This window comes from Marasmius oreades, chromosome 7, assembly GCF_018924745.1.
Source record: "Marasmius oreades isolate 03SP1 chromosome 7, whole genome shotgun sequence".
In the NCBI taxonomy this organism is placed as follows: domain Eukaryota; kingdom Fungi; phylum Basidiomycota; class Agaricomycetes; order Agaricales; family Marasmiaceae; genus Marasmius; species Marasmius oreades.
In genome coordinates, this window is record NC_057329.1 from 1,034,088 (window position 1) to 2,059,663 (window position 1,025,576).

At 47.0% G+C, this 1,025,576-nt stretch overlaps 340 protein-coding genes across 376 annotated transcripts; 175 read left to right on the forward strand and 165 right to left on the reverse strand.

The window, feature by feature from the left end:
* Window positions 1-27,001: 27,001 nt before the first annotated feature.
* Window positions 27,002-32,611, reverse strand: E1B28_011050 (uncharacterized protein; the record flags this gene model as incomplete). Its single annotated transcript, XM_043156046.1, has 1 exon — window positions 27,002-32,611. The coding sequence occupies one exon, from the start codon at window positions 32,609-32,611 to the stop codon at window positions 27,002-27,004; it is 5,610 nt and encodes a 1,869-aa protein (XP_043005830.1).
* A 19,982-nt stretch (window positions 32,612-52,593) lies between these two features.
* Window positions 52,594-54,444, forward strand: E1B28_011051 (uncharacterized protein; the record flags this gene model as incomplete). The annotated part of the gene is made up of 1 exon (XM_043156047.1): window positions 52,594-54,444. The coding sequence occupies one exon, from the start codon at window positions 52,594-52,596 to the stop codon at window positions 54,442-54,444; it is 1,851 nt and encodes a 616-aa protein (XP_043005831.1).
* A 79-nt stretch (window positions 54,445-54,523) lies between these two features.
* Window positions 54,524-55,145, reverse strand: E1B28_011052 (uncharacterized protein; the record flags this gene model as incomplete). The annotated part of the gene is made up of 2 exons (XM_043156048.1): window positions 54,524-54,566; window positions 54,616-55,145. 2 exons carry the CDS (start codon window positions 55,143-55,145, stop codon window positions 54,524-54,526), a joined length of 573 nt encoding a protein of 190 aa, XP_043005832.1.
* Window positions 55,146-56,595: 1,450 nt separating this feature from the next.
* Window positions 56,596-57,442, reverse strand: E1B28_011053 (uncharacterized protein; the record flags this gene model as incomplete). The annotated part of the gene is made up of 5 exons (XM_043156049.1): window positions 56,596-56,756; window positions 56,814-56,865; window positions 56,916-57,038; window positions 57,087-57,378; window positions 57,429-57,442. 5 exons carry the CDS (start codon window positions 57,440-57,442, stop codon window positions 56,596-56,598), a joined length of 642 nt encoding a protein of 213 aa, XP_043005833.1.
* Window positions 57,443-57,569: 127 nt separating this feature from the next.
* On the forward strand, window positions 57,570-60,157 carry E1B28_011054 (uncharacterized protein; the record flags this gene model as incomplete). Its single annotated transcript, XM_043156050.1, has 9 exons — window positions 57,570-57,582; window positions 57,638-57,741; window positions 57,795-58,050; window positions 58,107-58,422; window positions 58,475-58,695; window positions 58,753-58,975; window positions 59,231-59,366; window positions 59,423-59,538; window positions 59,591-60,157. 5 exons carry the CDS (start codon window positions 57,570-57,572, stop codon window positions 58,539-58,541), a joined length of 756 nt encoding a protein of 251 aa, XP_043005834.1. The 3' UTR covers window positions 58,542-58,695; window positions 58,753-58,975; window positions 59,231-59,366; window positions 59,423-59,538; window positions 59,591-60,157.
* Window positions 60,158-60,238: 81 nt separating this feature from the next.
* Window positions 60,239-61,882, forward strand: E1B28_011055 (uncharacterized protein). Its single transcript, XM_043156051.1, has 6 exons — window positions 60,239-60,638; window positions 60,701-60,814; window positions 60,867-60,949; window positions 61,002-61,246; window positions 61,309-61,410; window positions 61,472-61,882. Exons 1-6 carry the CDS (start codon window positions 60,427-60,429, stop codon window positions 61,586-61,588), a joined length of 873 nt encoding a protein of 290 aa, XP_043005835.1. The 5' UTR covers window positions 60,239-60,426; the 3' UTR covers window positions 61,589-61,882.
* A 104-nt stretch (window positions 61,883-61,986) lies between these two features.
* On the reverse strand, window positions 61,987-63,132 carry CYP10 (Peptidyl-prolyl cis-trans isomerase cyp10). Its single transcript, XM_043156052.1, has 6 exons — window positions 63,020-63,132; window positions 62,928-62,963; window positions 62,825-62,863; window positions 62,607-62,768; window positions 62,332-62,544; window positions 61,987-62,276 (listed from the first exon to the last, which is right to left on the reverse strand). The coding sequence occupies exons 1-6, from the start codon at window positions 63,020-63,022 to the stop codon at window positions 62,226-62,228; spliced, it is 504 nt and encodes a 167-aa protein (XP_043005836.1). The 5' UTR covers window positions 63,023-63,132; the 3' UTR covers window positions 61,987-62,225.
* Window positions 63,133-63,204: 72 nt separating this feature from the next.
* Window positions 63,205-65,520, forward strand: E1B28_011057 (uncharacterized protein). The gene is made up of 10 exons (XM_043156053.1): window positions 63,205-63,424; window positions 63,487-64,130; window positions 64,183-64,235; window positions 64,290-64,345; window positions 64,398-64,535; window positions 64,596-64,704; window positions 64,758-64,812; window positions 64,871-65,003; window positions 65,061-65,094; window positions 65,148-65,520. Exons 1-10 carry the CDS (start codon window positions 63,227-63,229, stop codon window positions 65,195-65,197), a joined length of 1,470 nt encoding a protein of 489 aa, XP_043005837.1. The 5' UTR covers window positions 63,205-63,226; the 3' UTR covers window positions 65,198-65,520.
* A 367-nt stretch (window positions 65,521-65,887) lies between these two features.
* On the reverse strand, window positions 65,888-67,881 carry E1B28_011058 (uncharacterized protein). The gene is made up of 2 exons (XM_043156054.1): window positions 66,664-67,881; window positions 65,888-66,609 (listed from the first exon to the last, which is right to left on the reverse strand). The coding sequence occupies exons 1-2, from the start codon at window positions 67,640-67,642 to the stop codon at window positions 66,401-66,403; spliced, it is 1,188 nt and encodes a 395-aa protein (XP_043005838.1). The 5' UTR covers window positions 67,643-67,881; the 3' UTR covers window positions 65,888-66,400.
* Window positions 67,882-68,180: 299 nt separating this feature from the next.
* On the reverse strand, window positions 68,181-70,047 carry E1B28_011059 (uncharacterized protein). Its single transcript, XM_043156055.1, has 3 exons — window positions 69,852-70,047; window positions 69,628-69,790; window positions 68,181-69,567 (listed from the first exon to the last, which is right to left on the reverse strand). Exons 1-3 carry the CDS (start codon window positions 69,862-69,864, stop codon window positions 68,301-68,303), a joined length of 1,443 nt encoding a protein of 480 aa, XP_043005839.1. The 5' UTR covers window positions 69,865-70,047; the 3' UTR covers window positions 68,181-68,300.
* Window positions 70,048-70,111: 64 nt separating this feature from the next.
* Window positions 70,112-71,808, forward strand: E1B28_011060 (uncharacterized protein; the record flags this gene model as incomplete). Its single annotated transcript, XM_043156056.1, has 3 exons — window positions 70,112-70,440; window positions 70,496-70,575; window positions 70,637-71,808. The coding sequence occupies 3 exons, from the start codon at window positions 70,112-70,114 to the stop codon at window positions 71,806-71,808; spliced, it is 1,581 nt and encodes a 526-aa protein (XP_043005840.1).
* Window positions 71,809-72,007: 199 nt separating this feature from the next.
* E1B28_011061 (uncharacterized protein) lies at window positions 72,008-72,302 on the reverse strand (the record flags this gene model as incomplete). The annotated part of the gene is made up of 2 exons (XM_043156057.1): window positions 72,008-72,209; window positions 72,298-72,302. The coding sequence occupies 2 exons, from the start codon at window positions 72,300-72,302 to the stop codon at window positions 72,008-72,010; spliced, it is 207 nt and encodes a 68-aa protein (XP_043005841.1).
* Window positions 72,303-72,554: 252 nt separating this feature from the next.
* On the reverse strand, window positions 72,555-74,681 carry E1B28_011062 (uncharacterized protein; the record flags this gene model as incomplete). The annotated part of the gene is made up of 5 exons (XM_043156058.1): window positions 74,033-74,681; window positions 73,873-73,968; window positions 72,832-73,805; window positions 72,755-72,771; window positions 72,555-72,699 (listed from the first exon to the last, which is right to left on the reverse strand). Exons 1-5 carry the CDS (start codon window positions 74,640-74,642, stop codon window positions 72,555-72,557), a joined length of 1,842 nt encoding a protein of 613 aa, XP_043005842.1. The 5' UTR covers window positions 74,643-74,681.
* Window positions 74,682-74,780: 99 nt separating this feature from the next.
* On the reverse strand, window positions 74,781-75,546 carry E1B28_011063 (uncharacterized protein). Its single transcript, XM_043156059.1, has 3 exons — window positions 75,123-75,546; window positions 74,976-75,072; window positions 74,781-74,928 (listed from the first exon to the last, which is right to left on the reverse strand). The coding sequence occupies exons 1-3, from the start codon at window positions 75,147-75,149 to the stop codon at window positions 74,825-74,827; spliced, it is 228 nt and encodes a 75-aa protein (XP_043005843.1). The 5' UTR covers window positions 75,150-75,546; the 3' UTR covers window positions 74,781-74,824.
* Window positions 75,547-76,530: 984 nt separating this feature from the next.
* E1B28_011064 (uncharacterized protein) lies at window positions 76,531-77,898 on the forward strand. The gene is made up of 9 exons (XM_043156060.1): window positions 76,531-76,637; window positions 76,704-76,752; window positions 76,815-76,870; window positions 76,920-77,067; window positions 77,125-77,151; window positions 77,214-77,307; window positions 77,362-77,485; window positions 77,539-77,679; window positions 77,738-77,898. Exons 1-9 carry the CDS (start codon window positions 76,578-76,580, stop codon window positions 77,840-77,842), a joined length of 804 nt encoding a protein of 267 aa, XP_043005844.1. The 5' UTR covers window positions 76,531-76,577; the 3' UTR covers window positions 77,843-77,898.
* Window positions 77,899-78,005: 107 nt separating this feature from the next.
* Window positions 78,006-79,730, reverse strand: E1B28_011065 (uncharacterized protein; the record flags this gene model as incomplete). Its single annotated transcript, XM_043156061.1, has 6 exons — window positions 79,416-79,730; window positions 79,334-79,353; window positions 79,105-79,278; window positions 78,534-79,040; window positions 78,300-78,469; window positions 78,006-78,236 (listed from the first exon to the last, which is right to left on the reverse strand). Exons 1-6 carry the CDS (start codon window positions 79,622-79,624, stop codon window positions 78,006-78,008), a joined length of 1,311 nt encoding a protein of 436 aa, XP_043005845.1. The 5' UTR covers window positions 79,625-79,730.
* Window positions 79,731-82,665: 2,935 nt separating this feature from the next.
* Window positions 82,666-83,323, reverse strand: E1B28_011066 (uncharacterized protein; the record flags this gene model as incomplete). The annotated part of the gene is made up of 3 exons (XM_043156062.1): window positions 82,666-82,889; window positions 83,016-83,087; window positions 83,209-83,323. 3 exons carry the CDS (start codon window positions 83,321-83,323, stop codon window positions 82,666-82,668), a joined length of 411 nt encoding a protein of 136 aa, XP_043005846.1.
* A 1,478-nt stretch (window positions 83,324-84,801) lies between these two features.
* On the reverse strand, window positions 84,802-85,319 carry E1B28_011067 (uncharacterized protein; the record flags this gene model as incomplete). The annotated part of the gene is made up of 5 exons (XM_043156063.1): window positions 84,802-84,814; window positions 84,865-84,908; window positions 84,965-85,007; window positions 85,062-85,120; window positions 85,182-85,319. 5 exons carry the CDS (start codon window positions 85,317-85,319, stop codon window positions 84,802-84,804), a joined length of 297 nt encoding a protein of 98 aa, XP_043005847.1.
* Window positions 85,320-85,368: 49 nt separating this feature from the next.
* On the reverse strand, window positions 85,369-86,807 carry E1B28_011068 (uncharacterized protein; the record flags this gene model as incomplete). The annotated part of the gene is made up of 8 exons (XM_043156064.1): window positions 86,663-86,807; window positions 86,449-86,606; window positions 86,299-86,374; window positions 86,124-86,242; window positions 85,775-86,068; window positions 85,699-85,713; window positions 85,470-85,638; window positions 85,369-85,413 (listed from the first exon to the last, which is right to left on the reverse strand). Exons 1-8 carry the CDS (start codon window positions 86,789-86,791, stop codon window positions 85,369-85,371), a joined length of 1,005 nt encoding a protein of 334 aa, XP_043005848.1. The 5' UTR covers window positions 86,792-86,807.
* A 65-nt stretch (window positions 86,808-86,872) lies between these two features.
* Window positions 86,873-87,917, forward strand: E1B28_011069 (uncharacterized protein; the record flags this gene model as incomplete). Its single annotated transcript, XM_043156065.1, has 6 exons — window positions 86,873-87,002; window positions 87,062-87,139; window positions 87,191-87,475; window positions 87,552-87,591; window positions 87,640-87,775; window positions 87,855-87,917. Exons 1-6 carry the CDS (start codon window positions 86,903-86,905, stop codon window positions 87,915-87,917), a joined length of 702 nt encoding a protein of 233 aa, XP_043005849.1. The 5' UTR covers window positions 86,873-86,902.
* A 108-nt stretch (window positions 87,918-88,025) lies between these two features.
* Window positions 88,026-89,840, reverse strand: E1B28_011070 (uncharacterized protein). Its single transcript, XM_043156066.1, has 11 exons — window positions 89,718-89,840; window positions 89,606-89,671; window positions 89,446-89,556; window positions 89,299-89,393; window positions 89,148-89,245; window positions 88,914-89,095; window positions 88,719-88,855; window positions 88,489-88,660; window positions 88,361-88,435; window positions 88,216-88,293; window positions 88,026-88,157 (listed from the first exon to the last, which is right to left on the reverse strand). The coding sequence occupies exons 1-11, from the start codon at window positions 89,736-89,738 to the stop codon at window positions 88,119-88,121; spliced, it is 1,074 nt and encodes a 357-aa protein (XP_043005850.1). The 5' UTR covers window positions 89,739-89,840; the 3' UTR covers window positions 88,026-88,118.
* Window positions 89,841-90,263: 423 nt separating this feature from the next.
* Window positions 90,264-93,035, reverse strand: E1B28_011071 (uncharacterized protein; the record flags this gene model as incomplete). Its single annotated transcript, XM_043156067.1, has 18 exons — window positions 90,264-90,315; window positions 90,370-90,418; window positions 90,475-90,577; window positions 90,641-90,660; window positions 90,717-90,946; window positions 91,004-91,092; window positions 91,153-91,213; window positions 91,269-91,455; window positions 91,510-91,599; window positions 91,652-91,737; window positions 91,790-91,933; window positions 91,990-92,109; window positions 92,168-92,178; window positions 92,239-92,415; window positions 92,472-92,572; window positions 92,628-92,814; window positions 92,870-92,934; window positions 92,990-93,035. 18 exons carry the CDS (start codon window positions 93,033-93,035, stop codon window positions 90,264-90,266), a joined length of 1,818 nt encoding a protein of 605 aa, XP_043005851.1.
* A 425-nt stretch (window positions 93,036-93,460) lies between these two features.
* E1B28_011072 (uncharacterized protein) lies at window positions 93,461-95,619 on the reverse strand (the record flags this gene model as incomplete). Its single annotated transcript, XM_043156068.1, has 5 exons — window positions 93,461-93,533; window positions 93,593-93,882; window positions 93,940-94,724; window positions 94,777-95,147; window positions 95,213-95,619. 5 exons carry the CDS (start codon window positions 95,617-95,619, stop codon window positions 93,461-93,463), a joined length of 1,926 nt encoding a protein of 641 aa, XP_043005852.1.
* A 129-nt stretch (window positions 95,620-95,748) lies between these two features.
* E1B28_011073 (uncharacterized protein) lies at window positions 95,749-98,033 on the reverse strand. The gene is made up of 5 exons (XM_043156069.1): window positions 97,222-98,033; window positions 96,889-97,167; window positions 96,518-96,827; window positions 96,305-96,467; window positions 95,749-96,248 (listed from the first exon to the last, which is right to left on the reverse strand). The coding sequence occupies exons 2-5, from the start codon at window positions 97,022-97,024 to the stop codon at window positions 95,886-95,888; spliced, it is 972 nt and encodes a 323-aa protein (XP_043005853.1). The 5' UTR covers window positions 97,025-97,167; window positions 97,222-98,033; the 3' UTR covers window positions 95,749-95,885.
* Window positions 98,034-99,985: 1,952 nt separating this feature from the next.
* On the forward strand, window positions 99,986-100,426 carry E1B28_011074 (uncharacterized protein; the record flags this gene model as incomplete). The annotated part of the gene is made up of 2 exons (XM_043156070.1): window positions 99,986-100,204; window positions 100,265-100,426. The coding sequence occupies 2 exons, from the start codon at window positions 99,986-99,988 to the stop codon at window positions 100,424-100,426; spliced, it is 381 nt and encodes a 126-aa protein (XP_043005854.1).
* Window positions 100,427-100,636: 210 nt separating this feature from the next.
* Window positions 100,637-101,522, forward strand: E1B28_011075 (uncharacterized protein; the record flags this gene model as incomplete). The annotated part of the gene is made up of 6 exons (XM_043156071.1): window positions 100,637-100,664; window positions 100,719-100,837; window positions 100,905-101,226; window positions 101,287-101,297; window positions 101,357-101,413; window positions 101,469-101,522. The coding sequence occupies 6 exons, from the start codon at window positions 100,637-100,639 to the stop codon at window positions 101,520-101,522; spliced, it is 591 nt and encodes a 196-aa protein (XP_043005855.1).
* Window positions 101,523-101,614: 92 nt separating this feature from the next.
* Window positions 101,615-103,564, forward strand: E1B28_011076 (uncharacterized protein; the record flags this gene model as incomplete). 2 transcript variants are annotated; one of them, XM_043156073.1, is made up of 3 exons in its annotated part: window positions 101,615-101,788; window positions 101,852-102,300; window positions 102,376-103,564. In XM_043156073.1, exons 2-3 carry the CDS (start codon window positions 101,996-101,998, stop codon window positions 103,562-103,564), a joined length of 1,494 nt encoding a protein of 497 aa, XP_043005857.1. In that variant the 5' UTR covers window positions 101,615-101,788; window positions 101,852-101,995. The 2 variants fall into 2 exon arrangements, with proteins under 2 accessions (XP_043005857.1, XP_043005856.1); XM_043156072.1 differs by having other exon boundaries at window positions 101,855-102,300.
* E1B28_011077 (uncharacterized protein) lies at window positions 103,538-105,253 on the reverse strand. The gene is made up of 4 exons (XM_043156074.1): window positions 105,183-105,253; window positions 104,496-105,126; window positions 104,350-104,440; window positions 103,538-104,294 (listed from the first exon to the last, which is right to left on the reverse strand). The coding sequence occupies exons 1-4, from the start codon at window positions 105,192-105,194 to the stop codon at window positions 103,670-103,672; spliced, it is 1,359 nt and encodes a 452-aa protein (XP_043005858.1). The 5' UTR covers window positions 105,195-105,253; the 3' UTR covers window positions 103,538-103,669.
* A 167-nt stretch (window positions 105,254-105,420) lies between these two features.
* E1B28_011078 (uncharacterized protein) lies at window positions 105,421-110,285 on the forward strand. Its single transcript, XM_043156075.1, has 7 exons — window positions 105,421-105,826; window positions 105,879-105,917; window positions 105,974-106,046; window positions 106,104-107,126; window positions 107,181-107,459; window positions 107,522-110,020; window positions 110,072-110,285. Exons 1-6 carry the CDS (start codon window positions 105,815-105,817, stop codon window positions 108,253-108,255), a joined length of 2,160 nt encoding a protein of 719 aa, XP_043005859.1. The 5' UTR covers window positions 105,421-105,814; the 3' UTR covers window positions 108,256-110,020; window positions 110,072-110,285.
* On the reverse strand, window positions 108,589-110,782 carry E1B28_011079 (uncharacterized protein). 2 transcript variants are annotated; one of them, XM_043156076.1, is made up of 6 exons: window positions 110,377-110,782; window positions 110,215-110,323; window positions 110,058-110,165; window positions 109,345-110,010; window positions 108,955-109,286; window positions 108,589-108,891 (listed from the first exon to the last, which is right to left on the reverse strand). In XM_043156076.1, the coding sequence occupies exons 1-6, from the start codon at window positions 110,718-110,720 to the stop codon at window positions 108,669-108,671; spliced, it is 1,782 nt and encodes a 593-aa protein (XP_043005860.1). In that variant the 5' UTR covers window positions 110,721-110,782; the 3' UTR covers window positions 108,589-108,668. The 2 variants fall into 2 exon arrangements, with proteins under 2 accessions (XP_043005860.1, XP_043005861.1); XM_043156077.1 differs by having other exon boundaries at window positions 108,589-109,286.
* Window positions 110,783-110,810: 28 nt separating this feature from the next.
* E1B28_011080 (uncharacterized protein) lies at window positions 110,811-114,135 on the forward strand. Its single transcript, XM_043156078.1, has 17 exons — window positions 110,811-111,155; window positions 111,218-111,314; window positions 111,364-111,476; window positions 111,529-111,542; window positions 111,599-111,696; window positions 111,757-111,953; window positions 112,006-112,195; window positions 112,247-112,273; window positions 112,332-112,406; window positions 112,464-112,509; window positions 112,559-112,588; window positions 112,645-112,715; window positions 112,779-112,868; window positions 112,926-112,953; window positions 113,014-113,114; window positions 113,171-113,987; window positions 114,038-114,135. The coding sequence occupies exons 1-16, from the start codon at window positions 110,846-110,848 to the stop codon at window positions 113,340-113,342; spliced, it is 1,659 nt and encodes a 552-aa protein (XP_043005862.1). The 5' UTR covers window positions 110,811-110,845; the 3' UTR covers window positions 113,343-113,987; window positions 114,038-114,135.
* Window positions 114,136-114,469: 334 nt separating this feature from the next.
* On the forward strand, window positions 114,470-117,261 carry E1B28_011081 (uncharacterized protein; the record flags this gene model as incomplete). The annotated part of the gene is made up of 10 exons (XM_043156079.1): window positions 114,470-114,604; window positions 114,657-114,914; window positions 114,965-115,435; window positions 115,487-116,409; window positions 116,463-116,570; window positions 116,630-116,642; window positions 116,709-116,785; window positions 116,834-116,879; window positions 116,930-117,029; window positions 117,092-117,261. 10 exons carry the CDS (start codon window positions 114,470-114,472, stop codon window positions 117,259-117,261), a joined length of 2,301 nt encoding a protein of 766 aa, XP_043005863.1.
* A 777-nt stretch (window positions 117,262-118,038) lies between these two features.
* E1B28_011082 (uncharacterized protein) lies at window positions 118,039-120,155 on the forward strand (the record flags this gene model as incomplete). The annotated part of the gene is made up of 6 exons (XM_043156080.1): window positions 118,039-118,792; window positions 118,845-119,033; window positions 119,082-119,431; window positions 119,486-119,693; window positions 119,750-120,081; window positions 120,135-120,155. 6 exons carry the CDS (start codon window positions 118,039-118,041, stop codon window positions 120,153-120,155), a joined length of 1,854 nt encoding a protein of 617 aa, XP_043005864.1.
* Window positions 120,156-120,161: 6 nt separating this feature from the next.
* E1B28_011083 (uncharacterized protein) lies at window positions 120,162-123,093 on the forward strand (the record flags this gene model as incomplete). Its single annotated transcript, XM_043156081.1, has 3 exons — window positions 120,162-121,718; window positions 121,773-122,475; window positions 122,534-123,093. 3 exons carry the CDS (start codon window positions 120,162-120,164, stop codon window positions 123,091-123,093), a joined length of 2,820 nt encoding a protein of 939 aa, XP_043005865.1.
* Window positions 123,094-123,780: 687 nt separating this feature from the next.
* Window positions 123,781-125,680, forward strand: E1B28_011084 (uncharacterized protein). Its single transcript, XM_043156082.1, has 6 exons — window positions 123,781-124,421; window positions 124,492-124,794; window positions 124,870-125,043; window positions 125,106-125,218; window positions 125,280-125,454; window positions 125,529-125,680. The coding sequence occupies exons 1-6, from the start codon at window positions 123,912-123,914 to the stop codon at window positions 125,577-125,579; spliced, it is 1,326 nt and encodes a 441-aa protein (XP_043005866.1). The 5' UTR covers window positions 123,781-123,911; the 3' UTR covers window positions 125,580-125,680.
* A 4-nt stretch (window positions 125,681-125,684) lies between these two features.
* Window positions 125,685-127,658, reverse strand: E1B28_011085 (uncharacterized protein). The gene is made up of 5 exons (XM_043156083.1): window positions 127,116-127,658; window positions 126,764-127,065; window positions 126,498-126,705; window positions 126,074-126,427; window positions 125,685-126,012 (listed from the first exon to the last, which is right to left on the reverse strand). Exons 1-5 carry the CDS (start codon window positions 127,404-127,406, stop codon window positions 125,776-125,778), a joined length of 1,392 nt encoding a protein of 463 aa, XP_043005867.1. The 5' UTR covers window positions 127,407-127,658; the 3' UTR covers window positions 125,685-125,775.
* A 27-nt stretch (window positions 127,659-127,685) lies between these two features.
* E1B28_011086 (uncharacterized protein) lies at window positions 127,686-130,335 on the forward strand. The gene is made up of 9 exons (XM_043156084.1): window positions 127,686-127,776; window positions 127,828-127,856; window positions 127,911-129,033; window positions 129,157-129,246; window positions 129,297-129,399; window positions 129,448-129,623; window positions 129,680-129,743; window positions 129,802-129,856; window positions 129,922-130,335. Exons 1-9 carry the CDS (start codon window positions 127,757-127,759, stop codon window positions 130,152-130,154), a joined length of 1,893 nt encoding a protein of 630 aa, XP_043005868.1. The 5' UTR covers window positions 127,686-127,756; the 3' UTR covers window positions 130,155-130,335.
* Window positions 130,336-131,745: 1,410 nt separating this feature from the next.
* On the forward strand, window positions 131,746-133,148 carry E1B28_011087 (uncharacterized protein; the record flags this gene model as incomplete). The annotated part of the gene is made up of 6 exons (XM_043156085.1): window positions 131,746-131,811; window positions 131,875-132,039; window positions 132,092-132,280; window positions 132,335-132,425; window positions 132,476-132,879; window positions 132,936-133,148. The coding sequence occupies 6 exons, from the start codon at window positions 131,746-131,748 to the stop codon at window positions 133,146-133,148; spliced, it is 1,128 nt and encodes a 375-aa protein (XP_043005869.1).
* Window positions 133,149-133,555: 407 nt separating this feature from the next.
* Window positions 133,556-136,524, forward strand: E1B28_011088 (uncharacterized protein; the record flags this gene model as incomplete). Its single annotated transcript, XM_043156086.1, has 10 exons — window positions 133,556-133,762; window positions 133,811-134,032; window positions 134,091-134,282; window positions 134,345-134,449; window positions 134,505-134,762; window positions 134,818-134,846; window positions 134,898-135,054; window positions 135,107-135,272; window positions 135,329-135,352; window positions 135,407-136,524. 10 exons carry the CDS (start codon window positions 133,556-133,558, stop codon window positions 136,522-136,524), a joined length of 2,478 nt encoding a protein of 825 aa, XP_043005870.1.
* Window positions 136,525-137,246: 722 nt separating this feature from the next.
* Window positions 137,247-139,406, reverse strand: E1B28_011089 (uncharacterized protein; the record flags this gene model as incomplete). Its single annotated transcript, XM_043156087.1, has 4 exons — window positions 137,247-137,294; window positions 137,354-138,041; window positions 138,108-139,270; window positions 139,332-139,406. The coding sequence occupies 4 exons, from the start codon at window positions 139,404-139,406 to the stop codon at window positions 137,247-137,249; spliced, it is 1,974 nt and encodes a 657-aa protein (XP_043005871.1).
* Window positions 139,407-139,623: 217 nt separating this feature from the next.
* Window positions 139,624-140,953, reverse strand: E1B28_011090 (uncharacterized protein; the record flags this gene model as incomplete). The annotated part of the gene is made up of 6 exons (XM_043156088.1): window positions 139,624-139,758; window positions 139,825-140,016; window positions 140,076-140,548; window positions 140,604-140,743; window positions 140,795-140,815; window positions 140,871-140,953. The coding sequence occupies 6 exons, from the start codon at window positions 140,951-140,953 to the stop codon at window positions 139,624-139,626; spliced, it is 1,044 nt and encodes a 347-aa protein (XP_043005872.1).
* A 657-nt stretch (window positions 140,954-141,610) lies between these two features.
* Window positions 141,611-145,152, reverse strand: E1B28_011091 (uncharacterized protein). The gene is made up of 11 exons (XM_043156089.1): window positions 143,916-145,152; window positions 143,650-143,854; window positions 143,494-143,590; window positions 142,855-143,440; window positions 142,771-142,799; window positions 142,635-142,715; window positions 142,512-142,579; window positions 142,339-142,456; window positions 142,165-142,276; window positions 141,984-142,107; window positions 141,611-141,923 (listed from the first exon to the last, which is right to left on the reverse strand). The coding sequence occupies exons 2-11, from the start codon at window positions 143,769-143,771 to the stop codon at window positions 141,785-141,787; spliced, it is 1,476 nt and encodes a 491-aa protein (XP_043005873.1). The 5' UTR covers window positions 143,772-143,854; window positions 143,916-145,152; the 3' UTR covers window positions 141,611-141,784.
* Window positions 144,140-145,054, forward strand: E1B28_011092 (uncharacterized protein; the record flags this gene model as incomplete). The annotated part of the gene is made up of 1 exon (XM_043156090.1): window positions 144,140-145,054. The coding sequence occupies one exon, from the start codon at window positions 144,140-144,142 to the stop codon at window positions 145,052-145,054; it is 915 nt and encodes a 304-aa protein (XP_043005874.1).
* Window positions 145,150-145,755, forward strand: E1B28_011093 (uncharacterized protein; the record flags this gene model as incomplete). Its single annotated transcript, XM_043156091.1, has 1 exon — window positions 145,150-145,755. One exon carries the CDS (start codon window positions 145,150-145,152, stop codon window positions 145,753-145,755), a length of 606 nt encoding a protein of 201 aa, XP_043005875.1.
* A 536-nt stretch (window positions 145,756-146,291) lies between these two features.
* Window positions 146,292-147,040, forward strand: E1B28_011094 (uncharacterized protein; the record flags this gene model as incomplete). Its single annotated transcript, XM_043156092.1, has 2 exons — window positions 146,292-146,642; window positions 146,702-147,040. The coding sequence occupies 2 exons, from the start codon at window positions 146,292-146,294 to the stop codon at window positions 147,038-147,040; spliced, it is 690 nt and encodes a 229-aa protein (XP_043005876.1).
* A 187-nt stretch (window positions 147,041-147,227) lies between these two features.
* E1B28_011095 (uncharacterized protein) lies at window positions 147,228-149,351 on the forward strand. The gene is made up of 5 exons (XM_043156093.1): window positions 147,228-147,435; window positions 147,495-147,690; window positions 147,742-147,888; window positions 147,943-148,374; window positions 148,439-149,351. The coding sequence occupies exons 1-5, from the start codon at window positions 147,275-147,277 to the stop codon at window positions 148,448-148,450; spliced, it is 948 nt and encodes a 315-aa protein (XP_043005877.1). The 5' UTR covers window positions 147,228-147,274; the 3' UTR covers window positions 148,451-149,351.
* E1B28_011096 (uncharacterized protein) lies at window positions 148,961-149,870 on the reverse strand (the record flags this gene model as incomplete). Its single annotated transcript, XM_043156094.1, has 4 exons — window positions 148,961-149,020; window positions 149,081-149,270; window positions 149,334-149,599; window positions 149,667-149,870. The coding sequence occupies 4 exons, from the start codon at window positions 149,868-149,870 to the stop codon at window positions 148,961-148,963; spliced, it is 720 nt and encodes a 239-aa protein (XP_043005878.1).
* Window positions 149,871-150,326: 456 nt separating this feature from the next.
* On the reverse strand, window positions 150,327-152,297 carry E1B28_011097 (uncharacterized protein). Its single transcript, XM_043156095.1, has 6 exons — window positions 151,825-152,297; window positions 151,454-151,767; window positions 151,199-151,388; window positions 151,130-151,147; window positions 150,769-151,080; window positions 150,327-150,712 (listed from the first exon to the last, which is right to left on the reverse strand). The coding sequence occupies exons 1-6, from the start codon at window positions 152,137-152,139 to the stop codon at window positions 150,557-150,559; spliced, it is 1,305 nt and encodes a 434-aa protein (XP_043005879.1). The 5' UTR covers window positions 152,140-152,297; the 3' UTR covers window positions 150,327-150,556.
* A 3,244-nt stretch (window positions 152,298-155,541) lies between these two features.
* Window positions 155,542-156,706, forward strand: E1B28_011098 (uncharacterized protein; the record flags this gene model as incomplete). The annotated part of the gene is made up of 5 exons (XM_043156096.1): window positions 155,542-155,882; window positions 155,939-155,965; window positions 156,015-156,201; window positions 156,263-156,455; window positions 156,510-156,706. 5 exons carry the CDS (start codon window positions 155,542-155,544, stop codon window positions 156,704-156,706), a joined length of 945 nt encoding a protein of 314 aa, XP_043005880.1.
* A 76-nt stretch (window positions 156,707-156,782) lies between these two features.
* E1B28_011099 (uncharacterized protein) lies at window positions 156,783-157,270 on the forward strand. Its single transcript, XM_043156097.1, has one exon. The coding sequence runs from the start codon at window positions 156,797-156,799 to the stop codon at window positions 157,172-157,174; it is 378 nt and encodes a 125-aa protein (XP_043005881.1). The 5' UTR covers window positions 156,783-156,796; the 3' UTR covers window positions 157,175-157,270.
* Window positions 157,271-157,660: 390 nt separating this feature from the next.
* Window positions 157,661-170,619, forward strand: E1B28_011100 (uncharacterized protein; the record flags this gene model as incomplete). Its single annotated transcript, XM_043156098.1, has 22 exons — window positions 157,661-157,781; window positions 157,831-159,187; window positions 159,240-159,543; window positions 159,594-160,995; window positions 161,052-161,969; window positions 162,028-162,869; window positions 162,917-163,781; window positions 163,830-163,925; window positions 163,984-164,185; window positions 164,246-165,880; window positions 165,930-166,995; window positions 167,047-167,753; window positions 167,807-168,317; window positions 168,367-168,447; window positions 168,501-168,711; window positions 168,766-168,872; window positions 168,933-169,347; window positions 169,397-169,584; window positions 169,635-169,722; window positions 169,776-170,169; window positions 170,220-170,527; window positions 170,581-170,619. The coding sequence occupies exons 1-22, from the start codon at window positions 157,713-157,715 to the stop codon at window positions 170,617-170,619; spliced, it is 11,805 nt and encodes a 3,934-aa protein (XP_043005882.1). The 5' UTR covers window positions 157,661-157,712.
* Window positions 170,620-170,882: 263 nt separating this feature from the next.
* On the reverse strand, window positions 170,883-172,774 carry DBP5 (RNA helicase required for poly(A+) mRNA export; the record flags this gene model as incomplete). The annotated part of the gene is made up of 10 exons (XM_043156099.1): window positions 170,883-170,906; window positions 170,962-171,258; window positions 171,314-171,692; window positions 171,756-172,042; window positions 172,102-172,204; window positions 172,254-172,346; window positions 172,405-172,478; window positions 172,533-172,573; window positions 172,628-172,675; window positions 172,732-172,774. 10 exons carry the CDS (start codon window positions 172,772-172,774, stop codon window positions 170,883-170,885), a joined length of 1,389 nt encoding a protein of 462 aa, XP_043005883.1.
* Window positions 172,775-172,810: 36 nt separating this feature from the next.
* E1B28_011102 (uncharacterized protein) lies at window positions 172,811-173,860 on the forward strand. Its single transcript, XM_043156100.1, has one exon. It carries the CDS (start codon window positions 172,818-172,820, stop codon window positions 173,778-173,780), a length of 963 nt encoding a protein of 320 aa, XP_043005884.1. The 5' UTR covers window positions 172,811-172,817; the 3' UTR covers window positions 173,781-173,860.
* Window positions 173,861-173,867: 7 nt separating this feature from the next.
* On the forward strand, window positions 173,868-175,424 carry E1B28_011103 (uncharacterized protein). Its single transcript, XM_043156101.1, has one exon. The coding sequence runs from the start codon at window positions 174,008-174,010 to the stop codon at window positions 175,130-175,132; it is 1,125 nt and encodes a 374-aa protein (XP_043005885.1). The 5' UTR covers window positions 173,868-174,007; the 3' UTR covers window positions 175,133-175,424.
* A 12,301-nt stretch (window positions 175,425-187,725) lies between these two features.
* On the forward strand, window positions 187,726-190,260 carry E1B28_011104 (uncharacterized protein). The gene is made up of 5 exons (XM_043156102.1): window positions 187,726-188,587; window positions 188,651-188,923; window positions 188,978-189,400; window positions 189,458-189,583; window positions 189,634-190,260. The coding sequence occupies exons 1-5, from the start codon at window positions 187,843-187,845 to the stop codon at window positions 189,915-189,917; spliced, it is 1,851 nt and encodes a 616-aa protein (XP_043005886.1). The 5' UTR covers window positions 187,726-187,842; the 3' UTR covers window positions 189,918-190,260.
* E1B28_011105 (uncharacterized protein) lies at window positions 190,192-190,560 on the forward strand (the record flags this gene model as incomplete). The annotated part of the gene is made up of 1 exon (XM_043156103.1): window positions 190,192-190,560. The coding sequence occupies one exon, from the start codon at window positions 190,192-190,194 to the stop codon at window positions 190,558-190,560; it is 369 nt and encodes a 122-aa protein (XP_043005887.1).
* A 515-nt stretch (window positions 190,561-191,075) lies between these two features.
* E1B28_011106 (uncharacterized protein) lies at window positions 191,076-192,229 on the forward strand (the record flags this gene model as incomplete). The annotated part of the gene is made up of 3 exons (XM_043156104.1): window positions 191,076-191,117; window positions 191,173-191,321; window positions 191,380-192,229. 3 exons carry the CDS (start codon window positions 191,076-191,078, stop codon window positions 192,227-192,229), a joined length of 1,041 nt encoding a protein of 346 aa, XP_043005888.1.
* Window positions 192,230-192,912: 683 nt separating this feature from the next.
* Window positions 192,913-194,296, forward strand: E1B28_011107 (uncharacterized protein; the record flags this gene model as incomplete). The annotated part of the gene is made up of 4 exons (XM_043156105.1): window positions 192,913-192,971; window positions 193,026-193,926; window positions 193,981-194,211; window positions 194,261-194,296. The coding sequence occupies 4 exons, from the start codon at window positions 192,913-192,915 to the stop codon at window positions 194,294-194,296; spliced, it is 1,227 nt and encodes a 408-aa protein (XP_043005889.1).
* Window positions 194,297-195,125: 829 nt separating this feature from the next.
* On the reverse strand, window positions 195,126-197,268 carry E1B28_011108 (uncharacterized protein). 3 transcript variants are annotated; one of them, XM_043156107.1, is made up of 6 exons: window positions 196,999-197,268; window positions 196,818-196,949; window positions 196,688-196,767; window positions 195,857-196,630; window positions 195,546-195,797; window positions 195,126-195,492 (listed from the first exon to the last, which is right to left on the reverse strand). In XM_043156107.1, exons 1-6 carry the CDS (start codon window positions 197,000-197,002, stop codon window positions 195,250-195,252), a joined length of 1,485 nt encoding a protein of 494 aa, XP_043005891.1. In that variant the 5' UTR covers window positions 197,003-197,268; the 3' UTR covers window positions 195,126-195,249. The 3 variants fall into 3 exon arrangements, with proteins under 3 accessions (XP_043005891.1, XP_043005890.1, XP_043005892.1); XM_043156106.1 differs by having other exon boundaries at window positions 196,818-196,933; window positions 196,994-197,268; XM_043156108.1 differs by having other exon boundaries at window positions 196,818-197,268.
* Window positions 197,269-197,731: 463 nt separating this feature from the next.
* E1B28_011109 (uncharacterized protein) lies at window positions 197,732-199,686 on the forward strand. The gene has a single exon (XM_043160786.1). It carries the CDS (start codon window positions 197,776-197,778, stop codon window positions 199,192-199,194), a length of 1,419 nt encoding a protein of 472 aa, XP_043005893.1. The 5' UTR covers window positions 197,732-197,775; the 3' UTR covers window positions 199,195-199,686.
* Window positions 199,687-206,305: 6,619 nt separating this feature from the next.
* Window positions 206,306-207,607, forward strand: E1B28_011110 (uncharacterized protein). Its single transcript, XM_043156109.1, has 5 exons — window positions 206,306-206,517; window positions 206,573-206,773; window positions 206,837-206,907; window positions 206,959-207,119; window positions 207,182-207,607. The coding sequence occupies exons 1-5, from the start codon at window positions 206,509-206,511 to the stop codon at window positions 207,442-207,444; spliced, it is 705 nt and encodes a 234-aa protein (XP_043005894.1). The 5' UTR covers window positions 206,306-206,508; the 3' UTR covers window positions 207,445-207,607.
* Window positions 207,608-207,897: 290 nt separating this feature from the next.
* E1B28_011111 (uncharacterized protein) lies at window positions 207,898-208,823 on the reverse strand. Its single transcript, XM_043156110.1, has 6 exons — window positions 208,705-208,823; window positions 208,603-208,651; window positions 208,522-208,546; window positions 208,399-208,464; window positions 208,030-208,330; window positions 207,898-207,973 (listed from the first exon to the last, which is right to left on the reverse strand). The coding sequence occupies exons 1-6, from the start codon at window positions 208,819-208,821 to the stop codon at window positions 207,956-207,958; spliced, it is 576 nt and encodes a 191-aa protein (XP_043005895.1). The 5' UTR covers window positions 208,822-208,823; the 3' UTR covers window positions 207,898-207,955.
* Window positions 208,824-208,936: 113 nt separating this feature from the next.
* Window positions 208,937-210,917, forward strand: E1B28_011112 (uncharacterized protein). The gene is made up of 11 exons (XM_043156111.1): window positions 208,937-209,091; window positions 209,153-209,223; window positions 209,275-209,366; window positions 209,422-209,446; window positions 209,500-209,568; window positions 209,635-210,077; window positions 210,136-210,244; window positions 210,312-210,407; window positions 210,466-210,669; window positions 210,722-210,824; window positions 210,884-210,917. The coding sequence occupies exons 1-10, from the start codon at window positions 208,965-208,967 to the stop codon at window positions 210,761-210,763; spliced, it is 1,278 nt and encodes a 425-aa protein (XP_043005896.1). The 5' UTR covers window positions 208,937-208,964; the 3' UTR covers window positions 210,764-210,824; window positions 210,884-210,917.
* Window positions 210,918-210,922: 5 nt separating this feature from the next.
* E1B28_011113 (uncharacterized protein) lies at window positions 210,923-211,880 on the reverse strand (the record flags this gene model as incomplete). Its single annotated transcript, XM_043156112.1, has 3 exons — window positions 211,482-211,880; window positions 211,277-211,423; window positions 210,923-211,222 (listed from the first exon to the last, which is right to left on the reverse strand). Exons 1-3 carry the CDS (start codon window positions 211,848-211,850, stop codon window positions 210,923-210,925), a joined length of 816 nt encoding a protein of 271 aa, XP_043005897.1. The 5' UTR covers window positions 211,851-211,880.
* A 24-nt stretch (window positions 211,881-211,904) lies between these two features.
* Window positions 211,905-215,180, forward strand: E1B28_011114 (uncharacterized protein). Its single transcript, XM_043156113.1, has 2 exons — window positions 211,905-212,308; window positions 212,363-215,180. The coding sequence occupies exons 1-2, from the start codon at window positions 211,929-211,931 to the stop codon at window positions 214,791-214,793; spliced, it is 2,811 nt and encodes a 936-aa protein (XP_043005898.1). The 5' UTR covers window positions 211,905-211,928; the 3' UTR covers window positions 214,794-215,180.
* A 531-nt stretch (window positions 215,181-215,711) lies between these two features.
* On the forward strand, window positions 215,712-217,870 carry E1B28_011115 (uncharacterized protein). Its single transcript, XM_043156114.1, has 7 exons — window positions 215,712-215,896; window positions 215,947-216,063; window positions 216,116-216,238; window positions 216,287-216,754; window positions 216,804-216,976; window positions 217,035-217,646; window positions 217,699-217,870. Exons 1-6 carry the CDS (start codon window positions 215,732-215,734, stop codon window positions 217,591-217,593), a joined length of 1,605 nt encoding a protein of 534 aa, XP_043005899.1. The 5' UTR covers window positions 215,712-215,731; the 3' UTR covers window positions 217,594-217,646; window positions 217,699-217,870.
* A 103-nt stretch (window positions 217,871-217,973) lies between these two features.
* Window positions 217,974-219,073, forward strand: E1B28_011116 (uncharacterized protein; the record flags this gene model as incomplete). Its single annotated transcript, XM_043156115.1, has 6 exons — window positions 217,974-218,033; window positions 218,080-218,484; window positions 218,534-218,570; window positions 218,627-218,725; window positions 218,783-218,941; window positions 218,994-219,073. 6 exons carry the CDS (start codon window positions 217,974-217,976, stop codon window positions 219,071-219,073), a joined length of 840 nt encoding a protein of 279 aa, XP_043005900.1.
* A 259-nt stretch (window positions 219,074-219,332) lies between these two features.
* E1B28_011117 (uncharacterized protein) lies at window positions 219,333-222,396 on the forward strand (the record flags this gene model as incomplete). The annotated part of the gene is made up of 10 exons (XM_043156116.1): window positions 219,333-219,389; window positions 219,437-219,541; window positions 219,604-219,900; window positions 219,957-220,045; window positions 220,102-220,198; window positions 220,254-220,361; window positions 220,415-220,945; window positions 221,008-221,214; window positions 221,264-221,416; window positions 221,470-222,396. The coding sequence occupies 10 exons, from the start codon at window positions 219,333-219,335 to the stop codon at window positions 222,394-222,396; spliced, it is 2,571 nt and encodes an 856-aa protein (XP_043005901.1).
* A 133-nt stretch (window positions 222,397-222,529) lies between these two features.
* E1B28_011118 (uncharacterized protein) lies at window positions 222,530-224,319 on the reverse strand. The gene is made up of 7 exons (XM_043156117.1): window positions 224,112-224,319; window positions 223,949-224,050; window positions 223,779-223,887; window positions 223,597-223,723; window positions 223,343-223,536; window positions 223,139-223,281; window positions 222,530-223,077 (listed from the first exon to the last, which is right to left on the reverse strand). Exons 1-7 carry the CDS (start codon window positions 224,231-224,233, stop codon window positions 222,654-222,656), a joined length of 1,221 nt encoding a protein of 406 aa, XP_043005902.1. The 5' UTR covers window positions 224,234-224,319; the 3' UTR covers window positions 222,530-222,653.
* A 101-nt stretch (window positions 224,320-224,420) lies between these two features.
* On the forward strand, window positions 224,421-227,800 carry E1B28_011119 (uncharacterized protein; the record flags this gene model as incomplete). The annotated part of the gene is made up of 15 exons (XM_043156118.1): window positions 224,421-224,444; window positions 224,499-224,564; window positions 224,624-224,725; window positions 224,783-225,121; window positions 225,177-225,185; window positions 225,237-225,440; window positions 225,507-225,567; window positions 225,621-225,659; window positions 225,721-225,839; window positions 225,906-226,140; window positions 226,193-226,394; window positions 226,443-226,550; window positions 226,601-226,671; window positions 226,729-227,450; window positions 227,501-227,800. 15 exons carry the CDS (start codon window positions 224,421-224,423, stop codon window positions 227,798-227,800), a joined length of 2,601 nt encoding a protein of 866 aa, XP_043005903.1.
* A 1,496-nt stretch (window positions 227,801-229,296) lies between these two features.
* On the reverse strand, window positions 229,297-232,269 carry E1B28_011120 (uncharacterized protein). 2 transcript variants are annotated; one of them, XM_043156119.1, is made up of 8 exons: window positions 231,896-232,269; window positions 231,818-231,839; window positions 231,642-231,743; window positions 231,301-231,577; window positions 230,791-231,227; window positions 230,340-230,726; window positions 229,835-230,276; window positions 229,297-229,771 (listed from the first exon to the last, which is right to left on the reverse strand). In XM_043156119.1, exons 1-8 carry the CDS (start codon window positions 232,114-232,116, stop codon window positions 229,473-229,475), a joined length of 2,187 nt encoding a protein of 728 aa, XP_043005904.1. In that variant the 5' UTR covers window positions 232,117-232,269; the 3' UTR covers window positions 229,297-229,472. The 2 variants fall into 2 exon arrangements, with proteins under 2 accessions (XP_043005904.1, XP_043005905.1); XM_043156120.1 differs by having other exon boundaries at window positions 231,301-232,269.
* A 506-nt stretch (window positions 232,270-232,775) lies between these two features.
* On the reverse strand, window positions 232,776-235,544 carry E1B28_011121 (uncharacterized protein). Its single transcript, XM_043156121.1, has 5 exons — window positions 235,278-235,544; window positions 235,084-235,185; window positions 234,716-235,031; window positions 234,532-234,642; window positions 232,776-234,458 (listed from the first exon to the last, which is right to left on the reverse strand). The coding sequence occupies exons 1-5, from the start codon at window positions 235,377-235,379 to the stop codon at window positions 233,056-233,058; spliced, it is 2,034 nt and encodes a 677-aa protein (XP_043005906.1). The 5' UTR covers window positions 235,380-235,544; the 3' UTR covers window positions 232,776-233,055.
* A 549-nt stretch (window positions 235,545-236,093) lies between these two features.
* On the reverse strand, window positions 236,094-238,059 carry E1B28_011122 (uncharacterized protein). The gene is made up of 4 exons (XM_043156122.1): window positions 237,906-238,059; window positions 237,568-237,855; window positions 236,902-237,492; window positions 236,094-236,844 (listed from the first exon to the last, which is right to left on the reverse strand). Exons 1-4 carry the CDS (start codon window positions 238,029-238,031, stop codon window positions 236,419-236,421), a joined length of 1,431 nt encoding a protein of 476 aa, XP_043005907.1. The 5' UTR covers window positions 238,032-238,059; the 3' UTR covers window positions 236,094-236,418.
* Window positions 238,060-238,378: 319 nt separating this feature from the next.
* On the forward strand, window positions 238,379-239,083 carry E1B28_011123 (uncharacterized protein). Its single transcript, XM_043156123.1, has 5 exons — window positions 238,379-238,506; window positions 238,561-238,582; window positions 238,641-238,704; window positions 238,757-238,829; window positions 238,891-239,083. The coding sequence occupies exons 1-5, from the start codon at window positions 238,414-238,416 to the stop codon at window positions 238,951-238,953; spliced, it is 315 nt and encodes a 104-aa protein (XP_043005908.1). The 5' UTR covers window positions 238,379-238,413; the 3' UTR covers window positions 238,954-239,083.
* Window positions 239,084-241,453: 2,370 nt separating this feature from the next.
* Window positions 241,454-244,996, reverse strand: E1B28_011124 (uncharacterized protein). The gene is made up of 3 exons (XM_043156124.1): window positions 244,789-244,996; window positions 243,803-244,734; window positions 241,454-243,750 (listed from the first exon to the last, which is right to left on the reverse strand). The coding sequence occupies exons 1-3, from the start codon at window positions 244,872-244,874 to the stop codon at window positions 241,736-241,738; spliced, it is 3,033 nt and encodes a 1,010-aa protein (XP_043005909.1). The 5' UTR covers window positions 244,875-244,996; the 3' UTR covers window positions 241,454-241,735.
* A 74-nt stretch (window positions 244,997-245,070) lies between these two features.
* On the forward strand, window positions 245,071-249,374 carry E1B28_011125 (uncharacterized protein; the record flags this gene model as incomplete). The annotated part of the gene is made up of 15 exons (XM_043156125.1): window positions 245,071-245,383; window positions 245,453-245,683; window positions 245,738-245,817; window positions 245,872-246,161; window positions 246,238-246,366; window positions 246,431-246,722; window positions 246,780-246,878; window positions 246,945-246,994; window positions 247,076-247,185; window positions 247,241-247,832; window positions 247,887-247,952; window positions 248,016-248,476; window positions 248,533-248,598; window positions 248,667-249,245; window positions 249,305-249,374. The coding sequence occupies exons 10-15, from the start codon at window positions 247,722-247,724 to the stop codon at window positions 249,372-249,374; spliced, it is 1,353 nt and encodes a 450-aa protein (XP_043005910.1). The 5' UTR covers window positions 245,071-245,383; window positions 245,453-245,683; window positions 245,738-245,817; window positions 245,872-246,161; window positions 246,238-246,366; window positions 246,431-246,722; window positions 246,780-246,878; window positions 246,945-246,994; window positions 247,076-247,185; window positions 247,241-247,721.
* A 6-nt stretch (window positions 249,375-249,380) lies between these two features.
* On the reverse strand, window positions 249,381-250,272 carry E1B28_011126 (uncharacterized protein; the record flags this gene model as incomplete). The annotated part of the gene is made up of 4 exons (XM_043156126.1): window positions 249,381-249,661; window positions 249,715-249,800; window positions 249,856-249,951; window positions 249,999-250,272. 4 exons carry the CDS (start codon window positions 250,270-250,272, stop codon window positions 249,545-249,547), a joined length of 573 nt encoding a protein of 190 aa, XP_043005911.1. The 3' UTR covers window positions 249,381-249,544.
* Window positions 250,273-250,304: 32 nt separating this feature from the next.
* E1B28_011127 (uncharacterized protein) lies at window positions 250,305-252,020 on the forward strand. Its single transcript, XM_043156127.1, has 7 exons — window positions 250,305-250,656; window positions 250,721-250,810; window positions 250,868-251,035; window positions 251,088-251,180; window positions 251,234-251,527; window positions 251,594-251,626; window positions 251,684-252,020. Exons 1-7 carry the CDS (start codon window positions 250,537-250,539, stop codon window positions 251,957-251,959), a joined length of 1,074 nt encoding a protein of 357 aa, XP_043005912.1. The 5' UTR covers window positions 250,305-250,536; the 3' UTR covers window positions 251,960-252,020.
* A 128-nt stretch (window positions 252,021-252,148) lies between these two features.
* E1B28_011128 (uncharacterized protein) lies at window positions 252,149-254,482 on the reverse strand (the record flags this gene model as incomplete). The annotated part of the gene is made up of 9 exons (XM_043156128.1): window positions 252,149-252,561; window positions 252,614-252,818; window positions 252,876-252,982; window positions 253,035-253,152; window positions 253,207-253,827; window positions 253,890-254,034; window positions 254,093-254,139; window positions 254,192-254,376; window positions 254,434-254,482. The coding sequence occupies 9 exons, from the start codon at window positions 254,480-254,482 to the stop codon at window positions 252,149-252,151; spliced, it is 1,890 nt and encodes a 629-aa protein (XP_043005913.1).
* Window positions 254,483-254,704: 222 nt separating this feature from the next.
* On the reverse strand, window positions 254,705-256,874 carry E1B28_011129 (uncharacterized protein; the record flags this gene model as incomplete). The annotated part of the gene is made up of 15 exons (XM_043156129.1): window positions 254,705-254,786; window positions 254,836-254,840; window positions 254,906-254,936; window positions 254,990-255,142; window positions 255,193-255,255; window positions 255,311-255,393; window positions 255,446-255,549; window positions 255,602-255,695; window positions 255,768-255,965; window positions 256,022-256,128; window positions 256,185-256,198; window positions 256,249-256,360; window positions 256,411-256,456; window positions 256,513-256,583; window positions 256,634-256,874. The coding sequence occupies 15 exons, from the start codon at window positions 256,872-256,874 to the stop codon at window positions 254,705-254,707; spliced, it is 1,404 nt and encodes a 467-aa protein (XP_043005914.1).
* Window positions 256,875-256,998: 124 nt separating this feature from the next.
* On the forward strand, window positions 256,999-257,745 carry E1B28_011130 (uncharacterized protein). The gene is made up of 4 exons (XM_043156130.1): window positions 256,999-257,177; window positions 257,237-257,287; window positions 257,341-257,436; window positions 257,487-257,745. The coding sequence occupies exons 1-4, from the start codon at window positions 257,091-257,093 to the stop codon at window positions 257,670-257,672; spliced, it is 420 nt and encodes a 139-aa protein (XP_043005915.1). The 5' UTR covers window positions 256,999-257,090; the 3' UTR covers window positions 257,673-257,745.
* A 174-nt stretch (window positions 257,746-257,919) lies between these two features.
* On the reverse strand, window positions 257,920-258,108 carry E1B28_011131 (uncharacterized protein; the record flags this gene model as incomplete). The annotated part of the gene is made up of 1 exon (XM_043156131.1): window positions 257,920-258,108. The coding sequence occupies one exon, from the start codon at window positions 258,106-258,108 to the stop codon at window positions 257,920-257,922; it is 189 nt and encodes a 62-aa protein (XP_043005916.1).
* A 223-nt stretch (window positions 258,109-258,331) lies between these two features.
* E1B28_011132 (uncharacterized protein) lies at window positions 258,332-258,612 on the reverse strand (the record flags this gene model as incomplete). Its single annotated transcript, XM_043156132.1, has 3 exons — window positions 258,332-258,393; window positions 258,450-258,478; window positions 258,545-258,612. 3 exons carry the CDS (start codon window positions 258,610-258,612, stop codon window positions 258,332-258,334), a joined length of 159 nt encoding a protein of 52 aa, XP_043005917.1.
* Window positions 258,613-258,701: 89 nt separating this feature from the next.
* E1B28_011133 (uncharacterized protein) lies at window positions 258,702-259,406 on the reverse strand (the record flags this gene model as incomplete). Its single annotated transcript, XM_043156133.1, has 1 exon — window positions 258,702-259,406. One exon carries the CDS (start codon window positions 259,404-259,406, stop codon window positions 258,702-258,704), a length of 705 nt encoding a protein of 234 aa, XP_043005918.1.
* Window positions 259,407-262,064: 2,658 nt separating this feature from the next.
* Window positions 262,065-263,128, forward strand: E1B28_011134 (uncharacterized protein). The gene is made up of 4 exons (XM_043156134.1): window positions 262,065-262,223; window positions 262,278-262,521; window positions 262,590-262,775; window positions 262,840-263,128. The coding sequence occupies exons 1-4, from the start codon at window positions 262,120-262,122 to the stop codon at window positions 263,020-263,022; spliced, it is 717 nt and encodes a 238-aa protein (XP_043005919.1). The 5' UTR covers window positions 262,065-262,119; the 3' UTR covers window positions 263,023-263,128.
* A 583-nt stretch (window positions 263,129-263,711) lies between these two features.
* Window positions 263,712-269,126, reverse strand: E1B28_011135 (uncharacterized protein). Its single transcript, XM_043156135.1, has 7 exons — window positions 268,427-269,126; window positions 267,685-268,366; window positions 267,200-267,633; window positions 266,026-267,119; window positions 265,476-265,967; window positions 264,955-265,417; window positions 263,712-264,896 (listed from the first exon to the last, which is right to left on the reverse strand). The coding sequence occupies exons 1-7, from the start codon at window positions 268,437-268,439 to the stop codon at window positions 264,097-264,099; spliced, it is 3,978 nt and encodes a 1,325-aa protein (XP_043005920.1). The 5' UTR covers window positions 268,440-269,126; the 3' UTR covers window positions 263,712-264,096.
* A 2,593-nt stretch (window positions 269,127-271,719) lies between these two features.
* On the forward strand, window positions 271,720-273,569 carry E1B28_011136 (uncharacterized protein). The gene is made up of 6 exons (XM_043156136.1): window positions 271,720-271,797; window positions 271,860-272,208; window positions 272,260-272,533; window positions 272,584-272,791; window positions 272,848-273,112; window positions 273,167-273,569. The coding sequence occupies exons 1-6, from the start codon at window positions 271,789-271,791 to the stop codon at window positions 273,307-273,309; spliced, it is 1,248 nt and encodes a 415-aa protein (XP_043005921.1). The 5' UTR covers window positions 271,720-271,788; the 3' UTR covers window positions 273,310-273,569.
* Window positions 273,570-278,753: 5,184 nt separating this feature from the next.
* E1B28_011137 (uncharacterized protein) lies at window positions 278,754-279,287 on the forward strand (the record flags this gene model as incomplete). Its single annotated transcript, XM_043156137.1, has 1 exon — window positions 278,754-279,287. The coding sequence occupies one exon, from the start codon at window positions 278,754-278,756 to the stop codon at window positions 279,285-279,287; it is 534 nt and encodes a 177-aa protein (XP_043005922.1).
* Window positions 279,288-279,434: 147 nt separating this feature from the next.
* Window positions 279,435-280,090, forward strand: E1B28_011138 (uncharacterized protein; the record flags this gene model as incomplete). Its single annotated transcript, XM_043156138.1, has 3 exons — window positions 279,435-279,686; window positions 279,749-279,913; window positions 279,974-280,090. 3 exons carry the CDS (start codon window positions 279,435-279,437, stop codon window positions 280,088-280,090), a joined length of 534 nt encoding a protein of 177 aa, XP_043005923.1.
* A 194-nt stretch (window positions 280,091-280,284) lies between these two features.
* Window positions 280,285-281,178, reverse strand: E1B28_011139 (uncharacterized protein; the record flags this gene model as incomplete). Its single annotated transcript, XM_043156139.1, has 5 exons — window positions 280,285-280,413; window positions 280,483-280,656; window positions 280,721-280,788; window positions 280,843-280,865; window positions 280,922-281,178. 5 exons carry the CDS (start codon window positions 281,176-281,178, stop codon window positions 280,285-280,287), a joined length of 651 nt encoding a protein of 216 aa, XP_043005924.1.
* A 63-nt stretch (window positions 281,179-281,241) lies between these two features.
* On the reverse strand, window positions 281,242-285,856 carry E1B28_011140 (uncharacterized protein). Its single transcript, XM_043156140.1, has 24 exons — window positions 285,546-285,856; window positions 285,427-285,495; window positions 285,290-285,375; window positions 284,967-285,242; window positions 284,806-284,909; window positions 284,539-284,756; window positions 284,341-284,487; window positions 284,255-284,290; window positions 284,042-284,200; window positions 283,907-283,964; window positions 283,643-283,857; window positions 283,336-283,590; window positions 283,224-283,286; window positions 283,068-283,174; window positions 282,921-283,017; window positions 282,709-282,870; window positions 282,578-282,652; window positions 282,400-282,528; window positions 282,263-282,347; window positions 282,036-282,212; window positions 281,914-281,983; window positions 281,684-281,850; window positions 281,514-281,628; window positions 281,242-281,457 (listed from the first exon to the last, which is right to left on the reverse strand). The coding sequence occupies exons 1-24, from the start codon at window positions 285,774-285,776 to the stop codon at window positions 281,286-281,288; spliced, it is 3,273 nt and encodes a 1,090-aa protein (XP_043005925.1). The 5' UTR covers window positions 285,777-285,856; the 3' UTR covers window positions 281,242-281,285.
* Window positions 285,857-285,925: 69 nt separating this feature from the next.
* E1B28_011141 (uncharacterized protein) lies at window positions 285,926-287,600 on the forward strand. The gene is made up of 10 exons (XM_043156141.1): window positions 285,926-286,003; window positions 286,071-286,151; window positions 286,203-286,257; window positions 286,316-286,405; window positions 286,456-286,539; window positions 286,590-286,660; window positions 286,719-286,831; window positions 286,884-287,075; window positions 287,133-287,206; window positions 287,270-287,600. The coding sequence occupies exons 1-10, from the start codon at window positions 285,982-285,984 to the stop codon at window positions 287,361-287,363; spliced, it is 876 nt and encodes a 291-aa protein (XP_043005926.1). The 5' UTR covers window positions 285,926-285,981; the 3' UTR covers window positions 287,364-287,600.
* Window positions 287,601-287,799: 199 nt separating this feature from the next.
* E1B28_011142 (uncharacterized protein) lies at window positions 287,800-288,977 on the reverse strand. Its single transcript, XM_043156142.1, has 8 exons — window positions 288,791-288,977; window positions 288,688-288,707; window positions 288,607-288,635; window positions 288,474-288,555; window positions 288,326-288,418; window positions 288,150-288,273; window positions 287,993-288,076; window positions 287,800-287,941 (listed from the first exon to the last, which is right to left on the reverse strand). Exons 1-8 carry the CDS (start codon window positions 288,873-288,875, stop codon window positions 287,883-287,885), a joined length of 576 nt encoding a protein of 191 aa, XP_043005927.1. The 5' UTR covers window positions 288,876-288,977; the 3' UTR covers window positions 287,800-287,882.
* A 16-nt stretch (window positions 288,978-288,993) lies between these two features.
* E1B28_011143 (uncharacterized protein) lies at window positions 288,994-289,680 on the forward strand. The gene is made up of 3 exons (XM_043156143.1): window positions 288,994-289,143; window positions 289,207-289,422; window positions 289,478-289,680. The coding sequence occupies exons 1-2, from the start codon at window positions 289,050-289,052 to the stop codon at window positions 289,398-289,400; spliced, it is 288 nt and encodes a 95-aa protein (XP_043005928.1). The 5' UTR covers window positions 288,994-289,049; the 3' UTR covers window positions 289,401-289,422; window positions 289,478-289,680.
* Window positions 289,681-290,316: 636 nt separating this feature from the next.
* Window positions 290,317-293,499, forward strand: E1B28_011144 (uncharacterized protein). Its single transcript, XM_043156144.1, has 3 exons — window positions 290,317-290,645; window positions 290,702-291,075; window positions 291,175-293,499. The coding sequence occupies exons 1-3, from the start codon at window positions 290,355-290,357 to the stop codon at window positions 292,355-292,357; spliced, it is 1,848 nt and encodes a 615-aa protein (XP_043005929.1). The 5' UTR covers window positions 290,317-290,354; the 3' UTR covers window positions 292,358-293,499.
* Window positions 293,500-293,604: 105 nt separating this feature from the next.
* On the forward strand, window positions 293,605-294,546 carry E1B28_011145 (uncharacterized protein; the record flags this gene model as incomplete). Its single annotated transcript, XM_043156145.1, has 2 exons — window positions 293,605-294,195; window positions 294,249-294,546. The coding sequence occupies exons 1-2, from the start codon at window positions 293,702-293,704 to the stop codon at window positions 294,544-294,546; spliced, it is 792 nt and encodes a 263-aa protein (XP_043005930.1). The 5' UTR covers window positions 293,605-293,701.
* A 58-nt stretch (window positions 294,547-294,604) lies between these two features.
* On the forward strand, window positions 294,605-295,750 carry E1B28_011146 (uncharacterized protein; the record flags this gene model as incomplete). The annotated part of the gene is made up of 1 exon (XM_043156146.1): window positions 294,605-295,750. One exon carries the CDS (start codon window positions 294,605-294,607, stop codon window positions 295,748-295,750), a length of 1,146 nt encoding a protein of 381 aa, XP_043005931.1.
* A 346-nt stretch (window positions 295,751-296,096) lies between these two features.
* E1B28_011147 (uncharacterized protein) lies at window positions 296,097-297,341 on the reverse strand (the record flags this gene model as incomplete). The annotated part of the gene is made up of 3 exons (XM_043156147.1): window positions 296,097-296,639; window positions 296,701-296,841; window positions 296,889-297,341. 3 exons carry the CDS (start codon window positions 297,339-297,341, stop codon window positions 296,097-296,099), a joined length of 1,137 nt encoding a protein of 378 aa, XP_043005932.1.
* Window positions 297,342-298,141: 800 nt separating this feature from the next.
* E1B28_011148 (uncharacterized protein) lies at window positions 298,142-299,246 on the forward strand. The gene is made up of 5 exons (XM_043156148.1): window positions 298,142-298,254; window positions 298,304-298,466; window positions 298,526-298,690; window positions 298,742-298,920; window positions 298,972-299,246. The coding sequence occupies exons 3-5, from the start codon at window positions 298,534-298,536 to the stop codon at window positions 299,017-299,019; spliced, it is 384 nt and encodes a 127-aa protein (XP_043005933.1). The 5' UTR covers window positions 298,142-298,254; window positions 298,304-298,466; window positions 298,526-298,533; the 3' UTR covers window positions 299,020-299,246.
* A 410-nt stretch (window positions 299,247-299,656) lies between these two features.
* E1B28_011149 (uncharacterized protein) lies at window positions 299,657-302,233 on the reverse strand (the record flags this gene model as incomplete). Its single annotated transcript, XM_043156149.1, has 3 exons — window positions 299,657-302,019; window positions 302,073-302,139; window positions 302,192-302,233. 3 exons carry the CDS (start codon window positions 302,231-302,233, stop codon window positions 299,657-299,659), a joined length of 2,472 nt encoding a protein of 823 aa, XP_043005934.1.
* Window positions 302,234-305,846: 3,613 nt separating this feature from the next.
* Window positions 305,847-307,300, forward strand: E1B28_011150 (uncharacterized protein). The gene is made up of 3 exons (XM_043156150.1): window positions 305,847-306,520; window positions 306,580-306,701; window positions 306,762-307,300. Exons 1-3 carry the CDS (start codon window positions 305,860-305,862, stop codon window positions 307,053-307,055), a joined length of 1,077 nt encoding a protein of 358 aa, XP_043005935.1. The 5' UTR covers window positions 305,847-305,859; the 3' UTR covers window positions 307,056-307,300.
* Window positions 307,301-309,213: 1,913 nt separating this feature from the next.
* Window positions 309,214-311,023, reverse strand: E1B28_011151 (uncharacterized protein). Its single transcript, XM_043156151.1, has 7 exons — window positions 310,591-311,023; window positions 310,429-310,544; window positions 310,364-310,373; window positions 309,938-310,308; window positions 309,723-309,883; window positions 309,626-309,671; window positions 309,214-309,566 (listed from the first exon to the last, which is right to left on the reverse strand). The coding sequence occupies exons 1-7, from the start codon at window positions 310,962-310,964 to the stop codon at window positions 309,361-309,363; spliced, it is 1,284 nt and encodes a 427-aa protein (XP_043005936.1). The 5' UTR covers window positions 310,965-311,023; the 3' UTR covers window positions 309,214-309,360.
* Window positions 311,024-311,044: 21 nt separating this feature from the next.
* On the forward strand, window positions 311,045-312,226 carry E1B28_011152 (uncharacterized protein; the record flags this gene model as incomplete). The annotated part of the gene is made up of 3 exons (XM_043156152.1): window positions 311,045-311,341; window positions 311,398-311,971; window positions 312,025-312,226. The coding sequence occupies 2 exons, from the start codon at window positions 311,045-311,047 to the stop codon at window positions 311,788-311,790; spliced, it is 690 nt and encodes a 229-aa protein (XP_043005937.1). The 3' UTR covers window positions 311,791-311,971; window positions 312,025-312,226.
* Window positions 312,227-312,231: 5 nt separating this feature from the next.
* On the forward strand, window positions 312,232-317,817 carry E1B28_011153 (uncharacterized protein). The gene is made up of 5 exons (XM_043156153.1): window positions 312,232-313,258; window positions 313,314-313,838; window positions 313,897-314,003; window positions 314,072-316,277; window positions 316,325-317,817. Exons 2-5 carry the CDS (start codon window positions 313,406-313,408, stop codon window positions 317,542-317,544), a joined length of 3,966 nt encoding a protein of 1,321 aa, XP_043005938.1. The 5' UTR covers window positions 312,232-313,258; window positions 313,314-313,405; the 3' UTR covers window positions 317,545-317,817.
* A 3,609-nt stretch (window positions 317,818-321,426) lies between these two features.
* E1B28_011154 (uncharacterized protein) lies at window positions 321,427-324,068 on the reverse strand. 4 transcript variants are annotated; one of them, XM_043156154.1, is made up of 8 exons: window positions 323,683-324,068; window positions 323,414-323,633; window positions 323,337-323,368; window positions 322,970-323,280; window positions 322,382-322,919; window positions 322,138-322,328; window positions 321,849-322,075; window positions 321,427-321,793 (listed from the first exon to the last, which is right to left on the reverse strand). In XM_043156154.1, exons 1-8 carry the CDS (start codon window positions 323,996-323,998, stop codon window positions 321,535-321,537), a joined length of 2,094 nt encoding a protein of 697 aa, XP_043005939.1. In that variant the 5' UTR covers window positions 323,999-324,068; the 3' UTR covers window positions 321,427-321,534. The 4 variants fall into 4 exon arrangements, with proteins under 4 accessions (XP_043005939.1, XP_043005941.1, XP_043005942.1 ...); XM_043156156.1 differs by having other exon boundaries at window positions 321,427-321,689; window positions 321,756-321,793; window positions 323,337-323,633; XM_043156157.1 differs by having other exon boundaries at window positions 321,427-321,689; window positions 321,756-321,793; window positions 323,414-324,068.
* E1B28_011155 (uncharacterized protein) lies at window positions 324,050-325,546 on the forward strand. The gene is made up of 6 exons (XM_043156158.1): window positions 324,050-324,269; window positions 324,325-324,401; window positions 324,460-324,521; window positions 324,574-324,782; window positions 324,840-324,943; window positions 325,004-325,546. Exons 1-6 carry the CDS (start codon window positions 324,115-324,117, stop codon window positions 325,087-325,089), a joined length of 693 nt encoding a protein of 230 aa, XP_043005943.1. The 5' UTR covers window positions 324,050-324,114; the 3' UTR covers window positions 325,090-325,546.
* Window positions 325,547-326,865: 1,319 nt separating this feature from the next.
* Window positions 326,866-327,714, reverse strand: E1B28_011156 (uncharacterized protein). The gene is made up of 3 exons (XM_043156159.1): window positions 327,623-327,714; window positions 327,470-327,550; window positions 326,866-327,413 (listed from the first exon to the last, which is right to left on the reverse strand). The coding sequence occupies exons 2-3, from the start codon at window positions 327,519-327,521 to the stop codon at window positions 327,181-327,183; spliced, it is 285 nt and encodes a 94-aa protein (XP_043005944.1). The 5' UTR covers window positions 327,522-327,550; window positions 327,623-327,714; the 3' UTR covers window positions 326,866-327,180.
* An 847-nt stretch (window positions 327,715-328,561) lies between these two features.
* Window positions 328,562-329,258, reverse strand: E1B28_011157 (uncharacterized protein). Its single transcript, XM_043156160.1, has 2 exons — window positions 328,756-329,258; window positions 328,562-328,702 (listed from the first exon to the last, which is right to left on the reverse strand). Exon 1 carries the CDS (start codon window positions 329,116-329,118, stop codon window positions 328,774-328,776), a length of 345 nt encoding a protein of 114 aa, XP_043005945.1. The 5' UTR covers window positions 329,119-329,258; the 3' UTR covers window positions 328,562-328,702; window positions 328,756-328,773.
* A 515-nt stretch (window positions 329,259-329,773) lies between these two features.
* E1B28_011158 (uncharacterized protein) lies at window positions 329,774-331,787 on the reverse strand. The gene is made up of 5 exons (XM_043156161.1): window positions 331,712-331,787; window positions 331,182-331,643; window positions 330,986-331,125; window positions 329,880-330,935; window positions 329,774-329,821 (listed from the first exon to the last, which is right to left on the reverse strand). Exons 1-4 carry the CDS (start codon window positions 331,766-331,768, stop codon window positions 330,086-330,088), a joined length of 1,509 nt encoding a protein of 502 aa, XP_043005946.1. The 5' UTR covers window positions 331,769-331,787; the 3' UTR covers window positions 329,774-329,821; window positions 329,880-330,085.
* Window positions 331,788-331,916: 129 nt separating this feature from the next.
* E1B28_011159 (uncharacterized protein) lies at window positions 331,917-334,744 on the forward strand. The gene is made up of 11 exons (XM_043156162.1): window positions 331,917-332,230; window positions 332,280-332,407; window positions 332,468-332,485; window positions 332,554-332,575; window positions 332,624-332,915; window positions 332,973-333,214; window positions 333,279-333,549; window positions 333,642-333,946; window positions 334,004-334,189; window positions 334,268-334,406; window positions 334,491-334,744. The coding sequence occupies exons 1-11, from the start codon at window positions 332,040-332,042 to the stop codon at window positions 334,581-334,583; spliced, it is 1,887 nt and encodes a 628-aa protein (XP_043005947.1). The 5' UTR covers window positions 331,917-332,039; the 3' UTR covers window positions 334,584-334,744.
* Window positions 334,745-334,804: 60 nt separating this feature from the next.
* On the forward strand, window positions 334,805-338,084 carry E1B28_011160 (uncharacterized protein; the record flags this gene model as incomplete). The annotated part of the gene is made up of 14 exons (XM_043156163.1): window positions 334,805-334,877; window positions 334,929-335,408; window positions 335,458-335,492; window positions 335,544-335,790; window positions 335,845-335,944; window positions 335,996-336,066; window positions 336,119-336,247; window positions 336,304-336,576; window positions 336,625-336,721; window positions 336,776-336,915; window positions 336,970-337,244; window positions 337,292-337,387; window positions 337,442-337,708; window positions 337,758-338,084. The coding sequence occupies 14 exons, from the start codon at window positions 334,805-334,807 to the stop codon at window positions 338,082-338,084; spliced, it is 2,610 nt and encodes an 869-aa protein (XP_043005948.1).
* Window positions 338,021-339,175, reverse strand: E1B28_011161 (uncharacterized protein). 2 transcript variants are annotated; one of them, XM_043156165.1, is made up of 6 exons: window positions 339,109-339,175; window positions 338,966-339,056; window positions 338,851-338,916; window positions 338,359-338,795; window positions 338,241-338,307; window positions 338,021-338,183 (listed from the first exon to the last, which is right to left on the reverse strand). In XM_043156165.1, exons 2-6 carry the CDS (start codon window positions 339,010-339,012, stop codon window positions 338,099-338,101), a joined length of 702 nt encoding a protein of 233 aa, XP_043005950.1. In that variant the 5' UTR covers window positions 339,013-339,056; window positions 339,109-339,175; the 3' UTR covers window positions 338,021-338,098. The 2 variants fall into 2 exon arrangements, with proteins under 2 accessions (XP_043005950.1, XP_043005949.1); XM_043156164.1 differs by having other exon boundaries at window positions 338,359-338,916.
* A 1,211-nt stretch (window positions 339,176-340,386) lies between these two features.
* On the forward strand, window positions 340,387-345,316 carry E1B28_011162 (uncharacterized protein). 2 transcript variants are annotated; one of them, XM_043156167.1, is made up of 12 exons: window positions 340,387-340,546; window positions 340,608-340,920; window positions 340,972-341,105; window positions 341,163-341,182; window positions 341,230-341,352; window positions 341,402-342,112; window positions 342,166-343,336; window positions 343,394-343,819; window positions 343,874-343,927; window positions 343,991-344,073; window positions 344,130-344,217; window positions 344,273-345,316. In XM_043156167.1, the coding sequence occupies exons 3-12, from the start codon at window positions 341,073-341,075 to the stop codon at window positions 344,750-344,752; spliced, it is 3,189 nt and encodes a 1,062-aa protein (XP_043005952.1). In that variant the 5' UTR covers window positions 340,387-340,546; window positions 340,608-340,920; window positions 340,972-341,072; the 3' UTR covers window positions 344,753-345,316. The 2 variants fall into 2 exon arrangements, with proteins under 2 accessions (XP_043005952.1, XP_043005951.1); XM_043156166.1 differs by having other exon boundaries at window positions 340,972-341,182; window positions 341,240-341,352.
* A 98-nt stretch (window positions 345,317-345,414) lies between these two features.
* Window positions 345,415-345,984, reverse strand: E1B28_011163 (uncharacterized protein; the record flags this gene model as incomplete). The annotated part of the gene is made up of 3 exons (XM_043156168.1): window positions 345,415-345,447; window positions 345,498-345,713; window positions 345,769-345,984. 3 exons carry the CDS (start codon window positions 345,982-345,984, stop codon window positions 345,415-345,417), a joined length of 465 nt encoding a protein of 154 aa, XP_043005953.1.
* A 228-nt stretch (window positions 345,985-346,212) lies between these two features.
* Window positions 346,213-348,204, forward strand: E1B28_011164 (uncharacterized protein; the record flags this gene model as incomplete). Its single annotated transcript, XM_043156169.1, has 9 exons — window positions 346,213-346,331; window positions 346,381-346,401; window positions 346,462-346,579; window positions 346,636-346,742; window positions 346,799-346,880; window positions 346,934-346,951; window positions 347,014-347,052; window positions 347,110-347,960; window positions 348,015-348,204. The coding sequence occupies 9 exons, from the start codon at window positions 346,213-346,215 to the stop codon at window positions 348,202-348,204; spliced, it is 1,545 nt and encodes a 514-aa protein (XP_043005954.1).
* Window positions 348,205-353,120: 4,916 nt separating this feature from the next.
* E1B28_011165 (uncharacterized protein) lies at window positions 353,121-353,510 on the reverse strand (the record flags this gene model as incomplete). Its single annotated transcript, XM_043156170.1, has 3 exons — window positions 353,121-353,244; window positions 353,297-353,425; window positions 353,476-353,510. 3 exons carry the CDS (start codon window positions 353,508-353,510, stop codon window positions 353,121-353,123), a joined length of 288 nt encoding a protein of 95 aa, XP_043005955.1.
* A 217-nt stretch (window positions 353,511-353,727) lies between these two features.
* E1B28_011166 (uncharacterized protein) lies at window positions 353,728-358,770 on the reverse strand (the record flags this gene model as incomplete). Its single annotated transcript, XM_043156171.1, has 11 exons — window positions 353,728-355,493; window positions 355,548-355,743; window positions 355,809-356,346; window positions 356,401-356,527; window positions 356,583-356,702; window positions 356,760-357,020; window positions 357,073-357,183; window positions 357,254-357,818; window positions 357,868-358,010; window positions 358,067-358,486; window positions 358,545-358,770. The coding sequence occupies 11 exons, from the start codon at window positions 358,768-358,770 to the stop codon at window positions 353,728-353,730; spliced, it is 4,473 nt and encodes a 1,490-aa protein (XP_043005956.1).
* A 163-nt stretch (window positions 358,771-358,933) lies between these two features.
* E1B28_011167 (uncharacterized protein) lies at window positions 358,934-359,750 on the forward strand. Its single transcript, XM_043156172.1, has 2 exons — window positions 358,934-359,148; window positions 359,219-359,750. The coding sequence occupies exon 2, from the start codon at window positions 359,225-359,227 to the stop codon at window positions 359,735-359,737; it is 513 nt and encodes a 170-aa protein (XP_043005957.1). The 5' UTR covers window positions 358,934-359,148; window positions 359,219-359,224; the 3' UTR covers window positions 359,738-359,750.
* A 426-nt stretch (window positions 359,751-360,176) lies between these two features.
* Window positions 360,177-361,036, reverse strand: E1B28_011168 (uncharacterized protein; the record flags this gene model as incomplete). Its single annotated transcript, XM_043156173.1, has 5 exons — window positions 360,177-360,372; window positions 360,435-360,547; window positions 360,612-360,729; window positions 360,788-360,879; window positions 360,941-361,036. 5 exons carry the CDS (start codon window positions 361,034-361,036, stop codon window positions 360,177-360,179), a joined length of 615 nt encoding a protein of 204 aa, XP_043005958.1.
* A 147-nt stretch (window positions 361,037-361,183) lies between these two features.
* On the reverse strand, window positions 361,184-364,125 carry E1B28_011169 (uncharacterized protein). Its single transcript, XM_043156174.1, has 19 exons — window positions 363,996-364,125; window positions 363,765-363,937; window positions 363,691-363,703; window positions 363,587-363,636; window positions 363,411-363,528; window positions 363,156-363,335; window positions 363,026-363,094; window positions 362,802-362,972; window positions 362,721-362,741; window positions 362,647-362,660; window positions 362,540-362,585; window positions 362,401-362,472; window positions 362,250-362,315; window positions 362,119-362,177; window positions 361,933-361,942; window positions 361,789-361,862; window positions 361,673-361,717; window positions 361,489-361,586; window positions 361,184-361,364 (listed from the first exon to the last, which is right to left on the reverse strand). Exons 1-18 carry the CDS (start codon window positions 364,070-364,072, stop codon window positions 361,570-361,572), a joined length of 1,275 nt encoding a protein of 424 aa, XP_043005959.1. The 5' UTR covers window positions 364,073-364,125; the 3' UTR covers window positions 361,184-361,364; window positions 361,489-361,569.
* A 5,687-nt stretch (window positions 364,126-369,812) lies between these two features.
* E1B28_011170 (uncharacterized protein) lies at window positions 369,813-372,144 on the reverse strand (the record flags this gene model as incomplete). Its single annotated transcript, XM_043156175.1, has 7 exons — window positions 369,813-370,107; window positions 370,167-370,326; window positions 370,376-370,513; window positions 370,567-370,847; window positions 370,899-371,308; window positions 371,364-371,793; window positions 371,843-372,144. The coding sequence occupies 7 exons, from the start codon at window positions 372,142-372,144 to the stop codon at window positions 369,813-369,815; spliced, it is 2,016 nt and encodes a 671-aa protein (XP_043005960.1).
* Window positions 372,145-372,228: 84 nt separating this feature from the next.
* Window positions 372,229-373,116, reverse strand: E1B28_011171 (uncharacterized protein; the record flags this gene model as incomplete). Its single annotated transcript, XM_043156176.1, has 1 exon — window positions 372,229-373,116. One exon carries the CDS (start codon window positions 373,114-373,116, stop codon window positions 372,229-372,231), a length of 888 nt encoding a protein of 295 aa, XP_043005961.1.
* A 532-nt stretch (window positions 373,117-373,648) lies between these two features.
* E1B28_011172 (uncharacterized protein) lies at window positions 373,649-375,648 on the reverse strand (the record flags this gene model as incomplete). Its single annotated transcript, XM_043156177.1, has 3 exons — window positions 373,649-374,486; window positions 374,541-375,550; window positions 375,610-375,648. 3 exons carry the CDS (start codon window positions 375,646-375,648, stop codon window positions 373,649-373,651), a joined length of 1,887 nt encoding a protein of 628 aa, XP_043005962.1.
* A 370-nt stretch (window positions 375,649-376,018) lies between these two features.
* On the reverse strand, window positions 376,019-377,518 carry E1B28_011173 (uncharacterized protein; the record flags this gene model as incomplete). The annotated part of the gene is made up of 1 exon (XM_043156178.1): window positions 376,019-377,518. The coding sequence occupies one exon, from the start codon at window positions 377,516-377,518 to the stop codon at window positions 376,019-376,021; it is 1,500 nt and encodes a 499-aa protein (XP_043005963.1).
* A 2,213-nt stretch (window positions 377,519-379,731) lies between these two features.
* On the forward strand, window positions 379,732-380,084 carry E1B28_011174 (uncharacterized protein; the record flags this gene model as incomplete). Its single annotated transcript, XM_043156179.1, has 2 exons — window positions 379,732-379,903; window positions 379,960-380,084. The coding sequence occupies 2 exons, from the start codon at window positions 379,732-379,734 to the stop codon at window positions 380,082-380,084; spliced, it is 297 nt and encodes a 98-aa protein (XP_043005964.1).
* Window positions 380,085-380,480: 396 nt separating this feature from the next.
* E1B28_011175 (uncharacterized protein) lies at window positions 380,481-382,723 on the forward strand (the record flags this gene model as incomplete). The annotated part of the gene is made up of 10 exons (XM_043156180.1): window positions 380,481-380,494; window positions 380,558-380,589; window positions 380,659-380,887; window positions 380,943-381,498; window positions 381,556-381,741; window positions 381,805-381,819; window positions 381,882-382,058; window positions 382,112-382,198; window positions 382,264-382,353; window positions 382,409-382,723. 10 exons carry the CDS (start codon window positions 380,481-380,483, stop codon window positions 382,721-382,723), a joined length of 1,701 nt encoding a protein of 566 aa, XP_043005965.1.
* A 158-nt stretch (window positions 382,724-382,881) lies between these two features.
* On the forward strand, window positions 382,882-383,414 carry E1B28_011176 (uncharacterized protein; the record flags this gene model as incomplete). The annotated part of the gene is made up of 2 exons (XM_043156181.1): window positions 382,882-383,062; window positions 383,118-383,414. 2 exons carry the CDS (start codon window positions 382,882-382,884, stop codon window positions 383,297-383,299), a joined length of 363 nt encoding a protein of 120 aa, XP_043005966.1. The 3' UTR covers window positions 383,300-383,414.
* Window positions 383,415-383,491: 77 nt separating this feature from the next.
* On the reverse strand, window positions 383,492-385,412 carry E1B28_011177 (uncharacterized protein). The gene is made up of 6 exons (XM_043156182.1): window positions 385,048-385,412; window positions 384,883-384,984; window positions 384,746-384,825; window positions 384,385-384,692; window positions 384,294-384,322; window positions 383,492-384,243 (listed from the first exon to the last, which is right to left on the reverse strand). The coding sequence occupies exons 1-6, from the start codon at window positions 385,230-385,232 to the stop codon at window positions 383,583-383,585; spliced, it is 1,365 nt and encodes a 454-aa protein (XP_043005967.1). The 5' UTR covers window positions 385,233-385,412; the 3' UTR covers window positions 383,492-383,582.
* A 40-nt stretch (window positions 385,413-385,452) lies between these two features.
* On the forward strand, window positions 385,453-386,637 carry E1B28_011178 (uncharacterized protein). Its single transcript, XM_043156183.1, has 6 exons — window positions 385,453-385,650; window positions 385,713-385,765; window positions 385,817-385,830; window positions 385,884-386,058; window positions 386,109-386,226; window positions 386,296-386,637. Exons 1-6 carry the CDS (start codon window positions 385,577-385,579, stop codon window positions 386,432-386,434), a joined length of 573 nt encoding a protein of 190 aa, XP_043005968.1. The 5' UTR covers window positions 385,453-385,576; the 3' UTR covers window positions 386,435-386,637.
* A 151-nt stretch (window positions 386,638-386,788) lies between these two features.
* Window positions 386,789-387,837, forward strand: E1B28_011179 (uncharacterized protein). 2 transcript variants are annotated; one of them, XM_043156185.1, is made up of 7 exons: window positions 386,789-386,942; window positions 386,993-387,004; window positions 387,059-387,083; window positions 387,136-387,255; window positions 387,304-387,564; window positions 387,621-387,646; window positions 387,702-387,803. In XM_043156185.1, coding segments are annotated over exons 1-7 (534 nt in total). In that variant the 5' UTR covers window positions 386,789-386,853; the 3' UTR covers window positions 387,703-387,803. The 2 variants fall into 2 exon arrangements, with proteins under 2 accessions (XP_043005970.1, XP_043005969.1); XM_043156184.1 differs by having other exon boundaries at window positions 387,621-387,837.
* Window positions 387,838-388,166: 329 nt separating this feature from the next.
* On the reverse strand, window positions 388,167-389,567 carry PPH1 (Serine/threonine-protein phosphatase PP2A catalytic subunit; the record flags this gene model as incomplete). The annotated part of the gene is made up of 7 exons (XM_043156186.1): window positions 388,167-388,268; window positions 388,322-388,391; window positions 388,446-388,563; window positions 388,620-388,872; window positions 388,986-389,285; window positions 389,338-389,421; window positions 389,481-389,567. The coding sequence occupies 7 exons, from the start codon at window positions 389,565-389,567 to the stop codon at window positions 388,266-388,268; spliced, it is 915 nt and encodes a 304-aa protein (XP_043005971.1). The 3' UTR covers window positions 388,167-388,265.
* Window positions 389,568-389,661: 94 nt separating this feature from the next.
* Window positions 389,662-391,953, forward strand: CCT5 (T-complex protein 1 subunit epsilon). Its single transcript, XM_043156187.1, has 9 exons — window positions 389,662-389,753; window positions 389,806-389,877; window positions 389,932-389,992; window positions 390,055-390,219; window positions 390,277-390,475; window positions 390,527-390,989; window positions 391,047-391,232; window positions 391,290-391,753; window positions 391,803-391,953. The coding sequence occupies exons 1-8, from the start codon at window positions 389,718-389,720 to the stop codon at window positions 391,452-391,454; spliced, it is 1,347 nt and encodes a 448-aa protein (XP_043005972.1). The 5' UTR covers window positions 389,662-389,717; the 3' UTR covers window positions 391,455-391,753; window positions 391,803-391,953.
* On the reverse strand, window positions 391,810-393,897 carry E1B28_011182 (uncharacterized protein). Its single transcript, XM_043156188.1, has 2 exons — window positions 393,325-393,897; window positions 391,810-393,269 (listed from the first exon to the last, which is right to left on the reverse strand). The coding sequence occupies exon 2, from the start codon at window positions 393,222-393,224 to the stop codon at window positions 392,025-392,027; it is 1,200 nt and encodes a 399-aa protein (XP_043005973.1). The 5' UTR covers window positions 393,225-393,269; window positions 393,325-393,897; the 3' UTR covers window positions 391,810-392,024.
* Window positions 393,898-394,858: 961 nt separating this feature from the next.
* Window positions 394,859-396,728, reverse strand: E1B28_011183 (uncharacterized protein; the record flags this gene model as incomplete). The annotated part of the gene is made up of 17 exons (XM_043156189.1): window positions 394,859-394,885; window positions 394,935-395,018; window positions 395,070-395,096; window positions 395,151-395,202; window positions 395,254-395,303; window positions 395,355-395,394; window positions 395,456-395,524; window positions 395,583-395,708; window positions 395,761-395,814; window positions 395,867-395,890; window positions 395,947-395,981; window positions 396,035-396,064; window positions 396,128-396,233; window positions 396,305-396,345; window positions 396,402-396,463; window positions 396,580-396,614; window positions 396,664-396,728. 17 exons carry the CDS (start codon window positions 396,726-396,728, stop codon window positions 394,859-394,861), a joined length of 927 nt encoding a protein of 308 aa, XP_043005974.1.
* Window positions 396,729-396,844: 116 nt separating this feature from the next.
* Window positions 396,845-398,218, forward strand: E1B28_011184 (uncharacterized protein). Of its 2 annotated transcripts, XM_043156191.1 has the most exons (5): window positions 396,845-396,920; window positions 397,003-397,070; window positions 397,130-397,355; window positions 397,411-397,750; window positions 397,807-398,218. In XM_043156191.1, exons 2-5 carry the CDS (start codon window positions 397,050-397,052, stop codon window positions 398,099-398,101), a joined length of 882 nt encoding a protein of 293 aa, XP_043005976.1. In that variant the 5' UTR covers window positions 396,845-396,920; window positions 397,003-397,049; the 3' UTR covers window positions 398,102-398,218. The 2 variants fall into 2 exon arrangements, with proteins under 2 accessions (XP_043005976.1, XP_043005975.1); XM_043156190.1 differs by having other exon boundaries at window positions 396,845-397,070.
* A 579-nt stretch (window positions 398,219-398,797) lies between these two features.
* Window positions 398,798-400,541, reverse strand: E1B28_011185 (uncharacterized protein; the record flags this gene model as incomplete). The annotated part of the gene is made up of 8 exons (XM_043156192.1): window positions 398,798-399,373; window positions 399,424-399,475; window positions 399,534-399,616; window positions 399,668-399,927; window positions 399,983-400,041; window positions 400,099-400,260; window positions 400,312-400,422; window positions 400,471-400,541. The coding sequence occupies 8 exons, from the start codon at window positions 400,539-400,541 to the stop codon at window positions 398,798-398,800; spliced, it is 1,374 nt and encodes a 457-aa protein (XP_043005977.1).
* Window positions 400,542-400,655: 114 nt separating this feature from the next.
* Window positions 400,656-401,110, reverse strand: E1B28_011186 (uncharacterized protein; the record flags this gene model as incomplete). Its single annotated transcript, XM_043156193.1, has 4 exons — window positions 400,656-400,671; window positions 400,719-400,769; window positions 400,822-400,934; window positions 400,988-401,110. 4 exons carry the CDS (start codon window positions 401,108-401,110, stop codon window positions 400,656-400,658), a joined length of 303 nt encoding a protein of 100 aa, XP_043005978.1.
* Window positions 401,111-401,355: 245 nt separating this feature from the next.
* Window positions 401,356-405,290, forward strand: E1B28_011187 (uncharacterized protein). Its single transcript, XM_043156194.1, has 18 exons — window positions 401,356-401,515; window positions 401,573-401,600; window positions 401,652-401,661; window positions 401,710-401,736; window positions 401,785-401,815; window positions 401,869-402,380; window positions 402,436-402,603; window positions 402,652-402,951; window positions 403,014-403,136; window positions 403,190-403,376; window positions 403,430-403,483; window positions 403,535-403,660; window positions 403,715-403,800; window positions 403,863-404,048; window positions 404,106-404,262; window positions 404,319-404,455; window positions 404,517-405,057; window positions 405,108-405,290. Exons 1-18 carry the CDS (start codon window positions 401,432-401,434, stop codon window positions 405,219-405,221), a joined length of 2,871 nt encoding a protein of 956 aa, XP_043005979.1. The 5' UTR covers window positions 401,356-401,431; the 3' UTR covers window positions 405,222-405,290.
* A 94-nt stretch (window positions 405,291-405,384) lies between these two features.
* On the forward strand, window positions 405,385-408,911 carry E1B28_011188 (uncharacterized protein). The gene is made up of 3 exons (XM_043156195.1): window positions 405,385-405,660; window positions 405,712-406,621; window positions 406,682-408,911. The coding sequence occupies exons 1-3, from the start codon at window positions 405,530-405,532 to the stop codon at window positions 408,509-408,511; spliced, it is 2,871 nt and encodes a 956-aa protein (XP_043005980.1). The 5' UTR covers window positions 405,385-405,529; the 3' UTR covers window positions 408,512-408,911.
* Window positions 408,912-409,169: 258 nt separating this feature from the next.
* E1B28_011189 (uncharacterized protein) lies at window positions 409,170-411,585 on the reverse strand. 3 transcript variants are annotated; one of them, XM_043156198.1, is made up of 7 exons: window positions 411,525-411,585; window positions 411,259-411,413; window positions 410,464-411,197; window positions 409,997-410,415; window positions 409,661-409,948; window positions 409,426-409,607; window positions 409,172-409,368 (listed from the first exon to the last, which is right to left on the reverse strand). In XM_043156198.1, the coding sequence occupies exons 1-7, from the start codon at window positions 411,536-411,538 to the stop codon at window positions 409,298-409,300; spliced, it is 1,863 nt and encodes a 620-aa protein (XP_043005983.1). In that variant the 5' UTR covers window positions 411,539-411,585; the 3' UTR covers window positions 409,172-409,297. The 3 variants fall into 3 exon arrangements, with proteins under 3 accessions (XP_043005981.1, XP_043005982.1, XP_043005983.1); XM_043156196.1 differs by having other exon boundaries at window positions 409,170-409,368; window positions 409,997-411,197; window positions 411,259-411,585; XM_043156197.1 differs by having other exon boundaries at window positions 409,170-409,368; window positions 409,426-409,948; window positions 409,997-411,197; window positions 411,259-411,585.
* Window positions 411,586-412,186: 601 nt separating this feature from the next.
* On the reverse strand, window positions 412,187-413,758 carry E1B28_011190 (uncharacterized protein; the record flags this gene model as incomplete). The annotated part of the gene is made up of 2 exons (XM_043156199.1): window positions 412,187-413,164; window positions 413,219-413,758. 2 exons carry the CDS (start codon window positions 413,756-413,758, stop codon window positions 412,187-412,189), a joined length of 1,518 nt encoding a protein of 505 aa, XP_043005984.1.
* A 125-nt stretch (window positions 413,759-413,883) lies between these two features.
* Window positions 413,884-414,451, reverse strand: E1B28_011191 (uncharacterized protein; the record flags this gene model as incomplete). Its single annotated transcript, XM_043156200.1, has 2 exons — window positions 413,884-414,358; window positions 414,423-414,451. 2 exons carry the CDS (start codon window positions 414,449-414,451, stop codon window positions 413,884-413,886), a joined length of 504 nt encoding a protein of 167 aa, XP_043005985.1.
* Window positions 414,452-414,622: 171 nt separating this feature from the next.
* E1B28_011192 (uncharacterized protein) lies at window positions 414,623-415,756 on the forward strand (the record flags this gene model as incomplete). The annotated part of the gene is made up of 2 exons (XM_043156201.1): window positions 414,623-415,387; window positions 415,709-415,756. The coding sequence occupies 2 exons, from the start codon at window positions 414,623-414,625 to the stop codon at window positions 415,754-415,756; spliced, it is 813 nt and encodes a 270-aa protein (XP_043005986.1).
* Window positions 415,757-415,899: 143 nt separating this feature from the next.
* On the forward strand, window positions 415,900-417,280 carry E1B28_011193 (uncharacterized protein). The gene is made up of 5 exons (XM_043156202.1): window positions 415,900-416,202; window positions 416,257-416,377; window positions 416,443-416,528; window positions 416,592-416,666; window positions 416,728-417,280. Exons 1-5 carry the CDS (start codon window positions 415,994-415,996, stop codon window positions 417,224-417,226), a joined length of 990 nt encoding a protein of 329 aa, XP_043005987.1. The 5' UTR covers window positions 415,900-415,993; the 3' UTR covers window positions 417,227-417,280.
* On the reverse strand, window positions 417,281-418,951 carry E1B28_011194 (uncharacterized protein). The gene is made up of 3 exons (XM_043156203.1): window positions 418,680-418,951; window positions 417,568-418,621; window positions 417,281-417,510 (listed from the first exon to the last, which is right to left on the reverse strand). Exons 1-3 carry the CDS (start codon window positions 418,856-418,858, stop codon window positions 417,331-417,333), a joined length of 1,413 nt encoding a protein of 470 aa, XP_043005988.1. The 5' UTR covers window positions 418,859-418,951; the 3' UTR covers window positions 417,281-417,330.
* A 142-nt stretch (window positions 418,952-419,093) lies between these two features.
* Window positions 419,094-423,731, reverse strand: E1B28_011195 (uncharacterized protein). The gene is made up of 15 exons (XM_043156204.1): window positions 423,525-423,731; window positions 423,418-423,473; window positions 423,207-423,359; window positions 422,772-423,153; window positions 422,602-422,719; window positions 422,489-422,542; window positions 422,254-422,434; window positions 422,159-422,196; window positions 422,059-422,111; window positions 421,898-422,004; window positions 421,643-421,847; window positions 421,442-421,586; window positions 421,216-421,382; window positions 421,141-421,154; window positions 419,094-421,079 (listed from the first exon to the last, which is right to left on the reverse strand). Exons 1-15 carry the CDS (start codon window positions 423,609-423,611, stop codon window positions 419,324-419,326), a joined length of 3,516 nt encoding a protein of 1,171 aa, XP_043005989.1. The 5' UTR covers window positions 423,612-423,731; the 3' UTR covers window positions 419,094-419,323.
* Window positions 423,732-423,954: 223 nt separating this feature from the next.
* On the forward strand, window positions 423,955-425,587 carry E1B28_011196 (uncharacterized protein). The gene is made up of 2 exons (XM_043156205.1): window positions 423,955-424,906; window positions 424,965-425,587. Exons 1-2 carry the CDS (start codon window positions 423,982-423,984, stop codon window positions 425,477-425,479), a joined length of 1,440 nt encoding a protein of 479 aa, XP_043005990.1. The 5' UTR covers window positions 423,955-423,981; the 3' UTR covers window positions 425,480-425,587.
* Window positions 425,588-425,710: 123 nt separating this feature from the next.
* E1B28_011197 (uncharacterized protein) lies at window positions 425,711-427,661 on the reverse strand. Its single transcript, XM_043156206.1, has 7 exons — window positions 427,276-427,661; window positions 427,006-427,220; window positions 426,738-426,953; window positions 426,430-426,670; window positions 426,279-426,360; window positions 426,081-426,215; window positions 425,711-426,023 (listed from the first exon to the last, which is right to left on the reverse strand). Exons 1-7 carry the CDS (start codon window positions 427,628-427,630, stop codon window positions 425,957-425,959), a joined length of 1,311 nt encoding a protein of 436 aa, XP_043005991.1. The 5' UTR covers window positions 427,631-427,661; the 3' UTR covers window positions 425,711-425,956.
* Window positions 427,662-430,412: 2,751 nt separating this feature from the next.
* E1B28_011198 (uncharacterized protein) lies at window positions 430,413-432,494 on the forward strand. Its single transcript, XM_043156207.1, has 3 exons — window positions 430,413-430,893; window positions 430,945-431,081; window positions 431,133-432,494. Exons 1-3 carry the CDS (start codon window positions 430,835-430,837, stop codon window positions 432,332-432,334), a joined length of 1,398 nt encoding a protein of 465 aa, XP_043005992.1. The 5' UTR covers window positions 430,413-430,834; the 3' UTR covers window positions 432,335-432,494.
* E1B28_011199 (uncharacterized protein) lies at window positions 432,495-434,739 on the reverse strand. Of its 2 annotated transcripts, XM_043156208.1 has the most exons (11): window positions 434,580-434,739; window positions 433,821-434,525; window positions 433,523-433,763; window positions 433,428-433,473; window positions 433,295-433,374; window positions 433,183-433,246; window positions 433,040-433,126; window positions 432,973-432,989; window positions 432,780-432,916; window positions 432,652-432,721; window positions 432,524-432,601 (listed from the first exon to the last, which is right to left on the reverse strand). In XM_043156208.1, the coding sequence occupies exons 2-11, from the start codon at window positions 434,014-434,016 to the stop codon at window positions 432,559-432,561; spliced, it is 981 nt and encodes a 326-aa protein (XP_043005993.1). In that variant the 5' UTR covers window positions 434,017-434,525; window positions 434,580-434,739; the 3' UTR covers window positions 432,524-432,558. The 2 variants fall into 2 exon arrangements, with proteins under 2 accessions (XP_043005994.1, XP_043005993.1); XM_043156209.1 differs by having other exon boundaries at window positions 432,495-432,601; window positions 433,523-434,602.
* On the forward strand, window positions 434,231-435,618 carry E1B28_011200 (uncharacterized protein; the record flags this gene model as incomplete). Its single annotated transcript, XM_043156210.1, has 2 exons — window positions 434,231-435,329; window positions 435,389-435,618. 2 exons carry the CDS (start codon window positions 434,231-434,233, stop codon window positions 435,616-435,618), a joined length of 1,329 nt encoding a protein of 442 aa, XP_043005995.1.
* Window positions 435,619-442,515: 6,897 nt separating this feature from the next.
* Window positions 442,516-444,399, forward strand: RPT2 (ATPase of 26S proteasome regulatory subunit 4). Its single transcript, XM_043156211.1, has 7 exons — window positions 442,516-442,586; window positions 442,639-443,250; window positions 443,299-443,585; window positions 443,638-443,853; window positions 443,911-444,088; window positions 444,145-444,300; window positions 444,357-444,399. Exons 1-6 carry the CDS (start codon window positions 442,584-442,586, stop codon window positions 444,190-444,192), a joined length of 1,344 nt encoding a protein of 447 aa, XP_043005996.1. The 5' UTR covers window positions 442,516-442,583; the 3' UTR covers window positions 444,193-444,300; window positions 444,357-444,399.
* Window positions 444,400-445,020: 621 nt separating this feature from the next.
* Window positions 445,021-448,159, forward strand: E1B28_011202 (uncharacterized protein). The gene is made up of 6 exons (XM_043156212.1): window positions 445,021-445,237; window positions 445,289-445,419; window positions 445,476-445,536; window positions 445,593-445,704; window positions 445,769-446,909; window positions 446,964-448,159. The coding sequence occupies exons 1-6, from the start codon at window positions 445,048-445,050 to the stop codon at window positions 447,972-447,974; spliced, it is 2,646 nt and encodes an 881-aa protein (XP_043005997.1). The 5' UTR covers window positions 445,021-445,047; the 3' UTR covers window positions 447,975-448,159.
* A 379-nt stretch (window positions 448,160-448,538) lies between these two features.
* Window positions 448,539-450,844, reverse strand: E1B28_011203 (uncharacterized protein). Of its 2 annotated transcripts, XM_043156213.1 has the most exons (5): window positions 450,495-450,844; window positions 450,301-450,437; window positions 450,192-450,251; window positions 449,438-450,136; window positions 448,539-449,208 (listed from the first exon to the last, which is right to left on the reverse strand). In XM_043156213.1, exons 1-5 carry the CDS (start codon window positions 450,805-450,807, stop codon window positions 449,146-449,148), a joined length of 1,272 nt encoding a protein of 423 aa, XP_043005998.1. In that variant the 5' UTR covers window positions 450,808-450,844; the 3' UTR covers window positions 448,539-449,145. The 2 variants fall into 2 exon arrangements, with proteins under 2 accessions (XP_043005998.1, XP_043005999.1); XM_043156214.1 differs by having other exon boundaries at window positions 448,539-450,136.
* Window positions 450,845-450,947: 103 nt separating this feature from the next.
* On the reverse strand, window positions 450,948-454,666 carry E1B28_011204 (uncharacterized protein). Its single transcript, XM_043156215.1, has 5 exons — window positions 453,888-454,666; window positions 453,011-453,828; window positions 452,850-452,959; window positions 452,235-452,800; window positions 450,948-452,185 (listed from the first exon to the last, which is right to left on the reverse strand). The coding sequence occupies exons 1-5, from the start codon at window positions 454,383-454,385 to the stop codon at window positions 451,067-451,069; spliced, it is 3,111 nt and encodes a 1,036-aa protein (XP_043006000.1). The 5' UTR covers window positions 454,386-454,666; the 3' UTR covers window positions 450,948-451,066.
* Window positions 454,667-454,799: 133 nt separating this feature from the next.
* On the reverse strand, window positions 454,800-457,565 carry E1B28_011205 (uncharacterized protein). Its single transcript, XM_043156216.1, has 8 exons — window positions 457,387-457,565; window positions 457,299-457,332; window positions 456,813-457,237; window positions 456,460-456,751; window positions 456,040-456,399; window positions 455,850-455,973; window positions 455,267-455,799; window positions 454,800-455,211 (listed from the first exon to the last, which is right to left on the reverse strand). The coding sequence occupies exons 1-8, from the start codon at window positions 457,467-457,469 to the stop codon at window positions 454,915-454,917; spliced, it is 2,148 nt and encodes a 715-aa protein (XP_043006001.1). The 5' UTR covers window positions 457,470-457,565; the 3' UTR covers window positions 454,800-454,914.
* Window positions 457,566-457,639: 74 nt separating this feature from the next.
* Window positions 457,640-460,685, reverse strand: E1B28_011206 (uncharacterized protein; the record flags this gene model as incomplete). Its single annotated transcript, XM_043156217.1, has 14 exons — window positions 457,640-458,568; window positions 458,634-458,665; window positions 458,717-458,877; window positions 458,928-459,126; window positions 459,185-459,192; window positions 459,248-459,596; window positions 459,648-459,699; window positions 459,746-459,835; window positions 459,890-459,931; window positions 459,990-460,143; window positions 460,200-460,207; window positions 460,264-460,306; window positions 460,359-460,432; window positions 460,480-460,685. 14 exons carry the CDS (start codon window positions 460,683-460,685, stop codon window positions 457,791-457,793), a joined length of 2,196 nt encoding a protein of 731 aa, XP_043006002.1. The 3' UTR covers window positions 457,640-457,790.
* A 54-nt stretch (window positions 460,686-460,739) lies between these two features.
* E1B28_011207 (uncharacterized protein) lies at window positions 460,740-463,148 on the reverse strand (the record flags this gene model as incomplete). The annotated part of the gene is made up of 10 exons (XM_043156218.1): window positions 460,740-461,462; window positions 461,522-461,771; window positions 461,828-461,877; window positions 461,936-461,955; window positions 462,005-462,209; window positions 462,285-462,390; window positions 462,452-462,711; window positions 462,766-462,830; window positions 462,878-462,919; window positions 462,977-463,148. 10 exons carry the CDS (start codon window positions 463,146-463,148, stop codon window positions 460,740-460,742), a joined length of 1,893 nt encoding a protein of 630 aa, XP_043006003.1.
* A 590-nt stretch (window positions 463,149-463,738) lies between these two features.
* On the forward strand, window positions 463,739-466,435 carry E1B28_011208 (uncharacterized protein). 2 transcript variants are annotated; one of them, XM_043156220.1, is made up of 11 exons: window positions 463,739-463,838; window positions 463,888-463,896; window positions 463,953-464,022; window positions 464,073-464,318; window positions 464,367-464,400; window positions 464,456-464,719; window positions 464,774-464,882; window positions 464,933-464,973; window positions 465,022-465,434; window positions 465,491-465,840; window positions 465,902-466,435. In XM_043156220.1, coding segments are annotated over exons 3-11 (1,845 nt in total). In that variant the 5' UTR covers window positions 463,739-463,838; window positions 463,888-463,896; window positions 463,953-464,020; the 3' UTR covers window positions 466,288-466,435. The 2 variants fall into 2 exon arrangements, with proteins under 2 accessions (XP_043006005.1, XP_043006004.1); XM_043156219.1 differs by having other exon boundaries at window positions 463,888-464,022.
* A 156-nt stretch (window positions 466,436-466,591) lies between these two features.
* Window positions 466,592-467,961, forward strand: E1B28_011209 (uncharacterized protein). The gene is made up of 5 exons (XM_043156221.1): window positions 466,592-466,845; window positions 466,914-466,962; window positions 467,012-467,101; window positions 467,159-467,659; window positions 467,711-467,961. The coding sequence occupies exons 1-4, from the start codon at window positions 466,618-466,620 to the stop codon at window positions 467,656-467,658; spliced, it is 867 nt and encodes a 288-aa protein (XP_043006006.1). The 5' UTR covers window positions 466,592-466,617; the 3' UTR covers window position 467,659; window positions 467,711-467,961.
* A 190-nt stretch (window positions 467,962-468,151) lies between these two features.
* On the forward strand, window positions 468,152-470,042 carry E1B28_011210 (uncharacterized protein; the record flags this gene model as incomplete). The annotated part of the gene is made up of 14 exons (XM_043156222.1): window positions 468,152-468,390; window positions 468,454-468,463; window positions 468,519-468,638; window positions 468,695-468,740; window positions 468,800-468,848; window positions 468,908-468,918; window positions 468,968-468,993; window positions 469,044-469,068; window positions 469,128-469,177; window positions 469,235-469,304; window positions 469,361-469,378; window positions 469,437-469,505; window positions 469,589-469,842; window positions 469,905-470,042. 14 exons carry the CDS (start codon window positions 468,152-468,154, stop codon window positions 469,980-469,982), a joined length of 1,065 nt encoding a protein of 354 aa, XP_043006007.1. The 3' UTR covers window positions 469,983-470,042.
* Window positions 470,043-471,097: 1,055 nt separating this feature from the next.
* Window positions 471,098-472,605, reverse strand: E1B28_011211 (uncharacterized protein). The gene is made up of 3 exons (XM_043156223.1): window positions 471,696-472,605; window positions 471,411-471,630; window positions 471,098-471,353 (listed from the first exon to the last, which is right to left on the reverse strand). Exons 1-3 carry the CDS (start codon window positions 472,163-472,165, stop codon window positions 471,237-471,239), a joined length of 807 nt encoding a protein of 268 aa, XP_043006008.1. The 5' UTR covers window positions 472,166-472,605; the 3' UTR covers window positions 471,098-471,236.
* A 192-nt stretch (window positions 472,606-472,797) lies between these two features.
* Window positions 472,798-476,839, reverse strand: E1B28_011212 (uncharacterized protein). Its single transcript, XM_043156224.1, has 18 exons — window positions 476,646-476,839; window positions 476,528-476,592; window positions 476,228-476,475; window positions 475,812-476,171; window positions 475,673-475,761; window positions 475,572-475,622; window positions 475,434-475,523; window positions 475,211-475,381; window positions 475,061-475,161; window positions 474,906-475,007; window positions 474,508-474,851; window positions 474,376-474,457; window positions 474,260-474,326; window positions 474,150-474,201; window positions 473,963-474,098; window positions 473,791-473,906; window positions 473,664-473,734; window positions 472,798-473,611 (listed from the first exon to the last, which is right to left on the reverse strand). The coding sequence occupies exons 1-18, from the start codon at window positions 476,683-476,685 to the stop codon at window positions 472,932-472,934; spliced, it is 2,865 nt and encodes a 954-aa protein (XP_043006009.1). The 5' UTR covers window positions 476,686-476,839; the 3' UTR covers window positions 472,798-472,931.
* Window positions 476,840-477,611: 772 nt separating this feature from the next.
* On the reverse strand, window positions 477,612-478,585 carry E1B28_011213 (uncharacterized protein; the record flags this gene model as incomplete). The annotated part of the gene is made up of 4 exons (XM_043156225.1): window positions 477,612-477,896; window positions 477,955-478,093; window positions 478,163-478,311; window positions 478,373-478,585. 4 exons carry the CDS (start codon window positions 478,583-478,585, stop codon window positions 477,612-477,614), a joined length of 786 nt encoding a protein of 261 aa, XP_043006010.1.
* A 206-nt stretch (window positions 478,586-478,791) lies between these two features.
* E1B28_011214 (uncharacterized protein) lies at window positions 478,792-482,105 on the reverse strand. Its single transcript, XM_043156226.1, has 23 exons — window positions 481,800-482,105; window positions 481,686-481,747; window positions 481,617-481,624; window positions 481,543-481,553; window positions 481,466-481,488; window positions 481,387-481,407; window positions 481,246-481,334; window positions 481,143-481,187; window positions 480,961-481,094; window positions 480,687-480,904; window positions 480,535-480,633; window positions 480,342-480,472; window positions 480,256-480,286; window positions 480,074-480,199; window positions 479,923-480,012; window positions 479,816-479,869; window positions 479,740-479,747; window positions 479,641-479,685; window positions 479,482-479,585; window positions 479,411-479,426; window positions 479,296-479,357; window positions 479,199-479,237; window positions 478,792-479,138 (listed from the first exon to the last, which is right to left on the reverse strand). The coding sequence occupies exons 1-23, from the start codon at window positions 481,857-481,859 to the stop codon at window positions 478,977-478,979; spliced, it is 1,638 nt and encodes a 545-aa protein (XP_043006011.1). The 5' UTR covers window positions 481,860-482,105; the 3' UTR covers window positions 478,792-478,976.
* A 1,090-nt stretch (window positions 482,106-483,195) lies between these two features.
* E1B28_011215 (uncharacterized protein) lies at window positions 483,196-483,704 on the reverse strand (the record flags this gene model as incomplete). The annotated part of the gene is made up of 5 exons (XM_043156227.1): window positions 483,196-483,283; window positions 483,345-483,433; window positions 483,486-483,515; window positions 483,569-483,586; window positions 483,651-483,704. 5 exons carry the CDS (start codon window positions 483,702-483,704, stop codon window positions 483,196-483,198), a joined length of 279 nt encoding a protein of 92 aa, XP_043006012.1.
* A 624-nt stretch (window positions 483,705-484,328) lies between these two features.
* Window positions 484,329-486,899, reverse strand: E1B28_011216 (uncharacterized protein; the record flags this gene model as incomplete). The annotated part of the gene is made up of 5 exons (XM_043156228.1): window positions 484,329-484,706; window positions 484,761-485,266; window positions 485,325-485,768; window positions 485,824-486,684; window positions 486,743-486,899. 5 exons carry the CDS (start codon window positions 486,897-486,899, stop codon window positions 484,329-484,331), a joined length of 2,346 nt encoding a protein of 781 aa, XP_043006013.1.
* Window positions 486,900-486,957: 58 nt separating this feature from the next.
* MCA1 (Ca(2+)-dependent cysteine protease) lies at window positions 486,958-489,980 on the forward strand. Its single transcript, XM_043156229.1, has 25 exons — window positions 486,958-487,103; window positions 487,168-487,176; window positions 487,230-487,304; window positions 487,366-487,401; window positions 487,453-487,470; window positions 487,521-487,553; window positions 487,609-487,740; window positions 487,798-487,823; window positions 487,875-488,002; window positions 488,063-488,144; window positions 488,205-488,290; window positions 488,343-488,403; window positions 488,457-488,519; window positions 488,580-488,590; window positions 488,647-488,682; window positions 488,736-488,798; window positions 488,848-488,872; window positions 488,932-488,945; window positions 489,003-489,203; window positions 489,254-489,334; window positions 489,389-489,407; window positions 489,465-489,510; window positions 489,569-489,605; window positions 489,661-489,681; window positions 489,738-489,980. The coding sequence occupies exons 1-25, from the start codon at window positions 487,075-487,077 to the stop codon at window positions 489,762-489,764; spliced, it is 1,359 nt and encodes a 452-aa protein (XP_043006014.1). The 5' UTR covers window positions 486,958-487,074; the 3' UTR covers window positions 489,765-489,980.
* A 98-nt stretch (window positions 489,981-490,078) lies between these two features.
* Window positions 490,079-492,548, reverse strand: E1B28_011218 (uncharacterized protein). The gene is made up of 10 exons (XM_043156230.1): window positions 492,209-492,548; window positions 491,805-492,153; window positions 491,662-491,744; window positions 491,442-491,608; window positions 491,202-491,380; window positions 491,128-491,147; window positions 490,797-491,074; window positions 490,709-490,727; window positions 490,376-490,651; window positions 490,079-490,309 (listed from the first exon to the last, which is right to left on the reverse strand). The coding sequence occupies exons 1-10, from the start codon at window positions 492,467-492,469 to the stop codon at window positions 490,220-490,222; spliced, it is 1,722 nt and encodes a 573-aa protein (XP_043006015.1). The 5' UTR covers window positions 492,470-492,548; the 3' UTR covers window positions 490,079-490,219.
* Window positions 492,549-494,204: 1,656 nt separating this feature from the next.
* On the reverse strand, window positions 494,205-495,819 carry E1B28_011219 (uncharacterized protein; the record flags this gene model as incomplete). The annotated part of the gene is made up of 3 exons (XM_043156231.1): window positions 494,205-494,543; window positions 494,666-494,779; window positions 494,833-495,819. The coding sequence occupies 3 exons, from the start codon at window positions 495,817-495,819 to the stop codon at window positions 494,205-494,207; spliced, it is 1,440 nt and encodes a 479-aa protein (XP_043006016.1).
* A 670-nt stretch (window positions 495,820-496,489) lies between these two features.
* Window positions 496,490-497,265, forward strand: E1B28_011220 (uncharacterized protein; the record flags this gene model as incomplete). The annotated part of the gene is made up of 4 exons (XM_043156232.1): window positions 496,490-496,606; window positions 496,671-496,694; window positions 496,747-496,899; window positions 496,954-497,265. The coding sequence occupies 4 exons, from the start codon at window positions 496,490-496,492 to the stop codon at window positions 497,263-497,265; spliced, it is 606 nt and encodes a 201-aa protein (XP_043006017.1).
* A 177-nt stretch (window positions 497,266-497,442) lies between these two features.
* E1B28_011221 (uncharacterized protein) lies at window positions 497,443-498,991 on the forward strand (the record flags this gene model as incomplete). The annotated part of the gene is made up of 5 exons (XM_043156233.1): window positions 497,443-497,626; window positions 497,688-497,748; window positions 497,802-498,500; window positions 498,557-498,746; window positions 498,803-498,991. The coding sequence occupies 5 exons, from the start codon at window positions 497,443-497,445 to the stop codon at window positions 498,989-498,991; spliced, it is 1,323 nt and encodes a 440-aa protein (XP_043006018.1).
* Window positions 498,992-499,455: 464 nt separating this feature from the next.
* E1B28_011222 (uncharacterized protein) lies at window positions 499,456-501,304 on the forward strand (the record flags this gene model as incomplete). Its single annotated transcript, XM_043156234.1, has 7 exons — window positions 499,456-499,507; window positions 499,567-499,654; window positions 499,709-500,009; window positions 500,066-500,222; window positions 500,277-500,714; window positions 500,772-500,886; window positions 500,944-501,304. The coding sequence occupies 7 exons, from the start codon at window positions 499,456-499,458 to the stop codon at window positions 501,302-501,304; spliced, it is 1,512 nt and encodes a 503-aa protein (XP_043006019.1).
* Window positions 501,305-501,475: 171 nt separating this feature from the next.
* E1B28_011223 (uncharacterized protein) lies at window positions 501,476-503,788 on the forward strand (the record flags this gene model as incomplete). Its single annotated transcript, XM_043156235.1, has 14 exons — window positions 501,476-501,603; window positions 501,658-501,710; window positions 501,772-501,791; window positions 501,849-501,914; window positions 501,971-502,075; window positions 502,157-502,268; window positions 502,327-502,382; window positions 502,447-502,541; window positions 502,601-502,667; window positions 502,717-502,905; window positions 502,958-503,131; window positions 503,196-503,224; window positions 503,283-503,704; window positions 503,769-503,788. 14 exons carry the CDS (start codon window positions 501,476-501,478, stop codon window positions 503,786-503,788), a joined length of 1,536 nt encoding a protein of 511 aa, XP_043006020.1.
* Window positions 503,789-503,965: 177 nt separating this feature from the next.
* E1B28_011224 (uncharacterized protein) lies at window positions 503,966-506,871 on the reverse strand (the record flags this gene model as incomplete). Its single annotated transcript, XM_043156236.1, has 21 exons — window positions 503,966-504,003; window positions 504,064-504,105; window positions 504,162-504,227; window positions 504,285-504,300; window positions 504,358-504,427; window positions 504,486-504,508; window positions 504,561-504,637; window positions 504,691-504,802; window positions 504,862-505,388; window positions 505,440-505,461; window positions 505,522-505,670; window positions 505,728-505,793; window positions 505,843-505,869; window positions 505,928-505,973; window positions 506,035-506,053; window positions 506,115-506,122; window positions 506,190-506,249; window positions 506,309-506,340; window positions 506,392-506,443; window positions 506,501-506,535; window positions 506,586-506,871. 21 exons carry the CDS (start codon window positions 506,869-506,871, stop codon window positions 503,966-503,968), a joined length of 1,773 nt encoding a protein of 590 aa, XP_043006021.1.
* A 712-nt stretch (window positions 506,872-507,583) lies between these two features.
* Window positions 507,584-509,030, forward strand: E1B28_011225 (uncharacterized protein). The gene is made up of 4 exons (XM_043156237.1): window positions 507,584-507,921; window positions 507,984-508,411; window positions 508,466-508,933; window positions 508,984-509,030. Exons 1-2 carry the CDS (start codon window positions 507,607-507,609, stop codon window positions 508,101-508,103), a joined length of 435 nt encoding a protein of 144 aa, XP_043006022.1. The 5' UTR covers window positions 507,584-507,606; the 3' UTR covers window positions 508,104-508,411; window positions 508,466-508,933; window positions 508,984-509,030.
* A 199-nt stretch (window positions 509,031-509,229) lies between these two features.
* On the forward strand, window positions 509,230-512,650 carry E1B28_011226 (uncharacterized protein). Its single transcript, XM_043156238.1, has 11 exons — window positions 509,230-509,279; window positions 509,339-509,580; window positions 509,636-510,270; window positions 510,324-510,412; window positions 510,466-510,650; window positions 510,704-511,053; window positions 511,117-511,310; window positions 511,366-511,663; window positions 511,727-511,920; window positions 511,976-512,301; window positions 512,356-512,650. The coding sequence occupies exons 3-11, from the start codon at window positions 510,000-510,002 to the stop codon at window positions 512,471-512,473; spliced, it is 2,025 nt and encodes a 674-aa protein (XP_043006023.1). The 5' UTR covers window positions 509,230-509,279; window positions 509,339-509,580; window positions 509,636-509,999; the 3' UTR covers window positions 512,474-512,650.
* Window positions 512,651-512,668: 18 nt separating this feature from the next.
* On the reverse strand, window positions 512,669-514,296 carry E1B28_011227 (uncharacterized protein). Of its 2 annotated transcripts, XM_043156240.1 has the most exons (4): window positions 514,181-514,296; window positions 513,678-514,123; window positions 513,375-513,627; window positions 512,669-513,321 (listed from the first exon to the last, which is right to left on the reverse strand). In XM_043156240.1, exons 1-4 carry the CDS (start codon window positions 514,280-514,282, stop codon window positions 512,701-512,703), a joined length of 1,422 nt encoding a protein of 473 aa, XP_043006025.1. In that variant the 5' UTR covers window positions 514,283-514,296; the 3' UTR covers window positions 512,669-512,700. The 2 variants fall into 2 exon arrangements, with proteins under 2 accessions (XP_043006025.1, XP_043006024.1); XM_043156239.1 differs by having other exon boundaries at window positions 513,678-514,296.
* Window positions 514,297-514,351: 55 nt separating this feature from the next.
* Window positions 514,352-516,690, forward strand: E1B28_011228 (uncharacterized protein). The gene is made up of 3 exons (XM_043156241.1): window positions 514,352-515,301; window positions 515,356-515,681; window positions 515,733-516,690. Exons 1-3 carry the CDS (start codon window positions 514,423-514,425, stop codon window positions 516,634-516,636), a joined length of 2,109 nt encoding a protein of 702 aa, XP_043006026.1. The 5' UTR covers window positions 514,352-514,422; the 3' UTR covers window positions 516,637-516,690.
* Window positions 516,691-518,780, reverse strand: E1B28_011229 (uncharacterized protein). Its single transcript, XM_043156242.1, has 8 exons — window positions 518,648-518,780; window positions 518,326-518,593; window positions 518,206-518,268; window positions 517,829-518,146; window positions 517,533-517,773; window positions 517,399-517,477; window positions 517,014-517,333; window positions 516,691-516,964 (listed from the first exon to the last, which is right to left on the reverse strand). The coding sequence occupies exons 2-8, from the start codon at window positions 518,533-518,535 to the stop codon at window positions 516,756-516,758; spliced, it is 1,440 nt and encodes a 479-aa protein (XP_043006027.1). The 5' UTR covers window positions 518,536-518,593; window positions 518,648-518,780; the 3' UTR covers window positions 516,691-516,755.
* A 106-nt stretch (window positions 518,781-518,886) lies between these two features.
* Window positions 518,887-519,894, forward strand: E1B28_011230 (uncharacterized protein; the record flags this gene model as incomplete). The annotated part of the gene is made up of 6 exons (XM_043156243.1): window positions 518,887-519,029; window positions 519,088-519,211; window positions 519,266-519,484; window positions 519,552-519,632; window positions 519,683-519,778; window positions 519,844-519,894. 6 exons carry the CDS (start codon window positions 518,887-518,889, stop codon window positions 519,892-519,894), a joined length of 714 nt encoding a protein of 237 aa, XP_043006028.1.
* A 163-nt stretch (window positions 519,895-520,057) lies between these two features.
* On the forward strand, window positions 520,058-520,923 carry E1B28_011231 (uncharacterized protein; the record flags this gene model as incomplete). Its single annotated transcript, XM_043156244.1, has 5 exons — window positions 520,058-520,093; window positions 520,145-520,240; window positions 520,294-520,413; window positions 520,466-520,536; window positions 520,593-520,923. The coding sequence occupies 5 exons, from the start codon at window positions 520,058-520,060 to the stop codon at window positions 520,921-520,923; spliced, it is 654 nt and encodes a 217-aa protein (XP_043006029.1).
* A 662-nt stretch (window positions 520,924-521,585) lies between these two features.
* On the forward strand, window positions 521,586-523,750 carry E1B28_011232 (uncharacterized protein; the record flags this gene model as incomplete). The annotated part of the gene is made up of 12 exons (XM_043156245.1): window positions 521,586-521,781; window positions 521,843-521,972; window positions 522,035-522,060; window positions 522,131-522,296; window positions 522,363-522,627; window positions 522,682-522,799; window positions 522,856-522,869; window positions 522,931-523,180; window positions 523,235-523,259; window positions 523,311-523,433; window positions 523,497-523,646; window positions 523,705-523,750. 12 exons carry the CDS (start codon window positions 521,586-521,588, stop codon window positions 523,748-523,750), a joined length of 1,509 nt encoding a protein of 502 aa, XP_043006030.1.
* A 500-nt stretch (window positions 523,751-524,250) lies between these two features.
* On the forward strand, window positions 524,251-525,160 carry E1B28_011233 (uncharacterized protein). Its single transcript, XM_043156246.1, has 4 exons — window positions 524,251-524,495; window positions 524,556-524,652; window positions 524,716-524,909; window positions 524,979-525,160. Exons 1-3 carry the CDS (start codon window positions 524,365-524,367, stop codon window positions 524,800-524,802), a joined length of 315 nt encoding a protein of 104 aa, XP_043006031.1. The 5' UTR covers window positions 524,251-524,364; the 3' UTR covers window positions 524,803-524,909; window positions 524,979-525,160.
* A 98-nt stretch (window positions 525,161-525,258) lies between these two features.
* E1B28_011234 (uncharacterized protein) lies at window positions 525,259-526,399 on the forward strand (the record flags this gene model as incomplete). Its single annotated transcript, XM_043156247.1, has 3 exons — window positions 525,259-526,107; window positions 526,171-526,198; window positions 526,254-526,399. The coding sequence occupies 3 exons, from the start codon at window positions 525,259-525,261 to the stop codon at window positions 526,397-526,399; spliced, it is 1,023 nt and encodes a 340-aa protein (XP_043006032.1).
* A 252-nt stretch (window positions 526,400-526,651) lies between these two features.
* E1B28_011235 (uncharacterized protein) lies at window positions 526,652-528,650 on the reverse strand (the record flags this gene model as incomplete). Its single annotated transcript, XM_043156248.1, has 11 exons — window positions 526,652-526,750; window positions 526,812-526,829; window positions 526,897-526,942; window positions 526,993-527,228; window positions 527,290-527,349; window positions 527,406-527,459; window positions 527,518-527,965; window positions 528,031-528,086; window positions 528,135-528,257; window positions 528,327-528,348; window positions 528,403-528,650. The coding sequence occupies 11 exons, from the start codon at window positions 528,648-528,650 to the stop codon at window positions 526,652-526,654; spliced, it is 1,410 nt and encodes a 469-aa protein (XP_043006033.1).
* Window positions 528,651-528,749: 99 nt separating this feature from the next.
* Window positions 528,750-530,757, reverse strand: E1B28_011236 (uncharacterized protein). The gene is made up of 7 exons (XM_043156249.1): window positions 530,443-530,757; window positions 530,243-530,387; window positions 529,905-530,190; window positions 529,776-529,847; window positions 529,635-529,719; window positions 529,212-529,582; window positions 528,750-529,150 (listed from the first exon to the last, which is right to left on the reverse strand). Exons 1-6 carry the CDS (start codon window positions 530,645-530,647, stop codon window positions 529,356-529,358), a joined length of 1,020 nt encoding a protein of 339 aa, XP_043006034.1. The 5' UTR covers window positions 530,648-530,757; the 3' UTR covers window positions 528,750-529,150; window positions 529,212-529,355.
* An 89-nt stretch (window positions 530,758-530,846) lies between these two features.
* On the reverse strand, window positions 530,847-533,599 carry E1B28_011237 (uncharacterized protein). Of its 3 annotated transcripts, XM_043156250.1 has the most exons (12): window positions 533,034-533,599; window positions 532,843-532,972; window positions 532,755-532,780; window positions 532,535-532,700; window positions 532,207-532,471; window positions 532,022-532,139; window positions 531,950-531,963; window positions 531,641-531,890; window positions 531,566-531,590; window positions 531,374-531,496; window positions 531,172-531,321; window positions 530,847-531,110 (listed from the first exon to the last, which is right to left on the reverse strand). In XM_043156250.1, exons 1-12 carry the CDS (start codon window positions 533,224-533,226, stop codon window positions 531,065-531,067), a joined length of 1,506 nt encoding a protein of 501 aa, XP_043006035.1. In that variant the 5' UTR covers window positions 533,227-533,599; the 3' UTR covers window positions 530,847-531,064. The 3 variants fall into 3 exon arrangements, with proteins under 3 accessions (XP_043006035.1, XP_043006037.1, XP_043006036.1); XM_043156252.1 differs by having other exon boundaries at window positions 531,374-531,590; XM_043156251.1 differs by having other exon boundaries at window positions 532,755-532,972.
* An 821-nt stretch (window positions 533,600-534,420) lies between these two features.
* Window positions 534,421-538,163, forward strand: E1B28_011238 (uncharacterized protein). The gene is made up of 4 exons (XM_043156253.1): window positions 534,421-534,926; window positions 534,979-535,655; window positions 535,707-535,768; window positions 535,822-538,163. Exons 1-4 carry the CDS (start codon window positions 534,541-534,543, stop codon window positions 538,132-538,134), a joined length of 3,438 nt encoding a protein of 1,145 aa, XP_043006038.1. The 5' UTR covers window positions 534,421-534,540; the 3' UTR covers window positions 538,135-538,163.
* On the reverse strand, window positions 538,071-542,054 carry E1B28_011239 (uncharacterized protein). Its single transcript, XM_043156254.1, has 15 exons — window positions 541,719-542,054; window positions 541,461-541,653; window positions 541,188-541,404; window positions 540,835-541,136; window positions 540,707-540,780; window positions 540,453-540,657; window positions 540,257-540,397; window positions 539,706-540,200; window positions 539,558-539,638; window positions 539,390-539,510; window positions 539,135-539,328; window positions 538,978-539,080; window positions 538,887-538,925; window positions 538,691-538,825; window positions 538,071-538,641 (listed from the first exon to the last, which is right to left on the reverse strand). Exons 1-15 carry the CDS (start codon window positions 541,775-541,777, stop codon window positions 538,538-538,540), a joined length of 2,463 nt encoding a protein of 820 aa, XP_043006039.1. The 5' UTR covers window positions 541,778-542,054; the 3' UTR covers window positions 538,071-538,537.
* A 1,016-nt stretch (window positions 542,055-543,070) lies between these two features.
* Window positions 543,071-544,632, forward strand: E1B28_011240 (uncharacterized protein). The gene is made up of 3 exons (XM_043156255.1): window positions 543,071-543,205; window positions 543,263-544,045; window positions 544,106-544,632. The coding sequence occupies exons 1-3, from the start codon at window positions 543,095-543,097 to the stop codon at window positions 544,517-544,519; spliced, it is 1,308 nt and encodes a 435-aa protein (XP_043006040.1). The 5' UTR covers window positions 543,071-543,094; the 3' UTR covers window positions 544,520-544,632.
* E1B28_011241 (uncharacterized protein) lies at window positions 544,495-546,263 on the reverse strand. 2 transcript variants are annotated; one of them, XM_043156256.1, is made up of 10 exons: window positions 546,202-546,263; window positions 545,937-546,154; window positions 545,797-545,884; window positions 545,699-545,747; window positions 545,591-545,643; window positions 545,517-545,533; window positions 545,124-545,460; window positions 544,993-545,068; window positions 544,783-544,938; window positions 544,495-544,726 (listed from the first exon to the last, which is right to left on the reverse strand). In XM_043156256.1, exons 2-10 carry the CDS (start codon window positions 546,147-546,149, stop codon window positions 544,687-544,689), a joined length of 1,029 nt encoding a protein of 342 aa, XP_043006041.1. In that variant the 5' UTR covers window positions 546,150-546,154; window positions 546,202-546,263; the 3' UTR covers window positions 544,495-544,686. The 2 variants fall into 2 exon arrangements, with proteins under 2 accessions (XP_043006041.1, XP_043006042.1); XM_043156257.1 differs by having other exon boundaries at window positions 545,937-546,263.
* Window positions 546,264-547,403: 1,140 nt separating this feature from the next.
* On the forward strand, window positions 547,404-549,009 carry E1B28_011242 (uncharacterized protein). 2 transcript variants are annotated; one of them, XM_043156258.1, is made up of 7 exons: window positions 547,404-547,633; window positions 547,694-547,775; window positions 547,839-547,970; window positions 548,033-548,202; window positions 548,259-548,497; window positions 548,561-548,637; window positions 548,720-549,009. In XM_043156258.1, exons 1-7 carry the CDS (start codon window positions 547,470-547,472, stop codon window positions 548,885-548,887), a joined length of 1,032 nt encoding a protein of 343 aa, XP_043006043.1. In that variant the 5' UTR covers window positions 547,404-547,469; the 3' UTR covers window positions 548,888-549,009. The 2 variants fall into 2 exon arrangements, with proteins under 2 accessions (XP_043006043.1, XP_043006044.1); XM_043156259.1 differs by having other exon boundaries at window positions 547,429-547,633; window positions 548,561-549,009.
* A 459-nt stretch (window positions 549,010-549,468) lies between these two features.
* On the reverse strand, window positions 549,469-552,457 carry E1B28_011243 (uncharacterized protein). The gene is made up of 5 exons (XM_043156260.1): window positions 552,383-552,457; window positions 552,212-552,320; window positions 550,058-552,156; window positions 549,543-549,997; window positions 549,469-549,477 (listed from the first exon to the last, which is right to left on the reverse strand). Exons 3-4 carry the CDS (start codon window positions 552,153-552,155, stop codon window positions 549,612-549,614), a joined length of 2,484 nt encoding a protein of 827 aa, XP_043006045.1. The 5' UTR covers window position 552,156; window positions 552,212-552,320; window positions 552,383-552,457; the 3' UTR covers window positions 549,469-549,477; window positions 549,543-549,611.
* Window positions 552,458-552,500: 43 nt separating this feature from the next.
* On the forward strand, window positions 552,501-555,088 carry E1B28_011244 (uncharacterized protein). The gene is made up of 4 exons (XM_043156261.1): window positions 552,501-554,465; window positions 554,519-554,604; window positions 554,660-554,745; window positions 554,802-555,088. Exon 1 carries the CDS (start codon window positions 552,546-552,548, stop codon window positions 553,848-553,850), a length of 1,305 nt encoding a protein of 434 aa, XP_043006046.1. The 5' UTR covers window positions 552,501-552,545; the 3' UTR covers window positions 553,851-554,465; window positions 554,519-554,604; window positions 554,660-554,745; window positions 554,802-555,088.
* Window positions 555,074-556,481, reverse strand: E1B28_011245 (uncharacterized protein; the record flags this gene model as incomplete). Its single annotated transcript, XM_043156262.1, has 5 exons — window positions 555,074-555,474; window positions 555,529-555,852; window positions 555,918-556,138; window positions 556,190-556,269; window positions 556,317-556,481. 5 exons carry the CDS (start codon window positions 556,479-556,481, stop codon window positions 555,074-555,076), a joined length of 1,191 nt encoding a protein of 396 aa, XP_043006047.1.
* An 80-nt stretch (window positions 556,482-556,561) lies between these two features.
* Window positions 556,562-559,083, forward strand: E1B28_011246 (uncharacterized protein). 2 transcript variants are annotated; one of them, XM_043156263.1, is made up of 5 exons: window positions 556,562-557,140; window positions 557,192-557,560; window positions 557,614-558,480; window positions 558,531-558,785; window positions 558,842-559,083. In XM_043156263.1, exons 1-4 carry the CDS (start codon window positions 556,601-556,603, stop codon window positions 558,654-558,656), a joined length of 1,902 nt encoding a protein of 633 aa, XP_043006048.1. In that variant the 5' UTR covers window positions 556,562-556,600; the 3' UTR covers window positions 558,657-558,785; window positions 558,842-559,083. The 2 variants fall into 2 exon arrangements, with proteins under 2 accessions (XP_043006048.1, XP_043006049.1); XM_043156264.1 differs by lacking the exon at window positions 558,842-559,083 and having other exon boundaries at window positions 557,614-557,742; window positions 557,803-558,549.
* A 112-nt stretch (window positions 559,084-559,195) lies between these two features.
* On the forward strand, window positions 559,196-560,579 carry E1B28_011247 (uncharacterized protein; the record flags this gene model as incomplete). The annotated part of the gene is made up of 9 exons (XM_043156265.1): window positions 559,196-559,303; window positions 559,372-559,509; window positions 559,559-559,717; window positions 559,767-559,955; window positions 560,015-560,090; window positions 560,144-560,220; window positions 560,278-560,340; window positions 560,393-560,461; window positions 560,520-560,579. 9 exons carry the CDS (start codon window positions 559,196-559,198, stop codon window positions 560,577-560,579), a joined length of 939 nt encoding a protein of 312 aa, XP_043006050.1.
* A 1,213-nt stretch (window positions 560,580-561,792) lies between these two features.
* On the reverse strand, window positions 561,793-564,908 carry E1B28_011248 (uncharacterized protein). The gene is made up of 17 exons (XM_043156266.1): window positions 564,395-564,908; window positions 564,253-564,333; window positions 564,136-564,195; window positions 564,046-564,083; window positions 563,845-563,986; window positions 563,719-563,789; window positions 563,602-563,664; window positions 563,448-563,548; window positions 563,353-563,395; window positions 563,084-563,298; window positions 562,921-563,017; window positions 562,760-562,856; window positions 562,634-562,699; window positions 562,450-562,571; window positions 562,354-562,388; window positions 562,184-562,296; window positions 561,793-562,128 (listed from the first exon to the last, which is right to left on the reverse strand). Exons 1-17 carry the CDS (start codon window positions 564,468-564,470, stop codon window positions 561,872-561,874), a joined length of 1,677 nt encoding a protein of 558 aa, XP_043006051.1. The 5' UTR covers window positions 564,471-564,908; the 3' UTR covers window positions 561,793-561,871.
* A 1,376-nt stretch (window positions 564,909-566,284) lies between these two features.
* Window positions 566,285-566,947, reverse strand: E1B28_011249 (uncharacterized protein; the record flags this gene model as incomplete). Its single annotated transcript, XM_043156267.1, has 4 exons — window positions 566,285-566,405; window positions 566,458-566,605; window positions 566,671-566,748; window positions 566,809-566,947. 4 exons carry the CDS (start codon window positions 566,945-566,947, stop codon window positions 566,285-566,287), a joined length of 486 nt encoding a protein of 161 aa, XP_043006052.1.
* A 58-nt stretch (window positions 566,948-567,005) lies between these two features.
* Window positions 567,006-567,258, reverse strand: E1B28_011250 (uncharacterized protein; the record flags this gene model as incomplete). Its single annotated transcript, XM_043156268.1, has 2 exons — window positions 567,006-567,090; window positions 567,152-567,258. 2 exons carry the CDS (start codon window positions 567,256-567,258, stop codon window positions 567,006-567,008), a joined length of 192 nt encoding a protein of 63 aa, XP_043006053.1.
* Window positions 567,259-567,967: 709 nt separating this feature from the next.
* E1B28_011251 (uncharacterized protein) lies at window positions 567,968-568,846 on the reverse strand (the record flags this gene model as incomplete). The annotated part of the gene is made up of 6 exons (XM_043156269.1): window positions 567,968-568,112; window positions 568,166-568,295; window positions 568,345-568,519; window positions 568,570-568,583; window positions 568,635-568,687; window positions 568,764-568,846. The coding sequence occupies 6 exons, from the start codon at window positions 568,844-568,846 to the stop codon at window positions 567,968-567,970; spliced, it is 600 nt and encodes a 199-aa protein (XP_043006054.1).
* Window positions 568,847-570,592: 1,746 nt separating this feature from the next.
* On the reverse strand, window positions 570,593-572,626 carry E1B28_011252 (uncharacterized protein). Its single transcript, XM_043156270.1, has 12 exons — window positions 572,436-572,626; window positions 572,364-572,378; window positions 572,296-572,308; window positions 572,104-572,236; window positions 571,971-572,046; window positions 571,821-571,917; window positions 571,737-571,769; window positions 571,628-571,676; window positions 571,544-571,572; window positions 571,276-571,488; window positions 571,035-571,225; window positions 570,593-570,917 (listed from the first exon to the last, which is right to left on the reverse strand). Exons 1-12 carry the CDS (start codon window positions 572,558-572,560, stop codon window positions 570,761-570,763), a joined length of 1,131 nt encoding a protein of 376 aa, XP_043006055.1. The 5' UTR covers window positions 572,561-572,626; the 3' UTR covers window positions 570,593-570,760.
* Window positions 572,627-572,744: 118 nt separating this feature from the next.
* On the forward strand, window positions 572,745-574,222 carry E1B28_011253 (uncharacterized protein; the record flags this gene model as incomplete). The annotated part of the gene is made up of 5 exons (XM_043156271.1): window positions 572,745-573,248; window positions 573,300-573,372; window positions 573,426-573,500; window positions 573,557-573,930; window positions 573,980-574,222. 5 exons carry the CDS (start codon window positions 572,745-572,747, stop codon window positions 574,220-574,222), a joined length of 1,269 nt encoding a protein of 422 aa, XP_043006056.1.
* A 667-nt stretch (window positions 574,223-574,889) lies between these two features.
* On the forward strand, window positions 574,890-576,627 carry E1B28_011254 (uncharacterized protein; the record flags this gene model as incomplete). The annotated part of the gene is made up of 8 exons (XM_043156272.1): window positions 574,890-575,067; window positions 575,125-575,189; window positions 575,246-575,380; window positions 575,439-575,608; window positions 575,658-576,201; window positions 576,270-576,334; window positions 576,395-576,522; window positions 576,584-576,627. 8 exons carry the CDS (start codon window positions 574,890-574,892, stop codon window positions 576,625-576,627), a joined length of 1,329 nt encoding a protein of 442 aa, XP_043006057.1.
* Window positions 576,628-576,639: 12 nt separating this feature from the next.
* On the reverse strand, window positions 576,640-578,142 carry E1B28_011255 (uncharacterized protein). The gene is made up of 7 exons (XM_043156273.1): window positions 577,751-578,142; window positions 577,624-577,691; window positions 577,490-577,558; window positions 577,184-577,434; window positions 577,019-577,127; window positions 576,918-576,951; window positions 576,640-576,861 (listed from the first exon to the last, which is right to left on the reverse strand). Exons 1-7 carry the CDS (start codon window positions 577,864-577,866, stop codon window positions 576,759-576,761), a joined length of 750 nt encoding a protein of 249 aa, XP_043006058.1. The 5' UTR covers window positions 577,867-578,142; the 3' UTR covers window positions 576,640-576,758.
* A 113-nt stretch (window positions 578,143-578,255) lies between these two features.
* On the forward strand, window positions 578,256-579,201 carry E1B28_011256 (uncharacterized protein; the record flags this gene model as incomplete). Its single annotated transcript, XM_043156274.1, has 5 exons — window positions 578,256-578,460; window positions 578,515-578,801; window positions 578,873-578,956; window positions 579,009-579,137; window positions 579,193-579,201. The coding sequence occupies 5 exons, from the start codon at window positions 578,256-578,258 to the stop codon at window positions 579,199-579,201; spliced, it is 714 nt and encodes a 237-aa protein (XP_043006059.1).
* An 830-nt stretch (window positions 579,202-580,031) lies between these two features.
* E1B28_011257 (uncharacterized protein) lies at window positions 580,032-582,223 on the forward strand (the record flags this gene model as incomplete). Its single annotated transcript, XM_043156275.1, has 2 exons — window positions 580,032-580,489; window positions 580,549-582,223. The coding sequence occupies 2 exons, from the start codon at window positions 580,032-580,034 to the stop codon at window positions 582,221-582,223; spliced, it is 2,133 nt and encodes a 710-aa protein (XP_043006060.1).
* Window positions 582,224-582,544: 321 nt separating this feature from the next.
* On the forward strand, window positions 582,545-586,241 carry E1B28_011258 (uncharacterized protein; the record flags this gene model as incomplete). The annotated part of the gene is made up of 15 exons (XM_043156276.1): window positions 582,545-583,015; window positions 583,080-583,126; window positions 583,177-583,360; window positions 583,412-583,604; window positions 583,655-584,043; window positions 584,096-584,210; window positions 584,266-584,327; window positions 584,384-584,641; window positions 584,696-584,801; window positions 584,852-584,923; window positions 584,990-585,241; window positions 585,299-585,438; window positions 585,503-585,600; window positions 585,659-585,807; window positions 585,862-586,241. 15 exons carry the CDS (start codon window positions 582,545-582,547, stop codon window positions 586,239-586,241), a joined length of 2,916 nt encoding a protein of 971 aa, XP_043006061.1.
* Window positions 586,242-586,477: 236 nt separating this feature from the next.
* Window positions 586,478-588,144, forward strand: E1B28_011259 (uncharacterized protein; the record flags this gene model as incomplete). The annotated part of the gene is made up of 4 exons (XM_043156277.1): window positions 586,478-586,778; window positions 586,832-587,217; window positions 587,275-588,002; window positions 588,054-588,144. 4 exons carry the CDS (start codon window positions 586,478-586,480, stop codon window positions 588,142-588,144), a joined length of 1,506 nt encoding a protein of 501 aa, XP_043006062.1.
* Window positions 588,145-588,970: 826 nt separating this feature from the next.
* E1B28_011260 (uncharacterized protein) lies at window positions 588,971-590,579 on the forward strand. The gene is made up of 6 exons (XM_043156278.1): window positions 588,971-589,586; window positions 589,646-590,013; window positions 590,066-590,148; window positions 590,212-590,244; window positions 590,295-590,354; window positions 590,408-590,579. Exons 1-6 carry the CDS (start codon window positions 589,027-589,029, stop codon window positions 590,468-590,470), a joined length of 1,167 nt encoding a protein of 388 aa, XP_043006063.1. The 5' UTR covers window positions 588,971-589,026; the 3' UTR covers window positions 590,471-590,579.
* On the reverse strand, window positions 590,580-591,119 carry E1B28_011261 (uncharacterized protein). The gene is made up of 3 exons (XM_043156279.1): window positions 591,044-591,119; window positions 590,838-590,979; window positions 590,580-590,767 (listed from the first exon to the last, which is right to left on the reverse strand). The coding sequence occupies exons 1-3, from the start codon at window positions 591,086-591,088 to the stop codon at window positions 590,721-590,723; spliced, it is 234 nt and encodes a 77-aa protein (XP_043006064.1). The 5' UTR covers window positions 591,089-591,119; the 3' UTR covers window positions 590,580-590,720.
* Window positions 591,120-591,208: 89 nt separating this feature from the next.
* E1B28_011262 (uncharacterized protein) lies at window positions 591,209-594,372 on the forward strand. The gene is made up of 11 exons (XM_043156280.1): window positions 591,209-591,439; window positions 591,500-591,523; window positions 591,655-591,839; window positions 591,899-592,000; window positions 592,051-592,232; window positions 592,287-592,395; window positions 592,450-592,511; window positions 592,563-592,770; window positions 592,821-593,736; window positions 593,795-594,272; window positions 594,348-594,372. Exons 1-10 carry the CDS (start codon window positions 591,273-591,275, stop codon window positions 594,162-594,164), a joined length of 2,325 nt encoding a protein of 774 aa, XP_043006065.1. The 5' UTR covers window positions 591,209-591,272; the 3' UTR covers window positions 594,165-594,272; window positions 594,348-594,372.
* On the reverse strand, window positions 594,285-595,546 carry E1B28_011263 (uncharacterized protein; the record flags this gene model as incomplete). The annotated part of the gene is made up of 5 exons (XM_043156281.1): window positions 595,268-595,546; window positions 595,106-595,199; window positions 594,924-595,044; window positions 594,460-594,878; window positions 594,285-594,399 (listed from the first exon to the last, which is right to left on the reverse strand). Exons 1-5 carry the CDS (start codon window positions 595,524-595,526, stop codon window positions 594,285-594,287), a joined length of 1,008 nt encoding a protein of 335 aa, XP_043006066.1. The 5' UTR covers window positions 595,527-595,546.
* Window positions 595,547-595,760: 214 nt separating this feature from the next.
* Window positions 595,761-596,850, reverse strand: E1B28_011264 (uncharacterized protein; the record flags this gene model as incomplete). Its single annotated transcript, XM_043156282.1, has 4 exons — window positions 595,761-596,017; window positions 596,073-596,442; window positions 596,506-596,569; window positions 596,621-596,850. 4 exons carry the CDS (start codon window positions 596,848-596,850, stop codon window positions 595,761-595,763), a joined length of 921 nt encoding a protein of 306 aa, XP_043006067.1.
* A 1,434-nt stretch (window positions 596,851-598,284) lies between these two features.
* E1B28_011265 (uncharacterized protein) lies at window positions 598,285-599,663 on the forward strand. The gene is made up of 4 exons (XM_043156283.1): window positions 598,285-598,363; window positions 598,418-598,914; window positions 598,974-599,533; window positions 599,593-599,663. The coding sequence occupies exons 2-4, from the start codon at window positions 598,449-598,451 to the stop codon at window positions 599,596-599,598; spliced, it is 1,032 nt and encodes a 343-aa protein (XP_043006068.1). The 5' UTR covers window positions 598,285-598,363; window positions 598,418-598,448; the 3' UTR covers window positions 599,599-599,663.
* Window positions 599,664-599,692: 29 nt separating this feature from the next.
* On the reverse strand, window positions 599,693-601,060 carry E1B28_011266 (uncharacterized protein; the record flags this gene model as incomplete). Its single annotated transcript, XM_043156284.1, has 4 exons — window positions 600,743-601,060; window positions 600,416-600,684; window positions 599,923-600,361; window positions 599,693-599,869 (listed from the first exon to the last, which is right to left on the reverse strand). The coding sequence occupies exons 1-4, from the start codon at window positions 601,052-601,054 to the stop codon at window positions 599,693-599,695; spliced, it is 1,197 nt and encodes a 398-aa protein (XP_043006069.1). The 5' UTR covers window positions 601,055-601,060.
* Window positions 601,061-602,159: 1,099 nt separating this feature from the next.
* On the forward strand, window positions 602,160-602,594 carry E1B28_011267 (uncharacterized protein). Its single transcript, XM_043156285.1, has 3 exons — window positions 602,160-602,288; window positions 602,345-602,471; window positions 602,525-602,594. The coding sequence occupies exons 1-3, from the start codon at window positions 602,177-602,179 to the stop codon at window positions 602,571-602,573; spliced, it is 288 nt and encodes a 95-aa protein (XP_043006070.1). The 5' UTR covers window positions 602,160-602,176; the 3' UTR covers window positions 602,574-602,594.
* A 60-nt stretch (window positions 602,595-602,654) lies between these two features.
* On the reverse strand, window positions 602,655-604,863 carry E1B28_011268 (uncharacterized protein). Of its 2 annotated transcripts, none has more exons than XM_043156286.1 (4): window positions 604,542-604,863; window positions 604,221-604,486; window positions 603,266-604,156; window positions 602,655-603,207 (listed from the first exon to the last, which is right to left on the reverse strand). In XM_043156286.1, exons 1-4 carry the CDS (start codon window positions 604,794-604,796, stop codon window positions 602,910-602,912), a joined length of 1,710 nt encoding a protein of 569 aa, XP_043006071.1. In that variant the 5' UTR covers window positions 604,797-604,863; the 3' UTR covers window positions 602,655-602,909. The 2 variants fall into 2 exon arrangements, with proteins under 2 accessions (XP_043006071.1, XP_043006072.1); XM_043156287.1 differs by having other exon boundaries at window positions 604,221-604,491.
* Window positions 604,864-605,035: 172 nt separating this feature from the next.
* On the reverse strand, window positions 605,036-606,462 carry E1B28_011269 (uncharacterized protein; the record flags this gene model as incomplete). Its single annotated transcript, XM_043156288.1, has 4 exons — window positions 605,036-605,134; window positions 605,198-606,131; window positions 606,190-606,396; window positions 606,443-606,462. 4 exons carry the CDS (start codon window positions 606,460-606,462, stop codon window positions 605,036-605,038), a joined length of 1,260 nt encoding a protein of 419 aa, XP_043006073.1.
* Window positions 606,463-606,699: 237 nt separating this feature from the next.
* E1B28_011270 (uncharacterized protein) lies at window positions 606,700-607,890 on the reverse strand (the record flags this gene model as incomplete). Its single annotated transcript, XM_043156289.1, has 5 exons — window positions 606,700-606,756; window positions 606,811-607,108; window positions 607,163-607,532; window positions 607,590-607,692; window positions 607,753-607,890. The coding sequence occupies 5 exons, from the start codon at window positions 607,888-607,890 to the stop codon at window positions 606,700-606,702; spliced, it is 966 nt and encodes a 321-aa protein (XP_043006074.1).
* A 53-nt stretch (window positions 607,891-607,943) lies between these two features.
* On the forward strand, window positions 607,944-612,213 carry LOS1 (pre-tRNA nuclear export protein). The gene is made up of 13 exons (XM_043156290.1): window positions 607,944-608,273; window positions 608,336-608,439; window positions 608,496-608,924; window positions 608,979-609,298; window positions 609,352-609,498; window positions 609,551-609,715; window positions 609,765-609,939; window positions 609,987-610,245; window positions 610,298-610,853; window positions 610,905-611,057; window positions 611,115-611,298; window positions 611,354-611,640; window positions 611,698-612,213. The coding sequence occupies exons 1-13, from the start codon at window positions 608,038-608,040 to the stop codon at window positions 611,899-611,901; spliced, it is 3,219 nt and encodes a 1,072-aa protein (XP_043006075.1). The 5' UTR covers window positions 607,944-608,037; the 3' UTR covers window positions 611,902-612,213.
* Window positions 612,214-612,283: 70 nt separating this feature from the next.
* On the forward strand, window positions 612,284-615,455 carry E1B28_011272 (uncharacterized protein). The gene is made up of 13 exons (XM_043156291.1): window positions 612,284-612,358; window positions 612,414-612,436; window positions 612,496-612,510; window positions 612,570-612,923; window positions 612,984-613,316; window positions 613,372-613,854; window positions 613,902-613,991; window positions 614,043-614,321; window positions 614,370-614,663; window positions 614,723-614,983; window positions 615,043-615,180; window positions 615,228-615,275; window positions 615,333-615,455. Exons 1-13 carry the CDS (start codon window positions 612,349-612,351, stop codon window positions 615,336-615,338), a joined length of 2,334 nt encoding a protein of 777 aa, XP_043006076.1. The 5' UTR covers window positions 612,284-612,348; the 3' UTR covers window positions 615,339-615,455.
* Window positions 615,456-616,510: 1,055 nt separating this feature from the next.
* Window positions 616,511-617,965, reverse strand: E1B28_011273 (uncharacterized protein). Its single transcript, XM_043156292.1, has 6 exons — window positions 617,685-617,965; window positions 617,511-617,617; window positions 617,250-617,451; window positions 617,152-617,195; window positions 616,946-617,092; window positions 616,511-616,890 (listed from the first exon to the last, which is right to left on the reverse strand). Exons 2-6 carry the CDS (start codon window positions 617,602-617,604, stop codon window positions 616,763-616,765), a joined length of 615 nt encoding a protein of 204 aa, XP_043006077.1. The 5' UTR covers window positions 617,605-617,617; window positions 617,685-617,965; the 3' UTR covers window positions 616,511-616,762.
* Window positions 617,966-618,059: 94 nt separating this feature from the next.
* Window positions 618,060-620,072, reverse strand: E1B28_011274 (uncharacterized protein). The gene is made up of 13 exons (XM_043156293.1): window positions 619,922-620,072; window positions 619,747-619,866; window positions 619,664-619,689; window positions 619,584-619,613; window positions 619,449-619,524; window positions 619,323-619,389; window positions 619,245-619,266; window positions 619,072-619,191; window positions 618,709-619,017; window positions 618,560-618,641; window positions 618,380-618,502; window positions 618,177-618,329; window positions 618,060-618,099 (listed from the first exon to the last, which is right to left on the reverse strand). Exons 1-12 carry the CDS (start codon window positions 620,004-620,006, stop codon window positions 618,280-618,282), a joined length of 1,110 nt encoding a protein of 369 aa, XP_043006078.1. The 5' UTR covers window positions 620,007-620,072; the 3' UTR covers window positions 618,060-618,099; window positions 618,177-618,279.
* Window positions 620,073-620,188: 116 nt separating this feature from the next.
* On the forward strand, window positions 620,189-623,569 carry E1B28_011275 (uncharacterized protein). The gene is made up of 15 exons (XM_043156294.1): window positions 620,189-620,439; window positions 620,494-620,702; window positions 620,753-620,821; window positions 620,872-620,973; window positions 621,029-621,127; window positions 621,185-621,318; window positions 621,376-621,452; window positions 621,508-621,541; window positions 621,593-621,641; window positions 621,695-621,749; window positions 621,806-621,930; window positions 621,985-622,021; window positions 622,080-623,103; window positions 623,167-623,437; window positions 623,486-623,569. Exons 1-13 carry the CDS (start codon window positions 620,288-620,290, stop codon window positions 622,588-622,590), a joined length of 1,653 nt encoding a protein of 550 aa, XP_043006079.1. The 5' UTR covers window positions 620,189-620,287; the 3' UTR covers window positions 622,591-623,103; window positions 623,167-623,437; window positions 623,486-623,569.
* On the forward strand, window positions 623,234-624,166 carry E1B28_011276 (uncharacterized protein; the record flags this gene model as incomplete). Its single annotated transcript, XM_043156295.1, has 2 exons — window positions 623,234-623,437; window positions 623,486-624,166. 2 exons carry the CDS (start codon window positions 623,234-623,236, stop codon window positions 624,164-624,166), a joined length of 885 nt encoding a protein of 294 aa, XP_043006080.1.
* Window positions 624,167-624,263: 97 nt separating this feature from the next.
* E1B28_011277 (uncharacterized protein) lies at window positions 624,264-625,082 on the reverse strand (the record flags this gene model as incomplete). The annotated part of the gene is made up of 4 exons (XM_043156296.1): window positions 624,264-624,347; window positions 624,403-624,478; window positions 624,526-624,896; window positions 624,945-625,082. The coding sequence occupies 4 exons, from the start codon at window positions 625,080-625,082 to the stop codon at window positions 624,324-624,326; spliced, it is 609 nt and encodes a 202-aa protein (XP_043006081.1). The 3' UTR covers window positions 624,264-624,323.
* A 3,737-nt stretch (window positions 625,083-628,819) lies between these two features.
* On the reverse strand, window positions 628,820-632,082 carry E1B28_011278 (uncharacterized protein). The gene is made up of 10 exons (XM_043156297.1): window positions 631,652-632,082; window positions 631,460-631,593; window positions 630,964-631,404; window positions 630,666-630,905; window positions 630,463-630,615; window positions 630,259-630,414; window positions 630,104-630,208; window positions 629,330-630,045; window positions 629,152-629,278; window positions 628,820-629,092 (listed from the first exon to the last, which is right to left on the reverse strand). Exons 1-10 carry the CDS (start codon window positions 631,794-631,796, stop codon window positions 628,997-628,999), a joined length of 2,313 nt encoding a protein of 770 aa, XP_043006082.1. The 5' UTR covers window positions 631,797-632,082; the 3' UTR covers window positions 628,820-628,996.
* Window positions 632,083-633,008: 926 nt separating this feature from the next.
* On the reverse strand, window positions 633,009-634,492 carry E1B28_011279 (uncharacterized protein; the record flags this gene model as incomplete). The annotated part of the gene is made up of 5 exons (XM_043156298.1): window positions 634,151-634,492; window positions 633,361-634,085; window positions 633,289-633,306; window positions 633,155-633,235; window positions 633,009-633,098 (listed from the first exon to the last, which is right to left on the reverse strand). The coding sequence occupies exons 2-5, from the start codon at window positions 633,598-633,600 to the stop codon at window positions 633,009-633,011; spliced, it is 429 nt and encodes a 142-aa protein (XP_043006083.1). The 5' UTR covers window positions 633,601-634,085; window positions 634,151-634,492.
* A 221-nt stretch (window positions 634,493-634,713) lies between these two features.
* On the forward strand, window positions 634,714-637,896 carry E1B28_011280 (uncharacterized protein; the record flags this gene model as incomplete). The annotated part of the gene is made up of 16 exons (XM_043156299.1): window positions 634,714-634,907; window positions 634,967-635,012; window positions 635,080-635,262; window positions 635,316-635,484; window positions 635,545-635,585; window positions 635,633-635,707; window positions 635,756-635,844; window positions 635,901-636,009; window positions 636,062-636,284; window positions 636,338-636,419; window positions 636,480-636,660; window positions 636,712-636,927; window positions 636,984-637,322; window positions 637,370-637,504; window positions 637,560-637,642; window positions 637,698-637,896. The coding sequence occupies 16 exons, from the start codon at window positions 634,714-634,716 to the stop codon at window positions 637,894-637,896; spliced, it is 2,364 nt and encodes a 787-aa protein (XP_043006084.1).
* Window positions 637,897-638,044: 148 nt separating this feature from the next.
* E1B28_011281 (uncharacterized protein) lies at window positions 638,045-639,008 on the forward strand (the record flags this gene model as incomplete). The annotated part of the gene is made up of 4 exons (XM_043156300.1): window positions 638,045-638,209; window positions 638,262-638,815; window positions 638,874-638,936; window positions 638,993-639,008. 4 exons carry the CDS (start codon window positions 638,045-638,047, stop codon window positions 639,006-639,008), a joined length of 798 nt encoding a protein of 265 aa, XP_043006085.1.
* A 407-nt stretch (window positions 639,009-639,415) lies between these two features.
* On the reverse strand, window positions 639,416-640,356 carry E1B28_011282 (uncharacterized protein; the record flags this gene model as incomplete). Its single annotated transcript, XM_043156301.1, has 3 exons — window positions 639,416-639,531; window positions 639,592-640,200; window positions 640,260-640,356. 3 exons carry the CDS (start codon window positions 640,354-640,356, stop codon window positions 639,416-639,418), a joined length of 822 nt encoding a protein of 273 aa, XP_043006086.1.
* A 597-nt stretch (window positions 640,357-640,953) lies between these two features.
* E1B28_011283 (uncharacterized protein) lies at window positions 640,954-642,954 on the reverse strand (the record flags this gene model as incomplete). The annotated part of the gene is made up of 10 exons (XM_043156302.1): window positions 640,954-641,050; window positions 641,109-641,376; window positions 641,434-641,864; window positions 641,917-642,113; window positions 642,175-642,260; window positions 642,316-642,406; window positions 642,463-642,477; window positions 642,528-642,598; window positions 642,657-642,711; window positions 642,766-642,954. The coding sequence occupies 10 exons, from the start codon at window positions 642,952-642,954 to the stop codon at window positions 640,954-640,956; spliced, it is 1,500 nt and encodes a 499-aa protein (XP_043006087.1).
* Window positions 642,955-643,325: 371 nt separating this feature from the next.
* On the forward strand, window positions 643,326-644,901 carry E1B28_011284 (uncharacterized protein; the record flags this gene model as incomplete). The annotated part of the gene is made up of 3 exons (XM_043156303.1): window positions 643,326-643,939; window positions 643,999-644,506; window positions 644,607-644,901. The coding sequence occupies 3 exons, from the start codon at window positions 643,326-643,328 to the stop codon at window positions 644,709-644,711; spliced, it is 1,227 nt and encodes a 408-aa protein (XP_043006088.1). The 3' UTR covers window positions 644,712-644,901.
* A 214-nt stretch (window positions 644,902-645,115) lies between these two features.
* E1B28_011285 (uncharacterized protein) lies at window positions 645,116-648,339 on the reverse strand. The gene is made up of 12 exons (XM_043156304.1): window positions 648,156-648,339; window positions 647,838-648,102; window positions 647,579-647,768; window positions 647,287-647,524; window positions 647,149-647,233; window positions 646,912-647,100; window positions 646,730-646,855; window positions 646,532-646,675; window positions 646,459-646,481; window positions 645,863-646,403; window positions 645,676-645,806; window positions 645,116-645,614 (listed from the first exon to the last, which is right to left on the reverse strand). The coding sequence occupies exons 1-12, from the start codon at window positions 648,239-648,241 to the stop codon at window positions 645,188-645,190; spliced, it is 2,445 nt and encodes an 814-aa protein (XP_043006089.1). The 5' UTR covers window positions 648,242-648,339; the 3' UTR covers window positions 645,116-645,187.
* A 237-nt stretch (window positions 648,340-648,576) lies between these two features.
* On the forward strand, window positions 648,577-652,095 carry E1B28_011286 (uncharacterized protein; the record flags this gene model as incomplete). The annotated part of the gene is made up of 7 exons (XM_043156305.1): window positions 648,577-649,047; window positions 649,107-650,024; window positions 650,077-650,361; window positions 650,419-651,225; window positions 651,274-651,561; window positions 651,611-651,921; window positions 651,981-652,095. 7 exons carry the CDS (start codon window positions 648,577-648,579, stop codon window positions 652,093-652,095), a joined length of 3,195 nt encoding a protein of 1,064 aa, XP_043006090.1.
* Window positions 652,096-652,290: 195 nt separating this feature from the next.
* E1B28_011287 (uncharacterized protein) lies at window positions 652,291-653,747 on the forward strand (the record flags this gene model as incomplete). Its single annotated transcript, XM_043156306.1, has 5 exons — window positions 652,291-652,363; window positions 652,426-652,481; window positions 652,532-652,561; window positions 652,620-653,671; window positions 653,723-653,747. The coding sequence occupies 5 exons, from the start codon at window positions 652,291-652,293 to the stop codon at window positions 653,745-653,747; spliced, it is 1,236 nt and encodes a 411-aa protein (XP_043006091.1).
* A 413-nt stretch (window positions 653,748-654,160) lies between these two features.
* E1B28_011288 (uncharacterized protein) lies at window positions 654,161-655,535 on the reverse strand (the record flags this gene model as incomplete). Its single annotated transcript, XM_043156307.1, has 2 exons — window positions 654,161-655,426; window positions 655,476-655,535. 2 exons carry the CDS (start codon window positions 655,533-655,535, stop codon window positions 654,161-654,163), a joined length of 1,326 nt encoding a protein of 441 aa, XP_043006092.1.
* Window positions 655,536-655,808: 273 nt separating this feature from the next.
* Window positions 655,809-658,732, forward strand: E1B28_011289 (uncharacterized protein). Its single transcript, XM_043156308.1, has 6 exons — window positions 655,809-656,113; window positions 656,176-656,863; window positions 656,913-657,839; window positions 657,897-658,087; window positions 658,144-658,245; window positions 658,302-658,732. The coding sequence occupies exons 1-6, from the start codon at window positions 655,955-655,957 to the stop codon at window positions 658,599-658,601; spliced, it is 2,367 nt and encodes a 788-aa protein (XP_043006093.1). The 5' UTR covers window positions 655,809-655,954; the 3' UTR covers window positions 658,602-658,732.
* A 550-nt stretch (window positions 658,733-659,282) lies between these two features.
* Window positions 659,283-659,815, reverse strand: E1B28_011290 (uncharacterized protein; the record flags this gene model as incomplete). The annotated part of the gene is made up of 4 exons (XM_043156309.1): window positions 659,283-659,512; window positions 659,575-659,634; window positions 659,700-659,750; window positions 659,809-659,815. 4 exons carry the CDS (start codon window positions 659,813-659,815, stop codon window positions 659,283-659,285), a joined length of 348 nt encoding a protein of 115 aa, XP_043006094.1.
* Window positions 659,816-660,778: 963 nt separating this feature from the next.
* E1B28_011291 (uncharacterized protein) lies at window positions 660,779-661,863 on the forward strand. Of its 2 annotated transcripts, XM_043156310.1 has the most exons (4): window positions 660,779-661,032; window positions 661,086-661,291; window positions 661,366-661,526; window positions 661,608-661,863. In XM_043156310.1, the coding sequence occupies exons 1-4, from the start codon at window positions 660,824-660,826 to the stop codon at window positions 661,770-661,772; spliced, it is 741 nt and encodes a 246-aa protein (XP_043006095.1). In that variant the 5' UTR covers window positions 660,779-660,823; the 3' UTR covers window positions 661,773-661,863. The 2 variants fall into 2 exon arrangements, with proteins under 2 accessions (XP_043006095.1, XP_043006096.1); XM_043156311.1 differs by having other exon boundaries at window positions 661,366-661,863.
* On the reverse strand, window positions 661,863-668,547 carry E1B28_011292 (uncharacterized protein; the record flags this gene model as incomplete). Its single annotated transcript, XM_043156312.1, has 8 exons — window positions 668,395-668,547; window positions 668,193-668,340; window positions 667,723-668,133; window positions 663,308-667,662; window positions 663,026-663,254; window positions 662,840-662,973; window positions 662,695-662,786; window positions 661,863-662,646 (listed from the first exon to the last, which is right to left on the reverse strand). The coding sequence occupies exons 1-8, from the start codon at window positions 668,482-668,484 to the stop codon at window positions 661,863-661,865; spliced, it is 6,243 nt and encodes a 2,080-aa protein (XP_043006097.1). The 5' UTR covers window positions 668,485-668,547.
* A 64-nt stretch (window positions 668,548-668,611) lies between these two features.
* On the forward strand, window positions 668,612-669,575 carry E1B28_011293 (uncharacterized protein; the record flags this gene model as incomplete). Its single annotated transcript, XM_043156313.1, has 4 exons — window positions 668,612-668,899; window positions 668,954-669,407; window positions 669,465-669,476; window positions 669,535-669,575. The coding sequence occupies exons 1-4, from the start codon at window positions 668,624-668,626 to the stop codon at window positions 669,573-669,575; spliced, it is 783 nt and encodes a 260-aa protein (XP_043006098.1). The 5' UTR covers window positions 668,612-668,623.
* A 477-nt stretch (window positions 669,576-670,052) lies between these two features.
* E1B28_011294 (uncharacterized protein) lies at window positions 670,053-672,027 on the forward strand. Its single transcript, XM_043156314.1, has 7 exons — window positions 670,053-670,587; window positions 670,660-670,815; window positions 670,890-670,968; window positions 671,023-671,134; window positions 671,199-671,218; window positions 671,273-671,399; window positions 671,513-672,027. Exons 1-7 carry the CDS (start codon window positions 670,345-670,347, stop codon window positions 671,973-671,975), a joined length of 1,200 nt encoding a protein of 399 aa, XP_043006099.1. The 5' UTR covers window positions 670,053-670,344; the 3' UTR covers window positions 671,976-672,027.
* E1B28_011295 (uncharacterized protein) lies at window positions 671,425-674,150 on the reverse strand. 3 transcript variants are annotated; one of them, XM_043156315.1, is made up of 5 exons: window positions 673,824-674,150; window positions 673,328-673,445; window positions 673,094-673,277; window positions 672,888-673,039; window positions 671,425-672,826 (listed from the first exon to the last, which is right to left on the reverse strand). In XM_043156315.1, exons 1-5 carry the CDS (start codon window positions 673,941-673,943, stop codon window positions 672,270-672,272), a joined length of 1,131 nt encoding a protein of 376 aa, XP_043006100.1. In that variant the 5' UTR covers window positions 673,944-674,150; the 3' UTR covers window positions 671,425-672,269. The 3 variants fall into 3 exon arrangements, with proteins under 3 accessions (XP_043006100.1, XP_043006102.1, XP_043006101.1); XM_043156317.1 differs by having other exon boundaries at window positions 672,183-672,826; window positions 673,523-674,150; XM_043156316.1 differs by having other exon boundaries at window positions 672,183-672,826; window positions 673,328-674,150.
* Window positions 674,151-674,397: 247 nt separating this feature from the next.
* On the reverse strand, window positions 674,398-675,124 carry E1B28_011296 (uncharacterized protein; the record flags this gene model as incomplete). Its single annotated transcript, XM_043156318.1, has 2 exons — window positions 674,398-674,643; window positions 674,699-675,124. 2 exons carry the CDS (start codon window positions 675,122-675,124, stop codon window positions 674,398-674,400), a joined length of 672 nt encoding a protein of 223 aa, XP_043006103.1.
* A 758-nt stretch (window positions 675,125-675,882) lies between these two features.
* On the reverse strand, window positions 675,883-676,774 carry E1B28_011297 (uncharacterized protein; the record flags this gene model as incomplete). Its single annotated transcript, XM_043156319.1, has 4 exons — window positions 675,883-675,929; window positions 675,985-676,018; window positions 676,070-676,411; window positions 676,466-676,774. 4 exons carry the CDS (start codon window positions 676,772-676,774, stop codon window positions 675,883-675,885), a joined length of 732 nt encoding a protein of 243 aa, XP_043006104.1.
* An 82-nt stretch (window positions 676,775-676,856) lies between these two features.
* Window positions 676,857-678,539, reverse strand: E1B28_011298 (uncharacterized protein). 2 transcript variants are annotated; one of them, XM_043156321.1, is made up of 5 exons: window positions 678,431-678,539; window positions 678,130-678,373; window positions 677,835-678,076; window positions 677,621-677,782; window positions 676,857-677,564 (listed from the first exon to the last, which is right to left on the reverse strand). In XM_043156321.1, exons 2-5 carry the CDS (start codon window positions 678,182-678,184, stop codon window positions 676,992-676,994), a joined length of 1,032 nt encoding a protein of 343 aa, XP_043006106.1. In that variant the 5' UTR covers window positions 678,185-678,373; window positions 678,431-678,539; the 3' UTR covers window positions 676,857-676,991. The 2 variants fall into 2 exon arrangements, with proteins under 2 accessions (XP_043006106.1, XP_043006105.1); XM_043156320.1 differs by lacking the exon at window positions 678,130-678,373 and having other exon boundaries at window positions 677,835-677,973.
* A 199-nt stretch (window positions 678,540-678,738) lies between these two features.
* Window positions 678,739-679,508, forward strand: E1B28_011299 (uncharacterized protein; the record flags this gene model as incomplete). Its single annotated transcript, XM_043156322.1, has 5 exons — window positions 678,739-678,754; window positions 678,805-678,846; window positions 678,900-678,935; window positions 678,993-679,062; window positions 679,109-679,508. 5 exons carry the CDS (start codon window positions 678,739-678,741, stop codon window positions 679,506-679,508), a joined length of 564 nt encoding a protein of 187 aa, XP_043006107.1.
* Window positions 679,509-679,607: 99 nt separating this feature from the next.
* E1B28_011300 (uncharacterized protein) lies at window positions 679,608-679,976 on the forward strand (the record flags this gene model as incomplete). Its single annotated transcript, XM_043156323.1, has 1 exon — window positions 679,608-679,976. One exon carries the CDS (start codon window positions 679,608-679,610, stop codon window positions 679,974-679,976), a length of 369 nt encoding a protein of 122 aa, XP_043006108.1.
* Window positions 679,977-681,316: 1,340 nt separating this feature from the next.
* E1B28_011301 (uncharacterized protein) lies at window positions 681,317-682,661 on the reverse strand (the record flags this gene model as incomplete). Its single annotated transcript, XM_043156324.1, has 3 exons — window positions 681,317-682,264; window positions 682,321-682,591; window positions 682,648-682,661. 3 exons carry the CDS (start codon window positions 682,659-682,661, stop codon window positions 681,317-681,319), a joined length of 1,233 nt encoding a protein of 410 aa, XP_043006109.1.
* A 563-nt stretch (window positions 682,662-683,224) lies between these two features.
* E1B28_011302 (uncharacterized protein) lies at window positions 683,225-685,554 on the reverse strand. Its single transcript, XM_043156325.1, has 11 exons — window positions 685,320-685,554; window positions 685,213-685,263; window positions 685,111-685,157; window positions 684,938-685,051; window positions 684,617-684,886; window positions 684,480-684,557; window positions 684,009-684,106; window positions 683,770-683,953; window positions 683,629-683,720; window positions 683,451-683,575; window positions 683,225-683,393 (listed from the first exon to the last, which is right to left on the reverse strand). The coding sequence occupies exons 1-11, from the start codon at window positions 685,528-685,530 to the stop codon at window positions 683,353-683,355; spliced, it is 1,311 nt and encodes a 436-aa protein (XP_043006110.1). The 5' UTR covers window positions 685,531-685,554; the 3' UTR covers window positions 683,225-683,352.
* Window positions 685,555-686,835: 1,281 nt separating this feature from the next.
* E1B28_011303 (uncharacterized protein) lies at window positions 686,836-688,296 on the forward strand (the record flags this gene model as incomplete). Its single annotated transcript, XM_043156326.1, has 8 exons — window positions 686,836-687,039; window positions 687,089-687,244; window positions 687,298-687,376; window positions 687,423-687,531; window positions 687,587-687,606; window positions 687,662-687,756; window positions 687,816-687,856; window positions 687,924-688,296. The coding sequence occupies 8 exons, from the start codon at window positions 686,836-686,838 to the stop codon at window positions 688,294-688,296; spliced, it is 1,077 nt and encodes a 358-aa protein (XP_043006111.1).
* Window positions 688,297-689,079: 783 nt separating this feature from the next.
* E1B28_011304 (uncharacterized protein) lies at window positions 689,080-690,477 on the forward strand (the record flags this gene model as incomplete). The annotated part of the gene is made up of 8 exons (XM_043156327.1): window positions 689,080-689,280; window positions 689,339-689,494; window positions 689,546-689,624; window positions 689,675-689,783; window positions 689,848-689,867; window positions 689,924-690,018; window positions 690,075-690,115; window positions 690,168-690,477. The coding sequence occupies 8 exons, from the start codon at window positions 689,080-689,082 to the stop codon at window positions 690,475-690,477; spliced, it is 1,011 nt and encodes a 336-aa protein (XP_043006112.1).
* A 23-nt stretch (window positions 690,478-690,500) lies between these two features.
* Window positions 690,501-691,430, reverse strand: E1B28_011305 (uncharacterized protein). Its single transcript, XM_043156328.1, has 3 exons — window positions 691,303-691,430; window positions 691,095-691,249; window positions 690,501-691,043 (listed from the first exon to the last, which is right to left on the reverse strand). Exons 1-3 carry the CDS (start codon window positions 691,384-691,386, stop codon window positions 690,572-690,574), a joined length of 711 nt encoding a protein of 236 aa, XP_043006113.1. The 5' UTR covers window positions 691,387-691,430; the 3' UTR covers window positions 690,501-690,571.
* A 104-nt stretch (window positions 691,431-691,534) lies between these two features.
* Window positions 691,535-692,125, forward strand: E1B28_011306 (uncharacterized protein; the record flags this gene model as incomplete). Its single annotated transcript, XM_043156329.1, has 3 exons — window positions 691,535-691,593; window positions 691,648-691,710; window positions 691,774-692,125. 3 exons carry the CDS (start codon window positions 691,535-691,537, stop codon window positions 692,123-692,125), a joined length of 474 nt encoding a protein of 157 aa, XP_043006114.1.
* Window positions 692,126-692,244: 119 nt separating this feature from the next.
* On the forward strand, window positions 692,245-695,854 carry E1B28_011307 (uncharacterized protein). The gene is made up of 9 exons (XM_043156330.1): window positions 692,245-692,417; window positions 692,479-692,676; window positions 692,734-692,907; window positions 692,961-693,029; window positions 693,079-693,160; window positions 693,214-693,852; window positions 693,910-694,375; window positions 694,424-694,616; window positions 694,675-695,854. The coding sequence occupies exons 1-9, from the start codon at window positions 692,268-692,270 to the stop codon at window positions 695,464-695,466; spliced, it is 2,763 nt and encodes a 920-aa protein (XP_043006115.1). The 5' UTR covers window positions 692,245-692,267; the 3' UTR covers window positions 695,467-695,854.
* On the reverse strand, window positions 695,587-696,799 carry E1B28_011308 (uncharacterized protein). Its single transcript, XM_043156331.1, has 5 exons — window positions 696,731-696,799; window positions 696,398-696,676; window positions 696,168-696,332; window positions 695,915-696,112; window positions 695,587-695,854 (listed from the first exon to the last, which is right to left on the reverse strand). The coding sequence occupies exons 1-5, from the start codon at window positions 696,779-696,781 to the stop codon at window positions 695,669-695,671; spliced, it is 879 nt and encodes a 292-aa protein (XP_043006116.1). The 5' UTR covers window positions 696,782-696,799; the 3' UTR covers window positions 695,587-695,668.
* A 109-nt stretch (window positions 696,800-696,908) lies between these two features.
* Window positions 696,909-699,634, forward strand: E1B28_011309 (uncharacterized protein; the record flags this gene model as incomplete). The annotated part of the gene is made up of 14 exons (XM_043156332.1): window positions 696,909-697,138; window positions 697,189-697,263; window positions 697,313-697,475; window positions 697,532-697,727; window positions 697,780-697,905; window positions 697,958-698,172; window positions 698,227-698,385; window positions 698,448-698,668; window positions 698,722-698,833; window positions 698,892-698,990; window positions 699,053-699,167; window positions 699,229-699,287; window positions 699,345-699,464; window positions 699,524-699,634. 14 exons carry the CDS (start codon window positions 696,909-696,911, stop codon window positions 699,632-699,634), a joined length of 2,001 nt encoding a protein of 666 aa, XP_043006117.1.
* A 291-nt stretch (window positions 699,635-699,925) lies between these two features.
* On the forward strand, window positions 699,926-702,568 carry E1B28_011310 (uncharacterized protein; the record flags this gene model as incomplete). The annotated part of the gene is made up of 2 exons (XM_043156333.1): window positions 699,926-700,412; window positions 700,465-702,568. The coding sequence occupies 2 exons, from the start codon at window positions 699,926-699,928 to the stop codon at window positions 702,144-702,146; spliced, it is 2,169 nt and encodes a 722-aa protein (XP_043006118.1). The 3' UTR covers window positions 702,147-702,568.
* A 2,904-nt stretch (window positions 702,569-705,472) lies between these two features.
* Window positions 705,473-706,550, forward strand: E1B28_011311 (uncharacterized protein; the record flags this gene model as incomplete). Its single annotated transcript, XM_043156334.1, has 5 exons — window positions 705,473-705,667; window positions 705,726-705,814; window positions 705,872-705,894; window positions 705,951-706,091; window positions 706,147-706,550. The coding sequence occupies 5 exons, from the start codon at window positions 705,473-705,475 to the stop codon at window positions 706,548-706,550; spliced, it is 852 nt and encodes a 283-aa protein (XP_043006119.1).
* A 325-nt stretch (window positions 706,551-706,875) lies between these two features.
* E1B28_011312 (uncharacterized protein) lies at window positions 706,876-710,354 on the forward strand (the record flags this gene model as incomplete). Its single annotated transcript, XM_043156335.1, has 10 exons — window positions 706,876-707,073; window positions 707,153-707,247; window positions 707,305-707,785; window positions 707,834-707,888; window positions 707,944-708,731; window positions 708,780-708,908; window positions 708,954-709,234; window positions 709,287-709,455; window positions 709,508-710,128; window positions 710,181-710,354. 10 exons carry the CDS (start codon window positions 706,876-706,878, stop codon window positions 710,352-710,354), a joined length of 2,991 nt encoding a protein of 996 aa, XP_043006120.1.
* Window positions 710,355-710,413: 59 nt separating this feature from the next.
* Window positions 710,414-711,795, reverse strand: E1B28_011313 (uncharacterized protein). The gene is made up of 7 exons (XM_043156336.1): window positions 711,596-711,795; window positions 711,343-711,546; window positions 711,157-711,283; window positions 711,045-711,105; window positions 710,802-710,980; window positions 710,649-710,750; window positions 710,414-710,592 (listed from the first exon to the last, which is right to left on the reverse strand). Exons 2-7 carry the CDS (start codon window positions 711,440-711,442, stop codon window positions 710,520-710,522), a joined length of 642 nt encoding a protein of 213 aa, XP_043006121.1. The 5' UTR covers window positions 711,443-711,546; window positions 711,596-711,795; the 3' UTR covers window positions 710,414-710,519.
* Window positions 711,400-713,013, forward strand: E1B28_011314 (uncharacterized protein; the record flags this gene model as incomplete). Its single annotated transcript, XM_043156337.1, has 7 exons — window positions 711,400-711,549; window positions 711,618-711,710; window positions 711,765-711,885; window positions 711,935-712,302; window positions 712,364-712,587; window positions 712,642-712,735; window positions 712,793-713,013. The coding sequence occupies exons 1-7, from the start codon at window positions 711,474-711,476 to the stop codon at window positions 713,011-713,013; spliced, it is 1,197 nt and encodes a 398-aa protein (XP_043006122.1). The 5' UTR covers window positions 711,400-711,473.
* E1B28_011315 (uncharacterized protein) lies at window positions 712,986-714,514 on the reverse strand. Of its 2 annotated transcripts, XM_043156338.1 has the most exons (8): window positions 714,450-714,509; window positions 714,233-714,388; window positions 713,989-714,178; window positions 713,773-713,930; window positions 713,580-713,715; window positions 713,391-713,513; window positions 713,147-713,332; window positions 712,986-713,094 (listed from the first exon to the last, which is right to left on the reverse strand). In XM_043156338.1, the coding sequence occupies exons 3-8, from the start codon at window positions 714,161-714,163 to the stop codon at window positions 713,087-713,089; spliced, it is 786 nt and encodes a 261-aa protein (XP_043006123.1). In that variant the 5' UTR covers window positions 714,164-714,178; window positions 714,233-714,388; window positions 714,450-714,509; the 3' UTR covers window positions 712,986-713,086. The 2 variants fall into 2 exon arrangements, with proteins under 2 accessions (XP_043006123.1, XP_043006124.1); XM_043156339.1 differs by having other exon boundaries at window positions 713,147-713,513; window positions 714,233-714,257; window positions 714,450-714,514.
* A 519-nt stretch (window positions 714,515-715,033) lies between these two features.
* On the forward strand, window positions 715,034-717,439 carry E1B28_011316 (uncharacterized protein). Its single transcript, XM_043156340.1, has 10 exons — window positions 715,034-715,188; window positions 715,264-715,367; window positions 715,423-715,510; window positions 715,560-715,632; window positions 715,691-715,831; window positions 715,887-715,990; window positions 716,045-716,928; window positions 716,996-717,029; window positions 717,083-717,151; window positions 717,212-717,439. Exons 2-10 carry the CDS (start codon window positions 715,315-715,317, stop codon window positions 717,272-717,274), a joined length of 1,509 nt encoding a protein of 502 aa, XP_043006125.1. The 5' UTR covers window positions 715,034-715,188; window positions 715,264-715,314; the 3' UTR covers window positions 717,275-717,439.
* A 1,186-nt stretch (window positions 717,440-718,625) lies between these two features.
* E1B28_011317 (uncharacterized protein) lies at window positions 718,626-719,511 on the forward strand. Its single transcript, XM_043156341.1, has 4 exons — window positions 718,626-718,753; window positions 718,806-718,837; window positions 718,887-719,126; window positions 719,181-719,511. Exons 1-4 carry the CDS (start codon window positions 718,668-718,670, stop codon window positions 719,438-719,440), a joined length of 618 nt encoding a protein of 205 aa, XP_043006126.1. The 5' UTR covers window positions 718,626-718,667; the 3' UTR covers window positions 719,441-719,511.
* Window positions 719,512-727,225, reverse strand: E1B28_011318 (uncharacterized protein). 2 transcript variants are annotated; one of them, XM_043156342.1, is made up of 29 exons: window positions 726,956-727,225; window positions 726,676-726,903; window positions 725,972-726,628; window positions 725,679-725,919; window positions 725,467-725,631; window positions 724,971-725,410; window positions 724,722-724,918; window positions 724,338-724,669; window positions 723,784-724,284; window positions 723,469-723,731; window positions 723,180-723,415; window positions 722,975-723,112; window positions 722,755-722,918; window positions 722,583-722,705; window positions 722,371-722,530; window positions 722,257-722,313; window positions 721,973-722,210; window positions 721,852-721,924; window positions 721,735-721,798; window positions 721,467-721,685; window positions 721,325-721,411; window positions 721,149-721,275; window positions 720,970-721,093; window positions 720,854-720,913; window positions 720,664-720,804; window positions 720,440-720,606; window positions 720,032-720,379; window positions 719,641-719,981; window positions 719,512-719,583 (listed from the first exon to the last, which is right to left on the reverse strand). In XM_043156342.1, the coding sequence occupies exons 1-29, from the start codon at window positions 727,142-727,144 to the stop codon at window positions 719,523-719,525; spliced, it is 6,141 nt and encodes a 2,046-aa protein (XP_043006127.1). In that variant the 5' UTR covers window positions 727,145-727,225; the 3' UTR covers window positions 719,512-719,522. The 2 variants fall into 2 exon arrangements, with proteins under 2 accessions (XP_043006127.1, XP_043006128.1); XM_043156343.1 differs by having other exon boundaries at window positions 719,518-719,583; window positions 725,972-726,618.
* Window positions 727,226-727,290: 65 nt separating this feature from the next.
* On the forward strand, window positions 727,291-728,343 carry E1B28_011319 (uncharacterized protein). Its single transcript, XM_043156344.1, has 6 exons — window positions 727,291-727,505; window positions 727,558-727,586; window positions 727,648-727,741; window positions 727,795-727,898; window positions 727,957-728,065; window positions 728,120-728,343. Exons 1-6 carry the CDS (start codon window positions 727,305-727,307, stop codon window positions 728,222-728,224), a joined length of 642 nt encoding a protein of 213 aa, XP_043006129.1. The 5' UTR covers window positions 727,291-727,304; the 3' UTR covers window positions 728,225-728,343.
* A 524-nt stretch (window positions 728,344-728,867) lies between these two features.
* E1B28_011320 (uncharacterized protein) lies at window positions 728,868-732,180 on the forward strand. Its single transcript, XM_043160787.1, has 17 exons — window positions 728,868-729,142; window positions 729,207-729,399; window positions 729,486-729,955; window positions 730,014-730,021; window positions 730,074-730,155; window positions 730,208-730,291; window positions 730,356-730,581; window positions 730,638-730,656; window positions 730,707-730,796; window positions 730,850-730,943; window positions 730,994-731,029; window positions 731,084-731,103; window positions 731,157-731,315; window positions 731,375-731,400; window positions 731,454-731,581; window positions 731,640-731,668; window positions 731,727-732,180. Exons 3-17 carry the CDS (start codon window positions 729,875-729,877, stop codon window positions 732,040-732,042), a joined length of 1,398 nt encoding a protein of 465 aa, XP_043006130.1. The 5' UTR covers window positions 728,868-729,142; window positions 729,207-729,399; window positions 729,486-729,874; the 3' UTR covers window positions 732,043-732,180.
* Window positions 732,181-732,637: 457 nt separating this feature from the next.
* On the reverse strand, window positions 732,638-733,697 carry TIF11 (Translation initiation factor 1A). The gene is made up of 4 exons (XM_043156345.1): window positions 733,529-733,697; window positions 733,221-733,403; window positions 733,056-733,158; window positions 732,638-733,000 (listed from the first exon to the last, which is right to left on the reverse strand). The coding sequence occupies exons 1-4, from the start codon at window positions 733,547-733,549 to the stop codon at window positions 732,876-732,878; spliced, it is 432 nt and encodes a 143-aa protein (XP_043006131.1). The 5' UTR covers window positions 733,550-733,697; the 3' UTR covers window positions 732,638-732,875.
* A 240-nt stretch (window positions 733,698-733,937) lies between these two features.
* Window positions 733,938-734,788, reverse strand: E1B28_011322 (uncharacterized protein). Its single transcript, XM_043156346.1, has 4 exons — window positions 734,519-734,788; window positions 734,430-734,467; window positions 734,314-734,382; window positions 733,938-734,251 (listed from the first exon to the last, which is right to left on the reverse strand). The coding sequence occupies exons 1-4, from the start codon at window positions 734,593-734,595 to the stop codon at window positions 734,169-734,171; spliced, it is 267 nt and encodes an 88-aa protein (XP_043006132.1). The 5' UTR covers window positions 734,596-734,788; the 3' UTR covers window positions 733,938-734,168.
* A 94-nt stretch (window positions 734,789-734,882) lies between these two features.
* E1B28_011323 (uncharacterized protein) lies at window positions 734,883-737,628 on the forward strand. Its single transcript, XM_043156347.1, has 11 exons — window positions 734,883-735,107; window positions 735,172-735,225; window positions 735,277-735,347; window positions 735,408-735,536; window positions 735,604-735,710; window positions 735,776-735,899; window positions 735,960-736,354; window positions 736,415-736,667; window positions 736,729-736,838; window positions 736,900-737,048; window positions 737,113-737,628. The coding sequence occupies exons 1-11, from the start codon at window positions 734,959-734,961 to the stop codon at window positions 737,279-737,281; spliced, it is 1,710 nt and encodes a 569-aa protein (XP_043006133.1). The 5' UTR covers window positions 734,883-734,958; the 3' UTR covers window positions 737,282-737,628.
* A 972-nt stretch (window positions 737,629-738,600) lies between these two features.
* E1B28_011324 (uncharacterized protein) lies at window positions 738,601-741,186 on the reverse strand (the record flags this gene model as incomplete). The annotated part of the gene is made up of 14 exons (XM_043156348.1): window positions 738,601-738,714; window positions 738,780-738,899; window positions 738,957-739,015; window positions 739,072-739,186; window positions 739,234-739,332; window positions 739,390-739,501; window positions 739,558-739,778; window positions 739,833-739,991; window positions 740,046-740,263; window positions 740,319-740,447; window positions 740,509-740,704; window positions 740,756-740,918; window positions 740,987-741,061; window positions 741,116-741,186. 14 exons carry the CDS (start codon window positions 741,184-741,186, stop codon window positions 738,601-738,603), a joined length of 1,851 nt encoding a protein of 616 aa, XP_043006134.1.
* Window positions 741,187-741,674: 488 nt separating this feature from the next.
* E1B28_011325 (uncharacterized protein) lies at window positions 741,675-743,340 on the reverse strand (the record flags this gene model as incomplete). The annotated part of the gene is made up of 5 exons (XM_043156349.1): window positions 741,675-742,058; window positions 742,123-742,496; window positions 742,555-742,650; window positions 742,700-742,753; window positions 742,809-743,340. 5 exons carry the CDS (start codon window positions 743,338-743,340, stop codon window positions 741,675-741,677), a joined length of 1,440 nt encoding a protein of 479 aa, XP_043006135.1.
* Window positions 743,341-743,374: 34 nt separating this feature from the next.
* On the reverse strand, window positions 743,375-743,698 carry E1B28_011326 (uncharacterized protein; the record flags this gene model as incomplete). Its single annotated transcript, XM_043156350.1, has 1 exon — window positions 743,375-743,698. The coding sequence occupies one exon, from the start codon at window positions 743,696-743,698 to the stop codon at window positions 743,375-743,377; it is 324 nt and encodes a 107-aa protein (XP_043006136.1).
* A 369-nt stretch (window positions 743,699-744,067) lies between these two features.
* Window positions 744,068-745,366, forward strand: E1B28_011327 (uncharacterized protein; the record flags this gene model as incomplete). The annotated part of the gene is made up of 4 exons (XM_043156351.1): window positions 744,068-744,387; window positions 744,445-744,573; window positions 744,626-744,894; window positions 744,963-745,366. 4 exons carry the CDS (start codon window positions 744,068-744,070, stop codon window positions 745,364-745,366), a joined length of 1,122 nt encoding a protein of 373 aa, XP_043006137.1.
* Window positions 745,367-745,749: 383 nt separating this feature from the next.
* On the reverse strand, window positions 745,750-746,067 carry E1B28_011328 (uncharacterized protein; the record flags this gene model as incomplete). The annotated part of the gene is made up of 1 exon (XM_043156352.1): window positions 745,750-746,067. One exon carries the CDS (start codon window positions 746,065-746,067, stop codon window positions 745,750-745,752), a length of 318 nt encoding a protein of 105 aa, XP_043006138.1.
* Window positions 746,068-746,629: 562 nt separating this feature from the next.
* Window positions 746,630-747,302, forward strand: E1B28_011329 (uncharacterized protein; the record flags this gene model as incomplete). The annotated part of the gene is made up of 4 exons (XM_043156353.1): window positions 746,630-746,697; window positions 746,754-746,871; window positions 746,933-746,993; window positions 747,064-747,302. The coding sequence occupies exons 1-4, from the start codon at window positions 746,657-746,659 to the stop codon at window positions 747,300-747,302; spliced, it is 459 nt and encodes a 152-aa protein (XP_043006139.1). The 5' UTR covers window positions 746,630-746,656.
* A 63-nt stretch (window positions 747,303-747,365) lies between these two features.
* On the reverse strand, window positions 747,366-749,478 carry E1B28_011330 (uncharacterized protein; the record flags this gene model as incomplete). The annotated part of the gene is made up of 2 exons (XM_043156354.1): window positions 747,366-748,766; window positions 748,819-749,478. 2 exons carry the CDS (start codon window positions 749,476-749,478, stop codon window positions 747,366-747,368), a joined length of 2,061 nt encoding a protein of 686 aa, XP_043006140.1.
* A 285-nt stretch (window positions 749,479-749,763) lies between these two features.
* On the reverse strand, window positions 749,764-752,452 carry DBP2 (ATP-dependent RNA helicase dbp2; the record flags this gene model as incomplete). Its single annotated transcript, XM_043156355.1, has 11 exons — window positions 749,764-749,882; window positions 749,935-750,088; window positions 750,141-750,197; window positions 750,253-750,278; window positions 750,900-750,985; window positions 751,044-751,297; window positions 751,356-751,656; window positions 751,709-751,807; window positions 751,860-752,083; window positions 752,140-752,382; window positions 752,450-752,452. 11 exons carry the CDS (start codon window positions 752,450-752,452, stop codon window positions 749,764-749,766), a joined length of 1,566 nt encoding a protein of 521 aa, XP_043006141.1.
* A 337-nt stretch (window positions 752,453-752,789) lies between these two features.
* Window positions 752,790-753,351, reverse strand: E1B28_011332 (uncharacterized protein; the record flags this gene model as incomplete). Its single annotated transcript, XM_043156356.1, has 4 exons — window positions 752,790-753,029; window positions 753,078-753,153; window positions 753,204-753,232; window positions 753,289-753,351. 4 exons carry the CDS (start codon window positions 753,349-753,351, stop codon window positions 752,790-752,792), a joined length of 408 nt encoding a protein of 135 aa, XP_043006142.1.
* A 591-nt stretch (window positions 753,352-753,942) lies between these two features.
* On the forward strand, window positions 753,943-755,404 carry E1B28_011333 (uncharacterized protein). The gene is made up of 7 exons (XM_043156357.1): window positions 753,943-754,096; window positions 754,145-754,181; window positions 754,238-754,248; window positions 754,310-754,422; window positions 754,477-754,812; window positions 754,869-755,237; window positions 755,293-755,404. The coding sequence occupies exons 1-7, from the start codon at window positions 754,041-754,043 to the stop codon at window positions 755,334-755,336; spliced, it is 966 nt and encodes a 321-aa protein (XP_043006143.1). The 5' UTR covers window positions 753,943-754,040; the 3' UTR covers window positions 755,337-755,404.
* A 430-nt stretch (window positions 755,405-755,834) lies between these two features.
* On the reverse strand, window positions 755,835-757,978 carry E1B28_011334 (uncharacterized protein). The gene is made up of 10 exons (XM_043156358.1): window positions 757,917-757,978; window positions 757,806-757,856; window positions 757,699-757,743; window positions 757,560-757,637; window positions 757,378-757,508; window positions 757,215-757,325; window positions 757,124-757,166; window positions 756,631-757,074; window positions 756,405-756,573; window positions 755,835-756,352 (listed from the first exon to the last, which is right to left on the reverse strand). Exons 1-10 carry the CDS (start codon window positions 757,918-757,920, stop codon window positions 755,953-755,955), a joined length of 1,476 nt encoding a protein of 491 aa, XP_043006144.1. The 5' UTR covers window positions 757,921-757,978; the 3' UTR covers window positions 755,835-755,952.
* A 23-nt stretch (window positions 757,979-758,001) lies between these two features.
* On the forward strand, window positions 758,002-759,545 carry E1B28_011335 (uncharacterized protein). 2 transcript variants are annotated; one of them, XM_043156359.1, is made up of 5 exons: window positions 758,002-758,108; window positions 758,175-758,554; window positions 758,611-758,880; window positions 758,935-759,099; window positions 759,157-759,545. In XM_043156359.1, the coding sequence occupies exons 2-5, from the start codon at window positions 758,288-758,290 to the stop codon at window positions 759,538-759,540; spliced, it is 1,086 nt and encodes a 361-aa protein (XP_043006145.1). In that variant the 5' UTR covers window positions 758,002-758,108; window positions 758,175-758,287; the 3' UTR covers window positions 759,541-759,545. The 2 variants fall into 2 exon arrangements, with proteins under 2 accessions (XP_043006145.1, XP_043006146.1); XM_043156360.1 differs by having other exon boundaries at window positions 758,175-758,880.
* A 2-nt stretch (window positions 759,546-759,547) lies between these two features.
* COX12 (Cytochrome c oxidase subunit 6B) lies at window positions 759,548-760,260 on the reverse strand. Its single transcript, XM_043156361.1, has 6 exons — window positions 760,170-760,260; window positions 760,063-760,094; window positions 759,965-759,998; window positions 759,806-759,906; window positions 759,737-759,744; window positions 759,548-759,689 (listed from the first exon to the last, which is right to left on the reverse strand). Exons 1-6 carry the CDS (start codon window positions 760,196-760,198, stop codon window positions 759,630-759,632), a joined length of 264 nt encoding a protein of 87 aa, XP_043006147.1. The 5' UTR covers window positions 760,199-760,260; the 3' UTR covers window positions 759,548-759,629.
* A 25-nt stretch (window positions 760,261-760,285) lies between these two features.
* Window positions 760,286-761,783, forward strand: E1B28_011337 (uncharacterized protein). Of its 3 annotated transcripts, none has more exons than XM_043156362.1 (6): window positions 760,314-760,533; window positions 760,587-761,045; window positions 761,103-761,200; window positions 761,252-761,391; window positions 761,444-761,542; window positions 761,600-761,783. In XM_043156362.1, the coding sequence occupies exons 2-6, from the start codon at window positions 760,634-760,636 to the stop codon at window positions 761,658-761,660; spliced, it is 810 nt and encodes a 269-aa protein (XP_043006148.1). In that variant the 5' UTR covers window positions 760,314-760,533; window positions 760,587-760,633; the 3' UTR covers window positions 761,661-761,783. The 3 variants fall into 3 exon arrangements, with proteins under 3 accessions (XP_043006150.1, XP_043006148.1, XP_043006149.1); XM_043156363.1 differs by having other exon boundaries at window positions 760,592-761,045; XM_043156364.1 differs by having other exon boundaries at window positions 760,286-760,533; window positions 760,592-761,045; window positions 761,444-761,783.
* Window positions 761,742-763,799, reverse strand: E1B28_011338 (uncharacterized protein; the record flags this gene model as incomplete). Its single annotated transcript, XM_043156365.1, has 8 exons — window positions 763,692-763,799; window positions 763,524-763,625; window positions 763,457-763,474; window positions 763,219-763,401; window positions 762,923-763,164; window positions 762,802-762,868; window positions 761,924-762,745; window positions 761,742-761,864 (listed from the first exon to the last, which is right to left on the reverse strand). The coding sequence occupies exons 1-8, from the start codon at window positions 763,791-763,793 to the stop codon at window positions 761,742-761,744; spliced, it is 1,659 nt and encodes a 552-aa protein (XP_043006151.1). The 5' UTR covers window positions 763,794-763,799.
* Window positions 763,800-763,884: 85 nt separating this feature from the next.
* Window positions 763,885-764,446, forward strand: E1B28_011339 (uncharacterized protein; the record flags this gene model as incomplete). The annotated part of the gene is made up of 5 exons (XM_043156366.1): window positions 763,885-763,933; window positions 763,984-764,063; window positions 764,129-764,197; window positions 764,258-764,297; window positions 764,358-764,446. The coding sequence occupies 5 exons, from the start codon at window positions 763,885-763,887 to the stop codon at window positions 764,444-764,446; spliced, it is 327 nt and encodes a 108-aa protein (XP_043006152.1).
* A 1,797-nt stretch (window positions 764,447-766,243) lies between these two features.
* E1B28_011340 (uncharacterized protein) lies at window positions 766,244-767,591 on the reverse strand (the record flags this gene model as incomplete). The annotated part of the gene is made up of 5 exons (XM_043156367.1): window positions 766,244-766,433; window positions 766,482-766,890; window positions 766,979-767,120; window positions 767,172-767,236; window positions 767,291-767,591. The coding sequence occupies 5 exons, from the start codon at window positions 767,589-767,591 to the stop codon at window positions 766,244-766,246; spliced, it is 1,107 nt and encodes a 368-aa protein (XP_043006153.1).
* Window positions 767,592-767,642: 51 nt separating this feature from the next.
* Window positions 767,643-768,860, forward strand: E1B28_011341 (uncharacterized protein; the record flags this gene model as incomplete). Its single annotated transcript, XM_043156368.1, has 1 exon — window positions 767,643-768,860. One exon carries the CDS (start codon window positions 767,643-767,645, stop codon window positions 768,858-768,860), a length of 1,218 nt encoding a protein of 405 aa, XP_043006154.1.
* Window positions 768,861-768,881: 21 nt separating this feature from the next.
* E1B28_011342 (uncharacterized protein) lies at window positions 768,882-769,694 on the reverse strand (the record flags this gene model as incomplete). The annotated part of the gene is made up of 1 exon (XM_043156369.1): window positions 768,882-769,694. One exon carries the CDS (start codon window positions 769,692-769,694, stop codon window positions 768,882-768,884), a length of 813 nt encoding a protein of 270 aa, XP_043006155.1.
* Window positions 769,695-770,678: 984 nt separating this feature from the next.
* E1B28_011343 (uncharacterized protein) lies at window positions 770,679-772,712 on the reverse strand. 3 transcript variants are annotated; one of them, XM_043156370.1, is made up of 10 exons: window positions 772,630-772,712; window positions 772,444-772,573; window positions 772,088-772,381; window positions 771,863-772,029; window positions 771,756-771,805; window positions 771,694-771,709; window positions 771,515-771,640; window positions 771,249-771,456; window positions 771,048-771,196; window positions 770,679-770,992 (listed from the first exon to the last, which is right to left on the reverse strand). In XM_043156370.1, the coding sequence occupies exons 1-10, from the start codon at window positions 772,678-772,680 to the stop codon at window positions 770,927-770,929; spliced, it is 1,257 nt and encodes a 418-aa protein (XP_043006156.1). In that variant the 5' UTR covers window positions 772,681-772,712; the 3' UTR covers window positions 770,679-770,926. The 3 variants fall into 3 exon arrangements, with proteins under 3 accessions (XP_043006156.1, XP_043006158.1, XP_043006157.1); XM_043156372.1 differs by having other exon boundaries at window positions 771,048-771,456; XM_043156371.1 differs by having other exon boundaries at window positions 772,444-772,712.
* A 3-nt stretch (window positions 772,713-772,715) lies between these two features.
* On the forward strand, window positions 772,716-774,528 carry E1B28_011344 (uncharacterized protein). Its single transcript, XM_043156373.1, has 3 exons — window positions 772,716-772,743; window positions 772,800-773,080; window positions 773,132-774,528. Exons 1-3 carry the CDS (start codon window positions 772,741-772,743, stop codon window positions 773,622-773,624), a joined length of 777 nt encoding a protein of 258 aa, XP_043006159.1. The 5' UTR covers window positions 772,716-772,740; the 3' UTR covers window positions 773,625-774,528.
* On the reverse strand, window positions 773,634-774,575 carry TRM8 (tRNA (guanine-N(7)-)-methyltransferase (tRNA(m7G46)-methyltransferase); the record flags this gene model as incomplete). The annotated part of the gene is made up of 3 exons (XM_043156374.1): window positions 774,432-774,575; window positions 774,169-774,376; window positions 773,634-774,121 (listed from the first exon to the last, which is right to left on the reverse strand). The coding sequence occupies exons 1-3, from the start codon at window positions 774,501-774,503 to the stop codon at window positions 773,634-773,636; spliced, it is 768 nt and encodes a 255-aa protein (XP_043006160.1). The 5' UTR covers window positions 774,504-774,575.
* Window positions 774,576-774,640: 65 nt separating this feature from the next.
* CIT1 (citrate (Si)-synthase) lies at window positions 774,641-776,180 on the forward strand. Its single transcript, XM_043156375.1, has 6 exons — window positions 774,641-774,688; window positions 774,746-774,859; window positions 774,912-774,979; window positions 775,032-775,344; window positions 775,402-775,493; window positions 775,552-776,180. The coding sequence occupies exons 1-6, from the start codon at window positions 774,659-774,661 to the stop codon at window positions 776,132-776,134; spliced, it is 1,200 nt and encodes a 399-aa protein (XP_043006161.1). The 5' UTR covers window positions 774,641-774,658; the 3' UTR covers window positions 776,135-776,180.
* A 554-nt stretch (window positions 776,181-776,734) lies between these two features.
* ELP3 (Elongator subunit) lies at window positions 776,735-779,040 on the forward strand (the record flags this gene model as incomplete). The annotated part of the gene is made up of 12 exons (XM_043156376.1): window positions 776,735-776,759; window positions 776,810-777,045; window positions 777,100-777,170; window positions 777,231-777,323; window positions 777,378-777,447; window positions 777,503-777,627; window positions 777,697-777,777; window positions 777,843-778,244; window positions 778,303-778,426; window positions 778,481-778,765; window positions 778,823-778,904; window positions 778,964-779,040. 12 exons carry the CDS (start codon window positions 776,735-776,737, stop codon window positions 779,038-779,040), a joined length of 1,671 nt encoding a protein of 556 aa, XP_043006162.1.
* Window positions 779,041-779,562: 522 nt separating this feature from the next.
* E1B28_011348 (uncharacterized protein) lies at window positions 779,563-780,811 on the forward strand (the record flags this gene model as incomplete). The annotated part of the gene is made up of 6 exons (XM_043156377.1): window positions 779,563-779,659; window positions 779,711-779,899; window positions 779,966-780,053; window positions 780,107-780,186; window positions 780,243-780,330; window positions 780,383-780,811. Exons 1-6 carry the CDS (start codon window positions 779,604-779,606, stop codon window positions 780,809-780,811), a joined length of 930 nt encoding a protein of 309 aa, XP_043006163.1. The 5' UTR covers window positions 779,563-779,603.
* Window positions 780,812-781,050: 239 nt separating this feature from the next.
* SEC61 (translocon subunit) lies at window positions 781,051-782,823 on the reverse strand (the record flags this gene model as incomplete). Its single annotated transcript, XM_043156378.1, has 7 exons — window positions 781,051-781,115; window positions 781,168-781,339; window positions 781,398-781,613; window positions 781,671-782,293; window positions 782,355-782,634; window positions 782,691-782,758; window positions 782,817-782,823. 7 exons carry the CDS (start codon window positions 782,821-782,823, stop codon window positions 781,051-781,053), a joined length of 1,431 nt encoding a protein of 476 aa, XP_043006164.1.
* Window positions 782,824-782,910: 87 nt separating this feature from the next.
* Window positions 782,911-785,000, reverse strand: E1B28_011350 (uncharacterized protein). Its single transcript, XM_043156379.1, has 2 exons — window positions 784,879-785,000; window positions 782,911-784,820 (listed from the first exon to the last, which is right to left on the reverse strand). Coding segments are annotated over exons 1-2 (1,512 nt in total). The 5' UTR covers window positions 784,881-785,000; the 3' UTR covers window positions 782,911-783,310.
* An 84-nt stretch (window positions 785,001-785,084) lies between these two features.
* On the forward strand, window positions 785,085-786,838 carry E1B28_011351 (uncharacterized protein; the record flags this gene model as incomplete). Its single annotated transcript, XM_043156380.1, has 3 exons — window positions 785,085-785,481; window positions 785,533-785,693; window positions 785,753-786,838. 3 exons carry the CDS (start codon window positions 785,085-785,087, stop codon window positions 786,836-786,838), a joined length of 1,644 nt encoding a protein of 547 aa, XP_043006166.1.
* A 217-nt stretch (window positions 786,839-787,055) lies between these two features.
* On the reverse strand, window positions 787,056-787,859 carry E1B28_011352 (uncharacterized protein; the record flags this gene model as incomplete). The annotated part of the gene is made up of 3 exons (XM_043156381.1): window positions 787,056-787,424; window positions 787,476-787,668; window positions 787,729-787,859. The coding sequence occupies 3 exons, from the start codon at window positions 787,857-787,859 to the stop codon at window positions 787,056-787,058; spliced, it is 693 nt and encodes a 230-aa protein (XP_043006167.1).
* An 85-nt stretch (window positions 787,860-787,944) lies between these two features.
* On the forward strand, window positions 787,945-790,321 carry E1B28_011353 (uncharacterized protein; the record flags this gene model as incomplete). The annotated part of the gene is made up of 6 exons (XM_043156382.1): window positions 787,945-788,692; window positions 788,745-789,162; window positions 789,220-789,375; window positions 789,427-790,083; window positions 790,131-790,236; window positions 790,295-790,321. The coding sequence occupies 6 exons, from the start codon at window positions 787,945-787,947 to the stop codon at window positions 790,319-790,321; spliced, it is 2,112 nt and encodes a 703-aa protein (XP_043006168.1).
* A 145-nt stretch (window positions 790,322-790,466) lies between these two features.
* On the reverse strand, window positions 790,467-791,483 carry E1B28_011354 (uncharacterized protein; the record flags this gene model as incomplete). The annotated part of the gene is made up of 4 exons (XM_043156383.1): window positions 790,467-790,866; window positions 790,920-791,102; window positions 791,155-791,197; window positions 791,255-791,483. The coding sequence occupies 4 exons, from the start codon at window positions 791,481-791,483 to the stop codon at window positions 790,467-790,469; spliced, it is 855 nt and encodes a 284-aa protein (XP_043006169.1).
* Window positions 791,484-791,517: 34 nt separating this feature from the next.
* Window positions 791,518-794,680, forward strand: E1B28_011355 (uncharacterized protein; the record flags this gene model as incomplete). The annotated part of the gene is made up of 9 exons (XM_043156384.1): window positions 791,518-791,745; window positions 791,800-791,996; window positions 792,058-792,170; window positions 792,228-792,256; window positions 792,313-792,687; window positions 792,737-792,859; window positions 792,913-793,026; window positions 793,087-793,921; window positions 793,975-794,680. The coding sequence occupies exons 1-9, from the start codon at window positions 791,661-791,663 to the stop codon at window positions 794,678-794,680; spliced, it is 2,577 nt and encodes an 858-aa protein (XP_043006170.1). The 5' UTR covers window positions 791,518-791,660.
* A 294-nt stretch (window positions 794,681-794,974) lies between these two features.
* On the reverse strand, window positions 794,975-795,273 carry E1B28_011356 (uncharacterized protein; the record flags this gene model as incomplete). The annotated part of the gene is made up of 2 exons (XM_043156385.1): window positions 794,975-795,041; window positions 795,107-795,273. 2 exons carry the CDS (start codon window positions 795,271-795,273, stop codon window positions 794,975-794,977), a joined length of 234 nt encoding a protein of 77 aa, XP_043006171.1.
* Window positions 795,274-796,390: 1,117 nt separating this feature from the next.
* E1B28_011357 (uncharacterized protein) lies at window positions 796,391-799,577 on the reverse strand. Its single transcript, XM_043156386.1, has 3 exons — window positions 799,422-799,577; window positions 798,847-799,370; window positions 796,391-798,790 (listed from the first exon to the last, which is right to left on the reverse strand). The coding sequence occupies exons 1-3, from the start codon at window positions 799,472-799,474 to the stop codon at window positions 796,512-796,514; spliced, it is 2,856 nt and encodes a 951-aa protein (XP_043006172.1). The 5' UTR covers window positions 799,475-799,577; the 3' UTR covers window positions 796,391-796,511.
* A 303-nt stretch (window positions 799,578-799,880) lies between these two features.
* 60S_1 (60s acidic ribosomal protein P2) lies at window positions 799,881-800,989 on the forward strand (the record flags this gene model as incomplete). Its single annotated transcript, XM_043156387.1, has 4 exons — window positions 799,881-799,947; window positions 800,009-800,727; window positions 800,784-800,915; window positions 800,969-800,989. The coding sequence occupies 4 exons, from the start codon at window positions 799,881-799,883 to the stop codon at window positions 800,987-800,989; spliced, it is 939 nt and encodes a 312-aa protein (XP_043006173.1).
* Window positions 800,990-801,447: 458 nt separating this feature from the next.
* E1B28_011359 (uncharacterized protein) lies at window positions 801,448-803,270 on the forward strand (the record flags this gene model as incomplete). The annotated part of the gene is made up of 5 exons (XM_043156388.1): window positions 801,448-802,088; window positions 802,148-802,361; window positions 802,413-802,580; window positions 802,634-802,861; window positions 802,944-803,270. 5 exons carry the CDS (start codon window positions 801,448-801,450, stop codon window positions 803,268-803,270), a joined length of 1,578 nt encoding a protein of 525 aa, XP_043006174.1.
* Window positions 803,271-803,816: 546 nt separating this feature from the next.
* E1B28_011360 (uncharacterized protein) lies at window positions 803,817-805,783 on the forward strand (the record flags this gene model as incomplete). The annotated part of the gene is made up of 5 exons (XM_043156389.1): window positions 803,817-804,902; window positions 804,954-805,079; window positions 805,134-805,374; window positions 805,422-805,481; window positions 805,533-805,783. The coding sequence occupies 5 exons, from the start codon at window positions 803,817-803,819 to the stop codon at window positions 805,781-805,783; spliced, it is 1,764 nt and encodes a 587-aa protein (XP_043006175.1).
* Window positions 805,784-805,940: 157 nt separating this feature from the next.
* Window positions 805,941-807,982, forward strand: E1B28_011361 (uncharacterized protein; the record flags this gene model as incomplete). Its single annotated transcript, XM_043156390.1, has 6 exons — window positions 805,941-805,972; window positions 806,190-806,286; window positions 806,352-807,127; window positions 807,181-807,382; window positions 807,434-807,775; window positions 807,833-807,982. 6 exons carry the CDS (start codon window positions 805,941-805,943, stop codon window positions 807,980-807,982), a joined length of 1,599 nt encoding a protein of 532 aa, XP_043006176.1.
* A 21,619-nt stretch (window positions 807,983-829,601) lies between these two features.
* E1B28_011362 (uncharacterized protein) lies at window positions 829,602-832,297 on the forward strand (the record flags this gene model as incomplete). Its single annotated transcript, XM_043156391.1, has 13 exons — window positions 829,602-829,808; window positions 829,859-830,023; window positions 830,077-830,148; window positions 830,202-830,438; window positions 830,496-830,615; window positions 830,668-830,890; window positions 830,942-831,021; window positions 831,075-831,276; window positions 831,332-831,630; window positions 831,687-831,893; window positions 831,955-832,005; window positions 832,054-832,238; window positions 832,291-832,297. The coding sequence occupies 13 exons, from the start codon at window positions 829,602-829,604 to the stop codon at window positions 832,295-832,297; spliced, it is 2,055 nt and encodes a 684-aa protein (XP_043006177.1).
* A 26,077-nt stretch (window positions 832,298-858,374) lies between these two features.
* E1B28_011363 (uncharacterized protein) lies at window positions 858,375-859,608 on the forward strand (the record flags this gene model as incomplete). Its single annotated transcript, XM_043156392.1, has 6 exons — window positions 858,375-858,510; window positions 858,562-858,641; window positions 858,693-858,894; window positions 858,947-859,245; window positions 859,312-859,509; window positions 859,564-859,608. 6 exons carry the CDS (start codon window positions 858,375-858,377, stop codon window positions 859,606-859,608), a joined length of 960 nt encoding a protein of 319 aa, XP_043006178.1.
* A 7,411-nt stretch (window positions 859,609-867,019) lies between these two features.
* Window positions 867,020-867,350, forward strand: E1B28_011364 (uncharacterized protein; the record flags this gene model as incomplete). The annotated part of the gene is made up of 2 exons (XM_043156393.1): window positions 867,020-867,278; window positions 867,334-867,350. 2 exons carry the CDS (start codon window positions 867,020-867,022, stop codon window positions 867,348-867,350), a joined length of 276 nt encoding a protein of 91 aa, XP_043006179.1.
* A 1,354-nt stretch (window positions 867,351-868,704) lies between these two features.
* E1B28_011365 (uncharacterized protein) lies at window positions 868,705-869,381 on the forward strand (the record flags this gene model as incomplete). Its single annotated transcript, XM_043156394.1, has 3 exons — window positions 868,705-869,074; window positions 869,130-869,302; window positions 869,352-869,381. 3 exons carry the CDS (start codon window positions 868,705-868,707, stop codon window positions 869,379-869,381), a joined length of 573 nt encoding a protein of 190 aa, XP_043006180.1.
* Window positions 869,382-878,308: 8,927 nt separating this feature from the next.
* On the reverse strand, window positions 878,309-880,330 carry E1B28_011366 (uncharacterized protein; the record flags this gene model as incomplete). The annotated part of the gene is made up of 8 exons (XM_043156395.1): window positions 878,309-878,902; window positions 878,958-879,129; window positions 879,202-879,437; window positions 879,492-879,512; window positions 879,562-879,763; window positions 879,830-880,054; window positions 880,120-880,240; window positions 880,303-880,330. 8 exons carry the CDS (start codon window positions 880,328-880,330, stop codon window positions 878,309-878,311), a joined length of 1,599 nt encoding a protein of 532 aa, XP_043006181.1.
* A 1,163-nt stretch (window positions 880,331-881,493) lies between these two features.
* Window positions 881,494-882,906, forward strand: E1B28_011367 (uncharacterized protein; the record flags this gene model as incomplete). Its single annotated transcript, XM_043156396.1, has 6 exons — window positions 881,494-881,548; window positions 881,605-881,897; window positions 881,958-882,338; window positions 882,396-882,512; window positions 882,576-882,704; window positions 882,772-882,906. The coding sequence occupies 6 exons, from the start codon at window positions 881,494-881,496 to the stop codon at window positions 882,904-882,906; spliced, it is 1,110 nt and encodes a 369-aa protein (XP_043006182.1).
* A 3,687-nt stretch (window positions 882,907-886,593) lies between these two features.
* On the forward strand, window positions 886,594-887,472 carry E1B28_011368 (uncharacterized protein; the record flags this gene model as incomplete). The annotated part of the gene is made up of 3 exons (XM_043156397.1): window positions 886,594-886,720; window positions 886,878-887,014; window positions 887,065-887,472. The coding sequence occupies 3 exons, from the start codon at window positions 886,594-886,596 to the stop codon at window positions 887,470-887,472; spliced, it is 672 nt and encodes a 223-aa protein (XP_043006183.1).
* Window positions 887,473-897,374: 9,902 nt separating this feature from the next.
* On the forward strand, window positions 897,375-899,915 carry E1B28_011369 (uncharacterized protein; the record flags this gene model as incomplete). The annotated part of the gene is made up of 12 exons (XM_043156398.1): window positions 897,375-897,548; window positions 897,600-897,764; window positions 897,815-898,048; window positions 898,115-898,241; window positions 898,307-898,350; window positions 898,408-898,533; window positions 898,605-898,647; window positions 898,702-898,784; window positions 898,838-899,018; window positions 899,072-899,445; window positions 899,495-899,681; window positions 899,911-899,915. 12 exons carry the CDS (start codon window positions 897,375-897,377, stop codon window positions 899,913-899,915), a joined length of 1,743 nt encoding a protein of 580 aa, XP_043006184.1.
* A 47,240-nt stretch (window positions 899,916-947,155) lies between these two features.
* E1B28_011370 (uncharacterized protein) lies at window positions 947,156-948,702 on the reverse strand (the record flags this gene model as incomplete). Its single annotated transcript, XM_043156399.1, has 2 exons — window positions 947,156-947,658; window positions 947,736-948,702. 2 exons carry the CDS (start codon window positions 948,700-948,702, stop codon window positions 947,156-947,158), a joined length of 1,470 nt encoding a protein of 489 aa, XP_043006185.1.
* Window positions 948,703-948,793: 91 nt separating this feature from the next.
* On the reverse strand, window positions 948,794-949,510 carry E1B28_011371 (uncharacterized protein; the record flags this gene model as incomplete). Its single annotated transcript, XM_043156400.1, has 1 exon — window positions 948,794-949,510. The coding sequence occupies one exon, from the start codon at window positions 949,508-949,510 to the stop codon at window positions 948,794-948,796; it is 717 nt and encodes a 238-aa protein (XP_043006186.1).
* A 5,054-nt stretch (window positions 949,511-954,564) lies between these two features.
* On the reverse strand, window positions 954,565-957,902 carry E1B28_011372 (uncharacterized protein; the record flags this gene model as incomplete). The annotated part of the gene is made up of 6 exons (XM_043156401.1): window positions 954,565-954,709; window positions 954,767-955,530; window positions 955,587-956,208; window positions 956,260-957,498; window positions 957,549-957,865; window positions 957,893-957,902. The coding sequence occupies 6 exons, from the start codon at window positions 957,900-957,902 to the stop codon at window positions 954,656-954,658; spliced, it is 3,006 nt and encodes a 1,001-aa protein (XP_043006187.1). The 3' UTR covers window positions 954,565-954,655.
* Window positions 957,882-959,273, forward strand: E1B28_011373 (uncharacterized protein). The gene is made up of 3 exons (XM_043156402.1): window positions 957,882-958,181; window positions 958,234-958,362; window positions 958,411-959,273. The coding sequence occupies exons 1-3, from the start codon at window positions 957,925-957,927 to the stop codon at window positions 959,171-959,173; spliced, it is 1,149 nt and encodes a 382-aa protein (XP_043006188.1). The 5' UTR covers window positions 957,882-957,924; the 3' UTR covers window positions 959,174-959,273.
* A 309-nt stretch (window positions 959,274-959,582) lies between these two features.
* On the forward strand, window positions 959,583-963,856 carry E1B28_011374 (uncharacterized protein; the record flags this gene model as incomplete). The annotated part of the gene is made up of 6 exons (XM_043156403.1): window positions 959,583-959,825; window positions 959,977-960,806; window positions 960,862-961,432; window positions 961,490-962,180; window positions 962,240-962,406; window positions 962,465-963,856. The coding sequence occupies 6 exons, from the start codon at window positions 959,583-959,585 to the stop codon at window positions 963,854-963,856; spliced, it is 3,894 nt and encodes a 1,297-aa protein (XP_043006189.1).
* A 421-nt stretch (window positions 963,857-964,277) lies between these two features.
* On the forward strand, window positions 964,278-965,473 carry E1B28_011375 (uncharacterized protein; the record flags this gene model as incomplete). The annotated part of the gene is made up of 5 exons (XM_043156404.1): window positions 964,278-964,302; window positions 964,356-964,662; window positions 964,717-964,955; window positions 965,021-965,116; window positions 965,172-965,473. 5 exons carry the CDS (start codon window positions 964,278-964,280, stop codon window positions 965,471-965,473), a joined length of 969 nt encoding a protein of 322 aa, XP_043006190.1.
* A 264-nt stretch (window positions 965,474-965,737) lies between these two features.
* Window positions 965,738-967,319, reverse strand: E1B28_011376 (uncharacterized protein; the record flags this gene model as incomplete). The annotated part of the gene is made up of 5 exons (XM_043156405.1): window positions 967,135-967,319; window positions 966,981-967,079; window positions 966,396-966,932; window positions 966,230-966,339; window positions 965,738-966,178 (listed from the first exon to the last, which is right to left on the reverse strand). The coding sequence occupies exons 1-5, from the start codon at window positions 967,268-967,270 to the stop codon at window positions 965,738-965,740; spliced, it is 1,323 nt and encodes a 440-aa protein (XP_043006191.1). The 5' UTR covers window positions 967,271-967,319.
* Window positions 967,320-967,334: 15 nt separating this feature from the next.
* On the forward strand, window positions 967,335-969,729 carry E1B28_011377 (uncharacterized protein; the record flags this gene model as incomplete). The annotated part of the gene is made up of 5 exons (XM_043156406.1): window positions 967,335-967,426; window positions 967,476-967,813; window positions 967,872-968,011; window positions 968,072-968,243; window positions 968,300-969,729. The coding sequence occupies exons 1-5, from the start codon at window positions 967,395-967,397 to the stop codon at window positions 969,727-969,729; spliced, it is 2,112 nt and encodes a 703-aa protein (XP_043006192.1). The 5' UTR covers window positions 967,335-967,394.
* E1B28_011378 (uncharacterized protein) lies at window positions 969,730-974,735 on the reverse strand. Its single transcript, XM_043156407.1, has 9 exons — window positions 973,676-974,735; window positions 973,481-973,615; window positions 973,299-973,430; window positions 973,066-973,246; window positions 972,894-973,013; window positions 972,607-972,834; window positions 971,660-972,549; window positions 970,609-971,608; window positions 969,730-970,554 (listed from the first exon to the last, which is right to left on the reverse strand). The coding sequence occupies exons 1-9, from the start codon at window positions 974,678-974,680 to the stop codon at window positions 969,974-969,976; spliced, it is 4,272 nt and encodes a 1,423-aa protein (XP_043006193.1). The 5' UTR covers window positions 974,681-974,735; the 3' UTR covers window positions 969,730-969,973.
* Window positions 974,736-976,381: 1,646 nt separating this feature from the next.
* E1B28_011379 (uncharacterized protein) lies at window positions 976,382-976,870 on the reverse strand. The gene is made up of 3 exons (XM_043160788.1): window positions 976,735-976,870; window positions 976,613-976,678; window positions 976,382-976,556 (listed from the first exon to the last, which is right to left on the reverse strand). Exons 1-3 carry the CDS (start codon window positions 976,804-976,806, stop codon window positions 976,395-976,397), a joined length of 300 nt encoding a protein of 99 aa, XP_043006194.1. The 5' UTR covers window positions 976,807-976,870; the 3' UTR covers window positions 976,382-976,394.
* Window positions 976,871-977,337: 467 nt separating this feature from the next.
* Window positions 977,338-977,999, reverse strand: E1B28_011380 (uncharacterized protein; the record flags this gene model as incomplete). Its single annotated transcript, XM_043156408.1, has 4 exons — window positions 977,338-977,415; window positions 977,476-977,641; window positions 977,730-977,855; window positions 977,923-977,999. 4 exons carry the CDS (start codon window positions 977,997-977,999, stop codon window positions 977,338-977,340), a joined length of 447 nt encoding a protein of 148 aa, XP_043006195.1.
* Window positions 978,000-978,058: 59 nt separating this feature from the next.
* Window positions 978,059-980,038, forward strand: E1B28_011381 (uncharacterized protein; the record flags this gene model as incomplete). Its single annotated transcript, XM_043156409.1, has 7 exons — window positions 978,059-978,111; window positions 978,158-978,197; window positions 978,252-978,655; window positions 978,712-979,139; window positions 979,193-979,518; window positions 979,569-979,680; window positions 979,738-980,038. The coding sequence occupies exons 1-7, from the start codon at window positions 978,109-978,111 to the stop codon at window positions 980,036-980,038; spliced, it is 1,614 nt and encodes a 537-aa protein (XP_043006196.1). The 5' UTR covers window positions 978,059-978,108.
* Window positions 980,039-980,088: 50 nt separating this feature from the next.
* On the reverse strand, window positions 980,089-984,391 carry E1B28_011382 (uncharacterized protein; the record flags this gene model as incomplete). The annotated part of the gene is made up of 23 exons (XM_043156410.1): window positions 980,089-980,247; window positions 980,302-980,376; window positions 980,436-980,622; window positions 980,680-980,722; window positions 980,775-980,801; window positions 980,857-980,976; window positions 981,037-981,163; window positions 981,214-981,273; window positions 981,324-981,351; window positions 981,406-981,431; window positions 981,487-981,532; window positions 981,589-981,882; window positions 981,934-982,570; window positions 982,620-982,682; window positions 982,744-983,061; window positions 983,116-983,273; window positions 983,327-983,370; window positions 983,425-983,522; window positions 983,577-983,644; window positions 983,696-983,713; window positions 983,765-984,014; window positions 984,073-984,131; window positions 984,180-984,391. The coding sequence occupies 23 exons, from the start codon at window positions 984,389-984,391 to the stop codon at window positions 980,209-980,211; spliced, it is 2,997 nt and encodes a 998-aa protein (XP_043006197.1). The 3' UTR covers window positions 980,089-980,208.
* A 103-nt stretch (window positions 984,392-984,494) lies between these two features.
* Window positions 984,495-985,841, forward strand: E1B28_011383 (uncharacterized protein). Of its 2 annotated transcripts, XM_043156411.1 has the most exons (6): window positions 984,495-984,694; window positions 984,748-984,811; window positions 984,861-984,910; window positions 984,962-984,998; window positions 985,051-985,228; window positions 985,279-985,841. In XM_043156411.1, exons 1-6 carry the CDS (start codon window positions 984,556-984,558, stop codon window positions 985,777-985,779), a joined length of 969 nt encoding a protein of 322 aa, XP_043006198.1. In that variant the 5' UTR covers window positions 984,495-984,555; the 3' UTR covers window positions 985,780-985,841. The 2 variants fall into 2 exon arrangements, with proteins under 2 accessions (XP_043006198.1, XP_043006199.1); XM_043156412.1 differs by having other exon boundaries at window positions 984,748-985,228.
* A 244-nt stretch (window positions 985,842-986,085) lies between these two features.
* URA7 (CTP synthase ura7) lies at window positions 986,086-988,787 on the forward strand. The gene is made up of 12 exons (XM_043156413.1): window positions 986,086-986,213; window positions 986,273-986,380; window positions 986,434-986,570; window positions 986,621-986,653; window positions 986,710-986,811; window positions 986,864-987,058; window positions 987,115-987,374; window positions 987,431-987,563; window positions 987,617-987,705; window positions 987,758-987,915; window positions 987,972-988,274; window positions 988,329-988,787. Exons 1-12 carry the CDS (start codon window positions 986,153-986,155, stop codon window positions 988,571-988,573), a joined length of 1,824 nt encoding a protein of 607 aa, XP_043006200.1. The 5' UTR covers window positions 986,086-986,152; the 3' UTR covers window positions 988,574-988,787.
* Window positions 988,788-990,448: 1,661 nt separating this feature from the next.
* E1B28_011385 (uncharacterized protein) lies at window positions 990,449-991,317 on the forward strand (the record flags this gene model as incomplete). Its single annotated transcript, XM_043156414.1, has 4 exons — window positions 990,449-990,605; window positions 990,656-990,726; window positions 990,785-991,091; window positions 991,169-991,317. 4 exons carry the CDS (start codon window positions 990,449-990,451, stop codon window positions 991,315-991,317), a joined length of 684 nt encoding a protein of 227 aa, XP_043006201.1.
* Window positions 991,318-991,473: 156 nt separating this feature from the next.
* On the forward strand, window positions 991,474-993,364 carry E1B28_011386 (uncharacterized protein; the record flags this gene model as incomplete). The annotated part of the gene is made up of 5 exons (XM_043156415.1): window positions 991,474-991,611; window positions 991,663-991,890; window positions 991,951-992,047; window positions 992,096-992,404; window positions 992,475-993,364. 5 exons carry the CDS (start codon window positions 991,474-991,476, stop codon window positions 993,362-993,364), a joined length of 1,662 nt encoding a protein of 553 aa, XP_043006202.1.
* A 1,340-nt stretch (window positions 993,365-994,704) lies between these two features.
* E1B28_011387 (uncharacterized protein) lies at window positions 994,705-996,173 on the reverse strand. The gene is made up of 6 exons (XM_043156416.1): window positions 996,078-996,173; window positions 995,551-996,019; window positions 995,421-995,495; window positions 995,295-995,365; window positions 994,952-995,243; window positions 994,705-994,905 (listed from the first exon to the last, which is right to left on the reverse strand). Exons 2-6 carry the CDS (start codon window positions 995,612-995,614, stop codon window positions 994,757-994,759), a joined length of 651 nt encoding a protein of 216 aa, XP_043006203.1. The 5' UTR covers window positions 995,615-996,019; window positions 996,078-996,173; the 3' UTR covers window positions 994,705-994,756.
* A 1,262-nt stretch (window positions 996,174-997,435) lies between these two features.
* E1B28_011388 (uncharacterized protein) lies at window positions 997,436-999,995 on the forward strand. Its single transcript, XM_043156417.1, has 17 exons — window positions 997,436-997,529; window positions 997,582-997,602; window positions 997,660-997,750; window positions 997,803-998,005; window positions 998,067-998,132; window positions 998,190-998,242; window positions 998,297-998,402; window positions 998,452-998,503; window positions 998,560-998,828; window positions 998,879-999,048; window positions 999,106-999,167; window positions 999,223-999,238; window positions 999,299-999,390; window positions 999,440-999,486; window positions 999,543-999,574; window positions 999,620-999,740; window positions 999,800-999,995. Exons 1-17 carry the CDS (start codon window positions 997,482-997,484, stop codon window positions 999,908-999,910), a joined length of 1,560 nt encoding a protein of 519 aa, XP_043006204.1. The 5' UTR covers window positions 997,436-997,481; the 3' UTR covers window positions 999,911-999,995.
* A 42-nt stretch (window positions 999,996-1,000,037) lies between these two features.
* E1B28_011389 (uncharacterized protein) lies at window positions 1,000,038-1,003,894 on the reverse strand. Its single transcript, XM_043156418.1, has 10 exons — window positions 1,003,835-1,003,894; window positions 1,003,200-1,003,783; window positions 1,003,014-1,003,145; window positions 1,002,243-1,002,958; window positions 1,002,079-1,002,187; window positions 1,001,718-1,002,026; window positions 1,001,343-1,001,667; window positions 1,000,984-1,001,287; window positions 1,000,292-1,000,936; window positions 1,000,038-1,000,233 (listed from the first exon to the last, which is right to left on the reverse strand). The coding sequence occupies exons 2-10, from the start codon at window positions 1,003,745-1,003,747 to the stop codon at window positions 1,000,175-1,000,177; spliced, it is 3,147 nt and encodes a 1,048-aa protein (XP_043006205.1). The 5' UTR covers window positions 1,003,748-1,003,783; window positions 1,003,835-1,003,894; the 3' UTR covers window positions 1,000,038-1,000,174.
* Window positions 1,003,895-1,025,576: the final 21,682 nt, after the last annotated feature.

Here is a 1,025,576-nt window from a genome sequence, read left to right on the forward strand (position 1 = left end):
GGCCACGCTGCCATGCCGCTGTATACCTCGGGATCCGTTGTCTGGACCACGATCCGAGGTACCGGGTGGCAGGGCCATTTAATACTACTCGAGGGTTTGTGAGAGTCTTGCGACACTGTCGCAACATATTCGCAAGACTGTCGCCCACGGAAAAATTCGTTGCCACACCTGAGGGGGTTTTCAACAAATTTTGGTCCATTGCATCGCGTTGTAGGGCATATTGAGGCGTTACAGGCGTTGCAGCGTGTTCGGAGGGTCGTAGCCAGTCATGGGGGTTGGAGTGGATTATGAAATGTATCAGTGAGTTGCAGAGGTTTCAATGGCTGCAACCTGTGAAGCCAGTAATAGTAGATACCAGCCATCAGATACAATTTGAGGCTACAATATCCACAAAAATAAAATAAAATAACAGTGCTTGCAAGAGGAATTAAAATGAATACATTCATTCTAGGTACAAACAAACATATATGTATATAGTACACTAAAGTGGTCGAGTATGTACTCCTCAAAGACATCTGACACCAACGCCGTCTACAGCTAGGGAAAGTATATCAGTGAGGCAGCAATTAGGAAATTCGAACACGACTTACCAACAATAACCCGCCCAGATCGAGAGCGCTGACAATACAATCAGCAACAGCAAGACTGAAGCGAAAGAAAGAAATACATACCTAATAGAGCCGTGAGGAGTGCGGAGCTGCAACGATGACGACCAAGGCCAGGGGCTGCAACGAAACTTCTATTCAAGCAGATGCGTCGAGATGGGGCTTTATCTGTAGCACGAGCCTGGAAGGTGGGAACTCTAAAACCAGCGCATATACCATTAAAAAACTCGGAATATACAACAAAAAAAGAAATAAAACGCACGCCATGGTGATAACTCATGATTGCCTTGTCCTTCAGCTTAAAACGACTTCTATTTATCTTTCTCGTTGAACTGACAGGATAAGTGACTACTCAGAGCGATTGATCCGGGATCACAGGCGGGTTGGGGGCGGCGATGTGGGCAGTACGACTTGTAGTAACGTTAACAACCACTGTGATGTCGATGCGGTCTGTGGGGAATGTGTAAAAAAAAAGAATCGTTAAAAAGGGTAGCGAGTGGGGTTGGGGGAAAAGACGTACAGTTACTCGGCAAGATGGGGGAGGGAAGAAAGAGGTGAGGGACAGGAGACAGAGGTGGGTGAGGAATTTATAGGACGTTGAAGTTTGTTGGGATTTGTCGCTCTGACAAACTTTTTCTTAGTTGCGAGCGAAGCGAGCAATCCTTATCAACGGGCGAGGGCCCGGTCAACTTTTGTTTGTGATTATTTGTCGTTTCCGTTTCAATGTCGCGCGACCTGCTTGCTCGTCGCCTTTGGCGATGAGCAGCCCTTTCGTACTCTATTCTACCTTTCCCAAACCTCGAAAATCAACAGAGAAGAAATATTATTACCCATTTATCAAGTTTGTTGACAGAAATTGATACTTTTTCACCGCTTTTACGATGTGTTTTTTTTTCACTGCCAGTAAGATAAGAGAAATGTAGACAAGCGGTTAGAGGCACAACATGCAGGTGAGTTGCTACACGTATATATGGTTTCAAACATGTCTAAAAACAACTTCTAGGTCTTCACTGGTGTACCAGCTGCTCAAAGCAAGTAAATCGCGAAGACTGCACAGATCAGCAAGGTCAACTCTTCACGACATGTAATGACTGCCGGACGCGTCACCATTGACGATGTGCCTGATGAGGACGAGCCTCCGCCAAGCGACGAATCCGAAGGGGTGGATGACCAGTATCTCGGCGATGGCAGCGATAATGGGCGAAGAATACCACTCAAGAGTCAACCTAATATCAGAGCTACGGGAGTAGCACCAACACCAAATCAACCCAAAAACTAGTAAACCTCCGTGTAAAGTCTATCAATAACTCTACACACCAGGAAAGATTGCAAGGGTGGACTGCTTGGCAAAGGTTACGCACAAGATCACAGTCTCAGTATCGTATGAAGTTCTTATGAAATCAATGTGTAACTGCAAGTGTAAAAACACCACAGCTACGGGATTCTAAGGTTTGTAGGGGCTCTGTTTATTGTCCAGTGGACTAAGTGGGACTATGAATTTCGTCTACGGTAAGACTAATTCGAACGATTGGAGACTATTGCCCTCGACGGACACGAACGCTAAGACCCTCGACGGATCACGAAACAGTAATCAAGACCTCGGCGGCCTACGGACGGATAGTTCTCTAGTTTTTGACCTCGACGGTCTCGTATAGTTCAAATCAAATCTTATCGTTTCACTGCACAAAGACAGGGCAAATCTCTCTATTGGTGTCAAGAGCAGTTACTCACGGGCAACCCACTCAGGACTTTCCTACGCACGGGTAGTACTTTTTTATCTACGGATACATGAGCTGCTTTTATACTACTTCTACGCTAGCTTTGTAATCCTATCTCTACTTGTTCTATCTCTAAAAATAATGCACCGTAGCTACGAATCCATGCGGAGTCTTATCGCTAGGGACTGCTACATGTGCAGAATCTTGTCTACGGAGCTTTTCCGTATTCGAATCATATGTTTTGGACCAATCTGGACCGTTCTTCATTCTTGTTTCAGCATGTAGAATGGACCTACATAGGCGTACCATATGGTATTTCCTGCCTACGGACCTTATCCTGCATTTCGATGTTATCAAATCATATGGACTTTGTGTGTCCAAGTAGTTCCAGCATATGGATCCAGGGTTCCGAATCGCCATAGCACATGAACAGTGTGGACTCCGAGATTCGTTGTTCATTCCTGCCTGGTTCCTAGGTACTCTATCTGTGATCTGGGATCTGTATCATGTCTTTTTGTCTTTTCCTCAGATCGGGACTCGATCTATGGTCATATCAAATTTCTCCTAGTCTGTGTGGTCCAATGTCCGATTTCTTGTCAACTAAATCCCCCGTAGAAGTAGGTACTCCTAGTATGAAGGTCTTTTGACTCCGTTAAGTTCTGCTACGAACGGTTCTGTGAAGACTACAAGTCTTCTAATAGTACAATCCCTTGATATGCCAGTGCATAGTAGAATGTAGAGAGTAGAACTTGGTGAATTACCGCTTAAGTCCTCTGCTCATAGTGTTCTACAGGTTTCGAACGGTCATACAGTTTTCTGACACGATCTACGGCTCTCTCTAACTGGTCTAGCTGCGCCTACGGCACATTCTACTAGCGGCACTAGCTTTAACTAGCAATTCGGGCTCACTCTAGTTCTTAATACGATAAATATCGCTCCGTAGCACTGTTTTAAAGTGCAAAAAGAACCTTGTAGCATAGTCAACTAAGTCGCATTATCTCCCCCAAACAAAAGAGGACTGTCCCCAGTCCATCTACGGACTGAGCACAACATCATCTTCTATCGTTTGAATTGATCTACGGCTTTTTCATTTAGTAGTTCTACTAAAAGCCTTCAAAATGGCCCATAGATCTACTTAATCTTATCTACAGTGTACACTCTAGTGTACAACCGTCAAGTCTCTGACTTAGAGAAATTTTGAGCTCGAGCTCTACGCTGACCAGCGCTAATGTTCCCAAAAAGGAAATGTTCCGACATCAAAATGATTTTCCCACGCTAGAACTCCTACGATGCAATGTTCCGTCGTTAATTACTTCCATCATTTCTTAATTATGGCCTCATCATTCCGTAGATGATTTCAACAGCCTCGAGGCTTTAATTTCCGTAGATCTGGAATATTCTACAACATTCTGCGATGTTCTACAACATTCTGCGATGTTCTACGGTCATGTGCTGGTTCATATGTTGGATTTGGCTATAAAAACCGCAGCAGTTGAACTTAGAAGAAAAATTCTTTCTTCCTTTCTCCCACCACTCTACGGTCGCTCTTCGCCGCCGTTCTTCAAATCATCTTCACCGCCGCTCTCAACGTTCTCGATAGTGAGTGGGGACAATCTACGGAGGCTTCGGAGTCTGCTCCGAGGCCCGTAGATTGTCTTTTGCCTTCCTTACTGTTTTTACGGTGTCGCGTGCTAACACGATGCCGTAGATCATATCCTAATGCCATCACAATCTGCGAAGAGCAAGGGCAAGGCTAGGGCGGTCGACCCCAAGCCAGAAACGCCTTCACCAGTTATCCTCGACGCTCTGGAGGGCAATCTCCGTTATATCCATCAATGGATCGAAAGCCTGTACAACCGACTTGTTGCCCATGTTACTGATGAGGTGCAACTGCAGCAAGAATTCTCAGAGCACGAAACTCTATTGGTGCGTACACTTTCCATTCTCTTTCATATTTTGGTCTCAGTTCCCGTAGAACGACCTTCGCGATCACTTAAACCGCTTTCAAGGCGAAGCATGGGTCGTCCCTGCTCTTCAGCTAATGGCCTCTGTTTCTTCTTTTGCCGACGAATGGGAAGTGCCAATGGCCCGCTGGCGCATGGGGTCAACTGAATCCCGCAGTCTTTTGGAGCTTTTTGGCGTAAGTCCTTTCCCTTCTTTGGCTGATCATTTCTTTTCACGTCTTTATTTCAGTTTTTCAACTTCGATGACGAGCCTCCCGCACGATACATGCCAGATGCTCCGCGATCGGAGACCTCTCCTACGGTAAGTTTCGATCTGTCTCCTTTCTTTCAGTAAGAATCTAATTTCAACGTAGATTCCTCCTGTCCCCTTGCCGCTGGTAGCTACAACCTCTGTCGGCGCTGTTGGGAGTTCACCTCTAGCAGCTTCTGGTTCATCCAGGGCTCTTGCTTCTGCTCCGGTTGCTGGTCCGTCCAGCGCCGTAGATTCTTCTAATGCGGTTGCTGGTCTTTCTAGACCGGTGTCCAAGCGCAAGGCAAGTGAATCTTCTATCTCTCTATTTACTGTTCTGACCCCAGCTGTAGGCACCCGAGTCGCCTATAGCTGGTCCTTCACAATCGAAGAGGCCTAAGCCCATGCGAGCTTCCATCAAAAAGGTCGCCTTCGCAGAATCTTCAACGAGCCAGGAGAACTTTCCTACGGTAAGCCTTTCAATTCAAATCATGTACTTGGGCTAACTCCAATTTATAGCGTTATAAAACTCGATCTCGCGCTAAGAAGTCTTCCACCCCCGTAGTGTCTGAATCGGACGCTATGGCCATAGACCCCCCTTCTGCTCTATCTCCCTCGAAAACTTCGAAGGGAAAGGGAAAGGAAAAGGTGGATACGAGGCCTGCTGCTGCGTCCGTAGATGACTTGTGGGGTTCATCCACTCCAGCGCATTCCTTTCCTGAGTCTTGGATTGGGGAAGCAAGGAGCAAGTGTCTCTTTTTCTTCTATTCCTTTGTCTTCGGACTAACATTGACTTAGATATGAATCTTCAGTTCAATCTGGGTGAGGCTTCGCTGAGCCTGGAGTCCATTTTGAAAGCTGGAAGATCCGTAGCTTTTGTAGGTCACTGTTCTTTTCTTTTGTCATCTCGTTCTGACCGATTTCCTAGTTCGATCGCTTCACACCATGCGGTCGTTGTACCCATTTCAGTTACAAGGATTGTAAACCAACTTGGGTTCCCAGCAGTAAAGCTGGTCAACGTCCATCTTGTGCTCGATGCTTCGCTGGGAAGCAAAAGTGCACCTTCTTCGACCCCGATGATTCTACGGCGGGGTTAAAGAAGCTGGAAATTGCTTCGAGCAACAACCAATGTACGTGGCTTTCATCTTATTAATGTCAATCATTTCTAATTCTTCTTTTTTTTTTTGCCCCAGTTCTTGCCAAGATCGTCCTACGGCTCCACCGTGAGTTACAGGCGTATGAAGATCTCCGAATCGCCCAACTCGCGGCATATAAGTCCGCTTTGGCAGTTTTGGCTAACATTCGAGAAAGCCAACAGATGCTACGGGCCGCTGGGAGAGACCCTGTTGAGGTTTTCAAAGGTCTCCAGACCGATGAAGACTTCCACATGGCTCCTCGTCAAGTCAAAGCCCTAGCTGAAGTACTGGGTTGGCCAATCTCAGCCCTTGTTGCCGACGAAACTGAGGAGAATGTTCCTATCGTAAGCTTTTCTTCTCATCTACGGGTTCTCCGAATTCATATCGGATATCCTTGTTCTAGCCTTCTACTTCTATCACTTCCCCGGTTCCTGTAGCTACTTCTGGAGTTCTCAAGAAGGTTAGCGTAGGTGAGGTGGAGGAAGAAGAGGAGGGTGACTCCGATGACTCTTCGTCGGATCCTCGTTCTGCTGAGGGTTCGTTAGCCGTAGCCAAGTCTACCACAGTTCAAGATGCAGAGGAGGCTGAAGCTCCTTCAGTACCGGAACCCGTAAGTCAATCTCTCAATCATGTTCTATCTTTTATTCATATTATTTCTAGGAAGTAGCGATTACAGCTCATGACTTGGTCGACGATGAGGCCGAGGAAGCGGTGAGGGCTCTACAATCTCCGTAGATTGTTTCTAACCTTCAACTCTAGAGCTCTGATGGTTCAAGTGCAGATGAAGAGGAGGAGGATAGTGAGGACGAGGAAGAATCTTCGGATTCTTCTTCCTCTATCCGCCGCTCTCTTGATCCGGTCTCCAAGGCGGTCATTGCCAAGCTGGATCAAGACAGGCGAGCTGTCGAGAGGGCGTTCGGCCTCCAGCCGCGGCGCAAAAGGTAAGTTCGATATTTCTATCTTATAAATTCAAAGTTACTAACTCTTTGTTAGAGCTTAGTAGTCTTTCTTCTCTTGGACTTGGTGTTTCTCAGCGAACTCGAACTTCATCCATTTTTGTAGTCATTTCTTGTTGTCTCATCTTGTATCAATAGTCTACAGTTAATGTAGCTTGTCTTGAATCTTGTACTGGGCTTATAGCCCTCTTATCTTGTCTTTTGGTATGCGCTACGGCGCCTAAATTACTCTTCTGTATTTTTATTTCTCATTTTGTGGTAAAATCAAAGCTTGTTTGATTTATACCCCGCGTGAACTGAGTTCAAATGAGTTTGACTTTCAACTCCACTGATTAAGTTAGAGTATTGACAGGCATGCTCGCGTATCTCTATGCTCGGAGTTAGATGAATCTATCCGTAGCACGTTGTTCAATCATTCTTATCACTATGCATCTCTCGCGTAGCTTCTCGCTTATACGCTTTTCTTAAGCGATGATTATCTTTTCAGGATCCGTAGGTACACCCGTATGTTCATGTAGGTGTTCAAATCGCAAGACTTGAATCTACGGTCAAATTTTCAGGAACCTAAGGTACCTCTCCCCCAAACAAATGAGCAGTCAACTCCTGTTGACTAGATGTTGGATCCGGGAGTCCTTTAGGACCATAAGGTAGAGAAAGTCATCTACGACTGGGTAGTAGAGCGTAAAAGGTATAAAAGGTTGACTGTAGATAGTCAATTCTTCACTACCCAGCTCTACCAGCATTTGTAGTAACCAATTCTCAACTCTTACATTCTCATATCAATTTAAACATGTCCACTCGTAGTGAATTCGTTCCCACTAAAATCTGGGTCGAACGCGCTGCTCCGATCGTTGAACAAGTCAGCCAGTTGCGTCCCTACGCTAACAAGCTGTCCGCTGAGCTGTTCACCAAACAGCTTCTCGACGTTGTGGTACGTTTAGCACCGCTCTTTCTTCTCTGTTTCATTGCAATGCTTCTGCCGTAGGTTCAGACCAAGCTCCAAAGCTACCAGTCTGCCAAAGACGATGTCGCGTTCGATCTTTATCGCAACGTCGTCGAGATGGTCACCGCCGACATCGAGCAGTTCTCTTTCGATAAGAGCGTTGACTTCGCAAAGGCCAAGTCCTTCTACGTCGAGATGTGCGCTGTGCGCAACAAGGCATCTGCTATCAAGCGCAAGAATGTAAGCTCTCATTCTATTAATATTTCTAATTTTTGATATTGACTTCGCCGTAGGGAGCTAGCTCTTCTCGCAACGAAGCTACTATCGAAATCTCTGATACTGAAGAGGCAAACACTAAAGTAAGCCCTTCAGTTCGTTCTAAACCTATCTACGGCTCAATCCTTTTACCAGAATGACGACTTCAAAATGAAGGACGCCACTAAAGGGAAGGATCCTATGAAAATTCGCATTTCCAAGAAGAAAGAGGTCCGTAGATTGCATTATTCATTTCATATAAATCATTTCTAATCTTTCCGTAGATCGAAGCAAAGCCTGCTAAGAAGGCTCGTATTGATAAGGCAGGCGTAGACCTTACACCCGAATCCGAGGGTGAGTGTCCACCTTGGGACCGTCCTCTCTTTATTCGTGGCCGTAGCATCACTTATGACAACTTGTTGGACAGAGGAGAAGAAATGCAGAGAGTCTACACATCTCTCTGTACTCAAGGTCATAGCCAGCATGCCGGCCCATTTTGGTATGGACTCCCTTTCTGCGTCCGACCTCGCCGCCATTCAGACCCTCCTCCGTACGGAGGTCAATGCATCGGCCTTTTCTATCCTTCACCAAGGAGCAGCGTACCGGGCAGCCTACGAAAAACTCGTCGAGGCAAATCAGCTAGTCCTTTCCCACCTCGCCCTTTCCGTCGAACAGTCAGCTACGTCAACTTCAGCACAGGAGAGGTCTACAAACCAGCCTTCTGAGGCGGATGCAGGTGCTCCTATGGAGTCTATTCAGTAGTGTATCTTTCGTAGATCACTCTATAACAATGGCTGGCTGTAGCGATAAACGGTGTCCGCTCCTTTCATATTACTGTCATTTTGTATACTTGTGCACTAGTTAGATTTTAATAAAATCTAACTGGATTTTTCGGTTTCATATGTTCAGTCAGATCTGAGAGAATCTAACTTTCTTCTTAGCAGACCTAGTAACTCTTACTGGATCGTCCATTGGATCCTCAGATTCGCTAGGTAGCTCAATTTCATTATCATTTTCTGCCGTAGCTGGGGCATTACCATTCAGCCTCAGGTTTTGAGCTTTGTCAAAGATGTAATCCACTCCAAGTTCGTACTCAGTTGGTTCATCTTCGTTAGCCATCGCTTCTAACTCATCTTTAGATAGCTGAATTAAATCTTTTATTTCCGTAGGAAGGTCAATGTGGTATCGCGCCGCGTGAGGTAGGATGCGAAAGGCTCCATATTTTCCCCGTAGCAACGTTCCATCCATTTCCGCTAAGATATAAGAGCCACCTTTAGTACGTCGAATGACTACACAAGGCCCAAAGTATCTAGGGAACATTTTCCTATCCAAGTTCTTTTCAATTGCGGTATTCCGTACTTGAACCAAGTCTCCGGGTTCAAAGTTTAAGGGTTTTATAGTGTGTATATATTCCCGTTCGTACTTGATCAAGCGTCTACGCTTTTCTTCTGTAATTCTATCTCGCATAGCCGTTACATGCGTTCTGTGTTTAGCCAGCGCTTGCGCTCGAAAGCCAATTAACTCTTCTCGTGATAGAAACCTATTGGGTAGTTTCACTAGCCACGTAGATTCCACAATATCAAGCGGTAGTATAGGTTCTGCACCGGTAACAAAGAAGTAGGGGGAGCAACCTAGGTCTTTCCTAGTTGTAACCCTATCCGCCCACAAAATATGCTTCAAAAACCAGTACCATTTCGCAAGGTCTCCAGCTACGGCTTTCGAAAGCGCACTCCGTAGATCGAAATGCGCTCTCTCAATCTTTCCATTTGCTTGAGAATTGTACGGTGAAATCTTAATGCTACAGACACCATATTTGTCCGTAAGCCACCTTGCCATAGCAATCATTTGTGGTGCATTATCTGTAACAACCTCCTCGGGACAACCCCATCTACTAATGATATCGTCAAAGAACCACTCTGCGAGTATTCTGGCTGTATGTTAAGGATGTGCGGAATGACTCGGAACCGAACGGAACCGAAGGGAGAAACGATAAGATAAGATATAAGATATGTACAGAAGGATATACTAAACGAGAAATGATCTAAGATGAAGAGAGGGAAGAAACGGAGTTGATCGGAGCGTGTCGGAGAGAGACGAGGAGAGTGAAGGAGGTTGAAGAGAATGACGGAGTCTTGACAGTAGCCGAAGTTATTGGACAACGGCTTCCTGAGTCGAGCTGCCTTAGACCAGGTCACTGGGAAACCAGAGTCGAGTTTAATTCTGAAGAATGTAACTACTAAGTCGTACATCTTATATAGGATAGAAATGTACAAGGTACGAGACGGATCCAATAGCCGGATCCGCATTTGGACCGCCGACTCCCAAGCCGATAGTCTAGGCTTTAATGGGTAGTACGGAGATTAAGGTAGGTGGAGTAAGTAAGAATAGGATGAAGTGATTGTGACACGTCGGTCCGGATCGGTCCGGCATGTATGTAACAGTATCCCCCTCTTAAGGTTCTTGCCCTCAAGAACCTTTCCGAGACAGAAACCGATGTAAATATAGTAAGGTAGAATTCGAAAAAATTGAAGTGAATCGGGTCCGTGCGGAGTCCGATGAACGTGATTTTCTAAGTTGAAAACGATCGAGTGATTGCCGAGAGGCAAAGGGAGACAAATAAGAAAAGGATATATAAAGCGTACCATGAAAATTTCTAAGTCCATTCCCCCTTAACCTCCTTCTTCCACCATCATGAGCGCAGTCCCCACCGAGTTCCTTCCCCTCCTAACTCCTCGACCAACCCTAATCAAACGAAAACCATTCGACAAGCCGCGTCCGATCGGGTGCGAGCCCTTCAATGCATCCAAGTTCACACGCCCCGGCGGAGTTTCCGATATGGAGTGGGCGAAGATGGTGCGAGACGAAAAGAGTCGGATCCGATCTGCGCAGGAGGAGTTGGATGAGTGGGAGTGGGAGAAGACGGTTTTTGAGGATGAGGAGTACAAGAAGGAAGTGAAGTCGGCTCAGGAGCAGGAAGTGTGGGATACCGAGCAAGCTGAGCGTAGGGAGAAATTGGCGAAATGGAAGCGAGAGGAAGCCGAGCGGGTCCGACGAGAGGAAGAAGAGAAAAGATCAATGGACGCGAGCGGGTCCGGATCACGTCCCGAGAATGAGGATGATCCGATGGACGATGAGACGTCCGAACCAGTAAGTTTCATTTCCTATTCATTGATTGCTTATTGACCTTTTTCTTTTTAGTTGAGATTGTTAACTCCCGTCGCCGCATATGCCCTTGGAGTTGAGGAAGGGAAGGATCAAGCCCGGCGGCCGATCGGAAATTACATAGATGGAGGGAAGAAAAAGCGAGGGTTGAAAGAGGAAGGAGGACGGATCATTGCGGCACTGAAGGGTACAGTTCCCTTCATTTGATTTTCATGTTCCTTGAACACAGCTGACTTTTCTCTAGTGTGCGATTGTTGCTCCTTGAAGGAGCTCGACTGTTCGGTCCCGGCGGCTTCAAAGCAGGGACATGCCTGCACCGAGTGTAGGAAATCGAAAGTCAAATGTTCGTTGACTTCGGGTGGCCGCTCGGCGCCGACAGTTCAAGACAAGGACAGTATTTTGGAAGAGATTTTGGAAGAGATGCGGAGAAGCAATGAGTTGGCAGAGGAGAATAACGCGTTGCTTCGGAAGCTGGTTCGGGCCCGATCTGGCACCAAAAAGAAGCTTCAACTGGAAGCTGTGGAAGTATCGAAACGGGTTGCGAAGCGGAAACGGGTAGAAGAGGAAGAAGAAGAAGAAGCAGAGCCGAGTGAAAAGAAGAAGGGAAAAGCAAAAGAGATTGTAGCAGAAGAACGAGATGGAGAAGATATGGAAGTAGAAGAGTAAGGAACGTAAGCGGCCGATGTCGGACCTTAATAATGTAGAAAAATTGTAATTAGTACGGACCGAAACGGCCATTTGGGCCTTGATTGTAAAAGTTTTTTCTTGAATTTGAAAAGTGTTAATGAGTGAATAAGGATCATAAGGATCCGGAGGGACCCGGTCTATTAGGGTACTTAGCGTGAAATTCCGTAATGATCTCCTCGGCCTGGAAATTATCGGCCGGGATCCAAGAGTATTCTTCGTCAGTACCTTCATATCCTAACCACCGTACATAGTACTGCAGCTTGCATCGGAACCGTCGGTCGATTTTGGAATCGAGTATCTCCGAGACCTCGTAATGATCTTCAGAGTCTTCGACAATAACGGGTCCGGGCGGGTCCTGGACACGATTAGGGATAGGATTAGGAAGGATAGATTCTAGTTGAGAGACGTGAAAGACAGGATGAATAGAGCGGAGTTCTTTCGGAAGCCGAAGAGTGTAAGCAACTGTGGACGGTTGAGCTATGATTTCAAAAGGACCGAGATACTTCTCCGAAAACTTCTTAGTCGGCCGAGTCGATTTGATGTTTTTGGCTGTCACCATGACTCGGTCTCCAACCTTCCATTCGGGATGCGGTATAAGCTTTTTGTCCTTCTGTTCCTTGTAGCGTTTCTGAGCTGCTGTTAACTCGTCACGGAGCATAGAATGTAATTCGTCAAGATCGACGACAAACTCACGGGCCCGTTTGGATGCGATATCGCGTTCTGGATGGACAGTGATGTTCGGATGATAACCCTTGTTGGCAAAGAAAGGAGAGATGCCGGTGGAAGCGTTCGGAGCGTTGTTATACGCGAACTCTGCTAATGGAAGAAGTTCGTCCCAATTGTCCTGCTGATAATTGCAGTAGATTCGGATGTACTGTTCTAGAGTTTGGTTAGCACGTTCGGTCTGTCCGTCGGCCGAAGGGTGGTATCCGGAAGTGAAGTGAAGCTTCATATCCAGAGCGGTACCTAAGGAGCGCATGAATCGAGAGACGAATTCGGAACCGCGATCGGAAGTGACATGATTCGGAACCCCGTGTTTAGAGAAGACATGAATAATAAAGATGCGTGCAAGCTGTTCGGAAGTGATAGTAGTGTCGGTTGGAATGAAAATGGATTGTTTAGAGGCACGATCTATAATGACTAGGATGGAATTATAGCCATTAGAATTCGGGAGTTCTTCGATGAAGTCCATGGATATAGAATCCCACGGACGGGCTGGAACTGGTAGAGGCTGAAGCATACCGTACGGTCGATGTCTCGGAGACTTGTTCCTATTACAGATAACACAAGACTTAACGTAATCACGGACCAATTCACGGATCCGTGGCCAAGTGTACTGTCGGCGGATAGTCTCTAGGGTACGATTCTGACCGAAATGTCCAGCTAGAATATGGTCATGGAAGATGCGGAGGACCCGGAGTTGGAGATCCTTAGCATCTGGAACGTAGATTCGTTCATCAAGACGAAGAAAACCAGACTCATCTAAAGACCAACGGGATTTCTCGGGATCCGTAGCGGACCGGAAATGTTCCCGAAGGGATTCGTCTTCTGACTGAGCTGTTCGGATGTCTTCGTGAAGTCGTTCAATATCCATAATGACACTAGCGCGAAGGACGGGGCCTTCAAGGAAGGTAGCACGGAGGGAGGAGGAGAGTTGTTCTTGTGTAAAGACTGGACGGAAGTTATGAGGATTAAGACTGGCATAAGCGGTATCCCCCTCTTTAGGGTAGACGTCCCATCGTCTAGTAAGAGCGTCCGGTTTAGTTCCGAGACGTCCGGGACGGAAACGAATAACCATGTTAAAATGAGAGAGATATTCGGACCACCTAACTTGCCGACGGGTAAGAATCTTGGTAGAAGTGAAGTATTCCAAGTTCTTGTGATCTGTAACCACGTCGACCGGATCTCCGGAACCCTCCAAGTAATGTCGCCACCGTTTGAACGCTTCGAATATAGCAAGAAGCTCCTTGTCGTGGACGTCGTAGTTGAGTTCGGGAGGCGTGAAAGTGCGTGAGTGGAAAGCAATAGGGTGAATATCACCGTCCTCGGTCCGAAGGGAAAGGATTGCAGCTAATGCATAATCGGAAGTGTCGGTCTCCAGAATGATTTCCTGATCAGGAAGCCAGTGCGTAAGTATAGGAGCATGAGTAAAAGCTTCCTTTAACGTTTCAAACGCTTTCTGACATTCGGGACCGAAATTCCATTTGATCTGCTTCCGGGTGAGGCGGGTAAGAGGGACAGTGATGGCACTATAATCGTAAATAAATCGCCGATAGAAATTGCAAAAACCAAGGAAAGATTGGATATCCTTGATCTTACGCGGCGGAGGCCATTCGGTAATGACTTTGACCTTTGCCATGTCCATTCGCAAGCCTTCGGGGGAGAGAATGTAACCGAGGTATTCAATGGTGTCTGTGTGGAAGTCGCATTTCGAAGCTTTACAGTAGAGACCGTTCTTTCGGAGTCTACAGAGTACTTCCTTAACATGCTCCCGATGGGATTCGAGGTCATCCGAGTAAATAAGGATGTCATCCAAATAAACAAGGACATTGACGTCAAGCATGTTAGAGAAAATATCGTTAACAAAGCGTTGAAAAACAGATGGAGCATTGGTTAAACCTTCCGGCATAACACGCCATTCAAAGGATCCGTAACGAGTCCTGAAAGCGGTTTTTGGTTCGTCTCCGGGAGCGATCCGGACGAGATGATAAGCATGACGTAAGTCTAGCTTGGTGTAAATCCGAGCCCTCCGAGGTGAGTCTAGAAGGTCAGATATGAGAGGAAGCGGATACCGGTCTTTCTTCGTGATCTTGTTAAGGCCACGGAAGTCGACGCATAGGCGGAGATCGCCGGACTTCTTCTTGACAAAAAGAACCGGAGCACCGTAAGGGGATTTCGAAGGAGTGATGAGTCCAGCACTGATGTGTTCGTCTATGAAGTCTCGAAGTGCTTTGAGTTCGGCTGTGGAAAGAGAGTAGATCGGTCCGTAAGGCGGATCCGAACCATCCTCTAGATTGATTTTAATATCGTAAGGTCTATGCGGGGGAAGTTCCCCGGCTTTCGACTCGGAGAAAACATCAGCGAACTCGTGATACTCCGTAGGAATACGTGCGAGATCCTCATCGGATAATTCCGAGGCTCTTCCGGTCACCGACTTTTCCGTTGTGTCTACCATCTGCATGGTATAAGATCGCGCACCTGATTGCTTTGTAGCGTTCAAGTAAGCATGAGCAGAGATGATGGAAACCAGCGGAGTCGAGTTGGACGGAGCGTTAAGAAGATCTGCATAGGAGTAAATAGGCTCAAAAGGAAAGTGAGAAGTTTTAGAAGCGTAGCGGAGTTTAGCCTGTTGGCGTTTGCTCGGGCCCGCCGGAATGGATTTGTCTGAGTCCTCGACAGAGGGAGTCGGATGGTCGGCCGGATTCAGAAGCGTGTCGGTTCGGAAAGTGATACTGTTTTCAGACCAGTCAATCAACGGATTGTAGCGGTTGAGCCAGTTGTATCCCAGAACCAAGTTGCAAGTAGAATCTAGAGAAGTGACGTAAAAGTCGATTAGAATGGTTTTGCCTGTAGAGAACTTCATCGGAAGCGAGGCGGATGACGTAATAACGGAGCCGATGGAACCGTCGAGTAATCGTAAAGATATAGGTGAAATAGGTATTGTATGTACTAGATTCTTTGTAACAAAGCCTTTATCAATAAAGCAATGGGAAGAACCGGAGTCCACTAGGGCCAAGAAATTATATGTATCGGAGGTAAGAGGAACCGTAAGCGAATTAGAAGAAGAGAGTGCAGCTGCATTGAGTGTAACCTCAGGATAGACACAATCCGGTGCAGTGCAACTCCAAGCTTGTGTCGAGGCATCGGAGTTGCAGCCTAGTTTCCCGACTTCTCGTCGGACTTGGCCTTCTCCGGAGTAGAAGAGACTGTCGCTGCACGGGCTTTAGCATCCTTCGCAGTCTGATTAGTCTTCTTCTTTTGACAATCCTCAACTTTATGTTTACCCAACCCACAATAACTACACAACCCTTCCTTCAACCGTCGGGCCTTCTCGTCGGCGTTGAGTTTTCCATCCGTTCCTAACTTCTCCAAGAATGGGAGACGGGGAGCGGCGGAGGCCGAAGCGGAAGCGTTGGAAGTGGAAGAGTTCGAGGTCTGTCCTTTGCCTTTCGGCTTGGACTTGGATTGTGAAGAGGAAGAGGAGTTGTTGTTGGAAGTAGAGGTAGAGGAAGAGGATTGTTTCGGAGTAGAATTGGAATTGGAATTGGAATTGGAATTAGACTGGCGATTAGCTCGGGATTTTTCGGCCTCGCGCTGCCAATAGCGAAGATCTACGGCTTTAGCAGCCGCTTTGAGAGGATGATACAACGCCGGCTTCCCGCCAGTGATGTTACTAACTCCGTCCTTTAGACGTTCAGGAAGACCTTTGTAAAAGGCATGCTGAAGAGCGGAGTCGCTATAACCAATTTTAGCTGCGATGTCATTGAATTTAGTAATATACGGCGCGATTTTCTCGTTCGACCGCATAACCAAGTAATCCAACTTATCCGCCGCTTCTCCGGCGGCATCCACTTGACCAAAGTTAGTTTGGAGTTCTACTACCCAAGCTCTGTAGCTAACCATCCAAGCCGGCGGATCCAGCTCGGAAAACTCGCTACCTAACAAATCAGGTTCAAAGTAATCGAGAGCTATACCACGGAGGAAGGAAAGTCCGTAGTTGACTTTGGAAGCGGAGTCGACGAAGGATTCGGAGAAATAATTGAACTGGAGTTGTAGACCAGTGAGGAAGTTTTTGAGTTTGGTGGGGTCGGAGCCGTTGAAGGTTTCGGGGTCCTTCGGTTTGGCACCTTTCTTCGGTTTTGCTTTTTCGCGTAGCATTTGCTGAAGCAGAAGATTGTGAGTGGTGAGGTAGGTAGCATAAGCCGAAAAGAAACCCTCGGCTCCGCCGCCTTGTGGCGGACCATGACCACCACCTCCACCACCGCTAGGAGGACCACCGCCTCCTGAACCACCGATCGGAGGATCCGACGGATCCTCCTCCGGGTCAGTACCATCGTCAAAAGAGTCATCCTCGTCGTCATCCGCTCTACCCTTGCCTTTATTCCTCCTCGGTGTCTCCGGAACCTCCTCGATATGCATTTCGGAGATGATCGGAGATTGTCGGGGGGTGCGTTGGTTGGAGCTGCGATTGCTGGAAGAGCGTCGGGGACGATTAACGGTACCTTGGAGTTTGCTCGGAGATAGTAAAGTATTGTATGGGTCGTTGGAATCAGAAGCATAAACGCTACTGACCCTTCGTGAAGAACTGGGAACTTGAAGATGGGATATACGAAGATGAGACCCGACATGGGTCGTAATCGGAGTAGGACGGGAAGGAAACATAGAATCGAAGATCTTGAACTGATCAGAGACGTCGTCCGGAGTGAACGACATTTCGACTCAAGAAAAAGAATTAAACTACTGTTAAGGATGTGCGGAATGACTCGGAACCGAACGGAACCGAAGGGAGAAACGATAAGATAAGATATAAGATATGTACGGAAGGATATACTAAACGAGAAATGATCTAAGATGAAGAGAGGGAAGAAACGGAGTTGATCGGAGCGTGTCGGAGAGAGACGAGGAGAGTGAAGGAGGTTGAAGAGAATGACGGAGTCTTGACAGTAGCCGAAGTTATTGGACAACGGCTTCCTGAGTCGAGCTGCCTTAGACCAGGTCACTGGGAAACCAGAGTCGAGTTTAATTCTGAAGAATGTAACTACTAAGTCGTACATCTTATATAGGATAGAAATGTACAAGGTACGAGACGGATCCAATAGCCGGATCCGCATTTGGACCGCCGACTCCCAAGCCGATAGTCTAGGCTTTAATGGGTAGTACGGAGATTAAGGTAGGTGGAGTAAGTAAGAATAGGATGAAGTGATTGTGACACGTCGGTCCGGATCGGTCCGGCATGTATGTAACACTGTATCACTTTGAATAGCCCTTGCTTCGGACCATCTCGATAGTGCGCATCGTCCGTGAACAATCAGTTTACAACTGTTGCTAGCGGGAGTCATACTTAAAACATCTACATGGATCACTTGGAACAGCAACGGTGTGTGAGTAACCACTGGTGGTATTCTCAAAAGATCAAGCCTTCGATCCTGGCATTCTTGACAGCTACGGACAAACCAATCTATGTCCTTGTCCATATGTGGCCACCAAAATCGTTTCTCCATGATCGACTTAGTCGCAAACATTCCTTTATGTCCTAGATGATCGTGACTTGCTACGAGCATCCACATCCTCTTATCAGGAACTACATACAACCTATGTTGTGTAGAACCATCCGCAGACCGTTTGTAAAGTCTCCCATCGGGGTCTAGAAAGAATTTCGATCCCAATGTAATGAAACTGTTCATTTCGTTTTTAGATAACTCGCTTACAAAATCTGCTTCGGGATCTAGAAGCCACTCTTCAATTTGTGGAACTTTCTCATCGAACCTTTTAATCTCATTCGTATATTCATGTATAGGCTTATATGGATGAGAATCATTCCAGTTGTCATCTACGGCGGGCGGAACCACTGGTACTTGCTTCAAAAATGTTGAAACATAGTCTGGAGGTTTCCGTAGCGCCCAATTTCTTATCTTATCTACAAAGTTTGCTTCATCTACGGCAGACCGTAAGTCTTCTAAATAGCAAAAGACAGATGTAGCCAACTTTGGTTCTTTCTCAGCTAATGAAACCAAATAACCTGACCGCGGATCTATATCATCCTTGAACGTATCAATGTCAAAAGGTTCATCCTCGATTCCATCTCCCATTCGAAACTTTACTGGCTGACCATCGTCGTCGACCAGGAATTCTTCCCATCCTTCTGGTTTAGGCGTAGATATCCCACCAGGAGGAGGTCTCGAAAGTCCATCTGGACCATGTACAAGTCCTTTAATATGAACTAGTTCAAAATGATAGAGTCTGATCTCTTCAATCCACCGGTTAATGCTAGCATTCGGAGCACTATCCGGATTGTTCAACATTCCTTTGATATAGCTGGCGTCCGTTTCTATGGTCAACGGTCTACATCCAAAAGTTTGATACTTCGACGCTCGTAGCGCCATAAGTAACCCGTAGAGCTCTCTTTTAGGTTGTGAGAAGCGAGCTTCTCTCTCATTGAACGTTATAGACCCAAAGTAATTGTAGAACTTCATTTTTGGATTTTCGGGGTCTACTTGGTACAAGTAATAGCCTACACCGTGCCAAGACGAATCTACAGCCAAAGTGATACCCGTCGGATTCTTATAGTCAATGGGCCATAGCGCGGGTGCATCACGGATTCCATCTTGAACCTCTCGGACAGCTTCACAAGCTTCCTCGTTCATTTCAAATGGTACAAAAGCTCCAGTGAGCTTATTCAATGGTCTTGTCTTCTTAGCGTAGTCCTTAATGAACATGCGCATCTGTCCTGCAATCCCCAGAAATGATCGAATATCAGTTTTGCTTCTGAAGTTTTTCGGATCCCAAGAGAGAATGATCTCTGCAAACTTCTCTACAGGTTTTTCACCGTCGTAGGACACTCTATGACCTACTACCATTCCTTCAGCGCAACAAATGAAAGCCTTTGGACCTGAAAAGGTACCTCCTGCATACTTCATCCGCTGAACTATTCGATTCACGTTCTGTAAATGCTCCCAGATGAATCTACGGATGCCTGGGTTTTCAGGAATCACCTCGTAGCCTCCATCGGGCAACTCATATCTAGTACTAGGTCCTCGTATAGGTACGTCGTCAATGTATGGTCTAGTAACATGAGGAATTTCTTCCCGTAGGATGTATGTTACATCCTCATGAAACAAAGGGACTGAATTAGTCCATCCCATAGGTAGTTTCACTAATCTATAGGGGCCAAAGGGTGTTTGGAACGTAGTAAAGTCTCTCGATTCCTCGTCGATAAGCCTTTCATCGTAGCCAACCCAAATGTCTAACATTCCTATACATGCTCTTCCGGAAAAGCTACTAGCAATCTCAGCTGTTCCAGGTGGAATTCCAGAATGCTGAATCGTGACTGCATTCAATGGTTCTAACGAATGAACCAGCCGTAGACTCTTTCCATCTTTCTTTAGTACCATGAACCACTTCGATCGATACGACGACGTAGTAGGTTCGTATACTCCTGCTGCGATTTTGTCCTTCAAAATCTGGCAGACTTCTTCGTAAATCCCAGGTGGAATAGGGATATTACGCTCAACCCAGGGCTTGTGAGGCAACACTGGAAACTTAATCGGCGGGAAGAAATCTGTACGAAATGTTCCACCTTCGTCTGCACTCCAAGCGAATCCTTTCTCTTGGATTTTCATCAGATGGTGTACCAATTTCATTTCTTCGGGCCATAGAAAGCCTTCATTATGATTCTTTTCTATGATTTCCTTACGTTCTTCTGTTGACGAGCGATATATGTAACCTCGATGAAGAAGGATACAATGACCGGACGTGAAGGTGCGAGGTCTGGAGGCGTAGGTGTGACTATACCCAACAGTGAATGATGATAAGAGAGGACAGATGATAATCAGCGCTGGTCTGATCAATGAGCAAGCCTAAAGAAACCTAAAGAAAGACTAATCAGTAACACAGACGGCAACGACGAACTCACCAGTCAAAGTGTAGGCAGCTGTTCTACTCTTGAGAACACTCCTGACAGCGATGAGGGTGTAATTCTTCTTGGTTATACTGAACCAAGGTGGCCAAGACTGAGAGATGAGAAGTAGGGAGGAGAATGAACTATATTTTGTGGGGAACACCCCTGTTTATATACTACTGGAAGCCTTTGTTTGTACTTATTACTATAAACCGGAACTATGGTCCATGCCAAACAACCAAACGGATACGTGAAAAACCCCCCAAACTTAGTAAGTATGTATAAAAGGAGGCTATGCGGATAGTAACGATACTGTAAAGGAAGTATGGGTCCATGAGTATGGGTCCAAAATATGAGCGCATAAGAGGAAGAAATTAAAAAGGGAATTCAATGGGGTAATAAAATCAGGCCTGACATCCGCGGGGAACAATTTAGCGCACGTCCTCGTCGCTCACAGTGAATTCCCCACAGCATTCTTCCGAGAATAAAGCAAACCGACATGGGAATGTTCCTAACCGCATGACTGGCGTGAAGTTGAGTATGATGATCAGTCCAGAAAAGGGTGCTTGCCATCTTCGTCTGTATCCGTTGCATGGGAGCCATCGCCGCAAGAAGTTTGCTTCAGGAATGCACCACCACTCCCTTCTACTCTTCCTCTTCTCTGTTGTCTCTCGGAAACCTTGTCTGACACCACCTTGGTCAGTTTAGAAATCACCCCTCTACCGCAGTTGTTATCGCTCTTCTCTTTCCGAAGGTCATCTTCTTTGCCAGGAAGGGAATTGGAAGGAGAACTGCGATTGACTGATGGAGATGTGGGTGGTCTAGGGTTGTCGGCGGTATTGATCTCTGCCAGGAATTCCCAGACGGTGAGCATTTCTGTCTGATCGGTACTTCCGGATGAAAGAGTAAAATCAAATTGTGGATAGCATCCAATACGTTCTAGATGATTCTGGAAGGGAGAGAGCTCTACTGCTGAAGCGAAGACCAACTCTCCACTGTCAGAGTCATCGGCTAATGGAAATGTTACTGGATGGAGAGAGGTGGAATGATCAATAAGCCAATCTCCCAAGTCGTTCATGCTTTTGAGAGCTGGGATGTCATGGGGTTCCAGGAATGCGGGTTCTTCAGTGACTTCATCAACATCCTTTCGCTGGTTTGAGTTAAAAGCAATTGGCGCGCCGTATTGATATCCTACCACCTCCATTACCGCCTGGGTTGTAGCATTACAAGGTCCAGTGATGACAGGAGTGATCTGGGAAAGGAACTGGGAATGTGTGGAGAAGATGGAAGGCCATCGGGGAACAAGCATATGGGACTGGAGACGAATGTACACCACTCGGCGAGAAAGGTTGGTCTGGGCAAGGACAAACACGTCATGAACCCACTCGTATACTGGACGGATAAGGATGGCACGATCAAATTCTCCTGCAGGCCCCAAAATGGCTGCTCCAAAGGTGACTGATTGGGCTGGTATGTTTTCCCTGGTATAATACACTGGGACATCCTTCAGAGCCGGAGGATGAAAGTCAGAGAGCTCTGCTTCCCAACGACAGGATAGAAGTGTGGTGTTGAGTGATGGGAACATGGGATTTCTGGAGTACTCAGGACATCGTCGTTTGTGAATGAATGACAGATGCGGAGAATCTGGATGAAGGGTGCCTGGGTTTACTTGGAGGTAGCGCTGCAAGTCACTTGGATTGTACCAATGAGCCATGGTGTGGTTCTTGGTATAATGCACAACCTTTTCCAACAACTCGTGAAACTCCTGTCCAGTACACTCCACACGTACTTGACTGAGATCGATGGTTCCATGGTTCGATGGATATTCAAGCTGAGAAAGAAAAGGATTCATAGGAAGAAAAGAAGGGGGGGAAAGGGAAAGGAATGAGGGGACGTAAAAGAGAGACGTCGTTTTTAATGGGATTTAATGGTAGATGATAGTCTGTTATGGAGTTGCTATGACTAGGAAAAATAAGGTTGATGAATCTGTTGGGAATTTACGGCAGTGGCCTGGGAACAGTTGGTGCTTGTTTTCTCAATTTTCATGTTCCCCCAGCCACCCTGTCTTCATGAACCAATGGTCGCGTTGAATGTACGGCATTAGTCTGTAGGCGGCCACGGAAACAGCCAATTCAGCCCCATCTAATTCTCTGAGTTTATAGGCTTCTCCTCGGGTCCGGCGAATGACTTCAAAAGGCCCAAGATAGCGTGGTTGTTCCTTCATTCCAATGTTTTGATCAGCCTCTGAATTGCGTACTAACACTAACTCGCCAGAATGATATTCCCTAGGAATGAGTCTTTTTGCAAACCGTTTTTCGAAGTGCGATTTGGAAGAGAATCTACTGGCTTTGAGAACTTCAGCTGCTTTAGCGATATCCTGTGGGTGTCGGTGGAGCTGTCTCATCCTTAACGTAAGAAGGTCCTCCGTTGTCATACCAATATAAAATCCTTCAACCAAAAAGGTGGCCTCAAATAGATCAAACGGAAGTAAAGGTTCCGTAGCATGGAGCAGATGATATGGAGAAAAACCTGTAGATCGGTGAATTGTAATCCGATCTGCAAACACCGCTTCAGGAAGTCGCTTGGGCCATTGTGATAACCGAGTCTCGCATGCCTTGAGTAGCGCTTCTCTCAACGTAAAATGACCACGCTCAACTACTCCATTTGCATGTTTGTTGTAGGGTGAAATCCGAACTTGTGGCACTCCTAAGCGCTTCATAAGAGTATCAAATGCCCCTTTGACTTCTGATCCATTGTCAGTCACCACTTGGTGGGGGGTTCCATATCTGCAGTAAATTTGTTCCCAAAAGAATCTTGCCAGACTCTCTGAGTCAATACTGGTTAGAGCTCGGGCTTCACAAACTCCTGAAAGATCATCCCTGGCGGCTGCAATATACCGATATCCTCCTGCAGGTGGCATATACATCACATCAATGTAAATCTTTCCAAACAAAGCAACCGGAATTGACACTGTAGGAGGCTTTTCAAATCTCTTGAGACTTCTAATTTGGCATTCATGACAAGATTTGATATGGTGTTCCACATCGTTTCGTAAATGTGGCCAATAGAATCGACTGCGGAGTAAATCATAAACTGCCTGCACTCCCTTGTGCCCTAAATGATCGTGTGCCAATGTAAGAATTTTAAGGCGCTTTTCAGGGTCTGTGATGACTAGTTGAGGTTGGCCATGTTTATCACGATAGAAAAGTCGATCTCCACGCATGTGATATCGGCGAGCTCGTTTAAGAAACCTCTTCTTATCTGCCACTACAGGAAAGTAAGGTGTCTCAAGAGTCTGCAGGAAATGGCGTACTTGCTGCAGCCATTGTTCCTGTGTTTCCCTGGAAAGCAATACCACTGAGGGAAGTTCGAGTGCATGATACAAAACGCGATGTTTTATGGTGTGAGGAGGACTCTCTTCTGAACTCCAGTTGAATAAAGCCACTCTGTCCAACCATGTGTCATCATCGCTAATAGCGGTCTCTCCTTCAGCTAAAGGTCTTCTTGAAAGGGCATCAGGTCCTTTAAATCTAGTGGCTGGAACATGAACCAGTTCAAAGTCGAACAAAAGGATGCCCTGAATCCAACGATTGATTGCTGCGTTGGGTTGTAAGTCGGGTTCCTTAATCATTCCGCGAATATACTTGGCATCCACTTCTACCCTGAGGCGTTTCACTCCTACTAAATAAATTCTCCAATGTCGAAGGGCTCTGTATAATCCAAACAACTCCAACTTGGGCTGTGAATAGCGGGATTCACTTTCGCTCATGGGAATGGATCCATAACGTGCTGGAATCTTTCTTCCTTGTTCATCCAATTGGGATAAAATCATTCCTGTACCTTCTTTACTTGAGTCCACAGATAGAATGACAGTTCGGTCGCAGTCATAGTCAATGGGTTTCATTGCAGGAGCGGATGATATGGCCTTCTTAATCTGGTCAAAAGCTTTCTGCTGATTTTCTCCCCATTGGAACGGAACGTCCCTGTGATACAATTTAGTAAGAGGCCTGATGATCATGGAATAGTCTCTTATCCAGATCCTTACTGATCCACATAATCCTAAGAATTGGCGAACATGCTTGGAGTCCTCCAGAATGGGCCAACTCAATATTTTATCTGCTCGTCCCTGGTCAGGAATTCGTCCTTGATTGTTGCATCTTTGTCCCAAGATCAGGGCTTCAGGTCTGCACACCTGAGCCTTGTGACCAGAGAATGTAGCTCCAGCGCATTTGACTCGGTGCATGATACGGTGTACATCATTGGCATGTTCCCAAATAAAACGCCGTATTCCTGGATTCTCTGCTAAGCGCTCTGGTTCTCCCTGGCTGTCCAAATATTGACTCTTTGGTCCTTTAATAGCCAAGTCATCAATAAAAATATTGGCCACTTCAGGAAGATCTTCTTGCAAAACAAAGGCCATACACTTTTGAAATTCGGCAGGAGAGTTGGTAAATCCAGTGGGAAGGGAGGTGATTTGGAGTAGTCCCATGGGAGTCATAAAGGCAGTGAGTTCTCTGCTAGATTCATCTATTTTCCGGGCATCAAATCCCCAGAACAGATCAAACACCGAATAACATTGTCTTCCCGCAAAGCCTTCAATGAAGTCATCAATGATTGGTAACATTCCTGCGTCCCATACAGTTACTTTGTTCAAAGGCTGGAGATCATGGACTATTCGTAATTTTCCATTCTTCTTAAGGACGCAAAACCACATGGATCGGTAAGATGATACGCTGGGTTCATATACTCCAGCATCAATCTTGAGTTTCAACACCTCATTCACCTTGTCCTGAATTCCTGGAGGTATGGGAATGTTGCGATATTGCCAAGGTTGGTGCGGAATGGTCGGAATAACATATGGTGAAAAATATGAGTCTTTGAGAGTTCCCCGTTCTATGTCTTCAAAAGCGAAAGCCTCCTGGTTTATGGATACCACATGTTGGAATAACCTTTCTTCGTCTGGTAACAGAAATCCAGTTGAGTTTAAGTCCAATATTTTAAGGCGTTCATGGTCCAGACGTGAAGTTGGCTGAAATTCTGGTGGATCATATGGTAAGGGTGGTAAGGAAATCAAAGGGTCCTCTGGAATGGTGCGCCGCACTCGACTTTCAGGTGGCATGATAGTGGAAACAGGTCTGACCTTTTGAGCTACACATTTGTACGCAGTATAGGAGAGGGACGGTTCAGTGGATTCCAGTTCGCCATCAAGAGTAGTGGGGAAAACCACATATTCATCATCTTCCTCTAATGTAAATCCCTCAACTTTAAGAACTTCTTCAGGTAATCCTTCTACTACATGGTTCCTGTTAGCCCAGTTTAGCTTGATTGTACGGTCAGGAGGAATTTTCTCCGTTTTCTTGGTCAACAGTATCAGCGATTGAGTCAGGACTCCCCAAACTTTGCCCAAATTTTCGGTTTTCTCCAAGTCCAAAATTCCAGGGTTAGTGCGAACTCGTCTAAGTGCGCTTTTCCTTCGCGGAATTCCAATGTAAAGACAGGAAGGTACACCTCTCTCAATTCTTTCTTCCTTCATTTCTTTACCCGTCACCACAAAATATGAAACGAATAATATCATTCCCGATGATAAGCCTAAGACAACAACACAAATAGTAATGACAGTATGGGTAAAGGACTGTAATAGTTGGCTATTCCGAAAGATAGTGTAGTTGGTAAGGAACGTAGTGGTTAGTTCAAGGAAGAATGGGGTGATGGATAATGAAGTAACATTTGAGCATGGGCCAACCAAGTCTGAAATTCTCGCCTTTGTTGTTCTATCAGTATCTCGAACTCTCGGGCACACATTGCCACACGTTCCATTGCTGCCAATCGCCAATGTTGAGTATAGTGGTATACAAAGGTCTCCTGGGCATTGGCAGTACCATGACGATGAAAGCGGGTAGCATTGGGCTGGGGTTGTTGACGATAATTTCGAACCGTTCGAGGTCTGGTAGGCAGGTGAGTAGCAGTGACATGCACCATTGGAGTAGGATAAATAGGGACAGGATCTTGTAACGGAAATGTTCCCCCAGGACAAGGGATATATGTACGTGTCGCACTTCGCCGTACATGCTCTTCCGGGGTAATGTTCAGAAATTCCGCACGAAAAGGGGAGGGGTGTCGATAAATAGGGGGTACAGGTGGTCGTTCCAGGTTCACCACTGGTGGAGGGTGTTCCCGATAGTAACGAGTAGAAGATGCTCGAGTTGTCGCACTTGGCAAGGTCCGAGAGTGTACCTGCTGGTAAGTGTGAGGTGGATAGTGATGAGAATGAATGTTCCGCCCCGGCGGATGAGCCAAGGAGGGTGGAGCTAGTGGAGGGTGATGAGTTGATGAGGGAGGAAGGTGGTTCGGCTCGGATTGTCTGGGAGTAGAACGTGGATAACGAGAGATAGGTGAAGGCGTACGCAAGCGTACGTGGACACCAGAGTTGTGAGTGTGGGGATGTGGAGGAAAATACTGTGGTGGGGGTCCCTGACCAGCATGGGATGTTCCAGCGGCTAGCGCTGTTGGGCTTGGACGACACTTGGTCATGTGGAATGCTGAATGGAAAACGGTACAAAAGGCTGGGGTTGTCTTCCATGAGAACGAGAATCGCGGGGAACAATTTAACACAAACCTTGGGTTACGGTGATGAATAAATTGTTCTGGTTGACCAGCAACCTAAAAAAATCGGAAGACAGAGAGATTTCGGAAATTTGGACAGTGGCGGGTGTGATTCTCGAGGTAGATTTAAAGAACGGCAGCTTTAGAGGACGGGTTAGGTGCAGAAAAAATGTCAGAAGGTGGGTTAAGTAGTGGGGCCAGAGTTCGAGGCAATCGGAAAGGGATTCTGGGGTTGGGTGAGGAATGGTCGAGTTTCGGAGTAGAGGCAGGTAAAGCAACATGGGCGTTGAATGTTCCAACATCCTCCTGGCATGAGAGAGTCTCATTCCAGGTCCTGGAGACTATACCAGGTAAAATGGTCGGGAATTTGGGCATCAAACCTTTCTGGTGCAAGGTGTCCAAGGCCTCCGAGTCTCGGTACTTCATACGGAGTGAAAACTGTACCAACGCCGATATTTCGACATCCTGTAAGTGAATAAAAATCTCCCAGGCAGTAATCAACCAACGGCGTTGCTCGGTGTTCAAAAATCGGTTATCATGGAAGTGTTGGTAACGTTCGAGAGCATTGGGGTAAGTGACGTATGCGAAATAACGGGCACGGAACAAGTGGTCCACCTTTCGGAGCAGGAAATACTCCGTGGTGAAGCGCATGGCCCGATAAAGTTGACGGTCAAGGCTAAGAGCAATCAGCTTTCGGTACTTCCACCTTCCTGCTTCCCCTACAGATATACCTCCAAACTCGTTCTCCTCCAGCCAATTTTCTTGGCTAAACTCCTCTTGTTCCATCAATGGTTGCGATGGTATGGTATGGGACATGAACTGTCTGAACCGGAACCTGTTTGTCAACTGTCGACACACCTCCGAATGTTCGAAATGCTTGGCTACTGCCTGACGGTTGGCCTCACTGGGTGTTTCGCCAGCATCATAGAAGTGTTCGGCTTTTTCTTCAATCATCTGATACTGAAATTCGTCGAAAAGTGCACGATACGCCTGCTGAAGCCTTCCATGACTCTCCCTAGGATGTTCACAGACAATGGCATGGTTCTGGACTTGGAAAATGGATGTGAGTTTGCCGAAATCCACTTCAGGAATTGGATCAAGTTCGATAAAAATCGGACAGCCAACAGCGGGACGCTCAATAAGGCGTTCCAACTCGCCAACAGAGAGTAATGCGCTGGGTAAGATCCGAGTCCTAGGTGTTAACCGGCTGTCAAAGAATGGCGTAGGGATTCCAGTGGTGTTAGCTGGCTTGACTCGAAGACTGGAAGGATCAGCGGCAGGTAAGGCTGGGGGAGTTGGAGCACTAGGATACTGCAGTTCCATGGTGGTGTCAGAACCGCAATTAGAGACCGTAGAAGAGGTAGGGGATGGTGGGCGTATGGTTCGCGATCTAATGGGTAGCTTGGAAGAGGTGTCCGGTACGGCAATGTCCATGTTGGCCTTGCTGTTATCAAGTTCGGCGTCATCGACGTCCATCTTGACCTCGTCAACATCACTTTTGACTTCGTCCACATCAATCAATTCTGGCGGCTCATCCGAGTCCGTCGCTTCTGCCACAATAGCTACGTATACGGATTTTAAATGCCTCGAATGCCCTTCTGATGACAATCGAGACTTACCATTGCACTCCTTCTCCAAGGACGAAGGGTCTACTTGGAACGGTCCCGCAGTCTTGAAGTCTGAAGCCTTGAGACTATGGGTGCCACTCGCTAGCTCCACTCGGGCAACTGCTGGGTCGGTAGGCTGACGTTCCTTGTAAGTGTACACCAAATGTTGGGCGAGTACAGCTTTCGGAGCAATAGGAAGAGGTGCGACATTGGGGTAAAAGCGAACATATGCATGCCCAAGTTGAAAGGAATTGTCTTTCTTCTCGGGGTTGTACAACATAGCGCCGGTGTTCAACAACACCATCTCCTGACGAAATCCACCATTTGCTGTGGGTTCCGCTGCAATGAGATAGGCTTGCGCCGTACTCAAAACAAAAGGACGGGTGTGAATAAGCCCTGTCTGACGGTAGCGACGTGCGGCATCTTCGCAGATGTCACGAATGGCTGCGCTTGTCGTAACTTCTCTCAAGGCAGCAACGGTCTTGTCGATCGGGCCTGGATCAACCAAGCCAATAGGAGGTGGAGGAAGTTTCGGTGAAGGGGTAGACTGAGGAATAGGTGGTGGAGGGTGAGTCGGTTGTGGAGGACCAACAGGAAGCTGAGAAGCGAGAGGACCAGCCTCTCCAAAAAGACGTTTAGTCTGGGAGCGAGTACGAGGGGGCATTGAATAAAAAACAGAGTTATGATGAGGGGAGTCCGGAGGTGTCGAACTCGACCCTCTTTTATCTGTTTCATGTTCCGGGCAAAGGACCTCCATTCGTTGGTCAAGCCAAGCGAGCAGAAGTGCACTCGCCGTAAGTACGATTTCCAGCCACACCTGCAGTAACAATTTAAAAGGAGTTGGCGGGCTGTCAGAATCCTTGATTTCGGGACTCACTGAATGAACCAGGGAGCGTATAGGCGACGGATTGTGTAGATCTTGCGATGTTACGTCGTCGGGAGGTTCCTGTATTGTATTTCTTTCTTCAAGAGTCCTTACTGTGCCGTCATTGTGACCTATTTGATTGATTTGCGACAAAGGGGGAGTCCAGCGAGCTGAACGTAATCGTGGTTGACTGAAAGGTATGTCAAATCCGTCATAAAATGGTTGACGTTGTTGAATTTCACCTTCGCCACTTTGCAATTGCGTTCCATATGTTGCCATTGTGTTTATTTCGTCGTCGTTGTTGTCCTCGGCTTCGGTTTCTGGTAATTCCTCTATCTTAGAGTCCGATCTGCTTTCCCTACAGTCGGGGACGCGTGAGGATACAAAACGAGCAAGGTAAGCCCGAATTGTCGCACCTTTTACCCTTCCAGCAAGTCTGAATTGCGGACATTGGCCCAAAATGGTTGAAGCAAGCATTTCAAATCGCGGTTCCCAGCTTTCCCTATCCTTGAAGACCAAGTATGTCCCATTACGTCTCTCGTCGATGCTAACCGCATTCTCCCTCAGCCATGGTCGCCCTAACAACATTTCAAAGGGGACCGACTCACCAACGTAGAAGAATCCTACGGTTTGTACCGAACTGCAAAGTAATCTCAGTCCGTCAATTGCTCCACGCAGTACGCCTTCGCCGCCGTTAGCATCGTGCATAACGGTTTGTCGCCCTAAATCTATTGGAAGGCGAATGGCGGCCTCGTATGTTCGACTACTGATCACGTTGATCATTGACCCAGTGTCAATAATCGCCCGGATATGGTTTCCTTCAAATTCCAACAGAATTTCGATGAGTTGTGCGTTGTGAGTGAGGTAGGTAGCCGTGTGAGGTCGTGAATTAACTTGTGCTAGGACCGTTTTGGAGGTTTTCGTTGCCCTGGGGACCTTTACTTTAGTTAATTCATGAAAAATCGAACTTACCTCCTTGGAAACTCCTAACATATCTCCTAATGGCATCTGAATCGTTGTTCCAAGGAGCTGGGAGACGATCTCTCGCGTATCGACGCGTCTGGCGAGGTCAGTCTTGCGTTCACGTCTAATGCGTGTGGGTTCTGGCGAGACTTTCGTGATTTCTGGTGTATTTATCTTGACGCGTTGCTGTGTGGGAGGTCGAGAAGACATATGAGGAATAGTTTTTCCTTGAACCAGAAGCTCGGGTTCAAGGGAAACTGCCCTTCGCTTGGACGGAAGGCGGGCATCGAATGGGAGAGGATGGGAGGGAAGAAAAGAAGGCGGATGGCCATGTGTCAAGTTTTCTGCCGCCGGATTCGGCAAAATTTGCGCTGTCGGCGGCGCCGGTTCCACGGCCGCGGAATTATCGGGTCTAGTGTCCATTTTATTTCGGTCCGGCGGCATATTCGGCGCTTTATTTCCGATCCGTTCTTTTACTTCGGGGATTTTTCCCGAAATCCGTTCTGGTTCATTTCCTTTCACCGTCCCTGCTCTTGGTGACCGTTTATGGACTCCTACAGACTCTTGCCACGTTGGGGTAGTACCATCCGCCCTTCTGGGTGGATGAACTGCCCTTTTGGCTCTTAATTCTCGTGCATCATCTCTCGGACCCTGTTGTACATGGTTTCTGGAGCTCCGGGAAGTTGTTTTAGTATGATCAGCCCCTAAATGAACGTTAGCCTGGGCCAAATTGGTGTCATAAGTAAGTGATGAGTCCTCGTCTTTCGATATTTCCGATAATTCAGATTCAGATTCGCCCCACATTCCACTATAACCATCAGATTCATCCGCCGATTTACCAGAAGACCCGTCCTCGCTTGTTTCAGTTGCTGTTTCATATTCCACCTCGTCCCTGTCATTGGTCTGACTGGATCCTTGTTGGGCATAGAAATTTTGGACGGCGTCAGATATGGTGAGAAGCATTGCCTGGTTTGGGGACGGACTGGTACGTGATTCTTTTTCCCGTATATTCTGCTCAATGGCTTGAATTAAAGTTTCGCCAGGTGAATGACGTCCAAGGTCAGTTCCATCAAAGAGTACATACTTCCGGCGATCTGGACACCACTTAATCTCTTGTTTGGTGATCCGTTCGGTTACTAAGGGACATTCAGTGATTCGATGTTTAGGGTTTCCACATCCAAAACAGGTAAAGGAGGAATTGAGTGGTGGTCGCTGTTCATATGAATTAACCCCCATTCCCCTTCCATCACGGGAAAAATTATTGGGAGGTCTATTGCCTTGCCCTCCTGAATAGGAATTTAGTGGACGGTTGTTGGGTATAAACTGTGGACCAGGAATTTTATTGATACAATTCTTGCTGTGTGGGTCCATAGTGGTGGCCCTGTAATACAATGTCCCATATTCCGGGTGATCCAACTGCATTGAATTTAATCTGGTGATTAGATCTGCAACTTCTGATTGAGGTCCTGAGAACTGTGTTGTCCTAGAAACCTCTGCAGGTGCCATGGGGACTGTTGGTGCGGGGTAAGAATTTTTAATATCCTTTGACTTGGTGCGAGATTTCTTCTTCCTTCTTTCCTTGAACTTCTTCCTCCATTTTTCATAGTCCTCCTCATCAGATTCAGATTCAGATTCAGATTCCGAGTCCTCTCCAGAGTCCTCTTCTTGTTGCTGGGTTCCAAAGGCTCCAGCATCAGGTACCATGGAAACAAATCTGGACCGCTTAAAGAAATGTTCTGCAGCTTCACATACCTCCTCAACTGGATAGGGTTCAGAAACATCCCTGAGAGGTTTCTTGGCATGCAAGGTCAACTCCAAAATTCCTTTCAAACGTTGTGGAATTCCCAACCAAAAATAAGTGGCATATATTTGGACAGTCATCCTTCCGGTTTGAACCAATATACCACCTCTTTCTTGAAAACGTCTGACATACTTCAACCATTGGGATAGGTTGTCAATGGGATGAGCTGCCTGTCTCAAAGCCAAAGCCTGAATGTCACTAGGTTGGTATCGGTTTTGAGCACGGTCAGCATCATACAAGCGAAGAATCTCTTTCTTCAACTTCTTCCAGGATCCTAGCTGATATGCAGTGAGGGACTGTATGGTTCTTCGGACTTTTGTAGAACAATACTCCAGTATTCCTTCACATTGTTCTCTCTCATCGTTAATTCCATACTTTACTAGCAATCTCTCAAAATGCTTAATGAAATCTTCGACCTTGGCATATGATCCTCGAAACTGAGCTGGGGCTTCACGAGAGTAGAGCGGTGGAAGGGCAACAGCATAGACACCATCAAACATTCTATTGGAAGGATGACTTGAGGGTACATGACTATGTACTGGACCATGAGGGTCTTGGTGGTGAGTAGGAATGGAATAAGGATGAATATTTACAGCCGGTAATGGGCGAAGAATACCACTCAAGAGTTAACCTAATATCAGAGCTACGGGAGTAGCACCAACACCAAATCAACCCAAAAACTAGTAAACCTCCGTGTAAAGTCTATCAATAACTCTACACACCAGGAAAGATTGCAAGGGTGGACTGCTTGGCAAAGGTTACGCACAAGATCACAGTCTCAATATCGTAGGAACGTTTTATGAAATCAATGTGTAACTGCAAGTGTAAAACACCACAGCTACGGGGACTCTAGGGTTGTAGGGGCTCTGTTTATTGTCCAGTGGACTAAGTGGGACTATGAATTTCGTCTACGGTAAGACTAATTCGAACGATTGGAGACTATTGCCCTCGACGGACACGAAAACTAAGTCCTCGGCGGACACGAACGCTAAGACCCTCGACGGATCACGAAACAGTAATCAAGACCTCGGCGGCCTACGGACGGATAGTTCTCTAGTTTTTGACCTCGACGGTCTCGTATAGTTCAAATCAAATCTTATCGTTTCACTGCACAAAGACAGGGCAAATCTCTCTATTGGTGTCAAGAGCAGTTACTCACGGGCAACCCACTCAGGACTTTCCTACGCACGGGTAGTACTTCCTTTATCTACGGATACATGAGCTGCTTTTATACTACTTCTACGCTAGCTTTGTAATCCTATCTCTACTTGTTCTATCTCTAAAAATAATGCACCGTAGCTACGAATCCATGCGGAGTCTTATCGCTAGGGACTGCTACATGTGCAGAATCTTGTCTACGGAGCTTTTCCGTATTCGAATCATATGTTTTGGACCAATCTGGACCGTTCTTCATTCTTGTTTCAGCATGTAGAATGGACCTACATAGGCGTACCATATGGTATTTCCTGCCTACGGACCTTATCCTGCATTTCGACGTTATCAAATCATATGGACTTTGTGTGTCCAAGTAGTTCCAGCATATGGACTTTGTGTGTCCAAGTAGTTCCAGCATATGGATCCAGGGTTCCGAATCGCCATAGCACATGAACAGCGTGGACTCCGAGATCCGTTGTTCATTCCTGCCTGGTTCCTAGGTACTCTATCTGTGATCTGTGATCTGTATCATGTCTTTTTGTCTTTTCCTCAGATCGGGACTCGATCTACGGTCATATCAAATTTCTCCTAGTCTGTGTGGTCCTATGTCCGATTTCTTGTCAACTAAATCCCCCGTAGAAGTAGGTACTCCTAGTATGAAGGTCTTTTGACTTTGTTAGGTTCTGCTACGAACGGTTCTGTGAAGACTACAAGTCTTCTAATAGTACAATCCCTTGATATGCCAGTGCATAGTAGAATGTAGAGAGTAGAACTCGGTGAATCACCGCTTAAGTCCTCTGCTCATAGAGTTCTACAGGTTTCGAACGGTCATACAGTTTTCTGACACGATCTACGGCTCTCTCTAACTGGTCTAGCTGCGCCTACGGCACATTCTACTAGCGGCACTAGCTTTAACTAGCAATTCGGGCTCACTCTAGTTCTTAATACGATAAATATCGCTCCGTAGCACTGTTTTAAAGTGCAAAAAGAACCTTGTAGCATAGTCAACTAAGTCGCATTATCTCCCCCAAACAAAAGAGGACTGTCCCCAGTCCATCTACGGACTGAGTACAACATCATCTTCTATCGTTTGAATTGATCTACGGCTTTTTCATTTAGTAGTTCTACTAAAAGCCTTCAAAATGGCCCCTAGATCTACTTAATCTTATCTACAGTGTACACTCTAATGTACAACCGTCAAGTCTCTGACTTAGAGAAATTTTGAGCTCGAGCTCTACGCTGACCAGCGCTAATGTTCCCAAAAAGGAAATGTTCCGACATCAAAATGATTTTCCCACGCTAGAACTCCTACGATGCAATGTTCCGTCGTTAATTACTTCCATCATTTCTTAATTATGGCCTCATCATTCCGTAGATGATTTCAACAGCCTCGAGGCTTTAATTTCCGTAGATCTGGAATATTCTACAACATTCTGCAATGTTCTACGGTCATGTGCTGGTTCATATGTTGGATTTGGCTATAAAAACCGCAGCAGTTGAACTTAGAAGAAAAATTCTTTCTTCCTTTCTCCCACCACTCTACGGTCGCTCTTCGCCGCCGCTCTTCTTATCTCTTTGCTCACTGTTCTCAACGTTCTCAAGGTGAGTGGGGACAATCTACGGAGGCTTCGGAGTCTGCTCCGAGGCCCGTAGATTGTTTTTCTTTTCTTTTCTCTTTGTGGTGTCGCATACTAATGTGACGCCGTAGATCATATCCAATGCCGTCCAAACAAGACAAAGGCAAGGGCAAGGCGCCTGCTACGGAGCCCTACATCCCGTCTCCTATAATCCTGGACGCTCTGGAGGCCAACCTCCTCTTCGTTCACACCTGGATCGGAAGTCTAAACAACCGACTTATCGCTAAGGTGACAGAAGAACCTCAACTATTTGAGGAGTTCCGAGAGAACGGCTCTTTTCTGGTGTGTCTTCTCTTTTTCTAGCTACTTGGTGCGCTCTGACTCTGCTGTAGAACGACCTTTATCGCCAAATTGTCCGATTCAGTGATGAAGACTGGATTTCCCCGGCACTTCAACTAATGGCAACACTCACTTTCCTGGCCAATGATTGGAAGGTCCCCGGAAACGAGTGGCAATATGGTCTAGCCGAGACCAATCACTTACTCGACCTCTACGGTGTAAGTTTCAACTCCCATCTTTGTTCTCTTTTGATCTTATTTTGCTTCCGTAGCACTTCGATTTTGATTCGGAAGCCCCAGAACTTTATCTTCCGAATGCTCCCAGATCAACTCTGCCATCTACGGTAAGTTTTCTCTATTCATTTTTCTTTCTTGAACGTTCAGCTTTCACCGTAGCTCCCTTTACCCGCACTTCTGGTTCCTCCTGTGGTAGCTACGAGCTCCCAGGATGTGGTCATGGGTTCGCCCCAGGCAACCAATGTTCAACCTGCTTTCGGTTCATCTGAAGCGGGTCCCTCTACGCTTCCAGTTGCTGGACCATCAAGGTCGGCTTCAAAACGCAAGGTATGCCACTTATTTCCTCTTATTTGCCTGTTTGTCTTAACGTATCTAGGCTCCTATCTCGCCTACGGCTGGTCCTTCGCAACCAAAGAAGGCCAAGGCTGCTCGAACCTTCGTCAAGAAAGTCGCCTTTGCCGAAACTTCTGATGATGCGGGGTCTCCCCCTCCTTCAGTACGTTCTTTTCCTCTCGATTCATTTCCTTAGGTCTGATGCCTTAATAGCGCTATCAAACTCGATCTCGCGCTCAAAAGCGCTCCACCGCCCTCACTTCCGATTCCGAGGCGATGGCGGTTGATACTCCTACGGAATCAATACCCGGACGAGCTTCCAAGGGTAAAGGCCCTAAGAAGACGACCGAAAACCGAATTCCACCATCCGTAGGCGAAATGTGGACATCTTCCACACCCTCACATGCCTTTCCCGAGTCTTGGATCGGGGAAGCTCGAAGTAAGTGCTCCGCTTCTATTCCCATCATCTTTTCTTACACCGTAGATCAGACATGGATCTCCAGTTTGATCTTGGAGAGGCTAAGTTGAGCCTTGAATCAATTCTGAAAGCTGGCCGTTCTGTAACTTTCGTGAGTTACGTTTTCTTTTCGTCCAAGTCGTATACGTTCTTTCTAACTGTCTTCGTTCAGTTTGATCATCTAACGCCCTGTGGCCGATGCACCTACTTCGGCTACGCAGATTGCAAACCGATCTGGGCTGCCAGTGGCAAGGCTGGGCGTAGACCGACTTGTGCACGTTGCTTCGCAGGGAAGCAGAAGTGCTCTTTCTTTGATCCAGACAACTCACGATCTGGATTGAAGAAACTCGAAGCCGCTTCTAGTAATAACCTTCGTAGGTTTTTCCTATGATTCGTTTTCATTTCATTTCATTTAATTTCTTTTGTCAGTTTTGGCCAAGATCGCCCTACGGCTCGATCGCGAACTACGGTCTTATGAACAGATTCAGCTGGCCCAGAAGACCACTTACAACGCCGCTAAGTTGGTCTGGTCAAACATTCAGGAGAGTCAGCGGGCGCTACGGGCAGCTGGGAGGGATCCAGTCGAAGTATTCAAAGGTCTCGGTGACGATGAAGACTTCAAGATGACCCCCTCCCAAGTTAAAGCTCTTGGTGAGGCCCTTGGTTGGTCTCTCTCTGGATCTGCAGTAGAAGAGGTCGTAGAACCTGCTTCTTCTTCTGTTCCTCTGGTAAGCCTCATTCATTTCTCATCTACGGGGATCCCTAGGATTCATCCTCGATTCCTTTATTCTAGCCGTCCAGCTCTACTATCAATCCACCAGCTCCCATTGCTACTTCTGGAGCTTCCGAGAAGGATAGCGCAGATGAAGAGGAAGAAGAAGAGGGTGAATCTGATGGTGGTTCATCGGACTCTTCTTCTGCGGCGGCTTCTTCATCTGTAGCCAAGTCCAGTACGGTTCAGGACGCTGAGGGCGCTGAAGATCCTCAAGTACAAGAACCCGTAAGTCAATCTTTTAATCATGTTCTATCTTTTATTCATATTATTTCTAGGAAGTAGCGATTACAGCTCACGACTTGATCGACGATGAGGCCGAGGAAGCGGTAAGTCTCTTACTATCTTTCTGTAGACTGGTTCTAATCATTTCTATCTAGAGTTCCGAAGATTCAAGTACGGAAGAAGAGGAGGGGGACAGTGAGGACGAGGGAGAATCTTCGGATTCTTCCTCCCCTTCTGTCTGCCGCTCTCTCGATCCAGTTTCCAAGGCAGTCATTGCCAAGCTGGATCAAGACAGGCGAGCCGTTGAGAGGGCGTTTGGCCTTCAGCTGCGACGCAAAAGGTAAGCTCGATATTTCTATCTTATAAATTCAAGGTTACTAACTCTTTGTTAGAGCTTAGTAGTCTTTCTTCCCTTGAACTTTTAATATCAAATCTGTAATCATCATTTTCATGTCTTCTTGGTTGTATCAATAGCCTACTTTTATTGTAGCTTCTTGATTCTTGTATTGGGCATCTGCCTCATCTTTTGTATTCTTGGTATGCGCTACGGCGCCTAAGTTCTCTTTTTGTATTTTTAGTTTCATATCTTGTAGTAGAATCAAGACTTGTTTGATTCATATACTGTGTGAACTAAGTTCAAATGTGTCCAACTTAAAACTCTAATTGCTAAGTTAAAGTCTCATCGGCCGTAGCTCGTGTATCTCTATGCTCGGAGCTAGATGAATCTATCCGTAGCATATTGTTCAATCATTCTTATCGCTATGCATCTCTCGCGTAGCTTCTCGCTTATACGCTTTTCTTAAGCGATGGTTATCTTTTCAGGATCCGTAGGTACACCCGTATGTTCATGTAGGTGTCCAAATCACAAAACTTGAATCTACAGTCAAATTTTCAGGAACCTAAGGTACCTCTCCCCCAAACAAATGAGCAGTCAACTCCTGTTGACTAGATGTTGGATCCGGGAGTCCTTTAGGACCATAAGGTAGAGAAGTCATCTACGACTGGATAGTAGAGCGTAAAAGGTATAAAAGGTTGACCGTAGATAGTCAATTCTTCACTACCCAGCTCTACCAGCATTCGTAGTAACCAATTCTCAACTCTTACATTCTCATATTATCTAAAACATGTCCACTCGTAGCGAATTTGTTCCTACCAAAATCTGGGTTGAACGCGCTGCTCCGATCGTTGAACAAGTCAGCCAGTTGCGTCCCTACGCTAACAAGCTGTCCGCTGAGCTGTTCACCAAACAGCTTCTCGACGTTGTGGTACGTTTAGCACCGCTCTTTCATCTCTGTTTCATTGCAATGCTTCTGCCGTAGGTTCAGACCAAGCTCCAAAGCTACCAGTCTGCCAAAGACGATGTTGCGTTTGATCTTTATCGCAACGTCGTCGAGATGGTCACCGCTGACATTGAGCAGTTCTCCCTCGATAAGAGCGTTGACTTCGCAAAGGCCAAATCCTTCTACGTCGAGATGTGCGCTGTGCGCAACAAGGCATCTGCTATCAAGCGCAAGAATGTAAGCTCTTAGTTTATCAATCTTTCTAATTTTCAATATTGACTTCGCCGTAGGGAGCTAGCTCTTCTCGCAACGAAGCTACTATCGAAATCTCTGATACTGAAGAAGCAAACAATAAAGTAAGCCTTCCAGTTTGTTCTAAACCTATCTACGGCTCAATCCTTTTATCAGAATGACGACTTCAAAATGAAGGACGCCACTAAAGGGAAGGATCCTATGAAAATTCGCATTTCCAAGAAGAAAGAGGTCCGTAGATCGCATTATTCGTTTCATATAAATCATTTCTAATCTTTCCGTAGACCGAAGCAAAGCCTGCTAAGAAGGCTCGTATCGATAAGGCAGGCGTAGACCTTACGCCCGAATCTGAGGGTGAGTGTCCACCTTGGGACCGTCCTCTCTTTATTCGTGGCTGTAGCATCACTTATGACAACTTGTTGGACAGAGGAGAAGAAATGCAGAGAGTCTACGCATCTCTCTGTACTCAAGGTCATAGCCAGCATGCCGGCCCATTTTGGTATGGACTCCCTTTCTGCGTCCGACCTCGCCGCCATTCAGACCCTCCTCCGTACGGAGGTCAATGCATCGGCCTTTTCGATCCTTCACCAAGGAGCAGCGTACCGGGCAGCCTACGAAAAACTCGTCGAGGCAAATCAGCTAGTCCTTTCCCGCCTCGCCCTTTCCGTCGAACAGTCAGCTACGTCAACTTCAACACAGGAGAGGTCTACAAACCAGCCTACTGAGGCGGATGCAGGTGCTCCTATGGAGTCTATTCAGTAGTGTATCTTTCCGTAGATCACTCTTTTAACAATGGCTGGCTGTAGCGATAAACGGTGTCCGCTCCTTTCATATTACTGTCATTTCGTATACTTGTGCACTAGTTAGATTTTATTAGAATCTAACTGGATTTTTCAGTTTCATATGTTCAGTCAGATCTGAGAGAATCTAACTTTCTTCTTAGCAGACCTAGTAACTCTTACTGGATCGTCCATTGGATCCTCGGATTCGCTAGGTAGCTCAATTTCATTATCATTTTCTGCCGTAGCTGAGGCATTACCATTCAGCCTCAGGTTTTGAGCCCTGTCAAAGATGTAGTCCACTCCAAGTTCGTACTCAGTTGGTTCATCTTCGTTAGCCATGGCTTCTAACTCATCTTTAGATAGCTGAATTAAATCTTTTATTTCCGTAGGGAGGTCAATGTGGTATCGCGCCGCGTGAGGTAGGATGCGAAAGGCTCCATATTTTCCCTGTAGCAACGTTCCATCCATTTCCGCTAAGATATAAGAGCCACCTTTAGTACGTCGAATGACTACGCAAGGCCCAAAGTATCTAGGGAACATTTTCCTATCCAAGTTCTTTTCAATAGCGGTATTCCGTACTTGAACCAAGTCTCCGGGTTCAAAGTTTAAGGGTTTTATAGTATGTATATATTCCCGTTCGTACTTGATCAAGCGTCTACGCTTTTCTTCTGTAATTCTATCTCGCATAGCTGTTACATGCGTTCTGTGTTTAGCCAGAGCTTGCGCTCGAAAGCCAATTAACTCTTCTCGTGATAGAAACCTATTGGGTAGTTTCACTAGCCACGTAGATTCCACAATATCAAGCGGTAGTATAGGTTCCGCACCGGTAACAAAGAAGTAGGGGGAGCAACCTAGGTCTTTCCTAGTTGTTACTCTATCCGCCCACAAAATATGCTTCAAAAACCAGTACCATTTTGCAAGGTCTCCAGCTACGGCTTTCGAAAGCGCGCTCCGTAGATCGAAATGCGCTCTCTCTATCTTTCCGTTTGCTTGAGAATTGTACGGTGAAATCTTAATGCTACGGACGCCGTATTTGTCCGTAAGCCACCTTGCCATAGCAATCATTTGTGGTGCATTATCTGTAACAACCTCCTCGGGACAACCCCATCTACTAATGATATCGTCAAAAAACCACTCTGCGAGTATTCTGGCTGTATCACTTTGAATAGCCCTTGCTTCGGACCATCTCGATAGTGCGCATCGTCCGTGAACAATCAGTTTACAACTGTTGCTAGCGGGAGTCATACTTAAAACATCTACATGGATCACTTGGAACAGCGACGGTGTGTGAGTAACCACTGGTGGTATTCTCAAAAGATCAAGCCTTCGATCCTGGCATTCTTGACAGCTACGGACAAACCAATCTATGTCCTTGTCCATATGTGGCCACCAAAATCGTTTCTCCATGATCGACTTAGTCGCAAACATTCCTTTATGTCCTAGATGATCGTGACTTGCTACGAGCATCCACATCCTCTTATCAGGAACTACATACAACCTATGTTGTGTAGAACCATCCGCAGACCGTTTGTAAAGTCTCCCATCGGGGTCTAGAAAGAATTTCGATCCCAATGTAATGAAACTGTTCATTTCGTTTTTAGATAACTCGCTTACAAAATCTGCTTCGGGATCTAGAAGCCACTCTTCAATTTGTGGAACTTTCTCATCGAACCTTTTAATCTCATTCGTATATTCATGTATAGGCTTATATGGATGAGAATCATTCCAACTGTCATCTACGGCGGGCGGAACCACTGGTACTTGCTTCAAAAATGTTGAAACATAGTCTGGAGGTTTCCGTAGCGCCCAATTTCTTATCTTATCTACAAAGTTTGCTTCATCTACGGCAGACCGTAAGTCTTCTAAATAGCAAAAGACAGATGTAGCCAACTTTGTTTCTCTCTCAGCTAATGAAACCAAATAACCTGACCGCGGATCTATATCATCCTTGAACGTATCAATGTCAAAAGGTTCATCCTCGATTCCATCTCCCATTCGAAACTTTACTGGCTGACCATCGTCGTCGACCAGGAATTCTTCCCATCCTTCTGGTCTAGGCGTAGATATCCCACCAGGAGGAGGTCTCGAAAGTCCATCTGGACCATGTACAAGTCCTTTAATATGAACTAGTTCAAAATGATAGAGTCTGATCTCTTCAATCCACCGGTTAATGCTAGCATTCGGAGCACTATCCGGATTGTTCAACATTCCTTTAATGTAGCTGGCATCCGTTTCTACGGTCAACGGTCTACATCCAAAAGTTTGATACTTCGACGCTCGTAGCGCCATAAGTAACCCGTAGAGTTCTCTTTTCGGTTGTGAGAAGCGAGCTTCTCTCTCATTGAACGTTATAGACCCAAAGTAATTGTAGAACTTCATTTTTGGATTTTCGGGGTCTACTTGGTACAAGTAATAGCCTACACCGTGCCAAGACGAATCTACAGCCAAAGTGATACCCGTCGGATTCTTATAGTTAATGGGCCGTAGCGCGGGTGCATCACGGATTCCATCTTGAACCTCTCGGACAGCTTCACAAGCTTCCTCGTTCATTTCAAATGGTACAAAAGCTCCAGTGAGCTTATTCAATGGTCTTGTCTTCTTAGCGTAGTCCTTAATGAACATGCGCATCTGTCCTGCAATCCCCAGAAATGATCGAATATCAGTTTTGTTTCTGAAGTTTTTCGGATCCCAAGAGAGAATGATCTCTGCAAACTTCTCTACAGGTTTTTCACCGTCGTAGGACACTCTATGACCTACTACCATTCCTTCAGCGCAACAAATGAAAGCCTTTGGACCTGAAAAGGTACCTCCTGCATACTTCATCCGCTGAACTATTCGATTCACGTTCTGTAAATGCTCCCAAACGAATCTACGGATGCCTGGATTTTCAGGAATCACCTCGTAGCCTCCGTCAGGTAACTCATATCTAGTACTAGGTCCTCGTATAGGTACGTCGTCAATGTATGGTCTAGTAACATGAGGAATTTCTTCCCGTAGGATGTATGTTACATCCTCATGAAACAAAGGGACTGAATTAGTCCATCCCATAGGTAGTTTCACTAATCTATAGGGGCCAAAGGGCGTTTGGAACGTAGTAAAGTCTCTCGATTCCTCGTCGATAAGCCTTTCATCGTAGCCAACCCAAATGTCTAACATTCCTATACATGCTCTTCCAGAAAAGCTACTAGCAATCTCAGCTGTTCCAGGTGGAATCCCAGAATGCTGAATCGTGACTGCATTCAATGGTTCTAACGAATGAACCAGCCGTAGACTCTTTCCCTCTTTCTTTAGTACCATGAACCACTTCGATCGATACGACGACGTAGTAGGTTCGTATACTCCTGCTGCGATTTTGTCCTTCAAAATCTGGCAGACTTCTTCGTAAATCCCAGGTGGAATAGGGATATTACGTTCAACCCAGGGCTTGTGAGGCAACACTGGAAACTTAATCGGCGGGAAGAAATCTGTACGAAATGTTCCACCTTCGTCTGCACTCCAAGCGAATCCTTTCTCTTGGATTTTCATCAGATGGTGTACCAATTTCATTTCTTCGGGCCATAGAAAGCCTTCATTATGATTCTTTTCTATGATTTCCTTACGTTCTTCTGTATACCGTTCTCCTGGACTGAACGCAGGAGGGTGCGGTGATAGTACTGGCATCCCTTCAAGCGGATCCCCAGTAATATTCCTAAGAACTCGGAATCCTTCTGGCATCTTAGCCAATTGTGGTCGGACTTTAAGTGCTACTGGCTTATATTTTCCGTAGACCGACTGAACTGTATGTTTTCCAAGCGCAGTAGCACCCTGGGAAACATAGTTCTCACGCTCCATAGACTGCGAGCTACTCAAGAATGTGTTATATGAATTCGTAGGAAGACTTTCTCTCGAAAGCTTTCCTTCTAATTTGCGTAGAGCAAGCCCCATCTCTTGTACACACGCATCAAGTTCGATAACGTAGGCATTCAGAGAGTCCGTAGACGATAGAATCTCATCTATCGGGGCTTCACCCGTATAAAGGTCCTTAGGAAAGTTGTCTATAGTCCCGTAGACTTGCAACCATCTTTCCTTATGAAAAGCTAGTTCATTGAACAAAGTCTTTCCACGTTTCTCAGGATCCTTAGCTAACCTATCCAAATCCAAAGCTATACATTCGTCGGTTTGGTAGTGATTTTCGTACATCCTTTGGTGATAATCTACTAGCGCAGATGCTTCATATAGCATTGTATCAAATGCACTTTCATTTTCAACTGCACCCCCTACAAAACTTCGTAGTCGGAGCAACGGGGGTATCAATCTATCTGGATTTTCTTCAATTCTCGACGCATCAGCGAGATCCTTGAAATTCGTACTAAGCGAATCAACAAGTTCACATAGACTATGGGTATCTTGAGCCTTCAAGAGTAAAGCTCTGCTGTCTACGGCGACCTCACTAAGCTCATCTATCTTATCTTGTTGAGAAGAGTCCGATCGATGTGCCAATTTTTGGCTGTTGAAGCCTTCGAGGGTTGAACCTCTTCTAGTAGTACAAAGCAACCGTTCTCGTTCCGTAGATTCACCGTGTATGGAATCTAGGGAATTCGAAACTAGTGCTGATGAATAATAAGAAAGAAAACTGTCCGTAACACAAGGAGAAATAGAAGCACTGTTTTTGTGTTTTGTATCTTCTGTGTGTTTTTGGTCTTTTTCGTTTATATCAATGTTTTTCATCCCTCTCGAATCAGACTGACTAGTAGTCCTTTCACTATTTGAAGCTTCTATGAAGGCTCCAGCCAGCTCCGTAGGAGAGAATTTTGTATTTATCAAATTTTTATATTTTTCAATTCGTGGAACACCGTGAGCATCTACGGATATTTGTAGAGCCACCTCTCCTTGATCCTCTATCAATTCATCAAGGTGGACTGAAAATTTGAAGATTCAGTCCCTCGTTGTTCTCTTTCTTTCTGCGCTTCCTCTGAACTCTGCGTCCGTAGGGTTGGTTCCCGCTTAGGTTTTATCTTAATGCCTTCCCCTCTCATGTATGTAGGGATGACACTTTGAATTCCTTTGTTTGGGCATGAAACCGTAACCCACTGATCTCCATCCTTGAAGTTTTGCACTTTTGATTCCGTTAGGACATCGAAAGGTCTACCCAAGAGAATCTGAAAGGGAGCTTTCTCCACCACATGAAGTTGCAAGTATACTGTTACTTCACCAAACTTGAAAGGTACATTTCTGCACACTCCCAGTGTTGGTTTCAGTTGTCCATTGGCAGACTGCATGTGAATCACTGAATTCGGATCCCATTGCAAGCCTAATCCTTGAGCAACCCATGCGTCAATCGCGATTATTTGCGATCCACCATCGATCACTGCTTCTACTCTTTCCGTAGAACCGTTAACCTCAGGAAAAACACATCTGAGACCCTCGGACAATCCAGCTACTATCACGACCTTCTGCTTTTCTTCAGAATCTAACTCGGTGCAATAAACTTCCACAACATCTCGGTGAACTACTGATCCCGCTTCCAATCCGTCTTCTTCCTCTTCCAAGGTTTCGAACGAATCTATGGTCTCAATATTATCTACTTTCACAAACTCCGCTTCTTCATCAAAAGGTTCCTCAGCCGCCGTAGAGTCTTTTATCGGATAGTCTAACGTTTGAAGGAACGCTTTATAGTTCTTCGTTCGAACGTGCTTATTCCTAACTCGCCGTAGCAATGCCTTTCGGAACTCTTCTGAAGCCGTGAGCTTGTTCAAGCAGACACTAGCCGGATTGGCCATCATTTGGTCAATTAGGTCTTGTATCACCCGTTGCTTATATCTTTTTGTTTCAACATTTTGAAGATTTTCCGTAGACGCTTTCTTCACGTTTTCGGAATGAACCTTCTTAGATTTTGAAGCACCCTTCTCTTCAGGAATTACGCTTCGGGGCAATACCGAATCCCTTGGTTGTGGGACACGTTCTACGGGCTGAATTTTATCGAATACCCTAGGCGGCGGAGTAGAAGGACGTCTATCGACCTGTGATGGAGGTTCTTCTTCATCCGATTCTGCTTCTTCTTCTTCAGAGACCTCTTCTTCGAAAGGCTTTCTCTGGGGTATCACATACGGTTGTTTCCTTAAGAATGACGGCGTAGATATTACTACTTGGGGTTTTGGTGGTAATTTTATTTTTTTGGGGTCCTCCGGTCTCCTCTGGGTATCTCGAGATCTATCTCTCTTATCTGAGGAGTCCATCATTGGACCTTTTAGTTTTTTGAGCTGTCGCCCGACTGGCGACGAGTCTCTACCTCCAAAGCAGCAATTCTCTGTAGCAAAACTTCTATCGTAGGCACAGATTGACGGTCTGGGAGATCATCATCAAGATCCAAGTCTCCTTGTAAGAAGAAACTGGTCTTTTCAGCACCTGGCCATCCCTTCTCTCTAGCGATAGCTCTAATTCTGTCTGCTCGCGACTCTTTCTTTACTGGATCAGGCGGTGGGAGGTTATTCCCATCGTACATCTCCAATCTATTCGTATGTTCATTCTTAACTATCCACTTCTTCTGGGATAGCTCTTGTGCTTGCCTGCATTCTCTCCAGAAATGCCCGGGTTCATCACAAATAATGCAATTTTTGTCCGTAGGCGCCCTATATGGCTGCCCCGCGGCCGTAGAGTTGGATGCGATCTGGTTCGAAGGCCTAGATCCACCGCTACTCTGCCCTTGGCTTCCATTATGATACGCCATAGCTTGCATGTTTTTGTAGAAGTTAGGCTGACTGAAGTCAGGCATCTTCTTCGAAAGCTCAGAAACTGCACGCGCGAAGTCGTTCATTCGAGTATTCTGTGCGTCTACGGAGGCCAAAAGTTTCATTGTCAACTCATCAGAAGCTATTTCCTTCTTGTACGAAGACAATGGAGCTATCGTAGGCTCGATTTTTGCACGAGTGATCAAAGGGGTTCCTACGGGAGCCGCCGCTTTCACTCCTAGAGTATAGCTAACAGGATCTAAGCCCTGTGGTGCGTAGCAATCGCCTACTAACTCATTACTTATGGTCAAAGCCATATCCCTAACTTGGGAGAAAGCAAAAGGGTCTAGCTGGGAAGCCACCCACCCACTATCTACTTCTACGGGCTTTTCTGCCTGCAGGTTTCGAACGTAGTGAGGGTCCCGTAGCCTCTTTCTGATCTCTCGCCAGAATGTCGGGTCTAGACATTCCGCAAACTTCTGTACTTTCTCTCGATTTGACAAACTTCCTGCAAGTTTGTCTGCTTCAAATTCAAACTCCATATTAAACGAAGTAAGCTTTTGTAGCTGCTCTTCTCCAATACCAGAGAACCTAGCCTTCAACAGATCTAAATTCTCCAGTGCTCCTATTTCTAAATCCCTAATCGACGGGAACGAATCAAACATCTCTTTCTCAAAGGCGGCCCAACTATAGCCTCTTGTAGATGGCAAATGATGTGCCAGGAGTCGAGAGGTCTCAAACTCCATTTGAATCATTGCTAGAATGATAAAAGATTCATCTAACTTCCAGCCCTTGACTTTCCCATATTGTAGGATAGCCGCCATCCATTCCCGTAGATTTCCAGGATCTAGACGGTTGAATGTGGGGAGCCTTCGTTTCGACGTATCCTTGTCTAATTCTTTCAAAGCACCTTTAGAGAACTCCGTCCAGGACTTCTTTATCGGTCTTTCTTCATCTGGCACACCTGCCGCTACTGGGTCATTCGATATATGGGACATACTTGTTAACGGTCTTTCCAGAAATAAACTCGGGTTTAGTTCAAAAGAATAAAACTCTTCTTCCCGTAGGTCGAAGTCTGAATTGTATTCGGAGGGTAGAGATGATAACGGTGAAGAAAACGGTTCAATGTCTTCAGTTAAAATCTCTGGGGTTTCGTATGGGGTTTCTAACGCTTGGTTTCTAGGACCTTGCGTAGATCTTGTATCTCGGAAAGCTTCTCTCGGACTTCTGTCAAAAGAGAAACCGGGGTTTCTTAAATCGTTTGGGATAACTTGAGTAGTCTCTCTTCCTTGCGTAGAATTGCGCGTAGATCGAGAAGACTGACCAGCTCTCGGTACTTGAGCTGGGGTACTAGATGCTAAAGCCGTAAGACTATGTGTCTGTAAGACTTGTTTGCCAGCCGCTAGTGAAGTGCGAGTGTTACGTCGCTGTGAACTAATCTTTCTGAGAGAAGTTCTTTTGGTTTTTGTTGTTTTTGTAGTTCTCGCTGTAGGGCTAAAACTACCGGAATTTCACAATATTTCGTTTGATACTGAATGTAATCTTATTTCCACCCCCTGCGGTGGTCACCAGATAATGGGCGAAGAATACCACTCAAGAGTCAACCTAATATCAGAGCTACGGGAGTAGCACCAACACCAAATCAACCCAAAAACTAGTAAACCTCCGTGTAAAGTCTATCAATAACTCTACACACCAGGAAAGATTGCAAGGGTGGACTGCTTGGCAAAGGTTACGCACAAGATCACAGTCTCAGTATCGTATGAAGTTCTTATGAAATCAATGTGTAACTGCAAGTGTAAAAACACCACAGCTACGGGATTCTAAGGTTTGTAGGGGCTCTGTTTATTGTCCAGTGGACTAAGTGGGACTATGAATTTCGTCTACGGTAAGACTAATTCAAACGATTGGAGACTATTGCCCTCGACGGACACGAACGCTAAGACCCTCGACGGATCACGAAACAGTAATCAAGACCTCGGCGGCCTACGGACGGATAGTTCTCTAGTTTTTGACCTCGACGGTCTCGTATAGTTCAAATCAAATCTTATCGTTTCACTGCACAAAGACAGGGCAAATCTCTCTATTGGTGTCAAGAGCAGTTACTCACGGGCAACCCACTCAGGACTTTCCTATGCACGGGTAGTACTTTTTTATCTACGGATACATGAGCTGCTTTTATACTACTTCTACGCTAGCTTTGTAATCCTATCTCTACTTGTTCTATCTCTAAAAATAATGCACCGTAGCTACGAATCCATGCGGAGTCTTATCGCTAGGGACTGCTACATGTGCAGAATCTTGTCTACGGAGCTTTTCCGTATTCGAATCATATGTTTTGGACCAATCTGGACCGTTCTTCATTCTTGTTTCAGCATGTAGAATGGACCTACATAGGCGTACCATATGGTATTTCCTGCCTACGGACCTTATCCTGCATTTCGATGTTATCAAATCATATGGACTTTGTGTGTCCAAGTAGTTCCAGCATATGGATCCAGGGTTCCGAATCGCCATAGCACATGAACAGTGTGGACTCCGAGATTCGTTGTTCATTCCTGCCTGGTTCCTAGGTACTCTATCTGTGATCTGGGATCTGTATCATGTCTTTTTGTCTTTTCCTCAGATCGGGACTCGATCTACGGTCATATCAAATTTCTCCTAGTCTGTGTGGTCCAATGTCCGATTTCTTGTCAACTAAATCCCCCGTAGAAGTAGGTACTCCTAGTATGAAGGTCTTTTGACTCCGTTAAGTTCTGCTACGAACGGTTCTGTGAAGACTACAAGTCTTCTAATAGTACAATCCCTTGATATGCCAGTGCATAGTAGAATGTAGAGAGTAGAACTTGGTGAATTACCGCTTAAGTCCTCTGCTCATAGAGTTCTACAGGTTTCGAACGGTCATACAGTTTTCTGACATGATCTACGGCTCTCTCTAACTGGTCTAGCTGCGCCTACGGCACATTCTACTAGCGGCACTAGCTTTAACTAGCAATTCGGGCTCACTCTAGTTCTTAATACGATAAATATCGCTCCGTAGCACTGTTTTAAAGTGCAAAAAGAACCTTGTAGCATAGTCAACTAAGTCGCATTAGCGACATGATGGAAGTCAATCTACTGGAAGATGTGATGGTCAGTGGTCACCGAGGCCGAGAAAAGATTTATTCAGAATTTTGTGAAGGCTGACAAGGACCTGAAGCTACAGACTTGTGGTGTTTGTCGAGAGATTCGTTGGAACATGAAGCTGACTCTGTCGCCTGCCAGTGATGTAGCAAGGATAAAGGAGACGTGAAAAAGTGGAGTACCGAGAATAATGTCCATCCAGGTGATTCCCGGGTCAGTTGAATATCTTATCAGTGATGCTCACTCAATGGCCGCCTATAGCTGATATCCCGCAAGCACTGAAGGGCCTTACCGAGCTCGAGGAGATGGTGGCAGTCATGTCTGTTCGCCCTCTGGGTTTCAGTACAAATACAAAGACCATGTCTGCAGCTTTGTTCACGATATATGCACACCTTCCCCGTGTTCCCGAAGAATGCGAGACCGACAACTTGTCCTTCGACGTCGAAGGACAATCGCGTCGTGATGCACGTCCTGGTGATGGCCATGGCACTGCATACTGTAACTGTCAACTGTCTATATAGTGACATTCGAAGACGAGAAATGAAAAAGAATTAGAATACATGGCGACAACGATAAAGTTTTTGCTTTCTATCGTTACTAGGATTCGAAGCGAGCTACCGGGCCGCGTGCGGTGCATATTTCGCAAGAGAAGAAAATAAAATGATGGGGTGCAGGGGCAAAGCCCCGCCTAGCTGGGTGAAGGGCAGGAACACATCCGAGCGCAGCGAGCGTTCGTGTGTAAGCCCGGAACCCTAGCAAGTATGGGAGGTGGTCAATTGCACCATACGTCATCTGGATACTCGCCGAGGAAGGAGAGTATAGGAGTGGGCTTCAAAGTTGTGTCGGGTGGAGGAGGCGATGGTTTGGCGATGGTGGTAGAGGGAAAAGAAGCGTGGGAAATTTGGTGTGGACTGCCCAGCTGTCCTTGACAATCGGACAGTCACTGTAAATGCCGGTCGCCCCGGGTCACCCACCACTGACAATGGCTGCTAAGTTATGGCCACAATGGCTTACAACGGCCACAACCCGTTATAAACCCTATGACGGGTAGTACAGGTTTTTAACCTTCTTGCGACACTCTCAAAATTCATAACAACCCATGGCAGACATTGAGGTGGGTTTTGTTGAATTTTATATTCATTACAAGACTATCACAATATGATCGCAACACTATCATAATGTCCATTACCCATAGTATAGCGTTACAACGGCCACTACTCATGGTAACGGCATCGCAGTGTGGCCAAATTTTTGCTGATGCACGCGCGCACGCCCTACCTACTATGTACAGAAGGTCCCACGATTAGAATACACCTATCTACTACTCTACAGGTGATGGTAATAAATATTATCTGATTCCAAGATGATCATCCACCAATATGTCTCACAGATACCTTGTTACCCTAATGATAACCAAACAAGGAAATTACGGCGGAGTTATACAGGCCATGATAATGATGTCAGAAATCCGGCAGGGAATGAGCTCCGCATATTTCTTGATGGAGATCATTCAAGAATTGACAATTTGGAGTATCAATGCTAATCAGATGATACAGACGTATATTAATCTGGTAATCTGGCGAGCAAAAGATAATGAAGGATATTCCAGTATCTAGTGTCGGCATCCTGGCACATGATGACAACACGTGTAGTGACATATACTATTCCCCGGTTTTTTGTGATGGAGGTCTCGAAAATGGGCTGATGTGGGGTCTGATATGGAAAACTTCGCGAATGAATCCTGCACTACAGCGTCGTTCTCATCGTGATAGTATCCGACCGTGGTAGTGATGTGCGGGCTCGGGCTTGGCCTGAAGCCCGGGCTTGGGCTCGGCTTGAGAGGGCTTGGGCCTGTAAATTCTCAAGCCCGAGCCCTGAGCCCAAGCTCCGGGCACCAAGCCCACGGCTTGGGCCTGAGCCCAGGCTTACTGTACAAAATTTTAAAAGAAGTATGGCTGTAAAAATATCAAATTTTTAGTACATTCTATGAACCCAGAGCCACGTTCCTTTGTGTCTGTTGAACTTAGTGCCAGAATTTGGCAAAGAAAGCCGTTTGGAAGTAATCGGCAGCAGTGGGGGCCAGCAGCCGACATATATTTACGGCAAATTTACAGTCATGTGAATTATTTATATTAAATTCATAGCCGGCCATTAATACTTCGGTTTAATGGACCATTTTGGTAACCTGCCAGTCCCGAAAAAGAAATACATTGATTACATATTAGAAGCCCGGGCTCAGGCCCAAGGCTTGGGCTTTCCAAACTGCAAGCCCGAGCCTTGAGCCCTTCAAAGCCTTATCCCGGGCTCGGCTCGGCTTGCAAAGCCCAGGGCTCGGCTCGGGCCGGCCTAGGGCCTGAGCCCGAGCCCGCACAACACTAGACCGTGGCCTGTCCACCGTGATCATAACAAATGTCAAAAGACTGCCGCAGAGTCACTTTCTGAACCAGGGCGACTCCGTGCGGCACTCCCGCAGGGCTAGTGCCTGAATCCTCAGAAGCAGCATGTGGGTCAATGCCTTACGCACTTCCATCCTCGAGAGAACCGTAAGTGGCCGACCTTTGGTGAGTTTCCGTCAAGATGATCCACAGGAGAGGAAGTTCATCCCGCTTAATCAAAATGAATTACTCCGTAGCCATCGTTTCGATGTCAACTGGGCTATCGGCATTCAGACCAATACACGACGGGAAGGCCACTGAAGCCTGGCTTCGACGCGTCCTTCGTCAGGAAAACTTGCGCTTGAATAAGTACATCCCTCTAGACAAATATCAAGATTATGACGCATTGCGCAATATCGTGCCAGATTTCAACAAATCTCGAAAGTTTTCCCTCATAGCAAAGCCCGAGGGGTTACCGGTTAACTCTTTCATTCGAGTAACGCGTTCGTCGCAACAGTAGTCCACTCCATACGGAAGGAATCTATCAAGATAGTCAAGGCTAAGGATGCAAGACTTGCCTATGATATCTGGCTTCTATTGAAACGATAGTTTTCCTGACAGTGATCCTAACCGTACTTGAATACCATCGATGGTCCCTTTGCTATGTTTGATGACAATAATTGCTAGGAGAAAATGGTACAGAATTGTCGTAAAATGTTGTGGAATACATAGATGCCTATAGCCTGAATCTAGCCTGAATCAAGCCTGAATATATAATGCCAGTCATTAGATTACCGTTACACAGCCACCTTGGTTTCCCACGCATCATCTGTGCCGTGACGGTACCTGCTTGACCACATACCAAGTTTATGGACATTATTGCCTCCCTCTCACTTGCCGGAATCGACCCTTTTCTCTCGGAGGATGATGCTAGTATTGTACGCCAGATGTTGGATCAAGATGAAAAGCTGATGGCCAGCATAGACGAAGAAATTGCCCGAGTAAAAGCCACCTTGCAAAACTTGACCAAGAAACGCAATGCGGCACTCCAGCGCGTCACTCTCTATTCAGGTCCTTCAGAGGCCGACGTTGAAACTATTCGAGCTTCCATATCCGAAGGTCAGATACGTTTACAGTCGCTGAAGGAGGACATACGAGAAGCCCGCCTTCACCTTGATTCGTTATTGGACCAAGAACAGCACTCCATTCTCGACGAGAGGTCTTCCTCCAACGATACCAACTCATCGATTACGTCCTCTGACCATCTACATACTCTTCATGACTCTATCGGACAACACAGAAACCTCATCAAGGATTTGGAAACCGAACAAGACGACATTCTTGACAGGATTGCCCATTACAATGCGATTTTATCTCCAATCAGGCTTCTTCCTGCCGAGATCATATCCGAAATATTTTTTCATTGCCTCCCAGACCAGTTATTTATTCGACCATCACCATGCGAAGCGCCTCTTCTCCTCACCCAAGTGTGTCGTAACTGGAGAGAGACCGCATTCTCGACACCTCGTCTTTGGTCGTCCATCGCCGTCACAGTCCACAAAACACGTTCTCACCCTCACCCATCCCTCATCGAGAACTGGATTATGAGGTCAAAAGCGCAGCCACTAGCCTTTGAACTCGACGTGCGTCTTCGTTTAGAAGACACGGCCGAAAACAAGAGTTTGATTACCGGCGCTATAATCATGGCGAAATTTCGTCGTGTGTACAATCGCTGGAAATGTGTACGCCTCACCCACGCAGATTGGCGAATCGATGAAATGGGCCTCAGGGAAATTTGCGTTGACTCAGGTCCACCACCTCTTCTAGAGACTTTGCACATGAGCCGCGATTACTGGCTAGGAGACGTCCAGAAACCGTTACGCATGCTTCTAGCAGCGCCCAGGCTTAGTTCTGTTCACTGGCGCGGTATCATTGCAGAGTTCCGTAGTCCGGCAGAAATCATTCCTATAGAGAAACTCTCCGAAGTGAAGATAGATAACCATCTTACGAAAGAGCAGTTTCATTCTCTACTATCAATGGGGTCAAACCTTGTCAGGTGTGACCTCACGGTTTACTTCGCCAGAAACGAAGAGCTTTTCCTCCGCTGTGCTCTACCTCGCTTGCGTCAACTGGTTATAGCCACAAATAGGGGTGGAAATCTGTTTGACAGTATCAATACACCAGCCTTGCACGATTTAACGATAAGGAGGATGGACGGTCCACCATCCGTATTCCAGCGCGACGGAGAACGCTTCTGGTCTCAAGAGAGCTTCCTTACATTCATGGGCAGATCTGGATGTTCGCTGAACAGCCTTGATCTTGGAGAGACAGATATCACACCTACTGAGCTCTTAGAGATTCTACAACTCCTATCCGATTCTCTACAGAGCCTAGCGATATCCAATGAACACAGCAACAGGTATTGCCTGAATGACGAAGTCATCGACTCCCTCTGCGTGAGTACGGCATCGACAAGCACCAGTCAGGACCTGTGTCCCCGTTTGAACTATGTCAAGCTCTGGGGATGTATGAATACGACGGACGGAGCGATTGCAGACTTCGTAGAATCGAGATGGTTAACAGTGTGCGGGGAGGGCAAGCTACTCAACATGGCCTTGATCAAGTTCTTGAACGATGCGCGTCATTCTGTTGACATCGAACGTTTCAAGTATTTGAACGAGAAGCGCAGAGGAATAACTTGGATTAGAAATAGAGAATAGACGCGTGTTGGGGTAGAGATTCGGGACATGATGGCAATAATACTGATATGAGAACACATGGGTAGTAAGTCAAGGAATGTCATGGGGAGGAGAATAAACTGCGATAGGATTCCATATGTTCACTATGCTTGGTGAGTGACAACACCGAAAAGATGAAGTGAAGGAACGTACGCATGTCCTTTCGCCGCCTCCTTCTGCACAATTGGTTTCAACAAGAAGGAGCATACGCCTTCGATACGTTCTGTCACTCTCGTCTTGTTGCCCTCTACCGCAAATTCACGTAACTTCCACACTTGAATTCCCGCACTTGATTCGGACTCGTAGAGCGTAGTTTTGGCACTTTCGTCCCAAGTAAGAGTACCCAAAAGATGGACCTGATGATTATACAAGCCACATAGGACAGGAATGGATTCTTCCATCGAGAAGAACTGTCTGTGAAGTTTTCGACCATGGACATCTTGTTCTCCTGCGGAGGGAAGCGTCCTAACGTGATTTTGAGAGAGTGAAGAAGCCTCTGGGATCGAAACCAAGTCTTTCTGCAAGAGCCCGACTTGCGAGCATGATGACCAAAGGCGGCAAACCCGTTCATGGCCTTCTACTGTTCCGAGTACAGGAAATACTTCATCAATTGAATGGTCAATAAGGACTGAGTATTTGTGAAAGAAGTTCGGTTTGAAGGACGATTTTGTTGTTTGAGGCATGGAAGGCAGAATGAAGGGGACCTGGTCATTTTATATCGCATAACCATTCAAACTCCGCCAGGTCGGCTACATCGGTTCAATCGGCGTCCAAGTAAGTATGTGGGTGTCCGATGACTCCGATGTACTACGGTCATGGAGTTTCCCTCAGTTCCTCCCAGTGGTTCCCACCGACACGTTCGATGATTCTATCGGGCTCAATGTCCTAATTTTGGCCTGGTGGTGTTTGTATATTTTCAACATCGACCCTGCCTCGACACTGGAACCTTGCGTACCACGGCTCAGGTGGAAGGAGTACAGTATTAATAAATGAATAATGCTATGGAGCGGATGTTTGGCGAGGACGGTGAAATCGGCCTGAAGGATTGCAATTCAAGCATGGAATACCGAGTCAATAAGTATGGGTGTGAACATTGACAATGATCAATCATCCTGGAAGAGAACTGACAGGACGGAAACATGGGACTCTCGAGTAACGGATGTGGTATCTAGTAGGTTCAAAGCCCTGCCTTCCGTGAGGTTGACGAGACCTCCACTCAACTGGACAATAGCGTAGAAAGATACCAGGTCGATGTCGTAGAGAAAATCGGTGAAGATCTTTGTGCAGAAAGTAGACATTCTTGAGTCGACGGCCGGGTTCAATGGTCACCAAATATGCAACCCGAAGTAACCTCGTGGTCGATGTTCTTAGGACGAATCAGGCGTAGACCGGGTAAGCGCATCGTCTGGGAGCTTCCTAGTCGCACTGCGCACGCTATGCGTACCAAAATCGTCTTTGAAAAGCCTCGACAATCCAGATATTGCAGAAAGGGGTGTAATTGGTCGAGCGAATGGCTTACTAGATATGTTTAACATCGAACGAGATGAAGGTCGATGATGGAAGCTCAGATAAAGACGACTTGGTTGAGATGAGGAGAAAGAGGGGTGGGTATTTTCGGTTGGAGGCTTATGGGTTGGTCCCAGTCAACGCTCTTGCAGAGTGCATGGCAGTAGTTGACTGGGGATTTGCAGGGAGAGGACAGGCGTCGCAGGATATGCTACAGTTGGGTAGGTGGGATTCGAGCTTCGAGCGGTGCCACTTACGGGGAGGCCGACGCAAGCAGCGTATTTTAACGACCCGGAAGTGGGAAGAGTTATTTGTCAAGAAGCTTTTCGAGGCTTATCAGCGGGAGGCACCCCCGGAAAAAAGCAGGTTGGATGAAGTCATTGTTATACCACTAATAAGTGATCAGTTCGGCGTGGATTTTGCATGGAAGAAATATTGTATAAAGCAGAGAATTTATCTGAAAGTGGTGATAAACGACAGCTGATGGCAGAGCTTGATTTGAGATACCTTCGAGCGGGGATGCGGAATCACTGATGTAGATTTAGTGCAAGAGCGCTTGTTGAAACCACTATACTTACCTGTAGATCGATCTGGAGTTTGAAGTAGACAGTAAGATATGACTTACGTCTACCAAAACCCTTTGCTCCTCAAGATACCATCCCAGCTTTTGAACACGTATGAAGAGAACACCTGAGCTTCACGAAACACTGATCCAAATCTGTCTGAATTGTCGAGTAGGTCGTCCAAAAACATGTTCGCAGTTTGGGGAGATTTTAATTGATGCAGTTCTGCAAAATTCGAAAGTTCAGCACATCGTTCCATCACGAAACAGGGGCAAGATTCACCAGCGGCTATGTAGATCGTAGCTAATGATGCCCTTCTCGCATACCAGTCGAGCTGCGACGGATTGGTCACACGTTAGAAAACCAGTACGTATGATTGCATACTTGTATTGACTGGTCTTTAGTAATTTTGCAAGTTTCATTTGCAATCTTGGCGGCGTGTTCGATTGCAGGCCGTGGATCAAGAGGTGGTAATCCTTGCTCTGGCGAGCAGAGAAGCGCGAAAGCCTAGAAATTGTTCAGGAACCATCCGTTGAAGACAAAGAATTTACTGACTTCAGGAAGATGCCCCAGCACTTCCCTGTTATACTCCAGCCTCGCGCGTAAAACATGTCGAAACGTCGGTGAGGGTACGTTGCTCATCTGGAGGATACCTTCATCTAACCAAGCATTGATGAGGGTTACTCTAGCGCTATCCCCTGTGCCAAACAGAGCAGAAATTGCAGGCTCGGAGAGCGGCTGTTGGAGGGCAGCCGGACCAGGTAGGTAAAGTGCGGAATAAGACAATGCCTCGCGAGTGAAGCCATGATTCTTGACCAATGTCGTTGCTATCTTCAAAAGTTGATTCCTGCACAAAATATTCGAGAACAGGAGTAGATGCGCATAACTTTGAAGTACCTTGTAGTTGACATTATTGGTACCGCCGCCGTACCGGTGATGGGCAGAGTGAAGCACGCGTGGCACGCGCCGCTCGAATTTTTAATTACGACACCACTCACCGCTACTTCTGTTTTACACTAATTTATCCGTACCTCGAAAATGTCTGATTGGGGTATGTTCGACGATTCGTTTTCTCAACTCACTATCGACTTCGATCACGTTTACAGAAGCCTCAGAAGGCGAAAAGGTCACCAGCCCACCTCCAAAGGTTGCACCTGTGAAGAGAACCGGAAAGTGGATGGGAGAAGATGAGGAAAACAATGCCCCAGCTGTGAGTGCAGATCGCAGATATGAAAGCACGTCCCGCTACCCATATGCTATCAGAGTGACTGGGATGACTCTTCAGAAGAAGAGGAGAAACCAGCCCCAGCGCCGGTGGCACCTCCGAAGAAGAAAGGAACATTGAAACAAAAGCTAGCAGAGAAGGAAGCGGCCAAGGCTCAGAAGAAGGATGAAGATGATCTTTACGATTCTGACGCAGTGCTCGACCCGAGAGAAAAGGCACGACGGGAGAAAGAGAGAGAACTCAACGCTGATCTTAACAATGCTGCAGAACTTTTTGGGGCAGCTGCGATCGGCGGTGAGCCGTCAATTTCTGACATTCGGCTATATAACTCTGACGATTGCGAATGATAGGTACATCATCGAAAGAACTTGACTCGTTGATTTCCGCCCAACCTCGGACAAAAGAGGACTTCAATGCGCTGTCGTCCAAGATAATAGAGTTTATCATCAAGAGACACCAGAACAAGCCGTTATACACTGCGTTCGTTGAGCATCATGTGCGGGAATTGGCTCAACCTCTGAAAGATGTCGAAGTACGAAAGGCTGCGAGTGTGCTTACGACGCTTGCGAATGAGAAGCAGAAAGAACAGAGAGAAAAGGCCAGTGGCAAAAAGAAGTCAAAGGCATCGAGCAAACCTGTTCTTGGAGCGGCCAAAGTGTCCAACAAGTAAGTTACAAAGCCCCTTCGTTTGTCATGCGGCACTGATAGCGGCACATAGGCTGGATACAACTGTCTACGACGAAGCGATGGACGACTTTGGGAACGACGGGGATGATTTCATGTAGAACGTTTGTTTTGATGACTGGCAGCTCTTACAGATCTCTACTACAAGCTTACTTTCTGTTTAGTAGATGTATTTTCAATGAAGTTGTATTTCCAGCAAACTCATACGATGATTAGATGACGTATTCGCATCAAGCATTCAGTCTGATGAAGATGGTAGATCGGACAGTTTACACCACGGTTAAAATTTGTACTCACCTCCAGAGATTGCAGGCCTGCAAATCCTACCAAGCTCCTCTGTTTCTTGGAACAACTGGTACCCGCAGCGACGTGTGAGGGACGAAGAGGACTTTCTCATTTTGCATCAAAGTCGATTTTCGCGGATGTGTTCAACATTACGACAATGCGCTGGAGCTACGGTTACAAAGTTCTCAACACAGCTCTCGGTCACTCGTTGACAAGAGATTCATTCGAACCACGCTGATACACGCATTTTGTATGTTACTAAATTCCTCTCGAGAAGGCTTTCGTATATTTTTCCCTGTCTGGCGTCCTTCATTTGACCTGGCCACCTCTTTGCCTTCCCCTCGTCTTCATCAACCCGTGACGGCTTCTATTTTACTGGTGAGTCTAACCGTATCATCTTAAGAGCGGAATTGAACGTATTCAATAGGGGGCGTTTTAATATTTGGAGTGCTCGTTCTATCATATGTTACGCGACCTTGAAGATATTGATATCTTTCTTTCTTAGTAAGGCTCAACCCCAATCATTGTTCAAGTTCGTCTATCCGCTCGAGAGGGTTCATGGTTATCTGTCAACTTGAAAGCGCTAGTCGTTTTGGCGTCTCGATATTTTTGTCTATTGTGTTGTGATCGCGTTATCGCTGGTAGGTAGATCACTGCTTACTTGGGTCAATGTTTTTTTACGAACTGTTCATTACAGTGCGTACTCTCGGAGTTCAGCTGAAGCCACTCTCCTCCATTCCTCCATTGAGTTATGCCCTGCGACTCGAGATTCCTGCTGGGATCCGATCAAAAGTCACTGACATCCCGCAACAGGTACGTACACCTCGATATCTTCTTCTGGCCGCTCCTCAAAAGTCTGTCCCAGTCCAAAAGGTCATGCTATGTCATTGTAAACGCTCTCGCCCTGTATTGGATTTCGCGATTGCAAGAATGAAAAGCAAACTTAAGAGCTCCTTGAATCATCTCCTTCGTCAGCACAAACAATGTGGGAGCATGTTTACCATTAATAGATCAACAGATCGCAGAGTTTTGATGCCCTTTGTCATCTTTCCGCCATCTACAATTGTGCACAAGAACTGGAGAGGCAGTCCGTTGATCCTTAGGCCAATCCTTCATTCCCCCCAGATTTACATCTAAAAGCCCTCGACCTCTAGTCACGGTTACCGTTCAGCACGGACTAGCAACCCATCTCCGCGTCGTGGGATCTCTAACTACACAGTATCTGGAATTCTAAACGTGCTGAAACACCGAGATTGGACAAAGACCGCCCGATAGCGTAGGCGAGCGCATCTATGTTGCATCGATTGGTTGGCACTATTGCGGAGTCGTTATTGATAACTCACCACGAGGCTGAAGGGTATCCCGATACTGGATCCCTTCAGCTTGCTTGATACCGACACTAGTACTTGTATTCTTCGACACTGAGCCCGCTATGTAGTATGTTGGTAGTATGGCACAATAAGTACGGAAAGCACTTCTCATTCACCGGCACGACAGCCTATTCATGTCTCAACTATTTCCATACTCGTGTATTACTACGGTCTTTTAATCTGTATCAGTACGAGTACGATGTGGTCAACAGTCGAATTCCTGTTTCTCTTGCAGCCAGGTTTCGTTCGGCACAGACAACGGCAGTGAGCTCACTCGGGCGCCAAAAACGACCATCCAATACTACAACTGGTTTATTCCTCCCTTCCACCTATGGCGGATATCGTCGATTCAATGCTTGACCTCATGAGGCGGCTGCCTCCAACGCGTACAGAAGAAAACGTGTCGGCCTTGATTGGGATCTGCCCTGACTATGCTGATGATTTGCTTGGGAGCGTCGACCAACCTTTGCAGCTCAAGGTCGATCGTGCAACTGGGAGGGAATATTTAGCTTGCGATTATAACAGAGATGGAGAAAGCTACAGGTAATGTCGCAGATCTCTTTGTTTAACCCATCTCGTTTGATGTATCCCCCCCTCCATTCCAGATCACCTTGGTCGAACGAGTACGAACCACCATTGGATGACGGCACTGTGCCAACACCTAAACTGCGCAAACTCGAGATATCTGCCAACGAGGCATTTGACACATATCGTGAAATGTGCGATTGAATGACAAGTGTATTGTGTTCCAACTCAGCCGTCAACTGATAGGTACTACGAGGGCGGAGTTTCATCCGTCTATTTATGGGACCTCGAGGACGGAGGGTTTGCTGGAGTGGTCCTGCTTAAGAAGAGTATGTGACTTGATGACTTCTTTGTGGGTATCACGACTCATGCAATGCTCAGCAATGACACCCTCCTCTCCGAGCGAACCTTCTGGGTCCTGGGACTCTATTCATGTATTTGAAACATCGGAAAGAGGTCGGCAAGCACATTACAAGCTTACATCCACCATCATGCTGCAGTTGGTGACGAAGAAAGGTTCTGATGGAGAGTGTGACGATAACGGGAAGAACACAGGCGAGAAGAAAGGTTCTGAAGGATGGAAACGGGATGGAGAAGTAACTCTAAGTGGCAGCATGACACGACAGGTGTGGATTTACAGTTCTTTTCTTCGCCGTACTATTGACGAACGCCTGTTCTTGTGATTCAGACAGAACAGGACTGGCCATTACCCGACACAGGCTCCCACATAACTAATACGGGAAAGATGATTGAAGAAATGGAGATCAAAATGCGGAATCTTCTTCAAGAGGTCAATATTTCAATCGTCACTCAATGCCTTCCAATACGTATTCACTATTTTCACGTCTTAGGTTTATTTCGGAAAAACTCGTGATATCATCTACGATCTTCGAAGTATTGAGGACTTAGAAAAGACTCGAAGACAACGGGAGCTTCAGAAGGAACTAGTGGGATTCATCAAACGGTAATGACGGGCATAATGTGAAAACTTGACAGCACTTCACTTCGTATCAGACTCAACCTCGTTGGAGTATAAACAGACAGCAGCATCAAAACATAAACATACTACGGACTCCGAGAGCTTCGCGTGTTGTCAATTTCGAAAAATGCAGGTTTATTAGAACCGAGTACGACCTTTTATTGTATATTTTATTTTCTTTTGCACCGCTCTTTTCCCGCATTATTCGGAAATTAGAATGTTAGGTGGACTTGGGGTTCCCCATATCTAGAGCAGCTCGAGGAATCCAGGTGGGTTATTCACGTAAACAGACAGCATTCTGAAAGGACCCCAAATCAGAAGACTGAGATCTGGAGTTGACTAGTTCGTTCTTGTGTCGTTCAAAGGCATACTTGACAAGCCAGTTTACGCGAAATAGTCGGGGCATGTCATTCTTGGAGACAAGGAAAACCTCCCTGAGTCCGTCTAAGTCGTAGGAGGCTTTGAGAGATACATCGAATGTAAAAAACCTGGAGAAGATGGGTCAAGGTGTATCATTTTGCAATGACTCACGCTTTCCATCCGCATTACTGTAAATTGCTTTCCCTGGCTACGATACAAATGGTTACCGCCGAAACAGATACTTTGGTCGAATTCGAAACGGTTGCTTATTGAGAAGCGATTTTCGCATCGGCAATCGGATTTGCGTGAATGGTAATCTATCGATAGAAATGTCACGATGAATGGCTGGACGGAATTGAGGCAAGAAGTTACATGTTCGATTTTCATTTCGCTTGTGGGTCTGTTCTTGTTGTTTACAGGAACTCGTTCCATGGCATCCAGAGCAACGTCCGCTCCGTCGATCACCTTGCCAAAAATAGTGTATTTACCATCGAGATGAGGCTGCTTAGCATAGGTGATAAAGAATTGGGATTTGTTCGTGTCGGGGCCAGAATTGGCCATCGCCACTACACCACGGGCGTTGAACTTCGTATATGCAAATTGAGTAAAGGCTACGTTCCTGCATGGAAGTCGGAAATGGTTATCACCTTGAGAGTCGACCGTAATTCATCCGCAAAAGCACCGCCCCAGATACTTTGACCACCTTTACCAGTTCCAAGGGGGTCCCCAGTCTGGATCATGAATCCCTTGATGTTTCGGTGGAAGATACATCCATCATAATAGTTGGAGGCACACAGGGCCAGAAAGTTCTGTCCGTTTTCGTGAGCACGATGGGGTGTTATGGGACGAGAGCGCTTTACAGCACCTCAGCGGTCTTTGGCACTGCTTCACAAAATATCTCAATCTACACAATAACGTGTGAGCACATGCCCAGAAACAGCGTTGGAATCACTTTTGTGATTTCTTACCTTGATTTCCCCGTGAGTGGTATGAAGAGTGACAGACTGGCGCTAAGTATGAGAAGACAACGAGGGAAAATAACAGCAAAAGGGTGGCGCACCATACAGATGAGTGGATATCAAGTAGGAACGAACAGCTATCACTTGGGCGGGAACGTCGCGGTGAAAGGTCGTTCGTCCAAGGCCGACCCAGTCTGGGCGCTGTAGTGTTGTGTAACTGTTCGAGCGTGAGAAAATGATGCATCAATGATTTCAATGATTTCCCAATCGACTTAGGTTTATTCATCTCCTTCTACCTTACTATATCCATGTCCCCCCGTACACCTTCGCTCTACAGTCAAGATGATCCTATTACTGAGGCACTCAAACCACCACCTTCAGAGACGGAAACTGAAAGGCAGATTCGATTACAAGAGGAAGCGGAAGCAAAGCGCATTTCTGAACAGATTGACGAGGACTTGAGACAGGAAAGAGAGGTTTTGAGACGGAGACGGGGAGAGGTCAAGGTCAGTGCCACTTTTTTGCAATCCCGTTTCAGGTTATTGAAGATTATTCGCGCATATTGCAGCTGCTTTTACTCGGCCAGGCGGAAAGCGGGAAGTCGACACTCCAGAAGCAATTTCAGCTCATGTACAGACCTCATTCCCTCGATGAAGAGCGCGTGTCCTGGAAGACCGTGATATATTTTAACGTCGTACGCTCCATCAAGCATATCTTGACTACTCTGGAGTCTTGGGAAGGTGCGATAGATCCAGCCGAGTACGGGTCAAAGTTCGGGAAACCTGGTCCCAGCACTTCGCAAGCCCATGCGTCTTCTAGGGCGTCATCACCATATAGAACTCTAAGCCCAGTTTCCTCTTCCAAGTCCGGAATCTCTGCTATGCGTTTTAGGCTCCTACCGCTCATAGCTATGGACTCACCCTTGGCTGACCGCTTGAGTGGAGGCGTCACCGTGTCAGGGTCTGGAAAGGGCACAGTGTTCGTTCGAAGTGGCTGGCAGTCACGTACCGTCGACTTTGCACTTGGCCATAGACGACCACAGCCAACTGAAAATCATGGCAAAGCTCCGGAATCTGTGCAGGATGCTCTCACGGTGGACGTCAGCCGCATGCTTGAGGCATGTCAAGACGATATCAAAGAGCTTTGGGCACACCCGACCGTCCGCAATTTGATCACAGGTAGACGATTGAAGCTAGATGAGTGGTCTGAATTGTAAGCTGGACACTTTTGGTAATGACAACTCTATCACTGACCCTTTCTTCAGCTTCCTACACCACATCAACCGCGTGTCTGCTCCTGACTACATTCCGACAACCGGTCGGTGATATTTATCGTCATAGCCGGCGCATATACCTAACTCGTTGACCGCAGATGACATTTTACATGCCCGTATCCAAACCATGGGAGTTGCTGAACACATATTCGATGTATGTATCATTAGCTCGTTGATATTATTCAAACTTCATCACATGATAATAGGTCAATATACATGGCAGGACGGTATCATGGCATCTTTTCGATGTGGGAGGTGCACGCGGCCAACGCCATACTTGGGTTCCTTTCTTCGACGATGCCAACGCCATCATCTTTGTGGCTCCCGTTAGTGCTTTTGATCAGGTTGGTGGCTTCTGTACCAGACACTCGTACGAAGACTTTACGCTAACCATTTTCAAATAGTATTTAGAAGAAGATCCGCGGACGAACCGGATTGATGACTCCCTCCAACTCTTCACTCAAATTTGTTCCAATCCTCTGCTGAAAAACGTCCACCTTGTCCTCTTTCTCAGTAAGCTTTGCCATACAATCATACGTGCAGTAACCAATTGTGTGGTTCGCTAGACAAGACCGATCTTTTGAAGGCTAAGATTGATGCAGGCTTGCATGTAGCCAAATAGTAAACCCAGTTTCCTATGGGCCATATTCGATTTCTGACTGTTCATTCCCCACCTCAGCATCACATCTTTCGGCACCAGAAAAAACGACTACGAGACAGTTGTTCAGTATTTCCGTGCCCACTTCCTACAAGTGCATCGTAGAAACAATGAAAATCGACGGGTGCTTTACACCCATTTCACCAGTGTTGTGGTATGGCTTTCGTGGACCTTGACTATTTGTGAGTGCTGAAATTCCTTCATTTCTCAGGACACCAAAGCCACACAGCGCATCATTGGAAATGGTATGTGTATCATCATGGCGGTGTGCTTGACTCTTCTCTGACATTCTGTTCAGTCCGGGATGCAATCTTCCGCGGTTACCTGCAGTCGGCAGCCCTCGTCTGAAATGGCTTTTGAGATATGTCCCGGTCCGCACCTCTGCCTCCGTAGGCTTCCCCCTATACAGTTCGCTCTTTCATTATTGTACTTGCTGGTTATCCGGGTGGTTGTAGCAGGGTTTAACCCAATTCGTCCCTCCCTCCTTGTTCTTCCAAGTCTTAGATGTTGTGTTACTATGTTATTCTGTTGCCGTTGTTCTCCCGTACTGTAGCCCTTGCCCGGATGGGGGTGGCCATTGTAAAAGGTATAATTGTGTATGGTTTATTGTATGTACCCTCTAATAATTACGTACGATCACGGCGAGTTTCATCGCCGTTGGCAACGATAACTCAGTTCAAGTATCACGACAACCTTCAAAAGCAGTCTCGTCCTTCTCATGGAAAAATAAAACATTCGCACGTTCTATCGAGGCTCGCAGACATTTACCAGTAACTGGTTTTCTGAAACGACTCGGTGTCAGCAAGAGATCTTTTCGATTGAATCTCAACTTACGCACCTCGAACAAATGAGGCCACTATTTGTGGACGAAATTCAAACTCTCGCGCTGAACTTGGTCGACCTCATGAACTCAGTGGGAGCGATCAACCGTGCTGAATTGAACTCGATTGAGCGACCATGTGGAAGGAGCGCTCCCGGGATTTTCAACACTACGTGTAAGAAACCGGCCTGGAAGCAGCTGATAATCGGACCTGGTTGGTGGAAAAACAAATCTCGACTGTTCCGATTGACGTCTATGTGGATCCGGAATAATTCTACTACCTATAGCCAACCTTAGCTGTTACTATTATACATAATAGCCTGAGCTGATTACCAAGTAAAATTATCCTAGCTATGAGGGAAAATGAACCAACTACTTGAGGAGGTTGATTTGGGTATGTACAAGATTCGTGTGTTCAAGTCGCGTTCAGGCTCGACCTGTCACCGACGGAACCAAGAACATGGACAGGCCTAGATTCGATAGAGATACAGAGTGTTTGATGGTTTAGAGTAGGTATACAAAGACAACGGTGTCCGCAAGTGTGGATATAAGAGCAGAATTACGCTGTAAATACGCATATCAGTTAATTGTGTAGAATAATAGGAATAAGATATAGGGAAACAACAGATAGTATGGGGGGGGAAAGTACGAAAATGTGGTAAACAAACTGTGATAGCAAACGACTAGTGGTTGAGCAAAGGATACAGATATACATCTTCTGAATGGAGTGTTCACTCGTCATCTTCATCTTCATCTTCATCATCGTCCTCAGCATCAGCGTCCTTGCCGCTACCGCCGTTCCATGCCCTCTCCCATAAAGGCGGCGCGGAATTTGAGGTCAAATTGTAGCTTTGGTTGGGTCCTAAAGACAAGTTGACCCGACGTAAGCGAGTAAGTAAGGATTCGCGATCTCTCAGTAACTCGTTAATGTAATCAATCGCTGAGAAAAAAGGTCAGGACGAGAGGGACCACAAAGAGGCCAGAAATACCTTACTTTTGACCAGAACGATACTCTCACTCCTGGGACCAGCTCTTCCATCAATTTTTTCCCCTGTTCCTTCGTCGACCTTTGCCCGGCCCCTACCGCGCCTAGGCTTCTTTGAGCCGTTCACGCCATTCGTGGGTTGTATCTCGTGCTCTTGTTTTATGGCCTCTCTAAGAGCGGGGACAGTCTCACAGAGCGCCTCGTACCCCCTGCGAATATTCGCTCGTCTTTTCTGTTCAGACTGAATATGATTTGCCTTCTTTTGTAACGGCGACAGTAGCGTGGACTTCGTCGTACCAGACATGGACGGAGAGGACGGTCGATGACGTTTGTTGGAGGATTGCGTAGAAGAGTCCAGTGTACGCTTTTTATTGCGATTCTTAGTTTCGAGCGTGTCGTTCGTCGGGAGGGTATCGGAACTCGGAGCAGACGGCAGGGCGGAATTTGATGTACCCGCGTTGGAGCTGCGAGAAGAAAAGGATGACGCGGAGGAAGAGGAAGTAGGGAGGATGGTGGATTTATTCACGCCATTTGTGGCATGTATTGGTGCAACGGAAGGATCCGATCGGCTCTGGCCTAATGAGGACGGCGAAGGAAATGGGCGTTGTTTCGTAAGGTAAGGAAAGGAGACGCTTGTTGGGATAGAATGTCGAGGCTGAGGATGGTATGCTATGCTATGCTGAGACTCTTCAAGCCCGTGCTGGGTCGAGTGAGATGGATGGGAATCGAGATTGTACGAGCCATGAGAGTTGATGGCAGGCGAAGCACCCCAGGAGCTTGAGTCGAGTGACATTAAATCCTTCGTAGCTTTTGCCAAAGCCTCTTTCCCCTTTCCGTGAGGTGGTTGTGGTATGGGTATGCCATCGCCTGAGTAGTTGTGCCATTCGGCGCTGGAGATACTTCTGGCATCGTTGGCCGCATTGTAATCGATAGATGACAGAAACGAGTGGAATTCATGGGATTCCGAAGGACTAAGGAGGTCAGACATAGCAGAAGATGGTGGTCTGAGAATTACTGCCAGTTTGGATGAATTTATGAGAGGATTAGAGGGGGGATGAGATCATGAAAAATTTGAGAACCGACGAACGATACTTGGAGTTTTAAATCAAGGACGACCGCAGACGGTGAAACGGAGTACAATTGATTAGTAATCCACTGACTGTCAGTCGCCATGTGTGATTTATACCCCAGAGTGGCTGTGTTTTCGTCCAGCTGATCTCCCCTCTCCGAAACGGTTCCGCACCAAAACTTGACAACCGTTCGGGATGCACTAACTCGTGCACCGCAAGTTGGGCTCACAACCGTAGCCTGAGGTGAGATTGCACCTTGGAACAACTACCGTCTCCTAGTGATTTTGTTGCTCTGCTATTTATCACCGCTTTTTCAGCGTGTCGCGATGAGAACGCTCCGTTGAATTAAAACTCTGACCGACGGTCATCTGCATCACCGACGGCAGTGGGCGCTGCCACGAAGATCACCATTTACCTTAAAACCCTCCAATGCTATCAATCAGTTCAAACACTCAGATCTATGAAAGCTGAAGGCAGATAGCTGGAATAGTTCAAATCTAGGTTTGGAGAGGTCTGCGATGCGGGAAGACGGATGGGTTTGTTGGACGTTGATATGGTAGGTAAAACCAGGAACGCTTAGAGTCTAGCTGAAGGGTCCGCCAATACGCCCTCATCACGAGCCTCCTTGATCATCCTCCTCATGAGTTCAACCCACTCCTGTATTCCGCCTTCACCCACTCCTCTCACCCAATCGTCCGCCACACCATTCCTTTCGAGATTGACCCAGAATTGCCTCAAGATCCCTTTATTCAAGTACGCTTCCTTCTCCCACTCCTGCGAAGTGATGGGCACCCCAGAAAACCGGTACAGGTCATCTCGATAATCAAACTGGTCCATAGGCTCAAAGGCATGCCAGTTTTTGGCCACGAGGTTAGTGTTCGCCTGGTGTTTGGAAAGAAGATCTTCGTAACGAGTGACGATGTCGACGGATTCAATAGTAGGATCGAGAACTTCAGGATGAGCGAATGCATGGACAATCATCTGCGCTTGAGCCTCGACAAGCGGGAAAGGTGCTACTTTACTCGGTAGACCCATGAACACGAGGCTGGTGGATGGAAATGTCTGCGGATGGAGAGGGAAGATATGCTTGCCTAACGGGAAGACAGCGTAAGTAGAATTATAGAGGTCGTCTGGCAAAGGAGGAATGGTTGGTTGTGCTTGATTCTTGATGATGTCTTCTGATAAGAATGGGAAAGACATCTTGTATCCTGTTGCAAAGATGCAGTAATCTACACCTGCCTCGGATGTGCCGTCCTCGAACAATACTTCACCGGAATTTTTGAGTTCGGATACACGTCCTCGATGTTTGATGTTACCAGTCTGGCCTAGGGGGCTATCTGTTACCGAATGGATAACAGTTGTGGCATATTTTGCCATCTCGGAGCTGATATCCTGTCCACTTGGTCCTGCGCCAATCACTAAAACGGTCTTACCCAGATCCTGTGGACGCCGGTACCAAGCCGAATGCGAAGCCTTTCCCTTTGCGAGCCACTCCTTGGACCCTGGAACATCGGGGTACCGGGGTACACGATAGTGACCATTCGCGACGATGACGAGATCGAAAAACTGTGTTTTCCCCGTGTTCAAGGTAATCTTCCAACGCTCTGATGTGGTATCCCGTTCAACGTTTTCTACGGATGTACGACATTTGATGTACTGCTTCAACTGGAAATGTTCAGCGTAAGCATCGAGATACTTTCGCACATAAACGGCTTTCGGATAGAGCGGTGTCGAGGGAGGGAAAGAAAAGCTTGTGTACGCCATAATTGGATGGGGTATATTCGTTGTCAAAGATTCGTATAAGGGTGTAATGGGCGGATTGTCGGTGGGAGCTGCTGGTACCCTAGAGTTGAAAAAAGGTGCTCATCAGTGTTGCTCCTACGCTTGCTCAGCCTGTGCATACCATACACCCCCCACTTCTTGACGAGCTTCAAATACAGTAGGCTTCCACAAGCCCTTTTTGAAGTGGTGAGTATCCAAGATAGTTTTCAGAGCAGCCAATCCAGAAGGGCCTGCACCGATGACGCAAATGAGTTTCTCGGCATCTTCTGGTTCTCGAGGAATCTCTAAATGAAAAAGAATAGATCAGAGGCTTGAGAGGCTAAATAATGACTGTCGAGGACACACCCGGTAGTTCCATCTATCCAATTGCAAGAATCGACGGTTCTGGGATCGGGTCTGGTCGGATAGCGGACTCGTGTCATAAAACCGCGTTGAACGCTTTTGTCATTCGACATCCACCCCGAGTGAAAGATCGATTCACGCTGACACTGATGACCACGACGAAGGGACTGTGGTGGCGGATGGACAACGCAAGTCAGCTTTGAAGCCTAAAGTGGAATCTTTCTGGCGACCCTGTGTGCCCAAATGGGCAATGGACCGCCGAGATGTCACTATTATGTGACATATTATCCGGTTGTTATCCGCTAGTCCCTATCGCCTATCGACACCCATCACCGTCCAGCCATCATGGCGGTGATAAACAGGAAGAAAAATCATCGGTCAATACACCCCTCAAACTTGAAGGAACAGCATGTTTGCATAGCGATTTCATGTTGGCAAGCTGCTCAGGAATGACACGGAAGCGCATATGTATAATCGGGGCGGGTCCTGCTGGCTTAGCTGCTCTCAAAGTCGTTCTCGACAGTCCTCATTACAAGGCGGGGAAATGGGAAGTCGTTTGTTTTGAGGCTAGGGAGGGTGTTGGGGGTATATGGTGAGTATCTTACAAGTCGCTTGAGTTTACGTGTATACAAAAGTTATGTTCCAAGGAATCCCGCTGAACCGCTCGATGACGACCCACCGTTGACTCCCTTATACGATTCTCTGACAACCAATATACCTCATCCAGGTGTGTTATATATCAATTTAGCTATTATTCAAGGCAAAATGCTTATCGTATATTATCCCAGTCATGGCATACACGAGCTACCCATTTCCTCCCTCTACCCCCATCTTCCCACCCGCTTCAACTGTTCGGACGTACTTGGAAGGATACACTTCCCAATTCAACCTCTCTCCATGTATCCACTTTAACCAAACCGTAGACGACGTGTCATGGCTGAAATCTCAGTCCCTCTGGAAAGTCAGACTACGCAGTGGCGTTACAAACCATTTCGAGGCCGTCGTCGTAGCAAACGGACATTTTCGCAAGCCACGTTATCCATCGGAAGTGGATGGTCTATCCGATTGGCTTCGATCAGGTCGCGCTATTCACTCGGCTTGGTACCGACGACCATCGGGTTTGGGTGATCAGGTTCACAGGGTCCTAGTGGTTGGTAATGGTCCGAGTGGTCAGGATATTGTTACGGACCTGCTACAGCAGCACTTCACGGTCTTTCACTCTATACAGGGCACTCGTCGGGAAGATGCAGGTTTACTTAATAAACGAGGGAGTGTCGTTCAGCTCAAAGACAAAAAAGAAGTAGCTTTTGAGGACGGGACGGTCGAAACGGACATCGACTTGTGTATCTTCGCCACAGGGTACGAAATGTCGTTTCCGTTTTTCTCCAGTACCATCTTGAACACTGTCCGGGCTTCTGCCTCCCACCCCATCAAGTTTCCTCCCAAAGGCACACTTTGGAATTCTACCTATCATGTCTATCCTCTCGCAAAACACATTTTCCCCATGGGATGCGAGTTTCCCCCGGGTAGTCTGGCATTCATGGGACTCATCCTTCGGGGTACACCTCTATCACTTTTTGAAGCCCAAGCTCACGCCATCGTCAAAGTCTTTTCTCAGCCAGACAGCTTGAACATGAAGGAAGAGGAACGCATTATTCAGGCTTGTCGCCAGCAGCTTGGTCCAGATGAACTGGTTATCTCCCAGTTATGGCACAAGCTCACCGAGCCAGAATCGTTCAAATATCGGGACGGTCTTTACAAATTCGCCGAGCTTGATGTCCATGTGGAGGACTGGGAGAGGGATATGTGGTTTTACAAAGTAGAGCTAAGGAGGCAATGGCAGACACTGGTACAACGAAAGCAAGCAGAGCAATGGATACGCGGGGTTGGCAAAGCAGGAAAGCGAGAGTGGATATCGTTGCTAAAGAGAATATTGACGGAAGCCGGGATAACTTTATAGTGAAAATCATGGATGTACATATAGACTAATCGGCAAGAAGCGCCTTTGAGTATGGCGTATTATAACGACAGGCAATAACAGAGTGGAAACATTAACAGAGAAGACGGAAGGGCTCATGCGCAGTGTGAAAACAGAAAAAGAGAGAGATAGAGAAACAAGATACGGCCGTCGCGATACCAAGGTGGCGAACCACCGGTATTTATAGCGAATGACGGAATTGAGATGTAGATGTATGTAGAGGAATGATGTCTGGCTCATCAGGATTCCACCCGGCTTCCGAAGCCTCCCGTAGTAGGATACAGCTGTGGCGGTCGTCGTCCACCCCGTCCTCTTCTACGTCCTGGTCAAATTGCTGAATCAATCTGGGATCGTTGAAGGAATCTTCTGCTTCCCATGTGGCCCTGGAAACAGGGTAACTATGAAGGAGAAACCATCAGACTCGGGCGACGACGCGGTAAGTCACAAGATTAAGCGGAACGGGAAACGTACTTCATCCAACGAATCAGCCATACATATTTCTTCTCTCCATTTACGACTTTCGTCCTCCGTCCAATCAATTTAGAGACAAAGAACTCGTTGGGCGTATTTTGATCGCAATCAGGGCGAGAGCATCGCGGGTCTTCTTGGGTGCCTTGCTTTTTAACTGAAGCGAGCCGAAAATCGGAGTGAATAAGCTCTACGTGCAGCAGATAGTTCCAAAAAACCCGTACCTCCTTTATGAAAGCTTTCGTATCAAGGTAAAAAACTTAATTAGAATTACCAAGAAATCCTACTGAATGCACCCACCTCCCGGTAAGACAAGCAGGACAAGCGAATTCCTGTTTCTCGTCAAGAAGTATGGGGTCGTCGGATTCTAGACCCACGCAGCCCCAGTGGAACCACATGTGACATCTCATGAACAGATTAGCATGGATCTCGTAAAGACCAGTGCGAAGATATGGCTTACTTATCGCATTGGATGAACTGCAAATCGAAGATAGCTAGTCAGAGCCGATGACTATGAAAACAAGGCGGGCGACATACGCGATTGTGTGATCCTTCGCTGTCGTCAACGATCTTTTGTGGCCATTTAATGCGTTTTTTCCTGGGTTTCCCGACATCGGAGCGTCGTTTGCGCGACAACGATTTTTGATTGTTGCCTAGACTCTTCATGTTACGGCTGCTACGCTTCGATGGGGAGGATGTTGCCGACGTTCTCCCTTTTTTGGTGAAGGAGCTTTCCTTAGCCAACGTCCGCCTCTTTTTCGGTGGCAGTTGTTCACTTAGCTCCCTGTCCTCAGAATAATCGTCGCCCACGCTCGTTTCTAAAGAACTCAAGGAACTCAAGTCCGACATTTCTATATCCTCACTGTCTTCCTTCTGCAGCTCTATCTTGACTTCCCTTGTGGTTGCAATGTTCGTCATCGATGGTGTCGATGCGGTGACCATCTGTTCCACTGACTGCTCGTCAAAATCATCGATGTCCACGACAGCCTCTGGAGATCGCACGTCGAGCGTAGGTTGCAAAACGGGTGTCACTGACTGAGTTGGGTCGTGAAGGGATGGATAAAGTGAGGGGGAGCGTGACGAAGAAATAACAAAATCATCGTCATGAGCGGGCGAGATCGCTTGCGGCACAGACTGTGGAGAGTGTGTGCGAGCAGGAGTAGAGATTGCAGTAGGCTCGAAATCAAACAAAGTATCTTCAGTATCGATGTAGCCGGGTGATTCAGGGGCTGAGGGGCGGCTGTGACAATCTTCCACTCCTTGTTTGCGAGAATCGTTGTGGTTCTCGTCATCCAGCCCGCCATCATGGCCGTCCACAAGTGCGGGAGTCGGTGATCCAATCACCCGACACAGCTCGTCAGATACAGGGGATGGCGGAAGTAGGATCGGATCAGGATATCTTTTGCCTAAGTTCCAGTCAACGGGCGAAAGCGAGCAGAGTGTCTGACCAGTGTTGATAGGGCTTGTACCCCTTTCGTGGTAACAGACTGAGGATCTGGATTTCTCAACTTCTAGAGAAAGCGAACACCGGTCTTCAGGTCGAAAGAAAACATCAGATTCTTAGCGAGCAATGCTTACCCTGTACCAGTTCTGGAATTGGGCTTGTGGCCAGGTCGCGACGCAGTATGCCCTGCGGGATCTGATCGGTCGAACTGTCGTGCAATAGAGTAGGCTCTGGAGGATTTTTGAAACATCAGAATGTTTTGGAGTTCAAACCCACAAGTCAGGGGTGACTTGCCTTTGTTTGCCTGAGGGTCTTGAGCTCTCTCGAGCAGGTCTTCAACAGCGAAGCTAATGGCGTCCAGTCTCTCTAGAATGGTCTTTGAATCACCGTAGCCTGCTTGCTTTCCTTCGCCGCAACCGCCGACGAGCCTCTCCAAATCCATGATTCGGTTAGCAACCGTTTGAATTGCACGTTGGTGGACATCATTGGATTTCTTGAGTAGTTGAGCTAGGTCGTTATTATTTGCCTCCACTTTCTTCCTAAAATCTTCTATAGATTTGGAAATTGGTGCAAGTTGACTCTGAAAAGAAGTCTCGATAGTCTGCATACGCTCCTTGGTCTGGTGCTGGTGCTGGCTGAGAACCTGTGTGATAGCATTCACGATGTACGATGATAGGTGTTCTGCGCTTATGGGCTGTGAGCATGGTGGCAATTCGGATACTGTCTGAACGGGATTGACTTGAGGATGGGTGGGAACGGGATGAGGTCTTGGGAGTTGACGATGAAAAGATGAATAACCTTGAGATAAAGGTTGGGGACAATGGGGACGATTATGTTGAGGTATTGGGTGAATTTGGGGAAGCTGAGTCCTACCGTGCATGTTTAGGGGTAAGTTGGAGGACATGGCGAACGTCGTCGCGGTGGAACAAAGGGTGGCTTCGCCTAAAACGCGTCTACTTGGACAAACAACGCCATCTTGTATCAAACTCTATCAGGATTAACATATATGTTCAGTAACATAAGTTACTGACAATTTTTGTTTGACAGCTCATCGGCAAATAAATTATATTTAAAACAGCATGCTCGCTATTTGGCTCTTGTAGAATTAGTGGACACTATCTGTTGAACATCCGAAGAGCTTAATCGTTTATCAGATATTCCTGCTGTGTTACGTTTTTCGTCCTCGGTTTCTGTAGCCATCGTCAGGGTCGCCTTAGTGGCTCTCTGGAGAACTCACTGTACGCAGAAGCATTCCCCTCTACTGCTTTCACATCTTTATGCATGGCATACATGGCGCCTGCTGAAATCGCGATTCCAGCGGCGGTAGCAATTGCCTACGCATATATAAGCTTGGATTCAAGTACTGGGGACTGAAGACACTCACAAGTCCTGGGCTTCTGGAGGCTGCCATAGTTGTGGTTGGTCTTTAAAAGTGAGGATACAACAGCAACAGTCCTCCTTTTAAATGCTCCTCTCAAATCCATGATGTCATTGCTACACAATTGTCCTTGGAACGACTCCAACGAGGCTGACAGCCAGAATTCATTCTGATGCACCAAGGTAATGAGAGTCCGGTTGTAAGGAGGATGGGTAACGATAGTAGATTCAATAGATTCTACGTTGGTTTCATCGGTGATTGCTTTTTTGCGTAGTAGACACAGAGTTGACGTAGGGTGCCGGACTCTCTACCCCCCGCCTCTCATAGGAAAGAACCTCCTCTAACGACTTCATTTTGAGCCCATAGAACTGACATACTCCATGGACGGCCCCAGGACTGGCCATGAATCGAGGAAGTTGAGAGGTTTGTCAAAGATACTGCTTGTGCGTGTTTGTAGTTGAGCTTCAATTTCGTGACCCACCTTGATTCCCTCCATTTTATCGCGGCTACTATCAGTGAAAGAGAACATAGCTACGTAATATGAAAATTTTACTTTCTGTTCTATCGGCTGATGATAACAACTACAGGCTGTTCGTGGGTTGCTTTATGAACTTTCCCGAAGTTCAGGACTTGCTTCAGGACTGACTTTTCCGTTTCACGTCTAACGGCGCTATGCTACGGTTCCTATTTTGAGTAAAGGTACGAGAACATGTCGTCAAGGCCACTTGGTCCCCCTTGGGCAAGCGGTGCTGATGTCGAACGAATTGCCAGGAACAAAAGCTCGCTGCAAGCCATTCAAAGATGTCATAACGTCTCATCACATTGACCAGAGTAAGTTAATATCTGCCACAGTGCCAGGGGCTGTTGGTGTGTACTTTTTAATGCTGTACCATGCCAGATTCATCCTAGTAGAACCACGTGCGTCAACTACCGACATGGGTACGGTGAACGAGGGCATGTTACCGTATGACCATTCATCTGATTAGTACCACTGACCATTGAGGAACTAAATCTGGTGCTTGGCAAGTATCAGTCCGCTCAAACTCCTCGGAAGAAGTCGTAGGTTTTTTATAGCCTGGCTCGTGTGTCATGTCAAAATATTCAATCTTTAATTGGCATCACTTAAATTTTTGATATCCAGCATGGATAGGCACTAGATAGATGTACATGTTTTTGCGAACCCGCAACTGTTTCCTGTTAGGTTCGATTTTGTGTTCACCTGAAAGGGCGTTGCAATTTGAAGTTCCTATGCTAGCCGGGATCTAACAGTATAACGAGATGCATCGCTCTGATATTACCAGAGTCCTTCGAATGATCAACGTGCCACTCGTACATGTTGGACGCCGCCGATAAGCGTCAGATCGGTGGGAAAGCGCTTACCGACCCCCCGGGTACGAAATTCCAAGCTCACATCCTTCCCTCTTCCACTTTTCATCAAGGCAATCGCTTCAAGTTTCTGAAATGGACGACATCCATAGTTCTTCCAGGGACTCGGCCCGGAAGAAAAGGAAGTATCTTCCAGTCAGTCGTCATTGAAATATTGAACACCAATCAGTCAAAAGATATTCATTAATCTAAAACCGGTAGGGTACCTCTAGTGCAAGGAGTGTTGATGGACCTGGAGTATGGGTGAGCTGTGCGTTTCTCGTGTTTTCAGCGTGTTCTATTTGAATATCGAAGCACCCGGTCTAACTATAGGTGTCAAAGGAAAGGAGAAAAAAACTGTCGGAGAGCTCTATGATTTATTCGAATCGGTATGTTGACAAGTCTCGCCTGAGATCGTGGACACCAATATCATATTAGCTAGCTCTTGGATTGTGGCCCCTCGAGGGTACTAGTCCGGACGGTTCTGATAGCGAAGAGAACGAAGGCAGTCACGGCGAACCGCTTGAAGACCAAATCTCAAACGAGATCGCCGCAATGAAAAAACCACGAACTGAAAAAAGATTTGGTTAGCTTAACCCTTCGATCTATCATCTTTCTCAAGTGTTGAGAAACTACTAAAAAGTCAACTGTCGGACGGACACACCATGCGGTAATGTCTTTTTCTTTTGGGAACCGGCATTTCCTGCGACGGCTCACATCCCGAATACAAAGTTGTCTTCATCTCGTGCAAACCGCCTGTTGATCCTGTCAAACTTGTGGAGACGCACATCCAAAATGTCCAACGCACGGGGGCTCCTCGTACAAGGTCATAAAACATCTACACGACTTTTTGAGATTCGGTTGTAATCGTTCTCTTTAGGTATATCCATCGATTCGTCCCGGTGTCTGGCACATGTTACACTAGAACCGAAGACATGCAGGCCTTGGTTCGAAAGATAATCTCCGAGTATCTCGCTCGACACCCTGAGAGTTCCTCTACGACGGTGAGACTTTTGATTTGCGGTTCCTCGAGGCAGCTAAGATGGTGCTTCGGCAGTACAAAATAGAGTTACGGATTCGGAATCATACCTCCCTAACCCGCCCCGTTATTATCAAAATGATCGCTGAATGTATTCCGGAGAGCCTCAAAGTTGACTTGACGGATCCGCAGATTTTTGTTCTCGTGGAAATTTTCAAGGCAAGTATAGTCGCATTCTATGCGTGAACTATGTAACAGAGAATTGATTATCAAACAGAGCGTTTGCGGTATTGCTATAACTAAGGACTATTATACCCTTCACAAATATAACGTGATGGAACTAGCTACTAGAAACAGTGGAAACGAAGTAGGTCGGGTGTAGTAAATACAGCCAGAATACTTATCTGCAGCCGACCAGGATCCTTGTCAATTGAACAGAAATACAGATACAGATGACCGGTGCCGGGAAAACGGCTTCAAAGTCCATTAAAGAGAACACACGGAACCCCCAGAAAAAGTAATCAAACGGCAGTCCCAGCGGGAACTCAGCAATATTGAAGTGATGGCGTCGCATGTCCATGCTTCTGTGCGAACACCCAATTCTCATCCTGATTGCAAACGGCAGACCTTCCTCCTCTGGAGACCGCGGGTATGGTCGAGTGATAAGCAGGGGTTGTAGTCGGCGTGAAGACGCTGGTGTTAAAGGGACTGCTCCAATTGAGTGTCGCAGTTGTGCACCAGCTACGCGTGTCGTCTGTATGATCGTGAGTAGAGAACTGGTTAATCCATGCAAGGGGTGAGTATCATCATAATAGGTCCGATTTGAAATGACGACGTACGTGAGGAAGGCTTTCACTGAGGTACGGGTCGTAGGCGCTGACCTGTTGAGCCTGAAAACCAGTGCTGGACTCGTGGTGTGTGAAGTTGTAAACGATAGAGACACAATGGTCTCCGTCACCGTTGTCATCAGCAGGGAAGAGATACTGCGTGATCGTATACCGAGTGGGAGCTGCCAGAGCCAAAAGGAAGGTGAGACCCAGTTGTTCGGATTTTCGAGGACGGGATAGGCTTACATCCGCTGTCGCAAAGGGTCTTCCACATCTCCGGAACTAGCGACGCACGATACATCCATCCTGAGCTTTGCATAGGGTCGGACAGGCATTTAAGGGCGGCGACCTCTGTATACAGCAATTTAGTGTCATCTTGGAAAACGGAATAGGAACACTGTTGAGCGAGGGCAAACGGCGAGGCAAAGGTGATTGTTGGTTCCATGGATGCAAGACAATGAGTTGTTGATTCATATGAAAGGGACGATGCGGCGAGGGGTGAGAGATGAACAACAAGGGGCATGAGCTTATTGTTATTGACAATGTGTACGACCGGGGGTGGAGACGGCCACGCTAACTGCTCCAAAACAATGTTCACCCATATGTTGTGCCGCTTTTGACATTTTTGGACTTCTCCAGTGCATTGGAGTTCTGCTGGTGGGGGGCTTGTGGACGAGCTATGCCCATCCGAGGATACCGCACCCGCATCACGTTCATTGTTTTCCGTGTGGCGACGCGATATCAAGCGAAGGACTGGCCGCATGATCGCGAATCACTGAGATGATAACAACGACGACGATATAAAAGGCAGACATACTTCTTTCGCTTTTACAAGTATCTCGCAACTGTTGAAGACGGCTCCCGACCTGCTTGGGCGTCCTTCTTTTCCCAGTAGTCTCAAAGATGTAATCTGAGATGAATCGGTTTCGCATGCTGAAACGACCGAGTGCCTTGGTCGATCTGGATTCATCAGGTCTGTACTTCTCGAGAGCTATACGACAGTTAGTATGGAAAGCCTCCATATCGAACAATCAAACGCGACAAACCTTCAATCAGAGCGGCTTCACTGATGGTTGAGTCGTGTGAGCTGAGTTGCGACGTCCGACATTCCGCGATTACGAGACTCACAGATGAGGTGGCCAAACAGCCTCGCCCTTTCCTTTCAGGGTTTTCCAACTCCTTCTCCCTGTCGCGACTATTTGAGCGGCGTCACGATCTTTTTCTTCGGCGGATGGCGTGTACGATAGGTCATCGACTGTGGACATACATACATATCCGAGATGTGTAGAAGTAGGGCTAGAGGGTCCTGGGGATGGACTGTAGTCAACGTACGACATTGTGAGAGGAAAATGAATCCAAAGACGAGATTAAGAAGAGTGGGGGTGTGTGGGGGAAATAGTGGATTGTACACTCGTGTCTTTATACGCCAACATATTGAATCGACGTTTAAATCTAGATCAAGTCGGCTTTACTTCATTGATTTAACTTGACCGAAACGGTCATCTAACCGACAATGTCACGATCCGACGATCTTTTTTTCCCTTGGAAGCATGCATGGATCCGCGATTGTTGAAAATCTGGATAACGGAGAGAAAGCCATCTCGATGTTGAACCAGGTATGACCAGTCCTCCTCGTTGAGTATTCTCAGGAGAGGCGGCCCCATTTTAGCCCCATATAGATGCGCTTGGGGACGGGGACCTGCTGGGACCTTTTAGTCACTTCTTCAATAAATTTCCGTCCGACAACTGTTATTTTACCGCAGAAGCTGTAAACGTTAACGGAGATAGACACCGGGACCCAGCCAAGCTCTCAATCGGAGAACCCGGCGGAGCTTGGGCAAAAGGGAGCAATCCGGAATTGACCTGAAAACAGATAAATTTCCAGTGTCATAGAGACTGTAGGAGTGGCTTTCCAAAAACCTAAACATCCCTGAACGGTATTTGATCGGCAATCTCTTTTCTCGAGGAGGTCCTTATTTTATTTCTTTCCTTAGATATTCAGAGTCGAACCGAACACGCTTGCCGACCCCGAGTTGTTCTCTTTGTTGAGAACTTCGTGAGCCCGCCTCTCGGGCTCCCAAGATAAAGGTACGAGAACTTCATGGTTGTCACCTGCAATAAATCGATAAATGAGAGATGAGTTATTGGAAACTGCTGTGACTGAACGTGTTGTACACGCACCGTTTACTACATCGAGTCTCTAATTAGAAAGGAGGGTATTTGTGTTCAATCTGACACGACCCTCATCCCACTGCATCCAAAAGAGCGAGGACGGTGGGAAGAAACTCTTAGCTATGGGTATCACGAGTCCGCGCTGTTCACGGCAATGCATGATTCGGTTCGGTTCGCTACCCGAGCTGAACTAATGTTTCCATGTGTATAACTTGAGCTCAACCGCCGGTCACCGTTCTCTCTGGCAATCCGTATCGGAATCCACACTTTGGGGCTTGGAGGACTTCGATACACAAGATGTCATGCTGGCGAGGATCTTCTTGGAATGGGTTAGCGTGGACTTTTGAGTACTCTCGAACAATTAGTATGGTATTGGGACTAAGCCTGGACTTTTGAGTACCCTCGAATCGTTAGTATGGTATTGGGGTTTTGACCGAAAAATAAGGGGCCGAGATGGGTTTGGCCAGATACTGGGGAACAACTCCCTGGCCTTCGGGCTTCTAAGACTCAGTTGCGGTAATACCGTCGAAAAGCAATGGCGTTCGTCTTGCTTCATTGCAAAGTGCGGCGCAAGCGTTGTCATTTTGGGGGACTACCAGAGTCGCGCCCACTGGCAGATCAAGACATGAGTGGCGGGCGCTCCCTTGAGTCCCTATGCGTGCCAGATTTCACCGGGGTCTTGAGATCTCGAGCTAGCAATAGGATCTTGAGCCTGGCAGCATTATGTAGGTAAGATCACGTCCTTCAATTCAGGAGCAACATATTCTGTCACTACGAAAAGGGCGGGCGAAAGATGAAAACACTGAGTGATTTGTGATATTTTGTTGTGATTTCCGTGTACCTCGCTTGGCCTTGGTAGCATTGCAAATTGTGAAGTGGCGGGATCTTGGGTCGATGGAAACCCACTAAATCTGAGGGTTATTCTTGATATGTCCGCCTCAAATATCAGAGAAAACCCTCCGGAAGCCTATAACTCTGTTTCTGGTGTCATAGTGACACATCGATATGTGTCCTTGTAGACTCACGTGGAAGTGGACGTTCGCCATTTGCTGGGTGTGGGGTGACATGCAATCTATTTTAGATCCCCATTTGGAGCAGGAAGCGACTAATGGGCATGGTGGGAGACAAAAGTGTGTAGCAGCTTTGTTACGGCATATATGTGGAAACGGTGTAGGAGCTGTACGAAGAGGCGAAGAGGCAAGAGAGGGACGATGTGTGAAACAGGGTCAACGTGTTATAGTCGATAATTTGCTCGATTTGGTACAGTGTACCAACATCCGTGAGGAGGGTTTAGAGACGTCGACTGCAGATAGAGTCCTAGGCAGTGGGGGCTCCGACTCGGACGGTGGCGTAGCGACCAGAACGACCTTGCAGGGTTCAGCTCGGAGGAGGAGGAGGTCGATCCCCCGCTATGAACGCCTAGTCACCGACCGTAGCTGTCGGAATTTGTGTACCGCCTGGGTATCATGAGCCTTAAACTGCATCCGCGAGAGTTGCCATTAAACGTTTTGTCAAGCGGCGAGCTGTCAAAAAAAAAAAGCTGACCTACTTGCCCGATGTTTGAGCCGAAGCACCCTTGTTGAAAAGATGTCAGTATTCCAGGCAGTGACAAGGACTTGAATCTACTTTCACCACCGTCGACACGAACTTCAGCGACTACACGAGTCGCAAGTAAACTGTAAGTAAAGAAAGAAACTCTTGAGGTAGCACCGCCACCACAAAGCTTGGCCGACCACGGCAAGAACGCCACAACCGTGGGTTTAAAATACGTTCACTTTGAGTTCAGATAGGTATACATATTACAAGGCGTGGTCCTGAACGGAACTGCCGGAACTACTAACACAAGGCAAGTAATATTCCTTGATAATAAAAAAGTCGGCCAGTGGCTCCCCTACCAGTACGTATGAACAGAGTGTAGATATACGTCTATGCTGAAAGTAGCGCAACGAAGACTGAACGAGGACGAAAACTGACATGTGCGAAATGAACCCTCAAATATGATAATCTGGAGAGGCAGGGCAGTGTGAGAGAGCGGTTGGAGTTAGGACGACAACGTATGTGCAAGGAGGGGTATCGTTAAAAGTGGAGATGTAATATAAATGCGATCTACGGAATGGGTGATATTTAAAGTTGACAAAGTCGGGTTGAAAGCGTCCCAGGATCGCATTTCGTTTCGGCCGGCTCCTTTGATTGGGCTTGTCCCGGGTCACCGACGTGGTGCTAGAGAGGAGGATTTGAGTCCCTGTGACAACTCCGCCTTCCATTCTAGTCTTCGTACTGCTTCTGCATAGTCGACCCATTCTCTTCGCCTTTCGTTCCGCTCTAACCAGTCTTGCTCGAGCGCCACCACATCGAGTTCGTAGAAGTGATAAGTGGTCGGCGCTGTTGGAATGGTAGTCACATAACGTGATATTGTTCCACGAACACCAGCTGTTTACGCAAAAAAAATAATAATCAGGATATCAAACACGACAACGCACAATGAATAGGGACAGCACAAAGGGGAGGATGTTCATCAGGAGGTGAGATGACGGACAGAGGGAGAGAGGTTAAGACCTTCTTCAAAGGCTTCCCGCAAGGCTGCGTTTTCCAGCTTTACATCTGACAATTCCCATCCGCCTTTGGGTACTATCAGAAAAAAAAACGTGTTTCAGTCAGCGCACCGTCGACGCATATAAACGCAGTAAAGACAGGTTGTATAAAAACGTCGGAGATTGAATGGAAGTCAAGAAAGGAAATAGACACGCACACACCCAACGATCTGGCCGCTTCCGACTTGTCACAACCAGGATTTTTCCCGCCGCCCTTGCGATTGGTATAGCACAGCACACGACCCTTGGTACTGAACGACCCTTGTTACCCATAACGATGCAGTTGAGCTTGGAAGGTGGAATAATGGAGTGTGACGACGTGTGTTGAAAATGGTTTTCAGAGGCAGCCACGATTTTCCCCAAAAACGAGGAAAGGATTGGACCAACAAGAGCTGTTGATAGGCAGATGACCGTCCGAGGCCGTCCGAGATAATGAAGTGTAAAGGTGAAGGTTGTTGGGTGCTATGAGGAGTAGAATGGAGACTGGAGTTGAAGAATGTCAGCGATGGTAGAGGGGGGGTTTTAAGGGTGAACTGACGAGGCGAAACCGCTTCCCACCTGGTGATTCAAAAGATATAAAACGTTAGCAGAAGAAGAGAGAAACCAAATGGGAGAACGGGCCGCACTAGATTGGAGTGTTGGGGTCGACGGAAAGGAATTAGGTGAAAAATAACAATACAAGGGCTGAAGATGGAAGAAATAAGACAGCAAAGTCACTGAACGAGCAAAAGAGAGGAGGAATTTCGTCTGGTTTTGAACAAAAAACTGAGATGGCTTACGTTGAACTTGTCTTGCAATACGATGTAATCGACGCACGTTCTTCGGCATGGTTGCCGACCCAATGGGGGCCCACAGTGGCGCCCATCCCATGGCCATGGATGGGTAAAGAAAGGAACAGCAAGATGTCCGTTATAGTGTTAAAAGCCGGCCACTTGTTCCAATATACTAACTCAAGAAGCGAGTCAGATACGTCATGAAAGAAGCTAAATATATTTAAGGCTCAAAGCCAGTATAATGATACCACAATCGTAAGCACAAAGTGTAGGGTCTAACCAGCTAGCAGATTGCCGAGCATTAACTACTTCCCGTAGAATAAAATTCTCAACTGGGAACATAGTGGAGCGCATGGAAAACAAACCCTTGACAACGGTTCAGTCACCCTAACCTGAAGACTGGTTCTAAAAGACGCTTGCTGCGGAGTGGTGTGAACTTCAGAGGGCGTCAACGCATACTGAAGTCCTCCCAAACATTGCTGTTCTGTCAGAGGTCGTAAACATCGGACAACAAAATAAGGCGGTGACGTGCGAATGTAGAGGAAGGGAAGTATGAGTGCTCAGGGAAAAAATCGCGCGGGAGAAGGGAGAAATATGATGTTCCTCGGAAAGAGAAGCTAAACTGGATTGGCAGACGGAGTGAGAAACCTTCTAGTGAAAAATTTCGAATGACTTGTGGCAGAATGTTTCGGAAACTCAAGCTTTGAAATTTGAAAGGTCCCTCCGTCACATAGGGTCACATCACAAACACGATCACGTGTTGCAGTTTGGGATAAGTTCTGGGATAAGTCCAAACCTGAGCACTCCGGGTGCCAAAAGGGCGAGTAGTCTGGACGGCAGTTGTGGTACCCAGTGCTAAAAAGAAGGCAGGTGCTAGTTGGGGGTGGAGGGCGAGACACTAGGATGCCAAGCCCAAATTCAATAGGATCCTTGTGCCTCAGATCTTATCTTGGAAATATGATCATCCTAATTATGAGTCTATTCGTTCCAACTGCAGAGGATCGTAAGATCAAGGTCATAAGTCGCAGAGAATCAGCTTACGCAACAAAGAACATGCACGCGACTCCAAAGAACATCGCAGCAAACTAGTACGAAGGATGTGTCAATAATTCGCGAAATAAAAATGCTGCAAAAAAACTACCTCGCGCAGTGCCTGCTTTCCTGACTTGCTCTCCTCAAGAAGCCTGTACACCCAATATGAGCGAATTTCTGACACACACAGGTAATGATCGACGAACGTTGGAAGAACTGCGACTGCTCCGATATATAAAAATCCGCCAGCAACGAAAGGTATAACCTGCAGGGTCGGACTCATGTATGAAAACCAAGTTTGGGATAACAAATACGAAAACACGAACCAATTCATTGATCAGAAGTGTTGTTCCTAGAAGCCCTGAAGCATCCTGTCTCAACCCGGCTGCGTAATTAACCCCCTTGTTCGAATGAGTATCTCCTGATGACGAAGCTACCGCAATTCCAATGAATGTTCTACTCATGGGAGAGTAAAGACAGACAGGTCCGTTGAGAAATTGGGGTGTTGAAAAGTCAGCCATTCGCATTGAACCGGCGGTGTGAAAAAACGCACCCAACCTAGCGAGTAAAAGAAAGTGAGACGTGATTCAGCAACTTGGACAAAGGTAACCTACGAAAGCTCCAATGGCAGTCAAAAATTGAGATTGCATGGCCTGCCTCTTTGAGAAACCACTACGGATCAAAATCGAGTAGTCGGCGATTTCATGGGGAATCTCGTGGGCAAAACATGCTAAAGTAGTAGTAGCCCCAATCACCGGAGACGCGTAGAAGGATGCTGCCATACTGGTGCAGTAAGTGATATTTAGTGCATAGTTCCTAGATTCAAAAAAAAAAGTTACGCACGCTAAGCCATCTGTTCTATGTCGAAGTATCTGAGATAAGAGAGGCTCGACCACGCGAATAATGACATCTCGCTTACATGTTATGAACAAAGTCTCCAAATAGATTGAGGTAAGCAGAGAGTTTGGATGGTCCATTACGATTACTTGGCGCGACTTTCTCCGGCTGAGAATTGGTCTTTGCAGAAGTCGATTTGCGCGATTTGATATCGGATTTCGCTATTGCTGTCGAGTTCCCGGAGGTCTCATCTTCGGATTCACCGGGAACGTAGGATTTGGAATGGGAGTGACCGTGATTATCTCCTCCACTTCCAAGAACTCGTAGGGTCTTCTCCATTATGAAAAACGACGCAAAACCTAAGAATATGCCAAGCCTGGTGCAGAGATCCATTAAGTCAATGTTTGCCGAGATAGAAGCATTACACGAACCCAATCAGAATGTTCCGTTTTTCTTCAATCATGATGAAGTGAGCACCCAGGTCCTGATGTTCTCCCATGAACGAGTGAGGCACTAGGTGTAGAAATACATCAGAGAGAAGGCCTCCGGTCTACATGGATGATGATGAGATCTGAATCGAGAAGCAAACACAGCAGAAGGTCGCACAGCAAAAGCCGTCATAGTGTTCAACGTGTCTCCGTGGATTTCAGCGGGGATGAACGCTAGGATAAAATTGGGAACACTGCAGTAAGGAGCGGCATATGATTGGAAGTGTTGAATTTTCTTTTTATGAGCAATCCGGAAAGTAGAACGCACGAGCTGATGTAGAACGTTCCAAGGATTGAGTTCCATGCGGGGCCAAAAGGGAAAAGCACAGCGAATATCTTGCGCATTATTGGCGACTCTTGTTCCTCCAGGTGAATTTTCAATGCACTGAGCTGTTTCACAGGAAGACATTGCTCTATGTCTTTATCCTGAATGTCAAGGCCAACGTTAAACAAGGTGTGTTTAGCGTTAGGAAAGAACATACCGTGACTGAAAGTGATAACGAGTGTACGGGCTTGACAGAAGCGATAACGAGTATGAAAAGAGCGACGAGAAGTGGCCGTGAAAGCGAAGAACGTCCGAAAATCCAAATCCAATTTGAATTCGTGGCCATGATGGTGGGTTCAAAGGATTTTGTGGCTGTGTACGTGTCACTCACATGATGAGCTGATGAGCTAGGTCGGCGCGTGTTCTTTGTTTCTCCTCTTCGACCTCGGAACCAGAAATGTATCCTTCAACAGATGAAATGGTGTATATTAATGCTGCCGAAAAACTCATGCTGGATACAATGGTGCGCTACGATCCATCTCACGATGCGTATCACGGTGCATGGACAGTTTCCACCTTCGTCAAGGTCTTAATACTAATGGACTTCTTGACTTAGTACAACGCGTACGGAAGACTGCATTAACCATAGCCAATGCTCTGCCTGTTAAGCCTGACCTTTTAGTTGTAGAATTGGGTGGGTCGAACTACTCGAATGGACGCGAGTTTCGGTACTGACTCGACGCAGCTGCACTCCTTCATGATGTCCTAGACAAGAAATATGTTTCACCACAACAGGCAGCCGATCCTTACTCATTTTTCCTTCCTCTATTCAGCAAAGCTGCGAAAAATTCATCTCTGGACCTTGTCAGAGATGGTCGCGCACAACTTATTACACAGATAGTTGAAAATGTTTCATGGACTACCGAAACCAAGCTCCGAGCCACTGGACAGTGGGGGACGTGGCATAATGAATGTACTGAGCTACACTGTGTCCAGGATGCTGACAGACTGGATGCAATCGGAGCCTTCGGTGAGCCTGCCCACCAACACGTCTCGCGACAAGTTACGAGATACAGGTGACTGACACTCGCGTTCTGTTTCCGAAGGGGTTATGCGTTGTGCCGCGTACAATGCGTCGAAGAACAAGTTTAGTCGGTTCGGTTCGCCATCCTGAGTGTTTCTCACTTTTTTTAGTCCATTGCACACTCCTCGCGAAGATCCATGTCTTGGAAAATCTGCCATTCAACACTTCCATGATAAATTAGTTCATATTGAGGGCCGACTGAAAACGGAACCGGGAAAAAAACTCGGAAAAAAGCGACATAAACTGGTGCATATCTTTTTCTTGTGACCTGTCCTATTTCAAGTCCTACTTAGATGACGTTCTGTACTGATTGCTCTTACAACAGATAGTAGACTTCATTGCGTCTGTCGAGGACGAATACATTCCTGCTATTGCCGTTGCCAATTGATGCGGTAGTCTTCTTGCGGGATATGTACCTAGTAGACATGCAACTTGGGCAATTGTTCTAGAGTCCAAAATAATACACGTAACCTTTCAGATTCAAAAATGTAAAAATATAAGTCAACGAGTGTCTACGGGTGTCTACCCGAGGATCAAAGTAAATTTACCTCCGTAACTGGAGACCGACTGAACTACGCAACATACCATCTCAATCAAATCCAGATAGGTCCATATCATAGAAGAAATGCTACGGGACCATTGAGAGTCAATTCCACTAGCCTATAGAAGGAGATCCCAGGTCGCACCTTGTAGATACTCATAACCTTGATGACCCATGCTTCTAAATGATATATCTTCTTCGATCCGATCCGCATTCTGACCTCCTGGGCACAGGGAAAACCACCGTTGAATTAGCACTGACCTAATAACAGTAGGTTCCGAAAGACTCACATAGACTGCAGCCCAGTGGATGATATCGGGCTTGATTTGTTCATCAACCTTCTCTACAACCCTGTCTGCTACAGTCTGGTACGTATCGTGAGAGGACGAGTCGGTAGCTGATAGCATCACCATAATACCTTGAGAATCACCGAAGGAGGTATACAGTGGCTTAGGAGTTCGTAGAACTTTTGCCGCACTTCCATTACACGAGCAGGAGTTTGTTCGCTAATGATGAGATCAGCCACTTTGTGGCAATAGGTCTCCCAATCAGGCTTTGCGATTGACAGCGTAGGGCTCGATAAATCGGGTCTTTAAGTTATGGAGGGTGAGAAAGGTGCGGAAAGGGAGATAGCAGCTTGGTCCTTACGACTGCATCTTGAGGGCTTCGAGACATAAGATTGCTTTACGGAGGTTCCCATCGGAATCCTCGATAATACGATCGGCAACCTCGGGGGGTAAATCGAAACCCGCCCGCCTCGAAACGTGTTGCATGACTGTTTGCATCTAGGGATCAGATCGAAAAGTCAAGTAAAGATCGTCCACAAATTATGCAATAGCAAACCTCGTCTTTGGTGGGGGCTGCAACTCTCATAAGGAGACAACGACTCCTGATTGGGGCAATCAAACGACTGGTGCTGTTGGCGCAGAGTATGATTCTCATGTTGGACATGTACTTTTCCATGGTTCGACGGAGAGCAGCTTGGGCATCTCTTGAAAGAGTATCTGCTTCGTTGATGATGACAACTGTTATTCAATCATGTGAATATATTCCGGGTGTTATAGGCGGATGACACACCTTTAAACCGCTGCTTTGCGTTCAAATCCATCTGCTGCGTCTGTGCAATCTCTTTTAGTAACTCCTGAATGACTACCCTATCAAAGTTTCCGGCTTCACTTTAGGACTCATCAACATCTATATGTTATTGAATCTATGACCCTAAACACACCTTGGTGTAATTTCAACGTGAAAATTACTTTGTACGAGATTGATTTCAATTCTTCGCCTGGAGGGGGATAAGAACACCCGTTGGTCAATCTTGAGCTGTTGTATTGTGGCGTGTCAGCCGGTATCCGTTGTCTGTGAGCAAACAAACCTTTTCGATTCCAGGCCCAAACAACTGCCTCAACGTGCATGTAATCCGCGTCTTCTTTCCTGCTCCAGATGGACCATAAAAAAGCATATGTGGGAAGTCTCCAGCGGATGCCTATACTGAATTGAGCTGGTCGGGCCGTGTATAACTGTAAGAAACGAACGAGGCATTTTAATCGAGTCGACAAGGTATGATGATAATGAAGTTCGTCCAAGACGCGAGGACGATACTAGGGAAAGGTCAGTAAAGGGCTCAAGGAATATAATTGAACATACCTGGTCAACCCACAATGACATGTTGGCAAGGAATACTATACGGAGGCCTGAGTGGTGGAGAAAGCAGGAGTTCGACGAGTGTAAACCAGTTGTTAGTACGCGACGTAACGCGAGCAGGTCTGTGACATCACGCGTCCCGAGAAGGTTATTTGAATATTTGCCCTTCACCCGCTACGTACAGTACGAAGCCAGTATTTACGGTTGTCTTCTTTCTCCTTGACCTGGAGTACCTGGTTTCGAGTTGAGGTATTTCGCATTTCAGCTTTCAGCTCCTCAAGTTGCATATCCAAATTCCTTGATTTCTCCTGTTCCTGGGCAAATTGGTCTTCAATGTTCTGCGCCGCTGACGCGTACCACTAAAAAAAAAAAAGACATCACGCGTCATTCACCAGACCGCCGCTTACTTGTTAACGTTACCACCAGTGAAGAGCATTAGAGAACTCAATGAATTCGGGCTCTGAGAATTACAATGCACAGATTTTGTTAGAGGTACCAATGTTATTTACAACAGATCGACAGAAACCCCCTTCTCCACTGCCCAGCGTACTAAACCGCCTTAATTCCAAGCTCTCGAGCAATAATAACCGCAGCCTTTTCACTGTATAGTCATCGTCGCTCAGCAACACGTCAAGGATAACCAGAATGAACTTACCCTATGATAAGGGCACTGTTGTACGTATTCGCCGCGACATTTAGAGGTGCTAGAAATACCGAAGTTGGTGAAAATAGCAACTTCAGAATGGCACGAATAACAGACCTATACTCATGTCTGCTACTTTCAGGTTCTGCACACCATACACGTTCAAGTTGGAGTCCACAACGCCTTTCATCTCTCTTGGCTTCATGGCGCATGTACCAAGCTAAATGGGGAATTTAGCCTACTCCTGAACGTACGAAGCTTCGATATAGATAGATATACACACCGAGTGCCATGTGGTTTCGACTACGTTTCATATTTAACGTCAATAACGCCTTGTATCAACATATTCGGCAACACACCTCTCTGGCGATGGAACTCATCAATAGCTTTATTGTCTTCCTCTGAATACTCAACGGGAGGGGCAGATATGTCAACTGGGCCATCCTGTTTGCCAATGTCTGCCGCTGCTGCGCTGCCCTTAGGGAAGGCTGGGTGCTGGGTGGGGAGCGCTCCACGATAACACTTCATACGGCGAGCCAGTTCGTGTGTACGTTTGTAGCTCCATCTGAGCACGGGGAGGTCGGCGGGTCTACGAAAACAACAGGACTGTCAGGAGTGTTACTAGGAAACAGATAAATGAATGCACTCGTTCAGGAAACCCGTCTCGAAGTCGAGTGCCGCGTAGGGATCTTGTGCTGCCTTGACGTGGACATGTCCTGTAGAAACAGGGTATTCCTGATCTCGAAGGTATCAATGTGATGCTGGATGAAAGGGAAGGTTAACTCTGAAATGTACCGTATAGTACCCCATGGAATAGTACTTTCCCCTAGGTTGATTAGGGTCCAGGCCTGTATAACTAGGTTGGGAGATTGAGTAATAGAGACTTTTGCAGGGCAGGAGCTACCGCTGACGCTGCAAGAACGCCGAGCCACATAACGGGCTTGTCAGGGGAATTTTGAAAGAAGTCTTCCCATCTTTGCTTGAAACTAGGGCCAAGCTCCTTCAAATCCTTGTCCGTCGGTCGAATCTTGATACCAGCATCAATCCCGTTATGAGCCATAAGACCTTTCCCCTCCTCCTTCCATTGCTGTACATAGGCTAACTCCGGGTGTTTAGCACATGCGCAGAAATGCATTCAAAAAGCTCACTTACGTTCAACTTCTTTCTCACTCCCGTGGAAAATATCGTCCAAGGTGTCGGCATCGGGAACTGTGTAGTATCCAGTGAAGATGAGATTGTGATCTATATATCATAATGTCAGCTTCAACTCTCAACAATTGCGTATAAAGCTTACCGTTATAGTTCTCCCCGACACCGGGGAGTTCAGCTAGCAGGGGTATACCAAGTTTCTGCAACAAATCCTTCGACCCGATCCCTGACCTATGTTGTAGCGCTTAGATCGCAAGCAGAAGTATACGGATGACACAGGCACCTTTCCAGTATGGCGGGTGAACCAAATGCTCCTGCAGAGACCACAACGAGGCGAGACGCAGTCGCCTTTAAAATTGGAGCTTCGCCATCAGGAGAGCGCCCAACTCGATCATCTGCATATTCAACTCCAACGGCCTTGTTTCCGCTGCAGATGTCAAATGCGATTAGTCAAAGTCGACCCGCAAGAAGCAGAAGCTGTACTCGAAGATGACACGGGTAATCCGACATCGCTCTTGAACCACTAAATTCTTGTTGTGGTCCTGATTGTAGATGAAATGATGCGCGGCATCTGAACGTTTTCCTGTGATACCATCGATGTATCTACAGTGCTCCTTGTTAGACCAAGATAATCGGGAGGGAAGATGACAGACAGCCTTACTTGTACCAGGGCTGGTATGATGAAACGCAATCAATATTGAGTCTTCGTGAGATCACAAAGTTATCACATACCGCGTACTGGTCACACTTGCCAAAATCGTTCGCATCTTTAGCTGCAGATCTGTCCTTATCATACATTGCTGCAACATCGAGGAAGTCGGGTCCCGGGGTAGTCAGCGCACCCATTGACACCTTGATTGGACCAGAAGTGCCATGATTGGTGAACCCATCGCTTTGGAAGGTCTCGACCTGAGATCAAGGGATGAATTCAATGCCTTCCCGAAATGAACGATCGAAGTGAATACTTTATTGGCGAGAGGGACGAGATCCTTCGAACCCCAGCCAGGGTTGCCGAGTTTCTCCCAATCATCGTAGTCTGAAGCAGGGGCTCGGGTATACATGACAACTGTAGCCGGGGAAATTGAGTATGAATTGCAAGCGTGAGTGTTCCTTGGGCTTACAGTTCACACTCGAACCGCCTCCCACACACCTCCCACACGGCACAATAGGAGAACGGCCGTTCAAGGCCTGACTTGCGTTCGCGACATGGTACGTCAAAGTTTTGCCAGGAGCGGCCAGATTGCTGTAAAAACGGCCTGGTTGAACGTGAGTTGGGTTGTCACGGACGTGTGGACCAGCTTCCAAGATCTGGAGAGAACCGGTTAGTAGAATACAGTGATACATACAACATGGAAACTCGAACGAGAATTCGAAGTGAAGGGTCCGCGGCTGCAAGGCGGCCTGCTGTGACACATGCAGTTGTACCTCCTAATAAAAGAGGTTGTAAGAAGGCGCAGGACGACGATCGTAGTATGAGTCTCACCTCCCGCAAAAATGATATCGAATGGCTCTGAGTTGACTTGGGTCATTGAGGCGGCTATGACTTCCCGAGGGCATCCTGAACATTTTATACTTGGAAATAATCACTTGACTTGATGATTGGACCTGGCGAGAGCGATCAGACTTCGATCGGCCCCATCGAACGGTCGCCAATTCCGAAGTAACGACGTGACCTGTGGCATATCAGGCTTTCGCAGGAGTAATGTGAAAATTTGACCAAATGGAGAGTTCATTTTGCACCGAGGACTGGGACGGGGAGATAGTGGCACAGACTATATAGCAAAGACCCGGTGACTAGAGAGATGCATGGTTAGGTAACGACAACAATGAGAACATTCAGAGGGGAGCTTGGCGATAGGTCCCGTCAGCCTTCAAGATGTCGGGCGGAAAGAATGTTATGGGCAAGAGAAACATGGTTGTTGACAATGTATATATGTAGTACCGCTTCCGTATGTCACGGAGCAACAGGTGTGTAATTCATCTTCTCCCTATTCGGGCTCGCCACTCGAGCGTATTCTAGAATTAATCTTTGTTTTCGTAAGTCGTGTTAGCAGGAGTCATAACGAAGCATAGAAGCAGGATTCACCGATAAAAGTACGCGACCAAATCTTCTCTCTTCCAAAAGGTCTTACTCCATTCTCTTCCTTGCAAGGCAATCTTCTTCGCAAGCTCGTCGTGAGATCCGTTGCCGTTAGGATCACCGCGAAAGAAAACGAGAATATCGTATAGATCGGACATATCCACTTGGACTGGAACGTAATGGAACCAAGCTTGGATACGCGAATAGTACCACTCAGGGTATATAGTTGCCTTGAGAATCAGGGCCTTGGAGGTCATTAGACGTTTAAAACGTCCGGACCAACCATTGCCGTCAACCTGCAGTACGCAAAAAGTGATAAGCACAAGTGTCGAAAAGACCGAAAAAGCACCAACATCCATAATGTACTTGTAATTCCCAGCCTCCTTCTCTGACATCTTTTTCGAAACCGGATATATACGCTCAATGAGCTTACAAGTGTCATCATCCCAGCAATGCAGTTTACCAGCAAACTTCATGTCGATCAAGGAGGGATTCAACCTCGCTCTCCTCATCGTTTTTGGTTTCCCCGCAGGAGCATCATCTACCTCACTGAACATCACATCAACTGTCCCGTTAACCCCATTTCCCCACATAACCATCCAATTCCGATGACTGCTACTCCATCTGGTTGTTTTGCTATGACCAATTCCTGTATTACTACCTCTCCACAACAGCCGGTCGTCTTCGCGAAGCTCCCAATCCGGATTATCAGTGTCTGCAAGATCATTCACCCATGCATAGAGGGAAGGCACACGAATGTTATGATGGATAGTTGTCGTGCATGGAGCGAATTCCGGTACCAAGTACGGTTGCGGCGCAGGACCTTCATCTCGTCCTAAGAACTGACCATGCGTCCAGAACAAAGCCGGGTTAGAACAGGGATCCATGGTTTTCAGGTGGTCGAAGATAAAATTTTTCGTCCTTGGGATATCAGGAGTAAAATTGGGGTATTGGAAAGTCGAAGAGGAGTGGTAGGGAAAGACGGGAGATTCGGAGGGTGGTGCCGGAGAATCCAAGTTGAGAAGGTCGGTTTGTTTTTGTCTGAATGGGACGGGTAGGTTACGTGCACGAGACCTAGGTGAACAAGCGGAAAGCCAGCCGAGAGATGAAGCTTCCGGGAAACTTTCGCGAGTGAGATCTATCAATAAATGTGAGGAGCTGGGCCCATACAAGGAGGCGGTTGTACTGACGTGTATCCATACTTGCAGCTTCAAGAGCGAAGTCCTTGACTTCAAAGTCCGAAAGTCGGTTCGGCCCATCATGGGGAGAAAAAGTCGCGCGGAATGGCGGAAGATATTCTTCGATGTCTCTGAGCAAATTTACAACATTTGGAGTTCCTTTGATGAGTTGCTGATGGAGTTCTTCCCTGAAAGAAGTGCGAACTATCGTGACATTGGTAGACTCGGTCTTTCCTATCGTATACGAGTCCTTTTTTTCTTCGAGTTCCTTTTGTATTACAAGAAGATCTGAGGGACTGATACCCCAAAAAGGCTGGAGGTCAAGGTAAATCTCGTCGTACTCATCGGGTAACTGAATATTGTGTTTTTCGACATAATCCCACCTGCATTGAAGCGTTGAAAGACATCATGGACTCGTCGAAAGGACCGTGGCCACGGTAACACATACCACTGATCAAAGCCTTTCGGAGGATCCCTCTTGTACCGTCTCTTATACTCCTTCACAGCGTCTTCCAACGACGTACTCGCACGTTCTAACTTTGCTTTCCAATCCTTTTCGGCACGTTCCATGAGCTCCAGAATAGGATGGCGCCCATTGTGATTGACTTCAAGAAATCCATCTTGACGGTAAAGATGCAACTTTGACCCACTTTCTTCTCCCTGTGACTTTCCAAGTCCATTTTTCCCGGTGTAATAATCCTCATTTGGCAGTCGTGGGGACGGTTCTGGCTCGACCGACAGAGATAAGTTGAAGTGAAAAGTTTGGACCGATATGTACCAGAGGAAGAAGGGTGCGAGGATGTATTTTATGAAGCGAGAGTTTCGTGGGCTCGTCAGTAGGGCGAGAGAAGGCATTGGAATTCAAACATTACTGAAACACTCATCGTACCCCTTGGTGGACTTTGGGCGGCGCCGGCGTCTAATCTGCCATGCTGTGACATGAGTGAACTAGTATTAAGTAGTACTAGTGAGGGTGAGGGGGTGGCGCGAAGAGAAGAGAGACGCGGACATGCTATCGTTTTGAACGATATATTCGTAAAGCCCCTCGGTTTACTCGGACTAAATCTATGATAGCCGATGGGACCGTCACAATCGCGTGGAATATTTACAGAAAAAATCCTTCAAAACATTTCGTTTTCATCGTGTCCATCATGCTTTCCTGCCTTGATCTCGATCTCTTTGCCATTAAGTTTATCCAAAAGCTCCCAGAAACCTTGTCTTTCCTGAATCTTGCGTACCGCACCTTCTCTCCACTGCTTCACCCTGGTAGCACAAAATCGGCACGTTTCGACGAGATGAACCAGTCTTTCGAGCGTATCATCAAAGTCGACCAAGGAGAATTCTTTCCCAAAGTGTTCTTTAAGAACAAGGCTGTAGAAATTGCTCCACAAAGCGCAGTGTCGTCCACCTGGAGGATGGTAGGTGATCGGAGGGTTCACAAAGATCTCCCTTGCTTCAGCCATCAAGTTGTATTGATATAGCATCTATTGAACAAAGAGTAATCAGTACTTTGTTGAAGAACCGAGCGAGAGAACCCTACAAGAACAGCAAAAAGGTCGGTACGGTCTGAAAGAGCAACCTTCATTTCCTCTGGGGAGATTTGATTGGTGGCATTGCGTTCCAGGAAGCGTAAGGCTAGCTTTCGGTGATCATACTTCAGCGCATAAGCAAAAACTGCAACTGGATGTGCTTCCGCTTGAGTCCTATGAAGGTGTCAGTCTGAAAGGCAAAAGAAAAAGAGAAAGTCACGGACTCCATAAAGAACCTACAAAAAGCCATCGCGGGATATACCTGATACATCTCCACCACTTCTGCCAATCGCTCGATAACGTTGAAACGTAACTCAGATACGTCTGGAGGTGGGCGTTTCGGATGCAAGAACTCCAGAATCAATTCCGCAACTTTGTGATCAAACGGTAGTTGGCAGTGTTCGCCAGCTTCACGCAAAGGAGAGTCGCAGAGTGGTCCTAAGCCGCCGGTGAACTGCTTCAAATGCGAGAAGTGTGCACCGAATACTCTTCCATCAGACGAACAGATATTGGTGTCAGCGGGATGCTCACAAACTAAACATGGAGCAAGGATTCAGTGACTACCGAACAGAACAAAGGTTTGTGGCGGACATACATAGACAGCGATAAATCCTGGCACTTTCTTCGTTTGTCTCAGATTCACTAGATTGCGTTGGAGATAATAGGTCAGGGATTTCGTCAGAAGAGTCGCATTCGGAGGGTGGAGGTGGAGAAGGTGCAACGATGGACATTGCTGCGGGTGGCCTGTAGGATCGAGTGAAGAAGCAAAGGCATGGGGCGAAAGACACTCTTTATACTATGCCACAAAAAGTAATATGTGGCTTGAGCACAGACCATACACGCGTAGTGTGAGTCAAGGAAACGACAAAGGGAACTGGGTATATAAACATTCAATGCTGCCATCGAGAAACAAAGAAACGTAACTCACTACTCTGCTGGTCCACGGTGATCTCTATCGCTCGTTTATTCCCTAGAAGCTGTACGCTAGGGCTCCAATATGAGTCTCAAGCTCTGTAACTCCATCCCGTCAGAGAAACCTCCCAATGTGCGTTCCTGTATCTGACCGACGCTCAATACTCATAATGTTCACTTCCAGCGCATCGGTTGCACAGATGACCACAATCGAAGTATTATCAGGGTACCACACATCATGCATACTGGTTCTTCAATTGCGTGAAAGCACAGCAATGAGAACGATGGTGCCCATCTTTCCAGATGTCCTGACCAAGTCTTAACTAGAATACCCCTGCGGTACAAATAATTGGGCTGCAATTTCAATGCTGAGGTCGTGGGGTGTGAAAGGAAGGAAGCCTTGGTCAGTTTGAAGGAGGATATGTCGTTTCTCGGTTGAATTGTATCAAGTGGTTTGCTCGAAACTGGGGTCCTCGACAGTGTCGTGATGAACTGCGAGCACGTCATAGTGCGAGAAGAGGGACAGGAAGGGGAAAGAGAGGAAGGGAAGTTGTGGATTCTGCACGATCCGGTCCAGCAAACTCGGCGTACACTCGACAAGGTAAGGCGTCTCCTCCGTCAGTGTCGCCGTTCGTATGATTTGATTTACATTTTCGACCAGGCACGATGCGTTCAATACTGGACGCACTTTTTGCTCCCTTCACATGGGAAGCTATTGAAGGTTCGGGTATTGCAGCAGTAGCGATCTAGGTGGATGCCAACGGCTATAGTGGGAGTACCTTGGAAGTACTTATCACTGTCGTTCTCATAACATTTGTTATGACAACCGACTGGAATGGTAGCATTTGAACAGCGCGCCGCGCAAAAGTGAAATATGAAATTGCTATGTACGTGAATTGATAAGTTCTCGGAAGTCTGGCGCAATAATTTACGATTACCCGACCCAAGGCGAAACTGTGAGGCCTGCAATAAAATGAATCACTCGAATGTTTGTCGGTGATCCACCTGAACTACCGGAGAGCTGCCATGCCAGGGCACAGATGAGACATTGAGCGTGCAACAGGTAAGAGCAGCGTTCGCAATAGCTTTTGGCCCGAAAGATGAAGGCGTTGAGGGCTTAGACTGGCCTGCCAAGAGCGGTGAGTTCGTCTCGGAGTGAAATGGGGAGGAAGCCAGGAGTATTCGAATATTCAACTCCAACGTCAGCCAAAGGCGATGTTGGTTCTGGCTTGCGGGTCACTCGGGCAGCTCAGTCTCGTCGTGTGCGACGGTCAGAAAGGTTCGAGCGACGAGTTGCCCACGTTCCTCCTGCGCGAGCAACCCAGTTTTTCAAAGCGTCCTCAAATATATCCGCGGCCCCACGACAGTTGAACGTTGAACGTCGACACGTCGGAATTGATACAAGCTTATGACCCGGCCCTTTGTGCCGAGTTTTTTTGCATGTTTATACACCTGCTTACTTGCACTCTGTAGGAGTTCTGCAGGTAGTGAACAGCATGAATCACCCATGGGGGGAAAGTTTGTGTCCCTTGGCCCACTGTATTCATGTCACATGACCCGTTCTGTGAATATCCTGTGTCAGAGGCGTAATTACACCTGTTCTACCTGTTACCCATGGAAAAAAGTATGGTGGGTATGGGACTTGTACAGGGTGACTAATCCATTCCAGCCCCATCCCATGCACAGGAAAACCCACCAACCTGTGCTGTTCCAACATCCCTATCTGCAGGTATGGCCATGCTCTATCCCATTTTACAGGTGCAAACCCATGGGAAAAGTATTCTGTGTCAAATCAGTACATATTGTATAGTGGGTGACATAAATAGCAGGTAGAGGACTTGTACTGTGTACAGGACTTTGTACAGGGTGGCCTACCCCATTCCCTCCCTGTCCCATGCACAGAAAAACCTGTAACCTGTGGAAAACCCCACCAAGATAGTACAGTTAGAGAAGGGGAGAGGAGGGACCACAGAAACAGTGAGAGATGACAAATTATTACCAAAAAAGAGTGTGGGAATATAAAAGTTACATCTAATAACAGTTGAAGTATAGATGCATGTCAGATAACAGTAGGAATAAACAGGAACTTGAAAAATACTACATTAGCTCAAAGGGAGGGGACATGGATATTGTCGTGCACGCAGGAAATTTCGATCTCCGCTTTAATTTACCCCGGTCCTGTCGCATAGATCATTTTTTCAAGATAATCGCGACACTTCTCCCATAATATAAGGATTCCGTGAAAGTCATGTGACATAAATTGGGTTACCTAGTTAAGTAAGGGCCCGGGGCCCGAATTGAAGCAGAATAAGAATCGTGTGAAATCCATCGGTGAACTGTGAGAAAATTAATTGTGCACTCTGACCTCGAACTGGGAGCGTCTTCTACTTGCAAGAAACGGATTACGGCTCCATCTATACGGCTGCTCACGGCCCTAGTGTTACCGCTATTGCTACATCGCATGCGATTCTAAAAAGCTGCCACAAGTCAACAAATTCAGCGGGAAACAGCTCAAATCAAGGCTCGAGTGTATCTTTTATTGGAAGCACTTTGTGAAAATCTCTAGACATGACTATGTCATGTTAGTGGGCATCTGGTTTTGGCTCCTTGTAGTTCCGAAAAACAGCCGGTTTCGAGGAATTTCTTGTCAAATTTAGCAAAGGCAACGACACTCTTCATGGTCACCGTCTCCAACCGACCTTGCTTTATGCGAGGAACCTCCGTGTCAACCTACTATAAAATCGACACGGGATCTGGTATAGCGTGTAAAAACAAGAAACATGTTCAACGTCCGTGTCTCTCTGGTCTCTTTAGCGTTGTTGGTGTCCTTCGTAACCGCCCAGTCTACGGTCGACACAAATACAGCAGCGAAGGCCGCAGGGAAACTCTATTTTGGAAGTGCCACCGACAATTCCGAGCTGACAGACTCTGCCTATGTGCAAACTCTTAGCAACAATAAGCTCTTTGGGCAGATCACAGCAGCAAACTCCATGAAATGGGTAAGCCGACCCTTCTCAGTCCCGAGTGTGCGATCTACTTGTTGAACGTCAATTCACTAGGATGCAACGGAACCTTCGCGTGGAACTTTCACATTCACTAATGCTGACCGGATCGCCAATCTTGCCAAGGCCAACAGTCAGCTCCTCCGAGGTGACGACTTAGCTCGATTTCCTCCTACCTTTTATTTATCAGAAGATAGGTCACAATTGCGTTTGGCATAACCAACTTCCCGGCTGGGTTACGTCTGGAAACTTCAACAACTCGACTCTACTGAGTATCGTACAAAACCACTGCAGCACGCTTGTAGGCAGATACAAGGGACAAATGTGAGTCGTAACTATGACCGTTTACTCTGACTCGTTCTTATAACTATCGCTACAGATGTGTGTTCGTTGCTTCCATCTATATCTTTTTGAGACTGAAAGCCCCTGATGTTAGACTCGTGGGACGTTGTTAATGGTGAGTTCCTCTTCGTTGCACATATCGCGCACACTCGAGACGTTGAAATCTTAGAGCCGTTCAACGATGACGGAACGTTCCGAACCGACGTTTTCTTTACAACGACCGGTACCGCTTACATCGACACAGCCCTCAAAGCAGCCCGAGCAGCCGATCCTCAGGCCAAACTCTACGTGCGTTTACCACTAAACCGGTTCACCGTCGTTTTTCAATCAAATGTTCTCACCCATCGTTTGGCAGATTAACGACTTCAATATCGAAGGAACCGGTGCCAAATCCACAGCTATGTTCAACCTTGTCAAAAATCTTAAAGCTCGTGGAATTCCCATCGACGGTATTGGTGTACAAGCTCACCTTATCGTTGGCCAAGTTCCAAGCACTTTACAAGCCAACCTGCAGCAATTCACCAGCTTGGGAGTTGAAGTTGCGCTCACCGAGTTGGATATCAGAATGACTTTGCCTGCCACGAGCGCGTTGCTCGCCCAGCAAGAGAAGGATTATCAGACTGTTATCTCAGCGTGTAAGGCGGTGTCGAAGTGTATCGGGGTTACGATTTGGGATTGTGGGTTTTTTTCCTCTTGATGTTTTGACCGCGGTACTGACAAGTAACACTTTTTCTTAGACACTGACAAGGTTCGTGATTGGGTTATGTCTCCTGTATGACCTCGAACTGAAGCGTCATCACGCCAAAGTATTCATGGATTCCGGGTACTTTCAATGGTCAAGGAGCCGCCTTACCTTGGGATGACGTGCGTCTTTCTTCTCCTCAGTTCGCAGATAGCTTTCCCTCACCTTTAAATTCAGAACCTGGCCAAAAAGCCTGCTTATGACGGGATTATTGCCGGTTTTGCCTCTTGAAGCTGAACTAGAATATCCTGTAATATGTAGTCATCTCCAATTCTGTAAATCTGTACTTGACGAGCGCTTCCCAAAATGTGATGACAGCCTTCGAACCCTGACTCTCATGACGCGCACGGTTCTATCCGCCCTGACTCTTCTTGAATCAATCAACCACAGTGATGGACGGTAAAGATCACGAACTGAAAGTAACATTCATACCTCAACTCTACCTCCAACGAAGAATATGGATCTTGGATGTTTTACGACAAGAAGGTGTCGTTGACGTGCGTCAATTTTAATTTCCCACCAAATCAACTACCAGCTCACTCAAATCTTGCTCTGTAAAGTAGGTCTTGGACGTTGGGTGCGGCGAAGGTCAACTATTATCCGCTCTATGTCAACCAGCTCCATGGCTAGCATTCAAAGGCAAATTCTACGACAACGACTCGGATTTGAATTTGAAGGTAGAATTAGAAGACCAAAGCCCACCGATGAACCTGTTCAACTCTTCCCTTGGTCCGATCCCATACCTGCATATAAATCGTGTTGCAGGTTTGGATATATCGGATGCCGATCTCGATTTTGTCATGAAGGTTACTGAGCCTGAACGATTCGAACTCGAATCCGACGTAACTGGCAGCAGTGTAGGGGGAGGTTCAGGTTGGGGACTTGGAGCTACAATCGGAGGAAGAGAACCCGTAAGATGGGAATCGATGACAGCGAACATATGGAAAGGTGGTTTGGAAGTGGTCAACGATGCGTTCGTTGGCGTTGAGTGTATCGTTGCTTCTGAAGTGTAAGTTTGTTTTTCCGTCTAGTTTTTCAGGTCTTCTGGGAAGCTCAGTAGATACTGCATTCTCTTTCACTACAGAATCGAACACCTCCCTCCCGATGTCTTCCCGTTTTTCTCCCCGGTGCTGCTAGGGATCTATCAACCTCGCCTGCTGTTGATCACCACGCCTTCCTATACATTCAATGCACGATTCACTGCCCCAGATGCACCTCTGAACCGAAAATCAGGATATCCTGATCCTACAGGACGCACTGACCGAGTGTTCCGTCATGAAGATCATAAATTCGAATGGACACCAGATGAATTCAAAGTTTGGTGCGAGGAAGAGGCTAGGAAGTGGGGTTATGAACTCAAACTAGGAGATATTGGACGGGCATACGAAGTAGATGAATGGGGTAGAGATGAGGAACTAGGTGGGGCGACGCTTGTCGCGACGTTTCGAAGGAAGGAAGGAGTGAATGATGAACGACAGGCTCAGGCAAGAGAGGCGGTTCGGGTGTTGCAGCAGCAGCAACAAAGGGTAGTCTCCGAAGACGACGGAGAAGAGAAAGAGAAAGAAGAGCTCAAGCATGAGCTTCTGGTATCCTATCTTCACACAGCACACGAACGAGCGCGGAAACCTTTACCGTTGTCCGAGATCAGAGATATCGTGAAGGCCCGAATGGAAGAGTATCGCGAGTCATTTATGCGGCTAGAGGATTTGTGGTATGAACGAGATGTTAGCATCGCCTGCGGCGGGCGGATCGAGGTTCTCATTAAATCACTGCAAGAGCGGAACAATATTTTGACCCTCAAACAAGACGGTGACGCTCCGGATTTGAACATACAGCGACAACGAGAGCTATGGAAAGTCGAGCTGTTGGGAGATCCTGGTACCAAAAGGACAAGAATGTTGTGGCCTTCGACTGAAGAAAGTATAGATGAACATGAGAAGAGCGTCGAGTATATGCCTGCAGATTGGAATCCAGAGGAGGAGTACAAGTCCGAATACGACGACCGGGGTTATCTTACTACGAGCAGTAGCGGTGGAGATGGAGATGTCTCTTGGAACGAAGACGAACCTGAGAAAACAGCTTGGGCCATTACAAGCAGTGCCCAATGGAATCCAGAAGTCGGGAGTTCGACCGCTGATAGCTGGGGCATGAACGAAGAGAGGGGCGGATGGGATGAGGAGCTTGATAAGAGAACGAAGTTCACTCGGCTTGCCAGTACCGCTAGTTCAACAACTGGCTGGGATGGAGACGAAAGTAACGGCACCACATCCTGATTTCTGTTCTTGTTCTATTAGGTTCTACGAGGGTTGACTACATATACACAAACAAGATATTTGAACCACCACCACCACACTTAAAATCAGCCTGTATAATATTCTCTAATCCGCCTGGTCCAATTGTAAAACTCTTCGGATAGCTTCGTCCTCCCTCTCCTTCGCTTTCACTCTTGACTCCTTTAGCCTTTCCAGCCCGATGGTAATGCTTCTCAAATGCACGTCCACCGGTACACTCTCACCGACTAATTCAGGTGCCGTGACCCTCTCCCTCATATCCTCCATATCGTCACTAAGCGCCCGAAGCGTCTGCAGTGCTGCGACGACATGCGCCAGTGCCTGTTTCCTATAAACCCCAAGGTTTTTCAACAAATACAGATGTTTGTCGAACACTTCAATACGCGCTTTGTTACCGCCCAGCTTGGTCCATAGCTCACTGAGAATTTCCGATTTCTGTGATGAGATGGAAGTATCTTCCCGGTGGATCAACTCGTGAAGAACGAGAAGATCCTCCTCGAGTTTCTCAAGATTGGCAAGTTGGACTTCGGCCTCGACAATGAGGCGCTGAATTGTGTTCGACAGCACGGTCATGGCTTCACCGAAGGTTTGTCGGACAACTTCTTTGGTATTCGGTTTCATGAAGGGAACGAGGAGGCGAATGGAGCGAGAGACGGAATTGGATTGAGCAGCCTCGATGGTGTGGAGAGCATAATTATTGACTGCCATGACCCTGAATGAAATGTGAAGAATGTCAGGCCAGCGCCAACCGGCGTTCAAACACTTACGAGTCAACGGCGCCTCCAATTTTCGAAGAGAGCCTCTGTAGACCTCGACCGGTTGAACGTGCATCATCAATGAATCTGTCCAACGATTCGGCTGACCGCGAGTCTGTGAATGATTTCACTTGTTGAGGGAACAAAACAGAACGCACCAATGAGATCGCGACTGGTCAGTTTACTGAATCGCACCAGAGTCAAAAGGTCCTTGCTGGCCATTTCCACCTTCTTTACCTCGAGTGACAAGGCAGAACCACCGACTGAAGCATCCAGAAGCTCTTCGAATGTGGTGGCCTGATCATCAGTGAGCTTCGCGTAGTCTGCCCATTTGCCGCGGAATGTGTCCTGTGTATTGGATTTACAGAGGTCGGAACTGCTGATTCCTGGTATGATGCATAAAGGCCTGAAGGCGTTTTTCAACTGGTGAGAAACATGTCCCAGAACGAAGGCGAGGAGCCAAAGGAAGAATAGGAAGGACAATGGTTTGCGCAGGAGATATATACCACCTCCAATGACGTCGGTCAAGTAGACAAAGGCGAGTTTGCCGAGACGAAGGGTTTCGTCCAACCATTGTTCAGTTGGGATGTGTACATGTCTTCTTTCAATCCTCGGAGCCTGTCTGATCTGCGTACGCTGGAATGTAGCTCTTTGAGCCGTTCTGCGTTTGATAGTCGACGCCCTGGGGCTGTAAGCTCGAGAGGTGGCTCTACGAGGTTCAAACTGTTCTTCCTCTGAGTCCTCCGGCACCTCTTCCCAAACTTCATCATTCTCGTTCGTCAAATTAACCTGAAGTCGAACGCTAGTGTCTTTCAGATGGCGCCCACCAAAGGGAGAAAACGTACTGGTTGTGGCATGACTGGCGTGGGAAAGAGCCTTTGACCTCCTTCGCAGCTCGCTTGATGGAAGGAGACAGAAAGAAGAGGAAAATAAACAGTTACATCACGCATCGTTCATTTATGAAGCACCCCACAATGTGCAATGTGTACACCATGAGGCAGACCAGGACGTTGGTCTGCACTGGCGGTATGCAGCAGTCTGCAGGTCTGTAATAGTTCCAGGGTGACATCAATCAACGTTCCTAGAACTTCAACGGCCATCATCATTGGCAACCAGACACTACGACCTCAAGCTTCAAGACTCAAGACTCAACTCTTGGCCACTGTGTCCCATTGTCGTTTACCGGGACTATGTATCAGCGAAAAAACAATAAGGAGCGGCACTATCCTCCGAACGAGTTGCCTAATTGGGAACGGGATCGACATTTTGGACAAAGACAATAAGAATCGTTGCCAATGGAAGAGGGTTTCCGGAATCCCTTTTTCTTTTGTGTTTTCACCTATAACCACCACCACCACCGCTATCGATTCCCTCTCTTTTCCTACCACCACCACCACCTCTAGGTTCGTACCTCAGTGCTCACTGAGCAGCTATACGGCGAAAGTAGTTCCCGTTTTTCTGATTCGCAATCGTGAATATGGACCTCTCAGTAAGAATAATTCACTACATTCTTCCTTTACGAGGTGCTGACGGACTCTCAGCTTTATCAGGTTGGAGACGCATCCCCTTTCTCTCCAGAGGTATGTCAATCTCATGAAACACACTGACCTCCTGCCGGACACTCAGATTCTCTCAGAACTACAAACGATCTGTTTTACGCCCACCACCTGCCAAATTCACACTGGATATGTTATCTCCCGCAAAGCAAGGTCGCTTTCAATCACATAATTTACTGTGCCATATCGTCTGATTGTCATCCATACTAGGTGGATACTTTGTCTACGGAATGCGGGTCAACCCGGTCAACAGGGGCGATAGGTCTTCCACCGGGTCAGGGGACTCTCGCCTCATGGAGCCATACGAGATTTGGCGAAAATGGGAAGATTGCCTATTTTTCCAAGATGGCATTGAGGAGGAATATGGCCGCCTGGCTCGGATGAAGCGCCAGCGACTCCAGCGAGGCAAAGGGGTCAAGAAAAACGGCGTGTATATGCAGGATGCTGCTGCCTCCTGGGATTCCCTTCCTCCAGGCCCCGACCCTCATTCTGTGGCACAGGACGTGCACAATATAATACCGCGACTCTCCCATAAAGGAGGAAGCCTGTTCGGAAACAAACATGCGATTTTGAATCTTCGTGTGGCTGAGCTTTCTGCTTTCATGGCCGCCCTTTTCAAAGACGATGTTCCAACGTTACTTCAGGAGGTTAGATCAGACCGTTTGGTGACCGATTTCTTTGGATATTGGAAAAGAGACGAAGAACTTTCGCGCAAGAACCAGGCGCGGTCCCGCAAACACCGTCAGTCTACAGCGAGCACTATTCTGTCATTCTACTCAGGACCCGACGACCCCGACGCGCGGTCAATAAACACGGTGACCACGGATTCACCTCCATCACCTTCCAGGCAAAGTTTTTCTTCCAGGTTATCCTCGTCCTTATCTCCCCGCAAACGTCGTCCACGGCCGCTGTCCACGTCCTCCGACTCTTCGTCGGGATCTTCTCCTAGCTCTGCCGGTTCCGTTGGCTCGTTCTTCCCTTCTATAGGAGAAGAAGTCCCGGTTATGTTTGATTACAGCCCCCCAGTTCAGTCACAATCTGAATTCCAATCTCCGCCTGAGGATATCGCTACAAGCTTACCAGAGAATCTTTTCGTTCGGAGGGTGAAGAAGAGGTCCTCGAAAGAGACTTTGTATCGTCGAAGTGCTCGGATTTTCTCAACCCCACCCAGTCTCTTTGCTACTTTCGAAGGAACAGGGGATCTAACCCCACCGGAAACCCCTCGTAATACCAGTAAGTTTATTGTCCTGGACTAAAATTCTGTCTCACTCAACCGGCGATCTTCAGGACGAGAGTCATGGCAAACGATCGATTCTGCCACAACCTACCTAGAAGGATTAGATCTAGATCTACCCTCATCTGCTCAGATCTATCACAAATCTCGTCTGTCGATCGGGAGCATTGCGACGATGATGACAACGTCTTCGTCAGAAGCTGTCGTTCCTCACAATCCGGTTCGAACTACTACCCCAGGAAATCGTCGTAGCAGGCCAATATCCATCTATTCCGTTCAAGAGGGTTCCTGGTCCGATGGTGACGAGGACATGTTAGATCCTGCATTGTTCGGTGAGGACAATACCTTTCTAGCCACCACATTGTTAATCGCTGACTGTCGGGCTCTACTCCAGATGAATTCCCCATGCCAGCTCACCTCTTCCCTAATAGAGTCGATATCAGCGTGTTCCCCATAGAAGAAATCCGGGAAGAGGAGGAAAGACCTGAAACGCCTTCTCCCAGTAGACGATCGGAATCCCCTCCCGAGTCATCATCTTCCGATAGTGAGTTTACTATCGATGAGCCGTCGACACCGACTGGTACTATGGCTCCAGAGATCCATATCACATCTGTGCCTTCTTCCCCTACCTACTCAACCTATAGCGAAACCCCGTCCACGATCAGACCATCATCAGTACTATCCAATGTGACTAGCGACACCTGTATTTCTCGAGCCACTGCCACGACAACTCTCTCCAACACTTCAACCTTATCTCCCACCTCAGGCGAAACATATACCATCAAAGCCGCGCATAATAAATCCATCATTCTCCTTCGCATACCTAAAACCACCCCCTTCTCCGTACTAAGGGCAAAAATCCACGAAAAGTTTGCTCAACAAGAAAAACTTTCGTTGTCTGACTCATTCACTCTGGCATTCGTCATTCCCGATGTTGTTGTTCGAAAGAACGACGTTGCCTCGGGTTCGAAGGCTAAAGGCAGAGCACGAGAACGATCGAGTTCATTGTCTTCTGCAGGGGGTCCTGTGCAGATGGCTTTGGTCACCACTCAAGAACAGTGGGACAAGGTCGCCGAGTCAACGGAATTGAATAAGATTACGTTGAGAGTGTTGGATACGATCGTTTAATCTTTCGCGGTTTCTGTCGCGTTTGAAGTCGCTCCCTGGTTTACCTCCAGAAGCGACCCTTTTTCTTCGTTCAACTTTCACCTTCACTCTTCTTTTTTATCTTTAATTTCTTATTGTGATACTCATTTAGGTCGTGCATACTAAACATGCGCATTGGACCTTGATCCTATCTTTCCACTTCGTTTCTCGACTAATGGCACTTTTCTCCCATTTTCGCCAGCTCCGTTCTTTTTTCGTTCTTTCTGGTTATATGTATAGGAAAGAATTCCCTCAACATCATTTGACGTTATTTCACGCATGTATGACTCCTCTAACTGGACGACGTTCAATGTCAATTAAAGTAGTTGAATAATCACCTCACGGTTCATGAATAAAGTATAACACATGTTTACAAAAGTTCGAACTGGCTCGTTCTATGCTCCAACGCGAGTAACAGCAGATGGTACACCAGTCGGTAAGGGTATCCTCGTCCAGTCAGGCAAGATGTTTCGTTGATGCAACGAATCACGATCTGCGTGGAAAGACTGAGATGGAGTAGACGTAGACATATCTCCCATGGCACTGTCCTCTCCCCCCATCGGCTCAACTTCGTCCCATTTCTCTCGGCTGACTTCGACCCCGCCAGTTTTAAGAACACTAAGAGAAGAGTTTTAGTAGCAACTTTAACGTAGGCACCATACGAAAAATGAAACTACTCACCCGGCTAACGAAGCACCGACCCAAGCCATGGTAGCCGGTGTGAATGCCGGAGCCTTTCCAGCGTTGTTTTTGGCTCGATCTGAATGAGGTTCCCCAGGTGAAGGATTGTTGACGATGGCGAAATATGGTGTCAAGGGACGAAGCGAGGCGTAGCGGTCATACTGTGGTGGGGGTGGTTTATCTGGCCGCACAGGATGCCGTGGGACGAAGGGAGAAGGTTGGATGGCACGAAGGAGTTCGGAATGTAGTCTTATAATGAATCCCGGTAGCATAGGGGTACCGCCAACAACGAGGATGGAGGATGCCATTGTTTTGCGAAGATCAAGGGGAACCTGTGTTCGACTTGGTGAAAAAGAAGGACACAATAAAACAAATTCGGGGAATGTTCACCTTGAGAAGGGCATCCAATATCACTTCAGCTACACTTTTTTCGTCCACATCCCCGGGTTCGAAAAGAATCTCCGCCGCACGTTCCCTAACCCATCCCGGTATAATGAGTGTAGCGTACCCCAAACCACCACCACCTGGTAGTGGAGCCACTCGCAGCCTTAAATCGGTGGCGGTTGAATGGCGTGTGTACAAGTTCGCCAGACCCTGCAATCCACCAGCGCGTGGATCCGCTCCAACAGGAGTACGTGGATCGGAGATCACAGAGAAATCCGAGGTTGAAGCTTGAGCAGATGACACGTTACTATCGCGGCCAACATGTGAGAAATCTGACTCGGACTGGGTGGCGTCACTACTTGGTGGGAGGTCCGTTTCGGAACCTTCGTCCAATCCTGGAGTCACGTCGCGTGTATCATTACTTGAGACGGATAAAAGAGGTTCCCCAACGAAGCAACAGCGTGTTAGAAGTTCATCTAAAATACTGTCGGTGAGTATTTCGGGTGGAACTCGCATAGATCGACTGGCGGTCGGAATATTGACTGGGCCAGGAGAAGTGGGTGGAAGATAGGTTCCGAATAACAGTAATAGGGAGCGGAGGTGGGAGTGTAACCGAGACCCAGCTAATGGAGTTGTTTGGATTTGGGGGAAGAGGGGACGCGAGGCGAATATCTGTGCAGCTGTCAGGAAGTCAACTATTGTTATACGCAGATACTCACCGGAAGGGCAACAGATTCTAGGTAACCACAGTCAAGAACAAGGCCTGTTATACGACCGACCGCGAGCAAAGATAGAAGGTGACTTGACGCAAATGACACTGATGGAACCTGTGTGGGTTTCTGTGCGATGATCCAGTTCGAAGAAGCGAAGACGCACCTGTAAGTTTTCGAATAATACCCGAGCTAGCGTATCCTTGGTATAGATGGGTAATAATGGGTGTTCAACGATAATCACTTTACGAGCCTTTGGGTCAGTCAACAGAGAACTTGAAAGACTATTTAGACGATGCTGGTTCCAACTAGAGAATACAACACTCACTCATGAAAGACGGATCTCAAGCATTTCTCCATCTTCACCTCCAACATCCTGTCTTCTTCCGCCCTTTCAGCAGCATCGGCAGCTCGGCGTAACGTCCATAACGAGGAAGCACCCTCCGTTGCATAAAAAACCTCTCGCGGCCGCCCTTCACCACTAAATCCCACCTTCCATACGCGAGAGCCTGGATCAATCACGACTCGATCTTCAACGCCATAGAGTGAATGTCTCCGCGTGGTAGTGTAATGAGGAGATGATTGAACGATATGTGTAGCTGCTGTACGTTTCGTAGTTGGTGTTACTGGGTTGAACGATGTTTTCGAACGAGGTGTTGTTGGAATCGACATGAAACAACTGTCGCAACAAAGTGGGTGTACTGAGTCACGAGTGGAGTGGGCGTCAAAATTGTACAGGCCGGTTTCCAATCGGAGCAAATGCACAAAGGACGGGATCTCTTTTTCTTTTGGCCTCCATGACCGATATTACGACCAAGAGCGAGAAGAGTCAAGATTCGATTCCGCCAGAGCGAGCATCACATCAAAATCCGAAGTTCACAGCGCCAGAAGATACTCAACTTTCCGACTGGACAACAAACCGTGTCGAGCTCTGGTCGTATTATCTCTACTATGTTGGCAACAATGGTCTTGCAGGATTCAACTTTGGCCCTTCCCAGTTCCAGAACTTGCTGAGCTTGGCAGGCTACGATCCAAGTGCACCCCCATTCACTCTTCCTTGTGGAGATGGCCAATGTGTCCTCCCTTTCCTCGGTGCTGTTCGCAATAGTACGTGATCTCATACCCTCGCTAGTTCCAGTGGTACCCATAAACTATGCTTCTACCGATAGTTAATTCGATCGTTCTATTGACGAACGGAATCAGCTTCGCCGTACAAGCAGCGTTACTCTTGTTTATAGGAGCATGGGCGGACTACGGTCGATGGAGGTTGTTCTTACCCCTTCCTCTTCCCTTCATCATGCTCAATCTCACCTAGACCCAATATCACGATCTTCTTCACATTTTTGGCGGTTGGCGTCGCGTTTGCATGGCTGGGTGTCGCTGACCCTTCACGGTGGCGAGCTGGGGTAGCCCTCTACATCTTAGGACGTAAGCTGCCTCTACTCCTTAGCCTCTCTCACTATCGTTAATCTGCGGCCAGTCATAACCTATCAGGTAAGTCTCTCAGTCGTTACTTTGACATATTGTCCAAGCCTCACTTCCGCACACAGTGTTCACTCACTTTCTGGACCGCTGCGTTTCCCGGACTAGCCCGCGATCTACCAGAAATCAAAGAGTCCTTAATTGAAGTGAAAGACGGAAAGAAAAGGTAACCCTATTACTTTAAATCGAGCTTAGTGGGTTTGAATTCATATCTACGCTTCTACAGCCTGAAGGCTCATGTAACGATGACCTCAATCTCACGAAATCGTATCTCAAACATATCGTTCACTGTTTGCTCAATCGGAGAAATCGTGATTCTCGCGATTATGGTTGGAATTCTCAAAGGCGTCAAGTCTGACGAGAGCACCGAAAACAACACAAAGGCGTTCAGCGTGTTGATTGCATTCGCTGGAGGAGTTTGGCGTAAGTCCAGATGTCACATTGATCTAGCCATCCGTGACATTCCATTCTACAGTCCTATGTGCCATCCCATGGTTTATACTCGAGAAGCGCCGACCAGGTCTACAACTACCTCCTGGTACGACGCTGCTCACCATTGGATTCAAACAGACGTATGTTGCCTTCAGGGAGTGCCTAAGGCTCAAACAAACATTCCTGTATCTCGTTTTCTATTTCTTAATGGGCGACGTCTTAAATACGACCGTGTAAGGTATTCCCTCTTGCCTTGGACACCTAGACTGAGGTATCGCATCTAGAACTGTGATTGGAACACTGCAGAATAGGTAGGCGACGGACGTTCTCCTTCTTCGCGGATCTCGCGTTTGATTGGGGTACTTACAGTGTTGTGGCGTACTCAACTCTTCAGCTTACGCTGCTCCTCATCGTCGGCATTGCTGCTCAAGCTATCGGAATCTAGTGAGCTAAACCTCTTCGCGGTGTTGTTCATTGACGCTGATGTTGGCCGACTTCAAGCGCATTCTGGTTTGTTCAGAAAAAATACAAGATTCCTACGAAATCCGTGGGTCCAGCTGCAACCAGCTATACAGGTTAAATTATGATTCTCACAGATGCTCATTTTCAATGTATTTTGGATAATCGTGAGTATTATCTCCCTCCAATATCGCTTGAGAAAGTCCTCTTAGGAAATTCCTAGATTCTAACAATATGGGGTCTCATCGGTATCCATACGGATAAGTTCGGATTTAAACACATATGGGAAATTTGGTGAGCATTCTACCTCAGTTTTGATAGACTATGGTTCACCAATATCGCTATCAAACGTGTCAGGCTATATCAAGTCTTTTATGGGCTCATGGTTTGTCCTTGGTATGCCTATAGTCAGACCATGATTAGTGAGGTGTCACCGTTGCCGCAAATGTATGTTTATATCATTTGGTAGCATTCTCACTGTCTGTCTTACTTGTTTGTTGACAGGTTCCTGTTTTTTGCTTTGTTCTCTGTGGTATGTCGATTTCTAGTTGAGTTCTGCGAAGGTCGAAACACTGAATATCCTTATTCCTAGGTTGGAAAAACATCTGCTTTCATCGGGCCTTTCGTATCCTCTGCCATCATTACTGCTGCGGACAACAATGACAATATGCCATTCGCGTTCCTCTTTGGCCTGTAAGTAATACTTTCTATGTCCCAGGAGTACCTTTCTCACACGTTGTTCCTTGCAGGGGTGTATTCAGTACAATGTTCTTGTACATGGTGAATGTTGAAAAGAGTCGCGTTGAATGCGAGGATTTCATAAGGGCAGAAGCGAATCGTAAAGCCTTCCGAACTGGAACGGGAGGAGTGGTTGATAGTGCGGTTACTGGAGATTCAGAATTGAAGATGGCAGAGGCGTAGTATCATAGCACGCCTCGAACTTGCTTACTCACGCTATTACTTATTCATCTGAAGATTTCCAAGCCCTTCAAATCATAGGCGCGACGCGTTTTCCGACTCTTATTGTCTTCAACTTGATTCATGGACAACTCCGATCGAGCCATCCGACTCCCTCTCTTCATTTTATCAAAGCCACAAATGGGTAATCGCTACTATACCCACGATGTTTCAGGCCGGGAAAATTTTGAATATAGCTCCCATCTCAAAACGAACGTTGGAGTCATGGGCAGCTCAATACGGGGTCTTACTTATGAGCTATTTCCAGCTCGGCGCTCTAGTGTGGAGCAAAAGATGGACACGGTCACAATACAATTTCAGTGACCCAATAAGAACGTCTAGGGGAGGATGCGCGAAGCAGGAGAGTGGCGACGAGAAATCTCTCCAGTGTTGGATCCTCTTCAAGTTCGCGCCACCTTAGGACATCGATTATGAAGACGAAATTTTCGGGTTAAAAGCGAGCTGAGGGTAATACGTATGAATCTTGTATTGGGCGCTCGTCTCTCATTCCGAGGAACATGTCGAGTCTCCTGATTTGAAGACAGAGGAAAGGGGAATTGACGTGTCACGGTTAAGGGGCAGGAGCTGAGGAAGTCGTCTAGTGAGAAGGTGAGTGTATTGGTTCTGCGCTCCGCAGTGGACTTCAAACCCCACTACAGAGCGTTGAAAGCGGCATGTCCGTCATCTGTGCGCGGAGGTTCGCTCACGTATGTATTCCGGTCGTATGTCCCCGTTGGGCTGTTATCGAAAATACGATGTTGAAAAATCATGAAAGACTGAACCTGCGCAGTGTTTGTAAAAAGGGACGATGTCGGGGCAACTGCAAGGAACCAGGCTGGACTTGAAAGCGACCTCGCCCAGGCCTTTAATTTGTTAGACGGTTGGGCGCTCATTTGGATGAATTTGGACGTCGAGTGAGACTGTGGACCGGGAAATCCTTCCCACGCTTGCGGTTTAGACCCGCGGTCTTCACGCTCCGAGTCAACCTCCGTTTCTTCGTTTCCTTCTCTTCTAATTGCTACCTTTCTGTTCAGTGCTTTCACTTTCTTTATTCAATTCACACTCAATCTCATATCTGCATACCCATTGTAATGGCCCCGACTTTGACACACCCGCCTGGCGTTTCCTTCATCGACGACCACGAAGTCGCGACGAGATCGAGTGTTGCGGATTCGGACACGTATTATGGCAAAGAGTCTTATTCCAGGTCTCGGACCTACAGTCATGTAACGCCATCATATCCGTCGCTTCTGAGATCGTGCTGATGTGTGTTCGCAGTCTCACATTCATGGATACAACCCCAAGAAGGCTCCGGCTTTCGAGGAAGATTATCATTTGCGAAACAGAAGGCTTTCCCACGACGAGAAGGGAACTGGACCTCGCAGATATCTTATAGACGTAGAGGAAACCATTCGTTTGGTTCTTGAGCAGGAGGACACTGATGGTGATTTCCAAATCAGCGTCACTGACGCTGGACCAAAGATGATGTCTCTGGGCACAGCGACTAGTAACGGCTTCAAGACATTTGATATTCGGGTACGTTCTATCTGTCAGTTATTATGGGCTACTTGATAAACGTCGCACAGGGTACATACATGCTGTCAAACCTTCTTCAAGAACTCGCCCTTGCTCGTGATAACGGTCGCAAACGAATTGTCCTTGATGAAGCCAGACTTACAGAAAACCCGGTCGAGCGTCTGTCTCGTATGATCAAGAATTCTTTTTGGCATTCTTTGACTCGGCGTATCGACGGGGACGGGCTCGAAATCATTACCGCCGACCCAAAGAACCGAACTGGGCGAATCAATCCTCGTATCTATGTTCCTCACGGGGAGCCTGCCATGGCCGAGTACTACAGGAAGGTCGCGCGAGACAAGCCGCACATGAACTTGGACGTTCAGGTCCTGCCACCAAAACCGGACGATCCCTTGTTTGTCAAAAGTCTTAACCAAAAACCGGGAATCCTGGCTTTAGCTATGAATGAAATTGACGATGGGAAAGGCGGTAAGACTTTGAAGGGTATTCCTTTCGTCGTTCCTGGAGCTCGTTTTAATGAAGTAAGATTCCTGTCTCTCATCCACCTTACCGTACTCATTCCCGAATGCCAGCTGTACAACTGGGACTCCTACTTCATTTCTCTCGGCCTGCTCGTCGACGGTCAAGTGAACATGGCAAAAGGCATGGTTGATCACTTCATTTTCGAGATCAAGCACTACGGCAAAATTCTGAACGGTAGTCGAAGCTACTATCTCTGTCGCTCGCAACCACCTTTCCTCACTGACATGGCCTTGCAAATATATAATCAACTCGACCGCTCGGATGTCGAAGAGAATCGTCAATGGCTGAAGCGGGCCATCCAAGCGGCTATCAAGGAGTACCACACTGTCTGGATGGCAGAGCCTCGCATGGATCCCAAGACAGGGTTATCCCGCTATCGTCCTGATGGGCTCGGTATCCCACCCGAGACTGAAGCCACACACTTCACGCATATCCTTGAGCCTTATGCGGCCAAACACGGTCTCTCTGTCCTCGAATTCAGTGAGAAGTACAACGACGGAGTATTAAAAGAACCAAAGTTGGACGAATATTTCTTACACGACAGGGCCGTGCGCGAATCAGGGCACGATACAACATACAGGTTTGAGAAGAGATGTGCGAATCTAGCGACCATTGATTTACAAGCGCTGCTGTACAAGTATGAAGTGGACATTGGCACTGCGATCCGGGAGGTGTTTGATGATGAATTGGAAATGGAAGAGGATTTCCCACTTGCGCCATTCCCTCCTTCTCCGGAAGCTTATGCGAACCCTGGTCGCGAGTGTTCGACTAGTAGGGTGCAAAGGAGTGACGAGTGGTTTGAACGAGCAGAACACAGACGTCAGATGATTGATAAGTATCTATGGAATGAGAGCAAGGGTCTCTACTTCGATTACGATACTGTCAAGAAGCAGCAGATATTGTACGAGAGTGTTACAGCGTTGTGGGCTCTTTGGGCAGGCTGTGCGAGCGAGGAACAGGCTACGAAGCTTGTGTATGTTTCTCTGTCCCGGTGGTTTCGTTGTGGTCTGATCACTTTGTGCCCAGAACCCAGACCATAAAGAAGTTTGAAGTTCTTGGTGGTCTTGTCTCTGGAACTGAAGAGTCTCGAGGCAAAATCTCGTTGGATAGGCCGAATCGGCAGTGGGACTATCCGTATGTGTATTCACCCGTGATTCAATCCCGTTTCTGATTTCGTCGTATCTGTCTTATAGATATGCATGGCACGTATTTGTTTCGTCTATACATGTGAGAACGATTCTGATACTTTAGTTTGTTAGGCCACCTCATCAGATCATGGCATGGGTTGGGCTTGAACGATACGGCTACCTCGAAGATGCTCAACGATTGGCGTACCGGTTCTTGTACATGTAAGTGGAACGTCAGTATCGGTTTCGTATCTAACCTTGAGTCATTAGGATGACCACTGCATTTGTCGATTTCAACGGTGTGGTTCCCGAGAAGGTTCGTCTACTTGTTTTGTGATCTTTCCTTCTCATCAATGCTGTTCCCAGTTTGACGCGGTTAAACTTTCTCATCTTGTTGATGCTGAGTACGGAAACCAAGGAATTGACTTTAAGATGGTACCTCGTGAAGGCTTTGGATGGATGAATGGTAAGATATTGGTTTCCTTCCTTCCTCTGCATTTACTTTGTTCTGATTCCACCACCGTCTAGCTGCCTATCAGGTTGGCATTTCATTCCTCAACAGCCACATGCGTCGTGCTGTCGCTGCCTGCACGAGTCCGGAAGTATTCTTCAATGCTTACCTCGGAAACGAACAAACGAAGAATGTTTTGACTGATCCTCTTGGTCTGGCGATGGAGAACCTTGACATCGCCAACTAGTCATGATAAGTACATTACTATCATTAGAAGCATTCGTAGACTTTTTATTACGCTACTTCCATATCTTAATGGGTCTTTAATTCTTACATTCATGACCTTCACTTGCACATTGTAGAAATATCGGTTCGTATTTAGTGTCCGTTGAGGCGGATGTCCCGATTTGGTTGGCTTATGTCCTTCAGCCAATCAGAATCGTCGGATTCATCTCTCACGGCCGGACATACGCCATGGATACACGGACACGCATGCCTACCATCTTGAGCATGCGCCCTTTCTCCCTTCCCTTCCACTCATCTCAAACTGACGACTGCTATCAATCTAGACCTTCGCCAACCTTCTATGAACACAAAGGACACAGAAAATATATACAATACTTCGACCTTGACCCTCCAAGAGGGGTGTCGAGTGATTTTGCGGGTGGAAAAGAACGGTGTTGGGCAGGATGATACTGGTGCGTCTCTGATATTCTGGTTTGCTTCTTATAATAAGTCCTTGGTTCTAGAACGATTATTTGCTTGATAAGGAACATGGATGGAAGATCATGGCAAACCCGACTCAATCAACTACTCATTCTATTAATCACTGGCCTGTTGTAGCACCTCTAGTTCCCAATATTATTGTTTGATTTCACCTTTCTGGTCTATTTTGCACGATTTTCGGGACTTGACGAATACTAGTCACCGATACACAAAGCGATGTTTGCCCAAGACAACACAAACGGCAGTTGTCTTACCCTTCAACCATCACCCTCTCTTTACTCTACCATACTTTTTGCTAATGCCTATTGATAGTCACTCATCTAATAGCCTACCACAGACCAAACAGACCACAATCTCCAAGAATCGTGGCGGAACACGACCAGGCGCGGGTCGAAAGAAGAAAAACCCGACTTCGACGCTAATTTCGGTACCGTCTCAGCAGCCCAACCATTCGACATCCACAACTCGACCCGCTGCAATATTCAATGCTCGCGTATCATCCATTCCTGTTCCATCCACTTCACTACCGGCTGCACGTTCTTCAGAATCTATGGAAGTTCAAGCTGACCAGCACACTTCGCAAGATCCGGTCCTTCTCTCTCACGCAAACTGGGAGCAACTTGCGGCGAACATCGATTATGTTGTTGGAAATGATGAGAATGCAGATATCGCTGGAAGGGATACAGTTGTGGAGGATTCAATGTTCGGCGCCGAGGATGATGTGTCAATGGAAGAAAGTGCCCAAATTGCTGAACGCGAAGCGGAGGCCAGCCAAGCCAAAGCATACTCAGCCATGGGTATTTACCTTGAACAGGTACTCAACAACGTTCGACAAGAAATACAGAAACACAACATGCCCAGGTGCTACCAGCACGGTGACTTCTGGATCCGTCCTCGACACCCCATCTTTTCACTGCAACACGGCGCCATCAAAACGGAGTTTACTCCAACACTCCTATATCAAAAGGATGTGTTCGTATGGCTTCCTAGTTTTCTGCCTGGTGCTCCCGATCGATTTATATGCAGTTGCGGCCGGTATTTGTCGCGACATGGTAAGGTCTTGACCAGTCTTCATTAGTGATATAAACTTCATCTTATTTGTAGGCTACAATGAGAACCCGATAGCGAGAAGAGTGTCAAGTGCGCCAACAGACTATTATCTACTCACCAACCGATATTTTTGTGACTGGCGACGGAGAGATACGACATCCGAAGGCTGTGGTCAGACGTACCAGGGCACTGACCCGTTAATTATTGGACAGTTGCCTCGCCATGTTCAGGAGGCTTTTCCTTGTATGCTTCTGTATGCTTTATTGTTTGGTTAGTTCTTAGGATTCTTAGGCTATCTCTCGCATCGTGGCGCTGTTGACAAGGATGTGATGAACGAGCTCCGCTGCACAATAGCTACGCGGTTTGGGCCAGAACCGTTTGCGCGAATGCAGCAGGAACTACAGACCATTTATCACAGCCGACTAGAACTCATGTATCTGGCCGCTGCTCAACAATATGGAAAGAGAGATGTTCAGCCTTTCTCGTCCTTCAATGATCCACTGGGATATAACGGTGCATCACATTCCACCCATTATTTCAAGTCCATGTTCACCGAGTGGTATGCAGCACATCGCATATACCTCGATCGGGTTCAGGCATCACTTCCACTTACTATTGCTAAAGCCGATCATACATTCAAAGTGAGCCAATTTCCCGCTCCAAGATATTCTTATTACTGATCTTCAACTGAATAGGTTATGATACATATGGCCAAGATCAAGGGGGAGCCAATGCACCGAGCGCTATATACTATTGTCAATGAATGGGAACAAGTCCGGGGTCGAGCAGCATGCTTAACGAAGAGTTTATCGTATGTTGATGAGCATTGGACAAGTATCGAACAAGGTCTTAGAGAGCATGGTCATCCAACTACGGAGTTTGTCTGGACAGATGCTCCAAAAGGTGTGCAGGACACTATTCACTCAGTCCATTACTAACTGTAGAATTGAATTATCTAGTTGAACAGGCATATCACGAGTCAATCACAAAGTCGCTCCGAAAAAATGTTCAGCACCCGGAAATTGATAAATGGAGGAATCTTTTAACCTTCCAATCATCAGTTTTGGTGCCTCCATTTCTTTGTGATTCATATGATTCCATTGACATTGCCTGTGACAATGTACTCACCTCTCTCGAGCCAGCAAGCTTAGACAAGCTCATCTTGGTTCTTGATTCAAAATCTGAGACAGAACTTGTTGGTGTTGGAGGACCTGAAGGAGTGCCACGAGTGCGAGGTAGTCGAATTGACCTACTTCAAGTCCGCGTGGGCTCCCAGTCATATATATTCCGCGTGAGTTTTCATTGCACATCCCAAGATAATTACTAATTATTTTTTTTACTCAGCTCACCCAGCTCACAGCCTAAAACCATATGCCACCGTGCCTTAAAGCAGTACTTACCTCAAAGCGGATAATAAAAGCAGGAGTCCGAGTTGAGGAGGTTTTGATCAAGCTCTCGGATGCCTTTCACCTGCCTGAACTTGCAGAGGTAACCAGACGTTCAGACGGAGATATCCTTGACTTGAGTAAATTTGCCAAATTGAAGGGCATTGTCAAGGATACAAGTCTACCGTTGTCAACCTTGGCCCCTGTTGTTCTTCACCGACGATTTCCTTTATTGGACAATATTCGCAATGCCCGCTGGTCACATGATTTACCCTCTCATTTAATCGACTATCTCCGCGATGAAGTTGAATGTGTCTGGGAAGTATATACATCCCTAAACTCTCTCCCTTCAGTTGGTCTACCCCTACAGTCACAGGATGTATCGGTCGGGAAGCTTGTTACTCTAGTGCTTGGGAAAAAAGAAGTGGCAGAGGGTGAGATTATTGAGCATCCGGGATATATCGACGCTGTAAAGGATGAAACCGGTTTAACTCAGCGAATTAATGTTACCTCAACAAGAACGGCCATCCGAATTACGCATGCTTTTGTACCTGGCCATATTCTTGCTTTCCATTCACAGACTATCCAATGGATCATGTCCCGTGGTTGCCTTGCAGTTGTTACAACTCAAACTCTCCGGTCACGATCTCAAAGCTCACCTCACCCATTTGCACCCACATCATTACTGGGTATAGCAGCACCTATCGTAGATTCTGCTGCTTCTCTTGCAGCCCACACAGCCCCCTGCAACCCAGATTCACGGTTTGTAGACAACTTTCCTAATCAGACAGATTTCAACGATGGCGAAGAGGTTGAAAGTTGGGACTCCGAGGAGGCTGGCGATGCAGATGAGGACGACAACTTAGATTCAGAGCTTGCACATGGTGACGATGAAAATTCTCAGAGTGTTAGCATAGTCCCAGGCATAACTCCGACTCAAAAGAAGATTGATAGCCGGGTTCTTGACGACGCATTTCATTTCATGGATCGGCTTCTCAAAAAGCTTCCCAAGAAACACTCCGCATTTAAAGAATTCTCGCATTGTTTTAGCCGAACCATATTTACCTGGGATTTGGACGATACCAATGCTGTCAAAAAAGTCTTCGAATCAAAAGGAATATCATGGGATTATGCTATGCGAGCCAAGTTGCCATCGCTGCGAAGACGTATACGGAGATTCATCCCCCCTCCCGACAGGCTCTATCATGATCTGAAGCTTCTTTTTGATAGTTTCAAGGACATAATCTGCTCGTTGAAACCCCGCCAACGAGGAAAGTTTTTCTCAGACGAGGCACGCAAAGAATGTGAAAATCTACTTGACTCTGTTCAGCTAGGACTACTATCAGACCCTCCCAACTTTCCACTCTATTATCGCATGGGAAAGGATAAGGATGGACTGAATATATACCGCACAATCCGAGGCACTAACTCTGTAGAGGGTGGGGTGCATATGCCTCTTCGTCGTACTTTTGGCTCCCTATCTGCATCTCCGGAGCTTGCAGAAGCGATGCTCGGTAATCAGTGCCACCGGCGCAACATTTCGGTGTGTTTCTCATACTGATAGTACTAGTTTATAGATCTCACGAGACTGCTACAGATAGGCGAATTCAACCGAACAGGAATGAAACACAAAACTCACTACGACACTTGGTTACTTGATGAGATTGTGGAGAGATCGACTACCATTGGAACCAAATCTTCTTTCCCTATTCCTCGCATGCTCGCTACTCGTATTGCTACCTCTGAAACTTTCAGTATTATCCCAGTCTCAACATCCCTTACATCTCGGCTCAATGTGCAGGCACTTCCACGTATACGGGTTGAAGGTGTCCCGCATCATCGAGATACCCCTGTCCATCTTATGACTAGGTTTACCACAAAAGCAACAAACTCATACCGATTCCTTCAACTACGCCAACGAACTACTATTCCGGTGCTACCTGTTCATACCCATGCTGAGTTTGTTGAGTTCAAGTATTTGGTCAACAGTAACCAGTTCACAGTTGGCCGGAAAAAGGACAAGATAGATTTTGAAAAGCTCGCGCAACATTGGAATATGCGGGTCAACCTCCAGGACCCCAAGATACTTGATTCAAACCAAAGACTATACTACAAGCTACCGGAATTATTAGAAGTCCACTACAAGAAGGGAATTCAATGGCGTGCGGAACGAGCAACTATACTTACCGGCCAAAATGCGGTGGCACTACACCCTATTCATCAGCTTGTTTATGACTCCGAGCGTTATATTCAAGTGCCGCCCGCTGTACTTCTATCGGAAATGGATTTGACTGTTAACGGTGAGGTCTATATTCAGTGGTTAGACGTAGATATTCTGTTGCTCACCTTTGTGGACAGCTGCCACCAGCCCGGATGTACTAGCATTCGAAATGAGCGTGCCAAATGACAGTCGGATCACCGAGTTGCCACAGGATTATATTGAGGAGGGGGTGAGGCCAGAAGATCCAATGTTGATACACGGTAGTGACGACTCGGTGACCGGAACCAGTATGACACAAACCGCCCATCCTGACTTGAACAACGAAGTGCCATCTGGCCATCCGTGTCAGTCTTCCGCAGACATCTCAGCCTCTCCGAATGGAATCAATCGCCTACCAGCACCGCAAGGCGTGGGTACGGGTACGCAACCATTCAGCGATGACGGTGATTCTCAACAAGCAACATTGACATTCTCCATGCCCGACACAAGCAATCCTGGCAAAAAGGCTGACAAGAAACAACCAAAACGATGTGCGAAATGTCTTGGAGCTGGATGTAGCAAGGCAGTTGGCTGTCCGGGCAGTGGTAATAGGGCAAGGTGCCGATGTGGACATCCCGACATTGGACGTGTTCGAATTCCGAAGAACATGACCCTTGCACAAGTTACAGCGACCGGTAAACGAAGAAAGGTAGATTGAATTGTAAATATATTCTGCATATACAAGTGAGAGTATACGAGAGTCTGTTAGATTTGAGAATATAACCTATTCAGCTCAGAGACATCCATTAAGAAAGAACAAACACACCTGATATTCCATGTCCTAATCAAATAACCTCCATCATCCAGCTAACAGTTGTCAGCAATGCCATTCCCAACCCCATGTCCCAAGCAAATATCCTGAGCAGTCAATAACAGAACTTTGAAAGGCTTGAATGTGCAGGAATGGAGTTGAAAAGTGTTAATTGAAAGGGCTAGACAGATCTTGAATCACAGAGACTTTGAGAGTACATCATAGTTCTAGGGACTAATACACTCACCAAACTTTAGGTCTTACAAGTGACAGCTGCATCGTCTGGCTGGCCGTCGAGGAAGAGTAAAGTCATGTTGGTGTGCGCCCGCGGCCACGCCCAAGCTGGCTGGGGCGTGACCGTGGGATGTGTGCAAACGGCGTCTGAGAAAGAGCGCGCAAACGTTTGAAAATGATTGGTCAATGGCTTATGTCTGGAAATGGGTTGAGCCCCGAAAGGGCATATGCCATCACCGGACATCTTTCAAAAATCAGCGCTTCACGGTGTTTGATATCGGGGCCACCCGGTCAGCACGAGGCAACTTTAGCCGACTCTTATGGCGAAACTGACGGTGAAACAGGTGTATATAGAAGTACGATAGGTTTCCCCCTCTCTCTCTTTCCCTCCTCTCTCTTCCTTTGGATTTTTTTTGATTTCGTCGCTCTGTCAACAGACATACGCCACGAGCCGAAATATCTTATCACATCGCTTGCTAGAGTTTACAAATATGGAGTGGTTTTCTCAGGCTGCGCACATCGGATTTTGGCCCTTCGAACTGGACAGTGACCATTTCGGTTGGCATGTCCCCATGTTACTTGCACTAACGACTCTCCTCAATCCAATTGTTCACTTCCTTCTCGGGAAGGGCAAAACTGTCCAGGAACCTCTGTCTTTTGAATTAAGACACCATCACGCAGTGTCTCCCAACGGTCACGTCGTCTTCTCCGATGTCCAAACACGCTCCTTTCAAGCAGGAGAATTCAAAGTTTCAACACGGGGTCAGACCACTTATCGTCCTTCTTCCTTCCAAGATGTCTCTATAGCACGTTCGCTGATAGCAAGAGGCCAAGGTCACCTGAGCAGTACCGTTTTAGGATGGGAAGAGGGCGAAATTCCTGGACCGGACGTGGAGAAACGGGAGACGATTCTTACACTTGCCAAAATGGCTAATAATGCTTATATCATGGAGCCTGGAGATCCGGAATGGTATGATTTAGAAGGGAATAAGTGGACGAGTGTACGTTGTACCTCTTGTGCGCGTTTATTATTTCTCAACTCGGTTTTTGGATTGGTGTTTTTTCTTGCAGACCTATCCTTTTGGCTGGGACCCTACGGACAATGGATTCCGCGGTCAAGTTTTCGCAACTGCAGATAACTCTACGGTCATTATTTCGATCAAAGGAACTTCCGCCGGTGTATTTGGAGGTGGAGGACCCACGGCGAAGAAAGACAAGCTGAACGACAATCTTCTTTTCAGCTGCTGTTGTGCCCGTGTTGACTGGACTTGGAGTACAGTGTGCGGGTGTTATCGTGGTGGAGGGAACAAATGCGATTTGGATTGTTTGGAAGAAGCGTTGGCAGAGGAAAGTTTGTTTTATCCTATTGGAACGGTATGTGTGTTATGTTTCCTAAAAGAAACCCTCAATTCTCTTTTCTCGAAATTGATACGACGGAAAGGAATCCAGAACTTGTACAACAATTTGACGTACATGTATCCCGAGTCCAATATCTGGATCATTGGTCATTCTTTGGGTGGAGCTTTGGCTTCGCTTTTAGGTGCGACGTTTGGTGTTCCCGTCGTTGCGATTGAGTCACCTGGAGAGAAGATGGCTGCTGGGAGATTACATTTACCATCACCGGTGGGTAGTGGCATAATTACTAGTCGTTCGAATTCGCTTTACTGATTTCGTGCTTATTTTAGCCGTCCACCCATCATATCACGCATATCTACCATACGGCAGACCCTATAGCAATGGGAACATGTAATGGCGTCTTATCTTCATGTGCTCTAGGAGGATACGCTATGGAGGCGAAGTAAGTGAAAAATCAATGATTTTTCCGCCCGACTGATCACTGATCCCCCCTGGCTTTATAGATGTCACTTAGGTAAATCAATCATATACGACACAGTGTCCAACCTCTCTTGGGCTGTAGACATCCGGACGCATGGAATCAAAACTGTCGTTGAGAAACTGTTGGCAGAGCCCTGGTTACCTAGCGTTGATGTTGGGCGGGAAGTCCCAGAAGCTAAGCCGGAGGAGGATTGTGTGGTATGTCGACCTTGTAAAAGCTTTTCGAGTTCGATCGAATTGATGACAATTGCCTGTTTATCTTTCTTTGACAGGAATGTTATAGTTGGGAGTTTGGAGACTTCCCTGCAGCAGCAGCTTCATAGAGCTGGGAAGTTTCTCTTCGCTGAAGTTTAGACTTGCCGGATAGACGTCGAATGTATCTTTATCAATATTTTACTCATCGCTCCATAACGAATATACATCCACGAGTCATTGATATTAGTATGTTGACCTCTGGGATCAGATAGTAGATATAGCATAGGTCCACGGTGACAATTTCAAACTGGATACAATATGGGTTCATGGTCGCCGAACATGGGCTGACGATGGACGACAAGCAGAAGATGGACGGACAGGTTTACCCCGTCGGCATCCAGCTGCATCAGGAGGAGCGTACGAAATGGGTCGTGGACCTCTCGGTAACACTGTAGCGATATTGACTTGCTGCTCCAGTAGTGGTTCCAAGTTGATATTAGTTTGATCGAGGGAAGATACCTGGAAGCCGGGAGTATCAAATGGAAAGAGAGCGACGGTATACTTGAACAGGGAAAAAAGCGTAAGCAGAAAAGAGATAAATCAAAGTAACAAAATAACCTACACAGATACGAAAATGCGAGATCTCACAACTCGGCTTTAAGCTGGTGGGGAGAGACAGCTCACCATGCATTCTACGTGATACCAATCCATCGCCGGCCTCGCGACAACCCTCGGGGGAGAGCCACCAAACGGCCAAGGCAGAATCCTCGGAAGACTGATTTTTGGTCTTCTTAGTGAATCCCAACATTCCTATAGGACGGTTAATCTCGGCACGAACGAGCTCGTGTCGGCAATGAACTTGTCGCCGAAGTCGTACATCGATGGCTGGGCGGACGGAGAAGAGGTCGAGAGCCTGACTGTCTGCGGAAGAAAGTAGGAGTGAAAGAGGTATTACTGAGCCGCGGGTATAACACAACTACATGGAGTAGATTGGGAATTGCCAATGAATATGGAAGATATGATATAGAAGGGATTAGCAAACTCACGGGTTTCGCCAAGGATAAATGGCAGACAACTTCAATATTGCGGGCATTGAATAAACTTCCTTGTATCTTAACTGGGGGTAGAGTGTTCCATCCTTCAGGATCTGTTTCTGGACCTATGATTGGGCTCGAATCTTGGTAAGCGAGCTGTCGTAGTGGTGACGGCGGTGCGGGCCTTGTAGCAGGTATATAGACAAAAGTAGTTGAAAGGCTTGACGAACAGGAACAACATCATCAACTAGGGACAAAACTGTTTCGAAGGAACACACCTGCTATTATATCGGAATTTACTTCTGACAACGTGAACGATGAGGTCGTAACGGACGCTAGCGCGAGTGTATCGTTCCACGACAGTAGGCGGGAGGGGAAATTGGCGTCGATCGTCTACCGGCGACCCGGGGATGGTGACTGTTTTGGGTAAGGAAACGGAAAAAGCCCAACGGTTATGTCCCAAAAGTCTACCACTAGTCCGTCCCGAGTCTTCTGTCGACTTACACCACAGCGTTTGGGTTAACTCCAGGAAAGTTGTTCGTTCTTGAGCATCGTATCCGTTAGTCAGGTCTCCGCGCACCTGGTAGACGATGTGTGAATGACACGCACGACACAGGATTTGTGACTTACAATGACTTTAACTGACTGGATGTTGTCTCCTGCCTCTTCAAGGTCCAACTCTACGGAACCTGTGATTTTGTCACCTTCGACATAGGTAGGAAGGGACTTTGGATCGCGAGAATTGCTGATGAGGTACAATGTGATCCATGGCTTGCTGTTCCTTTTGTCGCTCAAGTTGTGGGATAGCTGGAAGACATGTTGGGTTGGGAAACGAGGAGGAGGGGATTCCCGTCGAGTGTAGGCTGGAAGGGAAGTGACAGAGCCAGATATCGAGGCAGTATCATTGATGAAGAGCTGCATGAAGGCAGGAAAGGGGAACTAACGTCTGCCTTTTTATTTTTAAAGGAAGAAACATCATGAAAATGATGAGAGCCATCTCCGTAATTGCCGCGGTCATTATACTTATAGAAACGGTAAATTTGTAAGACATTTCTCCGGAGAATATGAACAGAAAATCCGAGCCACAAGGTCAGGTCATAGTTATCAGAAAGCGCGGTCAATACTCACCGAGTACGTCGTATGAACTCTTGAGAAGTGTGGTGGTGGCGTTGGTGTTGGGTGGTGGTCAGAAGTGGCTGTGTTGCCTCTTTTCTATCGAGTCGCGACAGTCACATTTATTCGCGTCTTTTTTCTGGTCTCTGTAGCCAGCAATGAGCATCTTCGGCAACAAGTACGTTTCATTACAATTCCAATTTTATCACTAAATCCAACTTGACTCAAGTTCGTCTACATTTGCGCCAAAACCAGCAGGTACCATAACTGCGTATGATCCGTTCTTTCTCGTTTGACCACATGAATTCGCAGGCGCCTCGATCTTTGGAAACACTACTCCAGCTCAGCCATCGAATTCTACGTCCATCTTTGGAGCCAACCCTTCATCTTCAAATACTGGGACACCTGCGACTGGCTCTATTTTCGGAGGCGGCGGCACTGGTACTTTTGGACAACAAACTCAACAACCGCAAGCAGGAGGAACAAACATTTTTGGACAGTCGAACCCTGGTGGAACTGGAACGAGCTTGTTTGGCGCTCAGAACAACCAGCAGCAGCAGAGTGGCACTGGGACCGGGTTGTTTGGGCAATCAAATACTGGAGGGGCTGGAGCGGGGTTGCTTGGTGTTCAGAATAATCAGCAACAACAGGGTGGAACTGGGACCGGATTATTTGGACAGTCTAATGCCCCCGGAGCTGGAACAGGATTTGGTCAGAATCAGCAACAACAGGGTGGAACAGGGACCGGATTGTTTGGACAGTCTAATGCCCCCGGAGCTGGAACAGGATTTGGTCAGAATCAGCAACAACAGGGTGGAACAGGGACCGGATTGTTTGGACAGTCTAATGCCCCCGGAGCTGGAACAGGATTTGGTCAGAATCAGCAACAACAGGGTGGAACAGGGACCGGATTGTTTGGGCAGTCTAATGCCCCCGGAGCTGGAACGGGATTTGGTCAGAACCAGCAACAGCAGAGCGGAGCAGCGCCAGGAACTGGTGTTTTTGGCGGGCAGCAATCTACAGGAGGAACGGGAACAGGGTTATTTGGCCAGGGCAATCAACAGCAGCAAGGGGCCTCGGGGACAGGATTGTTTGGGCAATCCAACACCGGAGGAACAGGAACGAACCTGTTTGGTGGCCAGCAACAACAAGGCCTGACAGGGACTGGAAATAACCTCTTTGGCACTGGTGGGACAGGAACAAACGTTTTTGGCAACTTCGGTCAGAATACCCAGCAGCCTGCGGTGGGTACGAGTCTGTTTGGCCAAAACACTGGAGGAACTGGCAATAGTATGTTCGGACAACAGCCACAACAACCACAACAACAGCAAGGTTCGTTGTTTGGAGGAGCTTCGGCCGCAAACCCGTTCGGTGCAAACACTCAACAAAATCAAACTTCGCTTTGGGGGAGACCAGGTGCGCCTCAACATCTGCAGTAAGTGTTCCCTTATTCCTCTCAATCACTGATAGTGACATCGCATTTGCTTTCAGGGCGGGGTAGTTCTTTATATCTCACCCTCAATGTCGACCTGTGTCTGACATATAAAAACTCCACTAGATCCAACCACCAACAACCGCCTCCCTTTACAAAGACCACGAAATTTAACGATCTCCCAGAGGAGATCAAAAAGTTTTTTGAACACATCGAGTAAGTACACTTGATTCCTTGGATTTCATACCCCGTCTGACAAATCTTAGTACCCACATACAAGGCCGGGTTCAAATTAGCAAAGAGCTTCACCAACGGAAGCTAGGCGAAGAAGCAACAAAAGGTCAAGAGATTGTTCGCTCCGTGAACAGGGTAACTCTAGTACTGCCGAATCACGGACGAGTTCTAATCACCTGTCAGGACCTGATCCATACAAGCACTACGATCCGGAACGACCTTCAATTCACAAAGGATCTTAAGGCAAAAGCTGATCAAGCAGTTCAAGATACCATCGTCGCGACGCGGATTATAGACGGATTCAGAAATACCCAGGCAAATGGCGCTTATCTGAAGGACCATGCCAGTTTCCCACTTGAGTTCGTTGCTTCAGGCTGTATGGTTCTGGCCACTGAATGTTATCATACTTTCTCAGGTTCTTCACCCGGATAACTCGTCAGACGAAGGAAAGATTAGCGTGGTACAAGTCGACAATCGAGGTAAACAATTGCGTTTGGTTGGCCATTTCAGACACTGATTGAGCTCTTGCTTATCCAGCAAATCGAAAGAAAATTATCGTCAATGGCTAATCAGCCTCATATAACTCCCCAACGTTCGTTCCCATCATGATATACCTCTTCTGCAGGATAAACTAACGAGCTCTCGTCTGCGAGATAGGCATCGTTTCGGCATTACAGGCGCAACATGCCACTTTCCTGGCTCTTTCTGGTCGGACAGCTACGCTTGATACAGAATTGCAGAAGATAAAGACCATGTATACTCAACTGTGGCGTGCGAGGACGGGAAGCGTACGGGACCCTTTCGATGGCGGTGCTGACATGGAGCAGAGTCTGAGACCTGGTGCCACTAAGGGAGATAATTTAACTTTGAGTGCCTTGAATATTCGATAATGCTCTAATTCCTCTTTTCATTCCTCGCTCTCTACTGATACTCTGAAAGTTCTTTACAGAGGTAGCCAGATACATACATGGAAATGTAGGCATACTGCTCGTTGTTGATATCAAATATCGTCAACCGCTTCACTTTCCTTGTGATTTCCAAAGCCACTTATGCATCTTATTTCATGCCGTATTCGAGGATAAACAGTCCAAATGTGCCCGTTATGCTAATCTTTCTTAGGTGCAGTCATGTGGTAGTGGTAAATCGGTTCGAGTCGGGCTTCGGGAATCACGCGAGTAACTTACCGGGTATCGACCCTTTTCCGACCACTTTGTGATTGTGGAGTGGGTTGCGACCAGCCGCGCTGGGAAAGCAATCATCCTCGTACACTCGACCCTTTCCCCAATGATTTGTAGCTGAATGCGTAGTACACAACGATACAGCAGCTGCAGTCTCAGATTTCCGTTTACCCAGACGTCGAGCATGTCCGAGTCTTCGCTGGCGTCGATGGGTCATCCTTTTGTCCTCGCGAGGATGTTTTGGGTCCGACACCTCCTCAGGCAGCTGATCTTGAAGGTAGGATATATGCGCTTTTCCCTCGTCTACGTTCTGCTCACTTTTCCTTCTCTTTCTTTCAGCCTCTGAATTTGAATTCGTTCGAGCCTCCATGATATCTCAAGCAAAGCCTTCTTCGTTCAATCTCCACCTTGATCAATCAACATTGTCCCACTCCCACCGACCTTTCTCCCGCACCTTCGATGGGGTTTGATGAGAACAACAGCTATAAGCAACGCCGTATTGGTCTCAACTCGCCGACCGACCTCGTTGCAGCTAAATACCTAGATCACGATCACAATTTGATTTCTGACCCACCTTCCCCCACTTGTATGGGGAGGGGAAAGATGGGTGCCGCGATTGACATGTCACATTCAGTCCGAGGTCTTCTTACTTACTCAAATTGAACGTCACATGAACTTTAGGATTCGACTTGGTGAATTGGGTATCGAAATCTATGGAATTTTGGTACTTTGGTGGGTGTGTTAGGACAACTGAGATGAACCCTTATGCGTTCTGATGAAATAAAGGATTAGGATTTCCAGTCATCTCCATCTACAGCCGATTGAGATCTTGCTTTGCCTTGTTCTGATCCTTCAAAATTTCTCGGAGATAGCAACGATCGCGAGCTGGACGTCGACATGATCTATGAAGGGCATCTAGGTGTTCCGCACAGCCGCAGATGGATGCTGGTTTTCCGAGCTGATTTGACGTGATACCGCATTGGTTTCTAATTGGAAAGCGATTATAATTAGCGGGTCCTGCTCATGCATGCGGTTGGGTTGGGAAGGGCTGGCGTTTGGGTCTGCATGACTATACTTCCTTTGTACATTGTTCTTTGTTGCGCTTGCTCTCTTTGCTGAAACCGAATCGAATTGACGCGCAGGCGCTTCTGAGTCTATTTGTCTTCATCTCAGACCAACTCAGTCAATCATGACATGGAGGCCGTGCATGTCTGATCCTTTCCGTTCAATCAACGTCATTTTTTTTGGGACTAGTAAACCGAAATCTCTTTCTCCCCAATCATCATAACAACCCCAGCAACTCATGCAAGCGCCGATGATGCAGGATGTCGTGTCGGGGGAGCAGTATCGCTATGCGTTGACCAACTTTGTGAGTGGTTGACCTCGGCCTTCGTGTCTAATATGCGTCGCTCACTGTACGTGGCCTTGACAGAGAATAGCTCACGAAAAGGTCGAAGAGCAAAGAGGACAGCTAGAAGAACAAGAGAGACAGGTCGCTCAATTAAGAGCACGAATTGCACAATTAGAGGGGACTTCTACACTTGCGCTTGAAAACAAGGGAAAGGGAGGTAATACTGTGGACGACTTCTCTATCAAGGCATGGAGGAATATTACACTGACAAGTATTTTGTATCTCTAATGGTTATCAGAATGCTGCATCTCAATTAGAGAAAATGATCAACCGATGGGCTTCAGATCTCGTGCGTAGCCCACCTGTTCCTCTCACTGCACTATGCAAGGCGATAGTGAGTGACTTGGGCAGCGGTCCTGATGTTCCTCGATATGAGGGAACATCCATGCAGGTGCAAGCTTTGTTGAGGCATGCTCTCGCGGAGACTGTACGTCCGAATGAACTTGTCTAGGAAAGAACGGTCCTCATTACAAGGTTATAGATTTCCGAGGGCATCATCAATAATCTCATCGTTACCAACTCGCCAGAAGCCAACGTTCAGCTCACACGCATTCACGAACATATTTTTTCACGTTAGTCTTCCACGCTCTTAGTGATCGTTTCACTCTCATTTTGTCCATAGGAGACCCGACTGTAGCATGCGTCTGGAGGAGACAAACTTTCTCTGCCGCCGTAGAAACGTTTTCAACTGAGATGACCTTGACAACGCTCCGCGAACAGCTTCCCGAGCTTATGAAACATCTCGACCGCACCATCCCCATTTCACAAAGAACGCCCATCCTGGAGTCTGCTTATCTTTTCTCTCGCATGCTTCATGGCCAGGACACGAGTATGGGGGACGCATTTTATCGTGCGTTTGTGCCCGAACTTGGGGGTGTACTTGACCCGAGGCAGATTGAACTCGTGAAGCGATGTATGAAGAACGAGAGAGGGGAATCGGATCGTGTCGGTGCAACAATATTTCCTGGGTTGGTAAAGTTAACCAAAGGGGAACCATTCCCTGGGTTACAATCGGAGGCAATACAGGTACGTGTACGAATGAGGTCTTTGGGACGATAAGGAAGTATCTAATGTCGCCTTAGAATATTGTACGAAGAGCTCAGGTGATCTGTGAATGTGCTCTTAACAGCGCTTCGAGTGGTCCTCCATCGATAGCTGGTACGCCAACACCTCCGCAAGTGCCAGGACACGTCTACAATCATCAAGTACCCGCCTCACCGCCTATGACTCTTGGTCACAACCAGCACGCATCTCTACCAAACCATCATGGACAGCTCAATGGATATCAGTATTAGCGAATCTAATCATACATACAGTATTTATTGATTCATCGGCAGGAATATTGTAGGAATTCATGTTCTTGTTGCTAGCTATCCGCTTTTACTTGGAACGCGTCGGTGTGCGATTGCCCAGCATGAGGATGACGCGCTGATTACGCGCTCACCGCCTTCGATCCCAACCACGACCATGCACAATGGCCCAACGTGTTCCTTCAATGCAAATGCACCGTCCGATTACAATTTCCGGCATGCAATTCACATTCATGTCGCGAGGAGTAGGCATGTATCAGCTCTATATGTACGATCATCCCCAAACCGTTCATACCCACCCTCTATTCATCTCGACAAAATAATCCCAATCTGTTTCTCGTCTTTACCAACGGCTGTTAACCGCAACTTATCTTGCAGGACTCGGTTTACACATGTCAGAGCTAGCCAGTGCCAGTACCAGCCGTCACAGACTGCGAAAAACTCCGCAACATCCATATACCAACCAACACCCTGCCATTGACTCGATGCACTGGTTGTTTCGAACCAATATCCCTCGTAGAAGGTCCTCTTATTACCAGCCTGATATTCGAAAGCGAAATTTCTTTGGAATGGGGGAGATTATTGGTGTTTTGACGAATGTGAGTCGTTATGCTATGTCATTCTATTCGCGACTAAATCATACTTAGCCGGCAGAAACAGTTCGTTCTCTTACCGAATCTAAACGACTTTTGGATGAAGCTCGAAGAGAGATAAACGAGAATCGTGAACGTGCTCAAATTCGACCTAAACATACGTTTTCTCGTCTTCCTGCATTCTATGCTCGGACTGCAGAGATGAAAGCGATTGCGAGAGCTTTGGAAGGAGACCCCGCGTTTACAGTCCTCTTTGGAGCCAGTTCTGTCGGGAAGGTATGTCAGGAGCTTTCTGTGTGTGATCTTTCTGTTCAGGTTTTACTCGTTTCAACAGACAGCTCTTCTTCGAGAGGTCCTTTGTCACGACAAATATCACGTCCTTCATTTTGATCTGCGGATCGCAGGGTTCGCTGACCTAGCAAGTCTCTACATAAGCTTGAGTGAGCAGATGGAACAGTACTTTGAGGAGATATCGAAGCAGATGGACGGATATAAGGAGTTCGAAAAGGAGGCATGGAGCTTCAAGGTAGATCAATCAATGATCTTTCCTTGTGGACTGGTTTCATATCTCTTGCAACGCCTTAACAGCATGACAGGCTGAACGTCGAACGCCGACTCCAGGATTCCCCGCCCGAATCTGGTATACATCGCGTGAAGACGAGCGATATCGCGAGGCTGATGGAACTCTTTCAGGTAAATAACGAGAATCCTTTTTTGTCTTCCTCACTGATTGACACGTTCCCTGAAGAGTTCACTTCTCAAATACTGGAAGTTTGAGCCTTTCGTTGATGGAGATAACAGGAAAAAAGTCGAGTCCGACACGGCTTCAACTTCTGATCAGACACATGTCAACCCTCACTCTCGAGGTCAACACAAACGGAAATGGAAACTGCGGAACTTGCTGAACGATCGGAGTAAGAAAGACCGCACGGGTGATCGTAGGCCTGCGGATCATGGACAGGAGAATAGTCGTGCTGAGAAAACCAAACCGGTCAAGAAAATGCCTGTATGTGCATCATTTTCTAAATTGTTCGAGTCGTCCTCCTTACACTCTTGGATAGGTCATTTTCTTCGATGAAGCACACAAGCTGTGAGTGCAAGCTGCCCTCCTGTCGGCTGCTATTGACTTGAGTATTGCTAGACCTGCTTTGATTCAATCAACCGAAGCAATGAACTGCCTTCTTTCCACATTTCTTGTCCTTACCAAACAAGATAGACTCTGCCATGTCATACACGCCACTAGTGACCCATTTTATCACACCTGGCTGAGGCGACTGAATGTCATGCAACACTGCAAGGTCGGTTTGTGTCCTTCTCCCCCGTGGTGGTAACACTCACATCAAGCTACAGATTATAACTATCGGAGATTGTTCGAGATCCGACACTCGAAAGTTCTTCCGAGAGAAGGTTTTGCCAGATGTACCACAGCATCTCCGACCTAGACTGGATTTCGAAAAGCTGTATGAAGCATTTGGAGGTAAGCTGGTGCATTGGCAGGACTACATATCGGATTATGGTTAGTTTCCGTCCTTACGTTCAGCTATGTTCTTATACTTATCCTCGACACGATAGTGAACTCGAACGGGAACCTCGAGGGTATGTAAGATTATCCTCCTTTTCACATCCTATGCTCATTGTCTATTCATTTAGTCAAACAAAGTTCACACTTCCTTCAGGCTCACGCGTTGCTGAATTTGCACATTATACACTCATCCCAATCCGCTAACACGAATCTGAATGGTCAACCGGACGCTTCGACGTCGCAGCCATCCGCGAATTCCGGGGAAGCACCTCCACAGGTCGCGTCGGCACCCTCGACTTCTGGATTCCGGATATATTCCGCCATCTCGCATCCTCATGGTCCCGATAGTGACGACACTGGGCCTCCTAGCGAGGGCCACGACTCGTTCACAGCAATGCAGTTGCTCAAAGTCATGGCCCGAATCACGCAGCCTGGAGTGGAATATCTGCCTTATTTCATGCTTTGTAGGGAGTTCGGTGTCCGAGCGGTGGACGGGATGGTTAAAGGCAAGGTATTAGATTTGAGGTGGACAGAGATCGTAAGCGGTGAGAATAGCGAGAACGATGAGGTGGATAACAGAGTCGTCGGGATTGATGCAGAGAATAGATCTCCTGTCAATGATGGAGGCAGAGTACCGGCATACGATGGCTTTGAATCGAGACCTGGTAGTATACCGGGATACATGGCTGAGCCAGGGAGTAGCTCAACAGCGGTGAATAACGAGGAGATGTTCACTCTGAGGCCACCTCAACCTCCCATCCCTCCACCACCACACAATGATTCGGATGAGGAAATGGTTCCGGTGTCGGAGAGAGAGGCAATGTTGGCCTCAGATCATGGTTATAGGCAACCACAACAGTATCAATTTCCGGTGCCACCACCGATGTCCCCGCCCCCGCCTACCTATCCTCAAGCTCAGCGACGTCCGTCATATCGTATCCGGCGATCGACGAGGTATCAGTCGTATCAAATTCAGTCGAGATACGATGATCCGTATGCGGCGGTCATGGAGGTTGTTGGACCGAAGCTTGTTCCAATTACCCCCATCATGAGATATGCGATGAAGGAGGTGATTGCAGAGTATCAAGAAGAAGATCCGGAGGAAGAGGATGAGATGGAGGGTGAAGGGATGGAGGCTATCAGCATCAGTCGGGGATCGAGGAGGGGTCGAAGGGGAACGGGGACTGGAACTGGAACTGACGGGGCATCGGAATATGCCAGTCTTTCGGATGTCGATGAGTATTGATGTTTGATTTATGGCGTTGCACGCCGGGACAACTCTTCGGATTCTTCTTTTCTTCGAGGTCTCCTGCCACTGGATTGTGTGGTTGCTACTGGAATTCCTTCACTCATAATCACAAAACACGCAGTTTATAATTTATCGTCTTCGGCCTGCAACCGTATACAACGACGTTCGCGTACTTATTGACCATCTCGATCGTATCTACTAGAGGTTCTTTCTAGTGGATCAATGGCTTTTCTACGTACTCCATTCTGCTCCTTACTTTTCTAGCTTAACCAAAGCTGGGGGTGGACGCCTTCTATGACGGTTTCGCCTTTTTTACCTCGAAAGCATTAAAAATTGCTGGTTGATAACGACGTCCTCCTCCGGTTCACATTCACTACAAAAGCCAACGACTGCCAAGGACCGCAGTATTCGTTTTCAGTGAGATCGCTAACGAGTGTGGCTGGAAACGCCGAAAGGTAGAGTTCAACACGTTCAGTCGGATTCTAGTACGAAGAGATACCGGTACATCACTGGCTGGGACCTCTGACGGCTGGTGACCATCGGGCTCACGCCTGTAAAATCCGGTATGGGCGAGGATAAGCCAAGGAAGTAGTGGCCAGAAGTGAAAGGATGATAGCGGAAAGAGAATGGAACATCATCATCGTGTAGTAATCATCGAGTCTAACTCTATTTTTGCGAGCACCTACTTCAAGCTTACTACAATGCGAGCGGGAAAGATGTTACTCTACTACTAAGAGTGATGCCAGCGTAGCTTGTGTTTGAATAACCTTTTTTGAAAGGAAAGAGATGAGTGTTTTGGAGTGAGAACTGAAGGACTAAAACTCACCTCGAGCGCCTGTTCAACTTCGAGGCGTCTACGTGCCGCTTCAAGCCAGTCATGCAGTAGCATTTTTGCACTGCCTTTCAACTGATTAAGTTCCCTCGCTGCACTGTCGAGATCTTTCTCATTGAGGTGGTGCTCAGCACGAGCCAACACACTCAAGACGTCCCTCCCCTCTACTAACCCTTGCCTTCTGAACCTTACCCCGCTGAATGCGTAGCTCGCCAAATGAGATAAAAGGCCTGCATCCTGATCCGGCACTAGTGCAACATGGCTCACTTTAGGAGCAACCGATGTGGTATACCATGTTGCGAGGTCAGCCAAAGGCTCGACGCCAATATCAGGCACATCGGACGCCTCCAATGTTTCCAAAGCAGCGGCAACAACAGGATCTTCACGTGCAGCAGCGATATGTCGAACAACTCGGAGCTCTTCCCGGAAAGGCTTGCGTACAGGGGAACCCAGGGAGGAGTTTGTGAGCGCGCGGACTGCCGAATATAGGGCGTGTACACGGATATTCTCATCGAGGTATGCAGAATTGTCGAGTGCAACGCGCTCGAGGCGTTTCAGGTGTCCGGAAAGCTCGTCGATTTTGGCTAGACGTCCACCACGTTCTTCCTCAACTCGCATTTTGATTTCGCGAATCCAGCGACGTTGCAGCTCGATGCCTTGAGCAATGACTTCGTTTTTTAAGCTGATATTTGAGTCGTCAACAAAAAAATCTGTAGTAAGATAATGTGATTTACTAGAAAGAACATACCGTTCATTGATCAGCTCAGACTGGGTTTGCAATTCGTTCTCCAACTTTTCGCGATACTTTTGCACCAATTGAGCCTGTTGGAGGTCGAACATTCTCCGGAACTCATCTTCCTGGCTGTCGAGTTTGTCCTGGGATGACATTTCAGCCTCCAAAAGCTTGATAGTATATTCCCGAGTTTGTTCATCCATCTTGCTTTCCAATGTCGTCCGCTCTTCCTCTCGCGCTTTCTCTATACGCTCTGCAAGAGATGTCAGATCGCTCTTGGCTGACTCGAGAACACCACTGATGCGCTCAGCAGCTGCTGGGTTGGACTTTAAGTACGAAGCAAGACTGTCAATTGTACCGGCTAAATGGGAAATGACTGGTTCTGATGATCCAAGTGAAGACACAGCAGGGGCAACAAGGGGAAGTTCAGGTGTTTTCGGTGCTTCCCTCTTTGGAGGTGGAGGACGGTTGAAACCTGGCGGAGGTTCAAAACCAACAGGAAGAGGTCGCGTATAGAGGTGGTCGGGAGATGATGTGGATTCGGAAGTTCCAGACGGGCTCGTAGGGATCTTTCCAGCAAGTGCGTCTTCTGCTTTCCGTGCGAGAGCGGCGACTTCTTCACTGAACTGTTCCGTCACTTGTCTGATCTTGCCATCTTCTTTGGTGACTTCGGACTTGACCTTCTCAGCAGCAGCCTTCACCGTTTCCTTAGCCTCAGTAGCCTTTTTCACCATCCCCGGAGCCTTCTTCTCAACCGTCTCCTTAGACTCTGCAAACCTCTTCCCCACTGTATCTTTGGCTTCAGCGGCTTTCTTCACCACCGTAGTCTTTGCCTCTTTAACTTTCTCTTCTACTCTGGCCTTGACATCCTTCAAATCCTGTGGTGCACCGTTTATCTTCTCCATGACGAACTTTTGCGCAGACGTCGCGGCTCCTACAGCCGAATCGGCCAAGGAATTCAAAGTCACCGTGTCCCAGCTGTGGAACTCTGCATACTCGAGCATCGCTTCACCAAGTGGAACATTTTCAGAGAAAAAGTCGTAATAAGCTTGGTTCTTGAGCGCAAGGAACGTGCTTCCGACATAGAATGTGCCCGTAAGGGCAGCTGTAGTCCAGAATATTCGCCGTATCACTCGAGGTTTCTTTTTTGGTGTGACTGGTGCTTCGGTAGCGATTCGCTGGTCGGAGAAAGGGTATTTAGAAAAAGCAGAACTAAGGTAGAAGGGGGGGAGAACTCACGCGTCTTATGACTCGAGTTGCCCCACGCCCAACGGTCGATTTGACCTGCCTCGACGCAGGGAGAGCACGGTACATGGCGTGCTGGGCTTCTTAGCACCCGCTGTGCTGATCCAAGGAGTATAACACGGAGGTGGGTCGCAACATACGTCAAACCCTTCAGGCCCGGAAGTATCCGCTACAACACGTGCCTGTGAAGGCGGCGGATGAGGATTTGTTGAGGCTCGGTCGATAATCGCATTTATTATTCGAAATATACTTGATATAGTACAGTCTAAATACTGCGGGGGAATATTCACTTTAATGAAGAGTGCGAGCGAAGGCGGGTTACTACGAGTAGAATTGTAATAGCCCATCGTTCAAATTGTTCCTTCGACATGAAAAGCAGTGCTTGTGATAGGACCGCTTTGATGATTTGTGCTTGCATCCCCTAGAAAGAGAAGAAGTATAACTTCAGTTCTTACATCGAGAAACGGTAACACCAAAAAGTAAATACCTGATACCAGCCAATCGGACCTTCACGTTTCCAAACATCCGTGAGTACACCAACAGCACTAGGATGTCTAGATTTGTCACGATGGTGTCGTGTGTGGGGAGTTGGCGGGGGTAAACCATTTTCCACGGCTTCATCTCTATCTGCGTTTCTAGATTGAATTCGTACTTTCGCCATAATATAAGGATACGTGACCTAAAAGGCATTGGTCGTGTGTGTATCGAATGGAATAAAAAAGAACCCTGGAAACATACCACTGTTGCCAGCGTTTTACTCAACGCTCCAATGGAAAATGACAGGCCAGGGGACATTGAAGCATCTGAACCAGCAGAGGTCTTCGCCACGAGAGCCAAATTCTTGACTCGCTCATAGAGTCCATATGTTATCGCAGGGTTGACAGTCAGAACCAAACTAGGCTTAAGACCCAACCATAGTCCTGTAATACCCTCCTCCTCGATGATTTCTTTAGCGACACCCGTAAAAGAGTCGTCATAAGATTCTTCGCCCTTTTCGGCTTTCTTACTTTCCGGCCGCCCGACTTGTTGCCTGGTTGCAATGACCGAGACAGGTATAGTGAATATTTGGGCAAGTGCTCCTGCGACAGCACCTAACAGCAGTTCGGTAGCAGTTGAGAGAGGTCCGAGCATCGTGCCAGCGGGTAACTTGCGTGTAAGTCTCGCAATGTACGAGTTGCGAACAAAAGAGTAGAAGAAGAAATACGCATACTCTGAAAAAGTGACGGTCAGCCAGTACGACCTAGAATATGAGAAATAACGACGCACGCGTGGAGAAAGTGTTCAGCATTGTTGCTCCAAACCCACGATACCAGCCAGCAAGCCCGTCTCTTTTCAATATTCGATATAGGAGGGTGAACATGGATATATCTTTAGTACCAGGTAACGCCTGGATCTGGGTCTTGGCCCTGAGAATTCATCAGATTGTATGGTCTTTGCTGCAATTGTATCGCACGTACACATCTAGAGGATATACAACACTGTAGAAAATTTGGATTAGTTTTGGCGAGCGCTATCGAACGGATTCAACCTTACGCTGAACTGAAACAACCACCAAGAGCACCGGCGAGAGCTGCAGCGAAGGGGGTGAGCTGGACTGGCTTAGACTGTACAGACATGGTGGGAGAAAGAAACAAACGGGAAGTCCTCCGCTTGCCAGCGAGCCAGTAGCCAGCGGCAAGTGGAGGTCGAAGGGTAAATTTCACATGCCTGGTGTACCGTGTTACTCAAGTACTCATCGACATCCGTCATGATCAACATGTATTGAATCTATGCCACCACCAGTACTACTACATTAGTTAGCTGTCGCCTCTAGAAACAGTCTTGAACGGAGATTTTGTCATCATCTTCAGTGTTGGCGATGGGTGGGTATCTCGGGCCACTGTTTCAAGATTCAATGATGCATTAATTATGCATAGCAAAATAGGCACTGACTGCTCCGGGCTGAATAACAGGCAGTAAAAGTCTTGCATAAATGAGAACCTGGGGTCCGAGTTTGTGAGAAACACTTGAGAATTGCTCATGAAGAGTCTCCCCGTTGCCAGCAGGTCTGTACCGCCTGATGGTGTTCCGAGTCAGCATCGGATCTACCCACAACATCAATTTCGCTATGCATAGTTAAGATGAAACCCATACAAAAGTCAAACTTTCCGATCTCTGATACGTCTTAAGCCCGAGACTACCAACGCCGACGATGGATCTATCAAACTAAGCCATCACTGAATGAGTGAAGTGCTTTGGACTTTGCAAGGTGAACTTTCGTCTTCAGGCTTTGAGAACGGGGTCTGGGTACGTGAATTCAAACTGGATGTAGTACGAGGGCTCTGGTATGTGTACAAAAAATCTTATCTTCCCTGCAAATAAATCAAATGTCGCAGGATGCTGGCCGCAAGAGGTGACTGAGAATGGCAGGAGGTGGGTTCCCGTAGTAAGCGGCCGATCGATGCATCTCAGTCGACGACCTCCGACTTTATGGGATCGCTTCTACTTTCTCGCTCGCCTGTTTTACACGATTGAACATCCATAGCGTTAGCCTCATCGTCTTCTTCATACGCGACTTTGTGATTTTCAAAGTGCGAACCGTGGTTCCTGCATTCAAATATTTTCAGCCAAAAGCGTAGCGGATTTCTGAAGTTAGGAGAAACTGACTCCGGGCTAAAAAGAACGAACAAAAGAGAGCACGCAGCAGAAATGCCGATAAAAAGTCCCTGAACGGTTGTATAATTGGGTAGGACCTTTGCTTCGTTTCCTTTAATCTTGAATTTGCCGGCCGCTTTAAGAGTTTGTGAGTGCGATAGAACGATGAATATCGTAAGCGTAAGTTACTGACCGGTTTCTATAGGCGCACTTGTGCCCGCAATCGCATTAGCTACGTTATACACTAATCCACCGAAGGTAGCGCGGAACGCTGGAGGGGAGATTTCTGAAAGGAATACCGGAACCTAATAAGGACGACCGTCCAGAAATTGAGGTGCTGAATGAGGATGCCATCGTGCGGACATACCACGCCCAATGCCCCTAGTGCGCCTGCTTGAACGAAAAAGGCGCCGGCTGCCAATGCAGCAAACGAGGAAGGTAAGACGCATAAGGGAATGAAGGCTGCAGCAAGGATGATACACATTCTGGATAGTTATAGTTCAGTGTAGCGGTTCGGAAGATTACAACAGGCTGACTCACATCATCGTCAAGCGTCTTCCAACAAACTGTGATATCAATCCAGAGAGACTTCCCCCAGATATTGCTCCCTAAGAAGGGTATCAAAGGTGGGGGCAAAAAACACAGATTAAGGAGAAAACAAACACAATTAGCAATGATAGTCGCAATGTCAGCATCTCTTGGTGTGAACTTCTTGGTTTCTTGAAGAAAAGTGGGGTATAGATCCTGCCAAGCAGATTGTCATAAAGATACTATTTTATGAATCAGATTGTACACGAACCTGAGACCCGTGATATAAAAACTTTAGAGCTGAATCGAGGCCCGCAATTAGATCAACTTTGCAGAGTTGTCAGCAGGCTCTTACCCATTACAAGAAGAGATGAATATATCAACGAAACCCAGTGTACCTCGAGCATCCTCCGCATTTGCTTCAGAAATATGCCCGTCTTAGTCCATTGGGACGTCGCCTTACCATCTCCTCGGATGACCTTTCTCTCTCTGTCTTGAGCGGCCAGAAACACGTCACTCTCCGGTACTAGCAGCCTGGTCCCCGCTGCAAGGAGTGTTGAACCTCCTGAAATCCAAAACAGTACTCTCCACCCGACTGCGACCCGCTGGACCATAGTCATACTGATCACAGCTCCGACGATAAACGAAACCCCATTCGCCTGCGTGATGATAGCCCCAGCTACACCTCGCAATTCGACTGGAAGATTCTCAAGGGCTGTGGAGTGAGCTATGGACCATACGCCGCCTAGGCCTATACCATAAACGGCACGGAGAACAAGGAAGTGATTGAAATTGTCGATGAATCCGGCGGCAATTTGAACAATTCCGACAAAAATGAGGACAAAGAACATCGGCCACTTTCGTCCAAACCGGTCTGATAATATTCCAGCGACTAGAGCACCGACCGGACGTAGGATCTGAGAGAGTGTGATTGCTAAAGTCTAGCATCACCTAAGGATGACATCGAAAGAAGAATTACGGAGGGGCAACGTACTATCTCTTGGGTTGACTTTCCGAATGTCTGAGTAAGACCAATGACACTCAGTGGAAGAACGACGGTGTCAAAACAATCACAGAACCACGAAAACCAGCTAAGCATGAGTCCATAAAATCATGGTAGCTTTTGAAGACTCGAGGACAACCAACGTACCCGACGAGGAACTGTGCCCATTGAGCCCACGTTAGAGTGAGAAGTACTTGGAAAATTGGTCGAGGTGGCGGGATTTGTCTTTTCAAACAGTTTCTGTCCAGGCGTAGTCGTTGTGAACCCATTTTTAGGGAGAGCCGAGCGAGAACGAAGGGTCTTCTCCATGCCAAGTTTATACCGCCTCATCAAGGACAGGGGAATGTCGGATCTATCGTTCAGTATCAGTTCATTTGCATACTTTAGACTAAAAGAAGATGATATCCACGCACTCTCCAGTCCCCGATGCGCCTTAAGCCCGAAAAACGTACCGACGATGGAAACAGTGCTGCTGGACGTAGCCAGCATGGGAATACACCGAAGAGGGTTGAGTGGTCCGTCCCTGAGCATGTGAAGCTTTGAAGTGTAAGTTGCTTGCGATCCGAGTAAGTATGCACATTGAACTTTGAAGAAGTGCTAGCTCTGGTTGAGTTGGTACCGGATGACCGGACCGCCCATGGACGCACTTTTCAACCGACGACCTCCTTCTGTATGGGAAAGATTCCAGTCCTCTCCTCTCCTCTTCCTCAATCGACTATTTTATAGTCCCTCCAATTCATCCGAGTCTCAACGCCTTGAAAAAGTCCACATCGTTTGCATATCAGATACCCACAACTCTCATCATGACCAACCCACTCTCCCAGACGGCGATATCCTAATTCATGCTGGGGATCTTACTGTATCCGGCACCCAACACGAACTCGACAGCGTTTTATCCTGGCTCAACTCTCAACCACATCCTCACAAATTCTTCATAGCCGGGAACCACGACTCCTGTCTTGCTGATCCCGAAACACACCAGCGTATCTCCTCGGCATACCCGGCCCTCACATATCTCCAGGAGAGTTCAGCACAAGTTAGCATACGCGGGCGAACCCTGCGTATCTATGGCAGTCCTTACACCCCCAAACACGGCTCTTGGGTATTCCAATACCCTCGTGTCCATAATGCATGGTCTTCTGCCTCTGAACCCCCCACGTCCGAATCAAACCGAATCTGGTCTCGTATTCCTTCTCTCACTGACATCTTAGTCACCCATGGTCCACCATTAGCTCATCTTGACCTCGACAGAGCCGGGTGCTACGCGCTCTTGACTGCATTGTGGCGCGTTCGACCACGGTTACATGTGTTTGGTCATATTCATGCTGGGAGAGGTGTGGAGTTTGTGAAATGGGATAATGCGCAGAAGGCTTATGAAGATGTGTGTGCTGGGCGAGCTGGATGGAGTGGTTTGATTAGGTTAGTCTGGTGGAGGATGGTAGGATGGCTTTGGAAAGGAAATGGAGAAGACGGTATAATTATGGTGAATGCTGCGTCGGTGGGGGGTTTCAAGGATGACCAGAGGAAAGGCGCTATTGTGGTTCGATTGTAAACGTTTGGACATGTCAAGTGGTTGTTGGTGGCACTAGTGTTATTGGGAGTATATATATCCAATTGTTAGAATTCTCATCCTTGAATCTTACTCTCATGACCTCCATAGAACCACTTCCACCTTCCGTCTCTGAACTGTTAGCAAATTCCTCTAAGCTCCGCGCTCGATATCCAAGTAACACAGCGCGTCAATGGCGGCGTTCTCGCATCCGACCTCCCCTAGCATTCCGTCTTCTGGGTACAGCATCCTACGCAGACACCCCAACAGCAGCGTTTTACCGCATATACGAATTCTTGGTCACCAACCACAACATCCACTTCCGAAATGAACTCGAGTACTTTTGCTGTTCGCACCCAAACTGGTCAATCTCTTCTCTTCCGGACCCTAAAGATCCCGATCCATTGCGCTATGCGATACTAGCAGTACTCACAAAACTGATGTGCGATTCTTTCAATCGTCGTATTGGGTTAGGATTACCAAGAGATGCACCTGCTATCATCGAGGACTTTGCGGAACTTGAGGCGCGTCCAAAAGTTTACGAAGAGCCTCCGGAATGGGCGAAACGAGTGCAGGCTCTTCCAGAGAAAGTTTTTATCCCAAATGTTGAAGGGAAGAAGTTGGACGAAGATCATGAAGATGTTAGTGAAGAATTTAAGGCGATGAATATCATCGTTCAGATGCCTCACATCCATTTTGTGTAGTTGCAAGGTGAGTAAACGCATTCTCTGTTGCTCGTCCTCTACTTACCTTCGGCTTGTGTTTCTATCTGATGCATCATACATAATTAATATGAAATCTCCCTTTACCACGAAGCTTTTACGACCTGTACTTATCTCGTGTTCAAGCCTAAAGTGCTGTGGCTCAAAGCTCGCTATGCTTAGACTGAACGAGGCAATGCCCTACAGCTCCCTCGTATACAGTTCAGAATCACAAAAGACGACGTTGGAGCTCGAGGAAGTTCCTTCAACTTTGGACACTTGTATACCAAACGCTGCAAGCCTTCTATATTCACTGTGTCACAAATTATTCACTAATGTCAACATGCCGCTCCAACGAGTCTTCTCCCTTCTCAGCACGAGGTTAGGATCCAGTCGTGTTGCCGTTAAACTTGGAAGCTAATTTTTTCCAAGAAGATTTCAGTTCCGCCGATGGTTGGTAAAGGCTTTTGCCATAATTTCGCCATATAAGGTTGCAGGATCTTTCCTGTTTTCATCACAACCTTGCTTTCTATCTTACCATGGGCAACTGTTTCTCTTCCAACGACCCCATCTCTCTTGCCGATCTCGCCGCTCGACCTGATGGCCCTCCCGAGGTGCAAATGACAGCGGATATGATTCGCCAGGGTCTCACCAATGTCGCAAATACTCTCAATTCCAAAAAACGAAACATATCGATCATCGCGGTCGGTGGTGCAGTTAATACTCTTCTACTCCACACGCGAGAGACGACTGGAGACGTCGATTTCTTCTATCGGACAAAAGAAAAGCATGAAGATGTCTCGAAAATCATTGTCGCTGCAGATGCTGCAGCTTCCAAACTGGGGCTCGGAGATCAATGGTTGAATAATCATACTGCAGTTTTCATTGAGGTCAGTGGCCTAAGTCCGTTACGGGAATGCGCAATATTCATCCCCGTTGACATGTTTAGGTTGGCGTTATTCAACGCCTCTATGATGAAGCAGTCGAACAGAACGAGGTCGTTTTCAAAGCGCCAGGTTTGGTGGTTTATGCAGCACCATGGCGGTATGCTTTGGGTACAAAACTAGACCGTCTCTCAAAGAAAGGTTTCAAACCTTATGATATGAGCGACGCGGTTGGGTACTTGGTGCGACTCATTCAGAAGCATGGAGGAAAAGCCGTGAAAAAGTCGGAACTCAAAGCGTGGGCTCAAGAGTTCAAGTTTACGGTGCCGTCCGACCAACTAATGGCTTCCTTGGGGGCAGAATATAAGAAGAAAGCGGGCAAGGATGGTGTTATTGATGGATAAACATATATATGTCCATAGCACTTTCTCCACAATTCGCGACTTCATATCATTTACATAAATGTACACAGTTCATGCCCCTTGTAAATATTTTCTTGCCAGTCAAGACTCAACATGTTGATGTGTGGCTAATTTGGCTGATTTCCAAAAAAAAGTGGTGACTGGAGTGGGAATTTTATCGGTCCGACATTTTTAATTTGCACTTGAACTTAGCGGCGAGGATCTCTCTTCAATGCCATGTCAAACTCACGTAGTCCAAATTTTCCAGTCGGATTGAACATTCATCCTTCTTGTTCTGATTTCCAATCGATTCAGGAAGTTGGATCTTCCTTTGACCTGTACGGGTATGCTGCTCAGGAGAAAGCCATACAACAATATGGTATAGCAGGTCGAGTCTGGTTTGTTCGCAGCTTCTTCCTTTGTGTTCTTTTAAGTTAATTTCGCTCTATAAGAATAGGGAAGCTGCATATGCGATCAATCTATACTTGAATCCACCCCCAAGCTATCTATTCGATCCACCCTTCCTTAATGCTCCCGATAAAAGGCCGGAATTCACGATAATTGAGCTTGGTTCGGGGTCAGGGCTAGTGGGATCTATTATTTCACGTTCAATGACAGAGAAGGATATCTTGGTATTGACCGATTTACCAGAGGTATGATTAACATCCAATTCAATTGGATTTACGCATGAACCAGCGCCCAAGGTATGCTCATTACTGGAATCCAACGTCAAAAACTCCAGGCGGGTCGATGTCAGGCCGCTTGCATGGGGGAATGCGGAAGATGCCATCAAGATCGCACGAGAGCTTCTACAAGGTCGAAGTCTGACGCACGTTCTTTGCAGTGATCTGGCAGGTCTTTCGCAACTCGGCGCAGACTTTCAATACTGATGAATGTTCATGTAGGTCTATTTTCCCGAACTTCTCGCTCCGCTACTCCGAACTATTATCCAGCTATCTTCCCCGCCCTTTTCCTGTGCTACGGACTCTGTCGAAGTGATCGTGTCCTACAAAGTGCGGAGTCTCTTAAAGGAAACGCCATTCTGGTCTGCCTTTGGCCTGTGGTTTACTTTTGAGCCGGTACTGGAACAACGAGTCTCACTTGAAGGCATCAAAAGTCATTGGCGACGTTTCGGGGCTGATATGGAAGGACCGATCTTCCTTTTCGTTGCCCAACGTCGACCGGATTCCTTCGGATGGACTGTGCCTCAGAATGACCACGAGTTACTCGCGGGCGTTGGTGCTCTTGGCACACCCCATCCCAAAGAAAGCGATACTTTTGAAAGTTTGCTCTTCATGACATTCCATGGTGAAGAGAGCGAGGAGCGCGTCGAGTCGGTGAGGAATCAAATAGATCTCTGTTCCGATGTGAATAAAAAAATAATCAAGCCAATGTTTTAAGGACTCAACCTGACATTAATGGGATCTCGGGGCGTATGAGTGCGGTACCAAACCAGGTATTTGCATCGTCGTGAGGGTGATGGGTTCAGATACAACTCGGCCTGTATTACTGCCACTTGCCACGAAACCTGTCACTTCGAATGGAAGCCATTCCAGAGTGTACTGGGTAAAGAATTACAAGACTGGGGAAAGGGCCTTCGAAAAGAAGAATCGCTTTCACCTGTATCGCCAATCGAGGAAAATTAAAACTCGGCTTTAGCCCCGCTGGTATCTGCAGTTCTCCCTCCAGATATCGGACACCGCTATTTCGATTGCTTCTTGACGACCAGAAAGTCGCTTGCCCCACAGCCGTTTTCAGCACATTGTTCCTCTTTCCCCCTGAGTCGGTGATCGTGTGCTTGAAAAGAACGATCCTGATTGCTGCCGGGTTCGAGAGGAGCCTCAGCAAGTCTCCGTCCCCACTCGTCAACACCATGGCTAAAGGAATTGTTGACTTCACCGCGTAACAAAGCTGCCAGGTTGTTCAGAATATCATCACGAGTCCCCAGCGTTTTTGGAGACCTACTGGGACAGCAATGGCTAGCTGATGTACAAAGTCCATTGATCAGTGTCGGAGTATCGCTCGGTTACTGGCTTTACGCACTGTACACGTCGCTTCCACCAGGTTTCCACCGTAAATTCTACCCTTCGTGCTTTGTGGCTGAAGTACATTCCATCCTTCAGGGTCCTCGGAAGGTAGGGAAAGGGCACTTGCATTCCTATATGCCAATTGCCGTCGCGTAGAAGGTGGCGGAGGCACTGAGACGGGCTTGTAAACGAACCCTTGCGATATCCTGCCGTCAAAGTTGAAACGGTCGATTAAGAAAGTCTATAAACCAGCCATCCCCCCGACTCACGTTCGATTTGGCTTGAACGCTCCTCTTTTCACATTAGCAACAAGCCTGTAATCAATGAACGTCGAGGTCGGTTTCTCGGAGAAATTGGGTGGAAGTTTGTACATTGTACTGTCCACACTGACTTGGGAGGGAAGTGTGAACGTAAAGCCCCAGTTGTATTTTCCAAAGAACTTGTTGGTAGGCCTTCCGTCCGAGTTCCAAAGGATGTGTTTCATGGACAAGAAAACCATTTCTTGTTGTTGAACGGATGTGAGAGCCCCCTCGACCTATTCCATGGGTCAGTGACCCCAACATCGGGTGATCGGTGGCTACAGTCATGAAAAAACCGCGAACCGCTATGTCTACTTCTTTGATAGTTTCTGGTCGGTCGATGTCTAGCTCAAGGCGTCCCGTTATGGTGTCACCTTCGATGTATGCCGGAGCTGAAGCAGTACTTCGTGAACGACTCCGAACAGTGACAACGAGCCATTTATGCCCCCCTCGGTCTATAGAGAACGAATGCTCGTGGCGTTCTGCAGTTGTGGAAGCAGTGGACATTATAGTCGGGGTTCGTGGCGGCATGTTTCCTTGGGGTTGAGAATGGGTGGTCTGCCACAAAACAGCTACTTTCGGTACTTTTGGATATTTCCCTATTTATGTCATGTCTCGAGACGCCCTTTTGAGCGAACGTATGGAACAGTCGGGCTGTGCGGCGATTTTCGCCAGCCCTCCCAGGGTACATGCGTTCATCAGCCAGGAAGGCAAGGATACCATATGATTACTGTTGTACACCCATCCCGTCCGCAGGCAAGTACACCAATCACGTATGCTTCATTCTTTAAGGAAGTCGAGGTTGGAAAAGCGGGAAAGAGGGCGGTGAGTCATAGGAGAAGCTAAAGCATGCATAAATTTCCTGCGCTTCCTTACTTGAGTCGTGTCCCCATCCTTCACGAATGTCCCATAACCATGCGCTTCGGTCACGAATGAGGTACGCATAGATTGTACATCCTGAAGTTAGCACGGGAAATGGATATCTTGCATGTGGCATATCGTATTCGAGTATAGAGCTACACAACGTTATCCCGAAGGTATATAATAGACGAGAAATCATAAATGATGCTACACTGAAGACCATGAGAGTGACACGCCCGGCGTGACTCGATAGCGAATGAGAGTATGTAAGGACGTGGAGACATGACATGTCGTTCTGAGGGTATGGGTTCACTTCCATGTTGCATGAAAGATCATGAGTAGTCGTACGCAGGTGGAGGCGAATATGAAACATGTCGAGAAGCTTTTGGGTGCATGGTCACGATTTCGACAGGCTGCGAAAGGAGGAATTCTACATCTTCAGAACTCTGGAAACCTGTCAGGTCGAAGGGGCACAGGTCGACAGAATACTAGAAAGAACCCGAATAAGCGATTTTACGATGGTTCACATAACGAGGGGCCTTACCGAGATATCAAAATAACCGATTTTGGAGGAAGGTTTCAAGTCCTTTGGAAGCTTGATCTCGCCCTCCAGGTACCAGTTGTGCGTATCGCTTGGAATAGTGCGGGAAGGTCGCCAAGAAGCAGTACAGATGTCCTTGTAGTACTTTTTCCATGCTATATCTGTCCTTCCAAAGGTAGCTGCAACGCAATATTTCACACTTCTTCTCAGGTTAAGCTGAATAGAGTTGGGATTTGAAATCCAGTCGAGGGCCTGAGAATCTCTACTGGAAAGCTTCAGAAAGCAAGGTATTGTTGACCCACGGGTGTAACAAAGCTGAAGTATGGTGATGAGTTTCGTGAATAAACGTAGCGGAGTTACTCACAGGGTTCGCCAGCGAAAGCTGCATCGCGTTGTTAGCATGACGAGGCAATCAACAAAGGGTTGTACGTACGGAGCAGTGTACTTCTGCCTCTCGACTTCGGAATACAAGCCCACGTGTAACAGCACCCTGCGAGAGCGACCACCCAAGTGGATCGACGTCGGGGCCCGGTACAGGTGCATTGTGTTCACATGCAAGTCGTCTGAGTTCTGATGGTAGACCTGGGCGGCTGCTTGGAACATATGCGAATGGCGCTCTAATCCTAACGAACGTCAACAATGTTATGAGACTTTCGACAGCCATGAATTGGGCAATCCTTTCCCTCACCAGTTATCCGTTCGAAGCTTACCACGGGCAACATGAACCGTGACTTCATATTGCACGCTCGCGTGCACGTCCGATTCTCGGAAGGTTTCTGGTAACGGATGGGATTCAACATCTCCTCCAATTTCCTTGGCTTTCCGTGGGAGAGGAATGGAAAAGGGCCATGCGCACCGACCGACGAGCTTCGAGCCAGTGGCGCTTTCCGAAGCCGAGGGCACTCGTACAACGTCTGAAGACTTGGACCAGATAGTATGGGTGACAGTAAGGAACGTGTGATTATCTTCAATTTTTGGACTGGTGGTGATGCGTCCGGTGATCTGAGGGGAAAAGGTAGGGAAAAGGTTTTTGGCTGCAATTCTTGAACAGAAACTAACCTCGATGGTAATTATCCGAATCGACGAATCTCCCTTTACAGCATCAATCTCTAATGTTCCAGTTATCTTCTCCTTTTCGTAGAAAGTAGGTATACTTTTTGCAGACTTAGCGCTGCTGTAAAGCTTCAAGATAGCCCAAGCTCGTCGGCCGTCTACTAGTTGAAAAACATGCTCAATAGGTTCCCTGCGAATGAGGGGTTGAGCGATGGTATTCCGTCGGGTATAACGAGGGAGTGTTTCTGTGCCAGAGCTAGGTACCTGTCCTGTTCTGGGCTCGATGTAGGGAGGAGGGAGAAAGTGAGCGTACGCGTTCATGAAATGAAGAGAGATATTATCTCGGAAGAATCTCTCGATCTTATAGCATACAGGCCTAGCTAAGAAAACAAAAACAGGAAGTCCGCATTACCCGCATGACACCGAAGTTATTTGTCCAACAAGCTAACCGCCAAAATGGGCCTCCCAGCTGTCAGAGAAAAGACAATAAGGTCAGGGTGCGTCATTTTGAAGGAAGTCACAAGAAAAACACAATAATTGAATGCGCTTATGGTAAGGGGAAAAGACAATAAGACAGAAGGGGAGAACTTCCACCTCCAGACGCAGGGTTCTCCGTTGAATTAGTTGTGATATTCACTGTCCACAGGCTCAGACAATAAGGCACTCGAGCCTCCCATTTAATATGGTTGAAAACCAGACCACGAAAAGCGTACATTGTCACCATATAGTGCGGGTACAGGGTCGTCGGCGAACGTCATCGTCAGGGAGCAATTTACCCCGCATAAAGCGCAGAGGATTGTTCTCTAGCTGCTCTGTAGTGGCGAGCGATCGGTCAACCATTACATAGAATTCGCCTGCATGTATCTGCATATCCCTGTATCGCACACGGCATTCGAGGCGTACGATGGTAGCATCACAAAAATCCGGGGATTGGGATAATGGATTATCATGACGTGCCTGTGATATCTTATCCCAGAATCAGTATCATTTCCCTGCCAGATGATGGGATACCTTATTTTGGATTATACCGGATTAAAACCACGGGGGTAAACGCTAATTACGATGGCTCCTCATCTGCTGTTATCACTTATCTGACGACCTACCATCAAATATAATGTAGATATGACATGATATGACATTATCATGTTTGCCCTACTATCATTGTGCCTGAGTTTAAAAATTTTTAAAGATGAGCATCGGACTCATACTTCCTATAATTATTCCCCTCTCGGCTCTGGTACAGCAGTTGAGTACTATCTGTAATAGCTAAATCCCGAATTTATAGTGATTTTATTGAGTGGACAGGGAGGGAGAGAGGTGCCGGAGAGAGGGCTCTGAAAAGGTAGGTGTTTGAAAATATCAGTCACGCAATGTCACATTGGCGAAGAGCAGCCGAATACCCAACTCCACGGCCAGGTACGATAGGACACGCGACGGGACGTCGTTTGGCAGCGGTCGGCACTGAATTGTAACTCCGACTGATTGCGGTTTTGTCACGCCTCAGTCGATCTCGTTTTGAATGCTTTCCTCCACATCTATACATGGGCAGTATCGCTCCAAAATAGTGCATTCAGCTTGTATTATCATAGGGAAAAGATATACTTAGTACCGGGAAGAAATCTGTGTCCTGCGCCCAGGAAATGACCTTGTTGGCCATGATTTTATGTAGTTCACCCGAAATATCATCATTTTCCAAGATGAAAACATTAAAGTAGAAAGCTAGCAACTACATAGATCTTTTGTAAAATAGCCTAGGAATGTATTCCGCTTAAGTCCGAGACCACAAGAACTGCGAGGAAAGCGAGAGGAAAGGGGGAAAGTGGATTTTTAAACACCTACCCACTTTTAAACTCAGGCACAATGATAGTACACCGGGGCAAAAAAAAATCTGTAATGCTCATTTCGGCGTAATTATTTCATATATGGTGCACTTGATGTTGCTATATCAAGGATTTCTTAATTTCTGTTTCTGATACCAATTGACGTGACTGCAAGCTATATATAGAGTAACATATTATAACTATTATATTTTGGTTTAGTATATTTTACGGTTTTTAGAAGTTAACAGTCACATGCATGCAGTACCGAGTAACCGAAACCGAGTAAGTTAGTTCGTACTTACAAGTACTATTTTGTTGAAGGTCAAATTTAGGCCTGGTGCTAGCGATTTTGATTGCGTTACGCGTGCGCGCCGGCCATACCTACAGCGTACAGGTTCATCCCCACATTCAAAATCTGAGTTTAGGACATGTAATATGCACTCATCTACTACTCTACCTGCTCTACAGGTGATGATCCTGAATATTATACAGTTCTAAGATGGTCACTGCTGATACATCTAACAAGGCCAACAAAGGCACCCCCTTGTCCTAATGTAGAAGCCCTACATTGAATGATACCCCATTAAATTTTGTGGCATGAAGGACTCCCTGTCACAACCAGCTTATTTTATTTATTACATCAGGCAAGCTATAGTCATTATGAGATAAGCAAACAAAAAAATTATTGGGGAGTTGTACGCTATGATGACGAAGTCAGAAATTCGGGAGTGAATGAACTCCACATTATTTCCTTTTGGAGATCATTCAGGGTTTGACAACTTAAAATATTCATACCGGATAGATGATGGAAAAATATATTGACTGGGTAATCTGCCCGGCAAAAGATAATGGATGATATTGGAGTATCTGGTTTCAACGTCCTGACACGTGGTGACAAACTGTGTAACAGTATATCACAATTCGTGATTTTTTGTGATGTAAGGTCGGATTTGGAGAGAACATCAAGCCCTAGTATCTGATGACTTCATGACGGAGTGTATGTAACGAAGACCTAGAAATGTAACACGTATAAACGGCGGTCTTCAGTCAAGTAAAATCGTAGAAACTGAAGAGAAAACGTATCGTGCTGGCGAACGAAAAGACTAGAGTTCAATGTCACGTTCGTGGAATAATGTTCCTTTGAGCACGACTGGTCGAAGGGATTTCCAGCCATAGGTCTCATCATTGATCGTTCTAAACGGTGGCAGGGAATATGAACGAGATCCATGGAAGCAACCGTGTGAGGGTGTAAACTGGCAGCATATACAGAAAGGGAGACAGCCTTGCATCCTTGCACCATTTACTTCTTTTTATTCGTGAGGGATGCAGAAGGACAGATCACAGCTAGCGCCGTCGATGGTGGTGAGGGAAAGACACCTCATTCATACTTATATGGATGGGTATTCAAGAAGTTTGTTGTTGCCGGTATCCGTTTAAATCCATCCCCATTAATTATAAATCATTCTCCACAACTTATAATTACCCAGACACTGATTCCTCGGCTGGCTATTCTTGTAAACCAATCCCCTCCATAAATGCTAGAAGTGGTTCGGATAGTAATGCGACATCCCTTCCTATAAGTAGGGCATCAAACTGATCAAAGTGGTTTCGAACAGTCGAACACCCTGAAAAGCAGGCGAAGAAGTGAGTGCAGTGGAGATGGTTTGCATAATGGCTGGAATCCTGAGTACTTGAGTCTTCAGTGTCCAAAAAAGGCCTATGCAGGGAGTGGTGATATAAACTCTTTTACAATGTTGTCCATGGTGCGAGAGTAGGGAGAACACTTCATACAGTGACCGTGTCTGGCAGTGGATTGGGAGAGCGGAGCGTGGGAAAATGTGTGCAGTGCACGGCTGAGTACGATTAAAGCCTCTTTCACGTCTCTTTCCCCCTTCAATCATCAATGACCCTTGTGAATGACAGAGTCAAGGTTACCTACAAACCCGGCCTCAAATGTTCACTTATTTCCCAAGATAACATACTTCAGGCTACTGGAATACTGAAGAAAGATATTCTTGCCTTGAGATTGCCACATCCTCCTACAGCTAACATCTCTGTCGTGAGGACAGGCGTAATCGAATTTTTCTGGAACACTAAGAAAGGAGGGGTAGGTGATGACTCTGCAACGCCTCAATATCTCGCTCAGACTGTTTTTGTCGGACAGACCCTCGATGACATTTTGATCCAAAAGCTCAGGAACTGCAACCGAGCAGAACTTCAGACGCACCTGGGGGACTTGCTGATGTATACTATGATCTTCTCTGGAGTTCTTTATAAAGTCCTTACATTTTCTTGAGCAGCCAGGACATCGAATTTTACTCAACCCCGTAAGTAAAGTGCCGCCTTTTCCACTACCCCCTGTTATGATCGCTCCAGTGCAGAATCGCGCGGAGAGAAAACAAAGCAATATCCAAACCTTTCATGGACTCGTCCTCAAATTACCGAGGAAAGTCGTCAGAACACGCATGAAACACTGCAGAATCAAGCGCAGGAATTCCTAGATGACATAGGAGAGAAAATGCTCGTTGACTCTTCGCCTGTTACTATTCCACCAAGGAGCCATGTTCGTTTTTTTCTATAATTTTTTAGGTGTTCGGTCGAAATCTTACTCTGTACATGCACAGAACCTTTTCCATCCATCACGTTCTTCTGGAACTTCTTCAGTCTATGAGCTCGTCTATGAGCTAACCGAAATACGCAAGCAGCTCGCAACTGGTTTAAAGCAAGAGGCAGCCATAATTGATGAGCTCAAGCGTATGCACTCTCAAGCCCCAGGTCCTTCACCAAATACGATAACGGCGGCTGGTAGTGAGCTGGGTAAAACAACAATCCCCGTTGTCCTTATTCAATCAACCTGAATTGTCCTTTCAGTCGTTACAGCTCGATTACAAATGATCGAAGAACAGATCGAAACGGAAAGACAGAGGAGAAGAGCCGCCGAAGATTCATTGAGTAATATCCAACGCGAATGTCGAGAACCGTTCATGGTTCCGGCGTTACTAGACGCCTTTGTGATGATTTCGAAACTCTCGACCCAAGTCATGGAAAGTAATGATAGTAATAATTAAAGTTCATGCGAGACCATCTCCCTCAATATATCAATCTTATTTGAAGCGAGACGGCGATCCTTTCAGAGATTGTTGAGGTAAAATACAGGTATGGCCGTTGGTAGCATCGCAGAACTCTCACCTCCAAAGTGGTGTACTAACCTGCGAAAGCCGCGATCCTGGCATCCTATGCAGTCACTAGGTTCGAAATTGAAGAAATTCATCGGAGGGGAGCGTTTCCCCATCCGTGGTCGAACTCTGGAAGATGTGGACGAAGTGATAATCATATCTAGATGTTCTGCCAAGAATGGGGTATCTGAACCCATACTAGGCTTTCAACATGGCCCCGAGATCTGTTGTAGATCCTCACATGATACAGAGCGACAAGAGCGCAGAACACGGACCAGGGATTTGTCTCATCCACGATATTCAACACGAGCCGAATCAGGCGGCGAAAGGTGCGTGGTGAATTCGTGGTGTGAAGCTTGAATGGGAGAATCCCGGTTACGCTTTGAAGGCGAATTCTCTTGATTTCTTGATATGGATAGCCCCTCGTGCAATTGAATGGTGAGGACCAGCAAACACTTGGAATGCCAGTTGACTACGTACTTGAGCCTCTCCAACTCAGGGCTAACATCCCGATATATCCCAGTTATTAATCGTAAATGGGTCCGCAGAATGTAACCGATTTCAGACCACGATGTGGACTAAATGTAGAATGCAGGCGATTTGAGACCACGATGTAGTCCCGGTTAAGAATAAGAAAACACGACGTTTTGGCGTGTATCGGTTGAGCATGAAGAAAGGTTGAGAGTGCTTCCAAGCCATGGCGTGGACTGATGGGATGGGGAGATCAAGGCGGGTAAAATTGATGGACGGAAAAAGTGCCTCGGTCATGTGACGTCGATCTACAAAAAAAAATTCGTTGGGGGCGGCTGGTAAGATTTGGGGAACAGGTTAAATATTACATTACAACCATCCTTTCCTCTTCCTCCCATTCCCCTCCTCGTCTGCCTCGACGTCGACGATGGCGAACTCCTCCTGCTCCTCCTCCATTACAAAACGCCCTCTCATAATTTCCTTGGGCAAATCTAGAGTATATCCTCAAATCCCTTTCCTTTTTGTGCCTTGCTAATGATGTACAGGTTTCCATACCAGTCTCAACCAGCCACGACGAATGGATCTCAGCAGAAGTTCTCAGAGACGAGTTTACCCACGAACAATCTCTCATAGACGCGGTCGATAACACCGCCGAACTAGAAAATCAGTCCGAAGCTAACCTAGAACTCGCGGCTCGATTCCTCGGCTTCGTTGCTGAGAAGATTGATATAGATACGCAATCAACCACCGCTCGTACCTCACTATTGCTTAATGCTCTCAAGTTTTTCACGACCACATATCTCTCTGAAAAGGACATTCACACCCTCGCGTCCGCATTCGATACCGAGGTTAGGAAAACCGTTCTTTCCTCTTACTTCCTCGCAGTATCTACTCTTCAAAACCACAATGTGAAAGACATTCCATCAGGACCCCAGTCTGCTCTTCTTGCCGCCGCGTCATCCGGTTCAGCCTCCATCTTTGGACTTTTTGGAGGTCAAGGAACAAACGAAGTGTATTTCGACGAACTTCAATTCCTTTACGACGTCTACAAACCTTTTGTCGCCCCCCTGATTACCATCCTCACAAATGATGTGCTCTCCCCTCTTGCCCTACAGCATCAGTACACTTCTTTCTACACCCACGGACTGGATGTCGCTTCGTGGCTTTCTGGCGCGTCTCCCCGTCCTTCCAAAGCCTATCTTGTGTCGATTCCTATTTCGCTTCCTCTCATCGGCATCACGCAGCTTGTCCAGTATTTGGTGGTCTGCCACGTTACTGGCTTGACCCCAGGAGATCTAAGTGATCGACTCAAAGGTGCAACTGGGCACTCCCAAGGTGTTGTTTCCGCCGTTGCCGTTGCCGCCTCCACTACTTTTGATTCATTCAACGATAATGCAAAAAAAGCCGTCAAGTGGCTTTTCTTTTGTGGCATGCGTGGCCAGGAGGCGTTCCCGGTCGTCTCTTTGGAACCTGAGCTCATCAGGGACTCGGTCGAGGGGGGAGAAGGTACACCGAGCCCTATGCTTTCGATCACAGGCCTTTCCCTCAAAGAACTCGAAGATCACCTCTCGAAGACCAACAAGTACTTACCAGACAATTCGCAACTCTATGTCTCACTTCACAACGGTCCTCGTGCTTATGTTGTCACGGGTCCCGCTCGCGCTTTGCATGGATTAGTTGTCAATCTGAGGAAGATTCGTGCTCAGAGTGGTCAAGATCAGAGCAAGATACCCTTCTCTCAGAGGAAACCTGTGTTCTCTGTTCGATTTTTGATGGTCAAGGTGCCGTATCACAGCGTGTACCTACGTTCCGCAACACAGAAACTTGTTGAAGAGGACTTAAAGGGTGACACTCTTTGGAAAGCGGACGAACTCCGTATTCCCGTTTACAATACCGAAGATGGTAAGAGATTTCTCGCTTTGTCTGGGTTTGATGATTCAAATGTTTCGAAAAGGTTCGGATATGCGCTCGTCGACGATGTCGATTGCTCACTCACTTTGCGACCAAATTTTCACATCTCCCATTCGCTGGACAACGGCGACAAATTTCCCCGATTCCGCAACCCACGCTATCGACTTCGGTCCAGGAGGTCTGAGTGGTATTGGTCCTCTCGTTGCTAGGAATAAAGAAGGAAGAGGAGTTCGTGTCATCGTGCTCGGTGACCGTGGCAAAGGGGATGCAGAGTTTTTTGACTCTCTTGCCGTGAAACACGAGGATAACTGGAGCCAGAAGTGGTCTCCTGGTTTGGTCAAGACAAGGTGCGTCGGAATCCATTCATATTGACATCCGTATATCAATATCTTCATAGTGATGGGGTCATCCAACTTGACACTCCCTTCTCTCGTCTCCTCGGTAAACCTCCAATTATGGTCGCGGGAATGACTCCCTCCACTGTCAAGGCCGGTTTCGTTAGCGCTGTGCTTGACGCCGGATATCACATTGAACTAGCTGGTGGCGGTCATTATAATGCTGCTGCCTTGCGGGCTAAAGTCGCCGAAATTCAGTCGCAGGTCCCTCCCGGTGTTGGTATCACTCTCAACTCTTTGTACATCAATCCTAGGCAATTTAGCTTCCAGTTTCCTCTCTGGCAGGAGATGAGGAAGGAAGGTCTTCCCATTGAAGGCTTTTGTGTTGCTGCTGGTATTCCCAGCACCGAAAAAGCTGTGGAGATCATCGACGGCTTAAGGAGCGCTGGGATTAAACATGTCTCCTTCAAGCCAGGTTCGGTCGATGGTATTCGCCAAGTCGTCAACATCGCTGCTGCGAACCCCGACTTCCCCATTATCATGCAGTGGACAGGTGGCCGGGCCGGTGGTCACCATTCCTATGAAGATTTTCATCAGCCGATTCTTTCCACTTATCGTTCCATTCGGAAACATAACAACCTCTCCCTCGTCGGTGGCTCTGGGCTCGGAGCTGCGGACGATGTTTGGCCTTATCTTACCGGCGAATGGTCGGTCGCCTTTGGCGTTCAACCTATGCCTTTCGATGGTTTCCTCTTTGCCAGTCGTGTTATGGTTGCGAAGGAGGCACACACCAGTCCTTCTGTCAAGGACCTTATCGTTGCTTGTTCTGGTGTCGAGGATGGTGACTGGGAAGGTACATATGCCAAACCAACTGGCGGTATTCTTACCGTGCGCTCCGAACTTGGTGAACCCATTCACAAGGTTGCTACTCGTGGTGTCAAACTCTGGAAAGAGTTCGATGATGGTGTCTTTAAATTGCCGAAAGAGAAGCGCGAGGCATGGCTGATAGAGCACCGTGACGAAGTCATCGAGAAGCTGAACCGTTCCTTCCACAAGCCTTGGTTTGGTTGCAAGAAGGATGGTAGTGTCGCAAAGGATTTGGGTGATATGACTTACCAAGAAGTCGTGTTGAGGATGATTCGGTTGATGTTTGTCGCCCACGAGCAACGATGGGTGGATATTTCCCTACGAAACCTTACTGGTGACTGGCTACGACGGGTCGAGGAACGCTTCGCTGGGGTCAACGGTGGAGGAACCAAGACCTCAATTCTTCAATCGTACTCTTCATTGGACAACCCTCTTCCTTTCGTCGAGACATTTTTCCAAAAGTACCCCTCCGCTGCAGACCAACTCCTCTCGGCCGATGATACAGCTTATTTCCTTGCGATCTCTCAACGACCAGGTCAAAAGCCGGTACCTTTTATCCCTGTGTTGGATGCTTCTTTCGAAGTGTGGTTCAAGAAGGTACGGCAGTGGCCTTACTTTTGCCTTCTCAGTACTAACTTGTATCTTTTTTTCAGGATTCTCTTTGGGCTGCCGAAGACATTGAAGCGGTCTTTGATCAGGACCCCCAGCGTGTGTGTATCCTTCAAGGACCTGTTGCTGTGAAACACTCCAAGGTCAAGGATGAACCAATCAAAGAGATGCTCGGAAACATCAATGCTAGCCTCATCTCGCGTTTACTCGAGCGCAAATACGGTGGCGATAAATCAAAAGTTCCTTCTGTGGACTACCTTGCATTGTGCCCGCCCCCTGCTCCCCTTCCTCCTACTATCCAACGCTCTGTCTCCCCCAATCAAGTTGTCTATGAATTCGGCTACAGACTCCCTTCAGCTTCCGAGTGGCTTGAGGTTCTCGCTGGACCGACTCTCACCTGGCTTCGAGCTTTGGTCGGTTCGTCAACCATAGTCCAAGGAACCAATTACATCAACAACCCCCTCCGTCGTCTCTTGATACCGCGGCCTCAGCAGAGGGTCGTTGTTTCATACAACGGCGATGTTCCCTCCAGCATCGTTATCTACGGAGCTGCTCGCTCTTCTGGCGTTCACAAAGCCGATTTTAAGGCAGTAGAAATTATTTACGACTCGGCTACAAAGCTCATCGACTTGACGATTTTCGAGGACCGTCGTGACGTCTCTGTTCCTCTCAACCTCAGTTTCCAGTACAAGCCTTCCATGGGTTCTGCTCCTATTCATGAAATTGTAGATGGACGTAACAACCGTATCAAGGACTTCTATTGGAAGTTGTGGTATGGCGACAACAAGTCCCTCCCCCAGCTCGATATCCACGACGTCTTCTCCGGCCCTGAGGTCACTTTGGATGCCAAGGACATCGAAGAGTTCTGCACCATTGTCGGTAATCAAGGCGAGTCCTTCAAGACCGTGCGCAGCGAGAACAACAATGCCCCCATGGACTTCGCTATTGTTGCTGGCTGGCAGGTAAGTTTATGATATTATTTTCTTCGTGCATCATTACTCAAGGCTTCCGGATGAACAGGCTATCATTAAATCCATCTTCCCTCAATGCATTGATGGGGACCTTCTCCGGCTTGTTCATCTCTCGAATAGCTTCCGTATGGTCAATGGTGCTCAGCCATTGCAAGCCGGAGACAAGTGCCATTCTGAGGCAAAGATAGTCTCCGTTATCAACTCTAAGGAGGGAAAGATCGTCAAAGTGAAGGGCCATGTTTATCGCGAGGGTGCACCCGTAATCGAGGTCGTCTCCGCTTTCTTATATCGCGGAACTTTCACCGATTTCGAAAACACCTTTGAGATCACCCAGGAGCCTGACTATATTGTCACTCTGGCCACCGATGCGGATGTTGGCGTTCTTCAGTCCAAGGAGTGGTTCCAGTGGGAGGATGAGTCAAAACCCTTGACCTCGAGCACATCGTTAATCTTTCGTATTCAGTCAGAGGTTTCATTCAAGGACCGCACCACTTACCGCAACGTTTCCATTGCGGGTGAGGTGTTCACTCGCAACTATTTGAAGGAACTGTCCAAAGTTGCGACCATCGAGTTCCAGCAAGAGGACTGCCATGGTAACCCAGTGGTTGCCTATTTGCAACGACACGGTACGGCGGAAGGACTTCTTGTTCCTCTTCCGAACGAAGGCCACACGCTCACCAACACTGATGGAAGTACCTCCTTCAATGCGCCTCTCACCAACGAACCTTACTCCGGAATCTCTGGGGATTTCAATCCCATTCACATTAACCCTTACTTCTCTTGCTATGCTTCTCTCCCCGCGACAATAACACATGGCCTTTGGTCGAGCGCTGCCACCCGACGCTACGTCGAGAATGTTGTCGCCAAAGGGCACCCAGAACGAGTACTTGCGTACGTCATGTTTTCGGTTACCGTACCCACTTCTGACTTTTTTACAGATACAATGTTTCGTTTGTAGGTATGGTCCTTCCTGGGGATGAACTTTCGGTCAAGATTCGGCACATCGGTATGCGCGACGGTAACATTGTTGTGAAAGTCGAGACCGTCAACGAGCGAGGCGAGAAGGTTATTGATGGATCCGCCGAAGTTTCACAGCCCAACACTGTCTACGTCTTCACCGGGCAAGGATCACAAGAGCCCGGAATGGGCATGGATCTCTACAATAGCTCCCCTGCAGCTCGTGCTGTTTGGGAAGGAGCAGATGAGCATTTGCGTGCTGTCTACGGTTTCTCCATCATTGAAATCGTCAAGGACAACCCCAAGGATAAGACAGTCCACTTTGGTGGTATTAAGGGACAGGCTATCCGTCAACGTTATATGGATATGACATACGACACTATGGACAAGGATGGCAACATTAGGACCCTCCCCCTCTTCGCTGACATTGACATCCGTACGCCCAAGTACACGTTCAGTCACCCCAACGGTCTTCTCTTTGCCACTCAATTCGCGCAGATTGCTCTCGTCGTCACCGAGAAGGCTGCCTTCGAGGACATGCGCATGAAGGGATTCGTTCAGAAGGATTGCGCTTTCGCCGGTCACTCCCTCGGAGAGTACTCCGCATTGGCCTCGATTGCCGGCGTACTGCATATTTCCGCTCTGGTTGATGTCGTTTTCTACCGAGGTATCACCATGCAGCGAGCCGTTGAGCGTGATTCGAAGAATCGCTCGAACTACGCTATGTGTGCAGTCAACCCGAGCCGAATCTCACACACCTTCAGCGACGCCGCTCTGAGGGAGGTTGTTGACAGTATTGCTTCCTTTTCCAGTACCTTACTGGAAATCGTTAATTACAACGTCGAAGTGAGTATGTCGTTTAGTCTACTACGCTCTACTGCTTAATATTACTAGGGTCAACAATATGTTTGTGCCGGAGAATTGGTTGCGTTGCAAGCGTTGACCAACGTTCTTAACTATCTGAAGGTCAAGAAGGTCGACATTGCGAAGGTACGTGTTCAAATTGAATTTGAGCTTCTTGACAATCAAAATCAACTCTCCCTCATAGTTGACGGAAACGCTCTCAGTCGAGAAGGTCAAGGCAATGCTTGGTGAAATCGTCAAAGAATGCTTTGAGCGTGCCGTTGAGTTGCAGAAAAGTGAAGGTTATATCAAGTTGGAGCGTGGCTTTGCCACCATTCCTCTCCCAGGTATCGACGTGCCATTCCATTCAAGGTACCTATGGGCTGGTGTGATGCCCTTCAGAACTTGTAAGCTGGTTCATCAATATCAGTGCCTTACGTCCTAATCGCTTAACTTCACTATTACAGACCTTTCGAAGAAGATCAACCCTGCTCATCTCAACCCTGACGTACTTGTTGGAAAGTACATCCCCAACTTGATCGCTAAACCGTTCGATGTCTCTCGCGAGTACGCTCAGATTATCTACGATCAAACTTCTTCCCCTCGCCTCGACAAAGTCCTGAAGAAATGGGATCAAGACCACTGGGGTTCTGATGAACAGCGCCAGAGGCTTGCTTACATCATACTCGTCGAGCTACTCGCGTACCAGTTCGCTTCTCCCGTTCGTTGGATTGAAACGCAAGATCTCCTCTTCACTCGCTATACCTTCGAGCGCTTCATTGAGATTGGGCCTTCGCCCACGTTGACCGGCATGGCAACTCGTACTCTCAAAGCCAAGTATGAGACGGAAGACAACTGCGTATCTCGTACGCGTGAGATCCTTTGCCATGCCAAACATTCGAAGGAGATCTACTACATGTTCGAGGATGAACCGGAAGAGGCTGCAACACCCGCCGAGTCTTCTGACGCACCGGCGCCAGTTGCTGCTGTTCCTAGTGGCCCAGTTCCGGCCGCTGCACCCCCACCGGCGCCATCTGGTGCCGCTGTCAGCATTGAGGATGTTCCTATGAAAGCCTTCGACGTTTTAATCGTTATCGTTGCTCAGAAGTTAAAGAAGAAGGTGGACGAGATTTCGATGTCGAAGTCTATCAAGGACCTCGTTGGTGGAAAATCTACTTTACAGAACGAGATTCTTGGTGACCTTCAGCAAGAATTTGCTTCGGCTCCTGAGAAGGGAGAAGAACTTCCACTTGAAGAGCTAGGGGCTGCTCTGGCAACCGGCTATAGTGGCTCCATGGGCAAATACTCCAACGGCCTTGTGTCCAGAATGATTGGAGGGAAATTTCCTGGAGGATTTAACTCCTCTGCTGTCAAGTCATACCTCTCGAAATCCTGGGGTTTGGGACCTCAACGCTCGGATGCGGTCTTGCTTCTGGCTACCACGATAGAACCTCCTAAACGTCTTGGCTCTGAAGCTGAGGCTAAGTCGTTTTTGGACAGTGTTGTCACTCTTTATGCTCAGCGTGCAGGCATTACCCTTGCTGTAGCCGGAGCTGGCGGGGCAACAGGTGGCTCAGCAGGTGGTGCAATGATCAACAGCGAGGAATTCTTGAAGTTCCAGGCCGAACAAGAGCAGTTTGCTGCTCAACATATCGAGCTCTATATGCGCTACTTGCAGCGTGACTCTCGGTCAGGAGAGATTGCCTTCGATCGTGAGAAGGCAAACTCTCTCGCCCTTCAAACCAAACTGGACAGCATCCTTAGGGAGCATGGAGATTTGTATGTTGACGGTATCCAGCCTGTTTTTGATCCAGCAAAGGCTCGCCACTTCGACTCATCTTGGAATTGGGTGCGCCAGGACGCCCTCTTGATGTACTACGATATTCTTTTCGGTCGTCTCACCACTGTTGACCGTGAAATTACCGCTCGCTGCATTGCTCTTCTCAACCGAGCAGATCCCGAGATGCTGACGTATATGCAATATCATATCGACCGCACGGACCCGAACAAGGGCGAGACCTACAAGCTCGCAAAGGAGTTTGGACAGCAGTTGATCGATAACACTCGCCAGGTTCTAGGCCAACCGCCTGTTTACAAAGACGGTATGCACTCGTTTATCTTGGTATGCGTTAAACTGACTTTTTGTACTAGTTACCTTCCCGACTGCTCCTCATACCGAGGTCACCGCAAAGGGTGATATTGTCTACACCGAGATCGTGCGAGAGAATGTTCGCAAACTCGAGGCTTATGTGGAGGAGATGGCGACTAGCGAGCCCGTTTCAGGGCAGGTCAACATTCAGAAAGTCCAGGACGACGTCTTGAAGCTGTGGAGCATTGTCAAGTCTCAACCCGAAATCAGCCAAGAGCAGAAGAACCGTATCAAGGCTTTGTATGAAGGGGTCGTGAGCTCGCTCCGTAAGGGATCGGAAATTCCTCAACGCACTCCCCGTACCCCGCGCAGCCGACGATCGTCATCGCAATTCCTACGCCCTACAGTTCCGGGTATCACCTCCGTTTCTGCTGATAAAATTCCCCTCCTTCACCTCAAGAGAAAAGAAGGCTCGAACTGGGAGTACAGTAGCAATCTCACGGGCGTCTATCTGGACATTCTGCACGAGATTGCGACAGCAGGTACGACGTTCAAGGACAAGAATGCTCTTCTTACTGGCGTAGGAAAAGGTTCGATTGGTGTGGAGGTCGTCAAAGGCCTGCTTTCGGGAGGCGCTCATGTTGTGATTACAACTTCACGCTACAATCGCTCAACAGTGGAATATTACCAGTCTATTTTCCAGACGTTTGGCAGTCGAGGATCTGCGTTGACTGTTGTACCATTTAACCAAGGGTCCAAACAGGACGTCGAAGCCTTGGTTGATTACATCTATTCTAACCTTGGCATGGATCTGGACTTCATTCTCCCCTTCGCTGGTATCCCTGAGAATGGGCGGGAAATTGATGGCATTGACGACAAGTCAGAACTGGCTCACCGTGTCATGTTGACTAACCTCTTGAGAATCCTGGGTGCCGTCAAGACAAAGAAGGCCAGTCGACAGTTCGTCACTCGGCCAACGCAAGTCATCTTGCCTCTGTCTCCGAATCACGGACTTTTTGGCAATGATGGTCTCTATGCAGAGTCGAAGATCTCTCTCGAGACTCTCTTCCAACGTTGGCAATCAGAAAGTTGGGGTGAATACCTTTGTCTTGCTGGGGCTGTGATCGGGTCAGTCCTCTAATTTCTAGTGTAATCGGAGTACTGATGCTTCTGTTTTAGGTGGACTCGCGGAACTGGGCTCATGGCTCCTACCAACATGGTTGCTCATGAGCTTGAGAGTTATGGTGTTCGCACATTCTCTGCTAAGGAAATGGCCTTCAATATTTTGGGATTGATGCACCCACTGCTTTTCAGCATAACACAGGTTGAACCTATCTGGGCTGACCTCAACGGTGGTATGGACCGGCTCCCCGATCTTGCAGACGTAACTGGTCGTATTCGTACCAATCTGCTGAAGAAGGGTGAGTTGCGCCGCGCGATCGCCCGCGACAACGCTGCGGACTTCAAGTCCGTCAATGGCGTCGAGGCCGAGCGTACCATTCAAACAGTCGACGTTCTTCCACGAGCAAACTTCCGCTTCAACTTCCCAGCTCTAGACTCTTATGAGAGCTTAGCAGTCCTCCCCATGTTGCGAGGAATGATTGACCTCGAGCAAGTTGTTGTCATCACTGGCTCCGGAGAAGTTGGACCTTGGGGTAGCGCCCGAACACGGTGGGAGTATGAAGCCAGAGGAGAGTTCACGATCGAAGGTAGCATTGAGATGGCTTGGATGATGGGCTTTATCAAGCACTTCAATGGCAAATTGAAGGACGGTAGCTTATATGTTGGCTGGGTTGACAGCAAGTCGGGTGAACCGGTTGATGATAAGGACGTCAAAGGACGATACGAGAAGGATCTCCTCGAACACGCTGGCGTTCGGTTGATTGGTACGTCAGCCTTTCTATCTTTGAATCGAACTAATACTTTTGTCAACTCGAAGAACCTGAGCTTTTCCGTGGGTACGACCCCAAGAAGAAAGTTTTCCACCAAGAGATCGAACTTATTCATGACCTCGAGCCCATAGAAGTCACCGAGACTGAAGCTCATAAATTCAAATCCCAGCACGGCGACAAGTGCGATATTTGGGCCGGTGGAAGTGAGCAGTGGTTCTTCAAATTGAAGAAGGGTGCGTGTGTACTTGTCCCTAAGTCCTTCTCGTTCAGTCGAACGGTCGCTGGTCAAATCCCGACTGGATGGCATGCGGGTAGATACGGTATTCCAGACGACATCATCGCGCAAACCGACCGCACCACCCTTTGGGCCCTCGTGAGTGCCGCCGAAGCTATGAATAACTCCGGAATCACGGACCCGTACGAACTGTACAAACACGTTCACCCTTCCGAAGTCGGAACATCCATTGGCTCTGGTATGGGTGGAGCTGTCAGCATGGCTAAGATGTTCAAGGATCGACGCGAAGAGAAAGACGTCCAAAACGACATTCTTCAGGAAACGTAAGGATTTCGCTCCTTTCGGCACCTCTTACTGACCAAGAAAATGCAGCTTTATCAACACCACTGCGGGTTGGATAAACCTTCTCTTACTTTCCTCGAGCGGGCCCATCAAGACGCCTGTGGGAGCTTGGTATGGAGTTTTAGCAAATCCGAGCACTGGTAGAGCTAACGGTTACTTCTCAGTGCAACGGCGTTGCAGTCGCTGGAAATTGCCTGTGACACCATTCTATCTGGTAAAGCAAAGGTCATGCTTGCTGGTGGCTTTGATGATATCAGTGAAGAAGGATCTTGCGAGTTCGCCAACATGAAGGCCACAAGTAATGCGGAGACCGAATTTGCAATGGGACGAGAGCCAACAGAAATGTCTCGACCAACGACAAGTACTCGTGCCGGGGTGTGTGGCATTTGCTAGTCCTCGCGCCATTTGCTAATATAGATGTACTTTTAGTTCATGGAAGCTCAAGGTGCTGGTTGCCATCTTGTTATGAACGCAAAGACTGCACTTGAACTCGGATGTCCGATTCGAGGGATTCTCGCATTCACCGCTACTTCAACGTGAGCTCTCTGTCATGGCACTCTTTTCATTTACAATCCTGAAGATTGCTGTTACTTTAGCGATAAAGCCGGTCGCTCCGTTCCTGCACCTGGTAGAGGAGCACTCACAATCGCCAAGCAAATTCCCTCGAAGCACCCCTTACCTATCCTTGATTTGGCTTATAGATCTCGCCAGCTTTCTTTCCGTCGTTCTCAGATATCTCAGTGGCTCTGGCACGAGCAATCTCAGCTTCAAGAGGAGTTGGAAATGCGCAAGGCTTCGGGCGAATCTACAGACGACGATTACTTTACCTCCAGAGTCGCAGAGATCGAAAAAGAAGCTGCTCGTCAAGAAAAGGACGCCCTCAACATGTACGGAATGCTGCACGGCAGCGATCCTCGTATCGCACCTCTTCGACGTGCTCTCGCCGTCTGGGGTCTCACGGTTGATGATCTTGGTGTTCTGTCCATTCACGGCACCTCTACTAAGGCTAACGTGAGTGTTAGTCTCAACCCCGTTCCGCCTACTAATTAACGTGCCTCAGGAGGAAAATGAAACCCACATCTGGAATGAAGTCTTATGCTCTCTCAATCGTACACCTGGGAACGCCATCCCTATTGTTGCTCAAAAGAGCCTTCTCGGTCACGCAAAAGGTGGCTCGGCTGCATGGCAAATGTCTGGACTTCTTGATTCGATCCTCACGGGTATCATTCCTGGTAATAGGAATTGCGAGTGCGTATTGGCTCCTTCTCTATATGCATCACCACTAACGAAAATTCCAGCAATGTCGATTCCCACTTCCAACATCGTTCTTTCCTGATGTTCCCATCGAAGACAATCCGCACGGACGGCATTGGTGCTGGTGTGATGGTACGGCCCTCTACCTTTCTTCTACCTTGGCATTAGATTGATTTTCTTTACAGACTTCTTTCGGTTTTGGGCAGGTTGGTGGTACGGCGATGGTTGTCCACCCGCGATACTTGTTCGCCTCCCTTTCACCTGCTCAATACGAGTCCTACAAGGAACGCCGCACACTTCGTTCCCGACAGACATACAAGGCTATGAGCGAGATGATGATCAAGAACAACCTCGTCCGAATCAAAGAAAGGCCACCATACCCACCGGAACTGGAAGATAAGGTTCTAATGAACTCTATGTCAAGGGCTGTTCCCGAACCCAAGACTGGTTCCTATGTTTTCACATCCAATTACGAGATGACGCCTCTCGTCGACACTTCTAACGCCAAAACTGTGTCTGAAGTTGCTGCTCAAAGTGCTGCAGCTTCCAGTCATTTCGTTGGTGTAGGAGTTGACCAAGGTATGCACTAGTTGTCAACAAAAAGAGTCTTCTCACTCATCTTTCCATAGAACTCATCTCCGCCGTACCTTGTGATAACCCTACTTTCATATCCCGAAACTTCACCGATGCTGAGGTAGCTTATTGCCAAACTCAGCCGTCTCCTGTGTCATCCTTTGCTGCTCGATGGGTTGGTAAGGAGGCCGTCTTCAAGTCTCTGGGCGTGAAATCGAAAGGAGCTGCCTCTGCCATGAAGGATATCGAGATACTCAATGACAATGACACAGGTGGACCGGTTGTTACACTTCACGGTGAAGCACAGTCCAAAGCTTCGGAAAAGGGAATTTCGAAAGTTCTGATTTCGCTCAGTCACTCTGATGTGAGTTTTCAAAGTCATTGGAAGCGTTTCCTGTATTGACAACCCATGTTAAGACTGTTGCCATCGCTTTTGCTCAGGCCGTTGGGATGTAGATCGTCTTTTATTTTCATTGGTCTCCTGCTTGCACGGTACAATATTTTAGGATTCGTATACTGTTGAACACGCTGTCAAAGTTGTCACCTACTGTAGATGTATTGCACACGAAAATAATGATTTCTTTACTATTTCTTGAAACGGAAAATTTACCAATAGGAAGTGTCAAGCGGTGCCTATACTAATAGCTACATCGAAGAAATCAAAGCAACTAAATCGCCGAAGCGAATATCCTCCACAATCACGGCTGAGGTTGACGTGTCTATTTCAAAGCCTTTTTCATTTTCTGTCGATAAAGAAGTTGTCAAAACGTGAAGGAATAAGAACAAGTGCAAGAATACCTCTTCCATCATGTCTAAATCATTAGTCTCAATTCGCATGATCGACTTGCCGGTAGCCTTCTCAATTTCCTCCATCTGAAGCCAAGTCTTCCTGTCATGAACGAAGTTGATCGAGATACCCTTGCGACCGAAACGACCTGTCCGACCAATACGATGGATGTAGGTTTCGATATCAGGTCGAGTATCCTCTGACTTGTTTCCACCGCGTTCGTTCATGAGGGGTAAATCGTAGTTGACGACCATGTTGACTTGCATGATATCGATACCTCGTGCAATGACGTTCGTGGTAATCAACACCTATGAAGGTTGTTCATGACTGAACGAATCAAAGATGTAAACATGGACTACTCACCTTCTCCTTTCCTAAACGGAAATTATCAATGATTCTATCACGTTCTGTTGCGTCCTTGGCGCCATGAAGGGAAGACACTTTATGTCCCTCTGCTGTCATCCTCTGAGATATTCTGTCCGCTGTATGTCTGTGCTGACAGAATATAATGCTCTGACCGATGGTCAAGAGTGTATAGAGGGTTACTAGAATGTCGTATTTATGATCTTCGTTCTTGCAGTCCATGTAAAATTGTCGAATGGAATCGACACTGAGCTCGTTATTTTGTAGCTCGATTTTGTTTGCATCAGGTGCAAACTTGTTTGCGAATGCACGGACGTGGGCCGGGAATGTGGCGGAGAAGAGGATGATTTGTGGGGCATTGAGTCCTCGGGGAAGCAGGCTGAAAACGGCATGAAACATCACCACCTATGGTCAAGGATGGCGTGTAACAACAAAAACTCACTTTTTGACCCTCAGTGTCTGATCACCCAAACCATCTTGATCTAACATGTTATCTGCTTCGTCGAGAACGAACACCTTCAACTCGCTCGTGTCTATAACCTTTCTCCGTAGCAGATCGTACATCGTTCCAGGAGTTCCAACGAGGACATGAGCAGTGATATGAGTAACGCTCCGGGGAAGATTCTCCTTGATTGCGTACTCAGTCTGTACTTGAGTGAATTTACCCATAGCTATGACCACGGACATTATTTGACGGGCTAGTTCACGAGATGGGGCAAGACATAAAGCCTGGTGTGGAGATTGGCTCGCGTTGATTAAAGGAGAAGGCGATGACTAGGTTTATGTACCTGTGGCTTGTTTTTGGTGTAGTCGATTCGACTGAGCATGGTGAGAACGAAGGCGGCTGTTTTGCCTGTACCAGATTGCGATTGACCGATCATGTTTGTAGGACTGGTGGATGCATGAACACCATAGTTGATGGATAGTTTTTTGGGCTTACGGGTTGGAAAGGAGGAGAGGAAGAGCGCGTTCTTGGATCTTGGATGGTTTAGAAAAACCCATGGCATAAATTCCTTTGAGAAGCTCTTCAAGCCTAGTAGGTTTTTGGGATTTGAAACTGATTCAGTCAGAAACGAAAGTGAGTTACGTACAGTCCTAGTTCTTCGAAGGACTTCACACTGTATAACGGAGAATTGGGATCGCCTTGTTGATCGGCAAGGGTAACCTGGTCATTGTTATCTTAAACAAGAGTCTATCGTAGTTATTAGAAACCACTTACGCTGACTTCGAATGTAGAGTTAATCAAGTCGGTCTTGGATGCTAAGAAGAACATCTATATCACGTTGGATGAGTTTCGAATAATCAATGACCTACCGTCGGGTTGCTCGTCTTTAGCTGGTGTAGATGTAGAACCTTCTGCAGCTGCAAATATTTAGGCTGTTTAGACTGGATAACACGCATAGAAGAGAATCGAATACTTGGCGTATAGAATCCTTCATCGTCTTTTTGCACAGTGGCCATTGATGTGTGATGGGGGGAGGAGCACGACAAACTGACTTGATCAATGACTCTCACCCTACATACCCTGCATGACTTCACTCTCCTCTTCCATTCACCTCCCATTGAACTCGTATTCACCTCTCATCCAGCATGGCCTCGTCCTAAACGATCCATCCCACAAAGGCCACTGCAGATTTCCGTTCTCGATGCATCGTTCAATCCCCCTACAATCGCCCACCTCGCTCTGGCAAACGCCAGAAGGCCTCGTTATCGTTCCATCGAAGAATCAAATGGACACGACTATGATGCTAAACTGTTGCTACTATCCGTTAGAAACGCCGATAAGCAACTGAAATCTACGGACGCAACACATGCCCAAAGGCTAGAAATGATGATTAGGTTTGCACAAGAACTCGTTACTGTTGATGAAGCGCCAAAGAAATATGAGAATGTTGCAGTCGCGATAATTGGCGAGCCCACATTTGTGGGCAAATCTCATCTTTTGCAAAGGTTTCTCAAGGAGCGCACGAATAATCAAGAAGAGTTCCGTTTAACGTTTCTGCTCGGTTTCGACACATTGGAGCGATTCTTTGCACCGCGTTATTACACGAGCAGTGCTTCGTTCGACATCTTAGAAGCCAAACAGCAGATGTATACTTCCCTTGAGGGCTTTTTCGCGCCTCACGGGGACAACTCTCGTATAGTGTGTGCGCGTCGTAGTCCATCTTCATATCCCCAATCGACAGCCTCTCAATCGCCTAGTAAAATACCGGAAAGTCTGTCTCAAGAAGATCCCCCGTTTGATCCTACGATACCATACCCCCTCTCATCAACTATTCGGGACTTCTTCAGATCTCGTTCTCTCACATTTGAACTTGTCAAAATGATTGACCTCGGAGAAGAAGTTTGGGCAGTCAGTTCCAGCGATGTGCGTAATGCTATCATGCAGCGCGACGGACGATGGAAAGCATTAACACCACCACTGGTGAAGGAGTTTATCGAGATCCGGAATCTTTACTGTTCATAACTGATTTGTATTCTGTGATCCTCCCATCTCCGGAGTTGGGGATTGTTAACTAGGAAACATCGAACTCTCCCGGCATACATATATTTGTATTCTAAAGTTGGTCGAGCACCAACTAGAAACTTGTGGCAAAAGCTGTCACATTAACGTAAGTGGCTGTCCTCCGGCTTGAGGCTGTCCCTCCATGTTGCATTCGGTCATTTCCAGACTTTGCCCTCAAACACTCTCCCATGAACCCATTTCCTGCTGAGATGTGGATCCAAATCTATGCCGCAGCTTGCATAGATACAGGCACAACAGCTCAGTCCTTGGCTCTTGTTTGCAAGACTTCGTATAGGCTCGTTCAGCAGTTCAAGTTGCAATCCCTTGCTTTCTTGAGACCTAACGAACTTGTCAAGTTCTCTATGTATCTGGGAAGGATCCCACCGGAACACAGAGAGATGAAATATCTCTACATAGCATTGGAATCATTGTGGGTCGATGGGCAAGGGTCAAGAGAATTGGTCGTCTCTCCAAGCAGATATGTTGACCAAGAAGCCCTTTGCGCCTATCTTGATGCACTGAATCCCTTTGCTTCCGAATCCGCTGTCTCCGACAGAGCTCGGATACCAGAGAGTGTCGCTCACGTCTCCAGTACAGTCACCGATCAGTCCCCCACTCGTATACGACTTCAGGATAGGCATATCCAGAAGGCACTCTACCTCACACTCAATCTTGCCTCTCCAACGCTCGTGATCCTCTCCATCCACCTCGCGTTCGTCACACGGAAGCAACTCCTTCCCGCATATTCCTTTCCAAAGTTAGAAGAACTCACGATTTATGGTTCTTGCACCCCTAACGCCGGTGAATTAGAGGGGCTAGATGGTTTATCCGGGTGTTCTGACAGGATCGTACGATATCCAGCGTTAAAGCGTCTACATCTTTCCCAAACATTCGCCTACTCCATTCCATTAGCACGAGATCTCGCCAAGCAAGCACCTCATCTCACTCATTTATACCTGAATCTGCGCTCTTACTCGCTAGATGGGCTGGCATCCGCTATGGGATTGCTGCCTCATCTCCCCGATGCGTCACGACGCAATGGGAAGTTTCCCACTACTCTGAGGATTATCTACTTGGAGACGGATCCACATGAGCTTGTACATGCTGGCTCTAGTTTAGACGCCGTCCTCGAACGAACGGAAGAGATCAACGCACTTAGCGGTCTGGACGTGAAGATTTGCTCGAGACCCCCTGGGAAATGGGCGGATATCGGGAGTGCTTTGGTTGATTGGGAAGATAGGATAAATGGGAGAGAAGGTAGATGGGAAAAGGGTGTTTATTCGCTGAATGGAAGGCAGACAACACCAAGATGAGGCTCTGCCTGCCCTGTGTCTGTCCGTGTTCAGATCGCAGCTGTGACCCGCTCCTGAACCGGAAAGTCTGTGTTTTATATTGTCGTGGTAAATAGTAGGCTAATAAGAGTTCCATTGCTCCTGGCGTTTCCGTCAATTACAGCCTATTAACGGAGCCCATCACTGTACATCAACGGACCGATCGCTTTGGACCTTCACAACCACGTTCACGATATCAAGACCTCGAGTTTGTATGATCAATATTATTGCTCTCGTGTATGCCCTCGGAAATACTGTGACGAATTCACGAGAGACCTTCAGAATAACAGGTATAAGGACTGCGATTCCAAAAGAACTAAAAAACTAACTAAAACAAGCTACTCGCTATATATACGGTTCTAGCTAACCCGAGTGATCCGACATCTCGGAGTAAACAAGTACATACTGCGGCATGAGTGGGCGCGCACGCTACATACGCCCTCCTGGGCTACGAAGTAGGCCATATAAGTAAAAGAAACAAAAGACTTTTTGTAAGTAATAGAGGCCATTCAAAATCAAAGAAAGAACACTGTATAAACTGAATTTTCGGGAGGATAGGGAGGTAATGGTGGGGGAAACAAAGAATAACACTAAAAATCCATCCCTTCGATGGCCGGAGTAGAACTGCTAGAAGCACCAGATGCCGAGAGGAAAGTCGAATCTTTTTTCTTCTTATCCATCTTGGCCCGAACCGTCGGATCTACATATCCGAAACCCCCAGCGGCGTGTCCGACAGATCCGCGCTTAGCCTTCATCTCGGCTTTCTGCTGCATCGCCCGGTTCTTGAATTTATTCTGTCGCATGGCATCATCAGTAGCAATGTTGTTGAGCCTGTCCCATTTCTCCTTTGGGACAGCGACGTTACCCGGCCAAACAATTTCGCGATCAACACATTCATGTGGAGCTACACAGAATAAGTCGGCAGTGGGAGCGGGTCGTTCAAGAAAGGAAATTTGTTCCGTCTCGCCGTCTTTTGTAGATCCGGGTTTGTACCTGCTGTTCGGGAGGGCAAACTTGTGACTGGAGATGCACTTATTGAAAGCGATGCTGAATGTGTTGTACCCGTGGTCAGCTGCCCATTGGGTGATCCCATCAGCTCGGAGATCATGGTTGTATTTGAGATAAAGGTCAACGTTAACGGCAGCGACGCGAATGGGGAGAGGCTCGTGGGAATCAATGTATTCGAAGAAGGATGGACTGATCCGTTTGATGCAACCGTCGTCAGCAAAGTGTCCCGCTTGATAGATGATAGCGGCGGGTCCGGAAATCAATTTGGGTGGCATGGGTGAGAGTGTCGGATAAGGTAGTGTGTGAATGAAGAGTGATGGTGGTGGTGAAGGAGTGTAAAGCAATGACAACGAAAGGGAAGTGGGTTCTGGAGTTAGGATAATGTTGTCATTGCTGTATTTATGCCAAAAGGCTTCAGGACTAAAATTTATTAGAGATGCCTGAAGTCCTTCTTCACCACTATCGAGGTCAGGGTCTTCATTCCCTCCTTTGGGCAATTTCGAGATATCATCAATCCCCATTAGGTCTAGATATTCCACCACACACGGAAGACTGCTTATTTCTTGATATGGCAGCCAAGTAACATCCCCGGAACTCCACTGTACCTTGAAAATTGCACTTTCACGCGCACCTGAGTGCCCTACAATTTTTTCAATTTTCCACTGGCCTTCGGCTTTCGGATTTTCGGACAATTGTGTGTCCAAACGGCCTGGGAATCTCCTGTCATCATTTGGGACATGGATCCTGAGTAATGAAGAGTGGAATGTAGGGTGGACTCCTCTTTGAATAAAACTAGTAGGTAAATCAATTTTAAATGAATGATTGTCATAGTCCTTTAGTATTTTGTAAGGACCTATATACTTCGGAATTAATTTCCGGGCAAGTCCCTTCTCAAAGGTGAGGTTTTTCGTCGAGACATAAATTAAATCCCCTTCCTTGAAGGGTTCTGGACGCCTTTTCCGATTTGCGAGTCAGATCTGCTTGACTCGGGACTCCAAAATACTGTCATGTGCTGCGATTAGGGCGAGTCGGCGTTGCCGGGCGAAAACTCGGACCGAAGGGTACTCCTCGGATAAATTCGAATTCCAAATCATGGACTTTGGCATTTGTCCTGAGTTAAGGTAAAATGGCGCATAGCCCGTAGACTCGGATCTGGCACTATTGATCGCAAATTCAATAGCCGGCAATTTTGTTACCCAGTCTTTTTGGTTTGGTGCAACACATTGCCTTAACATTTGTGTTACAGTTCGATTAGCGCGTTCCGTGGCGCCATCGGACTGTGGGTGATACGCACTGGACATGCTTAGTCGTGTTCCGGCCAACTCGTGTAACCGTTTCCAGAAAATACTAGTAAATAGTGAGTCCCTATCACTCACAATTTTTCGGGGCATGCCGTGGAGCTTATAAACATGCTCAAACATTAACTCGGCAACGTGCCGTGCCGTGTATGTCACTCGACTCGGCACCAAGTGAACCATTGATGTAAACAAATCAATTATCACAGTTATTGAGTCAAATGCACCATCCCGATTTTTTGACTCTGGCAGGGGACCTACAAAATCAACTCCTATAGAGTCCCAAGGCCTAGAAGGTATTCCCACAGGATTTAGTAATCCAAAAGGCTTCTGGTTATTTGGTTTCGAAGTTTTACACACATGGCAAGACTCACAGTATGATCTAACATCTGCTACTAGGTCTTTCCACCAGACATGATCCCTTAGGTAGTCTACAGTCTTACTAGCACCTAAGTGGGCAAGAATAGAATGAGCTTCCGAGATCAAAATCTCCTGTGCACTCCTTTGGTTAATTAAAATCCTAGGTATACACAGTACTTTAGAGTAGTCCGAGTGTTTTAAATAAATTAAACCTTCGGAAACTTCGAAATTCTTAAAGCTTTTAGGGTCTTCTAATATTTTCTTGAAGAAGCTATCCTCGGAATAGCGATTCCGGACGAGGGAACGGAAGTCGATGCTTCCAAGGGCGTGGGAAACTACATCAACGAGTGACGAGTCACTTCCGGACCGGCGGATTTCGCTTGGCGGATCATTATCCGTGCGCAAATGTCCGGCGGCAGTGTTTCCACTGCTCTGACTTGTACTGTCACTAACGGCGTTGTTCGTTTCGCCCGTCCCGTGTCCTGAGGTTTGCTCAGAGCGTGCAGGTAAGTGAATAATCAATTTTCCGTCACTATTAACGGTTTTTCTTGGCGTAGGAGTGTCCGTGTTGCTGGAAGGACTAGTTGTACTACCAGTCCCGCCCTCCTGTGCGAGTCGTGGTCCAGTAACTTGTGGTCCACGGATTCGTACATTCCCAGCCATCCGTTTGGCGAATTCAGCCGAAGTTTCGGGGCGTCCCGTGTCCGCATCAGAGGTATGTACCTTTGGCTTTCTCAGTACACGGTTTTTACTAACCCTGGCGCCCTCCGCCTCTGTGCCAACTACCAATGGCATGGAAATAGCGTGTGCGGACAACGAATCGTTGTCCGGATTGTCATGGTATGTGTATTCGGACCGTGCGCGAACGGTTCCAGGTGCGTCATTGGTGTATATCTGAGAAAGCGCATCCGATAACACATTTTCTGTACCAGGTACATACATTATTTCAAAGTCGAATTCACTGATTTTTTCAATCCATCGGGCTTGACGGCCAGTGAGATTTTTCTGTTTCATCAGGTGAATCAAACCCTTGTGGTCTGTGACCCAAGTGAATTTTATGCCTTGTAGTAAGTCCCGGTATCTCATCATGGTTTCAACACCAGCTAACATTTCCAATTCATGAACAGCATAATTCTGTTGTGTAGAATTTAACTTTGCAGAATAAAAGGCGGCAACATTCGCCGTTTTCCACTCATCACCTTGTGATACGATAATGCGACTTAGTTGACTATGCTACAAGGTTCTTTTTGCACTTTAAAACAGTGCTACGGAGCGATATTTATCGTATTAAGAACTAGAGTGAGCCCGAATTGCTAGTTAAAGCTAGTGCCGCTAGTAGAATGTGCCGTAGGCGCAGCTAGACCAGTTAGAGAGAGCCATAGATCGTGTCAGAAAACTGTATGACCGTTCGAAACCTGTAGAACTCTATGAGCAGAGGACTTAAGCGGTGATTCACCGAGTTCTACTCTCTACATTCTACTATGCACTGGCATATCAAGGGATTGTACTATTAGAAGACTTGTAGTCTTCACAGAACCGTTCGTAGCAGAACTTAACAAAGTCAAAAGACCTTCATACCAGGAGTACCTACTTCTACGGGGGATTTAGTTGACAAGAAATCGGACATAGGACCACACAGACTAGGAGAAATTTGATATGACCGTAGATCGAGTCCCGATCTGAGGAAAAGACAAAAAGACATGATACAGATCCCAGATCACAGATAGAGTACCCAGGAACCAGGCAGGAATGAACAACGGATCTTGGAGTCCGCGCTGTTCATGTGCTATGGCGATTCGGAACTCTGGATCCATATGCTGGAACCACTTGGACACACAAAGTCCATATGATTTGATAACGTCGAAATGCAGGATAAGGTCCGTAGGCAGGAAATACCATATGGTACGCCTATGTAGGTCCATTCCACATGCTGAAACAAGAATGAAGAACGGTCCAGATTGGTCCAAAACATATGATTCGAATACGGAAAAGCTCCGTAGACAAGATTCTGCACATGTAGCAGTCCCTAGCGATAAGACTCCGCATGGATTCGTAGCTACGGTGCATTATTTTTAGAGATAAAACAAGTAGAGATAGGATTACAAAGCTAGCGTAGAAGTAGTATAAAAGTAGCTCATGTATCTGTAGATAAGAAAGTACTACCCGTGCGTAGGAAAGTCCTGAGTGGGTTGCCCGTGAGTAACTGCTCTTGACACCAATAGAGAGATTTGCCCTGTCTTTGTGCAGTGAAACGATAAGATTTGATTTGAACTATACGAGACCGTCGAGGTCAAAAACTAGAGAACTATCCGTCCGTAGGCCGCCGAGGTCTTGATTACTGTTTCGTGATCCGTCGAGGGTCTTAGCGTTCGTGTCCGCCGAGGACTTAGTTTTCGTGTCCGTCGAGGGCAATAGTCTCCAATCGTTCGAATTAGTCTTACCGTAGACGAAATTCATAGTCCCACTTAGTCCACTGGACAATAAACAGAGCCCCTACAAACCTTAGAATCCCGTAGCTGTGGTGTTTTTACACTTGCAGTTACACATTGATTTCATAAGAACTTCATACGATATTGAGACTGTGATCTTGTGCGTAACCTTTGCCAAGCAGTCCACCCTTGCAATCTTTCCTGGTGTGTAGAGTTATTGATAGACTTTACACGGAGGTTTACTAGTTTTTGGGTTGATTTGGTGTTGGTGCTACTCCCGTAGCTCTGATATTAGGTTGACTCTTGAGTGGTATTCTTCGCCCATTAACGACACCCGCAATACTTGCAGAACAAGCGTCTGTGACCAGCCAAATTGGCTTCCGAGAAGGTGAATAATCAATTGGGACTCGACTATGTTCCCGATGTTTCTCGACTATATCTTTTATTTCATCAAAAGCTCTTTGTTCTGAGAATGTCCATTGAAATACCGATGTTTTGGCTGTCAAGCCATGAAGAATACCCATTGGGGCACGGATGCGAGGTAAGTCATCCGCTAAAAATCCTACTGCACCTAGGAAACCTGATACTAAGTCCTTCGATGTAGGGACTTTCCATTTTGCAATGGAGTCAACTTTATCAGGATCCATTCGGATTCCTTTATCGTCGATTACACGTCCCAATAGTTTGAGTTCTCGAGGAAGAAAATTCAATTTCTTCTCATTAAGGTAGAGTTTTTCCCGTTTTAAGATATCAATAACCTTTTTGACATTAACAACATGTTCCTCTAGTGTGTTTGAGTATATTACAACATCATCCAAGTATACGTCCATGCAAACTCCGATGAGATGCGCAAAAATATGGTTCATTAGAGCTTGGTATGTGGCTCCTGCGTTACAATCACCTTGTTGGGTGACATGGCTAACCATTGTACCATCTGGCGTAGATACTGCAGTTCGTGGGACATGCTCAGGTATGACCCGAATTTGTTCATATGCATCCTTGCCATCAATGATGCTCCGATACTTGAAACTTGCTACCCGGCGGGTTATTTCCTCAATGTTCGGTAGCGGAGATGCAACTTTTCTGGTGTTCGCATTACGTTCTCATAAGTCTACTACTATCCGTAACAAATCCTTTTGCTTAGCGGATTTCGGAATCAACATCATGGGCATGGTGTTCCGAGCTGTAGTCACTTGCCATCTTCCAGAAGCAATGTAATCCTTACGCTTTTGATCCCACTGTGAGCGAAATGCGGCAGGACACCTTGATGGACGCCAGGAATATATTTTATTCTCATCAATCAACGGTATAGTATGGTTGATTGCCCGTAAAGGTGGGAAAGGTGTTTCCGCAGCATTTTTACATATAGGTTTTGCATATTCCTTCAGTTCTTCTCGAACTGATTCCAACGTATGTTCTTCCATCTGAACTGCATGTGCCCGGATTTCACTAACATTGTCCCCTTCAATAGGTTGTGCTTTATCACTCCCAACTTCAATTGTTGAAGGGTTTAGGCCTATCCGGACCTTGTGTTGAAACAACCAAGGTGTTCCAAGAATAATATCATACCCAGCAATATTCGCAATGTCGAAATAATGTGGACTGTCAATCCGTTGATACCTTAAATCAACAGTGGTACCACAAAGTACCTTCGATCTAGAACTTTGTACTGCCATATGCAATGGTAAAGGTTTTTCAAGGTAGACTTTTGGGACCTTTAATTGATCCGCAAGCTGAGTTGACATGAAATCTCCAAGAGAGCCAGAATCAACTAATGCCCGAGCAGGTTTACCATTTATTTGTACCACAATAACAATTGGTTGTGGCACTACACGACCAATGTCCTTTACCAGAGAAGCTGTCCGGCGCATGGCTGGAAACGTTTTTGGTTCAATGTGAACTCCAGCAATACTTAGAAACCGTACTTTGTTGCCTTCAACTTCCCATTCGAGGTTACCACATAGTAAGTGCATATGGTTGTCATGATATTCAACATGACGGTCAAGTTTGCGATTAAATTCATCCATGGGTTCTCCGAAAAACCTTGGAAGAAATTCATATTCAACTGGTCCACCAAGCCAGTTTCATAATTCATCCTCTGCTTGCTCAAGGCGTTTCCGGTACCAATCCGGGAGGTTGAAATCACCATTTGTCAACAGTTTACGGGGTATGCATACTTTAAATTCCCTATAACCGTCTTGGATGACATACTTATTAGGGTCCTTTGCATGTTGGTACACATTATACCATTGGTCCCGAGGGACATTGACCGTAGAATCATTGGGGACCCACTTGATAAGTTTCTCCTTGGCAGCCCTTGCCAGTACATCACCCATCCGTGGATAATCCATGTCCTCAAATTCCGGAATTCTGGTTACTGCTGAACAAAGCACAGACCAGAATTTTCCAGGAGAGAATTTTCGGTCAAGAAGATCATGGTGACTGAACTTCCACTCCAGGTCTACACAGTGGTCCCAAACTTTGACACCATTCCACTCATTATTTGAGTCAAACTCTGACCAAGCTGTAAATCGATCATTGTTGATCCAATCATCATTCTCACCAGGAAGTGGTCTACTGTCCCTTAGCAGCTTTTCAACTGCGCGGGCATAACTATCACCCATTTTACGGTTGTTCCATCTCTGATATTTACGGAACTTGGCGAGGTTTTTTTGCATTCGGACAGAGTTTCTGATCCTTCCACTAAGTGTGTCCTCCCTAATAGCAGGAGCTTCTTGGATCGCTTTACACCACCATCCAATGAGATCAAAGTGAATATCCTTCAATAATTCAGCATCAAGTACCTTTGAGAATTTTTCAACTTTATCAAAGATCTGGAATTCCTGTTTATCATCATCCTTATTGACAAGAGAGGTAACTTCAAACCGTTCTCTAATTGGGATTGCATCTTGGTCATCCGAAAATGGATAAGCCTTATGCCCATGAGCCAAGATCAACTCTATACCCAAGAGCTGGGCTTCTGATACTGTATAAAACCGCATTACGTCTTGGAACTTAGAATAGTCCTTGAAGAACAGACCCTGTTCCTCAGCACGGCGTTTTGCATACCACTTTGCCAACTCAAAGTTGGGATTATAGAGCAACTTTGCTGGTACTTTGATTGGTCCTTGTTCCGATTCAAAGTCACAGATCTCAAATGTATCATCATCAAGTTGGAATACATTTATCCGATAAGATTCAGTACTTCCCCAACGAAGTTCATCGCCGGGATATGGAGCAAAGTGTTCCAAGATAAATTCGGCAGCATCAGTATACATATTTCCAATCATCCATGGACAGTAAGTAGGATCAACCTCTTTTTTACAATAGTAATTCCACCAGGGACATTCTGGATATCCGAAGTGCTGCTTAGCTTCATTAGCAAAGCAAACCGTAACCTTTTCACTCAAACCATGGACAAGTATTTCCTCATCTGTTGGTTCCGAACGGAAGTTTTCCACTGCCGGTTTCTTCTTTGGTCTCCGAGACTCAATGTATTCTTCAATATATTCAGTGTAGGACACAACACTTTCCGAATCTGATTCATAATTCAAAATAGCATCATCATCATCATAATCTGAGTCTGGATCAACACTTGACTGGGCATCATACCAAACAGTGTCTTCCGAATCTGAATTATAAGCCAGATAATCACCAATTGATATTTCCGAACTAGTATCAGAGATGGAGGACTCTTCAGACTCGGATTCCGAGATGTCCAGTAGTGGAGGCATGGAGTCACTATCAGAATCTGACATTTCCGAAGTTTCCGAATCCAATTCTGACACATCCTGCAAAGGCGGTAATGAATTATCGGAATCAGATTCTCCATCACTAGGTTCTAAGAACATCATTGAATTAACTGACATCTGGGTAGTCTCTTTGAGTGAGTGATCAACAGTTCCGAACCGCAAACTATTCATCTGAACACCAGGTGGTCCTTTCTTTCCAGAAGACTTCACCGTATTATTATCAGGACAGTTGCGAGCAAAGTGACCAGTCTTTCCACAGTTGAAACATTTTTCATGTTCGACATATTCAGCCTTTTCAGTTTCAGTAAGTTGACGTTTACCATTGGAGGACTTGGACAGTTTATCCCGCCCTCCATTTCCAGACTTGTTCTGATTTCCACGATTACCATTACCATTAAATGGTTTGTTATTGCCTTTCTTAAAGGTTGAACCGGAACGGTTATCTGACCAGTTCTTACCCTTAGATTGGTTGAACGGTTTCTTCGGAGGTTGACTTCCACTTGGTTTATTACCATTTCCATTATTACTGTTAGATCCGGTAGGCTTATTTTTCCCAGATGGATCATTTTTCTTTCGTTCACTTCCTCGTGGAGCAGAGTCAAGCTGGGCCAACTCAATGGCTTCAGCGGCCCGAACAATTTCCTTCCATTTACTGACTTCCTTGTTTAATTTGTCACGATTGAGTTCCCAACGAATTTGTGAGTTGAACCCATCCCACAATTTAATAACCTTTTCGCGTTTACTATAGGTCCCAACAAGCTTGAACAAATTATTCAACTCATTGACGTACTTGGACACTCTACGGTCATTTTGGAAACACCGTTTAATTTTATCACGCTGCTGGCTACGGAAGTCCAGTGGAAAACAATAATTAAACAAGCCCCGGAAGTACTTATTCAGTGACCATCTATCATGGTGCCGAGCTACCTTATGCAAGAAGAATTCCCGTGCAACAGAGGTAGTGTGGCGTGCAACCGTATAGACTTGTTCACTCTTCGGTACGTTTCCGGCTTTGACAAATTGTTCACTATCCATCATGAAAGTCTGAAATATTTCTAGATTTGCCGAACCATCATACGGATCCGGAGATATGGGTTTAATCAATCTCCGAGAGCGCTTTTTTCGTTCACTCTTTTTCTTCTTGGATGACCTCTTGTTTTTCCAATCCGAACGCTTCTTGCGATTACGCCGGGACCGCCCACTCGAAGAACTCGAAGATGCGGACGATCCGGAACTAGACGAAGAGCTGGAGGCAACAGAGGACTCTGGAGACGAATCTGATGGGCTCGAACTTGGATCCAAATCGGAATCTGAAGAGGTTGACGACAAACTGTCACCATTTGAAGGGTCCGACGAATTTTTTGATCCGTCATTCCTTTCAGATGATGAGTGAGAGGGTTCTCGTCGTTTCCAACGGTCCCTCCGCCTCTTTGATTCCTTTGATTTACTTTTCCCATGTTTCTTATGGTGAGTATTTTTATTCAACACCTTAGCTACAGTTAGTGATGTGCGGGCTCGGGCTTGGCCTGAAGCCCGGGCTTGGGCCTGTAAATTCTCAAGCCCGAGCCCTGAGCCCAAGCTCCGGGCACTAAGCCCACGGCTTGGGCCTGGGCCCAGGCTTACTGTACAAAATTTTAAAAGAAGTATGGCTGTAAAAATATCAAATTTTTAGTACATTCTATGAACCCAGAGCCACCTTCCTTTGTGTCTGTTGAACTTAGTGCCAGAATTTGGCAAAGAAAGCCGTTTGGAAGTAATCGGCAACAGTGGGGGCCAGCAGCCGGCATATATTTACGGCAAATTTACGGCAAATTTACGGTCATGTGAATTATTTATATTAAATTCAGAGCCGGCCATTAATACTTTGGTGTAATGGACCATTTTGGTAACCTGCCAGTCCCGAAAAAGATGTACATTGATTACATATTAAAAGCCCGGGCTCAGGCCCAAGGCTTGGGCTTTCCAAACTGCAAGCCCGAGCCTTGAGCCCTTCAAAGCCTTATCCCGGGCTCGGCTCGGCTTGCAAAGCCCAGGGCTCGGCTCGGGCCGGCCTAGGGCCTGAGCCCGAGCCCGCACAACACTAGCTACAGTATTGGTACTAGGTAACTGACTAGCAGGATCAATAGCAATGTATGAACCGTGCCTAGTAGAAGAAGGGGTACTTCCCTTCAAAGTGTCCCTCATCTTCTTGTCAAGAAGAGGGGTCAGTGCCTTAGGGTAAGTGGGTTTCTTCCCTTCTGACTTCTTACTGACCGAAGATTTCCTACTTTTCTTAGCAGGGACTTCATCAGATTCGTCGTCAGCCTCTTCGCTCGACGAATCTAGGTCCGAGTCTCGCGCCGAGACCTTGGACCTCTTACCCTTGACAGGTACGGGTAAGACCTCCGAGTCCGAGCTGTCATTCTCGGACTCATCGGGGACTGTTGCCTTGGGTTTTCCGATAACCCTGGCACGATTTCGGACTTTTCGGGAAGGTCCTACATCTTGTTTCCTATTGGAGAATTTTTCGTAGGCGGCTTTTTGGGCTGCCATGTCTATCTCCAAGTCCGACAGCTTGTCGGACTCTTCCCCTACAGCAATTTTACCCTTCCGCTTGAGTTCAGAAGGTATTCTTTGCACGTTGCTGTCTGACTCGGGCTCAGATGATGAACTGTCATCATCATTATTGACAGCCATTTCATTCCGTAGCTTAATGGCATTCCTCTGAGCTGGAGTAAGTTTAGCTTCTGCCAACTGAACAGCATTAGTTTGTTCAATGGAGAGGTAATCTTTGGGGACTTCAAATCTCAGTCCCCGGGTAGAGTGCTTACGGCGCAAATCTTCAAGACTGCGAGTTTTCCTTGGCACAGTTACCCAATCCTCGGGGACCGGGATAATTTTCTTATGGTTCCCCGACTGGGCAGGAACCGAATTCTCGGGTACGTTACTAATGACGTTATCATTACTATCAGAACTAATACCTCGGTCTACAGGTTTGTCCCCACTAACAAGAGTGGTGGACCCGGTTTGGTTAGAACCGGAATCACGGTTGGTAGCTGCTACATCACTGTAGGACAGCCTCCCTGCCAACTGCGAACGACTTACGGCTGACGCCTGCGCACCCCTGGGACTGGGGTCGTCGTTGAGGATGACAGGAGAAGGAAGCGGGGACTCACCTGAAGGTAGGGGAGCGGGAACGACATCCGCTTGCTTCTTTTTGGTAGAACGAGTAGTAACCATAGTAGACGTAGTAGAGAGAAAACCAGAGAATAAATTTTGTTGTTGTTGTTGAATTTTCGAGAGAGTCCTAATCGTGTCGGAAGACTCTGGTGGCCAACCAAAGGGGATCCGGGCGTCGAGAAGGACGAGAGCAGAGAGAGAGAATTTAGAAGCGAGTAGAGAGAGCTAACAGCCTTGGACTGTTAAAAATATGTGACGAATTCACGAGAGACCTTCAGAATAACAGGTATAAGGACTGCGATTCCAAAAGAACTAAAAAACTAACTAAAACAAGCTACTCGCTATATATACGGTTCTAGCTAACCCGAGTGATCCGACATCTCGGAGTAAACAAGTACATACTGCGGCATGAGTGGGCGCGCACGCTACAAATACGTGGTACGCTCGCGCGTATGGTTGGATCATGAAATGACAAGAACCGCAACTCTCGATTGAATTTGGGGCTAGCGGACGCCACATTTCACTTGACGCAGTAGTTAATTAACTGTAGTAATGGAAAGATTACTTTACCCCTTCGTGTACATAGGTCCGCATGGACAAGGGTGTAAACCAACCCGTGAGAAAACCCTTTCACTTCTTGACTCTCTTTCAAGCTTGCTTCAACGCGAAGTCGCGTCGCTCACTTATTCATGGCACCCAAAATCGTTCTCAGGGTACCCGGTTCATCAGGCTCTTCGACCCAACCACCACATCCACAGCCATCATCATCTGGCCCTAGAAGAATTCACATTTCACCTCCTAGTCAATCCTCGCCAAGAGTTATAATTCCACCCTCCAGCAATGCTCAGACATCTCCGCCTTTTCCTGCTGACAATACAGTCTCACGAGAGGTGTCAGACCAAGAAACAGTGGTAGACGTCGATATGAATACTTCAATGCCTGATAGTACTCCTTTCGAACCTCAAGTCCAACCCCAACCAATGCAGCCACCTGTAAAACGGGGCCGTGGTCGTCCCAAGGGTAGCGGTCGCGGCTCGACGATAGCGCGTGCTAGCAGTGCCGCTGACATTCCAGGAAGTCCCCTTCTCGACGGCGGTAGTCCCGGTCCTGGGACGATTACACCTACTGGACGAGGGAGAGGGAGAGGCAGGGGGAGAGGAAGAGGACGGGGGAGAGGTGTATCTTCTTTGAGGATTCGTTTACCTAAACGCGATGATGATGGAACTGGGGCTGAGAGCAGTGAAGCTGGTGGTGAAGATGCTATGGATGTAGATGAAGCTGAGGGAGAAATGGAAAAGAAACCGCCTATAGCAGGAGGAAAGCCCTTCCAGCGAATACAGGGAGAGATATACATCATTGAAGGGGACGAATTCGTTACGCCAGATGACCCAAAGGGAGACGAGAAGATAGACAAGTGGGGGAATCTACTCGGTGGTGAGAGTGGATAACTTTATTATTGCTTCATCTTTTCCATCTTCGTTTACTCTTTCTATTCAGGACGACGCTTTAAATCAAACACATTTATTCTTCCTAATCGACATCCACAACGACAATACATGCTCGCCATCGACGCTGCTCGTACCAGTGGCTTCCGTGACTCGTTGTACTACTTTCGTCGTAATTTGCTCGCTTTCAAGCTCAATGCAACTCAACCTGAAAAAGACTACCTCATAAGCGAGGGGAAGTTGGGATCGCACCTACGCACGCGGAGTGTTACCCTTGTTACGGCCAGAAGCGCGTTCAAACTGCATGGAAGTAAAATGCTAATCGGTATGTGTTCCTGTGCTTCACGGAATTTTTATTGGTTCTGATCTCGAACGTTAGACGGTAGATGGGTAGTTGATGACTACTATGAGGACAAGGTCCTCGCGGAGATTACAGAACGCGGACTAAAAGCAGGAGACCTTGTGGGTGAACTACCTGATCCCAATGCTTCATCTGCAAAAGACAACGCTGCGGCTGCGATGGATGCTCGTAACGCTCTTGCCAACCTCGATTCTGATCGTGGTGGCGGTGGGAGTATATACCGTGCTGGTGGACCTACGACAATCTTTGGTGGTAGTGGATGGGGTCCGTATAGTGACGGACCCTTGAACGCGGTGAGAAAGAGCGTCTTGACGCGTGACGGCGTCAATGAAGAGAACTGGATGTTTCGAATGGCATCGAAAGTTGGCGAAGCAACTGAGGAGTGGCGTCGATGGAGGGAGAAGGCTATTGGTAGGGTTCGAGAGAGTGATGGTCCTCCAGGTGAGACCGAGGGTAACGGGAATATCTCTGTTCTGAATGGGAAGGGAAAACAAAAAGATGTTAACATCGACATCGATGGGGGCCCTACCAAAGCTGGCAAGAAGCCAAAACTGCCTTCAGGTGTCGATTTTGATCCTGGACCGGCGTTGGGTACTTATGACCCCCATACTGGGATGAACTTCTGTAGGTATCTGATTTTGGGTTCCTATTCGAAATCCACTAACGGTACACAGATCGTTCATCCACACAACCTACACGTTCGCGAATGGAACTATTACCAGACTCGGCACCGCCTGGGCCGCGCCACGTTTTGGGAGGCAAAAAAGCAGGAAGCCAAGGGTGGGGTATTGCATGGGTGGACACTGTCATGGAGTTACCTGTCCTTCCGGAAGACACGGCAAATTATGGTCCAGCCAACCAAGAGTCATCAGCAGCCCTGCGAGAATGGTTACTTCCTGGAGGGGAAGTCAGAGAACGGCTACTGAGAGAGGTTAGAGCAGCTGGGATCGCCTGCTAAGATGATCCGATCCCTTCTTCCTCTTTTTCTGCGGCGACATCTTGGATTGGAACACGGGATACTTGTGTTCTGCCGGTCATGTATTCGTACGCTACGTACGGAAATAGTGACTCGTCATTGAGGACCACGGCATAAGAAATGAACCGACCAATCCTTGGATATGGAGGCTGGTGTGTGTCCCGGTTTCTTAGCACTAGATTGCTTGTACACACTAAATAATCTACCGAAGTAAAGAAAGAAAGAACACTAGTCTAATCATTTGGTCCTGGCAGATATGGCATCACATATTCTCACTTGCGTTCGCTCTGAGCCGCTTATTGTCTTCCAGTTATGCTCACTGCTGGATGAAAATTTGTTGAAACACCGTTTATGCCGCAGCGGTGCTATCGGATTACCACGCTCACTTACCTGTCTCAGCCATCGTTGGAGCGATCTGGGGAACGTGTTGGACGCGTGTTGGACGAGCTCCGCCGTTGTTGCATTGATTGCAGACGATTTCATGCTGGGCCTCTTGAAAGCTTGTGGTCACTGTTGGATGGTCCAGGTATCGGATACCTACTACTGGCTGGAGGAGATCAACACCCGTTCGTCGATAGAAGGCCTCGTTATAAGTGTCGACTCTGGAGGAATGTTATCGGAATAGAGGAACAACCGGAGGTTCGACCTCTCGCTCCGACAATAAACCATAGCCGTGGCCGAAGAAGGTGTGGCGTCGGGGTAAACGAAAAGGATGACGGGTTGAATTTACTGTATTTGTTCCGAATGGGAAGGGAGATGATAACATAGATCCAACATTAGCTAGCGAAACGCGAAAAGGTGCCGATTTTGTTTCTGGACCGGGTATTGATATTGACTTTGGAAATCCTACTACCTGGTCCTGTACAGATCGTTTGGGCTAAGGATGGTCGACATGTCCTTTTCGAGGGGAAGCCAGAAAACGGTTCCCAAGAGGTTCGAGCAGCTGGGTGGATTGGAAGGCGTGGCGCTTGTGTCCTACCGGTAAGTATAGACCTGTTGACAGACCCATTTTTGAACTTGTATTTCGCCGCACCATCAGACATGGAGCGTGGTATCTTGAATCAGCATCGGCAAATCCCATCATCTTCGTATTTATAGCCTTAGCAGGCATGTTCGAGGGTACCCCCAACATCTCACAAAATGTGTCGTTGGTTTGCCTACATCAGCGACTGTGAAAGTGCCGTGAGTTGGAAAATTGTGGGTTGTACGCTCTTACTGATGTCCTTATTATCGGAAGCTCTTGGAAGATATCCTTATTCGACCTCAACACTCTATCGTGAAGCAAGTAGAGCAACATTGGTTGCCTAAGCTGTTCCACCATGTCGATAAAGATACCGATAAAGCAACACGGGCCGATATCGCTGCAAGGAACCTCCATTTTAACGAGTATGATTCCGTTGCTGGATCCATCTTTCATACTTCTGACCAACTTCGTCGTGTTTAGTGACGGAACTGGGGTCGCGTTTTATTCGACTGTAGCCTCAGAATATGGAACGGCCCCACACCCTCTTCCGCAAATCTACAAGACTATCATGCCCCCTACGAACGACATCAACTTCAGGTCTCTTTGCCAGAATACATGTTCGAAAACTGTGTTCGCGCATGTTCGTATGGCGACGTCCGAAGTGCATCAATTCAACAACCATCCCTTCGCGTTTGGACGTCACATCTTCATGCACAACGGAGGTGTCGCCAACTTTTCCCAGATCCGGAGGGGTGTGTGCACGAAACTGAGTCACAAGGCGTTCGAAAATATTTACGGCAGTACGGATTCCGAGCACCTTGCTGCTTTGTACATGACGCATCTCGGAGATGATTGGAATGAGGTGTATAGCTTGGACGAGATGAAACGCGCTTTGGAACGGACGATTGCGGATGTGTTGGATCTTCAATCCAAGCTTCCTGGTGCGACAAACCCTCTCGATGCATCGAGTTTGAATCTCTGTACCACAGATGGGTTTAAACTCCTCGCGTTCAGGTACAGGAATGCGGACATAGAGCAACCTCCTTCGCTATATATCTCCACGAAAGCAGGAGTGACACTCAATAGGAAATACCCCGGCCACCCGAACTACTGGAATGATTGTGACATTCCGGATGACCAGGCACTTGGTTTTTGTGGAAAAGATACACTTGCGGCTGAGGAACATGGGGAACATGTCATAATTTCCAGTGAACCCACCACTTGTCAGGAGGATCAATGGGACCTTATTCCTAAGAATCACGCGGTCATGGTCGAGTTTGCGAAAGGCAAAGCGTACTTGAGAACTGAACCTATTGTCATCCCCAAATGATTTGGTACTTACCTGGTATCCTTTTATTTAAAGTCGGGTTGATTCTAGGCTGACATATAACTCACAGAAAATCAAAACTAGGTTCTTCCGAGTTTCCTTTGCTGCTGTGTTGTCGATGAATAAATGTACAATAAGCAAGGAACCAGACTGTTGTTACGTCTTAAGGAAACTGTCGGAATTGCAACCACGTGTACAGCGAGCTCACCCGAAGGCGTACATAGAGTACTTGCGTGTTCCTTTTCAATTCCTTTTACACCTTTATCCTCTTCGCCGCCAAAAGTACCATCTGTGAGCGACGAAGTAAGTACACATTCGTCATTACATAGGTTGGTTACAGTCTCTGTAGCGGAGATCGGCAGTCGGCAAGCCGAGGCCGGATCTTTTTTTTTTTTGAAGCCGCGTGGCTGACGCAACGCTCTTGAAGCACAACCACCATCATCCGAAAACTTCCTACCTTGAGTCTCTGCCATTCTCCACGATTTCGCCCTCCTACTCCCTTCCAACATCTCATATCTTCTGTTCGGGCAGGGGATTCATGCTTAGGCCGCCAATAAGTATTTCCAGACATAAGTGTTCGTTTTCGTGTAAATCTCCCAACCTTGTGAGTCTCAACAAAGGCTCCATACGTGTCAATGTTCACATGTTCTTATTCTTTATAGCGTTGAATTTTCTACCTATCCAAGATGGCCTCTGGAATAGTTAACATCCGTCGCGATGTCGATGATAAATTCTATCGTTATAGGTGTGTATACAACACAAAGCCTCTTTGGAAAAACGTGTTGACCTCGCGGTTAAGGATGCCACTCCTCCTCACCAAAATCGAAGGAAAAGGAAACGGCATCAAGACTGTCATTCCGAACATGGCTGATGTGGCGAGGGCTTTGAGTCGCCCTCCCACTTACCCTACGAAGTTTTTTGGCTGCGAGCTTGGTGCGCAGACCTCATTCGACGAAAAGAATGAACGTTTCATCGTCAATGGTGCTCACGAAGCAAATCGTCTTCGCGAACTACTTGACGGCTTCATCGACAAATTCGTCCTTTGCAGGTCGTGCAAAAACCCAGAAACGGAGTTGGTCATTCTGAAGCAGGGCCGCAATGAAACGATCATTCGCGACTGCAAAGCCTGCGGGGAAAGGACTGACATTGACATGCGACACAAGTTGACTACTTTCATTCTGAAAAACCCACCTGCGAAGGCGAAGAAGGGTAGTAGAAAGAAGGATGTTGCAAATGCTTCCGCTGGCGTTGGTGGTGGTGATCGTACTCCAGAGGAGGATGAATCTGCAGAGGGTGGTGCAGCAAGTGATGATGAGCTCACCAGGAAGATCAAGGCTGAGGCAAAGGATCTTAGTCCTGAGACCGCCTTGGGTAAAGAAGATTGGTCTGCTGATACTTCTCCTGAAGCGGTCAAACAGCGCATCAAGGCACTAGAGGGAGGAATGAGTGGTGTCAATCTCAACGGCGACGACGAAGGCAGCGACGATGATGTCAATAGCCCTTACGGTCAACTGGGCAAGTGGGTCCAAGAGAAACGCGATGAAGGCGAGGAAACCAAAGCTTTCCTTGTCTCTGTGTACAAGAAAGCTGAAGAACTCGGCATTGAAAAGAAGCACAAGACTATCTTGGTCTTGGTTCAAGCGCTCTTCACCGAGAACGTCGTCGCAGAGATCCCAAAGTACACCCCGCTTTTTGTTAAGGTATGTCCAGCCGTTCTCATAAATTATCATGTTGATGGTCGTCCCTTTTCATAGATTGTTACTTCCGAGAAACACCAGAAATCTCTTCTTGGCGGAATTGAGCGTCTTGTTGGCATCGCCCATCCCGACCTCATTTCCACGATTCCCAAAATCCTCATGGCTTTCTACCAGAGCGATGTTCTTGAGGAAGAAGTCGTCACTCAGTGGGGAACTCACGTTAGTAAGAAATACGTTGACAAAGAGACGAGCAAGAGGGTTAGAAAAGCCAGTGAGCCATTTCTGAAGGTACGTCATCCAGGATGATATGCGGACCGACCGTTGACGATTTTTATAGTGGCTCGAGGAGGCTGAGGACGATGAGGAGGAGTAGTGGCTGTCACCCATGTTTCCCTTCGTAAAATCCTAAGCCTGAGGACGTTAGTATGTACAGTTCAAAAGACACGTATGTATGTAGTTCACGCTCAATAAGTACATTCCGAATGCGACAAATACACGAGTCCTTTCGGAATTTGATAGGAAAGAGGTTTCAGGAAACATTTGAGGGAGGTTGAAAATTTCTGTCTGATGTTGGCAAGGTGTTCAATGAGATTGCTTGTCCTCGGGTAAACCATAAACTCTCCTCCGACCCCAATCCAAAAACCGTCTATCAGCGTCCTGACACCATCTGAAAAGCCCTTCAACTTGCTGATTCCATCTAGTTTGAACTAGATCTAGAAATGGCTTCTCTGGGATACGAGACGCCGCAGATGGGGGTGCTTGTACGAGATTTGGAGTTTCGACTAGGCGCACGCTTTGTACGTGGAGGCTGATTTGTGGAATTTGATGAATTTGGGGATTATAACATGGAAGCAAGAATGATACGGACTCTGTCGATAATTGTTTTGTTCTGCCTCGAGAGGTAAGTAAAAAAAGTGTATGTGTATGTGTTGTGGAGGAAGCGTACCGTTGTTGAATCAAATTGGAGAATCCATAGTAGACCTTTCCAACAACGGGGGGAAAAAGGTAAGAAATGGGTAAAGGATCGTCTCAAACTCTGAGCTTACGCCACCAGCGACAAGTGCCCCGGATACAGGGCCAACAAGGAATGACATGTGGACAAAGTTGGAGGTGAAAGGAAAAGGAAAGAGCGGAACGGTAAATCAAGTTCGCACGCGGGTCGCGCATATTCTGCCACAGTCGGATTGAGGGCGACACAACTCTAAGTAGACAGGCGAATGTATTTTGCATCAAACACTTCGGTACATATTCGAGAAAATCTCCGTACAGATTTGGATGGAGTGCGGACACGAGGATTCACAAATCAGGCGCTTCATACCCCCTAAATTACTCTTCGCTGTCAACATCCGCATCCTCATCGTCGCTTTCAACACCGATAACACCATTGTTACCGCCTTCCTTATCCACCCTTTCCCGAAGCTCTCTTCCAGCAGCCCGGAGTTTAGGTCCGAATGCCTTTCGAGCGCCAAAATTTGCCCCAACATCCCAGATTTGCACCTTGGCCTTTGAGCCACCAGCCGCCACCGTGAGAGGGTCGTCCGGAGAAAATACAGCAGAGAAAACCTTGCCCTGTTGGAATTTGAATGTTGAGACACAATCTTCAAGATCAGCTCGTTACTTACAACACCCAGATCCCGAGACGTCACCAAACTGACGTTTGGTTTGCCTTCAGAATCTTCGTCAATGTTCCATATTTTTACAAGTTTGTCTGCCCCTCCTGTAGCTAAACAGCCTTTGAGATGGGGGTTGACGTCAATACTCGAAGCGGCGCCGTCGTGAGCGGATAGTGTGAACCGCGCAGGTGAAGGTTGATTGAGGTCGGAAGGAAGTGTTCGGACATCAAAATTGAGGACTAAACCATTCTCAAGAGAGACCTGCACGAAAGAGATGATCAGTTTCGACAATGAGATACTTTGATGAAGATCCAACTCACATAGAAACTAGCTTCGTTCCACGGGTCCCAACGCAGCGCTTCAACATCACTCCCCAAGAAGGCACCCACCCCAGTATCCGGCGAACGAGAGTCAAACGTCCGGACAGTACGGTCGTAGCTCCCAGTCAAAAGTACACTGGGATCCTTCTCGTTCCACTGAACCGCCTGTACTTTATCCTTGTGCACATCAAAACTTCTGATCGCACCTCCTTCCCCCCCGTCACCACCTATAGTCGGATCTCTACTCAAATCCCACAATTTGACTGTTCTATCTGCACTCGCGCTCGCTAGCAGATTTCTTTGTTTTTTATTCCAGCTCAGACCCAAGACGGCGTCTACATGATAGCCCTTCTCGACGGCTCGTGCTTTAGTCTTTTTCTTCTTCTTCTTCCCAGTGCCAAGAGGTATAGGTACGTGTGCTTTTGTGCGATCCGGTCGTCCCAGCACAGAGTTCGGGTACATAGCTTCTACCACGTCGAGCGACCATATCTCAATCTCAGGATCGAGCGTGCCTACAGCAATGTAGTTCCCGAAACCGGTGCTTGTAGGGTCGTTGGAAGGCGATGAGGAGGTGGACGCGGGAGGGAAGTCGAGCCATTCGAGGCAGAGTGGGAAATTGGGTAGCATGAGATCATGATGGACGTATAGGTTTTCTTCAGACTCTTCGTAGATGTATATCTCAAGTTGTGAGATGTCATCCTCGGTTTTTGCGATTACAACAAGATTATCGGTGGGTAGGATTTCTAATTCTTCTCGCTCGTTTGCTTCGTCGTCCTTGAGTACTAAAGATCAGGCGAAACTTGACCTCTGAACAAAAATCGATTAGAATACCTCTTTCAACGTGATATAAGGATCCTCCTCGTTGTCCTTGTAGTACGTTAGGCCTTTTATATTGCTGAACGGTCCGATCGCTAGCCATAGTCAGACTGGATCATGGTTGAGAAGAAGAGTAGAACCTCACCCTCTGTGGTCGTATCGTCATCGTATTCGTCCATCTTATACTTGGTCAGATCGTCTTCATTTTTGTCTTTACGGGGTTGGGGTGTCTCATCAACATCCATAGCATCTGAATCTTCACTTGTAGTGTAACGACCTAAATCGAGGTGAATGGAGAGGTTTGGGGGACCTTAAACTCACTCAACCCATTCATCCTCATCGTCCTCTCCTTCTCCTGCTCCTTCATCTTCTGCACCTTTTCCCATCATTTTTGCCGCCTCATGAGCTCGCTTGAGCTCTGTCCGGGCGTCTTCAAGTTCGATATTTGCAAGAGCACTGACACGCTCTAGTTCGTTGTCGTCAAGAACATATCTTGGGGGATGTTGTACAGCAACTCCTCGACGAACCCAGGCCACAGAAGATATGAGGTTGCTCATCACGAGAGCATTGAAAAAAATTCTAACTTTCGAACGTTGGCAAAAAAATGTAATTCAGACTCCGCCAGGTCATCGGTTCCGGCATATAAGCGCCTGTCTTTTCCTCGTCGTCACACGGTTCAGCTGTTGTTCAAAATCTCGTACATCATATGTTCTCCATAATACCTGAAATTACCTATGATTCAAAACAGCTAATACTTTGGCGACGATGGTGATAAATTGAACCGTTGAAGCTCACCGCATGTGTGACTTGACAGCAGAAATGGTATAAGGTGCTGCGTGTTCTTCGACCATTTCCTCAGACTAACTCACTTCCAGCTACGACAAAGAATAGTAATCTCAAGATCATACGAGCCGAAGAGGGTCTTTTGGAGCTCGATCAATGAAGATGGCTTATTCCTAGATTTGGGCCAAGGCACGAGGCTCAAATCGGAGGATAAGATAGTGGCAGTGAGATAAGTGCACTTGACGCGTCAGATAATCTCGACGCGTCAGTTTGTTTACTTCCTGCGCTCATCTCACTGCTCCTCAAATTTGTCGTTTATTATGACTGGAATCGAAAATCCCGCTCAACCTCTCACCATTCAGCAAAAAGAGTTCTTAGTCAAGAAGAACTCTTTATCCAACAACGAACGACAACCGCGAACATGTGTCTCGGACCTCGTTATAACCCTTTTTAGTAAACTGGCGATAATTCCGAAGATCAAGAAGATCCACGACATCAAGGCAAAGAACGAGGAGCGTAGGATGAAGGATATAGCCTTTTTACAAGGAGACTCTCTGGATCCAGCCTCCCCTCAAGCCTCGGTATGGGACCTCTCTACCGATGAACTCCAAGAGCTGGTGGATTCGAAGGATATGCTAGAAGAAGCGAGACCTTACCTAGAAGGAAAGGTATATAAGGAGCTGTTGGAGATGCAGAAGAAACTGGAGCCAAAGGCTTCATCTGACGAGTCCGATAAGAGCCGGCTCTATGCGCCCGATTTCGAAGAGATCGAATACACTTCGATGGACTCTCCTGACATCGAATTTCCTACAGATCTCATAGTTTCCCTAAACCACAATCCGAAAAAGTCCCCTTACCTCGGTATTTTTCACCCAGAAAGTCTCAGAATCATTGTTCGAGAACTTGCCAGTATCAAGACAAAGAAAGTCGCTTCGCTTCGCTCTGATAAAAAAACCACCATCCTCGATCTCGACGACCTCCTCGGCAAACTCAAAGTCAAAACTGACGATCCTTTTGAAGGTCTTCCCGATGCATACGATTGTATCGAAGCCATGGAAGGACTGTGCAGATTTGAATCTATCAGGGACTCGAAAGGAGAGAAAGGAATTCACTACAAATTTATGCACGCTCACTGCCTTTATTTCAAGAATAAACCAGACTCGAAAAAATACTACAAATGGTGGAAGCCAGTTGAACTCGAACTCCGTCAAAGACGCTTCGAAAGCATGGTCAAGTTCAGCAGACCGGCTTACGATGACCAGTGGATTTTAATGCAGGCCAAAGCAGACGCGGAGATGGCTTCCGAGTCAAAATGGGCGGAGCTAGAATTGAGAATGGCGAGGCATTGTGAAGAAGACGTACGGAAACGCAAGTCGTACCCCAACCGTGATGACGATTCGAGGGACTCTCGATTTCGCCGGCCCTTTCAGTCGGGCAATGGAGGTAACTCATCGTCGGACCTCTATTGCATTGCTTGTTCACGACGAGGACACTCGGCGAAGACGCACAGTACCTCAGACCCCTCCCCACTCTGGGTTTCCCTCAAGCACAAGATACTCTACCACCCCGTCTCCCAAAAACCCCTTTGCGGCAGATTCAACATATTCAGTACCAGCAAGGGTGACAGAGACGGAAAATGTACCGACTGTAATTCAGAGCACGTCTGCTCTTTCTGCGGAAAATCAGACCATCATGCCCTGGGCTGGAAGTGTCGTCAGAAACCCTATGAACGTCGTTGAGTGGCTTGAGATGTCTCGCCCTCCGCGTCTACTCTACACTGACTTTTCCTCTACTATACACCGCCGCACACACGCCACCTCCTCCTCTCCAGATTCTTTCAAAAATTTTTCCCGCATTGTTACCCCATACGATGCCTCAGCTTTTCAGCAGAAACTACAGCTCCATAATCTTACTCAACATTATCCTCTCCTCGTCAATAACCTTAACAAGGGCTTTCCGCTGGGCACAATGCCCATCCTTGATAGGACCATAATCATTCCCAATAACAACTCTTGTATCGAACATGCTTCGATGGTAAACGAATACATCGTCGACGAACTTAAAGACGGTCGTTTCTGCGGCCCTTTCACCAAAGGAAGGATGGAAGAAATTATGGGAGGCCCATTCTATGCCTCCCCTCCTATCGTGGCGGTCCAAGATGAAGGACCAGGTCTTCCGCCGAAGAAGAGGATTTGTAGACATCTTTCCAAAGACTCGAAACTTCTCCCAGCCGTCAACTCCTTCATCAACAAGACCGATTTTCCTACCCATTTCGATATGGTGACTGGCTTTGCCGATATGGTAAGTTCTTTTCTGTACATTTACTGAAACTTTTATTCGTTCCTTGCCGTCCTTATGGGACTCTCAAATGTCATGAAGACGACGATACCCTAGCCATGACCCACAGTGGGCTAAAAGTCGCCATTGCCGTACTTGATAGTCAGGTACAGGGCCATAAGTTCCTTGCTATACCTAACAGTCGGGTATAGGGCCTATGTCCAGTTTGCCATACTCGGTAGTCGAGTATAGGGCTTCCATTTAATAGTTCAAAGTTTTTTTCGAGCACAGGGCTCATTCAACCTCACATAGGTCGCTTGTGCCCCAGAGGGCTTTCAAGCTTGTACAGTCGACATCGCGAAATTTCACTGAACTCGCCCAGTATTGCCGGATCACAAACCTTTCTTGGTAGTACAAGGCAAAGTAGGCGAATTCTACATAGATAATAATTTCCCATTCGGCGCATCATCAGCTAGCTCAAACTCAGGGATGATCGCAAACGCCATGGTGGATATCTGGCAAGCCGAAAACGTACAGCCAATCAAGAAATATGAGGATGATATTATTGTCGGCCGCTGCCCAAAGCAACGGAAATTAACCGACGGATCTTATGTCAAGATAGATCTGCTACAATCTCCACACTCCTCGACCCTTCATTCTTCCCAATCCCTTCTTCCATTCAACCCCGACAAACCCGACGAATCATTATTCCTTTACGACTACGACAAACCTCAGATGATGGAACGTATTAGTAGCCTCCGTACTCCTTGGCATCTTTCTAAAGGTGACAAGTATTTCGTTTGGATCACAGTTTTCCTCGGATTTCTATGGGACCTTCCCAGGCGAAGAGTATCCCTCCCAGAAACAAAACGCCTCAAATACCTGCACCGAGTTGTCACCTTCATTGACCGATATAACGGATCTAAATGCCCCTTAGAAGAAATCGACAAGATTCACGGCACACTATGCCACTGCGCCTTCATCTATTGAGAAGGTCGCACACACCTCGCATCACTATCAAACTTTGGTGCCACTTTTAAAGGAGGCCACTTCATACGAAGATGGACACCTAGATCGGTAAAGGACGATTTACAATGGTGGACAAGGGCGCTTTCCGACGCCACTCGTTACAGACAACTCCTTCCAAAAATGTCGACACTAGACCTCGATATCTACGTTGACGCCTCAACCACATGGGGTATAGGTGTCATTATCGACGGCAAATGGGCCGCTTATCAACTGAAGCCGGACTGGAAGTTTACAGGCACCTCTGTAGGCTGAGACATTTGTTGGCTTGAAACAATTGCTATCGAGTTGGCAGTATATCACTTAGCCGAGAAGAATGTGAAAGACCAAGACGTTATCATAAATTCAGACAACCAGGGAGCTATTGGCGCGGTGATTAAATCTCGCTCGCCAAACCTCTGGATTAACCTATCAGCCCATCGCATGTACTCTATATGCCTTGAACATTACTCCCCAGCTCGCTTATGTCACATCTGCACAGAATCCGGCTGACCCCATCTCGCGCGGAGATTTAGGTCAGCCAGAGGACAAACTCCTTCAGGCCTTCGCTCTCCCAGAGGCCCTCTCCGAAGTCCTCATATATGTTTAAACATCTTCGTAGAGTGCCGTCGGTTAACTCCGACGAGAGATTGGTCGAACCGCATTTCAAATGGCTACAACTCATGCTCCTTCCTCATTCCATGGACCAAGACTACAAAGCAAGAAGGTGCTCAAGTCGTCCTCACCTCACGCCCGAAGGATTTTCAAGACATCTGTCCTGTCAATGCAGTCGCAAATCACTTACGTGTCAATGCCAACACTCCTGACTCATTCCCCCTCTTCTCGTATGTCGACGAAGACGGTACTCCCTGACGAGAGTGTGAGATGGAGAGGAATTACTTATTACTCCGAGTGAGCTCTGGTTGAGCTTTAATACCTACAAGTAAGTATCTAGAATTTTCTTGTATGTACTTTATTTAAATGAGAATGTAAATGTATATACATGGATGTCCAAGAGTGGAGTCGGCAATCGCGACGCCACGTCCACTGGGATCCACAAATCCCGTGACACTCCCCCTCAAGCACGACACATCCCGAGAAGGCCTACGAGGCGTTCGTGCTTGCTTCGTTCGAGTCCCTTTGTAAGAATATCTGCCGCATTGTCCTCGGATTGCATCATGTAGATTTCTTCTTCAAGCTTGCCATTGAGATATGCCCCTATGACATCAACAACGTGAATTTTAAGTTGGTAGTGGGCAGCAAGTGCGAGAAGGAGCCTAATCGTTTCAATACGAACGACGGGTGCAAATGTTTCGTCATAATCGATGCCGGGGATCTGGGAAAAACCCTTGGCGACAAGACGGGCCTTGTACCGTGTGATTTTTCCGGTTTCGTCGCGTTTCACACGAAAGACCCATTTATTTGATATTGGGGTCCGATTTGCTGGACATGATGTAAGCGTGTACGTGTTCAATCTCTCGAGCTGGGCGATTTCGGCATCCATCGCTTCTTTCCATTTTGGCCAGTCGGATCGCGTTTTCGCTTCGGATATGGTGAGTGGTTCATTTGCTAACGGATCAGCGACTGCCGAGAAGGAAAAAGTAGCGAAATCGCCGGAAGTTTGTGCCACTCTGGTTTTCCAGGCATCAGGCTTTTTCGGCGAGCGGGCGTCGGGATTATTTAATAGTCTATAGTTGACTGGGTTTTTTGTAGCTCGCGGATACACGGTACGGGATGGAGCTGGGATTTTTGTGGTGGGTGAAGAAGTGGATGGGGCGGCCGGGTCAATGGAGGGTTGAGTGGGTGGAATGGTGGAATTCGGCTGCTCAGGGAGTGGGGGAGGTGGGTCTGTACTGCTCTCGCTTGCCGGTAACTCGGATTCGGTGGTGATTGGACTTTCGAATGGTGCGTGTGAATTTTCGGATGGTGTATGCTCCCCCTCGAGTGCCGGCAAGGGATTAATTTCGGAATTACCCGGGTTTCTGTCAGTTGTAAAGATGACGTTACGTGACGTTAAGACTTTGCGGGTTTCCGGGTTGTAGTAACGCCAGGCGCGAGAGTCTTCGGATAAGCCCATAAAGCGGAAGGGTCGCGATTTTGGGGTGAGCTTTTGGTTTTTGCCGTCTTGTTGGAGTACCCAACATGGCGAACCAAATTCGTACAGTGTGCTAACATTTGGTTTCTTTCCCCAAAAGGCTTCATTGGGTGTGACGTCACGGTCGAGGCCACGCGTGGGAGAACGGTTTTTGAGGTAGACGGCATAAGCGATAGCTTCCGGCCATAGAAACAGTGGGAGATCATGTTCGGCTAGCATAGCCCGGGTGTGTTCAACAATGGTGCGGTTTAGTCGTTCGGCGACGCCGTTCTGTTGAGGTGAGTGCGGCGCCGTGTATTCACACCGTATCCCTTTTTCGGCTAAAAATTGTCTGACTTCGGCAGAGACATACTCTCCGCCATTATCGAATCGGAACGCTTTGAGCTTCTTGCCGGTTTGGGTTGTGATGTAGGCCTCATAGTTACGTATTTTGACATCAACTTCTGATTTCCTTTTCATAAAAAACAGTACAGTGCGACGAGTGGCACCATCAGTGAAGGTAATGAAGTACCGTTCACGTGAGATTCCGTTAATGCGAGAGGGTCCCCAAACATCGGTAAACGTAATTTCCCCAATTTCCGTGTATTTGGTTTCTGACTCATTTGGAAAGGGGAAAACATGCTGTTTGGCACGTACACATGCCTTGCATTCAAATGTGAGTGTACTATTGGTGTCAACATTCATACCATCAACCATGCCCTTGTCTTTTAGGAGTTTTATAGACTTGGGTGATATGTGTCCAAAAGCACAGTGCCATTCTCTCCAAGAACGGGTAGTGGGATTGGTGGGGAAGGCAAGTGTGGGAGTTTCAGGGGAGGAATCATGTGTGGTGATTTTCGGGGATGGGAAACGAGAAGTACGGGTTATAGTAACAACATAGAGATTTCCGACGCGCTTGGCGTGGATAACCTCGCGTGACGAAGTGCCGGGGGAGAATACAGACATGTAGTCTTTGGCACATTTGACAGTGAACCCTGCATGAGTCATGCGGCCAAGCGAGATGAGGTTGAATGGTGAATTGGGAACATGTAGGGATCCCTGAAGCGTGATGTTGAAAGCACGGGTGCCGTTGTGGGCTGCGATGTGGGCGTCACCTTTTCCGAGTGCGGGTGACTGTCCAAATCCGGTAACGGAGTTTCCGGGGGTCTCGGTATAAGTTGAAAAGTAAGATTTGTTACGGATTATGTGGCTAGTAGTACCGGAATCTATTAACCATGTGTCGGGAGGGAGTCTGGAAGCAGCTTCCTGAGCCATGAATGCATATTCCGGCTCAGACTGGACAGATGATTCTTCCTGTGTGACGTGGGAGCGATTATTTCGAGATCGGGATTGTTTTGAACGCTCAAAATTTTGCCGTTTTTGTTCGGGAGTGAAGGTTTTTCCGGCGGCTGTGTCCCGGCATTCGTCCTTGACATGCCCGAGGCGACCGCAGCCATAACAAGTGACGTTTGGCAATTTCCGGCGTTGATGGCCCTTACTGGCCTTTCCTGCTGCGAGTGCGACGTCGTCCGAACTTGGTTTGGCCTCCTTTCGGCGGGCCTGTTCCAATATCCGGGCAATGAGCTTAGTTGAATCGGAAAGTGAGGTTGTGTCGACACCCTGGATGAATGGATTCCAGGATTCAGGGAGGGAGGTGAGGAGAGTGATGGAAAATTCATCATCAGTGATTTTGGAATCAAGGCTGGCTAGTTGCTGTCTGTATCGTGTCATAGTCCGAATATGCTCTTCGATGTCTTCGCCGTCTTGGCACTGGGCACGAAACAGTTTTCGGCGCGCTAGCACAATGCCAATGGCACCTTTGGGTTGGTACATGTCGGACAGTATTTTCCACGCTGCGGCTGAAGATGCCGCATCGGAAATGTATACGAGGGGTTCGTCGCCGACCCTGAGACGGATGGCGGAAAGGGCTTGACGGTCCCTTTTCCCCCAAGCCTTAATTTCGGACTCAGGTAGGTTGGTAGGTTTGGACGATGTGCCGAGAGCATAGTCTTCGAGGCCCATGTCTGTAAGGATGTCGAGCATCTTGATCTTCCAGGTGGAGTAATTCTCGACACCTGAAAGATGCTGGATACGGTATGCGCTGGATGTTGCCGAGTCGGTTGTAGACATGTTATGAAGGCTGAGAGCGACAGTGAAGGACGAGAGTGGATGCGAGTTGATTCAGTTGGGGCCGGGGACCATAACCTGACGAGAGTGTGAGATGGAGAGGAATTACTTATTACTCCGAGTGAGCTCTGGTTGAGCTTTAATACCTACAAGTAAGTATCTAGAATTTTCTTGTATGTACTTTATTTAAATGAGAATGTAAATGTATATACATGGATGTCCAAGAGTGGAGTCGGCAATCGCGACGCCACGTCCACTGGGATCCACAAATCCCGTGACACTCCCACCATATACACCAAATCTGAATTCCTCACTTTCTGTCGCATTATCTGGCAAGAAGCCTCTCTGTATTACATCTTTGGACACAGCTTTCGCATCGGAGGAGCTGTAGAACTTCTCTTGGCTGGTGTTCCCCCTGAAGTTGTAGCTGCCACTGGCGGCTGGAATTCTCTAGCTTTTTTAGTATATTGGCGTAAAATCTCCTCTATCATTCCTCAGTTCACATCCAAAGCTTACTCTTTATCTCGCATTCAGCACATAGATAAACAGATCAACACTTTTAGAAAAAATAATAGCATATCCAGTACAGTAGTAAACCTCGCCATTGAAGGCCTGGACCTATCCGACGATTAATGCATGTACAGAGTTGTTCAATTATATCTGTATTCATATTTATAATTCTCGCACTCACTCAGTTTGGGGGGGTCCAGTTTGGGCTTCGTCAAAGCCGGCACCTGTACGTCAGAGCAAGTGCTCGTTTTGGGCATAACAGGCTCCGTCTTTTTCTCAGCCCACTTGGTGCCCCGAGCGCTCAGGCTGGCCTTGGTCGCGTTTGGCGTTCTTTGGCAACGCGTAAGATCACGGGCATTTCACGTGCCCCCTTTTCGCGAGCCCAAGCCAGCCTCTGGCAAACCCACCTACTGAGATATAGCAAGAGTAGATGTTCTACCATACAGCATGAGTAGATATTATATGATATAGCATTATATATCCTCTCGTAGATATCATATATGATATGCTACATACAGTTCCTTATTCTATACTAAGAAACGGAACTAGCTTATCGCCGCTTGAGAGACATCGAAGAAGAGGTTGCGCCGCTGTTGTAGTCTCCAAATCCTTTGAACAATTGAAGGCAGGATCCGGTGAAAAGGCGAACTCGGTGTTAAGTGAATGCCAGCCGTTCTTCTTTCCAATAGATTTAAACATCATGTTGGCGGTGTTGTTCCCGTCTCAAAGACGTAGCAATAGAATAGACATCCAGCTCAAGATGCGGGGTAACCGAAGTAACCGACGTGGCGGAGTCTGAAATGTTTCCATATTGAGCGCCCGATCTACATCAATGATTGAGCGCCTTCCCGCCCGTACCCGCCTCCGCTTCCAAGCTGTCTGAACGGGTTCTTGTGCTCAACGGCTGTACAATGTCCCGGCCACGGTGACCATGGATGAATCTCAATATTTTCCAACCGGAGGCATCCGAGGATGTAGTTATTAGCTGTCAGTGCCACATCTTGGTATAAAACGCCTCATCTTGGCGCTGCTCCATTCGGGCTTGCTCTCATCCATCATCATGGCTCAGGTCAGTTATCGACTCTTTTTTTCTGTTCTGACCATCCCAGCTCACGAACACATAGCCTCCACGTTTATCGAGGATACCTACCCCAATCTCTCATTTCCTCGGCTATCGTCCTTCGCCGCCAGGGAAAGTCCCAGACTACCTCGTCTGGTTTTGGTCATTCATCGGTGCTTTTTGTGGGATTGCCCTCCTCCAAGCTGTATTCAGTCAAGCCCATTACTTCACCGAACGGGGCGTTCCTTCTATCATTGCGAGTTATGTACGTTGTTCATGTTTGCTTAGTCCCCTGGCCACCGTTGATCTCAGCGCTTTCTTTCCATAGGGAGCTTCAGCTGTCTTGATCTACGGTGCTATAGAGGCACCGCTAGCTCAACCTCGAGCACTCCTCGGAGGGTATGCTGGTCTTTAAGTCCTTTCTGCACATCGCAGGCTCATTGTCATCAGTCACTTCGTAGGGGCTCTTTTAGGCGTTTGCATAACCAAGTTGTTCCGCCTTCTTCCAACTGAAGAACGCTATCTCGAACTCGAATGGCTAGCTGGTTCATTATGCTGCGCAGTCGCAATCGTAGCCATGCAGATCACGTCAACCACGCATCCACCTGCAGGTAAAGATAAATGGGACTGTTTCTTCAGGGGCTAAGTTGATTTTTTTCCCCTCAACTTGCAGGTGCTACGGCCCTTTTGGCCGCAACCAACAAGGAGATCCGTGACATGGGCTGGTACTATTTGCCAGTTGTCCTTCTGAGCTCAACTCTCGCCTTGGTCGTCGCTTTGTTGATTAACAACATTCAGCGGCGATACCCTACCTTCTGGTTCGAGCCTGCAACTGCACCTCAACCAGTCAAACCACCACCGCCTCCTAACAACAATTCAGAGAAAAGTTCGCCAAACACTTCTGGTACTGTCACCCCGGCTGAAGCCGAAGTTTGAAAGTGATCCAGGATTTCCTGGGTTTCTTTTTTTCTTCTTTTTCTTACGATTAACTGTTTACGTGACGTTGATCACCCACGATACCGCCGAATTATCTGTATGCATATTAATGATAGAGTTCGAATGATGAATGTACCTGATTTATGGTCCGTTTCCTGCGCACTCAGATGTCGAAGTATACCTCGATCTACGTACGGGATCTCGGATGAAAGAACCTGCGCCCTAGATTCTCTCCCATGGTAGGTCCACCCAAGTGTCCACAATCTCCCGTTCCTCGTAAATAGTCATCCCAAAGTCTCGATGACTATTGATACGGTTGTGATGATACTCCTCCATCTGAGGATCAGGCCACAGGCTTGAAGAGCGGTTCGATATCACCATGATCTGCGAAGAGCGTGGTACAACGATCGACAAGCTTCCATATCTGTATAGGACTCCCATCAGATCAAATTTGAGCAAGATGTTGGTTTCGTTTTGAGGAACATGTCTGATAAGAGTTACAAAGTATTGATTATATGACGCGTGTGGCCTGCCATAAAAGATGAGAATGCACCAAAAAAAATCTAGTTGTCCTTAAACACGAACCTCTCCGGTCTCCACATAATGTACCCATCCAGTAACCTTGGTGCCCTTCAACACAAGTGGGTTCGTTCTCAAAAACTCTACATCGTTCTTCACGGATTCTTCCAGGTCGTTAAATTCGAGAAAGTCTATTTTGTCTATCTCTTTTGCCGCTTCAATATTAGAAGGATCCGAGTTCTTCACGAGCTGTCGAAGGTCTGGTGTCGTGAATTGCACCATACCGCAACCTGTGTGGTGGTAGACGGCGATTTCACGTGTGCCGAGAAGACGTTGGGAAATGATAATGCTCCGAAGGGCGTCGCGCCTGAAAAACACAGATAGAAACCCCTTCATAAGAAAGAAAGAAAATGAGGTGTTGTGAATGGTACGCACGCCATCCCTCCTGCATTACGAATGATATGTGCATCTCCTTCTTTTATATCGAGCTGTTTGAAGGGACTTTCGCAAAGATAATCAACTAAAGAACGTAGCGATTCAGAACTGGGAAGCGACTACTTGATTCGAGCGTCCATGCAGGTCACTGTATAGTTTTGTGATCAATGTCAGTCCTCTTTCAGATAATTGAACGACACTGACGTATGATGAGTTTTTTGGCAGGGGGTAACGCGATCGTTTGTTGCGGTTCCTGAGAATACAGTCAAGTCCTTTTCGCTGAAAATTTGTACATCTGTCACGAACATTTTGTCTATGGGCAGAGCTGGAAACGCAGTATCGCAAGGTTGTATGGCCAAAACGCTTGGGGTAGAGCGCGTTATGTGAGCGTAGGAAGGCAGATGCAAATCGTGTTTTAATCATGGGTCCAGACTGGTCGAAAAGACCGCAGTAAAAAAAAACACCCACACATGTTACGTGGTCACGTGTAATCGGCGTGGACGGGGGAAATTTCAAACAGGGTGCATCGCCGGCGATATGAGCGCTTTGCACCGTCACCAACACCCATGGCTCTCCCCTCTCAGCTCTTTAGAACCCTCGACTCACTCAAGGATCAAGCTAAAGATGCTATATGGGCTCTGTCCTCTTGTCTCTGTCAACAATCCGCCAAAATTAAAATAAATGGGAGAACATGTGTGTTTACTCTCACAAGATCATTTGAAACCGGAAATCTTACCTTTTGTTGGGGGACTAGTTAATATCGTAAAGGTTCTCGGTGAAGGTGGATTCTCATTTGTTTATCTCGCTCAGGATGAACACAGTGGTGTAAGCATCATCATGCACTCACCCATTCTCAGACTCTGACTGCGATATTAGCGGCAATTCGCGCTCAAGAAAATTCGGTGCCCAACCGGCTCAGATGGAGTCAAGGAAGCAATGCGAGAAGTTGAAGCGTACCGAAGATTCAAGTGAGCTGTCGAGTTGTCGTGAAAAACATCCGTAGTTGCTCCAACTTCCCACCAGACACCCCAACATCATCCGAATTTTGGTACGGTCCTCTTTTTCCAAGTCGCATGAAGCTCTGAGAAATGTTGGAAATAGGACTCTGCAGTTGTGCAAGATCCAGACGGCGACGGCAAAATAGTCTATCTGTTCTTACCTCTCTACAAAGTACGTTTCTTGCTTTCAATTCGACTCTTGGCTTCGGAGGACTGACATGTTAATATATCATTCTAGAGGGGTAACTTGCAAGACGCTATAAATGCACATGCAGTGAACGGAACCCATTTCCCAGAGCAAGAAATGGTTAGACTATTTAAAGGAACTTGTGAAGCCATACGCGCCATGCACACATACCGAGCACCGGCTGGTCCATCTCAATCCCGCGTCGACCACAGCAGCAATCCCACCTCGGGATCTTCAAACTCACGGAGACAAGATTCAAGACATTCCGAGGATGACAATGATGAGCGGTTTCCGCAGCCTGAGGGTGATGGCGAGGGGGGCTATTCCTATGGTGGTGGTGGTGGTGATGGTTCTAGTGTCCCCCTTGTAACGAGGCATCAAGAAGATGAACTTGTCTTCGATGGTGATGAAGACTTACCGGAGCACAGAAATAGGAATACAGACTCTAATACCTCCGAAATTGTTCCCTACGCTCATCGGGATATCAAACCTGGGTAGGTTTAAGATGGCGGGGTACTACTGCAGCAGGATTTCTCACTTCTCTTGCGATAGGAATGTGATGATAGCGGACGATGGGGCTACACCGATATTAATGGATTTCGGTAGCACAATGAAGGCCAGGATACCTATCGAAAATCGGCCACAAGCATTACTTCAACAGGTTGGTAACAGTTACAAGCCTCTCTTTGTGAACGTACATTTTCGTTGATGATTAATGGGATTCAAAGGACATCGCTGCCGAGCAAAGTACGATGGCGTATCGCGCTCCTGAACTTTTCGACGTCAAGACAGGTATAATGCTTGACGAGAAAGTGGATATATGGGTTCGTGTGCCATCAGTGGGATTGTTAATGTCGGTGTTCACATTCGATATGCATATAGTCTTTGGGTTGCACTTTATTCGCCCTTGCATACTCCCACTCCCCCTTTGAGAACACTCAAACGACAGAACAGGGTGGTTCAATTGCTATGGCAGTGATGAATGCCCAGTACAAGCATCCCAGTTCGGCCTATACACAAGGGCTAAAGGATCTCATCGACAGTATGCTTAAAGTCAATCCTCAAGAACGGCCTGATATTCACAAGGTAGGTGACATACCGCTGTGGATGACTAGTGCTGAAATTCCTCGTCTTTCAGGTCATTGAAATGACCGACCGTGTTTTGCAAAGTCTAGCATGAGCGGTGGGGACTGAGTATGTAGTAATTTATATCGGACCACATGCTGAGTATCATCACTATTGTAAGTATCATGATTCTACATATCTATCACTTCCTCGGTTTACTTTGGAGGGCAACAAGTACACTGCGACTACAGAGTGATTACGGCCAAGGCTAACATCAAGAGATTGGAGTTGACCTTTTCTTCTGTAAAAGCCGTTTGGGACGACGGGATTTGCCATCTAACGAACGCTTAGGTGCCCTCACTTGTCCTTTAGCGGGTGCTGTAACATCTGAGCTCCTAGTCGTCGTTTCAGTTTTTGTCCCGCCGTCCATCTTTTGTTTTTTAGCCGATTTTTCAGAACTATTTGCCGAAATCTCATGTGTCGGGGCCTTCAGCTTCGCTGCGTCCTTCTTTGCTACAGCGGCTGCCTTCCGCTTAGCGCGTCGATTCTTGAAGAATTCGCGATTCCGGGCCTTCTACGGGGCTGTTTCATGAACAAATGAAGACTCGGAGATTGAAGATTTACCGACTTTTTTCGAAAGTTCTGGACTATGCTGATTGCGGTCTTGCGGTGGGGGATTTCCGTCGTTGAGTTTATCGACAATGTCCCATGCGTTCAGATCGTGATCTGCATCTTCGGACAAAGATTTGAACCGCTTGAAGCGGCGTTCATGAGCCTAACGATACGGAAAATGAATCAGATGTGTGAGATCGAGATGGTTCAGGCATACATGCTTTAGAAGTCCGATGTTGCTGAAGCATGTCGTCGCTTTTCAGTATCTTTCCGGGGCACACTAAACATCCCGTCAAGAAAGGTTCTTGGGAAATTGTGTACAGAGGATCCAATAGCGCTTCGCGAAGAGGTATTGGAGGATAGAGTTTTTCAGTTATATCATCGTCTTCATATGTATTGTCGAGTGCCGAGCCGCCTTCATCGTCGCTTTCGCCATCATTTGCAAGTTCTTCATTTTCCGAATCTATCTCTGATTGAGATTCGTCAGAGTCGGTATCGTGCATTCCCAAGACCTCCTTCGTCTCCTCATCCAACCCTAAAGCTGCTTCTTCTTCCCTTTTCTTTCTCTTTCTCTCCACGCGTTTAAACATTATGAGGAATGTGGAAGGAGGAGAGAATCGTAATTTCCCAATTAGGCAATCCAAATATCTTTCCTTCAAAACGCGTCCATGTATGGACGCCCTTCACGCGCACGACTCTGTCGGCCAGGAACCTCTGTAGCAAGATATTATGCGGATTCATCCAAAAAATCACGACTCCGGCCAGTCTCCAAAGTGGAAGCCGACCAGGCGTCGAAATACATGAATATCATGGTGGATAAGGCGGCGGAGGATGCACGGACATGGAAGCAGACGGATAGAAAGCGAACGGCCAAGCTTGCAGATGCGCTACGTAGAGGGCAGTCTAGCAGATACAAAGGGGAAGGCTCAACCGAGAGGGCGGCTTTTGACCTCCATGTAGAGGAAGAAAGAACGACTGCTAACCTGGGAGAAAAGAATGAAGCACCCGACCGAGTGTTAGAACCTGGAACATTCATAGAGATGCGCAAGTGAGCTCTTCAGGTCTTTTTTTGGTGCTCGAATTATACTGAGATGACTTATAGGCCTTCCGTAACGATTACAGGCGTGGTATTAGGCAGCCAATATTCGGCAAAAACGCTTGAATATGTGACTCTCACCGCCGGTGGGACAGTTTGGGAACATTCTAAAGATTCTATCATGTTTGATGTTCCGAGTATTGTCCCTCCAGACCTTATTTCTCGATGTGGGATAGAACCCACTCCTGCAAACGATGTACAACGAAATGCACGAGTTGAGGTGCTCAAGCGCCTTCGTCAGGTTGAGATGGCGGTTCATGAAGCTTCATACGGCATCACCACGTCCCCCGCGGCACTCTACGATATTATCAAGTCGCCAGATCCTACCAAAACTGCAATTGTTGGTGCTGCTGAGGTGACTCGGCTGCTCTTCAGGAAACCATCTATGGCCAAGGTGTTTGCCGTACACAAGTTCCTCATGTCTAATCCACTCTACTTCGTCGCTGCGTACGATTATCCAGTCTCACAAACTTTCACTGTTCGGCCTCAGGAAAAGGTGAATCGTATACAGACTGTTACCGCATGGACCAAACAATCAAACAGTCCAATACACCCATTCGCAGAGAAGGCACGACGCCTACGGCTCGTTAACCAACGACTGCTAGCGGATCACCGGGATGCTGAACCTCAGCGTAAACCAGCATCTCATGTCTGGGATGAGAACGATCGAGCCATAATTCTCTTCCTCCTTGACAAAACGCGTTATGTACTTGGTTGCCAGGATGATCCTCTCTTGCTCGGCACAAATTTCATTTTTCAAAGAATAGTTGAGGATGCCGATTTTCACGATGAACTACTGCAGACTCTCCTGGTCGAACTGGGGGTTCTGGCGCCCTGGGGGGATATTGTACCCTTGGCAGCAGGTCTGCTCGACGATAGAGATAGAGAACGAAGAGCTGCGGAGCTAGTGAAGAAGTCGTTTTCGTCTCGTAGACCCAGCCAGATTGAACCCTTAGGACCGGAGGATTTTTACGGTTCTGATGTTTTGGAATCCGTAAGGCACGACTTTGGTGACCTTCCCGTTTATGTTATCGATGATCCAGAGGCTGCCGAACTCGACGATGGCGTCTCCATTGAATCCGTCTCAGGTGAACCGGGGACCCATTGGGTACATGTACATATTGCCAACCCCACTGCAATTCTCCCTCCAACCCATCTTCTCGCCGATGATAAGAGAGCCCTTCATAACTCCCTTTATCTATACCACAGAAGCTACCCTATGTTGCCTCGCGAGCTCACCCATCACCCGGAATATGGGTTGTCGCTCTCATCATCAAAGACTGGGCAGAATGTCTTGACTTTCAGTAGCAAGGTCAACGCAGATGGCGACATTACCGATTATCACGTACGGGCAGGAATCGTTCGTAATAAAGTCCTCCGCTCTTACGAGGCGGTGAACGTTGCGATGGGTTGGGATTGCCCGAAATATACCTATCCCTTCGGAGGTGCAGGACCACCGCTACCCGATCCTGCGGTGCTTAGCAAAGAAGATGTTCAAAACTTTCGGGGTTTGGCTGAAGTCGCGCGGAATGCTCAGCGACGTCGTTTCAAAGATGGTGTCTTCAATCACTCTCATTCAAATGCATGGTTGTGCAACGTTCAATGGCCTACGGATTGTGACCAATATTCCTTGGAGCCCACTCATCAGTTTGGCTTCCCAAAAATGACGTATAGGGTGGCTAGTGGGAAAGATTTAGATGTTGGCTCTCAATCTGTCGTTACTGAATGCATGAAACTTGCATGTAGAGCAGCTTCTTTGTTCTGTAGGGATCGCAACGTTCCTATCTGGAGACGTTACGCATCACTGCCTGTCGTTGGTTCAGAATCGGCTTATCAGGACCTTCTGAACACACGCACACCGAGCGGCTACATTGACTACTGGAGGAGCTATGGAGCTCTTGCTCTAGACAGTATCGGCGGATTTTCGGTTGAACCAAAAGGTCATTTCGGTTTGGGTATACCAGAAGGAGAGGGATACACCCGCGTTACGTCTCCACTTCGACGACATAGTGATCTGGTAGCACACTGGCAGATCCAGAACGCTTTATTAGGGAAGGCACCTTTATATTCAGCCGAATGGATGCAAAATTACTCTATGCACGTCCGAGCTCAAACTCGTATGCTCACTCGCATGGAAGGTGTACACGACACCTATTACCACATTCTTTTCCTGAGGAGATGGATAGAAGAAAGGAAACGCGGCCTCCACAAGGATGTTCCAGACCCCCTCGCCAATTTGACGCTTCATACGGACTCTTGGCCATTGCTGAATATGGGCACCAGAATTTGGGGTACCGAAGGAGACATCCAGACATTGGGTCTGAAGGCGATTGTTCTCAGAGTGGACAGCTCAATCCCTCCCGGAGTCGAGATTCCAGTAACTTTCACTGATTTGAAAGTGGGTATTCGACCAAAACTTTATGTGTGCCCGAAATAAGAAACAGAGCGACCTCACCTGGCCTGGCCTGTCCACGGCGCTCAGATTTCTTTTTTCATTGCTTAGCTCTAAGCGTGGTGCCGTACCTCGATGCGTTAATGGAGACGGTTGATATCCTCGCTCTCGAGGCGAATTGTACACGAGTATCAATAAATCTCCATTTCAATCGACATGTACATCTACCACAGTAGCTAGTACATACACGAGAGCCGCAACGGTATGTTCCAATCGTAGTTTGACAGGGTCATACATAGCTGTTGCATATGATATGCTAGTTGTGGTCGACAGCAGAGGACATCTGTTCTGAATATCCTCTTCATGTATCAGTTATGACGAGAACATAAATCGATGATTGGTGGCTCTACAGAGCCTGCACATCGTTTTCTGTATGTTTACTGGAACACGATATATGATATTTTACCGGTCAACGGTGCTCCTCGGAATGGGATACAAATTTAAAATGCAATTACTCCAACGCTCTTTTGCACTTGAGCTCTCCATCCTTCCAGTGACGTAACGTGGCGAAATAATTGAAAGCTAGAAGTTGGGGGGAGGTTGAAGGAGACAAAGGCTATGCGAATGTCGAACGCAGCTAGAGTTCAATTTCAAACGTTCGTTCACGCCGTCTTTAGACCTAAACGTTGGTAACCTCAATGATGCTGTTTGGCCTTTTCTCGAACGCCCAAGCGAAGAGCTTGAAGCCTGATGACTTCAGAATTCAAAGAAAATATGATCTTTTGTCAGTTTAAATAAATGATCTTGGGACTGGCAAAAAACGAAGTGGCGTGGTATCGGAAATTCATTTCTTAGCTCATAATTATTTGAATTTCAATGTTGGTAATTTACTTATGGTAACCAACGGAAGTGGTCTGATTTTCGCGCGTACCTATATAAAAAGATTTTTTGTTCAATCATAGCAGGGTTCTCCTTGGTTGACCATGTCCCACATCATTGCCAACCTCAATGGCTCTATACCCTCCGTTACAGATGCATGGTCTGGTTATATCACTCATGCTCAAGAAGCCTCGACAACAAAGCTCCTCCTCGTCGCTGGTGCAATAGTTCCAGTTTTCGCAATCGTCCTACACGTCCTCGCTCAATTGGTAAATGTTACGTCGTGAATTCTGGAACTGATACTAACGTCTTCCTGCAGGTATTGCCAAGAAGGAAATCAGACCCTCCAGTCGTATTCCATTGGTTCCCCATTGTTGGTTCAGCAATCTCTTACGGAAATGATCCCGTCAACTTTTTTTTGCGATGCAGAGAGAAGGTAGGATTTGAGTTACTGTAGTTTTGGTTTTTTTCTGATGTGGATGACTTAGTACGGGAATGTATTTACATTTGTTCTTTTCGGACGCCGCGTCACGGTCGCCCTAGGAGCACAAGGCAACAATTTCGTGTTGGGAGGCAAACCAACCGTATTCAGTGCAGAGGAGGCTTACACGGTTCGTTACCAGTTGCCTTTCGTGGAGATTACTCACGACTTCCCCCAGCATTTGACCACGCCGGTATTTGGGAAAGACGTCGTTTATGATGTCCCGAACGAAAAATTAATGGAACAGAAGAAGTTTGTCAAAGTCGGTTTATCCACGGAGAACATGCGCATGTACGTGGGCATGATCGAGGAAGAAGTTGAAGAATTCGTCAAAAACGATCCATCATTCGCGGTTTATCAGAAAGGCGACACGAGCAACGAATGGGGTTCTTTTGACGCTGTTGATATCTTACAGGAGATCACCATTTTGACGGCGTCGAGAACACTTCAGGGAAGGGAAGTCAGAGGAAACCTCGACAAGACTTTCGCGCAACTGTACACCGACCTCGACGGCGGGTTCACTCCCATAAACTTCCTTTTCCCCAATCTACCTCTAGAGAACTACCGTAAACGGGACGTCGCTCAGGCCAAAATGAGTGAATTCTACCAGAACTTTATTAGGAAACGTCGTCAAGGCCAAATCGAAGTAGGCTTCCTTTAATGCCTTATTGATGAAGGCTTACACGCATCCCTAGCACGATCACGACATGATGGACGCACTGATGTCACAGCGATATAGAAATGGAAATCAGCTTAAAGACCATGAAGTGGCACATATGATGATCGCCCTTCTAATGGCAGGACAACATACCAGTTCTGCAACTGGGTCATGGGCTCTTCTCCATCTTGCCGCTAACCCCGACATCGCGTACGTTTCCTTGTGCATCAGTTTGACACCCAAATTTGAATCCAACGATTGTTCACAGCGATGCTCTCTATCAGGAACAAGTGAAGCACTTTTCAACACCTGATGGGACATTAAGATCTATGTCTTGGGAAGAACTTCGCGAGCTGCCGTTGTTGGATGCTGTTATCCGCGAAACCCTTCGTTGCCACCCTCCCATCCATAGTATCATGAGATATGTCCGAGAAGATGTCCCTGTCCCTGGTACTCTTGGTGCCCCTTCAGAAGATTCGGCTTACGTTGTTCCGAAAGGCCACTACGTTCTTGCCTCCCCAAGCGTCAGCCAAATGGACCCGCTCGTCTGGAAAGATGCTCAAAAATGGGATCCCTATCGTTGGTCTGACCCTGAAGGTGTTGCAGCTCAGGCGCTCAAGGTCTATGTTGACGAAGGTGGTGAAAAGATAGATTACGGGTTCGGCGCAGTCAGCAAAGGAACGGAAAGTCCATACCAGCCATTCGGAGCCGGTCGTCATAGGTGTATTGGAGAACAAGTGAGTATCTATTCCCAACGCCTGCGATATCGATACCCAACTATCCCTAGTTTGCCTATCTTCAGCTGGGCACCGTTCTTGCGACTGTGATCCGAATCTTGGAGTTCCGGATTCCTTCTGGTGTACCCTCGAGTAATTACCATGTAAGTCTTGGAATGATGCAAAGTCGTGGGCAATCCTCTGACTTGTTGGTAGACCATGATCACGATGCCCAAAGAGCCTAGACGGATACAGTATCGAAAGCGGAGAACTAACTGACATGGTTCAAAGAGACTTTTATCTGTGAAGATTAGACGAAGTTACAGTATATAGTATGATAATACGACGATATATAGATCAGTCAATGTCAATGAATTCAGTCTGCCTCAAATAAGCGCTGAAGCGCTTTGCTCTCATTCACCGAGGTGTGGCTTTTTCAAGGTATTTGTTGACTGTACACACTCCCCTCCTTCATTTGCGCGTCAGAACCAATGTCTGATGGCCAAAACGAAGCCTCGGCTTCAGCTTCCCATGGAGCATCGACAACTAAGGTGGGTAACCACTCTTACAATATGAATAAATCCCAAACCACCTTAGGAGTCTATCGATTACGCAGATCAAATGAAGAATGAAGGAAACGAGCTTTTTCGAGCAGGAAAATGGGAAGAAGCCCTCGCAGCTTACCGAGTAGGATTAGGGAGTCTCCCGAAGCGCAAATCAAAACCATCGCGACCACGAGAGGAGTCTGACGACGAAGAACCGGTGCCACAGACGGAACTCAAGGGAGAGGATGAACAATCCAAACGCACTGGTAAACGGGCTGAACGTGGTCGCGGGGAGTCACCGTTTGACAACGAAGAACCACAGACGGAACTCAAGAGAGAAGATGAACAAACCAAAGGCACCGGTGAACAGGCTGGTGTGGATTCTTTAGAGATAGATCCTTTTTCCAAATCTCGTGCCGTACTCAACGCGAATATTGCGGCATGCTTCATGAAGCTGGTGAGTGATCATCACTGATACCTGCAGTGGGTCATTGGAATTTCACTAGGGTGATGATAAAGAGGTGGTGGCTGCGTGCTCACAATGTGAGTTTTTGCGTCTACATCCAGTCATTCGAAGACCTTACATAGCCTCCCCAAAGCCCTCTATGACGATCCGCACTATATTAAAGCTCTTCAAAGGCGCGCGACTTCCAATGAAAAACTGAATACGTGGTCCTCGCTTTCTTCTGCACAAGAAGGCCAGTTACCTATGTTCTCGGGCTCTCTCATTCTCTGCTCACTTTATTGACATATAGACTACCGCAAGCTTATTGAACTACTCCCGGAATCTTCAAGCGAAAGAACCAATGCTCAGCGTAAACTGATACACATTAAACCACGAGTAGAAGAAGCCCAAAAGAAGGAGACTGCAGAGATGATGAGCAAGCTGAAAGGCGTCGGAAATAGTATTCTAGGTATAGCTTGGATTGGTTTCTTTGGATCGCCTTGTTGATGTTCTATGTTCAGGACGATTCGGACTATCGACAGACAACTTCCAGTTTGTTCCTAACGGGCAAGGAGGATATTCTATGAATTTTCAAAAATGAGACGATTGGAATATCATTGGATGTCAACGGTTAATGCACCGTGGCTAGCGCAAGGAGTCCGGGCTATACAGACCATTTTATCGGTAAACTGTATGTAGTTACATGTTAGATGCTTTAAACACGGATCAGTTCTGAGTGATAAGACTAAAGCCCCCTCAGTGGTCGATGCGCGTGGCGTCAAAGCAGCACTTACTCATCTACCACGCTGAGCGATAAACAAAATCTCTTCGTCTCTACGTCTTCGTAACAGGATTCTCTCATGTCTCAGGGCTTGATTTCTAGTGTGTTATTGACGGAAGGAAAGGACAGACTGGAGGTGTGTTTGCTGCCCTGTTGCGAGCACGCTCTCTAACTTGTTACAAGAATTATGACATTTTGGATAGCATATATTGTCAAGGCACTTCACATGTCTTGAAGGCCAGATGTATTCGTGGTCGCTGCAAGGGCCGACTGGTTGCGCTCAAGAAGGTTCGCGTCTCGCTTGCCAGTAGTCTCTTTCAAGTTGTTCTCAGCCCGTGTTTATCCCGCAGCATTCCTCACAGGATCTGTCATCAGAAGTTCTTCACCAAGGTCTATATCATCTCAACGTCGTTTCTCTATTCTCTGTCTTTTCCGGACTCCTACATCGATACCACGTACTCGAACTTTGCTCTGGCGGTTCCCTATCAAACCTCTTAGATTCACGAGATAATTCTCTTCTGCCCGAGCGCGAAATCATATCAATCGCGAGACCTCTCTTCGATGCGCTCTCTTATCTAAACAGAGAAGGAATAGTACACTGCAGTATAAGCCCAAACGCAATATTGTTCACTAATGAACAGCGAGTAGTATGTATTTATTTCCCTACTAAGTGGCTAACATCTCCTTCCAACTTACCTTGCAGAAACTAACCAATTTCACTCACGCGATACAACTTCCTTCACAAGATACCACAATCGCATACTTTTTAGAACACCCTCAGTACACATCTCCGTGAGGGTTTCCTAGCCATTCAAGGGATTTCGTCTATGATTAACCATCGACTTCAGCGAGATTTTGTCACGTAAATCTTTCGATTGTGCTTCGGACTTGTGGTCCCTGGGCGTTGTAATATTCCGGTGTTACACTGGCGAACTACCCTTCCAGGTAACAAAAAGCTTTTGCGGAATGACTTCCTCCTCTTTCATGGTGGTTTGAATAGGCGTCTGGCTCGAGGGACCTTCTGGAAAATGTCCTCAGAGGACGATACGCAATCCCAAGTCAGGTATCCCCGGACTTCAGGAATTTGATCAGTGGTCTTTTGAACACAGTACGTAACGACTTACATTCCAGATCCACTGACCAGATCTCTTTGCTTAACAGGATCCATCTCGTCGACCTGATTTGAATTTGATCCTCAACCAACCGCCTTTTTCCGACCCGTCAAATCTTAAAGTCCTCCCGCAACCCATCTCCAGGCCAGCTAATAAACGCCCACATCTCCCCTACAGGATGCCTTCGTCCAAACCCGCATACAGAAGCTCCAGTACGGCAAGGGCCCCTTTGCGCGAAATTCAAAACGCAGACCTTCGGCGGGTTTTGAGCGACGAAATATCAACTAGTACCATTAAACCTCAACAAAAGAGAACCTCCTCAGATTCACGCCCGGCAATCACTGCTATCGGAGCCTCTCAAAATACATATGATAAACTCAAGCGGACGTCATTCGATTTGACTCCTCTTACAGAACCTCCACCAGGTCTATTATCTTCACGTTTGCGACATCTCAAAGCCCTTTCTTCGGAGTCAACACCTGACGCTGATTTTGTCAAACAACGCCTTCTCCAAAAGCCACTTATCGCCCATATGTGTAACGGAGAAGCCATGAGTGAAAATGGAGACGAAACTGAATCCGTAAATCAAGTTACTCTTTCTTTTTTCCTCGTGAGGCTGATTGTGCATGCGCTGTTCGTCAGGATTCAGACATTACAATGCTTCCGATTGGCACATCGCGTCCTTCTGCTTTGAACACTACACTATTATCGCCGCGAGTTCACAAGACCGTAAATGGCCAAATCACCATTCTGTCGTCTCGATCTGTGCTGGTCGATTTCAGAGAGGGCGAGCGACGTCGAGGAGAGGAAGGAACTGAGGTCTTCGTTATCAGTCCCCAGGGAGATGAGGTAGGTCCATCTTTGGGGCATAAACGAACGGTCGTTAACAGTTACGAAGGTAAAGGTATACGACGCCCCACATCTCAATATCCCCACTTGTTTTGAGGAACCCAAAGAAGAACACGATCTTGCGTCACTTCCGCGTAGATATTGGAAACAATACAATGATGCAAGCACTTTGGTAGCCAGGATCAGACAAAGGACTCCTCGGGTCAGTCAATCCAGAGGACTAGCGGGGAAACACTGACATTTGTTCCTTCCAAGATGGTACTGTACGAGGGGAGTGTCCAATTTACCCTCATGGCGAATGGACCTCAAGGAGACGTGGAAATCCTCATGACGAAAAGCATCGCATCTCATTCAGTATCCAAGAAATCAAACCGTGGAAAAGACGAGAACCAAGTCCAAGTCCAAGTCCCTACGCGACGTCTAAGGTATTCAAGTCAAACCCAAACCCTTGAATTATCCAATTATACCACGAGTTCGGAAGGCAAAGAGTGGAAGACGACAACTCACCATATTCTTTCCAATGACTCCGCACAAGTAGATCGTGATTCTTTCAAGTTGGCTGGGTTATCGAGTGACGAGGATGATACTATTGGACATCTGATGCGGTTCCTACATGTGTGTGCGATAGTAGAAGCTGATGACTTCCATGGTGATGGAGCTCGAGCTGTGAATCCCTCGCCTTCCAAACCTCTGCTTGGTTCAGAATCCAATCAAAAAACCCTCTCAGGCTCTGGCTCTGTGGGATCTCATGTCGTTGGTGGCTCTTCGCGAACAATTGGAAGGTCGCTCTCTATCGTTGACCTTGCACCTCGACCCGTCAAGTTTTCGTCGTCTACGACCAAATCCGAGAATGAGCTATCTACGGGTAATAACAAGAAGGACGTCGCTGATCTCGATACTTTCGAGCTGCTTCTGGGAAGCCGAACAAGTGGGAAAGGTTTTGGTGTAACGGACGCAACGCCCTCGTGGGTTCAAGACGCTTCGCTCGGCCATGGTATGACTGGAGGACTGGCTGTACAGTCTAAATTCATACCCTCTGTGGGATGGTGCATTCGGCATAATTCGAGAGTTTCTCAAGGAGGACGATATAAAATTATGTTCTTGGACGGCGCTGTTCTGGATATTGATGTCGATGAGGAGTGGGCTGAACTCGCTTGTCCGGATGGAACTAAATACAGGTAAAGGGTTCTGGTTTCTTTCTTGGAAGGCAAGAAGGCTGACTTTATTTATAAGACGTCCAATCCGTCATTGCCATTCAGAACGTTCGTTGGGAGAGAGGATGAAAGTGTTTCACGAGTTTGTATCCATGTATGAAGGATTGTGAAAACATTCTATGTAAAGTTGGAGCACTTTGTGTATTCAGCAGTAAATCGCAAGCGAAACCTTCTTCCCGGATCGCAAACGATGTGAGCAGATAACGAATAAGAGTCATAGGTACATCATCCGCCTCTTGCTTCACGCTCAACGGCACCTATCTCCTGGACCCCTTCACGAAAGAATACAACATTGTACTCTATCAAGCCTCTTCTACCTTCAAAAACGGGAGTGGGTAAAAGTGCAATCAACACGAGATGTTCCGTGATGACATGACATGACAAGGTCGTCCCTGGAGGAGAAGCATGCAAAGATATAGCGGCACTGGGATAAAAGAGTCCCTTTTCCACAGTGTGGGGTTTATTATTTCGATTTTCGCTACTATCTTGTTCTGGGTGATAAATGGACGTGGCTTTTGGAGTTGTTGCAACAGAGTCATCGGTGGTTGATTGGGGGTCGGTAGAGAGAGAAGAGGAGGATGAAGCGGAGGGTGGGGGGGTTGGGGGTATGGGTCGGCGACGATGGCGCTGTGCGCTTGCTGAAACGGAGCTATGAGGAAGTGAGAATTAAAAACGGATGCAGAGATATGAGGACAAGACAGTTATTTTACCGGTAGAGAGGACGGAAAGAATTTAGCATGGCAAGGTTATCACAACATAAATTATGAGTAGCTGAATCAACGGGTGAAGCATCCGTGGCGACATATAATCTTGACTGTGCGTCGAATAAGAAAGCTTTCGGTGATTGTGAGTTCTATGAGATTTGTATTGAGCAGGTGTTGGGAACATTTGGAAAGTGAACCCGTGGAACATACTGCACAAAAGACGTTTAGGAGATCTTCAAGATATGGCAGGGAATCTATTAATTTGTGAAGGACGTGTGAAAACGCTTCGTGTAACGTGTGGTCGTAGATCGAGGTTAAGTGAAAATTGAGAGCCATTTGTTCATATTCTGGATTCTCGTCCAAAAGACGGTCCCCGACACGCTCGTTTATCTGTCGAAAGTTCTCTACCGGAATGGTTTTGGTCAAATGAATTGAAACTGCCGATGAAACTGTATCCGCCGCACCAATCTTATCATCCTCATGTAGCTTCTCTGCCTTATGTACAAACACCTCGAGGTTGATGTTAGGATTCTGGTGATATGCTGCCATTATGAACTCTACGAGCTTGGATATCGGCTGGTTGTACAAGTCCTGCGAAACGCCATCAGTTACTCAATGCGGGACCGCAAATTCGACGTCAGCGCACACGTATGTCAATGACAAAAATCAAGGTAGAAAAGTGGGAAAGCGGTGCCCCAAGAGTCTCGACCGTTACATTCCCTGGGCAGTCCCAGATTTCAAGAGGTATGATGGTACTGTTGTTGTTATTGGTGTCTCAGCTAACAATGGCCCCTCACACGAAGGGAAGGAACGTACTCATACGTGTGTTTGACCACCCTCATCGTGGCATCGAGGAAGAAACATTCTTTCGGTGGAAGATTGTTGAACAAAACTTGGTGTATGGATGACTTTCCACTCCTGAAACAAAAAAATTTATGGGTGATGTGGGGCGTAAGCGATTAGAGGGGGGCTTAATTACCTCCGTAAGCCGAGCAACAGTATCCTTGTCCTTGACACCGACGACGAACTCTTGGTGGGATTCAACGCAGGTCTTTGCGCCAACAACGACGAAGTAGCAGCATAAGAAGGGTAGGCGGACATTGAAGGCAAGAATAACTTGTCGTGGATATTACGGGAACATTTACGACCAGTCAAAGGACGCACGTTCGTCGTTTCAAACTTAGGTGGGGGCCCGGGCACTCCAGTCTGGGTCATGTCATTCTGATATCACATATTTCCCCTCGTACTCGTAGGCAGCACTCATTATTCTCTTCCTCACGTCCCGGATATGAAGTTTGGAAGAAAGATTAGCGTGGGTTCTATAAACGTACCATATGTTGCCTTGTGACATTTTTTCTCACCGTAGACCGACCTCTACAACGAGTGGCGACCATTCTATCTCGACTACAACTTGTTGAAGAGAGAACTGAAGGCAAGTGTCAATGAACAGTTCATAGGTCGTTGGTTGACTCTCTCATTTCATTTATTCAGGACCGCACTGTTAGTCGGGCATGGACAGCCAATGATGAACGCGAGTTCACGGTGAAGCTTGAGAAGGAACTCGACAAGATTCATGATTTTCAAAATTCAAAGGTAAATGTTTTCGGCATCCAATCTTTCTCTTAAACTCACTTTCTCCGCAACCGCCAGATTTCCGAATTAGCAAGCAGAATTACTGAAGCAGAACGCGATGTCAAACGGCTCGTGGCACACGAAGATTCCAGTTCTTCGAGTAGTCCTACTAGTCTCCATTCACCCTTCCAGAGTTGCGAAAATCGCTCAATTGACCCAGAAAGTCAACAACGCGAAGCTTACGAACCGGACGGTGGTTCGGATGACGACGATGACGACGAAAGCGATGAATCCTACGACGCACTAGAAGATCGGTTCCACGGCTTGGAAGTGGAGGTAGCCACCCTCGTCGCAGACGTTCATGACTTGGCTCTGTATACGAAACTCAACATCACTGGGTTCATGAAAATTTTAAAGGTGAACTACTACGTCCGCTTCGGAAGTTTCCCCATTGATCGTCCTTTCCTAACAGAAACACGATGTAAGGCACAGGTCTTCGTCCTTTGATCAGCTTGTTGATTGACTAATCTAGAAACAAACCAACTTTCCATTAAAATCTACTTTCATCCAAAATTACTTGGAGATACGCCCCTTTTACCAGTACAATTGGGACGCTTTGATCGTCAAGCTGTCTAAACTGTACGATTTGGTCAGGACAAGAGGTCATCCAGTCCAGGGAGATTCGAGTGCGGGAGGAAATCAAAGTGCCTTCGTTCGACAGACCACTAAATACTGGGTGAGTTTTTTTTTACCCGAGCATTTCTTTCGATTGGCAAGGGCTGAAATTAGGCTTTTATTAAAGGTTCACCCGGACAATCTGGTCCCATTAAAACTAGCAATTCTTAGGAACCTTCCCGTCCTTGGTTGGTAACTATACTTCCTAACGTGGCATGGCGCTGACGTGTTTCCAACTCAGTATTTAATGCGGAGAAAGAATTCGAAGCGAAGGACTCCGGTTTGTCGTGGCTCGCTCCGCTTCTCCGGTCGTTCCATTTGGTCTAACAGACGTATTTTAGCGATCACATCCATTTATTTTGATAACGAGAGTCTTGAGCTTTATCTTGGGCGGCTTGAGAAAACCGAGGGTGCCGAAGCTATACGTTTACGGTGGTACGGCGACACCGATGTAAAGACGGTTAGTCAATTCCACACACGCGCGCGCAAGTCTATAGTTCACTCATCTCTTTGGCGGCGTTTACAGATTTTTGTGGAGAGAAAAACCCACAGAGAAGATTGGACAGGAGAAAAATCGGTAAAGGCTCGATTCCCGCTCAAAGAGCATTTGGTCAATGCGTTTTTGAGAGGCGAATATACGGTCGATGAAGATTTTCAGCAGTTGGTTACAAAGGGTAAAAAGACGCAGCAAGAGGTAGATTCTATGATTCAACTGGCTAATGAGGTACAATATGCGATTCTCACAAAGAAATTGGTGCCTGGTGCGTGGAAGCGGTGTATTACTTTTTGTGACGTTAAAATGTCGCACTCTAGTTACGCGAACGTTTTACAATCGAACCGCCTTTCAGCTCCCGGGAGACGCAAGAGTCCGAATATCACTCGATACTGAATTGACGATGATCAGGGAAGATAACTGGGACGGGCGTACCCGCTCTGGTGATAACTGGAGGAGAACCGACGTCGGCATAAACTATCCGTTTGAGGATTTACCTCCCGAAGATAAGGAACTGTTCAAGTATGTCCCGACTTTAAGGTTCATCAGCGACTGACGAGGTACTTTTAGGTATGGTGTCCTAGAGGTGAAACTCCAAACGCAGCTAGGGCAACAGCCTCCAAAATGGGTCACGGACCTCGTTCAATCCCACTTGGTGGAAGCCGTACCCAAGTTCAGGTAAGGTCTCATCGAGCGTCATCATCTTGAATGTCAACTTTTTTTTGCAGTAAATTCATTCACGGTTGTGCAACGCTGCTCTCCAGTCGAGTTGATCTCGTTCCGTTTTGGCTACCGCAGAGTTTGTTGAACTGTTACTACTCGATCGCTCCCCTCTAATATTGCTCTTTCTAACCAGTGGACACGGACATTACGAAGCCTGACACGGGCTATCTGTCTATCATTGAACGACCTAGTAGTCATTCGAGAAATACCTCTACGCAAGGATCTACGCTAGGATCTTCGGGACAAACGTCTCCCAAAGAGAAATATTCCGAGCCTCTGTCGGACGGTGAAGAAGACGAACCGATGGATCGTGCACCTGCAAAAGACGAAGGGAAAAGAATAGGGCTTACGGAGTCTCAAGTTGCAGAAGCTACTGCTTATCGTGAGCAAATGTTGGAAGAGCGGAGGAAGAGTGAAGCAGCGAATGGGAAGAGACCGAAGAATATGAATGGTGTTACTTCCGAGGAGGCTATTGAGACGAATGATGAGGAGGAGGAGGGGGACGATGGAAGGACACCGTTCTTGCAACGAAAAGGACGTACGATGTCTCAAAGTTCCAAACCCCTTCTAACGATTGATCCGTTGGCGCCTTCTTCCGCGTTTGATCAAAAGTTGAAAGACCACCTGAAGGGAGCATTGGAAGCGAAGAATGCAAAACATTCGGGGGTGGATACGGACATCACGTTACGCGGGGACGGTGAGGATAGCGAGGACGAAGACGAGTTCTCAGCTGGGCCCAGTAACGGTGATGACCGAGTCCTTTCCCGAGATTGGCGGGCACCGACTGGAAAGAGAATAGCTGTTCCTGTCCGAGTTGAGCCCAAGGTTTATTTTGCTGCTGAAAGGACGTTCTTGGTAAGCGTCCCCCCATTTATTTATTTGCGGCCAATTGACGCCTTGTTCAGAAATGGCTTAACACTTCCGTATTTATCGGGACGATTGCAACCACGCTCCTCAACTTTACGTCTCCCTCCGACTCTCGGGGTCTCATCAGTGCTACACTGTTCACTTTCTGCGCCTTGTTGGCGATTGCATACTCTTCAGGGATCTTCTTGTATCGTGCTTCTAGACTGAGAGCTAGGAGAGCAGAGGGGCTGTACTATGATAAATATGGACCGACCTTGTTGTGCCTTGGGCTGTTTGCTGCAATGGCGACGAATATCGGGTTAAGGATGTCTGAATTGGCGACAGATGGGATGTTTTGATATGTGATAGCGATCAACGGGACTTGTATATACATGACATGGCATCTAGTTTTGAATAATGTGCTTGTTTTTACATTTAGGGGCTGAGGTGGTTGACAACCCTGTGAAAGGGGGCGCTAAAAGTAGTTTTTGTCTTTTGCCCTCAGATCATCAACTTGCTGTGGCAATCCGGGACGAACAGTAGAGTGGCGGTGAGTGGCGGTGAACAAAAAGTCCAGAAACTCCCATGTTCTGATTATGTTTGTTCTATCAAGTATCAAGTATTAAATCCCGCGATGTGGAATGCATCAAGTTCGTTGGTTGGTAGGACAACAAATGTCGTATCAAAACCCGAAGGGCTATCTGCGAAAACATGAACATTCGGGATAACGTTACGAGACGACAGAAAAGTGAGTAATTATAAGCACAATGACCCAGTCCACCGAATTGGAACTTTAAAGTGGGTCAAAAGGCATCATTGCGGTATTGACAAGCTTGTGGTTAGATATCTTTGAACTTGAGTTCGGGGACTGTACACCGTGACACTGGACGACAGTTGCGGGGAGATGGATAGATAGATTTTGACAAGTACAGTAACACGAGTAGGAAGATGGATGGTGAACCGTGGGAGGGGAGATGAGGCTTTGGAAGTGGCGTGGTAGGTAAAATGGGGAGTTGGCCGAGTGATGTTGGGGGTACACGGGAATGTCGGGGGGAGTCCAGGGGGAACCCGGAAGTCGAGGTATACAGCAGAAGGCTAAGTCATGAGCGGCCCGAGTCATCATCATCAACATTGCGTTCATCAATATGGGATGAGAATTTTTTCGCAAGAGTTTGAACAACGTTCATGGGTACACGGATGTCAGTAGCAACCAAACACGGTTAGACCCTCGCGCCCATGCGACGTTTCGCAAACAAGAGAGGAACTTGAAAAGAAATATCGCAGAACCGTGAAGGAAACACTCGAGCTGCAGGTGGGGCTCAACTGAGATGATACCGGTAGTAGTATAGTAGGGAACATTGACCGGGGAACAGGAGAAAAAAAAGATCAAGAAATCAAAAAAAATAATAATCGACGTGTTGAGATCACGTGTGATTGACCTCAGGCCTATATACCGAACCCGCCGGGAAACATCTTATAACTTTGCGCCCAAAATTTCGTTGTTGTCGAACCTTCTCTTTACCACCCCCTCCTCCTTAATGTTTCCATATCTCAGTTTGCGCTTCTCAAGAGATACCCGTTCTTTCGGCGATTGCGAACGGGGTTGATATTTACCGGCGCCTACGGGAATTAGGGTCCGTTGAGGGTGCTGTTACCTGCTTCTTTAAACGTGCTTTGAAAGCTGATTTCTGTTTACTTACGACAGCAGTGACGATTCGACAACGTTCATTCAGCATTGCTGTTTAGAAGAAGCTTCTTTAGCGCTATGTATAACCCTCTAGTAAATGGCTCATGCAAGCCAACGCCCAACCTTTTCAGATGTACTTAGCGCCTAGCGCCCGCGCCCAAATACACGTGCAGGGTATGTTTATTTCATATCAACTTTTAAAAGAATTCACTACTTACAAGTACTCGATTATAGAAATGCATAGAACGTACAGTGAAAAAAATATGCTTATAAGTTAACCGAAACCAAGGCAAGTAATATATATCCGAGAGTGTGTCAGTCCGGCGCAGAAAATAAAATAATAATCACATCAACAGCAAATTAATCGACCTGTCTCTCATCATTTCCCTCCAATCGACAGAGGTCCCACTCACATCCCGTCTCTGCCAAACACCTTCCATCAAATACCGCGTTTTCATGATATTCCCGATCGTCTCGTCTTGGCTTTGCAATCTCCCCTTCAAGAAATCTCTGTGCATCGAGTTATCCGACATGCTGCCCGCAAGACAGATCGGAAACACCAGTGTGCGATCAATCTCACTCGGTGCTAATTGTCGTATCATCCTGACTAGGCTGTCAACTGACGCGCTGATCTCATGTACACCTGGCCGGGACGGTCGGGGGTCAGTGTCATCCCAGTCGCAGGAAAAGAAGGGAAACCACTCACCAGGACTCGGATTGTTCACCACAGTGTGCAAGTACAACAACGCCGTCTCCCTAAATATATTCCCAACCACCCTCCGCACCTCATCGCTAGGCAAAATCACGTCCACACTTCCCAGGTACGTGTTTTGCGCCTGCGATGACAGATCCGCAGTAGACGCAGTATGTATACTTGATCGCAACCGCCGTTCAATGTCATCACCCCGACGGACGAGCTCCCGGAGGCTGAGCGTCCCTTTACGTTCCTCCGTGACTTTCCAAAACGCCAGTACAGACACTTCGGCAATGGCTAACCATGCTTCGTCCGGGCAGCCGCTTAGGACATCCATCTGCATGCCACCAGGTTGGAGAAGGAGGTTGTTGTCCGTCCAGCTAAGGAGACGTTGATAGAGGGGGAAGTATCTCGGAGGTCGCATGAGGGTCAAGCTGGAGATGATATCAAACATCTGGAGAGATTAGGGTACATCAATGACCAAATCTTCAGACAAAGAGGACACCCCTCCCCTTACCATGGTACATTTGACACCAAGCTGACATGCAAGACTCATCATCCCCAGGGATATACCCGGATTATCGTCAGTCGGAAGACCCAACTGTGCGACCCAATCAAAGGCGATATGAAGTACCTGTTGCCATTCCGTCGATCCTCCCGAAAGTTGGGAATAGCAGACCAGATGGAGTGCAGCGAGAACGTCGGTTTCGGTATAACTCCCCCGGAGTTGTTTGGCGTTGATGAGTTGATAAAAGGCTTCGTCGTAAAAATATTTTGCTGTCGAGTGTTCGGGATTCGGATCTGGAGCTTCTAAACCTTGGGCAACACGTAATCGGGTGTAATGCAGGTTGGCTAATGCGCAAACGGCATTTGTCAGTGCGCCTCTTGGGTCTTGCACTATCAACTGGGGGGTTCGGGAGATGAGTAAATCCCGTCTGTTCTTCTTTGCAAGAAAACTGTTGACTTACCTCAAATGTCGTGTTCATAACATGGTGATTCGACAACATGCAATGTACCCTTCGAATGTTTTCGAAGTAATACATGACATGGCCTTCTTGTATGGAGTTCTGACCGGAGAGACTAGGGATCTCGGGAGCCATCTGTGAGTCTCCTCCTCCACTAAAGTCATATCCTCCTCCTCCCCCTCCGAAACCCAAACCTCCACCAAACCCTAGTCCCGGTGACCCAAGGGCAGGCGATAAGAGGTTTTGCTGTGGGTGTGATGTGGAAGCGGAAGATCCGGATATGGATAGATCGTTGAACCCAACAGGTTCTTCAGAAGGAAAGGGAACGGGAAGAGTCGTCGTCGGCTGAAGTGGGGAAGTCGCGAAATATGAGGTGCCGAGATCTAGAGGATCGCTGTATGACGACCCATCAGTCGGATACAATCTTGATGAAGAAGTGCCTGAAAAAGGAAAAGGGAACAGAAAAATTCGCCGATGTGAGTGCGTGTGCGTTTTCGTCGAGTCACTACTTACTGGGTATTCCAGGTAACATGCTGTCGTGATTATGACTCTGTCCAGCGAATCCCGTTGGTACTTCCTGAATCGGCGACCTAGACGCTGTTGTTGTTGAACTGGCATTACTGGCCCGAGATCTTCTAGGTGCTCTTGTACTGGTTCCACTACTACTCCCACCGCCAGTAGCTGCTGCTTGAGCGGCTTGCATTGAAGAACGTGGCTGACCACGGATCAGTCCTTTACGCGTCAGCTGAGCTTTGATGGACGCTTTGTAGTCGTCAACGGCTTGCTTGTTCTAAAATGGACGGCGTTCATGGGGGTGTTGGGAAGAAGAAGAAAAAACTGAAAGGCAAACTCACGCGCATCCATTCAGGCCTTCTCGCACCCCAACCTAGACATTCGATCGTTAAACGTTTACATGTTCGGCAAGAGTTTCCTTCTAGTCGTTCCAGGTCGCATCTCTGGGGAGGGAAAGAGAGAAAAGCGTTCAACAATCTATCATTTTTTTTTTCTCCTTGAGTTGCGCGTCGCCTACCTTTCTGCGAATTCTACACGTCCTGAATGGAGAAATCAGGTAAGGATCGATCTACAACAACGAGTAAGGACGACGTACCAGCAACCGGCTCTATCGTTAGTTTGACCGGGTCGAGGCAATTCTACAGCTGGGCGAGTGGGTGTAGGAGTAGCATTGTGATTTGTCGAAGTAGGACTGATATCGTTCTCTTCTGTGGGAGCTCTGGCCATTAAGGAAGTAAATGAAGGTGAAGAGATTGCTGGGGACACGTTGGTAGAAGTCGAAGGAGTGGGTGAACCCGAAGAAGGAGGGGTGGACATGTGAGAGGGGAAGGGATGAGAGAAATTGATGATTTGTAAAAGGGCCAGATGATTTGGCAATGTGGAAGGGGATTGGACGAAGGACACGGACGGTTAGTTAAACAGACTTGGAATTCAGTGACCGTTTAGGGAATCAAGATCCATCAATAAGCCGTAATCCGTTACTAATCGGGAATCATCAATTATTAGGAAAGGGTCCAAAACATTTATTTATATTATTTTAGTTCCCTGGTCCCGGAATCCATGTGCTCGTTTCCGTATATGGAAAATACCTGCCGTCGGGGTCGGGGACGACCGACGCGGCGGGGACAGACGACAGTACTTGGAAATCCAAATACACAAATACACACATGGTCTGAAACGCATCAATCCTAATAGCAGTAGCACGCCGTTAATAAATCAATAGCATTGACTACAGAGGGGTTGTTGATGATCCATCAGGGATTTGAGGAGATCCAGCAATATGAAAAATGATTTCGGAAAACGGGCCCCAGTTCACAGTGTCCCACACCAAACTTCCCAAGTTTCAAACTTCAGTTTTGCCTGGGTTCGGGGTGTTTTACTGCCGCCCCTAAAGCAACGGCAGTGTGTTTCCTCCGACGTCCCCAAGACGACTTCCTCAGTTGATCAAAATCATTTTACAACTACAAACATGTCATTGTGTACAGAACCGATATACAAGTCCGAAAGCAAGGAAGACAACAAGCAGAGCAAGACAGATCATATATGTACGCGTGGCACCCTATATTCGGATTGATTCACAGAAGTATTCAAGTATTAGTACCATATCGGAGGAGAGAAGACAGATGGGCATGAACTTTAAAACCAATAGTGCAATGGGGAAAAGAGAAACTGAAAGGGATTATGAATAAGAACCGAAAAATGTAACCGTTTGCATGACTCACCCCCCAACGGTGGTAGGGGGTGGGGGGGGGGCATTTAAACGAGTAAAAGTTTACTTTCCCACAACATGCGTCTCCAAGGTACAGATTCCCTCTGCGGAGAACGCGCACGAACAGCCCAAACTTGCTCAATCACGTTCAACACACCCTTGTAATTCCCATACTCATTATTGTCGCCGACAGGTACTCTTCCAGCTTCTTGACCAGCCATCAGCAGATCAAACTTTCGTCTCTGTGTCTCCTTGTCCCTACAGAGACATCCACACATGAACAGGGCAAAGACCGTACTCCGAATGACGATCCGTCTATCTTTCAAGTCGAGAGACAGACTCTGCTGTAACGCGGCAGACGTAGCTTCCACAGCTTCAGAGATCGGTCGGACATTCGGATAATCACCGTGCAAAACGGTGAACAAATAAAGCCGAGCAGCGTTACGGAACACTTCAGACACCAACTGTCGGTGCGGAAGTTCGCTTGCGAAAAGGGAGGCGTCGGGTGGACGGAGGTGAGCTTCGATCAAACTCGCACGCTGAACAAGCGCTGTGGTGTCCAACGCCCCTCGACTGAGGAGCTCGTCCTTGCTTTTAGCGAGACTCGAAATACGAGCGAGCGCCCAGATGATTCGTCCTTCGCATCCCATGACGGTCATCATCGAAAGAGCCTCAGCGTGCTCGTTCGACGAGAGGTCATGGATGCTACTCGTCTTGCTAGGATCAAACAGATCCTGAATAACATCCGACAACGCAGGAGGCTCCATCGTCGTCACAGATGCCAAAACGTCGAACCATATCGTCGTCTTTACAATAAACTGCTCAAGCCCCGTACAGTTCGCCAATGCGTCCTTGTAGCTGAGGAACCTCGTATTGCTCAAGATCTCCCGGCTTTGACCAACAGCAATCTTCAGCCACTCGTGCCAATCACCACATCCGCCGTCAAACAAGAAGGCAGAGATGACGTTGAGTGCTCCCACCGCATCGTTGTAATCGTGATGTTCCTTGTTCAGAACCTCCTTCAGCTGTTTATAGCGGTTCGAGATCTCGAGGTTCTTCAACGCAGGTAGTGCCTCCAAGTACGGTCTCTTCGCGCTAGTCACACGTTCAAAGTGAACGAGAGCTAGCAACTGGGCGGCAGAACGAGCCGTTCCAGATTGTACACTCTCCAAGACGACCTTCATAATCGGATCGTTGGCGAGTTGGTATTGTTTTTCGATAATGACGGTTCTGTAATGTAGTGTCCACTCGTCTGTGGCGCCATGACCATAAATGCATGTCGGGAGCAAAACATTCGTTGGAGAGTTTGGGTTTTCCGAACTGGCGCTTCCAAACGTCGCCATGGAGGGAAACATCTCGTCGTCAACTGGAGTATAGGAATATGAAGTTCCATACGAGCTGGCGTGTATCGGTATCAATGCGGTGTCGATCGGTGTTGGTGGTGGTGGCCCTGCCAGTAAAGGAGGGAAAATGTTGAGTACATTATATTCGAATATACAATATTTAATAGTACAAAGTCTTACAAGGTGCTAAAGTAGTAGAATTATGATTCATCAAGGAAGGATCATAAGCGGGTTCTTGGGGATAAAACGGTGGTGATTCCTGCCTGTTGGCTTGGGGAGAGTGATGAAGTACTTTGAAAAAAAAAAGGAGTTGTAATCATGAGTGGATTTTTTTAAGAATAAAATGAGGGAAATTGTGGCGTACTGGGTTGGGTGTCGTAGTTTGCAGTACCATTTGGGAAAGAAGGACTGCCCCATGGACCCTCCTCGCCACGAACGTTGGACACCTGGCTATGCCGGATGTCTTCGCCGTTGGAGAGGACGAGGAGGTTGTTTGGTGGGCTTTCGGACGCAGAGCTGGGGTAACCTTCGCTGGCGAGCTTGAGTGTCACTCGTTCTTCTGTTTGCTCTTCGCTGGGTGGGGCGGTGCGTGAACTAGGGCCCGAGTGCCCTTTGATCATGCCTTGTGAAGCAAGAAACTGCTTGATCTTTCCTCTGATGTCGCTAACATTGCTGCTCTCCTGTTAACAATAAGAACACGTCAGAGGAAGTTGGTTGAAACACACGACATACCCTGAGCCAGTCGGGACGTTTAGCACCAAAACCAAGGCATTGAAGCCTCAGCCGCACACACGTCTCACAACGACCTTGGTCATCAGGTCGCTCATCACATTTCTAAAGGGACGCCACACGAGGGGGGGAAAAAGGAAAAAATAGAAGGAAATAGTTAGCGCCGCCCATCGATGATTGCTGTAAGGAAAACTGACTTTTCGACGAATTCTACACGTGTAGCATCCAGACTTAGCGCGCACTGCTCCTTTCGCCTTGGGCGCTTTCTTCGTTGACGGAGGTTTTGCAACAGGAGGCATTGACGATAAGGCAAAACGATGGACGATATTAGTTGAAAGGCGTAGAGAGAACTATTCGAAGGCGGAATATAGTTAGAGGGGGCCGAGCTTTGTTGTAAAGGGAATGGGTAGGGACGAAAGAAAAAGAAATGACGAGCGGGATAGCAAAGGGGACTGGGGGCGCTCACTCACATAAGAGGGGTTCAGATTATATGTACCGACGGATCTATTCAACCTAAATGTCACATTCTGTCCCAGTTTGTCACACCTCACGACACCTTTTTTCCGGGGGTATCCGGGGTCCCACTGTAACGAGTTTCGGTCGCAGTTTTCGACGTTCCAAATGGCGCCAATGCCACGTGGAGCGCTAGAATATTTCCACATCGGGTAAACGGCGTCTACCCTTTCCCCTTATCCTGCGTTCGGCAGTGCAGCACGATCACCTCGCCTCAAACGCCACACTGCTCTCTTCGTGTTTCAAACCCTTTTTTACTGAGTATACTTTACCCCAACCCTCTCCAAGCAGCTTTGACAATGCAATGTCATCATAATCACACCTCTTGACAGCCCAGTTCCTGTGCTCAATTCTCGGCTTTTCAACAGGCCATGTCATCCTAGTCTCCTCTGATATCGGGTGACTGACAACTCACGGCTTCTATACAAGAAACCGGTGAGCTAGGAACTGAGTACCGTATCATTCTCCATGGAGGAAGTCGCTCGTTCGTACTAACAGGCGGGAGAAAGTGCGCGAGCAAGAGGATCGTCAGATTCATCATAAAATACAGATTCACTCCTACATTTAGACGGAAACACAAGATTAGTGATGCAGGTGAGGCATGGGAATGGGAATCCAAAGGGCCAAAGCAGTCGACACTAGGAAATAAAACATTGAGAGAGGAGAAACAAACTATCAACGTCCGGCAACTAAGAGCAATTCCATCCGATGACGATTTACATTTTCCGAAAGCAAATGAATGATAGAGAAGAAGCTTGATGGTGGAGAAAGGCGGTAAGCCCGTTCCCAGCTGCTTGCAACCTATCATCATAAATGATATATACTTCAAGATTGCTTTTGGGCGCCTTCATCCGCTCGAGAAACGGCCGATATACCGGGGGCGGCGCTGGCGCTCAGTCGTCTAACTTTCGCTTTCAGGCCTGAACTTCCTCCAGAGGACGTGAAACCAGAACTGTTGGGGCTTGTGTCGGTCCCTGCCTTCAGAGGTTCATTGTGGCCGGGGCCTGCAGAACGACGGGCAATCAGTGCTCGAATTGCGCCCAGCCAGGTAATTTCATCCTCCTCGCTGGGTGCACAGACCAGTAACGTCTTCTTCGTGGTGACAATCTTGAAAGTATGTGACTTTTCAGGTCTGTCGGACTCGATTGGCGGGGAAGAGACCGGACTTGCATGGTGGCGATGGGATGGGACGTCGTATTCGAGAGCGTCGAGGATATCCGAGTACAGAAACTGTCTATGAGGTTTGGTATCCTATCAGTGATCATTGGCGTGAGTCAAAAAAATATATGATGTCAAAAGTCAACACACCATATGGCTATCAGAATACACGAGTTTTTCTCCTGTAAGGACGAACCATCGCTTGTGCCAAGTTCGCCGTTTGGAACCACACTTCATGAGGTACCCAGAGAGAACTGCCTTGGTCGGGTCCTTTTGTGTCGTAGTGTTGCTCTTGGACGGTGAAGAGGTGACAACGGATGGGGTCTGGGTGATCGGTGGCATCGTTTGGTAACTTGTGGGCGAGGCGTCGTCCGAGTCCGAAGAGGTAACGCAGTGCGTTTGAGATGGGGGTGAAGGGGAGATAGTAGGAGCTCGTGAATTAGACCGCTCAGTTCGGGGTATCGGTATGGGTGCACTTCCTGAGGATTGGAGATTCAATGCTTGCCTCGCTTCTTCAATTGCTTGCACCCATGCTTGTAGTTCTTCAGATGTTTTGGCTTGAAGGTAAAAGGTCCGTACGGGGGAAACGAGACCAAACGCATTGTCATGGCGCTTGAGGGATACTTTCGTGCAAGAGTGAACATCCGAGAGATCTAAAAGTCGTAGAAGTTGGTATTCTGCTGCCGTTTTGTAGTACGCGAGGTGGGCGGGGCGTAGGACAAACCAGCGCTTCTTCCACGTCTGTTTGCGAGTTTGCGAGGTTGTGCGGACTTGTCAGATAACAGACCGTTGTAGCACGTAGAGAAAACGCCATACCTTTCTCCGTTCGCCCTTCTTCCAGAGATAACCAGTTTTGATGACACCCTCATCAAACGAGCCTCGCCTTTGATCGTTGCCTTCAGCTGTCTTCCAGCCTCCTTCGCCCTCGTCGTCTTCGTCTTCGGAGTCTTCCCCACTTCCTGATCTCCTCTCGGCAATTGAAGACAGTCCATGTTGATTAGTGCCAGTCAGTCCAGAGGGCGACATTGACCAAACATCTGGAGTTGAGATGGAGTCCGAATCGGATTCTGTACCAGAAACTGGGGGTACAGAGACGGGTGCTGGCTAAAGTAAAAGTCAGAAACAGTATATTGGATGTAGTAGAGCCCAAGAACCTTGATGTTTCTATTTACAGAGTGAACGGATAACTTCCTCTGTATCTCCTGAGGTGACGGAGGAGCTGCCGAAGTTGTCATAGTGCCAGTGTGGACGGTGCTCGACTCAACGTCAGCAATGATCATAAACGTCAGCCTCAGATCCTAGTGGCCGTGTACCTCTATTTGTGCATGCTTGTTCTTCGAGTCCGCCACCTTCACTTTTTTTTGCAGCCAAATACAGTTACTATGCACGCCTAGAAAGCGTTCTGCACGTCAAATCGTAAAGAATCTCCGATGGACATGCCGTGTGGGTCCCTGTGAGAGATTTATATCTTCTTATACGGTCAGGTTTTTCCAGAATAACCAAGCCTTCTTTTTTGTTGATGATCGATAACACCGCGCAACGCGTATGCGATGTGAATGGCCAATAGGGGCTAATACCTGAAAAGGGAAACACACGCGCCGCGTGATCGATAAGTCGATAACAGCTTGTTCTTTCCTCATTATCATACCCAAACTTACCGTCATGTCCCAAGCAAAGTTCAATAAAGCCGTCAAGATCGTGCAGAGCCTTCCCAAGGATGGTCCAATTCAACCAACTACCGATGAGAAGCTCTGTGTAAGAACTCGCAATTTACCACTCCAGGAGTCGCAAACTCATGTCGTTGTTTAGTTTTACCAGTTCTACAAACAGGGTTCGTGTTGTTCATGTGAAGGTGATACATAACGACAAGCTGGCTCATCCATTTCTAGGTACCGAGGGTGATGTGAGTACTGCCCGTCCTGGCATTATGGATTTCACGGGCAAAGCAAAATGGTATGTCGCTCGACAATTCCTTCCAGACGCATACACTCACATTTTCAACCAGGGACGCTTGGAACAGCGTGAAAGGAACTTCAAAAGAGGATGCACAGAAATTATACGTAGAGAAACTTCTTGAAGTGCGCGGTGAAACAACAGCCCACAGGTTTCCAAGCATATTTACTGGACTTTTCTTTGCAGATCCTCAAGAAGGCTGATAATGAAGAGGCAAAGAAGTACATTGCTGAAATTGAAGCTGCTTAGGAGCATAAGGACAGTACAAATTTGTACTTGTGTATTTCACATTCCTCGAGGTGTTGTAAGTTACAGTGATTCGATCAAGCGCCCCAGTTGGACGCCCAAGCGAGTCCGAGCGTTCGTTTGCCGGTTTTCCCAGGACCTCGGACACCCCGAAAAGTCTTAGGCTTTTATTATTTCTGACGTTGCCGAACATTCAATTATTCATCAGGGACACACCGACGCAGTCGTCGGTTTAACACACAATATGTCATTTAATGCCTCATGTCCTCCCTAGGAAGGCAAAGCAGGATATACTTGGTTAATAACCCTTTCTTTTTTCTCTCGATCGAGTCGGTATGTTTGCTTGCCCGTGATCACGTTGCGGAGGGGAGGGAAGGTTCAAGTATACTGGCAGGACGAATGAATGCACCATGCACAATCGGAAACGATTTACAAGTCCCCCCGAACTCATTCTCTTCTTACATTAATGTTACTCTCTATCCAGCTCTAGATCCTGGATATCCTGTCGTCGGTGGTGTTGGTATCAAACCGAGTGGTGGATCTGACATCGGTGCGAACTGCTGGCAGGCCGTCTCTCTTTTCCGGGAGCTAACCAAAAAAGACACTCAGAGAGGGACTTTCGCGTTTTTACCGTTTTTGAGCTTAAGCTGATCAACTTGCTTTGACTCCTTCAGGGAAGTCTCGGAGCGCTCGACGGATGGACACTCAATGAGCGCTGACGCCAGTCTGGAGATTTCCGTCCATTGGCGCTGAGAGTACATACCAATCTCACCATAAGGTTCTGTCCACACATTGATTAATTTAGGTAGTTTCAGATTAATTGGTTGTTACAGGACAGCGTTATGCTATGCTATGATGATCACCGGAAAAACTCTTTGATTCACCTCATTCATTTGATGGACGACCATGATGATGACTCGGAGGAGGGACGGCGGGAAACAAATGAATGGCGATTACCACTCCAACTGGCTTGGAAATTGGCCCCGACACGGACACGGATTTTAGATCGAACAAATCCACCCGCGATCAGCCATTCATGTAATGGCTACCCATCATGCATCAAGTAATACAAGCAAGTGTGTTCTTACCTCGTCCTAAGTTCTTTCGCAAATCTCCAGGAAGCACGTAGAACACCTCGCTACCGGATCACGCAATTCGCGACACGGACACGACACGACGCGACACAACCCAACGACTATGCACCCAGATGGGTCGGGATTACGATACGAGTGCACACGAGTTCCCGAAGTTCCCGCAGAAGGGACTACGATATATGTAGTCGGTAAGGGAGAGATACTACTCAGGCGATCGTCCAATTGGCACCGGAGTCTGTACGGGGTTTTCTAGTCTCCTCTTGTATCCGGGGGCATAGTACCGAGTCGACTTCCGTCAACTTGATGGGAGGGAAGAAGGGAATTCTTCAACTTCCACATGTTAACTTTCAGAAAATGAGCATCCCAAAATATATCCCAGTCGACCGACTTAAACGCGATTCTGCGGCTCAACTTTGAGGTCATAGAGTGGGTCGCGTACAGCAAGAAGTACCCATCATCGTGCAGCATCATTCAGGTCAGGTACTATTCAGTAACTGGGTCTACCGGGAAATTTCTCAGTGACTCCCAGATCCGTTTGGAGTTCTACTTCAATTCGTCTTTCTAGAAGGTGTACCGAGCCTAGACCGCTCACTGGACTGGAAGGTACAGCAAGAAGCTCAAGTCTCCATCTGCATCATCATTCACTTATGTATGCCATTTGACAACCGGGTATGTTTGAACCGAGGGCCCGAATTCAAAGTCGTCGACTGCCGATTTTCTTAATTCAGCGGCTTCCACCGTTTCCAATGACCCATAAGCTAAGAATACAGATGTCCGGGGTAAGTGCATACTTGTAACTTGGCTTGGAGTAAATAGGGTCTGACCGTGCTCTCCGAGAACACCTTGCTCAACGACCGGTCCCGTCTAAGTGGGTACGGTTTGATTCTTGAAACAAATGTCCTACTGTATATCCTTTGATCTTCCAGGCAAAGATGCTTGACGAAGAGGCTGCGGTCATGACTCGGACCTTTGTAATATCTTCCACGTCAGAAAACTATATACCCAGGGAGCTGCGATTGGGATCTACATGACCCGTCGACCGTCTAATTTCCATTCGGGCGTACTTTGGAACAAGTCGGTAATCGGTCAACCGGTATTATAGCAACGATCCTGTAAAGAAGTTCACTGGTGCGACTCGGGCTCCCTTGTCACGTACACAATAGACTTCAAGTAGAGAATCTAATATAAACCTCGGAGCAGCCGACTCGACAAGTATGTGAGGCCGTGCCGTTCGACTTATGATAGATTAATAGATGACAGAGCCGACTTGGGTTTGGTGGAATGCAGCCACATGCAACGCTTTCCAAGCTTTCCCTGACCTGGAATTAGGTTAACCGTATTCCAAACGGAAAATTCAAAAGGAAACCTGGAATCTTCCATGTTCGGAGTCGTGTCCCGCCCGACCTAATCGCACGAACTGAATGCAAAGTTGCTCCAGAGAACGGTATATGTTTATTTAGAGTGAACCGGTACGCTGAGAAAGGTGACTAGTCCAGTCAGAACAATAGAAGAGTTCGTGTGTGCGTGCGTCGTTAAGTCGTGAAAATGAAAAAGGTGACAGAAAATGAAAATAAAGGAAATACGTAAGCTCTACTGTCCGGGTGGAATGCAATACAGGGGGTAACAATGATTAGACACACACACCATATACAACACAGTGAAAAAGAAAAGGGGCAAAGAAGGAATACACATCAGTCTTCAGGAGGTCCGGCACTGTGGTCTGGATTTGCGACAAATAGGCTAGGACGAGGTGCGAGGCCATAACTCGTTGCTGAATGCCTCCTTTTGCCAGTGGTGACAGGTTTCGTCTCTTCGGATTGGGACATGCGTCGCTCATAAGCTTCGACGCGAGCGGCAACAGCGGAGCCTGACGTCGGTCGTGGTGGAGGGCTACTCAAGGAAGTGCCAGAGGAAGAAGGCGAAAGCGGTGGACTAGGAGTATTTTTGGAGGGAGGCTTGGCCACTGGCGGGGGAACTGACGGAGACGGCCCATCGGCGGAGGCCTCCGTATATGTCATTTCAGCAGGTGATATCAAACTGAAAGACATATCCACTCCATGGGCAACGTTAGAGAGAGGACCACTGTCCTCGGTAATCCATGAAGACTCGTAGCTACCGCTACTTTCCCTACGGCTATCACTCCCTGTCCTTTCACGTTGCACGACATCCATACCAGCCACTCTTTCCAATGCATCTGTATTCGCAGTCTGTATGGATGATATTGATTTTCCGTGACCGGCTGTGTACATTCTTGATCCCCTTCTCGAAAGCGCTCGCTTGACAGAATTCGCGCGCTTTGACCCAGGTGAATCTCCGCTTCCCGCAGAGCCGGAGTTTTGATTTTCTTCGATGGGGACCAAACGTGGTGGAGGATTAGGATCACGGATGTCATACATCCCACCATGTCGAGACCCACTTCCGCGACGGTCTAAGAATGCCGTCCGTGAAAATCGTGACCACCACGAATCGCTCCTCCTGACTGGCTGGGAAGAAGAGGAATCTATGAGGGAAGAAGGCCGTTGGCCGTAAAGTGTAGGATTATAGGAAGTCTGTGAAGTACGAGAGCCACTCTCAAGCGGTGTCAGCGAGTGATCGTTGGAGTGGTTGTACGATGACTGCGTCGAGGTTAGGTCAGATTGAGATTGGCTACCTCGGGATGCTTCGGTGACTGGGCTGAGTACATGTACTTCTCGCACTGAGGGTAAGACGGTTTGAATGGTCAGTGGCTGAGTAGGTTCTGGACGTGGGCGCTTTGGTAGTGAAGACTCCGGTATATCAGTGTATTCCTCAGGTATGGGGTCCGCAAATGGATCTATGTAGCTCCAGCTACTGCGTGCGCTTGCATGACTTATTTCTCTGCGAGTGGAGGGTCTGGTAGTGCCCTGACCAGGAGCAGCAGCTCCGACAAAACCAATCTCGTCGTCTCGAAGGAGCGACGCGCCATCAGAAAATGGGTCACTCTTTTCCCTTCTTGGGGTGCCGGTTCCAAGATTAGCGTAACTTGAGTAACTCCCATGGCTCGGCTGTCGAGTCCTTGATCCCTTCATAATGCTCATGATCGACCAAGAGCTATTATTTTTACCACGCCAGTCGTTCCACCCAAATTCACGAGTATCTTCGTCTGCGAGCATATCCCTTCGCTGCTGTGTCCGTCTAGCTCCCGCAATGCCAATAATCCCAGCAGGAACAGCTGTCAGTGCACCTCCGACATTCCAACTCCTTATAGGTCTCCAGCGAGCTGCGCCGCTAGGCGCCTTGTCACCAAAAGGGTAAGCTGCAACAGCTCCACCAGCCATGTGAGAGATATCAGGATCGTCTTCATTGAGTAAACTGAATCGCTGTCCTTCGGACGATCCCTTACGGCGCACATAGTAGACTACCAGCACTCCTCCAGCAAGCAGTGCCAAAGCACCGACTATCGTTCCGACCGCAATAGCGGTGGTCTTCTTCGCTTTGTCTTTGTTGTTATCATCGCCATTCAAGGGAGGCGTGGTAGGCTGGTTGGGATCAGAAGTTCCTGAAGGGTTTCCTGTACCACCACCACCACCTGAGTGATTCGGGTGATTCGAATCGGATGTTTGAGTCGGACCAGGTAGGGTCCTTGTCACCGAGGAGGGACTTGGAGGCGAATAGGTGGTCGGAAATGAGCCATCTGAGGGTTTCCAGACTATGGGTCCCGCAGTTGATGGGCCAAACGCACCATATCCTAACCAAAGTATTCGTTAGCGTAGCTTTGTTACCCACGGATACAAGCATACCGAAGCCAAAAATGACTTGATCACCGGAAGACACGGCATAATGATCACGGCGCCCCCCAAGTTGATTTAAAGAATCAATCTGGGTCCAGGTTGCAGGGTTCTGAGTGGTATCGAGTATCCACCCATCGCTGTATGTTGTTTGAAACGTTGCGTCGCTACCTCCGTGTATGACAATCTTTTCGCCCGCGATAAGAACAGCTGCAAATGCACGCCTAGGGTTTGGAAGGGTATCAGTAGCTACGGCCAATAAAGCCCAGCTCATGGAACTGGTGTCAAGCACCCATATGGTCGAGAATGATATTAGATCACTAGTTTGTGAATTGACCCCGCCGAAAACAAGAAGTCTCCCGTCGGGAAGAAGGATTGCAACATGACCTGTGATCCCTGGTGGTGAATTTGTGGCGGAGAGTTGGGTAAAGGATGGAGCGTTTGGATCGAAAAGGTAGTGCTCAGAAAAGGTGATTTTGGATCCATCAGCTCTCTCTCCTCCCACAATGATGACAAGTCCTTTGGTCGTCGTTGTGGCAGTATGATGTATTCGTCGTATAGGTTCGTCGGCCCAAGACATCGGACCTTGCCACCATGAAGGAACGAGACGGTTGAAGATATTCAACCACCAAGCTGAATCTGCCCTAAGAGTTAACACTGTGGGGGAACTTATTGCCGGTAAACCCCCAAATAGCAGAATTTCTGTGGTGTTGACTGGCGAAAGTGTGTGCCAAGCTAAGGCTGGGCCGGGTTTGGTTGACGAGTTGGAAGAGCTGCTGATAAGGACCCATGGAGGATCAGAGATATCGAATGACGATGAAAGTGGTAGATATAACAAGTCATTGATTATTGGAGCACTGGTGTAAGAATAAGCGTTCGATGGATCTGAAAACCCTCCATGAACGAAAAGAGCATCGTTCACTAATGCCGTGGCCTGACCCCATCTGAATTCCCTGAATTGAGCAAAAATATCTGTGAAGTGAGAGGATAAAGCACACCTTGGTGTCGCAGTATACGCACTCGCTCGGTAGCTGAGAATGAGATTCACTATGACCAGGTTAATTATCAACCGTGGTAGCTTCATGAGCTAAACATGTAGAAAGTAGAAGGTAAGTAAGATGTGGATGGAGATTGAGAGGAGCAGTAGGCGTAGTAAACCGTGAAGTAATTCGTTACGGTAGTTCGTTAGCGTAATAGAGATAAGTGGAGTTCTAGGGAAAAGCCTAAATCGGGCAGAAGGCACCGTCACACCATAATACATCACGTGGTACTGTGCCTTGGATCAATATTTGCACTGCTTTCGTACTGATCTGCAGTGGACCTACTTCGTCCTGTTTGCTCATTTCAAACATCATACCAGCTAGGCTTCAATGTCTTCGACTACTCGAGGAACCATCAGGATCTTCAACTCGATAGACAATAGCCTCGAATTCGCAAATTCGTAACCGCACATCCGCCACCACGACCCCGGCTCATACCTATAAGTATTATCAGCACGGGACACTTAATTCTGCCCTTTGCGTTCGCTGGCCAGGGACTGACATGGACACCTCGAGGACTCTTGCTACGCAATGTGCCAAAATAATCTACTATGTATGTCATTTTTCGGCGGGGTACCCAATCCTTTGCATCGAAACTCCTCTTCACTTAAGACTATTCAAGCTTCACCGATTTCAATGGGTTTTTACCCGTGATTAGAGAGCACTGGACTCTTCCTGCCGATTTTTTCGGCGACCTGAGTCGAATTGTTGTGCATGATCCAGGTGTACTGGATGCTCCCTTGTACCTGCTCGCTTGCGTCGTCGTAATAAGGCTGGGCTAAGCTTGATGTTTCAACGTTCGCCTTGGATTATGAACTCACGAGTCGCTGTTCTCCGCACATTTGTGATTCTGGTACATAATTTTCATTCATTATCCCCAAGACACTCATTTCTGATCACGTAGCAGGTGCCAGGGACCGACTCCAGCATGAATTGAATGCTGAAGCGCTGAGATCTGAGACCCGGGTCTGCGGTAACTTGACATCGGTATTTTTTTTTTTTTTGTGGAGCTGGGCCGACCATGCTCACTCCCCTCGCTAGGATGCAAGGGATACTACTCGACCTCGGTATTCATCCTGACTTTTTCCCTTCGCATTCCCCCCCCTCTGTTCTTCATTCGCCGGATGACTTGACCGACAGTTCCTCACCTTCATAGACATTTTTTTTCGCCCCTCCGCTGCACATTTGAAAGCAATATCACTCGAAACGGGTTTCTAGTCGACCGCCGATGAACTAGGCGCCGGTACCCGAACCTCGAAGTTGGCTTACCAAGCCCCTAACGCATACAAATCCCCATGGTCATGACTCCAATATAGCGAGGCGCGAGTCGTGTTCGTGTTTCAGTGCTTCATATTGCCATCTTTGCCAATCGTTGCTCATACTTTTCATCCCCCCCGGACTTCTCAGGCCTGATCTATCTGCTGTACGCTTAAGCCTTCAAGCTCCAAGATCCGCTCAAAAGGCCAACATGTCCAACGATTTTCAAGAGGAAGACATCCCGCCTACGGGAAGGGACTCGTTCCCATGTTTTCGTAGGTGCTATCTCGTTCAATCAATGGACCGCCCGCCTTCGACTGAACTCAAGTCAATGTCTGATTAGCGGACTGAACAACCCAATTAGCCGCAGATTCAAGTTGGCCATATCGTGAAATAGCGAAACCTGGAAGGTCCGGTGCTCCAGGGAGAAGATGATGCACAGTCCTGCCATGTTTTTTGGGGTTCATCCTCACATTTAGGGTGTTTTACAGGTCGTGCTGACTGTGTTGTACATAACAACACAAAATTGTGGCCCTTAGTGCACCCACCGATCGACGCCTGGATTGAATTTTAGAATTATGCGTTCTCCCGTCAGTTTCAAGCTGAAGGAAGGAAGTCGATCAAAATATGTGCCGGTGGGTGTACCTCCATCCTTTCCTTCACAGATTCTAGTTTCCTGATAATCAGTTCAGGGCACTTCTACTTACTCAACCCTGAATGAACGTCAAGATATCTCTAAATCTCTGATCACAAGGCCGAAGGGGTCAAATATTGGCCCGCATTGCGAAACGGTGCGAGTCGAGTAATCAACGATACCATTTCTAGTCATTGATCAACCCCCGGGCTATGGCATTCAGAGGACGACGTAGAAAATTGGAGTTTGAATTTCCTCACAAATACTCTCGCAGTAAGTAGCTCGTTTAAGCTCACCCTGAGCTTATGAAGCCAAGTTCTTGTTATTTACCGGTACTGAATCACATCCTTGTAGGGGATAAAATCGCTGCAAAGCATGAAATGTGGTGACCGCGTTACGTTCGTAAAAGCATGCATTGCGAGTATTGGACGCCTGTTTGAGAATGTTGGAGAGTGTTCTGGCCCGTAAGTATCCTTATTCATGTGTTGGCAATGTCTAATTTCAACAATAGCTACATAGCATGGTGAATCTCTTTTTCCTCCAACTCAAATGAACCTTGAGAAGGGAGGTTAACTTATCTTCACGTGCCAGCGGTGAAACGTGCACTCTCGATATCAGCACATCGAGAGAATTCTTCTCGCCTTCACGGCGGTCACTCCGGACTTCAATGTCGCAGCTCACACCCACGCCGCCTCTGGCCCGTGGTCTGACGTGAACCCTTAGACCAGGTTGTGTTTTCTGCGCCACTGTAGGCTGACCACCCAGAAGAGGTTTTCATTTCCGGGAAGCAGGTATCTACCATCGTGCATACCATGAGGAGCGTGCGCGACCTCGGATAATGAATCTGGCTAGCTCGCCTTATTGAGCGATCTTAAGGGTCCGAAAAGTTATATGACATTGCGCCCAGGTATTAATATGCTTTCGACGTCGATTTCCACAAGCATAGTGGTCCTACCTCCTCTTCCTCCTCGCATTCACTACTTGCAGTTTTTTACTGCCTATGGCTCCAACGCCTAGCATCAAACAAACTCGACACCAAAATTGGTACAAGGTTCTCGGAGTCCGAAACGATGCCAGCAAAGACGATATAAAAACAGCATACAAGAAACTTGTGCGTGGCATTATCATTTATTACAGCCCTGTTATCTGATCTGCTTATCTACAGGCACTTGTATGGCATCCAGATCGTCATGTAGACGATAAAAATCTAGCCATAACCAAGTTCGCTGAGGTACCCTACTTCAATTTTTTGTGGGTTGGAACGTTTTGCTCAACTCACTAACTTGGCGAATAGATAAACAACGCATACCGTGCTATAATGTTAGAAAGGCACATTGCTTCAGTTAAAGCAAGAGAAGAAGCCAATAACCCTCAATCTTCCGAAACGCGGCCACCTTTATTGTCGCGTCCTACATTCAGTACAATCAACTCTCGTCGTTCATCATCCTCAACCACGGTCGGAAGCTTTACTTCTTCTCGCCAATCGAGTTTCGAATCTGTCTCTACTCCCCCTTCCACACCCCGGTTCCTCTCGCGCACGGGATCGAGAAATGTCGACGGTGGTTTCATGACCTATTTCGACCGCCCGATAACACTACCCATCCGAACTTTTACGATCACTCCTCCGGCGCAGTCGATAGATGTGACACTGTCGGATTTGATGCCTACCCCAATCACACCGATTACACCAACAACGCCTCGACTGGGCGATGCCACAATGTCACAAATTCCCGAAAATGTCTCTCAGGCTGAAAGGTGCGACATAACTTTCCTTTGTTGAACCATTTTCAGTTAATAGAAGTCACCAACAGTCCACAGAACGAATCTAACGTACAATCCGATCTAGCTTCTTCCTCTCAAACACTCCAGCCTGTACAGTATGTGCACTTATTTGTCACCTACGTTTAGTCAGTCAATGTTGACCTTGTTCCCTCCCACTACCTAGTGTCACAACCCCAAAGATATACCACCCCGCGAAACCCAAAGCTCCCCGTAAAATTCGACGAGGACAAAATTTCCCCGAGGGATTACCTCACTTGGCATCCCTCGGTGTCGGTACATCTAAAGAATGGAAATATTCTTTACTCCTGACTCTGGAGGAGTTGTTTTCTGGGAAAACATGTCATCTTCGTATCGCTCGTTGCCTTCTCAACGGCAGCCAAGTCGACCTTGTTCTCGACGTACACGTCCCTGCGGGTAGTCTTCCTGGAACGAAGATTCTATTTCCTGGAGTTGGACACGAACGACCTGATCGTAGTTTCCAAGACATCAGCTTCGTAATCCAACAACTTGCTCATGACCGGTTCTCTCGCGTAGGAGATGATCTCGTCATGGATGCCCAACTACCTTGGAGCGACAAGGACGGAGTCATATGTTTTTCTGGGATCGATGGAAATTCGGGATCGATTCAAATCGACCGGCAGAACGATAACAAGCGAAGTAATGGAAGCACCATTGTTTACGGTGCTGGAATGCCCAAAGTCCACGGAAATGAAGTTCTGTGTCGTGGCAATCTAGTCATTCGGTAATGCCTTTGTTAACTTCCATTTCTTGTTGTGAGAACTTACTCTTCTCTCTTTGTAGATGGTCGATTGGTCCTCCTCCTGCCTCGCTTTGGCGCTCGTTTACAATGGCCTTACGCTTCAGAAAATAGGATCCAGCATCGGAATGGTCTCCTTATGTTCCCATACGTTTAATAGCTTGTGGACTACTTGACATGTCTAGTGGGGTATTTATTGTAACAAAACTCTATTATATACATCTAAGCTAGCCCGACTACATACTATACACCAAAAATGAACGTCCACGGTGCATAGGCACTGGTTACGTGGTAACCCTGCCTTCCTCCAGGACAACTTCTGTACATAGACGAGATATCTCTGAGAAGGCAGCTTTGAGAAGGTCGAGATCGGTATCAAGGCTTTCTGCACGAGTTTTCATCTGGGAATCCAATAAGCTTCTTCTCGGGTTTCGATGGCATATGGAAGACGTACAGCTGCGATTGTGTCACTAGCAGCGATTAACTCGTGATGATGATTGTATACGAGGGATTGTCGTTCACTTTCAAGCTCCCGAATCTCTACATGTGTGAGTAGCATTCCCTCAGGTCTTTGTAGTGTGAGAGAGAAACCAACCCGTCGTGATCTCGTTATCTCTCTTGAGGAGGAGTGGAAGAGAAGAAGTCGTGATAAGCTGTTCATAGTAAGCTTTCGCATCGAATGCCGGCGAGTCTATCCACCAGTGAGATCCAGAGTGTCAGGCAAGAGAAGGAAATTACCGAGATTCATCGGATCGTTAGACTTTCCAGCCAATGGAGGAGGAGGCCCGACGCCCAAACCGTAATGCTTCCTCAACAGATCTCGAGCTCTAGTCTTTGTTGGAGGTGTAGAAGGTGTTGGTCGACGTGAAGAAACATTGCTGCTCGTTGTTGAAGGAATCGTCGAAGGCTGATGGGTTTGTAGTGATGGTAATGGTGCTGTCACTCTCAATGGCGAAGGAGGTAGTCGAGGAACGGATGGCAGACGACGAGGTGATGTTGGCGTTGTAGACATTGAGGGCGTCTGTTTTGGCGCTTCTCCCTTGTGGCTGACACCCAACTACTGAAGCTGAAAGCGTGTTTCTTTATCGACTCTCTTATACCTAGATGCCAAGGTATCAAAAACCAGGATTCTCAAGAATTGCCACCTGATGATAATACATATGTACGCCGACGCAAGACGCTATCTGCACGCCGTGTGCCGCAGCCTTTTGGTTCATTTTTCAACATACATCAGTAACGTTTATCTGTTTCTACACTTACTCTACACTCCTCGACAATGGTCAAAGAACTGTTATCAAGGCCGCCTAAACTTACGATAAACACAACCGTCATTAAGATCGGCCAGATTCTTCAAGATGCCGGTGTTATGGAGCTAAAAACCTTCCAGGAGTTTGCGGTATGGATTTTATTTCTATGCTTTGAACTTGCCCGGGTCGCTGAGCACTGAGCCCAATTTCCAGAAGGATGTCAAAAAGACAGCCCCAAATTACCTGTACCAAACGGCTTTCTCTAATCAGGATGTACGCCAATGGCAAGAATTTTCAAAGGAGGTGATGTGAAACTTAAAGCACTCGGTATCCAGCCAGGACCAATTCCCTGCTCAATAGATGGTGGCTCGTTATCCACAACTTGAAACGTGCTACGACTACTGGCCTCTACAAGTTTATTATGATAGGTGGATAAAGTATCGTATTATACATCGCAGGAGATCGCGGTCAAACGTTCAAGACATCAGACAATTCTCAAACACCAAGGGGCTTGAGCTCAAGACAGTGGTAAGTAACGCAGATATCCTCTAGCTTCACAACATGCTGAGCTCCGTTGCAGCAATACGTTGGGAGGCCTCCACCCAAACACAGTCGGCCACACCTACTAGAAGCTTCTCCCATTGAATATTCGACGCCTACTGAGGTGACTGAGGTGAATTGAAAGACATACAACCTCCACTTGGCTGAGCTCACTCTGTAACCTAGCCTCTGAAGTCTCCAATCTTATACCCAGACAAATGCCTTGCATGTTGTCGTCATCCTAAACTCACAGCGGTGCAGACCATGAAATTGAATCATTTCTTGGCTAGTGGTGGATTGTTCGACCTCCTCCCGGTCTTCAACTCGTTTGGGATATTTCACGATGGACACCTTCGGCAACTCTGCTCACTAACGACGACAGAACGCACGGTGATATTAGCAGAGTTCGGTTCAAACGTGGACGTCCAAACTCTGTTGCAACACCTGGATCAGTATGCAATTGGGGCTGAGATGCCACTGGTATGCTTTCTTTCGGTGAACCAGATAGCAACTAAGCATTACTGAGTTAAATCTCCCGGTTCCTAGATCAGTTCCTCTTCATCTCCGTCCAATATCCCGGTAAGGTTGAAACTTCCATCGTATTAACTTCTGATAAATTCATGAGGCGTGAATCAGTGTATGCTTTGCGAACGACACACAGAATCAGGCGATTACTTTCGTCGTACCATCGCTGAGAGGTTGCACTTCCATTTGAATAGGAAGCGGCTGGATTTCCTTGCCCCTGTGGCTGTTATATATGGGATCATTGACGATTCTCAACTTGAGCGGACCTTACGGGAGGCTGGCAATAGTGCATCAACAAGGAAGTTCCTCGCGGACCATGCGAGTGTAACCCCGTTCTATCAACAGCTGCTACAGATTGTTTTGCGGGAGCTTGCGCGCCACAGTTAGAGTGAGTTGCTGGTGCAAATAGAGTCGCGCAGTGAGGTTTTCTTGTTACGTTACTTCCACTAGTCAAAGTATAGGGGAACATCAGGTTTCATCGTCTATTATAATGCTGGACATGGGTATGGTGTTGTACAAATTGTGTGGCGACAGATTGGTCCCTGCGATATAAAGATACATGTAAGTACAGAGACTTTATGATGGTGGCTGCCAGCCAGTGCTGGGTATTGCAGACCGGCTTTCCGCAGCTGCAGGGGCAGCAATTGCAGCAGGTATTACAGCGGGTGGCCGAGGGGAATTATGCACAGATGCATTCGCACCAGTGGTAGTGGCAGATGTCGAATTCAATTCCGCGTCTGATGTGATCTTCAAAAAACCGGCTTGAACAAGAAAATCCCAGACTCTCGCTGTTTTGCTGACATCCACCTTGACCAAATCGCGTGCTTCTCTTCGCCGCAGCTTTCCACCACGACGAGCATATTCTCGCACGAGGGTCTCCTTGATAACCAGATACGGTTTCGGTAGTATCCGAAGCTGAGAACAGAGTGTTTGCTCTCCCGGCGTGAGAAGGTGGAGTGACGGACTGTTGGCGAGGTTAAGTGGGGCAGCTACGATACAATTATAAGCTTCAAAAAGTCTAAAAAGAAGTTTTCAACATACGTGGTCGGCGTATTGGGGCTCCGAAAGCCGATGAACTCCCCGGAAGATTTGGTGTGTTTTCACGTTCGTGGCTCTTCCTATCGTCGAAGTCTCCAGCTGCAAGACTGGAGCGTCGAGGATCAGGTCCAGAAGATTGCCTTCCAGCCGCACGATGTTGTAGCCTATCTGACACATGATACTCCTTAGACACCGCTTTTGCTTGTGTCTGTCGCAATAAAGGCCGTCAATGAAAAGCACCGGTGTCGGGGAAACAAAATCTCACTCTTTTCGCGGCATCAATCTCGTGCTTTTCGATATCCGCGGCAGTAACCAGACCGACTCTACGATACTCCTGCAGTTCCTTTATCCGTTTACGGAGAAGTGCCTCGTCTACAAAGAAAGGTCCATGAATTCTCGGACGACGATCATGAATTTGACTTACACAAGATATCGGAAGTGAACACTTCGTAGTCCTCGGCGGTCTGTAAACGTGCGAAGGGTCGCAGTCGATGTAATAATTCTCTCTCTTCGCGAGGTCGTTTCTTGTCGGCCGCTTGCATCTGATTGCAAAATAGGTCACCCATAGGAAACCCTCGACCGAGCAAGGCACAAACCTTCTTATACTCCAGTAGACCACGATCAAACATAACGACTTTGGCTTCATGCCGCTTCTGAAGGCGTTGAAAATACATCTCAAGTAGTGTAAGCTTGAAAGCGAGTGATTCTGGCGTTTCGATCGGTGGCGGTTGAGTAACTTCATCCCCTGCTTCGTCTTCATTTCCTTCGCCACTAGCCGTCGCGTCATCCGATTTCGTGGGTTTCTCTTTCTTTACCTCCAGGCTGTTAGAGGAGGAGGAGCGGTAAACACCCGCAATGCCATTCAACATTCCGTTAGGAAGGCCCTTTCCGGATGTCTGGGTGATACCACGTCGCTCTTCCTCCCAGCGCACCCGAGCCTTTACGTCCAGATCGTTGGGGTCCTCGGGCATGGCATCTCCACCATACTGTAGACATACTCCGAATTCAAGGTCTTTGACTAAATCCTCAACATCATTATCAAGTTCGTGCTCGAATTCCAACCGACCGGGGAAGAATCCGGATATTTCGTGGATTCCAGGCAGGGAAACAGGAGTAGGCTTCTGCGGAGGTATGACGGCTGCGTTTATTTCTGCTATACGCCGGCGTTTGCGTTCTTGGAATTCAGCGGGATCTATATCGAAGTACTTGTCCATGGGCTGTTGTCCGGATTTAGTCGACAGAGTAAAGCACGGAATGGCGGAAAGCAAGCCGCACGCACGGGGATGGGCCAATTCGCTGATTCAATATAGGTTGAGATGTAATGCGATTCCACTTCCTCCTTTGTCCTTGTTCCGACAACTTCAGCTATCTTCTTCCAATTTCCGAATCCCTGCGTTGCAATTCCTTTAATCAAGAGTAGTTCTCTGTAGATGACGCGTCAAAGGTGGGTCCGAAGAAGTCATTCCAAGATCAGTAGCTCACTCATCTGCCCCCCAATCTTCCGTAAAGATGGGGTATGAGTTGATTTCCTGGAACGAAGGGTATTGGCCACTGTCGGATGTGTGGCACGATTGGACGTACAATGACCCGATAGGCATGGCCGCGTTTATGGTTCCCAAACTCCTTCCCTGCACAGAAACAGCTTGGACATATATCCACTCCGTCTCCGGTCTCGCAAACTGGGTCGGCGCACTTGATACGGATTGTATGTGTGAGGTCGCATGCACACGAATCGCACTGGTACAAGTCGCCAGGCTCATTAACAACTAGAGACAAGCCATGGCGCGTTTAGAGATGAAAAGGAGGAGGAATGCGAGGCATACTTGGGATGTCATCCGCCTTGTTCTGGGGTTTTCGTTGTGTTATCGTCATCGCAAGAGGGTGAAGTCGTTTGCGACTGTTTGTTTTGCTCTTAGACCCCAAGTGAAGCTCCTGAAGAACCTCTACACCTCGTTTGCGGCTTCAAGTCTTCCCAAGTACGACACGGAGGGCGGGTGACAAAACTATTTGTACTTATTTGCCCGCTCTTGCCTCTCAATATTACGTACATGAATCGTCCTCAGCAAGTGGACTATGTTAAAACGTTTCCGCTGTTCACTCCGTGATTTGGGCAAGTAACTCCTCAATGATTGTGATATCATTCGGAATACCAACGTTTTGCAAGTACTCATCGTTCCTAGGATTTGATTAAGAAAGCTTCACACTAGGAAGTGAAAAACACCCACCAGAACTATCGTATCACAACGGGGACGAGATTCAGCCAACTAAGTGACGCGACAGAGATGTTATACACACCTTAGAGTAGTGTCTGGTCCCAGAGTCACATCTACGGGAGCGTCAGCTATAAGGTAACAAGATGGATTCAGATTCAAGACGTACAAAATCGTGACTATGACTTGACCTTCCTTCCAACCCATCTTCTGAGCGAGCTTTACGCTTGCGACAAGGTTGCATGCGCTGCTCGATCCAAGGAAAAGGCCGTCATGTTTGACAAGGTATCGAGACATGCTGACTGCCTCTGCATCCGTTATCCTGGAAACAAATAAAGGCCGTGAGCGTACATTGAAAACATTTATACACACCGGTATGCTTCATCGATGATGGGGAGAGCCAGATCGATGTTGTTGGTTATTCTATTGATTCCACTTGGGGGAGGGAAAAATTAAATTAGTGTAAAAACTATTCGAGTCAGTCACTTACATTCCTTCAACGACAGTGTCTACTTGATGTCGTCTTTTTTTGCCTTCGCTCTCTTTGTAGTCGAACATCACTCCGTATTTGACCTATTGACCTTGATCAGTCGGATTTTCAGGGTAGAATTGACGGCTTATCTACCTTGTTGTATAATCCGCTTCCCTCTGGATCAGCAAGAACTACCTGAACGGCTTCATTCTTCGACTTGACAAAACGCCCAATACCGGCGATAGTCCCACCAGTACCTGTTTCTCTAGTAAGCACGATACACCAAAAGGATGTAAGAAAACGACGTGCCGGCACCACTCACAAAGGCATGTAAATGGCCATTCACCTGCCTCCAAATTTCTGGACCAGTACCTTCAAAGTGAGCGTCGTGATTACTTCGATTCTGAGGTCATCATCATCATCAATTATCAAGACCAAAATAATGCGATGAATGTTAGCAGGAACAAGAACAAACCTCGAACTGATCAGCAAAAAACCCTCTCGGTTTGTAAGGACGATAATCGGGAATCTCGGATTCTACGTCCTGGTCCACTGTTTCGTCGGAGATGGTCGAAACGACCACAGAAGAGGACGGTGTCGGTAAAAGGTGTGGTTTGGAGCTTGGAAGGAGTTTTCCGAAGGAGATTGCGCGTTCTTTGGCAAGGTTCACATACTGCTCATCGTTCAGTCTAGCTGAGAGAACTTTCGCAAGGAATTTAGACCACGTACTTGCTTCTTGTCTACTATACTTGCTGGGCGAACGCGTTCCACCTCAGCTCCGAGGGCAAGTAGAGCTTTGACTTTTTCTTGTGCAACATCGTCTGGCATGATGATTGCTGACAGGGAGGTGGTTGATTGACAAGCAGAGTAATCAATGAGAGGTGAAACATACTGGCATCGTAGCCTCTAAGGTGGGTCAAGTAATCACTTCATTCGGGTGAAAGACGGAAACCCACCTGGCGCGGGCTATCGTGGCAATAGAGATTCCAGTTGAACCAACCGTTCCTTCGAAGATTCGAGACCCAGTATGAGGTCGCAAAAGTCCCTGAGCTTCTGCATCCTCTATCACTGATGTAAAAGTTTGTCAACGTATCGTGAAGGAGAAAAAAAATCTGTACTGCGTAGAGCCACACGATCCTTCACGCTACCTCCGGGATTAAGAAACTAAACAGGTACATTCGGCATTGATCAGACCATAACGCGATTGAAACGGAGCTGACCTCTGCTTTTCCGTAAATTTCCACACCTAGAGCATTACTCAAGGAGTTGATGCGAATCAAAGGTGTATTTCCTGTAAACAATCTGCGACTGCGACAACACATAGTCAGTGAAAATGCCCACCTATAAGACCGGTAACTCCGGAAAGGACTTCATCGCTGCGCAGCTCGATTGGCCGTGGTTCGAATTGTAAGGTTTCTTCTTCTTCTCTTCGTGTTCGATAGTACGATATTGCCGAACTTGAGGAAAGGGATAGCGAAATTCCCAAAATTATGCCATAGAATACGGTGCGGAATGGTGATTGTGTTGGCGGTCGAAGCCAGGGTAAGATTTTATCGCTGAGCCATTGCACTGACAGCAACATTTCGCGGGACTTGCGGTCGTCGATGACGGACGCGACGTTCGACGATAACGGTCACGGGCAAGCGAGAACGAGGTGGGATCGGAGTGGTACAGTGGCAACAACCCTGCTCCAGCAAAAGCCCGTGAAATCACGTTATGGTGATGCGATTCGATCCACTATATAAAGCTATCAGCAACTGGCAAAGATATTTTGATTCCCTTCTCTTTTCTTCGACAAATGGCCCAAGTAAGACAGGATTTCTTTAAGCAAAAGAGTTTTGCGGTTGTTGGGGCATCGAAAGATCAAGCTAAATACGGGACGAAAGTTTGTACTTGGACTGTTCTCTCTTCATCGAGGTAAATAATCTCTGCTTTCGTCTTTAGGTTCTACAATGGTATAAGACTCGAAATCTCGACGTTACACCCATTCATCCGGTACGACTACATGTCTGTTCACCCGATCGCTCAGATGCTGAAGGAATTAAAAGGTTCAAACCGAACTGGAGGGAATCAAGGCTATTAAATCCGTTGAGGAGCTCAGTGCACCGTCAGAGACATCGATTAGTATCATCACACCACCTCCTGTGAGTATCCTCCATTCATTCGGCGATTTATGAGCTCACCATTGTCGTAGGTTACTTTGGGAATCCTGAAAAAGGCCAAGGAATTGTCTGTTCCTTCCATATGGCTGCAGCCTGGAGCCGAGGATGCTTCGGTTGTCGATTTCATTGATAAAAACGGCTTGAAGGATAAGGTGGTGTACGGCGGCCCCTGCATTTTGATCGAAGGGGACAGTTTGCGCGCTCGAAGCTCCCTGTAACTTATTTCTAGGCTTTTTATGCATGTATATGTATGATATATTGAAGCAGTAGTGAACCATGTTGAGGAAGTGGCAATCAGCAAGCTATCAGCGCGCTTTTGGAGTCTGCCTAGGGGAGACGAGTGGCAAGAGCTATTTTTTGACGCAACCAGTTCATTCGAGAAATCATTTTTCTATACCCAAAATACACCACATATAAATATATGACCAGTACCAACACTAAAAGTCTCTTCATTCATTCTCCGAATTAACGAGGTCCGTTAACGCAGTTCCATTCGAGGTAGACGTTCAATCCAAAGCAACGGTAGCTGTCAGCGTTCCTCTTCTTGTCAGCCGGTGAAAGTTGTGAAGCGGCGGTACACCCGTATATAACGTCGTCAGTACCATCGACGGCATGAGAAAGCTCGTGGAGGATGATGCCTCCGCGGCTGGACATGGTAGAGTCATAGCTATGAGCTGAAAAGAACGTCAGTAGGGAAACAAAGATGTAGGTAGCTCAAAGGCTTACTGTCGCAGACGCTTGGTGTGGTACCTGCTTGGAAGAAAAGTTCACAGACGTAAATCTGAACATATGTGTGAGATAATAGATTTGGGGCTTTAGAGGTGGTCAAGCGGGGAACATACGGGGGTATCAGAACCGCCGACGACGGTGTAAGCAATCACTCCTGGATTTCCATTACAGTAGGAGTTGGCATCTTGATGATCTTGTTGGCAGAAGATCCTGTGATAGAGCGTTTAATGATTTGTATTGAAGGAAAACTGACTGTTACTGCTCACCCACGATCTCCGACTTGATCTCCTGCGATCTGGAAACAACGCAAAGCACATCAGCAACGTCGGGAGATACTTGGAATTATGACTTGATTACATACCCTATCAAGGTTGTACCAGATATCGTCTGGGTTATTGCCACCGAAATTGGTATTCCAACGAGGACCATTGGGGTTGTTCCTGATGTCTGAAGCAGCACCTCCGGCAAGAGATCTCGCGTATTTCAGCGAGTCCGTGATGATCTGCTGCTTTCCCCCGTCAGAGCATGTCGGGTTGGATACAAACGCGCTTGGGCCTGAGCTGAAGAGAGGGTGGAAGGAAAGCTCGTCGGTGACCTTGACATCGACAGAATTGGTGATAACAACGATCGGAGCATCGTTGGGTGCTGACTGGAACGTGGTGGAGCGGGAGGCAACCGAAAAAGAGGTCCCGGGCGCGAAGGACGAGAAGTCGTAGATCGAAGCAATAGTGTGGTTCACCGCGACGGATTGACTCGCTGGAATGTTCACGAATAGGGATTCGTGTGAGAAATCGTACGACGCCTGTGGAGAATGCGGAATTAGCACAACAAAGATCAGAATGATGAGGTAGGATGCTAACATGGGCGCCGGCAAATGGAACCTCCTTTCCTTCGGACGACTTGATAACGAAGGACTGGGTAGCGGACGCGTCGAGGACGTTGTTCACTCCAAGAACACGTAAGTCTTGTTTTGTGGGGTTGGTGACAATTGCAGTGATAACAATGTCTTCAACTGTCTTTACAGAGGACTCGACGGCTTTCAAAGAGATTGCTAAATCTCCCTGGTTAAGAGCGAAGGTAACCTTAGTGAAGGCGGTGAGAAGAAGGAAAGCTGACGGACGAAACATCTTCTGAGTCGAGTCTTGTGAAGGCTGTGAGGGGTTTTCTGAGCCTGCTTTTATAGACCTTAACTGGACTGTTGATCGGATGATATCCATTTCCATCTTGAAGAAGCTAGAACCATGTGCGGGTAGCAGAGTATTACGGAGGCGTGTGGTCAACTTGCGGTCGTCAGCACGGCGCTGAGTTGGTCATGATGTTGAATTATCCGGATATTTCGAGGATAAGATTGAAACCTTCCATCAAACGTTGCGACCTAAAAGAAAGTGAGTTTCGGGCTGTTCCAGGCACATGGAGGTGGGCACTTGAGTTCGCACAATGTCGATGAATTTGATCCGGTGATAGCCCTTCCATTGCGTGAGATCCTGTTATTAACCTAGAGCAAAGGATAGTCCTTTCGCGAAGCGGCTGAAATATCGACATAGAACTTGAAGGTCAGTCCATAAGGATTGTGGCGGTTTCAACCGCTCACTCACCACAAGCTTTCAGCATCCTCCATTCGACTTGAATTGTATGAAGTGATTGGGAAGGATGTTTCAACTTCATCTGGATTGATGTGTAACGCATGGTCGTTGATACAGGTTTTTTCTCTCTTTTCCTGGTGACCATCCAATGATATTCATCTCTCATACACTCAATACATTGGTATCCATCGTCCACACTTGTCGCATATATTCACCCTGTACACACGTAGATAAATGCATCAGTTCGGACGGTGTGCGGTATAAGCGCACACAGCGCTCGCACCCACCCACTACCAGTTGAAAGTATAATTGTCCTGTCGTTGTGCTGTTGTATTCCTTGAAGTTGGAAGATGGGAGCTACTTGAGATGCGTTGTAAAAGCCGAAGGACCTCACCGTGGCTGTGCTGTTCCTCTGCAACTACACATCCTGTCACAGCCACGTGCGGGCCTCACTCTGCCGTTCCCACGTACAGTGTACACTACATATTTAGCAGTCCCAAATCAATGAACTTTCCCGTCTGACCCGATCCACACCCTTGGCTGGACCTTCCTGGATTCAATCTAGAACTCGATGATTGCAGCCTATTCATTAGTGAAACTCGGCTTTCGACCGGTATCACCTCAGAGGCTTGGCAAATATTCGAACTTGGTCACGGTCCGAACCTCAGGCTGTCTGCCAGCAGTTGATTGTTTTCAGTAGAATCTCTGCATCGAGATCTTGATGACTTGAGGAACTCTAGTGGCCCATCATGCACCTAAGTTATTCAGCTCTCTGTTGTTGATTGATCATAATACATGCACCACTAAGAACGAAAAGAACCGACATATCCAATGTGAGGCAGATTCAAGGATGAGTAACCTGCTTTGGCGTTTCGTGACTCACATAATCTCTTTCATTCTAGAGTGAAACAATGGGTACTTGCTCGTTTCTTGATGTGGACCATAACGCAGGTGGACGTTCAAACCGAAGCAACGGTTCTGTCAGCCGGTGAGAGTCGTGAAGAGGCGGTACCGTAGGTTATATCAGGTATCCTATCTGTTGTTTCCTCCAAAGTTGGTATTCCAACGAGGACCGCCTCTAATGTCGGAGGGACACCTGCTGTCATAAGAGACCTCGCGTCTTTCAGCGACAAGTTGCCTCCTGCCTGCGTCGGAGCATGCGTTGCCAGATTCAAGCGCATTTATCGTCGGTGTCCACAACGAACGGAGCATCGGTGTGCTGATTGGAACATAGTAAAGCGGGAGGGGATTGAGAAAGAGGTATCAGGTGCGAAGGAGAAGTCGTAGGTCGAAGCGATAGTGTGGTTCACCGCTGAAACGTCCACGAACAAGGATTCGTGTAAGAATCGTACGGCGCCTAATGAGAAGACAGAGTTAGCAAAACGAACATGTTAGGTAGGATACCAACATGAGCACCAGCAAATGGAACGTAATTTCGCAGGAGTTAACGAAAGACTAGGTATCGGACGCGTCAAGGATGTTCACAGCAGGAACACGTAGGTCTCATTTCGTGAGGTTGGTGACAACTGCACTGGCGCAGTGATGACATTTTCCTCAACCATCTGTACAGAGAGATTGCCACATCTTCTGGATCGAGTCCTGGCGCTAGATCGACGATTTCATAGTGTTCTTGCTCATGATCAGTTTTGAGAATAACAATGTCCTTGAATAGGAAGGATACAGTATTTGAATGCAATGTGTTGTAGAAAAGACGGGGTTCTTACAGTGTTTCAAAGAATTCCAGTGAAGCCAGTGAAAGCCTAGCTAGGACCATGGGAGTGTGCTAAGTTTAATTGTTTGGCTTTCAGTGAATAAGTAATCCAGACTTTTGCAGGCACCTAGAGGTTGTTCGCCACTGGCATCGCGGCGGACTGATGACAACCACCTAGTAAGGCCTTAAGGCCTCGAGTTCGACACGCCTTGAACGGATAGTGAATCTATCGATATCGACGGGGAATATATCAAAGTTTACCAATCCTCACCTTAGTCCATTTCCAAGTTCGCCTGAGTTACCCAGCGGCGAGCACCTCCAGAGTTCAATTCATTGTTATTCCATACAGCCGCTTTCGACCGAAAAAGCCGTAGAAGACGGTGTTTCGTTTTGTCTGAGGCCGCGCCACAGGAACTCGTATACGAGAGGACTTAAGGTAGTAACTTACCTTCCTTTCCATCCGGGAGATAAGTATAAAAGTTCCATCAGAATTCAACACGGTAGCTGGTCGGTGAAACTTTTTGTGTCACCTGACCATTTCCCACAAGAAAGTTTCAGTTTCAAATTGTCTTCTCATCATCATGACCGATCGCGCTTCTTTTGAGGGTCTCGAATCCACCTTCGAATCGAGATATAACCACCATGCCGGCTTTCTTCCAGCTACCTCATATCGAATCTTGTTCCAAGCGAGTTCGAGCTCTTTTTGGTGGTGAATTTGTAGCTGATTCTGGCAACGCCAAACTTGTGTAGGTTTTTATTTTCATTCTATGAGATGAAGAAGAATGCTTAACGTTTGAAAGTTGGGAACATGCTTATTATCCAGTATTTTACTTTCCAAAAGATGAAGTACTTCAGAAGTACTTGAAGAGCGGATCCGACGGAACATATGATATTGTTGTTGGTTCCAAAACGGCTCGAGGAGCTGTCAAGGCTTTTAAAGACGATAGCAAACTTGCTGGCTTGCTTCGGGTCGATTTCAAGGCTATGGATGCGTGGTTTGAGGAGGATGAGCAAGTGTTTGTGCATCCCAAGGATCCATACAAGGTACGTTCGCTGCCCCATCCAGTGCCCATGAGGACCTAGGCTGATTACGATTATTACCTGATATTTAGCGTGTGGATGTACTTCAGTCGTCTAGACACGTTCGCGTTGAGGTGAACGGAGTAGAAGTTGCCAACAGCCATCGCCCTCGCTTCTTATACGAAACAGGCCTTCCTGTCCGGACTTATATTCCCAAGACCGATTGCAGACTCGATCTTCTTGTGCCATCCGAACTAACGACTCAGTGTCCTTACAAGGTTCGTAACTTGAGATTAATTTAATGGTCCCTTCACACTGTGATGTATCGTCCACAACCACTAGGGCATTGCAAACTACTACAATGTTAAAACTGTCCCAGATGAGGAGCCAGTCAAGAACGTCGTATGGTGGTATCGAAACCCCAACCTTGAATGTGCTGCTATCAATGGCTTTGTCGCCTTTTACGACGAAAAGGTTGATGTTTGGATTGATGGAGAGAAGCAAGTCGATCCGCGAAACAAATAGACGAGAAGTACAATCGGTTCCGGCAGATGAATGAAATTGATTATGCTTCAGTGTTCACATTCTATCCTGACTCGTTCACCCACCGACCCAGCAGCGTTTGTTCATACCTGTTGAGAATTGTCATGGTATTTTACTTCTGCGGCGGTGGTCGTTTCACTACAAATCGGCCCGACCATCGTTATTTACGGCGCATCAGACAGGACTCACTGTAACACTCACCCCCCATAGCTCTTCGCAAGCAGGACAACTGTCTCCCGTCCGAGCACCGTGTCAACCCCTTAACACAAACCATGAAGGCTCTGATACTTTCGCTTGGCTCTTGGACATGAGATGGTGATGCTGTCACTGTCTTAGATCCTGACCTGTATTCGCTACCTAATCTGAACTTCCTTCCCAACCTCAGTCGTCTCGTTGATATATTTCAGCCTGCCAGCCTTAAGAGATTAATTCATACAACATTGATTGTAGCCACTCCCCGACATACTCATTTGTCTCCCTCTCGCTTCCTGCGTTTTTCGGACCTCCCGCACGCTTTTTCGAGCTATAATGAATCGTAGCCGAGTTCGTTCAGCTCTCCTGACGATTTGCCCTGGGAAGAGCTGATGCACATTTCGCGTACGTGTTGCCGTATTTTTATTTTTACCGGTCAGTCGTAGTACTCATGATATTTCCAACGAAGTGAACGGAAAGGGCATGGATATCAAATTTATTGACAATCGAATTATTTGAGTAAACTACTGATTGGTGGGAAGATATTGTGAGATGTCTACATATATGTGGCAGAAAAGATAAAGGAGTGAGACTAGAGTAAACATTATTTAGGTTGTTCCGGCTGTGACAATTCTAAACACTGCAAGGATCCACCGTATACTACAGCAATCAATTTAGAGTTATGCATATTCTTGAGGAGAAACAAAACGTCCCGTAGAGTGGATATCTAAGGGAAAAGAAGAAAAAAAACGAGTGTGCCAGGTCCTAGATTGACTAGGGTATAGAGGCGTTTCAGACCAGAAGAACAATAGGTTGGCTTTATCGTCCTGCAAAATTGTTAACATGTGGGCAAGTTTCCCACCGTTAAATCGTCTCCATCCCCTTAAGCGAAGTGAGGGGAACGGAAGGTGTAAGCAGCCTAAACCACACCGTCCCCTTGCCTCCTTCAGCTCTGTTAGTCCTCTCGCGAACGATTTCCCACTCCATCTTTGAAGAGGCCATATTTGGAGAAGTCTTCAAACATGAAATCAAAGTCTCCTTGCCTTCTTTAGTGCCCTCACCCTCGAGGACCCACGTCTGATCGAGCCAACCTCGCCCGATGGCCTTCTTCGAAGAACTTCCTTTGTCCTTTCCGTACCCGCCGGCACTCGATCCGTTGGCATTCGTGGCAAGCCTAAAAGACGTAGGCGGCGCTGCCTTTGACGTATCTTGTGAAGGCGTTGGTGTTTCCTCATCGGTGGCGGGGGGTATCAGAGCCTTCGCGACCCATCTCCACCTTCTCACTGTTACCCACCCTCCTTGCAGACCTGAAGAGCCCGGACTCCGTAACAAGGTTGGGAAAGTTTGCAGAGACATTGAGAAGCCTGCCTCTGGCGGGTCCTCTGGAGAGCTACTATGCCCAGTACTCGAAAATTCTTCGTGGAAGTAAGAGCCGAATTCTTCAGCAGCAGAGAAGGGGTCTGATTTGGAACGAACGTGGGATTTGTTCGACTCGGGCCCCGAACTGGAAATTTTTGGAAAACTCCCGCTATCGATCCTGACCTTCAACTTCCCCTCAGCGCCCAGAATATGGTCGTAGTAGAATGGGGACGGAAGTGATAGGGGATCGTCTAAAGGAAGGAAGGACTCGTCCGTTTTTGTGATCTTCCAGGAATCTTCCGATTCTGTGTGATTCGTATATCAGCGGAGGAAACAAGAAGCAGGGGGGGATAAGATGTTTACCATTAACCAAGGCCTCTTCAGATGTAGAAGGAGAGTAGGGAACCAAACAAGTTCCGTTGAAAATGAGCCACTTTTGCCTTGTAGGACCGGTTGAGGAGGTGGCGACTGAATCGTATGCGTTCTGTGTTGAAGGGTTTCCATTTGCGGTACCCGGTCTTGAGTAAGCATTGGGAGGCGCGCCATTCGCTAAGTTAGCAATGTTTGTAGCAGACGAACGGCGCGACGGGCCTGGAGTCGCGTAAGAGGTTGAGGATGGTGGTCGGTAAGCACTTGGAGGTCTCGAAGGTGGCTCTGATCCACTGGCAAAGCGGCTCGAAAGCCTCAAGGCAGCCTTTCCATTACCACCGGCACCAGGTCCGGAGCTTGGAGAAGGAGTGAAGTTCGCAAATATCTGGCTCTCCCTTGAAGGCGACAAAGTCTGACTTCGCGCGGCTAAGTTGACAGCCCTCGAGATCCTAGTTGTCTAGAAAAAAAAGTGTGTGCTCAGTATAAGCACGGGAAAGGCAATACGTTTCACTCACAGCAGCTCCAGGCATATAGCCGAAATTCACCACGACTTCTCCTCCTCGCATCCACTTCCATATACCTGCCCTGGTCAGCTCAGCTTCTATCCTCTGAATCGAATCAGCGGGTCCGGAGTCGCCTGCGTAAGGGGCTGCACCCAGGCCACCCGCTCTTGAACCATGGTTTCGCTGCGAAAAATAATCACCTTGTCCATTTTCATTAATGGATTCGGAGCTCGACAATTCAGCGCAAGGAACGAAAACGCGCAGTATGGGAGCCCTCAACGTTGAAGTTGCGAGCACGAGATCGTGAGGCGAGGTGGCCTGGGAAGAAGGATGGGTCGAGGTTGTTACACGCGAGCGATTCCGAAGTAAAAGGGAAGTTTTTCGTCCAGTGCTCGGGGGAGTTCTTAATCTCGGTTGTTCACCGTTTAGCTTCTCGAGTGCACTCATCCTTCTGATCGCTTTTTCGTCGAACTGGACAGAGCTACTTTTACTAATAAGTTGAATCTAAGAATAGGGAGAGAATATCAGCGACAAGCACCGGCACGCTTGAGCTGACGCCTACCTCTCGGCCTCTACTGCTTTCCCTTTTCTCTTCCCTGTCAGAACTGGGGCTAGAATTCCCACTGCTCAGGTCTTGGCTGTTCCTCCTGGAAGTACTCGTACTGCTTGTATTCGATAAATCACTCCCGCTGGAAGAGGCAGGGAGGAGAGCAGATTGATGTGGAGGTGAATCGGTGAACTGCTTATCTGGTCGCTCCGGAATCCAATGCTTGTCAGAAAAGGGTCTCTCGAACTCATCTGCGCTTCGGCTGCTATGGTCCAAGGTGCTCCTTCTATTGATCCTTTTACGATGGCTCTCGCTCGCAAAGCGTAAAGAACGCCGCCAACTGGTTGAATAGGCTGTTAAAGTCTTTGGCTCACTAGGCAACGGCGGCGCCACCGATAATTTGTTTCTTGTAAAGGAGAGACGCTTGGTTGGAGACGATGAAGCACTGTTGAGCGAAGAGCGAGCTTTGGTTTGAGAATTCAAGGACGTGAGTGAGAAGGACGACATGGACCTAGAGATCGCTGATGTTGGAGTTGTCGAAGCACGAACGTGACTGGATATCAAGGACGTCGATCTCGGGTTGACTTTAGGCCCAGATGTAAATTGCCCATGCTCGATGAAATTCCGTATTTCTGAGCTTTGAAACGCGGATTTACGCGTAACCTGCGGAGAGCTATTATTACTAGCCAAAGGAGCTGGGAACACCAGCTCTCGAAGTCCACCGCGACGGGATCGAGATAAGGAGCTACTGGAAGTACCTCCTATGAATATGTGAACATCGAATAAGTCTTCTTCCTCCTCCCGTTCCAAACCTATTTCTAACTCCGTAGGTGAAGTGCCAGGACTACGATTTGGAAGCGAGCTACGTTTAGATTCTGACAACCGCAACGCTTCCAACTGATCCGCCATATTCCTCAGCAATATCACAAACTTTGAATGAGCTAATGTCAATTCCTGGAGGTTGCGAGCTATCTCGACGGATCTCATCTGCGTCGCGATTGAGGAGGCGGAATGCCGACGAGACAGAGCGGGACGAGACTGAGAGGAGCTAGACAAGGAAGCGAGCGCATGTGTGGGATAAACATGTAATGGTGTTAGAGAGGAGAGGTCTGAGCAGGGAAGAGGTCATAAGCGAGCGTACATGGGCAAGAAGAGGTATAATGAGATCGACAGGAGAGCTAACACTCACACAACAATTGTAGATCCTCCAAGGTGACCTTGATCCTATTAACCTCCTCCACCGGCTTCTGGGATTTGGTTACAACAACCCTGGATCCTCTGCTATGAGGCATCGATTCTGACTGTCTTCCGTTAGGAACGACGGTCCTCGAAGACCGTAACCTTGACGCCGTAGCTTCACGAGCATTACGACGCGAAATGACGCGTGCTATTCTGCCGGCAAGGTAACGATATCCTGCGACGTAAGCAGCCAAAACTTCCTCCTTTACTGGAGCAGACATCAGGTCAATGCTTCGTTGACTCGATAGAGATGAGTGAGAGTCGATTCGCCTGACACGATATCCTTCGACGTAAGCAACCGGGACTTCCTCCTTTACTGGAGCAGAGGTCAATACCTGGCCAGCATTTCGTTGATTCGATAGAGACGAGTGAGAGCCGTTTCGTCTGACAAAGACCTTAGGGAAGAGTGAAGGAAAGAGACGAAGGAGAACTCACTTCAGAGCATCTCTACCAGCTCCCAAAACTCCCCGCCCTTCCTCTTTACTTCTCTCATATCCATCCAACACAGCCCTTCTCGTTCCTCTACAAGTCTGGCTCAGCGACAAGAATTCGGGCCATTCTAAAATCTTCATCATTACGACCAGGCATTTACTCTCGTTCAGAACATTGGAGAGGAGATCGTTGCAATATTCCTCTTCGTCGGCGGTGCTATGAACAGATGGGGCACGGGATGGTGCGACCGACGAGTCATCCTTCTTACTGCGGATACTTCGGACAGGAGAACGGTTATGAGATGATGTTGATGATGAACGCTTCGAGCGGACAGAGTTACACCGCGTCGGTCGCAGATTCTGCGATGCTTTGAGGCCAGCTAATGAACGAAGCGATTCTGTTGAAGCAGTGGGAGGCGGAGTAGAAACCCGAATAGAAGGAGAAGGGTTTTGGGCCTCGGAAGATGAAGAAGATTCGCCAGCCGCCAACACTTGTCCAGCGGCCCCATCGGAAGGTTTCAGAATTCTCGGAGATTTCCCTCGAAACTTAAGAGGTGACTTTAATTCTGGATTCATGGAGGGAATTCGAGCGGAATCGAATAATTTCTCCTGTTCGAAAGTCGAAACCTCGTTCGAAGAGGGAGACTGCAGTTGGGAAGAAATTGATTTCCTCGCAGAGTTAGGAGCTGAACATGGAAACAGTTTGATAAAGGCCTCTGAATCGTTACAATGATCCACGAGCTCACCTGAATGCGACATCTGCGTATCAGCGCTGTGTTCGTAGGACACCAGCTACAACACGGGCTTCAAACGTCGAGTTGAAGTACGCTACGCTCGTCGATGCAAGAGTCGACCCTGGTGTCGGCTAACGGTGCAATGCTCGTTAGTCGTGGGGAGAGGGTATCGGCGGTAATGTATGACCTCTTGCTGAAGGCAATGACAATCACAAATCAGGGAGACAAAGTTGGGTGGAGTTATGTGGAGGTACATATGTATAAGAAATTGAGAATAGCACTGCCGGCTTCATGGTGGATGAAGTAAAGGTGATCGAGATCTGGGCGGAAAAAGTAGAGTGTGACACATATCCCCTCTGTCACAACTCCTTACAGCGAATATTTTATTTCTTTCGTGCCGCCTCCTTTCCCTTTATGGGTACACACTCTCCTAGGCAGCCTCTCCTCGAAGTCAGTGGGTTTATAGCAACGTATCCAGGTCCACGGCATACAGATTTCCTTACAACAATCAGGGCCCCCTCTAGAGCCTAGTCGTACTGGCTTATTTGCTCCTCTCAACTCCCCCTCGACATGTTGAATCATCGTACCTAGGAAAGACTGCTCCGCCATCTGACCGACCGACTAGTAGCTGCCCTAACGATAGTAACGTTGTACATCAGGAATCGTAATAATTAGGTACTATAGTTCAAATTCACCTTTGCGTGTTCTGCTCTGTAACGAGTCGCGATTCGAATCTCCTGCGACTGGCTTTCGGTTGCTAGAAACTGACTTTGCCTTGAATCTCGATTCAACGCACGACCCTCTCTCCTCAGGCCTTTATACGGCTGTAATAGGACGGTTTGTTTCGCTTTCCTTCTTGTGAAATTCGACTCCGACTCGGAAGGTATGGAACGAGTGTCGATACAAACACCAACTCAAATGAAAGTTTGGCATTTTCAACGGTTACTTCATCGAGAATTCATTTTGAAGCAAGTTGGATTTGGTAGGAGTTGGTAGTCCAATTCGTTAGCCTACCAGATTTTGGCTTTGGTCTTCCAAGTTAGTTCAAGTTACAGACCCCCTGTGGCTCTTGCCTATCGGGAGGGAGTTTTTCATATCCCGCGCGGTCTGTTCATCATCCCAGGTTCCTCGTTTCTGTGAACAAACGTAACCGCAAGGGTTTTCTGGATTATCACCAACAATGTCATCATACGTCCCTTTCAGAGCCGAGACGCAAGAAGAATGAGCCGATGATGTTGTGTAACGTCAGTCGGACTCAGAGTCAAATGTCATGATGACACGGTGTGTACTTTCACGGGCGACATTGATGATGTAAGCCTGCCCACGTGTCAAGAGGGGCCACAGGTTTCCACACAGTACACCACGGTTCGTGCGGGATATCAAAAGGATGTCCGCAAGCTGATGTTACGAGCTCCTGTCTTGAATTCTTGAAGGACGTACTGGTGATGTCGGAATGATGGCTCGGAATAAGTCGGCAAAAGATCCCTGCCCAGACATCCTTTTGATATACCACGAGGAATGTCCGAGCGACATCCTTCGTTCGTCCATTTACCATTGCTCGTGGCACCTTTAGCTGGGATCCGGGGTTTTTTTTTTCATACGGCTTAGATATTCCTCACCTTACGCTGGCCTCATACTCATACGTCCCTAATCTGTCTGTGATTGTCTTTAGATACCCTTTCGAGATAGCATTTCTGTCTAGACTAGGTTAAATGACCAAATGTTTTATCTGACTTGACTATGGTATCAACGTAAAACATACATGCTGACTGTGACCAACCTCTTCAATAGACATGTTGGGTCCACATGAAAAGCACCTCATAGAAACACTATCATGTGAAGCTGAATAGACTCTATTCATCCTGAATATTAGACATCAAGTTGTAAAATATAGTGGTCCGCGGATCATAAATAATGAACGATGATAACGAGCGCAGTCCGAGGCTGCGCCGTGACTGACTATGTACTGGGGTATTTATGAGTAACGATAGGTGGCAGTTGTGCAAGATATGGTATTGGGCGAGCATGGATCTAATCAACAGCAGCGGTGGTAGTGGGAAGGGCTGCAAAAGCTTCTTTCGTCACGCTGGAAAATTGAGAGCGGTCGCGCTCGAGGTATCGTGCCATAGCCCTGATAAAACACAAATGAGTTGACGAGACGGAACGAGAGTCTGTGTGACCACGCACCGAGAGATACGGAGAGGATCTTTTCTTCACGAATCTTTTTCAACCTCTCGTCAATGTCGTTCCAAAATGTTGCTGGAGCCTTTCCGTCGTCGGTATCAGCTCCTCCATCAATAAATTCGCGACGCTAGTACAGCAAAGGGATTAACAGAGAAGTGCGGCAATACTGGCTGCGAGTCAGTAGATATGTCCGTCAGTGCTTCAACCAGAACACTGAGTGCAGCTGCATTCTGGTTGGCGGCCATATCGAATTGACCACTCAAGGTCAGCCACCTGCTGTTGTGGTTGGTCTTCTTCGACTAGCGGCAGACCAATGGTGGTTGTGAGAGGACTTTGAAGAAAATTGTCGTCGTCGTCTGAGGGCGACATCAGCAGCGGAATTCGAAGAGGAAATTAGTAGATGGAGGGAAGGATAAAATCGGAAGAGGAAATACCTGCGCCCATGCTTCGTAACCATTCTTAAGTATTTTCGCTTGTTCTACTTTTCAAGCCCCGACATCATGAATAGCCCGACTCGGACAAGAAAAGTCAGAGCCAGCTCTGTCACTGAGATGCTGAGTGCGTTACCAAAGGCTTGAGGGATATGTCGGAAGGACAGTGGGGAAGAACATCAATAGAAGGCTGAGATTCTAGTAGAAGGATATGGTAATGAGGGGGTTCTGTCGAGATAACGACCTCAATGGGAGATTTAAAAAATGTCAAAAGGACATCCCAACAGCAGAGGAGGAATACGTACGCCGACGCGTCCATTTGAGGTTGTTAGGATGTCAGGCTGATGTACATCAAAAACATTAACATAATGTCGCGCGCTGACCATCGCACCTATATCCCGAGAAATTGGTGGTGTAGTCGACCTTCTTCGACCTGTCAGAACCATTACTAGTACAACGGCGACCTGGCTGAGTGGGAACGAAACGCAGAAAATTGAGTAACGTTGGCGTTGTTGAATAGGGAAATTCATCCAAAACAATAGGTTTGCAAGTTCTGAGTAATGAGGGAAGTCGGTCCAGTAAGATCGTAGGATTTTAAGTGAAGCAAGTCCAAGAAACCAAAGTTCCGTCGTTAGTGATGGTGGTTGCGGTGAAACAAAAGGCTTGGGCGGGCCGGCGGGTTCCACCTTGTGCCGACGTAGCCGACGTGCAAGCTCCTCTCCAACTCTCCCCTCGACGTCAACACCTTCTAACTCGAGCATGCCAGACGTAAGTACCCACTGAATCCCAGAGAGAAAAAAAAAACAATTACACAACCCATTTGCTAACAGGCTTCTGACGCACTCGCCCGTGATATCTTCGGAGGGTCTGATTCAGAACTTTCTTCTGACGAAGATCGTGTCGAAGTGCCCTCCCGCTCTCGTGAAGGCTCCAGTCATCCCAAAGGCCATCGTTCTATTACGCCCTCCGACGGGGAGGCCTCTGGCGACGATGACTATGTCGAGCGTGATGGTGCAGGACCTGGGCCCGGCAAAGCTGTCAAGAAGAAGGGAAAGAAGAAGAAGTCAGTTAGGATCGCTGAGGATAGTGAAAGGAGAGAGAGGAAAAGGAAAAGATCTTCAACTAAAAAGAGGGACGAGTATCAGGACATTGATTTGGACCAGCTGCCTCCTGAGCAAGGTGAGCAAGGTGTTTTGTCGTAATTCGGCGTCTCAACTTTTATCAATACAGCCTCAAAGATTCGCCTCAACCAAAAAATTGAGGCGGCTCTCAAATCTGGTCGTTCTAGGTCCTCCGTTTCCTCTCGTTCAAAACGCAAAAAGAACGACGAACAGATTCTTGACTCATTCGCTGATGATGAAGTTGCCCGCCTCAGAGAAAGTATGAATGCTGCCGTTGATGAGGATGCCAGAGTTCGGCAAGAGTGGATACAAAATGGTGGAGAGAAGGCTCCGGCCATGGCCAAGTTGAAAATGTTGGCCGAAGTTGTTGAAGTGTTGAGAAAGTGAGCTTCGCGCCCTCTTGAAAGCTAAACATTAACGTTTTCTTTTTCAGATCTTCTCTCGCTCAGTCTATAATAGATAACAACCTTCTCGATGCTGTCAAGAGGTGGCTGGAGCCTCTTCCCGACCGCTCCCTTCCAGCACTGAACATACAAAGAGAGCTATTCGCGCTCTTAAGGAAAATGGAGTTCATCGATTCGACTGTATTGAAGGAAAGTAGCCTGGGACCGTTGGTTTTGTTTTATACAAAATGCAAAAGGGTGTGTGACAAGCTCTCCATCACCTTGAACTCACGTTGATCTCCCCAATATGTCAGGTCCAACCCGACGTTCGGCGAACTGCCGAGGAGCTCATTAGTGTATGGAGTCGACCAATCGTCAAGCGTTCGGCGAGCTTCCGCGACAGAGTTATCCCTACCGCCCTTTCTTCCAACTCTATGGACATTGATGAAGGGGTTGGAGCCAGTCAGATAATAGGTGCGAGTCAAAGGTCCAGCCTGAATGCAATTATGGCGAAAGCCAAGGAGGAAGAGAGGGGCAGAGTGAGAAAGAACACAGTGGCGATTCCGCAGAGAAGCCTGGGTGGGTTTTTCCTGCTTTGAAATTTCGTTCTAGCCTATCTAACGGGCTCCACAGGTACTTATACTCTGGCGCCAAAGGCCAACTCTGGGCTACTACGTGGTAACAACCAGAGTGTCGACGAAGATGTTCAGAGAAGGAGAAAGAATGCCGAGAGGCTTAGAATGCTGACTAGGAAGGTCAAGGGTGGTACATCGTGAATGACCATTCCGTGTTCCTCAATGCATATCAGTGTCGTTTTTTTTTTCTGCCATTGTCTTGTACTATCCCCCCCCCCTCTCCATCCCACCACGACCACTACCGGCCGGATTCTTCGGAGGTGGTATTTTTTTCTCGCTTGGCAAACAATCGGAAGGGATGTAATATTTTTTAATCCAGCGTCACCGGTCACTCGTACTCGTCATCTGGGAAACTGCCCTGAAGTGAACTGCCCTCAGGGCAACAACTGCGGGCCGCTCGCTGGTGTGGGCGCCATCACGGACACGGATGTTGAATATGAATATGTTGCTCTTTGCGCACCAGCTGAGTCTAGCTAACGCTGGACGAGAAGCAGAAGTTGATGGATGACTACTACTATGGGCGTGAGTGTTAGCGTTGAATTTGGTCTCTAACCAGGACTCAGAAAGCTGGAGCATTTCCTGGTCGACTCCGTTGAAAACTTGATTCCTATTTCATCGGAGCGACCGAGATCGATATAACAGCCACGGGTTTGAGTCGATTATGAGGCGCTGGTCGGCAGGATCAGCTTGGCCTGTCAGTGTACTTGTAGCCACCACACGGCGTTTTGTTAGGAAACGGTTTATGACGGAAAGTTCAATGCGCACGTTTGTACACGGAGGCTGAATGTTGTTTTGTGGGACACTACACACTACTGCATACAAACTCGCTGCAGATACCCGCGGGCCGCGGGCCGTGCACAGTCCTGGATCATGGAACGAACCGGTATTCGCAACACAATTCTTCACTTATGCTCTCCTGATCCACCGTTGTTCTTCTGCTTACTCTTTGAAAATAGGTCACGCTACGGTACCTACAAATTTGATAAACGCGTTGAAACACCAATTTCCCCAACAAACTTTGATCATAGCCTTGTTCAACATCTACCCAATATTGGGCGTTGCGTAGGCCGACTGATTGGCAAAATTTATTGAAGAAAATCACGTAGAGAGGTTCAAGGTATATATGCATTCTACTACTGACCGATAGGTTACCATACTCATTTCTCCCCTGACGAATTCAATCCAGGAACATGCCTGGAAATGGACCGCATAGGCTATCTATTCAACGTTCAACCCTCACCTGGTATACAACAAACAGCTTGAGTCGCTGGCGTGAAAAGGCCGAAGTCATCCTCGTCGACTTTTGGCGAACAAAAAGAAAAAAATTCGACCGTCCCAACTCCCGAGCAGACGAAACGGACGACTTCGTGGAATGGTATGCATCGAGTTAACTTTTTGCCTCTCAAAACCTCCTTAGCAGTTAGTATGTGGGTAATTTGACACTACTAAAATAGCTCGGAAGCCTTCATTTTGGTCCTTTCAGTTGGTGGTGGATCTTTTCAAGTCCTCTGGTCAGCACACCAGATGTCAATGCATCACTCGTCTGCCGGGCAGCTAAAGTGCATTTTCAATCAAGGCTTTGACTAGTTCTACTTAAGCTTGGTCTAAAAGCCGCTCAGGGACGTTCATCTTGAAGATTAAGATATTCATCACAACTCGGAGAGGACCCATCCATCACGACGACTGCATTCGCTGCGGAAAAATAATCTTTTGGGCCGTCGACTGAATGACATCTCGTATCACCCTTCGACCTATCCAGCATTGCTCCTGCGTGCATCGAGGTCCTTCGATCTTTGTCACGATGGCCATTTGAACTTGTGATTCATCGCGCACAACATTGGAGTGACCTGATTTGCACTGAAGGTAGCCTCAGGAGCTCGAGGAGCGGGTGACTTTCGACGATATTACACATCCTTCGAGTTTACCTCGGTCGTTAGCACTTTTGGCTGTATATGTCTTTCCACCGTTCTTGTAACAGCTATGTATGTGCAAGGTTCATTCATAGGTAATTTTCTTGCACTAGCATCAGGATACTTGCATACGGATGATGGTATATATAGATCACTAGATCTCGGACAAATGAACGTCCCATTCGATGTAGATACTGCGGAAAGAAATTGATGTTTCACGGAGGGGATTTGCAATAAGCGGTCCGAGGGTCGGAACGGAAGGACGGGATGTAAATGTCAAGAACTTCGTTCATATCATGCAGTGGCCGTAGCCGGCAAGTTCAAGGACAAGTGGTAATCCAAGAAGAGCCTCCAAAGTTACCTATAGTAACGTTCTACATGATGACGGACACCAGAGGCGTCGTCAGGGCATGAAGTAAGAGGTTTTCGAGTTGGCTCGATATATATAGGTAACAATCATGGTATATTTGAGAGTCCGGTAACGTGGGAGAGACTATAGTCTTTGCGGATACATAGCCTCCTAAACCATAGGAGGCTATAATTTAGCTGGCGGCGGGATGTTGTGAACTCGGACAGCGCTAGAGTAGCTGTAAACTTTAGTGATTAAGAAACGGCGCCAGTGTGCAAATTGACGCCAGAGATAGTGTTGCTGTTGCTAATGTTGGCAGCCGGGGGTGGTGGAATTCCGGTATCAGAGCCGTATAGTACTAAACCAGAGACTCGGGACCGTGGTATAGATGAAACAAATCGCATTTTGAGCAGAATCTGAATGTTGAAATGTTTCATTCACAGTGTCAGTGGGAAGTCGAGGTTCAGGGAGCGAAAGACAGGACGTACGCCTTGAAGCAGGTTTATGCAATTGCAATATCGAGACCAGCGAGACGATAATAATCATCTTACAGAATCCCGATGATATGAGGATTGAAGGTATTCGGCCCCCCATGTTGCTTTCCATCGGCACATTCCAACTTGCTGTCCTGAGCGTTTCCCACTGGCAAGCTATGCGGCCGGCAATATCCTCCCGCCATACAGACATGCCGCGCGACTCGTGCTAGAAGCCTCTAGAACATTGAGTTTCCACAAGTAGGACCCCGTAAAAGGAGTTCAAGGAGTTCAAAGAACTATTGCCGAAGCTTGGCCAACCCCATGGCCACTGACCATGGTTACTATCTAGATTTCGGATGCTCGCGTCTGCATTGTTGTGGCATTTTCATCACGCAATGAAAAGGGGTCCAGAGTTACTAAGATAGCGGGAGATGATATCCAGACTGTAGCAAAAAAGGAGAGAAATTGAGCGTTGAAGTTGAAGATATCGCCGGCAGCTTAGAGAAGGGATGAAAACGCGTACCCGGTACCGCTTCAATTCCACGAGCTCAGCTCGAGTCTTCCTAAAGATCTCGGCATAATATCCGGAGTTTGTATGTAATCAAAGACTCGGCTTTGGAACCAGTGGGGAGGGGCGGGAAGAAAAGGTGGCCTGAACAGGTTGAGATCGCCGGAGAGGATGAACTTTGAGATTATATAGTACTATAGTGGTGGAGAAAAGTACGTAGAACGAGATATGAACCTGAAAGGCTTCATCAGGTTGTTAGTGCGTATGGGCAACATCCCCCCTCTCCAGCCGCAGTAACTTTTTGCCGCGCCATTGGCCACAAATTGTTCGACCGCTCCCATTCCGCTCGAAAGTCAGAAATTTCCATGACAATGTAGGGGTTATCGAGAGGGGCATGCCAGGTTCAAGAATCAAGGTAAACCCGCGCAGGTCAAATGTGGACATGCCTGGAAAGTTCAGGTCTGTCAACGGAGCACTGGCACTCAAACCTTTTATACCCCCGGTTTCTGGGCTTCGAAAAGCTGAATGACAACGAATGCGATGTGAGGTGCAAATTCGGATGGTGCGTAAAACAATCTCTCCTTTCAGCGAGTTGATTCCTGACAATGCCACTTCCGGAAGAATTCAGGCCACCAATCACAAATGGTGTGAAAATCGTAACGTTCATACAAAGGACCTAGTATGCTGTTAGGTCCCTGATGCGAACCTGAAAACGTGCAATTAGACGGTTGGTTTGCAACATGCGTAAACAGCAAGGAAACAGAAATTTACTTGGGGTAGCGTAAGTGAAGTGGCTTATTAGCTCTTCATCAGGGGAGCAGTAGCATTTTGGGATTATACTTGTCGGAAAAGCGGTTAACATCATATTCGACGTATTCAACCAAAAACATCTTTATAGTGAGGTGTATCGTCCTGGAAAGCGGGACCAGCTTCGCGAGATCGAAGTGAAAAACAAGGCAAGCTCAGCTTTGGATATAACATTTGGAGGGAATCGGTACACAACACTTTGATGTCCAGCTCGTTGGCACAGTCAAGAATTCCATCCAGAGCTGGAACATTTTTTGTTTGATGTCAGATGGAAAACGTCTGCAGATTGTTCGAGTAGACCAGAGTTGAGTCACAATTAAGTCAGAGATCGGCGTAGCGAACTTGCTAGATCAACTGCTAGGAGGACACATTTATGGGAGAAGTTCATACATAAAAGGATAAGGTTATTACGTAGCGCAGGACAAGAATTTCTCTGCACTCTTTAGCTGTAGCACCGAGGGCGAGACTGTCGTAGGAATACCGCAGGGATTTTTGAGAATAATCCACAACAGAAAGTGCTGAGTCCACGGTGAAGCTTCGGCTGGCACTGCACACAGAATAGTGTGGGTAGTCTGAGACCGACAGTGACTGAGAACTTGGGGTAATGGTCGAGAGTGAGGTGGTCATGGTTGGGAACATGGCGCCAAATTTCTTGCAATTGACATATTCATATTTGCCTTTGGCCTCTCTAATTGTAGAACAGGCGTCGAATACGATGGGAGATGTACTTATGGTGGACGAGGGGAAGAGAAGGGTGAGAGATGAAAGGAGGATATAAGAGAGGTGGGGTTGCCGGAGGCTAGGCCGGGCAAAGACTGGGTGAGGCGAGAAACCGTGATTCCATGATTCCAGACCAGAAATGAACGCCAAAAAATAGATTGATACCTCGTAGCGCTGTAGGGATGTGGAGGGAGGGGATAATTCGAGAAGAACGGCGTTCTGTCGATGCTGGGAGCGGCGAGACGCGTGAGGAGAACGTGAGCTGCGTGATTGCATCTCATCTTATCTCGGAATGACCGTCGTCACAACTTTTTGGATTACTGTCACAGTCACTTTATTGCTTGACCGCGTTCATCTTCGTGGAAGACGGTTGCATCCTTGAGCTTGAGGTTCGGGTTTCTCTTAATCCTTTGAAAATACGGTTCACTCATTTCCAGGTTTTTATTTCAGCAATTGATTATGAATAATTACACGGAGACATAATCTTTTGAAATAGCACAAAGGATTCTTTGATAATGGAGACTTGAAAGGAAGAACAAAACATTTGAACGCCTGCCACTGTCGACCATATGAACACGGACCTACCAATCAATCTCTTTGATTATTCATTATTCCCTTGCCACTATCGTTTGGCGATTGAGCCCTATTGAGCGACGGATTCGGACGAGATAGATTGTGTTAGGTTTGAACGCAATATGGTCCCTCCATAAATAAAGGTTCGTTGCTCCTGATCTCAAATCCATATTTCCTTTCTTTCCTTACTCAAGAGCATCTGGCCTCTTCTTCTTCTTATATATCCTACTTATCTCAACACGATGAACGGGTTTCCAACTACCACCCCTTACTCAAACGGCCCATACCCCGTCGGACAGGTTTCCGACGTTATATACGGTAATGACACGACTTCCTTTCTGTACCAGCAACAAGGAAGTCACTACGGCCACCAGCAAGAGGATGTCTTCTATCATCAATCTCAGCCCAACTGGGACGCGTATCATCCCAATAATACCTATCATAATAGCGATTCTAATTACCACCAGCGAAGCCATGCGAGCCGTGGACGCGACTGTCCTTACCCTGTATCTCCATCAACTTCAATCCAAGCACCGGCTGCGTATTCACGCCACCCTGGTGGTGGCGTTGCACCTCTTGTGGACGCTCGAAATGCTCATATACCACCTCTTTATACAATCAACGCTCATTCAACTACTTCAAATACTAGCCACACATACTCTACCGGACATGGTGCTGGATACGAGACGTCGAATCCCCATGGCCACAGTCATAAACACGGGGACCAAGTATGTACGGGTTCATCGAACGTTTACTCATACTTAGCAGGCATCTAGCTTGTCCAGCGCAACCGAAGCTCCTCCATCTCGTCCAACCATTCATCTCCTTATCCTACTCGCCGTCCGTCCCAATCTTCTGCTCCATTCACTGGACCCGCCGCTCGCCCACCGCGGAAAGTGAACTACAATGATACGCGTTGTGTCATGAAAAGCGCCCGTGGTATACCTCTCGGCCCCACTAACCATATTATCATTCCCCAACAGCCCTTCTTCGACGAGAACCAGATGGCCAACCTTGAAAGCTTCCGACAAGAATCAGTCTCGTTTCAGTTGGAGAGATTCCCTGAACTTGGCGTACGGATATCCGACGCCCTGGGGGATGAGCCTATCCTCGTAGGAGGGAATGATATGGTTTTCGACAAGGATGTATATAAGGAGATCAAGTTGAGGATCTTGGTGGGCTCAGAGCTTCTTTCGACCCGATCCAACGTACTCATCTGAGCTCTTGCTGTTAAAAGTGGCCGGGATATTCAAGATTTCCTTTCGAGAGGCGTCTCAAGACCCGCGATACGAAGGCTTCTCGGTCTCTTGTTCTGATGTTACTCAGTCGGGCCATTGCCGATTTCATCAAACATGTCAATCATAACCGTATTCCCGTCGAACAAGGCTTTGAACGTTGGGAGGTGTGTTCATGCTGATTATCCGTGGGTGACATTATTTAGTCCACTCGCCTGGATATTTAGGTTGGCATGCACCGGCCATCGATCACTAGTAAGGATCTCTTCGTTACCGGCTTGATACACCGCGGTGGTTCCAATTGGCAGCCTGAGATTTGGTGCCCGAGCAACCGAGCCAATTAATTTCACAATACATCAGTCCTTCCTTTCTAATTTCGCACTTTCATCGCTATCCTAGTTTTCCGGTTGCTATCTTCCGCTTCATTGCTATCGATCGCTCATTGTATTTCAAGTCCGATAATAAATACCAGTTTCAGTTACCCTATACCGGTATACCCATAATGTACGCAACAAATTTCCCTTTGCACATTCTTGGATCACAGTTTCTCTGGCGTAGAATGGGTGAGCTTAGCAATTTCCGCATCAATAGCGACCGGCGTTGTGGTTGACGCCCAGCGATTCACGACCTTGCCCTCCTTGTCGATCAAAAACTTTTCAAAGTTCCACTAGAGAAGGAGAAAACGTGAACAAAGTGGTAAAATAACGCTTTTACAGACTAGTATTCGGATACTCACCTTTACCCTGGCTAAACCCAAGATACCAGACTTTTCGGTTTTCAACCATTTGAACACTTCATTCGTGTTGTCTCCGTTAACATCCGACTTTTTCATCAAGGGGAACGTGACTCCATGGTTTACGGTGCAAAATTCTGCTACGCCTGCGTCGTCAAGCGGTTCTTGTCCACCGAACTGTACAGAGTAATGTAGGAATCGGATGAGCATTTGGAGAGCTTGATACGATGAATAAACGGACCTGGTTGCATGGAAAACCCAAAACGACAAGTCCTTTATCTTTATATTTCTCGTGGAGCTCCTGTAGACCTGACGTTGTTGAGGTTTCAATAAGATTGACACCCAGATCGGAGTGAAGTGCACCTTTGTATTGAGGAGTAAAACCACTGCGTTGGTTCGAACATGAGCATGGTGAATCTAATTCAGAAATTTGGTGACTAACCATTGTGAAGCGGTGTTAACGATGAGGACGACTTTTCCTTTCAGGTCTGCAAAGTCGTAAGTTTGGTTGTTGGGTAGCGTAGCTTTGAGAGAGTAAAATCCAGATTGGGACATGATATTATGAAGCAAGCGATAACGGAGCCCGCTGAGAGTCGAGAGACTTGGACGAAGGTGATGGTAGCAAGGTCGATAAGGAGCTCGATTAATTCGCAAAAGCTGATTGCTGATGCATCGCTGAACAGGCCATGGCGTGATCATCGTTTTGAGAATAAGCTTAGGCACATCCGGGCACCGGCAGGACAGATGATAAAAGTATCACATGCAAGGGGTATACACTTTTGTACACTGCAAACTCAGGTAGCTAACTACTCAATGATTGAAGGGAACGCTGCAAATCCTTCCCTAACCAAGCCTTTAAATCGTCTGGCCCGTCGTTTGTTCTTGGGAAGCGCCAGTTCAAACGATAGGGATCGTAATAGTCTGTGATAGTGAGCGGCCTTGCGCGACAAAATAGTATGGAAGGCATGGGTTCCCAACCTACGAACCATATGGAATAAGGAGAGCTTCTCAAGATCAAGCAAAATGCTCCTTACCACACTACATCGGCCTTTTGTATCGAGATGGACGCCAGATTATCTCTGGCGACTTTGTTAAGAGTCTTGTTCCGGATGGAGACGAAACAATAACTGAACATTTGCTTGACGGTCTCTGCGAAAAGGATCAGGTTGTGTACCAAACAGAATAATACTAATACTTCACGAACCGTGAATGAAATCCTTGTTCTTCTTCGCCTTAGCGTCCCAGTGACGAAGAAAGCAATGCATCTTCAGCGCTGCGATCAGAAAGTTTTGGTAAACGTTCATGAAAACAGCGTTTTCTGAATTGAGCTGAGGATCGGTATAGATAACATGGCTTCTGGTCTTTGCAAGGCTTAACAGGTCCAACGTCAGCAATCTGCGCACTAACCGTAGCTCTTTTGGTATTGAAACCTACAGCAGCATCTTCCGGCGGAATTCACTTCCTGATTTCCACGCTCTGTTGACTGTTAGAGAATCGCGAAGATCTTCGAAAGTATGTTAGGAGAATCGGAAACAACAATATCAGGAGGCACTCACGACCACCATGATATCGGGAGTAGTCGTTATAAACCGACAGGTCCTTCATAGCGATTAGATAACCACACCATGGAAAGCATTTGTCCATGGGTCCCGTTACATTCATCAATTCTTCGTCGTAATCGAAGTTCGTCAGCGTTTTCCCCTTCGAAATAAAGCACCCATACTCAGGGTGACCTGCATCATTCCCGTCAATCCTGTATCGAAGAATAAGCTTGAAGCTTCACCTTTGGACATCATGTCGACAAATTTCCTTGCCTTCTCCAGCCGTGTAGTAACATAGAGATAGTCATCGACATTTCTCAAGAGGGCCTGTACGGATGATTAGCACAGGAAGAGCTGACATTTAGAGTCAATGCCTTACGCTTTGAGGATCCTCGGTGAACCTTCCGAACTGTCGTTCCATGTCGCCGTAAAAAAACGAACACAAGATGGTGGATAACGTTGACCCTTGAGGAATACCAATCATCTGACGGTAATAACAGTTCCCAAACTGGATACGATAAGTATAAATACCCGTTATTTCGTACAAACGAACACACTTTGACGATGTTCTCCTTGATGTGCTGTTCGAGGAGATCGAGCAATTCATTCTTTCGCTCGAGGGGACAAGTGACCTGGATATTATTCGTTCGAGCCATGCTCGATTTTCTCGTGAATGAGCTGCGCTCACCTGGTCGACAAAGATCGTATGCCGGAGTGCATTGGCTAAGTCTGTAGCGTACTTCAGAAAGTGAGGTTGGTCTCCTTCGGGCCATGCCCTTTTCCTGAATAGTGTCCTAGGCTTCTCCATGACCGGACTGACTTGAGCGTATTTTTGCATGGAATACGTATCCTGAGGAAGACTCGGTATATGCAAACGGATGACGATCGAAAATTACGCACCTCAGAAATGATTCCTCTCAGAATTTCGAGCAGTTTCGTTTGGTCGATAGTATCAAAGCAAGCTTGGACATCGACCTTTGCGAAGTAAAGTCTTGGCCTTCGTCAAGGCTTAGCGACAAAGAGAGCGATCATATAAAGAAAGCTCACAGGCATCCATCAGAGTTTCGTGATAACCTCAGCTTGTACTCTTTCAGCTTGGAGTAGTGATTATCAGTACTGAAACACGCTGCCCCCACTAAATGTGGTTGATTTTCCTGTTTATCCGTCAATCAACGATCGCGGGCACGATGTTTGACTCTATACCTTTTCATACGTCAATATCTGCAACGCAGCTTGCAAAAGAGCATTGATTGACAGGTTACTACCCTATGCGGTGGGTTAGTTTGTGGTTGAGTGACTATAGCACAGTACAAACCAAGGTAGAAGAAGCTTGCTTGCGTCGCAAGTTGACTATTGGTCGGACTCCGAGCTCTTTGGGTAACAAACGAACAAAGGAAAACCCGAGTTTACGCTGGTTAAGGATTGCATAGGCCTCTTCGTCCTCAATCTTCTTGAACTTTTGGGCGCTGAGATCCTTGAGCAAAGGCGCACAGAGAACGTTCCAATCGTCGTGGCGGAAGTAGAGTAATCGATTGCGGAAAGCGGACGATTCAGTGACGTAGAAGGTTGTCTGTGAAACTCGATTGAAGTTGAGTGAAGGTAAGAACGAATTTGGGCCTTACCCTGATCAAAGAAATGATAAAAGAATCGAAAAGCCAGAATATGAAATCCTCCATCAATTCGCGACGCTTCAAAGCGTCTGTCGCAGGAACCCTGAGCTGCTTTTGTCCATCTCCTGGAGGCAGAAGCCAGTCACACGCCGTAGTGCTTAAACCTTGGAGTACATGATGCAACGAAACCTTGTCGTACCGACGTGCTGTAATAAACGTCTTGATATCTAAGACATGGTAAGTTGAGGGTTTGACGGTGAAGAGTGCAGAACGTACGGCGACAAATCTGCTTGAAATTATCTTTGTTACCCCAGAACGCCTTGGGGATGACCAACTGCACAATTAAGACCACAAAACGGTACACCTATTGGAGGATTCAGATAATAATGAGTTGCGTGAATATTGTAATACCTCTCCATGTGGACAACAGAACTCAGCAAATTGAGGTTTTCGTTTCGCTTCGCGTTCCGCTTGCGTGAGTCCTATTGGCAAGATTGAATTACCTGCCGTATCAAGAGAGCTATCAGCCCCATGCAGCTGAGAAAGCACTCTGTTCTCGGATATCATTTCCTAATGGTAAGAAGATCGTTAATGGGTGCACAACTCATCGGAAAACATACACACCAAAATTATTGTGCCATTGATCTCGCGATTTTTCATCTGGCACGTTTGATAAGTTTAGTTCAAGTATCGAAAAATCTTGAATGTACCTTTGAAGGGCAACTGCCATCTAACAACTTTTTGTATTTGCATTTACCATGTCTCCAGATCAGCTTGTCCAGTAATGGCAGAATCTGCTTCACCCGTTTCGGAGTCTTAATCGTCGCATTTTCTTCCCGTTTTGCGCTGGCCAGTTTCTATCTACTTTGTTTATATCTCGGTTCGGTCCACTGAGAAGCAAGTAGCACCTTGATGTCACCATCACGATCTACAAAGTCTGGTACTTTGTACGCTTCCCGTTCCGAAAACTTGAAGAACTCGAAAGAACTTGGCATTCCGTATTGTCGAGGGAAGACATACTTCGCTAGATGACGAACATTCCGCTCCTGTATTTTTGAATCTGGATCTTTGTATTTCTGAGAGGAAGTTTGTCCCGGAAACGGGTTCTCAAGCCGGTTGAGGATATCTTGTAGGGCTGTATAATCAGGTACTAACTGGTAAAAGAATAAACTTACGAATCGGTGACAACCCGATCATGATTTGATGGGTACCCTTCGAGAACATCGGACGCGAATAAAGTACTCGCTGTCGGATTAGTAACACTTGAACAGGAGATCGTCTAGAAAACAAGATTTAATTTCAGGTTCAACCAACATTCGGTACAAAAAGTACAGACGTTGTAGTTCCGACACCGGCTTTTGATGCCTTAGTGTTCTTTCTTGGATATATTTTGAGGCGTTTTGTGGGCCGTTCGCCACTTGGAGGACCAAGAGCTTTACGTTTCTGTATCGTACGCGTAACGGTATTGAAATTGGAGTCTCTTGGCGCCACAGATCTTGGTTTTAGTAAAGAGTACAAAGGCTTTCCGGTCATTTGACAGAGACAGCCGTTCGGTAGAGAAATGAAAATGGACGCCTTCGTTAAGAGGTGACCCATCGCTTGCCCCCCAATCCTAATTATATTGAGTGAGAAGAAGGGAATTCGCAAGGCAAGCCTTACCTCTGAAGCAAAGTACACCATTCGGGGGCATGGAGTGCAGTAACCAATGTGTTAGCGAAGTCATTGGTTACAGCACCGTTGAGGAGCTGTCGTTACTTCACTTCGTATTTAATTTTCCATAAAGCGAAGGGCTCTACCTTATAGCCCAACGTCAAAAGATTCCACTTCTTCCCAGTAAGCAGACGACCTTGGGAGATTCTAATTACCTGAAATAGATTTAGTCGGGCGTGCAGTCAATGGAATCCCTCCTACCAACTTCACCAATAGTCAGGTATTCGTCCACGGGTCCCAAAAAATCATTCGAATCCAATGGAAGGTCGTGATCGCAAGCAACATAGGAAGTCGCAATCAAATTCTGATACGCCGAGTTGTCATCCTCCTTCACCAATGGGACTTGATCATTGAGGGTTGCGAGGTAATCTTGAAGTTTTATTACATATTTGTAGTAACTCTCGAGAAGAGATACTGTAGGTGACTTGTTTGCCATTGCATGCGAAGTGAAGCTGGTGAAGCTGGTGAAGATGCACGAATCCGTGAAATATCGACAACGGTGGGACTGGACAACGCGCAGTGTCACAAATCACGAGGCTAGTTTCTGCATGACCGGTCCGGTGGCCATGCACAGCCGATCGATAACTTTAACTTGCCTGCTTACCCATCGTTGCTCATTTCTTGTTAACCAGACCGTCAAAATGACATTAAGGATTGGCTATGGTGGGCTCAGCAAGCGATCATCCCACTCTGTGATGAACTTACACCACATACCCCCTGTAATTGACAGTTCGGGAACACTTCTCATCTCCCCTCCTTCAATTCGCGGAAGACGACCAAGAACAAACTTTTAGTCTCGTCGAATGTCCCAGTACGTCGCCATGTTGTCTGTTTTACAACACTCAGCTGACGTCTAGCTTAGGTGGAACAGGCCAATTGATATCTCGACTGACAAATGACGAGATTGATGTAGCGATGTTAGTTCAGTCCTTAACGACACTGAAAGGTTCACCTTCTTAAGCAGAGCTTCTTTAGTGCACTTACAGATCCTCTCATCTCCGGAATTGCGAACGGTTCAAAAGCTTACAAGCTGGTGGGAAGCTATGTGTCTACTCCGTTGAACTGGTGTGTATGAACCTTCCTGGTGTCGGCGGATCCTGACATTGCACCTGAAGGGCGGTGATCGCAGGCAAAGAATCACAATACAACAACATTTCAGATCTCAAGGATACTACCATTGGTATCTCACGCATCGGAAGGTGAAAATTTCAATGCTTCAAGTAATTGGAGCGTAACTGAAAACCCTTAGCGGGAGTCAGACCATGGCATATGTCATGGCCCTCCAGCAAGATTGGCCTTCCCAAGGCATGAAATTCAGAGGTGAGCCTCGTTGTGGGATGTTCCGGGACTTGTGATTCGACTGTCTCGATTATTCCAGTGAACAACGATATCCGGGGGCTTATCACATCTGTCAACGAGGGAACTTCCAGTGCATTCATGTGGGAATGGTTTACAACGAAACCATTCTTAGATGCAGGCGAAGTAAGATTTGTGCGTGTTTCCACTCCATATCGTCAACCGCCCCCAACGACTCGCTATCTAGATTGGATCTGTACCCACGCCGTGGCCATCTTGGTTGATTGCTGCACAACCATCGGTGTCGTCAGATTCTCTCAAAGCATTCCTAAGCACGCTGTCGACATACGTTCGTTCCTTTGACTCGCCTGAGAACCGGTCCGGTAAGAATGTCGAATTCGTCAAGGCGAAGTTCGGGTACCCGGAAAACGATATAGTGGTCCGCCCAAACCATTCCAACATCATTTATACTTCATACTAATAAATTCGCTGACAGGATTGGCAGAATACTGTCGGTTACCCAGACGATTGCCTGTCAATTTCCAAGGAAGTTATCTCTGAAACTTTGCGGTGCGCGCTCGCATTCTTCCTACATCCATTTGTTGTACTCACCTCCGTTTTTATCTTGCGTAGAGTTCTCGAAAATGCTGGAGTGGTAACAGCACCCGAGGGCGGATTTGACATTGGTAATTTCATAAAACCTGACGTCGTCAAATTGATAGACTAGACTTCTCATCGCTGCGAACGGTCATCTGGTTTCCTGCTCTGCATCGGCTCATGATCAAGCTGGTGGTTTCCTGTTTGTCGCCTCTGTCGTTTACGTCCGGGCAGGGAAAACCAGAAGTTCTATGTTTAACTCCAATGTCAGAATAAGCTAAACATTGACTTGATGTGTGTATGTATGAACATAATTTTGTCCGTATTATTGCGAAAAGAACAGAACAGAGCTAAACCACTGTACGTCGAGGATCGCGGGTTGATCGACGCAGTTAAGAAAAAACACAACAAGATAATTGAAGGACGTCTATGAAGGAGTCCTTTTGTAACTTATCACTGTCACCGCTAACGGTGTTGGTAAAGGGAGAATTGTCCAAGCAGAGGTGAGGTACTCGGTACACCCCCGCGGCAGGAGTCTGGTGAGTGGAAGCATCGCACATAATTTTACAAAAACGTCATTATTACCAAGGTCGATATTATACAAGCAACTATACGGGAGCGAGTAACTATGCGTAGTAGACTGGATGAGTTACGCATCCTCTGTTGCAGTATTTTTCTTCTCATTCACAGCTGCCTTGTTCAAGAAACCTAATGATGATCGTCAGAGAAAGGAGTGCGTCATGTAAGGACCATCGTCACCTTTCAGTTTCTGCTTGTTGATTCTGTCCTTCTCTTTGTCGATAGCACGGAAACGAGCAAGTTCAGCATCTACTATTTGAGCGTCTGGGAGGCCAAAGTAACCTCTGCCTGAGTACGAGCTAGACCACGACCGAGTAGAAATACAATCACTGCTCACCATCGGGATTCTTGCTCTTCAGATCGACGAATACTTTTTCGCATTTTTCCAAGTAACCTTGCTCGCCAAGTGCTTTACCTTTCCTAAACATGGCCTTGAAGTTCTGGTCGTTTTTGGAGAGAGCCTAGCGACAACGGTGAAAAGATACTCCAACGGACAAGGCAAGCCCTGCCCACCTGGTCCGCAGTCTCTTGAGCTCGTTTCCAATTCCCTTTCTTGATATGACAGGCCGACATGTTAGCGTAGACCTTTTCAAGAACTTCGTCTACCTAACGCCAGAGTAAATTCATTGGAAAATTTTGTTATGTAGCGGCGTAGACAGACCTCTGTCTTTTCCTTCAATGCATCTCCTTCAGCTCTTTGAGTTGCTTGTGGCGATACCATCGAGATTGATTTGAGAGCACTCCTGAATATATCGATGAGAAGGATCGGCAAAAATAATTGACAAGTGACTTACTTGTCAAGTCCATTGAGATACGTTAGAGCCTTTGTAGTCGATGTTGGAAAGTTCACCGAAAGAGTAGACTTGAGAGATTACCATATGATAGGAGCCTAGAGCTGATTTCAGAGGCAAAGGTTAGTCCTCTATAACACTCAATCTGACAGGGCGGGGTGAGTTGCACCTCAGTGCGAATACCTACCAGCTTTGAGATCGCCAGATTTAAAGGCTTGATCGGCTTTATCCTTGTAGCCTTTGGCAGTTGCGAGTTTTTCTTCAGCGGACATCGGGAGCTGGAGATGGTGTCAATAGAAGACAGACGCGTTTATTGGATTGTTCTTTGGTTGTTCTACGAAGTTGAAGAGGAGTGGAGGAAGTTTGGTTGGCGGTGTGCCTTTTTTGTTCATACGCGAGTCGTGACAATTCGTTCCGTAACCCGAACTCAGAACTTCATTTCCACCATGTCGATGCTTGCCAATATTGTTGGCTTCTCTATATTTGGATTGGCTGCAAGGTTTGGCCAGCTTGGCATTCAAAAGCGAAATCTCTTTGACAGTACGTGATTTACTTTCGGGCGTGCGGTAAATACTGCTTTGATTGAACACTCGTTCTTCACAGACATGGCAGGTCATTTCATAGCCATGAGTATATTCGGATACGGTGGCTACTGGGCATGGAGATGGGACATCAAAGCTGCTGAGCTGATAGCGAAGAAGAAAGTCGAAATTGCTGAGAATCAAAAATTACGGGTTGCGAAGGCGGAAGCCATCGCGGAACGGCTTATGGGCGAGCAGAGTCGAACTGATTCGTGAAGGCGTTGTATGGCGGTCGTAGGTACGTATCCTCTTCTCCAAATCACAGTTTCGTCGTCTCTGAAGCAGTTTTGAAGTTTGAATCGTGTTTGTATTTTTGTACTGAACACCGCTCACTCTTGCAACCTACCGATTACCTGCTTTGAACAATTCGAATGCTCCAATACGATTCAGCAAGAACTCTCTTCCACGACTTGTTTCATGATTCCAGTCTTCTGCATCACGGTTCCAGGTAGGTATGCATTGCTCCAGCCTCGACTATTCGAATCCAACTTGGCGGAATCATGCTTCCTGTGTGTCTAGAAGAAGCCCACCCATTCTCACTGGTGCCGCCCGCTCACAAACATACATACAGTATCCGAATCGTCGTATAGCACCTACGAAGTGGTACGAGGGTTCATGCCGGCGTACCACGTGGACCATCAGCAACCTCATTATTAATATTGATTGTTGTTATTCTCAGCTATCCCCGTGCTCCGCCGAGAGGTATCCTCGCCCTCCTGGCACTCTTCCCTGCCGTCCTCGAGATGACTTAAAACTCGCTATGCCATCGGACCTCTACACTTCCATGATTCTTCTCCCTGCATAGGAGGCAAGCAAGTATAAGATCCCCGGCACCAATAAGCATGTACTCAGGGTCGGTAGTACCGGCGCACGCCCAACACACCGAGTCCGCTCAACGTCCTAATTACATCGTATCATAATGGAAGGGATCGCCAGCAATTTGAGTCTGCTGATCTAACTTTTTCAGGTTTCAGGACGGCTTATTTCGTGTTGCAAAGTTGCATCGGATTGATGAAGCTTGGAAGATCTGATACTTATCCCCGATAGTCTTTTGCTTTGGCATGGGAGAGTGTGACTGTGACAATAACGTGACTAATACACGTTTTCCAGGGTTCTTTTATTTCCCCCCATTGGCATCTTGCCCCAATTTCCCCTTTCCACCCTGCCCCCATGTCGAGACGCGCCCGTCGCGAGGCCGTCTCATCCCTTGCAATCGTCCTTCCTCATCCTGAGCTTCCTCGGCGTCATTCTTCTCGTTCTTCACTCCTTTCACAGAATTCAGTATCAACACCTCGCACACCAAGAAGTTCAGGCTGCGCAACTTCAAGATGTCAATCCTGGTTGATGACAAGCAATACCGGTAACAGGAAGAGCACAGATAGCTGGAATAGCTCAAATCTAGATTTTGGAGAGGACTGCGACGCGGAATGGAAGCCAGACCAGATGTTATTACTCTCACGGGTGCGCCTTTGTATTCTGCTGTTGATCTCGCGATTTTATTTTGAACCGATTCGTAGACTCTCGATGCTCTTCCAGCACATCTCACTCCTTTCAATGGACCCATTCCTCCTCCCAACCTTCTTGACAAGATCGCTCGAGGCGTTTTCAACGCGAAAGGTCCCAACGAATGGCCTCACTCTCTCCGTGCCACTCGTGTTAAACTTATCGAGATTGCTCGTCAGCGTGCCAAAGATGAACATTCAACGAGATCTTCCCGACCTATCGTCGACGAGAATGATGAGATACGATGCTACACTCCTGAGAGTGATGTCAACCTTAATTATTCTCGCAAGAGTTCAATAGGCATCAGGCGTCCCCTTTATCGGCAGTCTAGTATGGATTTCATGAACACAGATGACCGGAAATCGACGGATGCCGACAGTATAAACCGGTACGTAAACTGTCCTCCTAAACATCTATGTTATTCTCCATTCTTTTCCCTGATCGGACGGCATAAAGAACCATGCTAACCCTAAGAATTCCTTTATAGCCTTTCAACTCGGTTGCAACGAACAGAAAATTCGCTCTCCACCAATAACTTCCATCCGTATACGCGCTCTCGTGCTCGAGCTTTAACTCAATCATTAGCTCAAGCGCGCCAGGGTCAGATGCATCGTCGTCGATCACCCTCGCCACCACCTCGTGAAAATGTCCCTTCCCTTATCAGTCCTTCGACCCCAAGCTCTTCCACTCTCAACACTCTTTCATCATTGTCCACTTCTGCCGCCCGTCCTCGTTTCGTCAGGAGATCAGCCTCGACGTTGACCAACAGTGACATTTCAGTGCTGAGTAGTAGAAGCAGTCTAGGTGAAGAGCCTGCTCCTAACCTTCTTCCCTCCGCTGTCACCAGTTCTATTGACCTGCGTATGCAACGGTTAAAGCGGTCAGAGTCATTCTATGTCCCTTCTCACACATCCAGCGCCTTTGGGTCTCCCATCCGGGAAGAAACTACCCCTTCCGGAACGCCTCCTCCTCCTAAGCAATCATTCAAACGAGCACCTTCCTACGGAATGCTGGCCCAAGAAGCGAGAGACAGAGAGAAGGAAAAGAGAATTAGCGGTGTCATTCACCTCGAAGGCAGGGACCGCATGAATGCCAGCCCGTGCCCGTCAAGTGATGAGGAGGAGAAGGTTAGAGATAAACAAGCCAAAAAACCTAGGGTTCCAGGCTCGAAGAATATCAATCGCGCAGTCCCACAACAAGATTCTCTAGAGACGGACATCAAAAAGACGAACAAGGGAGTCTCCAAGCTTCTCAACTGTACCGACAAAGGCTCGAAGAAAAAGAAGCCTTCCTCTTCATCGTCTATGATTCCTGAATCGAGTACAAATGGCGGGACTCGCCCTCGCATGAATCTTCAAAGGAACCCTAGTATATTTGGAGAGGAGCTACCCCATCTTCACATACCTTCTACTTCAACTTCGCGTGCGCTAGTAGAACCAGTACAGCATGCTGCTCGGTCACCATCCACTCCAACACCATGTGCTGATACACCGGAAGTGGTCCCGACTGATCCGCAGCGTAAAGTGAAAACGTTGCGTCGCGTAAAGCGGTTGGCACCGTCAAGGAAGATCTCATTCGGAAGCCTGGTTCCGCCAGCAGGGGAGGACGTGATCGAGGAGGATAACGAGGATAATGGGAAAATGCTCGGAAGTGCATTCCAATTAAGCTAAAGGGACATGGGAGAGGCTACGTCGAAAAGGAGGGAAAATATTCTCTGCCATTCTTGCAGATTGCACAGACATTGCCCAGCCCGACAATTTCAGACACCCCATCATTTTTATCACAAATCCCGGTATGCGGGCGAAACCCACCACTCCAAACAAGCAAAAACAACTTTGACATCATCCTCAACATACCGTTAACCAACCAACCACAACTACCCATTTTTTGAACTTGCCTTGTGGCGAAACCCCGTCAACTTTTACTAAACCAGACTCAATATCCCCAAAACACACACACTCCTTACTCTCTGTCCGCTTCAAAATTCGTTCTCCACGAGACATCACCAACTCTGCTAGATTCTTTCGGTCATGTTTCAATGTTGTGGAGTATCGCTTCTGTTACCCGCTCTGCATCGTTCATGCTTTACTTGTGACAAGACATTCGTTCCTCTTCTTTGCTACATCTTTCTTCCTGCTCCGTTCCCTTGTGTGTATCATTAATCAATTGCTTCGCATCATTCATCTTAGTTTGTACATCCTTCAATCACCCATCAACCATCTTCCAAGTTTCAGGCCTCATACCGAGGGTCCGGCCGTCCTTCTTTGCTGCATTTACCACTCCTTCTGTTCTGCCCATCCCATCAATACCGTATCAGGGACCTTAACACTCATTTTACTTCTCATTTTCGCCATCCATTCGGTTTACTCTTTCGATTTCATAACTGTCCACTCATTCTGCTCATTCTGCATCACCTCATTCATTTGAACATAAAATCTTTCTCGTCGCATCTCTCTTGGATAGTTCGTCGGGACGAGCGTGTATTCCTATCTCGCTTCATTACACTTATCTATCTTAATGCTATATTGCAGCTGCTTTACGCTTTTGGCCTTGGTCCTTTCACCGCCCGTTCACTTTTGTTCACTTTCCACTTCTCTTCTCGCCTTTGTGATATTGCGATTCTTCCTTCAGCCTGCCCGCATCATACGCCGCCGCGTGCCCTTGGGTACACAAATTTCCTTCCATTCCTGTCAACTTTTCTTTGTATATAAATCATCCTCCACTTTCGTGGATTGGTTACGGTCTGCAGTCTCTGTAAATATGTACCACAATCATACAAAGCTTCAATTGGAGAATCCCCTAATACTAGTTCTTTCAGTGGTCCGTCAGCAGCCGCGGTTCCAGGCGGAAGCTGACCAACTTGTATCTCACACATCTCCTATATATTCAGAACTTAGCATTACCAAGAGGAAATGATCGCGGCGGAGTGACCGAAGAGCCCGAAATGGCCATCATGGGCGGTCGATAAATACCCCTTTCCCCGTTGTGTTGAATCTGAACACTTCCTTCGCAACATGAACGGTTGGCATCCTGGGGAACTCGACATACGCCAAAAACTGGCCTACGACTTGGATCCTACAACACACCATTACTACACGTACATCAGAGGCGATCTAGACCCAGATCATGCTCGTTTTCATACTGGTCGACTACCATTCTTACCGGTCACGACTCTAGACGGCGGGGGACGACCATGGGGATCGATTCTTGCTGCTGAAGATGGAAAACCGGGAGACTATGGCCAGGGATATATCGCCCATCCCAGGTATACGGTTCTGACCATAAATACCAAAGTTTGGGTCGGCGATCCGTTGATAGAGAATAAGAAGGCGTTCTCATTCGATCCTTCGACCGGTACGGCCAAGGAAAATGGCGAAGACATGCTGATTGCTGGGATTGGAATCGAGTTTACGACCAGAAGAAGAAACAAGTTTGCCGGAAAGGTAACGAAGTTCAACGTTACGGACGATAATGTTGACATGGAGATTCATGTGAACGAGTCGATTGGGTATGTTGTGCAATCGCATCCACAATTCAATGCCACTCACCTGGTTTTCTTAGAAATTGTCCGAAATATATAAACGTTCGGTCTCTAGACCCACACCCTAACACTTCACCTCGTATCAAGCATCGGGTTCTCAACCTTCCCCCGAAGGAGAGGCTTCCGGAGGATGTAATTTCCTTTATTCAAGACGCGGACACTGTATTTCTTGGAACGACGTACACGGCTCGCGACGCGGACAAGATGATGTACCCCTCGCATGTTGGGATGAACCAACGCGGTGGTCGACCAGGATTTGTACGAGTGAAACCCTCAGATGGAAGGACCGTTGTGGTTCCCGACTTTTCAGGAATGTAACCCTCTTCTCACGCATAAGTGATTTTTTTTGACTTCTTTAAATACAGGTAATCGCATCATGACCTCTCTAGGAAACATTGAAGCTTCTGGCCTAGCCTCGTTGACTTTTCATTCATGGACCACCGGCGATGTCCTCTACCTCACTGGTACCGCAAGGAATCTCGTAGGCAATGAGGCTCGGAAAGTCATGGCATTCCAGAAGACGTTAACTGAAGTTGATGCCACGGGATACATTTATGTTGAGGATGCCCTTCCTGTACGGCAGTCGCCTGGGACTGTACCTCAAAGGAGCCCTTACAGTCCTCCAGTCCAATTCCTCGTAGAAGAGCAGGAATCTACTCGTCTCTTCGCGGAGGCAGGGGAGGATGAAGTCAAAGCTACATTAGCAAGTATCGAACTCCACAGTCCAACGGTGGCCACGTTCACTTGGGAGGCCTCTAAGGAACTCGATATCAAACCTGGCCAAGCGATCATTCTCGACTTGAAACCATTCCTCGGGTCTCTCAAATACCAACATATGTCTCCAAGCAAGCCAACTTCCGTCAACGATGACCGCATCCGTACCTGGACAGTTTCCTCTGCGAATTCCTCGAATAAAAGAACGTTCGATACGACGATGAAGCTGAAGGAAGGAGGAGCAGCAACGACTGCGTTATTTGCGATCGCTCATAAGCTGAAAGAGGTCAAACCAGAAATGCATGCAGATGCGAGAGATCTAGGGTTGAGTGTCCACGTTATGGGGCTGACAGGGGAGTTTTATCTACCGACAAGCGCTGATGATACACAAGTCAAAAAGTTGCTTTGGGCAGCGGGAGGAATCGGTGTCACGCCATTCCTGAGCATGTTGAAAGGATTGGCTGACTCTCCTTCGGGCCAGTGGGATATTATTGTGCTTCTATCCACCAGAGAGCCGGAGGTTCTCGTCCCACTCATATCTGCGATACCGGCTGAAGCGCAAGGAAGGGTTAAACTAACTCTTGCCGTCTTTTCCCAGGAGACATCTTACTCTGCTGGCATTCCCCTGGAGCGTCATGCGGGCAGATTGACATCTAAATTCTTTTCGGACTCGCCTTTGCTTTCGGACGCAAAAAACAGAGAGGTCTATCTATGTGGTCCTGCGGAATTCGAGGAGTTCGTTCTCGAGGAAATGAGAAAAATAGGCATGCCAACGACTAATGTACGAAGGGAAAAGTTTGTGTATTGATATGTAGAGGGTTTTGTTGTAAATTGTAATGTATTGGTTATGGATTCAGAAAAATGTAAGAATGAATTTCCAGAAGCGAAAGCGACCGGCATCCCAAAGTTTTAGGCAGGAAGTTACGAGGCCATCATGAGAAACTGAGAGGAAGTGAGACATGCGAATGCTTCAGACTGTGCTGCCACGGAGGAAGAGGGTGGATAGAACATCGAGGACAGAGATCCCAAGAACAACAGCGAAGTAGAGATATCCTCTCGCCATAGCAAGTTGCCCAGAGATTGCAACGTTACATAACTAGAAATTGAGAGCTTGATGATAGATTTATGTTTATTCCACCTGCATGGATTCGTTGCTAGTCAGAAACTCGTAACCGTTTAGATTCCCGAGCGGGGCGGCATAGAGGCGGATCAGAGTCTGGCGCTGGCGATGATGCACGACGTTTTTGACTCGTTCTTGCGCGTCGAGAAACAGGCCTAAGAGGTGACGAGTTGGCGATACTCGAGAAACGTGACGACGAAAAGCAGGGCAGTCGATTTGCGGATCCTGAACCAGCGATAGGGGACGAGACCGGAACAGAAACAGTAGAAGGGGGGGATGAAGGGATGACTGGACTGGAAGGAATACTGAAACGAAAAGGAGAAGAGCCGTACGAGGAAAGATTCATAATAGTCGGTCCGGAGTCGGCAATCTGCATAGCTGAGGAGCCTAGAGATAGAGACGGGTTCGGGTCGTATGCACTGCGCAGGAGAGTCACAGGAGAGTCAGATGCGATAGTATTTTTGAGTGAGGTAGAAGCTTGATTCGAGTACAAAGACAGCGAGTGCGAGGCTGATGTAGAGACCTCATATGCGTGATCTTGAAGAAGTACGGGATCAATGGACATGGTATCTTCCATCTGTACAAACCCAGATTTACGACCGTTAGCAGTTGCTTTTGCCAAAGGGTTGTTGGCACACCTCCTTCCTTGAATCCAAATGGCTGTAATCTTCCGTGCTGTTACTTATTACACGAAAAGGCGGATGTATGGGCCATTCTTGCTCGCGTTTTCCAGTGGACCGAGATATCATGATCATTCGTGATGGCTTTTGTTGCACATTCTATTTTTCAAACTCAAATAGCGCGAAGACCTAGCGAGAAGGCTCACGTTCAACTGATGATTGTCCCCTCTCCAGTCAACCAGGACTTTTGGTTCCGGCGACGATCTCCTGCGATTATACCTCAAATTCACGATATTTTTGAACGGTTTCAGCAGTTCCCAACTATTCCTTGCGTAAGGATTTGGCTGGATACCGGGACCGATATATCGTTGAATAAGCTGTACGATGGCTGCCGATGGTTCATAACCTGGAACCGCATATGGAAGGATTGAGGAATCAGAGGAAGTGGTCGTAGAATCTTGAGCTGAGAGCAGCCCATAGTGAGCGTCTTCGACCTGCGGTTGTCTGATTTTGACTTCGGGCACTGACAGAAGACTTTCTGAATGATTGTAATACTTGAACCGTTGAGGTTTGGCAACGGGTACTACTGTAGGTTCTAGGTTGTGATTGTTGTTTTGGTCATATTTATAAGGATTTGCATGTTTGAAAGAGAAATGCATTGACAATGATGACTAGCGGTGATGGTCGTTGGTGTCAAAGAGTGATATACGATTATATCGACGTGACTATGTATTACGACGCGTACGTTATCGCGTACAACAGGACTTGAGCGCTTGAGCTTGAACATGTATAAGTTGATGAAAGGCTCAGATTACACTATTATGATATACTACGTATACTGCTGGTATCCTATGCCGAAATCTAGGTCAAAGTCTATGAACGATTCACGCGCGACGAAAGGAAATGAAGGAACGGAGAAACAAGAACATGCTGACCTGACCTAATTACAAGCTGTGAATATTTGAATGTCATAACTCTCTGCGTGTGGCTGATAGATAGATAGATAGATTACACGGCGTGGTCCCAACCCAACCTAATAGTGAACAACATACACTGCAGTGTCAACATGGCGATTTCCGACAGAGAAAAGAGGTTGAAACTCGCAGTCGATTCCAACATTAGTTATACTTTCTGCCGCATCCAGAAATCCTCGCCTCCCCCCCGCAAGTGTTGTCCAAACCCATACCTTACGATCTCCGTCGGATCACCGTCCTTCAAAAGATCTAAAACGTCGTGAGGGTCTAGGTCGAGGTTGTTGAGGTCGACAGTGACCTCTTAACCACCAACTTCAATATGGACTGGACGACCAGCTGGTGCGAGATCCTCCCGCATGGCCGTCAGAAAGAAGGAATGAAGAAAAAGCCTTAGGGATGCAAGGCTATTCAGATGCAGCGGAGCGCTCCCGGACCGGCACCAGGAAAGTTAATTGAAAACCCCTATTGCTAAGCGTTGACCTTCGCCCCCATGCCCGTGTCTTTACTCTCAACGACAATTGTTAATCCGTCGAAACCTCTAGCTGCCTCTATTACCCCCCCGTCTAGAACCACACATGGCAGAGCAGGATGTTCCACAGTATGTGCCCCGACGCCAGATTATTCCCTCTTCCTGACCTCCTTCCCAGCCCCTTGGGTGCTCAAGAGTCAAGAGGCAATCGTTCTGGTGAAAAGAAAGCTGAATGAAAACACAGCGAACTGCGTTGACGTCGCCCTCCACCTTGTCCTGAGGTCAGACGAGCTCGACGAGTTTCTTGATTTGGGGGACGAACACTTGGGTCGTACCATTCGGTGAACCATAGTACTCTCTCCGCCTGAAGCTCAGCTCTGTTGACCACCATTGTTAATAGCACCTCATATGTCAAGGACCCGTTATACTGCCATTGTTATCATCATACCTGGGACGTTGCATGCAGTGGGTGCACCGGCTATGCGATATCTCGTACAAGAAGTGTTTCGAGCGGCCTCTCCCAGTGTGCCGTTTATGAAATTGCTGTATGATCGTGGATATCCACGTAAGACGTTTGAATCACAGACTGACAGAGCTACTTACCCACTGGATATAGGAGCTAAAGTGACGAAAAGAACTGGTGTAGAAAAGGGCAAAGAACCAGATATGTGCTGGGCTCCCGCCAAAAGATGCCGCGAGCTCTATGGCTCCGTCGTTCTTGAGGTAGGTGTGTCGCAATCCTACCCTGACCTTGTACTCGTCGACACACAAGAATGGTTTGAGGACCACCCTGAGGTTCGTGAGTCCCAACAACACTTATTCTCTCCTTACTCAACCTTCAAACAGATCATTACTGTTTTCATCTTCAAAATACACGTCATGTCCCTTGTGTGATCCTCGAGTTTTGGGAGAAAAAGGATGGTAAACCTTCGAGCGTTGGTCAGTGGAGTTCAGTGATGGAATGGGTGATGACCTAGCAGTATACAAGCCGCTTGCGCAGCAGATGAAGTTGTACGCCAGCGATTTCTTCCTATCACGCCGCAGTCCGTGATCACTACAGCAAGCGATTTCCTAAGGAGTTACCTGACTGTTTTCGTGGTGACCACCATGCACCACTCCTCGTGGAGCCTGAACAGCTTCGTACATTTGTCCACCTCATTTACGGATTGCAAGATGCTCAGCCACTTGCAGAATGGGATGGCAACGTCTCAGACGATTCAGCAGATGGCACGGGATGCAATGAACAAGAGGATTAAGGATGGTGCTGAAAGAAGGGTCTCTGATGCGACGAGGGGAATGACCAACTTCATGTCATACGATAGTACCTCAGATGCATTGTCTAAAGCAAAACTATAAGTATAGACATGATATCCGCTTATTAGTATTACAGTATCATACTTAAATGGACAACGACTACGGCACGAGGAGGATTTGATGTACTGGCATGGCGATTCTGAAAACGACAGTCGGCGTTAGCTGAAGTTAAAGCCTGAGAGCAGCTCAATTTCTCACCTAGTTCTGTATAACACCCTTAATCCATCAACAAACAATGCTTTTCCCAGCAACTCTCAACCTCAGATGGACTGAAGTCAACAAACCGCTCAATATAAAACTCTTCTACAGATGGGGGATCAAAGTCTTGAATGCAGACGATAGCGTCATGGTAATTCTTGACAGCAGTAACATGCCTTTTCGCCAAATCACTAACGACCTTTTCGCGGGACTCCCGGTCAAAGACCTTCTCCGAGTAGTCAAGATACTCGTCACCGTTACAGGTCACCTCCTGGCACAGCTGTAAAAATGCGTGTTTCTCGTTGATCTCTCTCCATACCGGCTTGAACTGAGCAGTCTCCTTGGCGAAATCTTCGTCAGATGGAAGACACTTCCTATAATACTGCAGCAGGCGATCAACAGGGTCTTTGCCAATGCCTTGCTGAGCAGCAATGGAGCTCAACAAAACGGTCATCGGTGCGACCGTAGCCGCGCTTTTCGCAGCAGCTTCGAGGGTGGCGGTGTCCAGCCAACGCATACCAACAATCGATTCGTCAGTACCAGAGGACCCTGGGAGTTTTACACGAGTGCCGTGGCCACCCATGCCCATATCCATTGCATGAACAAAGGACCCGTCGAGTGCCTTAAGAAACCTTCCCTTGCCATACTCAGGTTGTCCGTCAACCACCACCTTCACTTGACCTTCAAGCGACCTGAAGACCTTGTCGCATTTACGATCCAAAGACTTGGGAGCAAAGAGGGCGTCGACCTGGTGTCCACTAGCGATGGACTCTCCTCGCGCGATGTCTTCGAATTTGCCTGAAACATGCGTCGCGACACCAAGCTCGAACATACGGGAGATAAGATGATGGATTCGTGCTGGTGAACCGGAAATGGTAAAGTGCATGGTGTGGTATTCGTCGAAGAATTCCTTGTTGGAGTGACCAGCCTTTACATAGTCTAATTTTGTGACCTCCGACAACGCGGCCCTGCGCAGTAGATTTCCAGAACGCTCTCTCCGCGAAAGTGGAGCTTTCTTCACTAGGGCATCCTCCGCCTTGTCAGGATCAACCTCGAACCCTTGACCCCCGTAGATCAACCAATATCCTGTACGTAGTAATCCCACCTCTGTAACTTGGCCATTAAAGTGCGCCTCGGTTTGTCTGGCATAATCAATCATCCGATCCTTGGGGGCCATGTCATGCTGACTCTGGAGGTCTCGAGGTAGCTTTCCGAGGGAGCGAGCGACGTTTGCGTGAAAGAAAAGTTTCCAAAAACTGAGCCATTCAAATCCCTTCTGCAATAACATCGTATGGACCTCCTCCGTCGTGAGGATCGGCCGGACCACTGCAAAATGTTTAGGGTGGGTATGCCGAGGAGGCGCAGGATCTCCCGAATTGCTAACAAAAGTGAGAAGTCCTGCATATTTGGCGGCTTCCTCCTCGTTAATCCTGTAGCCCTCAGTCTCACTCGGCTCGATGATCGATGTACAGTTGAGAATAAGTGGAACGAAGTCGTATGCTGACAGACTCATTCCGGTAATCCCAATCCGCGCACCGGGCCTGATTTTCCCGTTCTCGAGGAGTTGACAGTTTTCGAGGAAGTGACGGATATCATAATGGTTGGGGATACCTGAGTAAACTGGAAGTCCCGGAAGCTTGTCCGGCACCGGAGACTTCCAAGGTGTCCCATTGGAAAGATGAACGAAGTCAAACTCTACCAGTCGCGACTTGGAACTGCCAACCCTCCGCACCTCCAGCTGCGGTTTCTGTGGGTTGGTCGACACGAGCCCAACCACCTCGTAGTTGAAGAAGTATTCGATAGTGATCATATCCTTCATGTTCTCTTGAATGTAGTCCAGGGCGTCCTGGATCTTGAGATGATGAATCTTCCCGACTGTACCTCTAGTGGTAAATGCGAGAGACGTGTCGACTTCTGCTTTACGGATCGCTTCGATGAACATGGCTAGTGCCGCCGGATTCTGTTCTTTGAGATCCTCCTTGTGCTGAGATACGTCTAATCCATCCGTAACGCATTGAGCCAAGTTGGTCAAGTTGGTTAACCTGGTGACGTCGGGAATGTCTGGATCACAGAGCATCTCGTTCAAGGTGACTGTCGGAAGCTTGACTTGTCCAGGAAGCCCAGTGTTGAGCGCCCCGTCGCAATTGGTCTGGAATGAATTACCCGAACCGCCTTCGTCCTGGCTTTGCATCTCATAGATAGAAAAATGCAAGTGTAAACCCTGTCTCTGAAAACGCTTGCGGTTTGCAAGCATAACAGCTGCGACGTATATGACAAGGAGAGAGTTCCGGTGACCGAAGCCAGAGAGCCCATGATGGATGGTGGTTTGATGGGAGACTTCTTCGTATTCTGCCGCCCATGGCAAGCTCGGAACCTTGTAAGCTGAACGTGGCAATTAGTGTCGAATTCAACGTCTATCCTTATTGTCTGCTTACCTTCGAGAATCGAAACAGTACTAGCCTTCAGCAATCTCTGAAGGTCCGAGTCGTGCTCAAAGATTCCCTGCGTACTCTTGTCAGATGTAGTATCATGAGATGAGATTGAGGAAACCCACGGCGATGAGTGGACTGAATTTGAACTCCGATGTATCGTGCATTGTATTGTTGTCGAGTCTTAGTCTAGTGTGATTGAGAGATCGTCGTGTAAGTTGTGAGAGAGAAAGGGAAAGATGGCGAAAGAGGTACAAAGAGCCCTGATTTATAGGCGAAGAGGCTTGCAAGATCTCCTTGTCTGAAACAAAACCAGGTCCGACCCATAGCGGTTTCCGAAGGGATTCGAGATTGACATCAGCGGGTAAAAGCCATCGGGTACGCCACTTTGTGGTCTATGGATAGGATAACATATTTGTCTGCTAAGAAAACCGCATAAATACAGTGACCGCGCAACCAGTCGTATCAGTTTTCCGGAGTTTCTGGTGATTAATCGGTAAGCGGGATTTTGCTGTCTCCAAAGGAAGTCACAAACCAAGGATAGGCTGCGCCGCAACCTCTCACGTCCTTTCTCGTAATCAATGTCATAGTCTCGTCCCGTCCCGGTGCAACAGCATCAGGAAGTGTTGCAGAGACAGCGGGATCCCGCCGTCTTTTGAAGGAATTTAGAGTAGAGCAAAGGGCCAGAATCCATGATCGATGAAGTCGGATAGTGCATCGATGAGGGCAGGTATCTGTGAGGTAGCATCCAATCGTGTTGAAATGTCTCCTCCCAGAGGTGCTCAAAGACCACTTATTGTAGGGAGACTCACTGATATCTCCGGCGTCAGAACGCTCCCAAAATACACAGATCTCGTCATTGCTTGCAAATCGGGAAGCACCTGGAAAGCCCCCTACAACTTGTGACCCTGTAGAAGATTAATCTCATTCCGTTTGTGCCGCTGAGGAGTCGATTTTCGTTACAAGCGCGAGCTCCGAGGGTAAATGCCATGTATATGCTTCTGCTGCTCAATTGGAGAGAGATCTCAGGCAAACAAGGTTATGACAAGGTCTGAACGCTCCGATTCCTGTCAATGAGAGAAAGAAAACTCGGTACTGTCTTGTGTCATCTCTATTCCCTTTCATTTTCCTAATCAACGGAAATAACCCCCTTCAGTGATAATAAAGCTCGTAGATGCTAAAATATTGTGTACAATGGTGAAAAAAACGAATGCGGTTCCTCCAGTGAGGTGCATACCTTGCTCGTCTGCCCTACGATCACCTTTACGAGTAAGGATATGTTGCTCATTCCAGGATGCCCAACAGGTGTAGTGGAGTTTAAGGTGGCTTTTTAGTGCTTCAGCGCGATTCCGATACGGTATTCCAAAGGCGACGCATCGATAAACCAAACGCGCACAGTTGGAAATCCTCGGAGTTGATAAGAATGCGAGTTCGGTACGGAGAGATTGACAGGCGATGTGGATAAAACTAAGTGATAGGACATGGCGTTAACTCATACGTGATGTTGTTGGTAGACACATACCAGATATAACATCCCTCGAATCGATATATCATATATATGACCTGCTTACAAAAAAAACCGGGCTCGTTATAAGGCAGCGTTCATGAGCAAAACATAGAGCACGCACGGTCCTTACACTATCATTCCATCCATATCAACGTTGGTATTGTCAACCAGATCTTCAGTTCCTGCCGCGGATACTTAACGGTGAGGAGTGGGTCGGAATCATTGAATGTAGCATCGAAATGGCAGTCGACAGCGGGTCTTTGAGTGCACGGAGTTGATACTATTATGGATACAGCGCTGAAAATGGATGCGGCAAGGGAAGATGTACAGAATTGCCGTCGCCGAACGAGTTCATTGTTTGTACCTCTTTACACGTGTGTTTTTTCTTTTCTTTACTGATCTCGGTGGTTAACGTTTTAACGGCTGTACCTTCAGTAGCACAAGTTTATGACCCGGCCCTTTGTGCCGAGTTTTTGCATGTTTATACACCTGCTTGACTTGCACTCAGCCTTCAGCTTATAGGGGGTCTGCAGGTAGGGAACAGCAAGAATCATCCATGGGGGAAAAGTTTGTGTCCCTATCCATGTCACAGGTGTGACCTGTTCTGTGAACCTGTGGAAAAACCACTATATCTTGTGTCAGAGGTATAACCCATTCTGCAAGCCTGTTATTACCCATAGGAAAAAGTATAGTAGGGATGGACTTGTACAGGGTGGCTGACCCCATTCCAGCTCCATCCCACCAACCTAACTTTCCTATCTGTGGGTATGGCCCTGCTCTATTCTATGTCACAGGTGTGAGTTACAGGTTTTGACCTGAAAAAGTATAAATGTATTCTGTACCAAATCAGTACATGTTGGATGGCATGAATAGCAGGTAGAACTGGTACAGGACTTTGTACAGGTGGCTGACCCCATTCCACCCCTGTCCCATGCACAGAAAAACCTGCAACCTGTGGGAAAACCTACCAAGTTGGTACAGTTCAAGAAGGGAAGGGGAAGGGCCAAAGAAACAGAACTGAACAGTGAGAGATGACAATTATTATAAAAAAGGAGTGTGGGAACATAGAAATTACCTAATAACAGCTGAATATAGATGTCAGTCACAGTAGGAATCAACAGAAACATAAAAAGTACTATGGTAAGGTAGACGACATTAATAATTCACCAACCCACATGATCAAGTGTGATGACCCTTTTATATCCAAGTCCCGTACTTTTACCTCTTCCACCACTATTGTTTGTCGACCAGATACAAAATGTTAAATTTGCTTCTGGAGATCTATAGAGTTGAGTCAGAACAGTAAGTTGTGTCAAAAAAATCAATTAAAGGTTCTGATCTTGGCCTCCTGATACAGTTTTTAGCCCAGCATGGTGATTTCTGATGCCAGCCACAACAAAAGCACACCTTACACATCATGCCAACCTTGGAGGACCTGGAAAAGTGGTTCAGAGAAGAGATGAATGTGTCTTGGAGATCTCCAATGACTATTTGGAGGATTTTGAGGAATTGGGGCACTGGTAAACTTTCATAAGCCTTAGAAACCATGGCTAAATTCATTAAAAGTATATCAGAGACTTGAGATTAAATTGCAATGTCATACCACTTTGGAAGCAGCTATATAGTACTATTTAGCATGATTCTCCAGAAGAACTTTAGTGAAAACAATGTGTAGTGAAGTAGAAAGATGAAAGGGCATTGAGTGGGCACCCCGATTACCCGATTTGGTGAAACGGTGACGCGTGACGGATGCCACGTGGGGTTGGTCGTCTACTGTACCTCAGACTCAGAGGGAGGGGACTCGTGCACATGGCAAATTTCAATCTCCGCTTTAATTTACCCCGGTCCTGTCGCATAGATCATTTTTTCAAGATAATCGCGACACTTCTCCCATAATATAAGGAAATTCTCCCATAATATAAGGATTCTCCCATAATATAAGGATCATCAGTCATTCTCGTGACTTGTTGGTTCTGGTTTAATTCTCCAAATCAGTGAGCTTTCTGTCAATTTTCAAGTCAACTTCAGCTCACTCGCGAGAAACTTGGAACAGGTGTTGTTCAGAGATAGAAGCTAATGAATTGTATCCTTGCGGTGCCTAGTAATGGCTATAGTCAAAGCGGGGTAAGAGGTTCTATCCTCTGCTTGTGAAGTGCACGTGACGCCAGCGCTTGGCGCCAAATGTGAATTCGATAGGATGACAGGATGACGGGGTCATGCATCGTAGAAATGACGTCACGCGATTGGTCAATATAAATACATCGACCTCACCTCTTCCATGCATCCATGTCCTCCGTCCGTACCACTCCTGCTAGCGAAAAGTCTATTTATTTCGACGCTCCCATCGCCCATTTTCACATGCAGTCCCTAGACCCAGAAAAACCTATTCCCAAGCCAGACGCTTCTGAACCTGGCGCAGGTGATCTCTCAAGAGAGCCCACCGTCGCAATTGGTGGTCTCACTGCTCGCAAACCCGCCGGAAACGTTACGAATGGGGACGGTCTTCATCGTGAGGAAGACGTACTAGAAGACGTTTCACCAGTAGGCGAGAACATCGCTGCACATCCCAACGGTTCAGAAGGATGGCTACCGGCCGAAGACGTTCCAACGGAATCTAACCCCGCCAAAGATGCATCCAAACCAGCTCGTGCTTCTTCCGTGCTTCGAAAGAAACGCCGGTCTGCCTCCGTGGCCTCGCGAGCCTCAGCTTCCGCCACTTCTCTTCACCGGCACCGATCTTTGGGAGCTGGGAGCACCCGCTCTGTGTCGAAGAGCACATTCATGAATGCGGATGGAAAACCTATCAATGGGTCTACCTTCATCAATGGTGCCGGCACCACAGGGCCGGCTTCAAATGCTATTGCAGATGAGAGCTTGCATCAGAGACACGCTACCGCGGATAGTTCTTTGCGCTCTAAGCAAAGGTCGAAAATCGAAAAACTGGAAGGTGAGTCTTGCATATGCCGTATGTTTTCGGACTCATTGCTCATCTGTGTGTCTTTACAGCTAAAGATGGCAAACTCCTCTCCAAGATTATCAAGAAAGAAGGAAAAGTCGAGAAGCAGGCGTTGGGTGTGGCGATCAATGAGCTCGCGGAACTGCAGAAGATTCAACAGGCCGCAGTCAAGGTATGTCTCCTTGAAGTATCTCGGCCTCTGTCTCACAACTATTACCTTCGATTATAACAGCGAGAAGCCAAAAGCCACACCCAACACACCAAAGCCGTAGCAGCGTTTACGAAGGCAGAAGCCGCTTACCTTGAAGCTCGGACTAAATTCGAAACAGCTCAAGCATTGATGAACGCTGAGCAGGAGAATTTGGAAATCGCGAGGAACGCGGCGATGGAAGCTACGGCTAAGATGCAAGAGAAGAGTCAAGAAGTTGACTCGTTGAGGCAGACATTTGGAGTGGATGAGAGGGAGAGGGCTGTCAAAATTGGTGAGCTCAGCCGTTCGACGAGCAAAAGGAAATCTTGGTTCTAAACCGGTGGACTGTCTTCAATATCTTGGTCATTTTCTTTTGGGCATTCTTTCTATTCTTTGTCTATTCTTTCATCACTGTACATTACAATCGTCTTCGATGTTTCTATGATACTTAGCTGTATTCATTGTAAATTCGCGCTTCTATGGATTATTTCATTCGGCTCTACATATCGCCGTATCATTCGTGTAATAGCAAGTAACGCTCCCCAGGAGCCTGCATGGCGTTATATTTTGTGGACGAACCAGGATGATCAGGTGCCGTGACGAACACCCTAAGTATCAGAGAGTAGTATGGGTCTCAGAATTTGCAAAGTTGGGCTCTGTTGAGGCATTAAGAAAGTATTTTCTGAGGCCTCAACGGAGTCTAAATCAGAGTATCTATCTATATACAAGTTCCATTGGTAACGGGCTGATGGCTTAGATTCTATGCATCGACAGTTATTCGACAGACTCCATGTGTAAAGACCGTGACAATCCCCATTTTTTATACCGTGAACTTCTCACAGAGAAGACATGGTATGGGACGACGGCGGTTAACGTTAAACCGCCACAACCATCCCCCACAAAAAGAGATGGACGTACGGTTATGGATATATGGATTATGGTTTGGGATATGGTTTATGAAATTCAAGCACCTCGGTGCAAAGAGATAGCAGATGCCCTGGAAGAAAGGCGCGAATCACGACAAAAGAACGCTTAGAACAGAAAACCTCCACACGCAAGCTACACAAAACATCGACAGCGCCGTAACAGGCACCATCCAGAACTCGAACAGAAGTCAACTGGCGCAGAATGCGCCCGTGCGTCTTAGTACTAGACTACTTGTATCACGGTAAACTATAGAAACAAAAAAAAAACAAACTTCTCACAGACCTACTGTAGTACTCATCGTCTGATTCGTCTATCAACGTAAGCGCGCCCACAAATGCTTCCGTCCTTCCCTTGCTTCTGGCTGCATTCTGAGAGTGCACGGGCCCAAGTCCCTATTCAAGACGTTCATCTTCCAACCAATCCCCTCAAGTCCCATCTGGCCCAAGGGATATGACCGAAAAGATCTGTGGACCATGCATGTACGCCAGTCCCGCGTCTTCCATTTCTGAATGGCATTGTGCGCGACACTATAAATGTAGTTCTTACTGATCGCAGATCGTGCTCCCTATCATCATTTGGTTCGGCTGATGATACAGCAGGACATACCATTGAAGTGACATAGCGAGGTATAGATGCGGATTAGATGCATTAAGGACTGCTGCAGTCCCGTCGTCAATAACGATACACCACACATGTAGATGGTTCCAGATGTCTCGACATCAGTAATCCCGTCGATAATTAATATAAAGCGGATGGCAGAGTGTTGGGATTCGATAGAATTAGGACAGTATTCAAACTCGTCGCACTGGCAGTGCGAGTATAATTGGATTCACTTTTCGCCGACTCGAACACCTTTGGACGCGCGCCGGGCGTCGACAATCAAATTTAATCCAGGAAACAGGGCAGCGGCCTCGCCTTGGCATAACTCCAAGAGTTGCTGGAGAGCCCATAAGGTTCACAAGTTAACTAGAGGCAAGCGAGAACTGAGAGTGTGATTGCGAAATGTTATCCTCACTGGGAGGTCTGACTACCATCCACAAAGCCCTCCGAAGGTTCCCGTATTCATAGACACAAGATCGTAGAATCCGATGATAAAGCTGATGGTTGGGATACGAAAGTGAAAAATGGGTGACTTTCTCCAACCCCAATCTTGTGTAACAAGTCCAAGATGTGTCAATGGTCCTCCCGACTGAGATGAATTTATGTCCAGGATATCTTTCAATATCAATTCACACAGCGAAACCGCCCAAGGCCAATCAAGAAGGGCTCCGAATGGAAAAATAAAATAGTGATGAGATATGTAGCTCCGGTCGGCAAAATAAGAGAAAGTCGAGGGGAAGCGCGGGAGACAGTCTCTTCCGAGTCTTCACTTCAATATGTTCGTCGACGCGATCGATAATGACGGGTCGTACAAGGAGGAGCTAGTGGCTCGGGTCTACCTGAGCACGAAGTTTTTTCTGTTAATGTCCTAATCTGACTCCCCTTTAATCCGAGTATCGAGTGGATGTCGATGAGGGGTGCTATTAGGGGCTGAAGGGCGTTGAAGTAGCATTGAATGGATCGAACTTGTCCCGAGTGGAATCCTTGAGAACAACGCTGCTAGTTGAATATACCTTTCAGAAAGCGCTTGCGGGCTCTTCCTGCTCCAGAAGTACCATATACTATACTCCTATTTCTATTGAACCAGTCTAATAGTATTAGTAACAACGATAGATTATCGTTCCATTTGCTTATAATCTGAAAAATCACCAAAAACCTCCCGCTCGCCGACTGTAATTAGTTCCTGCCTATCAACGTAGAGTGCGCTCACTACTTCTTTCTCAATCCACTTTTGATCTTCACCTGCTTCTTTCGCGACGGGAGTAAGAGTGTAGTGGATTGACAACGCAGAAAGAGCTCCTCCATAAGCATGCGAGATTCCTGTGATATAAAGTAGTAAGAACAATACTCGGTATATCAATAAATAAAATAGAACACACCAGTATCGATGATGATAATTTTCCCGTCACATCTTGACACGATTCCCTACGAGGCAGAACATAAATTACTCGTCAATACCGGTACCAACGAACTCACCTGGAAATCAGGCGTATGTCCCATGACCATCCTCCTTGTCCCGGTCTTCTTCAATACTTCGTCTACATCTTCACACACTTGTTCATCGGGATCCAAAGCCCAACCACGATACCATAATGGGCCATTAGCATCATAGAGAGCGGCTTCTTCTCTGGTTGTGCCTACGCAGGTATGAGACTGCAATCCTTAATATAGCTGAAGAGGACTTTGCGTACCAACAGGAAGTCCAGGATATGGATTCGGCGGATGAGGGGGTGGTTGAGTTCGCCTCTGTAATTTCCTGAGTAACGTAGTCCCTAGTTCGTTGATTTTTGTTGGAAATGGTGTGAGGTCCCCATATGTCGGTGATAATCCACCATGAACGAAGGATACAGCGGAATGTGAAAGAGGAGGTTCTTCTCCTTCCTCGTCTTTCCTGAATGAAGGGGGATAAGGTGTGTTGGGAGCTCCGATTGAAGGATGTAGCGGGAGACGGGAGGTAACGGTGTAGTTGGTAGCCCAGGACCGACCAATTTTGCCTGTCGAAAGCATCTTTTGACGAGCGGAGATGGATCCAAAAGTTTCTATTTCAGTTGGGTAGACGTATCTGAAACCAAAGAATGGGTCATTATGGATTGTAAGAACTACGGGAACGGACTTACCGCCAGTCACCTATATCATGATAACAGATGAGATGAAGTCATGAGAGTCATAGCGTAGCACACACCGATAGCATTCATCCATTCATGGTTCCCTAAATGGCTCAGAACGACACCACCCATGGCGCTAGCTTGCTCTCTCAATTTGTCCATCAATGCAAATAGTTTGATTGTATCGTCGCCCCTGCAAGACATCAATTGCCGATACTTGGAAGTCTCAAGAAACTGACCTATCAATGATATCTCCTGTCTGGACAAAAAAATCCGCATTTCCAGTCCAATTACCAAACTCGTCAACAACGCCAGAGAACTGCAAGACTTTCATGGCATTAGGAAAGTCCCCGTGTAGGTCTCCTACGGCGACAATGTGTCTTGTAAATTGTCTCGGTTCTCTTACAGCTTGGCCTTGAGTATATTGGGAGACCAGTTCCGAGAGAGTCGAGAAATGTGGATGTAGCCGCTGTCGTGTCAATGCATAGACAGAAGTCGAAGAGGTTATTAGGTAGGTTCGAAGTTGGTGATCAGGCCATATGTCAAGGTAATATAGTGATATGAGAACGATGGGCGGGAAGCTAACCAAGAAAAGGCGGTGAAGAGAAGGCATTCCCGACGTGGAGTTCAAATTCCCAAGTTGCAACTCTCGAAAAACTTTTCTCACACTCGAGCGGCGTGACACTTCTTTCCATGAACCCCCTTGCTCGTCTGCTCTTCCGGACGACACGGTCAAATTCACGATTACATCTAGAGTGTATTCAAAAGTGTCGCTCTCAAACCGTCCGTGATTTATTTTATCATCGATATTACACGCGTTTGGGCTCGTCATGGTTAGCAAACAGAAGATACCTCAACATCGATGCCAATAGCAAGGTGGACGCGAAACCAGACCCATATTTGCAACAGCCACAGCGACCGAGGTTCCAGAGCAGAAGCGAGATGTACAGAGCAAAGAATAGAGCTCTGTTGATGTATGGTACCGCAGTCGTGTGTTTGTCTGCCTATAGCACGGACCCTGGAATTGAAGTTTTTGTTTTACACAGGTCGTGGCAACGTTAGGCGTGACCTATGCTGCAGTTCCACTTTATCGAATGTTCTGTGCAGCTACCGGTTTTGCCGGAACGCCCAATGTCGGTACAGGTCGGTTCGACCCTGAGCGCCTGGTCCCCGTTGAAGAGGCACGAAGAATAAAAGTACATTTCAACGCGGATAGAAGCGAGCAGCTTCCCTGGAGCTTCAAACCACAACAAAAATATGTCAGTGTGTTACCGGGGGAGACGAGTCTTGCGTTTTACACGGCGAATAATGAGAGCAAACAAGACATTATTGGAATTGCGACTTATAATGTTACACCGGATAGGGTAAGACGCGTACCGCCCTGTTTTGGGACGGATCGATCTCGCCAATTTTTCAATCGATACTTACTTTTTTACTGATCAATTTCTGGCAGGTTGCACCCTACTTTTCCAAAGTTGAATGTTTTTGCTTTGAAGAGCAGAAACTGCTAGCGGGAGAAGAGGTGGACATGCCTCTCCTGTTTTTCATCGACAAAGACATACTCGATGACCCTTCATGTCGGAATGTAGACTCAGTCGTGCTTTCGTACACGTTCTTCCGGTGGGTGGTTTTTTGTCAATCTTTGAAGAGAACTTGCCTCATTATTTGTCCAGGGCAAGGCGAAACAAGTATGGCCAGCTGGAGCCTGATGCAGGGGAGGAGGAAGTACAGGAATCATTAGGTTTTGGGAAGTATGAACATGCACCGAAGGTTGAAGACAGACGCGAAAAAACAAGGAGCGAGTAGACAGTACAACTAGACGCTGAGCGTTAAATGACAAAAAATGATGATCACACGTGGACAGGACCACAGCCATACCAGGCGTGCCAAATATATGAATTTGCGCTCTGAGGAGCTATTGGGATGAGTGACCCTCAGCCTCTGCCTGTGAGAGTCGAAAGCCCACAGTGGGATAACAGAAATCAGCCTTTCATTTCTCCCGCCCTTCTTCAGCAGTTCAAAGCAAGCACTCCTACTCATCACTTTACCACCATCAGCAACGACAGCGACCACGATAACATGCAGGTCGCTCAACAACGTCCCAACACCGGAAATTCCATCAACCACGGCAGGTCCTCCTCATTCTTTTCGTTTCGAAAACAGACCTCGTCGGCCTCGGAAGTTCACCGCTCACCTTCTTTGAACGGTCGTTCACGGCCAGAACAACAACAAGTTCAACAGCAACCAATACAACCACCACCACCCCAACCACAACCTCAAGAGCCATCGACATCATCACCTCCGTTTCAATCTCAATCTCAATCTACAAGCTCGCCTTCACAACCACAACCTCTCCAGCAAGCACAATTGCATCCAGAGATTCGTTCTGTAGTTCAGTTAAATGCCGCTCAAGCCCACAAGATTTACCAAGCTGGTCGTCTTATTCGTCGCGTGGAACGAGATCCCAACGGTCATCGGCCCACGAAGGACGAGGGCTGGACGGAGGTTTGGGCTCAGCTTGGTGGAACGACCCTCAGTATATGGGATATGAAGGCTATAAATGAAGCTAGTCGACAAGGAAAAGAGGTACCCCCTACATATATCAACGTCACCGATGCAGTGCGTGCTATCATCTCGTTTTATTCTTCCTCTCAGTGATCATTTGGTTTCATCAACAGTTTGTGCAAGTTCTGGGTGCCATCACTATCCCGATTCCCGGAAGTGCTACAACTGAACGTCATGAGAATGTTTTGACGCTCAATACCGCCGGGTCCAATCTCTTATTTTTCGCTTGCCCTGATACAACGTCCCTCATTTCATGGGCATCAGCTCTTCGACTCTCTTCATGGGAGAAATCTCGGCTCGAAGAGGTTTACACAGCACATTTGATAAGAATAACGCTTAGTGGTGAGCTCAATCCCTTATGTCCGCAAACCAATACATTCATTAATATCTATCCTAGCGCGAGATATACCCACCACGCTCAATCGAGGGAAACTTGAAGGATGGGTCCGCGTTCGTATTGCTGGTCAAACAGATTGGAAGTCGCTTTGGATGGTCATCCACGAGGCGTCGGATAACCAGCCGGACGAGTTGGGTCGAGTCCCCTCCAACAATGGTCCTGCCGCTCATCCAACCGCGAATACTGCTGCGGGTCGTATGAAAAGGATGTCCAATCTTTTCTCACCCAAGGATCATGGTGCAACAGGCACGGCTTTTCAGAAACCGACCGTGGTGGTATATGCCTCGCCAAAACCAAAAGATAGGAAGAAGCCTATATTGACTGTAAATGATATTACCCAAGCATTTGCAGTGTATCCTGAGCGGCCAGAATTGATCACGAGAAGTACGTTGATCAAGCTCGAGGGGTCGTTAGGTGCTGAGGAGTTGGCTGGAGGCATGCGAGGTCGGCAAGGCTGGTTATTACTTATGCCCCAGTCGGAGGGTAACCTCTCGCCAGCAGCTGAGATGCTTAAGTGGGTTATTGGTAAGTTTACTTCCTTGACACTTTGTTTTACTGGTCTCTAACGATAGCGGCTTCAAAGCTCTTCACGACGCTTTCAAGCTGTATGGGAGACCCCAAGCCTGGACCTGGGATCCTCGAGCCCCGAATTCATTAATGTTTGCCTATCCTGTCGGTCCTCATAAAGATGTGCGCGTCCGGTTTTTTCATTTTACCGTTTTGTTGTTCATTGACTTTACATGATGTTTCGACTTAAGCTTCTCTTCCTAGCGCGCGAGCAAGCTGAGAAGTTTGACCCGCGCGAGGAGCGGACGTCCGTCATTCGTTCCCGGTATATCGATCTCCTGAATGAGACGATGCAGCAATCAGATCCGGCACGACCTCCTCAGCAGCCACAACAACGAGCGCCTGTTGCTAATCCTCCCAGTCGTGGGTACCAACTACCTCCGCTTAGCTTTGACCGGACGGACCAACAGCAGGACAGACATTTGCTCACCCCTATTACCGAGCGCAGCAGTATCTATACGCATGGAATATCTATTTCAGGGGATGCCGCAACGTTGGCAACGAAGCCGTCTATGAAGACCACAAATGGTGACCCTTCTGGTGTTACTGAAGTTATACCTGAGGAGCCGCGCACGCCTCCTGTGGCATCAAATGGAGATAATCCGTTGGACAATGTCATCATTGGCCCTAATGGAAGGCCTAGTATCGATGAGGGTGCATCACCTCCGCCGCCGCCAAACAAAGATGGCTTTGATCGTACTGCCCCTGCCCGTAGCACCACAGGTTCTCAGTACAACGAACCGACGAATATGTCGTTGGCTGTAGAAAAGAGTACAGGAAGATCATCGTTGGACGTTCCCGGCAACGCAAATAATGTCAACGTCATCAGATCAGGTTCTCCCCTTGGTTCTCCCGTTCGTAAACCTGCATCAATACTTTCCAACGGTACTGCAGATCAAAAGCCGCAATCGCCAGGTTCCCCTTCTGTTTCATCTATACCCCTTCGTTCTCCACATTCACCGAGCTTGGGAGGGGGAGGTCCGCTTTTAGAAAGATCAGCTACACCGTCCGGGTCTGTGCTCACATCTCCTTATTCACCTACACCATCCATGAAGCAAGGATCGCCATCACCCACGAAATCGACATTCTCCTTTGCTCCATCGGCCTCCTTTGCAACTGTTTCGCGAAACTCTTCTGCATCTGCTTCTATGGGAGGAACGGCGATGCCAATATCGGCTGGCGCTGCAGCTGTTCCAGCTGGAACTAAGGGAGTTGGTGGACTCTCAAATGAAGCAGGTGCGCTGCATTATATGCAACATGGTGGTGGTGGTGGTGGTGGAAGCGGTGGAAGAATGCCCGCCACGATAGCCGAGACAGACATGGACGGCGACGATGGTGATGATTCATCTGCCGAATTCTCAGGGCCTCCAGGACAAACACAAGATTCGGCAAGGCCTGTCGTAACTGCCATAAACACGGCAGGACGACCCTCCTATGCAGATTCAGTTTCCCCTGTCGTGAGACAGGGAACTCCTATGGCTTTCGTGGAGAGAGCTGGAGGCGGAATGAATGACAGGCCAAATCCGTCGGGAAGTGCGGAATCTCCGCCGATCGTCAACGCTGCCAGTGCCAACAGCTCGCCGTCCCGACCAGGGGTACTCGGACGTAAACCTTCCGGAGCACGTGCGCAGGCGAATAATAGCCGCATGAATATAACAGGAAACGTGGAATCTGTAACATCTTCGTCGGCTACTCATCCTCAACCACAACGTCGCCCGCCTCAAGCTATACAAGAAGAAATGGACGAAGATACTCACACCACCACCAGTGCTCCTCTAAATGTCTCATCGCCGAAAAAAGACCTTTCTAGGTCGATGACTGTGACAACGGATGATTCTAGTTTGGATGTTTTGGCCGCGTTGTCGTATCTTGACGTGACAGATCCCTCCCAAGACCAATTTGGCGTTGAGAAACTGGAAGAACCAGTAGCCGTTAAACCAGTGCAGCCGTTGAGAACAAACCGAACGTCGTCTGCGTCACCACCGCCAGCTCAATTACCTGGGCCCGTCAAGTCATCATTCGCGCCTTCGAATAAGGCAGCAGAAAGGAAAGCGAAAGTCCAAGCGCAACAGGCTGCCGCCGCCGCCGCTGCTAGTCGACCTGGAAGAGCTGCAAATGGGAAACGAAAGATGAGATCGGCGAAAGCGTATGCAGGCGCTTGGAGTAGTGATGAGGAAGAGGACGAAGAGGACGAGGACGAGGAAGAGGGCAATGAAGAAGTCGATTCTGATGGAGAACCAACATCAAAACCTGCATCGGGGATGAACTCTTCAAACACCTCCGTTAAACCTCCCCTTGAGGGTGGAGATCCTTATGATTCTTTCCATCAACAGCAAGGTCCTGCACACCTCCGGCCAGCACGAAATCTACCTCAGATCCCTGCTGGCCGCTCTCAGGGTAAGTATAGCTTGGAATCCTGTGAGTCGACGCTAATATTGATCTAGATGAACCTTTACCTCCTCGCCGTTCGCAATTGGAACCCCAGTATACCCAACATGCTCAGATGTCTCCGCAACAATATCCACAGATACCAAGGAGCAATTACTTTGAAGATAATACCCCCATTCGCACACAAGAACATCCACAACCAGGAGCTGCTCGTCAGCAAAACATATGGAGTCACGTTCTCGATCCTGGACACACGCCTGGCGAAGCATCTCCCTCCAATACTCGCGATACATTTGTGCAAATAGAGCCGCCATCACAGACGATGACCAAGGCCTTTACGCCACAGGGACTTCTTTCGGCTGGCATCCAGGACAAACAGGGTCGCTCGGCTAAACGCCAGGAAGAGCTCGCTCGCGAGAGTGGTGCTTCACTCATTAACGTGCCCAATAAACCTCCTCCACCTCAGACTGGGTTGCTTGGCGCTATAACTGCTCATGAACGCGAGCGTAAACGCGATGGAGGTGTTGGCGCTGCGTTGACGGAACGTGAACGGGAGAGAAGGCTCGCAGAAGAGAGGCAGAGACGGTTCGATGATGCTCAACGGCAACAGCTTGATCAGATGCAGCAAGGTGGATCAATGTATGGAAATCAGTTTGGCATGAACCCAATGATGATGGGGATGGGGATGAACCCTATGTCAATGATGGGGATGAACCCTATGATGACTGGAGGTATGAACCCAATGATGACTGGTGGGGGTATGAACCCAATGATGTCCCAGTATGGGATGATGGGTGGGCTCAACCCCCAGCACATGTATGCGGCACAACAAGCTGCTGCTCAAGCCTACCAGCAAGCTATGATGGCATTCTCGACCGCTGGTTCTCAACCCGGTGGTGATGGTCCGAACGGGAATATGAATGGTGGTTCGCCTTCTCTCAACCCAATGATGGCCGGTGGCAACATGATGGGAGGTATGGGAGGAATGGGAGTGGGTTTTGACCCACGAATGTCGATGATGATGGTGAACCCAATGAGCATGCAAATGACGGGCATGTCGCAATTCGATCCGCGTTTCCCTCCACAAAACACTGGTGGTACACCCTCTCCGATGAACGAATTACCTTCCTCACTTCTGCCACTTGGAGGACTCGGTGGCAATCCTGCCCCTGGATCTAGCTCACCAGCTCGACACGGATCGCCTTTAGCACGGCCAAACGATACACCTGACAGTGGTGCTCGTGGATCTAGGCCGACCAGTCCAAAGCCTCAATGAAATCGATGCGCAGCTGTCCTAAAAGTATAATGTAGATGAATACCGGATATGTTGTAAAGCTCACACCATACTTTACTCACTCACTCCTTTGCTCTTTTTCTTTTCGTCATCTGAAGAATCATCTTGGATCTGGGCGTCGAAACATCGAACTCTGATTTTTCATCTTGAGTTATATCATCTATGAACTGGAATTTTCTCTTTACTCTATGCATCATACTTGTTACATTTTTAACTTGATTATCATTATAAATTTCGTAAGATCCGCTGTGAAGAAGCGTCCGAGTGACTTTGCCGCAGTTGAGCTTCTACCGTCGCCTGCGCTTACTTCACTCCTCATGCCTTTCCACCACCACTTAAAAGGTGCAAGACTATTGAGCAGCTGAATGTTGTCCTTTTCCTGCTGCAAAAGAGATGCCACCTCTTCCCGCCTTCTGCCAAACTCTAATCGACGGAGGATCACTTCACGGAGAGTTACACATTGAAGAAGTCAAGTATTATGTCACAAAGGAATTGGACCTGGACAAGCAGAAGTTAGATCAGTTTCTAAAGCTCAGTCCAGGCCCTCTTGGAGTCTCTCCTGGGTATAGCGAAGTAACGAAATCTATCAATGCTATTGCCATCGTTGGCGGAAAGTTCTGTTTGGTAGTGGAATTCGAGGAGAAACAGAGGAGGCTGCGTCATAAGCGGGGCCGTTGCCGTCGTCGGTCAGGTAACGGTGACCGTTCAGAGGAGTCTGAAGAATCGGATGGGTCCAAGGAGCTTTCACCCCAGCGAAAGCTGTTGCAACGCGTTTTTGAACATCCAGCTGGGTTGTTTGCGTTTGACCTCGCGCCGCTGGCCTTGAATCTCTATGCCGACCTCAATCTCGTGGTTCATACTGGCATCGACATCCAGTCAGCGCAGTTCGAGCCTCCTGAAGATGAAAAGGAACCTCAGAAAGGGAAACCTGACAACCGACGCAAGAACCCTCTGGATGCGATTATTGCATGTGTTGGGAATGCGGTCAAAGTGCTTGAAAGGAACGTCACCTCGGCTTTCATGGACCTCACATACAACTCAAGAGCTCAGCGCAACGACCTTAATAAATCGGCCTTGAATGACATGATGATGCGAGCATGGGTTTCACGCTTTCTAGCCACCTTTAAGAACGGGCCTCAAACTTTTGATGTCGTACCACGAGTGGATCTTCGTCGTATGACGGTGGATGTAAGCTCCCTTCTATCTTGGTTTGATAATCGAGCGTTGCATGTCTAACTGACACGTTTCGTTTTCATTTCAGCAACTGGCCATGCTATCCAAGTTAGCGGGGGATGCCTTCCGACTCGATTCTTTAAAACCGATGCAGACAGTGCATCAGTTCTCTGGCTCATCACCTGATGCTGAGAATCCAGATCATGTTCACGTCAGAAGTGAAGTCTACAAGAACAAACTTCGGAAAGAACAGGTACGATATCGAATTACTTGACTCTTGACAAAGTTACCCTCTAACGGACGTTAGATCCTCAAAGTCGGTGTCAAAACTGCGCAGGGCGCCCGGTACAATGTGGCCAGCGCAACCGCTGGAGTTTTAGGTCGAGAGGTGGAGATTTCAAAAGGGAAAATTTCCAAAAATGTTGAGATCACCGACATCGTCTCCATCGGACGTGACGGTCCAACCAGAGCAGATCAACAACGAGCCGAAATGATCCTGCGAATTCTACAAGGTACAGCTACTGAAATTCTCGAAAACTCGTGGATAAGCAATATTTGGTTTCCCCCGAGTGATGGTAATCTGACCTGGCCAGACTTTTGGTCGGCTAAGGCTGCCAAATCTCCGACTCTTGATTCATCTTCCTCTTTCAACCCCTCGCAGAGACGTGCTATTGAGAAAATGCTGTCTCCATCCGACGATCATCGAGCGGTCCTTATCCAGGGGCCCCCGGGGACAGGGAAGACGTCTGTAATCGCAAAATACGTCACAACGGTCATTGACTCGGGTGGTTCTGGGATATGGCTCGTCGCCAAGTCGAACGTGGCTGTGAAAAATATTGCAGAAAAACTAGTGAAAGTGGGCTTTTTGCGGTGGAAGCTTCTGGTTTCTCAGGACTTTCAGTTTGGCTGGTACGGAATACTCCTTTTCAATTGACACAGGACTCATTGCACCGGTCGTTAGGCACGAACATCTCTATAATAAAGTCTCCAGTAACGTGATACGTTCCGATAAATTCAAGGAAGTATCTTACAAGGACTTGGTTAACTGCAAGGTCATCCTTTGCACGCTCAGCATGCTCTCCAGCAGGCAGATAACCGTATTCATCCGCAAGGTCCCCATAACAACCTTGGTGGTCGACGAAGCCAGTCAGATTGAAATAGGCGAGTATTTCGCCGCTTTCGAGGTTGCAAAGAGCTTGAGGAAGTTATGCCTGATTGGAGACGACAAACAACGTGAGTCGATTACGTTTTAAGCCGGAATTGTATTTAGCATTCCGAGCAGTGCCACCTTATGGGCAAGAGGACTTGTTGACCCTCCGAAGCATTTTTGAAGTTGAACACCTTCGAAGCAAGATCGAATTCCTAGACACTCAGTGTAAGCACTTTTTTCAGCTCGAGTTTCATCTTGGTTGACGGTTTACTCTTTTTCACTCTGGATTCGTTGTAGACCGTATGCCACCCCAAATTGGACGATTCATTTCGGATCATGTCTATGAAGGCCGTCTCGAATCGAATCCAGAACATCCCATCACTGACAAGGTTTTGGCTTGTCGGCTTGTGGATGTGGACGGTAGGGAAGAATCTAGTGGGTCATCGTTTAAGGTAAAAAATATGAGCTGTGTCATTAAGGCAGATACCCTTGACGCTGAGTCCTTTTGTTGTTCAGAATGCTTCGGAAGCATCAGTCATTCTCAAAATCGCACGACACCTTCAAGAGTCAAACAAACTATTCCGTATTATTACACCGTACGATGGACAGAGGAATTTCATTGAACGAATGATGAAGGAAGCGGACATGGCCTGGGAGGATACTTGTTTCAACGTGGACTCGTTTCAAGGTAAAGATTCGACTTGCTCTCTATCCTTCTCTATCCCAGTCACCTGATTGTTTCTTCAGGGAATGAGGAGGATATCATTATCATCTCCCTCGTTCGGTCCCGATCGGTTGGATTCTTGAAAAATCTTCGCCGGACCAATGTCATGCTCAGTCGGTGCAAGGAGGGGATGCTCGTTGTGACGAGCCGTGCCTTCCTATCAAATATCGGTTCTGATTCTTTGGTTGGAGACCTGATGAGGACACTGGAAGGCAGAATGGGACCAAAGGCGTGGCTAACCCAGGAGGAAATTAATTCAGGCAAATTTTGGGGAGTCTAAATAAGCTGAAGTAACGTGTAACAAACATGTATCTTTGAGGATCATACCCAGTGAAAATCGACAATATTGCTGGTCATTTGCCAGCGATTGTCAGCGATTCGGGTAAGTGCAAGCGAGCGGCAAGCGAAAATATCTGCCACTACGCGGCAATGGTCTGGCAATAGCAAAAATCAGTAGTACAGTACGTACGTCACTATTTGGGCAATAGGACAGATACTTTTCAAGTTAAATAGACTGATTGTTTCTTCTCTTCCCTTGCTGCCCTTGATGTTACTCCCAGAAAGGTAAATTATTGATTTGGTTGCATTTTCAATGCAGGAGAGCTACGTTTATCGAGAGTTTTCATTTTTTGAATTTATTACGACATCACTCACATACATCTTGAAACGTTTATAGTGACGTACGTACTGTACTACTGATTTTTGCTATTGCCAGACCATTGCCGCGTAGTGGCAGATATTTTCGCTTGCGCTTACCCGATAATAGCTGGCAAAGTACCAGTAATATTGTCGATTTTCACTGGGGATCATATCTAAGGTGCCCAAGTCTTTTTAATCTCTTGTGCAGGTGACTAGTGGGGAGTATTGAACATTTACTATGTGCTGTTATTTGAACCACCGTTCATTACACTATCATGTAAGTATGCTATAGCTTGCTAGATGGCTTGAGATTCGCCGAGCATATTGATTGTATGTCTGTCATAGCTCTGAATATTGCAATCTTGAATCTTTCCGTAGATGTATAAGGACTGGAGTTTTTGGACTCGATACCGAACTTGACCATCTCAGGTGCAACAAGGTCTTGTACGAAATCGAAGCAAGTTAAAAGTTGTGATGTGATCGGGTGAAATCGAGTGAGCGACTCACAATTGATACCATAACCATCCTCATAAGCAGCGCCAAATCTAAAATAGATAGATCGTTAGCAGTTGCAAGTCCCCGAAAAGGGAGACTCATTACCCAGTCCCACGAAAGAAATGGCCAGCACTCAGTCCACTTGTACTTAAACGCCATTCCTGGCTACGACTGAATAACACATCGTCGAACAGTTCCGCACGTTCACCTCCTCGCAACATGTTCTGTAGTCCGAGCAAGTGGCGATCAATCCCTCGTCCTGTAGCTGCCTCCCGCGTCAACCTAGTATGCGTCTGGATCGCGCGTTTTAAGAGAACGTATTTCGATTCTGTCTGGAAAAATAGATCTCGCATTGAGGCTGGCCCTGTTGGTGATAACAAAAAAATATACGAACATTGACAAGGGAATCGTCCATCGCTAAAACGAAAGCTCGGCTATCGGTTGAAAGCGTTCTTATCGTTTCTGTCCGACCTTTGTCAAACATTCTGGTCAATGCTGTTTCATACGTTGCAGTGAAGGTACCGCGAGTCCGATACCAAGCGAGCTGGAGTGCAATTTGGACATAGGCGTCTGGGCTTAGTTCCGCTGCAGGACCCATTATTGAGAGCCTAGAGGTTAGCGAAGGATTTCGTACGTACCTTGACCTTTGATCCAATCGGAACCGTAGTGCTCAAACCACAACACACTATTATCCGAGTTTTCAATCAGCTTCACGGCATTCGTGCGAGCTTTCTCGCAGGCTGATGAAATTTCAAAATCGATTTCCCAATCTAGTCGTGCCCATCCTGAAACCGATAACGGTTGGCTTTGTGACTGACTTGATATAAAATCCTGATCAACACCTTGGACGATGGAGAATTCAGCGACCATACTTGGTATCAAAGCGTCACAAAAAGAATGTTCCCCCATTATACCTGCTCGGCCAGAGGGATCAACGATCAAGGTATAAGGTTTGTCAAAGAAACGATTGGAGACGTTGGAGGGTACTGAGCGGATGAAGTGGAGGTGTGAGTCTAAACCTTGCTGAGTTGTCCTGGAAGGAGGAGGCAGCGTGCTCAAGGAATTTGACAAGATTGTGTAGGTCTCAGAATCCAGAGAGAGAGACATGACAGAACTGACTATCGCACGATGAGTATCGCGGTTTTTTTGGGAGAGGGAGAATAGGTGATCCAAATTCTGGTCGAGTTTAGCGTAGGTAAACGAGAGATAGAGAGAAGTAACCCTACCGAGGCCCAGGAGTCTCTATCATCCGAAGATAGAACTCCGATTGGAGGAGCAGTTCCAGGTCTGGTACGGGCGTCGTTGACGATAGCATGGAGCCTGGTAAGAATCACTTCCGGGCGGCACAGGACTGGATTCTTCGTGGTCGACTGTGGTTCATATACACGTAGCGAGTAGAACCAGTCGTTTACGACAACGGTGATGCTTTGAGCAGAAGGATCGGAAATTGGAGCTATGGGTGAAAGGATATCACAATTATGTTTGGGTATACGAGCCAGATTGAACATCTTGGCCAGATTCTCCTGTAACCAGATACCTAGTTTTGACAATCAATATACGCCGTTACATTAAATGTATCAGGATTCTGCATACCGGTACGTGTAGCGTCTGGATAACATTCTTGTCTGACGAAAGGTTAATTACGTCCCATGCCTCAGAAGTTCGCTCACTTGTCTTTGAACTCTAGTGTGCGGTGAACCAACCATGCTGCCCGCTGCATCTGCCATTCGGTATGGCCCGTCCCAACGACGGCAGGAGGTGTATATTGATCATCGTCGTGAAGGGCAAGCCACCAGTTCGAGTTTATAAGCAGGGGTGCTCTCCATTCTAAATAGGTTTTGAGCCAAAAATTGTCATCTAACCAATTGCTGGGTGAGTGTCGGTCTAGCTCTACGAGCTTATCAGTCAAGAACGAAAAATGGAACACGCATTTGCGCACCAACAAGCCGCTCTTGGCAAACCTTCCCGATCCCGGAAAATAAGTCGTCGGCCCATTTGACGCGAAGGGCAAACGCGTCCTTGAAAGGTTTCCCTTCACGAGCAGCTTCCTCCTGCAGAAAAGGTTCCAGAGATTTCAGATATTTATCGAGTGTTTTCCGTAAGTCTGGCACAGGCAGACGAGGTAAAAGTGGTCTCGATACTGGTGCATTGACCCCGCCTGGGGGAAACGCTGAACGGTTACGTCGTACGTGAAACATGGGTCGCATCTTCAAGTTAGTTTGAGAGGAGATTTTAAGAATGGTCCATCTGTGCATCGCTATCGCATTTTATAGAAGGAGAAAATCGGAGAGGAACGATATGTGCGGAAGACCATTAGGTGATGCCGTTGACGCGGAACGGGCGGTTCCCTCCTTGACAAGCTACCATCACGATGTCTACTGTAGCCGAAGCCTCAAGCTCAAAAGCTAGTGCTCCTCTCGGCAAGGTGAAAGATGACCAGGACATCGAGAAATTACTCTCAAGGGAAGCGTCAGCTTTTCAGCGGGAATTAGAGGTGGAACGGATTTTGAAAGCGTTCAAGCTCAAGTGAGTCTCCCCACTATGTCACTGATAATATCTTTCTGATCATTATTCGTTGTAGTCCGTATGATATCTTAGATATAGATGAGTCCAGTACTCAGGAAGACGTGAAGAGGAAGTATCGACAAATATCTCTATGTGCGTACATTGGTTATACCTCCTGCCCTTGCGGGGATTGCTGACATCCGAAGAAAAGTTATTCACCCAGACAAGACTCCCCATGAACGAGCTCCAGAAGCGTTCGACCTCCTCAAGAAGGTCTCACTAGTCTATTCATCAGTCGCCGAAGTTTAATCATGTTCTTTACCAGGCCGAATCTGAACTCTCCGAAACGACAAAGCGGGAAGAGCTTGATGCTGTAATCAATCAAGCCCGTATCATGGTCCTGAAAGCTCTTTCCCTCCCATCGTCAACACAAGCAGATAGTCCCCAGCTCAAGGACCTTGAACCTTCCTTCAAAGTCCGTTTACGAGCTCAGAGCAAAGAACTACTCATCGACGAAGAACTCCGACGGAGAAAGTGAGCTCCTTCGATTCGTTATCCCGCTTGTAGAGCCTCATCTCTGCCATGCCGTAGAGCAATCAAGATGAACTTAGCAAACGAAGGTTTAGAGGCCCGCAAGAAGGACGAGGAAGTCGCCTCCAGAAAACGGAAAGCTGAGGACGAAAAACAATGGGAAGGTGTGCTCACGTTCTTTTCACTCGCTTTACTTGCGTTCGGTTGATCCGTCGCCCAAACAGAGGGTCGTGAGCAACGCGTGGACAGCTGGCGAAGCTTCGCAAGCACCAAGAAGAAGAAGAAGGCCAAGACCGTCATCTTAGGATGAAGATATTATTGTTGTATTTCTCCTTTCTCCGCTGGATCTTATTCAGGGTGCAAATTCCATCACAACCTCGCGTGTTAACCGTTGTTTGTGATTTCTCCTGTCTTCTCACTTTCTCTGATTGATTACAATAGGTCTTGTCCGCTTCCCGTGAGATGTGCATAGCGTTTCAATTAATGACATAGTGTTTATGACAACCCGAGATCGACTCAAGAACGTCCTTGCTATACCCGTCAGGATTTTGTTACATGCGTATGCATTTGTTTTAAACAGAGTGCAGATCAAAACTTAATGGCTGGCAACGGATCACACAACTGGAGTACGTGCTGAGGGCTGAGGGCTTGACTTTAGGCCAATTTTAGGTGTTGATCGTTGAATCGTTGATCGTTCGCCTGCAGATGTAATTGACATATCGTACGGCGTAATAGAGCAACAATTCGAGTCTCACCATCGATCCCGCGTAGCATATATAAGTAGTGAATGAGTTCTGAACCAATCTGCTTGCGATCCAATTCGTGGAATCGGACGATAGGCTTCGATCGACCCAGTTCACTTCCCAAGACAGATACACGTCGAGGCTATATTGACTTTGGTGACTTTGGTACGTCCCTCATTATTGCTATTTCGAAAATAGTTGGCGCGGCTCCCACGGACGATCCCCAGCCGCACATCTGGTACAAAATCTTCGAGACATGATAACTCACTCAGATTTCATCCGTTTGCCTTAATTCTTACATATTCTTGACGGCGTAACTCAGGGCTAGTGCAGCATACAATAAATTCCACGTAACGTATAATTCCGACATCTCTGAAAAATCCAAACATATATGCAAGAAAACATAAGAATGAGCAAAATGGTGGATTGGTGACTGCATAAAATGAAGCTCTCTTCAGTGTAAGCCAGATGGTTGATAGCGATATGGTGATATTGAGTCGAGTGAAGCGTTGCTGCTGAATTTCATCCAGGTATATGTCTTGTTTCTGACAAATGAGGCCTTTCACAAACTGAGAATACACTAATCAGTGTCAGGCCACCAAAAAACGAAGCTTACTACACACCTTGATAGCTGAACAATTCTTTACTCTCTCTCACACCCTCGCAGCTCATGCATGTTTGCCTTGTACAATAATCCCTTCTGATGTTGAGAAAGAATTCGTTGTTCTTTTTCTGCATCCCGTAGCTTCGCTGATGCTCTGGGTTGAAAAATTCGAGCCCATGAAAGCAAGCGTTTGTCATAAATCATCAGAGAGGTGTTTGCCACGGGTCATGATGGTGGTTGGTGGCAAGGAGAAGATGGCAGTGCCTCTCAAAGCTGAATCGCAACCCCACACAAATGCATACACTCAAGGAGCACTTGGACTATCTGATAGTTCATTTCTTGAGATCATTCACTTAGGACTTCGCTCGTTCTCATGTTTTTCCTGTAAATATGTTTGGATTTTTCAGAGATGTCGGAATTATACGTTACGTGGAATTTATTGTATGCTGCACTAGCCCTGAGTTACGCCGTCAAGAATATGTAAGAATTAAGGCAAACGGATGAAATCTGAGCGAGTTATCATGGCTCGAAGATTTTGTACCAGATGTGCGGCTGGGGATCGTCCGTGGGAGCCGCGCCAACTATTTTCGAAATAGCAATAATACCGGCATACGGTCGGCGCTCGATGTAATTCTGTACGCAAACATAAGGTTTGCTAACGCCGCGATGCATGCTCTGCAACTGAGGCTCAAAACATGAATTGTCCGAACGATATTGGCTAGTCGAAGACTGGACAAGAAAACGAGAAAACGAGCGATGGTTGAAATTTGAAACGTTGATACATCATACAATGCACGTCGAAAGTTGGCAGTCAAGCTTCAAGCTTTAAGGTTCACTGTCATATAAGACGACAGAAGCCCATCCATTTCGTCAAAATCCATCGCGGCTCCTCCTCAATCCCCAAATCCTGCGCAATCTTCTTTAACACCTCCAACAGTGGCGAACCAAACGGTGCAACCACTCCCTTGTCCTTCAGCCCAACTGTAAGCAACAAAAAAAATCCGCTTTCTCATGACTCTCCTCGGCTTTCGCTGTCGTCTCCCTGAATTGAACCCTATATCACACCTGTCACGCGGTCAGCCTGAAGAACAAGAACAAGAACAAGAACAATAGTCATCGCATCTGGGTTCGGCCCGATGTGAGGTCCGTATAACTTGGGGTCTCGTTCGAAAGAAGGGTCTTTCTCGAAGCGACGAATACAAGGTTGAGGGATGGGGAACCCATAAAGGTATCGTTCATTGAATGCTAGATCGGAGAGGTCTGGAGGAGGTGAGGGCGGTTCCCGTACTGCCGGAATGAATGGTTGAGTTGGTGTGTTGTGTGACAGATATGAGGAGGCTCACAATCTGAATGGTTGACGCATAGAGTTGCGATCATGGCAGAGAACATGCTCATGCTCGGGTGGTTGGATCATCTCCCTCCACCTGGGGTTGTATATTTGATCCCAGATCGTTGAATAATCGACATTAAAGTAAAAAATCGAACGAGTAGCATACTACGACAGAAGAAGGACCACCCCCGCAGATGGCATGCAGAAGAACTGGGACAAATGTTACAGGAGGAGGGGGGCACATTGGGTAGTATGTCCGATCCGTTGACCCCCATTTTGGACCATTTTTGGTACATACTTTTGGGTCAATTTGGGCAGGTATTTGGTACATTTGGATCGGGTAGGTGAATTTTGGTCCATTTTGTGTACATAACCGATACAACCTCGTATCTACCGTACCTGATTATTTTAAGGGTACTATATTGTAGAAGAATCGAAAACAATTGGAGGAGCTAATCTGACTCGCCCTCTCTGTCTTCAGAGCCAAACTCGTAAGGTATGTTACTCTTGAGGCGTCTGAGCCCTCGCACAGAACAGATCCTGGTGCGTGGTTGCATGGTGGACGTTGCGGTGAGAAAGTGAAAGGTAGCACTCAGGTTGAAAACAAACCCAAGGGCATATAAATCCGGTACCCAGGACAACCCCGATTTTTGGTACATACGGATCGGACTTGGCTACCGACGAGCCCATTTACGCACATTAGGGATCGTAGGTGGTACTCAATTTGGGCCGTTTTAGGTACACTAGGATCGGAGTGGCGGCCAAAATGAGACCCGTTTTTGGTACATCCCGGATAGGACCGTCCAGTGTATATGCCCCCCTCCTGTTACAGGTTACCCCTCTCGCGGAATATTCGGGTCCGAATAGGACCGAAGACGCCTTTCGTGTACCGTGACGCATCTCCTCTCTTCACTTCCTCTTTCGTTACGAGGAGCTATGTATCGAGGTATTTCGTTTTGCGTACATACCTAGTCTCGATCCAGACCTCCGTGTGAAACCTAGATACCTTTTTGGGAAAATTGACCAAGTTTTGTTTTGTTTGTTCGGTACCAGGGGTACCATCGGTTTCAGGAGGTCTGGTGCAATTTGAGCCAGGAACCCCCCCTCGGTAACGCTTGTCACATTTTCCTTGCGTTCCTCAACACGTATTCGCTGTATCGTACCCACCACAATGTCACTACCTACTACTGAAATACAAGATGACTTTGAAGAACCCTTTGACTGGACCAACATATACCACCACGACCTGCCAAATGAAGACGAAATTGAACACAACATTGATTGGGATGATGGACTTGCATGGGCAAAACTTTTGGCTCAGTTGAGAGGGACGACAGGGCTGGTGATGTCGACCTTAGTGATACCGACGATGAAGATGCAGAGGGCTCGGAAATGGAAGTTGCTGAGAGCGGCAGTGAGAGTGATGAAGGATACGACACAGTCGAGTTTGAGAATTAAAGCCTCGGCAACGTCTAGTTGCCATTTGTACGCGGTGTTCCCTGTCAATTCTCCATATCGATTGACGAGGGCTTGACGCGTCGCCTCGGAGTCGTATCCAGTCTTCTGGTGCGCCGTTTCTCGTGCTTGGTCGAGTCTTCTCTGAGATTGCTCTGCCAGGCGAGGATGTCGTGAATTGGTCATTGGGATGGCATTCTCAGGCATTCAGGGTGGACGACCAAGCGCGTTGGCGGCGCGGTCAGTGGGACGGGTGGTTGTGACGGTCACCGAGGGAGGGTCACCTGCTCAAACTGCACCAGACCTTATAGGAGTGTGTGTATCCAGACGCGTGGTACAAGTAAAAGATAAACAATTGAATTCACTAAAAAAGGAAATTACACAAATGCACCACTCATAAGGTCTGGCTCGAGACTAGTACATACCTGAGTTATATAATATCGCTTTTCGCTTTTCACATATTTCATTTGTCAAATGTATCTAACCGCGTTTCAATACTTATCGGAATTCTTGTTGGACAACGGGAACTAACCTCACCACCAAATGGTTCTTTCCATCCCATTCCCTACCCTCGATCATGTCTTCTTTCTCAACCGCGTCCAGATTTGACCGCGAAATGCCACGACGCTCGGTTTTGTAGACAGCTAGCAGCTGATGGTTTCGACCGTTCTGGCCCGGGGTTCCGCGACTCCGCAAGGACCTCTGGGAATTGGGAGACAGTTTTGTTGGGGGAGAAAGTCAACCAGAGTGAGGAAGAGAAGGACAACTCTTCATATTGGCCCGGGAGGTCGAGAGTGTGGCCCGAGAGGTGAATTTTCTCTCTATCTTACCGATATCGAATGTCATATATGACATTTATTCATTCGGTTCTGTTTGGTGGCGGAAATAGTGTGGTGGGGGAAAGATATACCTGGACGTGGAAATCAAAATTAACATTGCTTCTGAGTATCGTAACCAAAGAGGCTGACAGGAAAGGTTGAAAGGCGAGAAAGCTTTAAAGGCGCTTGAAAGCAAGGAGTGACTCGTACGCTTGAACAACTTTCATTCATGATTGAATGTAATGGTTTCATCGGAGGATCAAGGTAACTTATTAGTTTGGGTATATATATGTGTATGTGCGGATTTTTGTGACGGTCAGAATTCGAAATGTTGTCAATAAACCGTCTGCAATGCTCTAATCCGAGATATCAATGACATCCTCGGGAGGAACGACAGGGCGACTGCTCGTGCGACGTCGCACATTCCTTGTCAATGTCGGAACATTCTCTTTGTCGTCCTCTTCGTCGTCATCAATAGTGATAGACTCGTAAAATGTATTCCCTGGCACAGTGCTTGGCTTCTGGGATCGTGAATCTGAGCCAGCGAATGATGCAGAGAAATCAGGTTGAGGGGAATTCGAAACCGGTCGAGGTCCCATAGTTTTGGAATGGGTACCCATGTTTTGGAACTGGCCTTCCATAGCGTTCATTTCTGCCTCATTGATCCCGGCGAGGAAATCTGAGTCGTAGTGACCGTCATCGAACATATCCTCGTCATCATCTTCAATCACAACAACCTTCGTTTGCGAGGAGTTTGTTTCTTCTCTCTGCTTTTCTTTACCCTTAACGTTCTGTGTCACTGGCACACCGGGGCCAGTAGAACCGCTACTGAGCCTAGTTCGTGCCGGTAAGGGCTTTAACGGTCGATCCCTGGTATTGGACGTCCAAGTATCATAGTAGTCTTCTTCATCACTTTCAATGCTGATAGGACCTCGCGTCGCAGGAGAACACCTGTTTTCGGATACAGAGGATCGATTTGTCTGGTTAGTGCGATGGACAATTATCGATGACGAGGACGGAATATTCTGAACAGCAGAGGGAGTTGGTACGCGGCGCCGTCGAGGTTGGTCTTCATCGTCAAGGTGAGAATTCTGATTGACAGGAATGACTGGTGACGGAGGAGGGGAGATGTCTCGCAAAGGAGATCGAGCATTGTTAGGTTCAGGAAGAGCAGGATCGTTCTCTTGAGATGCCTGTGGGGGAAGACTATTCAAGGTCAACAAAATAAATCTGAAAGGAAGGAAGAGCAAGCTTACCCAAGTCGGATTCTTAGATTGTTGGCAAAGCGGAATTCTCTGTCCGCCTCAAGGTCAGACACCTCATAACCTTTCAGCGTAATCTGGTTTGGTTCCAAGAACACGATACCTCGTCGAACCTCTACGTTATGTACCAGCAACTGAAACGATTGTCATTTGACGTTGGCAGTCGCCTCAAAGCTAGATGATGACACACTTTGTATCCGAGTGGCGTCTGACCAAGTTTGAGTTCGGGTATCTTCCGATACTCCATGGCACGCATGGTAGTAGAACCGTCGCCAATCTCAAATCGTAGCATGGATCTGGTGTAGTCGGGAATCGGACCCTCCTCTTCAATTTCATCGTCTCCTTCACCCTCTTCTCTCTCGCCAGCGGCGAAACGTTCTTCCCGAAGCTGCCTGGTCTTGTTGAGATTATACGCACTGACACCGATATCAGTGATGGCTTCAATTTGGACCAGGATCGGGCCTGTTAGCCTTGAATGGGCGATGTCATTATGAGCGATGTGTGCGGGTATGCCAGTTCCATGTAACATCGAGTCACGAAGATCAGATGATAAGAGTTGTTGTTCTATTTCTTCCAGTATTTTATCCATTTCCGTAGCGGGATTCAAACTCTTTTCTGTAAGAACCCAGTCATAACACGCTTGAAGCCACTCCTGAGATACGCCCACAAAAAAGTCAGTATCAAGCAGGATGTTTCACGTCAAAACTATCAGTCACTCACCGGATCTACGCGTGGCTTTGGATAATTCCTACTGAGAAACTCCAACACTCTTTGCATTGAGGTGATGGATAGGTAGACGTAAAAAGACACGCGATCACGTGGTTTAAGTTCATGCGATTTGCGAGAAACTACCAAATATGGCAAATCGGATCATCCCCAATACTGTGTCAAAGTGTCTCAGAACCATTCCGGCGGTATTATGTACAGAGCCGTAAACATCCCTGGGATGGATAATCACAAGCATTCCTGAACTCGAATATAAAGCCTTTGTGACGTGGCGCGTACGACTATCATCAAGCCTCCTACGTATACTCAATTCAAAATCAAGATGTTTCCGACTTCAAATCGTTACATTACGGATTTCTCAAAAGTAGCTTTACCGGCGACGTCCAAGGGAAATGGCCCAGATACGACTTTTGATGTGATCATTGTTGGTGGAGGCACAGCAGGATGTGCGCTAGCAGCTCGACTCTCAGAAGACCCGTCAATTAGCGTGTTATTATTGGAAGCCGGTGGAAGGTGCGTTCTCGCTCCTTTGACCCTGACATTTTCACCAACGGTTATGAAGTGGTCGAATGATATTTACTACCATTCCGTCGGCATTTTCCAAGCTATTTTGGAACCCACAATACGTGTTTCAATTTCGTACAGAACCCCAGGAGAATGCGAGGAGTTTGAGGAAATTTTGGCCGAGAGGTACGTTGCGAGACTGTCGTCGGAAATTTAATCACTTTGCCCTTACTCCCTTGGCAACAGCGAGAATGTTAGGCGGATGTAAGTCCCCTCCGTTAACCCGCAAATTTTCGATACTTATGGATGATTCAACTCTCCCATAACGCCAGGTTCCTCTATCAATGCACAAATGTTCGTTTGATGTTTTTGCGCCTTTATCATTCGTTGACTCTTACACAGGGCACAATACGGCGCACCAGGCGACTTCGATCAATGGGCGAAGATAATCCGGGACCAAGAATGGGATTGGAAGAACTTCGGACAAGCCTTCCGCAAATTCGAATCCTACACACCCAACCCGAACTACCCCAACGTATCTACGGCGTTGAAAGGTTCGAGCGGGCCCGTAGAGGTTGGTTATAATGGGTATTATGGGGACAGTGCCAGGGATTTTGTGGAATCGTGCTTGAATAAGGGCATACCGTTAAAGCATGATTTCAATACTACAGACGGGCCAAATGGTGTCAATAGGGTGAGAAACTAATCTGCGTCTTCTATCACTCCTAGACTTTTCTTGTTCCTTTTCCAGATAATGACTTACATTGACAAATCTGTCCGCCGGGTGTCTACCGAATCAGCTTATTTAACAACCGAAGTCCTCAACAGACCGAATCTAAAGGTTGTCATCAACGCCACCGTGACCAAGCTCCTCTTTCGGACATCAACAGGACAGGCGGGTGAGAAAGAGAAGAAAGTTGTGGGTGTTGATTTCGCCCAGAACGAGAAGGGCAAAGTATGGAGGGCGAAAGCGAGGGAGGAGGTTGTTTTGTGGTAATGTTTCGTTGTATTCATTTGCTCCTTTTCTGATTCATTCTATCTGTTCATCTATTATCAGCGGAGGTGCAATCAACTCCCCTCAACTCCTCCTCCTCTCAGGCATTGGCCCCTCCGAGCATCTCTCATCCCACAACATCGAAGTCATTCATGACTTGCCAGGCGTAGGAAAACACCTTGTCGACCATCCGGTTGTAGATTTTTGGTTCAAGGACAAGTCGAAACAGGCGCCGAGTTTTCTTATTCCCCAAGGGGTTGGGGATGTGGTTAGTACGATTAAGGAAGCGGCCATGTATTATGGGAGCAGTGGGAAGGGGAAATTGGGGACGAATGTGAGTCCAGGACTTGCGCGGAGTCTCACCTCCACTTTCGTTGTCCTACTTAGAAGCTGACTTCTTTGACTTCCTGTGTTTACGCTTTCTAGTGGGGTGAAGCAGCCTGCTTCGTTCGTTCCGACGACCCCGCCATCTTCCCTCCTACGGAATATCCCATTCCCCCTTGTATCCGCAAACGCGCAGGGGAGGGAGAAATGATCTATGACAGTACATCTGGGCCTACAAGCCCGGACTTGGAGATCTTTATAACGACTTTAGGGTATAAGAAACACGGCAAGTGGAGTTGGAAATATCCAACGTTTGCGTTGCATGCGTGTTTGTTGCGGCCTCTAAGTAGGGGGGAACTGCAATTGAAGAGTGCGAGTCCGTGGGACCACCCAATCATGGATCCAAAGTACATATTGGAGGTCCTTTCTCCGTTTCGATCTTGTTGATGTTTCGTTATCTTTAGGTACCTTTCATCGGAAGACGACCTCGCGAAACTCGTCCGGGGGGCACGGTTCTGTCTGAATCTTGCCAGAACGGAACCCATCAATTCCAGGATTGATCATACGGATCAGGATGGACTGGATGGAAAGACGTATATGAAAACCGACGAGGAATTGGAAGAAATTGTTAAGGATCGGGTGGAGACTTTGTGAGCCTTCCCTCAATTCCCATTCCTTCCCTTTCTACTCCTTCTCTGTCTGCTGTTCTTATTCACCTCACCACGTAGATACCACCCCACGAGCACATGCCGCATGGCACCACCAGAAGACGGGGGAGTCGTTGATTCGCACTTGAGAGTGTATGGAATCAAAGGTCTGCGAGTATGCGACGCGTCTGTTTTCCCGGAAATTGTGTCGGGCCATACGGTGCGTCTGCGTCTTTGTCTCTTCCCGCTCTTCCCATTCATGATCACTGGTTCTCTTCTATCCTGACTCGGGGTACGACTGCAGGCCGGAGCATCAATCGCAGTAGCAGAAAAGTGCGCGGATATCATGAAGGGAGAGTTGAGAGGTGGAGACAGTAACAAGAATGTTCACGTATGAGGCTCATGCTCGAGCTATCGAGAGGGCCTTTCTGTCACTCTAGTTCCCAAATTGAAGTCTTCCTAGCTACAAATGTATATAGTGGTGCTTGTATATTTTCTATGACCCCTTCACGTATCCTTGCAAATAATTTACTCAAATGTATGTACTTGTAAACCGCCACCGTTTGCCGAACTCTGATCGGTCCATCAAAATTCTCCCGAATTACATATTCTGGAGATATGCCTGCCCGAACGAAAACTTCCACCACTCGTTTGCCTCAAAATCTCCTGGAACAAATTGGACAATCAGCTGGTGCGTAATTGCTATTGTCATTGATGTTCATGATTCAACATTGTATTCAAGCGCCAGATAGTGACAATCAGCCCCGACGACGGTCGTCCAAGACTCAAATATCTCGAAAGGATGCCCGGAAACAAGAACGAGCACAACGAAAGCAGAAGAAAGCCGAGTACTTCACCTCTCAAGGAGTGAAACGTGCAGCTACGGAGGAACTTCATGATACCGGGAAACAGAGTAAACGGAAAAAATTGTATGGAAGTGCCGATGGCTTAGGAAGGACGAAACCCAATGCATCTGCAGGCAAAATTACAGAAATCGCTAAAACTGAGAGGTCAATCAAAGCAACCGCATCGAAGACGGTGTCATCTTCAAAAACCATTGAATCGACCCTATCGAAACGCGTTAAAAAGTCTACGGTACCACTTGTGCGTGCGCCCAGGACGCAGCGGGAGAAAGAAGAAGATGCGTACATCGCTCATCTCGAATCAAAACTTGGATATAGTGGGAAGGGGAAGAAAACAAAATATAATGACGGACTGGATGGTGTGTATCATCAGGAATCTTTGGGCAACAAGCTCACATTTGCGCCTAGACCTTCTCGATTTTACTACAGGGCTCGAGCTGAAGGTTTTTATTACTGCCTTACATTTACGTTGTTATGACTCATTTTGCTTTCAGCGAATCGGGATTAGTGCCTCTGATGACGAGAGCGAAGAAATGGAGGGGACGACTAGTGGAGAGGACGAAGCAGGCGAGGAGGACGAGTCTGAGTCTGAGGAACATTTCAAGAAGGGTCTTGAACAGGAATGGAAGGGCATTGAACATCACGAAGATGAAGACGAGGAATTGGAATCTGCAGCCCAGGCAACCTTTTCGGCAGAGAGCTCTGAAATATTACCTGAATCCCAGACCTCTTCTCAAGAACGTGAGCCTTCTTTCTGTGGAATTTCAAGATCAATATGCCAATGTTCTCCACTAGTCACGAAATATATTCCCCCTCACTTGCGAAATACGGGCTCCATATCCAACTCAGAAGCTTTATTGAAACTCACTAAGCAGCTCAAAGGTCTCCTCAACCGGTACTTCTCGTTACTTATTCAGTGACGATCGGTCTCATCAGTATTTGCTAGAATGTCAGAGCAAAACATTGGCTCTATATTGGACAGCGTAGAAGAGCTCTTCCGGAACAATAGACGTCACGGTGAAACAAATTGCCGTGTTGTACAACCGAGATCTGACTATCATATCCATAGATATAACGTCGACCCTCACCACCCTCATTATTGACGGGATAAGCTCCCATTCCTCACTTCTAGATTCGTACGTTGTTCTTCATGCAGCATTCGTGGCAAGTCTATACAAGATGGTAGGGGTCGAATTAGGTAACTTATTATTATTCCTTGACTCAGCCTGACATACTTAACTCATTGTTGTTTAGCCGCATATTTTGTTCAGAACGTGGTATCCTCTTACGAACAACATCTTGACGCTCTTCGAGACGAAAGCAATGACACCAGTCCGGTCACTGAAGCAAAACAACATGTGAATGATGAAGGCAAAGGAAAAGAAGCTTCTAACCTCATCATCCTGCTTTCGGAGCTGTATAACTTCCAAGTTATCTCTTGCGTCCTGGTATACGATATCATTCGAGGACTTTTGGACGGGGAAATTAAAGAGATACAAGTAGAGCTTCTGCTCAAGATAGTCCGAAGTGAGTTCGCGTGTCTTTGGTTTTTTTGATGACTAACTGCATGTTTAGGTTCTGGTCATCAACTACGACAGGATGATCCATCCTCGTTACGGGATATAATCCAAATCGTTCAGGGCAAAATGGGTGGAAACGAGAGCGAACTTAGGTACGATACATCTGTCGTTTGTTGGGCTTCCTGATATTTACGCACTTGATGAAGCTCGAGAACACGTTTCATGATTGAAACTCTGAACAATCTAAGGAACAACAAAGTCAAACGCATCGGCGCCCAGAATCAGGGTGAAGAGGCTGTGGAACGAATGAGGAAATTTTTGTCGGGTCTCAGTAAAAGACGTCATGGTATGGCTTAACTTTCCTTCCTGTACTCGCGAATTTTGAATCATTAACATCCAGTGTTGGCGCACGAGCCTCTTCGGGTTTCTCTGCAAGACTTACATTCAGCAGACACCAAAGGGAAATGGTGGTTGGTCGGCGCTGCTTGGGGAGGGGACCCGCTGGTTGATCGACAGGGAGCCAAAACGGATGCTGGCAAAGACAAGGGAATTTTAGGGAACGAACGTAGCAGTGGAAACACAATGGAGAACAGCGCATTGCTCAGACTGGCCAGAAAACAAGGGATGAACACGGACATCCGTCGAAGCATTTTTGTGGTGCTTATGAGTAGTGATGTATGTTATTTCAGGCAAAACGGTCCAACAACACTAACTTTTCACAGGACTACGTTGATGCATGCGAACGGTTATCAGAATTGAAACTCTCAGAAATGCAGCAGAGAGATATAGCGCGAGTGCTGGTTCATTGTTGTGGAAACGTTCGTACAATCCTTACCCTGATTTGAGATTCCTAATTCATCGGTTCCCAACAGGAAAAAACCTATAACCCGTATTATACGCTTGTTTGCCAACATCTTTGCCGATTTTCTCACTCGTACAAGATAACATTGCAGTATTGTCTCTGGGATTTCCTTCGGGACATGGGAGAGACCGAAGTCGGCGGAATGGAGGTGATAAAAAATCTCAAGGACGAACATGGTTTCGACGTGAAGAGTATATCTCCCTCGCGCATGAAGAATGTCGCAAAGGCATATGCCTGGTGGATAGCAAAAGACTGTGTTAGTCTGCTGGTTTTGAAAGTGGGTTCACTTGATCAATAATGCAAAAGGCGAACTTATACCTCTTTAGCCGATAGATTTCAGTCAACTAAAGCCCCAGGCCCAGGATTTTCTGGAAGAACTCTTTGTTCATATCTTCTTGAGCAGCCAATCCTCGTCTCCACTAACTGAGGTGGGAGGTATTGCTATTCGTAACAGGGGCTCAGTCGAAGAGATATTCATCAAGGCTACGAAAGTCCAGACCTTGGCCATGGGGCTGATCTTCTTCTTTTCAAAAGTCTTTCGCTTCGGAACTGAGGACCAATTCAATGAAGAGACACGGAGACTCGTGAAATGGGGCATGGATGTAGCCGAAGATACAATACAGACCGGCTTGGATATCGTTCCCCGCCTTTAGATACATAGACGTCTTTAATTAGCTTTCTGAAACGCGACACTACAACAAACACTTCCGCTTTTACCACCGAATGTGAATGTTGGATGTTGTATTCTGGAGCTGGTACATGCTTTCGGATTAATCGGGGTGATGACGGAATAGTCTAAGGTAACGCACTGGTGCTTGAATCCAGTCGCCTCAGAGATAAAATTTACTTTGAGTTCCTCCTCAGTGAAGTTGCAAGCTGCAGTGACTCCGATGAGTTGTTAGGTGTGCATCCCAACCGGATACTCACACGTTATCAAGAAAAATCCTCCAGGTCTGATCAACCTTGCGGCACGACTGGGATAATGTATTGCAGGCGAATGTCCTTGCTCGTCTTTATTTCCCAGTGCAATAGCATCATATGTACCCTTGTCAAGTAAAAGATCCCAGACATCGGTCTTCGTAGGGTCCATGTGAGGTAGGTGAGGAGGGTCTTCATATAGGAAATCGCAAGCACTGAAGGTGACAACGTCCGCTTCCTTCGCTGCAGCGACTAGTTTTGAAAGTTTAACAGCATCAGCACTATAATCGATACCAGCTAGATTTTGCGCGAGGTAGTTTTTCTCAAGAAGAGCCAATATCAATGTGCCGTTTCCACTACCAACCTCGAGTACAAACGGGTCTGAGGATGGAGGTGTGTTTTCCATGACCCATGATACCATCTTTTCAACACTCTCGACGCCAAACCTAGAGGATTTCCCGATGAGTGCTTGTGAAAATGGGGACGAAAAAACTCCAATGCCAGATTTCGCCTTCATCACCGATCTCTTCAAAGTTCGCAATCTCGCCTTTATATACGTCGTCCCAACTGATAAATCGGTAAGAGTTTAAATGCTTATCACATCGAAGACACTGACTGTTCTTTATTGCCGAGTTTAGTCGGTTGAAGATCGAGTCCACTCATAATTGTAATTGACGTCGAGGATACTTGAGGAAGATGAGGAGAGACTATCGGAAGAGAATGTGGGGGATTGAATGGGAGATTCAGAATCCGACGTACGTAGTTATTGGCGCTCGTGCCTTGCGCTTCGATAGATACACCGCCAATAGCTGAATAGATAGCCGACATATGTGCTACTTTATATAATCACCATCTGTCTCCAGATATGTTCACGATATGTAGAGTCACATGACAATGCCCTAATTACTTAGCACAAATGTTTCCAGTGGTCCTCCTGCCCTACTCTTGCATACATTGACCTTTGGTAGGTAAAATATCTCATTTGGACCCATTTCCATCGCGGGAGGAACAAGGGAAGCCAGAATTCCCTTTGCTGGATTGTGTTATGGCATGGTTACGGCATGGTCAATATATGTTCACGATATATTGAGTTTATGGGATATATATAAAGTAGCACATATCTGTACGACATGGGCCGGTTTTGGTGGTGTAGATAGATAGATAAATTACACGGCGTGGTCCCTGATGAACTTTATCTTATTCCTAGATTTGAGGCGAGGCTCGAGCAATCGGCGGATAAGATAGCGACTGAGATAAGCGCCTATCTCATCAACAAGGCGCCTGGTACTATCCTCGGGTAGGAGTTGCAAATTTTTGAAAAATCGGTCTCGGAAAGCTTGTTCCCGTCGCAATTTTTGTTTCGGCTTCGCTATATAGGCGGCGATATATGCATATGCCCTACCCCTAATGTATTATAGTCGCCTTTCGGGGGACAATTTCGATGGGATGGATGCCGTTGCGAGATCTCGAGAAAGGGCAGTGTTGCAAAACAATCAGTCACGGTTTGTCACGCAGACGTCATGCGGCCACATCGGCATCACCAGTGTCGCGTGGCGCCTAACACTCAGTCGTTGACTATTGAATCAATGACGCAAGGGTCCTGTGAGCGTGTTTCAAGCTCCGCTTCAACTCGCTCGGCAGCAACGTCACGCCCGACTGACCTCTGAAAACATCCCTTGTCTGCTCTACCTCTTATTGTCAAGCGAGGTTCAAAAATTGAGTGGGGAAGCCTGAGAGACCTGTAAATTTATATTTCAGAGCATTTTGTCCCATTTCCGTCACTGTAGGCTCGACCCATCACCTTAATTCAACACAGATCGTGCTCTTTTGGTGCCTCATGACCAGCCGAAATGGCTGTCCCGTCCTAGTTGCTCAAACTAATTGCTTAAGCAAGTAGATATAACTGTAATTATATTATTCCGAGTGTTTTACATGGTAAGGAGGGTGCGGTGAACAGAAAACAAATATTTTGCAACACCTACCCGTTTTGCAACACACCACCGGGGATAGTAGCACCCGCGCCTGCATCAAGTCTTTTTCTCCTGCGCTCATCCTCAGTCACTCTTCTTCCAGCATTTTCTCTCTCCCTCCATCCCCATCTTCTCCCACATCTAGCGCTGGGTATCACAGGAGCCGTCCGAAACCCCTTTTTCGGCTTTCTGTTCCCGAGTGCTCAGGCTGGTTCCGCTTCGTTTGGGTTTGCTCTTCCTCGCTCTCTTTTCCGCGTTCTCTTTTCAGACGCGTTTTACCACGTGCAGATCACGTACCCACAAGCGCTTCGAGCCCCTCCGGCAAAACCAAACTTAGCGAGATATAGCAAAAACTTGGATATCTCTCTATCTGACCTACTTGCTCTACTAAGTTTTGCATATATCTCCATCCCTTTCTCATTTCCCTTGTCCACGCTTGCGAGAAGCCTATCTTATCTTATCTCAAATCCGCTCACTCGTCTGCTTACATATTAATTGTCGCCTCAGGATAACACTCGAAGAAACAAACCTTAAAGCGGTTTGTTGATATGGGTGTTAAATCTCTATGGAGCCTCCTGAATCCAGTTGGTCGACCTGTTTCGTGTGTTCTGGCCGCCCTTTCTTTACACTGGATGACTGACGTGTGCCCTAGATTGGAGAACATGGAAGGAAAGGCAGTTGCAATCGATTCCAGCATTTGGATATACCAGTTCCAGGCAACCATGAGAGGGAAGGATGGTCATGCTCTAACGAATGCTCATGTTCTGGGCTTCCTACGGAGATTGTGTAAGCTACTGTTCTATGGCATGAAACCAGTATTTGTTTTCGATGGTGGTGCACCAGCTCTCAAGCGGGCGACTTTGGTATGTTCTGAATTCTGAAAAATTGCTCTGTTTTCATCATCAACCAGGTTTTTTCAGAATGAAAGGCGAAAGAAGAGGATCGGTGCAGCGGCAACCCATGCCAAGGTAGCAGAAAGGCTTTTGGCTGCTCAGATGAGGAGAGAAGCCCTCAAACACGCTAAAGGCACGCAGTACGCGATATTCATTTCGCTCTGACACTCGATTCTGACTCACGTACAGGGTTTCCGATAAGGGGAAAGGAAAAGCGGGCGATGACGAGACTGTGTATCTTGAGGACCTCGATTTCAACCTGCCAAGGACCCCAGCGAAGAAACAAAAGGAAGCCGAACCTACCGTCTCGACGAAGAAACCCAAATTCTATGAACATGACCCATACCGCCTTCCTGAGGTTAATATGGAGGCTCGAGTTGCGAGTGCCACTCGCGCTACAGCACCTGATCCTCGACTCGCTACTGAAGAGGAATTACGGGACTTTATTGAGAATATGCGACCCGAGGACTTTGATGTCACTTCGCCAGCCTTTCAGGAATTACCCACTGAGGTACAATACGAAATTGTCGGTGATCTCAGGCTGAAGTCACGACAAACATCATATTCGCGACTGCAACAGATGCTGAAGAACGCACCCACACCTCTCGATTTCTCGAAGCAGCAGATAAAAAACTTGCAGCAACGGAACGCTCTTACGCAGCAATTGTTGACAACTACGGATACCATTGGAAAGGCGCATATCGAGATTCCTGTCCGCATTGCAAGTGAGAGAAACAAGGAATACGTACTCCTAAAGAACGAAGATGCTTCTGGAGGTTGGATTCTAGGTATACGTGATGATGGAACCCAGACGAAACCAATTATCCTCGATCACGACAGTGACCTGAACATCAAAACCATGGATAGCGACGAAGATGACGACATGGAAGAAGTTGACATGTAAGTGGACGCATACGATCATATTTGCAATATGGCATTGATGTAGCTGTCAGTCCCAATCAACACTCTAGCATTTCCACCACGGATCCCGATTCACGTGGATATCAAAGTAGTATGGCGCTAACCGAGACCAGTAGACCTTCTGTTCCGAAAAATACGGTGTCGTTTACCATGGATTCCATGCGGGAGGCGCCTTCCATACCGTTATTCATGGATGAAGATGAAAATGATCCTCATCTGTCTATCCTACATGACGACGAGGCCGAAGACTTGACCCTGGCTATCCAAGCCAGCCTCGAGGATGGAATTTCAATAAAGAAATCCGCCACAGGAAGTTCCTCGTTCGTCGCAGGAAACGTGCGACGTAGTAAATCACCCGACGTGAACGTCACTAGCTCGGGACGTCTTCGAACTGCATTATCGATCGCCAACATAGGTGCATCATCGTTAAATAACTCCTTCACGGTTGCATCTACTTCCTCTGCGGTCTCGTCTTCCTCAGAATCTTTCGGGCAACCATTCCTTTTGAATCACCCAGCTGTCGAAACACCTGGACTACCTGCATTGAATATTCCTCGTCACCCACCGAAAACACCGAAGGCGACAACCACTGGCAAGCCAGCGACATCCAGAACTACTCCAGTCGTTCCGTCATTTGTACCCCAGCTTCCCGCGAAGGTTGACGGCAACGATATGATAGACAGGGTTGATTCGATTATTCGTCCCCTTTTGAATGAAGAACCGCTCTTAGCCGTTCGTGATTGCGCTGCCGGGACGCCTGATAAACCCAAAGTTGTGGCTGGTGATGTTTCCGGGTCTCAGTACCCGCTTGAATCGTCCGCCACATCGGAACCGATGCTTACGAACGATCTTATTGTGGGCGAGACGGTTTTCGGCGAAGCCCCACCATTAAGGTTACAAGCCAACGCCATTCTGGGAGAGGGCGACCTCCCTCGTACAACATCTCCGAAAATACCTGCCAAAGAGATCCGAGAAGGCTCGCAATCGCCGCCATCAGACACTGAGGATTGGGATGCTGCTCAAGAAATGGATCCAACCGCAGAGGAAGGAGAGTTCGCCCGTTTCGTTTCTCAGGTCAAGGGTAGGGATATCGATGATGTACGACGCGAAATTGACGAAGAAATCACATCTCTGAATGAGCAGCGGAAGAATGCGATGAGAGATTCGGAAGACATAAATCAACAAATGATAACACAAATTATGGTAAGTGACAATACTAAGTGGTCCCGCTGCAGTGTGCATATTCAAATTTTGTCCTAGATGATGTTGCGATTGTTCGGCATTCCTTATATTACCGCGCCGATGGAGGCTGAAGCTCAATGTGCTACGCTCGCGTCTCTCGGTCTCGTTGATGGCATCATTACGGACGACTCCGACGTGTTTCTCTTTGGTGGGCAGAAGGTCTACAAAAACATGTTCAACCAGTCCAAGACAGTCGAATGTTTCTTATTGTCGGACCTGACGCGCGAGCTGGGCCTAGACCAAGGTACCCTCATACGGTTGGCCTACCTGCTCGGAAGTGACTACGTGGAAGGTCTTCCCGGAGTAGGTCCTGTGGTAGCAATGGAACTTGTCGGAGAGTTTCCTGGTGATGACGGTCTCCACAAATTCAAGGACTGGTGGAGTAAAGTTCAGATGGGCAGAGACAAGGAGGAAGATGCCACGTCCACTTTTCGAAAAAGATTTGTGAGTGCTCATCAACTTCCTTGCAGTGTGTTGGGAACTATATCCCCTTTCTAGAAGAAGAAATTCAAGGATCTCTATCTGCCACCCGAGTGGCCAAACAGTGCCGTAGTCAGTAACAAACCTTCTATTGCCCTCTTTTTTGCTCATGAGTCGCGATTGGACCTCATTCAGAGGGATGCGTACTATTACCCTACCGTGGATGAATCCGAGGAACCCTTTAAATGGGGACTACCAGATCTTGACGCCCTTAGAGAGTAAGTCATTGTTCTACTCAATACATGGTGTGTGGGAACTTACCGCTGGTCTGAAGATTCCTACGGGAGGAGCTTGGCTGGGAACAGCCTAAAGTGGACGATCTTCTCTTGCCCATTATCCAAAAAATGAATAAACGCTCACAGGTTTAGGATAATTCTCTGTCTTTTAAACAGAGTCGATTGACCTTTTGTTACACAGACTGCCGCACTTAATAGACAGGGAAACCTCAATGAGTTCCTTGATGTATCCGGCGATGGCGGAACCCTGGCTCCACGAAAACGTCAGGCGTATGCAAGTAAACGACTACAAGCGGTGGTCTCGGATTTCCGAAGGAAACGCAGAAGTGGATCTTTCACCCCTACACCCGAAAACGACAGTGAGGGGGAGCACGAGGACGAGTCCCGCCCGACAAAGAAATCAAAGGCCTTAGGTTCGTCAGCTAGAAGGAAAATCCAAGGGAAGAGCAAGGGTAATAAACATACTCCCGGGAAGAAGAAAAGTCAACGGAGTCGAAGGTCTCCTGCCACCCCTCCTTTGGCTGCTGATGACTCGGACCAAGAGGACGAGTTCAAAGAACCCTTAGTAGACAGGGAAGAACCATCACCACTTGCTGTCAGTTTGAGACCCCGACCGAAGCCCAAACCTACCTATCGTACCGCTGATCATGAAGCGGAATGAATATGGCATCGGACCTTTTCGTTTTATGTTCCATCTTACGGTGTCCCGTAGATTTTCTCCACATGATCTCACAATCAAAGGGATAGATATATCAAGTATGTCTATTTGTCCATTTGCATGTAGAAAATATCAGGACTCTGAGCCTGGGAACGACAGTCTATTCCATTCCTGGTCTCTGTACTAGTAATCCCACCCCAGATCTCCAAAGGCACGAGTGATTGATCAAGGGACCTTCCGACTCGGATTCATTAGTATAGCGCGACCGGTCGTATTTGAAGGATACCTGGGGCCCGAACATTTGAACGTTCAAATTCCGAACGGGAAGCTCATCACCATGCTGTGTTCGCGGACACACCTATGTACTAAAAATCGAGATGAAGTAAACACTCCTGAACCGTCAAAAGTGATGCCCGTGAAAGATGAGGCGGCCGCTATAAACTGTGATGGAGTGACGAATCGGCGACATTAATATGACGAATGGGACATTTGCAATGAGATATGGATACTAGTCGAGCGCTGACAATCATTGTGGTTCAGAAGCGGATGTCCATTGGCTTTGCAATTGGCCGATGTTTCTCCTTCGTGCTCTGCTTTTTTTCGATTCAAGGACATCACATAGATGGGGAAAGCCGGTAGTTCATTCGTGAAGTACAGAAGCATGTCTACTGTTCGGAAGTCTCATCTGCCATCCTAGCCTGCATTAGGATGTCAGTGTAAATTAGCTGAAGGAAAAGGAAGAACGAACTCTATTCTCCTCAAGGCCTCCCAGCTCCTTTACCAGCCCTCCATAAGGGTATGTTCTCCGGACAAAATGTGGTTCTGGCGTTCCGTAGGTTTTAATGTAAAGGAAAACGCCTGTAAAACCGAGCAATGCCATAGTGAATCGTTTCAGAGCGACATTAGGGTCGATGGCGGGAATATCCGGGGACCACATCGAGTACAGCTCTTCTTGTTCGTGTAACTGGTGAAACGTTGTGAGGCGCGACTACTTAGATGTCTGAGCCATGAAGACTAACTGGATCACCATAGTTTCTCCTCATCTGGTTGTCTTGCCATCCGGTTGGACGAAGGTACTGGTGATTAATGGGGGGTACATCTGGATATTCGGTCAAAACTTCTGGCTCAACATTGAGCTCCCCTTCTGCTGTAGAGGTAGCGCTTTTCGTTGCAAGATAACGAGGCCGTGTTGCAAGGAGAGACCTGTGTGTGGCACGCAGGATAGCAGGATGCATCTAGGTCAGTTATGGAGAATTGGCTGGGGCTGCCTTCAGGCGTGGACACGTGGGAGGGAGGTAAGAATTACGAAATGTTACTGTATGTTTCTTGACTGGAAGACCCTTTGGGGTTCTCAGCAGAATGTTCGCGGCCATCATGCATACTATTCATATATTCTGAATCTCGGTTCTATTCACGTATATCTCTGCAGCTTCTTCCTCTTTTTTCTACATCATCACCCGCCCATGGCCTCAACTCTTGCACAGAAGGATGTAGAGGCTTTACTTCTCAAGGAAAGGGTCTTTAGAAGGAGGCCCGGAGAAGTCCCATATCCTCTGAATTATTCGAAGCAAATGGTCAACTAGTGAGTCGCGTCTCTTAATGCAACCAAATCTATTTAATCTTTTTCGCAGTGATCATTGGGACCATATGTGGTATGGTTACGCTGCGTGATCTGCATCTTTCTCTCTTACCGACGGAATGTGTCCGTCTAGGCTTTCGAGCTGTTTTAAGGGCTTGACTCTGCATCAGTTTGAGACGTCTCCAAAATTTGTATTGGATCTGGGATGCGGGAGTGGACTGTGGGCGATAGAGGCAGCGAGGAAGTGGACGGTATGCACCCTCTTATGGTTTGTTTCGTGCCGTTTATCAACTTATCAATATCACAGGACAGCACTGTCATCGGCATTGACATCAGACGTATACAGCCCAGAATCCATGGAATAGATCAGTGCAATGACTTGGCTGGTCGACTGAATTGGATACAGGGCAATATGTATGTCTAATTCCTCTCATTTACGTGTCTTTGGGTTTCTTATAATCGTCAATTAGCCTTGACGGTCTTCACTTTCCACCAGACTATTTTGATCTAGTTCGGATTGCTCGGATAGGTCTTGGTGTTCCGGAGGACGAAGTAAGTACTTTGGATATATGTATTCTTATGCTCCTCGCTCATGGAAACAATAGTGGCAGTTCGTACTGGAGGTACTGAGACTGATTAATCACCAGTGACGACACGCGTTCCTGACTTGTTATTTTTTACTCAGGAAGTTCTGCGTGTGATGAAACCAGGGGCAGTGCTGGAAGTACGTTATACGCATCTTCATCCACAAGGTCCTCATCTGAATCATTCATCCCCAAAGATCATAGAAGAAGACTTGATTTTTCCTTCAGGCGAATTTTCACGACCACGACCACAGCCGGCTCCCTTGAACATTGATCTCCCAATAATCGACTCGTTTCCCTCTGGGAGTGTTTCCGCCAGAAGTTCTATAACCTCTTCCAATCCTTGGATATCCAGTCAAGACGATCTATCTCTCGAAAGCTCGACTAAAAAACCTAATCTATCGCCACTGCAGGAGTCACCCACCTCCACCTCTTCACCTCCGTCAACCTATTCCACTTCTAAGTCACCGCTCTCCTCACGGTCTTATAGCTACATTCTACCTCCCACCCCGATACCCACATTTGCGTACCAAAGTCATCCTCAAGATCACTCAAGACTAAAATCGGCTTGGGAAGCGATGCTTTCTCATAGGTTTTTAGCCTCTCAACTTGTCACTGTCCTCCCTTTTTATCTTTCATCATGCTTTACTGATGTCAAAACGCATGCACCGTTAAACATACCACTGCCGCCCAATTCACCTGGTTCACGACTTCCAAGAATTCGCGACTCGGGAACATTCGATCTCGAAAGTCATTTTAAACTTCATGCTACAGCGAGTCGCCATTCGGATTCTGAAGAACACGCAAGTCGCGATTCCTGCACCTCTCAATCCCGGAAATCTGCGTCGAACTGGGCTTCTATGCATTTGGCGAGAGCTGTTCAAATGGTAGTAGGCTGTAAAGAGGCGATATGGGTTGAGTACGAAAGGATGTATAGCCCAGACCTACCACCGGTCACCACTGGCCGTCGTAAAGACGGGCGCTATCAGGTTTCCAACAAATCCATAGCAAAAGAAAGCTTTGATTGGGCATGGGCGAACTGGGAAAGGTACGTGGTCTTCTCACCGGGCTTAGCTATTCCTTCAATTCAAGTGCCGAACAGCGACATGATGGATCGCATTGGAATGCGAGAGCATCTTGCCTCGGAGCTTACATGGCCCGAGGCACCAGGTGAACGACCAGATTGGCGAGTTTGGAGGAACTCCGTTGACATGAAACCCGTCGACGAAATGAAGGCACGAAAGGACTTGTGTAGATCACTGCGCGGGTTCGTCGCGCGGAAACCCCACTGATATACCTCTCACCCCTATTCTTGAATTCGACTCTGGAAGCCATACAAGGACCAACATCACCTTCAGTTTAAGGATATCTACTTTGCTCCATCTATCGTTAGGCATTTGCACGCCTTCCACTGCCAGTATCAGCATGGATCAGGTATAATTGTAATCTCTAGTGTCTATATACATAACGTAGATAATTTTACACCCTTATTGTAGGTCCTCCGGTTGCGTACTGTACTACATGAATCTACACTTATATCGGGAACCCCGTACATGTACAGTAACGGACGGAAAAATATTCGAGATAAAACACACAGCGGCTTCGTTGTATGGAGGTAAGTAGCTTCCGGCGATGGCGCACTAGCTAGTCCACAAAATTGATGATATGGAGATCGGGTGAGTCGCAAGGTTGACATCTGTGCAATAAGTCGGAGCGATGCATTTCACCCACAGCTTTGGGATACGGTGTTTTATATTTGATGGGCAAGCAAGCTACGATGTACAGTACAAGGCCAGTGGGTGTGTATTTCTTGATATCAAGACATGTTCAGATGTGCGCTGCTGTCCACCCTCTGGGCAGGACTGAGGATTATACTTGGGGAGGAGAAAGACGGCTGGACGGTGGCCCATTCTTGACAGACTTGGAATGTACGTACAAATTTGAAAGATCATACAAATCAATATATAGGTAATAAGTTAGGGATCCAGCGAAGTATTGCTACCATTGCTGAGATGTTCCTGGGCCAGCCCGGTCTTCACTTTCAGGTGGCGTTGCTGGCTGGTCATCGTCTTGGGATTGCACTGAGGATGACCGTTGAACAGGGGCAGCCACTGAATATTCTGGTCGAGACGTTCAGCCATCATGGTCCAGCCCAAGGGACAAAACCAAACAATGGGGCAGATAGAATGAGTCACTCACCTGAGCAATTGTTGCCAAGCAGTGGTGTTCAAGGATGTCTACAAAAACCTCCGAGCCCCTGACGTATAGCTGCCCATTGAAGGCATATAGTACCATACATTGATATAGTGTTGTCACAAGGAGGAGAGGGGGGATCATAAACACAACAGCTACCATCTTCATAATGAGACTTTTTGTAGAATTGGAAACGATTCATAAAGCGGAGTTGACGCAGTGAGGAGTTTCTCGTTGGAGTGCATGGGTTCCGAAGGTGGTAGAATGAGGATAAAACAAACTGAAATGGAGAGTAGTCAGGGTCCATAACCGACGACTGTCATGAAAAAATACAAACGTATCTGTATAGCTGTGCAGGTCAACACGGCGACATAGACCATTGACGGGTGACGAGTTGAAGCCCAGGAACATAGGGGTGCACTACAGCGAGCGCATAGAGAAGGTGCAGAGCGAGTAGAATAGTCTCCAGTATCTGACAGATGGGAAGTAAGGTGTTATAAAGTATGAGGAAACCTTGAATGAGGAAAAAGGCGAGAGCCACAATCCCAGTGGCGTAACGACTTATGTCGGCGGGGTAGGTTGTTACCGCGACAGCGTTCAGATTTGGGTTCTTTAAACGCGAGGTCGCTACTTTAGTATCCTATTTTCGTTAATAACGCTAGCAGACATACCTGTGTCTTCATCGTAAGCGTTGGATTGGCGTTGGAGGTCGATCTTACTTACTTTATACAGTTTCGAATTCAAGTTCCGACCGGCAGCCGCCGTGGATGATAATACATGTAACACAGAAAAAGACCAGAACGTTGACAGTACAGTACGCAACCGAAGGACCCACAATAAGCGTGCAATTATACCTGATCCATATAGATGCTGATACTGGCAGTGGAAGGCGTGCAAATGCCTAACGATAGATGGAGCAAAGTAGATATCCTTAAACTGAAGGTGATGTTGGTCCTTGTATGGCTTCCAGAGTCGAATTCAAGAGTAGGGGTGAGAGGTATATCAGTGGGGTTTCCGCGCGACGAACCCGCGCAGTGATCTACACAAGTCCTTTCGTGCCTTCATTTCGTCGACGGGTTTCATGTCAACGGAGTTCCTCCAAACTCGCCAATCTGGTCGTTCACCTGGTGCCTCGGGCCATGTAAGCTCCGAGGCAAGATGCTCTCGCATTCCAATGCGATCCATCATGTCGCTGTTCGGCACTTGAATTGAAGGAATAGCTAAGCCCGGTGAGAAGATCACGTACCTTTCCCAGTTCGCCCATGCCCAATCAAAGCTTTCTTTTGCTATGGATTTGTTGGAAACCTGATAGCGCCCGTCTTTACGACGGCCAGTGGTGACCGGTGGTAGGTCTGGGCTATACATCCTTTCGTACTCAACCCATATCGCCTCTTTACAGCCTACTACCATTTGAACAGCTCTCGCCAAATGCATAGAAGCCCAGTTCGACGCAGATTTCCGGGATTGAGAGGTGCAGGAATCGCGACTTGCATGTTCTTCAGAATCCGAATGGCGGCTAGCTGTAGCATGAAGTTTAAAATGACTTTCGAGATCGAATGTTCCCGAGTCGCGAATTCTTGGAAGTCGTGAACCAGGTGAATTGGGCGGCAGTGGTATGTTTAACGGTGCATGCGTTTTGACATCAGTAAAGCATGATGAAAGATAAAAAGGGAGGACAGTGACAAGTTGAGAGGCTAAAAACCTATGAGAAAGCATCGCTTCCCAAGCCGATTTTAGTCTTGAGTGATCTTGAGGATGACTTTGGTACGCAAATGTGGGTATCGGGGTGGGGGGTAGAATGTAGCTATAAGACCGTGAGGAGAGCGGCGACTTGGAAGTGGAATAGGTTGACGGAGGTGAAGAGGTGGAGGTGGGTGACTCCTGCAGTAGCGATAGATCAGGTTTTTTTAGTCGAGCTTTCGAGAGATAGATCGTCTTGACTGGGTATCCAAGGATTGGAAGAGGTTATAGAACTTCTGGCAGAAACACTCCCAGAGGGAAACGAGTCGATTAGTGGGAGGTCAATGTTCAAGGGAGCCGGCTGTGGTCGTGGTCGTGGTCGTGAAGATTCGCCTGAGTCTTCATGAGAACCTTGCGTATAACGTACTACTGGTTGAGTTGTATACCGACCAGTGAGTGGGCGGGGTAACGTGGTAAGGAAAACGCTCGGTCATAGTCACCGGTATCTTCATCCTGGGACCCTGGTGCCTTCCCCATTCAGAAATACCTAGTTCGTTTACCTAGCTCCTGCCCTCGTCTCGTTCCGTCCACAAGACTTTTTTTCCCAAACTCACAACTTCACTACTATGTCTGATGCAGAGAAACCTGTCGTCGAGGCAGAAAGCAAAAAATCTACTTCCTTCCCTGAAGCCGATTTGACGAAGTACAAGGTTCGTACAACTATTTTTCCCCTTGGTCGTCCCCCTTACGTGCGATTACAATATTTTCGCTAGACGGCCGCAGATATCGTCCGCGATGTCATGAAAAAGCTAATCGAACTCGCCGTCGATGGAGCAAGAATCTTGGATCTTTGCATCGAAGGAGATAAGCTCATCGAGCAAGGAACTGGTGCGGTTTATAATAAAGCAGTTAAGGGAGTGAAAGTTCCAAAAGGTGCGATCATTAACCCTGTCTTTCTCATCCTCGAGTTCGCTCTAACTCTCTGAGTCCAGGTATTGCCTTCCCCACTAGCATCTCCGTCAACAACACCGTTTCCCACTTCTCACCTCTCGAGTGCGTGTCGTTTAGGTACCACCGATTATGACGATTTTAACCGATGTTCGGTCTCTTTCTGTTAATCCTAGGTCCGACCCCCAATCCTCGCAAACTTTAGCAAAAGACGATGTCGTGAAGATCCACATTGGAGCTCACATTGACGGTTTTGCTGCTGTCAGTGCTGAAACCATCGTCATCGGTGCCAGTAAAGAAAACCCCGTGGTGGGACGAAGGGCAGATGCTCTCAGTGCAGCATGGCATTCTGCTGAGATAGCTATGCGTTTAGTTAAAGCAGGAACCAAAAACTGGGCGGTCACGGAGGCCATACAGAAAGTTGCCTCGGCCTGGGATTGTAAACCAGTAGAGGGTGCGTGTATTGATGATCATGCCCGATCTAGACTAATGTTATAATCTCCCTCTTCATTTAGGTATGTTGTCTTGCCAGCAGACACAAAACGTAATCGACGGCAAGAAGCGAATCATATTGAACCCAAGCGAGGCTCAGAAGCGCGATTTCGAGGCTTGCACGTTTGCCGAGGGTGAAGTGTATGGCATCGACATCCTCGTCTCCACCGGGGAGGATGGAAAGGTCAGAAACTTTTGTTACTGAGTTGGAAAACTGGTTTATCGTCCGCATGCAGGCTCGTGTAGAAGAATCAAGGACCACGATCTACCAGAGGGATTCTAGTGTGACATATCAGCTCAAGATGAAGAACTCACGTGCGGTGTTCTCAGAGGTGCAGAAGAAGGCTGGCGCTTTCCCATTCAACATCCGTGTTCTCGAAGACGAGAAGCGTGCGCGTATGGGGTTGCAAGAAGCTGTCCAACACAGTCTGGTCAAGCCATATGAGGTTGTGTAAGTTATTCGAGGTGCCTTGTACCGTTTCATTCGCGTGTTCTGACTCACTTGAATAGATACGCGCCTTCTAACACTTTTGTCGCCGCCTACCACTTCACTATTGCACTCTTACCCAACGGGCCCTCACTCATTACTCATCCTCCCATCTGGTATAAGCCTGAACTTGTAAAGACGGAGAAGGAGCTTGAAGACGAGGAACTCAAAGACCTGTTAACGAAAAGTTTACGGGAGAGTAAGAAGAACAAGAAGAAGGCGCAGGGAGCCAAAGAGGATTAAAGACTTGGTAAAAACACTTAAAGAATGGCCCATGTTGATTGATATTATATTGGAGGAAGAATGCTGCATTGGAAATCTGATCAAGTCTCGTTTCCCAAAGCTGATCACTTGAGTAAATTAACTTTGTATATCGTATGTCGTTGTAGCGGGTCAAAAATTTGAATATCATGAATGTCGCTGTTCGGCCTCTGTACCAAAATGTTCTATTGTACGGACTACGAGGGCGACGTTCTCCAGGAACGCATTGACTGTCAATCGTGCGAGACGTATTGTAAGTGTAGTGAATTCGCTATTGCAGAGTCTCAGTGAGAAATATTCCTTCATGGATCGGATTAACAAACGCGTGAAGTACGTTGCCTTCGACTAACATAGCTCTCTTTACCGCGTGAGGTTGTAGTTCAGGATCCACCTCGATAGAGCTTTTTGCTATCAAAGCATGCTTCTCCGAGGCAAAAGGTATCTGAACCGTACTGATTACACACGTTAAGCTGATTGATTTACAGATAAATATGAAACTTGCACTGTGTGCCATTCGCTCGTCGCTTCTGGAGACATGATGGTGGTTTTGAAGATGGAAGTACCGGATCATGTGTCAACAGCCAACAACAACAGTAGTGACACGTTTCCTGTCTAAGTATACACCACTTGATCTTGTACATTATTCGTATTGTACCTATGCCACATTAGCCTCCATGGCACGATTTTTCGGGATGTTTCTGCTTGACCCGAAGAATGAACCTCGTAGTACCCAGGCGGAGAATAGCTATCGCAACTATTGGCACCATCCTCGTGCACTCAAGAACATTCTAAACCACGGTCCCATATCATTCCATCCTTCGTCTTTCATTCGAGGAGGGTACCAACTATTACTCTCCAAGCAAGTAACCCTCTCCGGATGTGGCATCATTGCCAGCACCCTCCCATCTCGACTTTGTATGCCCGTCACACCACCTGGTGACGCATTCGGGTTCAAAGGGTAACGCGTGGTAGGGAGCCCTTTCGAGTCCACATACCTCACAGCAACCGCATTGGAAGAAGCACCAGAAGGTAAGAACGACGCTCTGCCTTCCCCATGTGCGATTGCAACAGGTAATTTCGAGTTCCTCATGTCTCGTAAAAAGACAGACCGACGAGTGACTGGGTTATCGACTACTTCGACCATGGAAACCCGTGCTTCGAATCGTTCTGAACGATTGGATTTGAACTCTGGCCACTCTGTGGAGGTCGTGCCATGTGCTTGGGAAACATCATCGCCATCGCCATCGCCTAGGTCAACTCCTCCTCTAACCAACGCACTCAAGAATTGACATCCGTTACAAATGCCCAGTGTAAACGTGTCCTTCCTTCTAAAGAACCCCTCGAATTCCGCTCTTGCGCGTGAATTCATCAACACGGAATTTGCCCACCCTTTACCAGCACCCAAAACATCTCCATAGGAGAATCCGCCACAAGCGACTAGTCCGACAAAGTCCGAGAGTGATAGTGATTTGTGAGAGGACGCGGAGACCAGGGCGACGGCATTGGAAGAAGGTGTTGAGAATGAGGGAGTCAAATACCCAAGAATGTCCGACATATGCACGTCGACAGCCTCAAATCCAGCGGCATAGAAAGCCCAAGCCATTTCCACATGCCCGTTCACTCCTTGCTCTCTCAGCACCGCCACTTTTGGTCGGTGAACAAGAAGCTTTTCTGGAGAAGGGATCGGAGTCGATGCTCCCGCCGGAGAGGGCCTTCCTGTTATTGGTGAAGTGGGTCCAAAGGACGGCTCGTAGTAAATCCCTCGATAGCCGGCATCATCAATGAGAGCGAATTCCTCTTGGGCGCACTGTGCATTATCTCGGATCTGTTGCATCCTGAACGAAGTTTCGCTCCACAGCTTCTCCAGCGTCTCTCGGGTGTTGGTGTAGACCGGTTTTCCGTTGAGTGTGAAGATAATGTGTGCTTGCGTAGTAGGGGAACCAACCACATGCAACGATGTCTCGGTAGAGAAACCCGCAGACGTGAATACCTCTTTGAACTTCGCCAGGTCGCGCTTCCGAATCTGGAACAAAGCACCCAGTTCCTCATTGAAGAGTGCTCTCACCAGTGCCTCTTCCTCCTTTGTAACATCATCCTGAACGACCGAGTCAAGAGAAATTTCAATTCCGCATCTCCCAGCGAATGCCATTTCAACCACACCGCCAAACAGACCACCGTCACTCCTATCATGATACGCCAATACCATTCCGGGATATTTGGCCCTTATAACCTGTGTCACTCGGAAGAACACGACGAAAGAGTCGGTGTCTGCTCCTGTTAAATCGGGCGTCGGTTCTTCAGAGTAGAAAGACAGTGAGACTTTCGGATAAAACACTTGTGCGAGTGATGAGCCTGCCATTCGTTGTTTACCCGAAGCGAGATCTACGAAGACGAGGATGGTCTCTGTTTCTTCGGCCACTTTAATTTGAGGCGTCCACGTTTCCCGAACGTCTTGGACAGCAGCGAACGCGGTAACGACGAGGGTTACAGGCGCTGATACCTCTTTCTCGATTTCGCGGTCTGTCCCAATGTGACATTTCAGACTAACTCCTTTGTTCAGATGAAAACACATACCGTCAACGTATTCTCTCCAGCCCATCCTCATGCTCATGCTGTCCTTCCCGACAGGAACGCCGACACCCAATTTGACAGCTAAATCCATACCTATGGCTTGTACTGCATCGTATAAAGCAGCTCCCTCACCGGATTTAGAGGCGGCCGACATCCAGTTACAACTCAGTTTGATTTTATTGAGGGGGTTGCCCGAGTTCTGTTGAAATAATCAAGATCTATAACGAATTGTACGCGGGGGGAGGAAGAGGGAAGCCAACTAACCTCCGAATCCCCGACACCACATCCAATATAAGCAGCAGCCAAATTGGTCAGTGATTCGGCGAGAGCCATTCGTGCCGAAGCACCTGGATCAAGCAAAGCCAACGGCGGCCTTTCACCTGACGAAAATGCCTCTCCCGCAAAACAACGCAGTCTCCCTGTTCCTACGGGGGTAGAGTAACCCGCCCGAACGACCGCTACATCCGCGACTGGAACTTGCCAAGGCCCTATCATCTGGTCTCTGGTTACCAATCCCGTAATGCTACGATCTCCAATGGTGATGAGGAAAGATTTGGACCCGATTGCAGGAAATTGGAGGAGGCGGGTTATTGCTTCTGAAAGGTCAATCTTTGGGGTCGCTTCACTTGAGTGGGTAACGAAGGATGCCGCGGGAGGAACGTGATTATCACTTCTCTTCATCCTCTCGACGCCTCCGAATAGAACACTCATATCGACTCTGATAACGTCCTCCTGTCGTTCCTCATCTCGAACGACGAGAGTCTCGTTTAGGGTTGCATGGCCGACCAGGGAGTAGGGACACCTGGGATGTCTATTAGTAAAGGGGAAATTGGAGGAAGCCAATAAATAACCCCACCGTTCTCTACGACATATCTCTTCAAACACATTCAGAGCAATGCCATCCGCATCTGCGTCGATTGCGAGCACATAGCGCTCCTGCGATTCGTTACACCAAATTTCCATCGGCAACATTGAAGAATCCGCTAATGTCATCACTACCGTTAGATGAGCCAGAAAACCAAAGAGCATGTCGCTCACCAACAGCAATACGATTCAAATTGATGTAGGCTCCCAAACCTGAATCATGTACAAGTTCTGGTAACGCATTCGAGAGACCTCCAGCTCCGACGTCGTGGATCGAGAGAATCGGGTTTTTCGCTGAATGGGGCAAAGCGTTAAAACACACTCGGAACGGAGGGAGGTAACTACCAGCACCTAATGCAACGCACCCCTCGATGACTCCCTGTGCTCTTCTTTCCATCTCTGCATTATCTCTTTGTACGCTTCCAAAGTCAAGTTCCTGACGTTTCTTGCTGTCCTCGTTTTTGCTTGAGACTTTAGAGACTCCCTGTTGACTACTGGCAGCGCCTCCACCCAGGCCGATCAGCATCCCAGGGCCGCCGAGCACCACGAGATGTGTTCCAGGGCTGACAGGTTTCCTCTTGTAAGCTGTTCGCTCACGATCCGCGCCTGGCTCTAGTCAACGCCCAGTTGGTGAATACCCTTTCGAAAGAGGATGAAACCGTACCTCTTGGGAAAGGTGGAGGTTTCACCGCCAGCTCTGGCCGAACTGTTCCCATCCCTCCGGCAAGCATTACGGGTTTGTGGTACCCTCGATAGGTAATCTTGTTAGTGGTAGCTATTATTTTTTTTGTTGTTGTCAAAAAGCCAGTTCGTATACGAGAATATTTGAATGAAGAGAAACCCACCTTCTTCTCTTTGCAGGAAAACTCTCCAAAACCCACCCAACCCAGGTCTACCAAATTCATTACTGAAATCTGCTGCGCCCAAAGGACCCTCTAACATAATATCCAAAGCACTCGCAATGTGAACCGGTTTCCCAACACCATCTCGCTCCCCATCTTTTTCCCAATCATGTGTGAAATCTGGTATACACAATGGGCTGGTAATAAACCCGACCAGGCCCGCTTTCGTTCTTGATCCTCTACCGGTAGCTGATTCATCTCGGATTTCACCACCGGCGCCGGTAGCCGCCCCAGGGTAAGGTGAAACAGCCGTCGGGTGGTTGTGAGTTTCTACTTTAATCAGAATCGGGGTGGGTTCTGAATTGGAGGTTGGGGTATAGGACAGCACACTAGTAGCTGTAGAGGATCCGGAAGGTGCAGGGCTGAAGCGATATGCATCGTGACCCTCAAAGACGGCCGCGTTGTCACTGTAGGCAGAGATTGTGTTGTTCTTCCCTTGAGCGTTGAGAGATTTTTCGGTGTTTCGAATCATGCCAAAAAGAGAGCCTCCAGAGCCATCTTTGCGTTTCTAAGACAATAACGTTTAGTCAGAATATTTGGAGAATGAGTCCACGTACACCCTCCCCTGTCATGATCTCACCATCCAGAGTCCATTCAGCGTTAAATATTTTATGTCTGCAATGTTCGCTATTGACCTGAGCGAACATGAACAGCTCAGCATCTGTAGGGTTTCGTTGGAGAGTTTCTGCGTATCCCTTGGCTATGGTGCGCTTTAAACTTCAGGTAAGGGACATAAGGAAGCGTAGAAAGGCCAACCTAGGTATTCAACATCACTGTCACTCAACGCAAGGCCCAGATCCACGTTTGCTTGTCGAAGCACCGAAACTCTCCCTTCGCGCGTATTATGTGAAAGGAGGTCAATCGTCGTAAGAGGTTTTCGCTTTGTCATCGAAGAAGTATGAAAAATTTCCTCGGATGGTGGCAGTATATTTCGATGAATAGATTGAGTCATTCTGTCGTGTAAATGAGGCGCGAACGGGGAAATATCGACTACCTCTGTCTCTTTCGCATCGTCATTGAAAGTGAGAAGGAAAACAACACCGCGTTCGATACGCTGTATGACACAGCCCAAGTTGCATATGCCAGCAATATCTGTAGCCTTGGACGACCAGGGAGATATCGAACCGGGTCGTGGAAGTACGAAGAGAAGAAGTTGGCCACTGGTTGGGTGCTTTTCTGAGTTTGGATACGTGTAAGAAAGCGGCGTGAAATGCGAGTGGACGAACAAGAATACCTTCAAGCTTCTTTCCCAATCTCGATCCGGCATTTTCACCATACTGCAGCAATCGATCCAACGTGTCTCTCTGTTCGATATCCAACCGATGAGAACCGTTCAGTTTGACTAGATGCAAGTATATCGCGTCAACATTGGCGATAGACTGGTTGATTCCTTGGAGCTGTTTAAGGAGCGTCTGGCGTTTAGATGTTGAGAGATAGGATGGACCTGGAATGGTTAACATTTTCGACATTCTTCCTTGTATGCTATGAAGTTCGAACGTTTGGGATTTCGAAACAGGTGTACTCGATAGATGTGGACCCACTGCAAGGGGGGAAAAATAAAAATCGGGCCGATCGATTGTCCCGTCGCAGGCAAATTAGAGCCCGTTCGGTCCGCTGGCTGTAACCCACGAATACCCACTCTGACTGCCTTCCTCGCCGTTCCCGTGAGCGCAGGTGTACGACTTCGCAATATCTAGTACCTTAGCACAGTAGTGAGTTGTTTTGTCGTGTAGTGCTCCCACACGGCACAGGCAACTTTCATAGAGGCACAGAGTAAAAAGGATACGGCGTCAAAGCTAGCTTAAACAGTGGTTCAGATGTACGCGTAAGCTCCATCTGTAAGTAGTACTCGTTTCAAAACTTCTGAGGCCCTCTCACCTTAAGACAATACCTTTAACTTCGATTCAGACCCCCATGCCCATCACCGAATTCGCAACCTTCCAAATCAACACAGCCATCACATCCGACCCCCTTCCAACCCTCTTTAAACGAGTCCAAGAATCCCAATCCTCATGGTCATCGTACCCTGTCCTCTTCTACTCAGACGTGACGCGCTCATCTTCATCTTCCACCATCTACTTGATATCAGGCTGGGAATCCGTCGCAGCTCATCAAAAGTGGATTGAGAGCGCGGAGAATCAGGAATTGCTCAAGCTCTTTAAGCCTTACCTCCAGATAACGGGCTTCTCCCATCTAACTCTGGATTTCAATGAATTCCAAAAGGGTGTTTCGTCCGATCCCGAGGGGCTTTTGGCCGTCAAGAACGGACAGGTGCAATGTGATTTAGGAGAACCGCTATGGACTGGACAAGGATACGATTTGGAGGATGACAGCGGACCTTTATTCCAATTCGCGTTTTACCGAGGAGCGGAACAAGCCACGTCCAAAGATGGGACTCTGCTCATGAAACGCGTACCGGAATTTTGAGCATCCTTAATGTAGCTTTAGTGAGAAAACGATGTGTAATGCAGAAGTATAAGCACATATTGTACGCAACGGTTATTTCGGGTAGGGATTTAAAGCTGCAGACGTCACCAGCTTCTACTCGACAGTAAAACACAATGCCCACCGACCAAAAAGAAGGAACAGCACCATCGAGAAAGAAGAATCAACAGCAAAGAAATCTCTTCCCCAGAGTACTGTTCTACGATACAGAAGACACAGCTCATGACTCCAGACCTGAGGAAAGAAAAATAGAGGATAATGATAAAAAAGGGAAAGTTTGAACACCACGATGATACCCAGCGCCGACACCAGGGCGTATCACCATGGTAAAGAGTGGATACACACGGTATATCAGCAAGGATTACTATGGACAAAGAAGGACGATGAGACTAAGCATTAAGTCATCCGGGGTATAATGGCTTCAAAGGGAAGCAGCGAGAACAGCGCCGATGGCGCCGAGAATAAGCACGGGCGTAGTGGTTTGGCGAAGAGCACCGTTACTTGAAGTGTAAGGGTCGTTGGCAACACCACCCACGGGTCCATTACTGTTACCAGTGGAGCCCGTCGAACCGGTGGAAGACGAAGAGGACGCGGCTTTAGTTGGAGTGACGACCAAACTAAGAAAGGGGCGTAGACATGTTAATTCAGCCCGTTCACATGAGAGCATAAAAGAACTCACGTTCCGGCAGCCTCACTGCTGCTGGCAGTAGAAGAAGCGGAGCTGGAGGCAGATGAGGCAGTCTTGAATTCGGCACGGACACAACTGTCATCATCACTGGGCTGAACAGTGATCTATATAGTAAAGCCATATAAGCATAAAAGAAGGAAATAGGAATGGATAACCTGAATTACATACCTCGCCAGACCAAGCTTCCACATCCTCAGTGTCTAAAGAGGTGAGCACAAGTTTCGTGCCCGCGGGAACATCGACCTTCCAAGTATAAGAGTTACCGTCATGATCACCCAAGTCGGCACTACGAAGGGAGAGATATTGTCGGTGAAAGAATGAGTGAGACAACAGGTGCTACTCACAGGATGTTGCCATTGCAGGCATCGCTAGCAGGGACTGCAATGATGTTAACAGGTCCCTTAGCGCCCTCCCAGGTAATGGCAGCGTCTTGACACTGTGGTACAAGTCCGTCAGCTTTGAGCAAAAAAAGCCGATTGTCAGGATTATTAACACACCTGAGTCAATGAAGGGGTCGCTAGGGTGTAATCAGCCAGAACGTTCTGGACAGACGCAGCAGCGAAAAGAGCGACAGTAATGAATGTGGCGAACATGATGAGTATCGCTTCGTGGTAAGAAAGAGGTGGGAGGAGTCGGTTTTATACACTCGGGGAGTTGCAAAGGAAGGTAGGGGGACGAAAAGAAATTTAATCAACACCGCTCTTCAAAAAGGGCGTGTGGGCTGCATGTCCAAACATGTCAAAATACCGTAACCATCAATACGTTTCATCTCGACATGTCGTAAGCACAGTAAATTTAAATAATTAAATATCAAGAATGGATGGAATAAGTAACGGTCGACCCCTTACCACCCTTTGAGCTACGCTTTAAACTTATAGCTTCGCCCATTTGAACGTCGCAAGCATTGTTCTTTTCGAAATCCTAGCATCATAATAGGTGGTCAGAAAAACGTCAAATACGACAAGCCGTATTAGTAGTTGCCATGGACACATCATGACATTGTTCACAGAATAGAACAATCCTGAGCAAAACAAAAGTTACTCACCCTGAGTGAACTACTGCAGATGGCTCTTTCTTCATTCCTTCAACAGGAACACGATCTTCAACAGATACATAATCTCGTTTACTAGATCCAACGTAAACCTATAATCCAACGGAAGACGAAAAGGAGGGGAAGAGTCGGTCAGAGATCCGTCCAGATTCAGATCACAGGAGAGACCGCTCATCACCTGTCTTGGCCGCCAAATTTTGACCCCTCCTGGTTGGAGCATCATCTAGACCAGATTGTTGGGTAAGCAAAAGTCGACAAAGGCGGACCTGATCTGAGCGTCGCGGATAAACGTACCTGACGCCAGTGTGCCAACCAACCGACCACACGGGGTACCGCAAACAACACCGGGAAAAAGTCCAAAGGAAAGCCTGTTATATGAATTGATAATGAATGAATTCCGGATGCTCGTCATTTCCGGGAGGAAAAGTCACTGCGTACCCATCGCTCGGTAAATGAGTCCACTACACGTGTGAGCGGAACGCGTACAGATTGAGATTTTAAAGGAAAACACCGCTTACCTCCTGCAAACCACGTTCAGTCAACATGTTCGGAACAAGAAACACGAGTATGACTCTTACCAAAAATCAACGTTGGGTGCTAGCCTTCGTTTGATGAAATACTCATCTTTCATGGCTGCCTCGTGAAGGGCCATGGCGGTCTCGAGCAGCTCGTCTTTGCCGGTTCTGCATTATGCGCCATATATGTCAATCAGTCCATCAAGTATGAAGACATGTACTGAAGATAATCCCACTCACATTTTGAACACCTCGTCGGCTGTCTTCCGTACAATGAACGACCGTGGATCAGAGGTTTTGTACACCCTATGATATCCAGACAGACAGACAGACAGAAGATTACTGTTAGAACGATTCGGTACCGCCTAAAAACCGAAAGTGAAACACCAACCGGTGACCAAATCCAGACAAAACCCTTTCTCTTCTTTTGACAGCTTCGAGGAATGCTGGTACGTTTTCGGGGCTACAAAAGAAGGGGGAAATGCAGTTGGAATTACAACCGTTCTCGCTGTGAGGTCAGGAATCCTTACCGCCCTATGGAGATCAACATTCGAATCACGGCTTCATTCGCCCCTCCTGTAAGAAATGGAATTTCTCAGAGTTAGGCTTCATACTGTCGAGAGTAATCGAGACGAACCGTGCAATGGCCCGCTATTGCAGGTTCAAGGTGTATATGAGCAATTGAGAATCATATAATTCAAAGAAACGCACTAGAGTGATGCACAACCAGCCCTGAATGAATATCACCCAGTCAGCTTTATTTTAGGTGGATGTGTAAAGCTCAAAACTCACGCAATAGCAGAATACGGGTCAACAAGGGAACTCCCCGTCTGTAGAACAGTCGTAGCAGACGCATTCAGCTCATGGTCGGCATGTAGTAGGAAAAGCACATCGAGCGCCTTTTCCAGAACAGGATTCGGTTTGTATCCTTCCTGGCCGAGATGATCCATCTGGTACAGGAAACTTTTGACGTACTGTTAGTCATTTCAATCATGCCTCCCAAGGCCGGAACTTACGAGCCAGTATAGCTTAAACCATGGGGTGGAATAACAAACTCCCTTCCTTGTCGGACTCGGTACGCCATCCTTCAAGTTATCCGTGAAGATTGTCATGTCCGACGTGAAAGGCAAAAGTGATAAAACTTACGCAGCCAACGTAGTCGCCTTCCCGATCAACCGATATATCTGTTTATCCATAGTCTCAAACGACTCCTTGGATCCGGCTGTATACAAATTTTGCCCTTGGAGAGAAGGATTCGCTTCATTGTAGTATGAACCCATGTATGCGAATGCGCTGGTGAGGATTGACATTGGGTGGGCGTCATAACTGGAGAGGGGAGAGCGTATGTTAATGCGACGAAAGCATTGAAACGGATAGCTTTCAGGAAACAAATTGACGAACCGGAACGAACGGAAGAACTGGGCTGCATCGGAGTGTACATATGAATGGTGCATGACTTCATCTTGGAAGGTTTTGAATTGTGGGGCAGTGGGTAATGAGCCGTATATCAAGAGATAGGCTAGAATGAAGGAAGTGATACACAAATCATAATCATCGAGGACTGGTCAGGAACGTACCGGTTTCGAGGTGGGATGACCGAGTAGCAAGTTGTTCAATTGGGTATCCTCTGCAAACCAACTCAGCCTTCCCGAGAGGTATATCTATGTCGCCTCCGTCTCACCTGTACCGAAGAACTGTCGACATACGCGTTGAGAACGGGTTGTGGTCGGTTGTTGCGAGTCTAATGTCACGCACCTCCTGCTTCGCCATCGATATATGTGATCTCACTCCTCATCACAGCCGTATTCAAAAACCCCTTGTCCGAAACTCTCAAGCCCTTTTCGGTTTCATTTTCTTCTCGCTCGTTCGCTGCTCGAGGTGCTTGAATTGAATTGAACGCCGTTGCTGGGACGGTATTGTCTTCAATTCTATTATACACAACCTGGTCATCAAAAGAATCTCCCTGGGATGGTTATGCCAACGTACGGTATCTCGTATGTTTTCCCAGTCCTATTATCTCGTACCGAAAGAGTGTTCTTGGTCTGTGCTGTCGGGTTACCCATCTAGGATGTTGCTGAGGGAGGAGAGGACGGGTGGAAATAGACAACCGGGAGCGTTGCCGCCGATTTCACATGCGTGGAAGCTTTTTAAATAACGGGCCGGTACGTGTAGTATTCGGACCGGTCAGGTACGAAGACGTGTTTTCAGGTGGATGCGTGTGACCGTAACGGTCACCGCATCTTCTCTTCGCACCACCATCTGCTCGCGTTCGACGTCCATACACTGACGACGAACCTTGTTTCGACGCGTTCCCCTCCCTCATCTCTTCCGCTCTTCACTTGCCCTTCCTTTATCTTCGCTCTCTACGCTTGTTTTTCACCTCCTTTCGCAGTTCTGCTTCTCGCTCTCTATGACTTCATCATCGGCTGCTATGGCTGCTCCTTCAATTCGTTTACGTCCTAGGCCTCAACCGGTCAATGTGGTGAGAAGACGCGGTCTCCACGGCAGATTTGCAACGGCGGGCGACGATGACGTCGAGGACGACATCAACGACCATTTTAGCGATGATCCAATTCCTCTCCACGACACGTCCCCTGCTGCTCCCCCGTGTGTCACCTCTGCTCCCAATCCGGATGCCCGCTCCACAGAGGATGACATCCCTGGCTCTGCTGGCGCATCTACAACTCAGCCCACGGGTTCTACTGCCGGTTCCGCACGCATACAGCCAGGGCCCTCCCCCAGCGTTCCCGCCCGCTCTCGCTCTCACTCGCCCTCCACCCCCATCTCTCCCCCTCGCTTCTCCCGCAGGGAAAAGGGGAAGGATCGGGACGTGGCCGCTCAACAGGACCCGCAGGTCGGCTCTTCTCATGGAGGTACGCCCGCAGGCTATCTGTTGCACTCTAGCTAACTCATGCCCGCAGGCACAGCTCATGGACTCGACACGGCGGCTAGCCGTGCTATGCCTTCATGCGGTAAGATGCCTGCTGGCTTGCCACCCCGCTTTAACTCACTTGTGCCCGCAGGCCCGTTTGCGATTGTGGACCCAGCTATGAACCGTATCACAGAAGATCGGGCCACCATCAATCCACGCACCAAGACTGGTCCTGACCATGTTGATGTGCCGCGTTCTCGAGGCCGAAAGAGGTCCCGGAAGCACCGCAGACATCGGCGCCGCAGCCGCTCATCTTCTAGCTCGTCTTCGAGCTCGTCCGACTCTAGCTCGTCGACTGATCGTGCTGTTGTGTCCAAGAAGTCTCGGATGGCCATCCTTGACCCCTTGGCTGCAAGTTCTGTTGTGCTCCCCTCATCCGGGATGAGCCACATCCATATTGCGGTTGTTCACAACTTCTCTCGTGGCTGGCCGTGGGTAGTGTCGCTTGCACTGTTTGCTCCGGCATTTCGCTATCATCTGCCGGCATCTGCAGCAACAGATCCCAAATCCGCAATGAAACAACTAGACTGTGTGGCGATCTCGGAGCTGAAGAGGGGTGACTTTCATGACGTCGCTCTCCACTTCCCCAATGCTGTGGAGAAATTCTTCATCCCACGTGGCTGTCGTTCCACTGGCTCAACTCTGGCTGTTAACCTTGCCAAGATGTTCAGGGGACTATTCGACATGTTGCGGTCGCGCCATGATTTCACGGAGTTCTTCTGGGCATATAAGGACTACCTGCAGGCAGCCATGGCTCAGTGGTATGCTCGGCGCACTAGCGAGGCCATACGCTTGGATGTCTGGGATGAGAGTCTGTGGGCATCTGTTCGAGACCGCAGACCTCTGTCGATGCAGGCCAGCTCCTTTCGTTCCCCCTCTTCCTCCTCTGTCGCCCACCTTACCCCTGTGTCAAAGTACTCTGGCTCGGGCTCCTCCCTCTCTGCGTATGTGCCGACCAGATCCAGGTCTCCCTACTTCTGCTGGATTGGCGGTTCCCGGTGTTCCCATGAGTACGGGAAGCATGAGCGTTCTGACAAGGACGCTGTCTGGCATGTCACGGGAAAGTCCTACACAGACAAGGCTGGCAACTCCTATTGTCTCGCCTTCAATGGGCCCAGAGGTTGCAATCGGGGCCAGAGCTGCAAATTCCACCATGGCTGTGGTGTCTGTGGTTCCAAGGAGCACTGCTCCAAGGACCACAAGCACTGATCCATATCCTATTGTGACCCGCTTCAAGCATGAAGCGTGGTCCGAACTCCTTGGTGAGCTTGGTCTGCTCCCGGAGTTTGAGGATGTACCAAAAGGCATCCGCGATGGATTTCTCATTGGCCTTGAGAACTATGAACTCGACCGCACCTTTATACCAAGCAACCATTTTTCGTCGGAGTTCGAGGCGAGCATTGTTCGCACGAAATTTGCCGAGGAAGTTTCGCTTGGGCGACTATCTCCCCCGTATGACCCCATCGTCCTTGAGCGCATCATCGGGCCATTCAGAGTCGCTCCCTTAGCTGTTGTTGAACAGAAGCCTGGAAAATTTCGTATTGTTATCAATCATTCCTATCCTCGCCCTCTACCACACATACCCAAAGCGAAACCTCCCCCGCCTTTGTCTCCCACTGTTGTTGACCCCCAAGTCGTCTCTGTCAATGCGCTCATTGACGCTGATCGGTATCCCTGCCACTGGGGTACGTTCTCCGAGTGCTACCTCATTGTGGCCAATTCTCCCCCGGGAACTCAGGCTGCAGTGTTCGATGTTGACGCGGCCTTCCGCAATGTTCCTCTCCATCCGTCAGTACGGCGTTTCGTCGCGGTTTCCGTTGATGGCAAGGTCCACCTGGACCAGGCGCTTAACTTTGGTGAAGCGTCTGCTCCAGGAATCTGGGGCCGTGTGGCTGATGCGAAAGTGGCCATCTTGCGAAAACTGGGGGTCTCCGCGATTGTGAAGTGGGTTGATGACTTCGTCCCCTTTCGCTTTCCTGTGCGGGGATCCCTGTCATCTGGGTTCGTCTATGCCTATGACGAATCGCTTTTCTGGGACACCGCCAGGCGTATTGGATGGCCCTGGGCTCCCTCCAAGTTCCTTCCTTTTGCGTTCATTTTTCTCTACATTGGTTTTCTTTGGTCTATTGCTGACAAGACGGTTGAGCTCCCGGTTCAGAAGAAGGAGAAGTATCGTGATAAACTTCGTTCATGGCTCTCCGCCTCTCATTGCTCGCGGGACGACGCTGAGTCTCTCATTGGCACCCTCAACCATGTCACACTGGTAGTTCCGGAAGGCCGTGCATATCTGGTCAACCTGTACCGCTTCCGTGCCTCCTTCAAGGATTCCGCTTCATCGCATTTCAAGAAACATCGCATCTCCTCGTCTCTTCGGCTGGACCTGGAGTGGTGGCTGGACAAGCTAGGCATGAAGTTTGTTGGGCTTCACATTGTCTGTCCGCCCCCTCCCTGTGGCATTGAGCTATTTGTTGATGCATCCACGAGCTGGGGAATAGGGCTTGTATTGGATGGCAAGTGGCTAGCCTGGGAACTGAAGGCGGGTTGGCTGTCCCAAGGCCGAAATATTGGCTGGGCTGAGATGGTGGCAGTTGAACTGGCTGTCCGGACACTAATATCTGCCAAACTCACACATCGTCATATCCGGGTCTGGTCAGACAACCAAGGTGTAGTGGGTGCTCTAAAGGCAGGCAGATCTCGGGGTTCGGAACAGAATGCCATCCTCAGGAAGATTGTAGGCCTTTTCCAGGACAATGGTCTATGGTTGTCAGTCAACTATGTCAATACGAAGGATAACATTGCCGATCTGCCTTCCCGGGGCGTGTTACCGTCACGGCTGGATCTTTTTCCGCATCCGCCGGCTGTGCCTCATCATTTGAAGCCATTTGTCTGTAACTCTATTTCGTTTCATGATCCCAGGGTTGCACCCTCGTCTTAAACCTGTATTTAGACTCCTCATTCACCAGCGCAACCTTTTTGTCTGTCGTCTGTTTTTTACATACAAACCGCACTGTAGCGAATGCTTCTGTATTTGGCTAATCCATTCTTCGCACTATTGGCTTATCGTTCCTCTGTACACTATGTGTATCGTACCCATGACTTAGCAACATCGCGGCTTGCACAGTTCAATGTCTGACTGCCATGCGTTGGGGTGTGATTCCACGTGCCTATGCTTCCGATGTGTGACGCATTGTCACATACGTCACATCTTTTTTCCTCTTACACCCACCAGCGTTCCTGCAATACCTTTCGCATACATCAGCTCACACTATGGTTATTTTATCTTCTCGCCGAGTCGTCTCCACCCCATTGAACCCACGGAAATCTGGGAACTTTAGTTCTATTTCCTGCTCATCCTCTCGCTCACATCTTGGCGCGACAACGCGCAAAGTCTTGGGTTTTGTGCATTCCGAGAACACAAAGGCTCGGATTTGGGGCGCTGTTGAGCGGTTTGTGACTTGGGCTCTAGATGCTGGGCACTCAGAGGACGCTTGTTCACCCCCTAGTGAACAGATACTGGTGGATTATGTGGCAGGTACGATGGCGGGCCACATGGCAGTCTCAACGGCAAAGGCGCATATGCGGTACCTCAAGATCCACTGGGAAGCGAAGGGCTGGAAGTGGCAAGGGGCTCAAGATCTGGCTTTGTGCATGAAGGCTGTAAAACGCATGGTTCCGCCGAGCTCTGTCCGGGATAGGCGTCCACCAGTATCAACCGAAATGCTGGATCTCCTTCATGTCCATCTAGATCTCAGCACTACAGACGGATCGCCGACGAACCAACTGCACACAGCGTGCTACGCAGCAGCCCTGTGTGCGTTTTGGGGCCAGCTGCGTCTCGGTGAAATCTTACCATCATCTTCGAAGGTGGCATCCTATGATCACCTTGTCCATCCGGTTGTGAACGACCTGAAGCTCGGCAACGATGGAAGCTCATACAATCTGTTCCTGCCAGTCACTAAGACAGAGGTGGTTCGTGGCGATACCGTTATCATTCCGGGTCAGAACGGTGACACTCTGGACCCAGTGGACGCCCTCTACAAACATGTCTGCTCTATCCCCTTGAACTCACTACCTCTATTCTCCTACTTTGACACGACTATGCAAATTCGGCGATGCTTGACAGTTGACGTTCTTCTTCAAGAATGCAACAAGATCTGGATGGACAATGGCTATGATAGATTCACAGGCCACTCATTTCGTATAGGCGGGACCTGTTTTTATCTCAAAGAGAACGTCAATCCCCATCTAGTGAAGGCGTCTGGTAGATGGAAGTCAGATGCCTTCTATGCATATTGGAGAGACACTGCGACGATCTCAGCAAAGCACCTGGAAGGTCTTCTGTAGCCAGGCTCTGGTGTACTGGGGGGATCTCTAGCCTCAGCTTCGGGTTTTCGGGTGAGTCTCAGCTTCGCTACGACGCGCTTGAGGCTTTCGTTTTGGGTTGTCCTCACATCAGCTTTCAACTCACCCGCTTCCGTTGACAGACCCTCTCGGTTTAGGATTTCCGGTCCTAGTCCGTGTTTCTGTCAGTCCCGGATTCTTGCCCCCCATCACCTGTCGTAAGCAGTCTACAGTATCTAGCATACACACTCCATGTCAGCTATGTACGGTCCTATAGCATCCTAACACTTGAAAGCGGCAGATGCACATCCTGACATTTTCGTACTAGAGTTTGAGATAATCTTATTCACCTATTTTCTGACCTGGACTGGTTACGCTGTTCTCCTCCCCTCTTGCATCTTTCGTAGTCAACCAATTTATGTATATCCTTTTTCATGGGTATACATTTGAATTCAGATTCAAGCTTAAACGAACTAGTGACCAATCAGAACTTTCAACGCTAACTCCCGACTCCATAAAGATACTCATCCTCAATCACAATCCTCACCATCTTCCTCCATACCCAACCCAAGCGAGTCTGCAATCTTGAAAAAGATTTCCACATTACTATACGCCCCCCGGAATACTTCATGCCCAGGTCCCCATGCGAAAACCGATACGTCGGTCAGCGAATGTACACCTTGATCTTCGTCTACCGGAAGTGTACCGTTCACAACAAACCCATCTGGTTGGTCCTTGGGGTTGACAACAAAATCGTCGGGGTCTGAATCAGAGGCCGTGGCAGGGAGACGTGGGCCAGGTTCATTCAGTGAGTAGGCTTCGCGACTGTGGAGGAAAGAGTTTGAGAACAACAGGGAGATAAAAGAAATAGAAAAGCACGCAACTGGTCAGGATTCGCACCCATACCGGCTGCAATCCCATACCTAGGTTCCCAATTGACAGGGAATCCTGGGCCGTGGGGGCCCACAAGAACGGTATTGTTCGTAGGTAGTGAATCGGGGTCAACGGTGTACCCGCTCAGACCAGAGTTGACGTAGACGCCAACTAAAGACGGGATTAACAGAAAAAGTCGAAGAGTCGTAAAGAAACTTACCAGCATCCCTCTTCTTCCTGTCCGTCTTCTGCGCAGCGAGATACTTTGCATCCGAACCTCCAAAGACGTCAAATCCGTGTCCATGATCGGCGGTAACAATGACGAGCGTGTTGTCGCGCTCGCCAATTTTTTCCAGGTCTAGGTGAGTTGAGAAAAAAAAAAGGACGGGAAAGGCGGCTTCCAGGACTTACGTTCCAAAGTAGCCTTGACAGTGTCGTCCAACTCTAACAGTTCCCCAAGTGCCCTCTGATAATCAAGTACATGCATCATCTTGTCGATAGATGCTGCCTCTGACATCAAAAAAAAACCAGGCTTCTGAGTTTTCTTTGTGCGAGCTGCAAGGATATCGATGGCCTTGAGCGTCATTTGCTTCAACCCAGGTTGATTCGTCGCATCAGTACCGTCTCCTGAGGGATGGTTCTTCAGGCTTTTAAGGTTGTTCGGAAAGACGTTCCGGTCTAGCCACTTCGCCCTAACCAGGAATAGTTAGACCCGCTGAAGATCAAAGAGAAGAGGAATGTACATGTTGCTGATCGAGAATATCCCCAAGACCTTGCTGTCATTCCCCGCATTCGCCAGTTGGTCCTTATCGAAGACGACGCTATAATCGTCCTTTCGGAACTCCTCATAGAAGTCCAGACCCTCTGGGCTTCCCGATCCCTTTATGAACTGTTCTGCACCTCCACCAAAGATGACGTCTGGCGCACAATGTGTCGGCCAGGGTAAGGTGTCATTAGGGAGGGTGCTTGCGCCGTGGAGGTATTCATAAACAACATTGGGGTAATCGTTACGGTTACGGTTGTGTGCGCATAGAGCGGCTGGGGTAGCGTCAGCGATAAAGGCTGTGGACACAATACCGACGGGACCGCCAGTTTCGCGACGGAAGAGTTCGGCGATGGTTTCGAATTTGGGGTCATCGGTGGAGTCAGATGACTGTGTACATGTAGAAGGGTGAGCGAGTGCTAACAAAAAGTTTGTCGAAACTCACGGAATCAACAAAAACATTCAACGCGTTGACAGTGCTCTTCTTCCCGGTATAGAGGGCAGTCGCAGAGTTGGCGGAATCAGTGATGAACGAGTCGATCGAGTGGGTCATTTGATGACCCAACGCCTCCATTTGGTCCAGCTGCATGAGCGATTGGTACTTTCCGTTAATAGATTTATGTGCAAGAAGACGGGCGGCAGTGATCATAGCTTGGGTCATGCCATCCCCAATGAACAAAATGACATTCTTGACTTTCTTCTTCTTTGGAGGATCACGGACCACCCAGTTGGCTACGGTTTGCACGGTGTCGTAGTAAGTGAGTATGGCTTTGTATGGACCGGGTTTTTTGAGAGAGAGAGCACGATAGGCTTTGGAAGCAACATTGACGGTGGTGGGGGCCTTGTTGTCTCTGGCGAATAGGTCTTCGTAGTAGCTGTTAGATTGTCAACGTAGAAAGGAGGCATAGCGAAAGGGCCACTCACGTGAAATTCCACTTTTCTAAAGGCGGGTCTGATTGATTGAAGAACTGAGTCACGTCAACAGGATCTTCGGTACCATGTTGGATTTGAAGAGAAAAGTTTTCGTCTGGGACCCCGTTTGCAAAGGCTTCTGAACCGTTCACAGGCGCGTGGACCTCTACACGGATGTCGAAGAGCTGACCGGGTTGAAAGTCGGTCTGGTCTGGAGGAAAGACACAACCGAGGGTCGGACAGGTGCCGAGACGTTTGAAAGTCTGTGCTGAGGAGAGGGCGACAAGGGAGAGGACGAGGAGATAGGACCTCATTCTGGCACGCGAGTTACCAAGAGGATTGTAAGTGGCTTTTATATTCGGAAATTGGGATGATGGTAACTGGCACGTTCGTCGGATTTACATGTCATCTACACTCCATTGATAGCTCTCTGCTGTAAGCCGTTTGTTCGCGTTCCTGCTTTGAAATAATTTCTTTTCAAATCCGTTTCCTCTGTCCACACCGTCCCATCTGTAGCCAGGCTTGATTCCGAATCTGTTCGGTGGGGGCGGCGGTCCTATGTATTCTGGTTTTCGAGGACCGCCCTTCTTCTTCTTCGTCATGAAGGCTGCTGCCGGATCGTTCCATCGTTCCCGTTCTTTCAATTCCTCGTTTATTTCCTTGTCGTCGGCATGGCGGGCGAATGGCCGACTCTTTGCCTTTTCTAATTCTTCCCGGCGTTTATCGCTGTCGTCCCTCTGAACCAATCCCTTTCCCCATTCCATCTTCTTCGCCTCAGCCTCTTCTCTTTCTCGTTTCTTCCTAGCTGCCTCTGCACGAGCTGCTTTCGTGTCAATCTTCCTTCCACTCGCGTCTCGATACACCGTCTCTTGTTGTCGCGCGACCTCTTCCGCCGTCTCGCCCTTTTCCATCTCTGTTTTCTTCATCTGCTTCAGCTGGGCTCCGGTCACTAGTCCTCCGACAATCACAGGGGCTTCGTCTTCTGCCTCGACTTCCTCCTCTTTCACCACTGACTCTTGTATCGTCGTCCACCCTTGACCGGTTTCCACCCTTCGCTTCTTGAATCCTCGATCCGTCGCTATAACGGCGTCTTTCAGCTCTTCATCCTCGTTCATGGCAGCATCTCCCCAACCAGTGTCTTCGTCCTTTACAAAACTCTCACTTCCTGCTTTCGCTGCAGTTACCTTTCGCTTCTTCTTTTTAGTTGCATGTGCCAGAATTGCGTCTGCTTTCGGTCCTGACATGTACTTTTCAGCTAAGTACGCCTTCATAGATGACGATGTCATTGTAGTTTGTCGTGTATCGTGTGGTTGGCCAGGCTCATGTGGAGGTGTTGCACGTTTACAGTCGTGATGTTCTGAGCTTAGTCAGCGTGCACATGCTTCATTTCTTTCAACCGCCTACTGAAAGTTAAAACGTTAAGCGGGGTCCATTTGAGCTTTTTCTACATTGGACGAACGTGGCATACTGTACGAGTTCCGCCAAAAATGTGAGCTTATTGTAAGTACGGTATCGAACAATCGTTTGGGTGGCGTTTGGGTGGCGTTTGAGGTGGAAGATCACCCTATTTTTAGCCGCAATCCTGGGTGAAAAACGTTTGTTCAACAGCCAATCAAGAGGCCTGTATCACATAGGCGGGTGGGTCCAGGGATCATGACTATGTACTCTCGCCTCCAATCGAGTACCAGCAAGATATCTAACTTGATTCGTTTGCATTCCGCTTGATGATGATCTGGACTTGGACATACGAATACTAATCGACTTGGTATCGCCTCCCAGACTCCAACCTTATTGAATCTCACCCAAACTCCATTCGCATCATACATCATAAAACGCCCTCAACCCAGCCATCGATCTCCTCACAGCCGTGTTTGGCCTTCGCTCGGGTAGAGGCAGGGGCGAGCCAGACAAAATGACCTCATACTGTGAAGAAGACCGTGATATGATAGTCTCCAGCACGTCCATGTCTGGTTCTGGTTCTGGTTCTATCCTTGGAACAAGTTCAGAGTTGTCGAACATGGGTTCGGTAGATTTCGTCGTAAGACCACTTCGCGATGAGGTTGTTACAGTTGGCTGCTGACGTCCTCGGCGTCGTGTTCTTACCGGTTCTGTATCTTGGTTGTGATTGACGTCCTTAGCTGTCTTGAAGAATTCGTCAAAGTACGAGGAAAGAGGTCTGTGAGGTAGGAAGCGAGGCAGAGGCATTTGTGTTTCAGGTGACGGTGAAGATAGTGTGCTTGGTGGGAGAGGTATAGCAGATAACGAGCCTTGAATTTGCATGCTTCTGTTACTGTCAAGCCCGGTGGATGAACGATTGATCCCCAGAATCGTTGCCGCGACGGGAGGTAAAAACGGTGGTGCGATAGACAGAACGACAGGCGTAAGTAGAGCAGCGGGAGCATGAGCAGGGATAGAATTCTGTTGGGTGTGTTCGTTTTCATGGTCATGAGCAGGAGAAACAGGAGGAGCAGAATCGGTAGCAGCAGTGGGACTTTGAGGACAAGCAGGTTGGAGAAGCGATTGAATAATATGACGAGTATGAGAAGAATCTGAATGCGTCGCAGCGTCGCTGAGAGGGGATGATGGAGTTGGCTTTGAAAGGGTTGGTACCATAGTCAGATCAAGAGTGTTTCGTTTTCCGCTCGAAACCCCATCTCTTTTATAGGACGGGTTATGTTTGGATCCTCTTCACGGTAAAATCAAGACGTACTTCGATATCAATTGGTCCTTCCGTTTCTTCCTATCCATCAACCTGCTTTCGGCTTCTTGAAGCGGTACAAACGACAATGGAGTCTGAGTTTGAGGCTGACGAAGATCTACTGTAGAATTCTTTTTCCTCTTCTTCCCCACTCTCTGCAACACCTTCGCGGTCTCAACCTCAGTCTTCTTGCTCACCGAACGACAGTCCTCATCGCCATTTGAGGTAGTGCTGATTTCTGTCAACCACCGGGTAAGAGGTTTCGTCTCACCACCGTTGGTACGTGATGAAAAAGAGCAAAACCTCCTCTGCCCACTATCTCTTTTTCGGGGATCAATCAAGGACCATCTGCGACGTTTAGACCGATACGGGGCTTGAGTTTCAACTTGATTCGGATACTTTTCCGTAATGAAAGAAAGAGAATTCCGGAGTTCAACACCGTCAGCCTCGGGCAACAAGACATCAATTGGATCAACCTCTGAGACAACGGCAGCCTGTAAGAGACGTTGTGCGAAAGAGACTTTTTTCTGACGATTGAATATGACTCGCGGCTTCTTGCGAATAACACTGTCGTTCTCGCTATCACTGAATAGCTGATCGACGGGTTCTGATGGAGGAGAACAAATGCGAAGTTGTCGTCGTCGTGTGGTGTGTTTGGGAGGCGGCGGCGGTTGGAAGTCATCGCTAGTTGTCGTCAGTTGTTTGACTTTCAGTTTAAACGTAGGATAAGGTTTGGGTATCGACTTGTTGCGAGAGCGGAGGAATGAATCCACACTGATTTCTGTGGGCTGCTTGGGACTCTCCACAGTGTCTTCTGAATCACCCACCGAATCCTCCAGAGTCTCGATCGTCGGTAGCTCAGGTGGATTACTTTTTAGCTCTGCAGTTTCTTTCGGTATATCGTCGTGATTCGGAGCAAGCATTAGCGTTTCGTCCGCAGCATTGGGATCATTGGGGAGAAGTCCGACATCGAAGCCAAGGCAAGGATCGATATAAGTTTGTCGTTTTCGCTTTCTTCTGACCTAGCAGTACCATGAGCTATCAAGGTATTAGGTGCCAGCTCATTTAAGGCCAGACATACCACGAATCGCGGTGGGTGCTCAGAGTAAGGCAGAGCCATCGTGCGACGTGGTGGGAGGGAGAGTGTAAGTTCCCACACGCGTCCACTTTGTGATCGTCCTCGCTACAATGATTGCACACAAACAGCAAATAATGGCTAAGTATCTGGCTCGAGTTGAATAACGACGAAGAACTCTAATACAAGGTCTAAACAGCTATTCCAGCGATACCGTGTCCACTGTTTCGTCTAAAAGCCTTGCAGCTCTTTTCGTTATCGACTTTTCAAAGACCGCCCAATGCCTACTATTTCATCCTCTACACGACGCCAAGAGGTTGAATCTGAATATGAATTCCTCACCTCCTTGTGAGATGCAAAGATAGTCATGGGTCCTAGTTCAGATGGCAGACGTCGTCCTCCTTTGTGCAGGGGCTCACTCCGAATGGCCATCCCAAACATAGTCAACGAACACGTTAGGGTAATATTTCGTTTCTAAAACCCCACCTCCAACTCCAACGTGTATCGCAGACTCCCAATCGTCTCTACATATCGGTGTACCATCTGACATCTCTACTTCAGAGAGTAGGAGTTGTGAAAGCGAAATTGTGATCCGTTCGGATGTGCCAAAGGAGGTGGGTGTAAGTGGTTGAGGAAGGATTTGGGATATACGTTGGGAGATGGATGGGAGGGAGAAGTGGGGAGTGTAGAGGACTTTGATGGACGACTGTCCGATTATGCGGATCCGCATATTCGTTATTGATTCTAAATGTGGGAGGACGTCGAGGAAGGTTGAGGGTGGGATCAGAGAAACGCCGCGCGCGCGATTCCAGGATACCCATAGCCTGTCGAGGGGAAGGAGGTCTGGATTCGATGTGTCACTGTCTGATTTTTTGACTTGGATACCATGAAGAACAGAGGATAATTCTACTGCGAGCTCTTTGAGCCAACGAGCTTCGTCCCTGTTTTTGATCATTTCAAGGGTTATGGGTGTCGATTCCAGAGAGGGAGGTTTAGATATCGCGAGGTTGGAAATGTCTGAGAGGAGGGAAGACGTGCCTTCCGGGAAGTCGCCGTTATTGTTGGTAGTAGACTCTACAGCAGAGAGACGGGATGACAGGTCGTCTGCAAGATTCACCATGTGTTTAGCTTTGACCATGAGTGCTTGGAGGTCCTGGAGGGCGAGAGAGAGAGAAACGTTGGAAGTAGATTGGGAGGATTGATTGAGAGAGAGGATGTGGGATATGCCAGAGGAGGTTCCGAGTGACGCTTGGGGCGGTTCTAAGTGCGGAGTCATTAACGACTGCCAGGCTTTTGTCATCAGAGCGCGTTTTAGATCGGCATAGAAAGTCTTGTCTCCTCCACGACGGAAAGAGAGCTTTATGAGAAGAGAAGATGTTGTCGATGGGCCATCCCCGTCCCTTTTCAACGGACTATCGCACATTTCGCACGTCGCGAGCGAGGGATGGTTGATAAAGGTGCACATTGTACATGCATTACTAGAACGGGACTTTGGAACCAGATTTTGAACGGGAGTAGGAACCGGAACGCCACAGAGCCCACAAACTGCAGAAAAGCCTGGGGGATTTCGAAAACCACATAGGGAGCATGTCCACGGTGAAAGATCGTCAGATGAGTCCGATGAGAGAAATAATGAGGCTTTGGGACTGCTCGTGAATAATCCCGCGTAATATTCTGTCTTTTTGACGAGGGAAAGATTTAGAGAGAATGAGCGTCGTGTGGGATGAGGACTGTCGATGTAGAACAGACGATGACTGGAAAGATGGCTCGTTCCACACTGGTGACTCGGCAATTTGTCGTTTCCTACATACAGCCCAACGCCATCCTGAGACGCCAACAGATCTTCGCCTTGAAAGAGGAGTGCTTCGATTGGTATGGTGCCATCGACAGAGGTCGTAACGGAGGGCAAGTCCATGCGAGGTATGATGACGATGAATTACAAAAGTCGAAAGATGTTTACTGGAGTTCTAATCGAACGTTGGAAATGTTAAAACATGAATATGGACGGATGGGAGACAAGGGAAATGGGCCGACCTCGGACCGCCTATTTCCCGCTGGCTTGAGCACGTGATTCATATTGTTCTCGGCAGGGTCGGAGCGCGTTGAAGCACTCACCAATATCAAAACCCCGCTGATAGTTGGTATACCACGGCAATCATCAGGACGTGACCGTCCCTCTTCCATCTGGGCGGGGAAATTGTCACCCGTAAGGTTGAAATTGGGGAGTGTTTTGTCTATATAACTCCTCAGACTCTCTGCTTTCAAATAAAAAGTACTTCACAGACTGTCGGAGTACAAATCTCCATCACAGCCCATGCCGACCGTACATGTTCGGCCGAGTAATCCTACAGTATGCGCTTAATTTGTCACGATGACTACGTACCGTAATTTTACAGCGACATCCAAAATTGTAGCGCAATTATGATTTTGTGTAGCTCCCCGCCCTTGTTTGTAGTAAATAGAAAGTATTCCAAAATTGGCAAACCATCCCGACGCCCGAAGTTTGATCCAGCCAATCGGCGTAGGAGCTCTGTTTCCCCTCAGCAACGTGATACCCACAAAGCACCAACTTACCTCATGGTTACCAAATTTGGATTACTTGCTTTATTTACAACAAACAAAGGCGGGGAGCTACACAAAATCATAATTGCGCTACAATTTGGATGTCGCTGTAAATAAGTGTCATCTGGATCTTTGGCGCACACGCTGGGCTGCTTACTATGTGAGTTGCCTTTTTGCCCACTCAATTCTTCTCTTCATGTGAATGAATCGGCAGGAGAGATACTATTATAGTAGTAGGTCAATGAGTCACAATCCTATATATAATGGGACAAAGAGACCTGATTATCAGCGATTATCAGCGATTATCTCCAAAAAATGATCTATGCGACAGGACCAGGGTAAATTAAAGCGGAGATCGAAATTTCCTGCGTGCACGACAATGTCCCCTCCCTTTGAGCTACAGTAACGTAGTATTTTTCATGTTCCTGTTTATTTATTCCTACTGTTATCTGACATGCATCTATACTTCAACTGTTATGAGATGTAACTTTTATATTCCCACACACTTTTTTGGTAATAATTTGTCATCTCTCACTGTCTCCTCTCCCCTTCTCTAACTGTACTGTTTTTCCACAGGTTACAGGTTTTTCTGTGCATGGGACAGGGAGGGAATGGGGTAGGCCACCCTGTACAAAGTTCTGTACACAGTACAAGTCCTCCACCTGCTATTTATGTCACCCACTATACAACATGTACTGATTTGGCACAGAATACTTTCCCCATGGGTTTGTACCTGTAAAATGGGATAGAGCATGGCCATACCTGCAGATAGGGAAGTTGGAACAGCACGGGTTGGTGGGTTTTCCTGTGCATGGGATGGGGCTGGAATGGATTAGTCACCCTGTACAAGTCCCATACCCACCATACTTTTTTCCATGGGTAACGGGTAGGACAGGTGTAATTACGCCTCTGACACAGGATGTTCACAGAACAGGTCATGTGATATGAATACAGTGGGCCAAGGGACACAAACTTTCCCCCCATGGGTGATTCATGCTGTTCACTACCTGCAGAACTCCTACAGAGCACAAGTAAGCAGGTGTATAAACATGCAAAAAAACTCGGCACAAAGGGCCGGGTCATAAGCTTGTAAGACTAAGTTGCAAACAGGGACCTACTACGTAAAGGCGGGTAAGGAGTCGCGAAAGTCAACCTGATTCAGAACAAGGGACAGCCCAACAGGAATGTAGAGATGAGTTTCCCGTTGGTCCGCGAGACAGAACATCCGAACCAGAATAAGGGTCCTTAGTTTCTTTCCAGGGCAGACCTAAGCACAACATCTTCGATCTGAGACAGTTTATCATTCCCAGATGTCGATCCCGCCCTGTCAGCGTTGCCAGTCTCTTAGGCAACCGAGCACTCGGCGTAGCGGGGGGTCGGGCGGAAGGCTGTGCTGTATTAAACACGCTCACGGATATCATGTGCCACCGGCAGTCGCGTCGTTGTTCCTGTCTTGCTTTGCTTTATGCCACATATGTACTCACCACCCGTTGCCACCATTTCGCTCCTACACCTCATCCCGACATGACCTATACCTCACTTACAACCGCATCTTCAACATCAACCATGACTCACTTTTTCCTGCGAAACCCTCCATGGAGCGGGGGATCTTTGACAAGGCCGGAATGGTTTCAAGCTGTCAATCTGACCATTGCAAAGGGTCGGGAGGAGGCAGTTGGTGTCATTATTATTCTAGATTTGTTGATGAATGAAGGAAGGTGCATCAAAGTAAAACTCGGTCAGTCAAGGCCACTTCCAAGTTCCATGAACTGAAACCTCTTTCTTACTGAATAGTGCTCCGCGGCCAAGTTTTCACACTTCGAACGCTCCACCAAAAAATAATCAGGATCTCGATGAGTCAAACAGTACAGCTGTCGAACTCCGAGGGACCCGGATTGCGCTTGTGCTCCTCAAGTTGAGGGTGAACGCGGGTAAATATTCTGGGCACGTTTATTTCCAATATCAACACCCGAGGACAGTATGAATCACCCTCCCTATATCTGAACACAACACCGGTAATTCAACTTATAAAGGTGGTTTAAAGCCCCTTGATTGCTCCATTCTTTTCTTTCTCGCAGACATCAATCAGTTCCACGCAAGGAATCCGCCCTCGAATGATATACCTCTCCACCTTATTAACGGGGATAAGATTAAAAACCGGTTTTTCCGAACAACTGCAAGCAGCGGCTTGAAACGTCGGAGTTCTGATTATTTCTCAACTCAGATCTGGTTCAAATACCTTTGGCTTTCACCAACACTCACCCAACTTCCTTCTTCTCCCTCGCCACGACCCTATTCTTACTTCCTCGATAATAATGTCAGGACATGTGTGAGTAACGAGTCCATCATGTGGTAACTATCTCAGAAGACCTTCCTGACCAACTTCTCCCAGCAACATGATGGACGATGTCCTCATTTCCCAGCGTATGGTCCCCTTTACGCTCCCATCTTTACACCTCCGTTGACCCTCCTTTTCCCCCCTCGTTCACATAGTCCCTGTATCTATTCTCAGATCTTCCCTGAGGGTACTTGTTTCACAGTGGCCCGGTGCTAGGCAAACCTTTGTCGACCACGTCCGTGGTCGCCTGAATGGTTCTCCGCCGCCTTTCACTCCGCCAAAGGACTTGTTTGCTGGAAGTACCTCACTGGTGCGTTGCGCAGAGTACATGGCGTCTACACGCTGCCTCTTCTCCAGCAACCTCGCCAGCAACTCGTTACCATAGTGAGTGCATCCCAATTTACATCAACCTCAATAAGATCTTACTTAGGCCAATAAGTTTGGCCCACCTCATCAATGGGATCGTAGAAACTAATGCCCGATGGCAACCCAACAGCGGGCTAGAGGGGCTTCTTGAGAAAGCTTGTGGTGACATAGTACAAGCTATTCAGGCACTCAAGGAATCGTTACTTGCTAGCATCGACTCAGGGGCGAGGAAGCAGGAGCTTCAGACTAACTTGACCCACCTTTCGGATGCTCTTTGGGGATGCGAACACTACTGCGTATCTAACGGTCTCTCCTATCCCTTCACTCGGGCGCAACTCCAGGTGGACGACTTTATTGCCTTGGCTTTCCCAGAGGGACAAGTGAGGTCGGATAGTACCTCGAGCCCCTCGATGACGACTACGGAGCCGATAGACGTCGCTATCGACCCGATTATTGCCGGGTCTCTAGAACACATTCAGCTAGGTTCACTCACGATACCGAGGTTGCTCAATGGGCTGTGGCAAATGTCGTCTCCGGCGTGGGGATGTGCATCGAGCATCAAGCAAATCGCTGCACTGTCCCAACTGATACAAGCAGGTTTGGTCGTGACCGATATGGCTGACCACTACGTACGACATTCATTTCGTCCTTCCACGAGTTCTGATCTGATCAAAACCCCGGGATAGGGAGACGCTGAGTTGATTTACGGGGGATTCAGAAATCGACTGAAACCCGAAGTGCGCGAGCGCGCGCTGGCGGCCTCCAAGTGGTGTGTCTTCCGATCCCTAAAGGAGCCCGTGACTCAGGAACTAGTCTTCAATGCGGTTCAAGAGCGGGCTCGTAGGCTCAAAGGGAGAATCGATATTTTGCAAGTAAGTCACCGGTGTGAGGAAGAGGACCGAGGACTCAATTCTGATATCGATCTTTTTCCCTAGTTCCACTGGAATAATGTAAGAACCCGAACTGAATATTGGTTAATACCGACTCGCATGATTCTAACCGCGCCATGTAGTACGAAGACAAGAACTACCTTCCTGTACTGGCCGAACTCGTGAAGCTCACCAAATCACATGCTTATTTGGTCTCTCACATTGGGCTGTGTAATTTTGACGCCGAACACACGGATGAAGTGTGTCGCTATCTTCTAGAAAAGGTGGGGGAAGTAGGGATCATTTCAAATCAAGTTCAAGTGAGTACATCGCTGGGATTTGTGGTCACAAACTAACTGGGTCTGTACTTCAGTTTTCGCTAATTGACAGCCGACCCTTGTTTAAAATGATTGGAGTTTGTGAAATGTATGGTATCAAGCTACTAACGTATGGGACCTTTGTGAGCATCGTTGCATTTTTAATACCTACCTTTAGGCAAGTGGAACTGACGGCACCGTGGAACAGTGTGGCGGTTTCCTTTCGGACAAATGGCTCGGAGTTAAGTCTCCGGAAATCTATTGTGAAGCCGTTGGGTTGACTCCCTCTCAGCGGAAGGTCAGTCTCGTGCAAATTAGAAATTGACACGAGGGTATTAATCACATCATTCCAGTACTACGATGTTATATCGACTTGGGGTTCCTGGTCAGATCTACAGGCTCTTCTCTATACACTCAAGATTATCGCAGATAAGCACAGAGTCGACGTATCCAATGTCGCTGCACGATGGGTTCTTGACTGTCCTGCAGTCGGGGCTGTGATTGTCGGAACTCGGCTGGGTGTTTCGAGTAATGTCCGGTCAAATCTGCAAGTGTTCTCCTTCCAGTTGGACGAGGAGGACAAGAAAAAGTTGGAAGCTGTGGCTCTGGGTAATCGCGCGAGAAACTTGTATGAAAGAATAGGGGACTGCGGGACAGAATATCGATGAGCGCCATTCGACCCATATATTGTGCTGTCTTTTTTTTTTTTTAGATTATTTTGTAAGTCGTCATCGTGCTATGTTCTCTATCAGTATTCTACTCTGTATATTATAATATAACGCTTGGTGTGATTTCCCTGAGGAAGCCAAAGAGAGTAAATCAAATCATGATCTTGCAGCCGCCCATGACCATGGACGACTCGTTTCAACTTTTCGACCTTCGGGTCGAAGTCATCTGTCCTCCGGGAGCACGTATCATGTGCGGCGCGAAGGAGGGTGATTATTTCACTCTAGAAGGAGAAATGTTGCGATTACCTCAGGGAGTTGGATTCTCTATCTATTCTTTAGGTGGGTAATGGGTAATAAAAAACCTCGGTCTCTGAGTCGAAACCTCTTGTCACAGGTGCAATACTTCCCTTGCTAGCCGCAAAACAGAGAATGACACATCCGAATGATTGGATGTCAACCGATGCAATCGTTGCTTGCCCTGACCCAAACTGCAAGTCCCAACTTCGAATCGTTCGAACAGGGCTTCGAACATTCAGACATTCGGAGACTACTGTGGTTCCGACGACAGCAGATTGACACTGGGAACGGGGTTGGACGGGTTTGAAAAATGTCTTGTGTGCAGCAGGGCCATAATATAGCACACGAGGTTTTAAATTGTCAATGTCAATGTCAACCGCCAGCCTCAATCGGAACTTTTCAACTGACCTCGGATACCATTCTTATTACCGGCTTCGCAAAAGAATAACGACCGCTGTCCCAATAGAAAAAGCACCTCATTGATTATTCAGTTTGTTTGATATTCTATTTCACTTGGAATGTAAAGCATCAACGAAGCACAAGACGACAACACAGGCCCAAACTAAAGACCCTGGAAAACACCACTTTCACCTCTGTTCCCATCTATCAAGCCACCACCTTCAACCTCTTTACATCCCAGGTGTGAGGTTCCAGGTTCTCTAATCCATCCTTCACTATCCACGAATATCCTTTCTCCCCTCTGGACGTCAGATTCCCAATGGATGTCATCAACCAACATTCTCAACCATTCCAATACAGGTTTGGTCGTCCATCGATCTCCTGATGCATCCTTGAACCAGCCCAAATGCCCACCTCCAGCGGTGAGAGTCATAACCACATACGGATTTCCGTGTCCGTTCGTGAATGTCGGGACCAGTTGCACGATTGGGTCATCAGCGGAATTGATACCGAGATAGGGTACTTTGATATCGTTGACCATTCTATGACTTGATACGTAGTCATAATAATCGCCTACGCTGATAAATGGAAAGTATAATCCTTTTCCTTTCCAACCTGGTCGACCACCGACGTGTCTGGTAAAAGCACAGTCAAAAGCCTTTAAGTGAGGGTATTTCAAGTTCACGGCACGGTTTACGGCTTCGACCATGGGATGGCCGGGATGGTTGATTGCTAAGGCTTTCTGGTGCCGTAGGACAAGATTCTGGATGTTGGTGCCAAGCGCTCGGTGGTAGACGTTATGGCCGATAAAGCTTGCATCGAGGCTGGATGAAGTAAATCAGAGAGAGAATATACAAAGGAAGGGGGAACTCACGCATCGCTATTGGCATGAAAGTCCCATGGCTGTAGGTAATATTTAAGAGGATGCACTAAATCGGCCAAAATGAATTCAGAAAAGGACTGACGTTGGCTAACGCACAAGCCGACCAGAGACGACTGTTCTCTCCCTCCTCTGCGATATATCTTGTCACATGGTTTGCTCCAAGCGAAAAACCGAGCCCATGCAATTGTGCGCGAGGAAATTTATAAGATAGATATATCAGGGCCTGACGGATATCCTCTGTCTCCCCAGCTGTATAGAACGTCGGAGAAGTGACAGGAACGCCCCCACAACCACGATGATTGACAACAACGGCGCGATATCCCAGCCCCCCTCGGTTTACCGGAGTAATTACACGGGCTAGAATGGCTTTCACGTAAGGCTCGTAGGAACCTACAAAGATACAAGGTCAGGCTGGCTCTTGATGCGTAGCGTGACAAACGCACCTCCGGTTAAACCAGGCAGCACTACAATAATGGGAGTCTCATCTGGAAGCTTCTCATCTATTGGAGTAAAGTCTAAACCTCTGAGCAATAGTTTGAGTTTCGGGATGACGATAGAAGACGGATGGAAGTTTACTCACAGCGTACCACCATCAATCAAACGTATGTGTTGTCGTCGATACCAAACTTTGTCGGTCGCGAACAATCCAGGATACAGGCTATAGAAGGTTTGAACATGGCCACTATTTCCGGTGGTTAGCAGAGTTTTCCGAAATGTAGAAAATTTCTCCTTTTTTGCAACCCACCTGTTCAAGTAAAACGTCGTTTCGAATGGTGTAAAAAGACTCGGACATCTGGTCTTGACGAGGTCTTCTAGAGATGCTGATGAACCGTGCTGATGGGATTTAGCAAGTAATCTGAGAGGGTTGGGGGCAAAATGGACTACGGTGTCATCATTGCCACGTCTTCGAAAACGGCAGAAGAGAGCCATGAATGACGGGAACGAGAGAAAGAGATTAGCAACTCATCATGCATTAACTCCAGAGCCACTCTTTTATCTTTTCCTGTGCTACTCGACATGTGGTATGTACCAATTCCGCAGAACACCCAACGTTTGAAGCCTTGTTTGTTGGCGTGTTGCGGCCGTTCATTATCACTGTCAGCGGATGAGATAACGTGCAGCTCTCATGACGTTGTCAAAGCTCAGCCTCGGTTGCTTCCCTCCACATCCCTCCACATAAAGTTTACTATACCTATTGTCAGGACTGGTTTGAATTTAGTGTTTTTGCCAGCCCTCTCGTCCATCGAGAACACATATCTCTTCCAACACAACGAATGAAGTTCGCTATCTCTGTCCTCTCCATCGTTACTGGTGCTCTTGGCCAGTCATCGCTCACCATGAACGCTCCGTAAGCTTCTTCTCCTCCTCAGTGTCCGTAGATAGATAGATAAGATGGATAGATTTCTTCAGCACCAATTTGGTCGCTTGTCAGCCTGTGCAGATCGCTTGGATAGGAGGTACTCGTAAGTGCTGAACCACTCTCTTGCGCATTCTCTGTTCATTGTAATTTTCAGCACCTTATTTCGTTGTATGTACATCTCATGTTTCCGCACTCAGCATCATCATGACAAATTTTTGCAGAGCGTTCAAGATGGTAACAACCCTTCTGGCACTGCTCTCCAGTCGTTCCCGCAGCAAAACGGTACCGCTCTGAGCTGGACGGTCAACGTTCAAGCTGGAACCAGTCTTGTCCTCCAACTTCATGATAGCAGCGGTCAGACAAGTAAGACCGCCCCCATAGCCGTTCAACCTGGATGTGAGTGATTCACCATTTTTTTTTTCATGTGCTCAATTCCCTTTCTTTAGCTTCGGACGACTGCGTTGGCCGGTCTGTGTCTGTATCTGGTGGTGGAACCGGCCAACCTACCAACACCAACACCCAAGCTTCTACTACCGGCGCTGGCACTGCTACCAACACGCAAACGTGAGATTGACTCTCATGAAGTTTTGACCTTTTCATCAATCCTTTTCATCAATCTAACTTGTTCAGCAGAAACACCGGCACTACTCCCACTAAAACTGGAACTGGAACAAGTGCTACAGCCACGAGCAGCTCCAACGCAGCCTCCTCGAACTTTGAATTCGGTGCCGCTGGTATTGTTGGTGCTGCTCTTCTCGCTCTCCTTGCTTAGTACTTAGTAAAAGACACTGTGGATTGCATATTGGTGTTATCTTTTGAATATCACTAACTATCGCCTCATCGACTTCTCAGAGTCATAGTCCTTCCTTTTTACTTGTGGTGTTGACCGATTAGTTTTTCTCTTCACCGTTAAACTTACTCATACGCCTTGCGGGAGCACTCCAGTTTGTCATACCAAAAATTTTCTCTTTAAAGTACACATCCGCGTGATGCGTGGGAATTCACATAAAAGGTTGCGAACCGGACAGTTTGTTCGTGTTTGGCATGCGCAGATTGCTCACCGATTACACCTAGTGACGTCACCTCCTTCCCTGCACCATTATGGATTATAAAAGAACTGAAACTTGAGCAAGGTCACCTGTTTATCATTTCATTTCCGTTTTGCGCCTAATCCTTTCAACTTCTACCACCATGTCAGCACTCATGAAAAACACCGTTCGATACACGATGAGACCTCATCGTTTATTAGCAAACAATGCCGCCCGGTCCCTTTCTACAAGGTAACTAATTTCGCATTCACCGACACAGATTTGCCGCTGACATCTTCAAGACGTTATTCTAGGTTCGAGTTCATTTCCTCAAGTTTCATTTAACTAGCCTCACAGAAAGCATGAAGTACCATGCATGATAATGACCCAGTGGTACGTTCGTCAATTTCAATTCAGTTTACTTCTCCAACCGGAAATGTCTCAGACTCTTGAGACGGAAAAGCAACGCAACCTCAGTCGAACGCAGCACAAGACTTCTACCCCTCACGCTAACGCACCAGGGTGGAACGAAAGCCTCGCGACTTCCTCCGAGGCTTCTGTCAAGGTGCTTCTATCTTAACATGTTCAGAAACTCCACCTGACATGTTTCTAGGCCGATCGTTCAGACGGTAGTCCGACTCAGGCCGAAACCGTGGAATACATTCTCAATCGGCACAGTCCCGACGACCGTGTTCACACGCAGGCTACGTTTGTCAAAGATGTCGTTGAAGGGCCCTTGGGTGCAAAGAGGGACGAAGTATCGGGACCGTTGGGAACCGCAGAAGGTCGTGAAGACACGGAGACTCTTGTGAAGCGGACTGTCCGCGAAGAAACTACAGAGGTCAAGCGGGGTGCCACTTCCAGTGAGGAAAATGTCGGTGTTAACTTGTAATATTCTGGGAGATGACTCGCTTAACGTGCCTTTTACAGGTGAAAGCTGATCGAGGGGAAATTTAGTTAGAATTCATCTTTCCGGATCATATATGGTCGTCAATTCAAGGTGTATCATAGGATTTTGATCTCGTTCCTCTGGGTCCGGGGTTTGTCTCGAGGTTGTCACGGAGAAGCCTCTTGATAGAATAGTTTCAAGCAAAATTATCCCATGTCTAGTTCCTTGTATGGTGTTGATGCCGACGCCGAGTCCCTTGAGCAGCTGCATCGCGAAATTTGTAAAGACCGACAAAAGCGCCTTTAATGTTAATTGGGTCCTATCCTTTTCAAAAGCTGATCGGAAGCAAAGCATAAAACGGAAAGCAGAGAACGAGGAGCGAGTAGTATCCGAATCGAATCGAATAAGTTGCGACAGTTGCGTGAATATAGAACATGGACACGTTACTTTAATGGGTTACAATTTGCTTGGACGAATGCACGGAACAAGAGAAAAGGAAAAGATGAATTCATCGTGATTGTAGGGATTGATGCACTTGAGTGGGGACAAAAGAACGATGGACTTAGGACGATAAGAATTTTGCAGGAATCGTGCTCGGTTCTGACGGTCTTGTGAGATAAGTATATGGGTGTCTCTCCACGGAGGGTGAATGTAAGGAAACTCTGTATATATTCTTGTGTAGGTAATCACTGACAAAAAAGTTGGTCAGCTTTCGCTGTTGGAGCTGGGGTGAAATGCTTACGAGGAAATAATCCGGTACACGCCTTGACACGAGAGGCTCTCCTGCTCGTGGAGCAGGATCGAATTGAAGGCTATCGAAACCGTCATCAGGCGGAAGACAAACAAAAAATCACCATGCAACTCACAAACTGTAAGATAATTTCTCATCTATCTCCATGATCGCTGCTTGGTTCCCACATCTATAACAATAATTCGGTGCACTGAAGATAGTCACTACATTTCTATCTTGCCCCCAGCTGTAGCCTGTTTTTCAGAAAATTAATCGGCTTTGCCAAGGGTCTATTTGCAGATAGGCATACCCTCCATGACCAACTGATGGGCTCGAGCAACAAGAGTGAGTCCATTGTTGTGATTGAAAGCCTCGGATATGTCTTGACCGAAGGTATAACCTGCCCCACGAGGCGAGATGCCCCATCCACAACGGTCATCGGGGTCGGACCAGAGGAGATCGCACATAGGTCCTTCATGGGGTACTTCTTGCACCCGGTCAATGGAGCGAACGTGGTCTAGGGTATCAATAGATGGGGAGAGACCACCATGTAAGCAGAATATCTGTGCAAACATAACGCCAGAGTCAGTCACACGAGTATTGAAAGGGAGTATATGGGAAGGATGGTAGCAAAGTGTGATCCATAAGCAAGGAAAACGCAGGGAGACGAACGCACTTGATTGTCAATCAGGGCAGTGAGGGGAAGATAATCGAAGAGATCGGTAAAGAATCGCCAGACGTTGGCATTCCCGTATTTTCGCAAACACTCGTCGTAAAATCCATAAACTTGAGTAATTTGTCTTGACTCGTGGTTTCCTCGTAAGATGGTGACTCGGTCGCGGAAACGCAGCTTCATGGCCACAAGTAACGTTACAGTTTCCACTGAGTAGTATCCACGATCAACATAATCGCCCATAAATAGGTAATTTGTGTCAGGTGAGTTCCCTCCGATTCGGAAGAGCTCTGAGAGGTCGTGCTGTACAGAACTTTCATGAGAGGCCAGCGAGAAGGAGGAAGGGGAAACGCACAAATTGACCATGTATATCTCCACATACAGTGACCGGACATCTTACAGGTTGTACATTCGACTCTTCCATCAAAATCTCCCTCGTCTACGGATATCGTGAAAGCATCAGCCGACCTACATGTATGAATTAGGCTTGAGACAAACCTTTTCACAGAGTCGTTTTACGTCTTGCTCCGATAGTTGTTTGCACTGAGATAGTTGCTCGATCCACCCGTCAATTTCTGCTTCCATACTGATCTATTCCTAGTCGTACGAATTCTTCGATTTTAGTAGTCGGGAAACGAGGGCAAGGGGGAAAGGTGTGACTGTTTGTGACTGTCACGGTTTCCATTTATCCTCTTCATCCTTTCCAAATTTCGCGACGCGTACTCTTGCACGAAAATGGCTGAACCTCAGGCGGTGTATGCGACTGACGAGGTGATTTGTACATGATATAAGGGTGTCTAATCCGTATAACTAACTAATTTAGTACGGACGACCGTTCATCATCGTCAGAGAACAAGCAAGGAAAACTAGATCGTATGGTGTAGAGGCTATTAAGGTCGAGGAATTCCATTCTATATTCCCATATCTCTCTAATTGACATATTGAAAAGTCGCATATTCTAGCAGCAAGAACAGTTGCGAACATTATCCGAACATCGCTAGGGCCAAGAGGTTAACATTCAGAAACCTTGTCATCGACGAATGAAAACGCTCAATGAAAATTTGATTGTTAGGGCTCGATAAAATTCTCATTTCCCCCGATGGCGAAATCACGGTGACGAACGATGGTGCAACGATATTAGGCCAAATGGAAGTTGAGCATCAAATAGCAAAACTTCTTGTTCAACTTTCAAAAAGTCAAGACGATGAGATTGGAGATGGAACAACTGGTGTCGTTGGTTCGTCCTGTTAAACAAACGGTCAGATTGCTATCTCACTGACTCTAATCCCTTAAGTTCTGGCCGGTGCGCTGCTGGAAGAAAGCGAATCCCTTCTCGATCGAGGAATTCATCCTATTCGAATCGCCGATGGCTTCGATCGTGCATGTACAGTCGCCGTCGAAGAACTGAATCGGATTTCAGATCGAGTAGAATTCACAAAGACCGACACTGAGAATCTCCTGAAGACTGCCATGACGAGTTTAGGCAGTAAAATGTAAGTGACTTTCTCTTCTCAAGAACTCAGTGTACTCAATGGCCCTCATAGAGTGTCTAAGGAGCATCAGCAGTTCGCTCAGATTGCCGTGGATGCCGTCCTACAAGTAGCAGACCTAGAGCGCCGCGACGTCCCCTTCGATCTCATCAAGGTCGAAGGGAAAGTCGGTGGGTCTTTGGCGGATACAATGTTGATCAAAGGCGTCTTGATCGACAAAGATATGTCGCATCCCCAAATGCCCCATTCTGTGGAAGATGCCCGTCTCGCTATCCTGACATGCCCATTCGAACCGCCAAGACCAAAGACAAAACATCACCTTGATATCACCAGTGTCGATGAATACAAGAAACTGAGGGATTATGAGAAGGAGAAATTCGCAGATATGATAAAGAGGGTGAAGGACACGGGCGCAAATCTGGTCATATGTCAATGGGGATTCGACGATGAAGCAAACCATTTATTAATGCAGAACGACCTACCCGCAGTTAGGTGGGTTGGTGGTCCAGAAATGGAGGTCTGCGTTATCGTTACTCGCCTTTCGACATATCTATTGATTTTTCGTCCTTTTTAGCTCATCGCGATCGCTACCCAGGGTCGTATCGTACCTAGATTTGAAGACCTCACAGCTGCGAAACTCGGTAAAGCCGGGATTGTAAGGGAATTATCGTTCGGTACTACAAGAGACAAGATGTTAGTGATTGAAAAATGTGCAAACACTCGAGCGGTAACCATCTTTGTTCGTGGAAGTAATAAGATGGTAAATTAGCACATCGTCTGGCTTCCAGTCCTTCGCTTACGCATTCAACTTTCTTAGATCGTCGATGAGGGAAAGAGAGCCCTTCACGACGCCATTTGTGCTGTCCGTAACCTCGTTGTAGACAACCGAGTTGTATACGGTGGTGGTGCAGCAGACATCAGTTGTTCGCTTGCCGTTTCGAAAGCCGCTGACGAGGTGAGTGTCCTCTCGAATGGCTATTGATGGTATTCACTCTACCATACACCAGATTCCGTCAATAGAGCAGTACGCTATGCGCGCATATGCATCGGCACTCGATTCTGTTCCTTTAGCACTTGCAGAGAACAGCGGTCTCTCACCAATTGAAACTCTTGCCGAGGTAAAGAGTCGACAAATCAACGAAGGCAACACGCGTCTAGGTATCGATTGCAACGGACGAGGCGAAAATGACATGAGAAAACAGTTCGTGTATGACCCTCTCATCTCTAAAAGGCAACAGTACTTGCTCGCAACTCAGTTAGTACGAGCAGTCTTGAAAATAGGTGGGTTCCTTTGTCTGTATCAGTGTGCCCAGGCTCAATGTTGGCTCAGACGATGTAATCATCGCCGGGCAAGCTGAGGATTAAGGTGATGGGGTGCGATATAAATATACAGTGGCAGAAGTATATAATTTTAGATCAGGAGTGCAAAAAAATTCCAATGTAAAGTTACGTCAATGAATTCCGAAGGCTGAATGTTGAGAGTTGGGTCTTAAGTGGAAAATCGTGGCATCACACTCATCTGGTGTCGTCTAAATATTTACATGTCATATATCTATCCGTCCTCGAAGCGATAGGCATTTCCATCGCAAATCTGCTGGCAAACCACTATCTTTGATCCTGGCGCGGCTTGTATCAAGTCTTTCATTTCCTGGGCCGTTATCACCACGTTAATGAGTACGATCTCTTTGAGCCCACTAATTTTGGCGTTACAAAGTTCGTCCAGATCCGCCTTTGGATCTTCCAAAAACCGGGCAGTGAGGAAATCGACAATTTCTGGACCAGGCCACTGTCCCCTGGTTGTCGCACAAGGGAATTCCGTCTCGACTCTCACCTCCATTCTCTTCAAACTGGGACAGACCAGCGCGCTGAAAATCAATGCTAATGCATCCTGAGGATTACCCTTCCGCCATTTGATAATGACTGTGAGAGAACGAAGAACGGGAAGAACATTCCATCGACAGAAAGGTCCGGAGTCTGGCACGCCCAGCAGTTCAATGGTGAGATCGGTAAGAGTGGAGGAGCAGCGGGATAAGATCCCACAGTACCATAAACGGTGAAAGTGAAGCTGGGATACGATAGTGAGGGAAGTGAGGTGTTGGAAGTGAACTTCCAAGTGGCTCCGCTCGGTTGCGAATGATGAAGGCGGAGGTTTGGCTGGGAGATAGGGTGGCTCGTTGATAATCAGTGAGCGTAAATGAGACTGGGGTGCGTGTTGGACTCCAATGCCGTCCGAATAGTGAGCGCAAACCGTAGCGTCGAGGAGCTGGAAGAAAGACTTGGCCATAGTATCCCAACCTGCAGGTAAGGCGGCAGCGGTTACGTCCAATTCCTTCCAAGAATCAATGCTAGAGCCGAGGACGTTCATGAAGGTATTGAGTTCCCGTGAGTACGAGTAGTCGTCGTGATACCAGCCATGCACCCTTATTGTTATTCCTGTCTCTTTTGAGCGCGCAACGTACAATTCAAACCATTGCAGCGTGAGAGGTGATGCAAATCGCTTGGAATCTAATGAAATCGAGAAGGAAGACCATAGTTCGGGATCTTCCAACGCGATTTCACGCCATCGTTGACAAACACTGGCAATGTTTAAGGGAGAGGGTAATGTTGGTTCAGCTCCGGGCGCCTGGCTAAACGAGCAGAGATTCTTGGATGCAACGTCAGTGCGAGGGCCAATTGTAGACACCTCTGCGAAGATGGACAATAGGATTTCAGTGGGAAAGTCTAGCAGACGTGATGCGAGTGGGGTTGCCATGGATGAAGGAGATCTGTGAAGTGCAAGAATGCAATAAGAGGATAGCTAGAGTGAATTAGACCGAAAATGCCGGCAAGTAGTTTGAGGTATAACCACTCACATCCCTGTAGGAGGAACCAGTAGACCTTGAGATTCGTTCAACTCGGACTAGGGCCTATAGCTCCATGGCTGGCATGATCTAGAGACTTTATTGCGTGAGGTTTTGCTATTCTTCATAAGTGACTGCATCTTCGATTCAGGGTTTCAACCAGACAAAACAGTTGAAAATACTGTTTGCCGTATGCCTGTCAAGTAAGCCGAGCAGCAAGGTGCGCAAATTACAGCCTCGAGAAATTCCGCAGAGAAGCTCAAGCACAAGAAAACGAGAGTACTCGGATTCCAGATTACTTCGAAAACTCTAAGAGCAGATATTAATGAAAGAGAAGTTACACGCAAACGACGCCTGTCAGGAACAGACATGTGGATGCGATGGTGAAGCTTACTCCCTTACTAGGCCTGTAACTGACCTATCTGTGACGATGACAAACATGTACAGATACATGCTTGTCATCGTCATATAGGACCGGTTACAGGTCTACTCCCTTACGGCCCGGGGAGTAGACCTCACTTCGCTCTCCCAACCAAATGAGCTCTCCCGACTTTCGCCCTCGATGGACATGCAAGTACAGAAAACGCAAGTATTCAACCCTATAATTTTACGTATCAATAACCGATAGTTTTATTACAGCCAAATCACCCATTGAAGTGAGTGCTACCCACGCAGAGATTTTATTCGAGTCCTTTTGATATACTTTTCAGGCCCAAAATCTCTATAATCATAGTAAGGCGTTGTGGCCAATGAATCTGAGGTTTATATTCACAACTTCGAGCAAGTCAGAACCGTCGCATATTTTTTGGATGCGTCCTCACAATGGCTCATTCCGACGTTGCCTTTTCTCGCGTCTCTACCTCAAGAGTTTCAATTCGGACTTGATTCAGTGATCGGAGCCTTGCTTCCTGCAGTGGGAGACGTTATAGGGCTCATTTTTGGGCTCTATCAAGTGTTGCTGAGCATGCTGTTTGGGCTACCATTGAACGTCATCGGCCTTATAGTAAGTTCCGGCTGTCTCTTGGCTTCGTAGTAACCGCTCTTAGCACATTCGGATCCATCAGCTCTTCTACCTTGTAGTTGACGCCTTTATTGGCGTAATACCCTTCATAGGTTAGCAGCTTTCCCTCGATCTAATCCTCATCGGTGACCACCCAATAGGAGAGTTTTTGGACGTCGCATTCAAGGCGAATCTGTACAATTTGCGGCTGCTAGAGAAAGAGCTAAAGCGAAGTCCCAGATGGGCACAAGCTGTAAGCACATTGCAGAAGTGCTTCTCGTCGCTTCTCACTCTCTAGTTCAGGTAATCATTCCACAGTTCACCGATTGGGTGCCGAGAAAGAAGAAGGGCGGTCTCTTCAACGCCTCATAAAGACAATTAGGAAATGGAATGCACGTTGCCGATTGGTTATTCAATTTCATACAGGCTTGTATACACGACATGAACCACTTTCTTGTTACATATTGTATATATGGTGGTGTTAACGTTTGTAAGTAACAGTGCCTAATCTCGCTGTTTTCCGACGGATCACCTTACAACAGTCTTTCAGAGGTCGGCGAATTTGTTGGTCGCCTATGAATAACCGTCAGACCTGAATCAAAACATGACCATTTTGACATGCCTCAACCAACAGCTTTGCGATTCCGGGCTCACGAGAAGAGTGGCCAGCGTCTGGAACAATTTCGAGCGAGATTTCAGGCCAAACCTATAGCATTTGATTCAAGAGTGTTTGAGGTCAACGGCGGGATTTCTTTACCTTCTTCAGAGTATAGGCAGTTGTCGTCTTGGGCAATAAGTGTTAAACTCAGGGATGTAAAAAACCTACAGGAACACATACCGGACAGACAACATCATATCGTCCTTGAACGACGATCGTAGGGATACCACGACTAGAGGAGATCGGTCAGGACAGTTCGGATTCTTTGAGACTCTAAACAGACATCTTATCTATTTCCTGCTTCTCTAGTAGTTGACCGTCTCGCGTAAAGCCCTTCGCAAATGTAAGGACTTACGACCGCAAACAAACGAACCTTGTACTCACCCCATTCACAAAATAATGGTTCTCGATCCTCGCGAATGCGCTTAGAATGCTGAGAGTCAGACTTGGTTCAATGGACAGCAAAATGTTACGAAAGGGCTCACTTGGAGAATTCATCTTCCTCGGCACGCTTGAGGTAGACAGGGTCAACAAAGAGTTTGGATGTCGCCATCCTATTGGGGAGAGTGAGATCGGAGGCTGAGGCCAAGGTAGTCGATCGGAGCGACATACTCCCATTTCGTCCAGGCCTTGGCAGCCTTTATCCTCGTGGCTTCATCTGCAGAATTAAGTTGAGCGTGATAAGCCAAAATCAGGTCGTGCCTCTCCGCTTCGGGAATGGGGGCAATGTATTCATCCCTGGAGATGAAGCATGAAAGGATGCCAGAGAAGAATAAAGATGCATACATACCAAGCCTCGGGGAAGAGGTGAGATGCTCCCTCCTGATAGAAGAATCTCAACTCGCTAGGGAGGGTATTCAATACGGGATAGATGACAAGCTGAAGCAATGACTTACCTCTTGCGAAGCGTGAAGATGCCACTGAATCAAACAAGGATCAGAAGATGGCGTTTTATTGGGCCAAATTTGGACTAAACCGCAGTACGAGGGTCTTCACCCGACCAGGGTGGGACTAAAGGAGCTCATTAGCTCAAGGTGTAAAAAAAGGAACCGAAAAGGATTCACTTGAGCGTATGCAAGAGAAAGGGTCGAGCCCTACAAACCACAACATGTTAGTGGGAGTCGTGCGCGGAGGATACAAAAGTAACTTGGACGCACCCAAGATCCACCAAATACATGCCACTTCTCTATCTTGAGATGTTCGCGAAGTTTCTCAATGTCTTTGACGAGATCCCAGGTGGTATTCTCTTCTAAGCAAGAGGACCTGACAAAGGTACCGAGATGGTGCTAGTGTAAAAGCGCCCTTCAATAAAATGTAAGAGTAGCGTAACCTACGGTGTCGACTTTCCGGACCCTCGTTGATCCAATAAGATGATCTTGAAATCAGTAGTAACGAGCAGACTCAATGCATCTATTCAAGAAGTGATTATACCTTATACTTGTGCGGATTGAAGAAGCTACGATCCTGATCGTCGCAACCTCCTCCAGGACCGCCTTAAGAAGGATCAGCACATCGATTGCCATAACATGAGTTTGGCTTGCCGTGGATGAAAATGACTATATGTTTACTGGTAAAGAGAGTTTTTTGAGGAAGATCATAGTCCACGTACCAGGATTTCCATCTTTATTTCCAGATAACTCATAGCTTGGGGCATGCTCGTCAAAAGGGAGAAAAGATGCTGTCAAAGACGTACTAAAGGGTATGGATATCAGAGACCTTTAACGTAGAGACTTCATAGGGCTGAATAGGTGGGTACATGGTGGAAAAGTCAAGGTTGCACTGACGAAATGAAAATGATAAAGAGGCGGATATACGGGCCGCCGGAAGTAGCGGAGAAGTCAAACGCGTCTGTGACATAGCACGTGGTACGCGTCGAAATCCAACCTTTGCCTAACCTTTGACCACCGCAAAATGGACCAAGAGAAGGATCACTGCAACACCGCAGAGACAGTACGCAACTCATTCGAATCCTCTAATCTCTACATTAGTCATTATGCCTCTTCTTTTAACTCGCATAAACTCGACCAAGAAGATGTGGACATTGACGAAGTAGATCGCAAAGACCCCGCAATCATCGCTATGGAGGTCGATTCGCAACTGGTCAGTAAAGTGTCTCTCTTGAGAAACTCGGACTAGTACCTACTGGCTGACGTCCTTAGACATATCTCAGAAGGCTCAAGTTCCAGTTCGTGGAACAAAATGCCAAAGACAAATATGTCAAGTCCATCGTCAGCGACATTGACCATGCGCCGTTGGTCACAGACGAGGACAACAAACAAGTTAAATTGCGTAATGATGAGCGAAAGGCGGCATTAACACAGGCCAAAAGTCGACTAGGAGAGGTGCAGAACGACGTGAAAACCTTGGCGCCGTTGGTAGAGGAAGGTATGTTACCTTTCCGTTTGCATTTGTCTCGATAGTTACCCAATGTTCCACGCAGATTATTTGAAGGTCAAAAAGGCTACCGAGAAAGCTGCAGAGTTACGCCAGAAGATTATTGACGCGAGATTGGCCCTTTCCCGTCTGCGCCAAATGCATCTACACCCACGATTGACAATCAAAACGGCTGATCAGAAACTCGCGGATCAGGTAGTTGAAATGCAGGAAATTACGGACGAGATTGAAACTGTCTCGCAGAAAGTTCAGGAAGTCAAAGAGCGGTTGAAGGGAGGTGCCCTTGAGATGGAGAACTTGCGGGTGAAACGGGCAGAGGCAGAGAAGACCATGAAGATGGCCACAGTAGACGAGGATGATAGCATATTAGTGCCATTGTGCGACTGGTATGTCCCTACAATTCTTCTATGCCCTCGCGCGCGATTTAACGTGTCTCCGGAAGGTTCACGGCATCACTTGCACTTCACCGTTCCATGCAAAATCTCGAGGACATGGAAATTATTTCTCAGAATGAGATTCGACTTCAATATCGCGTAGACAATCCTCGGACTCGAGAAGCCCTTGTCACAATTACCCTGATCTTTGTTCCAGACTCACGCCAACTTGCATCTGCTGACGTAGCAGGTCTAGATGAGCTGGGTGTAGACCCCGGAGACGTTATAGATGCCCACATCCAAACGAACAATGTTCAAGGCCTGATATCCGCGGTTCTATCAAGAGCAAGAGGAGGTGTATAGCGATGTCTCCGTCTCTTGTTTAGTTTCTTTCTTGCCTTCAACATGATATCGAACTAGCTGAGTTCGCATGTCTCGTATATGATACTGGAGTACCAATTCACATATGGACTAAGCCCCAAGTGTCAAGATAAAGAAGCGCGAGATCAGGAGGCTCTCATTCTACGACTCTATGGTAACACATGCTGCTGCTTATCGCCCATGATTTGCAGCATGTCCATGCTCCCAGTGACGTCCCCAACCGTACCCGGCCGCATTAGACAAGGGTAATAAGTCTGTGAACAGATATAGCTCTATCCTTCTTCTGACCTCGTACACTCGATCATGCAATTGCACTCTCTACAGATCCACTTTTGGGAAGGCAATGATCTCTTTCAGGCATAAACGCAGCCGGCGACGATTAATAAGGCACAAGATGAGGCTGTCACTTATATATCCAATGATAAAATTGGGGTACGCTTCCGTCATTCTTCTCTTCCGTGTTCTAATCCGCTTTATCTGTTCCATTCCAGATGTGCTTGAACCTGAACCCTGTGTCTCTAGATCCCGTCAAATATCAGACAAGGAGTGGAGAATTTATCTTGGGACCCGCCTTTCAAGCTCGCATGTCGCACAAGTAAAGTAATCATTCCATGGGACTGCATATTTCTGGTGTGCCACCGAGCGTTGTACTAAGTGAATTTATTATAATGATGGATGCTAGCCTATTATACCTTCGTGTCTTAGATTACTGATTTCTGTATCTGAGAGTTGCAAATCACTTTTGAGTACTTCATCAGTATGTCGTCCTAGCTCCGGACCAGCCCACTGTGGAACCGGAGAGACACCCTCCAGGACTGGAAAAGTTCCTGTCATCTTCAAGTTCCAGCCCTCTTGCCGACCATCCCCATTGCCGTCAACCCAAACATCCTGAATCGCGCCGCGTGCCTGAACCTGTTCTCCTTCCACGATGTCCTTCACAGTAACCACTCTACCCACTGGAACACCTGCTTTGGTCATAGCATCCAGCACTTCTTCTGCGGAGTGATTTCGTGTCCATTCCGAGATCGCGTTCTCAATCTCAACTTGACGTTCTACACGGTGATGGTTCTGTTGATATGCCGGGCCAGTCAGATCAGGGCGCTCAACAACATTCATCAGTCTGTTATAGATGGTATCGCCGTTTGCTCCTATGACAATGTAGGTCGGAACGCCGGGAGATTCTGGGTCGGGAAGACATGGATATGCATTGGTAGGGACGATACCGGTCACGGAGGATCCGGATGGTCCGCGAATCTAGGGTTGGATTAATGACTATTTGGCGCTAACAAAGGGGTAACATTCACCTTCCCCTTTCTGTCGTATTCTGGGACGATGCCTTCCATTAAATTCAACATACTGAGAGGAAAAGAGACGTTATCTGCATAAGTCCAGGGAGTCAATCAGATGGGCATACCTTTCTAATATACTGACGTCGACAGTAGTTCCACCCTCTTGACCACGCTTACGCATCCTCTGACGAGACAAAAGTGCAAGAACCTGGCGGCCCTCCAATTAGCGAGATTATATGTCTAGAGGATTCTAACCCACCGTTCCAAATGCGGCGTGCAAACCAGCCACAGAGTCACCCAGACTGATATTAGGTCGCACGGGTGGTCCGGAAAGGCCACCAGTCTCTGGATCGGGAAATCCGTTGATGTAGCGAAATCCGGATTCTGCTTCGCAAACAGATGCATAACCAGGACGAGGTGCCCAGGGACCCGTTTGACCGTAACCGCTGACACGAGTGAATATCAAGGAAGGGTTGTAAGGATGGAGCGAATCGGGTCCTAAAGACCATTTTTCTAAAGCTGTTTGGGGCCCACATCAGAATTATGCGAGAATTGTACTGTGATGTTCACGTACTCCCAGGCTTAAAGTTTTCTATGAGCACATCGCTTTTGATTGCGAGTCGTTTCACGAGTCTGGAGACGCGTCGAGGTCATACTAGGATATAAATTTCTTTGAGGACGCACACTCACTCTCTTCCTTCTTGCTTACGGAGGTCTATAGCAACGCTCTTCTTGTTCCTCGCAATGCTTCTGAACCAGGGACTCGTACCGTCCACGTCTAGTTCACGCCATACTCGTAAAGGATCGCCAACTTTTGGAGGTTCAACCTTGATCACTTCTGCACCGAATTGGCTGAAATTACAGTGAGTGGTTAATTCCTAGAGAGGCTATAGGACGATTCACCCCAATAACTGGCCGGCAAATGGACCAGCGATCAGCTGACCCATCTCGAGAACGCGTACTCCAGCTAAAGGAAGATCTTCAGGCTTGACAACTGAAGAGTAAGCATGAGTCCTACAACAGGATGAGTATTATACATGAAGATAGTTTTGTAAACTGTACCGAGGTTTCCGCCGACATTGGGCTATCGAACGTATGATTTTTGAAGACATCGGAGATGATTGGGGCTCCATAAGCTCCCCCCCCTTTTATACCCGCCAAAAATGGATCATCGGTGCAAATCGGCCGACGAATTACCTCCGACGAGAGCGACGTTCTGAAGGTGGCTGGCTGTTTGAGTCGATGAGCTAGATTTCCTGAAAGCTACGATTCGAGTCAGTTATTGAATTAGACTCCAAGAACCTTCTGACCTCTGGCCTTTCGACGGTGAGTTGGAGGCACTTGGCACAAGCAGCCGGATCCTGAATGTGGTCGGCTTTAAGTGCCTGGTTACATATTTGTCATAATTATCACGATCGTGCTGAGGGACGAGCAGGAAAAAAATCGTGGAACATTAATGAGCGATGTAGGGTGCGTATGGTGGCCGGTTCTTCTGCTTCGAACGTTCCGATTCTTGTAGGGAGAAACTGAAGAGATTCAGATTCGTCACTACTTACTAATTATAAGCCAGGCTACTTACCATATCAAAGCGGGAATGTCTGTCAGAAGGCGAACCGGTGTTATCGGACATAATCGTCCGCGAACCATACGATGACCAGAGCGGTTCGGGAGTCCTCAGCGCGTCGTCGGGCTCCAAAGTCATGGCGTATTTCACCGCCAGCAAAAGGCAAGTGACGCCACAAGTAAATACCACGTTCAGTACGCTGTAAAGTTACTACATGGGTGACCACCAGATTGTTCTGGTGGTCACCCATGGCACTCAGCCCACCTGGACGCCTTCCTGGCGGTGAATAATAGAGCCCGAGGATTCGAGCTGGAGGGAATTACTCAACTGCTCGCCTGTGACAGTCAGCCGAGACACGTTCTGTGACATATGTGACGGACGCGCACGCGTGCCTCGACGATTCCTCTGAGTCCTACCAAGTAGCGTCCTCAGTTGTCCAACAAGTTGCGCGTACGCGGGATGGCACCAAGTGAAAAGGTTCAGAAAACTGGCGGCAAAGACATCCGCTCGTTTTTTGGAGGTGGACATGAGAAGGTTCAACCGGTATGTGAAACATACGCTGCCCAGTCTGTAGAATGCTCAAACATGTCATTATTGTAGTCACCCTCGTTGGAGAAGGATTCTCAAGGTCGTACAAACCGACTATTTAGGTCGAATGAGAAACTGACGTGACTCTCAGGTTCCAAAACGTGTGGCATAACATTGACAATAGTTTCGTTCTGCTAACAGTTGTGTAGTACTACAGTGGCGAAGAAGTCGGCGTCGTGCGTCCCTTTACCCTCCTTTCATGATCTCGCCCTAACTTGTTCTAGAACTAAACCGTCTGGAAGCAAGCCTCGAGCAGTCAGTTAGTCCCCACATCCACGAATTAGCTGATCAACCCATGGAATTCATAGTCTGTGGCCAACGAGGATGTCATTGTGATTGATAGCGATGAAGGTTCTGCCCCAAAGAAGAAATCAGCTAAACGTAAATCTACGGCCGTTATTTCCAGTGACGAAGATGATCCACTGCCCAAGAAGAAGAAGCCAACAGTCGCATCTGTTTCTCAGCCGAAGCCGCGACCCTCCGTCTCTCAGAAACCAAAGGATGAGGATCCTGTGGTGAACGTTAACGGCACAAAACGCAAGAAGTCCGCGGTCATGCTATCTAGTGGTTCGGAAGACGAGCAACCTAGCTCGCCCAGGAAGAAAGTCGTTGGAGTGTCTTCTAAACCTGCGAAAGCAAAAGCGCCTCCCAAAACAAAGAAAGACAAAAACCAACCTTACGAAGAAGAGGATGACGAAGACGCTTATCTACTTCCCTCAAAATCAAAATCCAAGGTTCCTCCTCCCAAAAAATCCGTCCCGAAGAAAGAGGGACATGAAGACCAGACCACATACACCACCAATCAACCAAAGAAGTCCAAGTGTGGCGTCCTTTCTGTAAATATCTGTTCCGTCATTGATATTCCGTTCTCACAGCTGGGCTGCCGTCAAAGCCGCCAAACTTGCAGGTCCCGTTGCTCATGGTACGAAGGAAGTACCGGATGGCTCACCTGAGTGTTTGGCTGGTTTGTCGTTTGTATTTACGGGGGAGTTGACTGCATTCTCGCGTGAGGAAGCTGTTGACCTCGCCAAGCGTTTTGGGGGGTACGTCGGCCAACATCTACAGTCGAATCATCATTAACACCTATCTAGGAGAGTTGTCGGCCAACCTTCCTCAAAGACAGACTATGTCATTCTTGGTGAGGGAGCAGGTCCGAAGAAGTTAGAAGCCATCAAGAAGCATAGTCTGAAAACTATCGACGAAGATCAATTTTTGAATTTGATCGCGACCCGGAAACCTCACGGTGGAAAAATCGATGAGAAAACTAAGAAGAAGATGGAAAAGGAGGAGCAAGAGATTAAGAAAGCCGCCAAGGAAATGGAGAAGAGGGAGAAGGAGGCTACGAAGGAGGGTGCTAAAACGTCTTCAGGTGCTCAAAATAGTGGAACTAGGTACGCAATTCCAATTTATATGTCCAAGGAACTTACCAATGTGGCTTCCAATGATATTTTAGTGTCTGCAAACCTATTGATCCTTCAATGCAACTTTGGACGACGAGGTATGCACCCCAAACCCTTAAAGAGGTATGTGGGAATAAAGACAAGGTCGAAAAATTGCAGACATGGCTGAATGAGTGGTGAGTGATTTCTTTCCCTCAGCCAGGACTTTACTACATTACGTTCACTTTAGGCCTAACAGTTACAAATCTGGCTTTAAGAAACCCGGAAAGAACGGCATGAATATGTATCGAGCTGTTCTTATCACCGGCTCCCCTGGGATAGGAAAGACTACCAGTGCACATCTGTGCGCCAAGTTGGCCGGATATACGCCCATCGAGTTAAATGCTAGTGATACTCGTAGTAAAAAACTCGTCGAAGTAAGTGTTTCGCAGTGGTCACGTTGTTCGTCTCTGAAATATTTCACGGTCAGAATGGCATGAACATCAATAATACCTCGTTGGATGGGTTCATTTCCGGAGGCAAAGTGAGTTTTTGAAATTCAGATTGTTCATTTCCTCAATGCTGTGTCTGTAAGGCCACCAATTCAGTTGGAGTAGCATTAACAGATCGGTCTTGCTTGATCATGGATGAAGTAGATGGAATGTCTGCCGGTGATCGAGGTGGTGTTGGTGCATTGAACGCTTTGATTAGGAAGTCCAAGGTCGGTTTGATTGACTCGAGTTCTTTGGGAGTATATCTGACTCGCCATGGGTAGATACCCATCATCTGTATTGCCAATGACAAGAATGCTCAGAAGCTCAGACCACTCCAAAGCACGACATATGGATTATCTTTCTCCAAGTACGCAGTATCCTAGTTAAGTAACCTCTGAATGTCTTCTCTTACCGTCTCTATATTATTAGGCCTCAAGCTGCTGGGATACGGTCAAGAATACTAACCATCGCTTTTAAGGAAGGCATGAAAGTGCCTGCTCCCGTTATAGACCAACTCGTCCAGGGATCGCAGTCTGACATAAGGCAAATTCTCACCATGTTGTCGACTTGGAAGTTATCGAGTAACACCATGGATTATGATGAAGGGAAGGCAATGTAAGTACAAGTGTGCTCTAGGGGATCCGGACAACTGGCTGAGAATGGTGATTATAGGTCAAGGATGAACGAGAAATATATTATCTTGAGTCCGTTTGATATTACTACGAAAGTTCTAGGACCATATCTGTTCTCCGCGACCTGTCGAGAGACTTTAGGAGAAAAGATGGAATACTATTTTCAAGATCATTCGTTTGTCCCGTTGTTCATCCAGGTCCGTGTCTGGAATCATTTACCGTCGTGAGGTTCATGTATGCAATACTACCACAGGAAAACTATCTTCGTGCCGAGCCGACAAGGATAAAAAACGAGACAGGGCCGGACAAGATTTTGAAGCAACTCCAGCTAATGGACAAGGCTGCATCGTCAATATCAGACGGTGACCTCGTTGATGGCTTGATCCATGGGTATGTTCCTACCTTTTACCTCGTTCCAAATTTGCTGATCCTGGGGACTTAATCCCCGTAGACCTGAGCAACACTGGTCGTTGATGCCGCTCCATGCAGTATGTTCGACTGTCAGACCTGCATCATTCGTGTATGGATACGGTGTCCATTTCGGTGGGCCAGGAGGTATAAGCTTCCCGCAGTGGTTGGGGCAGAATTCCAAACAAAATAAACTCAACCGCCAGTTGACCGATGTTCAAGCACGTATGCGCCTGAAAGTATCGGGAGACAAGCCGGAGATAAGACAGGCGTATATCCCGGCTCTGTTCCCACATATTGTGCAACCGCTTGCTGACGATGGGCAGAGTGCCATTTCTCAAGTTATTGAGCACATGGATGAGTACTATTTGTCGAGAGAGGATTGGGACACGATTGTGGAGTTAGGTGTTGGCGACAAGAAGGACGATTTGGTGCTGAAAAAGATCCCGGGACCAGTGAAGGCAGCATTCACGAGGAAGTATAATTCCATGGAACACCCCATAGCGTTCCACAAGGCGCAGGATTTCAAAGCACCCAAGAAGTTGGTTGCTGACCAGACACCGGATTTGGAGGAGGCGTTTGACGTGAGTTCAGATATTTTTATTCATTTCCGACAAGGACTTAGTTTCTTTAGGTCGATGAAGTACCTGAAGTCTCTGAAGAGGAGAAAGACACGGATGACGTCGCTAAGGATAAGCTCATACAAACGAGTAAGAAGAAGGCTACGAAAGGGAAAGCAAAGTCGTAGTTACTGTGGTTACTGTTTGAATAATCGTCTTGTTATATTTTTCAAATTTTTTTGTTTTGGCCCGACGCACCTGCAGAACAATGACTTAGAAGCGGTGCATGAAATGCAATCGAGAACAATGCGTTCTTGTTCAACTACACTGCAAACAAGCATAAATAAAGGTCGCGTGTTTTGTGGGAGGCACCGCGACCGTCTATTGACCTCGAAGCTACCACCACAATCCCTGCCACACCGCCCTTGCCTTTCATCTCCACGCCATCCTCGAAGCTTTTTACTGCGTGTATGCATTGTTGTCCTCTCGTGGGCTTATGTCATTCGCAGGAACACCTCTAGGTCAAGGCAGACGTCTCGATCATAACACTTTCTTGGGAAAACCACCATCTAACAGCAATAGACCGACGAGTCCCCATCGCATCCCACCAGTCTCATATTCATTTGGGTACACCGCTTTTGCATCGTTGTGGATATGAATTTTGACGGTTTGTTGCAGCGCACCCGTATTAGGCTCGCGATCACCCCCGAAAGCACCAAGCACATCCTCCGCACGTGAGCGCAACCCCCCCGTCGATCAGAGCAACGACGAATCTGCTCTCGTACGCTACAACAAACTCAAACAACAACAACAACAACAACAACAGAAGAACTCCTCTAATCTCGACCCAGCAAAGTGGAGTGTTAAAGACACTTCAGTTAATATAGCTGCCGCTCTGCATCAGGCTGTCGAACAAGATCTGCCTCCTATGAATCCAACCGCCGCCTGGGCATCGGGTGCACGCCCGCCTTCTAATGTGCCCCGAAGTACTTCAGTCGAATACGAAGCACAATCTCAAACCACCAGTCAGCGTCGACTTGCACCTCCTCCCAACCGACTCGCCCCTTCTTCACGAACAAAAGTAGTTAAACCTTTGAGCAAGAATGTGTCCCAACGCACCATACCCGACTCTGAGGAGGAACAATCACATAGTTTTGAAAATGGTCGAGGGAAAAGCCCCATTGCTGCCATGTTGGACGTTGCGCACCGGACGTACGAAAAGGCTACTTACTATGCACGACAACGGTCTCCAGTAGACCAGGAGAACGGTAGCTACGACTACTCGGCTGAGGAAAGGGATTATCAGTCCAACATTTCGAAACGGAATTTCGCTGCACACAAGCGAAATAAGATGTCCGTGGATAATAAAGCCTACAAACCAAGTGTGGAATCAGAGGAGGAGGAAGACTATAATGATTCGGATGGTGGAAGAAAAAGGAGACGGAAGAAGAAAAAGAATGATACTTCGGGTGCTACGCTGTCATTGCCCGTTATTTCCGCTGACAAGCGGCGCAAGAAGAGGAAAGGGAAGGGAGGAGGGACAGGAGAAGAAGGCAGTGAAAGTGAAGAGGAACGATCGGAGGAAAAGGTGAGTTCTTGCCCGCCATTTCGTTTCCGCACTTTTTAAAATTAACCGCCTCTCTTTAAGTCACCTTCACGACCTGCATCGCGAGCTGGCTCACGAGCAGGATCTATACCCCGTCTATTTCCCGACAGCTCACTCGATGTCGACCAAAGACTGACCCACATACCCGAAGAACAAGATGAGGAGGCCGGATATACCGATCTTCAATCTCCGGAGACCTCGCACGATCTCTCCCATGATCCGTCAGGCGACATATCTCACAGCGAAGCATCTTTCTCTCACCCTCGAGATGGGATAGGGGGAAAACTGGGAAAGCTAGTTTTCAACCTGTGGATGTTCGTCATGTCCTGCATCTCCATTTTCTTCCATATAGTCGGCAAAGTTATTGGCATGGTCGTCGATATTCTCCTCATTCGTCCGGTCAAGTTTGTATCGCGCGTAAATCTCGCACAAGTCAAACCGTATTTGGTGCTTGCACTGGTGATAGTGCTGGTGGGGTATCTCTCCCAACAGTCTCTCATGGATCCCATCAGACGTTGGACACAGGGTGGTAAAATCCGCTACACACCGCCAGAGATCCCAGCCACTGATATTGCCGAGTTGAATAAACGACTGCATTCCATTGAGTCGGCCTTGTCAGGGTTAATATACGAAACAGAACAGTCGAAGGTCAGGACGGAAAATGGAGAACGAAGCAGATTGGAGTTGATCTCTAGGCTTGGAAATCTGGAGGGCTCGGTGAAGAAAGATTTGAGCGGAAGGGTGAGGGATATGGAGAGGTCTATCGCAGCTGGGCAGTCACAGAGGGAGAACGAAGATAAGCGGGTTATAACAGAGGTCAGGAGGGAGATGGAAGCGTTGAAGGAAGTCGTGGATGTATTACAACATCGGCCACCCCCCTCTAACTCTGGAAGCGAGGCGGTCATCGGAAACGACGAAGAGGCACGTGCAAAGTTGAAAGCCCTTGAAGACCGTGTCGGTTCCGTCGAGGGAGGTGTCAAAGAGGCCATCGAACTTGGAAAAAATGCTGTCAAGTCCGACGGTAATTCGGCTTGGTGGAACAAGTTATCGACTGGGAAGAAGATGACAATCAAAGCCTCTGACGGTCAGGATGTTACCTCTCTTATTGGCAACCTCGTGGAGAACGCCGTTTCCTCTCTCTCCAACAAAGACGTCCTGTCACGGGCAGATTTTGCTTTGCATTCGGCAGGCGCACGTATTGTCCCGAGACTTACGAGTCCAACATACGAGCTACGGACACCTTCCAAGTCTTGGCAGCTACTCGGCTTCCTTGGGAGTGGGAACGGGGTTGCAATAGGTAGACCGCCAGTCACAGCGCTTCATCATGAGGTGCACAACGGATATTGTTGGCCATTTGCTGGAACACAGGGGACTCTGGGCGTGAACCTCGTTCAACCAACTCTTATTGACGCCATCTCCATCGACCACGTCGCGAGGGAAGTTGCAACCGACGTAAGAAGCGCACCAAGAAATATGCAAGTCTGGGGAATGATTGATGGGAAGGATAATTTCGAGAAGGCTAAGCAGATCGTTGCAGAAAGGGAGAGGAGAAGACAGGAAGCTATTGAGCGCGGTGAGGAAGTTCCTGGGGATGTAGGTTTTGGTGTACCCGGATGGTTGTCGAGGCGCGAGGAGGGGTTATTCGTGAGAATCGCTGAATTTTCGTACGACGTTCGTTCCGAGAAGACAGTGCAAACATTCACGGTGTACGATGATGTTAGGGAGTCGGGCCTTGATTTTGGGACCGTGGTGTTACGAATCAGGGATAACTGGGGACAAGAGGCATTTACCTGCTTGTACCGATTCCGAGTGCATGGGAAGCTATTGGTGCAACCGCCGCCGTTACTTTCTGAGGATGCGGAGATATCATGAAGCCCGCGTTGTAACGGTGGTTGACGACTCATAATGATTTTTTTTTCTTTGTGGTTTCCCCTTCATTCTATCGTTTTCATTATTTCTATCTTTACTTGATTCCCTGTCGTCTCTGCTACTAAACGTTACCTGCACTCTTTTTTCCTGTCCTTTCCTTCCCCTTCCCGTCGCGAGTTTGGTTTGTTGATTTCGGTCGCATTTATATCTATCTCAACTGCTCTCTGCTGTCTCTACTCTTTCCACGTTTCATCTTTACAATGCACTGCATCTCTCACAGACGCTCGCTCGCTCAGCAAATGTACTACCTTTCTGTCAAACTACCTAATAATATTATCGTAGCTATCGTTGTAGAGCATTACACTAGGCAAACACGGGGAATTCCTATTCCTTTTGGATATAACTTAGTTATGCTGTTCGTATTAGTGAACATCAAGCGAACATCATGGCATCTGTAACGTATTTCAAGTGCCAAGTGGTGCGTATATTTTTATAGACTAGCCGCTATCCACAATTTGATGTTGATTTTCTTTTCTTTTCTGTACAGTACTGCTCTTGGAGGGAATCAGGCATTCTTTCTTCAGTCATTCCTGTATGTTTTCAGAGAGAATTATTTCAGTCAACTACTCTAATATTTCAGTCTAGCTTCTTGGACAGTTTCGACGCGTTTTCAAGGAAAAATGAAAGCAAGAAGAACAGAATTGGGTTTGGAAGGAAAAGGCCAACCATAGTAAGTACAAGGCAAGGAAACTGGGAGTGAAAGACAGGAGGAAAAAGGGGACACTAAGGCTAGGCAACTTCATTCATGCTTGATGGCTTGTGCTCAACTGCCGTCTCACTCAGCGAGTTGGATGGGTGCACTGAATAATAGAAATAAGCCTATAGACTATTGGAATATCTAGATGGAAAATGCTCACCTGAGTACAACCATTGTTGATCGGGGCAACCTTTGCCAGTACAATCAAATTCCAAGTCAACATTACCAAAGTCAATAATATATAATTTCCCATCCTTTCTGCGTGCCACGTTGTTGAAATACAAGTCATGGTGATGAATGTTTGCTTGATGGAGGTCTGAGATGATCTCTCGCACTTGAAGCCTATAAGATGTTATCTGTGAAACAGCAAAGGAAAAAGGTAATTAAAAGCTTGCCAATCAACCATATTTAGGGTGCCAATATTTTCCTGGTCCAATGTATGACCTACAAACTCTACAGCAATCCAATACATCTCAGACCACGTGTTCCAAAACGCGCCATAGAACTTGGGAACCCCAGGAATCTTGTTCTCCATGATTGTGTAGGCTTTGTACTCTCGTTTAAACATCTCCTCCTCATAGAATCCCTTGAGCACCAGGCCTAGCTGTGGATGAATGCTCACACATGTTGCTGACCGTGGTGTAGGACAAGGTAATTGCAAACTGAGCTGGCAAGAAAGGAATCTGCTGACAATGTGTCAGATGTAATAGAACACAACAGGGATAGCTTACCCATCATCCAGATTTTTAAAGCTTCCACCAATGGAGGAAACTGTGAACCGTGACATGAACCTCATAATCCTGGGACACAAACCAACCACCGAGTGAGACACCTTGATATGTGCTTGATGAGAAAACCCAGGTGGGGCTGAATTTGGATGAGAAACAGTAACCACACCTTCCCTCTTGGAGGGTGGTAGGACCTGTGGTTTTGCTGTGATGAGGGAATAGAGTAGAAATCGATGAAGTTCATGAACAAAAGGTGAATAAGTCTTTTCAGACCTCCGAAGTTCCTCTGAATCAGCTGTGTATTTGGCAAGGTTCTCACTCAGGTAAAAGGCATCCTGTTTTGCAGAGCCAATTCTCGTGAAACCAAACACTGAGGTAAAAAAACTGAGCCCAGTGGTGGTGTTCACAGCATAGTTGTACATCTGAAAAGGATATTCAGTTGAATTGTTCAATGTGAGATTAAGACAAACCTGCGCCACCAAAAGATGAGTTTCAGCCATCCATCCCTGAACATGATCTGTCAACTTAGCTTTACCATCCACCAAGTCACTGAGATAGGTGTCTTTTGTTTTGGCTCCATTTTGGGTAGGGTTTTTGTAGCTTTTTGTGGATATTCCAGTACTTTTAGCACCCATGGATGACATGGTCTCGTCTTTGTAGAGGAATCGTAGGTCTGGCTGGAAGCAATTTCTGAACCTTTGGGAGGTCAGTGATAGATTCTGCAAGATCTCCATCATCACCTGGAAATCAGTTTGAGATATGTTTGGCTCCTTATGCCACACATCCAGGATCTCCAGGATGACCAGGAGCAAGACCCTGTCTGCCGAGTAGACCAGATATCGTTCAACCCAGCCCTCAGTACCGTCATCTGGTTGTTTCTGATAGTTACCAAGAAGAGCAAAAAAGCCTGGACTAGTGAGGAACGACAACGAAAGCCAGAACCCGCTTCCCGTGGAATTGCGAGTGAGATAATGGTCAGCCATTTGCTGATAGTCGGCGATCCCATTCAGTTTAATGTTAATGTCAAGGTTCGAGACGTTGGAGGGGAGTCTGAGATCGGGAAGAGGACGGAGCTCGATTTCATTTTGACGACTCCTTGAGGATGAGGACTTGAGTTGTGTGTGGGGGGGTTGAGGGACAGATGCCGAAATTTGGACAGCCAATGTGTTGAGGACGTCTCTGACTGTAGTGAGGGAGTTCAAGTCTGGCAAGGTATCGTCAATTTATGAGCAATGAAGTCAGCTATATAAGGGAATACTACGAACCTCCAGGCCTGCGATTACTCGACAAAGGATCTGGGAATCGGGAACGTGCGTGGGGCCTGTAAATTGGGCATTCGATTTTTGCGTGTTGAAACCCAACAAGTCGATGAAGAACACGAGCATGATTCTTTCCGAATGAAGAGAGCATGGTGGTAACGCTTGAACGCAGGTTGAATGTAGGTCAGGCAGTTGTGGATAACCAGCAAAGGCTCTTTGTCAGCATCACCCTCGCCATGACTGTCAGACCGAGTCGATTATGAACAACGTACATGGGGTCCACCATGAACTTCGAGCTTCAAGTTTTACCGGCTAACGAATCATTAATCAACGTTCAACTTCCGAGTCCGGCAGGATTTCAATTGAATCCGTCAATATATATACCAGGATTTTATACTCCGACATCAACAACCTCTCTCGCCGGATTGCCCTTCCATCGTCACACCGGAAGTCCCAAAAAATAACCTCGTGAATTGAGGCTGAGTGTAAGAGAGTTCAGATATCCCATCAGATCTCTCAAAAGATGATACGGTTAAGGACGTCGCAGACGATAGGACGGTGTATTTATTAGAATGCTTATGTATTGCCACAAGCCTCGCAGAGTAAGATAGCCAATTCCCGTTAGAGTGTAAGAGAAGTGGGAAGGAAGACGACCGGATCGGAGCTGTGTCTAGCGAAGAACCTTCATTGAACTTCACCAAACGTCACCTGCTACAACTTAAATATCACCGGTTGATACTGGTCTTTTCGCACTTCGGTCATGGTTGGTTCATCTAAGTACTGATAGTAACATTACATATGGTATGGTGCCATAAGCTAGGTCATAGCGGTCATAGATGAATTATAGATAGTAGCGTCCAGAAGAGAATCATAATCCAAAAACGGGTATCAAAGATAAGCACAATAAAAAAGTAGGAAAAAAAAACAACATCACTTATCGTCTGCTATTCAGATTCGTGACCGATATATTGCTGATCCCACTTCCCAGCTCATAATTCTTCACACCCGTCATGCCGCCCGAGAGTCTTCCATCCTCACCCGCGATACCACCCCTCAAATACGTGTTACTTGCGTTCCTCTTCGAGTCCAATGAAATTGAACCGCCCTTCCCTCCACCAAAGCTGTTGTGGCTACTATGTTTCTTCCCTTCCAAGAACGCATTGCCAGCCACGATCGGCATGCTTAAGCGTCTCATCCATCCTTTCTTCTCCGTTCGCGGAGTGGACATCACCGGAGAAGAGTTCATTGAGGTAGAGGTGGTGCTGGTTGCACTAGGATCACGACTGCACTCTTCACCTCGATTCCGATAAGGGCCGCGAGGAGACGCCGGGGGGACGAGATGGGTAGCACTGGTGGAGTACTGTGAATGTGGTCTCATCGGTGCTGTAGCTCCCAGCCTAGGAGATGCAGGGACGGGAAATGCAACTGTGTCCCCGTTCGTACTGTACGTTTGTCCAGACTGACCTTGTTGAAACGATAACTGGCGTTGTCTGGGTTTTGCGATATCGAGACTCGAGACAGTCTGCAGAAGGTTGGCACGCGCCTGCGCCAGTTCTTTTGCACGCTGCTCAATATCTTGCTCACGACGTCTCAACTCCTGTTCCTTCTCCCTGAATTCCATCTCCACCATTTGTTCCATTCGCTGTTGATGTCTACGGCGAGCAGTAAACTCGTCGTCCCCTGCTACGGCAGACACAGGATTACTGGTAGACCTATGATTCGTGGTCACCGTCGTTTCTCGTTCCCGCTCCCGGTAGGCAGTTTCACGCGATTGCCGTGAGGCGGTGTCAATGGAAGGTAGAGGTCGCGCACTAGGGGGGGATACTGGTCGGTCATACTTCGAGGCAAGGTTGCTTACACTCTGTGGTATTCGGGGTATATCTTTCGTATGTGGAGGGGATGGAGTCTCGGGCTATCATAGAGACATCGGTGTTATGATAGTGTTGAAGGAGAACGGACAACGTACACTGTAAGAATATCGATTCCTCATGGCGGCCACTATACTTCCGTTGCTAGCACCTGTGTCTGATCTTTCTAATTTGTTGGGTCTTCCACAGTCAATACTGGCGCCAGGTTTATGAGTCAGAAATGTCCCTAACCCCTCTGTTGTGTGGTCACGTCCATGTGTTCGTGAAGGAAATAATATATCATCGGATGACACTGGCTCGGCATTTCTATATGTGCTTGGGTCCAAAGTCTCCGCACGAACAGCTTTGGGACGAGCTGTTAACTGAGGACTAGATTTCGCATCCCTTGAAGGCTCTTCGATAACGTCTGCCTGCATCTGCGTTGGTCTGTCCTGAAACTTGACTCGTACTGGCGACGGATTGGGCGATACTCCGGGTGAGATAACAGGGGATTGAGACTGCGATGTCATTTCCTCGGCGGCTTCCTCGGCTTCAGGAACGGGTGAACGACGATCTATCGACTGCCTGCTAGTAGGGAAGGCAATTTGGGATGCGGAGGATGATTGAGACAGCTGTTGTTGCTGTTGACGTTGTGACATTGTAGGTGGGAGAGGATAGTGCGTAGGCGGAGAAGGGAAAGCAGATAGTGATCTCACAGAACCAGTCGTGTCGTCTTGATACTTCTTCGAGAGATTGAATGAAGTGGGCGGTATCGACTCTCCGCCTATTTTATTTCCGCCAACAACAGAGGAGTCATTATAGCTATTGTATTGACGTTGTGGGACTGTTGTTGCCCAGAAGTTCCGTCAATTGATCCTTCGAACGTAGGTGTACTAGTTCCTGTGTGGTTACCTGTATAGTCCTGAGGTTGGTGTTGTTCCTGTTCAGGTTTGACTCCCTTCCTTATCCCCTGAGGTTGAGAACGATCGACCTCATCTAGGCGATTGGCCGGGATCGAATGGTCGACGGGTTCGCCCAACTGTTGAGGAGAATCAATATCCGGAAGATCCTGAGGAATTGGTCCTGTCCATCCTCCTTCGCAAAATGCTCGCCACTGGCTTAACTTTCCAATCGTGGGAGAAAAGCGCCGCACCCCTTCACAAGCCCTCGTCCATTCTGCGTCGGCGACTCTTGATATGCAGGCTGCAATGCCGTAAGTCGTGGAGCTATGGCGCTGAGAGGCCAACAAAGTATGGTTGCTAAGATCGAAATCCATTTCGCTGGAGTTAGGTCCACCCTTCCCGTAATGATTTCAATACCCACTATTTCTCCTGCGATATCTCGGGACCCATTGCACTAATAAGATTGATGTAGCGAGCATGTTCTTCATTGGCTTCACGAGGGCTTCTTTTCGCTTTCTTCTCGTATAGTTGACCTGTATTAGATTGAGCTTAGCTTGAGAATTCTTGTGTTAATTGACAAAGGATCTACCCACTTACTTTATCTTATTATTTGGGAAGAAGATGACAATCAAAGCCTCTGACGGTCAGGATGTTACCTCTCTTATTGGCAACCTCGTGGAGAACGCTGTTTCCTCTCTCTCCAACAAAGACGTCCTGTCACGGGCAGATTTTGCTTTGCATTCGGCAGGCGCACGTACTGTCCCGAGACTTACGAGTCCAACATACGAGCTACGGACACCGTCCAAGTCTTGGCAGCTACTCGGCTTCCTTGGGAGTGGGAACGGGGTTGCAATAGGTAGACCGCCAGTCACAGCGCTTCATCATGAGGTGCACAACGGATATTGTTGGCCATTTGCTGGAGCACAGGGGACTCTGGGCGTGAACCTCATTCAACCAACTCTTATTAACACCATCTCCATCGACCACGTCGCGAGGGAAGTTGCAACCGACGTAAGAAGCGCACCAAGAAATATGCAAGTCTGGGGAATGATTGATGGGAAGGATAATTTCGAGAAGGCTAAGCAGATCGTTGCAGAAAGGGAGAGGAGAAGACAGGAAGCTATTGAGCGTGGTGAGGAAGTTCCTGGGGATGTAGGTTTTGGTGTACCCGGATGGTTGTCGAGGCGCGAGGAGGGGTTATTCGTGAGAATCGCTGAATTTTCGTACGACGTTCGTTCCGAGAAGACAGTGCAAACATTCACGGTGTACGATGATGTTAGGGAGTCGGGCCTTGATTTTGGGACCGTGGTGTTACGAATCAGGGATAACTGGGGACAAGAGGCATTTACCTGCTTGTACCGATTCCGAGTGCATGGGAAGCTATTGGTGCAACCGCCGCCGTTACTTTCTGAGGATGCGGAGATATCATGAAGCCCGCGTTGTAACGGTGGTTGACGACTCATAATGATTTTTTTTCTTTGTGGTTTCCCCTTCATTCTATCGTTTTCATTATTTCTATCTTTACTTGATTCCCTGTCGTCTCTGCTACTAAACGTTACCTGCACTCTTTTTTTCTGTCCTTTCCTTCCCCTTCCCGTCGCGAGTTTGGTTTGTTGATTTCGGTCGCATTTATATCTATCTCAACTGCTCTCTGCTGTCTCTACTCTTTCCACGTTTCATCTTTACAATGCACTGCATCTCTCACAGACGCTCGCTCGCTCAGCAAATGTACTACCTTTCTGTCAAACTACCTAATATCGTTATCGTAGCTATCGTTGTAGAGCATTACACTAGGCAAATACGGGGAATTCCTATTCCTTTTGGATATAACTTAGTTGTGGCTGTTCGTATTAGCGAACATCAAGCGAACATCATGGCATCGACTGTAACCGTACAGTATTTAAGTGCCAAGTGGCGCGTAGATTTTATAGACTCTTATTCTCACTTTTGTTTTGCTCTGAAAATCGGCACTACACAGCCTGTTTCATTTTCATGTCAGAACGCGTCTATGAGCCCTTCCCTCCACCCAAAACCATCAATGCCTCTCCGGTGCCAGCCGTGACACCAGAGCAGGAGAAGATGCAGAAAGAAGTCCAAGCTCACTTTTCCAGAGATGGATATGCCATTCCTGGCACGGATCATGAAAAAGGACCGCTAATGGAGGAGGAGAAGTTTTGGTTATCATACGAGTGTCAGTTGAGGTGAGAACAAATTTTCTTCTTCAAGGAGCATGAGAGTATTCAACTACTCTTTAGATATCTTCGCGCCACGAAATGGAAAGTTTCTCAAGCTATCCAGAGACTTGAATCCACGTTAAAGTGGAGGAGGGAATATGGACTGTACAATCATATCACTGCTGCCCATGTTGAACCAGAGGTGAGAAAATTTCCCCCCGAATCTAAGCTTCGAGCTGGGTTTGGTAAATGTGGGTCTATGCACAGGGTCTTACTGGGAAATCGGTTCTGTTTGGTTACGACGTCAATGGCCGACCTGGTTATTACATGATACCCAGTCGTCAAAATACCGAGTCAGTGGTGTCCATTCCATGTTCTACCTTTTTCTTTTACATGTACTCATGTAAGGCTCATAGGGAGAGCCCTCGTCAAATCGAGTTTTCTGTATGGATGATGGAACGCTGTATTGATCTCATGGACGCGAATGTCGAGTGAGTTCCGTCTCACCCACTATTTGTTCATCACCTCACGGCATTCTTCTATACTTCCCAGAACCCTTGATCTTCTCATAAACTTTGCAGAGAAAGCCAAAAACCCTTCCATGAGCACCTCTCGGACAGTCCTTTCCATCATACAAGACCATTACCCAGAGCGACTCGGAAAAGCACTTGTCATCAACGTCCCCTTCCTCGTCACCATGTTCTTCAAACTCATAACACCCTTTATTGATTCGGTTACCGTGGAGAAGCTCAAGTTCAACGTGAACGTCGTTAAGGACGGCTTTTTCTCCCCTGACATGGTCATGAAAGCCTGGTGGGGAGGCAATCAAGATTTTGAGTATAAACATGAGAAATACTGGCCTAAACTCGTGGAAATCTGCGAAGAGAGGAAGGCTCGATGGGTCGAAAATTGGAGGAAGCTAGGTGGGACTGTGGGTATTTCAGAGGCTAAATACAAACTTGAAGAAGTCACTTCACACTCCGTGGCCTATGATGAAAAGACCACGGTCCCGGAGGCAGATTCGCACCTGCCAGTTGCTCAAGCCGTCTGAGTTCATGATATATCATATATAAATAGACTAGCTAGAAGAGTCCTAGACTCCCAATGGTATCATTTGACGGTGACTCCGAGTCCAAAAACGGGTAAACATAATATTTACCGTAGTCCGAAATCTTCAATCTCATTTTTATTTCCCCAGAAACACTTCAAGGATGGAATGGACCGGGAAATCATGCTCATTAGATGACTATCCAAGATGGAACCACCATGCCAGACCCCTATGTGATAGAGATCCCAAGTGGCGTAAGACCGGTGCTCCACATCATGGGCAAAGGTCTAAAAGGCACAAACCCATCAGAACTCAGAATAAGTACAGAGAAAATTAGGACTTACGCGGGAAACGGCACCAATGTATAGCGACAATGATTTGAGCCCTGTGATCCTTTTGGCGAGGAGATCGAATAAGTCCATATCCAAGATTCTGATGTTCAACCGCAGAGATTTTAGCTGCGGGTGTAGAGCGTTAATTACGACCGCTGCCTCCTCGGGCGAAAGGTACCGGTCGCGGACGACGAGGCTTTGTAGCGTATTTGTGGATTGGTGGATACAAGATGTAAGGGCGTGTAATCCCCCTGGAAGGACCGTGGGATAGAGATGGAGTTCCTGCAGGTTGAGGAAGCTGCACTCTCCAGATGTGAGCGTATGAATCATCCACTCGCTCAAGGGTTCCTCGGACATGGATGTAGTGCTAAAAGCAAGTGGAGCCGTGTTCAGCCGAAGGACCAGATGCCGGAGATGAGGCGAGTGATTGGAGAGGAAACGAGACAGTCCGGAAGGACCCTGTCGAAAAGTCTTTGGAAAAGATGTTTGGAGATTGAAGCTCGAAAGGCTGGGAAAGTGGTCCAGCATCAGAAACAGCTGCGAAAGATCGATGGTTCCCCAAGACCACAAGGTAAAAGCGCGTAGGCGTGGGGCTAATCCATTGATGAATGGTGCAACGACTTGTATCAAAGTTTCTGCGCAGGTCGGATCGTTCTGTAAAGGATTATCGATGAGCTCTATAAACAACTCATCGACCGCGGGCAATGCTGTTATGGAATGGATGATGGTCCTGAAAGCGGACGTGTGACCTCTCAGGGAAAGTTTCCGAAGGTTCTGGCCAAACGACGCCCACGCTGTTTGTAAAAAGCCATGGAGCTCAGGACTTGAATGTTCTCCCCACGAATGACAGTCGATAGTGAAGCTGTTCACCCTGGTTAAACAAGGCAAGACGTCGATCAACTGTTTGGTCGCATGGTCTTCGGGACTGCACGGTGGAGGCCGCCCAAGCGCATAGTGGAAAACGCTCCCGACTCTGTTCAACATGGTCGCTGGTCTCTGCCTTCCATAGTTTCGAAAATCAGGGCTGACAGTCAATTGGACAACCCGTTTACTAATCGTTGGATCTCTAGAATGCAAAGCAAAGCTATAAAGTCCGAATGACTTTAGCAGGGGATGAGACTCACGAAAGCCGGGAGAGATATTTAGCTGTAGAGTGATTCAGAGTTTGTAAATCCACCCTCCTGTATCGTACATCCATCGCGATGTTGAAGAAGAAGCTGTTCACGCTGTGTAGTTTCAGCAGGTCCGTGGGGGGAATGAACCCTACTATCTGTAGCCAAAGCTCGACAGGGAGATAAATCATGGTAGGTCTGGGTCGCAAAGAGTCGCGTGAGGGGCGGCAAGACGCAAAGAGCTGTTTGAGTGCATGTCAAAGTTCGGCGAACCTATTTATTAAATGGTAAACTCGCATTACCATTGACACAGCCACTTCCATTCTATTTTGCTATGACCGGACCCAGATAAACAGCAGTGCTGACAAAATGTATGTCAAATCTCAGCCTGGAAGCCGGACCGCTCGTCGGCAATACGAGACTGTTATGAGGTACCCCGCACGAGAAAAATGATCCATTCAACGGACGAAGTCCATCCTATTAAGGAGTAATGACAAGATATTCTACGATAACATTAGACCTTCCTTCGACAATACAATGGCACGTTTCCATTCTGAAGGCCGGATTCAATCAGTGGTTCCCCAAGAATCTCGGGGCGTATTGAAGGTCCTCGGTAACACTCGCCTCGCCAGCGCAACACCCCAAGGATCATCAGCCTATTTTTTCTTTCCTCTCTTCGGCTTCTTCTTCCCACCCTTCTTGCCTTTCCCAGCCTCCTCAGCCTCCTCTTCCTCGCCTGCGCCGTCACCAGCCTTACCCTCTTCATCGTTCTTCGCGTTTTCGTCTTTGGTGGCTTCAGCTGTAGCCCCATCGACGTCTCCCTCCTGTTGTGTTCCTTCGTTGTTGGTTTCCTCGGTATTCGCTCCGTTAACTTGATCAGGAGAATTTACATCGACAGGCACTGTTTCCGTGGAAGTTAAAGTTAAAGGCGCTTGTTCGATAGCATCCGCCGAGGGCGATGACTCTGCGATTTTCGGGCTGTTCGTGGCAGTTGACGCCTTCGGGGTTCCTTCCGGATTGGTAGGATTCAAGATTGTGTCAGTGTTTGGTTCAGATGGTGGCGTCAACTCCGTTTGTGTAGTTTCCTGAGATGGATTGGACGGAGCGGTTTCCTCGATCTTCACCACGGTCGATTCTTCTGTCGATGATGTCGGAGGTTCTTGAGCGGTAGGAAAGTACCCTTCTGTGGGTGGCAGCGGTGAAGTCGGTGATCTCGGCGGGGATGCGGGATTGGGCGTCACTGCCCCGCCAGCTTTCGGTGGCAGTGCTTTGGGAGAAGGAGGTTGTGGAGGTTGTGATGTGGGAGAAATCGTTGGAGGATTTGAGGATGAAGGTCCTGTCGGGGAATTCGGCAGAGTGCCTGCGGGTGTAGGCACTTTCGAGGGTCTCTCACCCCAACTAAAAGCTCCTAAAGTAGATCCAAACGAGCCTAGCGCATCTGATATTGACGAGGTAACTCCGGTAGCCATCTCTGACGACAACTTTCCAGTTCCAAATGACGATAAAAACCCCTCGGAAATGGGGCTGGAGGCAGTAATGGGCTGAGTAATAGTATCTGTGTTAACGTCCGAAGATATCACGGAAGGAGGATTAGCAATTGTCTGCTGTGGCTCGGCAGTCAAGGGATTATTTCTAGGGATCAAGGGCGACTTGATGCCTATTTTTGGGCTTGCCGGTGGGTCTGAGGTTGAGATCGTCTCAGGTACCGCGGAAGGTGCAGAAACGGGTGGATCGACAGGCGCTGGTGGAGGAGGCGGTGTAAGTGAGCTATCGATTATATGCTCCACTGTCGGGATAACAGGTGCTTCGTTAAACATAGGAGAGGATGCTGCAGATACTAGGGGAGTTTGAGAGGCCTCCGGGGGTGGTAGAGTTGGTGTGGGAGTTGTTGCTGCTTTCGGTGAAGCAGCAGGAGTTGCGCGCTTAGACCGGATTGATTCTGCCAATGACTTGGCACTTTTCGCTGGTGAAGCACGCGATCCCCATACTGATGTGAGATCTTCTCCCAACTTCGAAGAGCTGCGAGTGCTTATACTGGGCGAATTCACTATTGGTGACTGGACATTTGCCTTCTCTTTCTTCTTTGAACGACCTCGTAGGCTTTCGTTAACGGCACTGGCCAACTCTCTGTGAGCTTCTGGAGGCGAAACAAGACTTGGAGATCTCCCAATCACTTGGGTATCAACCGGTGGAGGAACGGCAGTAGACGGTCGAGTACTTGGGTGCCCTATGACGGAAGCACGTTTACTTGAGGGAGTAGTTATCCCGGGTGTGTGGAATGAGTCCTTGGAGGGAGTTCGGGTTGGGGCTCTAGTCGATTGCGACGGAGCAGTCTCATCTTCCGTGATCTCATCAGGCTCCTCCTCATCCGTTCGATGTCCTCGTTCATTGTAGATGATTGATGCTGGACCGCTAGACCGGAGTTCAGAACGTCAGCCAAAGACTTAGAACTGGAAAATACAACTAGTCTTACTACTTAATTGTGCCCTGGATAGGAACAGGGTAAGAACGCCATGGACAAAACAGGACTAGCTTCAGAGACACGTACGCTGTCGTTCCATTTTATTCGTGCTTTGAATTCGGTGAGGCCGAAGTGGATTTCGACCGAGAACACAATGTTCCAGTATGTTCTTCCGTGCTTGCCCGACTTGGGTTCTGCGCTCCCGCTCAATGGTGACAGGTCTGCACGGACTAAGCAAAGTGTGGAGAATTCCTCTATCATGAAGAAGTTCAGCCACGGAGGCAAACTCGGGGGGAGCCCAAAATGAACTGACCGTGATTCCGGAGAATCCATTTCGGAATGTCTTTCCCTCCACGATAACACCATATTTCTACCTCAAACACAGAAAGCAACGACAGGCTCGTAAGTTCTGTGCAATATTTTCGTGTGAAGACAGTAGACTCCTTAACCTTGACCCCCTGAAGGAAATGGATCAGAACATCTACATCTATTAACCACCAGTGGAGTGACGTACCCGAGCCAAAATGCAGTCAAAAGCATCCGGAAGGAGTCGCGGGCCGGAAGGAAGCTCTGTAAGTCTGTCTTTCCGCATTACATGTTCAGGCTCGTCCGCCTTGTACTCCCGAAGGTACTCGACCCCATACATGAATTTGGACATGCGAGCAGATACATGGTGATCGCAAAAGAACCCGATCGCGCCATCCGCAACAGCTTTGGACCTATTCAAGAGTATCGAGTGGCGACGAGTGGTTATAGTTAATTCACTCACGTTTGACTATCTGGTCTGCTGACAGTAACATTGAGTGGCTTTAACCGTTCTTGTAGTTGGGTGAACAACCACGCGCTTGCCGCGTAACCTCCCACCAAAAAGATCGACTGTTTTGTCCCGTTTAGCAAAGTCTCCGGTACTCTCCTCAACTACCACCGTACCTTAATGAGGCCCTGTGACGCGTCAATCTGTGCTCTTACGGCAGAGACAGCAGCTACAAAGAAGATAAACAAAACAGAAGTACTCGGTAATATTGCCCACCTTGAACGGAAGGTTCAAATAACTCTGCAACTTCTTCGCTGCCAAACGTCCCATGAATAAATGGAAAGCGAAGACAAATCCAAGGTGATTCTTACCCAGACAATCTCAGTTGCCCACTACGAATGCCAACTGAGGGATCTTTGTCTAGCGGTGAACCAAAAAGTATGAATTGCGGGTCCTTCTTGTTACGGAATAGACGCTTGGTTGTTTCATCGAATCGTTTCGTGATATGGTCCACGGTATCGGGAGTTCCATATCTTGAGTTCTTGAGTTTCTCTAATGCCGCTCAGCATTCTATATCTGTCATGCCAATTCAAAAGCTGGACTAACCTTGAAAGAGAATCCTCGCTCTCCGACTGACAAAGACCGAGCCTGCAAAGATACCTACGGAGAATGGATCGTCGTTAAACTGTCGCCGAGACCAAAGAGTCAAGGCAACTAACAATCCGGGGGTGCCGTTTCTTCGATAACGAGAGGGTTCTGTGAACGTATCGTATAGGCGCTGATGTCCAGAGTTCCACCTCCCGCATCAGCAATCAGAAAACTCGATTTTGCTGCGTCCTGAAACGACGATTGATGAAGACTCCCTCTGATGATATGAAGATCCTCTTACCGAGAGTACATCGGACGCGAGTCCGTTCAGTACACATGCATGTAAACTCGCCTCTCCTTCAGTAACAAAGTATATTCGTGATTTGCCTTCCTGCGTATCTGGAATCATTCCCCCGTGTATAGCAGCCCGACGCATCTTGGTTTGCTGCGCGCCTTCCCAGCCATTAGGATGCGATAATACGAATTGCAAGTTCGCCTCCACGGCTTTCCATAGTGAAGCTCCGTTTGCATGCGTGTCAATAACGAAAGTACGAGTGCATTGAAAAAGGTAGCCAAGAAAATCCCCGAATACATGCACAGCGGTCTTCCCTGGAGGTAGAGGTTCGAATTTCATCCCATTCGTGTTGAGTTTCATCGTTCTGGGTCGTAAACGTAGTTTAAAACTATAGAAGTTGTTGATGAACGTAGTCGAACTATCAGATATTTGTAAACGCACAGTTCTACTTTGAGCCATCCTTCGTCCTCTGCCATTTCAAGTGTAGTCGACGTATCTGCTTCAGCACCTGCAGCCATAACTTGTCCATTCTTATCGTAGTAGAGTAATGTAGGTATCTTGTTGTTGCCTGCCTGATGTTCTTGACCTGGAAATCTACGCGCCTTTCGATCAGAGGGAGAAAGAAAACGGTCCCAAGCAGTTCGCCACATACCTGGTCACCCCATGGATTTTAGGTATCTCTCCAGGCTCTAGGATCGCGTAAGAAACCTGTTCAAGTCGTGTCAATCAATACGAAAGGGCTTCAAGATCGCTACTTACACCACTGAAAGTCGTTCCAACGTCCAAAGCCACGACAAGGGACCGAGAGTTCCCAGTATAGGGCTTGCGTATCTCTGCTGTCTTCATCTTGGGGGAATTAAACGTGATATTGAAGGTTGTTAGATAGTCAAGAGATTATAGTCAAGATGAATGTGATGATAATGCTGGGGTCGATATAAGAACGTGCGCACTTGTTTGAAAATGAAGATAATACACTTACGCCGTGTGGCCTGTCCGAAAAACCTCGCGCAAGCCACGCAGAGTTGACTACGGTTGTGACACACCCTTCATGCAATGCGTTTGCAATGAGGCAACCTCATGTTGGAAAACCAAGGCAATTGCATATGGTTTACTCTGTATCGTTTCTGATATAGAATACTATTCACTCCTACCTCCATAATCACCGGAAAAAAGGTGATTATCGACGCGTATCGTTGCCACCCCTGTGTACTCGGATATGCTGTCCGTCGCTAATTTGCATCTCAGAGAACTGGCAACCGCGACCGTCGAGTTCTTTGGTACTCTTCGCTCTCCAACATCTTCGACTCATTCTACTATAGGCTCGCCGACTGAGGAGATCAAGTCAGCTTTTTCTTCTCCCGCCTCCTCTCCCACACGAGAATTATTATTGTTTTCCCCTTCCTTACGTCACCACGCCAACGTTGTAGGCCTGCAAAATATATGCTCTCGCAACCCGCCACCATCGAACTGTCAAAGACTTCCGTCAATGCGTAGGGAATTTGATGAGACCAAGAGAGAGCTCGCCCGGACGAAGCTAGAGGTCGCGAAATTACAAGATCGATGCAAGCTCCTGGAGAAGACACTCGCTGAGACGAAGGAGTTGGTGAGGCTGAGGGAAGAGGAATTGGAAAAGGTCAGAAGCAGGCAAGATGACGGGCGGCGATCCAGTAATCCAAGTGTGGGGGGAGGAGGCCCTCCAGAGAGGCGATACAATGATGATGAAACAGACCTTGATATGTTCCCAGAAGAAAGCCGTGCTCGTCTGAAAACAACAGAGGTTTTCATGACACGGACCGATAACTGGTCGGGGGCCCAGGTCCTTCAAGCTATCCATGATCTCAATTCTGAGATTCTACAGTTCTCCGCTGCTGCTACGGAATTGTGCACGTTCAGCAAGAATGACGCAGCTCCTACAAAGGCAGTTGCTCAGGCTACCCAAGACACAGTGGCAAGATTAGGTCCCAATCTGGTAAAGATACTATCTGGGAGAGATCACTCTCAAGATCCCATCCTAGTCCAGTTGGCCCTGCAAGGGTGCATATCAATTTGTGTTGCTAGGGCGTTATCAGTGTTTTGCATGGGGTATCCTACCAAAGCGGACAATGTTCTGACACAGATTTACTCTCATATCTATGCTTCAGGTAAGTCACCCCTGGGCGGTTCTTTGTTCGTGGATACTTAGGATGTAAACTCACTCAGAACCGCAACCCACGTCATCCAAGTGGCGAGCTCTGTCTCATCGGTACATCCATTCCATATACCCATATCTCAACGATTACTCTTCCAATGAATTAGCGGAAACGATGTACCGATGGTCAGCGGAAATCTTTCTAGTTGCAGGAGGTCAAAACGAAAAGGGTTCGCTGACATCAAGAGATGGACTGCGGGCACGGTTTGAAGAACAGATTCGACGAATCACGAAGACGACTTGCAAACTTGCACAAGTAACGAAGGAGGAGATCATGTCGACATGCTTTGAGGTTGTTGCTATTGAGCACAGTGATACTTTCGACCCCCGTAGAATGTGCGACTCCTTTTCGGAGTATGGAGCCTCCAGAGGGGACATCGTGACAACAACAGAACTTGGATTGCAATGCAGAACGCGTAAGAGTGTTTCAAACGGCGGAAGTGTAGATGGCGGGACGGAAACTCGCGTCCTTCTGGCTCCTAGGGTGATTCTGAATTCTGTATTAGACTTCGTGGATCCTAGATAGTGGCGACACCAACTTGCCAACGATCCTGACCATTAAACATTAAATATTAGTTATGTTTTGCTCTTGTATCATTCATCATAATGACAAGGATTATCATCGTCATTGGCGAACTCACTTTCAACGGTTGCAAGTGACGATAGCGTTGAGGTAAAGTAACGGAGGTGGCTGTGTGGTGCGTAGTAATCCTAAAGAGTTTATAAGTGCATACATGATACAACAGATCTAGATTGAGTGGAAAGCAAGAAACGTTGGCGACGAAGGTTCACTCAACGACCAGATTGGCATTTCCAAGTTTCGGAAAGCTTCAATCACTAGTTTATACCGTCATGCCAGGAGCTGAATATTGTCATCCAGCTACAATGAAGAGCTACCATGTTTGAGCCAGAGATATTAGCAGTCGAATCGGCGAGGCAGATCTTTCAGAGTGAGACCAAGAGTATATTGCACCAGGCCCCAACGAAGCAGACACTTGATATCCTAATATACACAAGGGATGATGCGGTATGGAACAAGTTTCTTATACTTGTCCCAATCTTTTCCATATCTAGATAAGAAAAACAGTTCAGGAGAGCGGAAGCAAGAATGAACAATGAAGACTCACTTCTTCTCGCAGTTTTCGTCGTCGCGCCGTTGACGGTGAATTAATAAAACCAGGAAGTACGTCACGTAGAAGTATGTGATAGGAGTATCAAACCCGGTGGGAAGAGACCATGCGAGGGCCATAAGGAGATCCCCGCTGAACAGCAAATACCCATCAACGATCATGATAAGACGCAAAGCGGGAGAGATCGAAACTCACAAGTAATTGGGATGCCTTGAAGCGCCCCACCATCCAGAAGTCAAAAGCTTGCGGCCGGATTCAGTGGTGAAATACTGAAGGTCTGAAGATATGAAGAGCCGGTCAAAAATCTTGTCATGGTCATGAGAAACCCGAAGGGAGCTATACGCACTTTTAGGATTCCTTCCGTTGCGAAAATCGTTCTTCTCGCCGTTTGCAGCGCGGAAAATATAGTACCCAGCAGCATTGACGAGGAAAACGGCGGCACTGACAACCGGACCCAGATCGTTTTGATTGAAAACGAGGTATCTCGCTTGAAGGGAATACACGAACGGAACCCATGATAGATCCCCAATGGATAACATGAAACCAAATCCATCAGTGGTGATATCCATAGTGGTAAAGATGGCAGGCTGCAATTCGAAGGCACAATAACAAGGTCAGGTCTATTGAACAGGAAGGATGAGAGACGATCTTTACCTCATTATAGAGTCCATCAGCTATATAACCAATTTGGAAGAGAAGTACAAGCCACATTGAATCAGAGACATTCCCTAGTCCACCTCGACGAACGGCCTGTTCACAGGCCATGCTGATGTCAATGAGTGCCCATAGGATAAGACCAGGTCGAAGCTCGTTGAATGATTTAATGTCGAACGATCCGATGGAGGGATTTAGTTCACGCCCAATATAAAACTGAAGTAAGGTTGACCTTTAGGACGAGCAGTGAACACAAATGAATACGTACGTCATATATGAAGTTGCCTGAGTTGCCTCCAAGCGCGAGAAGTTTTCCTTCATGGAAAGACATGACGTGGACAAAGATAGCTTGAAGTAAAGACATTAAAACGGATGCGGTGACGAATCCAACCCATCGCTCGTAGAAGAAGGTGAATGCGCCAGGACCGTATCGGTAGATGATACCGAAGGTGATGCCGAGGGCGAGAAGGAAAGTAGAGAAGGCTATCCGTATGTCCGTGAGCGAATGTTCACACAGAAAAATCATACAAGATCGTACCATTAATTTTGTATTTCTTTTTCTCTCCTGTCCTTAGAGTCGTTCCCTCGATTGTAGCACCTGGAAGAATAGCCCAAGCAACAACGCAGAACGCGTACCACGCAAAATAAATGACAGTGGCTTTTGTATCCCAGAGGCCCTTCCACCATTGTGAATCAGAAAGGGCCAGAGAAACGCGATCCGGGATTGTTGATAGGTTCGGTGGAGGACATCCTCCAGAGTGTTCCGAACAGCCGAAGTAGAGGGCGTAAGTCGTGATAGGAACCGCCATAGAGATAAAAAGAGCTCCGGGTGGACCCAAGAACTCGTATGTGGTCGTACGAGGATTGAGTTCGACAGCCTTTTTGGAGGACATGGTGGTAACCGATAACGAAGTGGTTCGACTTGAATTTGCACGTGTTCCTTTATGAACTTATCACAAGGATCGGCGCTTGCAACATCAATGGTCATAAAGTTCAGGAATCTGGAAGGAACCTCCAATTTCTGGACATCATGATCGGCCTAGAAGCCAGCTCTGATTGCTTCACTTTGGACACCAAACGGATACATACCGAGCCCGTAAGTAATAGGCTTGCTTATTATCGTCGATAGATCATTCCTCTCGATTGAAACGGCAAGGTACTAGTATACTACACCCAACTGACCCAAGACTGACCCTACAATAACGGTACAATAGTTTGGGTATAAAACAGAGGCAGCTCATTTCCTCTTCATCTTCCAATGGCGTCTCAGTCTAGTATCCCCCTTTTTCACCCTCGACCACTTAGGAGTTCAATAGTTATCTGGTATAGATAGTGTTGCGCAACGAGAGTTATCAAAGAATGGTTCTCGTCCTTTACCAATTACTGAGTTGGTGTGTCTCTCCGCTGGCGAGTCCTACTGGCGTGGGCCCTCACATATAGGATATTCGGACCGTCATGGGAAGCGGCTTACCGATTACCTCGAGTTATCACAGCTCAACTCTTTACTGCCCGCTCCTGACCTCGCATGGGTCCAGTTTAACCTTTGAAGTGGTCCAAAGTACGTGTCGGGACGGGTGTTGGGTGTTTGATACCTCCTCCGTATCTTGTAAGGCTGCCATTCCTGGACAATCTCTGAGCGAATGGACCAGTACCGCAATGAGGGAACAGGAAGTTGGGTTTGAGGATCATGAACCTGTTGTGATCATGGGTGGTGCACACCGTTCGCCAAGGAAAAATCCATGCAAGGTTGGGGGATAGTCGGAGAAATCGTTACATCTATTCTGTGAGCATCACCCTTCTATTTACGAGGTTCCATTCCCGTTTCTCAATACTGGATAAACTTACTATGCCTTAACTTTCGTGTGAACACAATGAACGTGATGCTATTTCTGCGCAGCTTCAAGGAGTTTCCTCCAATTGGTCAGTATACACTCCATCTGAAAAGCTTGCCAGCTGGCTCGAGAGATATATGCCAACTTGGGCGTTGGCAACTGGGCCAAATGTTATCGTCTCTTCCATAGTATTGTATGCAATGCGCAATCGCGATCGCGACATACTCTCAGCTGTGCAACATTATTCACATATAATTATGAAGGACTTGAAAGGTTAGTTCTCCATTCTTTCGAATACAAAGATGACGCCGAGGTGTCCGTTGTGCTCACTATTCTTCATTGTCAAGCAGTATTCGTAGCCATTCAAACTCTGTTACGATGTGTGCTGAATATTGTTGTCGAGGGGACGGTAAGATAAAGGATGAGAAGATTCTTACTCAAATGAGGGCATCTTCCCAAAGGAAGAAACTTAGACTGTTGCTCGGTGAGATGTGAACGAGTATGACTTGCATTCAGTGTAATTGCACTCCTCCTCCCATCCAAAATCTTCATTAAATCTTCCTTACATTTGTCTAAACAGATTAAGCCCAGAAATGGTCCCTCTGCTGTGCGGAGAGCGCTGTGTCCAAATCATCGTCTGATGGGCTTTTCATTCGTTTCGTCATTCACCACCTACATAGTCTCATTAGACTGATCCCAGCGCAGTTCCGTCAAGATTAGTGTGTGGCAGCACTGTATATACGGTTCGATCCCGTAATCTTGAACAGCGACAGCATCCGCAATGATCTTGGACGACCGATGCACCTAATAAGAATGAAAACTCTCACCTTAAACGAAGGAGTTAACTCTCCCGTCCTCGAAACGCCAGACCGATTGGTGTACTTATATGAATCGTAAGGCCTATCTTGAACCGTTGGTGTAAATTCGGTTGTCCGGTCGAAATGACTGGGTGTCAAACGGTCGTTTCCCAAACAGAAGTTGGGAAGGCATTATGCTGGTGTGTAGTAGTGATTGGACCTGGTATCATGAAAATTCAAGTCTCTTCAACTTTCATAATCATCTCGTTCCGAGCTTTAACTTGAACTGCCAGTAAAATCAATCGAGAGGGTTAAAGGGCGGTCTGAACATTATATGGCGCTTCAGAAGAGTTGTCCGGGGGCCTGTCATTGATAGACGTAATGGCAGTTCAAGAATATTGGGTTTGACAGGGAGAATATGCCTGATGAGTTTCTGCACGTAGGTCAACTTGGTTAAGTGAGATAAACTCACCTCCGCCGCCTCTCCTTTTCATTTCCAGGCTATCGTATAGAAAGTCGAGAATTTAAAGAGAGAGGAGAGCCCATCGAACTGACACTAGATCGAGTAATTGATATGGACGATCGGGATCTCGTTTTGTAACATCCGCGGAAACTGGTGATTGGGAAATTATAAAGCGTTGGTCCAAGATGATTTATGTACTGGGCCACAAAATCGAGTTCAGGAGCTTCTAGCATCAGAGAAGTACATGATGGCTAGAAGGAAAAGATAGGTTTAATAACATAGCGAGTCGAACGCACACTCCGTGGCTTGTGATGATGGGCCTGCCAGTTGTTCAAGCTGTCTAAATTCGTTGATATGGATAGCAAAGGTCTAAAAAGCACAGATCCTACAAACTCGGAATAAGTACATGAGAGAAACTAAGGTTAAATTTACACGGGAAACGGCACCAATGATTGATCCCTGTGATCCTGTCCATATCCAATGGTCAGTGACAGATTTTGGATGCGGGTGTAGAGGGTTAATCACGACGGCTGCCTCAGGCGAAAGCTACTGGACGAAGCGTAGCGGACGAAGCGATCGATAAGACTCGCTGTTATACGCAAATATACGCAAATAAGGGTCAGCGTCGAGCGACGACTCCCCGTTGAGAAACGTCGTCAGCCCTCCTGCTCTGATCCTCCGTGGTAACTGGAACTGGATATTCTATCCATGTGCCGCTGATGCCACATTGGGCGCAACATGCTAGATCAACGGTCATGATTTTTCAGACGAAAACAGAGGACCAGCATCATGCGATCATTCATTCGCGGTGTCCTAATGAATGGAATGTATCCTCTTCAGTCAAGGATCAAGAAAGTCGACTTGGAATGGCAGGTAGACCGGATCCGCTTGGGAGCACTAGAGTTTCGCGGGATTTCTTTGAAGCCGGAAACGGAAAGTCGTGATCGCTTGCAGGCACCCCCCTAACCGAAATTCCATCCTGTCTTCTGTCATTCACTATCACCCATGGCCCTCGCCCAGCGCCTCAACGAGCTGGCAGCTTCCCATGCTCAAGGCCTTCTCAAGTGAGCTCCCGTTTCCCCTGTTTTCTGCCTTGACGCTGAATAGTTTACCAGTGATGACGAATATCGACTTCTTCGTCAAGATGTCTTTCAACGATTTTCTGATACCACCATCATTCCCGTCGAATCCCATGTTATCCCTCTAGAAAGCCATGAACTTCCGATTACTACTATGGAGCTCACTGGGCCAGGTGCGTCTGTAGTCTTGTTCTACCACGGTATTCATTAACGGTTATTCGTAGATCTACCTGGGAAGAAACAAGTCGAATTTGCAATTGTGAATGGCCCAAAATCCGAATTACCTTTTCCAGGTCAGCCACACACTCAGCCTTGCGCGAAACAGAACGCTGTTGCTGCAGGCGTCGCCTATATAATACGACGCGCTACTAGAGGGCGAAAGTTGTCGAAGGAATCGAAATCTAGCTACTACGAGTCTCAGGACAAGTCCAGAACCATCATACCCCGTTTATTACCGAGGAAATCCAGCGACTTGATCTCCACACGTTCGGGTTCTGACACTGTCTCATCTCATTCCCATTCCCGAAAAACGAGTCTCAGCTCCCGCACATTCTCCCCACCACTAAGTCCCTCAAGTTCTACTCATCCCCAACGAAACGCGTCATTCTCAAAGGTTGATGTGACTACTGCCATCACCGGCGACGATATCTTTGAAGATGGAGAACTAAATACCACGACCGACATCCGACAAGCCATGTCGGAATTGGTTGAAGAGGGTAGACGTCTCATAGATGCTCTCAACGACCTAGAACGTTCTGTGATTACGAAAGCATACAGGGATCGGTCTTCTGTACAACCCCCCCTTGCAGAAACCATCATAAGCGCAAACTGGCCTTCCACCCCATTATCTCCGCCACGGAACTTGAGATCAGCCTCCACTTCAAAACCATCCATCACCAATATCATCTCCACTTCGAGTTCCTCGCAGAGCGGCCGAACCATCGCTTCTCGTTCGTCCGCCCTTCACTCTCCGTCTTTTCTCAAAACCAAGAACTCTTCCTCGTCGTTGAATTCAGCAACCCTATACGCTACGGAGTCTCAACGTTCTCAGGCTTCTAGAATGCAGCGTCCCCGTCTCAACCGGAAAGGGTCTATGTCCTCCCTATTGTCTTCCCGTTCCCGGTCCAATTCTTTCCTATCCGTCGCCAAAGATGCCTTGAATAGTGCAACTTCAAATCGGAGCACCGGGCACCTTCCCCTGACTGCCGTCGCCGGAGAACGACAGGTGAGGGCCGATGTAGTACGTCGACCAAGCGTGTCGGATGGTATGACACGAGGGAGAGGAGGCGAAGATGAGATTGACCCGCTAGTGCTGGACGTGCGAAAGAGGAGGAAAGAAGTTATTTGCCGGTATGAGGCGAGATTGGAATATCTACGCGCTAGGCTGAAAGGTGCCGAGCTGCACGAAAAGTTGCTGAAACGGTGAGGTGCACGAACGTCTCAGTGGATCTAGCGCTCCTCACCCGCCGACATCATCGGATTTTTTGAAACCGATTCCTTACTGACCTCCCATTTGCGATACAATATATACCTATATACCTTTCGACACCCATGTGTAATCTTATAATAGTATGAATAAACCTCCATGAAAGGAGCTGTACATTGCACAATTTTGAAGGAGATGGTACATGGCATTGTGCATAATACGCTTTACTGTATGAGTATCATCCATGCCAGGACAAAGTAGAACAACCTAGAAGGACAATCGTGAGTGCTGAACAAATGGTACAGGATTGAACTCACAACAAAGGGTATACAGCCATCAGAATCCGTTGTTGTTCTATCTGAGTTCCGTCTAGAAAGTTTACAGCAGCTGGACGTAGAGTGAGTTCTCGGTCAAAACTGGGTAATACGGGTCCGAGGGGGCTTACCCCATATACACCAGGCCCAAGCCAAAAGAGTGACGGGGGCTCGTACGTAGATTATACGGACAAAACACGACACTAGAGCAGCGATATCGAGGGGAGCTATGCAGTACCCGAGAACGCAAAGACCTTGGAAGAAGGATCTGACGTTGTCCGTTTAGAGGAAGAAAATAACCTAATATCAACCTGGACGACTTACACCCTTCCACCGAGAAGCTACAAGAGTATAATGAGTAAGGAAAGGGTGAAGGTAGTCAATCGCATACTTTAGCTTGCACCGTTACCGTCAATGCACCCAAAGAGCATACCACTACGACACTGGAGAACACACTGAGTGATTGATCTGATGGTGCCTTGTATAGATGGAGAAGTCGGTCGATGGAATGGGTCGAGCTTTCCAGATACTCACGTTAACGCTCAGCATGATACCGAGAAGTAGACAGAGAACGAGTGGCCCCCATAGATCCCAGTCCCTGTATGAAAGTCAGTTCGTGGGGCGAAAGTATCAGTAATGTGCGAACCTCAGAACTTCGCGTCCACTAGCCCGACGAGGATAAACAACTTGAATCAGCTTTGAGTAAATAGACAGGAGGTCGCGAGCCTTCAATGACAAATGAATGGATCATTCAAAGAACACGAAGAATGGATATTCACAATTGTTGTTGTAATTGGTTCGTCAAGAGTGTCTGCAACAGTGGATCTGTTTTTTTACGTCGAAGGAATCCTCGAACAAAATTGCAAGAACTTACCGCGTTTCCACATGAATTCCTCCAACATTCTGCCTCGCATTTCGCGACTGCGAACTTCCGCCGGTGGAACTTCCTATGTTTCCTGAGAGTCCTGGCGGTGCGCTTCCGTTGCCTGAAGGAGGAGCAAGCCGTTCTGGTTCGCTTTCACGAGACTTTCCCTTGTCAGGCTGCGGAGAAGGGGGTCCCATGGATGGATGAGCGAAACCGGGGATGTGCTCCTCGTCAAGATCATCATCGTCGTCTACATCCAGAATTCATTCAGCTGTACGTGCACCAACGACATAGAAGTAGATTTCACCTGCTTGAATAAACTGTGAGTTCGCCGTAAAGGGTGTATTTGCCGTTCGAGGTGTAGCAACGGACATGGTTATGGTTGAGTTGGCGCAGCGTTGAATGACACGCGCCTCCACCTCGTCCAGTTTTCCCACGGTTAAATCGAGGGCATCCACAGACGAGAAAGAGTGCCAAAAGTTGTACTGAGGCAATAAAAACATGGCTAATCACAGTAGAAGCCGTACCCCCAGCAGGCAAAGTCCTGCAGGCCAGAAATCAAAAGATCAAAGAAGATTCAACACGCCAAGCACGAGCTTTCTCGAACACGCAAAGTCGATGATAACCAAATCCCCTACCAAGATCAACGAGAGCGTACTAGGGATGAAGAGAGGAAGAGAAAAGAACGATACAGGTAGGCGCTCGCCGACAAAAGCAATGACTGACAACACGAACAGACCCGAAAAGAGAATCGACTCCCCCACTCCAGCGACCAACGACCAACGACTATTAGAAGACGACGAATCCATGCTGGAAGGGGACGAGGGAAGCCTCCTAAATACAGAACAAGAAGCCAGGAGACTGCTATTCGACAGCACCCCGACACCGCACCAACACTTCGACCACCTAGAAAATGTCGTACTCGGCACAGCGAGCGACATCCAGGGCAACATAGGCAACATACTCACCTGGGTACAAAGCACCGCCGCATCAGTACACGAAGTCAACGAAGCTATAAGAACCCTGGTCACCACCAACAATAGACTCCAAGAAGAAGTAACATCACTCAAGGAACAGAACAGCGAGATACGGTCCACCCAAAAGAAAATACTCGACGCGGTCGACGGACTCAAGAACCGCAACGCAGAGCTAACCCATCTACTGACGCAGAACCAAACGAACACACAGGGTGCAAGAGACCATTCACCGGACCACACCAATACCACGACAACTCACAAATCGACGACAACCCTGGGACCGACATTCAAGCCCACGCTTCCAACCAAAAACCCAAATACGAAACCTCCCGCACGCTCCACCGACGCGCATCACCCCTCCCGACTCGTCGTCCGCTTCCTACACACAGGAGTGAAAGAGGACGACAAAGAGGACCCTCGAGCCCTGGCAGAACGCCTCAACCTCAGCATAACGTCAGCCGCCTCCAGCCGTGGTCTTGGTGACCCACCGACAGTTGTAGCGGTTAACTACAACCGGGCAAACAGCAGCCTCATCGTTTATGTGAGGGAAGACCAAGCTGCCGCCGACCTACTCCCCTTCGAAGAAGACATCAGGAAAGGCATATTACGGGACAACCTCTTCTATGAGCTGAAGATCTACGTCGACAAGAAATGGTTCAAGATCCAAGTGGACAATGTACCAACAATGGACCGCCTCGGGTACATATTCGCGCCAGCAACTCTCATGGCAGAACTGACCAAGAACAACGCAACGGTGTCAAAACTCCATCAAGACGAACATATTCCCATGGAACCCCGATGGACAAGAACAATGGAGGATCTCATGGCCCAAGGAACCCGTAGGTCCTCATTCATATTCGGAACTGACTCAGAAGAAAGTGCCAACAAAATAATCAAGTCCAAGAGCCTCGCAGTCTTCGGGAGATACTGCGACATACGCCCATACCAGGACCGCCCACCGGTCTGCCAATGCAACAACTGTTGGAACATGGGACACCACCGCAAGACATGCAAGGCGAAGGAGCCCTGCAGGTTATGCGCCTCAAGAGAACACACCGAAACAGCACACATGGAGGTGTGCACAAAATGCCAAGCAATCAAGGAGAGCGAAGGATATATGGAAACTGAACAGATGTGCTGTGACCACGACCTATGCTGTACTAACTGTCTATCTGCAGGAAAAGAAAATACAGACCATGCAGCTAACAGCCGAAGGTGCCCAATCCGACTGGATGCATTCGGCACAGCACGTACGAACGAAAGAGCGGCAATCAGAAAAGGGACCCCCTACCAAGTTGCAGGTCCGAAGAGAAGTCGCACAAAGAAGATCAACAAGGTCAACACTCCACCGGCCGCCACCACCACTACCGGCGTGAGCACGCCCAACCGCTTTGCAGCGCTAGATGACATTGACATGGATCTCAACAACGTACACCAAACCCCTGGACCTTCCCAATGAATTGTACAACACAACACATTTCAACGAGGCCAATCCGAGTAGCGCAACTCAACACGCAGAAAAACAAACAAAACCTCCTCCTCATTCTCAACCAGATTGACAACCCAGCTGACATTATCATCCTACAGGAACCGCCATGGGGATTCATCGGTACCGACAAGAAAAGTGGAGCAAGAAAAAATGGACCGCCAAGCATGGCAGGCTGGATACCCATCCTCCCAGTACCATCACGTAGCCCAGATGATCCCAGACCACCCACGATGGCTTACATCAGACACCGAGAAGACTTCACGGTGGAACTCTGCACCGACATTATCGAAGACCCATACATACAATGGCTCGACGTACACCAGCCAGGACATCACATAGTCTCAATCATCAACATATACAATGCCCGTGAACATGGAGAACAAGGAATCCTTCGACGGCTACAGCGAATGGACTTCAACTTTGAAAACCCTACTATCATTACTGGCGACTTCAACCTACACCACCCGCTATGGGCAGCCGGACTGGGAGATGGAGACCCCCTCACTACATCAGTGGGAGATTGGTTTCAGGAGAATGGATGGTCGTTACTGAACAACAAAGGGAGGATCACACACCCAGCTCGACATGGCGGTGAACGCGCATCAGTACTTGATGTGTCATTCGCCAACAGCCTCACCACCGGAAACGACGTTCTGCGGTAATGGGCGAAGTATACCACTCAAGAGTCAACCTAATATCAGAGCTACGGGAGTAGCACCAACACCAAATCAACCCAAAAACTAGTAAACCTCCGTGTAAAGTCTATCAATAACTCTACACACCAGGAAAGATTGCAAGGGTGGACTGCTTGGCAAAGGTTATGCACAAGATCACAGTCTCAGTATCTTATGAAGTTCTTATGAAATCAATGTGTAACTGCAAGTGTAAAAACACCACAGCTACGGGATTCTAAGGTTTGTAGGGGCTCTGTTTATTGTCCAGTGGACTAAGTGGGACTATGAATTTCGTCTACGGTAAGACTAATTCGAACGATTGGAGACTATTGCCCTCGACGGACACGAACGCTAAGACCCTCGACGGATCACGAAACAGTAATCAAGACCTCGGCGGCCTACGGACAGATAGTTCTCTAGTTTTGACCTCGACAGTCTCGTATAGTTCAAATCAAATCTTATCGTTTCACTGCACAAAGACAGGGCAAATCTCTCTATTGGTGTCAAGAGCAGTTACTCAAGAGCAGTTACTCATGGGCAACCCACTCAGGACTTTCCTACGCATGGGTAGTACTTTTTATCTACGGATACATGAGCTGCTTTTATACTACTTCTACGCTAGCTTTGTAATCCTATCTCTACTTGTTCTATCTCTAAAAATAATGCACCGTAGCTACGAATCCATGCGGAGTCTTATCGCTAGGGACTGCTACATGTGCAGAATCTTGTCTACGGAGCTTTTCCGTATTCGAATCATATGTTTTGGACCAATCTGGACCGTTCTTCATTCTTGTTTCAGCATGTAGAATGGACCTACATAGGCGTACCATATGGTATTTCCTGCCTACGGACCTTATCCTGCATTTCGACGTTATCAAATCATATGGACTTTGTGTGTCCAAGTAGTTCCAGCATATGGATCCAGAGTTCCGAATCGCCGTAGCACATGAACAGCGTGGACTCCGAGATCTGTTGTTCATTCCTGCCCGGTTCCTAGGTACTCTATCTGTGATCTGGGATCTGTATCATGTCTTTTTGTCTTTTCCTTAGATCGGGACTTGATCTACGGTCATATCAAATTTCTCCTAGTCTGCGTGGTCCTATGTCCGATTTCTTGTCAACTAAATCCCCTGTAGAAGTAGGTACTCCTAGTATGAAGGTCTTTTGACTTTGTTAAGTTCTGCTACAAACGGTTCTGTGAAGACTACAAGTCTTCTAATAGTACAATCCCTTGATATGCCAGTGCATAGTAGAATGTAGAGAGTAGAACTCGGTGAATCACCGCTTAAGTCCTCTGCTCATAGTGTTCTACAGGTTTCGAACGGTCATACAGTTTTCTGACACGATCTACGGCTCTCTCTAACTGGTCTAGCTGCGTCTACGGCACATTCTACTAGCGGCACTAGCTTTAACTAGCAATTCGGGCTCACTCTAGTTCTTAATACGATAAATATCGCTCCGTAGCACTGTTTTAAAGTGCAAAAAGAACCTTGTAGCATAGTCAACTAAGTCGCATTAGCGGGACTGGTTCATAGACCCGACCCTGGCAGGCACCTCAGACCACTACGGAATTACGTTCACCATAGACCAAGGATCGGAAGAAGTTGAGAACATAGCTGGAGTCCGGTACAACCTCAAGGACATTGACATGGAGAAGTTCAATGATACTCTAACCAAAGCGTTACAGGAGAAAGAGGAACTACTGGGGCTCACCCTTGAGGACAAAACTCTCTCTCCCTTAGAACTCGATGAGATTGAATCAACACTGACGAACACCCTACAGATGACACTGGACCAGGTAGCGAAACCCAAGTCTAACAACCCTCAAGCAAAACCGTGGTGGGACCAAGATCTAGCAAATGTGAGGACAGAGATAGCAGAAACGAGGATGGAACAGGCAGAACAGCAGGATCCGAATACACCAGAAGCCATGGAAATACGGGGGAAAATCAAACGACTACGCAGATGGCTGAAGAAGCTAGCCAAACATAAGGTAAAGGCATGGGCGGAGGAGAAGCTTAACGCAGCCAAGGGACATGAGATTTTTGAATTTACAGACTGGTCAGCAGGAAACCGAAACTACCCAACACCTCCAATTTACCAAGGGGACAATACACCCAAGGCAACGACACACGCCGAGAAGTGCGAGGCGATACATACTGAACTATATCAAGCACCACGCGATCTCCCAAACCAGGAAGAAGCGGACCTTCACGCAAGAGACACAAGAGACCTGCCATTTGTACCAATAATGGACAATGAGATTGAAGAGGCGCTACGAGAGGCGAGTAACACATCAGCTCCCGGATACTCACAAATCTCCTACCAGGTCGTGAAGTGGGCATGGCACACCCCGCTAGCAAAAACGTACATTGCCGCACTGATCAAGAAATGCCTTCAGGCTGGATACCACCCGAAGAACTGGAGGAAGGCTATAGCAGTCGCCCTCCGGAAACCGGGAAAGAAAGACTTCTCTAAGCCACGGTCCTACCGACTTATTACGCTACTTGAATGCCTCGGAAAACTTCTGGAGAAGATCATAGCAAGGAGACTGACATTCCGAGCAGGCCAACTAGGCTTGGTACCTGACAGGCAGTTTGGAGGACGCTCACACAGCTCATCAGAAGACGTGATTCTCGCATTCGTCAACGACGTGCACGCCGCATGGAACCATGGCAAAGCTGTATCAGCACTCACATTCGACATCAAAGGTTACTTTGACTTCGTCAACCACAACTGTCTTCTCTGTGAACTACGACGACAACGGATCCCACTAGAGGAAGTTCAGTGGGTGGCCAGCTTCCTGTCAAACAGAGAAGCAGCAGTATGCATTGACGGAAAGAGGGGGGAAATGAAACCAGTGGAAAATGGTATCCCACAAGGATCGCCAGCATCCCCGATCTTGGCAGCCTTCTACACAGCCGACCTCCTGGACCTCCTACAAAGGGAGCACAATATTGTTCCCCCAGATAACATCCACCACACCACTGACCTCACCCTCTTTATGTACGTAGATGACGGCAAAATTTTTGTTGTGTCGGAATCACTGGAGTTCAACTGCAAGATACTGAAGAAGGCATACTACAAAGTGGAAGATTGGCTCACTAAAGCAGGTCTGGCTCCTGACATTGAAAAAAGAGAACTGATGCACTACACCCGCAGAAAACGAGACCAAAACTCCTCTCCATCGATAGTCTTCAACCGCGATGCAGATAACACTAGCCGAACAGTATCCCCGACCAGCTACATAAGATGGCTAGGTGTCTTCTTTGACCGGAAACTCCGGTTTGATAAGCACGTCAAACTCATAGCAGCGTCTTGTGAGGCTGCAATCTCAAGCATAACCATGCTAGCGAACACAATACGTGGACTACACCAGACGAAAATGAGACAGCTGTACATTGCAGGCGTACAGCCAAAATTCTTATACACAGCCACGTCCTGGTGGAAAGGATGCCAGTACCAGATCAAGCCTCTTGAGAAAGTACAACGGCGAGCCCTACCACTGATATGCGCAGCATTCAGAACCACCCCAACATGTGCCCTGGAGATCGAATCATCAATCCCTCCCATAAAACATCTAGTCGAACTGCGGCTGAAGAAGACGGCCATTCGCCTAAACAAACTCCCCCAATCTCACCCCCTTCTACAACGACTTCCACCCCACTGGAGGAGCCTAAGCTTCAATAACCAAGCAGATGCCCGACTCGAACCTCCACCATTACCAGCAAGAAAGTCGAACGCAGTGTCAAATATGAGGAAATCAACCCCGCTCACAAACCTAGCACAACGAACAGCAGCCAACCACGAACGCCTCAACCCGTTCCTTGCAGCACCATGGGATCGGACAGCCCACGACTTCAATGGCAAGCTACGCCTAGGGCTCCTACCGGATCGGATTCGGATCGGATTCGGATCCATCCGTTCGGATGGGCCTACCAAAAAGGACCATCCGCATCCGGCGGATATCATCTGTCATCTGTCGGATGATTGGCAGATCGGCGCCTAACTGCGCCTCTCAGTGGTGTTTTGTTCCCGTGACTATATTTTTCTGCCACGTCGTCATATCTTGCCGCTGGCCATCAGCTGCAAGCATGTACCTTTTGATTTAAACCCCAAATGGTTAAATGGTATGACATGTAATTAAAATGAATATACTTTTGATACATTTCAACATTTTTACAGTGTACAAATAGGTAAATACAGCCCGGCAAGCACATGTGACCCATCCACTTGCCATCTGCCGTTCATCCTCGGATAATTCGGATGGCATCCGCCGGATGATGGTTGCCAGAGAGCCCATCCGCCATCCGCATCCGAGAACCCATCGCTCGGATGCTGGCGGATCATCTGATCCGATAGGAGCCCTAGCTACGCCTCGAACTATCGATACCCCGGGACAAGGACGAGAAAGAACATGCAGTGCAGGCACACTGCCTCCTTGCAGAAAAGCTAGCGACAGACCCATACTCTCTAGTGGTGTATTCAGATGGATCGCTGATGAAGAAAGGCGGATTCCCGGCAGTGGGAGCCGCAGTCGTGATATATCACAAAGGGCGAGAAATAGAATCCAGGCTACTGGGCCTAGGCAGGAGAGCAGAGGTTTACGATGCGGAAATGGCTGCCCTGAGCATTGGGGCAAAACTCACAGGGAGTGTCTGTCAACGTTTACCTCGGATCACTCATATACACTTCTTTGCAGACAACGTATCAGCCGGGAAATCCATTTTCAGCCAACGACCTCAACCAGGTCAATACTACGCGAACCAATTTTACAGAGACATGTCCACATTCATGGACAGGAGGGAGGAAAACAAGGTCACGATTGCGTGGTGCCCGGCACATAAGGGAATAAAAGGAAACGAGAGAGCGGATGAACTGGCAAAACAGGCGACAGGACTGGCAAGGACAGCCCCCTTTGGGGTCACCAGATCGAACACATTACGCAGAGCAAGAGCAAGAGCACAGCAGGAGTGGCTAAGAGAGTGGAAGAATGATACCAAGACTGGCCACTTCGCCATCACAAACCGGTTCGAACCCAGGCTGAAACCAACCAAACGGTTCTTACTGCTGGGCCGGGAAGTATTTGGAAGGGTAATCCAGTCCAGGACTGGGCATTCATTCACAGGAGAGTACAGGGAGAGATTCCACCCTGACAAGGACACTGACTGCCCGTGCGGGGAGGAGCCTAAACAGACACAGGAACATATCCTACAGGAATGCCCATTGTACTCTGCACACAGGGGCCTACTACGGGAGGTCTCTCGTGACATCTCACTACCGGAAATTTTCGGAACCAAAGAGGGTATTGTAGCCCTTGGGAGATTCGTGGAGGCGTCCGGCGCCTTCACACCAACAGGACACCCACATCGGATCCCTGAACTACCAACACTGGAACCACCACTCGACACTGACACCAACACCAACGAAGACGAGCCACAAGGAGAGGGATAGACAAACCCACACACAGAGCCAGACCACCTGCACGAGAACGCAACCCATGAACGCCCACAATTCCCATCTTATTTTATTTTTCCATACTATTGTCCACAACATGCCTTCGGGCTAACTAAATTCCATAACATACTACTTACACACGACACCTATACCAACAGCTACACAACAAAGGGATCAGGAGCTCACCAGAGACATGGGCAGAGGGGAAGGAAAGGAGAAGGACTGGTGTCACTCAAGGAGCACACCCGTGTGTCTTAGCACTAGACGGCTTGTGACACGTTAATCTGCAGAAAACAAAAAAAAAAAAAAATTCCGTGCGTGGCATATGCATGCGTACTGAAAATGGAAATTGTCACGATATCACAGTTTCGTAACTCTGAGGTCACACACGACTAATTGGGAACACTGACGCGTCTAGTTCACGTCCCACCACAAAGTCTTCAAATATCCTTCTCTTCCTTTAGCACTACAACATGGTTCGCGCTCCATATTTCGATTTCACAAGAAATTTTACTGATATCTCTTTAGGGAAATACACCTTCTGGAATACCACCTCCCGGCCAGGGCCAAGGGAACCAGCAATCGGACAAGGACAAAAAGGAACCGCAGAAGAAGAAATGGGAACCACCACTACCTACGAGAGTAGGAAAGAAGAAACGACGTGGCCCTTCTGCCGCCTCTAAACTTCCCGATGTTTATCCCACCACTCGATGCCGTCTGCGATTATACAAATTAGAACGTATAAAAGATTACCTACTTCTCGAGGAAGAGTTCATCCAGAACCAAGAGCGTGCGAAGCCTGAGTCTAGGGAGGAGAAATTTGAGGAAGATCGGTCGAAAGTGGACGACCTGCGAGGAAGTCCTATGGCTGTAGGAACGCTAGAGGAAATCATTGACGACGACCATGCAATTATCAGCACAGCGTCGGGCCCGGAATTCTATGTGACTATAATGTCCTACGTAGACAAGGATTTGTTGGAACCCGGATGCCAAGTTCTACTTCATCACAAGACACAGTCTATAGTCGGTGTTCTCCAGGACGACGCAGACCCCATGGTTAGCGTTATGAAGCTCGACAAGGCGCCTACGGAAAGTTATGCGGATATAGGTGGTCTAGATGCGCAGATACAAGAGATCAAGGTTTGTTCCCCTTCTTGGTGTCATTCAGGATGCTCATATTGCGCCTAGGAATCTGTCGAGCTTCCCCTCACACATCCTGAGCTTTACGAAGAGATGGGTATCAAGCCTCCAAAGGGTGTCATCCTGTATGGCGTGCCCGGGACAGGGAAGACGCTTCTCGCCAAAGCTGTCGCGAATCAGACTTCTGCAACGTTCTTGCGAGTTGTGGGTTCAGAGCTGATCCAGAAGTATCTTGGAGACGGTCCTAAACTCGTCAGAGAACTGTTCCGTGTCGCAGAAGAGCATGCACCTAGTATCGTTTTCATTGACGAGATCGATGCTATTGGTACCAAGCGGCGAGTAGTGTCAATTTTGTTCTGGAATCGGTCTTTGACGCTTTCCCCCCAGTTACGACTCGACTTCTGGAGGAGAGCGTGAAATTCAGCGAACCATGTTGGAACTTCTCAATCAACTGGATGGGTTCGATACCCGCGGTGATGTGAAAGTTATAATGGCTACCAATAGGATTGAGTCGTTGGACCCCGCACTCATCCGACCTGGTCGTATTGACCGTAAAATCGAATTCCCTCTCCCCGATGTGAAGACTAAGCGCCACATTTTTAAGTATGTTGCTCAAGGGCTCGAAGGGCAATTGTCTTGGTACTAACGTTTTCCCGATAGACTCCACACATCTCGTATGAGCCTTAGCGAAGATGTTGATCTTGAAGAATTCGTAATGACGAAGGATGATTTGTCCGGTGCTGATATTAAGGCAGTGTGCACAGAAGCGGGTTTATTGGCGCTGAGAGAACGAAGAATGAGAGTCACGAAGGTGGACTTCACGTCAGCCAGGGAAAAGGTATGTGTTGGTTGCGCGATCAAGTACGGTGCACCAGTTAATACGTTTGAATCCAGGTTCTATATAGAAAGAATGAAGGCACTCCTGAGGGCTTGTATTTGTGATTATGCAAAACCTACAAGTTGCCCGTAACAACCCCCCCCCCCCCCCTCTACCGGGTTTGAATGCCTGTATGAAGGTCCAAGTCCATTACCAAGAGGGTCAGTGGTAAGGTAGCGTTCGACTTTTTACCATCCGTGCCCCGTGTGTAATAATATCTTCTCCTGAGCCTCGGCGCGAACTTGAATCATTATTAGTCCTATCATCCCCCGACTACTGGTACTCGCACGCCCATTTCTTTCCCGTTTGATGTAGCCAACACGCTAGAACCAACCACTTGTTTTAGTAGTATGTGGCTCGATACAAGATCCTTCTACGCAACATTTTGTCGAGTCAACAACTGGCGGTGTAAAGAGTGACGCCGAATCTGGTTGAAGGCGTGTACTTCGTTCCAAGTCGAGTCTATCAATAAGGGAGAGAATTCTGGTTGAGGTAATCGACATACCGGAGGTACCTCCCCAAGTGGTATTATCCTTCGTTGACACTGAAAGACCAAAACACACCTGGATTGTGCAAATCTGTATTCACGCGTTTGAGTGGACAACGGAGTTCAGAACAACGCCCAAAAATGTCACGCCGTAACCACCATGATGCCCACAACCAGTCGTTATGGGAAGCGTGATATTTTGAAAGGGTATCGGATGCCTGCGACCCGCAGAGTACTACAAAAGCCAAAGTCGTCTTTTCTTGTCTTCAATGTTGAGACATATGAGCAACCTAAATGTGGTTTGCTCATTGACGTAAGGGAAGGTCGGACTCTGCAATCTTATCTTATCTGAAGGTGTGGGAATGATTGTAATTAGCAGACAGGGAGCTTGATTGCAACAGCCGCTCATGGAATTTCACCCTTGGACAAAAAGATGTCCGCCAACAATCAACCAGCCCTCGCGGTGCGGGCGGACATCCATAAATCATGCAAGTCTATCGAGAACCTTCTGTCTGTCTTCAACGACTACTGTGAAGCTGCTGGAGCTATCGCTGCTCTTCAGAAGAAGCTGTCCAAGGCTTTGCGAGAAACAGCTGGAATGAGAGTGACTGGTGAAATCGCAGGTACCGGCGTCCTTATCCCAATCATAGCGACAGTTCGCTCACCATTTATAGCCAATGCCTTGAATGCCAGTGCTACCATATACGACGCTTTAAACGAGGTTGATAGCAAGTTCGCGAAGCTAGCCGATAAAGAGTATGATGCCATTAGCGAGGAGGTCAAAAAATGGTTCAAGAAATTAGCGGTAAATCGACGTCTCAGGTTTCAATCACCCTGTCTAATATACGTGCAATCTCTTAGAAGGAGGAAAAGGCCCATGACGAGCGAATAGCCGCTGCAAACAATAAGATAAAGCAAGCGGGTAGATCCTTTGTCCATTAACACAAGAATTCTCAAGCTAAGCTCAATCTAATACAGGTCAACTATACGAGAAGAAAGCGAAAAGAAGCCCTCGTGAAGCCAATGAAGAACATGCTCGCTACATCAATCTTATCAGTGCAATGGGTCCAGAGATATCGCAGGAGAAATAGTGGGTATTGAAATTATTACGGAAAGGGTGGACCTAACTCCAGCGAAATGGATTTCGATCTTAGCAACCATACTTTGTTGGCCTCTCAGCGCCATAGCTCCACGACTTACAGCATTGCAGCCTGCATATCAAGAGTCGCCGACGCAGAATGGACGAGGGCTTGCGAAGGGGTGCGGCGCTTTTCTCCCACGATTGGAAAGTTAGGCCAGTGGCGAGCATTTTGCGAAGGAGGATGGACAGGACCAATTCCTCAGGATCTTCCGGATATTGATTCTCCTCAACAGTTGGGCGAACCCGTCGACCATTCGATCCCGGCCAATCGCCTAGAAGAGGACGATCGTTCTCAACCTCAGGGAATAAGGAAGGGAGTCAAACCTGAACAGGAACAACACCAACCCCAGGATTATACAGGTAACCACACAGGAACTAGTACACCTACGTTCGAAGGATCAATTGACGGAACTTCTGGGCAACAACAGTCTCCACAACGTCAATACAATAGCTATAATGACTCATCTGTCGTTGGCGGAAATAAAATAGGTGGAGAGTCGATACCGCCCACTTCATTCAATCTCTCGAAGAAGTACCAAGACGACACGACTGGTTCTGTGAGATCACTATCTGCTTTCCCTTCTCCGCCTACGCACTATCCTCTCCCACCTACAATGTCACAACGTCAACAGCAACAACAGCCGTCTCAATCATCCTCCGCATCCCAAATTGCCTTCCCTACTAGTAGACAGTCGATAGATCGTCGTTCACCCGTTCCTGAAGCCGAGGAAGCCGCCGAGGAAATGACATCGCAGTCTCAATCCCCTGTTATCTCACCCGGAGTATCGCCCAATCCGTCGCCAGTACGGGTCAAGTTTCAGGACAGACCAACGCAGATGCAGGCAGACGTTATCGAAGAGCCTTCAAGCGATGTGAAATCTAGTCCTCAGTTAACAGCTCGTCCCAAAGCTGTTCGTGCGGAGACTTTGGACCCAAGCACATATAGAAATGCCGAGCCAGTGTCATCCGTTGATATACCATTTCCTTCACGGACACATGGACGAGGTGACCACACAACAGAGGGGTTAGGGACATTTCCGACTCATAAACCTGGCACCAGTATTGACGGAAGACCCAACAAATTAGAAAGATCAGACACAGGTGCTAGCAACGGAAGTATAGTGGCCGCCATGAGGAATCGATATTCTTACAGTGTACGTTGTCCGTTCTCCTTCAACACTATCATAACACCGATGTCTCTATGATAGCCCGAGACTCCATCCCCTCCACATACGAAAGATATACCCCGAATACCACAGAGTGTAAGCAACCTTGCCTCGAAGTATGACCGACCAGTATCCCCCCCTAGTGCGCGACCTCTACCTTCCATTGACACCGCCTCACGGCAATCGCGTGAAACTTCCTACCGGGAGCGGGAACGAGAACCGACGGTGACCACGAATCATAAGTCTACCAGTAACCCTGTAGCTGCCGCGGCAGGGGACGACGAGTTTACTGCTCGCCGTAGACATCAACAGCGAATGGAACAGATGGTGGAGATGGAATTCAGGGAGAAGGAACAGGAGTTGAGACGTCGTGAGCAAGATATTGAGCAGCGTGCAAGAGAACTGGCGCAGGAGCGTGCCAACCTTCTGCAGACTGTCAATGCTTCCTCGAGTCTCGATATCGCGAAACCCAGACAACGCCAGTTATCGTTTCAACAAGGTCATTCTGGACAAACGTATAGTACGAACGGGGACACAGTTGCATCACCTGTCCCTGCATCTCCTAGGCTGGGAGCTACAGCACCGATGAGACCACATTCACAGTACTCCACCAGTGCTACCCATCTCGTCCCCCCGGCGTCTCCTCGCGGCCCTTATCGGAACCGAGGTGAAGAGTACACAAACGACCAGCACCCTTCAAGCAGTCGCGATCCTAGTGTAACCAGCATCACCTCTACCTCAATGAACTCTTCTCCGGTGATGTCCACTCCGCGAACGGAGAAGAAAGGATGGATGAGACGCTTAAGCATGCCGATCGTGGCTGGCAATGCGTTCTTGGAAGGGAAGAAACATAGTAGCCACAACAGCTTTGGCGGAGGGAAGGGCGGTCCAATTTCATTGGACTCGAAGAGGAACGCAAGTAACACGTATTTGAGGGGTGGTATCGCGGGTGAGGATGGAAGACTCTCGGGCGGCATGACGGGTGTGAAGAATTATGAGCTGGGAAGTGGGATCAGCAATATATCCGTCACGAATCTTAATAGCAGACGATAAGTGATGGTTTTTTTTCCTACTCTTTTATTGTGCTCATCTTTGATACCCGTTTGGATTATGATTCTCTTCTGGACACTATCTATAATTCATCTATGACCGCTACGACCTAGTTTATGGCACCATGCCATATGTAATGTTATATGCTATATATCGCTATCAGTACTTAAATGAACCAACCATGACCGAAGTGCGAAAGACTAGTATAAACCGGTGATGTTTAAGTTGTAGCAGGTGAAGTTTGGTAAGTTCAATGAAGGTTCTTCACTGAAATGCCCAGTACCAAATGTGTGTGCAACACGTGCCGTGAGAATTAAAATCTAATATTTTTTAGATCTAAAATAAATAAATAAATAATCAAGTCCTTTGTTCCCATCTTTCCAGCGTGTTCCCTGCAATGTTCCACTTAAGTACACAAGCGTTCACAAGCGTTCTATTAAATACACCCGGCGCCCCGTCCTATCGTCCGGCGCGACGTCCTTAACCGTATCATCTTTTTGCGCCTGGCGGAGTTTGAATAAGTCCTGATAATTATTTTTTAGCGTACGACAAGTTCACGCTAGACGGGTCCTCAACTGAGCCTGAAATAAAACCAAAGACTTTTTGAATTCGCTATTTATATCTTCAAAAATAGGAGCCAGGTGCACTATTCTTTGTCTCTATTACGATATCACTACGTATGGACCATCGCACAGGCGGAAGTAACTACCATCCATGACACACCACATGAACGTAGGAAGAGACGTGAGCAAAAGATCGGTTTATGAAGGATCCTAAGTAAACTAGTTACGCAAATGTCATTTGCAGATGATGTATGGTCTGAAAAATGCTGTGTTTCATGAAAATAGTGGATGTGGATGGTAATGGTTCGACAAGGGGGAAAGAAGAAAATTCAGCTTCGAGATGAGGCGAAGGTGATTCAGGAATCCCAAGTGGAACAAGGATGTGGCGATTCAACCAAAGACGAGTCATGGACCTCGGTCGTTCCTGGGAACTGAGGTGGGGTAGGGTGGCGCAACGCAATGACATTGCATTGCACGTCGTAGGTGTCCTTTCGGTACGACCATAAGTAGACAAACAGCCAAAGCTTCAACGACGAGTGTATATCTTCCCTAGATATGGCTCGAGGTCGGGTGCACAAACGGAGGACAAATACGGTGATGGTGCTGTTCTTCTACACCCCTTGTGGCGTTGGCTGCTGAACAGGGGATGTCTCCCTCCCAAGGCCTTGTGCATCCTATAAATGGAGGAAGTAGGTTCAAACTCGGAAAGGAAGTAAAATCATTGTAATAAAAGAGCCAAAAGAATGCGAAAGAACAAAACAAGCAAGCATCTCTGCCCCATGACGAAAGAAACGAGCGTCACACAAAACAACGGAGAGGACGAAAGACCGAAAACCACTCCTCGACTTCATTCAAACGATACGCCGTACAACCGATGAAAGCGAATGAAAGCCAGATACTCACCATCCTCTGCTTCTTGATCGGCCTAGGCCGTACGCCGTTATTTCCCGCCCGAACTCCTATGATGGATTTCGAGGCCGATTGAGTCGAAGGAATTCCGTTGGCATGACCATTCATAGACTCATGCTGTTGTGATGGTGGGCCATAACTAGATTCCTCGAGTTCCCTCTTCTTCCCTCTGGGTGCTTGGCCTAATGCACTAGATACTGTCCCGAAAGCAGCTGTATTTGCGCTCAGAGGAGGCGCACTCAAGGGATGATGGCCAGCGGAAGCGGCCGTAGGTGTTGCCGATCTCATAGGTGTACCTACTTTCTGTGTTGGTACCTGTACCGGTGACGGCACATGATTTCTCGGGTTTGGGGGATGGACGATATTACCGGATACTGCAGCGCTCGGGGTGGAGTTAGGTCGAGGTATTATGGGCGCTGGGATGGTAGAAGATGTAGGTGTGGTGGTTAGTATTTGTTGGGGATGCACATGAGGATTAGGGCGCTGCGTTGTTGAGGACACGGATTTTTGAAGTTGTGGTTGTGGAGTGGATGTCCTAGGTGGGTGTGACGAAGGTGTGGATGCCGAAGCAGCGGTGATAGAGGAAGGGGTAAAAGGTTTTGGAGTAGAGGTGCCAGGTTGCGGTTGTACTGTCTGCGATTGCATGGTTGCCTGACCTTGCATTTGAGCTTTCGCAAGTTTTTTGAGTTCTTTCTGTACGGATGATCAGAAGCTCTGGTAAAAGTTGCGATAAGATGAGATGTATTACCCGCTTCTTCCGATCTTCTCTCGCCTGAGCACTTTCTAATATGAGTGTAGCTTGGTTCCACTGCATAGAGAATGAGAAGTAGTAAATACGACACAGTCGTTATACGCACGCCCTTAAGACCTTCCAATGAGACATCAAATGCTTCTGTCTGAGTCTTGAGGTCGAAGGGCGCGATTGTTACGCGCTGCTTGGGAGGAACTTGCATTGTAGTCATGAGATAGTCGTCTTTCTTCATAGAGTGCTTCCCTTGAGAGATGAAAGTGATAGTTCAGAAGAAGAATCGGAGTACGAAGGGTGGCGTACCAGGAACACCCTTAATAAGATGTCTGTAGGAATTCTTTTTCTTTTTCTCTCCTTTCCCCGTCACGTCATCGTCATCCTGGTCCTGAGCTTCGCCTGCAGGTGTTGCAGCTGTCTCCTTTCCCTTCCCTTTATCTGCAGTACTGGGAGATGTCGGGTCCGTGGGTGGTGGGGGTTTGACATACTTGTCGTAGGCATCGTTAAGACAGAACTGAGCGAGTAAATCATTGGTACTTTTGATGTATTGAGGTTGAGGGGGTTGTGTTACTGGCTGCAGATATAGAGATGAAGGACCAGCGACGGCATTCGTTTGCATTCTCGTCGTCGTCGGCGTCAAGGAACAACCTTCTATCACGGTTGTTGTCCGCTGTTTACACAATACTTTACAATACGCCAAATGACAAAGGCCGACGCCGGGGCCGAGGATCCGGCGTCTGCGGAGAAGTCACATCGGACGAGACCGAAGAATTCATTGTCATAGCCATAGCGGTTGAAATACAGTAAATATTGTAGATGTACAGTAGTAAGGCATCAGTCCAAGTAAGAGTCCAAAATGAAAGGTATAATACAGTTTCTCAAACTTCCTTATCAACTCCACCATCGCGTTGCTGGTGCGTAAGTCGGCTCTTCAGACCCCGAGTCACTTCATTAGCAGTACCTTGCACCTCTTTTCCGAGCCACGCAACCTTCCTCGCTGCACCCCATTGCATCACACCTCTATGTTTCCGGTGTAATTCATCCTTGCGGTCACCATAGTCCGAAACACCTTCCTTTATGCCCTCGAACCTCCCTCCACGCTTCGTTTTACTTTCACCGTCATGTTCACTCTCGCTGTCTGAGCCACTGGAGGAGGAGGAGGAGGAGGAGGAGGAGGAGGAAGAACCCTGGGTATCCTGATCAACAAACCGCTCAATTCCCTCTGATTCATCTTCCGTGGCACGAAGAATATCCATCAAGTCCGCAATCCCAGCATCCTTGCTTGCGAGACGTCGATGATAGGAGTTTAAGCCGGGCCAAAATTTCACCTTCATCTCCAACTCCCCCACCTTGTCACCGATCTCCTCAGTAGCGTTGAACCTACTCCTCTCCATAGCATTGCCCTTATTATTTCTGATAGCCATTTTGATCGTGAACCCTTCCCCGTCGGGCACATTGCGCAGCCAAAACGTTCCAAAAGCAGGAGTAAGATCAGGTCCGAGTACCCGCCTCCTAAATTGGACTAGCAGAGAGCTGGAGAATCTCTTCTTGACCGCCAATCGTATAGGCCTGTCGTGTTTGGATTGCCACCCGCTACCATCCCCCGCGTTGCGGTCCTGTTTCGCGTATACTTTGCCTCGCCCGTACAGAGTACGAAGAAGCATTCGACAAGCTGTCAATTCTGCAGGCAAATCCGCTAATGGGCGGATTGTCTCTGGGTATATTTCGAGAGTACCCACGTCCCAACCTAACATCGGACGCGGTAGCTTGGCCTGCACACTTCGGAACAGAAGCGAGCACTTGAGTCGCCCGAACCCCAAACCCCCAACCAGCGGGAACGAGTCGGTGAGCTGACACCGATCCTTGAACATCTTCTTGAGGGGAAGAACCACCACACCGAGTAAGGGGTCATTTTCGTGGTGCCTATAGTCTCGAACAGCAATCATAACAACAGTTTCCCTCCAGTTCCTGATGAACCTCTCAGTGCATGCATTATACTGGCGGTGGTTAGTTGGATGTAACATCCCAAAGGAACGGGGTACGTACGTAAGGATTGTTGGATCTCATTTTCGTCCTGGTCTGATATACTCTTTCATGATTGATGATGATGGTGCAATACGGATTAGGCAATGCGTCGCTGTCCTCCTCCTCCATACCTGAGCTCACGCCACTTTGGCGGACATTCGGCACCTCAACACCATCAATTTGGTCAATTGTGATGCTCAGAATCCCATTAGCCCATTCCGCGGGAGGAGGAGAGCCCGCCATAATTTCCTGTGTTTTCTCATACAAATCCGCTTGAGTCTGCTCCTTTATTTCCGGGTTACTTTCATGGTTACGAGCCTCAGCTTCACGCAGCTTATTGCGAGCATCTGCCTTGACCTTCTCCTCAATCTCTTTCGCGTCGGCATCTTTATCGACGAGATGTTGCTGCAAAGTGGTTTTCCCAAAATAGCCCACCGACCAGATGAGCTGCCCAGGCCATTTCGAACCGTCATCACCGATAAGCTCGTCGCTGCGCTCCTTGATGCGGTTTTTTGTCTCGGGAGAGTGAATCAAGTCATGAAGTGGAATTTCTAGTTTCCCGAGGATATCATCGGCGGTGAGGCGATCTATAATAGGAATAAGAACAATATCAACACACGGCGAGGCAAGACATACCAGAATCCCACAGCTGAAGTTGGAGGGTTTCTTGTGCATTTAGCTCTGCAGGTGTAATAAGCATGAAGTTCGTCTCTGCCCAGACAGGTTCGCTCTCATTCTGGATTATCCTGTAGTGCACAATGAGTATATGGTTGTAAATTGCATTAAAAAGCAATTACCTCGTCGACCACAGCGGCTTGCCCCATTTCCCCCACCCAGCCGTCACGTAAGGGTCACCACTTCTTGCTGCGTCCGTCTTCCACACCTTGGTCGTGTCACCGGTCTTGAAACCCTGAGCTCTAATGACGGATACGAAAAGAACACCTATAGCTTCAGTATCCATCTTCTCTCTTCCCGACAAAATTGCCTTGAGGTCCAATGTGAGACTCCTTGGCGCAACGTAACCTTCGATCGCAGTATCGATCGCACCCTGCACCCACGAAGACAATCCAGGGATATCCATCATGTCCATGAAATTCTTGGCTAACGGTGTTACCGATGTCGTCACTTTGGGTTTTCCCAAGAGCGTCAATGTCATCACCGATAGAAACGGTGGGTTGGGTGTGAGCTGTAGTTTCAGACGGGCAGTGGCCAGCAGACCAGTAATGTCAACCCAAACGGGTAGGACCACACCTCCTGGAAGCCAAAACTGCGTCAACACATGCATGCAGCCGGATGGTCTCTTTGAATCGGCTCCTTTGGACTGAAAGTGATAGCTAACTGCTACTTCAAGATTGACAAAGTCGCCCTCGTCAACTTCGTCATCTCCACCACCGAGCCAGCGCATGCCAATGATGCGTACAGATTCTGATCCTTGACCAAAGTCTGCAACGCGTACACCGTGAATTAGTTTGGGAAGTGTGGCTTGCAACGCGTCTTCGAGCATATCAGATAGCGGAGTAAAAAGTGCAGGGTTGACAATAGGCCATAGTGTATCGAGAAATGAGTTGAGCCACGCTGCGGTTTCGGGGTGTTTCTGAGTTAAATCCTTACTCCACTGCGGGTGTGTATGAGCGGAAGGCGAATATGTAAGTGAGGAGGTAACGAAACACGCACCCCTGCCTGTTGATTGTCCTTCTCCCTCTCGGACCTTTGAGGTTTTTCATCCTGACCATAATAAAACACCACACCCCCTGCGCAAAGCGCTAGTAGCGTGCTCCCCAGGCTCCCAATGAATAGGTCGACCCAAATGCTTCCTGCCTTGGCTCCAAACGACCACGAAAGAAATCTTGACAGAGTGAGACTAATGAACCCTCCGAGGCCTGCTGCGACAGCAGCTAACAAAGCAGCCTGTGTACGCATTCGACGCTCCGCACCTGCGGAATCAGCCCACCACCCTTTGCGTAACTCCTCATCGACAGCTCTGTCCATCACCTCTCCTTTATCCTGTTCATTTTGGTCCTGCTCTCTGGAGACATGAGAAGGCGGTATTCTTTCAAGCTCGATGGAAGTACTGTCGTGGATTGTGACGGGACGGTGAGTGACGGGGTCGGTAACCGTTCGTTGGTTGTTGTTCTCGTTGTTGTTTTCAGGATATGAGATTTGAGAAGACATAATTAAAGGAAGGAGGTGGGATATGGGGAGTGATGAAATGGACCATTATAATACCTTGGCGGGTACCCCTGACGTCAGATCGTGGTATGTACTCCAGTGGGTCGCCGTCACAAGCAGGCTAGGAGTCAGTCCCTTACTCCACCAATGCCAGGTGCATATCCAGCAATAGGAAAGGTGGTGTACTGAGCCTTGGGGGTAACTTCTAAGCATGTTGTGGTCAATTTTCAACAATGAACGGACACCGCGTGTCTTCTGTTCTAGATAGTAGACTTGGAACAGCAAAACCCGACATCGCTATAAATTTATTAGTTCTTTCCTAGAGTGAGTTTGATTCGAAAAGGAGAAGGAATTGTCCAAGTTAACCCACAGTAAGTGCTGCATTCAACCGTTGACGAACTATGACGTGACTATGAAGGAGGAAGTATGAACAATATTGACTATAATGTTGTTACACAAGATATACTTATATACGAATAGTTACACGGACTAAATAACCCAATATTCTGTTAAAGCTACCATATAATAAAACTTACGCTGCTGCATCCGGTTGGAAACCACCTTCATATTCTAGATCTTCCGGACGATACGCGCCACCAAACAGATCTTTACTCACTCTAGACCTTCCCCTTCGTTCTTCTTCGTGTTTGCTTTGTCTTTTCCGCCCTTGACCATTTCCTTTACCCTTCACGTCAGGTTCCCCCCGAACAGGATTCCTCAAAAGAGTCGCTGAGCACAGAGAAGCAACCAAAATGCTACAAGCCACGACGAATATCGTCTTTGGGAATTGTGCAACGGTTTCACTGTACACCAGCCCAAACACTAAAGGCTGTAACCGGCAGAAAGTAAGAAAAAGATAGAATGAAAGATAGAACAGAACCTACCGCGATAATCATTTGCCCTAAAGCCTGTACGGTCGAGAAAGCTCCGAAAAGCTTTCCTATCTCATTGTTGGATTCCAAGTTCACGTTTTCACTTCTGCCATCAACGACGCCAGTTTCACTGCTACGTCCTTCCTCGTCACCCTCTTCCTGGAGAAGAGTCCTCGCCTGCATTATACACAAAGCCAAGCTCTGAATAGCCGGCACTAGCCCTGAACTCATGCTGTTGAACGTACTCGCGACGACGAAAGAAACTGCACTTCGATACGTTGAGACTGGCTTTGTGGTAGACGTAGTATGCAAAGTACCAGGGGACATCGGATGTACATTGCCAGAGGGTGCAGGAAGAACTGAAATCAGGAAATTGCCAAGGATATCGAAGCACAGGCTGCAACGACAGAGCATGAGGTCAAAGTTGATTTCTCGTCGTAACTGTTGCTTGGTCATCTTTGGTTTGGTTCTCTTTCCGGGAGCACTGGTGGACGCGATCGGAGTGGAAGGGGTTTGAGGTTTAGGTTTGAAGAGCGAAATCACAGCTATACAGATGATGAGATAAGCTCCTGAGAACACGTTTTCAGTCACTTACTGGGGAGGAAAAACAGTGTAGTCAGAGCCCGCATTCCACCCACGAATGAGATGTAGTAACTGAGTTGGTCGGCTGCCCAACTGTAGACATGTGTGGCATATAGATACTTGGTCTGGAAAATACCCTGAAAGGAAGAAAAGGAGAAAGGTCAAATTTGGTAGAGGTAGCCCAAACGAAACACCGTCCTTACCGTCGAAAGCATGTACATAAAAAGAGCAAGGGCAAGGAATGTCAAACTCCAGTCTTTCTTTTTCCTGATACCGTTTCCGGTCACCACCGTGATGGTGGCGGGTAGAAAGGTGGATAGAGGACTCAAAAGTCCGGCGAGGATCCCACCCTTCTTGACCGTAGATACAGAGCCTTCAAGAGAACCCCCCGCTTCTTCTGATGCTCGAGCTTTACCCTTGCTCGCACGAGAGTCATGATATTGTTGCGCAGCAGTAGCCCGGCTTTCCCGAGAAAGTGATTCGGGAAACACAATTGCGGCGAGTAAGAAGTTGATGAACGAGCAACAAATAGCGAGCCAAAAGACTTCTGTCACGCTCTTTCCCTGTGAGAAAGGCAGAGAAAATTAGCACAAGCGAAAGCGTGATTTTGGCAAGCCAGGTACCTGTCCCGTCGGAGTGCCGATTCGATCGATTCCGGGGATTCCATTGTTAATTATCCACCCCGCAATAGTAGGTCCCACGCTTAAACCAAGATAAAACACGCCCATGAAGCGTGAAAAGATGGTCGCACGAGAACCAGGCGAAGTGCAATCAGAGACATAGGATAAACAAGCCGACTGTAACGTTGACCATCCGCCAAGAAGGCCTTCAATGAAAGGCGCGATTATGAGCATCTTGTGTCCGTGCGACGCAAGTGGGGATCCAGGAGTTGAGACCAAGATGAACGTTAAGTCACTGATGACACAAACCGTAAGAAAGGAAAAAGAGATGAAGGCGAATGAGAGGAAAGGCGTACGTGAGAAACAAGCCAAATGTCGATAGGAAGAGTACACGAGTTCTACCATGCCTTTCACTGAAGTGACCCCAATAACCGCTAGTTGTGGCGGATAGCAAACCCATAGTGGTGGTCATGACGGTTTGAATACGCGCCGCTCCTGCTTGTACGGCTGGGTCAGCCATGCACTGCTGAGACGGTATTATTCGCGGATCCTCGTCGTCTTCGTCGCTATGTCTCATGTCCGAATAGTTTGAGTAGATTAATATCGGGTTTGTTCGTATATTAGATGGGGGGAAAGTGGATCCATTAGGTTCGAGCGAAGTGAATAGGGAATGTATAGGTGTAGAGACTGATGGCTGCGAATGGTTGAGAGTGTGATGGTGGAGGGCGAGACAAGATAATTGGGTGACAACTTCGAGTCGAGGCGCTAAAGTCATGCCACGCTTTGGACAGAGAAACAGTCAGGACAGTTCTCAGACTTGCTGATTCCTTGAGCATACTCACGACAAGTGCTGCAGTGATAGCAAACGGGACGAGCCTCGACGTGAAGTTGGGGTTAGATACAAGAATCGCGGAAGATAACAACACTCACCACAACGGTCTCGCGCGATAGAAGGGTTTCTTTACAGAAGGGGTCCCCAATAGAGGGGAAGACTCTGTCGTTGAAGGGTCCATGCTTGAATGTACTCAATGAGTGAACGGAAAGCTGAAGAGATAGGGCGACCACTATGGATAGCTTAGGGCATGAGAGATGATAAAGGCGGGTCAGAAAGCGCGCGTGGCTGCAGGCTGGCAGTCCACTGCCACCGCGGCAGGCGTTTACCACGAGGCCGGTGTCTTGTTGTGGCGTATCTACCGTTGAAAGCGCGGTAGAGAAATTGAAAGAAACACGACGCTGCCGTTACGAGCAACCAAAGTAAAGATCAAGGTATACACGTACACTATATACTACAGTTCTATTGATTTTTGAATATCTCAGTTCTATACGCCCCGCCATCAGTTTGATTTTGCAGCTTCTTGCTGCAGAACCCCCAACTCCACCTTCAATTTCTTCAGTTTGTCTACCTCATCTTTTATCTGAGCATCAAGCTCACTCGATTTTGGCTGAGCCTTCAACGTTCGCACTAGATTACCCTGTTCCGTGATTTCTTTCTCTTTGGCCAACATCGCGGGTGTCTTCTCGGCAGGAGGTATTGCTACCGGTTTTACTTTGGCTTTTGGAGCTGGTTCTGTGGGCGTCTCCTTTGTCTCAACCCCACCAAACTTTTTTCTATACACCTCTGCCATGCCCTCGTCAATCTTCTTGAATAGATGCTCGGGTTTGCCGATCGTGTGCCCTGCAAGGATATCCGTCGACAAGACGTCAGGGACAATGCGTGCAGGAGCATTGATCTGCTTGAGAATCGCTTCGGAAGTCGTGGGCATGTAGGGATATACCAGTGAGGATAAGACGTAAATTAGATTCATTGCTCGTGAAACCACTTGGGCGCATCGTTTCGGGTTCTCGGCCATTAGAGCCTTGTTTAAACCTGAAGATTGAAGATAGCTGTTTCCTCGATTGGAAATAAGCATGATGATTTGAAGACCGAGCCGAAGTTTAGTGACCTCCATCGCGTCAACATACTCCTTGAGCAAATTGTTCACGTCCGAGATGAATTCGGCATCATGCTCATCGTTAGGTGAAAGAGGTCCTGGTTGATCACCGCTTTCAGGTACGATGCCGCTGTACTGAGATGCAACGAACTTCAACAATCGGTTTACAAAATTCCCAAAACTGATAAATGTTTTGGTTAGTGTCCTGAGATAATCAAAATTAAAATCAAGGTCAAGATCACTAACTTGTTCAGAAGAACGTTGTTGTTTGCTGCAATCTAGAGATCAAGTGGTCAATGACATCACCCTTCTTTGAGTTAATCACTCACGCAATCCGCCCAAGAGAACATAGAGTCGGCGGTCTCTGGCCTAGTGGAAAGTAGATAATACCTCCAAACCGAGGCGCTGATGGTAGTTTCCCTAGCTTGTGTACCGAAGACACCACGGTTTCGGCTCTTGGAGAATTTACCACCCTCGTAATTTAGATATTCTACCAAGGAAGGTTATTCAGGGGTTCAAATTGGAAGAGGTGGACATTACCTGCAGCAGAAAGGTGATGTAATGTCGTCCAGTTGCGACCATCTGCGATCTGAACACCTGGGAAGTAAATGCTGTGGAAATAAACGTTGTCCTTCCCCATAAACTGATACAACTTGACGTTATCAGGGTTGAACCACCACTTCTCCCATCCTTCCGTGTAGTTGGCGGTTATACTTGGATAACCTATCGGAGCGTCGTACTGGAATATCGAAGAAATGAGGAAATCCGAACTGAAATCAAAACAGCACGCTACACACCCATACATCTGGACAGTCGTGTGAGTGAATGATTTAAAAAATCCGGGTGACAACTAAACTCACAGAACACCTTTCCTTTCATCACCTCATCTTCGGGTGTACCAAGCGGAGGAGTAGGTACACCCCAGGTCAAATCTCGGGTTAAAGGAGTCGGCCTCAGTCCTTGTTGCATACGGGCATCGATAATTTCACCGTCGTGATTGATAGTGGTATTTGGCGACCATTTTCCTTTTCTTGCGGATTCTTTGATCCACTTCTCTATCCGAGGTTGAAGAGCATCAAGTTTGAGGTACATGTGTGTCGAGGTTTTTGCGACAACGCTGTGTGTCTTATTCACAAGACATCGTGGTTTAAGAAGCTCTATTGCGTCGAAAGTCCGGCCGCAATTGTCGCATTGATCTCCTCGAGCATCCTAAAAAACCCGTCGGCGGACAATCCAATCATTCAGAGACCTTCCGATTACCTCGTAGCCGCAATTCGGGCATATGCCTTCAACAAAACGATCGGCAAGGAATCTAGAGTAGGGTTAGAGCTGATAAAGGGACGCAATTGACGACGCACTTCGCGCAACCCTCACAATATGTCTGCTCCTTGTCTTGTTTGTCGAGGAATCCGTTTTTCCCGAGGTTCCTGTAGATACCTTGGGTAACCCTGCAGGACACGATTCAATCCAGAAGTAGTAGTAGATACTCGGATGAGACATACTCCGTATGTGCTTGGGTTGATGTGCGACCGAAGTAGTCGAAGCTATAGAAATAAATATTAAGGACGTTGCTGTCAAGAAGCAGGAACAGTAATCACTCGCCCAATATCGAACCACTCGTATGTCGCTTTGTGGATGACGAAATACTTGTCGCATAAAGCCTTGGGTGTTATGCCTTCCTTCAATGCCTGCGTCTCAGTAGCAGTCCCATACTCGTCCGTTCCACAAATGTATAGTGTATTCCTGTTTCTTGTCCCTAGTTATAGAGGTCGTCAAGATCTATTGTGGAGCCCATTAAGAGTTTTGACGCACGAGAATATCTGAGAACACGAACAAATGAATAGATGGTCGATTAACACGATGACCCTACCCTCACCGACTAAAAACATCTGCACTTAGGACACTCCCAATGATATTTCCTGCGAGTATATTAAAATCTTCATTTTCAAGGTCGATCGATCGTCCTCTCACCAAGATGAGGGACATTGTTGCAATAGGGTAGGGCAGAAGTTATGAGGATGTTGGCTTCGCCGTCTTTTGGGGCTCTGAGGAAAAATAAGACGAAATAACTGGTGAATAATGAGAAGCGCACATTCCAGACGCGCCTGGTGGCGGGACGACTCGAAGCACCCCTTCAGTGGATCTAATATTTTGAGTCATGGTGGGGGTGTAGAAGGAACGATCGATTTCAATCTTTTCGTGCCACGGCCGGAGTCGCCGAGGCCCATTAATATTATTAGTGTCAGATTTCCGGTCTATTGTTCCATAGATTGGGACGTTGACAAAAGCAGATACCATATGTATCACAAATACCGGAAAATATGTTTACAGCAAAGTACAACCGTTCCAAGTCTACGTACTAACAACTTTTTCGGAATTCAGTGATACACCCGATTCATCCCGTGGCTCATAAGCAGGAGAGGGTAAAAGTTCTTGATGATCATCTTTCTCCTTGTCGTGCTGTATATCGCCATTCGCGGTAGCTCCAATAGACCCATCAGAGATAGGAACATCGGGAGGCGAAACCGTCAAGGAAGCCACCGGTAGTGACCCTGTCACCTGCATAGCTTTCACCTGCCCTCCATATGCATATTGTCCCTTCAAAAGCGAGCTTTGTTTTTCCTGGGCCTTCCGTTTCCTTACCTCTTCCCTCTCTTTGCGTTCTTGACGGTCCTTACGCTCCTGTGCCATCCAGTCTGAAACATCTGCGACTGCTTTCTCGGGCTGATTTTTGCAAGAGAGAAGAAACCCTTGTAGCTCAGCGGTGGAAAATTCGCCGGGTGCAATGGAAGAAGAAAAAGAATCGGCCAGTTGCCTGAGACTTGTGTTGTATTTGTCGCCATGGTTGGCACCGATATCATCAGAGTTTTCAGCCGTGACCATTACCGATATCGGTGGACTCGTAGAAGGGACTTCAAGCATCAACTTCGGTTGGATGGTAACAGGCGCAGGTGGTTCAAAGAAGCGCATAAACAGTGCTGCTGCCTGAGGTTGTGTCGCAAGACTGTACTGAATTTTTCTGTCAATGCGTCCTGGACGGAGTAAGGCTGGGTCTAGTCGATCGATGTAGTTCGTCTAATTCAAACAAACCAAGTCAACAAATTTGGAAGCTATTAGAGTCAGTGAACAGATACCGTTGCAAAGAAGAGCCTTCCATCGTCACTTCCTACACCGTCAATGACGTTGAGTAGTCCGGAGAGTGTGACTGCAGAACGGCGGATACCGTTAGAGTATCGGCGAGGGAGGCCAGGGATATTCGCCAGAAAATCCAAAGGGGTCTCAGCATCATCGTCCCTGGGGAATGCGCAGTCTATGTCCTCGATTAGGAATATTGATCTTTTGGGGATAGAAGATGCTGCGCGTTGTAGAAATGAGTCATCAACGCTGAAAGCCATCCATTAGATTGGAGAGATAAAGCCTTGTTTGAACCACATACGCACAAACCAGATGCAAGCGAAAGAGAGTATATCTCGAGGCCGAGCTCTCCCGCCTATGAAGACCTCTGATCAATGGTTTTGTCACAGATCAGGGTAGGCATGAAACATTACCAAGGCGTATATGGTGGAACCTAGAGCGAGAGGTTAGAAAGGACGGGTAACTGAAAGGGTAAAACTTGCTTTTTCCACTTCCTGGCGGCCCGTACAAAAGATATCCTCTTCGATGAGGAATTCCACGGCCAACATACCAGTCTTCCATATCCAGAAACTCCTGTGCGTCCTTCACAATAGACTCGATGACACCCTCTTGCAAGATAATCGAACTCAGACGTCGGCGAACTTTGCGCTTCACGTTGGACCAAGCGAAGCTTGGATTGAAGTTGGGCTATGTAAAGGGAACGTTATTTGCACGAACCAACATTAAGCATAAAATGAACGGGAACACATGTATTGTACCTACCGTGTCCGCCGTATGGATTATGACATCAGGTTTACTAACTTCCAGGTAACTTGAACGTGCGTCCTCGACGAAGTCAGATAACACGGCCATTTTCAAACTGTATATGCTAATTTAAGTTAAGAAACTCGGTTCAGCATAGCGTCCGAATGGCAGCAAATGGGACATACGTTATAAAGATTGTGCCACCACCAACTGACTGATGCATGCCGTACGGATTCATCGGTTGGATCCCGAGAGCACCTTTAGAACGTTTGATTTCAAACCAGTAGCCGTTCCACCGAAAAAGCTGAGGAACTTCGTAGGTAGGCACGTATTCCGCATTGTCTTTCACAGTTCCCTCGGGGCGTGTGCGAATACCCCACTTCCGTTGGGAATTCCTTGCGTTGACCCTAAATTCCCGAGTCCTCCGCCATAAACCTTGTTTAGTCTATGAAAAGGGTGATAAATCCATGGTCATTCATCGAAAGAAGTAAAAGCTCACCAGGAACTGAACAACCCACTCGTACGAAGGATCTCCCTCATCAAATTGAGCCGTCATCGAATATTCTAAGAAAGCTATTAGACTCTTGATTGAAATCGTCGAAAAGACTCACGAAGTCTGAATCTCTCTATCAGCCATTGGAAGAGCCGTCTTCCTATAGCGGAAGTAAGAAGGATGAGTCGTAGTCAGAACAAAAAAAATGGCCTCAAACCTGTTTCGATAATGAAGCCCAAGACGAGGAGTTTGGCGCTGTTGAACATTGGCGAGGAGCTCCCGAACAATGTTGCAAAGAGTGAAGAGAGACCCACGAATTGTGGTATCCCAGACCACCACCAACCATTAGCCTCAGAACTCGTGTCATCCCGGATCCAGCTCTTGTCCATAATGAACAGAAAACTGGCGGCTGTAAGTAGGTCATTCCTGATCCCCAGCTTTATAAACCTTACCAGCGCGCCCTTAAACGCTTGATCTTGCGGTAACTCTACAGCTCTACAGCAGAACCACGCTCCCGGGATTTTTTACGACTCGGAAGCTTCCATTCTTGGTCACGTCGTCTATTTAATTAGGCTATATCGAACTAATCCTGAAATCTAATACGCGGCCCTCCACACGCGATTTAAATGAAATGGCCTTCCAGATGAACACTGCAGTAGACTTACATGTCAATCCTCCATCCCCTAGATATCCTTTGAGTATGACGCCGACTCTGGTGCGATCTATTTCTCGGACAAGCGTTGGCGGCAATGCTGGATATGGTTGTACTAGGCATTCGTGATCGTAATGTAAGTGGAGATGGGTGCGGACGTGTGCCGCGCAGAACGAGGATTTGGCGTGGCTTCTAGCCGTAAGCAAGAAATTGCTCTTTTTGACGTGGTGAATCTTCGTGAACTGGCGTCAAGTCATTTGTGAGCACTTCGTGGTCGTTCAAGTTGTTCTAGAAGTTTGTGATGTCGACAACGACAAACAAGGCCTAATTTCTCCGGCCCATCTTGGAAGTCAAACTCGGCGCAAGTTCATGTTCTTTTTTCAATTTCACCATCTTTCCTAAGAATGAACCTTATGATGAGACTGAGGTGAGTGCAGAGCTCGTTACTCATTAAAACTATTGACATCCCCTCTTAGAGGACTGAGGTCAACTAACGACAACTCCCCGAATAGCGAGTTCACCTTCACAGCTGTTTTCTTAGGACTGTTGATAGGATGTTTACTGTGTTTCACCAATCTCTACTTTGGATTGCAAACTGGCTTCATCAGCATGTACTGTTGGTCATTTGTTTATCTGAATATTATGCTAACTTCTTCTGCAGGATGTCTCTTCAATCATCCCTCATAGGGTTCCTTATCAGTCGCATGCTTCCTACACCTCTTACTGCCCAAGAAGTCATCGTTGTTCAGACAACTGCGGTCGCAACAGGAACCATGCCTCTTGCTGCAGGATTTGTCGGGATAATTCCTGCACTAGGTCTCATGAATGAGAAACAAGATGGTTCTCCACCAATTCATCTCTCTTGGATAGCGGGAATCGGTTGGTCGTGCGCTGTTGCCTTCTTCGGGTGAGTCTTTGTTGGATTCCTAGCTTTCATCACACTTACCCGTACCAGAGTTTTCATGTCTCCTCCGATCCGGAAGCAAGTGGTTCGTGATCGGATTTGCATGTTATCATCCTTAACATTTTCATTTTCATTATCAGATCATAGAAGAGCAGTTGGCGTTCCCTTCTGGGACAGCGACAGCACAGCTAATTTCCGTACTACACGACCTTCCTCCACCCGAAACCACCTTACGCCAACGTAGAGGATATCAACGACTGGACACTGAAGAAGCCGCCGAGCCGCTTTCATCTACAACGAATGAAGAGACTGCCCCTCTTCAGCCGCCTATCAGGGAGGATTCTGCAAAGGCGGCTGGATGGCGCGAATTACTGTGGAGTTTTCTTGTTTCTGCCATACTTACTGTGAGAAAACCTTTTGTTAGACCTTTTGATATCAGCTTACACCTGATCCTTGAGCTCATCGCCTACTTTTTCCCAGTTGTTTTTGCCATACCGCTTTTTGGAAACTATCTCGCGCGTAATTGGGCATGGTCGTTCACTCCAAGTTTATCATATGTGGGACAAGGTGTGTGCCACATATTTTTACTAGCCGTTCACATTACAGCCCTTCAATAGGCATTATCATGGGGTTACCTACTACTTTGAGCATGAACATGGTCAGACCGCTCTCGGCATCGTTTACTCCTCTCTGACATGGGTTACAGGGGATGGTTGTCGGATGGGCTGTTCTTTCGCCAATAGCAAAGTTCTCAGGCTGGGCACCTGGACCGGTTGGTGATATGACTACCGGTTCTCGAGGTTGGATTCTGTGGGTGTCGCTAGCGATAATGTGCGCCGATAGTGTGGTTTCATTGACGCCCGTCGTGTCCGAGTTTTTTATGGACGTCGTCTGGCGCAAGATTCGGGCCAGTAATAGACGTGCCGATGTTGGTACAAAACAGGACCATGAAGTAGAGACAGAAGACCGGCTGGTCCCTACCAAGTGGGTGGTTATTGGCTGGTCGATTAGCGTGATCATCGGAACGTTGTTGGTGTGGATCGTTTTTGGGCACGAAGGCATCAAACCGTGGGCAACATTTATAGGCTTTGTTCTTGGTGGACTGTTGAGCATTCTCGCGTAATTTCTTTGTTTGATTCTTCTCCTTTTGTCCACTAACGCTCGAATACCCTCAGGGTACGTGCATTGGGAGAGACAGACATCAACCCCGTCTCGGGTCTAGGAAAGATCTCACAACTGTTCTTTGCGTGGATTCAACCAGGAAATATCGTCGCCAACATCATCGCTGGCGGAGTTGCAGAAGCCGGAGCGCAACAAGCGGGGGATCTCATGCAAGATCTGAAGACTGGTCATTTATGCAAAGCATCTCCAAGAGCACAGTTTTACGGACAGTTAATAGGTTCAAGCGTATCCATTTTTGTGACGACGACAGCCTATAGTCTATACACTCGAGCCTACCCCATACCGGGACCATCATTCCCAGCACCTACTGCATATGTTTGGTTGAGCCTTGCGAGACTGCTACGTGAGTGGCGTAATATACTCCGCCATGTATTTCCAGATTCTGAACAGCTCACTACAACCAGGGGACGGACAGCTTCCTAAGAAGGCTTCCGTATTCATGATTGCCTTTGCAGCTTCCTTCGGTGTCATCGCCGCTCTGAAGACCTATGCTGTTCGAAGGCAAATATGGTGGGCTAAATGGATCCCTTCCGGCGTTGCCTTTGCTATAGGTTTTCTGAACACACCCTCTTTCTCCCTGGCACGACTTATCGGGGGTGTATTGGAATATATTTTCCGCAAACGATATGCGAAAGATGAGAGTGACATTCGGCTCATCGTGGTTGCGAGCGGGTTTGTCCTTGGAGAGGGAGTAACTAGCGTTGTGTCTCTCTTACTGAGAACTTTTGGTGTCGGTGTAGCGAGCTGTTGGGGTTGTGGACATGGACTTTGCGGTGGATGCTCCTCCTGAAACTAAGTGTAGACTATATATATAGAATACGGTTACTCGTTGACGACAAACCGCCAATTGCTCGGATGAGTCTGATTTCATAGTCAAATGTGGATTATTGCGGAACCTGCTATACTCGAAGGCCGCATCAATAAAAACTGTTACTGAGAAGGGTTGTAGGAGCTGGGAGTTAGCGATTCGGTTATTATTTGAGGAGGGAAAATTCTGTTGATACAGCGCCAAATCTTAGAGTTCAAGCGCCCGGCTATCGCGTGGACCCACGTCAGTGTCCACGATTTCTGTGATCGGTCTCCGTATACAAAATGACAATCATCTTGTTCCAAATCCACCATGTCCAAAGTGAAGCTCGAGAATATCAAAGCCTTGACGTTCTACAGCGGAGAGGTGACCAATGCCCGAAGGAGCAGCCCAGTTCAGCAGCTTACTTGCGTTGGAAGGCCATGCAAAATATATCAGCCGGAGGTAGTGCGTTGTACCAATATCGGAGGACATGGGACAGACGTGGATTGGAAGTGTGAAGCAGATTTACCAGAGGCGCTGAGGTTTGGCAGAGTACAGGTGCGTTGAGTCTGACCTTCGTTAAGGCGAGTCTGGAGACTTTGTTGATGTACTGTTTCTCTGTACAGGTATCTTGTGAAGGCTGGTCAAAGCCTGGTGATTCTTACGTCCTTCAAAGTGTGTTATAAACTTATCCGTATCATGATCGGTACTTATAGTCACGAAGATTCATGCGGTTTAGAATATCGTCTGGTGGAAGTACCTCGGGTCCTTCGTGATTCCGACTCTTCTTACTTTCCTCGGGGAACCCCGAAGAGTGAGTGCTACAGGCGAACCTCTTCGGGAGATAACTGATACAATGAAGTATATCCAGCCATTAACTGGTCAGCCATCTTGTTTGCAATCCCCTGGATCGCGGCCTTGATTTGGATTCTGTACGGTCTATGTTGGAAGAGGACTGATCCAAACAATCGTTCGCCGCGCAGGAGAACTGGACAAGCACCCGGACCTTCGGCTTCGAATTGGTTCCCGGGAGGGTACGGCGACGATAGGATGGATCCTCCTCCTCCGTATTCCAGCAGTAAGCATGATGCCGCGCAAGGATGGCGACCTGGATTCTGGACTGGTGCATTGGCCGGTGGACTTGCAGACCGTTACATCTTCAACAACAACCGTCGCGACGATACCTCGGGAGGTAGGCAAAGTCGACGAATGTGGGACTGGGAACGTCCCGCTACAACATCAAGGCAAACCGGAGAGATCCGGCCCGTCCGGAGATCTTGGACCTCTGCCACTGAGGATCGAGGGGAGGGGTCATCTAATCTCGGAACGATGAGGAGTAGTAGCGGATTTGGAGGATCAACTGTTCGATGAAGTGAGTGACTTGCACATACTCAATTCCTTCCAAGGCTAATTTTCGGTCTAGAATGTTTTGATATGTACCATACCCAATATATGCTCGACATGTACTTTACCTGAAGGATCAAAACTTCCTAAAACTGTAGTTTTTTTTTCCTGCCAATTCCCACAGTGGAGTGATTGTTCTGTTTCATTTCGGACGTGGTAACACATATTCTGTTCCCTAGATAATATCGACATTCCCCTTCCGAAGATAGTACGTGCGCAACCTTTGTTTCGATGACCTAGCTTCATTACAATGATGTTTTTATAGAACTAGCCCCACATACGTGTGTCGACTGAGCATCTGATGAGCATTGCATACCTTGCATGGTCGTGAACTTTCTCGGAGATACCTCTGTTTCATGGCCATGGAAACATTTCGGAACTTTCGCGGATTCCCAAGTTGGCCGTTTATAAGGCCGTTTGTCAAAGAATTTCTAGGCGTTGTTCAGCCTCCAGCTCAACGATGAAGTGTCTCTCCGTCTTGGTAACATCGACCTTGGTTGCCTTCGCCGCTGCGGTGCCCACTGCTAGCTCCACCTCTGCATCGAAAACGAGAACAGTGACTGCACCAGAGCCTCTGGCGAGCACCTGCTCCAATGCCCACAAGTTCACGTACTTCGGAGTCAACGAATCTGGCGCAGAATTCGGCAACCAAAATATTCCGGGAACTTTGGGCAAGGATTACATTTGGCCAGCTCCAAGGTGGGTATTCTCCCGACGCTGTACAATTGTTCGACACCATGTTGATTCCACATGATTGTTTAGTTCGATTGATGTATGTGCTCCAGCTTTTCTCCACTGGTTTTCATCCTCACCGACGCCACACCTAGTACTTTGTCAGCCAGGGCATGAACTTCTTCCGTGTCCCATTCCAGTTGGAGCGGTTGACCCCTCCTGCAACCGGTATCACTGGAGCTTTCAACTCTGCCTACTTCCAGAGCCTGTCGGACGTGAATTCAGACAGTTCCTAGTTTGTCAAGAGTACCACTAACGAGCGCAATTTCAGACCGTCAACTACATTACCGGAAAGGGTGCCTTTGTTGCGATTGAACGTAAGTAATGCCCGGCGTTCAATGTTCCGCTGACATCGATTTCAAACCCTCTTTAACAGCTCACAACTTCCTCATTTACAACAAGGCGACTCTGAGCGACCCCAATGCGTGAGTAATCGTCTTCAGACTTGAACGCATGCCAGATTGTTTACCACGTCTCGTTATAGCTTCCAGACCTGTGCGTTCATCCTTTTGTTCTTTCACGACTTGGATTGAATAGTTTTTAGTCTGGAAGAACCTTGCTAGTCGATTTGTATGTATACTTCTTCTGCACGGGTGAGACGTCATCTCATCGATTAACAGGCCTCCAACAGCCATGTCATCTTCGGTCAGTCGCTCTGTTGTTCCATTTCCAAATCGCGGGAGGTTCGACTGACACACCTTCAGATCTTATGAACGAGCCACATGACGTTGCCGCCACCCAGGTCGCCGCAATGGTATGTGTTCTCCACATCTTACGTTACGTCGAGCGAACTCAAGGGTTTCATGTTCAGATGCAAGCTGGAATCAATGGCGTTCGTGCAGCTGGTGCCACCTCTCAACTCATTCTCGTCGAAGGCACATGTGAGTTTATCTGAATGAGTGCTTTGGTAATGCCAAAGGCTAATCGAGAATTCCAGCATGGACCGGTGCATGGAGTGCGTCTTCAATCGTGAATGGATAGGCCGCATTTCCTCCTAACAAACTTTTCAATAGCCTGGATATCTTCTGGTAACGGTGATGCTTTCAAGAGTCTCAAGGATCCAAACAACAACTTTGCCATCCGTAAGCCCTCCATCAGAATCTTATTTCATTAATCCTTGAACTCACTCACTCCTCCCCCTTTCGGCCAACCTGAACACACTCAGAGATGCACCAGTACCTCGACTCAGACGGTTCCGGAACCAGCCCAACTTGCGTTTCATCCACAATTGGCCGAGAGCGTCTCGCTGCCGCGACGACCTGGCTGCAACAAAACAACCTACGAGGGTTCCTTGGTGAGATAGGTACTGGAAGCAACGCTGATTGCATTGCCGCTGTATTCGACGGGCTTTGCTCCATGGCACAAAGCGGTGCTTGGATCGGTGTATCCTGGTGGGCTGCTGGTCCATGGTGGGCAGACGTACGTCTTCTTATTTCGGCTTTCTAACCAAATATGGATGCTGACGTTTCTCTCTATCCTAGTACTATCAATCGATAGAGCCACCCAACGGCACAGCTATCTCTCAGATTCTACCCCAGGCGTTGAAGCCTTTCCTTTGAATGCTATCACGATGTAGTTGACACCAGTTGAAGAATTATTTATTATTGGAGCGATGCACCACACTGCTATAAATCATGCTTCGAGACCTTTTACTGGCATCTGTGAATTTACATCGCACCGTAATGTTTTTTGAGGATAGGCAAGCATTTTTTGGGATTACCGAACTAGGGTAGGTTTCTTGGACAGTTGAAAGGAGAACAGAGGCCCTAGGAGTAGACGAACGCAAAGAGCATGAGTCTGAGAGTGCCTGAGAAATTCTGGAGAAAGCGAGAGTGCAGGGAAGCGTAGGAGTACCGAGCGCTACAACATTAAGTCAATTTTTCATATTTTCAAGGCTCTCGGTAAGTTTGGATGGTGAGTCTAAAGTCATGATCCAGTTTATCGAACCATAGAGTCAACGGCAGGGGTATAAACGAACTGTTGATATCCGTTGTCTCGGGGAAAGCGCAAAGATGGAGTCTGAGGAATAGAAGAGACAGGGACGCTGCTGGAAGCTGCAGACAGAGAGAAACGGCCCAGGTCTGGAGTATGGTTTGCATTCGATATGGGCCAAAGGAGAGGCAAGGACTCGGAAGTCAAGGCAGGGACACGGGAGTGAATATGTTATATTGAGGTAGAACTTGGTAGATATCCCGAGCTCCCCGTTTCTTGTCTTTGGGATATCTCGCTCTTGACACTGTGCTTGGTTTCCCGTAGTGGGTTACCAAAAGTTGCATCCGCTTTGATTGGTTGATGATTGGGCTGCTGAACGGGTTTTTATGATATGGTTTGGCTTTAGTAGGGTCGGTGGTCAGTACACTATTATTCCTCGCAGAACAACTGATATTCACGATAGAGTTGATGGAGGTTGATGGCCATGTGTGTGACGCATCATGATGGTGAGTGTAATGGATGGTAAAGTGCATGGACCACAGATCGCATTGATCGTACCCAATAGTACCTTCTTTCTTATTTGGAATCATCGCCGACCACTGATGCGGGAGGAAGGCCGAGTATTTTCCGAATTACATATCTAAAGTACCGTAAGAGTTTGAACTTGAAGTACATTCGCCGTAAAAATGGATGAACCTTCAAGCTTAAAGTTTCAAGCTGCAACTCTCTCATGTACTGATCATGATCCGATGATTTAACGATCCCAGAAGATCGTATTGAATTCAACGCATGAGAAGTGTTCAAGCTATAGAGTATAAAAGTACAACGGTCTGCAGATGTGACTGAAAATAACTTATTCATGCCACAGATATCAGGAAGAGTCAAGACCGCACTGATCCCCGACTATCATACGCAACATTCTCTACTCTGAACGAACGGCTGTTGGGGTACTTCAAGACCAAATGTCGACCATTCATAGCACACCGAATTTCCTTGAACTAGATTGAGAGTAAATTGTCGAGTTATTGTTGATGGAAGGTAAGGCAGAAACGTACCCGTGTTCCTTCCGGTAGAGGAAAAGCTCGTTGAAAGTTGTTGATTACCCTCTCCCTGACTATACAACCATCTTCTTCCCACTCCGTGCACTCAACAAAGAACCAACTAACCACCAATCGGTTCCGTTGATAACTGACGTGAACATCTTGCTTTTCACATCCTTGCACATCTATAAAAGCAACGAGCTCCCGACCATCCGCCGATTCACGGAAACTCGTGCTACGGAAATTGTGAGCTCCGGATATTGAACGCAATATATACGAAATGAAATGCCGAATACGCACAATGACTTCTGTTTCCTGACCCTCTTCTGCGAAGAATCTGGTTTGGGTGACTCTCGCGGTATCTCAGGAGCAGGAACATCTAACTGCGAAAATTCCTCTTCTCCTTCCTGTGGCTCTCGCAAGGATTGGACTTTGGGTTGCTCCTTCGCCACCTTCTTCTCCTTCTTCTGTCTTATGGTTGCCCAGAGATCGTCCAGGTCCGAACCCTCCGCAAGTGGTATCGATTCGTCCACCAAGGAAGATTCCACCATGTCATGCGACAGGGAACGCGAGTTCGATGGAGATAGTTCAACCACCGGTGGCAACCTCTCTTGTTCGTCTCGATAATTCCCGAGTTCGCTCGTTCCAGGGACCGTGATCCGAGTTGGAGTATTAGGCGTGTTAGGATCCGTTTCCTGTGCCATGCGTTTATCGGTAGGGCTCAACTTGGATGTTGTCGGCCGTCTGGACATAGAAGGAGGAGTAGGCATTATTTCGTTCCGATTGCACAGTCAAGGCTATTTGAAGCTTCCAACAAATAACACAGATGATACCAGATAGGAAACGGTTGCGAGGAGCTCGAATATATGGACGGTGATGAGGTGAGGCTCGCACTGGCCACTCGCGTGTAACTCGGAAGTAGATGTTTTGACCGGGAATGATGAGAAAGGTTTTAAAGAATAGGTTGGGTGATGAATCGATTAATCGATACCACGAATGGTTTCTGGCATCGTTCACTGCGCCTTGTCATGCAGGATGTCGGCTGCTCTTGCCTTGCTGCAAGCACGAGGCAGACTCGGGAACGAGCTCGATGATACACGCGTGCTCCATGTCAGGCTCACGGGTCCAGCTTGGTTTCCCTGGACTATGGTCCCTGTGATCCCCGCAAAAAAAATTAAAATCTCACGGCCAAGTCTTCTAGCTACTTCCACCTTCGAACATATGTATGGTGAGTTATTGTTTCTTCTTTGGTTTGTCCATCATGATGGGTACTTTACCAAGTCAAACGCATGTTAGACTACCGAGGCCTCGCGCTGCGGAAAATTTCTCTTGACTCTGAATAGCCCTTTTCCACATTGTTTTGGTCTTTTTTTTACTGACGTATCCTTGTTTTCTTTACATAGAAACATGGTCGTCGTCCTTCTAACACATGTAAAACTGATCAAAACACATTGACAATGCAACGGGAAACAACACAAATGAGTTACAGCAAACCAATAACAATAGTGACAGGTAGGTCCGAAATGAGCTACTCGATCAACAACCAGGAGGCTTGAATCTCTTGTTCATGTATCCCCCTGTAACGCGACCCATTCCCAGTCTCCGTTTGACCCCGATAACCTGCCCTGAAGGCAAATCGTCTGAGTCACTTGAACTTGTTGGCTTTGGTGAAGGCATATGTACAGCGGGTTTCACAGGTTGAGGCTGAGTGAGAGGTTTTGCAACGGAGATATAGATGGATGGGATGTCATGGGCCTGGGGAGAGACCGTTTGTCGTTGCCTGGTTACAGGGGATGTGTTCGACGTGGTCCTAAGTGGTGGGTGATCTGCAGCAAAGTTTGTGAAAGTGCTTCTCTTCGGTGAAATGGTGAGAACGTGTCGGGACGACGTCATCGGCATGAGGTTTTGGTTACTAGAGATTGAATTGGACATGGCAGGTCTGGCAGGGCGGAATCTCGCATCTGCGGTGCTACTTGCGCTTGAAGTCGCCAAGTTTGGTGGTAGCCCCAACTGGGGCGTGCAGTCAGAGTGACTTTCAGTAACGGGGCGTGAAAAACCGCCAACTTTAGACTTCTTGGCTGGCGGTCGGGGTGTTTGAATCGAATTTCCGGAGTGTACATCCACGGGACCAACCGATTGAACGCGATGAAGAGAACTGTCATGCACCGTGGACTTATTTAAGGTCAGTGTGCTGGACGACACAAAGTTCACATTCGCTTCGAATGGAGAGTGAGTCTATAGCTTAGTGCAATGGGTGGCGAGACGAACCTGGTAGCATTCCCTCTTGCGGCCCATTAGAGCGCGATGAGGATTCGCTTCTTCGTGAAATTCTTGCCATGCTGAGACACCACGATTAACATCAGTTGCTAGTAGGCCCAAGGTCCAAGGCACTTACTACTCATCCACCGAGTTTCGAACATCCTCCTCGGCAACATCAGGTCGATCAAGCACTTTCGCGATCACACCTCGTTCTGTGGGTGAGATTGTGGGCAAATGTTCAGTGAATAATGACTGCCGTGTCCGAAGTCAGCATAGGAAATGGCTGGTACAAAAGTTGCACAACCCACGTCATTTGCTTCAGCGGTGCTCGAGATGAAGGCTGACAACTCCCGCGATTTTACATCACCACCAACTTTCCTTGTACTTGCGTGGGAAACGTATAAAAGGGATTGTGCTCTTGTACAGGCTACGTAGAGCAGCCGCCTGAGATAGTAAATATGAGAATTATTCACCCAAAATGCAGTAACAACAGACCGTTCTTCTTCTATATCTTCAGATCTGTAAAAAGGGAAAGTCCCTTGCTCCACTTTCCGGTGCAAACTTCAGAACGTTTCATCCTTCCAAATTTTACAGCAGCAACTCACCAGCAGGTATTATGACCACCGGCCATTCCAAGCCTTTCGCTGCATGACATGTTGATATGGTGACTTTCTGGGGAGTGTAAAGAACGGTCGAAAATCATTGACAGTAAAATTCCAACCTTTTTCTCCCCCTCGCCATTTTCGGTGTCCCCTTCGGAGGAAAGCATCGACGCTTGTAGGAACAGACGAAGAGGCGTATCGCTATCACAGTCCTCGTCAAGAAGAGATTGTAGGCTTGTTTTGTAACTCACGTATTGGCTTCGTCAAGACCGTTCTTAGCCTTGATATCCGCGTCCACATCACTAGCGAAGGTTATCAACTCTTGCACGTTTTCCCATCTGCTCTCCCAGTCGGACTGGGTTTTCTTCAGATGATCTTCGTAATTGACATCATCGTACAGCCTCCGAATGAGAACGGCGGGAGATGCTCCCTCTTCTGCCATCCTTCGCACTTTACGCATGACAGAAACGAAAGAAGTTAATTTTCGTTTCACGGGTGGTTTAATGTCAGGGGTTCGACCATCAACGATTTTCTCTACAATTAACAAAGGTGAGAGTTTCTCCTTTTCGGCGCGAGAGAGCAGTTCCTGTAAGGTCTGTTAGAAGGATTCAACAGCCATATCTTATGTGCCGCAAGACTCGAGAAAAACCTTGTCTCCAATGCCGCGAGCAGGAACGTTGACAATGCGTGTAAAAGCGGGGATGAATTGAGGATTATCCATTAGTTGAAGATACGCCAGCAGATCTTTTACCTGCCATCTCCCTTTATCAGATGCGAATTCATGTACGAATTGAAGAAATGAACCTCAAGTCGCTCAAAGAATTTGTGACCCTTCAATACTCTGTTCGGTATGCTTTCTTTCTGGAGAGCACTTTCGATCAGCCGTGAAAGAGCGTTGAATCGCACTGGAAACCATCATCGATACGGAGGACGTAGCGATCGAAAACCACTCACATAGAATTACAAAATCTCCATAAGACAACAAGCCACCTGTATAAGCGATTACCCGCTTGATTTCTGACGCGATAGCTGCCGCCTCCAATTGCTCTGTTTCGAATTTTTGCAAGACGGGTGTGGTTCCAAGGGGATGTGACGCGTATAGGGTCTTCTTAATTCGAGACTTGTCTGCAGAGAGCGTTACTGACGCGGAGCCAGAGTAAAGAAGCAGCAAGCAAACCCTGTTCGACAATGGCCACGCTTGCTTTCAATATCGAAGACGTAGAGCGATAGTTTTGCTCGAGGAATATCTGCTGCGTTCCCGCGAAGTCTAATAGGTTTGTTAGCATTCACGAATGGGGACACAAACCAGGCTCACCTTTCCGCATCTTAGCTAGATTTTCTACTTCAGCAGAGCGCCATCCGTATACTCGAGGGCAAGGATAAGTGAAATGGTAAAAGAACTAGAAAAATGCTCACTTGATTGGTCAGGATCGCCAACAATAGTCGCACAGTTGGCAACAGCAATTGCACGCATCAATTCATACTGTGTAGTATTTGTGTCCTGACTGAGAGAACTGAACGTCAGAGAGTACAGCGAATACGAGACCACACATACAACTCGTCAACCAAAATATGTTTACACCACTTGACTGCCTTTTTATGTTCGGTGAACAGTTTTAGTCCGTATACGAGTAGATCGTCAAAGTCGAGGCTGTTATTGCGCCGCAAGGTTCTATCGTAATCCTCGTAAATTTCTGCCACGACCAGATCGATTTCATCTGTGATGGCAGCGAAGCCGCTGTATTGAGCATTGGCGCGCAGCCTGCGTTCAACCTCGTCCCGAAAACGTTTTGCGGATAGCGATTTGGATTTGGCCTTAGATATTAGTGATTGCACGGTGCCGTCTTTGAGGGTGATATCTTTGGACTCAAGGTCGTCTTTATACTTCTTCAGTAAGGCGTTTATTATCTTCTTGCTGTAGGCGTCGGAGGAGTCGGGTTTGAACGAAGGAAATCAAGTGACTTGACGCACCTCTCATCCGCATCGCATACAGTAAAGTTATCTGCCAAACCGACCACACTTGCATATCTTCGGATAAAGAGAGCACATAATGCATGGAAGGTCCCCATCTTGACTTGCACCATCTTTTCTTTCCCGATCAGACTCGTCAATCGCTCCTTCATTTCATTAGCTGCCTTATTGGTGAAAGTTACAGCACATATGGCAGTTGGTGGTATCTCGTGTTTGAGGATCAAATGAGCAATTCGAGATGTTAGAACCTGTTCATGGATAAGAAAAGATTCGGTGAGGATGTATGCTGTTGGTGCTCACCTTGGTTTTCCCACTTCCTGGTCCCGCAAGAATCTGGAGAGGAATTTCGGGTGGGTGATTAACAGCTGTTTTCTCATGAGTGCATGGGTTCGGAACGTCGAAAACTGAATATACAGACCACCAAGTTGAGCAGGGTTGAGCGCGTTCAAATAGCTCATGATTATATATATGTCGAGGTGCTATTGGGGAGAGCGTGGCGGTCGTAGTTAGACATAAAGTTGATCAACAAACTAGAAGAAGTCCTAAATGTTGGGACATGAGTGATGAATATTTGAATGGTGGGCAAGGCTGGGCAATGCAAGGCCACAGACGGCGGACGCGTTTCCCACGTGACCGTGGTCGACTCCCACGCATGTATGACTCAACCACGCGTAAGTTAAAGTAATCCTGCTCCGTTGTTTGTCCTTCTTCTATTCTTCTATTCAGGTTGAAGCTTATTCAAGCGCACATCTTCCTTGGTGCCACCTGAAATGTCTCCTAACAAATGTGCTGTACTATGCCAGGCGAAAACAATGTTCCACTCGAAATAACATTATGCGCTCTTACAAGACTCGAAATCTACGACTTCTTGCGCCCAAGCTCCCTTTTTTCGTTCTGATGAAAATCCCAAACCGCCTCAACCTTCCGCGCCCGGACAGTGGAACGACCATGGACTGCGCCGGTCACTTTCTCCCATCCGACAGAACGTTCCAACCTAGACGTAGAGCCCCTTTCAATCGGGAGGGCGTCTGAAGAGCCCGATGAACGGTTTAGGTGTCGAGAGATTGGTTTTTGATTCAATGAACACGATATCGAAATCAAGCCATACAGGTCGTTCGTGAGTCTTCACAAACTTCGAAGGCGTATTTCGAATGAACTCTGTCTTGATAACCAGGGACGTGTCGCTCCCGGACATGATAAAGGTCGAGCAATAATTATCTGGATATATGTATCGTATATTTCTAATACATGGCGTCCACCTCAACTGTGAAGAACTCCTATTAACTGGCTCTGGCTCTGGCTCTGGCTTTGGCACGACCCGCGTCGACATGGGATGCTAGATTAATCTTCCTCGAAGTCAGTCGGTCCGGAAACAGCGCAAATCCTAACCGGAACCCCTGCCACTATTATAACTATAGTTAACCACCGACTGCTTGTTACTACTGGAGTTGTTTTGGTCGCCCACAACGTTATTGACTCTGATATTCCCAGAAAAGGTGCCAGAATTGACGCCAGAGAAAATACTATTGTAGGCCAAAACTCGAGGTCTCTGAACCGGCTCTGATCCAGACTGAAAAACTTCCTGTTGACTAGAATTAGATGCTCGGAGCTCTTCTTGTCTTTCGGCAATCCTCTGAACTGTTTCACGGATGGTGATATCCGACTGAAGCTACATCCCCTTCCAAGATCAGTTCGAGTCGCAAAGCAGAAAAACAACTAGACAGAACCCCGAACAAATCTAGTGAATGCCTCAGCGCTTCCCTGTATTCCTGGATTGTACCAGTATCTGTCTTGTATGTTAAGAACCGTGAGAATCGATTTCTTCTCGATTGTTTTGCAATGAAAGCTTGTATCTTCTTGAGAGATCTAGATGTCAAGATCGGTGAAAGTAATAAGCCTTCCACCATGGTTGACATTGACAGTAAACAACCCCACTCAAGAAGCTGCTTGAGATGTTCCTCCAGGTCTGCGGGCAAACTTTTCCCGTCCTTTGTGAAACCATCACAGGTGGAGGTCACTGCGTATACAAGTTCACATGAATCTGCTGCAAGTCTTCTGAACCCTTCTTTGTTACTTTCGAATGTCTGGTTCAGGAATCAGCTCAAGTGAGCCCGACAAAGACAGATTCAAATCACTATTGCCTACCTGTGCTGCATTCACAATCCCCAACGCTGCCGCAGATATGTCGGAGAGGTATGGAACAGGAGCGAAGCGAGCAGCACTCTGCAGCGTCTGCAGAACAATCACAGATACTCCTGAGACGGCGGCTAGGAAATTATTTGCTTTTTCCGACTGAGAAGTGACCTGTGGCGGCGATTCCTCCGATGTCACTCGCTTCGACTTTGTGAAGAAACGCATGCTAGGAAGAGGAACGATGCTGGGTGGATGCCATGAACTCGGCTGCGGCGTCCAGCAGTAGTAGTAAGGGGACCACAACGCTGAGCTTCTGAAGCAACAAACGCGTGTCGACTCCGTCAAGTGTGATGTAGGTCACCCGTGGCCAATTTCGCTTAGCGTTTCGGCACTATCTGCTGGAAAGTGGCAATTATTTCACTATAAAGGATCCCCCCTCGTCAAATTCGGGCCAGAGGTCCATTCATGCTCATGTGGGCAATTCATGACTGACATCTGCCCTAGATTACTTAAATTAGGACGAGAAAAAAAAACAGTCTTCATAGGCTACAATCGTAAACGTGAAATGAAACTGATCGAAACTCGAGATCCGCACTACGAAATGAAGGTTCTCGATTCAAGCTTTCTCAAGGGACCCTTTATCCTCCTCCACATTCTGAACAAGTCCCAGGCGTGCATTGATGGTATCGAGGCGTTGTTGATCTTCACGCGCGAGCCCAGTGTTACCACCGAATACCTCTTCCATTTCCTCGAGGGAGACACCTTTGGTTTCCGGAACCTAAGGCAATTAGTGTTAAGGGAACCTTGTCACAATTCGGGAGGGGGATGATAGGCTCACGAAGAAGAGAATGAATAGACCCCCAAGCAAAGAAAAGGCCTAGTGCGAACGGAAATTCATGAATACGGACACGGTGACCGTTCGTTATAGAACATACCCCAAAAAATATAAAGGTACCGTATCTGATATTCTTGATCATGGATGGTGTTACTTGACCAACTATACGGGTGATATGTTTGAATGACATGCAGGCTGGTGATATAACGACATACCGATGAAGTTGTTCATCTGCGGGTTAATATATAATCAGGTATCAATAGTGGACGTGATCGTTTGAACCTACCCAGTTTGACGAAGCAGCGATGGATAGCCCCTTCCCTCTGACACTCAAAGGATAAATTTCCGCCACAATGATCCACGCACAAGGTCCCCAACTGTAGCCGAAACCTATTTGTGTGCATCAACATGAGAATGGGACGCATCAAAAAGAGAGCGAGTTTACCAATAGCGAATAGCCAAACCAGAGCACACGCAACCCAACCCGCAGCTAGAATAACAATGAATTATGATCGAATAGGAGCATGCCAACTCGCGGACTCACCGACGTGGCTAGCCAAAATAGTCGTGGACGTTTTAATAATTGTGGAATCTTAAAGATATGAAGAGTACGGCCGTACCTGTCCCAAGACTTTTCAAAGCTACCACTTAGCGCCGCAATAATGAAGTGACAACTGAAATTCGGGTCAGTACTAACGTCAGTCAGAAGGAAGTTATGGATCCTTACGCAGCCATGAGGAATGCACCGGAGACTAAAACTGGTTTACGTCCAAGTTGGTCGACCCAAATTACAGCCGGGATCGTGGCCAGGAACATTCTAAACACGCCGTTGAAGATTCGTAATGGTCAAAGTGTGTGTGTGTGTGTCTGAGACTTACGCAATACCAACGACTCCAGTCGCTAGGAGTGATATTGTAGTACCGGTCAACCCGAGAGACTGGAATATCGATGGCGCATAGTAAAGAACGGCATTGACACCCGTCCATTGTTGGAAAAACATGGTTCTATAGCCTATTCTGAATACCAAGTTCACGAATGGCGAGGTAGCTTTGAAACTCACAAGGACCCGACTGCAATTCGCCAGAACAAAGCTAAACAACCGCGCAGTGAGTAGAAGAAAAAGTGTATTCGAGTCGAACGACTGACCCTTATTAGTGATGAGACTGAGATATCCATGAAGGCCGAGTTTAAAGTTTGAAGCGAAGGTGCCATCCTGGTATTGAGGAAATCGAGCTTCCGAAGTTTCTTTTTCGAAAAGATGTTGTGCTTTGATCTCCCTATTCATAGGCAGGTGATTATTGTGTCAGGGCAGATTCTTTGACATAAAGTCCAGACGCACAAAAATTCGATTTGGACCAATTCGTTGTCAGGTGGAAGGCGGCGAGCCTTGGAAAGAACGACAAGAGCTTCGTCTTCCCGTCCTTGATTGACAAGCCACCTGGATGCTCGGGTTAGTAGGAGGAAGGTCTGGTAAGAGGACTAGCAACCGACCTAGGGGAAAAGGGCATGAACAAGATTCCAGCTCCAAGTACGACGGCAGGAACGAGCTGGAGAGCCAAAGGAATTCTCCAAGCGGCTTCGTGCTGCGTGTCTCCGGTTCCGCCGATGAAGTTTGTTCCATAATCTATCCAGAATGAGATCATGATCCCGAACGTGATAGCGAGTTGTTGAAGGGCAACAAGACTCCCTCTCACTTCGGGAGGCGCAAGCTACAAAATAGAAGTTGTTGTGTAACCATGATCGGAGCCACATTACTTGCACACACCTCTGCATTGTAGAGAGGAACACACATGCTGAGAGAACCAACGCCGAGACCGGTTACAAAACGGCCACCGTAAATAGAATCGGCAGCTTTTGCAGTGGTCTGAACAATCACTCCAACGCAAAAGACGACAACGGCTATGGTCGTGATAAGCTAAAAGCCTGACTACGATGAAGGGTACGGACCTAAGAAGATGGTGTACTTCCGCGATAACTTGTCGGCCAGATAACCTGCATATTACCAATACATGAGCAAGCCAGTGTTAAAGTGCCTGTGTGTGATACCGACCGGTGAGAAGAACTCCAAACCACGCCCCCAATTCAAGTATGGCAACAAGCCAACCTTTCTTGCTGTCATTCGTTGCGGCATCTCCCATCCTGATCGACCATAATCAACGTGATAGTGATAAACTAAAAGAAAGTGACGGACCTGTTGACGAACGATTTCATGCTGAAATGGGCGATACATATCGTGAATTTTTTAGTGGACAAAGACATCGATGGCTTACGGGAGTACCCCAGAAAACACACCCTAGAAAGAACACATTTGAGTAACGACGATAAAACAAAGGACTCGAACACTCGCCTGGTTATAACCTGAACGGAGAGATATGTCGTCAACCATTCAGCTGTTTGCAAATGACTACATTTTTGGCTAACCGTAAAGTCTAAGAGCCGCCTTGCTATCAGCGCACAATTCAAGACCACGAAATAAATTTCCAAACGTACAATCCACCCAGTGAAGCAAATACAGCAGTGACAAAGACCCTGCGGTTTTTTACCAATCCCGACTGTGGGTGGGGAGTTGAGCGGTCGAAAATATACAAGGAAAATCGATCCTACCCATCCTGACTGCCCTGCCAAAGCTTTTCGACGATCGGTAGTCACAGTTAGAGGAGCCATAGTGAAGGTTGGAGCGGGAAAGGGAAAGCCACTGATGGGGCTTTATCTGCTACTGGCCAGTGGCAGTCAGGTGGTTGCGCTCATTTTTTTAAATCTGAACGCGAGAAGCGGGTACAGTTGATCCCCAATTACTCCGCGCGACGGTTAGCGCGGTCATCCCCAAACCTGTGGGGTTGCCGTTTCTCCTTTGATCAAGGGTGTTTCAGAGCTGGAGTCTGGAGAACGAGGCGACGCGTCGGATTCGAAGGTACTGACGGGTCTCGTGCTCGACCACGGGCGGCAGCTAAAGCGGGATTTACTAATAAAATGTTCCTGTAACAAGGTACCAATGGGTTTAAGCTTAAACAAGGCCGCCGATGGGAAAACTATGCCTTCCGAGGTATTCCCGTATAATGTCATGCCACGAGCTTCCTACTTGTGAGCGGAGCTTCTCAAATGACCATGAAGGTCTCTTTACCGTCTCTGATATTCTCAAGCATGGTCCTGCATTGATATAATAAAATCGGCAATCGGGCGATTGCTTTTGTAGCTACGATGGCGCGAGTGGTGCCGGGATGTATCATGTATACGTCCAAGGAACTTTTGGCAGGTAAGTATTTGGTGAGGCTAGTACCGGAGCAGGCGGAAGATTAAGTACCTTGCGTGGGCTGTACTTATCTTCAATATGACTTGTAGTCGGTGCTTTTATACAGAGTAATAGTCGCGCGTCAAAAAGGTGTTCCAAAACATGCAGTTAGTAGATAAAACGGGGGAGAAAATTTACCAACGAACACTTACACTGACGTTAGATTAGAAGTAAAAGGGATATCGGACGCGGACGACGTTAAAGTAGGAGTTGACGCAAAGTACGCTCTTGCATAGATCTGCACCCCCGGGCGCTTTCAGCCCGTTCTACTTTCCATGTATTGCCGACAACACCGACTCATTCATGCAAGTTTAAATCTTTGAGATCCCCCGTTCCCCTATCATGGCAGCAGTAACCCTGAAGCTTGCGATTCAGCCGGTCATCGGGGTTTTGCTCAATGCCCAATACCGCCGGACGCAAAAGCGGAGGAGCTTTACAGTGAAAAGTCGTTGATGATCGGGAGGACACTCGATGCAAGACACCATGTAGCCGGGTTATAAGCCCGCTGTATAAAGTAGGGCATGTGCGTTATAAAGCTATAAATAACTGTATAGGATTATAACGCACATTCCCCTTAATTACAGGCTGTGCTTATAAGTGCTTTACATGGTCTCCTCACAAGTCAGTATATGTCATTGGGCTTGGTTGTTCTTCTATCATAACCGGTATGTTACACGATTTCTAGACCAAGATTTCTGCGGAAGGGCTGGATTACTCTTCGGACTTCTCCTCGTTCAGTCTGCCCTGCACATTGCAGTCCCAGTGAGGGTCTCGAGTTGGATTGTTGCGAGTGATTGTGCTGAGAGCATGTTTGGGGTATTGAGAACACAAATTCGCAAGCATCTAGACAAATTACAAACCTCATAGCTGTGAAAAGAGGCTCTATGCTTTGCCGCAGAGCCTGCACTTCTTCGATGGCTGCGTCGAGCTTGTTGAAGAAAGCAGTTTGCTGTTGATGTGGCTCAGTTTGCAGAAAAAGAAGCACAATGAACAACACTTGCCTCCCTTTTGTCCTCTTCTGTCCTCTTCATCTGCAAGGAAACATTTCCAATTGGAGCTCTGGAACAAAGGTGAGGAAACCCACAAGCATATTAGTGAGCAACTGGTGGACAGCATCATTTGTCAGGTAAGTGATCTAGTGACTCTGATTCAATTGGCCAGCTTACCTCAAGATCGAAGTCCACCATATCTTCTTCTAGCGATTTGGTGGTGGTGGTCATATTGGTGAATCGTGACGCTGTGACGCTAAGCCGTGCCTTTTAGCTCCTACTTCCTTCATACGTGGATACATGCCTTTCAACCTGAATAGTCAGAGACAAGGATATCACTCGCTGCACGAAAACGAGGGCGAAACGATGCCCTGCTAGATCTAGAACACCGGATGAAACCGGAACAATGCCAACGTGTTGAACACTACTCTAGATCGTTCTGGTTCGTTCTACTTTCTATGTATTGCCGACAACACCGACTCATTCATGCAAGTTTAAACCTTTGAGATCCCCCGTTCCCCTGTCATCGCAGCAGTAACCCTGAAGCTTGCGATTCAGCCGGTCATCGGGGTTTTGCTTAATGCCCAATACCGCCGGACGCAAAAGCGGAGGAGCTTTACAGTGAAAAGTCGTTGATGATCGGGAGGACACTCGATGAATATTGACGGTCGGCCCTCTAATGTGCTGAATGATCCATTGAAGTTCCTAAAACCCCGTCGACGAGCCATGCTCCGACAACTATCTGTGTTCAAGAACGTTATTTCTCGACCTCCGCATGGATTTTGCGCTGCTCTGACAGGACTATTTGAATATAAAGTACAGTGCATGATCCGGAGATGTACTGTACTGCCATGATCATGATTTGCCCTTTCTGCCTTTGACCGAATCCTTCAAAGACTTTTTTCCAACTACCGTGACACCCTTCCCACTCTTCACAACACTCTTCAGTGCCTCCTCTTTCTGTTTCTTAACACTACCACCCTTCTTTGCCTTTGCATATTTGTCTAAGCTCTTGTCAAGCGCGTTTCGACTCTTCTGCTTCGCTTTGCGTTCCTTCCGACGCAACGCTTGTTTCTCCGCAGGCGTCATTTCGCTCTTGGAGCGAAGATCAGACACTTTTGGTGCAAACACCTCCTCTGGCGCAAGCATAGTCGAAACTGATTGAGTTGTGGGAAGAGCTGATTCTAGTGTGGCAGTGGAGACGTTGGAGACGGTAGATATCGTCGCTTTGGGCTAAAACACAAACTAGTTAGCAGTGTTCATTCACTATCGTCCTCAAATACACACCTGTTTCGGTGTATAATGAGCGTTACACAAAGCGTCGAGTTTACCACAAATCCCTTCCCAAAGTTTTTCAATCTCCTCGTGTTCCTTCTTGAGTTTTCCGTCGCGATCTTCGCCCGCCACACCACCGGTTTGCGTGGCAACATAGTCATCTTCGTATATTTGAGCAAGGGATTGTTTTGACTTGCTGCCGTTCAGTTCGAAAGAGCGAGAAGGAAGGAATGGTTTGTCTTCAAACGGCCGTATTCTGACAACGTCGTCAAAGCGTCCTTCGCGAATCCGTGCTTTTATCCTTTCCTCGAGGCCCTGAACAACTTCTTCTGTAATAACTGGGACTGGTTTCTGAACGCGTTCAAACTCGAGGTCTTCCTCAAGCAGGGAGTTTTGAGGACGTGAACGAGAATCAGCTTCTCCCAAGAGTGTCCAATCCTTCTGGCCGACGTTCTCAGCTTCGAGCTCAGATATTTGCTCTTTGAGCGCAGCCATACGCTTCTCGTGCGTCGACAAATCTGCAGGAAAAAAATTATTAGATTTCCCGGTAGAAAAAGCAGAGGCAAGGAAAGGCACCTCTTTGCGAGTCAGGCTCTTCTTCGGCGAAGAGGTCGTCTTTCAGTCGCTCAATAGTGTCTCGAGGATTATCTTCCTCATCCTCATCCTCCATCTCGTCATCTTCATCACTTTCACCACCATCGTCCTGATCGTCCAAACCACTATCTTCATCCTCCTCGTCCTCTTCTGCATCTATGCCTTGAAATTCCCCGAAGCTGTCCTCTTCCAAATCAGTACCACCAAAGCCATCAAATTCACCACCGTCCTCGTCCTCGTCCTCGTTCTCTTCCTGATCCATATACATTTCTGAAGTTGGACGATTCTTTCCTGTGGCCTTAATCGGCCTCACCCGCACTTCGTCGTGGAACCGCACGGAACCGACCTTCTTCGGGGGATCTGGATGTTTGGGACCCGCTCTATAACTTCTGGCAGGAGCCTTGAAAAAGTCGGCAAAATATAGATCTTTTCATCAAAGGTCAGTAGTCAATTGGTGCCGACGTAAACAAACGGAACTGACTGCTAGCATCGTTCTCTAGATCCTCTTCATCAAACGCCACCGCTTCGAAATCATCGATCGGCGCAAACAGATCGACCGAGCCTTCTTCGTCAGAGCTTTCGTCCTCGTCATCGTTCAACCGACCTGATGAGGCTCTTTTAGCTTCGGCACGTTCTGTCTCTGCATTGAACGCGTCTAAATCGAAGAAACCATCGTCAAGTTCCTGGTGTGCCGGAGATTTTGGTTTCGCTTTCTTTCCTTGGGATTCTGGGATGCGCCGAGAGCGTGATATTATGTCGAGCATCGTTTTTGGTTCATCTTCTTCCTCATCTTCCTCTGACGAAGAATCTCGCAGTGCAACTCTTCCATCTCCCTCCCTTTCAGCGCTTCCATCTCCTTCATCATCATCATCATCTTCTTCTTCTTCTTCTTCTTCGTCAGAACCTTGACTTGATAAGAACTTCCCTAACGCATCCTCCAGCCCCAACGCTCCGAAGTCCACGCGTTCACCTTTTTGTACTCGTTCTAGAGCTTCTATTAATCTTACTTCTGTCTCTTCATCAAGGTCCTCTTCATCGTCATCTTCACTCATCGCTGGACCTTCATCACCGCTCTCTGGTTGCTCAGACTCCAAAATATAGTCGAGGATGCCACATATGTTCTTTGCCTTTAAATCTAGCTGTGACCAGACCTGATCTTCAGCCATGTCATCCACAAACAAAGAACTGAGAGGGGTTGGTTCGAATTTAATTTGGGGAGGCGGGGGGCTAGGGTTTCGTTTGCGTTTCCGCGTTTGCGACCGCGTCTGTGGTGCTTGTGAAGGAGAAATAGAGGCCAGGAAACCATCCAAATGTTCTTTTGCTTGACTTTCTGATTGAACAGCTATATTGTGTACAATGTTCAGGAGGATGGAACGCGGGTAAAGGTAAGGGAAACGCACAAAGGTCGAATATGAATTTGGTAGCTCTGAGGGCAGCATTTTTCAAGTCGTCGTCTCCAGCACCAAGACATTCTGGTTTGCTGTCTATCAAGAGAGAAAGCTGGGAGAGTTCTGGAATTAGGATGTCCTGGCTTGCCCTTGTCTCTGTTGCTGCCATGATGAAGGGAATTTTTTAGGAAAATGAAGTGTGAGAAATTGATCGGAGACCTGTGCCTTCCGGCAGCTGCCAACTATCACAGTCACTGCCTTGAAATCCTCATCTCATAAAGGCTGCGCACGTATTAACGAGCTCGTTTCCTTTCTCTTCCATCTCGAAAATCAGTCGAACGACAATGTGGAATAATAACTCAGGACCTCCCCCGTTAGTCAACGTTTGATTTTTGCTTTAGTTCTTGCTCATAACCGATGCGTTGCTACTCGGTCAGTTTCCCAACGTGAGTGTGCGAGTTCGTGTAAGCCACAAGTTTGCTGAAGAAGATATCGATAGTGCTCAAAGAGGGTACCAACCTGGCTACGCTCCATCTTACGGTCCACCAGCCGGCCATCCATCTCCACCACATGGGTAGGTTGTTCTCCTTTTTCTAGCCGAGCACATCCTGTTCACAGAGAATCGCTCTATCTAGTTATGGACCTCCTCCTGGACCTCCTCCTTCCTCGGGGTAAGGTTACCAGTCTTCTCACACTGAAATTTATTAACACTCCGCCCATAGCTACCCAGGAAGCGGGCAGTGAGTTTACTTGAATCAAGTTGCCAAGGAACTTTCTCAAACATTAGTAGCTACGGACCGCCCCCAGGACCTCCACCACCTGGGTCAGTATTTGAAAACCTTACAACGTTTTACAATGACCAAGTTAGTTCTTTTCAGCTACGGTGCACCTTTAGGTCCACCCCCTGGCCCCCCTCCAATCCAAAGGAACTCTTACCCCGGGCAACAATACCACCAGACTCACCACCAGACTCACGGTGGTGGAGGTGGAGGTGGAGGATATCCCGGACAGTGCGTTATCATTCGTCTGAATCCAATCATATCGCTCACCTTTGTCCACTATCACAGGAACTACGCGCAACAGTTCCACCCGCGTACGCTCAGAATCTAAAAGTCAATCATCAATTCTCTGATCTCCACGATAGATGGTCCTCCGCCTAGACCCCCTACCCAGCAGCAACACTACGGACCCCACTTCCAAGGCCCAAACCACGAAGATCACCAACCTTACTTCCAGTACTCTCAGTGTAACGGAAAGAAAAAAGCTCTCTGCGTTAGCTTCATGATTTGATATAAACAGCTAGTTATTCAAGCTGACCGTTGGCGTTTGTAGATCGGTATCAATTACATCGGTCGTTCGGGAGAGTTGAGTGGTTGTATCAACGACGCGCAGAACATGTCTCGTTTCCTTTGCAGTACGCTCGCAACTCCTATCATCTCCTCGGTGCCAGCTCAAATTATTATTGTTTTCCCAGCTCATTTCGGATACAAGAAAGAAGATATTGTCATGCTCACCGATGATGCACCCAATCCCCGCCAACGACCTACCGGACAGAATATCGTGAGCCTGCAGTGGTTACAGTTCGTTTGGAAGTCATCAAACATCCTTGTAGATCCAAGCAATGCAATGGCTGGTCAGGGGAGCCGCTCCCAATGATTCTCTATTCTTCCATTGTAAGTAGTATAACCTTCTAGAGTCATCTCAACGATCAAACTCTTTGTGGCAGATTCTGGCCATGGTGGTCAAACAAAGGACCTGGACGGCGATGAAGAGGACGGTTCTGATGAAGGCTAGTGGGATAAACTACATTCCGAATGAATTTAAGCTGACTTGCGGTGTGTTTCAATAGTCATCTATCCTGTAAGCTCGTGTTCTTGCCATTGTTGTGGCTATTGCTGAACTCTCACCGGGTGCAGCTCGACCATGAAGCGAACGGCCACATTGTCGATGATGTAAGGGTTTGGCTTACAGGCTATCAGTGTTCATTACTGACGTTCCTTTCTAGATAATTCATGATATTCTGGTGAAACCTCTTCCGCCAGGGTGTAGGTTGACGGCCATTTTTGACGTAGGTGATTCAACTTATATTCTATACGCGTACTTACGATACGTCTCAGTCTTGTCACTCTGGATCTGCTATGGGTTAGTCGTTGTACACCGAGAATCCGAAAGACTGCTAACGTTACCCTGGTCGACAATAGATCTTCCATACATTGTACGTTCTTTACCAGGCAATAACGCCACTCATCGTTTGCCTGACGAATTTGTCCAGTACTCGACCGAAGGTAAAATCAAGGAGCCCAATCTGGCTGCCGAAGCTGGTCAAGGTTTACTCTCGGCTGTGACATCTTACGCTCGCGGTGATATGAGTGGTGTGATGACATCAGCTATGGGTCTCCTCAAGTCCGCCACCGGCCAAAACCAGAAGGCCCAGAAGAAGGCTCGCGAGACGAAGACGAGTCCTGCCGACTGTGTAGGTCAATCTTTTGTTCCTTGAGAATAGGATTAATCGGTTGATCGTAGATCTCCTTGAGTGGGTGTAAAGACTCTCAAACGAGTGCTGACACTGTTGAGGCTGGCAGTGCTACTGGTGCGATGAGTTATGTAAGTGATATTTCTTGTGGATTTTGGTCGAGACGGTGTTCACCTTTATGACAGGCTTTCATCACAACTCTTTGTAAGGGCTCAGTCCTCCGGATAACGACCAATGTTGACACTATTCTCTTTGTCGCAGCTACCAATCCCCAGCAAAGCTACATGGAACTCCTGAACAACATCAGGTCTTGCCAGCCTTGATTTCTCCCAGCATCCGCGATCTTACTGACCTGTTCTTAATAGGGATATCCTTCGAAGCAAGTACAGCCAGAAACCTCAGGTAAGGTGTGGTTCAAAAACGGTGTGTAACTAGCACTAATCTAAAATTCTTCCAGTTGTCGTCTTCGCACCCAATCGTGAGTGTTCGAAGCGTATGCCTTTAAGACTCAGATATTGACATCTTGGCTTGCAGGATACGAGCATCATGTTTATCTGCTAAGTAAATCGCAGATGGTCGGTATGCTGTATTATGGTAAAACGCTTGTAACAGGATTCGGAATAAATGACTGCACTTTCACTGATTCACTGCACTTCCCTCAAAGCGGTCGCGCAACGCAACAATGGCGTAACGAGAATAGCTGGGAGGTAGTCATGTTTGTAGTTTCGTCTTCGATGGCGCGTTTTGTGGAGTTGTGATACAAGAAAATCGTCGGCCTGATATCATTCTCGCCGGTTCACCAGTTCCAACGACGACAGATTCGACAGGGTTTGATACTTGGTCCTCCGAATCGTGTCGTGTCGTCAACATCAAAGTGTCAGCGATTCTAGCCTCCCTTCCCCAAATCGCCGGTGAATATACAAAGCCTAAGTACAAGATCATGGCAATCAAGCTAGTTTGTGCCGAGGTACAGAATCCCGAAGCAACCAAAAATTGAAAGCTGGATGGAGGTCAATTTAGAGCTTCCCTTTCATTTTCTTCAACCGTTGGTCATAAAGATCAACCAGGACACGACGCAAAACTTTCCCCGTCGGTGATTTGGGAATCTAAAGACCAAAAGGAAAAGAGAATGAGAAAAGAGTCAACCCCAGTGTTTACTCCGCTCGACCTACCTCCTCTACGACCTCAAATCCTCCACGTAACCATTTGTATTTACTCAAATTCTGGTGGTGCCACTCTTCTAGTGCTTTGATGACAGTGGGTGCACCCTTCGCCTTGCCAACCTTACTCAGAACAATCCAGGCCCTCGGAACTTTCTCGTCGGAGGTCCGTCCATGTCCTTGAACTCCAGCAACGGTAACATCTTCAATCAATTTATCAGGTTGAGTAAGCAGGACCTCCTCTATCTCGACAGGGGAAACCTGTGTTCCTGATACTTTGAGAGTGTCCTAAATACGTATACATATTGATTTTAAGGCGGTCCGATAAGATAGAGAAACACTAACCTTTGCCCTATCAGCGAAGCTACAAGTGCGAAATAGTGAGTAGATGATCAAAAATCAGAGGGGGGGTAAACCCCAATTTAAAACGTACAAAAAGTTGCCCTCAGCATCAGCCCTAAACATATCTCCCGTCCTTAGCCATCCATTGACGAAAGCTTCTTGGTTGGCTTTCTCATTGTTCCAGTAGCCTTTACAGACATTGAACCCCTTCAAGTACAGTTCACCAACCTCGTTTGTATTAGCATCAGAACCATCTTCTCGCACTATCCGTGCTTCCATACCAGGAAGCAATATACCCGCGCATCCGGGATAGCGCTTCGCTTTCCCCTCGAAAAGACCAGGGAATGGTTGGATTAGAGCGGCGATTGTCTAAGGGAAAGTGGTCAGTATCAAAGGGTGTCCCCTACCTCGAAGGACCTTACGCATTCCGATAATCCGTAACCTGTACGGATTGAATCAGGAAGGAGATGGATCGTTCACAGAACCGCTGACATACCTTCACCCAAGGGTACATTGTTAACGAAGGAGGAAAATTGACTAGCGAGTTCTGGAACAAGATGAGCCGCCCCGCAACCAACAGTGGTCACTGAACTCAAATTGGTCTTGGGAAATTTGGGGTGGTTTACGAGTTGATGAACAACTGAAGGTATCAAATTGAGAGTCGTGATGCGATACCTATGCCATAAATTTGATGACTTGAAGCTCGAGGTGCTAAAGTATGAAATACAGAACCCACTTTGGTACGACCTTCAAAGCCACCTCAAGGTTCCATTTGGAGAGTATGACAACCGTAGAGGGAGCCAAAATGTTTCTGAAGCAGAAAGCGTGAAGACCATAGCTATGATGGAAAGGTAAGAAGCCCAGGCTGATGGGGATACCCTCAGGAGTAGAGGGCGTCGGAGGCTGCAGATGAATGATCTCAACTGTTGAACAAGCAGAAAAGATCGACAACTTGCCTGCTCAACTTTCATTCTTTCCTGGGCAACAATGATCAGCTGTGATACTGAGTATATTAGATTCCCGTGTGTGATCATGACAGCTAGATTGAACGTAATTTTCAGAATGAGTTGAGTACCAAAAAGTGGTGGAAGACATTAACCCTTCGGTGGTCCACTAGTGCCGCTAGAGAAGACGAGATACGCGAGTGTATCCGTCGTGGCAGGACGTGGAGAAAGTATCGGGATATTGGCTTTCTGGACACGCTCCACCATATTATCAAGACCTTGGTACTTCTTGACATTTCGTCCAATGATATAAATCCTCTCCGCAGGAAGATTGACGTCCTTCGCAACCGCGAGCGCAGCCCGCAGGTATTCGGGCTGAACAAATAGTCGCGTGATCTTCGAGAGGCGGAAGGCATGCAAGAGCTCAAAGTGCGTCGAGTATGCCGGGATCAACGAAAACGGAATAGCTAATGCCAGTAGAGCGTGGACGACGACGGGGTAGTCCTGTCAGCAGTTGACGTTTAGTATGAATACTAGTCGTGATGAAAGGAAAAAGTACCATCGAATTCTCGCTCATGATGCCAATGATGTCCCCGACTTCAAAACCTAAACCTCCTTCCAAGATCGGCATACCCAACGCAGAGATACTAGCCTTTACTTTCGCCACAAATCCCTTGTAGGTTTGCCTCTTGTCTGTAGCAGCATCAATGTAATAGGTAAAGTCGGGCCAATCTACCTGTTCTGGACGATTGAAGAAGACATGGTGGATGTTGACGTCGGGAGGAGGAGGTGGGACAGTAAATGGGGATTTATGAAGCATGGATCAGGAAAGGGACGGGGTCTGTTAGAATTTCTTGGGCGTGTTATGTACATTGTATACCCATCGATGTACCAATGCTCGGGAAAGTTGATACCAAGTTTGCCGGTTCCATTGATCATGTGGTCATGGTCGGCCCTACAGGACCCTGCCTTCCGTGATTTATTCTCGATTTCTAAACCGGGCCTATAAGCGAGCTTCTCAGACTCGTCTCCCATACTTATCTCATGTTCACTTACGTTCGCAGCGGTTTGTTGAAAATCATCGTCGGGCTTCTCGGCAAAACCTATCTTCCGACGCCCTCTCTTTGCTTGGGATAATTTCCATCACTCATTATGTATATACTTGTCACTCTAGCCGCCGATCTGGCTTTACCAGCGTCCCGAGTATCTCAGTATATCCATTTGACCTGGGCTCTTTAGAAAGGTGCGTTCTGGGAAAACAAAACTGGTTAGGGAAGACGACAAGATTTGGCAGAAAAACGTCAGCTTACTGAAGTGTAGTTGGGCGGCCATGATGAACGAAGTCTACGGCGAAAGAGAGCGTGTTGTATAACCTCACCACTGGTGGCGAATTGTATAAAGCACGGATGCTGTCCTAGACAGCCTACATCCCTTCGGCGTTCGCAATGGGTTTAAGCTCTTCCTCCACAGCACCTCGCTGGATGGCCGAGATAACAGATGCCCTCAAAAAGTTTCCTCGAGCCATAGATCAAGTCTCGTATTTAGGATCATGGATGCCTTACGACTGACGACGGTTTAACTTTAGTTTCTTGCACTCCGTTCGCATATCTTCTGAGAGTTGTTTCAACTGGAACGTCAATCTAAGTTCTCGTGACGTCCACGGGTGGCAGAACTCCCAAAGTAGAATGTGTACCGCATGTCCAGGTCCATTGGCATATCGAAAGGACAAGGGAACGGTCTCGCAGCGCCACTCTCGAGAGCAAGGAATGCGACGAAGACAATCTAAAGACTCCATGATACTTGATTTCAATTGGGAGTCTAAATACATGTGTCGAGAGCCTCAGCGCAAGCATGACAGCAAGCTGGTGTGAACCTAGGACTCTCTCGAAGGTGGAGAAGAGGAGCCGAAATCATGGCCCGAGTGTGGTTGATGAACAACAAAATGAAGACGGCGGCGAAATCTCTGAGGACAAGCGGAAGATGATTATTTGCGGGACGGCTGTTTCGAGATCTACTTTGGTCGTGATAGACCCGGTAGAGGTGGATAATCTGAACTGCGCGCAGGCATCGGTTTGTGAAGACCGCAAGCGGTACATGGACAGAGCGGGAGATTGCCGCTTGATTTAGTGCTGGTATCAACGCTGTTTCAACTCGAGCGCCTTGAGGTTGGAGCACTGGCAGAACTTGGTTGGTGTTGTTGGACACCAAATCGAATCCCATTCCGATGGTCTGCATTGAATCTGAATAAGATGTGATGCTGGAATAGATCAAGGAATTACATAAAGCTGCTATCTGAATGTTTGCCTCGCCAGATTAATAGAGCGGGGTTGGAGGTGTCTGCTGTTTGGTGGGGGTGGGTGCCATGGTGCCGAGTCTTCTGGGTAGAGGGACTTCAGGACCCTTGGTTCGTGGAGCCAGATAAAAGTTTGAAAAAGAGTGTGGTACATAATATTCGCGTCGGCGGCGTCCCATACACATTTGTGTTTCCACACCGTCCCTTTGTACAAATAGTCGTCCTGACCATGCCACTGAGACATGGAAGCTGGTCGTGTGGCTCAACAGCTTCCAGTCAAGTTGGCTACTTTCTGGCCATCGTAAGATGAAATGTAAGGGAACATGTTTCTAGCTTTCACAACCCTCTTGTCTTTACCCCTCGGAACGACAGGGATCAAAGCGAATACAGGATCCCAGTCATCCGGCTCGCCATAACGTTTCCACACAAGCTCTGGATCAAACTCGACGGTGCCTCGTCTACCTAACAGGACGTGAAGCAGACCAAAGTAATTCCCAATATGATTGTGCTCGTCTGGCTCCCATGTTTGCGTCGTCGATGCAAAGTCGATAAGGACAGCATGATCGAGTTTGGTGGTCGGATTGGTGTGGAGGATTACTTGCTTGTGATGCCAGTCGCGTTGGGAAAGTCAGCAACGTCCAGGACGCGGGCTCCGTGGCGACAACTTTGGATCTGGAAAGAGATTTTCACGTGGTCATGAGACAGTGAATGGCTGAGTCGTACCATCTTGATTTGCCTATCAGGGGGCAACCCCCGTGTAAAACTGGAGTCGAGCATCCATCCTTCGACGTATTCCATGAGAAGACCGTACAAGATGGTTCCGTCAGGTAGCGTAAACTGTCAAAGGAGTAAACAAGTAGTCTCTTGCGCGTGAAGAGGCAGCATATTACCTGGTGAGTACCGTAGAACCAAGGAATGACAGTTCCTTGTACAGGACGAAGTTTGTCGTAAGCAAATGCTTCATTGAGAGCGTGTCTCTCAGCATATACGACTCGATCAAACCATCGAGGAAGAAGGTCGTCATTGAGCTCCTCGCCTTCGTCGGGACTTTGCAGCTGCTGGAATCGATCATCGAACAATTTCAGACAGAGGGGCGATACTGACACGGGAACGCCGTCGATTGAGGTGATTCGACAACGATAAACGGTGCAGATCCCGTGCGGTGAGCCTTCTGCCACAATATCTTGGATCTCGAGTATGAAGGATTTGCTCCGCTTAAACGATTCGGCGACTCTAGCAGTCACAAATGGCGATTCGCGTTGCGTTGCCTCAAGGTGTGCCGCTGTATCCGATGGAATTTCAGAGGCGTCGAAAGGATAGAGGGGCCGAACATCAGGAACGAAACAACAACCGACTTGATTCGTTTTAGCAGTGAGTATGTCAGTGGGGTGAGCGACAACTTTGGAAAGTCTTTTAGAAACGTGTTCGTGCCAACGAAAGAATTGGAGCGCTCTTGCGCGATCTCGAACCAAGGTTGCCATATCAAAGTCAGAATGACGGTGGTGAGTTGCGAAAACCTCCTCATCTGCATGTGGAGGTTGATGCGGGTCTTGCGGAGGTCCCTGCGGAAGGACAAGGTCCTCATCTATATCTATATCTGGCGCATAAATGGGGATAAATAGCCAAGGGGGAACATCATGGAATAGATACGCGGTGGCTAGGACCCTGAGAGCCAAAGAGGGTCGACTCGTCGATACCCTTTCAAAGGTAGGTTCAGGGCGGTTCCGTGTGGTAGGGAAGAAAATGGCGATATCCTTCGAGTTTGTAACGATTATGGTAGCTGACGACGAGTGTTCCAGCGCTAGGGAAAGAGCAACTTCGACGTGGGAAGAGATTTGTCCGTTGGAATGGAATAGATTGTCTGACTGCCAGAGCATGGGTGTCAAATCATATTTTACCAAAACAACAAATCTCTCTTACAACAGGCAAAATTATCGGAGGTGTTAGCCCCCAGACTTTGAAATCTTCAGCTGCGAATGTAACCCCACAGACAGCTAGCGAATGGAGGGCCAAGTGTAAATATAAAAAGGGGTAAAGTAGACGCACAATGACCAAAATCGACGTTTATGCACTCCACGGGCGTTTTTAAACAGCGTGAGGAGTGTAATTGGTTGAAAATGCCTGGTATGGGCCGTAGTAGCGTCATCAAATATTCGCTTGGTGTGAGACTACTGAATAATACATCGTTAGCCCAAGTAGTGATTGTAAGGTGTACGTACTTGAAGACTAGATTCTTCTACCGGCCAGGATATTTTTCGTTTATGAAGAGATCCAAGCGTGCATTGGAGTTTTCGAAGCACTCCGGTGAGTGTCCTGTCGCCAGCTTTCCACTGCGGCGAGGGGGAAGTCTTCGAAGTTAGACTCGGCGGCAGAACTGACCAAACTGGTGGAGGTGGAGGAGCCTTGTCAAAGATTTGAATAGGGCGTCTCAGTGCCGTTGAGCACATTCGAAGAGTGAACATGGGAGACGAGATTAGGGGTAAGTTGAGCACGTGGTCGATCTCGTTTTATGTACTCACGGAACGCGATCTTTGAATCGACGCAACGATGTCCAACAAAACCTATTCAGCATTGTTCTATGGCACACTCATGCATCCTCGGGTGTTGCATAGAGTGATTGGGGTAGATGGAAAACAACTCCAGATCGCACCTGCAGTATTGTCTGTACGACACAATCAGTTCTGTCTTTAAAGGATACCGTTACACTCAATTACCGTATATCATCCAGGACTTCACTCGTCATAAAGTAAAAGTAAAGACACCAATCTATTGCGCGGTTTTCCGTCAATCTTGATTGTCATTAGCAAGAAGAATACCCTGGGATCATACCTTATCAAACCGCACGATCAGCAGAACTTGTACCAGAACTCTCTCGCGATGAAAAGTGTGTGCGAGGCTGCCTGGTCACTGGCTTGACAGAACGAGATATCATGTTCTTGGATGTATTCGAGGGGTCTGTGAGTACTGCTGCTGCTAAGCGACAGTTGGGATCACGTTCTGATAGTCCACAGGAATATCGTCGAACCACAGTCAAAGTATACCCTCTAGAACCGCTTCTCGACATGACTGTCTATTCAAAAAAGGACGATGAATCACTGGTGCCCTCTTCTCCACCTCCTATACCAACCGAACTCGGTGACCCTATTGAAGCGGAGACATATATTTACCTCGAACCGTCTCGCTTGGAGCCCGAACTCTGGTCTTTTGAAGAATTTGTGGAGCAGAACGCCCGGAAATGGTACGGTACGGATGCTCGAGCTCGAGAGGACCTCGTAGAGGTAGATCGTCTACGTGCGGAAATTCTTGCTCTTGCACGAGCTTAAGTAGATAAATATGTATGCTACACCATGCACCATGTATATCCATGCATATCATGCCAACGGTATCACGACAGCCCGAGCACGTGGCTGCGGGTAAGTACGTTACGAGCAAGACCTCCACCATGAACACCTTCAACAGTTTCAGTTAAGCCGAAAGCGATGCCACTCTGTAATTCCCTCATGTCCCCCGCCTTTCGAAAGCCCATAGCTTATACAATTCTCACCGTTTTCATCCTATTTTTCGTTGTTTCTGGATTCAATTCACATATACCAACTACCTTGTCGAATTTCAAGGCCAGCGGATTACCAGATTTCAGCAAATATGTCGACCTGGTGAATCTCTCGCGAGAGGAATTTCCAATCGGTATAGTGTCCGGTAACTAACGGCAATGGAACTTGTTCACTCATTCATCCTCTGAATATAGAAGACGAAGGGAAGCGAGTCATTCTTGTTGGGGATATACACGGTCGATATGACGATTTACAGTACGTATCAAACACTTACCAGGACTTGACCTCGCTGACCACTAAAAATAAAGGCGACTGCTGCAGAAAGTATCGTATAATCCAGCTTCGGACGTCATCCTCAGCGTGGGAGACACCGTTGCAAAGGGGTCACACAATGGATCTATGCAAGTTTTACGCTTCTTGACTTCCAACAACATAACCGCCGTTCGCGGAAACCATGATCAGAAAGTCATCGAGTGGCGGACATGGCAACAATGGATCCACTCCATGGACGGAGGAGAACGATGGCTTCAATCTACGAAGGCAAAATGGCTCGCGCATAAAGGCCGGGAGGATAGGGACATCCACGAATGGATATCACAACAAGCAAAGTACGATAAGTCCAACCGAAAATGGTGGGAGAAGATTCCTAAGGGTTGGAAACTTTTCGGAGACCACTACGAAATTGCTTCAGAAATGTCAGACGAGGAGTACCGATATATGGTTTCACGACCGCTCAGAATTCATATTCCGTCCGCCCACACATTTGTTGTTCACGCTGGGATTCTTTCCTCCAACCCCAAACGCGATCCTTGGGATAAGCGTCAACCACTGGCTACCCTTCCGACCCTCCCCAAAATCTCCGATTTTGAGAACGAAGCATCGTTTGACCAGACTTCTGTAATACGACGCCTACAAGAGCTTGCAATCCTGCAAAAAGTTCCACAAAACCTCGACCCGTGGGTCACACTCAACATGCGTGGTGTGAAGAAGGGAGGCGATATCACAAGGTATTCATCGCATTATCTTCCTTCCTTTACGCCTTTTTTCACGCATAATTATACAGGGGCCAAGGGGGCACACCGTGGGCAGAGCTTTACAGTGAGGATATGAACCGATGCAGAGGTTTCTCTAGCGAAACCTCCGCTCAAAAGAAAACTTCTTTTCCTTGTCGACCTGCATCTGTGATTTATGGCCATGCAGCTGCACGAGGTTTAGATATTAAACGTTGGACACTTGGAATAGACAGCGGCTGCGTGAGCGATTACGTTTCCGAGATCCATTATTCACTGATCGAGTTATTTCTCTCAAGGTGTACAAGCGTCGTCTGACCGCACTTGTTCTAGGCGGTAAATACGCATCCAATAGCTTCGATGACGACGAGGACAGTGAGGACGAAGATGAAGAGGGCGTCTTTGACGTAGAAGGGAATAGAGTCAAGTCCACAGTCAAATTTGGAGATGACGGAAAGGGAAAGCTGTTTAGTGTTTCGTGTCATTGAGTCTGCTCAGGTTTATTGGCCATCATCCGACTTTCTTGCTATGCGTTAGACGGAACATAGGAGCCGCCAACCATATCACTACTCCACTAATGTACGATAGGTTTCAAATTTGTATATTTCTATAGCTTCTGTCAGTAATATTTCTTTCCATGCATTCGCAGTTGGTCGAACTAGATTTTTGAACCGGGACTTTTTTTGTATCAATTTATTGTGCCGGGACCTTAACTCTGTGCGCGGATGGTGAATTTCAATTTGAATATTTCCCGCTAACACCTCTTATGTATGTATCACGAAATTTTCTTTGAAGATTACATACTGGCCAGGCTCCGAATCTTACCTGTTTCAATACTTGGCGAAGAATATTTATTCCACTTGATGACCTCGAAGTAATTTTCATCTGTGCTACATACCGCGACACCTTCATCGAACAAGTCAGTGGGCTTCGATCTTTTCCCACAACCATCATGTCCGAGTCTTGTGGAAACCCCTCCAGCCAAACGGATGCTTTAATGGATCGTACGTGTCCATATGACATCTTCAGATACACGACTATACTGACTTACACTTGTGTTTAGGAAGGCCCAAGTTTGATAGAAACAAGCTCTGCATCAAGTGCAAAACCAACACAGGAAACGTTGTCATCCGCCATGCTGTTTATTGCAAGTGCGATTACTTGTGTCATTGACGGCTCTTCTTAACTTACTCAACTCGAATTAGAGAATGCTTTCCTTCGATGGTGGTCGTCAAAGTCAAACGATCGCTAGATCCATACATCAATGCAACATCCGATGTTCCTCGTCGAAAGGCGCTCAGAGCGTCAGGGAACTTGCTCATTGCGTTCTCTGGAGGCCTGGGCTCTACCGTCGCCTTGGATCTGATTTCGAAGATATACTTTCCCGACGCACAAAACAAACTTAATGGAGAGCATCCTAGAGGTGGAAAGTCGCATCCTCGTAATAAACGGGTCTGGGATAAGGGAACGGCGTGTTACGTAGAGATATGCAATGCGTTTCCTGGTGTAGGAGTTCACCTTGCAACTCCTCTTCATCAAATTGATTCATGATCACAATACAGATGGAAGACAAAACAGCTGAAATTCGCGACGTGGTGGAGAGTTATCGATACCTCGAATTCACCCCCCTTCGGCTAGAAGATGCCTTTGACAAGCAGTGGTGGAAGAAAGTGGGCGGTAATCCAGGTAGAGATATTGGTATAGACCTCAACAATGAAGGTTCGTTTTATTTCGTCGAATTTTAGACACTAATGATGTTGAGTCACGGCACAGAGCTTCTAATCTCTGAGCTTTCAAGTGAAGACTCTAATCCGGTTCAACGACTCCGTTCCTATATATCCGCCCTTCCCACTCTCACTGCTGTACACAGCGCGATACAGAACCTCATAAGACTTCTGTTGTTGCATACGGCACGGGTATCTGAATCATCCCATTTGTTACTCGGCACAAACTTGACCTCCCTTTCGATATCCTTGATTTCATCGATATCTCAGGGCGGTGGGTTCGCCGTCAAGGAAGAGTCGTTTGAGGAATGGTCGACAGGTTGGACAAAGGACGGTGCGTCAACGCCTGCAGTTATTCGCGTGAATCGACCTCTTCAAGACGTCACGTTGAAGGAATGTGCTGTCTGGGTTTGGTGGAATAATTTGAGAGTAGTTGGACGTGACAGATCCCTTGGCGGGAGGCAGGGTATCGGCGCCCTGACCAGAGGTATGCCCGTACCTTCTTACACTTGCAAGAAGTTGACCTTTGAAATCTAAACTAAAGATTTCATCGTTGGACTAGAGCGAGATTATCCATCGACAGTATCTGCGATTGCTCGAACGTGTTCAAAGCTAGCACCCAAATTCCTTGCCGACGGAACTTGTGCATTATGTCAACGGTAAGCTCGCGGTACTTGCTTACCTTTTACGTGGTGTTCAGTTTACCCTCTCTCCAGGCCTCTGCAACGCGGTATCCAGGAGTGGAAGGCGCGAATCTCGATTAGAACAATCGCAGACGATCAGGAGCCCTCTAGGAACACTTCAGCCGAGACGTCTTTGGCACCATATCTATGCTATGCTTGTCACACGACATTGACCAGTCGAAGCAGTCGCAGCGCCCCTACATCGACATCTACTTTTCCTCTTCCTCTCTGGGTCCATTCGCATCTTCGCCCTGGCTGTGACGCGCAGATCGACGGAAACGGTCGAGATGAAGTTGGGATGAATTCACTTGCTAATGATTCTGAAGCTTGGGAACGGCGAAAGGTGGATCGTGAAGGGATGAAGAGTGCCATATCAGACTTTCTGCTTGAATAACAGAGTTGCACCAGTATTTGCGTAGACAAGCATGTAATTCAAGACTCAGTATGCTCGCATGTACTATTGATACCTGGCTCTCCGGCCGCGCCGCTGAAATAATACCGCTTGTAGCCGACTGCTCAACCTAACCGCCATCAAGCAGAGATTCGATTGGGCCAGTCGGCTACGATGTCCACAACTTTGTCGCGCACCGTCTCTATGTCGAGGAAGGATCTGGGTCTCCGCGAAAAGGATGAGGAGTTGTCAGTCCAATCCAAAAAAAATACTGTCCTCGTCTCTCATGGTCGTCCTCCATGGTACTTGCATTTTCCATCGCTTGAGATATGGCTTGACGCATCCGGATTGTACAGGTACGGGCTGGACGGAACGCGAATAAACGATGCGTTTGTGATCGGTGTAGCAGGTCTTATCAATATTCTGGTGGTTCTTGAAGTTCGTCTCTGACTCTCGGTGTTCTTTTTCAGGTGGTTCTGCGAGTGGGAAGGTAGAAAGCGCTTGGATCCTTCGAGATAAATTCTGAGTCCTCCCCAACATTTGGTAGACCCATGTTGCACGACAGATCGTCAAGAATTTGGGTTTCATTCCTACGGTTATCATCCTATCTCAGGCGAGTCTTTGAAAACATTGGCCACCCGAGAAGGTTTAACAAATCCCGATACACAGGATAGCTTCTACAAACGGCTGGACGAGGAGCAATCTAAGCTTGCACACGCAAACCAGTTTGATTTTGACCACCCGAGTGCGATCGACATGCCCATGTTCGCTGCCGTGAGGCCAAGGCCCCTCTTATGTTTTCTTCAGGAATGCTGGTAGATGATGCGTTCGCTCTTTCCTTTTGTCTCCTTGTAGTGCCTGGCAGATTTGAAAGCCTGCAAGCAGTCAAATATCCCGATATACTCGTTTGCTCAACATCAGCGGCTGGAAGAGACCCAGTATCTTTATGGTGCTGCAATTATCATAGGTCCGTTCTCGTTTAGATCTTGAAATGAACCTTGATCGCATTGGGTATCTATGTATAGCTGAAGGCATCATGGCTTTGCAAGATCCTCAACTGCGCGAGCTTTATGATTTGAAGGTACTTGCTCTTACTCTGACGGTGTATGTTCGTTGCTCTGACTTGAAACGCCGGTTCTATACAGGTATTCGTGCAATGTGATTCGGACCTGATGCTCGCAAGGAGAATTTCCCGCGATGTAGAACAGAGAGGAAGAGATGTGAGCGGTATCCTGGAACAGTGAGTGCAAAAAAATCATCCCGGATGTCCAAAACTTGAATCATACTGGTAATTTGAAGATATTTACGATATGTCAAACCCTCATTTGATAACTTTGTACGACCGAGTGCTGCATATGCGGACATCGTAAGTCTCGAGGAATGGGTCTACTTCTCTCGTGCTGAATCCTCGCCAGATTGTTCCAGGAATTAGTAACTCTGTCGCAATCGATTTGATATGCACACATGTCCGACAAAAGCTCCAAGAGCGGTCGAATGCTTTCCGTCCGCAAATGGCGATTCCTAAATCTCATCTCCTCAGTCAGAACCCAATTCCAATAGAACAACTTGGCCTGAATATCCTTCCATCTACACGGCAAACAGAGGTTAGTTGTGGATTCTCTCAATAAATGCTGACGTTGAATTTGGTCCGAACAGGGTATCTTCACCATTCTTCGAGATCGCGACGCCTCTCACCAGGATTTCATATTTTTTATTGATCGGCTGTCCACAACACTGGTAGAATATGCCTTACAATTTCTTCCTTATCTTCCCCATACCGTGACTACACCTGTGGGTGCAGAGACCGAAGGAAAGAAGGTGACGTGTCGGGTATGTGATACTTGGTTGCTTTGTCTTGACCTCTTCTGATTGTTTCATGGGTTACGATTCATAGTATGTATGTGGCGTATCGATACAGAGATCGTAAGGATACTCTCTGACTTGGTTGCTTACTTGCCTCATCGCTGAGACCCATCTATAGCGGTTGCGTCCTCGAACGAGGTTTTAGACGAGTCATCAATGACGTCCCCATGGGCACACTCCTCATACAATCAAACGAAACTAATGCAGAACCTTTACTTCTCCACGCTAAACTGCCCTTATATATCCGTCTACGACATGTGGCCAAAGAAACCTACGTCTTTCTGTTGGACGCTCAAATCGGAACTGGTGCTGCGGCTTTCATGTCTATCCGTATACTACTAGACCATGGTGTACCGCAAGATCATATCGTCTTCGTATGTTTCTTGGTCGCCCGCAAGGGTGGAATAAACATCCTCCGAAAGGCGTTTCCCCATGTCAAAATCGTGTGTGGTTCAGTAGATAATGAAATGAGAGAAGGGAGATTGGATGGTCGGGAGGGGAGAAAGGTTTGGGTCATGTATCCGGGTATGGGTCAGATAGGTGATTCATAGTTTCGTTCTCTTGTTATCGCGATGCAGCTCTAACGATTCATGCTTGACAATAGGGGATAGATATTACTTGTGACAGGCGAGTAAGTTTGCGTGCCACCCCTGTAACACATGGGTGTATCTAGGTCTAAACATTCTAAGTTGCATATGTACTCTATCGAAGGGAAAAGTGACCAAGGATGTTTGCTACAATGACCAAAAAGGTCCGTACCGGTCCGTCTTGCGGTATAGATACATACGAAGAGGAAAGAAGTTATGTGCACATGGAAAGAGAATTCGGAAGAGATGAACCTTATGAAGGCGAAGTAGTGAACAAGAATGCGCTGAGAAATGTGCGAGGAGTCTGCTCACCTGGGTAGAACCACAGACAAACAGCAACAATGATGTAGAGACCTAAATTAGTATGCCGCAGTGAGTTGTCATCGGAAGATAACAAAACTAGTGCATACAGATCAAGATAGCGCCTTCCAGCCAGTTTGATTTCCCATCACCAACAACGTGAGACATGGTTTGCACTGAATGCGTAGATCTGTAAAGATCAGAAAGAACAATCACGGATGATCCCGACGTACCAGAGATATAGAGAATCTGAAAAAAATAATTGAATCAGTCAAACTGCGCCGCATCGGACATCAGCGATCTTACCAGCGCTTCGAACGGGTCGAACAGTAGGGACAGAGGTTTCCCCATCATCCAAGCAATGTTAACCATCAGCCTGAATGTCGGGAATACGGTGTCAGTACAGGTGGGGTTCACGGGGAGCAGAGACATACGGTAAGACGAAGAATGCGGTTTGCTGTTAAAGATTTCTTAGTATAGCATCGAACATATTCAATGAAGTGACTGACGATAGAAGAACCAACAGCCACATTGATGCTCAGCGTCAACTGATCTTCGACTGACGCGCCGATAGCGGTGCTGCATTCTAAGGCCGAGAATGATTCGACAAACAAGGAACAAAGGAAAACCTCGACTTGCCTGCGATAGAACTCACGGCGGGTAACAGAACGAGTGCGATCCATGATTTGTTGAGAGTTTTGGAAATACCGTCCATCGATTCCACTAACCAGTCCGCAGTGAAACCGACAGCCTGAAGATGAACATCTCAGGCGTCTGAAAAAAAAAACGACAAGAACCCTGTGTGCTTACCACAGTCACAAAAATGAGTGAAATGGTGATCAAGAACCAACTGATTTCAGGTTCTCGATGTGGCATGGATCCCTTCTCTAGATCTACGTGGCTCCCGTGATGTACGTACGCATCTCCAGGACGAGCGCTCTGGAAAGTGGTACCACTGGGCTTAGTATTCGAGAGGTGACGTTCGACAGTATTGAAATGCACGGGATGATCGGCAACGAAACTGCGGTTACTAGACACAATCACCTCGGGTGCAACGCTTATATCAGGAGTGGTTTGGTGGGAACTCGTGTCTCTTGTCCGTGCAAGCGAGTGAGACGGGGAACCAGTATATGAGTGACCCGGGAAGGTGGACTGGGCATCGTTCCACCGTTTGCTTCTCAAAGGCCTTGGGTGCAACGAAGGACGGTGCAGAAGCTTCGTCTTGAGTTTCTCTGCCTCCGAGTGAATTGCCATCGATAACCGCCGGTTCTTTTTATGAAGGTCTTCATAGAGATGAGAATGGGAGACTAGCTGGAAGAGAAGGTATAGCATATATACTGAGATTCATCAGCAAGGGCAAGCAGAACCTGACGGGGAAAAAGACAGACTAGACATTAGGACGATTGAGACCTGAGTTGAACAACAGAATGTCAGTAACGAAATAAGTCGAGTAGCGATAACGTTTCTTACCCCACGGCTCATCTTAAGGATGTCGGCCTGCTGTCCCAGAGGCAAAGTTATGCCATCCATATTTCCACTCAAAGCAAAGTGAAATGCTGCAGGAAAGACCAGAACACCCACGCTGACAGTAAGAAGCGACGAATTGATCTGGTTCGTGGCTGATATTGCGTTTAGTGTCGTTCCGTAAGACTTAGCGAGCGGCTGAAAGTACGCACTGACGTCGAATGACTGTTCGGATGACCGCATCCCTCCCGCAAAGAAGGACAGCCCAAGAATGAGGACTAGGCGCAACTTGAGAACTGAGTACTCAGCAACGTGTTTGGAACTTACGGAGTTTACTTAATATTGAACCGATTACTGAAAGCGAAGAGTTAAATAAGTGTATGTCCATAAGCAAGTGAACCGGACTTCTTACGCGATGACTGAACTACCCTGAGCTCACATTTGCGGAGCGCAATAACCTATGAGCATGAACAATTAGGGCGCTATTGAGATAGCAGATTAAACGGGGGAAAGACTAACGGCAACCACAATTTCGACTCTATTTTTAGGAGCATTAGTCGGAGTAGAGAAGATAAAGAGAAGAAGAGGTGTGTACGCACACGTTGCTCTGGAAATCAATTTGGTTAGAAAGTGGTAAAACACAAGAACAATCTACTTGCCAGGCTCGCATTCACCAGTCCAGCCTTGGAACCACCTATACGAAGAGATAGTTCCCGGGTCGCCACTTCATGCATCTACGGACATGGTGTATCAAAGTGAGAACATTGAAGGTATAGTCGCGACCTCTAGGTACCTTGATGAGAGGAATGAGAGCGATGATGCAAACTATGAAGAGGTCAACAACGTTTGTGCTAGGTCAATCAGAGCTTTACACACATATGAACACCAATCCGGGCAGTTGTTCCTTGAATCGAATACTTAATATCCACTGGAGTGGGGAGTCAGTCGGGATTGGGTTCGGCAAAGAGCAAAAAAACAATCGTACAGCGATTGGGACTACAACAAGAAGCAAGTTGAGCCCTGTAATAATGTAAGATACGTCGCTACCCGGTGCAGCTCAAGCGGCTCACCTGAACCAAGAAGTAATCTCCTCCATCCTTTGAATTGTTGTTTGCACCATGCATTTTGTGTTCCAATTGGACCATGGCTGTCGAGAGGTTGTGTCCGCTGGGGAGGGTTAGGATCGGGATGGTCCACCAAGCCACACTTGGAACTTCGTGAATATGTTGAAAAACGAGTGTCGTATGAACTAAGTTCTAATGAAGGCCGAGGAAGTGAAACGCTCTGCGCATGAGGTGAAGGAGTCTTGTAAGAGAATGTGTGGTCGCGATAGTCATCGCGCGTTGGGCCGTACATGACGGGGGGTAAAAAACGACACTTACGGAGGCATAGACGCATACTTATTTGAAGGCTTGACTGAATCGGCAATCACTATAGTATGTGGAGCTCACTCGATTTGTGGCGGAGCTATCAACATATGCGTACATAACCGGCTACAGCCTGCCCATAAATTCAGCATTTCGGTTGTTGGATGTGAACCGGTGGGGAAGGCTTACTACCTGTACACTACTATTTGGTTTTGGAGCCGAGCTTATGAGCTGCAAGGCCTTTCTTGAACCAGTGAATGCTGGTGACTTGAAGTCAGAATGATAATAGATGCCAGTAAGTATGTTTCAACATCTCTGATCGTGGCTTCGGTTGAATACTGATCATTCCCACCAGAGATAAGGGAGATACCGTAGCAAAGCTTTGAACTCCAACTTGTTTCAATCCCTGCTTCATTTTGAACGACTCCTCAGTTGTTTTACAGCGGTATTCGAGGTAGGCAGCCACAATAAGTGAAAAAGAAAACGAAGGAAGCCAGACGGCTTTGTTGGAACCGACGAAGCTCGGCGTAATGTATGCAAGTCAGCATAGGAACCTGAAGGGAATCTTGATGATTTTGGACCGTGGTGCGACCTGCTTCAGTTGAGAGCTTGACAATTTGAATGAGAGTCTCGACCTCGTACTGTGGGCAGCGGAGTGAAACGGGTAACAGGAGTGACTGTCACGTAGAAAACATTTTCCACCTCCATCGTCTCTAGCTCAGCCATGTTTTCGAGAGCAGTTTCTGCAGCGCGTCCTGCTGCTTCGAGAGCTTTTCGCTCGAATGTAACCCCCTCTACTTCCGTTCGCGCTTTTTCTGTTTCTTCTCGTTCCTCTTCCGGAGGCCATGGTCCACCACCACCTCAAATCTTCGGTCCTGGTATCCAGCCTGGTGAAGTCCCTGGCATCCATGAGCAGTCCACCGGTTTGGAACGTCTTCAGCATCTTGGAGAGCTCGAGGGAATCCCGGCCTTTGACACCGCTGCTCTGGACTCCAGCCGAGTTGGTACAAAACAGAACCCAATCCTTGTTGCTTCTGCTGTGAGTTCAAATTCGCGTAGTGTTTCTCATCAACACCGTGCTGGAATTCGTGTCATTTGCAGCATTCGGAGCGTCTTGTTGGCTGCACGGGCTCACCCGCTGACTCCCATGACGTTCTTTGGTTCCCTTTGCTGAAGGGCAGACAACACCGCTGCCTTGAATGCGGCTCAGGCGCGTCCTAATTTTACTCTTCCGCACACAGATTAGTTGACCTCACTACAGTTTATCAAATGGATTATTATGGCCTGGAACAAGACGACCACCATCACCATTAAGTGAATATAGAGGACGTATTCCAAAGAAATGCATGTCTTGTCGTGAACAATAATCCAAGTCACTATTCTTCTCCCTCCGAGATGCGCTTCTATTATCACTGTCTGCAAGTCTTTGATATGACTAGACTGGGTCTTGTCAAGGTCTGCTGCTGACTCTCAAATTGTAAGTGGAGACGAAATGAAGTACGGATAGGCAAATGCGAGTAATTTGGTCGGTGAGTTGGAATGGGCCATATCGCTGTGTCAATCTAGTACCCACTAGCAGATAGTCATTACTTTGCTTACCGCTCGACACTTGGAGTAGCCTAGAAGGACGTATCTCCTTCAAAGTCCATGATTAGCTGGTGTACGATCACGGAGTGCTCATGGCTGTCATCGCCGTTTTCTTACAATCACTCAACGTGCATTACACGATGCTGATCTTGATATGACCGCCTCATTCTGCACATGAATAGAAGCGGAGATGCGAGGACAGTATGCCATTGACTATCACCCCGTCGTCCGCGGTTTGGTTCACTGAAACTTATCCGAACAGTGACCGTTTATGCCCTTCAATTCTACTTAAGTACTTTATATTCTCGAGCCTTCCTTTTTGTTGACCAATTCTTGCTTGCTTATAATGCAGCAAGTACTTAGGACTATCAATGGTATCCACGGCCGACCTTGGCACCATTGACGCGTTTAATAACGATCGCGTCACCGTCACCAGGGGCTGTTTTTGGCTCTCGATTCTCGAAGTATGTATGATATAAATTGGGCCGGTTTATTCCTATAACGTTAAAATCAGTCATGAAAGTATTGTCTTTAAACAACGCGGCATGGCCTGTTCATATACGTACCTGTCCAACGCAAATTTGCTCCAAGGCTTAGAGAATCCTAGGTCTCTTCCGTGCGGGAGGTGAGTTCAGGGTTGTGCTTCTATTTTCTTCGATTTGATATATGTAATACTGATTCCGTACGTATTCCCACTTGTTTATTTAACTTGTGGACCAGAAGGCACCTAGTTACGCCGAACTGGTACCGAAGCTGAATTGCGAGATCCCCTGGCATCTGTTTGTTGCCGACGCCCGTTTGCAGTTTAATGTGAGAAATTAACAGCGTCTATTTTGCGAGCCTGTATATTCAAACATTTCAAGCATTAGAAGTCAAAGGAAAAAGCACCGGTTGCTCTCTGAGACTACAACATTCCGAATCAATGGAACTGGAAAATAACAAGCCTTGGTTCCCAGGCAACGTCTAGGGGCGTAGCACGCTACCGAGTTCTCCGACTAGCTCGTCCTCGCCGCGCGACCATGGATGAGTTCAGGTTGAGCAGGCTGATAAATCCCTGTACAAACCAAGCTGTTTGCAAGTTTACTGCGATATGTTGGCACTGTACATCTACGTGAGTATAGATTTTTATTGAATACCCCTCCTTCTGAGTTCTCGATCATGATCAGGTTCCAAAAATCGCCGCTTGCCACTTGGAGATCGTTTTGATGATCACACTTACCGGTTGCAACCGCTTGTTTTTATTTTTCAGGAAATCATATAAGAATATGGTCTGCGCATGGGCTGCCCCCCACCCTACTTCTTCGTCTCCTCTTCTCATCTGTTGCTGTGTCGTTGACGGCCTGTTGCTCTTCCCTCATTTTCCTCTCCTTCTTTTGACCAGGTGTCTGTCTCTGTCTTCTAATCGAGACTTTCTTCCATTCAACGCCGACCTTACTTTTCACGCTCGCGTGTACTGTCGTTTTATTTCCATTTCAAGTCCGACTTGTACACAACTTTTGAGAATTTTCTTCACGTTTGACTCCGCTAAAAATGTTTACAAAATCCAAATTGGGACTCGCGGTTCTTGCAGTGCTTTCCCTCTCTGATGAAGCGTTGGGTCGTATCAGGTTGTTGGAAAGAGATAACCGTTCTGTTCTACTTCACCCCCGGCGATTCGGTCGGGAGAATCCTCCAGTTATCGAGAAGCTGTCGAAGGCTTGTGACGGCCAAGTTTGTGGAAATTTGGCTGGTGCCGCAATTACTCCTCTATTAGCCGCTCAGCCAGAATGTTCGCAACAAGACATGGCGGACCAAATTATTGGTGAGCTTCCTGCTTTCATTCCTACAATGTGTCTCATTCTTCTGTGTTTTTAGACGCTGCTCAGCAATTCGATGAAGCTACCCGGGCTAACATGATTGCTCTTGCCGTCGAATACCGACAAGCTGAGAAGAACACTCCCCCGGTGAATACAACAATCGTGTTTTTATGGATTGCCATCATTCATCCTTTTTGCAGGACTTCACGACAAACCCTCCTACTCCACGTAACTCGGTCTTCTGCCAGAAGGCGCCTAAGAACGCTGAGTTGAACGGGTTGGTACAAAGTCAGGACCCCGCTAACGGAGATATCTTCTTCGACCCCCTAACGAAGGCAAGCGTTAAAAGGGGTGATCAACCGAATACATTCCCTTTCGGTCAATCGTAAGTTTTCTGTTGCGACTCATAGTTCGGTATCTTAATGCTAGAGTTGATAGTGCTGATAACGGCGGCGGTAACAATAATGGTACCAACACAGGCAACAACAACGGTACCGATGCAGGCGACATTGGAGGTAGCAACAACGGCACCGAGATCGGAACCAACAATGGTAATGCAGGTGGTGCTGCTGGAAACTCTGGAAACTCGTCTGCACTGCCACCTTGTGAGGCCACCGTTACCGTCACTGTTGCGCCCACTGCCACCCCTTCCTCCGGCGCCAACAACGGAAACGCTGGTGGTGCTGCCGGTGCCATTGGAGACTTTGGTTCTTGCTCTGTTCCCGAAATTGAGTTTGCCGTAGGATTCGACAACCGAAAGGAAACCAGTTTCCAGCCTGTTGACAAAGGTATCGTCTAAAGTTTTATATCTACCCCCGTGATTCTTTGCGGCTCAAACGTCTCACTTTCAGAATCGTTCGACCACGGTTCCGCTCAAGCTTTCAACATCATTGCTCAATTCGTCTGCGACACCCTCACCAACAAGTGTCAGGCTGACCAAACTGCCAAGGATACTTGCAAGAAGGCTCAGGATGCAGGCAACGCTGCTACAGCGAAGACTGGTGCTCAGGCCGATGCTTTCAACGCTGCCTTTGGCAAGACGACCGTAGGTTTTATTTTGACTTTACGTCTCAAACAGTCTCTCAAACTCAGACGTGTAGAATTTCGCCAACGTTCAGCCTATCGATGACCAAGGACGACCTGTAGGTTCTGCTACCGGTGGCGATGGAAATACTGGCACCGGCAACACTGGTAACAGCACCGACACAGGTGCTGGCAACGGCACCGGCAACACAGGCAATAGCACAGACGACACAGGTGCTGGCGACGGCGATAGTAACAGCAACGGTGGTGCTTCTGGTGCAATTGGAGACTTTGGTTCTTGTTCTGTTCCCGAAATCGAGTTCGGTGTAGGGTTCGACAAGCGAAAAGAAACCAGTTTCCAGCCTATTGACAAAGGTATCGTCTAAAGTTTTATATCTACCCCCGTGATTCTTTGCGGCTCAAACGTCTCACTTTCAGATTCGTTCGACCACGGTTCCGCTCAAGCTTTCAACATCATTGCTCAATTCGTCTGCGACACCCTCACTAACAAGTGTCAGGCTGACCAAACTGCCAAGGATACTTGCAAGAAGGCTCAGGACGCAGGCAACGCTGCTACCGCGAAGACTGGTGCTCAGGCCGATGCTTTCAATGCTGCCTTTGGCAAGACAACCGTAGGTTTTACTTCGACTTTACTTCTCAAACAGTCTCTCAAACCCAGACGTGTAGAATTTCGCCGACGTTCAGCCTATCGATGACCAAGGCCGACCTGTAGGTTCTGCTACCGGTGGCGATGGAAACGCTAGCACCGGCAACACTGGCAATAGCACCGATGATACAGATGCCGGCGATGCCAACACTGGCACCACCAGTAATACAGGCGCTGGTAACACAGACACTGGTGCGGGTGCTGGTGCTGGGGGAAACCTCCAAACGTTCAACGAGGCCCTTGGTGGCGTTGCCGCTCCCACCGTCACTGCTTCTGGCGATGAGAAATTTCAAGTTGAGGGTAACGATTCGTTCACTGCGCTGAGAAACGCGGTTGTTCGTTCATGGTTCGTCTCTTTTCTTCTGTTCTTCGCATGACGATGTTGAACTTCCATAATCAGTGACGTTCAGAATAACAAATGTTCCAACGCAGCCAACGCGTCTGGTAACAAAGGAGACCTTACTGTCGCCAACTGCAATGCTCAACAACAGCGTTGCATCGCTGCGGCCCCACAGTGATCAATACCTTCAAGTTCGCACTAGAATAGATGATACCCATATCTTTCATCCGCGTGTTCTCCCCCATTTTGTTCCATTTTCTATAGCTGTCAAATAATACAAACACGATGAGTAGGCTGAATCTTTGCATGTGCTTTGTAAGAGGTAATACGGGGTACGGAGGCTGGTCTCCGCGCGACTAAATATAACAACGTCGTTGGATTTGAGATGGATAGATTATGTATCTATCAAAAATCAAGCAAATACAGATCACCGGTATGTAGCCCAACACATACACGTCCCGTTGCCTCATCGAATGCTAATGATTGGCAAGCATAGAACTCGAAAGGTAAAGCCATGTGCCGAGGCACGAGGGTGGACACCGAAGGTTTCCGATCGTCTCCCGATGGAAAGGACCCCTTCATGAGAACAAACGTGTCCGTATGCCATCGTCGCTCAAGCCATACCGCTCGCTGTCCGCTATGTCCAATACAAATGACGTCGATCGTTGAACCTGAGTCGGAAGGTAGTTTGTGGGCGAGCACCTCGCGATACTGTGTTTGTTTCATGGGGAATTTGATGATGTAGCGAAAAGTTTGCGATTGGTGATATGTCATTGCAGTTATCCAAGTTAGGGATCGACTGAAATTATCTGCGGATAGCGTATAGTCGAACCCCAGGCTCGATGGTACCTCCACGGGGGAAGAGAATTCCTCAAAGGGAGGCCCTAATTCCAGGTCTTCCGAAGCCTCAGAGGATGTGAATTTCAGATCCGCTATGTCATACTTATGCAATGTAAAGTTGCCTTCATAAATTCCCGTTACAACCAGTAAACCAGGGAATAGTCGAAAATGCATCTGGGACCATGGCTACCCATCCCATGAACTCGGTGACTCGTATGAAACAGGCACCGATGACTTACTTCGGGGTTGTGGAGTTGTGCCAGACAGTAAAAGCCAGTGACGGTATCTGCTAATAAAATCCGATACTTTGGATGATCGAAGGCGTTATTAAACTGGGCTAACGCTACGGCTACGACGCCTGGGCAAATGTGTGCTTCAAACGCTGTACCTTGGATGTCCTTGCCCGAGAGTTGAGCCGTCAGATAACGGGAAGGATCCGATGCACTATCGCTCCCGCTTTCAATAAGCGGGAAATTGTACACTCTCAGTAACCTAAGATGATTGACTACTATCGTCACTTGGGAGTATAAAACAACACGTACTCTGTACGAGAGGGACTGCAGTAATATACAGCGACGAGGAGCTCAGTACCATCGTTCTGGAAACAGGTTGCTAGTTTCGGCGAATGGAGTGCTTCGAGGACGACTACCCGGACCCTGTTCACTGAGGAATTCTGTGGTATATTCCAGACTGATAGCATAGAAGCACCACTTGTTGATGTCCTGGATAAGGTAACGAGCCATTCAGAACCGAGCAGACGCATTTCTGAGATTATCCCCCCATGTTGAACATGTTGAATTCCCTTCAGAATCGTATGGCGTTTACCCCAGTTATGATCAACCCGCAGTGCGTTTACAGCCAGTCGACGGAGCTCTGAGCCGGACAATGACTCGATGCCGACATGAGGGGGGAAATTCAATGGAATATCAAGATTGATGTTATGCCAGATGTAGTCTGACGAACATAAGGCGTGTAAGACACGACATGTCTAGAACACGTTGAAAACAACATTTGTTCAAATAACTGGAATTCGAGGGAGACATACCTGCTGAACCGAAAGTAAAGATGATATCGAGAGTTCTCTCAGTATTAGAATGAGAGCATCGCTAGGCAATTCCAAAATACGAGGTGAAGTAGTGGATGACATTGTTGGAGTTATCGGTAAACTATCTGATAAGATCCCCAGGTCTCCTTGCCACTTCGTGACCCGGAGGTCCGCAACCGAGCCGTCCTTGCCGTGACACTGACTCTACATAAGGAACCTGATCCCCTTTCTTTTCTACCATCATGAGCTCTACAACAACGTCGTACCAACGGCCTGCTGAAAGCCCCTTCAATTCTTTATCCGAGCTGGATTCTGACTCTGACTGGCTTGACATTGCCAGTGGTCGGGAATCTGACACAGACGACTCGCTCGATCCAGTCGAATCCACTTCCGCCTCTCTCTCAAGGAGGTCATCGTTCAGCATAGGAAGCTCACGCGATGGAGAAGTAGATGCTTGGGAAGGACTCGTGGAAGATATCTCTGAAGGTACTAACTCTCTGGGCATCAATCAGAACCCATCAAGCGTCCAGGCCAATGAAGCCGAGAATTCCGTCGATGAGGAAGTCGATAGTGTCGAGGAACAGCGTGTACTGGACGGTCTTGAGCAGAGCTTGATTAGCACTTTGAGTGCATCTCGTTCAAGCTCGCTCAGTTCCACTGTTCACAGTTCATTGAGGGATCTCAGACTCTCCTTCCCAGACCCTTTGACCAGTTCTTGCGAGGAATCAAACGATAATCACGACAGCACTTCGCCTGTGCCTGCAGCTTCACGCCCAGTAGAGGAACCGTGCAAAGGAGAGATCACCATACCCAGCGCTCAAGTCACAGCCTTGGGAGATCAGGGTGTACCCTCCACACCTTTGGTCCCTCATGGCGATGAACGACGAGTTACTCCTGGATGTAAGGATGTGTTGTCTGATATTATTCTATACGGGTCGCCGACTCCTCTCCGGTGGCAATTTGTTGACAACCTTCTCATGAAGGTTGCAGAGGGAGGAGGGCGTGCTCTGCCTTTCGGTGAGAGGGTAAATGATGAGATTAAGCGGGTCACTCTTTGCAGCAAGATTACTGAACACTCGGATGTTATTCTTGTCCAAGATCGCACAGACGGTTTCAGCTTGGTAGGTCTACAACATTTCACTTCTCTCTCCATTGACTTCACTTTCTTCTTACAGCCGAGTTCGGAGCTGTCTCCGGGCCGGCCATCCTTGGCTATTGTCTTTTTACCTTGCAAACCGCCTGTCTATGGTTTCCGACACACATCCTACCTGCCTGTTGTCGCCGCGAGCGAGACCAAAGATGTGCACGACTTGACAACTTTGTTACAAGCTCAGATTACATGGCCCCAATCGCAAATCCCAGACCATCGGGTCATTAGACTTCACGACAATGATCAACTTTTCATCAACCAGGTTCATGATCTTGATCCCTACCGCACTTATCGTGCCTTGCGATACCTCATCAAGAAACCCGCCAGGCGAGGTATGCAAGCTGTAACCATGTACGCCCCTTTTTATCCCGCTACCGTTCTGGCTGATGCCTTCGTTTCTAGTTTTGCGTTACTTTCTTTGATCATTGGCTTCTCGGTCAATACCGTCATGCGTATGCACAACCGAGAAGTGGCTTCTCCGGCTGCGGTCCCATACACTACCTCCACCAAGGCACTCGCTACCGACAGTGTCACCAACTCGACTGCCTTAGCTGTGCGCATCACTAGCGATCTCTTTGTCGTGCCTCCCTCTCTGAGCATCGTACCACCCGCTCACGAACGGGGCTCTACAACACCGGAGTCATCTACCCAGACTTCGGTCATAACCCGTACCAATGCGGTTTCGATCATTCCGAGCTCGCTTAAGGCATTGTCGGAGAAGGCGAAGTCCTCAAAGGATTTAATTCTTCGTTCAGCTCCGACAACGACCGAGGTTGTATCGCCGCGGGAAGCACCAGTTGCCTCGACATCGGGTGCTCACTCGGAACAGGAGACCTCTGCTATCTCTGTCAGGCTGGTTGGTTCCCTCTCAGAGATTGTTGAAGTAACTGTCAGAGCGCTGATAGAGGTTATACATCACGACCTCAACGACTTGATAATGGCCATCGACGAGCTAAGGGCTGCTATTCACCGCCAAACCCGCATGGTTGTCGAACAATCCAAGAGTACGGTTACAATGGTCCGGGAGCAGTTCCAGTATCGAAATGATCGGGCAAAGGGAAAAGCCAGGGAGTTGAGAGAGAAAGGCGTACGGTTCATGTCTTATGCTGGGGACGCATTTGTTGGCCGGACCCGCATCGCTCAGAAACGTGCGCAGTCCTTGAAAGATGGTGTGGCTTCCTCTCATATATGGGCGGTATATAGTAAGGCTCATGGTGAGTGGTCCGAAGCTCTTGCACGGAAGGGTCGGAGGAAACTAGGACGTCGTCGTCGAGGAGTAGACGGTATTCGTCGTACGTGCAATTGATTTTTATTACCCGTTAAGTATGATTTCTCTCGTATAATTCCCACTCAATCAATATCACTGGTTGTCACGTACGTATGTAGCATGTAGCAAATGTATCTAGTTGGAATGAAGTTGTTGTCCTATGTTATAGACTCTGCCTCTACCAACGGCGATGCTCCACCCGCCTCAGCAACTAGATCTGGTGGAATTTCAGGTAATGTCTCTACTTTGTCTCCCTGACACGGTATCACTGTCCATTTCGTGGGCCAGTTCCCAATACTAAGACACAAGTCTTCAGGTAGGTGTGCACCATAATCATTGTTGAAGTGCTCCCTGATTAGACGCTCCTCTGGTTGGCCGAGTGAGTAATTTGCCAGAAGCAAGACAGACCCACGTACCTTCCGACATGGATTCTAGTTGCGACATCATACCCTGAACAATGTTCTCCGCAGCTTCCTTATACCGACGACGACGCGATATTTCCAACACAAGTTTCCTGAAAGCAAGTCGGTAGGCCACGTAACGCTCGTGCAGATGTTCTATTGTAGAAAGATGCACTTGGAATTCAGTGAGTCGCTGTTCGCATTGGCTCTCAATAGCTTCCTGTTCCGTCAGCATTTCTCCCATAATTTCTCCCAGCTCGTCCAAGTCATCTAAAGTGACGGAAAGCTGGCGAATGTGACCTTCATTGATTGATCGTGTCGACGATAGAGATTGACTTCAAAACAACAAAACGGGACGATCAATATAGGGCCACGCGTTGCCTGAGTCAAAACAACTGACTGGACATTATTAACAGCAGATAAACACTCCTCGAGTTCTGCCATAATGGAAGGAAGCTCATCGGTATCTCGGTTCATTTCTGCGAATTGTATTTAGCGATTTTAAGGTGGTAGAACAATGGAAATGATGCCAACGCTGTACGTCTTCATCACTGAACACATCTCCGGCTTCGCTGTCACGAAGTGCAGAGGCCATCTGGTCATAATGTGATGCAAGGCTTTCTAAATGTCTTGCCATGGGAACAGTAACGGAATCTTGGTTATGGAACAGTTGTTCTATCGATGGTGAAGGTCCTAGTTCGGGTAAGGAGCTTCGAATGGTCGTGAGCGTGTTATTCAACGACTCCGGATATTCATCCGTCTTGCTCATTGTGTCCTGGTGAGATGGCTATATGAGCGCAGGTGGAACACTTCAACGCGTAGAAATGTACCTCGAGAGCAGTGCGTTCACTTTCCATCTTTTCAAAAATTTCCTCTATGGCTTGATCATCGACAAAGTCTCTCAAAGTCTTCCAATTCCTTCGGTCGTCATGTGCCTTTCGCTTAGCTGGAAAAGTTGGTAGAACTGTGTCAGAGGGACTGGTACTGAGTACGACGTGTCCATTTGGTTCTTCATCGTCTGAGTGACTTCCAAAGAGTGAAGATTCAACAGATGTTTGGTGGAATTCTGGTGGTACCCTCTGGGAACCAAGGTCGTCGAGAATGACCTCTAGTTCGTCGCACCGTTTGATGCGTATCTCCTCCCATTCCTAATCATGAGAGATTGTCAACCAAGGTACTGTCGAACCCGATTGTGCAGAGCACGCACCTGCACTTGCTTCTTTAACTTTGTCCGCTTCTCTTCAATGATTTTCGCCACGCTAGCCACCAACTACATATATTGGTGCCGTGAGAAGCCAGCAAAGACCGGTCTGAGAAACAGCGATACCTTTAGCTGTTCTAGCACGGAATCTGATATCCACCGTACTTTGGCGTCAAGAGTGAGCACATCCACCGCTACACGTGCTGACGCGTTTGAAAGGCTTTGCGCCTGCGAACAGAGCTGCTCTCCATGCTGTAGAGCTTTCTTGGATTGCAGAACGAGTGATACTAGATGTGGTTGTCTTCCAGTCGTTTCCTCCGATGAAACAGCCTCCATGGTTTGCTAAGTGAGCGCCTTACGGCCTCTGACAGCGCCCAGAACCAAGTCAAATGTTCTCGGGAAGGCTTCTGTAAAGATATAATTAGGCAGGGGTACACCGTGGACTCACCAATTGCTCGAAATCTTGATTGAAGTGCTGGAAGATCAGGATGTCCGCCACTCGTCGCCGCGCCAAAGTTCCCGTCAAGCGCTCAGTACGCCGTGACGTACCGGTTCCCTTAAATCAACCACCTCTCCGCAAGCCTTCAAGGCTTCATGCGTCACGTCACGTAGACCCAATCTTTCATGCCAGACCGCAAGCACATCTTAGCCTGGACAATATCGGGAGGATGGGGCCATGCCCGTCCCATGCTCGCATTTTTATGCCATCTAGTCAAGATAAAACCCGTTGATATCACTTTTGCTGTATCTCAAGTTATCTTTGAACGCGCCCAGCATGAGCTTCCGAGGCATTTCAGCGAAGGGGAGACAGCGGCGAAGAGTTTTATCAAGTGTGTATTACAGCATTTCTTCGAGCAATAACTAATGAGACCGACTCCATCCCTCAAGGCTTGTGGAAGTGTCGTCTTCAAGTCCTATTCGGCTAGAAGAAATGAAGGCGAACTATGAGTCTGTTTTGGACTCCATACTTGCCGACGACAGCCAATGCGATCCAGACATTTTCCTCACAGACGTCTGTTTGATGATCCCTCTCGTGTTCTTCTTCACGACTGAATGATTGTCCCAGGTAATTGCATTCTGTACTCTGGGTGTTGCCCGTATTAAATCGCGCAAGCCCTTCAAGATCGTGGGCTGGTGTTCAGTAGCGCCCATGCTCCTCTATTCACATCTGAGAGGCTTATCGGAGGGGTTTTCTGGGCTTGGAAAGGCTTTGGATGCTGTTGTTAATGAGATTAAAGGGAAGGCAAAGGCGGATGGTATCACTTTTCGCCAGGCTTCAATTGAAGTAAGTAAACAAGGATCTATACTTATAGGAACGTGGATAACCTCAAGGCATTAAACTACTTGATCAGTTCAATGCTTCACACCTCACTGGAAAGTTAGTTGATATTCCCGAACTACCCCCCGTCGCGGATTATGAGATCTACCCACAAGTACGTGCGTCTGAATTCCTAATCTCTCCTTACTGATGATTCTTTCTTAGGAGGTAATTATTCGCGTTGGTGCGCAGTCACAACTGATGATGTCGCATTTAGCCACCGTACTTCCTGCCCTTCGACATCCATCTCAATTCACTCCGGCACGTCCACTTTTACTCAGAGCCCGAGCGAATTACAGATACTAAGCCCTACAAATTGAAAACAGTTCTATCGCACTCTGCGATGGTTTAATATCTCCATCTGCCTACGTTATTGAGCCTAAAGCGTTCGACGTACTCTCAAAGTGGTTTGAAGTCCGCCCAGTACTCGCCGTTGGACCCCTCTATCCTTCTGGAGAAGATGCCTGTGGTCGGGAGGCAAAAGCAGGAGAGCTTGCCCAAGCGAAGACGGCAGGGAGTATTGAACAGTTCCTTGATAGTATGCTAGAACAGAGAGGAAAGCAAAGCGTCCTTTATGTCAGTAACCACTCCCGCCCCCTAGACAGTTGAGCTGAGCCACGTTGACAGATATCATTTGGATCGACTTTCAGTACTGTGGTCGGTATCGCTGCTGATACGCTCTGGGCATGGATCGATGTCGTCTTGGATATGAACATCGCAGTCGTGAGCAGGGCCCACATTTGTGGTTTTCTACGATTTATTGACGAGCTATTTAGATCGTGGCGTATCCACCTCAGAATGCACCATTACCAACTGATCTGCAGGTGAAGGTTGATACATCGAAAGTAGCCTTGATCTGCCAGTATGCTCCCCAACAATATATCCTTTCTCATGCCGTTCGTCCGGATCTTCTCGTTACCATTCAATATCTCATTCGTCTATTCTCAGGCTACTAGCTGGTTTCTGACTCACAACGGGCTCAGTGGTACCGTAGAGGCGTTACAGGCTGGAATTCCCATGTGGGCAGCTTTTCATGTCTTAGTTCTCGCATGCAAAATACTGAGCGTCGTCCCAGGATATCATGGCCGATTTGTGCAGACCAGCCTGTTTATGCCATGCTCAGCTCCCTGGTGTTGAAAGTCGGATACGAATTACACGAAGTTCGACGCGGACATGGACTGAGGTACCGACCAAGCTATGATAAAACCCCCGCTGGTACAATAGAAGCAATTCGTCAGGAGGCTCGTGATATACTCAACAAGGCGTTCTTTGACGAGAGGGAGAGGGAGAGGAAGAAAAAGCGCAGTGCAGCTGAAGCAGTACAGACCTCACTCGGAAAAGCATGGCAAGAAGGCCAGCCCGCTAGAGAGGCTATGAATCGTTTTGTGGCGTCCTTCCTGTCGTAATCATGAATGGTCGAGGGCAGAAAGCTAGAGGGAAGTGATTTTAATTCTAGCCATCTGTTCTCACACACAGCCTGAGAGACTGTCGTGGACCACTTACTTCACCGAACCTTGGCCTGTTCTATCCTTCTTCTCCTCGCGTACCGTTAATCTTGCATGCGAATGATATGCCGGCCCTGCATGTGACTAACTTGGGTGACAGGATCGCTCCGCGTTACTGAATGGTTGAATGTCCTTTTACGGCTACCCGCGACTCGACCATGTCCGTGATGAATTCGACGATGATCATAACAGTATGAGAAGTCCAACTTCACTATTTGCATGTGCTACGGTGCCCAGTGAGTCGGGATCACAATAATGGCTATTCTGATGATTTGACGTTCGTCTACATTTAGGTGCGTAGTTCCATGACTGACTCGAGCGATACTGGTGTTGGGCCGCTGCCATACGCTCCATGCCCTTCATTCAATCGTTAATGACTGTCCATGGGAAATGATATTCATTCAATCGACACACACTTCATACTTCCTGTCTACCCACCCGTGGCAGTGGGAAGAGTGTTCAGTCACCGGGACAAAAAAAAGGACCTTCCACGCTGCCTACATATAACGTCGTCTTCCCAGTTGACCCCTTGACCCCCTATACCCACTGCTCAGCACCTAACAATGTTTACAGCCATTCCATTTTGTCCCCTTGTAGCCGTGTCTCTGGTCATTATCTTCGTGTTTAACTCCCATCACAGGAACCGAAGAAAGACACATTACCCTCCAGGACCCAAGCCCCGACTTCTCGTGGGAAACTTCTTCGATTTCCCCAAAACTGAACCATGGAAAGTGTATCACGGTTGGGGGAAAGTTTATGGTACGTCTTTCACCTCAGGCGGAAACTACGAAAAGCTCAGACTTGAACCCTTTTTGTGTAGGCGAAATGATACATCTTAAAGTCCTTGGACAACATATAATAATCATCAATTCTCAGAAGCTTGCTGATGCGATGTTCGAAAAACGTTCTCGAATCTATTCAGATCGCCCTCTTTTCCCTATGCTAGACTTGTGCGTAGATCACACTAATCTCAATGCACTTCCTGTTCTCATCTAGTACACCCTTTGGATAGGATGGGTTGGTCAAAAATGAACACTGGTATGATTTCTCGATAGTATGCCAGACATTTACTTTCCTGACCACTCGTTGTGGCCTTGTTATTGCCCAGCTATGTTGCGATACGGTCCAAATTGGCGGATGCATAGAAGAATATATCAACAGGGATTCCGGGCTAATGTTGTTCCAGACTATCAGTCTATCCTTTCACCAAAAGTTGGCCAACTCCTGTCAAACTTGCATCAAAGTCCCGATCTGTTTTCGACCCACATAAGGGGGTGTGTCTTTCTATTTTTACTCTTTCTCGGTTCAAGGGTTTACTCAGAAGTGAATCATAAAATTAGTTATGCCACAGCTGCTATTCTCGCAGTAGTATACGGCTACGAAACCTCATCATCCAACGATACCCTCGCCCAGATTACAGAAGAGGCGACCAGGACAAGTTCGGACGCGACACATGCTTCGGCGGCTGTGGTGAACCTGTTACCATTCCTCCGCCATCTTCCCCTCGAGTTTCCGATATTTGAGTTCCAACGGATTGCACTAAGAACACGAAAATTACTGAAAGAAATGCGGAGATTACCTTACGAATACGTCAAGAACAACACGGTATGTAACTCTGGTCCCTGTCAGCTACGCAGGGTCCTCATACACTTACTTCAGGAAACCAGCAGTGGGAAGTTTTCTTTGCTCGGAGATCTTCTAGAAAATCACACCGCCAATGGCGGAGACAAATACCAAGAGGACGTGATAATAGATACCCTCACTACAGCTTACGCTGGTAGGCCAATCAATCCTCAACTGTTTCAACTTTGTAATCACAATGTAAATTCTTAGCCGGCCAAGAAACAGTGCGTTCCAACGAAAACAACTTTCAATTCAGTGCTTCTGTAACTCACTCGTGGCGGTTAGACCGTTTCTCTACTCACGGCATCTCTCCTAGCTATGGCTCTTCATCCGGAAGCACAGAAACGGGCACAACGTGAGCTCGATACTGTCGTAGGAAAAGATCGGCTTCCGTCCTTTACTACGGATCGTTCAAATTTGCCATACGTTGAGGCCGTCTTACGCGAGACACTTCGTTGGTCACCGAGTGTTCCGCTCGGAGTTCCTCACGCGGCTTTCTTGGACGATACGATAGATGGTTATTTCATTCCAAAAGGTTGGCAATTTCTTTGTTCTGTTGTCTTGCCTTGTTACTTACCAAGTTATATAGGTACTCTTGTCCTTGGTAATACCTGGTAAATATCGTATATTTATACCACACATCAGTAACTATAATCTGTTTCTAGGGCCATGACTCGGGATGAGTCTGTCTACCCAGAACCAGAGTCTTTCATTCCGGAAAGATTTCTGAGTGGAGATGGAACACTCAATGAGGATGAAATGCTACTCTCGTTCGGCTTTGGGAGAAGGTGAACAAGCTTGACTGAGTTCCACATAGAAGTGCTATAATCTCCCCCATTTTCTCCTCCCAGGATTTGTCCAGGTCGATACTTCGCAATCTTGACAGTTTGGACAGCAATGGCCTCGATTTTGTCACAGTTCGAAATTGGACAACCTGAGGATGAGGCGGGAATGCCAATCAAAAGTCTGGCTGATGTCAAATATTCTGATGGTATAATCAGGCATGTATCTTCGGTCGTGCATTTGTCTAGCGATACTCATTAGCTGCCTTTCTTCCAGTCTTCCCGAACATTTCCGATGCATGATAAAACCGCGGAGGGAGTGAATTTGCCACTGATGTTTCGTATTCATGTGTAATATAGTCACGCCTACCTGTTCGACTGACCATGATATGCAATAGGCGGATGCCAAGTCCGTTGGTTGTTGTCGAGCCGAGGTGTGAATGTAGACCATTCGAATCTCCGTGCTGCTTGCCGGATAGCCTGCCAAAACCTGTGATCCTTCCCTCAGGTTCTTGACAATAACGACGGGAAGCGAATGGACGATCGGAAAGAAACATCGCGTCTCGATTCCAGTTTCCAAGCTAAGGAAGATCCTCTTTTTTTTGTTCCGAAGCACACCCTCCTGGGCCTCTTCTTCGAGTTTCGGATTTAATTATAAACGCGGACACTCTCGGCGAGACGGTTTACACTCATCCTTTCCAATTTTCGAGTCACGAGGAGTTGGTTATCGAGTGTGAACTGCTTGAGAATTCCCAAAGAAAGCGGTATCAAGGTCCTTGTTGAGGACTGTGTAAGTTGACCCTGATTTCAGTTCACAGACTCGCTGACTAAGACCACGATCGTCAACACCTCCACCTGCGACCTCCACTCACTATAAGTATCATATCAGACAACGTCGAGTTCATTTTCGCACATAACTGAAATCTAACGACAAGATATGGCCCCGTCTTTGCAACATATCCTTCGGCAATTTAAACTAATCGTCCCTGGAGGAGCTGCGGTATATTACTTTGGAACGTTGATGGAGTTTTGGAGGATTCTACAGCATGAAGGAGAAGATTGGGGACGGTACGTCTTGCTGACTAGCTTGTCCTGCTGACGGTTGACTTCCTTTTCTTTCTTTCAAAGGACGTCAGCATTTGGAGCACTCATATTAGGCTGCACTACGATATTACTCTTTATTTATGTCTTGCTGACCCCCTGGATACGCGGCGTTGAACCCGACGTATGTGTGCCCGACAACCTCTATCCAGAATTCGATGTTGATCTTCTTTTCTTTTCCGTACAGTATCGCTCTTGGAGGGAATCAGGCATTCTTTCTTCAGTCATTCCCGTATGGTTTACGAGAGAATTATTTCGGTCGGCTACTCTCTAATATTTCTGTCTAGCTTCTAACGATGACAATAATATCGGGATGGTTGCTGTTGACAATAACGTTAATGCGTTACTCAGAATCTGGTTTTTTCCAGAGCGTGCTTGGAGGTATGATCCATGTAATTTCCTCTTCATTGTCCTTTCAATCTTCTCATTTTGTTTCTTTTTACTCTACAGCCTGTGCTGTTTACGCGTTGACATTTGGCCTCCTTGGTCTGGTCCCTGCTCCTAAAATACGCCGCGGGTGAGGGTCAAAATTTAGGTGGTACACCTTTGTACACTATTTGCACGTCTGTGTAGATACTCAGACAGTTTCGACGCGTTTTCGCAATGAATTTCGCAACGAATATTTAGCTCTCTTGAGAGCGTGAGAAATATAGTACTTAACTTATACTTACAGCGGGGCGCTGTCTTTGACACTCATTGCTCTCCAGCTTACACTGCTCATTTCGTTGCAATGCACAATGGATATACGTCTCCTCCAATAATTGGCACGAATAATCCATTTTCAAGCGATCCAATGAATCCACATAACCGTTTCCCAGAAATATCTGCTTCATCACCTTCTCCACCATCGCTCAGTCCGCAGTACACTTCATGGGTGCAACCCGGCGGCGGAATGCAATCGCAACAACCACAGCAGCAACAACAGTATTACCAAGCATCATCCCCCCCTCCTCAACAATTCAATACCGCCGGATACGCGATGAACGGAGGGAGTGGGTTCAACACCGACTTTAGCGGTGGCAGTGGTGGGGGAACGATGCCCCAACCAACTGGATTTCAGCCGACCAGCAGTTTTGGCCAGCAGCTCACTTCTCAGATTAACGGGAGCAGTTACGGGTATTTGAACGGACAGCAGCAACAACCGCAACAATCTCCTCAATCGACTTATAATCCGGCGCAACAGCAGCTAGCAAGTCCGAGTTATATCGCTCAATTTGATCCCTATTCCTCGATAGGACAGGGCTGGGATGGGTCGATTCAGAGTAGCATGGTTCAGAGTTCTCAGAGTCCTATCGGACAGTCGTCTGGGAGCAGTTCACAAACTACGACTACATCGAGATCAGTTTCGGGAGAAGTTCATCCAAGAGAGTATATTCGAATGCATAAAGCTGAGATCGAATCTTGGGATTCGTACGCTTGGAAGCAACTGTTGAATGGGTTTGACACGCTAAAGGAGGCATGGCAGTCGCGGAAGAAAGAGTTAGAGGGGAAAGCGAGTCAAGTGCAGACTCAAGTGCAGTATAGTGGCGGGGGATATTATGCTGCGCAGCTACAACACGAAGCTTCACGTCTTCAAGGGGTGCGAGTTTCTGTACTCTTATTCCTGGGATTTTGGAGAACGCTCATGGTCTTTCTCCTACAGTTGGTGAAGGAAGCTGATTCCAAATTTGGTGAGGACTTCGAGTTGGAATACATTCTCATCCGTCTCTGACATTGATATTGTAGAATCTGTGGCGGCATCATCGTTCCAGATGCACGAAGTCTTCCAAAACTATCGTCAGTCCGGCGATATGGCCAGCAAACGTCGAGTTCGAGAATCTTGTAATGCTGCTTTACAAGCCTTGCCAGACTGGCCATCGCACCTTTACTGATGCTATTGCCACACTCACAACTCGGAGTACCATTCTCTTAGTTCTTTCGGTCCTTATTTGGTTTTCCGAGTCATTATGTACAGTTCAACTCGTGTTATTTAGCTGGATAAATGTATGATGTATCTACTCTCTATTTCGGATTATTGTATTTGGCTGTACTTGTTGCAATGGTGTGTACACTGTCTCCTGGACTGTTCCTTCGTTAAATACGATAAGTAATCGAGATTCGTACATGTCGTGAGGTGGCCATAGTTATGGACAGATGTTCGGATACAGTCTATCGGAAGGATCCTTGGGTATCCAACCACCCTCTAATCCCTTCTGGTAGCTCCACTCGTCCGCAATCTCTGCCTGTGAGAGGTCACGGTCAAAATTAAGTGTAGATGGTCATCACGATGAGAATGATCTTTACCTTCCAAGTCCAGTATACCTAAAAAAGTACAAAGATCAGAATGGCCTCAGAGGTCGGAACGGGCCAGAGAAAAAAAGGGACGAACCCATCCTTGAACTGCCTCTCCGACGTCAATTTGTGCTTCAAAATATCTGTAAAGAGACTGAGGTCAAAAGGTCAACAAAGTACGCTCGCTACTTGCCTCCGAAGGAAGGTCTTATAATCATTCGAGAAACCTTTATAACTTCCTGTGAATGTGTCGCACGAACCAAACCTGTGCATATCGTCTTGTACCCTGGTGCCTTCCCAACGGATACCGACACCTCGTCCATTCAGATATTTGGCGCAGTCGGTCACTGCATTTGACCATTCACCCATGACCGTCCAGAGGTTGTTGGTGGCGTAGTTGATATTGACGCTCTTCAAACCACAGGTGAACTAGATGACACCGTTGAGATTAGGAAGTGAAATCTAGGGTTGGGGAGGTGGCCGGCTTTACCGAAACATGTTCATCGAAGGACCGAGCAAGCTCTTGGTTGCTGAAGATTTGGTACTGATGCTGTCGTAATGGTTAAAAAACCTCGAGTTCGAATCGTGGTGATAAATTGTACAAACGAAATCCATCAGAACGCCTTCTGCACTCGGAGGCTTCATGAAATTTCCCCAGTTCTGGGCAATAAATAACCTTCAGTTCGAACGAACGGAATGTGCCAAGAAAACGACTTACTTGCACTCCCTGAAACGCATCTCCTATCATAACACTGAAACTATTCCCTCCAGCTTCTCTGACGGCCTGATAACCGTCTAGCCAAAACTGCCTTGTAATGTCCAACCACTGTGACGATCGAAACCCAGCAGACTCGTTCAACAACTCCACTACATCTATCATTCCCCCAATCTCTCTTGCAATGAATTTGAGTGTGTCAATCGTCCTCGAGACGTTCGCGGAGTTATATGCCCATCGTGGATCGTCAGTTCTTTGACCCGAGTTATCATATCCGTTCTGTGAACCGGGTGCGCCGTGTAAATCGACGATAACGTGAACGTTGTGGGCTGCAGCCCAGTTCAGTCCACGTAAAAGGTATGGCCAGGCTCCTGAAATGTATGGTGATACGTCCGTAGGACCAGTCGTGTCGCTGGATGTTAGCGGAACAGACCAGTATCCCACCGGTATCCTGGAGGGCGAGAGAGGATGGAAGTTGTGAACGAAAGACTTGAGAATAGATAGAAATTAAGATACCGAACGTGGTTCAAACCAGCTTCCTGGATTTGTCGAAAATCGTCTTCTGTTATCCACTATGTGAACGTTAGGATAAATTGAATTACTTGTCGCTGGTTGCTCACCGTGTCCCAATGGTTTTGTAATATCTTGCGCATTTCTTCATCATTTCTCTTCTGCCCAAGCGTGTATTCATCCACAATCGAGTCGTCCCCTGTATTGTCGAAAATACTGGGTGTTATCCAAGGCTGCATTTCAGGAAGTAGAATAACGAAGCTTAGATCAGGATCTAGTTTTGGTAGCAATCGGTGGCATACCTCCAAAACCAACCAACCTCCTCTATATAGAGGACTTTGAGCAAGTTCCCGAATCCTGAATTGATACACGACTCACAAATTCACCCCTCGTACAGGTGCTACGCCATAATTGAACGGTGGCCGCGTCGGTACAGAGCTCGGAGAACTACCACTAGCATTCCCATTGCCACCCGTGCTGGTTGGAGATGAACCGTTCCCGAACGTCGTGGTTGATGGAAATGAAGGATCGTTGAAAAGATTACGATTATTTGCTCGAAGTCGACATTGTTGTTTTGCATTTACGAGAGGTGATAGAAGAAGTAGTAGACCCAACGGTAGTAACATGGTGAGAAACGCTCAGGATTCTCATCCACAGTAAACGGAGTGTTAATGATGGTTCTGAAGGAGCTCCAAATCTAATAACCAAGTTGGTCATAAGAACCAGTTTACCACGAGGCATCGCGCGGCCTCAACGTTTTCAACCACGATTACATGATTATAATACCGAGCGTCTAAGTTCCAGAGTTGACCGTGACATTTCGATTGACTTTACATAGGGATGCAAGACGGCTAAACAGCCACACCGGTACATCCAGTAGAAAACAACCACTCTCCGCCCACATGAGCATGATCAAAAGCAAGTCTGTTCTTCTCCCAACGTGAAACCCAGGTCACTTGAGATGCATTCGGATCGCCGTATGGAACACGAACGCCGCTCATCCAACCTTGCATAAATTCTTGGGACACCCGATAATTTTGAGCAGGAGCAACGAGGTCGTCCCACTCCAGACCATCTTGCGATAGTTCAGGAGAGACTGCTCGCAGCTGAGCGGACGATGGAGCTTCTACAAGCGGGGCAATCAGGGATAAGACATCAGTTCACAAGTGGGAACGAGCTGAACTTACCAGAGTTCTTTCCAGTCCAAGAGGACTCCGAAACAGCTGGATCTTCGACGTCAGCGGGATGTATAGCGTCCGGAAGTGGCGGTAGATGAATCGGTTCAGGTACCTACACGATTCAAACACCGAATTGAGCACTCCATGTTGCAATCATAGATGATAAAGAGCAATGGCAGCCCGGTTGCCTTGCACCATCGCATCGTACACCGTGCATATAGTCTGGCATGCCATTGATTTACTATCGCTTTCACACACCTGCGGCAATGCAAAGTTGGTGAGATCCATTGCATTTGCGGTCCAGAACGCCAAACATTCAATGATGGTAGGTGATGAAGCGTTCCATTCATAGATATCCGTGATATGGGCAGCAGTCCAACCTGAACGCAGTTCAGGACTGATGGAAGCGCAAGCAGCAGGCGTCGGACTCACGATCTGAGAACCTTCCGAAAACCCATTGGTGGTAAGACGTCAGGACGAACCATGGTGTGTTTCTGTGGACACAAAGATCCCAGAGCTAAAGCAGTGTGTTACTCGGAAGTGCATTTATAGCATAGGCAAGGACAGACTCACCCTTCCCCAAAGTCTCTCTTCGCTCTGAAGTTCGGTGGGGTATGCGTGTCCTGGAGCTCGATATGTGGGGTACTGAGAATAATGAGAATAATCGAAACGGAGCATGAACAGCAAGAAAAGAGGACCTACCGAGCGGCACCTCACGAATGCTTTCATATCCTGTGGCGAAAGCACCCAAGGGGGCTGAAATGCTATAACCACTTGCTTTCGTTGAACGACTCTTAACCCGGCGGGATTAAGTCTCCCTATCCCTTCTTCAGATAGTTTCCACATGAAATGCTGGAATATGTTGATATCACCAGGGGAGTGATAGTCGTCTGGGAGGGAGAACCGCCATTTTTTCAGTTCGGGATGTAAGAGGTGCATCGTGCGTTCCACGGTGGTAAGAGGATAAGTATCGATCCATTTGAATAGTCTGCACATGATCAAGCTCAGGCCAGAAAGGAGCAAGCGCAATTCGAACCTACCGTGCAATATTGTCGGGTCGCGTCTCTTTGTATAATGGAATTTCGTAGCGGGATGCATTGGGACACGGTACTGTGAGGGAGACTCCAGATACGGGATCTTCATCGTCTTCTTCCAGGGGTCTCCGGGGAATCTTAGATTCTGCCCCTGGTGTCGTGAATCATCTAAGTGAAGGGGTTCTGTGAGGTAACGGGCTGCTCACAAGTTGAAACCGCCGTCGCAAATTGACATTCCTCTTGTAGAAGGTACATGCTCTCCAACCGTCTCCAGCTTTCCGGTCGCACTTTGAGGTTATTTAGGTGGCTTTTGTGACCTGGTAAGGGCATTGGTGGGGAGTTTGGATTGTGCATCATTTTGGGGAGTATTGCCTCCTGCAGATACTCTCTCAAATTGTCGGTTCCACGCATTGCGGGTGTCTAATATGGCAGGTGGTAGGATGAGGAAGTAGTTGTGCATCTATCAACATCCTGTCTGAATTTATAGTGGGATTAAGAGAATACGGTTGGTAATGACTGTTGTTACCTTTTTGGAAGGTGTTCAACTCGACAAGGTCGTTTCATTAAGTACTTACTTGTTATAGTCTTGTTTTCATCCTAGCAACCGTTTGCGGGTATGTATTGTATTCAATGGTCTTAAGGACCGAGATCATAGCATATAAGGATGTTAACCGACACAGGAAACCGTTGCACTGTAACATTTCGACTGTGAAAAGGTCCTGTGACCACTCACAGGACGAGATAGATTGATAGAGAACAGGATATACTATAGCCATAGTACATCGAATTCATTCATTTTTGGACACCTGCATCCGATACAATTACAATTCACTTCGTCCGCGGTTTTATCACACATCGAAAATGACTGGGTTGGCTGAAGTAAAGCACATTTATGAGTATCATCACTAGACGGGTACACAACAGAATATACATGCCTTATCAGACCATCAGAATACTTAACATCAGCCAAACTTTTGATTGGCGTCCCTGCCTCATCCTCAGGTTGTCCAATTTCGAACTGCGACAAAATCGCGGCCATTGCAGTTCTAAGTGTCAAGACCGCAAAGTGTCGTCCTGCACAAGCCCTAGAAGGAGTTAACATCTAGAATCCCGACTGAGAAGGCTGTGGTTACTCACCTTCTCCCAAATCCAAACGCTACCAACACTTCGTCCTCATTACACGCTCTGTCTTCTGTGAGGAATCTGTCTGGGTTGAAAGACTCTGGTTCTGGGTAGACAGATTCATCCCTAGTCATGGCCCTAGAAAGAAAAGAAGCAGATTATAGTTAACGATGTTGAGGATCTGTGGCCTATGTGTACGATATTTACCAGATGTTACTGATGACGGTAGTACCTACTCATCCTGATAAATAAACAAGGAAAGACAACAAAGGGGTCGCTGACCTTTTGGAATGAAATAATCATCTATCGTGTCGTCCAAGAAAGCCGTATGAGGAATACCGAGAGGAGTAACCGGTGACCAACGCAGCGTCTCCCGCAAGATGGCCTCAACGTATGGCAAATTAGAATAATCCGTAGCATAAGACGGAAACTGACGGTTTCCTATGACAGTGTCGATTTCACGTTGGGCACGTTTCTGGATATCCGGGTGAAGACCCATAGCGAGGAAAAAAGTCACGAGTACTGAAGACGTCTAATCGACACAAATGAGTACAGATTATTCACTTGGAAATTGTTTGTGATGAAACGCACTGTCTCTGCGCCGGCTTAGAGGTTTCACTGGACGTCATACAAGAGGGAAACAGTTCGAAAGGATCGGCGCACCTGCGTAAGCTGTAGTGAGTGCATTTCTTATTAGGTCTTCTTGGTGGTCGTCCCCGCCGTTGACCGTGTGTTTCTCGAGAAACTTTGCGAGTAAAGAAAAGTTATCCTTTCCTGTCACCTGTTCACACGAGTATGTGAGAACCCATGTAGAAACATAGTAGCCAGCAGGGGGCATAGTTACATACCATGTCGTTCTTGACAAACTCGTATGGCAACTTCCGCATTTCATTCAGTATTCTTCGTGTTCTTCGCGCGATCCGTTGGAAAGCAAATATTGGAAACCTAAGGGGAAGATGGCGAAGAAATGGCAAAACGTTCACCACAACTGACGAAGGATGGAAAGAATCCGAGCTTGTCGCAGCTGCCTGTTCTGCGATCTCAACAAGCTTGTCATTGGATGGTGAGATGTCATAGCCATACACCGTTGCGAGTATAGTAGCTGCGGCATAGCTAGTCCCACGGATTTGTCAGCCTTCCGAGTCTTGAAGAAAGGGAAAAAGAATACACACTCACGTCCTGGTGTGGGCCACAAACGAATCTGGACTTTGGCGCAAATTTGACGAGAATTGATCGGCTTTTGAGAATAGTATAGGCTGGTAGTCTGGAACGACAGCGGCTCGAAATCCCTGTTTGTACAACCTTCGGTGCATCCGCCAATCCGGACCATACCGCAATAGAGCTGAGGAATACAATCGATTCTAGCAATCAGGGCGCAAAATCTTAAGGACCATACCGGTGTTCAGCGTCGTCCAGCCCATCCTACTCATAAAGGCGTGATTCAATGAGAGCGGGATATGCTCGGAATAGGATCAGCCACGCACAAGTCCATCATAGGGATGAAAGGGCGATCTGAATAAATTTTTGAACGCTTTTCGAGCATCCTATCAGCAAGGGTTCGAGAGTTGACGACGACTATGTGGTATCCAATAATTTCGAGATGGATCAGGGCGCCTAAACGAAGAGGTTCAATACATCTGGATTTTCTTCGGATTTCACGGACACAGACACATACCATAGAATTTCCTCCAATCGTTATAGACTTTCCATGGTTCAATTGTGGGGATATCGAACAAGTTCCCTACGAAAAGTCGAGGCTTGGGTCCAGGAGGGTAATGTCGTTTCCTGCGATGGGAGTCAAGGACGAAAATAATGATAATGGCCAGAGTCACGGTTACGAAGGGCCACAACGGAATGGCTATAGACATAGTCAGGTGCTGACCGGAGGGAATTCAAGGGTAGATCATGGTGTCGACTTTTTTATATGCATGTAGCGTGGAATCCTCCGGGTGATAGAAGATGGACTTTGACATTGGTTCAAGTTCCGCTGTCTGTCCCGAGGACTGCGAGAATCCAATTTGCTTTACTCCTACGTTCCATATCATACCCTTCGTTCCGTGAATTCGTAAATGGTTTCCGGGGTCCATGGCTGGATTCTTCAATGGCCTGGCTTGAACGCTTTCAATCTACTCCCTGCCTCATCTTCAGGTTCTCCGTTTTCAACTACGACAAAGATAATGCCAGTGTCTCAAGCATCAAGATCGCAAAGTGTCCGAGTCGTCCAAATCGAATTCTATGGTGAAAGAGAAAAAAAGAAAAAAAAAAAGATCACACATACTATTCTGTTTAGGGATATGCAACATTTTCGAGTACCACTTCCACACACCACTTACCGTATCAAAAATTTGACTCGAGTATTTTAATAGTGCTCAAAACGTTAACCTGAATTTATGAGGATTTTAGGATAGCTGTAAGAAGCCTCGGAGAGTGTCCGAGGGTGATTCGAGAAGTGCAAAGCGTTTTGTCACGTATCGTCACGTCCGGCAAGACTTCGGCAAGTAGCAAAGCTCGCGCCAGGCCAGCTCACTGCCGTCTCGCTTACAGGTCGATTTGGGACCTCTGCTGTATCGTTTGGCTTATTCCACACTACCGTTCACTCCCCTGCCTCTGAAACCTTGTATTTAATGCGAGTGTTTTCGTTTACACTTAACTACGTATCTAAAATTTTGAGATATATTCCGGAATGTACCGTTCCTGGGCTGTCACGCTGTAATCACGACCAGATCTGAGCTATATTTTAAATTTCATTTCATATCCTTTGTCTTTCAGTGGTTACAACTGTACATACAAGCTCATGTGTAGTCTACGGATCCTACAAAAAATTGCCGAGCCCACAAATAAACAGGAAGACCAAGTTTTATCCAATTTTGCATATCCTTGTCATTTGCACATCGGAAACCAGAATAGTAGCACGTTTGGATGAAAGTCCGTACATGGTTTGTTCGCCTTCTTCTGGACCCGGATATCAGTAGCATTTGATCCTCATTGCGTCCCCATCAGTCAGAAAGAAGACGGACACCCGGTGGTTTGCAGATAGATACGATCACGTGGTGAAAAAAGGGTTCGCGTCCAACGTTTGAAATTTGAACGGTGACACTCAGCAGCTGCCTTCACCTGCAACAAACGTTGAGGCGGCGGTTCCTCTATCGCTCCGTTTTTATCTCGCTCACCTGGACTTAGGAATGCCTTCATCTTCAAGTAAGGATGCATCGGAGGAGGAGCTTCATCAAAAGCGAGCAGAATTTGAAGCCAAAGTTGCCGCAATCAGTGAAGAAGACGACCCACTCGCAGTCTATTATGATTTTGTGCAATGGGCTGTCAAACACACATCCTCCAGTGAATCAAAGAGCGGGTTAGCGGGGATTATCGAAACGGCTACGAAATCATTTCGCGATGACCCGCTTTACAAATCGGATCTTAGATATCTCAAGTTGTGGACTCTTCGCGCTCGTCAGGTGGACATGTCGACTGCGTTGGGTTTTTATTCGCAGTTGTTGAAGAATGGGATAGGGATATCATATTCACTCTTATATGAGGAATATGCCAAACTTTTGGAAGCCAAGGGCCGGTGAGCAAACAATGTCCTTCTGTTAATCCAATCGTATGAAGCAGATGTGCAGGATAAAAGACGCTGATACCATATTCCGCAAGGGCCTGAAGCGTCAAGCTCGACCCACTGAACGTCTCAAGAAACACTACTCGGTGTTTCAGAAGAAACACAGTATTTCATCCGAGTTACCAACATCTTCCAGCAATCAGATTGAGGCCACCAAATCCAGACGCACACCGTCCACATCGTCTTCTCCGAATGTTCTCGGGACACCGGCGTCTCGTTATGCCTTGATGCTTGCACCATCGGAGCCTGGAAAGCGGCCAGAACAGTTGGAATTTCATCTTCCTTTACTCTATACCGAGGAGCATGGCGAATTTTGCATCGAAGAAGCCCGGGCTCGCTCGATGGGGCTTCTCGGAAAGCAATGGCCCCCTTTACCCACAGGTTCGGGAAAGGCAAATCGGTCATCACGATTGACAGTCGTGTTCAAAGACGATAGAAACACTCGTTCTCTAAAGAGGAAGAGTATGGTGGGTGGAGCTGAACCGACCGTAACTATCAATACGAAAGAGGCTTTGGCAGACGTCTTTGGGATGTATAACTCTCCTGAACGGACTGTCAAAACCATGGTCGGTAGCAAGCACGCACCTGTCACTAGAATAGACGCTATCGCTCCCTTTCCTTCACAACCCAAAACAGTCTCTCCATTATCCTCAGAGAATGCGTCGCAGAACAGCAAATCAGGTACGTTTATTCAACTATAATTCTGATTGTCTATCCTGAAAAGTTTCAAAGCGTTCCGGCCGTTTATGGACGAAAACTCAGGTGCAAAGAAGAAAGAGAATAAATCGTCGCCAGTACGTCTGTTCTTTTTTACTGCTTTGAGAGGGCAACTAACAAGTCGGTCAAGTTCGTGCCTTTCGTAGACCCTGAATCCAATAAGCCGCCGGCCAGGTCAGCTTTCGCGGCGAAAGACCCATCGAAGACCTCTCTCCTAACAACGACCGACGAGCCTAAGCCATTCACATTCAAACCATTCCAGCCGAAGAAGCCTCTATTTCGAGACGGATTCACAGAAGACCATGGGAAACCCAGCTCTAAACCGACCCATGAACGAGCGAGGTCTCTTCAAGAATCAACGTCTGGAGACCCTGTCCGTCCCAGTAGTTTCTTGACACCATTTGTTGACGAAGATAACAAAACACCGTTTAAGGTTTTCAGTCGTCCCAGCGAGGGCGAAAACGCTTTCACGCCCAAGACACCGGCATCTCTGATCCCCCCAGCAGGGCGCGCGTTTATACCATTTTCAGATATAAAACCGACATTTACACCGCATAAAGACGGTTTATCTGAGCCAAAGCGTACACCATTTAGCGTTCTTTCACAGTCTGAAGTGACGGTGGAGAAGGAAGAGATACGTGACTATGACCAAGATGTGGATCATGCGCCGGAACAGGAGGACGAGGAGACAGCAGAGCATGTACTGGCTGAGGAGGAGGGGGAGGAGGAGGAGGGAGGGGAGGAGGAAGAACGGGAAGGAGGAGAAGGGGAGGAGGAGGAAAGGGAGGAGGAAGTTCATGACCAATATGAAGTTGAAACTCACGAAGGGGTACAATACCAAGAGGACCTCGCGCCCGATGGTCAATATGACTACGACGAAGGCGTATCGTACAGGGATATACCCTTGGGAGGGCGTTTCGGACAATTCAATGTCATGACGCCTATCACTGAACGTACGGTCGAGTACACTAGTACACGATCGTTCTTCAGTACTCCAAGTGACAAGCTGAACCGAATATCAGAAGATCCCGACACTATCCCTGAAGACGAAGCTGAAAGAGTGCTGCTGGATGATGGAGCCGACGTAACGGAGGATAGATTTGCCAACGACCGTCGGCTTCAGCCTTTTAGACTTTTTGAAATACAAAAGGATGACGCCAGTGTGACGGTGATAGAGCAGCAGACGAGCAAACTGAGTCTTGCAGACAGTCTCACTCTGTCATCTCGATTCCGGCCGGATAATCCTTGCAATCCCTTCGACCCACCCATCTTACGTGTGTTGCTCTCTCGATTCCAACCTGACCCCCACTACTGCAATCTTACTGCACAGGAGTCCAAGCGATACGAAGAATTGCAGAAATTCGCAAAGAAACATAGGAAAACCAGCGGGAACAGCGTGTCTCTTGACGTTGGCGGAATTTACTCGCTGATGCTCGATGGCCACAAATTCAATGTCACCGAAAAACTTGGTGAAGGTGGATTCGGGACCGTGTTCGCAGCTCGTGATTTAGGTGTACCAAGACCAGACGATGACGGGGACTCTGATGAAGATGAGGATGAACAATCCTTGGTCGCTCTCAAAGTAGTAAAACCTCGGAACCTTTGGGAGTACAACGTTCTCCGGCGGCTTCACACAGCACTTCCTCCTTCCCAACGGCGCTCGCTGGTCACCCCGTACGCGCTTTATGCATACAAGGATGAAAGCTATCTCGTCATGGATCTCTGTCCACAAGGAACTCTCCTCGACATTGTGAACCGAGCAGAGAGCGCTGGCGTATCCCAACAGGGTGCATGCCTCGATGAACTGCTAGTGATGTTTTTCACGATTGAGCTTCTCAGAATTCTTGAAAGCATGCACAGCGCGGGATTCATTCATGGTGATCTTAAAATCGACAACTGTCTGTTGCGATTAGAGGACATACCTGGTGGTAATTCTGCTTGGTCCAGCGTGTATCAACCATCTGGCGAAGGAGGTTGGAACGCGAAAGGTCTGAAGTTGATCGATTTTGGGAGAACGATTGATACCAGGCTATTCCCTGCCAACCAGCAATTCATCGGGGAGTGGGAGGTTGACGAGCGAGATTGTCCGGAACTCCGAGAGGGGAGGCCTTGGACTTTCCAAACTGATTATTTTGGACTTGCGGGAATTATCTATTGCATGTTTTTTGGAAAGTATATCCAAGGGGCATCGTTAACGCAACTAAACGGTAAAACCAAGATTGCCACGCCGTTCAAGCGATATTGGCAAACCGATCTATGGACGAGGCTCTTTGAGCTATTATTAAACCCTACCCAAGCAAAGCCTGATGGACGTCTGCCTGTTTCTGAGGAAATCGGGGCCCTGCAAAAGGAGATGGAGGTGTGGTTGCAGAACAACTGTAATCGTGCGGGTGGCACGCTGAAAGGTTTACTCAAGAAGGTCGAAATGTCCTGCCTTCGATAGCGACCGCTGCACTCATTACATTCCTTCCTTTTTTGCTTTTACGACTGTCTTTCTTAGCTATATCTGGACAGGTGTAGTATTGTACTGTTTCCAGTAATCCACAACATCATGACTACTAATGATAAGGGAGGCAGACTAGCTACAAACTACATTCCAATCCTCTGGCCTGATAATGGTGGGTGGATGGGTGTCGAATTGAAAGGGAACCACAAAAGGAGGGAAAGAGACAGAAGAGGACTCAAATCAGGTGAAAACAGATTGAAAACAACAGCAAACGACACAACAACAGTGTTACGGGGTAGTCCACCCAACCCTAAAATGCGCCCAAGGCCATACGAGATACGGAACGGTCAAACCACCCTCTCGCGCGGACGATCCTTTGGCCCCCATGCATTTTAGGGCACTATGCATGTCCGCCCATCTGCACCGGGGGCGCTGGTGCACCTTCATACGGGTGCGGTACGTTGGGAGGAGGCATCATCATCGGATAAGGAACTGCATGTTGAACTGAAGGCGCATTAGGTAAATACCGGGATGAACCGCTGAAAGAACATACGTTGGGGGCTATGATGATAGTAGGGATGGGCATGTGCTGGAATAGGTGTCGGGGGCATAGATGGTCTGGGTCCTGCACCGTTGGGCGGAGGTGGATAAGTTCCTGGAGGTGGAGGTGGAGCCATGTAGGCACCGGCTGTTCATGTATTTCAGTAACGAAACGGGAAAGATCCTCTATCGTATAGAAAGTCACTCACGCGGCATTTGTCCCATTCCAGGGGGAGGGCCATACATTGCTGGTGGTTGGGGGGTTAAGTAAGATGGTTTATGGCCTTGCGATAAACTTACCATTTGGTGGAGGCATACCGGGAGGATAAGGCATAGGTTGCATATATGGTGATGGCATAAAGGCACCTGGCGGACCAGGGGGTGGCATACCAGGCATCATAGGCTGTTTGAAAGAGTTAGCTGTCGTTGGCATCGGCACCCCTACGAAGAAGCCAACCTGTCCGGGATAATAGGGTGGGTAGTACATATATCCGCGTGCTGCCGCTTGCGCCGCAGAGTCCTCTTCGTACGAAGGAGGAGGGATAGCAGGGGCCATGGGAGGAGCCATGTGAGGCGAGTGTTGTTGAGGGGGATGCTGGGGAGCAGGGAACATTTGCATGTAACGTTTGCCGGTGTAAGGCCAAATACCAGCTAATGTAGCACCGCCGGACAATCAGAAGAACGCTTATGATCTTAGAAAACGAACACTCACAAACAGCGTGGGCATCTGTAACCTTTCCGGTCTTGAAAGGATTGAAATCATCCTTGACATTAACAGGTAGACCCTTCTTAACTGGTCGCGATCCAAAGAATTGGTTCGGGGTAGTAGGACCCTAACGAAGAATTAGTCGATGTCTTCCTTCGTTCAACATACACTCACAGCAACTACAGCTTCCTTGGGCTTGGGTGATGCGGAAGCGGATGCAAGAGTCTGTGTCGATGTGCTGGGAGATGCGACACCCTACGAAAAATCAACATTCAATCAAACGCACACAATCTTTTCCACATACAGGAGTGAAGGCACTGGCCTTGGGGTTTGGTCTAAACGAAGATGCGTTGACATTCAACCTATTATTGGCCGCCGCTGCTGCCGCTGCCGCATTGGTTGCAGGACTAGGTGATGTAGATTTCGTTGTAGACTGAGTCGTCGGAGGCGTAGCACCGTTTGTCGTAGGCGCCTGCGAATTTTGTTTTGTCTTCGATCCCCTGAATGCTGGAATAGGTTGAATATACATGGCCGGTTTTTGAGGCTTGCTCGACTCCGTTTTGGAATTTGCGACAGTGGCCTTGGCAGGACCTGGGGCAGCAGCAGTATTTGCAGTGGGTTTACGAACGGCTTCCATGACTTTGGCACTTGTGAGCTGTGGTCCACGGGCAGGAATTTGCTGAGTGGTGCTGGAGGGACCAATCTGACGCGCCTGAGTCGAAGAGGCGTCCTTGGAGGACTTCTCTCTTATCTGCTTCTGCTTGTCCTCGTCTTTGGCCAATATCGAAACCAAATCCTCTGGAATGGGCTTGTTGAGCTGAAAATTTGCTAGTAAATATCACAATATTTGAGGTGACACTCAATTCTACGGACCTTGAAACTCTGGCTGAATTTGACCAAATCTGCCATTCTCTTGTCCATCTCACTCTTTACCAATGCCTGCCTCTTCTGCGTCAGTCTTTGTTTTTCATTGGTAACAAAGTCCCGGAAAGCAGGTAAAGGATCTGCAGGTGGCTGTACAGGCACTCAGAACACTGACAGCGTGGACCTGTAGAGCTAATAAGCATACCTTCGAGTTTGAGGGAGCAGGCGAAGGCGATGTTCCTTTCGACGATGACGCTGATGCGTCTGTTTGCGATGAAACAGCAGCGCCATCAGGGGCATTGACTGAAACCTTGGGCACGTCTGCCTTTGGGGCATTTGCCGGAGCCGCGCCTGTCTTCCTAGCACCTGGTGGTACGTAGGCGTTGGCACCTCGAACGACAGCACCATATCTAGCAACTAGTCAGTATGCGGCAAGCCGAACATGGCTCGGGAACGCACTTGTCTTCCTCGTTGATACCACTGTCATCCGCTTGATTCCGCTCTTCCGCGACGTGAGAATTGGATGTCGTCGCCTATGAGTGTGAGGATCGACATGAGTAGATCGTTGTCAGAAACAAGGAACATACACTAATGATCTCATTCGCAATTTTCTGAGCTTTCCGTTCCCTCTCCTTGTAATCAGCAGCATTGCGATCGAGTTTGGTGGTGTACAGGTCTTCATCAAAGCTGGTGGTGATATTGAACAGCTTCTCATTAACAGCGAACTGATCCCATGAGCCATTCGCTACAGCTCCGAAAGTAACATCGTCGCCGAGGCCTCCTGATGCCCCGGCGTTGTTGGAGCTATCGGCAGGCGCTTGCCACGCTTGTAGCTCACGTTCAGTACCGCCAACCTTCCTTGAAGATATATCAGTATCGGTTCGGAAGGCTGTTCCGGAATGATGAGAGAAAGTATCGCTATGGTGTTGTAGCAACTCACAGTCGCCGTTTGTCAGTTTAGCATCGGCTGGTCCAGACTGCCAGGTGTCAATATTGGTCGATGTAATAAAGAGCTGGTCTTTGAGAGGGCTTCCGGTAATGGATATTTCCTTGACGTCTTTGAGTGTAACGCCAGTAGTATCACCTTCGTTATTCGTTGATAAAATAACACCCTCATAACGTTGTCCGGTCTTGGTCAACAAGGTGATCGTTGTGCCCTATGATCGAACGATTAGGCAACTTTTGATGATTCCGGGATGATTCTGCAACGTACCGTTAACCCTGAGAGAGCCTGAATAACGCGGTCACTTGGATTATCTGAACGAGTTCCATTCGTTTGGGCAAGAGGAGAGGAGACAGCGACAGCGCTCTGGTTGGGAACATTGCTCGAGTTGGTGGTAGGGCGAGGAGGATTCGCAGGCGAAAAAGTGGGAGAACCTCTCGTGCCTGACCAGGCTGGAGGACGCCTTGAAGTAAAGTAAATCAAAGTGAACACTAGATAGCTCTAACCCAAGCAAAACTTGACACTTACTGAGCCGAATTGGTTGCACCTTTTCGTTGCGTTTTAGATTGTCGGTTAGCTGTGGCCATCTATAACAAAAGAAAGCCTAGAGAAATGAAGGACAGATGGGAATTTGAAAAACAAGAAAGAGGCAGTCTCCAGACACCGAGCAAGATAGCGAGCAAGTCGCAAAAGAAGAGGGATGAAGAAAATAAAAACGCTTATCTACACGAGGACGGTAACAAGCGAGCAGAGCGGGGCCGACGACGAGCAAGGCGTTGTGGGCACTGACGGCAACTTGGGGGGAAGAACACAAATGTACAGAGCGTCAAATAGCAGTGCTCGCGGGCTTCGGTCAGCCCCTCGGTCACCCCTACTGTTTCTGCGAGGCCAGTACGCTGGTAACGCATTCCTCCACCCCCCTGGAGAAGCTCATTTGACTTAGGAAACGTTGCCTACATGTCCAGGTTAGATCGATAATCTATCAGAATCATCGCAAATTACAAAGGGTACACCAAAATACTGAGTACATCACGAATCGAGCCTCTCGCGAGCTCTATTCGTGCAAACTTCCCTCCGATTTCCTCCAAATATTTCTCTGTGTCTTCCAGACTATCGTTCACTTTAGAATTCGCTCTCGATGGTCGTGAGTTGTGCACGGGTTGTGTCCTATACTTGTCCACAACTGCAGCTGCATGAAGGACCCCGGACACACCTCGAGGAAAGTCCTTACGACATCCAGCGCCGCTTTGTCTTTTCGATATCTCAACAAATGAATCTAAGCGCGGAATTCACCTTGGCCGCTGCGAAGTGAGATGACACGCATTTCAAGGGCAATCGTTGTTTACTCCGAGTGCCACTGAAGTCCTTCTAATCGAGAAAGGATCTCGCCGTAGGGTAACAGTAGTATGTTTCTCCGGGTCATCCCAGTCCCAATTAAAGCGTCGAACCTGTGTTAATTTACCGACTTAGACTTGTTTGATAGCATCTTTGTTTGACGAAGCATGACGGGAGACAGATGGAGCGGATTCAGCAAGCCGTTCGGCCGTGACGAAGAACGATCCGAATGAACAGAGGAGGTGTGTTCTAGGTTATGGTGACAGTATCAGAGGAGAAATATCGAGTTCTGGGTGACTCTACGAGCAGAAAGCAGAGGCTGAAAGCAAAGACCGTCTTCGCTCAGAGGAATGTTAACGAGTGCGGACCCCGCGAACGAGGATTGAAGGCATAGATATGTCCAGGTGAAGGGAACCCGCTGTCAGTTTTTGTTGATGCGCCTTCAGAGCGCGTCCTATACGTGCGTTCCAATAATGTAGAAAGGTCGGAGGGAGTTGCAGTATAAAGTCCTGCTCTAAGGATAGGCGACGAGCGCCTTTTTCGACCTCCTCGGTCTTTCTCTTTCAATAATGAGGCCTGTGGTCAGGATTCTGCGGCCCAGTGCCAGGCATGTCAGACTCTCGTGTAATCCGTCCTGGAATAGATCTTCGAATATTGGTTTAAGGGAGAGTTTAATTCCCGTGCGTTCTTATTTCTTTGAAGAAAGAAAAAAAAAATTGGTTATAACTTCCTTCCAGACGCGTCCCCTTGCACGGTCATTTTCACTAAACCCATGGGCCTCAAAATCACCACAGACCACCTCCTCGGTGCCTTCAATACCAACATTGGACGAGTCTACATCAGCAGCCACTACGCCCGAAGTATCCAGTTCTGAAGTGCCCAACACCGGACTTCCTGCGGGGGTCGACACGAATCCACTAATAGACCTCCTTCCTCAATCTACCCTCGACTCTGCCATTTCTACAGCAATAACTACCACTTCCAACTCAACCTCGGCTCTCCAGCCCGTTGCTGATCTCGCCGCTCTCGGTTTGATAACATGGACCCCAGCCGGCTTCTTCCGCTGGACTCTCGAACTCTGTCAACACACAACCGGTATTCCCTGGGGACACGCCATAATCCTCACATCCGTCATCTGGCGTATCGCTCTCTTCCCTGTTGGCGTCTACTCCGCGAAATATGCCTCCAAAATGGGCCCCATTTCACCAAAACTCCAAGAACTGAGCGCGCAGATGAAAGAAGCGTACATGAAAAAAGACGTCGTAGCTTCCACTTCTCTCGCGAATCAGCAGAAACAGCTCTTCAAAAGTGCTGGAATACACCCATTGGGAGGTATCATTGGTCCTCTTATACAACTACCAGCAGCGATGGGGATGTTCTTTGGGGTCAGAAAGATGTGTTTGTACCCGGTTGAGCAGTTGAAAGATTCTGGACTGTCTTGGATTCCCGATTTGACGGTGGCTGATCCTACTGGGATTATGCCTGCTGTGTTTGGTATATCGATGTTCTGGCAGTTGACGGTAAGTTTTTTCTTCTCTCCATCCTTTTTTCCCTTGCTCACACTCCTTCGTTTTTTTTAGGTCACAGGCCAAGAAATGTCTCTTACTGGACGTCCTCAAGCAGTCCACATCCTCAATCTTCTCCGTTTCCCGGGAACACCTATCATCGCATACCTCATGACAGACCTTCCGTCCGGCCTTTTGTTATCCATATTGACAACCGCCCTCATCACTACCGTTCAAACTCACTTACTCCGGATACCTGCTGTACGAAAGTCCTTTGGTATGATAACACCGCCCGTCCAACTCGGGCCAGATGGGAAGCCGTTGAGGAGTGGCTTACCGTCCTTCAAGTCTACTTGGGTTTGGGCTACTGATAGTCTTAGAGATAGGTGGGGTGAGGCTGCAAAACAGGCCGCGGAGAAGGAGAGGACCAGGAGGGAGGCGTTGGATAGGAAGAGAGGTGTTGGCAGTGGCGGGATTAGGAGGAAGTGACATGATGGTGTCCAACGGCCTGTACCTTACTAAAGTATAGTAACTATTTATTTCTCGTCTTTAGCCACGGGTATGCTTGAACCAGGTATGTCTGCTTGCCGACTCTCGGTCATCCCGCGGTATAGTGTATCTCAATGAATTAATATGATCGAACACATAAGGTTATATCACAGATTTGACTTGAGTTCGTCCGACACCTTTACGACACTGAAAAGGAGGTTAGAAATGGGTACGGAGTTCCTATCCGAGCCTCAAAAACTCACAGTTTACCCGTATTGCCACCGCTGAAGAGCATAGGCAATGCCGTCGGGGCGTTTTCAAGTCCATCCACAATGTGAAACTTGCTCTTGATAGATCCATCCCTGAGACCTTCAGCAATCTCTGCTATGGCTTCGGGATACCTATCCTGATAGTCAAACCTAGACGACGCCGCGATCAGGAGGACATTTCCTAAAACAATCAGGACCACATACACGATGAACCCTTGTATCATTGCACGCTGGGAGATCAGAGAGAGGTAACCGCGAATCCCTTCGGGTTTGGCAGAGTCTGTACACATGTTCAGCACACACACAGAAGGCGAAAACGCGCAGAGGCGACTCACTATACGCAGAAATAGCCCCACACAACGCCACCCTCGCCCCTCTATTCAATCTCCCCAAGCACATGTCCAAAATCTCCCCACCAACGTTATCAAAGTACACATCCAGATATCCAAGCTCTTTAAAGTCCTCCTTGAAAGTCGGGCTCTTGTAATTGAACGCTCTATCGACACCGAGTTCTTTTTCGAGCCAATCGCATTTCGCCTGGCTTCCTGCGATAGCGAAGACCTTGGCACCTGTGCGTTTACCTAGTTGACAGGCGAGAGCGCCGACGGCACCTGCTGCACCGGAGACGACGAGAGTTTCGCCTTTTTGGAGTTTGCCGATTTCTTTGAGGCCCTGTGGGTTGAATCTGAGTTTGTTGTAAGTGATTGGGGGTGGCTGAATGGACGTACGAAGTATGCGGTCATTCCTAGATTCGGGTAAAAGGATGAGGTTATGGACACAAACATATGAAAAGCAAACTGACCGGTCAAGCCGAGTGTGTTTAGGAAATCAAGAGCCTGAACGCCTTGTGGGACTCTAGAAGGAGGGAGATTTGCTTGTGAACAAAGAGTAAGAAGAGAAGTGGGCGTACTTGATCTTCGTTAGGGCTTTCTCTGGAAGAACGGCATAATCACGCCAGCCTATGAATTGTTTAATGAGTGCGTTGAGGGGAACTCTGGAGAAACTTACCGATAACACCAGTCACGACTGTCCCGACCTCCAACTGTGAATTGCTTCCCTTCTCAACGACCCGTCCCAGACCAAAGCCTCTCATCACCTAGGGAATCTCTAGTTCAAAACCCATCCATATTATTAACAAACTAGTTTACCTCGTCAATCTGAACTGGAGGCACATAGCTGCGTTGATCCTTCAACCATCCGCGCATAGCAGGATCAAGCGAGAGATACAGCAGTTGAACGATGACTTCATTCTCTTTGGGCTTCAATTCGGAAAAAGGGACGCGTTCTGTACGGAATGTGGTGGGTGTAATGTTGGTTTCGGGTCTCTCGTTGAGGACGATGCGGGTATAATGGGATGGCATAGATTCTGAGGAAGTCATGATGGGTTTAGAGTGAGAGCAGATGACTACATACACTTCTTATAAAAGACTAGACTTTTAGTTGTGGGCAATGAAGAAGTTCGACCCTGGGTTCATACGGTTCTACGAGTTGCCGGTACACCATTCCCTCTATTTATTTCGATCGCGGCTTCTCTTATTGGCCGTGATGATCAGATTGGCAAGTCAACGAACTTGCTGCATGATATAAAGCAGATCATGATGCAGGCCCGGAGCCATTTCTCTCCGACGATGTGCAAGTAGCCCTTACGAGCAGGTTCTGTTGAAGGCATGAGAGATATTAACGTTAACGGTTGCCAGAGATAACCGGATGAACGAAGCGGCACACTGTAGTCATTAGTAAATCATCACTTTTCCGAATTTCCGTACATGGCACGTGCGTTGTGTGCAGTGGGCTCCTTTTGCTTCTCGCTCTCATACGTTCGCAGACCGACCTTTCGTCGTACTAATCAACATTGTGGACTTCAGTTCTTAAGCCAGAGAAAGGATTATCGACTCCCGTGTACTTTTCCTTCCATAGTTTTTGGCTTCTTTCTCAGAATGAGTCCTCGACCATTCACTGACCAACGATGAAGCGGTAGCCTGTGCTCCTTGCACTCTTTCCCCGTGAAGCCCTCTGGTAACCCATTCCAAAGATGTACCCTTTATGCGAACGACCACCACCGCGACTACGTCAGGACGGCCGTTAACACGATCACCGACTCTACCTTGAAGGCAAAGACTGTTAGCATTGATATCTTCCTCTGACTGTAAACTCTTACTCGAGGCCCGCCTCAAAGCGGCCAGTCATCAGATCTTTGACGTTTCAGTCATCGTCAGAATCATCAATGCATCAAGGCTCACCCCGAAATCGATCGCCATCGCACCATCGACCCCTAGGCAGTGGTGCATTGTTAACGGTGCAGGTTTCGGCATTCGCCCCCACGACCAACACTGGCACGGTACTAGCTAAGTTGAGGCTCGCTGCGGAATTTTGTTTGCTGCTGGCAATTTTTCCCTGAAGACAGTGGAACCAGGCATACTGTACTTGAAGATATTCAAGAATGCCAACCCATCGTTCCAAATTTAGACAAAACCTATGTACCATAGCATCCACCCGTAGGAAACTTGAATATAAGGATACGGTTTCCTGCATAAATCTGTGGCTGTCGTGGAGATGTGATTGAATGATTAGTCGATATGGGACCTGCCCACACCTACAAAACGTCAACCCACGTGTCCAGCTTCTGTCATGCCCAATCACATCGCTCTCACCGTACCAACATATGTCCGCAATCCTATGAGATGTCAATAAAGGACGGACCAAGAGCAAATAAATCCCCCAGACAATGGATATTTCCTCTCTCAGCACTACAACAAGCACCTACACCGTATCCGGTCCACAAGTTTCTATATGATTTGGCGAGAGGCGTAGAGTTCCTGTATAGGCTCGGTACTTCGCTAAAGTTGTGAGTTGGCCCGTTGTACTGCTAATATCTGTGTATCAAACATCCTTCACTAAAACCTAGACCATCTCCTGCACTTTTTACTGCTGCAACCTGGCTACATCGGTTTTACATGCGTTATTCCATGGAAGATTTTCATCGGCAGGTTTGACTACCAGATTCATGTTCTCTTTAAACATCACTTGACTTTTGTTCCCTTCTCAAACAGGACGTAGCAGCGTCGTGTATTTTTCTTGCAACCAAAACTGAGGAGTGTGGGCGGAAGCTGAGAGATGTGGCAGTCGTTTACCATGCGAAGGTCTCAGGGATAGCCGTGGACCAAATACCGACGGATTCCTCGGTGAGTTCTTTGTCTTCCTCTCTACTTAGCTGAAGCGGCTGACGGTTCTGCATGCAATCCAGGAAGTCGATCAGTACCAGAGTAACATCCTCCTCACAGAAGAATATTTGCTGGAAGCCATATGTTTCGATTTCACTGTTGAAAGCCCCCATGCCGACCTCGTCGATTTGTTCAGTGCAGGACCGCAGGACCTAGTATTACAAGACTATGCTTGGACGCTTGCTCATGATTCGTACGGTGTTTTTTCGAGTACTTGAGAAGAAGAACGTATAACTCATCTTCTGAAAGATACCGAACTCCACTGTGTCTCTTCTTTCCGCCGTTCATAATAGCGGTCGCGTGCTATACTCTCGCTCAACGTCTGGCGGATGGACCCAACTCGCCTTCCCTGGATGCACGAATATCATTCGCAGCGCCCTCTGCGTCTTTACCCACTCCACCGTCACATAAAGCTGTTTCACCAGATCAGACACGTTGGGCGATTGATTTCTTTGCGTTGACAGAGGAAGGGTTGGGTGATGTCGCTGGTGGGTTTTTCGTTTCTCCCCCCATTTTCACCCTCGACTGCCGGATTGATTGACAAGAGACAGAGGCGTTGAGCATACTTCTCGAATTCTACTCGTCACAGAACTTGACGGCTAATCCACATCTCGCCACTGTTGCTTCGGTTCGTGGTCTTTTTTTTTTCTCTTGTTTTTTTCTTTCGGGCCCTGGTGCATGAGACTGATAGCCTTTCCCCCCGAGTTTAGATACCACCACCTACGGTGGCGTCAAATCGAGAGCGCCTTTATTCGCCTGTCAGTGTCAATCCTCCTCATCCTCCACCACTTGTGGATGGACACACCAATAACGATGTTTCCGGTCGGACTCCTAGCTCGTCTCATGGTGGGAATACACCTGGTAAAGTGCTTGGATAGCTTGGGGCGAAAGAGCTCATAGGGATTCTAATCGTTACCGAAGCTTAGTCGCGGTAATGGTCATTTTTGATGTAATGATGTACATTATTCACTTATGAACAACCGACATAACTGTTCTGCAGTGGACGTCCAGTTACATAAATTGGGCGAGTGACTTCTGGCACCCGGCTGAACAATTTGAATTTGACTTACTCACATATAATGGGGTTTTGCACACCTTAAAGTACTCATTTGACATCCTAATACTCAGGATGCTCCCCGTGAATTTGTGGGCCAAGTATACGACAGACAGAATGACAATTCAAAAGTGCCAGCTGAACGGCGGTGAGTCCCGTGAACATCCCGTCGACTGAACCAGCAACAATTATTGAAGACATATGAGGGCACAACCGTAAGTTGCGTCTATGAACGATATGCTTAACCCGGGGAACACAGAAGCGAAGAGAGCCCAGGTCTGGCGACACTGGAGACCCAAAAACCTGTAGAGGGGTATTCAACTTAAATATGGAGGTAGAGAGCCAAGAAGATACTCACGTATACACCATTCACACGAATAATCCCTGGAACGTGCTGCAATATCGGGGTGACATCTATAAGACGGTAGGTAAGTTCAGTTGTGTAGAATGTAATGACTGACCGGGAGTTTGAAACCCACATATTCATCTCATGAAGATTCTTACTCTAATGTTGTGCAAAATAAGTAGTACTATGTATTGTGAAGGATCTACATATAGAATTTTGAAAGGTGCATCAGCACACCATGCTCAATAGTAGTCTCCCACAACTGTGTTCTGGCCTTGATAATCTCCTCCGCCAATTTCGCCCTCCTATCTTTCGCAAGCCTAACCAGCTCCGCCCTGTCCAACCTCTTATTCGAAGGCTGAGAGCTCGTGGCCCCTTGATTTGGTGGTGTGAAAACAGAAGACGTGCCAACATTCACGTTCGGCGTGTGCAAGGGAATGCCCAGAGGTAAGACAGCCGACATCAGGGCAGGTAGAATATCCCTGACCGCCTCTGCCTCGACTTCTTTTCCCCTTTCCTGTTCTTTCGGTCCATTACTGTTGCCGGCAGCAGGCGAAGAAGAAGAAGGAACGTTGTTGTCGCCTTGTCCTTTGACAATAACATCGTAATGAGTTCTCATGTTGTTCAAAATCGCACGCCGCCACATACCTTGACCTTGGTTGATGTCCATCCTGGCATTGACAGCAGCATTCCTATTTTCAAACGCAGCTTGCTTAGAGTTGTTGGGAGTCGCATCCGCACCGATGCCATTACCCTCAACGCTACTGCTACCTCCTTCCAAATTGCCAGTCCAATTCCATGGTCCATTGAGGTTCCCACCCAGTGCCATGAGACTACTAGCGGCGTTCATCACATCATCGGTCATACCGCTCTGGGAAGGTGGTACAATACCATCAGCAATGTCAAAACCAAACTCGAGGTTGCCAGTTGTGTTTGGATCGTTGCCAACACCCGAGATAGGCGTCATGGGGAAATCACCACCTAAAGATGAAGGTATAGGAGAGGCAGCCAGGGAAGGCGTTCCGCTCCCTGCTGGTATTTGGGGTAGAGATATCGACAAAGGGTCGAGGTGTGAAGGAGTAGCAGTCAATGGATGGCCGAACAGAGCGTCAACGTCGAGGATGGGAGAAGAAGAAACTTCCGGAAGGGCAATGTCCCTGTCGACATCCATCAACTGAGAGGAGTCGAGGAACGACGATGAAAAGGTTGACATGGAACTTGTAATTTCACCAGACGAATCCGGAAATGTCCATGAACCGAAGTCCATTGGAATATCGGTGGCTACGGATGACACCCCGTCGCCCTGATTTTGAGCAGTGCTGAATAGAAAGTTTTGGTTTTGTTCGGGGGAGATTAACTGAAAAAGGGCCATCCAATTGTCGGTTACACCGTCAATGTCATTTGTATGCTGAGGGACATGACTGAAGATGGCGTTCACGTCGTTAACTGTTTCATTGCTCGACTGGCCGATGGGTGTAGTGGTAACAAGTGAGGAAATCAAGTCTTCAATAGAAGAAGTAGTGGGTGGTGATGGGGAACGCGCGGTACGAGGTGGGGAGATGGATGGGGTATCTGTCGGGGCCTCGGGCACATTTGACTTGTCGAGGCCATAAAACGAAGTGACAGGTTTGTAGTGTCCGTGTCCATAAGTCTTGGGCTCCAAGTGTTCAGAGTCCGGCGGCTCAGGTTGACAGCACTTTCCCTCTGGGCGCTCTCTGGCTTGATTTTGCTCTTGGATAAGGTTTCGAAGAGCAGCCTTTCGCGAAGCAGTTTTGATCAGGGCCACAAGCTGAGAGACCAATTGTTTAGCACGATTTTCCACCCAGCCGTCATGATAACGTTGCGGTCCTTCCCCGACTTGAAATGGATATGGAACGTCCCAGTCGGCAGCTCCAGCCGGAACGCAGTTGAGTTTACGCCTTTTTGTAGGCGGGTCAACCCCATCCTGTTTATCGCGATACGTACTGGCTAATCCCGGATTACCCGAAAAGAGCTTGAGAAGGTCCTGAAGAATTGGGAAAACTTCCTTCTGCCTGATGAGAATATCGACGATATCGCGTGTTGGGGGAGGGGTTAGTTTGAGGTCAGCGGTAGCAAGGTGGTGCTGCCAACGTGGTGATTTGGGCTTTTGGGCATTTTTCATGTCATTGGCATCGTCTACAACTATGGGATTAGAAGGGGTTGAGCCACGAGGACGTCCATGAGAAAAGCTGGCAGGCTTGATACCGCCTACCAAACCCGCATGGCCGAGCAGCGCAGCCTGGCTACGTAACCAATTGGAAGGTGGAGGCTGAGATGGATCGGGAAGTGGAATTTCGAGGGGTGGAAGTCGTGATGGGTTGCCACTTGTTGTAGATTTTCTCTTGCGCGATTTAGTAATAGATGGTGTTTGTGAAGAGGCTCGAGACACTGTATCAACGCTAGAAATCGGGGAAGATCTTGAAGAGCTACTAGAGACCCATGCGTTTTCGTTCAACCTAAACACGTTCACCGGAGGCCGTGGTAACCCGTGGCGGGATTCGCTGAAAGGCAAGGCTAATGGATTGACAGCAAGTTCAGCATTATCCTGGGAACCAGGAAGTGCAATGGTCCCCACATTTTGTGATACCAGACTAACTCCGCTGCTACTGCTTGGCAGAGCCAATCCCGGCGATGGTGACCTACCTCGACCAGGTGAAGGTGGTGGAGAACCAAATAAGCCTTCATCCTCTTCTGATGAAATTATGGCCTCTTTCTCCGACTGCATGCTGAGCGATGTTGGTAAAATATGGCTGATCCTCGAAAAAAATAGTTTTGACGAACCAGTTTTGGTTGCACTTGTCGAGTTTAGAGAAGCCAGCGTGGTGGAAGTATAGGATAAAGTCAGAACGATGACTTGACGATGACACTGAGGATGAACGGTCCCGCCTACCTGTACAGGGGGAAAAGGTTTAAGTCCTAGACTATCTCTGGACAAAGATGTGTTATACTCACCGCAGGTAACACAGATTGAGAACAGAGATTTTCACTGCGATAAACAGAATGCGCAGATGGAGAGCAGCAGGCAGCAGCCACGCGCAAGTACTGAAAGATTACATAATCAAGTGTGCCATCCCGCGTCAATGACTCCCACCTCCATGACCACTGCAAGTCCCGTATGGCCATAACCCTTCTCTCTGCTGGGTCAAACGCGCTGGGTCAGCTTGCTAATGAAACCTCTGAGGATTCCCACACCTTCGGAGTATGCCTTTTCGCTGATTCTGCCAATCTTCACAAGGTCTTGCAATTAGCAAGTGGGGGTAATCATACCCTTCTACTCGCGGAAGTTGTCGTCGGCACAGACAACGAAATACGCACACAATTATATGGCTGCGGTGATGGATCAGTCGGCCAACTGGGTGTCGGGATTCCAGTCACATCGGTATTCCGACGGCTCGATCTACAACTCCAAGAGAATGGACTCGAAGGATATCAGCCGCGGTTGATAAGTGCATCCTGGCAAACGACGTACATCGTTCTATCGTTTGCTGATCGGCCTGACCGTGTGGTTGCAATGGGTAGCGACGATTTTGGTGATCTGGGTGTTGGTGGGGTGAAAAGGAATACAAGGGCATCGGGATCAATGCCAACTTCGCCTCCCTATCATACTGTTCGATTCAATCATCTTCTCGTCAATGGTGCTCATCCTGACGACGAGAACTACCTTGCTGTTGATTCAATCGCTGCAGGCCAACATCACGTCGTCGTACATTTCCATACACGGCTCACCGATGGTTCATACCACTATCTCACTGCTGGTTGGGGAACTTGCAGACACGGAGAGCTCGGTGCTGTTGACTATATTTTGGACAAGTTGAAGAAGCCAAAACCATTGGCATTTGTTTCTACTCCGAAACTTGTATTCGTCGATCAAACAATCACTTCTATAGCCCTAGGAAGCCAACACAGCTTGTTTCTGCATGGTTCCGGAAATGTCCACGGCATTGGATCGAACAAACGGGGTCAACTCAATGGTCTAGACGGAGTAGAGTGTGCTGAAATTGGTTGTACATGGAACGGGACGTATGTCATCGATAAACAGGCTAGGAGCATGCATGCCACTGGAAGTCACTTTAAAGGGCAATTAGGTCGTACTTCCATCCTAAATCTTGTCGTGCGCCTTGGTCCTGTCGAGTTTCCGTTTAACAATGTGCCATCTTCTTCACCTGACAGACAACTAGCAAGGATGGCTTGCGGGAGCGAACATGTTCTAGTATCGTCCAACAACGAAGAACGCAACGATACCGAGGTCTGGGGATGGGGGTGGAACGAACATGGAAATTTGGGTGTAGGGACCACAGAAGACGTCCAGATTCCGGTCAAGGTATGGCCTCAAGGGGAGACAGATCTGGCAGATGCAAAGGAGGTCGTGGGCATCTGGGCAGGTTGCGGGACCAGCTGGATTGCTGTGAGAGCTGGATGAAATGCATGATGGACTCCTCGCATTTAGATGTCTAGCGGAAGAGTAATCTGTGATAAATAATGGAATGTGGAAGCTACGGGACCCCCAAGTGGCTCCTACTTACACGAGAAGGACTGATGTCGTGCCCACCTTTAGTACTTCTTCGCAGAACATGACATTCGCAAATCACGTCCGACACGAGTGCTTACGAACGCATCGCCTTTGTGAAGCGGATTTGATGGACATCGTGACAGAAATTGGAACTCGATTCTTGCGTTCGAGCGTGTTTATTGGACATCGTTTTGGGATCATTGTTCTTCGACGTGATTTCTTATCTCAGGTCAGATCTTTTGGCAATGTACTCGACACAGGAGTCGGTGAGGCTGTGGTAGATCTATCTGTTTTATGTGGCTCGCACCTACCAGAAGAACAAACAGAGGGGGAAATCGTGGTTGCGTGGGCGACAGGCGGCGAATACATTTCAGACACTCGCGGCTTCAGGAATACTGTAAGAACGACTCCGCGGCTTCGACTCTCCCGTAGGACCTCGCTCGAGTATTGGAATGTTCTGTGTTCGCGTGTTTGGATTCGCCTGAGATGCTCACTTTCCGCCTCATATCGTTCAGTGGCAGACATGCAAGTGACATCTTTATGTTTGACTTCTAAGCGTTAAACCAAACTCCCCTCAGTCGTACTAGTGGCAAGCGAAGAGACATCCAGAAATTCCTACATGGCGATGGCGTCGTTCAACCTCCTCGACTCCAACCAAACACAAGTAAGCTTTTGGATTTGTAACGCAGCCAACGTTTGATGTCTAAGAGAGTACGGAGAACAACATCGAGTTCACCCGCACGGCTTTCTTCATGATCACCGGAGGCAAGTATGCAACCCCTTTGCTCGATTTCAGCGACTTCAAGTTAGTATCATTCCAAGGAGAAGGCGACGAGATTTACTGATACCACTTGTGAACAGTATTTTTATCTCTTTTGACCCTATCCTGGAATGATTCACTCTAACGAGGACCGGAACACAGTATGCCCCTTCGGATGAACCGACTTTAGACTCATTTTCCTGTCGTGAAGAACGGTTTAGGCATATCCCTCACCTCTCTTTTATGCTTTGCCATGTAGAGTAGATATTACTAGGCTGCGACTACAGAGCAATTACAGAGCGAAGGAACGACGATTAAAGTACAAGCGCTTGCGTATACAAGTAAACCAATATATATCCGTCGCAGAAGAGTGTTAGTGCATAGGGAATTCATTCCCCATGCCTCCCTGCATTCGAGGATTCATACCAGGCATCATTCCCCCACCAATGCCACCCATACCACCTCCTATGCTCATCCCGCCCCCCATCCCTGCCATATTAGCACCCATACCACCAGACATGCCCATATGAGATCCAGACGTGAAGTCCATCCCTGAACCCATCCCGCGACCCACACTCATGTTTCCCATTCCTCCCATATTGCTCATGTTACTCATGGGGTTGCTCATGGAATTTACCATTCCGTTTATTCCAGCCATGCCCGGCATCCCTCCACCCATATTTCCGCCAATATTTCCACCCATGCCACCCATTCCACCGCCCATTCCACCACCCATTCCACCCATGGCCCCACCCATGTTCTGGGGTCTCATTCCTAATACGTTGAACATCATGAACAAGCAGCTCATTATTGGGTAGGGTCACGCACCTGCGGTGGGTGGCATTCCTCCACCCATTCCTGGATTCATTCCACCTGGCATACCAGCTCCCATATTACCAGCCATCCCGCCCAAGGGACCACCCATATTACTCATTCCACCACCCATTCCACCACTACCCATATTCGGTATGCCACCGTCAGGTCGGCCTTGAAAGTATTGGTTTTGAGGCGGCATTTTGTTATAAGTCGAGCCTGCCCCAGGTGAAAACTGAGGAGGGCTGGGGCCACTGGGTCCTGGTCCTGGTCCTCGCACCATGTTTGGGGATCCTGGATAGGTATAATTGACCGGTGGAGGACCATGCGAACCTTGTCCTGTAGTTGAATGATTAACATGGAGACCTCGGCTATCTTTCACAGTAAAGGAAGAGGTTGCGTACTAGAGACAGGATGGAATTCACGATCGCGATGAGGGGTTTGCATCATCTGAGGTGGTGGTTGAGACTGACGAAGGTTAGGTTGATTGGTTTGCTGTTGCTGTTGCTGTTGCTGCTCTGGTTGAGGTTCGTCTGACGCTGTTTCTTCATCCCATTGCTTCTTGGCGGCCTCCCGAAGTAAGGTAGGGTCATAGTATAGTTCTGAGTATTGGTCTACATGGAATCTAAGGAAGATATGTGAGCATGACGACCTTACTGAACGATGTCCTACTTACTGTTGTGTACCAACATCCCACTGTGGGCCTCGTTCGGCCCGAGCTGTTATTAACAGCGAATTCCATTCTGAAGTATTGATCTAGAATTTTCTGAACATGTCGAAACCACCAGAGATATTCAACGTACAATTGCCTGGCTCAAATCACTGCTGGGTGATGCGACATCCGCACGAACGCCTTGAGCCTGTGCTTGTAGTTTAATGTGCCGAGCGAGTTTTGGATCCACACGCTGAGAGTGAAGTCGAGGTACTTTGACAGTAATCACCTCAACCTTTCCTGGCCCACGAGCCATATCTAGAGCTGCAAATTATGTACCGGGTTGTGGTGGAGGTCAAGTACAGTGACCTTTACGTAAATGTCCTTTTCTGGGACGCGACTTGACGGTTGAACGTATGGTTCAACCTCACCCCCATGGCTGGTAGAAGGGTTAGTACGCTACCTTCAATCGAATCCTCTCAGCAAGCCCACATCGATGATCTAGTTCAGCGAAACCGTACCCTCGACCATACAGCCAAGAAATTGAAAGAACAGGTTGAACTCGAGAAGACTCGCGCGAAAACGACCATTCACGACATACAATCCAAGTGGCATGCCGAGAAAAAGCAATGGCGTGAAGCAGTCGATACGTTACAGGCCTGTCATCGGATTGCCTATTTACGCGTGCAGGTGCAAGTCGAAACCGAGCGCAAGAATGTGCTCATGGAGCAAGCAGCTAGGAGAAAGGATAAACTAGCGAAAGCTCATCGTGATACTATGATCACGAGGTTCCAAATCAGAGAGAGCGAGTTAGAACGTGTGTATGAGGAGGAAGAGGGAAAGGCCGCCGAACGTAGAGCGCGATATGAAAAGGAAATAAAGACGCTGAAAGGGAATGTTGCTGAATTGGTTGCTCGTGTGCACGCTCAAAACGAGCTTATTGAGGCTGGCGAACTTGCTCAAGATGAACTTCAAGTAATTCGTCTATTATATTTCCTTCGCTTCGTGAATACTAAAATGTGTTAGGACCAAATCACCGAACTCCAGAAGGCCCGCGCTAAGAAAGGGCTGTCATCAGAGTCCATTGCTACTCGACTTGAGAGAACTATTCTACAACTGGACAATGAACGAGACAGAAATGCGGACTTGGAACGCTCTATCGACGAATTGAAGATGAACAATGAAGAGCTTAAGCGGCAAATCGACAAATCGAAGTCTTCAGAAACCAAAGATGGTACTGAAATGGAATCTTTACGGAAGAAGAGATTGGAGCTTGAAGTTCAAGTTCAGGCGCTTGATGCGAAGCTTGCCAAACGCGAGGGAGATGATGCGAAGTTTTCCGAGATGACGAAGGCAAGGTTGAAGAACTTAGAAGAGAACAGAGTATTGTGGCAGGTGAAGACCCGGACTTGACTTGGACCACAATCATGGTTGACGTCTGACTGTAGGAACGAGCCGAAGAGCTCGAAAGTACACTTGAAAAGCTAGAAGCTGATTTTAAGCTTGCTACGACTGAACTCGCCAAACTCAAATCCGCGCCCAAAGCAAATGGCACTACCGTAGCATCCCCTCATAAGGTATGGTCTTCCCTTCCGTCAACAGTACTCAACATGTTACTGACACACCTTACCACTCAGAAAGCAAACACCCCGACGGGTGACGCTTCGGAGGAAGAAGTACAGGAAGCGATAGCTCCGGTACCCTCTTCTCCTCCTACCCCTGGCAATTCCCGAACGGACACCTCGTCATCAAACAAGCCCCCTCGGCGCAGACGCGAGCAAAGCAAACCTGTCAACGATGACTATGAGGTCCCTTTCTCAACCAAAGGGAAAGGGAAGGGAAAGGAAACTGCTCTTGCGAGCGAGAACCGTCATCCCAAGACAAAGGGGACACGAGCAAAAACCAAGCCCCGTTCTGATTCACAGTTGCAGCAGGAGAGTGAAAAGCACAGTCCTACCGTCGCCGAAGATGATTCCGAGATCGAAGAGTTACCTCCTGCCATTCCTGACAATGAGAAGGTCAATCGTAAGGAGAAGGTTAAAAAAAAACGCAAGCCTGCGAGTGATGAAGAAGATGTGGACCTGGCAGCTGTTCGAAAGCCGAAGCGACGTAAACAGAACGGAGACGAGACGACACCTAACGTCAATAATAAACCAAGGTCGAAATCGAAAGCCCCTCCGAGTCGTGCTGTTGATGGATCACTTGCCCCTGCGGGCGTTGGTGACTCGGCCAGCAATCTCGCAAACACCAAACCTAAGAAGCGGAGAATCAATTTGTATTCTGGTGGTAATGACGTCCCTTCGTTTAACTTCAAGGTAAGTCTCTCTACCACTGGGTCGTTCGGTTTCAAAACGTGAGTTTGTAGGCCACTGATACTGGAGGTTTGAACATACCCACGACACTGTCACCAGTGAGAGAGGAAGATGCTCCGACCTCCACATACTCACGACCTTGGGAATTACTAAGAGGTGGATTTTCACGTAAGAGGTGAATGCGAACTTGGGGAGGAGCGAAACTACACCCATGGTCACAAGTATGACCAAACGAGCGACGGAGAGTCCAGACCCGGGCAAAGTGACGTTGGTTCTGGTACCGAGACCGATAATACACGGCCTTGTGGGTGGGTATGCTACTCAGCGATACTCAGTAACGGTTAATTTTCTGACCAACATCTAGAGGGTCCTACCGTACGATGTACTACAGGAGATGTATTCATTCATGTATGGTACAGTACTAAGTCCAATGCCGTAGTGGGTAACAGTGTAGCCACGTCATGAAACTCCTCTCAACGTAGAATCAGCGTGATTGGAGCGATTAAGGAGGCCTTGTTTTCTTCTTAACCACTTCATAGATTTTGAGCCCAGGTCCAAGTTCTACGCGGAAAGACGCCGACTAAAACGTAGCTGGGTAAGTGGTTGGTAAACGGTAAAGAAAAAAGAAAAGATTAAACCGTCGTTACTTGATGAAAAAAAAATTCGAGCGGAGCCTGAATATTGCTAGACTCGGCAATCTCCTTTCCGTACATTTACTATGTTCGACCTTTATCATAAGTTGAAATCCTGGACCTTCCCCGCTTCACCTCCGGCTCTTGCCTCCATGAAGCTTGGTCCAGATGGAAATGAAGATAATCCCTCTATGGTATGTTCATATGGCAATGATAATCTAAGTCGCACGCGGGATATGTTTGATGTTGGCATACAACAAAGATTCAGTTTTTCACTTGGGACTCTAAAATGGACGACGGAACCAGTTGGTGGCGGCATTTAGAAAATGAAATACCCGAGTTAGCAAGGGCGGGAATTACACAAGTTTGGATTCCACCTCCCACAAAGGCCATGGAGCAAGTGAGGGTGTTGCGTGATTTTAGGTCTATCGTGTGCTCATGATTTTGAGGACGGACGTGGCTACGATGCCTACGACTTATGGGATCTAGGGGAGTTTGACCAGAAAGAGCAGATAGGCACTCGCTGGGGGACGAAGGCAGAACTCCTCCGGACATCCACTGTTGGAAAGAAACACGGCGTGGATATTCTGATAGATGCAGTACTAAACGTAGGTGTCCCCCCCGCTTTTTCAGTACTTGGCTTAACGTTTCCAAAAGCACAAGATGGGTGGTGACCGAAAGGAGGCATTTACCGCGGTACCTGTAAATCCGAATAACAGGCTCAAAGCTATCGGAAAGCCTAGAGAAATCGAGGTATTTACAGTCATTTCTTGTGCAAACTCGCACGTATGCATCTCGAGTCGTCAGGGTTGGACTGCCTTTGACTTTCCTGGAAGAGGAGACGAAGTATGTATCAATTGAATTTATATACGGTCTGGTACGATACCTGAATGTTTTCAGTACAGCAAACTGCGTTGGAGCCAGGAACATTTCTCTGGTGTGTAGGACGCCGATTACATGCTCTCGGTTCACAAAATGCGGGTTAGGTCTCGATTTCGACGAACGTACTGGCTTGAATGACATCTACCGCACAGTTGGGGAAGGACATAACGGATGGTCTAAAAATGTCGACCAAGAACTTGGAAATTATGACTATTTGCTTGGAATTGACGTTAGTTATTTTAACACACTTCAACGTTCATCTCTCGTACTTATGCTTTTCTGCCAGATAAATCATCAAAATCCCGAAGTGCGTGAAGATCTGCTACGCTGGGGTCATTGGGTCATTGAGGTGATCAAATTTGCTTTAAAATATTAAGGTTGAGGCTGAAACTGTGTATTAGACCACCGGTGCAACCGGTTTTCGCTTGGATGCGATCAAACACATCGACTGGGTTTTCCTCCTCGACTTCGTGCGTTCGTCCTCGTAGCCTCCAAGTCCAATCATCGTTCTGACGGAGAATTTGGTAGCTCCGTTCCACAAAGAAGGCGACAGACCCGAGGTTATTTGTGGTCTGTGAGTTTGGTTGAAACCTATACAAACGGGAACTTCCAAAGCGCTCAATCAGCTTTCTATAAAAAGCTGAATACTGGTCTCCGGAGTGAGATACTTCCAAATATTGTCCCTGGCTGTCCTAAGATTTCTTAGCTTAAAGCGTGTCTTGGCTTACATCCATCTGTTCAAAGGAGAGGTAAGCTTTTGATTGAATTAATTCTCAAAACCTCTGGGTCTGGATCTCCGTCAGACGGCGTTCTTCGATGTCCCACTACACACAAACTTCCACAAGGCAGGGATACTGGGTTCCCGATGTGACCTTCGCAAGATCATGAACAACACAATTGCCAAAGTCAGACCAGGTGACGCTGTGACCTTCGTGGATAATCACGAGTGAGCGAAGCATGTTTTTTTTTCGAGCTGTTCGTTGATCGGCATGTATAAATTGCCAGCACTGTGAGCTACCTCTAGATTACAGTTGGTGAATTGAAGCAGAAAAAGACGATCGATCATTCGTTATAGGTTAAGGGCCAGAGTCTGGAAAGCTGGGTGAGTCCCCTCATTTGTTAGAATCTACGAAGTATTGAAGGCGTGCGACCGCGGGCCTGTTAGGTGGAAGATAGCTTTAAAATCCAAGCGTACGCTTTGATATTACTTCGTCCAGAAGGTTATCCGTGAGTCCGTCAGTGGGTCTTGCGTCATTAAATCTCTTCTGAACTCTATGGTGACCCGTTAGCTGTATATTCTACGGAGACGTATATCGCAACACCGAATGCTACAACGAGAGAATTTCGGCGGCTATTAAGCTATTGATAGAGGCTCGGAAGAAGTTCGCGTACGGCTCAACCAAGGACTATTTTGAGGATAGAAATTGCATTGGGTTTATCCGAGAAGGTGACGCAAAGCACAGTGGATGTGCAGTCGTGATAAGCAATAAAGAGGGGAAAAGGCACGGAGTCCATCCGCCCTTAATAGCCTATTTTGTCGAGATTTAATAATTCTTCTAGGTATGATATGCAAATGAACACCGGACGGGTGAGTTCTACTTTCTCTAGTAGTGTGCTGCTCATGCTCAAGCTTGCTTTGTTGAAGAACAATGGCAAGCGAACATACAAGAGTTTTTTGAGTGCACCGGATAGTGAGGTGAGAACAGACGGAGATGGATGGGGAGTATTTCCCTGTGTACCAGGTTCCGTGCAAGTTTGGGCCTCCTTCTAGAGCACGAATGTATGATTTCGTGTGTATAGTACAGCTTGCAAATTTTTTTTGGGGGGTAAATGAGTGACAGGTTATCTCGGAATACAAACAAAGTATAAGTATACGAACACTACGATGACGAAGGAGACGCAAAATTCCGATCAAGCTTGCCGAGCTCGTAGTAATAATCATACTCCCTGTGCTTCTTCTCAGGCAGGGAGGCCGAGTCATCGTCAGAACGAGATTCGTGTCTTTCAACTGTAACTGTAACACCGTTCGCGCGACTCATCGTCATGGACATCGTCGCGGCATCTCCCCCCAGGACCTGTAAGTCTTCCTGCGGCTGTTCACCGTCAAAGAGGGCTGCCGTTTCTTCCAGTGTTCGTCCTAAAGATTTAAGCTCAGCCGACAATCGAAAAAAAAAGTAGACGAGCGGTTCTACCTTTGGTCTCCACAATATACGTTACGACGAAGACGAGTTCAATGATGAGCCATCCACAGTATACAATGTAATACCACCAGCCGATAGCGTCGATAGCCCAAGGATTAACGAATCTGGGAGATATTGCGTTCAGATCGAGATTTCAAACAGATTTTTCATCTTCGACTCACTGATTGAATGCTATCGTCAGGAACACAGTCATATTCTTTAGGGGTAGTCACGTTAAGTATTCTGGACGGCCGGGCTTTTAATCGTTTCCAACTTACCATCACAGCGAACCCCTTTGCTCGTATGCGATAAGGGAGAATCTCTAGTGTGTAGGCCACGAGCATCGGCGAGTAGGCAATATCATAGAAAAGATAATAAATGAAAATGAGCGGAATGGTGGCTGAAAGAGGGGGGGGGGTCAAAAACGATATTTAGGGACGCGATCTGGACGGGGACGCGCACCTTTGGCAGCAGCGGTTTTCTGAAGAGCATTGAACAACGCCTCTGTTACTGTCCATAGGCCGAAGGCTAAGCGTATAATAGACAATGAGTCGTCTGGGCGGGCGGCATTGTGAACTTGATGCTCACCTATTAGCATTCCAGTGTTCGAGATGATGAAGAGCGGTCTTCGACCGACCCAGTCCACGAGCAGAGAGGCAGTATAAGCAACGATTAAGTTGAAAATCTATTCGAAAGTAAGTCAGACTTTGAATACGGATATACGATTCTTGTAAGGTAAACAAACCTACCTGTAAACCACCGTTTATCGCTGCCTTCGTTTCGGTACTGTTTATTCCGACACCTTCCAGTACTAAATTTATGTAGTAAGAGACAAGGCCATTCCCGCTGAGGGAAAAAAAAAGTTCAGCTCCACCGCGGGAAACGCTATTCAGTGCAAAGTTACACACACACCTCCATTGTGAGAAGCATGCAATGGCAATGATGATTCTCATTCGTTTCCTGTTCCCAGGGGTCGCGAATAGGGATTTGAACGAGGTGTCTTTGTTAATCTCCTGTTCCAACCGTATGGCATGTCGTATTTGGGCTATCTCAAAGACCACAAGAGGGTCGTGTTCGTCGTTACTATTCGCATGGTATTTCGCGAAGATCCGGGCAGCTTTTCCCTCCTAGAATAAGGTTTAGATAAGATTCGTATCACACAGCTAACCGAGATAGCTCACAAATCCTTTCGACACAAGGTAACGAGGGCTTTCCGGTATGAACCTATACATGGCTATTAGCTGATTGCACCATTATGTGAGTAGATTTTTCTCACCAGACCAATAAAACTTGCAGTAATGGAATACCTGCTTGGACCAAGGACGGGGTTCGCCATGACCAATCACCCTTCATGTTTTGGAAGGAGCCGAAACAGACCTTCCGAGACCAGGGTAAGGAGAAGATAGATGGAACACGAAAGTAAATCGTACCCATGCGACCACAACACTTCCGACGTACCAACTGGAGTTATACAGGGAGGTAATTTTCCCTCGCTGTGGATCCGTGATAAGCCTTCAATACCGCTTCCCAAGCGGGAAGGGTCTCACCTGTGTAGGATACGCGAGCTCGATCAAAAGTAAGGGTGCCGCATTCGTGCAGAATGTAAGACCAAAACCGACTTTGAAAACGCACTTGAGGATTGGTTCAACTGATCATGAAGTTTGTAAACTCACTGATAACTCGGGCACCGATGAACATCTTTACGCTACTTGCGGTGATCTGAACGGCTACTCCAGCGAGCATAATCAGAGACCCAATGAACAATGTTGCCCTCCTTCCCAAAATGTCGGAGGCAAACGGTGTCATGGGTAAGCCCTGGATGTTATCCGAGGTTGAGCATGACGATAGTTTCAAGGTGCCCTCGATTGACGTACGATGAATCCACCGATGTTTTGAGCAGAGTTGATTAGGCCTGACAGAGAGTTTGAGCAAGAAAGGATATGTAGATGTAGATGTTCTCTCACCTAGGACCTTTCCCGATGGGTGCCCGAAGAATTCCTGCCAATCTGGCAGAATCTGGAGTCCTAACGACGATGCGTCAATTCTGGATCAAGTTGCATACTGGGAATGAGTAGTCTTGCCATTGACCAGCGACGAATCAATCCCGTTTACGACTGCAGTGAGGAGGGGTAGAAGGAGGCAAATGTTCAGGATCAAAATGCCTATCAGGAAAAAGTAAGTTTGCCGGTGTCACACAGAACAGTATAATTAGAGTGAAGTGACCTCGGTTCCTCCACCAGTATCCTGTGTAGATGAAATCGACTACTGTCCATTCTGGAGCATGTCGTTGGGGCGGCATCGTCGGTGCCTACAAAACGTGTCGCGCACTGAGGGGGAAAGAGGAGGTCGAAACAGAAGCCGAGGTGAGAACAGCGTGAAGTTCTTGATATACAGAGTCCAAATAGGCTCCGTCCCTGCATGAAAATATCTTGGGGCTCTCAGGTGGTGTGGGATAAATCCGAAAGTTCTTGTGCGGGGAAAATTAAACACGAGATACGGAGGAGTCGTCACGGTACAGTTCTGTTTATCTGCGATCTCCGACATCGACGATATACGCGCGGCAGATTCTCGGGAATCGCGATGGTGGTGTAGGCCAAGGCGGGAAGTGGTTGTTAAGGTAGGTCTAGTGCAGGTACCTTTCAATCGGTGCCTAAGGACATACAGTATCAAGCAAGGAGTGGGGGACCGATAACAGGCAACAGAGAACGTGCGGAGAAAGTTCGCAATACCATTTCTGTCCATCCGCCGCAGGTTGTTTAGTCTACGTGTCCTTGTTTCTGATCCAGCAAGTCCTAAAGGAAGGACCCGGTGATGAGAGTAAACCCAAAGATGGAAAACCTTTGAATAAAGCTCTGTTTAGGTTCTCATATCAGATGGCTGAGTTACAATGTTACATGGCAACCAACGGGATGATCCTCTGAGCCCGTGTACTCAGATGGATTGCAGATGTAGGGCATGGATCCAGCCTATCCCATTTTTGTTGCCTTGCAACTGCAGAAATTTCTGCTTGAAACTTGAAACATGAGGGCGTATGGGAACAAGATGAGGAGTCGGCGATGACTAGTTGACTTCTAACTGACGGTTGACGTTGATTCCTGTACATATTGTCTTCATCATTTTTTCATAGAAAGAGTTACTGAAGTAACGTAGTTAGCCAACCATATCTTATTGCCACTTTGAAATAAGAAGGCGGAGGTCTTCCAGCTGCTAACGTTTCAATCCCTTGCCTAGCGGGAGGTACGAGCACGTCGGCCCACAAAAAAAAATGAATTGGTAACGTTTCAAATTTCAACTCAGGAGCTCTGATTCATTTTCCACTGTGACCGACACCGTGGTCGAGATACCATACCACCTGTCCCCATTTCAAGATCGTTCCTCGGGCTCATCATCCTGTCTCGAATACGAAATGAATCATTTCCTCCTAAACATTATACAACCCGCTCCTGACACCTTGCACGGTCAACCTCCTAGAGCTATCCATCGCTCCACGAACAGAAGGGAAGGAAAGGAGGCGAACTAGGTCCTCCCGGCGCAGTGCGATGAGGTGTTATGTGCTTTGTGGTGCGCCACTCACATGCACATGTCGACCCACAATATGAAACAATTTCACATCAGATCCTGCCATTCATTCATTCCGTTCAGTCTCAGAGTTCGACAAGATCATCCACAGACGATGACAGGAGTACCTGCACTTCGGCGGGCGCCCGCAGTGCTGACTTTTTATGTGTTTACAGGTTCAGAGTGTTGCCAGCTCGTCAATCCACGGATTATTTTCGCAAGGATATGAGGCACCACAGACATACATCTCGGAGCAGGGTATCTGTTTCGCAAATATATACATCGTCGAATTGCGGCAAAAACTGACAGACGAAACTTTCGTGATATATATAACGGACCGGGTAATCATTCAGTAATCATTAGATGAGTAAACGTCCACGAAAACACCACTTCCAGTCAACAGTGTATCCACCACAATGTAAAGAGGGAGGAGGGGGAGGAGAAGAGATTACAAGGAGTAGTAGTAGACAGCAGAGCAAAGTAAAAGAGCGTGAAAGTATATGTGTATGTGTGATGCATGCCATATAGTTGAACGCGCCACTCAAATGCATCCCTTCAAGCCATGATATATCCAAACAACGCAGCCAAAGCGGGGATTACAACTCCGGAAACCGCCAATTTCGGAGCAGCAGCGTTGGATGAACTTGAGGCAGCAGTAGTACTTTTTGATGGTGAGCTACGGTATGAATTTAGATCACCAACGCCAAATTTAACGGACAAGCGCTTACCTGCCAGAGGACCGACTCTGCGTCGGAGCAGTGACCGGAGTGGCACCAGCAGCTGCGGTATTCGGCGGGGTAGCACCGCCAGTTGCTGAAGCTTGACCGGAGGATGAAGGAGCGAAGGAGATACTCTTGTTAACGCAACTATCTTGAGCTGGAAGTAATACAGTGGTTGGCGGGGGTCACAACGAACAAAGAAGATCGAGGGCAACTACGTACTGCCTCCCTGGACTGCGACGGGCGCAGACAAGCTTGTTTGACCGCTGGTATCTCGGAGAAGGAAGGCAACGCTCTGTCCTGAGTTATAACGAAGGCAGTTTGTACTAATACTTCAATCGACAGAGGACGGAAACGAACCAGCTGGTACATTGACAGTCCACGACATAGAGGTCCCTGTCTGTTGGTCGAAATGCTGGAGAGAGGGGCCATTGAAGTTGTTTCCATCCTGCAGGCTCTGTCGACGAGATGTATAAATATCGGGTAAGCTTCCAAACATGCCAAATGACTTACGAGGAAATACGGAGCTAAGAGAGCAAACGTTTCGAAGATTTAGATCAGCGAATGGCGCTGCGAGCCAACCACACACCAGTTCCTCCCGACCAGGTAAGCATGACAGGCTCGCATGTTATGAGGTTAGTTCTATCGCAAACAAACAACACATTGAAAAAGCGTAGTAAAAAAAGAGAGACAAGCCACGCACGGTGTATTCATCGTGACCGCCGACGACGGCTGCTGTGCCTGTGGTGCCCCATACACACCCGAAGACAGAAGAGCTGCTAGGAATGATCCGAAGGCGGCGTATTTCATGGTGAAGTGTGAAGCGGATCTCTTCTGTTGGATAGGAAAGTCTGGCCTGTTTGATTCTATGACGAGGCAAAACTTGCAGGCCTTTATACATCCAACTCAGTGCATTACCAGACTGCTGGTCGTAACCCTATCGAAGGCAAGTATCCGTTATTGTTCGGTGTAGTTTCGTCCATGTCGTCAGCGTATATCGCACTCGGTTGCCGTTCGAAAAAGTAAAAAGACTCCTAGAACGGTTCCGGATAGCGCATTTGAGGAGACTTTGAATAACGTTGCTCGACTGGAACAATGTTAGAACCAAGGATTTACCGCATGCATAGTGGTTCCAGATTAACCAAGTTGACAGTTTCTATTATCGGAAGGCAAGCGCTGTCCATACGTATCAGGAAACCAAATATCCTCCGAAACGAAGAGCAATTCGGAAATGAATGCAACATTTTGACACGTCACGCATCACTCTGGATAGATGAAACCTTATGTAAAAGAGATTGGGTATATCTATCTTGATATGACGAACTGGAGTGGTCCAACCACCCACAAGGCGTATGAGTAAGTTACCTGACATTAACAGTGAAGAGAAACTACTCGGTCAAAACCACAAACAAGAAAAAAGAAGGACTATGACTCTGGTAGGTCAATGCTAGGTGGGATGATAGTTCGTGATAGTAATCAAAAGATAACAGAAACATGCAATCCACAGTGTCTTTTACCACTAAGCAAGGAGAGCGACAAGAGCAGCGCCAACAATACCAGCGGCACCGAACTCAACATTTGAGGAGGCTGCATTGGAGCTGTTCGTGGCTGCACCACTTGTCCCGGTTCCAGTTTTAGTGGCGGTAGTGCCGGTGTTTCCACCACTGAACAAGGTAGATTAATGAAAAGGTCAACACTTCATCGGAGTCAATCTTACGTTTGCGTGTTGGTAGCAGTACCAGCGCCGGTGGTAGCCTGGGTGTTGGTGTTGGTAGGTTGGCCGGTTCCGCCGGTGTTCGTTCCACCGCCGGATACAGACGCAGCCTTGCCAACGCAGTCGGTCGATGCTGAAGAAAGGGAATGAGCACACGAAAAACGAGATGGTAAACGACTCACATCCAGGTTGAACGGTTATGGGGGCGGTCAGACTTGTCTGACCGTTGCTGTCACGAAGTAGGAGGACAAGCCTTGTATTGGGTGGGATGTTGACTGTCCAAGTTACTGCGGTACCGTTTTGCGGCGGAAACTGCTGGAGAGCAGCGCCAGAAGGGTTGTTACCATCTTGAATGCTCTGCAGAAATTTGTCATGATGATGCTGCGGAGTGCGGAGACAGAACATACAACGAAATAAGGTGCTGAAAATTGTAATGAGCAGAGAATACGCAAGGGAACGGTTCAGCACTTACCAGTACCTCCCATCCAAGTAAGTTGCACAGGCTGACAAGTGACCAAGTTGGTGCTGTTGAAGAAAAACACACGAGTTGAAAAAATGGTAACGTCACTACGGACACCGAGGAAGAGAAAAGCAAGCTTACGGAGTGTTCATGGTTACCCCCTGGCCAAGAGCACCAGTAACAACGATGGAGAGGACGGAGAAAAGAGAGATAGCGAACTTCATTGTCGTTGTGTTGGAAGGTGATGGTCGAGAGGAAAGAGGGTGGGGACAATGATGATGTGGGAACGACCGGCGTCACCTTTTATCGCTCGGCTCTTTGTTTTGTTTGTGCGACAAATAATGTACGATCACATGGAGCCTATTTTTTTATTCTACTTATCAGCCATCAATGCATCAATGCCTGCTAAATAGAATGTCCAATGTCCATAAGATTGCAAAGCATTCTCCTTGGGCAGTACGCAACGTTCTCCGCAACGTTCCGCTCATTTCACCACAATGCGTGCTGCCAGCGCGAAATGATCACTGATATACCCCCCTCCTTCAACCCGGATACCCTTCCCCACCACTTTCGGTTTCTCAACGTACAACCCTCCTCCTGGTGTATACAAAACCTTGTCTAGTCGTCCTTTCGGCAGCCTTCTGTCAGACTCAGCATTGCACTGGTAACCCCATGTAAACCCCTCTTCACCCCGGTCGAGTCGACCCAGGCGGTCGAATCGACTAGGCTGAAACGCATCCTCCATCCCTAATTCTTCAACCTGCGCCTCAGAGTCCCAATCTATCGCATTCAAATCCCCACCAATAATCCCCCCATCAACCTCTTTCGCCTTGCAAAACCTCGCACACATCGCAAGCTGTTCTTTCCGTGCTCCTGCATTCTTCGGCAACGATTCCAAATGCGTATTGACAATCCGCACAACCCTCCCAGACCGCATCTTGACGTCGATCATGACCGCCGACCGTGCGCCTTCCGATAGTCGATACTCGAGCAAGAAAGCTTTTTCAATCTGTAACGATCGTTGCACTAGCGTAACATTTCCATAAACATGAGGGTGTGGCCACCGTAGGTTGTCCAATGGCGTCACATAGAAATTTTGCTGCACCCAAGGGGAACAAGATATTATTTCCAGCATGATACTATGGACCTCCTGCAAAAGGACGACGCAGGGTTCGAGCGTCCCACTCGTTTCGACAACGTCGAGGATGCCATCTCGGAGCTCGTCGAGTGCACCCTGCATTCGCTCTTTGGGGAAATGTGAGGCAAAGTCGACGTTCCATGTCACAAGCGTTATTTTCTTGGGTAAGGAGGTTGTCGGCTTCTCGTGGTGACTCTTCGATACAGCTCGCCATTGTTTTTTTGATTGTCGATAGTGATTTAAACGAAGAGGCCATTGCCTGTAAATCGGGCTTCGCCCACTAGTGGGTCCGGAGGCATACGTAGTTACCATGGGATAACTTGCAGGCGTAGGAGTTCGTGCACGAGGTGTGGAAGATCGGAAAGTTGTCGAACTCGATGTAGTCTCCGTAGGACTGGGGTCGGGCGTTTCGTCCAGATCCGCGTATGAATCGAGAGGAGGAGGAATAAAGATTTCTTCGTCCTCCGATCCTAGACCTGAAGGAATTGTTTGCATGTTTCTATCGAGCTAAAGGACGAGGTTCAGATTTGTCCGGAGGGGAAGTAGCAACGAGGGGCAGGGCAGGTCATCCAACGACTTATATATGACATCGAAGCGTCTGTGTCCTGTAGCAATCGTCAAAACAAAGCAAGGTGCTGATGATAACGTGGCTATACTCCGACAGATTTTTTTCTCGGAGATTGTCCAATAAAAATCCTCGGTCGGATATCACGAGTACCATTTCTCATACACGAGGCCACGCCCACAATCGTAACCGCTTGCACGTTTTGGAATTTGGATACAAGTCGTCGACTTGATTCATCATCGAGAGAACTCGAAGCCACGTCAAAAAGCGTCAAAGAAGTTAGCAACCGAGTGATCCACAACTTTAATTACAAAAGAATTGCAAAGATATGTCGATATTTCGGACCTTGTTAACTTTTTGTGGGAATGCGACACAAACGTGTTGGTCCGGTGTGCCACATGTGATATCGAATGGATAAATACATGTCCAGCTTCCTTACAGTTCTGCGGTCGCCTTGCGAATCGTTTCCTCCGCTTTCCCTTCTGCTTCCTCCTTCTTCTGCTCAGCGAAAGAACGAAGAATGTTCGCTTTGATCTTGATCTCGTCGAGTTTTGCGGGTGCCATGTTACGTTTCTGGAGTATACTTTCCAATCTACATCATACAGCCAAGACATGAACGGAAGGTCGAATGAGTGTCAAGAACCGAGTGTGAACGGGAGAAGTCGTCAAAAACAGGATTCTAGGCGCCAACAACAATCGAGAGACATACCGCTTGGATTCCTTTTCGAGATACTTCTCGCTAGAATTGACAACCTTTTCCATGACACGCAAATAATGCTTGGAAGCGACGCCAATTGTCCCGGAAAGTGCGAGAGCTTCCTTGTACAACGAGTCCCTCGCATCAGCAGTGGCAACGAAGAATTTGGAAGCAAGGGCGTCAAATTCTGAAACGCGGCCGGCCTGTTGACGCAATGTCAGACTTCATCATCAGTTACTTGGAACCACATCACCTCATCATTAAGTCCGCCTCCGACAGCACGGTGCGTACCACACTTTTCGTTCAGGAACTGGACAAAGTCGGCCTCAGTCCGTCCACCTTCGTACGCGATAGGCTCTTTGCTGCCCTTGGGGAAGAATTTGATCGTTGGGAATCCAGTAACTCCGTACCGCTGGGCAATCCCAGTGTTCTTCTTGTCGTCAGCGTCCAAGTTGGCCACGATGCACTGAACCCTATGTCAGCAAGGGGGGAAAGTATTTGCAAGTTAGACACCAGCGTACATCGCTTTCGGGCTTGAATGTTGTTCCAACTATACGGGAAGCTGCGGTAAGTATGCGAAGCTTCGGTACGACTGATCCACAGACCTTTCTCGTAAGTGGGCTTCATGGCCTTACAATGACCGCACCACGGAGCCTATACGATTGTGAATTGGTAAGTATTCCGCCGTTTGATACCGTGGTGAGTATCTCATACAGTGAAAGAAACCAAAACATTCTTGGACTCATCCTGTAATGGAAGATGAGGCAAGAAGCATCAGAGTACGTGATTACCACAAACCAAAGCCACATCGTCGAAAGAGTGAATATCGAGAATATGATAGTCAGGCGGGGATGGAGGTTTAATGTTGGACTTGACATTTGACTTCTTCGTTACGCTATTGAATCCCACAGTCAAGAGAAGTGATCCAACCATGAGCTCATCACTCACAAGCCTGCGAGAGCTTCAATATCACGACCATCCTCATATGGCTCGTCCTTGCCGTCAGCGTCAAACCATTTTAATGCTGATATCACACGTCTCAAGTCAGGGCGACAATAGCGTTCACAACGGAAATACTCACTTGGGTAGCCGGTAACACCGTACTTCTTTGCCAAATCCTTGCCATCCCCGTCGGCATCAACTTTAGCAATGTAAACCTTGTCTTTGGCATGTGTAAAAGCATCCGCTAGCTGTTCGTATATGGGAGCAAGATTCTAATAATAATTCACAGGTTAGGATAGGTTTTTGGAAGTATGCTGCGGTACGAACGTACTTTACAATGCCCACTAAGGATTCGTGACAATTTGGTAAAATGACTATCTGTAATCAATGAAAGCTTACCACCAGGGAGCAAAGCTACCGAAGCGCGTTAGAAAAAAAGGTCCAAACCCTCAATGACACAAGTGAACTTACAATTCAATGAGACCGGGTTTGCCTTGACCAACTACTTGGTCCCAGTTATCTGAAGTGAGATCTATAACATTGGAGGTGTATGCACCCGCTATGAGCGTAGCGACGATGAAAGAGAGAAGTCTCATGGTGGTGAAGGAAGAGATTGATGAAATGTAGTAAAGCCTGTGCACATCATCATGGAGGTCGTGACGTGGAGGTTCAAATCTTTATCTTATCTGATCATGGGAACTTGTGTGGGCTTTACCGTGACTCAGCCAATTTTTTTCCGCAATAGAAAGCAACCTACTTCTCTTGCTCCCCGGTTTGAGGATGGACGACTCTGAAGGGCATCACGATCACGATCGCGAGTACGGACAAGACGAAACTCTAGATGAAGAATTCATAGATCAAGAAGACGTTTTGGCGGAGGTGCCTCTCGATGGAGATCATCCTATGGACGAAGATGACGAAGAACAAGACACTCTTGGGGAATTGCAGGCGGGACCCTCGTCTCTAGAGGAAGACAATTCAGTTCAGGCTTTCACCAATCACAGAGCGTCGGTCTTCACCGTCGCCGTACATCCCACAGAACCATTGGCAGCATCTGGGGGTGAAGATGATCTTGGCTACGTCTGGGACATAACGGACGGAGAAGTTCTCATTAAGTTGACTGGACATACTGATAGTCTGTCATGTATTGCATGGAGTTATGACGGCGAAATGCTGTCGACCGGCGGTATGGATGGCAAAATACGACTGTGGAGGAGAGTCGGGAAGGAGGATTATCGAACCTGGGAATTTTTAACGGAACTACAAGGCCCCGATGAAGTGATGGTGCGTTTATGGTTCGGAAGCCCACACTGGTGAGCTAATTCGATTTTGCAGTTCTTGAGATGGCATCCAAAAGGAAGCGTGCTCATTGCCGGTTCTAATGACTCGACGCTATGGCTCTGGCAATGTGAAGAAGTCACCGTCTTGTGAACGACTCTCGTTTCTGACGATAAGAATCAGTACCTTCAGGAAAGACAATGCAAGTTTTCGCTGGACATACCGGCTCCGTCCAATGCGGCGACTTCACACCAGATGGTATGGCGACGATGAATTTGTACCTACCAAGGCGTTGACTGTGCTCCGCGATATAGGAAAACGGATCGTCTCTGCATGTGCAGACGGGACGCTCATTTTATGGGATCCACGCTCTCCGACACCTGTGTTCAAACTCACACCTGAAGATGCACGGTTCAACCTCGATGGAATCACCTCAATAGGTGTTAATCCGTCCTCGACTTTGGTTGTAGTGGGTGGTGCTGCGGGTAGTGCCAGAGTGATAAGTCTCTCAAAAGGGGACATTGTTGCGACCCTAGGTGGACATACTGAGGGGGAGAGCATCGAAACGGTGGCCTTTGTTGACATCACAGGAAACGGGTCGGAAATTGCAGCTACCGGTGCTACTGACGGGAAAGTATGTCTGTGGGATCTCAGCACCATGCGTTTGCGCACTACTCTAGAACATGAAGTGAGCCATCGCATGACTACTTCATTCCTACTTCCCTAATGAGTTACAGGACGCGGTGACAACCTTACTGTCTGTCCCAAACCCCAAGAGTCATTTACTAGTATCGGGTTCTGCCGATAAGACTCTTCGCACATGGGACGCCCGGACAGGAAAACTACTGAGGACACACAAAGGACACAATGCACCCATACTAGGCGCCTCTCTGGGATTGGGTGGCACTGTTGTGGTCAGTGCAGGTGATGATGGGGTTTGTTTAGTGTTTACTACAGAAGCCACTGAGGACGATCAGTAAAGAACACGAAATCCCAACAGAGATGAAATTGCCATGGTAAATTGATAATCTCACTCGTGATTGAACACACTTTCTTCAGTTTTGCATTCAACTACAAATTCGCTTGTGCAGATACTTGTTGATCGACGCCTTGAGCGCCCCGCATTTGACTTGTACTGCGTACAGGCGCCACCTTTTACCGGAAAATAGGTTATCTTTCCGGAATTGCAATATGGTAAGCTGCTCTCAAATTCTCCCGTTGATCCGTTTTGACATGGCGACAGTTTGCGGACCAATGTCTTGTGGCTCTATACTCGAAAAATCACTTCTTCCCGCCCATCACCAATCCGGGCAGTGCAAAGGAATGCTTGACATTTTCTGTTCAAAGAACATAAACGTCGATGACTGCACATTAAGAGTAGATCTACAATTTCCATACAGGCCTTTCACCACTAAATCATACCCAAGCGCTTATGTGGTTACAACCCGACATAATGGCAATGAGAGGCTCGGTTCCTGCTACCGTTGCACTGGGTTATTCGTCGTCGTTAAATGGCTGACCCCTCATCGAAAACCCCAAGAAGCTTTTCCTCCCCGACTTTCGTTTCTTGTCAGAGCTGCGCTCTTCCTTCTTTCCTTTCACATTTTCAGATTTGTTTTCTTTCCTTTGCCCTGTGGGTCAACGAAGATGAAAGTTTTCACTACCTTTGCTTTCGGAGCATTCTTCTTCGCCTCCTCTGCTTCTGCTTTTCCGATCGTGCGCCGAAAGGAAGTCGTTGAGGCTGGTAAAGTTGTGATGATGAACAATAACACCCAGAACGACGATAAAAAGGTGTTGGGCGGCAACAAGGCTGGTGCACTCTACTGTGGGTCATTCCATATCCATAACTCTCCCGGAAATACTTATACGATCTTTCACCAAGTCATCACCAACGAGAACGACGGGAACTTTGTCGTGTCTGCCGATATCGGCGATGACGGTAAATTGGTAAGGTCGATTTGTGCTAGACCCTGGAAATAATTATTCAGTTATTCGACTACCAGGGTCTTCGGCAAGCCATTTCCACCGGTGGTGCTGGTGTCCACGGAAACGATGGTAACAAAAACAATCCTGGCCCCTTATTCTCTGCGGGGAGCGTTCAAGTTAGCGCTGCATCAAAGATGCTTGCGACGGTCAATGTAGGTTATTTCTTTCTTTTTTTTCGAGGTGAATGAAGATTGAGGATCGAAATTACAGTCAGGATCGAATACCCTGTCACTTTTCAGCATCGACGAGCAGGACCCTGCTGTTCTCACTAGAGTTGGATCGACCGTCGGTAGCGGCGGAGAATTCCCCGTATCGGTCGCCTTCAACTCCAAGGGAGACAAACTCTGCGCGTTGAACGGAGGCGAAGTCAACGGAGTTAGGTATAGCTCTATCTCTCTTTCTCATCCCTGCCTGACCGACGGTTCTTAGTTGCTTCAAGGTAGACAAAGAAAACGGACTCACACCCTTGTCCGGCACGAACCGAGCTTTGGGCCTAAATCAAACTACCCCTGCCACTGGGGCGCCTGGAAGCGCTAGTCAACTTATCTTCTCCGAAGACGACAAACAATTGATTACGTCGATCAAGGGGATTCCTGGCGGGAATGCCACCAACGGGAGAGGTACCGTTGGAGCACTCGCGATCTTCGAAGTGGCCGACGACGGGTCGCTCTCCAAGGATTTCAAGGTCGTGGCCCCTCCAGAGAAAGGCCTCGCTCCCTTCGGTATGGCCATCGTTCCCAACAAGACTACGATCATTGCCGTCGCCGATCCCGCCGTTGGATTGGACGTTTTTGACTTGAGTCAAGTTGAACAAGGCGCCAATAAATCCGTTGCTACTGCCATCGACAAGCAACAGGCTGTTGGATGGATAGTTCGTAGCCCGACAACTGAAAACTTCTTGCTCAGTGATTTCGTGACTGGACTAGTCACGGAAGTGAAAGTCGGGGATGACCTGAAAGGATCTGTTGTGTCGGTGGGTATAACTTGTTCTACTGTGGTCGAAGGGAGACTTATACAATAGTTATTTTTTTTTCTTTAAAGGAAACGGATTTGGGCAGTGACAGCGGAACCATCGATAATGCCGTTGCCACGGTTAAGGGTAAAGAGTGAGTTTCCATTCTCGGAGCATTTCTCAACAGAACTTCAATGGTTGATGAACATTCTAGTTTCTTGTATGTTATGTCAAGTAAAGCCAAAGCAATCGATGTCCTTGCGCTCGATAAAACGGCCAAACCCTCCAAGATACAACGGCAAGACCTCGCTGAAGCAGCCAAGGCGGCGCAACTCACTATCAGTACGTGCTAGATTCTCTTTCATGATTCCGATAGAGGGTTTTGAACTGGGAATTGCCGCAGGTTCCGCCAACTTGTCAGGGTTAGCTGCTTTCGTGAAGGCGTAGTGGACGGTTGCTGTTGTCTTTGTATTTTATTCATTGGGTTCAGAATTGCAACAATGTAGGATCTGTTATAATATATCTATCGCATATGCCAGGGCAACAGAATTTGTAGTACATATCACAGATTGCTTCTCTCAAAAAGATGGGAGGCCTAGGCTTATGTTCCGCGAGAGCTCGGGGTCTGGAACGATGGGTAGAATGCCACGAAAACTGGAATTCATTAGGTCTGCCACCATTCTACGAGGTTGATAGATGAGAATAAATATATCCGACTCTGAAGTACTGAGCCTTACCTCGCGAATACAATGGCACCATCAATATTCAAGTCTACAGGGAGGGGGAAAGATGGATGTCAAGACTGAAGGGGATCGCCCAGCAACTAATTCAAACATACGGGTGTTATCGCTTGGTGATAAGTTGAGACGGTGAGAAGCCTCTGGACCGATGGCTTCACAGTATTTGATGCTTACTGCGTGGAGATCCAATAGATGAGTTCTTTGTTGCTGTTCCCGCCTTTTATGAGCGTCTTAACCACTACCTCTCTGTAAGGAAGTAATACCTGTGAAATGAGAATGGTCTCATCGGCCCATGGTCCAAGTATGTCGTCAATACTTCCATCGCTGTGAAAGTTCCTCCGCGTCAAGCTGGTAACAAGTATGGGCACCGCACCCAGACCCCTTACTTCTTGCACCATCACCGTCAGGTTGGCTCCCATTGACTCCGGAGGCGCAATTTTTTGATCATTGTGTCCGAACTGAAGGGTAACATAGGTTTTACGGCCTTTCGCCGTCTCGCGCTTAATCGCGTCAACTAGGGTGATAGAAGAAAGTTGAGTAGCACTTTGGATCAAGTTTCAAGAGCTCACTTGAAATGTTCCAAGAACCATCGGCGACGAAACTTCCTGTGGTCGCCCCGCTGCGAGCGGTATTGTTACCTGAAGTTGAGAAACATAAGAGACGAACTGTCAACGAGGTGCATGCATCACTTCAAACGCCTCACATGGTGTTCCCGTTTTCAGCACAGATGCAATTGCAGGAGTGCCACAGAATCCATCTCCCCAACCGCCGCTTGATGAAAGTGAGTCTGAGGATAAAAAATACGACGAGAAAGGTAGGCCGCTACAGACTCAACGGCGGTTGTGCTATCACCAATCAGAACAAAGGAGCTTGGGGCATCCGCCTGAATCGAGCTCATGGTGGAGCTGAAAATCGGCAGTAGAGTCAACAAGAGGTGCAGTAACATTGTGAAAGAAGATTGAGGGAAGTAAGTCCGAAGTCATGCCCAAGTCGACCTTTATTTAATAGCTCTACTGGAGCGGCCCGTCAAGAAGACTCGAATTGTATCATGGGGGAGTTTTTTTAGGATTGCCCCTAGCTCATGAAGACGAGCAGAAGGAGGAGAGGCCAATCACACGATCCATTCTCGACGGGGCGGTTCCGTTTCCGGTGCACGTGAGAAACTCGTCCGGAAAAACTGACCACTGGGTGAAAAGTCAAAGTTTGACTCTACCTTGCGTCCAATTAAAAATTAAATAAACAGATGACAGAAAAAAACCTCAATAAAATCTGAAGCGCTCAATAGTTCCCACACCCGCGTGATGCGATCATGAGCGTCAGCTACCCGTGTCGCTTATGCCTTCTGCTTCTGACGCTTCATCAGGCTCGTCTTTGTCGTCAACCTCTTCTCAGGCCTCGGAAACAACAGCGTTCGAGAGATGGAGGAAACAGGCAATGCTGATCACGGGATTGGGTGTCACAGAAGAAGAAAGGTTGGACGCGCTTCAGCAGCTGAATCTACAACGTTGTGAAAAGATGAAGAAAGATTTAATGGACTCTAGTATGTCTCCAATACAGGCATAGATCTGAGCGACCGACAACATCGTTTGCCTAGGTCCAATTGTCGTGTTCATGTTGAAGCATCTCAGATTGTCCGGCTGCCAGGTTCCAGAAAATAACATCTTCTGCGGAGCTTGTGAAGTGAAGCCTGTCGCTGGAGGCGGTGTCGTGGCTCATGCTGGAAGCTTCATACCCGAACCTGGTGCTGTAAAACTCTGTGCTGGACATTTCTTCAACAAAAAACATATGGAACACACTATCGCGCATGAACTCACGCATCTTTATGACCAATGCAAGTTCAAGGTCGATTGGAGTAACCTTCGGCACCATGCTTGCAGTGAGGTACACTTGAATTGTTCCTATTTGATCTGGATATGGTCTCTAATCCGAATACGTGCTCTGAACGCTGACAGATCCGGGCAAACAATTTGAGTGGCGATTGTCGGTATACCCGTGAACTGAGGCGTGGTATCGTCTCATTTACGAAGCAACATCAGGTTTTAAAGTCCGCGTTACTCAGTCGCCTCTCTTATTGACGCAACCTACTAGGCTTGTGTTCGACGTCGGGCGATTACATCTGTTTCTGCAAATCCCGCGTGTCCTAGCGAAGCAATGGCCGAAAAGGTCGTGAATGAAGTTTGGGAAAGCTGTTTTAATGACACGCGACCGTTTGATGAAGTAGGTTTTCAAATCATTGATATCCATAAGATTTCACAAGTAATCTTGATTGCAGATTTACTAGTTGCCTTTAGGCACCCAAGACATTTGTCGGCACAAGTCAGTCCACCCGTCAACGCCACTTTCACACTCGAAACTCATTTCCACTACTCTCTCAATAATACACGGGTTGTATCGTTTGAAGCCTTACCTCGTCCATGAGTCACAGTAACCCACCACACTACCACCTTCTACCTACAGTCAATTCAAACTCGGTAAAGAGATGCAGAAAATTGAGCAACTGGAAATAAATGAATCTCTTGTGAGACTGCTAAGTTCTAGGCCTTTTCCGCCTTATGGGGAACGGGTGAAGTCGCAGCCAAATTTAAACTCCGTTTTGCGCCTCTACCTCTATCGCTCACAGAGGGACTGGTTGCCAAGTTCGCTATCCGTTTTTTTCGGCTTTCCTGAATAGCCGGTTATTCGGCTCCGCACGACCCCAGGTGCGCGCCCATCAGTACTTACAGTGGGTGCGCAAATGTTGATTTTGCAACAAGAACAAGACCCGGTGTATCCAGCAGGCTTCACCTTCGAGGATAACGGCTTTTCCATGACCGAGTTCAAGTGTACGTATCCTGCTCCAGTTCAGAACTACGTACTGATTCGTGTCTACAGATCCTGCAGGTTGCCACCGATTTTCTCAGCCGCCGGGACGCTATATATCACACTGACAGCTGTCAAGGTAGATATATGTAATTGTTCTCATTTTTGCAACGATCATGCAGGATTGTGGCGCTTTCTGTACTTCATGCTTGGCTGTTCTGTTACATACATAAATAACCCTGCATCTGGCCAACTTCACCACTCCTTTTCCTTTTTTTCACCCCCTTTCTACCTTACAACGTCCAAGTCCTAATGATTGTCATTACAGGACTCACCGTCGGTCAAATCACGTTCATTCTCCGTGCTATCATCCAAATCCTTTCCTATGGTGGCCTCTTCTTGATAGGTTACATTGTGCTCGCTTCCGCGCCACAGATTGCATCCCTCAAAACTCACGACGTCCTCAATCGGGTTGTGGGGAGAAACACCGCGAACAAGTCTACTGCAAAGTGGATATTCAACTCTCTTCGAAGTCGCAATGGAGACCCAGTCACTTCCAAACGCTTGGTCATCTCGCTGATACTTCTTAGTGTCTATTCCATATTCGTCTCCATCAGTGACCTCGGTTTTCTGGGATTTTATGCCTGTAAAGTCTCTGCCGGAAGTTATTACGATCGTCCTCGGTCTGTTAATGACGACAATTCAGCGCTAGCGGCCGTGAACACCTCCTTAGTCGCAGGTGCTGACCCAAGTACTGTCAAGATGTATCGGTAAGTCAATCATTCATTGTTCATGCTAGAACCTTCTCTAATCGCTTATCTGCATACAGCTGCGATGCAGCTAAAGCCGACTATCGGGGGGACAATATTACCTTGCAGACCTGCACGTCGTGGCATAATTTCACTCTGACGGACACATCCGGCTTCGCTGGTATCAACAATACTGATTCCGACATGCTTCTACCCCGTCAACTCAGACATATGAATTATACCAAATCCGCCACTTTTGACCTTAATACCTATCGCGTCTTTCCCGGACCCAAACTCATCGACTCCCCCACAATCAACAATGGCATGGTCTCCGAGCCAAATAGCATCGGTGTCAGAACCGTTTTTGGTGTGCCTGAACTTGGTCCCGGTCGTTCAGCCACACTCCCTAAAAACATGGCTATGGAGATAGAAGTCGGTTGCATGACGCTGGGGGTTTACTCCAGCCATGATCCCAGTGCCTCTGGTGGTGGGATCGATTATCTCGATGAACGGACTGATAAGCGGAATTATTCAGGTCCCGAAGGACTTCGCGATGTCCTCACCCAGACGGCTGACGAGATCCACAACTATTATTCCCCTCTCTTCAAATCCGACCTCGTTAACGGGATCAGGACGGGCATCAATGGTAGCTCAACCACCTTCACAGATATTCCTATGATCAATAGTTTTTATCTCCCCGACATTGGTGCTGTCGATGGCCCGACGCGAGGAAACGAAATACTGGGCAACTGCACACAACGTTTGAAAGACCGACTTGGGCTTGGGAGTTCCGACTACATGATATCCGACACCGACAAACGTACCCCCATGTGCAGTCTTCTTTTGCTCAGTGGATCGGAACCAAACAATGGAGATTATCTACTCCTAGCTACCAAGATGGTTTGTGCCTCCACTACTCAGATCAATATGGTATCTGGTACTGTTAACAAGGACCAGAGCGGTCAGGTCACGCTCAATGTAACTCGCCTTCCGAGTGATTTACACCAGCTTCGAGCCGACTACGTCGACATCGTCCCCAGCGGAAATGATACCATTTATAACCTCATGCAACCCATCCTACGCTACACTCTCAGCGACAACCCAAACGGGAACACTTCCCATTATATTCATCAGGCCGCACAATACATGAGGACCCCCATGCGGGGACCTGGCAGTCCCGGAGACGCAATTTCCCAAATAGGAACGACGGTCATGGACCTGGGTGATCTTCTACTGGCCAACGAGTTTAGTTATGTGACCGTTCTGAATGGTCAAAACTTCTCGATGTCACCAGCAACGGTTACGAAGTGGGGTGGCACCTACGGGGCCTCGTTGGTGCTCAACTCCGTGACATACAATGGTTTTGTCGCGAAACAAGTTGAACCCGTCCTCGTCACTGACATTGACGGGAAGGATGCGACGTGCTATCGCAGTCCTTACGCTGTCAGTTTCCTTCCTCTCGTTCTTGCTGCCATTTTCATCGTTTGTTGGATCGTGTTCCTTTTCGTCGTTCGCGGGCTGTCGGGGACGAAGCAGGTGGAGGAATACTATGGTGGATTAAAACCCTACTGGGGAGTTGTTTGCCCCACCACTGCAGCTCAGAGTGCGCTGCTGTCCTGGGAGAGTTATCCTGGGCCGCATCTTGCACTTGTTCCTCCTGGTCAACCGATTTCAGTCAGAAATTCGAACGCAACGGCGGCGCGGCATTTATCTTCTTCTTCTTCTTCAGAACCTTCCAAATCTGCTTATGCGTAGTAGCAAATGTACTTTCAATGGTCCTTTTCTCACATTCTGTCCTTCATATGGCGATTCCATCATTATTAATATTACTCGGTTTCTTTAAAACTATTGACCTCCGTATGTAATGACATCAGAGGAATGGTATCCTGCATTTTCCTTCAATCCATCTGAGAGTACGGTTGAGCCGATAAGCTTCAGCGTTGTGATGAGTGAACTTGTAAAATCCACAGTCTGAGGCAGTTCAAACATACAGCGAGGAAACGGAATCAGCTGCGGAGGCGCTGATTAAGTGCAGAGAACTCTAGGACCTTTGTTCTCCTACAACCACCACGACCAATGCACTATGACTCTCACTCTCGTTCACGACCTCAGATATCAATACCCGCATCCCAGTTACCTCCTGGAGCGCGCCAACCCATCAATCCCAGCCCATCTTCCCGATTGTATTCACCCTGGGCTTTCGAAGTAACTCCACCACCTTATCGCGAGGACGTAGACGGCCACGTTCCATCAAGAAATCCCTGGGACGAACAAAATGCTAGACAACGGACTCAGTCCATGGTTAATCTGAGTCGTACTTCCAACATGGCCGCAGCACCTGGAATTGTTACACCCATGGCCTTTCCAGAACCTCAAATCTGCAGATCTGTTTCGCAAAGAGCAGTTCAACCTGCTCTAGAACGATTTGGTCATAGGCCGAGTCGGAGCGACGTGCAAGTTGAAAGATTGCATCAGACTCCCTCCATGATTTCGTTGGCTTCTTCTTACCGAAACGAGGAAAGTGACGACTATGCTGCCTCAAATGAGGTTCGTGAACACTTTTTGAACCACATTATGAGCCGATCATCTCACCTTTTAACTTCATGTACAGTCTTATGGTGACGAAGACAGTATGACTAGTGAACTATCGAATCTCTCGTATGTCATCGACTTTCTAAATACTGATGCGATATTAACACCAGCTATAGCATTGACGGTGTTCGAAAATTCCAGTCAGGAGAACTCGCTGAAGCGGATCAGGACTGGCATCGACTTGTTCCTCCGGAAGCCGTCGATGCGTTGGGGAAGTCTGAAGTTCAGCGTCAATCAGTTATTTTTGAAACACTGAAGTCGGAAAAGGAATATGTGGCGGATCTGGAGGCTGTCCATAATGTGAGCATCATTCAGCTATTCGGCCAGATTCTGTCTAATAGACTTTTAAAGGTATTCATTATCCCATTGAAAAAAGCATCTCCTCCCATAATTGCGCCCGCAAAATTGTCTGGGTTCATCAGTGAAGTGTTTGGAAACTTTGACCAAATTCTCTCCAACCATCAGCGCATGCTCGGTGCACTTTTTGCCCGGCAACGAGACCAGCATCCACTCATACAGAGTGTCGCTGACATCGTTCTCGATGGTGAGCCGGTTCATTCGATCATCACTTGCCCCTAGTTAAAGCCAGGATAGCTACATTGAAGAGCGACTTCCGGTCTGCTTATGAGGTTTACATCAAGCACTATCCTCTTTCCGAGTCTCACCATAGACGAGAGCTAAAAACTAACGCAAACTATCAGGCCTTTATCCAATCCGCTGCCAGTGATCCACGTATACGGAAACGCGATCTCATAACATTTCTATCTCGACCTGTTACCCGCCTTCCTCGTCTCAATCTTCTCCTAGAACAGACTCTCAAGCTCACCGACAATGAGCATCCCGATAAGGAAACCCTTCCGATCATACTCAATATCCTCAGTGATACCATTAAAAGTACTCAGCCAGGCATAGAGGCGGCGGAGAGTAAAGTCAAGTTTTGGTCTCTGTGTGAGAGCCTGGACTTCCAGAAGGGCGAGATCATCGTAGGTTACCGAGTTATTTCTCTCTTTTTCATCTTTTTCACCCGTTTGGTAGGATATGGATCTATACGACAATAACCGGACGCTTATCTATTCAGGTCCTGCATCAAGACGGAGTCGCTCTGGGCATGGTTGGCAGGAGCAATTCTGTGCATTGCTGGATAACTATTGTAATACCATCGAGACCACTGGATCTGATCGCGAGCAAAGCTAACTCCCTTTTAGTCCTAATCACTCGAGAGGAAACACGGCCTAATGGTGCAGTGAAACGAAGGCTCATGTCCCGAGTACGTTCAATATGAGTGTTATTGGTGCTAGTCGACTTCGACTTACGTGCGTCAAGCCCCTCTCTCTTTCCTATCTTAAACTTGGGCCCTTCGACTCGGCACCCGAAACGCGCAAAGAACATAGGAGTGGTGGCACACTGTCTGGCCTATTATATCAAAATGTGAACGTATACCCTTTCACCATCTATCATTCCGCAAACACGCTAGGACGGCGATATACCCTCTATGTTTCAAGTGAGGCTATAAGGAAGAAGTGGTATAATGCATTCGTCGATGCACTCGCGGTACATCATGCCAGACAGGAGGGTAACATGGTGAGTTCGATACCTTGCTGAGTTTGTTGCCGGTCACTCATTTGTGTCATCCAGTTTTTCGTCCCCCAGCCCTTAACACAGAGGTTTTTCCGTTCAGCGCCAGCTACCAGGGGAGATGCTGGAAACGTCACCGGGAGAATCATCACCGCGGTACCATTTGGTGAGTCAATACGTCTACAGAAAAGTTCCATCTATTTAATTTCGTACCAGTCGTGGGTGGTCGCGAATTCCTAGCTGTTGCTTGTCCGTCAGGTATCTATGTTTCTATTCGGGGTGACGAAAGTATGCACTTTTTACGGCTTTTTCCTTCGAGTTCATATCCTTATTCATTGAAACTTGGATTTATAGACTACCGGAAAGCCCTGGACCATCATAACGCAACGTCGCTAGCTGCGCTGCAAACGACGGGAGCAAAGACCTTCAACAGGCTAGTCGTATATGAAGACACGTCGCTGATATCCTACTCTCTCGAACTCCTAGCCCAGGTAGCGCTCGGACGTGCTGATCCAAAGTCTGTGTCTACCTCTCGAGAACGAGTCGCTCCAGCCGATTTCAATGTCCTGTTCTTCAAATACTTACATATTCGACAACGTGTTCTCGGTCCGTTTCTCAGTCCTTGTGAAAGCTTATGGACTTATTCTCATCCGTTTCTTGTAGTGATATATGCATCGAAGAAGTTTCTACAGTCTAGTTTGAACCTTCATGTCTTGGAGGCTGTTGATATTTCTGAAGTTGAACCGAGCCGGAAGAAACGGCACGAAATTTCTGGGCCTAAATCGTTCCGGCCTTTTGGTCAGGTAAGCTTTAATTTCTGAATTTCAATGCCTTTCTCATGTCTGCCTCGTATAAACCTGGGTACAGCCTGGTTATGTGCCTAAAGATGCCTACGACATAACGCCTTTGACGAGGACTATTGGTATCTGTTCGCGAGATGGAATTGTGGTAGTTGACCCCACAGAGTGCGTACTGTTCCATAACCAGTTGGGTTCTGTGGTTTACATTTTTCTCTTTACTCAGCCTGTCCAAGTCTCGGATAGCCATCGTGCCAGATTTCTCTGAGGTATCGGATAACCCGCCCATGGCCAAGCTTAAAGAGCGTCTGTCGGATGCTAAAGCACTTGGTCTTGTCAGAAGCAACAAGGATGAATTGTTGGCGATCTACGATAGTGAGTTCCAGATGAGGGTCTTTCTTATAATACAGATTTAATGGTTATACCCAGCCATCGGGTTTTACATCACCAAACATGGTGTACCTTGTCGACAATCTGGCTTCATCAAATGGGAGAATACAGCGTTCTCATGTGCACCCCATGGTGGTTACATCCTTCTGTTCTCGTATCAGTTCATCGAAATACGGCATGTGTTTAGTGGGAGACTTGTTCAAGTAATTGAAGGACAGGATATCCGACTAATGTATTCAAGTCCAAGGGTTGATATCAGTGATTTTATCCTTGTTGCGATGAGAGGAGACAGGAGCGATGAGAATGGTGTGATGGAAAAGGTTGTGGAACTGAAGGAAACGAGAGAAATTGGAGCTTACACTGCTACACCGGTGGATAATTCTAGGCCGGCTGGGATGTGGGATGAGTGGGATATGTAGAGATTGCTTTCGTATTTAAGGGATATGTATTCTTTTGCTCGTGTACCACAATGTGTATTTTGTTTCTTGCTCGCAAATATCATAATACCCCCGGAATACTACAAATAACGGTATGTTTGCCCCTTGTCTCCCCCGCTAACCACCGACCCCCACATCTCATAAACCCTCGCTGAAAAATGGCAAGGCTCAGGAAAGGGTCTCAAGATACTCAAAACATCACGAATTTTTCAAAACAAATGCAGATAATCGCTTCGGGAACCCTTTTCCTAACTCATACTCTGTCTGTGCCATGTCACCCAGCACCTTCAACAGTCATTCGGGCCCATGCCGTCGAGAAGAGTCGTGGTGGCTCAGCAAGCATGGTCCTTTCTCTTCTCGCCCAATTCCCGTGTGTGGATACCGCACTAGTGGCCTCTCTGGGCGGCAATGACGAGGGACAAGCGTTGATCCGTCAACTCGAGAAGGAGGGCGTCATCACGCGATTTTGCAAAGTATGGCGGAACCTGGGTGTACCAAGCGCATGGGTATTACACGCCAGTGAGTTATGAGAATATTTGTCGCGTTGTCGTTCTCTAAACTTACTTTGAAAGGCGAGAACGACACGCGAACTGTCATCAATCACAACCCCCTTCCGGACATCACTCACGACGAGTTTATTTCCCTTCTGGGCCCGTTGCTTGCTCCTGAAAATTATCCTTCGGTACCTCCCCCATCACCTTCGCCAACCGTGCCAAATACCCCATTATCTACATCTATATCTACCCCTCGACCGAGTTTTAATGTAGCCCCTTTTACCCCTGGATATATTCGCAGTAGCCCTGCACCCTTTGACTGGCTACACTTCGAAGGACGGTCTGTAAAGACTACTCTCAGCAATATCACTGGCCTTAATGGACTAGCTCGCGAGCGACGATGGAGAAGCCACTGTGTCTTTAGCGTGGATGTCGGTCGTAAAGGAAGACAGGGCGTTGAAGCGGTGTGATTTCTCTGTTTCACTTCAATCGAACTGACCAAGCTGATATACCTCCCATAGCTCATTCCGCACGCAGATGTAATCTTCGTGAACAAGCATTACGCCCAAGCCAATTCACCCCACTATGCGACTACCCCTCGTGCATTCCTTCTTTCCTTGACATCGATAGCACCACCACACGCTCTGTTAGTTGCCCATTGGGGATCAGAGGGTGCTGCGGTCCTCTCGTTACCTACTCAGGAATATTTCCAGAGCTCGGGCTGGGTTGCCGAACGCAGAACAGCATCAGAAGGTCATTTGAAGGAGAAGAAAAACAAAAACAAAAACAAAACTGGTTCAGGACACATGGACGAGATTACTTCGGTGAGGTCGGGAAGTGATTTTTGGGCTAACGGACGGAGTCGGACACCATCCTTGGCGACTTATTCAGCTAGGGAATGTGCCTATGGGAATGAAAATTCTCTCTCTGCGCCGGCAAAATCAAGAGCGCGGTCGAGGTCGAGGTCTCCGGGACCTATGAGTCACACTGACCGTAGTGGATATCGGGATTCGGGAGCATCGTTCGAAGATGAAACGGACTCGCAAACGACAGAAGTTCCTGAACAGGATGTTGATGATGGTGTTGTGGATGAAGTGGGAGCTCAGGATGCGTTTGTTGCGGGGATGATTTATGCGCTTAGTAGACGAATGCTTCCTGGAGCTCCTTATGCCCCAACGTCGACCGCGGTTGTCGAGAAGACGTCGAGTCACAACGATAAGGGGAAATGGAGGTTGGATGAGTGTTTACGGTGTGTTATTATGAGATGTTCTAGTTATTTGCCTACTGATCTAGGTAAAAGATTCGCCACTGAACTTGCTGGAAGAAAGGCACGAAGGAGACACTGGGAGGGTTTAGCGGATGAAATGGTGAGAGCTGGGTGGCTAGAATGATGCTTGCCACCGTGTGTAAGACCTTCCGTATATAGATGCTTCCGCTGTAAATAACCTGCCCTAAAGTTCGACGAGGTATAAAAAGGCTGACTTGAGGTCGATATTTCTCTGGTCGATAGTATGGATATCCATCATGATGACCCCCGTGAGTTTTACTCACGGTTTGAGAGATTGATGCATTGTCGTGTGTGTTTCCTTTTCATTCTTTCCTCTCAAGTGCCTTTGTCTCATCTTTCTTCAGGGCGTTACGACTGCGGATTTGTAGCAATCGATCTGCGCCATTGGCGCAGTTGCGAGGTATGCCCCGCCTCTTTCCAGATTTCGTCACAGTTCACTTACCTGTTATCGCAGGACTGACGAACGGTTGCCGAAGAGGGATGCTTGACAAAGTGACACTGCGGCTGCGCAAATGTTAGAGGGACGCCTCTTAATAGCGCATGGCAGTGATGTTGTCTGAACCCCTACATGACGACCTCTTGGATATTCTCGTGTTGACAAATTAAATAACCCAGGCCATTTCGAAAGTCGTCTTCTACGCTGTATTACATCCAGGTTACGAGAGGAAATACAAGTTTTTAAGGCGGCGAATATGTTTTTCAGTCTTGGAGTGTGTTGTTGGGGACAATGAGAACGATGTCGTTTGCCTATGTAAGTGGCGGCGGCAGCATGTACTCGTACAGATGTGCTTTGAATACGATAAACTCGAGAACGGTGGTCTTGGTCGCTCGACGCCATCTTCTGGTACCAGTGCTCTTACTGGGTTGTTGGGGACGGTGAGAACAATGCAGAACCCGCTTAGGTGTCGCTCGGCACCAGCAAGCCATCTTGAACTTCTACTTACGTAGTACCAGTGCGAAGTGAGAGTGTGAAGCTCCGTCCCAGATGCAGTACTCTAAATCCCTCCTTCGAGGTCTCACCACTCTGGAACGATACACCTGCTCTATCTACCATGCCCAACGTATTCTATCTTCCCGTTACTTTCGAACGACCTCAGCCTGTTCAACGTCAAGAAAGGACGTTGATGCGGATCCCGACTCATTGAGGGCTAAACCCAAGGCAAAAACAAACCTGAGGCGTACAGCCTCTGCATCTTTACCTATACGATCGAACCCGACACCTACGCGAGGCGAAATCCAAACTGTTTTCACGCTTACAACATCTCAACGGTACCTTCTATCGCGCCTTAGAGGACTTCCAAACCCTCCAGAACATTCTCGCATTCTCCATGAATCATGGTGGGTGCCAGCGTGGGGACCAGACGGAAAGAAGAAGAAGGGTGAAGTTTTTGTTTTCGGGAATGGAAGCTTTGTGTGCTGGGGTCTAGAAGAAGAAGACGCCAAAAAATTTGGGAGCCAAGTTTTAGGACGCGTTCCCGAGTTCCAAGTCGCGCCATTGAAGGTTCCAGAGACCGAAGAACTGGAGTTTGTGACAGATCCTTCTCAGTTGAGTGGCGCCGTTGTCCTCCATGTTCATTACCCATTGGCTGACGAACGGTTTTCAGAGAAACTCGTTTACAGGGAGATTTGATCATCCTCGGAAAGACATCTTCTCCTAGCTCTGAGGATATACTTCCTACCCAACTACCACCCACGGCTCTACCTCAGGAAACACTACTGGCTCGATACGCGTTTTCACAGGCACTCTCTCGATCCACGGCACTATCAGCTTTGGAAGTGTCGTTGAACGACTACCTTTCTTCCATGGCATCGCTTCCGCATTCACTGGAGGAAACGAGCAAGCCAGGCATGGGTCGTAAACAGCTCATCATGAAACTCGGCCAGTTGATGAAATTCAGGCAAGGTCTGAACCTGAACAAGGAGAATTTCAGCGATGTCCCGGATTTCTATTGGGAGGAGCCGGAATTGGAACGTAAGCATGTTCTCATTTCGCGTCTTGGAAATATTAGCTGATTGGCTTCTAGGTCATTTCAAGGCAATGAGTGATGCGCTGGAGGTCAATCATCGGACTGACTCTGTCAATGACAAGATAACATATGCTGCTGAGGTATGTTCAATGAAGTTTAGGAGATTGAGTGGGTCAGTGAAACCTTTTTTTTTTTGAAATTAGGTCCAATCGGTATTACGACAACTCCTCACGGAGGTCAGTAATGTCTCGACGACCTGCTAGCATTGACTAATTTTTCCCAACAGTCTTCGACCCATCGAATGGAGCTGGTTATTATCGCGCTTATCGCGGTCGAAGTTGTAATTGTGAGTTCGGCTGTGTTCGACTTTTATCCTTCAAGTGACCTTTCCTGGCGTAGGCTCTCATCAGGGATGGCCCAGAGTTGTGGGATATGGTTCAAGGTAAACCATCAGAGGTGTAAAGACCAAGCGTCGCATAGTCGGTGTATATAAGCCCACGATTAGCTTCTGTTCACAAAAAGCTCCTCTCAGACACTGTCGATTCCCAACTCAACTATACTGTATTCCAATATAATTTGATAAGCAGGATACACGCGTAGGGGGTCGGTCGCCTTGAGAACTGGAACGTTGTCCTGCAGCACCTCGCGTCTCGGCGTGCCTCTAAATAAGCCACCAATCGTTTTGATAAATGTTCTTCAAGTTGTACACTTTTTATTCATCGTCATATCCTGTAACTGGCCGTCTCGGGAGTTTGGGTACTGTGACGGGACCCAAAGAGAATTTCAGCATAATCCTTGTACATCCAGGGAAAAGAGGGTAGTCACGCACGAGGATAAGTGGTAGGTGGCATCTCTGCGGGAAGGTATCCAAAGCTTTCACGTATCGGAGGTACAACCGCCACGAGAACTGGGCCTATAGCGCCAACAACGCAAGAGTAGAATATTGCAGGCTTTTCATGTGCCATTCGGAACTGTGGAAGAAATTCCATTCTAGTTTTGGGGGGGTGCATGTAAACAGATTTGGATATTACTTACCATGAAGTTATAAGACCTTCGGAAAGGTGAAAAGAGGGAAGCCATAGCTAGCAAGTAATAAGGAGAGCAGTCGAAGGGTACGTTCGGCCTCACGCACCGACGTTTGCCGAGGTCGGTGCACAACAGTCGTAAATAACGCCGCCTCCGCGCTTGAGCCTAAGCTTGACTCTTTCTCATTCACTATCACCACCATATTCGACCGCTCTATTTATTCTCGCTTTAATCAGTCATGTCTATTGAAGAGAGTATTAGTTTGGAAGAAACCAACAAAATCCGTATCTCGTTGGGCTTGAAACCGCTGACCGAAGATGCACCCTCTACCGACGATAAAGAGAAACAAGCAGAACAGAACTATGCGAAACGACGGGAGCAGGAAGCCAAAGACAAAGAAGCGAAGTACGTACTTTGGTTTCGAACTATCTTTCTCATTACTTATCATTCCCAATCCCCTTGTAGGAAAGTCGCTGACCGGGTAGCCAAGTGAGTCCTTTCATTCATATCATTTCTCCCACTTTCACAGCATTTTCGGCTGTATAGTGAAAGACCTCAACCTTTTCTTCTCTCAATGCGATGAAAGTACTGTTTACTCATTCGGAAACCCTTTTTGGCAGGGTGAGAAATCGACGGGAACTCAATGCTTCGCTGAAAGGCACAACTCTTGGTGATGCCGACGGTGACGCAGACGACACGCTGAAATGGATCAAACGGTCCAAGAAGAAGGACAAGGAGCTTGCGAGGAAACGGTTAGAAGAGTTGGATAATTTTGACAAGGCTATACAAGAGGAGTATACGGAACGTGAGTTGGAAACCTCATTGGACGAAATACGTCAACCTGAGTTTCCTTCAAAACCTTAGGTGACCTGGAAGGCCTGAAGGTCAGCCATGACTTTGAGGGTATGGAAGAAGGAGAAGCCCGTATACTTACATTAAAAGATAGTCGGATCCTTGATAATGAAGGTGAGGTGTCCCATATTTTTATGCTGCGTTGTTCTGAACCATATACGTAGAGGATGAATTGCAGAATGTGGAAATGGCGGAAGAGGAACGACGAAAGAAGAACCAGGAACTGAAGGTCAAGAAGCGTGACTATACAGGATATGACGATGACGAGTTCGTCGAGGGTAATCAAGGGATGAAACGTTCAGTTCTGTCAAAGTATGATGATGATATTGAAGGGCCGATGGAAACTGTGGGCCGTTAAGCCTTTTTCTAGCACTCTGATTTCTTACATGCTTTTAAACAGGGTTTCCGGTTAGGCAGTTCCATTGTCTCGAAAAGGGAAGCTATAGAGCAAGAGAAACATGCATCTGCTGCATCTGTGAACAAGTCCCTGTTGTCGATAGACTACATAAGTGGGTACCCAATCGGTCCGTCATCAGTACTTGTTCACCTGACTGGCTTTGCAGAGAATCAGGAAACCACAGATTATCTCAAGGAAGGTGACCCCGGTTTCAAGAAATTCAAAAAGGTGGAATTACCTTTGCGCCTTAGTGAAAGGTTTCTAATTGTTGTCTTACAGTCTAAAAAGCAACGTCCATCCAGACGTGCTCCTGCTGAGGCTGACCTGGCCGACGAAAACGACATGGAAGTTGAGCAGCAGCCAATTGTCCGAGACCTTGACGCGAACTTTGTCGATGACGATGAACTTCAAGCCGCTTTGGCACGATCACGACGAGCCAGGCTGAACAAACCTAAAAAGTTGTCACCAGAAGAGTTAGCCAAGAAAAGTGAGCTCCTTTCCTTCACTCATTCACAGTTTCGCTCAGGCGTGTTATAGTCGCCCAACGTCGGGCAGAGGAAACAAATACACCGATCAAAGTTGAAGACGACGTCAAAATGGAGGATTCTGAAGATGAAGAACCGGGTGGACTCACGTTCGACGATACCTCTGAATTCATTCGAAACGTTGGAAACAACCCCATCGTTGTCAAACGGGAAGGCAAGCGAGAGTCTGTACCGCCACCAGCTCCCCGTTCCCCTTCGCGGGATATCTCCATGGCTCCTGGTGATCAAGTTTTGGACGAAATAGAAGCAGGAGAAGTGGTGGTAAAAGAGGAGGACGAGGAGGACGAGATGGCCATACTGGATCAAATAGAGGAGGCAATTAAATCCACCGAGGCCGAAGAAGCCGCTAATGACGGCGTTGGAACGTCCAATGAGCAAACTTTCAAATCGGGCATGGCTTCCACCCTGAATATTCTACGTCAGCAAGGAATTCTGGCTACCCCGACTGCAGACTTGAAGGACCGAGAGAAGACGCAGCTCCAGCGGGACCTATGGCTGAGTCAACAGCGAAGAAAGGTTACTGAGCGAGAATTGGAAAGGCTCCAGGCTCGGGGAGGGAACAAGGACCAAGCAACCAGGGAATATGAGAATCGTTCTAGAGAACAGCAGGAGGCACGGGATAATTTGGAGTCTTTCAAACAGTACAAGCCAGACGTCAATATCGTTTATTATGATGAGTTTGGACGAGAGCTTACTCCCAAGGAGGCATGGAAAGCTTTGTCGCACAAGTTCCATGGGAAGGGTTCTGGAAAGATGAAGACTGAGAAGAGGTTGAAGAAGATTGAGGAAGAAAAGAAGAAGTTGGCAATGGCCAGTGGGGATACACCTTTGAGCATGAATGCTGCATTCCAGCAACGCCAACAGAAGACTGGCCAGGCCCATTTCGTTCTTTCTGTCGGTAATCGAGGGTAAGCCCATTTGTTTATTACCTAAAGTCCGCAACTTATACTATTTTCTCTTCCTCAGTGCCGTCCCTCAAGTTGCAGATTTTATCGAGACTCAGCCGTTGTCCAAGGGGAAAACGGAAAAGATGAAGAAGAAGAAGGAGTCAAAGAATGCCAAGGCCGCACTGGAATCTGGTATCATGAACTTTCCGAACTCGCAAATGTCGCTGTCGAATGGAGGCAGCCCTGGACCTTCAGGATTTGCGTCTGTCGTTAGCAGCGGATCTCCGGCACCCAGAGCAGGATTTTCCAGGATCTCGTCGGCAGCTGAACCTTCTTCGCAAGGTGGTTCGCCTGGGCCCGGGGAGCGATCCAAGGTCGCCTTCGGTTTTGGGATGAAACGCAAGGCAGGCGAGGAAGCCGCAGGCTCACCCCCAGCCAAACGCAGATGAAAACAGCTCCAATTTACGGGACGTTGACGACGATGACAATGAAAACTTTAGCAACTTCTTTAATGGTATACTTCATTGTGTTTTTTTACAAAGGCAATCCAAAAAGAAGTGAGTTTGGCTTTAAAACGTTCCGATACTTCTGATACCCAACTCCTTTGTCAACAAACAACGATCTTTGTCCAGTCCCTGACCGCTTTCGAATGCTTTGATCAATGAAGCTTGGCCCTCGTCCATCCTATCAAAAGCCATTGGATCTCAGCAAGGGGTGGAGGTGACGCAGAAATGAATAACGAACCATTTCACCCGGTAGGCCTCCTTTTCTAACAATACCTTGACTGTAGTCCAGGAAAATCTCACCACTTTGGGGAAGCCAAAGGTAGGTTCGAGGCAGTTTTTGAGCCAAGCTTGTGTTTTAGGGTCTGGGGAGGAGTGGGCCTTTGAAATAAAATAGACTGTAGCGAAAGTTGAGACGATGGACTGACCCGACGGGTATCCAGATCCAAGTTCTGCTTCATTGGGAGGAGTATAACCCGGTTCTTCAAATGTCCACTCCTCCAGACAGGCGTCTCGAGTGACTTTTGCAGCTACACTTGCAGCACCTACGATCTTGAACTTGAAATCTGCTTTTGACTCTACGGTGAAGTTGATATTTGGAAATTGAGAAGAGAGGTAGGCCTGGTATGTTGTTGTGTTTCCTAGTGCGTCGACGTAGACCTTGTCGAAAATGAGCTACGTTGTGTATCGTAAAGCAATCCGTACTTCTGATAGGGCTATGCCTTTCTTGAGTATCTCCTGGATCAGCATAACTGTGGCTTCTTGAGACTGCCGATTGAGGTTTATTGGTGGTCGACGGAGCATGCCACTTGAGATGGCTTGTGGGCTGGGTGATCATTGAATTGTCGACAACGGACGGACCCCAGAAGTGGGGGTGGAACGCGCACCATATCACTCGAACTGACCATCCTAGATTCTCCTCATCGGAACGTAGCGTCTTTAGCAGTGTTGAACGTGTTGCTGCTGTGAGTGTCTTTGAATCTAGTTTTCGCAAAATTCTTGCGGTTTCAGAATTCACTTGGAATTTAAACACGTCACACATGGCGTACCAGCAAATCCAAGTCCTTCCAACTCTTCCATGTATGATTCAGGACAATATGCAACTCCATAAATGAGAGGCCCGAGTACTGGACCTCGTCCTGCTTCGTCCACGCCTAGGATGTAAGGACCGGTAGCGGTGGGTGTTGGAGAATGGTAGGTGTATGATTGGGTTATGGGGGTAGACGGACCCGGTGATGATGGTACTAGACCTGATGATTCCTGATCGTGAGGTTTTGAAGCTGGAGAGTCTGGTTGGGTTTTGGTCATGGTGTTGTGGCGAGATGAAGGAGATTGTTGTTGGCTGGGCGCGCGCCCACGGTTTGTTTACGCGTTCGCGTTGTTTGGCTATCTGGGCGTCTATTGTCACTGAGACCAATTCTATGCAACGTTTGCTACACGAGGGGGTATACGAATTTATAGAATCGATACGCATAGGCAAAGGCATGTTCCAGTTCTCAGGAAATCCATTCGGTCATCTAGTCGGAGGTATCAAAGATGAATCTATTTCCCTTCTTCCGAACCCTTCTTCTGTTTCGCCGGTACGAACAACCAAGCTAGGGTAATGAGGGCCCGTAATCCTACAGCGACCCCCAGGGTACCCGCTGAACCAATCTTTCCGAGAATTGCACGAGAGACGAAGCCTCCGATGAAAAGAGAACTAGCGGCTATGAGTTTATGGTCCCGAGTGATAACTTTCCGACGAAGGTTGAACAAGCTAGGATCCGACATGAGCTCGACCCACACCGTGGTTAGTACGACTGGAAAAGACATAGTGAGTATTTAGAATGATTGACAGTGGCATTTGGACGCAACTCGTTGTCGTAAACTGCGTGTTTAACCGTTTCCCCTGTATTCCTTGCACCCCTAAACTAGCACTCATGAAAATGATAGCTGCAAGCGAGAGACCGTTCGTCCACGCCGGGTCACCTCGGTTATCTGCAATGGCACCAGATCCACTCTTCCATATCGTCAATGCAGCTGCCATGGTGAGGAGAGTTTGTACAAAGGTTCCAATTATCAGCCATAATCGTTTATGGGATCCGAGGTGGTCTCCCCATCGACCGAATAAGGCACCGACGTTGAAGGCGAGAAGGGAGGCGAGTGCTTGTTGGTCAGCTTTGTGGAATGATTGGTCTCTTTGTCCTGGAGGGCCTTCGAATAGACGAGCGAGGGCGACAGCGAGCTAAACATAAGAGATGATGGTTTTAGTTCGTAGGTAAAATTTTAATTCATTTTTTACTCGGACCTGAACGAAGTTTCCAGTTTGAAACCCACACCAAACGAAGACGGCAGAAAAACTGATTGAGTCACTGATAACTTCATCAAGAAGAGAACTGGGAGATATAGGTAGAATAACGCACATGAAGCCAGTCATGAAACAGAATGCAGCAAGGGGTACTGTGCATTGTTGAGGGTCGACATCCTGCTGGAGATACTGAAGAAACGACAGTTTGCTTGGTCTGGGGGTGTCCTGTAGTTGCTCCTCGTCGTCATGATTGCTTGCCATCATTCGAAACGGATGGGGATCCAAGAATTGCCGGGATTGTGACCATGATTGTGCCATGGAGAAACGGAGCGGCATCATGATCATGATCAGTGTTAGTGGGAAACGCTTGGCGACGGACCTACATTTCCACGCTTACTTGGACTTTTGGGCGTGCGACTCCGAGGCTGAAGAACCAGGCCTCGAATGAACTACATACAATGACGAACCAACGATTTCAGCAAGTCTGAATATTCACGAGACGCATCCAACCAGAGCTACCATATGGAACCCGACGAAACCACTGGCAGTCGCGCACCAGTCATACAAGGCAATTCACCCAAGACTTTGAGAGCAACGATACTTTCGAACCGAACCGAAAACCATATCGATTAGCAAGGCTTGAGAAATCCATGTTTGATCACAAGCTCACTCAACCTGCTTCCCATCCCCACACCACCATCCCTTGCTTTATCAATCCCTGCAATAGCTCACACACCTGCTTCATCAACTCCCATTTCAAAACAACCACAACCACAAAAGTTTTCGTCGGCATTGAAAGGAGATTGGGAGGGATGCTGGGTGGTGAATACGTATGTGCTCAAGGTAGCACCTTTGAGTCCTGTGACGGTTTTTGCTCTACTGCATAGCCTCTTATTGGCCACTGTCAACAGTCAAGACCTCAATATGAGAGTAATTCGCACTGAGCCTTACGAGAGCATGGTTCGCGGAAGCAGATGGGAAGGGATAGAAGCGTCATGCCTCAAATATGATGTTCGGGTAGTAGAGTGTAGAACCGCAGTCCTGCACCCAGTCGGAAGGCTTCAAAAGGTGGACCTCAAAGACTGCCATCGTAATCCATGTGAAAGTGGTGGACTGTTTTCCAGGGAAGGGAGGACAGAGATTCAAGAGGTGATGATTCGATGAAGCGATGTTTACCGTGAATGGTCCGCAGTCGTGATATAGTAGGCGGGCGACCAGGCTTCAGCCATCGAACCTTGGACAAGATGTTCCACCAACGGGTCGTCGCGAAAAGTTTCCGTGTCCTCGGCAGACAAGCCTCTCGCTTGACATATATCATGAGAGGCGGTCGTTCAGCAAAGACAACAAAGTTTTAGTATCTTTCCATCCTCCATCCAACCGAAGACAGAGGCCGAAAACGGGAGCGAGAGAGCGAGATCTCAACCAAAATAATATCCCTGTTCATCTTGGATCATGGCTCAGGTTATTTGAGTGTGAGGTCTTTCCAGTGATCGCAATCTGAACACATACTAGCATTGAAGTGACGTCCAATGTTTGCTCCTATCGCACACGGAGTTAGGAGATTGGGCAGAGGAATTCATAAGGAAGCCCACGAATGCCAAACGAAGGGAGTGGAGGCAACCGATATGTCAGTGCAGCGCATGGAGTCAATGAATATTACTACCTTTAGGTCCCGATATGTGTTGAGGGGCTTTGACAAGTCTTCTGTAGATGAGTCCGCCAAAGCGAGCCGCTGAGTAGCATTACTAGCTAGGCTGGTAGGCGGATTAGAAATCCTTGGGATAGATTAATTCACTATAGTGGGATCGGGAGCGGTCGGCCCGGCTTACCTTTCCAACTCTGATCCAGAGATAGATGTGTGCGCCTATACATTTTTGTTTTCGCCCACGTCCTAAGACTGAAAGAACTACAGAGAACGTGCAAGGCGCGTTTACCACCATTCCATGATAGCCAGACTCATTTACATCCTGACTTTTCTCTCTTTGGCTTCACCAATTTTGGCATCTGCTGGGGATAGAGCATCTGACTTTCAATCCTGCCTGTTTCGCTGCAAAGTCGCCCAATGCGATATAGCTTCACCTGCCGTCCTTTCGATCGCACTTCGGATAACTCAATGGACGTGTTTGGACAACTGCAAATACGTTTGCATGCATGAAATAACAAGGTCGGCTGTAGAAAAAGGCGAACCTGTTGTTCAGTATTACGGAAAATGGCCTTTCTGGCGGTTTGCTGGAATGCAAGAACCCGCCTCTGTGTTGTTCTCCCTTCTGAACTTATGGGCTCATACACGCGGATTTTCAAAAGTTCAGAGGGAGATCCATGACTCTCATCCTCTGAAAAGGTATTTCTTGATCTGGTCTGCTACCAGTATCAATACGTGGGTTTGGTCGGCAATCTTTCATACTAGAGGTGCGCCTTATTTCACCCAGACTTATCCTTGGTTATGATACACACCTTTCCTCCATCAGATACTCCAGTCACGGAAAAGTTGGATTATTACTCGGCAGCTCTTACCATCTTGATTGCACTCTATTTCACTACGATCCGAATATTCCACCTGTACTCCCCTTCACCTCGCCTCACACTTAGAAATGGAAGCCGTTCTGCCAGCCCGAAATTAAAACTCTGGACGGCCTTTTGTATCGTGTTATATGTCGCGCATGTCTCCTACCTCACGTTCCTTCCTCGGTTCGATTACACCTACAATGTCATCTTCAATCTCATCATCGGCCTCACCCACAACGCCCTATGGCTCATATACTCACTGCCTTCATCCCTATCTCTGATTCGAAGATTCCCCAACCGTCCGAAATCATACAGACCCCCATTTCTGGGTTCCGCCCTTTACCTCGTCGTCCTTACGACTGCAGCGACGGCTTTGGAGTTATTCGATTTCCCGCCAGTTGCTAGGACGATTGATGCACATTCGTTATGGCACCTGTGTACAGTGCCGATTGCGATATATTGGTATCACTTCTTGGTAAAGGATGCTAAACACGAGTCGTGGAGGGAACTTCAACAACAACGGGTAAGCTTGTTTCGATGCCCGTGTCTTCCGAAAAGGTACTGAGAGGTTCACCCCTTCAGACTTGATAACCCAGTACTTTGTATATCTGTGTGTACATTGTAATTGTTGGAAATCATTAGTAGATACGAGACAATACTTTTATCCAAACACCTGTTGGGCTCAGGACATCTCAACGTCACCGTCCTCATCCGCACTGTCTTCATCAATCCATTCACCCTCACCATCCGCCCCATCTTCTTCAGTAGATACCTTAATTCCCAAAGCGTCCAGTTTGGCGATGAGCTCCCTGACATGGTCCAATAGCGGAGTGTCAGGATGTTGCTCGTTAATGTGTAACTGGCAAAGCGAAATCAGAATGCAGACGCCCCAAAGGAAATAGGTAAAAATACCAATTGACATGTTTCCAAACGATCTCTAGAGTCCTTGGCAAGTTCCTCCCATGAAAGATCATCCAAGGTACCTCCACTTTCTTTCGCTTGCTCCGCCATGAGGAAATAACACCATCCCTCTAGATACCAGGCCTCGACGTCTTCATCATCCGAGGACATGACACCGTGGAGAACCAACAGAGCTGGCGTAAATAGGGATAATTCCAAGAAGAGTTTGACAAGTGCCAATCGCGTCTCGATCGGTGGAATCTTTGGATTGTCTATATCCAGGTCCTTCCACGACGACCAAGCCCTTTCTAGAACTTCTTTCGCTTCCTCAGGACGTTGCTGTGACATTCGTACGGATGCCAGCGCTTGTAATGCTTCGGAGTTATCTGGATCGATTCGTAACGCGGATGAAAGGAGTTCCTGACAGGTTTCTTCTGCTTCAGGAGCGAAACTGTTGGAGAATGAGCCATCGACGTCCACCGGACATGGTTGAGAATCCGCGTACCAGAGATCATGCGAGGGATCCATCCAAATCTCTACTTGTCCAATGAAAGCTCGAACAATATTAGTCCTAAGTTCAAGATCGTCGTCGTTTCCATCATCTACCGCACGTTCTTTCCCCTTTACTTGCGAAGACATGATGTCTATCGCTGCTTGATAGTGTTGAAGAGCCGATTGAGGGTCGTCACTGTTTATTTGAGCGAGATACAAGTGTGCAGAAGCTGGTGGGGGTGATGGGGCATCTGGACTTGGAGGTAATAGCGACATAAAGGTCTGTAGGGAAGGTTAAAGTATTCCAAATAGGACTGCGACATGTTATTTTGAGACTCACCTGCTTTGCACTCTCAACGTCACCCATTTCCAACTGAACAACACCTTTTAATTCCTTTGTATCTGCATGAGATGGCTGTTGTTCTAATATCCGTTGAATAAATCGTAAAGCAAGTTCATAATCGCATTGGACAACGAGAGAATGGGCTTTTTCTAGTAAGGATTCTATGGAGGGAGACTTCGATGTAGCCGGTTTAGATTTGATTCCATGGGCTTTGGAGATTGGCTGTTTATTGGGTTTTGTTCGTCCCATCGTTCCGTAAAGATCTGAGGAATGAGGACGAGAACAAGTGAGGAGGGAGGAGGGGGGCATATACACTGGACGGTCCTATCCGGGATGTACCAAAAACGGGTCTCATTTTGGCCGACACTCCGATCCTAGTGTACCTAAAATGACCCAAATTGAGTACCACCTACGATCCCTAATGTGCGTAAATGGGCTCGTCGGTAGCCAAGTCCGATCCGTATGTACCAAAAATCGGGGTTGTCCTGGGTACCGGATTTATATGCCCTTGGGTTTGTTTTCAACCTGAGTGCTACCTTTCACTTTATGTCGCAAAGTTGCCGAAACTGGTTAAAAGCGCTTATAAAGGATTTTAAGGTAAAATCAGGCAATTGGGGTTTATAATAAAACGTTCCTGTAGCAAGGTACCAATTAAGGGAGGTTTTAAGGGCAAAAAATTGAATTCATGTCGTAAAATGCCGCCTTTCGGGAGGGATAACTCGCCGGATGAGACGTAAAAAGCCTATATAAAAGGGCATTATAAGGATATCAAAAACGTTCCGCTTACAAGGCCGCCGATAACTTTGCGACATTCTCACCAGAATCTGTTCTGTGCGAGGGCTCGGACGCCTCGCAAGAGTAACATACCTTACGAGTTTGGCTCTGAAGACAGAGAGGGTTCTTAGTGTTTGTTTCGATTCTTCTACAATATAGTACCCTTAAAATAATCAGGTACGGTAGATACGAGGTTGTATCGGTTATGTACACAAAATGGACCAAAATTCACCTACCCGATCCAAATGTACCAAATACCTGCCCAAATTGACCCAGAAGTATGTACCAAAAATGGTCCAAAATGGGGGTCAACGGATCGGACATACTACCCAATGTGCCCCCCTCCTGAGGAGGGAAGTCCAAAAAATTCCATTAGATAAGCGCCTGCACGCGTCCCGCTCCTCCATTGCGACCGTCACATTGGATACGGCTCTTAAGCTTTCTCAACGGAGTGATATTGTCCGACAGATGCCTTCATAGTCTATCTAATCGAAATCTCCTCCTTGGCCAATGTATTCCAAGTCTGTACTCTTTCGTTGCTTAGGATACCGACCACCTACATTACTCTCGTAGATCTTCAATAGATCTTCGTCCTAAATAGAGAACAAATTTTAGATCTTGGTACCCTTATCTCGCCACTGTTCACGCTTGGAAGACATGTTCGTGACAATACCCATGCTTGCACCCGTACATCCTCATATCCCGGTCCTCTACGGCGAATCCACGCCTGCAGGTCGAACAACCTCATTGGCAGCACCGGTAACATCTCGTTAGTCTTCCTCTCTTTCAATCATTTTCGCGCCATCCCTTTGATTCTCGCTTTAGGGCACACTATGACATTTCCAACGGATGTTTACCGCCTTTCTTTCCAAAGACATGACATAGGAAGCAGTTTGCTTGACTCGTTTTACTTTCCCTCAGCTATGTGCTTCTACGCTCACCCACGAGACACGTAAGAAATCCTTTGTTACTCGTATTTTCTTTACTGACATCTTTTCTTCATAGGCCAACGTGCGACTCTGATACCAGGATCATGAAGGTCCATGTCAGTTGACAATGATTAATGATCATCGGCTCCTCGATACGCCGAATCTCGAGGTCTTTTTAGCCATTTGTGCAAATGAACTTATTCAAGATTAACAATATCGCCTTGGGAGATGTTACATCTGCTTGATTTTCAATGACCAATGTGCAGGTCAAATAAAAACGAGAGGAGTTGCTAGTTAAGATTACACAAAGAGTTATCCACGAGTTATACGAGTACAATAATTTTAATTTAGATAACATCGAAAGCCAAACGAGTGATGCTCGGAGTCTTACTTATCCGGGGTTAAAAGAGATAGTAGCATCTATGATTGAGAGGGAACCATCCATCCAGATCTTCAGATGATCACGCAGTAGCGAGAGTAACAGAACTTTCCTGTGTCCCATTTTGAAGTCGTAAAAACGCGGCTCTTCTCTCCGTCTCCCATCTCACGAGTTCTGATTTGAGCTTGCCCACTCGTATTTCGTTGACAGGATGAGCTGAACCCATGATGCTCCGCGCCAAACCTTCGGACTTGGTGAGTTTGTCTCCTGAGTAGTTTGGTTCCATAGGTTCAGCATGGGCGCATTCTGTCACGGATAGAGCCCGTTGTTCCCAGAATGATATCGCATCGCGAGCATCAAAGCCTGCGTGTGCGAGTAATCTATTCACCATAGACGGTCAGCATATAGGGAACGTGTCGTTGTGAATTAAGCCCCCACCTCGCGGAAACGATATCAGCTTCGATTTCCTGCTTCATGCTCGTACAATACTCGCCAACCTTGACGAGTTCCCCAGAGCCCATCTTGCCGAGCTGTGCAATTGCGTCATTGACGAATGGCCCAAATATCATCGTGATGGGGAAAATGAGAACTCGTAAAACATCAGAGATGACCGAAAGAGTACCCGGAATCATAACCGTGCCAGAAGAAAGTGTTTCCAAATGGTGTGATAAAATAAGATGCGCCAGTTCATGAGCGAGAAGGATGGCTAATTCAGAGGTTTGTTCTTTCCCAGGAACTGGATGTGGGGGAGAATATCTGGGTGAAAAAATGGAACCAAAAAGTCGGGACCACCAAGATTTGGGTTGTGTTACGGTCGTTTTTTCTGGGGGAATTCTGGATATGATGTCGTCCAGAAAACCGGAATAAACTACTATGCCACCCCCGCCGTTAGGCCCGAAGCCGTATGAAAATGCGTTCAGCGCTTCGGGCCTGTCCACAACAAGTAGATTGTAGGGCGGACCTGGTATAGAATGTGGGACAGGCGTATGATGGCGCTCGCACATTGCTTCACAGAATGATCTGAGATATTCTGACGCTCGAGGGCGCGGTCGTAAAGGATATTCAGCAGGGGGCGGTAACGGACGATCCTGAGGTGAGCTGGCTAGCCACTCGGGACACAGCTCACGTTCCCGGATAAGGATTGGGATGGTGGATTCAAGTTGCCGTAATGTATCTCTGACCCAGATATACCTCCGGTCGTCCATGGATAACAGGCGCACTGGTCCATCTTGAGCCAGAATATCTGAAACAGCGTTGTACCACCCTGGACCTGCCAGCTGTGTAGCTATTTCCTCTTCTTCCTCAGGGGAAAGAATGATGAGTCTCCATCTTATCAAGATATATATATTTAGATTGAAGTGAGAATCACCGAAGTCTAACAACTAACACTTACCTTCCAGTAAGGGGTGTTCTCTCCATACTAGCAACGATCGTGGCCCAAAACAGAGCAGCAGGTATAAGAAGCAAGATATGAAATATCACAGTTCGCGTTCGAATACTCTTCAAAACCTGCGTTTTCTTCTCCTCCGAAGCAGGATTCCCAATAAGTTCAGCATGTTGCAGGTACCGGCGCGACTTGTGGTTCTTGAGTAGAACAAAAGGCACGAAAGTGAGCGCGATTCGTCCTGCAGTACGCGCAAGTTCCAAAGCCGTTGATGCCTGAACTAGATGAGATCAGTGAACGCAACGTCGTCGTGGTTCTGCAAGTCCATACCTTGAAGACTGCTAGAAAAAATGGTAGACCTCTACTAGACGGTGAGGAATGAAACTCGCATTTTCCGAAGGCGTGGCAAACTAGAGGAGTAGTTTTATGTGATGGTGGTCTTGTCCTCGTTCGAGACTCAGCCTGGATGAGACTCGGTAGATATATTTGGCAGTGAATTCCGTGAGGTTGGTGTAAAGTGCTGAAGGAATTGCTGAAGCTTCTGGGGTAGAAGATGGCCGTTCTGCGTACCAGCTGGCGCAGCATTGCACATTGTACAGCCAGGCTCGAAGTCAAAAAAATAGTCAGAAGGTCCTCGTGAAACACTGCCGGCAAACAAATCGCCCAAAACGGTAATGGATGACGTTGGCTGCTGGCCGCGAATTTGATTCTCTGGCGTCTCACGGCGCTGCGCTCAGAATCAATTCAATCCTCTAACATGGCATTCTAATCATACAGTACGAGGCGTTGGCGGTATTAAGAGAAAGTGACTACGAGTTGTTTGTTCAAGAGATGAAGGTAGCCTCATTATACAATGTACCCTGAACATCGAGTGGCGTCTCAGAGCCTGGTTCAGTTAATGAAAGCGTAGCCGGATTGATATACTGAAACGGAGAGGTCGGAAAGTTGAGAGAAGATTCTCGGAGGAAACCGTGAAATTGACTTACCTGATAGATATACGGTTTGGTTCCAGCAACATAGTTGACAGCCATCTTGAGCACGTAAGGTATTTCCGCGAGCACATCCACCTTCTCAATCAAGCCCTTGTCTTCTGATCCGATGTCAACTATCGTAGATGCACGGTAAATTCCTGGGGTCTCTGGCGAAAAGGAAGGTCCTGTCCATTCGTAGAGGATCTCACATGGTTTGTTGTAACCAGTATCAGGATCATGTATGGGTTTGAGATGAGTAGCTCTCGATTTCAGGCGTGATTCGTCTCCCTTGGCCACATTGGGTCCCTTCGTCTCTGCCGTCAATGCTACCAGCTTGCCTCGCACGACAAGTGATCCCACGTTCACAACTACACCACCGGAGCCAGCACCTTTAAGCCCATAGGCATCCGTCGTGGTGAATTCCATCTGAATCGCGGACGTCCCTCCCAGTTCATCACTATCAAAGTAGGCAAAATTCCACGAGGCAGCGACGAGGTTTGGTCGCATGCCCTGTATGGCATGAATAAACATCCCAGTGCCATCCACCGACAACGCTTTTCCATTCATGACAACAAGTCCACTGGCTTTGTAACGAGGCCAGAATCGGTGAATGACGTATCCATCTGCGTTCTTAGGATCCGCTCCAAAGTATGAGTATCCACCCTGATCTCCCTTGCCAACTTTGAACCCAGGAATCTTCGCTGGTCGCGAGATTTCCAGTGATATCTGTAAATCGGGGGTTGGGTTGGCACTAATGGTATATGATTCTGGATGATCCGATCCTGGTGTAGACTTGTGGGTGAAGGAAAACTCGTCTGCTTTAGTCGATCTCCTGTCACGGCCTGGAGGGGGGCAGACGAAGTTGTTTACATTGACTGATTTCCATGTCAACTCCTTGGTCTTCGGATTGTATATCTTGCAGACAAATTGGATAGTAGGATACCACATCCTGCGTCAGATCCTTTTCGTCAATTGGGAATATGAGCAAATTGGGTTGTGAAACTCACCCCACCGAGGAATGGATTAATTGACACGTTATCGACGTTCCATCGTTCGCGATGGTGTAAAAAACCTGGGTTTCAGTCACAAATCCACTGGCCGTACAAAGCAACTCGGTGTCTTTCTGTGCAAGTTCACCGAACAGTTCTCCATCCTTGAACTTGGAGGAAACAGGGTGGAAGTTGGGAGCGGTAGGATCCACAGGAGGAGCAGTCCTGTGATGTTTTCAGAAAAATGGTGAATGGCTTCAAAAGGACTCACGAAAAAAACGAGGAGAACATGATGGTACCGGTCTGAAGTTAGCGATCGACGTCTCGGCCAGACGTGCACGGTGGCCGGCACGCCAGTATTATTAGTGTTCAGTACAGTATGTACGGTTGTCAAGATGGTTTTATTTCAAACCGACGTGACATATAACATACTGTATATCCTACAAAAATATATTCACGGGTATTTCAGAAAAGGTATATTCTGCTGCGTGGGCAGTGGAGAAACTGCGCCTAACTGCGCCCTCATGCTCAGTACTTATCGACGCGCGGTCGCTTGGGAGGTCTGACCGCAGCTCCATCGACAGACTGCGGATGGGTGAGACTGACCACAAAGATGAAAAGAAAAGATAAACGACCTACTGGAAAAGTGGTGTCATCTTGGAGGGCCCAAGAAAATAAAGAATCCCCCTCTTCTTCCGAAGAGAATCCTTGATGATTGGAAGTTGTCACTGGGTTTGAAGGATCGATGATTATCTTCTCGAACCGAATGGTCCCAGTCTGTAGGAGGTCTAGAAGCCGCTTGTTCTGGTCGAGGTGTAGCGAGGAGGGGTTTTGGGCTGGTATATCTGGCGGCCATCCCACCAAGGAAACACCGTATGTATACAGCCGGTCATGATTTGTCCATTTCATCTCAGCGTTGCGAATACCACTGACCGACCTTGCTTTCCTTTAGCTTCGGGATTGATTGGAGCAAGATGGTTTACATACGTACCTCAAAGAGTTCCGTATGCCGTCGTATAAAGCTGATTTAACCTCCCTTGCAGTTGAAAGCTGCTGTTTAGAACTTCTGGCACTGGTGTCCGCCAACTCGTGGGTAGGGGCTGTATTGCTAGACGATTCATCGTAGTTCCTTTGTGAAAAGGTATTCTGAACAGCTTTCAAGCATTTTTGCTTGAATGACATGGCACCAGTTTCCCCTCCATGTCTTAACCCCCTCCAAAACTCACGTCCTGCCGTGGTGCCCCCTAGAAAACTTTCATTTGCTGGATAATAGGGATCAACAGCTAGAATGAACGACTGTGTTCCCCAGATATGAGAGAGCGATTCTAGAATGCGAGAAACTTCGACGAGAATGTTGCGAGCTAGCCAAAGATAAGTCAGACGACAAATGAAATGGTTCTCGAACGAATAGAAGTGACTTTGGGTCGCTCTTTCAGCCTGTAAGGCCACTTGACAGGACGCAGATGGGACGAAATTGTTGAAAAGATGCTTGCTATGCCATTCTACAAAACGGAATCTCATCTGTACTTGAAAATAATCATCGATTAGAGAGCATACAGTCTTACAGGCGATGAACGTCACCTCCTCAAAAGGGCGCTCTTCTCTCTCTGCGAAGGCCCGTAGTTCAGCCAGAGATTTGTCCATGAAAGCTTCAAGACGTTCTAGAAATAATCCATCATCATTGGAAAATGTATAGTCCTTGACGCTGTGGTCTATCATGGGGATGTATGTAGCGTTTTGGTAAAGAGGCAGGCAAGCGTCGCGTAAAATTATTTTCTTCTCTCTGGTTTCATCGCGATCGGTCATTGTTTCTCATTCTTCTCTCTCTCTCTCTACCACATCTTGCCACCGTGAGCCTTACCACTCATGGATCAAGAAATTGAACAGGTCGTCCAAGCTATCACTATTGCTTCGGATCCTTCCCAGTCTTCACTTCATCAAGAAGCTATAGGCTATCTCAGTACGATACAGCAAAATGCCTCAGAAGCTTGGAGAATTGCCTTGCATCTTTTTGTTGACCTGAATGCAGATGGAACAAGAAGATATACCCCTCAAGCTCGCTTTTTTGCTCTCAGAGTGTTGGACGAATATCTTGATAATCGGTCAGTCTTGCCTTCATTGCATGATTCTTATTGTGTGAAGTGGATTTTCTAAATCATTCCAGGTTTGAGCCGTTCGATCCCGAATCATTTCAGACCTTACAGCAAGCTTTGTTATCCTACGTGCAGTCTGAATATTTGTATGGTCAATCTGAAGCCAACGCCGCCTGTGAGCCATCTTGTTTCATTATCGCCACACCAGTTGTGAGACTAACACTGTCCAAGACATTCGCAATAAATTTTCACATACCCTGACACTATTCTTTCTCTGTACTTATATGGATCAATGGCCAACCTTCTTCGCGGATCTTTTCTCCCTCATCCAACCAGCCGACTCTTCGCAACCTTCCTTCAATCGACATATATCCCTCCTCTTCTTCCACATTATTCTTGAAATATCTGGCGAAGTTGCTGACCAGATGATCAAATCCGCACGCCAATTCAGCACCCAACGTCACGCGCGAGATGCTCGTGTGAGGGACGCTGTGAGAGAAAGAGACGCCGTACGGATTAACGAAGCGGTGTTGACAATCGTGTCGGCAACCGCGGAGAAAATGACTTCGTTGCAAAAGCAACAGGATGGATCTGCTGGAGAACTGTCAGAAGTTGAGGAGGTTGTTGATTGGGGAATACGCGCGTTTGGTTCCTATGTTGGTGCGTTATTCAGCTATCCTGAATGCTGCCCAGTTTCTAATACTCCTTACGAAGGCTGGATTGATATCAACCTCACTGTCACCCCCACCACTGTTCCCTTACTCTTTAATCTTCTAGCCGATCGCTCGTTGCCCATTCGATTAGCCACATCTGCTGCCTTGCTAAGAATTGTTGCGAAGGGACTTAAGGAACCCGGAGACAAGCTACAACTCCTCAAAGTGCTTTCCCTTGGACAGGTCATAGATGCCCTTGAAACAAAAACGCGACAACAGCAAGTTGAACGGGGAGGGGATACGGACGAAGGAGAAGAGTCGTACCGCGAGGCGCTGGGAAAATTGCTTAATGTTCTTGGATTAGAGCTGATAAAATTAGAGGTGCAACTTGTTCATCAGCCACCCATTACCTCGAAATTGACAAACTAGCGCAGGAATCCCAGAACGCAACTGAAGAAGTACGATCAGAAACTCTGAAGTATATCATACAAATCCTTCCCGTCCTTTTACGCTTCCTAGCCGATGAATACGATGACACTTGTTCCACGGTCTTTCCCTTTTTACAAACAGTCCTGTCTGGGGTGTGTTCAGCTCTTCTTCTTCATCGATGACTACGCTTACCCCCGTATACAGTATAAGAGGACCCGAAAGACTTCAACAGGTCCAATCGATACAGAAAAACGATCTTTTCTCACTTCACTTTTGCAAGTCATACTCGAGAAGATGAAGTGGGAGATTGATGCATCCCCAGACGATCCAGAGGATGACGACAGCCTCGAATTTGAAAAGATCCGCAAGGTAAGCATTGCTTCTTCCCGCTCTGTCTATGATCCTGATCTCTTTCCAGGATCTACGGACCTTCATGGATTCTGTTCTAATAATTGACCAGGATCTAGTGACAGACGCTGTCAAGAACCTTGCATTCTCCACCATAGAAGCATATAAAAATCAGGTTGACATGAAGTGGAACGAGGCCGAACTTGCGGTTCATCTCGTGTATATCTTTGGGGAGATCAATAAGAGTAAGTGATCTTCTAATTACATCGACCACGCTTTCTCATGGAGTTAGGCGGTGGTAAGGGTCGTGCTGCCTTTTGTCTGGCGCCGTCTGTACGCGACAAGGAGGGTTCTAAAAACATCAACTATGCCGATTATCCTCTCACAACACACGGGGAACTTCTCTTAGCTCTCGTTCAGTCGGGAATATCTGCATATCCGCATCAAGCCGTAGCACTGCAATTCTTTGAGGCGGTATCCCGGTATGGTGACTTCTTCAAGGTTCGCAAGGAGTGCATTGTTCCTGTCCTTGAGGCAATGATAGATTCCAGGTGCGCCAATCAAGCCGTACTTGTCTGCGGAACTTTCTCAACGTTTTAGCAGAGGTATCCATAACCAAAACTCTGGTTATCGCTCTAGGCTATACTATTTGTTCTACCGCTTTATAAAGGAGGAGAGAAATGATATACCTCCAGAAGTGTCAGCGACGATCGCAGAAAGTCTCCGGGACCTACTGGCCATTCAAGTAGAACTTCCCAGCCCAGACGACGTAGAAGTCGACGTGTTAACCGACGCAGTAAAAAGTTCTGCATTTGATGCACAGCTTTACCTGTTCGAGACCATCGGCATACTCTGTTCGCTATTGTTCAAGAATCCTGAACAAATGAAGTCCCTACTTCTGTCGTTCGTGAAGCCCCTAATGGACGAGTTGTCTGAGGCATTGCAGGCATATACGAAAAACAACCAAGATATTGGCCCAGTGGCGAAGCTACATCATCTTGTTATGGCGTTGGGCAACATCGCCAAAGGCTTCCCTGACTATCCTTCCCCGGTACCTCCAGGGTATATTCTCCCGCCACTAGATGTATTCGCCGAAGTGGCACAGGCGATGTTGGTGTGTTTGGAAAATATGAACGTTTACAAACCAGCCCGAGATGCAGTAAGTTCAGTCACTATTCCTGCGGTCAACGTTCTTACGGAATCTGATTAGACACGATTTGCATTTGCCCGCATCCTTGCAACCGCAGGATCGACTATCACTCATTTCATCCCTCCACTGATGTCCAATCTGCTCATCCACTTTGAACCATCGGAGCTTGTTGATTTCATGAACTTCATTGCTCTTCTGATCTTCAGGCTAAGGGTTAGTTTCATCTTTCTTGACTTTGCGCTATCTGTTTACGATCTTGACGGCTATTAGGACGATATGTTCGACGTACTAGACCAGCTTGTAGGGCCTTTGACAGCCCATATTTCGGCCACCCAGAACGAGCCCGTTTCGGGATCTGATGAGGAACGAACTCATTCTGATACCAAGAAGGCTTATCTGGCCTTACTCACGTCGATCATGACTGTGCGATTACATGGCGTCTTTATTTCCCCACGTACGTCCAACTCTTGAATGTCTTCTCTCCAAGGCTGACCGACTCCTTCTCGTAGGAAACAACCCATCATTTGATTCGCTAATGGAGACAATGCGGATGCTTGCGGAGGATACTTCGGACCCGCCCAACCAAAAGGCGGCGTTTACCTTCCTGAGTCGTTGCGTTACAGCATGGGCTCAGCCGCAGCAGGCCACCACGCCTAATGGCAATAGTAACCACAACCCCTTGAATGACATGGCGCTGCCTGGATTTGAAGGTTACATCTACGAGCGTCTGGTTCCATCTGCTTTCCGGGTTCCTTCGAACCCTTCTCTTAACTTAAAAGACGGACAAGTCACGGTTGTGAGCTACCCATCCTCTTACCCGGGAAACCCTGTAACTGACTGCTACTTTTTGTAGGTTCTTCACGAGATTGCCAATTTCTTGCAGACTGTCTGCGTGTCAAGAGGAGAGGAGGCTTACAACTGGTTCCTCAATGTCTTCCTCCCATCCCAGAACTGGCCTTCAGACGCCGCCATGCAGTTCGTCACTAAACTCAGGGAACTCGATTCACGATCCTTTAGAAAATACTTTACCGATTTCGTTCGCTCTTCTCGGTCATAGCAAAAGCGTTCGTAAGTATGTATATAGTACAACAACAATACGATCGAAATAGAACATCTTCCTTTCTACCATCAATCTTGGTTTCCCAAATCTCACTTCTTGCACGCATATCCTTATACCTGCTTCAGCATTCCACTCATGCATTCATCGTCCCCGTACTTATTGCTCACTTACATCTACTGTGCTATCCTCGTATTACTACTGCTTTTTCTCTTCACGATCTTTTTCTGAACCCAATCTTCACGCGTGGTTATGTTTATAATGTAGGATCATGACCTTAAGAAATACTCTGTTATCGAGGGAGTCATCCCGAAACTCCGATTCGAGAACGCAATCATGTTGAGATGGTGATTTGGCGCGGCACGGTGCAATGGGCGCTAATGGGTGTTGCTTGCTTATGCTCCTTCGCCATCTCGTGTCTCTACAATTTCTCCCCTCCTAACAGCTATGGCCACAGGTCAGATACTAGTTTGAGAAACGCACGATATTGCTGAAGTGTTTTTTCTTCATAGGTGTTCGTAGGAAGTCCAAGATAGTACGTGGTCACAAACATCTTGTGCTTATGCCTGGTCATTGACGAATGGCTTTGTTTAGAAACCACCGAAGAAGGCGACCATCCTCTCTTCTGGGGCATTCATATTTGGCATTGATACCCAATCTTATTTCAGTATGGTCCGGATGTATCGATTGACGAGACCTGGTCGGAGCTGTCGACAAACATCCGAGAGATCCTCAATCGCGACAATGTTACCAACATGTCTTTTGAGGTCAATCACCGACACGCCTACAATATGGTGCTCTTCAAAGCTGGTGATAGACTTTATAACGGCACGAAACAAATAGTCGCAGGGAGACTCCAAGAACTCGCACAAAGTGATGTTATACCTTCATTTCCAGCCAGTGCCAGTGGCGACCCTACGACGCGGAATCAAGAGAATGAAGTCCTGTTGAAAGTTGTGAAGCGGATTTGGGATGATCATACGAGTAATATGTCGAAGCTTGGGCAGATCTTGAAGTATATGGTGCGTGTTCTGCCGATCTGGACTTAAGTCATGTCTCTCTGATGCCTTCTTTTTGCAAAGGACCGGTATTACACGAAATCGGCTGAAGTTCCAGAGACATGGGAATTCGGTCTTGATCTATTCTTAAAGAACATCATTCGTTCTCCGATAAAGGAACACCTCATCACCGCCGTGCTCAATCAACTGGAGTTTGAAAGAGAAGGCTACATGATCAACCGCTCCGCCGTAAAAGGATGCGTTGAAATATTTCTCAGTCTCTTTCCTAGTGCTGGTGGACCCTCTGTTTACAAAGGGGAACTTGAACCTGCACTTCTCAAGGAGACCGAAATGTTCTACCGTAACCTCGGGCAAACTCTACGGGACACCTGCGATGCGCCCGAGTATCTGCGGAGGGTGTGTGGTGGCTCTAAAGTCAGTGCTCCGTATATATCTGATTTGTTGTTTTCAGGTCGAATCGCGGTTCATGTCCGAGGAAGAGCGGACACAACACTATCTGTCACGCCACTCAGCAAGTTCTTTACAGCAAATATTGAAGGAGTACCTTGTAACTGCCCATCTTGAAGCTACCATTTCAAAGGAATCAGGCCTTGACGCTATGATCGACACCAACAAGGTTGAAGATCTAACACGGTTATATAAATTGTATACGTTGGTTCCGAAAGGCCTTGACTGTATCAAGCAAGCTCTCAAGAAGTCCATCGCACGAAGGGGGAAAGATATCAACGAAGCTTCTTCAGCTATCGAGTCCGCTGACGAACCGTCAGAGGAGCCAAAAGAGAAGGGCAAAATACGTGTGGTGACCGCAGGAGCACAGACACTAGCATCTGCTTTGAAATGGGTGCAGGACGTCCTTGACCTCAAGGATAAATTTGACGGAGTATGGAAAGTGGCCTTTGAAACCGATAGGGAAATCGAAGTGACTTTGAATGAGGTGGGTGCACACACTCAGCTTACACATGACCTCTCACGTAGAAACAGGCTTTCAGTAGTTTCATAAATTCTAACGACAAATGTGCTGAGTACATCTCTCTGTTCATCGACGATAACCTCAAAAGGGGACTGAAGGGGGTTAGATTACCTTTACCCTCACCCATTACTCTTTATTGACGACCCTTTCAGAAATCCGACGCCGATATAGACCTCGCATTAGACAAGACGATCATAATCTTTCGATACCTTGCTGAGCAAGATGTGTTCGAGCGATACTACAAAACCCATCTTGCTAAACGTCTAATTAATGGCCGCTCTGTTTCCGATGACGCTGAGCGTGGTATGCTCGCGAAACTTAAGGTCGAATGTGGTTATCAGTACACACAAAAGCTGGAGGGTATGTTCAACGATATGAAGATCTCGGCCGACCATATGGAAGACTATAAGAAGCATATTGCATCCTCTATTGTAAGTCTCTCTTCATATTACCGAAGAACCATCAGTCACAGTGAACAGACTCTTCCGATAGAGGTTTCCGTCATAGTAATGACCTCAACTTTCTGGCCCATGTCTCATTCCGCAGCGACATGCACACTTCCCGAAGTTATGCTGAAGGCAACGAAGTCGTTCGAACAGTTTTATATGAAGAAACACACCGGGCGACGTCTAACATGGCAGTTAACGTTAGGAAGTGCGGACGTCCGTGTCATGTTCAAGAACAGGAAGCATGACCTGAATGTTTCCACGTTTGCATTGGTCATTCTCCTGTTGTTCGAGGATGTAGAAGAAGGCGGATTCTTAACATACGAGGTTATCCTTGCTTTCTTTAGACCACTAGACGTCAATTGATACTAATGACTTTTTCGCAGGAGATCAAACAAGCGACGTCGATCGAGGACTCTGAGCTTCAACGACACCTACAATCCCTCGCATGTGCCAAATATAAAGTTCTTAAGAAACATCCACCTGGCCGAGACGTGTCAACGAGCGACTCTTTTTCATTCAATTCTGGATTCACCTCGAATCTTCAGAAGATCAAGATTGGCACGGTCTCATCTAAAGTCGAAACTGGGGAGGAGCGAAAAGAGACCCGAGATCGGATCGACGAAGAGAGGCGCCATCAGACAGAGGTTTGTGATCTTTACTGGTTGTCTTCGACGTTCGGTGATTCAGTGTGAATATTACCTAGGCATGTATAGTTCGGATCATGAAGGACAGAAAGCATATGACACACAATGATCTCGTTAATGAGGTGACAAGGCTGCTCTCGACTCGTTTTAAGCCCAATCCGATGAAAATCAAACAACGGATAGAGGGTTTGATCGAGGTAAGACTTATTCTTGGAGGTTGAATCAAATACTAAACTCTCGTTAGCGAGAGTATCTGGAACGTTGTGAGGACCGGAAGTCGTATAACTATCTGGTATGTTTGCTTATCCTGACCTCAGACGTGAACATCACTCACCTGATTCTCATTCAGGCATGATTGCATGTCCCTGTATCTTATGTTCAGGTTTGTATTTTTACATTGCATACTGTAGTTATGCATACATCTTGATCTGCTGCTCTTGCGGGTGATCACAACGATCTATCTCAGCTCGACTTGGAGAAAAACAAACTTAAAGCATACGATCGACGCGGAGGAATAAGAGAACCAAGCAATTTGAGCCTATGACCACTTGTTTCAATGCAAGACCTGGGTGGGGGAAATAGCAGGCCCACGGACGGAAGATGAGTTTGCCCCAAAGTTCAAAGCTACTTAACTGCTAAATGTCTAAAGCCATTGACTGTTTGCCGGTGTGAAGCTTCAATATTAAATGGCAGATGGAGATCTGCCGACTCACCGAGGTTACTGTCAGTGATACGCCATTGGCCCTTCTGATGCGTAGAGACGCTTGCTCACCTCGTTGAGCAATGGAAAAAACCTGGAATGCAAGGATACCAGATGGTCATCGTGACTAGGGAAATTTCGATGACTTGGGGTAATTGATTTATTTCTGTGTCACTGCTATCCGGTGATTCCCTTAGCATAGTACCTGGCTGGTTAGTCTACCGCCTTCGAAGAGGGCGAGCTTGCTGAGTCGCTATAGGGCGGTATTATGGGACTATGTCGTGTCACCTATCTATCTTTGGCCGCGTAAAGTCATGAGCTTGCGCTCCCGTCAGACATTGAAAAGGACAGTTCGACACCCAATATGCTAAACTTGACACATGTCAATTTATCAAGTGGTGAACTGTAAGCCTCAACCACTCTTCCTCCAATCGCAAAATCAAGGCAAATCGGTTGTCAGAGAAAGATTGACCCAGTGATTTATCAGAGTCGAACCTACACTCCTTGAACAACCACACCATTCCAGACCTTGACAGGTGTTATCCATCATTCTGGGGCTCACGGGACCACTGGCAAGATGCAGGAAGAGATGATGTGGGTGAGGGTGTAGACACTGGATGGGAAAGAAGACTGCAACGCAGACGTCTGAAGTCGATGTGCAACGGATCCATGTATTTAGTCTGACCTGGAAATTCTCTGCAGCCTGCTACTGCAAAGCGTATCACACTCACCGCACAGATGGAAGAGGACGACAAATCCGCTCTTAAGGTTGAGTTCGCTGGATAAATGTGATTTCCGTCGACTTTCCGCTAATACTCCCACGCCACGCGGTAATGGCCGGAAAGCTTTTCGTTGAGCTTGGTTTCGCGTACCTATGTACGCGCGAAAAGGTATCATACCAGCCGATAATTATCAAAGCACTAACCAAGTAGCAACTATATATGCTGGCTCAATAATGTACGACGATCCGCCCCTCTTAGTATGTAAAAAGTCCCAGTGGGTAGCGAAAGCCCAGAAAGCGTCCCATAAAACTCAAGTAAAAATCGACGATGACCAACTGATCGCGCCATGTCGCGAACTTATAGCCCAAACTTTGCACCTTGAGCAGCAAAGAAAGCTGAGTCAACGGAGTCTGGGGATTTTTTATCATCCCAGTTACTGCCGCCGACCTCAACGACATTACTGCCAACATCTGTACCCTTGAAGCCTTCAGGGAAGCCTATCAGCCACCGGAATATACTGGCAAAGCTGGAGAAACTAACCTAGATCTTGGGTGGAAATAGATCCATCGGATCCAACAATATCCCCGAACTTGCCGGCGACTTTGTCGTCGTAGCCAACTTTGAGCCCGGAATGACGTCTTAAGTCGTCGTAGAAATTACCGAGTGAACTGTGATATTGAGAGAAGACTATGCATCGTTCAAAGCGTTAGAGGATGAACTAGGCTATTGGAGGCGGGTGAGCATACCGATAGTCTGGGTCTCGACTTCGCAGATCTGCTCGGTGATGATTCTTTCAATCGACATAGGTCAGTTGCGTCGTCTGGACAGAGGACGATGAACTTACTTCTTGGCCATCTCCTGGAGCACGACGAGGCGCTGTTGGATAATTTCTACGGACTGGGAATGGCATACAACCTGCTGTTCCTTCTGAATGACTGTTTGTTTAACGTGGGCATGGCAGAAGTCATCCGAGCCGTAGAAGTCGTCGAAGTTACTTAAGGAGCTATATCCACCCCAATCATTGAAGGAATGACTGCCTCGAGCAACTGTGGAGATGAAGGATGAACATTGTGATGTACGTGAACATAAGAAATGGTTCACTTACCCACTTGAGCAGGCTTTGAGACCAAGGGAGAAGCAGATGTGGTGATGGCCAAAGTGGCAACCGTGATCAGTTGTACAGCGAATCTAACAAACATGTCGTATACGTCGCTGGAAAATCGAGGTGGACTCAGATTCCCTATTTGAAAAACAGCGGGCGGAGTCGAAGTATACTCACAATGGAGTGACAGGGGTTGAATAAGGCCGCGCTCTGGGGAAAAAAAGATAATGAACGAATAAAGAGCTCAAGAGGCAACCTGGCCAAAGAAAAGAGGGGGAAGAAAGTCGAAGATCGGTGGATGTCGAAAAAGAGCGACTTATTCAGCTTTTTAAAGCCTTTTGACTGGGGCTTTGGTACACGAACGAACGAGTACATGTGGAAGGGCAAGTTCCGCAAGTTCGGTTTGACATTGACGTCCTATGTGCATACTTGACTACTATTGCATTTTTGAAGGACGCCTGACATGGATTGATAGAAGAAGCTAGGCACTGGATCATTGCTAGTAGCCTCTCTCTTACAGCCACTGGTCAATATAAATCGTGGAAGACCCATTCTTCTGGTTATGTCAAAACAGTGAGTTTCCTGTATTGTCCTGTTGATGGGTAGAAAGACGGTGTGCGAAAGATCAAATCCGAACACTGAAACCGCAGACCGGCCGCCACTACTTACCCACAAAGGTACCGACTTTCAGCCTCACAAGACATTCCCACAAAATCAAAGAATAGAGGTATCGCCTCACAACAAATGATGGTAAGTATAGACAGTAGTGTCATTACAGCTCGTCGTGGCGAAAATCGGATGATTGAAATGCTTCTGTCAGTTCTGATGACAGATCTTAGCTTCTCAAAACATTGGATCAAAGAAAACCTTACTGCGTCTGGTGTGCGGCGAAATATGACTGGGTAAAACCACGTTGTATTCGACATACAGATCGCCATGAAGATTGTGGTTCTCATGTAGGGGCATTCCTTCTCCTTCAATAGTCTGTACAAAACCTGGGTGAGGTGAATGAGAAAGACCTTCGCAACAACAAAAGGGACCGCTGTCTTTACCTGGCTGTGTCACGCCTATCCGAGTCAGTCTAACAACGTGTCCATCTAAATGTGTCAAATTTCTGTCGAATCCTAGTAACGCCTGTGATACAACGGTCAGTCGATCAAGTCTCCGAGCTATAATAACGAATAGCATGTCATTTACTGACCTCGTCGATTCCAATCGTCTCTCGCCAGTAGAGGCTACTTTCCTTCCTCCTCCACCCGCCTCTATCCCTCTTGCTCCTAACTCGGAGTACAACATCTCCAGCTTCCCAATCCGGATTCTCGTCTCCCTCTCCTTCCAAAACGACTTCGTGTCCTTCAGGCATTCCGGCCGTAACTTCTAGGGTATAATGAGCAGTGTGGTCGACCACCTTCTCGCCCCCACAATGTGGGCACTTCTTTACAATGACTTTCCCCTTCCCACCGCACTCGTTGCAGGACGTTTGGGTTTGAGCAAACATTCCGGGGAAGATCTTGACAAAAATAGTGATCAATGGGCAGAATGATGTTCTAGCGCAAACACTCACTTGTTGTTTGACCAACTTCATTCCGGATCCTCCGCACCCGGAACATGTATGAATATCGCCGTCCGAGGCTGCTCCTGACCCTCGGCAGTGATCACAGAGTATACGTTTCTTCACCATGAACTGCTCGGTACATGATGTTAAAATTGAACGACTTAGAGGGAAGCTCGACGCACGTCTATGCTTGCTCCTTTGTACCTATTACCATTCAATTGATCAGAATTCTCAAAGAGAGAGGGTGAAACGAAACGCACATATCAGCGAGCTCAACTTCGAACTCTGTGACGGACGTTGGACCACGGCGAGTCTGGTGTGCCGATTCTGAGATGTGGGAGTGAGTATCTACGACTCTTGGGAGTGAAATGAAGATAAGAACTGACGTCCAAAGAAGTTGGAGAATATATCGAAAGGATTCGCGTAGTGTTGTTGTCCACCTTCGTGGGCTTTGAGACCTTCCTGCAGTAAGGCTTTTAAATATACGGCTTGGAGTTTCGCGGAGTGAGCAATGGTCATACCTCCCCATGTCGATCGTATATTTGCCGTTTCTGCGCGGTCAAGTCAACAATATCCAGTAATCCATGCCATAAGAACGTACGGTTGGGTCTGACAGCACTTCGTAAGCTGGAATAGGTGTCAAGCGTTAGTTCTCCAGACCAGTTCCTCAAACATGCCGCTCACCGTGTGCAACCTCTACAAATTTGTCTGCGGCTTCGGGGTCTTTGTTCTTGTCCGGATGATACTTCCGACTCAGTTTCTTGTATGCATATCTAATGTCCTTGTCCGATGCAGATCTGTGTACTAAGGTAAGGGGATTCAGTAGGGAGAATCTCGGCAGAGGCACGTGTATACGTACAATCGAGGACTTTATAAAGGTCTGCAGCAGTTGCTAGAGCAATAAAAAATAATAAAAAGAGCGTGCAGACGTGGAACAAAGGCATGGTGACGGGAGGAGAACTCTAAGAAAGTAGCAGCCACGACACGCTCTCGAATTCACGACGAACACGTATGTGCCATGAATTTCCGGCACGTGATAAGAACGGGAAAAAAGCCGATTGACGCTCGTCACAGGGCGGCGAATACCGCCCGCGGTGACATTTAGAACCGGAGACGGTGTTTGGCGCCTAACGTACCTGTAACCTAGCACTGAATTTCCCATCGAACCGCTGCTGGTTTCTCTTTGCCTCTTTCGGATGAAGCATTCATGAACTGACTCCAGATAATGCACTCCCGGTTCTTACAGGTTTTGGTTTTCCTTCTCCTTGTTTTCTGCAACAATACCCTCGCAGTGTTACCGTCGTTGTTTTCTCGGGACCTCGCTGTGGATGGGGTGAACGCTACTATCACGTCGTTGTTGTTGGCTAGTGACAAGCAGTGAGTCTCGTTTTGCCTTTCTTTTGAATAACCGTCATATACCTATACCTTTAGGTCGTATCATCTGCTCTTGAAAACTGGCCAGATTACTTTTCGTGTTGCACTCGATACTGGCTCGTCGGACTTGTGGTTAACATCCTCAGCTTGTCTTACGAAGACATGCAATCTATCCCCTCGATATCCCTTAACTTACCAGAGTCCTACATTTGAGGTGGTCAACAATAACCGTACTGCGTTCAACGCGAGGTATACAGACGGAACAGGTGCGCCCCATCAATCATTAACTTGAATCTCTCTAAATCTTTCTTCGTAGCTGTTTCAGGGTTCGTTGCGAAAGAAGAAATCACCATTGGTAACTTGACGGTGCCGCAACAGGCTTTTGGTGCGAAACGGATTATTCGATTACCCGGGTGTTGCTTCAATTCCTTCCAGGTATAGTCACTCAGTCAAACTTGACTTTCGTCGATCAAGTCAGTGGAATACTGGGCCTCGGATTCAGCCGACTTTCAACGATTAACAGGACCTCGACCCAATGTGGGTGTTGTTGTCAATGTGACATGTCAATCCCAATTTACGAACGGAGAGACAGCTTCGCCTTTTCTAGCCACATTAGTCGAGAAAGGCCTCCTAGATTATCCCCTCTTCGGTATCAGCCTTACGCGAAACTCGCCTGGAACCCTTACATTAGGTACGACGCTCAATTACATCGGTCGAGTAATATGCTCATGATATTCGCATTATCAAGGCTCTATCGATGGTTCTGTCGTAAAAAACGTTAATGACGTAGAGTGGGATGAAGTCGTACAATTTCCACCCATTGGATTTGAGAGTGAACAAACCAGCTACTGGCAATGGGCGTTGCCTCTGAAGGCCGTAAATGTGCGTACGCGTTGCCGCCAGTCGCTCTGGATTTATTGACGGGGATTTGCTTACTAGCTTAACGGAAAACCTGTGTCACTCTCTCCTTCTTATCCCACTATGACCGGTGGATCGTCGATCGTCGTGTTTGATCTGTGAGTCTCTCTGCACTTCAATATCTTATGGGTTCTTAGGTCATCTTTCATATAGAGGAACATCAGGAATATATGGTCCGTGGACCGATGTAAGTAATCAACGAAAAGCTTGACTTGTCTCCTTTCTGACGCTGGTAAAGGTAGCTCAAATATTCAGTGGAATATCGGAGTCGAGACTTGTGGATGCCAGTAAGTTCCATATCTTTGATTGAGCATGTTCACATTTACTCACCCTACCTGAGATGGACAATGGGCCGTACCATGCGATACTGGCGCTCTCTTGACGTTCACCTTCGGGTCGGTTCAAACATCGACTGGGTTTTCCTAATGTCTCTGACTTACGTTTCTGTCAGCTCAAAGAACTTCACTCTGCAACCGATTGATTATCTTATCGGTCCAACTGCGGGTAATCCGAGGCTGTGTCTTTCATGGCCAAGGGCTGCTACTCCGACCCCAGATGGAGTCGACTGGGTGTTAGGTGAGTCAATTGAATACAGTTCCTCCGAATTCGACTGATCGCCCAAATATTTAGGCACACCGTTTTTACGTTCTGTGTACTCGATTTTCAGGTGAGCACGTCTTTTCGTGTTTCTAGGAATCCCACCAATGTCGACTTTTTTTACCTAGTTACGGAATCGATACGAAAGAGCCGCCTATGATTGGACTTTACGCTCTCGAGCGTAACGTCACCACGACAACTGATTTGTCGTCGTTTTTCTCATCTTTTTCGGCTACGATAGCCACTACGCTTCCCAATTCCTTATTACCGACACCTACACCCTTCACTGCGCCTTACAGACTTAACTCGTCCTTCACTGCACCCACAGGAGGTATTGTTTTGTCTGGTCTAGCTAACTCGACCTACAGTCCGATCCTTGCACAAGAGCCTACGACCAATTTCTCAGCCCTGCCCATCATTACTGCGTCGCCCACTGTTGCTACATTTACCTTCACGAATCCCACCGGAGGGCTGAGTACATCAACATCACATTACTCAGCTGCTTCCGTTGTTCTAGGTGTCCCTCCAGGATGGAACCCTAATGGTGCATCAAGCAGATTACGACTGCCGATGCACGGACTGTTCATACTTTTGCTTCCTATAGCCATTCTATTGACAATCTTCGAATACCGTATATGATATCGCGTTCCAAGTACATACTGTTTTCCTTCACAATCGAAATGTTCGGGTATTGGTCACCGTACTATGTTGGTCTCGTGGGTATTAGTTCGCCTTTCTGGGCCTTTCCTGGACCCAAGTCAGGCACTAACCAGAACGGCTCCACATTATTTATCAATCGAAGCGATAGAAGCTGATAGGGAAAGAAGCTGGAAGAAGTCAAGAAACTTGATTGTCGATGAATAGAAAGGACGCGAGGCGTCGGCGTTGTACACGGCAGGGGACCCCACGTTTAAAACAGTCGTTTTGGAAGCGGATCCGAGTGGAATCGATACAAGTTTTTCACCTCTTTGTCTTGGGGAAGAACCAAGCAGTGTATTCGCAAGGTAGTCTATGGCCACGGAAGGAACATGCCAAAAGGCAGGACAAAGTCATATCAAACACCTTTTCTGCACATTGGATGACTGACTGCATCCTTGCTGTTTCCGGTGCTCCAGATCTTCTACGGTTCCTGTGCCGCGTACTGATCCCGTCGTAAGTGCCCCGTTTTTACCGCCATCCCAGCCCTGAAGAAAAACATGATGCACTGATATAAAGAAAGCCTTGAGGTAAAAAAATTCATAGATCCTTTATTCTCGGTTCCCCCTTTGCTCTTTGAACGAGGATGCCTCCGACCACGACGACAATAACGCTGACCCTGACTGGATCTGCTCTATCCAATAGCCCTAACCAGAACATTGGCGATAAAGTACCACTAGGAGCGATCGTAGGGGGTGTAGCAGGAGGGATTCTTCTTGCCCTCGTATGTCTTGTGGGATGGAGGGTTCGGCGAAGTCGGATGACACACCGCCGTGGCGAAGAAGTGAGAGTGAGTGAAGTCCAACGAATGTTGTTTCAAAATTAATGAATGAAACAGAAAAATGCTTCCTTCACGAGACAAAACACTCTGCGCAACTCGAGTACTGTAACTTCCACGCTGTGTTCAGATTCTCCTCCGGCATGGACACCGACTGCCACAAAGGTGAAGTTCGCGATGCCTGACAAAGAAATGGAGGAGATCCTGGCTTCGGCTGATAGCCAAGTGGGGGCAATAATGTTCAAGGCAGAACCGGAATCTATCGAAAAAGAGGAAAGTGGCACCGGAGGGAAGCCATCGATGACCCCTTCTAGACCAAAGGCTTTGAAGGCTTCAAGGTCTTCAAACCGACATCAGAGAGCAAAGTCTGCTTCTGGACGTCCATCCGAACTTGGCAATGTCAAGCTCCCCATACCACCTCCACCAGCTGTACCAGCTCGCATTCCCCGACATAAGGTGTCAACCGTCAGCTCGGGATCCTATTACTCACTCGAGAGCGGAGAAGAGTATCCTTCCAGAGGGCCAGCTCGGATCCACTCGGTAGTGTCAGCTTTGGGAAACTTGAGCGACACGAGGAGCCCCATGCCTCTTGCCACTAGAAATTCAATTTCATCCTCAATGTGGTCGTTCTTGTCCAGAACTAGTCGAGGGGGTCGTGCGCCTTCCAATCGGTTGTCGCAGGCAACATCGAACTCAGCCTATTCTCAACCGGAGGAACCTATTGTGGGAGTGGCTTACTGAGACGCAATAATGATTTCATGAATGAGGACACCGTTATGGTAGCTAAAATGGACTGACTGAAGGAATACGGACTTCAACTTATTTTGTAAACTTTATGGGGATTGGGTCGATGTTAAAATAATGATTAAAGATGATTTTTCGATTGCAGAATGGAAAATTAATGTAACGATTTAAAGTATCCCTTTCGAACGTCGTAATCAGCATGATTGAAGTGAAAATACGTAGCATAAACTGACCTGCTCTAAAGCACGTACAGACTCCTTGAACTTGTTGACTTCCTGCCAGCAGTCTAAAGTTGTAACGGGATGAGACCTGTAGAGATAAGCAAGAGAATTTGAAACGAAATTCTGAAGACGTACTTGTAGCATGTCAAGACGGCCTCCTGGTAAGATTTGACCTCTGGATGGTCCTGCAATGTTCTCCGAGTCTGAAATCGTTCGATTTTCGAGCGGATATCCTCCAAATCTCCAAATAGAGCAGCACTGCTCTTCACGGCACCTGCAGAATCCCCCCCTTCTACCTCGCCCCCCATAGACTTCTCCTTGTCAAGGTTTTCTTTCTCCAGAGCGAGAGCAATTGAGTTTTGAACCTCCTCCTCTTGCTTGCGTAATTGCTTCACTTCATGTTCTATTCTCGATCGTATATGTTGGTCAATAGTTGTCTGCCGTTCTGGAGTTGGACCAGGTGAAGCCTCCCTATCTTGTAGCTGGTCGACGACATCTGGAGAAAACTTGAAGAAAATCAGTTTGAAAAACAAGGTAATTAGACGGTGAAGTACCTGTATCGGGGTTTCGTTTCTGAAGACCTTTTCAGACCCCGTCGTGGACTGAGCAGCACCCATTTCAGGTCCAAACTTGTCCGCTAGTGACCGGACGGAGGGAGTCTGACCACGTGTTGAGTGGTAAAGCGCGATCATGTGATGTGACGCGAGATTCGCGTGAGAAACTACGCTGCTTGGATTACCTTCCCTTCTGTGCGTCGATCATCTACAGACAAATACCTTCTCATGACAGGAAGTGGCCCAAGAAACAACCTAGACGATGTCCTTCGGCGTCGAAAATCCCATTCTTCTACACTTACATCGACCACTATATCCGCCCCAGTTGTTGCCTCATCTGCAAAAGTAAGTCTGATCTAGTCCTCAACGTTGCCACTCAAAGCTGACCCGCTGTTGATAGGGCTCAAAGTTCAAGCCATCAAACATTGGGTCTTTGTTTTCGTCTTCATCTTCAAGCACTGGTGAGTGGTCCGGAGCAAGCAACTATCAAGTGTTCAACGGTTTCTTGTTCAGTGCGGAAAGCCACACCTCTACCTGTTTTCTCAACGCCTGGATTCGGTACTGGATCTAGGCGCATTGTTTCACCACGGTCGTCCTCTGTCACTCCGGATACCACCTCGGAAATAATTGACCTTTCAAATGATTCACCTCGCCCAAGTCGAAAACGCACCTCTGACGCGTCCGACTGCCTCCCAGAGATACCAGATGCAGTCAAACGAACTCGTTTTGGTCCTTCAGATGAAAAAGAGAACTTTTCTGTTATTCCATCAATCTCTCAAGCGTGCGTTAACAAGGAGAAGGGAAAAGGAAAGGCCAAATACTCAGTTCCGCCATCCCCTGTAGCCTCGCCGGTGAAGAAGAAAGGGAAGGAGAGGGAGAAGTTTGACGCGGATACGCTGGAGAAACCTTGGATGAAGATGGAATCAATGGGTGATCCAAACCCTTTCGTGCGGTTGAATGAGGAATTTCCTTCCTTCATTAAGAAGGAACCGCAAAAACATAAGGATCTCCTGGAGGTAAGCCCGAGGTATATTAGGAAGAAAGCATACATTGAATCAAATTTCAGAATTCAAATGAGCAGCTTGAAACATATCTTTCTTGGAACCAGAGGACACTTTTATCTTACGAGGCGAGGATCACTGAATACCGGCGTCTTCCTGATCTCAAGGTCGATATCATGACACTAGAAGGCGTTAAGTAAGGACGATTGATAATTCTCGCTCCGAAAGTGCTCATTTCCGTTAGAACGATTCTGCAGGAGAGAATTGCCGCCATACGTGACGTCCTACATTTAAGAGCTCAACCTAGTAAAGCCTCTGAGCCAATCATCTCGCCCTATTTCAGTCTCGCAACGTTACCGTCCTCTAGTGAACAGATCCAAACGTCCGACTACCCTGATGATACCCGTATCGACGATGAGATAGAAAATGCCCAGCCAGACGATGAATCAGCTAGCGACGATTTGTACTGGGGAGCCGTGGAAGATATCGATATGGACGGCTTCGATGACTCCTTCGAGGTAGAACAGGGATTCGAAATCGTTGAAGAATTACCCTCTCACCAGCAATTCGCCTTGAATCCGTACTACGATGAGGTGATGAGGAGTCTGAAAGTCATTTTTCGCCTGGAAAACTTTCGGAAGAATCAACTGGAGGCGATCTTGGCCGCAATGGAAGGAAGAGATGTTCTCGTCCTCATGCCTACTGGTGGTGGCAAGAGTTTATGCTACCAACTTCCTGCTGTGTGTAAGGGAGGAAAGTCGAAAGGAATCACGATCGTCATCTCCCCTCTCAAGTCCTTAATGTCTAATCAAATTGCTTCTTTGCGCCAGAAGAACATCGATGTAATTGCGTGGAACTCAGAGAGCACGGATGTTATGAATATCGTCAGGAGGTTGAGAGGCGACCCTAAACCTAGCTTACTTTACGTTTCTCCAGAGAAGTTGAAGGAAAGTGGACAGCTCAAGAGCATCATGCACGCTTTGCATCGGGACGAAAAGATCGCAAGATTTGTGATTGACGAGGCTCACTGTATCTCTACCTGGGGACAGGACTTTCGTGAGGCCGTGAGTTATGCTCTCCTTGGCTATGCTTTCTTTAATGTATAACTTTGTTTGTAGTACAGCTGTTTGGGTGACCTGCGCCATGAATTTCCAGGGGTGCCTATGATGGCTTTAACTGCTACTGCCACCACCGCTACTCTGGCTGACATCAAGAAGCAGCTAAAGCTCAATCCAGATCTAGCTCATTTGACTCAGTCGTTCAACCGGCCGAACCTCAACTATATCATTCACGATAAAGGGAGGAACGTTGTGGACAACATCATCGATTTCATCCTTCTCAAGCACAGGAACCACACTGGCATTATCTATTGCCTAGGGCGAGACAAATGTGAGAAGGTTGCGGAGCGACTTCGCTTCAAAGGTCTGACTGCAAAGCATTACCATGCTGGTATGGATCCCGCTGATAAAGAGGAGGTGTTGTTGGAGTGGCAACACGACCGCTGCAAAATCATTGTGGCTACGGTGAGTTCCCATTATTTTCGATCAGGTGCATGAGCTCACATTCATTGTTAAAGATTGCATTTGGAATGGGGATTGATAAGCCCGACGGTAAGTTCGCAGTATCCGCATGCTGAGTACTACCTTGACAGTTAAATACAGTGCGATTTGTGATTCATCACGATCTACCGAAATCCCTAGATGGGTGAGTCTAACGTACCAGAATGACATGCAGGCGTCTGACATACAACCCAGATACTACCAGGAGACAGGTTCGTTTCTTACAGCTCAACAAGAATCCTTTACTCACCCTCCGCAGGTCGCGCGGGGCGCGACGGAAAGCCCGCAGATTGTGTTCTATGTAAATATTCTCCTCATTTGTATCATCCACGACTAATGATCATTCACAGACTATAGCTATCGCGATTTCAAAACCATCGTGAAGATGATCTACAGCGACGACTCGACTCCCGAATCTCGCGACCGACAGGAGACAGCGGCTCGAATGGTCGTCGCGTACGTACTCAACAAATCGGACTGCCGCCGGGTACAACTCTTACAGTTTTTCGACGAGAAATTTGACGATAAGATGTGCCAACGCCGGTGTGATAATTGCGCGAAGGACGGTCCCATTTGCGAGGAGAATCTCACCAAGGAGGCGCAAAATATTGTGAAACTCGTGCAGGCGTTCAAGTCGGAGGATGTCACTCTTGAACACTGTCGTGCCGTGTTTAAGGGTGCGAATACGGACTCGATACGCAAGAAACGACACGATCACCTACCCCTGTTTGGCGCCGGAAAACATCTACCCAACGATCTAATGGAACAACTCTTTAAAAAGTTATGCTTGTTGAAGATTACAGACGAAACGGCAAAACCAATGGGACCAAAGAATTATCACGTCTATTATTTTACGGTATTCACCCTTCGTTTTTGAGACATTCGAAATGTGATGCTAACTTGACTCTGCTCAAGCTCGGGAACAAAGCAAATGCTCTTTTGAGAGGCGAAATGAATGTAACGCTACGATATCGACCTCAAAGGCAAAAAGTTGTTGCAAGCACCTCCACTCCAAACACGAAGGTAGGGGCTGTCCAGCCTCGCAAGCCTAAGCAACCAAAGAAATTTTGATTGGATTCCACCATATTTACGCATCATCCTCTCTGGTACCTTGTTCACACCCTCTGTCTGAAATCATACCTGGTTTAGATATTTATGCTTATTCCGCCTACCTATATTCGACTTTCATCTCCTATCGGCAACATTACTTACACTTGTATAACAACATCGCAATAATTCAGTGATTCATCTTTATTTTGAAACCATTCAGTAACTGAGATGACACCTGATAACAAACAACAACGTTTATAGTGATGCAGGGTACTACAGACGGTAATAATACATCTGAGAAAACGAAAGACGTAGGTAGCCGAGATGCAAGTGAGTACGGGAGAAGACTCAAACAATGAAAGGAGGGAGAAACAAAAAAAAAGGAAATTAAGGATAGTTCATGGAAAAGTAATACATAGACGAATAATCAAGGTACAGAAGTTCACCGCTTGGCGAAGACTTTCTTCAGTAGACCAAGCACTTTCGGTACGTTCAGTTGAACGTACTCAAGATCAAGAAGATGTTTGTTATCTTTTTGCTGTTGTAAAAAAAAAACAGTAAGTCTTTGAAATGGGGCCGGAAGCGAAAAATTCCAACCTTTTCAAGAAGATCATCAATCTTTAGGTCCATCTCTAAGATTGCACGCTCTCGTCCCTTGTAATGTAAGGCAATAATGAAAGTACCCGGGGTTGGGGATGTAATGTTGAAATAGATGTTTGGACGTCTTGAAGAGACGGGTTAGAGGCAAGTATACGACGAGGACAGATCGACTTACCTATTGTCAGGAACGTTGCTCTCGACGATGATACCTTCCTTCTCGAGTTGGGCATGCGTGAAGCGATAGGGGCCAAGTACGACGGACTTGGCAGGCTTCTTGTCCTTTCCATTGAACGTTACAACACCCACGCCGGTTGTGCTACCCTTGTCTTTCGAAGCCGTTAAACGAACATTCTGTAGGTAGGCCTTGTATTGCTCCAACTGCGACCGCAGATAGTTGTTGTGATCACAGATGGTTTTGTAAACAGCATCCAAGGACTTAGTCTCTAGCACAACTTTCTCTCGGAGATTGCCTAAATGAAGTATTTCGGCAGCGACCTCCTCCTGCATCAATTTGTATCCATCCGCCTGATCAACAATCTTTTGCTCCTCTAATTCGCGAAGCATCTCCTTGACTTTGATCCCTTTGCGCACTAGCGTAGCATCTTTAGTTGTCGCCGCTCGCTCCGCGATGGTAGCCAAGTTGTAAGGTCGTTTCTCTGTGGCATTGGGTATCGAACGAATGAGCTGCACGAAGATGGACTTCGTTTCCATATAGAGCATATCACTGGAGGATACCGAGTCCATCAAGGCACTCTGGATATCTTGAACCGGTGTTTCCCAACGACTATACAACGGAAGTTCGATGGTCCTGTTTTCCTTTCGGGGAACCTGGGGTGGGGCGGGGCCAAGCTCGTCCGTTAGGATACGTAAGTGTTGCTTGTCGCTCGGTGACTACAGATGGGATCAGGATGTCAGAAACATGGCCGAGTAAAGGTCGATGAAGACATACCAATGTCTCAACGTGTTGGAGGATTAATGAATGCGTGTTGTACAACTCGTTCAGTGTGATGTGAATCATGAGATCTTTTTTGGACAACGCCATGTATTGATCCATCTATAACATCATATGTCATTGGGTCGGAAGAAAAGATTGTGACAACTCACTTCAAGCGATTCATAGAAGTCCCCAACTTCACATAGGCTATTCAAAAATTGATTGATCCGAGCCTTGTTGTTCTCAACAAAGGGGTTGAGAGTGATCATGTATGCTTCTTTCGAGTAAGATGGTTTGTTGGCAAGATTCTGTAACATTTTCGCGATCTGAAAAGACATCAGAATGGGGAACAAAGTTGACAGATGGTGACTGACAAGAGTGAGAGTACGCCGTGGGTGTTTCGCGGGCACGCCTTCGACCAACATATACGCCTGGGGTGTCACAATAGCAGGATTGATGAACCGGAGGAAGAAGAAACCACCAATAAGCGAGCAAATCGCGTAGTCCGTTGCTTCAGGGTATTTACGCTGTCAAGGTGATTAAAAACAGATACAATGGAAGAGAACCGAGTACTTACCCTTGTCAGACTTCGAATCTGTTTGCATATCCATCTGATACCGTAGGGAACACTCTCCAGGCTTTCAATGATTGTTACGAGGAAACTATTGGCGATCTCCATCAACATCGTCAATCGAGGGGCAATTATCGTCTGCACATCGAGGTTCTCGGCAGCAACTTCAGGTGCGACACCTCGAGGAAGTGTAGGCGGAAGGGATCCTGTTTCCTCTTCGATTTGATTGATCATTTGTTCGTAAACCTATGTGTACAGGTGAATTAGAGACGGGGATCAATATCAGAAAAAGATAACGGATCACCTTCACGGGGTTGATCTCAAGATTCAGATCTTTGTGTTCAATCAAGCTGTTGATACGCTCCGCCAAAACACTCTTGAGATAGCTTTGTCCAGGTCCACGTCGTGTGTAAGTCGTCATCATGCGGGATACAGGGGTATTGGCACGAAGAAGAGAGCCGAACTCTGTTGCAGTCTCAAACTGGGTTGAAAGGACGGACTGAAACATTGTAAGTAAAAGGTGCTCTTCTCGACTTTCATATTGGTTTCCGTAAAGCGTGAACATGACAGTCTGAAGGAGAGTGTCAATTTCGGAAAGACTGACAAGCCGGCATAGGGCAGCGATATGTTTGGGTTCGGATTGAAGAAGGAAAAAAAGATTGGAGTATTGCTGCATCTTGCGGTCATCAGGGAAATGACCTTCCGTCGGATCCACCTCCTCGAGGGTTCGCTCGACCTCTCGTTGCTGAGGGGAAAAGGTTTCGGTCAATTATTCAAACGACGCAGCACAAGGAACGCACCTCATCTAGTGCCATACGGTTCTGGATCAGAAGCGCGATTCGTGAGTCCAGATAACGAACATCTCGCTCTAAGACAAAATTCTTTTTAGACTGGGCGGAGATTTTGCCCTTGAGATCTCGAAGACGCTTTTGCGCTGAGCACCGGGATCGACATGGTTAGATAGATTGATCTACAAGGTTAATAAAACGTACCTCTTGCCAAATCGTCTTCTACTTCAACGTCCTGTTCCGCCGCCATACTGAACAGGGCGGTGACACTGTAGCGATTGGTATTCCTGTTCGTAAGGCGGCGTCCTGACATGCTTCCAGGTGAGCCGGGTTGGTCAGAATATGACATGATGGTTGTTCAGGATAGGAAGTTGAGAGCTCTTGAGTTTGGAAGGGCGTTGGGACGGAAGTTAGGTGTAGGGTGAGATTGGGATAAGGAGAGCGGACCCAGCGCCTGTAGCCCAAGGATGGGTTACGAAGATATAAGAGAATATAGGATAAAAGAACTTTACTCGGAGAGGGTATCAAAGAGAGAGAGAGAGAGAGAAAGTAGTGGGGCCCAGTTGAGGGGGGGGACTGTCGTTGACGGCTGACACTGGCTGTGACAATGAGGAACGCTGGGAATGTTTGCTGAGCTAACCACAAGCACTGCCACTGCCGTATCCTGCATCCTTCGACCAAAAATATTTACAGTAGAGTCAGCGGCGTCCAGTGTTGAACTGGTCGTCGTTCAGGGTCAGGGTTTCAAGTTAATACGACGATCTTAGATACTTGAGAAGAGTTGATCTCGGGTAGAGGCGCCTCGCTCAACGTTGTACTGGTCAAAAGGGGATCCCGAAATGGTTACTGTGCTCAAACTCCAAAGCTCTCTATGTATTAGATCGCAGACAAGTACGGCAAGTTTTCTTGGTTTGCATACAACTTGGTATTGAAATATTGACGTTTCACAACCCCTCAGGCCCTCGAGGCGACAACGCTTGCCACTCGGTTCTTCAAAACGGCCCTCTCAACTGTGAAGGCCATTCTCACGCGAACGGTCCACGCGTTGAAAAATGAATGCAAGCCTGGACGAATGAAACTCGGGTTTTATCGCGATCTCTCCTACCTTCCGGGCAAGAACCTCCATCACTTCCTTGCCTTGACCTCCCGATCCTGGTTGTTACAAGAGTCTCAACGCTAATATATCATCTCCGCTTCAGTCCAAAGTGCTGGGCTTCAATCCATGTGCGACTTCACGCTTTCCTGGCATGTCTATTGTTCATTGTTCGATCGATTTACTCACCTAATTTAGAAGAGAAACCTACATAGGGAATCGGCCACGTTTTGTTGAGATGAATTGTCTATGCAGCGAGGCGTTCAGATCCTCACTTTCTGTCAACTCTGGTTTTCAACACTGATATTGTTTCTCCCACACCTGTTCGGAAAGGAGATCTATTTGTATCGCACTCAAACGAGTACAAGAGCTCGATAGAGTTTTCGGTGAAACACAAGACTTAAGAGTACAGGTTTTTTGGGACTCAGTAATATAATACACAAGAATGATGAAGAACAAGTATTCAATTCAACGCGGTCGGATGCGCTCGACTCCAAAGACGTCGGTGGACTCCCCGCCTGATGTTCTGTATCTAATCTCGTAGCCAAAGCCTGCGATCTAGTAGCATCGACGGATTGGTACGAGCCCTCTTAGAAAAGCATTGTTGAACATACCTTTTCAAAGAACGTGAGCACGCTGACGACGAAGCCGACCACAAATACGTTGGACCGAACGCAAACTTCGACTTCTTGACCCTAGATCATGGTGTGTCGGAAGTAAACCCAAACAACAGAGTAATGGTACTCACCATTGCAAGGTTAAAGAGCTGTCGACCACTGTTTCAGAGTCGAGGGCGTAGAACTTGATTATCCATACACACCTTTTCTTTCAGCGAGGGCAACTTCGTGGGCGGGGGATTGTATTGTGGATGAAGAGGTGCTCCCGAACGATCTTGGTACGGACCTGAAGCTCCAGGGAACGGCTGCGGGTGCATCGGATACGGTGGTGGGAAGTACGAAGGATGAGGGTAATGTTGAGAGGGATGCTGCCGTTCGTCGCGTACATTGTTTTGAGGAGGGTATTGGCCATTGAGGCCTAGTTGGATTGAGTAGGATGACATTAACTGCTATCACCAAAGTGGGGGGATGAAAAGAGAGTTGGTAGGAGTTTGCCGGTGGGGTGGAGAACCATATATATGTCCTTTGAACCCGACGAAGGTAAGCGTTACACTCTCCGTTACTTGGACATTTCAGGAATGCCATAATATTGATGCGTGTCCACAGCAATTTCGGCATGACTGAAGAATATTATCTAGGCGGTCGGTTAGAACAGACCTTTTCCCTACATAATCTGGATCTGAACATTGCGACTGCAGATCGAGGAACTATCACTGGGGACTCGGTACCGGCTGACACTTTTGCTCGCGTAAAGGAATGGGCAGGAAGGCTCCAAAGGAAGGAAAGAAAAGTGGGCTGCGGGTGGAGAAGAAACGGCGAAGGGCTGCAACAAACTGCAACGAGTATAGTCAATTGACTCTGATACGGAAAAAGATGTTCCCAGGTACTTGAGACAAGATGGGAAGAAACTTCCTGTACCCTTGTTCCTCTACTTGATAGTACAGAGTATATGATGCATTAGAGTTTGAATGATAGAACCAGGCCCGGGCTCACCTCTATCTTGACATTTTCGGCAACATTGTGACCCCAATGGTGGTCGGATTATCGGACTTCTCGAATAAGTTTTGAATTCAATTTTGACTCCAACACCAAGGTCGCATCATGGGGTACTATTAGTATCAGGAAGATTTTCTAAGCAGGCAATTTAACTCCGTCACCTTCCGTTATCCAGCACGAGTTGATGGCTCTTCGAATCTGTACCTTTGAGTATTCGTTGAATCGGATTAGGAAGGGATTGATTTTGAGTTCCAGGTTCCTCTTCATGGATGTAGTAATATTAGGTGCTAAAAACTGGCGGTGGATGTCTGCATTGCGATCTATTCTTCCGTAGATTTGGGACGCCATCAACCCAGCTGCAAATCCGACTCATTGTGGATGAATTTACGCTCTGGGTGCGCTGTGGCGAAGGTCAACCATTGGACCAAATTTGCTTGAGGGATCGACGGTATAGTAAGTCGCGTGACCGCGCCTCTTTCTCTTTCATCCAGGCAAGTCCCAAAATATATATACGTCTCAATTGGTCGACTTCCATTGGCTCAATTCAGCACGTATTCCAGATGTCTAATCTTCTCTCGATACCGCTCAAGAAGACCTATACGATCGACGTGAAAGAAGCAATTCGCAAGTATCTTCTCGAACATGGGGAAACTCACCCGGACGCTGTGAAATCGGACATCAACCTTTGGGAACAACTCAGGCAGTGCGGAATTGGAGGAGAAATTCATTATAACAGGATCGATGACATGCTTAGGTGTCGTGGTTTCATTCTATCATGCTCGTGTAACGGCGATCCGACTTAGATCCTTACAGGTATCAGGCCCACTTGACTTCCATTTTGACGAAACTACCGACCGATGTGGGTCCGATGATATTCAATAGTGCTTTCGGAATTCTCAATATCCTTCTGAAAAAAAAATGGGCAGATACAACTGGAGATACCTTACGCGCCGGTGTTCTCACCATCTGCACTTCCTGTCACACTACGAAACCTTGTCTTTGAAAGGGCTGCGGTTATATTTAATTTAGCTGCTTTATATTCACAGCTGGCCGGTGGAGAGGATCGAGCTGTGGGTGATGGAATTAAACGCGCTGCTGCATTTTACCAGGTATGCAAAGTCGCTGTCTACGTTTCTCGACAACTACCCTCGTGGTTACTCAGCATGCGTCAGGAGCTCTACAATTCCTCAGAATCTACGTCTTGCCTAAGCTAGTGTTTTCACCGGAAGACGAACAACAACCTCTAGATCTCTCTACACCCGTCGTTCAAGGACTAGAATGGCTCATGTTAGCACAAGCACAAGAATGCTTCTGGCAAAAGGCCCGACTGGGTACGGTGTTCCTGTCTCGATCTTGCGAGAACTTCGGTGCTGACGTAGCCCTTCATACAGATAATTTTAAGAATAGTTTGATTTCGAAGTTAGCGGCGAGCGTAAGTTCCCCAGTAACACCACATGCGTGTATTCAGACTGTATTCAGACCTCCGTTCTGTATCAACACGCATTCAATGCAATAAACGATGCGAGGCCACCTGTGAAACAATTGTTTCCAACGGTCAGTACTCCTTTTGATAACGCCGGCCTCCTAATCAACACTAAACAGGATTGGTTAGCCCATGTTGAAGCCAAACAACATCACTTTGACGCCGTAGCTCAATACCGCAAAAGCAGAGAAGAATTAGAAGCCAGCAGGTAGCTCCATCCCTTGGGAAAATCTTCCAGATCCATATTCAACCCAGTCCGATTAGATACGGGTCTGAATTAGCGCATCTGACACAAGCTTTAGCTGGAGCGAAACGTGCCCACGATATTGCTAGGAAAGGGAAAGCATCCCCCGCAGTACGACAAGATATTCAGGTATAATTTTCCGCGAGTGTAGGAGGTGACGCACACTGAGCACCTTCCAAAGTCCCTTCTCGAAGCAGTACAGAAGGATTTTGCGCGTGCTGAACGCGATAACGATTTGATATACCATCAAGATGTTCCCGTCGCCTCTTCTCTTCCTTCGATTCCCCATGCTGCTGTTGCACAAGTCACAGTACCCAAAGAACTTACAAACCCAAATAGTATTGTTGCCAGTGAGGATATGATATTTTCTGAATTAGTCGGTTGGGGTGCGCGGCAAGCCATTAGTGAGTGTCACACCTTTCTCCATTCCAGTCCCGAAGAACTTCATTCGTTTCAGATATCTACTATGACAGACGGAAAAATTTAATACAAGATGAGCTGGTCACCGTATCACTCCAGGTACAAGAGGAAGACGAAAGGTAGTTTAATAAAACCGGCGTTTAAGTTTTTCAACCGGTTTGACGAATTTATCGTTGTAGAACGTTACAAGAGCTGAACCTTCCAGGATCGCTGGAAGCCCTGGAGCGTCCCGTTGGTCTCCCCCCAAGTCTGCTCAAGAAAGTGGAAGAAGTCCGCCTGGAAAACGGCCCTGTCAAAATAGAAGCAGCTATTCGAGACCTGGGTAGGATGGCACGTCAGAACATGAAGATTCTTGATGAGGTACGTCCCCCGGCGCCTTTCTCTATGGCGATCTGCTTTAACCTTTTCTAGGCAATGGACATCCTTGATCATGAGGTCTCCGAGGATGAAGCTACGCGAGGGACGACGTCTCTGAACCGTCCGCCATCACACGAAGCGAACGTCCATCTAGTTGAAAAAGAGCAGCGGTATCGTGCCATACTGAAGCAAGCCGCGGAAAGTGACGAGACCATTCGGACCAAATGGGACCAATGGGAAATCAACATCACAGAACTGACTTGGGACGAGGTAAGAGATTAAAATCCCAAGTATCCAGTGTCCCTGGACTAACTCTCCTGCGGTAGACAGATCTTGAAGCTTCTATACCGTCCTCAACGACAATTGGAACCTCGGTAACTCCTGAGGTTACAGGACATGCTCGAAATCTTCGGGTTTATCTGGAAGACTTGGACCGACTGCAATCTGAACGAGAAGACATTGTGCGACGAGCGAAAAAACTCGCGGAAGTAGACGATATTCGGCAACGTATCCTGAAAGTCGCTGGAGGTTTCGAAAGGCTAGGCGAAGTCCAACCAGCGATGTTTGAGGATGTCTTTGACGAGGAGCTAGCCAAGTATGACAAGTTCATTAAACTGATGAACGATCTACAGCCACGGCAAGAACAGCTGCTCAACTCGATTAGAGTAAGTGGAATAGCCTCTAACTGTGACCGGGCCTTAAGTCGTTGTAGGCGGAACACAAGCTATTCATACAGTCACGGAAGGATGACACTACCGTCAAAGAGAGAGAAAGAGCTCTTCAATCGCTCGAACTCTCATACCATAAGTATCAAGAAATAGTCCACAATCTTGAAGAGGGCATCAAAGTAAATAAGCGTTGTACCTGCCTCTGGATGATTCACATAACCCTTTGTTCTTCAGTTCTACAATAGTTTGATCACGCTCCTTCTCCAGCTGAAGGATGCATGCAAGCAATGGTGTAATGAGAGGAGTCGTGAGGTGCAGTGAGTGTTGCTTTCTTTTATCGTCTCGTTATTGTCATAACCCGACATCCCACAGTGCTCTGTCGAGATCGCTGCATTCAGTGTCCGTCGCTGAAAACGGAAATGAAGTCATAAGGGTGGAAACATCCCCTTCAACCTCAGGTCCTCTGCCGCGACAAGTGTCTGCCTTGCCACCAATGGATTCTAATGAATGGGGATTCAAGTCCGTACCTTTACCCCCCGGACCGACAGTCAAGAAGACTGCCAGACGTTGATTATACTGTAGAAAGACTTATACCTTTACTTCCATAGCAATAATTTATTTCAAAGGCGAGTGGCGGCGCATTGAAGCACCGCCATCGCAGAACCATAAAAGGCAGTCAGCAGTGCCACAGAGACTGCCAAACGCATTCGTATTCTGTCATGGGTCGCAGTAGAAGCGCATCTTCAGCTAGCAGCGGTTCTAATTCCTCCTACGACAGGAAGGGGAAGAAAGACAAGAAAGACAAGAAAGAAAAAAAGGACAAGAAAGGTAAGAAAGAGAAGGAGGATAAGAAGGACAAAAAGGATAAGCATGCCGATAAAGACGTTCGTTGTCAGATGTTGTTTGTTAGAGTGCTCATCTTGATTTCAGCGACAGGGTCACTCCTTCGGTACTTCAGAAGTCCACGCCCAGCAAATGCATCAACAGATGCCCCTCATGCCCTCCTTTGATAATAGTGGCTTCCCTCAACCACCAGGCTTTCCTCAAACTCATGACCGCAGTACAGACTCCGGGAGCTTCCAGTCTCCCGCCAACGCCCCCCCTCCCTCTGGGTATAGAGTTCCGTTGACAACCACTTCCGCATTCCCTTCTCAACAAGCTGGACAACCTCCTTGTCAGGATGCGGATGGGTCTCCTATATTCATCGGTTCAGCTCTGTTCGAGAACTCTGTGCATCCTTGCAAGATTGGGCCTCATCTCTCACCCCCTTGCATGGTACCATATGGCGGTCAGGAGTACGCTCATCATGGACGATACGATTTGTTGCCCTTTGATCCCAACATCATGGAACTAGTCCCCACTTCGCGTGGCGAGATTCCTGCCGGACGTCGTCCGATTGAAGGTGGCTACGAGGAAGATGGGTCGAAGTTGTATCATGCCGTGGCTAATGTTCAGGGTCTCAAAGTCCCTGGAAAGACAGGTCCTCATCTGTTCGTCGCCTTCATTTTCGTTGATGATTTTATCTTGTAACCTGATCATTGTCATCAGCGACGGGTGCAATGTTTCATTTGGAGGGGCCGAGCTTGTCATTAATGATCGTTATGACATTCTGTGAGAAACCAGATTCTACGTTTGACCCATTTTGGACTGAAGGTTTGTGGTGCTAGGTGCTGGAGAAACTAGTCTGGTTGCAACTTGGGTAGGAATGACTGTAGGATTCGAAATATCTGATAATTACCATTCAACGAAGGGGAAAAGAGTAACTGTCGGTATGTAGAAACTTGTAATCACAACCAGTGTCTGTCATCCGTTTGGTCAAACGATTATGGTTCAGCTTCCGTGGCCATCCGGATCCAGACTTGACCTACACCTCTACACCTAATTATTACGAACAGGACGTCACGGAACGGGGGAAAAGATAGAGTCATTCATCAACTGCTGTCGGGGTATAACCAGTCATTTCGTAGCCTATAATAAACAAACAAACCATACAACGAAAGCCGTACATGAATTAATGATTGACTGAGGTTAAAGAACGTTATCATATCTCGAAAACTACCCATCATACCCACCTCCGAACTTCTGCCAAACTAGAATCTCGAACGACAAGTAGTCGTGTGTCGTTTGCAAGTGTGCTTCGTCGTGAAAGCTTTCTGACAATACCCACAGGCGAATTCTTTGATACCCAGGTGTACCTTCTTGTGATCTTTTGATTTTGTCAGTGGCGTCCCGAGCGTCGCGGAAGAGATAACTGAAGGCTTCTTACTGATGAGTCCGTGGTTTGCTGTAAATGTTTGGGTGCATAGCTGGCATAAGAACTTTGGTGAGTTCTTGCGACGTTTGTTGGCAGCCTCGATGACCCCAGCGGACGCGACCGGAGGGACGGGAGGAACGTCTAACCACTGAGAAGGGAGGGGGACGGGTCCTTCGCTAGAAAAGAAGGTCCTAGGCTCTGTGGGCATCTGGGTGATAGAAGGATGATAGCTCTGTCCTCCTGGAAGGTGTGCGACCATGTTGCCGGGCCCGCCGTCCTCCGAGTAGGTGCCACGCATCATGGACCCAATCTTGAACCCGTTGCGCGCTTCCGAAGCAGTGATATGATCATAAGGTTTGGAGAAGGTGTGGTCTTGGTTATTCCACTCCGCAGAGTAGAAACACTGTGGGGTGACGGGACTTCCTGGGCTATGGTCGTGCGGAGGCTGTGTAGAGAGGTGGATGCCCCATTGAAAGTGGGGTTGCTCGTTGATATAGTCGCCGACAAGCTGTGGCGTGATGGGAGGGACAGAGCTGGCAGGAGAAGGTTCGGAGGGGGTATTGGGGGTATGGGAGAAGCCGGCCAACTGGTTGGTCGGTGAAAGCTGAGGTATTGTGGCGGCTGGAATCAAAACAGAACATCAGATATAGAACCGCCGTCGGAAAGTGATTGATACCCACATAGTTGGTGCCTATGAGAGGTATAGGTCTCGCCGCGGGTGTTGGATTGGTAGATATGTTGATGACCGATGTCTGGGGATAGAAGAGGATAATACATAGCAAGAATTGAAGGAAGGACGAAGACTATTTACAACGGGTAGGAAAGAACGTGAGAGTACCCAAGGGAGGAGAAATTGAGCCCTCTCTCTTGTTAAATGGGCCAGGACATTACGCAAGAAACAGCCCGCAGCTGGATTGGGATGACACTCCTCTTTTCTAAAGGTCAAAACCATGCGTGACCACCGATGCTGTTGAGAACTGAGAGAGCAGCCACCGAATATACAGCAGGACGCAAAGGGAAAACAAACATTCTGACAGGGTAATTGGGACGTCAAAGCAGGTCCAGAAATTCGGAGGTGTTTTGGATCCAAACCTCAATCGTGACCGAATGATTCTTGTGATGGTTGCCAGTCTCGATGCCCGAGGTGCAGCTTCTGAACATACGCATCATGACCGATCGGCAGACCATTCTTGGGAAGTCCTTCGAATGATGATAATCAACAACCATTACATATTTTGTGGCAAACAAGTACGTGCGGAGGCTAGATGTTGTGGAGAGTTCGTGAGGTTCTGGAGAATAACCTAAGTAAGGCCACTGTTCCCGCTTCAAAACCGTCTCGGGCGATCTCTTAAGATGGCCATAACTTGAAGGACATTAAAAGGAACCCAGTCTAGCCATCGGACCATCCCATATCACTTCACCACGCGTTGTACCACAGGCGGAGCAAGCTAAATGATTGAGTTCATTCTCCCTAACGGAAAGTCATTCATGAAACGTATCATTTGATGGAATGATTAGAAAGCACTTACAACGTACACACAAGGCAACTCCACTTTGCGCTTGCACTAAGACTTTCTAGAGGTCCGACCTGATTGGAATCAACATGCGGCGAACCCTTTTTGTATTGAAAAACTCGGGCCCTTCCCACCGAATCGACAACTGAGGGTACACAGGAGGAAGGCGCGTCTAACCTTCGTTGCTCCCCGGATTCAAGGCCGAGTGTCTTGGACTGAACTTCACTGGTCGCCATCCTCGCGGAACGAGGCGGTGGTCTCGCGATAGCTGAATTCGTCAGATCTGAAGGGTAGACATTTATAAGTCACGGATTGCAACATTTTAGGAGTAGCTATAAACCTCTCGAGCAACTGGGCCTGCTATCAGCGGGCTTTTGTTTCCCTTTTACATTGCAGCGTAAAGATCCGTTGTCATGAAGTTCATCCAAAGGTTCAGATGCCGGAAAGACCCCAGTTTGTCCCGACCCTATGAAGATGAAGTCGTTGTCATAATCGTTCCACGAGATCACCGAGGGAGAAAGGGTCGGGCCAGACTCCGCGGTAAGAAGGTTTTTTCGGCAGACTGCATCTATTTCCACAAATTCGATATCACTGTCTGTTTCGTTGTCTGATTCGGGAGAATGCGCGGTTTTAGACGTAGACGCTAGAATGCCTGTGAGTAACGACACATCAACATGAATACAGTAGGCACCCTGTGTATCTTGGTTTCCGAGCGCTGAGAGCTTTAACCTGCGTTCAGCTGCCAAAGTCCGCTCTTCACGAGCACGTTTACTGAGGGAACGTCAGAGACTCATCACCTGTCAGGTGGCTCCGTGAAACACACCTTGCAGCCCTTTTCCCTTTTCCTGTTCCCTTTTCCGGATTTTTCGTATCAGTCAGAGATAGACCTTCTCCGGCAAATGCATATCTGGAATGAATTCTCGATCCGGGCTTTCGTTTCTTTGCTGTCTGGTTTCCCATGTGGCGACGGGCTTTGCGGCGTTTGAATGACGGGCGAGAGCGATTTTGAGCTCCACCACACTGTCAAAGGAGGCTGTTGTTACAGCAAATACAGGAACGGTGACAGCTCAAATGAGCGTACCATGTATTCAGGCAATTCTCCAGGATCTACACCGGCACCAGGCAAGGTGGCTGAGTCTGCAAGGCGCTTCCCAGATGACCAATATCCTGAGAAAGAAATTGGGATATAATTTATTTCGCGTTGAGGGGGAGTGAAGCACACCGTCACCGTAATATCCTTTGTCCTGTAACTGACGGACTTCATTACGCAGATCCCGCCAGAGGGTTTGGAAAGCAGGTCCGTGATTCATGTGCTTCGTGCAAGCTGTTATAAGCATTTCGAATTGGAATTGGAGGATAAATGGCGAACTTTGATATGAGCTAGCTAGAATGAGTTAATGCATCGATACCGGAGGAAAGTGATGAGTAAGTTACCTCATGGCAAAGGGTGCTCATCAACCAAGACGTTGGTAGAAATGCGCCTCCGGGACGACGCAAAACCAGTTCTGTGGCAGGCGAAATGAACAAGAACATTCGGTGATTTTTGCAAAATGTGCCGCTCACCGACGGTTTCACCATGATTCCAGTTTCTGCCAGAAAAGACAGAATTATACTCGTACTAAGAGGCTTGAATGTCATCAGGTAGAATTCTTGCGAAGCCTTAATCTCTGACCTCCTCGAAACTGTTCACAACGAATCCGTGCGCTTTCATGATTGGTCTAACTTGGGCGGCGAGAGCACGGAGAAATTGCCTGGCATTCTCTTGATCTTGAGGGTCAATTGTTGGAAGAGAAGTGATGAAGTTTATGTGAGGGTTTGGATTGGGCTCCGATTCATTGAAGCGTGTGTGAACCATGATCATGAGTACAGAATGATTTTCGCGATAGTGACGCGAGGAGTCAGATATGACCACGGTCACGGGGGAGACGCGTCTGGATCATCACGTGCAATTAGTTCGGACCCGTGCACTGCCTTCGATCTCATTTTCCTTCCGTCTCCGCAATCCCCGTTCTGTTCCAGCGTAAAAGAACTGGGATAATGTACCTACAGTATGAGATAAAGTCACCATTCTGGCTAGCAAGGTTTCCTTACCGTCGGGAGCTGTGCTTTTGCCTCATCCGACATCGCCGTTGTGTGTATAAGTGACGAGGCGGGAAGCGCTCTGACTCAGTCGTTACTTAACCATCAAAGCGTCATCCCCATCAAGGTTGGGGGTATATAAAGGTTCGTCCCATGAAGCGAATCCTTGTCATGTCTTACCCTTACAACCATGGTCAATACCAAGATGATTTTTCTACCCCTTCTACCCCTCAGTATCCTCAATGGGAAGTGCTTGAACCTCAACAACATCAAGATCCGCAACAATTAGAAGCAGACTTGCTTACGCCCACGTCCCAACATCAAGCCAATACTCCGCAACAGTTATACCATACGCCAGCACATTTAGGGGCGTCTGAGCATTTTACCACCGCCCAGCCTTCTCCAGTAGAGGCACCACCAGCTCTACTACACCGACATTCACATGAAGCCCCGGAAGCTAGCACTTCGACGTGGCAGAGAACGTCCGCACATCCGTCATCATCTCAAGCACTTTCGGGACACGCACCTCTCCGTCGTTCTCCAACTGCTCGTTCCAAGAACCGAACCAACCCATATCCGCGCCCACAGAGTACAGGACAGATATCCGCAGGTCCGGCATTGACAAGAGTACACAGAGTCGGAGAAAGAGAATCTTCTGGTGTCAGATTTGCTGCTCCGCCAATTTCTACATCAGTTTCGTCTGAAAGCAGTTCGACCGCTCCAACGAACGCACCTGGGCCTATTGTTAGTTTTGGGTCCACTGCTAGGTGTGTCCGTGTTGTTATTGGCCCGAATTTGTGGTAACTGTTTGTGGGTATATTTCTAGCGGCATGTCGCCTTACACTCCAACCATAATGCTGCCACCCAATACTCCTACTTTTCCTACCACCAACACGTCTGGAGTGCAGCCACTGCAACGCCAACGCCTTCATGATCAAGTACCAGCGAGAGGCCAAGAGGCCTTGTTGAGACCTCGACGCTACATAATTCGGTCTGACATTCAGTATGACCCCAGGACTCATGTGCTCACGGCATCGATGGAGTTGCCTGGCGTGAATAAGTCACAGTTGACGATAACTCTTTCTACTTGTCTTATAAATCGTATCAAACAAGTCATTGTTTTGGCTCATGCGAGTCCTGTGTTTCCACCTTCACTTGCTATCGGTGGTGCCGCTGCTGGCAGCTCATCGGCTGGAGGGGCGATGGATGGAAGTAGAGCTACAGCTGGCAGCGGCGACGCTGGCGGAGGGAATGAGGGGACTTCACATTACCAAGTTCGAGAGCGACGCTACGGCGAGTTTTCGAGAACATTTGTTGTTCCAGCCGAAACCGAAGTGCGCATCATTCCATTTCTCAGAACACCTTTCCTTTGTTTCACTCGTGCGACTCTCTTTCCACCCTCTCTCAATTCTAACTCTTTACTCTTTACTCTAGCTCGAAGACATCGATGCAGCGATGGCGGACGGATTGCTCACCCTCAAGATAGCTTGCGGTCCACCAGCAGAATCCGCTAATGTGCAAGTCGTACCCATTCGATGAGCTCTCGCCTGCAGCTTTGGAGCAAATCTCTTGAGAACCTTATGAATTTCCCTACTCCACCAATTTTCTTGAATCGCTCGGAGAGCCCTGCTGTCTCAAAAACGCTGTGCATAAATGCTAAGTGTTCAGGATCTGTTGTTTCTCGCCTGGAACTACTGCGATACACATAATCATCTCCTTGTAATACTCCATAGCGGCAACATGTCGCTAGACTTCTTGCATTCACTCGTCGCGTGAAACACCATACCATCCTGCATCCCCTACCCTCGCCGTATACATACTTCATTGATACCGATACATCCGCTCTTGATTTGTAATTTTAGTGCTTGCGTCTTGCGTTCAACTTGCTTTCTTGCTCGAATTGGGTTGTTCTCCTTGTCTTTATTACATTGCATAAAAAGTTCTGACGAAATGAGTCGAAAATTCTATTTGACAAACATTCTACTATGGTATACACAATTCTAATGGGTACATACTCAAACATTTAAGGGCGGCAACTTGGTGGCCAGCTGTGGTCTGCCTACCAATGCCTCGACCAGGTCCTTCATACCCAACCACCAAGGGTTCCTTCCTCTCCTGTTTTTCATATCGGCCTGGCCTACCATGTCTTGAACAGGCATCAACTGAATTGAGCTAGCCTGGACGGTGATCACAGCAGCTGACCCCGGGAGCGCATGTCTGGTCTTGGGAGGCTGATTCATCAAAATTTCGTGTTGCCTTTCAATAAAAGACATGCATTTCAAGGAAAGTCGTGCGGCACGAGAGCGGTCCATCGGAGACGGTATACCTCCTTGAAGTGTATGCCCAAGTGAAGCGGCACGAGAGTCAAAGAGGGAACCGCCTTCCTCTTTGAACATTTTCATGATCACGTCGGTGGTGTACACTTCTGAGGCAGCCTCATTTCTGCACGGGGAAGGAGTGAGTACGGTTGTGTAGGTTCTAAGGCAATATGGGAATCGCATACCTGATGACGAGACGCCCTTCAGCTCTACCCTTTTCGTCTAATGTATATCTCGTCTTGAGGAAGCGTACATCTCTTCTCAGAGTATCCAGACCGATACCGTGCTCAGGCGTGTACACTAGCGAGGCGCCCGTCTACCCAAACAGAAACATTGACTCGAAAAAATAGAGATAACGAAAGGTCAACTTACCGCCAAAGCACCCATTATGGCAATGTATCCGCACTTTCCGCCTTGTGTTTCGACAACGAATACTCGATTCCTACTCGCGCTTGCGCTCTGCTTGATCGCATCGCACGCATCCACAAGCGCGTTTAAACTGGTATCGCTACCCAAGCTATACTCCGTGACTGGGACATTATTGCTAATTGTGGCGGGTAAATGGACCAGTGGGATGTGCAATGCCGGGTAATGCTTTCTCCCTTCCTCCAGGATCAAGAGAGAACTGAAGGCCTCGAAACCGCCAATCATCAAGAGAGCACTAAACGAATGCTGTTGGAATTTAGAGGCGACTGCTCCTAAATCAATCGAAGGTAAGGTTCGATTTGTTCCAAGTTCTGAGCCACCCCGAGCGGTCCACGAGTCGACGCCTAACCAGGAAAGTTCATGAATGTGGTCATCTAACAGACCACGGAAACCATTATGGATCGCAATCGGAACGTGGCCATAACGGAGACACCAACGCGCTGCAGCACGAGTAGCTGCATTCATGCCCCCAGCAGGTGCACCCATGCTAATTAGAGTCAGATGGGAAGTCAGGAATTGGCAAAAGAAAACGGAATACACACTGCATAATGGCAACACGCATTCTCTGTAACAGATCATATCAGCGACAGCATGCCCGATTAATAGAGAGTTGACCTTGGTCTCCGGTATTGTCTTTGTCTTGTGGTCTAAGGTGGAAATAGCCATAAAGCCTTCTAGACTTTCTCTAAATTCAGGGTCTCGTAGCGACATGGCTTTGTCAAATTCCTTGGCTTCAATAGCATCTGCGACAGAACGGGTCTTCCATAAAAAGAGTTTAGTAGGTTGAGTATATTCAGGCCTAAAGTCCACTACCATTGCAACGGCGTCCACAAGAGGTACCCTTGTGATTTTATTTTCCTGGATTCCGATCATATATGAGGGCGTGTCCGGAGTAGCTTCCATGAGCGCCTGGACTGCCTCGACGCCTTGGATAGTAGGCTGAAATCATTCCTCAAAGAGCCATTCAAAGTTCAAGATATAAAGTTTGATCGCACCAAGATGCGGTCAAACGCGCACGGCCTCCCCCCTCGCTGAGTATGCCCGAGAGTAGTCACGCGAGTGTCTAATCCCAATCGTTCAGTCAGGACATCCTTCACATAGTCAGCTTTGATGGGATTCAAGAATTTATCGAGAGCGCCTTCGGCGACGATGACAATTGTTTTACGCTTGCCCACTTCGCGGTGCTACCGAAAAGGGTGAGCTTTGCACGGCTCGAGTAAACTGAAACTCACGCGTTGAATGCATTCACACATTTCATCTTCCCAAGATTCCGTGTCCGGTGGTCGTTCAGGGATGAAAATGAAATCTGCGCCTCCACTGTAGACCGAAATAGGTTAAATTCCATCAAATCCGAGTATGCCAAAGTATACCTGACGCCCGCGAGTAAGGCAAGCCAACCACAATGTCTTCCCATGACCTCAAGAACGAACGCCCTGGAATGACTTGCGGCTGTGGAGTTAATGTTGTCTATGGCTTCACATATTCGGTGTAGGGCGGTTACAGCACCGATAGTAAGATCCGTCATGGACATGTCATTATCGATAGATCCTACGAGACCGACAATTTTGAGATGGGTATGAGCGGTTGCTTGCTCTTTGGTGATGATCGCTAGTGAATATGGCAGTGAGCCATCATAATGTCGAAGATTCCACTTCAACTCACATTCCGATAGTAATTTTGCTACTAGGTTTGGCCATTCGGCCCTAAAGATGTCTGCACCAGTCAAGCTTCCATCACCACCACACACTACGAGAGCGTCGATTCCTTCTTTGATCAAATTGTAAGCTGCGGCTAGTCTACCCTCTGGGGTTCTGAAAGCTTTGGATCGAGCACTTCCAATCAGAGTTCCGCCCTGTAGATAGATCGTAAAGAGTTTCCCAATCAGAATCAGGGATGATATATGCTAAATTAGAAACGTTACCTCACTGAACCAGCCACGAACATCATCCCAGCCGACTCGAACGATGTATCTTCCTTTAAGGGTTCTTCCACTGATGTAGTCACCTGTTCCATCTCTAAGTAACTGTCCGTCGCCAAAGCGAAGGTTGTGGATGAGGTTGATATCTCCATCGGTTTCTGGTGGGAGATCGGGAAATGCTGGGGGTGCAGGTTCAGGTTCAGGTGCTTCAGTATTGCCACGGACAAGGCCTTCATATCCTTCTCTGACAACCCAGACCTGGCATCCTCTGTAGAACCGAGGACTTAGATACGCAAAGATGATCCAGGATGATTCACGTACTTCAAAATTCCTCCTCGGACCACAGCACGTACTACCGCATTCATCCCCGCGCTGTCGCCTCCCGAAGTGAGGACTGCGATCTTCATGATTATTTTCGAGACTTTGGACAGACAAATAGGAAGAGAACGCAAGAGTTGAGATGGCACTAGCGAGAGTGCAGTGCGCGTGATAGCACCGAAAACTCCGCCCGCTGATTCGGGAAACGACGCACGCGTAACATCGACGTGCGGCGACAGGACAATGATTTGATTACCGTACAGGTAATTCAAAACTTTACAACTGCAGTTATTTCTTGCCCTTCCCCCCTTTCGTCTGCCCAGTACATGAGGGTGACCCCTATGTTTGCCAGATCCACGTGACCTACAGAAGGTCGCGTTGTTGTGAGACGCAAACAAGCGAAACTCGGTTGGTTAAGGGCACCATGTCAAGTTCTTCCTTCCTCCAAGATAATTCCTTGGGAACTCATCCAGAGATATCTCTAGGGTCACTACCCTCGAATACCTCTTTCTCGACCCCCGGAAGATCATTACACGCCACCAGTTCGTTACGAGTACCCTCAACGTCCTCTGGAACTACCGCTATTTCCTCAGTTCCTATATCTACACCATCTCCTCCATCAATACCCTCCATTCGACATAAACGAAGACCATCTGGGCTAGATGATTCGTTGTTGTCGAGACGATTGGAGTTCGAACATCAAGATGCAGATGAACTTGATGATGATCTGGTCAAGACACCTGCAGTAGAGAAGAACGGAAGATGGGGCTCGACCGATCCTTCAGCTCTAGAAACTCCACTTACAGAGAACAAGAGCAGACCGAAGCATCGAAAAAGGTCTAGCACGGCTACTGGTACTAAAGGCGTGACCTTGACGCTCCGCGATCAGGAGAAAGTGCGTTCAACAAGGCTTATTCTTCATGTCATATCCAATAATACATTTGTTTACTTCAGCATATCGACAGCTTAACTAAAGAGAACTTTGACCTCAAGCTTCGCGTTCACTTCCTTGAGGAACGTTTAGCAGAACTTGCGCCCGAACAGATGGATGCCGCGCTGAAGCAAAACATTACCCTAAAGGTTGAAGCCTTGAACAGGGGACGCGAATGTAAGAAAATCAAGAAAAGTTTACACGAAGCTGAGAGGGAAATCGAGCGGTTACAGCGTGGCGCAGGTTCTCGTGCCCGGGAACGCGAACTTGAGGAGAAGTTAGAAGAACGGGAGAAAGAAATCCGTGAGCTTAGATGGAGGCAATCTACTGGCAGAAATTCTACCTCTGGAGTAGATTCTGTCGTCAGAGGACTTGAAGCCAGGAACGAAGAGCTAGAGGATGAACTAGAAAATGCGAGGGGTTTACTTCAGGATAATCTAGTTGAGATCGAGCAGCTTCAAGAAATGGTGGAAAACGGCAGCAAGTCACACTCGTCTTTTGCGAGTGATCGAAGTCGGCGACGCGACGAACTCGAGAGTGAGATAGAGAAGCTCAAGGTGAAGATCGATGATCAAACAGGATTGCTTGAGGAGAAGGAGGATCAGAGACTCGATTTACTAGATGAATTAGAGGCACTACAACTTGATCTGGAACAAGTTCGCCAGAAGCAGGCAGAGGCCTCAATGGCTCGTAGCGAGAGTCGTGCTCAAATGCTGGAGGAGAGAGAGGAAAGAGAGGCGGTTGAAGAAGATCTGAATGCCATCAAAGATCGACTAGCTGCAGCTTTGATTGAACTTCAGCAGAAGGAGGATGAAATTGAGCGGAAGAATCAGGCGCTGGACGATTTGATGGCCGAACATGAGCGAATTGTGGCACAAGTTGAAGAGGAATGGAGAGGGGAAGTCGATGAAGCAAGACAACAGGTCGAGGAACTTCGCGATGTAAGCTATGATACTCTTTTGCAATCTTGGCATATTGAACAATGCCCTCTAGGTTCTTGCGGAACGTGAAACCGAATCCAAAGAACTTCGCTTGAACATCTCTGAACTTGAAGCCGGAGCCAACGACCTTCACAATAAGTTTGAAACGACCCTCGCTCACCTCGAAGAAGAGGCAGAGAGCAAGGACGTTGAAATCGAAGCATTGAATGAAACAATTCAGCGACTCGGAAATCAGATCTATGATCTCGAGGACGAGAACGACAAGATGAAGGAATTGAGGGAAGAGGAATCGACTGAACATGATAGACTGGAACAACTCGTTGCCGCCCTCAAAGAAGTATGGTTCTCTGTCTTTGTTCGAAACTTTTCTGACGATCTATTGACGATCTGTTAGAAACTCGCAACACTGAAGCTAGAGCTAGACGAGATGACCGAAGCCTACGAGACGTGTAGTGAGGAGATCCATGCGCATCGATCAAGACAAGAGGAACTTGCAATACATGTGGAATCCCTTGTCGAGGAACTTCAAAGCGAACGGGAGACTCGTGAACGCTTAGCAGCAGATTTGGATAACGCAGTCAAGGAACACGAGGCGGAGCTGAGACAAGAACGCCGAGCTCTCGAATCGAAGGAGTCTGCCTTACAAAGTGCTTTGAATGACTTGGCGCGTACGGAGTCATTACTGTCCCAACGCGAGTCTGATTTAGAGCAAGTGCAATCCGCTTTGAGGACGTTTGAGCAAGAGTCGAAGCGAGCTGGAGAGTCCAATTCGACCGCGAGGTTCTCCTTGCAGCTTGAGGTTGATCGGCTCAAAAGGGATTTGGAGCGGCTCGAGGATGAGTTGTCGCGGGCGAGGAAAGACTTGGGTGAGAAGGATGCGCGAAGTCGCGACAGGGACGGAGAATTGGCCACGTTACACGCTGAGAATAGGGATCTGGCCAGTCAGCTGTCGGCGCAAACCCAGGCAAGATTGAATATCTCGGAAAAATTGGACAGCGTCCAGGTAGCTTTGAAGTCGGCGGAAGCAGAGCTTGCGATGTTTAAGGGTAAAGTGGCGGAGTTGGAACTGAGGTTGTCGAAGGACCAGCGGTCGCTGTTGAATGCAGAGGCGCAGTACCGAGACCAGCTGACCGAAAGAAATACACTGCTCCTGACGATTTACCAGTACATGGATAAAATCTTGGGGGTCGATAAGACACCGGTGAGTAAGGATTCATATAGAGCTTTTTTCAGCTCACGGTCATTCTAGAAAAAAGGCGGACAGGCGGAGACGAAACCGTTTACTAATTTCGCTGTATTCCACGACAACCTCTTGACACGACTGAAGACTCTCAGTCAGATCCATGGAGAGTTTGAGAAACGGTGCAAGGAAGCTGAGGGAAGGTTCATGGAGAAGATATCGGAGATGAGGAAGCAGTTAGATAATCGGTGGAAGCAAATTGATAAGTTCGAAACAAGTGTCAGGGCGTACGCCGATGCAAAAGCTACATGGAAGAGGAGGATGAGTGCGAAGGAGGGGGAGTTGGAGGCTATCAAGGTAAACCCCGCCAGAGTTGTTCTTTCGTTCCGAACTGACAATTTCCCAGGCAACGAATGCAGAACTTACTGGACAGCTCTCAGGAGTGTCGAGACGGCCTGGAGGTCAAGACAGTATGGAGATTAGATCGTTGTCCGCCCGAGCTGTGAATGCGGAGAGGAGGCTGAATAATGCACAGAATCAGCTGGCGGCGACAGAGGAGAGGATTGCTCAGATGAATCTCAAGGGCAGTACTGCGGATGCGAAATGGGAAGCAAGGGTGAAAGAATATGAATCTCGATTGAAGGCGGCGGAGGAGAGGGTGAAGAGAGAACGGCAAGGTTCTAAGGAGAGGGTTGCTGAGCTGGAGAACAGTGTCAAGTACGTCCTCAATCTCTCATATTCAAGTGCCGTTTACTCAACTCGATGGCCTACAACAGGATGCTCCAGCGACAACTTGAGTTGGCACAAAAACGAAGCCAGCAACTAACTGATGTTGTGGAGGTGAATAAAGTTGGAAAACCGACCTCACCAAGCTCTAATCATTCCAAGTAACGACTTGCGACCGGCAGCCCGGCAGGATAGGTAGGGCATACATAGTAACTTACTCCTCATTATAATATTTTTTTGCTATGATTTACAGTAATCTTGCCTTTGATCACGTGCATTGAGATTTGCTTTTGATTGCAATTGTTTGGATCCGAGCGTTGATGGGATAGACAGATCCGTGCTTCACCCACGCCTTTGTTTATGACCATCATGCCTCAGGCCAAACGTCCACCGCTTCCCACTCGCCACGCCAACCAGTACATTAAGAATATTCGTACGCACCCTCCAATGGTCCTTGCCACTCTGGACATCTGATTTTAATCCTAGTCGTATCAGGGACCTTACCGCCAGTCAAGTATCAAGTCCTTAACTGTCAAGGAAATGATATCTTGGTCTGTCTGCTCTTATCAATCGAGTTCCATGTTGACTTATGCTACCTCAGGTCGGAAGGATGAAGATTGATACCCCCACGGTATGCCAATAACTATCCAACACCAGTCCCTGTCTTACACGCCATCCATATTTCACAGTCCACCGGCCATGCGTTCATTCTTCGACGATTTGACACCAATGCCATCAGTCTTACTACCATGTTCCGTGCTGCCTTTCCCAATGCCTCGGACCAGGAAGAAAAGGATGAAGTGCAGTGGGTGAAAGATGCCTACGATCTCACTGGAAACAATGGTTCATCAAAGGACACGTCGATCACGCGTCTGGCAGGTACATGGGTGTCTCCTAGGGTGGCATTGGAGCTTGGGAAGGCCTATATGTTGGGAGATATCATTACCACTGTGGTTCAGGCTCAGCCAGATCCCAGTATCAACTATAGAAGAAGCGGAAAGGGCCAGCTGACGCCAAAAGCTTCTACGAACGTCCTGGTATCTACAGAAGTGGTTGAAACGGTTCAGCTTTCAACCAAGGCAAGTAATGCAGCGGCGTCCTCGGCGTCCTCACCAGAACAGAAACCCACCAAACGACGGCGGGAGGCATCCGCTGTCCCTGAGCCCTCTCCTCCGAAGATCAAAACTTCTGTCAGTGTCGAAGAGAAATCCCAACCCCGTCGATCGACAAGAACGAGGAGTCCCCCGCCCAAAGTCCCTCCCTCTACGAGTATGATAGCAGTGGCCAATAAAGTGGCCTCTGGCTCGCCGACGAAAACACCTTCAAAGCGTTCCACACGCAGGGCCGTGAAGCAGGAGGAGGCACCCGTCACGCCAGGAGGATCCGAAGAAACCGCTTATGAGGAAAGGGAAGACGAAACTCAAGCCGCTGACGATATCGCTGGTTCGCAGTTGCACGAGCAAGATATCGCCGAGCAGAAAGATCTCATTGCGGATTTGAAGAGGAAGAGAGAGGAAGCGTTGAAGAACGAGGATGCTGAGATGGATGATTCCGAAACTTTGAAGAATAAACGAGCGAGGGAAGATGAAAACCAGAAGCTCCGATTCGACTTCAAAGAGCCAGAAGTTGGGGAGCGGGCTATTGCGACCAACAGACGTATACTGGGACAGCTCTTAGAGGAGCCGAGGAGAAGATCGTTGGCTTGGGGTGTGGCAGCATTTGTATTTGGCGCAGGTGCTGTGTAAGTGATTACTTTATCTCAGTGCAGAATCGTGTTCTGACCTTTTTGCAGAACGTTATTACCCAACTTCCTATAACAACCAACTTGTACACTTGGTCTTCTCTCTATTCTTTCTCGCTGTGCTTATTTCTTTGGTTATGTGTCTATGTCAATCAGACCACTGTCTCGTTTTTGTCCCACCCCGTTCTTTTTATCCTTATAGTTGTTTTCCCCTTCGGATGTATGAATATACGCGTCGTGTCATGTTCTTCGAAATGCCTACTTACGTTATCCAGCGTGCATATGTCACCTTGACAACGACGCCACCCTAGCCTTAAATAATGTATCCGCCATCTTTTTCGTGGTTTTCCGGTTTTTCGTTTGATTGTGTGTTGTAGGTAGAGAAATTCGATTTACCCGCATGACGATGGGAAGATAGACTAGAACTAAGTAAGAATAGGTACGCAGAAATGGAGCAGATGACGCATTGAGACAAAGGCTGCATATTTACTACTGATTCACTTCAGGTTTACATATCATGGCACCGTCTTCTGCGTATAGCCCGGAGATGTAGAGCTCACCAGTTAATGGGTCATGAAGACCGGTGGTAGATGTCGAGAACACTGAGCCGTCACTTTGGAAGAGAGTCTCGATGGTATAAGGGGCAGGTGGAGGGGGTACTTTCGTGTTCAATGAGAGCGGCGCATGGATATCAAAAGTCTTTGTCTCGTTCGGCGTTGCTTTCGGGCTACCATCTATATTGATCTGAATAGCGACGACCCAACTAGGTGCATACTCCCTCTTTCTCGCGATGAATTTGAGCAATGAAGGGAAATGAGGGTGGCCTGCTACGACGATTTCGGATGGTGAGGTCCAAGCAAGGTTGTCGACGCTGAATGGAAGTTGGATGGTGTGGACGTGTGTGACAGATGGTGAGGGGGATTTTGTGATATTGTAGATGTATACCTTGCCGACTGTCGTGGATGCTACGGCTAGTTGTGAGCCTTGCGGTGAGACTGCCACGCCATTAGAGAAGGAGATGAATGGTGCAACGACTGAATGGGAAATGGTGCTTTGTTCTGACTCCGCTCGTCCGTCGAGTGAGACGTGAGATACGAAACCCAGGGGAAGTGTGAGGAGTGTTTCCACTAAGGGAACAAAAGATCCTAAGATCGGGAGTCTTCGGGTGAAGAGATGGTCATTGGTAACGAAGAAAGAGGTTGGGGAAGTCAAAGCTACAGAGTTCGGAGAAATGAACAGTGGGTGGCTTAGCGTCTGAAGATACTTTGCGAGTGTGGGTTTGGCAGGATCAACGAGGAACTGCTCAATGACCGTTTTCTGGCGAGCATGGTTGACAACGTAGAGATACGATGCGTTCCCTCCGTACGAAGGATAGACTTCGATTCCTAGCGGGTGAAAATCATGCCCAGCTGGGTATTCCTCCAGGGAAATTTGAACAGTTTTGGATGTTTGAGGTGTATAAAGCCACAACGAACCATGAGGTTCAGGATTTTTCAGAGGACCCATTACGGTGTTCCATTCTCTTCGTCCAGCATCGCAGCTGAGAATAACTTTTCTCTCGGTCAACTTTCCAGCATCGTCATGCATTTCCCAGAAAGTCGCGTCCTCGCAATGTTTGAGCAGGCCGTTCTGTTCATCCTTCAGTGTTGAACACTGGGTGAGATAGTTGCCAGCATGGTAGTAGCCTTCAGGGAGATCTGGGGTTGTGAAGATCGCGTTTTTGAGCCCGTATTTTGCTTTCCAGAGTTGAAGACTCTGTGAAAGCGATGATTATTTAACCTTGAATCTTTAGAAGACCACTCACCAACAGGGCGACGGCGATGGCGAAAAAGGTTCTCATCGTCGCTCCAGATGAAGCTCGCATGGGGTACGTGGCACGTTATGTTTTGGTCCTACAGAGCAGCGTCAATCGACGTATGTTGACCTCTGTATGTTTTCTGCCTGTTTTCTGCCTGTCTTTCGATTCGGAAGCTACTTTATGTGAACACGACGGTAAGCGTGGTCCAGTCTCAATATCAGGACTATCCTCTACTTTGTTCCGCCTTGCAGTTTCTTTCTATTCACCGACGTTCTGAGATACGATAATGACCTCGAAGCACCAGCGGTGAAGTACATATAGTCATGTAAGAGGAGGTACTTCGCTTGACCTCGTCATACTTTGGCGCGTCGATTGACTAAATCTCTTACGGTAACCACCATCCAGTCTCCACTTGAGGCACACCACCACATGCGTCCTAATAGTAATACGAACTAAGCTTTGCTCGTTCACTTCACCTACACCTCATGTCAAACCCCTCCTCAAAAGTGATATTCCTAACGTTCTTTCTCCTCAACTGTCTCTTGTGGTCCAATAGCCGGTATGGGAATACATTCCGCACTTCGACGAATGTTCAGACAAGCCTAGTAAAGCGGGTCTTGGATGCACTAGAGACTCCGAACGAGGTGCGTCCCTAGGTAATTACTCAAACCACAGGAAACACTCATGCATATGTGTCGATTTCCAGTGCCATCCTATTACCTTTCCAGTTGACCAACAGTGTCCCCATGTTTCTGAATCTTGTCCCAGATTCGACTCTTTCCTCTCAATACAATATCTTAGAAACTACTTTTGTACTGACGCCTCGTTGCGGTCTGCGTCATTCGTCGGTCTACTCGTCTGGCTCATCTTCCTATTTTCAACTCTCGGAATCAGCGCCTCTGATTTTTTTACACCCAATCTTGCTACAATCGCGCAGATGCTCGGTTTGGACGAAAATGTTGCCGGAGTAACATTTTTGGCCTTTGGGAACGGCAGTCCAGACTTGTTTTCGACGTTTTCAGCCATGCGCGCGAATTCCGGTAGCTTAGCTATCGGTGAATTGTTAGGCGCAGCCTCATTCATTGTCTCGTGTGTCGTGGGCTCAATATGTATCATCAAGCCGTTCCAAGTCAATCCCAGGCCATTTCTTCGAGATGTTGGATTTTTTACGGCAGCCGTCACGATGCTACTTGTCATCTTGTGGGATGGTCATATCCGACCTTGGGAGGCTGCTGCGATGGTTTTACTCTATTTGACCTACGTTTCTCTCGTTGTGATTGGGACATGGTGGGATAGAAGGAAACTAAGATTGAGGGTGAACGAGGCAACGGCTCGTGCGGAATACCAGGACGACGACATCCCTCCCGGTTTTGATATCCCTTATCGAGATGAACGTAAGTAGTGCTCACAATGCATCAGATTCCGCAACTTACTTCAAAGAAGCTTCTCAACAAGTACTCTTACCTCCTTCTCCTGGCACCCCCAGAGCAAGGGCAATATCGCAGCCGAATCCCCCAAGAATATCGACCGATGTTGCGAGCCGCCCCTACTCTCGATCGCCTTCACCTACTCCCCGAGCTTCCCCTCAGTTCTCTCATTTGCCTTCGTTCTCTCTTGTGGGAGCTCTTGAGTTTCGACAGGTGGTTGCATCGCTTCGACAGGACGCTTCCGGTTCATCCTTACATATGTTTGATAGTCCAATCACGCCTTACGCCGGTGGTCATTATCATCCCTCTACTCGGTCACTTCCCAGAACACCGCGTGAAAGTGCTATAAATCCCTTCGACGAGTCTCTAGGCCTACCCTTAAATTCCAGATCGCCACAAATCGTTGTTGGCGATACTCCTCATGGTTTCGCACGGAGTGGACAATATTTCGACGACGATCCTTCACCTTCCATGTCATCCATTCCAGCCATTCAGCACACCCCAGCATCACCGACAGCAACCGAAACGGACTCTGAATCTCAGTTGCATTCCAATCAACAACCAACGAGATGGAGGAGGATAAAATATGTTTTGAGTTCAATATACCACACGTTGTTCCCCTCCTTACATCACTTCAAAAATCAGAGTGTCCTCGGGAAGATCGTAGCTGTGTTTGCAGCACCTGCGGTCACGATGCTTACGCTCACACTACCTGTGGTAGTCACCCCTTATGAATATAGCCGTGTGCCAGGAAGGGAGAAGCCGGTGACGCGAGAGGATGGGAATAGTCATAACTTGATAGGATTTGAAGAAGAGGGTGTGGAGAGGGTGTTGGTTGCCGAAGAAGACGTGCAAGAAGAGATGCATGGAGTTGAGTTCAATAAGTGGTTGACGGCTGTTCAGTGCATGTTGGGCCCAATATTCAGTGTTGGAGTGTTGTTCAGTGCGTGTTGATTTCTGTTATATCTCTGTTCACTCTGACAGTTGTTTTTTGTTACAGACGGGAACTCCAAACAGCCGTGGTTATTTTTGGCAGTTGGTATTGCTGGGTTCGCTGCTGCAACGTTAGTAATTGTGTTCGCGGAAAGAGGAGATAACTCCGCTTTTATGATGGCGAGATGCTCCATGGGATTCATTGTCGCTGTCGTTTGGATCATGGCTATTGCGGACGAGGTCGTCAGCGTTCTTCAGGTGCGTACTTCTCGGGTACCCATATTTTTAGTATGTATAAGGCCTTTGTTCTCTAGACATTTGGTTTCATTTTTGGCCTCTCCGACGCAATCATAGGATTGACTATCTTCGCCGTCGGGAACTCGTTGGCTGATCTGGTTGCAAATATGAGTATTGCTGCAAGTATCACCTCGTCATCCCTCATTCCAGTCATTGACGTCGTCTTATTGAACAGGTATTCGCTCCCATCATGGGTTTCTCAGCCTGCTTTGGCGGACCAATGCTCAACATATTGTTGGGCGTTGGGATCTCGGGCTCATACATTACGTCCAAGACAGGTGTACCGTACAAATTGCACTTCGGCACGACGTTGTTTGTGAGCTCGATAGGTCTGTTGGCATTGTTGGCTTCAACGCTTATAGTGGTCCCTTTGAACGGGTATCAGTTGACGAGGCCGTGGGGAATATTTTTGATTGCTTCATATATAACAATTATGGCTATCAATGTTGTTGTAGAGTTGAGAGGGTCGGGTTGATGATGGGGTGCTTCCAGGTACTGGGACGCTCGAGGGACGCGGTGTTGTGATTTGGACAGCCATGTTACTAGTTATTGTATTCGCAGGAAATGAAATAATATTACCAGGTTCAAGTGAAATGAACTTTTTCGTCTTTTTTTTACCGTTCTTTGTGTGTCGGAAGTGCTCGCCCTACGTTTCGGCAAACGACTCGGACGCGCTCGCCGCTAAGAATTTAAACATGGCCTCTCCCATCCAATGCACAGAGTCTTTCGAAGGAGTTGTTTTCACAATCATGACTCTCGTGATGTATAGGTACTTTAATAGGTTACGGTAGCAATACCCACCTCCGATTCTCCAGGCTCACTACTGGGCAACCCATCGACCGTACGCTCGTAAGCCGTCGACAGTTTTGCTCTTTATTTCACTGTCGATTTCAATTTTTCTGTCCACTTACTCCTCCTCGCCTTTACTTTTCCATAGAAAATGAACTTGACCTTCCCGGCTACCGGCAGGCAACAAAAGACGAAGAGAGTGAACAGGATCATCCCCAGCAGCGGAACCATCCCGAAAAGGGCTGTGACTGCCCACTTCCAGGGTGTGAAAGATACGTCCAAGGCGACCTAGTTTCGGCTGTCAGTAATCAAATGTCGATAATCAAGTACCTCTTGTGACTCGTCGACATGAGCTATCGTACCTCATCTAGATTCTTCCTGTTATAATAACAGACATGTGATGTACCAACGGCATATCTGTTTTTGAAATCTTCAGCCTTTGCATGATCTTTTGAGAAGTTTTGTGTAAAGGAAACATTTCTGAATCCGGAGGTACCGTAAGGAATGTACGACAGTCCAAGTAAGACGGAGTAACAGGTGGGACAAGTGACGGTACAGGACTCGTGAGAGGTTGAGGAGCAGCATGAGCAATCGCACCTAAACAGAAGAACAAACGACTTTGAAGAAACTATCTCATCGTGAGGAGAAAATGCTCGTACGTGGATTCCGTACACGATTGAGTACAGATCGTAGGCGATGAGATCCCGCCTCCGGAACAGCTGTCCGAATTACCGCATCACGTTTTATTCCTTGCATGGAAAAGGTGAAGAAACGCGCTCTTTACCTTTCAGAACAGCTCGAACAGGTGCTGCAACATTCGCTGCAACACCTATACCTTCAGATTTTCAGGAAGGTAAGACAGCTAAGTCGACTGTAGTGACGATAAAACGCACCCATCATCACAAGTCAAATCTCCCAGATTACTAGGACACGCCGAGCTATTCTTCTGACATTCCGAAGGACTATATTCCGTATCGATCTTGTTCACGAGTGAAGAACACGAGGGTGCTCCCGAAGCATCACCACCACATCCAGACTTACATTCGGTCTGGCAGCAGTAATAGCTCTTGAGGTCGGTGGATGTTACGGTGCACTGTGTGAGAGGCCAGCCATGTCGGATTATTTCTAAGAGAATACAAGGGCGTACGATGTCAATAAGACATTTCGATCGAGAAATCGAGGAGCCTCAACCTGGATAATTCACGCCAAAAAACAAACCAAAGAACAGAGCGAGGGATACTAAGAAACCCAATCCGACTTTGTACGGTGAAGGATTACTGAGGAAGGAATTCCTTATATCATGTCGACCTGAGATCCGTCCGTTTCTAGAGTATGTGGGCATAATCGGAGAAGCAGTCGACAGTGCGGACAGTGTTGGGTAGGTTCGGGTTGCGAAAAGACTATGATGGAACTTGATTTCGCTAGACGTTAGGCCTGTGAGCTGAGTGAGGCGTGTCCAGAGTCCTATGTAGTGCAGAATTCATGAAAGGTGGCCATGTGATTCGCTGATATGCTGTAGTTCGAGATCTAGAAGACGTATCGAGTAAAAGCGGTGCTCTCTTGGTATGAACCAGCACTCCGCATCTGTCATTCTTGTCCATCACAACGTTAGTCTACCGCAAATCGTTAATCGTTATATTTGAGGTAGGGCATACCACTAACAATGTCAGCCTAAGAGATGCAAGGTTCGTGGTACTGGTAAGTCCGGAAGGGGAACTAGGAAACATTCATTGACAGAATGGTGGACGTGGAGCTGCTTCAGCTTCATACAGAGCTAAAACCGCACATTCCCGTCCATATGTGTTGGAGCTGTAAGGAGTGGATCCTGAGTAGAATCTGGATAAACGCGTTAGGTCACGCGTGACAAGTGTGTCTTCGTCCCGCTTTCACGGTCCTTCCTCCCCAACGATGACGGCAATAACATTGATCTCTGCGACACCTCAATTCATCTCTGCAGATGAGCACAAAACTCTCAGTGGATCGACCCCATCTTCTTTCAACGATATCCCGCCGGTCCTTCGGCACAAAGAAGAAAACGTTTCCATATCCCTCGATCCACCTTTAGCGGGATTTTCTGACCAAGATGCAGCACAAGGAACACTTTATGTCATTGAGAGGTATGTTACCGATTGTTAAAGAAATAGAAAAAAACGCCAACCTTCTTACACAGTGTTTTGGTGTTCATCTCTGCAACCGCACGCGGTTTTCAAATCGACTATCCATCGATCACCTTACACGCTGTCTCGAGATCTGAAAGTGGTTCATCGATATATTGTCAGTTAGACGAATCATCTGGAGAGCTTGAGGTTGAAGCTGATAATGAGGAGGATATGGTAATGCGGGAACTCAACATCGTTCCTCAAGACGCGTCTTCGCGTAAGTAAACCCTGATGTTCATTTTCCTTTCGCCAATCTAAATTTGTTTCTTCGGATGCTGTGGACCTTTTTAGTCGAACCTATATTTGAAGCACTATCCATTTGCGCAGCCTTACACCCCGACCCACCAGCATCCGATGACGAGGGTGACGAAGCATTCATCGATGCACCCGATGACAGTCAATTCGAAGTTTTCACTGGCAATGAAGATCAGGAGTTGAGCGAAGTTGGGAGGGTGCGCAGTGATTTTATCAGCGATAATCGATATAATCCATACTAGGCCCTCAACCCGTTTTTGATTTTTCTTTCTTCGCAGGCGGCGCTCGCGCACCTTGAATCCATCATCTATGATCCTAGGGATCAACAACAAAAAGAAGTTGATTCAGAAGGAACTAGACCGAATGATGTAGTTTTTGTAAATGGCGTAAATGGCGCCAACGGCACTAGCAGTGTGGATCAGAGTCCTGGAGGGACAGCGTGAAGTGAAACAAAAAAAAAGTCGATACTCAAAAGTACATACAAATTTAATCTACCTGCAAATATGAATCAAACGTATTTGTATTGGAACACCTCAGCCCGCTTTGCCAGCCTTGTTCCCGAGTGTAATTGGGGCGAACAAGCTGGGCGTTGACGTTTTGTTGAAGGACGGTAACGGTCCCCAGTTAAAAGAGGCGGCCGGTGACGCCGCAGGCTTGGGTAAAGGAATGTTTCCACCTGGAAGAGGTGACGGTGAACCAAACCCAACCGGAGGGCTCCCAGGGCTTGCGACCTCGGCGGCACCACTAGGACCAGCTGGTGATTTCCGTAGAGTAACTGCGGGAGGATGATTCCTTCTGGCAAACCCGCCTCTCCTTGAGCTTCCGGAAGGCGTAGATGGATTGAAATGATCTTCTGGGAAATCTTCGAACCCTGAAATCTCGCCTGTACTTCCAAACAAGGGCCCTTGGATCGGAGTGTTGAACTGCAGACCATTGCTTCCCGGGGGCCTTCCCGACGGTGTACTGAACGCAACAGGAATGTCCATCGTTTTCATCGCCGTCACCGCAGTTGTGTTTAACAAGGGTTCTTTTCTCGCAGACAACAGTGCAGTTTTGAGTTTGTGAGCATATCGCTCAGCATTCAGTGCTGCAGCTGTAGTTGCTGCCACGTCGGGCGTGACCGTGAATGGACGTCTGACGGGTTCAGGAAGGCGAGGGTCTCGTTCGCCAAGCGATGAATTTTGCAGAGGAAGAGGTGACGATGACGCCTTAATTTTCTTCACGCGAGAAGTCAAACGCGCAACGTCGTCGGTTTGTTGTTGAATGGCGAGATCAATATTGCGGTACGTGCGGTTGACAGTGTCGATAGTTGGAGCCCTGGGACCGACGTTAGTGTTTGTTTTCCTCCTATAGCGAAAAGCTCACCGTAGAGAGGGTCGCCCTGAGTTGAACTCAGCGATCTTCTTTTTGTGTGCCTTTGACTGATCCTCGAGCTGTTCAACCCGCGTACTGAGATTCTAATGATCAAGTCAGCTAGATGATTGAACTCGGCAGAGAAGAACATGCTAACCCGGATGTTCCTCCTCAGCTGTGTCTGTGTTTCAAGATGTTCTGGGCCAAGCGTCCTTGACTTCAGCATCTTCGCAAATTCATTATCACTCTTGGCCTTATTAAACCTTGCGATCTCTTCTCTCCTAGTACCAGCTGTGAACAGAACTGTCAGTCACAGGTAATCTAAAGATCCGCATGACATTACCTTTAATCATGCTCTTGTTCAAATCAGCGATACTTCCTTTCTGCTTCTCTGTACCCTTTTTGAGCTCATGTATGTCGTTCTCATATTGTCTCATAATAACCCCAAATTTAACGGCATCGCACAGACCCCATTTGTTGTGGTCACCCAGGTCTTCTTTCCGCTTTGAACCTCCACCAGGCTTGGTCAAGAGCTCACGTCGTTTCGCAACTAACCCAGCTAAACGACGAAGCTATTGACAGACGTTAAACATGAGCAGTGACTTATAAATAGGGTTTTACTCACATCCTCTAATTCCTTTGCCATGCTGGCAAACAGAAGCACACATTCTTGCTGCATACCTTCCTGATACTGTATGGGAGAGGGAGCAGGCAGCTGGGACGACTGAGCAGGTGGTAGACCAGATGGAGCGGGGGACTTCTGAAGCATCCCAGCGGCACCAGAATTACCAAATAACCCACTGCCAGGAAGAGTGGGAGCGGGAGTAGTTGATGGCGGTGTGGTCATTAATGGCTTAACTGAAGGTGCAGAAAACAGTGATCCAGATGGGCCATTTTTGACCGTTGATTGGGCAGATAGAGTTCCAGATCCAGCCGAAAGCGGTTGACCGTAAGGACTCCGAGGGGCTGTGGAAGCGGGACTTGGGATGGATGATGAGGAATCTGAGCCTGCCGGGGCTCTCGTTGTGAATGGAACAGGACCACTTGGCCCAGGTATCGAGTTACCGAAAATGGGTTGGGACCCGGGTGGAGTTGACGATGAAGGTGAACTGGATGGAGAGGCAGGACTCGGCGAAGGCTTGCCAAGGGTAGGTAACGAAGCCGTCGAAGAGGAAGAAGGCTGACCGAACACCGATGGAGGCGGTAATGTGAATGGAGAGGACTGACCGAGCAGAGGTTTTGCGACAGCGGAGTTGCCGCCTAAACCAAAGTTACTGAGAAGAGGAGGAGTTTTGGGCCTCTTGGTCTTGGTCTCATCAGTAGAGGTAGACTGGGAAGCCGGCAGGAGTACACTAAACGGTGGTTTGGGCGATGTTAGACGAGGTTTAGGTATAGCGGGGAGTTGAGGTGGCTCCTTCGCTTTCGGTGTAGTGGCCTCCGCGTCCTCATCATAGCCGGAAAGGGGTGCGCTGGCAGCTAAAGGAGAGCTTCGAGATGGACGAGTGCTTGGTCGTCCAATACCAAGAGAGGATGATGGCGCTGCAGGAACTGGAGAAGCAATCACACTCGTTGGCTGTGGAGTAGCAATGTTTTTCTTAGTCGGTGACCCTGGAGGAGTGTTGCTTTCACTCTCCTCCTTGATGGTAGATAACCTTGAAGAGTCTGAAGCAGCATCTTCTTCATCTTCAGTCACCTCTTCTTCCTCCTCCTCTTCCTCATCTTCATAGTCGTCATCATAATCTTCCTCATCCTGCTCCTCCACATGTTTCTTCAAGGCTTCAGCCTGAGGTGTGCCCGAACGAGATCTTGGTAACGGCACTTCAGTAGGAGGTGGTGGGCCGGCGGTAGGATGTTCTTCCCCCGCTGATTCATCTTCCTCCTCAGGTTGGGATCCATCGCTCGATAGGAACCCGTCGTCGTCATCAGGAGGATGCTCAACGTCACTTCCTTCCTCACTTCCCCCTGCCTCCGACTTGCGAATATCGACATAAGAACTTGCCTGAGAGGAGCACGCATCTTCGGAGGGAGGCGTGACTGGCTCTTGTGGCTTCTCTTTTTCTTGAGGTGTCGGTGGTGTGAAGACCGATGAACCAAACACCGACGGCGTTTTGTTCGGTTCTACATCCTTGTTGAGCGCTTTACTCGGGGCTTTCGGGGTAACAGGGTCACTTTCGTCCTTAAGCGTGAGAGATCGCTCCGTCGGCGTCGACGATGCCTCACGTTCCTTTGCCTCGCCTTTTGGTATATCATCCTCTATCTTCACCTTCTGCTCTGTCGAAGGTTCCTCCTTGCCTTTATTTTTCTTCTGCTCATCGCCACCGCTCTTCAACAAGTCTCCGAATGACGTTTTCTGACCACCAGAAGCAAACGATCCAAAAGCTGATGTGCCTGAGCTAAACGCACTGAATCCGCCCCCTGACTGTGAAGTCGAGTTGAAAGCTGGTGGGGCGGGCGAAGTACTCACTGCAGCCTTTTGACCAAAGCCGGAACCAAGTTTCGATGTCGATCCAAAAGCCGGTGATGCAGAAGATGACGGAGTTGCTGAGGATGTGCCTGCACTGATGCTAAAGGCTGTCACGGCAGGCCCCTGCTTCTCGTTTGCTGCTTTGAAGAATGGTGAATCTGAGCTCACAGTACTACCGAATGCTCCAAAACCTTCTGCAGGCTTGAAAGTGGAACGTGTAAGGTTCGAGAATGCGCCTATTCCAGGTGCAGGGGCAGCGGATGGTGCCGTTGTAGAAGTCGAGTGGGATGCAGTGGGAGGGGGGGAAGGGGAAGGGGAAAGCGGATCGGCCAATCCTGCAGCTTTAACGGTGGTTTCAGAAGTTGGTTTCGATGCGAAATCAGATGTAGCCGCAGTAAAAGGAGACTGTCCAGAAGTCCCCGTGACACCCCATGAGCCGGGAGCGGAGGGTGTTGTTGCTGCACCAAATCCAGAGGCAGGCTTCACTGGAGATTTATCACCGAAGCCACTCGAGGTTTCTGCGGGCTTGCTCCCGAAGGCTCCTCCAGTGCTACTACTGGAGGAAGCGGTGGCTCCGAAGGCAGAAGGTTGGTTACTGAACGCGCCAAATCCAATAGATGGCTTAGACTCGGAGCGTTTGTCCCCAAATGCGCTGGAGGTCTCGGAAGGTTTTGCGCCTCCAAACACACCCGAAGTCTCTCCGCCGCCGCCGAATGCCGATTTGCCGCCTGCAGCAGTTCCAAAGCCGGTCGTACCTCCAGAAGCGAATGCCGCGAAACCCCCGCCAGAGCCACCTGCAGATGTCGGCGTAGCGGATTGAGCGGGTTTACCAAAGGCAGGTTGACTGAATCCACTTTGCCCAAATGATGGTTTTCCAAACGAGCTCTGACCAAATGAAGATTGTCCAAAAGTACTTCCACCGGTGTGAGCAGTCAAAGGGGTTGTCGTCGTTGTAGGTTTCGCACTGAAAGCACCTCCACTAAACGCGGAAGTCGTTGAAGTTGTCCCTCCCCCTCCTCCGAATGCACCGAATGATCCTGAACCCCCTCCACTAAACGCCCCAAATCCTGAAGCAGGTTTAATCAAACCTCCGCTTGCCGGATCAGAGCTTCCGAAGGCCGAGGTAGAGGAGGCAGAGGGTTGGCTGGCTGCACTTCCAAACATTCCACCCCCTGCACCAAACCCCGATGATTTCTTTTCGCTGTCATTATCACTGGAGCCTAGTGATAAACCCCCGAATGATGGGGTCGAATCGCCCATTGAGTCGTCTCTGGTGATTGGTGGTGAACCTGCCCCGCTCGGAGCTGGTGCCCCAAATGATCCTCCGAACGGGCTTGAGGTGGTAGTTGTCCCAAATGATCCAAATGTGCCACCTGTCGAACCCGCATTACTCGTACTGACATTACCAAAGCCCCCAGTGTTCTGCCCAAAGCTTGATTGGCCAAATGCAGGTTGTCCAAAACTGGACTGGCCAAAAGTCGACCCACCACCAAATGCGGAGGACGATGGAGTCTGACTCCCAAACGTTGATGATGATTGACCTCCGAAAGGGGATGTTGACTGAGGCTGGGATTCACCGAAGGACGAGGTTTGTTGAGGCGCACCATTGAACGGTGAGGCTGATTGCCCGAAGGGAGATGTTTGACTACTACCACCACCAAAAGTTGAAGACGAGTTTGAGGATTGACCAAATGGAGACTGGCCAAAAGTCGAGTCGTTTGAGGGCACACCAAAGGGAGTGGGAGTGGAGCTCGCGGTTTGCCCAAACGGAGATGAAGACTGTGGGCTCAAGGTTTGCCCAAAAACTGGCGTAGTCTGCGTTGTTGTGGCTCCGAATGCGGATGAAGCGGTAGAAGCAGTAGACGAAGATGCATTAGATACAGCCTCACTACTGACCAATCCAGCATAAATCTTTGAACCATCCACATACCACGCCTGAACAGTGCCATCGTTCAGGTACGCATATACCACAGGATATCCCGACTCGATGTCTGTCAGATCCACGTTCAGCGACAACAGCACAGTATCTTCAGTATTTTTATCCAGCGGGATAGACACCGGGTTGTCCTGAACTTGCTGATACCACTGTGTCCCCTGGTTACCTAAAATCTCAATATCCGTACAGGACACATCTCCGACGATCACCAACAATTTTGTTTCATCTGCATTGGGGTTTGTGTGGTCTTCATCCCACTTGGGTAGGACAACGACATATGCAGATTGCTTTGTCCTGTCGGGAGCTTGGTAAGAATGATCGAGATTTGTGAACTGAACCGGTGAGGTCTTTGCGTCTTGATGTACGATGTGGTGAATAGGGTCATCAGAACCAGGTGTAGCAGGAGAATAACTTGTTCGAAACGTGTGGCCAGGGGCAAGCCAGTTGAGCGAGACGAGGATCCCGTCTGCGGTCGGAGGGATATGGCGCTGGTAGGTGGTCCTATTCGTCACGGCGAATGTCATAATATCTCCCAGTGCGAGACCGATCGCTAACTGTTTTCCTTTTGGAGACCACGAAGCTGGGAAGTAGGAATGTGGATTTCAGCCTAATACCAGGACACCAAGAGTGAACCACTCACCCGCAACGGGCATAGAATTGACATCTCCTGGATGCCACCCATGTTGCCTCTCCAACGCAGAGTTTAGAAGTTCCACATTTCCATCTTTACGAACCACCGCCACGAAGTCGGCCAAAGCAGGATCACTGCTGTGATTGGGTTGGATTTGAATAGGGGGACTCGTCGAATGTTGCGAGATGCTCAAGGGAGATATTTCGTTTGATCCTTGAGTCAAAATGCTAGCAGTGTCATATGCAACCAGTTCCCCAGACTTGAATCCGACAATGAGACGAGTATCATTACAAGCGAATGCAACGATGTTTGGTTCGGAAGTTGAAAAGGATAGGATGCGTTGAGGTTCGAAATGGGTCACTTCACCACTACAGCTTTTAACAGAACTTTTTAGTTGGCTGAGAGGAGAAAGAATGACACCTTAGGCCGTTCAGAAATTATAAGAGGGAAGTGTGAGGGAAGTTTAAAGAAACACACACCGAATGAACTAGCGTTTTGAATAGCAGAAAACCACCCTTTCTTATTCGTAACGGAAAAGTTTTGATGGGTAAAAGCCGGATCTGAACTGAGATACTTTGGAGAAAGTGTAACGCGACTCTTGTTGTTTAAAAGCCGAAAGGTGGGGTACTGGAGAGAAAGCGCGTCAGCGCGTCGAAGGACGATAAAGAATGGATATCTTACATTGAAACCATCAGAAAGAGATTGAAGAGGATTGGAATTGACGTTAACTTGAGGATTTGCAGGACGAGAAAGCGGAGTGGTACCGGTCATCGCTGACTCGCTCGTCGCTGCTCGGCAATGTCAATGATGAGCGAGGATGAGCGTGAATTTCGTGACCGATTAAATAGTGGCAAACAATGATGTTGTCAATGTCATTGTCCGCAGTCCCCGACCGTCACATGTGTAGCCAATGTCACCAACCAATGGCTCTGCGCTCGATTTCATCCTTTCCCAGACGAAGTCCAATGTAGATTTCCTCATCGCTCAGAACCATATCTCACCTGAAGCTGGTCGCGAGATTCTCAACCGTCTTCCCACTCCCTCATCTCTCGATAGTTTGAACGATCATGCACGCAATTTGAATATAACCTCAGGACCTGAATATGCTCCTGCAATTTCTAGCTACACTTCAGCTTCAAATTATCCACGCGCTAAAGCGATTTGGGGATACAATGAAGAGCAGATTGTAAGTTATCAATCCGGGATTCATCGTCGATAACTAATTCAAGTTGTTGGAAAGGACCCTAATGACTTGTCCTTCCGTACTGGAGACATCATCGAAGTTACATCCGAAACTAACAAGGATTGGTGGACTGGTCGCTTCAATGGAAGTGAAGGCCTCTTTCCATCGAACTATGTAGAGAAACTTCCTCCGAGTGTGTTACCACCGAAACCAGAGCGCGTTCCCAGTTATGACAATTATGGACCTCCTTCTGGACCTCCCCTCTCCCGTGCTCCCATACCTCATTATGGGCCTCCTCCTGGACCTCCCGGCCCCGGTTACGGGCCAACTTATCATCCTCCAATAGGTTATCAGGGACCTCCTCCGGGACCTCCTCAAGCTTATCCTCCATACGCATCTCCTCCTCCAGCTCCAGCATCGGCCCCTCCAGCTCCCGTGGCAGAGCCAAAGAAGGAAAGCAAGTTCGGAGGCTTGGGCAATACTCTTGCTCATTCCGCTGTCGGAGGCGCTGGTACGTTGTTCATGTTCTTTTTTTTTAAACCTTGGATTAACTTGTTATGTTGCGCAGGCTTTGGTGCAGGTTTGTATCCGTTTTGCCTCAGTGTAAGTCAATGCTGGTTACTCATCTGTCGTTGCAGGTTCTGCAGTTGGAAGTGGCTTTATCAACTCGATATTCTAAGAATGTCCAGTGCTAATCCAATCATATCTCACTTTCTTCTCAACAACCTGGAATAAATGCAACTCCGCGTCATCTCCATTGTACAGTGCGCCACAAATCACTCCAATGCTTCTATATATTCCTTGAGAGCCTTGTCCAACTGAATTCAAAGGAAATCTTATCTGTCAATTATTGGTACTCACGGGAGAATGGAATGCACAATTGTGTGCGTCTATGGTATCATGAGGTCATGCCGGAAATACAAGATTCGTTGATTTTGGGGTCGTCACGAGCATTAACTGCCATCGATAATGTTAGAAATCGTACAATGGTACATGCCTGTAGTACGAAAACCCGGCAAGATTTCACAGCGGTAAGTATCAACAAGGGGAACTTCAGTCACAGTTGCACATGCCATATATAGTTGTCGGGAACTTATCATCCCCGGAGTACTTCCCGAGCTGCAGTACACGAAAGGGTGAGAAAAAAAAAAAGCTTGTCTGTTTACCATCAGTGCGCTTTAGCTGAGGACTGCGTACTGTCGTTCTCCTTTTCACTCAACAACACAATGAAACCGTCTTGGGGTACATTCAAGTGGCCGTCGTTCGTTCACGCTGTCCCTTAAATGCTCCATCTTCTTCCAAGCACGCTGTCAAGAATGAATATTGGATACCAGTCGCAGGGCCGCTCTCACACCATTGGACATCTAAAATACCTGGCGCCCCAGGGGGAAAGCGCTAGTATTTATGCATGCCTTAATTTTGAAAGCCATTAGGCCGCTTCCCCCTTCATGATGGCACCGATCCCTTTACTCCCCGTCTGCCTGGCCAATGTTGCCGTTGAAAGTCTTCTCTACGGTATCTTCTTCGTTCTCAACACGAGTTCTCTCGTTCTTGCTTTACAGTACTTGCCGCGGAGTCTGTTACCACCACGAGATCCACGCAAACCGTTATCGACATTAGGTCGTTTGGCGGTGGTATTGAAGAAGCCAATGTTTCTTGGTACTGTACCGTTGTTTATGACCGTAACGGCGGTGAGTGTTTCTTTTTCCCCCTTTCGAGTGGGGTTCAAGCTAAAAATACCGATTCGGTTCATCTCGAAACAGCACTGGGTCTGTACCGTCGTCCGAAGCTTTCAGGCTTTTGTCACCTTCAAAAACGGCACTGATCCTACCGGGTACTATCTCGATATATCCCAACCTACGTATGTTGTCAAGACGGGGCTACTGTTTGCGTCTGTGATTATCAGTGATAGTATGATGGTAAGTCTTTTAGACGTTGATTTGGGTTGAGAACTCAAGTACTCACCGGCACCGACCGGATCGTTTATTCTCAGGTATATCGTCTATGGGTAGTTTGGAATCACAACCATCGTATCGCCCTTCTACCGGCTATGAGCGTCCTAGCGTTCATGGGTATGTTTTTGTCTCCTCGGTTTTCAAGTTCCTCATCTGAACCTCATTGCTCAGCATGCGGCATCGGAACGACCCACCTATACGCAGTTGCCCCACCTGGAACTCCCCTTGTTAGCTATCCAGAAGCGAGTAAGTGGATTATTGCTGATGTAGTTTTGTCGGTGTGGTGAGTCACGGTCGTTGAATGACTGAAAGTCACTACTTACTCGGATCTGACGATTTTAATTTAGCACCAATGTGTATTCTACGAGTAAGTTCAAAACTTAACACCATATCTCTCATCTCTAAAACCCCGTTCTCTCAGCCCTGATCGCATGGCGCGTTTGGCTCACCCACCGAGCTAGTCGGCAACACGGAATAGTGGCTTCAGCCGGTTCGTCAAATCTCATGACCGCCCTAGCTATGTTTGTCGAAAGTGCAGTGCTTTTCAGGTATGCACCGTGCCCCCCTTCATTCCTTCCATTGACTGACTCCAACTCACACACACCCCACCCACCCTCCAATCTTATATTTTTTCCACCAAAACGAACTTCCACTAACCAAGTATCTGGGTGCTCTTCTTCGCCTCCCTCTACGGAGCCAAATCCTCCCTCGAATCCTTAGCAGAAGACAACATCGCCGTCATGGCTGGAATAGCATTCAGCTTGATAAACGTCCGGATCGTGCTACGTCGTGCAGCTTTAGACGGTGGAACGTTGACAACAGTTCTATCTGATATCACAACGCGATTCCACTGTCGGTGTCAATATATCAACGGCCCAGGAACAATCGGAGCAGTCTCGACGGAGGAAGAGTCGATGGCATATCCAATGACTGTGAGTCGGAGGATGGGGGTTCATGTTCATCAGATTCAAACGGTTGAGAACGATATAAAAACACGGGATGATCATGATGTTGAATCGGACGCTAATAGTACTAGTAGGGTGAAGAGTTTGAACGTGAATATTAAAGGAGACAGGGATGTGAAGGAGCGTGTCAGTGTTGAGACGTTGAGGCCTCACCCATAGCCCCTCCATGTATACGTCTATCAAGATACTTCTTTTCCCTGTATACTTCCACTCTGTACTATCGTTGTCTGAAGAATAGTTCAGCAGTGTATTCGATAGCGTCTCGTTCGACGAGACGGAAGTGGTCACTGTCCACTTTCCCTTGCAAGGGACTGTTAAGCTCCAGGACTTTGGAACAGAAAGTAAAGATAAATACAAATAGTAAAAGCGTATGTTTACATGAGTGAATAGTCCTTCAGTCCGTTCATCACGGTTGAAGCGTCAACGCACTACAAGTTCAATGAATCGTCATCATCATCGGTATCCAGTATAACTCTCGTAACTGGGCGGTACACTAGGTGCTCCATACGGTGAAGAATGCGCCTGCTGCTGCTGTGCGGAAGTTAAGTTGGCTCTGACAGCGGCATAAGGGTCTGCGTATTGCATCGTTCGGCTAAGTTGAGGTCCCAAATCCGGTCCTGGAATCATCGGAGCACCGCCAGAATTCGCCCTCGCTGGAGAATGTACACCAAATCCAGACGGAGCCGGATCCGAGAATGCACCATACGCATCCATACTTGGACGTCCAGCGGCGACAGGAACAGCAGGTGAATAATTGGAGGTGGTGTAGTTGGCAATGGGTGCAGATGAAGCGGCGGAGTAGCGGTTGGAATCGGTGAAGGGGTTGGCCGGGACGTCAGTGTTAGACGTAGATCGAACTGGGGGTATGTGGTGATAAGAGGCCTCCTCGTCGTCATCTTCGTGGGCATCATTCATATCTGTGGGATGCTCAAACGGCGGGTCGCGAGGTCCAAGAAGTTTTCCTTGACGCCAGTTCATGATGAGAAGTCCAAGGGACGCTCCCCAGAAAGCTATCCAGACGGGGATTTAAACATTGTTTGAATGGCAAGAGATGAGGGAGGAAAAACTTACCAAACGCCAACCAAAGAAAGATAGCTGCAGCCTTTTTGGTATTACACCATCCAATGAGGCCTTTTTTGAAGTCATCACCCTTGTCCGCGTGAGGATCATTATCCGCGTTCTTGCACCCGGGCTGTGTCCATGCTGAAATTGTAACGATGAACCTGTAGAAAACTTGTCAGCCGAAAAGTTCATTTTCACTTCAGTTATCAACTGACGCAATCAACAAACTCGCCCCTGTACCCGTCCCCGTGAGGATGAACCCGACGCGTACCTCTTTCAACGCACGCGCCAGTCTGATCATTTTGTCATATTTCTCGTATGCGACCGGTATAGCCATCATAAACGATGAGAGTAAGATCCCCATAATAGTGATAAACAGGCCGAAACCCGTTAATCCAGCTGTTAAGACGCGTCAACACCGGTGTATTCGTGAGTGGAAGGATGCTTACAAGGTCCAACTCCCCATTTTCCTTGAAACGCAGCAACACTAGCAAAACAAGCCATGGCTAAAAAGTTGAAGAAGACTTGAGAGGTGTGGAAAACGACGGCTGGTTTTGAAATGATCATCTATGTGGGGGTTTTTGTTATGAGCAAACACATGTCAGAAAGTGCGGAAAAGGGGAGAGAAGGAAGAGGAGATGAACCCAGAGCCAAAGGACCCATGCTAATGGCACAAAAAGAAGGAATGCGAGTTGTCCCTCGGAAGATTGTATCGACATGCAAGCGAGTCGGAGGAGGGAGAGAAAAGCAACATGGTTACGTAAGAAATGGACCGGGCGTTGAAAGGCTTATACACCCAAATCCGCAGCTCAGAAATTGGTTTCTGGTTGGACGGGGAGGTCCCGAAAGTCATCGAAGGAGAAAACCGGGTTATAAGGGCATGTATGGTTGTTGTGATAGGTTGGAAAAGAGAAGAAACAGAAGGCATAGGTTGATAAGACTCACATCATCCTCAAAACCAACATGACCACCGTTCCCTATTCCTCTCGCAAAACGACCCTTAGAAGGTCTGCCACTGGGCGTTATCTTCGTAACTCCTTCCTTTAAACGATCCAGAAAAGACATAGTGCAGTGTTGTTAATGAGTCGTAGTCGTACGGTGTCTCAGATGTGGGGTTTACTTTGCAAGAAACCCAATTAGAACTGGAGGAGAGATGATGGCTGTGGTCGTAAGAAACGTCGAGGTAGAAGTCGTTAGAAAGTGTGCGATGTTGAGGGTAATTATTTGAGCACGTTATAACGGATATCCACAGAGTTACGCAGCATCCCGTAGTGAGGTGGCTGTGTCCTACTACACCTTGCCGGCCTCATATGTCCGGTCTGGAGCGCCTAATAAACTCTCACGCACTGGTCGTCTCAAAGCGAAGCGAAGCTTTAGTTGAGAGTCCAAGGTCAAAGGTATATTTTGTGGATACAAGAGCACAACAACTGAATAAATCTTTTGGTCACTATCTGTCAACGACAAATTGCCGTGCCAAGACTCGGGTACAACCGTCAACGCATTGCCCGCTTGTCCATGTTCAACGGTCATCATTCATTTGACGTCGCTGAGCAAACCTCGTATTTGAGTAGCGATTGGGTTCTGCAAGAGCCGCTCGTTTGGGAGGAGGTAGCCGTCCAGCGGTAGCACCTACTTGGAGCTTATCAACGTAGCTCGAAGGAAACAAACCCTCCGTTCCATTCACTCTTCCCAACCACCAATCTGAGGAACTTTCTTCGACAATTTCGATGATTTCACCGGCGGTAAATGAAAGTTCATCAGAGCTCTTCATGAACGGATTAATGATAATAGTAAGGAGGACATTCAAGAGAGAAACTCACCTCCCCGTTTTCATTAAAGCCCCAGATCGCCCGGCAAGTGGTGAATTGAGAAACTGTGGTAGCGGGTAAGGAAGGTGTCGCACGTGGAGTTTCAGTCGTAAATGATGTCGAGACCTGTCTAGGAGCGGACCGTGGAGGTAGCGAGGGTGTCGCAGGCGGCGTAGATAAAGGTGAAACGGTCGCGAATGGTGTAGGTACTCCGCCGCTAGGTCGCCTAGTGGGCTGTGGAGGGGCCATCGTCCTTGTGGTGATCTTCTCGAACTGCTGGTAGCTAATATTCGATAGAGTGGACAGGAATGCTGAGGCATTTGCCTCCGGAAGGTAATCCTCGGAAACCAAGAATGTGACGTTCTTTTCGATTTGTTCGACGACGTGAGCAAGCAGAGCAGCTTTCTTGTCGTCAAGTGATAGCGCGGTGACTGTCATGATTGAGTGTGGAGGGACTGGGGGGAGGTACTTGTTTGCAGCATTGACTTTTGAAGAACTGTTCGAATCAAGGGCGGCTGTGAAAGATCAGGTTTCAACCCGTCAAAATGAGGCGACAAACGGCAAGTCTGGGTAACTGTACACGTGCGAAGGAGTCAATGAGAATCAACACTGCTTTGAAGATAGCCTACCAATAAATTGACAGTGATAATCATCGTCAGCATGAGAGAACAGAACTGTTGGACACTGCGTTGAAGTTGATGACGAACACAGGGCGCCAGTGGATATTGATGAAGGACGCCTGAACAGGGAGGATATTGATGGCCAATTCAATTCCTGTACGAACATTGCAGAGGCTTGAATCGATCTCAAACGTTGCAAGATTTATAAGGTTGCGATGGTACCTAAAGTGAGCGAGGCGCTCGGGAAGCAAATAAAAAGCATGAGCAATGTTCAGCGCCTCAAGCTGAGAACTACAAAAAATACTGAGAAAATATATTGAAAGACATTCGTGCATACCATGCAGTACGACTCCAGATTTAACCTTGCAGATAAATGGTAATTTCTTTCCCTGAGGTTTTCCAAACGCGAAAAAGGTAACTTATTGATGGAGGTCGATTGCGAGTAGCTGGAGCTAAAGCAAGACGTGGATATACAAAACGACGGAAGAGTGCACAAGTAAGGGAGCGAGTTGTCCAGTTCCAATAAACAAATAAATATCGTGGTAAAAGATGTAGCGGAATCCCGAACGACAACGCTCAGAAAATGGCACGAACGAGGCCTCCACCAATAGCAGAACCGGCACCTACAGTGAGAGATGAGCAAGACAACGAATTTATGCATGTTTATTGAGGTCTTACCGAAACCAACACCCCCAGCTGCGCTGTGAGCCATCTGACCGATAATTAGACCAGTGTCCGTGCGATATATTGTAATGATACTCACTGTGTTACCATACTTTCCAAACTTGTTCTTCTTCTTCTCCTGACCTTCATCCTGCTGTAAGCCAACGCTATTCGTCCCAACACCTGGAGGCGGTGGCTGGTTTACAGTAGAATGAGCGGCACCAAACGGCCTGTAGACCGGTTTTTCGCTACTGTTCTGGTGACTGATTGTAGGGGGTACAGCTCGAGCAGGCGTTGGTGGTGCAAGGCCTTGTATCCTCTCGACATAGCTAGAAGGGAACAGTGCTTGCTTGCCATGCACTCTGCCCATCCACCAGTCGGGATTTGTTTCTTCTACAATTTCGATGATGTCTCCAGCTGAGAAAGAGAGGTCTTCAGAATCCTGAAAATGACGAAAGGTAAGCTCAAATTCGTTGACAAGATGAAGAGACTATACCGTGCCGCTCTCGTTGTATGCCCAGAGTGCTCTACATGTTGAAAGCTGCGAGGCTGCTGTTGCAGGTGCAGGTGCAGGAGGGGGTGGTGCTCCGTTTATACGCCTGCCAAAAGGTGCTGGTACAGCGTTTACTGACCGAGTCCCTGTCGTTTGACTAGCATTAATATTGGGTAACTTGGTCAAAAAGACTGATGCGTCCGCTTGAGAGATGTAGTTCTGAGAAATGAGAAACTGTACGTTTTGTTCTATCTGGGAGACGACATGGGAGAGGAGAGCATCTTTCTGAGCATCGGCAGACATGACTGGCATGAACATGAATAGAGAAAAGTGACTGAATTTCTCTTGCCCTGGCTTAGGGCTATGCGGAACCACGTGCTGGGACTTACTATCTCGAAAACTTTTACAGTATTTATTTTAGGAGGGAAGGAACCGCCATTTTGATTTCATCATGTACAAAAAATAGAACGGAGGCATCTATTCAATGTTTCATCGTCTCACTTCCAAGAAACTACAGCCACCCGATATCCTAGACCAAAAACACGTAGACCTCATCGATAAAAGTAAACGCGGGTGCCTTTCCTCCAACGAAGGAGAGTCGATCATCTCCTGCAGCGGTTACAATAACTTCGTAATACGCCCAAGAGGCATATCCAGTATTGAATGTTTTAACGACGTTGCCGTTCCAGACGACGGATACGAATGCCTCTTTTTCCAAAACGGGTCCACTAAACACGCTTGAAAGGAAGAACTGGATGGCGTAAGTTCCCCCGGCCTTTGTTTGGAGCGGGTGGGAAGGAGAAAGTGTCCCTGGGAGTTTGTCCATGCCATCGGCAGAACCCAGAAGACCAACACCAGTACCGTAATATGCGTAGTAGGCAAAATGGAAGATGGAAGCGTCAAAATGACCTCCGAAGGGAGAGGTGCCAGTCCAAGTACTGGTTTTGTCGGTGAAACAGAAGGCTTCGCCATTAGGGCACTGGAAGCTATCAAAACCACCGTCCGATAGGAGACTGGAGCGTCGGTAACCACGAGAGAGGTCGACAGTGATGTTGCCTTGGCCTGCATTGGTAGCAGTCGATGCATCGGTGGGAATGTAATACTAGAAAAATCGGCGTTCAGAATAAGGTTGAAAGCTGGCACAATCCTAAAACATACCATGGCACAGGTATAAGACTGAGCTTGACGGGTGACAATATTGACGGCTCTCCAGATGTTGAAGTACTTGCATGCACCTCCAACGCTATCGAAACCCCGTTTGTTGCATTCCTGTGCACATGCCTTGGGGTCATAACTATCCAGGAAGACGAAACCCATATACTAAGGATGCGATCAGTACAAACCGCCTTGGCAGCTATGAAGATAAAATTACGTGGAGAGCATTATTAGCACGGCGAAGAGGACCAAATACATATTCGTAACCCTCCGGAGTGTATCGCTCCTCAGCAGCTTGGTCGATAGTGACCGAGGTGTTAAGCGATATCGCGTCTCCGCCTTTCTGGTCAGCCAAACTGATAGCAGAAAAGGTAAGGTCTAGATCGGTGGAAGCAGTCGACTCAAGGGAACCACCCTCGACAAAGGGTATACCCTGGTGCGCGGGAGACACTATAGCCTCTAAACACTGACATTAGTAACGAGGGCCTTTGGATGAACGACGTTGTGCTTACCGGCGAAAGAAACAGAAAGAGCAGTGATAGCCAGCAAACAAGTAGCAGAAAACATCTTGAGCGAAGTCTCGAATCAGGTTGCAGGGAGGCGACATTCTTCCAAGCTTTTATACTGTGACTGTTGAAGCACATGGGCCTACCAAGTACAAACAAAAGTGGTCGATGATGCAGAACCACGAGGGCATGCATCGAACCGCTCGAACTCGAAGCACTTCCTCTGTACGAAATCCGGCCTGGCTTACGTCTTACAGACGTGTCCCGCAGAAAGTTAGAACGTAGAAGTATTCGAGAACGCCCTCACCGTGTGTTGAAAACTACCATAGGATTTGTGCCGCAAAGTTTGAGTGAAGTCTGTTATGTGAGTGTTCGATTTCAACGGTACTTAACCCGTGGCAGGAGGGAAGAAAAACGATTCTTGTATCGTACGCACGTGCTCAACGCGATTCGGAGGTCATCGGCCAAACTGTCCGAATTATCCGATCAATCTCCCTTTCGATACTTCACTCTTCCAGCTTTACATATATACACGATCTTCTAGTCTGACGTACCGCCCTACACTCACTTGGCACTTTCATTTCTGGGAGGAAATCCATAGGCAAAAAAGAAATCATGAATCTGGCTCCAAGTATTTCCTTTAAGAGCTATGGCCGATGTTCAACTGATTCCTGGTTTTAGATGCCCTCGACGGACGTCTTCTTCTTGCAGTTCCGAAGAAAGGTTGTAACGAATCTTCGTATCGCAATCTCGCACCTTACACGAAATTTCTGTAGGACGTCTAAATGAAAAGTGTATGCAGATACTAGCAGGTTCGTTTACGATTTTCCTCAAGGATTTTCTTCGGTACTGAAAGGGAGATTATCCAGGCGCCGACATTCAATTCAGAAAACACGCAAGATTGGATTTATGTGTTTCCCTAAACTTACCGATCGCCCTGTATGTCCCACACTCGAAATCGATGACTCAATCTTCACTTTCCTAGTGTCTTTCTCCCAGCTGCAGACATTCCCAGTTTCGTGGGTAAAGGAAACGTCGATCTGGGCATAACAGGCCACGATGTCATTCTCGAATCCAAAATGAAAGATCACATATCCGAAGAGCTTCGATTAGGATTCGGAAAATGTGCGCTTCAAGTACAAGTACCAGAGGCTGGACCAGTACAAACCGTGGAAGACCTTGCAGGGAAAAGGATAGTTACGAGTTTTGAAGTTCTGGCTGCGGAGTACTTTGGAAAGCTGGATAAGAAACTTGGGTTGATGGGTGATCAGGCTACGAAGATTGAGTATGTGGGAGGGAGTGTAGAGGCTGCTTGTTCTCTGGGGTTGGCAGATGGGATAGGTATCGTTGTTCATTCTTTTGATTCCTCGGTGTTGATTTTCTGAAACCGTCCGCCTTAAGTTGACCTCGTAGGTAGGTTTGATTGGCCTGGATCGGGTAGCTGACTCTTGTTGATCATTTCTTGCCCAGAGTCTGGCGATACGATGCGCGCTTACAATCTGCATGCGATAGCCACAGTGCTAGAAACGGAGGCCATGCTGATAAAATCGCGTAAACCTTTGAACTCAGAGCAAGAGCAACTCGTCAAGATCATCATCAGTCGTATAGCGGGTGTCATCACGGCAGGAAAGTACGTCGTCTGCACGTACAACGTTCCTCGCGACAGGCTCGCAGTCGCTGCTAAGGTCACACCCGGTAAACGGGCGCCAACTGTCAGTGCATTGGAGACCCCGGGTTGGGTGGCTGTCAGTAGCATGGTGGAGAAGAAAAAGAGTGCTGAAATCATGGACGAGCTGGAAAAAATCGGTGCTGAGGATATCCTCATTTTCAACCTTGACAATTGTAGGGCGTGATCCAAGTTGGTGTCTGTAAGTAGATTTAGAGCAGTGTATAGCGTATCTATACCATGCACAGAAGCAGAAGCAGGTATGGGGGTCCGAACAGAAAAAACAATGGTTTTCCGGCCAAACGTAGAAGCCAAGAAGCTATCGGGTCCACTAATACGTTAGCCCATCTCGCGACCCCACCGTCACCTTCCAAGGATAACGCCAAACTTGCATATTGGTCCGAGACACCTTTTTACAGAGGTCTTCCATGGCCAGGCCAGGAGATGAAAACACCGGATCTGCCCGTCTTCCCATACCTTACAACTCGACGTAACGGAACCTAGGACTCTCGGGGTCGAGCGAGGAAGTAAGAAAACGGGAGGGCCCCAATCAAAATTGAAGGGGGGGCTGCTTGGCCCGGTGCGAAGCTGTCTAGGGTTTATCGAACAAACGCGGACATTTTAACGGACTCTGTCCGAAGACAAACGCCAGCAAAAATCGGGATGCAGATCCAAAAAGAAATAGACGAACGAGTCCTAAGAGACATGTCGATGCTCGTAGCTTTGGAAAGTTTGTAGCCCTGGCCAAAGATAGTCGATCCCCGGGGACAAACTAGAATGGTTAAAAACCTTGAAGATCATGCCCGAATGCAAACCCCGTTGAAGATTACTTGACCGACGTGAGTATATACAACGCGAAGACGGCTACGTTCGCAGTCGGTTCATGAGAATGACGCGTACCCCACTGGCAATAATACTTATCTGCCTTGCTTAAAAGTTCAGAGTCTTCGCTTATTCTGTGAGGTCCGACCATGTCACCGCACGCACCGCACGCATGTCCAGAACGCGTCAATTTGGCCCATTCATTCAACTAAAGTTTCAAAAGAGTCCCATCATTGCGCCCTTATCGAATACATCATTCATGGCGTCGCGATACGCGTGCGGTAGATCTAGAGACGTTGCTGCTCGATGGGCCAATAAAAGGAAACTCGTGGAGAGCCGAGCCAAATGCGTGCTCGGAAGGCATATGAGAAAGGCCAGTACGGTATGATAAAGACTTCACTGATGACAAGTGAAGGGTGTTGGCCTATGATACTGTAAGGTTCATTAAAGAGGGTTGAAGTATGAACATACCTGAAAATGGTCAACTTGACGTAAACACTCTCTTACCTTATCGCTGGAACTGTCCTCTTTCAGAAAGTAAATCTAATCCCTTTCGCAGGAGAGAAGCGACGCACGCTCAGTGAACTTAATTCGACCAAATCGGATATGGAACGAATTCTATTCGTGGTATCTATTCAACTTCTGTCCCGATACAGATATGGCAACGGTATGACGCACCTCTAGCTTAGAAACTCCTCTGAGCCATCAACAAGATGCGTTTGCAAGAGGCCCAAAGATACGCTCAGCAGGGCGATAACCCTCAGGATATAACTTGGTAGCAATCAGACCTTTTCTCGCCCACGCATCGACTAAGATATTTCCCCATCCAACAGTCCAAACACACGTCCATATCCATCCGAATACGCCGGCAACTCGTCGACCTGATGCTCGCTTCCACAAATCTTCCAGAATGATGCCGAGAGCCATAGCAAGAAAGAAGCCAATCGCTCTCCAATCCGAACCTCTGCCCATACCCCATAAAGCGAGGTAATGGAGGACACCAGATACAAAAAAGGCGCCAATGACGCCTCCAGCCCGTCCGAAAAGGTAAGATCCAGGGACTGCACCGAGGGAGATGAAGGGCCCTCGAAAAGCTTGGTGCCAGTGTTTCGCCCAGAAATTTCTGATGGAGGTTGCTTTCCATGGTGGATCAAATAGCGGTGGCCATTGAGAGGGATTCTGTTGAAAGAGGGTGATGCATACGATGGTCATCATGCCATAGGCGACTTGCATGGCGCCGTATACGACGATCCCTGCAAGGAAGGTGATATAACTGGAGAGTGCGTATCGCTGGAGAGGGGGCAATTCGTGGTTGTAGATACCTGAACCTTGTGGACATGCCAGATTGAAAGATGTGAAACTCTGGAGGTGATAGTGGACAGAGTCAAATACGAGCAGATGGGTAATGAGGGACGTGAGTGTATATAGGATGAATACACGCTCATTTGATGTCGGTCGTGCTTGTGCGGGGATGTATAGACCTTTCGTGTGGTTCCATCCAATCTCACGCGAACCAATAGCAAGGTCTACAGCGTCTATCATCAACTTCCAAGTACGGGTATGCTTTGTGCCCGAAACTTCAAATGTCTTGCGGTACGGTGCTCCGACGAGACCCCATGTCATAACCCGCATACTTATTGCAGTCATTGCCAACTTTTTGTTCATCTTTAGTCAAGCGAAACTCTTCAGTGACAGGATAAAAGGCGCACCAGCAATGCTTGATTCAAATAGATCATTCTGTCGTCGTGAAAGGGGTGTGCAAAATCCAGTTGAGCCGCTGCCCGACATGCCAATAGCACGATAGGCAAAACCAGAAGAAGTCGGATGAGACGCGTGCTTGTGGGGAGACACGCAATTAATGCGGCCAGGAAATATCCAACGACTGGAGGCAGAAGAAGTTGAATCAATGATTCGAGGTTGGCAGGTGTCGGTCGATGGTAGGGTTCATCAAAGAAGGGCGAAACCACTTCGGCGAACCAGCTGTAAAGCCCTCCCAGATTATTTTATTTTCTTCTCACACTCGAGATAACACTCACCTTGGAACACTCATGGGAGGAGGAATGGTACCACTATATTCAGGGTCTGCAGTTTACATATTGACGGCATGATTGAGGCGGGAACGTGTTAGCGCAGGAGGGGGGCATATTGGGTAGCATGTCCGATCCGTTGACCCCCAATTTGGGCCATTTTTGGTACATACTTTTGGGTCAATTTTGGCAGGTTTTTGGTACATTTGGATCAGGTAAGGAAATTTGGACCATTTCTATGTACATTACCGATACAGCCTCACACCTATTCTGCCTGATTATTTTACTAATTTTTAGGGTATAACGACTTGTAAAAATTCGAAACGGTACGGTACCTGCCGCCAGCCAGGATAACCCTGGCGACCTAATTTTATGTACATAACGGATCGGACCTGGCTACCGACTAGGCCATTTCAGCACACTAAAGGATCGTAGGTGGTGCTCAATTTGGGTGGTTTTATGTACACTAGGATCGGAGTGTCGGCCAAAATAAGACCCTTTTTTGGTACATCCCGGATCGGAGAGTCCAGGGTATATGCCCCCTCCTGTTAGCGCAGGGGTCTGGAAAATCGGACCACTTTTCCAAGGTCCTTGAGGACTTATTTTATTTATTCTCTGCATAGTGTCTAGCGAATTGCCATGATACATGTCAAAGTTGCTACATCCATACAGATACACTGCGTTTCTCCTCATTCCAACTGTCTCAACAATTTTCTATGCTCCCGACTTCCAGTATGCAATGTCGCCATCGACCACTACAGGATGGAGTATAGTCAGTACTGTTTCGCGACCGCAGATGTAGTAATGCTTACTCTCATACGGCTTGCCTTGTTGCCTCAGTTTGCCAGCGGCCTTGACAGCAGCTTCACTTCCGTGTTCCTTGAGATCATCGTAAGACATGATTTCACCACAGACGAATTTGTTCTCAAAGTCAGAGCTATAGGGTCTCCGATGAGCAAGCTGCCTCTTTTGTCAACTGATCACACGCACTGGATGACACCGGCTGCTTGAGGTGCCTTGGTGCCTTTCCTAATGGTCCAGGCGCGCACCTCGTCAGCTCCGCAAGTGAAATAACGAATAAGCTGAATGGAATGGGTAAGTAAAAGGATGTGAGGGGAAAGAGGCACAGACATCGAGACTGGCATATCCAGCATGGGTGATCTTGGGAAGTGCACTCTGGGCACCGATTTTTTTTTGCTCCTCCTCCTTCTCTTCCGGTTCCATCGTCGCCAGACGTTCTTCCAAAGCAACTGAGAAGGGGATAAGAGGGTCTCCGGGGTTATTGGCGTCAATCCATGCTTTGATCTTAGGAAGCCTTGTAGAAAGTTAAGGAATAAGTAACGCTTCTGGAAATGAATCGGCGTTCCCACCATTTGTTCTTTTTTCGAATGTAATCTTTCTCGCTCAAGTTGACGAGATACGTCACCGGCTTAGCAGTGAGCAGCTGTAATCCGTTGACAACTTCTATCTGGCGGAATGGTCAGTACGAGGCCCGAATGTGAAAACGAGATGAGCATGGATCAGAGAGGAAATATTCTCATAGGCATATTGGGGCGTTACTCCCGCCTCGAAGAGCTGAGTTTAATGGAGCAATCGCTCTTTGTCATCCTGTTAGGAAGTGTATGAACGGAAATGAGATTCACCTGTGAAAAATTGTAAGTCATATTCGGTAACAGGGTTTGAGAAATAAGATACGAGGGTGGGGATCAGAAAGGAAACAAAATATCTCATAGGAATTATGGGGCGTTACTCCCTCCTCGACGAGCTGGGTTGTGTCGAGCTTTGAGCTCTTTTTCATCCGAGAAAGAAAACACTGAATGTGATTCGAAACCGAAGCTCACCTCTTTGTTGTTCCATTCATATTTCCTGACATCCTTCTGGTCTTCTGTGATGACTTTGTATATTTTTTCGACAGTGGCCTAAACCCCGGTCAAACATCTTCCGCCACACCAAACAGGCGATTGAGGAGTCCACGTACGATTTCCTCCTTCTTTGCTTTATCAGCCAAACTGTTACTCCCCAAATTTCGTCCAGTCTTCTTGAGGCCATCCAAATGTTTTTCCACCCACTCAATGTCTTTCAACCGCAACTCGGTCTGAATGATAACCATGTCACGACAGGGATCAACATCTCCCTCAACGTGAATGACTTCGGCGTCGTCAAAGGCACGAACAACCTGGAAGATACCATCCACCGCCCGTACGTGTGATAAGAAAGCGTTTCCAAGTCCTGCACCGGTTGAGGCGCCCTTTCGAGTTGACTTGAGCGAAAGGAGTGGGAAAACGCGACCAGTACTCACAGCGGTCAAACCAGCTATATCAATACACGTCAAATAGGCGGATATACGTGAAGCGGGTTTGTACGTCTCGCAAAGCCATTCGAAGCGTTCGTCGGGAACGGGAATACGCGCTTCCTATTAAAAAGGGGGGAGTTTAACATGCTTGTAAAACCTTTGCCATCGAGCGAACGCACCTCAGGATTGATGGTTGCATATGGGTAGTTTGCAGCGACACCAAGACCTAATGACCGTGTTGAGACTTGCATTCACAAAACAATTCATTTATTTGCACATACTAGTATTTGACAGAGCGTTGAAAAATGAAGATTTGCCTACGTTGGGAAGACCTGTTTGCGAGCATATAATGAGCAGCTCATTCCCATGATTTCCCGACAAAACAGACCTACGATGCCTATCTTGAGGTTATTGCCTGGTCGTCCAAGAAGTGTTTTCTTCTCTGGGCCTGCAGCTTTCTTGGGAGGCATTCTACGTTTTGAACTGCGTGTTGAACTAGTAGAAAATAAGGAACTCGGATAGAAGAAGGAACGAAGGAACAGCTGTCGATGACAGACCGTAGATATTCGTACGGGAGATTGAAAAAATCGATAGGACATCTAAAAATGAAAAGGGAGTAAAATTAAAAGGGTAATGATTTCTCACAGTAGGTCACGATTTTTATATTTCCTCAGAATCTCGTAATGTTCCCGGGAGTTTCCGACTTGAGAGTGACAATACGTATATACTCTTCTAGGACTTGCACCAGGCCAATATGCATATGTCTCGTGGCCGAGTATGTAAGGCGAGAAGCCATTCAGAGAGTCTGGTTGCACATTCTCGTCAAATTAATGCAAGCCATTGAGCCCATGTGAATCACAGAGATTTGCTCATGGATCGTGTCCCAGTGTCCCTCAGGAAGCAGATACACATAAATGAGGGGGACCGAACCCGTCTGAGGTCGTGTTCGCATTTGCTCTCGTTTTAGTTCGCTGTTCACACACTGCAAATCATTGATATCTATGATCTATCGCAGGCAATGCCGAGCGGGTGCAGCCCACCGGGGGGGGGGGGGGGGGGGGGTATTACTACCCTCTCATTTGGGGAGCGGGCCAATCGGGAACCTGCAGGTAGATGATAGAACAAGGAAAAGTGACTGAAACAAGATATTGGCAGCGGCGCAGCGCTAGGGACAGATAAGTGGACATGCGTGAAGCTCTTTGGAAGCTCTATCAAAAGCATGCTTTCGATTAAGATCCGAAATCTTGATGGAAGTATAGGTAGAAAGTTGGTAGATGCATGGGTACTCGGCCTGAGGTAGAGTGATTGCTCGATGTTTTCATAGTTGGCGGAACTCGACGTCCGCGCATTCAATATTCAATCGTTGCCGTAAGCCTGAGATATGCTACCGTACGTCCGCAGGTACTTGGAACTCAGGTTGAGGAGGCTCTGAAGTAGTGGTAGTGTCGTGAGATGTTACATAAGGAATTGGATTGGTACTAATTGTACACTCCTCGGTATCTCAAGATGTACATGACGTCCTGAATGGAAGATTCATTACATTGACCCATCGGAGTTGTCCACTTTCAGAGTAGCAATGACAAAAGACATAAGCCAAGTTGCGAGAGCAGATCCATGGCCCCGTTTGTTTGTCCAAGCTGTGGGTGCGTTCCAGAAAGTAGTATATATTCCGCCATGCCTCGCCGCCTGTATGTCTCTACGTCGACACTGGAAAATCTTAAACTAGAATGAGGAAAAGAGTTGTGCATCCATCTGAATTTCGAGATGTACGGGTCGGATGTCATCAACAGAACTGATCGTTTCACATGGATCATGGTTGAGTACTGAGTTACCGGAGATATACGGTAAGTACTAAAATATATTTAGACTTCCAACTTGCTCCATCTGCAACTGATGTCTTCACGATGACCCTCCCACTAGTCCCACTCAGCCTTGCAGACATAGTCATCAACACATTTCTATACGGAATATTTTTCCTCCTCAACCTGGTCTCCGTTTGGTTCATTTGCTTCCCCCTACGACGAAGAGCAGAGCGTGGACCTGGTTTCGCGGTACTCAAGAAACCCATGCTCATCGGAGCCCTCACTTTGTTCGTGACCGTAACCGCAGTGCGTGTGGATCCTCTGTATCTTTTATTTCAAACTGATTCTGGATAAGCACTGGGTATGCAATGTTTTGAGGCTATTTCAGGCCATGATTTATTTCAAGCAAGGCACTGCGCCGCTCGAATACTACGCAGATTTGTCGCAGAGACTATATCCAATTAAAACCGGTTTGATAATGGCGTCTATCTTCGCTGGAGACATTATGATCGTGAGTTTGGATCTTGTTCGACGTTGGCGTAGGCTCAACGCAGAACCATCCAGATCTATCGTCTTTGGGTGGTTTGGAGTTGTCAATACTACATCATCATACTCCCGTCTATCACCCTTATCGGACTGGCAAGTAAGTGTGATCGTGACTCCGTTGATCCTTTACTAACTATCCCTAGTATCTGGTTCAGGAATAACATACCAACTCAGTCATTCCATGAAAGGAAAGAATATCTTTGTGTCGTCAGCTCAGGCCTGGGTAATCTGCGAGGGCCTTTTCACAGTTCTGTGTGTTCTTTCTAGTGGGCGGGTTTACACTCGTTCTGATATGTTTGTCCCACAGAACCAATGTTTACTGTACTGGTATGGTTGCTTTATGGATCTGACGCCATATGTACTTATCTCCTCACACTTGTAGGCCTTATTGCATGGCGTATATGGTATACCAACCGCCACAGTGTGCCTCCGGGAAGGGACAAGTCCCGGCCCTCATCTACATCGAGGCATTTGATGGTAGGCGATTTTCTACACTACGTCCATGTCTCGTGGTGATAAATGGTTTCAATTCATAGGCAGCGATGGTCATTTTTATTGAAAGTGCTCTTCTATACAGGTGCTTACTCGAGAATAGACTTTTGTTCCTCCTTCTCCGGCTGACCTACTTGCGACTATCCATTTAGCTCTTTCCTTCTTGTTTTTATCGGGACTTATGTCGGCAAGCAACACACAGAGTCCCTCATCGCTGATTGTCTCCCGTCCGTGGCTGGCATCGCGTTTAGTTTCATCAACGTCCGGGCCTATCTGTTCAGAGTCACGTCCGCCTCCCAATTGCCTTCAACCCTACCTTCCATTCGCTGGCATACCAGTCGAAGCAATGATAACGACGTCGACGAGGAGCTGCCTTATCCTAAGCAGCCCCTCGCTGTCCGAAATGTTCATCCTACCGAGTCGTCGAACTATTTTCCGGCGTCAGTGGAGAGCTCAAAGGTAGCAGAACACGGAACATTGGAGGATCGTGTTAGTGTAAATGATCATGATAGGATATGCATATAGTATTTGGGTTAGTGATATCTGTCGCGTTGCCAAGGATGAAAATTGGTTTTCCTCTCATCGTTCTTCGAATCATTCCAAGGCCGTCGACTGGAATGATTCATGATTACGTTCTCGTAAGTCTCGGGACCGTGTTCGACGGATTGACTACGACTTCTCGTTCGTGCTCATCGAGATGAACGGTGTTTTTTTAGGCCCCTACCTGTGTGAGTTGCCGTCTTCACGTTAAAGTGCTCGAATCACTGGACAAATCTAATCCTCACATAGACCAAACTGGCATTAACCCTCCTCTTTCACTGTCATGACCAGGATGCCGACGTGTAGTGTTTGATAGTTTCGTGGGTTGTGGAAGGTCTGTAAATCATGTGGTAAAAGTGTGTTGTGCTCCCAGAGAGCGGCAGCTAATTAGCGCTCAAGAATCCGTAGACCACTTGATCTCAACGCTCCACTTTCCCTCCGCGCTGGAATCGGTATTCCGACATTGTACGAAGCGAATCTCAACAACAGAACTCATCACTGGTAGCTGGGAATTTTTGTGACGATCCTTATGGGTACCCGGAAGTCGTGTACGTTACACCAAATACAGATTCGGAACGGGTTGGTAAGAGATCTATGCTACAAGAGGACGATGACAGACCCTAATTCAATAAGTAAGTATAGCAATTGCTAGGTTGATTGATCATCTTTCGAAGGGGCGGAAATAATCAAGTTTTGGGCAGTGCCTGTGAAAGTAAGTACTACTGCAAAACTAGTTGCACCTTTATTGACTCGGATGTCTTCACTAATATGCCCCTCGCGCTAGTCCCGCTCAGCCTTGCAGACATAGTCATCCACACATTCCTCTACGGAATATTCTTCCTCCTCAACCTGGTCTCTGTTTGGTTCATATGGTTTCCCCTGCAACGCAGAGCTGAACGTGGTGTTGCGGCGGCGCTCAAGAAGCCTATGTTTATTGGGGCTGTCACTCTTTTCGCGACCGTAACTACAGTACGTTTGGACGATTATCTTCTTGAATATTGTTTTCTCAACTTGACTCCTGGATTAGCATTGGGTGTGCAATGTCTTGAGGCTATTCCAGGCCATGGTCTACTTCAAACAGGGCACTTCACCGCTCGAGTACTACGCCGATTTGTCCCAAAGGATCTATGCAGTAAAAACCGGTCTGATAATGGCGTCTGTCGTCGCTGGAGACATTATGATCGTGAGTCTTGGCTTGTCTGAATGCTCTGGGATCGATGCGAAACTATTCCAGGTCTACCGTCTTTGGGTGGTTTGGAGTTGTCAGTACTATGTAATCATACTCCCATCTATCAGCGTTATCGGAGTGGCAAGTGAGTGCGGCCCTCAATTCTTTGATCCTTCAATGCTAATCATCCTACAGTATCTGGTTCGGGAATAACATACGAACTCACTCAATTCACGAGAGGAAAGAGTATATTTGCGTCGTCAGCTCAGGCCTGGGTCATTTGTGAGGCCCTTTTCACAATCTTGTGTGTTTTTATTTCCCTTGGCGAAATTACACCCGTTCTGACCTGTACATGCTCTTACGCGCAGAACTAATGTCTACTGTACCGGTATGGTTTCTCAGTATACGTGCCATATAAACCTCTTATTCTCGTCAAACTTACAGGCCTTATTGCATGGCGTATATGGTTCACGAACCACCACAGCTTGTCCCTGGACAATGACAAGTCCCGGTCTTCATCTGCATCAAGGCACTTAATGGTTGGTAATTTTCTGTAATTTTTCGTTTGATGATTCAAAATGATTTTCATTCACAGGCAGCGATGGTTATCATCATCGAAAGTGCTCTTTTATACAGGTCAACGAGATAGTCACTTATTTCTTGCAACTGAAGCCTGACCATGCCTCAGCTCGTTCCTCGTCGTTTTCATCGGAACCTATGTCGCCAAGCATCAAATAGAGTCCCTCATTGTGGACTGTCTTCCGCCAGTTGCTGGTATCGCGTTTAGCTTGATTAACGTGCGGGCCCACCTTTTCAGAGTCAAGTCGGGATCCATGCTGCCTTCAACGGTGCCTTCGTTCCATGTCAGCCGAAGTAACGATGACGAGGAAGTGCCGATGGCCTATCCGATGCAACCCCTCACTGTCCACAATGTACATGAGACCCCCTCGTCTGACTATGCCCCGGCGTCGGTGGAGGGCGGAAAAGTAACACATTAGAGGTGATCGCTGGAGGATCTTGTAGTGTAATTGTAATACCATGATATTTACGATCAGTGATTAAAAGTAGCACGATGATTATAAATATTTTGGGCTAACGATAACTGTCCCGTCCACCACCTCTGGGTTGCTCTCTTCTGGTGTGCGAATCCCAACGCCGTCGATCGCTTTCTCTCTCCCTTTCTCTATCATCGTAATCTCGAGTTGGCCTCAGAGGGGGTGTCACCGAATCATTTCCAGACCTTCTTCGACTTAAATAATCGCGTTCTCGTAGGTTGCGCTCTCGGGATCGGGATCTTCGGCGGGGTGACCTGGAACGACTACGGCTTCTTCGTTCGTGCTCATCATATCGAGGTGAATAGCGTTTATAACTTTCGTGCCTCTCAATTTTTTCACGACGTCGCTCCTCCTTCCTGGCCCGCTTTTCTTCCTTTCGTTCAGCTTTCCTCCGGCGTTTCTCTTCTTTTTCTGGTATCCGTTGTTGCAAGGCTTCTTCATCTTTAGGTTTTGATGTGGACGATGTAGCATCTAGTGGTTTATCAGATTTTGGCTCTGGTTGGAAACCTCTGTGAATGGTAAGAGTCAGCGTGTCTTCTGCAAATTAAATTTGAACATACAGCGCAACAGCAAGAGCTTCGGCCTCTGCTTCTTTTATTTTCCTGATTTCCTCTGCGTGATCGTCTTCGCCATGCTTGTCCCGGTTGTACCAATGAACGTCTTTGCCCTTTTGCCATCGTCCAGTAGGTGCATTTATACTGTGACCTAGGTAGTTCTTGATGTTAATGAGGACGAGAAGCCAGTAATACCAGACAGAAATATTCGTACTTCTCTGTCTTTATCAGCCGAAACGTCTGTCCATTTAAATTCTGCTTGTCCTCCCCGAGTTCCTCCACGAATAGGTTCAAACATGATGATGATGGGGTAGGGTACGACTTGAGCGTGGGAGCAATGTGGTCATGCGGTTGAACTTACCGCTCTCTTTCTGCGACCACCACCCCGTCCAGTCCTCCACTGTCCTTTACGAGCTTCACGACTCGAAATGAACATCTTAATCTTCATGGTCTCTGCTTTCCTGTTCTCAATTGTTCATGCTCAGACTAGGACCGTAACGAATGCGTATGTTGAACTTTTTCTTTTATTTGGTGGTTGACAAGTTGACATCGATATCAGTAACGGGCAAACTGTCATTATTGCGGTCTCTACTAATCAAGGAGCGCTTACGACTCAGACAATGTCAGTCGATGCATGTGCATACCCGTAAGAACAACTCGAGATTGAGTACTGATCTACTCTTAGGCAAACTATCGTAATACAGCAACAGCAGGGTCCCGTCGGACAACCCCCTGCAACTACCGGAACACCTCACCTTCCTATTCCCTATCAGTATACCACTGTTGTCAATGGCGTGAAAACCGTGATACAAGACACGTTTACCCCCACCCTTGGATTCCCTTCTACGACTATAAAACCACAGGTTCCCTCTACTGGAATAATTATGGATTATAGCTCATGGTTATCTCAATATGGAGCGACTAATGCTGCTTCGGTGACCTGCAGACGGCCTAGTGATGGATTGAGTGTATTTTTGATGTTGGCCGGAAGTTTATTGGTATGCTGGATTAGCGGGCTAGTCGTTCTAATGTCATGACTTTGTAAAGACAGTTTAGTGCTGATCTGTATTGTATTCTATACTTTGACATTCTGTTGGACTTAATGACTTGGGAAAACATGCAAGGTGCCCGCGGCTTTGTCGTGACGGCGTTTGATCAACGGTTTGCTCTGATGCTATCATGTCCTCTCAGCCAGAACCTCAGGATTTCATAGCTGTCGTCTTTGTGATAGACACCTCTGTTGCTCTAGGTTCCCAATGGCTTCATGTTCTATCCAGTTATATATCTCCTCTCTTTCGTCGGCTCATAGAACTCAATCCTAACCGAACTGTGCGTAATATGACTGTCGCGATCGTTTACAATGTTATTGACCATCTTTCTCCGAGTGTAGATTCGGATAGGAATCGTTGTGTATACTCTACCGGATATGACCACTTACTCCCCAATTATACATAAAAAGTTCCTCGGCGACTTCACCCAAATTGCAGACATATTGAAGAAGGATGCTCATAAGATTGGTCTTGGAAGTACGCTATCGGGGGATAAAACTGGAATGCCAGCATTAGAGGGCGTAGTCGCTGCAATTGAGGTACGACTTCCTATTAGTCTCGCCTAGAATCACGATCAGTTTACCGTTTTATCTCAGATGCTCGATGCGTTAACGATTTCGTCTCCATCTACCAGTCCTGGCCGACCCATCACCTTGAATATATTCCATATTACTGCTGTTGTACCGGACAAGACAACCAGTCCCCAGTGGAATGAATTGGATAGTCTTGATCATATTACTTGGGAAACCTTACCTTCCGAGCTGTTAACCGTGCGTCTATATTTCAGCTCTGTTTATGCCGGTTTCTCACTCGATTATTCCAGAGGAAGATTCATCTCAGCTCCGTTATACTTAATTCCGACACCTCCATCTATACAAAACTCCATGCATCGGTAATCGCATATAACTCGCTACATACAGGTTTTCTGATACACACCGCAGGGCTCGACACCCGCATGGTTCCAAACCAGACCAAGTCATACGATCCTTCTGCCTTCTTACTTCTCAACAGCGTTACCTCAAGGTTCGTTAGCCTTAGTTTGTGTCGATCGTCTGCTCATCTGTGACTTTCGGTAGCTCTGAAACGTCCCGCCGATACTCCTGTAGCTGACAAAGCTCCAGCTCAAAAACGCCCTCGCCTACCTGGAGTACCGTCTTCCTCTCCCTTAGTCGCAAACTCCACTTCTACACCTCCAAATCATAACAACAACAACAACAACGGCAACAACGCGCGTCCCGGTTTTTCAACACAACCACCTGGCGTTCCGGGAAGACCGCCACTGACACATCAGCAGCTGCAAGGTTTGCAGGGATTACAAGAGTTACAGGCTGCTGTACAACGACTTCGGGTAATGGAGGAGCGCATGCAGAATTTAGAGGCCGGGATCAAAGACGCCCTGCAGGCAGGGGATACCAAGAAAGCTGATGAATTGGGTGCTGAGTTGACGAAAATTCGAACACAGGTAGTGCAGGCGAAAGGATGGATTCAACAACAGTTTAAGCAGACACAACTAGCAATACAAGCGAACCAATTATCATCTCAACAGTCGGCAGCAGCAGCAACGAATGGGGGACCCTCGGCCAACGTGCCACCAAATGGGGTTCCTCCATCTCAAGGAGGTGACGCGGGTGGTTCTCGCCCACCTTCAGGGCCCAATCTGAACTTAAACAACGGGAACCCGGTTATGCACAGCTCCTCTCCACCACCTCCCCTAGGTCCGTTGCCGCCACCTGGTGCGAGCAATCCGGCTAATGTACCACCTGCCAACCCAGCCCAACCTCAAAATCCCAATTTCCCGCAAGCTGTTGCTGTTCCTAATTCGAACCAGATGGGCGGCGCGGCCATTGCTCAGGGATTGAACGCGCAAGGTCTACCGAGAATGCCAGTGATGTCTGACTTGGCCACTCAAATGCACAAGCTCGTTGAACAGAACGAGAGAAGCGGACGCCCACAGTCGGGTCCCGGAGGAGGATCCATCGGTGGTATGCCTGGAGCACCACCTGGTATGCTGGTACCTCATCAAAATTCAGGACAACCAGGAATACCAGGACAAAATCCTGCTAGCATGTTAAATGGTATGGGTGGTCCTCCTTCTCTCAAGCCTCCTGGTGCGGCGGCGGCACAGCAATCTCAGGTACCTGTATGGCAAGGTCCCATGGTGTGGCAACCGGAAGCTATGAATGGGATGCGGGAGCTTAGTGCGCATATTGCGGTTCTAGCTAACAGTCCCAACGGGAGGTATGTCATTTTTTGATAGAAATGTTCGTAACTCTGTATCTCACTTAGATCAAGCCATTCCGACACTTGGCCCAAGACGATATATCTCAGTGCCTCGCAGCCTACGAATCCATTAGACGTTCAGGCTTGGTTTAAACAACATCAACAGACCATGTTTTTCGGCAAATTAACGCCAGGTCCTGATGTGCACACGCGGGAAAGTTATTCACACCTATGGACAATACTGATGACGAAGAAAATCGTGAGCTTTCAAGATGTGTATTCATTCAGGACGTTGCTTAACAACTTTCTTTACAAAGTATCTCCTGGGAGCTTGGACCACTCCTTCCGGCTCTCAGACGAAGAATCTCCTCATTGCAGCTGCCCCGAATTCTGGTTTACTCGGGGCGTTCTTCCCGCATGACGGTCTTCCCGAGCTTCCCAAGTCTAATGGTGTTGCGGCTCCTCCCACTCAATCGCAGCCGCCTATGATGGGCGTGGGCGGTACCGGTGGCCCACAAGGAGCAACTGGATTACTCGCACCCGACGTTATAACCGGCATACGCTCGGTCACGAACGAGAACCAGAGAGCCCTGGCTGCCCATCAAATACTTGTGAAGTTACAGCAGACGCATTTGGCTGCTCGACGAACGATCAATCCTACTGATTTACATATGTTGTTGAGCGCGTTGAATGTCAGTCTTCCACAGTTACACGCTGCTCAGAGGCAGTATCAGCAGCGGGCTTTAGCTGCTCAGGGACAAGCACCACAGCTGCTGCAACCGCAACAACCGGGGATGCCAGGATTTGGTGGGGGTGGGGGTGGAAGTGTGGGTGGACCGTTAGGGATGAATATGGGAGGTGTGGCAGGAGGAGGAGGGATATTTCCTATGTTTACGGCACAGAATACGATGAATGTGCAGAGGGGTAATTTAGGAGGGATGAGTCTGGGTTCGGGTCAACAGATGATGAATGGAGGTGGTTTCCCTGGCAGACAAGGGATGGGTGGTGGTCCCACGGGCGGTGGAATGCAAGGCAATGTGAGCATGGAGATGATGCAGTCGTTTGCACAGAGAAATGTGGATGGGGGGATGGGTCAAGGCCCTGGTTGAATGATAATCATTCATGGTGTGCACGCATACTAAAATCACGCTGTTTTATTGTTATGTGGAGGAACCGTACTATTGTTATTATTCGTCGTGTTTGCTCTCGTCGTTGTATTTTTATGCTTCAACAATTTGAATTAGCTTATAATCTGTCTGTGATGATGGATCAAAGATATTTTAGGCTCGAGTATCTCTTTCAAACACATTCCTAACTTCCGATACCAGAAGTCATCAATCCACCCATTGCCCACTCATAGGCCCCAAGAAAGACAGCCCCACCTGCGGATATCCACATCGTTCGCGGTACTAAGCCAGAGAACAGTGCGCTTAACCCTTCTTTTTGGTATATTCCGGTCAGTCGGCTGTACAGAGAGAGCCTCGCCTGGCCGGAGGTCTAGAGAAAGCGTTGAAGATGAAGAAATCTAGAGCAGCAAAGAAAGTCCGTTGAACTCACTCGAATATCTAACATGACTCTAGTTTTCAGTACGTCCAAGGGTGTGGTGACTGCAGCAGCAAAACCTCCCCCAATGGAACCACAGATTGCTGCTTCATGGGCGTAGAGTCGAGGTTGATTTGTCGGTCTATTGAAGTGATCCGCAAGACGGGATTTGAGAAATTCATACAAAGGAAACTGGAGAGAAGTGAACGGGATCTACCGTACGCTTGTTAATAGACCATGCTTGCAGAATGTGATTTGGTACCCTCACCTCCCGCATCAAGGTGATCCCGAAACCTCTGTAAAGACCACTGAAGCCTTCTTTTGCGATCGTCATCCTGAATGTTGACAGCGAAGAATGGTTCGAGGCACCGAATCTACCCGTTTGGGCACGAGTTTTGATGACCTCGGTGGGTACTCGTACAAGGCATGCAGCCTATGTGATATATTTGCTTTCATGAACGAGCCGGACTTAAACAACGGGGGGAATAGACCTCGTACGACTTCACCAATGGATGCTGCTATCATATGATTGAATGGTGCACTGACATTCGGATTTGTGGATACGATTGTTGTTGGTAGGTTGTGTTTGAGGAAATCATAAGTGGTGAAAAACGCTGCTGCACCGGGTGCACTTCCAATAACGACACTTCCAACACCTTTGTAAACGCCTTTGAAACCTCCTGCACGAGCGAAACCTTGGACTGATTGTAAGCGGGTCTTGATAGTGTCGATTGGGAAGAAGAGTAGATCAACCGCGGTTCCTGCTGCACCGCCAGACTGTTTGAGTGAAGGTAGGCACGATGTTCAAGAGAAGTTGTTTTTTTTTCTTACCAGAAGGGACTGAACAAATGTAGGCTTTAGGCCGTCGTGTGACGGCGACATAAAAATTCGGAAGATTCGAGAATCAGCTCAAGCGCGCACTTTGACTTTCGGAATTTCGGGCCTGCGGGAACGGCATTCCGATAATATTTAGTTCTGTTCCGTGTGAAGCGACGCGATTAGGCCCTCCATGTCCCCTTCCTGCTTTTCTCTGTTCAAGCCCAAGTCGGGTCGACAGGAGCAACCTCACGACTCTGAGAAACTGCCTCCTTCATACGAGGCAACCTCTACCGTTTCGACGTTGATCTCTGCGACCGAAGACTGGAAATGCTACGAGGAAGAGCACAGTGACAGGCTGGACACGACTCAGAGATTGGAACAACTCCGAGGCTTGATGAAACAACATGGGATTGACTATTAGTACGTTACTCGAGTTCCAGTGTCGATTCCATGTAAATTTGTTTCATCAGCGTCATACCGACCGACGATGCTCATCAATCCGAATATGTTGCACCAGCCGATAAAAGAAGACAATTTATAACAGGGTATGATCGAGCACCAGTACTTGTAAACCCGGTTTTTATATTTCTTCAGCTTCACTGGTTCTGCTGGCCAAGCCGTCGTTTCAGCAGACAAGGCGTATCTTGTCACGGACTCGCGATACTGGCTCCAAGCAGAACGCGAGTTGGACAGCAACTGGGAGCTGGTAAAGTCCAGAGGGCCTGGTCTACCCAAAGATTGGACCGAGTGGCTTCCAGTGCGAAGTTCTCTTCCCAAAAATTAGTCCCAAGTCACACTTAACAAAGCCCAAAGTTTCATGCTAGGAATTCACGCATCGGAATCGACGGTCGCTATATACCACACTCGACCGCTGTTCTTCTGGCTGCACGACTCGAGCGATTAGGCTCCGAGTTAGTCTATCCTGAAGATAACTTCGTCGATTCCATTTGGAAAGATAGGCCTTCTCGAAGCCAAGAACGTGTATTCCTTCACCCTCTCAAGTTCACAGGTATGTTTGATCGAAGTCCTATCCCTGTGAATGTTCAACCTATACCCGAAAGGCGAACATGCCCGTGACAAACTGAGGAGGTTGCGCGAATGGATCAGACAACAGCCCGAAGATCTGTTTGCCTCCGATGACTGTGAACAACCAGTCGCAACGGTGATTTCTAGCTTGTCTCATATCGGTAAGGTGCCGCGGGCTATCACTCTTGGTTCTTGCCTCACGCATGCGAATAGCGTACATCCTGAATCTGCGAGGACGAGACATTCCATACCATCCTGTCTTCTTTTCTTATCTCTTCGTAGGCTTAGCTCGCACAACCCTTTTTGTTCACTCAACGAAGGTTTGCGAGGGGGTTCAATTGTACCTGTCCTCTCTTGATGTCGACATTAGACCGTACGACGATATTTGGGGATATTTGAAGAGTCGGGAATGGGGCAAGGAAGGCAAGGTGCGACTGTGAGGTCGTGTGGATACCGAACTTCCTAACTGTTGCGTCTCGCAGGTGGTCATAGCACCGCAGACATCGCATGCAATTGCTCGTGCGATTTCATCTTCCAAGCTATCAGTATTACCTTCCCAAGTGGAGACTATGATGTCCATCAAGAATGAGACCGAGATTGAAGGTTTCAGGAGAGCCTATCTTAGAGATGGTGCTTGCTTTGTGAGTGTCCATAGTCATGGCAGATTGAGGTTACGGTGTGCTGACAGGCTGCGCCCGTTCAGTCTCGTTTCCTTGCGTGGCTCGAGGCTGAAATAGTGAAGGGCACCAAGTTAACAGAGTGGGAGGCTGCGGAGTGGCTCAACAAGGAACGATTCAAGACCGAAAATAACATGGGACTAGCTTATGAGAACATAAGTGCTTCGGGTCCTAACGCTGCTTCCCCTCATTATGGGCCAACTAAGGAGACGGCGGGACTTATCGACACTCTCACCCCTTATTTGAAGTATGGTTCTCTCTCTTGAACTGCAATGATTCCTCGTTTACTATTCCTGACAGCGACTCCGGAGGACAATATCTCGATGGTACTTGCGATACAACCCGGACAGTACATTTTGGAACGCCCGCCGACGATCAGTGTGAAGCTTATACACGGGTGTTGCAAGGACATGTAGCATCCTTCATTCTCTTGCACTTGATGATCCCTGGTCCTGACTGGATTGCCATAGATTGCAATAGACACTGCTATATTTCCAGAAGGAACCACAGGCCTGCAACTTGAAGTTTTGGCACGCAATAAGTTGTGGAAGGAGGGGCTGACTTACCTGGTGAGTGGTTTTCCTTGATGTGTTGTCAAAGTTCGATCACAGTTTGACGAATTATCTTGTAGCACGGCACTGGACACGGATTTGGGTCTTACATGAACGTACATGAGGGACCACAGGGATTTGGGATTCATGTTCCTTTCAGGTTGGGTCATGTCGTCACGAACGAGCCTGGATTCTGTAATGTCTTTTCGCTTGACCTGTGTGGTATCTGTTGGCTCATTGTTATCTTTCATTCAAGATCAACCGGAACAATTCGGTGTTCGAATCGAATCATCTCTTGTCGTGAAGAAAGTCAGGGTGTGTACTTGTCCTTCGTTTGTCCGTGAAGCTATCCTCTGACTGGTCTACATGTAGACCAAGGGAAACTTTGGTGGCGATATTTGGCTTGGATTTGAACGTTTGACTCGTGTTCCCATTGATACTCGGATGGTGAAGAGAGAATTGCTTACGACAGATGAGAGACGATGGCTGAAGGTGAGCTAGTATCATGTCGCCTTGGACGAGGAGTAATCTCATTGCCCTTACCGTGACAGGATCATAACGACATGTGCCTGAAGGACTTGACTCCGTTACTCAAGAATGATAAATGCGCGATGGAATGGCTCGAACGACAAGCTCGCCTCGCCGATGCACTTTTGCATTAGGAGGAAGTTACAAGTATAAGTATATCGATTTGGTCGGACAACTCTGGATTTTCGGGCAATCAGGGCATCGGTATGGCTGTGAACAAGCGACCGAGAAATTTACGTGAACCACGCAATCATTTTTTTCGCTTGCTGTCGTTTCCCGTTTCCCGTTGGTTTCCCGAGTAGCCATGTACTGTACCAGACCGTACCCGAATAAAATACAGCCTCATAAGGACGGAGCAGCCAAGAAAGGTGATTTCAAACGAGAATCCAAATGGAGATTACACATGTTGATGGACTGGAGATCAAATGACCACAGACGTGGGAGTCTGCTCTGGGGTCGCCCTTCTGTTTTCCTCCATCACCGTTATCATCCCTCTCGACGACCTTATCTTTTTTGCGCCTTTGATTGTTTTCCAAATGCCTGCTTCTCGCACACGCAGACGCAGTTCAATTCTCAACCCTCCTCAACCTACAAAACCCGGGGTTTATGGAGTCCCATCAATCCCCCATCGCCTAACATTCTGCCCGAATGTGACCCCAGTATCGTACACGTCCTCTCTCGAATCTGATGACGCCGGCTTGGGAGCGTTAGATGCAGCTGAGACTCTTTTTCCTCCATCGGAGGCACCTAGTCAGCCCAGTAGAAGACGGCAGCCACCAGGAAAGAGAAGGAGCCAGGGTTACATCCCTCGTCCCCCAAACGCCTTCATGCTGTTCAGGGCAGACTTTGTGAGGCAGAAACATGTTCCCGGGAATATTGAGGCGAATCATGGGAGTTTGAGTAGAATCATTGGTGAGGCGCTCTTGCTTAGATTTTCGAATCCAACAAGTTGATGAGCAAACAGGCAATTGTTGGCGCTCCCTTCCCGCCCAAGACAAGCGAATATGGGAATTCAGAGCTAAACGGGCGAAGGAGTTGCACAAGCAGGAATTTCCAAACTACAAATTCAAGCCTGTGCACAACAAAAAGAAGAAGGGAAACCAGTCAGAATCTACCTCTCCCACCACCTCCTATAGCTCGTCGACCTCCAAGGTTAAGCTCACTATTTCTACGTCTGGGACCAAGAAATCGAAATCCGCATCGGAGGAGGAAGATGCGGCTGTACAGGCGCGCAATGAGTATCTTACTCAACTGCTTTTAGATGGACTTCGCAACGAGTTGCTTGCAGACGAGATGGCTAAATACGACGAGAGGGAAAGGGTTCGTCGTGAGGCTGCGCTTACTCAGTCTCCACATTCTGAAGAGGAAGACCCATCGGAAGATGAAGAGTCTTCCGAGACGACTACGCTCTTGGGTGAAGGAGAATCGTATGCAGCATGGGGAATTGAACTAAATGTTCCGACTCCATCCCATTCTTCCACCTCATCCTCTTCTCCTACACCGCCAACTGCATGGACGAATCCAAACCCATTCTCTTATCAGTCGTCTGTACCACATTCTATCCAACAGCCACAAACCTTGTATCCAGCTCATCACCAACAGCTAGGAAGTTACCTACACTTGAGGCGTAGTTCCAGTGTTCCGCCGATGATGGGCATGATGGATAACACTGATGAGTTTTACCAGAGTGCACCCTTTGGTGTAGACGGGTATCAGAATGTCAATGACTCGAATACAGGTGAAATGAGGCCACCGAGCCCTGGTCCTCCTGGCATGCCGGCTGCTCCGATCTCGAGCCTTGCGAACGCGTTCGGCCCTCCTCAGCAACGGCAATCGTTTTCACAGCCAAGGTTCTCATTCTCTCAACTGCGTCAATCGTTTTCACAACCAAGGTTCTCGTTCTCTCAAATGGATGCTTTCGCTCAGATGGACACTACCGGTGTTGATCCATTTACTCAACACGGATATTACGGTCAACGTATGTCCATTTCAGCAGAGCATAGAATGCTTCTTGGTGGACGAAGGGCGTCAAGTGCAGATGGAATGCGCCGGTCATGGGGTACATGCAATTCCATCAATCAAGGCTGGGGTTGGGGTGTGCAAGGCGCGTACTGGGTTCCACAAACAACGTCCACCGGTCCGTTGCAGACAGACGATTCCCCGTTGCCGGAGGTAGATACATCTCTGTTCGAACCCGGTTTCAACCTAAATTCGTTCACGATGTCGAGTTCCACTGCACCTGCTGAACATCCCCCCTCGCCTGACGGGACAGGCCCACAGGTTGTGTCCCCGTTGGATCCTATCCAACCTGCTCCGGTTCCCGTTGCGGCTCCTCAACCCACGTATCGTGCGCCGATTCCAGAGCGTAGATTCCTGGATATGACCCAACAGGCCTTTGTCGAAGCATATCCATCGCTTGGCCCCGTTGAAAATGTGGCATTTAAGGTGCCCAATATCCGCACGGACTATGGTCAAGGCAGTACTGTCATGGCACAAGGCGAAGTCGCAACCTTCCAGCACGCGGCGGAGCAGGGATGCTATCCCACCGGTCCAAATGCTGTCGCTACAGCTAGCAACGAGGCGAACCAAAGCACTTTCGAAGCTGCTGCCATGAGGCAACATAGGGTGATGACGGCATCTTGTTAGTGAAAAAAAAAAGCACCTATTCTTTCTCCATTTCTCTTTATTGAAGTTCTGTTCCTTTCACAATCCCCCAGGATATATTTATGTCTATTCGTTGCTCTTGCTTTCTTTTCTATCTTTCTCTCTGATTTCTCGAAGTTCAACTGTATCCATAGCCCCAGGCGCCTCGCTTCAATTCCCTAGACTGGAATAAACACTTTCTCCCCGTCTCCTTCGCGATGGGCGGAACCGTTTTTTCTGATTTTCAACCAACTATCTTCCGGATCGTACCGCCTACTGTAGCTCTAGTTTCTTCCGTTCAGCAGCTTTTGAACTCGAACTTTCGTTTCCGATATCTAAATGTTTTCCCGATCTCGTTGTTGTTGGTATATATCCTACGTCGACCGTTTTACTTATTTCTGTCAATGAGATGTGGATTTCCCCGTACTTACACTCGTCGGACAGCGCGTCCAGGGTGAATGCCTGTGGATGCCAATTGGTCATGAACTGAGAGGGTACAACAATCTGAGCTCTTTGAACCCGTTTTTAACTCATTCACATACGAACCTTGTTCAACTCAGACACGTTCATTAGATATCATTCCTTAGCCCCGCCCGTATCACAGGGAGGCACACCCGTCCCGTTGTTACAGTTTCCATTCACGTAGCTCTCCTTGTCACATCTTCCTCTTCCCCGTTTCATCTGAAAAGCTATCGAGGAATTTGCTTTTGCGTGCATACCTGAGTTACATAAGTGACGTAGATGGCCAATGATTTTGCTTTTCGCTTTTCGTGGGACAAACTACGGGACTTTGTACGGGGTTGACCCTGAAACCCGGGCCTCCTCACCCCCGTTTCCCCTATTCCTTACTCATTCTAACAATTGTCTTAGTACAACATAGCTACTACACCACCAAACTGGTAAGATATCTAAAGAGCTCTTACCGGGAGCTCCCCGGGAGATGCGTCGGGATGTCCAGCAGACCTCCGTAAGAGCTCGCGCAGATGTTTTCCTTCCCACCTCGGTCCTCCCTCTCACTCGGTGCTCATAATGACGCGGCTGGAAAATCTCCCAGCTGTCCTGGCGATACCCGGGTGCACAAATCTCGCTTCAGTTTACATCCCTAATGTAAGTATATAAATGATTACCTCAACAATTTGGCCATAGACAATATTTCAAGCTAAGAACATTAAGTGATCATGACTTGTCCACAACCAAAAGGAAAAATTCCTGAAAAATATCCAGTCTACATTTCTGACCTTGAATGGGGTTTTAAATACTTGAGGTGAGGATGATGGTAAGCATTGTCATACGTACGTATAACTTGTTAAAAAAGCGATAGGGTTCGAAGGAACTTCGTGAAAGTTGCGAAGTTGATTCAAAGTCCGACTGTACTCCGCATGTCACGTGGTGTTGTGGTTGAAATTTCCGTCGCGTGATTCGAGTTCAATTCCCTCTTCCTCCATCATCCTCCAGTTCAAGTAATGAAAGGTATGGTTTGTTCTCAGACTCCATAGCTCAACTAACACCAACTACAGGTATCTCAGATGTACGAATGTGTCTGGACAACATGACTTTGAAGGTAAGCCGCTCAACTTAACTAAGGCATCGATTCATGTCTTCACCCTCCTTTTTCAGACGTCTATGCTCCACTCAAGTTCTAAACGAGGCAGTGCTGGCAACTGTGAGATCTCATTTTTTGTTATCTTCCCTCGTAAACTAAACCATATCCTCTTCCAGCACTCGTAAATCTTACTTCCAAATCTTTCAGGATGTGAATGTCGTATTGGTTGCGAGTGGAATGTCTTCCAGGTATGTTTCTTTTGTAGCTGGATGCTCAATTTGGTCTCATTCTGCAAACAGCTGGCCTGTTGCCAACCTCACAGGAGATGTAAAGTATATTATGACCAACAGGTGATTATAGCTTTGAGATGTGTAGAAAGGTTACCAATTTTGCTAATAATTATACATGTTCATACATTGCCTGTAATTAGTACGAATAATAATATACCTGTTTTCGATACCCCAATTCTGGCTGGCAGGATATGAAAAGCTGAAACCCAAAGCGCCAAGCGATATCTATGGATGATGTGGCATACACTCGGCGCTGCCAGGACGAGGTCTACAGGATGTCGCCAGGTCCTCCAGTGGATGTCGAACCAGGATGTCCGTGGGATATACTCTCCCAGGACATCCCCTTAACCGTGTTTCGAGCTCCAGGGAGCTCTTTCCCTCGCCTGAAGCTGGAGCTCCCAGGAGCTCCCACCCGGACATCCTGAAGCTGTCCTGCCATTCAGACGGTGTAACCCTTCACCCAGCTAGGCGGGGCTTCGCCCCTGCACCCCATCGCCTTTTTTTTTCTTGAGAAATATGCACCGCACGCGGCCCGGTAGCTCGCTTCGAATCTCAATAGCGATAGAAAGTAAAATTTCATTGTCGCCATGTATTCTAAATCTTTTTCGTTCAAATACCACTGTGTTGACTGGGACGATTACAACTCCACGTTGTCATACAGTTTCTTGAAGGTGAGCGGGAATGAAACGTCGAAATTTCAGAATCTTATGGTAGCGTGTACATTTTTGCTTTTGCCAACATTTCTTACAGCGATCGGAAAAGGTGTGTTGAGTGCGTCGGGGTATGAGCGCTCTGATTTCAGCTCCTTACAGAGCGGGCTCCTCCAATTTGTCTTAGCACGATGACAAGTCTTGCATTGGTCGTGACTGTGTGTATTGCTGAATGCGTGAAGCAGTTGAACTACGTTGCAGGACGGGCATCTTTTCCGGGCTGGTAGGTGAACTGTGAGGGATTCTTCAGTATTGCTATCTCGAGGAACACTGGGGACAACGGGCATGATGGTTTATGAGATTGTAAGGACAATACAGAAGATTGAAGATACCTGGCGCGCGGCTATATCCTCTACGACTGAACGCCCTGTATGTAATACCTTCCCTATCCGACATATCTTACTGGCGGTGAAAAAAAAACACGTCGTAAAAGTGGTGAAAAAGTATCGATTTCTGTCATTGAACTTGATAAATGGGTAATAATAGGTCTTCTCTTTTGATTTTCGAGGTTTTGGAACAGGTAGAATGGAGGATGAAAGCTTTGGCGACGAGCAAACAGGTCGCGTAACGTTGAAACGGAAACGACAAACAATTACAAACAAAAGTGGACGGCCCCCCTTCGCTCGCAATTATTACATCTACTACAAAGTATATAAAAGCTAGTACTAGCAGTAACAATAGGCTGTTCTATCGGGATCTCTTACCACTGTCGTCACTGTACACTAAGCTCACAGCTAAAAAGAGGGCGTTCAGGCACGTGACTACTTCATCTGTTAATCCTTCTCAATGCACACACGATCTGTAAACGTCGGAGGACTACCTGTCAATGTATATAGTACGTCTTCTAGCTTCACAAAACCAGTTGTGATATGCTTCTTACTCCATGGACGAAAATCCACGACAATCTCTCTGGTACCTCATATCGAGGAAATATTGAGGAAATGTCCCCAGGTTGAGAAGGAGTTGGCCTTGGTTGCATTTGTACGAGAGTCTTCGACCTGGAACGGAATGAAAGAATCCTTATAAAACCCTTACATAGGATCATCGAAACCATGGTCATCGTCTGGTAGACGCGAAAGCCAACGAAGGGTGGCATGAAGATCCCGCGAAGTCCAATCCCGCTCACGCGTGAGTCCATCCCGTTTCCCTCATTTTGGTTCGATCGACTCGAAAATCTTTTGTTAGTATTGACATGTATACTATCCAAGGTAAAGTAAGTGTAACTGCATGTTCAAGGTATTGATTTCTCCCGGGTTCGCCTTAGCTGGAACGGCCAGAGACATCACCTTTTTGATCGACTTCCTACCTGCATACTTATTTCCCAGAAGTGATGTCACAATCGCAGAATGGGGAGTAGCCGGTATCAGTCTCGGTGGGCATTCTACCTGGATTTCTCTTGCTCAAGGTAAGGACGTCGTGGTTCCTTGTAGAAGAAAAGGTGATAACCTTAGCTTGATTAGAACCTAGGATCACCTTTGGTATCCCTATAATTGGATGTCCCGACTTTCTGACATTAATGACCGAGCGAGCGAAGAAGTTCAATATTTCTCTCGAAGGGTCGGAATACCTCCCCGATAGTATCCTGGGGCTCATTCGCAAGTCAGATCCTGTCACTACACCATCCCGGCGAAGTGACCCTTCGAATCCTTTCCTCAATAAGAAGATCCTCGTTTTGTCCGGAGGAAATGATACCCTAGTCCCGTGGAGGACGAGCGAATACTTTGTAAACGAACTAGAGGTTGGAAGGAAGGGTTATAAGGAGGTTTACGTTCATCCTGAAGCGGGACATGAATTTACGAAGGAAATGGAAAAGAAAATGATTGATTTTCTGGGAGCAAAGGTGTTGATTACGACGAACTACTAAGTACTAGTTGTTGCTCTTGCTATGATATTTAAAATAAAATTACCGTATGCTATCTAAGTATCTGCAGCGTGGGAAAATCCGACCTTCAGCTGTACCGCACAGGCGTGACTGAGAGCAATTCCTCCTCGTCGGCCACAGTGAGCTCGACATATTGGCTGCGATCTCGTCATTCCCGGCCCTCCCAAAAATTATATTTGGACCCATCTACACCGCTCTTTTACTCCAAACTATCCACTTCGCCTTAGGTCGCTCGACAAGAAACCTGACCTCAGCCAAAGAGCACCAGTACTAGTGCTTCATTCAGTTTCGATTCGCTCAACTCGCAATGCCTCGTCGGAATCCTGCTCGCACAGGGAACTCGAATCTTGCCCCTCAAAGCATACCTATTCCTCCTATTGACAATGCTTTTCAACATTTCGCGAACGAGCTCGCCACGCTCAGGACGAATTGGAAGTGGGCTGCGTTCAGCCAGTTCTATTTTACATTTAGTCCGTTATTCAATATGGAGGAGGTTACTCTTCAGGTTAGTATTTGTCGGTAATCTCTTCCCTATTCGGGATACTTATCCTAACCTTCCTGGTATCTTCTCCGGACGTCTTCAGCACATTGAAGACGATCTGGTGCGAGGAAGCAGTAGTGTGTTGCCTCGTATAATGCTGAGGCTGCTGATTACTTTGTCAAATGATCGTAAAATGAAGTACGTCTCTTTCTATCAACACTTACTCCTCTTTTACGCGTTCTGACCGCGTTGAAGCCTGGATACTTGGCAGAATGCTCTACGACGACAGTATAACCGACGCGACCCTTCAGCCAATCACATCGGATTAGAACCGCCCAAAACTACCGTCCACAGTCGCTATGCTTCAGTGATAGAAGAAGAAGCTACTCCGGACCCCACTCCGGAGTTCGAGCCCAAAATCGAGGAAATCTCCAACGAAAATGGCCTAGATGTTTCGGCTGGTGATAATGGAAGCTCGGTAATCTCAAGAGAAGAAAGCCTTGGGCTAGGATCCGTACCAACAAAGATGAAGGAAGAGGATCAATCCGTCGAAGAACAGGAAATATTGCAAACGGCAGAACCCCCCATTGAAGAATGCCAGTCCGAAACTAAGGACTGGAATACTCTTCCCATGTTAGAGAAATTGGAGTCGATGCATCTTCTTACCGAATGGCAGTTCCAGAACCCTCTCCGACTTCGCACGATCATGAAGAGCGACGATGAAACTGCAGAATGGGTATGTGATCCTCACCTTCGCATCGCTGCTTGTTCTCAGATTTTATAGCGAATCGAACCAATTGGTTACGACGCAAAACGGAATGCCTATTGGCTCATTGGTGGTGCGCAGAGAATGATCCTCTGTTGTTCCTATCGGCCTGACCTTCCCTTCTCTAGCTGATCGCCTTTGGATTCAACGGGTACCGCCTAAACCCCCCAAAACTGCAAGACCTACTAAGAGCAACAAGAGGAAACGCGGAGCAACAGATACCGGCAATATTAGTAAAGCCAAGAAAGCCAGGACATCCCGGTCCACCAACACTTCCGCGAAGAAAGGAAAGAGAAAAGGAAAGGTCGTCGCAGTTCTCCCTCAAACTAAAGGCAAAAGCAAGCAATCGGCGGAGGAGCCAACTACCCCAGGGCGCCATGGACGTGCAGCAAAGGCGAAGGCTAACGCCCAACTAGAAGCTCAAGCTAAGCAGCTGGCTGAATTAAATAGACAGGCTGCAGAAATGACCAAAGCAGATGGCCGTGCTTCTAGGTCTACCAAAGCTCAATTCAACTCGCCATCCAAGTCCGAGCCTAAGGCTCCAACCACACCCTCCCGTACATCGTCACGCCTGACCCGGAATTCTTCGACGAGACCCCTTGGCACACGGATTAGCGCGCGGTTGAGAGGTTCTGACAATGCTGATGACGCCGAATGGCAGGCTATTCCCGACGAATGGCTGAATGGTAGAGAAGACGAGGAAGACGATTTTGAGAAAACAGGGCTTGTAAGTGGTGGGTCAAGTTTGAGTGACTTGACAGAGCTCTCGGACAAAGAAGAACCCGCAGAAGATGATGAGGAAGAGGAAGAGGAAGAGGAAGAGGAGGATTTTATCGAAGAAGTGGCGGAAGTGGAAGAGGTAGAGGAAATACCCGAAGAACCTACACTGCCGGAAGACTTTATTGAGTGGGAAACGGTAGGAATTCATAATCTGAACTATTGGACTTCTGCTAACCCATTCCAGATATGTGTGACCCTTTACGACTGGGAGCACATTGCTGAACGTTGGGAAAATGCTACACACTATGTTGAAAAAGCACTCTACAAAGTCCTAAAAAATCACATCGTTCCCGTCATTACAGAGGAGCTGAGGGTAAGTCCCTCCCGTTTGACGTTATCATATACTCAATATTTGCAGGCGATTGAGAATAAACGGCGCATAGAAGAAGCGATCGTGCATCGAAAACGGTCTTCGCGTATTGCTATCAAGGAGAGTGAAAAGGAAGAAGCAAGATTAACTGCAGTTAGAAAAGCGGAGGAAGAAGAGAAGATGGGGCGCCAGAGACGAGCTGAGGCTAGGCAGAGGAAGGAGGAAGCGGAGCGTTTGAAACGGGAACAAGGTCGCGAACAGAGGAGAAAAGAGAGGGAGGCACAGTTAGCTGAAAGAGAGGCGCGAGAAAAGGAAGAGCAAGAACGAAGGTACGTAGTACTTGCCAACCATGTTCGTCCGTCTGTTGATTCGTCTCATTAGTTCATCCCTTGATGTCAGCCAGGACTCCAAGCATCAAAAGAAAAAGGTCAAACGGCAGCCCACCACATTTGACTTGTCCATCAATGGTGTTGCAAGTGGATCGCGTACCCCCGCCGGCGACGATTGGGAACTCGATTGCGAGATCTGCCATCGTCGAGGTATCAATTTGGTACGTGCCCCGTTTAACTCCGGAAAAAAGCTCATTCTCATTGATGCGATAGGATGACGGCGTACCACTCATGTGCTGTGGAAAATGTGCTAAGTGGCAACATATACCGTGCCATGACAAAGCAGATGAGAGAGCTGGGCTACCTGGACGGAATTGGGAAGAAGTCGAGTTCGTCTGCCGCAAATGTCGCTCGGGAATGTTCAGTGGTGTCGCCAATAGCGCATCTTCAGCATACCCTCACTCGAATAATCGCATAGCTCTTAACCAGCCCCTCCAGCCATATCAACAATACCAACCTCATCCACAGAGTCATCGTCTATCTCTGCCAACATCTTCACAGAATCAAAGATCCTATCCAAACCCTTCCTACAATAATCTATCTACCTCCCCTTACCCTCATACGATGTTGACAAATCCATACCTTAACGGTAACGATAGAATGGCAACATCAGATATCCGGTCTTCTCCGCCACAAGTACAGGCTCACACACTACCTCAATCTAAACCTCTGACCTTCCAGCACTACCAACCCCCCAATCAACAACACATCAATCCGACCTCTCCTAGACCCTCATTAATCCAGTCACAGTATAACACCAATTTTGGAACGCACGTACAGGCTTACGGAACAGCCCAATATACAAGCTCGGCCACGAATGGAGTAACCCCATCGGTAGGCTGAAATCTTCTCTGTATTTTCGTGGTCCAGCCTGATCTAGTTGCAGCGTTCGTCGTCAAACTTCGAGAGCTGGAACGCGCATCACAGTTATTCGAACCCTTATGTGACTAGCACCGAACGGTTGACTGCCCCCCCTCCGCAACGGCCACAGTCGTGGCATCCGCAACACCTACCGCCCTCTAACAATCTTCCTTCCTACGCACCTTCCTATCAATCATAGATGACGCTTATACCCCCTCTGAACTAACTCGTGAGATTTATAGCTAAGTACATTTTGGATTAGATATTTGATTGTAATTCTCTGTGTGTACTTATCGTAATGTACAAATGTTGCAATAAGAATTGAGAGGGGATAAAAACAGAAAAAATTTAAACTAGGCATCAGTTAACGAACTGTCTCAAACATTCGGAACGTTGGGGTTGTGAAAGGGAATGGGTCGTCGTCTCCTGTCGGATCCCTAGAAGGGAAATTTGGTCAGAGGACTCGGTCAACGAAACACTGTTCTTAACGTACTCGATTGGTCCCAGAACTCTCAAGCCTCTGACATGGGTGTCTTTACCATTCATATGGTTAGCCACAATGATCACTTGCAGAACATACGCGAAAACAGGCTTGCTACTGGGGGTTTCAAGCAGGGTAAGCAACTGAAAAAAAGATAAAACTCACAGCCCATCACCATTCTCATTGGGCTCGGATGAAACGTCAAATGTCAACCATCCATCTGGTTTCTCAAGGGTAATAATCCGTACGTCTTGAAGATCGCTAGGGCCAGTACCAGCACGTATTGCAAGCGTCGAGGGTGTGTATGAATCGTCTTGAGGATGACTTAGGTAGATGCTAAGTTTCTAAACGCTCTTTTCGTCAGATATCTTCCCAAAGCGAAGCATTTGAACGCGTCCTTCGACTGACTTGAATCGCGACTTTACGCGAGAATTCGATAGTTATGAAGTGTGGCTGCGGACCATCCGAACTGGAGGGATTATTCAAGTGACACCATGATCAGAGAGAAGTCCCCACGTACTGCCAGAACGTGTCAGGTTCACCATCTAGTAGACATTCCGCTCCAAAGCCAAACTTGTAAGACGAGACAGACCATTTCGCTTGATCCGATATGTTTGGCCATGGTAGGTTTGGTGGTCGTTTATCGGCTTTTTGCATAAACGCGTCAAGTAGAGTCCCGGAGTCGATTCTCTTGGACGATACGTACAAGACAGGATGAAGGGAGAATTCATGTCGTTCTGGGAGGGGAACATAGGACCATGAGTGACCAGTGGAGGAGCAACTTGCGTTATCCCCGCCGCTGCCATTTCTTTCTACGAACGGTAATTCGGGTTCACGATGAATAACCCTCTTCCTCTTGAAGACTATCGAAGATATGGGAGGCAAATGATTCTCGATGGTTTTGGTCTGCCTGGTATGAATGTAAATTTGCTGCTTAGAAAGAAAAACGCGAAGCTTACACCCATTCGTATTCTAACGAAGGTCAGCTAAAATTGCGGAGTGCCTCTGTCGTTGTCGTAGGAGCTGGTGGTCTGGGATGTCCTGCGCTGCAATACCTTGGGTCCTCTGGAATAGGTTTGCCCAGCAAGTTATATCCGTTCGACTGATGCCACAATGGGAGATTGTTAGGAAAAATAGGAATCATCGATCACGACAAAGTCGAACTATCAAATTTACAGAGGCAAATTCTGCACAACGAAGAAACGCTTGGACTGTCCAAAGCAGAATCTGCTACAATCGCTCTCAGAAGGTACATATCCTGGTCAATTCTGTCTGAGCTTGTTCTCATAGCGGTTTAGAATCAATTCGTCTCTTGCCATAGACACTATAACAGAAGCTTTGACGCCACAAAACGCGCTTTCATTGCTTTCACCTTACGACGTGATTCTCGATTGTACCGACAATGCGCCTACTCGATATCTCTTATCCGACACTGCTGTAGCATTAGGGAAACCCCTCGTTAGCGGAGCTGCTCAGAAATTCGAAGGTCAACTCTGTATCTACAATTTCGGTGAAACAGGACCTTGCTACAGATGTTTGTTCCCCAAACCTCCTGCACCAGAAAACGTTGGAACCTGCGAAGAAACAGGCATTTTGGGAGCTGTTACGGGAATTATTGGAAACTTGCAAGCACTCGAAACTATCAAAATCATAACGGGACTGCATGGTATAGTGTAGAAGGACTGTCCTTTTTCTTACTCTGACCTCATCTGAACAACGACTCACAGATGGCAAACCTTCCTTATTGATATTTTCTGCCTTGGGCTCTCCGCCTTTCCGTAGTATCAAACTTCGGTCACGAAAAACGACTTGTCCTGCTTGTGGTGATGAGAAGCAAAGGATCGGGGAGATTAAAGATATCGACTATGTCCAGTTCTGTGGAGGTCAAACTCCTGATTGGCAGAAAAGAGGGCTTGTGGAAGGAAGCACTGACCAAAGAATTTCCGCTACTGTGGGTTTATTTCTTCCTACGACTAGGGAGCATTGATCTCAATCTCGATGACAGGTCTTCAAAGCTTTGATTGACAGAGAGCAAGTCAATGTCATCGACGTACGACCGAAGACCGAATTCGGAATCTGTCATTTGCCCAATTCCACCCGTAAGGAAAATTATCTGTGGACGATCTGGATATCGAATGACTGGACCTCTTGTACAGATATACCGTTGAACGATATCGTAGCCAACCCATCTGCTTACGTGCCCTCAAGTCCCGGAACACATACGTACTTCGTGTGTAGACTCGGAAATGATTCACAGATAGCCGCTGATGCGGTCAAGAGCGTACTTCCTGACAAAAGCGAGATCATTGTGAAGGATGTAATTGGAGGTTTGAGAGCTTGGGCCAAAGATGTGGATCCGACTTTTCCTGTATATTAACTCTCTATATTTTCGAGTCCGTAGATCATCGTCCGTACAATATATTACAAGTTCCATTATCCTTTCTCGCGGATCACTTCTCTATGGAAAGGAATTCGACAACGAGGTAATGATGTCAGAGGTAAAGACGCACTGCCGAATTTCAACCATTTGGGTATCTTCTTTTCCCCAGATGTAAGGGATCCAAGTGTCTTTCCTACCGTTTTGGAGGAAGATTCCTCCTTTGCGGGAAGGGTGGGAGATGGTTCTGGAGGAGGGGTAGGAAGATCTTGCGCCATTGCAAGGACTTCTGGTGCCAGCGGGGCGGGTACCCTCGTTCCTGTATTCATGACGCTATATGACCTTAGAATGAAAGTGTGTGTATGACAGGTACCGACCATTCAACGACTCGTCCTCAAAGCGCAATAATAAAACTGAAGAAGGCGCCAACTGTAATTCCGCCAGAGAGAGATTCCTCACATTCACATCGGAAACCTTGAGATCCTGTCGGGGAGGTTGATCTAGCAGTGATCGGGAAAGTTTTCAGCGATGCGGACCTTGGGTAAGTCGGATGGTGTTCTACTGACAAAGAATGAACTTGATAGGTTTCACGTCTTCTCTTAACGAATTCCGTACGAACGCGTATATCGACTTGATCTTGTCAGTTGAGGGAAACACCTTTTCGAGTTGGGTCCTATCTGGAAACTTGACACGTATTCTCGTCTACAAAGGTTTTCATTTCAAGGACGAGTAGAAATCTGAACAGAAAGAACCACTTACCTCAGGCCATCTATCTTTCTTTGCTTTCTCCGCTGCTTCCCTCGTCGTTTTCAGTTGAAGAGGTGCATTTGTCAAAGCTTGCACTCTCGCCGATAATTGATGCTGCTGAAGCCTGACTTCCGAGGCCGAAGGATTAAAGTATTCGTCGGACAACGTAGCTGCATTTATTAATTGATTGATCAGAACCTGGTGTAACTTTACAATTAATCGACGCACGTAAAGGAGCAGAAGACGACGTTGCCGGTGGCCTGAACACCTTGAAAGACGGTCGTGACGGTTTTGTATCAACGGCACTTTGTCGTACCATAACACCTTCGGCTGCAGTGGAATCTTTTGGAACCGCAGGAAGGTCGATGGACGATAAAGAAGTGGAGGGTTGTGATTCGGACATGATGGTGGAATGAGACTAAAAACAGTTGTATTTCACAAATACATTCTCAACCAGCAAACAACGGCGTGCCTCACTACTACAACAGATGAGAAGCCTGATTAACAGATCAATGTCAGTATTATAAGAAGAAGGCGAGAATAAAAACGCGAAAGAATCAGTAAGGAAAGTTGTCACTTATAGTTGGCTCCAGGACCACCGGCGAGTGGTCCCTTGAAATGAGGGCAACTATCAATCGCAAATTACAAGAGTAGCATCACGAATCAAAGGCAGGAAATCTGAAACTCACCGTAGAAAGACTGGTAGAAGCTGAAACTTTGAACTGAAACTTTGAAAAAGGGATTTAAAAAAATTCGGTCTATTTACCTGTATTTTACATCACCCTCGGTCGTGGGAATCCTACAGTTATTACTCAGTATGCAGGCGCTGGTACGGCTGTTGAATTTCAACGTTTCAACTATTGGACCACATTCAAGTTGGAGGAGGATGGAAGAGAACCACGACCGTTTATCGAGTGGCATTATATTACCCACAATAAAGCCTCATTCGATGATCTTCAAATTCTTACTGGTCTTGTTGGTGAAATGTAGAGGTGTGTCGCGCGCCCTTACGACTTACAGAACGCTCCTAAAGGGCAAGAAAATCGCGCAGTCTCAAAGGGTTGATAACGGGATTTGTGTCTGGTAGCTTGATCGAGAGGTGGACTTCTGTAAGATAACGACTCCCGGTGCATAAGGATACATCCAGGAATGAAATGAAAGAAACTCGAGCGACCGCACAGGCTGGATATCCCGACCAACGCCTGCATGAGATTTGACAGATTACGTAATCGCGTGCCCTCGCCCGGCCCGGGGTCTCTACGCCTTTCTGAATCTCTGACAGAACCGTTAAAGCGTTAACCTTGAAATCTTTTATCCTTACAGAAACCAAGCCCGTCAGGCATGACGGATTTATGGATTATCACATTTTCCCTGCGGGTTTTGCGGAAGAAAAACGTGCAGGCCACCAGCTAAAAATATGTAAAAGAGGTGAGAATTGATCAGGACCTACATGCAGTTTTCGACCCATCGCTCCATGAATTGACCCTCCACCCTTCCTTCGAGTCGCCTTGAACAAGTTCATTTACATTCCAAAACCCCGTTCAATCGTACAACATGACCTCAGCTGGTACACTGATCTGGATTTCAGTGCGCCCATTGTTACGATTGTGAGCATCCCTTAGCGTTTCCCCTAGGACCCAAGTTGCTCATTGCACGAGTCAGAATACTATGCAGTGCTTGTGGCTTCGTCATTACCAAGGCTGATTTATTTCCGACGGTTGCTGCACAAAGTCTGGGACAAATCATCCTGGCAAGTATCCGATAGTCGATCGTGCGGTGTTGCTCACTGAGCGAGTCAGAATATAACTCTACCGTCCCTGATGTTCTCGAAGATGGTGCCGGCTTTCACTTCAGATAATATCAGTGCTCTAGGTATGCGACAGACCAGTACTAGCTCCACTCGGACAGCAACTTGACGCTTGCATTTCAGGCCCTTTGGTTTTGGTGGCCAGCATCTATAGTATAATTGGTATTGTAATGGCTTGGATCACCAAACAATTCTTCTGGGTCCCTCACCGATTCAGATACGGTATATTGGTAGCTGGGGGATGGGGGAATGTTGGAGACATCCGTCAGCCTTGTCGATCTCCTCTGCACCCTTACTCATGCTCACGACCTACCCTCAGCCACGTCTGCGATCATGAGCATAACAGGCTCTGCACCTTTCGACGGAACCCACGATCAGACGCTTGCCGTAGCGTATATATCGGTCTTCATTTTGGTCTACATGGTACGTTGAGGCCCTGCGTTATTAATTTCCTTCTTATACGATGCGTCGAACAAGATGTCTCTCTTTCCCATGGGTGGGCACCTGTGGGTTGCGAAAGACTTCGTGGGGCCCGATGTCGAAGCGGCTGAAGTGCGGGAAGCCATGCGTCTGAAAAGACGTGCCATGTTTTTTGGGCTATGTAGGCCCTCTGTGCGTCAGGATAAGCAAAAGGACCCGGAAGTCCAAGTACCATGTCAAGAGCCAGAGCCAAAGCCGGTCGATTCTGAAGAGACGGGCTTCATAAACGGACATGGTCCTCGAGCTCGGCACTTCAGACACGTCTCTTTCCATGAAGACGCAGCCACTGCGACTCCCGCTCCCACCGACGGTGTAACTTCACAAGCTCCTACCGAAAAATTAACCTCACCAACACCCACCGTGACTGCGCCTCTAGATAATCAGGAATGCAAGAATCGAGAACCATCTACACCATTGTCTCCTGGGATATCTGATAGCATCTTCCAACGAAATCCACGCCTTCGCAAAATTTTCTTCTCAATCAGAACCGTGGCCAAGTCCATGTTGACACCTGCTTCCCTCGCTATCCTCATCGCGTTTCCGATCGCACTCATACCGCCAATAAAAGGACTCTTTGTATTGACACCGGGAGCCAATATACCGAACGCTCCAGACAATCAGCCTCCGTTAGCGTTCATATTAGACTTTACGCAGTTCATGGGAGCAGCCTCTGTCCCTCTGGGTCTTATCGGTTTAGGTTCTGCGCTCGCAAGGCTACATGTCCCGAGAGCTCAGTGGAGAACTCTCCCTCTCGGTGCCATCTTCAGTCTGGCGATCGGGAAAATGCTGATCTCCCCGGTGTTGGGTGTTTTAATTACGCAGGGGCTGGTGAGTGTTGGCCTAATAGATCGCAATGATAAAGTGTTGCGATTCGTCTGCATGTATGTCCTCGGCCTTTGTTACCCGGTACATACGCCTTCCCACAAAATGACGCTGATTGTATTGCAGGTTCTTTTCCTGCCTCCCTACAGCCACGACCCAGGTGAGGCACACATGGAATGAAATCAAACATGGTCACTGAACGTCCTTCATCAGGTATTTTTGACCCAAGTCTATAGCGGAACAGGAAGTGCGGAATCCCTTTCACCGTTTCTAATTCCTCAGGTATGGGAACTGTTCTAACTTTTATGGCTCTCTATACTCATAACCCTCATCCGATCGAAGTACATTCTCATGCTATTTTCCATGTCTGGATTAACAGCCTACGCGCTACAGTCCATAATGTGATTCTATCATTCAGCGATGCCTCCAAGTTGATGCCATGTTCAGACTGTATCCCCGAGTCCAGTACATGTACGAGTAGAGTTTTGAGATGATAGATATTCTATAGACCTTTAGTTTCACAAAATCCTGGTTTCAAGATACCTCCGGACGATCGACCATCTCACCGGGGGAACGTACACCAGACTTGCGCGAATCAGGGGCTAGAGTCACGATGTCTTCGCTCCCATAATCCGCAACCATTCCGTATCTTTCTGTGATTCCCCCTAGGATAATCTAACAAGGGAGACTTGGCCTTCTCCCCGTGCATCCAACAAAAGATCGGTCCGTGTCGACTCTCCCTTCTCCTGGTGATAGGCGGTGGCTGTAGATAATACTGTTCCACGTTAGCACCTGCAGGGGGTATCCAGGGTGAAGGTTCAAGCTCAAGGAGTGCTAAAAGAGGGTGCAACCGATAAGTGGGGAAGTAATTTGTATCTAGCTTGAAGATACGCGATCGGTCAGTCGATTACCGGGGCACGTCCCAGTCTGGCTTACTTTCTTTGACACGCTGGGGGAATCGCCCGCTGCCCAGTCAGTTCACCGTGACATGAAATAGAGTTCCTTGTACTCACTGGATATGAGCAGCCCACGCCATTTAATCACCATCCAGCTAAAAATCACATATATAACATTTGACTTCCCGGGCAAGGTCTTGAAAGCGCACAGTAGGCGGAAACCAGCCTTTTTGATCTATGTATGTTTCGGAACAGTAGATTGAGCAGAGACCGTCCCAACCAAGAATTCCATATTCTCAGAGTGAACGACATGCATTGGAATGCTTAACCCGCTTCCTACGATCCATGCAACCCCAAATTGCGCCAATGGCAGCAAACTGAGCAATACACTCTTCCTTGACAAGTAGGTTCGAAGCAATGTAGGCAGGAATATGTGTAACGAGCGCAGGAAGGAAGAAACAGAAAGCAGCAAACGTGGAAGGCAAAGTCACTAGAGAGTTGAGGTTAAGGAAGCGGCAAGTTAGCGTCCTGAAGCAAAAATTAAACCATTCGTGTCGGATATCCAATGGGCGAGGAAGCAGAAAGAGATCCTCCCTCCACCAACGAAGAGATGAGGCTCTTCCATTGCCGTTGCGAGGAACTCGACGAATGTTCAGAAAACAGCCGAACCAAGCCATATAGAAATACGGAAGGGGTGGTTGGGGAACACACGTCGTGATACTCACTCAGATCTTTTCTGTACTCAGCTTCTGTACTTCTCTCTCTTCGCGGTGAGCGTAACCTCAGACTGAGACTGTCACACCGATCGCGACGCGTCCCCGGCAGCTCGGCACATGGTGGCGTGACAGGCTTCAAGCTTTAAAATTTAAACCCACCGCGGTGGTCAAAAGAAACCAGTACATATGCCTCCTTCTCATCAAAGGGCACCTTGTCAAGTGTGCAAGAAGAATGAGATGAAATATACGTGTTCAGTTTGTGCTGCTCTGTAGTATGTACGTCCAGTCATCTCCAGTCGGCGTCCTCAATCGATACTCTCACAGCTGCTCTGTACCCTGTTACAAGCAGCACAAAGGTATGCTGAATTTCATATTCGTTCTTTAGAATCTTACAATGTGAAGTAGAATCTTCATGTACCGCGAGGACGCAAGAACCGTCCAATGCTGGGTACGACAGCCACGAGACATTCACCCCCCCACCATCACAAGAAGAGAGTACCCTTGAAACAATACTCGAAGAGCCCAAACCTCTGAAACCATTAACATCTTTGAGATGGCCCTATGTTCCTGATGAATCCAGCTATCCCGATCCTCTGGAAAGAGACGATCCTAAGCCACTCCAACTTCGCCATTATGAATCGATAGGCATGCTTTTTTTTGCCCTCTAACCTTGCTTCCGTTGCTCACCTTTTACGGCAGCAACCTCGGCCGAGGTCCGCAAAAGTCTTGAAAGTCATCCGAACCTCCAAAGTATTCTCAAGTCCATCGACAGTCTCAAGGGATATGAGCGGGAGAGTACTCTGCAACGAGCTCTCGGTGTACAGGCTCCTTCAATCGGAAATGACACGAAAGTCAACCTTGATGAAGATGTCCTTGCACTAAGAGCGTTTGCTGAGGCTATTGAAACAGCTATTAGAGGAGAGCGGGTCGGAGCATTAGGTTTGGACTGGGGTGATTAATCACCAAATATTCAATAATTATTGAGCACATTTCTACACTACATGCAGGACACTCAAAAATTGACGTAACAATGTCTGTGAATTAGTCGGGGAGGGTCCACATGTACGACCTGCCAGTATCCTCGCCATGACAGAGACTTTCTCTGTAAAATCGCTAACGAGTCAATGCTGCAACCTCGTCTGTGGAATGACGCACTTACCCTATGAATTTCACCGCAGTAATCACTGGTAATTTTCCACCCGCTTTGCGTCCAACCAGTGCTCGTGCCTTCATCGTCCTCACAGTTAAGAATTCCCACTGAGCTTTCTCACCGGTAGGCGTTCCGTCAGCCGTCCATGTCCGCAGAGTGATTGAACCGTCGCTACCCCCTGTTGCCAAAATACCAAGGTTCGAATACTCTCGCTCATGGAACGACATGGCCGTGATAGTTGGGTATAGTGTTGAATAGGAAGATAACTTGGTAAGGTCAAGGACAGCCATCGGCCTTGCGTTGATGGTGTGCAAGCACAACTTAACTCGAGAACAAGTCGCGATGTACCCCTTATTGAGAAGATTAGTACTATACGAATTATCATAAGATTTGAGCTTACCGTGCTCTCGTGGATAGCGGTAAGATTGACTGCAGTCAAATGTCCAGCTTCCCCATGCCAGATCGACCTAACATATACGGCACGATTGAGATCCCAAATGGCCGCACTTCCATCACGGGAACCACTAACTGCTACTGCCCAGGGACGGGAAGTAGCTACACAAAGCACTTCATCGGTGTGTACGCGGAGGATATGAGAGAGAGCAACATTCAAGGAGGCGGTTCCCGGACGTGTACTTCGAGTAAGAATCCACATGCGAACAGTGTAATCACTGGATCCCGTCACCAGACTATGTGAGTCGGCAAACGCAGCGCAGGTGCAGGACACTCCTTCGACCACCTGGACTGTCTAGGCGAATTGACATTGTTAATTATCCGTAGAAAACGTTATCATCGTCAAGTAAAATACCTTCTGATCAACCCATACTCGGAGGTCACCGCCACCATGGGAAGGTCCCCACTCGATTCGTTCATGAGGATACGACGGGACGCATAACATGCCCTTTGGACAGGGTATGATCCGTTCACCAATCGTATCCAGTACAAGTTCGCCAACGGGAACGCCGTTACCTAAATCTGGAGAGCGGGCAGTCGAATCGAATTATTCGAGCGAGGTTATGCGAAAACGCTGACCTTTCAGAACTCGGGCACCTTGCACTAAAAGATGAGGATCCTCCTCTATCCCGTGCAGAGTACCAATCGGAAGCGAAGAAATTCCGTGGTTGTATCGCTGCGGGTGTGGTGCATTGAAGAGTTTACGAGGGGTCTGCCCAACTGATACGCACTTCAACATGCTGGTTTGCTCGATGATTGAATCACGTACAGTTATGGATGATTCCAACAGTCGCCTCACGCTCGAGCTCGTCCGTTATCGAATCCAGATCTGAAATCGGTGATTGTTCCCGAAAAAGACCCTCTGATAACTCAATGACAGCTTACCAATAGAACCTTCGTAAGAGAGGGGATGAAAGACGTTCAGTGAGTCCGCGTCTCGCTGTTTGCATCCCCATATCAGGTCAATCCATTGCGGAAGGTTCTCGCTAACGTAGTCGCTTTCGAGTGCCTACAGAAATGTAAATTCCTCTTGAGAAGGTACATTTGCATCGGTGCCTGCTCACCTTCCTGTTCATAATCACGAAGAGGAGTGGATCCTGTCGGGCCCACGGCGGAAGCGTTACATGATTTATCTTCTCTCCAGTGTTTTGTTGCACGCCAAAATCAAGATTCATGTAGTTTTCCAAGAACCTACGTTACGGTATGAACTTATGAATTGAAAAAGAATCGGTAAACATACTCTGGACAGGTGTAGAACTCAGGAATTAGTTCTCGGACGTCACCTCGAACATCACGGGCTGCAGAATCATACGCCCTTGCGATATCTCTGGGGACTGTGGTTCAGTTGAATGAAAGACGACTGATTGAAAATTTGAACTCACAAAAACAGACGATCGGGAAGATCCCAATCCCCTCCTTGCAAGGTCTTGAACATGTTCGTGAAAGGCGCCATTCGTATGAGGAAATGGCACACAATCATTGAGGAACTAAAGTGAGTTCCGTAATGAAACGGCTTTTCTTCCACACTTTCAAGATTTGAGTATCGAGCCACAGCTGCATCTCGTCGCGCGTCGGTAAGTGCTCCCATGGGGGTGGATAAGCTATGAAAACATGAAATCGATACATGGAAAGACATAGCATCCAACTCACTCTCGGTATACCACAGGGTTGGAGAGCTCAAGTGTGTCAGAGGTATAATCTTGGAGAACCCATGCTAAAAGCAAACTTGTCAAAGCCTCTAGGGTGGAAATCAACAAGTTAACCCACGAAAAACTGGATACTGTGTGGCGTCATTTGGTGTACGCCCAGACATCTGATTTAGGATGCTGAGATATGTAAACTAAAATTGGTGGTTAGTGTTATCTCTCGGGTTCACTGTATCTCGCACATTACTGATCTCCCGTGCTTGCCACTTCCGCTGTGCTGTGGAAAGCTCGTCGGGAAGAAAGCCGGATAATACCCGCGCGCTAACTTTCCCAATGAGAGGGGTTCTAAGAATGCCAGGCGTATGTGTTGCTTTGGGCTTGGTGACAATGTTGGAAAGATGATGATCCATCGCGGAACGTCTTTTCTTATCGAGGAAGACGACGAGCAGAGAGCGACTATCTTTGAAATAAATCTCGAGGCTGCCAATGATCAGTGGCACCTTCCCTGTCAGTAAACCATACTCACGCGACGTCACGGAACAGGAAAGTCTTATTACTGTAGGTCACGATCTGGTCATGTTCCCTATTCGTTTAATGTTAGAATCGGGGCTTCAAAGACAGTACGTATACGTATACTGACCATCTCTGAGCCCTTTGGGGACCATCGAGCTCAACGATACTGCCAGGAACGAAAAATAAACTTTTTGGAGCCTCATGGGCGTCAATGACTTCTCCATCTTCACTCTCGACCAATCCATCAAGCATGTAGATATGAGTCCTTCCAATAATGAGTAATCCCGCTACAAAGACCGTGAGATCTGAAATGAACGTCGCAGCTGAAGGGAGACAAACGCGAAGAATCTACCCCCACAATTCGGGCTACAGTTCCAACAGCTTCGATGACATCGCCTGGAGCAAGCTCGTGGCGGACCCTACGATGTTTGTCGTCCGCGATATCCTCCGCTAACTGACGATCTAGAAATAATGAGGTTAGGATGTCATGTTATTAATCAAAGAAGTTTACCTTCAATCTCTGTTGAAGATATCTCATAGGATTCAGCCCATGGCGGAACTTCTGAATGGACGACGGATGCATCATCCGTGTCAGGTAGTTCGATGTTGCGAGTAACTTGTTGCTGTTCGATCCCAGAGCTCAGTGTTTCGTTATACGTTGGTTCCATCTTCTTTCTACGAGAATGTCATTTGGAAAAAGCGGTACGGGACAGAACAAAGACAAGGCGTACCGGACTCTCTGTGGTCCTTCAGTCTCGTCTAGGCGCCAGAGTGGGGATTGATGGTTAGGATCTGGCCATAAACCTCTTTCAGCTATTAAATCACGTGTCCAATCCCGAAGCCGTGAAACCTGTCTGCGACTCTCTCGCCTGATTCACGATAGTTACAAGACAGATTAGAGAAAGGACGCAAACGAATCGCATGGACCAAGCTCACAGATCAAGCAGATTCTTCCTTAACCGTTTTCGCTCTGAAGCTTGAATAGTTTTGCGCCAATCCGTCATCCTCGTTATTATCTTGATGACCGTCCGTTCCCCCACTTGCAAGCTGAACCTAGCTGAGGCTATGCGCTGACGGATGGATCGAGTGTCAGCGACGAGTTCAGGATCAATTGTAGTCTTTTCTGCCGTGGGATTAGTTAGGCTCTCCGCAGCTTGTAGTGTATCGAGAATCTGGTAGAAAACAGATCGATACTAGATTTTTTGAGGTGGTAAGGAGCACTCACCTCCCGCTTTTGTGCTCCCGCAACGGCATTATCAAGTGCCAGTGCCAATCCCAAATGCGTTAACTTGTCGAGTATCCTCATCGTCTGTTGATCGGGCTGAGAGACGGTGTCCAGCGCCTGCACGAAGAGCCTGTATGCATCTACGAAAATTTGAGTAGTTTGCTGAGATTGAAAAACCTGGCGGAAAGTCGGGCTCGACGCATGGAGGTCCATGATTTCCTCGACGAGGACTTCCATCGTGGATTCCGTCGACCATGAAGAAACTACCAAACACGTCAGAGAACTACAGGAACCTTTAGCTGTGCCGGCAAATACCTTCTTCTTCAGCTCTGGCAGAACGATTCCGAGTAATGGTTTCCAGTCCTGTCTTTAATGCAGAAAGAATGGATGGCATGATATGCGGACATGTAACAACCTTCTCTGCGGTAATAGTCCTCTTTTTCCCATCACTTTGGATGTGTCCGAGAAGAATATCAAAAGCAGCTTCATTCACACTTGGATCCCAGCATGCGGGTAATATGGTTTTGAGAGTACTCCAACCACTGACCAGTTCGAACTTCCTTGGAAAAGCTGATGATGTACTGATGCTGATAGCGATCAGAAGTAAGACTTGACAAGCAACGACCGAGGACGGCTTATCACCCAGTAAAAGGAGACATATGCGGGTGACAGGAAGTGCAGCTCCAAACTTTGCATAAGCCGTTGAATTGGATAATATAGACACCAAATGTTCCAAAACTTGCTCGGCCTTTTCCCGGTTATCCTTGTAGTCGATCCTTGAGCTTATGGAATGAGGAGAAATGGCATTGGCCGTGTCTAGAGATGGAAATCAACCAGATCGAACAGGCGTAGAGAATTCGATTGCTAACCTCCGTGAAGGTTGGCAGCTAGATATGACACAAGGGGCTTGATGGCATCATCTTTCGTGAATGAGGTTTCTGCTGCAATTCGAAGGGCATCAACAACGAAACGCAGGCTGTCGTGCTGATACCAATCAGTTTGAAGGGCGAAAAGAAGGCGCCGGACTAGCCCCAGCTTGGCGAAACGTTGTTTAATGTTGAATTTCCTATGTCGACTCTCAACCATAAGCGTCTTGAAGTGTTCAAGGTGAACGCGTTGGATGTCTTTGCGGGCGTGGGCCCAAAGTTCGAAGTCAAGAGCCAAGACTCGATATGCAACAATGTTGACGATTGTAGACTGTCTACGGATCAGTTAGCAACTAAAACTGGAAGAGAAAAAAACTAATGGCGAACTCTGGTGAACGAAAACTGACACCCATAAATTCGAACAGGGTTTCAAAACTTGTCATGTTGATGATTTGAGCCTTAGAACGTAGAATATCACCAAGGATTTCGAATCCACGCAGTCGCTCAACGTCCTCCGAATTGCACCAACTGTTCCTTATGCTGTCACTGAAGATGGAAAGTGTGCGAGACAACTCATGCGGACTCTTGTTCTCTCGATTAGGAACAATACGGCAGATAAAAATATATTTGACTCACTGCAGCTAACTGCACTAATCTTAGTGTCACAGCTGTCCCACCAAGTTTCCAGAGAGTCATGTCCAAGCATTCCGCCTTAATCACATGAACGTCTCCTTCTACCTTGAACTCCTTCTGTATGGTAGCCGTTCCAATTCCTCCTATACGTGTGGTAATGGTTGACACAGCACCAGCACTTGAGCAATTGAGGGGCGTCAAGGAAAAGATGATCTGAGACTCTAGTAGACCAAGTCCTTCCTGTACTACCTTCAACATAGAAAATGGTTGCATTGAACCACCAGGAGTGTTGAGTTTAGATATCTGTGTTGAAGCGGCCGCTACAAGAAACATGTTCAATGACGTGGAGGCCTCGTAGGTCAAGAATTTTGACAGGGAGCGATCTTGGAACTGTCCCAAGTAACGGGGTCCAAGGTGATGAATAAAACGGGGAACATCATCAGCTATTTGGCGCGAGCTATCAACACATACATACAAGAAGCGCATTTGAAAGACTTACCGAGGGGGATCGAAAGGAAATAGGCAGAGGCCATGCACCAATCCATCCTCGCACTATTTTCGCTATCGTCACCGATTATATATCGACCAGGTTCGGTGAAGTATGGTTCGGTCTTGGGATAATACCAGTTGAGAGCGTCAGTTAATACACCGTCCAGAAACAACCCTATGATGAAGTAAGCGCCTTATCCATTACAGTCGAATTCGACGCACGAATGGTGGAATTGGAAGACTTCTCTTTCACAGGATAATGAACCAAGGTGATGTGTGTCCAACGTCCATTAGACAGTCTGGCCTTCTCGAAGGTGGCAGAGTTTCGATTGCCCGCAGACGAAAACTCTAGCTTCCCGCCCCGCTTCAGTTTCAATTGTACCAGAGCTCTGGTGGCGGAAGTGCGAACAGTAAACAAAGCATACGAGTTGTCTGTTGGTAGGTGTTCGATCCAAAGCCAGACCTAGCGGGTACATCGTCAGAAAAAATGGGGATGATGTCTAAAAGTTATTTACCATGAACGTGAACCCAGTAACAGGCACTCCCTTTATGTCGTCTTGACTATGAACCAATGCGACACGGGAATGAAAAGAGAAGTGTTCTAGCCATCGAGACTTCATTGCTGCCCTGATAAGCTCCAGAACTTCCATGTCCAGAGTACCGTCTTCCTTGATTGCTCGACGGAATAGTTGTCTGGCCTCCAAGCTACTTGAGCCCATGTCCAAAAGTCGGCGTAAGAGCTTTTGAACCACGACCCTCTCGCGAGCCCTGTCACTCTGATTCTCCCACTGCAGGAAATGGTTCAACAAAGGACGGATGATTTCCCCATTGCTCAAAACAGCTCTATTACGGTGGTTCCTCGATGTTAGAAGGTCGAGAAGCTTGATGAACGCAGTTTCCAACTCTTGCTCGTCTTGATTTCGACTGGAGATAAGCTTTTGCAAGAGGAATATCGCTGAGGGGTGGAGAATCGTCCCGAGACGAGGTCGAAAGTCGAGCAGCATTTGGTCTACAGCCTCTGATTTAGTCTGTTGTAGATCCACAAAAAAGCCAGATACAGAAAAGTCATGTAGGGCGAATGAGAGGATAAATCCCAGGGTTTCTCCAGAAGTATTTGAGTCAGAGAGGAGGGTTTGAACGGCGTGTTCCAGATTTTCATAACCTACGGACATCTGAATCTATGGTCAGCAAGAGGGTGAAACAAATCATGCTCACTAACATTAAAATGGTCTGTATTTTCAGGGTGGTTGTACATGGCTTCAGACGCGGCCATGAAAACAAGTCGCATATCGTCTATTGCATTTGCTAGCGTGTATTTGGGGTCAGTAACTTGACTGGGATGGGTTGTGGATAGGGTGCTCATGAGCAGGAGGAATCCGTCCAGTTCCCGGAAAACGTCCTTGGTTCTCGAGTCCTGTAACATTATTTTATGTATTTCCGACAGCACCTGCGCGTCGTCAGGCTGGGGATTCTTCGACTGCATGTGTGTTTTGGCGTACCTCTCCCCTAACTTTTAAGTCTTCCGCCTGCTTCAGATTCTCAACCGCATTTCGCATCAACTCTATCAAGACATCTCTAGCGAAATCCTCTGGAGCCAGTTCATCGCTTTGCTGTTTAGGAGCGCGCGGAGATAGACGGGGAGACAAGTCGAATCTTGAGACGAGAGGAGTGAGCAGGGTTCGAAACATCGGTCCTTATGAGTGAAGGCTGTCGTTCATAATGGTTGTGGGCTGTTGTCTTGACGTGTTAACTTGACTGCTCCATCTGAATCCTTGACGCGATAATAGGCGCTCAATGTATTCGCACGGTGCGGATTGCATTGTCAATGTCATTGTGACTGTCTTCTCCATGGACCACCACAATCACTCTCACTGTCATCACGAAAGTCAAGACCATGACCATGACCACGATACTTCTGACCTTGGTGCTCAGGACAATCTCTTTCAGCATATTGATCTCCAAAACGTTGTCATTTTGAACGCCTCTGATGACCATGGCAAAGGTTCAGATATCATAAAACCCTGGCATGAACGTTTGAATGAAGACAAAGTGCCTTATATCATCGCAATGCTTTCGTTATGATTCTGAAACGAGTCCACAGTTCGTAGACTCGGATGCAGACGATCAGCTGTAATTGTCTATTCTTTGAGATTTCACTTCGCGACCGGTCTACAACGTTATTGGTTTCCAGGATCATTCGCATTCCTTTCACCGGAGGTGTAAAATTACGGGCCTTGTTACTAAAATCAGGTCCCAGCGATCAGACTCCGGAGAAAGTTTCTCTGGTGAGCCTTTCGGTAAATCCTCCCTTTGATCTAAAACCACCTAATTCCACTAGTTTGCCAATGAAGACAATTTGGATTTCAGCGACGTCGCGGATCGAACTCCAACCCAAGAATTTCACGTTCCACAAGGCAGAGAAGTTGGGGAATACGCTGTAAAGTAAACACCCGCGCCGACCCAAGCTTGATGGATCCGACTCAATGACCATCTCTCACAGAACCGCGAAATTCAACAATATCTCGTCACTTACCTTATTTTTCCCCGGCTCCCAAGGAGCTGAGAACATTCGCGTCTACTACGTCGGCCTTTTGGGTTCTTGGACTGAGGTACAGTTGCCCGCCCTTTGGAGTTGCGTGGGAATACTAAAAAAACCTCTCCAGCGTGCAAACAGACCAATTATAACAGTTTACGAAGCACAGGCTAATCTAGCTGACCACGAAAAAATTCAGGGCACAGATGGCATGTCTAGCACCCCGCAAAGATGATACGAGGAAACCGAAGATCAAATTCCACGTGTACCACCAGAAATTCTTTGAGTGTAATCATTATACGCTGCAATCATATTGTCAACAATGTTCTCCTTTGACCTTTGCTTTCACTTGCAGTCTACGAAATCAATTGTATAATGGAGATTCGCGGCCGTTTCGAACATGTCACGACATCACAATACTGACACGATAACCCGGATACTGAGTGAGGACTGCTGCAAAACTCAATCATCCTACATGCCTACTGGGCACATTCCGACTGTTGAACGTTGAGCGACTATTCCGACATTTTCATTTTACGATTTGATGGTGTTCATATAAAAGTACAAGATGCTCTCATTTGGCGTGCAGAGCTTGCGATGAGCCAGCGAAAGTTGGTGCTCCCTGTAAGAACCATGGCCTCTCAAGTTCTGGACCATCTCTGGAGAAATGCTGTTACGCATCAAGTGGGAGTCCTCTCCTCAATGAACGCATCATCAATGCTACCTCTACTTATCTTATCCCACTTACTAGAACCCCTTGTGAGTTCGCCGTCGGAGCTTCTAAAGCGTCAACCGTGATTATAGTCATTAATGTTTTGCGGACTGTATCGCTTCTCAATACTTTCCTGTAACATCCGCTCTTGTGTTCAAGCGAATTTTGGTAACGTACCCTCATTTTTAACGGCCATGATCTCATGATCACCAACGGGCGCGGGAATCTGTATAGCCGTGACGACTAATGCTCTTTGTCCTCTCGCACACTGACAACTGCACAAAGATCCCATACAGAACGTGGCCTCAACAGTGCTAGAAAGCTTTCAAGAATGTTCAGCGAATTCAACGATGCCCAATTTGCGGGCTAATTGCTTGGTATGTAGACATGCCCACCCACATTCGCTGTCTCGTGCTCATGCCCGTGAGCAGCACAAGAATGGTATCTATTTATTCTGAAGGACAAGTCCATACGAGAAGCTGACGTGGCCCGGTTCACTTCATAGGTCGTTATCGGGAGCTTCCTCTGGACTGCTGAAACGCTGGGAACCATTTAGAGCTCGACATGTTGCAGCACACGCCTCCTCGCCCTTATCACGCAGTTTGGAGATCCCGGTATGGGATACAATGACGTTCCTGATTCCAGATGGCTGGTGGGATGAATTTGAAGTGCACGATAATCAAGCTGTGGTCTCTGATGTCAGTATGGCGTTCCAGCCTCATGACGACTCGTACCATTCAACAGTCACTTTGGAAACGCATGTGGATGTTTCTTTTTTCGAAAGCCGGTATCCTTTACAGACCTCGATCCATGAATTTCCCGCTTTCGTGGAATGCTCAAACAGCGATTCCCGAGGAACTGGCGCGCGCGCGGAGGCCTGAACAGATTCGAAAGGATCGTGACACACAACTATCCGAGGCATATGTGAGTCCTTATGGGCATTATGGTTCAAAGTGAACGCCGAGGCGGCCTATTAATCGTCTCATACAGATGCTACACGAGGTGCCGCTATCCGCCACAAGTGTCTGCATATGCCGCAGCGTTGAGCGTTTCGAAAAAGGATTATAGGGCTTCTCGAATAGACGGACTCTATAAAAGCCGTCCCCAGTGACTGGGTATCACTTCAGGGCTTCGTCTAGAAACCTCCCCAATAGCTCTCAAACGGACTTCGGGATGAGATTCCTCTCGTTCTCTGCTGCGATCGGGCTCCTCTCCTCCTCTGTCTGGGCCTACGACAATTCTAGGTCCGATAACGTGAGACCTTCAGCGTTATACTGAGATTTCTGACGTATCTCACGTCCGTCTACTTTAGCTCGCTGTGTAATTCTTTTTCTTCGATGTCAAAAGATTTGTGCACTAAATCCAAAGATAGCTACTATGGTCAGAACTCCTACGGCGCCACTCATGGCTCTGATACTGCCAACTGGCAACAGGGGCTATCCCACTATTGTCAGGTATTTATGTACAGTCCCAGTCAACATCACTTCTATCTCATTGAACATCCAGGACGACGTAATCAACGCTTTCCCAATAGCCTTTATTAATGTCTTCTTCGGAGCCGGAGGCCTACCCAGCCTTAACATGGCCAACGTGAGTTATCCGGGAATCCAGCATTCAGTCCAAATTTAACCTTCCCGTGTGCTTGAATATATAGACCTGCAACAGCAACGATGATCCAACCTTCCCGGGTTCCGAACTTCCCAACTGCCAATTTCTCCAACAGGATATTCAAGCCTGTCAAGCCAAAGGCAAGATCGTCACGCTCAGTCTTGGGGGTGCTACGGGTGCTGCCACCTTTTCATCCGATGCCCAAGCACAACAGTTCGCTGATACTATCTGGAACCTTTTCCTTGGCGGTTCAAGCTCAACTCGACCATTCGGTGTGTGCTTCGTATCATTTCTTTCTCACATCTCATTATGGTTGGTCATCGGTCAGGAAATGCGGTTCTTGATGGGTGAGAATTTTACATTGTCCTCTTCATGATCGCTAACGTTTCGCCCTTAGAGTCGACCTGGATATCGAAGGAGGATCAAGTACCGGCTTCGTGGCTTTCGTAAACAGGATCAGATCTCATGCCAATGGTGCCAGCAAGAAGTTCGTCCCCATTACGAACCTCCCAATGCCTACTGTTATTAACTCCTTCTCAGGTATTACGTGACCGCAGCTCCTCAATGTCCCTTCCCAGACGCTTGGTTGGGCCCCGTAATCAATAATGCTGCCTTCGATGCTGTGTATGTTCAGGTATGGAGGACTCTAGTTATCTTTCGTATTGCTCATGCATTCTCTTCCAGTTCTACAACAACTTCTGTTCCGTAGCCAACCCAAGCGTAAGTCCCCGGTGGCCCTTCAGATGATTCTACAGCCTCACACTACTCCCCAAGTCATTCAACTTTGCAACATGGTGCCAAACTCCATCTTTTCCCGCCGTTGCCAAGATCCTCATCGTAATTTTAGGGACCAATGGGCTAAAACTCAATCACCCAACAAGAACGTGAAGGTTTTCGTCGGTGCTCCCGCCTCACCTACGGCTGCGGGTTCAGGCTACGTCGATATATCTGCGCTCAGCGGAATAATTCAGCAGGCCAAGCAATTTTCTTCGTTCGGGGGAGTGATGTATGTGGATCAACGGATTTTGAAGCTAAGATTTCACATGGACTGACACTACATCACAGGTTATGGGATGCGTCGCAGGCTTATGGTATGCTTCATACTGAAATTTCCACGTTCTGGTCCGCTTATAACGATCTGCAGCCAATAACCGCTATGATGTCGCTGTGAAGAATTTACTCACCGGTACTTCAGGTGGCGGCGGCGGCGGTGGTGGAGGGGGCGGCTCTGGGGGTTGCACTGGTGTATCTGCCTGGTCTTCTTCTATCGCGGTAGGTCGCATCATGATACAGCAGCCGATAACACAAACTGATCGACCATCTAAATTAGTACAACGGCGGTGCTCAAGTCACTTTCAAGTAAGACGCAAGCCGAGAGTTTAGATTACATCTAGTCACTGACTACTTAATCTATCAGCGCCCACCTTTGGACTGCCAAATGGTGGACACAGGCAGATACACCAGGAGGTAGCGCAGGCGTCTGGACCGACAATGGCGCATGCTTTGCGGGCCTAGCTCCTACAGGCTCTAACGCAACTTCACCTGGAAACTCTGCGACTGAGGAGTCGCCTATCAGCAACAGTGCTATCTCAACCCAGTTCGCCTCTGCATCGGTCTCCTCTGAATCGGCCGTGGAGTCTAGTTCTCGCTCGGCCTCCAATGACGCTACTGCCACCGCCAGCACTACCGCTACTGGTCGACCCAGGGGTAACTCTCGTGTATTTAGAGGATGATTACACCATTTCAGGCTTTAATTATTATATTTATATTCGGTCGCAGATGGAGGCCTAGGGAATCGGGATTAAGGGTTTTGTTTTTGTACTAGTATCTATTAAGTGTATATCAGAAAGATTTACAATTTCGTAAGTGTAACCATTAGACAGGTCGGGTCCCTGGAACGCAGGGGAACCAAGGGCAACCAAGGGCAAGGGGTTGACGTGCTTGAAGCTGACGGAGTATGCTTCATCGATTCATCGGAGCCTCATCGACATCCCTCAACAGTATGGCAGCACGGTTGCGCTCTGGATCTTTCCGTGAAGCCCGAAATATCCAGAAAGGAGACGTGGTGCCAAGAGATACCCGTACTGTAAATCTGATAGTGAGGATCTGGACCTACAGGTACAGTACGTACCAAAACCAACGGTGATTTATTTGACCGGTCGGCAAGACACAATGAGCTGTGGGACCTTCTTCCTTTGCACAAAAATGGTAAGACCTCTTTACATGTATGTTACCACCGATAATGGTTTGTGTTTTCAAAGTTAGACGCTGTGCCTTTTCTGCAAGCCTACAAACTCCAACATAGTCTCTACTTCTTCATATGGCCATGGGACGAACGTTCGTCGTATTTTCGCACAAAGAGAAAATAGACCGGAATGGCCACATGGAACAGGAACATAGAGGGCCATCAATCATCGTTCATGCACAGCACGCCGGATTGCCGAGATGATAGATCTACGAGTCATAAAAACAGTAAAACGTGCGGAAAGACTGTAGCGAGTAAGGCCAGTGAACGTGTAGGTTGGGTAGAGAACATGGATCGAAAAACACAACATACAAAATAAATCTAGATGTCATCAATATCAACGTCACCCTCATCGCCAAACTCGAATGTACATTCTCCTTCTTCTTCGCCAAAAGTATCAGTTTCGTTGATCTTGGCGTTCTCCGGGAGTTCACCATATGCTTTCACTGTAGCGGAACGGAGCGATCAGACGGCGTTAAAAAAAGGGATCAAACAACGTACAATTCCGGGCCTCGTCGGCAGTGTATTTTACAATAACATCCGCCTTGTCGTCTTGAAAATCTCGAAGGGATAAAAGTATTATATCTCCCTGGTTTATCCAAACCTACGACAGAGGGTCAAAATCTTAGCTCGGAAACTTCAGATCAAACAAGTGGATCAATGCACCTTTTTCCTCATCTTCCCTCTTATATGTGCCAACCGCTTTTCTCCATCAAAGCACTGAGCTTCCAGCCGCCCGTTTCCAAGCATCTTCGTCACTTGAGCGTATTCCTGACCGTCTTCCCGGAAAACTAGTTCACGTTTATCACTGTCGTTTTCGTTCTTTCCGCGACGGCGATTTTTACCACCCTAGAGAGACAAGAAGAAAACATTATCTACCCCGATCGAACACCTTTTTCACTCTTTTCATACCTTTCCTTTGTTCTGAGAACCAAGAAGCGAGGGTCAGCGAGTGAAGAAACGATCATCTCGACCTTGATGCTCACCTTGGGCATGCTACAGAGATTAAAATGAGATAGAACTCTGCCTTTCTCTAAGCTATTAAGACGATAGCAGAGAAAGAGTAGCCCGCTGGTGGTGGGTGAATGAGCATCGCATCGTTGAGAGCGATGGCCTTGACGAATATTACTGTGGCAGTGTCTAGAAATCTTATGTAATCTGCGATCAGTGTTGACTCAATGGCTTATGTAGCGGAATTACTGGTCGTGTGCCTACAATGTGCCGACTGTTGCGTCAACAGGCTACACATACTCGGGGTTGTCAGTAGGAGTACTAGCATCTGTACTAGCTACTAGTAGAGAATCGAAGCTGTGGATGTTATATATATAACAAGCTGTTGAGATTGACCATGCATGATGTGAAATTTCTGGCATATGGTGTGGGTCCTATTCGGGCCGCTCTGACGTATAGATTGCTGTTTTGCGGCTCGCGTGTGGTCTAGATACAAACGTTCTTCTCTGTTGAGATTATTTACTCCTTTACAAAGAGCTAGTGAGGTGCTAGTGTATCTGAGTTGTAGTCAGCCAATCATAGCGTGCTCTCCTGCGCTGTCGAGTGTATTTCAGACTAACTGACGGGGTGATGACACGTCAGTCTCATGTGGGAAACGGGATTTTAGGAAAGTGGATCGAAGGTTGAGCCGGGATACATCCTCTTCAGGTGACGGTATTTTCGCAAAGAGTAGAGGGCAAGAGTTTCTGGGACCACGACAGTGACAGATGTGATGATTGTGATTCGAAATTATCGCGCAGTTACGCACCATTCTTGATGTATTCCCCCAATTTGAGCGCGTTCTCAATCTCAACCGGATCCGTGAGATTTCGGTTCTCTGTCAAAGAATGGATAGACGCGAGGTATGTTTAGGAGACTGCGCACTTTCGTATAACCTTCTCAGCTTGCCATGAAAGTCGTAGCTGAATGAAAGTCACTGAGCTGTTGAGGATGCTAAAGAAAACACGACGAACGACGGATCTGGATAATCTCTCCCAAGGCGATGAAGTTCTTTATAGAGAGCCAGAGCTCGGAGTCTGGTAAAGGACATGATGTGGGTTTTGAATAAGGTTTTGGGTGAGGCACGATCTCATTGACAGCTAGTGATCAAGTGGTGCTTGACTGTGAGCTATCATATATCAAGGGTTCAAGGCTTTCAAGGCTTTGCAACGAAACGGATTCCACTGAAGGTGGACCGCCTGTATCGTCGAATCGTCGTGTTGGTTGGATGCAGTGGAGGTTTAAATTATGTAATTTGTTGTTTTGCAGCCGGTCGGCGGCCCTACACCGGCGGGTACAGATCCGGATCTCACTCAAATCACAAAATTATTTTTTCAGGAACTGCGCCACCAAGAAACGACGAACGTGCATCGAGACCTGCACCGATTGCGCTTTATAAGGCTTGCGCCCAGGCATGTCGGGTAACCTCCCACCCACCGCTGCCATGTCTGACTACGAGAAAGCCTCAAGCGCAGACTCTGTCAAAAACAACGTCGGAGGAGCGATGTCTCTCGATGAGCACAGAAGAGCAGCTCTCGCCGAGGTCGACAACGCCAAGTTCTCGTAAGTTACCCTAAGCATTGCTTGTCGGTCTTGTGTTTCTTGGGTCACTCACCCCCTCATTTAGCTGGTTCCACGTTAAGGTCTGTGCTGTGGCTGGTGTAGGTTTCTTCACCGATGCGTGAGTCGCAAATCCCCCTTCACTTGATTACTCCATCTGAAGCCGTCGTAGCTATGATATCTTTGCCATCAACATCGCCTCAACGATGTTAGGCTATGTCTACGGCAAAGCTTCAAGCACGAGTATGATTATTCGACCGCTCCGATTCCATAACAAACTCATTATTTCTTTTCGATATGCAGCCAAAATAGGAACAGAAGCGCTGAATGCTGACCAGTCACTCGGTGTAAAGGTTGCGACTCCCGTTGGCACTCTTGTCGGCCAGCTTCTTTTTGGTTGGTTGGCTGATAGGGTAGGTCGCAAACGGATGTGTACGTCGCACTTTCTCCTCCGGTCTTGCAGCTCAAGTTGATTGACAATACACCTTTTGATGTCTAGACGGCGTCGAGCTAATGATCATCATCATCGCTACTTTCGCTCAAGCCCTCTCTGCAAACGGCCATGCCATCGGTATCATCGGTGTCCTCGTTGTGTGGCGTTTCCTCGTCAGTCGCTTTTCCCTACACAATCTTACTACCCTCCGTTAACTGAAGAATCATTCTCCTTAAAGATGGGAGTCGGAATTGGAGGCGATTACCCTCTGAGTGCTGTCATTTCCTCCGAATTCGCCTCCACCAGGATACGTGGTAGAATGATGACCGCAGTGTTCGCTTGCCAGGGCTGGGGCAACTTTGGTGACTACATTTCGCTCCAGGATTAACTCAGAACCTATCCTCATGTCATCTATGATCTAGCTGCTGCTCTCGTTGCCTTCATCATCACTGCCGCCTATAAAGATTCCATCCTTAATCATGATATAACATCTGGTCCCGACCGCTGGAACTCTATCGACAAAGCGTGGCGTATTCTTATCGGTCTCGGCTGCGTTCCCGGAGTAATCGCTCTCTATTTCCGTCTTACCATCCCTGAAACTCCCCGTTTCACCATGGATATCGAACGCAATATCCAACAGGCCTCCAAGGACATTGAGGGAGTTCTCACTGTTGGATACTCCAAGGCCGATCCCGATGCTGTCGTCCAAAAAGTGGAGGCTCCCCGCGCTACGTGGGCTGACTTCCGTGCTCACTTCTCCAAGTGGGAAAATTTCAAAGTTCTGTTTGGCTGCGCGTACAGTTGGTTTGCACTCGATGTACGTTCAAAGCTAACGGCTGTTACCTTTGTTACGTTTTCTCATTTATAACCGCAACAGATCGCCTTCTATGGTCTTGGTTTGAACTCCAGTATCATCTTGCAAACCATCAATTTCGGTACACCCACCACCGCCGGGACGGTCCGTGGTGTCTATGACAACTTGAAGAACATTTGTGTCGGAAATCTCATCCTTTCGGCTGCCGGTCTCATCCCCGGATACTGGGTCGCCTTCTTGTTCATCGATTCCTGGGGTCGCAAGCCCATCCAACTCTTGGGTTTTGTCATGCTTACGATCATTTTTGTCATCATGGGTAGGTGTGCCCATTCAATCTCGAGTCAACGTGGTCATTGAATATGGTCTTCAAATTTCAGGCTTCGGGTTCGATGCTCTCAACAAGACTACTAGTGCCAAGAATGCCTTCGTGTTCTTGTACTGTCTCGCCAACTTCTTCCAGAACTTTGGCCCCAACACCACCACCTTTGTATGTCCCCCCGGCGCCTGGCGCCATGCCCTGTCAGGTCCAATTGAAGTTATCTTTTTAGGTCATACCCGGTGAGGCATTCCCAACAAGATACCGATCGACCGCCCACGGTATCTCTGCCGCAAGTGGAAAACTTGGGGCTATCCTTGCCCAGGTCGGATTTGATCGTCTCAAGGATATCGGCGGAAAGGGCAAGTTCGTGAAACACATGTTCGTATTGTTTCCTTTTAGATTTTCTGCTTCAAGTCTGAGTTTACTTGTACCTTCGCAACAGCTTGGAGATTTTTGCACTCTTCATGCTTACGGGTATCGGCTCGACGCTGCTCCTCCCTGAGACCAAGGGCAAGTCACTCGAAGAGTTGTCGAACGAGCATCAGGAAGGTTTCGTCAAAGCACCCGTCAAGAAGGCAGAAATCAGAGATGGATTGGTTGTTCAGCATTAATTGGGCTAAAAGTTTTTTACGCTCGACGTTTCCTTTACTCTAAGATCCCATTTCCATTGCGTCGATGAAGTCATGACAGCCTGTATTTATGATTTGCACGAGTACTTGGGTTCCATTTCTAGCTGTCAGCTTACTCTTTCCCTCCCCTTCTCAATGCCATCTGTTGGTGATATTTATATATGTGCATCTTTCAATCTTTGGGTGGAATAGTATAACGGATTCGCTCAATGAGATTCTCATTTCGAATGCCCCAGTCGCGGTCCAAGCAGTAGGATTCACACTTGTACCTAGGAATCAATTGGGTCCTCGACCGTCAAATTGATATTTTAATGCCGGCAGACCGGGGCTGCTTTTACATAGCATTGCAGTAAATTTAGGCGTGTTGAAGGAGTCGGACGTGTAACACTGTCCTCGAATATGAGAGGAAAGCTGTAATTAACTGGCCTATTCTTGTAGTTGACAAGTTCTTAGACCAGAAAAGCGTATATAGCCTTGAATCTTCTGTCCGAGAAAAACTTACTACCAAACACAGGCTTGTGGTTGGTGTAGAAAGCCAAAAAGCCTTAAAGCTGCGTGTCATGCTGATGGACCTTACCAGTTAACCTTGGCTGCAGTTTTCCAACAGTACTACAAGCTGGACTTGCCTGGTCGACTGTGCGAAATACACGCGATTAGCATTTCCTTTTTGGGCACACCTCTAAACACCCTGCCGAACCTCCACGCAAACCGAGGTCTAAGTATTTGCCTGTACTTAAATTCCCCTTCTCGAGCTGCAACCGACCCCAAACAATCCATCATGGCCTTAGGAAGACTCTTTCACTATGCATTCGATGCTGCTATGGTCTCTACTGTTCTTGCTGGTGTCCGACGGTCGAGCGGTTTCTCGTACGTTCCCTCATACCTGTACACCTTCAAATACGAACAATAACATCTCGAACAGTCCGGATGCTTCGAAGATAGAGCAGCCTGCTATTAGGTCTGCCGCAGAGACGTTTCTCAGCGTCGGAGAGACAGTTTTTGACATGATACAAGGGACCGCAGTGAATAGCCAATATTTTAAACGATAACCGCACTAGCGCACGATGCTGAGGGAGAGAAGAAGTCATCTTAGGCAGATGTGGATTATGACGGAGGAGCTTTCCGAATCATTGAGAGTCGGGATGCGAAGCGTTGGGAGGCATGGACTACGGGATATCCGGTCTGTGCGGTCGCTCGATTATTCTTTCATTTCATTTCTGGATGTATCCTCATAGCACAGGTAGTTGTTATCTTACAGAAGTCTACCACTCGATCAAGCTACCGGTTGTACTTTCGGAAAATTAAGACTCAGCGATTTTTCTTGCCCTTTCCGCCTCCCGCTCGACCCACTGTAGAGCCTCTTGATTATCTTTCAAGCATGGGGCGAGCAATCTGTGGCAGAGGTCATTGTGCTCCTGCGACAAAGCGTTTGTGAGGATGTTCATGGGATAGCAAGCGACAACAACAAAAATATACCAACCTTCAACCATTCCTTTTCCTCCCTCATAAGCAAATCTGCTTCGATCATTACAGTATGGATCGGCACACAAGTCAACCGTTCGAAACCTAACCATATATCACCGCCAAACTGTTTCCTTGTCTAGCTCGCAGGAGCTCGTTTAGCACAAGTCGTCAAGAAAACCAAAAACACGCGTACCTCGACTCTTTTTACCAACAATGCAGACTCTATGCGCACGCCAAACTCCTTGGGCTTGTCTAATAAAGACATAAAGTTATACTTGAATGTTAAGGACATTGACTCATGAACTTACAAAATCCAGGTTCATTCGTGACTACATGACCTGACACAAATGGAAAGTCGATACCAAATCCTTGCGGGCCTTCGTGTGTCATCAAGAAGGATCCAAACCCATGTCCAGAACCGTGCTGATATCGTAGTGTCAATTGTGGATGGGTAGTATAAAGCAAGTTACCCCGTAGTTCAAACCATCCTCCCAAAGTGCCTTACGAGCTAAGGTGTCCAACTGAAGACCTGTCGTATCCTCTGGAAAAATCGCAGTGTCGATGGATATCTACAACTCTTTTAGGACCCAAATGTCAAGCTTTCAAGTCTCGCCAGATGGACGCACATGGCCTTGTAACACCCGAGTATATGCTTCGCGGTGCTCTTGAGTGGGACTCCCAAAATGAACGGTGCGTGTTGTATCACATGTACCATCAAGATATTGCCCGCCAGAGTCACTGAATTCGGACTTCAGATTACATTCTGATGGTCTCGAAACCGTGCAAAAACTTACTTGAGATAGGGGGCTTGCCTGTCAATTGTCCGAGCGTTGTCCTTGGAGGGCTCATAATGCGGCAGAGCAGCATTTGGACCACTGGCGCTGATATTCTCCGAGGCCAAGCCTCGGTAGAAGCTTGCATGGCTTCTGTATCTATCCAGCTTTCTGGCAGCTTCCCATTCCGTGAGTTGGCATCCCTTCGTTACCTGAGACTCAAGCCACGACAGAAATCGTGTCTTTAAAAGAGTGTGGGTTATTTCTTGTACACCTGTGATCCTATTGGAACTTACAAAACAAACACCATCTCTCAGATACGCTCGTTTCAAGCCCTCGATCTCCGTCTCGTTCTTAATGGCCTTCATGATCTCCACCTGCGACGGAAGCACAACGTACGACGAAGGGCCTAAGGCGCGCATAACTGTGACGGAGGTCTGGGGAGATATGACAACCTTAAACTTCTCGTCAATTTTACAGCGAGTTTCAGACTGTCGATGAAGACATACTTTTTTATCGCCCTTTCCCCATTCACGGCGCGCCAAAAACTCCCACAGTTCACGGTACTCCCTTCTTTCAACGTCAACATGTCGTAAATAGTCATCAACATTTGGAGGTACTTTGACCGAGTCAAGGAAAACAATGGCGCCGGCCATACCAACGAAAAGATATGCATGGAACAACGGACTGAATTCAATATCAGAACCACGCATGTTCAGCATGTAGGCTTGAACACAAATGAACGATCGACCGGGAGGAATGAAATTGCTGGTAACACGTACCCACTTCGGGAAGACTTGAAATCAGGGTACCAACTAATCCCTGAGCACAATCTCCAAATGCATGACTACCTGGAGCTTGTTCCCTCATCCATACCCTCAGACGCCGCATCTTACTCTGCGTGTCCTCGCCTTAGAACGCCGTGCCATCTGTTCAGGATTGGACAAACCGAGACATCCCACCGACGCTCACCTGCAAACTCCAACGGATGAAGAAAGACAGGATCTTTACTTTCCGTTGGCTTTTCTTCCCATATCTTGTCGACCAGATTTTGAGGAGGGTAGACAACACTTGAATTACGTTTGCGCAAGTTCGCCTCTAGAATACCGGCATCCTGGACGGAAACCGTCTGAGGATCGATTCCAAGTCGTCCGTCGCGTATACGAAGCTAGAGCCAACATTCAAACGTCGAACGAGGAACGACCATTCAAGCACGTACTGAGACCCATTCCACCCAATCCTTGGGAAGGCCTGGACTTCTGACCTTCCCCAGCTGCCAGTTCTTGTCGAGTTCCTCCTCGGCATGTAACCAAAATCGAGAATCAGTCAATAAAAAAGCCTCGTCCCGCGTTATGATGGCTTGGCCTGCCGACCCCGTAAACCTTTACCCGGCGAGATGAACTTCGAGTTTCAGTGACGTATGGTTCATTTCTGTGAACTGACCTCTCACCCGGATATATATGCACGTCTTTTGTCGCTTTCTGCGACGTACTCGGTATGATGTGCATCATCGGTTGGTACGACACTGGATGTATATGAGAAGGTCTAAAATGAAGACATTAAGTTCAAGTGGACGTACTAGTAGTCAAGCGGGACCTCTTGGTGAAGCATGAGAGTCCTTAGCCTTCTCAATCGCTCTGTTGTGCTCATTTTGCTTGTGTCCACCTGGTATGTGTCCACAGAAGAGCGAAAACATCACATGTGATGTGAAACGAAGTCATTCGTATACTGTAACAGTCTACTTATACCAGTAACCTTTCAAACAGGCACATCATATAGCCTCCCACCAATCGCTGTAGAATCTCTCTCAGCCCGAAGTTTCTCGAGGGAATAACCAAATGAAGATTGAATTGGTCTGAGCACGTCAGCCCAGTTGAAGACGGTGTGAATATACAAAGACACCGCAATGAGGATAGCAAAGCCACAAGGGCGATAGCATCGAAATAGAATGCAATCTCCTCGATGGAAGAGCACCGTTTTGGAACGTGTTCAACCTCAAGGTACTGCAGATTATTCTCCCAAAATTCTCCCCGTACCCGGCGACGTTGATTCGCAACCTCTTCAAGTTTGGAAGTAACAACAGTCGGCAAAGTCCTCAATGTTGGGATGAAAGGAGGAACAGAAATCTTAATCTTTAATCACGGCAGGTCCAGCTCAGGGTCAGCATCGAGCTTGGCAGATCCCAGATCGTCATGAACGTTGAGATCAATGAACTTGCGATTCCAACCTTCCTCGGTAGGCGAATCGGGTGATGACGAGTCTCCTCCGGTATCAGAACTGTCGTCGGTATTAAACTGGATCACACGGAGCGTGAGGTGGAGTCGCAAAACCATGTCCGCAAGTAAACGATCAGGCAGCCAGCTGGGGGGCCACCATGGAGACCAATTTGCGTGTCCTAATGCCACTTTGAAGTCGACGTCGAATTCCACTTCAAGCACCTCGCAAAGAAGAGCGCATGTTGAGCAACATTTTTTGGATGTGCCAATCGTGAGAACCAAATCGTCCTGGGCAAAATTTGTTGACTAGAGATCAAGCCAAGTTGGGTCAGAAGTTCCGTTTCACTTATTCACGGAAAATAAGGCCCACCGGTGCAAGGGTCGAGAAGAAACTTCGAAAGCTCTCTGGAGGTGAGGAATTGCTCATCCATTGGGCGCCAGTTTTTGATCTGAAATACGCAAAGGCAGCCATGGCACCCGCAGCGCAATGAGGAGCATAGGCACCAGACTCGACGGATCCCAGGCGCTTCTCTATTTCAAGGCCGGGAATGGATTGCGGGGGAATTGAGGGAATTAGGAGTCTGAGCAATTCGGGTGACGGCTTAACAAAATCTTGGTGCTCTACTTCAATGCAAGTGAGTTTGATGGGAGCGTTCCGCTTGCAGAGAGGGTGCCCGGATAATCTACATCGAGCAACTTCATACTGATAGATCGCGGCAATACCTTTAAGGAAGCTGTGGACAGCTTGCCACAGGTCTAGAAGTTAGTCTTCAAGCGAGTCCGAAGAACTGTTGTCGAGTACCTGGATAAACATCGTCAGGAGACTCCTTCACGGGAAAGTCCCTGTCTGTATCATTCAGATAAACATCTTGAGGGCGAAAGGTGTTCGCCCCTCCTGCTATTGATATCGTCAGGTTGATACGACTAAATAGATGTTAGAGACTGACCTAAGCAATCTGATGAAAGCCGAGAGGGGCCATCCTCGTGAAAGGCGTAGCAATCTATACAGCGGAATAGTCAGTTCGTGTTTGAGTCGTGATCATGGGGTGGCTTAACCATGGACATAGTCTCCAACCGCTTCCAATTGCCAGTATCGAGACGGAACTACACCGATGACTTCTTTCAACATGACGCAGGAATTATGAACATGTAATTCCTCCGGAAAATCAGCCCCCCGTTGCAGAGAACCTCGACCTTGCATAATCGCTGTGACGATCTCATAGATGAGAAGTAACGGGGAGGCGAGCGTTTCTTCTCGAAGGACCATCAGATTTGGTTCTTCAAACGTGAGCGGAGGGAGTTGCTGGTCTTCATAGAGTCGTCGGACAATGCTGGCCAGTTTTTCTGAAAGCTCTATCCGGAGTGGGGACCATTGCTCCTTGTGCAGATCGAGCGCAGCGAGACGATCTCCCTTGGGAAATACCGCCAAAAGGGAACGCGCGTAATGTTTCATCGTCACAGAGCGGTGCTTGTAGATGTGTTCGACCAGCTTCTGCAAGGCAGAGTGACTGTGAGAATCTTGAGCGAAAGATTGGAGGAGTTCTACAAGAGTGTTCGCATAGACTACAAATTCTGACCTATATAGCATAGCTGAGGAGTGAGGGGGAAAGATCCAGACGTAATTACACCACGCATTTTGGATTATTCAAAACCACTGTGTCTTTGGATGGGCTGGTTATCACGAGAATGGACGTCGAGTCCTTTTCAATTTGACCACAGACAACAGAAACGCCTCGGGAGTCGATATCAGTGCCGGTGAGGAGAGTGGCCAACAGGTCATTGACTCGTTTACCTCCCTTCCCACTTGTTTCCTCTGTGGTAACGTTCTCCACTTCTTCGGCGAATAACTGGATGTCTGGCGGTGAGGTTAACGGCCTGTCGTTTGTGATCATGGACAGAGCGTGGGTGAGTAGAAAAACTTTGCTTTGAAGAGGCAAATACTCCATGATGTGAGCGAGGAAAAAGGGAGCATTGGATAGGGAGATAGCGGTGAGAGTGAGTCAGAGACGAATGCTGATCGTGGGCACATCGGTGAAATTCACCTGGGCATCAACTCCTTCAACGTGTCGGCATGTTTCCTCTCAAGTTGCTATGGGCTACAGTGCTACACCCATACGCAGTCCTCTTACACAGGCTTCCGCAAGTGGACCCCCAGGACCAGGGTACTGAACGCTCAACATTCAACGTTCAGACCTTTACTTTAAAACGTGCGGCCGAGGTGTAAACACTTCTCATGTTTCTCCACGGCCGTAAAGTGAAGCGAAATATAAATCCGAGCAACCTTCCCTCCACAACGACCAAACTTGCTCCTCATCATGGTTAACGTCGGTTCAATCATTCAACATGCACTCCATCCGCATGGCCATTCCAGCACACACCATGCCACTATGGACCACAAGCCTACCACAGCACACCCCACAAGGGCTTCACATACGCGTCGGTGGATATCTAAAATGTCTTCGGCGTACACGAAAGCTCAGACACTTGAGTGGCTCTCCTTCATTGGATACAAAGTCACAGATGAGGTCAAAGAACAAGTCGAGACGGACACCTTCCCTGCCAACCTAGAAAATCTTAACGTTATTAGTCGGCTATACCTGGTTGCAGTCCCCTTCGAAAACACCACGCTGCAGTAGTGAGTTGTGATTTCTACCTTTTCATAACTTACTAACCAAAAAACTGCCTTCTCCAGCGATCCGGCTCATGAGCTCAACATCGAGCCTCAATATCTCTTCCAACGCTTCGTCAAGGAGAAGAAAGGCTCTTGCTGTTTCGGAAAGTCTGGACTGCTTTTCGAGATGCTTCGGAGTCTAGGTTTCCGGTGCGTTCTTCCGAATCAGTCCATCCGAGTCATTGCTGAATTCTATGGACAGTGTCTATGGTGGCCAAGCACGAGTTAATAATACGGATTTCACTCCTGGTGCCACTGCCGAGAAACCTGCGTTCACACCTCCATTACACATCATCACGTTCGTTCAACCCAACGTCGATAACACGGATACTTACCTTCTCGATGTCGGATTTGGCGGAACTGGCCTTGTGAGGCCAATCTTACTTGAGGAGGGTGCTGATGTCTTTGGATGCACACAAACAGAGAAACATAGACTCGTAAGGAGGCCCTTCCCAGGCCGTACATCTGCCCGTAGGTTTTCCATCCTTTTTTCTGCGGTGTTGTCTCCACTCACTCAATATTTTTGCACGCTCGTTTAGAAGATCCACCAGAAGACATGTGGGCTCTCGACATCCTCCGCGTCCAACCCGGAAAATCAGAGAAATGGAGCAACGTCTACATGTTTGATGAAGTAGAGCATTACAAAGAAGACTACATACACGCCAACTTCTATGTCGCAAAATTCCCCTTCGGTACACCGTTTTACGGATACGTTGTACTTATCAAAAATTTCTTCGTCGATAAGGATCATGAGGACCTTGGAACGCTCCTGCTATTCGGGGACCAAGTGAGGAGGAATGTAGGTTCCAATTCGGAAGTTTTAAGGAACCTCAAGACCGAGAAGGAGAGGATAGCAGCGATCAAGGAGTTTTTTGGTATAGAGCTAGATGCAACCGAAGCGCTGAACTCTATAAAAGGCCGTGCTTCGGCATTACCAATGTAGATGGCTTGTTTTCTGTACAGTAGGTTATGAGGACATGTACTTTATTATCACTATCGGTAACTCTAATATCATGCACGATACGAATTTCTTTCCCATTGATGCTCGGGCTCATGAGCTAGCTATGAAGCGATCGCTCTACGGAATCAGATTCATGTCTAAAACACCGTCCTGTCTCACTCGTCATTGTATTCCAGGTTCTTGCGTTCGTAAACATCTTCTTCATAACGAGAAGTTTTGAGCACCACACTTTCGCGCCCCTACATCTTCCAAGTCTCTGAGAAGTCCACCGAAGACTCCAGGATCATCTCGCCCTAAATACTTACCCTTCGACAATACCCAGTCCAACGGATTTAAGATCGCCATCTTGACTACCCCGTTTCTTTTCAGCTCCTCAAAAAGGTGATCGGATGCATGGTATTGAGAATGACCGAGAAAACGGACCCGACGTCCTGATGCGTTCTCTGCACTAAAGACGGTATGACAGCGTCGAGGTCGTACCAATCCGGGGCATCATTCACACCATTTGTTCCTGGTCCCGACACCTGAATATCCTCCAGCCCAATATCTATCACTCGTAGGTTCGGATAACCTTTCAAAACAGACACATCATATAGCCTCCCGCCAATCGCTGTAGAATCTCTCTCGACCCGAAATTTCCTCGAGGGGATGACCAAATGAAGGCTGAATTGGTCTGAGCACATCAGCCCAGTTGTAGACGGTTGTGAATATCCAGGGACACCGCAATGAGGATAAACGTTTGAGCAAAGCCACAATGGCGATAGCGTCGAAATCGCAGGTATAGAATGGAATCTCCTCGATGGAAGAGCTCCGTTTTGGAAGGCGTTCCTCAAGGTACTGCAGATTATTCTCCACCCGGCAACGTTGATTCGCAACGTCCAACGTAAGTGTTGAGTTTCCGGAGTGGTACACAAATACATACCAATACCTAGAAACATTTCTGAATCTGGTCCTTGTGATTTTGACAGACAGCGAACCAATCCTACTCTCATCTCGCACGCGGTTGTCTTCTTCAGTGCTTGAGGAGTGGTAGTGGTTGGTCTTGGAACTGGAAGGAGAAATTAGCTTGTCATCCCATAGACTACATGTACCAGCGCACCGAATAGTGGACCGGCTTAAAAGGAATCAGTTATAGAAGAGCCTTCTGAAGGGCAAGGAAGAATCTACCAATTGTTCGATTGGTCACTCATGATCAATTGAAAGACGGGTTTAGCGGATGGTTCGTTATTTGGCACCAAGCCGCGGCGCTCCCAACAAGCACCTGCAACCACCATGAACACACCTAGTACTGTTGGAGTTCCTCGCAGTCTGCTGTCAGTCCTCTTAGAGCTACTAGCATACCGTGAATAATTGACACCCCGATTAACAGCTCGACCGTATTCCTTTTGCACGTCGCATTAGAAATCCCTTTGGCAGTCCAGGCGATATGGGCTCCTGCAAGTCTCCCGTTCCGACAGCTCAATAACACGACGCTGGTTATCTTAAAAGTGCCTTGAAGAAGTTTACTTGAAGTGGGTGACTATACTACAAAACTCATATTCACTCTAGATGTATGCTGCGCTGTCATTGGGGATGTGCCTCGCATCCGTACTATGCTTTTCTTTGCCAGGTGGGAGTTTGTTTCATTGCACCAACGTTAATCCTAAGCATGCGTGATGACTGATGGGCTTTCCTTGTAGATATTCTTCCAGGGAAAAGGGCGTTCGCGTTGGGCCTCTGTCTATACCACACCGTCTGTTCGACGATATTATTCCAGGCGCCTCGGTTCATTCCATATACCTTCGGGCCTCTATGCGAGCAGTATATGGTAACCCCGGAAATAACATGGAGTGTCATGCACGGATTAGTAGGTTTCACATTTATGATATGGTGGCAATCGACAGTGTCGGCAGTTCAGCCAGCCAGGAAAACGAATTAAACATACAAAGAAAACAACAAAAGATATTACATATAATATGCGAAATGTGCGATGCTCTCCGTATCAACTGAGTTGCAGCATACTGCCGTCCTGAATCGGTCCCATTCCGCCATCCATGGAGGCTCCTATATCTACCTGGGACGCCTGTGGCCCTTGACTAGTCGTACCCAACGTGGCTGGGTTATTCAAGACCTGGGTCACCCCGTTGCTAGCCGCACCAGACCCGTACTTGAGGATTTCCCCTTTGACGTAGTCTAATGTCTTCTTCAGGCCAAGTCTTTCGCCTTGAAGAGCTAATCTAGCACTTTCAACACCTTTCCGCTCTTCCTCTAATATTTCCTCCAGTTCTTCAAACTGCGACATCTTCATTTCCAGCTTCTTCAACGTCAGCTTAATGAGAGATGCCAACGTGCTACGAATTTGGGCGTCTTCAGCATCAGCAAGTTGCCGGGCTGCTTTTGCAGAGGACCTTAGAGCGAGGTCTGCAGCGCGGACAACCTTTGAATGAGGAACGTTGGCGGAAGACCCGCTAGATTTCTTCTCGCCGACCGGTTGATCAACCGACATGTTGCCTGGCGCAACTGACCCTTGTTTACTCGAGGATCCTGCGTCTTCATCCATTGCATCCGCTTTGCCGGCCCCTTCTTTCTTGTCTGCTTCAGACTCCTCCTTGGACGTGAGCTCATGAAGTGCCGTCTTTGCTGCCTCAGCCGCTACACCCGGGGCGACCACACCAGCCAAAAACGCAACAACACTCATCACTGGGTTATCCGCTTGTTCGAACGGCACACGTCCAAACCGCAAAGGCCCCATTGAAGCTTCCGTGTTCAGATACGGGTCCTCTATAGGGAGTTCCAAGAACTTTCGAATGCACTGCTGCGCCGTTCTTGTTCCTACATGCTCTTCGACCTTACCCCAATCATCATCATACATCTCAACACCCTCGAGCAGTAAAAGAAGCTCTTGATCTGTCCAGTCGTCGTCAGTTGTACCGTGTACAACAGCGTTAGTCAGCTTGACGAAATCTCCACTGAACATCGTGGAGGGGAAACGGCCGTCAAGGTAACATGGTGCACACAACTCGAAATTCTTTTCTTTGAGGGAGTGATAGCGTACGGACGTGCAGTCTGAACCACAAGTATCGCAGGTGTACAGGAGGTGGGCAGGATTAGAACCATTTACGCCGTTGGCGAGGGCGTTGGCTTCAGACGAAGGGATTTTACGAGCGGATTTGTTGGTGGTTTGATAGATGTTTTGGCGAAGTTCAAGGGAAGCAGAAACAGGTTTTTGTGAGTTGATACCAGTCTTTTGCTTTTGTTGCGCGCCGTTGAGAGCAGAAGCTCCAGGATTGGACGGACGAGTTCCGGGATGGAGGGATTGTAAGCCGCGAGGGGTATCTAGAATCACACGGAAATGACCTGTGAAAGGTGGTGCAAGTGTTGCTGGTCTTTGGTCAGGATCAATCTGCAGTTCCAATTGAGCATGGAGTAGTCGAAAGAGAGTGAAGCGGACGCACTTGATAGTTGATCAACCCCCATTGTTCTAAGAATGCATGAACACGCATTATAGCACAGACGTCACCAGCTAAATTTCGTCTACAAGCCGTGACCGTAAGGTATTCTACAGGTCGCAGCCTATATGTGTTAATCATAAAGTCGCGGTAGTCCTTATATATTGCGGGGGTTTTCGACCTGTTTCTGGAGTTGAAAAATTCGGGTAGAGCGCGTTTCTCTATAGGATGGATTTTGGACATGTCAAACCATGCCGAATACGAGGGAATAATTATTTCATGGGTCTGTGCAGCAAGATATTTGCGAGCCTGCTCTTCCAGTCGTAGACGCGTAGCTTCCAACTGGGCTGGATCTTCGTCATCGTTCTCGTCGCCCGAATCACCCTCGTCGTCGGCACCATCTCCCATAGAGACATCCCCGCCGTCATCTTCATCACCTGCTTCTGCTTTGAGAACCCTTACGCGTCCACCTAGCTCTGGTCGAGGTTCTGGCTGGCCTTCTGAGGGTAAATTCGCGATATCACTGGATTGTATGGGTTCGAGTTCGTTCCGTTTTCCAGGCGCATTTTCTGGATCAACTGGGGATGCATTTTCCGCAGACAGTCTTTGCCTTTTCGCATCTGATGCTCCTGCAGAAGGCGACCCGGCTCGTTTTGGTGAGTCCATCGTGGTCAATGTTTGAAGTTCAATCACAGTGGCGACAGCACAAACAGTCGCAAATCAAAAATCTGACTAAACAACTATGCAATTGTGCAAAATTGAAGAAACCATATCGTGTTCGTTCATATTAGATGTTTGCCTACTAAGGTCAAACGAAGTGTACCAAAAAATCTACAGGTCTACACAGAACAAACGAGGGAATGTTGACGTTCAAACCGTCAACTGCTGTCATCAACTGTGAGTAATGTAATAAATAGCATCGAAGCACCGCCAGAAGCAGGGCAAACATGATCACCAGCGGTCGCTGCGTCCGCTCCAACCACTGTCACCACCATAACGATTGCCTCCACCTCCACCTCCACCTCCACCTCCACGACCGCCTCCACGACCGCGACTAGCGCCGAATCGGCCTACAGAGGATAGTTAATCAAGATGAGCTACAAAAGGTGAGAGGAAACCTACTCCTGCCACCGCCACCTCCACCAATCATGATCATTTCTTCAAGTTGAGGAGGTACATTTGCCTTCGCCTCTCGAAGAATGCCTACTAGTTCACGAGCGGACTTGGCGTTCTCTGTAGTAAAGTACGTATACGACGTTCCCGTCAAGCCAGCACGCTAAAGGAGTCAAGGTTGAATGAATGTCCAACAAAAGTGTGATCACACCTACTCCAGTTCGACCGATACGATGGATGTAGTCCTCGCAGTTGTTTGGGAAATCATAGTTCTACAAGAAGAGACAGTCAGCTCATCTCGACGAGAGTAAATGAAGGTTCACTCACAATCACGTATCTGACATCCTTCACATCTACGAGCAAAAGCCAGACGAGTACAATGTGACGCAAGAACAAAGCACACACGAATGACAACCCAGGGAGATCGAAGAGAAGATACATAGAAAAGGATACACAAAGAGTCAATGACAAGTAACACAGGAAAAGACAAGCGCTTCGAGACAAGGAACAGAAATGGGATGAAGAACATGCCACGCCCAGTATGTCATGGTCTGTCCCTGGGAGGCCTCGATACAAACGATATTGAGGCACAGACGTGTCCGAGTTGAAAGACAGGCAAAAGACACGCGCACGAGAGGAGATCAGATTCAAGTCCGTAACCAATGACCATGTCGGATCGAAGGGCCATTCTGGAAGGGTTAGAGGGATTGCAGAACTGGTGATCACCGGTTCCTCTCGAAGACAGCGCAGTGGATCTGTTGTCGCCTATCTTGCTTCGGATACGCACCCTAGGGAATTACAAAGACATCGAGTTATGTCCAACAGTGACCCTGTCTGCTATGAAGAAAGACGAATCAACGTATGGGCGCCTTGACGCCTAGACACAACTATGGTCGTGACAGTTACCGTGGAATGGTCAGGTAAGGTAGCCTCGAGAAGGCTGACTCGGAGCGCTTGTAATATAAAACACGTACCAAGCCCACGAGACGCGACGTCTGTGGCGATGAGGATAGGCGACCGGCCAGCTTTAAACTCGCTCAAAACCCAATCACGCTCGCGTCTGGAAAAACACCGATCAGAAGAAGAAAAAGAGAGAAAAAAAAGAATTGAAGACCCACTGTTCTTTGTCACCATGAATGGCAAGTGCAGGCCAACCATCTTGACGGAGGTACTTGGTTATATCATCTGCTACCCGCTTAGTGGCAACGAATATTAGAACCTTCGCGTCCTCAGAAGCTATTTTCTCCAGGTGGTTGATGAGCTTGTTGCGCTTTTCAAAGTCGCTGCAAACTTCAATAATTTGTGTGATATTGTGGTTGGCAGTGAGCTCCATGGAACCAATGTTACATTGAATAAAGTCTCGAAGAAAGTCCTATGAGTTGCACCGTTAAACATTATAAAGGACGATTGCCAAAAGGGAAAAAACTAACGTTAGCCAATTTCTGTACATCCTTAGGCCACGTAGCACTGAACATGAGCGTTTGACGATCGGGTCGAATCTGCCCGACAATCTTGCGGATTTGGGGTTCAAAACCCATGTCAAGCATGCGATCGGCTTCGTCCATCACAAGGTACGTAACTCGACGAAGATTGGTCTTGTTTGTCTCCAACATGTCTATAAGACGGCCGGGTGTAGCAATAACGACCTCAACACCCCGCTGGAGATCACGAATTTGAGGACCTTTAGGGGCACCACCGTAGATCGCGGTGTTACGGATACGAGAGTTGGAGCTGAACATAAGATTGAGCTTCAAGATGCTATACCACAATATGAAGTACGTACCCAAACTTGGTGCACTCCTGTTGAATTTGGACCGCTAATTCACGAGTCGGGGCCAGTACCAAAGCGATGGGACCATCACCTGGTTCTAACAAAGGTTGGCTACAAGCGCAGGTCAAGATGACGGAGAGAAAGATGTAAAAAGAACGCTTACGCATTGATATGTAGCATGGCAGGAAGAGCGAAAGAAATTGTCTTTCCACTACCTGTCTGAGCGATAGCCACCACATCGCGACCGCTCAAAGCCATAGGCCACGCTTGGCACTGAATCGGAGTTGGAGCAGCGAAGCCTTGGGCCCGGATGGTAGCCATCAAGTATTCGGGGAACCCTGCTTCCTCAAAGGAGGTCACTGGTCTAGGAACACCACGACCTTGCACCTGTAGGTAAATTAGTTCCACTCACTGTATGATTTGAGAACACAAGCGTTGCATACCTTGATTTCTTTAGATCTTCTATAATCTTCAATCTCCCGGTCGCTTCTTGCGGACACACGTTTGTCTTCGATGTAGAAATTCTTCTCAAAATGCTGAACTTTTTGACGGCTCCAGTCAACGTTCTTCAGGCCACCACCCAAATTGCCCATTTTGTCATCGTTCCAACCTCCGCCACCGAAAGTGTTTGCACTGTATCCGTTACTGTAGCCATTGCGCCCACCACCACCATTACCGTTGTAGCTCTGAAAAAGGCAAAAAAGACCGGCATTGATTTAGTGAGTAATTTCAGAAAGTGCAATTGATACCAACCATGATACAGCAGAGAAAAGAGGAAGGAAAAGGTATGTGGAAGGAAAAGGGAGGAAAGAAGGAGTGGAGGATTACGAAATTTTCCCTTCTTATAGCATAATAACATGTGTAAACAATTACCTACGCACCGCCCTCAAAATAACTGCTGACCGATATACTTCCGGGCCCAATTGAACGGTGAAATGGACTCATGGTGGCATACATACATATAAGATCTATGGGTATACATGCATGAAGAGAATAGAGGGTATTCCGTCGTAAAGTATAGTCCAGAGAACGAGCATAAATGTCATCGATAGTGGTGAAGTAACCGGTAGCATGTAAAGGGGGGATGGTGATACTACATGACGACACATCCTGGAGATTTCCTCTTCTTCTGCGAGGTCGGAATGGGATATGTTTTGCGTAATTGTCTGAGGAGATCCTCGAATACCTCAGATACATGCCAGTTTCGCTTTGCTGAGGTTTCATAGAACGGAAGCCCCCACCGAGAGGACAGAGTCGCTATCGTGCTTGCAGGTACCTCGCGTTCATTGACGAGATCAAGTTTGGTGCCCACAACGACAATCGGAATAGTTTGCTGAACCGAGTCAAATGGAAGACCAGTGTTGAACGGTTTGCGACTCACTGTATTGCCTCCTTTGATGCGAAAGATCTGTTTCCGCATATTGTCAACTTCCTTAAGGCTAGCCTCTTGAGTCAAACTATGGCAGCGTGAACGCGGCGTGCCATAGAGATAGTTGATGTAACTTGCCTGTAGACGAGAACAAAACCTTGTGCTGACTGAAATTGAGCGGGTGAGCGCAAAAATTCTCAGAAACCAGCCTGGAAGAGATTACCTTGATGTAGACTTCGTTATAGGTTGTAAATTGTTCAGTACCTGCTGTGTCAAGTACTTCCATCTGTTTCAGACACGATTTTGAATATGAGTTGACGGAGATAAACGGAGCGGAGTCGCGAACTCACAGTGGAAGGTTCTCCATCAACTGTAACAGTGCGCCGATATTGCTCTAAGCAAACATGAGCTAATTCAACCACAAAGACAAGATATGGTCACAACGACAGACCCACCCTCGATCTAAAATCAAATGATCTCAGTGTAAGGAGGACGGTAGCAGTTGAAGCAAGCACTCACCGTTGGGTCATAATGTTCAAGAAAGACGTTCTTCACAAATCGAACTACGACCACGCATGAGGGAATTGGTGGGAAATTCGAAAAGATCTAGTTCACCTGTCAGTGCAGATTTTCCAACACCGCCAGCTAGTTTCGAAGACAGTCAGAACACGACAGGACTTGAAATGACACGACACAGACCTCCAAAAACGACTACATTGAATTGACGCATAGGTCAAGCACGGCAAGGCCGGGTGGGGGTAAAGCAAACCCTACAATGGTGGCCAGCGAGGCGAAAAGTTCAACAGCAAAGGTGGTCGTATATGGAAGAGGGTAAGTCGTGAGCAAGTCGTGAGAGACAGTCTCATTTCGGCTGTCAATTTGATTAGCGGAACGCACGGTGACCGCGTGCGTTGCGAAGTCCAAGCTTGTTCTTGAACAGCTACCATTCGGTGAGGCTAAGCTCGTTTTTGCACGATGGTACGACCCAGAGTTTACATGGATGTAGCGGTGGGGACCCAACCCCTTGGGAGGTGAGTAATTGTCCTTGTGTTCTGCTTTATAACTCTCATCAGTCGAAGAATCATATTCGAGCTCTTTAATGAGACCGTACCCAAGGTGAGAACTCATTTCGATTCCAATCTTCTTCTTCTCACCTTGTGATGGATCTATAGACATGCGAAAAGTCGGCGGAGTGTTCTCTTTTCTTCTAGAAAAGTTTTGTCGCTCACAAGACCGTCATTAAGCTTTCGCGCCCTGTGCACCGGGGAAAAGGGTCAGACGGCATCCGGGATCTCGCTCTATTACAAGAACTCTATTTTTCACCGTTGCATTAAGGACTTCATGATACAAGGTGGAGGTATGTAAGCCAATCTGGGGCCGGAACCCAAGGCTAAGCCGTCTCGACTCTCAGATTTCACGAAACGTAACGGCACCGGTGGAGAATCGATATACGGAGGGATGTTCGATGACGAGGACTTTTCACTCCCATTGGATTCCGAAGGATTATTGTGCATGGCTAACAGAGGACCGAATACCAATGGTTCACAGTTCTTCATCACATTGCGCGAATGTCCACATCTGAACAGCAAACATGTCGTGTTTGGAAAAGTGCTGCGAGGATATGACGAAGTCATCCAGAAAATTGTGCAAGTTCCATGTGACGACAAGAATAGACCTGCGGATCCTGTCGTAATCACGAATTGCGGAGAGCTTGAACTTCGCAAGAAGGTGCCAGTCCCTTCTCGTAGTAAGTACCTCAAGATTTTCATTATAACTCTGTTTTGTTCATACGTGTTTCCCCAGCGCAACCTAAGAAACGTTCAGCATCTATCTCGGATTCCGAGTCCGAACGCGACGGCGAGCCTAGGTCCTCAAAACGTCGTTCTCGTGGGTCGCGTTCTCGTTCTCGAGCGTCAGACGATTCCGACGCGTCCGAACGTCGGCGTCGCAAAAAGTCAAAACGAAAGCATAACAAGGACAAGCGTAGAAACGATGGTGCTGAAGTAGCCGAAAAACGTGACTCACAACCTCGAGAGACCGAAGAAGAATACGATGCACGACTGGAAAGGGAAGAAAAGGAACGATTGGAAGCCGTCAGAAAACAGGAGTTAGAACGGGCGAAAGCTCGGTATGAGAGTGAGTCACAGTCAACAAACGGTATTCGATACAAAGGTAAGGATCCCGGCCTTGCAGTATTGGATTCAACTCACACCATAAACCTTTCCAGGGCGAGGGAGGATGAAGTACGTTGATCCAGATGTTTCTAGGTGACCTCTGCTCGCTTGTAAATATTTAGCCTATACCAAAACTGAGTTGCTTGAGAAAGAACGAAACAGAGCTACTATCGACAGACGGTCAGATCATCAACCACGTTGAAAGTCCATTTCATTTCATTGAGCATCTTAGATGAACAAGTTCCGTCCTGTTCACCTCGGAAAAGTTGCGTGTCTGAAGAGGTATGGGATATGGGTATCTTGGAGTGTGTCATCGAGGAATGCCAAGTTGCAGGAAGAGAGGGTCGTTTGCACGATATGCGAAGAGTACTTTGGCGACCATACCGACGTAAGGTGCCCAGGTGTCGCCCAGGTCTGAGTTGGCCGTTCAAGCAACTACTCACTGTTTGTTCAAAGTCACCATGCTATTGCTGTTTCCTGGCCGCTGGATCCGGAGTTTTTCAGCACAAGTGATGAGAGAACAACTAGTTCAAAAAAGTGCGTAAAAAGCGCAAGTTCATCATTCATTGGATGAAAACTTGCTCTCAAATTTCCTGAGAAACAGAGCGTCAACTGTTCCGCCTTAGCGAGGCATCTCTCCTGATATCGTGTACAACGAATAATGGATAATTTACTCATACACAGCAAAAGGTAGTGGTCATATCAAGATCGCACTAGATAGTCACTTCCCCCAGTTGGTCCCGTACATCGTCCACCATAGGAATATTCGTTTCTTCATCAGCGCCATTCTCTTGTTCATCCTTCTTCTTTTCCCCTTTGTTAGCTGCAGCACTGGCAAAGCTAAATGAGGGTCGGACGTTCGCAGCTAAGGACGGGTTGATAGTTTTCGCGGATGGTGGTGCATTGCTCGTAGTGGCTGAGCTGGATGTACTTGGATTTCGAGCAAGTGTTGGCCGTTCATTACCAGATCTGGAGGACGTGCGCTCCATTCCAGGTCGAGAGGTGGTTCTCTCCACGCCTGTGCGAGAGCTGGTTCGTGACATAGAAAGACGCTCGCGATCTTTGTCCAGTCGCTCAGAAACTTCTCTCTCACGAGACGTTACGTCGACCGGTCTAACTCAGAAATGAGCTGATGAGTAGTTAATGACTTGAGGAAAGTACTAACTTGGCAGCGCCGAAAGGATTGGCGCGATTAGAGCCACCAGATGCAGTGGGAGATGGACCTATTTTGGGAGATGAGAGTGGGCTGACTACATTAGATCCACTACCAGATCGTGGCAGTAGCTCTAGCTTGCGTCTGCCCATTTGTGGTGTCGGCGGCGTTGAAGTGCTTGCTGAGTAGGGAACGACAATGAGAGAAATGTCAATCCATAGCAACATCAAGCACTTACGAGAAGTGCTGTCACGCGCTGGCTTTCGCGCTGACCGCCAATCTGATCCTTCGTCAGCGGCGGATGCTGGATCTTTAGGTGGGCCCATGTCGCCCCTTCCTCGACTGCCAAACTTGTTGCCTGTACTTGCATCTTTGTCCTCCGAAGGCTTGAATTTTCCGCCAATGGTCCAGGTCTCCTCTCGGTCCGCCGCGCCAGCGTTGTCAGAGCCGAATCCAATATTTTTACGTCTCATTGAACCAGCCTCGGGCTCGAGTGCTGCACGAGGCTTGTTCGATCGCCAATCACTGACACCTTCAGCCACGCTAGGTAGTGACTCCGGCCGAGGGGCGTCGAAACGCCGACGTGAAGAGTCTCGTGAAGGTTCATCAGGTAAAGGACCATCCCTGCGCCACGGGCTATCAAATTTACTGTCGTCGGCACCAAATCCTGGACGTTCCTTGGCTGAAACCGAATGTCACAAATAGACGGACAAGAGGAGAAAACCGCTCACGAGCTTCCGCTACGCTAATCCGAATTATCCGACCAGAAAACGACTGAAATTTTATTCAGCATCAGAATGTTCAAGATAATTTGGAAATTACCGATCCGGTCTTGGCGATAGCATCCTTCAATCCTTCCACGTCTTCGAATTCGACGTATCCAAAGCCTTTTGGTTTATCATCTCTGTCACGAATAATTTTCACGGACTTGGGCTTATGGGAGGGTTCAGTTCAGGGTATGGGATTCCTACGACTGCTCACGAACTTGAGATGGTGAAAAGAAGTCTCCGAGCTCAGCTTCCGTTAGATCAAATGATAGGTTGCCAACAAACGCGGTGAAAGGAGGTTGGGTAGGTAGAGGTAAGTCTTCTCGGGGTGGTGCGGCTGCACGATCGGCTAGATTATACCTTCAATTGTATATAAGAGAGAACGGATCGCGACACATACGCCTTGAAGACATGAAATCGTCCCTTCTTCCATAGCGATCGTTTGAACGACCTTGATCATCATCACTTCTCATCGCCGCTGTTCGTGCGAGGGACTGTTAGCGCATGAGTGAATGAGTACAAAGAACTATTGAACTTACGAGCAGACGGCAAAGCGTCCATTTCATCCGCCCATGATCCAAGTGCTGAGAGGTAAAGATATCGCTGAGTATACGTGAGGAAGTATTTGGGGAAAAGAGCACTTCACTTGAATTACCAAGAAACTCGTTCAAAGATATCTTTTTAGCCTTTTTAGGTGCTAAGATATTTATTTCAGCTGAATACGCGCTGAATCGAAGTATTGCCAGAGAGCACTCACGCATGATTTCGAAATCCTGTATGGGCTGGGATTATGAGCAACAGGGTCAAGAATTTTTTTGCGAACGAATTTGGTCGTGTTTGGTCTATGACCAGTTTCTAATGCAAGTTGTCTTCGCTCCCAGTCGATTCAAGCGGACAAACTTCAAGTATCAGGATAATTACTCTCGAACATGCGTACACTCATACTCAAGTAAGCTCTCACATCATGTAAAACCAATACCAATGCAACGGAGCTGCAGAGCTGAAATTTACGTAGACAGGACCATTCCGTAGCCTTTTCGGACAGGTATACCGTGTTGGCCTGTGGCTCCGCCCGCTCGCTAATGCCTCATGTAATGCACTCACTCTTTATTCGCTACTACCATAGACATGGATTTTTCCAATGAACCTCCTCACTCAAAAGCTCTTATCGTTCAATCTCAGGCACCCTTCAACGCAGAACCACCTGTTTCAGCTCTTGTCGAATTTCAAGTGACCCCTGAAGACATCGTTTATTGCCGCAACCATGGTCCTGTGCGAGAATTCGTGGAGGACGAATATGCCATCACCTTCAACGGCGCTGTAGAGAAAGAAACCAAGTTCTCCGTCCCTGATCTGAAGAAATTCCCGAAAGCGACTGTGACGGCAGTCCTTCAGGTACGTCGCTTGCTCTCAAAGCAATCCCTTGCGCGAGACAGTGATCCGTCTTGCAGTGTGCTGGAAACAGAAGGCAGGAAATGGGTGCCATCAAGCCGGTACATGGTGTAAACTGGCTAGACGGCGTCCTGGCCAATTGCACTTGGGGCGGTGTACGCTTGCGCGACGTATTGGAACACATTGGAGTTCAAACCAACTCTAATAATCCGATGCACGTTTGCTTCGCTTCCTATGCCACGCCCTGCCAGGATGACACCTATTATGGTGCTTCAGTGCCGCTCGAAAAGGCTATGAGTTTGGAAGATGATGTGTTACTGGCATATGAGGTAAGTCCTACATATTCCGGACCTGGTTCACGTTCTGATCGCCGTTGAGTTTAGATGAATGACGAACCTTTGTCTGCAGAACACGGTGGCCCGGTTCGAGTCATCGTGCCAGGCTATCTTGGTGCCAGATGGGTGAAATGGCTAGACAATGTCAATGTTTCCACACAAGAATCTCCCAATTTCTACCAGCAGCGAGACTACCGGATATTGCCACCCCACGTATAGTTTGATTTTCCCCCCATTACAGTATGCATTATGGAAACTGATATTTCACAGGTGGAGACCAAAGAGCAGGCCAAAGATTATTGGCCAAAGTGCCCTTCTATGGCGGCCTTACCGCTGAATTCTGTTGTTGCGACGGTTTATCGACTCTCTCCATCCACGCTATTTGTGAAAGGGTATGCCGTCCCGGGTGACGCGGGCAACGTCGAGACCGTGGAAGTAACCGCGGATCAAGGGGCGACCTGGGTTCCCGCTCAAATCACGTATCAAGAAGGGAAATGGAGCTGGACACTCTGGGAAGCTGAGGTCGAGAGCCCGGCAGAGACAGGTCGAGTCTTTTGTCGGGCCACTGACAGTTCTGGTAACGTGCAAAAGCGGGAAGGTGAATGGAACATGAGAGGAGTTGCTTATAGTGCCTGGAGCTCGCGAACATGGTAGTTTCTTTTTGAGACTTGTGAATAGTCATGTTCTAAATTCAAGCTTATTGACTTTAAAAAACACTACAAACGTCCTATACAGCGAGATGTTCAAGGATCCAACACAGCTGGGAAGTTCCCATTTTCACGCTGCTCATCCCACTTTGAAATCTGCGAACCAGTGAGTTGTGTGACTTTAAGAGGAGAAAACGACGTACCCATTCATCTATGGAGTAACCGCTCAGCTGGTGAGATGCTTGCAGTTTAGAGGTAAAAGAAACACAAACTGGGGCAAAGTGAGTGGTACGTTCTCTTGAACTGCTTGCAAGGAGCGTAATCTTCTCCCTTGGCGGTGATGCACTTGAAGTAGTCGCAGTAACTTTGGAAGCTGAATTTATTGTCAGTACACAACACATGACAAAAAGCCGTGTCTGCAGTGCGCTCACCAATGTCTGGTTTGATTCTGGTTAGGGAAACGGGCTATTACATTTCCGTTCTATTAGCCTGCAAATCTTTGTCTGGTACCAGCGTTCTCGTTACACACCATCGAAGCCGACAGTCTTGAGGACGTATTTGCTAGAGAAGATATGAGATCAGGTGCTATAAATCTAGAAAGCAGACAAATCCAGAAAGCAGATAAAATGAACGTACGAGGCCAGGTCGTTTTGCTCCTCAGACATTGTGTACTGGAGTGTTGTGGTGAAGGAGGTTTTGGTTGAGCGTGAAACGGGCGATAGCGGAAAACAGTGGCTTAGTCAGCGACGATTGAAATATTGAACCTTGCTCCCGACCAACTCCCGGCCTAGCCTCAACACTCAATATGCAAGGTCTTCTCGCCGAGGTAGCTGCCAAACGCAAGGCCATTGAATCTGATCCCACTCCGAGGCAGACAAAGTACATGCGTCGTGGGGATCTAGAACGTCTGCGAGAAGAACAGGAACGGAAGGCAAAGGAGGAGAAACTAGCGCAAGAACAGAACGAGAAAGAGGCAGCGGAAGATGTGAGGAAAGCAAAAGTATGTACTTCCTCAATGCGTCTCTACCGGTCAATACTGACACTTAAATGGAGAATAGGCCCCTTCAAGATCGGCTACCAATTCGCCTCATCCAGATAATATGACCAGGGATACTGCATCACCAATACCGGAATCGACGTTCAATATATCTAATGAAGAGACTATCAGGCGTCTACGTTCGAAAGGCCAACCTATACGCCTCTTTGGCGAATCGGACAGGGACCGTCGACTTCGCTTGCGTGCGCTGGAATTGATCGAAGGAAAAGGACATGACCGACAAGCTGGTCAAAATGATTTCAAGAAGGCTCTCGAGGATGTAGAAAACGTAGAGAGGGAATTGAAGAACAAGAATAGTAAAGGAAAGAAGAAGGAGGATTCAGATCAGTCGGGTAGTGGTGGTGTCCTGGATTTGGACCTCATGAAGACTGACCCAGACAAGCTCTATCCCATCATTTACTATGCTTTGAAGCGAGTTTTGAAGGATTGGGAGGAGTACATGGACGAAAGACCAGGTATGCCTTGCAGTTGTTCTTCTGAGCAGTTTTTTTTTTGATGCATCCATGGTTAAGAACACATAAAACGGTCAACTCAGGGTAAACTCGCAGCGGCGACGCAGGTCCAGTCGGCAGAATACCTTAAGCCCTTCTTCAAAGCCTTACGATCACGAGTAAGTTTTATCCTGATTTTCCTGACCTTTTCGACCCTCACACCTGCACAGTCGTTACCTTCAGATATGTTGGCCCGTATTGCTGAAATAGTCCATTACATGCAGAAGAGACAGTATCAGAAAGCAAACGACTCATACTTGCGTCTCTCTATTGGCAATGCCCCTTGGCCGATTGGTGTCACCATGGTTGGGTACGGCTATCTTTCTCGTTTTGTATGTGGTACGCTGACCTGCGACCCCTAGTATTCACGAACGTTCCGCGCGAGAAAAGATTTCGTCGGACCAAGTTGCTCATGTGCTCAACGACGAAGTTAGTCGGAAGTACATCCAAAGTTTGAAGCGGTACTGTAGACCCTCACTTTACTTGGAACCACACGACTCACCTTTTCTATAATTTAGATTGCTCACTTTTTCCCAAACCAAGTACCCTCCAGAAGATGTTTCTCAGTTGATGGGTTGATTCGTCGGTATTGTCTTTGTACTCTTAGATTGTTGTCTACGAATTCATCCGACACGGGTCGAAATTCATATGATGGTCATGTCACCGTTTGTTTTTACGACTACGGTCAACCGTCTCCTTCCCAAGCGCGTGCCCCTCCTCTTTGACATGCTGAAAAAGTTTCGTTTTGCTATTAAAGACCTCAGAGCACACATTACATCGAAGCTGTGGGTCAAGGTTTGACATTGAGGGCTATTGGATGTAACGTTGTTGCGAGCACACACCTTGGCCTTTTCAGCATTTTCATTAGCTTCATTCCTGTTGGCCTGTCGAGCACGTCGTATTTCACGTTTACTGAGTTCAGGCTTTGGAGCTGGGGCGGAGTCGCCTGGTTTCGAGTCACCAACCTCCGCATCATTGTCGAGCGGTCTGGTTGGTCTGGTTTTTCTGCTTCGTGGTACCACTGGCTCTGGACTCTGACCCATACTTCCCTCAGTCTTTGTCAACGGTTCCATGGCAGCAGTCGTAAGCCGAATTTTTGCATTTTTCTTCTTTTTCGTTTTCTTGGGTTTGGATCGAAGGGTCTCTTCTTCATCCTTTTCGTGGTCTGTGATGGGAGCAGTGTCAGGAGGCGGGGAAGCGACCTCTTCCTCACCATCATCCTCCGTTCGAGGGGGTCTCGAGGGTTCTGGGTCCGATGAAAGACCATCCTGCGGAGCAGGGATAGATTCCTCTGCATCACTTTCCAGACCAAGCTCCATGCTTTCTTCCTCCATCTCCCTGCGGAGCCTCTCCACCTCTTTCAAGTGCTTCTTACTCCGTTCATGACTGTCCCAGGCTGCTTCACTTCGGAAGGTTTTCCCGCAGGCAACGCACTCCCATTCCTCCGAATCTTCTCCCTCGGCCACAGCCCACTCCAAGTCGACGTGTTGATTGTGTGAGTCAATCTTTTGCCAGTCCTGTTCAACGTAAGATTCCGGTGGCTGCTGATTCGGTTTCTTCCGGGGAGCGTTAGTAACGGGAGTAGAGGAGCCCGAGAGCTGGCTCTGGCGAACGAGGTGTTCCTTGTAGCGCGGGTCCCGTTTTCGCAAAAATTTGGCGAGTGACTGGATTTTCGAAATCAGAAGGTTATATCACCGAAGGAGAGGAGCTGAAGACGTACTCTGACCGTATCGTTGTATTCACGACGCGCATCGTCACGAGCTTTCTTGTTATCTTTCTCCATCAATCTGTTTTATGGTCCATTTGAACTGCAAGTCAAAAGAAATTAGAATAACACATACCTTCGGATCTGGCGGGTTGGAGCTTCGGAAGGGTTCCATTGGTCCTTCCACGCGAAATCTTTTGCAGTAGTGAAATTCATCCATGCGTTATAAAATGTGCGTGCAGCGGTATTGTCCTCTCCCTTAACGACGGTCCATGACCATGTAGAATAACCAAAGGACGGAAGAGTCGCGTCCCCGTCAACAAGGACCTCCTCCGCCCTTAAACGGGAGAACAGGTTGCGATAAATGGTATAAAATCCCTGTGGCGGGAAAGTGGTAAGCTTTGGTTAGAAGATGGAAAGTTGAAAACGGACATCACCGTCATCTCGGAATCCATTCCAGACTGACGGATCGAAGAATCTTGTGAGATGTCGAACTGTAAGACCTCGATCACGGGCTCGAGGAGGAGGGGCACCAGTCTTGATATCTTGAAAGACCGTCTCGTCGTCAGGCTCGGGGGCGAGCGATGCTTTGTGCGAGTCGTACCAGGCTCTCTCCTACTTATCATACCTTTGAATGACAGGTGCTTTTGTTCACAAGAAGCGGACCTACTTGATCATCGCTTAAAACCTACAATTTGGTCTGTAAAGGACTAAATCGAGTGTTTCTAGTGACACACCTCGTAGGCTTGTTGCAATGTAGCGAAGCGTTTCGTAGCGCCTTCAATATCATCCTTGTTCTTATCTGGATGATGGATGAGGGCAAGTCGCCTGAATGATTTCTGGTCGATGAATTACAGTAAATATCCATTGAATTTACTGGTTGGATGGAGCTGGATGGAGCTGACCTTGATCTCCTCGGCTGTTGCATTTTCTTCGACCTCTAACAACTGATAATAATCTAGTTCTGGTTGAATGTCCTCGTGGGCGGTCGATGCCCCCGCACCCATGTTGAGATGTAAGAAGTGGGTTTACTAATAGTAACATACATTCTCACTTTACTGGCATTCTACGCGCCTTCCCCTTCCTCCACCCATCGACATGTCGGATTTTTTCAAGAACCCTCTGTCGTCTAGCCCGACACCCACAGGTATCTCTTTCTGAACAGTAAACGAATTCACTGCTTACATCACGACCTAGATGTCAATGCACGCAAGGAAGCACTCATGAACTCTGTCCGCAGTGAAATAGCTCAAGCCAACGCCCAGCAACTCATGAATGTGAGAGTCCAGATTATCCAGAGGCTTTCAGGAGGAAAGAACTGACATTCTTTGGGAACCTTTAGAACATGAATGAACGTTGTTACAAGGCATGCGTCACAAAACCGGGAACCTCACTCTCTAGTTCCGAAGAGGCAAGTCTCTTTCAACGTTCATTGCGGGATATGGACTGACGTGATTTCCCTTTCTCAAAGACATGTCTCGCAAGATGTTTGGATCGGTTCATGGACACTTGTGCGTTACTTGGTTTTTTTGAACCATGACAGTCCTGCTCACGCTGCCCTTGCTATTCAGTCAACATTGTCAGCCGGACCTATACTGCTCGAATCGCGAGGGAGAGGCTAGAAGACCAAGCCAATGCTACTCCTTCGCTATCTTCCTAAATTGTTTCGAAACGAATCACTTGTTTGGAAGGTACTTAAAAAGTATGTCTATGATACAAGCGAAGTACTTAATGATTAGGTGGTTACTACATCTTGAGACCACTACTTAAGAGTTCATGCAGCTCCAAGAGTAATCAAGAAACGAGTGTTTATGGAATAACTTCTGTGGGACACTTCTATTGCAGCAATCAGAGTCGGGCTACGTGTTAGACACGGTTGTCAGAGTTGAAGCTGAAGCTTGAAGCACCACGGCGTCGGAGATCGAAATTGGTCGTATAGCAGTATATGCCCGTCTGGGTTTGGAACCCTCAAGAAGTCATTTCGTGGACTGAGGGGCGTGAATGAGTGGAAGTCTGGGGCGGAGGGATTTGTATTTGCTGGTAGGTTCTCCAGACCTCAGCCTATATCATCGTAAGGCGCTCCAGATGTCCTGCTGGAAAGGCGACGACAATGTCCAAGGTAATACCATCTTCGACTACGAAGCAAGCCGAAAACATTCCTCACCTTCAAGGCTTTCCAGGGTGGGACCTAGCGAACTTTTTTCTCTTTTTTTCAATGACATTATCCACGCGGCGACTCGCAACCAACGGTGGGCTCAAGTGATGTTCCTCTAGTTTCCTTTTTCCCTTTCTTTTCGATTATTCGCAATGATGAAGAATTTTACCAATCATGCACTCAAACATAACATACACTGAAAAAAGACTTATACCTAAGTCGGACCCACTGACTTGGCATTCTTTGAACTCACCATGTCCAAGCAATCCCTGGATTCTTGCTTGAGCCACGATATATGGAAGTTTAACGTTCAACACTCAAAGGAATGAATGGTTGGCAGAGGCACTTATCTGTTTGTGAGAGAAGGCAGAGCAGCAGGCCGGACTCAGATCCTGAGAGACAGACACCAGACAGAGCAGATCCAGAACAAGCCAAGAAGGAAGCAGGGTAGAGAGAGGGCAATGGAGACACGAGGACGGAGGTGCCGAATTCAAGTCATCAGTGCAGATACAAACAATCACACCACTAAGATGATGTACCGAACATGAGCCTCTCTTATGTCCGTTTCTCTCTTTTGCAAGTCTCCAAACCGGGTATCCGGCTATAAAGGCCTTGAGCAAAACAAAGAAAGTACACAGCAAAATGAAAATTGCTTCAAAATTCTCCCTGTCCGACAGATACAGGCTGCTGAACAGGCTAAACTTCACTCAGTCGATAAAGTATTAATCCAGAAGACCCGTAGAGGATTGGGGTGGTGGGGAAGGACACCCTCGGATGATTTTAGGGATGAGAACGATGGTCAGGTACTTCACGCCAGACTTCGATTTGATAACGTCCCACCCACTCCAATCGACCTTGGGGACCTGCCAGTAGTGTCATCCATATTTCGAAAATCAGCGCTTGAGGTCGCCTTGAGCTAAAGGTTTTGCGAAAAATGGTCTGTTCTCGCTTGCAAGGCCTTTACAAGGTTGTATGAAGTAGAGAGATGAGACCGAACGCGTGCACTTTGTGAAATTTGATTCTATGCAGATATCAGCGTGATACTACAGTGTCAGTCACATCGTGATCCACCTCCTTTCGCCTTTCGCCTTTCGGACGAGTACCCAATGAAACGAAGAGAAAAAAGAAAAGCGAACGTCAAATTGTTTACCATATACTTGCCTCAGCAATACAATGACCAGTTCGAAGAGAGCTAGATGATACTTACACGGAAAGAAATCAAGGAGAAAATAGCCCACCACGCATATGCAAGCCACATTATGGTGAAGCCTGAAAAGAGGAAGAAACAGATAAGTATGAAAACTAGTACCGTGCTCGTTTTGAGTCTCTGTCGTCGTATCCTCCAGGGCCATCATGTCTTTTAAGATCCTGGCGATAGCCACCACCAGGAGGACCACCGTAACCACCCTGGGCACCCCCGGGTGGACCGTATCCGTTCGGCGGATGGTCGTTGAATCCACCGTTGTAACCGATTCCACCACCACGTCCTCCCCTGATAATTGTTGGTAATGATCGAGTCGATAATGAAAGAAGCACATACCTGAAACCACCACCGCCTCCAAAATCGCGACCTCTGTAGCCGTTATCGCTGTTGCGAAATCCACCGTCCATACCTCCACCACCTCCACCACCTCCTCCGCCGCCGCCGCCGCCACCGTATCCCCCACGGAATCCGCCGCCACCACCGCCGCCTCTAAACCCTCCACCGCGACCACCTCTAAACCCACCTCGTTCGCCAAATCCTCTTTCACCAAAGCCTCTTCCACCAAATCCACCTCGAAATCCCCCAGTTCGGGGAGGAACTATCACAGGTTCTACTCGCTTGGGTCGTCCACCAAGACCACCTCCCAGACGGCGTGGTTTCCAGCCACGAACAGTTCTACCACGCTCGACATCGACTAATATCCTTCTTCCCATGATGACAAGACCATCAGAATCCTTGTATGCAGCTGTTTGAATTGAACCGGAAGAGAGGGTAAGAATTGTGGGTAAGTATTCGATGGAGAGAATGAAAACAGAAGGAGAAATGTCATGAACCTTTCATGTCTCGTTCCCGCTCATATACGATAAAAGCGTATCCTCGACTGCGACCTTTTTTGTCACGGACAACCCTTACCCGCTCAATGGTCCCATATCCTTCAAATTCCCGCCTCAAGTCCGTTTCGGTTGCGTTCTTGTGCTAAACAGAGTAGTCAGTGATATGAGGTCACAAGAGTACGAAAAGTAATACCAAATGTGATATGAAAAGGGTTTTATAGGGATCCCCAATCGCTTCTGGATCATCAGACGGTTTATCTAGAAGGGAAATTTGACCTATAGATAACGAAGAGGCGTTGGCATTATACTGACATGTTTCCTTCGAGTTATTAAACTCTTCCTCCTTGCGCTTCTGACGTTCCTCTCTCCGAATCTGTCTCTTCACTTCTTCTGCAAGTGTGTAGACAGGTTCTTCGCCTTCTTCCATCTGTTCGCCATTAGCAAGATTTTCAGTTGCGTCGTCTCTAAGTCGCTGCATAATCTCAGCAACGCCATGAACATCCTTTTTTTTCACTTGGTCAATGTCCTTGCCAATTGGCCGAAGGTAATGGAGCGGTGGACGTGGTGCGAATAGCTTGAGGAGATTTGGTGGGAGAAGATGGGTCCCTGGCATGGTGGCGAGAGGAAAGAAGGTTTTCGATTACATAAGCCCATCATTCTTTGGATGTGGTCGACCGCGTCGAGAAGGACGACCAACTCACTGTTCTCCTCGTTCTTCTTCCATAATGCCCAATGGCTTTCTCAAAGGACTTCAATAACGCGCAATCCTGGCTCCTTAAAGCTTGTGGTGCATCCAGAAGTTCAAGCTGTTCCTCGCTCTGCATTTAAGGAAGTACCGGCCCTCACAACAGGACGACTGCTGAAGGTCTATTCTCAGTTGTCGAAATCACGCCTCAGCATTCTTGTTATACTCACCTCGATGTCTGGAGTCGCTCTCTCACCACTGCCGACTTCTCTTCCGACATTACTGGCAACCGCCATCGGGACAGCGCTCTGCTCTGCCTCCGCGAACACCCTAAATCAATTACAAGAGGTTCCTTTCGACGCACAAATGGCCAGGACCCGGAACAGACCTTTTGTTGCCCGGATAATAAGTCCTCTACATGGTGCAGGTTTTGCAGTCGCTTCAGGCGTTGTTGGACCGGTTCTTTTATGGACAATGACCAATCCTACAACAGCCATTTTAGGCGTATCGAATATCGTGCTGTACGCGGGAGTTTATACTTGGATGAAAAGAAAGAGCTACTACAACACATGGGTTGGTGCAGTCGTCGGAGCGATTCCTCCAGTCATGGGTTGGACTGCATGTGGGGGCCATATTGTTCCATCCGTGTCGCACCCGATTCAATTATTCCCCCCTCCCTTCCTAGCATCCTTTCCAACTGCTCCTCTCGACCTGTCATTGATGGACAACCCTCTTGCCCCCTTCGCACTCTTCATGCTGCTCTACAGTTGGCAGTTTCCCCATTTCAATCCGTTGGCGTATTTGGTTCGCGGATCCTACGCGCAAGCGGGTTATAGCATGCTTCCCGTGCTCGATCCACGAAAAAATGCCCTTGTGTCGTTGCGACACGCCCTTCTCCTCGTACCCATATGTACGATACTTACACCACTTTCCGGTCTCACGACTTGGTTGTTCGCTGCCACCAGTCTATTACCAAATGTGGTCATTGTTCGTGCCGCCTGGACTTTTTGGAAGAAGGGCGGAGAAAAGGAGGCGAGGATCCTCTTCCGACATATGTTGTGGTATCTTCCAGTTGTTCTCGGGCTGATGATGATACACAAGCAGGGTGTGGACTGGTTGCAATGGACTGGAATGGGGGACTCCGACGAGAATACCGAAAAAACAGAACCTGATAGAACGTCAAGTAGTATACGATAGATCACAAACATGAATACATATTCATGATTTTGCGCCTTTGGCCGCCAGTCTCTTCTTTTTGAGAGCCTCAAGCTTATTTCTCATGACCACGACCTTCATATCTGCCTCTTCCTGCGCTCTCTCTTCATCTAATAAACGGTCCATGATTAGCTCACGTTCCTCTTGTTCCTTTCGTCTTCTTAGCTCTTCCTCATTGACTTCTTCTTGTTGCTCTGGCACTGTTTCCACCGTGGGCATCCCTTCCATAACTTCGTTCATGACAGGCTCAGCCATCACTGTAGCATTTTCGTATGTCTCGCGATAATCAGCTGTATTCACAACCTCTCGTTGAAACCGTTCCCACTCGAGGTCCAAGTCTGACTTCGGTTGGTCAGAGACTGGTGAAGGTTGTTGTTGTGTAGGCTGAATGCGCGACTCGCCCTCTTCTTCATCGTCATCGTTCGGAGAGAGTATTGGTGCTTGTGCAGGATCAGAAAAAAAGTCAGCTGGAAATCCTACTGATATCTTCCGTTTCTTGGTATCGGGCTCTGAGTGATCTTCAGGTTCGACTTCTATTTCCTCTTCCACCCTACGTTTCCCAAGTGCGGCCTTTTCTCTTTCCTCCTGCTCTTCCCTAAGTCTCTGCTCTTCCTTCTGACGTTCTCTCTCCTTCATTTGTGCCACTGTGGTGCGATGTATTTTACTTCCGAGGTGTCCTTCCCATGCAGAGGCGTGTTTCACGATGGTACCACAAGCACTGCATCTTAGCTGGCCAGATTGGTTGTAGGACGCGAGTGGATGGGTGATGCGTGCTTCTTGTCGCCTTGCTTTGAGGAGCGCACGAACATCTGACATTACTGATGAGCGGGAGTGCCAGGACGCGTTGAGGCTACGTGAATTAAACTCGTGAATTTGGAAACAGTGCGTAACGAAGAAACATACCGGATTTTTAATTCGATACACAAATAATAATATGCTGAAGCAGAGCGCTTCTCCCTACGAGCAGAAGTGTGTGAACCTTTCATAAGCTGTCTAAATGCGGAGGGTGCGGAGGTACTATTCTGGGTAGGGATATGCAATACGTCTGAGATCCATTTACACACCACATACCGTCTTAAAAATTTGACCAGAACAGTGTATTAGTGCTCAAATTGTTAACCTGAATTTAGCTGAATTTTAGGAGACTTGTACGAAGTCTCGGAGAGTGTCCGAGGGTGGAACGAGAAGTGCAAAACTTTTTGTCACGTATCGATATCGTCACGTCCGGCAAGACATCGGCAAGACATTCTGCACAGCCAAGCCTCGCCGTCGCCTACCGGTCGATTGGGGACTTTTGGGACTCGTTTTGCTTATTTTACACTACCTTTCACTCCCCCGTCTCTACAAACTTGTATTTAGCCTTATCAGTGTTGTTTACACATCAGCAAAATGATATAAGCCTTTTCGGCTTTTTTATGCTTTTTTGGGCTTTTTTGATGGCAGGCAAGCCACAAGCCAATTTTCGGCACTTTCTTTAATCATATATGGATAAGAAAAGCTCAAAAAGCTGTCATGACCGTTTATTTGACGCTTACTAAATCTTATGTATTCTATTTACCTCTATTTGCTTGGTCCGCACTCGCTACCGACTTGTCCCAAAAGGGACATAGATTGCGGCTTGTCGGCTTTTCTGTATTTTTGGTGGGGAAAAAGCCGAAAAAAGTCGGACAAGCCGGCAATGGTTGTTTACTGATGCATCTTGCTATGTCTTGATATCTCTACTCTACAACGAGAATTACACTGTTCCTGGCTTGTCACGCCATGATAACCACAGACACTTCACTGTATTTTAATTGTCTTGTTGGATCCTGTGTATTCCGGTGGCCACAATTGTACATACAAGCTCGTATGTACTCTAAGAAGCTTGTAAAAAATTTTTGAGCCCACAAAACGACGGGAACACTCTGTTTTATGATATGTTACATATCCCGGTGCTTTACACATCGAAACCCAAAATAGTACACATCGCAATACATTTTAATTCTCGTGATCTCGACTTCTGAGTAGTAAACTATACGAGTGGTAGGATCCTGTCCTTGAGATGGGGTTCAGGCCTTCAGCTTCAGGCCAAACAATTGTTTGACGTGTGTCGCAGTGGCTGGGTCCCCCGTATTCTGGAAACAAATCAGTTCCACAAGATATATAAGCATTCAATCGTAGTAGTACGACCTTGGACGATTCGTCACTAATCTTCACGCAAGGTTTGCCTTCCGCCGAAGCCAATTTGATGACAATGTTCAACGCTTTACTCTTCTCCTTTCCATTAGAAGACGCTTTCTCAAAATCATTAGTCAAGAAGGTGCCAATACCAAAGGAACCTGCAAGAAATCAGAATTACGACACCGATATAACCTCGATAGTAAACTCAACACTTGAACCCAATCTCGTCAGTCAACTTTTTCAAGGCGAGTGCCTTGTCGATGTTGATGTTGTCGGAGTAGATAATCGTTTTTTGTGTATGATCTATACCAAGCGCCTCGTACACTTCTCTTGCTTGCGGAGCGTAGGCGAAAGGATCACCAGAATCCTGTCGGAGACCATCCCATCGTCGAGCTCGTTGTGGGGAGTTCACAAAGGTCTGGGAAAACATCAGATCACAGGAAATAATGGAGAAAAAAAGACTCGATGGGACCCACCTTGTAAAATGCCTCCGTAGAGAAGGTGTCGGTCAGTGAGAGCAGAATCATTTTCCGATCATAGACTTGCTCCCAGAGTTCGAGCGCAAGGTCGTGCACGTTTTTGTACCCCTTGATCGCTCCGATCTATCTTGACATTTCAGAAGAATGGACTCGGTGCATATTTACACCTGACTCACACCCATGTACCATTCACTAGATAACAGTCAGGATTTGGAAAAGATACATCGCTTGCACTCACTGAGCGACAGTCCCGACAGGACGAATGTTGTGGAGACGAGCTAGATGAACCTATTCATTGCGAATAAGGCCTCGGTTATTTACCGCACGGCGACAAAGAAGACTTACATTACTTGTCCCAAGTAAGGTTCCCGGGGCTTGCGTGTCCCGTGATGCTTTAACGAGAGCTTTTACAACAATTTCTTGGTTTTTGTAGGAGCGACGCCTGCGCGTGCCGAACTCATTGAAATCGCATCCCGCCTCCAAGAGGGTTCGTCCTTTATTGAAGGCAAGCTCTGCGTTTCGCTTGGTGAGTAGAGCAGCATACAGACACCGGTGAAAAGGATAAATCACCTTCTTGACCGTCGTAGCTCCAATCGCAGTCGTCGGTTGTGAAATAGGTTTCACTCAAGCAGGCCATAAGCGGGGTTTCCCACAAGATGGTCTCAACCCACAGTCCGGTGGCTATGATTTCGATATGACCCTTTTGACCTTGATCTGAATCTTCGACTGGAATAAACTTGATGTCTACTTGTTCTGGTTTGAACCGATATTGTTCTAGGTAATCAAGATATTGTCTCGTAAAAAAAGGGCAAGTTTGAGCGAGCCATGTACGCTCAACGGGTGTTAAATGAAGATTTCGGAAATCTGGAGTAAATATAAGGACGAAGCCCGCCATGTTTTCAAAAAACAAACAGTGGATTACTGACGAGAGACAGCGGAGGCGAGGGACTCATAGCAAGCCCTGCTGAACAGGACGTTGGGCCTATCCCTGTTCATGAAACGATAACTGACTTGACAAGAAGGAAAATGTTGTAGAACGGCTTGCTGCATAGTCAACTGCATAGAGACCAAGTTTGCATCATAGAGAAAGCTTTAAACAAGGTTATTTATACCTTGTAAAAGTCAGTGTCGAGAACAGATGATGGTAACGCAAGGCTAGTCATGATGATGGTGGGTGTTTGACCGAAGCTCGGTTACAGCCTGTTACAGCCTACCACCACGATATGGTGACTTCTTCCAAAAAATTTCTGATGGAATATGCTTTGACACTTTCAATTTGCAGACTTCACGTATAGAGATTCTTAATGCAGGAGGCTACCGATCCGATGGCAGACGACAATTCGAATTACGGACAATTGAAATCGATTTTTCTCCCCATGGTTCCAATTCAGACGGATCTGCCACAATCTCTCATGGCCTTACACAGGTCTCTGTGTCCGTGTTCGGTCCTCGAGAGGCAAAAATGCGTTCTCAGACGTTCCATGACCGTGCCAACATTAATATCGAACTCAATATCGCGCCTTTCAGTGCTGGAGAACGCAGAAAAAGAGGAAGAGGTGACAAGTAAGTAGGTCAAGGTTATTGTAGCACACGGCTTATCTTTCTCTTTTCCAGACGCGTTCTCGAACTGGTCCAGACGCTGAAATCGACATTCGAGCCAGTAATACAGATGTCTCTGTATCCTCGTTCTCAAATCGACATCTATGTTCAAGTTCTCCAACAAGACGGTGGATTGTTGCAAGCATGCATAAATGCCACAACTCTCGCATTAGCAAATGCGGGAATACCTCTGTTCGATCTTGTTTGTGCTGTTACTGGCGGTGTGCATTCAACGTCGCCATTACTAGATCTCACTCAACTCGAGGAAAATGATCTACCAAATGTTACAATCGCAGTCATGCCTCGTTCGGGAAAAATGGCTCTCGTTTCAATGGAGACGCGTCTTCACGTCGACCGCTTCGAAGAAATTTTTAGGCTAGCAGGCGAAGCAAGCACAGTGATACACGGTGAGATAAAACGAGCAGTTAAAGAGACGACCGCGAACCTCGTGGATGCGATGCAACCCGGGAAAAGTTCGGCGGGGACTAATGCGGAAAATGAGTACTGAAATGCAATATCACGATCGAGAAATTTCTATTCTTCTAAAACATGCAAGCCACTTATCACCCTTGTTACGCTCAACTTTCTGGCCTTCTTCTGTTGATCTAAACACGGCGTCCACGATATTTCCCTTCCCTTCAGCACGCAGCGCTTCCTCAGAAACAGGTTCGAATAATGGGAATACTTCGAGATGTGCTTTCATCCATTGATGAAGGTCTTTCACATCCGTGATCGTGTAAACGATACCACCAGGTCGTAAAACGTAGGCGTATTCAGCAAGGAGTGTCGGTGAAATGATACGCGCTTTATGTTTCCGGTGCTTAAAATGGGGATCAGGAAAAAGGAAGAAGAGTGCCGAAAGGGATGATTTCGGGAAAAAGTTGGGAAGGAATTTCATGGCGTTAGCGCGGACAATTGAAACATTCTGGTGGCTATTGTCGGCCGTACGCAAAGCGCTGATACGATCTTGAACGTATTGTGACACTTGAACGCGTATTTCCATGCCTGGCAAAGTCTAAGCCGTGTAGACAAGAATTTAACCCGTGTCGTACCGAGCATCAGAACATCGGGGTACAATGGGGCCAATGCAATCATCAGACCCCCGAATCCACAACCTATGTCCGCAAACTCTGGGGTCCTTCCCGTACCTGCGAACGCAGGGTAGTGAGCATCCCAATCCATGTTTTGAGGTGATTTTGGGTAGTCCAGCGCATGATCAGAAAAAGGATTTGCATGAGCTCTTTGACGATAAAATCTTTTCTGCAAATGAAAAGGACATAATGGGTTACCAACAGACATGGAAGAATCAACTGACCTGGGGAAGCAGTTTCTTTGATTCAGGGTCTGGATTTAGGGCTTCAGCTGCTGTCCGCTTGCGTTTTGGCATTGAGTTCTGTCAAGGCGGGTGAAACCCAAGGTAGTCCAAGTTCTTCGATGGATCGTTTGTTTACGTTAAGTCGTGTCAATGCACGTGACCAAGTATTATTTTTTCGTACTTACGGGGGGAACCGCGACATCGGGTTCTTTCCCTATTCCTCGTCCATGTTATCTTCTCCGTCGTTCGTCCGTGCTGTAAGTCCTCTATTCCCTATTACCCAAAGGTTGTGTCCATACTAATACTGTCCGTAGTCTAAGTTCTCCAGGGCTGCTTGGGCCCGGACCGCGCGTTTCTCTTCATCTGCACCCAAAAGCACAACTCTCAAAGAACGGCTCGCCGAGCTCATTCCTCGGCAACTCGAAACTGTCAGGATATATTGAGATTTTGCTTTAACTATGCTCAACATTTTATATTTAGGTAAAAGCCGTCCGTGCTGAGCATGGCAAGAAATCTTTCGGACCGGTCCACGTTGACCAACTCTACGGGTGAGTGATCTGTGCGCGAGATATTCCGAATATTTGAACAATCCTTGTGTAGTGGTATGCGAGGTCTTCCCGCTCTGATTTGGGATGGTTCCGTCCTGGACGCCGACGAGGGGATTCGTTTCCGTGGTCTCACTATTCCCGAGTGCAAAGAACGTCTTCCCAAAGCACCCGGTGGCGAGGAACCTCTTCCCGAAGCTCTGTTCTGGCTTCTCCTTACCGGCGAAGTTCCTACTCAGGAACAGGTCACCGAACTCTCCAAAGACTGGGCCGCTCGTGCCGCTATCCCGGAGTTTGTTCAAGAGCTGTTGGACCGATGCCCGCCTACCCTCCACCCCATGAGCCAGTTCAGTTTGGCTGTCACTGCCGTTAGTTTGATTCCGCTCCATCTACACAGGACTAATCAGCTGATCCTTCTCTCATAGCTCAACCACGATTCCGCTTTTGCCAAAGCTTACCAGGATGGCATCAGCAAGAAAGAGTACTGGGGTCCTACTTTCGAGGACTGTATGGACCTGTATGGAATCGATCCCTTCTCGCCTTTTCCACAATCAATGACGAAATTCATTCCACAGGATTGCCAAATTGCCGAACATCGCCGGTCGAATTTATAGCAATGTCTACGGACGGGGTAAACTCTCTACCATCGACCCCAACAAAGATTATTCCCACAATCTCGCCACTCTTCTTGGATTCGGTGACAATGCCGGCTTTGTTGAGCTCCTTCGTCTCTACGTCACCATCCACAGCGACCACGAGGGTGGGAACGTTTCAGCACACACCGGCAAGCTTGTCGGCTCAGCTCTCTCTGATCCTTTCCTTGCTTTCTCTGCTTCGCTCAATGGCCTCGCTGGTCCCCTCCACGGTCTCGCCAACCAAGAAGTCTTGGTCTGGTTGCGTAAGATGCAGTCCAAGATCGGCGAAAATGCTAGTGATGAGGCTGTCAAAGAGTACGTTTGGTCCACGCTCAAGGCTGGCCAAGTCGTCCCAGGTTATGGCCACGCAGTTTTGAGAAAGACTGACCCCCGATATGTTGCTCAACGTGAATTTGCTTTGAAGCACCTGCCGGACGACCCGATGTTCAAACTGGTTGGACAGATCTATAACATCGTTCCCAAAATCCTTCTCGAGGTGAGCGGCGGCTGGCTGAACTTTTGAACGTGATATGCACCCAATTATACAGGCTGGCAAAGCCAAGAATCCATGGCCCAATGTCGATGCCCACTCAGGTGTCCTCTTGACCTACTACGGACTTGACCAAATGCAATACTACACCGTTCTCTTCGGTGTCTCTCGTGCATTTGGTGTTGCCGCTCAACTTATTTGGGACCGTGCCCTTGGTGCTCGTAAGTGACAGTTTATCCTTCTTTTTTGTTTTACAATTCACCGAACTCGGTTTAGCTATCGAACGTCCCAAGTCTTATTCGACAGAGGCAATCTCCAAAATGTTCGCGAACAAGCAATAGATTCTTTGATAGCTTGAAACCCATTGTAGCGAGTAGGTAGTTTCGCTGCCTCTGCTCTGCATGTATCTAGGCTATAGTTTGTGGACAAATAAACAGACCACATACTAAAATTGACTTCACCGATCTATATATTCTTGAGTGTCATTATCACCTCTGACTCATCGAGTGACCGCCGTCAAACAAACATTATAGGCCCTTGTCTACTCCCATCTAGTGTTTCTGGACTATCTATTCCATCACGATCTAGTCAAAAGGAGAAAGGATTCATCACTGTAACACCTCTGTTGTGAAAATGGTCCAGGGAACTCGGGTCAATGGTGCGCAACACATGTTATGATATCCCAGTAATGAAGTGACAGTTTTTCAGGTCCTTCACAAGCTGAACAACTTCTTCGAGTCACTTCTGGTATTGCTGCAGAGCTCATCAAGGCTCACGATGCGAATGAAACCGTGTCCTTGAACGTTATTCGTGCAAAGATCAGTAAAAAATATTCCTACGGAGGTGTTCCTAGGCTGGTGGACATAATCAGTGCTATACCGGATGATTATAAAAAGGCTCTACTGCCAAAATTGAAGGCGAGACCAATTAGGACTGCTAGTGGGGTGCGTATGGATTAGGATTCATCTGGCCCAATACTGACGATTCTTTCCTGAAAGATCGCGGTCGTTGCTGTGATGTGCAAACCTCATCGATGTCCCCATATCGCCATGACAGGGAACATATGCGTGTATGTTTGGGCTATACAGAGGCTTTTTAATAATGCTGAACCTGTTTTTGAATGATTTAGATATTGCCCAGGAGGGCCCGATTCTGATTTTGATTACAGTACGCAAAGTTATACAGGGTACGAGCCGACTAGTATGCGAGCCATACGAGCAAGGTGAGGAAAACACATTATACGATATCTGCGGTTTATCACTCAGGCTCATGACAGATATGACCCCTATGAGCAGACTCGAGGGCGGGTGGAACAGTTGAAGGCTTTGGGGCACAACGTTGACAAGGTGCGTTGTTGGGTATGGATCCGGAATCGAACCGAGCAGGCTGACACGGAAGCAGGTAGAATTTATCATCATGGGTGGAACATTCATGAGCATGCAGGAAGACTATCGGGCGAAATTTATCGCTCAACTGCACAATGCTCTTTCCGGGTTTACAGGGCTCGATGTGGACGAGGCCGTAAGGTGCGTTACCAGCGATCGACAGGAAAACTTAAATTCACCGAGTTGAACGACACCTATATTTGTGTTCAGGTTCTCGGAACAAAGCAAATCAAAGGCGATTGGCATAACTATTGAGACCAGGCCGGATTATTGCCTACGACCTCATCTCAGGTAGAGGCTTGTTTATGCAGCACAAGTCAGCAATATCTCATCTATATGATTTTGATTTTCCATAGCCAAATGCTTCGGTACGGATGCACTCGACTTGAGATCGGCGTTCAGTCAGTGTACGAGGACGTCGCGCGCGACACCAATCGGGGTCACACTGTTCGTGCTGTCTCTGAGTCATTCCACTTGGCAAAGGACGCTGGTTTCAAAGTTGTAGCACATATGATGCCTGACCTCCCCAATGTTGGCCTTGAGAGGGATTTAGACCAGTTCAAGGAATACTTCGAAAACCCTGCCTTTCGAAGTGATGGGTTGAAGATTTATCCAACCTTGGTCATTCGTGGAACAGGGTTATACGAGCTGTGGAGGACAGGACGATATAAAAACTACACACCCAATGTATTGGTGGACGTTGTCGCAAGAATCTTGGCCTTGGTGCCACCCTGGACGAGAGTCTATCGAGTGCAAAGGTTTGTTTCCGTTAGCCTACGGAGCGAGTGAATTATTACTGACGAACAAGTTTGGTAGAGATATACCCCTACCTCTCGTCACCAGTGGATGCGAGAACTCTGGTAATCTCCGAGAACTGGCTCTGAACCGAATGAAGGATTTCGGTGCAGAATGCAGGGACGTACGATTCCGCGAAGTTGGGGTGTGTATCTCTTTTTCAGGACCTTGCTCGAGTAGGACCCTGAAGAGATCTTAGATTCACGAAATTCATCATAAAGTACGACCTGAGTCTGTGGAACTCCTTCGACGGGACTATGCTGCGAATGGAGGCTGGGAAACGTTCTTGTCGTATGAGGACCCGGAAAGAGACATTCTCATAGGTTTGCTAAGATTGAGGAAGTGTTCGGAGGAGGGTACATTCCGACCAGAGTTGGTGAAGAAGGAAGGCGATGAGGGTGGGTGTAGTATTGTGCGAGAGTTACATGTGTATGGGACAGCAGTCCCTGTTCATGGAAGGGATCCGACCAAGTTTCAACATCAAGTGCGGTTTCGTTTTCTCGTGGTTACGGGCTCCAGCACTAATGCAGCACATTGGTAGGGCTTTGGAACTTTACTAATGGAAGAGGCAGAGCGTATTGCAAGAGAAGAACATGGTAGTGTCAAGTTGGCCGTCATTTCCGGTAAAGACGTTTCAAACATCGCGCTCGATTCAGTGTTTTTTGACTGTCTCGTTGTGCAGGCGTGGGCACGAGGGACTACTATCGCAAGTTGGGCTACGAGCTGGATGGTCCCTATATGAGCAAGTCACTGTTGTAGCTCACAAAGAGCTCATGCGTATTCTTTGTACCTCATGGAGACCAGAACTTTCGAGCACAAGCACTCATTCGCTGAGCTTCCCTAGAAGACTACTAGGGGCTCGGACATATGTACAACTATTTACATGGGAACTTAGTGTCCACAATTCGGTGTTCACACTGACACTCATATGCATGCGCTGATCGTGGATTTGTCTTAAATGACGGTAGACAGGTCGGGACTTGGCGGTCAGGGAATGTCATGAAGCCCAGAACTTATCACGGTTGAGGTCAATAGCTGGACTATTTATTCTCCCATTGATATTCTTAATAATAAGCATCCAGAAAATTCCCATATCCGCACCAAAAAAAGACAACATCCCATTCTAAGTATACACGATGTCTGACTCGGACTTGGATTTCTGCCTGGATATCTCGGATATTCGGCTAATTCCAGTGGAGGATGGATAAAAGGGGAAGGCGCTGATTGATTAGCGGCACGTGGGTGACGCGGTTTTTCACACACTGTTACTGTACTTACTTTGTTATCAACCATTGTCCCTTCACTTGTGCAACTTACGAATAATGGGTGGTAAGAGTCTCCACCCAAAATTTCATCTCACGCGAAAGAAATATGACAGGTGTGTAGTATTTGTAGTCCACGTCTTAGATGGCTAATATGGCATCCTCAGACGAGACTACTACTATGGTGCTCCAAAGGATTGCCCTGTAGGAGCGCTCTTTCAGGATCGGCAAACCCTCTCGCAGGCCATGGTACATGGCTTCACGCAGGCTGGTATTCACGGGAACATCGAATCTGGTACTTATTCTGTAGTTATGTCTGGTGGCTACGAGGATGATGACGATCAGGGGGAGTGGTTGTAAGTCCTTATATCTTGCAGCGATATTCAAAGAACCATGAGTCAATTAAAATTGCTGATATATAGTTGGTACACCGGCGAAGGCGGTAGGTCTGCTGCGGGGAAGCAGATCAAGGATCAGAGTTGGAAAGACAAAGGTAATAGAAGCTTAATGGTGCGTCAACCGATCACAGTTCAAGTTCAACGTGTTGATGAAAGCTTTCTTAGATGTCCACTATGCATCCACGAAGACCTGTCAGAGTTGTTAGAGCACACATTGCCAAGTCGCCTTACGGACCTGCTGAAGGGTGTGTGGTCATTTCATTCTTAGCTTGTCTCGAGCGAACTCTTGGCCATTGAATAGCTTACGATACGATGGACTCTATCAAGTAATTCGAGTATGCACTGCAAAAGGGAAATCAGGGCATAAGATCTGTAAAGCCCTGTTCAGAGTGAGTGGCATCATACATTTTTAGCAACTATGATTCTCATTCAAGTGCATAGCGGCTCGGGAACCAAGCTCCTCTTCCTTCACCACGGTGGACGGTCAGAAGACAAGGCGAAGAAATTGATGCGACGTTACGAAGATCCTCTCGTGATATCGTTGAATCCACGGGCTCTGAAGAAGGCTATAGCTCCGGATCTCAGGTGGAAGAGGCGGAAGAGGAAGAAGAGTTGGATACAGAAACAGCAACAGATTTCGTCTCGAAATCGCCGAATCCTGTTACCAGTATCTTCGTCAGGAAGAGGCAGCGGAGTGAGGACGACTTAGATGCACGGATTACTCAAAGACCCCGAGAGTCGATCATTGATCCTACCTGTACTCTTCCTGAGAAGGCCAGTTTATCTTCTGTCCGGAGAAGAAAATATCAGAATCTGCCCAAGATTGCCAAGATGAACAAAGAAAATCAGTCAAGAAAAGAGAGTTGTTGACAGTCTTGATGTTGTTGTACAGCACAGCACATCTGCAAAATTGCAGTTGATGCAAGAGTAATGTGTACTTAATTTAATTCATGCAATCCTCCAAGTATTATTACCGTAACGGTCTTGGTTAATCTTGAATCCAGGTAAAATTTGCAGGTTGATAACGCTTACGGTATCGAATACGTAGGAAATGCAGCTTTTTCCCTCAACGTCTATCCTCATCGTCCCTATCCTGAAAGATCGAATGCTTAAAGCAAGTCACCCAGTGCCTGCATCTCGGGGCCACCGGATTCTCTCATTCCGATTTCCCAATCTGAGATAGTAGTCAGTGATGAACATCGAAGCAATACGGATTAGTGACTTACAGCTGTAAATGATGGTCACGGCCATCAAAATGCCAGTTCCACTTCCGATAGCACCCATAAGATCAGCGACGACAGAAAGTAATCCGAGGATAGCACCACCGAATGCGGCAGCGGTAGGAATGACGCGCTTCAATTCCTTGTACATCGAGCCCTCACGGTGGCCGGCCATGACCTTTTAACAGAATCGAGTTAAAAAAACAAGACACGGAAAGGTAGAGAGATATTCGCACCATCTGCTGGTCTTTTAGTTGTTTCGCGACATCTCGAGGCCCACTTCCAGAAACTTCAATCCAGGTCTTGCTAAACAACGCGCATGCGGAGAGCATGAATGCGATATAAATGATGGTATGAACAGGGTCGACGAGTGCTTCCCTGAGGGTGTGAGGAGGAGACATGTAGTACGCGATTCCGGAGGTAGCAGCAAGTTGAGGAGAGTCTTCCATGGGCTAGATAAGGAAAATGGAATTCAATATAAATTGAGCCACAGCAACATTTTGACGAACCTCCCAAACACCAAGAAGCTTGACAAAGAAGTTGCTGGGGAAGCGAGTAGCCAACATTTGACTGACGATGAAGACGTTACTTGTCAAAGCACTCTCCAGCATAATGGGCATGTTACTCGTGTAGAAGAGCTTCACTGGGTAACTTCCACGTTGACCACGGAACCTGTTGCTCTTAACCGGAATTTCAATTCGGAATCCCTGGAGGTAAATGACAGCAGCGAAGATAATGATGGTAGCGATGAGGTTCATGACATTGGGGAGACGGTCACGCCAGAAAGCTTCCCTCAGAGCGCGTCCCTTGTCGTTCCAGGTGAAAAGGAGGTGGAAGAAGGCGACGATAGCTCCCTCAAACTCGGGACCACGACCAGTATTGACGGTAGTGGGGGAGAAAGCCTTCCACACGATGGACTCGCAAATGTTGGTTGCAATGAAAAGAGAAATTCCGGAGCCTAACCCGTATCCTTTTTGGAGGAGTTCGTCAAGGAGTGTAACGATAAGGGCGGCGGTCACGAGTTGGATGATGAGGAGTAGACAGACGCCTGCGCCTAATTCGCTGGGAAGACCGTACATTCCTGTAAGAACATAGACTGTTGCTTGACCAAGAGACATGATAAGAGCGAAGACTATAAAGGTCGTCAAAAAAACACCGTGCGAGTGATTTAGTAAAAACACGTAGGCACATACGTTTCTGCGCGCCGCCAAAAAGAGCGCGGTCTTCCTTAAGACTGAAGTCGACCTCAATCAAGTTGGCACCAGCGAGGAGTTGCATGATCATTCCGGATGTGACAATGGGAGTAATACCAAGTTCCATAAGAGTTCCACGGTTTGAAGCGAGAATTGCACGCAACCAATACAGGGGGTCAGACGAGTCCGACGACATGATTCCGTAGAGAGGAACTTGAGAGCAGACAAGGAAAATAAGGAGAGTGACGGCCGTCCATAGCACTTTCTGATTGAAAGGGACCTAGAAATAAACGGGGGTGAACATGGAAAGACTTAAACACAAGTCGGGGAGGCTACTTTTCTATCGGGAGAAGAAACTTCAGGTAGGAGAGGAAGAAAAGGCCGGACTAGATTCAAAAACCGAACTAAAAGGCATTGACGATGAGTTGTAAAAGTCAGAGATATCAAAGAAGGAGGACTTACAGCTCATTCTGGTGGTAAGACGTTGAAAAGCGGCAAAGCAGACGTGGCACTCAAAAAGGTTCCATTACATAAGCCGTTCTCGTGCAAGCTGTCTTCGCCAACTCGCAGCAAGCGTTGCAGTATTATTTATTGTGCATTTCATCGACTATATTTAGCATTATATCGTGATCATATCTCAATCCTGGCTACACAAGATGCATTCGAAGCCAAGATGGACCACCTTCCACGAATATTAAAAGAAAAGAGAAAGAGAAAGCAGAGAAAGCAATCGAGCCAGAGCGAGCGTAATATGTTGAAAGGCATAAGGAAACGTTGGATTCAAGATATGTGACTATACTGAAGGAATGAGTCGCTAAAGTTATTACAACGGACTCCGTGAGGGGACTCACCTTGCGAAGGGGTACAATGCTGAATAGTAGAAGATGAATACAAGGGACAGTGCGATATCAAAATCAAAACGTGAATATAAAGTCATCAATGAAATATAATATTGGTCAGTCCTCGTCTGGTATCTCGTTGACTTCATCCGGGATGTTGATGATGCTGACTGGCCTAGCCTTGGTATGTTCCAGGAGGTTGACCATGTCCTCAATGTCAGTGCCCACTCGGTTCGCCAGGTCATGAACTCCGTTCTCCGTTTCCTGCCCATCAACATTAGAAAGCTCGCGTTTCACTGGTGTTGCACTTCGGTCATCATCCACCTCTCCTGTGTCGAGCGGGAGACCATGCTGCTCTAAAGAGCCTACATCAGCCGGTGACTCTGCGCCTACAGATTTGGACTCGTCACCCTGACCATTATTCTCTACTCCATGTGAAAGCGTTGGTTCGTTAGGAAGACGTGTAACACTGCCAGGCGTCGGGCTGGCTGCCTCGTGATGCACCGACAACTCTTCTGAATCTGACGTGAGCTTCACTTCTCCAACAGTGGACTTGTTTTTCGTTTCGCCCTTGGAAGTTACAACAACTCTCGGCTTGGTACCTCTCTGTTGTGCGGGCTTCGTAGTAGATCCTCGATCGGACGGTGATCCCCGGATTTGAGTTACAGGAGGAGGGCTGCGCGCCTTTGAAAGGGAAGAAGCTGTTGGTTTGCTCAAACGGTCCGCAGCAGAGCTGCTCAATGTAACCCTACGCATCGGTGTTGAAATCTCCCCGGAAGTATTACGAGACTTCGCTAGTGACGCCGCAGTGGGGGTGAACAAGTTGGATGAGGGCGTTTTCGACCGAGCGGGAACAGCAGTTGACGCAGGCGACTTGGAGGGGGTAGGTGTCTTGGAACGAGCAACTGATAATGGTGCTTTCTCTTTCGGAGCGCCGCTTGGTATCCCGGAACTCGTTTTGGGTCGGGAAGGGGTACTAGGCGCCGTCTTTGGTGTCACAGACTTACGTGTTGAAGATGTAGATGAAAAGGACTGTCCGGTATGTTGTGTACGTAAGGCAGGCGTACTCGCTGTGTTGCTAACGTTCCTTGGGACGGCCTTTGCAGGCGTCTTAGAAGGAGTGCGAAAAGAGGAAGGGGGTGGGGATTTCGTTCCTTTGGCGGGTTGAGATTTCGGTGACTTGAGAAATTTCTCTCCGATGTGAGTGTTCTCTGCGCCCATCCCGCTGTCGTTTTGGGCGTTCTGAATAACAGTGTCTACGACAGGAGCTGCGGGAGACTCTGCTACATGAGGTGTAGAACCAGGGGTTTCAGAGGGTAAGACATCGTGCTTGTTACTGGTATTGGAGATCGCGGAGGAGTCGAATGAACCTGTATTGGTTGGAAATGGAGTAGCCCTGATGAGGGCTGGGGGATCCACTGCCGGTGTGGGCGCGACCTTTGGAGGCCACTCCCGTTTCTCCTTAACAGCTTCCTTCACCGAATCACCAGTAATATTAGATACGACACTAGAACTCCTGCCTGGTATGACTGGGCCAGTGCCAGCCTGCACAGTCTTCTTATTCTGTTGCTCGAACCTTCCAATGAGATTTGCTACGCTGGCGCGAGGTCGTTCGTCAGGAAGTGGCCTGTTGCAGATGGGTTTGATGACCTATCATGGACAACGCAAGGCAGTCTGACACGTACATTTCTCTGATGAGATTGAATAAAATATGAAAATCCACGAGTCCGCTGTCACAGACGGCGACAAATCGAAAATCGAGAGAATGAAAAATAAGAGGTGCAAGTGGATGTAAGCGAGTAAGAGCGTGTCACAGCATGTTTCCATATGCGTGCGCAGTAGAGTAATTGCCGGTCTCTGACTGTCTCCCACCACCGCAAGAGCATCAACGATGAATATGGACAAGATTGAAGAATACCTGGAGTCTCTTGAGGAACTTATTTACTCTTCTCTTGATGCTGCTTCTCCAGGTTATATCAGAGAAACCATTAATCAGCTTTGGATCGACATCACTCGTTATGGCCCTTCACTTCCCAACATGCCAGAGATACGATTACCCGGTCTGGGAGATTTCGAGGTCCCTCCACCTCCCCCGCCTCCACCGCCTAGCTCCTTGTATGAACGATCTTGCACCTGGGCTGAGAAACACCCATGGAAAGCTGGCGGTATTGCCCTTGGCGCAGTCGGTACTGGGTTACTTGTTGGATATGGTGGTGTCTACATGAAGGCGGTCAAGGCTCGGAAAGCCCTCAAATCCAGTTCAAGTACTGAAAGAAGACAAGTTGTCGGTAAATACATTTACTCCATGTTTGCGAGATAGGTGGTTGACCTGATTTCAGTCGTACTTGGTGGAGATACACCGCTGGGACATCCTCTGGTCCTTGACTTGGAGAGGAAGGGGTATATTGTTATTGCAAGTGTAACTAATCAAGAAATGGCTGATGCCCTTGAACGTAAATGCCGTGGATATGTGCGCGCTTTAGTGCTAGACCCATCAGAGGTATGTATACCATCCCCCGCACCCCTTCTCTTACAGCTCATCTGACCTCTCATTGGCAGCCTGAAACGATACCACTGTTCCTTCGTACCCTGTCTTCGGCTCTCTCCCGCCGTTTCCCAATCACATCTGCAGGGGACCCATTCGCATCACCAGCTTCCCATCCGTACATTCACTCTGTCGTGTCGTTATTGACCCTTTCACCTCCTTTCACACATGCACCACTTGAACATGTCTCTTTCCAAGACGCCTATCTTCCGTACCTCACACACACCCAAGTAACGCCCCTACAAGTCATCCAATCTCTCCTACCTCTTCTTCGACATGTTCCATCCGCAGGCAAGAAGTCCATTGTCGTCTGTCTGCCAGCCACTGAAACTCGCTTCGGATTACCGTTCTCCTCTATTCAATCAATGAGTGCTGCAGGCACGATGAGGGCCGTAGAAGTCCTGAGGAGAGAGATCAGCGTCGCTGCAATGACAGGGAAGTCTGAGACCATGAAAAATATCAGAGTGGTAGCAATCGAAGTTGGTGCCTTCAATGTTGGCAACGAACGTCCCCAGCATTTCACCCCTCTGGAGGCTATGGAAAAATGGACTGCTTCGGAAAAGATTACGTACGGCCCGGCGTTTGCAGCCATCATTGATTCTGCTCGCTATGGACGAGAACATAGTGTACACAGGCGACCTACAGACGTGAAGGTCCTCGTGAATGGTGTTGTCGCTATCGTGAGTAACGGACAATTAGGGGGATCGTCTGCGTCTTTCTTGAGTTGGTTCATTCGACCACGGTGGGTTTGCGGGGAACGATTTTCCGTTGGTGCTGGTGCTCGGACATATAGGCTTGCATCATATCTTCCTACTATACTTCTGGACGCTCTCCTAAATATTCCCCACTTCCTTATCTCGATCCGAAATGCCCTACTTCCCTCGCAGCCTTTCCTTGTACCACGTCCTGCCATGAAGCCCAGAGCCGAAACCATTACTACTGGCCTCCGGAGACGAGTGGACGAAGAAAGCGGGAGTAGCAACGGCATAGAGCACTCCGAGAATGGCTCAGAAGCTGACGTGGAGAGCAATTCTGGAGATGGGTCTGGCGTCGAAAGTAGTTGGGTCAGTTTAAAAGAAGAGAAGGAAAGGTCTACCTAGACCTCGGATCCTTTCAGCTACAAACACTCGAAACGGAAATTCCTATTTCACGACGCCCCACTCGCACTTTACTGTCGATGACGGTTGAGTAGTTGTTCATCTATGTACGATTTGTAAATCAAACCCAACTTGTGTATTATTATATTAGTTTGGATGGAGGTATGAATTCTTAAGTGTGCATGTTATACATAGGTGCATTGATGAAATCAATCCTCTTTCACGGTAACCACCTCTCGATCGTATTACTTAGTTGCTGACCACTTTGACCACCCCAAAAATGCGACGCCCCGGCAATGCATTCCACTTGAAGCAGTCCTTTCTCTGAGTCGGAGTTGGTCCTTAACTCTGTTTCCCAACTAGAGTATGAAGATTTCGAAGTGAATTCATCTCTGTCTCCAAAGACAACCAGGACACGAGATGTTGGTTTGCTGAGCAACTCCTTCAACTTCCGAGCGTATGTTGCCGTTTGGAATAAAGTTAGCCATCCACGAACGCTGACAGGATAGGAAATCAGGATATGAGACGTCTTGATTGGAGGCGGTAAAAGGGGATGTGTCCCAGCAATAAGAGACCCGTATGAATAGCCCTGAGAACGTCACCATTCCAAACTACAGAGGAGATCCGATAATAAACTTACTATTATGACGACGGAACGGATATTGAACATTTCGGGGTTTTCCAATGCCCACTGCACGAGGGATTTGAGGTCTTCAGATTCCTTAACGCCAGTGAGCGATGGCCACCCTGACGAGCGGCCAACACCGCGAGAATTGTACCTTATGACATGGTAGTTCCTCGAGTGCAAAGGACCGATGAGCGATTTGAGAACGCTACAAAGGAGTGTGGATCATGGTCCTCCGCGCTTGTTTGAGTAAATTCCACTCACTTACGGATCGTGCATTTGCCCTCCCAGCCACGACCATGGGTGCAAGCATATGGCGAGCCCGCTCTCACTTTGACCGTTCCGGGGTGCCAGTGCGATATCTGCCTCAAGTCTGACGTTCTTGAGTTGTATGTGCATGACGGCTCAGCGGAGCAAGGTGTACGTGAGAAAGACAGTGAGCTCGCGTCGCGCATTCTACGGTTTTCTTCCTCCTTCATGAATCATGGCAGAAACGCTCCTTGCAATCCTCTTCGTAACTTCCTCCGCCAGAGGCTCTAATCTTATATTTCGATGGCCTCCGTTTCCTTCAGCACCTTTGAGACTTAGTCGTGCTCTATCAGAGGGTCAAGGCAATATTTCGGAGGCTTCTTATAAACGACGAGTACCTTCTAAACTGGACCTCACGTCCGAAATTGGAAGTCCATTAAAGGACAATTCAGAGATTTCAAAATGTCGAAATGAATTTGACCAAGTATTTGGCTACTCATCGGAATTCCTTGCTGGTATTCTATGTCCTCACACATCTATGTGCCACCAGAAGTTTGAACTGGTTGTCGATGACCTTGCTTTCATCGGACATCCTGTCTGTGCAGACTCGGATGGAGGATGGAGGTTCAAACCTGAAAAATCCAAACTTGGAGCCCGAGGACGGGATTCTCGAAATCGTCAATCGTCCCAGGCGGAGAGTATTCGTCGACAATCTGCAAGTCCTAGCAGGAGTTCATCCATGGAGAAAGTCATCTCCGCCAACCAGCCAGCCTGGTTGAGTACATTTCATCTAGTGATGGTACTCGACCTGCCTGATCCGTCTTCATCCGCTACCGGAAATGTCTCAAAGTATTTTGACATTATGTATGAGCAAGCCGCATTCACCATTGCTGCAGTCTTGTTTCAGGAGCAAGTCCTCTCGAACTTTGTTGAGAAAGAATGTGACCTACTGGGATCACTCAAGGATGATCATATCAAGAAAGGTGATTGATTCGTGCTTTTCTTCGCCCACAGCTAATGCTCAGTTGGATATAGTACTACCATTTATAGATTTTTCGTCCAAAGCCATGGAAACCTCCTCCTTGGCTCCGGCAATGAAAGTCTTATACGAGGCGATAAAGTCATCATCCATAGGACATATTTCACTCAACAATGTTCTGGTGGAGATACAATTACCCCCTTACCTTGACACTTTGTTGCACAATGATGAAGATCTTGACCACTGGGCGACATTCAACGGCAGTGATGGCGAGGACTTCGAGGCTTGGGGCCCTGAAATGAAATTTGGATGGCGGTTACCTGCGCTAGTTCCGTGGAAAAGTTTGCTTTTGTTGGACACTAGCGACGGCTTTGATCCCTTGTCAGATTTGCAGAGTCCTTATGTATCTCCTGACGACCGGGATTTCGCTGATGGGTTGATTAAGTTCCTCGAAACAGTTAATGTCACTTTGTCGTGAGTCAGCTACTTTGTTTCTGGGGTTTGGATGCAGGAGCTGAAATTGGTTCCCAGTCTGGCCGACTTAGCCAGTCTTCTCGATTGGGAACTAGAATCTCAAGTTTATCCAATCGTGCGCTGGCTTGTACAGCATCGACGGGCTAAGGTAGTTGACGTTGTGCACAGCGGTCTGAAGACCGTGTTCACCCTGCCCCCCAAGTTTGACCATCGGTGTGCACCTCCTCTTTGGTGTACAAATGCTTTTGCTCATCCCCGATGCAGATTATCCAATCTCATTTCCGAATTTGAGAAGGATTTAGCTGGATACAATCTTCCACCACTACCTCATATTTTGTCAGACATATCGACGGCATCTGCGAACCAAGCTGGGAATCACTTTTTCGCTTCAGTAGTCCAAACGAAAGACCTAATACCTATATATCACGAAGTGGTAGTGTGGATGCTGAAACGCGACATGTTGGTTACCTTACACCTACGAATTCGGATTGTGGCGACCACCGAACTCAAAGCTAGGGTTCGATCGGCTAGACAGAAATTGATAGCAAAGCAGAAGACCCGGAGACGTAGTGAAGGACACAAGGCAGACCGGGGTTCTTATAAAGGAGGTACGACTTGGCTAAATCTACCATCTCCTCTCACAGAACGGCCCATCCATCGAGTGCCCTCTGTGGACTCGACGCATAGCGAGTTGAGCGAGTTGGTAATCGAAAGTGAACAGGATGACTACAGTGAAAATGAAGAATATGTTGAGGGGCTCGAGTCATCGGATGGTAGAGAGGATTCAGGGTGGGAAACTGCAGATGATGAAAGGTTTTCGTCGATTATCAGCGATCCTGGGAGGGCAACTCCCTTACAACGTCGTTGGTTATCAGCTATGTCAGTCGGGAAAGACCTTCATATCGCTCGACGATTCGAATTGTACGTGTACGATATGAAAACAGAACTGACTAAAAATGCTCCTTTAGGTTGAACCAATATTTTGACGGACGAAGGACAGACGACGAAATACTGTACAAAGCAGAGGTTACCAGAAGGCAACTTCGAGAGGTTCTTCATCACTACGACGAATATGTTTGTTTTCTCATTCGAACTTATTCCCAATTGGGACTAACGAGTTGTATGACAACAGCTACAGACGTTTTTACATCCATCATGAGACCAGCAGATTTCGAGGTGTCTGGTCCATCTTCGCAAACTTAGAGGGAAACCGCAGTGTATTTGTATCTATCTTATAATCAAGAGTTATCTCGGGGACGGTTCAATTGTATCGTCCAACCCCGCGAATAGCATATACCGTTATACTACCACGTCGGGTCCTTATGGACCCATCCCAGTAAGCGCCCCGCTTTACTGCAGTCAAAAAAACCTTTTTGTCCATTGATGTCCATCCCGTTTCTCGTAGGCACGTCAGGCCAATATTTCGCTTTCAAGTCGGCTGAATCTAGATCGTGGGTAATCTTCGACGCTGCGATGAAGAAAGGCTCGTGACCGGACCATTTTCCGTTTTCGTTAGTTACTGCTAAAAGGAAGGCCTCTGCCCCCGAGTCTTCATGAACGTAACCCCATAAATCATTCTTAGCTTTTTGGGGGTCAAGGGCTTGAGCCTGAGCGCGATTCGGAACAGACCAATGAAGCCGAATACTCGCAATTCGCATCGAAGGGTAGCGTCTTACTATCGAGTCGGCCTGTGCTTCGCAAATTCTGGTTCAAGAGTAGATTATCGTCCGTCAAATGGACAATGGAAAACCTCTTACAACTTAGAGAGTCCATATGGCTCATCTGGAAGGCAGGGATGGTTTTCATCGATGGGGAAATAGTCAAAGTGCGGTTTGTGGCTATAAACCATCGTTACGACGTTCACTGATGAGGCTTGAGCGACCCGATCGATGTTGTATTCCGCCGCTGCCCTCAACACGTTATAGGAAACCACAACATTGCTGTTACGAGTAGATGGGCTAGACGGCTCGTACATGAAAAGAGAAAGCATACTTGTTATGGGTGACCACGACGTAGTCCAAGGGATTTGGATGCCCTGAGGGGGATTTCAATCAGTTCAGTTAGCCCAGGGTTATATTGGCGGGTAAAAGACCTGCTAAATGCACTACAGCATTGACTCCAGCAAGAGCATTCAAAGTGTCGTTGTAATCCGTTAGGTCCACTTGTTGATATGTGAAGTTGGATTGAAATTCTTGACTGTCACTGGACAAGGCGGCAGTAGGACCAATATCGATAGCGTGAACTTGGTGACCCTTTTTGAGAGCCAATGCCACGACCCGTTTTCCAACACTACCATTTGCGCCAGTGACTGCAATCTTCATGACGGTGAGTGATGGGTTGTACGCTGCATTTTTCTGTCAATGTCAATTCGTTACGTAACCTTATTTATTGATGCGCTTGAGTCTCAACTTTCCCGCATCCTCAAACTCCCAATCTCAATGCCCTACGATGAATCTTTGACAGATTCGCAATAACCTGTTTCGTTTTCATCACCTTGGATGCTAGGACGGAACAACATGTCGACCGAATCCCGTACTACTCAGCCAGAACGACCTCAGATATCGGTTCAGACGAAGACCCCAAGTTCGTTAACCCCAAGTCTCCCAATTCTGCCTCTAATCTCCTATTTGTTTCAAGGCCAACAGACAGTATTGAGCCGCTTACAGGGTTTATTTCCCAACCCTCCTGGTTCTGGCTCCCCTATATCTGGTATCAATGACTTAGGGACAAATGAGAAGCAGTCACGACCAGGTCGCTCGCATCGATTCCTCAATAATCCCAAGTCGCTCAAAGTAAGGATCTTGACATGGAATATGCATGATTCTATCCCGAAAGTACGTGCTCACATTCTATTACTCAGTCCTTTGTTCTGAAACTCTTCCTGAATGCTTACAGGGAGCTTTGGAAGAATTATTCGGCAAGGTTCCCTTGTATACACCTTCTGTGGCATCCACATCCCTGCCGCAGTTCGCAACAGACACAGATCATCCATATCATCTCATCGTTGTGTGAGTTATTATGGGAGTGCACAGATGTTCATCTAATGGCCGATTCGTTTTGCACAGAGCTGGTCAGGAATGTCCCTCAAGTTCAGGTGTGCTTTTCCTTGATATAGTTAGTTTCTTCCCGCATCTGATCAAGACTTTCCAGGAATTCCAATGGGCTTGGGAACAGGCTTCAAACTGTATGATAAGGACAGAGAAGACCGTGAAAAGGACGACAAGCCTCGATCCTTGAAACATAGTTACAAGGAAGAGGCAATCAAATCAAAGAAAAGCTATGAGGACCTTTTGCACGACAGCCCGCCGAGCGGTTGGACATCCATGATTGAAGATTGGCTCTGTCACGGTGGATATGCTACAAGAACCCCTGAAACGTCGGAAATCAGTACGCCGAAGCGGCTGTCACCTCGTTTTGCATCGAAGGAACCCAAGCGGGGTCCATATCAACTGTTGTGTAAAGAGCGCTTGCTCGGTATCTATCTTGCCATTTATATTCACCGAGATGTCCGGCGGTTCGTCCTTGGTAAGTCATGGACATAAGATGCCGCACTTTGGTTCTAATACTTAATTAGGAACATCGAAATCGACAGTTACGTCCGGACTCATGGGCGGAAGATGGGGTAACAAAGGAGGCGTCGGTGTCAGTGTGAATATTGACGGAAAAACTTTCCTATTCCTCAACTGTCACCTAGCCGGTAAGGAGAATTCAAGAGCCGAAATGTCCTTCTATTGAGCATGAGTGATCCAGCTCAACAAGATAAAGCAAACCTGAAGGACAGATTAAATAATTATAACAAGATAAAAGCCGAACTCGCGGTCGATGACTTCCTTTCCAATGACGACCCAAGGGTGATGGCGGAAGGTGACCCGACCCGATGTTTTATCTCCCGCTCGTCGTTTGAACTCACCTGTTCCAATTTAGATATCACCGACAAATTTGATTATACCTTTGTTTTCGGTGATCTCAATTTTCGCCTGGATATATCACGATTGCATGCGGACTGGTTGATATCACGGCAAGATTATGTGCAGGCTCTTGCGTTTGATCAATTGAAGAATCTCATGCAGAACGGACGAGCGTTCGTAGGTTTCCGCGAAGCGCCGATAAACTTTCCGCCCACCTTCAAATACGATGTCCTGCGTACACTGAAGGGCGCTAAACGCCGTCAATTGAAGTTGGAAAGATGGAAAAGTGATCGTGTACAACGCCTGACCGACGTAACGGAAAAGGACGGAGCCGCTGTCGAGGATGTTGACAAGTCGAGTGATGAAGGCGACGGGGAGGTTGCATCCGTTGCGTCATCTGTCTGGACCTCTACGAACTCGCGCCATCGCCAAGACCCTGACCAGGAGGAGGGTTATTTCCATGGGCAAGGAATGTCGAGGAGCTCGAGCTCTAAACTATCGATATCTGTGTCTGTTGCAGCTCAGAAAGCCAGAACGAAGTGGCTCTCTTTACTCGGCCCTTCATCTGTACCTGCGAGCCCAACGAAATGGCTGAGATCCAAGTCATCTCTCGTCGAGGCAACTACAGCTAGAAATCAACGGGAAAGCTCGGAGGAAGTCATCCCGGAATTGAAGGTGCAAAGGGAGGGCAGTGAAGATAGTCCGGATTTGGGAACTGATGCGACCTTGGTGCCACCACCTTTGGGAAGACTCAGATCTACCAAATCCAACACCAGCTTACAGAGCGATGATGACTATGACGAGAATAAGGGTGTTTACGATACGTCGTCCAAGAAGCGTGTTCCAAGCTGGTGAATGTTCCTTGCCAGTATTTCTGTCAACACAAACGCTCATTATCATCCAGGTGCGACAGGATACTTTGGAAATCAACTGTAGAACCCGATCCTGAACCAGAAGTCGACGATACCGACAGTCACTACAGGCCCCGAACCCGCGTTGGCCAATTTCTGGCGAACGCCTTCCGCCCGCATTCAACTCGCTCACGTCGAAGCTCTGTCGCATCCGTCACGACTTTCGGCGCATCGTCCACTGCGACGACTGGAAACTCTATTAACAGTGATTCGCCGTTACCTTCTCCCGAGCTATTGGAGAGCATAATACCATTTTCACGGTTTGTTTACCCTGAATCTCGCCCCACGACTCTCTGTCAGCCGGTTAACGCAAACTCCCTGGAAAATCTAACGCTCGGGCACACTAGAAATACTCTAAATGAAGGGGACTCCAGATCACCTCAGCCTGAAACCCCGTCCCTGCCTGTGTCAAATATATCCAAACGGGGTTCCGGTATCGTTAACTCAGACAGCCCCACCAACCACAAAGAGCATACCCTTCCTCCTTCTCGCTGGCGTTTTTTACAGTCATTCCTTACCCATCATTCAAGTGGGAGTACTTCATCTGATAATTCTATCGTTGTTCCATCCACCAAGTTGCCGCGGAAGGGAGACGTAGTTTGCTTGAGTTATAATACTCTGGATGATAAGGGCATGAGACGCTTGGAAGGGCGAAGCGATCACAGACCTGTAATTGGCTCCTATGCAGTTTACCTCTAGGACTTGTATTACACTACTTTATCTTAGCTCTCATTTTCTTAGATCTACTGTAATTGCTTAGATTTAAATTAATATTGATCATGAATTGTATCCTGCATCCTGGTTGTTTGCTGGACACTCTCGCCTCTTGATGTGCCAAAATCGTTTAAAAACCTGTTCGCGAAGTGCGCACTGATTTTGCTTAAGCTGATTCGGGGGTTCTACGCTGTGAGAGCTTAAGCCAGAGCAAGTTAATCGGGAATTCTGAAACTTACCTGGTTAAAGAAGGGACGATTGCTTCATGCCACGTCTCTGCTATCGTTTAGAAATCTCTTGGGGTGCTGACTGTTTAGTAGTATTGCTCAAATTCCGAGCACTTGGGCTTGTAAGATCGGGTGCGGCTGGTGTCGACGCTGCACTGCGAGATAGGGAAGTAATGGAACTCACAATTGGCAGCTTTCTTTCAAAAAGTAGGTTTTGCTGGCATGCTTTGGTCCATCGGTCTTTTGCTTCTTCCAATGCCTTTTCGTCCTCTCCGGCCGGTTTTGAGAGTTGTTGGCAGGCATAACGATCCCGCATGTTTCCGTCCTCATCCTCTTTCTCCAAGCGGACATTCTTATCCTCTCGGAACCGTCTGTGTGCCTTGAGCGTCCAGGCTATACGGATCCGTGTTATATTGCTCCGACGGATCCACTATAGACTCGAGACGGGGTACTTGTACGTTTTTGTGACGATTTGAGCGTTGGTAATCCGGAGGCGAGAGGATCGATAGATCCTTCCTTGCCATCGGTATCTTAGATTAGAATGTTTAGTCCAATGGAATTGAAGTTCTCACCATGAACAGTAAAGCCACCGTTTTCTTCAGAATTCCGATCTTCATCTTTCTGTCTTGCCAGTGTGCCACTCGAAACGACAACATGACGGGTATTCTGCATGCCATCAAATGACTTGAAATAGGGAAGGGTGAGCCCGTTTCAGACTTTAGGATCCGTTTGAATCAAATCATCCGCTACAGAGGTGAAATATACACATCCAAAGGAGAATATTGGAGTCGAGTAGTCGTTTCGTCGCTTCTTTTCTGCGTTGTATCCGACACCCATTCCGATAAGTTATGAGTATTGCGAGTCCCACTGAAATTCGTTTAGCTTTACGAGACAGCGCACTGGGGGAAGGCGCGGCCAGCTACATACCATCAGGTGTTTGAAAGGGAGTTCAAAGCGAGCGATCAAAATACCTCGGTCAACCTTGCAAGCCTATCGGACATGCCCGAAGACTACTGACGTTGGCATACATCGAAGTTGCCAAACCTCTGTAAGCGTTGACGTTGAGGCTTCCATGTTTCTCTCCATGGTAGTATTTGTTAAATCCTGCGTGAATTCTGTGTTAGAAAAGAACATATTTGAATGAAACCAACCTCCAACATCCCTGCATGATGGGTTGAAGCGAGGGTCATGGAACGATGGAACGATGTATTAAACATAAGATCGAGTCTTCAGGCTTGTTCCAAGAAAGTCCGCACAACGCGGGTCCATTCGTATCGTATGTTGAAGTACCGGATATTTTTTATGAATCGGCACAGGAATAGTGAACGAACTTGCTTGAATTTCTCAAGCTGGGTGCAAATGATGGCGAGAGCTAGAGACAATCACCTTTGGCGATGAGGGTCAAACTTCATCTTAGAATTTGATTTGGTCCACGCAACCCGCGGTATTTACCGCTGCCTCTCACCTCTTTATAATGTAGCGAGTGCTTGTCTACACCGACATCAGTACAATCTGCGCAGGTCTAACGAATGACCATGTTGGAAAGGTGGTCAACTACATATGTACATAGTAAAGTTATCTAGTCCTGCCTAAAGGTTTCTCTTGCGAGCTGACGACTTCATGGTCAAAAACGCAACTTCTTCACCCCTCAGAATCCCAATGACGGTCTTGGCTCCCGATATATCGTTTCGAAGGTGGAAGGCTTTGATGAACATCTTGTACAGAGGTCGGGTGTGTCTCTCAAACCGAATGGGATGAGTTTTATGGAAAGACAGGTCAAATGGAGGGGAGGTGGGAGGAGTCCCGAATGGTACACCATAGCTTCTTAACCAATGAGTTGAGGCAGGATATCCTAATCGTATGAGATAGTCGAAAAGGCTGCGTATCCCAAAGGCATCCATATCATGCGACTTCAGCAGTGCTTTGACGAAAATATTCAGTGTCACTCTATCCCCCGAGAAACCAGTATGCCGAAAGAGGAACCTCCTAGTTCGTGCGACTCGACTGATGGGCCGACCGCTGGAGTTGGAACGTAACACGAGGTCTAAAAGCTTGTTTCCCAACACCATTTTTGTACGGGTACTCAGATAGCTGGTGTATGTGAATAGGAAGTTCCAGACATTGATCCGGGTGCTCCGATGCGATACCAACGCACAAGCGATACGCTGTAAGTGGAGACGAAACAAGGGAACGGGCAATCGGGAAGGATATCGTGTACTTCTCCGCGATGGAGAAAGACGTTTGCACATGACCCTTGTACGCAGGCTCCCAGCCAGCTTGTTGGCACCATGACGAACCAAACCAAGAAAGAGTATTCGTCTGTTCCTCTTCGTTTCCTGAGGCATTGCTTTCCGTATCGCGCAATGCAAACGCACTGCCAAACGGAAACCTCGATGATAGATAAGAACTTGTAATAGACGATGCACCAAACGTGGCGTAAAATACGTTGGCCTTGTTTTCAGAATCAATTCCAGAAGATGGACCACTTGTTCCGCATTATGGGGGAGAAGGAGCAAGGCAGCGTGGCCGATCGGAAGACGCAGAGTGGGAGGAGGAACCGTCACCTGAAAAACCTTAGCCATGGCACCAGCCAACACACTCCCTTGTTTAGGATCAATGTACTGGCGTCGATGTGTCCAAAGTGACTGCAATAATGCACCCAACAGTGATTCAATCGCTGGGCTTTGCCGCTCGTATTTCTTGAGGAAAGGAATGGCGGCGGACGGAAGGAACCGAGCTAGTTCAATAACTAGTTTTTCTTCTAGATCTAGGGAGATCGAAATGCCACGTTGTAAACAACAAGTGTAAAAGTCATATGAGATCGCAACATCACGGGAGACGAAGGCCGCAAGGGTCGCGTTCGCATTAGCGGTAAATGTAGTCTGGGATGACGAATTAAGGGAGTTGAGTATATGCGACGCCCGCCCCCCACCAACATTGAGAAAAGCTTCGGCGTATTCGTTCGTCAGGGAGTCTAGTTGAAAGCGTTCAGCCTTTGTACGGATATCTGCCGAAAGCAACAAGCCGTGTTGTGCGCAATAACGCCAACCGTCATTGCAAAGATCAAGATCTCCGATTCGACCGGCCAAACGGAGACACCCCGCCACGAAAGCACGAGCGACGAATGCGGGCCTGCCATCGCAAGGGATTTCCTTCCACCGTTCCCACAATGTGGTGATTACGGTGCGCACCGCGTCCATGTTATGGTCTGAGAGCTTTTTTGAGATGACATGTTCAAAGCTGTGAAGGATCAGGATCGCATCCCAATCGCTAAAAGATGATGAATGCTCCCACGACGATACTTTGAAATCGTCTTGGGTACAGGAATGGCATAAAGCGAGAAGAGACATTTTCTGCCATGGTAAATCAGTCGTGACTTTAGGCGAGAGAGAAGTTCTGAGTAGAGAGGTAGCCCATTGCATAACAGATGAAGGCCCAGGAATAAAGAACATGGGAAAGAGAGGGGCGGTCAATAAGGCCACTAATTGTCGAGTGTCGAGTGGGAGGCGTTCATGGCGTTCCGTCAAAGGATCAAACCTGTGTGTGGATAACGAACGACTTCCAGGGGATGGATGCGGGTGAACTCTCGCTCTGTCCAGCAATACCGAAAGAAGCTTCTGCCTTGAAGCCGACGACAAGGTTTCGGGATTAAGGAGCAGAAACTTCCAGACAATTCGGATGAGGCCAGGATGAATGTTACGATGGAGAGCGAGGAGGTCAGACAGTAGTTCGAGGGCTACCGAGAGATACTGGGGCACTGCCAAGGAAAGTAGAACGTTGAAATAGGGAGCCAGAATATCAGGATTCTTCGTCTGACGCCAAATTTGACGAAATTGATATGTGGCATCTTCAAGTGCACAAAGAAAGGCTTCCAGGGAAGAAGTGTCATGAAACCGGGAGAAAAAGCTGCAGTACCAAACTCACCCTGATAATCGGATTCTCTGTCCATGTTTTCGACATCCACCAGCCTGGCCCACATAATCCAATATCTATCACCATCCGACAACGGGTAATCCAAACTCTGCTTGTCGAGAACTAAACTTTTCACAACATCCCAGTAAGAATTACCAGATTCATCGCGCATTGCTGCTACGTGCCGATTCGTAATTCGAGGTGCACCTGGAGGTAGAGACAGCGCGCCAAAGATACCAATCAATACGCTCATGTGTTTGGGGGTTAAGCACGTCGTACGCAAATCGTTATAGAAACCAATGACCGTCTGGGGTGCAACAACGCACGGCTGAGTGTCCTCCAAATAATTTTTCAGGAAGCGTTTCCCATCTGTATGAAGTCGGGGCCTTCCAAGAAATTCGGGTGCATGCCGTGTTCGTTTCCTGGAAACGCGTGTCCTTTCGTTGACTGGCCGAGAATTGCCCGTAAGGCAAGAGAGACTTGGTCCTCCTACAATAAGAGATTGTATCGCATCATGATGAACACTTTTGGGGAAGCTAGAGTATACATGAGAACAGATCCTTCTGTCAAATTGAGATTAGACGCACCAAGAAAGCGGACCATGCGTTATGCGGATGGTCAACTGGAGGCATCGCAACATTCCATTGCTTCACAGCAGAGCCACGGGAGAGTTTTGTGGGGGGTACACGTCAACGTCGTCGCCTTCCCCGGCTAGGTCGTCGTGGTCAACGACCAACCCCGTTACATCGGTTGTCTGCGTGGCGGAGACTAAACTTTATTTTTACTTTCCCACAATCACGGTCCACACAAAAAGTTTGTAGGTGTCCTTGGATTTCGCTTCTTTGATCAGTCTTCGTAGCAAGTCGCCTTTAAACATCCTTTGGCATATTATAAGGTTCCTTATCTCTTCTTCCCTGGAGACTGTGCTAACCCTGCCGTTCAGGTCAACGGGAGGCCTTGTTCTTCTTGGTATTCAACGTCAGTTTAGTCAAGATTCCGTACAAGTGTTTCTCATCCATTCGCTCCAGAAAACTTAGTATTAAAAAATGGGTGCATCTCGCGCTGATAAGGAGCTCTACTTCCAAAAGCTCAAGGAACTCTTGAACCAGTATCGTGCGTATGATAACACGTACGCGTCAACGGGTAGTTTCACAGACATGTTTTTTTTTTGCAGCGTCTATCTTCATTGTCAATGTTGACAACGTCGGGTCTAACCAGATGCACCAAATTCGTGTTGCTCTTCGTGGCAAGGGTGTCGTCTTGATGGGAAAGAACACCATGGTTCGCCGTGCCCTCCGTTCGATCCTGGCCGAGTCCCCCCAGTTTGAGCGTCTCTTACCTCACGTCAAGGGCAACATCGGATTCGTCTTTACCAACGGTGACCTGAAAGAGGTCAGAGACGTCATTACCGCCAACAAGGTTGCTGCCCCCGCTCGTGCTGGTGCTTTCGCTCCCAAGGATGTTACCGTTCCTGCAGGTAATACTGGTATGGAACCCGGCAAGACTTCCTTCTTCCAGGCGCTCGGTATCCCTACCAAGATTGCTCGTGGTACCATCGAAATTGTTTCCGATATCAAGGTTGTCACTGCTGGAACCCGTGTTGGATCGTCCGAGGCTACACTTTTGAATATGTTGAACATTTCGCCCTTCACATACGGAATGACTGTTGCCCAGATCTATGACGCTGGAACCACCTTCCCACCTAACGTTCTTGACGTCGACGAATCTGAACTCATTAGCCGTTTCGCTACTGGTATCCGGAACATCGCCGCCATATCGTTGGCTATTGAGTTCCCCACCATCGCCTCCATCGGCCATTCTTTGGTCAACGCGTACAAAAACTTGCTTGCTGTTTCCATTGCGACTGACTACACCTTTGAAGGTGCTGAGAAGGTGCAGTTTCGTTCATTCTTCAGACGTAGATTGCTGCTTTACACCGGCCTGCTTAGGTCAAGGAATATCTCGCTAATCCCGAGGCCTTCGCCGTTGCCGTTGCTCCTGTCGCTGCTGATTCTGCACCCGCTGCTGCTGCCAAGGAAGAGGAGAAGAAGGAGGAAGAAGAAGAATCTGAGGACGATATGGTAAGTACCGTAGTAACCATGGCATCATCACTGATAACTGAAGAGAATATCAGGGCTTTGGTCTGTTCGATTAGTGTATACCGTATACAGATTTTATGGTGTTGTAGCGATATTAGTCTACGCCGACTTGGTGGTTTTCGGCAAATAAATAGATCTGAATAAATGTGAAAATCAATCTGACCTGACTTGAACTCTTGAGTCTGACGACAGTAATGACACAGTCGAAAATGAACCAGCACTTGCCGCGTACAAAAGGGCCTTGCCTTTCAATCTTTTCATCTTCTACCATCACCACCTAGAATTGCTTTCGCCGTCGTAGCAACTAACTGCACACACGTTCGCCAGTGACGGGACCGAATCCTTGCCTGTGAGCATCGTGCACAATCCGATAATCACACATACCTGATCTGGCCATTGATGCCCATTCCTTCTGTCTGACGTTCAGAAACTGTTTTCAGGCAAGGCATAAATAGAATCGAACTCGCGAATGTCCTCATCCAACACTTTTTCCCCAAGCAACGACCCGTCCAACATGGAGTACGGCAATCAAGGCCATCTCATCGTCGTGTCCAACCGTCTCCCTATAACCATCAACAAGGATGCCAATGGGGAGTACCACTTCAAGATGTCCTCCGGTGGACTTGTCTCCGCCCTCTCTGGTTTTAAAAAGTCGCTTAACTTTACCTGGATCGGTTGGCCAGGTTTCTTCATTCCCCTCAAGGATCGCCCACTCGTCGACAAGCGACTCATGGAAGAATACTCCTGCCAGGCCGTGTATCTCGATGATGATGTCGCAGATCGTCATTATAATGGCTTCTCGAATTCAATATTGTGGCCTTTGTTCCATTACCATCCTGGAGAGATGAATTTCGACGAGGGGAATTGGCTGGCCTATCGCCAAGCGAATATGCAGTTCGCGGCGGCCGTTCGACAGCAGTTGACCCCTGGAGCAATGGTCTGGGTCCAGGATTACCACCTCATGCTTCTTCCGATGTTACTCCGTGGTTTGGTCGATGGCGTCCAGGAGAGGGGTGACTATACTGCTACGGAGCTGTCAAGAATTACCGAAGGCGTGGAATCAGAGGACTTTTCTTCCACCAAGGAAGAATGCATCCCTGGTATCAAGATTGGCTTCTTCTTGCACACGCCGTTCCCCAGTAGCGAGATCTATCGGTACGCGTTGTATTTGAGGTATCACAGGAATGATCGTATGACACCTACCTGCTTTCCAGGATCCTTCCCGTTCGTCGTGAAATTCTCCTCGGTCTCCTCTATTGCGACTTGATTGGGTTCCATACTTATGATTATGCACGACATTTCTTATCTTCTTGCACACGTATCCTCGGCTTGCCTACCATGCCGAACGGTGTCGAATTTGAACAAGAGGGTAAGATGGTACACGTTGGCACATTCCCCATCGGAATCGAACCAAATTCATTTATCGAGGTTAGTTATTTTACTCTTTTGATTCTGCCCAGTAATCAAGGCTCTGCGTAGAACTTGAAGAAAGATTCAGTTAAAGTGCGAATAACTCAGCTTGAGAGGCGATTCGGCGATGTGAAGGTTATTGTTGGTGTGGATCGTCTCGACTATATCAAGGGTGTCCCGCAAAAACTCCATGCACTAGAGCTTTTCCTCTCTCAGCATCCAGAATGGATAGGAAAGGTGAGTTTTAAAAAAAAATCCCCGTCAATCGACGATGGCTCACAACCGATTAGGTAGTTCTTGTACAACTTGCGGTTCCTTCAAGACAAGATGTCGAGGAGTACCAAAATCTACGTTCGATCGTGAACGAACTCGTTGGTCGTATCAATGGTCGATTCGGCACGGTCGATTTTATGCCGATCCATTTCATGCACAAAAGTTTACCCTTTGACGAATTGTGTGCCCTGTATGCCGTGAGTGATGTGTGTCTCGTTACAAGTACTCGGGACGGGATGAATTTGGTACGTGGCTCTTCCTTTTCGTTGTTTTGTGCTTGCTACGTAGGAACGCGTGTCTCAGATGTACTGAATCTGACGGTCATAGGTATCCTATGAATACATCGCTTGCCAACAAGCGCGCCAAGGTGTCATGATCCTTTCAGAGTTTGCTGGAGCGGCGCAAAGTCTGAATGGATCGATAGTCGTCAATCCATGGGATTCACAACAAGTGGCCGATGCGATTCACGAAGCAGTCACAATGGATGTAGCAACACGGGCCGAAAACCACAGGAAGCTGTTCAAATACGTGAACAAATACAGTGCATCGTTTTGGGGGACTAGCTTTATTAAAGAAATGTTGAAAATCCGGGAGAATGACATTGGGAAGGACGGATTAGAGAAACTAAAAGGAAAGAAAGAAGCAACTAAATAGAAGCCACCGACCCCTTCAAAAAGTTCTTTCTCTGGTATACACGGCCATGATCAATAGAATTAAATTGTTGTATGTATTGTCAACGCTTATTCACGACGTTCGCACTAGAATCGATGGGAATCGAGTACTTAGGGTCTTTCAAAGACGAGGCATGTATGTACATGACACGGCTCCGCATGCACGAGACCACCTTGACTTACGCCTGCCCTTTCTTGACCGTCTTGACCGTCACCTCTACTTGTACAGCAGAACGTCGACTGTGTTTTCTTTAATTGCCCAGAGATAAATTCAATTTATATCTGTTGGTGAGCAGGATAGCTGTAGTCCTTGTTATTAAATTCTTGAACCTTACTTGTGCCCAGTCTCTCCAGATCGTCAGCTACTCCTTTGGTTGGATCTCTTCACACCTTTCTCCTGTTTCAGTTTGTCGTTTTGCAAGTGTTAGATTGGTACGCCTTCTCCGAACATTGCTCGATTCTATGCAGTGCAGTACCAATCTTTTTCTCCCATTTTTCACGCAGTGCAAGAGCTCTTAAGAAGCATTAAATGTCCTCGCCCCCACAATGGGCAGTTTGGTCTCGTCGCCCACGGGATCCAACTAATGCACCATCTCTCATTTTCTCTTTAAAAGCCAACCCTCCACATCGCATCCTTCAATACGCTCTCCCAGACCCGACTCCCCCAGCATCTCCGGAACTTTCTCCTCTCAACCTCTCTCCAGAAGAGCTCTCGTCAGGAGACAGCGAAATTACCACTACCGTTCCCACTTCTCCTGCGTCTGTCAGCACATCAGTATCTCAACCCAAAGAACCAAGTCCTCCCCCAAAAAAGTCGTGGGCGTCATTGCTTCAGCCTTCGGCCTCTTCCTCTGGTTCCGGAAAGAACCAGCTCCCCACATCCTCGATTGTCGGCTTTTCGATTCCTGCCTCGGAGACATCTGCTTCAGCTGCACCTTCGATTGCACCGGTATCAACCACAAAAAAAGCGGCGCTTTCGGCATTACTTGGCGGTGCCACTTCAAACGCCTCCGAAATTCACATACGACCCAGAGGGCTGACAAATACGGGCAACATGTGTTTTGCAAACTCCGTGTTGCAGGTTCTGCTGTATTGTGAACCGTTTTGGAGGTTCTTTAGGCAGTTGGATGGACTGCTTCCGTCTATCGGAGGAAGCGAGGAAACGACTCTGTTACGTGCAACTGCAGACTTCATACGCGATTTTCTGCCTCCGACCGAGCAAAATTCCTCCCAGGATAGCAACGTAAAAGTGAACGGTACAAGAAGTAAGGGGAAGGAGAAGGAAATTCAATCTGAAGAATGGGAAGAACTTGACGCCTTCATCCCGAACTATATATATGATGCTCTCAAATCGAAGAAACGTTTCGAGAGCTTGATGGGAAGTGGGACGGGAGGAAACAACGGATATCAGGGACAGGAGGACGCTGAGGAATTTCTGGGGTTCTATCTTGATACGCTGGAAGAGGAACTTTTAGCACTATCCGAACGCATTTCTCCGACACGGAGTCGCTCTTCAGCCGGAGCAGTTGAAGAACATGAAGAAAACTGTCCACCAGAAAATGAAGATGGGTGGTTAGAGGTGGGTAAGAAAAACAGAACAATCGTGACTAGGACGGTGAGTTGTGCAGCTCGCCAGCATGAATCCTTCACCAATGCGTTCGATCAGATTAAATCTGCGGAGTCTCCCATATCACGGTTGTTTGGCGGAAAGTTCAGATCGACATTACGGTCGCCTGGTCAGAAGGACTCGGTAGTGATCGAAGACTGGAGGTCGTTGCGCGTTGACATTCAGGTAGAGAATAACCCACGAACCAATGCATCGTTGAAAGACTCAATTTCAATTCAGGCGGACTCAATTCATTCAATAGAAGACGCGCTTTCTCATATATCCGATCCTCAAGCGATCCAAAGATCTCATCCTACGTTACAAGATACAATGATCGATGCTAGCCAACAAATTCTGATAGAGGCTCTTCCGCTCGTTCTCGTAGTTCACCTGAAGAGATTTTGTTACGATGTCGGCGCCGGAGGGGTCATGAAGGTCGCGAAACAAGTGACATTCCAAGAGGAGCTGGTAATCAGTGGAGGTGAGTGAATATCTTTGAATATGCGTGAGAAGCTCACTTCTTTCTAGACGTGTTGACGCCAGCAGCCCGAGGCAAAAAGCGCCCCACACGTTTCAAGTTATTTGGTGGTATGTGCGAAGCTGCCTCGGATTCTTCGTAATTTGCTGATGACCCGTAAGTCATATATCATCACGGTGTGTCTGCGTCGGGGGGGCACTATACACTGGACGTTCTACATTCGAGTCGATTTCCATCGCGCATTACAACGAAAGCAAATGAACAAGCTTGTCCACGGGAAGGGTGGATACGGATTGACGATGAACTTGTTTCTGATATCCGGCATGCAGATATATTTGCTTCTTCAGCATTTGAGAGGGATGATGCAGCGTCGAGATGCGCTTACATGTTATTCTACAAGCGTATTAGATAGACTCCTATCAGTATTGAACACGATGGATGGATTTACCTCAGTCGCGTCAGTAACAGGGGCATATTCACACGGCAGTACCCTATCACCACCTCCATCCCACTTTCACTTCGTCCTTTCTGTTTCCAAAATTTCCGTTTCTCGTAAGAAGAACTAGCCTATGTCGAGATTTGTAAGGGCCTCAAAGTATCGGTTAGTAAACTCTTCTTTAAGGCGGTTGAAGTCGGTTCGGATATTCGAGTGGCTCGTTGTGGACGATTTCTCGTGAGTCCCGTTCGGGGCTTGTCGTCCACTGCATGTTTCTTACAGAGTATATCTTCTCATCACTCGATGGTTTTCTTGAAATCCGACTTCGACCGTCATTCGTCGCTCATACAGGCGTTGCTAACTCAAGGCATATCTTTTTCAGCCACGTATTTGGACAGCCATCCAAGAAGGAAGCTGGAATCGAAAATGTCAAAGTGACGAACAGTGCTTGGGACACTAATGTCATTTCAGCCTCCGGGGTACGTTTCAGTTACTTGATCTGTGGTCTCCAGAAACTGATTCTACATTTTTTTCATTTATCTAGCAATACATCAGCCTTAATTGGAATGCCTCTGGAGGTGGCGCTTTCGCAATCTTACCTTTACCCTCACCATTTCAGACGATACCTGGCTTCCCTCACAAGCTCCCCGATAGCCTCCCTCTCGCTCGTAGTCACACTGCACCTGTGCTTGACACCGACTGGTCACCACATAATGATTCTCTAGTCGCTTCTGGCGGTGAAGATGGTAAAATCATGATATGGAAAGTCGAACCATCTGCCTTTGAAGGTTGGGGTCGAGATGCCTGGGTACCCAATGACTTTGACCCCGTTTGGCGTGTCGACGGTTCTCCACGAAAAATCGGTCAAGTCCTTTTTCACCCCACTGCATCAAACGTCTTAGCGAGTGCATCCGGTGAACATACCGTGAAACTGTGGGATCTTGCCCAAACAGAAAGTCCTCGATCTGTTCTTACCGGCCATTTAGATGCCATCCAATCAATGTCTTTCAACTCGACCGGTACACTTCTCGCTACCACGTGCCGGGATCGCAAGTTACGTCTTTTCGATCCAAGGGCAGGCGGGGAAGCTGTGAGTGTAGCTGACGGCCACGGTGGTATCAAAGGCGCAAGAGTGGTTTGGATGGGTGAATCGGATCGGTTGGCGACAACCGGGTTCAGCAAGATGTCCGAAAGACAGGTTGGTCTCTGGGACGTTGTTGGCGGGCTAAAAATTATGAAGATGACATCGGTAGACCACAGCGCTGGTGTCCTCATGCCCTTCTGGTCGGACAACGGGATTTTATTCCTTGCTGGCAAAGGGTGAACCATATATCCTTGCTCTCCGCCTTTTCATTCACTGAATTCTCTTTTAGTGATGGCAACATCCGATACTTTGAATATCTTTCCGAGAGTGATACACTCGCTGCTCTTGATGAATACAAATCTATTGAACCTCAACGTGGCATGTGTTTCCTCCCGCGGCGCGCTCTCAACGTCTCAGAGAACGAGATTGCGCGTGCATACAAGATATCAGGTTCTTACATAGAGCCAATTGCGTTTATCGTTCCGCGTAAAGTAATTCTATTTATCATCTTCCATGACCTCGATTAATTGATTCTTGTGCAGGGCGACTTCTTCAAATCGGATATCTTCCCTCCCGCGTTATCCATCGAGCCTTCCCTCGATGCAGCAGAATTTTTCAAAGGAAAAACTGCTCCCAGGAATCTCGTCAGTTTAGACAGCGGTAAAACCTTCGCATCGTCTGCACCACCCCCTTTTACACCCACAACTGTACCAGCTCCCGTCAAGCAGCCTTCAATCTCGATTTCCCCACCCACCTCTAAGCCACCAGCAATGCCTTCACCAGTGACAAAATCATCCAGTGCACCCCCTCCACAGGCTCAAGCTGCACCCGAACCGGTTCAAGCAGTTGCTACTCCCACTCGTTCGTTGTCTGGTGATGACAATGTAGGTTAATTTAAGAATATTGTCGTATTGGAGGTCTGATCGTCTCTTCGTCTCCAGCAAATCGCTACTTTGCGGCAAGAAAATGCTCAGCTTAAGGCGGAACTCCGTGAGGCCAGAGAGCTTATCAGGAATTTAGAGTTACAAATTGAAGCACAGAAAGCCAATGCTAGGAAAGCTGCACAGGCATTGATGGAAGCTAGTAATTGAATATTTTTGGAGTTTGTAGTTTAGATTGTAGAAGGTCACGAGTAAGAACGAGTGATTACAGCTGTCCACGTAGGGCGCGAATCAATAAGTTGTGGTGGTTGTTGCCAACGAAAGTGGACAATAGTCGCGTTCACTGAAATTGAAAAAGCTACTTCGTAAATCTGTAAATGGGAGCGGGCAATTCCCGCGACAGTCAATTATATTTGGTTCTATTTGGCTCAAGCTAGAAAAGTGTCCACTTTTTGTGCGGGTTCGTGGCTCGTCCTAGCCTCGAGCGTATAGTATCCGGCTCGGCAAGATCCAGAGACGGCTTTTCGTGCAGATGCGGCGACCGAATAAGGTTGCCACTCCTCTTCCTGCTACCACCACCATCACACACACTGTTCTTCATCAGCAACTTACACAATAAGATAGGCTTCTTTCTTTGCTTAGATCTGAGGTAGTAAAGGTTTCTGAATGAGAAGAAACAAGTTCATATGAGCAAGCCAGTCTTGCTATATCTCAGTTTTGTGGGTTTGCCAGAGGCTGGGCCTAGGCCACCTTTTTTGGGGGGCATGTGAAGGCACGTGGTAAGACGTGTTCTGGGAAAGCAAAACGCGTCGGGAAGAAATGCCCCCAAAGTGGGCTAGGGCCAAACCTGAGCGCTCGGGAGCCAAAAGGCCGAGAGATCTGGATGGCACCTGTGGTACCCATCCGAGCACTCGCTCTGACAAAGAACGGGTAGGCGTCCAGAGAAGTGAGGCCCAAACCTGATCACCCAATCCGAGCGAGGGTGAGGAAAACTTTTTTAAACTTGTGTTCAACTTGAGTCAGGATAATCAATATTGAATAAAATTAGTTGGCGGACAGGGACTGGATTTTGAAATGCCAGTTGGTCTTGAGATCCATAAAGATGGTTCACACTCATGTACGTATTAGCAGAAGATTGTTGATCAATAGCCCGCTACTTCAAGTCGGAAAATTGACTTATGTACATGAATTACCCAGTTAATTCTGGAAGATATAGTAGTAGGTCGGCAGCTCTAGCCATTGTTGACTTGTTAAAGAAATAGTAGCTATAATATAGTATTGGTGGAAGGGTTAAATGACCTGTCATGTCGGTCCATAGTAAGAGTTCGTGCTGTTGAATTCCTCAGTCTGGAACTAAACATCGGCAGCTGAAGAACCGATACTGAAGACAACATCTCTCCTTAAAGTGTGGAATTTTTTAGATGATGATCAGAGCAACTCATGATATCGTTGAAAGGCAGGATAGAATGGCTCAACCCGTTGAAGCAGTCAGAACTGGCATTTCTAAGTAAAAGTATGTTGATTTTGCAGCATATGAGATTTTCGGACATTAAAGAAGGCCACCACCATCAATCCGCCATCATGACTCCACAAGGATCACTCCTCCGTAGTAAGTATGAAACTTGAAGGTAGAAAGAGGTAATATCTCGGGCTGTGAAAAACACAGGACGTTGAAATAAGGTTCTCGAGGTCCATTCACGTATTAGTAACGCCCACAGCTTTTTGGACCCTTGCGGGGAAGTGGGAAGGCTAATGGGTTAATTTTTGTTCCATGTTGAACCCATATGTAAAGCCCATTCAATCAAAAAGTCGAATATTTCCCAAAAGTAGCGTTATTGCTTGGATATGGCACTGAACGGCCCATTTCAATCGATTGCAAGAAATACACACTGCGGTAAATTATGAAATACAGAGTCAATGTGACTCCTTGAAGACAGATCAGGACGACCTTGTCAAATTATATAGGCTGATGTGAGTTTCAAAGCTTTAGTCACCGAGTTTTGCACTGTCAGACTGCACTTGGGAGAAGGAGGGTGTAGGTGTGGTGACAATGACAAGAGTCATTTCAACGAAACCAGGTGGCTGCGATAGAGTGAAAGCTGTGTCCTGTATATCGGGCCATTCTAAGTCCGTAAGTTTATTGAGTTAAAAGAAAGGAGATGCGACGAGCTGGACACAGTCAAGTCAAAGATATTATGTTTTGCAGCAAAGGGGTAAACTTCATCTGATCAACATGAGTGTGAGGAAGGATTGTGAATACAAAGCAGAGGCTGCCGTGATTTTAGTGCCATAAATGTCCAATTGATCAACAGCATGGCAAGAGAGCTCATTGAATGTTGAGTATAACACATAGCCGATAGTCATAAGTCCATAAACGGCGTGTAGGATGATATTTAGGATATATTGGGGATTGGTCGGGAATGTGGATGGTTGTTAGACGAGTTGTGTCAAGTTTCCTGACCACGAGGGAGTGAAAATAATTATCAGAGGTCACCAGTAGCAATTCTTACTGTGATCGCAGAAAAGAAGAGTGGGCATCGTGAACCCAAGTAATATCATAATCGTAGAGTACATAGGTATCATAAAATGAGCGACATCATGATTGCAGAGAGGGAGAGTATAGGTATGGTAAATCCCAGTAATATCATAATCATAGGGATTATGTAGGCACTGGAAACTGAGTGACATCGTAATCACAGAGGAAGAAAGGGCGATTGTACACCCCTGCAATATCGTAATCATAGAAGAAGAAAGGGTGGTCGTACACCCATGTGATATCAGAATCGCAGGATGAGGGAGGGCAATCATATACCTAGGCAATATAGCAATATCGTTAGTTGCATATAGCGGGAAGTTGTAAAATAGAAGCGATATATCGTGTCATAGAGAGAGGGGGTGCAATTGTAAACTCGAAATCTTATCTCCTTCTGTGATTGAAGTGTAACCAGAGTGATGTCGGAATCAACAATGAAGAGAAAGAAAGGGGATCGCACCGCGGAACCTAAAGGCTACTCACGGGGAGAAGTACAACATGAGCAATGAGGCAAGGCAGCAACGAATAATGAATATAGGTCAATGCCTGCATTTTGGCGAAGACAATTAAAGGCAACTTTAATCTTGCTTCCTCTGGTCCCTAACGATATCGTAATTGTAGAAAAAGAAAAGGCGATCATACACCCCACGCGATATCAGAATCACAGGAAGAAAGAGGAGGGCAATCATACACCCAAGCAATATCGTTAATCGCAGAGAGCGGGTAGTCGTAAAAGAGAAGTAATATCGTGTCATATAATTGCAGAGATAGGACATCATAGTGGGTGTCGTAAATCCAAAGAGCTATCATAGAAATAGAGAGGATATCATAAACTTCACACGAAATCGTAATTGCAGAAGGGAGGCATTGTAAACTCAAACGATACCATAATCACAGAGAGAGGGCATTGTAGACCCCAAACAATATCATAATCGCAGAAGGAGAGAGGGTGATCGTACACCGGAGAGGGCAATCAAATACCCGAGCGATATTGTAATCATAGAAGGTGGACAAAATGGACGTATGCCCACGTGGTACCGGAATTGCAAGAGGAGAGGGAAATCATATACCCAAGTGATATTATAATCATGTGAAGAAAAGATTGGGCATTGAAAAAAAAGCGACAGCATAATCGCAGAGAGAAGGAGTGGGTATCGTGAACCCCCAGGTGACATCATCATTGCAGAGAAGTGGATATCGTGAACGCAAGCAACATCATGATCGCAGAGAGAAGAAGGCGCAGTGCGAACCTAGGTGACATTGTGATCACAGAGAGAAGAAGTGGGTATCGTGGACCCAAAGCGGCATCATGATTCACAGAGAGAAGGAGGTGTATCCTAGGTGATATCATGATTACAGAGGGAAGAAGGGGGTATCATGGACCCCAAGTGACATCATGATTTCACAGAGAAGAAAACAGAATAAAATTGTGTATCATGAATACAAGTGATATTGTAATTGCAGAACGGAGTGGGCATCATCAACCCGGGCGATATTGTAATCGCAGAATGGAGTGGGCATCGTCAACCCAGGCGATATTGTAATTGCAGAAGGTGGTGGGTTGTTACATACATGCTGGACCGATACGGACCGACGTGTCACAATCACTTACTCCACTTACCTTAATCTCCATACTACCTATTAAAGCCTAGACTATCGGCTTGGGAGTCGGCGGTCCAAATGCGGATCCGACTATTGGATCCGTCTCGGACCTTGTACATTTCTATCCTATATAAGATGTACAACTTAGTAGTTACATTCTTTAGAATTAAACTCAACTCTGGTTTCCCAGTGACCTGGTCTAAGGCAGCTCGACTCAGGAAGCCGTTGTCCAATAACTTCGGCTACTGTCAAGACTCTGTCATTCTCTTCAACCTCCTTTACTCTCCTCGTCGCTCTCCGACACGCTCCGATCAACTCCGTTTCTCTCCTCTCTTCATCTTAGATCACTCCTCTTTTAGTATATCCTTCAGTACATATCTTATATCTTATCTTATCGTTTCTCCCTTCGGTTCCGTTCGGTTCCAAGTCATTCCGCACGTCCTTAATAGTAGTTTAATTCTTTTTCTTGAGTCGAAATGTCGTTCACTCCGGACGACGTCTCTGATCAGTTCAAGATCTTCGATTCTATGTTTCCTTCCCATCCTACTCCGATTACGACCCATGTCGGGTCTCATCTTCGTATATCCCATCTTCAAGTTCCCAGTTCTTCATGAAGGGTCAGTAGCGTTTATGCTTCTGATTCCAACGACCCATACAATACTTTACTATCTCCGAGCAAACTCCAACGTACCGTTAATCGTCCCCGACGCTCTTCCAGCAATCGCAGCTCCAACCAACGCACCCCCCGACAATCTCCGATCATCTCCGAAATGCACATCGAGGAGGTTCCGGAGACACCCAGGAGGAATAAAGGCAAGGGTAGAGCGGATGACGACGAGGATGACTCTTTTGACGATGGTACTGACCCTGAGGAGGATCCGTCGGATCCTCCGATCGGTGGCTCAGGAGGTGGTTCAGGAGGCGTGGTCCTCCTAGCGGTGGTGGAGGAGGTGGTCATGGTCCGCCACAAGGTGGCGGAGCCGAGGGTTTCTTTTCGGCTTATGCTACCTACCTCACCACTCACAATCTTCTGCTTCAGCAAATGCTACGCGAAAAAGTAAAACCAAAGAAAGGTGCCAAACCGAAGGACCCCGAAACCTTTAACGGCTCCGACCCCACCAAACTCAAAAACTTCCTCACTGGTCTACAACTCCAGTTCAATTATTTCTCCAAATCTTTCGTCGACTCCGCTTCCAAAGTCAACTACAGACTTTCCTTCCTCCATGGTATAGCTCTCGATTACTTTGAACCTGATTTGTTAGGTAGCGAGTTTTCCGAGCTGGATCCGCCGGCTTGGATGGTTAGCTACAGAGCTTGGGTAGTAGAACTCCAAACTAACTTTGGTCAAGTGGATGCCGCCGGAGAAGCGGCGGATAAGTTGGATTACTTGGTTATGCGGTCGAACGAGAAAATCGCGCTGTATATTACTAAATTCAATGACATCGCAGCTAAAATTGGTTATAGCGACTCCGCTCTTCAGCATGCCTTTTACAAAGGTCTTCCTGAACGTCTAAAGGACGGAGTTAGTAACATCACCGGCGGGAAGCCGGCGTTGTATCATCCTCTCAAAGCGGCCGCTAAAGCCATAGATCTTCGCTATTGGCAGCGCGAGGCCAAAAAATCCCGAGCTAATCACCAGTCCAACTCCAATTCCAATTCCAATTCTACCCTGAAACAATCCTCTTCCTCTACCTCTACTTCCAACAACAACTCCTCTTCCTCTTCGCAATCCAAGTCCAAGCCGAAAGGCAAAGGACAGACCTCGAACTCTTCCACTTCCAACGCTTCCGCTTCGGCCTCCGCCGCTCCCTGTCTCCCATTCTTGGAGAAGTTAGGAACGGATGGAAAACTCAACGCTGACGAGAAAGCCCGACAGTTGAAGGAAGGGTTGTGTAGTTATTGTGGGTTGGGTAAACATAAAGTTGAGGATTGTCAAAAGAAGAAGACTAATCAGACTGCGAAGGATGCTAAAGCCCGTGCAGCGACAGTTTCTTCTACTCCGGAGAAGGCCAAGTCCAACGAGAAGTCGGGAAACTAGGCTGCAACTCCGATGCCTCGACACAAGCTCGGAGTTGCACTGCACCGGATTGTGTCTATCCTGAGGTTACACTCAATGCAGCTGCGCTCTCTTCTTCTAATTCGCTTATGGTTCCTCTTACCTCCGATACATATAATTTCTTGGCCCTAGTGGACTCTGGTTCTTCCCATTGCTTTATTGATAAAGGCTTTGTTACAAAGAATCTAGTACATACAATACCTATTTCACCTATATCTTTACGATTACTCGACGGTTCCATCGGCTCCGTTATTACATCATCCGCCTCGCTTCCGATGAAGTTCTCTACAGGCAAAACCATTCTAATCGACTTTTACGTCACTTCTCTAGATTCTACTTGCAACTTAGTTCTGGGATACAACTGGCTCAACCGCTACAATCCGTTGATTGACTGGTCTGAAAACAGTATCACTTTCCGAACCGACACGCTTCCGAATCCGGCCGACCGTCCGACTCCCTCTGTCGAGGACTCAGACAAATCCATTCCGGCGGGCCTGAGCAAACACCAACAGGCTAAACTCCGCTACGCTTCTAAAACTTCTCACTTTCCTTTTGAGCCTATTTACTCCTATGCAGATCTTCTTAACGCTCCTTCCAACTCGACTCCGCTGGTTTCCATCATCTCCGCTTGTGCTTACTTGAACGCTACAAAGCAATCAGGTGCGCGATCTTATACCATGCAGATGGTAGACACAACGGAAAAGTCGGTGACCGGAAGAGCCTCGGAATTATCCGATGAGGATCTCGCACGTATTCCTACGGAGTATCACGAGTTCGCTGATGTTTTCTCCGAGTCGAAAGCCAGGGAACTCCCCCCGCATAGACCTTACGATATTAAAATCAATCTAGAGGATGGTTTGGATCCGCCTTACGGACTGATCTACTCTCTTTCCACAGCTGAACTCAAAGCACTTCGAAACTTCATAGACAAACATATCAGTGCTGGACTCATCACTCCTTCGAAATCCCCTTACGGTGCTCCGGTTCTTTTTGTCAAGAAGAAGTCCGGCGATCTCCGCCTATGCGTCGACTTCCGTGGCCTTAACAAGATCACGAAGAAAGACCGGTATCCGCTTCCTCTTATATCTGACCTTCTAGACTCACCTCGGAGGGCTCGGATTTACACCAAGCTAGACTTATGTCATGCTTATCATCTCGTCCGGATCGCTCCCGGAGACGAACCAAAAACCGCTTTCAGGACTCGTTATGGATCCTTTGAATGGCGTGTTATGCCGGAAGGTTTAACCAATGCTCCATCTGTTTTTCAATGCTTTGTTAACGATATTTTCTCTGACATGCTTGACGTCAATGTCCTTGTTTATTTGGATGACATCCTTATTTACTCGGATGACCTCGAATCCCATCAGGAGCATGTTAAGGAAGTACTCCATAGACTCCGAAAGAACGGTCTCTACTGTAAAGCTTCGAAATGCGACTTCCACACAGACACCATTGAATACCTCGGTTACATTCTCTCCCCCAAAGGCTTGCAAATGGACATGGCAAAGGTCAAAGTCATTACCGAATGGCCTCCGCCGCGTAAGATCAAGGATATCCAATCTTTCCTTGGTTTTTGCAATTTCTATCGGCGCTTTATTTACGATTATAGTGCCATCACTGTCCCTCTTACCCGCCTCACCCAGAAGCAGATCAAATGGAATTTTGGTCCCGAATGTCAGAAAGCGTTTGAAACGTTAAAGGAAGCTTTTACTCATGCTCCTATACTTATGCACTGGCTTCCTGATCAGGAAATCATTCTGGAGACCGACGCTTCTGATTATGCATTAGCTGCAATCCTTTCCCTTCGGACCGAGGACGGTGAGATTCACCCTATTGCTTTCCACTCACGCACTTTCACGCCTCCCGAACTCAACTACGACGTCCACGACAAGGAGCTTCTTGCTATATTCGAAGCGTTCAAACGGTGGCGACATTACTTGGAGGGTTCCGGAGATCTGGTCGACGTGGTTACAGATCACAAGAACTTGGAATACTTCACTTCTACCAAGATTCTTACCTGTCGGCAAGTTAGGTGGTCCGAATATCTCTCTCATTTTAACATGGTTATTCGTTTCCGTCCCGGACGTCTCGGAACTAAACCGGACGCTCTTACTAGACGATGGGACGTCTACCCTAAAGAGGGGGATACCGCTTATGCCACTCTTAATCCTCATAACTTCCGTCCAGTCTTTACACAAGAACAACTCTCCTCCTCCCTCCATGCTACCTTCCTTGAAGGCCCCGTCCTTCGCGCTAGTGTCATTATGGACATTGAACGACTTCACGAAGACATCCTAACAGCTCAGTCAGAAGACGAATCCCTTCGGGAACATTTCCGGTCCGCTACAGATCCCGAGAAATCCCATTGGTCTTTAGATGAGTCTGGTTTTCTTCGTCTTGATGAACGAATCTACGTTCCAGATGCTAAGGATCTCCAACTCCAGGTCCTCCGCATCTTTCATGACCATATTCTAGCTGGACACTTCGGTCAGAATCGTACCCTAGAGACTATCCGCCGACAGTACACTTGGCCACAGATCCATGAATTGGTCCGTGATTACGTTAAGTCCTGTGTTATCTGTAATAGGAACAAGTCTCCGAGACATCGACCGTACGGTATGCTTCAGCCTCTACCGGTTCCTGCCCGTCTGTGGGATTCTATATCCATGGACTTCATCGAAGAACTCCCAAATTCTAATGGCTATAATTCCATCCTAGTCATTATAGATCGTGCCTCTAAACAATCCATTTTCATTCCAACCGACACTACTATCACTTCCGAACAGCTCACACGCATCTTCATTATTCACATCTTCTCTAAACACGGGGTTCCCAATCATGTCACTTCCGATTGCGGATCCGAATTTGTCTCTTGATTCATGCGCTCCTTAGGTACCGCTCTGGATATGAAGCTTCACTTCACATCCGGATATCACCCTTCGGCCGACGGACAGACCGAACGAGCTAATCAAACTTTAGAACAGTACATCCGAATCTACTGCAATTATCAGCAGGACAATTGGGATGAACTTCTTCCATTAGCAGAGTTCGCATATAACAACGCTCTGAACGCTTCCACCGGCATCTCTCCTTTCTTTGCCAACAAGGGTTATCATCCAAACATCACTGTCCATCCAGAACGCGATATCGCATCCGAACGGGCCCGTGAGTTTGTTGTCGATCTTGACGAATTACATTCTATGCTCCATGACGAGTTAACAGCAGCTCAGAAACGCTACAAGGAACAGAAGGACAAAAAGCTTATACCGCATCCCGAATGGAAGGTCGTAGACCGAGTCATGGTGACAGCCAAAGACATCAAAATCGACTCGGCCGACCAAGAAGTTTTCGGAGAAGTATCTCGGTCCTTTTGAAATCATAGCTCAACCGTCCACAGTTGCTTACACTCTTCGGCTTCCGACAGAACTCCGCTCTATTCATCCCATCTTTCACGTCTCTCAACTAGAATCTATCCTTCCTAATCCTATCCCTAATCGTATCCAGGACCCGCCCAGACCCGTTATCGTCGAAGACTCTGAAGATCATTATGAGGTCTCGGAGATACTCAATTCCAAAATCGACCGACGGTTCCGATGCAAGCTACAGTACTATGTACGGTGGTTAGGATATGAAGGTACTGACGAAGAATACTCCTGGATCCCGGCCAATAACTTCCAGGCCGATGAGATCATTACAGAATTTCATGCTAAGTACCCTAATAGACCGGGTCCTTCCAGATCCGTATGATCCTTATTTCACCCTTTTTACTCTATTCAAATTCAAGAAAACTTTTACAAATACCAAGGTTCAAGTGGCCGTTTCGGTCCGTACTATATACATTTTTTCTCTCTCTCTACCTATTAAGGTCCGACATCAGCCGCTTCCGTTCCTTACGCTTCTACCTCCATCTCATCTCCATCTTTTTCTCCTTCGGCTCCCTTCGGATCCGCTTGTTCTTCCTCTTCCTCTTCCTCTTCCTCGATCGCCTTTTTCTTCCCTTTCTTCTTTTCACTCTGTTCCACTTCTACTTCATCTTCTTCACCTGTCGCACGCTTCCATTTTGGAGCCCGCTTCGGTACTTCAACAGCTTCCAATTGAAGTTTTTTCTTCGTCCCCGCTCGGCCCCGAACCAACTTGCGTAGCAATGCGTTGTTTTCCTCCGCTAACTCGTTGCTTCTCCGCATCTCCTCCAAAATCTCTTCTAAGACGCTGTCCCTATCCTGGACAGTTGGAGCCGAACGACTACCCGAAGTCAAGGAACACTTGACTTTCGACTTCCTACACTCGGTACAAGCATGACCAAGCTTGGAAGTCGCCAGGACCGAACAGTCGAGCTCTTTCAAAGAGCAACGATCACAAACTAAGGAAAGGTCAGACAGGTGTTGAAGAACAGAAACAAAAAGACTTACCTTTTGGAGCCGCGATTATCCAACCCCCTTCTGCCTCTTTCACTACTCGTTTCTTTTTGCCTCCATCCATATAATTTCCAATCGGCCGCTTCGCCCAATCTTTTCCTTCCTCCACTCCGAGTTCATATGCGTCGAAAGGAGTCATTAATTTCAACTATCCAAAGGGTTAGTAAGTACTAAATTAACAACAAAAGGGACTTACATTTTCGGACAACTCTTCTTCCATCTGCGCTTCCTCATTTCTTTGTCCTATCCCGGACCCGCTCGCGTCCATCAACCTTCTCTCTTCTTCCTCTCGTCGGACCCGCTCGGCTTCGTCTCGCTTCCATTTCGCCAACTTCTCTCTATGCTCAGCCTGCTCGGTATCCCACGCTTCCATTTCGCCAACTTCTCTCTACGCTCAGCCTGCTCGGTATCCCACGCTTCCTGCTCATGAGCCGACTTCACTTCCTTTTTGTACTCCTCATCCTCAAAAACCGTCTTTTCCCACTCCCACTCATCCAACTCCTCCTGTGCCGCACAGATCCGACTTTTTTCGTCGCGCACCATCTTTGCCCACTCCATATTGGAAACTCCGCCGGGGCGCGTGAACTTGGACGCATCGAAGGGCTCGACCCCGATCGGACGCGGCTTGTCGAATGGCCTTCGTTTGTTAAGGGTGGGTCGAGGTGTAAGGAGGGGAAGAAATTCGGTGGGGACTGCGCTCATTATGGTGGAAGAAGGAGGTTAAGGGGGAATGGACTTAGAAAATTTCATGGTACACTTTATATATCCTTTTCTTATTTGTCTCCCTTTGCCTCTCAGCAATCACTCGATCATTTTCAACTTAGAAAATCATGTTCATCGGACTCCATATGGATCCGACTCACTTCAATTTTTTTCGAATTCCACCTTACTATATTTACATCGGTTTCCGTCTCGGAAAGGTTCTTGAGGGCAAGAACCTTAAGAGGGGGATACTGTTACATACATGCCGGACCGATACGGACCGACGTGTCACAATCACTTACTCCACTTACCTTAATCTCCATACTACCTATTAAAGCCTAGACTATTGGCTTGGGAGTCGGCGGTCCAAATGCGGATCCGACTATCAGATTTGAACTGATAATAATTACTGCTTATTTTTTAAGATGTTGCTACACAAACGGATAAAACTCGACTCTGGTTTCCCAGTGACCTGGTCTAAGGCAGCTCGACTCAGGAAGCCGTTGTCCAATAACTTTGGCTACTGTCAAGACTCTGTCATTCTCTTCAACCTCCTTTACTCTCCTCCTCGCTCTCCGACATGCTCCGATCAACTCCGTTTCTCTCCTCTCTTCATCTTAGATCACTCCTCTTTTAGTATATCCTTCAGTACATATCTTATATCTTATCTTATCGTTTCTCCCTTCGGTTCCGTTCAGTTCCGAGTCATTCCGCACGTCCTTAACATGGGTGTTGTGAATACAAGCGATATCGTAATCGCAGAAGAGAGTGGGCACCGTCAACCCAGGCGATATCATAATCGCAGAAGAGAGTTGGGCATCGTCAACCCAGGCAATATCGTAATTGCAGAAGGGGGCGGGCATCATAAACCCAAGCGAAATCGTAATCGCAAAAGGGGGCATCATAAACCCCAAGTGGCATGGTAGTTGCAGAGAGATTGGGCATTGGGATTCCGAACAATATGGTAATTGCGAGAGGAAGTAGGCATTATAAATTTTAGCTGATATCATAACCATAGAGCAAGGGATCGTACTTACCATCTGGATAGGGCAGGTTGAAGATGAGCTTCATATGGGGTCTCGACGTTCCTTTTTGGTATAGTTCGGCAGTGAGAGGTATCGCTAATGGGCGAAGTATACCACTCAAGAGTCAACCTAATATCAGAGCTATGGGAGTAGCACCAACACCAAATCAACCCAAAAACTAGTAAACCTCCGTGTAAAGTCTATCAATAACTCTACACACCAGGAAAGATTGCAAGGGTGGACTGCTTGGCAAAGGTTACGCACAAGATCACAGTCTCAGTATTGTATGAAGTTCTTATGAAATCAATGTCTAACTGCAAGTGTAAAAACACCACAGCTACGGGGATTCTAAGGTTTGTAGGGGCTCTGTTTATTGTCCAGTGGACTAAGTGGGACTATGAATTTCGTCTACGGTAAGACTAATTCGAACGATTGGAGACTATTGCCCTCGACGGACACGAAAACTAAGTCCTCGGTGGACACGAACGCTAAGACCCTCAACGGATCACGAAACAGTAATCAAGACCTCGGCGGCCTACGGACGGATAGTTCTCTAGTTTTTGACCTCGACGGTCTCGTATGGTTCAAATCAATTCTTATCGTTTTACTGCACAAAGACAGGGCAAATCTCTCTATTGGTGTCAAGAGCAGTTACTCACAGGCAACCCACTCAGGACTTTCCTACGCACGGGTAGTACTCTTTATCTACGGATACATGAGCTGCTTTTATACTACTTCTACGCTAGCTTTGTAATCCTATCTCTACTTGTTTCATCTCTAAAAATAATGCACTGTAGCTACGAATCCATGCAGCGTCTTATCACTAGGGGCTGCTACATGTGCAGAATCTTGTCTACGGAGCTTTTCCGTATTCGAATCATATGTTTTGGACCAATCTGGACCGTTCTTCATTCTTGTTTCAGCATGTAGAATGGACCTACATAGGTGTACCATATGGTATTTCCTGCCTACGGACCTTATCCTGCATTTCGACGTTATCAAATCATATGGACTTTGTGTGTCCAAGTAGTTCCAGCATATGGATCCAGAGTTCCGAATCGCCATAGCACATGAACAGCGCGGACTCCAAGATCCGTTGTTCATTCCTGCCTGGTTCCTGGGTACTCTATCTGTGATCTGGGATCTGTATCATGTCTTTTTGTCTTTTCCTCAGATCCGGACTCGATCTACGGTCATATCAAATTTCTCCTAGTCTGTGTGGTCCAATGTCCGATTTCTTGTCAACTAAATCCCCTGTAGAAGTAGGTACTCCTAGTATGAAGGTCTTTTGACTTTGTTAAGTTCTGCTACGAACAGTTCTGTGAAGACTACAAGTCTTCTAATAGTACAATCCCTTGATATGCCAGTGCATAGTAGAATGTAGAGAGTAGAACTCGGTGAATTACCGCTTAAGTCCTCTGCTCATAGTGTTCTACAGGTTTCGAACGGTCATACAGTTTTCTGACACGATCTACGGCTCTCTCTAACTGGTCTAGCTGCGCCAACGGCACATCCTACTAGCGGCACTAGCTTTAACTAGCAATTTGGGCTCACTCTAGTTCTTAATACGATAAATATCGCTCCGTAGCACTGTTTTAAAGTGCAAAAAGAACCTTGTAGCATAGTCAACTAAGTCGCATTATCGCATCGTGCGATATCGTAATTGTCAGAGAGGGAGAGAGAGAGAGGGAAAGGTGTTATGGGCCTTGGAGAGACCAGTATTCTAGGCGACCTCAAGATCCCTTGTCCAAAGAAAGGATGCTTGGTGACCGAGGCGTGGCGAGGAAGAGAAGTCTTGAGGAGAGATTGCCATAAAATAGAGAGGGTGACGAGGGAAGGCCATGGTCCAGGTCTCGAAGGAGAAGCAAGAACCCCGGTCCCAGGGGAGGAAGGGGAACCCAACGCGACCACACTTGCAAGATGTGTGGCCCTCCCCGTTATATCGTCTGTCAAGCCAGAGGCAGTGTTATGTTGTGTGTCACGGTTGAGACAGTCGGAAGTGTCTGTAAATCATTGTTGTGAATCTGAAATGAGGCTGAGAGATGTAGTAAAGTGGAGTTAAGATCTATGTTTTTGAGGTACTCAGCTTTGTGCATATATGCTGTCCCTTAGCCCCCAAGGGTCTCTCTCATTCTAATCTAGGGCCCAAATCCGCTTTCTGAATCTTCTCAACTACTGTAGGCTGTTGAAAATTTTATGTTGGCATAGACTCTGCGTTCTCGTCAGTTGGTCTCTTGAAGCCACCGAGAATCTCATGTAGGAGGAAAAGGTGTGCCGAGAGGAGTGACTGCGCTAAGCAGGTCACAGTTGAAAGGATCACGTTGGGGTGGTATAAAAATATATTGAGAATCTGAGACGAGAACGAGAAAAAAGATGAGAAAGCAGGAGATGAGCGCGACGGAGGAGAGAGACAAGGAGCTGAGTAGCAGTGTGCAAACGCGTCCTTGCATTTGCATGTGGTACGATCTTATCACGCATCTCTCGCTATCTTATCCTCTGATAAGTTTCTTGTGCCTCGGCCCTTATCTCGGAATTTCATCAGGAAAAACTGAGACACATCAGTAAAACAGCAAACCTACTTGTGTGGTTTTTCCAGGCCAATAAGTACAATAAGTATGTAAGTATAGATACTTTTTTCGTGGATGTCGGCCTACTTTGAAAAGTTTGGCTCCCCGGAAAAAGGGTGTCAAGGATGATAAGGAGGCCCAAGGAGCATAGGGTCAGAGGTCCTTATTCATCTTTTTCAAGCTCATTTTACTTTTTCATACTAGTGGTAACAAATATATTTTCTCACATGTACAGAATACAGACCAAGATAGTACACTAAGACTCAGACTTGGAACACCACCGTATGTCAACAACCCTCTCACACTGGCATGGAGGGGATAAAGGCTAACAGTACAGTCGGATGAATTTTTAGCATAGTACATCGAACTACAACAAGAATTGACTTACCTGGAGAGAAAGTAGCGACAGGGGTGGACTACCATCATGACATGACGACAGAGAATCCCGGGGGATCAACCGCCAGGGGGCTTCCTGGTATGGATTAAGAGCTTACCTAGGAGATGGTGAAAGCATGTGGTAGTAGCAGCGGTACGTTGACGATTGGGCTCCGGTTGGCCAACTGAAGGCTTTGGACCAACAAGGTGCAGCAATCCCTATCAATATATCGGTCCTAGACTCTAGTTGGGTATTTGAGTAATCGATGGTGGCCTACGAAGACATTGATTGACTTACCGCTTGGATGGATAGCATGAGTGCACCCTGAGGTGAAGCTTTGGACATGTGTTTCGTAGTGGAGAAGTCGACGTGAGATGGGAGGCCAAGAATCGTCATTGACCATGGCTAGAGGCTTTATAATTCTTAGAATCTGAAAATGAGGAGGAAAACTGTTCACCTTTGATGTAACACTGGCTGGCTAGAGTAAGTTTTTGGTTCACTTGTTGTTAGTATTAAAGAAATAAAAGCCAGTAAAAGATAACACACCCAGCTTCAGATGTGCTAGTAGGTGCTCCACTACGAAAACCAGACTGCTTTAACGAGATGTGACAGTAGATGAATGTTGATCAATCTGTTGTTGTTGTCATCTTCATCCAAATCGAGAACCAACAATTCTGAGTGCCCAAATTGAACGAAATGCCAGATTCTTGTTACTTTGTTGGGTTTCTTTGAGCTAGGAGGCAAGTTGTAAGCTGTTGGACACCTTGTCAGTAGTGAAGAGAAACTTACAAAGGGACTTCTGGCTGGTGGTGCTTGTTTACGGTTGGGTTTTGTGGGGGGCTTGAAGGGAGAGGAAGTCCGAAGAAAGGGAGGAAGTGAAGAAAGGTTGAACTGTGCGACCTCAACAAGACCATGTGATGTGCGGTATCACGCTGAAAATTGGATTTGACCCTAAAATGCATATTTTTAATCATTTTAATAACATTTGAGTTATAAAATAAGGGAATGTAGGACTAGGGTGAGCATGAATTACTAGTCAAAGCACAAGCCTCTACGTGAGACTTTAGCAGTACGAAAAGTACGGAATTAGAAAGATGAGAGACTTCGCGAGGTTTCGAAAACGGTAGAAACCTCAAGAAGCAGCCTCTTAAAAACCTTCATATTTTGAATAGAAGACCTCGTCTTACTTGCGGAATGCTTGGGGCGAACATAGGGAATTTATTGAACACTTTACTTTGACTTCATGAAGTATTGTTGGACAACTCGGACTTAAAGGAATTAACGAAGGATATATTGGACAAAGGACCTACATGCAGATTTAGGATAGAAATATCCGGCTCCCATGAAGTCATAGGAAAAAGGAAAGGATTACAATGTTCCGAAAACAAAGGAAATCTAGACCTCGCGAGGTTGACATGACAGTTGTTACCGAAGACAGGAACCCAGGAAATATGTCATGAGTGGCGACTGGTTCCTTTCCTTATTTAGAGGACAACAGGACGAGGGTGACATAGGAGATATGTTTCCAAGGATATGTGGGCAACTCGGAGACCTCGGGAAGTCTAGGCTCTGTCATTGTAACATGGATACAGACAGGGGATTCTTGGCTTATTATTTTATTCATGGTTTCTGGCACAATCTCTTGTATTATGCCTGATTAGGCGAGTTTCTGTTCGACTGAAAGGGATTTTATTATTATTCTCAAGTTTACTACATATCGTGAACTTTTATTATTTTTATTTCGAAAAGTGTATATAAGGAGGGAGGGTAGCAGGAATTTTCCCTCCAGCAGCCTACAAGCAGAGACGCAGTTCACCTACTAGTGCTAGCTCAAGGATTTTACCTTTGCCCCTCACTTTGTCGAAGTTTGGTGTTCTGTGTTTTGTGTTTGGATTGATTTGGACCTATTGCAATTTGGATTTGATTGGATTGTTATTGGAATTGAACTTGGATTTTGAAGTCAATTTGGACTTATATTGAATTGGAATTGCATTTGGACTTGATCGGAAATTTGAACTTGAACTTGAACTTTGCGAAGTCTGGAGAAAAGCTTTGTTGAATCCTTATTGTTGAAATATTGAATTAGTGTTTTGTCTTGTCATTTGATAAGAAGGAATAGAACCTTGATTGAACCTTAGGTGTGTTTGCTAGCCATATTTAGTGGTGTTACACAGCGTTATTAGCGGAGTTGAAGCGGACTTTGAATTTACTTAGTAACTTTCATGAAGTTCGCGTCCCTAATTCTTTCACATGCTTTGCCCAAGTATGATAAGGAGACAAGGAGTGAAAACCTCCCACAACCTAAATAAAGTAGGGGTCAAAAAACTAGCAAAAAGTTCAAGTATCAAAAAGTTTGAAAAAGCCCCAAAAAAGGTGTTGCTGTTTTACTGATGCAGGAACGTATACCTCCGTATTCTTATATATTGCATGTAGCTTGGGTAGCCCAGTTTAGATCCCCCCCATAGATGTAGCATTTGTAGAGTCCCATGAGAGAAATCTATTTCCCCGTATTGCTCTGTATTGCCGCGTATCGCTGCATATACCTGCCAACATGACATACGTACCCACTCTGTATATCCCATACACTCTGTAGATTGACAGTTATAGAAACATATTTGCAAAATATTTATTATAAAATTTTCTTTTTTCTCGAACTCGCCACCTACCATTGCACTGCCCACACTAAGGAATTATTTTAATTTACACTATAGCATTGACTATTCCATTTGTAACAAATTAATACATTATTTATAACACTATGTCAAAAGACGGCACTACTGAAGTAACTACTGCTTGGAAAAGTATGGCCAAAAATAAGCCAAGTGCTAACAATTTTGATTGTGTTACACCCGCACATAGGGCTGTATCCACGTACCTGCAGCAGAGCATGTGCTGCTTTCACACACCTCCACCAGTGCAAAAATGCTGAAGTCCCCATTCAGGTTAGACATCCAAGTTTCTGGATGTCTGGAGGCCACAGGAGTATGGAGTAAATGAAAAGTGTTCAACCCAATCCTAATGAACACCATGGCACTGACTACTGGTAGCTTTCAGAGAAGAAAAGTTGTGGGGATTATAGTACTGAATCTACTGATACAGAGTTATACTGGGTGTACTGAGTGGGTACTCAGCGCTACAGCTTCTACAAACTATACCGTGATGCCAGTGACGCAATACAGACGATCCTGGCGGCAACTGGACGGGTATTGACAGCATGGAGGGGCATGGAGAGCCCAATAGTGACGTGCCAATGTTATGGATTGTGACATATGGTATGTTTTGTATGGTGTCTACTGAGCGTTGGCCCAGGTGTATGGGCCATTTCCCTGTTTCCTGATGTTGCCAGTGAACTTTCCTGGCTTTTCTGGGCTTTTTGGCCAGTTCGACCAGTCCACCCCCTCACAAGTTCACCAGCTCCTTCACATATCACAACCACACACCAGTCAATGAGGTCCAAATAGCTGGCATATGTTCCATTACATGATAGCTGCTCTCAGAAAGCCTCCAACAGTGGAGGTTTTTGTGAAAAGTTGAGGTGACTGGAAAATTTTGGCAGGCGGACCCGAGCAAAACTGAGCTTACCGGAAGTCAGACATAGCTGGTGACTGGTCGACTTGTTGGCTTGTGCAAGTCTAAAAAGTCATCAAAAAGTTCTCACCAGTAAATTGTCAAGATGCTGATGTTTGTAGTCAAAGCTAACAAAGAACCTTTTCTGAACGAGTTTCCCCACTTCTCTCCCCCTTAGATTGTTCTTGTTGAAGTTGGTACTTCGCCTGCCAACTACACAGCCACATCGGGTTCAAGCTCTTTGCAGATACTTCCAGTTTATGTTTGGTTTGCAATTTCACGTTATTTACATTCACGTTACATATATACTTTTGCATATCATTTGGACTCCCTCAGCTGTCGTTTATTGCACTGAGGTGAGCCCTAACTCTTTTACATATTCTTTGTACATTTCTGACTTATAACATTAGTCCCGTTACAACAGGTACATAGTTACAGTAATCTGAGCTGTCGTTTATCGCACTGAGTCCTGTTACAACAGATTATGAGACCTGTTGTTTTATGATTACCTCAATGAGAAACACATATCCAGCTCAGTCACCCTAGTGCAATCCTGACATAATGTCAGCCCCTTATATGCCATCAATCCCAGTCTTCGTCGAGGAGAAATGTTCAACCGGTTGAAAGAACTGGATAGCTTTTAAACGGGAAGTCATCTTCCAAGTTGGCACAAAGGGATTAGGTGGTTACCTTGATGGTACTGTACTCAAACCTGCTGCAACAGTCCCAGTAATGGGTGAAGTATACCACTCAAGAGTCAACCTAATATCAGAGCTACTGAAGTAGCACCAACACCAAATCAACCCAAAAACTAGTAAACCTCTGTGTAAAGTCTATCAATAACTCTACACACCAGGAAAGATTGCAAGGGTGGACTGCTTGGCAAAGGTTATGCACAAGATCACAGTCTCAATATTGTATGAAGGTCTTATAAAATCAATATGCAACTGCAAGTGTAAAACACCACAGCTACGGGTTCTAGGGCTTGTAGGGGCTCTGTTTATTGTCCAGTGGACTAAGTGGGACTGTGAATTTTGTCTAAGGTAAGACTAATTCGAACGATTGCAGACTATTGCCCTTGACGGACACAAAAACTAAGTCCTCGGTGGACACAAACGCTAAGACCCTCAACGGATCACGAAACAGTAATCAAGACCTCGGCGGCCTACGGACGGATAGTTCTCAAGTTTGACCTCGACGACCTCGTATGTTCAAATCAAATCTTATCATTTCACTGCACAAAGACAGGGCAAATCTCTCTATTGGTGTCAAGAGCAGTTACTCACAGGCAACCCACTCAGGACTTTCCTACGCATGGGTAGTACTTTTTTATCTACGGATACATGAGCTGCTTTTATACTACTTCTACGCTAGCTTTGTAATCCTATCTCTACTTGTTTCATCTCTCTACTTGTTTCATCTCTAAAAATAATGCACTGTAGCTACGAATCCATGCAGAATCTTATTGCTAGGGACTGTTACATGTGCATAATCTCGTCTACAGAGCTTTTCCATATTCGAATCATATGTTTTGGACCAATCTGGACCGTTCTTCATTCTTGTTTCAGCATGTAGAATTGACCTACATAGGTGTACCATATGGTATTTCCTGCCTACGGACCTTATCCTGCATTTCGACGTTTTCAAATCATATGGACTTTGTGTGTCCAAGTAGTTCCAGCATATGGATCCAGAGTTCCGAATCACTGTAGCACATGAACAGCATGGACTCCAAGATCCGTTGTTCATTCCTGCCTGGTTCCTAGGTACTCTATCTGTGATCTGGGATCTGTATCATCTCTTTTTGTCTTTTCCTCAGATTGGGACTTGATCTATGGTCATATCAAATTTCTCCTAGTCTGTGTGGTCTTATGTCCAATTTCTTGTCAACTAAATCCCCCGTAGAAGTAGGTACTCCTAGTATGAAGGTCTTTTGACTCTGTTAAGTTCTGCTACGAACGGTTTTGTGAAGACTACAAGTCTTCTAATAATACAATCCCTTGATATGCCAGTGTATAGTAGAATGTAGAGAGTAGAACTCGGTGAATTACTGCTTAAGTCCTCTGCTCATAGTGTTCTACAGGTTTCAAACAGTCATACAGTTTTCTGACACAATCTACAGCTCTCTCTAACTGGTCTAGCTGCGCCTACGGCACATTCTACTAGCGGCACTAGCTTTAACTAGCAATTTGAGCTCACTCTAGTTCTTAATACGATAAATATCGCTCCGTAGCACTGTTTAAAGTGCAAATAGAACTGCGTAGCATAGTCAACTAAGTCGCATTATCTCCCCCAAACAAAAGAGGACTGTCCCCAGTCCATCTACGGACTGAGCACAACATCATCTTCTACCGTTTGAATTGATCTATGGCTCTTTCCTTTGGTAGTTCTACTAAAAGCCTTCAAAATGGCCCGTAGATCTACTTAATCTTATCTACAGTGTACACTCAAGTGTACAACCGTCAAGTCTCTGACTTAGAGAAATTTTGAGCTCAAGCTCTATGCTGACCAGCGCTAATGTTCCCAAAAAGAAAATGTTCCAACATCAAAATGATTTTCCCATGCCAGAACTCCTACGATGCAATGTTCCGTCATTAATTACTTCCATCATTTCTTAATTATGGCCTCATCATTCCGTAGATGATTTCAACAGCCTCGAGGCTTTAATTTCTGTAGATCTGGAATATTCTACAACATTCTGCGATGTTCTATGGTCATGTGCTGGTTCATATGTTGGATTTGGCTATAAAAACCGCAGCAGTTGGACTTAGCAGAAATTTTCATTCCTCCCTTCTCCCACCACTCTACAGTTGCTCTTCGCCGCCGTTCTTCACATTGCCTTCACCACCTCTCTCAACATTCTCGAGGTGAGTCTAAACAATCTACGGAGGCTTCGGAGTTTGCTCCGAGGCCCATAGATTGTTTTTCCTTTCTTGTATGTTTTCACGATGTTGGGTACTAACACAACGCCGTAAATCATATCCCAATGCCATCACAATCTGTGAAGAGCAAGGGCAAGGCCCAGGCCGTTGAACCTGAACCCGAACTGCCGTCGCCAGAGATTCTTGATGCTCTGGAGGGAAACCTCTGCTATATCCACAAATGGGTAGAGGGTCTATACAACCGACTTGTTGCCCATTTCACCGACCAATCCCAAATGCTGCAAGAGTTTTCGGATCACTGGCCTCTTTTGGTAGGCATTTCTCTATTTCCTTATCATTTCCAGCTTCCAATTTTTCCTAGAACGATCTACGAGAACAACTGAATTGGTTCCAGGGTGAAGACTGGATCATTCCAGCTCTTCAGCTACTGGCCTTGCTCTCATCGTTTGCCAATGAATGGGACGTTCCAATAGCCAGCTGGCAGATGGGACCGACTGAGTCCCTCTCTTTACAAGAACTCTTTGGTGTAAGTTCTTTCTTCCTTTTTACTCATTCGGCTTATCAACATGTATCTTCCAGGTTTTCAACTTTGATGCCGAACCCCCAGTCCAATACATGCCAAATGCTCCTCGACTGGAAACTTCCTCTATGGTAAGTTTCGAGTCATTCATTTCATTTCTCAGTGATGCTAATTGTGACAGCAGATTCCTCCTCGGGTCTCTTTGCCTATGGTACCTTCAAGCTCCATCAGTGCTGCTGTGAGTCCACCTCCAGCTGCCAGAACTCGATCGGCCTCTGGTTTGCCCAGGGTTCTCGCTTCCACTCTGGTTGCTGGTTCGTCCAGCGCCGTAGAGTCCTCCAATGTGGTTGCCGGTCCATCCAGTGCCGTAGATTCTTCCAATATGGTTGCTGGTCTTTCTAAACCGGTGTCCAAATGCAAGGTAAGTCCATCTTCTATTTCTTTTGGTTCTAACTTTGTTCTGATCAAGTCCCTCTAGGCCCCCGAATCTTCTACGGTAGAGTCTACGAGGTCCAAGCAATCAAAAATTGTCAAGGCTTCTGTCAATAGGGTCACTTTTGCAGAGTCATCAGATGCAGAGGCTTCTGAGCCTCGCAAAGTAAGTCATCTCTTTTTACCCATTCTTAACTTCTTTAACCATCCCTTCTTAGCCTTATTGCACTCGATCTCATACCAGAAAGGGGCCCGTAGCTACCTCAGAATTGGAGGCTGCAGCTACTGACCGGTCCTTGAGGCAAAAGTCAAGCCAGACCAGCAAAAGTAAAGGGAAGGCCAAGGAGTCTACGGAGAACACTGGAGCTTCCGTAGAGGAACTGTGGACTTCTGGAGCCCGGTCTCATGTGTTTCCTGAGGGGTGGATTGGTGCCGCTCGCAGTAAGTCTCTTAACTCGTATCATTTGTTGCTAAACTAACGCTGCAGCTCAGATATGGAACTCCAATTTGATCTGGGCAAAGCCAAGCTCAGCCTGGAGTCGATTCTGAAAGCTGGTCAATCCATAGCCTTTGTAAGTTTTCCTGTTCTTTTCTTATAATCTTTTATTCTGACTGAACTTCATAGTTCGATCGTCTCACTCCCTGCGGTCGCTGTACCTACTTTGGGTATACCAATTGTAAACCAATCTGGGCTGCTAGCGGTAAGGCTGGTCATAGGCCGACCTGTGCTCAATGCTTTGCGGGGAAGCAGAAGTGCTCCTTCTTCGATCCTGACAGTTCTCGAGCTGGGCTCAAGAAACTTGAAGCCGCCTCGAGCAATAACCTTCGTAAGTTCTTCTACTTGTTTAATTTCTTTTCATTTCTTCTAAGTTCCTTTACCAGTTTTGGCCAAAATCGCTCTCCGGCTCAATCGAGAGTTACAGTCTTATGAGCAAATGTTACTAGCTCAGAAGACCACCTACAACACTGCTAAGATAACCTGGTCGAACATCCAGGAGAGTCAAAGGGCTCTATGGGCGGCTGGGAGGGATCCCGTTGAAGTCTTCAAAGGTCTTGGTGATGATGAGGACTTCAAAATGACTCCCTCTCAAGTCAAAGCTCTCGGTGACACTCTTGGCTGGTCGCTTTCTGGTTCTGCGGTGGAAGAGGTCGAGGAGAATGCTCCTCCCTCCGTTCCCTTGGTAAGTTTTATTTCATTTTGCATCTACGGGAATCCCTATGATTCTCCTTATTCTAGCCGTCTAGTTCTATTAACCCGCCAGCTCCTGTAGCTACTTCTGGAATCTCCAAGAAGGATAGTGAGGCTGAAGAGGAGGGGGATGACGATGAAGAGTCTGATGAGTCTTCATCGGGCTCTTCATCACCTTCTGGTAATGCTGTGTCCACTGTAGCAGAGTCTGCTACAGTCCAGGAGGAGGCTGAGGTTCCTCCAGCTCCGAGATCTGTAAGTCAATCATTTCATTTCAATCTTAAAAAAATGTTTCTTTTATTCATATTGTTTCCAGGAAGTGGAGGTCACTGTCAAGGACTTGATTGACGACAAAGCCAAGGAAGCAGTAAGTCCCCACAATTTCCATAGAGAACTTCTAATCTCTCTTCCCTAGAGTTCTGACAATTCAAGTGCGGAAGAAGAAGAGGGGGACAGTGAGGACAAGGAAGAATCTTCGGATTCTTCCTCTCCCTCTGTTCGCCGCTCTCTTGATCCAGTCTCCAAGGCAGTCATTGCCAAGCTGGATCAAGACAGGCGAGCCGTCGAGAGGGTGTTCGGCCTTCAGCTGCAGCACAAAAGGTAAGTTCGATATCTCTATCTTATAAATTCAAAGTTACTGACTCTTTGTTAGAGCTTAGTAGTCTTTCTTCCCTTGGACTTCTTTTAATATCAAATCTGTAATCATTTTCATGTCTTCTTGGTTGTATCCATAGCCTACTTTTATTGTAGCTTTCTTGATTCTTGTATTGGGCATCTGCCCTCCTATCTTGTATTTTTGGTACGCGCTGCGGCGCCTAAATTCCCTTTTGTAATATCATTTCATATCTTGTAGTATAATCAAACTTGTTTGATTTGTATACTGTGTGAACTAAGTTCAAATGAGCTTGACTTGAAACTCGTCAAGTTAAAATCTTGTCGGCCATAGCTCACTTATCTCTATGCTCGGAGTTAGATGAATCTATCCGTAGCACATTGTTCAATCATTCCTATCACTATGCATCTCTTGTGTAGGTTCTCGCTTATAAGTTTTTCTAAGCGATGATTATCTTTTCAGGATCTGTAGGTACACCCGTATGTTCATGTAGGTGTCCAAATTGCAACACTTGAATCTACGGTCAAATTTTCAGGAACCTAAGGTACCTCTCCCCCAAACAAATGAGCAGTCAACTCCTGTTGACTAGATGTTGGATCCGGGAGTCCTTTAGGACCATAAGGTAGAGAAAGTCATCTACGGCTGGATAGTAGAGCACAAAAAGGTATAAAAGGTTGACCATAGATAGCCAATTCTTCACTACCCAGCTCAACCAGCCTCAGTAGTAACCAGTTCTCAACTCACACATTCTTACTTCATCTAAAACATGTCCACTCGTAGCAAATTTGCTCCCACCAAAATCTGGGTTGAACGCACTGCTCCGATCGTTGAACAAGTCAGCCAGTTGCGTCCCTACGCTAACAAGCTGTCCGCCGACCTGTTCACCAAACAGCTTCTCAATGTTGTGGTACGTTCAGCACCACTCTTCTATCTCTGGTTCAGCACCACTCTTCTATCTCTGGTTCATTGTAATGCTTCTTCCGTAGGTTCAGACCAAGCTCCAAAGCTACCAGTTTGCCAAAGACGATGTTGCGTTCAATCTTTATCGCAACGTTGTCGAGATGGTCACTGCCAACATCGAGCAGTTCTCCCTCGATAAGAGTGTTGACTTCGCAAAGGCCAAATCCTTCTACAGTGAGATGTGCGCTGTGCGCAATGAGGCATCTGCTATCAAGCACAAGAATGTAAGCTCTTATTGTATTGTTCGCTCTAAATTTTCAATATTGACTTCGCTGTAGGGAGCTAGATCTTCTCGCAACGAAGCTACTATCAAAATCTCTGATACTGAGGAAGCAAACAGTAAAGTCAGCCCTGCAGTTCGTTCTAAAGCTATCTACGGCTCAATCTTATTACCAGAATGATGACTTCAAGATGAAGGATGCCACTAAAGGTAAAGACCCTATGAAAATTCGCATTTCCAAGAAAGAGGTCCGTAGATTGCATTATTCGTTAATGGGCGATGAATACCACTCAAGAGTCAACCTAATATCAGAGCTACGGAAGTAGCACCAACACCAAATCAACCCAAAAGCTAGTAAACCTCTGTGTAAAGTCTATCAATAACTCTACACACCAGGAAAGATTGCAAGGGTGGACTGCTTGGCAAAGGTTATGCACAAGATCACAGTCTCAATATCGTATGAAGTTCTTATGAAATCAATGTGGAACTGCAAGTGTAAAACACCACAGCTATGGGAATTCTAGGGCTTGTAGGGGCTCTGTTTATTGTCCAGTGGACTAAGTGGGACTGTGAATTTCGTCTAAGGTAAGACTAATTCAAACGATTGCAGACTATTGCCCTTGACGGACATGAAAACTAAGTCCTCGGCGGACACGAATGCTAAGACCCTCGACGGATCATGAAACAGTAATCAAGACCTCGGCGGCCTACGGACGGATAGTTCTCAAGTTTGACCTCGACGGTCTCGTATAGTTCAAATCAAATCTTATCGTTTCACTGCACAAAGACAGGGCAAATCTCTCTATTGGGTGTCAAGAGCAGTTACTCACAGGCAACCCACTCAGGACTTTCCTACGCATGGGTAGTACTTTTTTATCGACGGATACATGAGCTGCTTTTATACTACTTCTACGCTAGCTTTGTAATCCTATCTCTACTTGTTTCATCTCTAAAAATAATGCACTGTAGCTACGAATCCATGCAGCGTCTTATCACTAGGGGCTGCTACATGTGCAGAATCTTGTCTACAGAGCTTTTCCATATCTGAATCATATGTTTTGGACCAATCTGGACCGTTCTTCATTCTTATTTCAGCATGTAGAATGGACCTACATAGGTGTACCATATGGTATTTCCTGCCTACGGACCTTATCCTGCATTTCGACTTTATCAAATCATATGGACTTTATGTGTCCAAGTAGTTCCAGCATATGGATCCAGAGTTCCGAATCGCCGTAGCACATGAACAGTGCGGACTCCGAGATCCGTTGTTCATTCCTGCCTGGTTTCTAGGTACTCTATCTGTGATCTGGGATCTGTATCATGTCTTTTTGTCTTTTCCTCAGATCCGGACTCGATCTACGGTCATATCAAATTTCTCCTAGTCTGTGTGATCCTATGTCTGATTTCTTGTCAACTAAATCCCCCGTAGAAGTAGGTACTCCTAGTATGAAGGTCTTTTGACTCTGTTAAGTTCTGCTACGAACAGCTCTGTGAAGACTACAAGTCTTCCAATAGTACAATCCCTTGATATGCCAGTGCATAGTAGAATGTAGAGAGTAGAACTTGGTGAATTACTGCTTAAGTCCTCTGCTCATAGTGTTCTACAGGTTTCGAATGGTCATACAGTTTTCTGACACAATCTATGGCTCTCTCTAACTGGTCTAGCTGCGCCTACGGCACATTCTACTAGTGGCACTAGCTTTAACTAGCAATTTGGGCTCACTCTAGTTCTTAATACGATAAATATCGCTCCGTAGCACTGTTTAAAGTGCAAAAAGAACCTTGTAGCATAGTCAACTAAGTCGCATTATCTCCCCCAAACAAAAGAGGACTGTCCCCAGTCCATCTACGGACTGAGCACAACATCATCTTCTACCGTTTGAATTGATCTATGGCTCTTTCCTTTGGTAGCTCTACTAAAAGCCTTCAAAATGGCCCGTAGATCTACTCAATCTTATCTACGGTGTACACCCTAGTGCACAACCGCCAAGTCTCTGACTTAGAGAAATTTTGAGCTCAAGCTCTATGCTGACCAGCGCTAATGTTCCCAAAAAGAAAATGTTCCAACATCAAAATGATTTTCCCACGCCAGAACTCCTACGATGCAATGTTCCGTCGTTAATTACTTCCATCATTTCTTAATTATGGCCTCATCATTCCATAGATGATTGCAACAGCCTTGAGGCTTTAATTTCCGTAGAAGTAGAATATTCTACAACATTCTATAACATTCTACAGTCATGTGATGGTTCATATGTTGAATTTTGGCTATTTAAACCGCAGCAGTTGGACTTAGCAGAAATTTTCATTCCTCCCTTCTCCCACCGCTCTACGGTCACTCTTCACTGCCGTTCTTCACATCTTCTTTGCCACTGTCCTCAACGTCTTCGAGGTGTGTGCAGACAACCTACAGAGGCTTCGGAGTCTGCTCCGAGGCCCGTAGATTGTTTCTTTTCTTATATATTTCTACAGTGTCACGTACTAACATGACACCGTAGATCATAGACAAATGCCTTCTGCACAAGAGAAGGGTAAAGGCAAAGCCGTAGAGGCCGAGCCTTATGTTCCATCACCAATTATAATTGATGTGCTGGAGTCGCAACTCCAGTGGGTACACCTCTGGTTTGGTAGCCTCAGCAACAGGTTAATAGCCAAGTTTACTGAAGAACCAGACATGCTTGAGGAGTTCCGTAAGAACAGTAGTCTTCTGGTAAGTCTTGGATCTTATTTCTGCTCAATTCTTAATCTAATTTCGCCGTAGGGGGATCTACGCCGACAAACAATCCGCCTGGCACCTGCTGGCTGGATATCGCCTGCCTTCTCAATGCTGGCTATGGCTTCTGAGCTGGCCGACCAATGGCAGGTTCCCTATGATGACTGGATGTTCGATGAGGAAGACTGAGCTGCCTTGATCGAGGCTTTTGGCGTAAGTCTTCCTTCTCTTCTCATTTTATATTTTCAATTCATTTTTGTTCCAGAGATTTGACTTTGACCAAGATATCCCGACCTTCTATCTTCCTGATGCGCCAAGGTCCGAACCTCTCCCCACAGTAAGATCATCTCGTCTCTCATTTTAGCAACTTAGGCTAAATCTTTTTTTTTTTTTTTTTTTTTCGGCCATAGCCTCTTCCTCGCCTAGTTCCTGCTGTCCCAGGGGTAGCTTCAAGCTCCCGGGTCGTTATGGGTTCATCCCTAGCGACCACTGCTCCTGGTTCATCCAGGGCAGCTGGCACTTCTTCCATTCCAGCTGCTGGACCAACAAAACCAGCTCGTAAATGCAAGGTAACACACTCTCTTTTCGTTCGTTATCATTCTAACTCCAATCCTAGGCTCCTGATTCGCCTATGGCAGACCCTTCGCAGTCCAAGCAGCCCAAGCCTACAAAGGCTTTTGTCAAAAGCGTTGCATTTGTGGAATCTTCGTCCAAGGAGGGTTCTCCTCCTCCAAGGGTGAGTTGTTCTCTCATCCATTCATATGTTATTTTACTGGCTTTGTTTCTAGCCATATCACACTCGGTCTCGGACCAAGAAAGTCGCCATAGCTTCTGATTCAGAGGCTAGGGTGGCTGATCAGTCATCTGAGCCTTCGCCATCCCGAGCCAAGGGAAAACGAAAAGGTCAAGGGTCCAATTCAAATCGCCCTGGAACCTCCATAGACGATCTCTGGATGTCTTCAGCTCCTTCCCATGTTTTTCCCAAGCGTTGGATCGGAGAAGCTCGCAGTAAGTTTCTCATTCTTTTCATACTCTATCGAATTCTTACACCGTAGCACAGATATGGACTTGCAGTTCAATTTTGAGGAAGCAAAATTGAGCTTTAAGTCAATCGTAGCTGCTGGTCATTCCGTCTCTTTTGTGAGTACCATTTATTTCTTTATTCACTCTTTTCTCATATTCAATCTTAGTTCGATCATCTTTCGCCGTGCAATCAATGCACATATTTTGGCTACGCAGACTGCCGACCAATCTGGGCTCTGAGTGGGAAGACTGGCCATAGGCCCACTTGCCAGCGATGCTTCTCGGGAAAGCAGAAGTGTTCGTACTTCAACGCCGATGATTCTCGCACTGGGGCGAAGAAAATTGAAATCGCATCCAGCAACAACATCTGTAAGTGCTTCTTTTGCTCCGTAGATCAGGTCTAATCTTTCTTTCAGTTCTAGCTAAGGTAGTTCATCGACTTCGACACAAGTTCAAGGCCTTCAATCAGGCCCAAATGACTCAGATCGCGGCGTACAACTCTGGCTGACTTATCTGGGAGGATATCCAAACCAGCCAACAAATGCTACGGGCAGCTGGGCGTGATCCCGTTGAGGTTCTGAAGGGTCTTCAAGAAGACAAAGACTTCAAAATGTCCTCAGATCAAATCAAGGCGCTTGGCGAAGTACTTGGCTGGCCTATTGCAGGTACTCAAGCCTCTGTGGCTTCCAACGATCTATGCTCTCCGCCCGTAGAAGATGAGGCCGAGGAGTCTGCTCCTCTTCTATCTACGGTTCGTAATTCTTCTTTCGTTTCTTCTAATTTATGTTTCTTATCGTTTCTTCTAGGAACCCCTGCCTTCATTACCTGAAGAGGTTTCAGTTCCTGTAGCCGCTCCTGAGCCAGAGCTCAAAGTTCCTGGGGAGGCAGAGGAGGAAGAGGATCAGAGTTCTTCTTCCGAACCTCCAGTTGAACTCGTGAGTCCTTCCTTTTATTCATATTATTTCAACTTCTTATAACTGCTAGGCTGAGCCTACGGGTGCCATGCTCATTGATGATGAAGCAGAGGAAGCTGTAAGTTCCTCTCTATTCTCCATAGATTGAATCTAACTTTCTTTCCTTAGAGCCCTGACCACGATTCAAGCGCTGATGAGGGAGACATTGAAGTCCCCACCAACCTCAGCAAGCGTAGAATGAAGTGCAAGCTGTTCTGGGCTAAACGCCACGAGAAGGCCAAGCTCCGAAAGAGGGCGACTTGGTAAGTTATCGTACCAATCTTGTACTTTCTTATCACTAACCGCTCCCTAGAATAATGCTTTCTACGGGTTCAATCTTGTTCAAGGATAGACTGTATCTGCCTATCTATCATTTCTTGTTTCTTGTTTGTATCAATAGCTCCCATTTATTGTAGCTCTTTTTGACTTTCTTGTAGTGGACTTGTAGTCCTCATATCTTGTATCTTTTGGCATGCGCTACTAAATTCTTTTGTGTATCTCTAATTTTCCATTTTGTATTTCAATCAAAAATTTGTTTGATTTGTATACAGTGTGAACTAAGTTCTAATAAGCTCAACCTGAAACTTCCAGTATGTTCATGTAGGTGTTCAAATTGCAAAACTTGAATCTACGGTCAAATTTTCAGGAACCTAAGGTACCTCTCCCCCAAACAAATGAGCAGTCAACTCCTGTTGACTAGATGTTGGATCCGGGAGTCCTTTAGGACCATAAGGTAGAGAAAGTCATCTACGGCTGGATAGTAGAGCGTAAAAGGTATAAAAGGTCGACCGTAGATAGCCAATTCTTCACTACCCAGCTCAACCAGTCTCAGTAGTAACTGGTTCTCAACTCATACATTCTCACTTCCTCTAAAACATGTCCACTCGTAGCGAACTCGTTCCCACCAAAATCTGGGTCAAACGCGCTGCTCCGATCGTTGAACAAGTCAGCCAGTTGCATCCCTACGCTAACAAGCTGTCTGCCGAGCTGTTCACCAAACAGCTTCTCGACGTTGTGGTACGTTCAGCACCGCTCTTTCATCTCTGTTTCATTGTAATGCTTCTGCTGTAGGTTCAGACCAAGCTCCAAAGCTACCAGTCTGCCAAAGACGATGTCGCGTTCGATCTTTATCGCAACGTTGTCGAGATGGTCACCGCCGACATTGAGCAGTTCTCTCTCGATAAGAGCGTCGACTTCGCAAAGGCCAAATCCTTCTACGTCGAGATGTGCGCTGTGCGCAACAAGGCATCTGCTATCAAGCGCAAGAATGTAAGCTCTTATTTTATTAATCTTTCTAATTTTCAATATTGACTTCGCCGTAGGGAGCTAGCTCTTCTCGCAACAAAGCTACTATCGAAATCTCTGATACTGAAGAAGCCAACAATAAAGTAAGCCCTCCAGTTTGTTCTAAACCTATCTACGGCTCAATCCTTTTACCAGAATGACGACTTCAAGATGAAGGACGCCACTAAAGGGAAGGATCCTATGAAAATTCGCATTTCCAAGAAGAAAGAGGTCCGTAGATCGCATTATTCGTTTCATATAAATCATTTCTAATCTTTCTGTAGATCGAAGCAAAGCCTGCTAAGAAGGCTCGTATCGATAAGGGAGGCATAGACCTTACGCCCGAATCTGAGGGTGAGTGTCCACCTTGGGACCGTCCTCTCTTTATTCGTGGCCGTAGCATCACTTATGACAACTTGTTGGACAGAGGAGAAGAAATGCAGAGAGTCTACACATCTCTCTGTACTCAAGGTCATAGCCAGCATGCCGGCCCATTTTGGTATGGACTCCCTTTCTGCGTCCGACCTCGCCGCCATTCAGACCCTCCTCCGTACGGAGGTCAATGCATCGGCCTTTTTGATCCTTCACCAAGGAGCAGCGTACCGGGCAGCCTACGAAAAACTCGTCGAGGCAAATCAGCTAGTCCTTTCCCGCCTCCCCCTTTCCGTCGAACAGTCAGCTACGTCGACTTCAGTACAGGAGAGGTCTACAAACCAGCCTACTGAGGCGGATGCAGGTGCTCCTATGGAGTCTATTCAGTAGTGTATCTTTCCATAGATCACTCTATAACAATGGCTGGCTGTAGCGATAAACAGTGTCCGCTCCTTTCATATTACTGTCATTTCGTATACTTGTGCACTAGTTAGATTTTATTAAAATCTAACTGGATTTTTCGGTTTCATATGTTCAGTCAGATCTGAGAGAATCTAACTTTCTTCTTAGCAGACCTAGTAACTCTTACTGGATCGTCCATTGGATCCTCAGATTCGCTAGGTAGCTCAATTTCATTATCATTTTCCGCCGTAGCTGAGGCATTACCATTCAGCCTCAGGCTTTGAGCCCTGTCAAAGATGTAATCCACTCCAAGTTCGTACTCAGTTGGTTCATCTTCGTTAGCCATGGCTTCTAACTCATCTTTAGATAGCTGAATTAAATCTTTTATTTCCGTAGGAAGGTCAATGTGGTATCGTGCTGGGTGAGGTAGGATGCGAAAGGCTCCATATTTTCCCCGTAGCAACGTTCCATCCATTTCCGCTAAGATATAAGAGCCACCTTTAGTACGTCGAATGACTACGCAAGGCCCAAAGTATCTAGGGAACATTTTCCTATCCAAGTTCTTTTCAATAGCGGTATTCCGTACTTGAACCAAGTCTCCGGGTTCAAAGTGTAAGGGTTTTATAGTGTGTATATATTCCCGTTCGTACTTGATCAAGCGTCTACGCTTTTCTTCTGTAATTCTATCTCGCATAGCTGTTACATGCGTTCTGTGTTTAGCCAGAGCTTGCGCTCGAAAGCCAATTAACTCTTCTCGTGATAGAAACCTATTGGGTAGTTTCACTAGCCACATAGATTCCACAATATCAAGCAGTAGTATAGGTTCTGCACCGGTAACAAAGAAGTAGGGGGAGCAACCTAGGTCTTTCCTAGTTGTTACTCTATCCGCCCATAAAGTATGCTTCAAAAACCAGTACCATTTCACAAGGTCTCCAGCTACGACTTTCAAAGGCACGCTCCGTAGATCGAAATGCGCTCTCTCAATCTTTCCGTTTGCTTGAGAATTGTACGGTGAAATCTTAATGCTATGGACACCATATTTGTCCATAAGCCACCTTGCCATAGCAATCATTTGTGGTGCATTATCCGTAACAACCTCCTCGGGACAACCCCATCTACTAATGATATCGTCAAAGAACCACTCTGCGAGTATTCTGGCTGTATCACTTTGAATAGCCCTTGCTTCGGACCATCTCGATAGTGCGCATCGTCCATGAACAATCAGTTTACAACTGTTGCTAGCGGGAGTCATACTTAAAACATCTACATGGATCACTTGGAACAGCAACGGTGTGTGAGTAACCACTGGTGGTATTCTCAACAGATCAAGCCTTCGATCCTGGCATTCTTGACAGCTACGGACAAACCAATCTATGTCCTTGTCCATATGCGGCCACCAAAATCGTTTCTCCATGATCGACTTAGTTGCAAACATTCCTTTATGTCCTAGATGATCGTGACTTGCTACGAGCATCCACATCCTCTTATCAGGAACTACATACAACCTATGTTGTGTAGAACCATCCGTAGATCGTTTGTAAAGTCTCCCATCGGGGTCTAGAAAGAATTTCGATCCCAATGTAATGAAACTGTTCATTTCGTTTTTAGATAACTCGCGTACAAAATCCGCTTCGGGATCTAGGAGCCACTCTTCAATTCGCGGAACTTTCTCGTCGAACTTTTTAATCTCACTCGTATATTCATGTATAGGCTTATATGGATGAGAATCGTTCCAATTGTCATCTACGGCGGGCGGGACCACTGGTACTTGCTTCAAAAATGTTGAAACATAGTCAGGAGGTTTCCGTAGTGCCCAATTTCTTATCTTATCTACAAAGTTTGCTTCATCTACGGCGGACCGTAAGTCTTCTAAATAGCAAAAGACAGATGTCGCCAACTTTGGTTCTTTCTCAGCTAATGAAACCAAATAACCCGACCGTGGATCTATATCATCCTTGAACGTATCAAAGTCAAAAGGTTCATCCTCGATTCCATCTCCCATTCGAAACTTTACTGGCTGACCATCGTCGTCGACCAGGAATTCTTCCCATCCTTCTGGTCTAGGCGTAGATATCCCACCAGGAGGAGATCTCGAAAGTCCATCTGGACCATGTACAAGTCCTTTAATATGAACTAGTTCAAAATGATAGAGTCTGATCTCTTCAATCCACCGGTTAATGCTAGCATTCGGAGCACTATCCGGATTGTTCAACATTCCTTTGATATAGCTGGCGTCCGTTTCTACGGTCAACGGTCTACATCCAAAAGTTTGATACTTCGACGCTTGTAGCGCCATAAGTAACCCGTAGAGTTCTCGTTTCGGTTGTGAGAAGCGTGCTTCTCTCTCATTGAACGTTATAGACCCAAAGTAATTGTAGAACTTCATTTTTGGATTTTCGGGGTCTACTTGGTACAAGTAATAGCCTACACCGTGCCAAGACGAATCTACGGCCAAAGTGATACCCGTCGGATTCTTATAGTCAATGGGCCGTAGCGGGGGTGCATCACGGATTCCATCTTGAACCTCTCGGACAGCTTCACAAGCTTCCTCGTTCATTTCAAATGGTACAAAAGCTCCAGTGAGCTTATTCAATGGTCTTGTCTTCTTAGCGTAGTCCTTAATGAACATGCGCATCTGTCCTGCAATCCCCAGAAATGATCAAATATCAGTTTTGCTTCTGAAGTTTTTCGGATCCCAAGAGAGAATGATCTCTGCAAACTTCTCTACAGGTTTTTCACCATCGTAGGACACTCTATGACCTACTACCATTCCTTCAGCGCAACAAATGAAAGCCTTTGGACCTGAAAAGGTACCTCCTGCATACTTCATCTGCTGAACTATTCGATTCACGTTCTGTAAATGCTCCCAAACGAATCTACGGATGCCTGGATTTTCAGGAATCACCTCGTAGCCTCCGTCAGGTAACTCATATCTAGTACTAGGTCCTCGTATAGGTACGTCGTCAATGTATGGTCTAGTAACATGAGGAATTTCTTCCCGTAGAATGTACGTTACATCCTCATGAAACAAAGGGACTGAATTAGTCCATCCCATAGGTAGTTTCACTAATCTATAGGGGCCAAAGGGCGTTTGGAACGTAGTAAAGTCTCTTGATTCCTCGTCGATAAGCCTTTCATCGTATCCAACCCAAATGTCTAACATTCCTATACATGCTCTTCCGGAAAAGCTACTAGCAATCTCAGCTGTTCCAGGTGGAATCCCAGAATGCTGAATCGTGACTGCATTCAATGGTTCTAATGAATGAACCAGCCGTAGACTCTTTCCATCTTTCTTTAGTACCATGAACCACTTCGATCAATACGACGACGTAGTAGGTTCGTATACTCCTGCTGCGATTTTGTCCTTCAAAATCTGGCAGACTTCTTCGTAAATCCCAGGTGGAATAGGGATATTACGCTCAACCCAGGGCTTGTGAGGCAACACTGGAAACTTAATTGGCAGGAAGAAATCTGTACGAAATGTTCCACCTTTGTCTGCACTCCAAGCGAATCCTTTCTCTTGGATTTTCATCAGATGGTGTACTAACTTCATTTCTTCAGGCCATAGAAATCCTTCATTATGATTCTTTTCTATGATTTCCTTACGTGCTTCTGTATACCGTTGTCCTGGGCTGAACTCAGGAGGGTGCGGCGATAGTACTGGCATCCCTTCAAGCGGATCCCCAATAATATTCCTAAGAACTCGGAACTCTTCTGGCATCTTAGCCAATTGTGGTTGGACTTTAAGCACTACTGGCTTGTATTTTCCGTAGACCAACCGAACTGTATCTTTTCCAAGTGCCGTAGCACCCTGGGAAACATAGTTCTCACGCTCTATAGACTGCAAGCTACTCAAAAATGTGCTATATGAATTCGTAGGGAGACTTTCTCTTGAAAGCTTTCCTTCTAAGTTGTGTAGAGCAAGCCCTATCTCTTGTACACATGCATCAAGTTCGATAACGTAGGCATTCAGAGAGTCCGTAGACGATAGAATCTCATCTATTGGGGTTTCGCCCATATAAAAGTCCTTAGGAAAGTGGTCTATAGTCCCGTAGACTTGTAACCATCTTTCCTTAGGAAAAGCTAGTTCATTAAACAAAGACTTTCCACGTTTCTCAGGGTCCTTAGCTAACCTATCCAAATCCAAAGCTATACATTCGTCGGTTTGGTAGTGATTCTTGTACATTCTCTGATGATAGTCTACTAGCGTAGATGCTTCATTTAGCATTGTACCGAATGCATTTTGGTTTTCAACCGCACCCCCTACAAAACTTCGTAGTCGGAGCAATGGGGGTATTAATCTATTTGGATTTTCTTCGATTTTCGACGCATCAGCGAGATCCTTGAAATCTGTACTGAGTGAATCAACAAGTTTACATAGACTATGGGTATCTTGAGCCTTCAAAAGTAAAGCTCTGCTGTCTACGGCGATCTCACTAAGCTCATCTATCTTATCTTGTTGAGAAGGGTCCAATCAATGTGCTAATTTTTGGCTGTTGAAGCCTTCGAGGGTTGAACCTCTTCTAGTAGTACAACACAACCGCTTTCGTTCTGTAGATTCATCATGTATGGAATCTAGGGAGTTCGAAACTGGTGCTGATGAATGTAAAGAAAGAAAACTGTCCGTAGCACAAGGAGCAATAGAAGCACTGTTTTTATGTTTTGTATCTTCTGTGTGTTTTTGGTCTTTTTCGTTTATATCAATGTTTTTCATCCCTCTCGAATCAGACTGACTAGTAGTCCTTTCACTATTTGAAGCTTCTATGAAGGCTCCAGCCAGCTCCGTACGAGAGAATTTTGTATTTATCAAATTTTTATATTTTTCAATTCATGGAACACCGTGAGCATCTACGGATATTTGTAGAGCCACCTCTCCTTGATCCTCTATCAATTCATCAAGGTGGACTGAAAATTTGAAGATTCAGTCCCTCGTTGTTCTCTTTCTTTCTGTGCTTCCTCTGAACTCTGCGTCCGTAGGGTTCGTTCCCGCTTAGGTTTTATCTTAATGCCTTCCCCTCTCATATATGTAGGGATGACACTTTGAATTCCTTTGTTTGGGCATGAAACCGTAACCCACTGATCTCCATCCTTGAAGTTTTGCACTTTCGATTCCGTTAGGACATCAAAAGGTCTACCCAAGAGAATCTGAAAGGGAGCTTTCTCCACTACATGAAGCTGCAAGTATACTGTTACTTCACCAAACTTGAAAGGTACATTTCTGCACACTCCCAGTGTTGGTTTCAGCTGTCCATTGGCCGACTGCATGTGAATCACTGAATTCAGATCCCATTGCAAGCCTAATCCTTGAGCAACCCATGCGTCAATCGCGATTATTTGCGATCCACCGTCGATTACCACTTCTACTCTTTCCGTAGAACCGTTAATCTCAGGAAAAACACATCTGAGTCCCTCGGACAATCCAGCTACTATCACGACCTTCTGTTTTTCTTCAGAATCTAACTCGGTGCGATAAACTTCCACAACATCTCGGTGAACTACTGAACCCGCTTCCAATCCGTCTTCTTCCTCTTCTAAGGTTTCGAACGAATTTACGGTCTCAATATTATCTACTTTCACAAACTCCGCTTCTTCATCAAAAGGTTCCTCTGCCGCTGTAGAGTCTTTTATCGGATAGTCTAATGTTTGAAGGAACACTTTATAGTTCTTTGTTCATACGTGCTTGGTCCTAACTCGCCGTAGCAATGCCTTTCGGAACTCTTCTGAAGCTGTGAGCTTGTTCAAGCAAACACTAGCCGGATTGGCCATCATTTGGTCAATCAGGTCTTGAATCACCTGTTGCTTATATGTTTTCGTTTCAACATTTTGAAGATTTTCCATAGATGCTTTCTTTACGTTTTCGGACTGAACCTTCTTAGATTTTGAAGCACCCTTGTCTTCAGGAATTACGCTTCAGGGCAATACAGAATCCCTTGGTTGTGGGACACATTCTACAGGTTGTATTTTATTGAATACCCTTGGTGGCGGAGTAGAAGGACATCTATTGACCTGCAACAGAGGTTCTTCTTCATCCGATTCTGCTTCATCTTCTCCTTCAGAGACCTCTTCTTCGAAAGGCTTTCTCTGGGGTATCACATACAGTTGTTTTCTAAAGAATGATGGTGTAGATATCACTACTTGGGGTTTTGGTGGTAATTTAATTTTTTTGGGGTCCTCCAGTCTCCTCTGGGTATCTCGAGATCTATCTCTCTTGTCTGAGGAGTCCATCATTGGACCTTTTAGTTTTTTGAGCTGTCGCCCGACTGGCGACGAGTCTCTACCTCCAAAGCAGCAATTCTCTGTAACAAAATTTCTATCATAGGCACAGATTGACGGTCTGGGAGATCGTCATCAAGATCCAAGTCTCCTTGTAAAAAGAAAATGGTCTTTTCAGCACCTGGCCATCCCTTCTCTCTGGCGATAGCTCTAATTCTGTCTGCTCGCGATTCTTTCTTTACTGGATCAGGTGATGGTAGGTTATTCCCATCGTACATTTCCAGTCTGTTCGTATGTTCATTCTTAACTATCCACTTCTTCTGGGATAGCTCTTGTGCTTGCCTGCATTCTCTCCAGAAATGCCCGGGTTCATCACAAATAATGCAATTTTTGTCCGTAGGTGCCCTATATGGCTGCCCCACGGCCATAGAGTTGGATGTAATCTGGTTTGAAGGCCTAGATCCACCACTACTCTGCCCTTGGCTTCCATTGTGGTACGCCATAGCTTGCATGTTTTTGTAGAAGTTGGGCTGACTGAAGTCAGGCATCTTCTTCGAAAGCTCAGAAACTGCACATGCAAAGTCATTCATTCGAGTGTTCTGTGCATCTACGGAAGCCAAAAGTTTCATTGTCAACTTGTCAGAAGCTATTTCCTTCTTGTACAAAGACAATGGAGCTATCGTAGGCTCGATTTTTACACGAGTGATCAAGGGGGTTCCTACGGCAGCTGCTGCTTTCACTCCTAGAGTATAGCTAATAGAATCTAAGCCCTGAGGTGCGTAGCAATCGCCTACTAACTCATTACTTATGGTCAAAGCCATATCCCTAACTTGGGAGAAAGCAAAAGGGTCTAGCTGGGAAGCCACCCACCCACTATCTACTTCTACAGGCTTTTCTGCCTGCAGGTTTCGAACATAGTGAGGGTCCCGTAGCCTCTTTCTGATCTCTCGCCAGAATGTCAGGTCTAGACATTCCGCAAACTTCTGGACTTTCTCTCGATTTGACAAACTTCCTGCAAGTTTGTCTGCTTCGAACTCAAACTCCATATTAAACGAAGTAAGCTTTTGTAGCTGTTCTTCTCCTATACCAGAGAACCTAGCCTTCAACAGGTCTAAATTCTCCAATGCTCCTATTTCCAAATCCCTAATCAACAGGAACGAATCAAACATCTCTTTTTCAAATGCAGCCCAACTATAGCCTCTCGTAGATGGCAAATGATGCGCCAGGAGTCGAGAGGTCTTGAACTCCATCTGAATCATAGCTAGAATGATAAAAGATTCGTCTAGCTTCCAGCCCTTGACTTTCCCATATTGCAGGATAGCCACCATCCATTCCCATAGATTTCCAGGATCTAGACGGTTGAACATGGGGAGCCTTCTTTTTGATGTATCTTTGTCTAATTCTTTTAGAGCACCTTTAGAGAACTCCGTCCAGGACTTCTTTATCGGTCTTTCTTCATCTGGCACACCTGCCACTGCTGGGTCATTCGATATATGGGACATACTTGTTAATGGTCTCTCAAGAAATAAACTCGGGTTTAGTTCAAAAGAATAAAACTCTTCTTCCTGTAGGTCGAAGTCTGAATTGTATTCGGAGGGTAGAGATGATAACGGTGAAGAAAACGGTTCAATATCTTCAGTTAAAATCTCTGGGGTTTTGTATGGGGTTTCTAACGCTTGGTTTCTAGGACCTTGCACAGATCTCGCATCTCGGAAAGCTTCTCTCGGACTTTTGTCAAAAGAGAAACCAGGGTTTCTTAAATCGTTTGGGATAACTTGGGTAGCTTCTCTTCCTTGCGTAGAATTGCACGTAGATCGAGAAGACAGACCAGCTCTCGATACTTGAGCTGGGGTACTAGATGCTAAAGCCGTAAGACTATGTGTCTGTAGGACTTGTTTGCCAGCTGCTAGTGAAGTGCGAGTATTACGTCGCTGTGAACTAATCTTTCTGAGAGAAGTTCTTTTGGTTTTTGTTGTTTTTGTAGTTCTCGCCATAGGGCTAAAACTACCAGAATTTCACAATATTTTGTGCGATACTGATTGTTTCCACCCCCTGCGGTGGTCACCAGATAATGGGCGAAGTATACCACTCAAGAGTCAACCTAATATCAGAGCTACTGAAGTAGCACCAACACCAAATCAACCCAAAAACTAGTAAACCTCCGTGTAAAGTCTATTAATAACTCTACACACCAGGAAAGATTGCAAGGGTGGACTGCTTGGCAAAGGTTACGCACAAGATCACAGTCTCAATATTGTATGAAGGTCTTATAAAATCAATATGCAACTGCAAGTGTAAAACACCACAGCTACGGGGTTCTAGGGCTTGTAGGGGCTCTGTTTATTGTCCAGTGGACTAAGTGGGACTGTGAATTTCGTCTACGGTAAGACTAATTCGAACGATTGGAGACTATTGCCCTCGACAGACATGAAAACTAAGTCCTCGGCGGACACGAATGCTAAGACCCTCGACGGATCATGAAACAGTAATCAAGACCTTGGCGGCCTACGGACGGATAGTTCTCAAGTTTGACCTCGACGACCTTGTATGTTCAAATCAAATCTTATCATTTCACTGCACAAAGACAGGGCAAATCTCTCTATTGGGTGTCAAGAGCAGTTACTCACAGGCAACCCACTCAGGACTTTCCTACGCATGGGTAGTACTTTTTTATCGACGGATACATGAGCTGCTTTTATACTACTTCTACGCTAGCTTTGTAATGCTATCTCTACTTGTTTCATCTCTAAAAATAATGCACTGTAGCTACGAATCCATGCAGCGTCTTATCACTAGGGGCTGCTACATGTGCAGAATCTTGTCTACAGAGCTTTTCCATATCTGAATCATGTGTTTTGGACCAATCTGGACCGTTCTTCATTCTTATTTCAGCATGTAGAATGGACCTACATAGGTGTACCATATGGTATTTCCTGCCTACAGACCTTATCCTGCATTTCGACGTTATCAAATCATATGGACTTTGTGTGTCCAAGTAGTTCCAGCATATGGATCCAGAGTTCCGAATTGCTGTAGCACATGAACAAGTGCGGACTCCGAGATCCGTTGTTCATTCCTGCCTGGTTCCTAGGTACTCTATCTGTGATCTGGGATCTGTATCATGTCTTTTTGTCTTTTCCTCAGATTGGGACTCGATCTACGGTCATATCAAATTTCTCCTAGTTTGCGTGGTCCTATGTCCGATTTCTTGTCAACTAAATCCCCCATAGAAGTAGATACTCCCAGTATGAAGGTCTTTTGACTCTGTTAAGTTCTGCTACAAACGGTTCTGTGAAGACTACAAGTCTTCTAATAGTACAATCCCTTGATATGCCAGTGCATAGTAGAATGTAGAGAGTAGAACTCGGTGAATTACTGCTTAAGTCCTCTGCTTATAGTGTTCTACAGGTTTCAAACAGTCATACAGTTTTCTGACACAATCTACAGCTCTCTCTAACTGGTCTAGTTGCGCCTACAGCACATTCTACTAGCGGCACTAGCTTTAACTAGCAATTTGGGCTCACTCTAGTTCTTAATATGATAAATATCGCTCCGTAGCACTGTTTAAAGTGCAAATAGAACTGCGTAGCATAGTCAACTAAGTCGCATTACTGGCAGTCATCGTCACCCCAACTACACTGACTACAGACCTGAATGCAGCCACGAGCACTCCTGCTCAACCTCACCCTCTTTCCTCCCCTGCTCCTACCCCTTTATACAGTGTGACCCCTTCAATCAAAGAATGGAAAGCTAGAGACAGATTTGTTGCCAGTGTTATTGTCTCCAACATGGCTGATCCCATTGCCGTAGGGATTGACAATGAGCACACGACCTGGGCCAGCATCGTTTGGATTGACAATGAGCACACGACCTGGGCCAGCATCGTTTGGATTGGTTTATGCCATGAGTTCAATATCAAATCAGAAGAACTTGTAGCCATTAAGGAGAAGCAACTTCGGAATATGAGAAGACGATTGTTGGAGAGGATTTCAATGAGCACATTGGACATATGCGCAACTACTGGAAGGAAGCGCGTGATGTTGGCGCTATTGTGTCCAATGCCCAATTTTGATCTATCCTGCTTGACTCCTTCCCCAAGGAATGGGATGATATCACGACTAGTGTCCCTGGATCTTCGAGCGCTGATGCGATCATGTAGCTTAAATCTAGGTGGATCAAACGTGAGGCGTGTCACATTGAACGAGAGGGGGATAAAGCTAAGGTTGAAGCACTCATGACTTCCAATAACATCAGAGCTGCCCCAGCTGCTCGAACTCTGAAAATATGCGATGGATGTGGTAGGCGAGGGCACTACAAACCAGATTGTTGGGCGAAAGGCAGTGGGAAAGAGGGTCAAAATCTTAGCGGATGGAAATTTGCTGCTGGACTGGAACCTAGAGAAGAATTCATCAGAGCGCACCAGGAACAAGTAAAGGCAAAAGCCAACATATCCACTTCTACATCTCCTTCAGCATTCACAAATGCAAACACTGTATCTACGCCTGCCGACATCTACATGCTCAACACCAACGCTACTGGTATGTCAAATGTCCACAAGCCTGAAGTTCCCCCACCTGATGCATACAATCTTAGGCACAACTTCGTACACTCTTCCATTCTAGAGGAGGGCGAAGGCATTGGTGAGGAGGAACTTGGAGGAGAGGACATACACGTACCAGTAGACATTATCCTAGTGTTATCATTGGTGTGTTTGGTTCAGTTCGGCACAGTTCGGGCCAGTTTGGGCTTTGATGGGTCAGCTGGAACTATTCAGGGACATGGTTTGGGCCAAAAACCTGACCCAAACTGGTTAAACTGCGGTTCCTGAGTAAAATTTGCCTAGAAAATATATTAAACTTTTTGAGTGACTTTTTGTGACAATGATGGCAAATGGCATCACTTTGATGTGATGGTAAGGTACTGTGATGTGACATTTCTTGTGATTAATCGGTACAAGTGACCCACTGGGTCGTGTGGTTTGAAAACAGGTTTCTTGGGCCAAAACCGTTCTATGTTTAATTTTGTCAGCAAACCATTTATGGAACTGTTTCGGCAATTTGTTTCCCAGTTCGGTTTTGAACCGGTATCGCGGATATACTCTACTAGTACCTAAATAGACACATTTTTAACATTTTTATATATAATATAATCAAAATGGGAACATAATATGAGGATTAGAGCAAGCCCAAGCTGCTAGTCAAAGCACGGGTCTATTTGTGGGTTATCTGAAGTACGAAAAGTACGAATTACCTTATAGACGAGAGTCTTCGATGTTCCAAAACCTGTAGCAACTGATGAAGCAGCCTTTTAAAAACCTTCGTTCATTTGCATAGGCCTTGTCTCACTCGCAAATACTTGTAGCAAACATGGGGACACTTGATTTTACTAGCAATTTATTGATTTCTTCGATATTGGTTGATAAGACAGAAACAACTCTTAGAAGTACATCTGGAAGTAACAATCGGACGGATGTAACTATCTAAAGTCCACTTCGGACTTAAGGAATGGAAACAATGCCAGTGGCTGTAACTTACAGCTGGAAACAAGAAAAGGGGCGGATGTCGTCGATTTCCGGTCAGAAAGGATATTCTACCAGGAAAGAACCATAGGAACGATCTCTGGAATGTAGATCGAACAGTTTTGGACTATTCCAGATCAGATAGAACAAGAGAGAACAAGGGAGCACATGGGGACTCGCCTTGGAAACAGAGAGGGGTCAGGATGTATCCACATGCAAATGTCAAAGGTATCCGACTCGGAACAGGAATAAAGAAAATATGAGGAAAAGAAATAAGGAATACTATATTCGGGACAGTTTTATATCTAATTGACATGTACTATACCTGATTAAGGGTACTTTGGTACTTGGAAACTTTGAACTTGTAGAGTCGCTTTGACTTGAATTTGAATTGAATTTGATAGTTCTATTTGAACTTAGAAAGAATTGAACACCTCATTGAAGTAGTGAACTCGTAGAAAGCCTTTGTCATTTTGACTTGTGAACACAGAATTTAAATTGTTTTGAACTGTATAGAGCCCCACCTTTGAAGTCTTATCTTAGAGTTCTCAGTGAACCTTGCTGAGAGCATCCATTGATACCGACCTCCACAAATCAACTATGCTAATTGCTAGTGTTGGGTTTGGTTTTGCGCACTTGGTGCTTGGAGTGTGTTTTGCTGCACCTAGTAGTAGTTTTTAGTGCCGTTAGCGACACAGGAGGAGTTGGATGAGTGGGAGTGGGAAAAGACGGTTTTTGAGGATCAGGAGTATCAGAAGGAAGTAAAGTTGGCTCAGGAGCAGGAAGCTTGGGATATCGAGCAGGCTGTGCATAGGGAGAAGCTGGCTAAGTGGAAGCGAGAGGAAGCTGAGCGGGTGCGACGGGATGAAGAAGAGAGGAGATTGATGGACATGAGCAGGTCCGGAGCACATCACGAGAACAAGGATGATCCAATGGACAATGAGATGTCCGAACCAGTAAGTTTCATTTCCTATTCATTCATCACTTATTGACTCTTTTCTTTTTAGTTGAAATTGTTAACTCCTGTCGCCACATATGCACTTGGAGTTGAAGAAGGAAAGGATCAGGCCAGGCAGCTGATCGGAAATTATATAGATGGAGGGAAGAAAAAGCGAGGATTGAAAGAAGAAGGAGGATGGATCACTGCAGCACCAAAGGGTAAGTTCTTCTGATTTGATTTTCTTGTTTCTTGACCACAGCTAACTTTTCCTTAGTGTGCGATCGTTGCTCCTTGAAGGAGCTCAACTGTTCAGTCCCGGCAACCTCGAAGCTGGGTCATGCCTGCACTGAGTGTAGGAAATCAAAGGTCAAATCTTCGTTGACTTTGGGTGGTTGCTCGGCGCCGATGGTTCAAGACAAGGATAGTGTTTTGCAAGAGATTTTGGAGGAGATGCGGAGAAGCAATGAGTTGGCGGAGGAAAACAATGCGTTGCTTCGGAAATTGGTTCGGGCCCGATCTGGTGCTAAGAAGAAGCTTCAACTGGAAGCTGTGGAAGTACCGAAACGGATTGCGAAGCGGAAACAGGTAGAAGAGGAAGAAGAAGAAGAAGTGGAGCTGAGTGAAAAGAAGAAGGGGAAAGCAAAGGAGATTGTAGCAGAAGAAAGAGATGGAGAAGATATGGAAGTAGAAGAGTAAGGAAACGTAAGCAGTTGATGTCAGACCTGAGTATATAGAAACGAGAATGTAAGATAGAGCGGACCAAAAACGGCCATTTGGGCCTTCATAATCGTAGCAAATTTTTTTTGAAATTGAACAGAGTGTAATGAGTGAATAAGGATCATAAGGATCCGGAAGGACCAGGTCTATTAGGGTAGTTAGTGTGAAATTCCATAATGATCTCCTAGGCGTGGAAGTTATTGGCCAGGATCCAAGAATATTCTTTGTCTGTACCTTCATAACCTAACCACTGTACATAGTACTGCAGCTTGCATCGGAACCATTGGTCGATTTTGGAATCGAGTATCTCCGAGACCTCATAATGATCTTCAGAGTCTTCGACGATCACAGGTCTGGGCAGGTCCTGGACACGATTAGGGAAAGGATTAGGAAGGACAGATTCTAGTTGAGAGACGTGAAAGATGGGATGAAGAGAGCAGAGTTCTGTCGGAAGCCGAAGAGTGTAAGCAACTGTGGACAGTTGAGCTATGACTTCAAAAGGACCAAGATACTTCTCTGAAAACTTCTTGGTCAGCCAAGTTGATTTGATGTTTTTGGCTGTCACCATGACTCAGTCTCCGACCTTCCATTCGGGATGTGGTATAAGCTTTTTGTCCTTCTGTTCCTTGTAGCGTTTCTGAGCTGCTGTTAACTCATCACAGAGCATAGAATGTAATTTGTCTAGATCGACAACAAACTCATGGGCCTGTTCGGATGCGATATCATGTTCTGGATGGACAGTGATGTTCGGATGATAACCTTTGTTGGCAAAGAAAGGAGAGATGCCAGTGGAAGCATTCAGAGTGTTGTTATACGTGAACTCTGCTAAGGGAAGAAGTTCGTCCCAATTGTCCTGCTGATAATTGCAGTAGATTCGGATGTACTGTTCTAAAGTTTGGTTAGCACGTTCAGTCTGTCCATCGGCCAAAGGGTGGTATCCAGAAGTGAAGTGAAGCTTCATATCCAGAGTGGTACCTAAGGAGCGCATGAATTGAGAGACAAATTCGGGACTGCGATCGGAAGTGACATGATTCGGAACCCCGTGTTTAGAGAAGACGTGAATAATGAAGATGCGTGCAAGTTGTTCAGAAGTGATAGTAGTGTCGGTTGGAATGAAAATGGATTGTTTAGAGGCACGATCTATAATGACTAGGATGGAATTATAGCCATTAGAATTCGGGAGTTCTTCAATAAAGTCCATGGATATAGAATCCCATAGATGGGCCAGAACCATTAGAGGCTGAAGCATACTGTACAGTCGATGTCTCGGAGACTTGTTCCTATTACAGATAACACAGGACTTAACATAATCACGGACCAATTCATGGATCTGTGGCCATGTGTACTGTCAGCAGATAGTCTCTAGAGTACGATTCTGACCGAAGTGTCCAGCTAGAATATGGTCATGAAAGATGCGGAGGACCTGGAGTTGGAGATCCTTGGCATCTGGAACGTAAATTTGTTCATCAAGACAAAGAAAACCAGACTCATCTAAAGACTAACGGGATTTCTCGGTAATGGGCGAAGTATACCACTCAAGAGTCAACCTAATATCAGAGCTATGGGAGTAGCACCAACACCAAATCAACCCAAAAAAAACTAGTAAACCTCTGTGTAAAGTCTATCAATAACTCTACACACCAGGAAAGATTGCAAGGGTGGACTGCTTGGCAAAGGTTACGCACAAGATCACAGTCTCAGTATCATATGAAGGTCCTATAAAATCAATGTGTAACTGCAAGTGTAAAACACCACAGCTACGGGGTTCTAGGGCTTGTAGGGGCTCTGTTTATTGTCCAGTGGACTAAGTGGGATTGTGAATTTTGTCTACAGTAAGACTAATTCGAACGATTGGAGACTATTGCCCTCAACAGACATGAAAACTAAGTCCTCGGCAGACACGAACACTAAGACCCTCGACGGATCACGAAACAGTAATCAAGACCTCGGCGGCCTATGGACGGATAGTTCTCAAGTTTTGACCTTGACGGTCTCGTATGTTCAAATCAAATCTTATTGTTTCACTGCACAAAGACAGGGCAAATCTCTCTATTGGGTGTCAAGAGCAGTTACTCACAGGCAACCCACTCAGGACTTTCCTACACACAGGTAGTACTTACTTTATCTACGGATACATGAGCTGCTTTTATACTACTTCTACGCTAGCTTTGTAATCCTATCTCTACTTGTTTCATCTCTAAAAATAATGCACCGTAGCTACGAATCCATGTGAAATCCTATCGCTAGGGGCCGCTACATGTGCAGAATCTCGTCTACAGACCTTTTCCATATTCGAATCATATGTTTTGGACCAATCTGGACTGTTCTTCATTCTTGTTTCAGCATGTAGAATGGACCTACATAGGTGTACCATATGGTATTTCCTGCCTACAGACCTTATCCTGCATTTCGACGTTATCAAATCATATGGACTTTGTGTGTCCAAGTAGTTCCAGCATATGGATCCAGAGTTCTGAATCGCCGTAGCACATGAACAGTGCAGACTCCGAGATCCGTTGTTCATTCCTGCCTGGTTCCTAGGTACTCTATCTGTGATCTGGGATCTGTATCGTGTCTTTTTGTCTTTTCCTCAGATTGGGACTTGATCTACGGTCATATCAAATTTCTCCTAGTCTGTGTGGTCTTATGTCCAATTTCTTGTCAACTAAATCCCCCGTAGAAGTAGGTACTCCTAGTATGAAGGTCTTTTGACTCCGTTAAGTTCTGCTACAAACGGTTCTGTGAAGACTACAAGTCTTCTAATAGTACAATCCCTTGATATGCCAGTGCATAGTAGAATGTAGAGAGTAGAACTCGGTGAATTACTGCTTAAGTCCTCTGCTCATAGTGTTCTACAGGTTTCAAACAGTCATACAGTTTTCTGACACAATCTACGGCTCTCTCTAACTGGTCTAGCTGCGCCTACAGCACATTCTACTAGCAGCACTAGCTTTAACTAGCAATTTGGGCTCACTCTAGTTCTTAATATGATAAATATCGCTCCATAGCACTGTTTAAAGTGCAAAAAGAACCTTGTAGCATAGTCAACTAAGTCGCATTATCTCCCCCAAACAAAAGAGGACTGTCCCCAGTCCATCTACGGACTGAGTATAACATCATCTTCTATTGTTTGAATTGATCTACGGCTCTTTCATTTGGTAGTTCTACTAAAAGCCTTCAAAATGGCCTGTAGATCTACTTAATCTTATCTATGGTGTACACTCTAGTGCACAACCGTCAAGTCTCTGACTTAGAGAAATTTTGAGCTCAAGCTCTATGCTGACCAGTGCTAATGTTCCCAAAAAGGAAATGCTCCGACATCAAAATGATTTTCCCATGCCAGAACTCCTACGATGCAATGTTCCGTCGTTAATTACTTCCATCATTTCTTGATTATGGCCTCATCATTCCATAGATGATTGCAACAGCCTCGAGGCTTTAATTTCCATAGATCTGGAATATTCTACAGTCATGTGCTGGTTCATATGTTGAATTTTGGCTATTTAAACCGCAGCAGTTGGACTTAGCAGAAAATTTCTTTCCTCCCTTCTCCCACCGTTCTACAGTTGCTCTTCGCCGCCATCGCTCAAATCTCTTTCATTGCTCATTGTCCTCCACATTCTCGAGGTGAGTAGGGACAATCTATGGAGGCTTTGGAGTCTGCTCCGAGGCCCGTAGGTTGTCTTTCTTTTCTTGTATTTTTGTGGCATTGCATACTAATGCGACACTGTAGATCGTATCACGAATGCCATCGAAACGAGACAAAGGCAAATGCAAGACCCCTGCACCGGTCCCTTCCGCTCCTACGCCGATTATTTTGGAAGCCTTGGAGGTGAACCTCCTCTATGTTCATTCTTGGATTGGTAGTTTGAACAACTGTCTCATTGCCAAGGTGACAGAGGAACCTCAACTATTTGAGGAGTTCCGAAAGCAAGGGTCTTTTCTGGTGAGCCCCTTCTTTTTCTAATCACTTAGTACACTCTAACACTGCTATAGAACAACCTGCATCATGAAATAGTCCGATTTTGCGATGAAGACTGGATTTCCCCAGCACTTCAACTAATGGCAACACTCACTTTCCTGGCCAATGATTGGAAGGTCCCCGGAAATGAGTGGCAATATGGTCCAGCCGAGACCAATCGCCTATTTGACCTCTATGGTGTAAGTTTCAACTTCCATCTTTGTTGTTTTAATCTTATTTTGCTTCTGTAGCACTTTGATTTTGATTCGGAAGCCCCAGAATTTTATCTTCCAAATGCTCCCAGATTGGCTCTCCCATCTACGGTAAGTTCTCATGTTCTTTTCATTTCTTTTTGGATGCTAAACTTTCACCATAGCTTCCTCTTTCTGCATGTCCAGTCTCTCCTGTGGTAGCTTCAGGCTCCCAGGACCTTGTCATGGGTTCACCCCTGGCAGAGAATCGTTTACCGGCTATCGGTTCACCCGTAGCTGGTCCTTCCTCTCTCCCGATTGCTGGTCCATTGAGGTCAGCTTCGAAATGCAAGGTAGGATCCAGTTTACATCCTATCTATTTGTTTTTCTTATCGTATCTAGGCTCCAAGTTCGCCTACGGCTGGCCCTTCATGACCAAAGAAAACCAAAGCAGCCCGCACTTTGGTTAAGAAGGTCGCCTTTGTGGAAACTTCCGATGATGCAGATTCTCCCCCTTCTAGGGTACATTCCCCTCTTTTTAGTTTGTTTCCGTAGGGCTGATCCTTTAATAGCACTACCAAACCTGATCCTGAGCTCCAAAACGCTCAGCTGCCGTCACCTCCGATTCTGAAGCCATGGCAGACACTACTCCAATGCCCGGGCGAGTCTCCAAGAGTAAAGACAAGAAGAAGAGGGCTGAAAAGCCAACTCCTCCGTCCGTAGACGAGTTGTGGACATCATCTGGGCCTTCTCATGTATTTCCCAAGTCTTGGATCGGGGAAGCTCAAAGTAAGTACTGCTCTTCTTTTTCGTATCATTTATTCTTACACCATAGATCAGACATGGACCTCCAATTTGACTTAGGAGAGGCCAAGTTAAGCCTCGAATCCATTCTGAAGGCCGGCCGCTCAGTAACCTTCGTAAGTTACTGTATCTTTTTCTTCTAAATTCATTCTGACTGAGCTATCCAGTTTGATCGACTCACTCCCTGCAGCCGTTGCACATATTTTGGGTATGCCGATTGTAAACCAATCTGGGCTGCTAGCAGTAAAGCTGGCCATAGACCAACTTGCGCTCGATGCTTTGCAGGGAAGCAGAAGTGCTCCTTCTTTGACCCCGACAGTTCATGTGCTGGGCTCAAGAAACTCGAAGCCGCTTCGAGTAACAACCTTCGTAAGTTGTTCTTATCATTTGTATTCATTTTTCATTCTAAAATCTTTGCCAGTTTTGGCCAAGATTGCCCTACGGCTGGATCGTGAATTACGTTCTTATGAGCAAATTCAACTAGCTCAGAAGACGACGTACAATGCTGCTAAGTTGGTCTGGTCAAACATCCAGGAAAGTCAAAGAGCGCTACGGGCTGCTGGCAGGGATCCAGTCGAAGTTTTCAAAGGCCTCGGTGATGACGAAGACTTCAAGATGACCCCTTCCCAGGTCAAAGCTCTTGGTGAAGCTCTTGGGTGGTCTCTTTCTGGTTCTATGATGGAAGAGGTCACTGAGAATGCTCCTGTTCCTGTTCCTTTGGTAAGTTTCATCTTGTTTCATATCTACGGGAACTTTTCTAATTCCTATATGGTTTCATTTTTCTAGCCCCCTACTTCTATCGTTCCTCCAGTTCCTGTAGCTTCTCCTGGGGACTCCAAGATGACCAATGATACTGAGGTTGGAGGTGAAGAGTCTGACGACAAATCCTCTGATCCTTCTTCTTCTGGAGTTCCACCTGTGGTGGCAGAACCCACTTCAGTCCAGGCCACTGAGGAGGTTGAAACTCCCGTAGCACCAGGACCCGTAAGTATGAGTCTTATAATCTTATTCTTTCGTATATTTATATCTTCTTTCTAGGTATTGTATGTACTAGATTCTTTGCAACAAAGCCTTTATCAATAAAGCAATGGGAAGAACTGGAGTCCACTAGTGCCAAGAAATTATATGTATCAGATGTAAGAGGAACCGTAAGCGAATTAGAAGAAGAGAGCACAGCTGCATTGAGTGTAACCTCAGGATAGACACAATCTGGTGCAGTGCAACTCCGAGCTTGTGTCGAGGCATCGGAGTTGCAGCCTAGTTTCCCGACTTCTCGTTGGACTTGGCTTTCTCCAGAGTAGAAGAAACTGTCGCTGCACAGGCTTTAGCATCCTTCACAGTCTGATTAGTCTTCTTCTTTTGGCAATCCTCAACTTTATGTTTACCCAACCCACAATAACTACACAACCCTTCCTTCAACCGTTGGGCCTTCTTGTCAGCATTGAGTTTTCCATCCATTCCTAACTTCTCCAGGAATGGGAGACGGGGAGCGGCGGAGGCCAAAGTGGAAGCGTTGGAAGTGGAAGAGTTCGAGGTCTGTCCTTTGCCTTTCAGCTTGGACTTGGATTGCGAAGAGGAAGAGGAGTTATTGTTGGAAGTAGAGGTAGAGGAAGAGGATTGTTTTGGAGTAGAGTTGGAATTGGAATTGGACTGGCGATTAGCTCGGGACTTTTTGGCCTTGCACTGCCAATAGCGAAGATCTATGGCTTTAGTGGCTGCTTTGAGAGGATGATACAATGCTGGCTTTCCGCTGGTGATGTTACTAACTCTGTCCTTTAGATGTTCAGGAAGACCTTTGTAAAAGGCATGCTGAAGAGCAGAGTCACTATAACCAATTTTAGCTGTGATGTTGTTAAATTTAGTAATATACGGCGCGATTTTCTCATTAGACCGCATAACCAAGTAATCCAACTTATCTGCCACTTCTCCGGCGGCATCCACTTGACCAAAGTTAGTTTGGAGTTCTACTACCCAAGCTCTGTAGCTAACCATCCAAGCCCGCAGATCCAGCTCGGAAAACTCGCTACCTAACAAATCAGGTTCAAAGTAGTCGAGAGCTATACCACAGAGGAAGGAGAGTCCATAGTTGACTTTGGAAGCAGAGTCGATGAAGGATTCGGAGAAATAATTGAACTGGAGTTGTAGACTGGTGAGGAAGTTTTTGAGTTTGGTGGGGTTGGAGCCGTTGAAGGTTTTGGGGTCCTTTGGTTTGGCACCTTTCTTCAGTTTTGCTTTTTTGGATAGCATGTGCTGAAGCAGAAGATTGTGAGTGGTGAGGTAGGTAGCATAAGCCGAAAAGAAACCCTCGGCTCCACCGCCTTGTGGCAGACCATGACCACCACCACCACCTCCACCAGGAGGACCACTGCCTCCTGAACCACCTCCTGAGCCACCGATTGGAGGATCCAACGGATCCTCATCGGGGTCAGTACCATCGTCAGAAGAGTCATCCTCGTCGTCATCCGCTCTACCTTTGCCTTTATTCCTCCTCAGTGTCTCCGGAACCTTCTCGATGTGCATTTCGGAGATGATCGGAGATTGTTGGGGGGTGCGTTGGTTGGAGCTGTGATTGCCGGAAGAGTGTCAGGGACAATTGATGGTACCTTGGAGTTTGCTCGGAGATAGTAAAGTATTGTATGGGTTGTTGGAATCAGAAGCATAGATGCTACTGACCCTTCGTGAAGAGCTGGGAACTTGAAGATGAGATATGCGAAGATGAGACCTGACATGGGTCATAATCGGAGTAGGACAGGAAGGAAACATAGAATCGAAGATCTTGAACTGATGAGAGACGTTGTCCAGAGTGAACGACATTTCGACTCAAGAAAAAGAATTAAACTACTGTTAAGGATGTGCAGGATGACTCGGAACTGAACGGAACCGAAAGGAGAAACGATAAGATAAGAGATAAGATATGTACTGAAGGATATACTAGAAGAGGAATGATCTAAGATGAAGAGAGGGAAGAAACGGAGTTGATCGGAGTGTGTCAGAGAGCGACGAGGAGAGCAAAGGAGATAGTGAAGAGAATGACAGAGTCTTGACAGTAGCCAAAGTTATTGGACAACGGCTCCCTGAGTCAAACTGCCTTAGACCAGGTCACTGGAAAACCAGAGTTGAGTTTAATTCTAAAGAATGTAACTACTAAGTCGTACATCTTATATAGGATAGAAATGTACAAGGTCTGAGACGGATCCAGTAGTCAGATCCGCATTCGGACCACCGACTCCCAAGCCAATGGAGTAGGCTTAATGGGAAGTACGGAAATTAAGGTAAGTGGAGTAAGTAAGAATGTAACAAATGTGATTGTGACCAGTCGGTCCAAATTGGTCCAGCCTGTATATAACACAAAATGCTATACGGAACGAAACAGGGCACTGTAAACTGGTACAAGACTCTGGCAGAGATGTACAAAGAACTCGGTTATTATTGATCAAGAGCCGACCCATGCGTACATTCTCAAAGATTGGGAACTGAATATACTATCACCAATACTTATACAGATGACGTTTTTGGTGGCTCAACAACTGACTGCGGAAGAGATAACACCAAGAAGGAGCTAGGAGATAAATGGGAAGCAAGTGATGCCTCAGGTAGTGTTGCAATTGGGTGTTGCAATTGTTCACGAACCCGATGGTGCTATCTCACTCTTCCAAAAGGCATATTTTGAATGGATGCTACGCCACTTTGGACTGTCAGATCACCATCTATGTACAACACTATTACCTTTGACCCTGAACCTCATCAAATCTGTGAACCCATTACCTTTGGATGACCGAAAATTCATGTCCGACAAACCTTATTGTGAACTTCTTGGTTCACTTCAGTGGGGACAAATATGTACACGTCCCAACCTATCTTTTGCTGTCAATGTTCTGGTGCGCTTCCAAAACAATCCCAGAAAATTACATTGGGAAGCACTGGTTCACGTCGCAGAATATGTCAAGGGAATATTGGATTACAGGATATGATACAGTGCTGGGGGTACATTGAAACTGGTCAGCTGGGTAGATGCCGATTGGGGTGGTTGTAAAAATACTAGACGTTCAACTTCAGGCCACATTTTCTTCATGGCAGGAGCTCTGGTATCATAGGAGTCAAAGAGACAGGCATCAGTTGCACTGCCAACAGTAGAGGCTGAATACATTGCTTTGGCCAGAGCAAGCCAACAAGCAGTTTGGATGGCATCTTGGTTGTGAGAAGTTGGTGTAAAATTCAACAGACCTATCGGGTTACATAGCGATAATGAAGGGAGCCAGAGCCTCACCGAGAACTCCAAACATCACGGTTTGGTGAAACATATTGACCTACAACATCACCACATTCAGGAGAAGATTGAGCGAAAGCAAGTATGCACTGTCTGGGTGGACCACAGCACAGGAAATTGGTCATTGCTTTAACACTGGACAGTGCGAAGTAGGGGGGGTGTTAAAGTTGGTACTTCACCCGCCAACTACACAGCCACATTGGGTTCAAGCCCCTCTTTGCAGATACTTCCGGTTTCTGTTTGGTTTGCAATTTCACATTATTTACATTCACGTTATGTCACGAACTTGCTGTACTCCGAGTACTCCTCCATAGTACTTCACGTGCTATCACGACTCCTCCCATCCTCATGCTTGATCATTTCGATCTCCACGATCATCCTCCCTTCAATTCCTTTGGCTCCTCACTGTCAAGCACTCTGTCCGACTCGTGATCACCGTAGACCATCATAGATAGGGAGGCCCCTGCCCCCTCGACTCCTTACCCCTTAAGTAGTGTAGTATATAAGTACTCCAAGTGTACAGTAGAACTTCACTGTTGTCTGGTCAATCCTACCTAGGAGTCATTCTTTTTCCCCTTCAATTGTCAGCTCGCCTCACCCAAGGATCGACTCCTGACAATAGACAAGAGTACCCCAGGGGCGACCTGACCTTTTCCACTCTCACCAACCTTTAGTTTGGAAACCTCTCATCTTGATCGCTGTGCACATGTCTGCCACCTTAGATCAAGATACCCACATGAATCCCAACATTTCTCAACACGCTGGACTGGCTCTCCCCAATCCAGAAGTCCTTGCTCAAGGAACTGAAGAATGGTTCCAAGGTCTTAACGCACAGCAGCAGGATAGGGAACTCAATGTCAACATTTGGTGACAACTTAGCCAGTTGAATACTCAGAACGAAGTCATTGCTAGGTTACTCAAGAAGAGTCATAGCCAGAGTAATAAAAAATCCTCTGCTACGAAGCCCAAAGCCTTCAACAGAACCCCAGAAGGCATCGATCCCTTCTTTGCCCAGCTCTATATTGATTTCCAAAAAATCCCGAGAAATACACTGTGGACCATGTGAAGGTCCTCAAAACCCTTGCCCATATGACCGACAGAGTACTACCTCCTAAATGGGCGGCTAATAAAATCCGAGAAATCGAGAACGGACGGTGGCCAGCATCATTCAATGACCTAAAGGCAGAAATCTGTCGAGATTTCGCTGGTGGTGACCAGAAGGATATAGCACAGAGGAAACTCCACAGCCTGGTCCAGTAACCTAGTAAGTTGGCTAGTCAATTCTTCCTCAAGTTTGAGGAGTACCAAGCTGAATCTGGGCTTGAAGAGGAGGGACTCCTGATACTTTTAAAGACAAATCTCAAGCGGTCCTCATTAGTCGTATCTATGCCATGGATTCTATGCTGCAGACCTAGGACAAATGGAAGGAAGCAGCAATTCGGTTTGACCTTCAGGAGCACAGTGCATGGACTCTTAGAACAGTATTGCAGATAAACTCTACTAGTACCTAAATAAACACATTTTTAACAGTTTTTATATAATATAATCAAAATCTGAACATAATATGAGGATTAGAGCAAGCCCAAGCTGCTAGTCAAAGCACGGGTCTATTTGTGGGTTATCCAAAGTACGAAAAGTATGAATTACCTTATAGACGAGAGTCTTCGACATTCCGAAACCTGTAGGAACCAATGAAGCGGCCTTTAAAAACCTTCATTCATTTGCATAGGCCTTGTCTCACTTGCAAATACTTGTAGCAAATATGGGGACACTTGATTTTACTATCAATTTATTGATTTCTTCGATATTGGTTGAAAAGACAGAAACAACTCTTAGAAGTACATCTGGAAGTAACAATCGGACGGATGTAACTATCTAAAGTCCACTTCAGACTTAAGGAATGGAAATAATGCCGGTGGCTGTAACTTACAGCTGGAAACAAGAAAAGGGGCAGATGTCATCGATGTCTGGTCAGAAAGGATATTCTACCAGGGAAGAACCATAGGAACGATCCCTGGAATGTAGATCGAACAGTTTTGGACTATTCCAGATCAGATAGAACAAGAGAGAACAAGGGAGCACATGGGGACTCGCCTTGGAAACAAAAAGGGGTCAGGATGTATCCACATGCAAATGTCAAAGGTATCCGACTCGGAACAGGAAACAAGAAAATATGAGGAAAAGAAATAAGAAATACTGTATTCTGGACAGTTTTATATCTAATCAACTTGTACTATACCTGATTAAGGGTACTTTGGTATCTCTGAAAGGGATTTCTCTACATTTTCGACTTTTTACTATATCTTCGACTTTTGATTATTATTTATTCGAAAAAGTGTATATGAGGGGTGGTAGCAGCAGTATTTCCCCAGTAACCTATGACAGAAGCCTAAGTGCTTTCACTAGGGGACTCTGGCTCATACTTTGCCCCACTTCTTCGAAGTTGGTGTTTGTATTTGGAAAAGATTAGATTTGAACTTTGAATTTGATTTGAATTTGTTACCACTTTGGTACTTGGAAACCTTGAACTTGTAGAGTCGCTTTGACTTGAATTTGAATTGAATTTGATAGTTCTATTTGAACTTAGAAAGAATTGAACACCTCATTGAAGTAGTGAACTTCATAGAAAGCCTTTGTCATTGTGACTTGTGAACACAGAATTCAAATTTGTTTTGAACCATATAAAAGCCCCACCTTTGAAGTCCTATCTTAGAGTTCTCAGTGAACCTTTCTTAGAGCATCCATTGATACCAACCTCCACAAATCAACTATGCTAATTGCTAGTGTTGGGTTTGGTTTTGTGCACTTGGTGCTTGGAGTGTGTTTTGCTGCACCTTGTAGTAGTTTTTAGTGCCGTTATCGGGACTCGATCTACGGTCATATCCAATTTCTCCTAGTCGGTGTGATCCTATATCCGATTTCTTGTCAACTAAATCCCCTGTAGAAGTATGTACTCCTAAGTTCTGCTACAAACAGTTCTGTGAAGACTACAAGTCTTCTAATAGTACAATCTCTTGATATGCCAGTGCATAGTAAAATGTAGAGAGTAGAACTCGGTGAATTACTGCTTAAGTTCTCTGCTTATAGTGTGCTACAGGTTTCGAATGGTCATAGAGTTTTCTGACATGATCTATGGCTCTCTCTAACTGGTCTAGCTGCATGTCATGAACTGAACCAGGAGTAGTACCTACTGCTGGCTTTTCCTCCTATACAGTCAACTGCAGTTGGACTCGGCATACGATCAAGGGAGATATCATGTGAAATAGGTTGATTCATAGGAGAGTACTCCTAATCTTAGAGAAGGGGTCATCGGTATAGGAGTACAACCCTTTCTACTAGATAGATATATAAGTAGTACTTAATGGTAGATATTTCCCTAAAATTTGATCTCCTTTGTCCTTGGTCTTCCTTTGTCCTCTGTCCTTTATCCTTCCCTGTCCTTACCTTTCGCCTCTGCCCCATTCACTCTGTTGCTCTACGTCGCCCAGGTCGCCTTTATTGGGGAACTCGCTGTCTAATTGGGATTCGGACTTGCCCTAGAGTCCCTTCTCTAGTAGTAGGGTACAGGATGGGGTACGCATCGATTAGGATACAGGTATGTGGTACACTACACTGGTGTACATTGGGTACCGTCTATTGTATGCTCTCGTTGTCATTGGAGTACCAGCTTGTGAGGATACGGTCCTCATCATAGGACACTCTCATCACCGAAGGTCTACTCTTGTCATAGGAGTACGGTTCGTTATACGGTTCACCACATGGTTCACGGATATTCACGATACTGGACATCATTATTATTCATTCTCCTCGGTCGCCAGCTCTTGTCATCCTTTATTGCTGATAGGCCCGTAGGATAGCCCGACAGCATTAGTCTGGAGTATGATCTTGTAGTAGGTCAGAGTACCAGGGTTTGGTACCCCTCGGAGTATGCCCTACGTGGGTGTTGGGTTGTTTTAGGCATATGCTATCCTCAGCATCAGGGCTCGAGGCCCAGCATATGCATAGGTGGTTCACCCTCCTGACACTGTGCCTACAGCCCATTCTACTAGCAGCACTAGCTTTAACTAGCAATTCGGGCTCACTCTAGTTCTTAATATGATAAATATCGCTCCGTGGCACTGTTTAAAGTGCAAAAAGAATCCTTGTAGCATAGTCAACTAAGTCGCATTACCAGGAGTCCCTCAGTTGCCTATCTGCAATCTGACGGGCAGCAACAGATGCTCAGTCATGGATAGTGGTGGCGAGGACGGGCCAAGCCCTGTTGCAGATCCCGCTGGACCTCACACAACAACACCAGATGTCTCCACATGCATGGTCCAACCTGCAGTGCCCAAGCCACCCCATGTGGCCGCTCCAGGTGCTCCAGGACGCATATACCCAGGTCCAAGCACTTGCTCTCCCTCTCCCCCTCATTTTTTGCAATTGGAGAAAGGGAAAGGTAGAGCTGCTGCCTTGAATGGTGACCTGCCGGTCATCCTCGCTGGAGGTGTGTTTTGCCTGCATGCTTTTCACCTTACCTACCTTACTCACCAGACCCACAGGTCGCAACTTACAGTGACCCAAAAAACCGTCCAGTTTGGTACATAGTCTGAGAAAATCCTTAAATAACTCCATGGAAAATCATTATTACATAGAACTCTAAGTGTATAAAATATAGCCCTGAATCCATGCTTTAACAATATACTTTGTTTTGTAAAAAGATATTGAGATTTAATGAAGTTATTATTAAAATATGAAAAAAATCCAACTGGACAGTTTTTCTGCTAGAGTATTTTGTATCTGTCATTATGATATAGTGCCATAATATTATATTATATATCATCACATTTTGAATGACATCATTAGTAGACTCTTATTATTCCCTTCACAAAATCATCAACACCATGCCTCAACTTCCTCAATCTTAGAAAAACCAAATTCTTCACCTCTCCACCACCACTGACCTCAGTGCTGGTAGCATTGCCCAGAAAGTGGGCTGTAGCAAGGCTACAGTGACCACCTTTGTCTCCAAGGAGCTATCCGACAAGGAGAACTCCATTGAGGGCAGGCCAACAATGCTCAAGCCTGCCGATGAACAGTATATTTTTATACAAATGTGCTCAGGGCACATTGAAAATGCTACTGAGCTCACTCAAAACCTTAATAAACTAACCCCCCACCTTAAATGAGCACATGGTGATTTTCACATCACATGTTACCTACGTCGGACTTTCCCCGACCTATTGTTGCATCTATTGTTGCATCTATTGTCACGTCTGTTGGCACAATGCTACCACAATTTATTTTCTCTACTTCCACCCTCAATTAGTACTCAACATCTCAAAATGTCCCCAAAGACGTGCTCCAGCTCCAGCTGCACAAAAAAACTCTCCGATGATTATCAGTTCAAAATTTGTGAAGCCTGTTGGGCTGCTAGTCGAAAATCTATGCAAAAGAAGTCAGGAATGTCACCTGCCACCTCGCCATGTACCTTGTCCTCCTATAGAAAGTTATCCAACTAGCAATACAAATGTCAGCGAGGCCGGCAGTGATTGTGAGGGTAGTGGAGGAGCCCTTTTCAAAGAAATGAAGAAACTCTATAGATCGGATGGACCTGGTGGAAAATTCTCTGCAAAATATATTCTTCCTCAGAAATTTGGAGGTCACACATGAAGCCAGGGTTAAAATGACAGGACGTGATATTTGGCAGGCGACAGGCTACCGGTTCACATATGTGTTTCATTCTTGATCATCTATTCAAATTCTTAGTTTATAACAGTGCTCAGGACAGTGATCACAAACAGAAGGCATGACCAAGTCAAAAACCCAATGCGAAGCCACGTGATAACCTCGGCATGAAACGATTTGCTTGCCGGAGCCATATAACAATCACTGCATGTACTATCAGAGAGCATGTTGAGATTTCTATTCGGATGGAGCATCATCAAGCTCACCTCCACTATGTTGATGGTTCTATGCCAATTGAGGCTATAGAGTATATTCAGGATCACTTGGAGTTCAAGCCACACGATGTATTCAAGGCTCTACGTTCAGATTATAGCACTCTTGCCAGCAGTCAGATATACTCGGCATGGCTTCAGCTCAGCAAAGTGTTATGGCGAAGAGAAAACGACCAGATGATGTCAGCAAAAAGACTCCTTGAAGAGCTTCAAGATGCAAGAGAAGTGGACGTTTTTACCACAGTTTCTGTTGAGGGTATTGAGCAGCTTGCTTGGGGAATGAAGAAGATTGTCAAACAACTTACGGGATACTCTATAGTGGAGATCGGGATCGATGTGACATGTAAGTGACTCCACACACCATATGGACATGATAAACATACTGATTATCATCATAGTTAATACAAATTCAAAAGGGTTGGAACTGTATGGTGTACTTGGAGAGTACGACGGAGGTGGTTATCCACTTGCATACTGTCTTCTCTCAACAGCACAATCAACAGTGGTGAAGAAAAGAATACATGCCTTGGAACACTTTGCGCTTCAGCTTCATGACAAATATGGCGTCAGTGTAAGGGGACATCCTGCTTTGGTGGACTTGGTCAATTTTGGATCTCTAGATCGGAGCTGTGCACTTGTTTCGCTTATAGGATCTGCCCCCGGACATCAATCGACACACAGCTTGCACGGTTCAAGAGAGCACATAAAACATGACCTAGCTGCACACTGTGACTATGGATCCCACACAGATACGCCTTGTTACATCCCCTTGACTAAGTTCCATGTTCTTATCTCACCGAGTTACGCATTTTAGATTTCTTTCCTTTATTGCACCTGCAGTTCGTATGGTATCAACAAACGGTCTTTACAGTATCATTGCGCACATTCGAAAGGTATATACTCCCATTTTTACGTCTATAGCATTTATCGTTCCCACTTTACATTCTCTTCTTTCTCTTTCCCTTCATGGACTGTACTGGATATATATGGACATGGACATGTGACTAGCTAGATATAGTAGTGCTTGGTCAGAGGGATTCCTTAGTCTTTTCTCTTTGGATTCCCCTCTGCTAGGTGCGCATTTTGGATATGTTTTAGCTATGGCTGCCTAATATACTTTGGATTCCCTTATGCTAGACCTGTGTGATCATTGTTCCACCTCTAGTACGGTTGCCCTTATACTTACAACGTGCTTGATGGTAGAGTTGGTGCTTTTATCAAGGGCCATAAATATTTCGTAACTTTGCCAAATACTGACTTTGTATTCACACCTGTTCTGGGACTTTCGAAAATCATACAGAGACAAGACTTTTGGTTTGGGGCCGACGATCATGTTCTGTACCCCCAGCCATTTATTCCATCGTGTTGTCACCGGGCAGCGATTCCTCATCGACCATCTGACGGGACTGATTCCCTCGCTAAATGGTGGGATTGCACGCCATCAAAATAGTTCTCGTTCGATAACGGAGCTGTAGAAGGACTTGGCAGATGGAACAGATCACACATCATGCGTTACAGAAAAGATGTTGATACAATATGCCAGCGTGTCTTCGCATACAAGACCAATCAAAGAAGTTTAGGAAAAGAAACAAACTATAAGGGCAACCCTGCTAGAGGTGGAAGAATGATCACACAGGTCTAGCAGAGGGGAATCCAAAGTATATTAGGCAGCCATAGCTAAAACATATCCAAAATGCGCACCTAGCAGAGGGGAATCCAAAGAGAAAAGACTAAGGAATCCCTCTGACCAAGCACTACTATATCTAGCTAGTCACATGTCCATGTCCATATATATCCAGTACAGTCCATGAAGGGAAAGAGAAAGAAGAGAATGTAAATTGGGAACGATAAATGCTATAGACGTGAAAATGGGAGTATATACCTTTTGAATGTGCGCAATAGGACTGTAAAGACCGTTTGTTGATACCATACGAACTACAGATGCAATAAAGGAAAGAAATCTAAAATGCGTAACTCGGTGAGATAAGAACATGGAAAGCCAAGGGGATATAACAAGGCGTATCTGTGTGGGATCCATAGTCACAGGGTGCAGCTAGGTCATGTTTTATGTGCTCTTTTGGACCGTGCAAGCTGTGTGTCGATTGATGTCCGGGGGCAGATCCTATAAGACGAACAAGTGCAGAGCTCCGAACTAGAGATCCAAAATTGACCAAGTCCACCAAAGCAGGTTGTCCCCTTACATTACCCCCCCTTTTTAGCGTGCGGCGGCCTCGACGCACTCGCCAATTACTTGCCTGATCAGCTGCAGAGGGCATTGGAATCGTCCTGAATTGAATAGAGTCAAATACTGCTCTGATGACCTTTCTAGGCGCTCCTGGATTCCGTTGGTAGAATTCCTCCAGAAGTTCATCAGCATTGTCAAGGTCATCATACCGTACCCAGTCATCCTCAGAGACATTGTAGCCTTCCCATCGCACCTTGTACCACAATCTGTTCCATCTGTACCGTGCTCCTAGGATTTCATCAACAACATGGTGTTCCTGGCCATCAACAATAACAGGAGGGGGAGGTGGAGTAGGAGCACAATTTGGAATGGGGTCAGGAATGAAAGGAGTGAGCTTGACAATCGGAAATACAGGATGCAATCGACGCATAGAGTTGGGCAATTTGAGCTTGTAGGCACCATGACCAACTCGACAGTCAACAGTGAAAGGACCAAGTCGTTGATGTGCAAGCTTGGATGAAGGCCGATCAGTCTGGATGTCAGAGGCATCTAACCATACCTGGTCACCTGCACTGAGTTCTGGAGCAGGAGTACGACGACAATTGTAGTATTGAGTGTATTCCTCCTTGACCTTGTTCAGTGCAGACTTGGCTTCATCCAGTCCAGCTTGCATGCGATCCTTGAACCGATTGACACTCTCCAGACGAGATGGGGGTTGGTTAGGCTCAAATCCCATGCGAGGATTCATTCCAGTGTCAAGCATGAATGGGGTGGTCTGGATGGATGAATGGATGTGATTGTTGTATGCAAACTCACCCAAGGGCAACAGATCATCCCAGTCATTCTGACGATGACTGACAAAGAGCCTAAGGTACTGTTCAAGCTCTTGGTTCACTCGTTCAGTTTGACCATCTGTCTGAGGGTGGAAAGCAGTGGAAGTAGCCAACTTGATCCCAAGCAAGCAATAGAGTTCACGCATGAATTCAGCCACAAATTGAGTACCTCTGTCAGAGACAACAACCTGTGGTGTTCCATGGTGTTTCCACACTTCCTTGAGATATAAGTGTGCAGCACCTTCAGCAGTAACTGTGGTATGTGTAGGAAGGAAGTGTGCACGTTTACCAAGTGTATCCACCACATTCATGATTGCATCAAACCCATGAGCCTCTGGCAACTCCACAATAAAATCAACACACTGTATGCCAGCGCTCAGGAGGAGTGTCTAGGGGATGAAGCTCACCAAGTGGTTTCCGACGTTGTAGCTTGGTCCTAATGCAAGGTTGACAAGTGCGAGTGTACTGACCAATATATCTCGACATCTGTGGCCACCAGTAGTTCCTTGCAACCAGCTCCAACGTCTTCCACCTACCTCGATGTCCTGCCACTCGAGTATCATGGTATTGTGAAACAATTCTTCGGTGAAGGTCTTTGTCTTTGGGGACATAGATCTTGCCTCTGAATGATAACAAACCATCAGTCAAAGACCATTCTGCAGTGCGGACACTTTGGCAACTCCTATCCTTGCGCAACTCCTCAGCAGCTTTAGCAACAGGTTCCTCCAGGTCCCCATTGAGGCTGTTGCGAATATCACGCAACAGGTCTCGCTCCTCACCCTCTACCTTGACTGCTTCCAGGACTCGAAGCTGAAACAGCTTAGGTTCCAACAACACAATGTTCTCATTGTCATTGGTTACCTTGCCATGATCAGCATGCCTAGACAATGCATCTGGCTTGCCCATGGAACGACCAGGTCTGTGGTGGAGAGTGAAGTCAAAGCGGGAGAGATACAATGACCAGCGCGCCTGCCGACGATTCAGCTTCTGCGACTTGCGGAAACACTCCAGGTTCTTGTGGTCAGTCCAGATCTCAAAGGGATTTGAAGCCCCTTCAAGGAAATGGCGCCAGGCCTCAAGTGCCCTGATCACAGCAAGCATCTCCTTGTCATGGATCTCATAGTTGCGTTCCACTGCATTCAGACTCTTGGAGTAGAATGCAATAGGATGCCACTTCCCATCCTTGTCCGACTGCTGAGAGAGAACAGCACCAGTGGCAAAGTCAGAACTGTCAGCTTCAACTCTGTATGGCTTGTCTGGAACTGGGAGGATCAAAACAGGAGTTGAAGTGATTGAATGCCTCACAGTGTCAAAAGCATCCTGTTCATCCTTGCCCCACTGCCAGGGCACACTACAGCGTGTCAACTGAAACAATGGTTGAGCATGGTGAGAGAAGTTCTCAATGAACCGACGATAGAAGTTGGTGAAGCCCAGGAAAGCTTGCACCTCCTTCAAGTCAGTTGGCTCAGGCCAGTCAGCAACACCAGCCACCTTCACTGGATCCATCTCAACACAGTTGTGAGAGATGATGACACCCAGATATTCAATGCGCTCTTTCATGAACTCGCACTTCTCTGCGCGCAGATAAAGCTTGTGTTCATGAAGACACTCCAAAACTCTGCGAAGAACACGTTCATGTTCCTCCTTGGTCTTGGTGAATATAAGGATATCATCCAGGTAGACACAAACAACACCTTCCATAATCAAATCATGCAAGATGTCATTCATCATAGTCTGGAAAGTGGCAGGGGAGTTGGTGAGACCAAAATACATCACCAGGGGTTCAAACAGACCGCGGTTGGTACAAAAAGCCGCTTTCCATTCATCACCCTGTTTGATGCAAATGTTGTTAAAGCCCCATCTGACATCCAGCTTAGTGAAGTACCGCGCTCCAGAGAGCTTGTTGATCAACTCATCAATCAAAGGAAGTGGGTAACAATTCTTCACAGTGATAGAGTTGAGCATGCGATAATCCTGCACAAAGCGGAGTTTACCATCCTTCTTCTTGACAAAGAAGACTGGTGAAGCCATAGGGGACTTTGATGGGCGGACACGACCAGTGGAGAGCGCTTCTTGAAGAAAGCGATCCAATTCCTCCTGTTCAACTGGTGCAAGGGGATAAACCTTACAGTTGGTTGGTTTAGCATCTGGCACAAGCTCAATTGCATGGTCCCAAGGACACGCTCTGGGAGATGATCAAAAGACTCCTTTGAGAACACATCCTCAAAGTCCCAGAAAGATGCAGGCAAAACATCACAAAGAGATGTCTCTGTCTGATGATGCTTTGAATGAGCTTCAGCTAAACGCTGAGAAACAGTGCCAGTAGCTGAAATGGAATGGGAGGAGGGAACTGGATGAAGATTGCATGCAAAAATGCGATCACCTTCCTCAACCACAGTCTCTGAATCAGATCCAGAAACTGAGTCAACATCCAATGGTGAACACTGAACATCATCATCCTCGTCATCAACTTCCTCTACAAAGGCAGGCAAGGGCTGAGATGCATGTTTGCGCTTTTGCTTTGACTGAGTACAACGGACACGAGCATCATGTCGAGACTCATCTCTGCAAGTCCTACAAACATGCGGACAGCGGCTCATCTTGACCTGCCCTGCAGACCAGTCAATCTCTGGGTTATGTCTCCTAAGCCAAGAATGGCCTAGAATAACATTCTGCTTGCCCAGAGAGGTGACAGAAAGGAGAGTACATTCAGTGTGGCCCTTGTACCTGAGTACAACATCAACCATCTCCCGAATAGAACCATTCTCATTCAGGGAGCCGTCAACATTGTAGACAGGGATAGGGTGAGAGAGAGGCCTAGGCACAAAGCCATTGGCAGAGGCGTACTCCCGATCAATGAAATCACCAGTTGCACCAGAATCCACCAATCCAGATGTGACCCTCAACACACCTGAATCAGTAGCCTGGAGCTCTAGTGGAATCTCAAGGGAGTTCTTGCTAGGGGTAGCAGCAATTTTAAAGAACTCTGGGAGGTGCCGTTCCCAGCGATGACACTTAGGAAGGCAGGAAAGAGTGGGGGGAGTGGAAGGAATGGAAGAGGAGAGAGAAGAAGAAGTAGGGGATGATATGACTTTGCTAGCAGTCTCAGGTTCAGACAGTGGTTCTGAATCATCCTCGTGTATTGGATGGTGTAGATAGAGACAAGCATAGCGATTAGAAGTAGACAGGGGCATACCAGAGTTCACCTGCCTAAAAGTCAAAAATCCTCCTTCTTCTCTGCTCCAACAACATGCTCAGATGACTGGGACAGCTGTGCAGTATCCTTATCCAAGGCCTGCTGCTGGTAGAAGTCCATGGCATCCTCCTGCGACATGTAGCGAATGTCAAAGCGAGCAGGACACTGCTTGGCAAAATGATCAAGGCTACCACACCGATAGCAAGCAGGACCACGTTGTGATGCAACTCGAGCTTTGCTTGCATCAATGTCCATAGGGACACCCATGGGAAGAGGTTTGGGAGCAGGGGGAGCAGACAGAGGCTTAGGGAAAGATGGAGCAGAATGGGAGACACCACCAGTACGTACTGGGGCAGGAAGCAATGATTGGTGGTAGAATGCATTGGACTCACAATCATTCTTATCGTAAGCCTTGGCCTTGGCCTTCCAACCATCAAGATCATCATCAGAGGGACGATGCTCACTGGTGGCAACACGAGAGCCAATGCTGCGCTTCAAACCAGCACGAAAGTAGTTGACTATGGTAAGGGGATCAGTGTAACCAGAGCGCTTGATAAGAGAATCAAAGGAGTCAATGTACTGATCTAACGACTGGTTACCCTGATAGTAAGAGGTGGTACGAAGCTCATTACGAGCAAGAGTATCATCATCAAGCACAGTGAAGCGCTCTTTGAAGGCCCTTTCAAAGTCAGACCAGGTGGGGAAAGGATTACCACCCTCCATCATGGATTGAGTCTGCTCAGTAGCCCAAGTAGCAGCAGGGCCAAGAGACATGAAGGAGAGAGCCCAAGTGACCTTGTGGTGATCACTGGTGAAGAGATGGGGAAGAATTGTGAGGTAGATGTAGCAAGAAGCAAGGAATGCTTTACCAAGCTTTCTGTCACCATTAAAGGCAACAGGGAGAGCTGGTTTGGCAAGTTTGGAGGAAGTGAGGGATGTAGGAGGGTTTGTAGGTAAAGGAGGGGGTGTTTGGGCGATGTTCTGAGGTGCAGAGGGTGGCTGTGATGAAGGAGCAGTGTTAGATGATGCAGCAGGATGCTGGGGAACACCTGGAGTGGACATCCTATTCAACAGCTCATTCAACACACTTTCAACTCTCTGATTCCTTAGATCTGCCATTTGTAGAGCCTGTTCCAAGCCCAAAATGCGCTGTTCAAGGTCCTGGGATGAGTGATGAGCTTGATCTTCCATGATCTGTTGATCAGCAGGAATAGATGAGGGGGATAGGCTAGTAGGAATAGGGGAAGAGGGGGCTGTTGCAGCTGAAGTGTGAGGTGATGACAGTGAGCTCTGGGAGCCAGTAGACTGTACTGTCATCGACCCTGAAGTCGGAAAAACGGGGAAGTCGGAAAAGTGTAATATAGTGAGTGCTAGGCTAGGTTTTTGAGCAGATACACTATCAAAAAAGAAGGAGCGGGGTCTTATATGCACGCCTGACAATTTTCATGACGGGGGATGGGTTCCTCACTGAGTTGTGGCAGTAGCACAATGAGGGGTCAGTTTTCCGACCAAAAATCGAAGCGTGAGAATACTTCCTAATCAGGAAATCGGCCACTGCAGCACAAGTACTCATCAACCTCTTGCCGTTCTTGGTATGTTACGACCACAACATACTTCTCCATCTCACAGACACCCAGGACTACACCTATAACCATCTTACAAGTCCGTGGAGTCAGGTTTATATAATACACTCAGTTTTTTTCCTGTCATTCTGACCCTAGATTGTAGTGACTACTTCAGGTTCAGCTGGACATGCCATGGGCAGGGCTCTCAGCACAGTTATATATACCTATCAGGCTACCAGAATCTATTATCCTTGGATTTTTATGATTTTTTTTGAGTCTACACAGCCCATACCTGCAAATATCCTAGATTTTTGTGTTTTACACCCAAAAATTGTTTCTAGAGGGGAGGAAACATTCCTGTCAGATCTCAGATGATCTTCATTTGCTCCCCTTAGGACCCAACAATGAATTGTAATAGATTTTGGTGCCACCAGTCCACTCTGAATGTACCTAAATGAGGAAAAACTACCAAATTAAGGTCGTCCTCCCACAAGGACAGCCTCTATCAATGCAGCTTGCAACAAGAGCATTTAAAATGAATTTATAGGTCCCAGGTGCTCAAACAAAACTCTTATATACGAGATATTGACGATTCTTGGATGATTCATCAATGCGTATGATCGTGTCACATGTAATCACGTTGCCGGCCCGGGATTTCCGACTTCGCCGTGGGGCCACGTTTTCGACACCCCCTCATTAAAAAATTCATATCTCAACAGCATCACACCCTACCCACACGAAAATTGGCAGGCATATACCTCAAAAGGTATTCTATGCAACTGCATTGTATTTACAGGTTCTGGTATGTATTTTCTTAATTATATAAATATTTCTCCTTAGATTGCCGACTTCGGGGGCGATGACAGTATGCCAAAGCGAGCAATGATGGCTGCAAAAACCCAGTCTTGAGAGGGAGAGTCTTTTCTTCTATAAGGGCAACCCTGCTAGAGGTGGAAGAATGATCACACAGGTCTAGCAGAGGGGAATCCAAAGAGAAAAGACTAAGGAATCCCTCTGACCAAGCACTACTATATCTAGCTAGTCACATGTCCATGTCCATATATATCCAGTACAGTCCATGAAGGGAAAGAGAAAGAAGAGAATGTAAAGTGGGAACGATAAATGCTATAGACGTGAAAATGGGAGTATGTACCTTTCGAATGAGCGCAATGATACTCTAAAGACCGTTTGTTGATACCATACGAACTGCAGGTGCAATAAAGGAAAGAAATCTAAAATGCGTAACTCGGTGAGATAAGAACATGGAAAGTCAAGGGGATGTAACAAGGCGTATCTGTGTGAGATCCATAGTCACAGGGTGCAACTAGGTCATGTTTTATGTGCTCTCTTGAACCGTGCAAGCTGTGTGTCGATTGATGTCCGGGGGCAGATCCTATAAGCCAAACAAGTGCACAGCTCCGAACTAGAGATCCAAAATTGACCAAGTCCACCAAAGCAGGATGTTGTGGAAGCTTGGTCATGTATGGTTTCGGCAAGTTCCGGTATAGCCGGTTTTGACATAAAACCGGTTGAAAGCCACATGGTATCTGGGTGGCAACGTCATACATTAACCAAAGGCCACAAGTCTACCCGGTATGACGTATTTGGGTCACCCTCTATATAAAGCCACATGGTGACTATGTCATTTGTGGGTATAAACTCTAAGTAGCCATGGTGCTGCATGCATTTCAATATTATTGACCATCTATTTATATATATTTGTGCATGAATTCTCCCATGTTACTATGTCAAAAATTCCACAAAATTATAGGCCACATTATATCCAATGTGAATCATTTCAATTTGATACGTAAATAAAATACATATTCCTTGGTTTATTATTACAATATATATCAATATCACTGTGCTGGACAATCAGGTGGGCAACCTCAGACCCGGAATCATTGTCCAGGTGTGCGTTGTACAAATCATCCCCAGTATTCCTCTCCTCATCAGAACTAAAATCACAGTATACGTCCAGGACACTCTCATCCCCCATGATGTCACCTTCAGCACCAAGTCCACTGTTAACTCCACCCATATAGTATTCATCCTGATCAACAAGAAGCTGTTGCAAGTTCTGTAACTCTGGCCCAAGGTGTGCAATCATCTCCTTGTCCCCAGTATTAAGTGAATAGTCTTCATCATCCTCATTATATCCACTTAGAGGGAGTTCTTTTACAGTGGGAAGCTGTTCCAAGCACTCCAGAATGTCCATGTATACTGACCATACATTCTCCCGGGTGAGTTCAGGCTTATTGAGTATATGCACATACACATGTTCAATGAGAACAGCAAAATCCTTTGGGACAAGCTCAAAAACCTCATGGTCCCTTGGAGCCCACAAGTTCTCTGCTTCTTGCAAGTATGGTGTAGTGGAATCAATGGGAATCTAGACATGTGAAATTGAGGGTGATATCTACTATCTAGTTTAATTGGCACCATACCTTGAAATTCACAAAACCATATTCCTCTGGATACTCTTCCATATCATCTGGGGACCCACCCTGGGGAAGGATTTTATCTTTTTGATATCTTTTTCTTTTCCTGTTGTAGTGTTCTGACCATCCATCCAACTCAGCCTGAAGCCATGGAATAAACAGCCACTTAAATATATTGCTAAAGAAATAAAAATAGGCCTTAGCATCACAGAGGTTTAAGACAACAGTGAGTACTCAAAGTGTGACTTACTACTGTAATGGATTGGACCGGTCATAATGAATATCTGGAATGCAACTTGGCACATCAAGAATATCTTCAAATCCTGGGGTAAATCGCCGCTGGAGGAATGTTCTTCTTTTCATGCTTCCATCGATGTTGTATGGTGCCTTCAAGGTTTGGATCAAGTGAGGATCGGATATAGGTATGCCCCTTGGCAGCACAGAAGTTCTCGGATCCGGGATCACTTTGAAGGATAAGGCATGTATCTGACGAATGGGCTTATGTTAAATGGAATGGTGAAATAAAGGAAGACCACGTACATCCAAGCTGTCGCACAGTCTCTAGATAATATGAAAAAATCAAATGAGGGTTGCGGTTAGTCCACCAAACCTTCAGCCACTTGATCTGGCCAATGAATGGATCGACGCCAGTGTGTAATCCAAGCCCAAATTTTTTCCACTTATCATGTTGATCTATACACCAGAGATCATTACCTCCAGCTGCCCAAAAGTGTTTGTGCCGCAGACGTGCATGCTTCCACTCACGGACCAAGTCTGGCTCCCATTGATCAAACCATGCTGTTACGACTGATCTAGAAAACAATATTTGCAAGTCAGCATTGCGATAGAGCTGCTGAAGACACAACTGATAAACTTACTTTGCTACTCGCATCTTTTTCTCATGAAAAAGAAGGTTAACCATTTCATCTCGGCCAGCCTTTGGATAGTGTTGGCGAAGTACAACCATAGCATCTGAAATTGTATCCACCGTGTGAGCTAAAATTTTGTCAACATGCGGATATTCAAAACTATAAAACGACTTGCCCTGCTGTCTAGTTCCTTTTAAGCCCAAAGTAAGGCGAGCTTCACGGAATTTTGTCAATCTATAGGGGGGAAAGCATACTCAGTAAACTAAACACTCCTCTCAAAAACTAAGAACAAATAATACCCAAGTCCATATTTTTCCGTGTCGATGTGCCGAGTCACCAGACGTCTCAGGATCTCCTTCTCTGTCAAATGTCTGCGATTCCACAAACGCTTCAGAACCTCTGCATAGGTTGATATGGGTGCTATGTTAGGTAGTTATATGGTCACTTCAACTTCAACCATAGTAGCATAAAAGTGTACTTACGATTTGGCTTGTTCTGGTTGCATCCCATTGCTGATAAATTGGTGGTCAGTTTCACAGATAGAATGAATGAGGGGTGAGTTTGTCTTAATCTGGTGAACTAATCTGTTCCTTCTTTTATATTCTACATGCCTATCTATTTACCTTCAACGTACGAGTTATGGGTATCAGAATTTCATGGATGGAATATGAAATCTCCCGATATTCTTGGCAAGCTGCTAGGCAGTTGTAATGTACATGCCGTCTACATGAGCAGTACCTGTCAATATAATACACATGCTGTCCACGCAAGTACTCTTCGATTATACATGCTGTCCACACGAGTGCTCTTTTATTGCTATTTGTCGTAGATATAGTATATGCATTTAGCACGCGGTAGTAGCAAGGCTTATATACAAATACTCTTGTGTTTTACATGTGTACTCTCCTATTATACATGCTGTCCACACGAGTGCTCTTTTATGCTATTTGTCGTAGATACAATACATACATTTAGCATGCGGTAGTAGCAAGACATATATGCAAATACTTGTGTGTTTTTACATGCGTACTCTCAGATTATACATGCTGCTGGCATGAGTACTCTTTTATGCCATTTGTTGTAGATATGATACATACATTTAACATGTGGTAGTAGCAAGGATTGCATGAATACTCATGTTTTCAACATCACTCATGTTATTAATTTCCGCAGGGCATAGGGTCATGACAAACGGTCTCTGTGCCAGTTTTCTAGTTTTAGAGTACTAATATAAGCTCATATACCACATATCCACCTCTACATCTTGCCCTCGCTTGTCTCTATTTTCTATCTGTTCCAATCATGCCCCTCAACAATACTACCACTTCATCCGGAGGCATTTTCACCTCTGATCGTAAAGCAGCTCAAGATCGACTCAAATGTCAATTGTCTTCATGTCCACTGTGGATTGATAAAGGCGAGACTTACTTCTATGTTGGGAACAATACATGAACAAAGGTTGTCTGTGTTAAGTGCAAAACAAAGTATGAGTCGCGATCGACTGCACTAAATCAGGCTAGTAAGTAACCACATCAACCTAAACCTTGGATTGAATACTTATATTATTTGGGGTAGCTATAAGCCATTCACAGTTGGATGAGAGGTCCCCATGGCCATCAACATCATCAACATCTTCCCTTCCATTACCGCTTCAAACCGGTCAGAATCTACGTATGCGGCCTGACCCTGCCAGTATAACTCAGTTGGTTAATGCAGCATATCATAAAGGTGAGCACGCATACACCACTATTGTGTTCAGTATAAACATATACCTATCTATCTAGATACTCACCTCTCATATAAAAACCATGTTGTATCCATCAGTGATGGTGCTGGCAAGCTGTCTGGTCCTACTATCCATGTTCCCTCAGCATCCAGCTCTCAGCGTCCTGGACAGATGAAATTGAATCCCTTGGTCCGTTCCCGCTCCAATGGCTATACCACAGAACACCAGTTGTATGAAGCAGAGAATGCCCGGTATCGTCAACTCGCATATGCAAAGGGTGGAGATACACTTTCAGTTCATATATCCATATGCTACCAGTCCATCGGACGCAAAGAATTGACTGAATTGCCTGTATGTCTTTCTAACTTTCCTCGGACTGTATAATTAACATCTGTATCACACAACTTTTAGAAACTTTCAGACATGTTCAAAGACTTTGATGCACATCTTTCAAGTCATGCAATCCAGAAAGCTACAATTGATCATGCATTGGTCAAGTTACAAGTGCATCAGGCAAACCTCGCACCTGGTTTCATATTTAAGTGGAATACTGCTGAGTTTAATCTACGTGACATTTCAAAACAGAAAATAAAACAGATTGGAGCAGGGACGGACCTAGATGGGCTGACTGTTAAGATATACGGTTCCGACAATCCTTATCTGCTAACATATGGCCATCGTCTAGAGAAGGGGGATAAAAAGTGGAAGCCTCCAAAGACACCTGTGTACCTTCGCGTTGAAATATCCGCTGAGGAGTACAATCGTTTTGATGAGGCATTAACTGAGTATCAGGTGTGTTATTACCTCACTTAATTCCACCCCTATCTTATTAACATACTAAAATACTAGGAATTTCAAGATCATCCCTCTGACAAAGATAGTGAAGGTGATGACAATGATCATACTAGACATTTTCACCACCCCGGCAGTAACTTGGCCAACCAAACACTTGAAGCTGAGCTCAATGTGAGTTGATTTTTAAATGATTATTACATGCTTAGCATTTACGATTTGGATTTACAACCGTAGTACTTGGACCTCAATGCTCCTAATCAAATTCCAGCTTCCTCTGATCTGACCACCGCAAATCCAATCCAAGTTGAAAGTGAGCATGTTAAAATCACTGGTGGCTCTAATATTAGTAAGCGTGCTCGAAGTGTAGGTGTTTTTTGGATGATTATATGTATATTCAGTGATCTCTTATCTCATCTGTATTTCCCACTAGGGATCACTGGCATCACCTCCACGCACAGTTAAAAAGCTCATGTTTGGAGATCACCCACTCAGACAGCATTTCGAGCCAGCCTTTATCACGGTGGATGCTCTATTGGCGCATCAAACGGTACGTGAAGGTGACTGAATATGCAATACTATCTATATAACACTCTCATTTTATAGTGGAGACAACTACAATGCATGGAAGTCTTGCTCTAATACCTGTAACAGTGAGGCTGCAAGATGTACTGAGTCTCTCCAACATTACACGCCAGATCTGTTATCAGAAGGACAAGTGGACTCTCCCAGGGCCATGTACAGTTACTGCCGATCTCCGAGCCGGTTCTGAGATTGGTACTGGGGGTTTTAAAACCAGTCATACAGCGAGCCTGGCAATGTTGGTTGGGAATGATCTATGCAGACGCTTCAAAGGTATTGAGAGATTGCTGAAAGATCAGGTATGCTTGAAGCAAATTTATATCATCAAGCGAAAGGACATGAAGGATGGGACTGGGTATGTTTTTTTTCTTCTTGTCTACTGCCAACTTCTTCTTACATCTATGCATATCAATGGCAACTCATTAAAGTCAACAAGTCTGCAGCCGGTTACCCACGGACTGTAGGGATAAAGATATTGTCTCGGTAATGAACAACATCAACTCTCTCATGTCCGTCAGCGTACTGGCCTTTTCTTGCCTCTGAAAAACGATATCTGAGGTCATGGAGGTAATTCCTGCATGTCTGTACAGAGGGACCCTTTGCGATTCCATGGTGGACCATGACCTCCTCCTGACACAAATATTCCGAAAGTTTTATTGCTGTGATCTCTTTTCCAAGGGACTGCAGAAAAACCTGAACCTCATTGGAAAGATCTTCATCTGCCAGTAATGATTCATTCCATTCACCATAAGGGTTGATGGGTAGAATCTTCCGATCTTCGATAAATTGCCGTGCAATAACACAGATAGTGCGAGCACACCAGTGCTTTTGGCCTACGCCGATTGCTGCTTGAAGTGCCAATCGGCGCCACTGACCAAATGTTATGGAGTTCTGTTCCGTGTATTGGCTAAAAAAGGATTTGAGAATGTCGAGTCGTGCCCAGACGTAAGGGTCCATTTGGTTTTTCGAGTAAATCTTGTGACCATGTCCTGTAGCGCTGCACGCAACTTTCCATCAAGAGGTGCTTCAATTTGGACAATATCAATATCTGAATCAATTGTAGGTGAGCTTTTGTGTTTTCCAATGTCAAAGAAGGTTTACCTCTGTCAGGCTCGACCTCAGCATCCAAATCATCACCAATTGTCATCATCCGATCGTGATTGTCATTCCTCAACTCCGGGATTGATCTAGATTGTGAGGGCGTATTTTCAGACATGTCATCAGGGGAAATCTTGTGTTCAATACACGGGAGGGAGGACCTCCTCGGTGTTTGTGGGTTGGTATTGAGCTTATAGCAGATTGCTGACTGCTTCAAGGGGCTTCCTGTGAATGATTGGGCTGCAAGGGATGACAAGGGATTTCTTTTGGGAGTTGAAGGAAGAAAAGGTATTTCTGGTGCTGTAGGGACTTGTTCTACTGCCTCCTGCAAATGAGTAAGTAAGGTGTCTACCACTTATTGTTGAATGAGGCTCACATTTTCTCTTTCCTCAATGGTATGTGCCAGTTTTCTTCTTTTTCTTGGTGTTTGATGTAGTTCTTCGGCATCTCTGCCACTGTAGAAATTAGATGTACAGCTGTGGCAATTAGATGTACAGCTGTGGCAATATTTACTTCTTCTTGCCATGCTATACTGAATACAGTGGGATTGACATCGATGAATGGAATCTGGCTGTGGAGCTAATTTCCAAAATTCTGTGATGTCATCTGGTTTTCTCCACAAAATTTTGGTGCAGATGTATAATACATGAAATTTGCTGTAAATCTATGGTTTTATTTTTTTGCTCCCTGTAGGTAAAGAGACATGAGAGTCGGAATGAGGGGGTGAAAGCCCTTTTCGCCTTATTTGGTCCATCACACTAGATCAGGTGACGTTTGCGGGGACTGGACTGCCCCTACCTTACGATGAAATTTTTAATGATGAAAATTCACGTGTGAACAGGGGCAAAATCCGGTAACGTTACTTTGTTGACTCCTGTTATTATTCACGTGTCTTGGTCTTCCCTTCCACATCCTCACACTTGTCTTCTGCAAATAAGTTGATTTCATATCGCTACTACTTATCTGAAACGACTACATGTCAATCAGCAGAAACGTAATTGCATATTTGTTCCCGTGCAATGAATTGTTGGATGACAACTTTGCAACTCATCTTTGGAATGTTCCAAACAAATGTTCCACCCCCCTGCGGTGACATCGTTGTTGATTTCAAATCTCAGATGATCAACCGTTGTTAACTACATGTTTGTAAGGGGACAACCTGCTTTGGTGGACTTGGTCAATTTTGGATCTCTAGTTCGGAGCTGTGCACTTGTTTGGCTTATAGGATCTGCCCCCGGACATCAATCAACACACAGCTTGCACGGTTCAAGAGAGCACATAAAACATGACCTAGCTGCACCCTGTGACTATGGATCCCACACAGATACGCCTTGTTACATCCCCTTGACTTTCCATGTTCTTATCTCACCGAGTTACGCATTTTAGATTTCTTTCCTTTATTGCACCTGCAGTTCGTATGGTATCAACAAACGGTCTTTACAGTATGATTGCGCACATTCGAAAGGTATATACTCCCATTTTCACGTCTATAGCATTTATCGTTCCCACTTTACATTCTCTTCTTTCTCTTTCCCTTCATGGACTGTACTGGATATATATGGACATGGACATGTGACTAGCTAGATATAGTAGTGCTTGGTCAGAGGGATTCCTTAGTCTTTTCTCTTTGGATTCCCCTCTGCTAGGTGCGCATTTTGGATATGTTTTAGCTATGGCTGCCTAATATACTTTGGATTCCCCTCTGCTAGACCTGTGTGATCATTGTTCCACCTCTAGCAGGGTTGCCCTTATAATGTTGGACAACAGAGAACTTAATTGCATATTGGTTCTGAAACCCACATCATACGGATACTCCTGTCTACACTGGATTCACAATGTTCCACCTTCTGTTAAATAACAAGATGGTTAACTGTTCTATCACTATTTACTCAACTTTACTGATACGAATGTCTCCTGTACAGAATTACCTCAGTGGCTCCGTCGACAATGCTAGACTGCATACAAGGGTAGCAAAAAATGGCGTATTATCAGAACTTGATGAAAAGATAGAAAGTCTGGGAGCCAATTGGTTGGGAAACAAGACAGTTTTAACAGGATAGACCAAGACAACACCTATACTCGAAGCTATGTTAATGTGGACGACAACAACCAAGAAAGAGTTCACATGTTTATGGGTAGATACTGGGTTTTGAACAGGGAACTGCTCTAGCCCTGTTCGGAAATTTTCCATTGACTGGAGAAAGTGTTCAACATTTCGTCTTCTGCTTTCATGTTGAAGTTAACAATCAATTACAGATCATCGACGACATGAACAGAATAAAGTAAGTTATTGTTCTTGACATGTATGTGCAAGAATGTTTTCAAAATCAAGTTGTATCGATCCTCAATGCTGTTTGTTCACAAGATGAAGGTTCATGAACGGTATTTTCCATGTTGTCTATTTTGTGGGGTTCTGACTTTACAAATAGCGGTTTTTGGTCATCAAATATCCATTCAAACGCCTTGCTGTGTCCGAGGACGAGGCTCCAGATGCTTTGGTTTTTCACACCGAAAAAATTTCCCTGTAAATCTTCTCCTTTTATTTTTCCATCTCACTCACGACAAATTTTTCAAGATGGTTCTGTCATCCAATAATGGAAGTGCCTCTGGCTTTACCAAGAAGTTCAAAAAAACAGACTTGAAAAGGAAGAAGGAAGAAATAGCCAGAAATTCGTCGGAAAATAAAGAAAAACAACCTGATGGTATTCTTCTATGACTTTCTGCCCTTTTTGAATGTAAACATTGATATTTGTCTTAGAAAAGGACGTCCTAGAAATCGGGCAATTTGTAGACCCATTATGCCTCCCGGGATATAACAAGAACATTTTTTCCTTGTCCAAAGCTCACTGTGTTGTCAAGATATCATTATACCTCCCGACAATGCTCTTGTTCATCCCAAGGACTGGTATCGAGCGTTAGCACCAGGAACATTGGTGTGGATTGGTGCCGTTCTTAAAGAGTGGGTTTTACCAAAACCGTTGGCCAAGGCTTCTAAGGTGATAAATCTGTTTTCAAAAAACAATTATATTATTGATTCCATTAACAGTACTATCACTTAAGTATTGTGGACTTTTCACCCTTTGAACCCATGATTCAAGAACTCACAACTGTCCCATGTATCGTTGTGCCGCTGCCTTCTCCTAAAAAGCTGGTAAATATGTCAACATTTGACAGATTGTTCTTGCACTCTTACAAATCTACTTGTGCAAACAACCAACAGAAAGAATTGGACGACTCTCTGGCAGTGTCAGTTACAGAATTCAATGGGACGCAGACATCCCAACCAAGTTCTTCAACGTCTATTGCAGAAGTCAATGGGACGGAAGCTTTCGAACCAACTTCTTCAACATTGTCTAGTGAGGACGGTGACAAGCAACCATTGTCAGAAGTAATGGAGCCCACAAACAAGAGGAAGAAAGGGAACAAGGGAAGGACAACGTCCACACGCGCATAAATATCATTATGCAATCCTTGCCATTTTTAAATCGTCTATATTTTTCTCTTTGGTACAGTGTACACTTAGCAGTAATATCGGATAATGATTTCTGTTTTCATGTTTATTATACTGCTTTTGTTCCTCTACCAACTTAGTGTCAGACATAATTGTAAGTAAACTTTACACAACAACTCGTACAGTACGTAGTGACAAAATGACAGACATTCTTTAGATATGAAATGGATCACTGTTGTAGGGTATGTTTTTCATCTGCATAAATTTGTCGAACAGAATTCCTCCACCTCGCTCATATGTTACAGGATACACTTCGAATGGTCAGTTTCCTTTTAGTCATGGAATTTCTGTCCAGGGTGTGCCATCTACTCAAGCTTTGCATTAACAGCAAAACACAAATGATTCAGCTATCCAACGGTTATCCCCCAAAGTCGTATACAACATCATAGAATTCCAAAGGTTTGCATGTTTTTGCAGGTGGTTGGTTGTGATAGAATGTGACTATTCTATGGTGATGATCTACCTCAAAGAACTCTAGTGACCTGGTTTGATCCAAAAGGCATCCAACAGTTCTGTGAGCTCCAGTGTATCGTGGGTATGATCGTTGCCGGTTCTGTCACATTCTCCATATTCTCACCAATTCACTGCATTCCAGACAATCTGGACTGCCTCGTGTCTCTCATGAATGGAAACAAGGTCATATCGTTCCTTACAGCACTAATGCAACTTAGTTGACTACGCTACAGGGTTCTTTTTGCACTTTAAACAGTGCTATGGAGCGATCTTTATCATATTAAGAACTAGAGTGAGCCCAAATTGCTAGTTAAAGCTAGTGCTGCTAGTGGAATGTGCCGTAGGTGCAGCTAGACCAGCTAGAGAGAGCCGTAGATCGTGTCAGAAAACTCTATAACCATTTGAAACCTGTAGAACACTATGAGCAGAGGACTTAAGCAGTAATTCACCGAGTTCTACTCTCTACATTCTACTATGCACTGGCATATCAAGGGATTGTACTATTAGGAGACTTGTAGTCTTCACAGAACCGTTCGTAGCAGAACTTAACAGAGTCAAAAGACCTTTATACTAGGAGTACCTACTTCTACGGGGAATTTAGTTGACAAGAAATCGGACATAGGACTACACAGACTAGGAGAAATTTGATATGACCGTAGATCAAGTCCCGATCTGAGGAAAAGACAAAAAGACATGATACAGATCCCAGATCACAGATAGAGTACCTAGGAACCAGGCAGGAATGAACAACGGATCTCAGAGTCCACGCTGTTCATGTGCTATGGTGATTCGGAACTCTGGATCCATATGCTGGAACTACTTGGACACACAAAGTCCATATGATTTGATAACGTCGAAATGCAGGATAAGGTCCGTAGGGAGGAAATAGCATATGGTACGCCTATGTAGGTCCATTCTACATGCTGAAACAAGAATGAAGAACGGTCCAGATTGGTCCAAAATATATGATTCGAATATGGAAAAGCTCTGTAGATGAGATTCTGCACATGTAGCGGCCCCTAGCGATAAGATTCTGCATGGATTCATAGCTACAGTGCATTATTTTTAGAGATGAAACAAGTAGAGATAGCATTACAAAGCTAGTGTAGAAGTAGTATAAAAGCAGCCCATGTATCCGTAGACAAAAAATACTACCCGTGCATAGGAAAGTCCTGAGTGGGTTGCCCGTGAGTAACTGCTCTTGACACCAATAGAGAGATTTGCCCTGTCTTTGTGCAGTGAAACAATAAGATTTGATTTGAACTATACGAGACCGTCGAGGTCAAACTAGAGAACTATCTGTCTGTAGGCCGCCAAGGTCTTGATTACTGTTTCGTGATCCGTCGAGGGTCTTAGTGTTCGTGTCTGCCGAGGACTTAGTTTTCGTGTCCGTCGAGGGCAATAGTCTCCAATTGTTTGAATTAGCCTTACCGTAGACGAAATTCACAGTCCCACTTAGTCCACTGGACAATAAACAGAGCCCCTACAAACCTTAGAATTCCCGTAGCTGTGGTGTTTTACACTTGCAGTTACACATTGATTTTATAAGACCTTCATACGATATTGAGACTGTGATCTTGTGTGTAACCTTTGCCAAGCAGTCCACCCTTGCAATCTTTCCTGGTGTGTAGAGTTATTGATAGACTTTACATGGAGGTTTACTAGTTTTTGGGTTGATTTGGTATTGGTGCTACTCCCGTAGCTCTGATATTAGGTTGACTCTTGAGTGGTTTACTTCACCCATTATCTCTCCCCCAAACAAAAGAGGACTGTCCCCAGTCCATCTATGGACTGAGTACAACTTCATCTTCTATCGTTTGAATTGATCTACGGCTCTTTCATTTGGTAGTTCTACTAAAAGCCTTCAAAATGGCCCATAGATCTACTTAATCTTATCTACAGTGTACACTCTAGTGTACAACCGTTAAGTCTCTGACTTAGAGAAATTTTGAGCTCAAGCTCTATGCTGACCAGCGCTAATGTTCCCAAAAAGGAAATGTTCCGACATTAAAATGATTTTCCCATGCCAGAACTCCTACGATGCAATGTTCCGTCGTTAATTACTTCCATCATTTCTTAATTATGGCCTCATCATTCCGTAGATGATTTCAACAGCCTCGAGGCTTTAATTTCCGTAGAAGTAGAATATTCTACAACATTCTATAACATTCTACAGTCATGTGATGGTTCATATGTTGAATTTTGGCTATATAAACCGCAGCAGTTGGACTTAGCAGAAAATTTCTTTCTTCCCTTCTCCCACCTGCTCTACAGTCACTCTTCACTGCCGCTCTTCAAATCTCTTTCACCACTGTCCTCAACGTCTTCGAGGTGTGTGTAGACAACCTACAGAGGCTTCGGAGTCTGCTCCGAGGCCCATAGATTGTTTTTCTTTTCTTATCTCTTTGCGGTGTCGCATACTGATGCGACGCCGTAGATCATATCTAAATGCCCTCAAAACAAGAGAAAGGCAAGGGCAAAGCCCCAGCACCTGTTCCCTATGTTCCATCCCCAATAGTTCTCGACGCTCTGGAGGCCAACCTCCTTTTTGTTCATAACTGGATTGGGGACCTCAACAATCGGCTCATCGCTAAGGTGACCAAAGCTCCACAAATGTTCGAAGAATTCAGACAGAACACTTCTTTCTTGGTGTGCCTGCTTTCTTTCTCATATCATTTTCTTTCTCATTTCGCCGTAGAACCATTTATACCATCAAATCTTACGTTTTCGCGATGAAATTTGGATCTCCCTGGCTCTTCAGATTATGGCCACCCTTTCCTTTCTTGCCGACGATTGGAAGGTGCCAGGAGACGAGTGGATGTATGGGAAAACAGATTTTACCCACCTACTCGAGGTTCTCGGTGTAAGTCTCAATCTCTGCTTCATTCCTGTAGCTTATCTTTTTCATAGCGGTTTGATTTCGATTCGGAGCCTCTGGAATACTATCTTTTGGAGGCTCCAAGATCAGTTCTCCCGTCTACAGTAAGTTTTGTGCTCCTTTCATCTTATTTTGAACACTTATCTTCCACCGTAGCTTCCTCCATCCGCATTTCTGCTCCCTCCTGTGGTAGCTACGCACTCCCAGGATGTTGCTACGGGTTTGTCCCAGACAGCTCAACCGGCTTTCGGCTCGCCCGAAGCTGGTCCTTCTTCGCTCCCGGTTGCTGGTCCATTGAGGTCAGCTTCGAAATGCAAGGTGGGATTCCAGTTTTTATCTTATCTATCTGTTTTTCATATCGTATCTAGGCTCCCAATTCACCTACAGCTAGCCCTTCACAACCCAAGAAGGTCAAGGCTGCCGGAACTTTCATCAAGAAGGTCGCTTTTGCAGACACCTCTGATGATGCGGGGTCTCCTCCTTCTGTAAGTGATTTCTTTTCTTATCAAGGGTACTTTTGTACTTAGTCCATATTACTATTTCTCTTTTAGTGGTACAAAACGCGATCCCAGGCAAAGAAGCCGTCTACGGGCATGACTTCCGAATCCGAGGGTGTGGCGGCCAAGGCCCGTCCCACTCCAACACCTTCAAAGCCTTCTAAGACCAAAGGAAAGACTAAGGCCAGCAACAATCGTACTGGCACTTCCGTAGATGAGCTGTGGGCGTCTTCTGCCCCTTCTCATGTGTTTCCTGAGTCTTGGATTGGGGAAGTGCGAAGTAAGTACTTTTCCTTCTTCTGGTTATTATGCTAACATCATAGTGTAGATATGGACCTCCAATTCGATCTAGGTGAGGTGAAGCTCAGCCTGGAGTCAATTTTGAAAGCTGGTCACTCTGTCGCTTTCATAAGTCCTCTTGTTCTCTACTCGTAGTCTTTCTCTGACCAAACTTATTTAGTTCAATCGTTTCTCTCCCTGTGGCCGCTGCACCTATTTCGGCTACGCAGATTGCAAGCCAATCTGGGCTGCTAGCGGAAAGGCTGGCCATCGACCAACTTGTGTGCGCTGTTTTGCCGGGAAACACAAGTGCTCTTACTTTGACCCGGACAACTCACAAGCTGGCCTCAAGAAACTCGAGGCTGCATTGAGCAACAACCTTCGTAAGTTCTTCTCGTTCACTTTCTTATTGTTCCATTCTCACTCTCTGCCTCAAGCTCTGGCTCAGATTGTCCTACGGCTCCATCGTGAGCTACAAGCATTCGAAGATCTCCAGATCACACAAATGGCCGCTTACAAGTCCGCTTTGTCTGTCTGGGACAATATTCAAGACAGTCAACGCATGCTACGGGCTGCGGGGAGAGATCTAATTGAGGTCTTCAAGGGTCTTCAAGATGATGAAGCCTTCAAGATGACACCTTCTCAGGTCAAGGCTCTTGGCCAATCGCTTGGATGGTCTTTTTCTGGCTCAGGCGTAGATGGTGTTGAGGAGAACACACTTTCCCCAGACCCCCTGTTACATTTTTCTTTCATCTACAAGGTCTTTCTCCTTCTACTTCTGTCGATCTACCTGCTCCTGTAGCTACAACTGGGGGCTCTGAACAAGCCAGTGAGGCTGTTGAGGAGGGAGAAGAAGTAGTAGGATCTGGTGATTCTTCGTCGGCTTCTTCTTCCTCTGCTTCAGATCTTCCATCCACCGTAGCTGAGCCTATAGCTATCATAGAAGAAGCAAGAGAGGTCGAGGAAGAAGAGGATTTGGGAGTTCCTTTTACTCCTAGACTCGTAAGTCTTTATTATCTTTTCTTATACTTTCATCCATTCATATTATCATTCTAGGAAGAGAAGATTACTGCTAGGGACCTAATCGACGATGAGGCCAAAGAAGCAGTGAGTCATTTCCCCATTTTTCCGTAGGTCTGTTTTAACCTTCAACTCTAGAGCACCAACGATTCAAGTGCGGAAGAAGAGGAGGGGGACAGTGAGGACGAGGGAGAATCTTCAGATTCTTCCTCCCCTTCTGTCTGCCACTCTCTCGATCCAGTCTCCAAGGCAGTCATTGCCAAGCTGGATCAAGACAGGCAAGCTGTCGAGAGGGCGTTCGGCCTTCAGCTGCAGCACAAAAGGTAAGTTCAATATTTCTGTCTTATAAATTCAAAGTTACTAACTCTTTGTTAGAGCTTAGTAATCTTTCTTCCCTTGGACTTCTTTTAATATCGAATCTGTAGTCATTTTCATGTCTTCTTGGTTGTATCAATAGCCTACTTTTATTGTAGCTTTCTTGATTCTTGTATTGGGCATCTACCCTCATATCTTGTATTTTTGGCACGTGCTACGGCGCTTAAACTCTTCTTTTTGTATTATCATATTTCGTATCTTGTAATCAAAACTTGTTTGATTTGTATACTGCATGGCTAAGTTCAAATAAGTCCAACTTAAAACTCTAATTGCTAAGTTAAAGTCTCATCAGCCGTAGCTCACGTATCTCTATGCTCGGAGTTAGGTGAATCTATCCGTAGCACATTTTGCAATCGTTCTTATCGCTATGCATCTCTCGCATAGCTTCTCACTTATACGATTTTCTTAAGCAATGATTATCTTTTCAGGATCCATAGATACACCAGTATGTTCATGTAGGTGTCCAAATCGCAAAACTTGAATCTACGGTCAAATTTTCAGTCAAATTTTCAGGAACCTAAGGTACCTCTCCCCCAAACAAATGAGCAGTCAACTCCTGTTGACTAGATGTTGGATCCAGGAGTCCTTTAGGACCATAAGGTAGAGAAAGTCATCTACAGCTGGATAGTAGAGCATAAAGGTATAAAAGGTTGACCGTAGATAGCCAATTCTTCACTACCCAGCTCAACCAGCCTTAGTAGTAACCAGTTCTCAACTCATACATTCTCACTTCATCTAAAACATGTCCACTTGTAGCGAATTCATTCCCACAAAAATCTAGGTTGAATGTGCTGCTCCAATCATTGAACAAGTCAGCCAGTTGCATCCCTATGCTAACAAGCTGTCTGCCAAGCTGTTCACCAAACAGCTTCTCAACGTTGTGGTACGTTCAGCATCACTCTTCTATCTCTGGTTCATTGTAATGCTTCTGCCATAGGTTCAGACCAAGCTCCAAAGCTACCAATCTGCCAAAGACGATGTTGCGTTTGATCTTTATCGCAACGTCGTCGAGATGGTCACCGCTGACATTGAACAGTTCTCCCTCAATAAGAGTGTTGACTTCGCAAAGGCCAAATCCTTCTACGTTGAGATGTGCGCTGTGCGCAACAAGGCATCTGCTATCAAGTGCAAGAATGTAAGCTCTTATTGTATTGTTCATTCTAAATTCCAATATTGACTTGGCCATAGGGAGCTAGCTCTTCTCGCAACGAAGCTACTATTGAAATCTCTGACACTGAGGAAGCAAACACTAAAGTAAGCCCTCCAGTTCGTTCTAAAGCTATCTATCGCTCAATCCTTTTACCAGAATGACGACTTCAAGATGAAGGATGCCACTAAAGGAAAGGATCCTATGAAAATTCGCATTTCCAAGAAGAAAGAGGTCCGTAGATCGTGTCATTCGTTTCATATAAATCATTTCTAATCTTTCCGCAGATCAAAGCCAAGCCTGCTAAGAAGGCTCATATCGATAAGGCAGGCGTAGACCTTATGCCCGAATCCGAGGGTGAGTGTCCACCTTGGGACCGTCCTCTCTTTATTCGTGGCCATAGCATCACTTATGACAACTTGTTGGACAGAGGAGAGGAAATGCAGAGAGTCTACACATCTCTCTGTACTCAAGGTCATAGCCAGCATGCTGGCCCATTTTGGTATGGACTCCCTTTCTGTGTCCAACCTCGCCGCCATTCAGACCCTCCGCCGTACGGAGGTCAATGCATCGGCCTTTTCGATCCTTCACCAAGGAGCAGTGTACCGGGCAGCCCAGAAAAAACTTGTTGAGGTAAATCAGCTAGTCCTTTCCCACCTCGCCCTTTCCGTCGAACAGTCAGCTATGTCGACTTCAGCACAGGAGAGGTCTACAAACCAGCCTACTGAGGAGGATGCAGGTGCTCCCATGGAGTCTATTCAGTAGTGTATCTTTCCATAGATCACTCTTTAACAATGGCTGGCTGTAGCAATAAACGGTGTCCGCTCCTTTCATATTACTGTCATTTCATATACTTGTGCACTAGTTAAATTTTATTAGAATCTAACTGGATTTTTCGGTTTTATATGTTCAGTCAGATCTGAGAGAATCTAACTTTCTTCTTAGCGGACCTAGTAACTCTTACTGGATTGTCCATTGGATCCTCAGATTCACTAGGTAGCTCAATTTCATTATCGTTTTCTGCCATAGCTGAGGCATTACCATTCTGCCTCAAGTTTTGAGCCCTGTCAAAGATGTAGTCCACTCCAAGTTCGTACTCAGTTGGTTCATCTTCGTTAGCCATGGCTTCTAACTCATCTTTAGATAGTTGAATTAAATCTTTTATTTCTGTAGGAAGGTCAATGTGGTATTGCGCCGCGTGAGGTAGGATGCGAAAGGCTCCATATTTTCCCTGTAGCAGTGTTCCATCCATTTCCGCTAAGATATAAGAGCCACCTTTAGTACGTCGAATGACTACGCAAGGCCCAAAGTATCTAGGAAACATTTTCCTATCCAAGTTCTTTTCAATAGCGGTATTCCGTTAATAACGCTGCGCAACACCACTAAATATGGCTAGTAAACACACCTCAAGCACGAAGTGCGCAAACCAAAACCACACCAAGAAGAGTATACACAAGTGTAAGGGGTGGAGGTCGGTATTCTTAAGGCTTTAGTTTTCACTAAGAGGCACCAAGAAAGATAGAATATGTGGGGTCTTCGGTTTTATAGTTGTTTCAATCAAGGTTCTTTCACTACAAGAGTGACAATATGATTCACAAATCCCAAAATTCGATATCTGACTTTTCAACAAAGCTTTTACAAGTCTTCGCCAAAGTTCGGTTTCAAGTTCAATATCCAAACTAGACAATAGCAATCCAAATTCAATATAAGTCCAAATTGACTTCAATATCCAGAGTTCAATTCCAAGACAATATGCCAATACCAAATTCAATTGCAATAATCTAATCTATCCTTCCAAACACAGAACACCAACTTCAGTGAAGACTGGGGCAAAGGTCAAATCTCAAGCGAATCCTAGTAGGTGAACTGCGTCTCCTCTCGTAGGTTGCTGGGGAAAATCCCTCTTTCCTGCCCTCCTTATATACGGTTTTTCTAATAGATAATAGTAAAAGTCCAAAATGTGTGTGAAACTGGTAAATAATAATGAAATCCCTTTCAGTCAAACAGAAACTCGCTTAATCGGGTATAATACAAGAGTTTTATGTGCTGAAGTGCCCAATCGAATATTAAACTGAATATCTGTTCCTTGTTTCCTGGTTGCGATGTAGGGACTTGACTTCGCCGAAGTACCCGACATATCCGCATTCTCCTGTTTTTCCTAGGGAACGAGTCCCTGTTTCAGGCATATCCATTCTTCCTGTTCCTGTTCTATTCCTTTTTGGAGAAGATCTAGCCTCGATCCTAGGCCCTGTCCCCAAGGTTTCCCTCTTGCAATCAAATAACACGTGCACTTCGCTGAAGTCCGTGTTTCCTTGGTTTTCCGAGAAATTCCTATTCCTTCCATTTTCCGTTCGTGAGAATCAGATGTTCCTTCCTTTATCCTTGTTTGGATTTCTATATCCGAGAATTCCAATATCCGAGCAGTCCAACCAGACTTCGTTGAAGTTTCAATAAAGTGTATAATAAAATCCCTATGTTTGCTATGAGCATTCCAGGAGTAAGAGGAGGCCTTCCAATACAAGAACGAAGGTTTTTAAACAGCTGCTTCCTGAAGTTCGTACAGTTTTCTGAACTTCAGCGAAGTCTCTCATCTTTCCTAATTTTGTACATTTCGTACAGATAAAGTCTCTTGTAGAGGCTCATGCTTTAACTAGAAGTGCAGGCTCACTCTAGTCCTATTAATCCCATAATTTATAACTCATAAGTGTTAAAATTGTATAAATATGCATCTTTAAGGTCTTTTCCGATTTATATCGTGATATCTCCCCCTAACAAAAGAAAGGACTGTCCCCAGTCCGTCTTAGCTGCATTGAAGTCAATCCGCAATCTTTCTGCCTTAATCCGCAATGTTCCTTCTGGTTGGTATGCAATTCTATGAAGTTCACGCATATTTTGCAGGTACTGGACCCTTTAATCTATCCTTTTTCTTATCTATCACATCTTATCAAGATGATCTGTTCCTGCTATTGATTTGACATCTAAGCCATCAAGGGTCCGATGTATTAAACAGCAAGAAGTCTTCCTTTTTGGGAAATTCCCACTCCACTTGGTTCTGCGAGAGGGAACTCGCACTTTTTCTAAGTCATCCGGCGTATGCCGAACCCCCTTTTTATGTATGTCCCCCTTTTCACAAGTTTTGTTTAACTTCCTTCCTTACTTTTGCCTTCCCTTCTAACGCGTCGTCTCTTTCTTAGCCATGTCTCTGCTTCCCGGGCTTACGGAGTTTAATAATCACGGTATCGAAGTGTTCAACAATGATCTCTACTGCGTCCACCGCTGCTTTCAAGATGCAGTAACGCGTCCTGTCAAGAACGAAGACGAGCACAAGGCTCTTATCAAGGCGGCCTTCCAGTTTGAAGAACGCGGCCTCGTAAGTCAATCTTCTTCCGTCCTTTTTGTCTATCTGATGTTTCTTCTACAGAATCGTATTGCGGATGAGTTCCGCGCAAAACATACACATCGACTATTCCCTACCGCTGTCGGCAGTCTTTGCGCTGCGGTTTCCCGCCTTGCACCTCCGGAGATCCAACCTGATGCCTGGATTCTATCCGCAGATGAGCTTGCTCTCTGGGATAGTTACAATTTGGTGCGTATATAATCCATTCTTTTCCTTTTCCTTTCTAACCAACTTCTCAGCCGGCCTGCAATCTTTGTCTTTCTCCCAACCAAAACTACTTAAGTGAAGTAGCCCCTCTTGCGGTATTCAGTCCTCCAGCTTGGACTCCCGAATATCGACGTTCCTTGGATCTCGCCCAACGGCGTTCACTTTCCGCAAAGAAAGCTTGGCCTCCACCTTCTGAAAGTTCCGAAGTCGAAATCGAAGCGGTTCTGCCAATCAAGGAGCCTCGACTTTCTTCTTCCGCGAAGAAGGTAAGTTTCCTTCTTTCTTTCTTTTATCTTTCCTTATATCTTATATCAATCTTCCCTTTGTTTCAGACATCGACAACTGAGCCAGAAACGGCTTCCGAAGACGGTGTTGACAATGCCGCTGAAGATGACGAAGAAGAGGACGATTCCGGCGAATCCGAAGTGGATGAGCTAAGGTCGTCTCCCCCTGTCGTACGTATCCTTTTCCTTATTCTATTTTACAGACCATCCGCGAAGACAATGAAAGGCCATCTCCTTCAGTTCCTCTGACCGTCGAAGGTCGTCCGACCACGCGCAGTGCCACGGTAAGTCATCCTTTAGTCTGTTTAAATCCTTTCTTTAGTCTAAATTTCTTTTCTTAGGCTGGCTCGTCCAAGGCTCCTCCCGCTTCATCCAAGAATACTGTCAGCGAGAAGGGAAAAGGCCGGGTGGTTTCAATAAGCCCTCCGCCTGCCAAAAAGAATATCCAACGTCGGCGTACGGACATGGTAAGTCCTTGCTTATTCCCTTTTTTTTTTTTTTTTTTTTATATTCTTTCCTACTTAACCAACTTTCTTAGGAGTTGCATGATGTCAAGCATCCGTTAGCGCGGTCCTCCGTTGGTAAGCTTTATTTATCCTATCTTGTTTCTGAAATTCTAATTTAATTTTTCTTAGAAGTTCCTTATCGCTTCGATGTTCCTCACGGGGAAGCATTCTCCCTCCGTGATATTTTGGAGTCTGGACAATCTATGAAAGCGGTAAGCTTTCTTTTGTGTATCTTTATTCCTTTGTTAACTTATTCTTTTCCTAGGAGATGCGGATTTCATGCTTGACATGCATTATTGCCCGCATGGAGTGCAACTATGTCGGCCGGTCCAACAAATGTGCCCAATGCAAAACTTATCGGTACCTTTGTGACTGGATCCTTCCTCAAGACGAGGCCTTTTCTCAGATGGATCAGGTTCGAGCTTGGGGTGCACCCACTCCTGGTCGTAAGTCTTTAATCTTTCTTTCCTTATTCTTTCTAAGTTTTGTTTCTTTCTAGACTTCCACGAGCGCATGGTCGAGTTGACCCGGCTTCTCGAGACTCAAGACCGACTCTCTGCGACTATCCGTTCTCTTGCCGACACCCTTTCCCTTACTCAAAAGAGTATTACAGACAAGGAGTCCGAAATTCGTCAAATCGCCGCCAACCCCAAAATTGTGTTGGAGTACCTTCAGCTACATGCTGAGGGGCTTCAACTCTCGAGGGAGTCCATCTGCGGTCTAGGTTGTCTTTTTGAATGGCCCTTGGAGTTCAACTTCGCCAAAGACTTTCGCGAGGTGTCTGTCCAAGGATCTCAAACAGTGTTCCGGAACCTCAAGACTCAAGAAACCTTTTCAGTTGATTTGAGCGGATATTCTATTCGTCGTCCTGAGGTACGTTCCAATATCTTTTCTTATTCTTCTATTCTGACTTTGCTTACAGTTTTCCCCGCTTCACTTACGATTGGCTGCGGCACTTCCCGGAGTTGCCGAGAGCACTTCCGCCACCGTTCTCGAGGAACAGACGGTCGAAGAGGAGGTTCGAGTTGAGGACGATGAAGAGGTTAACAACCCTATGGTTGTTGACGCTCCAAGTTCTTCAGCTGATCCGCTTGGTTCTCCGCTCAAATGTAAGCCATTCTTTTCTTCCTTTATTCTATTTCCTGACCCAATTTGCAAAGAGTCGCTCTCAATCGGACTTCGCCGAGGTCTTTGGAGACCGGGACTTCTTGGCTTTATACGGGCCCTATATATATCTTTCTTGCGTATCTTGTAGACTACTTGTAGTCGGACTTCAGTATACAGTGGTAGAGTCACTTTAAAACTCTTTTGTATTCCTATCATCCTGCTGCTTTGCAGCATAAAAAATACAATATTGTATTCCTTTCTTTCTGGAGTGAAATAAGAAAATTTCCCTCTAACTTGTTTTAGAAAATTCCGATAAAATACCCCTTTATTCTGAACTTCGCCGAAGTCTCCAGGCGAGGTTACCATGATCAAATCCTTTCTTTACACTATCTTTCCTTCTATCATGAGGTTGGCTATTGAACAATTATACGCCATGCTAGCTCATTGTGAGTTTTCTTATTTTATATCCAAGATTTCACTAACTTCGCTGAAGACGCATATCCTGCCAATTTTATTCCTCCATTTGGGGGTCCTCCTTATTTCCAGGATGACAATCGCATTGTGCTACGGATTCCTCTTTCTACTGAGCGAGAAGCTGAGTTGGCTATACAACTTCAGTTCTTAGTAGCTATCCGCCACAACGGACCATACCTCCAATTTATCCTTTTATTCGATCCTGCTCAAGGCCGTATCTATCACGGTCCACTCAATAATCATCGATTCTATCCGACTTCACGCAAGGTGTTTAATCGACTTGGCAACGCGATGGCTAGAGTTGGATTCCTTAAGCTCGAAGTTGCTTCTATACCCGGAGCCGTTGAAGCTTGGGCATATGAAGTTAACTTCTTTCTTCCTTTAGTCCCCGATTCCGCTCTCTATTTACCTGAACATGGGTACTATGGGTTCTATTCCTTCGAGCCTAACACTGCTAGGTACTCTTTTCCAGGAAGTATAAATTATACTCCCGAAGAGGCGAGTTTTCCAAGACTTCGCTGAAATCTCCGAAATTTACTCTGATCTTTCCATAGGGGATGATAGACGGATTCCAATGTAGTATTTCCAATTACCAGCTCGCTCTAGAACTGTAGACCCTATCTATCATATCCCAATTCCTTTGTTAAAGTGTAGCAAGTGTCTGAAATTTGAAAATGCATAAAGCAACCAACATTCCATTCCTGTTCCCTACACAGTATTTCCATTACATTCTTGGGTCGCTGAGGCAACTTCACGAATTTCAGCGTAGTTCCATTCCATTCTTAGGTTGTCGAGGCAACTTCACGAATTTATCCGCATTCAAAATTTAAAATTTCACGGAAAAATCGGAGTCCTCTCCCCCTAACAAAAGAAATGTCAACCCCTGTTGACTCCAAGAACGTATAAAAGGTTCCTAAAATTCTGGACATCCTTATCAAACAATCTTTCCTTCTTTCCATCGTTTAACATGTCTAACAAGATTCCAAACTGGAGTGGACGCGCGGAGTTCCTTCACGACCAGCCAGGGTTCCTCAAACAAATGGAGGACCTTCTCAATAGCAAGAGTCACTTCCTGGCCGAAGCCGGAGCTCGCTCTATCACCAGCCGCTTGGTATGTTATCGACCTTTCCCTTTCCTGCAATAATCACTAACTTCACTGCAGTCTACTTCCATGTCGCATCATCACATTGGCAAGGATCCCGAAGTGTTAGAGTTCGTTCAGAAGTGCTTTGCCTTACTCGAGAAACTTCAGGCTGTGCCTGGAGTTCCGACTATTCCATCTTATGCTGCTCATGAAGCTTTTATCGCCGAAGCCCTTGTTTCTCGCGACCAGCACGAAGAGAAACTCCGCCAGAAGGCCGAGGAGAAACTCCACAACAAGGCGAAGCCCACCAAACGTCCCGTGGTAAGTCTTTTATGGACTTCGCTGCAGACTATGTTATTCCTTTCTTTTAGAAGTCCAATGCTTTCGTCGAGTCCGACGACAACATGGAGATCATTGTCGATGCTCCTGTCCGCGCCAAAGTCCGTTCTTTAATCTTCCGTTATATTCCCTTTCTTATTGACAAGTCCAAGTCCGAAGGCGTCAGTGCCTCTATCCATGCACCACCCAAGGCCAAGCAAGCGAAGGTGTCTGGCAAATACAAGTCCCTTCAACAAATGACTATCACCAAGAGCAAGAAAGTAAGTATCGACTTTGTGATATTCTTTTATTAATTTCTGCTATAGTCTGGGCCTAATGGAATTTCCGTCCCACCGGTCTCTAACCACAAGAGGGCTCGTTTGCTCACTCCCATCGTTGACACGACCGAGGAAACCCCTGGTACGCCGCTAATCTTGTCAAGTTTTCTTTTCCATCTTTCTAACTTCGCGTCCGCGAGGAGGGTCATGCTCGAGTCCTTCACGTTGCAGGGTTGTTGCCCTTCGCCAACATGTCCAAATACGATCCTGAACAGCTCCTTTCTGTCGCCAACTTCTTGAGGACTGAGATCATCACCCTTCAGCACACCATTTTGCATGCTCATAGCCAGTACAAGTCTAGCCTTGCTCAGCTCGAAGAGATCAACAATCATTGTCTTGGGAAGTTAGGTATTGATGATTCTATGGATACTGAGTCCATTGTAGAGGACCTCACCAACAAAGGCAAGGCTAAAGAGTCTGTAGCTTCCACTTCCAAGGGAGGATATGTTTCTGCCTAGATCTCTTCACAATATCCTTTCTTTTCCTTATAAAATACAAAACTTCCATACCTTTAGTCGGACACTTTTGTACTCATGTTAGTAGCGCTTGATGCGCCCATAAATCTGATCCTTTTGTCGATCCAACTAAAACCGTTTGATTTCTCAGACTTCTGCGAAGTCTAATTGTTCTTCGTTTATTCGTAAGTTGGGGACCCTATCAAAGATATAATCCTTTTCAGGTCCATAATCAACTTCTTCTTCTTCTTCTACAAGCTGATCCAACTTGTCTTTCGACATATGAATAAGTTTGTCTATATTTTCTGGTAATTCAATGGGTTGATAGCGTGTAACATGTGGGAGCAGTCTGAAAGCGCCATATTTTCCCCTCATGAGTGTACCATCCATCTCAGCCAAGATATATGATCCTCCCTTGGTTCTTCTTATGACTATACATGGTCCAAAGTACCTTGGGAACATCTTTCTATCTAAGTTCTTTTCTATTTGAGTATTTCGAACTTGTACAAGCGTACCCGGTTTAAAATCATATGGCTTAATGGTATGCATATAATCTCGTTCGAATTTCCTCAAGTTCTTCCTTTTATTTTCTGTTATCCTTTCTACCATTTCTTGAACATGAGTACGGTGCTTAGCGAGCGCTTGCGCACGATACCCAATGAGTTCTTCTCTGGTCCACACTCTTTCCGGCGTTTTTACAAGCCAGGTAGCTTCTACAATATCAAGCGGCAATATAGGTTCCGCCCCCAATACAAAGAAGTATGGTGAACATCCTAACGTCTTTCTAGTAGTTATTCTATCTGCCCACAAAATGTGCTTCAAGAAGTAATACCAATGGTTCAAATTTCCGCTTGTCGCTTTCGCTAAGGCCTGTCTCAGGTCAAAGTGTGCTCTTTCAATCTTTCCATTGGCTTGTGAGTTGTAAGGCGAAATTCGAATTCCACGAACTCCATACTTATCACGCAACCAGTTGGTTAGGGCAATCATCTGAGGAGCGTTATCTGTAACGATTTCCTCCGGTGTTCCCCATCTGCATAAGATATCATCAAAGAACCATTCTGCAAGCTGTCTTGTATTCTCACTAGCAATGGCCCTTGCTTCTGACCAATTTGATAAGGCGCAACGTCCGTGGACGATGTTTTTGCAACCTCTACTAGCCGGTGTCATTTTAATGACATCAATATGAATCTTCTGGAATAGTGAAGGGGTGTGCGTGAGGACAGGAGGGATCCTTAAGAGGTCCAATCTTCTATCCTGACAAGGCTGACATGATTTTACGAACCAATCCACATCTTCTTCGAAGTGTGGCCACCAAAAGCGTTTTTCGATAAGCGCTTTAGTAGCAAACATTCCTTTATGTCCAAGGTTATCATGAGCTGCTATCAACATCCACATTCTCTTTTCCTTTGGTACAAACAACCGATGGTTACTTGAATCATCTAAGGGCTTACGGTATAATCTGCCTTCATCATCTAAAAAGAACTTTAAAGCTCTTCTTATAAAATTCGTCTTTTCTGAGCTACTCATTTGTGATGTTACATCTGAGTTAGAGTCTCTCAACCAATGAATAATCTTTGGTATTTCTTCATCCTGTTTCAATCCTTCTGAACTTCGGTGAAGTTCATCATATGGGTGGTCTCTTGACCAATCCGCATCAATATCCGGTGGAATAACTAACACTTCGTTAAGCGAAAAGCTATTCACTACTTTTCCTTTCTTGAAGAGCGCAGACTCAAAATAATATTTCCATAGTCTGTCTTCATCACGAACTTCTTGAAGCTCTTCTTCAAAATCCTCTACATCCTTTGCTAATCCAGAGGTATTAACAACCTCATTCAAATATCCTGATCTAGGATCAATAGCATCTCTGAAAATTTCAAAGTCCAAAGGAGACTCAGTCTGTCCTTCTCCCATTCGAAATTTAACAGGTTTTCCATCATCCTCTACTAAGAAGTCTTCCCAGCCTTCTGGTCTTTCAGTAGATCCACCACCCGGAGGCGGTCTTGACAATCCATCTGGTCCATGAACCAGACCTTTAATATGTACTAAGGTAAATTTCCAAAGTCTTATTTCTTCTATCCAACAGTTGATACTAGCATTTGGACCACTGCTGGGATTGTCCAACATTCCCTTAATGTAACTAGCATCAGTTTCAACCGTTAAATTCCTGCAACCAAAGGTCTGATATTTGGTAGCTCTAAGTGCCATCATCAAACCATACAGTTCTCTCTTTGGTTGGGAAAACCTAGCTTCCCTCTCATTGAGAGTAATTGAACTGAAATAATTGAAGAACTTCCTCTTAGGATTTTCTTCATCTACTTGATACAAATAAAATCCCACAGCATGCCATGAAGTATCCACTGCTAGTGTGATTCCACTTGGGTTCAGATAGTCAATTGGTCTAAGAGCAGGAGCATTCTTAATACCTTCTTGTATTTTGCGAACTGCAACAATCTGTTCTTCACCAATGACAAATGGTACATTCGCCGCTGTCAATCTAGTCAACGGCCTAGTGATCTTTGCATAGTCTTTAATGAACATCCGCATCTGTCCAGCAGTGCCCAAGAAAGACTTGATATGCGTTTTATTCTCAAAGTTAGCTGGGTCCCAAGACAGGATCACTTCCGCTAACTTTTCTACTGGTTTTTCTCCTTCATAGGACACTCTGTGTCCTACTACTAAACCCTCTGATACACATAAGTACGCTTTTGGTCCTGAAAAGGTCCCTCCAACATACTTCATGCGCTGAACTATCCTATTTACATTCTGAAAATGTTCCCATACAAATCTTCTTATTCCTTTATTTTCTTGGATGGTTTCAAATGAACCATCTGAAGTTTCATATCTTGTGGCTGGTCCTCTGATAGGAACATCATCGATATATGGTCTTGTTACATGAGGTATTTCATCTCTAAAGATATACGAAACATCTTCATGAAAGATAGGTACAGAATTAGTCCAACCCATTGGCAATTTAACCAATCGATAGGGACCAAAAGGAGTCTGGAATGTAGTATAGTCCCTAGACTTCTCATCTATTAACCTTTCATCATATCCAACCCAAATATCCAACATGCCTAAACATGCCCTTCCTGAAAAGCTAGAAGCAATTTCTGCAGTTCCAGGCGGAATACCTGAGTGTTGAATCGTAACTCGGTTCAAAGCCTCAAGACTATGAACTAAGCGAAGGCTTTTTCCATCTTTCTTTAAAACCATAAACCATCTGGACCGATAAGAGGAAGTAGTGGGTTTGTAAACACCAGCTGCTATCTTATCTTTCAAAATGTTACACACTTCTTCATAAATGCCAGGAGGTATAGGAATATTCCTTTCTACCCAAGGAGTATGAGGCAATACTGGAAACTTTACAGGAGGGAAGAAATCAGTTCTGAAATTTCCTCCTTCTTCTGCTGTCCAAGCAAAACCCTTCTCTTGAGTGAGCATAAAATGATGCAACAATTTTCTTTCTTCTGGCCACAAGAAGTCTTCTGAATGATTCTTGTCAATGCCATCTTTTCTTTCCTTTGTATATCTTTTGCCTGGTGAATATTCAGGTGGATGTTTCGACAATACAGGTAATTCCGCAAGCGGATCGCCTGTAATATTCCTCTGAACCCGAAATTCTTCTGGCATTGATGCAAGTTGAGGTCTAACCTTCAAATGCACTGGTTTATACTTTCCATAGACTGAGACCTTTTCCGAATTTAAATTAGGGACTGTTTTATCAACGCCTTTTTCTTTAACTTCAAGTTCATTGAAGTCTTCAGAACCGTGAGAATCTAGATTTCCACAGTCAAAGTCTATGTTATCTCGCCATACACTAAATACGGCATATCCTTTTTCTTCCTTTGACCTCTGAAAATCCTGGACTTTCTGAGATGCCATCTGATCTTCGAAATTAGCTGCATTAGCCAATACGAAAGCTTCCGCCAACTCTTCTTCTCCGAAGTGGCGAGAGTCTGGCAATTTATATCCTTCTATTTTTATGTTTTTATCCTCGGAAAATATAAAACTAACAGCAACCTCTCCTTGATCATCTAGCAATTCCTCAAGGCTAACTGAAAATTTAATGTTTCCGACTTTTCGTCATTTTCATATTCTTTTCTGGACTTCGCGGAAACCGCATCTTCGGATTTCAGTGCCAGTTCCCTTACTTTCGGACGGATTCGTTTTCCACCGCCTCTCGGATAAGTAGGGATTGTACATTTCACGCCAGTATTAGGACAAGTGGCTATAATATGTTGATCTCCATCCGGGAAATTCTGAATACTTGAATGGTCAAGGCATCAAACGGTCTACCCAATAATACTTGATACGGCGCTTCCTCAACAACGTGAAGCTGGAGATAGACCGTAATTTCTCCGAACCGGAAGGGCACATTTCTAGGTAACCCTTTAGTTCTTTGAAGTTGGCCATTAGCCAACTGCATCAAAATATTGGATTCCGGATCCCATGTCAGACCAAGTCCAACAGCCACAACCATATCAATCGCAACTATCTGTGATCCGCCGTCAGTGACGGCTTCAACCTCTTCCTTAGAACCATTTATCTCAGGGAAAATGCATCGGAGGGTATCCATAACCCTTGCGACGATTATCACTTTCTTTCTATCTTCCGGAGGTAGGTCGCTGATATATTGTTCTACCGCGTCTTTGTGTACCACCGAGCCTTCTTCAAGATGGCCTCGGGGCTCCTCCAAAATTTCGAAAGTCTGTGTGACTTCAACGTCTTCGATATTGACAAATTCGGTATCTTCGCTGAAGCCTGACAAAATGTCTCATCCGAGCTTTTCTTCTGTTCCGGCTTCTTTAAAGAACGCATTCGCATTTCTTCTAGGAAGCCTTCGGTTCCTAATCTTCCGCATCAAAGCTTTTTGTAATTCCGGAGAGGCTTTAATAGCATGCTCTGCCGAAATTTCAACTTCTTTCCGCAAAATCTTTTCTGCAATACTATCGACTGCTTTCTGTTTTACCAACTTCCAATCCGTGTTGGATAATGATTCCTTCGGCCTTACAGCCTTTCTGATCTCTTCAGCACGAGTAGAAACTACCCTTTCTTTAGAAGAACTATTTTCTTTAAGTTCTTCTTTCCTTGGGAGAGCATAGTCTCTTGGCTGAAATATTCTTTCGACCGGTTTTACACGATCAAATGGTCTTTCCTGAGGAACATCTTCTTCCTCGATTTCTTCAATTCGCGCATTATCTGGGGACTTCACTGAAGTCTCTGTTTTCTCTCCATTTTCTTCTTCCTCCTCTCTCATCTGAGGAATTATATATCTGGATCTATCGAAATTCTTAGGCGTATTTATTACAACCTGCGGTATCAATTTTCTAGGTTCCTCTAGGGTCTTTTTGGTATTCAGGGCTTTAGCATTCCTGCCCTCTCTATCCTGCCCTTTCATCAGATCTCCTAGTTTTTTGACCCATTCAATTTCTTCATAAGAACCGCTAACGCGTGCGACTCATCGCTTCCAATTTCTTTCAACGTTTCTTCTAACGCATACTGAAAACTGTTCACTACGGTCGGTTCTTCTTCTACTTCATACAACATACTTTGAGCTGCTGCAGAGCTTGCGGCCAGCCATCCTCTTTCTTTGGCAATTGCCAACACTCTCTCTGCACGAGTAGGACCGGGTTCCTTCACATTTACAAATGGAAGTCGACTTCCGTCCTTCAACTCAATCTTTCCTTCGGAATTTCTTTTCAAAATTCCATTTTCCAGCAACTTCGCTTGCTCTGGACAGTCCCTCGCGGTATGCCCTTCTTTGCTACAGAACCAACACTGAAGATCATCCAGCCAGTTGGACTTCGCTGAAGTCTCGTTATTATTGCGCGGCCGATCTGGTCGATCGCAAGGTCGCTGGTACTGGTTTCCACTACTTTGGTTACCATTATTTGCACCAACTTTCACTAACTTCATGACTTCGAGAAGTAACCAATTGGTATTTTTGGTTGCTTTACTCTGCTCGGAAACTTGATGTCCAAGTTCGCGAAGTTTCACATTGTAGGTATCCATTGATACTGATACTTTGTGTTCCCATTCATCCTTTATTTTTCTATCCTGTGTCTCTGGCATCGGAGGACGAACATACTGATCCGCTGTCTGTTTCACACCATGAAGTCTATTTAGGCCTTCCAGGGAGACACCTGAGTAAGTATCTCTACTCGAAACTCCAAGTCCTGGTGCATAAACACTTTGAACCATGGTAGCTGACATCGTAATTGCAGCTTCCTGGACTTCATCGATTGTCCAAGGGTCCTGACGCTTCTTGAGCTTCTCTCGAATGTCAGTGTCCCTTCGCATTTCAGACATAGCTTTCGCTACTAAATGCTTTCTAATCTCGTCTGCAAATCTTGGTTCCAACGTATTCAAATAATACGAGACTAGGTCAATATTCGTAATCAGCGGGGGCATAGTATTCTTCAACTTTTTAGCTTCTAAGTTGAATTCTCTATTAAATGCCACTAACTTTGACGTATGACCGAACGGAATGTACTTTGCTCGTTCACAGACAGCAAGAAGACGCTCCCTTGAGCTGATCTTCCTATCCTGTGCTTCAGGAAATTCCTGAAGCAACTCATCCTTGAAGAGCTCCCAGTTGTAACCTCTTGCAGAGGCAATAACATCTTCAAGCAACTCTTGGGTGGTCAGATCCATCTGTGTCATTGCGATGTTGATCTTCGCCTCATCATTCTCGATATTATTCCATCAAAAATAATCTTCTAGCGCAGTCAACCAAGCTTCAAACGTTTCCGGATGGTCTTTACTAAAGACCTGTAATCTCATCTTATGTTTGTCTCCTTTCAAGACCTCCCTAGCTTCCGCTGTGAGGTCCATCCATGACTGTTTCACTGGTCGAACCACATTTTCCTGTGGTTCTGGTCCTTCTGTATTTACTGAGTTTGCCATATTAGCTCTACTCAATAATTCAATATTAAAATCTAAGTCTCTCTCAAAAGATTGAAAAGGATCCGAAATATCTTCCGGTTCTGAAACTGGAGTATTCGCTGGAGGTACTGGTGGTTCCGGTGTTCCTTCTCTAACTTGTGATGAAGAGTTTTCTGGATCTTCGGTTTCTTCGCCGAAGTTCCTTATTCTTTCAAAAATAGATACAGCCGAAGTAGTTGCTAAGGCTCTATCCCTTAATGAGGCAAGTCTGAGACTATTAATCTCTTGTTGCAATTGTATATTTTCCTTTAGAAGAGCAACTTGCTTTTCTAATTCCTTTTCCTGTTGGATCTTAGAAATTCGATGTTCGGTTAATTCTAAGTTTCCTGCAGCGCTCGAAGTCTGCATTGATCTCGTTCGCGAAGTGCTAACTGCTTTTCCCTTATCTATTTTCTTAGATCTGGGTACAATTTTGACAAGTACTTCGGTTTGATCTCAACCAAATGAACAATTGTACTTCTTAGAAGCTAACTTCTGCGAAGTGTACGGTTTCAAGAATTCTTTCTTTCCTAGTAATACCACCCCCTGCGGTGGTCACCAGATAATAACGCTGTGCAACACCACTAAATATGGCTAGTAAACACACCTCAAGCACGAAGTACGCAAACCAAAACCACACCAAGAAGAGTATACACAAGTGTAAGGGGTGGAGGTCGGTATTCTTAAGGCTTTAGTTTTCACTAAGAGGCACCAAGAAAGATAGAATATGTGGGGTCTTCGGTTTTATAGTTGTTTCAATCAAGGTTCTTTCACTACAAGAGTGACAATATGATTCACAAATCCCAAAATTCGATATCTGACTTTTCAACAAAGCTTTTACAAGTCTTCGCCAAAGTTCGGTTTCAAGTTCAATATCCAAACTAGACAATAGCAATCCAAATTCAATATAAGTCCAAATTGACTTCAATATCCAGAGTTCAATTCCAAGACAATATGCCAATACCAAATTCAATTGCAATAATCTAATCTATCCTTCCAAACACAGAACACCAACTTCAGTGAAGACTGGGGCAAAGGTCAAATCTCAAGCGAATCCTAGTAGGTGAACTGCGTCTCCTCTCGTAGGTTGCTGGGGAAAATCCCTCTTTCCTGCCCTCCTTATATACGGTTTTTCTAATAGATAATAGTAAAAGTCCAAAATGTGTGTGAAACTGGTAAATAATAATGAAATCCCTTTCAGTCAAACAGAAACTCGCTTAATCGGGTATAATACAAGAGTTTTATGTGCTGAAGTGCCCAATCGAATATTAAACTGAATATCTGTTCCTTGTTTCCTGGTTGCGATGTAGGGACTTGACTTCGCCGAAGTACCCGACATATCCGCATTCTCCTGTTTTTCCTAGGGAACGAGTCCCTGTTTCAGGCATATCCATTCTTCCTGTTCCTGTTCTATTCCTTTTTGGAGAAGATCTAGCCTCGATCCTAGGCCCTGTCCCCAAGGTTTCCCTCTTGCAATCAAATAACACGTGCACTTCGCTGAAGTCCGTGTTTCCTTGGTTTTCCGAGAAATTCCTATTCCTTCCATTTTCCGTTCGTGAGAATCAGATGTTCCTTCCTTTATCCTTGTTTGGATTTCTATATCCGAGAATTCCAATATCCGAGCAGTCCAACCAGACTTCGTTGAAGTTTCAATAAAGTGTATAATAAAATCCCTATGTTTGCTATGAGCATTCCAGGAGTAAGAGGAGGCCTTCCAATACAAGAACGAAGGTTTTTAAACAGCTGCTTCCTGAAGTTCGTACAGTTTTCTGAACTTCAGCGAAGTCTCTCATCTTTCCTAATTTTGTACATTTCGTACAGATAAAGTCTCTTGTAGAGGCTCATGCTTTAACTAGAAGTGCAGGCTCACTCTAGTCCTATTAATCCCATAATTTATAACTCATAAGTGTTAAAATTGTATAAATATGCATCTTTAAGGTCTTTTCTGATTTATATCGCGATACCGTACTTGAACCAAGTCTCCAGGTTCAAAGTTTAAGGGTTTTATAGTGTGTATATATTCCCGTTCGTACTTGATCAAGTGTCTACGCTTTTCTTCTGTAATTCTATCTTGCATAGCTGTTACATGTGTTCTGTGTTTAGCTAGAGCTTGCGCTCGAAACCCAATCAACTCTTCTCATGATAGAAACCTATTGGGTAGCTTTACTAGCAATGTAGATTCCACAATATCAAGCGGTAGTATAGGTTCTGCACCGGTAACAAAGAAGTAGGGGGAGCAACCTAGGTCTTTCCTAGTTGTTACTCTATCCACCCACAAAATATGCTTCAAAAACCAGTACCATTTCGCAAGGTCTCCCGCTACGGCTTTCAAAAGTGTGCTCCGTAGATCGAAATGTGCTCTCTCAATCTTTCCGTTTGCTTGAGAATTGTATGGTCAAATCTTAATGCTACGGACACCATATTTGTCCGTAAGCCACCTTGCCATAGCAATCATTTGTGGTGCATTATCTGTAACAACCTCCTCAGGACAACCCCATCTACTAATGATATCGTCAAAGAACCATTCTGCGAGTATTCTAGCTGTATCACTTTGAATAGCCCTTGCTTCGGACCATCTGGATAGTGCACATCGTCTGTGAACAATTAGTTTACAACTGTTGCTAGCGGGAGTCATACTCAAAACATCTACATGGATCACTTGAAACAGCGACGGAGTATGAGTAACCACTGGTGGTATCCTCAACAGATCAAGCCTTCGATCCTGACATTCTTGACAGCTACGGACGAACCAATCTATGTCCTTGTCCATATGCAGCCACCAAAATCGTTTCTCCATGATCGACTTGGTCGCAAACATTCCTTTATGTCCTAGATGATCGTGACTTGCTACGAGCATCCACATCCTCTTATCAGGAACTACATACAACCTATGTTGCGTAGAACCATCTGTAGATCATTTGTACAGTCTCCCATCAGGGTCTAGAAAGAATTTTGATCCCAATGTAATGAAACTGTTCATTTTGTTTTTAGGTAACTCGTGTACAAAATCTGCTTCGGGATCTAGAAGCCACTCTTCAATTTGTGGAACTTTCTCATCAAACCTTTTAATCTCATTCATATATTCATGTATAGGCTTATATGGATGAGAATCGTTCCAATTGTCATCCACGGCGGGCAGAACCACTGGTACTTGCTTCAAAAATGTTGAAACATAGTCAGGAGGTTTCCGTAGCACCCAATTTCTTATCTTATCTACAAAGTTTGCTTCATCTATGGCAGACTGTAAGTCTTCTAAATAGCAAAAGACAGATGTAGCCAACTTTGGTTCTTTCTCAGCCAATGAAACCAAATAACCTGACTGCAGATCTATATCATCCTTGAACATATCAATGTCAAAAGGTTCACCCTCGATTCCATCTCCCATTCGAAACTTTACTGGCTGACTGTCATCGTTGACCAGGAATTCTTCCCATACTTCTGGTCTAGGCGTAGATATCCCACCAGGAGGAGGTCTCAAAAGTCCATCTGGACCATGTACCAGTCTTTTAATATGAACTAGTTCAAAATGATAGAGTCTGATCTCTTCAATCCACCGGTTAATGCTAGCATTCGGAGCACTATCCGGATTTTTCAACATTCCTTTAATGTAGCTGGCATCCGTTTCTACGGTCAACGGTCTACATCCATAAGTTTGATACTTTGACGCTCGTAGCGCCATAAGTAACCCGTAGAGTTCTCATTTCAGTTGTGAGAAGCGAGCTTCTCTCTCATTGAACGTTATAGACCCAAAGTAATTGTAGAACTTCATTTTTGGATTTTCGGGGTCTACTTGGTACAAGTAATAGCCTACACCGTGCCAAGACGAATCTACGGCCAACGTGATACCCGTTGGATTCTTATAATCGATGGGCCGTAGCGCGGGTGCATCACAGATTCCATCTTGAACCTCTCGGACAGCTTCACAAGCTTCCTCGTTCATTTCAAACAGTACAAAAGCTCCAGTGAGCTTATTCAATGGTCTTGTCTTCTTAGCGTAGTCCTTAATGAACATGCGCATTTGTCCTGCAGTCCCCAGAAATGATCAAATATCAGTTTTGCTTCTGAAGTTTTTCGGATCCCAAGAGAGAATGATCTCTGCAAACTTCTCTACAGGTTTTTCACCGTCGTAGGACACTCTATGACCTACTACCATTCCTTCAGCACAACAAATGAAAGCCTTTGGAACTGAAAAGGTACCTCCCGCGTACTTCATCCGCTAAACTATTCGATTCACATTCTGTAAATGCTCCCAAACAAATCTACGGATGCCTGGATTCTCAGGAATCACCTCGTAGCCTCCGTTGGGCAACTCATATCTAGTACTAGGTCCTCGTATAGGTACGTCGTCAATGTATGGCCTAGTAACATGAGGAATTTCCTCCTGTAGGATGTACGTTACATCCTCATGAAACAAAGGGACTGAATTAGTCCATCCCATAGGTAGTTTTACTAATCTATAGGGACCAAAGGGCGTTTGGAACGTAGTAAAGTCACTCGATTCTTCGTCGATAAGCCTCTCATCGTAGCCAACCCAAATATCTAACATTCCTATACATGCGCGTCTGGAAAAGCTACTAGCAATCTCAGCAGTTCCAGGTGGAATCCCAGAATGCTGAATCGTGACTGCATTCAATGGTTCTAAGGAATGAACCAGCCGTAGACTCTTTCCATCTTTCTTTAGTACCATGAACCACTTCGATCAATACAACGACGTAGTAGGTTCATATACTCCTGCTGCGATTTTGTCCTTCAAAATCTGGCAGACTTCTTCGTAAATCCCAGGTGGAATAGGGATATTATGCTCAACCCAGGGCTTGTGAGGCAACACTGGGAACTTAATCAGTGGGAAGAAATCTGTACAAAATGTTCCACCTTTGTCTGCACTCCAAGCAAATCCTTTCTCTTGGATTTTCATCAGATGGTGTACTAACTTCATTTCTTCGGGCCATAGAAAGCCTTCATTATGATTCTTTTCTATGATTTCCTTACGTTCTTCTGTATACCGTTCTCCTGGACTGAACTCAGGAGGGTGCGGCGATAGTACTGGCATCCTTTCAAGCAGATCCCCAGTAATATTCCTAAGAACTCGGAATTCTTCTGGCATCTTAGCCAACTGTGGTTGGACTTTAAGCGCTACTGGCTTGTATTTTCCGTAGACCAACCGAACTGTATCTTTTCCAAGTGCTGTAGCACCCTGGGAAACATAGTTCTCACGCTCTATAGACTGCGAGCTACTCAAGAATGTGCTATATGAATTCGTAGGAAGACTTTCTCTTGAAAGCTTTCCTTCTAAGTTGCATAGAGCAAGCCCCATCTCTTGTACACATGCATCAAGTTCGATAACGTAGGCATTTAGAGAGTCTGTAGACAATAGAATCTCATCTATCGGGGTTTCGCCCATATAAAGGTCCTTAGGAAAGTGGTCTATAGTTCCGTAGACTTGCAACCATCTTTCTTTATGAAAAGCTAGTTCATTGAACAAAGTCTTTCCATGTTTCTCAGGATCCTTAGCTAACCTATCCAAATCCAAAGCTATACATTCGTCGGTTTGGTAGTGATTCTCGTACATCCTCCGATGATAGTCTACTAGCGTAGATGCTTCTTTTAGCAATGTATCAAATGCATTTTCATTTTCAACCACACCCCCTACAAAACTTCGTAGTCGGAGCAACGGGGGTATCAATCTATTTGGATTTTCTTCAATTTTCGACGCATCAGTGAGATCCTTGAAATCTGTACTAAGCGAATCAACAAGTTCACATAGACTATGGGTATCTTGAGCCTTCAAGAGTAAAGCTCTGCCGTCTACGGTGATCTCACTAAGCTCATCTATCTTATCTTGTTGAGAAGGGTCCAATCGATGTGCTAATTTTTGGCTGTTGAAGCCTTCGAGGGTTGAACCTCTTCTAGTAGTACAAAGTAACCGTTCTCGTTCTGTAGATTCATCGTGTAGGGAATCTAGGGAGTTCGAAACTGGTGCTGATGAATATAAAGAAAGAAAACTGTCCGTAGCACAAGGAGAAATAGAAGCACTGTTTTTATGTTTTGTATCTTCTGTGTGTTTTTGGTCTTTTTCGTTTATATCAGTGTTTTTCATCACTCTCGAATCAGACTGACTAGTAGTCCTTTCACTATTTGAAGCTTCTATGAAGGCTCCAGCCAGCTCCATAGGAGAGAATTTTGTATTTATCAAATTTTTATATTTTTCAATTCGTGGAACACCGTGAGCATCTACAGATATTTGTAGAGCCACCTCTCCTTGATCCTCTATCAATTCATCAAGGTGGACTGAAAATTTTAAGATTCAGTCCCTCGTTGTTCTCTTTCTTTCTGCGCTTCCTCTGAACTCTGCGTCCGTAGGGTTGGTTCCCGCTTAGTTTTTATCTTAATGCCTTCCCCTCTCATGTATGTAGGGATGACACTTTGAATTCCTTTGTTTGGGCATGAAACCGTAACCCACTGGTCTCCATCCTTGAAGTTTTGCACCTTCGATTCTGTTAGGACATCGAAAGGTCTACCCAAGAGAATCTGAAAGGGAGCTTTCTCCACTACATGAAGCTGCAAGTAAACTGTTACTTCACCAAACTTGAAAGGTACATTTCTGCACACTCCCAGTGTTGGTTTCAGCTGTCCATTGGCAGACTGCATGTGAATCACTGAATTCGGATCCCATTGCAAGCCTAATCCTTGAGCAACCCATGCGTCAGATAAGAGAGATAGATCTCAAGATACCCAGAGGAGGCCGGAGGACCCCAAAAAAATAAAATTACCACCAAAACCCCAAGTAGTGATATCTATGCCCTCATTCTTGAGAAAACAACTGTATGTGATACCCCAGAGAAAACCTTTCGAAGAAGAGGTCTCTGAAGAAGAAGATGAAGCAGAATCAGATGAAGAAGAACCTCTGTCGCAGGCCGATAGACGTCCTTCTACTCCGCCGCCTAGGGTATTCGCTAAAATTCAACCCATAGAACATGTCCCACAACCAAGGGATTCTGTATTGCCCCGAAGTGGAATTCCTGAAGACAAGGGTGCTTCAAAATCTAAGAAGGTTCAGTCCGAAAACATGAAGAAAGTGTCTACGGAAAGTCTTCAAAATGTTGAAACGAAAAGATATAAGCAACGGGTGATTCAAGACCTAATTGACCAGATGATGGCCAATCCGGCTAGTGTTTGCTTGAACAAGCTCACAGCTTCAGAAGAGTTCCGAAAGGCATTGCTACGGCGAGTTAGGAATAAGCATGTTCGAACGAAGAACTATAAAGTGTTCCTTCAAACGTTAGACTATCTGATAAAAGACTCTACAGCGGCTGAAGAACCTTTTGATGAAGAAGTGGAGTTTGTGAAAGTAGATAATATTGAGACTGTAGATTCGTTCGAAACCTTAGAAGAGGAAGAAGACGGATTGAAAGCAGGTTCAGTAGTTCACCGAGATGTTGTGGAAGTTTATTGCACCGAGTTAGATTCTGAAGAAAAACAGAAGGTTGTGATAGTAGCTGGATTGTCCGAGGGACTCAGATGTGTATTTCCTGAGGTTAACAGTTCTACGGAAAGAGTAGAAGCGGTGATCGATGGGGGATCGCAAATAATCGCGATTGAGGAGTCCATCATTGGACCTTTTAGTTTTTTGAGCTGTCGCCCGACTGGCGACGAGTCTCTGCCTCCAAAGCGGCGATTCTCTGCAGCAAAACTTCGATCATAGGCACAGATTGACGTTCCAGCAGATCATCATCAAGATCCAAGTCTCCTTGCAAGAAGAAACTGGTCTTTTCAGCACCTGGCCATCCCTTCCTTCTCTCTGGCGATAGCTCGAATTCTGTCTGCTCGCGATTCTTTCTTTACAGGATCAGGCGGTGGGAGGTTATTCCCATCGTACATCTCCAACCTATTCATATGTTCATTTTTAACCATCCACTTCTTCTGGGATAGCTCTTGCGCTTGCCTGCATTCTCTCCAGAAATGCCCAGGTTCGTCACAAATAATGCAGTTTTTGTCCGTAGGTGCCCTATATGTCTGGTTTGAAGGCCTAGATCCACCGCTACTCTGCCCTTGGCTACCATTATGGTAGGCCATAGCCTGCATGTTTTTGTAGAAGTTGGGCTGACTGAAGTCAGGCATCTTCTTCGAAAGCTCAGAAACTGCATGTGCGAAGTCATTCATTCGAGTGTTCTGTGTGTCTACGGAGGCCAAAAGTTTCATTGTCAACTCGTCAGAAGCTATTTCCTTCTTATACGAAGACAATGGAGCTATCATAGGCTCGATTTTTGCACAAGTGATCAAGGGGGTTCCTACAGGAGCTGCCGCTTTCACTCCTAGAGTATAGCTAACAGGATCTAAGCCCTGAGGTGCATAGCAATTGCCCACTAACTCATTACTTATGGTCAAAGCCATATCTCTTACTTGGGAGAAAGCAAAAGGGTCTAACTGGGAAGCCACCCATCCATTATCCACTTCTACGGGCTTTTCTGCCTGCAGGTTTTGGACGTAGTGAGGGTCCCGTAGCCTCTTTCTAATCTGTCTCCAGAATGTTGGGTCTAGACATTCCGCAAACTTCTGTACTTTCTCTCGATTTGACAAGCTTCCTGCAAGCTTGTCTGCTTCAAATTCAAACTCTGTATTAAATGAAGTAAGCTTTTGTAGCTGCTCTTCTCCTATACCAGAGAACCTAGCCTTTAATAGGTCTAAATTCTCCAATGCTCCTATTTCTAAATCCCTAATTGACGGGAACGAATCAAACATCTCTTTCTCGAATGCAGCCCAACTATAGCCTCTCGTAGATGGCAAATGACATGCCAGGAGTCGAGAGGTCTCAAACTCCATTTGAATCATAGCTAGAATGATAAAAGATTCATCTAACTTCCAGCCCTTGACTTTCCCATATTGTAGGATAGCCACCATCCATTCCTATAGATTTCCAGGATCTAGATGGTTGAATGTGGGGAGCCTTCGCTTCGACGTATCTTTATCCAATTCTTTCAAAGCACCTTTCGAGAACTCCGTCCAGGACTTCTTTATCGGTCTTTCTTCATCTGGCACACCTGCTGCTGCTGGGTCATTCGATATATGGGACATACTTGTTAACAGTCTCTCAAGAAATAAACTTGGGTTTAGTTCGAAAGAATAAAACTCTTCTTCCTGTAGGTCGAAGTCTGAATTGTATTCGGAGGGTAGAGATGATAACGGTGAAGAAAATGGTTCAATATCTTCAGTTAAAATCTCTGGGGTTTTGTATGGGATTTCTAATGCTTGGTTTCTAGGACCTTGCGTAGATCTTGTATCTCGGAAAGCTTCTCTCGGACTAAGTGGGACTGTGAATTTCGTCTACGGTAAGACTAATTCAAACGATTGGAGACTATTGCCCTCGACGGACACGAAAACTAAGTCCTTGGCGGACATGAACACTAAGACCCTCGACGGATCACAAAACAGTAATCAAGACCTTGGTGGCCTAGGGACAGATAGTTCTCTAGTTTGACCTCGACGGTCTCGTATAGTTCAAATCAAATCTTACCGTTTCACTGCACAAAGACAGGGCAAATCTCTCTATTGGTGTCAAGAGCAGTTACTCACGGGCAACCCACTCAGGACTTTCCTACGCACGGGTAGTACTTTTTTGTCTACGGATACATGAGCTGCTTTTATACTACTTCTACACTAGCTTTGTAATCCTATCTCTACTTGTTTCATCTCTAAAAATAATGCACTGTAGCTACGAATCCATGCAGAATCTTATCGCTAGGGGCCGCTACATGTGCATAATCTTGTCTACAGAGCTTTTTCGTATTCGAATCATATGTTTTGGACCAATCTGGACCATTCTTCATTCTTGTTTCAGCATGTAGAATGGACCTACATAGGTGTACCATATGGTATTTCCTGCTTATGGACCTTATCCTGCATTTCGACGTTATCAAATCATATGGACTTTGTGTGTCCAAGTAGTTCCAACATATGGATCCAGAGTTCCGAACTCCGATAGCACATGAACGGCGTGGACTCCGAGATCCGTTGTTCATTCCTGCCTGGTTACTAGGTACTCTATCTGTGATCTGGGATCTGTATCATGTCTTTTTGTCTTTTCCTCAGATCGGGACTCGATCTATGGTCATATCAAATTTCTCCTAGTCTGCATGGTCCTATGTCCGATTTCTTGTCAACTAAATCCCCTGTAGAAGTAGGTACTCCTAGTATGAAGGTATTTTGACTCCGTTAAGTTCTGCTATGAACGGTTCTGTGAAGACTACAAGTCTCCTAATAGTACAATCCCTTGATATGCCAGTGCATAGTAGAATGTAGAGAGTAGAACTCGGTACTAACGCTGTGTAACACCACTAAATATGGCTAGTAAACACACCTCAAGCACGAAGTGCGCAAACCAAAACCACACCAAGAAGCATATACACAAGTGTAAGGGGTGGAGGTCGGTATTCTTAAGGCTTTAGTTTTCACTAAGAGGCACCAAGAAAGATAGAATAAGGGGGGTCTTCGGTTTTATAGTAGTTTCAATCAAGGTTCTTTCACTACAAGAGTGACAATATGATTCACAAATCCCAAAATTCGATATCTGACTTTTCAACAAAGCTTTTACAAGTCTTCGCCGAAGTTCAGTTTCAAGTTCAATATCCAAACTAGACAATAGCAATCCAAATTCAATCTAAGTCCAAATTGACTTCAATATCCAGAGTTCAATTCCAAGACAATATGCCAATACCAAATTCAATTGCAATAATCTAATCTATCCTTCCAAACACAGAACACCAACTTCAGTGAAGACTGGGGCAAAGGTCAAATCTCGAGCGAATCCTAGTAGGTGAACTGCGTCTCCTCTCGTAGGTTGCTGGGTAAAATCCCTCTTTCCTGCCCTCCTTATATACGGTTTTTCTAATAGATAATAGTAAAAGTCCAAAATGTGTGTGAAACTGGTAAATAATAATGAAATCCCTTTCAGTCAAACAGAAACTCGCTTAATCGGGTATAATACAAGAGTTTTATGTGCTGAAGTGCCCAATCGAATATTAAACTGAATATCTGTTCCTTGTTTCCTGGTTGCGATGTAGGGACTTGACTTCGCTGAAGTACCCGACATATCCGCATTCTCCTGTTTTTCCTAGGGAACGAGTCCCTGTTTCAGGCGTATCCACTCTTCCTGTTCCTGTTCTATTCCTTTTTGGAGAAGATCTAGCCTCGATCCTAGGCCCTGTCCCCAAGGTTTCCCTCTTGAAATCAAATAACACGTGCACTTCGCTGAAGTCCGTGTTTCCTTGGTTTTCCGAGAAATTCCTATTCTTTCCGTTTTCCGTTCGTGAGAATCAGATGTTCCTTCCTTTATCCTTGTTTGGATTTCTATATCTGAGAATTCCATATATCCGAGCAGTCCAACCAGACTTCGTTGAGGTTTCAATAAAGTGTATAATAAAATCCCTATGTTCGCTATGAGCATTCCAGGAGTAAGAGGAGGCCTTCCAATAACAGAACGAAGGTTTTTAAATGGCTGCTTCCCAAAGTTCATACAGTTTTCTGAACTTCAGTGAAGTCTCTCATCTTTCCTAATTTTGTATATTTCGTATGGATAAAGTCTCTTGTAGAGGCTCATGCTTTAACTAGAAGTGCGGGCTCACTCTAGTCCTATTAATCCCATAATTTATAACTCATAAGTGTTAAAATTGTATAAATATGCCTCTTTAAGGTCTTTTCCGATTTATATCGCGATATCGGTGAATTACTGCTTAAGTCCTCTGCTCATAGTGTTCTACAAGTTTTGAACGGTCATACAGTTTTCTGACATGATCTATGGCTCTCTCTAGCTGTTCTAGCTGCACCTATGGCACATTCTACTAGCGGCACTAGCTTTAACTAGCAATTCGGGCTCACTCTAGTTCTTAATACGATAAATATTGCTCCGTAGCACTGTTTAAAGTGCAAAAAGAACCCTGTAGCATAGTCAACTAAGTCGCATTAGCGCATGGTTACGTCCAGAAGAAAGAGACCAACTTCAACAGCACCACTACAGACTTCATTCTCGCTGAATCAGTGCATTCTTCATCTTTTTCCACTTTTTATCATTCGAACCCGGAGATTGAATTGGTTGTTGCATTCGTGAAAAACGAGGACAACAACCACCCTATCAACGTGATATTCACAACTAGTTCACCTCTACATGCAGTTCTTTTACATCACTCCAGTAAGTGCCTAACATTATTACATCACACGACTGAATTCTCGTTTTAGTGTGTGCATTGAACTTTACACATGAAGTGGTGATGTGTTTGTTTCCAAACTCAACTATGAAGCTGAAGAAGTCGTTTGTTTTGCGCGAACTGACATTTTTCAAAAAGAGTGAAACCGATGGTAACATTGTGCAACGGAAATATGTACAACGAGGATTAACATTTCAGGAACCAAAGCTTTTGTCATTTGCACAGGCAATGTTGCCGACATCTGAACTCAACATCTTCAGAAGGTCCCCCAGAGATGCAATATGTTTCACGCTTCCTCTGCCACCTCTCCGAAGCAGCGGATATGAAAGCCCAATGTCCCTCGCCATACTCAAGGCACACTCATGGACTGTTTCGTACGAACATGCATCCTCCTGTATAGAGACCAAAGCAATATCTACTATCAACAACATTAATCTATGCATCACATCCTCAGTGGTGGACGCAATAACTGCTTTTGGGTATGTCCTTCCCACAACCTTCTAAATCGTCATTAACATATGAATAGGTGGTTTGTGGGTCTACAGGCTATAATGACATTCAAATGTCCAAACTCGAATTTGATATTGAATCTGCAGGATTGGTTGTTGTTGAACCCTATCCCCAGCAAACACCGTGACTTCAGACAACCAAATGCTATACCTAGAAGGTGTCACCGTAGGGATCCAGGATTGTCCAAAACCAAAGGTATGCAGAATTCTTTGTGCCTAACCTTGACATTAATGAAAATTAGATCAAATGTGAATGGTTTGTCGTGGAAGATCTTGTTGGTCTCCTAATAATTATTTTTGTGGCAGAACGATCAAGAGCTGTTTGGAACAACATATTGGAACAGAATGCTTTTTCCATAGTGGATTTACAACATAAATTGGTGTTTGTCAGACTGTTTTGAAAGATGGTGTCGTAATATAGTTTGCAAGGACATTTAACATCAACTGCGGTGAACAGGATTGAAATTGAACACCTCCTAATAAAACGGCATGTCTTGTTTTATTGGCAAATTGATCAGCAAACAAAAGATGAAACAAACGATGTTGTGCATAGTTACAGATATGTATCAAAACCGTTATTGCCTGTATCCAGCATCCGCAACAAAATCCCACTACCTCAATAACATGTATCAATGTCGCGGTGAGAGTTCATCAACTGCATATCTTATCCTAGCTAATTTGCAGACAGATACAGGACAGCACCATACACTCTTACAGATTTTGCTCCAGAGATAATATACTGTGTCATAGAAAATCTATCCCTCCTCAACATCCTTCTCTTCATGAAGGTCTGCAAATTCTTCCAAGATATTGGTCACAACAGAGTTCAACTGTTCTATGGCAGCATCTTACTTCAGGAGACCCTATCGAAATGGTTTTCTGATGAGGAAATCATTACTTTCTGCGAAATCCAATGTGTTTCAGGAATGATTGTCAGCAGTTCTGTGGCCCTTTCACTATTTCGAAAGGATAACTTCATCCCAAAAAGCCTTGACTGTTTAGTTTCCCTTGCAAATGGCAGCAAAGCCATATCTTTCTTCGAATCACTAGGTTACATTTGAAAACAATCAACCAGTGACAACTTAACAACTGCAAGATTCATCATAAATGAAGCACAACGTTCAGTTTCTGTCAACCCCACCTATCACACAAATTGTGATATTCGAGCGCTTGTGACATTCAAAAAAACCATCAATAACAAACCAAATATCATCAATCTCATTTTGACTATGAGTTCTCCTATACTCGCAGCTCTCTTAGATTATTCAAGTGCGTCCACTTTTGTTTCCTAATGATTCTGTCTAACATCGACAACAAAGCATGTGCGATGAACTTCTTTACACATGACACAGCAATGTGCTTATTTCCTAGGTCATCTCTAAAACGAAACGAGTCAGTGTTGTTGTGAAAGGCAGCATTTTACGATTTGAACGACTGTGTTGGTGCCGAAATCAAGGAGGAATACAAAGACAGAAATATTAAATTCATAGATCTGATGGAACTATCTTTGCAAACAGCTTTGGATCCAACCTCTGAACTTCACGTATTTTCGCGTTTTGTCAGAGACACCATGTGTTTAACTTTACCTTTAACACAGCTCGTGAGTGGTGGAATCAACAGCCCTTTATCGCTTTCCGTTCTCGGGGCCCACTCATGGAACTTGTCTTATGATCACTTGGACTTCTTTTTGCAAGCTATGCCTGTCTCGATGGTTGATAATATAGACATATGCGTTTCGTCCCCAATATGGACAAGGGTGGTGAATAACAGTCTGGCAATGCATGGGACGAAGACTTTCTGGTACTTCCTTTCTCTTCTGTATCGTGTCCTAACGTTGCTATCAAATTTTGTTAGTTGGTTTTCTTCGATAGAGCACCACGTCAAGGACAAGAAAGTACCGAACTTGAGCCTATTGGCGGTGGTTCAGCATTGGTTAACCTCAAACCCCATGCCAGAAACAGGAATGGACTTGGTCAAACCAAATGTGAATGCTGGAGACTGTCTGGCGGAACTGTTGTGCAGTTTGGAAAAAAAGGGTTTCAAAGGCATTGCGTTCGTTAAAGAAGGTAAGGTCAATTGGTAATTGCAAAACATGTTGTTAACGACGCAGTACAAGATCGAATGTGACTGGATCGTAGACAAAGGCAATTGCGTCCTTTATTTAGGTTTTGTTGTCACCAAACAGTCAATAAATATGTGGGAAGACGCATTGGATCGTAACCAAACAATTGTCATGGCGCTACAAGATGAATTGGTGTGCATTGCAGTAGTAGATATTTAACTGTGACATGCAAACTTAAGGCTTAATTTACGAAAAGCTTCCCATAATCTACAGCTGTTTCAAACGTTCCACATCACTCTAGGCTTGTTAGAAACACGACTGCTGTTCTGTGTTAAGAGTACTCACTTTTGTTGCTCGATTGTTGACTCATTTTAAAAGCTATGTATGTAAAAACACCAACCGTCGGGAGATCTTGTGGGTTGCTGTTCAGATCGGTTCAGACATACAGTTTACAAAGGAAAGAAGATGTATTGAATTCACCGTACGTTTTTTGCTTGGTTTTCCTTTGATCCCTCCAGTTGAATAGGGCCCACCCATCTCTAGCAATTTAGTAACAGTGGTCACAGTATCGCGCTGAAAATTGGATTTAGCCATAATATGCACATTTTTAATCATTTTATTAACATTTGAGTTATAAAATAAGGGAATGTAGGGTGAGCCCGAACCACTAGTCAAAGCACAAGCCTCTATGTGAGAATTTAGCAGTACAAAAAGTACAAAACGAGAGACTTCATGAGGTTTCGAAAACGGTAGAAACTTCAGGAAGCGGCCTCTTAAAAACATTCGTATTTTGGATAGAAGGCCTCATCTCACTTGTGGAATGCTTGGGGCGAACATAGGGAATTTATTGAATACTTTACTTTGACTTCATGAAGTACTGAACCATTTCAATCAATTCGAACAGGGGTGTGACCTGTGACACCCTCGTTCGAACTTGAGCATTCGAACAAGGGCCATTATCATTGTGACACAATCAAAAGTCCAAACAGACATCGAAAAATGGCTGGTGCGCACTGGGCCACCATTGTTCCCAAGTTCAATATTGGATAGGGACAAGCCAGATTAGTCTACAATGGTATCCAGTAGTGTCAATGACTTATACAATAACAGCAACCCACGGAGTCCCTTCACTGTCTGTTACGTACACATTCGCGATGTCTTCACCTCTCAGTCAACTCGAGAGTAGAATCCCCTCTGCAATTCAGGACCAATATCTCCCCGCCGGTTCACTCAATGTGAGAGAATTTCTCTCATTTTGTTTTCCCCCACGGCGTTATCGCGGATATACTCTACTAGTACCTAAATAAACGCATTTTTAACATTTTTATATATAATATAATCAAAATGGGAACATAATATGAGGATTAGAGCAAGCCCAAGCTGCTAGTCAAAGCACGGGTCTATTTGCGGGTTATCTGAAGTACGAAAAGTATGAATTACCTTATAGACGAGAGTCTTCGATGTTCCAAAACCTGTAGGAACCGATGAAGCAGCCTTTTAAAAACCTTCGTTCATTTGCATAGGCCTTGTCTCACTCGCAAATACTTGTAGCAAACATGGGGACACTTGATTTTACTAGCAATTTATTGATTTCTTCGATATTGGTTGAAAAGACAGAAACAACTCTTAGAAGTACATCTGGAAGTAACAATCGGACAGATGTAACTATCTAAAGTCCACTTCAGACTTAAGGAACGGAAACAATGCCGGTGGCTGTAACTTACAGCTGGAAACAAGAAAAGGGGTGGATGTCGTCGATGTCCGGTCAGAAAGGATATTCTACCAGGAAAGAACCATAGGAACGATCCCTGGAATGTAGATCGAGCAGTTTTGGACTATTCCAGATCGGATAGAACAAGAGAGAACAAGGGAGCACATGGGGACTCGCCTTGGAAACAAAAAGGGGTCAGGATGTATCCACATGCAAATGTCAAAGGTATCCGACTCGGAACAGGAATAAAGAAAATATGAGGAAAAGAAATAAGGAGTACTATATTCTGGACAGTTTTATATCTAATTGACATGTACTATACCTGATTAAGGGTACTTTGGTATCTCTGAAAGGGATTTCTCTATATTTTCGACTTTTTACCAGATCTTCGACTTTTGATTATTATTTATTCAAAAAAAGCGTATATAAGGAAGGGTGGTAGCAGCAGTATTTTCCCCAGTAACCTACGACAGAAGCCTAAGTGCTTTCACTAGGGGACTCTGGCTCATACTTTGCCCCACTTCTTCGAAGTTGGTGTTTGTATTTGGAAAAGATTAGATTTGAACTTTGAATTTGAATTGAATTTGTTGCCACTTTGGTACTTGGAAACTTTGAACTTTTAGAGTCGCTTTGACTCAAATTTGAATTGAATTTGATAGTTCTATTTGAACTTAGAAAGAATTGAACACCTCCTCGAAGTAGTGAACTTCGTAGAAAGCCTTTGTCATTTTGACTTGTGAACACAGAATTTGAATTTGTTTTGAACCATATAAAGCCCCACCCTTGAAGTCCTATCTTAGAGTTCTCAGTGAACCTTGCTGAGAGCATCCATTGATACCAACCTCCACAAATCAACTACGCTAATTGCTAGTGTTGGGTTTGGTTTTGTGCACTTCGTGCTTGGAGTGTGTTTTGCTGCACCTAGTAGTAGTTTTTAGTGCTGTTAGTGGTGTTCAGTATGCGGAGATTTGACAGGTACATCCGGAAGATCTGTAGAAGTCCAACGTCCAATGAATGAGCAGGGATCTGCAGGACATGGTTCCATCCCAAGCAAAATAAAGAAGGTTGAAATCTCCCTATACCACTCATAAGCAGACTGTTTCAAACCATAGAGCGCCTTCTGTAGACGGTAAGCTCGGCATGGTAATCGACAGTCCTCCCATCCCGGGATTTGAGTGACATACACCTCTTGCTCCAGCGGTGCATTCAAGAAAGCAGTCTTGAAATCGAATGTAGAAAGGTGATAGTCTTCGACTGCAGCTTCAGCACAAGTCATTCGGATGGTATCAGTCTTGACAACAGGAGCTTCAGTATGGCCATAGTCCTCTGGACGTTGGTTGTAGCCTTGTACCACTAAACGCACTTTCTCCAGGCCAACAATAAGCAAACCATCCGGGTTATATTTGAAATCAAAAACCCATTTCAACCTGAGCGGCACCCGATCCGACGGCACACCATTAATCACCTCCTCAAACACCCCCATCAAAATGAGACTGTTAATCTCTCGGAGCATTGCCACAATCCATTGTTCACGATCCGAACGTTCCAATGCTTCTCAGAGACTTGCCGGTGGTTTCGTCAAATCATATTCCTGAGTACGAATTGATTTTTGAGGAGGCAGTGAAGGTTCATCACAGAGAAATAATGCAGCATAATAATCGGGAGTGACATCACCGATTGACTCTAGCAGTACATCAGTGGCAATTGAGTCCACCAGTGATATAGCGGTGAGGTTTGTGGATAAAACCTTGACAGGTTGAGGACGATTACATTGAAGTGCTAGTTGTCGTTCTTTGCGTTTCCAAATCCCATCCTCCCATTCAGCCCCAGTAACAATTAGCTTCTTTTTCTGAACCGAACGTCGAACAGTAGGAATGTCTTCATTTTTGAATATCTTCAACAGATGCTGATCGAGATCGAGATTCTGGAGATACCGTAGTAAATTCCGGTTCTGTAAATGAAGATCGAGCGGTACCAAGTCATCAGTATCTGAGATGGCAGGTGTTAGAGGTTGAATGGAGTCCCGGTAATGCAACTTAGTTCACTATGCTACAGGGTTCTTTTTGCACTTTAAACAGTGCTACGGGGCGATATTTATTGTATTAAGAACTAGAGTGAGCCCGAATTGCTAGTTAAAGCTAGTGCCGCTAGTAGAATGTGCCGTAGGCGCAGCTAGACCAGTTGGAGAGAGCCGTAGATCGTGTCAGAAAACTGTATGACCGTTCGAAACCTGTAGAACACTATGAGCAGAGGACTTAAGCAGTAATTCACCAAGTTCTACTCTCTACATTCTACTATGCACTGGCATATCAAGGGATTGTACTATTAGAAGACTTGTAGTCTTCACAGAACCGTTTGTAGCAGAACTTAACGGAGTCAAAAGACCTTCATACTAGGAGTATCTACTTCTACGGGGGATTTAGTTGACAAGAAATCGGACATAGGACCACACAGACTAGGAGAAATTTGATATGACCGTAGATCGAGTCCCGATCTGAGGAAAAGACAAAAAGACATGATACAGATCCCAGATCACAGATAGAGTATCTAGGAACCAGGCAGGAATGAACAACAGATCTTGGAGTCCGCACTGTTCATGTGCTATGGGAGTTCAGAACTCTGGATCCATATGCTGGAACCACTTGGACACACAAAGTCCATATGATTTGATAACGTAGAAATGCAGGATAAGGTCCGTAGGCAGGAAATACCATATGGTACACCTATGTAGGTCAATTCTACATGCTGAAACAAGAATGAAGAACAGTCCAGATTGGTCCAAAACATATGATTCGAATATGGAAAAGCTCTGTAGACGAGATTATGCACATGTAACAGTCCCTAGCAATAAGATTCTGCATGGATTCGTAGCTACAGTGCATTATTTTTAGAGATGAAACAAGTAGAGAGATGAAACAAGTAGAGATAGGATTACAAAGCTAGCGTAGAAGTAGTATAAAAGCAGCTCATGTATCCGTAGATAAAAAAGTACTACCCGTGCGTAGGAAAGTCCTGAGTGGGTTGCCCGTGAGTAACTGCTCTTGACACCAATAGAGAGATTTGCCCTGTCTTTGTGCAGTGAAACGGTAAGATTTGATTTGAACATACGAGGTCGTCGAGGTCAAACTTGAGAACTATCCATCCGTAGGCCGCCGAGGTCTTGATTACTGTTTCATGATCCATCGAGGGTCTTAGCGTTCGTGTCCGCCGAGGACTTAGTTTTCATGTCTGTCGAGGGCAATAGTCTCCAATCGTTCGAATTAGTCTTACCGTAGACGAAATTCACAGTCCCACTTAGTCCACTGGACAATAAACAGAGCCCCTACAAGCCCTAGAACCCCGTAGCTGTGGTGTTTTACACTTGCAGTTGCATATTGATTTTATAAGACCTTCATACAATATTGAGACTGTGATCTTGTGCGTAACCTTTGCCAAGCAGTCCACCCTTGCAATCTTTCCTGGTGTGTAGAGTTATTGATAGACTTTACACAGAGGTTTACTAGTTTTTGGGTTGATTTGGTGTTGGTGCTACTCCCGTAGCTCTGATATTAGGTTGACTCTTGAGTGGTATACTTCGCCCATTACCGGGCAGTACCCAAACGGCCAAATCTCCCTTCATTGAACTTCACGTCGCGGCTAAAATGGTATTTTCCGCATTTGTCCCTGATTCTCCATCCAATACTACCCTCTCTATAACCAACGAAAATTCCTTCCCGATATGATGGACCAAGCTTGGTCTGTATCTCAGGCGGAATCATGTACCAGCATTGGCACCCCCATGTTCGGATGCACGAAAGATCTGGTTTCGTCCCAAACAGTGCTTCGTATGGGGTAATCCCAACTGGTAGAGTCTTCGTCGGTACACAATTCAAGATGTAGACCGACGTCAGTGCCGCATCTTCCCAAAACTGAAGAGGGAGGCCAGAGTCAGCCAACAGTACTTGTATCATTTCTTCTACTGTCTGAATGTATCGCTCAGCCTTCCCATTCTGTTGATGAGCATATGGAACCGTAACTTCTTGTACTATACCTCGGTCAGTCAACCATTGGGATAAGGTACGTTCAAGGAATTCCTTCCCGTTGTCATGTCGAATTGACAGAACCCTCCAGTCATGTGTACATGAATGGTCCAGAGTTTCGAGTCTAGTGATAGTATCCTTCACATGTTGGGAGGTGACATTTTTTCAGTTGAGAGGTAATAATGAAGCCCAGTTGGTGAAATCATCCAGAATAATATGGAAATATTGTGCACCAGATGGAGAACGGACAGGGAATTCGCCACATGTGTCCATGTGTAGCAATTTAAGCAGTCTATCAGCACGGTTTTGGTTATGATCGTAAGGATGTCGAACACCTTTACCCTCGATACAAGGCGCGCAAATCCCTTTCATATGTTTTCCATTCCATTTTAGGCCAGTAACATAGTTTCCGCCTAAAAGAAGCCAGAGTCGCCATTCCCCAATGTGTCCCAAACGACGATGAACAACATCACCACTGTCGTCAACTTGGTCAAAGGTAAAGCAAGCAATATCATTCGCTAGAGATGGGGAAGATTCGGTGCCCAAGGTTCGATCACCAATGAATCGACCATGGGGAAAGAACAGACGATGTAACCAATCGACCGACCATGAGGAGCGATGGCCAGTCAGGGATGTGAAAGATGTAGGTAGTAACAGTCTATTGACACCCACATCAAATAGAACTGTAAAACCACTCTCGATCAATGCACTGGTGCATAGAAGGTTGAACGGAGCTCCTGGTGCGTAAAGACAATCATGTAGGCGAAGACGGATAACCTGATCTTCATCTTCAAGGAAAATCTCATAGATGCAAACACTGGAGCCATGAGTAGTGACGGACTCCCCACCAGCAGTCATCAGTTTTGTTTCAGTGTACGGGTCGTATAAAACGAAATGAGACATGTCTTTGATAACATGTCGTGTACATGCGGAATCAAGGACAGTGGGGAATTGCTGGACAGCTACAAGATACGCAGCATGATCCTGATGTCGGAGCTCAAGTAATGGATGATGTAAACCATGATCTTTGGGCTCAACCAGACATGCAGCATAAGCCTGAATTTCCTTGATTTCAGTCGTAGCTACAGCAGCTACATTCTGTCGAACAGGTTTCGTACTCGAATTAGAAGTAGGAGGTAGACTGTGAGTCGTAGAAGTACTAGCTGTATTGGTAACTTGAGCTTGGGCAGACACATTCTGCAAAGAGTTGTTGCGTGCAGCAGTGAGAATCCGTAAGCAATTCCTACAATCCTGAAGCAATCGGCCAACCCCACCACAACCCTCACAGGTAGGACGATTCCTATTTGTCTGTGTATGGTTGGTAGACTGGTTCTTTGGTCGTAAAGAATCAACAGCCGGTGAACGCAGACGCTCGTTTATGATAATGTTCGTAATAGAGCGCGCCATCTGTTCAAACATAGCCATAGAGCAATCAGGTTGGTTCGCCGCCATCAAGATTTCTCGATGGACTTGACTGAAAATGTGGTTATTGGGCAAGCCATTCGCAAAGTGTCTAAGAATATCCGGCCAGTCAACTGTGACTGACTGCGACAGGACACCAGTTTGTGTTCGATGGTTTGTAGTATATTGGTCAACCTCCGTAATAGTGGATGCTGAGGTTCGGAATAACGTATCCTTCACAGCCATCGCACTAAGTGCTGTCCCAATACCCCAGTTTTCGTGTATGTGATCATATAACTCCCTTGCTGTCGTAACTCTCCCCTTCGTTAAAGGTCGAGGTAAACATGCGCAAATGTCGTTGGAAACATGACATGTGAGGATCTGCCATACAGTGTGGTCATTGTCCCTCCATGCTTCGTAGGCCATACATTGAGACTCAGTCAAAGTCAAAGTAGGAACGGGTGGAGGGTAAACTGGCGTGTTATAGACATTGAGTTCTGTTCCCGGAGGTGGCATTTTGCAGATGTGACTGTTTAGTTGTAGATGAGTTATAGGTGACATAATCTGCTGATCCCAAGTCAACACATTCTTCGCCGTGAGGAGATCCATCTTCTTGATTTCCGCAACTGCATTGGTGACAGTGGATGGAAGGACCTTTGGCAGGGCGTATAGTGGATCCTGGTGCATGGTGGAAGGAGGAAATCCTGGTAATCCAGGTGGAAGAATGTTTTGTCCCGTCATAGCATCGCGATCTGTTGCATTCAAGTGTCTATGTGTGTCCAGGGTGTGTCCAGTTGGCATATAAGAATTAAAATGAACATGAGGAGTAGGAGCAGAAGTATCTAATTGTGGAATATTATTCAACAACGTGAAAGGGTTAAACGGATTAAAAGAGGAAGAACGAAACGGATTATGATGACTTCTTGTATAGGTATTAACGTTGGTATTTAAAGAAAAAGGGTTGTTCGGAACTGACGGTTCGGAACGTGCATGTGGAATTGATAAATGCAATAAGTTGCTAATAGACGGAAGAGGCGCAGAGTGGGCAGATGATACATGAGTTGTTGGAAAAGCTGTTTGGAATTCATTCAAATGTGCATGGTAACGATCAAAAGCAGAGACATTAGGATGATAAACTAAAGGATTATTGTAGCTATAAGAAAGAGGTGGTGGAAAAATATTCGTAGAAGGAAACGTGGAAGAATGGAAATCTGGGTATGTAGCTGAACTTTGGAAGTTGGGTTGCCAGTGATTTCCCTGGAACGACACTGATGGATTGAGATGCTCAGGAACATTGGATGAACCTGGTGGGATGTTGAAATGTGAAGGAACAGGCGCTGACTGAGGTGTCAGTAAGATCTGATGAGGATGACGATGAGCATGATCTGGAGATATCGGTAAATTTGATCCATTCGGAATCTGATCCTGTTGGTCGAATTGGTCCATATCGTTCGATCGGGTTGTTATCGCTGTTGATCTAAAAGATCGCAAGAACAAGTGGGAATTTGAAATAAAAATTTGTATGACTCCTGTGGGTGATGAAAGTGGCGGTATATCTCTGTAGGAATCCGAGACAGTCTTCTAAGCCCTCAAAAAAAGGTAGCCCATAACCTATAGGCAAAGACGTCAGATGCAGACCTAGCGAGAGCGTATACATGGTGAGCTCCTCAGACGGCACTGATGAAGTGACAGAGTATATATCTACCTAGCGAGAGCGTATACACGGTGAGCTAGGTATATGGTCAGTAAATAGGAATGTGATGTAGTGTAAATAACATACCTCCTCAGATGGCACTGATGAAGTGACAGAGTGAGGAGGACGAGATGCAAGCAAGTGTATATGTACGATAAACGGGGTCACATGACGAATCCAGTCCAACAATTATTAAGGCCCAAGTGGCCAGTTCGGTCCATACTATTTACAAATTTTCTACTTTACTAAGGTCCGACTTCGGCCACTTACTTCCCCTTACTCTCCCGTTACCATATCTTCATCCTCCCCTTCGTTGCCAGTTTCTTTTGGCTCTTCCTCAATATCCTTCTCCTTTGGTACTTCTACTTCCACCGATTTCACGATCCTTCTTCTCTTTTTTGGTTTTGAAGGCCCGGCCTCCGCTTCGGGGATCGCAATCTTGGAAGCTTCTGCAATAGTGAGCAAAAAAGAAACAAGTAACAAAGAAAGACTTACTTTTAGAGTGACCAATCAACTTGGTTAGGAGCTGATTCGTATGCTTTTGCTCTCCTATCATCTCCTCCATCAGCTCTTCCAGCCTTCTGTTATTGGCGATATTCGCGGCTGATCGTCCTCCTCCGGCAAATGAACATCCAACCTTCTTAAGGTTGCATGCCTCGCAGGCTTTGGCCTTGCTCGGTCCGTCTGGAATTCGGCAAGGGATCTCTTGTTCAGAGCATTGCTTGCATTCTGAAAAGAAAAACCAATAGTGCCCGAGAATTTTATCAGAGAAGACCACTTACTATTTTCGGCCTCTACATAGGCCCTTTCTTTACCTTTTCCCTTCCCCTTCGGATCCGGATGTCCGTGTTTCAAGTAACCCAGATGGGGCTCTTCAACAATGCCTCAGCATCTCGTCGTCCTCGCTGGTACCCGAGGAGTTCCCCCTGTTTGAAGGCATCATCAGCATTTTTAAAAATTAGCTGTGAGGAAAAATGAAAGAAAGAAATACTTAATTCAAATTAGGCTTACCTTTTCACCTTCATCGGATTCCTCCTCCTCTTCATCGTTCCCACCAGATCCACTCAGGGTGACACTCACTTCCTTCCCTTTTCCTTTCTCCCTTCTCTTCGCCTTGTCCTCTTCCCTTTTCCACTGTTCCTCCGTCCACCACACTTTGAGCTGTCGGCGCCTTTCAGCCTCTGACTCCTCCCACACCTTCAATTTGGCCTCCACGGCCTCCGCTCTCTCATCCTCAGCATCCTCATGCACTTTCCATGCTTTCCTCCACTGCTTCATCTCCTCCTCCAGCTCCAAGTTGAATGACCTGACCTTCTCTTGTTCTTCTCCCACTTTTTGAGCCCATTCCTTCCTCGGAATCCCATCTGGCTGAGCATGATTGAACTCATCTTCATCAAAAATCTTCGGCGTCCGATCGGGTTTCGACTCGTTGAAAGGCTTGCGCTTAAACGTTGGTTTGGGGACGGGTACAGTGAGGTGGGGAGGGGGCTGGACGATGTTGGACATGATGAACTAAGATTTAAATTGAGAGAAGATGCGGAGGGAGGACAAGGAAGATTGGACTTTGAAATTTTCATGGTACGCCTTATATCACTTTTTCATGTTTGTCTCGCTTTGGCCTATCGGCTATCACTCGATCATTTTACCTTATGATTTTATGCCTCTTCGGGCTCCAGTTATTTCCGAACTACTTACAATTTATTTTCATTTCTCGGTTTCCGTCTCGGAAAGGTTCTTGAGGGCAAGAACCTTAAGAGGAGGATACTGTTACATCCATGCCGGTCTGATCCGGTCTGACTGGTCACAATCACTTTCATTCTATTCTTACTTACTCCACTTACCTTAATCTCTGTACTACCCATTAAAGCCTAGGCTATTGGCTTGGGAGTCGGCGGTCCGAATGTGGATCCAACTATTGGATCCGTCTCAGACCTTGTACATTCTATCCTATATAAGATGTACGATTTAGTAGTTACATTCTTTAGAATTAAACTTGACTCTGGTTTCCCAGTGACCCGGTCTAAGGCAGTTCGACTCAGGGAGCCATTGTCCAATAACTTCGGCTACTATCAAGACTCCGTCATTCTCTTCACTATCTCCTTCGCTCTCCTCGTCGCTCTCTGACACACTCTGATCAATTCTGTTTCTTCCCTCTCTTCATCTTAGATCATTCCTCTTCTAGTATATCCTTCAGTACATATCTTATATCTTATCTTATCGTTTCTCCCTTTGGTTCCGTTTGGTTCTGAGTCATTCCGCACGTCCTTAACACCCCCCCAACATCAGCCTCGGCGGCCAGAAGCATCCAAAGCTTCGATATATTGCTACCTTGGCTTCAGGAAATCTGGTTACAAGCCGGATATACATGATTGGAGAGCGTACGTTAGGGAGTGAGACCAATTCGTCCATTCCAACAGGGGCAGGGCAGCGGTGTTAGCTGGTGGTCTGCTGGCAAGGATGGCGGTAACCATGGTGTCTGAGGAGAATGTGGTCTTCGGCGGTAATCCCGACCACCTTTGCACACAGGGACGTTGCTTTTGGGAGCATGAGGGAGCAGGTTATTGGGATGACTTTCTGATGTCTGTTGAGGTCAACATGCTCTGTGGAGTTTACATGGTCGAGAAAGGTAAGTCTAAAATTTTCATATCATTATGTATTTAGTTAACATGGTGTGCCAGATCAAGTGAATCCGAACCCATCCAAGGTGCCCCACATGTCTTGGTGGCCACACCCTGCTCCATTTCATGCTGGCGGACTGAACCTGGATTTCTGGTTGAAAGATTGCGAGAAGTGGTATCTAAATCGACTGCAAGAGTGTGAATCCGGCCACGGTTCACTCATGAACACAAGTAAATGGCGATCAGCGGTATTGTTTACCTACAGTATTCCCAAGACTCTCAATAAGAATCACCGGCAGGCTGCTAACTTCTTACATGCGTTTCATGGAAACTAAAGGTTGAACTGCTATGTAGCATACACGTTGGATTGTATTTCTTGTTCAAGTAACTGTAGCCACATATGAATACCATGTATCTACATTTACTTTTTTTTGAAATGTATTTTAAGCTGTGACACCATGACTAAAAATGTTCTGAAGCAAGAGTTCAGTCATGTGACGTAAACCACTCCTTCTTCCTACCTTCACATTCCACCCATTCGCCAGCTGTCGGCGTTTGGGTTCTTCTGTCATCGCATCGTTCCATTCACCAGCTGTCAGTGTTTGGTTCGAAAACAGATATTCTATAGTGTCACCACCAAACGGGAGAAACCTTGAGTTCGATTGGTTCTGCTTGCTCAACACCACCCCACATCTGTGGTACTTGTTTTCCATCTCACCACATGGCCACTATTCGAGATAAACAATGGATCAACGAATGATTACAAAGTATAGAAGATTTAACATGCCCCAACTGCCATAAAGTATTCAACTACCTTCGAGGACGTAATTCACACCTTGCCCAAGCGCCAGCATGCAGAGACTGGAAAACGCGATGTAAGCAACTGGACTCGTTTGGTGAAGGAGAAGATATTGTAGCAGAAGAATCTCAGAGACTTATTGAGGAGGAGGAGGATGCCATGTTGGATTACTGTTACATCCATGCCGGACCAATCCGGACCAACTGGTCACAATCACTTTCATTCTATTCTTACTGACTCCACTTACCTTAATCTCCATACTACCCATTAAAGCCTAGGCTATCGGCATGGGAGTCGGTGGTCTGAATGCAGATCCAACTATTGGATCTGTCTTGGACCTTGTACATTCTATCCTATATAAGATGTACGACTTAGTAGTTACATTCTTTAGAATTAAACTCGACTCTGGTTTCCCAGTGACCTGGTCTAAGGCAGTTCGACTCAGGGAGCCGTTGTCCAATAACTTCAGCTACTGCCAAGACTCCGTCATTCTCTTCAACCTCCTTCACTATCCTCGTCGCTCTCCGAGACACTCCGATCAACTCCGATTCTTTCCTCTCTTCACCTTAGATCATTCCTCTTTTAGTATATCCTTCAGTACATATCTTATATCTTATCTTATCATTTCTCCCTTCAGTTCCGAGTCATTCTGCACGTCCTTAACAGTAGTTTAATTCTTTTTCTTGAGTCGAAATGTCGTTCACTCCGGACAACGTCTCTGATCAGTTCAAGATCTTTGATTCTATGTTTCCTTCCTGTCCTACTCCGATTATGACCCATGTCAGGTCTCATCTTTGCATATCTCATCTTCAAGTTCCCAGTTCTTCACAAAGGGTCAGCAGTGTTTATGCTTCTGATTCCAATGACCCATACAATACTTTACTATCTCTGAGCAAACTTCAAGTACCGTCAATTGTCCCCGACGCTCTTCCAGCAATCGCAGCTCCAACCAACGCACCCCCTGACAATCTCTGATCATCTCCAAAATGCACATCAAGGAGGTTCCAGAGACACCGAGGAGGAATAAAGGCAAGGGTAGAGCGGATGACAACAAGGATGACTCTTTTGATGATGGTACTGATCTGGAGGAGGATCCGTCAGATCCTCCAATTGGTGGCTCAGGAGGTGGTTCAGGAGGTGGTCCTCCTGGCGGTGGTGGAGGTGGTGGTCATGGTCCGCCACAAGGCAGCGGAGCCGAGGGTTTCTTTTCAGCTTATGCTACCTACCTCACCACTCACAATCTTCTGCTTCAGCAAATGCTACGCGAAAAAGCAAAACCAAAGAAAGGTGCCAAACTGAAGGACCCCGAAACCTTCAACGGCTCCAACCCCACCAAACTCAAAAACTTCCTCACTGGTCTACAACTCCAGTTCAATTATTTCTCTGAATCCTTTGTCAACTCCGCTTCCAAAGTCAACTACAGACTTTCCTTCCTCTGTGGTATAGCTCTCGACTACTTTGAACCTGATTTGTTAGGTAGCGAGTTTTCCGAGCTGGATCTGCGGGCTTGGATGGTTAGCTACAGAGCTTGGGTAGTAGAACTCCAAACTAACTTTGGTCAAGTGGATGCCGCTGGAGAAGCGGCAGATAAGTTGGATTACTTGGTTATGCGGTCTAATGAGAAAATCGCGCCGTATATTACTAAATTCAATGACATCGCAGCTAAAATTGGTTATAGTGACTCTGCTCTTCAGCATGCCTTTTACAAAGGTCTTCCTGAACGTCTAAAGGACGGAGTTAGTAACATCACCGGTGGGAAGCCGGTGTTGTATCATCCTCTCGAAGCGGCTGCTAAAGCCGTAGATCTTCGCTATTGGCAGCGTGAGGCCAAAAAATCCCGAGCTAATCGCCAGTCCAATTCCAATTCTAACTCTAGCTCTACTCTGAAACAATCCTCTTCCTCTACCTCTACCTCCAACAATAACTCCTCTTCCTCTTTGCAATCCAAGTCCAAGCCAAAAGGCAAAGGACAGAACTCGAACTCTTCCACTTCCAACGCTTCCGCTGCTCCCCGTCTCCCATTCTTGGAGAAGTTAGGAATGGATGGTAAACTCAACACCGACGAGAAGGCCCAACGGTTGAAGGAAGGGTTGTGTAGTTACTGTGGGTTGGGTAAACATAAAGTTGAGGATTGTCAAAAGAAGAAGACTAATCAGACTGCGAAGGATGCTAAAGCCCGTGCAGCGACAGTTTCTTCTACTCCGGAGAAGGCCAAGTCCGACAAAAAGTCGGGAAACTAGGCTGCAACTCCGATGCCTCAACACAAGCTCAGAGTTGCACTGCACCGGATTGTGTCTATTCTGAGGTTACACTCAACGCAGCTGCACTCTCTTCTTCTAATTCGCTTACGGTTCCTCTCACCTCCAATACATATAATTTCTTGGCCCTAGTGGACTCCGGTTCTTCCCATTGCTTTATTGATAAAGGCTTTGTTACAAAGAATCTAGTACATACAATACCTATTTCACCTATATCTTTACGATTACTCGACGGTTCCATCGGCTCCGTTATTACGTCTTCCGCCTCACTTCCGATGAAGTTCTCTACAGGCAAAACCATTCTAATCGACTTTTACGTCACTTCTCTAGATTCTACTTGCAACTTAGTTCTGGGATACAACTGGCTCAACCACTACAATCCGTTGATTGACTGGTCTGAAAACAGTATCACTTTCCGAACCGACACGCTTCCAAATCTGGCCAACCGTCTGACTCCCTCTGTCAAGGACTCAGACAAATCCATTCCGGCTGGCCCGAGCAAACGCCAACAGGCTAAACTCCACTACGCTTCTAAAACTTCTCACTTTCCTTTTGAGCCTATTTACTCCTATGCAGATCTTCTTAACGCTCCTTCCAACTCGACTCCGCTGGTTTCCATCATCTCCGCTCGTGCTTACTTGAACGCTACAAAGCAATCAGGTGCGCGATCTTATACCATGCAGATGGTAGACACAACGGAAAAGTCGGTGACTGGAAGAGCCTCGGATTTATCCGATGAGGATCTCGCACATATTCCTACGGAGTATCATGAGTTCACTGATGTTTTCTCCGAGTCGAAAGCTGGGGAACTTCCCCCGCATAGACCTTACGATATTAAAATCAATCTAGAGGATGGTTCGGACCCGCCTTATGGACCGATCTACTCTCTTTCCACAGCCAAACTCAAAGCACTTCAAGACTTCATAGATGAACATATCAGTGCTGGACTCATCACTCCTTCGAAATCCCCTTACAGTGCTCCGGTTCTTTTTGTCAAGAAGAAGTCCAGCAATCTCCGGCTATGCGTCGACTTTGGTGGACTTAACAGGATTACGAAGAAAGACCGGTATCCACTTCCTCTCATATCTGACCTTCTAGACTCACCTTGGAGGGCTCGGATTTACACCAAGCTAGACTTACGTCATGCTTATCATCTTGTCTGGATCGCTCCCGGAGACGAACCAAAAACCGCTTTCAGGACTCGTTACGGATCCTTTGAATGGTGTGTTATGCCGGAAGGTTTAACCAATGCTCCATCTGTTTTTCAACGCTTTGTTAACGATATTTTCTCTGACATGCTTGACGTCAATGTCCTTGTTTATTTGGACGACATCCTTATTTACTTGGACGACCTCAAATCCTATCAGGAGCATGTTAAGGAAGTACTCCGTAGACTCCGAAAGAACGGTCTCTACTGTAAAGCTTCGAAATGCGACTTCCACACAGATACCATTGAATACCTCGGTTACATTCTCTCCCCCGAAGGCTTGCAAATGGACATGGCAAAGGTCAAAGTCATTACCGAATGGCCTCTGCTGTGTAAGATCAAGGATATCCAATCCTTCCTTGGTTTTTGCAATTTCTATCGGCACTTTATTTACGATTATAGTGCCATCACTGTCCATCCTACCCGCCTCACCCAGAAGCAGATCAAATGGAATTTTGGTCCCAAATGTCAGAAAGCATTTGAAACGTTAAAGGAAGCTTTTACTCATGCTCCTATACTTACGCACTGGCTTCCTGACCAGGAAATCATTCTGGAGACCGACACTTCTGATTATGCATTAGCTGCAATCCTTTCCCTTTGGACCAAGGACGGTGAGATTCACCCTATTGCTTTCCACTCACGTACTTTCACGCCTCCTGAACTCAACTACGACGTTCACGACAAGGAGCTTCTTGCTATATTTGAAGCGTTCAAACGGTGGCGACATTACTTGGAGGGTTCTGGAGATCCGGTCGACGTGGTTACAGATCATAAGAACTTGGAATACTTCACTTCTACCAAGATTCTTACCCGTCGGCAAGTTAGGTGGTCCGAATATCTCTCTCATTTTAACATGGTTATTCGTTTCTGCCCCGGACGTCTCGGAACTAAACCGGACGCTCTTACTAGACGATGGGATGTCTACCCTAAAGAGGGGGATACTGCTTATGCCAGTCTTAATCCTCATAACTTCCGTCCAGTCTTTACACAAGAACAACTCTCCTCCTCCCTCCGTGCTACCTTCCTTGAAGGCCCCGTCCTTCGCGCTAGTGTCATTATGGACATTGAACGACTTCATGAAGACATCTGAACCACTCAGTCAGAAGACGAATCCCTTCAGGAACATTTCTGGTCTGCTACGGATCCCGAGAAATCCCATTGGTCTTTAGATGAGTCTGGTTTTCTTCGTCTTGATGAACGAATCTACATTCCAGATGCTAAGGATCTCCAACTCCAGGTTCTCCGCATCTTTCATGACCATATTCTAGCTGGACACTTCGGTCAGAATCGTACCCTAGAGACTATCCACCGACAGTACACTTGGCCACGGATCCGTGAATTGGTCCGTGATTACGTTAAGTCCTGTGTTATCTGTAATAGGAACAAGTCTCTGAGACATCAACTGTACAGTATGCTTCAGCCTCTACCGGTTCTGGCCCGTCTGTGGGATTCCATATCCATGGACTTCATCGAAGAACTTCCGAATTCTAATGGCTATAATTCCATCCTTGTCATTATAGATCGTGCCTCTAAACAATCCATTTTCATTCCAACCGACACCACTATCACTTCCGAACAACTTGCATGCATCTTCATTATTCATGTCTTCTCTAAACACGGGGTTCCGAATTCGTCTCTCGATTCATGTGCTCCTTAGATACCGCTCTGGATATGAAGCTTCACTTCACCTCCGGATACCACCCTTCGGCCGACGGACAGACCGAACGAGCTAACCAAACTTTAGAACAGTACATCCGAATCTACTGCAATTATCAGCAGGACAATTGGGACGAACTTCTTCCATTAGCAGAGTTCGCGTATAACAACACTCCAAACACTTCCACCGGCATCTCTCCTTTCTTTGCCAACAAGGGTTATCATCCGAACATCACTGTCCATCCAGAACGCGATATCGCATCCAAACGGGCCCGTGAGTTTGTTGTCGATCTAGACGAATTACATTCTATGCTCTGTGACGAGTTAACAGCAGCTCAGAAACACTACAAGGAACAGAAGGACAAAAAGCTTATACCGCATCCCGAATGGAAGGTTGGAGACCGAGTCATGGTGACAGCCAAAAACATCAAATCAACTCGGCCGACCAAGAAGTTTTTGGAGAAGTATCTTGGTCCTTTTGAAATCATAGCTCAACTGTCCACAGTTGCTTACACTCTTCGGCTTCTGACAGAACTCCGCTCTATTCATCCCATCTTTCACGTCTCTCAACTAGAATCTATCCTTCCTAATCCTATCCCTAATCGTGTCCAGGACCCGCCCGGACCCATTATTGTCGAAGACTCTGAAGATCATTACGAGGTCTCGGAGATACTCGATTCCAAAATCGACCAATGGTTCCGATGCAAGCTGCAGTACTATGTACAGTGGTTAGGTTATGAAGGTACAGACAAAGAATATTCTTGGATCCTGGCCAATAACTTCCACGCCTAGGAGATCATTATGGAATTTCACACTAACTACCCTAATAGACCTGGTCCCTCCGGATCCTTATGATCCTTATTCACTCGTTTCACTCTGTTCAAATTCAAGAAAAAACTTCTACAATTTTAAGGCCCAAGCAGCCGGTTCGGTCCGTACTATTTACAATTTTTTCTACTTTACTAAGGTCCGACTTTGGCCGCTTATGTTCCTTCACTCTTCTACTTCCATATCCTCATCCCCCTTCTCCTTCTCCTTTTCTTCCTCTATAGTCGGTACTACCACTTCAACCGACTTTCTTATTCTTCTCCTTTTTTTCGGTTTTTCGGAAGGCCCGGCCTCCAGTTCGGGAATTGCGATCTTGGCGGATTCTGCAACAAAAGAGTCAAGCGGCGATGAACAAGTAACAAGAAAAAGGAACTTACTTTTAGAACGACTAACCAACCCTGATAGGAGCTGATTAGTCTGCCTCTGCTCTTCTATCATCTCCTCCATAAGCTCCTCCAACCTTGTAGAACCCGCGACTGCTACAGCCGATCGACTTCCTCCAGCGAACAAGCAACCTGATTTTTTGGCGTTGCATGCCTCACAGGCCTTCGCTTTACTCGGCCCATCCAGGATCCGACAAATGATGTCCTGCTTGGAACACCGCTTGCACTCTGTATAAACCGATTAGTAAAAAAAAAAAACTACTCAGAGAAAAGGCACTTACTATTTTCGGCCTCCACATAGGCCCTTTGTTTCGCTTTTCCCTTTCCTTTCAGATCCGGGTGGCCATGCTTGAGGTAGCCCACAATCGGGCTCTTCAACGACGCTTCAGCGTCCTGTCGGCCGCGCTGGTATCCCAAGATTTCCCCCTGTTTGAAGGCGTCGTCAGCATTTTTGAAAACTAACTGTTAGGAGAGAAATGAAAGAAATGAAATTTAGAAAGAAAATCCACACTTACCTTTTCACCTCCATTGGACTCTTCATCTTCTTCATCATTTTCACTGGACCCACTCGGACCGGTGCTCACTTCCTTCCCTTTTCCCTTCCTTGCATGAACTGCGTCGGCCTCCGCTCGGCGCTCCTGCTCCTGATCCCACCAATTCTTCAGTTGGCAGATCCGATCGGCCTCCATATCACAAATCTGCAACTCACCTAGTTTCTTGATGTGATATGGAAGAGTGATAGAAGGAGATTAGCAGTGAAATCTGTGACATCACCCCCTCTTTTGGTTCGAGCTCCGAGAAGAACTTTTCGTTAATCTGACAAATTTTGTATGTCATCTTGAATTTCGATAATGTGTACTGGGGGAAGTCCTAAGCGCTTGTATTCCTGAATTTTATCTAGAGCATTTGCGAGATTCTTTTCAGGTTCCCAAGTATCATCTTCTCGACCAAACCCTGACCATCTTACAAGATATTGTGTTTTTCTTCTATAAATGCGATGTTGTAGGATTTTTCCAACTTCCCACTCATCTTCACCTTTTACTACAATTGGCTTAGGTGGTGGTCCTCTTTGTCCCACAATAGTTGGTTCATTGTAGGTGGCTAATTTGCTGGCATGAAAAACTGGATGGTAACTGCAGAATTTTGGAGGCAACTTCAGTTTGAAGGTAACTGGAGACAGTTTCTCCAGAATTTCAAATGGTCCTTCAAATCGTGGATTGAGTGCTCGTCCCTTGGTTTGATAATCCTTGAGGTTGAGTAACACTTTGTCACCAACTTTGAAAGGAACAGCTTGTACCCCTTTATCGTAGTACCACTTCATACACTCAGCAGCTAACTTGAGAGCAGCTTTCGCCTGCTCTTGTGCATCATGTCGTCTTTGCGCAATGTTATTAAGATCTTCATTATGTTGAAGGTCTTTCATAATTGTTGGTCCTGCTCTTGGATGATGACCATACTCTAAAAAGAAAGGACTCTCTTTAGTTCCTTCATGTGCTTGATTGTTATAGGCAAACTCTGCCATTCCTAACATCAATGCCCAATCATCTAGATTGTAATCGACATAGCACCGAAGGTATTGTTCCAGAACTTGGTTGACATGTTCAGTTTGACCATCTGTCTGTGGATGATATGCTGTTGACATTGTTGATTTAATTCCAAGTAGTTTACACCATTCCTGGAATAGTTCTGCAGCAAACTGGGTTCCACGATCAGAGATAATCTGTAGAGGTAGTCCATGCAGTGGGTAGACTCTGTCATAGAGTAATCGTGCAAGGTCTTCTGCTGTGAAGTTGCCAGTAATTGGGAAGAAGTGAGCACGTTTTATTAAACGGTCAACCACTACACAGATTGCATCAAATCCATATGATTCTGGTAATTGAGTTATAAGGTCAATGGAGATAATCTCCCAAGGTCTATTAGGAACCTCATTTGGTTGTAGCAGTCCAAAAGGCTGTTGTGGGCGATTTTTCATCCGCTGACACGTATCACAGCCTGTAACATAATTCTTGACAAAGATCGAGATTCCTGGCCACCAATAGTTTCTAGTAACCAATTCATATGTTTTCCACCTTCCTGGATGACCAGCTGATAATAAATCATGGTGAATATACACAACTCTTCGGCGAAGATGATCATCTGTGCTTTTAGGTATATAGACTTTCCCTCGATAGAGTAGTAATCCATTTTCATAGTTCCATTCCTCCAGAGATTTCTTGAATTCTCTTGGTCCTGACTTAAGAAGTGATTTATAATCCTTCGTAACTTCATCTGAAAGTAGTGCTGCTTTGACCTCTCTTAGGATTTGGTCATCATTGACAGGCGATTCATGAGTAGCCTCGATTGCCTGAATTGCAAAAAACTCAGGTTTGAGCAAGATTTGGTCTCTGTTATCGAGGTTTACCCCCTCCTCATGATCTGGCCTCCTGGACAGAGGGTCTTCAGCTTGCATTGTTTTTCCTGGTTTATGGTGAAGGGTGTAGTCAAAGCGAGTGAGATACAAAGCCCATCTAGCTTGTCTCTGAGTGAGTTTTTGGGCTGATTTGAAGTATGTCAAATTCTGGTGATCTGACCAAATCTCAACTTTAACTGGATGTCCTTCCAAGTAATGTCTGTATTCCTCCAAAGCTCTGATGATAGCAAGTAACTCTTTATCATAAATTTTGTAGTTTCGTTCATGTACATCAAGCGACTTGGAGTAAAATGCAACTGGATGCCAAAGGTTATCTTCTGGACTTAGTTGTGATAAGACGGCTCCCACAGCAAAGTCACTGGCATCTGTTGATAGTCGGAAAGGATTTACATCATCCGGTATTCGTAAAATAGGAGCTGAGGTAAAGGCCTTTTTCAGTGCCTCAAAAGCATTTTGCTGACTCTCGCTCCAGACCCATTGTTGTTCTTTCTTGGTGAGATTAGTGAGTGGTTTAGCAATCTTGGCAAAGTCTTTAATAAACCTGCAATAGAAATTTGCAAAGCCTAAGAAAGCTTGAATATGTTTGACCTTACTAGGTACTGGCCACTCAAGAACTCCTGCAACCTTCTTGGGATCCATTGCAACATGTCCCTTGGAAATGATCATGCCAAGATATTCAATAGTATCTTTCTCAAAGAAACATTTCTCAGCTTTCACATACAAATCATTGTCTTGAAGTCTTTTCAGCACTTCTTTAACAATTTTCCGATGCTCATTTTTGTCATTCCCAAAGATTAATATGTCATCCAAATACACCATAACTTGCCCATTGTGAATCAAGTCTCCTAATATTTCATTCATCATTGCTTGAAAAGTAGCTGGTGCATTTGAAAATCCAAAGTACATGACCGTTGCCTCAAATAACCCACGTTTTGTGGTGAAAGCAGTTTTCCACTCATCCCCTTCTCGAATTCGAACATTGTTATATCCCCACCAAAGATCAATCTTAGTGAAGATAGATGCAGAACTTAATGCATCAATCAAGTCAGATATTCTGGGAATAGGGTAACGGTTTTTAACCGTAACTGCATTGAGTGCACGATAGTCCATAACTGGACGAAGAGATCCATCATGTTTTTTAACAAAAAAGAAGGGTGCAGCTACAGGACTCTTTGATGGTCTAATGTAGCCTTTGCGAAGTTCTTCATCAATCCACTCATCCAAGGAGTTTTGCTCTTTTGGAGATAACAGATAAATTTTAGCTGGTTTGGGGAGTGTTGCACCTTCCACAAAATCAATTGGATGATCATAAACTTTACGTTCTGGCATCCGTTCTGATTTCTTCTTTGAGAAGACATTGCCATATTGATGCAACCACTCTGGCACATGGGACTTCCAAGTAATGGTGTCCTCATCTGTTTCACTAAGTTCTTCATCCATGTCCTTTTCATCAAACATGGTTGCAATGACTGCTGCTTGTTGTCGATCTTCTGGATCATCAATATCAATCCAGTTAATGTATGGATTTTCCATGTCCTCTTCTCCTAAATTGTCCAGTGAGGATTCCCATGGTAAATCTGGTTCGATTTCGAGCTCATCAGCTCCAGCTTTGATAATCTTTGTTTTATGGGCTCTAGTGGCACATGTATCTGGGCACCTGGTGAACTCCCATTCTCCTGCCTGCCAATCAATCTGTGGATTGTGCTTGTATAAGTATGAGTACCCAAGAATCATTTCCTTGTCCCCTAGATGGGTGACAAATAGATAATGTATTGTTTTATGGGTCCCAATCTCAATGTAGGCACGGACATACTCTATGATTTGTCCTGATTTATTGAAAGTTCCATCCGCATTCTTTACATCATACGGTGTTGCCAACTTATGTGTTACCAGGTTGTTAGTTTCAACAAACTTTTGGTCGATGAAATTTGTTGTGGCCCCAGAATCAACAAGAGCCTCAGTCTGTACTTTTTTTCCATATACCCAAAGTGTTACTGGAAGTCTAAAAGACGATTTCTTGTTGCGAGCAATATTTATATTACAAGATTCCAGTACTACTTTTTCTAAGTCTTGCTTAGAGCTGATAGTAGGTATACTATTCCCGCACCATAGATCACAGACATTATCCTCTACAGTGCATCAGGAAAATCCACGTTAGATCGCCGATTTGCCTTCAATTTTTGACCCGTCGATCGAGAAGGCCCCGACTGTACTTCATCGACTTGCACAGTTGTCCCCTTTACAGCAGACTGGGAATCGGGTATTTCTACGATTCTCGCAGAGTTGATGTTGACAGTTGCAGCTGGGGGAGCTGTACCATCATCATCATCATCCATCTCCTTCATAAATTCCAATAATCGCGCCTTGAAAGATTTCTTGGCCCCTGGCGCACCTTGTCCTACTTTGTTATTCTGCACAGATGAGGATGAAGTTGATGAAGAGCTTTTAGGAGCAGGTTTCTTGCTCTCATTTCCAGGTTTATCCCAACAATCATTAGTGTTGTGACTAGAAGCCTTGTTTTTTAAGCCTTTTGCAGCACAAATATTACAATGCTTCTTCTTTTTAACTTCCTGGGAGTTGGCTTCTTTTGATTTGCCTTTGCTCTTCTTTGCAGAATCAATCTCCATTGCATCTGAGTCAGATGTATTGCCATTGCATCTGAGTCAGATGTATTGCCATTGCCTTTATTGCCATTGCCAAAGATTACACTCTTAGCCTTTTCAGGATGCAAAGCCTTGTATGCTTTAAGCAAGAGATCAAGATACTCTTGCCAAGCTTTAGGTAGAGTACCATTCATTTCCTGAATAACCAAAGCATTTTTGAGCTCCTGAGGAATAACTTCCTTAAGTTTATCAATGAGAACAGAGTCCTCATATTCTGTAATACGAGCTAGAGTGCGGTACTGCTCAGAGTATTTGATGAAGTCCTTATTTGCCAAAGCTTTATTCAACCAAAGTTGTGTAAGCTCAAGCTTTGCCCCTTCTTTGTCATCACGCTTGCCATAGATATTTTTGAGTTCTTGGAGGAAACTCTCCCAAGACCCAAGGTCTTCTCCATGTCCAACCTTATCATAGTATTTTTTCATGTAGGTGGTGGCTGGAGATCTAAGGCGAAGCATTGCTGTTACAATCTTCTGATGGTCAGTTACAACTCCTGTTGCACTGTTGAATAGGGCAATCTGATTGATCCAGTCATCCAATTTGGATTTGCTGTCAGACCCAGAAAAGGTAGAAGGCTCTGGAACTTTAAGAGACTTGGAGCTAGGTCCAGCACCAGCATCAGCAGGAAATTTATCCAGCTGGGCTTTATATGTTGCAAGAAGGTTTCCTTGCAGGGTAGTCAACTGCTTTAGGCTTTCCACTTCCTTTTGCAAGGATTCTATAGTGTCAGCCATATCAAGAAGCACTCCATGATCATTCCTATAGGCATTGTAAATGTTGTTGAAGGAAGTATTCATGTGGGTAGTAGCTGCATTTATATGTATGTCTACATAGTTCTTTACAGTTGCTGAAGTTGCTTCATGGGCATTGTGCAGTAAAAGACCAAGTTGCTGTTGTTCTCTTTCTCCTTCATAGCCAAGGACTTCCAGGTCTACACCATTAGCAAGGTGTTGAGCCCAATTTTGAACATTTTCAATGTTGTTGAAATTGACAATGTATGGAATATAGTCAGACATTCCTAGTTTCTTGTTTATCAGTAAACAAGTAAGGAAAAGGATCAATTGTAATGATTTGCCAAATGAGAAGCCAAAGGTAAAGAGTTGTTATTTATGGTAAAGTTGGTTCTAGAGCCACAAATTCTTTACAGATCTCTAAGAGTCTATCTTCAAGGTTAACCAAAGATATTCCTCCAATTTTTTTAAGTGCTCCTTTCAACTCTCTCCACTGCTTGTTGGTCAGTTTATGACCTTTCTCCTCCAAGTTTTGGTACAAATCCTCAAACCTTTCATGAAAAGTGAATAGGTAGTCCCTTACTTCCTTTGGTACTCTAATAGTGAGTCCATCATACTCCCTCTCATCTTCCACCATAAGTTTCTGCATAAAAGGATCCAAGCGAATTTTGACAGCTTCTAGCAGAGGACTAAACTCCTTGATGCGCTTGAGGAGTTTAGTATGGCGGAAGTGGAGGTTGGTAGGAATGGAAGGGGGAGGAGTGTAAGGAGAATAGTGAGGAGATATGCGAGAGATGAGTGGTGAAGGTGGAGAGCTGATGCGATCCTGAAGACTCTGTTGCTGCTTCTCCATACCCATTCTAGCTAGAAGGCTAAGGACCATAGTGTCCTCTCTGCTTTCTTGTTGAAGGGCAAGACTCTCTGAGTGAGAGCGCTTGTTGACAGGTGGAGGGTAATGTGGAGCTTTGGAGACCTTTCTAGAGGCAACATGATTGAACATGCCCTTGACTTCATCTGAGATCACAATCTCCATGGTAGAGTAGTCTCCATGGTTGACAACTCTCATAGGAAACTTCATATTAGATTTAGGCATTTTCTAGGCAAGGCAAATGGCATAAGTACCAAGTCTCTTGACAGCAGACATAGTACAAGAAGAGTACAATACCCCTTTACAGCAGGTACAGTACAAGGAAAGGAAAGGAAAGGAAAGGAAAGGGGGTCCAAAAAGAGTGACCTGTTGAGGTGCACAAGTCTTGATGGTCTTGATGCAAGGGAGGGGTTCTCAACACAGGTTCCCAAAGCCTGTGCAGCAAATGATTTTTGAGAGCATGTTACACACTCTCAGTCTTCACCCAGTACTGGCTGCTGTCCTAACCCTAAGGCTCTAGCTGCCCTGAGACACCAGCACTGTTGCATAAAGCAGTGAAGCCCCTTACACCTGGGGATCAGCAAGTAGGTTAGCTCTGTGGTCCTCAGTGGACCACCCTCATGCATTGCCCAAGCAACCTTCAGACTAAGATGCATAGCATCCAGACTACAAGGCTACAATAGGGATACAACTGAGGTGCTTCCCAAGAAGACAACTGTCCTTTTCAGTAACAGAGTCTTAAAATCCCCCAGAACCCAAGCAAGCCAACAGACAAGGCACCTGCAACAAAGCCACACCTGTTGCTCTTTGACAGCAACAACAGGCAAAGAAGCAAGACTTAACAAACTATCACAAATCTGCAACTCACCTAGTTTCTTGATGTGATATAGAAGAGTGATAGAAGGAGATTAGCAGTGAAGCTAAGATAAACACATGGCACAGATAAGATAAATGTTAGATAGGGATAAGATAGTGAAATCTGTGACACTCCACCTGTTCCCACTCTTCCTCCAACGCCTTTCCTTTCTCATCCTGATCGTCATCGTGCGCATTCAGCACTCGCTTCCATTCCCATAACTCTTTCTCTAACTCCTGGTTATGCCTCATCACTTCCTCTTCTTCCTCATCCATCTTCTTTCCCCACTCCTTCCTCAAAACTCTGGCTGGACGCCGCGAACTGAAGTCTTCTTCATCAAAAGTTTTCAGAACGCGAGACGGTTTTGGCTTGTTGAAAGCCTCACGCAAGAAGGAGGGTTTGGGGATGGGAACAGCGATGTTGGCGGGGGGTTGGGAAATGTCGGACATGATGATCTTGAGGAAATAGGAATGGGAGGTTAAGGAAGATTGGACTTTGAAATTTTCATGGTACACCTTATATCACTTTTTCATGTTTGTCTCACTTTGGCCTATCAGCTATCACTCGATCATTTTACCTTACGATTTTACGCCTCTTCAGGCTCCATTGATTTCCGAACTACTTACGATTTATTTTATTTCTCAGTTTCCGTCTTGGAAAGGTTCTTGAGGGCAAGAACCTTAAGAGGGGGATACTGTTACATCCATGCCGGACCAATCTGGACCAACTGGTCACAATCACTTTCATTCTATTCTTACTGACTCCACTTACCTTAATCTCCATACTACCCATTAAAGCCTAGGCTATCGGCATGGGAGTCGGCAGTCCGAATGCAGATCCAACTATTGGATCCGTCTCGGACCTTGTACATTCTATCCTATATAAGATGTACGACTTAGTAGTTACATTCTTTAGAATTAAACTTGACTCTGGTTTCCCAGTGACCTGGTCTAAGGCAGTTCGACTCAGGGAGCCGTTGTCCAATAACTTCAGCTACTGCCAAGACTCCGTCATTCTCTTCAACCTCCTTCACTATCCTCGTCGCTCTCCGAGACACTCCGATCAACTCCGATTCTTTCCTCTCTTCACCTTAGATCATTCCTCTTTTAGTATATCCTTCAGTACATATCTTATATCTTATCTTATCATTTCTCCCTTCGGTTCTGAGTCATTCTGCACGTCCTTAACAATTACAAAGAAGAAAACAAAATTTTCTACTGGCATGATCCTGCTATCGTAGGTGGGAATCAGACACAGACACAGATGAATGAGGGAGATGCCGGACCTGGACTGTCAACTCAAGCCCAGAGCAAGTTAAGACGAATGTTGGGTGCCCTTCCTTTCGATATAGATGCTAGAAAGGAGGAAGAATATGAGGTGCAACATACCCATGGAGGCAAAGTGATCAAGATGGGTCGACCCATCTACGAAAAATGGCGAGATACCTTTGGTCCTGAGGTGGAGGTGGAGGCCATAGTTTCTGATGAAGAACAAACTGACATGTATTTGCCCTTTGCCTCTCAACTGGAGTGGGCGATTGCACAGTGGGCTATCAAAGAAGAGATAGGCCAAGGGGCTTTCAACCGATTACTGAAAATACCAGGGGTGAGTTTCCATAGCTTCCTTCCTTATGTCCTTTGTCTTGTTGTGTATTATCTATTCAGGTGGTACAGAAACTTGGACTCTCATTCAAAGACTCACAACAACTCAACAAGAGGGTAGACAGCATACCAGCAAGGGGGGGGAATGGAAGACTCAACAGTTCACCTTCACAGATAAGACCGACGAGTGCATGACCCTCCGGTATAGAGATTCTCTCGATGCAGTTAGAGCGCTGTGGGGTGATCCGAGCTTGGCCGAACACCTGGTGTACAAACCGCAGCAGTTATTCAGCGATGCCGAGAAGACGGATCACAGATATTCCGAGATGTGGACCGGGAAATGGAAATGCAGGATACATACAAAAGCAACACTACAATAGCCCCTGTGATTTTGGCAACCGATAAGACCCAATTAATGCAGTTCAGCAGAAGCCACTCCACTTACCCTGTCTATCTTACACTTGGGAATATTCCCAGACACATGCGACAAAGTCCATCACAACAAGCTTGTATTCTGATCGCATATCTCTCAGTCAAAAAGATAGGCAAGGACGGTCTTTCAAAGAAGGAGCATAGCGTGCGATACACCAGACTCTTTCACCAGTCCATGAGGTTTCTACTGCGCCCTCTAGCTGCAGTCTCGCAATCCAGTGTGGAAATGACTGGAGGTGATGGGAAAGTGTGTCATGTACACCCATTAGTATGTTGCTATGTAGCGGATTACCCAGAACAGTGCTTAGTGTCTTGTTCAAAGTATGGGACATGTCCCAAATGCCAATGTAGCGCAGAGCATTTACAGGATATGGATAGGAAGCCAATGCGAACCCATGAATGGACAGTCAATGTCATGGACTCTGCAAAGGCAGGCACCACCAAAAGGGCTGCTTATTTGAAAGCCTGCATGGAAAAAGAGGTGTCTGGAAGTACTTATCAACCATTCTGGTATGACTTCTACAATATGGATTTTCATCTCGCCCTCACACCCGATGTTTTACACCAATTGTATCAGAGTGTATTTAAACACCTTGTGCTATGGTGTCAAAGCGTCATGATGGAGGACAAGCTTGACCATCACTTGTGATGTCCACCAGCTGCTATGGGAGTACGACACTTCCATAAAGGATGGTCAGTGCTCTCTCAAATCAGTGGAACGGAGTGTTAACACATGGCACATATACTATTAGCCTGTTTAGTGGGTTTGAACATGCCCCTCCATGCCATTAAGGCAAGTCGAGCCATCCTCGACTTCATATACCTCACTCAATACTCAACCCATACCTCAGAGTCATTGTGTAAAATGAAGGATTGTCTCGAAACCTGGGAACATAAACGGCAGGCTTTTATTGAGGCTGGTGTAAGGGACCACTTCAATATCCCCAAGTTCCACTCTCTACTTCATTACACGGAGATGATACGCCTTTTCAGTGCGACAGACAATTACAATACGGAGATGTTCGAACGGTTACACATCGACTTTGCAAAAAAGGGATGGAGAGCTTCCAATAAAAGAGACGAGTTCCCGCAGATGGTGACGTGGCTCAACAGGCAAGAAAAGGTCACTGCCTTCAACTGTTATATACAGCATCGTGAGCAAGGCAAGATCGAGGAGCATGCCAACCCACCACCAATGGATGAGAACCCTTCCATACCAACACCATGTAGCCTGCTTGAAAAGAGACATATTTTTCTAACTAAACACCCATCTGCTGTGAACAAGGGGTGTTCAGTTCACTAAAGCTGTACATGACGTTGTTTTATAGCTGTAAGGTCTCCTAACCCCCCCCCCCCCCCCCCCAAAAAAAAGGAAGGTTGTTCCCATCACATGCTTCAACCCAACCCGGCCCACTCGGTATTTCATATATTTTGCCAGCTTATCAATGGTGCCAGTCCACCAAACACTGCCATTCATCATTGCTCTACATGTACCAGTATAGCTTAGTTGCAATTCAATACCTTCAATAACTGGTAAGTGTTATATATATAGGCATCACAATTATATTACAAACCAGCACACAGTTCTGTGCAGCGAGGGCAGCCCATGTGACATCCTCATGAACCATATATGGCAAGTATGTATGACATCTTCAGTAATTACACCCTTAAGACACCCAAAACCATCAATTTTGGTCTGAAAGCACAAAGCACACAGCTAAAGCTTAGTTTGAAGCTTACTGCTGACATTTTAGAGGCAGTATATGCTGCTGCATTTTATAACTTTAAGGGCCCAAAACCCCCCCCCCCCCCCCCCCCCAAGGTTGTGTCCTGGGCTGACCCATTGCACACCTCTTGTATGTACCTCTAAATTTACATGAATCAACTCGAAAAAGTACCTTCTAAACATGGGAGTGTACAATCTCACATGCTCAAATCCCCTTGAGCCATTAAACACTGATATGAGATGTCAGGTACTCCTTGTCTGAGTTGAAATCCTCTGCCATAACGACTAACGCAGGCAGAGAAGAGGTAGCACACACAGCGTCGCCCGGGATGAGCCCGGTGGAACAGTGACTAAGCACCGGACATGGCTCTGTTTGTGCCGTCATACTTAACAAGTTAACAAGTTAATGCTAAACAAGTTTTAACTTTGAACGTATCTAATTTTCACTGGGGCTCAGGTTTGGCCCTAGTCCAGAACGCGTCTTTTCATGTGCCCTTCACATGCACCCAAAAAAGTTCCTAGGCCTACACTAAACTGAGATAAAGCTAGACACATAAAACTGAGATAGAGCAAGAGTAATCTTAAATGTCTTTCACACTTGCTCTACATTCCTTCTCCCTCTCCTGAGCAGATGCAAGGAACCTATCTTATCCACTTGAATAGTTGGCTGTTGATGATGTGCTAGGGACACTTCCAAGACACTTCAAATACATGGAAATTGACTTGTGACTATACACATAAGCATAACTAAGGCCTCAAGCTTGGGGTGGAATAGAATAGCTCATAGTGGTTCTTTGCGGTGAAGAATGCTGTCGTCGCGCAAGTTATCAGGCTGAATCAGAAACATATACAAGAGACGGGCTCACATTGATCCAAACCGAAACAGAAGGAGGAGACGTTGTCGGAGAAGAAACCACCCCATCTCGTTCCTCTGACATATAAGTATCTGCACTCTGTTGAGAAGCTGCTGCTGCAGCCAGCAAATGGGAATAGTCCTGACCCGCAGCTCCGCTACCGCCGTTGTTGTGGCCATTGGCGGGTGGAGTTGCCTCGGGATAAAAAGGATAAAATAATGTCGCGGGAACTTCGACCATTTTATCTCCACCGTGACCGCTGATAGTCGCTGTTATCCCTTTCACTGGTCGTTGATACACAGCTGTCGTTGGACCACTAGTCGGATTTCCGTTACCCACATTACTATAGGTCGGCGATGAAGCAACGGTCGAAGCATGTTGCTGGGGGCTCTTTGATGAGAGACTAAGAGTAGGTGAGCGCACAGAAACAGAGTCTTCCTCCCATTCAGGTTCCGAAAGCAATACCGGATGTGTTGCAGGACCAATTTGTTGGAGGCTGACTTCCATGACACGCTCAGCCAATCGAGCTATGAGAGGATGACCGCCATTCACATCTTTGCGTTCCCATCGCCATCTGAAACGAGGAAGCATGTCTAGGGCAAGCCAGACGTCTTCGATAGCGGTGTGGTGAGACAAGCAATTACATTTGGACATGCGACCATACAAGATAACCATGGCGGCAATGTGCAAGGGAATAGGCGAAGTGAAGAAGGCGATATCTGGGAATCGGATGAGTTGACTATGGACAATGATGATGTTGTGGGAGGCAATAATGGCTGCGGAAGAGAGATGAACAGAATTTTTCTTTATAGCGATAGTAGAAAAGACGCACCATCAACCAAAGCCTTACTGCGTTGGTCATACGAAAGCTCCCGCAAGCTGAACAACGCACGCAACAGCAGAATTCGGGCAATTCCTAGCTTGAGCAACGTCAAACCCTCATCCTCGGTGATCTCTTCGACCAACTTTGTCCTCCGTTCCAGCGGCCAATCATCAGTACCACCAAAATAGTTCTTATACCGTTCCGGGAGGTTTCGCCTAAACTCTTGCATACTCTTGATGATCCTGGTCGCATTGCGCATGATAGTATCGCCGCTCTGTCTCGACGGAGAGTACAAGGAGTTAATGATATCGGCCTGGATCTCTGCGATCGGGAATGAGAGCTCAAAGTGTTCCGAAAACTCGGCTGGATGCTTCAAACGAGAGGGGGGAGGAGTGTTGGCGTCAGAAGGAGCAATCGCCAAGGGACGACCGAGGAGGATGGAGGTGCCACGATCATGAACCAACACGATACCCCACAGTCGTATCCGTAGCTGAGATTCTTCCTCAGTGAAGACACGCTTTTCGCCGCCAGGTATGTTGTGAACTTGAGGAGTTGGATCATGATGGAGTCCAAGCTCAATGGAAAGCCGAACGAGACTTCCGACTAAACGCCAAAGAGTACGGCCTTGCCGCTGAGAAAGCGTCAGGGCCAGAAGTCTAAAAGTATACAGAACCATCCTCACCTCAGTGTATAGATACCAGTGCAAGAGGATAAGAGTTTGCAAACTCGAAATGGTGACTTTGAGTTCAGGCTTAACGGCCAGAGCCATCTCGAAGAAGTCTTCATGCTGTGGCCAATCGGCAGGCATGAGCTTCCTCGTCATGGAAGGGCCTTGAGCGTCATCCTTGGAAGTGTTATCGTCCACGCTGGATGATCGATAATTGAGTTCGCTCAGGGTGCCCAATGCAAGAACGAGATAGACACTGCAAATGAAACCAGGATCATGGGAACCGACCTTTTCTGCGTATAAATCGTCGAGAGCGGATTCAAATTCGTTTCTCATAAAGACAGGGCGGTGGCGATTGAGACGTTTGAAGTAGACGTCTGTGATATGGCAAACCATGCTCCGATCCTTGGGAAGCCAGACTTCGACGGATTGAGAGGTTCCAAGAGAACCATTGAGGGAGATAGGCGGACGAGGATTGGATGAACGGCGGAGAGAGACGGTGCGCCACTTGACACTGTCACGGGGAGAAGAACTTTCATGGAAAGCACGATCACGTCCGGAGCTGAGGCCATTGGAGCCGACAGCAAGATCCTCCTTGTCGGAGTGGGTAGCATTGAGCTGGGATGGGTTGAGGTCGTTGACGATGGCAGGAGAAACGCCGAAGCTCTTGGCTAGGGCCTGAGTGCTGGACATGTCGTTCGCCTTTGGATCTTGACCAACAACCTCAGGGGGTGGAACTGTGGCACGAGTAGGAGATTCGGAGGACGGTGGCGGCGGGGGCGGGGGCGGGGGTGGGGGCGGAGGATGAGAAAGAGGGGGACCATAAGGGGTGCCAGGAGGTGGTGGTGGAAAGGGTGGATGAAGGTGAGGATTGTAAGCAGGATGGCCTGGAATGGGATAGGGATATCCAGGCGGATGAATGATGGGATAGCCAGGCAATATTCCTGGCGGGTAGATGGGTGGAGGGGGAGCTGGATCTGACCTGAAAGGACGAGAGGGATCCGCCTCGTACTGAAGGACTGCGTCGATGGTGATTGCGTTGATGTCAATGCCCTCATGGGCCAAGATTTCTTCAATACGGTCGAGGGAGAAGTTGGGGATGTGGCGCTTGAGCAAAACATCACACTGAGCGATCAAACTCTCCAGACGCTCGGTATGGCCTCTGGGAGTGAGCGTCTGGCGGTGTCTGTCCTCCTGGTTGCAGGGCGTTCCAGCGGTAACACAGGCGGTGCAGCGAGGATGTTTCGAATCGCACTAGGAGAGAACGTCAGCGATGGAAATTGCCGAAAGCTGGGTGACTTTGCCTTGATTTTTTTCCCTCTGCACCTTGCACACGCCTCGTGCGATCTACGAAGTCGTCGTGGCTCAGATGGCCCACTGTCTTCGTCTCCGTTTTTTCGTCGACGTTTCACAGGCCGTGCTGTAGCTGGGGGACTGTCGCCAGTCGGTTGATCTGAGGGAATCGATGAATCCATCTGTAAGACTGTTTGAAGAGATGAGTTTCGTCCAGAATCGTGCTGCACACACGACGTACAACTGAGCAAATTGCCCTTTGGCGCTGGGCTCGGCGATGAGGACGGCTCTTGAGCAACGCTGGCCAGGGGCCTGGGTCTCGGTTTTGCTTTGTCATCAGTCAGTTTTCACCCACAAACCGTCATTGGCAGCCCAAGTAGCGTTCCTATGACCCCTCCTCTTCCACTCACCTTAAACCATGCCAATTCCTCCGTATATACTCTCGACACCGTTCACTACGATGACCATGCTCCCTTAATAACCCCTCAGACCCCTTCCTACGGTGTCGTAGTTCCCCGATCTCCAACTCGTCCATCCTCACGCAAGCTTGTCTTCAATGCCACTCTCAAGATGCTCTGCATATTTCTTGGAAGCTCGCTTCTTCTCGGAGGTATTCTATGGGCTGCTTTGCCAACCTTGGAAGAGTCAGTGCTTTTCTTCACCCAACCCACCTTCTCTCACCCATCCATCCCTCAGAGAGGATCGCCCACTTTTGCGTATACCAAGGTCCTTTGATCAACTTCAGCAGCTCAACCTCCTTCTCAAGAAGTACCGTGACATCTATCCCTACCGAATCGTCATATCTTACATTGTCACTTACCTATTGTGAGTCCACTTCCTTATTACACGTATTCGCCCTCAACTCTCTTCCAGTCTTCAAGCCTTTTCCCTTCCCGGATCTATGTATCTCTCCATCTTGGGCGGTGCTGTCTGGGGTATAGCAAGGGCTTTACCATTAGCATGCTGTTGTGTAGCAACCGGCGCCACCCTATGCTACCTACTCTCCGCAGCTCTCGGACCAGCTCTTCTCACTTTTCCAAGGTGGAAAGCACGATTAGACAAGTGGGCTCTCAAGATTCAAGACAACAAGGAAAACATGATGTCTTTCCTCATTGTCCTACGCATTGCTCCTCTACCACCCCACTGGATGGTGAATATCATTGCTCCTCACGTCGGCATCGGCATCATTCCCTTTTGGATCAGCACTGCTTTGGGTATACTAGGTGTCACCGTCATTCATACCACTATCGGTAGCGGTTTGGACGAAATGACGAGCGCCGACGACTTCCACCTCCTAAGTTGGAAAAACTTCTTGGGCCTCAGTGCAATAGTCGTAGGTGTCTTGATACCCGTTGGTTTGCGGTATTACTTCAGGCGAGAAGTAGCGGACGTGGGCACTGTTGAAGCGGATGAAGAACTTGGGGAAGCCGTATCGGGTATCTCGGACGCGGACCCGGAAGTAGAAGACCGAATCTTGGCTGTCGGCCCCAGAGCGGCGAACAAGATCAAAGCAGCGAGCGTTCCGACTACGAATACCACTTACTACGAGGAGAATGATGATGACGATGACGAGGATATCATACTGGAAGCAGGTCCAGCACTTCAACCTGATACTGCGAAAGACCACGATGATTGATTAGCGTAACGACCGTGTAATGCATGTACATAGACGACGACCTTATTTATTACACCGCCGATTTGTGTATGTACTTTCTAGGAAGTTCATTTTGGTGTCAGTGATGGACTGACAGCGAGATCGAGAAGCATTCTCGTTCAAAAAAGTGCACTATCGTTGGAATAAAGTTGGAGATTTTCTACTTCGGCCTTTGACCGCTTACATAGGATTGTAAACAAAAGACAACAATCGCCTGGTAGTCGACCGACTCCCACCAGCCAATTCGTCTCTTCCAGCGACGACCTCCCAGCGCTGCTCACTGCTCCCCTACGACGTCGCGGCCGCGACAGACGTCGTCCCACTCGTCATTCTCTGAATGTCCGATTCTATTTCCCCTTACTCCTCCATTTCCAATAACTTTCCATCGACCATGCTTCCCCCCCATCATATCCCAGTACCCCAGCAGCACCAGTCTCTTCATCTTCAGCAGCAGCAGCAGCAACAACAACAACAACAACAACAACAACAGGGTCAACAGTCCGACCCCCATCATCTCGGGATGCCCCCTTTTACGGAGCAGAGAAATTGGCTTCAGCAGCAACAACAATTAATGCAGATGCGAAATCAGTCGCAGAATGGGCCCGACATGCCAAACAATTCGGTTTCTCAACAGGTATCTAATTTCATCTCGTTCAACTCCTCTTCCTCCTTCGTGCTCGGGTTAACCGAGTAATGAATTCACCAAACTCCGACCATCCCCCACTCGTCTATCTCTGTTATTACGTGTGTCTACGAACTCCAACGAGCTCATCTTTATTCTTCAGATGGTCGACTTGATGCGAAACCAAAACATGAATCGCCTACAGTCCCAACAACAAAGTTTTGGTTTCATGGGAAACCAAGGTCTCAATCACAATCAGCCCCCGTTTCTTGACCAACAGAGTCAATCCAGTCCTCAGAACCGCATGTCACCTCTCGGCTTTCCCAATAACATGGGTGGTCCTGGCGGCATGCCACCAGGTCAAAATCCGGCCAATTTCAATATCAACCGCAATATGATGCTGGCTCTGCAGAGGGACCAGAACAACTCTCGACAGTTGGAACTCATGAATCTCGCGCAAAATCAACAGAACCAGAATGGTCCGATCAATTTTGGCAATCGATTGGGGCCGACAGGTCTACCTCACCAGGCAGGTGGTTTCAATGGAGGTGGGCCGCCTGGCATAAGTCAATCTGGAGGTCCTCCGCAAAACGATCTGTTTCTCGCAGCTGGTGGTCCCGATGCCATGCGTCGTCCTTCTCCTCATCCTCATCCCCAGAATCAGCCCTCCCAACCCTCAAATCAGCCAGGCGGTGGACCTCCTGGTACGGGTGGCTATTCCAATGCACAACAATCTCAGATGGCCGCACACATGAACGGAAAGCGTCTCATTACTCTGCATGATCTTCAAGAGAGGCAGAACGCGATGAGAAACGCCTTAACCCAGGTTGAATATCACATAAGGAGTCTTACCGCTGCACGTCCGCAAATGTCAGACCAGCTCTTCACTAACAAGATTAGAGCGTTTCAAGCTGACCTCAATCAGAAGAGGGATGGTTTGGCGAGGATCACACAGCTCATTAATCAGATGACGAGCCAGGGCACCACGCATATGTGAGTTCGCATTGACAATTTAGCGAAGAATTTCCTGCTCAACTTCCGATGTTAGGACACTACCCATCAACCAACCTTCCGGTGGCCCAGCGGTCTCGGGAGGACAACCATGGTTGCAGCAACCGATGCAGACCAACCAGCCGCAGTCTTTCGGTACCCCTGGTATGCCAGGCGGTCCGAGCAATCAGTCGCCTCAGTCCCAGCCGAACGGACAACCCAGTCCTTCGCAAGTCCATGCACAAGCTATGATGAACGGTGCTAATCCTATGGGCGTGGTCCGACCACCAGGTCAATCACCCCACAATCCCAATGCGAATCCCTTCCCTAACACATCTTCCCCTTCCAACTTACCGTTTACTTCCAACAACGCACAGGGCACGCAGCCTGGTATGCCTAATCCTGGCGTGAACCCCAACCATATGGGAAATGGCATGTTAGGACCCTCAGCAGCGGCCTTGCAGCAACCATTACTAGCTCTATCTAAAGAACGGTTTGCCTCTAGCTACAAGAGTTTCTGTGCTTCCAAACAAATCACACATAACTCGCGTTTGCTGTCGATAGAGAACTTGAATATCGATCTACATTCCCTCCATACGGAAGTCATGAAGGAGGGTGGCTTGGGACCAGTGAGTATTTCTGAACGCTTTCTGAACTTGCGTTTTCTAACATTGTGGTGTCTTTAGGTTCAACAAAAGGACCTTTGGGCAGTTATTGCCGGTCGAATGGGCTGTGTTCAATTTCCAGGTACTGCCACTGAGCCGCCAAAATCCGGACCAGCCGCTGCAAACCATCTCGCTCATATTTACAAAGAGTACTTGGCCGAATTCGACCGGATGTATATGGCCTCCTTACAAGATCAGAGACGGAAAGCTCTCTTGTTTCAACAAATGAGCCAAAATCCTCTGTTCAGCAAAGGCATGAACCAACAACAAATGGAAATGCTCGTCGGTTGGGCAGAAGTACCAGCAACGGAGCTGAAAGCTAAAGGAATGCCAGACGAAATGATTCGAATGGTGGACAGCGCTCGACCGGTACTGCAGCTCATGAGTCGGGATCAGAACTTGTTCAAATCCATGACACAGTGGATGGCCAATCGGCACCATCAGATCACTCTCGGACAAGCCAACGGTGGTGCAAAACCGGGCGGCGGATCGTTAATGGGCCCCGATGTTGGAATACCTGGTCAGTCCGGTATGCCTCCACAACAGCGTTCAATGGGTGGCATTGTTCCTGGCCATTTTGCTAGCGGCAACAACAATATGTATCCGATTAAAGCTGACTTGCAATCTTTTCCGCCCGGATCGGCTCAGAGTGCGAAGATGCAAGCTGCTTTGGCAGAAATTCACGCCATGAAGCAAGAGTATTTGACGAAAGGTGTGCGCAATTTTTTGTGTTTGTGTCATCTTGTTGATTATCCTTTCTTGTCCTTTCAGCTTCCAGCCTGGCACCTGTTGATATCTCGAACGAGCAACGCCTTGAATATAACAATCTACTTGAGCAAGCTCACCGTACCGCTCAAGATATGGAGAGGAAACTACCTTTCTTCCACGTCGTGATCTCGAAGCAACAGGATACTAACACAAGGAAGTTGCTCACTTTGGTAGGAACCTTTAAATTGCTCTATTCGACTGTGCAGAACACTGATACTTTCGCGATAGATTATGAATATCCAGCAGCAAAGGATAATGATTGGATATAGCACACCCCGGTTTATCATATCCCTTAACGACTTGCGGGCTGCACAAACCGTTCTTCACAATGCCAGCGAGTACGTGTCAAATGCTTGGAAACCTCCTGGAGGCGCTCCTGGCGGAAGTGTTGCCCCTCCCGGTGGTGCTCCTGGTATACCTATGGCCCGCCCCCCGACTCAGCCGCCAATGAATCAACCTCCCGTTCCCCAACACCCTTCCCCTCCGCAAGTTCCACCACCTCAACAACCTAGCCCTCAACTCAACCCCGTCGCCCGCCCTCCCGTCAACCTACAACCTCCTCCCCTCGGCAACAAGAAAAAAGGGAACCAGACGACTCCTAAGCTCGGCGCTGCTTCCCCGCCCAATGCTGGCATGGCAGCAACAGCTACTAGTGCTATCAATACTCCCACACCCCCTGCTAACCCTTCTACACCCGCCGCGAACGCACCCACTCCTACACACGCCAGTTCACCCCAAACCCCCAAATCTCCGAGGAGTAAAGCATCCGTGAAACCACCGAGAACGACCACCAACACCAAGCGACGACCGTCTAACACGCCCAATACAAAACCGACCGTCACACCGACCGCCACACCTGTCACTGAGCCAGCGCAGATACCCAGCGCGAACGGTTTAAAACGACCTCGAGAGGAGGATGAAGGCCCCTCAGCGAACGTGCAGTCCACCTCTTTATCTTCCGCTCCTGTAGGGTCAAGCTCGCAAACGAGTGTTGCCAACGAACCTTCACCGCCGAAGAAATTGAAGTCGGATTGGGACGGACCGCCGAGCGAAGCGCTCATAAAGAAGGAGGAGACGGTTGAAAGTATCAAGACTACGGAAGATGCCAACGCCTTCCTAGAACAGATGATCATACAGATGTCGAATGCTGAAGACGGGGGTCCCAATTCGTTATCTCTAGATATATCCGCAACTATTGACATGATTCTGAAGGGATGCAGCACGGTGCCGGATGACGGAAATGGGATGTCGTCGCTTCTCGGGAGTGACCTTGGAGCTAGTAACGGTGGTGTGTCATCACCAATCAAGGACGAATTTGTGGAATTCTTCGACTTTTCGTCCTATGCTGCACATGAAGATGATGATGCGGGATCCAAGGCCAATACCCCAGATCTCATTCCCTCGTCGTCGACTAACCCAAGTCCCGAATCTGAAGCAGACCCTGCACATTCTACTGCAATCCTGAGCGAAGTTAAATCCGAAGAGTTTTCAGATCCTTTAAGACTTGGTACGCTGAAGGAGATCGATGGAGGAGAGTCTGCGTATTACCAATCGAACGAGTGGAAATGGGACCTGCCGATGAACACTCTGGAGCAGCCGTGGCATATCTTCAATTCATAGTATTAGGGAATGATATCTTTGTGTATTTTGCTTTCACTTTTTTTTCCGTCGTCATCTCTGTTAACATTATATATATAGCTCGTACCCATATCTATCACTAATAGGCTGTAACCGTCTCCCCTCCTATCTTACTTCTGATCTTTTCTCTGGAGCTACTATTCTGTTTCACTGTCCCTTGTTGATTCCTACTACTACCGGTCTCTTTGTTACTCCACTGGTCTCTATTCCTCTTTACCTGCTCTGTGTATTGCTACTATGTTGTTACGCGCTATCGATGATTTATTGCTTAACTTCGGAGCAATATATGTGACTGTCACAGTCTGGTGGGATTGTTGTGTGTGGCTGTGCGAATAAGTCTTTCACATGTCTTAGTCCCAACCCAACACTCCTCCAAAGTCGGCCCTAGGCCACGCAGAACAAGATGCTCTCCTATGTCTTTACAACCGGTATATCCTCTTTTCAACATCCTTCCTTCGCTTTTCTCTGACAGTTTCTCCAGCATCGAGTTATTTTCACCTTCCTGTGGACGAAGAGGAGGATAAAGATATCCTTTCTTGGGAGCGGAAATACATTACTTGGACGGCAGAACCTTCACCAGCCTCTTCTACGTCACCTTCGACACTACCTGTCTTTACGATAAGGCCAGAATCTGAATTAGACGCCGACTCTGACATAAACGAGACGGTGCACGAAGTTCTTTCCAATGATGATCTGTATTTGATCCTGGGTGTTTCGAGGACCATTTCTCTCGATAAAATAACCCTCCGGAAAGCTTATCTTTCCAGGAGTCGGGCATGTCATCCTGAGTACGCCGATTCACCTTCACAAGCTTCTTTCAGGACTGATATCAGGTGTGTCAGCAAATTCCCCATCAATAATACCTCGGCAACATTGGCCTTTCAGAAGGTGGCCATAGCATACAATGTTCTCAGTAACCCCTCCTCAAAACGTATGTACGATAGCCGTTCTCCTTCGTCTAATTACGACGTCTTCGCCGTGCGGCCCAGCGGTTTTGCAGATGAAACCTTTCGAGGGGTAGTCATCAGCGCGTTCAATGATTTTTTAGATGGAGACATGGAGGTTATCAAGACATTCCTGAGTATGTGAATTTCTGCTCCTAGTCAAACAATACTTTGATACCGCAAATCCTCTCGTGCCTTTCAGGAGCTGTCAGTGACATAAATCCCTCATTGTGTCTTGGAGAAGATGGAATAAATTCCGTATTATTAGCTCTTCAAAGTATCCGTGAGCGAGCTCTGTGTGAGTTGGGAATTTCTCACTCTCGTCCCCTTTTATCACATTCTGAAATGCGTAGCATGTCGAACGTGCCTCTTAGCCCTCCATAGCCAATTTCATCGACTCCTCGAAACGAAACATGAACTACAACAGCTCTCTTATTTCGATCTTTTCGGTCGCTCCAGGCTAACCGTCCAACTCACCCGAATCACTCTCAGTATTCCTATCGTGGTCGAGACCGCCCTTTTGGAACAAAAAGCCTTGTATGGAACAGGCCCTCCTGACGCTAGTGAAAGTGTGGCATTATTGCCTCGGCACGTCACAGGACTTATTAGAACCATCGACGTTGGACTACAAAGGCTCGAGCGCATCCTCAAATAGCCGCCAGCTAACGCTTCTGCCACATCCTCCGCTTGTGTGTATCATTCGTTCATACCCATTAGACCATTATCATCTTCCGCTTTATGTTTCTGAATTACTTTGCTGTATCCTTAGGTATTTATCATTATTAGATATATTCTACTTGTAGAGGTTCTCTTGATCCTCAGTACGTTCGAGCATTAGGAACTTCGGCATCTCCCTTTTATGTAGGCCATTGCACAATGTGTTGTCCCTTGGTTTGTGCGGAAAGAGAGTACATGTCTGCTAGACAGTGATACCGCCGCCAGGAGTGGGGGTCAAAGGCCCTTCACTCATTAACAACGCAGGGGGGTGGCGAGGTAATTCATCCACACCCAACAAAGGGGCTCCAGAACCAGGAGGTTCAGGATTCTGTGTACCCTCTGGTGTTGAGAATGCCGGATCAGGACCAACCTCAAGTGGTGTAATGTCTCCTTCTGACCCTATTTCCAAGGGCAAATGAAGATTGATACCAGACGGCCGGGATTCGATCACTTTGACGATATCCCGGAAGTCATCTTCCCCTGTCCATGAACCAGCAATTTCCGCAACATCATCAAACGAGCGAGCCTTCACAACAGCCTCCCTGACACGTTTTTCTTCGGCCTTGCTACTGGTCGTGAAGCCTCCCTTGAATTGAGACACACAGAATTTCGTGAGCGACCAATGATTGTCGATATATCTTGACTAGGGAACCATGGTCAGAACGAGGTGGTTGCCCTACACGAAGGGACTTACGAGGCGAAGGTAGGCTGGTATGAGAGTTTGATGTATATCGGTGAGAGGCGTCATGGAGAATGCAGAAGGGTTCAACTCTGCAGCTCTTGCTATCATCACGGAATGAGCACCTGTTCGAAACGAAGGCCTAAGTCACCAATGCGATAAAGTGAAGGTGGATATATACCCGTCATCTCAAGCACCCGTTTGGCGTCGGAAGCACCCAGACAGTCACCGTTTTCCAACACAGCTATTCCCTTTCCCATGCCCTCCACAAAGTCCACTATCTCTTTCAACCTTTCAATCACAGCTGGGTCCTTCTCCCTCATATTCCGCGTACGGCAGTGTACTGTCAAGGCACTGATACCAGTGTTCACAATCCTTCCAACGAGCTTCAAAGTGTCCTCCTGCGAGGGCAACAACCGTATCTTCGCTGATACAGTGATCTCAGGTGGCATAGCTTCTCGAAGCGCCGTCAGAATCGAACATAATAGCTCCGGATTCGTGAGCAGAGCGGCTCCCATTCCTGCGTGTGTTGAAAAGGGTTTTGGGCAACCACAATTGAGATCTATCCCGGATATATCCTGCATTACGGATTTGGCTGCTTGAACAGCGAGATCGGGATCGGCAGACCCAAGCTGATATATGAGATATGGTTTCTCGATCGGATGTGTTGTCCATATAGCTCGAGATTTTCCGTTGTAGGAAACGACGCCAGTGACAGCTGAACAAGACTGTCAGGTTTGCACTGAAAGGAAAACGGTATGCTCACGATTGACGACCCTCACTGCATGTAAAATAGCTTTATCGACTGTCTCTGGACCCCATACGAGCGTTGCCCCATGTTTTAACGCAAATAAACGAGTTGGAACTGGTTCGGAATGTCAACTGTTGAGACCTAAATCCGAAATGCATTATTCACATACGAGCACCAGAACGAACCATTGGAGCTAGAACGACACCATTCCGGAAGCTCTCCGAGGTGAGGTGATCCAACTTTATTCTTTTAGAGCTACGTGATGGCGAAGGGAACATGGAAGAGGAATGGACGCGACGAGGCATAATAATACGGGGATAAAATGATGAAGGACGTCGAAGGAAAGCACAAAAATGCATTACCGATCAATTTGCCAGGGCTTTCCTCAGTCGGCGTTCAGCGCACTAATTCTCGACTCGTCTCCGTGTGATGGCTGGAGCAAATTACATGGGTGGAAAGAGGTATTTATCCATCACTACCTCACCAACAAGGCAAACTGAAGAGGCTCAGAAACGCAGCGAATTCGCGAGCAAAGGATAAGACAAATCGAGCTCAAAAGCGCTTTTTCGGCCAGCAACGCTTGAATCTTGCTTCCAAAAAACCGACAGAGGAGGACAACGTGTCGCAACCTCCGAAGACCCGTCACATCTCTGAATTCACTTTTGCGCACGCCCAGAAACGCATACACGAAACAACCGAACAGCACACTTTCGTCCCAGAACCTATTCATGTAGCACCCTACACACCGACTTCGAAAGATCGGCTGAAGAAGATCTGTGGGCAGCATATTAGTCCAGTGTCCTCCAGCACGACTTCTAGAGTCCTCGAAGCAATTGATACCACTGAACGTGTGTGGACTGCTTGCCTGGTTTTCTACCGGCTAATGATCAATGAATGCCGAGAAAGCCATCTCTTTGAGAGCCGCCATGGACAAAATTCTTGCCTTATCAGACCTTGCAGGACTTTCTAGGCTAAATGTCCCCTCTATGCGACCGAAAAGGGGACGCTCACCCTCCGAGTCCTCTCCTGTACCAAAAAAATACTATGTACGTCAATACATGTGGATATGACATTCATCCAAGTGCTGACCGTCATCATTTAAGAAGGCCTCTTCTCCTTTACCCCCATCCTCTGCACCTCGTACTTCGAGTTCATCTTCAAGATTAGTAGATGATGATACGAGGCATTTCAACGTCTCTTCGTATTCCTCCTTCCACAACTCCAGGAGTGGTTCAGTGGACCATGACTACTCCGATGGGATTTTTCCGTCTGAAGCCAGTAAGTGCATCCTGTCGTAGTACTGACCAGAAGTTCATAATTGCGCACGATAAAAGTTGAGATGGTGAATCGCAATAGAAACAGTTCACCCCGGTATCAAAATGTCTATCCCTCACCCCTCGAACAAGCAAAATCATCTCCTCAAACACAGCACTGGGTCTCCTTGGGTATTACCCCCCTCACCAACGATCAACCAGACTGCTATTCACATCGGATTCTTCGAAAACCTCTTTCTCCTTCGGCCCGTAACAATTCTGTAACGAGAGGGAGATTCTCGTTTTCTGGTAACGTTTTCGATTACGAAGATCCGTGGAAAGTCGTCGGCCTGGTCCTCGGAGTTGAGAAGAGCCCTCATGCTCCGAAAACTAGAAACTTCAGCGCCATGTTGGAACAAATACCTAGTCCCTCGTCAGAGTCAGAGCGTCTCTCTGCAGGTTCTCTCCAACAGTACGAGCGTGACTCCTTGTTCTCTGAATATCCTACTCAAGGCGAAGGAATTATTTGCGACGATGAACAACACAATCACCTGCATAGTTTTATTGCTGACAGCCACACTATGGATGAGACGCAGTCGTCTCAGACTCGGCTGAACTCCTTGTTCTCTTGTTATTCTGATCTGGATGACACAGAAACGTACAGCGAAGGTGAATTGAATGCCAGCGATAGTTTCGGTCTACTCCCTGCTCTATCTATCGCGGAAACAGATAACAAATATGATGACCATGGTGCGGGGACGGAAGGACACAGGGCTCAAAACCATTCCAAACCATGTAAAGCTCTGGATTCTCGCCCTCGTTCAACCCAATATAACAACCATTCCTCCACCTCCCCTTTGATGGCCGTGGTCGATATGCAAAATTCTCAGTCCCTCTATAGTTCTAATCTTACGTCTGAATTGACAACCAGGACGCCTGATAGATTTGATAAAATATCCTTCCATTCCGCACAAAATAAATATCCCGAGAGTCACAGGCTTCGGGAAGTTGCATCAACCAACACTTTCGACTTCGACTGTGAACGCCTCCTCAGCTATGATACACCTTCCAGACTTTCTTCTTTTGCAGCCAAATCCAGCTCTCGTGAACATAAGATCACTCCTACTTTCGACGTTTCTTGTCAATTTCTACCGTCGTCACTCCTGAACCATCGGCCTTTCGATATAGCGACACCCGCTGCTGTTCCTGCTCAACGACACTCCGGGAGTTCTGGTGATTTGCTATGTGATTTGCATGCGTCTCCACTTGCTAAAGAATCTCGTTCACCGCCAAGATACCCTACGCCTCCTGCTCCTCTTGCCCTTCCCAATAATGGAACAGAAGTTCCTGGAGGCGACGTTCCTCAAGAGCCAAGAGACCCCGAAGTCTGCGAAACAGAAGATGAACATGCTAGCATGCCGTCGCGTTACCCGTTTTTCGCTAGACAGGAACTCACTCATTGGCAAGGACCAACTTTGTTTGATGATGGTGAAGACATTGAGAGCGATTGATCACATGCTAGCTATAATATTTCCTGTAGTAACTCCCGTAAAGTTGAATTATGATGTATTGACAACGTTTGGAGTATTACTGAGATCGTAACGCGATTTGTGCGTGTCTAAATTATAATAGGTCATAATTAAGGTCCCTGCACACACTAGATGTGAGATTCGTATATGTTCGTGCTCATTTATGTACATTGGCCAACTCCCGCTTCTTCCTCGGATCCTTATCGCCGGCATATCCTTCAAGAATTTATCCGATGTTCTGATCACCTCCATACTTTTTATACGCGGGGTCGTCAGGAGACGTATCTGGATGTAGTTGCAATTTGCCTTCCCATAAAGCGGCAGAAGATTTCGAAGGATCCTGAGAGGCCGGGTCCGAAAGGTCACCGTTATACCCTCGAGCAGCGATAGATCCCGCCATCAGAGTCGGTGCCATGGCAAGTATAGAGGAAACTCCAATAAGCTCCGTTTCTTTCTCCTTGTGTCGAGGAAGTGCTAAACGGCTTTTGGCGACAAAGGAATTCGCCCGAAGTCGACCTCCACGTAGTGTGGTGAATGTTCTAAGGTTGTGACGGACCAAAGAGGCAGCTCCAAACCAACCTTCTTCTTGATCTGGAGACGTTGTTGGAAGGTTCTTCGTTCGTCCTAAGAGACCTAATCGCTTGAACGTCCTCTCAAACGGTCCATCGGGGAGCATTCGGATAAGGGCACCGATCGGTAACGCAGCACATCCCAATGCAAGAGAAATTCCCCATTCACGACCGCCTATTGGCGTAACGGTAAAAGCAGCGCCACCAACAAAAACAAGAAGAATTTGAATTCCGATTTCTGTATGACGATGAGAAAATCAGAACGAGATTTACAGGGGGGGAACATGCGTACCAATAACAGTGATAGCGACGAAATACCAATTTCGAGTAATACCCTCAAAGATGTTGAGCTTGTTGTCCAGTCGCCGTGAATTTATGGAGTTGAAGATCTGACAAAATACGAATGCATTGAACACGAGTGTCTTGACGATTTTATGATTGTGCTCGTTGTCTTCCAAGCCGAGAATTTTGAGACCGAGGAAATGGAAGATGAGGAGGATAATGACCTGATACATAGCCTGGAAGATGATTTGCTTGTACATCGGGGTAGTGAACAACGGAGCAGATTTCCTGGTAGGTTTGCGGTCGAGATGGGATTCTGAAGCAGGATCCGTGGCAAGGGCCAAAGCAGCAAAGGTGTCCATGATAATGTTCACCCAAAGCAGCTGCACGGCGGACAAAACTGACTCTGATTCTCCAGATGCGACCGCAGAGACAAAAGTGATGATGACAGCACAGATGTTGGTGGCAATCTGAAACTGCAAAAACTTGCGGACGGCATCATTAACAGCACGACCCCAGATTATCGCCTTGACTATCGATGCAAAATTATCATCCATTAGGATGATATCAGAAGCCTCCTTTGCCACTTCTGTCCCAGCGATACCCATGGAAAAACCAACATGTGCACTCTTCAGGGCAGGACCGTCGTTGGTTCCGTCACCGGTGACACCAACTATTTCTCCAATGTGCTTCAAGGTGTCGACTAAAACCTTCTTGTCTTCGGGCGACGAACGAGCGAGAACCTGTAGTCTGGGTACAATTTCAATCATCTCAGACTGAGACAACTTCCTAAAGACTGGACCCTCCATGATGATACCACCTTGAGTGAAGATACCACACTGTGCCGCGATCGAACGAGCTGTGAGGACATTATCGCCAGTACACATCTTGACAGTAACACCAGCCCGACGGCATTGAGCTACAGCGTCACGAACTCCAGGACGTAGAGGATCTTCAACACCAGTGATGCCGATAAGAGTCATGTCGGTGGAAAGGGATTCCCAGGTGGGCTGTAAGATGATCAGAATGAAAGAATGAATGACCGCACAGGGAAAACTCACTTCACCGTCCTCCATCGTTGCGTCCTTCGGCGGCCACTGCTCAAACTCCCTATAACACAGAGCGATCGTTCGTAACGTCTGGTTAGCATAAAATATGATGGTCCGGCTGATATTGTCCGACTCCAGTTCTCCAATTTCCTTTGTTTCAATCGAGGCATCTTCCGGAAACTCCTTCCCAGGCCTCCCGACGACCACATGTCTCGTACACCTCCTGCTCAAAATCTCACTAGCCCCTTTTGCGTGCAACCGGTATCTGCCGTCTCCAGTCTTGACAACGATACCCATTGCCTTCCTCTCACTCGAGAACGGATACACAGCAACGACATTCTTGTCCGCACCAACCGTCTCCCGAATACTGTGGAAATAAGGCCAACCTAATTCTTTTGTGAATTTCAATAACGCCGTCTCTGTCTTGCTCCCAACCAGGATAGGTTCGCCACTCGCAGGATCCTTGTCTTCGAAGGCGGTGCTGTTGACAGCGATGTTCTCGTTGATTAACTTTTGCAACGAAGGGGAAAGGACAGTGTCGAGCTGTGATTGATCAAGTGAGAAGTCGTCTTTATGTTTCCTTTCAAGGGTGGCCATCAGATGGTTGTCCGTGCCCATGTCTGTGCCCGTGTCCGTGTCCTTATCTTTGTCCTGTTCAAGACAGTCCCCAGCGTTCGTCCTCCCGGCGTTGTCCTCCAACTTGCGAACAAACTTGCAGTGAATCCCGAGACTCCCTGCAACGACAGTCATATCGTTCAGCGTCAAGGTACCCGTCTTGTCTGTACAAATAACACTGGCGTTCGCCATCTGCTCACAACTCCCCAAGACACGGACGAGAAGATTCTCATACGTCATTCGCTTGGTTGCGAGAGCAAGTGCTAGAGTCACAGCAAGAGGAAGACCTGTTCATCATAGAAATTTGAGGCGCGGATTTTCCATGAAGAAAACTAGATAAATACCTTCTGGAACAGAGGCGACAATCAAGGAAACGGAGATGACGAGAATATTGACGAATGTGATTCCCTTTTCGTTGGGTGTGCGTGGGTCATTAGGGAGGTTAACGAAGAATCGAATCATGAGGGAGATAAACAGTATGAGACCAGCACTAGAACCTAGTTTGGCGATGAGTTCGGCAAGATCGTTCAACTTGAGCTGTAATAGGGTAGCCTCAGCGTCACCACGCAAAGCTGATTGAAAGGTTGATCAGCTACTCTCGCACAAGGGGTTTGTGATATGACGCCCTTACCCATCATGATACGGCCATTGAAACTCTTTTGGCCGACTGCTACGACGAGGTATTTTCCCATTCCTTCCTGAACCTTGCTACCACTGAGTATGAAGCAATCCGTATGGTTCACATGGGGACCTTGGCAAAGAAGATAAGAAATTCGCACTTCCGGTATAAATGAAGCCCTTACCGCCCTCCTTCTCTCGTTGTCTCATAGCTGTCCAATCAGCCCATGCCACTTTCTTTATAGCATCGCTTTCTCCGGTAGCAGCGCTTTCGTCACACTTCACATTGTGTCCTGACAAGAATATGCCGTCACAAGGAACAATTTCACCTGGTTCCAGTAATGCAATATCTCCAACGACAACTTGCTATAATGCCAACAAAGTCAGGTTTTGAACGTGTCCGAACGGAGAAACTGACAAGGCACACCTTGGAATCAAGAACGGTCTCCTGCCCACCTCTGATTATCTTCACTCCACGCTCATCCTTTTTGTTATTGAGAGCTTGGACTTGCTTTTCCTTCTGCCAATCATTTAGAGACCCGACCACGACCTAGACGACTGTCAGATAAAGTAGCCAGCTGAAATCGAGGGGACACTTACCACAACAACGATGGCTACGATGATAGCCACGCCTTCGACCCAATCCACAGGAGGCTCACTACTTTGACGAGCTGTACCAAAATCTTGAAAGAGTCCGAGGGCGAGAGAGACGGCTGCGGCAATCGAAAGAAGTATCTAGAAAATCGTTTCAAAAAATATAAGATGGAAGGAACGATAGGCAGATGGTCGACTCACCAAGACTTTGTCCTTCATTGCTGCTGCCATGAGGGCGAACAGACTCTTTGCTTTACGAGTAGGCAAAGAATTTCCGCCATAAACGTGCCGGCGTTGTGCAAAAGACGCTTTCAAAGCCGCTGAGTTGTCCCAGTCGTCGCTGTTAGTCAAGTCGGAAGCAGAAGCAGCTTTACCTTGACCACCGCCTGGTTCGGTCAATGTAATTTCAGGCAAGTTGGGGTCGTGACTTGGTCCTCGTTGTCGTCCACCCTCGTCGACCGCGCCTTCATCATCCGGACTTAGGCCGCGCGATGATTCCACACCTAACCCTCGTACCACGCCATTCACGCCACCAAAGCTCTCGAGGACCTCATAACTCTTGGGATCGAACATGTGAGCGAGCTCGTAAGGCTTGAATTTGAACGGAGTCTGGTCGACATTAATATCCTGCTCAAGAGCAAGCTGCTTCTGCTTCTCCTCATCCTCTATAGCTTTCTCCCTCTTTGATTTCTTTGGTCTCCTTGATGGCTCGTCATTGGTAGCATGGACTCGTGTAGCTTCGGTAGTGTTTGTTTTGACATGTGAAAGCTCCATCCCTGGGCTTGCGACGCGACCCATACTATGAGAATCAGGCTCTGTACCGTCTGTAGAGACCCACGTTGCTGTACTGCCTTTGCGACGATGGCCATCAGGCGAAAGCATTGAGAGAGAACCCATTCCGCTAGAAGAATCTGGCTGGTTGTGTCTGAGGGCGAGAGTGGATTTCGGCTCTAAAGATTTGTTGGAGAGGGTGGGTGACGGTGGTATAGTAAGAATGGAAGAAGTATCATTTGATTCCAAGGCGGTGGGCGTAGGTGAGGTGGGCGAGTCTACAGACGCATTGGAACCACGAGGATGTGCAGAGGTGGGAGAAAGAAGGTTGTCATGAATGATAATGGGAGGTGGTGATAGGGGTGAATGGGCGAGCTCGTCGTTGGGATCAGCGTCGGGGGACTGAATGACAATGTTGGGCGACGACGGGGACATCGAGGGAGGAATGAACGAGAAAATGGATTTTGAACAGTTGTAGAACAGAAAGCTGTTGACCTTACATAAATGCATAAATAAGGCTAAGCGCCAAGCATCTGATCGTCACAACGTGACGTAGATAGCCAAGGGTCACAGCTTCATTGGTATGCGCAGTACATGTACCAAACCCCGTACACAGCAACACGTGTAGAAAGCGAGGAGTTCCACAACGCCAAGGAGGGACCCAGCAGCCTTGGAAGGGTCCTCTGTCATTTAGACCTCCTCTTAAAGCTCAGCGACCTTTTGCTGAGACGTGCAGACAGCCACTGCATCACTCGTGCCGAACTCACCTCCAACGCCACATCGGACGGTATTCCACGCAGAGTAACTTGAAGGGATACGAGAAGTTGGGAGATTTGGTTGCAATCAAATTTAGACTGAGTTCGAAATCCAAAAAATCTGCTCACAGTCCATTTGTTATGTAACAGCTCTCTTACTCCGATGGGGAACAGCTGTAGAGCTTTTTGAAATGGTCCCGACAAGCCCCAAGGTCGTACTCGGTCCACACGAGAAAGTTCAAAAGCAAAGGCTAATATTAGTATTAGACGCTGTGCAAGGGATGTCACGGCAAGTGGTAAAACGCGCTTACTTCGTCAGTGTACTCAAAAGACTGGAGCGCCTCGCAGTTGAGTAGTATCTAAGGCGCCACACATGTTGGGGCGCAGACTATTAGTGTGGCGCTTGCACTGAGCGCTTGAAGCATCGATCCACGGTTGATTTGAACGTACAGATGCACTGCCCACTCGTGCGCCCTGACGAGAAGAGATATTAATACAGCTTCAGGCTTTGAGCAAGTACTAACGCCTTCCAAGCGCCTTTTGTATACCAGAGCCAAGGCGTCATTGAAGGGTGAATGAGTATCAATACCAAATCAATACAGTGGTACTACAGTCAAAATTAGAACTCTAAAGTAATGAACAGATCACAGAGTTTAGCGCAAGAGCGGCTCTTACTCAATTAATGGATAAAGCGAAGCCCGGACGGGTTTGACAACTCCGACTAGGCCTCGTCAAGCTAAACGTTTTAGATGAGACTAGGTGTTGAAAACGTTGAAACTTCAAGTTGCTAGTCGTGAGTGCCAAGGCTAGTTGGGAAAACCGCCGTTTCAAATGTGCGCGAATACATAAGTACATGCACGTATTGTCACCCATCGGCCGGATCCTAGATCCTGGAGACGAGGAAAGTAACGTGCGGGACGCAGAATGGTGGGGTAACCTAAGGTAAACGTGCGTGCAACATCCCTAACCTTCGCAATAATGAGAGGCCAGAGCAACGTGCCGTGTGCCAACTTGTGCGGCCTAGGCCAACGTGCATACCCGCTACTCCGTTACCATCAACACCAGAAATCCAGTCCATTGTACTGCAGATGAATTCCCTTACGATCCCAGCATGTAATCGCCTCTGCCATCAAATCCTGATATCAATCCGAGTAGCCTTATCCACTCCATTCGCTTTACACCCAATATTAAACCTCAACTTCACCTTTCCATCGGAGAACTGCGGAATAGATTCAACCGTACCGTCACTTCCAACGTTTGTTTTTCCTAACCTCAACAAAGGAAGGTTTTAACAAGTCAGGACTATTCTTCTTGTATGCTTCTTTAAAAAGTCCCGACATTGCGGGTATCGTCGCCCCGTAATGTGACCAGAGCTTTTCCCAAACGTCAGAGGCTTAAATGAGGCTTGTTCGGATGAGCCACCGAGAATAGTGACTTGGTATTGATGTCTGGGTAAGAAGTCCACGTTGAATGGGCAAGACGTGTTGCTCACGTCCACTACAAGATGACCCTCCCTTATCCGCTCGCCCGATCAAGGCTCGAAGTCGCACAACGTACTAGAAATAGGATACTTTATTAATCCTGAGAAGGATTCAAGTGCATCGAAACGCACCAAAATTCGGAATTGGGCAACACAGGAGTCCCTGGCTGCGTTCTCCGTGGTCCATATTCTGCAATGCTGTAAATGCGATGAGAAAATGCGCCCTTTATGAATGAAAAGAAAAAAGAATGTACTGCCACACTGATCTGTTGTCGTCCAGGAGGATACGACAAAGGGCCATTCCAATTAATCATAGCAGTTTTCATGCATATTGACGATCCTATTCCTCGCTGAGGTCAACCGTCACTGCAAGAATAACGTCCTTTCCAAATCCGTATTTTTACATGACGCTTGGCCAAGAACCATCAGTGACTACATCGGCTTCAGCTATCGGGTCATTGAATTTTGCTCGATCCTCTTCTTCAGTTCCAGATGAGCAGTGGCATTTACCCCAACACAAATCAGAATCTAACATTTGCATATCATCGATGAAGACGCCCGAGCTCAGCAGGGTTCACGGACAATCGTAAGGGCGGCGATGACCGATGATCGCGACAGATCGACCATTTCCAGCCCAAAAAGTGGACGGGAAGGATGATCAAGCAGCTCCAGTACCGGGTGAAGTCCACCGAGACGGTTTCCGTGATGAATTGGGTTTGTGGTAAACAATCCCACATGAACGTAGGCTTTGCCTTACTCGTCAGTACTCGGGCAGATAGTCCCAGCTTGCCGGTAATATTCATTCGTTACCTTGTCCAAAGAAACCGCGTCGGACTGTGCAATTTTCTGTTCGAAAATTAAGAATTGATCTTTCCGTGTCTCAAAGCGTATTTGCGAGGGATTCCATGGTGGTTTGGGAAGGGGTGAGCGTCTAGCTAGTAATACACGCGCATCGGGCCGGTCCTGCTAGAATGTAGACTGAAACTGAGAAGTACCTTAACACGGATGCGATGAAACCTGTTGTCCTTCGTCTTGTAGATATTTGTACACGGCGTGTAGGGATCCTCAGACCTCAGAGGGTGTACTGCCGGAGGAAAAGATTTTGCAACTTTTGTAGATTCGGTGGTGACAAATATTTTCCTCTCGATAATATTGAGGATACTGCGGGAGACAGGAAGAAGGGATGAGCACGGTTTTTAGAAGGGATATACGGCTGGTTACAACGAAGTTTTAGGTTAAAGCTACTCACGTATTGACGAGCTTTTGAGGTTCAATCTTCGAGGCATTCAGGATGGATGCTTGGTATCCTTTGGTCAGTCCGATACTTTCAGACAACCGCCAATTGATAGGGATGGAGGGAGAATCGGTCGCCTCACTGTCACACTACACCAGCTTGTAAATATCCAAGTGGGGCCGACTGATGAAGCTTATTGTAACGAGACCTTGTTCCGACAGCTTCGCGGCTTCGTGTATGAAGGAAGTAGACAGAGCTACTAGTATGTAGCTTGTATGTAGCCATACTTTTGCGGTCGAGTTCCCCTGAATAGCCCAAGTTGTCACTCGTGTGTCACAGCACGCGTGACATTCCATCCTTTGACACGTACGCGAGGCGAGCACTTCCGTCAAGAATGGTTTGTCATTTCTTGCTATCTGTTTCTAGTACTGAGTGGGCTTCAGGTCGTTCTCGCAGCCTCGATATGTACAAAAGGCGGCAAAGGTATGTCTCACTACCATCAGCAAACCAATTGTGCTCAGGAATACCATACGAAAGCCGTCATTTCTCGACAGTTTCGCGATATGACACGCACACGAATCGAGTCCCTTCTAGCTTCATTCCCTAAACTTATTCCCACCAACACCCAACATACCAGTGTCGAGACAACGGACGTTCGTTACGTGTATCAACCATTGGAGGACCTTTACATCGTTCTCATCACCAATAAAGCTTCGAATATTTTGCTCGACATCGATACACTCCATCTATTTGCTAGGGTCGTTTCTGACCTGTGTCGGTCCGCAGATGAGAGAGAGATCCTAGATAAAGCATTCGAAATTCTTGGTGCTTTTGACGAGGTCGTCAGTCTTGGTTATCGAGAGCAAGTGAACCTGATGCAGGTCAGAAGTGTGCTAGAGATGGAGAGTCACGAAGAAAAAATACAGGATATTATTGCCAGGGTATGTCAGTGGCATCCATCTTCATGCTCAGAGAATAACGTCCCTGGCCATAACAGAACAAGGAAGCCGAAGCAAAAGAAGAACTCAAACGCCGTGCCAAACAACTGGAAATGCAACGTCGTGAACAACAGCGGCGAGCTGCTTCTGGAGGTGGTGGCAGTGGCTATCTCTCCGGAAACATGTCTGGATATTCTCCGGTATCACGATTTGATGCGCCAGACCCTACTCCTGCTCGTATTACCACTTCATCTCCTGCTCCATCTACGACTCGTGCCCCTGCATTCAAAGGCACCGGTATGAAGTTGGGAAGTAAAAAGACGAAGCAAGCGGAACTACTGGATGCATTGGGAGGGGAGATGTTACCTGTTAGCTCGCCTGGTGTCACCGAGATGTCTGCGCCCCCGACCCCCGTTGCTGTCACCCCGCAATCGTCCGCGCTGGCCAAAAGCGAAAGAGGCAACATTCCCGAAGTTGAACAACAAAGGTCCCGATTTTGTTTATCGTATCGTTACTTTTTTCTGACACAACTATCGATAGCGTCCATATCAATATCAGAGAGCACATATCATTGGAACTTTTGCGTGACGGTGGCATACAATCAATGGAGTTGAAAGGGGACATGAATCTCCTAATTACCGATTCTGCTTGTGCAAATGTTCGCCTAACCCTCGCACCTCCCTCTGCGGACTTCAGCGGCAACAGTCTACAATTCAAACAGCATCCCAATGTTGCCAGGTTTGTCCCTGGACAAGAACGTATTGTGGCCTTGAAAGACCCGTCTCGGTCGTTCCCTGTCGGTCAAAGTCTAGCTGTCTTGAAGTGGAGATATGCCGGCACTGATGAGAGTATTGTTCCCCTTTCAAGTATGTTTTCTGGATTCAACTCAAGAATCACTCCTTACCTCTTCCAATAGTCAACTGTTGGCCGACTCCTTCAAATGACGGTACTTGTGAGGTTAGCATAGAATACGAGCTTGAAAACGAGAATATCACGCTTTATGATGTCGTCATCTCTATCCCCCTCCCGTACGTTTCCCTTTCGTGTACCGAATATCAGACAAACGTTGACTTCTCACCTCGTAGTGACGGCTCCTATCCGACCGTTTCCTCGAACTCTGGTGATTGGTCGCTCGACCCCTCATCGCACTCCCTCTCTTGGTCCACAGCACGAATCTCGTCGGATGATGATACTCGCTCGGGCTCAATAATATTCAGTGTGGGTGGTGACGACGCTGGCGCATTCTTCCCCGTAGAAGTGACCTTCGTTGGTCAAGGTAGTTTGGCAGGAGTAAACGTTTCCAGTGTCGCTCAAATATCTGGAGGTGACCCCCCTCCTTTCTCAGTAGATTCCATCCTCAGTTCCGATCAGTATCTTGTTGTATGATACCGAGACGAACACTTCCTTCCCGAAGTCCCGTGAAACGTCACTGATAATTAATCTAGAGTCTGCTGTTCGTATCAGAGACAAAATTTGAAAAGATGGGAGCGTGTGTACATCGAAAGAAGATCAAAGAGTTGGTACAGGTCGTCATACATACAACGTGTTGCAACTCCTTACAGCACTGCATCTGCAGGGATATTGTAATACAAAGGCTGCGAGGAGGTGAAGTGAGTCGATCGGCAGATCGAATCGCAAGAAATACACACCGTGTTGAAGACATGATAGAAATGACCGTTGACCCCTCCCTGTCCTTCACTCCCGTAGTATTCCATTGGGAACCACTGATAGTGAGTGACTCGTCAGCGGAAGAGAGATTATGAGAATTCGGGCAATAACACACATGTTCTGGAGAAAGCGTCTCCTTGAAGATCCGCGTATACCTCGCATCATGAGAGTCGTTCGTGACGGTATGTCCATGTTTTGGAAGAATGAATTGGCCAACTTGTAGTTCGGTGTCGGTGATAGTTGACCGAGAAACACGAGCGTAGGAGGTACGATACAGACCGCGATACAAAATGTATTCGCACCTACAAGCAAGCCAACACTCGTCAGAATATATTTCCACATCGCGAGATCTCACTTACCATCGATCCCAGTCGTATTGATCGATGTCGTGCATAAGACCATCTACATCCGGCAGTGCATCAGCTGGGAGAAAGAAAAGAAAAAGAAAACACACCTTCAACAAGGTATTTGTAGGGACTCGCTGCAACACAAACAGTTGAATTATGTCGCACTTAGTTCCCTTGACTGCGACTCACGTTTTTCTGCATGTGGTGTAGTCACCACATAACCCAGATAAATAGTGGGGTTTGGATAATGTGAGGCCATGATTCTCCCCAGTTCCTGGCTCTGAAGCTGACGATCCAATGGTGTCTCCTCTGCAAAGAGCTCGTCAGTCGTCAGAATGCTTTTGTCTTTGTGAACTCAAGAAAACGAACCTTGACCATTGTGGGAAACGATAACAACCACTGACGTACCAAAAACATCCAGGACCGCTTCGATTGCAGGAGCAAGTTCTCCATCCGGAGATGGTAACAGATGATGAGTGGAGTTGATGATTGGGAACTTGTGGCGAATATGAGCTGTACGATAACCTCTCACATAACCGACCAAACCTTTGAAAGAAGGACCGCACCCCAGGTGTGTAGATTGGGTCCAGGACCAATGTCGACGTACTGGAAGTAGCTATGAGTTCAGATCGAATGGGGCGTAGAGATGGACTCACAAATCCCTCTTCGGATATCACCCTTGTCCTATGAAACTCATGTAGGTAAGTCTCACCATTCGCGTGGGTACGAGAAACTCACAGATCACGGTTTCCGTACGCAGGACGCTGCAAAAAGATATATTAGTTCTTTGCAACAATTCTGTATTAAATCACATTTCACCTGTAGATCAGTCTCCAAAAGTCCGACTATGTCCAGTTCCAAACCCCTGCAGCAGAGAATAAATGGGTAGGATACTTCTGAGGATCGTATCAGAGGCCTTACTTGAGAAGGTCCCGCATACGTCGCTGACTATCTCTGCCCTCATCATCGATCCCGAAGTGAACTGTCCAGATACCAGCGCGCAGCATTCTGTGACCGGCACGGTGGGGAGTCGTTGGTTTGCTTGGAAAGTGGTACAGAGTACTGAGGATAGCCAATACTGAGATACATGCTAGGACTGCTCGCGAGAACGATGCAACTGTAGAAGACAAAGACGGTAAAGTTGTAAGATGGGGCGGGCGTAAGATCGGCCAGTCAAAAGCGAGCGACAGGCATAACATCTGCGCGATTGTGACACTGGAAGTAAGCAGTCAGAATCGCAGTGATAAAGAAAGAGATCCTACGAACAGATCTGTACGTTCTCTAAGATACGGCCCTCCTGGGACAAATGCATAAGCGACCGTCCAGATGGCAGCTAGCATCAAGAGACAGTAGACCAACATGGCAGTAAAGTATGTCCGTGCCACCGCCTTGGTTCTGCTCGCACGAACAATGACCAGCGGTGTTATCGACATGGAAAAGAAAGCAAACACCAAGCATCCCCAGTAGCCGGACCAATTTCTGTAGTGATACAGGACGTAGGCAGCAGAATTTCCGACGACGAACCAAATCGGATGGGCCAAAACTCGTCCAAAGTTTCCTTTCAGCAACGCAACCGAAAACAAGATTCCAAGACATTGCGCAATAATTGTCAGAGAACCGTGTAAACCGGGAAGCGGGCCACGAGGGCGACCGTTTTCGTACCCTGTCCATGTCCACGCAATGAGAGTACCCGGCTCTGATAGGAGGTTGTGGAAAATGAACAGTAGACTTCCAAGAGGAAGAGCTGTATTTAGCGTGGTTTCCGGTATAACTCTCAAACGATCCCGTTCAGATGGCGGTTGAGCTGATATAGGCCTTGTGTACAGCTCTAACAATGCAACACATGCAACAGCGAGCCCAGTCTTGTTGTATCCGCCTGAACGGGAGTCGACGATAGGCCAAACTGAAGCGGACTGAGTCACGATTTGTTCCTGTAAAGAATGACTACACACCTGGATTATTTGAATGATTTGAATGTTTGAGAAAGGAGGAGAGCGTGAACCCCAGAGCAGTCACTGTTCATAAGGGATGTTAGAAATCAGGTAACGATAACTAGCATTCCCTCCAAGTACTGACTGAAGCTTGAATAGAGCGGATGTAGCCTCCAGTCTACTACCTGACGAATAGCTGCTATTGCTGTAGCGGGGGCAACAACAAACAAACGATGCGTTGGGCTCCTGAGCGAAAAGGCGACTAGACCAGAGAAAGAAAGGAAATGTAACATGGCGATACCCGCACGAGTAGAAGCCCATACTCGAATTTTAAATATGCCAAGGAATATAGGAGAAAGGGACGCTAGAAAAGCCAGCTCCGAGCCGGAAATTCCAAGTTCCCAAACAGAAAAGTAGAAAATGGTGGGCACCAAAGACGTAAAGATAGACCAGAAGATGTATGCTGGCCCGGCACTTAGTTAGAGATACTGTCTGTTGTGTTGAAGGAATGCCTTACAGAGACAAGCATCAGACATGAGAGCGATAGTTGGTCGCCAATCGCTAAAAAGCTGCCAGACCGTAGTTGGTTGTACAGGTTTGACGCCTGTTTCAAGTTTATTTTGCACCTCTGGGTAAGTTTCGTTCTTTGCTCCGGCTGTCTTCTCGTTCAAAGAGCTATTATCCTTTGTTCAGATTGCATACGGAAAACCCTGCGACGCTAATCTAACCTTCGAGTTTCCGTCGACGCCACATTAGAATTGCCTATAGTGATCTAGCGTGATACGAAAGGTGAATCCATGAAACTGAACTAGCATTATGAGCTCACATTCAAATCAGCTTGACGTAACTCCTCCTCGGTAAAAGAATCGTAAAGGACGTCAAAGAAGATTAGGCCCCATTCAAAAAAGCTGTAGTGTGTGTAGGCTGTGAAATTTTCATAAGGCGAATTCGAGAATAAGAAGAAAAGCTGACACATACCTCCGGGAATTCGATGAACCCTGTGCTGTATGAAAAAGTATATCAAGGGTATTATTGTGAAGAAGAATCTGCAAAAAAGCTTTAGGAAGGTATGGTTGCGACATGAGAAAAAAACTTACGCAGATGCTAAAACGACTCTGTAAAAAGTCAACTTTCAGCGACATTGGTTGAAAGTCGCGTTCACTCACCGTTTGCGACGAATAGACGCGTACTCCAGCGGCGTCGACATGATGCCTCCCACCATCCAAGGAATATTAAGGACAATATAACCAATCATGAAAACGTCGTGAATGTCATGGTCATCGCTAGAGGTGATATACACCCAACCCCCGCAAGAAATGGTTCGTAAAAGTCCGCAAATGAACACAAGCGTCGGAAGAGACGAATTGTGGGAACGATGCAAGAGATATTGGAAAGCGACGAGACAAAACCTCGGTCCTAGGAACAGCCAGAAGAGTTAGAGAGTAGGTAGTTTTTCGAAAAGACCTTCACTCACCAGACGTTAGGGCAATCAGAATCTGGAAAACATTGCGTTCCGGGTACCAATCCCCGATCCTGAAAGGAATCAACGCGACGCGACTGAGACAGTACAGAATGACTCACGTCGCGGATACGGATGGGAACCACTCCTCAGGATATCCGGCCACTGCATTCTTTACAATCTTCTTGTAGTGCAAAAGTACGCCAAGAAACAATGCAGTTCCAAATGCGGTGTACGCGAGATATGTATGAGTTTTTGCGATGTACGAAGCTTTGAGAACAATATTGTGAGGGGGATCGTGCTTGGTCGACGTGCTGGAACGTGGTAACGACATGGAAGTTGTGGAACAAGGCGGGGGGAACCCAGCCGTTGATTAAGCCTTGTTGAAGTAGTCGTCATGTATAATTATGCATCACGCATCATATACATATCCGGCAGCGTTTCAATAATGTCGGCTACGACGACGACGGCAAGTTCATCAGTGCACTCCCGTATCACATGTCTTCCTCTATCCCAATCACCGTTTTTACTGGCTTTTTAGGTGCCGGAAAAACCAGCATTATACTCGGACTTCTTCCTCAGCTTCCGAGGGATTACAAAGTCGTGCTCTTGAAGAATGAATTTGGAGATCTCGAGGGTCCGTTTGGTACCAACGTCAGTTTCCCGACATACTGACTTCAATCAGCACAGTTGACAGCAAGCTCGCAAAGGAGAGTAGTCTCACCGCCGTGAGCGAAATCCTGAACGGATGCATGTGAGCATTATGAGAATCCAGCGGATCGCTGCTGAGGTATTCGATGGAGGTGTTGTGTCCTGGTCGGTCAGATGCAGAATGCTCTGTTAGAAATCCGAGGTCTGTGAACTTGAATTATTCTGTATATCTTATCTCTGGACCATTCTACAGAAAACTATCATCCAGACCGCATCTTTGTCGAGTGCTCGTTTGTACCCGACTGCTCATGGCACTACGCACTTTGATAATCTCCTCTCTAGTGGCTCCGCTTTTCCAGCTACACTGGCATTCCAGATACGTGAATTGGAGAAGCAAACCAACGGAGACCTCAAGCTCGATTCGATTGTTACCGTTATAGATGCTGAAAACTTTGTGGGATACGAGGACACCTCTCCGACAGCCAGGATGCAAGCGAGCTATACCGATATAATATTGATTGTGAGCCTCCGCCGCTCTGAACATTTCTTCGTCTAACTGAGGTAACCCAGAACAAATGGGAACACGTTTCCGACCAACATCTAGATATTGTGTTCGATCATCTCCATACACTCAACGACCTCACCCCCAAGATTCGTTGTAAGGATCGCAAAGTTGACCCGAACCTTATCTTCGGAATAGAGAGCAAACTGTTTATGGACAACAAGGAGTTTCAATCACCTACCCATAATGACGAAGTTCAAACACTTAGGCTTCGCCGTGGTAGACGTACTCGTTCACATGCAGAGAACGCTTTTGGCGTGGTCAATAAACAGAAGTTGGACGACGCCCTGAAAAGTCTCTCAAAAGAGTCGATCTGGCGAGTAAAAGGCTTTGTCCGACTAGACGAAGAAGACTACATCTTAAATTGGGCTTTTGGAAGGTATGACTTGACCAACTCGGAGATGTTTGATAAGGAGTCTGTTATCGACTTGACGGTTATGGGTGAACGAGGAGAAGTTCGGAGAGTAATCCAGCCCTTCTGCAGAAATCTTGGTCTAGAAATCGTGTAACGTCCGGTTATGATAGAAGCACAACCAAGCCCAACGACTTAGACTGACATGTGCTGTGCGGCCAATGTTCCGAGTGATATTAACTTTGTACTTTGTACATGTCCAACTAACGGTACTAAGGAAAAACCGATGAGCCACAATGTCGCATTACAGATATCAGAAAAGTGGGTAGGGAGTCGATTCTTGCAGCGATAGGAAGTTGTTCAGTCGAGCGACGTTCGGTTGAAGTCAGCTCGTCATGAGTAAATTTGGAGAGCGCCCACTTGTACTTAGCGCCCATCCCTATTAGCATGTGACACGCGCCTTCTTTTCTTCAAGTTCTTCGACGCGACCATCATCGAGCCCCGCCCGCCGCAGAAATTTCATCCAAACGATGACGAAGTACATTTTGGTCTCCGGTGGTGTGGTTAGTGGGATTGGGAAGGGTGTAATAGGTGGCGTTTTGAAGTCCTCTCAAGTCCATTCTAGCACAACTGACAAACTGCTTCAAAAGCGTCATCAACAGGGCTGCTACTCAAAACGATCGGGCTGAAGGTGACTGCGATTAAGATTGACCCTTACATGAACATCGATGCAGGAACGATGAGACCTCAGGAACATGGTCTGTTCGTTGACATGGCCTCGTTCTCTTATGAATGTAATCTTTGAATCTAGGTGAAGTCTATGTGCTCAATGATGGAGGAGAAGTCGACCTTGATCTCGGAAACTACGAGCGGTACCTTGACGTTACACTTTCGCGCGACAACAACGTCACAACTGGAAAAATTTATCGCGAAGTCATTGAAAAGGAGGTGCGTCCTCAGTTGATGCTTGCACCACCTGTTATCGATTCATATTTTAGCGAAAAGGAGAGTATCTGGGTAAAACAGTTCAAGTAGCAAAGCCTTTTTTCTGTTCAAATCTCCAAAGCCTTAGCGCCACAACAAACAGATTATTCCTCACGTTACCAACGCAATTCAAGATTGGATCGAACGTGTATCCAAAGTCCCAGTTGACGAAACGGGTGAAGAGCCCGATGTGTGCATTGTCGAGGTAAGTAAGAGTGTAATATTTGTGATTCCACTCGGCTCATCATGTTGTTCAGTTGGGAGGTACGATCGGTGATATCGAGTCAGCTCCCTTCGTAGAAGCAATGCGACAATTCCAGTTTCGTGTGGGTCATGATAACTTTGCACTCATTCACGTGTCACTTGTCCCCGATATGCATGGGGAGCAAAAAACGAAACCAACGCAGACGACTGTACATTCGCTTCGTGGGCTTGGTCTCCTTCCCGATATCGTTAGTCCATTCAATACACCAAATCTTTTCAGACTCAAACTCTGACGCCTTTCCAGATTGCTTGCCGACTCATCGTTCCTCAACCGCTTCGACCCGATACCAAAAACAAGATTTCGATGTTCTGTCATGTTTCCCCCGAACAGGTTGTTGGTGTTCACGACGTTTCGTCAGTTTACCATGTCCCACTCCTCCTTCAGTCGCAAGGGATTGTCGAATACCTCACAAGGCGACTCGACCTGCAAAAAGTCAAAACAACTAAGGAAATGGTAGCTAAGGGCGATAGCCTTTCGAAGCGCTGGCGAGATCTTACCTCTAGGTGTGTGTCTTTTCGGTACATACCAAACACGATCAAATTTACTCTCGTCTTTCTAGGCAGGAGCGACTATTCGACACCGTAACTATTGTGTTGGTGGGGAAATACACGGACCTCAAAGACTCATACATGTCTGTCATCAAAGCACTCGAGCATTCGGCGTTTCGAGTGCAGAGGAAATTAATAATACAAGTATGGTTGTACTTCCTTGTTGAGTGGCATTGTTTTGAACGTATTCGCCTTAGTGGGTGGAGTCTTCGGACTTGGAGCCAGAAACCCAAGAGGCGGCTCCAGTGAAATACCACGACGCATGGCGTGCTGTAGTTGGTGCGAGGTACTTATTCGAACCTCCCCCCGTATAGGAATCTGTTCTAAGCATCCTATAGTGGAATTCTTGTCCCTGGAGGGTTCGGTGTTCGGGGAACAGAGGGTATGATGCTCGCGATCAAATACGCTCGTGAACAGAAGATCCCCTTCCTCGGTATTTGCCTTGGTTTCCAACTTGCTGTCGTCGAATGGTGTCGTAATATTCTCAATATCCAAGGTTTGTTTCTTCTCGCATGTGTGAAATATGGGAGACTCATGTCAATCCCTGTATAGAAGCTACTTCCACAGAGTTTGTGAATGACACGGTGTACCCCGCCGTCATCTTCATGCCTGAGATTTCCAAAACTCACATGGGTGGCACCATGCGCCTTGGATTACGTCCTACTGTGTTCCAACTTGGTACTGAGACCTGGTCGCAAGCAAGAAAGTTGTACGGTGGTCAGGAGAAGCTTTGGGAACGACACCGTCATCGTTACGAAGTGAATCCCGAATGGGTTGACAGAATTTCTGAGAGTGGTCTGGCCTTCACGGGTAAGGATGAGAGGGGTGAACGTATGCAGATATTGGAATTGAAAGGTAACAGTTTCAATAGCGCTCCTGTAGGGTTTGGTGTCTAATTCCTCGTACAAGGCCATCCTTTCTTCCTGGGTCTTCAAGCACACCCCGAATTCTGCACACGACCTCTCAACCCGTCACCGCCTTTCCTGGGATTCGTGGCCGCTGCCTCAGGCTCAGCTATCTTAAAGGAGCAGCTCGAGTTCCAACTCCACAACTTCAAACCACCTCATCCTGTTGATTCAATGGTAGATGAGCCTGCTCTTAGAAGTGTCAATCCCACACCCCGTGGAGCCGAAGCGAACGCCCATTCCAATTAGTTATCGGACGTTAGAAAGCTTTTAGAAAATGGTATACGCGATCTAGAGGCGATTTTTTATTTCAACACCTATGTCACGTTCAGTAATGTAGACTTTAATGTAGACTGTATTTAACCGCATATCGATCAAAAGTACTTTAATTATATACAGCATAAGTTACCCTTGATCATTCATCAATCCAACCCACCTACTCTCGGGTACACAAGTGTAGGCATATATGGCGAATAGTACGGGAAGCTAGATTGAATTGCTATCATTCATAGCAACCTCCTGGCTACATAAGAATCGGCATCTCAAGACCCCGCTTCCTTGCATGAGACTTCGCACGCCTACTATCATTGTGCCTGAGTTTAAAAGTGGGTAGGTGTTTAAAAATCCACTTTCCCCCTTTCCTCTCGCTTTCCTCGCAGTTCTTGTGATCTCGGACTTAAGCGGAATACATTCCTAGGCTATTTTTCAATAGATCTATGTAGTTGCTAGCTTTTTACTTTAGTTTTTTCATCTTGGAAAATGATGATATTTCAGGTGGAGTACATAAAATCATTGCCAACAAGGTCATTTCCTGGGCGCAGGACACAGATTTCTTCCCGGTACTAAGTATATCTTTTCCCTATGATAATACAAGCTGAATGCACTATTTTGGAGCTATACCGCCCATGTATAGATGTGGAGGAAAGCATTCAAAACAAGATCGACTGAGGCGTGACAAAACCGCAATCAGTCGGAGTTACAATTCAGTGCCGACCGCTGCCAAACGACATCGCGTCGCGTGTCCTATCGTACCTGGCCGTGCGGCCGCTTTTCGCCAATGTGACATTGCGTGACTGATATTTTCAAACACCTACCTTTTCAGAGCCCTCTCTCCGGCACCTCTCTCCCTCCCTGTCCACTCAATAAAATCACTATAAATTTGGGATTTAGCTATTACAGATAGTACTCATCTGCTGTACCAGAGCCGAGAGGGAAATAATTATAGGAAGTATGAGTCCGATGCTCATCTTTAAAAATTTTTAAACTCAGGCACAATGATAGTAATAGCACAAAGGCCGTCTCAATGAACCGCAGTTATTCTTCACTGCAGGGCGCTCAGCGTCTATCAATCATTTTCACTTTCAGCTCCTTCAACACGGAACTTGAAAGAATCATACGTCGACTCAGGCGCTAAAAGCAAGTGTTCGACGTTCAACGAGGAGCTCACTTCAAATGTCTCCGTAATACGCGTCCTACAACTTGATAGCTATCAAATAGATTCGCCGACAGGAGCCCCCAAATCAGTCGCGATAGGATGCAGGTACACTCGAGAGGCTGTTGAAAAATTAGCCAGAAACATGGCCACGCATGCGCATAGGCAAGTATTTTCCTTAGGTCAGTCAATCTGGTCATCTCTCATCTTTTTTTTGAAAAAATAAAATAAGAAAAGCCTTCTTGTTCATCGATCGAGGGATCCTTCTACCGAGATATCGGGACCTGAAGCTGAAGGCCTGACATACCGCCGCTCATTGGACTCGTTGTTACTCTTCTTCAAACAACTATAGTCCCTGAACCTGCGGTTAGCATGAGGAAAACATGTGCGAGGTTAGAAAAGGAGAAATACCAACAGTAAACGCTCTGTCTGTTCACGTCGCAAGGATTTCACCGGCAAGTAGATAAATGATCGACTACCTGTGGTAAGTTGCCGTTCCGTAGCAGACCTTGTGCTCATTCTTCATGAGCGGAAATAGGCGAGCTCCTGTTATCGATTGCAACGCGGCCCTTATGCTCCGGTCAAGGTTTAGAACTAGTAGGAGGAACACCGAGCTTCTTGACAACTGAAAGATGTTTGTTCATATGGTGGGCTGCGTTTAGAATCTCTGCTATCAGCTCTAGAAGGTATATATGGGGGAGATTTTAGACGGCGAGATGTTCTACAACAAATCCCCGAAGTCGTGTCCAATCTGCCCTACCACCAATATCAGCGAAATGACAACTATTCCTGCGTCCCATACACTCGCCAAGGCAACGATGGAATGCTCGACAGATATTGACTTACAATGTAGGTGAATTTGGCTCTGCGTAAAATGAATCGCAACTTAGTGTTTTCAGATAGACTACCTCCCCTAGTTGAAGCTATCAAGTCTTCTTGGCAGCTCTCACTACAAAGTGCTGCTACTGCGGTCAGCCTCATCCTGCATTCATGATTCTTTATTATTCACGTGGAGTGTTTTTTTGCAGTCGTCTTTACTGGCTGGAGTGGCCGCTCAGCTCATGGGAAGCAACGACTTTCCGAAGGCTCAACAATATCCGCGACTCGTTGATGCCTTTACCTTTGTTTCTTACGCTGCTGTGCTACTCAACGCCAGTGCCGCGGTCACATCCTTGATCCTCGTCGACAAACTGGCTAGATTATTGCAAAAGCCTGCCCAGAGAGGCAGCTTCTTGCACGATGTTGAGAAAGGAGGTTTTGTAGGCATCTCTAACTACTTGGATCTAATGAAGCTTTTTGGTGCGGGAAAGTCTTGGGTTTGGTGTCTCCGACACTGTAAGTCCTATTCGAACTAAATTCATACTTTGAAGCACATTTAGTGATTCCACTTCTTCTCACTTCCTAACTTTCAGGGCATATTTCTCTGTTTTTCGGTATCCTTTGCCTCTATTTCCAGATCTTCCTCTTTTCATTCCTGCAAGGAAACATAATTATTATGGCCTTGACGACTCTCGTTGTCGTTTATGTCGCGCTTTCTTTAGTGTATTTTTTTGACCGGTGAAGGACAGCGCATTCGTGGGATCGTTATAAATTAAACACAATACGCGCCTCATTCACATGTACCTACTGCATGTACTTTGTGCCCGATCGATGAGATCTCCTCTCCTCTCTGATTTATACAACGCGATGACACCCGAAATCCCACGAAACATTCAGTATGAGTCTCCTAGAGGTTGCAATCTCCAACCTCGTGCGATATCCAGCTCGAACTCGGGATCATTTTAGCCAAGCGGTAGAAACGATAAAGCTTTGCCACGAAATTCAGTGCACTACTAATTATTCCAATCCAGAACAAGTAAGTCCCATTTGATTCTCTTTCAATTTGGTTTACCATGATTGTTTCCAGGTGGAACAACTCAAGGCAATAGTTCAAAAAGCTGAAGAAGCGCTTCAGAATGCGATTAACTTGACGAAATCCGCTCCTTTCGACGAGTTTCGCGATACCGTCATCGAAACTTGTTCGAACACGAATATAATGCACGAATTTGACAGAAAGTTGGCGGAAGCAAAGAAACGAGATGGTCGTAAGAAACGACTTCTCGAAAAAGCTCGGAGCAGAATTCAGCAGGAAGATGTACGCCATTCAATAGCTTCTGCGTATTGTCATATTTTATTAATGGCTTCTGCGAGGTAGTCTAGCGAGTGGTCTATAGCCATCTCTTTCGTAAATCCAGAGGTGAAAGTTTTCAATGATGATGACGTCGACTCAGAAAGTAAAACGACGGCGATAGGTAAAGCTCCTTTTCAGCTATACTTCAAACATCATCTCACCCACTCAGTTAAATGCCGGAAAAATGACACCGTAGATGGCCTGTTATGGCTCTTCACTCGCCAGCGTTCGTCGAAGTTGCTGAATAACCCACATTTATACAAGCCCGAAGAATTTACGAGATTCAAGTATGCTACAGATGACGTTGAACCGATCTCACCAATATCACATCCCCCCCAGCATCGATGCCGGCTTCGGTTATTATGGAATCGTGACCCCCCTTTTTACTTCACGGTCGTCCTTCGAGGTCCATCCTACTCATCCTATGGAAACATATGGCGCCTCAATAAATCGACTGCCTCCCCGTTTGTCTTGAAAGGTAAGGTTTGTTGAAAACGATCAAGGAACATTCGGTCATTGAATGTGCATTGTGTCCCATTCATCCACAGAGCAGAATAGCGGAAAACTCGTTCTATCGACGAACCTCACGTCCAACGCTGAACCTTTCAATGTCCGAAGCCCGGCGGAAGGGGACATCATAGAAGTCGATCAGAATTTTCCGACCTTCCTTGAGAAAGTATTGCAGGACCCAACCAAGGCGAGACCAAACTGGAAGTTTGAATCTGTATCGGTACCTCCTTCTTTCCCCGTTCCAGTAACCGTTACAAAAGTTGGGCAGCTCGGACAAACCGCAACTTCCTGCACTCCGTCCACCAGCACACCTATATATCCAATTGCTCATCAGTCACCTAACCCTACCATCTTTGTTCCGGCAGTCACACGTCAAGACTCCGAACAATCCTACCATACCACACACGAGCACCTCCCAACTCTGGACGTTCATGAAGAAAGCGTCCCTTTGACCTTTCCTGAACCTTCTCATGTTAACGAGAGCATTACCTTCCAGAGCGAACCCGCTCCTTCATTGTTATCCATGCCTGCGACAAGTCAAACTCGCGAGCCACCTTCAGCATCAAACTCTGGGAGGAGTGGGGTTTCAGTCGGAATCCTCGAGCATGGGGTCACGAGGAACGGGCGAGCGCCCAGAACGACCACCCCCACACTTCAGGATTCTGCCCCGCGTGCTGTACCCGAATCACAGAAGGGTCAGGGCCATTCGCGGAGCAAAAACCGCCCTCCAATCTCGGCTCCCTCGATTGTGCATCCTCAGCTAAATAACAAGGACATGGGTCTTTCGTCCACAAACGGCACATCTCTATCGAACGATAAATCACCTCCGTCTGATGCATCAAGAAGTTCAACTCTCAAGAATGTCGCTCCAAAGAAGGGTGGTTTTGGGGCGTGGGTCAAGGGTATTTTCGGTTTAAATACTAAGTAGGATATGGAATTACTGGTGTCTAATGTCGGCTGCAATGGTGTCTTCATGTGACGAGGCAGTAATTTGGTAAAAAGAAAATGAGCATTGCGGGCAGGAAAGTCAGTCCAACGATGGCTGTAGTGACTGTCTTAACCGCCAGCAACTCCACCATCCACACATACAGCATGACTTGCGCGAGTAAACAGGCGAATCCCAATAAGAAACAAATAACCCCTGCGCCTAATTAGCATTTGCACTGAATATCCAGGGGAGAAACTGACAATAATACATTGCAAACTTCCAAGCGAGATCCAGGTTGTACAGACGAAGCAGAGTGTGGTCACTGCAACCTGATAGATAACCTGTTCGAGGGAGGTATTCCTGATCACGCCTCGAAGCATTTTTCGGTAAACTTCCTAGTCTGCTGAGGAGCAGAATGGAAATTGAAACCGACATTGAATTGAAAAGGAATGAACAGTAAGAAAGGATGACCAGAGCCAGGGAACTGCGATGTTGCGCTTGGTCTAGGCCAGCGTTGGTGACGAGGCTCTTGTAAAATATTAAGAGTTGAACAGAAACGAGTGTGAGGATAGAAGACTAGACGTATCGCGGACGATCAGTTATGGCTAACTCGATATCAGGTTTACTGGGTCTCCTACTGTCGTGGTCCCCGTTTTGAGCGAGGTCTTCCATCGTTTTTGCGTTGCATCCACAAGGTTTGGCAATTGATCTAGGGGGGACGAGTATAGTTAGGATTGAAGACGGGTTTTGTTGAAGCCAGGTCTCACAGGTTAACAGCAGGTCACTACTTTTGCGGAGAAGGTTTTTTGTACTGGGATTATGGTCTAGAATCTCTGTTCGAACCGTTGTGTCCACTGCGGTAGGCCGAGAACAGCTTACTTTCCGTAATACGGAGAGTCGTCTGGCTTAAATCAGTCCCTTCTGTAGTCATACCGAGAGAGGTTTAACCTGCAGAACTTTGAAGAAGGAAGGAGAAGGAAACAATAACAATACAGAGTGATTGAGTGTCACTTTTATCCACCGTCGAGCACCGCATAGAAATAGTCATTATGGTTCGTGTAAATGATGGTTCGTGCATGAAACTCGCGTCGTACTCGGAAACGCGAAAGTACTACGCTTGGCAGTTCGGACGAAATCGCATCTGCATAGATATACAACTGCAAACAATACCCTCTGCTGCGGCACGTAAATGTGAAATTTTGACGTTGTATCGGCGTTGATCGATAAATGGACCGTTGTGCTGAGTGACTACTGACCATGTTGCAACCTCGTTTCGCGAGCGTCTCCAAAAACGTTTCGAAAGCAAGTGAAATGACGTCGATATTAAAGAATACATACATGCGCGCTCCGTCATCGGGCCATTCAGTGGTTCGAATAACTGTTGTAAACCATTCAATTTGCAAACAGCGCAAAGGAAAGAGGTAGGGCCAAAACAACGAGGCATGTGGCAACGATCTTCACCGGTAGAGCTTCGTCCATCCAAACGTACACCATGACTTGTGCGAGCAGACAGCCGATACCAGATGAAAAGCATATGGCCCCTGATTTGAATTAGATCATGAGAAACACACGAAGTGAACTACCCACAGTAAAAAGCCATGAGGTACCAGGATGTTTTCAAGCCGTACAACTTGAGGGAACCCCCGCTAGCAGAGACGTATCCGTCTTGAGGGGCGATAGCATCTCGACGTGCCGCAACGTCAGGCAGACGCCCCAGTTTATTGGCAAGGACGATCGAGATGAAGGTGGAGATTAGATTGAAGATAAAAGATAGATTCGAGAGGAAGGCAATAGCCAGAGAACGGTCTTGGTTGAGTGAACTGAAGCTGCTCCTATAGAATATCAACAGCTGCCCGGAAACAACGGTAAGGATGGAAGACTAAAGGTGCGTTTAGGTTGGGACGCAAGTAGCTCCTGAAAACGATCGCACTATGATGGTACCGTCTTTCAGGGTTCTTATCCAACGTTTCTGTTTCGCTTCAATTAGTTTCGGTAGCCGATCTAAGAAAACGCAGGATAAGTCAGTATTCAGGGTTAGAAGGACGATCGGACATACATCCCAATGATAGGTCACTAGTTGCTTCAAGGAAATTTGGGACTCCGCGTTCTTGTTCGTTCTGCGGATTGAGGTCTACGTCGTTGGATCAATACATTCCGTGGCAGGCCACAGTGACAGTTTGACTTGCTGCTTATCCTTGAAGGGTTGTCCCAAGTTCGCGTTGGATATCTTGTCTGAGAGGTGTGATTCATGTACACGCTCGAGCTTCTGTAGTCCACTTCTATTTATCCCCAGGGTCTGGGGCTATCTGATGGCAATATGAAGCTTGCTTGCTTGTGCATGTGCCTCTCCGATAGTTAAAAAGCTCCGACGAAACTCTACGGCCTGAAATGAAAACCAGGGTTCCAACTGCTGCCAAACCACATTCCCGTTCATTTGAGTAAAGATGTTTAGTTTTCGCCCATGCCCGTTTCCTTTGAGGAGGAGAGCGGATCGATAAACGTCACTCCCAATTTCTGGGTCCTCGAGTTCTCTTTCATTCCGCACCCATTGTAATACCACTCTTTGTGTGCGGTAAGGAAGTCTTGCGTAGACGATAGCTGTCCGCGAGTTTTGTTACTATATGGTCGTGTGGGCCGGGCATTTTTTTCTGCATCCTATTCCGTATTCCACATCTAAACCAGCACACTGACGTAGAGCTGAATGTTCACTCACTTTTGACCTTGCTTTCCTTTTCTCTGGTCCTTTATCAGTCCATACCAATTGGATTCCAATATGCGGCGAATGCGTGTGCGAAGAAACGAATTTTCCTTATATGTAGCGACCGGAATTTACCCAATTAAAGTTTTGTCGGTCGGACTAATTGATTTTTTTTAGTTCACCATGCAACCAAGCCACAGAAGGCCACAAAACGGTGATTTCACGAAGTTACTATCACTGTGTAGGTGTTTTCAAAATTTTAGAGATGCACTTCGGACTTGTATTTTCTATGGATATATCTTCTTCGGCTTAAGAATATCAGACTCTCAGTATCTCTACTAGCTAAATCTGAAATTTGGAGTGTTTTTATTGAGTGGACGTGGTAGAAGAGAGGTGCCGGAGAGGGAGCTCTGAAAAACGGGGTGTTTTCAAATATCAGTCACATAATGTCACATTGCCGAAGAGCAGCCGATAGCCATTCCTGCGTCCAGGTGTACACGACCAAATTGTAACTCCGACTGATTGATAGCAGAGGCATCAGCAAAATGACATAACGCTTTTCGCCTTTTTTAGGCTTTTTTCGGCTTTTGTGATGGCAGGCAAGTCACAAGACGCTTTTCGTTACGTTTTTATCTATATATAGATAAGAAAAGCCTCATGTAATTCTATTTACTTCTATTTACACGTGCACACTCGGAACCAACTTGTCCCAAAAGGGACATAGATTGCGGCTTGTCGGCTTTTCTGTATTTTTGGTGGGGAAAAAGCCGAAAAAAGCCGGACAAGCCGGTACTGTATGTTTACTGATGTGATGTGTCACGCTTCACTTGATATCTTCTTTCGACATCTTCCTCCACCTGCGTACATGAGCAGTATCATCTTAAATCAAAGTTTTGATATCCTAGTATCACACCAAGGTGAAATATCTGGTACCGAGAAGATATTCGTGGTGTGCGCCTGGGAAATAACCTCATTTGTGAGGTTTTTACGTGATTCACCGAAAACATTGACCTTTTTAAAGATAAAATCACTGTATTGAAAAAATAGTAGCTACGTAGATCTATAGAAAAATACCATAGGAACTCATTCCGTCGAAGACCGAGACCATGCAAAGTGTGGAGGAAGGGAGGAAAGTGGATTTGAAAACACCTACCCACTTGAAAACACAGGGTCAACGATAGTATATCGTACGTTTACAGTGCGAGTGGATCCGGGCCGCAAAAATAACTGCCCGTTTCCTCCCCGAAGGTCAGCAATATAGAGTAAACTTCCAAATTTGGAAGGTGCAGGAGAGGTTTCGGCGATCTTTTGTCTACCGCTGATTTGATTGCCGTACAGTGCCGAGAATCACATGCAAGTGCACCCCGGTTCATCATAAACGGGTCGTCAGTAAATCCTCCTTTCATTGCTATTACCACCATGTCTTCCAATCAGCTTAAACAGTTCACGAGAGAAGAAGTAGCAAAGGTCGGTCTCTATCTTCTTAATCTCACTTGCTCTTTCACTTATGAATGAACAGCACAATAAGCCCGACGACCTGGTATATGAACACTATCTTTTCGGCCAATTTATCGATGATCTAAAGAGACCTCTGTAGTGGGTTATAATAGATTCCACTGTTTACAACCTTTCGCGGTTCAAAGATCTCCACCCCGGAGGAATTGCAGCCTTGGTCGATCCAGAAATTGGTATGTGCCAGTATTCGACATCGCCTGAACACATCTCTTATCCCTCCTTTAGCCGGTCAAGATGCTACAGAAACCTTCTACGGACTGCATAGAACGGAGGTCCTCGAAAAACCTCAATACAAGCGTCTCATCGTCGGCAAAATTGTGGGAGAAGAGTGTGTTTTCAGTGCTCCTGTACCAGGAGAGCTCAGCAAAGTCCCATACGCCGAGCCTACGTGGCTTACAGACGGCTACTACAGCCCATACTACACAGATGTGAGCCGAAACTTTCCTTTTTTGGCCTGGACATTTGACACTCATCCATGGGCGCCCCCAGAATCACCGCCAATTCCGCAAGGCGGTGCGAGAGTTCGTCGACGAATACCTTTATCCTGATGCGCAGGTTTGTTTGATGGTTCTAGAGTCGTTCACTGGGATTTCTCAAATGACGTGATGATAGGCGAGAGAGGAAGACGGGAAAAGACCCGATCAGAAAGTTATCGACAAGATGGCGTACGTGTATGCCTAATTCAATCCATATAGCCTCCATTGAGACACTCTATGCAGTGAATACGAGCTTCATGCCATGCGGTTGGGTCCTGGAAAACATTTACAAGGACGCACGCTCATGAAGGGGCTTGTCAAACCAGAACAATTCGACTATTTCCATGAGGTACGTACGACGAAGATCATGAACGTTCCAGGCTAATCGGCCCATCCAGATGATCATCACGCAAGAGCTCACTCGTTTCGGAGCTCGTGGGTATGGCGACGGTGAGCATTCGATACCAGCACCTTTCTAATGAGGACTTAATTAATATCCCTGACAGGTTTACTGGGTGGCAAAGTCATTGGTCTCCCACCGGTTCTGAACTTCGGTAGTGAAGAGCTCAAGGCTAAGGTTGTGCCCGACGTACTGTCCGGGAAAAAGTTCATATGCTTGGCCATATCGGAAGCCTACGCAGGCAGTGATGTTATGGGTTTGCAAACGACCGCCGTGAAGAGTGAGGATGGCAAGGAGTGGATCATCAACGGCTCCAAGAAGTGGATCACCAACGGCACATTCGCTGATTATTTCACTGTTGGATGCAAGACCGAAGTAAGTTGAGACATTTCGTTGAGGTTCGTTCCTTTACTGATCCACTCCAGGACGGTTTCACAGTCATTCTCGTGGAGAGAGGAGAAGGTGTTGAGACGAAACAAATCAAGACCAGCTATTCGGCCACCGCCGGTACTGCCTTCATCACTTTTGACAACGTCCGAGTCCCAGTTGGCAACACACTCGGTGAGGAAGGTGGTGGAATCTTCGTCATCCTCAGGTACGGCGTCCTTGGCAGATCATTCAGCCCAGGTTAACTGTTTACCCAATTAAACAGCAACTTCAACCACGAACGATGGGTTATGTGCTCTGCGTCTGCTCGAAGCCAAAGATCCATAAGTGAGTGTCCGTGTCCCTGTGCTTAAAAGACCGTACTCATGGTGATACTTTCCAGTTGAGGAGTGCTTGAAGTAAGTGCTGCCTAGTATGATCATGCGGCCACTTGGATTTATGACTGAGTTTTTTGTTAGATGGGCTTCTCAGCGGAAGGCTTTCGGAAAGCCCCTGACATCGCAAGCCGTTATTCGTGCTAAGCTGGCGGCAATGATTGCTCGGGCAGAGAGTGCGTTTAGCTCATATTACGCTATTTTACCTTGACAATTGTCCCATAGGTGTTCAGAACTGGCTCGAAAATGTTACCTACCAGATGTGCAATATGGTTGGTTCACCAAATCGTCCATCCTCTTTTATCTATATGCTGATGGTGCAACCCAGTCGTACAAGCAACAAGCCAGCAAGCTCGCTGGGTAAGCTTCCCGCATATACTTGTTCTGTGCGCTCATCCTTGGTAGGCAAATCGCGTTTCTGAAGAGCTATTCAACTGCTTGCGGCCAAGAAACCGCGCGAGATGCCGTACAAATATTCGGTGGAAGGGGTATTACTAAGACGGGAATGGGAAGGTTTATTGAGCACGTACGTGACTGATCATCCTTTGCTCGTATACCTCAATATCACTGACATGATCATGTCAGTATCACCGTACAATCCCCTTCGATGCACTTCTCGGCGGTGCAGAGGACGTGTTGAGCGACCTTGGTGTGAGACAAGCATTGCGAGCCATGCCCAAGAATGCTAGATTGTGATCTTTGGTGTCCGTGTATTGTCTAGTTTGTTTCATTGCATCGCATACAACCTTGTAGAAGTCTTCAGGATAAAGTATCCACTATTTTATTATTATGACTATAACCGAAATGTACGGAACAAATACAAGGAAGATGGTACACATCCAGAGATCAGCGTAGAGAAGTATACAGCTTGACAGCAAGGGCATTTAGAAGTTAAAATATAACATATATACGTGGTACGTGGGTTGTCTTTCCATCACGATTGCGCTTTGTTGTTTGGGGTTATCCGTACATCATCTGTGCGTCGTTCTGGAAATTAAACTGCGACAACCAAGTTATCCCTATCGGTCACGTATAAGCAAATGGAGGGATTATCTCGACTTAATATAGAAGACTTGCCTGGAGGCCATTGCTGATTAGGGGCATTAAGAGGTTGCTGCATGTTCATCGACATGCTCTGCATCATCTCGTCTTCCGTGAAACCAGTCCCCATCATTGGGGCTGGGAAGTAATCGGTCAACTCAAGACCGATGTTCGTCCGATTCACATTGTATCCGTTCAAGGAGGTCGTCCCTGTAGAGAACGAAGGAGCAGGGGTGAAAGAATCAGCATTTGACGGCACGAATTGATCAAACGACAGGGTTTCATGAGACGGAGGTGACAATGGATGGGTAGGAGAAGGAGAGGGATGGTTGCTTGCGGTCCCTGCAGATTGATGGAAAGGGTTCGAGGCGTCTGTCGATGTCGCGGATGCGGATGACTTTGTACTTCTGCGTCGGAGAATTTCTGATCCCGAAGAAAACAACGAAACTGCCAAAAGATTTTTCAAAAACTTGGCATACATCTTTGGGCTGTATCTCTCGTCTGCACCGATTTGAGGAGAGCCCAGGTAATCAATGACACTCTGGACGTGTTGACGGATGTCAGTCCGAACTGAGTCGTCAAGATGATGGGCAAATTTAGGCTGAAGGATTTTGACAAGAAACGCCGCGGCGAACGTTATAAAAACACTTTGAGCATCCGGACCATGACGGACGTAGATCCCTGGACAATGCGTTAGTTTGAAAGCAAGTTATGATTGCCAAACATACATCGTTCCTCTCGATTATTAAACTCGACCACAGACTTGATAAGGTCTGTCGCGGCAAGGATGCAACGCATCAAAAACGATTTCTCGTTCTGGTTGTTGCTTGTATTCTTGCCGAATGCGTGCTGAAAGCCATACGATAATGCGAGTAAACGAGAATAGCTATATGCCATCTTGAGTAAACCGACTCGGAAGCCGCCCTGAGGATCTTCCTGGTCAACGTTCGCGTCTAGAATTGGCCACCATTTCTGTTCCAATTGCTGTAATTCTTCGTCTGTGTTGATAGCAACCTCTTCAAAATTAAGATTCTGAGCGCAAGAAATGAGCTGACAGATAAAGTATTTGACTTGCGATATCACCGACCTTGTTGAGCCCAGTAGGATGATCAGGATCAGAATATATCTTCTCGATAAATTTGCCGATGACCTTCAATTCCGCGTTGTAGCAACATAGTTGGATATCGAAGTCCTTCAAATTGTATTCGGAGCTTCCCCACCAATTCTCCGAGTGGTTGGCGATGAAGTCGATAGAGCTAATAATGGGACGCTTCCCGTACTGCGAACTCGTGGAACGATCAAGGTTAAAGCAGTTGATCCAAACTCTCGTACGATTAAGTTGCTCTCGTGCGTGGACTTCATTTTGTGGCGTAGCAGTTGGAGGCAGGTGTAGATTTAACTCGATGGCAATCCTGTGAACAGTATTGAGTGAGCGTTCCTTTACGAACTGCGGAGAGCCTACCGAATAGCCAGACCAAGATAGAGGTAGGACCTCGAGTCTTCCCAACGCTTGAAAGGAGCTGGGTACAAGCTCATGAGGATATACGCCATACACATCTCCACATTTTTCTGACCCCCGATTAACGAGCTTCCGGCGGCGATTTGAGCATATGCCATCGCTTGTTGATACAAACCAGGTCTCTTAGTGTAGAATCTCGATGCGAGGGCACATATGACCGTGAAGAGGAATGGGCTTCGATGCACAGTTCTCTGAGCGGTGTAGAGGACCGGGTCTACGAGAGATACTGAGAGATTCATGGTATCGAAAAATCTACCCAACCGAAAGTAAGGACTTTGCGTGAAAGAAAATATAAAACACTGACAGTTTGAAGAGTTCCTCCGCTTCCGTGGGAGTGATCAAGCCCTTTACGAGGATGGCAGGTGCTTGCGGCCTATCATCGACCTCCGGCCTCTTGGGATCTGGTGCGGGACCTGAAGATGGTGAGGATTACAATCATTTCCGCACCAAGAGCGCCTCAGCACTTACTGGCTCTGAAGAAATCGACATTGGCAACACCACCATTCTCAGAATTCACGTTATGGGCTCCAGATTCTTCGAATTCTGCACTACTGCCCCGTTTCCTGTTCTTCAAACTCATTTTTGCCATTAATCCGAAGGGTGCCGCCTCGCTGGGTAACGTGGCAAGCTCGAATCCAGCATTGTGTTTTCTATGATGTGGGAGGCCACCATCCCCAGCACTTGAATGTGAACCGCGTCGGCTGCGGGACGAGGTTCGCCTTGTGACGTTAGTCTGTGACTTAGGGCTCCCTTCCCCATCAGAGTCTTCGACGGCTATCTCGTAACCATCTCCACTATTGTAGTCTTCAGCTCCTGACTCGGTTTCTTCCTCATCGCCACTGCTAGGGGAATCCTCCGGATCTTCTTTGACAATGTACTTCTTGGGCATGCCTCCACCAATACCTATAAAACCACCAAACTGGGCCAGAGACTCTCGGGCTTTGATGATCCAATCTTCGACAACCTTGTTCTTTTCGGGATTCATTGTGTCCGGAGATTGTTCTTCAAAGTATGAGCCGGATGAGGGTGAAAGAACAGGTGGAGAAGGCGTTCCAGACAATGTATCAGAAACGGATGAGCGCGATTGATTCTTCTTGAATTCTTCTGCCTTAGCTAGCTGAACCATGAGCTTTTCGATAGTTTCATGCTGTTTTTGAATTTCAGCTAGTAGATGCTCGCGTTTTCTATCGTGTAAAGATTCGATGAGATAAGAAAGCGTTATTGAAGATTAAGACTCACGGAGGGGTTCTTCGCTTCTTTCTCCCAGGTATCATGCATTCGTGGCCACCATTGAAACACCGCTTACACGGGTCTGTCTCGGTCTTGAACTCGCATCGAACTTTAAGATTCTTGCAGCGTGCGCAGGCACCACTACGCATTAGGTGACATCAGTGACAGAATGTCAACGAATGCTATGAAACTCACGGTTTGGCCTTCTGGTTGTCTTTGTGCTCACCCCTGCCAGGGTCTAGCTCCTCATCAAACCTGTCATCGTTCTGAGAGTCGTGCCCGCGCCCTCTCTTTTGTCCAACCGGCTGTCCAAGCGTTGAGTAGTAAGGTTGTGCAGCGTGCGTCGATTGGCCACGGTTCTCAACAGGTGGTAGACTGAACAGACCTTCGTTGGGGCTGGTGGTTTGATCAAAAGGACTGGACTGCGCTGGAGACGGTTGAAAATTGAACGTCGAGTTTTGGTAGGAGGTTGCTGATCCAGGGATGGATAAGGCATTGAACGAATTGCCGTTAGGGAAAGTGCTACTGGGGCTTAAGTGGGCCGGTTGTTGCTGTTGATGGCCTTCTACAGGAAATGCTGGCCGGTTCTGCTGTAGAGTTGGAGGATAAGAGGGAGGGTGACGGGAATAATCATTATTGGGGTTGAAGCCCTGATACTGGGAAGAATATGGACCATTGAAGACGGGCTGAACATAACTTCTAGAGTATTCTTGTTCAATGTCGTGATTCCAGTCCTCCATCATGATGATGGTTAAGAGAGAAGAAAGGATCGGCCCGTTCTAGGCATAACTGTCAGTCATTTGAACGTATAGAAAGTCAAAGGCACTGACTTTTCACACAATATCCGACGCCTCCAGAGATAAAGACAAGAAAAATGGGCACGTAGATGGGAAAGGGCTAAAACCTCATACATGATGTTCTTTACTTATAGTTAGGTAGACCGCGGTGCTGAAATGCCCACTTCAGGAGTCGCACCGGTATCATCGCCCAAGGCTGTGCAGAGGCGCCAACGTGCGTTGAGGTGGCAGTGTAATCTCAACACCTTCAATATTCTGGAAATCCTTACCTGTGTATCCATCTCGTTCACAGTTCGCCTCGTGGTTCATCCGGGACACAGCTACGTTGAAAGCTGGCAGTACGTATCTTCTATGTGGAATCTACAACCTATCGTTTTCAAACTGTGTTCTCTCAGGGCTCAGAACTCACACGGTTGGGCATAGCAATTCTTTCTCTCAATTGCTCTGAAGCTAACGGGAGGCCGATGATCTCAGCCTTGACACTCTCCATATGTTCCTTCCCACCCGGTCCTGGCAGTGGACGGCACGGTACATGATGAGGAGTGATCCAAACCCCACGGGGCGGGATAACGAAATCATACCTAATTTGGGGGCAGAGTAAGTCGATTCTGGCAGAACTTTTTGAACACTCCAGCGTTCTCGCATTTGTGAGCGATTGCTACCATTACATATAGGACTCGCCGTCGCTAGCCTACACTCTATGTCAAGAGCAACTTTCGAAGCAATCCCTGGTACTAGATCAAAAGAGACTCCTTCTCCGATCAATGTATGTTCAAGTTCCGGAAGCCTCGCATAACCTAAGTACAAGGATTTCACTTTTTCCATGTCACCATGCGTGATTTGTTAGTATGGCGCTGGCAAATTTCTCAACTCTACACCGTCTGCCTCCAACGGCTCATTTTACCTGTGTGTATGTACCCTGCGAGTTGTGGACGCAACTCACCACCTGGACCCCGTTCTTTCCCCGTCAAGTTGGTGCTGAAAAAGTCTTCAACAATCTACCCTCCACGCCCAGGAATTGTCTGAAACGGAACATCATTGGCTAGTAGTACCGCTGCATGATGACGCCTTTTTGCGGCACCATTCATTTCGCAGTGAACAAACATACCAATCCTCGAGCTTTGATGTTTTTCACGCCATGCGGCTCTTGGGAGCTTTTACCTCTGTACTGAATGTTTCGAGGTTTATCTTCTACAAGCAAATGTGTGCCTTCTGCACATCGTTCCTCCCATGCGTTAGGTCTATCAATGATCATATAACTTGAACTAAGAGCCTTTTTCTAGTGATTCATCTGTGCATGTAGTGTTGTTGAGGGCCGGGTCGGGCTCAAAACCCTGGGGTCGGGTCGGGTTTCTGAGGGTCAGGGCTCACCAAATCTCGAGCCCCCGCCCTAGCCCTCGATAGCCCTAAGCCCGGGGTCAGGTCAGGCTTGAGCCAGGGCTCATGAGTCATCATATTTAGTCATTATGTATCACCATTTCTGGACACTATTGTGATGTTATCTGTGTAATAACAAGTAGAATTAATGTTGTGGGATGAAAAGCAATGTTTTGGCAGCACTGTGAGCTATCATTCCCATCTGAGCATATGATCCAAAATTAAATAATCAATAATTGCACCAGAAATGATGGTAATTAGCGAAAATCATAGTATCATTTATATAACTTGGTATAACTTACATGTGTTGATAAAGAAGGCGGCGAAAAATGTACGGATAAGCGTCCTATAATGGTAAGTATCCCATGTGACTGGGCCCCAGGCCTTGAGCCGGGGTCAGGGCTTTTCAAACTCCAAGCCCGAGCCCTGACCCCAATGAGCCCTTCCAAGAGGGTCAGGCTGGGCTTCAAAAGCCCAGGTCAGGTCGGGTCAGGTCAGAGGGCTTGAGCCTGACCTTCAACAACACTATGTGCATGGAACGATCTTGTGTTGCATAAGATTAAATACCAGGCTTGGTTAAGAATCATCCAATGGTTTGCTGGGATTACACTACCAAAACTGGCCTATGTCGTACAGATATGTGCTACTTTATATATACACCACCAACTTGCACCGAGGTCCAGTTGAGGTCAGATGTTTCTGTTGATCGATGTTCACAGTCGACCCCGAGCGACCTCCCATTGAGGTCAATAGAGGTCAGAAAACAAATGGGGAATTTTTTGATGATGAAGGGTACCAACGAGAGGATGAGGTTAGCAGAATTACATAGTACTGTCATCATTTTAGCATAAGCCAATATACTTACGAGAATTTTCTTGACAGAAAACGAACTTGTGAAAACTGTTAAGTCAATTTAGACTCCGACTCTACTCCACGCATCACATGATGTTGTTGACATTTTCCCCATCGCAACATGTCTTTCTTCTCTTGCTTCCCTCACTCATCCTCCACAGTAGGTTCAAGTTTCAAGAGGGCTTGGTGGTCTGTGCCCACCCATGATTAATTTTTCCAATGTGAGGACATTCTGAAATTGGTACATCTCATATTATTAACTCTATTCATTCGTCCTCAGTCGTCTTATATCTCAGGCCAGCCATTACCTTATGGCGTAACAACAAAGTTACTCAACACCCTCAAAGCCTTTCTGGCTGCTGGGGGAAGACTGCCAATAGCAGTCCATTATTTGGTGAGCTTGTACACATTTCGTTCTCAATTCAAATGTCTCACTGTCTCAACTCAGCCCCTTCGGACTGTCATTGAAGTGCAATGGCGCTATGCCAAGCAAGCTCTGGACATCAACGACCCTGACCTAACTAACTGGAGATGGCAGCTGGGGTATTTGCCTGAATGCAACAAGTTGAGTGCCTGCCACTTAGTCGTAGGGTTGAACTGACACATTGCAATTTTGTTTACAGGGTATTACCTCATGACCGACCGACTGCCGCTTGTATGGCAAGTTTATTTTCCTGAGTCGATACTCCAAGATGAAGATGATGATGAGTAGTGGAATGAAGAGTTGCATGGTGTCTGCTAATGGGTGATGAATACTACTCAAGAGTCAACCTAATATCAGAGCTATGGAAGTAGCACCAACACCAAATCAACCCAAAAACTAGTAAACCTCTGTGTAAAGTCTATCAATAACTCTACACACCAGGAAAGATTGCAAGGGTGGACTGCTTGACAAAGGTTATGCACAAGATCACAGTCTCAATATTATATGAAGGTTTTGTCAAATCAAGTTGCAATTGCAAGTGTAAAACACCACAGCTATGGGGTTCAAAGGGTTTGTATGAAGCTCTGTTTAATGTCCAGTGGACTAAGTGGGACTGTGAATTTCGTCTATAGTAAGACTAATTTGAACGATTGGAGACTATTGCCCTTGACGGACACGAAAACTAAGTCCTTGGCGGACACGAACGCTAAGACCCTCGATGGATCACGAAACAGTAATCAAGACCTCAGCGGCCTACGGATGGATAGTTCTCAAGTTTGACCTTGACGGTCTCGTTTGTTCCAAATTTTATTGTTTCACTGCACAAAGACAGGGCAAATCTCTCTATTGGTGTCAAGAGCAGTTACTCATGGGCAACCCACTCAGGACTTTCCTACACATGGGTAGTACTTTTTAATCTACGGATACATGAGCTGCTTTTATACTACTTCTACGCTAGCTTTGTAATCCTATCTCTACTTGTTTCATCTCTAAAAATAATGCACCATAGCTACAAATCCACGCAGAACCTTACCGCTAGGGACCACTACATGTGCAGAATCTTGTCTATGGAGCTTTTCCGTATTTGAATCATATGTTTTGGACCAATCTGTACTGTTCTTCATTCTTGTTTCAGCATGTAGAATGGACCTACATAGGCGTACCATATGGTATTTCCTGTCTATGGACCTTATCCTGCATTTCGACATTATCAAATCATATGGACTTTGTGTGTCCAAGTAGCTCCAGCATATGGATCCAGAGTTCCGAATCGCCATAGCACATGAACAGCATGGACTCCGAGATCTGTTGTTCATTCCTGCCTGGTTCCTAGGTGCTCTATCTGTGATCTGGGATCTGTATCATGTCTTTTTGTCTTTTCCTCAGATCGGGACTCAATCTACAGTCATATCAAATTTCTCCTAGTCTGCATGGTCCTATGTCCGATTCCTTGTCAACTAAATCCCCTGTAGAAGTAGGTACTCCTAGTATGAAGGTCTTTTGACTCCGTTAAGTTCTGCTACGAACGGTTCTGTGAAGACTACAAGTCTTCTAATAGTACAATCCCTTGATATGCCAGTGCATAGTAGAATGTAGAGAGTAGAACTCGGTGAATTACCACTTAAGTCCTCTGCTCATAGTGTTCTACAGGTTTCGAATGGTCATACAGTTTTCTGACACAATCTACGGCTCTCTCTAACTGGTCTAGCTGCGCCTACGGCACATTCTACTAGTGGCACTAGCTTTAACTAGCAATTCGGGCTCACTCTAGTTCTTAATACGATAAATATCGCTCTGTAGCACTGTTTAAAGTGCAAAAAGAACCTTGTAGCATAGTCAACTAAGTCGCATTACCGCCTGGGGTGGCAGCCAGGTTGGACTCTCGTTCATGTCTTTGATTCTGGTGTTTAATATATCTACTGGCTGCCATTGTATCTATATGTAGTATCAATGATATTATTCAGTGGATACCCTATTTCCCAGTATTGATTAGATATAGCAAAAAGCTCCTGGAACTGAGGTTCCATAAACATCATTTGTTTTCCCTGGCCCTCAGTGAGACCTCAGCATTCGACCTCTGCCAAGGTCATATGGATGTCCTGTGAGGCTCAGGTAATATTCGGGTAAAACATGGCAGATTACGGGACCCTCGAGCTGACCTCAACGAATGTATAATTCGAGGAACTTCGACCTCAGAGCTTAGTGGGCGAGGAACCTCGACCAAGGTCCGCTTCCCGAGGTCGTGGGGACCTCGCCACAGGTTGGCGGTGTAGCCCATAAACTCAATATATAATGAACATATGTTGACCCTGCCATAACAATGCCATAACACAGTCCAGCAAAGGGAATTCTGGTGTCCCTTGTACCTCCCATGATGGAAATGGGTCCAAATGGCATATTTTACCTATCAGAGGTCAATGTATGCAACAGTAGGGTAGGAGAACCACTGGAAACATTTATGCTGAGTTTTTATGTCATTGTCATGTGCAAGTCATGTGATTCTATATATCATTAACATATGTGGAGACAGATGGTGATTATATAAGGTAGCACATATGTTGGCTATCTATTCAACTATTGGCAGTGTAGGTAGGACATCAGTAAACAATCATTGCTGACTTGTCCAGCTTTTTTTGGCTTTTTCCCCATCAAAAATATGAGAAAGCTGACAAGCCACAATCTATGTCCCTTTTGGGACAAGTCAGTGCTGAATGCAGACACGCAAATAGAATTAAATCAAATTACACAAAATTTGGAAAGAATTGAATACTGTAATGACAGCTTTTCGGTTTCTCCTATCTATATATAGTTAAAAAAGCGGTGAAAAGTAGCTTGTGGCTTGTCTGCCATCAAAAAAGCTGAAAAAAGCCTAAAAAAGCTGAAAAGCATTATGTTATTTTGCTGATGGAGGTGGAGGTGAAGGTAGAGGTTGAGTTGTATTCATTTTAGGTCAGGACTTTCAGATCCATACACTGGGCTGTGATCTCAGACTGCGCCAATTGCAAGAGATGCAAGATGTCAAGAACAAAGGAAAACCTTGAAATGTGATTTATTAAATTGTAGTCCCAAAATGTCTCCTTTTACAAAAAGCCTACAGTGCAAACTTTGGTCGCTGTTACCATCCAGTCAAAGCTGTGACTGGTGGCTTTTTGCGAGGACTACTTCACCGGTGGCAATAAAGATTGGTTCTCATCATCATTTGTTAAGTAGCCTCAATATCATATATCAGCTCATTCGCAACAAAGAAGGGACCGGGACTGGATGGTCAGATTGTGTTATTGAGTACTGGAGTCAGGGTGTCCCAATTCATCTCAAACAGCCCATCTCCTCATCAGGCATGCTTACTGCACCAGAGAACCGTTCTGAGGAGAGGGCGTCATAAGACTTTCAGTTTCCTACCTATTGTTAGTCAGAGCCTTGACCCAAAACAATAGTTATTGTGGTCAAAAACAAAGACACTACCTTTCGAATTCTCAGAGAAACGGCCAGGTCGGTATCGCAGTTAAAACCTACTAGTACCTAAATAAACGCATTTTTAATGTTTGTATACATAATATGATTAAAATGGGAACAGAATATGAGGATTGGAGCAAGCCCAAGCTGCTAGTCAAAGCACAGGTCCATTTGTGGGTTATCCAAAGTACGAAAAGTACAAAATACCCTATAGATGAGAGTCTTTGACGTTCTGAAACCTGTAGAAACCAATGAAGCAGCCTTTTAAAAACCTTCGTTCATTTGCATAGGCCTTGTCTCACTTGCAAATACTCGTAGCAAACATGGGGACACTTGATTTTACTATCAATTTATTGATTTCTTTGATATTGGTTGAAAAGATGGAAACAACTCTTAGAAGTATGTCTGGAAGTAACAATCAGGCGGATGTAACTATCTAAAGTCCATTTCGGACTTAAAGGAACAGAAATAATGCTGGTGGCTGTAACTTACAGCTAGAAACAGGTAAAGGGGTGGATGTCGTCGATGTCCGGTCAGAAAGTATATTCTACCAAGAAAGAACCATAGAAACAACCCCTGGAATGTAGATCAATATGTTTTGGACTATTCCAGATTGGATAGAACAAGAGAGAATAAGGGAGCACATGGGGACTCACCTTGGAAAACAAAAAGGGGTCAGGGTGCCTCCACATGCAAATGTCGAAGATGTCCGACTTGGAACAGGAGTAAAAGAAATAAGAGGAAAAGAAATAAGAAATACTATATTCTGGACAGTTTTATATCTAATTGACATGTACTATACCTGATTAAGGGTACTTTGGTACCTCTGAAAGGGATTTCTTTATATTTTCGACTTTTTACTATATCTTCAACTTTTGATTATTATTCATTCAAAAAGCGTATATAAGGAGGGGTGGTAGCAGCAGTGTTTCCCCAGTAACCTATGACAGAAGCCTAAGTGCTTTCACTAGAGGACTCTGGCTCATACTTTGCCCCACTTCTTTGAATTTTGGTGTTGTATTTGGAAAAGATTAGATTTGAACTTTGAATTTGATTTGAATTTGTTGCCACTTTGGTACTTGGAAACTTTGAACTTGTAGAGTCGCTTTGACTTGAATTTGAATTGAATTTGATTGGTCTATTTGAACTTGGAAAGAATTGAACACCTCCTTGAAGTAGTGAACTTCATAGAAAGCCTTTGTTATTGTGAAATTGTGAACACAGAATAGAATTTGTTTGAACCATATAGAACCCCACTTTGAAGTCTTGTCTTAGAGTTCTCAGTGAACCTTGCTGAGAGCGTCCTTTGATACCAACCTCCACAAATCAACTACGCTAATTGCTAGTGTTGGGTTTGGTTTTGTGCACTTTGTACTTGGAGTGTGTTTTGCTGCACCTGGTAGTAGTTTTTAGTGCTGTTATCGGGGAGCGGATATTGATCCTGGTGCAAGCCGGAGGACATGACACTATCCAGTTATCCAGGTTTATACGAGCAGCAGCACACCAAAATAAAAAACCAGACGCAGCACATAACACATTCAGTGCAAGATGCAGCCCACCAACCGAAAAGGTAGCACACTGACTCAGAAATCAATTTCTGAGTGTGCTACCTTTTTGGCTGGTGGGCTGCATTTCTGGCACAGTGTGCTGTTATTCTGTCATGGTTTTGGGAATGGAAATTCATAAAACAATCATGTGACTGTTTCCCACACAGCTACAAGGGCTTGGAAAATGGTCACATAGTTGTTTCACCCCAAAGCATGCAAGGAATACCGGCAGTCACTGGACTTGGCAGCACAGCATTTTCTCTTGTCCTCCAACATCCAACATCCTCAGTCCCTCCCTTTTCTGTTCTAAATATGTATTATATTGTCTATAAAATAAGTATGTACAATAGAATACTATTTATTACTGTCTGTTTGAGGTGTTTGAGAAGGAGAGCAGGGCAAAAAAGGACAGGGGATGTTGTTTATTGAACGACATCAACAGCCACATGTGATGTCATCATGTCAACATGCCAGTATGTCATCCCCCGAACTTATTATGAATTTCTGTTCCTGAAACCACAACAGAATAACAGCACACTGTGCCAGAAATGCAGCCCACCAACCAAAAATGTAGCACACTCGGAAATTGATTTCCAAGTCAGTGTGCTACCTTTTCGGCTGGTGTGCTGCATCTTGCACTGAATGTGCTATGTGCTGCATCTGGTTTTTTCATGTGTGCTGCCACTCGTTGAGCCCGCAGCTATCCCTATGGTCCCATTGCTAAACTTGAATCTTTCTGGGCAATGCTGAGTCATGGTATGGAGTCAACAAATGAACATTTTCTAAGTGATTAGAGGGATGTAACAACTTAAGTGCTGACAGACACTCACCTGTGGCAATCATAGTCTTTCTTGAGGACTGGGCTTCCAAAAAGCGTGAATCTGACCCCATCGCCTTGAATTTCTTGAACATATCAAGTAGGGTCACAGAATCCTTCAAGGCAAGGAAGTATGGAATTTTTATTGAGGTGCCACCATCTGCATATAAAAGCATGTACCATGCTAATGTGACTTAGTTGACAAGAAATCAGACATAAGACCACACAGACTAGGAGAAATTTGATATGACTGTAGATTGAGTCCCGATCTGAGGAAAAGACAAAAAGACATGATACAAATCTCAGATCACAGATAGAGTACCTAGGAACCAGGCAGGAATGAACAACGGATCTTAGGGTCCATGCTGTTCATGTGCTACAGGAGTTCAGAACTCTGGATCCATATGCTGGAATTACTTGGACACACAAAGTCCATATGATTTGATAACATTGAAATGCAGGATAAGGTCCATAAGCAGGAAATACCGCATGGTACGCCTATATAGGTCCATTCTACATGCTGAAACAAGAATGAAGAACAGTCCAGACTGGTCCGAAACATATGATTTGAATATGGAAAAGCTCCATAGACAAGATTCTGCACATGTAGCAGTCCTTAGTGATAAGATTTCCTTGGATAATAGAGGAAGACTGCATGGATTCATATCTACAGTGTATTCTGTATATTTAGATACAAGACAAGTACTGATAGGATTACCAAGCTAGCATAGGAGTAGTATAAAAGCAGCTCATGTATCTGTAGATAAAAAAAGTACTACCCATGCATAGAAAAGTCCTAAGTGAGTTGCCCGTGAGTAACTGCTCTTGACAACCAATAGAGAGATTTGCTCTGTCTTTGTGCAGTGAAACGATAAGAGTGATTTGAGCATATGAGACTGTTGAGGTCAAAACTTGAGAACTATCCATCCGTAGGCCGCTGAGGTCTTGATTACTGTTTTGTGATCCATTGAGGGTCTTAGCATTCGTGTCTGCCAAGGACTTAGTTTTTGTGTCCGTCGAGGGCAATAGTCTCCAATCGTTCAAATTAGTCTTACCATAGATGACATTCACAGTCCCACTTAGTCCACTGGACATTAAACAGAGCTTCATACAAACCCTTTGAACCCCATAGCTGTGGTGTTTTACACTTGCAATTGCAACTTGATTTGACAAAACCTTCATATGATATTGAGACTGTGATCTTGTGCATAACCTTTGTCAAGCAGTCCACCCTTGCAATCTTTCCTGGTGTGTAGAGTTATTGATAGACTTTACACAGAGGTTTACTAGTTTTTGGGTTGATTTGGTGTTGGTGCTACTTCCATAGCTCTGATATTAGGTTGACTCTTGAGTGATATACTTCGCCCATTAACGCTCTTCCACGGCTCTTCGTTCTCGACCTCCTCCATAAATTCAAGCTCACACCCTCCAGAGGATTGACTTTGGGGACCACAACATCGTCAAATGGTCTCCTGGTAAATTTTCCATATATGCAATCTTCACACATTCCACTGATAGATCTATCCGTGATGTCTAGGCCATCTACAAGTGACTGGTCAGCCATCCTTCTGATGGCTTTCACGTCTCCATGACCAAAGTGTACATGCCACAGCTCAAGACCCACTGGCCTATTTTGCGATCTGGCACCTTGTACTGCCACTGCTACTGGTATGTCTGTTACTTCAACTTTGTATAGTCTTGTCGAGCTGCTAAGCTTCTGAAACTCTCCGTCAACAATAGTTTTCTGTGTTTTGGGATCAACGATAGGACCCTATTCCCCCAGACACTATGAAACCCTTTCAAATCTAACACCAGGAGGGAAATCAAGTTCATGGTGAAAGAAGGCGTGTACAACGTGGGTATCAGAAGACGTCTGTCATGAACTGAACCAGGAGTAGTACCTGCTGCCGACTTTTCCTCCTATACAGTCAACTGTGGTTGGACTCGGCATACGATCAAGGGAGATTTCATGTGAAAGAGGTCGATTCATAGGAGAGTACTCCTAATCTTAGAGAAGGGGTCATCAGTATAGGAGTACAACCCTTTCTACTAGATAGGTATATAAGGAGTACTTAGGGGTAGATATTTCCCTAGAATTTGATCTTCTTTGTCCTTTGTCCTTTATCCTTTGCCTTCCTTCGTATCCTTTCCTACCCTTACTTTTGCCTCTGCCCCATTCACTCTGTCGCTTGACGTTGTCCAGGTCGCTTTTATTAGGGAACTAGCTGTCTAATTGTAGTCTGGACTCGTCCTAGAGTCCCTTCTCCAGTGTTAGAGTACAGGATGGGGTACACATGGATTAGGTTACAGGTATGTGGTACACTACACTGGTGTACGTTGGGTACTGTCTATCGTATGCTCTCGTTGTCATTGGAGTACCGACCTGTGAGGGTATGGTCCTCATCATAGGACACTCTCATCATCAAAGGTCTACTCTCGTTATAGGAGTACGGTTCGTCGTACAGCTCACCACACAATTCACGGATATTCACGATACCGGACATCATCATTATTCATTCTCCTTGGTCACCAGCTCTTGTCATCCTCTATTGCTGATAGGCCTATAGGATGGTCTGCCAGCATTAGTCTGGAGTACGATCTCGTAGTAGGTCGGAGTACCGGGGTTTGGTACTCCTCGGAGTACGCCCTACATGGGTGTTGGGTTGTTTTAGGCATATGCTATCCTCAGCATCAGGGCTCGAGGCCCAGCATATGCATAGGCGGTTCACCCTCCTGACAACGTCGAACCCCTCCATCCCTTAGATGAACTCCAAACTTCGCAATTCCCTCTCCTTCTGCCTGGAATCCATTGCAGCTGTGTTCCCTGCTACAGTGCCAGGCTTGAATGTTACAAACTGGGCACATTCAGCTATGCATGTAATGTTCGCACCACTATCAAGGTATGTCGGAAGACTTGATTGACTGGTATTATTGGCTGAATTGTATGTAGAAGCAAGTACATTGTTCAACGTTCTACCTGAACAACTATCTACCATTCCATGGTCTGCCTGATACAATCCAGATCTGGAGGTCATGGAATGAGTAGATGCCCAGGGATGGTCGAACATCGAAGACATACCAGCGTCGGTCAAATCCCCCAAAGCATAGGTCTCAATGGGCGAATAGGTGATGTAGGATGCAGTGGCCGTTGGGACATTAGCAGCACCAGATGAAGTGGAGGTGGATGGGGTGGCAGTGCTGACAGTGAAGCAAGGTTCCTTTCCTTTGGGTGCCCTCCACCACTTAGGAGCCTTTCCCTCCTTCCCACCTCCAGCAGCCCAACAGTCTACCTTGAGATGGCCTGTGACACCACAATTCTCACAAGTTGGTCAAGGACCTTTCAGCCAAGTAGTGGTGGATAAAGCTGTCAGGTCAGTAGCCATAGTGGCAGGAGAGTCTTGATGTAACCATAGCCAGTATTTGGTAAGTGCGGCTATAACATCTGTAAGAGCAGTCTTGCCCTGATGCATCTGGACAAGGGCAAACTAGGAATGGAAACTAGGAATGGGGAAGGGAACTGAGAACAATTGAAATCATTCTCTCATTGTCAATGGCACAGCCAACATCATTCGTGACTTTGCAAAGTTTCTTGAGGGTTTTGAGGTATTCCTCAAGATTTCCTCTTTCCTCGAGTTTAATGGCTTCGATCTTGATGGCAATGTCATGATGAATCTGAGTGGAGACTTCAAACTTGGATTTCAACGTGCGCCACATCTCTACTGCAGGCATCTTGGGCATAATGCCATGTGCATCCAGATCGACAATATTCTGATAGATCAATCTGGATACGTGGCCTTCATGCCACATTCACTTGTCAATAGTTGGAGTGGTGGAGCTGGGAGGAGTAGTGGTCTGTGCAAGAATAAATGATGGAGATGTTGACTCTGGTTTAAGGATTTCGCTGTTGAGGTAACCAAGGAGCCCCTTTCCCTGGAGAAAAGAGGTGATGAAGTCTCTAAAAGACCTGTAGTTCTCAACGCCCTTGAGACAGCACTCGTCAGGAAAGACAGCGACATTTGCGAGAGATGAAGACATGTCGGATATGAAAAAGAGGGGTAAGGGCACAAGCAATAGGACATTTCTGACTGCGAATCTGTAGAAACACTAATAAGTAACCTCAGATGTAGGAAGACAACTGATAGTGTTGCACCTGTAGAAACACTAATAAGTAACTACAGGGTAAATAGTAATTAAGTAAGAACAATAAATAGACAGATAATAGATGTACTCACCCTCAGATGTAGGAAGACAACTCAGGGTGTCAAATCATGTAGTGACAGTATAAATAAGGAAATAGTATGTGAAATAACGAAGGTAGAAACAGAGATAGGGATAGGAATGGAATGAAAGGGAAAGGGATAGAAATGATCGGATAGCGATCGAGTATCTATAGCTACAGCATGTGCCATATCATGTATGTTCCTCAACAGCTTCAAGTTAGGCTCACTGGTATCGTGCTGAAAATCGGATTTAGCCTTAATATGCACACTTTAATCATTTTATTAACATTTGAGTTATAAAATAAGAGAATGTAGGACTAGGGTGAGCCCAAACTACTAGTCAAAGCACAAGCCTCTATGTGAGACTTTAGCAGTATGAAAAGTACAGAATCGGAAAGATGAGAGACTTCATGAGGTTTCGAAAACAGTAGAAACTTCAAGAAGCAGCCTCTTAAAAACCTTTGTATTTTGGATAGAAGGCCTTGTCTCACTTGTGGAATGCTTGGGGCAAACATAGAGAATTTTATTGAACACTTTACTTTGACTTCACGAAGTATTGTTGGACAACTCGGACTTAAAGGAAATAATGAAGGATATATTGGACAAAGGACCTACATGCGGACTTAGGATAGAAATATCCGATGCCCATGAAGTCATAGGAAAAGGAAAGGATTACAACGTTCCGAAATATAGGAAATCTAGACCTCGCGAGGTTGACATGACAGTTGTTACTAGAGACAGGAACAGAGGAAATATGTCATGGACGGTGACTGGTTCTTTTCCTTATTTAGAGGACATCAGGACGATGGTGACATAGGAGATATGTTTCCAAGGATATATGGGCAACTCAGAGACCTCAGGAAGTCTAGGCTCTGTCAGTGTAACATGGATACAGACAGGGGACTCTTGGCTTATTATTTTTATTCATGGTTTCTGGCACAAACTCTGGCATTATACCTGATTAGGCGAGTTTCTGTTCTACTGAAAGGGATTTTATTATTATTCTCAAGTTTATTACATATCTCAGACTTTTATTATTTTTATTTCAGAAAGTGTATATAAGGAGGGAGGGTAGCAGGAAATTTCCCCCAGCAGCCTATGAGCGGAGATGCAGTTCATCTACTAGGACTAGCTCAAGGATTTTACCTTTGCCCCTCACTTCGTTGAAGTTTGGTGTTTTGTGTTTGGATTGATTTGGACCTATTGCAATTTGGATTTGATTTGATTGTTATTGTTATTGAACTTGGATTTTGAAGTCAATTTGGACTTATATTGAATTGGAATTGCATTTGGACTTGATTGGAAATTTGAACTTGAACTTGAACTTGAACTTTGCAAAGTCTTGAGAAAAGCTTTGTTGAATCCTTATTGTTGAAATATTGAACTAGTGATTTGTCTTGTCATTTGATAAGAAGGAATAGAACCTTGATTGAACCTTAAAGACCAAATATCCCTATATTCTCTCTTTCTTAGTGCCTCTTAGTGCAAACTAAAGCCTTAGAATACTGACCTCCACCCCATACTCTAAGAACACTCTTTTGGTGTGGTTGGTTTGCGCACTTCGTGCTTGAGGTGTGTTTTCCAGTCCCATTAGTAGGGTGTTCCAAGCATTATTATCTGGTGACCACCACAGGGGGTGGTATTACTAGGAAAGAAAGGATTCTTGAAACTGTACACTTTGAAGAAGTTCGCTTCTAAGAAGTACAATTGTTCATTTGGTTGAGATCAAACCAAAGTACTTGTCAAAATTGCACCCAGATCTAAAAAGACAGATAAGGGAAAAGCAGTTAGCACTTCACGAACAAGATCAATGCAGACTTCAAGCACTGCAGGACACTTAGAATTGACTGAACATAGAATTTCTAAGATCCAACAGGAACAAGAGTTAGAAAAGCAAGTTGCTCTTCTAAAGGAAAATATACAATTGCAACAAGAGATTAATAGTCTCAGACTTGCTTCATTAAGGGATAGAGCCTTAGCAACTACTTTGGCTGTATCTATTTTTGAAAGAATAAGGAACTTCGGCGAAGAAACCAAAGACCCAGGAACCGCTTCATCAGAAGTTAGAGAAGGAACACCGGAACCACCGGTACCTCCAGCAAATACTCCAGTTTCAGAACCGGAATATTTTACGGATCCCTTTCAAACTTTTACAGAAGACTTAGATTTAGATTTGAATTTATTGAGTAGAGTGAATATGCCAAACTCAGTAATTTCGGATGGACATAATCCACAGGATAATGTGGGTAGACCAGTGAAACAGTCATGGATGGACCTCTCAGCAGAAGCTAGAGAAGTCTTGAAAGCAGACAAACACAAAATGAGATTGCAGGTCTTTAACAAAGACTGACCGGAAACATTCAAAGCATGGTTGACTTCGCTAGAAGATTATTTTCGATGGAATAATGTCGAAAATGATGAGGCAAAAATCAACATTGCGATGACGCAGATGGACTTGACCACCCGAGAGTTGCTCGAAGATGTTATAGCCTCTGCAAGAGGTTACAACTGGGAGCTGTTCAAGGATGAGTTGCTACAGGAATTTTCTGAAGTGCAGGATAGGAAGATCGGTTTGAGAGAATGTCTTCTTGCCATCTGTGAGCACACGAAGTACATTCCGTTTGGTTATACTTCGAAGTTAGTGGCATTTAACAGAGAATTCAACTTGGAATCAAAGAAGTTGAAGAATACTATGCCACTGCTGATTACAAATATTGACTTGGTCTCTTATTATTTGAATATGTTGGAACCAAGATGTGCAGATGAGATTAGAAAGCATTTAGTAGTGAGAGCTATGTCAGAAATGCGAAGGGACACTGACATTCGAGAAAAGCTCAAGAAGCGTCAGGACCCTTGGACAATGGATGAAGTCCAGGAAGCTGTCATCACTATGTCAGCTACCATGGTTCAAAGTGTTTATGCATCAGGACTTGGAGTTTCAGGGCAAGATACTTATTCAGGTGTCTCCCTGGAAGGATTAAATAGACTTCATGGTGTAAATCAGACTGTGGATCAGTATGTTTGTCCTCCAATTCCAGAGACTCAGGAAAGGAAAATAAAGGATGAATGGGAGCACAAAGTATCAGTGTCGATGGACATATACAATGTGAAACTTTGCGAACTTGGACATCAAGTTTCCGAGCAGAGTAAAGCAACCAAAAATACAAATCGGTTACTTCTCAAAGTCATGAAGTTAGTGAAAGTTGGTGCAAATAATGGTAACCAAAATAGTGGGAACCAGTATCAACGACCTTGCGATCCGCCAGATAGGCAGCGCAACAATAACGAGACTTCAGCAAAGTCAAATTGGCTTGATGATCTTCAGTGCTGGTTTTGCGCTAAAGGACATACTGCAAGGGACTGTCCAGAGCAAGTGAAGATGCTTGAAAATGGAATTCTGAAAAGGAATTCCAAAGGAAGAATTGAGTTGAAGGATGGTAGCTGACTTCCCTTCGTGAGGTTCAGTGAACCAGGTTCTACTCACACAGAAAGGTGTTAGCCATTGCCAAGGAAAAGGGATGGATGACAACTAATTCTGCAGCAGCTCAGAGTATGTTGTATGAAGTAGAAGAGGAGCTGCCAGTGGTAAACAATTTCCACTTAGCGTTGGAATAAATGCTTAAGGAAATTGGGGAAGATGAATCCCATGCCTTAGCGGTTCTTATGAAGAAGTTGGGAGGGTCAAAAAACTAGGAGATCCGATGAAAGGGCAAAATAAAGAGGGCAGAAACTCTAGAGCCCCAGATACCCAAAAGACCCTGGAGGAGCCTAAAAGGAAATTAAGACCAGAAGTTGTAATTTTGGCACCTAAAAATTTTGATAGATCGAAGTACTATAAAATTCCTCAGATGAGAACTGAGGAGGAAATAATTACAGAAGATATGGCAACTTTGCCGAAGTCTTCAGGACAAACAAGGATAGAGGAAATTTCAGAAGAAGAAATTCCTCAGGATAGACCATTTGATCACTTAGAACCAGTTGAATGAATTTATCAGCCAATAGATTATGCTCTCCCTAGGAAAGATGAACCTTGCGAGGTTAAGTCTTCAAAGGAAAGGGTAGTTTCTAAACGATTGGAGGAAATCAGGAAGGCTGTTAAGCCAAAGGAATCTTTGTCTGATGATGACTGGAAGTCCATAAAACAGAAGGCAGTAGATGATATTTGTCAGGAGTCGATCCTTGGGTGAGGCGAGCTGACAATTGAAGGGGAAAAAGGAATGACTCCTAGGTAGGATTGACCAGACAAGAGTGAAGTTCTACTGTACACTTGGAGTACTTATATACTACACTACTTAAGGGGTAAGGAGTCAAGGGGCAGGGACCTCCCTATCTATGATGGTCTACGGCGATCGCGAGTTGGACAGAGTGCTCAACAGTGAGGAGCCGAAGGGATTGAAGGGAGGACGATCGCAAGGATCGAAATGATCAAGCGCAAGGACGGGAGGGGTCATGATAGCACATGAAGTACTATGGAGGAGTACTCAGAGTACAGTGAGTTCGTGGCATTACCCCCCCCTTAAGGACCTTCGCCCTCGAAGGCTTCGTGGTTATACCATATACCCAAGGCTGACTTTTCCGAGTACTTTCGGTGTAAATTTCTCACAGTCGAAATGGCAGGATTGCGTTAATTTGTCATGGAGCACCTGGGTTGAAACAATGGAACTTTTCAATCATTTTCTTACAACCATCGCTAAGGTTGTCAACTGGTAATGCGACTTAGTTGACTATGCTACATGGTTCTTTTTGCACTTTAAACAGTGCTACAGAGTGATATTTATCGTATTAAGAACTAGAGTGAGCCCGAATTGCTAGTTAAAGCTAGTGCCGCTGGTAGAATGTACCGTAGGTGCAGCTAGACCAGTTAGAGAGAGCTGTAGATTGTGTCAGAAAACTGTATGACCGTTCGAAACCTGTAGAACACTATGAGCAGAGGACTTAAGCAGTAATTCACCGAGTTCTTTTTTTTTTTTTTTTTGGGATCTCATTTATACACCTAATGTATATACATATGTAGTGTGTACTGTACTATATACGTTGTTGTCCATTCCGTCTTCTATTCCGACCTGTCATGTGTTGTGTTCACCAGAGGTGAATCAGTCAACACGTGTGGGCGTTGGAGCTTTGGCTTATAAATTGCCTTAGCAAGGTGAGATTGTCTCGTGTCAGGCCTCTTGCCTCTGTCCTGTCCCAAACGTCCCATTTCTGTTCCGGCTCCTCTGCTGTCCTCCTTATTCCTCGTCTTCCGCGTCCGGCTGTAGCTCGGTAATGGGCGAAGAATACCACTCAAGAGTCAACCTAATATCAGAGCTACGGGAGTAGCACCAACACCAAATCAACCCAAAAACTAGTAAACCTCCGTGTAAAGTCTATCAATAACTCTACACACCAGGAAAGATTGCAAGGGTGGACTGCTTGGCAAAGGTTACGCACAAGATCACAGTCTCAATATCATATGAAGTTCTTATGAAATCAATGTGTAACTGCAAGTGTAAAACACCACAGCTACGGGGACTCTAGGGTTTGTAGGGGCTCTGTTTATTGTCCAGTGGACTAAGTGGGACTATGAATTTCGTCTACGGTAAGACTAATTCGAACGATTGGAGACTATTGCCCTCGACGGACACGAAAACTAAGTCCTCGGCGGACACGAACGCTAAGACCCTCGACGGATCACAAAACAGTAATCAAGACCTCGGCGGCCTACGGACGGACAGTTCTCTAGTTTTTGACCTCGACGGTCTCGTATAGTTCAAATCAAATCTTATCGTTTCACTGCACAAAGACAGGGCAAATCTCTCTATTGGTGTCAAGAGCAGTTACTCACGGGCAACCCACTCAGGACTTTCCTACGCACGGGTAGTACTTTTTTTATCTACGGATACATGAGCTGCTTTTATACTACTTCTACGCTAGCTTTGTAATCCTATCTCTACTTGTTTTATCTCTAAAAATAATGCACTGTAGCTACGAATCCATGCGGAGTCTTATCGCTAGGGACTGCTACATGTGCAGAATCTTGTCTACGGAGCTTTTCCGTATTCGAATCATATGTTTTGGACCAATCTGGACCGTTCTTCATTCTTGTTTCAGCATGTAGAATGGACCTACATAGGCGTACCATATGGTATTTCCTGCCTACGGACCTTATCCTGCATTTCGACGTTATCAAATCATATGGACTTTGTGTGTCCAAGTAGTTCCAGCATATGGATCCAGAGTTCCGAATCGCCATAGCACATGAACAGTGTGGACTCCGAGATCCGTTGTTCATTCCTGCCTGGTTCCTAGGTACTCTATCTGTGATCTGGGATCTGTATCATGTCTTTTTGTCTTTTCCTCAGATCGGGACTCGATCTACGGTCATATCAAATTTCTCCTAGTCTGTGTGGTCCTATGTCCGATTTCTTGTCAACTAAATCCCCCATAGAAGTAGGTACTCCTAGTATGAAGGTCTTTTGACTTTGTTAAGTTCTGCTACGAACGGTTCTGTGAAGACTACAAGTCTTCTAATAGTACAATCCCTTGATATGCCAGTGCATAGTAGAATGTAGAGAGTAGAACTCGGTGAATTACCGCTTAAGTCCTCTGCTCATAGTGTTCTACAGGTTTCGAACGGTCATACAGTTTTCTGACACGATCTACGGCTCTCTCTAACTGGTCTAGCTGTGCCTACGGCACATTCTACTAGCGGCACTAGCTTTAACTAGCAATTCGGGCTCACTCTAGTTCTTAATACGATAAATATCGCTCCGTAGCACTGTTTAAAGTGCAAAAAGAGCCTTGTAGCATAGTCAACTAAGTCGCATTATCTCCCCCAAACAAAAGAGGACTGTCCCCAGTCCATCTACGGACTGAGCACAACATCATCTTCTATCGTTTGAATTGATCTACGGCTTTTTCATTTGGTAGTTCTACTAAAAGCCTTCAAAATGGCCCGTAGATCTACTTAATCTTATCTACGGTGCACACTCTAGTGTACCACCATCAAGTCTCTGACTTAGAGAAATTTTGAGCTCAAGCTCTACGCTGACCAGCGCTAATGTTCCCAAAAAGGAAATGTTCCGACATCAAAATGATTTTCCCACGCCAGAACTCCTACGATGCAATGTTCCGTCGTTAATTACTTCCATCATTTCTTAATTATGGCCTCATCATTCCGTAGATGATTTCAACAGCCTCGAGGCTCTAATTTCCGTAGATCTGGAATATTCTACAACATTCTGCGATGTTCTACGGTCATGTGCTGGTTCATATGTTGGATTTGGCTATAAAAACCGCAGCAGTTGGACTTAGCAGAAATTTTCATTCCTCCCTTCTCCCACCACTCTACGGTTGCTCTTCGCCGCCGTTCTTCATATCTTCTTCACCACTGTCCTCAACGTTTTTGAGGTGAGTGGAAACAATCTACGGAGGCTTTGGAGTCTGCTCCGAGGCCCGTAGATTGTTTTTCCTTTCTTGTATGTTTTCACGATGTTGGGTACTAACACAACGCCGTAGATCATATCCCAATGCCGTCTAAACAAGATAAAGGCAAAGGAAAGGCCCCAGCACCAGCACCATACGTTCCATCACCGATAATTCTGGAAGCTCTGGAGGCTAACCTCCTTTATGTTCATACTTGGATCGGAAGTCTCAACAATCACCTTATTGCTAAAGTAACCGAAGATCCCCAGATGTTTGAAGAATTTAGAAAGAATGCGTCCTTTTTGGTGCGTCCCCTTTCTTTTCTCATTATTCTTCTTCTCATTTTACCGTAGAACGACCTACACCGTCAAATTGTGCGCTTCCGCGACGAAATTTGGATCTCCCCAGCTCTGCAGATCATGGCTACTCTCTCCTTTCTAGCTGACGATTGGAAGGTGCCAGGAGAAGAGTGGATGTATGGGGATACTGAGTTCACCCATCTACTTGAGGTTCTCGGTGTAAGTCCCCATCCCCATAGCCTTTCTCTAGCTTATGTTTTTCATAGCGGTTCGATTTCGATTCCGAGCCTCCTGAATTTTATCTTTCGGAGGCTCCAAGATCGGTTCTCCCGTCTACGGTAAGTTTCATGTTCATTTCATTTTATTTTGGACGCTCAATTTTCGCCGTAGCTTCCTCGTTCCACTCCTCCCGCTTCTCCTGTGGTAGCTTCAGGCTCCCAGGACTTTGTCATGGGTTCACCCCTGGCAGAGGATCATTTACCGGCTATCGGTTCACCCGTAGCTGGTCCGTCTACGCTTCCGGTCGCTGGTCCCTCAAAACCAGTTCAGAAACGAAAGGTATGTTCCCTTTTGTGTCATTTCATTTGTTTTTCTTATCACATCTAGGCTCCAAATTCGCCTACGGCCGGCTCCTCACGGACAAAAAGGCCTAAGGTGGCCCAATCTTCCATTAAAAAGGTGGCCTTCGTTGAGACTTCCGATGATGCGGGGTCTCCTCCTCCGATTGTAAGTGTCCTCTCTTTCTTTTCAAATTTTTAGTCTCCTAACCGTTCTAATTAGCGGTACAAGACTTGATCTCGGTCGAAGAAGACGCCTATGGCCGCAGCTTCCGAATCCGAAACAATGGTCGCAGATCCTCCCTCCAAGCCATTGTCTTCGAAAGATTCCAACGCCAAAAGGAAGAAGAGGACAGCTCCCATCCTTCCTTCGGCCTCCGTAGAGGAACTGTGGGCTTCTTCTGCCCCATCGCATGTCTTTCCTGAATCTTGGATCGGGGAAGCACGCAGTAAGTTCCTCTTCCTTTTCATTTTTATTTTCAATGCTAACATCGTAGCATAGACATGGATCTTCAGTTGAATCTAGGTGAGGCTAAACTCAGCCTGGAATCAATTTTGAAAGCAGGTCGCTCGGTGACTTTCGTAAGTCACCCCTTCCTTTCTTATCCTATTGTTCTGACCAAACTTATTCAGTTCGATTGTTTCACTCCTTGTGGTCGGTGTATCTACTTTGGCTACGCAGACTGCAAGCCACTCTGGGCTGCTAGCGGGAAATCCAGCCATAGGCCTACTTGCGCGCGCTGCTTCGCTGGGAAACAGAAGTGTTCTTACTTCAATCCCGACGACTCGCAGTCTGGCCTTAAGAAACTTGAGGCTGCTTCCAGT

Excerpts from the sequence above, each read along its gene's own strand:
- E1B28_011055 (XM_043156051.1), top strand. The coding sequence starts at position 60,427 with ATGGCGGATATCGTCGATTCAATGCTTGACCTCATGAGGCGGCTGCCT. Across the intron at positions 60,639-60,700 it reads AGAGATGGAGAAAGCTACAG|ATCACCTTGGTCGAACGAGT; the intron begins GTAATGTCGCAG and ends CCTCCATTCCAG. Across the intron at positions 60,815-60,866 it reads TTTGACACATATCGTGAAAT|GTACTACGAGGGCGGAGTTT; the intron begins GTGCGATTGAAT and ends GTCAACTGATAG.
- CYP10 (XM_043156052.1), bottom strand. Across the intron at positions 62,864-62,927 it reads CCACTCACGGGGAAATCAAG|ATTGAGATATTTTGTGAAGC; the intron begins GTAAGAAATCAC and ends GTTATTGTGTAG. Across the intron at positions 62,769-62,824 it reads CAGTGCCAAAGACCGCTGAG|AACTTTCTGGCCCTGTGTGC; the intron begins GTGCTGTAAAGC and ends GAAAACGGACAG.
- E1B28_011057 (XM_043156053.1), top strand. The coding sequence starts at position 63,227 with ATGTCCCCCCGTACACCTTCGCTCTACAGTCAAGATGATCCTATTACT. Across the intron at positions 63,425-63,486 it reads GGAGACGGGGAGAGGTCAAG|CTGCTTTTACTCGGCCAGGC; the intron begins GTCAGTGCCACT and ends CGCATATTGCAG. Across the intron at positions 64,536-64,595 it reads CCGTTAGTGCTTTTGATCAG|TATTTAGAAGAAGATCCGCG; the intron begins GTTGGTGGCTTC and ends ATTTTCAAATAG.
- E1B28_011058 (XM_043156054.1), bottom strand. The coding sequence starts at position 67,642 with ATGTCTGACCTCCTTAGTCCTTCGGAATCCCATGAATTCCACTCGTTT. Across the intron at positions 66,610-66,663 it reads GAGTATCGTTCTGGTCAAAA|CGATTGATTACATTAACGAG; the intron begins GTAAGGTATTTC and ends CTTTTTTCTCAG.
- E1B28_011059 (XM_043156055.1), bottom strand. Across the intron at positions 69,568-69,627 it reads CAAGAAGTGGGGGGTGTATG|GGTACCAGCAGCTCCCACCG; the intron begins GTATGCACAGGC and ends TTTCAACTCTAG.
- E1B28_011063 (XM_043156059.1), bottom strand. The coding sequence starts at position 75,149 with ATGGCAGCCTCCAGAAGCCCAGGACTT. Across the intron at positions 75,073-75,122 it reads CCTCCAGAAGCCCAGGACTT|GCAATTGCTACCGCCGCTGG; the intron begins GTGAGTGTCTTC and ends ATATATGCGTAG. Across the intron at positions 74,929-74,975 it reads GGGGAATGCTTCTGCGTACA|AAACCGAGGACGAAAAACGT; the intron begins GTGAGTTCTCCA and ends CGATGGCTACAG.
- E1B28_011064 (XM_043156060.1), top strand. The coding sequence starts at position 76,578 with ATGGACGACATCCATAGTTCTTCCAGGGACTCGGCCCGGAAGAAAAGG. Across the intron at positions 76,638-76,703 it reads AGAAAAGGAAGTATCTTCCA|GGTACCTCTAGTGCAAGGAG; the intron begins GTCAGTCGTCAT and ends TAAAACCGGTAG. Across the intron at positions 77,308-77,361 it reads ACGGGGGCTCCTCGTACAAG|GTATATCCATCGATTCGTCC; the intron begins GTCATAAAACAT and ends CGTTCTCTTTAG.
- E1B28_011070 (XM_043156066.1), bottom strand. The coding sequence starts at position 89,738 with ATGTCATTGTGGGTTGACCAG. Across the intron at positions 89,096-89,147 it reads CGCAAAGCAGCGGTTTAAAG|TTGTCATCATCAACGAAGCA; the intron begins GTGTGTCATCCG and ends ATTGAATAACAG. Across the intron at positions 88,661-88,718 it reads GAAGCCCTCAAGATGCAGTC|ACCCGATTTATCGAGCCCTA; the intron begins GTAAGGACCAAG and ends CATAACTTAAAG.
- E1B28_011073 (XM_043156069.1), bottom strand. The coding sequence starts at position 97,024 with ATGTCCATCGTTGCACCTTCTCCACCTCCACCCTCCGAATGCGACTCT. Across the intron at positions 96,828-96,888 it reads CAGGATTTATCGCTGTCTAT|TTTGTGAGCATCCCGCTGAC; the intron begins GTATGTCCGCCA and ends CTCCATGTTTAG. Across the intron at positions 96,249-96,304 it reads CCGACCTTTTTGCTGTTCTT|ATGCTATATCAATACAACTT; the intron begins GTAGGGTTCTCT and ends TTTGTTCAATAG.
- E1B28_011077 (XM_043156074.1), bottom strand. Across the intron at positions 104,441-104,495 it reads GACCAGTCGCGATCTCATTG|CCGAATCGTTGGACAGATTC; the intron begins GTGCGTTCTGTT and ends ACTCGCGGTCAG. Across the intron at positions 104,295-104,349 it reads ATTGGAGGCGCCGTTGACTC|GGTCATGGCAGTCAATAATT; the intron begins GTAAGTGTTTGA and ends CATTTCATTCAG.
- E1B28_011078 (XM_043156075.1), top strand. Across the intron at positions 106,047-106,103 it reads GTTATCTCCCGCAAAGCAAG|GTGGATACTTTGTCTACGGA; the intron begins GTCGCTTTCAAT and ends CATCCATACTAG. Across the intron at positions 107,127-107,180 it reads GGAAACCCCTCGTAATACCA|GACGAGAGTCATGGCAAACG; the intron begins GTAAGTTTATTG and ends GGCGATCTTCAG.
- E1B28_011079 (XM_043156076.1), bottom strand. The coding sequence starts at position 110,720 with ATGTCGATTCCAACAACACCTCGTTCGAAAACATCGTTCAACCCAGTA. Across the intron at positions 110,324-110,376 it reads TTGAGATCCGTCTTTCATGA|TTCTCTGTTGACTGACCCAA; the intron begins GTGAGTGTTGTA and ends TAGTCTTTCAAG. Across the intron at positions 109,287-109,344 it reads TATTGGATGCCCTTCTCAAG|GTTCCCCTTGATCTTCGCAA; the intron begins GTGAACATTCCC and ends AGTCGAACACAG.
- E1B28_011080 (XM_043156078.1), top strand. The coding sequence starts at position 110,846 with ATGACCGATATTACGACCAAGAGCGAGAAGAGTCAAGATTCGATTCCG. Across the intron at positions 112,589-112,644 it reads TCAATGTATTTTGGATAATC|ATTCTAACAATATGGGGTCT; the intron begins GTGAGTATTATC and ends GGAAATTCCTAG. Across the intron at positions 112,869-112,925 it reads GTGTCACCGTTGCCGCAAAT|GTTCCTGTTTTTTGCTTTGT; the intron begins GTATGTTTATAT and ends GTTTGTTGACAG.
- E1B28_011084 (XM_043156082.1), top strand. The coding sequence starts at position 123,912 with ATGGAGTGGTTTTCTCAGGCTGCGCACATCGGATTTTGGCCCTTCGAA. Across the intron at positions 124,795-124,869 it reads TGTTTTATCCTATTGGAACG|AACTTGTACAACAATTTGAC; the intron begins GTATGTGTGTTA and ends AAAGGAATCCAG. Across the intron at positions 125,219-125,279 it reads GGATACGCTATGGAGGCGAA|ATGTCACTTAGGTAAATCAA; the intron begins GTAAGTGAAAAA and ends CTGGCTTTATAG.
- E1B28_011085 (XM_043156083.1), bottom strand. The coding sequence starts at position 127,406 with ATGCAGCTCTTCATCAATGATACTGCCTCGATATCTGGCTCTGTCACT. Across the intron at positions 127,066-127,115 it reads TCCAGTCAGTTAAAGTCATT|GTGCGCGGAGACCTGACTAA; the intron begins GTAAGTCACAAA and ends ATCGTCTACCAG. Across the intron at positions 126,428-126,497 it reads ATTTATCCTTGGCGAAACCC|TTGTGTTATACCCGCGGCTC; the intron begins GTGAGTTTGCTA and ends TACTCCATGTAG.
- E1B28_011086 (XM_043156084.1), top strand. The coding sequence starts at position 127,757 with ATGAGCATCTTCGGCAACAA. Across the intron at positions 129,400-129,447 it reads TTGTTCGCTCCGTGAACAGG|GACCTGATCCATACAAGCAC; the intron begins GTAACTCTAGTA and ends ATCACCTGTCAG. Across the intron at positions 129,744-129,801 it reads GGTACAAGTCGACAATCGAG|CAAATCGAAAGAAAATTATC; the intron begins GTAAACAATTGC and ends TTGCTTATCCAG.
- E1B28_011091 (XM_043156089.1), bottom strand. The coding sequence starts at position 143,771 with ATGGGTTCACAACGACTACGCCTGGACAGAAACTGTTTGAAAAGACAA. Across the intron at positions 142,800-142,854 it reads TTCATCTCTTCTTGTAATGG|CTCTAAAGTTTTTATATCAC; the intron begins GTAAGAGCCTGC and ends GCCTCGATTCAG. Across the intron at positions 142,580-142,634 it reads CGACTATCATTGCTAATTGT|GGAGCAATATCTGGGGGAAG; the intron begins GTTTGTTTTCTC and ends TACCCTTCTTAG.
- E1B28_011095 (XM_043156093.1), top strand. The coding sequence starts at position 147,275 with ATGTCAAACTCACGTAGTCCAAATTTTCCAGTCGGATTGAACATTCAT. Across the intron at positions 147,691-147,741 it reads TATTGACCGATTTACCAGAG|GTATGCTCATTACTGGAATC; the intron begins GTATGATTAACA and ends CCAGCGCCCAAG. Across the intron at positions 147,889-147,942 it reads ACGTTCTTTGCAGTGATCTG|GTCTATTTTCCCGAACTTCT; the intron begins GCAGGTCTTTCG and ends ATGTTCATGTAG.
- E1B28_011097 (XM_043156095.1), bottom strand. The coding sequence starts at position 152,139 with ATGAACGCGTACGCTCACTTTCTCCCTCCTCCCTACATCGAGCCCAGA. Across the intron at positions 151,768-151,824 it reads TTCGGATAATTACCATCGAG|ATCACCGGACGCATCACCAC; the intron begins GTTAGTTTCTGT and ends TTTTCCCCTCAG. Across the intron at positions 151,389-151,453 it reads AAGCTTCGAACGGATAACTG|GATTAGAGCGCCATTCGCAT; the intron begins GTGAGGGAAAGG and ends GACGTTCGTTAG.
- E1B28_011099 (XM_043156097.1), top strand. The coding sequence starts at position 156,797 with ATGGCCGTTGGTAGCATCGCAGAACTCTCACCTCCAAAGTGGTGTACT.
- E1B28_011102 (XM_043156100.1), top strand. The coding sequence starts at position 172,818 with ATGACTCTCACCCTACATACCCTGCATGACTTCACTCTCCTCTTCCAT.
- E1B28_011103 (XM_043156101.1), top strand. The coding sequence starts at position 174,008 with ATGAACCCATTTCCTGCTGAGATGTGGATCCAAATCTATGCCGCAGCT.
- E1B28_011104 (XM_043156102.1), top strand. The coding sequence starts at position 187,843 with ATGGCACCCAAAATCGTTCTCAGGGTACCCGGTTCATCAGGCTCTTCG. Across the intron at positions 188,588-188,650 it reads GTGGGGGAATCTACTCGGTG|GACGACGCTTTAAATCAAAC; the intron begins GTGAGAGTGGAT and ends CTTTCTATTCAG. Across the intron at positions 189,584-189,633 it reads CCATACTGGGATGAACTTCT|ATCGTTCATCCACACAACCT; the intron begins GTAGGTATCTGA and ends AACGGTACACAG.
- E1B28_011108 (XM_043156106.1), bottom strand. The coding sequence starts at position 197,229 with ATGAGCAACCTCATATCTTCTGTGGCCTGGGTTCGTCGAGGAGTTGCT. Across the intron at positions 196,934-196,993 it reads GATGAGGATGAATGGGTTGA|TGAAGATTCAGATGCTATGG; the intron begins GTGAGTTTAAGG and ends TTACACTACAAG. Across the intron at positions 196,768-196,817 it reads TGACGATACGACCACAGAGG|CGATCGGACCGTTCAGCAAT; the intron begins GTGAGGTTCTAC and ends GACTATGGCTAG.
- E1B28_011109 (XM_043160786.1), top strand. The coding sequence starts at position 197,776 with ATGACTGGAATCGAAAATCCCGCTCAACCTCTCACCATTCAGCAAAAA.
- E1B28_011110 (XM_043156109.1), top strand. Across the intron at positions 206,774-206,836 it reads CTTCTATCATTGCGAGTTAT|GGAGCTTCAGCTGTCTTGAT; the intron begins GTACGTTGTTCA and ends TTCTTTCCATAG. Across the intron at positions 206,908-206,958 it reads CCTCGAGCACTCCTCGGAGG|TCACTTCGTAGGGGCTCTTT; the intron begins GTATGCTGGTCT and ends CATTGTCATCAG.
- E1B28_011111 (XM_043156110.1), bottom strand. The coding sequence starts at position 208,821 with ATGATTAAAACACGATTTGCATCTGCCTTCCTACGCTCACATAACGCG. Across the intron at positions 208,652-208,704 it reads GCTCTGCCCATAGACAAAAT|GAACCGCAACAAACGATCGC; the intron begins GTTCGTGACAGA and ends CTGTATTCTCAG. Across the intron at positions 208,465-208,521 it reads TGCATGGACGCTCGAATCAA|TCCCTTCAAACAGCTCGATA; the intron begins GTAGTCGCTTCC and ends TCTTTGCGAAAG.
- E1B28_011112 (XM_043156111.1), top strand. The coding sequence starts at position 208,965 with ATGGCTCTCCCCTCTCAGCTCTTTAGAACCCTCGACTCACTCAAGGAT. Across the intron at positions 210,078-210,135 it reads CATCGGGATATCAAACCTGG|GAATGTGATGATAGCGGACG; the intron begins GTAGGTTTAAGA and ends CTCTTGCGATAG. Across the intron at positions 210,670-210,721 it reads AACGGCCTGATATTCACAAG|GTCATTGAAATGACCGACCG; the intron begins GTAGGTGACATA and ends CTCGTCTTTCAG.
- E1B28_011114 (XM_043156113.1), top strand. The coding sequence starts at position 211,929 with ATGTATGGACGCCCTTCACGCGCACGACTCTGTCGGCCAGGAACCTCT. Across the intron at positions 212,309-212,362 it reads ACATTCATAGAGATGCGCAA|GCCTTCCGTAACGATTACAG; the intron begins GTGAGCTCTTCA and ends GATGACTTATAG.
- E1B28_011115 (XM_043156114.1), top strand. The coding sequence starts at position 215,732 with ATGTCCCACATCATTGCCAACCTCAATGGCTCTATACCCTCCGTTACA. Across the intron at positions 216,755-216,803 it reads GTCGTCAAGGCCAAATCGAA|CACGATCACGACATGATGGA; the intron begins GTAGGCTTCCTT and ends ACGCATCCCTAG. Across the intron at positions 216,977-217,034 it reads GCCGCTAACCCCGACATCGC|CGATGCTCTCTATCAGGAAC; the intron begins GTACGTTTCCTT and ends GATTGTTCACAG.
- E1B28_011118 (XM_043156117.1), bottom strand. The coding sequence starts at position 224,233 with ATGTCCGCCTACCCTTCTTATGCTGCTACTTCGTCGTTGTTGGCGCAA. Across the intron at positions 223,724-223,778 it reads TTTTTGTCATTGACATACGT|GACTTGTACAACCAGCCGAT; the intron begins GTGCGCTGACGT and ends GGCGTTTCGCAG. Across the intron at positions 223,282-223,342 it reads TCCTAAACGTCTTTTGTGCA|AACTCACAATCACCGAAAGC; the intron begins GTATGTTCCACG and ends CAAATCTCATAG.
- E1B28_011120 (XM_043156119.1), bottom strand. The coding sequence starts at position 232,116 with ATGTCCACCCCTCCTTCTTCGGGTTCACCCACTCCTTCGACTTCTACC. Across the intron at positions 231,744-231,817 it reads CGTGTAGAATTCGCAGAAAG|AGATGCGACCTGGAACGACT; the intron begins GTAGGCGACGCG and ends TTCCCTCCCCAG. Across the intron at positions 230,727-230,790 it reads TTATGAACACGACATTTGAG|TTGATAGTGCAAGACCCAAG; the intron begins GTAAGTCAACAG and ends CGAACCCCCCAG.
- E1B28_011121 (XM_043156121.1), bottom strand. The coding sequence starts at position 235,379 with ATGCCTCCTGTTGCAAAACCTCCGTCAACGAAGAAAGCGCCCAAGGCG. Across the intron at positions 235,032-235,083 it reads AACGTCCCGACTGGCTCAGG|GAGAGCAGCAATGTTAGCGA; the intron begins GTATGTCGTGTG and ends TATTGTTAACAG. Across the intron at positions 234,459-234,531 it reads TTCTACTACTTTAGCACCTT|GGCCACCACCACCAACACCG; the intron begins GTAAGACTTTGT and ends CTTTACTGGCAG.
- E1B28_011122 (XM_043156122.1), bottom strand. The coding sequence starts at position 238,031 with ATGATCATTGCTGACGTTGAGTCGAGCACCGTCCACACTGGCACTATG. Across the intron at positions 237,856-237,905 it reads CTGTAAATAGAAACATCAAG|CCAGCACCCGTCTCTGTACC; the intron begins GTTCTTGGGCTC and ends CTTTTACTTTAG. Across the intron at positions 236,845-236,901 it reads TGTATTCTGATAGCCATATG|GATACCAAACCTCATAGACA; the intron begins GTGTGTTGACTT and ends GATCACTGATAG.
- E1B28_011123 (XM_043156123.1), top strand. The coding sequence starts at position 238,414 with ATGTCCCAAGCAAAGTTCAATAAAGCCGTCAAGATCGTGCAGAGCCTT. Across the intron at positions 238,583-238,640 it reads TTACCAGTTCTACAAACAGG|GTACCGAGGGTGATGTGAGT; the intron begins GTTCGTGTTGTT and ends ATCCATTTCTAG. Across the intron at positions 238,705-238,756 it reads TTCACGGGCAAAGCAAAATG|GGACGCTTGGAACAGCGTGA; the intron begins GTATGTCGCTCG and ends ATTTTCAACCAG.
- E1B28_011124 (XM_043156124.1), bottom strand. The coding sequence starts at position 244,874 with ATGAAGCTACCACGGTTGATAATTAACCTGGTCATAGTGAATCTCATT. Across the intron at positions 244,735-244,788 it reads GCGTATACTGCGACACCAAG|ATGGGGTCAGGCCACGGCAT; the intron begins GTGTGCTTTATC and ends CAGGGAATTCAG. Across the intron at positions 243,751-243,802 it reads TCAAGTCATTTTTGGCTTCG|GATATGGTGCGTTTGGCCCA; the intron begins GTATGCTTGTAT and ends TACTTTGGTTAG.
- E1B28_011127 (XM_043156127.1), top strand. The coding sequence starts at position 250,537 with ATGGTCAAAGAACTGTTATCAAGGCCGCCTAAACTTACGATAAACACA. Across the intron at positions 250,811-250,867 it reads GGCAAGAATTTTCAAAGGAG|ATGGTGGCTCGTTATCCACA; the intron begins GTGATGTGAAAC and ends CCTGCTCAATAG. Across the intron at positions 251,036-251,087 it reads GGCTTGAGCTCAAGACAGTG|CAATACGTTGGGAGGCCTCC; the intron begins GTAAGTAACGCA and ends GCTCCGTTGCAG.
- E1B28_011130 (XM_043156130.1), top strand. The coding sequence starts at position 257,091 with ATGGCCCAAGTAAGACAGGATTTCTTTAAGCAAAAGAGTTTTGCGGTT. Across the intron at positions 257,288-257,340 it reads ACGTTACACCCATTCATCCG|GTTCAAACCGAACTGGAGGG; the intron begins GTACGACTACAT and ends AGGAATTAAAAG. Across the intron at positions 257,437-257,486 it reads GTATCATCACACCACCTCCT|GTTACTTTGGGAATCCTGAA; the intron begins GTGAGTATCCTC and ends CCATTGTCGTAG.
- E1B28_011134 (XM_043156134.1), top strand. The coding sequence starts at position 262,120 with ATGCCGGCTTTCTTCCAGCTACCTCATATCGAATCTTGTTCCAAGCGA. Across the intron at positions 262,224-262,277 it reads TCTGGCAACGCCAAACTTGT|TTGGGAACATGCTTATTATC; the intron begins GTAGGTTTTTAT and ends AACGTTTGAAAG. Across the intron at positions 262,776-262,839 it reads CGACTCAGTGTCCTTACAAG|GGCATTGCAAACTACTACAA; the intron begins GTTCGTAACTTG and ends CACAACCACTAG.
- E1B28_011135 (XM_043156135.1), bottom strand. Across the intron at positions 267,634-267,684 it reads GCTGGTAGAGATGCTCTGAA|ACGAAACGGCTCTCACTCGT; the intron begins GTGAGTTCTCCT and ends GGTCTTTGTCAG. Across the intron at positions 265,418-265,475 it reads GCTATATGCCTGGAGCTGCT|ACAACTAGGATCTCGAGGGC; the intron begins GTGAGTGAAACG and ends TTTTTTTTCTAG.
- E1B28_011136 (XM_043156136.1), top strand. Across the intron at positions 272,209-272,259 it reads CCAGCTGCCTCCTGAGCAAG|CCTCAAAGATTCGCCTCAAC; the intron begins GTGAGCAAGGTG and ends TTATCAATACAG. Across the intron at positions 273,113-273,166 it reads GATTCCGCAGAGAAGCCTGG|GTACTTATACTCTGGCGCCA; the intron begins GTGGGTTTTTCC and ends CGGGCTCCACAG.
- E1B28_011140 (XM_043156140.1), bottom strand. The coding sequence starts at position 285,776 with ATGGCAAACAAGTCACCTACAGTATCTCTTCTCGAGAGTTACTACAAA. Across the intron at positions 283,287-283,335 it reads AGCAAGCTTCTTCTACCTTG|GGTAGTAACCTGTCAATCAA; the intron begins GTTTGTACTGTG and ends CCCACCGCATAG. Across the intron at positions 281,851-281,913 it reads TTCCGCCGGAAGATGCTGCT|CCTTGCAAAGACCAGAAGCC; the intron begins GTAGGTTTCAAT and ends GGACCTGTTAAG.
- E1B28_011141 (XM_043156141.1), top strand. The coding sequence starts at position 285,982 with ATGACATTAAGGATTGGCTATG. Across the intron at positions 286,152-286,202 it reads TAGTCTCGTCGAATGTCCCA|GTGGAACAGGCCAATTGATA; the intron begins GTACGTCGCCAT and ends CGTCTAGCTTAG. Across the intron at positions 286,540-286,589 it reads GGTATCTCACGCATCGGAAG|CGGGAGTCAGACCATGGCAT; the intron begins GTGAAAATTTCA and ends GAAAACCCTTAG.
- E1B28_011142 (XM_043156142.1), bottom strand. The coding sequence starts at position 288,875 with ATGTCCGCTGAAGAAAAACTCGCAACTGCCAAAGGCTACAAGGATAAA. Across the intron at positions 288,077-288,149 it reads GAAGAGCAAGAATCCCGATG|ACGCTCAAATAGTAGATGCT; the intron begins GTGAGCAGTGAT and ends TTGGCCTCCCAG. Across the intron at positions 287,942-287,992 it reads CAACAAGCAGAAACTGAAAG|GTTTCTTGAACAAGGCAGCT; the intron begins GTGACGATGGTC and ends GATCATCATTAG.
- E1B28_011143 (XM_043156143.1), top strand. The coding sequence starts at position 289,050 with ATGTCGATGCTTGCCAATATTGTTGGCTTCTCTATATTTGGATTGGCT. Across the intron at positions 289,144-289,206 it reads AAAGCGAAATCTCTTTGACA|ACATGGCAGGTCATTTCATA; the intron begins GTACGTGATTTA and ends CGTTCTTCACAG.
- E1B28_011144 (XM_043156144.1), top strand. The coding sequence starts at position 290,355 with ATGTCGAGACGCGCCCGTCGCGAGGCCGTCTCATCCCTTGCAATCGTC. Across the intron at positions 290,646-290,701 it reads AGATGTTATTACTCTCACGG|ACTCTCGATGCTCTTCCAGC; the intron begins GTGCGCCTTTGT and ends ACCGATTCGTAG. Across the intron at positions 291,076-291,174 it reads GATGCCGACAGTATAAACCG|CCTTTCAACTCGGTTGCAAC; the intron begins GTACGTAAACTG and ends ATTCCTTTATAG.
- E1B28_011148 (XM_043156148.1), top strand. The coding sequence starts at position 298,534 with ATGTCAAGGACCCGTTATACTGCCATTGTTATCATCATACCTGGGACG. Across the intron at positions 298,691-298,741 it reads GTATGATCGTGGATATCCAC|GAGCTAAAGTGACGAAAAGA; the intron begins GTAAGACGTTTG and ends CACTGGATATAG. Across the intron at positions 298,921-298,971 it reads GGTTTGAGGACCACCCTGAG|ATCATTACTGTTTTCATCTT; the intron begins GTTCGTGAGTCC and ends ACCTTCAAACAG.
- E1B28_011150 (XM_043156150.1), top strand. The coding sequence starts at position 305,860 with ATGTCCTCCGTCCGTACCACTCCTGCTAGCGAAAAGTCTATTTATTTC. Across the intron at positions 306,521-306,579 it reads GAAAATCGAAAAACTGGAAG|CTAAAGATGGCAAACTCCTC; the intron begins GTGAGTCTTGCA and ends GTGTCTTTACAG. Across the intron at positions 306,702-306,761 it reads TTCAACAGGCCGCAGTCAAG|CGAGAAGCCAAAAGCCACAC; the intron begins GTATGTCTCCTT and ends CGATTATAACAG.
- E1B28_011151 (XM_043156151.1), bottom strand. The coding sequence starts at position 310,964 with ATGCCTTCTCTTCACCGCCTTTTCTTGGTTAGCTTCCCGCCCATCGTT. Across the intron at positions 310,545-310,590 it reads ACAGGAGATATCATTGATAG|GGGCGACGATACAATCAAAC; the intron begins GTCAGTTTCTTG and ends GATGTCTTGCAG. Across the intron at positions 309,672-309,722 it reads GACATACGCCTGATTTCCAG|GGAATCGTGTCAAGATGTGA; the intron begins GTGAGTTCGTTG and ends TCTGCCTCGTAG.
- E1B28_011153 (XM_043156153.1), top strand. The coding sequence starts at position 313,406 with ATGGTCATCCACGAGGCGTCGGATAACCAGCCGGACGAGTTGGGTCGA. Across the intron at positions 313,839-313,896 it reads GATGCTTAAGTGGGTTATTG|CTCTTCACGACGCTTTCAAG; the intron begins GTAAGTTTACTT and ends GCGGCTTCAAAG. Across the intron at positions 314,004-314,071 it reads CTGTCGGTCCTCATAAAGAT|CTTCTCTTCCTAGCGCGCGA; the intron begins GTGCGCGTCCGG and ends TTTCGACTTAAG.
- E1B28_011154 (XM_043156154.1), bottom strand. The coding sequence starts at position 323,998 with ATGCACAGATGGACCATTCTTAAAATCTCCTCTCAAACTAACTTGAAG. Across the intron at positions 323,281-323,336 it reads TCCAGACGCTACACGTACCG|GTATCTGGTTACAGGAGAAT; the intron begins GTATGCAGAATC and ends TGTCAAAACTAG. Across the intron at positions 321,794-321,848 it reads CATTTCTTTCGTGGGACTGG|ATTTGGCGCTGCTTATGAGG; the intron begins GTAATGAGTCTC and ends TATCTATTTTAG.
- E1B28_011155 (XM_043156158.1), top strand. The coding sequence starts at position 324,115 with ATGTCTACTGTAGCCGAAGCCTCAAGCTCAAAAGCTAGTGCTCCTCTC. Across the intron at positions 324,270-324,324 it reads TTGAAAGCGTTCAAGCTCAA|TCCGTATGATATCTTAGATA; the intron begins GTGAGTCTCCCC and ends TATTCGTTGTAG. Across the intron at positions 324,944-325,003 it reads GGACGAAAAACAATGGGAAG|AGGGTCGTGAGCAACGCGTG; the intron begins GTGTGCTCACGT and ends TCGCCCAAACAG.
- E1B28_011156 (XM_043156159.1), bottom strand. The coding sequence starts at position 327,521 with ATGAGCATGTTCTCTGCCATGATCGCAACTCTATGCGTCAACCATTCA. Across the intron at positions 327,414-327,469 it reads ATGCGTCAACCATTCAGATT|TACGGGAACCGCCCTCACCT; the intron begins GTGAGCCTCCTC and ends TCATTCCGGCAG.
- E1B28_011157 (XM_043156160.1), bottom strand. The coding sequence starts at position 329,118 with ATGCCTGAGAATGCCATCCCAATGACCAATTCACGACATCCTCGCCTG.
- E1B28_011158 (XM_043156161.1), bottom strand. The coding sequence starts at position 331,768 with ATGCAAAGAGTGTTGGAGTTTCTCAGTAGGAATTATCCAAAGCCACGC. Across the intron at positions 331,126-331,181 it reads AGACGCCACTCGGATACAAA|TTGCTGGTACATAACGTAGA; the intron begins GTGTGTCATCAT and ends CAATCGTTTCAG. Across the intron at positions 330,936-330,985 it reads AATCTAAGAATCCGACTTGG|TCTTCCCCCACAGGCATCTC; the intron begins GTAAGCTTGCTC and ends GACCTTGAATAG.
- E1B28_011159 (XM_043156162.1), top strand. The coding sequence starts at position 332,040 with ATGTTTCCGACTTCAAATCGTTACATTACGGATTTCTCAAAAGTAGCT. Across the intron at positions 332,576-332,623 it reads TCCTCTATCAATGCACAAAT|GGCACAATACGGCGCACCAG; the intron begins GTTCGTTTGATG and ends ACTCTTACACAG. Across the intron at positions 333,215-333,278 it reads AGGGAGGAGGTTGTTTTGTG|CGGAGGTGCAATCAACTCCC; the intron begins GTAATGTTTCGT and ends ATCTATTATCAG.
- E1B28_011161 (XM_043156165.1), bottom strand. The coding sequence starts at position 339,012 with ATGAGTGGACTCGATCTTCAACCGACTAAACTCGGCAATAAAGAACA. Across the intron at positions 338,796-338,850 it reads GGTGATGAAGGCGAAATCTG|GTTTGGCGTCGAGAGTGTTG; the intron begins GCATTGGAGTTT and ends GAAATCCTCTAG. Across the intron at positions 338,308-338,358 it reads AGGATTTTTCTTGATAACGT|CTTGCAACTTCACTGAGGAG; the intron begins GTGAGTATCCGG and ends GAGTCACTGCAG.
- E1B28_011162 (XM_043156166.1), top strand. The coding sequence starts at position 340,868 with ATGGGTGTTAAATCTCTATGGAGCCTCCTGAATCCAGTTGGTCGACCT. Across the intron at positions 343,820-343,873 it reads CCACTTTTCGAAAAAGATTT|AAGAAGAAATTCAAGGATCT; the intron begins GTGAGTGCTCAT and ends TCCCCTTTCTAG. Across the intron at positions 343,928-343,990 it reads AGTGGCCAAACAGTGCCGTA|AGGGATGCGTACTATTACCC; the intron begins GTCAGTAACAAA and ends GACCTCATTCAG.
- E1B28_011167 (XM_043156172.1), top strand. The coding sequence starts at position 359,225 with ATGCCCATCACCGAATTCGCAACCTTCCAAATCAACACAGCCATCACA.
- E1B28_011169 (XM_043156174.1), bottom strand. The coding sequence starts at position 364,072 with ATGGGTAACCCGACAGCACAGACCAAGAACACTCTTTCGGTACGAGAT. Across the intron at positions 363,938-363,995 it reads GGGAAAACATACGAGATACC|AATTGAAGACAATACCGTCC; the intron begins GTACGTTGGCAT and ends TGTGTATAATAG. Across the intron at positions 362,178-362,249 it reads GCCGACGAGGTGTTCAAAAT|AACCGGCAAAGACGAGCTGC; the intron begins GTGAGTGGGATT and ends CGCATAATGCAG.
- E1B28_011177 (XM_043156182.1), bottom strand. The coding sequence starts at position 385,232 with ATGGCTCTCTTCTGCCGTTTTCGAAGACGTGGCAATGATGACACCGTA. Across the intron at positions 384,985-385,047 it reads ACGACGTTTTACTTGAACAG|TGGCCATGTTCAAACCTTCT; the intron begins GTGGGTTGCAAA and ends CACCGGAAATAG. Across the intron at positions 384,323-384,384 it reads CGGCTTGTGCGTTAGCCAAC|CCATGGGACTTTCATGCCAA; the intron begins GTCAGTCCTTTT and ends TATTACCTACAG.
- E1B28_011178 (XM_043156183.1), top strand. The coding sequence starts at position 385,577 with ATGAAGTTCGCTATCTCTGTCCTCTCCATCGTTACTGGTGCTCTTGGC. Across the intron at positions 385,651-385,712 it reads TCGCTCACCATGAACGCTCC|CACCAATTTGGTCGCTTGTC; the intron begins GTAAGCTTCTTC and ends AGATTTCTTCAG. Across the intron at positions 386,227-386,295 it reads ACTGCTACCAACACGCAAAC|AAACACCGGCACTACTCCCA; the intron begins GTGAGATTGACT and ends CTTGTTCAGCAG.
- E1B28_011179 (XM_043156184.1), top strand. The coding sequence starts at position 386,854 with ATGTCAGCACTCATGAAAAACACCGTTCGATACACGATGAGACCTCAT. Across the intron at positions 387,256-387,303 it reads CCTCCGAGGCTTCTGTCAAG|GCCGATCGTTCAGACGGTAG; the intron begins GTGCTTCTATCT and ends ACATGTTTCTAG. Across the intron at positions 387,565-387,620 it reads CCACTTCCAGTGAGGAAAAT|GTGAAAGCTGATCGAGGGGA; the intron begins GTCGGTGTTAAC and ends TGCCTTTTACAG.
- CCT5 (XM_043156187.1), top strand. The coding sequence starts at position 389,718 with ATGGCTGAACCTCAGGCGGTGTATGCGACTGACGAG. Across the intron at positions 390,476-390,526 it reads ACGAGTTTAGGCAGTAAAAT|AGTGTCTAAGGAGCATCAGC; the intron begins GTAAGTGACTTT and ends TGGCCCTCATAG. Across the intron at positions 391,233-391,289 it reads TTCGTGGAAGTAATAAGATG|ATCGTCGATGAGGGAAAGAG; the intron begins GTAAATTAGCAC and ends CAACTTTCTTAG.
- E1B28_011182 (XM_043156188.1), bottom strand. The coding sequence starts at position 393,224 with ATGGCAACCCCACTCGCATCACGTCTGCTAGACTTTCCCACTGAAATC.
- E1B28_011184 (XM_043156190.1), top strand. The coding sequence starts at position 396,882 with ATGGACCAAGAGAAGGATCACTGCAACACCGCAGAGACAGTACGCAAC. Across the intron at positions 397,071-397,129 it reads TGGAGGTCGATTCGCAACTG|ACATATCTCAGAAGGCTCAA; the intron begins GTCAGTAAAGTG and ends TGACGTCCTTAG. Across the intron at positions 397,356-397,410 it reads GGCGCCGTTGGTAGAGGAAG|ATTATTTGAAGGTCAAAAAG; the intron begins GTATGTTACCTT and ends TGTTCCACGCAG.
- E1B28_011187 (XM_043156194.1), top strand. The coding sequence starts at position 401,432 with ATGGCACCAAGTGAAAAGGTTCAGAAAACTGGCGGCAAAGACATCCGC. Across the intron at positions 401,816-401,868 it reads CTGGAAGCAAGCCTCGAGCA|TCTGTGGCCAACGAGGATGT; the intron begins GTCAGTTAGTCC and ends TGGAATTCATAG. Across the intron at positions 403,801-403,862 it reads TATGGATTATCTTTCTCCAA|GCCTCAAGCTGCTGGGATAC; the intron begins GTACGCAGTATC and ends CTATATTATTAG.
- E1B28_011188 (XM_043156195.1), top strand. The coding sequence starts at position 405,530 with ATGTCATTCGCAGGAACACCTCTAGGTCAAGGCAGACGTCTCGATCAT. Across the intron at positions 405,661-405,711 it reads CCAGTCTCATATTCATTTGG|CGCACCCGTATTAGGCTCGC; the intron begins GTACACCGCTTT and ends GGTTTGTTGCAG. Across the intron at positions 406,622-406,681 it reads AGGAACGATCGGAGGAAAAG|TCACCTTCACGACCTGCATC; the intron begins GTGAGTTCTTGC and ends CCTCTCTTTAAG.
- E1B28_011189 (XM_043156196.1), bottom strand. The coding sequence starts at position 411,403 with ATGCTCTCTTCATTCGGAAAGAATCATGCTCGTGTTCTTCATCGACTT. Across the intron at positions 409,608-409,660 it reads ACCCTAAATATGGTTGATTG|GCTTCAAGTGCGAGAGATCA; the intron begins GCAAGCTTTTAA and ends AACATCTTATAG. Across the intron at positions 409,369-409,425 it reads TCAACAATGGTTGTACTCAG|TGCACCCATCCAACTCGCTG; the intron begins GTGAGCATTTTC and ends TCTATTATTCAG.
- E1B28_011193 (XM_043156202.1), top strand. The coding sequence starts at position 415,994 with ATGTCAGAACGCGTCTATGAGCCCTTCCCTCCACCCAAAACCATCAAT. Across the intron at positions 416,203-416,256 it reads TCATACGAGTGTCAGTTGAG|ATATCTTCGCGCCACGAAAT; the intron begins GTGAGAACAAAT and ends ACTACTCTTTAG. Across the intron at positions 416,378-416,442 it reads CTGCCCATGTTGAACCAGAG|GGTCTTACTGGGAAATCGGT; the intron begins GTGAGAAAATTT and ends GTCTATGCACAG.
- E1B28_011194 (XM_043156203.1), bottom strand. The coding sequence starts at position 418,858 with ATGATTTATCTCCCTGTCGAGCTTTGGCTACAGATAGTAGGGTTCATT. Across the intron at positions 418,622-418,679 it reads AAATATCTCTCCCGGCTTTC|AGATCCAACGATTAGTAAAC; the intron begins GTGAGTCTCATC and ends TTTGCATTCTAG. Across the intron at positions 417,511-417,567 it reads ACATTGGTGCCGTTTCCCGC|ACCTTTGCCCATGATGTGGA; the intron begins GTAAGTCCTAAT and ends TGTGCCTTTTAG.
- E1B28_011195 (XM_043156204.1), bottom strand. The coding sequence starts at position 423,611 with ATGAAGACAGCAGAGATACGCAAGCCCTATACTGGGAACTCTCGGTCC. Across the intron at positions 423,474-423,524 it reads TTGGAACGACTTTCAGTGGT|GTTTCTTACGCGATCCTAGA; the intron begins GTAAGTAGCGAT and ends CGACTTGAACAG. Across the intron at positions 421,383-421,441 it reads ATGGATTCTCCGGAATCACG|AGGAATTCTCCACACTTTGC; the intron begins GTCAGTTCATTT and ends TCTTCATGATAG.
- E1B28_011196 (XM_043156205.1), top strand. The coding sequence starts at position 423,982 with ATGCTGTCCGTCGCTAATTTGCATCTCAGAGAACTGGCAACCGCGACC. Across the intron at positions 424,907-424,964 it reads CTCTCATATCTATGCTTCAG|AACCGCAACCCACGTCATCC; the intron begins GTAAGTCACCCC and ends AAACTCACTCAG.
- E1B28_011197 (XM_043156206.1), bottom strand. The coding sequence starts at position 427,630 with ATGTCCTCCAAAAAGGCTGTCGAACTCAATCCTCGTACGACCACATAC. Across the intron at positions 426,216-426,278 it reads TCAAGGCATCCCAATTACTT|CGGGGATCTCCTTATGGCCC; the intron begins GTGAGTTTCGAT and ends TTTGCTGTTCAG. Across the intron at positions 426,024-426,080 it reads GACGAAAACTGCGAGAAGAA|ATATGGAAAAGATTGGGACA; the intron begins GTGAGTCTTCAT and ends TTTCTTATCTAG.
- E1B28_011198 (XM_043156207.1), top strand. The coding sequence starts at position 430,835 with ATGGCCCTCGCCCAGCGCCTCAACGAGCTGGCAGCTTCCCATGCTCAA. Across the intron at positions 430,894-430,944 it reads CATGCTCAAGGCCTTCTCAA|TGATGACGAATATCGACTTC; the intron begins GTGAGCTCCCGT and ends ATAGTTTACCAG. Across the intron at positions 431,082-431,132 it reads TATGGAGCTCACTGGGCCAG|ATCTACCTGGGAAGAAACAA; the intron begins GTGCGTCTGTAG and ends GGTTATTCGTAG.
- E1B28_011199 (XM_043156208.1), bottom strand. The coding sequence starts at position 434,016 with ATGTTTTTATTGCCTCAGTACAACTTTTGGCACTCTTTCTCGTCTGTG. Across the intron at positions 433,764-433,820 it reads CTCACAGTTTATTCAAGCAG|ACGACGATGATGATCTTGAC; the intron begins GTGAAATCTACT and ends TTCTGGATGTAG. Across the intron at positions 432,602-432,651 it reads ATGGCTGTATACCCTTTGTT|GTTGTTCTACTTTGTCCTGG; the intron begins GTGAGTTCAATC and ends TTGTCCTTCTAG.
- RPT2 (XM_043156211.1), top strand. Across the intron at positions 443,586-443,637 it reads GATGCTATTGGTACCAAGCG|TTACGACTCGACTTCTGGAG; the intron begins GCGAGTAGTGTC and ends CTTTCCCCCCAG. Across the intron at positions 443,854-443,910 it reads ACTAAGCGCCACATTTTTAA|ACTCCACACATCTCGTATGA; the intron begins GTATGTTGCTCA and ends TTTTCCCGATAG.
- E1B28_011202 (XM_043156212.1), top strand. The coding sequence starts at position 445,048 with ATGTCCGCCAACAATCAACCAGCCCTCGCGGTGCGGGCGGACATCCAT. Across the intron at positions 445,238-445,288 it reads AGTGACTGGTGAAATCGCAG|CCAATGCCTTGAATGCCAGT; the intron begins GTACCGGCGTCC and ends CACCATTTATAG. Across the intron at positions 445,420-445,475 it reads AATGGTTCAAGAAATTAGCG|AAGGAGGAAAAGGCCCATGA; the intron begins GTAAATCGACGT and ends GCAATCTCTTAG.
- E1B28_011203 (XM_043156214.1), bottom strand. The coding sequence starts at position 450,807 with ATGCAAACGAATGCCGTCGCTGGTCCTTCATCTCTATATCTGCAGCCA. Across the intron at positions 450,438-450,494 it reads TCTTATTAAGGGTGTTCCTG|GGAAGCACTCTATGAAGAAA; the intron begins GTACGCCACCCT and ends TCATCTCTCAAG. Across the intron at positions 450,137-450,191 it reads GAGAAGATCGGAAGAAGCGG|AAAGAACTCAAAAAACTTGC; the intron begins GTAATACATCTC and ends TCATCCGTACAG.
- E1B28_011204 (XM_043156215.1), bottom strand. The coding sequence starts at position 454,385 with ATGTCTTCTCAAATCTCATATCCTGAAAACAACAACGAGAACAACAAC. Across the intron at positions 452,960-453,010 it reads AAGCCGCTGTGGTCGACGAG|GATAATCCAGAATGAGAGCG; the intron begins GTAATTGCTTTT and ends TGTGCACTACAG. Across the intron at positions 452,801-452,849 it reads ACTTCAGCTGTGGGATTCTG|ATCGCCTCACCGCCGATGAT; the intron begins GTATGTCTTGCC and ends TTCCTATTATAG.
- E1B28_011205 (XM_043156216.1), bottom strand. The coding sequence starts at position 457,469 with ATGGACCCTTCAACGACAGAGTCTTCCCCTCTATTGGGGACCCCTTCT. Across the intron at positions 456,752-456,812 it reads ACATTTGGCTTGTTTCTCAC|TGACTTAACGTTCATCTTGG; the intron begins GTACGCCTTTCC and ends TTGTGTCATCAG. Across the intron at positions 455,800-455,849 it reads TACACTGTTTTTCCTCCCCA|CTGTGATTTCGCTCTTCAAA; the intron begins GTAAGTGACTGA and ends TCATCTGTATAG.
- E1B28_011208 (XM_043156219.1), top strand. The coding sequence starts at position 463,816 with ATGAACCTTATGATGAGACTGAG. Across the intron at positions 463,839-463,887 it reads AACCTTATGATGAGACTGAG|AGGACTGAGGTCAACTAACG; the intron begins GTGAGTGCAGAG and ends ATCCCCTCTTAG. Across the intron at positions 464,023-464,072 it reads CAAACTGGCTTCATCAGCAT|GATGTCTCTTCAATCATCCC; the intron begins GTACTGTTGGTC and ends CTTCTTCTGCAG.
- E1B28_011209 (XM_043156221.1), top strand. The coding sequence starts at position 466,618 with ATGTCCAAAGTGAAGCTCGAGAATATCAAAGCCTTGACGTTCTACAGC. Across the intron at positions 466,963-467,011 it reads TGATTCTTACGTCCTTCAAA|ATTCATGCGGTTTAGAATAT; the intron begins GTGTGTTATAAA and ends ATAGTCACGAAG. Across the intron at positions 467,102-467,158 it reads TCCTCGGGGAACCCCGAAGA|CCATTAACTGGTCAGCCATC; the intron begins GTGAGTGCTACA and ends AAGTATATCCAG.
- E1B28_011211 (XM_043156223.1), bottom strand. The coding sequence starts at position 472,165 with ATGCCTACTCCTCCTTCTATGTCCAGACGGCCGACAACATCCAAGTTG. Across the intron at positions 471,631-471,695 it reads GTCAGGAAACAGAAGTCATT|CACGAGTTTCCGTGAATCGG; the intron begins GTGCGTATTCGG and ends CAATTTCCGTAG. Across the intron at positions 471,354-471,410 it reads CTCTACCGGAAGGAACACGG|TTCAAGGAAATTCGGTGTGC; the intron begins GTACGTTTCTGC and ends CTCTCAATCTAG.
- E1B28_011212 (XM_043156224.1), bottom strand. The coding sequence starts at position 476,685 with ATGAGCTATTTGAACGCGCTCAACCCTGCTCAACTTGGTG. Across the intron at positions 476,476-476,527 it reads CAGGAAGTGGGAAAACCAAG|GTTCTAACATCTCGAATTGC; the intron begins GTGAGCACCAAC and ends ATCCATGAACAG. Across the intron at positions 473,907-473,962 it reads GCACCGCTGAAGCAAATGAC|TCATTATTCACTGAACATTT; the intron begins GTGGGTTGTGCA and ends CGGACACGGCAG.
- E1B28_011214 (XM_043156226.1), bottom strand. The coding sequence starts at position 481,859 with ATGGCTCCTCTAACTGTGACTACCGATCGTCGAAAAGCTTTGGCAGGG. Across the intron at positions 481,748-481,799 it reads TGGCAGGGCAGTCAGGATGG|TCGGGATTGGTAAAAAACCG; the intron begins GTAGGATCGATT and ends CCCCACCCACAG. Across the intron at positions 480,905-480,960 it reads TTCCTCTCTACAATGCAGAG|CTTGCGCCTCCCGAAGTGAG; the intron begins GTGTGTGCAAGT and ends TCTATTTTGTAG.
- MCA1 (XM_043156229.1), top strand. The coding sequence starts at position 487,075 with ATGTGGAATAATAACTCAGGACCTCCCCC. Across the intron at positions 487,305-487,365 it reads CATCCATCTCCACCACATGG|TTATGGACCTCCTCCTGGAC; the intron begins GTAGGTTGTTCT and ends CGCTCTATCTAG. Across the intron at positions 488,291-488,342 it reads GACCTACCGGACAGAATATC|ATCCAAGCAATGCAATGGCT; the intron begins GTGAGCCTGCAG and ends ACATCCTTGTAG.
- E1B28_011218 (XM_043156230.1), bottom strand. The coding sequence starts at position 492,469 with ATGCTTCATAAATCCCCATTTACTGTCCCACCTCCTCCTCCCGACGTC. Across the intron at positions 491,609-491,661 it reads AAAGAATGAAAGTTGAGCAG|CCTCCGACGCCCTCTACTCC; the intron begins GCAAGTTGTCGA and ends ATTCATCTGCAG. Across the intron at positions 491,381-491,441 it reads GCTTTGAAGGTCGTACCAAA|GTATCGCATCACGACTCTCA; the intron begins GTGGGTTCTGTA and ends TTTATGGCATAG.
- E1B28_011225 (XM_043156237.1), top strand. The coding sequence starts at position 507,607 with ATGTTTTCGAGAGCAGTTTCTGCAGCGCGTCCTGCTGCTTCGAGAGCT. Across the intron at positions 507,922-507,983 it reads CAATCCTTGTTGCTTCTGCT|CATTCGGAGCGTCTTGTTGG; the intron begins GTGAGTTCAAAT and ends TGTCATTTGCAG.
- E1B28_011226 (XM_043156238.1), top strand. The coding sequence starts at position 510,000 with ATGTTTACAAAATCCAAATTGGGACTCGCGGTTCTTGCAGTGCTTTCC. Across the intron at positions 510,651-510,703 it reads ACATTCCCTTTCGGTCAATC|TGCTGATAACGGCGGCGGTA; the intron begins GTAAGTTTTCTG and ends TAGAGTTGATAG. Across the intron at positions 511,921-511,975 it reads CTGCCTTTGGCAAGACAACC|AATTTCGCCGACGTTCAGCC; the intron begins GTAGGTTTTACT and ends CCAGACGTGTAG.
- E1B28_011227 (XM_043156240.1), bottom strand. The coding sequence starts at position 514,282 with ATGTCATCCACTACTTCACCTCGTATTTTGGAATTGCCTAGCGATGCT. Across the intron at positions 514,124-514,180 it reads CTTTACTTTCGGTTCAGCAG|ACATGTCGTGTCTTACACGC; the intron begins GTATGTCTCCCT and ends AACGTGTTCTAG. Across the intron at positions 513,322-513,374 it reads CACAACTCCACAACCCCGAA|CCATGGTCCCAGATGCATTT; the intron begins GTAAGTCATCGG and ends TGGGATGGGTAG.
- E1B28_011228 (XM_043156241.1), top strand. The coding sequence starts at position 514,423 with ATGAGCTCTACAACAACGTCGTACCAACGGCCTGCTGAAAGCCCCTTC. Across the intron at positions 515,302-515,355 it reads GCACAGACGGTTTCAGCTTG|CCGAGTTCGGAGCTGTCTCC; the intron begins GTAGGTCTACAA and ends TTCTTCTTACAG. Across the intron at positions 515,682-515,732 it reads GGTATGCAAGCTGTAACCAT|TTTTGCGTTACTTTCTTTGA; the intron begins GTACGCCCCTTT and ends CTTCGTTTCTAG.
- E1B28_011229 (XM_043156242.1), bottom strand. The coding sequence starts at position 518,535 with ATGGAGGCTGTTTCATCGGAGGAAACGACTGGAAGACAACCACATCTA. Across the intron at positions 518,147-518,205 it reads AGTTAAAGAAGCAAGTGCAG|GAATGGGAGGAGATACGCAT; the intron begins GTGCGTGCTCTG and ends TCTCATGATTAG. Across the intron at positions 517,334-517,398 it reads TCTGCTGTTAATAATGTCCA|TCAATCTCTATCGTCGACAC; the intron begins GTCAGTTGTTTT and ends GTTGTTTTGAAG.
- E1B28_011233 (XM_043156246.1), top strand. The coding sequence starts at position 524,365 with ATGGCCCCGTCTTTGCAACATATCCTTCGGCAATTTAAACTAATCGTC. Across the intron at positions 524,496-524,555 it reads GAAGGAGAAGATTGGGGACG|GACGTCAGCATTTGGAGCAC; the intron begins GTACGTCTTGCT and ends TTTCTTTCAAAG. Across the intron at positions 524,653-524,715 it reads TACGCGGCGTTGAACCCGAC|TATCGCTCTTGGAGGGAATC; the intron begins GTATGTGTGCCC and ends TTTTCCGTACAG.
- E1B28_011236 (XM_043156249.1), bottom strand. The coding sequence starts at position 530,647 with ATGCGTGGAACCGACAATTTGAGAGAGTATCTGCAGGAGGCAATACTC. Across the intron at positions 529,848-529,904 it reads CATTCGTGAGGTGCCGCTCG|TACCCCACATATCGAGCTCC; the intron begins GTAGGTCCTCTT and ends CATTATTCTCAG. Across the intron at positions 529,720-529,775 it reads AAGAGAGACTTTGGGGAAGG|CTCTGGGATCTTTGTGTCCA; the intron begins GTGAGTCTGTCC and ends ACACTGCTTTAG.
- E1B28_011237 (XM_043156250.1), bottom strand. The coding sequence starts at position 533,226 with ATGTCTATAGCCATTCCGTTGTGGCCCTTCGTAACCGTGACTCTGGCC. Across the intron at positions 531,591-531,640 it reads TGATTATTTCATTCCAAAAG|GTACTACCGTCATCAGTAAC; the intron begins GTCAGCGACCCC and ends CAGGATGAGTAG. Across the intron at positions 531,497-531,565 it reads ACCGTCATCAGTAACATCTG|GGCCATGACTAGGGATGAAT; the intron begins GTAAATATCGTA and ends TTTTCTTTCTAG.
- E1B28_011238 (XM_043156253.1), top strand. The coding sequence starts at position 534,541 with ATGCCTTCATCTTCAAGTAAGGATGCATCGGAGGAGGAGCTTCATCAA. Across the intron at positions 534,927-534,978 it reads CTTTTGGAAGCCAAGGGCCG|GATAAAAGACGCTGATACCA; the intron begins GTGAGCAAACAA and ends GCAGATGTGCAG. Across the intron at positions 535,769-535,821 it reads AAGAGAATAAATCGTCGCCA|TTCGTGCCTTTCGTAGACCC; the intron begins GTACGTCTGTTC and ends AAGTCGGTCAAG.
- E1B28_011239 (XM_043156254.1), bottom strand. The coding sequence starts at position 541,777 with ATGGCCACAGCTAACCGACAATCTAAAACGCAACGAAAAGGTGCAACC. Across the intron at positions 541,654-541,718 it reads GGTGCAACCAATTCGGCTCA|GCGTCCTCCAGCCTGGTCAG; the intron begins GTAAGTGTCAAG and ends CTTTACTTCAAG. Across the intron at positions 540,781-540,834 it reads TTGCGAATGAGATCATTAGT|GCGACGACATCCAATTCTCA; the intron begins GTATGTTCCTTG and ends TCACACTCATAG.
- E1B28_011240 (XM_043156255.1), top strand. The coding sequence starts at position 543,095 with ATGAGGCCTGTGGTCAGGATTCTGCGGCCCAGTGCCAGGCATGTCAGA. Across the intron at positions 543,206-543,262 it reads TAAGGGAGAGTTTAATTCCC|ACGCGTCCCCTTGCACGGTC; the intron begins GTGCGTTCTTAT and ends ACTTCCTTCCAG. Across the intron at positions 544,046-544,105 it reads CGATGTTCTGGCAGTTGACG|GTCACAGGCCAAGAAATGTC; the intron begins GTAAGTTTTTTC and ends CGTTTTTTTTAG.
- E1B28_011241 (XM_043156257.1), bottom strand. The coding sequence starts at position 546,167 with ATGACTTCCTCAGAATCTATGCCATCCCATTATACCCGCATCGTCCTC. Across the intron at positions 545,885-545,936 it reads CTCCAGTTCAGATTGACGAG|GTGATGAGAGGCTTTGGTCT; the intron begins GTAAACTAGTTT and ends GAGATTCCCTAG. Across the intron at positions 545,069-545,123 it reads TGGGGCTATTTCTGCGTATA|ACTCTGCCAAACCCGAAGGG; the intron begins GTGAGTCGCCTC and ends ACATGTGTACAG.
- E1B28_011242 (XM_043156258.1), top strand. The coding sequence starts at position 547,470 with ATGTCAATAAAGGACGGACCAAGAGCAAATAAATCCCCCAGACAATGG. Across the intron at positions 548,498-548,560 it reads AGGGTTGGGTGATGTCGCTG|AGGCGTTGAGCATACTTCTC; the intron begins GTGGGTTTTTCG and ends GACAAGAGACAG. Across the intron at positions 548,638-548,719 it reads ATCTCGCCACTGTTGCTTCG|ATACCACCACCTACGGTGGC; the intron begins GTTCGTGGTCTT and ends CCCCGAGTTTAG.
- E1B28_011243 (XM_043156260.1), bottom strand. The coding sequence starts at position 552,155 with ATGCAGTCGGAGAAAGAGGCCATAATTTCATCAGAAGAGGATGAAGGC. Across the intron at positions 549,998-550,057 it reads GGACATCAACCAAGGTCAAG|GACAAGGCGACAACAACGTT; the intron begins GTATGTGGCGGC and ends TTATTGTCAAAG.
- E1B28_011244 (XM_043156261.1), top strand. The coding sequence starts at position 552,546 with ATGGCCATAACCCTTCTCTCTGCTGGGTCAAACGCGCTGGGTCAGCTT.
- E1B28_011246 (XM_043156263.1), top strand. The coding sequence starts at position 556,601 with ATGGCTGGTAGAAGGGTTAGTACGCTACCTTCAATCGAATCCTCTCAG. Across the intron at positions 557,141-557,191 it reads TTGCTCAAGATGAACTTCAA|GACCAAATCACCGAACTCCA; the intron begins GTAATTCGTCTA and ends AAAATGTGTTAG. Across the intron at positions 557,561-557,613 it reads AGAACAGAGTATTGTGGCAG|GAACGAGCCGAAGAGCTCGA; the intron begins GTGAAGACCCGG and ends GTCTGACTGTAG.
- E1B28_011248 (XM_043156266.1), bottom strand. The coding sequence starts at position 564,470 with ATGCCGCCCCAACGACATGCTCCAGAATGGACAGTAGTCGATTTCATC. Across the intron at positions 563,665-563,718 it reads AGCTCGCGTATCCTACACAG|CGAGGGAAAATTACCTCCCT; the intron begins GTGAGACCCTTC and ends ACGGATCCACAG. Across the intron at positions 563,299-563,352 it reads ACCTTGTGTCGAAAGGATTT|GAGGGAAAAGCTGCCCGGAT; the intron begins GTGAGCTATCTC and ends ACCTTATTCTAG.
- E1B28_011252 (XM_043156270.1), bottom strand. The coding sequence starts at position 572,560 with ATGAGACTTCTCTCTTTCATCGTCGCTACGCTCATAGCGGGTGCATAC. Across the intron at positions 572,047-572,103 it reads CGGTGTTACCGGCTACCCAA|CATTAAAATGGTTTGACGCT; the intron begins GTGAGTATTTCC and ends GTGTGATATCAG. Across the intron at positions 571,677-571,736 it reads ATGTTTTGGTTTCTTTCACT|GCTCCGTGGTGCGGTCATTG; the intron begins GTATGAGATACT and ends ACAATCGTATAG.
- E1B28_011255 (XM_043156273.1), bottom strand. The coding sequence starts at position 577,866 with ATGTTACTGCACCTCTTGTTGACTCTACTGCCGATTTTCAGCTCCACC. Across the intron at positions 576,952-577,018 it reads ATCACCAAGCGATAACACCC|ACTTGAATATTGATGGTGCC; the intron begins GTATGTTTGAAT and ends CCCTCCCTGTAG. Across the intron at positions 576,862-576,917 it reads GGTGCCATTGTATTCGCGAG|AATGGTGGCAGACCTAATGA; the intron begins GTAAGGCTCAGT and ends TCAACCTCGTAG.
- E1B28_011260 (XM_043156278.1), top strand. The coding sequence starts at position 589,027 with ATGCAGTACTCTAAATCCCTCCTTCGAGGTCTCACCACTCTGGAACGA. Across the intron at positions 590,014-590,065 it reads GGAGGAGCCGGAATTGGAAC|GTCATTTCAAGGCAATGAGT; the intron begins GTAAGCATGTTC and ends ATTGGCTTCTAG. Across the intron at positions 590,149-590,211 it reads AGATAACATATGCTGCTGAG|GTCCAATCGGTATTACGACA; the intron begins GTATGTTCAATG and ends TTTTGAAATTAG.
- E1B28_011261 (XM_043156279.1), bottom strand. The coding sequence starts at position 591,088 with ATGGCTTCCCTCTTTTCACCTTTCCGAAGGTCTTATAACTTCATG. Across the intron at positions 590,980-591,043 it reads GAAGGTCTTATAACTTCATG|TTCCGAATGGCACATGAAAA; the intron begins GTAAGTAATATC and ends TTTCTTCCACAG. Across the intron at positions 590,768-590,837 it reads GCCACCTACCACTTATCCTC|TACCCAAACTCCCGAGACGG; the intron begins GTGCGTGACTAC and ends GTCCCGTCACAG.
- E1B28_011262 (XM_043156280.1), top strand. The coding sequence starts at position 591,273 with ATGTCTATTGAAGAGAGTATTAGTTTGGAAGAAACCAACAAAATCCGT. Across the intron at positions 592,771-592,820 it reads AGAAGAGTTAGCCAAGAAAA|TCGCCCAACGTCGGGCAGAG; the intron begins GTGAGCTCCTTT and ends GGCGTGTTATAG. Across the intron at positions 593,737-593,794 it reads CTTTCTGTCGGTAATCGAGG|TGCCGTCCCTCAAGTTGCAG; the intron begins GTAAGCCCATTT and ends TCTCTTCCTCAG.
- E1B28_011265 (XM_043156283.1), top strand. The coding sequence starts at position 598,449 with ATGATAGCCAGACTCATTTACATCCTGACTTTTCTCTCTTTGGCTTCA. Across the intron at positions 598,915-598,973 it reads GGCAATCTTTCATACTAGAG|ATACTCCAGTCACGGAAAAG; the intron begins GTGCGCCTTATT and ends TTCCTCCATCAG.
- E1B28_011267 (XM_043156285.1), top strand. The coding sequence starts at position 602,177 with ATGTTCGTGACAATACCCATGCTTGCACCCGTACATCCTCATATCCCG. Across the intron at positions 602,289-602,344 it reads GGCAGCACCGGTAACATCTC|GGCACACTATGACATTTCCA; the intron begins GTTAGTCTTCCT and ends TTCTCGCTTTAG. Across the intron at positions 602,472-602,524 it reads TACGCTCACCCACGAGACAC|GCCAACGTGCGACTCTGATA; the intron begins GTAAGAAATCCT and ends TTTTCTTCATAG.
- E1B28_011268 (XM_043156286.1), bottom strand. The coding sequence starts at position 604,796 with ATGCTGCGCCAGCTGGTACGCAGAACGGCCATCTTCTACCCCAGAAGC. Across the intron at positions 604,487-604,541 it reads TTTTTCTAGCAGTCTTCAAG|GCATCAACGGCTTTGGAACT; the intron begins GTATGGACTTGC and ends CATCTAGTTCAG. Across the intron at positions 603,208-603,265 it reads GCTGATATCGTTTCCGCGAG|ATTACTCGCACACGCAGGCT; the intron begins GTGGGGGCTTAA and ends TATGGTGAATAG.
- LOS1 (XM_043156290.1), top strand. The coding sequence starts at position 608,038 with ATGGATCAAGAAATTGAACAGGTCGTCCAAGCTATCACTATTGCTTCG. Across the intron at positions 611,299-611,353 it reads TGGCGTCTTTATTTCCCCAC|GAAACAACCCATCATTTGAT; the intron begins GTACGTCCAACT and ends TCCTTCTCGTAG. Across the intron at positions 611,641-611,697 it reads AAGACGGACAAGTCACGGTT|GTTCTTCACGAGATTGCCAA; the intron begins GTGAGCTACCCA and ends TACTTTTTGTAG.
- E1B28_011272 (XM_043156291.1), top strand. Across the intron at positions 613,855-613,901 it reads TCGAAGTGACTTTGAATGAG|GCTTTCAGTAGTTTCATAAA; the intron begins GTGGGTGCACAC and ends ACGTAGAAACAG. Across the intron at positions 614,984-615,042 it reads AGAGGCGCCATCAGACAGAG|GCATGTATAGTTCGGATCAT; the intron begins GTTTGTGATCTT and ends AATATTACCTAG.
- E1B28_011273 (XM_043156292.1), bottom strand. The coding sequence starts at position 617,604 with ATGTTTGTTAGATTCGCTGTACAACTGATCACGGTTGCCACTTTGGCC. Across the intron at positions 617,452-617,510 it reads CTCAAAGCCTGCTCAAGTGG|TTGCTCGAGGCAGTCATTCC; the intron begins GTAAGTGAACCA and ends TCATCTCCACAG. Across the intron at positions 616,891-616,945 it reads TATTTCCACCCAAGATCTAG|GCTTCAAGGGTACAGATGTT; the intron begins GTTAGTTTCTCC and ends GCTTCCCTGAAG.
- E1B28_011274 (XM_043156293.1), bottom strand. The coding sequence starts at position 620,006 with ATGCCTTTGTTCCACGTCTGCACGCTCTTTTTATTATTTTTTATTGCT. Across the intron at positions 619,690-619,746 it reads ATTTGTAGAGGTTGCACACG|CTTACGAAGTGCTGTCAGAC; the intron begins GTGAGCGGCATG and ends CACCTATTCCAG. Across the intron at positions 618,330-618,379 it reads TTCGCCGCACACCAGACGCA|AACTGACAGAAGCATTTCAA; the intron begins GTAAGGTTTTCT and ends ATCTGTCATCAG.
- E1B28_011275 (XM_043156294.1), top strand. The coding sequence starts at position 620,288 with ATGCACTCCCGGTTCTTACAGGTTTTGGTTTTCCTTCTCCTTGTTTTC. Across the intron at positions 621,750-621,805 it reads CTCTTGACGTTCACCTTCGG|CTCAAAGAACTTCACTCTGC; the intron begins GTCGGTTCAAAC and ends CGTTTCTGTCAG. Across the intron at positions 621,931-621,984 it reads TGGAGTCGACTGGGTGTTAG|GCACACCGTTTTTACGTTCT; the intron begins GTGAGTCAATTG and ends CCAAATATTTAG.
- E1B28_011278 (XM_043156297.1), bottom strand. The coding sequence starts at position 631,796 with ATGTCATATTCTGACCAACCCGGCTCACCTGGAAGCATGTCAGGACGC. Across the intron at positions 631,594-631,651 it reads AGAAGACGATTTGGCAAGAG|CGCAAAAGCGTCTTCGAGAT; the intron begins GTACGTTTTATT and ends CCCGGTGCTCAG. Across the intron at positions 630,616-630,665 it reads AGATTCGAAGTCTGACAAGG|CGTAAATACCCTGAAGCAAC; the intron begins GTAAGTACTCGG and ends TCACCTTGACAG.
- E1B28_011285 (XM_043156304.1), bottom strand. The coding sequence starts at position 648,241 with ATGAAGATCGCAGTCCTCACTTCGGGAGGCGACAGCGCGGGGATGAAT. Across the intron at positions 647,769-647,837 it reads TTCGTGGCTGGTTCAGTGAG|GGCGGAACTCTGATTGGAAG; the intron begins GTAACGTTTCTA and ends ATCTATCTACAG. Across the intron at positions 646,856-646,911 it reads GCGCGTTTGACCGCATCTTG|CCTACTATCCAAGGCGTCGA; the intron begins GTGCGATCAAAC and ends GAATGATTTCAG.
- E1B28_011289 (XM_043156308.1), top strand. The coding sequence starts at position 655,955 with ATGTCAAACCCCTCCTCAAAAGTGATATTCCTAACGTTCTTTCTCCTC. Across the intron at positions 657,840-657,896 it reads CAGTGTTGGAGTGTTGTTCA|ACGGGAACTCCAAACAGCCG; the intron begins GTGCGTGTTGAT and ends TTTTTGTTACAG. Across the intron at positions 658,246-658,301 it reads TTGCAAATATGAGTATTGCT|GTATTCGCTCCCATCATGGG; the intron begins GCAAGTATCACC and ends CTTATTGAACAG.
- E1B28_011291 (XM_043156310.1), top strand. The coding sequence starts at position 660,824 with ATGACGGCAATAACATTGATCTCTGCGACACCTCAATTCATCTCTGCA. Across the intron at positions 661,033-661,085 it reads ACACTTTATGTCATTGAGAG|TGTTTTGGTGTTCATCTCTG; the intron begins GTATGTTACCGA and ends CTTCTTACACAG. Across the intron at positions 661,292-661,365 it reads TCCTCAAGACGCGTCTTCGC|TCGAACCTATATTTGAAGCA; the intron begins GTAAGTAAACCC and ends GGACCTTTTTAG.
- E1B28_011294 (XM_043156314.1), top strand. The coding sequence starts at position 670,345 with ATGATGGCACCGATCCCTTTACTCCCCGTCTGCCTGGCCAATGTTGCC. Across the intron at positions 670,588-670,659 it reads TGTTTATGACCGTAACGGCG|CACTGGGTCTGTACCGTCGT; the intron begins GTGAGTGTTTCT and ends ATCTCGAAACAG. Across the intron at positions 670,969-671,022 it reads GAGCGTCCTAGCGTTCATGG|CATGCGGCATCGGAACGACC; the intron begins GTATGTTTTTGT and ends CTCATTGCTCAG.
- E1B28_011295 (XM_043156315.1), bottom strand. The coding sequence starts at position 673,943 with ATGTCTTTTCTGGATCGTTTAAAGGAAGGAGTTACGAAGATAACGCCC. Across the intron at positions 673,278-673,327 it reads AAAATGGGGAGTTGGACCTT|CTGGATTAACGGGTTTCGGC; the intron begins GTAAGCATCCTT and ends GCGTCTTAACAG. Across the intron at positions 673,040-673,093 it reads GGGGCGAGTTTGTTGATTGC|GTTCATCGTTACAATTTCAG; the intron begins GTCAGTTGATAA and ends AGTTTTCTACAG.
- E1B28_011298 (XM_043156321.1), bottom strand. The coding sequence starts at position 678,184 with ATGTTTTCTGCTACTTGTTTGCTGGCTATCACTGCTCTTTCTGTTTCT. Across the intron at positions 678,077-678,129 it reads TCTTTCTGTTTCTTTCGCCG|AGGCTATAGTGTCTCCCGCG; the intron begins GTAAGCACAACG and ends GTCAGTGTTTAG. Across the intron at positions 677,565-677,620 it reads AGTCTTATACCTGTGCCATG|TATTACATTCCCACCGATGC; the intron begins GTATGTTTTAGG and ends CGATTTTTCTAG.
- E1B28_011302 (XM_043156325.1), bottom strand. The coding sequence starts at position 685,530 with ATGTCCTATCGATTTTTTCAATCTCCCGTACGAATATCTACGGTCTGT. Across the intron at positions 684,558-684,616 it reads AAGCAAAGAAGGAGGAAATC|GCCACTGTCGAAAAAATATA; the intron begins GTACGTGGACTC and ends ACCGGGGTTTAG. Across the intron at positions 683,954-684,008 it reads ATTCGAAAAAAGAACAAATG|GCTTCCTAAGATCAAAGCAT; the intron begins GTGGGAACGCCG and ends ACTTTCTACAAG.
- E1B28_011305 (XM_043156328.1), bottom strand. The coding sequence starts at position 691,386 with ATGTTTGAACCTATTCGTGGAGGAACTCGGGGAGGACAAGCAGAATTT. Across the intron at positions 691,250-691,302 it reads CGGCTGATAAAGACAGAGAA|AACTACCTAGGTCACAGTAT; the intron begins GTACGAATATTT and ends ATTAACATCAAG. Across the intron at positions 691,044-691,094 it reads GAAGCTCTTGCTGTTGCGCT|AGGTTTCCAACCAGAGCCAA; the intron begins GTATGTTCAAAT and ends TACCATTCACAG.
- E1B28_011307 (XM_043156330.1), top strand. The coding sequence starts at position 692,268 with ATGTCCTCTCAGCCAGAACCTCAGGATTTCATAGCTGTCGTCTTTGTG. Across the intron at positions 693,853-693,909 it reads CTCTCCACCACCTCCCCTAG|CCCAACCTCAAAATCCCAAT; the intron begins GTCCGTTGCCGC and ends CTGCCAACCCAG. Across the intron at positions 694,617-694,674 it reads TACTGATGACGAAGAAAATC|TATCTCCTGGGAGCTTGGAC; the intron begins GTGAGCTTTCAA and ends TTCTTTACAAAG.
- E1B28_011308 (XM_043156331.1), bottom strand. The coding sequence starts at position 696,781 with ATGTCGCCGTCACACGACGGCCTAAAGCCTACATTTGTTCAGTCCCTT. Across the intron at positions 696,113-696,167 it reads GGATCACCTTGATGCGGGAG|ATCCCGTTCACTTCTCTCCA; the intron begins GTGAGGGTACCA and ends AGCGTACGGTAG. Across the intron at positions 695,855-695,914 it reads GAGTCATGTTAGATATTCGA|ACCTCCGGCCAGGCGAGGCT; the intron begins GTGAGTTCAACG and ends CGCTTTCTCTAG.
- E1B28_011313 (XM_043156336.1), bottom strand. The coding sequence starts at position 711,442 with ATGGCAGCGGCGGGGATAACGCAAGTTGCTCCTCCACTGGTCACTCAT. Across the intron at positions 711,284-711,342 it reads TTCTCCCTTCATCCTGTCTT|CCGATAAACGACCACCAAAC; the intron begins GTACGTATCGTC and ends TTATGCAAAAAG. Across the intron at positions 710,751-710,801 it reads AATGAGAATGGTGATGGGCT|CAAGCCTGTTTTCGCGTATG; the intron begins GTGAGTTTTATC and ends AACCCCCAGTAG.
- E1B28_011315 (XM_043156338.1), bottom strand. The coding sequence starts at position 714,163 with ATGTCCGAATCACAACCCTCCACTTCTTTATCGTCCATCGACCTTCCT. Across the intron at positions 713,716-713,772 it reads AGAAAGATAGATGGCCTGAG|ACGAGAATACGTGTCAAGTT; the intron begins GTAAGTGGTTCT and ends AAACCTTTGTAG. Across the intron at positions 713,333-713,390 it reads TGAGGACGAGTCGTTGAATG|GAACGAGGGTACCCGCCCCG; the intron begins GTCGGTACCTGT and ends TCATGAATACAG.
- E1B28_011316 (XM_043156340.1), top strand. The coding sequence starts at position 715,315 with ATGACCTCAGCTGGTACACTGATCTGGATTTCAGTGCGCCCATTGTTA. Across the intron at positions 717,030-717,082 it reads TCCCTACAGCCACGACCCAG|GTATTTTTGACCCAAGTCTA; the intron begins GTGAGGCACACA and ends GTCCTTCATCAG. Across the intron at positions 717,152-717,211 it reads CACCGTTTCTAATTCCTCAG|TACATTCTCATGCTATTTTC; the intron begins GTATGGGAACTG and ends ATCCGATCGAAG.
- E1B28_011317 (XM_043156341.1), top strand. The coding sequence starts at position 718,668 with ATGCCTCCTTCTCATCAAAGGGCACCTTGTCAAGTGTGCAAGAAGAAT. Across the intron at positions 718,838-718,886 it reads CTGTTACAAGCAGCACAAAG|AATCTTCATGTACCGCGAGG; the intron begins GTATGCTGAATT and ends AATGTGAAGTAG. Across the intron at positions 719,127-719,180 it reads TCGCCATTATGAATCGATAG|CAACCTCGGCCGAGGTCCGC; the intron begins GCATGCTTTTTT and ends CTTTTACGGCAG.
- E1B28_011318 (XM_043156342.1), bottom strand. The coding sequence starts at position 727,144 with ATGTTTCGAACCCTGCTCACTCCTCTCGTCTCAAGATTCGACTTGTCT. Across the intron at positions 726,904-726,955 it reads ACTTAAAAGTTAGGGGAGAG|GTGCTGTCGGAAATACATAA; the intron begins GTACGCCAAAAC and ends GACGACGCGCAG. Across the intron at positions 721,412-721,466 it reads CTTCCCGATCGTCTGTTTTT|AGATATCGCAAGGGCGTATG; the intron begins GTGAGTTCAAAT and ends CACAGTCCCCAG.
- E1B28_011319 (XM_043156344.1), top strand. The coding sequence starts at position 727,305 with ATGGACCACCACAATCACTCTCACTGTCATCACGAAAGTCAAGACCAT. Across the intron at positions 727,587-727,647 it reads TCGGATGCAGACGATCAGCT|GATCATTCGCATTCCTTTCA; the intron begins GTAATTGTCTAT and ends ATTGGTTTCCAG. Across the intron at positions 728,066-728,119 it reads TTTTGGGTTCTTGGACTGAG|CGTGCAAACAGACCAATTAT; the intron begins GTACAGTTGCCC and ends AAACCTCTCCAG.
- E1B28_011320 (XM_043160787.1), top strand. The coding sequence starts at position 729,875 with ATGAGATTCCTCTCGTTCTCTGCTGCGATCGGGCTCCTCTCCTCCTCT. Across the intron at positions 730,156-730,207 it reads GGCTATCCCACTATTGTCAG|GACGACGTAATCAACGCTTT; the intron begins GTATTTATGTAC and ends TTGAACATCCAG. Across the intron at positions 731,104-731,156 it reads TCATTCAACTTTGCAACATG|GGACCAATGGGCTAAAACTC; the intron begins GTGCCAAACTCC and ends TCGTAATTTTAG.
- TIF11 (XM_043156345.1), bottom strand. The coding sequence starts at position 733,549 with ATGCCCAAGGTGAGCATCAAG. Across the intron at positions 733,159-733,220 it reads GAGGGAAGATGAGGAAAAAG|GTTTGGATAAACCAGGGAGA; the intron begins GTGCATTGATCC and ends CCTCTGTCGTAG. Across the intron at positions 733,001-733,055 it reads TGCCGACGAGGCCCGGAATT|TGAAAGCATATGGTGAACTC; the intron begins GTACGTTGTTTG and ends GTTCCGCTACAG.
- E1B28_011322 (XM_043156346.1), bottom strand. The coding sequence starts at position 734,595 with ATGTCCTTTACCAGACTCCGAGCTCTGGCTCTCTATAAAGAACTTCAT. Across the intron at positions 734,468-734,518 it reads AGAGATTATCCAGATCCGTC|CTACGACTTTCATGGCAAGC; the intron begins GTTCGTCGTGTT and ends ACTTTCATTCAG. Across the intron at positions 734,383-734,429 it reads GCTGAGAAGGTTATACGAAA|AGAACCGAAATCTCACGGAT; the intron begins GTGCGCAGTCTC and ends ATTCTTTGACAG.
- E1B28_011323 (XM_043156347.1), top strand. The coding sequence starts at position 734,959 with ATGTCGGGTAACCTCCCACCCACCGCTGCCATGTCTGACTACGAGAAA. Across the intron at positions 735,348-735,407 it reads CGGCAAAGCTTCAAGCACGA|CCAAAATAGGAACAGAAGCG; the intron begins GTATGATTATTC and ends TTCGATATGCAG. Across the intron at positions 737,049-737,112 it reads GGCAAGTTCGTGAAACACAT|CTTGGAGATTTTTGCACTCT; the intron begins GTTCGTATTGTT and ends CCTTCGCAACAG.
- E1B28_011333 (XM_043156357.1), top strand. The coding sequence starts at position 754,041 with ATGGTACGACCCAGAGTTTACATGGATGTAGCGGTGGGGACCCAACCC. Across the intron at positions 754,423-754,476 it reads CTTCATGATACAAGGTGGAG|ATTTCACGAAACGTAACGGC; the intron begins GTATGTAAGCCA and ends CTCGACTCTCAG. Across the intron at positions 754,813-754,868 it reads GGTGCCAGTCCCTTCTCGTA|CGCAACCTAAGAAACGTTCA; the intron begins GTAAGTACCTCA and ends GTGTTTCCCCAG.
- E1B28_011334 (XM_043156358.1), bottom strand. Across the intron at positions 757,167-757,214 it reads CTATCGCCAAGACCGGATCG|TCGTTTTCTGGTCGGATAAT; the intron begins GTAATTTCCAAA and ends ATAAAATTTCAG. Across the intron at positions 756,353-756,404 it reads AATCCTTTCGGCGCTGCCAA|ACCGGTCGACGTAACGTCTC; the intron begins GTTAGTACTTTC and ends TTTCTGAGTTAG.
- E1B28_011335 (XM_043156359.1), top strand. The coding sequence starts at position 758,288 with ATGGATTTTTCCAATGAACCTCCTCACTCAAAAGCTCTTATCGTTCAA. Across the intron at positions 758,881-758,934 it reads ATGTGTTACTGGCATATGAG|ATGAATGACGAACCTTTGTC; the intron begins GTAAGTCCTACA and ends CGTTGAGTTTAG. Across the intron at positions 759,100-759,156 it reads ACCGGATATTGCCACCCCAC|GTGGAGACCAAAGAGCAGGC; the intron begins GTATAGTTTGAT and ends GATATTTCACAG.
- COX12 (XM_043156361.1), bottom strand. The coding sequence starts at position 760,198 with ATGTCTGAGGAGCAAAACGACCTGGCCTC. Across the intron at positions 760,095-760,169 it reads GAGCAAAACGACCTGGCCTC|CAAATACGTCCTCAAGACTG; the intron begins GTACGTTCATTT and ends TATCTTCTCTAG. Across the intron at positions 759,907-759,964 it reads CAGAATCAAACCAGACATTG|CTTCCAAAGTTACTGCGACT; the intron begins GTGAGCGCACTG and ends CAATAAATTCAG.
- E1B28_011337 (XM_043156363.1), top strand. The coding sequence starts at position 760,339 with ATGCAAGGTCTTCTCGCCGAGGTAGCTGCCAAACGCAAGGCCATTGAA. Across the intron at positions 761,046-761,102 it reads GTACATGGACGAAAGACCAG|AACACATAAAACGGTCAACT; the intron begins GTATGCCTTGCA and ends TCCATGGTTAAG. Across the intron at positions 761,392-761,443 it reads ATTGGTGTCACCATGGTTGG|TATTCACGAACGTTCCGCGC; the intron begins GTACGGCTATCT and ends TGCGACCCCTAG.
- E1B28_011343 (XM_043156370.1), bottom strand. The coding sequence starts at position 772,680 with ATGACTAGCCTTGCGTTACCATCATCTGTTCTCGACACTGACTTTTAC. Across the intron at positions 771,806-771,862 it reads CCTTACTTGGGACAAGTAAT|GTTCATCTAGCTCGTCTCCA; the intron begins GTAAGTCTTCTT and ends CGCAATGAATAG. Across the intron at positions 771,197-771,248 it reads TGACGAGATTGGGTTCAAGT|GTTCCTTTGGTATTGGCACC; the intron begins GTTGAGTTTACT and ends GATTTCTTGCAG.
- E1B28_011344 (XM_043156373.1), top strand. Across the intron at positions 773,081-773,131 it reads AAAAGAGGAAGAGGTGACAA|ACGCGTTCTCGAACTGGTCC; the intron begins GTAAGTAGGTCA and ends TCTCTTTTCCAG.
- CIT1 (XM_043156375.1), top strand. The coding sequence starts at position 774,659 with ATGTTATCTTCTCCGTCGTTCGTCCGTGCT. Across the intron at positions 774,860-774,911 it reads TTCCTCGGCAACTCGAAACT|GTAAAAGCCGTCCGTGCTGA; the intron begins GTCAGGATATAT and ends TTTTATATTTAG. Across the intron at positions 775,494-775,551 it reads TTCGAGGACTGTATGGACCT|GATTGCCAAATTGCCGAACA; the intron begins GTATGGAATCGA and ends TTCATTCCACAG.
- E1B28_011357 (XM_043156386.1), bottom strand. The coding sequence starts at position 799,474 with ATGTTGCGATGCCTCCAGTTGACCATCCGCATAACGCATGGTCCGCTT. Across the intron at positions 799,371-799,421 it reads ACGCATGGTCCGCTTTCTTG|CTTCCCCAAAAGTGTTCATC; the intron begins GTGCGTCTAATC and ends TGTATACTCTAG. Across the intron at positions 798,791-798,846 it reads CAGAGAATCCGATTATCAGG|CCTTTCTTTGTGCACTTGAA; the intron begins GTGAGTTTGGTA and ends CTTCCCTGGAAG.
- E1B28_011373 (XM_043156402.1), top strand. The coding sequence starts at position 957,925 with ATGACCCCTCCTCTTCCACTCACCTTAAACCATGCCAATTCCTCCGTA. Across the intron at positions 958,182-958,233 it reads GCTTTGCCAACCTTGGAAGA|AGAGGATCGCCCACTTTTGC; the intron begins GTCAGTGCTTTT and ends TCCATCCCTCAG. Across the intron at positions 958,363-958,410 it reads TACATTGTCACTTACCTATT|TCTTCAAGCCTTTTCCCTTC; the intron begins GTGAGTCCACTT and ends ACTCTCTTCCAG.
- E1B28_011378 (XM_043156407.1), bottom strand. The coding sequence starts at position 974,680 with ATGTCCCCGTCGTCGCCCAACATTGTCATTCAGTCCCCCGACGCTGAT. Across the intron at positions 973,431-973,480 it reads TCGTAGCCATCGTTGTTGTG|GTCGTGGTCGGGTCTCTAAA; the intron begins GTAAGTGTCCCC and ends ACAGTCGTCTAG. Across the intron at positions 973,247-973,298 it reads TTGATTCCAAGGTGTGCCTT|CAAGTTGTCGTTGGAGATAT; the intron begins GTCAGTTTCTCC and ends TTGGCATTATAG.
- E1B28_011379 (XM_043160788.1), bottom strand. The coding sequence starts at position 976,806 with ATGAAAACTGCTATGATTAATTGGAATGGCCCTTTGTCGTATCCTCCT. Across the intron at positions 976,679-976,734 it reads GACAACAGATCAGTGTGGCA|CATTGCAGAATATGGACCAC; the intron begins GTACATTCTTTT and ends TCGCATTTACAG. Across the intron at positions 976,557-976,612 it reads TTGCCCAATTCCGAATTTTG|TACGTTGTGCGACTTCGAGC; the intron begins GTGCGTTTCGAT and ends TCCTATTTCTAG.
- E1B28_011383 (XM_043156411.1), top strand. The coding sequence starts at position 984,556 with ATGTCTTCCTCTATCCCAATCACCGTTTTTACTGGCTTTTTAGGTGCC. Across the intron at positions 984,695-984,747 it reads TGAATTTGGAGATCTCGAGG|TTGACAGCAAGCTCGCAAAG; the intron begins GTCCGTTTGGTA and ends CAATCAGCACAG. Across the intron at positions 985,229-985,278 it reads ATACCGATATAATATTGATT|AACAAATGGGAACACGTTTC; the intron begins GTGAGCCTCCGC and ends GAGGTAACCCAG.
- URA7 (XM_043156413.1), top strand. The coding sequence starts at position 986,153 with ATGACGAAGTACATTTTGGTCTCCGGTGGTGTGGTTAGTGGGATTGGG. Across the intron at positions 986,214-986,272 it reads GATTGGGAAGGGTGTAATAG|CGTCATCAACAGGGCTGCTA; the intron begins GTGGCGTTTTGA and ends CTGCTTCAAAAG. Across the intron at positions 986,571-986,620 it reads GCGAAGTCATTGAAAAGGAG|CGAAAAGGAGAGTATCTGGG; the intron begins GTGCGTCCTCAG and ends TTCATATTTTAG.
- E1B28_011387 (XM_043156416.1), bottom strand. The coding sequence starts at position 995,614 with ATGAATCACACCTCTCAGACAAGATATCCAACGCGAACTTGGGACAAC. Across the intron at positions 995,496-995,550 it reads CAACCCTTCAAGGATAAGCA|ACCTCAATCCGCAGAACGAA; the intron begins GCAAGTCAAACT and ends CCAACGACGTAG. Across the intron at positions 995,244-995,294 it reads TGAAAGACGGTACCATCATA|TCTTCCATCCTTACCGTTGT; the intron begins GTGCGATCGTTT and ends ACGCACCTTTAG.
- E1B28_011388 (XM_043156417.1), top strand. The coding sequence starts at position 997,482 with ATGTCTTCCAATCAGCTTAAACAGTTCACGAGAGAAGAAGTAGCAAAG. Across the intron at positions 997,603-997,659 it reads ACAATAAGCCCGACGACCTG|TGGGTTATAATAGATTCCAC; the intron begins GTATATGAACAC and ends AGACCTCTGTAG. Across the intron at positions 999,487-999,542 it reads CCTACCAGATGTGCAATATG|TCGTACAAGCAACAAGCCAG; the intron begins GTTGGTTCACCA and ends GGTGCAACCCAG.
- E1B28_011389 (XM_043156418.1), bottom strand. The coding sequence starts at position 1,003,747 with ATGATGGAGGACTGGAATCACGACATTGAACAAGAATACTCTAGAAGT. Across the intron at positions 1,002,959-1,003,013 it reads AAGAAGCGAAGAACCCCTCC|AAAACGCGAGCATCTACTAG; the intron begins GTGAGTCTTAAT and ends TTTACACGATAG. Across the intron at positions 1,001,288-1,001,342 it reads ATCCTACTGGGCTCAACAAG|AATCTTAATTTTGAAGAGGT; the intron begins GTCGGTGATATC and ends TCTTGCGCTCAG.